The sequence below is a fragment of the Lagopus muta genome, chromosome 3 (assembly GCF_023343835.1).
Source record: "Lagopus muta isolate bLagMut1 chromosome 3, bLagMut1 primary, whole genome shotgun sequence".
In the NCBI taxonomy this organism is placed as follows: Eukaryota; Metazoa; Chordata; class Aves; order Galliformes; family Phasianidae; genus Lagopus; species Lagopus muta.
Window position 1 is genome coordinate 59,115,168 of NC_064435.1, and position 1,003,367 is coordinate 60,118,534.

Here is a 1,003,367-nt window from a genome sequence, read left to right on the forward strand (position 1 = left end):
GCGTGCGTAAGGCGGCTCCGGGTACGGCGTTAACAGCCTGCCCTGCCCGGGGCTGGGGCAGCCCGGAGCTTGGCTCCGCTCTGCACTTCACAGTAATGTTCGCAACGCCAGAGCCTGCTTTCACAGCTCACCTTTGGAGCTGGGACCAGCCGCTCAAGCCTGGAGCGAGGTATGCTGCGCTCTGCTCTCTCATAGGCAGGGCAGTGGCAAAAAAAAAGTGGAGCTGATTTATCAGCTCATCCAACTGGGCATCCAAGCTGATGCGGATACCAGAAGTTCTGCTTGCAACTGGAGAAAGCTGGTGTTTAACCTATGTTTAACCCACTTCTGGTCCTTAAGATGCTCGAAAGAAGTAGCCTAAGTGTTCTTGGGTCAGTTACTCATTTCTTCATATGAGAAAAGAAGAATCACTGCAATTGAGGCATCTGAGGCCTTGTGTATTAGTAAGGCATAAACAATAATGGCACTGAGTGTTCATCCATCTGTGTGGCTTTTACCTCCTAAATCCCCAGCTGCAGAGATGAATGGCATTGTGCAGAGGCGTGAGCCGGGTCAGAGATGAGGTGAGACCTACACCTTGACGGTCCATTGCCTTGGCAGCCAAGTCAGCCTCGTTCCCATCTGAAATCCTTGAAGCCAAGAAACTGTGGAGAGTCGTCTTGATGCTGGGCAGTTCAGATAATGCTGCCATGAGATAACTGTCATAAATGGGCAGGGAAACACTAGGGCAGGAGGAGAAGGTGGACTGAGAAGAGGGGAGAGGAGCAACCAGTGCAACACTGTGTGTAGATAAAAGGAAATCTAGAGGTCATTGCCATTACTGCAGTGTCTCCGAAGAAGACTAAGTAGTTATCTGGTATAAATGATGATTGTCTTTGCAGTCATGATGTTGTGTTTACGAAGTACTTCATGCACTAAGAGGTGACTCCTTGGGAACTGCAAATGGGCAGTTCTGTCAAGAATTAATTATGGAAATGAAAGGCTCAGAAGGAAACTGTGGAGAAAAAACTCACAAAATAATAATGATAATTCCTATTACTTTCCTAATTTTTAAGTAGAACTGACTTTTTTTCCCTCCTTTTTACCATCTCCCCCCCTTTTTTTTATTTGAGTGAACACAATCAAATAAGACTGCCCTGAAGAAATGAAGGCCAAAGCTAAGTGGAATTCTTGTGCATCCATAATAAATCCAGTTAAAAGCTCCTTCATTATTACATAATTAACGTACTCAAATTAAGATCCTTCTGAATGTTCCTCCATCTCCTTATTTAATAATCTGCCATGCTTGCATGTCTGAACCTCGTCTGGACCCAGCTTCTCCCATTCCTAATCAGCTCTTACGTGGGCAGGAGGAATTACATTCCCAACAAGCCCTCCATTTAATGTGATCACAGTTTGGTCTGTGGGTTCGTCTGAAAGGCAGTCGTGCCTTCCCTCAACGTGTGACCTTCTTTACTTTTCATTTTGGATCCCTGCAAGCGAGAAAGAATTGCCTATTGTCTTTGCAAGCCAGGCAAAGTGAGCAGACTGAGTCAGCGCGGGAATATTCAGGCCTCCCATCTGTGGTATTGCAGAATTCCAGGGCAATTCCACCAGTTGGTGGAGCTTCTGTCTGGGAAAACAGAGCCATTGTGAACAAAGCATACTGTGCATACTTCTAACATTCATAAAAGATTTGGTTGGAATCATTTGAATCTTTCTCAAAATTTCTTCCTTTGGGGCAGAAATTTCCAATGTGGGGCCTCGATCCAACGGCAGTTGGAAAACCTGAGTGTTTGCCATCTGGCCATTTCTCTAGCTGGGGAAAAAAAAAAACAACGAAAACCTTTTGACCGTGAATGTGTGATGGAAAGCTAGATTAGACCCGGACTTAATTCAGTCGAGATCAGGACTTAATTTAGGAAGGGACACTGCCAGACACAATAGCAGAGGCTGAGCTACGCCCTAGGCCTTGTTCTCTTCCCCACCATGACCTCTGTGTGTGACAGGCACCTCACCTTTCCACTGGGAGACACAAATGGCTTTATTCACCTTGATCAATGCCAGAGCCTTCCATGTTTATTCTCTGTATGGCAGGATACTTCTGTGGGGTAGGATTCTGGCTCAGACCTAACCCAACACAGGCCTTAGGTGACCAAGTTAACATTGGTACAGTTGTCTTTAATGCTGTATCCCCTGAAAGAATAGAATTGTAGAATTACAGAATCATTTAAGTTGGAAGAGACCCTTAAAGGTCACCTAGTCCAGCTCCCCTGCAATGAGCAGGGACATCTACAGCTACATCAGGTTGCTCAGAGCCCCGTCCAGCCTGATGGGGGATGTGTCCAGGGATGGGGCACCTTCAAGGCCATCTACTTCCACCCCCCTGCCACAGACAGAGACACCTTCCACCAGACCAAAACCCCATCCCAGCCTTGAACCCTCCAGGGATGGGGATCTGCAGCTGCTCTGAGCAGCCTGTGCCAGTGCCTCACCATCATCTGAGTACTACTTTCTTCTTTAGATCTAATCTAAATCTCTTTTAGCTTAAAGCTATTCCCCCCATCCTATCACTATCTGTCCATGTAAAAAGTTGCTCTGACTTAGAATGACATAAGCACCATGTTACTGGTTCTCTAGGAAAGCATGGAGTAGAAGAGGAGCCGTTATTAGAGAAATCATGCTCGACAGAAAGGACACATGAGGCAAGAATGCAAGTTCATGCAAGGCCATGGCAGTATTTTCACACTGTAGGCATTTAATGTTAAAATACATAAGACATCCTTGCAGCAGGAATGGATGCACAGAACTCCTCCACTCCATCAGACAGCCTGAAGCACCAGCCTGAAAGTGCTTTCACCACTTCAAAGGGACGACTGAGATGCCACCCAGCACAACACAAGGATCACAGCAGGTTCTAGGAGCTGGGGAATGTGGTTTGGCTCACATTCCCCAGGAGGTGTTCAAGACCAAGCTGGATGGGCCCTGGGCAACCTATCTAGTGCCTGATTTAGTAGTTGGTAACTCTGCCCACAGCTGGGAGGTTGGAACTAATGATCTTTGAGATCCCTTCCAACCCAAGCCATTCTATCATCTCCACCCTCACCTCTCCACCCCAGACAGAGGAAAGTCTTTGACCACGGTCATGTTGTGCAAGCTGTTGTGTGATATCCTCTGATGGGGTTTTCCTAGAAAGCAGCATCCTGGCTGAAGAATGTCTGGTTTCCTGGAGGGAGGGAGGTTTGTATGTGATGCAGAGGGATGCACTTTGATTTAGGAGGTTGGACTGGATGGCCTTGTGAACAGCACCGCTATGCCACTGCTGATGCCATGGACAGATGGCAGCTGGATGGGATTTATTTTTGACTAAAGTACCTAAATTCTGCAGCAAATAGCAGTGGCATTTTCACCACCTCGAACCCGGAAATTAGAGATCTGGTCTCACAGAAGAGAACTGCAAGCTCCAGCAAGGAGTTTCTCACCAAGTAGTTTGTGCTTATGACCAAACATATGAGAGAGAACCGCGAGGAAAGCCCTCGGCCTGTCCCGGCTGCTGGTTCCCAGCCCTTCTCTCCCTCTGCCCACGCCTTATCCCGCGGCCGGGAGCTCCTCGCACGAAGGATTTCCTTCCGACTCCCTCCAAAGCACGCAGCGCACGGTGCCTGACCTCTGCCGTAATCAATCCCCGTCGGGCGGCGGGCCCCGCTCCCGCAGGAAGCGCTCAGCCCCACGCGCGGACACGCAGCTCGGCGGCCGCTCGCCTCCGTTCCCCCACATCCAGCTCCCCGCGCAGCGCCGCCCGAAATAGCTCCCGGCGGATCATTTTAAAGCTCTCTCGTCGTCGCTTTGGGGTGGATCGTGTGTTTTTTTAGCCTCCCCGGATGACGCTATTTGCACGCCGTGGGAGACGGCTCGAGGAGGCGGCCGAGCCGCGCGGTGGACGCACACGCGGGTGGGAGCGGGGCGCTGCCGGGACCCGCCGGTTCGGCGTCGGTGGGGCGCAGCCCATTCCCGGCAGCCAGAACGGAGACGACAGCGACGGAGCGCGGAAAGTGCCGCCGGCCCGAGTCGGAGCGCCATCAAAGGGGATCCCCCCGCCCGGCCTCCTCGCTCCTCCCGGCGCTTACTCAGCCGCCGGGGGGAGGCCCCGAGCCGCCGCCGTGAGGTCACCGCCGCCGCCCCGCCGCGCTCCGCTGCGTCACGCAGGGGTATCCCCGCCGCCGCCCAGCGGGGCATCCCCGCGGCGGAAACACGCCGCTTCCACGCGCGTCCCGGACGAAGGGGGGTGGAGGAGAGGGAACGGTTCGTCCCGCAGTCCCTCCGCTCCTCGTAGCCGGGCGGGGAAACCCCCTCCCGCGCACCCACCCACGCGCTGCCGGGTGTCGCCGACCCGGAGGGCGGCCCCGCGGCCCCCCCCCCCCGTGAGCGCGGAGCAAGCCGGGCGCGGGCGGGAGCGCAGCCCCGTGACAATGGCCCCGGCGGGCGCGCTATTTTTACCCTCCCGCGCCTATATTTGGTTTGGCCGGACCGCAACCGGGGGGCCAAAAATAGCGCCGCGCTCCCGCCCGCCCCGCGCTACCGCGGCCGCCGCTCAATGGGCTCCGGCCCCGCCCCCTCCCGCGCGCGGGGCCAGCGGCTAAATTTAGCAACGCCGCTTGCGTCAATGACGCGGCCGCCGTGCGTCAGCGCGCCGCGCCCCGCCCCTTGGAGCGGGGCCCGCCGCGTCCTGTGCGTGGATTGGCCGCGGCGGCGCGAGGACGGCGTTCCGCCGTGACGTACGGCCGCTGATTGGCCCCGCCGGGGGCCGGCGACGGCCGCAGGGGAAGCGCCGCTGCGCGGGGAGCCCGGCGGCATCCCCGGGGGGGGGGGGGTGAGAGGGGGGAGGCCCCGCGGGCTCGGGGCCGCGGAACGGTACAGAGGGCACGGGGCGGGCAGAGGCGAAAGGCCCTCCTCCGCGGAGCGCCCCGCAGTTCCCGGGCCGGGCCGTGTAAAGGCCGCCTGTAACCGTGGTGCGCCGTGGTGCACCGTGGTGCACCGTGGTACACAGACAGACGGGCACGCGCGGACGGACGGGCACGCAGGCGGACACAGAGAGGCACACTGAAAGACACGGGAGGACACAGAGAGGCGGACACACACAGACAGACATACAGCCGGAGCGGCCCCTGCTGCAACTTACGGGCGGCTGGCTGCTGCGGGAGGGCGGCCCCGGGGTGAAGAAACGGAGGGAAATAACAAGGAGTGTATATTACAAAAGAAAAAAAAGGGGGGAAAAAAAAAAAGTCGAAAAGAAAGGAAAAAGAAAGGAAGGAAAAATATGAAAAAGAGAAATAGAGAAAAAAAACCTGGAGATAATAGAAAATTAAAAATAAGGGGGGAAAAAAGACAGGAAAAATAAAAGAGAAAAGTGAAAAAAAAAAAAAAGAAAGAAAGAAAAAAGGGGGAAAAAAGGAACGGAGGGAAAATGAGTTAAAAAAAAAAAAAAAAAAGAAAGAAAGAAAAAAGAAAAAGCGGAGAAAAGATTCCCGGGTCACTGCCGGCAGCGCCGGCCGTGGGGCAGCGCAGCTTCCCGGCCCCTTCAGCGCCCAGCGCTCAGCCTTTGCGAACACCACCGCGGCGCGGCCGCCGCTGTCGTTGAATACTAAGCATCACAACAACAATAATAATAACAACAATAATAATCACATTCATCATCATCATAGAGGTATTTAATCAGCCTCAGAGCGGCTCCCGATGCAGCCGGCTCCGAGCCCTTCCCACTGCGGTGCGGCCGCCTGCAGCGCGCCGCGGGGCTCGGTTCGGTTCGGCACGGTTCGAGACGGTTCGGCACGGTTCGGCACTCAGCACTCAGCGCGGCTCGGCACCGCTCGGCACTCAGCGACGGGCGCGCGGCGCGCACCGTGCGGCGAAGGGGGGGGGGGTCAGTAGCGTCAGGCTCCCATGGCGTCACTATTGACGTTTCGCATTCCAGCCGCTCTATGGAGAGGCCGCTAGGGCCGCTCTCACATAAATGACGTTCCGAGCGAGGCAGCGGAGAGCAGCGCGGAGCAGCCGCCGCCGTCCTCTCTCCCGGCACCGCCGCACGCGCACCGCGGGGCGCTCGCAGCCGCCGCGGGGACGAAGCGTGGCGCCCGCCCGGCAGCGGCTCGCGGGGCTCCGGAGGGCCCTTCCCATGCCCGCGGGGAGCGCGCGGTGTGGAACCGCAGCCGCCCGGCAACCCCGCCGTGCCCCACGGCCGCTGGACAGCGCCTGAGAGGGAGCGGGCGCCTGGATGTAAAGACGGAACCCCCACAGCAGCCGAGTACGTACGGGGCGGGCGGGGAAAGTTGCGGCGCCGCGCTCGGAGCTCGGCGAGCGGAGGACAACTTTCGCCTCCCGGTGTGTGCGCCCGGGATGCCGCTTCTGTCCGACCGAGCCGTGCCCCGGGCGGGGGGCGGCCGCCGGAGCCGGGCTCTCTCCGCCGGGTGTTGTCATGGAAATGATGCCGCTGCCGGCGAGGGGATGGATGGATGGATGGATGGATGGATGGATGGATGGATGGATGGATGGATGGATGGATGGATGGATGGATGGATGGCAGCGGTGTTACTTCGCCTCCTGGCGCGGAGCTGCGCCCTATGGGGACCGCGTACGGAGCATCGCCGCGGCCGTGCGGTGCCCCCCGGGCCGGGGCCGCGGGAGCGGGGAGAGCCGCGAGAGCTCGCGGTCGCGTGCGGCGTTCGGGACGGCGGTGTCGGTGAGGCGCAGCCCCGCACCGGTGGGCTTCGAGGCGCTGCGTTGCGCGGCGAGGAAATTTCCCAGGGAAAGAGCGGAGAAACGCAGCGTTCAGCATAGGGGCTCGGTGCTGGATTTACTCATTCCTTTCTCGAGGAAAAAAAAAAAAAAAAAAAAAAAACAAGCAAGCAAGCAAGCAAGCAAGCAAGCAAAAACTTTGGGAGCGAGCCGCCAACTTTTTTCCAAGCCGCTCCGCTCGGTGACATTCTTCGCCCGCTTTCTTCCTGCTCCGTGGAGACCGCCGTGCGCCGGGGCCGGGAGCGCTCCGGCCGTGGGCTGCGGCACAGCGGAGCCTCCGCCGAGGGTGGCCCCGAACCCCCGGGGATACGGGGAGCTGGAAACGGAGCTCGGAACTTTTAATTGAACGGAGCTTCCCCTGCGCGGTCCCTCCCGGGTAAACGAAGGTTTCGAAACTCGGCTGAAGAAGTCGCAGTCACAATGGAGTGTTTCACGCTTTGCTCCTCGTGTTACAGGGCGGGGAGGGCCGTCACTCGGGGGCCCGATGTAAAGTGCACGGAGGAAGAAAAGGGCTTTGACACGGCCGCTCATTGCCTCCTGATTTACAGCCCCGTGCCGCTGCGCTCCCGGCTCCGGCGGCCGCAGCCCGGGGGGAGCCGCGTGCCGGGCAGCGCGGCCGCGTCTCCGGGTAACCGGGGAACGGAGGGGTCCTCTGGGACCGGGATCGGGGAGGGGGGGAGGTGCGCTGCCGGCCGGGGAATCTTGCAGCTCCCCCCGACCCCTCCCGACGGAGAAACTCCGGGGATGCCCGGAAAGGAGGGAGGGAGGGAAGGATGGAGGGGCTGCCGCGGGATCCTCCCGGCAGGTGAGCGCGGAGGGGCCCGGCCCTCCCCGCCGCCCCTCACCCGGGAGAGCCCCGTTGGCCGCTGACCGAGCCTTCTTCCCCCGCCGCAGCGCCCCCCGGGTCGGAAGCGCGCCCCCCGCCGCGGCCATCCCCCGCTGCCGCCTCCGCGGAGAGCTCCCAGCCGGCGCCGACCCCGCCGCCGCCCGCCGCCGCCCGCCCCGCCAGCCCCACCATTCAGCGCGCAAGGTACCCGCCAGGTGAGCCAGGGGGGAAAGGGGACGGAGGTACGAGGCCGCCCCGAGCCACAGGGGGCGGGCGGGGAACGGGTGGGACCTGCGGAGCTTCGCGGGGTGGCGGGATGGGAAAGCGGCGGTCGTGGCGGCGAGAGCTCCAGCCCCGATCTCCCGCTCGGCTGCTTGGTGGCACGGCACGTACCGCGCGTTGCGGCGTGGGGGCTTTTAGTGATAGCGTCGGGGAAGGAGGGACAGCCGCGAGGTCGTTTGTGTTGGTGCCCCGAGAGGAAGGGTTGGGTTGGGGTCAGCGAGGCGGAGGCGCTGGCGGCAGCGGGGTAGGAGGAGCCGCGTGGCCGCAGCGGACCTTTGTGTAGGGTCTGTTTTGCTGTCCCCAGGTCAGACTTATTTCAGACTTGGGCTTTCTTAGTCTGCTCTGAGCAGAACGCAGGCCGTAACTCTGGCGTGCCCAGAAACACCCCCCACCCACACCAGTGCCTTCCATCAGCCTCTGTGCCTGCCGGGAGCTGCTAAAAGCCCTTTTACCCCCACCGGGTTCACGCCGGGTTCGGCGCGGCCCCAGTGCGGTGCGGAGGTGCGGGCAAGGCATTGCTCGCCCTTTGTATTTACTCTTCGAGCCGAACCGGTGATAGAAGCGGGACTTGGCACGGGCGCAGATATCCATAGGAAGAAAAGGAATGGTGGGAGATAGGCAGGGCTGGGAGGCGAGGCTTGGGAGAGCGCTGTCCTGCTGCCTGTTTTCTAAGCAGTAATTTTAGAAAACGGCACTGTTTTATGCTTTTGGTGTTTTGTTTTTGGTTTTTTTTCTGTCACTTCTTAATGTTTACTCAAAGAGAAGAAAGATGGGAGCGCTATGTGATGGTACAGTGAGATCTGGTGTTCAGTTTCCATTTACCTGCACAGCAGAGCTACGAGTTTGTTTGGCACCTTTTGGTTGGGTTCTCGCATGGCACGCGCAAGTGGGTGTCTAAACATCATTAGCAAAGGGCGTTCTTAAAATCCTAATGCAAACCCCATTATTTTCAGCGCGGCTTTGTGTTTTAACAGGAGTTATTTATCAGCTGCTTACAAAACACAAATTGCCACAATTAAGAGGAAATGAACTTAATTTTGATGGACATTTTCCCACGTTCCTCTTCCCCTTCACTGGGGAAACGGCACAGATGGGTGCACTGTACCCCCCGGCTGCACACCCTGGGCATGCCGTGTGCTTTGGGTTTGGTTTGCAGACGTGGGGCAGCAGCCTGCGGTCAGGTGAACCTCATGTGGGCTGTGGCCACGATTTCCTGCCAGCAACAAAGGAGACAGTGCATCAGTGGGAAATGGAAAAGGATGAAGTCTTTGCAGCCGTGCACTGCCTTGCTGAAAGCATCCCAGCTCCCAGTGAGCCATGTTAACTTTTACGGCTGATGGATAAAACCAATTCTGTTATCTTCTGAAAACAGAAATACCCCATCCTTTTTTCTCTTCCATTTTTGCAAATTCAGGGATACGTTTGAGCTCTGACACCCGCTGCCAATGGTGTTCCTTTCGTAATAAATATCGGTTTTAATATTATGCATTTGGTAATCTAGTTTACCCTTCATGAAGATTTTATGGCACGTTCTGACGCATACGGGGATAGATTTAGCACCATAAACCGTTCCCGTTCTGCTTATCTAATTCTCATTGACACCTATGGATATGGAGCAGCGGATCTGGGGCAGCCCGAGATGGATCCTTCTCCCACTGACACCGCTATAGATTGGAGTTGCTCCCCAATACCCGACCCCCAATGCACGTTTCTTGCTGAAGGGCAGCGGCTCGGGGCTGATTTATACTTCTCACCTCCAGGTGAGAGCGGGAGGCTCCGACAGAGCTCTGGGAAATGCGGGCAGCTCGTTGTCGGGAAGGAGGTAGTGAATGGGGCTGTGGGCCGCGGGGCTGGCTGTAACATCCTCCTTTGCCCCTGCAGATATGCCCTGTGTGCAAGCGCAGTATAGCCCTTCGCCGCCTGGTTCGAGTTATGCAGCTCAGACCTACGCGTATGGCTCGGAGTACAGCTCGGAGATCATGAACCCGGACTATGGCAAGCTGAGCATGGAGCTGAGCGGCACCGAGATCACCGCCACTGCCACCACCTCCCTCCCCAGCTTCAGCACCTTCATGGAGGGTTACTCCGGCAGCTACGAGCTCAAGCCTTCCTGCCTCTACCAAATGCAATCCACCTCCTCCGGCCAGAGGCCCCTCATCAAGATGGAAGATGCCCGGCTCTCCACCTACCAGCCCTCGCTGCCACCCTCGGTGGACGAGAGCATGCCCAGCACCTCTATGTACTTCAAGCAGTCGCCTCCCTCCACGCCCACCACGCCCGGCTTCCCCCCGCACCAGAGCCTGTGGGACGAGCCCCCGCTGCCTCCCACACAGACCTGCCTGCCCCCCGGCCACCTGATGGAGGCCGCCCCCATGAAGACTGCGCCTCCGCGCTTCCCCCTCTTCCACTTCAAGCACTCTCCTCCCCACACGCCGCCGGCGGGCCCCCACATGTGCTACGACCCGGCCTCCCTGAGCTTGCCGCTGGGCTCCGACAGATCGCCAGCCAGCCAGGCGCCCATGGAGAGCCACTCCTACGGGCTGCCCTTGGCCAAGCGGCCGGCCACCTTAGCCTTCTCACCGCTCGGCCTCAACGCGGCTGCCTCTGGCCTCATGGGCGAGGCCAGCGGTGGTGGTGGCGGCGGGCTGCCCTCTCCGCCCAGCAGGAGTTCCTCGTCTGGGGAGGGCACGTGCGCCGTCTGCGGGGACAACGCTGCCTGCCAGCACTACGGCGTGCGGACCTGCGAGGGCTGCAAGGGCTTCTTCAAGGTGAGACACCCTGCTCCCCTCCCTGTCTGCCGCCCCTGGGCTCCAAGCTCCGCACCCACCATTGGTAGTTGTAGAAGTGGCTCAGAAGGCCAGAGCAGCACCGGCATGAGGAGGAAACCTCAGGCAATGTTGTGTTTGGTCACTGCCTCAGTGCTGCTCTTGGTTCAGGTGTCCTAGCACTGTAGCTCTGAAGCACTGCTGACAGCAGTAATCCACTTTGAGGCAGACGAAATCATGTGCTGACATTTTTAAGACTGAAATTCCTTCTGCTTTTAGATTCTGGCACTTCATAATTTCAGCAAATTTAGTTCAGGTTTTGTTTTGTTTTGTTTTTAGAAATGGCACCAGCGAAGCAGTTGGGGTAGACTTTTTGGGGAGTGGTTTTGAGCAGCAGACTTTAAAAAGTTGATAAATTCAAGGCCAGGTTGGATGGGGCTCTGGGCAGCCTGAGCTGGTGTGGAGATGCCCTGCCCATAGCAGGGGTGGGGCTGGGGGGCCTTTGAGGTCCCTTCCAACCCAAACCATTCTGTAATTCTATGAGTCTATGAAATTTGGGGCCGATTCAGTCTATTCCTTTCAGCACAGATAGGAGTTGTGCCCCTGTTCTGCCAAAGATATCCTAACTACGATGGGAACAAAAATAGTCCCAAAGTAGTTGGAGGGGAGGGCTCACCTCGTTATGCTGTTGTTATTGTGCATATAACTGCTACTATTACTTGGTAATAATCTTTTGGCAATGAGTTAAAATACACATCTCCCCTGCAACTCGTTTGTTATTTAAAAATAATTATAAAATGGAGCACAGATAACCTGGAAATGGCAGCTCCTGAGGGCCTGACCCTGCCCCCGTGGAAATCTATAGCATGTCCCTCGTTGGGGGCAGGATCCACAGTTTGTCCTGCACTCTTCTTTTCTCAGTTCTCAAGTGTAATGAGCAGCATTTGCTGTGTCCCTTGTATTTAGTCCATTGCAGCTGCTCCTCGAGAAAGAACAATGTTAAAATAGCATTTCCCCGATAATTTAATTGCAGTGAAAGATTTAATACCAAACTGAACTGATGAATTTGATCCTCTTCTGATGCCTTTCCTATTAATATCTTTCGGTGCTAAGCTGTCTTTGACTTTAAGTACGAAAACAATATATAAATATCCTAACATATTATAATAATATATATATATTTTTTGTGACAACTTCTATTACATTTTTTCAAGGCTCACCAGGTTTTTACAAATTTTTAACGCACGGTATAGTTTATATATAGTTATATGTAAGCCATTTTAAGCGTTAATTACATATATGGCTACAGTATAACTCGGTCCATTTCTTCCCAAAAGTCAGGTCGGCTTTCCCAGAATATTTAACTGAACATATTTGGAGGAGTTCTGCTATTTTTACTTTTCTCCCTGCTGATCTTAATGGCAACCAAACCAGTTGTTGTGGCATTCGCCTAACAATAGCGATAGCAGGAGAAATACATCGCAGATCGTTTTGGTTTTATTTTAATAAGGTCAGCAATAATCAAGGGAATGAACCAAGTAGAAAATTGTTCCCAAAGGGATATTAAAAGCGGAGATAATCTAATCCCCAAAGGTAGATGCGATGACCTGGTAATTTCAGATATGATTTTATCATTCAAAGTTGCCTGTCTCCGGAGACTTGCTTCAGAACAATCCTCGATGATTTTCATTGTCAGTAGCTAACACTAATAAAATTGTTTTTCCTGCAGGCTAGTGTGTTAGGAAATTAATTTTATCTAATTATATGAATTGCACTGTCGCTTTTCACGTTGTAATTAAAATACATGTTGTCAGGTTCCAAGTTGTTCACAAAACTCTCGGTTCGCTGTTTTTCTGTTGCCTTTTCTCAGAGGACGGTTCAGAAAAATGCAAAATATGTTTGTCTGGCAAACAAGAACTGTCCGGTGGACAAGAGACGCCGTAACAGATGTCAGTACTGCCGCTTTCAGAAGTGTCTCAGCGTCGGCATGGTGAAAGAAGGTGAGGGCTACTGCTATTATTATCCCAAATGCTGGAGCGTTACGTTGAACGAGCACGTGTGTGTGTGTGCGTGTTTGTGGACACAGACGTCTTTACTACGGACTTGGCAATTAGCTTCCTAGCTGCCCCTCCAATTCGTGCATCTGTACAACAACACATCATTGATTATTTTTTTTCCTGTTGCCCAGTTGAGTGGGTTTAACATGTTTAGACTTTCTGGGAGCCCAGAGTTCAAGGATTGCAAGGTCACAAGGGGATAATTTGACTCTGGCCAAAATGTGTCCTTTATGAACTCTGAATGCCATTCATTAATGCAGTTGGCTTCCGCACGTTATCTTGTAGCATCAGTGTTTCGTTGTCTTGGGTGCCTTTTTGCATAGGATCTTGTCACGTGGCCATGAGCTGATTGTAAATTTGCAATTAATTTAAATGGAAACTGGATCAACTCATTAGTCCCTGTTCTGCAAATATTTAAGTATGTGAGTAATACTGTGTGAGCAGTCCTATTGCAAATACTGACATGGGAAATACAGCCTATATAGTGTGACCATATTTTTTGACTGCTTTGAGAAAGCTAAAGTTACTGTGAAAGAACAGCCCTGCCATATAGCAGGTGACGTTTGTGTTTCAAACTCTGTTTTCATTCAGCAGTAGGGCTGTATGTGTGCATATAGGGGTACACAGGTGTGCTGCAAACAAAGCATGAGCACTAGAAACACAGCTGGGCTCCAAGGAAGCAGTTATTCTGCTGCTTACAGTCATAGTTGTAAGCAGTTTTGGTACCGTTTGTGTTTCTTTGCCATCAAAGGCATCAACAGTGTGCTGAAATTGGAGAATGCTCTTATTTTTGCTGGGCTGGCCATCACAGGGGAAGCAGGTGCTCATGCTGCTCTGTCGCTTTACCGTGTCCTTACCACCGACACGCTTCTTTTCTATGCAGTTGTCCGCACGGACAGCCTGAAAGGGAGAAGAGGTCGGCTGCCTTCCAAACCAAAGAGCCCCCTGCAGCAGGAACCTTCGCAGCCCTCCCCGCCTTCTCCTCCCATCAGCATGATGAACGCCCTCGTACGAGCTTTAACCGACTCCACGCCCAGGGAGCTCGACTATTCACGAGTATGTCTCGCTTTTCTTTGTTTGTTTTCTGCATGGAAATGACTCATGAGCTGCATTCCTAGCTGGTTGGCTGAAATGAAAAGAAATGTGAAATTGGGGTGAGAGTAGAAGTTGGCCAGCCGGCCGTGCCTTTTGGGTGGGTGGGTAATGGTGGGGAAGGAGGTGTGCCGGCACTCGGTTGGCAGCTGTTCACTGTGTCTTATATTCAAGTTATCTACCGTGTATATTTGAGAGAGTGAAAGCAAATTATGTGGATAAGTAGACTGGTTGTCTTGCAAAAGGCTGTGATTACAATGCAACTGATTAATCTCCCAAAGTCAGGACTATCCGTGTGTCTGCTATCTTAATTTTCAAGTTATGCATGCTAAAATCTAACGGAACTTTGATAGTGTGCAGCTATGAGTGTTGTGTGAAATAACACGCAATGGATAGCTCCGTTTACGTTGAAATCATAGGAAATTTGCCATTATTTCAAAGATTACAGAGCCCAGCTTTGGATGTCCCAGCAGGAATTTTTCTTAAGGGAAATTCACATTCAGGAAACAAACCTCTAAATCAAAATTCTAAAAGATTGTATCAGCAAAGCTTCACCAGATATTATTTATTTTCTTACCCTAGTTCTTTAATGTGTAGTGGGCACCATTTAAATATTGATAAGGTATATTTTGAAAGCTTATAAAACTGCTCTGTAGTTATTAAAATATAGTGTAGAAGCAGCTTGTAAAATGCATTCTTAGGAAGGCTGAATACATGAAAAGAAAAAAAATATAGCTACAGAAAAACAAAATTCAAATTCCTTCCACTTAATGAAATATGATTAAATCTCAGACTGAAAAATACAGCTGTACTCAGACAATATTCACATTGTCCATTTATCACTTGTTGCTAAGTAATATTTAATGCTAAAATGTGTTCTGTTGTAATTATATAAAAATGTATTCTTCTAGCTTAGAATATGCTTATATATGTAATTACTTTTTAATATATTTTAATATATACTTTTAAAATATACTACATATATAATTTAGCAATTATAGGTATGCTGTAACTTCTTTTCTTCAAGCTAGTCAGTATGTATACAGTCCAGCAGTTTTACAAATTGTTTTTATGAACGAGTTGTTTAGTGCCTGACAGCCTTTGGGGAAGAATGCATTGCCCATGTTTACATGTATTTTAACTTACCCAGGGAGTCTCGGGGTCGTTCTGCAAACACCGAGGTCCACGTCCAGCTGTGCTTTCAGACAGGACTCTGCTGGGTTCCATAGCATTAAATGAGCATGACAGCTCAGTCCGCGAGAGCATTATCCAATCTCACGTATTTACCTATAGAAGCAACATTATTTTGCATTATAAATAATAATAATTAAATGAAAACTCTGACTTTTTTAATGTGACTTTCTTCTTTATCCTGTGACAGCTATTGCTGTTCAAGTGGAAAGGTCTCACTGCTGAACAATCCTGGTGGTCGTTACAGAACACATAGGATTGACAGCAGATTAATTTAGTTTCGGCAGCTAAAAGATTATGTATGGTTGTTAGGACACGCTAATACCTACGTTTTTCCTAACATTAAAATATATACTAATCTGTTCTGCTCGGCAGTACTGAAAATACAAAAAATAAGCTAAATGAAAGCAATAGATTCACATGCTTTCCGTGAACCTTATATTTCTTTAAAAAGTTAAGGGAAATCAGGAAAGACTGCTGAGTAGACACTGACATTAACTAACAGAAACATGCTGGAATCCCACTGTAACACTCAAAACTAATGTGAAGGACGCTGTACCTGTAAGGACGGGCTTGCGGCACACTCTGCTCGGCCGTGACCCTGCCGTGCACCACAAATGGGTGGATCTGAAAGCCTGGCTTGGAGTCAGTCCTAACACTTCCATAGTCACGACCTTAATGTTTAGCATGGTCTTCATGTTTGCAAGATGTTTGCAACATCTTGACTGTTGCAAAAATACAGATAAGAGTTTCGGAGAGGAACGTGCGCTTCTTCCCTCCAAACAAATGCAACCATCTACACCAAAAAAAAACCAAAATTAAATTGCATAATCCATATGTTTTAAAGCAAAACACAGTGGAACCAGTTCTGTTGAGAACATGGCTACTTCTCATTTCAGCACTGGTTTTAACTTACCAGCCCACAGCAATGGTATATTTAGGTACTTGGTTTCAAAAAGCAATTGCTAGGAACAGAATTTGGTTTGTGAACTTTTTAAAGGCCAAGGGCCGTGGTCAGGTCTCACACCTGTTTCACTGGTACAATTCCATGGGTTTAGACTTCTCAGTAAGTGAGATGAGAAGCAGACCCTGTACCTTGCCGTCCTTCTTCAGGCAAAGCAGCCACCGACTTAAATGGAGATGTTTATTTTTTGGTGGGGCATTCAGCCAATGATCCCACCCCAATCCCTAACTAAAATATGTAGCAAATGTTGGTGCTTCTGACACAGGAAGGGTACGTGGATGCATGGAGAAACAAGCCTAGCTTCTAGCTATCATATGGTAAATATGCAACACCATCATTGTTAGACTTTTGTAGCTCCAGCAGTCCATGGAGGTCCGATAAAAGTAGGCAAGGGGTCGGGCTGGATCATGCTACCAAGCTATCAGCCTTTTAGATATACCTTATAAATCAATGTTGCTTGCTGCGCACGCATCTCTCCCTTGAGCCAGTCGGTGTCGTTTAATTCCTAGCAGGGCAGCAAGCGCTGTGTAGGGCAGAGCTATCCCTTTTTGGGATATCCCTGTGGCAGGGAGGTTGGAAGTGGATAATCATTAAGGTCCCTTCCAACCCAACCCATTCTATGATTCTCCTCAGTGAAATAATCATGAGGGAAAAGAAGAAAGAAGTTTTTTGTGTATAAAACTGAAGCATACATTTTTTTATGCCTTCTTATACACTCATGAAGACTGCTGGAAGTAAATAATATTTTATTTCAGCTATTCTCTGTAAGTGCTAACTCTGTGTAGCAAGCAGTGACATATTATAGCAGTTCAAAACTGCGTAATTCCTTATAGTTTTTACCTTTCTTCTAAAAATGCTCTCAAGGGCTGAACTATAATAACATATGCAGGTTAATTTTTATTTATTTATTTGTTTATTTATTTGGTGCATTCAATTTAATTAAGTGGCCCACGTGGGGTATACAGTACTGCAGCATTCAGTTATGTGACATAATGCAGCATTCAGCTTAGTTGGACAATATTAAAACTTTGTCTTACTTTTGCTGAAGGAATGCTTTATAATTATTGAGAAGAAGTTAATACCTGACATCATTACACCAAATTGCAATGTGTTATATTTTGGGTGAATTTAGGGTAGTATCTTTTTTCTTTTCCCCCCTTTTTCATTGATCAGAGGATCAAGAATGTGTCTTACCTTAACACTACCTGTAGGCAAGGCAGGAATTTCCATCAGCCCACATTTGCTGTTTTCTCATATAAAAGGAGTCACCTCAGCTCCTGCACAGCAGGGCAGATCTTCTAGAGTTTGAGGAGCTGAAGACCACACAGTGGACAAGACCACCACCTCACATTCACTATCTTAGCTTCATTACTAGGGGCTGCAAGATCTCTACATACCATCTTTTTCCAGCCACAAACTGTTCCCCAGTGCATTGTGCTGCAGTTCAGTGCCAGGAGTAGTGTTTTGCACTGCTTGAGCTTCCTCATCAGGTTCTTTCATTGAAAGAAGAGATGAGCCTCTTGCAGTGTACAAATTTTCTACTGCTGTTTCCCATCTTCTGGATATTTCATCCTCCCTCTTGCAACTCTGTCCTCCTTCAGAGTGGCTGTGGCAGAATTTGTCTCCATGTGAGCACTGACAGCCCAGATGTAGCCAGAGATTTCTAGGACTTCTCATGTCTTTGCTGTGGTTCAACAATCAATTTGACTGTGAAACTCTGTCCTACCAACAGCAAACAGCTCCAACTAGGGCAGGCAGGGAACTGGACGCCTACCCAAGAGGATCTGCTTGCTGTTCCCCCTTTCTGCCCTGCACAGAGAGTTAATTGGGTGATACATGCAGCCAAAGGGGTATGCCTGTAGTAAGATCCTTCCAGGCTCCCACAATGCTCAGTGGAGAGGAGATGTGGGTCCTTCTTCTTCCCCTCTGACTTGGGCTGCTAGGAGTACCTTCAGGCTGATGGGCTCAGGTATAACTGTGTGTGGAAAGTAGCTTCCAACAGGCGTGCACTAATGAAGATCACCCCATCCTTTCCCTGGCTGAGTCTCAGGCTTATAAGAAGTCCCTCCCAGAAATACCCCACATGATGCCTGATGGGCGGGTTGCTGTTACCTTCCAAGCACAGAATCAGACTAAGCCACCAAAGCTCCTATTACTTTTTCTCTTGAAAAGAACAGTGCCCCGGGAGCGACAGGGATCCAGTGCTGAGGAAGTGAGAGAGAGCAGGGAGGGAGCTGCCGGAGGGTCGCAGGGAAGTGCTGCAAGCTGGGGCTGTCAGGCGGTTGTTTGGAAAAGTTATGGCCGAATCAGTGGGATAATAGGTTCTCCTGAGCCTGAAATGCTTCTCTGTGTAGGATAAGAGGTGATACGGGGCAGCTGGTTTACTTTCAACCAGTTCTATATTCAAATGAAGCCATGCTGCACGTGTCAGATAAAAGATGATTTATCTTGCGTGTCTCTATCACTGTCTGATAAAATGCAATTTGAGAAGCTGGGGAAGAAATCTGCATTTTGGACGTACTGAGACAAATTCATCAATGGGAAAAATGTTTAATTGCAGTAAGCTAAATGGTGTTCCTCCTTTATTGTGGTTGAAATTATCCTCCCCGCCAGACTGCTGTTTCTGTTTGCTAATAGCATGGAGCTACTTGCAAAACGTGATAAATATTGCATATTACTTACAAATTTCAAACAATTTCTCTAATTGTGGAAATGTCTTTGCAATATACATCTGAATAGCAAAATGCCTCCAGGTAGCTGAGCAGGTAGATAGATGGAGACCTGCTCAGTGTGCCTTGGATGCTTGTGTCAGCGTTGCTGCAGAAGGAAGCATTGTTAGGCAGGTAGCACCATATGCTCCTCAGGATGCCCTGAAATGCATGTCGTGTCGTAATGCTGCTTTCTGTGGTTTTTCTTTCAGTACTGTTCCACCGACCAGGCTGCTGCAGGCACAGATGCAGAACATGTACAACAGTTCTATAATCTTCTGACTGCCTCCATTGACATATCCAGAGGCTGGGCAGAAAAAATTCCAGGATTTACTGACCTCCCAAAAGAAGATCAGACATTACTCATAGAATCAGCTTTTTTGGAGCTGTTTGTACTAAGACTCTCCATCAGGTAACTATTTCTTTCATTTCCTCTTCAGCTGATGTGAAAAATCACCCATGTGCACATTCTTAGGATCAAATATAGCGATACACTGGAATGCTGTCAATTGCAAAAAACAAACAAACAAACAAAATGATGACAGAAAACATCAACAATGTCTGCATCCACAAGAGATGATGCATAATTTGTTTTATGCTGCACAAAAGATAAGGCAGTGATTTTAAAAGGGAGCATATTTCTCACTAATGCGCTTCTTTTTATTTGATACACCACATCCTCTTCTTCCGTAGAAATCAAAATTGATCCTTGGGTACAGTTTGAACAACTTTGCTTCATACTCATCAGCATAAACTATATAAAAGCATTTTTAGTATAGAAGCTTCTCCTTTTTTTTTTCCTTTCTTTTTTTCACACACGCGCAGCTCTGTAGTCTGTTGTTGAAAGGGATAAAGGAGCTTTAAAATCTTGCTCAAATTATTTTTTTCCTTAATACCAAGTCACTCAGCAGAACGAGGTGCTGTCTGTCAGCCTGGCACCAGTTAAGATATTTCACCAAAGACACTTTCAGGGACTGGAGAAATTCCACACCGGTGATTTGAATTATGCCTTGCTTCTGTAGGTCGAAAATGACCTTTGCATGTAGCTCTTAACAGGGATACTGGCAATGGGGGGTGGGAGGAGAGAGATCCTGGCAATAACATCACTCTTGCGATAGGTTCTCACATAAAAGAGTCTGTTATGTTGTGCATTATTGCATGTGTTTTCCATTGTTTTCTTCTGTATTAATTTTGACAATATGAAAAATGCAGGTCAAACCAAGTAAGTGCTGAGAGTTGCAGAACCCCATCTCTCCTCAGCTTTCATTAGTTTTGCATTTCAAAATGCACACACGTAGTATTACTGCGATTCAAACATACAGTATTTAATGTAAAATGTCTTCTCTGTTTATGCCTTTGGGCAGGACCAAAATCTTAACTAATTAGACAGTCTACGCCACATGCTACAGCTAACCTCAGGCTTATATCTCTACAAAGTAAGCAATCATAGAAGCTTGTTTGTTGTACTTTTGCCCCAAGGGAGAAGCATATTGTCAAACGTGAATGCCCACATATGTCTCAGGATAATGTGCCTTGGATTTTAAATGACAGACACTTCAATCCTGGTTATGCATTTTGCTGTAAAGTTGAAGATGCGTCTCTAATTTTTTCAATTATTTTTATTTGAGGTCTGATACTGCTGAGGATAAGTTTGTATTCTGCAATGGACTTGTGCTTCATAGACTTCAGTGCCTTCGTGGATTTGGGGAGTGGCTCGACTCTATTAAAGACTTTTCCTTAAACTTAAAGAGCCTTAACCTTGATATCCCAGCCTTAGCAAGTTTATCAGCTCTAACTATGATAACAGGTAAGTGCTCCTTTGTTATATAATGCTTCAGACTCGTGCTTTACTTAGTGTAGATTCAAGCAATTTCAGTTAACTTAGCAATATTCTGGATAAAGTAATTGCAATTTTTAAGTGTCGTAATGACCTCCATGAAATTGTAGACCGTAACATTAGACCATCAGATACATCTATTAAGCTGTAATCTGACTGTCTATTTCTTCTTGTTTTCATTGTTTTCTTGGAATTGTCTCTAAAAATCAAATTGCTTCCAGGCAAACTGAGTAGCTCCTACAAAAATCTTTTGAAATCCTTGCTGGATTCCTAGAAAGCAACAAATCACCAGAGGAAAGTCTTCTGCATGGAAATACTAACATGAGGGTGGCTTGAGGGCTAGAAGCTAGATGGCTAGTATAGCACGGTGCCTGAAAGAGTGCTGCTTTTGGGTGGTATTCTATGTAGGCATTCTGTGTTCTGTGTATGGTATGGTAGGTATTCTATATTCTATGATTTGTTGAGAGAGAAAAATTGGAGAAAAGTTAGAGAAGAGATCCCTTCTGCAGCTTTACAAAAGCTTTTGGGTGTGCCAAGGTACGTGACCTTATCTCCCCTTCTGCCTGGTGGGGTGAACAGCCGGAAACTAAAGAACCTGCCAAATCTGGGTAGGAAGTACAAAACAGAGGAGCATGATGTTATGAAGTATCACTTTCTCATCCCTGACCAACAAAGCTACTTGAAGCACGCACTGCATACTGTGGGCTTTTGATAATTTAGGGGGTACAGCTGGAGAGGCAGGAGGGGTAAGGAGTGCTAGGGGTGAGGGTGTGTGATGAGCCACAGGAGCTCATCAGAGCAGCTGGAAGCCTGACTCTCGTTTCAGAAAAGGTGCTAGCGGAAAGGTGCTGGAGGTGTGATGACAGCATGGGCCAGCACCTCAGCGTGCCTCAAACTGAGTCTGCCTGGGGATGCTAGGAGCTCTGATGGGGTGGATATTGATTTCCTCTTGCATTTTAGGCAACTACCAGTTTGCAGGTGGTAGCCTCAACTAAATCAGCTGCAGTCTTCCTTTGGATGAGTGGATGCATGGGAAACACTGACATAAAATGCTCAGTGGCCAATGCAAAACTCTGTACATTGGCCAATTCCCACTGACATTTGTAGGGCTAAATTTTTGGCTTCAGAATTTAGGTGGTACGCTTCCCTCTTGTTTGAGAGAGGGGTTTGCTTATATTTGTTGTAGCCCAAACGCTTTGCTTATTGCTAGAAATATTCTAAGGTTTTAATTAACTTACATTAGATTTTTTTCTGCTGTTTGGAAAGGATATGTTAAGGTCCAGATTCTGCTTTCTTTGATAAAATTCCAGAATAAGAATAAGTCCAGAATAATTTGGGATTGCTTTGTTCCACGTGAAAAAAAAATAATCGAAATGAATGATATGTTAAACTCATGAAGAATGTTCCCAACTTATTTTTGACTTCCTTATTCAGAGATCACACAAAAGCATAAGTACTTACATATATGTATTATAAATACATGTGTGTGTATGTACATATCATATATAAATAGTATATGTGTGCGTATTTACGTGTCTGTAAATCAAAGACAGTTACTATCCCTCTCCACATATATGTACACACAGACACATATGCTCACATATGTACAGTGCTTGTCACTGATTTAGATAATATCTGATATATTTGATATATCTTTTTAGGTAGACACAGATTATGGAGCTTGTTCTTGATTAGCTTTCTGGAGACTGAGAGGATATAGGTAGATAAAGAGGAGTTCCTGCAAACAATCAGTCTGACTATAGATAAGGCTGTTCTATAGGATGAAAAGTTTTTTCTCCTTACAAAGCCACAACCTGCTTTTTGTTGAGTCAGACACCATTTGGTTGTCTTTAAAGAGTGGCTGGCTCAGATCACCATACACTGTTTAATAGAAATATTTTTTCATTGATAAAGCCCCACAATCCTTCCTTTCATTGCTAACAGCCCTTTCAGGAGTTTGCTGTCTTATACTGTTCTTCTCAAAGTTTCTAAACAAATAGAAAGCCTTTAGAAGGAGAGCATTTCTGTCCCTAACAGCTTTAAGGTTTTCTGTATTTGAAACTTTTTTACTTGATTTCCTGTGCACCCTACTGTAGGGATCCTGCTTTAGCGGGGGGTTGGACCAGATGATCCAGATGTCCCTTCCAACCCCTATGATTCTGTGATTCTGTGATTTTCTACTCTGTATGAGGTAGTGCTTAAAATTCATGTAGTTTTCTGTTTATTCTTTTATGTCACAATGCCAGAATATCTCTGCTGATTTGCTCTCAGAAGAGAGTAACACTCCATGCAATCTAAATTAGATCGAGGCTCCTGTGTCTAGTGATTTATATTCACAGGTTTAAGATCTCTAAGGGCATTTAGGGACTCAGTCAGAAATTTGGCCACCTGAAAATGGATGGTACTCTATAAAGATGAATATTAAGAAATGGAAAATGAAAGTGGAAATCAGGTAGCTATGGCTAATCACTAAATGCTGAGCTGGTGGTTCTTTTGAGAATTTTGCAGCAGTTATATATTTGTAATGTTCTTAATCAGGAAAGCCTTGAGATTTGCCCATGAGAAATGGCATCCTTGTCTTCTCTTGACATTTTGAGTTTGACAAGTCAGATGCTGCTTTTCAGATAGTCCTACCAAAAAGGAAGAGCAAGGAAGATAAATTTTGGAAATCAGGTATCTGTTGAACATTTTAAGTGACTTTTTTGAGTCTTGGCTTAGATTCAGGTGGATGTTTTAGTGCCATTGTTTATCCTACAGAGAAGACACTTCTTTCCTGTACTGAACTTCTGGAGGCAGAAGGTAGTAAACCGTGGTTCAAATCCTACCTGTGAGTTAGAGCAAGAGAGAATGACCTTTTTACAGGAAGACAGGATATCCAACTACTGAGTGTCACTGTCTTTTGTGTTGAGGCCATTTGCAGTTTTGTGAATTTAGTTGTTTGCTTTTAATAGAAGTGCTGCACAACAGAACGTTGGCTTGAACAACATTTTCTTCATTATCACACAAGTTGCTCCCGTTCTTGTTTTACGTTTGTCAATTTTTCGTGTCTTGAATGCTCAGCCAAAAAAAAAAGAGAAAATGATGTGTAACAGTTACATCTGGTTTAAATACTGTACAGCACCTTAGGTAGCAGCAAATCTAAGAATTGTCACTCCTAGTACAGAATATGCTCCTAAGAATGATGACCTGTACAGCTTGATTTCATGAGTGCTCTCCATAGACCAAACAAGGACATGCTCTTAGGAAACAAAACCTCTTGTAGTCATTGAAAGTATCAGTGAAGGAGGAAAGTAAGAGAAGCCACTGCTTGCTTTCATAGTTTGCTGTTCTGTGAGGGTGGCAGGAACAACAAACATCTCTCTCCCAGTGAAGGAAAAGGGGATAAATGTAACTCATTGTGTTGGGGAGTAAAAAACATCCATTGTTCCCAGTGTTCCAAGGTGCTGAGGGCTGATCTCTCATTTGGGGATATCAAATCAGCTCTTCAGTAAAATCATGGTAGTTCCAAAGCCTTATAACTATCTCAACTGCAGCTGCAGGTCACAGTATATGATGCATGGTTATCGGCATATACAAACATTTATGCTATTCAGTAATCTTGATTAGAGCAGCAGGGGACCTATTGAATATCACAGTATTCACTAATTCTCTGCTTAGTTTGAGTAAAGCTGGTGGTATGCATAGCATAAGATAAACAGGAAAAGATTTTGTAAATTTGCATCCATTCGCAGATCCATATATTTGTGCATTTCCTGTTTATTTGATGTTTCCTGGGAATTTCCAGTGAGTCCCATAGAAATAAAAGAACCATGTCAGAGTCCTGCTGAATTTTCAGATAGGAGATTAGCTTGAGAGAGCCCTGGAATGAAACCAATGACATTTGGTTTATTGTGAGTGGCTTGCAAACAGTTAAAATTCCCTAATGTCACAGCATATTTTTTTTTCTTTAAGGTACTCCTTTAGGATCTTCCTCTCTCTGTCTCTCTTCTCCTTTTTTACTTCCTTCAGTTGGTTAAGAAGGCTCGGACACAACTTCCTCCAGAGCACATCAGCAGTGCTCTGAGCATCAGCCAGAAAAAAAGTAATTAGAAGACACTCACCCCACATCCCCCTGAAAGCAAAAAATGCATTCTGTCCTGTTCTTTTGGGTCACTTGTTCTGTTGGGATGTAGGATAGAATGAGCTAAAGAACAGTCCCAACATGGAAGGAAAGGCTTTGTCCTTAGTTTCATGATGATGACATCTGTTAGTTTAGTAGGTTGTATAGATCACAAGTGTTTCCGTACAACCACTTCATGCTGGACTTTCTCTAAGTCTTACACTGTGTTGATGGTGAAGATCAGCAGAATAGACCAGATATGAGCTTGGACTATTGTTTAACATACCCCCTTAGCTTCCTGAATGGTCACTAATAATGCTCTTCTGCCAATGTCAAAATAGAAGGATTGAGATTACAGTGAAGATCATCTGAACGGCTCACTCTTAGTCTCATATTTGTGCTCTCTCTAAAACTGCTTGTGTTTTCTTTCTCTTTCTTCTTGTTTCCTTTCTGTCTCTTCCTTTCTCTATCCACATCCAAATATTATTGTTTTGCCCACTTGACACTCTCAGTGGGATGCTCTGAGCACAGAGCATTCTCACCCTAATTTAGCCAAGCTCTTTTGGCATATGTTTTAATTTAAGTATTTTACAGACCAGTTCAGAGCCACTGTATATACTAGGCTTATTCACGCTCTTCCTGCTTTGTTAGACTGGCACTAGAACACTGAAGAATATTGTGAGGTTTCAATTAATGGTGAGTTTATATTTGTCTTCCTGCTGCTGAGCTCTCCCTTGCAGTTTACAAACAGAGTTTTTACCAAGAAATAGTATTGACGCTGGGCTGGCCAAAAAGGGTCTGGCTGCTGCAGTTCCCTTCTGTATATGGATCTGTCTGACTTTCCACGAGGGGAGAGGCTCACCTCCTCTTCAGCAGCAGATACCCTCAGTCCCATTGCCAGGATTCTCCGGAGTGGCTGCTTCGTGTGCTGAGTCTATATAGGAGCAGGTGGCAGACTGGAGGAGTGTAGGAGAGCCGCTGATAAAAAAAAACCCTCCAGATTGCATTGTCTGCCTTCCCCTCTCCACTTTGACGAGGGAAATACTGTCAGCATCTGATGTGAAGCACTCACTCCTCCTTCTCCTCTCCCACTCCTTTGATGAGGCAAGAACTCTTTCCTCCTGGAAGCTCCTGGTGGCCTGTGTTAAGTTGTGGTTTTCCTAAAGAAGGGAGCATACTGTGGTGTCCTCTCTGGTCATTCAGCTCACCTAACTTTAGGTTCTTTGCCCGGAAGAATACAGATCACCTCTTAAAGGTGGTTCACCCACCTCAATTCCAAACTGTCTTTCAATACATTTGTCTTTGCACTGATAGTAGAAGGAATTTGGAAGTCTGTGTCCGCAGCCTGGGACCTTTGTGAAGTGCCTGAAAGTTAGGCAGGGTGCATGTGGCCAGGCTGCAACGGGAAAGGATGCTCCTGGGTCCATCAAGTTGCTGCTTTGCCATGCAGCCAAGCATGTGTAAGGCAATCAGAAAGCTGTAGGCAACAGAGCCTGGTGTTTCTTTGAGTTAGAGAAGGGGAAGAGGATTGTGAAGGGGGAAGAGAAAATCAGATAATTGTATTGAAACCGAGACAATCAAGAGGCCTATTTTAAGTCTGTACCATTAATCTGCTGCATTTCTGACAGGACTGTTTCTGACACTTCAGAATTAATTAAAGCTAAAACTGACCTGCCCTGACACAGAGCGCAGAGCCTAAGGGTCTCTCAGCTACTCAAGATCTTCAAAACACTTGTACTTTTTGAGGGTGTTTTTCATAAAGGTGGAACCAAATCTGCCTAGCCCTGATGTCATCTGCCCTAAGACACAGACCAGGGAAAGGACTGGCACAGCTGGTGACAGCTTTTCCTACTCTTTGACTCTCTTCTTAAGAAGTTTTTGCTGATCAGCATAATTATAGGACGGAATCACATCAAGATTCCCGGAAATTGTGTGTGGGAAAAGGAGAAAGGTGTAAGAAACTTCCCGTGTTCACTTTGCCAGAATGAGCTGCTAAGTTTGCAGAGCTTTAAAGGCAAGACTTCCAATGAATCATTTTGACAGGCTTATGGAGAGCATCCTTGCCATAAATCACCGTTTTTCTTGCAAAAATCAATGGTATCCTAAACCACGAGGCTGAGAAATCCTATATTCACTTTATCCATGCCTTTTTAATTGTCCCTATAAGAAAGTCTGAATACAATAATATTTACACACCTTCTCGATCGGTTAGAGAAAATCTATTGGTTTTGACTAGCTGTCTTTCTTGGGATAAATCTTGACCTTCTCAGTCATGTGTGGATAAGAACATTCTGTGGAATACCACAAATGATTAGGAGACCACTGATTGCAGAGACAGGGTACCTACTTACCACAGGTGCCTCATTTTGCTACCTGCAGGTTAAATAAGAAAGACTGCGGGTCTTTCTTTCCCCTAAAGTCACTGGCTGTGTGGAAAAGGCAAGAAAACTTGTTTCCTGTTATTTGAACCCTAACTATTAAACTTAAATCTTTGATGTGACTTAGACCCAAGGCTCCTCAAGTCTACCTGAGAGAGGTAATGACCAGCTTGCAATGGCAATGCTAGGGCAAAGTGCCCATTTTTAGCAGAGATGCTTCCAAGCAGATGGCTTTGACTTTATGGGCCCTGAAGGGATGCCTTAAGGATTGGAGTCTGCAAACCCCTTCTATCACTGAAGCAGTTCCACTTGTCAGAAACGACATCTGTAGAGATAGAGCAAACATCAAACACTCACGTGGGCAATTTGTGCAGGGGAAGACAATCTTGTTTGTTGGAGACTGCTTTCATGTTGTAGGACCAAAGAGCAGATTGAGGTTGTAGCATGCCTTACTCCTGCATTTCCTTGATTTTGTTATTTAAAGTAAGTCTGCTAATATTACAGTCTATGCACATAGTGTATTTTGCATTGGCATGCTTCATGGCTAGACGTCAAAGACATGATTTGTTCGTGAAACCTTTTGAACTTGTCCGTGTAAGACAAAGACTGTCTAGTTCTTACTTGAAATGTTAACAACATTGCTGTATGCTCAAAAGCCAGAGATCATTTTCCATACTCTGTGGCAACATACACATCTACTGAGGCACTGGTTTGAAAATGTGCTTTGCTATTCTGAAGTCAGAGTTGTAGTATTTCAGCTCTGCAGATCTATAAAGATATCTTCACTTACATAGCCAGGAAACAACATCAGAACCGATTAAAAGATGGAAACTTTTCAAAGACCACAGGATTGACTTCATGTCCTGCAGATTCTCAGTGGGCTAGAAGTATAAAAAAAACATCAAACCAACAACAACCTACAGCTTTTTAAATTTGTATAAAATATTTATCCCCCAAGATTTTTAATGGCAGAATCTGGCTAAGTATTTACTCCTAGTGACCTGTGTAGTTAAGGTTTACATAATTACACTACTCAACATTTACTGGAAAGGCTTTAAATATTCATTGACTCCTCATGTTTTAATGTAAACAAAGCACTTAGGATACCCAAGTTTTTTAATTCCTTCAAGGTGAAAAAGATGTCTGAAGCAGATGCTGCTTCTTGGATGAGCATTGCTCTGAAGCAGCAGAGCACGTTGATGGTACTTCATTGCTTCACCTTCTGGCCAGAGATGTATGCATGTGCCTCCTGGTTCTGATCCCAAACTAGTATTTTTCAGGAGATAGCTCTGCGTAACTCAGTAATGTTGAAACAGTGTAGAAGGGGTGAAAATCACTGGAAAATCAGACCTTTCCATTTCTGACTGCCTTCATTGAATTCCATCTGTTTTATTGGTTTGTCAAGAGCATTGGGCCAAAAACGTCAGCGAGGGGAGGCATAAGTAGTTTATACACACCTGTCAGGGCAAGGCACTGCTGTGCCTGCTTCTGGAAGTAAAGAAGACTGTGCTCTTTCCAGCGTTCATCAGGGGGTGGACAGAGAAAGTATCTACTGCCACCTCCTCCTGGAGTAAAGAGAAAGGAGCAGGACTTGGGGCAATTGGCACAACCAGCCCGTGGCTGCCGGGGTGGGGGAGAGAAATGGGGCAGGCAGACAGCTTCAGATGCATCAGAAGAAATGCCACGATCCCTCACTGCTCATCCTATACCATCACTGCTTTTTCCATCCGTTGACTAAAATTAATTTAATCTGTGTTATCTTAGACTACTCTATTCAGTCTAATGCTGTTTTGCATGTAAGTGGAGAGCACTTTGTTGTGAAGCCGCTTTTTACTTATCTGTGAATTTCCAAGTCAAAGGAAAAATCAAAAGGCCACAAAATTATTTGAGATCCTTCTTCTGAAATGTTAAATTAATTCATCCACTAAAATTTGATAGCAAACAACATGAAATTATCTCTCTCGTACTAATAAAGAGCCAGCTTTGAATGAATGACAAATCTGATTCATTACACCTAAGCTTAAAGAACTGGGGATGTATTTAGCAGCATTGCAGCATTTTAAAAAGCTATTCAAATGGGGACAAGCCGTGGCTTCCCTTGCTTTTAGGAATGTTGAGATTTTTTCTGTGATGGATAACATAGCAGCCTTTTCACTTTAGGCACTGCTTACTCAAAGCAAAATAGTTAACTTCCAGGCTGTTTTTATTTTGAGCCTTTTAAAAAAGAATAAGTTAAAAAGCAGTAGCTGATCAAAATAACAAAGGATGGCGAGTTGCTTTTAGTTTCTTATAAGAGTGTTTGCAAATTCCTGGTGGAATTCTGGGCCTGGCGCTGATGAAGCTGGCTAAGGATATCGATCGCCACTTGAATTCACTGAATAAATAATGGTTGCCATAGTTATTGAGCATTCACAACTGGTGGGGAAGCACAGAAATCTCCAAAACACCTCCTGTGATAGTTTTGCTGGAAAATCACCCAGTTAATTCTGTCTCCTATCGCAGAAATTATATGAGATACACAGGATACTCGGACGCATTATACTAGAATTTCAGTCATGATTGAGCATCTCTGTTACCCATTTTAGTAGCTAAAAAGAAACGGGGGCTTATCATCTCTTATTTTGTGTGACAAAAAGGTTAACTGACATCGTATAACCTGAACTGTTGAAAGAAATCATACACTTTTTGAAGCATCTTTTGCTTCGATTACCAGAGCACATAGTTATGCTGAAGCAAATGAGTCCTCTCCACTTGAAGTAGGGATGCTGACATGTTTGTGTTTCTTTTCTTGTGCCCTCACTTTGCAGAACGACATGGCTTAAAAGAACCAAAGAAAGTGGAAGAGCTATGCAACAAGATCACAAGCAGTTTGAAAGATCACTTAACTTTCAGTTGCCAAAACAAAGGACAGCCGCTCGAGTCCGCAGAGCCTAAGGTACTGGGTGTTCTTGCTGACTTGCGTTCTCTCTGCACACTGGGACTGCAGCGCATCTTTTACCTGAAACTGGAAGACTTGGTGCCAGCCCCTTCCATTATCGACAGGCTGTTTCTGGACACCTTGCCCTTCTGAGTCCAGCCACCCTCCTGAAAGGCAAATGCCCACCAGAGCAGGCAAACGGATCGTGACTTACCGCTAACATTTCTGCCCTCACTTAACAGAAAAGCAGCTCCAGCTCTAAAATGAGGTCTTTTCTGGCGCTTTGTCCTTACAACATGAGGCCTAAAACTTACTGGCTTACTGTTTTGGGGTTGTGTTCTTTGTTTTTCCTTTTTTTTTTTTTTTTTTTTTTTTTAGTATTTTTTTGTGTGTGTGTGTGTGTGCGTGACTTGGGTTTTTTAAACGGCTAATATGGCACTTTTGGACAATGCTATCCCAGCAGCAGTAAAAGGTTAACACGACTGTTTCAAACCTGTTGTTTAACACCTCATGGGACATGAGGAATACAGTGGTAGAAGATGTGTGTTTGAAATCAAGAACAGCAAATAGTTGTTTGCCAGGGTAGTATGTGTTTCGTGAGGATACCGTTAGCATACTTCCTGCATCAAGGGCACATACATCAGCACAATCGAAACAAAAATCTCACTTTTTTAACAAAGTACATTCAATTGAACATTTCATATAAATCCAATATAGCAAAATGACGATGGCTGTTAGCTCCCATGTTCAAGTGCAATTTTTTAAAGTGCTGTCTTACTAAGTCTTGTTTATTAACTAATTTATTTTAATATGAAAATAAAAGGAAGAAACCAAGTGAGAAACTGACGTGCACTAACTTACATGACAGAGTTTTCCAAACTTGACTCCGTGTAGCGTGACTTACTGACAAATGTCTGTGGGAGACACGGGAACGACCACGGCTCAGTTGTTCCCTAGACAAGGAAATGCAAGTAAGTAGTGGCTGGAGCGCACAGGGTCAGCATCAGGGATAGTTTGCCTTTAGACTTTAACAGAAGTACCTGGTTAGTAAACAGACGCACGATGGGTTTCAAGAACAAGCAAGTCTTGTAAAATAGTATGAATGTAAGTGCTAGGAAGGATATAGTGAGCTGCGTTTAAACATTCCGTGTTCGTACTCCTTTTTGTATGTTTATACTGTTGATGCCATATTAATATGAAATAATTTGTTGCATAGTGTCTTTATTTGTATAAACGTTTGTATGCATGGTATATTGTATTGGCTTTGCCTGTATTTATTGCAATGACTGCCAGCTCGTAGGAGCCCTGTTACACACGATAAGGAAATGGGGTGTTCACACTGACTCAGATACACCAGTTGGAAAACTATATACATATATATAATGTGTATATATATATATGTATATACCTATATTTGTGTGTGTGTGCGTGAGCGTGCGCGTGTCTTTTTATTAACCATTTGTATATAAAATATCTGTCAGATCACAAGCAGAGCTATTTTACAGTTCATTTGCAGTGACTTCTAAGGCAGTACTGTTTAGCACTTTGATATTAAAATCTTGCTCATGTTTTGCTAAATTCAAATAATATTTAAAGATTTTAGTTCTAAAAAAAAACTTTATATGCACTGTATTAAGTCAAAATTTTGTTGGTCATTTTGCTAAGGAAATTTTTGAATGTCAACCTGATGTCACTGTATCTTTTGTTAGCTTTAAACATTCTAGCTTTTGTCTTTTTTTAAACTATGCTGTTTATATGGAAATTAAATTATACAATCAAACAGATGCCAAATGAATTGCCTAATTGCTGCAAAGGATAACCCAGATATCGAGTCACTGTATGGTTTTCAAATAGTAATCTGGTATTTTATCACTTACTATGTTTGGATGTGCTTTTATGAAAAAATTATTCTTATATCAAGATTTATAGTAGTGTCAATAGGGAAACAGACTTCTAATCACTATAGTTAATATTTCCGGTTTACCTGCAGATAATATTTGGAAAAGTATTGCTTTTTGTATTGACTTTTAAGCTTATGTGCAAACATAATAGCATAATTAAATATCAGAGAAGCTAATGTTTCTTGTAGGTTGCTGTAACAAGCCTGACCAGCAAGACAAATATATTTTGACTGAACTTGCTTTTGTATATACTAGATATATATATATACATATATATATATATATACACACAATCACACACATGTGCGCATACAAAAACATACAGAAGCCGAATCAGAAAGTATGTTTACCTTTGTCTCCTTGTGTCAGACACAAGGTCCCTTGGGAAATCACTTCTGCCTAGGGACAGAGCCTGCCAGGCGCTGAGCATCAGCGAAGGGGTCCCAGGCGCTCCTTGTGAGCGGGCCCCTCCACTGAGTTTTCAGCACAGTACAGTGACGTTGCTTTTTGTCGGGCGAGGTTTATTTATTCAGTGGGATGTGAATGGAGGGAGCAGGTCCAGAGCCCCACGTGAGATTTCATGTAGCTGGTGTGCTTTAGTCTTCCATGGATAGTCTTAACTGTGATACTCTCCCATTCCCGTCACCTACCGAACCGTCCTTCATTTCAACTCCAGTGCACAGACCCATCGTAGAGTGCAGCCAGTGACAGGTCACGATGGTGAAAGAAGAATTAATGCAGAATAAATCTCCTACCTTCCTCACAGCTCTCTCAGTGTGAACATGCCTTTTTCTAGGCAGAATTCAGGAATATATCAGGTGTTAAGGGAGAGTGCCTTGCTTTTGTTTCAGACAACAGTGTTTCAAGAGTTTCTTCACTCCGCTAACTGCAGTACTTTCTTCTTTTTCCTTTTTTTTTTTTCTCCTTTTTGTGGTGTTAACCTGTGGGTTGAAAGAAACGCTCTTGTACATATACAATGTAAATTAAAATTATTAAATTGAATAATGTTTTTTTCAGAGGCCCCATGTGTGTTGAATAAGTATGCTTAATTCTGTTAAAATCTGATGTGAATTTTTTATCATTTATAAAACATTAAAAAATTGTGTACTTGAGTCTTAAGAGTGGAAAGATTGGTGAAGGATGCTTAAGAACACTGGCAGTTTAATGGCTAGTCCTTAGGTTAAAAGAGCTTTCATATAAATACAGTGAGACCTGCAGTGCCTGGTTACCCAGCCTCGATAAGCTCCTGTCCATGACTGTCATGGAGGCCCTGCTGTAGAGACCTCCCTCTCCTCACTGCACTTCTCCATGTCAGCAAAAAGTTGTAATTAACTTGCCCCAATTAAACAGCCCCAAGGGAGGGAGGCCACAGCATGTGTGTCTGGCTAGAAAGTGGACTGAGCTCTGATCCCATCTCCTGCCCTGGTAGAACCAGGCCCCAATGGGGACGCACAGCAATTTCTGTGGGCAGACAGCTCTCCTCCTTCGCCTGCCCTTGCCTTGCAGGAGGGATGACTTATCCCCCAGTGGACAAAACTGTTTAAATCCATTTTCTAAGCAGTTCTGAGAGGCACCTGCCCCTCGGCCAGTCTCCTGCAGGACTTGCTCAGCTGGAGGTGGCACCAAGTGATGAGCTGTGGTAGGCTGCAGGATTGGCACATCGTTCTTTGGAAATGCGGCAAAGCAAAGGGATGTGCAAACTCTTCCAAATCTTTTTCTTTTTTTCTTTTTTTTTAATGGCTTATTTTAAAAATTAGACCACTGTTCTTAAAATACCTACTTGGTATGTCGAGGAGTTTTGCATAATAGTCCTGCTAGGTAAAACACACGGATCTACTGACAAACCCTCAGTATTATCCTCAGTATACCCTCAGTAGCTTGCCTGTATTTCAATTTATAGTTACTGGGGGAACCATAAATTGTGTCCCTGGATATCAGCTCCAATCTAGATCACCTGCACTCATATCCTTATGTGTGCCTCATGTGCTTGTATTCCTAAATCACCATGTCAGTGGCTGCGTCCCCACAAAGAGACACAATGCCTTGGGAGCCTGGGCTGAGTCAGGAGCCTCACCTAGCAGAGACCATCCTCAGACAGGAGGCCCCAAGGCACCCCAAAATGAGTGACTGTAATTAGAGGCGAGCCAAATCTCTTTCTACAGTTTTCCTACCGTTTCTTCTCACATTCAGGTTCATTTGTCCAATATTTAGAGCTCAAATTTCAGTTACAATGCAGAGAAAGGAGAGAAAGAGATTTGATTGTACATAATTAAGCATGTCTGACAAAAATTGGCAACTCCCTCTATGGATACATGAAACATTGTTTGATTAATTATTTGTATTATAGCAACACCTAGAGGCCGCAGCAGAGATCAGGACCCTGCTTGGTAGCTACCCCAATTTGCACCACCCAGGGAAGTTCCATCCAAACAGAAAAAGTAGAAAGAAGAAAACTCGAGAGAAAAGGAGTGTTATACAGACCGTCAAGCCCAAGGGCAGGCAGCATTTCACTCGGAGCTGTGAGTAAAAACCTCAGCTGGCTGAGCTAGTGGCCAGCGAATGCTCTGATTCTGATTGCCTTTTCTTTCCTGAGGCAATTTTATACAAACACAACAAAAGCATGACAAAATTCAAAACCGTCCATGTATTCCAACTTGATCTTGTCTGCGCTGTGTGCGTGAGTGGTGCCCTGTCATCCATCAGACTTCAAAATCCTGCTCGATCCCAAGTTCGGAAGATGTGATGCAAGCTTGGTAGTATTTGGAAAAGAGCTACTTAGCTGTTCTTTATTAAATGAATGGAGCTGATCATCGGGAATATTACAAGATATGGATTAAACAATAATTACTAATGAATAAAAAAGATTAACTTTTGAAAATGCCAAACTACTGATGCAGTAATTGAATCAATGTAGACTCAATTAATCAAACTCTTAACAGTTGATGATATATTTGAGAACTGTACCCCTGACCTACATTTGTGAGAATTCCAAATACAGCAATTTGTCAAATGTGAGCTAAGGAAACTCATTTACTCTATGGAAACACTTTTAGCATTATTTCTTTTGTTTTCTTTTTTAAGACACCCTTTCATTATATTCACAACATGGGATGTTTTGGCTGCATTGGGTTACAGAAGAAATTTGAACATGGGACGTTGTGATGTGGCTGTGAAAACTGGATGAGATTCTTGACTTGAACTCAGAAAAGCAAGGGTTTCCTTAAGAAATGTGGGAATCCAGCTGTAATTTGATACTATGTGTATCTCAACAAACCCACATGTGTACAATGGATCTACTCTAATGTCAAGTATAAGATTCTGAAGTTATGAAGAGACAAGACTGTTGGAAATGCTTTTTTTTTTTTTTTTTTTTTTTTTTGCCTTGCTTAATATTTTTGATTGTTTATCAATTTTTCTTAAAAAAAACACAGAACTCTGGGATTATTTATGTGGAATTTTATCTCAAAATAAAAATAAAAATAAAAATAAAAATAAAAATAAAAATAAAAATAAAAATAAAAATAAAAATAAATAAGCTAAATGAAATTTCAAGCAAGATATGTGTGTAAGTAGTTGAAATACATTTTTAAAGAATGCATTTTTACAGAATCTCCCTCCACAACAACTTGCATTATGCATTACACTAGAATAAAAGTGAATTGCAGAAATAGTTTGAAACTGGGGAAACTTTTGAACCTATCAGAAAGAAAACAGAAATTAATTTACCTTTCTTGGGGCTTCATTATTTATCTTGCTGTGTTTCCTAATTAATTGACGATATTGATGTTTACACAGGGATTTGCTTCTTTCCAACTTCGCTTGATCCTGTGAAGAAGCCAGAATGCTGCATTTGTAGTAGCACATTTATTCCCATGGCAACAGCCAGGGATTTCACAAACACTAATTGGGGCTGGCAACTTCAACTGTTCTCAGTACAGTCCCATATAATTTTCCCTCTTTTATCCATTTTTCATTATACCTTACCTTTTGATTGACTTTCTCAATACATTTACAGTGCTTCCTCATGTCCTCAAGACTGACTTAATGCCTTACCTGATTTACCAGTGTCTACTCTTTACATCTGCTCATTTGCACTTATCCAGATAAGAGACAACTGCAGTGCATTTGTGCTAAGCTCTAACTCCTATACTGCAAATGCATCCAGGTTTCACTACAACCAGTTAGTTTCTGTACCAGTGTGTGCAAAAGCAGCAAATAGATGTACCAATGCACAGCAGCACATTCACATGTAAGCATGCTGCCAGCTACCTCTAAAGGTAGGTGCCAAACCTTACTTCAGGTGGAGAACAAGCTTACTGTCCACTTACACTTAAGTTCTGTGCTCATTCAAGATCATTCAGTTCAAGCGGATTGTGAACATTCACAGACGTTCAATTTACTATGTGGAGAACACTATAGTTGTATACTGTGGTCATCCACTTGAGTTAAGGCCTTGACTTGCTCACAAGCCTAGAACAAACCTTGCATTAGCAACGAATCTTAGAATCACAGAGCAGCTTGGGTTGGAAGGGACCCCAAAGCCCACCCAGCCCCACCCCATGCTGTAGGCAGGGCTGCCCCCCACCAACTCAGCTGCCCAGGGCCCCATCCAACCTGCCCTTGAGCGCCTCCAGGATGGGGCACCACAGCTTCTCTGGGCAGCTGTGCCAGCGCCTCACTGCCCTCTGAGTAATTAATTTATTCCTGACACGTAACCTCAATTTCTCTTATTTTAGTTTAAAACTATTTCATCTTCTCCTATCACTATCTGTCCATGTAAAAAGTCAGTCCCCTTCCTGCTTATAAGCTCCCTTCCAAGTACTGGAAGGCCATAGAGAAGGCTTCCTGGAGCCTTCCAGGCTTCCCCTGAACAGTCCCAGCTCCCTAAGCCTTTCTTCATAGGTGAGGTGCTCCAGCATTTTCATCATCTTAATGGCCCTGCTCTGGACTTGCTCCAGCAGCTGCTTATCCTTCATGTGCTGAGGGCTCCAAGCCTGAATGCAGTACTCCAGCTGGGGACTTACAGTAGAACAGTACTACATACAGAACAGAGGGAGACATCACCTCCCTCACCATGCTGGCCATTTTTTTTTTATGCAGCCCAGGATACATTTGGCCTTCTGGGCTGCAAGAGCACACAGCTGGATCATGTCCACCTGGATCATGTCCAGCAATCCCAAGTCCTTCTCCACAGGGCTGCTCTCAGTGTGTTCCTCTCCCAGTCTGTATACATATCTGGGATTGTCTTGACCCAAGCACAACACCTTGCACTTGGCCTTAATGAACCTCATTTGGTTCATGTGGGCTCACTTTTCAAACTTGTCCGTGTCCCTCTGGATGCCATACCTTCCTGCCAACTACACCACTTAGCTTGGTGTCACCTGCAAAGCTGCTGAAGTTATTCTCAATCCCACTACGTTATTGATAAAGATGTCGGAGAGCACCAGTCCCAAGACTAACTCCCAGGGGACACCACTTATCATCACTTTCCTCTTCTACATAGAGACACTGACAACAACCTTCTGGCTGTGACCATCCAATGGATGGTCCACAGGCTTTCTGGGTAACCTATACCCAGTCCTATGCTCAGTCAATGGAACATCACTGAGCAAAGTCAAGATTCCCATTCAGAGGCTGACTTGAGAATAAGTCCCAGACAGTTTTCGAACCATTCTCTCAGTAAAAATAAATTAAATAATAATTAATAAATTAAATTAATATTTAATAAATTAATAATTAATAAATAATAATTAATAAATTAAAACCAAGTAGAGAAAGTATGCCACTATTGCCCTAATTTGAATAGAAAGACAATAAATAAGACCAGTTAGAGTGAATTTACACTCCAGGCCACTGAAAATGACTAAAAATTGAGGAGTAAAATGATGGAACCATGTGGAACCTTGTCATTAGGTTACAGGTGAAGTCAAATTTGTTTCTTACTTAGAAATAATTTAATATATTATTAGTAGAAAACTAGTATTAAAATACTAAATTCTCAGTGTGACCACCACCTTCTTGCCCTATATGATATGAAGTAAAAAGCTTCTTAACTATCAAAAATCTGTCTTGGCAGTAAACCGAATGCTTTTAGGAGTCTTTAATTGAAAGCAGGGCAAAAATACTATATTTGATGAAGATAACTTATTGTAATAAAGAGTATAATTTTTTTTTAAAGATTAAAAAGAAAAAGGGGGGGCAAAGGGAGGGGACATTTTACATTCAAGTGAAAAGGAAACTGCTGCAAGAAATCTCATATTCCAATAAATGGCAGGATGAACTTACAGGAACACATAAAGAAGGCCTTTACTGAAAAAGGCTTTTGACTCTCAAGGCTACATTTTGCCTCTTTCTCTTTGAGGCACTGAACTGTGCCAGCTTGCACAATTTTTGAAAACACGTGCTGCTGCCATTGACTGAAAGGCTCTGTTTTAAAAACATAACAAACATTTGGGAGAAATTTGAACCCAGAGCCCTTCAGCTTTTGCGATTGTTTTCATGGTTTCATTTTGTTCCCTATCCCCTCTAATTTCAAAAAGCATCATCAAACTCATAACAGGGTTTTCATAACTTTTGTGAACTGGACAACAGTCAAGAATTTCCACCTTGAGTAATATTACTGCATGAAGTTTCCCACCTGTCATACAGTGCAATGCTCAGCACATACATCTGCTTTTCATCTCATTTCTAAAAGTTCTGTGGATAGCTGTGCCTTTAAAATTAAGGAGCTGGGGAACAAATCAGGGTTGAAGGTTTTTCAGAGCTATGGATGTTGTGTTTTAAACTGATCTGTTGAGAGGAGCGCAAGGGAAAGCATTTCCAGCAGCAAGGCAAGCTGGTGCAGTATAACCTTTTGGAAAGAGAGCCAGGATTCACTACACACAGAATCACATCCCCTGTAGATGGAGGTGAAAGCTTCCCAGACAGGTTTAAGCAAAAGACTTTTTAAAGCAAGTTATTGAGAATGGCTGAGACTGAGATGTTAAAAAAGCAGGTGTCAAGAACTAAGATGAAACCTTAAAATTCTTGCAAAACCTGAGATTTTGAAAAGAAAGCTCCTTCTACGCCATGCCTCCAAAGCAGCACTTATTCCCATGAGAACGTAACACAACAAGAATCACACTGCTGGCATCTAATGGACAAAAACAATTGTGGAAATCCAATAAAAATAGTGGGAAATGCTATTTGGTGAAAACATTGTCCAGCTTTCTGTAGTGCATGATTACAGCTCAAGCAAAACATGATGCCTGCAGTGTATTCTCTTCCTATGAAGAAAGGCTGAGGGAATTTGGCTTGGAGAAGAGAAGGCTCCAGAGAGACCTCACTGCGGCCTTCCAGTACTTGAAGGGAAATTGAAACAAGAAGGAGACTGACTTTTTACATGGACAGATAGTGACAGGACAAGATGAAATGGTATTAAACTAAAATAGGGGAAATTAAGGTTAGATGTCAGGAAGAAATTAATTACTCAGAGGGCAGTGAGGCGCTGGCATAGGTGCCCAGAGAAGCTGTGGTGCCCCATCCCTGGAGGGGCTCAAGGCCAGGTTGGATGGGGCCCTGGGCAGCTGAGCTGGTGGGGGGCAGCCCTGCCCACGGCACGGGGTGGGGTGGGTGGGCTTTGAGGGCCCTTCCAACCCAAACCATTCTGTGGATTTATGACTCCATGGCTTGATTCTATGATTCTGTGATTCCATGCCATTCAGGCTGCAGCTTCACAAGCGTTCCTAGCTGGCATAGGGCAAATCTTCTGCCAGGAGTCACCCTGGGTATCTACTGCTTCCCACTGCAATGTGTCCCTGCCTCAGGCCAGTGGTGACTTTGGGGATGGGAGGTGAAACAAAGCAAGAACCTGGTTTGGTTTAAAACTCACCTGTTCTTTCCACCCTCTCTTTACTGGTCAGCAGCAGTTTCCATGCACATTAGTTTTCCCATTTGTTGTCAGGATAATTTTTAGAATTGCTATGTACGCCTAAATGTCAAATGGGAGGAAAAGATCAGCAGGTATCCCTATGACCCTTACTGCCATGCAACATTTGCATGGGAGTAGCCTGAAGATTTCCCTGTGTAAACAAGGGGTCTGTTGCGCCAAGTCCTCTTTACACACATAACTAGAGACACTCCCTGTTCCAAAGGCATTTAGAACTGATAAAGCAACACAAAGGAAAACAGTGTTATAATTGCTGTATGAAGAGAATATCTATGCACAGAGGTATTCAGTGATTTTCTGTCACATGGGAACTTTGGAAGAGTCGTGAAGTGAGTCTGGATCCCACCATTCTAGCCTACTCCTTAAAAATAAATATCCTTCCTCTCTTATGTCATGAGTCAGCACACTTTTCCAAAATGGTGCACTCAGCCAAACTGTTATCAAATTGCTTGGGGAGACTCTAACCTGACATATTTAGCACATCCTTCCCACAGCTCTCACAGAAGCACAAGGATGTCAGCTCTGATCAGACTCAACCGGGGGCTGCAAAACCTATCATGTTTGTAGATCTAAGGTGGTCTAGAAAGTAATTCTTCCAAAAGCTACTGCCATTCTGTGCATGAAGACAGACACAAGAAGCTGCAGTGGGCAACATTTCCATCAGGCTGCCCTAAAATAACAGCCTAGAAATTAGTATTACATTAACCTAGACAATGTTTTTAGACTTAGAAATGTCTAAACCACAAGAACTCTTTTGGAGGTGGGCTACTGCTTCAGATCTCAGATTGCAGCCCCATCTGCTGTGAAGAGCTGTCAATCTAATCTATCCAAGTCTGCAGCTTTTTGTCCAGTATGGCATAATGTATAAAGCAAAGGATGCCACAGTAACTGTATTGTGTTTGCAGTCTGAACAGGTGCTTAAAAAAAAAAAAAGATCATAGAAGAGTTTTGTTATCTATACTTCTATTACTTACTTACTATTTGAAGAATGATTCATATGACCTGAGCATTTAGAAAACTGCAATGCCATAAGGATAGAATGGGGAGGAGGAACACATTCTTTAATCAACATCTACGCATGGTTGGAAAGCTGCAGACAGTTCTCTGCAAGCAGTCACTGAACCAGGTTAAATTTTGTCACAACCACGTAAGGACTCCTGTGGTAGCTCCTAGTGAGGGTCAGTCTGCCCCAGCGTCCTGCCTGCCAGTGGCCAAGAGAAACTGGGAATTAAGTGTGTAGAGCCTAAAAATACACTTACCAGGCATCTCTAAACCCTTTGGATCATGCAACACATCCATAAAAAACCTTTGAACATGCACCCCCAGTATATGCATTTTCACTTATTTATAAACCATACCCATGCTCTACTGAAGTTCTAACATTTTCTTCCTGCACCCCCATGGATCGTCTTGTGCATTCCCTGGGGTGAGAGCACCCTGCTTTGGAGACCACTGCTAGAGAGGATCATCCCATTTTTATAGCATTTCTAGAAACAATAAATAATACTTTTTATTGCAGACATGTTAGTCACCGGACCTCACTCAAGCAGTGCAGACCTGCCTTATTTGGCTACCAGCAATCACGACACACTTGCATTTACCTCATGCACACTGAATGTGATACCAGTTAGAAACAGAAAGGGACAATTTGTCCAAGCATAAAAAAACCCTGTTGCCGTAACAAGCCAGGAACATCAATTTAATGTGGGAAATATTAATAGGAACTGGAAATTGTTCAAGAACATTCTACTGGGTATTAAAAAAAAAAGAAGAAAAAAAAAAAGTGCCACAAATCTACTAGTAGGAAAGAATTCATGCTGGGGAAGAAGGAACGTGTGAAACATAGAAGATGCAGAAATGTTAGTCGGATGCCATCAATCAAAATACAAAGAATGCAAAAAAGGATAATGGCAGTAAACTGCAAATGTAAAAAACATTTTGCTGAACACAGCAATATGAAAAGCTCACTGGGCATTACAGTTAGAAGGAACAAGAAACAAATTACGGTAAAAAAAAATTCGATACCAAATATCTCCATTACTACAAACAGGTATCATCACAATTTTGAACAAAGGCTCAGAAAAGACAGATGGGTCCATTACTGCTTCTCTTCCGATTTCAGAATGCAGCAGGAGGATAAGCTTGCCCAACAAAATGTGGTAGATGGAACAGAAAGCCTGGCATCAAGAACAAAGAGTGTGATGAAGCATCAGTCGCAATTACACATTTACAAATCAAGCAGCCTAGTGGGAAACAAGCATCATGGAAAGGACCTTTGAATTGCCAACTTACTCCAAGTATTAAAAAAGAATAAAAAGATGATCCTGGAAAATACAGACCTCTTAGTCACAAGCTGAATCCGGACACGTAATGGTAATTTTCACTTAGGAGGCAATGAGCATAGAATTGTATGCTTCAGATGTGATTAATAATGATCAATAAAATTTTAGGAAGCATGGATTTTGAAAATAAAACCTTTTTCTAATCTTCTTCTTTTCCTTTTGTTCACATCTGTCCTACAATACTAAAAACTGCCTTCAGAGCAAGAACTCAGTAGATCATCACAAACTCTAGTGCAGCCAATTTTGTCTCAGCCACTGAAAGGGATACAAATGTTGGCGGGATAGAAGAACCTAACCCGGTCCTGACATGCCAGGACTCCAGGCCAGCTCCAGTGAGTATGAAGTTGTGGGGCTTAGCTTAAGGATCAGTTTTCATGATCTTTATGCATAAGATTAGCCTAAGTTGCCTGAGAATTTTTTTTTTCTGGCTCTGAATGAGAGAGAACTGTATTTTCCTGAAGATTTTTAGATCAACCTACAAGTATAAGCCAGATTTGGGAAGGACACTTCTCAGTTTCTAAATTTGACAGCTATAAGCCAGAATTCAGAACATGATACGTAGTGCAAAAACAAGTTTATGAAATTGTATTTGAATTCTCTACACACCTTGAGAATTGCCATCTTTGTAGAATGATAGAATCATAGAATCCATTGAGTTGGAAGGGACATCTGAAGATCATCAAACCAGCTTCCCCGCAATGAACAGGGACATGTACAGCTACATCAGGTTGCCCAGAGCCTTATCCAGCTTTGCCTTGAAAGACTCCAGGGATGGGGCATTAATTACACCACTGGGCAACCTGTTCCGGTGCCTCACCACCCTCACTGTAAAAGATTTTTTCCCTATTTCCAACCTAAATCTACTCATTGAGTTTGAGACCATTCCCCATTGTTCTATCACCACAGACCCTCCTAAAGAGTTTGCCCCCTTCTTTCCCGTAGCTCCCCTTTAGATACTGAAAGGCCATTTTCAGCTCACCTTGGAACCTTCTCCAGCCCCAACTCTGTCTCATTTAAAAATCTCTGATTTTTTTTGGCAGAAATGTGCTGAGAATGTCTGTTTTCATTTGAATTCTCAGATACAAACATGTCTATTGATGCATAATTGAGAGTGTGTTCTGTTAGTCAATCATTAGTAACAATGTTCTAATTCTGTTTCCAAACTCCAGTAAAAAACTGTGGAGCAGAAAACTGAAGTGATCAATCATACATCACAAGCAGCAAGCAGTCAAACAACTCATAAGCACAGGTATCATGTTTCTTCTCAATCTTCAGGTGAGGACTCTGAAAACCATGCTATCATGAGAAATCAAGACCGGCTAACAAATGATGTGAACAAGCAAGCAAACAGACAAGAAGTTAAAATTGTCTTATACTTTATGTAACACACATTTTGATATTGCATCATAGCCCCAATTAGTTACTGTACTTTCATGCACCAACAGTTATCTGATAAACCATCTTGATAAAGGTTGTTTGCAAACAGGAAAATCCGATCCTCTGTCTGGTATCAACTGTTGTTTCCATTACCTTTGACAGAGTTACTCTGGCTTTATCAGCTCAAAAGTAAGAGCTGAACAAAAATGCCACTAGCCACAGTAATATTAATAAGGATTGTTAGAGTTCTGAAGGACATAGGTCTATTAGCTTTCAATAGGTTTAGTAAGCTTTGTGTATAAGTTTTATATGCAGATATGCATACATTTACATTCTAATTCCTGCAGTGTTTCCTGTCTGTTGGTCTATATTTTATTTCCACAGAGGCCTCTCACCTTTTCCTTGTGCTCTTTCACATGGTGGTTCCCCAACCAGATGAGCATGCAGATTTTGTCTTTATCTCACTGGCAGTGTCTGTGTAAGTCAGCACTGACGGTTTTGTTTCCTAGGCGTCCCCTCAAGCTACTCTGCACCAAGTGTCATTCAACATGTGTTACTCTTCCTGCCTCACACCTTCCATTCATACATCTATAACCATTAACTTGTTGATATCTCTGTTTTATCCTGTGCCTGCACGTAGCCTTCTTCCATATTCTTGGATTAGTGGAGATCCATGGATCAGATATGGCTTTTGTGAGGACAGTACCACTGCCTCAGAGGCACGTAGTACAAGCTGCATTAGCTATACTCCACTGTGAGCCCAGGAAGCCCCAGCTGCCCAGTCTCCATGTTAGCAGCACTATTTTTAGTTTGGTGCCACCTTTTGCAGATTTTCTAACAATTTATTTTACTTTCTTAGTAAAAACATATGGCAAACAGATGCCTAAGCCGGGCCCCAGCCACCCATTTCTTGTTCCTGCCTTTCCAGAATATCTGGGAAAATTCTGAGGTTTATGCTAATATACACGGAACTTGCAATTTATTTCAAGTGCAACCTCACGCTGACTGGCATGTCATTTTAAAATCAAGTTTCTGTCTCTTTTTTTTTTTCATGGGCAACCTTGAAAACATAAATCAGGATTCAAAGATGGTAGCAGCTGGGTATCAATCATAGGAAGCAAGGATGATGTAGAGATCTTCCTTCTCCTTCCCACACACATCTTTAAAAATTCAAAATAAATCAGATTCATCTACAAGTATCAGTTTACCAGTCCCTCTCTTAGGTAACACTTCTGCACAATGGTATGATCATGGCTATGTCTGAGATGAAAGAAGAATGAGCTGTAGTCTTGAAAATGTTAAATCTAGCTCTGCTTAAAAATCACCATTCTCCCCTGGGATTAGAATTTAGCTATTTTGCACATTTCTGCAGTGACCAAGGCAACTATGACACAAGAGAGAGCATGCTCTAAGCCAACATGAAAACATGAAGGCCTTCAGTAGGGCTGTCAGTCCCTGTCATACACATTTTTCCCAGGCATTAACCTTGCTTTATATTGTAATTCTTCTCTCCCCTTTCCCTCACCCTGTGTTCTACTATCCTACAGAAACACATTTAAGATTTATATTGCAATATGTTTAAACTTATTCTGATTTTCAGAAGTATATGTATATTTATTTTGGAGAAAGTTTATCTTGGTAAGAGGGACCACACACTAATACCAGCATTATTTATTAAGGCTACGATGTCATTAATTTCTCACATGGGAGCTGAAAGCCAAGGAATACTATCTCTGGTTTCCCTCTGCTCTGTCTCTTTCCCAGGATTCACTCCCTGCAGAAATGCAAACTTATAACTGGATCTATCTCCCAAGCATGCCCAAGATGTGTCAAGATATGCTTCAGATATTAAACGTCAGAATGTAGATTCATTCACACAATTCAAATGTTTAATTTAGAGGCTATTTAAACGAACAGCCTCTCAAATTAATTGTCATACTCTCTTTTTCCTCACTAAAAATGTTGCCTTTTTGTACAAATGATAAGAATGTTGCAATTCCCTGGATTTTGTTGTTGTTTTTTTTTAATTAATATGAAACAATTAATTATTGCTGAATTAGATGATCTTACCATTTCAGGGACATGCAGTGGAAGTGCAGACATACACTGAACGAAATTGTTCTGAAACAGTGTGTAGTCAGGAGCTCCTATGAGCTCTGGGACCATAGTCCACTTCAGAAATGATTTACAGGTATCCTATATTTTACATCAAAATTATCTAGGGGAAGAAGAGAGAGAGAAAAATATAAAACAACTAAGTCAATGCCAAATAGATTTGTGAATTGTACACATGAATTCCAAGAGATGTTTCTTTTCCTCCTGCACAACTTTTAGCAATGCAAAATGTTGCTTACAAATAAAGGATTCAATTTTCTTGTCCATGGGGAGAAACGGCTAAAGAAAGAAGTCTCTGCAGATCTCTCTGCAATGAATGAGAGACTGAAGTTTCTCCTTATGGCTCGTGTCCCAGACTCTGTTGTCAGCTGCTAATCCATTTCCACTGCACTCTCTTGGTATCATGCTCCTTCATTTGCCTCAATGCTCCTAGTTGATGTTTTATTATTGATTATTTGTTGCTAGTTTTGCATGTGAGCAAAGCATTTGGTAGCTTGTCTTTAGTGCCCTTGTGGGGCAGCTGCAGACCAAAGATGTTAGAAGCCACTTGGAGCAGAAGAAATTCTATGTTCCCCTGTCAGTAAGTGGCTGCACTGCGAGTCCCTTCATCCTGCACCAATTTCTGTTTCACCCCGAAATGATTGTACATCTCTGCCTACAGACCCACAAGGAACACAGAAGAAGTGTGACTGGAAAATAATTTGATTTCTGGCTTAATTCAATGAAACAGTTGTAGTGATTTCTAAAATGTAGGGATTTTTTTTTTCTTCCTGGAATCAGTGTTTGAAGAAAACAGATTGCCGTCACGTGCATTGAAAATGGCATTTAACAGTGACTTTATCATATGGACTGGAATATTAGCAGATACATTATGTGCAGAAATGTAACACGTTTCACCTTCTCCATCTAATCCGAGAGGTTCTTATTTTCCAGCCACCCACTTGGGCATGCAGTTATTCATTCGGTACAAAAATGAACTGCACCTGAAATATATTCAGATTATTGTAGAATTGCCTCCACCTTGCTGCCACAATTGTCAAGGTAAAAATATCTGTCTCTTTCTCAAGAGATAGATGATGATAATACAGAAATGCTTCTACTCTCAAGGTGCCTGTACTAATACAAGGAGTCAGTTCTATTTAAAAATAAATTCACACTTCAGCAATTGCTATACTTGATGCATGCATTTCACACACACACATATACAATGTTGGAAAAGTTATTTACTTGTAATCACACATTCAGAAGTTAGGAAATAAAAGAGCCAAAAACGTTCCATGCTTGAGAAAACTTATTTTCTGCCTTTATGTGGTAATATTATGATACATTGTTAATTATATGAATACGTGCTGCTTCACCTCAGCAATTTGCCTTGTTTAATCCAAAGAACATCTTTTCCTCTTCAAATTTTCTACTTGAGCCACCAGTGCCATCAGCCCCCATAGCATTGCTGGGAGTTGGAACTAGATGATCTTGGAGGTCCCTTCCAATGCAAGCCATTCTATGTTTCTATGATTTAATATTGCCTTTGGCCCAGTTTTCTCAGCAAACAAAGCTTCCAGTGTTGTGCTATCTTTCTGTCCCTCAGTCCGCTACTGAGCATTTTTGAACCCATGGGCTGATTTCAACCAAATCTGACAGGAAAGCTGAGGTTTAAGGAAGGAAATCTCACTGATGTCCCATAATAGCTGGGGAAATTAGCAATCCCCTACTGAAGTAAAGCCTGAAGCATGACCCTTGGCACAAAGCCTCCAGGCAGCCCAGCCGTGAGGCAGCTATACTTTGGAAGCCGGCCTTCCCTCACATTGCAGCATGCACAGCTGCCCACCAAAGCCCTCATACGGCTTCTCCCTTCTGAGCACTTCTGTTTAAAAATTGTTTAGACACCAGAAGTGCTCTGGGTGCAGTACCCAGGAGGGTGATGGTGGGGATTATACTTCTTACTGCTGGCATCAACTTGTATGAGGGCTGGTCTGAAAACAATGCATCCTATTTTCTTACAATGGCCCACGACATCAGAGGTGGATGTTGGTGGCATGGCAGTAAAAGTTGAACCTTCCTGCCAATGCCCCGTTACACGTTATTGCTGTGAGACAGATGGCAGCAGAGGGGCAGTCTGCCTCAACAGCATCTGACAATGGAAGTGCAGATGAAGCAAAAGTGTGGAGCTGAATTCCTCCATTGACATTCATTGACACTTGCTGAACATCTATGGAGACCAAACAGTGGATGTGGTCAAGAAAAGTGAAGCACTGGGTCATCTCTGTTGGTGCAAATGTTTACCACCGCAGCATACAGGCTATTGTTCACCACAGGTGAAAATGCATAGCTAATGGTGGTGACTGTGTAGAAAATGAGTGTTTTGCAGCTGAGAATTTGCACTATTAAATGCTGTTATTGTACTCTTTGTATCTGTGGTAGTTTGGTAGCATGGAAATAAACAGGAGGCATTACTTTCAGAACAACTTAGGAACATAGGAGAAATTAGCCTCTTTTTTCTTCTTTTTCTTGCTGCTTTCATTGCCCTCATCATCTTGCTTTGGTCTGCCTGACTATAGTTTTCCCCTGCCTTGCACACTCCATTTGTCATTAAAACTCCCCTTCTAAGGTAAACGTTTGGGCTGTGCCATTTACATTTGCAGCCCGGAAACCTGTGGTAAAAATTCTCCATTCAAGGCACGTCAGGGCAATTTCAGTATTAGGTGATAAAAAATTCCCCTTCTTCCTATGCACACAAGTCACCCTTCAGTCAATGTTTCCAAAATCATCCAGTCTCTAAGATAATACAGCTGGGTCACAAATCACAGCTACTATGCCTGTGTCAAAAAATATAATATGCAATAATAATAAAATAATATAATATATAATAAATATAATATAAAAATGTAATATATAAAAATCAGCACACTATCACAGAGTTCCCCAGACATTGCTGCTAAACATGGATCTTGGACAACATATTGTAATTTTGTTAAATACTGCCAATACAGATGTTTGTGCAGTGGAAGGAAATGGATTAAATCCTACCGTTCTTTTTATTCAAACACTGCTTCCATTTTCTCTCAAAAGATAGAGGTGTAAAAGCACATGGTTGGTAACCTCTGGTGTATTCATAATTGCCATATGTGTCACATGTGCGCACATTTTCACATCAGTTTTGCTGAATGAGCTTTTACTGCCACTCTTCATCACTAAAAATGGGCTTGTTTAGCTTGAAGAAGAAAAGGCTGTGGAGAGACGTCATTACAGCCTTCCAGTTCTTGAAGGGAGCTTACAAGCAGGAGGGGGACTGACTTTTTACAGTCTGATAGTGATAGGACAACAGGTAATGGCTTTAAACTCCAATGGGGAAATTTAGATTAAATATTAAGAAGAAATTTTTTACTCAGAGGGCGGTGCTGTGGTGCCCCATCCCTGGAGGTACTTGGGGCCAGGCTGGATGGGGCCCTGGGCAGCTGAGCTGGTGGGGGTCAGCCCACAGCAGGGAAGTGGACTAGATCATCTTTAAGGTCCCCTCCAACCTAAGGCATTCTATCATTCTATGAAAATCACTAAATGCAGGCAGTGAAAAACTACAATGTCTTTAAAACACGTTCATTCAGCACTACCTGTAATACATCTCAACAAATCTGCTTGTGCATCCAACTCACCTCCTAAGAACAAACATGTCCTCATTTTGTAAAATTCCCAGTCTTAATTGCCTCGCAGAATGACCACCTCTTTTTATTTTTTCTCTCTACTGTTTTAGAGTTCTGATTTGCTGGTTCAGTTCACATGCACTTAGTGACACATAACACTGTGCTTTAGCAGAAAATTGCTAACGAAGGGCTGAAGCAAAACTGGACATCACACTAGAGAAGAAACACTACTAAAACTACAGTACCAATCTCCGATGTATAGCAAAAAAAAACCAAAAAAAACCCAAAAACAAAAAAAAAAGGAATTTAAACTTTGAAGTACAACTCAATGCCTTGTAACTAAGATGAGATATTTTGTTTGACTTTCATTAAGTCAACACTGAAATATGACATTTTAAAAATCTTTTTAAAGTCAAATCCTGGTGACACTGAAATCAATAACTTACTTTGATAAAATGTGACTATTATCTGAGAAATTCATATTACAAATTATTTGTTTTAAAACCTAACAGCTGCACTCCTCTGGCCTTTAAAAATTAAACACTAAATTGATAAAAATACTACTTAATGTAGCTTGGCATGCTATTGCTTCCAATGTCTCCTTATAACTTCCAAATCCATAAAAGAATTAAAAAATAACTTGATATAATCATGTACATCTAAGGAAAATCTATCACTTTGCACTAAAATTTTTACTTTTCATACAAGTCTTCTTGAGAAATGCTGCTAGTTTTGTCACATAGAGCTACTATGTGCTCTTTGCAAGTTACTTCAAGAGCAACTGGGTAGATAGAGCAAGATTCCATAACTGCCACCTGTGAAGGAAAAATAGACCAAACAGCAAGTTTCAAAACTTACTGCCAGTCTTATCTCCCAGAAAGAGTCTGATGAGGTAACAGTCATGATGCTGAGAGTACAAATCAAAGGTATATTGGATAGACGTGTTTGTTGAATGGGTCCAGAAAGTCTAGGGCAGTGCTGCAAAGAGAGTTAGAACATTACTTCCCACCTGGAACTGTTAATACAAACAGAGGGAGTGGAAAGCATCATTCCCTTGCAATTCATGGACAGACCTATGGCACTGACTGGAATTAAGCTCCGTCAGAAAAATAGCCTTAGACATATAACACATTTCTGCATTTCATGCAACACACACCAGCATGTTTGGATCAGGTGATCTTAGTGGTTTCTTCCAACTTCAATGATTCTATGCTATCTCAGCATTTTCAAATGAAGAGTTTTGGCGACTTACATACAACATTGGCACGGTGGTCACCAGCTTCATCTGAGTGTCCTTTGCTTCAGCTCTTGGTAGCTGTGAATGTCCATCTTTAACATCTCTTCCTCTCCTTACAGTACTGATATCATTGCTACATGTTAGTATGAGTGCTTTTAGCACTGCTGCAGGGCTCCTAGGTCTGTCAGAGAGCAACATAGACAGGGCATTTGGACAGTGGAAAAGGTAAAGAGCTTTGAGGATGAGTCTCATATACTGCAATCGAGGTTGGGAAAGGACAAGGAGGTGATCTGCTGAGGTACTGGATCCCCCCTTCTCTAGTACTTCACTGTATCACTTGGGAAAATGATGACAAGGATCGCTATTGAAGAGACACAGCAAGAGACTGGACAAGTCAGAAATCAGTATAGTCATGAAGAAATAAAATTAATAATAAAAATCTAAGAAAAAGAGCTACATTAAAAATTCCTACTTTGAAGAATACCTAAGAGATCTAAGAAACTACTTGTAAAAGAAAGTTGCATAGCAGACTTTGCACTTAGAACCACAGAAATGATGTCTTAGTTTCTTTTGAGGCCTGAGGCATTTAAGAACTGTTTTGTATTCATCACCTCCATCCTATTCACTTTGGAATTGCTGTCCAACTCAAGAGGTGACCCTCAAGATAAAGCAGTTAGACACACTGAAAATGGGATCTGATAGGATTAGTCAAATGATGCTATTGCTATGCAAAGTTGCCAAATACAGCCACACACCAATTGAAGGGCTTTTGCCCAGTGATTCACCCATCTGTGACTGTTGTAGAAGATCCACTCATAAATGATTGAAATCCATCCTGTGGACAGATTTGCCACCTGGATTTAAAATTGCTAAAATAACTCATACTACACCAGCCAAGCATTAAGTTAATGCCCTCTTAAGCTTTTGCACACAAAGCAAATATCTCTGTTCACAGTACCACACAGAACATTAATCCAATTACTATTTCTGAGGTGAGAAATGAAGCAATTTTAGTCATACTTCAGGGTTTAATTCAAATTATAATAATGGTATTTTAAAAATAAACATCTTTAACTAAAAATTGTTTTCCCCACAAGATTATGGTTTTTTTGTTGTTTGATGGATGACTATAACAGTAAGAAATCAGCATTTTAATGGCTCACCTAAATACTACACAAAGATGTAAATATTCAGTGCAATGTGCAGGAAATTAGTAGTAGCATTAGCAGTAATGGGACTTGCATGGCTAATTCTCCACATAGCTGGCTGAACATGTCTCCCAAAGTACCCATCAAGAAATACAAACTTTCAATTACATTTTAAACTAAAATAGGCTTTAGAGGCTTTCTTTCTTTCTCTGAGCTCAGTCTCAGTAAGACTGAAGTTCAGCGCTTCACAATGTTACTGCTTTATTAAAAGTAAATAGAGTAAGATTCAAACATTAAAGAAGAATAATTAAAAAAAAAAACCACTGACAAAATACCCTCACTGGAGATCTAAGTCTCTTTGGATCATGTATATTCGTTTATGCAGCATCTTCACTCCATGGTTGCAGTACTTGAGAACTTCACAGTTTCAGTGTATAAAAGACACTCCCTGTGAGGTAGGAAGTGAAAAGATAACTTTGCAATGGACTTGATATCCTTCACCTCTGCACCTTTGCACCTTTGGCACTAAACCATACTTCATTTTGAGAAATGCTGATGAGCACCTCTGCAGCAAAACAACCTAGCAAGGCAGAAAGAAACACGTTTGACATCTGAACCTAAGCCATTTATATTATGTCAGCATTTCAACTTGTGGTTTAGACCTACCAAGAAGGAGACATTGATGGAGATAATTGTAAATGACTATCTTCCTTTTCTGTGTCTTTCAGAGAAAAGGGTCTGACTTCTGCCATGAGCAGCTTACACTTTTCAAGATAATACCAGCAAGCATCACTGTAAAGATCTAGGTCATATGGGGTTCCCTAGATAGAAAGAAACTGACGGTTAGTAGATGTGTAAGACAGAAATAAAGCAGTGCAGGACCAAACAGGGCTCTGATTTGATAAATTATATATTATGACTTATTAAGATGATGTTTCAGTTACATTTAAGATTGGACACCACTTGCCACATATTAGAAATGACAGTTACATTCTAGTAAGAGATGTTGTATTAACTTGACATTCCTGCTCTTCACTTCTGACTCACCCTGCCTCCTTCTAGTGTGAATTTCTTGTCTGTGAGTGAAAAGACTTATCTGTAGAATTTCACTATTTATTATGCAGCTTTCAATCATTTTCAGTGCACCTCTGGACAGTTCTTAAGCTACGTAGACAGCCATTGAGTAGCCAAGTAACACCTTGGGGTTACAGCAGAGACTTCCAGGAGAACTTTTCAGACACAGTTAAAAAACAAACAAAAAAGGTGAAATGTATCAAATGATAGGAAGTATTAGGAAAACAACAGACAACAAGACAAAAATACAACTGCAAGATTGAATAAATCCGTCTTATGCAAACAAAATAAATACAGCGTGCAGTTCTGTTTCCCTCATCTAAAATAAATAAGAAAATAAAATAAAACAGTAATATCAAAACTGGAAAAGGCCCAAAGAAATAAACCAAAAAGGATGATAAAATATGTATACTAATGTGTCCAGAAGGAGTGGTTGAAAAAGCCAGGATATTTCAGGCTCCCAAAATGACAACTAAGGGCAGAAATGAGATCTACCTCATATTGAATAGCATGGAGAGGGTAGACTGGAATCATTTGCCAGAAAGAGTTAGGCTAGTAATGCAGAGGGTAGCAAATGTGTGAAAATCCTTGTCAAAGAACTCTGTGACTGAAAGAACTCTATTTCATCTGCAGGGAAGACTGGGTGAACACATGAAACAGGCACACACAGGAGTTAACGGGGAAACAAAGCACACCTGGTTCAGGATACCTGAAATGTGAAAAAAAAGTCAAAGGCTGGAGAATGTTAAGGTGGAATGATTGCCTTATTCTTCCTTTCCCCTCATGATGAACTTGTGAGCACTCCTGAAGACAATACAAAGCTAGATGGCATACAAGGCCCTTGTACAAAGATTAATTAAGGTGGGAAATTAACTGGGAAATTCCTGATTAACTTAAGATTCTACTTGAAGACTGACACAGATTTTAAATCAAAAACAATCTAATGAACTTTTTATCTCCAGAAAAAAGAATTTCCAGGAAATGTTTTCCAGGGAATGGTTTTAAACTGAGACAGGGGAGATTTAGGTTAGATATTAGGAGGAAGTTTTTCACACAGAGGGTGGTGATGCACTGGAACAGGTTGCCCAAGGAGGCTGTGGATGCCCCATCCCTGGAGGCATTCAAGGCCAGGCTGGATGTGGCTCTGGGCAGCCTGGTCTGGTGGTTGGTGACCCTGCACATAGCAGGGGGTTGAAACTAGATGATCACTGTGGTCCTTTTTAACCCAGGCCATTCTGTGATTCTATGATTCTATGAAATGTCCCATAATCCAAACTAGCCAGGCTAAACCCCTATTTACCACTTCTCTGATCAGGAACAACCTTCTTGGCAGAGCTAAACGATGTACTGTCCTTCTGATTATCTGGTAAGAGGGAGGAGATGAAGCAAAGAAGGCAGAGACTACTCCAGAAGTCTTAAAAGATTCAAATCAGTCAGTGAAAAATGTGGATTTTCTACTTTTTAATTTATTCCTAAAATTCCCTGGAATTTTTATTAACCAGACTATTGTTCATATCTGCATGCGTTAGAGAAGCAGCAGGATCAGAATTACTTTTCTAATGAAGAGAGAAAAATTAAAAATGCTTCAAAAGCATTTTAATCAAATCTGTTTATGAATGCAAGCCCATGATGTGACACCTCTGGTCTGAAGTTAAAAGGCATTCTGAATGCCTCTCCAAAGCCTGAATAGTTTTACAGAATAAATGTTTACTAGTAAGTATGGTGGATGAATTGTAAAAATGAATATTTGCTCAGCTGATTCACCATCTTCTTTTTTTTTTTTTTTTTTTTTTCTTTCCCTGACTATGGTTTGTATCTTCTTGCATTCAGAAATGTTATGATCTGGATGATGAATGAAATCTTTACCATGATAAATTTTACCACTGACTTGAAAGGCACTGAGATATGATACAGAATTTCTAAGGTCTTACATGAATGAACATTTACTTCACTTGCTAAAAGTGTCTTGCGTGGAAACTCCTTTTTCAATTAGGGTGATTTGTAGGGATTTGTCTTGAGCTGATACTGACTTAGGTCAACCCTATAACAACAGACAAACGGGCGCAAAACACAATCCTGCTAAACAATTTTTAATCAAATTGGTTCAACCTTCTCCTGCAGTAAAGTAAAACTGCTTATGTGACCTTCCAAGTGAAACCAAGAATATTTGACATATCACTGCTGTAATGAAAGCTGATTGTTAGTTTTAAGGGTGAGAATGCTCCTACAGATCCAGTGGCAATGCGAAAGTGTTGGGAAAAAAGAATGGGTCTTCATTAAATTGCAGTCATGTGGCAGTTTTCAGCTACAAATCTAGCAGTACCTTTTTTTTTTTGAAATTGTATCTCTTTTGGTTATGCCTGTTGGTGGACTGCTGGGAAGCACGGGAGGAGCTCTGCCATTTCAGGCTCCCCAGGCAAAGCACTGTACGTGTGTTCCAGGAATGCCCTAGGTGTGAGCTCTCACCAGCAGCCGATGCTCTTGTCAGCAGGGAAATTCTGCTGTGGTCCAGGTGTTGTGGGTAGTTTCTGTAGCCACTAACTTTCCTGAGTGATTGTTTCTGGGGCAGCTGCTGTAAACTGTACATGGAAATCACAGTGTGAGACTTGCCAATATGCTGGAAAAGACAAAAATAACCTATGTGAGCCGGAGGAAATGTTTATCTCCAAATAAAAGCTGCTTTACAGTGCTAATAGATTTCTCTCTTCCTTTCACACTCAACTCAGTGTAATTGTTTTGACAAATATATTAATGTACAGTAAACCTCTTCTGCTTCATTATCATTTGGGGGACCTTTCTGCAATATCATACAGGTGATTCTCAACCAAATGTGAGCTGGTTTTGAAGCAAATTACACTAAAATGTATTGTATCAGATTTCCACCAATTGCAAAGCTATAACACAGCTTTTGTTAACAGTAGCTAACATCTTCCCCTCAAATCAACACACAGGATTTTATTTAGATCATGAAGACAGTTTCAGAAAATGCTGCCACATATTCCTCAAGAAATCAAGAAATGAAGAATCACTGAAAAAGTTTGGTTTTGTCAGGGAAGTATGTTAGAAGGAGATCTCAATTTGAACCATGTTGCGCTCCTTAAAGACTGTGGGAGAGAGCAATGTTGGCTCAGTTGTAAAGACTGTTTTCCATGACACAATGGAAGCTTTATTACCAGCTCTTGCCAGCACAAGTCTTTTGATAGAGAAAACAGTGTATCTGTAATAACAATGCATTAAAAAGGCAACAGAATGTTGAAATGCTTTACTGGAAAAATATCTATCTTTGGGAACATAATGTAAGTATCTGGGAAGTTCTGTGTTTATTGAGTAATGCTGAAATGCCATCCCTAGAATGAGTTATCTCAGAGACTGCACATAAAGGAAAGATTGCTGAGCACAGAGCAGTAAGACTAAGTGAAGAAACCATATTAAATGCATCGCTTATCTGGATCCTGCCTCTCAATTCATATATTAGAGGACTAAGAATGAACTTGTGGAAGCTCTTCCTCAGTTGGATGTGCAGCTGTTCTCTACTCTCCTAGGAGTCTTCATGATCATTTTTCTTCATTGATGATACAGAACAGCTTCTCTGATAACTCAATGAGAATACATAGTCATCAGATCTACAAGAGGCCCTTCAAAACTGACCACAGACATGCAATACAAGTTTGAGTCCGCCTGTAATTCAGCAAGTCCACCTCCATCTACACTTGACAATTTTTCTGAGGTATCTTTTGCCATCAGAGGTAGTATTTTCCCAGACCTGAAGGTGGAACTCTTGTTCCTTTGAAGATCTTTATATGATTGTCATAGCATTTTGCATTGTCATTTCTTTTCCTTGAAGAAGTACAGAATTCTAGGAAGTCACTGCTTGGTTGTCTGGGAGATCACATTAACAACAGTAGCAAAACTGGACAGTCAGGTTTGAACTTTGTGAGCACAATGAGATGTGCAAGGAGCTCTTCAGAGAATGCCTGTCTGAACTCATTCAAAAATCTTTCTTTTTGGAAACATCCTTGATATCCTATTCCTTCTTTTGCTGCCACATACGTAGACTTCTCGGTCTTATTCTGGAGCCAAGGCATACAAGGACAGAAAAAGCAGAGTATAACTTTGTAGTCATAACATCACCACATCAGACTGCACAGAATATCTGCCTATATATTTTGCATCAAAACTTCCACTTTGTGTCCTTAAGCTACAGTATATCTTTGGGGGAAAAAAAAAACCAAAACACAAAAAACCAATCCAATTGCATTTGATGTTCCTCTAGGTTTGCTTCAGAGTATTAGCAAAAGTTTTATTCTGGGAGTTCATGTCCCCTTATATACCATAATGCCCAGACTCCTGTCAGTGCTGCCTCATGCCAGTCACTCTCCTTCAGATTCCAAGGGTGGCTCTGAGGCCTTATTTTGAATGTCAGCCTTCAAGTGGACTGTCTTAAGAATATTTTTACAAATGACATTACCATTACTCACTGTTACTACTATTTACAACAGCAGAGTCGTAACTTTGTAATTTGTAATTCTGTATTTTTGTCTAAGTCATTGCTAATAGCACCAAGCCAAGAAGAAGCTTCCCCAAAAGACATCCATATGATAAAACTTCATTTACAGTCACTTCTCTTGAGAGCTCCCAGTTGAATCAGTTTTTAATGCACTTGCAATGAACTACAGACTTTGTAGGCTATGCTGTATTTGTGAAAACGACATACAGTTCTAACTTAGATGAAACCTATTAAATCAACACTATTACCTTTATGAACTAAAATTATACTCAAGTGTATTTAATCAAATCTTTTCCATAAAAGTGTATTCAGCAGCATTTAATTATGTGTATTTAATGACTGCACCCCAGATCAGCACTTCCATGTTTCTTCCAGAGTACCCATATCAAACCGGTTATGCTATGCCAGATCAAATTATCTTTACCATTTTTTAAATATATGAGCAGTGTAAACATTTTTAGTACTTTTTTTTGTACTTTAGCACTCTCCAGCCATGTTGTGAGCAACAGAAGTAATTAAGGCTATGGATTCTGTGGATTTGGATTCTTTAGCCCCTAAACAATTTTAATTGCAGTAACTACGATTTCCTCTTCACGTGCCCTACAACAATCACATCTATCACTCTGGAATGATGTGTATGCAAAGTGGATGGCTGATATACAAGTACTGAATGACTGATCGCTGCTAGGAAGAATATGTAGGAACTGACGTTCTCGCCTGCTTTTCTCTGGCTGAGGAAACAAATTTAGGTTTAAATGCCAATTTCCACAAAACTTAAATGAGCAGAATAACTTTCTCCAAACTACATCACAACTAGTCCAAGGGATATGGAATGACAGACAGATGGACAGATAACATAAAGCTTGTTCAGAACATAAAAATCAACTTAAACTCGTCAGTTCTCTCAGTACAATTGAGGACAGTTAAAAAATGTTCTATGCCAATAATGGCACTGCATTCTCTTTAATTGTTGCTATAGAGATATTGTCAGATAGCCAGATAGTTCCACTAACAGATAGTTATCTCTATTGAGAGGTGGCAAAATGACCAGAAGTGACAGCGGGCTGCCCTTGGATATTTGCTCTATGTAAGTGAAACCTGTGCTGTCAGTACACCTATATAGAGGAGGAACTCTGCTAGCCAGAGGTTAGAATACTGGGATAGCAACCGATTACCTGTGCAGGATACAAACAGAATTCACTTATTTTCAAATTAGAATTTTCATTACTTACTTTCTAAATAATGTAAGCAAAGAAGGACTCAGTGGGAGGGGAGCGGTATCTCACCTGTACGACCTGGGCTGCTTTTGTCCCATCCTAAGGAGAGCTTCAAAAATGGGGAAGGGTCTGGAGAGCAAGATGTGTGAAGAACAGTTGAGTCCCTGTGTTGGCGCAGAGCAGAGGAGCTGAGGCCTGATGGCGGCTGCAGCTCCTCACAGGGAGCGGAGAGGCAGCGCTGAGCTCTGCTCTGTGTGACAGCGACAGGGATGGCATGGAGCTGCGTCAGGGGAGGGCAGCTGGGGGTCAGGGAAAGGGTCTGCACCAGAGGGCGGTGGGCATGGAACGGGCTGCACAGGGCTGTGGGCACGGCCCCAAGGGCTGGAGTTCATGGAGCGTCTGGACACTGATCTCAGACACAAGGTTTGTACGTGTGTATATGTGTATGCGTATGCGTATATGTGTCTATGTATGTGTGTATGCGTATGCGTGCGTCATGCAGAGCCCGCCACGCACCGCCAAGGAGGAGCGCAGCTCGGCGGCATCCCAGGCACAGTCGCCACATGGTGAGGGGCCGCAGCGGTGGGACGGCGGGAGCACCTACGGGGGAGGAGGGAAGAAGGGGACGAGGGGGAGGGGCCGGAGCGACCGCCAGGTTCCGGCGATGGCGGTCCGGCTGCTTTCGGTTTCGCTTCGCTCGCCTCAGAAGCGAGGAGAAGGCCGGGCCGGGGCCTAAGCGCGGATCCTCCGTACGGTAGGAGCCCGCTTCGGGGCTGGGAGCACGCGGGGCGGAGGTCTGAGCCGCTCCGCTCCCGCAGCCGCGGTGTAGGCCTCGGGTGGGCCACCGTCCCTCTAAGAGGCCCCGGGGCTCGTCCCGTTCAGGCGGGGTGTCCGACCTCCCCTCTCTCCTCCCGGGAGTGTGGCGTCCCGGGAGCGGGCGGGGGCCGGCCCTCCCTCGGAGGGGTGAGCGTGACGGGACGGGACAGGCAGCGTGCGACTAAAACAGTGCGGTGTGTGGTTGAGCGCTGTGTTCCCCCAGGTTTTGTAAACGGCGGTCTCGCTTGGCAGAAAGAAAGCGGAGTCGTCCACCTGCAGCTTTGATGTAGGACGTAATCGTTCTCTTGGAACCCGTTTTCCCTCCCCCACCTTGCTGCCTGTGTAAGCAGGGTGCAGGAAGCTCTGCCCTTGGTCACCTGTTGCAGCTGTAGTCCGGGAATACGGAGAAGTCAGAAGTAGGGCTCTAATTGAGGGTTGAAGTATGTTCTGGCCGCATATGGTGGCTGTTAGTCCACGAGGAACTCGCTCTTCCTGTTTAGCTTTGCTCCAGAAATGCTGACGTGTTGGTCTTGTGCCTTTGGTATCCGTCTGGATGAATAGGTGGTTGTGCTGTCTGGCCTTTTGCAGCTGGCAGAGAGCTGGGAGGGCAGCCCAGGGTTTGCTGGGGTCTCCTCACATGCAGCCGTGTGCCCACTGCTCTATCTGGGTGGTGTTTGCCTTGCTAGGTGATCCACGGGGTTGTGACCCGCTGGGATCTGCAGGCTGTTGGGTACAGTCACCAATTCTGGTGGTTCCAAAGGAGACCCCCTGTATATAGCTCTCAGCCCCATTAGCATAGATGTGTTTTTGTGTCACTTTGTCAGTGCTTTGGGACAGGTCACAATACTGTATTTTAGCCTCAGGTCCCTTTCACAGCCAGCAGGTAAAGATGAAGTTCAGAGCCAAAGTGCATGGTGGCGGTACCTCACCACAGGAGTGTGTTCCTCACTAACTGCAAAGCTCAGCCTAGCGAACAGCAGTGAATGCTCACTGCCACTCGGTTCTGGGGCCTTCATATTTTACTGAGGAAGCTACTGTGTATCTCTGCTTTCCAGCACCTGTATTCTAACTGTTTGAATATAAACTTCTGATAAAAGGAGAAAGCTTTTTGACCTTACAACCCTTAAAACAAGACATCTATGCTTGAGGTACTGTTTTTAGTGGCATTGATTGTTTGAAGTGTCAGAAGTGACTTTGCTTCAAATAGGACCATTATATTGCATTTCTTTGGGTAAATAGAACTCTTCAGGCTTATTCTGCATTTTTTCCTACCATATTTCCTACCAAAGGACACTTTGCAGCTTAACATTTGATCCGTGCAACCGCATTTACTGAAATTTGTGATATGTTACTGTACAGTGTAAGAATCTTCTCACTGACTGCAACTGTGTGAATGTGATCTCTGTGCTCTGCCACAGAGTGTGTGGCACAGAGTGTTCTGGGTGACTGTCAGAATTAAACTGATACTTTCATTGTTGGGAATTAGGTATGTGAAAATATATATTCCCCCTTCTACTCAGCTCTTGTGAGGTCCCATCTGGAATATTGTTTGGATAGTGATAGTACAAGAGGGAATGGTTTTAAACTGAGACAGGGGAGGTTTAGGTTAGATATTTGGAGGAAGTTTTTCACACAAAGCTTGGTCTGGTGGTTGGTGACCCTGCACATAGCAGGGGCGTTGAAACTAGATGATCATTGTGGTCCTTTTCAATGCAGGCAATTCTATGATTCTGTGAAAATCTTTTTACCCCTTACATTGTCTAATTTAAATGATGAAACAAGATAGTGTATGCTGCTTGGACTTTTCCTTTTTTGAAAGAGGAAGTGAGTTGCTATATAAAGATTTTGTGTGCTTTATATAGGCATTTATTTAATAAAGATCAGGCCAGTGGAACATCTCAGGCTCTATTACTCTGTGAGAAGTACATTCAAACAAGAGGCCATAGACTAATCCTTTATGTAAGATACACTTAAATGATATTGAAGATACTGGGCTGTTTTGAGCAGTAAGAGTCATAGGTGGTTTTCATATTAGGTACAAACACTAAGTTAATGGTATGTATAATTTACTTTTAGTTCCAGTTTGGGGCCAGTATGTAAAAAATGAAAATATTAATAAGGATATAATTTTAATTTTTGAATTTTTTAATTTTAAATTACTGATGTAATGACACAGTCTTGTCTTGGGCTTTTTTTGCTCAAACTGAGCTGTATTTTAGACACTCACAGGAGTGTGTTCCAGGCTGTCAGGAGTCTGTGATGTGATGAGGAGCAGCTGTGTAGAAAAGACTTCATGATATTGAATGTGAGGCTCAGCGCACTGTTGCAGAAGAAAATGGGCAGGCACACTGAAGGGTGCATTAAGAATGTGGGTGGAGGACAGCAGGTTGAAGCAGTGGATCTTCCCCTCTGTTCAACACTTGTGAGACTGTCCAACACGGATAGGGCCTGGAACACATGGTATTAAAGGAGAAACTGGGTGAGGTGAGTTTGATCAGCCTTAGGAAGAGAAGGTAAAGGAAGGGGAGATGTCACTGCTGGCTGTGGGAAGGCATGAGGCATACTCTGCTTGGAGGTATGCAGTAGTAATACGAGAGACACAGGAAGTTCCATATAAATATGAGAAAAAACTTCTTTGCTGTAAGGAAGACAGAACACTCGCACAGGCTGCCCAGAGAGTTGTGGAGTGTCCTCTGCAGAGATTCAGAACTCACCTGGACACTTTCCTGTGTGACCTGCTGTAAGAAGACTGCTGTTGCATGGGGTTGGACTAGATGATCTCCAAAGATCCCTTCCAACCTCCATGATTCCCTGAAAGGTGGTGGACACAAGCTGGTCTACTCACAATGAAGGGTTTTCGTCTTACTGATGTGTTGTTAATCTGAAAATGATCAAAGACAGGAGCAGAGGACTGGCAAGGGTACAGAGTGTCCATCAGACAGGGCAGGGCCTCTGCAATGACATCTAGCTTTTGCTAAAGGGCTTCTGAAATTCCATTCCAGCCTATGCTATGCTGTTACTCTGAGATTACTGGAGAAACGGTGTTCTTGCTTTGGAAATTAATTATGTGTGTTATCCTTAGGAAAAAGCAAACACAATAAAGTATGCAAGAAAGCTGAGATTTCTTTGCCATTACATCTGGAACTGACATACCAGAAAACCATGTAATTTTTAACTGCATTTGAATTATATTAACTTCAAATAAAGAGGTACTACTTTCTTGCATTTTTTTTTCTTATCAAGAATTTATAGCTTAGAATTTTTGTTACAAAAGCAGCAATATTGTGTGAGGAAAAAAGCAGAAGACCTGAAGGGGATGTAAGGAGTTTGTCTATTTCTTTCTTATTTTCTCATCCCTTGTTTGCAGCGTGTGGTAGGCAGCAGTGCCTTAAAGCATCTTACAGACCCTGTTGTTACTGAGTTTACAGCCTGGGAATTAGGAAGGTGGAGAAAGTGATTACTCGGAGCCCTCGTGCAGCTAAATACTTGGATTTAAAACCAAGGGCTTTATCAGCCTACCTGCTCAAGACCTATGGCTGTTAGCTGCATTAACTCTCCTTTACAGTAGTCCAGTTGGTAAGTTATCTGAACTGTTGGTTTTGACACTCGTCAATCTCTAAATACCAGTAAGGGGTAGGTACCAAATTAGGATGAATTCAACTTGTGTCAGAACAGCTGAGACCAGAGTGAGTTCTGTTTTTCCACTAATACACGCCGTGCAATAAGCTCAAAGAATTTGTGTCATTGCTTCTTCAACATGATTCTATTAGAAGAAAAGCATGACTTGGATACTGAATTTCTTTAAGGAACCAAATTTTAATTAATTCTAGCTCATAAACTGGTGGATTAGCTTATAAGCTGTCAGGAAATTAAATGTGTATTCAAAGCGGAAGTAGTGCGGTTTGGTGTATAATGCTTTTTATCTTTTGTTCATGGCAAGAAGAATCCAGGCTAAGCTCAAGCTGGAGTTCAGCCATGAGATACGAGTGGCTCTTTCAAAGGGGTCGGGGACCAGGCCTGCTGGTTTTAGAGTGATGGGAACAGTGAATCAACACGCAAGGATTTAAAGTTCTTTTCTCTTCCTGAAAGAAGTGAGGCTGCACGCTGCATGTTTATTCGAAGATTTGGACAAAGAACTATTAATACTGAATGCGTGGAGTTAGAAAGGGATTTGTAAGGCTTTTTGGTGGCATATCTCTGGGCAGTTTGAAGTGGGGATGATTTAGTAATGCTTGCAAAATCAACCGATGAAATAATTTTCTTCTGCGGTTCTGAAGAAGGGCAAGATGTTTCAGTGGTAATTCTACAGTGAAGTCTTACAGGTTGGCTTCCTCTAACTTGTTCAACTTCTCATCTTCCTTATTGGGTGGAATACATGAATGGGGAGAGTCATCTTTTAGCATTCTTTTTTTTTTTTTTCCTCCAGAAAATCTCAAAATTGTTTTATTTGGAGTTGTTGTGGAAAATGTGATGAATCTGGAACTTTATGTAGAAATCCAGCTTTTCTTTGCCTGAAGGTCTTTTACCTTTTCCCCTGGCCTGGTGGAAGACACTTACACTTGGCTCCTTCAAAGGTTAAGGGAAGGTGTAGGTGTCATCCCTGCAGTGTAGGTACGAGTGCAGGGACTGCCCACTGTCTGGTTAGACATGAGAAAAATAATGTATATTTTTAATAACACTAATCTGCTTGGCTGCCTGAAAAATGATATATTTTTTTTAACCTGTTATATTCTGTAAACAGGAAGATTATGCTAAGTCAATTATTTGAAGTTAGTTTGATTACTGGAAGAGTAAAATCAGAGAAAGCCTTCTGCTGAAGATGCTGTTGCAGTACAAGCAATTTAAGACAACTAAGTCAGCACGTCTTTTTCAACACAGTCATGGCAAAACCTTCTACCATTAATTCAATCTCTTGTTTTTGTTAAAAAAAAAGAATGTGAAGAAAGAAAATCTCATCTGAATAGCCTCTCTTTATACAGTACTAAAATTACAGAATTATCTCGCAGTAGTTTTTCTTGCCCTTTATGTGCATTCAGCATAATGGCATTCCTTTACACTACACACGCGCACACATATAAATGCTATTATTTACAGTTATATGCATGTTGTTGCCTACATATTGTATTTTAGAGAAGGGAGACTTGAAAAATAAGTTTTGTGCTTATGCAGAGAACAGAATTCAAGCTTCTTGTGTGCTGATTCTCCAAATATTTCAGTAACCTGTTCATACTCTCTGCTGGGTGATGCTGTGGCAACTTCAGGAAGGGACTTGAAGTAGAAGTCTTCAGTCAGAAGCTCTTACTTTTTCTGGAAAGTGAGCTTCCAGAATTACTGTCTTTTCACGGTATGTGTTACAACTTTATGGGTGTTTCAAGATGTAAATTGACAGAGCTTGAGCTCGAGGAATGCATCTAATCGTGGATGTTATTTTCAACAAGGGCTTCCACCTATCTTTATGCATCTTTATTTGCAGCTACCTTAATTATTTAGCTATTTCTTGTTACAGTTAAATTTTTATTTATGAAAGTAGATTCCCAATGCCTGTAATTAAATGGGAGTAATGATTTCAAATGCAAATAAAAATGGTAATAGGGTATCATTTTTTAGGTAGGTAATACTGTACTCAAGCACAGTTTTGTTGGAAAAGCTGAATTACCTTATTTTGCTTTCTTTTAAAAATCTGAATGACTATATTTTTGTGAGCCTGCAATTTTTTTTCCTCTCTCTTTCTTTTAGGGAGTTTTACCTTGGTAAAGGCATACTGGACGAGTAGCAAGTATTGCCTTCCTTGCAAGGTGCTTTTAGGATGTCTGAAGACGATGAAAAAGTTAGGCTCCGTCGAATTGAACCTGCCATTCAGAAGTTCATTAAAGTGGCAATTCCAACAGATTTGGAAAGATTAAGAAAACACCAAATAAATATTGAGAAGGTTAGTGTTCGCTTTTTGCTAATGTAGGTCTTTTTACAGCAGTCGCGCTGAAAGGTGATGCGTGGATTTTACAATGTTTACATGCTTCTGGTTGATATTGGTTTGTATGTGATAATGAGACTGAATATACTTCCAAGAAAAATCACTGTTGAGTTAAATTTTTGTGTATGCTTCAAATACTAACAAAATGAACACGCCCAGGGCAGTTGTGGCACAAAATGCCTAATGTCCATATTATTAAACCCCCATATTCTGTAAAACACAGTGGCTGCATCCACACTGCTGTGTTAACTCTTTAACCGTCATCAGAAGTTCTTTAAATAAGAGCAATCTGATGCAGCCAGAACAGTGCCAGGGACAGCTGTAGCAATTAGCTGTGTAAGTGATCAGATTCAAACGTCCCCTCTCTCTGCTTAGTGATTAAAAAAAATATGTAGCCTGTGGAAACTGACAGATTGGTTTGTCAAGAAAGGTGGTAAGAGATTCACTAAAACAAGTATTAATGTTAATAAACATCTAAAGGGGGGCAAATGAATGAGGCCAGGCTCTTCTCAGTGGTGTATAATGATAGGACAAGGAGTAATGGCCTTAAACTCAAATGTAGGAAGTTCTGTACTAATAGGCAGAAGAACTTCTTTACAGTAAGGGTGATGGAGCACTGGTACAGGCTGCCCAGAGAGGTTGTGGAGTCTCCTGTGGAGATATTCAAGACTTACCTGGACTCCTAGTTGTGCGACCTGTTGTAGGGTACCTGCTTTAGCTGGGAGTTGGACTCAGTAATCTCTTGAGGTTCCTTCCAACCCCTGCAATTCTGTGACACCAAATAACTAACAAAATAAACAAGGAAGAGAGTGAGTGACTCGAAAGAAGTGCTTGTTACTTTACTGTAACTTTACCAAATAGGCAATCATCTGAATGAGATTTTATGTGCAAGATTTATGCCTTGAGTAGCTCGAGGATGGGGAAGAGGGAAAACAAATCTTAGTATAGTTTCTGAGAATATAGTCAGGAAATAATGTGTTTAGGTGATAGCCATCTATTCTTATAAGAAATGCTTAGTTTAAGTGATTGTAAGTGAACAGGAGGTTATTAGTAGTCATTTCTTCGAAATACAGTGACGTGGTTGGAACAGTCACTTGTGGTTTGTTTGTGGGGTGGACTTTGGAAGGACTGCACATTTTGCTGTGCCTCTGGAAGTGTGCCGTGCTTTGGTCAAGAGGGATGATTCTGGAAAATAAAAAAAGGTTGTTTGCAGACGCTCAGTAGGTGCTGGTTAAACTCTACCAACCAAAGGTTACTGAAGGATTTAGCCACTGCTGGGGCATGCTCGAAAGGAAACTTCTTAGCTCATTCCTAGATGAAAAGTTGTGAAGAAGTACATTGGGATGGAAGTTGACAGTGCAGAAGTGACTGACCATGAGAAGATAGAAAAAACTGAGACAGAGTTTTTTCTGCATGGAGGCAGAGTTCTGTAGGTTCAAACAAACAAACAAAAAACAACAACAAAACAACAAAAAAAACCCCACCCTCACTTATTTAGCATCCATAAGCTCCCTACCAAAGGGCTTCCTATGGCTTTGAATGCTGTAATGAGAAACAGAGATGTGATTAGTGTGAGGGATGGTGCTGAGAGCTGCCGCATTTAGCAGCAGCACCTAGCTGGTGAGGAGGGGTGGGCAGCTACTTGTTGATGCTACTGGAAATCTCTTAGGTATTTAAACAAGGAATAATTACGCTGTATCTAGCCAGATAGAGTTACCATGGTGTCAGGAAAGGGGTGAAATACATTCCACTTAATTCAGCCTTGTGTTGATCAACTGGCATTTTTACTGGCCCAGCAACTGAAATGAGTTAAGCATTCCTGTTCTGCAGACAGAAGGGGAATCTTTATAAGGATGATTTTCTGTGTCTAGAAGAAAATTCAGAAAATAGTAGCACTGAGGATGAAATGAGGTTTTAGATTAGTTGTGATTTAACACTTTGTTTGAAGCGCTGCCAGAGAAGCTCATTCTTAGCCACAATTTAATTATAGGAAATACAAACCAGTGTTCTTGTGATGGCATTGGTTGGCCTCATTAAAATACCATGCTTATTGAGTAGTTTATATTTTAATGTACAAATCTGATGCAATCTAAAAGTATTTGGGACATTTCTTGATCTTATTTAGATTACTGACAGAACAGATCATTCACACTGATGTAATCAACTTAAGAAATTTGTGTATTGAACAATTCTTAAATATTTGTAAACTAATCTTAAAATTAAGTTAAGTGCATTTCCTCCAGAACATTTCTTTTACGGAAGCCAAAAGCTAGAGCAACATTTAGTACAGGTTTGTCTTTCTTCAGACTAACATTAATAAAAAAATTGTGCATCTTTAGACTATGCAAGTCTTGGCAGATTTGGTATTTGAATTATTACTAAGTAGAATTACTAGATACAAGTAACTACTGATAAAACTTCTAAGTAAACACTTGGCAACTGTGTCAGGAGCTATTGAGCAGTGTTGACAATGTCAGAACTCTGTACTGATAAGAAATACAACGTAAAGCTTTATGAGAAGTAATACATCCAAGTATGAAACTAGTCTCTGAATGCCTTATCCTTTGAAAAGTCCACACGTAGGGTAATGTTCTTAAAATTTGGAAGTTTCTTTATTTTTTAAACACTTACCAAGCTGTAAGAACTATTACTATTCCAAACTTCACATTTTTGACAGCTTTACGAGAGCACAAGAATAAAAATACATCAAAGCTGCATTTGAAATCTTTTCCTCAAGTAAGTTTTAGATTATTAGAACTCTAGCAATAGTTTGGTTGAAATACTTCCATAGTGATTTACACTTGTATATCTTTTATATGCATTTCAGCCCATAATGAATGTGTTACAGTATTTCTGCATGCTGTCGGCATCAGCAGCTTAAGTGGTTTTCTCAAAAATATTTTTTTGTAAATTTAACTTTCAGTGATGCAAACCAAATATCCCTGGGGGTTAAAGGATAATTTTGTAGAATCTAGTCTTGTTTATTTTACAGGCTACTTTTAAGCAAAAATCACTAATTATGTCAAATTGCTTAGAGCAGCAAAATTATTTACTTATGATGAAGCCAATATCTCTAACCTCATTTCATGAATATTGATTTAAACCTGAGGTTCCAGAGATAGTCCAAACAATTAATCTACTAAATCACTGTTTGAAGAAACTATAAAATCAATATATAATGAAATGTGACCTTGAGTACACCTTTCCAAGGGAAGTGCATACCATAAATCCGCCATCATAGTATTGCTTTTCAAAGATGACCGTGAAACACTGTTTTGAGTCCAGTGTTTCATATGTGAGTTCCTAAAGACTTAAAAATTAAGTTGGTAATCTATGCTTGTGGGTTTTAAAAATCATTTTCCTTATCTTTTTTTTCTTTTTTTCTTTTTTTACCTTAAGATTTCTTGTTTTCTTTCACTCTGAAATAGGGAATAAAATGCATGCTTATCCAAAGGAGCTTCAAATTTGTTCATTCCTGTCTGGTGAGAGAAAGATGGGGGTTTTGGCATGCTATCCTGAACTTTGCTGGGGAGGATTAACAGTCCCTAAGGAAAAAAAAACACACAAAAAAAGAATTAGTGTAAACCATAGCAATCTTTTCTCAGTTGCGCTCAATTAAAGTAGTTTGTGAAACACTTGTTCTCTTTGACATGAGCCTGCTGACATGGTGAGATGATGGATGAAGGAGAAGTGACACAAAATGAGGAGCACAGTCTTAACTGAGTCTTAACTGCTGGCTTCATCCCAGTGTATACATTTGCCTAAGACTTCTATTATTCAAATCGACATTAATTAAGATTTAGCCTGCTACTAAAATGAATGCAGAAGGCATTCTGAAGAGTTTTGAGTTTTTTCCATGTCTAGTAAATACTTTCTGGAAGAAATGGAATGGATTCAAAACATAAACCTGAAAGTCTTTTTAAGACAGTCTTTGAAGGAGAAAAAGTCAAGCAGGCAAAGAGACTGAGTGTATGTAACTTTATGTTTTGTATTTCTGATGTGGAGTGTAACTATTTGGCTGTTTTTCTGGCACAAAAATTTTATTTGGCACAAATTAAATATGTGAGTATTCTGTCAGCATTTTTATTTGTGGACCTCAGTTTTATGTGTATTTCTTAATGCTATATGGAAGTAATACCTGTGTTCAAAGTTTGCTGTGTCTTGTCCCTGAGCCCAACAAGGTGAACATTGGCAGTAGTACGGCCTACTTTCTGATGGGCAACAAAGGTGGGCCAATGAGGAAGAGTTCTCTGGCAACACAAATGTCATTGCTCTGCATGTATTCAGTCATGATGTTGTTTGAGGCCATACGTTTGCTGGGCGTTTCTGGAAATGGTGAAAAGCAAGAAGGGTTTCCTAAGGAATTATTTTTCTTCTTAATTGGAAAACATTTTTAATATTGAGAATGTGAACATTGTAATGCAGTCAATTGAAACTGAAAATAAATATAATTTTTTTTTTTCCCAAACCCTTCTTGTTTCATTCTCAGAAGTACTTGTTACTTCTTCAGGGACGACTGAACTGGAAGGCCCAATGCTGATCCAGGCTTTTAGTGAATTTTATTTTAAAGAGTAATGGCTATAATTTTAATAGTGTAATAATTTATGCAGAAGTTGCTTGTTTTCAAAAAAAAACAATTTTAATATGACTTAACTGAGTGTTAAGTGTTTTCTCTTTGAAAGCACTTCAAAATTGTAACATGAAGGAACAGTTTTCTCTGAATATGAGTAACTTCTTGTTTCTTGGCATGTTTTAGCAAACAGTAATGTGCAATCCTCATTACCCTGGCCTCTGTAACCAGAGAGATAATCAATAAAATATGCACATAGTAGATAAGATGGTATTTTAATTAGCACCAAAGCATATTAGGAAACTGGGGAGTTAAAATTTACGTAAAAGTACATCAAAAATAGTGATAAATATTTTGTTATTTAAACAATTGAAAAGAGCATCCTAATATTGTCTAGCATTTTAAATCTCTCCTTTGATGATTTCATCACCTGTTCCAGGATTCGTAACTTCTGCTTTTCTGTTGTTTTACTTGGGGCATTCTCTGCTTTGGTCATGTGTGTTACTCAGGTCAACAGGCAGTAGCAGGGATTGATACATTTTAATAATGAAAGGTTTGTATGTCTTGATATGCAGTGATTTTTGCAAAACTTGCATTTAGCTAATGGAGTAATGACCTCTGGTCTGTCCAGTGTAAAGTGCTATGTGGATTGTTTCCCATCACAACACCATGGAGCTTCAGACAGGTGCCAGGTTTGCCTTGGTGATCACTGCAACTGTGTAACTACATAGAAAAAATGGAAAGCGTAAATGTAAACAGTAGTGTTGTGTAATGAGTGTGGTTCTCAGTGTAAATAATATCACATACCTTGGTGTCCTATGTGACCAGTCCCCACCCCTTGCTTCCTTTTTCCTTGCTCTTCCCTTCCTTTTACTGACCACCAAGTGATTTATGCCACAGCAGCATTGGGACACTGCTGTATTTCTTTGCCGTTAAGAACCGATGCCAAAACCTGGATTATCTGCAATTCAATGAAAAATATGTTGTGCAAAATTATCCACAAAATACATTGCCATTTAATTCTCTGATTTTGCAGCAGAAATGCCTATGACTCAGCTTTTTTTTTTATTATTATTATTACTGTTAATTTGGGAAAATTAAAGAGGTTTCCTTTTTCTGCTTAGCCACGTGGGGAAGGGAAAAAGCAATTATATGGAGTATTTTTTCTTTCTTTTAGTATCAAAGATGCAGACTCTGGGACAGACTGCATGAAGAGCACATTAATGCAGGACGAACAGTTCAGGTAAGGACAATAAAATCATAGTGATGTTAATGGAAATGAATCACATATATAACTCCTGATGCCTTAGGGGCAGATCTTTACAGAGAAGTATATTTTACAGAGGGATTTGCCTGAAATACTGTTTTGCTTTGTTTTCTTTAAAAGGTTAGGGATTTCCTAATTTTGTCCTATGAGGCAAATACAGTCAGAAATGTTTTGAAGCAGGTGGGATGGCATGTCAGTGGGAATATTCAGAGTTCTTGAACAAATAACTTCTAGTCATTTTTTCAAGATCTTGTATTAAATTATTTTGTGTACATTTACGGTGAGCTTTTTTTTGATACTGTGTATGATTTCAAGTGCATAGGTGACTGCTGATATCCCAACTAGTATTTGCATGCAGCTTTATGTAAAGTGGGGGTGGGAGACTGGCATTTTGTGAACTATCCTATTACATGAGTGAGTTAGAAAATAGTGAGATAATGAGACAGTGTTAATTCTGAAGCATGGTTTCAGACCAAACATGGAACATCTACACTACTAGTTTGATGTGCATATTTTTTATTACATGCATCATATTTTCAAAGGATGAAGCACCAGACCCATTTGTCTGCATGGTATCATCTCATTGCCTTTGTGCATAATCAACCATAACTCAGCACAGAAGGAATCTCATATCTGCTTTTCAAAAAAATAGAAAACATGTCCTGATGAAAATGGGTGCCAAAGGTAATGCCAAGCATTGGTAGTACACAGCCACAGTAGACTGCAGAAAAACACAAAGGCCAGATCTTCACAAGTTTTGCTGATGCAGGTACAGCAGCTAGTACTGGCAGAACTGGTAACAGACCGATCTTAGCCAGCAGGAAAGGCATCCTGTGTTGATTTTACAGTTGTTTTTCAGAGCAGGGACAAGACTTTGTTGCTGGACCAAACCTTTTGTAACCTATCCTGCATCGAGCAGGCTTTGCCAGTGGGGATGGCACAATCCTAAAACATCATATTTTAAAATTTTAAAATACTATGCTTATTGCAATGCTTTCCTGACACCTGTGGATAGTTGGGCCAGACTAAAAATGGAAAAGGAAAAAAAAACTCGGAAAGAACTTTATTGTAATCAAACAACAGCACTAGGCAGAAGGCAGAGCTAGAGTTACCTTTTTTTGAGGAATAGAAGGTATTTATGAGCTTTTTTAATCATTCTGTAAATGATTAGAAGTTATATGTGAAATCCACTGGATTTTTCTTTTAGATTTGAGTGCTCATGGTTTTCCCTAAGCATTTTTGACATTTGAGCATAAAATAAGTTTATTCCTCGTAGCATTAAAAAAGGATGCCAAAGGGATTTGCAAAATCAGTCCTGTTCAGGTGTTTGCTTGTGTCTGTGCTGTAATCTATGTTCACATCTGTGAAGGGTAAGAGAGGCTTCTCTTGGGGCACCTGATGTTCAGTGTCATTTGTCTACCATGATAAAAGTATCAAAAATTACAGAAACAGCAGTCATGTTGAGGATGTTGTTTTTAACCACGTTGACATCTCTTAGTAATAAAATATCATACTTATCTCTAGAAATATTTATGTTTGGCTTGGGCCTAAAGCCCATGGTTTTCACTTTCAGTCAGAATAAATTTTCTTCCTTTTTATTTAGTCTTTACTTCTTATAGGTCAGGATGCAAGTTGTGCATCAAGCTGGTCACATTCAGATACCCAGAGGGCCAAATAAGGATCTGGATCTGGATCTGCAAGAAGTGTAGAGTAGCTCTCTATTTTAATTAAATAGTTAGTAGTCTGGATTAGTTGATAATAAATTATATGACATGTAGAATGTGTTTGCTGTAAGCTGTTTAAATGTTTACCAATGGACTTGTGATCTGTTTGTTTGCGAAGAAATCAGATTAATTATTGTGATACCAAATGTTCTCCGCAGCACACACTTTGCTCTCAGAATTAGATGTTGTAAAAATACATTAGGAATCCCTAAGTCAATATTGACCCAAGGCATCCGCCACAGGTTTTAGACAAATATATGCACAGCCACTCTACATTTAATCCATGTGCACATAATTAGCCATTTTTCTGAATTTTCAGTTTACCCAGAATAATTACTTCTGTTTTAAGTTTGATGATGGTCAAAATTCTAATAGAAGTGTAGATGAGCATAAGTGTATACCTCTTCTTTCTGGTGACTGAATGCCACAGGAAAAACTTTTAAAAAGGAAAGTGAGGAAATGGAAAACCTGTGTGGGGCATGAAGACGCCCTGAGAAAACAACTCTTGTATGCGCAATTGTTTATGGTGTCAATGAAGGGTCATGTAAAACCAGTTCATTGTTGCAGCCTGTTGCTGTCTGTAGGGTACATATAGCCATAATTTAGAGTTTATTTGACCTATACCAGGAAATTTTTACCATATATTCTTTGTAACAATACTTGGAATGAAGTGCAGAGAAAGTAAATGATGACAAGAGTACATTTACACAGCTAAGCTATTGTAATACTTCCTTAAAAATTTCATTTATGTTTGAGAGAAGTTTGGATGTTGGCTTTATTTAGAGGTGCTATTTGGTTCTTAAACTGAAACAATGTGCAGAATGGAAGGAGTGTTGAATGACACAAAGAAGATAGGAGATAAAAAAGGGAGTGATTCATTGGAGGTGGCAGATCATATGGCTTCCATGTACTATTTCAGCATAAATCATTTAAAGTCCAAATTGTTGGAAGTAGTGTATGACATTACACTTAATAAAGAAGAAAAAGAGAATAATGATGGCAGAGATTGAATGTAATACTGGCTTGATGACAACGATTCATTTAGTTGGTGGCACTGGGAGCTGCGTAGGAAGCATAAGTGAAATGCTGGAGTTTCTATGTGCTCTAGGATATAATATCGCTGAGGGTGAGAGTCTGAGGCAGGTACTTCCATGGAGAATGTTAAAGTAGCTGCTGTTGCCTTAGATAGTACTGGAGCTTCAGGATCATTTTATATTTGTGACTTTGGTCTTTTCCACACAACATGAGGTATCTCCACCAGTTCTGGAAGAGTTTGAAGTTCTATCTCCTTTTCAAGGGCTTTGGCCTCCTCACACTCCACTGACATTTATGTAAGGTGGGGCCATGCAGACACAGTGTTTATCCTGGTGTCAGAACCTCTTCTTGGGTCAACACTGAAGCACTGCGATGTACCTCAGGCTCTTTGTAACTACGTCTTTCCATTGTGCTGTTATTTGCCCTTGGCCCAGGCTCAGTGCCATAACGTGGCAGTGCAGGTCACCATGCGTGTTTGCCTGCAGTTGCATGGAAATTTCACTGTTTCTTTTTTTTTTTTTCCCCACCAGTTATTTGTTCTCAAATGTCATGAAGTCCTGCACACAAGAGACTGGTGTAGCTGGTACAGTGTTTCTGGTAATGTTCACACAACGTAGCATCCTGGTGGATCTCTTACCTCCAAATCTGTGTACAGTTTGGAAAAACCAGGCTCCTTTGTGTCCCTACCTCAGTTCTGTGCCCATTTATGAAGAGTGAACCTTATCCCAATAAAGTCCCCTGAGACCTAGGGATGAAAGCATTACATAATAGCCATGTAATATTATTTCTGTTGTATAACAAGTGGCGTAAAGCTGCGAGGGGCTCAGGGATTCTGTTGGAGAGGACAGGATTAGAATGTATAATGATGTTGAGATCAATCTGATTTTGGATAGTGACAAAGACAGTCATTAGACAGGAATCACTGACAGCGTAAATGCAGCATGTGAAGCTCTTCAGATAGGTGCTCTATAGGTAAGAGCTTGTGGGACACGAAATAAAAGTAGGCCTGCAGTGTGATTGTGACAGTGATTAAAAAAAGCACCAAATAACAACATGAGATATATAAGCCAGAGAGCAGTCAGTGTGCAATATCGTGTAGTCTGTGGTCAGCATTAGTAGGATCCCAGGACTTCTGCAGTTTGGACACCACTCTTTTATAGAGGCTGTGGACATGTTAGGGAGCATTCAGGGAGAGCAATGAAAATGAAAATGGAAATGGAACTTATTTGGAAAGGCACAAAAATTACTATTTTTTGTTTGAGAAGTGTCTGACAATGGCATGTTATCCACTTGCAGGCTTGAAAGATTGCTGCACAGAAAACAGGCTGTGCTTTCCTGTGCATTTCTGTTAGATATGAGAAAAAACTGTGGCAATTAGGATAATGAAATCCTACAGTATTGTATCAAGAAGGCTGTAGCTCTTCATAAAGAAGTCTTTTGGAAACCAAATTAGATAAGTAGGTATCAAAAATGAAATAATGACAACAGATCACTCTTTGAAGGGATGATTTCACAAAGAGTTTGCCAGCTTTATCCTACGTTTTTTTTGTGAGAAAGCCATTTGAAACAAAGAGTTGTTTTGTTCTGCTTTGTTTTTTCAACGCTAACAGACCAGAATTCCATACGTTATGAAGAAAAATTCTGAGACTTTTAGGCTGAATTTGGTGAATTCAGAACTGAGGAGTTTGCATGAATGAGAACAGCGTTGTGTGTTGCCTTCCTTGCTGTCCTGTGAAAATTATTATGAAAAGAAGTCACAGCCATTTGCATTTCTGTAGCATTTATTAGGGGTTACACCCTGGTGAGCTCCTGAGATGCATCTCCTCACAGCAGGGCTTAGGGCCCTTGCTAGGCTGATTCCATTTAGCTTGTTTAATTGACAATAAATTGAATGAGAGTCATTTCCAAATCCACAGACCAAGAGGTACTACAACTACATTTCACCAAATATGCAAATGCCATTATTTGATTCCTCTGTCTTCTTTCTCGCAAATATTTATCTTTGATCAGCAATATAATAATGTGCAGTGAAACTAAGGATTAGACTTAGCCATGCCTTGGAGTTTCTGTCTCTTGAAGCTTCTGTTCAAGATTTTGAAAACTCGAGCACCTTTGGTCATTGTACAGTAACTGGGTCTCTACTACAAGGCAGACATGGGCCTGACACAGTGGTCCAAAGGAAGGCTGGAGCACCTCTCCTAGGAAGACAGGCTGAAGGTGCTGGGCTTGTTGATCCTGTAGAGGCTCCGGGGAGATCTCATTGAGGTCTTTGAATATACAAAGGGAGCTTATAAGAAAGATGGAGAAAGACTCTTTACCAGGATGAGGGGCAACAATTTTAAATTGAACAAGCGTAGATTTAAATTGGATATATGACAAAATTCTTGATAATGATTGACGAGACACAGGCACAAGCTACTCAGAGAAGCTGTGGATACCTCATTCCAGAAAGTGTTCAAGGCCAGACTGGATGGGGCTTTGAGCAATCTGATCTAGCGGGAGGTTTCCCTGCCCACGGCTGGGGATTGGAACAAGATGGTCTGTAAGGTTCCTTCCAATCCAAGCCATTCTGTTCATCATACTCATGCTTTTGCTATACTAGTAATTTGCTCTAGCTGTACTTACAGTGCTGTAAATCCCTTACAGAGATATGTCTTAATTCCAACTGGGAAACTTTCCTTTTTAAGAAGCTGCTTGGAAGCATTATTAACTCGCACCAAACTCATTGTTGACACTGTTTCTTACAGGCTGCTTGGCTGCTAAACAACAGGTTTTTGTTTGGCTTACCATTTTCTGTTTCCATTAAAGCCAAAGTCAGGATAGTATCTTTATTCCTGAAACAGAACAGCATGATCACCTTCTCTCAGTCCTCGGTGTCTGGTTCCTGCAAACTAAATAATGAAATGTTGCATCTAGATAGTCCTATTTGGTCTTTTAAGTTGCATTCATTACATCCAAGGTTTTATAAAATGAGAATTTTGGCATGGGGTGGACTGTGACAATAATAGCATTCTCCCTTTTTCAGTCTCTTGGGGAGATCACAGGAGATAGATTAAGATGAGTGTATATAGAAAATTATTGCACTATGTTTCTAATTTTACTTGATATCTTGCAAAATTATTTATTGTATTCATCTCCCTATTTATTTTTTTTGTTGATTACTGTTTTTACCTAGGGTTAATCTTAAATAATGTAGCCTAAATTGACTGGTAATAGTATTAATTTAAACATACAATAGAATATTCTCGTATTAATTTGACAAATGATTTTTATGAATCAGTAGTTCTTTGGTTGCCTAACGTGTCTCATACAGCATTACTTGAATTTGTTGTTGAATTATTTTCCTTCTCTAATTATAATTCTATTATTCTTTTCAAGCACATTAAAAATGTTAGTTCTGCTGGTGTGTATAAATAAAATAAGTTCCAATTACTTCCTGCTTTTTCAGGTATGCAAGATTGCTTTCCTAAGGCATTATTGCCTGAACCTGGTTTCTGTTATTGAAAAAAAAAAACCACCTTTATTTCCCTAACCACTCCCTGGTGTTAATCCATTCTTTTGTTCTGCTATGAGAAGAATATTTAAAACAGTTGGTAAATAGTGGAATGAATAATATAAATCACTGTATCTCCTTATAATGTAATGCAACAAATATAGTTTTTATTGAAGTCTTATTTAAAAAAAAAACAAAAACATAAAAACTGTGCCCTAAAACAATGAGTAGTATAATTTGGGCTATCAATTTCTTTTGTTCATTTTTTAGAGAAAGAGAAGTTGCATGCATTTCCAGATTTTAAATGCCTAAGCAATGAAATTTTTGCCCTAGACAAAAATTTATGTCACAGGAGATGCCTGCGTTCGGGTTATTCTTGCTAGCTGAGAGTAGTTCCTGTCCACTTTAAACCCTTGCAATTAGATATATTTCTGTATCTTACTAATTCTTCTCATTTGTGCATAAAGATATCTTTACAAAATAAAAATGATAATTTGGAAAAACTGAGGATCACAAATGATTGCAGCCTGAAGTGCATTAATCACCACAGTTGCTTATTATTTAAAAAACAAAAACAACAGCAACAATAAAAACACAGGTTCTAAGAAGCAGTCACTTTATTTAGTAGCATCTTGACTTTATGCGACCTATGTAAATATTTTGGCAAACCAGTCACAGATACCAAAATAATGTCAATAATTGCAAAGTGAATTAGGTGAACTGTGAACCCCCAACACCAGAAGGAAGTGGAGTTGTGGGAGCAGGTCCAGAGGAGGGCCATGAAGATGATGAGAGGGCTGGAGCACCTCCCATACGAGGACAGGCTGAGAGAGCTGGGGCTCTTCTGTCTGGAGGAGAGAAGACACCAGAAGTATCTTAAAGCAGCCTTCCAGTGCCTAAAGGGGGCTACAGGAAAGCTGGGGAGGGACATTTTATAAGGGCATGTAGTGACAGGACAAGGGGAAATGGTTTAGAATGGAAGAGGGCAGATTTAGACTAGTCATCAGGAAGAAATTCTTTACTGTGCGGGTGGTGAGACACTGGAACAGGTTGCACAGTGAGGCTGTGGATGCCCCCTCCCTGGAAGCATTGAAGGCCAGGCTGGATGGGGCTCTGAGCAACCTGGTCTAGAGGGAGGTGTCCCTGCCTACAGCAGGGGGTTGGAACTAGGTGATCTTAAAGGTCCCTTCCAACCCAAACCATTCTATCATCATTTAAATATCTTAGTTGAAACTCTAAACAAAAGCGGCCTGACTCTTAACTTGGAGAAGTGGATGAAGTTGACAACAAGGAAACAAAAATATTGATGGGGATGACGTAAATAAATATTTCTCCCTTGTTTTGTGGTTGGCTGATACTACAGAAGGAGGTAATAGGTGCCACCTCTTCCTTGATACTCGGTTCTTACTCTTCTGGAGCCGATGGCTTAATTGCTGTTACAGAAGATAGGACACTTACTGAAAGATTCTGACCAGTACATCTACTCCATGCACTGTGTGCACAAACTGTTGTTTTTTCTCCAAATTCCATTGAAGAGGGAATTACTGCCACCATTTCTGTTTTATTTTAGAAAATGGAGTGATGTTGCGTAAGAAAATATGAAAAATACAACAGGCGTAACAAACTGGTTATGATCTAGTAGTGCTTCCAAGTGAATTGCACTCAGAAGTAGTTTCAGTGAAGTAGAATACTTACAGTGGTGACTTACAAAGAGTAGGAGATTGGCCATTCGTTCAAAATGGCAGGCTTTAAGTTGTGGCATGTGAAGCAAGGACTTCTTTGCAGAGTTTTATAGGGTGACTTTTTCCATTAGGAGCAGTCTTTGTTAAGTGAATCAAAAGCATTCAAAGAATGCAGGCTGGAGAGAAGAATGGATCTAAAGGAGAGGTGGCCAAGAACAAAAAAGTTCTTTTGAAGTAGGGACTTTTAGAGGTTTTATTTCTCTTAGTCTATGAAAACTTAGAAATGGCACTTTTTGTGATCGCTTAGAAAATGTAATTGATCAAATGACTGTTACTTCCTAACCACAGAAGGTGTTAAATATATTAAAACTGTTACAGCAACTTCGAGCCAATATGAGAGAGATGGAAAAACTTTGTTTGCGAGTCCGACAGGAAGACATCCCAGTTCTGCAACGGATGATAAATCCAGTGAAAGATGAAGCTTCATCTGCCATAAAACACTTCCTGCAGCTCCATTCTGAATCTGCAGAAGAACTTAAAAGGCAACTAGAAGGACAGGAAGATGCCTCCTTAACCAGATCTGCAACTGTGGGAGGAGGTAGTAGAATTTCATGTCTGTATCTATTGTATCTATATCGTTGTGTCCATTCAGCACTTTTGACTAGATATAAATGAAAGAAACTAAAGAGATTTCAGTTGAATAACAATTGTTAATTCAGAAGTGGATTTTCTTCCCCTGTGCCACGCTTTTATTACCCACTACTGAGTTTTGATAAGTAGTTGAGTATCTTAGAAAGAGAGCAGGTGTGGCCTTCCATGAGAAAGAGAATACCTCTTTCTTTAGCGTTCGATCTTGGTAACAGACAAAAAGCAGAAAATATTATAAATCCATTTAAGTTAAAGATTTTGCAAATGCGCTGTAGCATGCAAGGAGTCAGATGTTGGCTGTTTTTCCTTCCTTTCTACACAAAATAGATTCTCATTCTCTTGTACTATTCTGCCTCCAGGGGAAATACTTACTCTGCTGTGGCATTAGCCAGCATTCTCTACTATTAATCTGTGAGAAAGTTGATTTTATCAGTTATATCCTTCTACATAATAGTAATTAGATTTATTACTTCAGTAGCAGCGTTGTTTAAAATTGTTTGGCAATTTCATGCATCTTTAAAATGGTGTGCTTTCAGTCCATGGCATTGTAGAAGAACCTGCCCTCACATTTTATTTCATGACCCTTCTTGCTGCTGTATAAAGAACTACAGGAACGGTTTCAAGTGCAATTAGCAAGGAACTAAGTCTAACAGAAAGAAAAGTTGATTTAGAAAAATGGGCTTTCAAGAACATAATGTGTAGTAGCATTGCTAAGTGTTACAAAAAACAAGTTGTATCAAATCTGCAATTCATGTCTTCTTGCCAGACCAGTAAAAAGTGATTTGATTGGCTTCTGACATATATGATTCTTGATTATATTCAACACTCTCAGCATCTTTTAGCTTTCAGATGTTCCTGAGCTGATTGTTCAGGAGTTTATCCTAATATCATTGTGGATGTCAAAGTCTGGCTATTTGCTGCATCCTCCTTCCTCTCCAAATAGAAGAAGATAACTGAGTTTGTTCTCTTGCAGTCCTCTGGGATACTGTTCATGCTCTCTACACAGAGAAAAATGTTTCTGTTTTCCAAGGTTGCTTCTTAAATAATCTGGAGTGATTTTCATCAGACACTTCAGGTTTCAAATACATCTCAATATTTTCAACCTGTTTTCTTTATCATTTGCCTTCTTGTTAAAATTAATTGCATCAAGTGTCAGATTACAGCTGCTTTTTTGTGGAAAGACTGACGTATGTAGCTCTGTGTCATCCTGTTTTCTTTCTTCACCCCGCGATGCACGTACTTATACTTCCCTTGTCTTTCTCTGATGGCAGTCACGGGAACTTTCTTGCTACCATTTATTTAGCTCTTCTGCATTCCTTTAACCTTTTGGAGTTTCTTTCCTATAGGTTCTATTAACCAGTTTGCTGGATTTGTTGATACTTCTTTTTTGGGGTGCTCGCTGTCTTTGGCCTTATTCTGAGATTTAGGACAGACAACTCTGGCATTCATCTGTATTAGCCATTACTTTCAAGCTCCTTATGACCTCTTCTGTGTTACAATCAGAATAACATTTAAAACACCTTTTTTCTTGGTAACTTTCTACAGTTGTCCTCCGTACATTTGGTTATTTTCTTGCAAGGGCCTTTTGTCTAACAGTTACATGGATAGCAAGTGAGAGCTGCAGTGTAATTCCAGAGATCAGGACTGCTTTTTAATCTGAAATACCTTTGAATTACGATGGAGACCGAGCATAACCACACCTTAAAAAGACAAGAAATTGATCTCAGAGATTGAGATGGAAGATAGAAAATCATTACTGGAATGACATACTCCTATATGTCAGCTCAGGAATACAGAAATAGCTCATCCCATTTAAAGTGAAACATACAGTAAGGCAGACAACTAAATTTAATTATATAGGGTTTTTTTTTTTTTAATGGTTTGCCTGACTGCTGTGAAAGCAGCTCTGTTGAATTGCTAGCACGGATGCAGTGTATTGCCTGTTCCTTTGTGCTTAGAGGCTGCAGTCCTGAAAGGAAATCTTGGCTGCTGATCTTAATCAAAGGAGCTTCAGTATGCCCATTCTCTGTGGCATGTTGCTTCCCATCTGGTAGAGAAGTAAGGAGTTTACAAATTCAAATTGCCCATTTGGAAGGTGTGTCAGTGAAATGATGTGATTCCTTCACCTGAGCTCAGATCCAATAGAACTGAAATTTAATTGCATTTTAAACAAATATTAACAAAAGGTGAGACTCTACTCCAAAAATTACTAAGATCTTTTAACCAGCATATTGAATATTGCAGAGCATTAGATTTTTATCTTGAATGTAATGAAGTACGAAGCTGGTCTGTGAGGTCTGCAGAGGTATTTTGTATTACTGCATTTCTGTGTAAATGCTGGAAGCAGTGGAGTCATTTCCATTCTCAGTTCTATTAAAATTGGTTAGCCTTGATAAAACATAAACTAGGAAGTATAAGTTTCCTACTTGTATTTTCAGCCCCAATGTGACTTACCCTTTTTTTTTTCCTAATCGTTGTTATTCTTTACCTTATGTTTTGGAATCGAGGGAAGAATTTTATTGAGAATTTTTAATGTCACTAATTTTTAGCTGTTAGAGAATAATAGCAATGTAAACTGACTGAAAATGTAAGTTCTCTTGATTTTGTGCCACTCAAATCTTCAGCATCGTTTCTGTGTTGTGAGGGACACGCTTTTCTGCAGTAGGTCAGCATGGGTTACAAAGGACAGATTGGAGCAGGGAATGTAATTTGTAAGGAGGCAAATGTGCTTAAAGAGTTTTTTTTTCCACTTTTGAATTAAGAATATTGTAATTTCAAGCAAATGAGCATGCACGTGGCTGATTCGAATACGATTAGTTGGCAGAAGAAACTGGGTTTTGAAATAGGGTCTTGAGGGATTGGAATGGGATCAAATGCTCAAAACCAATATCAGGTGTCAGAATATTCAGGAAAATTGGTTTGTCCAAAAAATGCATACATTTTGATACAGGATAAACTGTACTAAGAAAAGGACTGTTTCAGAATGGAGTGTTTAACGTTAAGACCAGCAAGCTATGCTGCACTTAAAGCACCCCATGAAAGGAGCCAGCAGAGCCCCAGGATATCCCAGGCCCAGCACTGCCACCAGGCCAGGAGAAGGGGTGTCCTACTCTGCTCTGTGCTGTGCTGCCTCACTTCCAGCTGCCTGTGCAGCTCCCAGTGCTGCAATATGAAAGGGAACAGAACTGTTAGCATGTCCAAAGGAGCAGTATGGAGATGTGTGAAGAGCGGCTGAGGTCCCTGTGTTGGCTCAGCGCAGAGCAGAGGAGCTGAGGGGAGGCTGATGGCGGCTGCAGCTCCTCACAGGGAGCGGAGGGGCAGCGCTGAGCTCTGCTCTGTGTGACAGCGACAGGGATGGCATGGAGCTGCGTCAGGGGAGGGCAGCTGGGGGTCAGGGAAAGGGGCTGCAGCACAGGGCGGTGGGCATGGAACGGGCTGCACAGGGCTGTGGGCACGGCCCCAAGGGCTGCAGTTCATGGAGCGTCTGGACACTTTCAGACACAAGGTTTGATTTGGGGTGGTGCTGTGTGGAGCCAGAATCTGGACTTGATCCTTGTGGGTCCCAGCCGACATGAGATGTTCTGTGGTTCTAATAAATCTGATCTTACAGATCAAAAATATATTTTGGAAGAGTAGGTGATGATAATAAAGTGCCTTCCTCATCTGGAGTTTGAAAGGAAAAGGGATAGAAGTAATTAAAAAACAGGCCTGAAATACAACTTAGTCCACCATTGTTGCACTGCTTCTCTGCATGCTTAGGAATTATGGCTGACTGTCGGCTCCACTGATGTTAGAATTGTATTGATCTGAGAGTAGTAAGATTTGGTGCTTGCTGTCTTCTGAGATGCTGAGATAAAAATGTTGAAAAATGGACACGTTATAAAAATGTATTGTTTTTATTTTATCTTAAATTAATTCCATGTATTAGCATGCTTTATTACTCAATTTTTATTGAGAAAGGTTATTTTTATTCATTTTTCATTGTTCGTATCAGTTGCAGTAACAGTTATATAATATTGTTTCAGTACCTTGGCACATTCATTGCTTCCTTCGAAGACTTTAATGTAATATTTACACTACAGCATTGTTAGAAATAGCTCTCCAGTCTTCCCCATATTAAGCTTTCCACCCTCCTAAGGAATACACACCAGTGTGCTGCTAAAGTAGCCATCTTTCAGAAATCTTACTAAATTAGCATGGTCTTTGCACTGTGTTGAGATACATAAGTTCTCCAGCCTGCTTTTCATACTCCCAAGCTGTTACTTAATCCTTACAACAGATTCCAACTTGCTGCTGCTGTTCTTAACTAGCACTGAATTAGCCATCCATAGTTAGGCACTTGTCCATTACAGCCATAATGGCTCAAGGTTTTGGGCTGGAGAAGGTATGCGTGTATGTGTTAAATGTGTCTGCTTTCCACCATGCCACCTGGCTGTCACTCCTTCCACATTTTTTCCTCAGTAATTTGTCTTACTGTCTTTCATACTCAGCACAGATGGTTTAGAAAGGAAGATCCTCAAGAACATCTCCTTTACCCTGCTGAGCTTTAAATATTTGCCATCATCAGAGTACCATTACCAGTGGGACAGAGCACTACGTGTTTGGCAGCACGGTACTTGGTTTTCATTGCTTTTACTTCAGAATTTTTCTCTAGCTACTCCAAGGCTGTAACAGCTGAAAGCCAGATGTGGTAGAACAATAATAAAATAAATGACCAGCTTTGGAAGTGCAGTGTGTAGATATCACGTGTAAATGAAGGCTTTGTCCCCAGCTCGATTTTCTGCTGCAAATTTTTAAAGCTCAGCTAATAGGAAATTGATGGACTGGCCCTAACTTCAGGAGTGTAAGTTTCTCATCGTGCTCAGAACTGACAGTGAAAGTGCACTGTTACAAATGAGCCTGTTTCTTTGGCAATAACTTCCTTTTAGGAAGTTGTGTAGTGCTGTGAGTAGGACTTTTGCCTGTGTGGTAGTTACTGGGGCTGTTCCTCGCCTTGAATTATTTTAAATATCAATTTATCCATGAGAAACATCAAGAGTGAGAAATTTTGCATGTCACCTGCAATCTGATCCATTGTGTTTATTTATAAACATCATGTTTTTTTCATTCAGAAACTTCATACAACGCAGAAACAAATGATGGGTCTCAAAGTTTAATCCAGATGTGTTCTCCCCTTCCTGAGATACCTCAGAATGAAAATGCAGCTGAGTCCTGGGAGACGTTAGAAGAGGTATGCTGGGACTCCCTTACTATCCTGTTGGTATTCTTGCTTTTAACAAGTTACAGAATAACCTTTTTTTTTTTGCAGGACTTGATTCAGCTCAGCCAGTTGGTGACTGACTTTTCTGTGTTAGTCAGTGTAAGTATGAATTCTGCATTCCATATTAGAAGCTTTCAAAAATGAGGGTGAGTGGGGATAACACCCGGCTGGGGAAAAAAGGAGAGCAGTTCTCCTGTCTGTAATCTGAGTGCAGACTGAGCTAGTTGCCACTTAATAACAGCAACACAGCAACAACATAGTAACAACAACAAGAATAGCAGAATCACATTAACAGAATGTATTCAGTCAGGTGTTAAATAAATTAAGGTTATGAAATGAATAGATATGTTGGGAACTTCAGGAAGATGTTCCCCATTGAATGGAGGCAGTGTATTTCCCCACAGTTAGCCAAGATGCCCAGGTAGAAGTCCTGACTGTGCTACATGGCACCTATAGTAAATACTCCTCTGGTTTCAGATGACTGGTACATTTAATACTTTCCAAAGTCATGGGTGATGGATATCATTATTACATTTATGTTGAATTATCTAGCACTAAATTAGAAAGCTTTCTTCTGGTTTTCATGTAGTAACAGAAGAGGACTGTTGTTTGTTCCTCTTCTGTTCCTATTGGTTCAGGTCCTGGCAAGGTAGATTTCTGAGGAGGCAGTATTTTTTCATATCAACAACTAGTGCTGCTAGTTGCTCCTAAGCAATTCCTGATGTTGCAGCCAATGCCCTTTGCCACCTGAGGAGCCTTAGAAGCAGCTCTGCAGTGCTGACATCAGACTTGTAGCCAGGTCCCATTCATTCTTATAGTTTCCAAGGGTAACAGTGGCTATAGACTTCACTGCACAGGTTGGGCATCTTTCAGGTACTTTAATCTCTTAACCAGGGGTACTAGGAAGAGTCTGAAGCTTCCCTCATCTCCATCATGCTCTTTCTTTACTTATAAATGTGGCATCTTTTATCAGCCACGCTTAGTTCCCAGTGTTTAATTCTTCCTTTGCCACTGGGAGTTTCAACCCACCATTCTCAACTGCCACAAGGATTGTTTAATCTGATCCCCTTGCTGTTGAGCTGCTTGGGATAGATGAAAGAGCTTTTGTTCTTTCTCTAGACTCTGTGCTGCTTCACTGAGATTTGTTGAACTGGAAAGGGACTTTAGAAAGGAGGGGTTCCTGTTCCCAGGACTGGATTTTACACATAACCATCATTAGACATTAGACAAGAGTCAGAAGCGTTCAGTGGCCTTCGGTAGATTGTAGATGAAGGTACCACAGCTGGACTCAGCATTTTCTGAGTCTGAAAGAGGACAAAGTTGTGATGCCTTGTACTTAAGGAGGCCGTCAGCCATCTGAGGCATGAAATAGCCTAAGAACCATAGAGATCAATAAGAACAAAACCCTCTCTCTGTCCTCTCTGTCTGCTGCTCCAGTGTTCTCAGAGAGACTGCAGGGGAATCTTACTGCATTCTGACGAAGGATGGAATGCTTCTTTTAAATCTTTTAAATCAGAGAACAATGAAAGGTAAAGCAGTAGCAAGTATATTTCAGTTGTCACTGTTGTATTTGTGAAGTGAAAATCACAGCCAGAATCACAGAGTGGCCCAGGTTGGAAGAGACCTCAAGGATCATGAATCTCCAAGCCCCTCGCCACAGGCAGGGCCACCAACCTCCACATTTAATACCAGACCAGGCTAGTCAGTGTTTCATAATATCCTAATTAAGTATTTCTATTTAGATTTCTTGGCACAACTTTGTATGTTGCAGTTGGTACTGATAAATGCTTTTTATAGACCTTTTTTTGAACATGAAGCTCAGCAGGAAACAGAAATGCTAGTTTGGATTGTTTTCCCCTTTGAAGTGCAAGCTCATCTATTCACAGAGAAGATTTAGAAATCATATGTTATGGGTTGTTTTCTCTAACAGTAGCAACACATTGTGTAATATTCCCACCATATTATTAGTTGACAGTTAAGCTTTTTTTTAAGTAAGTTTGTAATTTCAGCGCAGTTTATCAGATCCCATTAATGAACCACCATTAAGGCTGCATGGCTGCAGTGTGTGGCAGATGAAAGCAGCTGTGGGGCCCTGATTACAGGCATTAAAATGGTGTGTATTGGCTCACCGCTGCTTCCCAGCAGGTTCCCTCACTCATAATTCCTTTGCATCTAGTCTCAGCAGGAGAAGATTGACAGGATTGAAGACCACGTCAACAGTGCTGCTGCGAATACAGAGGAGGGAACCAAAAACCTGGCCAAGGTAGGGATCTGCTCCTGCTGCTGGATCAATGGTACTCTGCTTCCCAGCAACCTCTGTATTAACCCCATTGATCCGCCGTCTTTAATGCTGAGGGAGCCAGCAATTAAGGAAATAAGGAAGAAATGACCCACAGGTAGCAGGGGGAAAAAAAATCAATCTCTCTTGTAATTTTCTATCGCACCCAGGCTACTAGAAAATACTTTTTTTGTTTCTTCACATCACATTATGTGATACTTTAATGCTACTTCGGTGTACCCGCAAAGATGTGAGCATTCAGCCATTGGCTCACAGGAATCAGATGAGCGTGAAACAACAGAGCAACGGGGGCATGCAGCTCCAATGGACGTGATGTCAGCGAGAGCTGCTAATAAGCCACACGCCTGGATTCAGGCACGCTATTGAAGTCTGAGCATTTTCTGTTCCTCACTTGATTCAGTGATGGAGACAAGGTCATAAATAGTGTGTATAGTCAGCCAGTAGCGTGTAGAAGATCTGTCTCCGAGCTGCATACGTGAGAGAGCTCAGTTTTCAATTGTTTGGGATTCATACACGTGGGTAGCAGAGCATCTTTTTTCCTAATGCTGATTTCTCAAGTGTATTTATTGCTGAGCGTTCAAATCATTGCCAGGAGCAATGAGAAGAGAAACACACCTCACAACAGGAACGGGTTCTAACCCTTTTTCTTTTTTTCTCTTTCTAGGCTGCAAAATACAAGCTGGCAGCTCTGCCTGTGGCAGGTGCAGTCATTGGAGGAGTGGTGGGGGGTCCTATTGGTCTCCTTGCAGGCTTCAAAGTGGCAGGAATTGCAGCTGCACTTGGTGGTGGGATTTTGGGTTTCACAGGTGGAAAACTGATACAAAGAAGAAAACAGAAACAGATCGAGCTGGTCTCTTGCAGCTGTCCAGAGCTTTCTTGCCAAAGTGCCAAAAAATCCAGCTGAAGTATAGACTCATTACAAGGAACAGAAGTACAGTAGCTGTGCTAATGACAGACTTGCAGCCTCCTGCTTTAGATTTGAGGCTGAGGTGTGAATTCTGCAGCAGTACAGTTACGTGGGAAGGGTGAAACAGTAATGTCAGAATTTTGGAGCTTTCTGTTTTCAGATGTGATAAGTGACTTTCAATCTTTTAACTCTTAAGAACTATAGGGTAACTTTTAATGATAAAATTCTTAAAGGAGATATGTGAACAGCTGACGGGTGACAGGTGCTTCGAGCCAAATTTGCACAAAATACCTTTCAGATAAGGAGATTTAGAAAACTAGTGCTTTCTCATGAACACCCTCCCCAGAAGCCAGAGCTTGTATTATATTATTAAAGTAATTGTTGTATATTATTCTAAACTCCTGTCCTCCTGAGGCAGGAAGATAAGCTCCCATCTATCCTTTATGTTCAGGGCACTTTAAAATCTCCTCTCCGTTATCTGGATTCCCAAACTCCTCCTGTGTATACCACCAGGACACAGGGAAGCACTGTTTTCCATAGAGTAAGGTTAAAACACTGGGTGAGTAATGTGGAAAAACATATGTATATCCAGCATCTGTCTGCATCAGCCAGCTCAGATCAGCATCTTTTATTTATTTTATTTTGTGTACTCCTCAGTTATTCAAACCATAGTTAAGACTTAAATAGCCTAAGAAGCAGCACTGGGGGAAAGAGTCATTTTCCATGGCTCTTCAGCTCCTTGTCTCAAGAACGTTGCTCAGAATGAAGTGCCAAACTCCAGCACTCTGAGCCAGGAGCCTCAGCTGCCTTTAGGAGTGCTCAGGGCCAGCTGCTGCCCTCGCTTCTCCTGTCCTGGCACCAGCAGTGCCATAGAGGGAGAGCTTTGCTGGAGGTGTGCTTCTTCCATGGCCTTTATTCAGGGGTGGGTATCTTTTATACCAAGGGTGGATGGAGAAGCAGCAAGTCCTGGTGAGAAATGTGTTCAGTGGGGCAGCACTGAGACTTGTGCTCTGTTCCCCCTGTAAGGCTGCCTCTGGGCCTTTTCAGTGGAGATTTTGGGGCGTGTTGTTAGAACTTCCTCTAGCTTTTTACAGAAATATTCTGCCTTCCTGATTTCAGTGCTTCAGAAGCCATTTGCTTCTGTAACCTCTGCTGTTGCACACCAGAGTGCTAATGCTTTTATTTTTGCATTGTCTTACTGTTATGCATGTAGTCCTACCTCCATCTTTTGAGAATGGTTCCCACACTATTGCTGCTGCTGGTTGGGGGAACAGAAGTTGGAGCTGGGGGGCTGCTGCTTTAAGTTTCACACTGTTCAGCTCCTCCTGAGCTCTGTGGGATTAGTCCAGTCCGGTTCTAATAGTCACACACCTTTGCTCTCAGGCTCCCTGGCAGGGAATGCTGGATACAGAAGCAACCTGCATACAGAGAGCTCCCTTTTGTTAACCATGAAAAGAACCATCTGCTAATGACAGATGATAGGTTTTTGTGCCTAGAGACACAGTAAGCAACTGTTAATTACAGCACAAGCATCTTTTTCTGAACAGTTCTTCCATACTACTTTTACAGTGCGATTGGAATTGCTATCAGCCAGAGCAACGCATCTGTTTTAAGTAGGGCTGAGGCTTAGGGAAGCAACGTGTACGAGAACAGTTCTCACAAGTAATCATGAACATTGTCAACACTGTGTGTGCTGAAGCCACAGTGCCTACGTCTGTAAAATCAGCAGGAGTGGGAAATGCGAGCCGGGTAATTCAGCACGTTTCCTCCTGTCATGCAAAAAACTTCTTCTTTAAATGCACCTACTTTGGATGTAAATATATCCAATGAGTTTGTAACAGCTTCATGTGAAGGCTGTTAATTCCAGTGACTGGTGATTTCTACATTTAAAGAAAGCAACCAAGGAAGAAGTGCTTAAATGGAAACTGGCCGGATCTGCTTTCCTACTATCTGATTCTGAGCCCCATGCATTAAATGGCAGCAGACACCGCAGGACCTCCTCGCTCCCCCTAAGGCTGGGACAATCCACACCACCAAATGGAACTTCTGCCACTGCTCAGCCAGGGTCAGCTTCCCCCATGCTCTCTTCATAAAGCATCTCACACAAGGACTGTTCTTCCTTGAGGCTTTAAGGAAGCAATTTCAAACCACTGTGCACACACTAAATGTGGGGGGCTATTACTTAAGCTATGATTTTATTTTATTTTTTAAATGGATGAGTTACGTACATGAGCAAAAAAATACAGGCACCTGAGTAAGTACACTGCATTCAGATTGGTAAGCAGATTGGTTAGAAGATATGTAAGCTATACATAATGCTTCCTGACCAAACCAAAGTTTTTGCTCATCTGCATAGAACTGATTTAGAATGTCAGATTTTATTCCCTTTTTGACATCAAAAAGTTCAGTCCTTCAATAAATCTGTTATTAAAATTATTATTAACACTAAAGAATCCTGTATTGAGTTACTAAACTACGTACTTCCACTGTAAAATATGAACATTGACTGAAATCAACACAAGTTCCCAAAGCATTCCAGGCATTTTAAGAACTGGTGCAGATCTGGTACTTCAAACCAATTGCTTTGAGATCAATGTGAGTTTGGAACATTTTTGTTCTGTGTGGGGATAATGCTCCTGTTGTTTGATAGCTTCCCAGGAGAGCCTTGGGGAGCGGTTTGCCAAGCACTAAGGGGCTGAAACCAATGTTGTAGATCAGAGTTTATCAGAGTTTAAACACCTTATTGCTCTACTGAGGTAAATTCTTTGTATCTTATGATACTTCAAGAGCTCAGCTGCTGCTGACCGTTGTGTTAGGCGTAACTAGACTTCTGCTGTTCAACACTGCTTGCAAATAGAAAAAAAATCACTTAAAAGTTCACACATCTGTGATCACCAAGAACCCAGGAGAATCAGGTCCTACTCCAACAAACACACGATGATGTGACTTCAGCACGCACCTGTCAACTAACTGGCACACTGTGCAGGAATTGTCCAGAGCTCCTGGAACAAGTCCTTGCTCAGAAGAGCAAACACAGCATAAGAAAGGGGGCTGGATGTGGGCTGGCGTATCTGATTTTCACAGGAAAAGCCATTGGATCACTGGACATAGAATGAGGCTCTATCTCTCTCCAGCAAGAGAAACTCAAATGTCACCCACCAAATGTCATAAGATGAGCCCCTATAGGCACCATGCAAGAATTCCAGCCTTAAAAACTACCCTGATGACAGCTTTGGATTCAAGCTGAAGGTGGCACGATAGCTGCTAAAAATGCTTGACTTGCTATTAAACAGAAGACCTGGCTTTCTGAAACTTAATGTAAACTCCAGAATCACAAAACAGATAAAAAAAAAACAAAAAAATCCACAAGAGAAGAAACCCACCAACTTCACAACAGTCTTGCAGTGAGCTACCAGTTCTGCATCTGCTCAGTTAGCTGCAGCTTAGCGCTGAGAGCACTAAACTGTGTCCTCTGCAGCTGGCTGTGGATGCAGGTGCTCGACTGAGCAGACTGCTGGGAGCAGTGCTTGCACAGCTGCACAGCCCCACATCACTCTTCTGTCACAGACCTGAGGAGCTGACCTGAGAGGAAAAGGAATCCTGAGTAGTGAACTGCAGAAGTTGGGGCACTCACTGAAGTAAATAGGAACCCACTGAGAACCACACGCCCAGAGAAGCAGCTTGCCTCTTTGGTGCCCCAAGTCACAGACTCGGATGCTCACAGCATGTGCTGTGCAAATTAGAACTAATTAGTCTCCAGCCATGCCCCCTGAACTAACAGGTGTTTTTTGCATCTTACTGTTTCTTTATGTTCACCTCACCAAGCAGCTTTTACAGTTGTTGAGATAAGTATTATGTATTAGACACAACAGAAAAGCCCACAAGGATAACAGTTCCTTCTTCAGAGCAAAATTCAGAGTAACCAATGAGGGAAAAGCCATACAAGAGTATCACAATTTAGAATGCTAACGCTTGCATAGTCATGGTGCTGTGTCTGCCCTACTCTTCTGCTCTGAATTGTCTCTAACACTGTTGTTGTTTTAACACAACTGTGTAACATATCATCATTCCAGCAAACGAGCTGGCCTGTACAGCCCTACCATGCAAAATACAGCCATTACCATTACAACTTCACCTTTCCTCACTTAGTATTTTAATAATCAGAACTGCTTAAACATTTAGACCCAGTAAAGCACCACACAAGATTCTGTAAAACTTTAATTTATTCCCCTCCCAAGTATCCAGAATAGAAGACCCTCTCAAGTTGGAGAAAAATGTGACAAAGAAATAGATTACCAGGAGAGCTGTTCACACGAAGAAGAACAGAAAGCACATACTACCAAGATTACACAGAAAACAACCCCAAAATCCTATTGAATGGGATAGTGCAAGTTAACAGCATGTCTCTGGCAGGGATACCTTCATTTGGATTATAAAAGTTTTACAGAATTGTTACATCAAGTGTCTGGATGGGTCTCTGGCATTTTACTAGAGCGTTAAGAACGTACTGTTGGAAAGATGCTGTACAGAAGGACCCACCAAATCAATTTATTTACAAGCCTGGGGAAGAAAAAAATTATTTTTCAGTTTATTCAAAATAAAAATACACGTAGAATTATGAAAATATAGGTTTACTATTTCCACCACACGGAAGTCAATGCTGCTGTCTGAAAGGCTTGCAAGATTATTTCAAGTTTTTAAAGTTCATCTTTTTCCCTCAATAAGGTGTACCTATGTTCACTGGGTGCCAGTTTCTGGAAGGAGCTCTCTGGCGGGCTGCTGGCTACATCCTGAATTGGCTGAAAAACAGAACAGTAGCAGTGCACGTTAGATTCATTGTGATCATCAGTCCCCTCCACTACACAATGATGGGTGTGCACAACCAGCCAGCTCTCATTGGACATGCAAAGGCCCAAGCAGGTGAATAAACACCCGGACACAAATTAAGTACATTCAGTTAAGGACATTCCTTCTGTAAGCAGAGCCGAAAAGGTCAGCCTGCAAGTTTCTACGCGAGTGATTTAATAGTACTTTGAATGCACCCTACTGTAGACTTGAGTGTCCACCACTTGCCAAATTTGAAGGTGCTGTGCTTTGTGTGTTCTTTTTTGAGACACCAGGGCAAAAGTGCAATTGCTGCCAAAATACTTTAAAATTAATTTCCTATAAAAACTAAAAGAAACACATGCAACTCAAGGGACACCAATGACACGGGACAGCAGCCTCCAGTTTAATTTATGTCCAGTATTTCCACTGCACAGGCTTGCACATCTTCCATGTGCTGGCAGGATACTATACACAGATGAGAAAGGAAACAAATGAAGAACACTGGATTTTGGGTGCATTTTTCAAGGGAGAAAGGAGACAAGCTAGTCCGCAGCTCCACACAGTGAGCCTGGCCTAGATATGCAGCAGAACTCAGCAAATTAGCAGGTTTCCTTTCACCCTGGCCAAGCTTCCAATACACTGCAGTTGCTTCCAAGTATGCCCAGCCCTAAGTTGATTGCCTCAGTCTCCAGTTCCACTCAACCACATCTGCCTTTCCTCCCACTGACCTGAATTCAAGTTGCTCATTGAATTCTTGAGAAATACAGGGAGTTACTAGCTAAAGGAACTAACAGGGGAAAAATTCAGCCTTCGTGTTTAAACAGTCAGTCAGTCATAACATTCAGAAGCAGTCACTCATCCCCACCCTGCCCAAGGCAACCCCTCCTGCCTCCTGTTGCACAGCACAGCCAACTTGTTCCTTCCCAATGGCTGCAGCTATGAGTATCCTCTGCTCACAGAGCCTCACGCTGCCCTACCTGGCACTGATACCAGCACTGCTCACAAGCCTCAGTGCTGTTTCTCTGAAGAAAACCTGATGCCAGTTTGAGTTTACTTGAGCAACCTGTGCATGGAGTGGAGTGTTGGCACAGGAAGGAGTTCAGCATATTGCAGCATCAGAGACAACCCTGACCTTAACATCCAGTTCTGCTGCGAGCCCAGCCATTCACAACCTGGCTGGAGAGTACTGGGAGCAGTTCCCAGCTCAAACATCTGCAGGCTTTTGCAGCTGCTGGTCCAGCCTCCGCTCCTGCATTATATGTTACTGCCCTGCCCCTCCTCCGGGGCTTTTCTGCTTTTCATTCTATTAACTTTGAGCAGAGCAACAGGAGGCTGTGCTCAACATCTTTAGCATGGAGCCATCCTTACTCCACCCTACAGATATCCAGGATAAGGGGCCTTAACAATCTGTGACCTATGGGTGCTGGGATAGCCCAAGGCTCTCTAATACGAGGCAAGGGTCCTCTGAGACCAATACAGCACCTAAAGCCCTAGAAAATAAACCATTTAAGTCAAGAGCAGTATCCAAAAACAAATGTGTCTTTAGACAGGGCCTGAAGTATTGAGAAGGTTGCCTGACAGACCTGTACTTACACTCTTCCCCAAGCATATGAGCAGAAGGGTGTATCATGAAGATACAAGGCTGAGACACAGACGGATGGGGCTGAGCAGAGGGAATCAGGGCTGGTAACCACATCCTTTCTTTGCTGCCTCCTGCTAGGCTAAACAATGAAGTATCTGGAGAAAGATCTGCTAGATCCTTTTCCTTTTTCTTCCTGAAAAGATCCCAAGAATGACTGCCATGCACATAAATACAGAGTATAATAGTCTTTGAGCAGAACCAACAGGAATCTGAACTGACAAATGCAGTGTGAGCACCATTAATGCTGCTTTTTAACTGCATTAATAAAAGTGATAAGCCCTACTGCCGCTTATCAGTCTTTCACTGACGCTCTAATAATCTGCCTCCTGCTTGAACTGGTGACCACAAGTAAATAATTAATACAGTCAACTGATGTTTCCCTTTAGAAGCTTTCCCTCAGTGTGTTGTAAGAGCAACAGTGATCTATTTTACTTCTACAGCTATATATAAAATCAGTTTTCCCCACTGAAATAAGAGCAGCTTATGAGCTCAGAGCAACCATCTAACTCAAAACTTTTCAGTGGAGATAACAGCTACTCTTACATTCTTTCATTATACAAGGCAAATAGGAGCCTGTTTCCCCCTAATGTTCTCCCTCCCTTTAACCAAAAGCAGTTTTGGTTAAGCAGCAAAATAGAAACCACTTCTGCTCTTTTAGGCAACCGGAGTGTATAAGCATTAAGAAGTACACCTATAACAAGGAGGGGAAAAAAGTCTTTATTAAATGGCCAAATTAAGTGTATTTTCTGTAACCTTACCTGTCCAGGTGCTACATCAGTTGGATCAGGGCCATGATGAAACTCTCTATGCAGTTTTCCAGAATGCAAGTCTAGTACAAATTGCTTCAGTTTACCTGGAACTCTGAAACAAATGAACCATAAGAAGTGAAGTCCAAACACATAAGACAAAGTGCACTGCTTAGAGTAGCCAACTTCTGTCCATCTGGCACACTATGCCTACTTTTAAGTGATTAGCACAGGACAGAAAGCAAGTGGTTGGTTAAGGCATCCTACCAGCTTCTTTTTCTTTCCCGTCTCTTGAGAACACAGCAAGTATTTCATCTTTTCAATAACTCCCACAGAGCTGTGCCAGCCAATAACTTCATTGTATACTCACTTCAGCTCTCCACTAACCATCATGTAAGAGGGAACAGCAGGCTCCAAATGCACAGTTTACAGATACAAATGACAGTTGGGTAGCAATATTGACAAAACATCTTTGAAAGGCTCTCCACTGCCTGAATAACTGCACGTACACTAGAGATAAGCACTAAGAGGATATCAATTTAAATCTAATCTGAGATCATCTACTGTCACCCACAGCAAGTATGCTAAACTGCAGCATCCAGAATTATTCGGGAGATGTCAAACAGACTAAGAAGCTTAAAGCAAGTTGATCTAATAAGCATTAAAGATGAGATTAAAAAAAAAAAGCTAATGTGAGCATCATCATATAAACAATCAAAAGATACTTTATGAATAGAGCCAGAATTGTAAGGAATCCTTCAATACACCAACGATTATATTTACGAAAGCAGAACAAAGCGTGGTGAGAGGTTGCTACCAGCAACACTCCAGATGACCCTTAAATTCTATGGATAAGAATTAGTGTAATGTTGTGTCAGAGGGTATCTGAGCAGCAGTGCTGGTAACTGTAACCAACTAGTAGTGCAGTGATACTTGGAGGGACCTCCTCCCCTCCCAGACAGGATTGGGAGTTAGTGCTGATTTAGAGAAGGATGCTCATTCCAGCCCAGCTGCTCAAACAGCAGAACTGCTGCTCCTTGGGCCCCTGGAATGTTTTAGGCTCTCAAAGGTCAACCGCATCGCTGGAGGCGCTCCCCGTCAGCAACTCCTCTCTTAATGCAGCAAGGGCATTCAGCACCTCGTAGCTCAGCCAGCTCTCTGAAAAGCTACAACTGACCCACTGAACAGTCGCCGTCACCACCTCCAACTGCCAGCTGAACAGGGCCAAGTGGCCAAAGCAGGAGGAGAAAATACTGGGAGATGGTCTGAATTGCCTCTGGAAAAGCTGTTCTTCAACATGCAGCTCCTGAGAGAGGACAGCAATGCTACAAGTCAAAGAGAAATCTTCTGGTGGGCCAGTGCTGAAAGTGTGGGTATCCAAACACTATTGGTTGGTGGCAGGAAGGGGAAGTCTGGGGCCAGTTTGGAAAGGAAAAGAAAGGAAAGTACACGTTAATATTTGGACACCAGAAACAGGATGCTTAAAACAGGCAACATGAGAGTCTAAACTAAGCATGGTTTATTTTAGGACTGTTTTAAAAGCAAGTGTTTAGGAGTGTTTTAAAAGTGTATTTTAAAAATACAGAGTGCCTTCAAAATGCAAATATTCCACAACTTCTCTCTCTTTTTTTTTTTTTAAAAAAAGAACTGATGTTCAGGAACCAAAGGGGAAAAATGGTCACAATCAGGATTTCAACATGCATAGCTTTAGATGTCTGAAAAGCACTGTTACACATCCATAAGACTGATGGACCACACTTCCAGAAGAAGCCTGTGGAGAATTACAGGGAGAAGCTGCAACCAAACCTTCCTTCCAAGCATAAACATTTCAGGTAGAAAAATGCCTGCTGGAACGTTCACCTTGTGTGCTAAGTATCAGCTTTGAATCTTTGGCTTCAACCAAAGTGATCTATAATAAAAATACACTGAGCTTTTAAAAGCAAGAGTGGGCAAAAGCTGAAGTCTCAAAGCTTAGATTCCTACCCAAAGCTTACCTGCACATACACTGCTTGCTATCTCGTTTGAGACAGAAAATGGAGTTTATCACACAACCTGAAGACAAAGACAGAACACCCAAAGATCTCCTATAGGTCCCTGAAGGTAGAATGTACCCACCTTCACTCCTCAGCTGAGCCAAGGAAACTAAGTATGTGCTTCCTATGGCTGCTTTCAAGGCAGTGCATTACGAAGGGATGGGCTGATGTAAAGAGGAATTATCAAAGTGGTGTTTAGATGCTATGTGTGTTAAAACTTTTCAAGTTAACAGCTACATAAAGAGCACCACTGCAGATACCACGTCAGGCTCTAAATACTTAACTACTAAGGAAAATAGCAAAACTTTGAAAGAATAGCAGCATCCAGCATGAGATCCTCTTCTACAACAATGCAATGAACTCCATTTACATTAATACTTCACCATTCGTAGAATCATAGAATGACTTGGGTTGAAAAGGACCACAATGATCATCGAGTTTCAACCCCCCTGCTATGTTCAGGGTCACCAACCAGCAGACCAGGCTGCCCAGAGCCACATCCAGCCTGGCCTTGAATGCCTCCAGGGATGGGGCATCCACAGCCTCCTTGGGCAACCTGTTCCAGCTCTGTGTGAAAAACTTCCTCCTAATATCTAACCTAAACCTCCCCTGTCTCAGTTTAAAACCATTCCCCCTTGTCCTATCACTATCCACCCTTGTCAACAGTCATATCCTTCAAGTACTGGAAGGCCACAATGAGGTTTCCCTGGAGCCTTCTCTTTTCCAAGCTAAACAAGCCCAGTTCCCTCAATGTTTCCTCATAGGAGAGCTCTCCAGCCAGATCATCTCTGTGGCCCTCCTGTGGACCCACTCCATGAGCTCCATGTCCTTCTTGCACTAGGGATTCATACCACTTTAGGACTCTCACACTGAATTATGCGCAGGCGCTGTTACCTATTCCATATTTACTCATCTTCCTATTGTGATCCTGTCTAAAATACAGCATGATTTCCTTTGTTCTCAACACGAACTCAAAACAAAAAAAAATACTTACGACAGGTCGCTGAAGTCTGGAAAGACATACATGTGCCTGAAGCTGTCAATGGCAATAACCGGACAGTCTGTGGGAGTCTTCTGAATGTGGAGGAGCGGGTGCCTGAATTTGTCACAGTCAGCATGGAGGAAGTTTATTGTACCTTAAAATTGTGAGCAGATAAAAATCCACATTAAGATTTTTTTTTGTTATCCTAAAACTCTATATAATTCCATGAATAGTTCAAAGGTAGAGACATTAGATAAATACATCATGCAAAACTTGAAAACAGATTCAAATAACAAGGCACGCTGAAATAACAAATTACCTGAAAGTAGCTTTGGCCACAATACAAACTGAAGTTTGTTTGAAGTCCCCTCAAACTGTTGGAAATCATCTAGATAAGAAGGCTTTCTTAAATAGTTACCTATTAACACTTTATGTTTCCATTTTAATCCTTTCTAGAGGGGTCAATCTTCACTGTCAAGAAGTAAAAAAAACCAAACACAAATCTAGGACTCAGACATTTGCTTTCACTCCATATTGAGCTCACCTGGAAAAAAAAAAAAACTGTTCCAGCAGTAACAAGTTGGTACAAACCTTTTTCACTTATTAACTGTCGTGCAACCTCCTGTTGGAATTTCTCTAGGCTCTCCAAATCATCCTTCATGTGGAAAAGTATGAGGAAAGGAAGGCCTTCTTCTGTCAGTTCCTGCACAGAAAACAAAAGATATATTACATTTCTTTCATTTCCTAAAGACACTTGAGTGATTCCAGCAATTTTCAAAGCCGCTGAGATTCCTGCCTCAGAAACAGCTGAAACAACATAACTAAGGATATCAACTGCTGACCTTTCATCGAAGACACCCAACTGACACAGTTAACCATGTTTCCTTCCCCTTATCACATGCAACAGTTTAAGGAGAAGGGTATTTCATTACCAACGTTTCAGGAAAGGATACATGTGCAATGGAATAATTGCTCAAAAGAAACAGTCCGATTCTCAAAACACATCTTCATAGAAACAGCAATAAGGCCTGAATGTAAAATATGGAATGAGTGCTAAATGAAAGCTGAGCATCTATATTGGACCATGTCCTTTGATGGTTCACATCATGTTGGTGATTTTGCTAAGACCATGAATTAGCATCTTTAAGCATTCCCAAGGGGGGAAAAAAAAAAGCAGCAGAAACTGATGAGGTGGCTGTAGGTGTGTCCTGACTGGTAACTGCAAGTACCATGAGTAAATTCACAGCTAAGGCATTACTAAAGGTGACAAACAAATGAATGTCTCTGTTAATCAGGCAGGCTTTAGTTCCCTGAAGGAATGCATTCTTGCCTCCTAAGTACCTTCTAAAGATCTCTCTCCAAGGACAGACAAGTGTATGAAATACTTAATTTTATTCAAGATTTTTATTTTCAAACCAACACAAAGCATGAACTACATACATTTGCTTGCTTAAAAAGTGACTTTCTTAGTGGACCACCCATTCAATTTAGTAGAGAACCAACTGAAGAAATAATTGTTTATCAAAGAAAATGCTAAAGGCCTTGCCTATCTTTGATTAGTGCAGCTGATACGCAGCCAAGTGCTGCTATTTCTTTTATTCTGCTCTGTATCCAAAGGAAGTCCATGCTTTTTGAGAAAGCTAACTTGTTCATTCAGCCACCAAAGCTAGTAGTTTCTTCAGCTACTTTCTATCTGCAGCAATTTGAAATAAATGGTTTCCCCAACACTATGCAGCCAGTTGCATCTAGAGAACACAGAATAGACAGCACTGTCTTTCCAAGCAAGCCTGTGCATCAAGCCAAGGTTTGGTCTTATAAGAGCAGATTCCAGAGATCCTCACTAGTTCAGTGCTCTTGGCAAAGCCAAAACTTCCCAACCAACCTCTAAAACAACTGCTAATCACATCTGCTTATTCTCATTTTTATAATGAAGTCCCTGGTAGGAATGTTTGCATGTATCTTAAAGTGTTCTACTATCAAAAACACAGCTGAATAGTCACATCATTAAGAGCCATGGTTAGTGGGCATAGTGGTGATAGGCTGACAGTTGGCCAAGATAATCTTAGTGGTCTTTTCCAACTTTACTGGTTCTCTGATTCTATATTTTTACTATACTACATTTTTATAATGTATGTTGTGCAATATACATTAAGAGCCCACATAAATGATAAGCAATTTGTACTTGTATAGCATTTATATTTGTTTGGTTAACAGCAGCCCTGAATTTTTTAAACAAATGTTGCTAGGCAAAAATGTCAAATTGGAATTGAAAATATTTACCTAAAGAAAACAGGAATTGAAGGGTGGGGGAACAAGCAGAAAAGCCAGAGCACAATGTGATACAGACAGCAATGAACTTTGGCTTCTAAGCCTCAAAAATCCAATCTTACCATGGGAAAAGTACACTAAAAATCTTATCAAGCAATTCTAAACATGTTGGCATGTGGCATCTTTCACATGCTGCTCAAGTTACAAAGGAAGAATGAATATTTCTTTAGCAAAACTTCCCAACAGAAGTTAGCAGTACTGACTAGACAGTTGGACTTCAAATATTTTGTGCATCCCACCCTATTCAGCCACCATGCAAATCAAGTGTTCTGCATGCCCAGGGCATCAGTGCTACACGCACTGACCATTCACAATAAAGCAATTAAGAAATGATGTGAACTGAGAACAAAGTATTCTTCCATCACACCACTGATTCTTTGGTCTCTAATCCAATGAGGGCCACACACTGCAATTTGTTACAGACCTCACCAGAGTTTACAGCAGATGCTGTGGCTATGAACAAATGCTCCCTCTGAGGTGCTGTAAGCTTGCTACTTGTTTGTTTTCCCTCTCTTTATTTTACAAAAGAATAATCATAGCAAATTAGGGACAAGTGAAAAAGAAGAGTAAATCAAGAAAGAAAAAAAGAAAAGCATTGAAAGGATAATGAGAAGAAGTTTGAAAGCATCCATGCAAATCCCATCTTACAGCTAGAAACAGAAAACCAAGGAAAAGGACACATGAACCTAAAAAGGTAAAGAAGGTATCAGTGCTTAAACACACCGCCAAAAGCCATCACACAGTTTCTATTAAAATTCACTGAAGTATCCAGCTCCAGAGATGCCTGAATGGCTGTTCAGATATTTATTACACAATACTTTGGACATGGTTGATACATAAAAAATTTCCGACTACCCACTTTGACATGAAGTTTTAAATGCTGACTGGCTGTATCTAAAAGTTCACAGCTATTTTACTCTTTCTAACTGCCATGAATGCAGAAAGCTTGAATGAAATGATTCCAAGTGGCCCCTTCCAACCTCAGCCATGCTGTGATTCTGTGTGAGTACACCGATGTGGATATTTTCTACCTCGACCAGAAACATTTTTCCAGATCAAAATCAATGCTTCTTGCTTATCTCTGAATTGTAAAACAAGTCAATATCTTCCTGTAACATCTGCATTTTGGATGAATAATGCAGTCTACTCAAGGTGTTACAAACTCATCCATAAAGACACATTCTTACACATGTACACTCTTAAAGTCTGCGTCCACCCTCTGCAAATCTCCAGGCACTTTGTATACAGTCTATATGTGCGAATACAGCTTTTTAATTTGGTGGTGTAAAAAAAAATAGCACAGATTTTCCTCCTGTGAACCTCAAGTCTAACTGAAAAGCTCCAGAACAATGAAAAGACAATATATAACAACTATTTTTGGTAAAAAACAAAGCATGCAGATGTTGCAATGCATGAATTAAAAACCTCAGGAGCCATTTTGGTTCTGAGAAAGAAATCTCAAAAATAGAAAGGTAGCAAAAATTCTTACCTCCCCATTTTCAAATGTAATTTCTCGAACGAGGGGTACACATTTATCTTGTGTCCATGCGTAAATCAAATCAAAATTGGTCAGGGAGCCCAAATACACCATATCTGGAGCATTCTCCTGTTGAAAAGGAAAGTACTAGTTGAAAAATAGTAAAAGTGACATTGCTACTGATACAAAGGTGACAATGCCTACGTAAATACTGAAATCCAATCTTACATAAATATTCAACTGATGCGCATGCAACACCTCCATAAACTATGTAACAAAAACCATAAGTAAATAAATATGATCACTTTTGCAATCCACTTTCTAATATAAGAGGAACTGACTTCAGGTGGAGAAATACTCTCAGTATCTAAAAGAATCTCAGCCATTAAGATGGATACCCAATGCAGATATTAAGCTCTTCCATGCTGACAGTTATAAAGTCTCACCATAAAGAAAAGCCAAAAACCTGCAGGTCTTGCAACTGATCTTTTATATTTGCATTTGCAAAGATTGGAATAAATAATAGCTGCTCTTTGTTTACTAGAGTTGTAACCCAGAATTCAGTGCTTCCATTTTAAAATGCGACTACAGTTTGAGTTTTCCAAGCTGCGGGCATGAATAAGCATATATTGATTCAGACATGCCATATAAAGTAGACAACAGCAAAACATCTTTGCAGGAAACTGTTTCAACCTCTCTTTCCCCTCAGGTTGTGTTTTCCTTTCCTAAAGTGCTTCCCAGCATCAAATTTGAGAAAGGAGCATATGCTCAGATATTATGTTTCTAAAAAGCAAGTCTTGCTTTTCTTCCACAATGATTTTATTCTCAACTATGACAGTTTGTTAACATGCTTTACTGCTTTTCCTTTAGATTAAGTGAACAGCTTTTACCTCCCTAGTGTGCTAAGCTACGTAAGACAGGCAAGTGATAGTCAGAAAATAGCCAGAGATTGTCATTTGTGTTGAGAAATAAGGTGCACCAGATGTTGAGCTTCCTAGATATTTTTTTTTAATTAAGATTTCTACTGGACACAAAGTATCTACAGACATGGTAAGCTGCTTGCTTTTCTAAGGAAAAAAACACTGGACGCTGAAATTAAAAACATAGGTTTTGTTTTTAGTTAGCAACAAACTGTTAGCGACAAATGAGACTGAGATCTTTTTCATCTTCTCTGAAGCGCCAGTTCCTACAACCCTCACTAATGCTCACTCTCTTCAGTGATGAAATAAAACTGAATGGTGTGTGTGTGCAGTCTCTATTATCTCCTACTCACATATAAAGATAACAAGCAGAATAAAATACATAGTTACACTTACCCCTGGTGGCTTGTAGATTATATTGTCTCCGCTAAATCGCTCTGCTTTTGAAATAGCCCTACAACAAACCAACCAGTAAGCATGTCTTGGTACAGACAAACAAAATAACTAGGTTAGCAAAACTCATATTTCCATTTGCTATCTTCTCGAATTTGGAAGGAAAAAAAAATTAAAATGCGTCCTCTTCAAAGAAACCATAAAGTGATTAAAGAAACCATAAAGTGATAAAGAAGCTTGGTCTGTCTGGATGAAAGGGCAGTAAGGGAAGCTGCAAGGCATGTCCGTGAGATAAGAAGTTTGGAGTAGAGGCATCAAAGTCAAAGAGATGAATACTGGCAGCGTGCAGCTTCTGATCTCTGACGATTTGGTAACGTGCACACCTGGAGAATATATGAAGTTTCTCCTTGATATTTAGCTTAGTATTTCATCTCAGTGAATTCCACACCCTGTCTCTGCCATATTTTGTTACTCCTCAATCCCAGTCACAACAGATTCCCACAGAATGATCACTTCTTATTAAAAGAAATGGGGACTGGTATGCATCCAATGTAAGAGAGGAAAAAAAATAAGAAAAGTAAGCCCCAACTAAGCTCTTTTCAGCACCTTCATCCATTGCAATAGGTCTCTTCTCCTCCACCATGCCTTGCTGTCCCACCATAAATCACACTGGCAAAATAGAACCAACTGGCTGCATATGCCTCCAAGTGAAATGAACTATTTCTCTCTTTTCCTTCTTTCATAGGCTAAAAAGAAAGCATGTCAGCCTCTGGGAACTTTAAATAAGTGTTCCAGCTTCTCCAGTTACAGTATCTCTTAGATGGACTCAACAGAAGCATTGTAGAAGACTAATTAAGAGGGAAGGGGACAGAGGGGGAAGAAGGTGGTAAAATATCGCAATTTATCTCACTGTAAGAATATCCCAGGGTTCTGAATTAACTAAAGAGCAAAGAAAAAAGACATACAAGGCTTATGTTAAAGTACCTAAGTTTCATTCATTTTCTTTGATCCAGTTATCCTCCTCACATCATGTGTGAAAGATGCCTTGCTTAGTATATTACACCTATCCATATTTTCACCAGCTTAGAGGCATGCATTTTAGAACACATTTCAGAATTCCAGACATAACTACTCCAACAACACAGAATTAGGCTTTTTTGTAATCACCATCACTACTGAGGTAAACCATTCACTTCCCAATCAATCCTTCCCTCAGTAATAAGAAAACAAAGACACCCAAGTCACCTGCCCAATCACTGCTTGATAAACTCACAATACTCCAGTAGGAAACAGAAGCTGTTGGGTAAGTTTGTTGTGGACCCAAAAGACCCTCTGTTCTTCCATCTCAATAACTGCACTTGTGACTGATTTGTTTCAGATAAGGGAAAGGGAAGACACGATATGAAAAGACCAAATGCCCACAGATATTCCTTTTAAAAACAATACAAATGGAAACATTACAGTTTGTGTTTCATGCCTCCTTGAAGCAATTACCTAGAAAGTGAATCTTCTGGAAACAAACTGGCCTCACATACTTGCTTGCTAATGTTAGAACAGTTCTCAAGACAAATGTGTTTTTTGAAAGCTTGTTTTGTGTTTCTGCATTTGACTTTCTGTGCTGCAACACAACAGCACAAAGCCACTCTCCTCACTTCTACAAAAATCTCAGATTTGCCCCACTGTCATTCTCCTTCTACAAACTCACTGCCGTATCTCTTTGTCAGTATACTCCCTACCTCCTGCTGCCTCCAACTCTTCTCTCACTCACCCTGCTATGGTCACCGCAGATTGCAATAGAATTGTTAGGATCATTTGATTTAAGAGTATCTTTAAGTATCAAGGTGGAAGTAGCATTAATACAATTTAAAAACAAGCTACTGTAACTACCTGAAGCCAGAGCAACTTTAACGTAGCAAGAAACAAGTTTGACCTGACACAAGTTGGTTAACGTTTACTGCTGAACTCAGTGTTTCCAGTTTATTTTGGCTTACTAGACATTTGGACATGACAACTCACATTACCATTATATATTCCATACCGTAATACCTGACAAACTCTGCCCACACCAAATCCAAAACACCTGCCATGGCCCACTGGGATGCTGAGGAAAAACAGCCCAGCTGATCCAGGAGTGCTCCCAAGGAAACACTTCTATTTATAAGCCCAGCAGCAAACACTGTTAGAGAGCCAGGATCTCTCCTTTGGAAGTCCTTTGGCACATAATTCTTATGAAGCCTGAGAGCCGAAGCTTCTCAGAGATGGAAATGTTTCCAGGACTGTTGCCTGGAAGGCTTCATTCACTTGCAAATGCTAACAGCTCCAGGCTAGCAAGGGAACAGAAGTCTGGTGAAGGGAAAAATAATAAGCCTGGTGCAGGATCCTAAGTTACACGGGTGGGTTACAGTAACCAAAGTCCAACTGTCGCACTGTGTATGTTCACTGCTTGTGTCTGAAGAAAAACTAACAACTCCATAGTATGTACATTAGGAACAGCATCCAACTACTTTGAGATACTACTCCTTAGACCCCATTGAAACACAGCAAACTAAAGACTAGCAGACTTGAACAGCAGGGAGAGATTCTTATAGGCATTGCTACCTAATGATTTCTTAGATATATTTCTGAGAAGAATGAAAAGCCATCTGAGGAGGAAAAAATAATTCCAAATTCTTCTAGTAAGTCAGTCTGAGAACAAGAATAATTGCGCTCATCAGAAACCACATTTGAGATAACAGACAATTCTTCGAAACACGATGGACAGACCAACCTCAGTTGCACAAGATTTGATGATTCTTCCATGGCCAAGGTTGTTTGCACAGTCATAGGATAAATAATTAGGAACTGGAAAGAAAGAAAAGACCAAGACCCCTCTTTCCCCCTCACTCCTCTATGTTACAAATACTTGCATACTCTGCCCCCAAACTATTTTTCTTTTCTTTTCTTTTCTTTTCTTTTCTTTTCTTTTCTTTTCTTTTCTTTTCTTTTCTTTTCTTTTCTTTTCTTTTCTTTTCTTTTCTTCAGAAAACACAGGAAGTGCTTGAGAAGTTTTGTTTAGATAGATGAAACAAACCCTAACCCTTCTACTTTAATCCAGTGTCTTCACTGCTCTTCATTCATTACATCCAGTTCAAAAAAGTTCTAGGGCAACTGTATGTATGGATGATACCAGCTGTTATACCACAAATTCCTGCTCTTGAATTGTATAGGTAGACTGTAAACCACTGCTTTCACATTAATGCCCAATCACTTTAAATTGATTGTTCCTGGTACCTTAAACACTGAGAAGGGAGTCTATACAAATTGTGTTTTATTATGCTACTTAAAAGGAAAATGACTTATTTCCAATTTATTCTGATCTCCCCAGTGAACATCTTTTAATATTTTTATGTGGAAAAAAACCAAAAAACCCTAAACCAAAACTTTCCCAACTCTTCCCTACTTGTTCCCCTCCAAGGAAGCAGAGTTTTCAGACACAGCTGTCAAGCAAGCCCTCTAATGTTGAAATGATTGACAAATAATGACAAAAAAAAAAAAAAAAAAAAAAAAGAAGGAGGTAAACCAGTTAGATTTCACAAGAGACTGGAAGAACAGTTTTCTTCCTTCTCTTCCTTCACTTTTCTCGGTGAATTTAACTAAGAACGCCTAATCTCTTTAGTTATGATACACTGAAAGTATTTAAGAAGTCCTATTAATTAAATTGTATACAACTCATCCACATAATTTCAGTAATGAAGTCATGCAATTGAAGTATTAAAAAAAAACAAACTTACCCAAAGGCAGAGAGGAATACACAGTCATCGTGTAAAATATTTGCTACTCTTTCAAATGTTCTGTAATTGTCAGAGTCCTTTTGCTCAAAGTACCCGATGATATTTCTTCTGCTGCGCTGTAAAGACAAAGATTACACTGTAAGTTATCTCAAATTATTAAGAACTGTCAATACTCCACAAGGATATTAAATATGGAGATGCTGTTTATTTATTCAACAGTTAACCAACAAGTATGCAAAACATTTCTTTCCAAATGATGCACATTAATACAAAGACTAAAAGATTTTAATCTTCAGAAACATCATTATGAGTATTTTCATAATGAAATATTATCATTTTGTCACATACAAGATTATTTCCAGATGATTAAAATTAAAATAAGTAATTTGGTAGTGGTGTTACCATAATAAGATTAATGCAGTTGAAGGAGGGATGATATTGGAATAATTTGTAAAACTGGAGTTAATGTTATTAGTTCTAGTTCAAAATTATCACTCAATATTTTTGAATGGAAAAAACCCCCAAGAAGTAGAAGTGTTCTTCAAGTATGTTATCTTTCACACGCTTATACTTAGAAGGAAGGAACCTGAAAAACTTACATCAACAGTATTAATTTCTTCCAAATCCTGGACCTCCCGAATAGGATTGCTCTTCTGCTGTCTGATATAATCTGCTATTGCTGTCACAGACCTCTGGCCCCTGTATTCTCTCTTCATCATCATTCCATTCCGGAAGAGCTTCAGCGTTGGGTATTTGCTTATCCTGTATCTCTGAGCTATATCCGCTACAAAATCAATTCAGACAAAAGTGTACCAATACAGAAGAACACTAAGCACGGTATGTTACACATCCATACATGCACACAGAAGTGGAGCCAGCAGTCACACGTCATTAAAGAACAAACTAAAAATAATAAAATCACTACAAGAGAGAATGCTTAGCAGCTAAGCCCAGTTCTTAATGCTTTGCCTCACTGCAAAATACTGCAAAATATTCCAAAGTTCAATCTATCGATTCTGACTGAGAAAAGATTTCAGCAGTTTCTCAGATATCCTATCAGAGCTATTAAGGCACTAACTGTAGTCAAAATTGAGGCAATGAGATTTTTATCTCCAAAATTCATACTAATTTCTTGAGAAAAGACTAATTGCCTACCAACATATTCACTATGAAGTGTCAGATCAATATTTTTTCCTGCTTTCCAAACCTAGTACTTTTTAGTTACAGTATGCAAGAGTAGCCTCCAAGAAGGCAGGAGAGAGAGCAGTGAGGTGCTGGAACAAGCAGCACAGAGAGGTTGTGGATGCCTCATCCCTGGAGGTGTTTAAGGCCAGGTTGGATGGGGCTCTGGGCAATCTGATCCAGTACCTGATCTAGCAGTGGCTACCCTACCTGCAGCAAGGGGATTGGAACCTGATGATCAAGCCATTCTATGATACCCTGATAAGCACAGCCATGGAGGCGTCACTTTGTATTTGTTCATCAGAAGAAAAACAACATAGGCAAGTCAGCATTGCATCTGCTGCCTCTCTCTTGTTCATAGAAGGACCTTTGGTCTGACGGTGTGGCAGTTTATTATAATTTGACCAGGGTTTGATAAAAGACAAGGAGCCCTACGTATCAAGGTTACCCATCCAAGCCTCTCATAAAGCCACTGAGATTCAAGACTTCTTACGCTACAAAACTCCACATCCAGAGAACACCAGACTACCCATTTCTTCCCTCCACAACATGAACTTTTTCTTTCAGATACTTCCATTGGCAGATGATGATGCATGCCTTGCAGAAGCCCCACCTTAGGAGGTCTTGAAAGTTACCCAAAACAGACCTTTCAGTCCCTACGGCTGTGAATCTTCATCAGGGAAAGAAGTTGCATAAAGAAATTGACAGTACAGGAATGCCCACTGCCAACACTGAATTTGAACATTGCTTCGTAATGCGCGATCTTTATAAATTACAGTGAGATCCCGTGAATACTGGTATTTGAACTAACACAGAGAGATGATAGCTCTACACAAGGAAGTATTTGAAAGCCACCCTTTCACAGAATATAAAATGCAAGTACATGAAAAACTATTTGAATTCATTCACAAGTCAAACAGAGTAAATCTTAAATGTTTCATTAAACTCTGGCATTTGATACAGGCAGAGTTAGCACAAGACGACCAACTACAACATTACACTCCCTTAAAATTGGAAATACACAATGCAAATACGTGGAGTATTGTTTGAATTCATTCATAGATCACATTAGTTATAGTAAACCCCTAAATTAAATTTTAAAATATTTCCAGACATTCTTACTGACTGTTTTCTGATGGAAGAAAAAAAAGAAGTGCTTGAAAGAGCTAGATGGGGCTAATCTCCTTAAAGAAAACCAAACCAAACTTGTTTTGCATTGCCAGCCATTTCTAGCTCAGTGTCACATATTCCTCCACTCAAAGAAATGACGAAATCTGCGTTGGTGGGGGCAAGTCAGACTTTTCACCAAGCACTTCACTATTACCTAAGCTGCAGCTTCACACACAAATGCAGCCTATGGCTTCCTTCTCAGATGGCTTCAGAGTTCATTACTCCAGGTTAAGATCACAATACACCATTCAAAGAATTGAGCTAGAACATGAGATCACGTCACTAAGAATCCAAAGTCCACTATTCCTAAATTAAAATTAAAAGTGGAATGAACATACTAAAACCCAGCATGAAGACATACAATTAAATTAGACTCCTACTGACAGCATAGATTAGAAGCTCCTTCTTACAAAAGGATCACTTACAACAATCTGAGTATGATCCCAAGGTTTTTCTCCTCTCTATTAAACTTCACTTACAGTTTCTTTGCTTGCCACTCTTTCCCGAATGTGGCACTACATTCACCTTAATGATGTATTATGAAATACTTCACAACAGTTCTTCCCTCTTAAACCACTCCTCTCATGACTTGCACACAATCATAAGACCTGGCAATATTCATATGAAACAGAGCCAGAAAAGACCCCAAGGGGCCACCTAAATTTGGCATCCTACTCTGATACTACAATACTGGTAACCTAAACAGGTACAGGAAAAGCAGTCGATGTTCTACATCAAACTCAGTTACTAAGAAGCTGAGAAACAGCAAATTCACACACCTTCTGCTGCAAAGGAGCATTCACAACAGCCTTGCCTACTCCTAGCGGAGCCTCATCAGTAGGTATCCCATCACCTTCTCTTACAGTCTAACAAAATGGCTTTCCTGAGGAGAGCCATCAAGAGCCTCCCAAACTACTACCACTTTTGTTTATTTTACCCCAAAACAGCTTTCAGACAGATTACTTCTTTCCTAGCTGAAATAGCAGCACAACAAAATCTGTATATTTGTTTACAGTTTCATTTAACTTCATTCCTTCTTCATTTATGAACCTCAAAGCTTATCACACTGAGTTACTTTGCTTAACAAAAGCACAGTAGCAATACAAGTAATTCTTACTTGATTTCTTTAAGACTGACATTAGCACACCTTACAGATCCAGCAGTTCACTAACATGTTTCAAAAGAAGAGGAGTTCCCTATGGAGTCTGCCTAGTAAAACACTTCTCAACATTCCACTCATAAGAAGTTTTCTGTTTTGAACTACAAAGAATTGATTCAAACTAGTTTTGTTCTTTGGGGTCTTTTGGGTTTTTTTTTGTTTGTTTGTTTCTTTGTTTTTAATCTTTCAAGCCAGAAACCACTTTGCGTAAAAGGAAATAACAGTATGGTATATATTTTAATTCATAAGAATTCTGGACCAGAAATCCTAATTCTCAATTCACAGAAACTATTCACAGTTCTCCAGAAACATGAGTCCCTCTGTACTGCAATATTCACTTATTTACAGGAGAAGAGAAACACAGTCATTCTGTGGTATGAAGTGGGTTTCTAACATTGCTGCTTAACACAAAGAAAAAAAACAAAAAAGCACAACCACCTAAAGGTCAACAAAAAACCCCAACAAAGTAAAACCTTCCCAATAACACACATACAGAAAGATTTCTTATGATATTCTAAGGAAAGTCACTTCCTAGGTATTACATGCTTAGAATAAAGGCATAATTTCTCTAGCATAAGTCTTACTAATTTCAACACACCAAAACCACTGAAGATCTTAACAGCAAAAAATGAAGTGGAACTTAGATACTTATGAGCTGTAGAAAGATAAGGTCTTGAAAATAAAGAACTTGCCTTAACAGATTTACCTTTAATGTATGTTCCACACTGGTTTAATGAGCAAAAATAGCCTAAAGACTTAATGTACACATTTGAATTATGATAATCTCCCAGAATACTGATAAATTAAACCTCTCTATGCGTTAATATTTAGAATTTGTATTTTTCATCACATTGTCGCCAACTATTGCTTCTCAGAAAAACATCTCTGTATTGCTTATAAGAGCAGACAGAATGCTGGCTTTGTCATTAAGCATCAAACGTTTGGCAGTGCATCAATAATTCTCTTTAATTTGCTTTGCCCTCAGAAGCTGGTGTGAGCTGCTGGGACCTGCCGAGTGCTTCAATAATAGTGCATTAAATGGAAAGTATCTATGCCTAGCTGACCATTTGAAAGCTATTTCTGAGCGTCCTGAAATCAGCTATTTGGGTTCCCTGCAGAGCATTGGTTTCAAAAAGAAACAGATTATTTGTAATGCAAATAATCCACCATCTCTAGATCATCATCTTAATGGCCAGCTACTAATGAAATCTGCAGGCATAAACACCCTGAAAATATTAGCACGTACCTTTTAGTGTTGCTAAAATACAGAAATAAAGCTAAAACAGGAGGAAACAAAACAAAACAAGATAATAATCTAAACTCCAACATTTAGTAAAGTAGTATAGGTGGTTCAGTGTGGATAAGTATAGTAAAAACTATTGCATACATTAAAATCATAGAGTTAAAATACTTCACTGTTAGGATATAACCAATAACTGTGTGCCATGAGATGTCCCATTGCTTACAACTGGCAAATAAACACTGAAAACCAGGAACAACTTATAGGGCCTTATTATTTTAACTCAGAAAGGCAGTGCTACTTGGAGAAAAAGACTCATCTTCATGATAGAATTTTGTTTTTAATTTGCACAACTTACAGTTCGTGCAGCAGAAGACATTTTCATCCACTCATTAAATTAGGAACAAAAAGACTACAGAGAATCACAATCTGCCAGTACTAAAAAGAGAGATCGTAACTCTTGGTTGCCTTATAACTATCTTTAACTATCTAGCCCACTACACTTATCGTAGGGGAGGATTTAATCCCAGATGCATTTATGGTTCCCACGGTCATGAACTGGTCCTACAGATCTTTGAGATGGGACAAAATCTCACTGGCTGTTCCCAACAGTTTGAAAAGTCAGCTTCAACTACAAGTTGATACTGTTTACTTATTTAAATGTTTTTTTATGCCTGAGATCTCCTTGAATTGCACAAATTAGAGTTCTGTTTTGTTGGGCGTCTACACCAACATACACAAAATGGAACACAAATTGCTGCTAATGGAAGATGCTCAACTAAAGTTACTGGCTTTTACATTTGCAAGATAGCAAAGATACTTCAAGAGAAAAATCCCCTCTAGTACCAAAACAGCTAGATCACCGAAATGAGAGAAGAAAAAAGTAAATGCAATCAGTTACTTCTCACAGAGATGCAATTTTTTTTCCATGTTCTTTCTCTCTTCAGTACTTGAAACAGAGCACTGAAACACAACAGTCAGGCCAGCGGTAAATCCCAAAGACGTGTTACAAACTAACAGAAATTCATCAGCTTTCCAAGTATGATTGTTCCTGCAAACTAACAACTTTGTAAAGACTAAATATTATAGTTAGGGTCAAGTACAACCAAATCTTTGTTGGGATTCGAGGCCAACTGGCAACTTTCACTACACTCTTGGATTCCTAAACTTCCATAAATAAACTACTGGGCAAACGTTGCTCTTCCAGAAGTACAGAATAGCAAAGCAAATCTTACACTAGGAAAATCACCACAATAATCTCAGTGCTACCCATCTGTTTTTCAGTAGGTAACAGATGTTCCTTACATTTTACTTATCATGAGATTAACAAGAAACATTTGGGATTAATATGATAATAAAATAAGTATCTTCTTCATGTATTTAGGGGAACATACCAAAATAAACAAATATTTCTTCATGTATACAAACAGCAAAGGAGAACAGCTCTGAAACTACCAAGTATGCAAAAAGCAGCTTGCAGTTCACTACAACTCTTAGAGAAAACAGCTGAGCAAAACACGTGCTGACCATCACTCCTTTTTCTTGGCTGTTTTGCACCAGTGCTTCTTGATCCCTGGCCAGTTTGCTTTGTAATTACATTCCCTTTTTCTCCCAATAAACAAGAAAGGCTGAACTGATAAAAACTGCACATCTATGGAGAAAAAGAAAATGCAACACTGGAAATTGCCCTGACAAATTTTGAAGAGGTTCTGTGACCCATACAAGCAACAGCCTCTGGACTAAATGATGGAGCAGGTCCAACCACACCTTAGACTGCTTTCTATTGGCAGGATACCACAGAAAAACTAAATTGAGATTTACTTACAATGCTGATCACAGTCCACTCTAGCAAACACTACTTGATTCTTATCTGGGTATTCTTCCTTAATTACATTAGAAGCCTCCTCAAAAATAGGATGCAACATTTGGCTGAAGCGGCACCTGTGGAAAAAAACGCAAGGTTACAATTTCAAAATATTAACTTTAAAATATTTAATTGTAGATTAAGGAAATATTTGAATAATTCAGGTGGAAAAAAAAATATTCTAGAAGAATACATAATTCAAGACGTGTTCCCATGCTTTATCAATTTAAGAAACAACAGTAATCAACTAAGTCTTTAAGAAATATACTCTGATATTCAGAAAGTTTGCCCATCATTCTTTTCCTACCCAAATTATCCCTGGACAAGTAGATTTAAAGATCTAATAAAAGATTGGCACTGCTGACATTTGAGTATTCACCTACGATCACTTTCAAGAAATATCAGAGAAAGAACTATACAACTTCTGCTGTTAACCATGTAAGTAATGCTTATTATATTATTGCTCAAATTTGGTGGAATTTATGTCTAATTTAAACAGACTGCTATTAGATTACTATGAACAAAAGAATTCCATGGGATCCTTGTAGCCATGCCAGATTTTGATGAAAATCTTCTACTTCTGTGCATGAAAAAGGCTGTAGATGTTCATAAATGAGACCCCAGACATTTTGGTGGTTTTGAGGAGGTTAAGGTCAAACCAGTGCACCAGTCCATCATTAACATATCAGTAAAAGAACTTCATCTGTTCTTCCAAACACACAGCAGATCTTTAACTTGAAGTCAAAACAGCACTACGGAAGTCATCAGGACAAGACCTCAAGGAACACCTCAAAGCAGACCTGCAATAAAGCAGCTTGCTCTGAAGGCTGGCGCATGGCAGCAAACATTCCAACTACAGAGGAAGGTTTTCCTCTCAAAATACAAGCAGGGCTGAAGCTCATCTCCCAAGACAGACCTGACTCTGGCCACAGCAACTGTACACCACAGTTACTTAGCATGTATACGTTACATATGGCTTCTTTGTCCCTCATTTTCCTCCACCATTACAACAGTACATCCGCACTTGTCCTCATTCAATTCACGTTATATCATAGGCTGACAGTACACAACATTAGGAGTCTAATCCTGAATGTCTCTATATAACAATCCTAATTAAGGCTTTCATATTTTAAATTTACAGCCCACTATAATGGCAATCAACTTGCAAGCTTAGACAACTACAACAGCAGGGACTGCAGCAGGGGCTGTGTTAACAGAGACCTAAACCAGGACTTTCGTTGTATTTCTATACCAAGTTTTAAAATACTATCTTCCCTAGATCACAGGAAGCATCAGAACACTAATTTTTAACTTTCTGTACATTGCCTTCAGCAAATAGAAAAAACACCCTTTCAATGGCAACAAATGCTACACTTCAGTGTATTAGAACTACTCTCAAAAATTCTATTGGTTTCACTGTTCCTCATGTCAATAGAATTTGAAGAGGTGCAAACAAACTGAAAACAAAAATTGTCTATAAAATTACAGAGACATATGCAAAGGTTACTAAACAAATTAAATTTGGTATAATATCTATCATTAAGCAAAGATTACATGAAAACTTCTTCACCGAAATGTCCATTTTATAAGAAAAAGCAAGTATTATTTTCCTCAAAATCACTTTCAAAATCAATTTAAATGAGCTGTTAGTAGAATGAATGATCAGTAAAGGCAAACTGTAACTTTATCTTTCATTTGTGCAACTTGCTATTTCCAGACCATACAGACCTACACATACATGGAAGGTGAAAGAGGTGAAAAGAATCAGAACTTTAATCTGCTCGATGACCTTTGATTCTGACAGTCAACATTTTGTGCTCACAAAGCAGAACAGCAAGTGGAATATTTAAAGTACAACATTACCTTGGTTTATATATTTAAGTTATAAAGCTATATACACCCAAATTCAATTTAAACAAGGAACAGAGAAAGTGATTTATTTCTCTGACCTCATTTTCAATATTAATTTGCATATTAAATTTTATTTCCCTTGAATACTTTACTCATTTCCTTATTGTTAAAAGGTTCTTTTAGAAATACTAATGCTTGAACAAAACATTTAACGTTACTTTTAACACTATCAAAAAATGAAGTATGGGCACTTAAATTCATTCTAACAATGATTTTATAGGCAAGTTAAAAATCAATCAAACAGTTCCCACTAAGTTTGTCTTTCACACTGACTGACCTCACATTCTTCCCTTTTCTACTTGCTCAAGTTTCACAGAATGGCAGGGGTCAGAAGAGACCTTAAGAGATCATCAATTCCAGCCCCCCGCTGAAGCAAGTTCCCTACAAAAGGCCACACAGGTATGGGTCCAGATAGGTCTTGAATATCTCTGTGGAATGAGATTACAGGCCCTTTATCATCTCTGTGGTTCTCTCCTGGATTCCTTCTAGGAAATCCCTACCATTTTTGAACTGAGGAGCCCGCAGCTGGACACAGTAGTCTAAATGTAGCCTTACCATGGCAGAGCAGAGGAGGAGGATCACCTCCCTCAACCTGCTGGCCACATTCCTTTTAATGCACCTCAGGATACCATTGGCCTTCTTGGCCACAAGTGCACACTGTTAGTGTGGCCAACCTGCAGTTCACCAGGACCCCCAGGTCCTCTCTGCAGAACTGCTCTCCAGCAGGTAATCCCCTAACCTGTACTGATGCACGCAGTTATTCCTCCCCAGGTGCAGGACTCCACTCTTGCTCTTGTTAAACTTAACCAGGTTTATCTCTGCCCAATAATCCAGTCTGTCCAGGTGCCAATGAATGGCAGCACAGCCTTCCGATGTGTCAGCCACTCCCCCCAGCTCTGTATCATCAGCAAACTTGCTGAGGGTGGGCTCTATCTGTTCATCCAAGTCACTGATGGAGATATTGAACAAGAACAGACCACCCTCAATTCCCTAGTTTTCCACCTGGAAGGCTTTCCATTAGAGATCAATTTGACTTCTTCGAATGTAATGTCATGCTTTTTGTTTACCAGTACACATGTAGGGGATCAACAGGGAGGAAAGTTAAAAATAAAAAAGGAATATTTTGAACAAACTTATGCTAAAAATCAAAAACTTTAATGAAACCTGTCTTGCTAAGAGTTAAAAAAAAAAACCATAAAAACAAACAAAAAAAAAAACCAACAGCAATAAACCAAGTTATTCCTTACTACCACAGAGCCTTTTATTCTCTGACGAAGGTCCTGAATGAAATGAGAACAGTAGAAGGGGAAGTAATCAAGACAAACACGTGCGCACACACACACACACACACTACAAGACAAATAAAAACTAGTAGGAAAGATCTAGTTTGAAAGTAACGTAGCAGTGTATCTTTAATTAGAATATAATTGCTAAAAATAACAGTTTTCTAAAGGAACAAGTTTAAACGTAGCAGAAAGAAAAAAAACCAAAACTTTTATAACTTACCAATCAGCATAAAAATTAACTAAAGCAACATCTGCATTGTCTGGGAAGGCAAGAAGAAAAGAACCCAATGTCACATTGTGAGGAAAAGATCTTGGCATTTTAATCTAAGATTACAAAAAATATGCATAAAAAATATAAAAGCTAGAATTTCTAGATTGCTGAGCTCACAGTCTGCTGGAAAAATACCAGGATAAATCTTAGCTGAAATATAATCTATAGCAAGTGGGAATGTGATGAAGGAGGCCTATAGTCAAGCATTTTCTGGATATATTACACATTAAATATGACAATTCTTAAAGCATAAGATACAAAATAAGTAACATATCAGACAAAATTCTGAATTTACATTGAAGATACTGAAATCCAGAAGCTGTACTCCAGTATCCCTCTTAAACGTTACATATTTGCAAGTGCTCAAATAGTTAAAAAGCTGAAGTGTTAGCTGTTCAGGTTAGAAGAATGACAACATGTGGGCTGACTGTGCAACTTGCTCCACATCTGTCTTATTTGTTAAGATACTGGATACAAGGGCAAAATGCGGCAGAGAAACCTTCAAATTCCTCCTCCAACGAGCTAAGGAAAACACTTGAAAAAAATGCAATACTACAGTGATAAGGCAGCAAAATAATGCTCCATTCAATACTTTAAAGTAAAAAAGATTTCAAAATCTGAAAGACACGTGCACTTAAAACCTCCTGCTTAGCAATAAACTGCGATCTCTGCACAACAGAATAACCATGCTGTAAACTGATTTTTATTAGTAGTAATGGACTAGATATTGAAGAAAAATTGTAACAAATATTTGAATCATATGGCAGCAGTCACATAGCTCATAGAATGGTTCTACATTTTTCAGCATATAAAAAGGTATTTACAGTTTTTGTCTAGTCATACATTTACTACACAAAGCAATCCTGCAGTCAAAGGCAAATTAAAACCAAATAGCTCCTTTGAACGCTTCTCATTAAAAAGCATATTTTTATGAATGTATTTGCAACAACACAGGGTTTTTCTTGTTCCCCCTCTCTCCATTATCCCTCTCCACAAACACAATTAGATACCAACAAATGGCCAAATGGCATCCTTTTCAGACAAGATACATCTGTTTACTTTAAGGCACTTTAAGTATTTTAAATACTAATTTGTGTCTCTTTTCTATGAGCCATTAGAAATCAAGACAACATTTAACCTGAGAAAAAGAACAGCTGAACAAGCAAGGCATTTAATATGACCCACTACCATGCGTTTCAGCTGCTGCTATTTTTTGGGAGCTCTTAAAACACTCTTCTGACAGGCTTTGGCTATTTATAATTGAAAGTTCTCATCTGCAAACAAGACACTTGGTATTTTTCTTAGACACTTCAAATTGTCATTTAAATTATACTGAAGTAATCTGTTAAGCAATACGTTAAGTTAGCTGTCTGCACTAAAACCTCTATGCAGATTACAATTCATATTCTCAGAGTGAGGGTGTACATATTCATGTAATAACATTGCAAGATTCTCACAGATAAGTGACTGTACACAAAGTAGTCTGTACACTGTGCAAGGCAAAAAAAAAGAAGATTCAAAGTACTCACTTAAAATGTCATCTATATTTCCGCTATCTAGACTTGTTATTTCACTTCTTGTTGGATTAAAAAGCCAAGACACCTACAAGAGAAACCAAACCAGTCAGGTATGTAGATATTTCAACAGCAAAGCAGTAACATTTCAAAAGCTAGAGAGGAACAAACAGTGAAGTAACTACAAATCAATCCAAGCACACCAGATGATATCGTTTGTCACAAATGCAAAAATGAACATTGTTTACAGATATAACATTCTTGCATTCTTGCACAGTTAAAACAAAACTGGTCATCTCTTCATATAAGGCTCTATGTCGGTAGAAATTTATGTTGGCAGAAATATTACTGATCACAGAATCAGAATCACAGAATCACAAGGTTGGAAACGACCTTCAAGATCATCTAGTCCAACCACCCTCCCATTCCTATCAGTGCCACAAGCTACTAAACCATCTCTCGTAGCTCCTCATCCAGGCGCCTCTTGAACACTGCCAGGGACGGCGACTCCACCACCTCCCTGGGCAGCCATTCCAGTGCCTGACCACCCTCTGAGAGAAAAAGTTTCTCCTAATATCCAACCTAAATCTCCTCTGGTACAACTTCTTGCCATTTCCTCAGGTCCTACTATTTGCCTGGGAGAAGAGGCCAGACCCTTTTGCACCACAACCTCCCTTCAGGAAGTTGTAGAGTGCAATGAGGTCTCCCCTGAGCCTCCTCTTCTCCAGACTGAACAATCCCAGCTCCCTCAGCCGCTCCTCATAAGACTTGTAAGTGTACATAAGACTTGTAAACTGATGATACCTTTTAGAAAAACTTCCATTCTTAAATGTGTTCTGAAGAGAGAAACAAAACCAGCATTTTAGACACTCACCAACCCTGCACATTCCTAAAGAGTGTAGGCCCATCCATTTCACCCAGTGACAAATAATTTCTGATGCTACTTACAGGACTTGTCTGGCTAAAAGGTGTCACAATAGGTAATACTTGCAAACGCATCCATTTTTATTGCTTTTTAAGAAAATACAAGGTTGCAGTTAATTAGATAGCTCTAATATCTACATGTAAACATACCTCCTGCATCTCATCACTGCCTCTGTATCAGCACATAATTGGCACAAACTTAGCAGACCTGGTAAGAACTGAAGAAACCACATCAGCCGTATCATTCAATCTCAAAGCAACACAATGCTCTTAATGCACCTACCCTAACAGCACAGTTTTATGAAAGGGCATGCTCCCACATTCGCTGCAATAAGCATAGTTCTTTTACCTCAAAATGCAATGGAGGAAAGTACTAATGTGTGAATTGTAATATGCTTATACTTTGGAAGATGTAACTGTACAAGTCTCCGATCACAATACAAACTCTTGATCTGGGATGCTGACATTTCCTATCCAAGCAAGCCAGTCAGAAAGTCACCCCTCTTAACTAGGGCCAGAGCGTGGACTAAATGCTCTACTGAGACATCTTTCAACCTATTTTCTCCAAAGAGCCTACAATCTTTCAGTTGAAAGGGATGATAGGAAAGGGAAAGGAAGGTTTTCAGTAAAGAACTGACAGAAATGCACACAGGTCAAGAGGTCGTGCAGAAAACAGAAAATCAAACCAACACAGAATATCCTGAAGGGGCCCACAAGCATCACCATGTCCAACTCCTGGCTCCACACAGCACTACCCAACCCATTCAAACTCTACATCTCAGAGCAGAGTCCAAATGCTCCTAGAACTTTGGCACTTGAGGCCATGCTCGCTGCCCTCTGGTGAAGTCTTTTCCTAATCAGCAATCCAACCAGAGCAGGTTACCAGAGAGCAGAGCTCAGCACTGCCCCTCTGCTCCCCTCATGAGGAGCCGTGGGCCGCCATGAGGCCTCCCTCAGTGTCCTCGAGGCCTTAGGTTTAGTTCTTGTAGCTGCAAAGAAACTCTGCTTCTGACCACAGAGGCCCGAGGGCTGCTTTTACTAAAGACACTGGGACAGGGGGAATAAAATAAAGCTAAGAACAGTATTCAAATGCCAGTGTGTGGAGAAGCTGGAGCACCATAATACTAGGATCTCAGCATTTCCAGATGAGCCTGAGACCTCTCCTAAAGCAATGCCATGGCAGTGGCTGACCACCTAAGAGTGTGATGGATTGAGGAAACGACTACAAGCAGTGAGCCCCCAGGGCATGCTTGTCTTTGACACCCTTTGCACTTCATCAAGAGACTAATTCAATGCCAAACATCAAGTCTTTCAGCATTTGTCACAAATGCATATCATATATCGACTTCCCTAAAACATTAAACATAGTGGATGTCTGCTTCCATTACAATCAGTTTTGAAAATGATGGGAATCTTTTGCAGTGAGATGCTGTCAATAAGTCTGAAGCTATCAACGGAAGCAGCACATAAGTGAGGTTTCCAGCAATGATTTTCAATTCCTTTGGATTTGTGCATCACTAAACATTTCTTGGTGAAGTCACTGGTCTCCTTGTATTTCCCATATAGAGATTGCTGGGTTGTACAGAGTCTGTCATACGCTAAAGGTTGACAGCTCAACAGCTGCTGTAAAGCAGAATGTCCATCACTGCTTTCCACTTGCTATCTAGACATTATTGTACAAATCTAAGATTCTGGAGGACCTTGCACAGCCCTCCTGTGGCACCTGAAGTCTACCAGAAGCAAAAGTCCAACCACTGGCTTCTAGATGATGGTATAGAATAAAAAATTATGGTTGAATTCACAGAGGAAACTACCAGCAGAAGAACACTGTCTGCCATAAAGAATCTGAGTAAGCAAACTGTGGGATGCACAGGATGTGGCAGCTCAGTATGGGGGAAGCACCTTTGAAAAGCTTTGTAGCTGACTGCAGTCTAATCAGCTAGAAGAGAAGACTCTGCCTTCAGTCCTTGCAGAGGAGATAGCCACCACCAGTACAGGCACCCCGCTATCACCCCTGGCTGGTGAGAAGGATAACAAAAAACCTGTGCTTTGCTTTGTGGAGGTGCAGATAGGAGTACTTACATTTTTGGCAATTGGTCAGTTAAGCCTGAGTGAATTAGCATACTTTGTTTTTTTTTGGTACATGTTACATTGCATTAGATGTGTAACTGAAGCAGCAGTAATGACAAAACAATAGTCCAGCTGTTATTGTTAATGTAACAAATAGTATTACTCAAAATCCCTTTTACCGGCTGTCATCTGATCCAACCACAAGTGACTGCAAAATCATTAATGTACATTCCAGGGCTTCAGCTGCCCTGCAAGTTCTCAGAATCCTCTGGCTGTACGTTCGAAGATCACAGGGCTACCCTACCTGTACTGCTTACAATCTCCAACAATGCTTGTTTACTAAGAAAGACCACACAACCCTCTAGAAACTTCAAATGTCGTATTTTCTTAACATAACCAAACCAGTTAGATATCAATTTCTTAAACTACGTGGCTTTTTCTAACACAAATTTACAGCAGCAGCAGCATTAAACCCATCTAATTGGTTGAACTAAGCATAAATTAAACATAACATAGATAAGCACACCATTTGCAATCAGGAAACTGGTTGTGTTATTCAGCAGATGTACTTTAATGGATTAGGAACTGTAGTTTAATTTGTAGACTGCTACAATATGCCTCAACTTGCAATGTAAATATTTAACAGCAATATCAAACTGTAGGACTTCCTAGCAAATAAAATCCCCTACTAAACTTTATGCTACATACAGAAAAAGTACATTAAAACTAACACTTCTTTACAGAACAAATAAGGTTTCTGAATACTTTATTAACACTTATTTGCAGAAAAATCTGGCGCAAGCTACAGGTACTGAAAAACAAATACTCCAGACGTCTTCATACTGAAGCTAAGAATGAAGTTAAGCTGTAGATCCCACTGCCCCTCCAAATTAAACAGAAGTGGAAAACTATTGAGACTGAAAACTTATTTCCCCAAAAGCTACATAAATCTCCAGGTAACCAAAGTATTTTTCCTACTAGAAAGGTTCCATTTTGTCAAAATATATTCATAATCAAATTCTTAAACATTTCATACTGACTAAAAAATTGTGGCGTCAGAACTTTCACACTAAGTATACGGAGTTAATGGAAAAAAGCTTTTCTTTCAAGAAGTGTCTATAAATATGCAAGCCTCACTCCAGCTCAAGCTTTCATCAACGTATAATGCCTGTAAGGAATAAAGCACACCCTTTTGACCCAGTAATCTTGCTGTCCCCAGAGATTCAAGAGAGTTTGTGGTATTGCTAGTATTAATATTTAACATGAAGGAATACGGATTCTAATTCAAACTGTCAAGAAGCTACACTGTTTTGAGAATATCTTCTGACCTCTGATGAGCCCCGTGAATGATAACCCAGGGGCACAAAAGAAAATATTTTTTGAGGAAATGTTTTCTGAACATCAGTTGCACACATTATAAGACAAGCCTTGAACTTACGTTCTGAAAAATATAGTGGCTAACAAAAAAGCCTTTTTTTTTTAATTATGATTTTAAGTGCAAATTTAGTATTCCATTGGCCTACATCAGACAGACAGACAAGTAACCAATTGCGTTTGTAACTGAGAAAAATAATCCGACTAACTGCACAAGACCACTACAAACTCACTGGAGAAATATAACACTGCAAAATGGTAACTGGTGATATAAGTAGCCAGTAGAAAACAATTCAGGCAGCTGCCCCTGTATCAGACAATTAACTACATTTTGATATGATGGTGCACGTTGCTGGAGTGAGATTGTACATGTTTTCAAATGCTAGAGCCACTAAAATCCAAAAAGAGAACTAAACAGCTGTGAAAGTCTGCCAAAAAATAAAGATATAGTAGAATATTAAAATTCTAAATAAGAGTGAAATTGCACAAGTCAGATGAACGTTGGCTTATAATTTAACAAAATACAGACTAAAAGAAAGAAAGCACAGAAACCATTTATGAATGCATTGCTAAAAAAAGTCAGGAGCCAAACAACACATTCAGAAAGATAAAATGTAGTTGATACAGGGGGAAAGGAAGAAGAGGAGATGACACACGTGTACAGATACTCCTCTTGACATCAAAAACTGTTGAATGTTGTCTGAATAGATGATCAGCTCAGTTTCCTGGAGGTTTCTGAAGATAAAGCTGTGGATATTTTTCATTGGGGAAGCTCAGTAAGTACAGAAGTACTACTACTGCTGCTGCCCTAGTTTCTTCTAAGGAAATCTTAAATACTATGCAGTAACACGGCAGAGATTTCTTTTGCATTTGTCCTTCAAACCAGGTACTGCACTGTAAGAACCAGTGAGGGACACAGGTGGAGATTCAGAAATCACAACAAAACTTCCCACTTTAGGTTGGAGCAACGAGTGCTAGGAGCCAGTATGTACCTGTTTCTGAGAATCAACTGCACATTGGCTGACATTTATTTGTATTTTTCCAACAGACCACCTCAAAGCACTGCCAAACAGTGATAGTACTCTCTACTGAGGCATGAGACTACCCACGTTGCCTTATACAGAACAAAATGTCTGGAAAAAACCCATCCCATTCTCTTTGACACACTTCCCAAAGGCAAACCTCTGACTTCAAATACCAAATCTCACATCCTTTTTACAAAAAGGAAACAAAAAAGAACCCAATCTAAATGGCTCTCCTGTTGACAGGTCAGCTGTTCGGTATCCACCACATACACCCAATTAACAAAGCCCACTGGTTATTCAGGGGGTTTAGGTCAAGCTTTTAACATTTTACTCTTAGCAATTAGCACTGTTGGTTCTTCAGTCACTGACTGGATTGAAGAGTCTGACCTATGGATTTAGTGGCATTTCCTTCCTGAGATCATTTCATTTAAAGAAGAGTCTTAACAGTTTAACTGTGCACAACCTTAATACTACTTTAAAAAAAGAAAGAAAGAAAGAAAGAAAGAAAACAAAGTAATAATTCTGTTGTGGTTTTGATTAATGGATTTTTTTTTTCCCAAATATTTTATTTCACAGTATGAAACAGAGGTCCCCACTTCCAGAGCAAACCCTGTTCTTGGAGCATTATAATTTCTAATTAGCAGTATACCTGCAAGGCAGTCAGGAAGCCCAGCCTTCATTTCCACTTGCTAAACTCCCTACTTATCCTTTTCTCCTGCTGTGAAACCCTAAAGGCACACAATGGAACAGTCTCTCTCCTCTACCCAAAGCCCTTTTATGCTTGGCAGCCATCTCTGTGCCACTTGTGATCCACGCTGACATACTGAAGTTACTACCTGAAGTCCCAGCCCCATAGGACTTTGTGGCTGACTTTCAGTCCCCAAGTACATCTTCCTTATGCATGCTGCTGATCGGTTGCTGCTCCAAGATCTGCATTAAACTCAGAGCCAAAAGGAAGCAGACGAGTTTACAGCCTGCTGCAGGATGCTGCAAATTGAAAGGAATCCCAGGAGAAAGCAGTGTTGAAGCTGACAGGCATCGTGAGAGCCCCTGAAGTTGGGCTTCAGAGCCATCAATCACGAACATCTCACCGGTAGCATTCCCACAGGCCCCATAATGAACCACAGAGCCCAGAGCTGAGAGAGGCAACAGTAAATATAGAATGCTGAGGAAAATCAGGAGAAAGAGACCATAACCCCCACCTTCTGTCACAGCATTTCAGTTCTTGTCATCACCATATTCCAGGGCATGTGTGAACATGGCTGCAATTTAGACTGATTGAATGCTGCCATCCCTTACTCTGTTACCAAACTAGATTTTTATTTGTAACATAGTATCACAGAATTATAAATTGGCCCCGGTTGAAAAGGACCATAATGATCACGGAGTTTCAACCCCCCTGCTATGTGCAGGGTCACCAACCAGCAGACCAGGCTGCCCAGAGCCACATCCAGCCTGGCCTTGAATGCCTCCAGGGATGGGGCATCCACAACCTCCTTGGGCAACCTGTTCCAGTGCATCACCACCCTCTGTGTGAAAAAACATAACACAGGCTACTGTTATTATAAAACAACATGACATACCACATCAGTGCAAAAAGCTAAGTAATGATGGCTTTAGCCTACATGTAAGTTAGAACAATTTTTAAATTGGTATCAAACAGTTCTTTTCCTACTATTGATTTTCAACAGCCATATTAAAACTCAATCAGGGAAATTTAAAGGACTTAAAAGAACCTACTGAAAACAGATTTAGGGATTGCAACTGTTAGATTTTCCCTCTTCCCATGGGAAGCTAACTAACTTGAAATAAAGATTACACATACAAACACACAGACACAACAAGTAAACCTCCTTGTCTAAATCATTATAAAATGGAATGGCCTGCCAAGGCTAAACAGTACCATAAAAACTGCACAAAGCTAGGTGGAAAGAGTGCTATACTGAGAGGCAATGCAATTTCACATTTTTCTCCACGTGTCACCTACTTTTACAAGTGTCTCAGAGGAATTCTTGCTGCAGGTGCATTTATCATCAGTATAACCTCTCGCAGAAGCAAAAGTTGGAAGCAAAAAGCATTCATGGTTTGTAACTGTACTTTGCAATTCTAAATGATATTGATCCTACGCTCTAGGAGAGGAAAAACCCCTCACAATTAACAGTTCCTACAACTGACCTTAACTGACATGCAGAAATAGCGTAGGATTGTCTTGTGAATTTTATGCCTCGGTACGATTTGCAATGGCTTGTTACCATAGCACTGAAGGCCCCCTGAAAAAATGGGCAAATTTACTTCTCAACAGCTCGTACATTATTAAAATCACAAAATGTTCATTCAAGAAGCTCACTGCAGAGAAGAAAATTAAACCTCAGTAACAAAATATGCGATTCAAGGTATCACATTCCTCTTCATAAAGCTCTGAACAGCAGACCCATATACATCTCAACACCATTTTAAAGCTCAAGACTCCAGGCTCATATCTTAAGGATCACTGGCTTTCAGAGAAATGCTCAAATCAAAGCTCAAAAATGACATGAGGCATGTTTAAAGAAATGTCACAGAGATAAAATGTGTCGGTAGTTTTCAGTTCAACTCTCTTATTATTTTCAGTTATTTCCCTTCTTGGCTCAGAGTGGAAAAAAAAAAAAGTGCAGTCTCCAGTCAGGACCACTACACACTGGTTTTCCTTGTAGATCTATGGACTACATACATTTCAGACAAAAGATGTAAATGTGTGTCTAAATAACTGCACCAACTCACAAAAAATAAACGTTTAAAGCAGTCCAGTTCTGCAGAAGGATGAACTTTCCTTCAAGCTTCTTCCATAGCTTTGAAGCCATGAATTCAGCACCTGAGAAAACTAACTGAAAACTCTGACTCTTTCAGATATTTTATTTACCACACTTTTCATTCTTACAAAAGAAACTATGAAAAATCGTATAACTTGCAGACTTGTAATAAATAAATAAAGAAAAGAGGGACAAAACCTCATATTCGGCTAAAGCTTCCATGGTTTGACACAGTTATTGCTAGGTGGTCTGATTATCTGGTACCAATACACTGATTCATTTCCAGGAAGGAATAAAGAACACGAAGTAGAAATGATTAGCATCAACTAAACTGCAACAGCTGTTTATGAAAGTCAGTACCCTCAAGTTTTTGAACTTGTTAAAGGTATGATCCAGCAAGATAAAAGAAATGGCTGCTTGGTCTTATCTTGTCCAGGAGGCAGTTCTGAGAGCACAACACAATACTTTGCTGCTCCTTTCCACAGTGCCAAGGAAAAAGACCTGTTCTGCATTTAGGGAATTGCACATAAGGCACCACCAGAACTGTTCATAGGAGACAGTCCAAAGCTTGGAATTTAAGGCCAGGTTGGTTGGGGCCCTGTGCAGCTGAGCTGGCGGGGGGCAGCCCTGCCCACAGCAGGGGGTTGGGTGGGTGGGCTTTGAGGTCCCTTCCAACCCAAACCATTCCATGATCGCACGTGCATTCTCCCTCTATCTTATCATTCTTGAACAAGCAACAGAGATGGATATTAGAATGAAAACAAGAGTCTTACTCTTCCCAAGAGAAGGGGAACAGCTCTGGCAGGGGGGGATGGACTAGATGATCACTGCAGAGAGATCCCTTCCAAACCTTGCAGTCCTGCAATTCAGTGAACTGTGTGGAAGGAGAAGCAACCAAACTCTACTCAAAGTGCAGTCCAGGAGGTGGAAACTAGAAGTAGCTGTAGTGTTCCTACCAGAAATGGAATTTCCTATATAGCACATGAATGTTTGCTGTCTTGGAAAATTAATTTACCAGCTTATACACTCATCCCTTCAGACTATTTCACATCTGCTGCCTACACACATTCCAACACATTAAAAATAACACCATTCCTGTTAAGTATTAATTTCAATAGATGCTAATACATATCAGTATTACTGTTGAACAAGACAAAAGCCAACTTACCTCAAGTGAAACACTCTATTTCAACACCTACTCACTTTCAGTTGCTTACCTTTTCATTAACCATGTATTCACTACTGCAAATTACAATTTATTTTCACTTCTGCTTCAAAACATGGAGCTCTCTCTCTCTTTGTGGTGAAAAAAAAAAAGAAAAAAAAAAAGATACGAACTGTCAGCAAAGACAAGCCTGTGGAGTTTTACCTTTCAGGCTGGAACTTGTTTTCAGAGTGGGTAGGAATGGCATAAACCAGCTGTTCAAATGCAAATAAAAGAGGCTATCATAAGCACATATGAACTAGCCCTCACAATAAAAATGCCTCATAGGCAGTTTAGATAAAATATCAGGCAAAACGACAGTGCAGCCTTAGAGCAACCTGCATTTTCACATATCTGTAACATTCTGCAGATGATTCTGAGTGGCAGCGTGTGAGATATAAGTCACTCTGCTTGGTCTGGTGGTTTTTGTTTTGTTGTGCTTTTTTTGTTGTTTATTGATTGTTTTTTTTCAGTTTGCTTTCTTTTTGTTGTGTGTGTGGTTTTCTGCTGTTGCTGCTTTTTCATCCGAAGATGAAAGCATCCAGGAGGTTCACAGAGGAGCACCCATAATAACAGTAAGCAAGAAGCTTGCACACATTTGCCAGCACAAAGTCAGTTCTAGAAGAGCATTCATATCCTCATTGAAAGAAGATCAAAACCCTGCGGCTCCAGAGGCACTAACTGCTTTAAACTACACAACTGATGCACTGCTATAAACAAAAACCTCAGCAAAAATGACAATTATATAACCAAAAATACTGAATACATACAAATAGAATGCAAATACAATACAAATATACTGAAAAGTGAAGTAATTCTCTCCACCAAGTTTACCCAAGGGGAAGAAAAACATGTTAGTTTAAACGCCACTCAATATTAGGGAACACAAGCAGACAAACCAAGTCTCCACTAACACTGTTTAAGTTGTGCTGCTCATATTTGTGCCAAAGCCAAGCTGTACTTAGGAATGAAAAAAATTGGCTTCCAAATGCAGAAACACAGCCAACTCAATTTGGCCCAAATTTTATTGCTCAAGGCTAGAACAAGTGCTAGAAGTAAAGCAGCAAAGAAGCAAGTGTGTGGATGACAACTAGTTAAATTCCTACTCTCTTCCAATTTTAGAATAACACTCATGCTGCACGAGAGCCAAACAAACCCATTCATGAATATGCACACAACTACCCCTGTTCATTAACCTCATATCTACAACTTCTAGCACCAGTACTTCCTGCACTGCTAAGATCTTCCTGGTGATGCAGTTCTCCTCCCTCAGCACGACTGAGCTGCCACCTTCCCTCACACAACCTCCTCATGTTCCAGCAGGAGGTCGAGGATTCCTGCAGCTATCAAAAGACAAATAAAGCACAACACAGCCACCCAGAGCACATAAAACTTTTGTTTATACATTAAAAACATTTGAGATTCAGTCCTGTGTTGTTGCTGCTGCTGCTGCTGCTGCTCCTTCCCCTTCTTTTGAAGAAATGAAGCAAGGAAGAATACCTTAGCTTTCCTAAATTACGAACTTTCCATTCCCACACCATGTGAAAAGAATCACAGAATCACAGAATGGCCTGGGTTGAAAAGCACCACAATGATCATTGAGTTTCAACCCTCTGCTGTGTGCAGGGTCACCAACCACCAGAGCAGGCTGCCCAGAGCCACATCCAGCCTGGCCTTGAATGCGTCCAGGGATGGGGCATCCACAGCCTCCTTGGGCAACCTGTTCCAGTGTGTCACCAACTTCTGTGTGAAAAACTTCCTCCTAAAAAAGCCCAAATCCATTTATTGATAATACCATTCATATGTTAAATAAACAGTAATTGGAATATGCTTCACAGCTGCATTTTAATCCACATAATTGCATTGGAAAAATCTCTCTATTTAACAGAGGAATAATAATAGAAAAAAAAGATACATTTTACAATTGATTAGTTTGCTATCTTTGACATTAGAATGTAACTTAAAGCAACACAGCCTGGACCTGAAGGGGAAAAAGTTCATCTTTGGAGCCACATCTTCACTTAATATTCATATCATAGTTTGAATGAGTGGCTAACTTCAGGCTGCGTAGGAGTTATTTCTATTCTAAGCAGCTGCTGAAGGCCTGCACATATGCAGTCAATTTCTCTTGGATTACTCTGGGTAACAGAAGAGTAAATAATGCAGCGGACAGACACATGCTACAGATACACTGGAATGCACAAAAGAATGTGATAGAAAGATACTTGATTGCTGCACAACCCCCAGGAAATATGAACTGCAACAAGTTCCAGGCTGACTCCCAAGAAAAATTTCAAGCAAGTATTCCAGACAGGCCTTAAAAATACTATTTAGAACACTTACACGACGCAGTACATGAACTGGGAGCAATTATCAGAGAGACACCGGCTCTGCGGTTCACAGAATCATAGAGTAGCATGTGTTGAAAAGGTCCACAATGATCATCTAGTTTCAACCCCACTGCCATAGGCAGGGTTGCCAACCACCAGATCAGGCTGCCCAGAGCCACATCCAGCCTGGACGGAGTTAACCAGCTCAGTGCAGTGAGCTTGCCATTTACGAGGCATGGGGACTGACTGGTTTCTCTTCATCACGGCTCTCAAAATAGCTACAAAAAATCTTCAGCAAGGTATTGATACAGATTTTGGATAGCAGCATCGCAGCTGTATGTTATTCCAAAATAAGATAATACATAGCAGCTAGGTAGTACTATTATATACGTATTTATATGTGTATTTATGTATGTATTTGCATCATTTCAGCAAATTTTGTTGGCCTAAGTTGGCAGGAAAAAAAAAATTACACAGAAATAAAAAGCCCCTTCCCCCTGCAATTATATGTTCTTAACCAAAGCAGTTTGAAATGTCAAAGGCAATTCCTGAGAGGCCTACACACTCACTGAGCTCCCATCACTAATTAATGGATCATTAGTAGGAAAGAACCCCTAACTGTTTCACTCTGCACCACATACTGTCTTAATTACCTTTGTGAAGCTACAATTTGTCTTTCAGTCATCCTAGCCAAAAATCCCAAGTGAATTGACTCAACAGGGAGAAGGAAAAAAAAGTACTTTCATACACACATTTATAAAAATCCACCACTTTTATGACTGGCAAAGGATTTAGGGGCTAAACATTTCCAACATTTAAGAAAGGGATATCAATAAACTATGGCAGAGACAGAAGTGATAGACAGAGAAAACAAAAAGCTCTTGGGATACAAATGTGGGTACATCTGAAACACTTTCCCTTTGTGAAGCTTTTGAAAAAGTTAATTATATCATCACTTCATAATCACGACAGCTATGGGAAACAGCAAAACACTATCACAGCTGTTGTTTTCTTTTTCAAGACCATTGGAACAGGCACCTATTCCTTGCCTTTCAAAATACTTCCTTGCAGAGCTCCTAATGAACAAGTTATCTCCATGTTTGTGCCCAATTCCCACATGAATCCTTTTGGAGATGAGATCTAAGCTGCACTGCCAGTTATCTTACAGTAGGGATTAGAATGCTTTTCCTGTTCACAAATGTTAAGGAAAAAAAAAAAGACCACAAAGAAACCCATACAGCACAAACTGACATCCTCACAGTCTTCTTTTTGGATGCACCTTGATAAAACAAACACTGAAACCAGGCAACAACCACTGATGCCAGGCAAGACTGGAGGCATGCTGGCAGCAGGAAGTATTGCCAAAGAACCTGTTCACTCACTACATTACTGCTCTAGGGCTCCACTATCTACAGGAAGTTTGTGCTTCATTAACACCATTTCAGATACAAAGTTTCAGTGATAAAAACCAAGAAAACAAAAAGAAACCTCACACTTCTCTACCACTGGGATCACTTTCCTTTCTGAAGTGAATGCCATGTGGGTTAAGGTTCCCTTAGTTGTCCTTACATAGAATATCTCGAATTGAAAGGGATTCATCTAAAGATCGTTGAGTCCAACTCCTGGCTCCACTCAGGACCATCCAAAATTCAAACCCTATGTATAAGAGCACTGTCCAAATATTTTTTGTGATGTGGTAACCCACTTCCTCCATGAAATAAGCCTTTGTGAGCTCCAGCAATTCATTTCATCACAACAGCTGACGAAGCTTCCAGCTATAGCTCACTAATGAACGGAATTCAGAATCATTTCCAATTAACATCTACTATGATATATATATATATACTTTTATTAGAGGCAGAACTCAAAAAAGTGACAAAAACTGAAAACAGTCGGTTCTTAATTGTTCTTAATAACAATTCCGTCCACTTACAGACCACAGTTCTGAAAGGCAAAATGGCCCACGAGAGTCAGTCAATCAAGGACAACCTCTTCAAAGCACAAAGCCCACCTACCTTGCTATGCAGCAAGCTACCATGGCAGAAAACCTACACGGATTAACACAACTTGTGGATGAGTTCAGAAACAGAAATCAAAGTCCACAGAAGGCAGAAGTAGGTAAGAAAAGGAATACTTGGCAGAAGTATAAAAACACTGCTTGAGCAGGCAAGATGAAATCAGAAAAGCCCAAGTTGAAACCAGAGAGGGATGTTAAAGATCAACAGAAGGTTTCTACAGTTATGCAGGCAACAAAAGGAAGAATAAAAAAGACTGTAAAGCCACATGAAGGTAAAAACAAGTTAGAAACCTATTAAACAAGTTGAACATACACAGATGCTCAGAACCAGATGGTATATAGTTTCCTGGGTCCCCAGGAAAATCATGGAGGCAGATTTTCTTCCCAAAAGTCACATCCATCCAGTAGAAATTTAGAAACATTAAATCCATCTCATCAATTTGATTGTACTCTGTAATAAGATGACTGTTCTCTCTAAATGAGGAAAGAATATTACATGTTGTTTGCATTAGCTTTAACAGGGCTCTGACACAGTCTGTCAAAGTATCCTTAGAGCTAAATTGGTAGTATGTTAAATGAATAAGTGAAATATAAAGTAAACCACACAGCAGTTGGGCTCAAAGGGCTCTAATCAAAGGGAGTAGGTACAACTGGTCTCTAATGGAGTTTCTCCAGGATCAATATTGAATACAAGAAATGTTTGCCTTTACTAATGACCAGAATAGTAGAACAAAGTGCCTAGTCTGCAATTTCCTGAGGATACTGAACTGGGCAACTGTGCAAGGGCAGAAATCTGCACTCAGCAAGACCTCAGTCAGAGAAATGCTCTGACAGGGATCTCATGAAGTTCAACGTGGGCAAAGTCCTGCATCTGGGGTGGAATAACCCCACGTGGGCTAGGGGCCAACTAGATAGAAAACATCTGTCTTCTGCAACAGTCAATTTCTCAGTAGTAGAATACATAAATTATGAAATTATCTTGCAATCCATCATTTTTTATGACACCCTTTTTGTAATCACCAGAGCATAATTTAATATGAACAGAGTACTACAGCTGGTTTGGAGAAATTCAGTATCCTGACATTAGAATCTTCATCTGGAAGTGAAAAAAACATTCAGAGTTAATGCTGGGTACAGCAACAGCTTCACAGAATAACCCTTAACAATGTAAAATGAAATACCTGGAAGTCAACAAATTCAAAAGTCAAATGTATTCCATTCCTAAAATCCTTCATGAACATTAAAAAAAAAATAGGCTATGTGAACAGCTGACAACACCAATGGTTATGAAAAAGAAAAATCACGTGCCTACCAATGGTTAACGTGCTCCTAACAAAGATACATCAGAAAAGAGAAGTCCAAAGGCAAAACTCACAGAAAGAAATTTTGATCTCTCTTTCTTTCCTAATTCTCTAGGACACCTAACCTCTCCTACTTCTCTGGGGAGCTCACTCCACCACAGTTTTGGAAGAAAACATTGCCTACCCTTTGGCACAGCACCCGATATTGCTTCTGCTTGTATTTTCAAATGTTCCTCCTCTGTATCACTGAGAACTCTCAAAAAATACATCTGAAAATATTGCTAAATCACCCAAAATCATTTCATTATTGAAGCATCCACTACTTGAAAACATAGGACTCACCTGAAGAGATACTGAAGTTCAGACGTATAATTACATGATATATACTGCATTTTTATATTTTCTTTTCATGAGATGAATTTCTCCCTTCAAACAAACTACATTCAGTAAGCTCACATAATAATGTTCAAGTAAAAAACAACAACAAAAAAGCAAAGAAGCCACTACATGGAATAACTGGAAACTGTTCAAGTGAAGTTTACAAAGAGCCTGCAAAGTGAACATATAGTCTTTAAGTCTTTCCAAAGAATTAAGTTTGATTAAAACAAAGGAGACAACTGCTGTGCATCTCAAAGTGGTACACTGTTTTCCCAAAGAAGTGGTACGAGGCCCAGTGTCTCACTTAAGAAAGTTGCCCTGCCAAAAAAGAGGCTAAAGCAAAACACAAGGGTATCAAAAGAAAATGAAGATAAGGAACATCAGAGAGAGTATGTCTGCCAGAAAGAGCATCTGTAATACTACGCAGTCACAAACTCCTTTACACATTTTCAAACACTGTCTTAGTCGTCTGTTTGAAGAATTGTTTCAGTTTCTCCGCTTTCCAGCTGAGTGCTCCAATGAGGAAGCTTGCCAATTACACGGCATAGCATGAAAGATGTAATAGATCAGTAATATGCTTCTCCTACTCACCTAGGAAGAGAACAGGAATAGGGTGAGGAAGTTCCTCAGTTAACACCTCATCTACTTGGAACTCTTGCGCTACTCTCGCAGGGAACCCCCTTTCGTTTTTTAAGGCTCAGTGATGTCAAATTTGCCTATAGTTACGTTTGGCTAATGCTCAAATTCAGAATATTGCATTTTGAGCAGGATCTGTGCAAAGATAAACAAGTGCATAGAAACACACCTTACACAGTGTAAGATTACATAGTTCAATTTCTCTCTGGGTGATTTACTACTTGTACAATTTAACAGTGAGATAAGGCATTATTTAATTTTCACTTTCACTCTTCGGATACTTGATGTCATATCAACAAGACAAAAGGCAGTGGCAATCAAACAAGAAACAGAAATATTACCCTATAGCATTTTTTCTAATTAAAATTTTAATAGAAAACTCAAAGAAGAGGCAGTAGATAATGAACTAAGTTACTGCTTCTAGCAGTTGCAACTGCATTACTATGCAGGAAGTCTTTTGAAAGCTTCACTAAAAATACAAAAATTATAGTGTAACACAAACTGTAACACTAAGTATTACCTGATAATAACAAAGCCACATCAGCTTATAGAAAACAAATACAAACAGACAGCAGAACATTCACCAGGCTTCCACAGAAACCCTAGGATGCTACTTCGAAAATGAGGTATAGGAAAACTGGGGAGAAACTTTTTGTAAGAGCATGAACATGGAGAAATGGCTTTAAACTGGAAGAGGGTAAATTTAGACTAGATATCAGGAAGGGATTCTTTACTGTGAGTGTGGTGAGACACTGGAACAGGTTGCCCCTTCCTAAAAGCACTAAAGGCCAGGCTGGATGGGGCTTTGAGCATCCTGGTAAGAGGGAGGTGTCCCTGCCTATAGCAGGGGGTTGGAACCTTAAAGGTCCCTTCCAACCCAAACCATTCAATGATTCTATGCATACTTTAAAATTGTGAAAACTTTTCACATTCCTAGAATATCACAGGACACATATGTTCTTCCAATGGCATTGTCAAATACGTTACAAAATAGGTGCTCTTGCTTTGTCTGGGATGCCTTTCCAAACAAGCTACAAAGTAAAGCTGTAACAGTAGTTTTGAAACGCAATAAAATACCAGAGATCAAAATGCAAGAATAGGGAAATTCTTTTACAGTCGCTTGAGGGAAAAAATAATTTAAAGAGAGTAAAACAACTTCCCCATTCACTTTTCTCCCTATCAGTTGGTAGTTTCCTCTGTTCACATCTGTTCCTCAGAGACACTGCATGCATGAGTTCCCCAGTAGACTACTGAGCAATATGACAAGTATCTGTTAAACATGTTCTGCAGTAAGAGCACATGCAACGGAGTATCTTGTGTACTTGTTCTGTAATGAAAATTGCAGAACATCTGCAAGTGAAGGCAAACCATAAGGATTGGTTAGAGCAAAACTAAAGAACCACACCTTGCCTTAGAGAAAATGCGGTGAGGCAGCATCACGTCAGCATTTATTCCACTCTCTCAGATTCATTAGATCTGTCCTACCCAGTGTTAAGCAACATACCAGCATGGCAGAAACATCATTCATATACAAGCAAGAAGTGCACACATGCCACTTATTCAGTCCAATCTTGCAATCAGCTGTGCATTCTCCTCTGCAGCCTGGGCTGGGCTCTGCCCTGCCTGCCCTCCCTCTCAGCTCCAGCATTAGAAAACCAGGGTTCACACCACTCTGTACTTACTCCCCACCCCTCTCTCCAGACACTGTTTCCCAGCAGCCCCGCTCTGATCCAGTACTAAACCTTCACTTGAGAATTCAAATTGAGGAGGGAACAGGTCTGTTTTGGGCCTGGTGGGTATCTCTGTACTGCGACCTCCGAGCTAGCAAATCAACCTTTAGTGAGATTGAGAGGTATACTAGGAAACACAAAGACAGTGGTCCAAAACTCTCTGAAACTTTAGTGATCTCTTATTGATAATAATTTTTAGACAGAAGAACTACACTTGATATAGATATTGTATTTTATTTCATAGTATTTCAATTCTCAGCATCTTTTACCTAGTTTTCTGTACTTTCAATACAAATAAGTACTTTCTACACTCAGTCTACTTCAATTTCCTCCTATTCCTGTATTATACATCCTGCTTTACTAATATGCTATGTTCATTCTTTTTCTTGCCTTTTCTTCCCCTATTCAGAAATTGGTTTTTAGCACTTTTTAGTGTACACCTGCTTTGAAAAACATTCCAACAAACGAGTATTATGACAAGATGGGGAGCATCATTACACAGCAGTGCAAAAGTTCATCCATCATACTTTTGGTATGCAGAGCTCTGGAAACAAAAGCAATAAATATGAAAAATAAAGAACAACTTCTTTCCCCCAGAGAATAGACTGCTCAAATAGACTGTGTAGAAAAAGAAATATGCTTATCCAAAAGTTTGGAAATTTAATTTCTTTAAGACTTTATTGCTACTACTAAGCAAGTCCAGCTTAGTAAGCTGTTTTCACAGCTGCGTATCAATGCATTCTCTTCTAGAAACTACTGATGGAACACTAAAAGGCTCACATACACAAAATACACTGACTGTCACACCCAAAGATGTTCTGCTGGACAACACATCCTTGGGACACAGAGCAGACGGCTCCCTCAAACTCTACTATACAAAGCCAAGCTTTTGTGGTTGTTAAGATGAGAAAGAAAGCTACAAGAACTCTGAAGATGGTCACATACACACTACCAGATTCTCCACATGCCATAAGAAGAAAAGCACGATATTTTTCACAACTACTTTAAAGAAAAAGTCTCCTTCTACTCCCAGTCTGCTCACGACAACTTTTCCAAAGCTCACATCAAATCTACTGCAAGAAGTGGTTCACTGTCTTGATCCAAGTGCGTAACCAGGCACCTTACAACACAGGGGCATGTCTGAGATGACGCTGAAGAATTACACAGATAACATTACATATAATTATATTTTACCTCCCCAACACCTCTCAAAAAAAAAAAAAAATCCACATCATCTCTGATCTGTACTCTTTGTGAGGTTTTACGCACATTGTTCTTTTTAATCTCATTAGAAATTGGTTTAAATGACAGCAACTAAAGCTTGGGGAAGTTTCAGGTCTTCACCACAATCTAGTCTGTAAGTTGACGTGCATATGATGCATATTAAATTTGCATGGATCCAGTGTACCATGAAGAAAGAAAAATGCTCTCATTACCTCCTGAGCACTCTCAAACTTATACTTGCCTGTTTAAACTGTGTTTTAAAACAATACAGACTCCTAGTTTTCACTCATTGGAGCCTGTACTGAAAACAACAGTTAAAATGTCCATTTTAGCATACAGACAATATTACTTCTGTTTCAATGCACAGATATGACATGAAAATCCTAGGTTCCTCAGTGTATTAGCAGAGAACAAATACACTACAAATTGCCACCTATATACAAACAGTTCAAAAATGTCTTTTTCAAACCTCACAAATTCTGTATGCTTATTGAATTTGAAACTGCAGGCAAGCTTATGGTAATTTAATTGATGTTCACTCAGGTAGAAGTGCACATTTCAAAGAGGTAATCAGCGATCCTGTTCATTAAGCACCTGTCTTCAAGTTCCTATTCATTCATTAGCTGCTGCATTGCTGTGTATTTCCCCTGAGATCCCCAAAACTCTATTTGGAATCACAGAATATGTTGAGTTGGAAGGGATTCTTAAAGATCACTGAATCTAACTCCTGGCTCCACACGGGCTCACCCAAAACTCAAACTCTATGTCTGAGAGCAGTGTCCAAACACTCCTTGCACTCCAGCACTCAGGGCTGTGCCCACTGCCTGTTCCATGCCCACTGCCCTCTGGTGCAGAACCTTTTCCTGATGATCCAACCTCCATCTTCCCCAATTTTAATACATTATCTTATACATATCATTCACTACACAAACAGCTAGGTGTTTGTTCCTTTTTTTTCCGACTTAGCTAACTTTACCTCTCATGATTCCTTGTTTTACTCTTCCACATTTAAAATAAATTAACTAAGCAAAACCTCATTAAATTTACACAAGCCTCCTTTGGCTCTGCAAGTCTCCTAAGCTCTAAACGCTCAGGATGTGGCTCAGTACAAGCCAGGAAAACAAAGAATCAGTACACTGGCCTGTTTAAAAGATAAGAGGGCCTCCTTATCTCCACAAAGGACACGCATCAGTGATTCACGTCTGCAAAGGCAGAAAGTAGCTCAGATTGAGCAAGCTTAAAAAAAATACCAAAAAAGCCACATTTTGACAACCGCAGCTGAATTCCACGAGCCTCTCGGGCTCTCAGGAACTTGTCTCCAACTCTGCCCGCTAAGCTCCGAGTGGACTGCCGTCCACCTCCCTAGCGCGCCGATGGGACGGGGCCAGAAGGCCGCCGCGGGACAGTCAGCCCTGCCCCGAGCGTAGCGGAGAACAGGCCCGAGGCGGGAGTCCCACACAGCACCGTGCGCAGGCCGTGCCCCGCCCCGCAGCCTATCAGCCCCAGCCACAGCGTCGTCCTCCCCCAGCCGGGAAGCTCGCTCTCAGCCCGGGCCCGGCAGGTGTCGGCGGCGCCGCTCCCGCCCGAGGCCGGCCCGAGGAAGGGCCCCGAACCGGTGCCGGCTGCCGGGAGAGCAGAGGGCCGCGGGGCGGGCGGGTAGAAGCCGGCGGCTTACCAAGAGGAGGAAGAGGCGGCCGGGCTGAGGCGGGAGCAGGAAGATGGCGGGTCTCATGGTAGATCAGGCGCCCGGCGGCGGGGTGGGGGGGAGAAACGCGGCTCCCACGCTCGGCGGCCGCGGCGGTTCCGCACTTCCCCCGTCGCCAGGAAACACCCGCGGCCGTCCCACCGCCGGGCCCCGCGCCGCCCGCCTTCGCCACTCACTTCCGGGTGCCTGCAGGAGCACGCCGGGAAGCGTAGTTCTTAGCCGGGGAAAAGAAGCGCGCCCTCCCGGCGCGCCCCGCGCGGAGGACCCGGCTATCCCAGCATGCAGCGGGGGCGCCCCCTCCGTCAGGGCGGGGCGGGCGGTGCTGAGGTGAGCGTTTGGGCGCGGTGGCCGCGGCGGGGCGGTTGTAGGGCTGGGAGGGGTTTGCCTGTTTGTTCTGACCCGGCGCTCGTTATCCGGCTTTGGGGTTTCCTCCTTCTCCCCTTCTCGTTGCTTTGGGTCCGGAAAAGTTCTCCGAGTTTACGTAACTGGGGTAACTCAGCTCGTGAGTAGCAGCGGGCGACTGCGCTGTCTTAATGTCTCTTCTTGTGCCTGTACGTTGAATGCCCAGTCTTCTGGGTCCGCACCTGTTGTTGACTGATGCTGCTTTCCTGGCAGCTTTATCAATAAAATTTGATAGAGTAGACTCATTGCAGCCCGTGTTTCTCTCCGTGTTAGTTTCAGAAAGAGAGAGTGAATTATATGCTTGATTCCCCTAATACAGTGTACACAGCAGATAATGCCAACCGTATCACTTATTTATAAATAGATCTTGTGGTTATTTCTTGATTATTGTTGGTTTTTGTCTCGCAGAAGTAAGAAAAAACTTTTGTAGTTGAGGATCTTTATCAAACCACTTTTCCAGTTTGTCATATACAGGAGAGCAACCTCTGAGGAAAGCGATGTGTTTTCCTTTTATAGTTCCTCTTAATATCTCATTATTTTTGTGATCCTGAATTAGGTCTTTCAATATAGTGATGATACTCTACTGAAAGTTGTTGTAGAGGTAATTGGCTGCTTCTCTTACCGATGTGATTACTGAAACTTTGTACAGTAGTGATTCTTCTTGTTTTTTTTTTTTTTCTTGGAAGTTAGGAACGTCATTACTAATTCTCTGCAACGTGCAGTCAGTTTAATATTACAGCTGATTTGTAACTGGGATGCTTCTGGTGCTTTATTAAGGTCTCCAATATTTGCTGAATTTTATGCTGTAATCCGTGGATATCATGTAGAGTATTCACATCCATTTGCAATCTATTTGGGGTGACTTTGTAAGGACTGTCAGCAGTGTGGAAATGAAATTAATGCTAAACAAACTATTTTGTTAGCACTGGGAGAGATGAGGCAAATGTATCTTTGGTCATAACTGCTTTCATTACTTTTTGTCATAACCTTTCCAAAATAAAGGTAGAGCAAATACAGTATTAAAAATACTAACAGAGGCTTGCTGGCGTTTGTATTCCAACTACCATTACTGCCAGTTCTCATTCACATCAATGTAAACCTTACCTTGTAAGCTAGGCTGTGCTTTGCTTCAGGAATTAATCCATGTTTTGTACTTCTCAGAATGCTGATTCCCCACCTCTTCCTCCAGCTGTTGTAGACATCCCCCTAAAATAGTAAAACTGAAAAGTAGATGTTGTTTTTAAGTTCTTCTGGTTTGTATTTAAACAGTGAGTCTTTAACTCGAATGCCTTTTTGGAGTCTTTTTATTAAATTGGTTCAATCTAGAGCCATAACAATGATGAAGGGACTGAAGCATCTCCTGTGAGGAAAAGCTGAGAGAGAGGGGACTTCAGCCTAGAGAAGGGGTGGTCCAGGGGTGGATCACAGCACTGTCTGTTAAGTATCTAAAGTGAGGTGCAAATAACACAGATCCAGGCTCTTTTCAGTGCTGCCCCATGCCAGGGATAGAGGTAATGGGCACAGACTGAAGCACAGGAGGTTTCGTCTGAACACCAGGTAGTATTTCTATGCCCAGAGTCTGTGGAGTCTCTTTGGAGGTATCCAGAAGCTGCTGGGACATGGGCAGCTTGATTTGGGTAGCCCTGCTGCAACTGGGACTGGATGGAACCAGGTGAGCCCAGAGGGCCCTGACAACTTCAGCCACGCTGTGATTCCTATTTACGATTTCTTTTGTTTGGTTCCATGTGGCAATGTTGAAGATGGAATTGTGTTAGAATCGCACAATGCACAGTATTCCTGTAGCATGTGAGGAAAACATTTGGTTCTTCATCCTGTTGAGTACTCCAGATAATAAAGCATTTTGAGGGTGCTCAAATTGGCAGTATAAGAGCTGGAGGGAGCATTCTTCACTTGTTTAGAAGAGTTGTCCAGAATATTCAGACATGGTTAGTGGACAAGTCATGGGGAAGTATCTTCCAACCACGCATGTCTGGACCAGCTGGAATGATAGCAAAAGAAAGAATCTGCAAGGAAAATGGAAGAAAATACATCAGTGATAGTTTTGGGGATAAAACTACTATCTCAAAATCACAACAGGTGTAAAATTCCAGTGGTGTATATTGGTCCACTTAAAAGAGAGATTGCTCATTTATCTTTCTGTCCACAGGAAGTGTACTGAGGAAAAGACAAGACAATTTAAATTCAAGCTGCAGCCTTATGCATCAAGTGCCCATTAAATTATGTAGCATCCATCTCTGCAGCCTTCTTCCTTCTCTCTTTCTTCCTGTTTATATTGCAGCTAAGTATGGTAATGTTTTCATTTGTGGTGTTTTAGGACATTTTTTCTGTCTTCCATAGTTGTACAAGTGGAAATGTTCTTAACCTTCTCTCACCTTAGCCTCTTTGAACTCTTTTCTTTTCTTCTAAAAGTAGCTAGGGCTGTGAATCCATTAATCACTCATTCTTTTTATGAGAAAGATCATCTACTTATGTGCTAAAACAAGTATACCAAAAAACATCTGGCAACTTTTCTGGAACATAGAGGAATTAGATAAGGATGGAGATGTTCATGATTCAAGAGATACTGAACGTTGTCACATCATTCAGAGGTTTATTCAGTGGTGGAAGAGGAGAGTGTCAGGACAGGATCCTGTTGTTCTATAGGTTTCAGTTGACCAGATGTGGCTCCAGAACTATTTCCAATTGTTCTGAAAAACGCTTTCATAAGATCATGAGGAGTTCATCCTTGCACCTCTGCACTGACATTCTTAACTGAGCAAACTTGTGGTGCTATGAGCATGCAGGCCCTTCTTTATTTCTGATACACAGTGCAGACCTGAATTGGTCATTATCAAGGTCTGGTACACTGATAGTTCAGTGAAGGTGACGCTGGTAGTTCAGTGAAGGTGATAGTTCCATTTCAAAAGAGGCTAGGAAGGCAAAAGTACTAGCAGGTATAATTTAGGTAATAAATGGAGAAGAAAAAAAGAGAGACCTTTTACCAGCCTAACTCCAATTTTTGCCTACATCTTGAATACCTAGTGGTGTTTAGTGGAGTTTAGTTTCCACCTCAATGGGGTATGACTGAACTGTGGAAGGGTCCAAAAAAGCTAAGTAAAATGTTCGGACGTACATAAAAGCCCTTGCCTACGGAACAGCTTGATAATGTCCAACACTTTCAGCTAAAGGAATATACGATTGTGGAAGCTATGTCAGAGATGTGTAACATAATTACTGATAGATGAGAACTTCTGTTTCCTTTCCAGTTCTAGATTTAAGGGGCCTCAAATGCCAAGAACCACTTCAAAACAGATGGAGGAAAGCAGTTCATCCATACAGTGTTTGGTTGTGCTGTGGCACTCCTTGATCAGTGGGTATAGTGAATAAGCTTGAGAGGAGACTAGACAGGTTTATAGAACAGAAATTAACTGAAGAAAATTAACAGAATTTTACAAGCTCTAAATACACAGAAATAAAAGTCCACTTCAGGAAGTGTTGGAATAGTTATAAGTTAAGAAAATATTTAGAAAAGAGGAACAAAGGCATAAGTATATTTACCTTGTTCTTTGCTGCTGGCCAGTTTGAGACAGAGCTTGATCTGATTCACTGTGGCTTTTCTTGCACACATTTCCCTACTTCTGTTTGGGTCTGAAGAAGGCTCAAGATCTAAAAAGTTGGTCTGATAATTTCTGCTATGCCAGTTGGTCAAATAAAAGATACTGCTTCTGCGTATAAACCTTGCTCTATGTATATTCATAAACCATCATGGTAAAATGCCACCAGATACCAAGTCAATACTTGATAAACACCACAGGTTGCTTGAAATATCCATGCCAGCACTCTGAAGAAGGATCTGTTGAATGTATAGATAAATACTGTTCTGTTTGCAGACTTTTGCAAAGCTTACTGACTAAAATTTATTTTGAAGGCAACAAAACTATAGGATATTTATATATGTACTTAATGTAAAGTTTTGTTAATTGACTCTTGACTAGAAGTAGATTTAACTCACAAAAAAAAACCAACCCACATTTGTTTTTTCCTATTGTTTAATGGGGCTGTTTATTTTCATTAGCATTGTTTAAGTCACTGTAACGTTATATCAGTTCAGTTGTTTTTTTTTGTCCCCTAGAACTGAATTCTTACAGAATATGTTGGTGGTGCAGATCTGACCTATGATAATACCTTGCAAGAGTATGAATATTTCAACAAACTGCCTCTTCAGTGGTTCCTCATTAGCATCTGAAGTGCATGCTGCTGCTGTTAATGGGGATAAGAGTACCCTCCTAAAGTTAATCGCAGGTAAATGTTTTTATTGTACATGCTTTTTGGTTTTGGCTTATTGCTCTGATTTGTAGAATACGTTTTTGTTTCTTGATTGTATGTATTTCTAGAAAAATAGTCTTGAAAACAGAACTGATTTGTCATTTTATTATTTGTTGCACGTGATCGAAACTTTCGTATGAAATACAGCAAAAATTGATGTGCTATATAATCAGAAGACTTAAGACTCGTGTTTCAAGGAATTAACAATTCTGGAGAAGTGCTCTGGGCTGAAATAGTTTGACCCCGTTTCCCTATTTTTTGTAATCACTGATTTTTTGAGAAATGGGAAAAACTTGTTTTTCCAGTGATTTGTATAGTTAATAAATTCTTGACACGCCTTAGAAATAAGTCCTATTTGTTAATTTGATGCTCACAAATTAAAGATAAAGAAAGTGACTGACCCTATGGAAGCTGAAGCTAAAATGTTCCCGATCATTTCCATCCATTTAAGCCCAAAATTTCACCTTCCCTCTCTGTCTAAGAACTGGTACAGTATTAGAAGTTAGTTTTCAAAAGCAGCCTATGTTATATGTTCCAAAAGCAATCTTATATACATTTGGAAAGCTATCTAGCTGAAAAAAAACTTCTATTTTCAGCAATTTTGATTAAGTGCAATTTCAGCTGATAATGTAGAAGTTCTGTTTGTTCAGCCTTTTTTGAAAATTTCATTCTTGTAACTTGGTGAGGTTGAATGACTCTGCAATAATAATTAAAAAACAAAAAACAAAAAACAGACATCTTAGTTGTGTTTATACCACTAACTGTCAGTTTTAATGGGAATAATGTCTTTAATGCCAACAGACCAGTGTAGAACAATTCATAAATGGTGAACGGGTGGTTGATATGCAGATACTTCTAGAAATCTGTGGGATGCAACTCCTTCAAAAATCTGTTTTTAAAAGTATTCAGCCTGCGCAGAAAGGGGAAAAACGTCTGATGTTAAAAATCTTGACTAACAACCAGAAATGACAAGAATAGTTTTTGTTGAGTTCAGTTTGGTTTTATTTATCTCACAGCCAAAATATACTTTGAAAATGCAAAGGAGCAAGGAGCAAGTACTTTGACACACTTTGTCAAACATAGTGCAAAACACACATTTGAACCAGATATGGAAATAACTTTTTATTCTTCCAAAAGGTAATAATGCAGCAACAAAATAAAAATGCTGCGTTCTTTGTAAATGAGGGAAAGAAAGCTGCACGATCCTTTCAGTCTTTGCTGTAATGGCAGAATTTGGCTCTTGTGCTTTGTTGTGTCTTTACAGGATATGACACAGACCTTACTTTTGCCCAGACAGGACAAAAAAAGTATTGCCTAGCAGAAGAAGAATGCATCAGAGTAATATTTTTAGCTGTTTACCAGGCACAGTTGAAAGTATAACTCAATGCCAAAAGCAAATTGAGCAATTGGCATTACTCACCAAACTTCTTGACTTCATTTAGCCACACCATATAATTGAGGACAGTACATCAGTGCTGTGTGTGCGTATGCTGGATTGCTTAGCGTCATGCTGCTAACACAACTAGCTGCTGCATCTGATTGTGTTGACAGCAGTATATCCTCTAAGATGAAGTCTCACTTTCTGTTTTAGGGGAGGAGAATAGCTATTAGTTTCCTCTTTGACTCTTCGCTATTTGGTTTTACTCCTTTTCCTACCTGCTGAAGTTTAACAGAGCATGTGTGACTGTATACAAACATATACAAACAACAATTATTTTCCTATAATTCATGAATATGGACACATGTAATCCTCCCTGCCACCACTTGTAATTTTAGAGAAGCAGCTGTTTGAAATAATACAGTGTGTATTATATAATGTTTGTGGTGTTTTTTTGTTTACATCCTGTACAAAGTAAGCAGCATAAATATACAAAATCAAAGGTAAGAAGAAAATTTACATAGGGAAAGGGAATTTTGTAACAAACTGGCCCTTTATGTTAACAAGTCATGATGCTTAATTACAGGACTTTCTTTGAAGCCTGTAGGTTAAATAACATAAAGCATAATATATGACAAGTTTATTGTATAACCCACATGCAAAGTCTTGCATTTTGTGAGCTGACTAATGCTGTATCATACTGTTTTAGAACTGTACTATCTCTGGCACTGAATAATGTTCACCTTATTTTCTTGGTTGCTTTTTTGAAACACTGCACATGTCTTTAATAGTACCTCTGTGTTAAGAATCGTCTGCATGGTTTTAATCCCAGACACAAAGGAATCAAAAGTTAATTTTGTGTTTGGATGATTATCTTACATTTGACATTTTGATGCAGGGTCTAGATAAGATGTATATAATTGTTTTGTTTCTGAGAATAAAGAAATGTGTATAGCAGCTGTTGTACCTAAGCGTACACAGCAGGGGGGTTGAAACTAGATGATCTTTGTGGTCCTTTTTAACCCAGACCATTCTATGATTCTGTGATTCCATTCCTCCAGAAACAAGGGTTGTACGTGAGCTTTAGGCCATTTTTGCTGTTCTTAACACCAGCCATTTATTTTAGTCTCTACATTCCGCATATCCTCTAACATTATATAACAGACAACTTGGAATTTGAGATTTAACTCAGCTGCTGATTTAAGAGAAAGTACCATGCGAGCAGCCACATACATGTGTTTGATTGGGAAAAAAATTGTTTTTGTATTTATTTTCAAAAATACATGTAGTTGTGTGAGTCCCATCAGCTTCAATTCATATGAGGCATTGTTGAGACTGTTCACACCAGAAAGTGGAATAGATTGTAATTTGGAGAAACTGGCACATTTGTTTGGATCAGAGCCATGTTAGGTTATGCTTTGGAGCTCAGTTTCTGTATCTTGCTGCACAGGTCTGCATGGTTGTTCATAACTGGCTTTGATGTTTCTCTTTTCTCTACTGTGCTTTATAGAATGGCAGAAGTCTAACTTTGAAAAAGCTTTTTTTTTTTTTTTTTTTTTTTAGCTAAAATATTGAGATGTAAGGCATCAACAGCTTCACAATATATAAATTTCGAAATACATTTTTTTTAGTAGTAGGGGAAAGAATTACTTTAAAGCTGCAGCCAGTTTGCAATGAAATCAGTGCTTTGGAATGAAAAGCCTAGCAAAAGATTTTGCAAGTTAAGGAAAATAATCAAAAAGTAATTGCACTGTTAAACTTGTATGTTACATGTTGAATTATTTCCTAATGAACGTATACTTTATAAATAATACAACTTGTCATTTTGAGTAGAAGTAAAGAATTTCAGGTTTCAAAACAAAATTGAGATTAAAACACTTAAATGAATATTTAAATACCAGAGCTTTTTTCCTCAACAGTTTTGGTTACAAATTGGAATTTTAAAACAGCATCAACCACGTGCATAGTATTAGTAAAATTGTATTTCCTGTTTTTTAAATGTGTGATAGGGCGTAAATAGTTAGTCTAATACCTTTAAACTTAGCTTTTAACTCACATCTAGAAATGTATTGCAAACTCTAATTGTAAAAATCTTAAAGCTACTTTAAAAAGTGCTATCATAAAATTAGGGGTTTTTTTTATGTCTTCTGTTTTGATTGGGGTATGTGCAATATTTCTCCCATTCTACGCAAAGTTCAGACCAAATTCTTACATAGCTTTTATACAAGACCATGGTGGAAAAAAAAATGCATGGTGAAAAAAATGTAAAATTCCATTGTTTGGTTTATTATTTGATTTTTCTTGCAGAGAAAAGCATACTTTGCTCATTCGTTTATTGTAAATTTGAGACTCACCTGGTATGTTCATTCTGAGAAAGTTTCTAGAGGAAAAGCTGATAAGAGTATGTGCAGTTTTGAGTGGTTATCTACAGAAAGTGGAATCATAGCTATTCTGTGTCTTCACTTAGATAATAATACAGTAGGAAGAGATAGTATCGTATTTAAATAGTTTGAAGTTGCATAGAAATCCAAAACAAATGTATATGTTTTTCTACGTACATGGTAGACATCTAAAAAATTAGATGGGAGAGCTAGATGTCATATTTTAAATGAGACTACTGATAATATAGTCCCAATGTAAAATTTACGCAAAGGAAGGCATCGATGTGGATAATGTTTCTTCTGCATATTTTGTGTTCTGATATATCAGTGGAAGCCATGTAGGCAGAAAAGTTGTGATGCACATTTAAAAAACAAAGCAGAAAATAAATGTTGCATTGAGGATTCCTAACTTCAAGTCCAAGTAAGGATCTATCATATTTAATATTCTGTTGTTGTCCATCTAATCAATCACAGTAGTACTAAAGGTTGCTCTTGTGTCTTGGGTAAATGGCATATTGAGGATCAGATCCTGAAATGTAATTGTTAGAAATAAGTAAGGGATTGACAGGTGAGATTTTGTTAAATCCACGAGAGGATCAGCTCTTGAGTGGGTACATTGGTACAGTCTGCAAATCAGAATGCTGCAAAGAGAGATTTTGTAACTCTCTTATGCATCACCAGCCTTACACAGTTGTGAACTCTACAACTGAAGGCTATTAGAATAAAAGCACTTATGGAAGAGAATCTGAAGATGAGTCTTAAAAGTAAGCTCCTTGTTTGCGGTGTGAAAGCAGGTGCAAAAGCATTCATCAAAAGAATAAGTGTAGAAAGATCAATGGGAAGCAAACATGGCTCATCAGCAGTGTGAAAGTTGCTGCTGAAAGCAAGCAGGTGTACTTCAAAAAACATGGCTTTATCTGAGGAAGATAGATGCAGATAAAAGAATTCAGGTGGATACAGGTAAGGTTCATGGAATCAGTAAGTCCCCCATAACATCCTTCTCTTCAAATTGGAAACATATGGATTTTACAGGTGAACTGTTTGATGAATGGGGAATTGGTTACAAGATTGTACTCAGAGAGCGGTGGTCAGTGGCTCAATGTGTGGATGAAGGTCAGTGACAAGTACTGTCCCTTGGGGTCAGTTCTGGGACCAGTGCTGTTTAATATCTTAATTGATGGCATCCACCCACAGTGGGATTGTGTGCCTTCAGCAAGTTTACAAATGACACCAAGCTATGTGGTGCAATCAATATGCACGAGATGCCAACGATGGTACAAGATGCCATCCAGAGAGATCTAGACAGACTTTAGCAGTGAGCCCAGGTGAACCTCATGAGATTCAACAAGGCCAAGTGCAAGGTCTTTCACCTGGCTCGTGACACCCTTCACTAGCAACACAAGCTGGGGGATGTAAGGATTTAGCACAGCCCTGCCAAAAAGAGCTTGGGGATACTGGTGAATGGTAAGCTGAACGTGAGTCAGCAGTGTGCGTGTTCTTGCATCCCAGAAATCCAACCATATCCTGGACTGCATCAAAAGAAACATGGCCAGCAGGAGGAGGGAGATAATCCTGCTCCTCTGCTCTGCGCTGGTGAGACCTCTCTGGGAGTGCTGTATCCAGATGTGGAGTCCTCAGTACAGGAGAGACATGGACTTGTTGAAGTGCATCCAGAGGAGGGCCGCAAAAATGATCTGATCATTGGAATGGAAAAAAAATGTCCTCTAAGTGTCAGTAAAAACAGAGTAAAAAGTAGTAATGTTGATTTTTATGTGATGTTCCATTATTTTGATCACTCTGTTTATATTAAAAGTACCCATTAATAAAATCATAATGCTTTTAATCACAGAATTAATTATTCTATATAATTTGTTGTTGTTGTTGTTATTTTAGGAAACTCTGAGCTGAAAGACAAAGAGGACCAATTTGGAAGAACTCCACTTATGTACTGTGTGTTGGCTGACAGGGTAGACTGTGCAGAGGCATTGCTGAAAGCTGGAGCAGATGTTAACAGGGCTGATCGTAGCCGAAGAACTGCTCTCCATCTTGCTGCACAGAAGGTAATTAAATAAGTGCTCTGCCATAATAGAAACTTCTGGCATTCACAGCAAGTATAAAATAGATTTTCTTGTATTGAATATGTTTTTATATCTTTAGAAACCTTTGTTGTTATAGAGGTCAATTTTATATATATATGTAAAAATTGTCTTTGTGGCTGTCCGAAGAGAAAGTTCACCATGAGGACTGTGAGCCTCTAGGTGAGAGTGTAGGGAGTGGCTTTTGTCTCACTGTAACAGCGGAACAAGTCCAAGACCTCCTCATGAAATTGAATGTGTATGAGTCCATGGGGCCGGATGGGTTCTGAAAGAGATGGCTGATGTGGTTGCCGAGCCGCCCTCCATCATATTTGAAAAAGCATGGGCTGTCTGGTGAAGTCCCCGGTGACTGGAGAATCTTGCAGTACTTCATTCAGTCTCATTTAAAACTGCACCAATATAAGCTACTTTCCTTTATTTTCTTTCCTGTATCAAAGAGTTTTGCAAAGGTTCTGGTAAAAATACCTAACTTAAGATGAAGCTATTTGTGTTTCTCTAGAGAATGATAAATAAAATGATTGCCATTTCTTGTCTTTCAGTCTTTATAAAATAGTCTGCGTTGTTTTAGTCCTGTTATAGCATAAAGCATCAGAAATACTGAGTTCAGTCATAAACGCTCAGTATTAAGTAAAATGAGTTAGGACAGTAATTGCCTTTGTTCTCTGAGATAGGATTCTCATTGGGTAAGACTTTGGACATCAGTAGACAGTACCAAAGATTTTGTGACTTACTTTCTATTAAAAATATCCCTGATAGCACAGCTAGGCTGACCTACTTGTGCTATTCCATGTTCTTTTAGATCTAGAGGTTTTGACAGAAGTAAAAAGCGAAATTGATGTGATAACTTCAGCAACTCTGTCTAGGGTGGATTTGTTATGAAGGTCGTCTTTACCAATTAATGAGGAAACTGAGATTTCAGAACTGACATTCTTGTCTTGACATGCTTTGTCCAAGTAACTTCTGTAGCTGGAACATATCTTCAAAGCTGTAGTTACCTTGGAAGATATACTGGATTCTCAACAAAGGGTTTGTGGAATCTCTCTGTCTCAAACTTCACTGATATTATTCTGGACTATTCACAAGAAGTGAAAGGGTTAGAATACTCCCTTACTGGTCTTTTTCTGTTGCGCATTTAACTTGCACTTTATTTTGCCTGAAGTTCTTGAAGTTAATAAGATAGGGTTGGAAAATTCAACTGTTTATACTACTTGGAATGTCAGTACTTTGGAACAACCATGGTTATGCATTGACATGGTAACCTTTGCTGATTTGTTGTTTAATGGTAGTAATTATGTTCTTAATTGTAAGTCTTCTGTACTTTACATTACATATCTGTTATGAATTTCCTCTTTGTTAAAGAGCTTTAAGAGAGGAAATTAATGCAGCTGCAAGATGATGAGGTGGGAATAAGCTCATATAAGTGTAGAGATTTATATTGCAGACCAGAGGTAGTTCTCTAGATCACTTCTAACTTGCTGAAGAGAATCAGGCACTTCCTTGGCGTAATTCATTCACCCTAGAGTATAAGACGTACACCTTAGGACACATGTATTAGCTTAGTCATCCCTTTAGGCAACTAACTAATGTAACTCTTGGTGTTGTAGTTGTCTAAATTCTGACAAATGTATTTCATGGCAAGGCAGATATTTTTAGTAAGTAATTTTCAAATCTTCATTTATATGATGTTTCATACTGTCTTTATTTTGTCCATCAACCTTCAGATAGAGCTGGATGAATGTTTTGATGTTTATAGGCAGAAGGCTTTGTAAATGAAGTTACCTGGCTGGTCTTCTGTGAGTTTTCTTCTATTCTGCTCTACAAAGAAAAAAATTTTGTCTCTCATACTAAAATGGACAGGTGTCCCAAACAATTTTAAGGGTTTACTTTCTTTAAAAAGTAAAAATAAAAAAAGAGAAAGGTGGGAAGGTCCAGTCACTAACTTCAGAAGATTAAAACGCAACAAAAAAAAGGAAATATACAAAGTATGGCAGCAGTGCACTATGGAGATTGCTGAAGTAGTTTCAGATGACATCTGTGACTTCGTAAATATGTATGTAATTTAATGAGAATTGAAACAGCAACTAATTGCAACAGAAGTAAAATCATTAACGTGATTTGCCAGTAATTTAATAGTGAGCAATTGTATTAATGTGTAGGTGTAGTATTTTTCTTTTATGAAATAAACTTGCTGTGGAGAAAGATATGAGTACTGAGATTTGCAGTTTAATGAGATATTCGTTTTCACTTGTGTTTTCTTCTAGTCTTAAATGACATCTTACATGAATACCCACATGTGATATTTCTGAACAGAAATGTTTCTACGTATCCAAATTGCCTGTATGTGATTTTTAAAAATTTATCATTTATTCATGGAAAAAAAAAAAAGGAAAAACTAGCAAACAACAGGCCTGCCTCCTTCTGATTTTCTCAGAGAGGAAGCTCACTTATTACCAGTCTATTTACTCTGGGGAAGTAACTATCTCTATGAATTCCCTAAGCACAGCATTTTGTGTTAACAAGGATAAAAGAAAAGAAGTCAATAGTTTTGTTGTTGGATGCTAATGGTATGTGCTTAAAGTAATCTATCAGGTTGCTTAACTATCAGGAGGTTGGTTTTGGGAGGATTCATATTGTCCTGGTGAGAAAATATGCCTTTTATTGTCTAAAAGTACTAAATATTCTATCAGTTAATTAAGTTCTTTGCTGACACAGTTAATGTGAGAAATAATTTTGTCCAGGATGCAGTTAGGACTCATGTGTAAAGTGTATGTTGTATATATATGCTGTGTATATTTTAAGAATTTTTAATTTTTCTTAAACTGGAGAAAGTGAGTTGATCAGTAACCATACAGGTAAAGAAATAATGTTATTTCGCCTTTCTTCACCAAGGGGAAGATGTTTTTTTAAAAGCTTCCGAATAAAGCTTGGCTGGGAGCATGCTTACACCTTTTTTCCTCACTACCTTCTTCAGATTGTGTTCCTTGGAGCTGTAATGTGCTCCTCTGTAACATGTAGTATAGATCCTTTTAAATCATTTATAAGGGGTTATTTGCACTGAATAAAGGAACGTGTGCACTTCTAATATTTTTTCCCAATCTGTATCATGTATATAAATATATAATCATGGTGTCTTTCAGAGATTATTGTGGTCAGTTCATGTTCTTTTTATCCTAGACAGGTAACTTTTTCTAAAATTCCCTCTTAAGAGAAGCCTCATAGTGAGTACATACTAATTCTCTGCATATAGTTTCATATTGTGTGCATGAGATTTGCAATCATTCTTCCATTTTTTCATACAAATGTGCAATTTGACTAAGTGTTATAACATGCATGTGTGAAACATGCATGTGGCCAACCAGCCAGAATAGGTGATTTTATTTTTTTTCACCTGCATGACTATAGTTTCCGTTGTGTTTAAGTAAGCCACAGAAAATAACTGTGTTTACTTTCCCAAACAAAGGATTCGTTTTTGTGAATGCATGGTGAAGATGCTTAGTGACAGAAAGCAATATTTCTTGCATGTGTCACATTACAGATAAGCTAATCTAGATACTGTTTATCAGCAAAAGGGTTAGTCCTGCCCATCCCCTTCCTCCTACCTACTTTTTACAACTGCAGAACTGCTGTCTGTTCAGTGAGTCAGAAAATGAGCTCTACAAAATAGTGATTCGTTTTCTGCCTGTTGGGGGGAAGATCCCATGCTTCTGTATGCTTTCACTATTAGCTGTGCTGATACTACTATTAATTTGTGCTGTAAGTCAGGTAATTGAAATGATTAAAAATAACTACAGGAAAAGTTTGGGAAAAACAAACTAACCACTCTTTGTTACAGAGGTCTGATTTACAATATGATCCCCTAAGAAGTTGCTCTGTCTGCAAGGTTGGAATTTACTAAATGACCCTTTGCACCATAAATTAAAAAAAATAATAAAATCTTAAATCCTTATGGTAAGAATTTAGCAGCTTTCCATTTGAGTTGAGGGAGGACTAGGGAAGGCTTTTGGAGTTTTTTGAATCTGATTAATTTAAAAAAAAAAGATGAGAATCTGTGGCTTTCTTTCAGTATCTTGTCTGTCTCCATAAGTCTTCTTTTTGACTTATTTTACCTCTGCATAAATCTATACTGTTTTAAGAATCAGTGAGCAAAATATTGAAGTCTGAGATTATGGTCTTGAAATCAAAGTATTGGCCTTTTCTAAGGAAGATCAGCTTTCCAACTTAGCATCCCTAATTTCACTGTTTCCCCATTGAAACATGCAAGGTAACATGTTGCATATATGTTAGTCGGAAAAGTTATTTTGTATGTAGCCAAAGAGAAAGTCGTTTGTCTGAGAAGATTCTAGGAAGTCAGGCAACACTAGATATTAAGAGAATGGTTGGAAAACTGTCCTGTGCATTTTTCAACTTCAGAAACTTATCTTGATTCATTGTTGCACCGAAGGTGTGAAGAAGAGGGAGGGCCTTCTGAGTCACTTGAGGTAAAAACTAGAGAGCAGTTTAATTGAAACCAAATGATGCCCAGTGTCTTGTGGATTCTTCAGCTTTCTGTAAAAGCTGAATAACAGTTTTGATGATGTGGAGACCTTTATTTGGCCATTACTTTGAGAGACTAATATACAGTTTTTATACATTCAGACAGTATGTTTTCAGCTTATACACTTTGTCATGCTTTCATAACAGTACAGGGGCATACATGTTGATTGCTCAATAAGTGCTAAGCCTGTAGTCATTTGGTATCTAGTAGTTAACTGTCTCTACTGTCAAACTGTGGGTTAAAATCCAGCCAGTGCTCTTGTCAGCACAGCATAAAACTTCACAAATACTGTTTTCACAAGTCTGATTTCACTCACACAGCAAATACTAAGACATCTGAGTCTGCTTTCTTACTGGCTTTATGTTAGTGTAAAATCACAGTTTAGGAGAAGGTTATGTGAAATTTGCATCCTAGATTAGGCTTTTTAACTTCAAGATCTAGATTAGAATTTCAGGATAGCTAAAGATCAGACACTGTTTTTGTGTAGGCTGCACTGATAAATATGTCATGATTGTCTATAGGCTGTGGCAGTAAAGCTGACTTACAAATTATTTTAGTAACTGTTGGTTGCTAAACTTACTGGTTCTAATAAATTATTTTTGAAAATACTGCTTACAATTTGTGACTACTTCCCTGAATGTATCTGCTTCCCAACAGTCATTTTATGCATCAGAGGAATCACCACATGCCTGAATAACAGTAGCAAAAAAGTGGTGTCTGTCGTTGACTTTAGATAGGTTTGTATGGTGATGGAGAAGAAATAAAGCTGTCTGAGGCACTAAAATGTATTACACTTCAACTATCTGGTAGATCTGCTCAATAGTCTGCTATAGACAAGAATGTGTCTATCTGCTGCCATTTGTAGTAGCAGTATAGTAGTTTTCTTCACGTAGAATAGTAGAAACAAGACCTGAAGGTGGATGGGAAAGGTTTAAATAGAGGATGTGCAGTACGGGCACTTGTGGAGTGTTTAGTTAAATACTACATGGTAGAGTATATTTGAAAATTGTAATGCTTTTCATTTAAACGTAGACGTGCACATTAAGTGTTGATCTCCATTGCCTGGGGCACTTAGAATTTTCGAAAGCTGAGGTTTCAGACTGCTAGCCTTTACTGTAGCATTCCTATTTTGAAGGATTTTGTTCTAGTTGTAAGTGTTACAAACCTGATTTAAAAATAGAACAAAAAATAAGTGCATCTATGATTTTTGTTAAGATGAAAAGATTAACTCTTGTGAGATGTATAGGATGTTCAGATATGATTCTATTCTCAGGGAAGCAAATGGTGTGGAACACAGTTTGAAGGACATCGTGGTATAAGATTTCTGTTTCTTACCTATAATGATGGAAAAGATTCGTGCTTACAAAAACAAACAAACAAAAAAAAACACAATGATTAACAAAATACCATAAGTAAGTCATACAGGAGAGAACTCCAAAATACTCAAAGAAGAGACAACACACTGGGCAAATATATCCAATATGCATTTACAGATTTTGCTGGTATGATCAGAAAACAAGAATATTATTTTTCCTTCATTGCTTGGCGCCAGGGTTGTTAGCCATCACAGCTAAAGATTTAAAAATAAAAATAAAAATGTGAGACTTAAAATAAAAAGACCAAGTCAGCAAAATTTCTAGTGAAGTAGACAGAATCAAATTGGAAGAATGGTATTTATTCCTTTGCTCTGTAAACAAGTTGTGTATTGAAAAGAATTGGAGTTTGTGAAGTAGTTCAGCGCATGTCACTGTGATAAGTAGGAGGTTGCTAACATAGACAGTAAGGGAATTTTTTGTTTTGGAAATCCAAAATAGCTCCCGAGAATACAGGGGACTCCCTCCCTATTGCTAGTGTGTGAGTTTTATTCTGTTGTCCTTAGTGTGGAGAGTTCAGCTGCATTTGCCACTAGAGGTCTCTTTCAGCCCAGATAGTTTTGTGGCAATTGAATTTTATAAATTCTGAACTAACCTAGCTTTAGAAGAGAAAAAATAAACTTGAAGGGTTTTAAAAACTGAAAATAAAAATATGTCTAAGAAATGTTTTACTAAGATGTTAGAAAATCCAAATAGTTATCTTTTCAGGGATTTATTTGAGAAGTATAATAATAACTTAGCTTTATTCCTAGAAATGGTATGTACAGTTTCAAATTTTCAGTATTTTTACCAGTTTATGTGCATTTGAGACCCAATTTACCTAAATGTCCTTTACGTTCATTTTTTAGGGCAATGTTAATGTTAAGGGTTCTGTTTGCCAATTGTTCATTTTAATATCTATATTTTATAATATTACTTATGTGATATTACTTATATGGTATTACTTATTACACTAATAATGATACATGTGAAATGCACATCTTCAAAGAGTTTAATCATCCGTATATAATTGCATCAATTAATAAATACATGTTCACCACCAAGTATATTTTATAAACCTGAGAAGTTACAGTGGTCTGAGGATAAATAATACATTAATTTATTTATTAGTATTGAATACATCTTTATAGTATTTAGATCTTAAAAAATAGTGTTATGCTGCCCTTGTACTTAGTTTTCTAGGCATCGAGGCAGCATAGATGTTGCACAGCAACATTTTTTTCAGTTAAACTGTAGATTTTTCATAATTAGAATAGCAGATACTCATGTCTTCTATCTGCTTAAACCAAAGAAGCTTTTATTTCATTTAAATCTTAATGTCATTTTATTGAATGTTATTTTATTGTTAGTAAGTAACTTCAGAAGTGTAAAAGTACATTACTGGAAAACACATTCTTTTTGCCAGAGTTGATAAATAATCTGATTAATTATAGTAGGACAGTGCTAATTGGTTTTTAACCGTTTCAAGAACTTGTGCATTTTTACTCTCATTAATCCTGTATTTGCATGATCTTAACAACATTCCCAGGGTTATGGGGGCTTGGAATTTTCCGTATATATTTTTTTCATGTTCTTTTTCTGTCATTTGTTGCGTTAAACAGCGTCAGTTCAGGGACTGTGCCTCTGATCACTGTTACTGCTTATGGAGTTTGCCATGGAGCAGTGTGGCTTGTGAAAGCAGGTGTATGTTGTCCTAGAAATATGAATGATTTTTCTTAAGAATCAATTCGAGAAGATTTGTAATGATGAATTAAAACATGTATTTCTGGCTTGTATTACCCTGCTGGAGAGGAAAAGAAAAAGTAAAGGAAAATTGTGTGCATATCAGTTGAAATGGTAACTGTAACATCTCTGTCCTGTAGTTTGGGATTCCTTTTTTAATGATGTGAGTCCCTGTCTGCTAAGTATGTTTCCCACCTCAAGTTGGAGTTTCCAGGGTTAATTTTTGCAGAGTTTCTCTGTGAGTTTGTGAAGAGTTCTATACAAAGGGAATCAGTACAACCTAGTGGAGAGCAGAGTCATGAGCATTTGCATCTCTGGAATGTTTTTATTGACAAACGGTAGTCTGCTATTGACATTTGTGTCCCTTGATGATACTTCTATCCTAGCTTATCTTTGCTGGTCAAATGCCTTAATTGTTCTGGCCTTTAATTCAGTCAAAGTTGGAGCATCAGTGGAAGAGAAAAGGGAAGGAACAGGTCTAACAGAGCATCAAGCTTGAGCTGTGAAGCTGCTGGCAACGATCAACCTGTCATAATGTTATGATTTGTTCATTTTTATACCATTTATTAGCCTTTACTTGTTGTGCCATTTGGCCTCCAGGGCAGATAAAGTGCTGTCTAATTTGGTAGGTTTGCTTCTGTCAGAGTGGCCTCGACAGAGAAGGTGTTAGCTGTAGTGACAAATAATCAATAGCTGTCGTTGTCATGAGGAACGTGAGTAGCTGGGCCTTTCATCTGGAGGATTAGAGGTCTAATTGGATTGAGAATAGGGAGGGTGGGCTGTTGGGTAACCCTGTCAGCTATGTTAAGCTGTCAAATGTCAGCCTCGCTGAAAGGAAGAAGGGATGGTTAGCTTTCAGAAACAAGGAAGAAGACATATGAAAGCTTTTTAAAAAGTAATAGATAGAAAAGTAGAATAGGCTAATGTATGCTTTAACCCCCTCATGCTTAATTATATGTCTCTCCAGTTAATGAGGATGCATAGCATATGCATTTTCTCTTTTTCATGAAGATGTGTAGAATTCGTGTGAGACAGATTTGGCAGCCTAGTACCAAGACAGACTGGTTTTGTATCTTGCAAAAAAGCAAGCTCAGGTGGGAAATAGAAACGCAAAAGATTATGACATAGAGAAGGAAAATAACCACCAATGGGAGAAATCACTTAGCAGAAGCTAAGAACAAACTATTAATTTTTTGTTGTAAAGATTTGGCAGTCCAATAGGGCCTCTTTTTTTTTTTTTTCTTTTTTCTTTTTTGAGATAAAATCAGTTGTTTCAGTGCTGCTGTATGTGGAATTAGGACTATTATCAAGTACTGATGTGTGCTGTCAATTGAATTTCATCTGTTGTTGCTTTTATCCCTTGCTCTCTGCTTGCTTTTTTGGAGAAAGATTTGTGTTCTTCTGAAGATAAATCCAATAAAAGCACGACTACGCTAGTAAAAATGATTTTTTTCTATTAATGTCTCAGAAGGTTTACAGAACTAGTATTTACCAGAAAAAAATAATTGGGCTAGATTTTAGACGAGGATTTTGTTTATAAAATTACTAAAATAATGCTTGCTTTCTTCCTAATATTCTTGTGTTGCTTTATTCAAATCAAGTCTTAATTGGAACAGCATTGCTATCTTTTGTTCTCTGTGTAACTTCTTCACTGGCTTTTCTGCAGTACTTGGCTAAAGCCACCCTTTATATAGCAGCCATCTCTTTCGAGGAGCTAGCATCTTGAACTACTGATGACCTTAAAATAGTGAAGTTTTATTCATTATGTGAAAACTGTGTTGTAATTCAGTATTTTACTTATCTTACTTTTTAGAGCTTTATCCGATATTTGTTACTAAAATCCTTGCCCTTCTGAGTATTTATTTTTTTTATGGACAAGTGTATTACCATGACAATGATTTGCTGCTTCCCCATTTTATCCCCTTCTTTATCAAACTAGAACATCACCTTCAATGTTGCTTTCTTTCTCTTCTCCTTCAGTGATGTCACTGCTATTTTCATTAACCTGATTAACTTACTTTCATTGTACAAATTCATCTCCCTCATTTTCTAGCACAATATAATTTCACCACTCTGCATCTCTGTTGTGTTTCTTGCACTGCTAATCTGTCTTGATTTGCTTTTATATCTACTTTTACCATCTTTCCCGTGCTTGAAGTAAGCTTTCACAATCCAGTCTGCCTGAGAGGTTTTTTTGTCAGGTCCCAAACATGTATTATCATACTAGTGCTTCAGTTGAGCAGTCTTGGTCTCAAGCATTTCAGATTTCATTTAAAAAATAATAAGGAAAGAAAAAACTTTCCAACTAGGATGATTTTCTAAATTTTGAAGTCATGGATTAAGTATGAATCATGATGGTGGAACATAGAGAAGTTCTCCTTGTGTTAAAGCCCCAGCAAAAAGAAACTAATTCTGTATAGCATATGGAATGATATCTTAAATATCTATACAGCCAGCTGGTAGTATTACTTTATTTTCATTTATTAAATTCACTTTCGTACTTCTGTGAGTAAAATTTAGAAGAGCATCTGTGCTGACAGCTTCCATGTTATTGTCTGATCTTTTCTAGCTCCACTTCCATAGCAATAATTTTTCAGGCTGAAATAGCAGTGAATAAATAGGACAATAACGGGATTCTATTGGAAAAAAAAGAAAAAAAAGAAAAAAAAAGATTTTGTGATTTTGTTTGGAAGGCAGAGTAGAGTTGAACAGCTTATAGGCATGTTTTAGGACAGTTGGACCCATCCAAGCAAGTACTTTGTTCAGGCAGGAGCAGAGGTTGTTTTTGACAGAATGTTGTTCCATGTTGCTGGTTGTTTGGCTGCTTTAAGTTGACTTAGTCATCTTGTTTTTCAAGTGCTAGATTAGTTTTACATGCTTTTATCAATAATAACTCTCTCGTTTTATTTTCTTCAAGTAATAGGTGAAAATTTCTTTAGCATTTGAACTTGTAAATAATGATTGCATCTTAAAAATGTGCTTCTTACTAAGCATAGCACTGTACTTGGTGTATTGTGAGTTTATCTGAATAGATTTCATTCTGTTTCACTTACTGTTGTTCCTTTAGCAAGTGTAGCATTGGCATCCCTCAGTGCACAAGAGATCTGCCCAGCTCTTCTCCCAGGACATTGATGTCTGCTGCCAAGTCTCTATCTTACAAAATAGATTTACAGGCAAAGGCATCTCCCTGTTTGAGTGTCCTTTCTAAAACATCATTCTCGCATTAATTATCCCTCCACAGCTGACCTCACGACTGATCTTTAATGGTTACAAGAAGAAATATTGTTGTTAGGACTGAGAAACCACTTACTTGTTTGTGTCCAGATTTGTCACTGACAAATCAAAGCTGGACTATCTCTAATATTAGCTCATCAGTTTGGCTTAGTTTCGTTTTGTGAGCTGGTTGGTGATTTCTTTCTGAATGAGGTGACTTTTTTTCAGGCTTTCTGAGTAAAAAGTAAAGGTATTTGTTTCCACTGATTATTAATTTCATTTTAAATTTAAATGTATTTGTTTTACGTGAAATACTTGCACATACGCTTCAATATATACAGTACCAGGAACAGATCATTTTGAAGCATGACACCTTTCTGCTGAATTCTCCAGGAATCTTTTATCAGGTGACTGACACATCCTTAATCTGATGCTCAGACTTGTCAATTGAATCAATAGTATGCTAGATAGGCTGGCTTCAGAACGAAAGGCTGTTGCAATAGAAGGTATTTGAAATATAAATTCAGATCTTATGACCAGCCACAAACTCCAGGAGCACTTGTTTTTCACTTGTTTCTCTTTTTTATTTTTATTTTTATTTTTATTTGTCTGTAAACAGTAGGTTAAATTTTTGATGAAAGAGAGTTAGATGAATCACTCTCAGGACAAAATGGCATGTGTAAACCACATAAGAAAATTCAGTAGTTTCTCAAAAATCAATAGCATTTCTTAAAATATAAATTCAATTTATCTATTAAAATTGTCTTTTTGGTTTCTTTGTAGATCTACTTCAAACACTTAGATTTTTATTAATGAAGAATGTAACCCATTTTGATTAGAGGAATTATTGCTATTTGAAATATACAGTGTTTTATGTTTTTATTAACAAATACGTAGTATATATGTGTATATGTATATATAGTATGTATATATAGTCTTCTGATAGAAATACTTAAATATAGATCTAGATATGCATAGAACATAGTATTTTTCATGTTCCACAACCATGGTGCAGATTTAAGAACATTTGAAATAAAACTCAGTTTGACCTATTGTTTTATCTGCCTGCACTTTGAGCAGGGAGAAATAAATGCAGTACTTTTGTGAGCGTTAAGATGAGGTCTGAATAGCTTACTGAGGCTTTAGTTTATTTCCCAGTACTGTGAGGAGATTTGGACTTTTTTTAATTCTCACACTTCCCTGTAGTATATCTAGGCGCTGTGAAATATCATAATGTGTTTATTTATAATCTCAATAATTATTTCAATAAGGGATAAGCTTATGCTGTTGAAGGTTATTTACTGTATGAATCTTCAACTTCTGTAATAATCAGGGAAACTTCATTGCATATGGAGACCATTTCTTATAGAAGAGAATTTGGTATGGAGTTTTTTAATTATTTCACATAACAGCTTGTTAAAGAACTTAAAGATATTTGATAGAGTTTTGTCCTCTTAAAGTATGTGCTTATACAGTTTTTTTTGTATAGGCATCCATCGTCTAGCGAAAATGCTTTCAAAGAACCGTCCTAACTTGTCTTGCATCTCTAGGAGAAGAACTGGCAGTTTAGGGGACATTCGGTAATATACAACTAAATAATCAGTAACAGACATTTGCAAAACATCAGTAGTTATACAGAATATACAGGTAATTACTGGAAATGGCAAGAATGTTACAAATAAGGATATCAGTCAAAACTTTACTGGGATTGGAAGAGAATGTGAATGTAGGAAAAAGAAGTTTTGAAAGGGAAGACTACTTTATCGCAGGGATGTATTAGCCTTTTAAAACTACTCCTACTTCCATACAGTTTAACTGAAAGCCATTAAGATGAAGAAAGTGAATGTAACAAATATTTTCCAGTACTCCTTTTTTGGAGAAGGAGATCAGTGCTAACAAATCTTTCAGTCACTGTACAATTTTTTTTCTTTTTTGTAAACTTGGTTGTAGAATATTCTCAAAGAAGTGGGTAGTGATGCTGTAAATACGGATGATGTGTGTTGGGTTTTCTCATGAATCCCCAGAGACTATCTTTTGGGTATTTGTGCTGAGTGTCTTCAAAAGATTGCTGTGGGAAAACAAGTCAGTAACAGTAGAACTGTGACCAACTGGAAATTAAAATGCTTCTTGTATTTTCATACTTGACGTATTTTTTAAATGAAAATGACTGATTTCTATAGGCAGACTATAAAATTCAAGAGCTGAAGAGCTGAAAACATTACACAGATAAAGCAAGTACAGGCCATGGAGAAATGAGTTCAAGGACTATAAGATGTAAGCATCTATTTTCTTTTAACTTATTCTGAGAAACAGTTTTATCTTAGTTTTTACAACACTGCTCAGTTTTTGTCTCTATTGTATTCTTTGACTGTATGCCAGTTGATAGTTCTGTGCATTCCTATGGAAACCAAGATACTGAAGCCAATCTTGCAAGAGGCTTTAGGAAGAAGTACTCAAAGTTCAGACACTGCCTTGCTTTCAGTCAAAACATCTGATACAACTGGTCTCAAGTCCTACTGGTGCTGTTGGCAGATGTGTTGCCTGAGATGCTTTGCCAGATGGATGGACGTGATCAACTTGGAAAGTGGTAAATAAGGTTTTCAGCTATTTGGAATGTTTTTACTTGTGAAACTAGGATGTTGCTAACAAAGTTACTAAAAGATACTTTGTGAGATTAAGCCTAGTGTCAAAATTGGTAGTGTTTTTGCCATAGTTTACTTGAAAGAATTATTTCACATTATTTCACAACCACATTGCTGATGGTTTGCTGCACGGAAGACATCACAGCATCCTTGCCTTTTCAGATATCCATACTTTAAATTTAAAAAATCCTTTAAATTATTCAACCTCTCGGTGCATTTTCAATAGGGATATAATTTTGTACCTTCCATGTTTTAATGAAGAATGATTAGTCCAGATATTAAGAACTATTGCTAAAATAGATAAAATAGCATACGGCCACAATGGTGCACAGAGCTGGAACACTTCTGTGAAGAAATGCTGAGAGAGCTGGCCTTGCTCAGCCTGGGGAAGGCTCTTTGGAGACCTCGTTGTGGTCTTCCGGTACCTAAAGGAACCTACAAGTTGAGGAGAGACTCTTCATCACACGTGTAGTGATAGGACAATGGGTAATGGTTTTAAACTGAAAGAGAAGTGGATTCTCCATCCTTGAAGACGTTCACGGCTGGGTTGGATGGGGCTTTGGGCAACCTGGACTAAAAGGAGGTGTTCCAGCTTATGGTAGGGGAGGGGCTTTAATTAGATGTCATTTAAAAGTCCCTTCCAACTCAAACCAGTCTATGATTCTATGTTCCCAATTCTTTCCTTATTCATAGCTTATATATTGAAGTCATATTTATTGTTGAAGACATGAAGAAAAAAAAATCATTAGGAGCTTGTCTGTGATTCTAATTTTGTGGGTTCTTGATACATAGCAATTAAAATTTATACCAAAATGTATTCACATTTTAACGTACTAAGAATGTATAAAGTGTCATAAGCTTTTTGCTCAATTAACAGTATTATATGTGTTAAACTTACATGGCAGCATAGTATGTCATCACTGGAGAGACAGCCTGCCACTTCGATGGTGACTTTACTCACTTAACTAGAAATTGAGATTCTAAGTAGCTATATTGATTGCACTCTTCCCGTGACCTGTTCAAAAATTAAACTGAGCGGTAGTATTCGAGAGTGTCAGAATGGTGCAGTCATTTATACAGTGCTAATAGTTATTGTAACCAGACATTCTTAATTCAGCTTCAGAGTACTAGAAATGAAAAAGTTTCACTATTTCATACACTTTTTTTATTTTTTATTTTTTAATTCAAAACACACATTTTCTTAATTTTTAACTCTAAATAATTATTTGAAATTTAATTAACATTTTTACTTGCCAGCCTATATTTTAATAACTTTTCTGAAGAATTCTTGTCAGATTTCTGGCAGTTAGCTGATAATATAAGCATATCAAAAGACATCTTTTGATATTTTAATTTCATGTTCTTGTGGAACAATATGCTGTTTATATATATATGTGTATATATAATTAGAAATATAGTCACAGCTAAGTGCTTGGTTTGTTCCCTGAAAAGATACTAAAACTGACAGGTGTTGATGACAAAAAGTCCATCATATGCTCTGTGTCATTCTAAGTCATTCTGGGAACATACTTCTCAAAAGGATGCTGATAGATGAAACAATCTCAAAAGAAAGTGTTAGCTAGAATCTGTATAGCCTCTTTTCTTTCCGAAGACATTAGGACTCTTGGGTTTTGAAAATCTGTGATGAAGTTGTTATGTGGAGTGAAGCATCTTCTCTTCTGCACTTACTTGCTGGGAAGAAAAAGCAAGTTTAAGTATGCATGTTTGTTTACGTAGTAAGATTATCTTCTGTAAGACCAAGTAGGTCGAAGACAGCAGTTTCTACCCTGTCTGTGAACATGAGTAAAAGAACTCCAATTGCAGTTTTTGTTTTAAAAGAGGGAGCTCATGTATATCTTCATCCTTTTATGACTTAGCCAGCAATTAAGGAGTTCAAGTTCTTTGACACTCACTGCTTCTTGAAAGCATCTGATAGTGAAGAGCATTTCTCAAATTCAGCTATAGGATCTGTACTGGTCTGTTGGCAAAGCATGCAAAAGTAGTGCAAATTGGCTGCTATATTCTGTTTAGATTCTTAAGCTAAAATCTGGAAGGTTTTTGTGTTTTGCCCCATTAAGTATCTGAATGCGTAACACAATTCACTATTTGTCACCATGTAGATATATACTGATTTTAGAGATTTGCATGTCACTACTGAAATTATAGCTTTGTGTTTGACATAACAAAGATTATATCTGAACTCCATTATAAATCCCGATTACTTTTAAGGAGTCCTGGGCTTAAAAAGCTCAATATCTAATCTGACTTTTTATCATCTTTAAATATCAAATAATGTATTTGGGCAGAAATAATGGGTTTGAGGCTTTTCTTTGAAAAAGCAGGTAAGTGGCCAGGCATGCTGAATTTCCATGTGTGGTTCCAACTATGGTTCTGTCCCAGGCTGGATCTAAATCAAACAAATTGTGTATGTAAGTGAACATGTAGGCAATAAGCTGTGATGCAATTGTTTTCCTACTCTCAGGCTGTTGTTTTATACTTAGTTATATTGTCTTAATTATGATGTACTAGTTTAAAAAGGAAAATTAAAATGCTAATAATATGCTGTAAAAGTATAATCACTAGCCAAGCTGTGACTGGTTCAGTATTAGAAAAGCAGATTTGTTATAAGTTTGCAATTAACAATAATAACTTAGCAGCTTTGTGGTTGTTTGTTTCCAGAAAGAGTAAAAATAAGTGAATTATATTCCTCAGAAGAGGAGTTATTGATTATTAAATAGTTTTTCTTTTTATGAAAGAATATAGAGAAAATAGTAATAAAACATTTTTCATAAGTGCTACTTAATAATGTATTTCTAAAATCAAATTTAGTAAGCTAATACATTATTAAACTACGTATAATTATCAGATATCTTAGATCCCTTCTGTCACAGATGGTCAGTTTGCTGTATCATTATTCCCTCTCTGTTCTCTTGGAATGCACTCCTTTTAAACAACCAGACCTTTGCTTTCCCTGCTTTGTGGTGACTTGTTTTTCCACTTGTCTGCAATGTTCTGTGCGCTCACTGTGTGGGCTTAGTTATGGCCATTTGTTGTGTCAGGAGCTCTTATCAGTAGTTAATGTCTGATGTTAGTAAGTCTCATTTTAACAGCACAGAAACAGCAAGGGACAAAATGAAAAATACTGTTAATCATCTAAACATTCTTCAGGAATCATGGAAGTTTGGGTTTTGGAGTCCTTTGTTTGGAATACTGGCAAGTAATGTCTTATATAGAGAGAAAAGTAACAGAGAAAAGTAGTTTATTTCACCTTCCACATGCAAGGATTTGAAGTAAGTTTCGAAGGGATAGTCTAAGATATTGTTCTGTTAACATCAGTGTCTCAAAGCTTGCTGGGGACACAGATGGACTTGTTCAAGTCCAGGCAAGTCCTGGGCAAGGGTTGTGAAATCCTTTGTGTGGGGGACACAGATGGACAAGGCCAGGGACAACGAGAGAGACATGAGCTGCAGCTAAATTGCTGTGAAGTGTTCTTTTGTGGGGGCTTACCTCAGGATGATGGCCATCTCGGGGTACTCAATGACTCTTGGTCAAGGCCCAATCCTTGTCGCATCGGCAGGAGAACAAGAAGGATAAAAGAGGAACTGAAAACCATGAGAACGGGTTTTCTGGCAACAGATTCCTCATGAGGAAGAACAGAGGGTTTCTGACAACAGATTCCTCACAAAGTGATGCCTGCATGCTGAAGTAGAAGAAGAGGTGTCTGACATCAGATTCCACTACGGAATTCCTGCATGCTGACGGACTCTCCTGGGCCTGTTGCCTGAGCACTGCTGCTGCCTCCCGGGCTGGCTCTGCAACTGCCTCCTGCTACCTGCTTGCTGCCCAAGGCTGCCATGCTGCTGCTTCCCTCCTGCTGCTTGTGCCTTGGACCTTCAAATATCGTGAAACAGGACTGCTGCTGGATCCTGGTGCTGACTATCCCCGCTTTACGCAATTCTTGCTTCTTTCCTATCTTTTCTATCTCCCTCCTTCTCTTCCCCGTCTCCCTGATTAGGATTTATAATAAACTGGTTGGACCAACGTATGAACCGTTGTTTCTTAATCTCACGCTGGGTATACAGATACTAAAAGAACTTCATCTCCCTCCTATAAATTGGAGCGAGATAGATAGATATGTAAATGTAAATAGAAACAGTGTAAGATGTACACTACTTTATTGAACATTCTTCGAGACTAACCTGACATTTTGCTAACTGATTTTCTAGAGGTAAATTCAACAGATAGCCTTTGTTAGGCCTGTAGAAAAGCATTAAGTGTTGTATGAGGTGGAAAATTGCAGTTAAATGGAAAATTAGGACACTAAAAGTATGGTAAATAATTGGATAATAAGCTGAAAGCAAGTACTGTTGAAATATGCTCTATGAGATAGGAAGGAATATATTAGAATTCCTCAACAGATGCACTTGAATCTAGTATTAGTCAATATTTTTAATTAAGAAACTTGGCATCACAAGTAGTACTTTTTTGAAGGACAAGATAAGGCATTATTATCAGTTGAAGACAGGATTTGCGTGTTCAGAATACTAGAAGTAGGGGAGAATACTAAAATAGAAGAAATAGGAGAATACCAAAATAGGCTGATGATGTGATGGTCCACAATGCAGTTTCACGTGCACGGAAACAGAACAATTTATTCTGTACGTTGGGAACATTTAATTTTGAAATGACTGCAAAAGGATGTCAGTGTGCTAATGGATTGATTGGCGAGGTGAATGTACTTTTAGGTTTGTCTGACAAGATACTTGCACTAGCAATAGAGAAGTATTTTTGCCATTCAGTAGGCTACGCAGTGAGACCTATGTAATCTTTTCTTACTTGTGCTCAAAAAAAAAGAGTTCAAACTAGAATGAATGCAGAGAACTAGCAATGGTTTGAGGGAAACATAGGGCTTAGCCTTTATTACTGAGATGAAAAGGCTAATGCTTGTGTTTAGGTTTTAAAACCTATGCTATACTTTCATAGGTAGAAACATTGAAGCGGAAGGGGAGAAGAACTCTTAATGAAGATGAGACTGAGAAAAATGTGGATAAAGCAACATGTTAATTCCAATTAAATATTTAGGAATGTATTGAAATGTATCCATTCACAACTCTATATCTTTCCACTACTGTTTGATATCATAATGTAGGAAACAAAAATATCTGCTACATTCTTTTTAATTTTGAGTATTGAAATATTTTCACAGCTATATTTTTATGGTAGTGTTCTGTATGTTAGATTGGTTGGCCTATTGTGCCATTGGAATGCCAGGTACTAGAGATGGATAATGCTATTTAAATCTTCTCAATAATAATACCAAAATAATGATTGTTCTAAGTGTTGCCATGCTACTGAGCTGCTTTGAACTAAGGGCCAGAAGGAACCTGTGTTTGCTTGTGTGTTTTGGGGGCTGAAACCTGGACCAGAAGGGCCTCAGATATTAGTGTGGCTTCATGTTACTGGGATTCTTTTCTTTACCTAAACCTGTGTGCCCGTGTTGGGTTCAGCTGTGTATCAGGTATTCCATCAATCCAGTACTTCTCCAGGGAAGAGGAGTATTCCAAAAAAGTATTGTAAAAACTGTACTGTTGTTACATTGTTGTCATCTCTGGTGATGTTTTTTGTGGTTTTCTTTTGGTTTTGTTTTTTTGTTTTTGTTTTTAATCATAAATTGTTTGAGAAACAGAATGTTTCGTGTTTCAGAATGAGGGGATTTACTGCAGATTCATTTCCTAAGGAGGGGTATTTGTTGCTGGCTAAGCATGCAACAGAATAACGTAGTAGTAACTGGTAGAAAAATGGTAACAGCAAAGATAAAATAGAGTACAGGGAGAGAAACTAGTAATGAAAATGCATGTTTCCTTAGTTATAACTCTAATAATAAAAATACGTTCCCTTAGTTTTATGTGTCTTTTTAACTTTCAATCTTCTTAGCCACTCAATTCATTCTGAAGGCACAGTATATTTGTAAATCTTTCAATAAGTATCCATCAACAAAAGAAAATCATGTTTTTTTTTTTCTTTCACGTGTGTGCATGGACGTTGATTAGGAAATAATGAAAACAAAACAAATGTATTATCCTCTGTGATAGAGAATAGCAGCTATACTTCTTCCAAGTCTAATATTCTCTCAAGTTATTTAATGTTGTCTTTCCCCAGTATAATTGCCAACCACAGCATGATACACTGCATTTTTTTTGCTAGTTTTTTTTTTCTTTTTTAATGAGTTTTACAAATTCTTCTTATATTTACCTGTAAAATATGATGGTAATAATGGAAAGTTTTCTTGTCCCTAACTCATCCTCAAATTTATTACTAATTCATATTGTATGTGTTCTGCATGGATTAGTAAGCTGTGCAAACGTTTTCCTGTTCTGCAGTTGTATGTCAGTGCATGCCTTGGCGCATGGCTGTGTGTTAAAATGATAGAATGCTAACGTTATGCTTCCTGTGATATCGAGCAGGAAAAAGAGAATTAGTCACTCACTACTTGCTGAACTTGCTGTGAATGCTGTTGACTGTCTCTGGCAACAGAAGTTTGCATTTGCACACAGGTTTGTAGTAGAATTCTTGGCAGATGTAGGGCTTTTAGGGCTTTCACTGAAAAGCAGGGGTCAATGACGACAAACTGTAGAAGCAGAAAAAGGTTATTTTGGCTGAGCATATTCATGATGTCTTCCCTGTTTTTTATTTTGAAATAAAATAGCATAACAGGAATAAAATAGTCACATATACTTGTTTTAGGCATACTTGATCAAATCCACTCTGCTCAAATAGAGCTCAACTCTACTGGACAAAGACCAGAACGGTAACGTGTGAAATCTGCCCTTCCACTCTTTAGGGCTGCTGTACCACATTTTGAAAAAAGAAACAGAAATATTTGTATACCCTGGCACTGGATACTGTGGGGATCTCTGGGATTCTTTGGCCCATCTCTACCCTACCATTATGGTGACAAATCAATTCACAGTTCTGAGCCTTAGGATATACAGAAGTACTTCCATTGCTTACAATTGCTTCCACTTGTCCACATGGCTACATTTTGTTTCTGTTATTTCCATTGTTGGTTTTTTTTTTTTTTTTTTTTTTTTTTTTTCCCCAAGGGAAACGTAAAGGGACTAAGTTAGCATACAGGATTTGTGAAAGTATTATAACAGACTGGAACATGTTAATTTGCAGGTTGTTCCATAAGCAGAAGAATCCAAAGATAGGACTTCTCTTGCTCTGTATGTCACCTTTCCTGTGTACGTTGTCTATTAAAGCTTGATCAAATACTGCAGCTTATTCCTGAGTGGATGGAATTAGTACTATTAATACTATTAGTACTATTTCTCTCCCTTCCTGAACATTCTCTTTTTGTTGTATTTTTGGTTAATTAATATTTTAATTGTTAGTATATGAAACTGACATAGCCTAGTGTTTTGGGGAACACGGAGAAACAGTTCACTCCTTTCTCTTTAGGTAAGCTGTGGAAAGAATGGAGATGTTTAAAACACACAAGTTTTTCTAACTTCAAATATTTTGCTTTAATGAGTTATTGCTCCAGCTCTCTACTGCTGATTCTCCATTGAAACTTAACTGCTGAGAATAATTTCAGAAAAAATCCAATGTGCTTGGTACTGAAGTGAAAGCATCAAAATATCTTATGTAGCATTTCAGCTTTGTGGGAGGTAATCTTCAAGTAAGGGACAGAAGCAAATCAAGGCTCAGTTTGCAACAACTTCTTAATGATTGCATGATTATATTTTTAATTTTTGAAAGGTTTCCTTGATAACTTGAGAAACAGATACAAATTGTTTTTTTGGAGGAGGAATGCACCCTGTTATTAGGTGCAGGAGCATTTCTATATTATTTCTTCTGAAAACATAGTAAGTCCAGAGTGTTAAGTATTTGAAACGAATGTTACAAGGCTTCTTGTACCATCCATTCATCATGCACACAGTAGATCAAAACTCGCATACAGATCTCTGTTTAAAATTATAAGAAATAGTCTTTTTTTTTTTTTTTTTTACTCATTCAGATGAGCTCATTTTCTCTTTCTAAATCATGTCATGTTATTTTTCTTATTCTCATTTTGAAAATTGTAGTCTTTCTTGTATTTAGTTTTATTCCTTATCTGATATCTGTCTGCTGAAGCCATATCTAATGGTTTTATTTCAGTTGTTACATGGTGAGCCAAGTCTTACACTCTACTACAAGAAAATATGAACTTAATGTTTTGGTTTCCTAAAAGTCTTAGAGGTGTTGTTTATTGTGATAGAAGCGTACTGTTGTTGTGAGTCAACAGTAAAATATCAAAACAGTACTGTCATTTTGCTTTATAAACTGAAATTTCTCCTAATTTTCCTTTCCCAGGGAAACTATCGCTTCATGAAACTTTTACTGGCTCGTAGGGGGAACTGGATGCAGAAGGATTTAGAGGGTATGACACCGTTACATTTAACTACACGTCACAAAAGCCCCAAATGTTTAGCTTTGCTGCTAAAGCACATGGCACCTGGAGAAGTGGATACCCAGGACAGAAACAAGGTAAAAAATATTACTTATTTTAGGACAGTGTTTGTAGCGGGTTTAGAAATTGAAGTTGCAAAGAACAGTTGTGTGGAAAAAAGTATTTCAGTACTTTAAGAAAATTTTTCTGATTCTTTGAATTAGCAACAATCAGGGATATTATAGTGATCACCATTAACAATATTAAGATTTTCCCAATGATAATAATGTAATATTTAATTGTAGCTAGTTCACTGACACTTGTGTTCAGAGTACTTAGACTAATAGAGGAATGGAGACTTTGTAAGCATTCAGAAAAAAAGCTGTCTTTCTACAATTTGTAAGTGATCTTGGAACTCATGCAAAAAATGTTCCCATCAGGCACTGATCTACCATTTGATTCAAATGTCAGTGCTCCAATCAAGTACTTGTATCACTTCATGATTAACATACCAATTTGGCAAGACTGGCTTTAGAAAGCATCGTCATACCATCATTTGTATCTCATGTGGTTTGTTTTTATTATATCAAAAGACTGGGCTTTCTAGCAGTTTCATTATGTAAACTCTGAAATCCTTATCTAATTCTATCATCAGGGAAGCAGAATAAGGCATCTGCAGGTTCCCTTTCCAACAAATGAATCTCCTGTCTTCTCCAGACAATAGAGTTGAAGCAGCCTGTGCCCTAGCAATCAGCTGTTTGCCTTCCAGGGTGTTCTAACATGTATCATGGAAACCCTGGCTGTAATTACAGCATTCAGTCTGGAGAGGTCATGCTGATTCCTGACCATGTTAATTAATTAACAAAAGCATCTGGAAACCAGCCAAAACCTCTTAGGGACCTTGCCTTTTGTTCTACAGATTTCCAAAGCAGTATTAAAGCATTGCCAGATTTTCCACAAAACGTAGAGCACTTTTATTCCAGTTCCTGTCATGAGTAGTCAAAGTAGCAAGGATGGAATTCAGGCTCTCTTGGGAACAGAGACCAACAGGTTCAACCCTGGTTGGCACGTAGCTTATTCGTTTCCCTTACTGCAACTGTATGCATCAAGATTCTCAAATTTAATTCATGAAAATGTCAGAGAATAACTGTATTTTACATTTATTTCTGGGTAGGCAACTGGTTGAGAAGTAGATTGTGAGAGAAGCCAGTAAGGGAAAGCTGCTTTGGTTAGTTAGTAGTGAAACCTTTTTAGGCCCATATGCATTTGTCAGCTTTAGCTTTGCTTAAGAAATAGCGTGTGTTAACTTCTTTCAAACTTCTACTGCTAGAAGTTTTTAATTTCAAAATCTGACAGACTGCAATGGATTGAACATGCTATGGTGCTAGGCTATATGTCACTGTATGTGGTGTAAGTTTTCAAACTACTTCTTTCAGCCCCTCTAGTTATGTCTTAGGATGAGCTCTTTTTGAGTGAGTAACTGAGTAAACAAAAATTTTCAATATCATACTATGTTACCATGGTACGAAAATAACAGCCTAAAGCAACAAACACAAAGAATAGGCTCCTTTTGCCTTCTTCCTTTACAGAGGTGTAAAGGCTAGGGTAATAAATTCACGCATTATATCTTACTATTCAAGGATGCTAATTTAGACACAAATGTCTTGCAGCAGTTAATCTCTCCAATTTCAAATCAAAGTGCTATGTAATATTTTGCTGACGTGTGAGGGTAAGGAAAAGAGGGGGAAATTAAATCTTTCTGCTTCTTATAACCCTTATGTATTTGGCAATTGGGAGGTCTGTGTCTGCTCAGTAGATTACGTATTAATATACTAACATTTGCTTTTGTAATGATGAATGTTGATAGCACATGTGAAAAACACTGAGTGTCAGGTATTAGCAATATGAGCATGAATTTACTTGGTGTTTTATTGGACTGCTGATGGTCCATATAGATTAGATTCAGTTGTCCTCAACCTGTGGAATTCTGAGTGATAAAGGACAATGTCAAAACCTCTGTTCAAAACAAATCAGTGTCCAGTGTCAGTATTCTGCGCCATCTTGTTCTAGCAGAAAATAATCTTTTCATATGCTTTTCCATTAATTTCTGTCATTCTGAGAAATATCTGAATCGAAGAAAACCTAACTAATCACTGCGGTTCTGTGTAGTGCAGCTCTGTTATTGAGACCTGCTTCAAGATTATTCTAACCTGGACATGATTGCTTAATACCAAGGTCCAGTATTTTCTCTAGGCCAGAAATTGCTGCACCTGATGACATTACCCTATTGGCTGGCTAAGTGCCATGTATAGTATCCTCTTGCCATAGCCAAAGCATCCTCATACAAAGCAATTAATTTTCCACCAGAAATACTTACATCTCAAGCACAAAAACTTCTCAAAGTGGTTATCATGTAAGATGGTGTGGCTTAGACTCAGGTCAAGCTTTAGCAAAGATCTTTGAGTAGCTAGCTACTCTTAATAGATAGGACTCTTGATCTTTTTAAAAGCCTGTGATTTTGAGTTGTCATTCACCCTAGGTACTGATGTTCCATTTACTGTCAATCCTTTTTACTGAAGTATAACAAAAGATGGCTTGTTTACTGTTGTTTCAAGCTGATTTTATCTGGGATTAATGCCTATTATCTGCATAGAATATTCTCTACCAGACACCAATATTGAGAGGCTGTTGCATACTTGAAAAACACAGGACTCTTATCTTTATCCTACATTAAGTACTTTTTCAATTTAGCGATACTTGTGCAAATCATTTAATGACCTTCCCTCTGTAGTTTCCAGACATCTTGGAATTCAGCTCAGCTCAGAATTCCAAGGTAACTGGGATGGGCTTGTGGCTTATTCACATCATGCGCAGGAACACAAAAAACTGCAACCTTTTCCTGGGGAAAAGAAGACTGGGGGAGGGTGTGGTTAATGTTTACAAATGTCTGAAGGGAGATGGGAAGCAAGTGGATGAGGCCAGGCTCTTCTCAGTGGTGTGTAGCAAAAGGACAAGGAATAATGGCCTAAAACTCGATTGTAGGAAGTTCTGTACAAACATGGAAGAACTTCTTTGTGGTAAGAGTGGCAGAGCACTGAAGCAGGGTGGCCAGAGAGGTTGTGGAATCTCCTATGGAGAAGACCTCTCCAGCGGGGAGCTGCAGAAGTGACTAACAGTTTAGAGCATCTGACAGAAAGGAGAGGCTGAATGAGGTGGGACTGTTTAGACTGAACAATGCAAGGTTCAGGAGAGCTCTTACAGATGTACATAAATAGCTGGTGGGAGGAAGTAAAGAAAATGGAATGAGACCATGCTAAGTGTCAACTGTCAAATTGAAAGAGGCAATGAACACATTTTGATATTCAAGAAATACCAAAGTTGATATTTAAAAGTGGGAAAAGACATGTTTTGTTTTGTTTTTTCCATCATGAGGGAGGTTAAAGGTGGAGCAGGTTGTCCAGAGAGGTTGTGAAGACATTCAGAATCTGATAGGATTGTGTTCTGATGAACCTGTTCTAGCTGGCCATACTTTGCGCAGGAGAGCTGGGCTAGGTTATCTCTAGAGATCCCTTCCAACCTCAGATATTTTTCAACTCTGTGAAAATATAACTAAATCATATTTCAAGTTCTAACAGACTTTGATTTTCATCTTCTATGTATTCTTTACCATATTTGTAAAACGTGATTATTGTGTTCCAGCAAACTGCATTGCATTGGAGTGCCTACTACAATAACCCTGAGCACGTGAAACTTCTCATAAAACATGATTCAAATATTGGAATCCCAGATATTGAAGGAAAAATTCCACTTCACTGGGCAGCAAACAATAAGGATCCTAGTGCAATTCACACAGTGAAATGTATTCTGGTAAGAAAATCTATTGAATACCCTTTTGGTATTTATTACTTTTCTGTGATATAAATATTTATTGTTTCCTTGAAATGTTTCTTATGAGTCCACTGAAAAGTTAAATCATTTTCTGATACCTAGAAGTTAGTAAGAAACTATCTCAGATATTTTTGCCACATTGAAGGATGTTTCTTCCATGTTGTATAAATGAATATCTTTGCTCTAAATCGTGTGTTACGTATATTCTTCTGATCAGTTTCATATGTGTAACTATTCATTTTGAGAGTTTTTAACTTCTCCTACTTAAAATGAACATAACACATTACTCATCTCAATTGCATGGTGAATTCTGTTATGTGTCTTATCATCATTTGGAAGTTTATTTTTTGTTGACTACTGTAATACCAAATTTTGTCTTTTGAGTTAGAATTCTGGGAAATAGTTGATCAGTGATCAGTCAGCTGTTGGTCAGTTCCTTTGAGAGACTTTCCAAATATTTTTTCTGTTCATATCTAATAATTCTTCTTTGATACCATATTTTCTTTCTAATTTTATTTCCTTAGTTGACAGCTGTAATGAGTACATTGAAATCATGCCCTTAGCTTGATTTCAACCTTGATTTTTTGTTCCATGTAAATCTCTAAACTTCACTAACCTGAAAAGATGCAGAAGTCTCAGTTTAATTTTCACTCAATATAACAATCTCTCTACACCTCTGCCTTTCAGAGGTTTTTCAGAACAAGGCACATTGGTTGTAGGCTAACTATGACTTCTGTTTGATTACATTGCAAGCTGAGAAGTTACCCCTGGCATGTGAAAATATGTGGATTCTTACCTAAATCACACTGATAATCTTTGCTGATATGCTTTACAATAAAAATAGTTTTTGAAAAATTCCCAGTGTTTTATTAATGTGATTTCTGTATTACTTGTGCTTATTCAAAATATTTGTAATTTCACTCTAAATTGTTACAAACAAGATTAAACCAATTTTAATTTATATATCCCATCTTATTATTCTGCTACACTAGGAAAATGAGTTTGTTGAAAAGTTGGTATGGATTGCTGGATTAAAATTTAGACTTTCAAACTTTACATGATCAAGAATATGGCGTAGTGGACAACATTGGTGGTAGGTGGGCAGTTGGACTAGTTAATCATTGAGGTCTTTTCCAGCCTTAATGATTCTATGATTCACGTAACACATTGACCCCAGCCAATTATTGTGAGGACCCAGACCCACACATAAACACTCACTTGCTTCTCTCCGATATGGCAGGGAGGAAATAAGAGGAAGGTGTACTAGGAAAATTCAAAAATATGTCATTTCCTAAAGGTGCTTTCAAAGTCTCTGTTTAAGTAATCCAGTGTCCTAACAGTGTCATGATTGTTTTTTTTTTTGTTTGTTTTCTCCTCTGACAGCCAAGATGGCGCATTCTTGTGTCCCTCTAGTGTTTTCCTATGCATTTCTGTATGAACCAAATTGTTCATATTGCGCTGTTATAACTATGTGTGCTTATTGGTGAGCATAAGATATTACAAGTTAAATGAAAAAGCAGTTTAGCTCCCAGAATATGCTGTGAAAGTTGATGCTAAGGAAACGTTATTACTGGATAATCTGATGATCAGATTTGTTTTTAAGTATAAATACCTTTTCTTTTTGTGTGTGTCTGCTTCTGAATTTAACCCAATAGTAAAACTTTGTCATGTCTTAGAACTTGTTTTTCTTACCTATCTTTTTAGATACCTGCTTGGCAGTGTTAGGGCAACAAAACTAAAGCAGAGATTATCTTGCCCTCCTTTCTTAGTTGCTTTTTATCCTATTACCCAGTTCCAAATCTATTGCCCAAGCATTACCTTTGTTTCTCTTACTTCCCCATCCCAAACATCCAGGTTAACTCTGTAGACATTCTAATTCTTTCTGCATGTTGTTTCTAACACATGCATCCATGCAGATAAAGTTTTTATTATTTTGTGTTTTAACTTACATAATGGCATTTCTAAATTCACCAGAAGAGTTTTGTAGTGACGATAGTGCAAAAGATCTGTGAGTCTGATGAAGTCACTGTTGCCCTTCAGTTGTGTTGGCCTTTTTATTTTTGGTCATATCCAGCACAGACTTTGTGCTTTCTTGATAGAGTGCTATAAGCTACGTGCTCTTGCTCAGATAGCGGTCAAATATTGATATGTACTACCACTTAATGTGCATTGGAAGCACTTGTTGCTGTTGAACAAGTTATGAAAAATAACACTGCTGTTGTTTCTGTCATGTTATCTTAAACACTGTGGAAGAATTCCACAAAAATGATTTTTCTTTATCATCCTACTTAGAATTGTTCTATGCTGCTGCACAAAACCTTGTCAAAAGTTAAGCTGCTGGTTTTATTCAGACCACAGTGTGTGATACTGAAAAATACTGTCTTGGTTTTCTGTGCTCTGCCATCTGAATGTGTCCATTTGTTGTCTCCTGTTTTTAAATCCATAAAAGAATGGTCATTCTACCTCATGTTCACACAGTACTTACCCATTGGGATTGTAAGAATAATAATGAAAAGAGCTCAAGTCAATGCTAAATAAGAAAGTTTGGTTTACAGTGGTGGCAAAGAAGCACAATTGATTGCATCTAGTATCAGAATCCATGAAATACAGTGAAAATGGAACCACTTACATTTTACAGAAATTAAACGTGTGAAGTAGAGAGAAATTCTCATCTGGAGGTCCTCTCATGGTCAACTTCCTTTTCCACCTTTCCAGATTCAGCAGTGCTTGGTTACATGAAAAACCTTGGGAAGATTTAAGGAGAAAAGAACAGGATATAGTTCCATTAATATGATGGAAGCAACTGCTTAGTTCTCTGTCTCTGTTTTGTATCTCTTCTCTTTGTTTATTCTTCATGGTAAGAGACATGACATTTATTTATACAACACTTTCCATTGTTGCCTGCAATTCCATTGTTCTAATTGCTACGGAAAAAAATGTGTAGCTTCTGTTTCTTCTGTGTACTGTGCTTAAAATATTAATGATGTATGACAGTTCAGTTATAGCTGGTTCTACAGCAGAAGCACTTACAGTACAAAGAAATTATGCTCTTCAGCGTGGGCAAGAGGTTCCCTACAAAGTTTTAGCCAAGTAGCCAAAAATTTGAAAACATGAGTACTTCTAAACTAGAATGTAAACAGTGACTTTATCATTAAGAGATTCTATTTTCATTTGAAAAAGTGATGCTATGGACCATTGGATATGTTTGTAAAATATCAGTCACTTTCAGCCAAGAGGATTCATTTATTTGTCCTTTTGCTTTGGAAGGTTCAAAATTAAGCTTTCTAGTTTATGTCAATAAATAACAGGTAAAGAGAAGAATAATTCTTACCTCTTGCCTGTTTTGTTCAGACAGATTTTCTTCTGGTGCAGGTTAGGTCTTGGGCATATCATTTGATTCTAGTGATTCTTAAAAGTGATTCTCAAATATCATTTCTGATTTTCCAGCAGTGGGTTCTACACTCCCTCTGCTGAGCAGTTTAAGTAGACGGAAATGAAGCCTAGTGACAGCTTGCTTCTGAGCACTACTAAAGCTAGGGAAGAGCATTCCACTGTAATGACTCAGAAAAATGCAGTTGAATGCTTATTAGAATAAGTGATATTCATGCTTTGATTACTGTGTTTTTTCCATGTAACAACTTCGAGTTTATTTTTAATTAGAGATTCATATTTATCAACTTCTGTGTTTTTAATAGATCATCTGTTATTGTGCTAGCAGCTAGATATAGTAATGAATGACAATATGTTTCAAGTAGCATAATTTTTTTGGTCTAGTAAACCATGGCTAATACTACTGATATAAAAATGGCATCCAGTATTCTAGGTGTGTAAGATGGAGAGCACAAATATCAGTTAAATATAATATAGAAAATATATGATGTTTCACTTCAGAAAATTAAGTATTAGGAAGTCTAAATTGACGTTTTCAAAAAACTAAGATGCAAAGAACCAGGGCACTGCAGATGAAATTCCTTCTGCAGTATTAATGTAGCCAGATGGCACTTAAGAAATATGATTGAATTTATTTTTATCTATTAAATAGAAAATATAGAATGTACAGCCTTGTAGATTAATATTGTGGTAGAAATCATATCCTGACTTTCTGCTGCTTGATTTAATGTTCTCAGAGTTTGGTGTTAGTTTTGTGTAATGCTTACTGCGTTTCAAATAATGCAAATACAAGTAATTTTACGATGTAGCTGTGTACCTCATAAAGTCTATAGGAAAAATTTCAATTATTTTAAAGAGAAAGGGATCAGGAACTTACTTTGTTTTGTTAACAAGCTGCTGATCACAATCTCTCCCTCCTTTTCCATATATTGTGGAATATAGTGTGGCACATTATTTTCAGGATGATCATTTTTCTTGGTTGTCATGGTTCAAAACCCATTCTACTGTTAGAAGTCATTATAGTGTAAAAATCTCACGACTCTCTTTCTTTTTTGCACAAGATTTGCACATGCCTTCAGTGCATTGTTTTGAATCATTGGAAATAGAACAGCAGATATAGACCCTGTAGTTTATTTAAGCTCTTATTTTGACATCTTTCTTCTAGATGTTTGGTGCCCTGCATCTTGAATTTCTGTTGATTGGCTTACTGCTTTCTCTTGAGCTACTGCTTTCTTTTCTGGAAGATGAAGTTTGGAGTTATTTTTTTGTGGGGCTTTATTTATCATTTGGAGATCTCTTTCACCATTTGGAGATCTCTGCAGCACTGAAATAATGATAATTTGAATCTGCTCTTTTGTCTGAGAAAGAAATTCATGAAGAGCGATCTGTGTAGAAAAAAAGCTGATGGAAAGGAATCATCGTACTATAAATCTATATACCATGGGGGCTTATGTGAAAGAAATGTAGCATATTTTTTAATAAAATGTGATGAAAGTTGTCAGTATATCTATTAATTGCTATGTTACATACTCCAATAAATAATCATAGTACTTTTAAAGATTTTATGTTTGAAATTAAACTCGTTACAAGTAGATATGTTTGTTTGAAGTTCTCTCTTATCCTGTCAGCTTGACATTTCTGGAGGAAATACTCTGATAGTCACATGGTTTTAAAATGCTAGGAAAAGTAATATAATGAAAGCTATAAGACTAATTTGTGCTAAAAGGAGAGTATCATAGGAGAAGAGTATGTTGACAGGTATGTTGTGTTCGATTTAGAAAATTAAGTTAAGAACATGTAGTTATTTTCACAGGAGTCTGAGATAATCTTTTGAGGATCTATGTAAAAAGTCACTTGCGTTACAGATTGACAAAACCATAGTTTGTAAAGTTATATTCCACTGAACAAGGACAGTTTATTTCTGTGAGACTCCAGAAATGTCTGTGAAGAGCGTACAGTTATTCTCTTTGCCTCGAGTACTTTTTGAATTTTGTATTTTTATGTTTTCTTAAAGGAAGCTGCACCTACAGAATCTCTGCTTAACTGGCAAGACTATGAAGGGCGAACTCCACTTCATTTTGCTGTTGCTGATGGGAATGTGGCAGTTGTTGATGTCCTGACCTCCTACGCAGGCTGCAATGTGACATCATATGACAACTTGTTTCGAACTCCTCTTCACTGGGCTGCCTTACTTGGTAAACTGGACAATGCCAAAGTCATTTAATAATTCATTGACTGCAGTATTTAATCTCTGTATCTGTTTTTTATTTAATTCCGGCATTTTATTATAATCTCTCAGAACAATAATACTCAGCTTCTGCTAGACCAGTACTAGAATTTTGTGTATAGAGCGTTATTTCAGCCTTAGATTCTCCAAAGCACTGTAAAATACATTATTTCAGCAAGCTGTGTATACTCATGATATAAGAGAAGCTAGAGTATGTGAGATGTTCTTGCATGTAGCTTTGTTCATAGGTTTAGAAAAGAAATTTCTCTGGAAAATAGTACTGAACAAAACCTGCTGCTCTAGAGCAGTAGTCTCTGAAGAGGAATGTGTGCCCAAGACAATGTGTTGAAACGCATGAAGAAAACAGCCAAACTTACATTTCTTTTTTATCTTAAAAAAGGTAGGAATTACACTTTACACTGTCTTCATGTCAGGACAGTCACGTACAGTTCAAAAGATGCCCTGAGGGTAGTGTTGCTGTTCCACAATGCTGAGAGGCTGATTGTCATACAATTACTCATTCATTTGCTTTCAGCACTTTGCAATGTATTGTGGTTTCTGTGTACCCAGTGAAGTTGGTTAACAGGTTGTATTATCTAGTTTTTACCAAATAACCCCTCACAATCAGACAAGTGATTTAAAAAGATTCCTGAAAAGTAACTGCAGATCAAAGATAATGGTGATAGTGTCAATACAAGCAAACAACAAGAACATGGCAGAGCTTGTGCATCTCCTACTGCTAGTACTCTTTATTAGCCACGTTATGAGGAAAAACAAAAATAATCATATGTGACTAAAAGTTGGCTCCAAAACTTAGAAATAATAATTAAGACTATTTGAAGTATGGATTGACATTATTGTTAACAATGATCTTGCCCTGAATGCAAAAAAGAAATTAGCTAATAGTCATAGGAAGCTATGGTGATTAACAAGACATTCAAAAGCTAAGCAACAAGAACATGAAAATAAACCTGTACAATTTTTTCAACGGTGTTTCAAGTCATATGATAATCCACATACATAGTGCTTTACAAAATTTCACTAAACTTTACAAGAAAAATGCAAAGAATTAGGGAAGCACTCATTCTTCCTGCCTATGGTAAAAATGGCTGAAATAATGCTTGGAAAACAGTATGGCATCAAACTGGAGTGCATTTCTTTGTCAACAAATGCTGTAAGAATACGTTGCTGAGGTTTTGAAGAAACTGATATTAGAGTAAGGTACACAGTGTGGGAGGCTTGCAGTACAGTTGAATGAAATTACAGATGTTTCTGTCTCAGCTTATGGTATTTGCTAGATTCTGTTTCAGTAATGAAATTGACAGAGAGCTAATGTTTTTGTGAGCCACTAGAGGGAAGATGTACTGGAAAAGATGTATTTTCAACAGTAAATGATTTGATAAAAGCAGTGCTTATGGAAGAACTCTGTAATTACTTATAGTGGGGCTTTTTTGACTGGAATAAAAATTGATTTCAGGGTATAGTTGCACAGCTAGTATCACACATGAAATTCATTCACTGTATCATTTGTATACGTGCTGTAGTGGCAAAGAATTAGAAATCTGAAATGCACGAAGTACTGCAGAGTAACTCATCCATGCATTTAGTTTTATAAAAACAAGACCTCCAAATGGTAAGAATGCTCTAAAATGCTTTCTGATGAGGTGGGAAGTGGCCTTGAAGTTATTTTGGTTTTCTTCTCACAGAGTGCATAAGAGGCTTGTTGAACTATGATTTGCCAGTACGAATAACCCATTTATTGTGCCTAATGACTTAGAATTCTGATTTATCATATCAGCCTTTTCTCCTTCAATGAGATATTAAAAATCTTGAGTGGTAAAATAAATAAATAAATAAATCAGTGGATAATCTCATCAGCCTTTGCAAAAATTCTGGGGTTAAAATTACAAGATCCGCTGATTCTTGCTGAGACTGCATGCTCATTCCCGTTACTAACTCCTCGATTCTAGAGATTGTGTTTTCTTTCTTTGCATTACAATTCAGTTGTTCAAAGACAATTTTTTGTTACACAATATACAATGAAATTGGAAGAGCGCAGCTGAAGACCTCAGGAGAAAAAGTTAAATAGCTTGTCTTTAAACAGGCTTAGTAAAGGGAGAAATATTGGTGTTTCATGTTATCGTAGAAAAAAATCAAGTTGGAAGAGGTCTCAGAGCATCAAATCCAACCATCTGCTGTAGGAACTGTCAACTATGAAGTCAGACCAGATTGCCGAGGATATACGTAGGGCAAGTACTGAAAGCCTTTGATGATAGAGATTGCAAGAGTCTCCTTGGACAAGCTGTTCCATTGCTTGACTGTCATCAGGTGTAAAAAATCTCTCAGCCTTTCTGCACATGGTGCTGTTCCAGCCCTTTTCCCATCTTGATGGCCCTCTGATGAACGCACTCCAGTTTAAAAGCTCATTTCTTGTACTGGGAAGCTCAAAAATAGGCATAGTATTATGAATATCTTTGTGATTCTCTTGCTGGATTCAGGCTAATTTGTCAATGTCTTTCCTGGGTCAGCAGGCCAAAACTTCCAGATACAAGTACTCAGTAGAGGGCAGCAATCAACTCTCAACATGCTGGCTGTGTTCTCATTAACAGCCCAGTTGTGATTGTCCTAACCATTCACTGGGGCTGACTGCTGTTCAGCTTGTCCACCAGGACCCCCAAATCCATTTCTGCCAAGGTCCTTTTTATCTAGTTGCTTCCCAGACTTGTATCACTGGCTGCATTATTATATTTCTTCAACATGAGAACAACATTCAACAACATTCAACGTGCTGTTGTAATGAAAAACAGATGAAAAGATCAGGTTTGACTTTGCAGGAAATCTTGCTCAATTCTTTAACTGGATGCAAAATCACTTTCTTGAGACAGTAAAGGAAGCATTACTGCAGAGGCAAAAAGTAATTGCAAATATTACCTCTAGCTCTTCCCCAAAAAATCCAGTTTGTTTTTTTTCCCTGTTTTGTGCTATTGCTGGCTCTCACATAAAGTTTTATTTTTCCTGTTTAGATTACCAGCCTGACACTCAGATACTCTGTAAATTACGACATTGCATATGTGAATTCTGTGCTGTTTGGTTTTACAGTTTACAAAACCATACGTTTGCAAAACAGCTAAAAATAGATATAAATAAAAGAAATGATATAGATATGAATAGATGAACTAATGAAAGTAAAATGCATAAAAAGATAGGCACAAAAATAATATCAGTTGAAAAACTGACTTCCTAGTTTCCATTCTTCTCAGTAGAAGAAGAAAAAATAGATTGTCTGCTAGATAAAAAGAAATAATCCAAGCACTCTCACTCATTTTAACAAACTTCTCCCTATGACCCTTTGGGATGCAACAGACAAAGAATGTCAATAAAAGAATCAAATTGCTCACTGGAGCAAGTTACTTTGCAGCTTCCGTGACAATATATACATAGTTTGATTATGGGTTTTGCTTTTTGGTTTATTGTTTTTATTGCTTTTTTATTTTTTCTTTTTTTTTTTCTAAGGATGTTCTCAAATTTGCATTTGGATTCAAGTTGATATATTGAATTTTCTCAGGGAAATTGTGAAACACTGTAAGTGTCCTTGGGTTGGTCTCCCAAAGAAACAATCATTATTACTTGTTTCTGTCCAAGAAGCGAAATTTATTGTGTTTTGAAATTGATTGCATTTGAGAGGTTTTGTCTGTTGGAAAAACAGATTGTTTAATCAATGTGGGATAAAGGGGTAGGATGTGCCAAGACCACCAGGGTACTTTGTGAACTTCATGAGGTCTCTAGGTGGCATATGTCCGTGGGGAATTTCTCACTGATAAATCTTGATTAATTTTTAGCATTCTTTTTAAGGTGGATACAGAATTACTAATACAGATCTCAAAGAGTCTAGGATGTTATTAACTGATCTTAATAATAGGATTTTTTAGATAGTGCAGGGTCACAGCTGCAACAACTACTCTGTAAAAGGTGGTGGGTTGCTCATGACTGGTTCGCATGGCACTGCTGCTCCGGTTACTTTTGTCAGGGTACATGCAAGTGTCAGCTAAGTTACAGCTCTTCTAAATAAAAAATATTACAGAAATGATAGTTCTCGACTTCAAGAATTGAGTTATGATGTTTATCCATATTGTATGAGTTTGTTTACTATTGCACCAAGCACAATTTTTTTTTCAATTCCCTCAAGTCTTTCTTCTTACAGGTAGTTTAGGTAGACCTCCTGTGCAGATACTGATTTCAGTTGCCCTTTTTCTATTTGTGTCCTAAAAGTTCAGACAACTTTTTTTCTTCATTCAGTAGTACTGTTGTGGTTTTACTGCTGAGAATGCATTCAGAACCAACTTCTTTCAGTGCTCCCGTTTCAGTTCAATTCTTAGAGTATTGAGATGGGGAGAACATCACAGTATATTTCTTTTTAGTGTTTTTCTGGTAGGAAGGGACAGTGTTTTCACTCGTCTTAATTACTCAGGGGAAGAACTTTTCTGTATGCCCTAACGCTATTGGTTCCACATCTTTTGGAAAAATACAAGTTCCTGAATAGCTTTTCATCCTTTTTCACTGAGTTGACCATTTTCTCTCATTTCTTCTACTTCTGTACGTATGTAATCTGAAAATGGCATTCCACAAAAGATTTTACATATTAGATTTTTAAATGCTACATACTACATTTGTTACATAGCTACATTCTCTTACTGTCAGTGTTCTCATTACATAGCCTACTGCTAATAGAAAGCTTTACCTTTTTCCTTTATTCTAATTTATGTCAACTGTGGAAAAGTAACAACCTGCAAAATAGACTATTTTGCTCTCACACAAGACTGAGAGTTGGAATATTTTTATGTGATTTATGCCTTATAGTATTGTATTTAAAATATTAAATTATTGATTTATTCTCTGAATGGATTATATGACTGAAAGAACATGTAAGAAAGGATCACTTGATGTTAATGTTTTTGTACTCCATTGTCTTGCATTTTTTTCTGTCTGTGAAGTGGGTATAAAATTCAACCATGCTCCCCAAATTTTTTCAGTTTTAAACTGTGGGCATTCAAATTTGTCTTAATGGAAGGAATTATGTGTATGAGTCTGTTGTTTATTGCAGATATGGCAGCTAGCAGCAGTCTATGCTCTAGATTCTGCTATAGACCTTCACTTGAAATTTTGTTGGAATAAAACCTGAATTAGGAATACACACTTGGATTATGGTCAAATAGTATCAGTCTTTACTGACTGTTCTACTTCTGATTGCCTGTCATTCAGACACAGCATCTTAGCTTAGTTATCTGAGCTTTCTCTGCATTTATTCACCTAATTCAGTATAAACTTAATATTGCAGATTTCTGACCAGCTGCTGCTGGTTCCTTTTTTTAAGGAAGTGCTCTAATGCTTTGCTTTAAAAGAACAAAATATTTGTCACATGTTCCTATCTGTTTGTCATTCTGATTTACAGGTGCTTCTCAGAAATGAGGATGCAAAATGTGGAACTGGAACATTGTCAGGAAGAAGGTGCACGCCATGCTTAACAGTTCAAATATCTAGACATATGATTCTCTCTTAATTTTAGACCATTGTGGCTACAATACGAACACTGTTTATTAAAGTCTGTTCATTTTCTATTTTTTAATAGAGAAGTGTTTAGGGCTTAATAAATTCATGTTATTTTTGCATTTTCTCAGGTCATGCTCAGATTGTCCATCTCTTGTTAGAAAGAAATAAGGTTGGAACTATCCCTTCTGATAGCCAAGGTGCAACACCTCTGCATTATGCTGCACAGAGCAACTTTGCTGTAAGTATCACACACCCAAAATGGAAAGAAAATGTATTTTGATGAAATATCTACAATATAATAACGTGAGTTGGTTTTTGACAAGTCGTATAAACAGTGTCAGCACAGGTTTAACTTGGACTTTTCCTAGTAATGTGATATAAATGTTGTTAATTTCAAATTATTATATATAAATTTAAAAAGTAAATTGCTTTACAAAGACTTTTTGCATATTTTTGCATCAGAGCACCCAATAATCACTTATATACTTTAATGGAATGGGAATGACATCCACTATTTTGCAGTACTTTTGCTTTTTAAGATTGTTCTTAGCAAAATCCAAACAGCCAAATTCTCATATTTTTGGTAGAAAATGTGGTTTTTGTCCAGAGCCTAAGCCTTTCTATGATGTGGTAGAGTTAAGTCAAAGAAGCTAGGAGTTTTAATATTTTCTGGCTGTAGGTACTGTAGAGTAGTTCTCAGCCACTGGAACTTAAGAAGACTTCTTTTGTGCTGCTCTGTTTCTCGTAGTGGAATTATGCCGTGCACAGTTAGAGCTCCAATATAAGTTTTCTTCAGTTGTATTATTCACATTCTCTTGTTACAAAAAGGATTATCTGGTGTCCAATTAATGTACTTATGTAGTAATGCAGCTTATATTGTACCATTTCCTTAACAGGGGTACTGATTTGGATCTTTCTTGCCTTCTGGCCTGTTAATTTTCAGAAAATTTTAGCATCTTGGAGAATCATTCCCCTTATGGGTACTACTGGGTACTACTTCAAAAGACAACTGATCGGTGTGTACTGATAGCACAGCTCTCTGTGCAAAAGGGCCTTCCCTGTGAAACTAGGGGAGGTTTTTTTTTGTTGTTTATTTTTGTTTGAAGATGGTCTTAGTAGAAACCTGCAGAGCTTTTTGTTTGTTTAAAATTCAGACCTTATTGGAGCACATCTGTTGTGTGCGTTTTTACAGAATGTTTTATTGATGCTGATTACTGTCCATTATTAAAATGTGGTATGTAGAATTTGTGTCGGACTCACATGCCTGAAATATTTATCTTGTGAAAGCCTTTCTTTCAAGTCTGAGTCAGACTCTCAAACTGGGAATGATGTGTGGGAAACATAACGATAATCCAGTGATTATCCTCTTCTGCTTTTATCTTTTTTTTTTTTTTCTGTATTGGTACATTCTTTATGAAATAATGTTTCCTACTGGCTTTCTTTTTCTGCGTTTGATTTAGTTGTATGAAACATTTTCATTATGTTGGTCCCTTTTGATCCCATCAACCAGCCAAACTATGACATCTTTAGGTTTTAGGGGGAAGCAAAGGAGGTGCTGGAATCAGATATTCTTTTGTAATCTTGTGTGCTTACAATGAATTTACTGTTTTGCATCTTAGATGAAGAACAAAACAGGGGAGTCTCACTCCAAGTCTACAGGCCTCTTTGAGCTGATGATGTGATCCCAGAACTGTTGCTTATGCATGCCTAAATTATGCCTGGAGCTTCTCTTTTTTTTTCTTTTTTCTTTTTTTTTTTTTTTTAAACCACTATGTTTTTTTCTGAGCATCAATATTTGCTGTATTTTTTCTACTAGATAAAAATTCTAGACTAGCTCCCACCACTGCTTTCCATATACAAAGTCAAACAATTGAAAAGAGTGTTGTTTTGGTGATAGCATCCATATGTTTATGGTTTCAGAGCCACATTAGTGTTCTGTTCAGACTGCCCAAGTTTATAGAGGCACGGTTTGTTTCTCAGTTAAAATGAAATGTTTCTTTGTCCAAAAGAAGATTTGATCTTTTTTGCTTATTGTACATTTTTTGGTAACTCTGTCTTTTACTGACTTCAATATCTTGATCTGTGTCCTCTTTTTCCTCAGGTTATGTACACACTCTAATATGACCTCTTTGTTTTTTTGGAGACCAGAGAAACTTAGCTGTCAGTTCGTCTAGGTGAAGCATTTTCAAGACTGACTTATTCTCACTTATTGTATAAGGAATAGCTCTAGAAGAAGGGTTTCTTAGTGTAAGACCCAAACAGGTTGCCCAAAGGTTAGGTGGTCTGTGTAAATCCCACAGAAGGTCCAAACATTGTTTTTTAAATTTCTGAAATCCATGTATGAAGGCAGGTGCTTTAATTGTATTGATCTTGTGTGCAGAATGCAGAACTAAATTTTCTTCTTTGTTTTGAATTTTTATGGAGATGTCCACAGTAATATGTATTTTGTTTTCACATACTTGTGTAGATTGACCTGGTAAGTGAATATGGATACCTATGTCTTATTTTTTGAACATATTGTTGATAGCAGAGGATGGAAGGATCCAGGTTTACTTATCTTCTTTGCTCTTGTTTTACAGCTTTGCTGATTTTTATTTTGCTTTCTTCACATTTTTAAAATACATGTGATTTTTTTTCATGTCAAAATGCATGTAAAATCAAAGTGATTGGATACTTCTATTTTCTAATTTCTTAATGACCTGTTTCTTATTTCATTCCATTTTAGTTTTCAAGCTGTGTTAAATTCAGTTTGGAAAAGAACACTTACAGCAGCATGGGATTTCTTCCACTTTTTTTTCCCCTTTAGAAATTACAGGAAAAGAAAAAAAGAAAAAAAGAAAGTGTAGCTAAAAGAAAGGTAGATTTGCTGAAATATAAAAATAAAATTACTTATTTCTATTTGTAAGATGTGCGCCTTGGTATTGAAAAGGTCCAGCCTTTTCATTTTGCAGGGTTTCAAGCTGTGCAGGGTTCTGGTAGTGTGCTGAGCTGTTGGTCTCATGAGTAACCATTTGTGTTTCAGGTGTGATGGTGGTCAGTTAAAAAAGCTATAAACCTGTGCTGTTTTTTTTGTGTGAAAGGTTTAATGCTTACTTTCCTCATTATTTCTGCCTGAGCCCTTTGATTGTAAACTGAGAGTTCAGGTATGAACCCAAATTCGCAAAGCTGTTAGGATCTTAGATCACTTTAACATAAAATGAAGGAGAAATTACTTATTTATTTATTTATAGGGATGAAATCATAAATAGTAATTGAAAAAGAAAGGAAAAGAAAAGAAAGGGAAGGGAAGCAAAGGGAAGGGAAATGAAGGGAAGGGAAGGACTGGCCAGTTGGGCATAAATGATTCTTGAGTAAATGTTTCAGCCAAGACTTTATTGTAGACAAAGACTCTTATCCTACCAGAGCTCTTTTGAGATCACATGAGGGAAGGGTTGAAGTAGCACTAATGCTAAAATACAAAAAATGAAATAAAATAGTAAAACTCACTTTTCAGTTTTTATTAGTTAGCTTATCTGTGACTATTAATAGATGTGTGCCAGCTGTTACATATACAACACTTGTGAGCCATTAGATAAGAAAAACCTTTCCCTGGTTTTTCTTACAGCAGTGATTTCCTCCTTCCCTTTCTTGTACAGTGTGGCTTCTTCAGAATTTATCAGAAGGTGAAGTGAGTGAACTTGTTTGCTGAGAGCTTAACACAAACATGACATTTGAAGAAATAATTCTTCAAATCAAGCTCTTTTAAGACTTCAGTTGTGATAATTATAGTAGAAAGCATAGACTCAAGTGTAAAGAATTTATTTATTTTACTTACAGTGTTTCAGTAATTGTTAACCTGATGATATCTTTAAATATTAGGAAATGTATTTGTTTTTTTTAAAGTTCTGTTTTGATTTGTTGGGCTTTTTTGAATGGTTAAGAGTGGCAAACTAAAATATTTACTTCTGCAGTCATGTTCAGATTTAAATAAAAAAATTGTAGCAGGAAAAGTATTTTGAAGAAAAAGTATTTTAGAATCATGGTATTATTACAGTAATATCTTGATAAGCCAATAATATTTTTCCCATTTCCCATTACTTTCTTCACAGCAACTGCAGTGTCTTTCACTTCCTTATGATGAACACATGATATTTGACACTAAAAAGAAAATAGATATATGATAGCAGTTAGGGATGTGGCTATGAATGCTGAAGAGGAAAAGGGCATAGCAGCAGAAAATACAGTCCTCCTGTTGAGCAGATACTTTTATGTAAACATAAAAAGGAAAAATGAAAGCTTTTATTTGTTTCATAGACAGCCGGATGAGACAACATTGTTTCTTGTTGTCACAGATTTCTTACAGTATTAATTCCAACAGTATGTCTTTTCAGGAAACAGTTGAAGTATTTTTGAAACATCCTTCTGTAAAAGATGACTCAGATCTTGAGGGAAGAACGTCCTTCATGTGGGCAGCTGGGAAAGGCAGTGATAACGTCATTAGGACTATGCTGGATTTGAAACTGGATATCGATATCAATATGACAGACAAATATGCTGGGACAGGTAAGATACTTTTCAATGAAAAGCCATTGAATGATTCCAGTTAGTGTGATTTTCACCAAATAAAACATGCTGGTAGCTTCTGTATTGATCTTTTCCTAGGGATGTTGCAGTGATGGTATATTCCAAACAAGAAGATAAAATGTTTAAGAGTTTTTCACTTTTCTCACATATGGCTTCTATTATAATTTCAATTATATGAAATGGGAAATAAGTGCAATGTCAGAGTTTTCTGGTTCAGCATTTGAAAAATAGTTTTCACTTGCTTTAATTATAAGGGTCTTTTACATCATCAATTTCAGTTCCTGTAAAATTCTGTTTATAAATCTGAGTTCTTTCCTTACAAATGAACACACCTCAAATTAGTCTTTTCACATTATGACAGTTTTCTAAGTTGTGAGTTAAAAGAAAAAAAATACTGTGACAATAAAAAAAAGTCTAAGATCTCTGTCTTTCTGTCTGATGGTTCTGTGGACTACACACTCAACCATTTTAGCGTTGTTTCATCTTTTATTAGTGCCACTTGTATTTGCTGCTTTGTGATAGGTCCCTTATAAATGCCTTTCAGTATTTCAGATCTTAAGTGCAGTAATGTTGCAGACGGTGTGCAGACCTCCTTATAAGGGAGTTGTTCTTTGCTAACAGTACTTGGAGACTTTCTGAAATTATTCAGGTGTGGTTTTCATGGTTGAATAACTCAGGTGGCTTTTATCTACCAGGGTTACACCTAGCAGTAATGCCTGATCACTTTCCAATCCTGATCTTGTTGTAGGACTTGAAGGCAGTTAATGGATGTTCCATTTGTACTTGAAGCTGCCACTGTATAGAGCACACTGTCTTAAAGTTCAGAGCTATGCTGTTCTTCACTTGCTATCAAACAGTCTGAATTTTACCACTATGCAAATGTGTGCAGCAGGGAGAGCTTTATCACAGCGAGCTGTGAACTTCAAAGGAAGCCCACCAGTAAATCACTTTCTAATTGCAGACCTGATTTTTTTTCTGAAGATTTGTAATCCTTCCTAGGTTTTGGTGGGGGAAGAGTAGCATTGTAATCTAACAGGAAACCATGGAGTAATAGAAAATAGTGTACATGGCTGTGCCCAGGCTGCAGTTGCTGAGGAGAGTTCAAGTTTGTGTTTTGCTGACTTTTGTGCTGAACTCAGTTAAGCTCAGTCATATTGTTGCATTAACGTAGCTTTTTGCATTTACTTAAAAAGAGCAAGTTCTTCATTCAGCTCAAGACTCTGCTTATTGTGTAGGAGAATGACACCAAGGGAAAGGAATTTCCCTGTTCGCAGAGATCAGCGCTGCAGGAGCATTACAGGGGCAGCTTTATAGCTCTGCCGTCACTGCATACAATGGTGAGGGCCCTGTCTGTCCGACCAACAAAGGTCCCATTGTGAGCAGCTGGCCGGGGAATCTCTTCAGTCACTGTGACTCCATCACAGAAAATTTGGCTTACAAGAAAATACTGAGCACAAAGTGCGAAACGAGATGCCTGCGTCAGAATGAGTGATAGAGGGGAAGAAGCGGCCAAGCTGACACAGCAGCTCTTTTTCTCTTGCATTGTTATACACACCCCATGTGTCATCAGATTGAGTGGTTTACTGCCTTTGCTTTCATAAGAAATGCAGTACAAAAACCAGAACCTAAAGTTTACGGTGAGGTCAGAACATGAAGACTAGGCCCGTCCAAATACATAAAGCTGCAGGGACCTCGTTCTTGTCGAATTTCTACTTATAGCCTCCCACTTGCATAGCTAGTGCAGATCTTGCTGCTTACACATATTTTTCACAAATGTGGTAAATGTTCATATGAGAGGTTTTTTTCCCCATGATATCTGCAACAGATGAACATTAGGATCATTGTAAAAGCAGGATTTCAGTTCTTAAGGCAGCACTAGTCATATTTTCTCAAGCCACAACTCCGTTGCTTGTAGGAAGTTCCTCATTTGTATTACAACTCCAGTCACTATTGTTGGGAATCAAAACTATAAGCCAGTATGAACAACCTGCACTTTTTAGTAGCATCTGTGTGGCAGATTATGCTAGACCACTGTTTTATAAGCTGTATGAAGTGGTGTCAGCGGTAAGCGGTGTCAGGCAATTACAGAAAGCGTGGTAGTTTGACATTCTGGACATGGTTCAAGAAGTAATTCCTTCTAGTGTCTTCTAGTAAATCCTTTCTAGTGGTCTTTCTGTCCTATGCTGTGCTGTGCTGTGCCTCTGCTGGATCCTGACTGTGCCTGTCATAACTTGAAGCAAGAAGAGGGATGCAGGTACTGTGTACAGCCCCACATCTTGCTTGTCTGACCAGACTGAATAATGACCAAATTGGAGTGTTTGTGAAATTTCATGGGAAAATGAGAATGCACTGCACAAACTCGTGGAATCATGGAATGGTTTGGGTTGGAAGAGACCTTTAAGATCATCTAGTTCCAACCCCTCTGCTATGAAGTGCTTCTATGAATTGCACATTTTTGTGTTTTTTTCTGCATACTTTGTACATTGTCATCTCTGAAGTAGTTTAAATGTTAAGAGGAGCACCTCTGAGAACATAGATCATTTTATTCAATTGCTAACTATTGGAAATAATCCAAAGCATTTTGAAATCAATTTGTAACCAAAGTAAGTGTCCTCAATTTGTCTGAAATCTCATTGTTGTGTGTAGTTTGTCTTTCCTTCAGGAAGTACCTGAGTTGGTTATAGAGGCATTTCTGTATTCTCCTCAACCACAGGCTGCAGTGCCAGCAGTTACTATCAGTTAGTAACTTCAGTCCTAAGACACTATTTCTTTACCTCTGTGGTCTCTGTGTTATTTGTTGATTTAATTTTAGTGAAGTCTGCATGCATTTAGAGGTGAGAAGACAATAAGAAGAGTGGGATTCTGCAAAGACAACTTGCACAGTTTATATTCAATGGAACCTCATATGCTATAGGGGTGGAAGGAAATGTGGTATGTTTAAGTTCCTTCTGGTACTTAAAGGGACATAAGCAGGATGGTAATCAAGTTTTCACATGAGTAGATAGTGATAGAACAAAGGGAAATGGTTTTAAACAGAAAGACAGGAAATGTAGGTTAGATGTTCAGAGGAGATTTTTTTAAGTGAGGGAGTGGTGAGGCACTGGCGGCTGCCCAGAGAGGCTGTCATTCCCCATTCCTGGTGGTGGTCAAGGCCAGATTGGATGGAGCCCTGGGCAGCCTCATCCAGTGCCTTATATAGTGGTTGGCAATTCTGCCTGTGACGGGGAGGTGGATCTAGATGGCCTTTGAGGTCCCAAACCCAAGCCATTCTGTGATTCTGTGGTTTGTCCATCATTTTTTTTCCTGAATGAGCAAGGAGTTGCAGGTATGCGGAGATATAATGGCCTTCCTACATAGGTTTATGTAAAATTTTCACCCAGCAATTTTGGAAAATGAAAAAGAGGAGTGGAGAAAAACAGCCGGGTGGTTATCTGGAGTTAGTTTTAATTGAGACAGCTTTGCTTGTTTGAAAGAAAAAATGGCATTTTCAAAAAAAATGTTCAAGAAATAATGGAAGCTTTCTTTCTCTGAAGTGGGCAGCTTCATGTCCATTGGAGTAATACAGTAAGTGCCATGGAACAGAGACAGAAGTAGTTCTTACTGTGATCTCTCAATTTTTTAAGCAAAAGCTGGTAACCTTACACAAATCATAAACATAAGCCAGTCCTGCTACTGATAAGGTTGAAATTCACATTTCTGCAAGTAAAAAACATGTCTCAGAGCTAACATTATTTTCTGCTTCCTGTGCTGTAATGCTTGTGCTTAAGGAAATGTGGTTCAAGATTGCCTATCACTTGCTATGGTTCTTCAGCTGCTTGTTTTTCAAAAGCAGCTTTTTCTAACAAAATAATCAGAATTATCTTTTAATTTGATTGTTCTATGAACCTGCAGAGCTCACAGTATTGTGCACTCATTTTCCTATTGCATTTTTCTTTCAGCATTACATGCTGCTGCACTTTCTGGCCATGTCAGCACAGTGAAATTGCTGTTGGAACGCAATGCACAGGTGGATGCTTTGGATGTCATGAAACACACTCCACTTTTCCGAGCCTGTGAGATGGGACACAAAGAAGTGATACAAACACTCATTAAAGGTCAGCTGTTAAAAAGTTTACAAAACTCTTTGGATTTCTCATGTTCCTTTATGTAGGGCTGTGAAATTAATAGCATTGCTGAGCAAGAATGGGAGTAGAAAATTACTCCTCTAAAAAAAATATTGTCTGTAAGTACCCTGTGAGTAACAGTATTAGAAAATAACTAGAGGTTTTTCAGAGCACTGAGCAAAAAGACTGGTAGAGTTAAATCTGAACTTTCAAAGCAGGGATAGTTCCTTGCACAGCTCATTTCTGTCCAAGCTTGTTCAAGTATGTTCTAATCTCTCCAACTGCCACTTCCCCCAGCAAGCCATTGTTTTGGGGGGTTTTTCTTTTTCTTTTCTTTTCTTTTTTTTTTTTCCTGCTTTCAATGAATAAGTTCAAATTAAGCTTTCTCCTGAGACAAAGAATTTGTAGTCATCTTTGGAAATTTTTTGACTATTTAAATTCATGTTCATCTTTAAGGTACTTATCAAAACCCAAAATCATTAATATTTTGCCATAGTTGGTTTTTAGAAACAGTATTTTATTTGTAAATAGAAATAAGACAATGTGCATAGTTCTAAATAATGATAGAAGCTCTAAACTGCAAGATACACAGTGAAATAGCGGTGGTAACTTAGGTGCAAAATTCTTTCGTTTTAATCACACAGAGAAGTTCTGCACGGACTGGAAGCAGTCTCTCTACTTGAGATATTTACCCAGTTGTTGTCTGAAGTATGTAGACTCACAAATTACACATTTTCTGTCAAACAACCTTTGTTAGTGAAGGTTACTTCCCTCTGTTCTTCGCTGGACAAATTTTAATGCCTTGCTAAGCTCTTACCCTAACCCCCTGTGGGGTTTAGTTTTTATGAATACAGTAAGTTTGTGTGACCAGAATCTGACTTACAATTGATTAAACTTTTTATGATATAAACAGCTATTCTTGATGGTTAATTAGAATGTAAGCAATTGTGGAGGTTTCTTTTTGTGATGAGTTTTTGCATCATATCACAAAGAAATTATCTGCATAGAAGATGTTCAGCATGCTTGGAGTAAAGAAAATAGAAAAAACTTTTTTCAAAAATACTTCTTACCTTGTGAGTATTTGATCTCCTCTGTTTTAGAGGTTTAAAAAGAGGTTATGTCTAAGTCTGATTTTCAGAAGTGATTTTGTCATTAAGAAATTTTCACTTAAAATTAATAGGCCTGAAACAAGTAACATCTAGATTTTTCAAGGCTGTGTGACAGATGTGAAGTTTCCAAAGTATCTGAGAGGATGTTTAAGATTTTCTAAAGTTGCTGACCGTGACTGAAATCATCTCATTGCCATTTCAACTTGATTTAAGTAATAACATGGATGTTGCATTCTGAAGTACTTCTCTGAATTGTCAATTTGCCAAAGAAGTTATATTTGAACATAAACTTATTCTTTGCTTTCTCTTAATTCAAAAATGTGTTTGTTGTTATAGGAGGAGCAAGAGTAGATTTGGTTGATCAAGATGGCCATTCACCCCTTCACTGGGCAGCCCTGGGAGGAAATGCTGATGTGTGCCAAATCCTGATAGAAAATAAAATCAACCCTAATGTGCAGGATTACGCAGGTAGAACACCTCTGCAGTGTGCTGCATATGGAGGTTACATCAACTGCATGGTAGTGTTACTGGAAAATAATGCAGATCCAAATATTCAGGATAAAGAGGTATGTTGTCCTTCACTGGGCAATTCATTAAGTAAGTTTAAAATAACTATAAACATAAAGGTCATCCTGTTTTCTGGGTCGCTGAAACATTTTCTCTGCCAATTATCATGAAAAAAGAGATGTATCCTGGCATAATTTTCCCTGTCTTCACTTCTAAACTCTTGAATGAAAAAATAATGGTGTAATATTGAGCATGAAATGGAGACGCATCTTTTTCCTTTATCATTTTTGTCTTTGCCTTATCAAAGTGTGATCTTACGAGGAGTCATTTTAAGCATCTTATTTTTTAATTTGTATGGTTCCTTATTAACAATTGATATGGGAATGTGATTTTATAGTTTACAGTGTGTTTCTTCAGCATGTGTTAGCAAGATAGAACAAGAAAGATATTGCAAGTGAGATTGCAGAAGAACTTCTTCAATTATTTATCTGTATACAGCTCTTCTTGATGGGAAAAAAAAAAAGAACACCGGTTTGTTTAAATGTCCTTTTGTGTCATTTTTCAAACAGTAAGTGAAATTAGGAGCCAGGATAATTGTGCAACATATAACAGATTTCTTTGTTACTTTACATGATTTCTCTGAAGTCAGTAGAACTCAAAGAGTCAAAATAGTTTCACACAAATTGTTAAATTTTTCTCAAGGTATTCATTGTAGGGCATGAATAATTCTAGGTAATTGAGAAGTGTTATGGGTTCTCCTGAGTACACTGCAAACATTTTCTAAATCTGCTACCAGCTTCACGTGGCATCAACTTGAACATAGGTGATGTCAGCTTCAGACCTCCTTATTTCACACAGATATTGCATCATAATCTTCAGCACTTGGAGTTCAAGATGATGCAGCTTGTTAGCACTGAACTCAGAACTTCTTTGTGTTATTATGCGGTATCCAGTTTTCTAACTGGTTGTTAAATAGGGAGTTGAAAAAAGCAAGATGCAGATATAGGAAGTTCACTTTGTTGAAGTGAAGTGGAGTACCTGTGTGTTGTTGATATTAACAGACCTTTAAGTATTCACAGTGCAGCTACCAGCCAGGAGCTGGCTGTATAGGGTTCAGCTGCTGTAGTGAGTATTGTGGGCTGGAGTCATTCTGCGTTTGTGTGAGCTGATAAGCTTTCCTCAGACTTCATCAGAGTTTGATCTCCTTAATAATTCTCTGTCTTATTGCAGTATTTTGGACCAGCCTAGAAAACAGTCTGAATGACAAAAGTTGTTGAGAGCTTCTTCAGAGCAAGGGCAGCATAACTCCACAGAAATACACTCTAGAGCTAGTTTCCTAATGCTATTTTTCAGCCGCTTTAGATGGAAGAGCTCTAATGTTGTAATGTAGTTTAAAAAGAAAAAGATATCTGATTTCATTTTTAAGTGATGTACTCTTTTATTTTAACAAGGGAGTTGTTTTAGAAGAATCAATTTGTCCTTTGTGTCCAGAAAAGCATCAAGTTACACTATGATTTCCAACTGTTATTGTGGCATGATAGAGATTGGGAATAGTGTGATCATTTCTTTTTTTCCGTCTATTGTCTACAGGGAAGAACTGCTTTGCACTGGCTCTGTAATAATGGCTACCTTGATGCTATAAAGTTGCTGCTTGGTTTTGATGCTTTCCCTAATCATATGGAGAACAGTGAGGAAAGGTATTATGGTCTGAATGAGTCATTTTCTAATTTAGCAAAAATGCTACCTGTTGATTCAAATGTTTGTTGTTCAGATATTTTCACAGTGTCATGATTGTCCTCGTATGTAAAAGGAATGCTATAGCTTCAGGCTTCAGTGTGAGGAGCTTTTATAATGTGAAAAGTCTCTTGTTTACGTATGACATTGCAAGTTTAAACTTCAGCTTTTTGTACTTTTGAACACTGAGCATCTGGACATTTCTGCAAGTATTCACTCATTCTACTCTGATTTGAAATATTAAGCATTTTTTTTTTGTTTTGATGAAGTTGGCAGTGGATATATATGATGAAAAGATGAGAATGTTAGAGTAGTCTGGAGTTTCTCTTATTGGTAGGAATACAGTGAGAAGAAAGCAAATGGAAGAAATGTATTGTTACGTTTTAAAATAGTGATTACAAATTACTGGTGATTAACTGTATTCTAAAAGCCTGGGTGGGTGGGGTTTTGGGGTTGTTTTTTTTTTTTTTTTTGCACCTCTTTTCTTTGTGTTTCATTGACACATAAATAATTATTTTTTTTTTTTAAAGTGATTTGAGTTACAGAGTTCAAATTAATCACCTGACCATGAAGATAATGAGTGTTAGCAGAAATTCATGATGTCTTTTCAGAGTAGATGACCTCGTTGTAATCATAAATAAAATTATGATCAGTATGTCATGCAGATTTGAGTATTTCTCAATTTTAAATAATTTAAATATATTTGAGGCCCACATTTTAGAGCTAAACTGGAAAGTCCTTCCCTTACCCCAGTTAATTGTTTTCTTTCCCCATCATTTCTCTTTCATTCTCTACACCAGCTACTCAGATCACTCATGCTTTTGTGTTTATTCTCATTTTTAGTGAGAAACAAATGAAGGTGTTAAGTTGTTCCTAAGTAATGTCAATACTCTCTAGAAATTTTTTATAGAAAATTAAGCGAACAGCTGTAGTTAAATTACTCCTAAGAAGTGAAATGAAAAGACAATATTTTGCTAGAAAAATGCCATTCTTACGTTGTAGAAATGGACTAATGATACTCAACTGTTAGGAAAATACCTTAGCTGTGATGTTACTGTAGTCATTCAGTTACTATCTATTTTGTTTGCCTTTTGACATTAATGTGTGTTCGTATATATAAGCCTTGATTACTCTGGATATAACAAGCAGCATTCTGAATGGACACTGTTAAGCACCAGTCCATGTGCAGAAAAGAACAGATCTTCAATATTTCTGGATGAATCAGTCTGTAAATATAATTTTCCTAAAATATACGTGTTATATGGAAAACTTGTGCAATTGCCTCTTAGTAGACATCTACAGAACTGTATTTTGTTGATAAAACCTTGTGTTATTATTAGGACAGTAGAAGTTTGGAAAATAGAAAAAAGTGTCAAGTGAATATTCTCAGAAGAGAGTAAAATGACCTTGTGGATATGGTTCATCTGTAATTGGATGTAAATGCTTTTTTACTGAATTATAGTTTCACAAAGTGGTATTTTTTTTCCTGATATATCTATACAAGGGTGCTGTTCTTGCTCATGTAGAGTGCAATATGAGATACTAGTTCAAAATTCAAACCCAGCACTTAAAACTTGTCAAAAGACGGAGCTAGAATTGCATCTAAGATTTTAAGTTGCCCAGTTGCTTGCAGATGAGTGACTAATTGTTGGTGTGAGGGGTAGTAGGTTTGCTGTTTTTTGCAGGATTTGATAATCCAGCTGTATGTCATGAGTGCATCAAGTAATGTTAAGTTAGCTGCTGCTTGACCACCTTCGTGCTAGATTACATGTTACAGCTGTTGGGGGGGGGGAGGTGTCTTCCGTGTGTGTTTTGCTATGAAGCCTGCTTGATTCAAAAGCTAACTGGTTTAAATAACCAATGGAAAAGAAAATCGTTAATAGGCTTTGGATTGACACAAGCAGTGGGTGGTTGTGGTAATAATATAGATAAGCAGCATGGGTAGTGTCTGATTATACACACCCCTATTTGGATTTAAGTGTTTTGGTTTTTTTTGTATTTCTGAAGGTAGCTTGAGTGCGGTCAGAATATGAGTCTGCATGACTGCAATCCATAATACAATGCATCGTTTTGGTACATGCATATTCACAGCATTAAGTTTACTTCAGTATCTCTTGTACATGTTAACTAAAATATTCAAAGGTAGCTCTACTTTAAAAATGTCACTTTCTGAAATGAGGTTCTTTCTGAAGTATCCATTCTTGGGTTATCAAAAATCCGTAGCTATTTAAATGCTATCAACACACCTTGACATACAAATTTTCATGTTATGTCATTGTCTTTATTCCAGCAGACACTTCAGTTCAGATACTGTTAATCCTTCCATCAAATCATTGCTGTGTGGCAAGTCCAATTGTGCTCTTTCTGTCTGTTTTTCTTTGCTTACCAGCATTGTGTCCTTGCAAGTTACCATCAAGAAGAGCCCTAATTTTCTCAATCACATGCATTGACACTTACTGTTTGAAAGCCTTGCATTATATGGTCTTGATTATGGTTTGTGACTGATAATTCTCCACCACAGAATGTCTTTGCCTAATGCTTCAGTGTTGGAGAGGGGGGCAGGCACCTTTTGCACTTATCCAGTCAATGGAAATTTGGGGAATTTTTATCCAGAAATACTTAGGCAGGTTTGACACTATTTAAAAGCAAAGACATTTAATATTTTTATCACACATGTTGATTTGAAGGCAGGCTTGTCTAACGAGTACCTTTAAAAAAATGTTATCCATTAAAGTAGGTTGAATAGTGTTCCTTGGTCAGCTACACTGTCCTCAGCCTCAGTCGTTGTAGAAGCTAAGCTAGACGTGACAGTAAATTCTCAGAACTTAAATGGATACGTAAATAACACAAAGTATGTTTTGTTTTGCTTTTTACTTAGATAGTATCTCAACATATGAACTTTACTAACTTCTTTGTTTGCTTAAAACAGTTAATAATAATAATAACGTGGGTGAGACTTCGGACTACTGCACTTAGTGTTGTTTGACTCCCTCTATGTTAGGCAATTAAAATAAGCTTTGAACATGATCAGGGTGGGCACCATGAGCAAGACAGGAGAATAATATTTAAAATAAGAGCAGTGGTCTTCTGAAAACAGTACTTCAGCAATTTTCAGTCTAGAAGTTGCCTTATTACGAAATCAACACGAATCTCATAACGCCAATGCACATTATGATTGGGAATCCAATTCATTGTTAATTATTGTCTTCTTTTTTTTTGTTTGTTTGTTTTCTTTTTTTTAAGATACACTCCACTTGATTATGCCTTGCTTGGTGAACACCATGAAGTGATTCAGTTCATGTTAGAACATGGAGCTCTCTCTATAGCTGCCATACAGGACATTGCTGCTTTCAAAATTCAGGCTGTTTATAAAGGATATAAAGTTAGAAAGGCTTTTCAAGAGAGGAAGAATCTTTTAATGAAACATGAACAACTGAGAAAAGATGCTGCTGCCAAGTAAGTCTGAAATTCAAAATCTATTCTAGCAAATAGACATTTGCCATAAGTTTCTATATGCATGTGTGTGATTTTATCTATTACTGATCATCACTTATTGTTCTTATTGTAAGATTCATGAAACTTGCAAGCATCTAATGGAATTTTTTTTTTCATAATGCTACATATGAAAACCATTTTCCAGATAATCCCACATTAAATAGCAATCCTTATATAATGTGCATGAACAAGGCAAAAATACTAAAGACTGGAAAACCAGCATATTAGCATCATTAATCTTTAACTGATAATAAGTTTTGGAAAACATTTATCACTCTGGAGTAATGAAAATAATCATTGGCTTCACGAGTCTTTGATAAAAGTTTAGAAAATAAATTAATAAGTAGATGAAGAAGATAAATTAGATACTTGGAAAGCCTGATTAAATAAGGCTTAACTGTTTCGTGTGGGAGGCTGAGCTTTTCTAGAAAACTGAACTCCTTCCAGATTTTATTTGCAACTTCTGTCTTGGCAGTATAATACACTCCAGTGAGATTTTCTGCACTTGAATTAGACTGTTATCGTGAAATCATTATATTAGATTATAAATAACTACCATATGCAATTCAGATAGTTGCTTTTAAGATGTGTCAGTTCTGATTGAACTGGAGTAGCAGAAGTACAAAATTCTAAAATGCAGAAAAACGTAAATGACCATCAAAATATTCTGATAGGTTAATCTTTATCCTTAAAATTCACCATATAAAAAGAACAAATTAGCACACAGGTTCTCTTAAAGAGATTTGATTCTGGAATAAAAGTATGAATCAGAAAATATTTGTAGTAATTTTGGTGTAATATTTCTACAAAATATTCATAGTATTTAATAAAGAGAGTTCATATTAATGGATAGACACTAATCATTGAACACAGAGGATTTTTTCTTACTTCTGTGTATCTTAGGCAAAATCAGCTGCAGAGTGCTATATTTCAAATTAATTAGCTTGGTGCTCTGTATATATGGCCAATCTGACCTTCTTTGGGTTTGAGTGCTGCTACAATATTGGTTACAGCTGATTAATGCCCATTAAGAATCCAAGCTAGAACTACTAGTTAACTAATCTCTTGCTCACATCTTTAGATCCTGAAGTTGTAACTTGCAGCCCTCCTACTATTGCATTTTCTGAAGTCAGTATAAGTCAGAAGTTTGGAGAATCTGTCTTTGAAAATATCCTTAATATCTTATGTATTTCTTCAATTTTGAGAACTCTGCTTCTTGCTGTGTGATCACAACTGACTTTACCAAGTTGGAGTAGTTTTACTCTCTGCGATGACAGTCATTTTTAGAAGTATCTGTGATACCCCATCCGACACATTAAACAAGAAGGGTTTGCCTGATGGAAATTTGGGAATTTTTTGTCATTGTTTCCCTTTGTGAGTTTCTAATGTACTTTCTGAAGCTTACTAAGCTGTTGTTGATTTGTTTGAAAAGAATAGAAATAAAGTTTGTGTACCAAATACCATAAAAACAGAATTAAAATATAATTGGAGTGTACAAGCAAATCAAGTTGTCACATAACAAATCTTATTTAATTGCAATTTTATGATCTGTAATAAACTGGAGGGGATATTATGTTGTCATCATTCTGCATACCCATCTGTGCATTCCACAGTTAAACTTGGCCAGGGCGTTGTTACATGCAAACAAATAATATCCCTATTCATGTTTAAAAATCTGCTCTCCAGATAAAAGTAGACATTATGTGCAAATCCAGAATGATGGTGAATGCCTAGATTGAAAAAAAAAACACAACAACCCACAAAACAAAACCAACAAAAAATAGCCTGCTTCAGAGACATACTGCATGGCTAAGCAGAGACAGACCTGCATGGCTAAGCAGAGAAGCTATGACAGAATTTAGATGTAAAAAGGCAGTATGGCAGAGGTGCAGCCAAGGACAATCTACAAAGGAGGAGCTTAGCATCACTTGAGTACATAGGTATGGCATCGGGAAAGATAAAACTCAAAGTTGAGATTAAAAGGAATAGCCCAGACAAAGAGCTGAGCTTCTGCCTTTACAGTAATAGTAAGAGGCTTAGCAAGGGGAATGTGGGCCCATTGCTGAATGGCATGTGTGATTTGGTGAGAGCAGGCACAGAGGAGGTGGAGATGCTCAGTGCCTTCTTGTCTGCAGTCTTCCCCAAGGTCTCCCAAGACCCCTGTGCTTAGAGAATGGTTCAAGAAGGAGGAGAGCTGCCAGAAATGAATAGGGACTAAGTCAGGGATTGCTTAAGAGAACTCAACCTAGACAAGTCCATGGGACCAGATGAGCTACATTTAAGTGTGCTGAGAGAGCTGACTGGTGTTCTTAAAAGACCACTATCAAGCATCTTGGAAAGGTCACAGAAATCAGGAAAATTTCCGCAGTGATGGGAAGAAAGTAAACGTATGGAATTTCTACAAGAGCCAGAAGAACAATCTGGGGAACTACTTGGCCTCACTTTAATCCCTAGTAAATACGTAATAGACAGAAGCTGAGATGATGAGATTTTGACAAAATATGGACTAAGTTTTTCATAAGTCAAGCATTTCATCAACAGTCAAGCACCGGAACAGGTTGCTCGAAGAGAGGATGCAGTTTCCATTCTTAAAGATTTTCAAGATCTGACTGCATACATCTCTGAAGATCCTCGTCTTACCTCACAGCTGGCCTTTATTTGAGCAGAATGTTGGTCTTCATGTTTCTTGAGATCCCTTCCAACATGTATTCCATACTGTATGGAGAACTTGCCAGGAGTGAAACATTGCTTCGGCAGAGTAGCACAGAAGTGATCTAGGAAGGACATATTTCAAAACCAAGAATTTCAGTCTACACAGGGGTAAGATGTTGGACTTTTTAACCTTTTTCAGAAAGAGGCTTTTGTTTTAGAAAACAGTCTTAGAGTTCGTCTTTAATTAGAGAAGAGTTTAGTCGTATAAAGTCATACAGTTTAGTCATAAAGAGTTTAAATCATATTCAGAAGAAACCATTTCCAGCATATTGAGGTCTGAAAGAACTTCAGAATTCATTCATCACTTGTTCATCTTCCTTCTGAATTTCTCAGAATAAGTTCCTGAACCTTTACTTCTCTGTTTTAACAAAGACTTCTGGATTTGATTCCAGCCACTTGGTAGCAACTGCTTGAGACTAAGAATATGAATAGGAACTTGGATGAAAGTGAAAAAGAGTAAATAAGTCATATATAAGAAGAGAAGAACATCAAGAAAATAAAACAGTCAATTCAATAGCTTTCAGTAAAATGAGAAGAATTTTCCAAGGGGCAAGAGAGTGCAAGCAGATTGAGATTCATCAGAAAACTGGTGGCAAGGCTGCATGCTGGGCAAAGAGAGAAAATAATGAGCTTTTCAGCAACCTGAGAAGGGAAAGCACATACTGGAAAGTTGATGCCATTGCTAAAGAAGAGGGATGGAGATAACATACAGTGATACAATTAAAGTGAAACACAAAAGAAGAGCAACTAATAAGATATGTGGTATATCACAAGAAATGATTGTAAGCACAGTAAAAGGAGGAAAAAAGAAAGTATTGATCCATAGGTGATACTCAAAAGACTGAAGTGTTTGTTTTGCTTGTTTCGGTCTTCATTAGATGTCAAATGATGTTCAATAGCAGATGAAATTCACACTAGAAACAGAAGGCAGAGAAGCAGGCTAAAATACTAAAAGAACAGTTTAGAGAGTAAGTGGATGAATTAGATGATTTCAGATCATTTTAGCCTGATAAAGTTCATCCTGTGCTATTTAGGAAACTAGCTGAAATAATCTTAAAATTGTTGCCTTTAAAATCTGTGTGGGACTTGCTGGGCTACAGTATCTGTGAGATTAGCAGAATGCCTGCTTTGTCAAAGAGCGAAAGAATCGCAGGATTATCAAGATTGGAATGGAACTCTTCAGATCATATATTCTATCCCCTCCCCTGTTCAAACAGAGTCAGCTAGCCCAGGTTGCCCCAGGACCTGTCCTGTCCGGTTTTTAATACCTCTGCAAACAAAGGCTCCACAGTCTCTCTGGGCAATCTGTTCCCTGAATCTTGTCTTCTCCAGGCTGAGCACTCCCTTCTCTCTCAGCTTCTTCTCATGAAAGATGTTTCAGTCCCTTGAGCGTCTCTGTGTTCCTTTCCAGGACTCATTTCAGTAACTCCATACCTTTCTTGTACGGGAATTAAGTAATTGTGTTATTTCTGTGTGTCAGAAACATAACAAAACAAAAATTAATAGCAGTCTTGACTTTGCTAAAACAAATTGTATCGATTCAATGAGATTTCCTTTTGTACCAATAATAACAAATTTTGTGGCCATGGAGAAATAGTAGCTGCCGTTAAAATTTGCCTGAAGTTTTCATACATTTTGTTAGTAAATCAGGGCAATGTAACTTGAATTAAACCTTGACTATGTGGTGAAAAGCTGCTTAGAAGAACATACGCAGTGTAGTTCATAATGGTTCAACCTTAAACTGGAAGTATATATTGATTAGAATCTCATACAGTGCAGTATTTTAACTTAGGAATTAAAATGTTAGATTTGTAAGTAGTACCAAGATGCAGAAGACTGCAAATATGCTGAATTCTAATTTAGAATGTGTTAATGTAGATGAGAAATAACTGAGTGAACAATAGGAGGTCAGGTAAGGACAAATGCACAGCTCTACACATTGTTTTTAAAACACACGAGACCATGTTAACAAGAGACAGCTATTTATACAACAGGAAATATAACTCCTTGGTCAAGATAAAGCCTCAACTGTGGTAGAATCACAGCTGATGATGTATATCTGCAGTTGTGTTTTTTAAAGTAACAACTTGTGCAAGGATAACTCTATCCGTATGTTCTCTGGGCATATTGACATGCTCTAAACTTAAAATGTCCTCCACAGAGTAGATAGATCAAAGCATTGTTAACAGAATAGAAATGATTGAATTCATTTTAGCAGAATTAAAAAATCAAAGCATCTCTGTGTCTTCACAAATGCTTAAGGCTGAAACTGTTCCTTTGCAGATGCCAAAACCTTAATTTCTGCTCTATCACTTTTTGCAATGCAATACAAATTTATGACTCCTAAGGACAGAATTCTGTTGCAATTAATGTGGACAATTTTAGTATATTATCACTGCAGCTGTAGTTGTCTAACTTTAGAGTCCAAGTTTGGATCCTGATGAGTTACTGGACCTTCCTGAGAATAAATGAGATCTGTGAAGTTAGAAACTTGTGTGCTTCCCTTACCTGCTAATGAAACCTATTCTCTTAACTTAGGCAATAATAAAACTTGATTTTTTTTTTTTTAATAATATATTTTACTGTAAAACAAACTGAATTTTTCATTAACTAAAGCACACCCTGTGGGGAGGTTTGTAAGTATTCAGATAACTATTAATCAGCTAAGCTCAATGTTGATGAGCACGGTGGTCTATGAGTTGGGAGGTTTGAAATCCCTTCCTTTTATTGTTTCATCAGTTTCATCTGAAAAATTAGCACCCCTTAAAAAAAAAAACAACAACAAACAACCTTTTACTTCTCGATTTCTGTTCTGTGGCATTCCAATAACTTTACAACTGGTTTGTTGCTGATGCTGTTTTGAGTTAATCTGCTATTCCCAGAGTGCGGGCCACTCTGGCTTCCTTCTGTATCACAGCCTTGGCTCACATTTTCTGTCACCCTAAATGGAGGGTACTGGTAATAGATGGCTTGGTTGTTGTGAGGAAAACAAAAATGGCTGTTTTGTGAATACTAAGATCTGATTTATCAGATCTAATGGCAGTGAGATCCATACTGTACACAAGGCAGACATCCCCACATGGCCTATTTGCGGAATGCCGATATTATTTGAAGCTAACCACTTTTTTCTGTGCCGTGGGGAATACTGAACCTCAGACTGCCAGGAGTGTATTTTTTAGATCAATTAACAGCTTTTCAGGTACAAAGTTCAATCAGTTTCTTCTGCAGCGAGAACTTGATAAGATAGTACTGACAGATAAAGTTAAGGCTTCTCCCTGGCATCTCACACTGAAATGACATACACTGGCATTGATACGACTCACAGGAACTGAGGATGGCATGCTGCATAACTAACCTGTCATATGCTGTGCTGTGAGCTAATGTGTCAATAGTCTGCAAACTGTGTTGTAGCATTGGAAGCAAGTTAAAATATCAGGCAGCTACATGATACGACATTTACCAGCTGTCTGTTCCAACAGGAAAAGTGTCACTTCATCTTATAACCAGTGCTTAATTTATAAAAACAAGTTCAGTGGTAGGTAGATATGTAGTGCTTGCTGCCTGTTATTGGGTTTATTCTGCTTTGCAGGAAAAAGATTGAAAAAGCTAAAGTGTAATGACGTTCCGTTGCATTTCAAAATAGGCTGCAAAACATTATTGAACAGATGTGCCTTTCCCATCCTTGTCCAAAATCCTTTTTCATATCTACACTATTTAAGAGATACACGACTACTTTCATTTTTGGAAACCAAACACCACAGTTGTGAGGGTAAAATATCTGCACAAAATTTTTTAATTCACTTCTCATATTTCCAGTATTTATCATTTGTGTAGTGTACAATCCATTTGTGTAAAATAAGTTCTCTAATTATGTATCAATGATAAACATACAACAGCAAGTTAATAACATACCTAGTTTGAATTGGTTTGTAATTGTATTGAGTACAACATAGAATCAATACGGATGACAAGTCCTCTATGAAATGTTCTGACTTTCAGATAAATACAGTTCATTGCATTTCTACCTGTGTTAGAGCGTGGTTCATTACTAATTCAAACCATCCTTATTAGCATCATGTTTCTTGTCTTTGGATGGCTTTTTCAAGTATTTTTGTTGGTATTCTTTTCTGTGGTTTAAAATAAAAGAGGATCTGCTTTTCTCTTTAAAAAAATCAAAAGGATCTTTTTTTTTCTAACAAAAACCAAATTTACATCATTTTAAACTAGGGAGTGTTTTAAATTTCAACTGCTGCAAAACGAACAAGAAACTGCCTACTAAGGACTAAACCTTCATTAAACTCAAGCTAAAAGTCAGTTGCTATTTTGGATCAAGCTAAGACACTTCCATGTAACCAATAACCATTTCTCACGAAAAAGACACACAGCATTTCATTGTGGCTGTGTCAGGTTTCTAGAGGTGATTGTCTACAAGTTAGGTATGTGCTCCCAAGATTTTGTCTTTGAAATTCTTATGGTATTTACTATAATTACAGGAAACGTGAAGAAGAAAGTAAAAGAAAAGAAGCCAGCCTACAGAAAGGAATGCAGAATGTGGAGCAAAATAAGTTTCGAGTACAACCGAGCGCAGCAGATCGAGAGAAGACTTCCAGCACATTGCAGTTATCTAATAAACAAATTGATCTACAGAATAAGAGACCTCCCTCTGTCAAGGCTTCTCAAATTCAACTAGGGAGAAACAGTAGAGGTTCCCCTAAGGCTTGTCGCAGCAAAGGGTCACCAAAGGAGAGCTGCCTGTCTTCAGAGGCACAGAGCGAAGGTCATAACATCAGGCAAGGTTTGTAATCATTGATAGTTGGTGTGATAGTTGTGTGTCTTTTTTGAACGTGTCTGGGGAGGTTTTGTATGTAGAACATGTTTTACTCTTTTGTATTAATTGTTCTTTCATTATTTAAACAATTTATATAGGATGAAGCTAGGCATAGATTCTTTTTTTTGCATGTGTTCAGTCATGTTGGGATGTCAGGAGATGTTCTGGCTATTAGCCACATTGTTTAGGAAAAAAGAGAGCAAAGATATTTGATGTATCTGTAGGATTCTTGAAGGATTCTTAATAGAGAATTGTAACTCATTTAAAAACAGATGAGGGTAGAATTTCTTCAAAGCCAGATCTCTAGCATACAGAAGGCAGCTTCGTTCTCCATGGCAGATTTCTCCTATGATTTGCCTCCAGAGTTGTCTTTTTGAGAGCGTACTAGGATATTTTTTGAGAAATGAAGCTGTTCATTGAAATGTGTCTGACTTCCTTATGTTACTTTATTTGCCCTGGTACAGTACACTCTTTTACTATTTCTATAAATACATCCTCACTTTATGATAATTTCTTGACCATTCCTGTACTAGTTTCACAAGATACACACTTTAGCAATGTTTCAATCAGTTCTGACTGCAACCAGTTATAGCAAAATTGGCCATGTTAAAGCATCTCTGCTGTCATTAGAAGTAAAAGTTGGGTAAGTTGTTTGTTTAAGCTAAGCTGCAGGAACTCCTTTTCAGGCATAAAATTACTGCTACTTGGAATTTCACTGTAATCCAAAGGAAAAGAAAGTCAAAGAGCTTTTCCTGGATTTATTTTCCTTTTACATGGAGATGCCTTAATGAACAGAACACTTGTCTGTGTTGTAATAAAGGCAGACATCTATCTTATCCTAATATATTCTTTAAGAACTTTAAATATCATTATTATGATAAACATGATAGAGATGTTAAAAATGCTAGCAAGCTTTATCCATGTACATATGAAACAACAACGTAGTAAAACCAGATTTGCAAAGGAAAACACTTGAAATTAGGAGTAATTGGAAATGGTGGTTACCAAAGAAAAATGAATGGTTATAATGGACATAATGAGGAGAAATTGATAACTGAGGAGATGAAACAGGAGAAAGAAAGGGTTCTGGAGGGTTAGAGTGAGGGGAAAAGAGAAAAGGAAAGATGGAGAAATTATAAAGGAAGAACGAACAGCTTTTTCTTTTATTGACTCCAATATCCATTCTTTGCTGAAATTTTCCATTGCGTTTACCAATGGAAACTACGTTTCATCAGTCAGACTCCCAGCATTTATTGGAACAAATACAGTGCTGGAGTGAAGTGATGGCCTGAAGGTAGAAGTATGTAGGATACATGGAGTATAAGGTCAAAGAGACTTCAGAGATCAGGATAGAACTTGCCAAATCTCCTGCATAGGATTCTTACAGTGTTACTTATGTTCGAAAAAAGCACATTTGTGTTCAGCTGTATACATGACTTTTCCCATATACCTGGGGAGTTCAAACCAGCAGTAAATGCCAGTAGCTCATAGCTTGAACTTTTGCTTTAAAGGCTTCCCTGAGGTTGGAGATTTCCTGAAGTAGCTATGCCAGAATCATTTTTCCATGTTGATGATTTATAAGTAAGTTTTTAACTAACATGGGCCATTGCCTGGAGATTTCCTGGTTTTATTTATTTATTTATTCTTATATATTCTTATATATTCTTTTATATATATATATATATATATATATATATATATATATATATAAAAGAAGAATATAATTTCTCCAGAGGTAGAGTTATGATTTTCTTCACCATTGTACATTGTCTTCCCTGTGACAATGTGGAGCACAATGAGAACAGAAATCTTGACACAAGGTTCTTCTGAAGATGCATGGTAACGTGTCTACTTATGCAGTGAGAACAGGTTCAGGTTATAAAGAAAGCTCCTTCAGAGTCCAGTCAGAAATGTCTGTGTTTGAAATGGAGTGCTGTGCTGTGTTTACTCGAATATGTTTACTCATTGATGCCAGTGAAGTTGATGCAGTAAGAATCGACTCATTAAGTTTTTTGCCCGCTTTTCATGAGGTGTCACAGTCAATCCTCATGTGGTAAAAAAACTTCAATGGACTTCACTGGAAATTGTAGTGGAATTAAATATAAACTTAGATCCCGTGGGCTGGCACTTTGGAAAGCTCTTCAACAGCTGAAGCTAAATGTTTTACACTTACTCACAGAATGTGAAAGCTGTAGTTTAGCTGGTGGCTCTGTTCTGATCCATTCTCCTCTCCATTCTGAAATCTTTCCTATGTGCGTTATCTCATTTGCAGCTGCAGTTTCCTTAATTGTAAGTAATTTTTCTAGCTCTGTGCTCAACACTGTTTGCATCTATGAAAGAGAGTTTACTTCAACCTCAGAAGGTGATCTAGAATTCTTAAATGATCTTTTCATCTCACTTCTACAGTGAGCCAGTTGTTCAGACTGGGAAGTTTTGCACACACTTCTTTAATGACTTACATGTTCTAGGGATGAAATAAAAGTGAGAATTCTACATCCCACATTTACAAATCAGGTAGCAATTTTGGGTGAGTTAAGAATGACAAAGGCTGTGTTCTTTTTTCCTCACAGCTGTAAAGACTGACTTTTTGAAAGATCAAAACAGTGCTGTGACAGTGCTGGAAATTTCATACACGTGAACTGAATGTCAGCCCTTTACTGTTCTTATTGATGGTACTGGTGATTTTGTACTTGGCTTCATTGGGAGTGGAATTATGCCCTAAGAAATTTTGTTGTTAAAAGGCACTTTTTTCAAATTGTAGCAGCACATTTTTTAAATCATCTCTTCCACTGTTGTAGTGAGAGAGGGGGAATTTACTTCTACACTCTGGAAGTTGAGGAAAAAACAGGATTAAATGAGGTAATAATTGCTTGAACAAATAGTAGATTAAAACAGATCATACAGTAGTGTTTTTCTCCCTGTCTTACAACATATACAGGGCTATATGACAATCTTTATATAAGTTAGAATAGCCTCTCTGGCCATACAGTCCTGTCACTGTGATAAATCTTCCCTGTCAGAGGCATCAATTATAGTAATCCTGAATTCCTTCTGTATAAACTGTTATTCTGCCACATTCAGCTACCCAGACAAGAGAGTGTACTGAAAAGGTGTTAAAGTGAGGATAAGTATAGCATGGTTTTACCAGGTTGTGTTTAATCCAGGCATTTACACTCTAGTCTGGCTGCCACATCATTCTCACAAGAGTGTTTGGAAGCAATAATCATACCTGATTAACTTTCCTATTGTGGCCTTGGAAACTGAGAAAAGAAGTCTTGCAATAAGGGAAAAATGGGAAGGACTTGAAAGTTTCATTTAGGAAATCAAGGGAAGTAATGACAGCCAAGCCCTCAGGATTTCCTGAGTCAGTTACATTGTCATGGTGTGCTGGGATACAAGGTGGATAGAGCAGAAGATCAGCAAATAAGCTGGAAACAATGACAGTCTGTTAGGGTGTTGTCACTGGAACTAGCAGGTGTGTTATTGCAGCTGCATTCTTTTGCCATGTGGTGAGCTTGTATCTGTGGAAAAGACCACTTTATTCAGGAAGGTAAATTCCTCTTTGAACTTTGTTAGGTATCTCATTCAAATTTGGTGCAAGAGAGAGAGATGTGTAGAACGGTACGCAAGAAGTTTGAGATGTTAATCAGGTAATGATTACTTGCAGCCTGGAATGCCAACTGTGTTCTGGGCTGCCTTAAAAAAGGGATGGCTAGCAGGGAGAGGGAGGTGATTGTCCCCCTCTGCTCAGCTCTTGTGAGGCCCCATCTGCAGTGCTGTGTCCAGCCCTGGGGCCCCCAGTACAGAAGGGACACGGAGCTCTTGGAGCGGGTCCAGAGGAGGGCCACTAAGATCATCAGAGGGCTGGAGCATCTCTCCTATGAGGAAAGCGTGAGGGAACTGGGCTTGTTTAGCTTGGAGAAGAGAAGGCTCCTGTTTGAAGGCTCCGGTACTTAAAGGGAGCCTACAAACAAGAGGAGGAATGGCTGTTTATGAGGGTAGATCATGATAGGACAAGGGGAAATGGCTTTAAACTGAGACAGGGGAGGTTTGGGTTAGATATTAGGAGGAAGTTTTTCACACAGAAGGTGGTGACACACAGGAACAGGCTGCCCAAGGAGGCTGTGGATGCCCCATCCCTGGAGGCATTCAAGGCCAGGCTGGATGTGGCTCTGGGCAGCCTGGTCTGCTGGTTGGCAACCCTGCACACAGCAGGGGGTTGAAACTCGATGATCATTGTGGCCCTTTTCAACCCAGGCCATCCTATGATTCTATTACCTTTCCTGATTCTTCCTGCTACTACTTTTTTTTTCAAGTGTGCCTCAAAGGTGCATGAGCAAAAGAATATTAGAATAATAAACTGTTTTGCTGGATCAGAGACTGAATGTTTGTTTCCATTTCTCTGTTTAAAGAATTATTGAGAAAGCACATCAAAAGCAAGCCAGGTTGTGTCCATTTCCATTGCGGCAAAGCAAAAGAGGTAATGAAAATTGAAGCAAAACATCAGGTTGCAGCTGCTACAGAACTGAATGGAGAAAAGCACAAAGAGCACGCTTTGGAGGCAAATGGTGCTCGTGGTAACAGAAGGCATGCTTCTGCTTGTGGGACTGCTGGTGCTGGGGAAAAAACAAGAGATCAAAGTCAGTCTTCATCTGGTAACAGGGGCCACTGTGAAGGAACTTCAGTGGTCATGTGCAATGTCAGTTGTGCTGGTGGAATTGCAAGAAATTCAAAGCGGTGCGAAGCCGTTCCAAAAGGCAAAAGGCATCAGCAGAAATCCAGACATAAAGAGGTGAATGATGAGAGATGTTCACCGGCTGGCTCAAGTAGACCGGGGAGTGCCAAAGCAGTATTTGTAAACACCAGAAATGCCGCTGTTAGTGCCATAGGAGATGCTAACAATGTGGGAAATAACGAATTAGTAAAAAAGACCTCCCCATTATTGTCTACTGAGACTGAATCTACAGGAACTGGGCCGAGAAATCCAGCAGTGTGTTCTGCTCCTGATGACAGTTTGGACTTGGAAAAAACAGGTGAAGTCGGATCCAGGAACGCAGATGACCAACTATGTTCTGTTGCGTGGCAAAGTACAAATATTGAACTGATCCCTTTAGAGATTCGGATGCAAATCATAGAAAAAGAAAGAACAAGAAAAGAGCTATTTCGGAAAAAAAACTACGCTGCTACAGTTATACAGAGGACATGGAGAAGGTAAGGCTACTATTTCAGTAGCTAGAGATGAGATACACTTAGATGTGGACTGCGGTGTACATCAGCAGCGTGCTTTATTTGGTCCCATTGCTTATAGCAGTAACTGTGATAAATGAGGAATGTAATAATCTTTCACCCACCAGATGGAAGTATGCTCCAGTTGCCTAGACTGACATCAGTGAGTTCATAAAAAGAACACAGTGATGACTTTCAATAATTGGTGAAGTTATTAAACTTCTGTTCCAAGCATTCTTTATAGAGTGCTGATCAACACTCACCTGAGGCCAGAGTTACTGCACTCATGCTCAGTAGCAAACATGTAGGAATGTAATTTTCTTCCAGCAGTTTTTTGTTACTGGATCCTCCACCATCATTTACTGGAACACCTGAAATTGTGTTGTATTGTATTCTAACCTAATGGCTCAAGCAAATCGTTTGTTTGCTCCAGCTTTCTGACTCATCAATCTAAATATTGCTCATTACAGTACAGTCATATTCCAGCTTATCTCTTCATTGTTGTTGATATGTAAAAGTGCAGTTGACTTTTCTAAGTACATTCTTATTCCAGTGGAAAGCTGACATTTTGGAGAATGCTATTTTTAATTCATTTTTGAGCCTTGTGTGTGAAAAATATTATGACTTTTTTGTACAATAGCACTGTACATAGCACTTCTGTTCTCCTGCAATCTTTGGTCTCCAGTTGCTATTTATGACACACTCCTTATACCTACACTCAACTGCAAATCAATCCTTTTTTCTTCCCCAGTAATCCAGTACTCCTGCCATCACCCTGAAATTTTCCATCCATTGTTTTTTGACTTCTTTTCTAATTGGGAACCGGAATTCTTGTCTTGTTTTCAGATCCATTGAGATCCCAGAAGCTGAATTAAGTCAGGAGTAGATGAGGGGAGCACATCCATTCATGATACTGTTGCTTCTGGTGATCATGCTGTTCTCAGTTGACAGCAAATTGCAATCCTTCCAAAGCATGGTGCATGGTACAGCTTTCAGTTGGAGAGTTCCCCACACATTGTATAGCTCATCACAGTTACTATGTAGGTACCCAGTGTATGGCTGTGGGTCCCACTAAGTCCTGCGTGTCATTTGAGTCGAGGCTTGCACTGGTAAAAAGCATGCACATGTAGACAGCAAGAGAACTGCACATCAGTATAGAAATATGTTGATGTTGTAGTATGTGCTTGAGGTCTAGCATTTCTCTACTTCAGATTAAATTGCTTTGTCTCTGCAAGTTTTACAGTGATAATTTTCTTACTGAGAATGTTATTGAAAGCTGTTGTGAGCTACAACACAATGGCCCTGGTCTACTAAAGCATACTTAACTTTCCTTTCTTGGGAAGACGTTTCAATTCCCACAGTCCACAATCTTTGTAAGTGTAGCCCTCAGAAGTGTGTTCCAAGGTGTATGCCTTGCCAAAGGTTAATTGCTCATCCTGCTCACTGAGGCTTGCAGATCCTGTGTCTGCCTCGCTCTCATCTGGGGCACTGGGGCCACTGCTGTCCTTTGTGGTCCACAGTGAATTGACAGAAACTGGCAATAAGCTGGTACTGTTGGTCTCCTGCTGGAGATGAGTGTTTCCAATCCATTATTGCTGCATGTGTACCTTACCAGCAGCATTTCAAAGCTTGAGCCCCTGTAACAGTGTACCTGAGTAGCACTTACCTTTCTGCATGTGCATTCCACATTTATGTGCAGTAGTTTTGCTGAAGAAGTGTTGGCTATTTTGTTAGGGCACCAGAAGGATTAATTGATAGAGCATTAAACTTGGTGCTGTTCTGTCTTTTCTTAGTAGAATCAGAACAGTTTATTATAGGAGGATCTTTATTAAAAAATAATAATAATAATAAAAATGCACACACACTGAAGATATCTGCCTACATCTGTATTTCAGAGCCTCAGATTTGTTTTCTTGTTGCTCAGAACTACCAGAAAACTACAAACAACAAATCCCAGCTGGGTGCAAAGGTGGAGGCCTGTGAGTGCTTCATTTCATGCATCAGCAAATGTTTCTGGCAGTAATTACTGAATTCCACCAGAACAGCTTACTGTTCTTTTCTGCTCACGTCTAAAACAGTTCCCCACTTGTTTTTCCTGTAGGGGGGTTCACCAGGCCCATCCTTAGCAGAAGTTATGCTGGCAAGGCGCAGACATTGTCATGCTGCCCTCACTTGCTTTTACTCCACTGAAGAGTTCAAAGAGACGTGTTATCTACCCAAACAGAATCCTTTTTCTTCTGTCTTTTAATGGTGTTCCTGTTCTGAAGCCATGCAGTGCTTTACTTCTTGTGGGCGCTGCAGATGTTACTGCTTGATGCGGTTGCTCCCCATGTTTGTTACGTACTTCAGTGAGCTGTGGAACAGCGTGTCTGAATCCTAAGCTCCACTACATTAAGATTAAATACGTTTTTCTCACACAGCAAACTTCAGAGAGGTAATTTACCAAGCTGACTGAAAGTCTGAAACGGGTGGAGCTGTAACTGAGCATCTCATCACATCCCTCTGGCTCTGTTGTACTTCTGTGCAGTGATTTCCCATACACGGCTGCTGTGTTGTTGGAATTCTGTACCTCACTGGCTTATAACATGTTTAAACAGTTGTGTCTGGCTGTGTTGCCTGTTATTTTAGTTCAGAACTTGCTGCAGTTGGAGCAGCAGAAGAGATTCACTTCTTTTCTCCTTCCCTTTACCAGTGGGGGATGGCACTCAATATGTTTTTGTCCATTACCAAACACTTGTAATGAATATTTTACAGGTGTTACTCAGTATTCATTTATGACAGGTTTGTATTGGAGAGATTCAGCATTAGTTGTTAGGCCAGTTGTGAGTATGAAGACCAAAGACCAAAAAAGGAACTCCATTTGCTGATGCCATTGCTGGCACTCAAGGAGGAAAGACAGGTAACCTGCAGCTGTCTCACAGCAGAACTGTGACCAAGCGTGCCCCTGCTTTCATGTTGCACCTAAGCAGCAATGGCAAAGTTGGGTTAGGAAATGGGGAGATACTTAAGGGAAGGGGAGAAAAGGAAAAGGGAGATTGCTGCAAACAAGGTGAGAGGGGAACACCTTTAGAGAATGCATGGAAACCAGCAGATTTCTGTAGAGGAAATGTGCAGCTGAACCTGTAAAAGCTATGTTTGGCTTCTCTCCTGTAGCAGTTCACAAATAGAAAATGGTAAAGTGCAGCAGAAATATTGCTGTTATTTTCTGAGTCTAAGGAAAAATGAAAACACAGTTGTGACTGTATTCTTATTAATATTTATTGATTGCATCCTCCAGATATTCTGTGTATAGTTAAGCAGGTGATAGGCTGATGTTACAGAGCTGTAATTTTGATACCTGTAATACCAGATCTTTATTAGCTGTGTGAAATAACGGATGCACGTAGAATTGAATCCAGTTCCTGCTTTTTTACTTCTGAGCAAACATCTCATCCAAGTGACTTAGCACATCAGTGGGAGTTCTGTTTTCCCAGCTACTCATGTAATCCTCCATGTGAACTGACGCATGGAAAGCACTGAAGTTAAAACAGGTCACCTAAAACAAGTGCTCTTCTCTTTTGTGCTCTCCAGTTACCATCTCAGACAGGAGTTGTCTCAGCTTCTTAGTACTAAGCGGCAGCGCAAAGAAGATGAAGACAAATGGAGACAAGAGACAGCTGCCTTCCTCATTCAAGTTGCTTGGAAGAAACAGCTGAACCATAGCCCTCAGAAATCAGTTCCTCCATGTAAAAGCCTGAAATCTGTAAACAAAACCAGCTCAGCCATAAAAACCAGCAAGCAGTCCATCCTCAAGCAGATCTATGGTAATTTTGTTCTCACTATACTTTGGTTCTAAAAAGCACTGGATTAATTTGATAACAAAGTGTTCCTTATATTTTGAATTCTTGGGTACATTTTCTACTCAATTGTTATGGATTAAAACCATTTATAACATTTAGTCTGAAATCTCAAGCGTTCTGGATAATTCTATAACCATTTCAGATGGAAAGAAATACTTTGGCGATTTAAAACAGTTTCTTCTAAAGCTGTTTGAATCACCATATCGTTATTCCAGCACAGTTCTTCAGCCACCAAATCATTCCTTTGCCAGAGTTGCTCAAATGTATAAATGTGGAAAGAGAACAGAGCTGTCAAACTGGGGACAGGCGGCTGCCTCGATGCACAGTGGCTGTCTGGAACGCAGCTGAACTTTATAAGCATTGCTTTCAACTTTTATTATACATACATATGTATATTTATATGTGTGTATTTTAAATATCCCCATCTGAAGAATATGATCGTGTTTGATATCGTTAACTTCCGTGCTTGAAGACAGCTGATCTTCATTGGGACATCAAGGTGATCTTCTGTAGCACTGCAGCACACTGCACTAAGTCTGAATACGCACTCAGCCTCCAGTGCATCCTGAGGAAACAACAGAGGAAAGGCATTGTTTTTACAGCACAAGTTCCTTACGCTGTGATCACCAATGCTCTGTGTACCTTAACAGGTGGCAACTCATGCTTATCATGGCTCTCTAGTTTAGATAGCTTTATTTCATTACAGCTATCTTTTTTGGCAAGCACTTAAAGTTTCTTCTTTGACACAGCAACTGCAAGACATCATCAAAGTTTACTTAAAGTTCTGTTAAAGTTGTAACAGTTTTCTGTCATGCAAAATGTCTTACGAGTTTCCTCATCATAAAGGAGAATATTTGAGGATAAAATAATGCTGTAGCCTCTTTAAATAATTTATAGTTGTCCATAGCCATATTTCTACATGAATAAACACTGAGCTGTTGGTGTTGTTTATTAAAGGGCGTTCTCAGGAAGGCAGAGTGTACCAGCCAGCCAGACCTCCCTCTAAGCTGAAACTTTCTGATGTGCAGCTGGTTTCAGGTAAGACACACTCTAACAATACTGGGAATAGAGCAAATGCCTTTAGTGTTTTATATATATGTGCATGTCATTGGGTTTCTCTTAGAAAAAGAGGAAAAAAAACCCCAACTCATCAAGAGCTGGGATCAAAGATCAAGAGATGTAACTATTACCAACCTGTTGTACGTTCTTTTGCTACTTTTGGACCGACTGAGCAATGTGCTTTTATCCTAACCCTGAATCATCTATATGAAAGCTTATTTTGATTGGACTATTACTTGGAAAGATCTCAAAATCATGGATTTCTACAGAGATAAGCTACTCACCTGTGGTTAAAATCCCTTACAGATGCTCGTACTGTGATTCATTAGTGTAAATATTTACCTATAGAAGTAGTGGATTTCTACACGTACCAAGTATTTAGACCTGTTTGTAATATGGTCACAGACTCATAGGATGGCCTGGGTTGAAAAGGACCATAATGATCATCTTGTTTCAACCCCCCTGCTGTGTGCCAGTGTTGCCAATTACTAGACCAGGCTGCCCTGGTGCACGGATAAAATGGGAAAATCCAAAGTAATCTGATCTCTGCCCTTTCTTCTAAGACAGTGCAATGGTGCTCCTGTCCTGTGTGCAGAGCTCCAATCAGTTCATAGAACATTATGTGCACTAAGTTTTAGGGCTCTGAAGCAAGCCTGCATTACTCCACTGCTTAGCAGTGAGGCTGTATATTATTGCCAGGTTTTTCCTGGGAAATCCTCTGTTCTCTTTGTAAATAAGTGAAATTTTGTGCGTGGAAATGGTACCAGGGCAGCAGTTTTCAGACAAGGCACTGAGAGTTGCTGTGATGGGGACTGTCACGACATGCAGCCAGAGACGGTGCTACAGTGCATTGTACAGAACAGCAGCCAGAAACAGAGATGTAGGAGTGTCATCAAGGTCAGTAAAGTCCAGAAGTTTAATGCATGGGGCAGTAGTTTGACAGATAACTTAAAAATGAGGTTAGAATACACAATTCTCCTAGTACTCCTTCAGTAAATAACTTTTTTTGAGACTATTTCAAGTGTACGCACTTAGGGCTGGGAGCTGTGTAACATCAGTCCTTCAACACGTGAACAGCCTCTTTCTTTAGTCTTGGCTGCATCCCACGTAGTTCAGAGCTCACAGGCTGAGAGGAAAAAAAGAAATCCTTCAAAGAGACAATAGTTCAGATAAGGTGCATTGGAAAGTAAAATCAGTTTTCCCACTGGTTTACTAAATTCTGAAGTCAAAAGGAAATCCAGCAGCAGCCCTAGCCTTGAATTTGTTAGAATTGTAGGTGAATTTCTGCCTTGGTGAAAGACAGAGACTTCTTTCTTCCAGTATTTGAAATAACTGTTTTAATTAAGAGGCATGACCAGACGTGTTTGATTGCCACCTCTTCATACAGACACCAATCTAAATTTTAAAAGAGTTTTAGCAAATAAAGCAGCTCTTCATTGAACTTTCTAGCACAACGGGTCTCCCTGTCTTCTGAAATGAAAAGGCTGTCTTGTGAGGTTTGCCCATCCTTTACTTTCATAACGTGGTGACGAATAGGACAGTGATAGGAACTTTGCCCAGTTCCTTCAGAACACTACCTACTTTGATTCACCTAATAGGAGCTGGGGGAACTTTAGCCCTTCCTTAAAGACAATAACACGTTTTTCATCTGCCTGCCTTCATGCATGACAACGTTACGTTCATTGGAAAAGTTCAGAGCTGTCAGTGGCTAATGCCAGATACTCTGCTGCTGACGTAGGTGCCTGGAGCAGGTCAGCATGGACTGCTCAGTTTGATTCTTCTCCTCAGTGGAAGGTGCAGCTGGGAAGGTGAAAACTGACTATCAGCACTAGTTTTCACTTCTGTCTAGCTGCTGGAAAAAGCAGGCTGTGACAAATGTCCAATGGGAGACTGACACCAAACTCACTGAACTTCTCAGCAAAAGCAACCTCAGCGCTGCAGAGTGGGGACACGTACATAGGAGGTAGCAAAAGGAAATACAGGGAGTTAAGGGGCAGGGGAGCCACGAAAGGATGACAGGGAGAAAAGAAGGAAACACAAGCCCTTGCTGCTCTTCAGCCACCTCAGCCAAGAGCTTTAGTAAGTGACTGAGCCATCAGCCTGAAAGCGCTCCTTCGTTTATGAGAGTGAAACTTCAGCTCCATTATTATGGGTTGTGCTGAACACATAGCCATGTTTAAGTTGTACTGAGTGCCACGGAAACAGAACTACTTACAGGTAAGAATGAGATGTCAGGAACAAGGTGCTGTATTGCTGGTAGGTTCTTTGTTTATGAAATGCAGAATCAGCGTGGATTAAACTTTTCTCACTTGGAATAATTCCTCAAAACTGTTGTGTTCTTTTACAGTGAACAACCTGCAGTATGTTCATCTGCTGGAGAACGTGGGAAAGTCAAAGCAGTTTTCATATAACATGAGGCCAAGCACTGCTGCAAAATCCAAAACTCCAAGACTCGAAAACTAAGCGGACATTTGGGATTTAAGGAGCATTCTGGTACAAATGTAACTTTTCATCACCTGCAAGCCATCTACAACATTTTACACTTGAACACATTTCCAGTTTTTTATTACATGCCAAGCAGGCTGCCAGGGAGCCGGACTTGTTTGTTTTGTGTACAAATTTGTCTTTAAATTCTAATTTATTTACTGATACATGAAATCTGAACTGCATTTGGAAGCAGACAATTAAGTGCTAAGCCCAGCGCTGTGCTGCAGTGGTTCACAAACATTTACATTGTGGAATCAGGAATTTTGAGTATGTGCTCATTAAATGCAATTGCAAAGGAGAGTACTGGGGCTGTAACAGTAACTGCTGTTTGGTTTCACCTCAAAATTTACTAAATGTATCTCAAAATCTAAACAAGAAAGGAGGCATAACCTTTATGTTCCATTTCTGTACTAAAGAACAGGTAATTTCTCAACCTGTTTGGGGGATTTGGAAGGGAAAGGAAAAATGTTGACAAAGAAATCACTCCGTAAGTAAATTTCTTTCCACAGCACATGGAAAGTTAGCGGTGTTTTCTACCCTTTGAAATAATCCTGTTATTTATTCATTAAGAATTGTATTTTTATACACACACACAGAATGAATTTCTACAGGAAGCAATATAGGGCAGGGCCTGTGCTAGTAGGAAGCTTGTCTTTAGAGCAGTTGGAGCTGCTGCTGTACGGTATTTACTTTGCACCATGTCTTTAAAAACACAAATTTCTGAAACTAAAATCACGGTTTATTTTTAAAGTGGTGGACAGATAATTTTATTCTAGTTGCTGTTACATAATTCCAGTTCTTTAGTGGGATGGAGTCCACACGAGTCTCTGCTTCCCTGCGAGCACTTAAGCCTCACAGAGGTCCCTTATCTGACCCTTCCCCGTGGTCCTTCTGGGAAACCCAACTTCCAGTGAAGCTGCAGTTTCGTGCTTGAAAAGAAAGCTACAGGAGGGATGCAGCTCTTTGTAAAATTTTTATTCTGTTTCACTTACAAAAAAATGGACAAGCTTTGTTCCAACATCTCCCGTTCAAAACTAAATAGAAGTAAATGCTTTACAATAAATGCAGTTCCACCTCTTTAATACACTGCGTTCATAGGGCTGGGTCCCTGGGGGTGAGAGGCCAGGTAGATGTTGAAGCAGTAATGGAGGTCCGTCAGCCACTGCTCTTGGACTTCGCCGCTCTTCAGGGTCTAAAAAATAAGGGGGGGAGGGGGGAATTCAGCAACAGCATTTGTGAAGCTTTGCTTTGTTCTTAGTGAAGCAGGTGCTCTGCTAAAGACACCCAATGGCCTCATTCACTGGCATGCAGTGACAATTCTCTCTTAGTCTGTATGTTTAAACACGGTACGTCTGTTAGTGCTGAAATAATAAAGTGTCATTATTTGGTATGTTAAGATTGTGTTACATTATGGAGTGTGTGAATTCTATCAGATGCAACTTCTTACTCTTAATTACAGCAGGTTGCTCACTTCACAATTCTGCCACCGACAGTCAATTACAACGCAAGTGTGTGCAGTTCCACTGTAATACTCACCCAAGGAGTGCCACTGTCCACAGCCCATGGGCACTAACTCATCCTCCTCAGCATTTCTCAGTGGTTAAAAACAGAAACAAAACCACAACCCAGCCACAGCCACACATCCCCAAAGCAGGCTGAAGCCTTTCCAGCACTGTAGGAAGCCAATGACATATTTTCCACTGGAGAACTTGCTTGATAGACTTACATCTTGTTCTCCACCCCCCGAGGTTAAGTTTGGGATGACATTATAAAATGATTACGGCATTGTACTGATTCAAGTCTAGGGACCATACAAACTCCCTGCACCCAGAACTAGTCGTAGATGTGTGCAAGACGACAGCTTCTGATCTGTTTACTGAGAAGCAGATGTAATAATCTCAAAAGCTCTGACAAGTGCATGTTGACTACAATGCTGGATTCTGCAATAGCTGCACAATTTAAGACTTCTACCATTTGTCTCTCCAGAGACCTGCACACTTGAGAGAGAGAAGATATTTCCCACCAGCACATATACTGGGACAGCTCCCCACCCAGCTGTGGCGTGCTGCACCTCATCCCCTTCCTGGGCACTTTGTTTCAAAACTTAGCTTTGAAATTCAGCCCAGGGGTCCTGGACAGCATTTGGCTCTGTGACAGTCTCATTTGTGCAAAACACAACTCGCATTTCACCGAGCGTAGGGTTTGCAGTCACTGTTCAACATAAACACAAAGTATATTCTTGTGGTCTCTGGCAGACAAGAACAGGTTTCCTACCATGATGTCCTTGATAATCTGCTGCACCAGGAATTCATTGGTCATCATATGGCTCCTGAGCTGACCGTGTTGCATCAGTAAGCGAAGCAGCTGAGCAACAACGGGCAGCTCCTCGCGGCAGATCCTGCTCACTTGCAGACTTTGCAGCATCAGTCTCAGCAGCCGTGGCAGGAGTGCTAATGCAGAAATGCACGATCCCCACAGCATATCCCTGGGAAGAGAAGAGAACGAAAATTGAAGTGATCAGGGCAGCTCATTTCAGACACGCTTCTGTGGCCGATGTCTTGTATTTGTACCAGGAAACGCACCCCTGTGTTGATGCCAGTTGGCACGACTGCATTTGCAATTAGTGCTGAAGCAGAAAATTTGTAGTGGCAAATGTTACACTCAACAACATTCTAAGCTGATGGAAAAAATTTAAGGTCCTGCCCTGGAGCTTCAAATGTTGCTGAAGCCCTCACACGGTGTGACTTCTGCTCGAAGCAGTGGGGAAGAAGGGTTCTTCTTTCAGCTGTAATTCAAATACATCTGAACCTCTTGAATCTTTAAGGCTCAAAACAAACGCAGAAGAACACAATCAGTGCTTTGTAACATGTAACATGTACAGAGTAAGAGAAGGAGGAGTCTTCCTAAGCAAACTCTGATCAACCTTCCTGTATGTGGAACAGTTGTAAGAAAAAAAAAAAAATCCAAGTTTCAACTGCTTAAAGACATTTCTGCTTTACTGGTAAATAAACAGATCCCAGGTGGCTGTGGCTGTTTGATTCCCAGAAAGTGTTGTTAAAAAGCTGAAACACCAAGTTAGGTACACGCTTACAGAGCCAAATCCTTTGTGTGCTGCTTTTCAGCTTATCTAATGAAACCAGAGGGTAAGGCTACACATTAAGGTGCAAGTATCTGCATTTCTGGGGTCAGGGGGGTTCCGAAATCCCACAGCTGCAGTAAGTAAAAGCTTTAAGATGAAACCTTCTGTAGCTGTTGTTTTAAATTATTACAGCTAACACTGCAGATGTTCTTAAACAAAAGGACAAAATAAACTGCAGTCGGAGGGGTTTGCCCTCTGTCTTACATCTCTAGATATCTGTGCTTACAGAGAATTCATATAGTATGAAAGGCAGCATTACCTTTTCTGTACGTGTTCTGCATCCTCTTTGTCCAGAGTTAGCAGGAAGTACAGGAGGCTGTAACAACAGGAGGCTAAGAACTTGTGCAGATTTTCACTCAAGATGCAAGCTTGATCCAAGAGCTTATTTATGGCACACAGAACAGATCCAGCTGTGCTATCAGGTATTACAACCAATCCAACCTGGATTAAAACAAAAACCCTCAACTTCATTGCTCCATACACAAGTTTTTGCTGTTACACAAACAATTCCAATGCCAAATGTGTCCTTTCATATGACAACAAACGTTACTTTCTTTCTGTTCAAGAATAGATACTACTGCATTTAAAAACAACAAATCCTATCTTCCTTAGAAATTGACTGGCACAGCAACAGAAGGTTAACAAGTATTTCAGCCTAAGCATTCCCTGCCTGCTAGAGAAGGCATTACCACTTCCAGTATATTTTTCAGAGAAGTGCAAAGTGAAAAGGCCTCACATTGATAGTCCTCTAGCCTACAAAACATGGGGTTTGGAAGCATCCATCATTTCTCAAAGTCCCTGTGCTGCATGGGGCTTTCAGAACAGAACCTGCTTTTTGTGTATTTGATGTTGCAAGTTGGGAAAAGAGGACAAAATCTAGAAGCAAATTTGCAAGACTAGATGTATGTTATCCTCTGAGCATCAGTACTGAAACAGACCACCATTAGTGCAAAAGTTCTAAGGAATTTCTCCGGCTCTTAAACCACTGCCTTTCAGATAAAAATACAAGCAGGCAGCTAACAGCAGCTATAAACAGTAAAGGAGACAAGAGTCTTAATCCCACTCCCTCTAAATAAAGACAACATTCATCCCCAATCTATTTGAAAGAAAACTAAGCTTTAAGCCTTCCTCTGAAGGACCATATAGACACAAAAAGCAGCTTTCAGACAAAACAGGTCTTTCCTTTTGAACACATATCATGGGACAGAGCATCCCTTCTGAGTCTTGAAACACCAGTAAGCCACCACTGAGGTAGAAGGAAACTCAAGACTTAACTCTCCAGAAAGAAAAAGCACCGAGTACTCATCAGGACTGGTCTCTGAAATGCAATGTGCTCGACAGGGATGAGAGCATTACAGAATCACAGGATGGCCTGGGCTGGAAGAGACCTCAAAGTCCACCCATCCCCAAGCCCCTGCTGTGGGCAGGGCTGCCCCCCACCAGCTCAGCTGAATTTGAGGGTTACAGAGACAATTACAAGATTTATCACAAGCCAGCTAAGATGGAAAACAAAATATGACTTACCAGGTATTTACAGATGCCGGTCTGGAGAATGTCAAAGCACTGACTTTGGGAAGGTATAGTGGACAAGCTGTGACAGATCACCTGTTTTAATAAAGCAGTTATATTTAAGCACTTAAAAATACATACAAATAGCACCACTAGCAACCATTCACTGCACAATTCCAGATTTTGCTGACAGACCTAAATACAAAGTACCTATGAGGACATGGCAGCTTTGTCTTTAAAGGTACTGGTTCTTGGCAGTGTATCAGAGTAACACTGTCAGCATAAATTACTCTGTGTTTAATGAGAGGATGACCTGCGCCACTGGTTCTGTGGTAGTGGCTTTCTTCCATTTACCTCTGTGAATGAAGTAGAAAGGCAAAAACACTCGACCCAGCTACAATGCCACAGCAAGGCTACACCCTGCCTGCCTCTGAGAGGAAGACATTCAGAAAAGAGAGAGACCACAGATACCACTAACAAGCACGGAATAGAAAAATGGCCACAAAAAGGACAGGAAAGAAAAGAAAAAAAACAGGAGGTAGCAAAGATCCATTTGCTACTACTTTTCTTCTACATTGCCACTAATGTGATGGTCAAAGTTGATACAAAATGAAATAGTATAAAGAGAAATCTTGTTTTATGACCTGCCAACTTTCTGGTGCCTGTGCAGCCAGGCGTGAGCAAACTGCATGAGATGTGCAGGAGTGTGACAGCAAAAGCTTAAGAAAGAGGTGAACTGAAGGCTCGGGCCTTTAAAGTCTAGAACAACAGCAATGGTTTCAGTTCACAAGAGCTCCTGGCAAACCCAGGGACTACTGCCTTATTTATTTTCTTCTTCCTACTGTAATTAAAAAAACAATATCATCGTTATGTAGGCGAGAGTGGCCATGTTGGGGATGGAAATTAAAAAATAAAATCAACAAGCGGAACAAGACCGCATGAAATACAGTGCAACCCTGTGAAAGATAAAGAGAGATATTCCAGAAGCTCAAGTAACTTGTCCTGCTGCAGTCCTCGGCAGATCACATTCTCTGTTCCTCTCTTCCTTCCCAACTACTCCATTTGTGATCCATTCAAAGCATTACAAAGTAACGCCTTTTGCAAATCTACTGTATCTACTCTTTCAAAGGGTAAGGCTCTCCTTAGCTACTGCAAGGACTTAAAAACATTTGCATTTGTGCAGTGTCAAGGAACGAAGACAGGAGGTTACGAAACAGAGGATTGTCAAGGGCAAACTGATGCCAGCATGACCTCATATTTGAACAAGCAGCACTTGCACAAAAGGTAAAATGGCACTGATGAAATGTGTTGGCTGACAGCTCAAGGTTGAGAACACCGAGATAGGAAGATGGGACTAACCTATAAGACTGCATGAGTCTCCTGATTAACAGAGAAAAAATGTCAGTGAAACATAAGGGAAAAGTCACGCTCCTGGAGACTTCAAAACTGTATGCAATGCGGACCTGTAACAACTGGAAACAAGGAGAAAGATCCATGCACAGCCAATCACAGAGTGATTGAGATACAACCACAGAACAAGCAAATACGGCATCAGGATGCAAAAATGAGAATGACCAGAGCAGAGAGGGTCAGTGCTGCTGAACAGAAGTACAGTACTACTCTGTAAGACCCCACACGCACCATTCCTGAAATACCACGCAACACAGGAGGCAAGAAAGGTAAACTTAAACTGAACGGGCACAGAAAAACTGCAGAGAATGGAGATTCTATCTTACAAATCTAGATGGAAAGGACTTCACCTGCTCAGGCTGGCAAAGCTACAGCTAAGCAGGTATGCCAGTGCTCCTTAAAACGCAACAGAGGTGAGAACTGATGTGGGAGCACAAACGTATCCAAACAGCAGCGCCAATGACAATGATCCTGTCTGACAGGCAGTAAGGTGGGTTGAAAATTAGGAAGGATTGTGAAAGACTTACAGGAGGGAGCACAGGAGACTTTTGCTGCTCGTAAGAGAGCTCAGCGAGTTTACACAAGTGATACACTCCTGGCCACATAACACTAGATGTAACTGTGGAGATCCCTTGTAATTCAATACTTGACCACATAAAGTCAACAAATTAATGACAAAGAGGGCAGATCCACCAAACCTATCCACCGAAGTGTGACTCATTATTAATAAATTTTAGTATTCTAATTAAATGATTACATTATTAATAATAAATTACTGAAAATTCATCTTATGCCCTTGGAAAAGCTCCAGCAACACACGAAGACTCTCCCTTAGATGACAAGTTACAGAAGAACTTCAAAAGAAGTACAATTTACTGAGACTCGAGATTTCTTCAGAACCGAAGAAGGAAATTGGCCATTGCAGCACTGAGCAGCAGCATGTCTACTTGTAAGGGTTGTGGTGAAGTGCAAAATATCTGGCAAGTTTACTTTACAACTTTTTGAATCCTCCTGACCCTCAAAATAGCAGTAACACTCCCTAGAGCCAGCTCTATTTTCATATGATTAAGCAGGAGTGGTAATCCTTTTCAATTCTATAAATTAAATCCTGCTTGAAATGGCTCTCATGACAAACGTCTGTTACAAAAAGTGAAAGTGAAACGCTGTTAGACATGGAAATGAAAAGCAAAGAAAACTTAATTATCACATGAAAATTAGTATTTTTCCTGACAATTTATTTTCCTTAGGCAAGGGTTTGCATGACGTTTAATTTCCATAATAAAATGTCACAGCTGATTCGTTATTTTACATTTGATTAGCATTTATCACATTTTTGGCGCATTCACAGATGAGTTTTGGACTAAAGCCAGAGCAATTTTGTTCCAGAGTATCACCAAAGCGAATGGACAGAGGAGCATTTTTTGGCCATAGAAGTCTTTACGCCTTTTTAAGATGGGTATCTAATGACAGGTTCGGTTTTATTCTTTGGGTTTGGTTCTTCATTTTGTTTGAATGTCCCATTTTGTGTAAATTAAGCCAAAAAAAGCCCAAACCATCCAGTTTAATATCGCTCATCTGTAAGACACTCTTAACTCCAAACGGTGGAGTTAGGAGGAACCCCCAAACTCAAAGTGAGCCCTCGTGGCAGAAGGACAAGTGACGAGCCGAGAGCCACGTCCCGTTCATATGTTTCACTGCTCCCGCTCCCTACATCGCTCCATTTCCATAATGTGAGAGATTCTGTGCCGAAAAAGCCTCAAGGGAAACATTTTATCAGTAACTGTCCAGTGAAAAAAGAAATGTGTTATTACTTCCAGCTTAATCATGCTGCCAAGTATTCTCTTTTTCACAGAAAAATCCAAGCTTTCTGCTGAAGACATGCACGAGGAGAGGAACCCAGCAGGCAGAAGGAATAACCCCTGTGTGCAGTCAGACCCACAGACAGCCCAGGCCCCAGAGGATTGTATTCTAAAGGAAAGTTGGCAAACACCAGGCCTTATATATCCCAATGTGAACTTTAAACTAGACTTTCCCATTCCTGCTGACATCTACCTTGAACACCGGTCACCGAAACGTAACAAGCTGTTCTGCAGCCAATTCCCCAGCCCTGGAGAAATGGTTGTTTCAGGCAGGACCCTGCTCAGTGTAACACGTTACTGCAGAGCGTAGAAAATTAGAAGTTTTCAGGTGATGGGGCAGGCAATGAAGCTTGGCCTCTGAGGCCAGGCCCGCTCCCCCGAAGCGCCCTGCCGTATCAGACATGTACTCCCCTGACAGGGCCTGCTTCTCTTTCTGAGATAAATTGATTTGACAGGGCAATATTAACAGTGCCCTGAGTTGTTGAGAAAGCCGCGTACAACCAGAGATCTTTGTTCACCTGCCTGGGCTAAGCTCATGGGGGCGGATGTGAAAGGTATTCCCGATTCAGTGACTCCAGAAAAAAGGAAAGAAGCAGCTCAGAAAACCCACACCATCACAATGAAAACATAACACAGCCTGGGTTAAAAAAAAAAAAAAAAAAGAAGGAAAAAAAAAGAAACAAAAAATGCAGTCTGCAGGAAAGCATTACAAAGCTGGGCAATGAGGAAAAACACCGTGTTTCTAACTCTGCACTAACAGAGCAGGAAGACAAAGAAACACATTAGAAAAGAATTCAAAATTATATATTATTCTACACACTGATACTGTACATATTTCCAATGATATAGAAGAAATATGGAACACAGTCAGCATCCAGTTACTGGCTCAGAAACACAAACTGCAGCACACAATCTTAGAGACTGCATCTGTTGAATGGCACCAGTTGCCCACGTATGGGCTCTGCCTTATGTAAACCTGTTCCTCAAAGTCAACTGAAGTCAAGCTGCCTTTATTTACCATGGAACACAAACATGCAGCTGCCAATCACTGCTACTCACTTGCTGTGCAGCAGCCTGATCACAGGCCCCAACCTAATCTGTACCAGGAGGCAGAGAACTACTGGCTACTGACAGTCCTGTCTTGCTAAAAAAACTGACATTTCAGAAACTAATTATTTAGTGACAGAACAGGGCTCCATAGCTAACGTGATCTAGAATCTGATTTAGCGGAGGGCTGTTAGAGTTAGAGTAGTATGGTTGGGTAGTGGCTGGAATTGATGATCTTTAAGGTCTTTTCCAACCTGAGTAAATCTATCATTCTAAGTCATAACTGAAAAGCAAGAAAAGCCCAATTCGCCTCACTGCCCACTACTCCACATGAGAGGCTGGAAACCATGCACTTCGGAAGTGAGCCCTTGTTCCTCACAAAGCCTGTGACTTGGCTCAGCATGCCACAGCACGTCAGTGCAGATACGGCCTTCACACCTACCTCACTTATAAAACTTTCCCAACTTTTTTCTATGTTCCATTACATCCATCCCAAGAGCTCTGAGCTGCAGCCTTCTTTTAATAGCTGATGTCTGCTCTTAACCCTTTTAAACGTCTTGCTGATTATTTCATCCCTTCCAGTCAGCTCTGTGCCCAGTATGATTCCGGAACGCAGACTTCAAGCAGAACTTCAGAATGGCGCTTTGCTTTTTCCTCCCCCCGCATTCAAATGACACAAACACCAAATATTATAACAACAGAAATTATCACATATACATTGTTACCTTGTTAATCTGCTCATTTCTGTCGGCTCTTTCTCATTTGATCCTGACAGAGCAATTCAATTACAGGAGAGTGAACAACATTACCGACAAACACTATAGGCGCCGTTAAAATGAACCGAGTCTGAAGCCTCTCCCTTTAGGCTGCAGCAATCTATTCCGGAGCTCCATCTATTATAGCTGCAGGGGTATGATTTTAAATAATTGGCTTTTATAAGGCGCAAGTCATTTTAAGTAGAAGTTGCTCCAGAAAATGAAGCAAGGCTTCCACATTTACATTTCATCTCTTTCAGACAAAACCTGAAGATTAACCTTTACAGTTACACAAAACGGCGTTTAGAGGGACACTTTTCTGAAGCATTGCTCCTCAAGTGAAAAATCACAATTACCCAAAAGCATCCACAAAAAAAGTGCTTTGGGTTGCCAGTATTACCAATTGCTGTACTCTAGACAAAACAGTTACAAACAGCAACCGCCTCCAAAGGATTTTGCTAGAAACCACTTAAAAGCATTAACCCCTATCAGAAGTGTCTGTGTTTGGACTTTTCACCCAAGACCTTCACACAGGACACCCACTGAGGCTGCACATGTGGACTGCCCAGCTGGCTGCTGCCAAGCAGATGCATGAACCTGCCTATAAACTACCTTGTGCTTAGCGAGACCCTCTCCACTTCCAGGTACTTATTTTCATAACACTTCCAGGAAACTTCTATTAGCAGCTTACTCTTTTCAAGAGAAAACTCTCAACCTATAAAAGAGGCCTGAATGCTTCCTGCTCTGCAGCTAATGGACTGCTTCTTTCACTTAGTAGGTATTTAAAAAAAAAAACAACCCTACAAATATTTTGCTTCATAATTCAGCATCATACATCTGCACATCCAGCAAATAAAAGCACGCACACACTATTCAGTATTCAGAAAGCCCTGCCTCCCTACTAAATTCCACCAAAAGCCACATCAGAAGTGTGACTGTAAACGTGGAGTTTATTATTAGTTACTACAGCTTCAACAAAAAACATTTCTGTAAGAACTGAACATTTTTAATTCTCAAATTGAGTCACTGTAAGGAGGACTGGAGTTCAGGTATCTCACTCAGTGGATCACAATGTAAATCAGCCTTCCCTCCTACTGAAAATTTACTGCATACCATGGTACGCACATGGCCACAATGCAGGGGAAGATACCTCGTGCCTCAGCAAGTCTCCAGCTGTGCAAGGAAACCACTACAAAGAGGCATTACAAGGAGGAACTATATTACGAAGAGGTACTGAAAGACACAGAGGCCCTGGAGCACGTAAAGAGAAGAGCGACATGTAAAGAGGGAGCCAGTATTGTTCAATCTGGAGAAGAGGAGGCAGTTGGAGACCCTTATCAATCTTTACAACAACTTGAAAAGAGGTGGTAAAGAGGTGGGGGTCAGCCTATTCTTTTCAGTAACAGAAGGATATGGGAATGGCCTCCAGTCACACCAGGGGAGGTTCAGGTTGGATTTTAGGGAGAATTTCTTCTCCAAAAGAGCAGTGAGGCTGCCCAGGGAGGTGGGGGAATCACCACCCCTGGAGGTGTTCAGGAGCTGTGTGGATGTGGCACTGAGGGACGTGGTCAGTGGACACGGTGGGGAGTGGGCTGACTACTTGCTATTAGTGGTCTTTTCCAACCTTAATGATTCTATGATTTCTTTTGTTTTCTGACCAAAAAAAAATTTGAAGGTTTTTGATCGCTGAATGTTTTTTTCCCAGCAAGAGAAAATGTTTCCCACTGAATGCAAAAATGTGGATGGAAAGTTGGCCAAGTTTATAGTTAGTTTAAAGAGATTTAGTGCCTTCATCATCCCGACTGCAAACACATTTCTAAGCGGACAAGAAATCATCTGATTATAAAGTAATTGAGATCTGAAAGTACTCAGCTTTCACAAAATCCCGTCCTTGGACGCGTTCAAGGCCAGGTTGGACGGGGTCCTGGGCAACCTGATCTAAATGTGTATGTTTGGTGGCCCTGCTAGGCAGGGGGGGTTGGAACTACATGATCCTTGAGGTCCCTTCCAACCCGGGTGATTCTGTGATTCTGTGAATGGCCCGGGTTGAAAAGGACCTCAGGGATCATGAATCTTCAAACCCCTCTGCCACATGCAGGGCCACCAACCTCCACATTTAATGCTAGACCAGGCTGCTCAGGGCCCATCCAATCTTGCCTTGAACATTCTAGGGATGGAGCACCCACAACCTCTCTGGGCAGCCTGTTCCAGCACCTCACCACTCTCTCTGTAAAGAACTTTCCCCTGATATCCAACCTAAATCTTCCCTCCTTCAACTTAAAACCATTTTCCCTTGTCCTGCAGTTATCTACCCTTTCAAAAGTTGATTCCCCTCCTCTTTGTAGGCTCCCTTTAGGTACTGAAAGGCTGCAATGAGGTCACCCCTCAGCCTTCTTTTCTCCAGGCTGAACAAGCCCAGCTCCCTCAGCCAATCTTCATAGGGGAGGTGCTCCAGTCCTCTGATCATCTTTGTGGCTCTCCTCTAGACCCTCTCCAACAGCTCCCTGTCTTTTTTGTACTGGGGGCTCCAGACCTGGACACAGTACTGCAGATGGGGCCTCACAAGAACGCAGTAGAGAAGGACAATCACCTCCCTGTCCCTGTGGCCACCCCTCTTCTGATGGAGCCCAGGATACCATTTGCTTTCCAAGCTGCAAGAGCGCACTGCTGGCTCATGTTAAGCTTTTCATCCACCAGGACGTCCAGGTCCTTCTCTGCAGGGCTGCTCTCAAGAACCGCTCCTTCCAGTCTGTATGGATGCCTGGGATTCCTCCAGCCCAAGTGCAAAACCTTGCACTTTGCTGTGTTGAACCTCATTAAGTTCACCTGGGCCCACCTTTGAAGTCCGCTGAGTTCCCTCTGAATGGCATCCCTTCCTTCTACTGTGTCAATTGCACCACTCAGCTTGGTGTCCTCAGCAAACTCACTGTGGACGCACTTGATTCCATCGTTGATGTCATTGATACAGATGTTAAAGAGCACTGGTCCCAAGACAGACCACCAGGGGACGCCGCTCGTTACCGGCCTCCAACTTTATAACAACAGCACTATCATCTTTAACTATATCCACTTTGAACAAAGTGCTCTCCAAACCTACCTCCCTCAACCCCAGGAAGAAAGAACCCACCCATGCCTCAGACCCAGATCCAATGCACTTAAAGACTTCATACCACACTGTCTCTCAAGGGATCTTAAAAGAAGTCCTCAAAATGGCAGTTTTCATTTCCCCAGAGACTTCATCTCTGCTTTCTGGATGGTTCTGCCACTGTTAGTTTTATTTCCTTTTCAGAAAAGAGCAATTTGTTCAACACCTGGTGGAAATTATTTTCTCTATAAAGCATTCCAGGGCAACATCTGCCAAATCCTGAGGAACTGAGAGTTTGTTCTTTTTTTTTTTTTTCCCTGAGACGGCTTTTTTTTTTTTTTTTTTTTTTTTTTTTAAATAATCCAGCCTCCAAATTATAAAGTTCTTCTGGAATACAGACCTCAGAGTATTTTCTTAACAAACTGAACACAAAATAGAACACAGATCAACATGTCTGAAGCAGGAGAACAGTACTGAACAGGTCACTAATAAAGAGATTAGAAAGTATTGGCTTCCTTGGCTCCTGGGGTACATCACAGTGATTTGGTTCCACCCAGACTTTGTGCCTCTAATCACAACTCTAGACCTGGCCAGTCAGGCACTTTTCTCACTGTCAACTTAACTAAGCCATTCTTTGTCAGTTGACAGACAAGGATATTCTGAGAGACAGCATGAAAAACCTCACATAATCCAGGACAAAAAATATGTACTAGTTTCCCCTCCTGCAACAAGATGATTGGCTTGGTGGACAAGGCTGTCAGGCTGGTTGAGCACAATCTGTTTTCCATAAATCTGTGTCGACTGTTCCCTATCATAACTTTCTCCCCACAATGATAAATACACTATGGAGGAAAATCCTCCAACCTTATCAAGCTCAGGGTGTGGTAATTGGCAATCTAGAATATCCTCTTGGTTAAGAATCTACAAAAACACCATGGATCTGGAAGGTCATATTGCTCTTCATACAGGGACTTTTGTTCCTATTTTCTCTCATTACTTAGTCCCAGAAAAGACTTTATGCTAACACATGAATGCATCAGTACTGCAGTGTTCTGCACAGCGTCCAAATCCTTTTCCACAACTAATCAGGGATATCCAGCTGTTTGTTTAGCAGCTGCTATTCGCTTTGGAGAACCTGACGAAAGCAAGTTTCTATACGTAACAACTCTTTTTGTTGGCATCAAAGCAACAAATAGATTGTGCTAAGAGAAGTAGATCAAACTTGAAAGCAGGAAACAGGGATGCAAACAAGTTCTCTATAATCCACCCATTTCACTGTCTCCAGGTTAACATATTCCTATAATTTGGTTCTCTCAGCCAATTTTGATACGTTTGTGAAGAATCAAAAAAGAGGATGGAAAGAGGACACAAAGGGTAGCATTCTCAAAAGCTGATAAAATATATGTAATATGCTAAGAAAGATTGGAAAGTGACTCCTCTGGTGAGTTCACAGAGGGACAATCCTGTGTTCTGTACAGGGCAGGAAGATAAAATGTTCTAGTGTTTCAATACTGGAGAAGGGTTTTTTTTCTGCTGAGAGGACGTGTCATTCGCAGCTAAAAAAGAGACAGCATAGAAAGTAACAAGGAAAGTCCAGCTGTTCTGGCAAGCCAAATAACTGCAGGTAGGACCTGTGAGGTTTTGTATCAGTCATGGTACGAAATAAGATTGCCCAAAATACTTTTCTATGGAAAGCAGCACACGTGCAATATACACCTAGGACTGTCATTACGTTCAGTAGATCGTCGCTTAAACACCACAAAGTAGAAGTCAAAAAAACCACTGCATTACTTTCTTGAACCAAAAATGACTGCAATGAAAAACCAAAATACATCGTACAGCTAAAACTTTGTTACTTCTGTATTCGTCACAGGTTTCATAAATACTGTAAAAATGACATGATTTAAAATATGATTTCACACCTTAAGGTGGCTTCTGTGGCCTAAACAGTAAAAAAAGAGTTGAGCCACAATGAAGGTTAATAGTTACTAGTTCTGAATAAAGTCTGGTGGCACAGATCACTTTAGAACCAATAACAAAATTAAGCTTTTAGTTCTCAATACTCAGGATCTTACAAACAGGTACCAAACTCACAGTGAATTTTATAGTCCAGTGAACTCTGATTAAATAAAGAAGTTACTCAAAGCCACCGACACCAACTTAATTTTACTTCCAAGTAAAAATGTAATGCAAGTATTTTTTTAATTAAGAATGAAATTTCACAAAGGAAACTCTCCATAATTAATATTTTTACCAGTTTTTTTCCTGAAAGCCAAACTGTATTGCTGATCTTAAACATCTCAGTGTCTGAGAATTTTCCACCAAGGCTTCCATCCATTTTTCTATGACCAGTGTTTTGAACACCACACCTGAGTGTTCACCTTTTAAAACAGCTTCCTCCAAATTATTATCTGCTGGCTGTAATGAAAAATTAGCAGATAGACTGCTGTAACATTCTGCATTCTTTTTCAACTTGTGACAAGATTTTAGACACCTGCAGAAAAGAGATAGAGAGCATTTGGAGACTGAATGCTGTCATTTAGAATTAGTGTTGATGTATTACCTCTGTCACAGCCCAGTGGTGTAAAAACTGGTCCAGATCTGTTAGGTAAAGACGGACAGGTGAAAGCTGTGTCTGGCTAATGTGTGGTTTTCCTCTAATGCCCTGGAGACTAGTCAACTCCTCTCTTGAAAACCCTAGAGAAAAATAAGCAGTACAACAGTGTCACGAGACAAGCCAAGCACTTTTCTACTTTAACAGCATCATTCACAAGATCTTGCTCGGTATTTTAAATTAAGTGTATCAAAATCTGCTCTCTGATTTCCAAAAGAGAACAGCAAATCGAAAGAATCCCAATTTAAACCATAACGTGGCATGCAAGACCATACAAAGGCCACATTATATTTTCAACACACGTATCTTTAAAAAATGAAAAAGCAGACACAATGCATGACAATTCATGGGGTGTTCACAAAATAATGCAGGGACTTTCAAACAACCCCTGGGGCTTAAAAAAAATTAATTTGCCTAATCATTTCTAGCCAGGTATTAAATGCTTTAATAAAGCAGAACTGCTGATTCAAAACAGTCAGTTTGTTCTTATTTTCATTTTCTGCACCATCAATACCACTGCCATCAGTTTTTCATGAAAAAGCTAATTTAGAATGCAAAGTAATTGAGAGCTAGAAATTATTGTCTTTACCACAGGGAAAGTTACTGGAAAATATTTCTCAGTAACATCATGCCATTTTAACCACTGCACCTTCCCAAAGTAAGTTGTAACAATAATTCTGTTCTGTGGGGACATCTGAGTGCAAATCTAGCAGGGAGGTGATTCTGTGCACATGACAGCTCTGGGCAGTTCCCTTCAACATTTATTCAACACTTCATTCTGATGGTATTTTTTTAATGGTGCAGTCATGTCCATAGGTAATCCAAAAGGCACTTTATGTTCGAATTGTTATAAGCCAATTGGAGACATTCTTTTCATCAGATGAGTCTAAAAAAAAAAAATTCTTTCAAGCTATGCACTGAATTTAGATTTTCCTCATACTTCTTAAAAATATTTGCAAGACATTAAGAAAAACTAAGTAAATATTCACCAAAATGGAAAATCAAAGCATATAAACAGGGTGTCAGAAATCGGATCAAGAGGAAAAAAGGATGTATCACAACAAAAATAAGCAACTAGATCAGAATCTCTTTCAGGAAGTAACTACTTCACCATTTATTCCAAGTTATACCCAGCAACCGACTACCAAAACAAATTTCATTTTGTTAATTCTAAATTATGACATTCACATGAATTACCTATAAGGGTTGAAAACAAGAAGCTGAAATAGTCCACATCATTCACTGCATTATCCTGCACTTGGCACTTCCAGCCCGCAAAGGACGATCTACACAAAACCAACAGTAGATAGTTTATTAAAAAAACATGTCATTAAGAATTCACAACCTAATGGCATAATGCAATCAATTAGCATGGCTAAATTATTAATGTCAGCACTCCTGTTTCTAACCGCTGTTGTCAGAGTTTTGAACAGCTTCAAAAACAGAATTTGGTGTGTTCCAGACAAATAACACTGAATTTTGTGCCCCTACGTGGGCTCTAGCTGTCATGCAGACTGAATTACTGAGGTAGCAAACTTTCCTAAACCTGCTATAACCTTTCCTACAGCGACAACAGCCAACACACACTAAATTAATTTGATTTCCCTTACTCGTATTTTTCATTACGTTCACTGATTTTGATAAAGCCCTTTGTACCAACAACAGATACCATTTCAAAGCAGCTTCACTGTCCACTCTAGAGTAGCTGAAGCTATTAAATAAAGAATTGAAGACCTGCTTCACAATTTAAAGCACATAAAGGAGCAATGGGCTAAGACACAGCAAACCTATCGTCGCAGCTGCTTGACCTCTCCCTTTTCAGGGGCAATCTGTAAGACCATCACTTTTGTTTCTCAAATTAAAAACCATACATACTTGTGGAAACGTAATGTCGAGTGCTAGGGCTCTGTTTGCCCTGCTTTCATTCTTCTCTACACATCTCACTCACAGTCAGTGCTACGGGCAATGTGCTGGGCTATGCAGATCTTTCGTCCAAAGCAGCATCACTGCCCTTCTTTGCTCCTCACATTAGCTTACCCACAAGCAAGATTCTGAAGCTTATGGCTAAGTCTCTGGAACTCCCTCACATGTTTGACCAGTGTTGGTTTGCTACTCATACCTAACTGTTTTCAGGCACATGGAAACAGAACAAGCGTTTCAAGCATCCCAGCAGGATACCATGCTAAGTGTCACTGGCGTCTACATACAAGGAAGCAGAGAGAAGCACTGTTATTCTGCTCGAGGATCACAAAAAGCCCGCAGAAAGAGACTACTGAGTGCTTTTAAGACTCATCTGAAAGCAGAGCTGCATTGACGCATGCACGTACAAAACCAGAATCCTGGAACTCAGTTACAATCTACTTTTTTAAAATGCCAAAGCTATCACATACATAAAAAACATAAACTAGCATTCAATTAAGAAAGTGACAGAGGAAGCTGCCTATAATCTTCAGCTTCGCCTTTGTGCACACGCCTTGGAGTACAATGTTGGTACATGTCATTGTCTCTAAAAAAAAAACAAACCCATCTCATTAACTCACAGATGAATGGATTAACCAAGAATATGTAACAAAAGATCCTACAATCACAAACTTCGTAAAACTGGAGGCCAGTAACTCAGCAGTAATATTTCCAATCAGGTCTCATCTTCAGGTTCAATACTAATTTTTTTTTTTCAGAACAGAAAAACCTTATTCATAGTGGAGGTTTCTCTTATGCTATTTTTCCTACTGTCAGCACTGCAACAGTTCAAAAATGAGTATAAGACTGAAAGAACAGCAACAGCTGTGGAGTAATGCAGCCTCAAGCATCTTCAAGAGCAGCACACAGGCCTGACCTACCTCTAGAGCTCCACTTGCACATATAGTATAATTGAAGACAGACCCCTGCTTTGAAGACAGAAAACACTAAGTACTCTGAAAAAAAACAGCTCTTAAGTGTTTCATTTAATTCCTCCATCTAGCAGGTACTTCTGTGTTTCGCATTTTCCTTGCCTCAGTTCCTCATTTGTGTGGGCAGGCAGCGTCTTTCCCCAGCATCTCCTACAGCTGTGAAAAACACAGCACAGAATCCCACAAAAGGAGAAATCACTTGGTTTTCCAAGTGGGATACAGACACAATACAGTAAATAAAACAAGGGGTCTTCTCCCAAAGGAAGAAGTATAACTTTATATAAACACTCTTCCAGTGACTGTGGTGCATTTAACACATAATGCAGCATGGAAAAAAATAACACAAGGTCATTAAATCAAGGACTGGATCAGCATCTCACAAATACACTGTACCAGATTAAAACTAAGACCCATGTCTTACTCGTAGTGCAAGCACAAAAAGAACACTACAGCATAAAGTTAATTTAAACACAAACCCTAACTAGTTATCAATGCCTCAACTACCTCAGAATCCCAATGTCTATAGCATAGCTGAAGATACTCCATTTTGGGATTTGTGTTAAGGTAAGCCAGAAATAGAGAACACAGAACTAAAACTTATTTCTAGAACAGACATTGACATACTACAGTCACATTACAAACCATTTCGGAGATCTCATGTCAAATCTAGTAACACTACTACCATGGATGATTAAGAACTACGTGCATTTTAAAATGGTTAAATGCTCATAAACGGGATGTTAAACATTTTACAAAAAATGATCTGTAGATGGAATAGAGGCAACAAGCTCATTATAATCTCTCCTCTTTGAATAAATTTTCACTGCAATGGGAACCTGTTATCAAATTGTATCGGTGAGGCCCTTCCAGACAGCTACTCCAAACTCACATTTAACTACCATTTCCAAGGTTATCCACTCTCCCTAAGAACATCTCTACCAAGATTTAGTACTGCACCTTTAGGTAGCCCTTTTCATACACCAAATGGTATTAAAAGGAAATCTGAATCCAATTAACGTAGAAATCACTGCTTCTCTTGCCATTAGCATAGAACACAATCTATGACAGCATGTGTGCATATCATTACTTCTACCACTTGCTGCTAACTTTTAACAGCAGATTCATCTCTGTTCATGCCGTTATTTTCAGCTTAGGTTACATAAAAGGATTGCAAATAAAATTTGTAAACTGTAGTTTGTGCACGAGTAATTATTTCTCAACCAAATCCTATTATCATCATTGTGATTCCTCATCCAAATTAGCTACCAACAGATTCCTGGTTCAGGCTTCAGGTGTTGGTTTTAACACAGACATAAGAAGTTTTAAAGTAACCTAAAGGGTTCCCATAGAAGAGCCCCAATGAAACTTGCTGGAATAAATTGTAGAAATTATTACTATTATTTGTTGTTGTTGTTCAGTAATAAAATTGAAAATAAGTATAATGAACCTCAAAAATACTGAGTTCAGTCCTCAAGTATTTTTTAGAGCAAGAAGGAAAATCAAATACAAGATTCACAGTTCCTTTGAGACACTGATACTTATTACCCTTTTATTCATAAATGTGAGGATTACACAATGCAAGAAGTCTAAGATGAAAGATCTGAGTTTTCTGTTCAAGGAAATCAGAATCCAATTCTTTCAAATTCCAGGAACCAGGATATTCTAGCACGCAGTGTTCCTTAAGTTTTACAGAAGCATTTAAGTATTTGGAAGAGAACCAGCTGAAAAACCTAACTCACTCTGAGCTGAATGACCCCATTAAAAGTTTATTTTAACCACTGATCAGAGAGCTAATCAAAGCCTCCTACAATTGTCCCTTCACTTCTACGTCACAAAATTGTACTGAAAGGAGTTTCCTAAAAGGAGTTTTTTCTGTCTTCCATTGATACACTTCAGTTCCACCCAGAACAGGCAAATACTGTCAGGCACGGCCATCAGCTGATTCACCCATTTCCTGGACAAACAAAAATAAAAATCCACCCGTACTCCAACTCAGTGAAAAACGAATTAAGAAAGCTTAGCTGAAAGTTTTTATATATTTGAGGAGAACCCCTCAAAATAGTCCAATGACCAAGTCTCTCTGTTAGGAAATAGGAAACTGGCCTCCCTTTCAGAGGAAGGTGGTGAACACAAATTTTCTGCATCCTCAGCAAGTGCGTCAAGCGCTGAGATACCAATAACAATTTCTCTTTTAAGTTTATCAGGAGATGAAAACCTACCGAAGATCCTCTACAGCCAGCAGCCTGCCCCACGGCATGAGGAAGGCACTCAATCATCTTAGGCAGAACTCATATCCCTGTTCACTACAGAAGAAACTGTGCAGGTTCCCATCTCAGCAGAACTCTTCTGGGGACTCATGAGATGTACTGCTGTAACTTCAAGCAGCTACACATCACATTACGGAACCAAACAAAGCAGAAGGGAATTATCAAGGCAGGACGGCATTCACTTCCCAGCCCTAAGAGAACACAAGAATGAGCTGAACAGCTAGCAGTCCTAAGCTTCCACCTGAGAAGCTAACTGGCACTTACAGAATGTGGAGTGAGGAACATGATGCCAAATGTTACTTAATATTAAAATAAAGATCTGTAAAATTCACACCTGCACTACACAAATTAATACACTCTGTAATGATGAACAGAAGTAGCTGATACATGAATACTTACTCTGGAGTTGGGAATAGACAGTATGTTTTCTCAGAAACATTTTTTGGCCTTACATGGCTCTTAGAAGCCTTCATAAGGGGTAAACGTGCATGAATAAGGAAGAATTATATTCCAGCACCTCTGAGGATATATTCTGAATACCTTTTGGTTCTATAATACTTACAAAAAGAAATCCAGAAAACTAAGATACAGTGTAGGAAAGGTCTTCCCGTGAAGAGGATTGGTTTTAAGGGTAAGAAAAGGTGGACAGAACTGATCAGGTTCATACAGCAGAAGACAGACATCCTTGGAGGCTCATGAGATCTTTGCAGGCACTTTGCAGTTACTGTAGCCTATCCAGAAACAACTCAGAAAGAGAAATGACAAAGCCTACCAACAATGTTCACATTACTCTCTCTACCAAAGTACCATTCAGTCAGCTTATCCATCTACCACAGCTGACACACCACCACCTCCCAGATGCACATTCTATCTTTCTGCAACTCATCAGAACAGAAGTCAGCATCTCTTTTTGCCTACCCAGGAGTCTGGATAAAGCTTCATTGTAAGAGAAGCAAAGTGAACTCATTCTTTCACGATAGTTAGAATAAACACACTGCAATCAAACATGATAAAGAAGTCGTTATCACTGCATGAAGCAGGTCTGAGTTTTTCTACAGAACCACAGACCTGCAATGCAACACCTTTTATCACTCACAGATCTTCCACTGATCAATCAGGTGCTGCACACACAAGTCTTCCAGAGAAAGAGATGAAGAAATGGTTTCCTTTCTCTTTTGACTTCCTATTTTAATGACGTAGGCCATCTACAATCTCTCAACGCAGTGAGCCTGATATCAGCCTAGAGAGTTCAATTATCAAGACTAACCCGCTTAGCTGCCTCTCACTGGGAGCAGGAGACTTCCACCAGGATGCTGGAGCAGGTTCTCTAGAGTTGAGGACTCCAATCTCTTCAGCACACTGCTCAGCGGTCACTGTCCAAGCTGCTGACTAAAACCCTTCCAGGACAATAGCATACAATCTCTCATTTAGTGAATCTCCACACAGCAGCACTACAAACGCCTCGTGTTTTACATACACACCTAGCTGCAAAACCAGTAGCGCTATCAACAAACTTTTAACGTGGTGCTTATATGTAAAAATATCTGTGAAGTATAAGGTAAAGAAAGAACCACAGAATTAGCTGGCACGAAAATTTTGGCAAGTACATCACAACACGTCCCAAATGTTCCCACGTTCCCATTCTAAATAATTACATGCACATAGACAAAATACACTGGAAGGAACAAATCCACAGGTACACAAATCAGTTTTGTGTTACACTGTCACAGTAAGGATTGGGACACCATGTCTGCAAACCAGATTTTGAAAGGGCAGGAACCCAAGACAAGCAGATGTTGAAATTACAGAAAACAGCATCTCTGAATACAGCATCTCTGAATACTTTTCCAACCCTGCCTCCATGTTTCTTTCATTCACACCAACTTAGCTGCAGGCAGCACAGGTCTTGAGCATAAACTATGGAAGCAAGTGAAGAGTTTTTCCTCTACCTTTAACAGGCTGCTGTACATAGGCAATCATTTGCTAGTGGTGTGAGGTTATCTCTTTTTAAGGATCAAGTGCTTCCATTTGGAGATGTGGCAAAACACAACAAACATCCGCAAGGAATTAAGAGGGATTTGCAGAAAAATATGAATCCTATTTTTAAAAAAATAACAATTTGAGCTATGCTTTGTTAAAAGTAAGCCTGTCTGCTACTCATTTGCTCTAAGGTTGCGAAAGCTGTCTGAAGAAAAAAAAATTGCTTACACATTATCAACGACAGCACAAATCAGAAAAAACATTCACTAATGAGCAAAAGGCATTTACTGCCTGGTGCAACTGTAAATGCAGTAATATAATTCTTCTCCTCTTGGTTAGGGATATCAAACTGCAAACAAGAACACGGGGACAAATTGAGAGGGCTATGTCCGTAAAGAAAAGCTTAGCATTCTCCCTTTCAAGTCTTAAGCTTCACATAACAGTGAGCAAGGTTTGGATGAAAGAATGTGCTATAACACACACAGACCTGAAGCTCAGGGTGAGCACAGACTTCACCTTTCTTATATTTTTCTTAGCAATCTACTCGTAACAACTACACCTTCCTATACCTGTATGTTCTTCAGCCTATGCTCCAAGATGTATCTACCTGACCTTCCTTTGTACCACTTGTAGACTTGAAAGCAGAGACAGAGGGAGGGTGTTGTTTTATTTTAAATGAGAGAAAAGCTCTCATTTGCAGCAATGAGTTACGATATTCTCTCCAAGATTCTCCCTGCTTGTAAATACTTATTTAGCAATGTTTTTTTTTCACTACATCAATGCACTCCATGAGTCTTTAATAAAGCAGAGTGCAGGCTCCTAGTGAACTATGCTTTATATTCTCACTGTACCTCCTCAAGCCACATTGGCAAAGGCTACAGATCACATAACTAAGAAAAGTATATAAAGTAATATTTACTAAAAACTATAACCTAAAACAACTGGATAGCATATTTGGTGTTTGTTATAACAGGAGGTAGAAGTCCACTCAATCTTCCTAAGCACCAGACTCCTGAGGCCAGCAGGAACCAACACGTCCACTTGCTTGATGAGATGCTACCAACTGCCTTTCTTTTCAGAATACTGTAAAGCACAACCTTTTAAGGAAATAGTCCATCTACAGGGATGACAAGCAGAATGCAAGTTATCCTCAGTTATAATAGCTTATGAAGTCTAGGAATTCCCACGTCATTTATGTCCGGAGACATAAATGACAAAAGACCTCCAGACATCCCTGGAGGTGCTCAAGACCAGGTTGGATGGGGACCAGGGCAGCCTGGTCTAGTACTAGATATGGAGGTTGGCAGCCTTGCCTGTGGCAAGGTGGTGGAGATTGATGATCCTTGAGGCCCCTTCCAAACCAAGCCATTCCATGATTCTATGTCTTGCTTGGAGAGAGTGTTCAGCCTTTGTGTATGGCTTTCATCCTTCTTTTCTACAGCAGCAGAAGCAAGTGGGAGAGAGCCCAACAAGAAATGGCTCTGTGAAGCCACTGGAAATCTCACTTATGCACACTTCAAATGAGAAATGCCATAAACTAATTCCCTACGAACACCTTTTTATTTTAAATCTAGGTAGTACAGTGTTATCTGTGCAATTCCCTGTTGCAGTGATTTCCAGACACTCCATTCCAGTAGATAAAATTGTTTTAAAAGCTTGTAACTATTATGCATAAATAAAGCATATGAACAAATTGCATTCATGTGATTACGCCAAAAAGATTTTCCTCACTTGTACCACAAAGCACATTAAGAGGAAACAGAACTTCTCCCATAGCAGCAGCAATCTAATATCTTAGTTAAGATATTTGATTACAAGGTCATATTCTACATTTCTTAATCCAAATTTCATAGAATAGAATACATCACACTAAGTACTCAGATTATATATTAACTATAAGGGCTGCTCTAAAAGTAAGTATTAATTTATTACGAGTATTCTGTACCCAATACATTTTAACCATTCTTTAATTAGCAGACATCAATTAACTACAAGTTATCCCAATAAATCATGAACGAAAAATAATTTTTGATGTTAATTCTCTTATGAACATGGCATGTTGCATCACAACAAAAGGTTTGTCTTAATACATTAAAGCTCTGCCACATAATGACAACTCCATCTTGCAGATTCAGGGCAAACACTTTATAAAATATTTCCCATATCCTTCCATTTGCTTCATAAATCAGAGTGTGACTAAGAGAACTTATTTCCTTCCAAGAAGCTGTTACCTCTAATTTCTCTCACCCTGAAGTCACAGACTGTTCTCATGTTCCTCCAGACCTTTCCCCTTCTGTAGGGAAAAGGGTTTTCATCCCCTAACTCTCCATCTCTCAAATCCCAACCTGATTGGATTTAAAGTTAATTACATCTCAGGTCCTGCACAGTAGTGATTGGGGAAGAAGAGAGGGGAAGGTAAGCCAAGCCACCACATTCAATCTCTTATTTTCATGTGAAATTCATCAACTCTATCTAACCTAGAGAACTGACGGCAGGAAGGCACATTCTCTGGCAAAAGACATCAATTAGTGTTGTCTGGCTATGTTTGCACTTTTAAATTGCCACCAATCTAAACAGGGTGGCTCTACTTAAGCCACTATAAATGTCCAAATGGTTCTTGGACTGCACTCTCTAGGACAGCTTTAGTGAATAGAAGCCAAAAGCACGTCAGGAACTGTTCTAGTAATTTAGCAGCATGGATGATCACTCTTGTAAGCCTTCCCGTTACATACAGCAATAGTGGCAGCATCATCTCTCAGCACATGCAGTCCAGCACGGCTCATTCGGTGGCTTCCTGCAAACCACCTGGCTACTGATCTCACCATCACAAAAATAAAAAGTGGAAAACACAGGATGTCTTAAAGATCCATTTCCAATCAACAAAAGCTTTCAAACTGTACAATAATTGCAATTTCATGTTCACGGGCTGATACCATGACAGGACAGTGGTTTAAGCCATCTACATACATTTACTATTCACTTCTACAGTTTGCACACATGTGCACACACACAAGATATGTAAGTTTTTTCAGTTTATAACGACTGTTCCTGGGATAACTTTAACAGTCTTTTTATCATCCATACATACATTCATCAGATTCACTATCACACAGCTTCTCCCCGCAAGCATACATGGGCATGTATGCACATCTGAGGATGCTCCTAAGAACGTACGTGGTCCAAGAGTCAAAATAATGTGGAAATAAAGGCTTTCAAAGACACTGAAAACAATTACCACATACAGCAGTGAGCTACTGAATGCAATCTATTAAAAGCATGACAGATAAGCAGGTGGCTTAGCAAAAAGAGATTTAGAAAAACTACCCCCTCACAGAGAAAACCAAAACGCGATGGAAGAAAAACAGTGCCATCTAGTGACAACACCATTTTTACTGATAAATGAGGCCCCCTCAGGTGCTTTGAACAAAATTTAAAGCTAAAGCATCAGAAAATGTCCAAGGAATCACATCGGGGCACAGCAATAAGTTATTTATATTTTAAAATAGTACTGTTATTTTCAAGAACTTTATGATTAACTTAATCACAATGACACAATTCTGGTAAATGACTGCCAGATAATTACTTGGTCCCTCTTTCTTTCATCAAGGCTGTACCCTCTGCCATCCATGGTATACTTTCATTCACTCAATTTTAAATACCTCCTGTGAGGTATATGCTATACCCTCTTCCTACACAGTCTATTCTAGTACTTCCCTCTAGCACACTAAGCAAATATTTTTCTTACATTCCACAGTTACTTTTAATCCTGATAAAAATGCTTTCTCTCATTCCTCTTCAAAAACCTTTTACACACACAAGAATTTCCTCCTCCTTCACAGTCTTATTTGCCTAACAATGCCAATTTGTTAGTCATTCTCCATTATCACAGCTAACAGACTTTCTGTTCTTTGTCTGCTCTCCTTTAGACTCAGTCCAGTTTGTCCACATCGTTACTCAAAAGCAAGCCACTAAAACGAACACAGTAATCCAGCTAGGCATTGCTGATAAGAGCTAGAAAATTACTTAATGTACCCAACGTGCAGTAATAGGTAATGAAGTTTGTAAAAGCCCAGATACACTTCAGATCTAGAAAACGGATCACTGTTTCCTCAACTGCACAAATCTCTTTCCAAAAGAGATTCCAAAAAGATACATGAGACTGTTCCATTCTCCAGAAATTAATATCAGTTGTTTGTTACTTATCTCTGTGCTTTTGCAAGCATGGTTACTAATTTCAGTCACCAAAGAATGGTCCCAAAGAATTTTTTTTCTGGGCATCCACCTCACAGCAGCCAATTTCTGCCATCATTTTGTTTCTCCAATTCTTATAGGCATCCTACAATGAAATTCTTAAGATAAAAATCTACGACTGGCCAGAAAATAAAACACCTTTCACAAAACAAGTTTTTGAGCCACAGCTGAAAAAAGGTCAAGCCTCCTTTCAAGTTCCTTAAGACTCCTACTACTAAAGTTGGCAATGTAGGTGAGAGTATTTTCAATGCCATCGCATTCATTTTGTCTATAAAAGCCTTATTTAAACCTTTACAAAGACTTGCATTATTTTCAGGTGCATTTCTAAAGACAACTGATCAAGTTCCTATTTAACACTGACTCCTCTTAACACAGTGGGAACTGACTTACCAAAGAGAAACAATGCTCAGTTAAGATTAGTATCTCTTCCACAAGTTTCATTTTTCATAGTTATTTCAGATCAACTTCTTAGGTCGATAATCCACAGCCTCTGAATCCAATTTCATTTAAAACATGTTCCAAACACCATAAATTAAGATAAAAAGACTTTCTTTACACCTCTGAGAAATGAAAGTTGCTCCTCCTCTTCTGTTGCACAATGTAACCCTACTTCTAGTAAGCACACCACCCTCCAGCAGACTCTCACATCTTCTGCCAAAATGATCAAATGCCCACAGCCCACCTGGTTAGTACCTTCAGAGTACAGCTATACTGTTACTGAAAAAATCTCCCCTACTGAAAATCAGATAAGATCTAATTTAAAAAAAATTAAGCACCTCAGTGTTTTACTATTTTCAGTTCACACAATGCTTTCCTTTGATTTGTTCAGTTTGCCACTGAATTCTCACCATACGGCAAGGAATTTTCTTTTTTTTTTTTTTAAGTGGAGACCCATGTTCCCAAAGCCAAAAAGAGATTTTCATTTTTACAGCAGCAATGTGTTATGCGGAGAATATTATAAATTTTATCACCATCACATCATGCTCAAGTTATATGGCTATTTGGCAAAGCACTGTGTTGTGTTATTGTTTAAGAAAAACACTTAAGTTCCAAAAAGCACAAAGAAAAAACAAATGTTGCTAAGTATAATTCAGACAAGGTTAGATACTGTTCATTTATGCAGTCTCCAACAATACTTAATAACGTCATGAAATCCTAGCCTCCACTCACTTCCATGGAACAGCAACCTCTCCCTGACTTCATCATTAAACTCAAGCCAGAAGCAAAACAACAGGTGTGTGAATAATTTCTAACAAGGCACTCGCCCAGTAGTAACCATGACTTGAATATTTAAGCATGATAATTATAGGAAAAGCAAGTTTTAATGCTTTAAAAACAAAGCAGAACAGGAGAATACACACTGGTTGGTTATTTTGCACTACAAACACTGTCAAGTCAAAGTATTTATGAGGTCAAGCCAAAGAATCATGGAGCAGTTTGGGTTGGAAGGGACCTTTAAGATCACCTAGTTCCAACCCCCTGCTGTAGGCAGGGACACCTCCCTCTAGACCAGGTTGCTCAGAGCCCCATCCAGCCTGGCCTTCAATGCTTCCAGGGAGGGGGCATCCACAGCCTCACTGGGCAACCTGTTTCAGTGTCTCACCACCCACACAGCAAAGAACTTCTTCCTATTATCTAGTCTAAATCTACCCTCTTCCAGTTTAAAGCCATTTCTCCATGTCCTGTTGTAACAAGCTCTTACAAAAAGACCCTTCCCAGCTTTCCTGTAAGCCACCTTCATGTAATGGAATGAACAATATTTACAAGGAAAAGCCACTACCAGTGGCAGACCAAAGACCACAAGTCTTAAAACTCTGGGTAGAGGGTGCTCAGTACCACATAAGAAATATGATTTTGTTGTCAAGCACTGCAGAAAATTGGTTAGCATAAGGACACAGTCAAAGGGAAAGTGAAGGAGTATTATTTGACAGAAGCATTAAGTTATGTCATGGTGCCAATTGTTACATTCTGTATTGATCTTTTGAGATTTAAACGTGTGCAAACCAATAATGAAGTTCACGTTTAACAAAATCATTGGTGTTTTCACCCCTAATAAAAGAGCAGATTGAGCACGTTACCTCATGCGCAGTATCCCAATAAGGGTAGCAGCAAGCTCAGAGGACATTCTTCCCATGATACAGCAGCGACTCAAGCAGGCCAGCAGGCTGGCAGGCAGGCACGGGAGGAAGTACACCAGCTGCACCAGCCGCCGCTGGGCCTCGGCTGGGAGAAGAACCAGAGTGCCATCTAGTGGATCTGAAACAACACAAAGAACGAATTACAAGCTAGGGACAAAATACACTTCAGATTCTTCTAAAGTAGCTAATAAACTTAAATGCAACAAAATTTGGAAGATTCTATCTTTTGATATTTAAATGTGCCCTCTCACATTTCTGATTTCACATCTTCAAGAGCAAGCAGTGCAAGCTTATCTTCAAACTGGAACCAAACTAGACCACTTCATGTGCCTTGGTCAAGACAATTAACTGAATGCATCACAATATTCTCAACAAAATTGCCAGATCACACCACAACATAACTCCAGAGAAATGTATTTTTTTTTTTTTAAAGTACACTTTACAGGTGGAATACATTAATGGAAGAAAAAATCTTTGGGAAATTTTGGCGAGTGTATTTAAAAATGTCAAATTTCAAACTTCTTGAAATACACAAAAAATGCCATCAGATTAAAGCCCTGCTAACTTTGACCAATCACTCTGCCACTCTGACAAGTGACATACATGGTGCCATGGTTCCATTCAATCCACGTTGCAAGACTCTGAACAGATCTCCCCCCACACGCAGTACACACTTGATATTCACCTAGAAAACCTGTATATTTTCAACATACTGCAACTTTCCTGCCAAGTGACTGAAAAAATGCGGTATGCTGTAGTGCAAAGTCTTACCATATATTTGAACAGCAGTGGCTTGTAAACTTTGCAGCAGTTCCTTGTTCGAACGAGAAGCAGCAGAATGAATGATATCGATCAGCTGATTTGAAAGCTCGGGGTTTCTCAGGCCAAGCAGAGCAAGCTGCTGAGGCAAGCCAGCCAACCAGCGAGATAAAACCTTACTTCGACTTCTAAAGAAAGGGAGCAAAAAAATAACACAACCCTTCACCCTTCCTAGTCTTGACTAAACTGCTTTAACATTAGGTGTAATTAAATTACAACCAACTGCAATAAGACAATTTGCTTGTCATAAATATATTAATATTTCATGTGAAGAGCAGAGCACGCTGACATGATATGAGGGTTACAATAAAGGTATTTATTTGATCCATAGTTCTTGCAACACATACTTTTAACTCTTCTTGAAAGTATTTCTTTGAACTGTAGGCCAGCAAAGCAACATCCCCAATTCTGAGGACTTTTATCATTTTGTATTTAATGAATTATCAGTCAAGCTAAAATTCACTGTGACTACTACGTCCTGAATGCTACTGAACTCCCCAGTCAAACTCTTACTCTTTTTACCAAATTTTCAAATTCAATTCTATCTTACTGACATCTTGCTGTTCAATTCAGATGCATCTTAAAAAAGAACAAACAAGAACTCGCTGCTTTGAGTAGGAGTTCATAACATTATTTTAGTTCATTTTCTTTTCCTATCTAACTACCACAGTAAATCAAGCATTTATGTCAGCCATAACGAAGTTCATCTTTTCCCCATGCTGAAGATCCAAAACTTCTTTTTCATCTGCTTTCAATTCTTAATCAAATGGCGATTAAAAAGCAACAATATTAAAAAATGAGACTACAATAGTTTTCTAAAGCAAATCCAGAACTTATTACCTCCCCCCCCCCCAAAAAAAAATTAACCTGAGTGACCTGAAAATACTGCTTTGCCTCTTTATTATAGACTTTATAATACTTCTACTTATATTATACATAAACCTGTAAATACTGAGATTAATGAAGATTTTTAGATAGGTCTTTTACTTGCACTGTCTAAATTTCAAATTAATTTTTTCAAGTGAAATTTAATTATTAATGAAATAATTAAATTACAGATTCCTGTATCCTATTTGTCTTCTCACTGAATTCCTAAGGCATGCAGGCAAACTACCTCAACCATGACTCTCCTAAAGGTGCAGTCATTCAAAGACATTCACTCTCTTAACAGATTTGTTACCTCCAGATATACAAAATCATACCAAAAACTTTGACCAAACCACTTATGTAATTCCTCTTCCTAACCACAAGCCATTCACAGCCAAGTCATTTATTTTTCCCTGTGAACATTAACACAAAGCTGAACATTGCAAATATAGAAAACACAGTAAAATGGAATTGTAAGGGATAACTGGAAGAATAATTTAGTTTAATTTGCAGGATTAGCAGTTAGAAAAAGGAAATGAGACATAAAAATCAGGATGGAGAATCAGAATGTTTACAGAGAAACTGAGTATGAAAAAAAAAAAATTCATCTCCTTTTCAGTCTAGATAAAAAAGAAAAGAAAAATGGGATGTTCCCAAGTTTTTTTTCCCCATCTTTCAAACTCCTTCATTTATTTCCTACTGTTAAAATAGTAATGATACATTTCTGTCTCTACATCTAATTATCTGCATTCAGACCTGCCCATTTTACAAGTAGAAGAGCTGCAGAAAAGAATTCCCAAAAACTGACTTCACTAATTAACAACAGCATTTCTGGGAGCCCTGAGGTTTGATTTTTGCCTAGCAACAGAAGCAGATATTGTGGATCTGATCATACATCCTTTTACATATGTCAAGACTGATACAGACTGATCTGTATTTGAGGATTTTACACAGCTGGAATGAGGTGAGTTGACAAATCTCGAACTTTCTAGAATAATTTAGACAAATCTTACACTGAAAAACTCTAACAGCAACATAGAGAATAATCTCCTCTTACCTGAAGCAATTCTGGTACCTAATAGATCCAAGAAACTGGGAACCAAAAGGACAAGAATATTTTCTTAACCCTAGTCTCTTCAGGGCCACTCATCCAAAGGGATCAAAGAAAAGTATTTTTATTAAAGAGGAATAACACACTGGGCTAGACATGCACTAACAGAACCACTTCAGTCACAAGTCCATGACCTCAGGATGGAGTAATGGACCATTAATCCATATGGACCATATAGTCCATTTCTATAGGTGCAGAGCACTGACAACCTAGGGAAGACTAGCACACTATCAGAAACAACGAGCTTGTTGTTAAGAGATTAATTGCAAGTTAAGCATTAAATCCAGTACTTAGATTAAAGAGGAAAAAAAAATAAGACACATAGGCTTATACACACCAACCTGAACTCACAGAGCACCTAACTGTTGAAAGTTCAGTGACAGTGCCAAATCACACCCACACAAACATTTCACTACACACACACACAGGGAGAAAATTCATATTTTAACTTCTGACATAAATATGCTGTGTTGAAATTAAAATAATACTGAAGTGTTTTTTACCTGATTCTTTGAGTCTTCGAATCTTCTTTTTGGTAAACTCTACTGAAAAATTTTAAAAGCAACGTACGAACAGGAAAGAGCAGATTCCTTTGCTGGTACAGTGTATATACTGCTTTAATCAACGGCTCTGTAGCCACTAGAAAGAAAAAAAAAAATAATTTGAAACAGTGCTTTTTACTGTTTTGATTTCATGCATATATACTGATTATATGTCCTGTGCGTGCATCTCAAAATATCTACGGTCATCTTTGAAGGCCCAAAATGTTTCACAACTACTGCTAAACAGAATTCTAAGTCATTCCATCACCTTGTTGTGTATTTTATGAAAGAAGCATGTTAATATAGAGACAACATACAAATGAAAACTTCTGAGCTTCCTGAAGGCAACTTAGTGCACCAGGTTGCGAGGTAGCTCAGAATTAATGAAGTCCTGTTTTCCACAGCTGCACTCCACAGCCCTCTTCCCTACAGAAATAAAAACACTCTCCTTTACTCTTCATCAACGGATCCAAAATCTCACTGTCAGTGTCTTCAGTTATCTCCGTACTAGCTATCTTTCTCCCTGTACACATCAGTCTGATCACCTCTCCACATCTTTGAAGCAGCCAGCTCCAAGTCACATTTTCTGATTAACACGAAAACATACCTCCAGAGGCACTGTAGAGCCACTAGAAAGAGAACTGCCAAACTTGCACTGCAACCTGTTCTTCTCTGAAGCTTCAGCCAGCTGTACTTTATCAACAGGCTTAAAACAATGTCTGAGTTCTAACTGTATGTTAAAGTCAGCTAAAACCAGCCAGCAAGTGCAGAAGGTACAGTACACTAACAAGGCAAAACACTTTCTTTAAAAGCCAGACTAAAATATTGGAGGTAAAAATTAAGCGTGAAAAGATTATACAATCCTTTGTTTTACATTCAAACGAACAGAGCAGTTTAAGTTCCATACTCAAAAACAGTTAAAGTAACAGAACAGAGCTACTTCTGCCCATGGAAACCACATTTTAACCAGAATACTCCATACTAGAAATGAGTACAGATCCAGATCAGGGGATGGACACCTTTGGAAAGTTCCAGCAAAAACAAGGAATGTATTTAAGTTACTGTACAAAGACACGCTACAAGAAACTCCTGAAATTGCATGGTCATACTCAATCACACTGCAGGCAGCCATTCAGAAGTTGAAATCTAACAAATCTGTCAACCAAAAAATATATCAAATATTGGAAGGAATTTTGATTGGGATAAACCGTTACATTATTTTGACTTCACTAGGAGCATTAACTCACCCATTTCACAATCCTGGATTTATCTTGGACAGCATTTCCTAACAGCACACTAGCCTACTCTTAATTAGCTAGGAGTTCATAAATTAGCTAGAAATCATATAAAGGTATGAATGTTAACTGAACAACTGTGGTAAATAAATAAATATTCTAAGCACACAGAAGATTCAGCCACCTTCCAATAACTGGAAGCCATGCAGTAGGTAAGTCTTCGCTGATACTCAGAGAGATCTCCTTGTGCTTCCAGTTTGTGCTGTTTGCCTCTTGTCCTGTCACTGAGCACCACTGAAAAGAGCCTGGCTGCACTTTCTTTGCAGGTGTTCACAAACATTTATCAGTTTCCCATGAGCCTGCCCTTCTCCATGCTCTCTCAGCACTTCCTCATATGAGAGATGCTCCAACCCTTCTACCACTTTGTGGTCCTTCATTGGACTATTCCCAATAGCTCCATGTCCCTCAAACTGGGAAGTCCAACAGACACAGGACTCCACGTTGTTTCACCAGTGCTGACAGGAGAAGCTGGATCACTTCCTTCAGCCTGCTGGCAACACTCCTCATGCAGACCAGGATACTGTTTGGCCTTCTTTACCACTAGGGCAAACTGCTAGGGCACAGTCGACCTCCTGTCCATTGAACGTCCTTTTCTGACAAGCCATTTTCCATCTTGGTAGCCCCAGCATGTACTGATGGATGAGGCATGTGTGCTCCCTCTTGTTGAAATGCATGAGGTTCTTGCCAGCCCATTTATCCAGCCTGTAGAAGCTGTATTTCCTCAACACCTAGTAAATGAGGTTTAATCTTACATCTCGGCAGGCTTTTTGTACTGCACAAGGATTATCTAGAAAAAAACAAGGGAAACCTTCCACACAACAGATAAGAGATTTATGAGGTAAACAATTTTCTACTTGCAGCAAAATTCCTGAGCCTTTAAGGAATCAGCAGACAAGATCCATATATACCAATCTTTTGGAAGTTCACTTAAATTTGCAGAGGATTTTGTTGTGGTGGTTTTTTGTTTGTTTTTTTTTTAATCTCATTTCACTTATTTTCTGCAATGTCTAGGAAAAACTGAAGTGCTACTTCAGTTAAACATTTTTTTTCCTATGCTATTCGCAAAGGTCTGGCAGACAAAGCAAAAACCAGTGTTTTAATACAAGAAAAAGCACAAAGCACCTGACTTAACAGTTTTAATAATAGCTGGAAATATATTTCTTAAACAACACCTCTTTTGCTTTAGCTCAGATGGTGAGACAGATGCAACTCTGACTGAGGACTACGATCTGTTTTTAACAGGAGGCTAAATTTTGGAGTGTAGATAGGAATGTTTAGTTACTACCTTTGTTGTCTAGGAGATAGTACTAGACAGATTCCTAACCAAAGAGGATTTGGAAGGAAAAACTTCTAACTGTTGAAATGTATTTCAGGGACACTTGACATCATCTTGTCTTACAACACTAACAGTGAAAACTGTTGCCAAGGGCAAAGCACTTTCCATAAACTCCAGTTAGTCTGGTAGAACTGAATTCCACAGCTGATACACAACAGACCACTGTCACCTTAACATTTGCTGAAAAACTCTTTTTTCTTTAATAAGACTTGTATCAGCCACTGAACAAACATGTCATGCAACATCTTATCTGGATCACAGTCAAGGATTACTTTGGCAAGGCACAGGAGAGAACACACAATGCTCTAATGGTCCTCTAAGTCATAATCAGAATGTATTTTCCCTTAGAAAAAGATCAAAATAAAACACTAAAACAGCTTTCATCAGATCCATCCTGGCATTTCACAGAATGGTTTGAGTTGGAAGGGACCTTAAAGATCACCTAGTTCCATTTTGCCTGCCAAGTGCAGGGACATCTACAGCAGGTTGTCAAAGCCCCATCCAACCTGGCCTTGAGCACCTTTCATGTTACCGGAGAACTAGAACTGTCATATAGCATTACTCAAGAATTCTTACAAGTTACATGAAGGATTATAAATAAGGACTGAATATGAAAGCATCACACAGCTCTCCTCCCTGGTAATTATCTTCTTCCAGTAAACAAAACTCTTTCATTTTCTAATTTCTAAGAATGTCTTAAGAATGTTGCACCAGGCTAAGTTTAGGTTGAATATCAGGAAAAACTTCTTTACAGAATGGGCTGTTCAGCACTGGAATAGGCTCCCCAGGGAGCTGGTTGAGTACCACCCCTGAATGTGTCTAAAATTTGTTTGATGTGGCACTCAGGGACATGATTTAGTAGAGGGTTGTTAAGAGTTAGGGTAGTATTGATGATTTTTAAGGTCTTTCCCAACCTGAGCGATTCTATAATTCTATGATTAAGATGTAAAAGAAGTAAAAACAGAAGACAAGTAAAAAAATTCATTAAATTTTGAGCATCAGCAATATAAAGTTAGCAACATTCCTAAAAATGAAACAATGTTCAGTATTGCGTATGAAAATTCTGTCTATGCAGGTGAATTGAATATACTATGGATGTAATAACCAAGGATATAAGACAGAGTGACCCAGAAACAACAAAACAACTCAACCTTTCCCACTGCACAGATGCCACTTTCGAGAAACTTTTCTTATCTTACCTTTGTTCTGCTGTATTTGCATTAGTCTCCACGTCACACCCAGCAATCTATTCACCTGCTTGCTATTCAGCTTGCTGCCATCCTGGAGAGTATCAGTCACAAATTTCCTTATCATGTCCAGCCAACCAGAATCCGCCTGAAGCGTTGAAGCACTCGCTAGTGAAACCATTATGTCACACAAGGTTAAGTTCAGCAAAAGATGGTCTACATTGTTTGATGATGTCGTACAATACTTGTTGCTAATGAGGAGCAGAAAGAAAAAGAAACATCTGAAAAAATATTCCACATCTTCCAATATGTTGCTACTTTGGCAGGGAAAAATAAATAAATGCCAAAGTTCTAACGCGAACACAAGTCTTCGTATCTGACTTTCACACCATGTTCAGGTAAATTAGTCTCTGTTCTGCCACCATGATGTCTCTTTCTTGTATTTATTGTGGCAGGAAGAATCAAAGCTCTTTTTATCTTGGCCTAGCAGCACTTCTGACTGCCTTAAATAGGAAAAGGAACACTGCAAAATTACTCCTCACTTTCAAATTCTCTTGCATTTCTTTTTCTGAGAAGAATCACACTGTCACTACCACATAACAACAAAAAGCACCGTGAACAGAGAAAAATTCATTCTTGTACCTTTTTACAAACTCCTGTGGAATAAGTAATCTATTTGTCACCATCACCACATCCTACCAAGGTTTGAAGGTCAAAATTGAGTTACCAAGAAATTTATCTGCAGAAAGCTGCAAACAGGAATGCCTACAATCAGAACATTTGAAACTGCATGAAAGTGCAGTTAGTCTTCAATTCAATACAGCAGTTGTTACTATAAAATGAAGTGAATCTCAACCTATGAGCATCATTTACAGCCTGCATAAATGCTAGTAATTTTTTTTCACATTCAGAAAATGTTGACTTAAATGCTACCAGTAGTACTAAGAGAAATTTCTACACCATTTTATGAACTTTATGTACTGAACGGGCAAATTTTAGCTGAAATAAAAGTACTTAACTGGGAGCAATCCTATACCTCTGATATATATGCCCTTCCATGAAGGGAAAACACAGTACATTCATATAAATATATAAACACCAAAGAGGATTTTAATATGCATGCAGATATACATGTACTGTGGAAGACTCATAGCATAAAACAAGATTCCACTTCTACACCACAATTTTCAATAGCACAATTTGCTTTTACTTGGAATCAAAACCGGCTGCTACCCATTTACATGGATTGCAATGGCAGAGAACAACTCCAGAACAGACCCTGTGTGAACACAGTCTGACTTCTGGGAGCTGAAAAGGCAGACAGTCTGCTACTGGCCTAACAAAAACCGTGTACCCACTCTTATGCTAAGAACAGCACAAGTTCGTTCAGTCTCTCCATGCCTACTCCACACTGCCTTCCCACAAAGGTCAAGCACAACGTGACCCATGCACCCCTCTGGCTGTACTCATCCAGCAGATGTGGCTGAAGAAGCATGCTTTAACCATATTTTGAAGCAATTAAGCAGAGAAAATAGAACTATAAAACTAGTCAAATTAGCATGGATCACCATTAAACAATATGCAAACTTAAGATTAAAGCTTCCAATAAAATGCTTTCATTTCTTTAGAACAGCATTTTTGTTTCTACTGGAGGACACTGAGATGACTTCTCATCCAATGCTTTTAACAAGCGGAACCAAAACCCTCTGGTTGCACAGACCTTCCAAAGAGCACACAATAAAAACAGCTTTACCACATCAGAAACTTAATATCAGATAAGACTCACACATATTGTCTCATTTTATGAAACTAAAAGCTGTGACACAACACTGAGTTTATTCTTACCCTTTGCACAAATCTTTCTTCTTGTGTTTTACTGTTTCTTGTAAAGAATAAGGAAAATTACGCATGAAGTGGTGCTTGAAATCAACAAGGTAATTCATTCGAAGCCATACTTCCTATTAAGGAAAGCAGATGACAGAAAATAATAAATAAGTAAAAAACATCATGCACAAACTTGAAGGTTCACAAAACATGGGATACAATTCAAGACTATAACATTTAATCCAAAATGGACTGGTATGTGTTCCTAGCACACACTAATGTGGATATATGCAATATTAAACCAATGTAGTTAAAAATATCAATTTAAAATGCTTTTACATTAGTTTATCAGAGTGATACTCTGAGTTACTCGCTGTGACTGTCTTAAATTTTCCACTAAGACATATTCTGACAATGCCTTCATCTTCCCCATTATTAACACATTTCTAGTTCAAACCCTGATGACTTAAGACAACTTCCATTAAGGAGTCTATTCTTACAGAAAAAGGTTATTATATTCAAAAATAATTGTACCTTGTGGGTTAACAGACACTCCAGTCACTGTTCCACACACACACAAAAGCCTGCATTGCTAGCATATTGGTCAGGCACAATAATCTTTATTTTCAAGTACTAAGAAAATGACCATCATACTATTTCAAAGATTAACAGGCACACTCAGAGCACTTTTACAAAATGTCTCTAATAACCCCTTTGGCTCTTACAGGCTAAGGACTTTTTAAATAAGCAAAACTTTCATTTCCAAACTGAGCTCTATTTGAATACACCTTATATACAAATGTGACTAAAAGGGAATAGAGAGGATGCAATTATAAAACACAGTATCCTCAAAAAATAAGTTATACAGTCATTGTTTTTTTTAAATACCCCAAGGTCACAATGCAATTGCATGTACATAAAATGTCTCACTCCATGACACGAGTACTCCTTTCATGTGACCAAGAGGCAGGTACTTGACAGCGGAGGGCAGCAGCCCTGAAGTAACCTAAAGAAAAAGGTCACAGCAGCAGGCTGCCAAAGCCTCCTTTCTGCCTGCTTCCAAGAAGTCCTGACGAAAGGATGAAAAGGTAAACGGGAACAGCGTGCTTTGTTTGGACACTCCAAATTCATCCCTCAGACAGTGTATGTTGGCTAATACTGGTCTAGTGAGTTGATCCCACAATTTTTTTTCCAGTAATTACTCTGTATGTTCTGTATACAGAACAGTTCTACAATCCTATATGCACACAAAACCAAAGAGCTGTAAAGATGTTCCTTCCAACTGGTCTCAAGAAGCAACATGGGAAGTGTGCACTTTACAAGGTCTTCTGAAGAGCAGCAGAAGTTACAAAAAGGCAATCCATTTACCAAGTAAAGAGACAAATCAGAGCAAAAGTTTCAAGGGTGTTTTCCAAAAATACTTGAGGCTTCAATTTGGTGCCATGGGTGATGCCACCAGTCATGGCACAGCAGTGTAAGTTCTACCAGTCAGTTAGAGGACTTCAGTCCACCAATGTCCCTTACCTTTCCAAAGACTTAGGGTTTGTTTTCACCTCTGCTTCTCCAATGTGTAAAACTTTTCCAAGTGTAAAAAGAATGAACACCTCCATATTTCCTCAGATTTATATTCTAGAAGTTACCTGGGAGATAACGCTTCTCTCCTACAGTATGAATTTCAGTCTTAAAACCTTCCATGCTGCAGTCACTAAGGATTCCTGGAGACTACTGCTGAACTGAGCAATGAATTCACTGGTTTCTTTCCTAAAGACTTTAACACAAAAAAAATCCAAGGCTTTTTGTCTCTTACTAAACAAAATACTTCCACTACATACAGTCACCAACTCAACAACCAACTCATCGGTTTCTGATCAAAACAAGTATGAACTGTCATCATTAATGCCACATTTCAGTTCTCCCTTACCATTTTGTATGTTTCATCGTGCCGCTTTGTGAGCTTCCACAACAAATGTATTATACTAAGCACTTGCTGCATAAGTTGTTGACAATCTGATTCCAAAAGATTTCCGAGAATGGGAGCTGATTGTGCAGGAGATGCTTCAATCCAGCACTCAATCAGTAATGGAATTATTATCTCAATAAAACCTTTTAAATTTTCAGCCGAGGACAGGCCTTTTTCTGCACTGTCCATTACACTTGCCAGAGACCTATATGACAAAAAGCAGAAAAAAAGAAAAAAAGAAAAAAAAAAAAAAAGAAAGATCACACCTTTGAAAACAGTTTAGAGCAAAACCACTTTCCTGCTTTCTTTATACAAAAAAAAAAATATATATAATTTTAACACATAAAACTTGCCTTTTTTCTTGCTAGATATTCAATTTGAAAGGGAGTTCAAACCAACTACAACAAACCTGGTCCTGAGTCTCCCCACAAATATGTGTTTCTAGAACAGTTTCTTACATGTCATTATTTCACTTCCCATTCTTACATGTAGTCTACAGAAAAGGGAGAAATACGACTTGCATTATCATATCACCTTCAAGCAGTAGATGAGATTCCACTGTGCTCAGCAGAACAGAATAAAAAAAGCTTTAAGTCCCTTGAAACAAAATAATTAAACTGACTACAAAGTATTGTCAAACACATGAGGTTTATTACAGTTATTGCTGACGATCATTATTAATAAACACAATGGTTGTTCATAACCATAGAAAAATAGTCAAGAAAAAACATAATCAATTACCACTGTGATGGTTTAAATTAAAATAAAACTCTGAAGAGTGACTAGCTCCTAAAGTTATTAAAATGTCTTGGTAATGAAGACAAAAATTATCCAAAAATGAAGAAATAGATTAAACTAAATATATATACTGAATATCCTAGAAAGTAAGAAAAACAAGCTTCTCAGAACACTTCTTAGTCCAGAAGAGATTATCCACACTGATGGCAAAATTCTGCTCCCAGATAAATTCAGACAATTTATATCCATTCTGTAAAGAAAATTCTTTAAAGAAAGTAACTACTGAAGAACTTCTGCTGTTTTGATGCAATACAAAAGCTTCTGAATGGGTTCCTAAACAACAGAAGGACACCTGAAGTGAGGAAAAAAAGCAACACAGAAGAGCAATAACAACTTCAACTTATAATCGCTGACGCTGCATTCCATGATAATTTTTTCACAAAATGCTCACAGTAAGGAATTCCCCTAATTCTGAACTCCTAATACAGATAAAAATTGTATGCTGGATTTCCCACTAAATCCCTTTCTATTTCAATGATATTCCCAAAGATACTTCTACTTATGAATTCAAAATGAGATCTGAATCACTACCTGCTTTCTTGCCACAGATTGTTTATAAATATTTCAATTTCAGATTGGATTAAAGAGATAAAGCTGCTTTCTGTGGTCATTCTGCAACTTCCAAACTACCCAATTAGTTACACCTTTCCAGGACATTCCCCTCTCCTTCCAAACTTGGCAGTAGCAGTAGCAACCAATGTGTCCAGCCAACTTAATTAAGCTTTGCTCCTATTAAATTAAAGCATTTGATGTTAATTGTCTACCAGCTATAGACATCACAGTGAAGCCATCAGTTTCTTTCAGACTACAAAGTTTAGGTAAGTCCAGGGTAGACATGCAAAGACATGGCAGACAAATCCAATGTGGCCAGTTATGGCTGTCATGAGTCTCCAAGCATCACTGGACAAGAAAGTCAGTATCTGCTGACACCTGTAATTTTACTGAACAGTGTTGTTTTTAATGACCTAATAAGGCTTGAATGAAATAGTATAGTGTCAGTAGTTGGCTAACATAGTTCAGAAGTCTTTTTCTTCATCATTTCCCTGAAAATTATATCTGGTATCACAGCAGATAATATTCTATATGCTAATATTCTATAATGCTAATATTCTTATGAAAAATATCAAACAAAAGCATTTATCTTCATGGTAGCTTATCTGCAACTTAAAAGTAGGAGAGTAAAAGAAATTTTGGAAAGTCAAGGAAGCACAAAAGAAACAGAAAAAAGGAAAACAACTGCCAGCTGCTAAAAATAGGAAGCCACTGGAAATTAGCAATTTTTTTTTCAATTTTGAAGTCAGATTACGGGAGCTCCTCTTCCTTACAGGCACCTCCATCATCAACTCTAGAAGAAAAACACTCAGCTGTATTCCCCACATCTGCCTATTCTGATACACAGGTCACAGCACATATTTACTACGTCGTGTCTTCCACTTAGGCCACTCAAGTCTTCTCCAGTTTACTACGCAGCTTCAGTTTGTCCTTTCTCAGCAGGAACAGATGCTCTACTGTTTTGCTTCAGTACCATTTCCAGTCCGAAACAAGACCTTGGTATCCCAAAATCAAGTTGTGCAGGCTTTCCATTTTCCCAAACCTGAAATGAATTTGATGCAGAAGGCAGCAGTCAGCACATAATGCAGAGAACATCCTATTAGTTTCCTAACTTAAGATTTTTTATTCACATATAGTAGGAAGACGTAACACACAACGAAAAACAATAGTCTTATGATGTTCACTACTGAACTATTCAGCATTCCAAGCTCAGAAGAGATCTACACAGTTTACCAAGCACTGACACTGCTGTTTTGAAACTCTTGTTCTGCAAGCACTAGATTATCTACGATTTGGCACCCCTACCTGTAGAACTTCCAAGAGAAACATAACTTGGCAGCTAAAAATATATATATTATTGGAGATATTTGTACTTTTTAAAGAATAAAGTTAAAACTTATTCCTGCATGTTTTTAAAAACCTCTTGGATGTGGTTCTCAGGGACATGATTTAGTGGAGGGTTGTTAGTTAGGGTACTATGGCTGGGTTGTGATCTTTTCCAACCTGAGCAATTCTATGATTCTACGAGACCTTTTATCATCAGTGCACACACACAATGCAATTATAGCTACTTCTGGTTTGTTTGACTTTTCCCTACCTATAGTTAAGGCTTTACAATTTCTGCATTGACTTCTTCAAAGAAAAATAGAAAAATACACTGTTTAAGATCTTAGAAGTCTTCAAAGAGCATTAAAGCATTAAAAACCTTTCACACCTCTTACTTGAGATCATTTTTGCCCCTGCAGTAATGGTCACAGCAAAGGCAAAAGGAATGGGAATGACTGTCAAAAGCCATTGCTGGGATTGAATGAGAAAGAACTAAGCTTCTTCAGAGTACTAGAAAAGATTTCAGAGAAGGGCCTCATGCTGTAGGTATCTACACTGTTTCTCACAGCAAATCCAAAAGCTAGCAGAATACCTTTTGCTCTTAACATACCGTGCATATCCAGTAAAATAAACTTTATGGGCCCTTTAAATAATAACAACAACAACAACAACAACAAAAGATTACACCAAAACAGTGAGCATATGCAATAAAAAGAGAAATATTCAAGTACCTTGTACAAGTATTCTTTCTCTTTCCATTCTTCTGTTCTGCTGCCATCAGTTTTCTCTGCCAACTTTGCCTTGGATGTTAGCAATGTTTCCTTCTACTCTTCTGGCTCCTCCTCATGCTTGCAAATGGCTTTTTGAAAGTATTTAAAACCAGAAGCGGATCACGATGTTTCACCGAAATCTAGCTCCTCAGAAAAGGGGAATCCAATTCAGGTGACACCAGATGTAAAGTTTACTTTCCTAGACCTTGGATACAATGCACCTTTAACTACTAGAGGGCACAGAACATCACACACTGCGCATCATTCAATGCACAATACAAGAATCCCCTGATATTCTGTGGTCTGTAACTGTATGATGCTGACTGTACAGATGAAATCCTTAGGGCTGTTTTTCACTCAGCTGCCTCAAGACTGGCTTTCACTGCAGCAGATACTCTTGGTTGTGACTTATGCTACTTACAACCACTTTCGTAAGAACAAGCAGCATATTTTATTTAGTTTCATGTAAGTGTCCTATACCTACTGTAAGTAATCCACTCTCTACCAAGAGGAAGCCTAAGAGAATAGGAATGGAACAGTCATTCGCGTGTCACCGGCATGGAGATGGAGAAGATCTGCTAACTCACACTAATACCTATGGCATTAAAAGAGAACACCACTTCTTCTGTGCCTCCTTCAAAGATAGGAGGTAGGCATAATGATGGATTGAACAGTGGGTTTTATATATTTTTTTCTGTCACTGACATCCTTGGGTGAATTTGGTAAAACCCACTTTAGTGTAGTTGGTCTTCCCTAGCAGTAAAACAAGGGTTGTGATTTCTCTTCAAACCGCTTTGAAATCTATTAACTAGAAGTGCTGCGTAACAGCTAAACACCATTTCTTTTTATTTTCAGGTAGATCATTCCAGGTGTTCTGTCACCACGTACGTAACATCTACAGAAGCACATATACATGATGATGGCAACACACAAAGGTACCATAAGAAAAAAGCTGGGGAGGGAATGTTCCCCTCTGGTTTGAGGAGCAGTCGAATAAGGAAGGAGGGAGATAAACAAATATTGTTAGTTATTTCTCCCTAAACTTCACCTCAGACCTACCTAGAGTTACTATAAACCACACAGACCTTTCTGTGACAAAACAAATTATGCCTTTTTCCACTTTCAATATCGTGTCTTGGAAGCAACACCTTTTATTCATAGTGAAGATATAAACTGATGAATTAAGAACACCTCCAACTGGAAACTCAGCAGACATACTATTTTGCAAAGAAGTTACTTTAAAATGAAGAAATTAAGATTCATTTTAACGCTGTTATACTCTCCATGGTAAAAGCATAAAATTTCAGTCAAATTCATTATCACTGTGTAACAAACATATTTACATTTAGTACAGAGAAATCCATTTGCTTGCCCCTCCACTTATCTGACAGCCTGAAATAACTTGTAGTCTTCGGTTTGCAATCCAAGAAAAACACTCAAGAGTTGCTCTTCCAGTAATATTATAATACCATAAAGCTTTAATTTGCTAGCAAGAAAGTTCATTATCTACACACAGCCCACTCATCTGCCAACTATTTCCAGTTTTCAAGCTACTACAGTAAAACTGCACATTACCCTGAATGCCCCAAAAGACTCTTCAGAGGCAATGTCTCAACAAGAATAGTTGCTTTCAACAGCTATAAGCCAGCTTATCATAAATCATTACTGTAGAGCTGACATTAACTTATTTTTGAATTAATGTTTTCTCACCTCAATCTAAACGATGAGTTCATCTTTGGTCGTAAGCCACCATTTTCATACAGATGTATGTGTTGTTGATTATTTGCATGGACCTTCCAGCTAATAAATATCGGGCTCCTCACAGAATGAGGGCTATCCCTTTGCTCTTGAAGTCCCTCATCTTCTATTTCACTGGATCCATCAACCACTGCCTGGAGGAACTTCTTGAGCCTGATAAGTACATTTAACCTCCACTGCTGAGATGTTACTCTGCGGTTTGGGTTAACAGACAGCATCCAGGAAAGTTTCTCTTTGCTTTTCAGTCTTTTTGACAGCTGCTGGTGAGAAATAAGCTCTACAAAATTCTTCAGTAATATACTACTGCGGTCTGTAAGAAGAGCTGGGTATGCTTCCAATAAAACGTCCAGGACTTTCAGTGAATCTTCCTGAATTCCTTCGCTGATGTGAGTCATGGCACTGGAGAGATGGGCACTTACCAAAGGAAAAAACGGAGCAATCTGCTCAGCTCTTATTTTTGAAGCCAAGAACTGAAGCAGGTGAACAGCCGCTCCCCTGACACCAGAATCTTTGTCTGTAAACACTGCTGCCACTTCACTAATTATATTTGAAAGGTGTGCATCAATTAGAAACGGATACTGAGACAGGAGATCTTTGAGCCCAAGGAGTGCATTGTGTTTAACCCCAGGACTATAATGGTGCATCTGAGAAAGTAAATCCTGGAAGAAAAGAAACATATTAGTTATCATTACTACTCTGAGCTTTTTACTTCCTTACCCACGTTCTAGTTCTTTTTTTTTTTTTTTTTTTTTTTTTGCCAAACACTAAAAAATACAGAATCTGTTCTAATGCACTGCTGTGTGCAGAAGCATAGTACTTTCAAAACAAATACGCTATTGGTTTGTGGTGTAGCAATGAACAAATCAGCAATATTCAAAAACAGGAAAAACAAGATACCACAACCTGTTCTTCAGGTAACAAGATAACTTTCATACATAAGTAAACATACAACCCTACTAACTCAGCAGAGGTTTTGAAACCCTGCTCTTATTTTATAATCTCAGACTCAAAAACAGCATTAATCCCTGATACTCAGAGGATGATGCAACTTCAGCTTTCCATTGCTGAAAAGCCTAGCCTTGAGTTATATGCAGGTCCAGCAATTTAAGTCATTTAGTTCAAGGGTCAGCTTAGTTTTGTGTCTCATTGTTTTTTTTAAATACACCTTTTTTTTCTTAGACACTAGTAACTATAAGGACTCAGGCAAATGTCATTATCTGTCATTCAGGATGTATCACCCACCACGTACCTTTATGTTAAGTTTTCTGTTCTGTGTAGTAAGCATTCCATCTTCTTTAAGCTGTTCAGGAATTTGTATGGCCTTTGTTTTGAAAGTGGTATCTGTTGCATTTTCTAGTTTAGGCTTTTTTTTCCCAACTTTTAATTTCACTTTCTGGAAGTCTTCTTGATGTTTCCTTTTTTTAGTCATCCTGATTCTCTGCAAAAAGACATTCAGAATTTCAATGTGATTAAACACATTTTCCACCAAAGAACAGCGAACTGCTGGTGAAAGCTACAGTTTTTACATATTTCCTCTGCATAAACTACTGCAGACCAGACGCTAGGCTAAACAGACCTAAAACCCTTTATCTTCAATTTGGCTGTCTTCACTTTGAGAACAGCTTTACTGAAAAAGATCACTTGAAGATCTTCATCTTCTATTGCTTTATCAGAATATGTAGGAGTTGTGGGTTTTTGCTTTTTTGTTTCTTTTAGAAGAGGTCCTGCCAGTGAAGCAGTTTTTTACACACTGGACACCTGTCAAGGCTAAAGAGCTCAGTGGAATGTCTTATTTCATCTGTACATTGCTTAGCAACTTGATCACAACCAGCATACTCATCTGCACAGGTAAAATCATGGATCTCATCAGGCCTTTGTTGATAACACAGCACACAGGCCCAGGCAAACTTCCATTACTCTCAAAAGTGCAGGCATTAAAGATTAACAATTAAAAGAAAAGGAGAAAAAAAAAAAACAAACAACAGAAAGCTAAAAAAGCACAGGGAGTGAAAAGATGCTGAAAAGCTAAGTCACATTTAATAAGGCATAAAAAATAAGGTGGTAGGGACAGCTCTACTTAGATCACAGTCATACTGGACCAAACATGCAACAAGCAGAACAAATTAAAACCAACACTTTGGTTTCTGCCTGGCCTTCAATACATCTGTACAGATAAGAGCATGCTTAGTTCAGCCAGATCAAAGAAAACATGTTACACCACTGGCTCCTTATCGTGCTTCTCCGGCCACTTAAATACGTCCAAATTCAGTGCCACAGTACTCAACACCACACACAAATCACGCTCTGATTTCCATTATTTAAGACCATGAATCCACAGTCCGATGAGCCCTAGAAGTGGTCGTGGAGACTACAACTATTTAAAAAGGAGAAGGATGGGATAAGTAGAAAGTGGTTACGATGTTTAACATTTCACAGCTTTGTAATAACAAAAGATCATCTAGGCAGCTGGAAATCTGATTGCTTCCCGATCTCACTGCATGCAGCACTTATATCCAGCTTTAAAGGTTTGTGCTGTCAGGCCTATAAACCTGATTACTTTTCAATATAACAGAATCTCTCAAGCTACTCTGCGGGTAACTGGCTTTTGGACATTACTAATATTTGAACACCGTGAACATAAGGTTCAACATTTCAAGATTAATTTTATTGGAAAAAAAAGTATACACTCGTGACTAAACCTAGAATAAAGCGGACATGATCACCACTCACTCTAGGAAATAAAATTTCATAGCTGATTTTTCAATGGACTTCAGATTTGGTAGGTCTGTGCTGCATTACATTGCTTCATATCCACATCACAGCTCTATGTAAGGCCATCTGAAGTTTTTGCACTAGTATTTGTCGACTGAAAAGATTTTTAAAAATCTCAAGTGGTATGTTCAGTTTTGAGCAAGACAGTGAGGCCCTGGAGCGTGTCCAGAGAAGAGCAACAAAGCTGTGAGGGCTCTGGAACACATTCTGGAGAACAGCAGGCCCAGGAGAGACCTTATCTCACTCTACTGTGGGTGAGGCTGCTAGGGAGGCGGTGGGGTCAACATCCATGGAGGTGGTCAGGAACCGTGTGGATGTGGCGCCGAGGGTCATGGTCAGTGGGTGCGGTGTGAGTGGGCTAATGGTTGAACTACATTATCTTAGTGTTTTCTTCCAACCTTAATGATTCTATGAATGCTTACTGCAATGCTTGCTTTAACAGAGACATTAAGGTCTCACCCCACATGACGAAGCATCTGCCTTCCACTTAACATTACCTTTATAAATACAGGCATGCACACACTTGAACAAAATTAAGTTACTTTAAAGGAAAAAGCCTATAAAATATACTCTCTCCTTCTAGAAGGAAGCAGTAGTTTACCTTGCAACGCGAATATTAGAACAGCTAACTTATTAGAAACCTCAACACACCTATTTCCAGCTCTTCAGAGGGAGGCCAGATCAGGAAGAAAACGGTTACAAAACCAGAGCTGTGAGAGCACCGTAGCGGCGTAACAAGGCGCTCGGCACACCCGTGCACGCTGCAAGCACAGGCTGCAAGCACCTCAGCGAGGCTCCAGGCCGGCAGGTCCCGGCGCCGCAGCCCCAGCCGTACCCTGCCGGTCCCCCTGCAGCAGCACCGAGCCGAGCGCACCCACCGCTTTCTACACGAACGCGAAGTACCGAGAGCCACGCGGCTCTCCCCGCCTCGGCTCCGCCCGCTCGGGACGCCTCCAGGCGCTTCCCGGCCTCCCTCACGCCGCGATCCGGCCCCGCGCGGACCCCAGGATGCTGAGAGGGCCGGGCTCCCGCCCCGCCGCCCTCCTTCCCTCCCCGCCGCCGGTACCGTACCCGCCGCCCGACGCAGGCGGTGCCCGCCTAGGCAGCCGCTCGCTCCTCCCGGCGCATCTTCGGCCGCGCTGCGGCAGCGCACCGTGCCGTGAGGCGGGGCCGCCCTCCAGCCGGCCGTCGGTTCCGCGGGTAGCGCGGCCACGCACTCCTCGCGGCGACCGCTTTCCCGCGTAGGGAAGGGGGGCGGTTCACACAAAAGGCGGCCGCGAGAGCGGGGCGGGCAGGGCCACGCCGCCTCCTTCCCCTCTTCCGTCCTCCTTCGCGGGCACGACGACGACGACACCACCGGGCCCCGCGCGCGCCGCCCCAGCCCCTCACTAACCACGCGGCAGCGGAGCCCCCTTCCGCCCCCGAGAGCCTGCCCGGAAACGGCCGCCCACGTGAGCGGCGGCGGACAGCGCGCGCGGCAACAGATAGCGCGCACTTCCTCTCAGGGGCGCCCCCTGCCGCCACGGAGGTCCACTCAACTCGCTTCTTCAAGCGAAAACGATTCATTTTTGGGTTATTGCTTTGTTGTGTGTGGTTCTTTGTAGTGTTAGCTTTCTTGCTAACACTAAGATCGGAAGCACTTGGGTTTTTTTTTGCGAAATAAGCATTTTATAGCACTTTTTTTTTTTTTTTTTTTTTTTTAAACAAGGGTTCATCTTCAGGAGTACACTTGTAAGTTTTTGCTTACACCAGCCCCATAAAGTTCTCAAAGACATTTTCAACTTTGCAGCGACACATAATTTCACGCAGGAAATAGACTTATTTTGCAGTCAGCTGCAGAAATGGTCTTCAAGCAGTCTGCAGGTCCCTCTCTGCCTTCTTCTCTGACCACAGTAGTCAATCCCACCTCAATGCAACTCAATCAGGTCACTGAAGTAATTACATTACACTGTCCCAATTTGATCCTACATCAGCTACAAGTAAAACAGCACTGAAAGCATTCAGCACGCAAAGTCTCACTTAATTTAATTACCAGAATCTGAGCTCTCTTGGCTCAGACTTCAAATTTGTACTACATACTAGGATTGCTTTCACACTCTTTCTAAGCTCAGCAACTTTAGGTTTTGAGTTGTATCTCATTCTGGCTTCCATCCTTCACTGTTTACCATTTTGGGAAGCAAAGTCTTCACACAATAACGGGGAGATGCTGGGTTATGAGTGTCTCTCTTAGCTCCTGCCACTATGTACTCTGAATCTTTATAGGAAGTGCTAGAGGTCATTTCAAACTTGTTCTATTATGTTTCATTCTACCTGCAGTGACAGAAGGTAGGTGTTAACAAGTATACTAAAAAGAATATTTTCAATGAAACATTAACAATATTGTGCTCCATGAGAATATTTTTAATTATGTTTCTAAAATGAACTTAGGTAGTAACATTTCCTCTCACAAAAAAAACCAAGCAAAAAATAACCCCAGTATTTGCATTTACAAAGTAGAAAAACACTTAGAAGAGTAATTTCAGTGAAGGCAAGGCAGTCACTATTAGCATTTCAGGTTTCACATATAGTACCATGCCTTCAGACATACTGTATGCATTATGTACATTGATACCTAGATCAAATTCACAAGACGGCCTGCTGCTTCAAAAGGGATAACCAATTCATTACTGAGAAAGACAGTCCTAGAAAAAACAGGAAGAAAAACAAGAGGAAACTAGCAATAGAATGAGACATTGGCTTTAAATTGTGCCAGGGTAGGTTCAGGTTGGATATTAGGCAACATTTATTCTCAGAAAGAGTGGTAATGCATCAGAACAGGTTGCCCAGGGAGGTGGCGAAGTCCACCATTCCTGGAGGTGTTCAAGAGAGGTGTACATGTGGCACTGAGTGTCATGGTTTAGTGGGCAGGGTGGGGATGGGTTGGTGGTTGGACTTCTTTTCCAACCTTAAAAGATTCTATTCTATAAGAGCAGAATGTTTCCAGAACTATAACAGAGCTCATTATAACCTATACCTACTAAGCCTTCTGTTGCACAGTCAAAATTTTCCATTTCCTGTCAGTTCACCTGTGAATATCATTCTCTTTTCCAGTTTATACCTTCTAAGAGATGTTCTTCAATTTTGTTAAAGATAATTTCCCCAAAGCTCTCTGATGCCTCAGTAAAATATGGTGAACTAACATAAAGCTGAAAGAAAAATCGATTCCCACTTGGTGTAATTTTTCTTGTGTCTCAGTGGTATTGTAACAATCAATGTATAACATCATATACAGTCAGTAACATTCCTTAAGTATCATTGATACAGTGCCTTTTTTTTTCCTTCTCTTTTAAACCACACAATTCTGGCACAAGTTAGATGTTATCCTTAAAAATAGGTTCTGGAATAGGTATACAGTTCTATTTTTGGAATAGGTATACAGTTTTCTGTTAGTGTGAGAACATACCAAGCCATCACAAAACATAGGCAGACAGAACAAACAAAATAATCTAGCTCTTTTAGAGCCTGTATTTGCACCAGAAAAGAAAGCTTTAAAGGGAGATTAATTGTACAACTGAACGTGCTAGGTTAGACATTCTTTTCAAAAGCATTTCCAGAAGAATACACTCAGTCATTTTTGCATTTGCTATTTTGTCTTTGAGAAGTACTGGCACTCTGCAGCACATCATTCAAACCATTCTATATCAGTGTGCTATGGATTCAGAAGTCTTTCCATTTTCAGCATGTGCTTAATGGACCTGAGGAAAAAGAAATGCTTAAATCCAAGGAATTTCCCCTTAATTTTATTTCCAGTAGGAAGGATTTCACAGCAAGTGAAAAAAGAAGCTATTCCAAAGATGGCCATTTACAATAGCTGAATAGTCTATTATTTTAATTAATAGAATGTTCCACACTATGAAAACAAAAACATGAAGCTGCTATTATTGCAGATACTTCAGGAAATTATTTGTATTCCATGTAAATTCTAAGATGCTTTTACTGATCAAGCACATCTTCATCAAGTAGACATGAACACTGTCCCCATTATAGTGAAAACAAGAGCTACATTTCCACCTCTGTTTCTGATGAGAACATATTTAAAGGCATTCCAGAGATTTTTCATTATTACTTTAAAGCAGTAATTGTTTTGTGTTTTCTTTAACTGTCGATGAACTGTTTTCATTCCTAACTATCCACACACCTTAACTACTGCTTTCTTTGTTACCTTATTTTTCATAGCATCTTGCATTCCAGGATGCGAAGATGTGAAAACACAAAGATGAGGACTCTCAATTTCATCCAGATGTCCAAAAACAGTAAGTTAACATTAAAAAAAGTTAACAATACAAAACATTGCGATCTGGCTCCACCATGTCTGTATCACGCCAGCTTTTGACTGCAATGCTGAAGAATTTTAATTAGAAGCAATGAATGCTACTCAGGAAGCAAAATTGACCCACACAATTTAATTTTTTTAAATTCTTTTCCCCAAACATAAATCTGTAACCATCCAACCATTCTTCTATCACCCTACAAAATTAGTAGCAGCTAACATACAGAATCTCTGTCTATATACAGTAAAAAAAAAACAAAACTATAACTATAGGTTAAAAAAAAAAAGCAAAAAAAACCCTCACTTTAAAAGAGCATGAATTGAAAGACAGTATAAGCCAGCTTTCACTTCATGCTTATAGTGGTAAAATAAGAGAAGACAAAAGATTCTTTCACTACCAAGTCAGCATTTCTTAAGTATAGTCTGGTTACATCTCTTGAAATATATCCGTGAATTTGCAAGCAAGTCAACCTCTGCTGAGTTTGCTAACACTTCCAGTTAACTCCTCTCCAAAAGTTACCTATAACTTTATAGGTTATACCTATAACCTATAACTGCACCTAACTCGGAATTGAACTGACAGCACTGTTTTGTTGTAGTTTTTAATCTTTATCGAAAAACAGGAGACCAATTCATAATCTTTATATGGGAGGATACCTCTAATTTCAATAGCCTTTCAGTATGGCCTTGCAGCCACAGGGGATAATTTGACTGTTTGCTGTAGGATGCATTTGTACTGCTGACTGCTGTAGTGGAAGAGAAGGTTATTAGTAGTCAATACAGATTCATGCTTGACCAATCTGGTACCTTTCTATGATGTAGATGGGCAGATGGGGGAGAGCAGTGGAGAGGAGCACTACAGAGGAGCTGGGTGTCCTGGTGGACAGCAAGCTGGCCATGAGCCAAGCAGTATGTCCTTGTGGTCAAGGAGGCCAATGGGATCCTGAGGTACATGAAAAAGAGCACGGTCAGCAAATCAAGGAAGGCTCTCCTTTCCATCTGCTCTGCCCTGGTGAGGCCACATCTGGAGTATTATACCCAGTTCTGGGTTCTCCAAGAAAGACAGGGAACTTCTGGAGAGAGTCCAGTGGAGAGACACAAAGGTGATGAGGACCTGGAGCATTTCCCTTATGGGAAAGGCTGAGAGACCTGGGACTGTTTAGCCTAGAGAAGAAAAAACTAAGGGGGACCTTATCAACACTTACAAATATCCAAAGGACAGGAGTCAAGTGGGTGGGGCCAGGCTCCTTTCAGTGGTGGCCAGGAACAGAACAAGGGGCAGTGGGCACAAACTGGAACACAGGGAATTCCAAACAAACATGAAGGTGACAGAACACTGGAGAGGTTGTGGAGTCTTTTTCTCTGGAGATATTCAAGACCCATCTGCATGACTTCCTGTGAAACCTATTGTAGGGAACTGCTTTAGTAGACTAGATGACCTCCAGAGGTCTCTTCCAACCTCTACAATTCTGTGATTAACTCTTACAAAGAGCCTTAAGAATCAATAAGAAAAGATCAGACTGCTAATATGCAGTATGTAAGGATATTTAGGAAAATAACGGCTACTCATTTAAAAATAGAGGCCAATGTGAATGGAAACAACATTAAATTTAACTTTTCCATATAGAATAATAAGAATTTCAAAACCAAATTATTAATTAGAAGAACATCATACAGTATTTGAATATAGCAAAATCAGCTACATTGAGTTCATATGAAGCAAAAGAATGACTTAAAACTTACAGAAAGTAAACAGTGCAATATTAACTCTGCTAACTACCATGTCAGTGTGTGCTGCCATTGCTTGGTCTTCTCAGAGTCCCACTTTCAGTCAGGATCTTCACAACGTTTGGAATATCCATTCCTTTGTTAAAGGTAAAGCAAAAAAAAAAAAAAAAAAGGAAAAAGAAACTAAATGTTTTGATAATACAATATTTAAAAGCACAAGTAATAGTAAAACATTTAGACTGATGACATGAGTTTGGAGCCCTTATTAAGTGAGAAATACACTGTTACTAACCAAAATGCACTACATAATTGCCTAGAAACTGTAAACCATATACCTATGAACAGCTGCACTGTTTCAGTTAAGGGTATGTCTATCCTCCTCAAGTCTGTTACTGATTTTCAAAGATAACAATCACAGAATGGTTTGGGTTGGAAGGGACCTTTAAGATCACATAGTTCCAACCCCCTGCTATAGGCAGGGACACCCTCCCTCCACACCAGCTTGCTCAAAGCCCCATCCAGCCTGGCCTTCACTGCTTGCAGGGAGGGGGCATTTACAGCCTTACTGGGCAACCTGTTCCAGTGTCTCACCACTCTCACAGTGATGAATTTCTTCCTAACATCTAATCTAAATCTACCCTCTTACAATTTAAAACTATTTCCCCTTGTCCTGTCACTGCCTCTACGGTTGTTAATTAGGAAGGCATTACCATAAGTACTCTGTTTTATCACTGTACCAGTAAGACAATGGCCTCTCCAGAGCACAAGCAAGAAGTTTATATTGCTCTGATGAAATTGATGGCCATTACTTTGGGGGAGGGAGGAAAGTAGCATAAGAAACACAGGGACAGCTCAAGTGGTAAGAACCACACAGTGATCAGTGGTACAAAACACTAAGGGAAGAATAAGAACAGGGCAAGTATGTCTGAAATCTGGTGGATTGTAAGAAAATTACATTCTCCCAGCCTCAGTTCTTCTTTAGAGCAGGCAATTTCCAAGTCTGCTATGACAGACTTTTCAGTATTGCTTGGTGGCTCTCACACTGTCTGACTCAGGTGACATTTTAATAACCACAGCATCCATAGACCATCCACCTACTGCATGAAGACTACGTTGAAATTGGGTTCTCTATATACTCTAAGTTTAGGAATCTGTTATTTCCTATGTCTTTTGATCCATAATTGCTATTTCCACCCATGCATGATTTTAAAGATCACTTATAACTTCAGTAATCTCTTTTCCAGGTGAAAAGCAGTTCCAGTTTTCTATTGTTTCTTATTTAGAAAATGTTCCCATATCTTGCTGCTTTCTCTAAACCTTTGCAGCTCTACAGTCCTTGATATGATGTAAGGGAAATGGAAGTGCATGTTCTATTCCAGATATATACAGAGCATGTGTATACACAACAACAAAATAATGACTCTCATCTTACTTTTCACTCTTTCCTTAATTCTTTATACTAAGTTTATTCTTCTGATTAGTAAATTGTTATTCCCACTCTCTAATGAGGAGTATTCTAACTTCTTCAGTCAATCAACACTTTAAATGTTTTGAATAATCACAAAATTTTGTCATCCAGATACTCATCCCTTTTTCCAGGTCACTTGAACAGCAAGGAGATTAAGTACAGGACCACAGTTCTACTGGGACCTCCTCATTTGCTATCTGTTTATTTTTTAAAGAATGCAAACACTTCCTTCTTTTCCCATAGCCACTTAGTTCTGTTTGAAGCCTCTGATCTATCAAAAATAGCTATGAAAAGCTCCCTGGAATTCCAAACTGACTATATGAACTGGATAACCTTATCTGACTCCTTTGCGGTCCCATTTCAAACATCTGCAGGAAGTCTATATGGAAGAATTTTCTTCTCCATCTCTAACACTATCACCCTGAGTGGATCATTTATCCAGGTGCTCACTAAATTCCACCCTGCTTTTCTAAATAGTTTCTATTCACCTCTCCAACAGAAGGTGGTATTTTCAAAGACCTCCTAGATCCCTGTACTGCCTCTGCACAAAACAGAGTTAACTTTCTCAGCAGCCCATGTGGTGCTGTGTTTTGGATTTGTAGCTAAAACAATGTTGATAATACGGCAGTGTAATTGCTCTTGCTAAAGACAGCTTTCACAAATGCCAAGGCTTTCCCATTTTCTCTCCACTCACTACACTCCCACTGAGTAGGCTGAGGGCTGGCAAGAGACTGAGAATGGATACAACCAGGACAGCTTCCCCGACCTGGCCATAGTGATATCCCACACCATCCAACATCATGCTCAGCAATAAAAATGGGTGGAGATGAGCTGGGGGATGCTGCTCCTTTCCCCCACCCCCTTCTGTCACTTAAGAAACTGTCCCAAAACACCTACACTGATTTACCAGTTATCACATAGATGAGATTCATTTTTTACCTAATAACAGTATACTTGATTTTAGTTTACTATTTTTTACCCTGAGGATGTTACTGTGCATGAATGAAAAAACAAGTAGAAAAAAAAGTCTATGTTTAATATCTATGTGTAGGGGCAGCCTAAACTGGCTCCTGTAAAAATTAAAAGGGAAAAAGCCTCCCTAGTATCTCAAAGTTCTTTGCCCCATATAATTATTAACGTTTCACAGAGCTAAAATTGTTATGTACATTCTCATACACGTTTGTGTCTTCAAGTATACATGAAATACCTCTGAAAGCTGGATTTGTAGCTGCTATTTTGTGTAGAGTAGCAGTAACTTCCTCAACATTCATATTTCTCACGCTGTTCAAAAATTCAGTGGTGACGTTGTTCTCATATGCTGTGTCCAAAGAGCCAGTTGAAAAGTTTTGCAGTTCATCTTCCTCATTTATTGAGAAGGACTTTTTAGCCGATCGGCTGCTTGAATTGTCTTAAAGAAAAAAAAAAAATACTGTTTTTCAGCTAGAGAAGATTCTGAATGCTCTTCATTACTGTTATCCAAATAAAGCTTTTCAAAACAAACATTTCCAGTCTAGCACAGCAGCATCATCATTAATAAGGCCCGCATTCAACTTCATTAATAACATTTTCACACAACCGAAGAGTCCGAAATGATTTCCATTTACAGCAAATCCTGAAGGAACATAGGTGGCAGGTGGGTGAAAGCTCCTTGTATCATCACTTAGAAAAAGCAACTAAGAGTTCAAATTCTTTCATATTGCAAGTAATTGCAATTTTTGTTATTAGCACTGTATTAACTGAGGTCTCAAAAGTTCAGCTTTACAGAAAACTGCCACTGTATAGAAAAAAAAATGATACAAAATAGATACACTAGTACTCTGGGCATTTTTACCTCCAAATTTAGGACAGTAATTCCAATCATACTATGTGAAAAGTAATAATTTGTTTATATTGAGAAGGAAATCCTCTCACAGAAATCCAAGATTTTTTTTTTAAGGCTTATCAGAAGCACTGAAGTCAGGCAGTGGAAACATGCAAATATTAAACGAAACTTTCCATAACTTTGTTTATGCTACCATCTTGCTTGGACTAGACCTGCATTAAGCCTCTTCTCCACCAAAAACAGAAAAAGATGTACCAAAAAAACCAAACAAAACAAAAGAGCTATACTTTGATAGCCTCTTTAGAAAGAGCTGCTTTTAGGAAAATAAGAACTGATCACACAATTAGAGTAAGATGAATGCTTATTAATAGGCTGCCTTTTCTATATGTCTGTAGAGTGTGAAAAAAAAAAAAAACAACCAAAACTATTAATCTAAATTACTTGGCTTTATCCTGCTTTTAAGCTCTACTTTTAGAGAAGCAGAAAATAAAAGCAGTTTTCTGGAATTTAATCTTAACTAGTGTTCTAATATTTACATTAAAGCAATTTAAGAGTGTTATGCTAACATTACCAGTATCAGAATCACTAATATCTGCTGAAGTCAGCTCAGATTGTTCTGTAGAACGTTCCAATGCTTCTTCTCCATTACATTCATTATCTAAGAGGTCCTACAAGTTTGAAAAAAGTTGTGTTCAGCACTTCATCAAAATAAAACCCTAAAATGACAAAATGCTACACTTTAGTGACCACAAAAACAGATAAGACATCACAAATTTGAAAAACAAAGAAGTTATCTGAAAATAACGTAGCTGGCATTGAACTTCTATGCACACATTTCTCATGGCATTTGTCTATATCTAAAAAACACTATGTATTGCCAATTGTTGCTTATGGAACCAATTCTCAGCCTGCCAGATTAAAAAAGCAAGTATTTTAAACTCCAAAGATTTTAAATAAATAAATAAATAAATAAATAAATAAATAAATAAAATAAATAAATAAATAAATAAATGTCTGTTGAAAGAAGTTCAGGACATGGAAGTGTTTTCTAGGGTCAATTTATTTTATTTTTCTATAGCTATTGGGCTAGAAGTTACTTCAGTTAGAACTTGATTGTTTTGAAGCGTATCAGATTTTGCCCTCTTTACATATGAACATAAAAATCTTCTATGAAAGAACAGCAGGCATAAGATGAATGTAAATTTATTAAGGAAGTTAAAATGAGTAAATAATGAGAATTACATGCATGAAATTCATCTTGGAGAAGTACTGCCTTTTTGAGGCAGCAAGAAAGTAGTAAAGATAGAATATCACAAGGAAAGAAACACTGCAATAGCATTCTGAACTAATTAAGGCTTTTGATGACAAAGCAAAACAACTGCCATACACTTTTTTTTTTTTTTCCTGAATCATATCCTCTCGGATTCTCTACAACTTGTTTGGCTGATACTTATGTGGCATTTTCCTCTTAGCCTCTCCTTTTTAAATAAAGAAGTAGTTATGTAGCTGGAGTACCAGGAGTAGCTGCTGTGGCAAAGGAAAATTTTATTTGACTCTGAAGTTCTATTAGAAAAGTCAAGAGGCAAAAAGGGCATGGTTTCCAATCACAGATATGTTCAATGGATTACCAACAAGAGGACAGTTCCTACCATCCCTCAGTTCCTACCATGTCAGTGTGGAGTCTGAATGTTACAATTTCATGTAATATGAATGGGAGAAACATGGGATACAAATGATTACCACAACAAACTCAGAGAAAAATTCAAGACACCTTCATATTGCGCTTATTTAAAGACAAGTCAGTCAAAAGCAAGAACAGAACAGCAGGAGGGACTGGGTTTCTGATAATAGAGCAAGAAAGAGAACTCAAAAGGAACAGCCTAAGAGTAGGAGCAAACCAAAAATTGTATAAGAAAGAAAACTGATATCAGTAATGTTAGATTATACATTAGTGAATGAAATGCAGGGCAAGGCTGGAAAAGGAAATATAGAACAAGATTGTCAAGGAGGTCAGAAGAGATGAGAAAACCAATGGTTGGGATTAAAAAGGAGTGAATTAGAAGAAAAACTTAGATGCAAGGGAAAGCATGGGAAACATGGGCTAAAATGCATTTTGGCTTCTTCACAAAATATTAATTTTAAAAGCACCTTTGAAGACAAGCACTGAGACTAATCAACTGAAAACCTACAAGTTTATCCTGTCATGACTTCAAAAATTCTTCAAGCATGAAACAGTCAAAATTTTCAATACATCTGCCATGACAATTTTAACTATAAGTAAATTATCTGTAATAACAAAAATGCCTCACATGAATCACATGAATCACATGAATCTATAGATTTGAAGAACCAAAACCTCATTACTTTTTTTGATGCAGCTTGCTGACGATATTCCACCAATGCATCTGTGAGAGTCTGTGTGACTTTTAGGATAAAAGCAGCATCATCTTCATTCAGTATCTCAAAACTTTGCTGGAAAAAAAAAATAAATCACAACTCAAAAATGTTTTCCTTCGAAAGATACAAGTATCAGAACATACAAACAAATCCTGAAAGAACCATTTCATTTTTATATTCCTATTCTCCTGTCAGGTATGGCTGTAGTTACAAGGTAAATAAACTTTCTATTTCCCAGAAACCACAGTGGGAGGGAAGAAATGGGAGACGGTCCTAACAGAAGACTGCAGCAGCTATCAAAGACAATCATTTGAAAAGAAATAACCCTAGAATGTTCCTCGAAAAACATGCAGGAAAATGCTTTCCCTTATGCAGGAAAACCCTTTCCAGGTTTTGATCTCTTCCTGAGCTATTTGCATTTAAATGAATGTATACAATTTCCTCCCTGAGGCCAGATAGATTTTTCCTCACTTAAAAACTATGCAGTAAGAATAATCACTGAAAAAACTGGGAATTATTGCATGATATTGTGGGAATCAAATGTTGTTTCTGCATTAGAATTGGGTATTATTTTTATTTCATAATCTCCGCTATCACAGGTTTTTTTTTTGGGAGTCCTTCTACTTAACTTGGGGAAGATCTGATAGTTTACATCACTTATCCTCTAGACGAACCTTCCCAGGAATGCACACTCTGTATATAGGTGTATATCCGTATATTTTGTCATACACACTGCAAGAATATCCTGCATGAGATCAAACCAGAGAACTAGTCATGGCCTGCCCAAGGAAGCGCCTGAAGATACATCGGAAGGCCTGGCATCATCCCCCAGTGCTCTTTGTTTAATGAAGACTTTAAAGAAAATCACCATATCAGTGCGACAAGGAGAGCACCGAGACAGCTTGGAAACAACAGGATGGCTGCTGACTGACACCAGATAACAAATAAATTAACAAGTAAATAACAAATGTAAACCTTCTGATAAGGTTGTGAACCTGGAGTACCCAGCCAGAAACAGGGAAGGGGGGGAGGCAAAGGGGAGAAAACAGGGTATCAAGGCTGTCATGTTGTGTCCATAGGTGCGCTCCTGTTTGCGGGACTGCCGCCATTGCAATCGTGAATAAATTCTGCTTTTATCAGAGATACCGTCCTGACAAAAATTATTTGGATATTTCCAACAATATGAAGAACAAGTCCAGAAGAATCATTACAGAAGAAGATTAAAGCAAAAATCGATAGAAACAGATAATGCAGTCTGTGAAGACAGGACTGTAAATGCTAACACTGAACAGTTTGCAGTCGCAATCCCAACAATTCTCCCCCTGTTGTCAGAGGACAATCGTGCTAAGAAAGAAGATGCACTACTAGAAAGGTACAATCTTTACAGTTTTGCTTTTAAAAGGGAAACGTGTATAGATATACAGACACACATAGGTACACACACGATAAATACTGCTTGAATTGTCACACAGTAGTTGACTCACACTAACTACTGTTAAAGATACACATTAAGTTCTTCGTGATGCTTTTAACAAAATCACCATTTCCACCACTTACCACTCCTGATACGAATGTGTAAACAACACACATTTTTGACAACTCAGAACTCAGCTGTTCTGCCAACTATTTTACAACCTGAAGAAATGGAATTTATTTATTTTTATTTTCTAAGTGAAACCACATTTCATCCCTTGAAAACAGCTTCTTCCCTTTGTTCGTATCTCAAATATTTTAGTAGCACTAATTACCAACCAACTACTAGATAAGATCTTGATATTGACTAATTGCTAATCAAAATGAGTAATTTTTGAGCACTCAGCAATTCTGTGAGTTTTTCAAAAATGACATTGCAAGGCTTAAGATGTAATGCTTACCAGGTAACTCAGCAGTTCTTCCTGACTAGTGAATTCTTCAGCAGCTGCCGCAGATGCTTGCTGTTTAACATAAACAACATCTATTAGGTGCACTATTTAGAACTGAAATAATAATTATTATGGTTATTCTAGATGCTTGCTCTAATTTGTGTGTGCTTGTACAGAAAAATGTGTTTTCACAACAAAACCTGAAAAAATATTTTTAAAGTTTACATAGTAACTCATGGGTAATTTGTTGTTGATAATATTATTAATTTGAATAAGCAAAAGCAAACAACATTGCCATATATTAATTATTATCCCAACTATGTGTAAACTGGAACAATCCATTAATGAAAAAATATTCACCTCAACTTCCTCGTTTTCTTCTTGCAGTTGTATATTGGTCTCACATCTTTGGATAGAAAACATATGCTGTTTCTTTTATTATATTAAATAATACACACAAACACTCACATGCACACACACACAGACTCTCCACATGGTTGATCTATCAAGCAATTGATAATCAGTTTAAATTATTGACACACTACACTTTGAAAGATGTCTCTGAAAGGTTATCATTCCCTTGCAGACATTTCAGGAGGCCCAGATATCACTATAAAGACTTAAAAAAAATATATAGATAGAGATATAGAGATATAGAGATATAGAGATAGATCATTTTATAGAAATACTGGGCATACAAAGACTGATCTGGCTTAAATTTATTAACCCATATTTGCATGATTCTGCAATTACAGCCTTCCAAGATCATGATCTCCCAGGATACCCATTGGTGCCTGGTGAAACCCAGGTGTGAATGTCTGAGATATTATTAGCTCTCTGTATGGTAACTGTTGAGTCACAGCCTGAACCACTGATTGAGCACCTGGGGAAAGGACCCAGTCAGCCCTGGGAGCACAGGTGAAGGCAATTCAGCTGTGTGACTGGAAAGGATGGAGCCTGGCTGCACCTCTCTTAGGCCTCATTTAAGGGCTGACTGCTGTGGGAGCTCTTTCTGGAGATCTCCCCTTAGTGAAGCTTTCTTCTGTGAACCTGAACTCTTCTAATATGGGGGAGCAATCTTTTTCCCTTCTTTTATAGCACCTCTCTGTTGTGCTGGTCCTTCCATCATCACACCTTTGTTGTAATGCTTTTCCTGTGATATTGATCTGTCCGTTCCTTGCTACACTCCTTATTTCTGCTGTTTTTACAAACTAATTTACTCTCCAGATTAAGAGCTACTACGGTCCTTTCAAAACCTGACAAACATGAAGATTCAAAAACATGGACTTGAATTTGTTAATTAATTCTTTTCCTTAATGTCTGCCCCAGAGCAAAGCAAGAGTCCTATAGAAGGACATTTTTCCTTTTACTGTGTAACAATAAATAAGCAGAAGGTGCCAGCTCTTCATGGCTGATAGATATGCAACCAGTTTAAAGTTAGGAAACAGAGGGGATTTTTAAATCACAAGGGGAATGTTCTTTAATTTGTAAAACAAGTTTGTGTATTAAGAATAACACCTTGAAAAGTAATCACATCTAGAGGAAATATGAGGTAAATTTACATATTTTCTATTGATAAGTGAAGCTTACAGCCATGTGCACACTTTCAGAAGACGTGCATTCTACTACATTAGCACCCACTCATTCTTCACAGAACACTCCATGCAAATCCACTGTAGACAGTCATCATCTAGAGCATTTCCCTTCAAGTAATTTAAGGAGTTCAGGATTTATCTGATTTTGTTTTACTTTTCAGAACTGCTGCCTTCTTCGGTGAGGTTGCCTTTAGTGCTTTCAACAGCCGTGTTAGTTCCAACCTTCTCATCTGGTATTGTCTGTTCTTTCTGACATTGTTCCTGCTCCTCTTGAACATTCTTTTCTTCTAACAGCAATAAAAAACTGTATATTTAGTAACAGTTTTCCAAAATTCTAACTTAAATATTCCTTGCTTGGATTTTTTTTTTAAAAGCAATATTAATGAAATCTGAAGGTATAAATAATCTAAAGAAATAAAATCAAAACCAGAACCTAAATATCAAATACTTGTGCTTTGTGGCTGAACCAAGTCTATAATTCTGACCAGAAATATTAGGAATGAAAATAAATAAAATGCATTTAGATGGTAGCCCACTTCCCCCTCTGACATTAAGTTTACAACAAGCAGTAACTTCTGACATGGCAGGACTTCTTCCATTATATGGCATTCGCTAATTTTAACACTTAATTCTGTTGTTTTAAAAAAAATATGTATTAGTCAGACATTTTACATGATCAAATATATACATATCTATTTTACTTTCTTATGCCCTAAACAGTCTGGCCTGCAGCTTGTCCCAGTTTTTTTTGTTTTTTTTTTAATCCCGACACTGAAGAATGTTCAGTATGTTCAAAAAAGAACCTGGGCCCCTTGCTCCAAAAATAAAGTAAAAACAGTTAAAAGTTCTGCTTATGAATTCTGTTTCTGTTCTAACATAACCAGCTACAGCAATTTTAAGTAAACCTGGACAGTTTTCTTCACTAGGATTATTCTTTCTGCCTGCCAGACCTCAAACCCCACACGCTGTGTAAATACAACATCTACAGCAGAGCATTGCTATTAAAACCATAAACAAGTACATACCAAGTAAATTCATGCAGTGGTACAAGTTTAAAAAACAAAACCACTGTTCTCTGACCTTGAATCGGATCTGGCAATTTTCCATCCTTATTTTTACAGTCCATTCCTTCTTCATTACTAATTGATGTATCCACATGCTGAACTTTAGCCTTTGACGGGCTATCATCTGCATTAGGATCTAAATAAACATGCTTGAAATGTAGCAAGATGGACTTGATATAAGTTAAAAGAAAATTATTTATAGTAGTTCTGAAAGTTCACCTGAACTGTAACCAGCACTATTTCTGTGTATTACTAGCTATAAATACAAATAAGTTTGTATGCATTATTATGTGACAACATATAAGATACTAACTAAAAGCTTTAACTATTTTATACCCAGGCTATAACTACACACAGATCTCTTTCTTAAAAGAACTAAATACTATAAAACATAGTAGAATTCTATACCAGGTGCAAAATTAGACTCATTAACTGAAAGGATTCTGAGTAGGATTTAACTTATTTCAAAGCTCTTATCTAGATTTGAAATGGATAACTTTCCTCTTTAGAGTACGACACTGCTGAGATCATGATAGAAATAATCTCCACATTACTTCCATATTTTACGATACAGTTTACATATTAATATGCATTAAGATTAGTACATTCGTTTTAATCCAAGTCTCCAAGCAAGTCCAAAAAACCAGAGTTGTGTAACAATTCTTATCCATTTCCTTGAACAGCACACAACTGCACTGTCTGTCCACCCTTGTTGTGGACAGTTGTAAAATACTAAACTGAGTGGAGAAGTCTCACAGACACCACGTTCCTACAGCTTCCTGAGCACCAATGGCTGGTAGAACTGAAGGCTTTCTTCCACAGGTAAGAGACTTACACTTGGCTTTTTGGACTGCTTGGTAAACGTACACATTGAGCTCCAGCCTACTCCTTCTGCCTAGTTCCCCAAAAAGCCTGTAAGTAGCTACTACAATTGTTACCAGGTAAAAATGTATATATGTTTCTGCAAAATGAGGAAGACTTTTTAGTTTTGTGGATGAGGGGGAGAATGGAAAGGAGAGAGAATGCTGACATAAATAACAGGTCTCTCTAGTGGCTCATGGAGGAAAAAAAAAGCTGTTCATCTAACAAATTTTCAGTACAATAGACCTTACAAAACACAGCTAACAACATTTCACATAAGCTCATTCTGACCAAACCTTTCGACCCACCCTGAAATAAAGCTGTTTCAGAACAAGTTTACCCAAGTCAGAAATGTACGGGTTACATCCCAGTGAACACACTTACATTCTTGCCATCTTTTCCTGATTACTGGAGCTTCTATAACAACCTAAAAATACAAATAATATTGCAAATTATAAATTAAAATAATATCTAATAAAGTAGATATTATAATTATTACAAATAAGACCCAGTTACGTTGGATATTTTGCAGATTAAATCTTATGTATTGCATTAAATAGTTACTTTGTATTGGTTTGACCAGTAACATTAAACACAACAGTGTAAAACACTGAGTAGACATTCAAATAAAATATAAAATAGCTGGATTATGAAAGATCAAATCAAATAAAAATATCAAATACCAAATTAATAACAGGTTATGCACTCATACTTCAAACTTCCTTAAACCAACGATGAACTTGTTATGGATGCAATTCAACTGTTCTGTTTTTAATGTGGGTTTTTTTTTTTCAGAGACAATCTACAGCATATCTGTATTATATATAACTCTATATCCATCAGGAAAAATCTGAAAATAAACATATACATGTATATTATTTCCACAATCATGCCGGAGAAGTATTAATCACATTATGTCGGTTTGCTTGCAAACAATAATATCCTGTGTGCAAACTAATTCCATATGTAAGAATCTACAACTTTGCCAGAAGCCAGACCTTGCATAATTTAACAAGATTTTGGTCCTGTACAAAGACAATACTTCTTAGCATTGTTAGCTCTTGCCAAGAAGCACTGCTTAACAAGGATGCTGTTGACAGACACTGAAACCAGTACGAATTTAAGGCATAGCATAAAGACTGATAAGCATCTGAATCAAGTTTTTTTAAAACTTTATTGTGGTATAAACAACAACTGAAAGCAATATGAGGACATCTTCATAAGAACATGATTCTAACAGGACTGCCTCACAACAGTTTACACTCATGGTTCTCCTACGAGCACCATGCCATTGCTGAGAACCTCAAACACACCTGCAAACTTCCACTCCTTACTCACTTTTTAAAACCTGATTCTTTTGTCAACTGCCACAGGATGCTAACAAAGCAGAAACTCATTTGTGAAAATATAAAAAGCAGTTTCCTAGCAACAATGAAACAAGTTATTTTGCACATGCAATTGGGAATTGATTACATATCAATATAGATTTAGATATTCTGGATGTTGTGCTCCACACAGCTGTGTTTCTGTAGGCTCAGGTAGTTCAAATATTCTTTCAAACAAGAGAAATACTTATGATGAGAATGACCAGTAGAAAATTGCATCCAGGATACTCTCAAAAGTAATATTAAGAAGATAAAAGTACTTCTAATAAATGTTAAAAGGAATTTTAAAAAGTTTTCCTACCGTGCCAAGCATATCCACCCACTATAAAAGAAATAATTTTCAGTTTATTTATTACTGTATACATTCTGAAATTCTTAAAGAAATGTACCTTTAATTGTTTTCTTCCTTCCTTCTTCTCAATTGTTAATGCAACTTGCCTAACTTTTCTGTTCAGTTCAGAGCCTTTACCCTTAACTTCATCAGATTCTGCTATCTCAGGATAATGCTGTTTCTAGATAAATAAGGAAATGGAAATCATGACGTCACACTTTATCCCATGCAACTTTTTCAAGCTTTGCAACAGCTAATGCTCATGGGAGAAAAATCAATTTGTGTGCATACAAAACAGAAAGTATTAAAATGTTTAAGTACATAATTGCAGAAAAATTGGGAGGACCAAGGCCAAATCTGCTCAAAGCAGGCTCAACACTCAAATCTGAACTGGTTGCACAGAGCTTTGTCCATTTGCTCTTGAAAAGCACTGGAGACAGAGATTCCATGATTTTTCTGGTCTGTTTGCTCCGATATGTTTGACTGTCCTTGTAGTGAAAATCTTATGTCAGGCAGGAAATTTCCCTGCTTGAATTCACATTCCTGCCACGCATCTCCACAAAGGGCTTGATTCTGTCTTATTAACAACCTCCTATGAGGTACTGAAGGACCAGATTCTCCTGTAGCTTTTTTTTCTCCAATCAGAACAAATCCAACTACCTCATCTTCTCCTCAAAGGAGGACTGCTTCTCATCTTGGCAGCCCTCCACTTGCTCAACCTCATCAGTAACTTTCTTGTTTGTAGGAGCACAAACTGTATTCTAGATACACCCTAAGAGATTACAAGAAAAGGGAAATAATCACTTCCCTTCATCTACTGGCTGTGCCCTTGTTAGCAACACTGAGTTCACTGTTAACATCCATTGATGCCAAGGTACACTACTTAGTCATCTACAGATGGCCAAGGCCACAAGGACCTCTAGTTCTTATTCAGAACTAGCCTGTCCCACTAAGGCTAATCCAGCCCAGGTATGAATTAAATATTATCCTTGCTGAAGCATTACTACTATGTTTTATAGTGTTTAAGAATATAACATAGATGCAGTAAGCTTCAGAACTGAAGGAAAACAGTTCAAAGCTAACAAGAAATACAAGAGCTAATTGCATGAAAACCATCAACACAAGTCTCACTGAGCATATCCAGCTGAGTTAATGAACAAGACCAGCATGATGTATAAGAAGATCATCATTGCAGAACCAGTGCAATATGTCTCATAACATTAGCTTCTGAAAGATGGAACAATTTCTTCATTGGTCCAGTTCTTTAAAATACATTTTAATATTTATAATATTAAATTAAATATTATTATATTATTATATTATATAAATTTATAATATTAAATCACACTAAATTAAATATTATTAATTAAAAATCTAGTTGTAGTCAATTACAGTGATGGATCTTGTTATTGGTGTTGCTGGCCAAACAAAATAAAATGAGCTGACAATTCAGTGTCAGCAACTCCCAGGCATACATATTGTTGATGAGCTGAATTCTAAATCAATTTTTTAGAACATAAACTAATTTGCATGCTTACAGCATAAATACATAAAAGCTTTTATAAGAAAATAACAGCCTAAAAACACGTTTTTTTAATTAAAAGATACAATTTCCAATTTCTCTAGTTAAACAAAACAAAATCTACAACGACAAAACAAAAGTATTTTAAAGTAAAATCTTACCAGGTATGCCAGTCTGTGCTTGGAGCCACAAACATGCATGAACATGTTGCTCAGTCCTGTTTTACAGTGGCACAGTTGACACTCATAGAGAAAAGGAAAATTATCTTTTGATCGATATTCAATTATATAATTAAGTCCTGCGTTGATTTATTAGGAAAAAAAAAAGAAAGAAAGTTTGGAATGGTGATGTTTTTTGAAACAATGTGTTCTATATTTTGGAGCTTAAGAAGCAAATAATCAGTGCTAGCTACAAAAGAGATACTAAAGGAAACTGTCAATACTGCATGTCAAACACATGAATTTAGATTTTCAAAACTACAAGTTATTCTATCTTCTGGCTGTCTTATCTTCCAGACTTTTTCAACATCAAAGACATAAAATGTCTTTAAGATGCCTTATGTTTACCACACAGAACTTGACACAATGAAAAAAAAATAAATTAATAGAAACATAACAAAAAAAAAAAAAAAAAAAAAAAAAAGGACTCAGAAAGGAATCTATTTCTCTGTACATTTTAATATATGCCCCTGTAGTTATTTTTCCTGTCCATTCCATTCTCCCCTACCTCCTCAGGACGAGCCACTACATCAGAAAAAAAACAGAAAGAAACTGACTTAAATGAGTTTTACTATCATACACCCTTAGGTTGTTTCTAGACCACGGAAACATTCCACGTTAAATCCAGTAATGCAATAATGCTGTCACTAAGATGAGTCCCTGTCATACCATACCACTTTGCATCAATGTACACTCAGAAAAACTAGATAATGTATAATAAAGGCTTACATTTAAAAAAAGAGCCCAATATTCTTCAAAGATAAACATCATACAACCAAGCAATTACACTATTGAAAACTCTCACCAAGTGCAGGTTCTGAATCTTTACATGTATTAAGCTGTTCTTCCAAGGTCTGTCCATGATACCTTTCTGGCTTAGCTTGCACTGTAAGATAAAATTGCTTTCATGTAATCTCACATTACAAACTCACCAGTCAGTCTTCATAGTCTCAAGTCAGGTCACAAAACTCCAAAATGAAATGAAGTCCTCACTCCAACCTCTGGCCTAGAGAACACCTGCTAAGTAATTCACACGTAAATGAATCCCTGCTTATAATGGGCTCTACATCACAAATCAAGTCAGCTATCAAGTAACATAACCCTGAAGTCCTATTTGCACTTCCTATAATATCGAGCTTGCAAGTATTGTTCTAAGTGTTATCATAAAATGCACTGCAGATCAGAAATAGAATTGATAGAAATGAACTCCAAATGACCTTCTGTGGTTCAGACAGCTGTACCTCAAAACATTTTCTTTTGCCTATTTCTTTTTTTTGTTTTTTTGGCGGGGGATGGTGGTAGGTATAGAAGGGCATTAAGCATTCTTACCGTAACCAGGAAGTTTCAGAGGTGCTTTCACTCGGTCCCCTGTACCACTCGCAGTTTTAACTAAAACACAAACCAAAACTAAACTAAAAAACCCACAAGTGAAAATTACAATGCGATGTTTTTAGCAAAAAAAAAAAAAAGAAAAAAGAAAAAAAAGACAATACAGATTTATACCAAACAACAGCACGTGTCTTTATTAACACAATGAAGCAGGCAGAGGAAGACCATCTCAATCATTAGATATTTCACAGCACAGGGATAAGCACATACCAGAAAATTAAATTCTTAGAGAGTGGCTTGAATTGTAAGTAATTTTGGCCGTAATTTAATTTACATAGAAGGCAATCTGCAACAAGGGAAAAGTCTGACTGATTCTCTGCAATGCAAATATCTCTTATTTTATAATTAACAAGCTTCAAGTCATAAATTTCAGGTCTTCTTAATCTAATACATCACAGCTGTTCGGTTTAAGTCCACTGAACTTGAGACAATTAAACCTCTTGCCTCTCAGAGTACTTGATTCAGCCCATAGCCATCCTACCTTTTTAAAAGCTCTGCAGCTATCTCCTCCCCAGCCAGATATTTTTTCTGTCTGCATATGGCACCTGATAGGAGCTGCAGAACCTTAGGAAAACTACAATAAAGCAACAAACTCGTAATACGAGTTGTGCACTGTACAAAGCTGTAAATATATTTTGGTGCATCACAGAGTAGCAGAACATCTATAGCTAGGCCCTCGTTCCTAGTGGAACTAGACCAGCACATAAAAAACTGGAAAAGCTTTAATGATAAATTAAACCTATTAAAGTCCTTTGCTTCAGCTAATTATTAAGATCATAAAATCATAGAATGGTTTGGTTTGGAAGAGGCCATTAAGATCACCCAGTTCAAACCCCCTGCTATAGGCAGGGACACCTCCCTTTAGACCAGGCTGCTCAGAGCCGCATCCAATGCTTCCAGGGAGGAGGCATCCACAACCTCTCCAGGCAACCTGTTTCAGTGTCTCACCACCCTCACAGTAAAGAACTTCATCCTGATATCTAGTTTAAATCTGCCCTCTTCCAGCTTAAAATAATTTCCCCTTGTCCAGTCACTACCTGCCCTTATAAGAAGTCCGTCCCCAGCTTTCCTGTATGCCTTTTCAGGTACTAGCAGGCTACTATAAGCTCCCCCTGGAGCCTTCTCTTCTTTAGGCTGAAGAGCCCCATCTCTCCCAGCCTGTCCTTGTAGGATAGGTGCCCCATGCCTTTTCATCATCTTCATGGCCCTCCTCTGGACCTGCTCCATGTCCTTTTAGCGTTGAGGGCCCAGAACTGGACACAGCACTGAGGAGTTAATAAGCTGTTTTATAAACCAAATAAAAAGTGTGCGTTGAGCAGGTACATGGTTTGGGAAGCATGATTTTTTCAAATATATTCTAAATCTTGAAGATCTCAAATTCTCTGATGTTTCTCAAAAATTAATGTAGGGGACCGTCAGTACTGCAGCCAATTAATCTTAATAAACTTATTTCGTATTTTTTTTTTTCCTGTAGGATTATACAGTTAAATCACTAAAGAACACAAGATAGGTCTCAAAGCACAAATCTCGAGAAAGTCTTTTTTTCCTTTTTGTTCCTCTAAATTGAGACAGGCTGAAAGGAACATCTGTAAATAAAATAGGAAGTAAAAAAATCTTGCACTTACCAATGCCATGAGCCTTCAGGGCTTCTTCAACCTAAGTCATCAACCACCAATGAAGGAAAAAGTCACTCGTGATTCAAAAAATAGCAATGTTGAAGTTTCATTGTTAATAAAAGAAGTTAGATTAACACTAATACTGTAGATTACCTCAAGAAAATTGTATTATATTCAAAAAAAGATAACTAGGCAAAAATAAGTACATTATTTAAATATTTCCATTCTGGACTTATTAACAGTCCTATATTCTCCAACATTCCATTGGAGATTGGAGATTTCAAAGCCGTATTCTACTGTCAAGTAAATCTAGAAAATCTGACAGAAGGTGCAGTGAAGAACTGGCCTTACCTTCTTGTGCTTGAATCCAAGGAAGTGAGTCTGCAAGTTTAATGCGGAAGCACACCAGATTTTGCAAATCTAGGTTAAAGAGCAGAAGTATTTCTAGCACTGCACATAAGCCAGCAGAAAAAAAAAAATAATGCTTTAGAACAAAAACACAAGTTCAAGGCTCTTAAATTGCCAGAAACTTTCAATCCATCTGTTGCATCTACAACTTCCTAACACTTAGCTCCTGACATGCCTATGACTCTTCATATTCCTGCTCCCTGAATCCTTTTAAAAGGATAGTTCTGTGTTCCTGATCTTCACTGAGCTGGCAAAAAAGTGACACAAGAGTAAACCAAAGTTGACTGCTTTATTGTAGAAAATCACCAGGTTTTCTGGGTCACACTACAGGGCGACTGTAAATGAGCAAAGAATTGAGTTGGGCTTGAGGAAAGGCAGGAGCCAAAGCACCTGAGAGATGTGGGTATGTGGCTTAACACTCAAAGTCTGGTGATTACAGTGACAGGGTGAGGCCTGGGGTGAAACCAGAAGAGCAACCACACCTCTATATCAATCACTCCTACATTTCTTTAATTAACAACACAATAAGATTAATTAATGTCCTTCAGCATAGGATATGTGACCCAATCCCAACTCCTAGCATAAATCTAGTCCCTTTGGCAACAGTTTGTTGAGATGAGATGCTCTGTTTTCTCGAGCGGAATGATGGGTCCGACTGTGGAATATGGCCCAGACAGAGCCTGCTGAAGAAGGGGAGAGGTTGTGCAGGACTGGAGAATAGGTCAGGGTGTAGGTCCTGTAGCTGCCCTCTGATTGATAACAAGAACTGTCCCTTGCCATGCAGGTTGGATAAGGCTGTAAGCTATGCCTCTGTTACACCATTCCCTCCAACTGCCTCCATTTACCTTATCTATGCCTAACGACGTACAGCCCGGTACTCAAGTCAAGGGCCTGAGTTATGACCAGAAGTTATCAAGGAAAAGTGAAGTGCCACCTCTGGCAAAAACATGGCAACCATAAAACCCTGTGATAATTAACCTAGGAACAATCCTTCACATTTTAGGGAACTGAAAATGGGGTATTAAGGAACCAATGGAAGTTGAACCAAAGGAAGAATGGAAGTTCTCCACTTTTCAGCAAAGTCAACCCCTGCTTATATCTCATGTATGCAACGGCTTCCTCAGAATTTGATAAATTGCTTTGGTGCACTTGATCTGTGTCAGTGAAGTGCACCATAGTCAGTGTCTTTTTGCTGGGTACAACAAACCAGAGAATGGGGTGGGAAACTCACTCATTCTTCTTTCCCCATTCGCAGGCACATCTCTTTCAGCAAGGACTTGCACTTCTGTTACTTTGCAGATGATACCCAGGTGAATTGTTAATACAGCTTAATTAATTAATGTCTAGCCTTAAGATATTTAGCATTAATGCAGCTAGTGTATTTATCAATAGCACTCCTGAATCTGCTTAATACATTGCCTGTATAAGCTATCAACCACTCAACTTTGCAAATCTGTTCCAGTAAAAACCCCTGAGAGGTTTTAACAGGCATTTGCTGTTTACTGACTCTGGTCAGGGCAGTACATGATCCTTTGGACAAAAATGATTGACCAAGTCTGGGATTAAGATTGGGCCTAGCTGCATCCAGACTCCTCTCAGAGAAGGAACTTAAAAAGCAAAGGGGGACCTTTCTGAGACTTATGACGCAACAGAAGAGCTTCCCCAACTAGCCAAGCATCATATATTTGTTTATATACCTGTCCTCTTAAGCACAGAAATCTATTTTGGAAAGGCAACTCCTATTACACCTCCTTGAACATCATTAATAGCAATAACTGATTTTAAACTAAGAAATGATGCTTGCGTTAATGTGTTCTGTATTTGTAGAACACGTAGCAGCAAGACCTCACAGTTATTGTTACTTGAGATTCTGAAGTTCATATCAGTCTCTGAAAATATCAACTGTTCAAGTTTGGAAAAATAGTGCAACCTTTAAACTTGTAAGCTTGTAAGGATCACATAAATTGAACAATATGGAAAACACACAGAAAATGCAGGAACATTAAAAAGTGCTACTCAGGAAATCTGATGTGGGTTACAAATGGAAATACTTCATAACTGAGTAGAAGAGAGGCAAACCAGCAACCTAGCACTGCCAGAAGCCAGAGTGAACACAGCTATTGTTTTCACTGGTATTTGCAAAGAGTAGAGCTGGCACGGGAATTGAAAATCCCTTGTCTGATTTGAATTCAAACCAACAAACCTCAGCAAGTTTTTTCAAGATACTAAGAAACGGCAAATACATTTGTAACAAGGAAAGATAACAGCAAGATAACCTGCATCACCAAGCTTTAGCTAGAAGCTAAAGACACTTTAGTCTCTCATTTACTGCCAGACCCCATGTACTACGTGCACTCCTAGCAGGACATCATTACAGAATCACAGAATATCCTCAGATGGAAGGGACGTGTAAGGATCATTGCGTCCATCTCCTGGCTCCACACAGGAACAGATTAGGTTGTGGATGCCCCATCCCTGGAGGTGTTCAAGCCAGATTGGATGGGGCACTGGGCAGCCTGGTCTAGTATTAAATGGGGAGGTTGGTGGCCCTGTCTGTGGCAGGGAGGTTGGAGATTCATGATTCCTGAGGTCCCTTCCAACCCTGGCCATTCTGTGATTCTGTGATTCTGTGAACACTCAAAACTCAAGCCTTATGTCTGAGAGTGATGTCCAAACGCTCCTTGAACTCCAGCAGCCTGGGACTGTGCCCACTGCCCTGGGCAGCCTGTTCCATGCCCACCACCCTCTGGTGAAGAACCTTTTACTAAGGCCTAAACTGACCCCCTGATGCAGCTTCATGCCATTCCCTTGGGTTCTGTCATTGGTCAGCTATAGATCTCCTCCTCAAAAACGAGTTCACCACATAAACAGGAAATACTACGGGGGGTCAGTTTCAGGAAGCCCATTGCTAGCAGCAAGTAAACACAAGAAACGTGGGCACTGCAATGCAGCACTGTTCTGAAGACCCCACCAGTTGTACTAAATCACTGATCTACGCTGATTTTCACCAGGCAATGCGTGCCAGCCTTCAGCCAATGACTGTGTACTAGCATCAAGACGTTTCCTTCCAAGAGAGGAAGTAAGTGAGGAAAGAAGTATCCGTTTCAAAACATGGTCAAAGATTTCGAAGAAGAAAAATAAACAAACACAACCTACTGGTTCTGCACCAATTTTGTTCAAGATTACAAAAAAAAAAATAAAAAAAATAGGAAACAGAACTCAGCACACTGCATACCCTGTTCGGTTCAATTTTGCCTAGCACAGTTACATGGCATTCATTACAGTTCTCAGCGAGCAATACTTACATTGCAGTAGAAAGGGTTCACCTGCTTCTTTACCTCCGCCTCGAGATCCATAGCTGCCCTTTAGGTGACACAGGAGCTCTGGGAAGACCACAGAAAGACGGCAAGCTGTTATTTCAGCGCCAGGAAACCATCCGCTCCGCGCATCCGAGCCTTACGCATATTCCAATTTTAACTCGTTCTCAGCGGCATTAAGCCCCTAAACCTCCGGCCTAACGGCGGTATTTTTAGCTCGAATGCCACGGAAAGAAGCAGTTCTTCCCCTGAAGCTTCCTTTGAGCGGCACAAAGCCCCCAGAAGGTCACGCGCGCCCCCGAAGCAGAACAAAGCCGAACTACTTCCCACGTCCCCACGTTCCTCGAGGCCGAGAGGCGGCTCCAGAGCTCGAGAGGTCTCGGCCACGCTTCCTGGTGGGGACGGTGCCCGGGACCCCGGTCTTACCGCCCGCCCGACGGCGCCTGCAACCGGTGCGGCGCGGCCGCCTCCTCCCGCGGGGCCGCTCGCGCTCAGGCGGCGGCGGGGCCCCGGCTCACCGCCTCCCCCGGCGACCGCTGGGAGCGCTGCTGAACGGCCGCCGGGCGCTGTCGGAGGTAAAGCCCGGCCAGGGGCCGAGCCCCAGCGTGGCGTGAGGCGTGAGGGGCTGGGGTGTAGCCGGGTTGCGAGCCCCTCGGCGCCTTGCGGCAGCGCCGCGCTCTCCCCGCGCCGCGACTCCTCGCCGCCCCGTAGGGCCGCCGGCTTGCCCCGCGGGGCCGCGCCCGCTGCCCGCTTCCTCCGGGGAGAAGGCGATCCAGCGCGGGCTTTGCGGGGAGCCGCGGAGCGGCGGCGAGCTGCCGACGGGGGGGAGCAGAGCGGGGCGGGGGCGGCGGCGCTTTGTTACCGGCCCGGGGGAAGCAGCGCGCGTCTCGCCGCACGGCGCGGCCTCGGCGGGAAGAGGGGTAGCGGCGCACGGCCTCCATCCATCCATCCATTCCTCCGTCCCTCCGCGGTAGATGTTGCTGAAACCGTGTGTCAGCTGCAGCCTGCATGTCCGCCCTGGGTGGAGCGTTCTCCTTTGTCGAGCTGGGAGCCGTTCTCCTGCCTCAGCCGAGCAGAAGAGGAGCTAGCGAGGAGAAGGAAGCGAGCTGGAGTTGATGTGGGAGAAGTTCGTGTGCAGGAGAGTCTGGTAGGATTGCTGTTTGTGGCTCTGTGGGGTGGATTTCGGGCGCTGGTTGGGGATGCCGACTTGCATCCATCACCGTGCTTCGCACCAACGGCTCTGCATGGCCGCGGGCGGCAGGATGACCCGTTTAGAATATATCTATCTGCGTTCGTCAAATACAGCGTTGGATGTTGCATAGTTTAACGACGCATCGCAGGTCCGTAGGCGAAACATGGTGAATTTAAACCAATAGGTGATCTTGCTTGTTTGTACCACGACATCGATTAATTAGTATTAAAATGGGTAAAAGCGCTCAACAGGTTCTGTTTGCTGATGATGTGTGACAACATTGCCGTCCGTGTCGCGTTGGTGTTCGCAGTGTGCGCCTCAGTCCCCCGCCGGTGCCGCTTCTCACAGGGTCGGGCCTGGAGCACTGATGGGCGCTGCGAGGAAAGCAAACACCGGAGGAGGAAGGACGCTGTTTGCTGCTGGTTCTGTCATTCACATGAAACATAAACCTGTTGTTGTGGCTTCCTTTGGTCGCGGTGTTTCCCGTGCCTTTCACCCTCAGACACTGAAAAGTACAACATCGACTGGTTTCCAATGCTGCTAATTGCCAATTATGCTTAAAGCTTCATCTGTAATTTAAGTTGGATAGATTTTCTTTTTATTCCCATTAGCTATTTCTGATAGTAAGCCTGTTGGCATTGGCAAATGACTTCCATGTTCACACTGTGAGCAACTGCAGTTTGCTAGCAAACTGTTATCTGCGTTTTGCTTACAGTAACCTTCACATTTGGCTTAAGACTTCCACCATAACCTTCTCTTTGCATTTTCTCGTGGCTAAATAAATACCTCGGGGACTGAAGATGCTCACACATGTCAGCATGAAGGGATTTTCCTTCAAACAGGCTTCTTTGTAACTGGCTCGAGTTTGTCTGAATGTGTGCAAGCAAAATAATATGCATAGACCTACTTACAAGCATACATGCACTTCTTCACTTATGCAGTTTTTTTCCCCAAGGTATTCTTCCAGCAGATCACAGTCTATACCTTGTAGTCCTCAAGAGAAGAATTCCACACAGTGCTTCAATTTATCAGGAGTTGGGAGATGTTTTTGTTATTTTCAGATAAAGGTTTGTGTGAGAGAAGTACTTAGGACACTGATTTGTTTTAATGCAAGTTATGAATAGAACTATGCCAGGAGAAGATAATTACCACAAAGTAATTCTTAACAGCACAGAGCAGTCTTACAACCTGGGCACTCGAATCTGAGAAACCTTCCATTCTTTCTTAGAATTTACACTGTGACTGTCTTCATATGCCTACACAGTCCTGTTTACTGCTATAATCGGTAAACAAGTTCAATTTCAACACATGTTCCAACAGGCTAAATTATATCCTGGGTATATGTCTTGGGAGCATCTTTCAGCCTCAAATGGAAATGATCTGAGTTTGAGAGAGCCCTTTCCCATATTCCACTTAGGAGCTGGTGGACTGTCAGAAGGCGATCAATATCCACAAAGGAAAAGGTGAATATGAATGCATGCTGCACATTCTCAGTGCTTTAAATTGTCTTGCATCTCAGACTGCTTTCAACTCAGCTTGTTGAAAATGGGTTTTAATTTATTGAAAGAAGCAAGCTAAATATGCTACAGCATGAAAAGAATCTTTAGGAAATTCCTTTTTTTTTTCTTGAGCACATTAAACTGCTTTTAGCTGTTCCTGAGTTCTTTTATGTATCCTAAGTCATAATCCTAGATTTTTCTCTGAAGGAGCACAGGCACAGTGTGTATGTGTAGGAAGAATAGCTAGGAATGTGCATGGGGGAGGGAAAGACTAATATACTGTATTCTTCTCAGACCAGGGCCTACATTTCCTTTTGAACTGTGCAGTGTTTGAGCTTCTAACTGGGGATTTCAGGTGCTATTGCAATAAAGATAATAGCAGTAAGTGATATTTTGGGTATAAAAGTGATGCTTCAGTGTTTGCAATATCTCCAACTATGAAAGAAGAGCTTTTATGCTTATATATAGGGTGTGGACATGTATGAAGTTGCATTTGGTAGTGTTTTAAATATTCACTGACATCAGGTGATCTGTCAGTCTCTGTAGCCAAATATTGAGCGCCTTTATCACCTGGAATCCAGAAATCCGGGTATTATTAAGTTTAACCTTTTGAACTCAATTTCCAAATCTGAAAAATTGATTGTTATGCTAATTAAAGGGATTTTTTACACATAAATGTGATCATTTTCAGTCTGAGTTTTTCACACTCTTTCAAAGCTAGAAGCAGGATTTATGTGCCTCAGTGGGAAACAGCATCATCCCTTTTTGACCCTGTTTGTGGGATTTGCAAGTAAGATGTTAGAAACGCTGGTGTCTGTATCTCTTGTATAAACCTTGGGGATGTAGGTCTGAGAGCAGCTGAAGAAGGGAGTCTTGGATAGCATGAGAGGCCTGTTTTGGCTACAGATACGTGGTTTCAGCAGAGTCTTAAAGACCACAGTGCCAGCAGGGCACTACTTTTGGTAGTAGTTTGTCTGTTAGCTTTTTGTGTATATGTTATTGCCTTCATGGAAAGGTGAGAATAGCTCTAAGTATCAGGACGTTTTGAGGAAAGGAATTATGAGGATGGTACAAAGAGAATGCTAGTGCAGTGCAGCTAAGAAAAAATATTTGGACTGAAAAAGAGAAAGTATGATGGTGACATCTATTGAATCATCAGGTAATGTTGTGAGAAAAGTAGTGGAAACAGTGGGCAAAATTCTAGAAAATTAATTCATTCTGGTCTTATGTTTACAACTTATGGAAGCACTGCTTTGTTCTTTTTTTTTTCATAGCTGAGAGTTCCCTGGTATCAATTTTGCTTTTCCTGTTTTGTACTTAAGTCCTAGGCTTGAGAAGACAAGTGGTAGTTAAACATGGTGTAAGTCTACAGCAGTGGTCTGAATGAGACCAAAGCTCTTTTTAGCTATGAAGTCATAAGGAATAGTGACACACATGCTTGCTCAGCAGTAAAGGGTGAAGGACCTCTTCTTTGCTGTGTGGATGGCTGAGCAGTGCCCAGAGGGTTTGTGGAGCTTCCCTCCTTGGAGCAAAAGAATGACATGACATGGACCTGTTAGAGTGGGTCCAGAGGAGGGCCACAAAAATGATCACAGGGCTGCAGCACCTCTTGTATGAGAACAGGCTGAGAGAGCTGGGGCTGTTCAGCCTGGAGAAGGCTCCTGGGAGATGTTACTGCAGCTTTCCAGTATTTAAAGGGGTCCCTCAGGAAATCTGGAGGGTGACTCTTTTTCGGGGAATATAGTGATAAGAGATTTAAAACTAGAAGAGGGTAGGTTTAGGTTAGATGTTAGGAAGAAATTCTTTACAATGAGAGTGGTGAGGCTCTGGAACAGGTTGCCAGAGAGACTGTGAGCATCCCGTCCCTAGAAGTGTTCAAGGCTGGGTGGAGCTTTGGACAACCTGGTCTAGTGGTGGATGTCAGAGGGTCTGGAACTAGATGAAATTTACAAGTCCTTTCCAACTGAAACTATACAGTGACTCTGTATGCAGATATCTGGATGTGGACCTGGGCTCCCTACTCAGGGTGCCCCTGCTGGAGCAAGGATTGGACAAGATGAACCAAGAAGAGGGCCCTGCCAACCTCAGCCAGGCTGTGATTCTGTGACCTGTACCTTCAGCGTACAGAGTTACTTTTCGTAATTAGCTCATCATGTCTTCTTACAACCCCCGTCTTCTCTCAGTATCATAATGCTGATGAGGAACCTGCTCCCTCCTGGATATCAGTCAAGAAGGGCTGAACATGAGAGAGAACCAAACAGAAGTCTTTCAAAAGGGAACTTCATACTATCATTTCTCATAGAACTTCCAAATATTATAGAAAAGAGAGAAGGGAGAAATCAGTTGTATGCATTCAATATGGACAGAAGAGGGTCTTTGGTGTATCCAAGGAAAGACAAACCTGCTGAAGGTGGCTTTAGACTTCAATCAGGAGTTATCAAGGGCTGGATTTCAGAACATATTCCATAGCTCAGGGTTTTGAAAACTCTCTGCATAGAGAAACAAGTTATTAAAAATAAGTTACAAAGTAAAATAAACACTATATGTTTTGCATCATGGCACAGATTATAACAGGCAGTATCTTCCTATGATCGTATACTTCATGTGGAACTGTGTAGCCACTAAATTAGCAGTAGAAGCCAACTTACAATTATACTGTATCTAACTTGAATGCTTTATTATTTACCCTAGAAGTATGCCCAAGCTATTCCAGTAAAGAAATTGTTTTGGAATCAGAGGTTATATTTAGCAGTTGTTTTGCTGAAACACAGTTTCTTGATACTGTAACCAGTTATAATGGGTGTTCTAATTCTTTGTTTTTAACTTTTTTTTTTTTTTTTTGGTAGGATTTCTGGCTTCTTGGAGAAACAGTAGAAAATGCAAAACGAAATAATAAAGCCTGCTAAATACTTCTCGGAAGTGGAGAAGAGTGTGCTGCTTGCTCTAGTGGAGAAGTACAGATACGTACTTGAATGTAAAAAAAGTGATGCGAGGACTATTGCTCTGAAACAACGCACCTGGCAAGCATTAGCACATGAATATAATTCACAGCCCAGTGTATCTCTTCGAGACTTCAAACAGTTAAAGAAATGCTGGGAAAATATCAAGGCACGGACAAAAAAGATAATGGCACATGAAAGGCGGGAGAAGGTAAAAAGCATTAGTCCACTTATAAATACTCACATCATAGGGAAGGAGAAGATTGCCAGCATAATGCCTGAGCAAATATACTTTTTGCAGAGCCCACCAGAAGAAGATTCTGAATATCAGCCTGATGCTTCTAGTCAAGGTATACATGTTATTGTGATGGTGCATGTCATTTTCTTTTGTCTGTGGTTTTGCTGCTGAGTCTCATTCTGAAGTCTAAATCTATCCATTTAACTGTGACTGCTGCTTCCAGAAAAGTAATTTCAGAGCTGTGATATTACAAGACTCTGTGTATTTCCTTAGCCTCCCCCTTAAGAGTTAAACGGAGGTTTTATTTTTCTTGTCTTTTAAGCCAGTTATTGACAGACCTTAAGCTTTGTAACAAGCATCTGATATTTTGGTCCTTTAATAAAGTATCATTCTGTTGGGAAAAGATCCAAATAGTAAAAAATAAATACATAAATAAAAGTCTAACAGCAGCAAATTGATAGACAACTATCTGCTGCAAGAGTTCTATGCAGGCCTTCCCTCATTTGTTTTCAAGAAAGACTAATTAGTGTTTATAGAGTTATATGTGATGCTGCAGTGCGCATTGAAGAATGGCACTTCTGTAAAGGTTGGATACTATATTCTTTGTTTGGCAAGCATATAGAGAAGGAATAATAGAAGACTAAAAGGGAGAGCACCTACAATGCTTTGTTGTAGGCTTTACTTTGTCAGGAACATAGGAACATATACAGAAGACTGTTCTTGCTAAAAAGACATCAGTAATTTCATTGTATTTACCATAAGTGGTAATTTGGATTTGTGAAGGAATGCATTTTGAGAGCCATATTTGCAGTGGTTACTGTTTTATTCCATAAATAGTTTATTTTCTTTTAATGGAATAGATAGAACCTTCTCAAAGTGAGAACTACGTAATTTTTTTTCCTAAAAATTATACAACACTGTTTATTGGCATGCACAGTGATAAAGAAGGAGCAAGTAGCAGACTTCCTAATATTTCCTCAGTCTGTTGGTGTTGATACAGATGCAGCTCTTTACCTGCCATTCTTTCATAAAATTATTGCTGGTCACATAGATATTTGGTTTAAAAATCTGCATTAAGGTTCTGCTCCAGGCTGAGGCACCTAAATTTAGATGCCCACTTACAGATGCCTATATTTGCTTTAGTGTTCTGAGCTCCTGTTACAGCTACAGAGGACTACTGACAGTGCCAAAAGTGGTTCAGTTCAAATCATTATTCCCTCGGTGTTCTGTAACAGAACAGCATTATATAGTGGCTCCTGTATTCTGTGTACACAAGTGTAAGTTTAGATATATACATCTCTGTAACTTTATTGTCACAAGTCCATGTCTCTCAAGGGAAAAGAGGTGGATACTATAATACTTCTTTTTTCTTATGTTTTGCAGAGTCGTTTGTTGTCTCAAATAGAGAACTTTGTGATGAAGAGAAAGAGCTGATACATTTCCCAGTGTGTGAAGGTACCTCCCAGCCTGAGCCTTCGTGTTCTGATGTCAGAATAGCAGCAGATAAGAACTACAGAAGCAAAGCATCTCAGGAAAGTGCTCTGAAAAAGATGCATGAGGAAGAACATCATCAGCAAATGTCAATTTTGCAACTGCAGTTAATCCAAATGAATGAAGTTCACGTGGCAAAAATACAACAAATAGAAAGAGAGTGTGAGATGGCTGAAGAGGAACACAGGATAAAAATGGAAGTGCTAAATAAAAAGAAAATGTATTGGGAGAGAAAATTGCAGACCATCACAAAAGAGTGGCCTGTATCATCCTTTAACAGACCCTTTCCTAATTCACCGTAGAACAGAAAGTGGCAGAATTAATCTGACTGAGCACATTTATAAGTAATGCACACTGGAAAGATGGTTTTTTAATGTGAATGTACAGTGACAGAATAGGTGCCCAGCTGATAGTGAACACACTTTGATTCTTAACATTTATGGCAACAGTGGTAGAGCCTACCAAGGGAAAACAGTTTGACTGTGGGTAATTCTGACCTGTGTAACTTCCCCTCGCAGAATACCCTGGCATCCTTTTGAAATTCAAGGTATTCTGGGCAGTCATACATTGAGTATTCTTTAAAAAAAAAAAAAAAAAAAAGGTTTTGAACATCTGGTTACAGTATTTATTTTGATTTCTGTCTCTTCATTTTTGTCGTTTCCTGAATGAAGGCAGGGGTTAGAATTGCTGTCTCCTATTGAGAGAAAAGGTGATTAACAGTGATGCTCAGATTGTTACACTGGGGCACAGAAAAACAAAACAGAACTTGTCCTTGGTTAATATACAGTCCCTAAACCATTCTTTGTAGAGGATGTGAAAATGAAGGAAGTAGCAAAAAGAGCACTGTGGTAATTGAGTGCTTTGCTTGTGAAGAACAACAGTGATGTTTTCTAGCTGGCTGGCTGGCTGAGAGAGTGGTTTGTGGAGTGGCCCTCGTGTTCCCTTATGAAGTTGTGAAGAAGGTGACTTCTTCCCCAAAAGCCACTTGTCCTCTCCTTTCCAGGACTATCTCGTATTCAAGTAGAATGCTGAAATAGGAGGGATGCTTGCTGCTGCCAATGCTGTGTGCTGCTCCCTTGGAGTCATTGTGAGGGGAAGGGCTACTTAATTATTCATACAGCTCTCAAAGTGTGGCAAGTCACCTAACCCACTGGCAAAATCTGCCTTTGTTTCCCCATGAGATACTTGATGGTTTAGCAGCTAACTAGCTACAAAAGAGGCTAAGTAAGACTTGTTATCTTTTCCAAAGTTTTGGGTGAGAAGCAGTGCAAGGGGGGTCATTCCTGTCTTGGAGCGCTGTTTTATTCTGTTGTGTGTGTTAAGGTGATGTATTTCTTGCCTTCACTGTCACTGAGGGGTGATGGACCTAATTTGTATAAAAACATTCCCATGAAAGCCCCCACAGACTATTAACCCCCCAGAATAGTAGATGGTAGGAAAGCACAAATAAAGATAATCCTTCCTCCAGCAATTGATTGTTCTGGTGGTGCAAGGATTAAGAGATGTGAAACACAGAACTCCACAAAGATTCATTTGTAAGAATTTCTGATGTGTGAAAAACTGTTTTGTAGGAAGGTGTACAAAAATCATTTGAAGTGGTGAGAAAAAATGAACAAAGGCATAAATTTTCAGTGAAAATCCCAAGTATTCCATTGTTCTAAAGTATTTTCAGGTCACAGTGAATAAAGGCACATCCAGACAAATTAACTTATTCAAGTTGAGGTTTGGTACAAAACATCCTTTCATTCCCAGCTGCACTCCTGTTTCTTTCCTGGATGTTCTTTTGGTGCAATTTGTTTTGGTATTGGTTTTGGATTTTTTAGTGGGTGGTTTTCTTTTCCTCTTTTGAACTGCTTTCCCTGCTGGTGATTCATCTTTGCAAGCACTGCCATTATCAACCACAATGCTCACAGTGGTTAACACTGTGGTACATGCATTGCTCCCTTCAACATGCAAAGCAAGCACAATGGGAATGATTTATTGCAACTTATTTTATTTGACAGAGGGGAATAAAAAAATAAAGGCAGTTTTTGTGGAGCTGCTGCAGTATTTTAAAGGGGAAAAAAAAAAAAAAAAAAAAGGATGATGGATGAAATCTGAAGGCATATTTTTTTTTTTTGTCAGGAAAATCAGTTTTCTTATGAATTGGCTGTGTGGAAGAAGCACAGGACTTCCAAAAGAGGAGATAATTATGGACACTTTTTATTCTGCTGAATGGAAACATTACTGTGAGGTAGGACAATGATGTAGAACGATAGTGGAGGCAAAGAAAAGAAGTGAATGGTAGTGAGAACCTTCGTATCCTGAGGTTGTAATATGTAACCTGGAAGGTGAATCAGTTACTTGAGTGGTTATGGCAATTGATTAGGCACTACCCAGAAAAGGCATATGACATTTCTGATTCCTTCCACACTCCTCCTAAGTGAAAGTTGTTTGAAACTCTGGCATTGAAACCATGTGCACTAAGGTGTCAAAAGAGGACAAATGGAGACAATTCCTGTACTGTGAAAAGAGCAGAAATGGAGAGACAATTCAGACCTAGACAGCATGAGGTAATCCAGAAAGTATCTCGTGGTACTTGAGATAAAGGTAGTCCTGACTCCTAACAGTTATAACATTCCTCACAAAAGATTGTTTTATTTTTGTATTAAAGTCATTCGAAGTATGCATGTTTTCAGACTGTACTAAGTGGGAAATGCTGGTGTGTATACTTGTTCTGAACCCCAGAGTTACAGAGTTACAGTCCTTACACTGAAAGGTATAACTTTCATTTCCAAACTGTATTACTGGAGCAAGGGATCTTGCTGCTGAACACAAACCCTCTCTGTGATGCTCCTTCCTACACAGCAGAGATGCCTTTAGCCGGGGCGACGCACCCAGCTCTCTGGTACATTTGCAGGGGTTCACACAAGGGCAGGCATCACTCAGCACTCAGTCTGCAGGACTCAGCTGTCTCATTGCAGCTCTGCAAAATGCTAGGTTTGGGGCTACGTTTTCCTGAGTTATACCACATCTAGTGCAGCTGAGGAGATAGTCCTGAATTTTGTTGAAAGATGAGTTATCTTTGAACTAAACTAGAACTAAATGTTCACAGTCTCTCAAGATATTTTTAACCGATTGTAGCTACAGTGGCTTTAATAATGTGTCCTCTTCCTTCTTCCACTCTCACGCTTTAACATTTCCCGTGTATTCTGTCTGAATTTGTGCTCAGAGCATCATACCTACATGATAACGCTGAAATCATTAACTCCCACACATTAAATATTGTTACTTTGGAGGTGGGTGAATTACATGGGAATCTTAATATTTTTCTTTAGGCAAGTGAGGTCCACGACAAGTAGTCCTGTGATTTTGTGTTTTGAGCCTGTTTGTTCAAAGTTGTTTTTATGATGCACTGATTCACCTAAGGCTTTGTTTTCATAATTGGCTTTCACTTTTCACTTTTCACTTGAATTTTCATCTTCTTAATGTTAAATGTAAAACTCGCACATCGTTGCTCTTCCTGAACTTTGTCTCTAGTTAGATATTCAGAAATGTTTCTGTGCGAATCAGTACTATGTGTACTAAAATTAATACACTAATAAAATAAGCCAAGTAACAAGATGATAGGACAATGTGCAGCAACTCTTAATATTTAAAAATCATTACGAAGGGCAACTCTACATTTAATGGAAAGAAAGAATGCCATTTGTTGCCATCTGTAAGCATAGCAAAATAATGTCTTTAAACAATGAAAGTAAGCTTTGATCTCTGTATCTGGTATCAGAGAATAACTTTTGAGCTGCTGATTTAAAGGGGACTTTGCTTCATAGGGTTTGTTTTTTTGTTTTGTCACAGAATTACACACACAGAAAAATGCTGATTGCCTTAAATGCATATAGAAACGTGGACAGATTTCTGGGTAATGAAAGAAAAAACTCCTAGCTGTGGCCCTGAGAATTTTGCTGCTCTGGTGGTGAGGGGATTAGGCATCCCACAACATCATTAGTCATGTTAATAAGACTGAGCAAATTAAAAACTCACAAAGCCAAAAATAAAATGCTGGTACAGTTACAGAGCGAGCCACAAGTGAGGACAGCTCCTGGCTGTCCTTAGAGAGAGCTCTGTCACGTCAAAGAATTCTGCCACACAGTCTTCACTTTTCCTGTTAAAACAGCCACAGGAAAATGAAAAAAAAAGTCAGTAAAATAGAATTTAGCAAATATCTGTTGCTTCTCCAGAAGAGCTGGCAAGACAAAAAAATGCTACACTATATAAATACTTATATTTAGGGAAAGAACTCTAATGTAATAGAAATAGAGCACGATAGATTTTTAGACAGTCCTTAATTAAATAATGTGTTTTTTAAAAAAATGTTGATTGACAGTGTGTGGGTTTTTTTGTTTTTTGGTTCTTTTTGTTATTCAGTCCAACTGCAGAATAGTTGTGTGCTTCAGTTTCTGACTGAGTGTTGGGGCACCTAATTAATCAAACTTGTTTGGCAACAGAGAAGTAGGTTTGCATTCAACACAACTTGAGATGGATTATATTCCAGCAGCGTTCAGATATTTTTTCTCGGATGTAAGGAGCTGTTCTTGGACAGTCCTCAATCAGGAATTGGCATTGGATCCAATTTAGTTGTAACTCACTATTCATACAGTGCTAATGAGGTGACATATAAGCTCTTCATGCTCTGCATATAATTTGGTCACGCACAAAACCCATATCTTTCCTTACAGTACACCATGAGATGTTGTACTGAGCAACAAACAGACCTGATGTTTCTTCTATATAAAGGCCTGCTACGCATTCTGTGCCACAGTGTAACATGCAGGCAAAATTTGACTTCTGTTTGGTTTTGGACTTTGAAAATTTTGACCTGTTATCCTCACTGAATTTTGTTTGAAATTCCTTTCTCCTATTAGGCACCAGAACTGAAACTCTTGGCTTTATAGCTTCTAAATACCAAACCTATGGACTGAATTGACACACACGTGATAAATTCCATTTATTTGAAAAAAGACCTTGTACATACTGTCACATACTGAAACTCCAAATGCAAACTAGGGAGGTGATGTGATGGATTTGGTATTTAAGCCAGTACTGAAATTTTGGCAGGCTGGGAGTTATCACTGCTGACCTAATACAGAGGTTTGGCCTCTTGACTGCAAGAACAATGATGTCCAATCCAAATGTTGCCTTACCTCAAACTTTCTATCTAAAATGAGGTGTAATAAGAAATTCTTGCCAAATAAAGCAACAGTAGTTTCCAAAATGCATTTGTTTTGATTTGGTTTGATTTCAAGTACTGCCTTGCCCAAGGGCTCTAAGGCTGGGCCTTATGGTGCACACTCTTGTTGGCTGATAGCATTTTGAGAATGCTTCCCACGCTGATTTTGTTCCGATTCTCTTGACTGTAATGCTCTCATCTGGCTGTACGCAGTACGATGTGGTGATGCTGATGGGACCAGGGGTTCTCAAGTTGCCGGGCACCGAGTGCCTGCCTCTTTTACAATTACCAAATGGACGATGGGGGATGAATTTGTATGCAAACAAGGGGTCAGCAGGAACAGCCATTTTTGCTAACCGTATTGCAGAGGTGCCTCATTGCACCAAGAAGGCAGCAAGTTGAAGTATGATTGGTAAATTACCGTAGCGGTACTTGTATTTCTGTCTCAGCCAATTGCAACAAATCCTTCTGGGTTAAATCTTGCTTTTACTCCTCTCATAGACTGATCAATTAGTTGTTTGTTTCCATTGTACATTTACACAGTCTCTCTGAAGCCAACAGATTTCTGTAGGTTGCTATGGGTTTGATAGAGAAGTCTACATCTCAACTTTCATTCTGGTCCAAAAGTCACAGCTCTTGTGTAAATCTGGCACAAACGCATTGCCAGCAGGGCTGGAGAAGTCAGATGTGGGAAAAAAGTGGCCGAGGTCTGCACCCTTCTCCTACACAACTTGGGGTTAACTGTCCAAAGCTCAATGGTACAGCAAACTTGATCTGCAAACTCTCACAATGTAAAAAGTATGGGTGTAGTAACTGCAGGGGGTTATTTTGGTGATCTGTAAAAATGGTAAGCAATTTAAAAAATATAGATTGTACATTGACATCTTCCAAATCATGGGACAGACTGAAATTATACCTTGTCAAATGTTCAACTACCAAGAGCAATAAATTACCACAGCTTCAGTCTGATGGGTTCAGTTTTCTGTTAGGAATTGGTTAACCAGTACAGGAAACGCATCATATAGACACGCTCACCCATTCTGTGTAAAATCTTTGCTACTTCCATCATTACTTCAAGTTCCTTAAAAAAACTAAACATAGCTGTTGTTAATGAATCCCCACATGGATGTATATAAGTTAAACAAAATGAAAAATAGGTATACTATTTTTCTACATATTTGATGTTTTCCTCTATTCATGGTCTTTTGTGTTTATTTTTACTTCCCTCTTTTTTTTTTTTTCTTTTTCTTTTTTTTTTCTTAAGTGTCTAGTGTTAAATAAGGAGAGTTCTGATCTTTAGGTTCTAGACATGAGATGTCCTGGTATTTCAGACCAGTACTTGAAAAGGTTCCACAGAACCAGAAGGCACAGCCCTCAGAGCATCCTCTTTGTGGTTGTATTTCTGGACTTCAGTCGTAATGCATACAGCTGGCACCCAGCAGTACCAGTGTTGGATGCTAGATATATTGCTTAACAGGAGCAATCACATTATGGTTTTCTTTAACTTTATTTCTCCTGGAATGGCTCTTGTTGCTACATAAGAACCTCTTTTACAAAAATGTATGCAGTTTACAAAAGTATTTTTTACAGTACTTGAGACGGAAAACGGCTTTAAGAGAGAATTCATTTCTAGATGCATTATTGTCAACTGTACAATGTACATAATTGTACATCGTGTTGGCCAGGTTTGAAGAACTCTTCTTTTTCCAAGGGGAAAAAGCAACTGTTGTTTTAATCTGGCAATGACTCAGGGTGTTGTTATTCAAGGTTGTTACAAGCAGTTCTCCCTCCACTGCCATTTTTTAATCTTGCAGAGATTTTCCCTGTTTTGCATGTATATTCCACAAGCACCTGAATTCCTTTGGTCATGGGGACTGTGAGGATGTTCTCAAAATCAAAGCAGAATCTTTCCATGTGTATGCAGAATGCTCAGTATTGCTACTATCCAAATGCAAAGGAATGGGAAATCTGATCCCTAAACCACTGCCAGCCCCTAGAGCTTGGTAATCTCAAGAAGAAACTTGAACCCAGGTGCTCCTCTTCGTCATTCTTGTGTAAGTGGTTGAAATTAGGAAACCACGCTTTATTTACACTGTGTTGGACTTATGCACCATTAGTTTCTGCTGTATTTTAGCAATATATAAAACGGCATTGTACAGTGTTTGTGCTTATTGTCAGTGAGCATCTACAGAGGCAATTCTAAAAGTAAAGTAATGCCTCCTGTTTATTTCCATGGAAGCTACAACAAAGAGCACAATAACACTATTTATAGAGCAAATTCGCAGCTACAAAATACTATTTTTCATCACAGTCACCACCATTAGCTATGCATTTTCACTAGCGATGAACAGGAGCCTGCATCCTGTGCTTGTAAAAATCTGCACCAGCAGAGGTGACCCGCTGCCGCTGTCACCACTGCTCAGATGCACCACCCACTGCCTCACTGTGCTCACATCCACTGTTTGGTCTCCATAAACGTTCAGCAAATTTCAGTGAGTATCAACGGGTACAAATTTTTCTGAATTCGGTTCCACACTTTTGCTTCATACGTACTTCCACATGAGGCACCATTTTGTCAGTCTGCTTCTCTGCTGCCATCTGTCACACAGCAACAAAATGTAACACAGTATTGGTGGGAGGGTTCAACCACTACTGCCATCCCATCAACATCTGCCTCTGATGCCAATATAATAAAACAGGAGGCATCACTTTTGGAGCAGCAATTGCAGAAGAGAACTAGCACTTAAGTCCTGAGCAATTTGTCCTAAGATACTTGAAAATGTGCACACTCCTTCTGGTGTTAAATATTTAATAGAATATTAGATGGTATCTCTTGTGGTCTTCGCCTTTTATTAGCAAGTTTCTGGGTTTGCTTTTTAATTGCACCGAAAACTATACATTATTTCAGCCCCAACTCTGGTTAAGCCATGAGGTGAATCTGATTTGTCTAGCATGGTGTCAGCCTCAGCCATCTCACCCACCATGAAGTGTTAGTTTAGTATTTTAGTGCCTGAGATTATCATCAGTGTTGTTCCTGTCCTGCACAGAAGTAGCTTCTGCCACTGCTCCTTCAAACAACGATTTTTGTTGATCGGTTTCATAATTGATAAATAAATTGGATAAATAACACCCATGTTAAGGTCTGAATCCCAAGAAGCTTGCAGTTGGTATGTCTACGTCCTTAGAAATGGGAAGAATCTTTATTTGGTAGACATTTACTATTTCGTAGTAAATTCTTTGCTATTCCTACAGAAACAGCAACTGAAAGGACACAAAAGTAGGGTTCTAAAATGTATAATTTCTAATGGTGGAGATGTAAGAAACGCAATAAAATGTGACACTGGAAGAAAAGAGTCACTATTTGTCCAAGTGAGAGGAATCTGCTGTATGTCTGAAACTCATACAGTATGTAATAAGGATGACTAACTAACTGTACATTTTAGTGCCTTGTTTCTTGTAAAATGTTGAATCATAAATTACTAAACATAAACTGTGAAGAGTTTCTGAGAAAGCGTATCTAAATATTGCCAGTGGAAACTGTAAATTCACAGAAAGGTCAATAAATCCTCAACTATTGTTAAGTATTAATTAGAAGAGATTTTCAGTCTCCTTTCTCTCCTTTCTCTCTTGTTTTCAAATAGCATCACTGAATTTACCCGTGGCTGTGCTATTTCTGTCCTAAACTAAACTCTGCTCAGTTGCATGGAAGAGAGAAACTCTGAGTTACATTCTCAGACTCAGTGAGAGAAAGTGCGGTTTGTGAAGCCCTCTGTATATTTTTCCACAGAATTTGGTATTTTTGTTGGGCAAACACTGATATGGTCACAAGCTTCTCTAAAATGTTTACCCTATATGTTTACTGAGTAGCTCACATTTGAACCTGAGCATAAGCATGAGCACTTTTTATGGGCAGTCTTTGGTAGTGATAGATTGGCAACAAAAATAATTGGATTCCTATTAAGAGCACCTCAAGGATATCAGGAGGAAGTCTACAAAAGCACAGGCGACTAACCAGTACTGTGGCATCACCTGTACCTGCTGTGGTATGGGCAGATGTCTTGCCAGGACAGGACCTCAGAGGCAGGTGGGTCCAGGTGCACGTGACCATGCAGTTGTTCTGGATCACAATACAGCTCCACCAAATCTGGTATCTAACCTAGGAGAATGGCCAGCAGCACAAGCCGAGCAAAAAGCATTAAACAAAGTAAGCATACAGTACTTCCAGAGTACACACTGATCTGTAAGATGGATGCTTCATGAGAGTTTTTTATATTTAATAGCTTTCTATGGAAAAAATTTGTAAAACATTTTTTTGAACTTCTGTAAGTTATCAGTAACCATGTGTTCCACAGTTGGACTATATGTAAAGTGAAAAAATACCTTCTTTATTTGCTCTAAATACAGCTTCCCTCATCTTAGCATGTTGCCCTACCTTCTCATGTAGAACCTTGAGTTAGAAACTCAAAGTCCTTAAGGCTGGTTCAAATCAGGTAAGAGTGCACATGGCTCAATCAGTTGGTGTCTCTTACACCAACATAAGGTGGTTTTTCACTTGCTTGTCACCTTGTTCTCTGGTTTGTTTTGCTGAGCAGGAAGACCATGACTATGGTGCACCAAAACTATGATATGTATTCTGAGCAAGCTGTTGCATTTATGTGATCTATTGTATTCTAAGCAAACAATGTATTGGCCTGTGACTAATCAGTATTCCAGGGAGGGGGAGAGAGGGAGGTAGATTAGGTTGGGTAACGTTATACGAATTCCAGAAAAATTAAATTAAGGCAGGAAAAATTACATGACCTGTCTCACTGGCACATCTGTCACATGATGGGGTACTTCACACAACTGGAGTTGCGGGGAGGAGGGGGCTTGCAATCTGAGGGGAACTCCAATGTCCTCCAGCATCCAGATTTTATACCCCTTTTTGTCATTTTGTCATAATAGCAAGGAGGCTATGCAAGCTGAGATAAAGACAGAAAAACAGTGCAAATTCTGTTGGCTCTTTAAGACCTCACTTTCAGTTCCCCAAAACATGAAGGAGTATTCCTCGGTTAATTGTCGCACGGGTTTTATGGTTGCCATGTTTCTGGCAGAGGTGGCACTTCTCTTTTCCTTGTTAACTTTTGGTCACGACTCAGGCATTTGACATGAGTACCAGACTACACGCAATTAGGCATAGATAAGTTTAGCAGATGCAGCTGGAGGCAGGTGGAGTTACAGAGGCACAGCTACAGCCTTAACCAACCTACACTGTGAGGAGCAGTTCTCAAACAGACGGTGGCTACTGGATCTAAACCTTGTCCTGTATGCCAACTTCGTGCAACCAACTCTTGTTCAGCAGGCTCTGTTTGGGTTATATTCCACAAATTGATACAGAAAAATAAGAGCAAATCTCTCCCACTGCATTTGATCAGAAAGCAAAAAGCACTGTCATGAAATTCAAAAGAAAAAAGAAAAGGTCGTGTATATATGTTTTATACACAATCATGTATAAAAGTAGGAGTCAAACATCGTTTTTACACATTTCAGTCACTCCTCACATCAAAATAAGGCTTCTCCTTCTCCTCCTTAACTCATTTTCAGCCAGAAGTGAGTTAAATAGCTTTTGTAGGTGATTACTTTTGTCCAGCAGGGTGCTCTTCAAGGTTCTCAAAACTTTCAGAATGTGAACACAGGACACCTGAAGATGGGTTTGTGCAGCTGAAGGCTAGTTTGTTTATTTATTTATTTCATCTAAACCTTCAGATGTAGCAAAAGACCTAACTTCCATCTACAGCCTTTTTCTTGCCACTGCTGGTTTCTGAACAAAAGTTGCCTCTTGGTAGAGAAATGAAGAGAACAACATAAGTGGAGTCTACCCAAAGGAGAAATAAATGTAGCTGTTGGCAGAAAGGGTATTGTTTAATAAGGAAAAGGAAGCAAAAATGAATGGTAATAAATATGAACTAGAAGCTAAAGAAGTTCAGCAGTGATGAATGTTAATCACAGTAGGGAAAGAAGGTTTAACCAGCAGAGCTAAGGACATGAAGCTGAAGTCTTTGAGGTGTACAAGAGAGTGTGAAAAAAAAACCCATAAAATAATGAAGTAAACATTCTTGTTTATATATGCCAATGGTAAACAGTTGGTGATACAGAAAAGGCAAATGATAAAACAAATAGTTTCTTCTGCATTCAGAAATCAGTAAATTACTGGTTTCTGGTTGACAGTAGACTGGTTGTGTGAGAAATATAAATAAACACAGATTTTTTCAAAGAAAATGAATTTCTGCTAGAAGGAGAAAGTGTTTTGTTTTGTTATGTGCCATTAAAATGTGCAGGAAGCTTGTACTGCGAGCCCCAGAACTGATGGCTGACCATTTCTGCTTAACTGACACTCATCTCAGAACACTGGGAAGATTCAGCACCCTGGAGGAGCACTGATGGATACTAGCTGAGGAAAGGGTCACTATGGGAAATCTGAATGTAATTAGCATCCTTTCTGTAGAGAGAGAGAAAAAAAAGGTGCATTGTATCAAATAAATCTGGTTTTGTTTTTAGACAAAGTCCTAAGTGTGATGAAAGAGGTAATAAAATGAAAAGAGGTAATGATGAAAAACACACGGACATTGATAGACTGCGTGCTTTAATGTAACATGATTTACAAAAAAAGAGAGAGAGAGAAATGTTCCAAATAAAATGGCCTAATAATTGATTAACTGACAGAAATGACAGACATAAAAATACTTGAAAAGCAGCTGTTGGTCAAAGCTTTTTTGCAGAGACATTCCACAGGTATTGGCAGTGGGAACAATCTTGCAGAAAATTTACAAGTCATCCCTCTTGTTTATTGTCAGGTCCAAATTTGCCAAAATGGTAATAATACAGGAAGACAGCCCTGGTATCACTTATTCTGTGAGATGAGCTAATTCACAGAAGTGTCTCAAAGCAGAGAAGCACACAACAATGAATTTGGAATAGATGCCTACAGGTAGAAAAGCACCCGACAAGCAGGGACCCTGACCATCAGAGCATGATTCTGTAATGACAGTGAAAGGGGAATATAACTGGATTTTGGGCGGTCCTGCGTGGAGCCATGAGTTGGACTCGATGACCCTGGTTGGTATCTTCCCACTTGGGATATTCTGTGACAACAAGGGTTGGCATCAAAAGATGAACTGACATCTCTGTTCATAGCTCTGGGGAATCCAACAGCAAAATCTTGCAGTTGGATCTCATGGCTTGTGAGTAAAACTGAAAAGATGAGAGTGAGGACATGAGGCGTTCTGAGTGATGGATAGGAGACATTTCCATACACTGACTGTTTTAATTAGATTCTTTTTTCTGGCTTATGAGCAAGTATTTGGCAAAGTAGCACGATCTGAGTGCTGAGAATTTCCCCCAGGAACAACAAAAATGAAATTGCTGAAGGGCTCTTTAACGTAGCCCTCTGGATACCCTCTCACCAACTAGTTTTGTAGGAAACACTGCGGGTAGAATCCCCCTCAGTAATCCCGAGGCTTAGAGGAGAGCGCTAACAGGAATGGCACTCATCCGCAGGGCAGAGCCCGACCGAAGGTGCCCACGGCTCTCTCTTGCTTTGCTGCCATCCCATCAACAACGAACAGCAAACGACAGACAGAGAGGTAGCGGCTGCCACGACGAGCAGACCCGGCACGGCGCAGCCCGCCCGGACAGCTCCCGAGGCCTCACGGAGGAGGAGCCGGCCGCGAGGCCCACCTTCGGCCCCGGCCACCGCCTCCCTGCCAAGCCCGCTCCATCCGGCGGGCGGCAGCCGCGAGCCGCGGGCCGGGCGCGGCCACGGGCACAGTCCCGCCGCCGGCACAGCGCTGCGCGGCGCTCGGGCCCTGCCCCAGTGCTCGGCCGCGGCGCGTGTGTGGGGGTTACCTGCTGCCTGGCGTTCCAAGGCGAGCAGACATCTTTAGGTCGCTTCAGGCTGAGCCGGTCAGAGCCTCCTTCCGTGAAGATATTCAAGACCCTGTAGGGAACCTGCTTTAGCGCGGGCCTGGATTCGATGATCTCCAGAGGTCCCGTTCTAGCTCCTGTGATTCTGTGATTTATACTGAAAGAGAATCAGTCACTCTCCCAGCACAATCATAATTATATAGAGCCTCTCGTATGCAGTTTAAAAGAGTGTGCAAGGCTTTCCAAACCCTCTGGATACTTTTTTTTTTCCCTCTCCCTGACTAGAGTTTTGTCTAGGGAAATGCCGCAGGTGGAATCCCCACCTCTGTGGAAGCCTTCCCTGTGATTCCAGGCTCCGGGAAATCCTTCACGAAGCTCAGGACAGGCTCGGAACCTGCCGGGCATTTTGGCAGTCCTGTGTTCATTTCCTCTGTCAAAAAAGAAATCCCCAAATTCCCATCTCTGTTCTTTGCACTGATCAGTTGGGGAAATTCTTGAAAATCTTCGAGGCATTTCTTTACCTAAGTTACATCCAGGAAAGAGGGTTGTTTCTACATGATGATACCTGGTAACTGCTTTGCACGTACCACACCTCAGTGGGGTTTCTTTTAAAACCAACTCTCCAACCCAGGTTTTTCCTCATCAAATCACCCTTCATGAGAAACGCCAGGTACTAATTCTCACGTTTTAAAATCACACCATTTTGCCAATCCAGGCAAAGCCTCAGGCAAATTCTCCCAGATTTTGTTTATCCACGCAGCGCATAAATCTTTTAACCACTCCATTTGCCTGAGGCCACATGGGGGTTATACGCTGCGCATAAGCACAGTGAACATGCTGTAGCCTTAGGCAATCAGAATTGTTGAAAAAATTGTATGTAAACAGTTATAAACAAGTTTTCAAGATCCCTATTAAATAAGCAATAAACTAATCCTTGTCATACACAGATAGGCACCCATGTCTCAGCTGCTTAAGAGCAAGTTGCGTAAGACGTAGTGCCTGAAATACCTCAGTCTGGAAGCCCCATCATTGTGTTCATGCGAAAATGAAAACAAAGACAACCAAAGCGCAGGGAGGCCGATGAGCACAGATAACACTGAAGTACACACAAAGTAACGGAAGCTCCTGCTCTGTGTTCGACATTCTTGGTAACGTTTACGTTTGTTTCCTTTTTTCAAAGAAAACTTACCTGTACCTTGTCACATCATTTCTGTCAACTCAGCTCCTAGATGCTCTTGCTAAAACTCTTAAGCGACACCAGTATAAATCACCAGCCTAGAGACCCAGGAAATTAAATTATCCTGAGAGCTCAGCAATGAGTAACTTTTTCCCACTCCCAAGCTGAGAGCTAAACAAAAGGACTCCAGACTACACATTTTCTTGACCCAAGGAGAGAGGCCAGGGAAAAGAAAATACTACAACAACATATAAACTTGGAAAACCTGCTTAACTAATAGAAGGAACAGCCATCAGCTGCTGGCAGTTGTCCTGACATAGTCCTTCCTCCCAGCACTGTGGGGTTGACCAAATAGCCACACTACGCTATTAGCAGTTGTGCCCCGCTCACCACCCTGGCCTGGCTAAGTCCTATGCTTCTCAGGGTTGGTATTTTGGTCTCAGCAGTGCTCCTGCTCCAAGCAGCCTGGAGCCATGGCTGGCAGACCAGCCAGCTCTGCTCCTACCATGTTTCCTCACAGTCCAAAGCCACCCTTACGATGCTTTTGGCACACTATGTATCTGAGAACACCACACATCTTTTTTCTTAGCAGAGAAATGAATGCTGAATGGTATCAACATCAATAACCAAGGGATTTTCTCTCCTCGCCAGGGGCTCCTCCATCATCAAGTATCAAAAATCCTTCTCTCAGTCCTCTGGCACTACATACAAACATAACCCATCACCACAAGAGATTTGTTTTAATGGCATAACTTTAAAAAGTTGCAAGAAATCATTAAAAAGCAATGCATGCCACTCTGGTCAGCTTCTCACACAATCCATCCTGCCAAGAGGGACTTGTCCCCTCACCCACCACCACCAGTCCCATGGTCTGGGATCTCATTGCAAATTAAATAAGCAAACACCTGGAGGACATAAGCTAAGCATAGAAGTAGCTTTTGTATTTGCCAATACATTTGTAGCATACAAAAATATCTAGGAATTTTCCAAACATCAGTGAGATTATTCAAAGAGAAAATAGTAAAATATGCACTGTACAGTAAAATAAGCCAAATGTTCTCTTTTCTCTGATTCTGTTCACTTTGGGGAAAATCTGAAGACTAAGTGGGCAGAAAAGAGGAATCTGTGGACTGCTACTATCTGGGCTCTTGCACGAATTACAGTGAAGCCAAATGTACAGATATTATCAGTTATCTTCACTTCAACAGAAGGATCATCTATGGTAAGTTGTCTGCTCTCATCTCCCACTCCCTCATGCAGATTTTTGTTTTTAATAATGACAACTTGTGCCAAGATTGAAAAATGCTACAGATCCCTATCTCAAGTTCCAGAAGAGTTACTTGGTATTTATTGTATTACTAAAGAAGCAGAATATAAACAAAGAACTAAGGACTACTGCCTGTCTGGGTGAATCTGGAGTACTGCTGCTAGGTCCTAATGTCACTGTTTTCCACAGATTTTGCATTGTGCTGGTCAGCAGAATATCCAAATTATTTTTGGGCTGTATTAAGTACTCCTCTGGGTAACATCAATAAGCTCAGGTTCAGCAGGGCTCCTCACCTTAGGCAAAGTCCCAATGCTCTGTGAATATCTTATGCTAATAACTCATGCTCTGAAATCCAGAAGGGTTTATTGGCTGCACTGCCCAGCCAGGCAGTCAGCGTGCAGCACATCCAGCAGCTGAGCTGCTTTGGGAATATTGTAATAGCAAGATAAGGGAAGTATTGGCAAAATCGTGATTGGTAGTGGTGATAAGGAAGGTAAAAGATGCTCTACCACACATACGCATCTACCACTGCCAGTCTGAAACGTGGCTGTGAATGTCCAGAGCACAGATGCAAAAAGACAGAGGTCCTGCAGGATCTCTGAGTCTGAGCTCTGTGCTTTACAAAAGCATGGATACTAACAGTAGGTCAGCTCTGTTCTAGAAATGTTATGTGGTCATGACCACTCATGGCAGGTCCTGAACATCTTTGTCCTGGCTTTTTCTTCCCCACACAACAGTGCATTCACACAAAGAATATACAGATTAATTGAGCAGAAAGCATGAAGGCACTTCCTATTTTACCAAGAAAATTGGTGTCACAGGATATTCAAAGTCTACAAAAGCAATGTATCTCCTGGACTTGCCCTCGTTCTCATCTCTCCCATCAGATATCACTTTATCTTCTCTACTTCATTGGCATTCCTGATATACAGTTCTGAAATGACCAACTCCACACTTTATTCCTTGACACAGTTTCAGCAGAAGATATCTGTTCCAGAAGCCTGAGAATAATTTCCACACCTGAGAGATCTGTCAGATGGTATCTATAGACAGCTAAAGGGCTACATTGCACTGGCAGCTTAGGGTGATTCCTGGAGAAAATGTTGTGAGGGACTCATTGCTGGAGTACTGCCCAGCTCAACTCTCACCTTTTTTGATACACACGAAAAACTGTAAGTAAGAAAGTCACCAGGGTTTTTTGACTCACCGAGCATTGCTGTTGCTGATACTTTTGGTTTCAGAAGGACAAATTTCTTGCTTTTAGTTTCATGGAGCTTGTCAACAGTGGAATAATAAACAAGAGACAGACGTCAGTCATCATATGAAACGAATGCACTTAGTAATGCACATGGTGTATATCATACTGTATACCACAAAAACCACATGAGAAATCTACTAAAGGAAAGACTGACACACTCATCAAAGGAATACCTTATGTATCTGTCTCTTCCTTTCTATCCCTTCTGACTGCTAAGAAAGCCAGGCTTCACTGACTTTGAACTTGGAGAGAGGAATAAACGAGCTGATTTCTTAAAGAATTTGTTTGCTCCTTCTCATGCAGCGTAGTTCCGGGCAACTGAGGAAGATTTAGACAGCCTGAGTAGAAAATGGGTTTTAAATCTGCATTTTGACTGGAAGTTAATGATTTGTACCTAATTGTTCATTAGCAAAACAAAGGAATATAAAGTGATTCTTAACTGAAATAAAAACATGCTTTCAAACCACGATTCTGCAAATACTGTGTTGTTCTGTCAAAAACATTTAACTTTCGCAGGCAGAAACAGTATTCAACTTTAAATAACTTTTATCTTGTCTTTTTCATATATCTTAATTCCCTTGCTATATAACATACCCAATATTATCTAAAAATAGTCAACACTAAATTGGAAAGCTAAAAGAATCTAACTTCACTAAGTCCACAGGGCGTGTATGAATGGATGTTAAGAAATTACAGAATCTCTTAATGGCATGATGTCTGTGATGCATCACAGTTTGTATTTCAAAATATTTGTCTATAACTCACATATTGGAAAGGAATAACGAAGAACTGAATCAGAAGGTGAGAAGAATAGTGAAACTTGTAATCAGTGACCACAAGCCACTTGAAGTCAGCATATTAAGAAATTAGAACATAATATCACAAAGTGCAATCAATCAGTCATGTGCCAGGTACAGTTTTCCACTTGCCAAATCACATTTCTAAACACAGATATCCAATCTGTTTGGAACGTATTTGCTGCAGTCTTTAACTTTCTTAAAGCAAAGCCAAGCTTTGCCATTCCAGGGATATAATAACTTTTAAAAGCTCCCTCCAATTGCTAATGAAAGGAAAGAGCAGAATGAATAAACTGAGCAAAGAGAAACGTTTACAAACACCTTCATTTTTTTCTAAAGAAACATGCTTGGGAATTTCAGCAGTGCAGATTACTCCTAAATATTTTAGCAGTGTGGAAAAAAAAAAAAAAGAAGGTTATACTGCCCCAAAAAATCTGTAAGCAAAGGAATCTTTGGTGCATTAAAGTTCTGCTGAGAAGAAGCTTAGGGCAGATGCTTCGCACTTCCTGCATCACAGGAAATCCCTGCGCCCCTGTGAGATGAGTCCAAAGTCTGCAACTAAGATGACCCAGCAGAAATGAACAGCAGTGCTGTCTTGCTGTCAGTCTCTCTCCTCCGGCTTTGAGGACAGCAGGGAACGACTCCCGGAATGGTAACGCTTATATTCTTCCCACAGTGTCTGTCAGAGTAGGACTAGTGCATAAGAGGCATATGAAGAGAGTACTCAGAGCCCCAGCAGTGACTCAGAAACAACAGTTTTTCATTTGGCATGCAAGAGGGAGTGTTTAAGATGATTCCTCTTTTTTTTTTTTTTGGTCTTACTGCAGTGGGAGGAGACCTGTGCTGGGATTGGCACAGATGCTCAGAAGAAAGGAGTCAGCTGTTGGAAGGGGAGAGAGCTCTTTGCTGTGCAAGACTTCTGTTTCTGTGTGGCATAAGTATTTGTGAAGAGGTTAGGAAGGACTGCAGGTGCTGTGGAGGAAAAACACCTGAAGAAGTTAGAGCTCAGCAGAGGAACAGCACTTGGAGATGCTGGTAGAAGTCTGCTGGTGTCAGTAACTGATTAACATGTGTCTCTGGAATGCCCACAGACAGATCTCAGGGTGTAGCTACATTTTTAAAACAGGGGATGAGAAAATAGAAGTTCTACAGGTCCATCTTTTGCAGTACACTGCAAATGCATCACTTCCTCCTTCCCATTTCCCAGAACTGTTTAATAAAGGCAAGATTACCAGTGGTACCAGTGCAAGTTCCAGCCATGGTCTTTCTCCACACAAGGAAATGAAGGTTTGAAGGTGGAAAGTTTCCAAATCACTGCAGAACATCACTAGAAATCACCGTTGCTTCATTTTTTCTTCCTGCTGAGACTTGTCATCCTTAAAGCTAGGGGGAGGGCTATTGCATAAGGCTGCATTGTACAGGCAGGAAAATTTCCTGACCATGATGGCTGCCACTGACTCAATGTGCAGAAGTCTTTGCTTGAAATATGGCGCAGGATATTCTCATGCAGCTCTCCTAGGCAGCCAGGTTGCTTTAAGTAATCTTACTACTTTTTGGTGTACAATGAACCAACAGGAATTGTACAGTGCAGTGAGTGCATCAGGGCTCTGCATAAAAATAAGGGTGCCTTATCTTAGTCTGCAGTCTTTTTATGGAAAAAAAAACTAGTGTTGAGACTATTTTGGAAAACTTCTATAACCTTCGAAGGGAGAGTAATGGCATACAAAGTTAGGCTGTCTTGGCATAAACACATACTCTGCCCTCTTTCCAAAGATTTTAGTGTGTTTGAACTGGATACTTAAGAAAGCTGCAAAGTACAGACTGGATAACTTCATATCGCTTTATTAAATGTACAACTGAATAATTAATTTATGTATTGACTGAATTTTTTGAACATTCATGTTCCACAGCTCACATTTCCTCCAGGGAATGATAATTAGCTGCTGTGTTATTCCCGCTTTATCTACATTTCCACTGAAGAACTGAGCTGTGATGGACAAACATTATCCTGCCCATTTTGCCACATGAGAATATTGTTCTTTAACAAGAAGCTACAATAACTACAGAAATCAAGCAGTGCCTAGTTCTAAAACACAATACTTCAAGTAAAAAGACCCCCAAAAGCAAATCAGCGTAGGCTAACAAGAGTGACCAGAAGTTTAAAAACAATGATGTCTGTCAAATTAAGGAAGGAAATGATTATTTTTTCAGTTTTCCTCTCTTTTTTAGAAGGAGCATATTAAATCCTACAAATTGGAATGATATGGTGTAACCATTGCTCACCTCTGCTGGGAAAAGGATGAGAAAAAAATTAAGTTGTTTTGTACAAAATAATAATGGAAAAGTTTTTAATAGGTTATTGAAACATTTGAACAGTATAGCCACGGAATTTCTGGAATCTGACAGAGTAGTACCCTTTATTCTTCAGTTCAGTGTTCTTCTGGTGTTTATCTATCACAGTTTGTTGGGGTTGGAAGGGACCACTTGGGATCATCTGCTCATAGAATCACAGAACAATGATCCAACTTCCTTGCTTCAAGCAGTCACCTAGAGCACTGGGATCATGCCCAAGTGGGTTTTGAATATCTCCACAGAGGAAGCCTCCACAACCTCCTGGGCAGCCTGTTCCAGTATTCTGTCACTCTCAAAATAAAGAAGTTTTTTCTCATATGCAAATAAAACTTCCTGTGTTTCAGTTTGGGCCTGTTACCTCATCCTTTGCCAGGCATCACAGAAAACAGCCTGACCCCATTCTATTGATGCCCTCCCTTAAGACATCTGTACACAATAAGATACCCTCAGACTTTGCTCATAGGAGAGATGTTCCAGCATCCCTTAAGCATCTTTGTAGCCCTTTGCTGGACTCACTCTAGGAGCAGCCTTTCCTGTCTTTCTTGCATTACTGAGCCCAAAACTGCATACAGTATTCCAGATGTTGCTTAACCAGGGCTGAGTAGGGGGGAAGATCCTCCCTAGACACACTGGCAACACTCTTCCTAATGCAGCCCAGGATACCATTGGTCTTCTTGGCCACAAAGGGCACACTGCTGGCTCATGCTCAGTCTACAAGGACTCCCAAGTCTTTCTCTGTAGGGCTGCTTTCCGGTAGGTCAGCCCCTATCCTTTACTGCTGCATGGGGTTATTCCTTGCCAGATGCAGGACCCAGCCTCATTCAGTAGCAGGCCCACATTTCTGCTACTCTTCCTTTTGTCCCTGATATATTTGAAGAAGTCTTTCTTGTTGTCCTTTACATCCCTTGCCAGATGAATTCCAAATGGTTGTTCTTATCACATCCATGCATACTCTGACAAAATTCCTACATTGATCCCTAGCGTCTTGTTCCCCTTTCCATATTCTGTATAATTCTTTATGCTGTCTGAGTTTTCTCATCATCTCCTTGCTCATCCCCACAAGTGACAGGATCAGACCTTAACAGAATAATCTCATTAGACCCAGCACCTCACCTGTATAGAGTTGATAAGCCCAGCCACAGCAAATAATGTGATAAAGGATGGCTCTAAAACAAAACAGCTCTGATCACTTGTCTTCTAAAGAGCTGTGATTACTTTCTTTCCACCACATTCTTCCTTACTCTGCTCCAAGCTTTCACTTCTTTAACCCTTCCCCTCCCTTGTCACCCAGGGAAGAAGAAAGATTGTGAATTGTAAGAACAGTAGGGAAAAACTACAGGCAAAAGTGATGCGTGTTATGGACCAGGAGTTTAGAAAATGGATGCGCACTTCCATCAGCCACCGGGGAGGTTCAAATGTGAAAAGAACCTGTCCCTTTGCTGACATTCATAGCTGAAAAAGAACAGCATGACACATGATATAACACAATCATGAACTGCTCTTTTTGGATCTGTAAGTATTCCTACTTCTCTCCATCTCTTTGGTGCAGTACCTGTTGGGAAGCTACTGGTAGCTGGGTACAAGACGTGCCACTTTCTCCCTTCAATAGTTGAAGTTTCTTAATGAGTTTCCTCTAGTCATATTAAAACATATCTGCACTTCTGAGCTTTCAGGGAGGAAAGGTTACTCTGGAACCATATTTTACTGGTGGACTGAGGAAACTCATTTGCCATTCCAAGCGTTGGTCAAAAAATCAAAATCTTAAGTGTGACTGCTCAACTTCAGGCATTTGAGCCAAACTCAGGTTCAGATTTAACTCAAATTTTTAGGAGCATATTTCCCCCAGCCAGCAGTTGCAAAAAGTGACTTCAGAAGACAAAAAGAAAAAAAAAAATCAAAAAACCCAAAACACTAGAAGACACTAGAAAGAAAGATGAAAAACAGCATTGTTTGCTATCCCTCACCAACTATATCTGTGCCCAAAAGTTATAAGAATGTGAATAACATCAGCAGACCATGTTGAAATGGGTTGGAAAGAGTAAAATTTATGCACTATATCATTTTGCCCATTAGCGAGAAATCTGTTTCTTTTGGTTCTGTTGCCTAGAATATGTGAGAAGCATAAGTCACTGTGACAGTACTGTAACCACTTAGCGTGATCTTCTCCTAATACTAGCTTAAGAGCCTAAAACAAAACCAGAGCCTGCATGTGTCTTTTTCTGTCCTTAAACCTACAGGATGAGTCTTTTTAGAGTGCAGGCAGTAGAACAACATAAGAAAAGTTTGAAAAGTTGCAAATGAATGATCTAGTTTGTGAAAAATTGCATTACTGCATGCTTCTCACCATTGGTATAAATCCATGACTCAATATTAAAATTTGCATCACCAACCAGCTTTTTATATAAACCTTTTTGCCAGGCACTGATTAAGCGTAAAAGGAACTGGATTCAATTTCCAGACATGGATGCCAAAATGCTTCAGAGAGATGCCTTGATCTCCCCATCCTAAAACCAGGAAAATTTATCTGCACATCTGGGCACTCAGAAAGACTCTCTATTTGCGAAAAGTAATACAAAGAGAACTCCTGAAGAAAAATGGTGCAAGAAAATTTTAACTAGCATAGTCTTGGTGAAGTGTAGGTGAGATTCTTACACTCTGATGCTGATAGCAAGTTCTACTGTAATTCTCCAATGGCTATGAAAGACAGAGGTAGCAAGCTACAATCTCTGTCTGATTGTGCTCCTGTCTGTGCATCCAGGACTGGAGCCCACTTGCTCCAGTCAGGGTGATTTTCTGCCTCAGAAGGAAATGCAAACCTACCCTGTCCCTAGGGGCAGTTCCAGCAGAGTACTCAAGTTCTGGGTAGCCAGTTTGGAAAGGGCTGTTTCTGCAAACGCCTGCTACTTCTGGACGGTGCCTGTTGTTGCTGCCCTTCGCAGGAGGAACGGGAGGTGATGTGAGAAGTGTGAAGGACAATATTACTTCCAAGGTAAAAGTGAACAGATGTTTGCGTTAATGTTCTGATGGAGCTAAGCTTTGCTTGTGGCACCTGCATGCTCTAGCACTCAGCAGACACACTCTTGCAAAGACAGCTGACATTTTTTCAGCATTGGACATCATGCTTCAACTGATGCCTGCCTGTGTGGTAAAGTGAAGACGCAGAGAGTCCTGTCTTGAGGTGGAAGCTGATACACTTGCAGTACAGCCACTGTAGGAGTCAGGCAGAGCCGAAGATGTGACACCATCTAAAATGGAATAAAGATCAAGGATTTGAAAGTGGCCAACAAGAGCACTGGAGGCAAACAGCACTCTTGGCAAGGCTCCTGTTGTGTCTCCCAGCTCTGAAATTGAACAGGGTTCTTGGCATGGTACACTTATTCAGACCCACACATTTAGTTAGGCATGGCCAGCAGAGGAGAGGTTGATGACAGAGAACAAGTTCCAAAGAAACAAGATTGATGACTCCTCCTGAGAAAGTGCACCAGAGAGCTTGAAGCCTGAAAAGACTGCAGAAATTGCACCCCTTCCTCTTGCTCACCACTATCCAGCCTCATTCCCTTGAGGACACTTGCTCTGTCAGCAATGCTTCAGAGAAAATGGCAAAATTGCTCTTTGCCTGAGGTTGATATGCTGAATTTAAGTTCCAGAAAAGTTGCAAGGACTCCCAAAGGGGAAGGCTTTCTTCTTGCACTCAAGAGACTCAATGTTTTTTTTTGGTGTTTTTTTGGATTTTTTTTTTTTTTTTTGGTGGTGGTTGTTGAAATATCACATTAACACACTGGTGAAAATAACTGTAAGCAAGCTCTTGCCCAGCCTGCTCCATATATCATCTCAGTTTGGTTTCTTTCTTGTTTGCGTATCGATTTTTTTTTCTCCTGTAGCTAATTTTCTGCCTCTTATGAGCTTAGAGAAAGGATAGCAATCCACCCCAGCTCAAACTGAGCACCTGGGAAAGCAAGGGACGAGGTGATTAGAGTTAGAGAAACAAATGCACCATCCAGCTCAGCTGACTCATTGTATCAACCCTAAAGATTCATTGTTTTTAATATAAAAATCTCAAGATATTGAACAGGAGATCTGCAAAAGGTGCTAAAATTTGGCCAAAATATCTAATGTGCCTATCAAGGAATTAAAAGAATTCCTTAATTCACTATATTAAATGTGTTTTGCAGTTAGCCATCAAATCTAGAAGTATTCAGTATCTAAAGCAAAAATCCATCCTACTCCCCCTCACTCCTTGAACTCGGTCAAGTTGATTCCTGCAGTTCTGTATCTTTCCTGTTTTGGCTTCCTAATCTGTCTGTTTCTTCTCTCCCAGTTCTGTGTACCTGACTTTCCTAGACCACCCTGATTGCATCCCAAGTCTCCTCACAGAAACATTTCAGAATAGAGAGGCACATTGCTAAGCATTTGCCTACAAAGTACATATTAGATTTTGATGACAAAGGAAATTAATTCAGAAAAACATTGTGAATTTTCAGTATGTATCTTGGCAGAACATTTTCTTTAATAGTAAAGCTATCAAGCACTATGTCAAATCTTTGTAAATCACAGGGAAGACATGATGAAGCAATACTTTGGCTGTTGTCTTCTCCATTGAGCTTTGTCCTGAGAACTACAGCTCTGTGACTGACTGAAATTTACCATTCTGCTGAGTTTAAAAAAAGACCAAACTTCTCACTTATTTGTGAGAAAATGAGGCCTGTTTGACAAATAGCAACATTTCTCAGAGGTGTCTCTAAGGCATGGAAAATACAAAGGAAGACATGAAGAATGAAAAGCTAAGAATGACAGGAGAGCAAACTGAAAGTGTTAAACTTTATTAAACTTGCCTGAGGACTTAGCAGAAGGGGCACCTGAGGTGGCTGAATGGGATACAGATGGTAAAAATGCCAGATGATAGAGAAATATGATGGAAGGTTGTGAAAGTGAACAGCCAAACTCTATGAGGGCAGGCTCTGCCAAAATTCTTCCTTTATTGACAGAGAAATCAGAGGACTGACAAACCTTGTTTCTATTAGCACATCAGTGATTAACCACTACCACTTCCCAAGCTGTTCTTCCCTGATTAGGGGAGCAAAGTGCCTGTAGGTCTCAAAGTTGGGTTGCATGCATCTTGCAGCAACTCCGAGGAAGGCTGTCTACTCACAGTAGCTTTAGCTTCCTTGTATTCAAGTTATTATCTCATATTTTCCCATTTCCTTAATTTGAACTTTTACTGTTAGTGCAGTGCATAATATCTGGTTAACATCTACCGTTTATATTTTAAATATGAGTTTATGTCCATGAAATACCTACTGCCAAACTATTTCTTGTGAGAAAGCGAAGACAGTACTGCCTCATCTCAATACTTCATCCTCTGTTGTGGGAAAGGAAAGAAAGTGTTGAGTTGTGCAGAGCCCTCATTCTCTGTACAATTAGCCATATGTAGCTTGTTTCTTCCTACAGATCCCCACTAGGAACCTGGCAGGTTCAGGCACTCAACCCAGACAGCAGATTAAAGTTTACAGTATTCAACATTATAAATTTAAAAAAAAAATTACAAAAAAGTGACCGGAGCCTTTCTTCTATTCCTTGCCATGTGCACCCATACAATAATCCACAACTGGCAAGTGCTTTTCTGCAAAGCTTAAAATTCATCAGGACATCCAAAAGACATGACAAGTTGGGCACTATGCACCATGCAGAGGAAAGCAGCAGGCAACCTTCTGAAACAGAATATAGTTCTTGTGCTACCATAACTCTGTGCCCAAGGTAAATGACAGAAATGTTTGGTGCTCCTCTGTTGCTGTGGATGAAACATTCCTAATACTTCAACTAGAAAGTGCTGTGCTCAAATAAACAATTAGAAAAGCTCACAGGCTGTGTTGCGCTTCAGATTCTTCATGTATGCGTCAACAAAGTCTCTCTCTTTTCTATGCCGTCTACAGCTGTAAATAGAAATCCACATATTCATACGGTGATTTTTCCTCTCACATAAATCATAAGCAATGTAACAAGTTTTCTGTTTGCACAGCTTTTAATCCAGTCACAGATCTGTGTAACGAGCATGTTTCCTATTCACCAAAGTCAACTGTTAAAACAAATAGATATTTATTATAACATACGTGTTTTTTAATGTATATGTATACACTTTCCTTTGGGCTTAAAAACTGAAGTTTCAAGTTCCATCCACCTCAAATTTCCATAACTACAGAGTAAGAAAGTATGCTAGTGTCTTTCAAGTTAGACATCTGTTTAGAATGTTTTGTGGCTGCACTACGTCTTAAATCAATTTGGTTATAAAAACAAATATTTTTTACAGTATTAAAAGAATGGGGATGACTTACTGCTTGTTTTTAGCAGCTGACTTGTCTGAAAGAAGATGGACCATATGGAGTGAACTGACTTGAACATTCACTCACATTATGTAGTTAATTATTGATTTTTAAAGGCTTTAATGACCTGTGAGGGCTTTGTTTTGCCATTTCCCCGTTGCGTTAGCCCCCCTCTGTTAATACTTATGGAAACCAATCCTGTTCAGCTGAGTGACTTCTACCAAGAAATGAGTAAGTCAACAAATCATATGTGGTATCATATAATGTGCTGTTTAAAATATATTTTTGTAATACTTTCTTTCTGATTACTTAGGTTGGGAAAATACAGCTAGGATTTTGAATTCTAAGCATCCTTTCTTCCCTTTTTTTCCCCAGTCCCTCTCTAAGTATGATAAACTCTCCTCCTTGCTTTTTGCCATAATTCACAAGTTCATATTTAATTCTAGATAAGAAAGGCCAGGGGAATTGCTAAAAACAGAACGAGAACACACAGCAGTGTGCAAAAAGCATCACAGAAGAATGGAAAAAGCATCTTAGTATAATTCTTCTTGTGAGCTTATAGACAAAAGTGATGGAGATTCAGCACTGAGGCTGCTGCCACTGCTGAGGTGCCATTGCCCAGTTGATGCATCTTGCTTTGCCTTTGTCCATCTGCAGAGGCAGTTTCTGTACTGGCCTCCCATCCAGCAAGCCAGCAAGCAGCAGTCCTCATATGTGGGCAGCAGCAGAGCAGCAGCCTCAGTTCCTCTTTCCTTTTCTGCAGCATTCAGAAGCGTTTATAAAAAACCACCAGTGCATCATCCCTACCCACCTATGACCCTGAGGAGTAGGAAAATGGAAGCAAAAGCAGCTCTCAGATGATCAAATTTCAGTTGTCATTGTCAGACAGTTGGATGAGGTTAACAGAAACTGCCCTTAGAAGTATACAAAGAGGTATCTCTTATCAATTAAGCACACTGTTAAAAATTAGAAAAACTGCCAATTCATCATCAAGATGCTCCTCTGAGCTGTGATTTGACTTCTGCTTTTCTTATGGACAGCTGATTAAATTGAGACTAAATATGGAGTAAGGACTGCTCTCAGTTTAACAATTTTATTTTTTTTCAAGTAGAATATGATAGGTCTGAATGCTCTGTTCAAAGAAAATAAGTTCATTTGAAATTTGCTCGATCTGTCAACCTGGAGACCTACTGTATTTCAATTACTCTGTACTTAAGGAGTTTATAAAAGTAGTATGGAAAGAATAAGAAACAACCAGTGTGGCTTCGTGAGGAAGTGCTTGCGTTTATGAGAATATCAAGAATGTCTGTCTCTTTTTTTCCAGTAGTGTTTGTCATTTAAAGCATCAAGAAGAAAATTATATTGGCTTCCAGCTCCCTGCTAGTCTCCTGCACAAGATCACCTCTCTTCCCAGTAGTCTAAAAATAATGGAAAATACTAAAAAATGAGCATAAGGATACTGTTCAGAAGCAAATTACATTTGAGAAGCAATAATGCTAGAGATAAAATGAATGTTCTGAGGATGTAGGGACTTGAAATAATGATGTCCATAAGAAAGCAGATTAAGGCTAGGATCTGTAATTATTTTCCAGAAGTGAAGTTTGGTTGTGTGAGAAATTGATACCATATGGTGCTGAAAATGAAGGTGTGGAGGAGAATCTAGGCTCAGTACTCAGACCAGCACTTTGAATGAACATAGAATCATAGAACCATAGAATGGTTTGGGTTGGAAGAGACCTTTAAGATCACCTAGTTCCAACCCCCTGCTGTAGGCAGGGACTCCTTGCTCTAGACCAAGTTGCTCAGAGCCCCATCCAGTCTGGCCTTGAACACTTCCAAGGTGCATGATTGCATCTTCCACCAAGTCGAGGGAGTCTAGATAATTTGAAACCAAATTTCAAATTATCTGCTTTTAATGTATCTGTGTGTGCACATGGGCAAAGATTTGCCAAGAGGATGTGGGATTTGAAAGCCACCCATCAGCACTCTGCAGCCTTTGGGTTTCTGTTCTCAGGATTCGGTTCAGCCCCCCCAGCCTCTGCAGCAACTGCAATTTCTTTGTCTGTACATATACATTCACATTTGTGCACATGAGTTAACAAACACACTGATAATCACAGAATCACACAGAATCACAGAATGGCCAGGGTTGGAAGGGACCTCAAGGATCATGAATCTCCAACCCCCCCTGCCACAGGCAGGGCCACCAACCTCCCCATTTAATACCAGACCAGGCTGCCCAGGGCCCCATCTAACCTGGCCTTGAACACCTCCAGGGATGGGGCATCCACAACCTCTCTGGGCAGCCTGTTCCAGCACCTCACCAGTCTCTCTGTAAAGAACTTCCCCCTAACATCCAATCTAAATCTTCCCTCTCTCAACTTAATGGAATATCAGTATATTGTGATAACCTTGGTGTCAGTCCAACAAAATGCTAAGATCCACTTCCAGTCCTGCAAAGTGTCTTGATGCATGCTGAAATTTAAATAGTGATGCTGTGGCAGCCCAGGCTCAGAACCATACTTGTTCCCTGCAGGAGGGAGTAGGGGGTGGGGAGAGGCGGGGAGCAAGAATAATGCTGACCCCCTACCTCCACAGTGAGTGATGGAACTTGCTGCTCCATTTACAGCTCCATTTTAAAAATAGATACTGGTCAAGTAAGCAATTAAAATTCAAGAAGAAAAGCAGAACTATCTGGCAGTTGTTCAGTACACTTAACTTGTATAAAAAAGATCTGCACATAACTGGTATAAGTATAAACAGTCAAATTATGAAAAACAATTCTTGCCTGGCAAATATAATTACTTTTAACATAATTTAAAAATCAGGGAGCAAAGGGAACACAGTAGGAGTATTCTTTAGTGGGCTGGGTCATCCATCTGTGTGTGGAAAAGCTCCCATAAAATATCCAAAATGTCAACTTCAGACATATCGATGCAGACAGGTGCAAAAGAATCTGATTTCCAGCTGGATGCATGTGAGCTCAGTGCCATTCCCAGTCCAACAAACTTTTTAAGAGATTTGGCAGAGTGGCCTGAACACCACAGAATCATTAAATTGTAGAATATCCTCAGCTGGAAGTGACCCACAAGGATCACTGAGTCCAACTCCTGGCCTCACAACAGCACCACCCAAATTCAAACCTTGTGTCTGAAAGTGTTATCCAGATGCGCCATGAACTCCGGCCCTTGCCCACCGCCCTGTGCTGCAGACCCTTTCCCTGACCCCCAGCTGCCCTCCCCTGACGCAGCTCCATGCCATCCCTGTCGCTGTCACACAGAGCAGAGCTCAGCGCTGCCCCTCCGCTCCCTGTGAGGAGCTGCAACCGCCATCAGGCCTCCCCTCAGCTCCTCTGCTCTGCGCTGAGCCAACACAGGGACTTCAGCCTCTCCTCGCACTCTTACCCTCCAGACCCTTCCTCATTTCTGTAGCCCTCCTTTAGATGCTTTTTAATAGTTTTATGTCTTACACTGTGGCACTCAAAACTGTGCTTGGTGACATCACTCCTGAGGCAGAGCCGGTTTACGTCTGGTTAAAGAGCTCAGGATGTGTCTTCGTGTGCCTTCGCATGTCCACCAGGATGCTGCTTCCTATCTCCAAGGCTCTCCTCCACGTCCCCGTGCTGACGAGGAGAAGCTGTGAACAATAGTTGTCACATGACAGCGTCCTCATTGCCCAGTGCCTTCTGGGCACCACCTCCACCCCAGTTCTCCGCTGGGTAAATCATTCAGCGTCCATGGCCTGGCAGCAGAAGCACCATTGTTCCATCTAGTGGAGTGCTATTCAGTGATGATGGCCTTTGATTTCTCTTTCCAAACATAGGCCTTGTCTCTGCCAGATAGGATTTTGCTGGTAGAGTTATGCTGGCAAACCCTCCTCACACAAGTACGGGCTGCAGTCCCCGAAGATTTATGGCGGCCTGAATTGGTACAACTTCCATCAATTCTGTGAGTATATAAGTGCAGACAACACAAACACCTCTCAGAAAATGCCTGATATAAAATAGATACACTAATTTACTGTGAAGGTTACAATCATAAATAGCGTCCAGATGAAAAGTAAATAATGGAATTCATAGTTTGGCACAGACGTGTTGCCAATGTGTCACATCCTGACGGATTGGGGATATGTCTGTGTCAAACTATGAATTCCGTTTTTGCTTTCTGAATGCCGTTTACAATTGCGACTGTCCATGTGGATTATTGCATCTATTTTTATAGCCAAGGCTCTGTCTGGGAAGAAGTAACGGAGCAATCAACAGCGCTGACTGGTTCTATTTTGCTGGAACAATAGTTTCCCTGCAAGCTGGGCTGCTCAATCTCCACACACAGGACAGGAGTGTTGGGGTCTGGGCCTCCCCTCATCTTGAAGGACATGGATAAAGAGGACTGGAAATGCTGTATGGGCAGACAGTTAGTAAAGTGAGGTTTTCCTGCTAACCACAAAACAGTGGCCAAGCCAAATCTCAGCAGCGATGGTGAGACACAGGGTGTTTATGGCCTGCACTGCTGAGGAAGCTGGGAGCCATGCATTGCTGCCACGGTCTCAGGTTCTTGGTTCTCTCCCTTCCTTCCTTCCTTCTGTCTGGGCACTGCATTTGCATGAGAGGCCAAGAAGTAAAAAGAAGCAAAGCTTCTTATGAGTGAAACACTGATTTGCAAAAGTGGAGTTTGCTGCTTTCCTATTCATGCCACTTTCATTTTTGCAATGGGACTTCTCCAGCAGGACTGCCCGAGGATGTAGATCTCAGCCAAGTGGGGGCCTGCGCGACCATCACGCTACGTGTGGTGACCAGTGCAGGGCAGCGCTGATGAAGATGGTGGTGCCTCGCAGCGCCTTCCTCCCCAGCGCTGAAGGGATGGGAGCCGCTGCCGGCCCCAGAGGCCTGCCGGGGACGCAGCTGGGGAGGCGACGGCCGGCCGAGCGCGGCGGCAGCCGGCCCGTCGCGGCCCCGTCCCGACGCGCGGCCCCGACCCGCCGCCCTCCTCCGGTGCCGCCGCAGCGCCCTCTGCCGTAGGGCCGCGAGGCGGCGGGCTGGGGATCGCGTGCGAGCGCGGAGCCGTCGGCTCGCCGTGTCACTCCGCCGCCAGCCCGCCACCTGGATCACGAGGCGTGCGGCGGCCGAGCATCCTCCCCACCCCCGGCGCCCTCCGGCCCCGCCGCGGCGCCGCACCTCCGCCCCGGCACCGCCGCCTCTCCTCGACCGCTCCGCTCCGCTCCGCGGAACCGCTCCTGCGAAACTTTGCACCCCGACCGGCGCTGGGAAAGCGGGGTAAGTGACGGCGGCCGGGCGTCTCGCGTGGGGCGGGCGAGACTTCGCGGGGCGCCGGGGCGACGCGCGTTCCTCGGCCCCGTCCCGGGGTGCCGGTGCTCCCCGCGGGACGCTCGCGGCTCTTCCTCCCCAGCGAGCGCCGTGCGGCCGCGCACCTCCCACGCCGACGCCCCGGGAGGTGCCCGCTGCTCGCGGCCCCGCGGCGGGGATGCCCCGGGCGCCGCTTCGGCGTCCCGAACGCTGAAACTCGGGGTCGGTCCCGGCTCTTTCGTTCCTTGAGCCGGTGCTTCGAGAGCGGTTCGGGGGAGGGCAAGAGAAGGAAAGTTTCCCGGAGCCGCCCCGAGCCCCCGCTCTCTCACCTGGTGCAGAGCTCGAGGGTCGGGCGGTGCGTCCGTTGCGGCGGCGTGCAGCTGAAGAGCTTAAGGTTGTCTCGGTGTTTCGGTTTGATGTACGAAAGCGGTGTGAGAAGGGTGAAGCGTGTGCTTGTTCTGACTTTGCGTTAGTTTGTTTGGTGAGCGAGAATTTTCTGTGTCTTCGGGTGAATTTGTAGCTTTGTGTATTTGTTGGAGAAAAAGCAGAGGTATCGTAAAACCAAGTAATATCGCATCAAACACTTGTTCTTTCTGAAGACGGGCGCAAAAAGTGTTTGTGCGTCATTCGGTGAGTTTTTAGGAGATGGACTAAAGACCAAAAAAGCAACCCAACAGAAAAACCCATGGAAATGCTTGACGCTGTTTGGTAGTTGGCGGCTTCCAAAAGACAAGCAGGACGGGATTTAAATAAAACTGATCTGTTTGGGCTCAGGAGTCGTCTGTCGAGAGGAGTGTTGATGCACATATGTTTGCACTAGCTAAAATAAAACAGTTCTCCTTTAGGAACTGTGGAGCGTTGCTATTCGGGGCTAGGACTTACAGAGTTGCGCTTAGGCAAGGCATGTAGCGACGGACGAGATCAGACCCACTTGCAGGACACTCTGTTAATTTGCAACCAGGAGCAAGAATGTATTTCCTTGAAAACAAAATAAAGTACCTAAATAACGTGGATATTGAGAAAGAGAAGGAATTGCTGGTGATGTTCGTGGCTTTCTCAGTGTTGGTGAGGCTGACAGCCCTCGCTGCTCTGTCTGTGTCTCCGTGATTTTGGGCTGGTGACTGTGCAGTGCGTTTGGTAGCTGGCTGTAGGAGTGTGTTTGGGTGATCTCTGGGCTGGAGGAGAGGACTGGCTCCTGGAGGCTGTCTTGGGACAGCATGTAAACCCCTCACCCTCAGCCTGAGCACGCTTTGGAGACGCATGCCAAAGGGGTATCGAGGGAAGGAACGAATGCCCGTATGTAGAAAACCTGGGTTTGGTATTTTTAGTCCAAATGAGCCATGGAAGGGGGAGGTTCGTCATTACCTCGGCTTTCCATCGATTCAGATTTCTGCCCAGGAGCCGTGATGAGGAAATGCATTGCTAGGCCCTGTGTGCAGTGGGGATGCTTGCAGAAAGCAGCCAGCCGTTCTGATATTGATTCATCGGGTTCAGCGTATAAACAGATTTGAACTCTACCGGGGAGGATTTAGTAGTCAGAAATGATTTTTCCATTAGGTTTGCCTTTCTGTAGGTGTATCTCAAATGCAGTAAGAGCTGTTCCAGTATCAGGCACTGCACATATGGAGTTGAACCAGACCAAGGACTTGGTATGGCTTTTTCTGTAGTGTATTTATGGGGTTCTGTTTAACCTGAGACCCCAGAAAATATGGGGGCTCTGCTGTTAAATAACCGAAGTTCGGTGCCAAATCTTTCCTTAATATTCCTGGTAATTACTGCTGACTCACGCTGACATGTGAGTTCAATTAGACCCAATTGGAATGTAAAGGATGTGGGAGTGTCCCTTTGTACCCAGAGACAGCTAGGACAAAGCAGATTTTGGAGGAAAATTTAAGGAAACGCCAAGTTTGGGTAGGAAGTGTCAGCCAAGATTTTTTTTTTTTATAGTATGTTTGAATAACCAATAAAGTTGAGTCCCTGGGAGGGGATGAATTTGGATAACATGAGGTTGTCTTCACTATGGAATAACTAGAGTCCCAACTCAAACATTGCTTCTAGTTTGACTCATGTCCACACAAACAAACTCGCTGCTGAAGAGTGGTGATGTTTTCAATTTGAGTTGCCTTACCCATGAGGAATAAGCTATATAGCTGAGATAACCACAATTCATCAGCTGCTAATGTGATCTGCCCGAGCAGCACAGCGTGCTCTGGCTCTTGATACATGGGGCTACCTGCGTGGCATGAGCTCTGGGATTCTGCCTTGTGCCGGCAGAGCGATGACACCGTGGGCTTGGTGTGCTGCCTGTGAGATGAGTGACTGGATGCTCCCACACAACTGCTGTGTTTGTGGTCTTCACCATCCCCACCACACAGCCACAGCGTGCAGCAAAGGAAGAACTCGCAGGCACTCAGGATGGGGCAGCATTGCATGCAGATGAGAAAAGTAAGGATTTTCTTCACTCCACAAACTCATGCTCCAGCATGAGCATATTTGTGTCGCTCTGTTGCACCAGAAGTCCCACCAAGCTGTTGGCAGTCACTTTGGATTTTGTTCAGCTCGCCTTCAGAGCTGTGATCCTTGAGGTGTTTATAGTAGCTGGTGAATCACATGAAGATGGGGAACATAGCGTGGGTAACTGCAGAACTTCAGTGGATGGATTTACAGGATTGTGCAGGTGGGATGGACAAAATGAATGTGCTGCAAACGTAATGTCAACTAAATGCACCACAAATGCTTATGAACCCATGAGGAGCTTGGTGCCAATGTATGATAAACTCAATTCAGTGTAGGCATTGTAGTGTTTCTTGACTCAGTTATAATCGTTAGGTGCACAGGTGTGCAGCTACAATAGCAAGAAACCCAGTGTACCTCTTTTACTATTCTTTTTCAAACCATATTCTGGGTCTTTCTCTCTGGTAGATGCAGCAGCAGGGCAAGTGCGAGATGGTAGTGCAAAATTTTGCCAGACAGCAGTCCTTAGCCATGTGTGTCAGTAGAGAACCTTTAACGTGTATGTAGGAGCAAACCATTTAGCAGGCAAAGAGGTTCTTGTTGCACTATGAGGCTGCTTTGGACGGGACCAGACTGTCTACAGTTTTGAATCAAGGCTGCATTTGCAGACAACAAATAAATAATTTGTATGATGCAGCCTATTACAGCTGAGGCTGCAAACACAATATTTGCTGTCGTGTTTGAGTCATCCTGTGACTGCAGTGGTGCCTAGTGCATCGGAGGTATTGCTCTGTATTCCACAGAAATATCTGCATGCATTAAAGACATAAAATGTTTATTCCTTACTCTTAAACTTCACTTGTATTGATGCCAAACAGTGGTTATTTCGATAGGTTTGACTTGCTGAAAATGTGTGCTAACATAAAATCAAATTTTGTCACTCATTAGGACTGTAAAAATCCGTCGTTAGCAGATTTCTTTTTTTGTGACACTGGAGCTGAGGTAGCACGAAGCTGAATATGTGGCAGTTTTGGGGTCATTGTCTTGCCTTCCTGGGAGTAGTTTGCTGCATTTTGTAGTATGCTGATCCCTAGGAGCCGTGGTTAGTCTCTCAAACTGTTCCATTTGCCGAAACTCCAAATATTATGCTCTCACCTCATAGCTGTGGCAGCCTTGTTTGTAAAGTGGGCTGTTCTTGGCTTCATTGTCTTTCACAAGGATTTGCTCCTCCAACATGTATTTTTCTAGTATCTGAGTATTTCTAGTCAGTTTGACTCTTCATCCCTGCAGCTGCAAACGAGGAATCTTTCACAAACAAAATGTTTTCTTCTTGTTTCAGACCTTTTCCAGATAAGCTTGTTCTGTGGTTGAAGAGAGATGGTCATTTAGGGTTAGACCAAAGTGTCTGAGCAGCAAGTCATAGTGGTTGAGATTCCACAGAGATCTCTCTGAAGTTCAGAGCTGTTCCTTCTCCCCTCAGTGGCTCAAGTGAAGGGCCAGGCCATGCGGTCGCTCAGCCTGCAGGTGTCATCAGGCTGAAATGGGGTTGGAGTACCTTGCTTTTCACAGTACTCACATTTGGAGTGATTTTGACCAAGTAACAACCTCCAGAAAGTCAGGAACAATCATTTACTCAAGTGCAGTATGGAGAACGGCTGACTAGGCAACATGTGCTAAGGAGAAAAGAATGTGGAAGTTTGATGGATCACAAAATCGACATGAATCAGTGGCATTGCACTGTTGTGAAAATACTAAATGGAACAGTGGAGTTTGAAAACAAAAGTATTATTGGCAAGATATAGAGGCCTATGAAAAATCCTTACTCCTATTCAGCCCAGGTGGGACCTTAGCTGCAGTATTATATTCACTTGGGTTTGTGATACTTGAAGACAGATGCAGACCAAATTAAGAGTCCAGAGGAGAGCAACAGGAATGATCAGATAAGACACTAAAGGAATTGCACAGTCCAGAGATGAGAAGAAAAAAGGTGAGAAGTTGCAATCTTTAGAAATATAGAGTCTGTTGCAAAGTTATTTGAACTTAAACTGTTAGATTTGTGTCAACTAGGACTAGAAATGATAGTCTCACCATACAGTGAGGGAAGTTTAGGTGCATATTCTTAGGGAAAAAAATAAAATAAAATGTGATTTTAGCAATAGCTGATCTCTAGGCTTCTTAGTAATGTTTCTTAAGCATAGGCTGCTCTTGAGAGGGGTTTAGCAATTGTGTTGCAAGAATAGAAAAGACGGAGTATGTAACACTTTTTTACTTAATTGATTTAACTGGAGTAAAAACAGACAAAGCTTTCATGCTCACAAGGTCTTTCTCAGATCTGAAACTTTGGAGTTGCTTTGGAACAGCTGATTCTGAGTAAAACAAGGAAGTCTGCTCTGCAGGATCTCTTGAGGTCCTTTCAGGCCCATTTGCAAAGATGTAATGATTAACAAAATATTTCTATCTTGGGGTAGATCGATGTTCAGGGGCTGGGGAGGGGAGCTGTGCTATAATAGTAGATACAAGAGCTCTCCTCTGCTGTACAGTCTGGGGGATTCCCTAGAATTTTGAGTTAATGACAAATTCCCACTTACTGCTTTTCGAGAGTGGATGAGAGCTGTTAAAGTAGCCATCTTATCAGTTGTTAGGTGGTTCTCGATTGTAGCAAGTGCTTATGACAAATTATGTTACAGTAGTACATATCCACAAAATGCTTTCCTTTTCATTCTGAAAAAAGTTCTGGGCATTTGGAAAGCAAGAGGGCAAATTATATAAAGTGAAACACTTGCAATCATTAATTGGTTGACAAAATTAAATTTACATCTTTAAAAATATCTACAAATATATTGCAATAAATTAATGAGCAGGTAGAAAATACTACTGCAGGAGATATTAATGAGAGCAAATCTGTCTATATTGATTACTTGAAAGTAGTACCAAATAAAAATAGTATTAGAGGATGAAATTGTACTGCAGAGAATTTCAAAATGTATTTAAGCATACTTTTTTTTCCCTGTGAATATGTATCTCTAAAAAGGGGAAAGTATTTGCAACAGAAAATGCCGCAAAGTGCCAGCAATCTAACAGAGAAAGGCAGGTATATTCAGAGATGTGTGAAAGAGAATACGAGTAGATACACTATACTGCTAACAAAAGAGAAACACATGTTCCTGGAGAGGAAATCTTGCACTTATATATCTATAGTTAAGGATCTGCAGTGAATTTGGGTATGTATCCGGACCGTGGTGCCTACTACTCTCTTGCTGTAGCAGACCAAACTAGCAAGCCTTTCAACCAGTATAACTTGTTCAGCTACTTTTATAATCTTAAAAAAAAAAAAAAAAAAAAAAAAAAAAAGCTACATCCGTTTTTATTCTGACTTTTGTCTTCAGAATTTATATCTGAAAGAACTGGAACTTCTGAGTTTTCATTCTGATTTTCGTGTACTTCATTAAACAGAAGGCAGAACTGAGCAAAATCTTGATGACTCAAATGCCAGCCTGGCTATCGGCCTGTATGTCTAAACCCCGACCTGCTTCTTTCAAATGCTTCACTGTTTTTAGCACTTAGCAAAAATGTTTTAAAAGACTGAATTGCAGCCTAACAATAATAGTGATGCCAGTTTGCCAGTTTAAGAATCAAGCTAATACAATTCACTCCGTTCTAGGAGAAAATACTTCGTGTTTCATTTCAACTTTTCTCTGCACTCCCTTTTTCTGTATTCAGGTTTGATAAAAACACTTTCTTTTTCCTTCCTGAAAGTTCAAGGCTTTTTTTCTTTCCTACAAATCTTCATGTTTCTAAGCTCTTTTGAGCCTCTATTGCATGCTGCTCGGCACTTCATCCTCTGCTTCTCCTTTTGTTAGACTGAATGACTGAGAAGGAGGAACAAAGAAGAGCAAATCCAGGAAAAGAATGGGATTGCATCTCCCCAACATGATGATGTTACATCTAGGTTTATAAGTCATCTTTCTCCCTGCTCTCACGCTCATACACACGCACGTTTCATAATAACTTTATAATGATAAAGATGTCACATTTTGTCAGCATTAGATCCAGTCCACTTCTGCTTCTTCTCCTGGGAACCTTCCACTATGCTTTTTCTTCCTGTGTCTCGGGAGCTCCCTTGAGTTTGGGCAGTGTTCTTTTCTGACTCTGGGATGCTCCTTTCTGTTTACATGCTGCATCTCTGTCTACAGTCAAATCTGCCGGTTTCCAGGTTTTGAGCTGTCCTGTATTCTGACTTCTGTGCTGTGCTGGAGTGCAACTAGTGCCTCTAAGGAGTCCTTTGTGGAAAAGAAGGGAGGAGTCAGAGAAATTAGAGTATCGTTATGGTGTATGGAAGTTTTCTTTTAAGGACTTGGGAATAGATCTTGGCCCACTGGCAGGAAGAATCACCAGCTTTTTGGCTACTTTTAGACTCTCTGATATTGATAAACAGTCCTTTCCTGATTAAAATGCCGTTTAAAACAGTGTGATTTTGGCTTTACAGTAGGAAACTCCTAAAAACAGTTCCCAGCATTGCTCCTTGTTTCACCTGGTCAGTCCTGTAGTCAGTCTGTACGTAGCCTTCCTTTCTACAGCTCAGTATTTCCTGTTGTACTGTTAGTATTTGCTCCCAAATTGCACCATGCTTCTAGTATGGCCAGGCTGCACAACATAAATAACCTTATAAAAGGTAATCTTTCATATATTTCAAAGAGAACCCTAAAACCCAGGCTTACAGAGTCTGGCAAAATGACAAGCAAGGGGTTCAAATAGGTGTCTGGGAAAGGAACATCAGCAAAACTTACAGAAGAGTTTGGAGGACTGGCATAGCTTCAGAGTTCATGGCTTGCAACTTGTGTCTAGTTCAGCATGGAATCATAGAATGATTTGGGTTGGAAGGGACCTTTAAGATCATCTAGTTTCAACCCTCCTGCTATAGCCAGTGACACATCCCAGTAGACCAGGTTGCTCAATGTGATGTGTCTCATTGATTCTGGCACAGTGGCATGTGGATGCTGGAACATGTACCACTTTATGGGCAAATAGGAGAGTTGGGCATGAGGAAAAACAATGCAAAAAACAGCCAACTTAGGGCCACATATGCCTGTTGTGATGGGTCCTATTCAAAGTGATGCTGTTGTTAACTTGTATGGAGCTCTGTGTCATCAGTCTAAGGCTACCCTGAGAACTTGAGCTAGCCCTAGTTTAAAGATGGCTAAGCTGAGGTTCTACTGCACTACACATTCATGGCAGAAATATTTCACTGACATACCTTACTGGTCTTGGTCAAATTTTCTCTGGAAATGATAGACATGCTTTCACTGTATCTGCTTTTCTGTCTCCACCAAACATAACACAGGGATGGAGATTTCAAAGATACTGTATTCCTGAGAGTTTAGAGGTTAAAAAACAGTACATTAATATTCCTACCAGGGGCAAGACTGCAATGTGAGATTGAGTGTGTTGTTAATCATGAAATAATCCGTATGGATCAGACAATATCCTAAATGCCCCAGCTGTAACAAAATTGTTCATTGCTGCTCGTACCTTATTATGCCAAGGGTATTTCAGCTCCTGTGGCAACCCAGTATACTCCTCTGATGCCCTGTGGCAAGGACAAATGGAGAACCTGATAGAAAGAGGTGACACTCCACTAGCTGTGTAGGATTACTGTACCAGATATATACTCAATATGACTTTTTGTGTGCTTTTAAGTGCATTACACTCTGTATTCTTCCTGAAGTAGCAGAAGGCATGTTTGAAGGTCTAAAAACAGCATAATTTTAAAAACCACTTAAAAAAATGCATCAAAGCTTTTTTTTTAAAAAAAAAAAAGGGTAATATTTTACATCCTCAAATCTCAAAAAAGGCAAGTTAGGAAACATGAGAGTTAAAGGAGGTGTGAATTTTCACCTATGTGGGCACATACCACACTTAACCTCAGACTGTCTTATGATCTCAAGTCATTTCTTTTGCAGAACACCTGCCTCTATGATGAATGTTGCTTGGTGAGGTAGAAGTGCAATATTTTGCTCTTGCTATCCTCATTCACCTCATGGTCCCAGCTCCATACTACATATCAGTCAAATCCTGTTCCAAACACAGTGCTGTTAATTCTGTCACAGCCTTTCCTGTGATAGTTGTAACTAAAATAGCTAAGTATATCAAAACCACTGAATTACAATCCGTAATAATGACGTATGGTCTTATTAGGAGATAAATCTGAAAGATGTATATCCATTTACTCAATTCTAGGCCTTGAGGACCTGATTTTTCAGAAAACACAGTCCTTTATTTTCTTTTGCTCAGAGCACAGTCCTCAATGCCTTCAGCTGCAGCGCTGAGTGCTCATTGCTTTTAGAAATGAGACCAGGCTTCCAGAAAATGAGGATTGACGCTTCTGCAATAATTGGGTTTAGTCACGTGCCCAGCATGGGGCAGACAGCACACCCTGCCCATTCGTGCTGTGTGGGGCAGGGGTCTGCTCTGTGTGCTGGTGACGCCCTCCTCGTTCAGGTGCACTTGATATGTTTTCAGTGCTTTTCTCTGGGCTGCATGAACACACCTGGAAGGGAGGAACAGTGAGAGGGAAAGCCTGACTCTGCCTGTGCTGTGCCAAGGGGACACACATAAAGAGCATGAGGATGGGAATGACTGTAGGAGGAATGACGGGAGTGACGTGTGCTGGGCTCAGATAGAAGCTATAGATAACTGTCAGACTGCGAGATGTCTCCCAAGTGCACACAAACTATTTGTCTTCAAAAGCTTGTAGTCAAGTAATAACATATTTTCTTTGAAGGAAATTGAAAAGAGATTTTATGTATACTATGACAGACGACATTTGCTGTACTGTAAGCCCAACATATGATCCGTAGTACTTGTACAGCACACTCAGGTGTTAACATAGCTGTTTATTAGTCAACTTGCATTTGTAACAGCTCCTCAGATTTGTGAATTGACTTTCTTCCTCTTTCACTAGAGTGGAGACTGAGGCAGAAGAATAGATTTTAGGGCCAGAAAGAGCCACCGTGATCAGCTGTTTCGGTCTCCTGTCTAACACAGACCATCAGACATCCTTAAACAAACACTTCACCACACAGGGCTAATAGTTTTCTTAAGAAAAAAAAACCAAAACAACTTGATTAGAAAAATTGCTTGGGGATGGAGAGTTCTCTACAGCCCTGGGTAAATTATTTTAATAGTTATCCACATTTATTTATAATTTGAATTTAATTAGGCTAAAATTCTGAAAATTGGATCTTGCTAGAATTAGCTTGATCTCTGTCACGAAATGTTTGTTTCTTACGTAATCTATTTGCTTATTGTGAGGAAGTCCTCTATTGCTGTTCTTCGTGACAAATCAAGCAGTGTTTGCTCCCAGACTCTGACTGCAGGGTTATTTTCTCAGCGTTCAGTCATTTTTGTGACTCTCCATTTCTCTTAAAGTATGGCTGCTTCAACTGGACACATTATTGCATGGTATTTGTACAGATAATATATCCAAAGGCATTATACCATTGTCTTGTAACATGTGACAGTTAGTCAGAAGCAGTGCATTTGGCAGAAATGTGCTGATCACAATTAATTTAGCCACAGTTCTATTCTGCCTGTCATATGGGTTTCAAAACCTGCCCCTTAGGCAATTTCCATCACCAGCCTGCCTAATTTTTTGCCTGCTGATCTACTGGGATCCATACCAGCACACCTGAAAGACTGTTCCAGGTTATTTCAGGATTTCTGCATGTGCAGAGATTCCTTCTGACTACCAGACATCATTTCTTTGCTGTGCAAGTGGTGGAACACTGGCAGAGGCTGCCCAGAGGCTGTGGACTCTCCATGGAGATCTCCAGAAGTTGTGGGGCCTGGGCACTCTGCTCTGGATGGCCCTGCTGGAGTGGGGCTGGGACCTGATGGGCCCAGAGGGCTCTGCCTGCCTCAGCCGTGCTGTGAGTCTGCTCTTGTGGAGCTTTTTGGAGTGGGTCTGGAGGAAGCCACGAAGATGCTCAGAAGGCTGAAGCACCTCTCCTATGAAGACTGGTTGAGAGAACTGGGTTCAGTCTGGAGAAGAGAAGGCTCCAGGGAGACTTCATTGCAGCCTTTCAGTGCTTAAAGGACACTTATGATCAGGAGGGAAATCAACTTTTTACACGTGTGGACAGTGATAGGACAAAGCTTTCCAGACCTTTATTGGGTGGTCATTCCTGCTGCTTGAATGCAACCCAGCACCAACTACTTTGGGTTCTTAGGAAGATAGTAATGAAATAAAGAAAGCTAGTTTCTTAGCTAATTTAAAATATAGGTCCCATATTCAGTATCCTCTTGATCATGTATCAGCAGGTCTGTAGTTGCCACAGCAGCTCCTGTACTCTTGACGAGCTGTTGCGAGTGAAAGTCTCTAGGCAGAGCTGCTGCTCCCAGGTAGCAGGAAGCCCTGTGGATGAGCACGAGGTGCTGTGGATGAGCACGAGGCCCTGCAGCAGCTGCTGCTCCCTCTTGGCTCTTGAAGCCACTCTGCGGTTGTGTGGTGAAACAGGGATAAGCACAGCTTCTCTGTTCCCAGGCTGTCTCTTTCAAACCTGCGCTTCTGCCCTATGGTCTGTGTAGCCCTTTCATGTACTTTGTACATTGAGTACAAAGTATGGCATCACATTCAGACCAGGAAATGATTCATAACATCTAATGAAAGGAGAGGCCATTAGATAATGTAACCTCTTATAGCTACCATTTTTTTTCTCCTGGATATGCCTGCCTACAGCTCGCATACTTGTATTTCACTTAAAAAGATAACCTCTGTTAGGGTGAACTGTTTGTTGTAGGAAGGCATCTAGTGGTGATTTCAAGGCAGCAGGGGATGGAGAATCCGTTAAATGATTTGTACCTTGCTCCAGTATTTAAATATGAGGTTACAGACTATTGCCTTATTTCTTGTTTGGATATATCTGGCTTCAACTTCTATTTGTAAGTGCTTGCTATATTCTAAATTAAAATAATTCAGCTTTGATGTCTTCCCCAGGAAAGAAAGTACTTCACTTTATTCAAGTCACCAAATTCTTTTTGGTATGTAAGCAGGCTGAACTTGTTCTATGCAAGGGAGTTTCTTCGGCCTGCAAGTATATTTTGTAGCTTCTTTCCTTGCACTTTCCCATTTTTGACAGTATTTGAAAAACACTTCCATGGGGACTGTACGCACTGTTCCAGGAGCAGTCTCATCATATCTGTAAGCAGAGGTAAAATCACTTCACTTGGGTCAGCCACTGTGCTAGCTGCCTTTGCAGCAGCTTTTTTCTGAGAGTTCAGAATATATAGACTGTATTCATTTTTTTCGTACCTTGATCTGTAATTCCTTTCAAGAGTCACTGCCATTTCAGGATGCAGTCCCCACTCAGCAGCAATGGCTTGCATTCCCAGTTCTGAGATGTGTTTGGCTGTATTGAAAAACGTTGGAGATACACAGACTACTTAGGTGCTGTCTTAAGTGTTATTTAATGCTGAAGTCCACTCTTCTGAATTTTTATAACTGCAAATTTTAGCACTGATGGCTTTCCATTGTGCTACAGTGCTTCATGCCTGTAAAGTCTTTATAAAAACCTTTTTGTTTATCAGTGGGTTGTCAGTGATTACTCTTTTCTGTATCATTTAGTGTATTCTTTATCTACTTATATTATGCTCCACAACTAAATTGTAAATTCCTGCATCAGACAGATTCAGCTACTTCTCAGTAAGTTTCCCTCCGAAGAGCCTGTTATTCTATAGAACTCTACTAAATGATGTTATTTGGCTTTCTTATCAACTTTTCAGATCTTTTTTTTTCTTGGGATAGATGTCAGTCTTATCACCTATTGTTAAGCTGGATGTTTCACTTCTCTAATACCATTATATAGCAGCTGTCTTTCAGTCCTTTGGATTCCTCAGTGTTCAGAGATTGATTACAACTTAATGCCATCACAATTAAAAGCATCTGATGTAAGCAAGTGAGTGATCGTGGCTCACATGTACTCTTTCCCAGCCTAGCTATTTGGTTTCTGTCACTCCTAGCTCTCCTGCTCCTGGAGCTCCTCAGTTGCGCAAGTTCCTCTCCTGTTGCTGGGGAGCAGAAGGTTGGGGCTGTGGCTTCTCCTTCTTCCTCTCTCAGACATGGGTGGAGCACGTGAGGGCTCTTAAGCGTTGTAAAGACAGAAAGAGAAAAGGAAGAGAAGGGAAAGTGCATGACTGTGCTGAGCAGCTGAGTGTTGCCTCCCCTAGACTTCTCCTGTTTCTCACTATGAGGCTGCTGTGCTCTAGGGAAGATGTGGTGGAGATGCGCTGTGCTGCTCCAGTGGTGAAGGGAAGAGTTCCCAAGCCATCAGAAGAGGACACAGTCTAAGCAGGACTATGAATACATGTTCTTTCTCTGTTTTTGGAAGAAACTAGTCTATGACTGCAGCTCAGCAGCTTCCAAGTGCTGTTTTCTGCCATGTTCAGCCATACAATCATATGATCCTAGGATTTTTAGGACTCTTAGCCATGAATCTTCTGAGCTGGTCTTTATTCCAGTGCATTCATTCTCAAACTCATCTGCATACCACTATTGTCATTACTGGTATGTCCGTATCTGGGACGATGGTGCTCAGTTGCTGAGGCAGTGCTTCATGCTATGTTGCTGTGGTAACCCCTTGTCCTAATTCTGGGGAAGGATCCTATAGGAAGCTCGAAGAACTCATAGTTTGTTCTTATTTGATTCTCCATGTTTTCAGAAAGTAGAGACTAGAGATATACCTGTCAAATATATTTAACTTTTCTCCATCTAGTAAGTACCGTGCACAATTCTGTTCATAACATTCATCAAAAAATTTGTGTTATCTTTGCTTTTTAGCCTTGCAACATATGGATTTTCCTTTGGACTTTTATCTTTCTCAACCAATGCGTTACTCTTCATGAATCCTAGTTTACATTGTTTGTTATTTATTTCCTGTTTTTCAGTTGTTTACATACTTGAGGTCATTTTAATTTATTTCTAGTTGCTGTTAGATATTACCAACTGACCAGAGTGGGTTTTAAAACAAAATTGTCCTTTGGGAAAATTGAATAAAATAGTAACTTTCAGTTTTCAGTTGAATTATGGTGTCCAAGTCTTCCTCCTCCTTTTAATTTTACTCATAAAAGCAAGGGAAGGGAAGTCTAGCATGTGACACTGTTTTGAAACATGGACTATGACTCACAGATTCATGAACAGTTATGAACAGGAAGGACTCGAAACACTGTAATATCGCAATATAAAGAAAATATCTTTTAATGTAAGGTCTCACAAGAAACTACAGCAGTTCTCTCAGCATCTTCGCACCATTTCAGCTTCCCACTGGAGCAGAAAACCCACCAGTGTAGACAAGCTTATTATAAGTGGCAGATTGTTGCAGAAGATAGGAGTTTGAAAAGCCTAAGCTAACTACATCTTCAGAGGTGGTTAGAATGCTTTATGTAAGCAAAACCTGCTGGATAAACTTACTTTCCTAACTTGCAGCAATAGTTATTGCACTTCATCCAGTCCTTAACAGACTTGGTGAGGCAGTTCACATATCTGATTTTAGATGAACTTACTGTAGCAGTTTTCTGTGTTTTAGAAGAATCCTATACTTGTTACTGCATCAAGTGGAGAATGACTGGTGTTACCAGCGTCAGCTGTAATTAGGAGAGGGAAGCTACTGACCTATTTGTTTGCTATCTCTACTTGGCAGTATTTTAGACCAAATTCTCGAGGCAAGTACGATTAATGGCCAGAGTTGGTCATGTAGTGAAGTAAAAATGAAATGTAGATTTAGATAATGTTGACAAAGTATCTTGATAGTCTTCTGCTAATAAAACAACTGATTTTTCAGATGAAGGAAGTACAGTAGGCAGGCCTAATTTATCTGACTTTAGTGAAGGATGCTGTGCTGCTGAGGACTAGTACAAGAATTGAAAGGGTTGGTGGAAGGAACTGAATCAACAACACACACTGGAAGGAAGATGACTGAGCAGGAGGGAAGCTACCAGCATTGTTCCTCAACTATCAGTTTGTAGGCAATCTCATTTTTACTACAGGATTTCATACAGGATTTTACTACAGGAGTGTAAGAGAAACCTCAGTTGCTCACACCATCAAGACAGGAGTGTACACCATTCTCATGTAATAAAAACCAATTGCAGATTAATTGTATGAACGAGATGGCCAGGCACTTGCAGACTGAAACTTAGTTTTCCTTCACAAACTGTACATGAGTTTGGTGGAAGTTATGCATGAAGACAGAGAACTGTGCATGAGGTGACCAAATGTGACAGCGAGCTGTGAGTTTAATAATGGCTATGAAAAAGGAGAATGCTGTCAAACTAATATCAAGTGAGATAGCTCCCATAAAGAACTAGTGGTTTATTAATATGTATATGTATATATGTATTATGGATATGTACAAAATACAGGTAGGCTTAATTAATATGCTGTATGTGATTCTGTTTATTCATGTTTTGGACAGATTAATTGAAATGGTAAAGAAAAAAGATTCTCAGATGATGGCAAGAATAAGGAGTTTGTAACATGAGAGGGGAATGAAATAGACCGAGTTGTCCTAGAATAGAAAAAATGAAGGCTAGCTGAAGACATGACTGATACTTAAAAATACGCCAATGAGTAAACACAATAGAGGAGGAAGAGCTATTTAAACTAAAAGACAATGTTGGCAGAAGAACAAATGGGCATAAAATGACCATGAACAAATTTAATCTGGAAAGCAAAAGATTTTTAGTTATCAGAAAACTGTCTTTCAATGAAAAAGAAAACTCCTCCAAGTAGTTTTTTAAATGAGGTTCAGTATGCTCATGATTTGCTTTATATGACATAGCTTTTTTCAATAGCGTGGGATTTGATTCAGTGAATAGAAGATCCCCTTGATTTCTCGTCTTGCACAAAGCAGCAAATACTCTTGAGATATATTAATCTCTCAGGCAATGCACAGCCATTGTTGAACAGCATACAGTGAGACTGAAATACTCCTTCAGACAGAAAACCAAGAGACTTTGCTGTTCGGCTAAGCTCCGAAAGATCTGAACAGACTGAACACAAAGACTTGTTTTAGGCCTTGCAATGTCTGACATACCCAAGCAGAGCAACAGTTTTGTCTAAAAGTTGTCACCTCCTGGTCCTAGCGCTAACCACAGCTCTGTGTGCTGCTTCTTGAGCTGCCAACACATATGCTCTCAGTCTCTAAAAATGAGGGTGTGAGGACCTGGACAAATGCTAATTTGAATAATTGCTTCCTACTTACCACAGTTTCAGTTATAGAAGACAATATTCCTGTGTACTTAAAAAGCTGTGAAATCCTCCCTGCAAAAGATGATGAGTAGTATTATTCATTCTTATTTGCTAAGCTGAATCTAAAAATGAGCCTAGAGGGAAAAAAACATATTTTTGCATATCGAGTAAACAGGATGTATTTTCATACCATGTATAGTAAGCTTAATTTGAAAAAATGAAAATTGAATATAAACATCAATATTCTAATAACATTAAGGTAGGAAATTGGAATAAGCCCTAAGCTTCTATCTTAACTAATGCCAGTGTTCTTTTTAGTGTTGTTGAATGCCACACTCAGGCAACGAACATTTTTTCAGCTGAACTTCTTGGTGCTGTCCTTTTGTGCAGTTGTACGAAACGCAGAAACCTCTGAACTAAGACACCTATTCCTTTTCTTTTTCAGCATCAAAACAATGATTCCTCCGGGGGAATGCCTCTATGCTGGGAGGAAAAGGAGGAAACCCATTCAGAAACAGTTAAGTATCACATTGATCAGGAGGCAGTTGCACCTCCCTCCAAATGTGCGTGCTAGAAATATGGTAGGAGGAATCCAATCCTCCCATACTCTGCTGACCCAGGAGAGACTTAAGATCTTTTGTCATGGTGAGAAACCCAGGCTGGAGGCTGGCTCCAGTCAGCATCTTGTACCATTGCTCTTATTCCAAAGACTTTGCAGAATTGTTATTATGCCATCATGCTTTCAGTCATATGGTCTGATTTTTGGGTGGTCTTGTGTGGAGCCAGAAGTTGGATTCAGTGATCCTTATGGGTCCCTTCCAACTCAGTGTATTCCATGACTCTTCTACTCCAGAGAGGATGCTGTGCATGGGTCAGACTGCCCTTACCCACTGCTAGTTGATGACCCAGAAGGAGTCCAGTGGCTATGGTGCACACCACAGCATACTACATAGCATAGTGCTGTGAGGAGTGATAGGAGCAGCGGTTGTTTGTAGGCAGAAGATGTTGGTGGATTAATTGTCGGCTGGGCAGTTGGCTGGAGGGAGTGGCTGCTACCTCTGTGTGTGTCTGCGTTCCCTGTCTCTTGCTCAAGGAGAGCTTCCCTCTGGGGAAGCTGTGTGCTGAGTGGCACCAGTGTGCTGGTAGGTCCCCTCCTTCCCCCTTTCTTGGCTTTGCCTGGCTTGGGGCATCACTACATCTAGTAGATGTAAGTCTGGAAAGTGGGTCAGTTCAGCCAACTGAAAAAGCGGACTGGTGACTCACGTTTTGCATAAAAAGGGCATCATTTTTGAGCCACTATTTACCACAGAATCACTTTTATTCGAAGAAAAAATGAGAACAATTGTATGTGTGAAGGCAGAGCAGAAACAAAAACCACAACAGGAAGAAAAAGATACTTGAAATGCAGGGAAAAAAGGTTATCATTCAAATGCAGAATGATTTTTTCATAAACTACTTGAAAACAAAGTCTTTCGATATAATTATCTGACATCTTCTGTGTTATATTTGATTACATAGTTATGAAACATTCACAGTGTGTTAAAATTATGAACTGCTGCTGATGGTCTTTGCAATTTAAGGATGAAAAGTTAATTAAAACAGATTTCTCTATTTGCATTTTCTCAGAGCTCCAAAAATAACTCACTTGGCTTAAAATTGTATATTTTGGTCTAAAGTCAAAAGGGAGTTTCTCTGAAAGTTTGGGTGAAATCTGTTCATTTTGTTTGGATTTTGGAGAGTATTTGCACATGAACCACTTGTTGCCACTTGAAAAGATACATATCTATATTTAATGTAAAATGTATCACAGGTGGCGATTTCAACAGACAAAGATAATGAATGAAGAAGGGTGTTCTTCCCGCAGTGCCTGAGTATTAGATCCAAATGTACGTGACATTGTTGCACTAGTGTTCAAGAATGCATTCAGCTTCTTTATTCCTATATGAGCTATGGAAGTGCTCCAGTATATGAAATTACCTCTGTGCAGAGCTGTTTATGTATCCTAACTTTTGTGAGAAAGGAGTAAGAGTCACAGTTGCTTGGAAAAATGTTAAGCTTCGTGTTTGGAGTGTGTATGGTGGCTAGAAGAGCTTCTCTCTGAGATGTCTTCTAGATAAAGCAATATCTAAGAAAGCCACTTGCTATCTAAGGATGGAAATGTCCTCAGGAGCCCACTTGGGAATTTTGCATTCAACACATCGATGTAGCAAGTACCTTGAAAATAGCTCCGCTGTGAGATTGTGATGCAGGTACCTGAACATACCTATCCACTCAGACATAGATAATCTTGATGGAGAAACTTGGTTTTTGTTAAAATAAAGGGAATCAAATGCTTTGAGTTTCCAGAATACTTAGCTCCCGCACTGGAGACTACCCTCTATTTCCTATGGATAATAATTTCTTACTTGCTGAGGATGATTTCTCACTTCCTAGCAACACTGGTCTCTTCCTCAAACCATATCTGTTTGTGGGCTTGGTCTCTGGTAAGCCTTTCCTCATTCACAGACTTCCTAACATTGCTCTAAAGAGGCTCTGAATGCCTATGATTGACTTTACAGACTCCAGGGCTCCTTTCAGGGTCTGTGTCCTTCAGCCCTAACGGATCTTACTGATGTTTCAGAGCTATGAGATATCCTTTCTGTTATGTAGCCTTAAATTGTTCATCTTGAATTTGGAGGGGTATACATTATTGAACAGTATATTTAACGATTTTAATCCATGTTGTGCTGTTTTTTGTTATAACATTTTTTGTCTTGTTTGATAGCATAGCTCTATGGCCTTGTTCTATTTTTCTTCCTTTTGTTCTGATAATGAATCACAGTAGATACAGCCACCTGTTCACCTGCGTTGTTCAGCCTGAATACCTAATTTTTCAGAGAAATTAAGTTGATGGGAATTCTTTGTCCAGTCCAAACTATTATTTGTCTCTATCATCCTAATGTCCTCTAGAAATTTAAGACTTTCTCTTGACAGTTCTGGGCTCCCCAGTTAAAAAAAGAAAGGGATATCCTGGACAGAGTCCAGTGGGACAGCAAAGATGATTAAGAGCCTGGAGCTCTTAATTTGTACAAGGAAAGGCTAGGAGACCCAGGGCACTTTAGTCTGAGAGAGGATCTCATCACTTTTTACAAATATCTAAAATGTGGGAGTCAAATGGATGGGGCCAGGTTCTTTTCAGTGAGGTGTAGCAATAGAACAAGGGGCACCAAGCAGAAACTGTAGCTCAGGAAGTTCCATGCTGATCCAAGGAAGAACCTCTTTACTGTGAGGGTGACAGAGCACTGGTATAGGCTGCCCAAATAGGTTAGTAGTCTCCTTCCCCAAAGGCCTGGATGCCTACCTTGGCAACCTGCTGTAGGGAAAGTGCTTTAGCAAGGCCTCAGACTTCATGACCCCCAGAGGTCCCTTCCAACCCTGACAATTCTGTGATTCTGTGAAGTGAGATAAGTTCTCATCTGAGTAGGATACATGGATTTCTCTAGGGATTTGTGGCCTTTTAAATGCCAGAATTCAAAAAACAGAGGTTCAGTGTTCTCCTCTGCAGAACAGCTGGTACTTTAACATCTTCCCAATGTATGTGCATCCCAGGAAACCCACTCTCTGCTCTGTTAACATTTTGTGATCAGGCTGTCAAACCAGCTGATGATCCTGCAGCTGGCTTTCAATTGGAGATATTGCAGAATGACAGTGCCTGTTTTTGCAGGCATAGGACATTGGAAATTGCATTCTGAAGTAACTTTACCGAACAATGAAGAAAATATATGAAGAAACTCCGTGGGAGAATGAAGAGAGCCATTTGACTATGAAAAAATGAGTAGAAAATTTGTATTACTGGGAAGAGCTACTATATTTTGTCTTCTTCTCCACCCACAAGTAGGAGAGACCATCTTCAATGGATTGCCTTCAGACAATGTATCAGGTTTAAGTTCTACCTTCACCCATATAAATATATAACAAATCCTAGCCATTCTCCTTTGACCATGGAAAGTTTGCAAACAAGCCCTATTATATGTGGTCTGCGCTAAAGGATTTTGGCATTTATGGAACCAGATCAAGCACCTGGAGGTCAGGGTGAATGAAAATTTTCCATCAGATATGTTTTTCATCCAGAAAACTGGTGTTTTGAGTAAAGAAAATATTTTCTACTAAGTGTTTGCTTCCTGTGGAAATCTAATATTTTGCTAGTAATTCAAGCATCTGAAAAATAAGGAGATCTTGTTTTTAACCTCAGACTAAAAGCATTACACTGAAATTAATACTCGTACTAGCAATGCTTGGGCAGTGCTTCAGGACAGTTACTGTTTGAAAGCTTCATCCACTTCATCTCAAACCCTGGCAACTTGTAAAAACTCTCTCCCTCCACAAAACATTTCTTGTAATGTTTTACAGCTCTTTAAAGGCAAACTCAGCTGCCTTCGCTCTGAGTGTATCTTTAACTGCTCCAAACTGCCCAGTTCAGTCAGAACTGTATCAGTGCCAGGGTAAACAGAGATCTTAGGAGCAGCTCTCTCCTTAGTTCTCATTTTAAGGCCCTCTGTGGCATAGCCTTTCTTCTTACTTGGTATCACACTATCCAACCTCTCATCTTCTCTGTTGGTGTGATGTTTTCATGACCAAGAGTTCTGCTTTCTCCTCTCCTTGCTGTGAAGGCTTAGCAGAGGCGTATCATTGAAAAGGTACCTTTTCCTCCGAACAGCTTCCTCTCAGTTCTTTTCATTCATAGAGATGGTCAGAATCTGCACATGTGTGGTTGGCACTGGGGCTCAGCTCTGCCAGGACACACTTGTGCAGTGCTCAGTCACTGTGGGTACTGGTCAGTGTGTTGCTGATAACTATTTGCTTTTTGCTCTATTTCATTGTCTTTCTTCCCTTTCTCTTCTTACTGAAAGCTTCCTGTCCTATCAGATGGTTAGATTTTCTCAGCTGAGATCATCAGTGTGTTTCATACTCCAGCATACTTGGACAACTTCTTCAGAGTGCACTTTTTGTTAAAAGATGTGGACTGCCTCAGTGGGCAGCAGGTATGGCTTGGAGAGGAGGAGAAGACACAGCACTCAGTGTACAAATCTGTGGTGCAGGAAATTCCCCTGCAAGCTTGCCCATCTGGTTTACAACAGTTGCAACCTGTGGGTCTTGGGCAAACTGAGGTACTGAAGCACAAACAGCTTAATGTCTTATGTACCAACAACAGAGAAAATGTCTGTGTCCCAGCTCCTGCACTCACTTCCAGGGACTACTTGTATGGTCCCGTGCAAGAATGCATTCTTGTTACTGAGCAAAGCAGAATTTGGATGGTTGTGTTCAAGAAGCAAAGAAAGAAATGCTGGCTTTACTATTTTAGGTACAAGTGCCGCTTTATTGTAATAGGATTGTATGAAAAAAGAAGTGAAAAAGGCATGGAGTGAATGCTGTGTCTCTATTAAGACCTGATTTATGTAGTTTGAAAATCAGCTTTTACATAAGCACGACAAGCATGGCTGCTTTCAGCTCAAAGTAAGGGCAAGAATTTCCATTTGCCTCAAAACAACTCCTTGAAGAATCTTCCTGCCTGCTGTTTTCCTTGAAGGATAGCTAAGCAAGCTTTTCCATGGAGCTTGCATTGTTTTAAATCCTATCCACTTGGCACCTAATTACCATTTGCATCAAACTCACATTTGTTTGGATTTACTCACTTACTGAATCATTTCCTTGAGTTTTCAGGAAGACTTCTTTCTCTTGCAGTCTTTTTACCTCATTCCCTGTAACTTCTAGAAAATGGGTACTTTGCTCGGTACAGATGCAGCCCGTGCATTTGCCATACATCTCTGATATAGAGCAGTTGTGAGTTTACGTGACAAATAGGCTTTAACAATTCCTATACCATATCAGTCTTGAACATTTTTACATTTTGAGCTCCTCAGTCTAATTTTCCTTACTGGAATTTTTTATTCTGCACTAAATTGTTTCCTTACTTTGACTGGTTTGTTAGTTGTAAAGGGCAAATAATAATATCCTATGTTCCTAAACTTCTACTTAACTTGAGTCGTTGCTTTCCAGAGGTCAGACGTCATTTTGATGTTGTGAGAATGGCTGAGTGTCAGGGTTTACTCCAAAAAATTAGTACCCACTATGTACAAAGAGTATGCCTTTTTTTGGATTGTATTATTTGTTGGATGTTTGCTCTTTCTCACAGAGAAAAGTCATTTATAGGTCCCCAATTACTAAAATCTCCCCCACATCTCTGAAAGTACTTGAGTTGCTGAAAAGCCACATACAAATTTGGATAATTCTGAATGAAAAGGTGAGAATAACATTTTCACTGACACCTGTCTTGAACAGTTTTTCACTCATTCTATCTATTGATGTTGTTGTGTTAAATTGAAGTGAAGGCTTACAAAGGTAGCAATTTTTTTTTGAATCTGATTTGATTTAAGAGGTTTTCACTTAGCAGCAAAGTCAGCAATCACATATAAGAGACATCAATCTTTTTAAACTAATTTCTAAACATAGTATTTCTTTCCGAACAATGCTAAATTACATTTATAAAAAAGGAACACTCAAATTATGTTGTGATTTAGCTCTTTGAGCACCTTGTGAAATACTAATGTTCAAAATTAAAATTATAGTTGAAAAATGTAGTCAATGTATGGAGTGTGAAAATGCAGCAGGAAAGAGTTACAAGTGGCCTGATGTACTCTGATTCTCCACTGGAGCACTGTTGAAGCTAGATAAGATTATGATCCTTGCGTTTAGTTTGGTGGAAGTTGAAACTGCTAAAACACACATATTTTCCTTGTCTATCATTTTCCAAACTTGATATAATTTTTCCCCTCATTTCTCTGTTGATCTTTCTCTGTATGTCTCTTCTTCTAGAGAAAGGGCTTTGGGATGAATGTAGCAATGTACTGCAACATCAGCTTGGACTGGTGTTATGAGAGTGAGATGGAGAACAGCAAACACAGTACTGAGTGCCCTGGTCAAATCCAGTTCAGTTGCAGTCCTAGGCTGCTGTACACCTTCAGATCATGGATTTGTTCAATTTACATCTCCAGTGGCTTATTTTTGGACAAAGAACTTGAGCAGTGCTGGGCCCAGCAATGGCTGTCTGCAGTGGATAACATCTTTCTCAACCTTGCCACAAATGCCTTGGTACTTTGGTGTGAAATGCTCCTTATTTTTGTGCTAGTCACCCCAAAAGGTTGTGAGATAGGTGCAAAAGAGGCTGCTCAGAGAAGAAGCTATGGGTGCCCCATCCCTGGAGATGCTCAAGGTCGGGCTGGATGGGGTTGTGGGCAGACTGAACTGGTGGGGGTCAGACCTGCCCATGGCAGGGAGTGGGGCTGGGTCAACTTTAAGGTCCCTTCCAATCCCAAACATTCTGTAATGCTGTGATTCCATGGTTCCATGATTCTGTGATTCTATGATAAGATTCACTATTTTGCCTGTATAACTTAAATCTGTCTCCTTTCACTGTTGATAGTTTTCACCTTGAACATCTGCAATAGGTTTTCTGTGGAATCTGTTCCACACTGGGGTGCCTAATGGAGTTGGAGTGTTCGGTTTTGAAATCTGAATAATACTATTCTATATGTTTTGAGAGGAGTATCAATGTTCTCAAGAGAGAAACCAAAATTTTACCTTTGTTATTAGTGATACAGAAAGGTAGATTTGAGGATGTTCACAAGATGTTTGAGTTTGGCAAAATAATGTCTCTTCATGTTGCTTCCCATATTCTTTTAATCATGTCTCAAGAAAGGCTCATTTCTTAATTATCTTCTGACCTACGAGTTAATTCTGAGTCATTAAATGGAGGGTACTGAGATGCTTTGAATGAATACATTGGGTATTGAATGGGTTCATGCATTAGTCATGGTAATTTTCCTTTACTGTTCTGACATTAATTTGTACTGCACAGATGAAGAATCATTTTTCCTGGTGTTCTCTAAGATACAAAGGTAGCATCCATTCCTCTAAGGTCAGAGGGCCCTAACTAAGAGATATCATCTCTTCATCCGTTTTCCACCGGGCAGTTATGAGAAAAGAGGCCAATGTCCATGTCTTTGTGCAATGCAAAATGGTAAATTTCAGCATATCTTTTAAGCAGAGGATAAAAACTTAACAAATTTGCATAGGAGCTTGATTAACTACACCTGTTATCAACTGATGGCAAAAAGCATCTCAGTCTGTGGTTGCACTACTTGGAGGTATAAAACAGGTAATCGAAAATGTGACTCTCTTCTCCCCCACAGAAGGCCTGCAGCTGGAAATGAAAAATCAAATCCTTCAAAGAGGCACAGGGACCGCCTAAATGCAGAACTAGACCATCTGGCCAGCCTCCTGCCTTTCCCACCCGACATAATATCCAAGCTGGACAAGCTGTCTGTGCTGCGCCTTAGTGTCAGCTACCTGCGAGTCAAAAGTTTCTTTCAAGGTAGGTCTCTTCAAGATAGCAGGTTCCCTTTAAAACTCTCCTTCTTATTCATGACTGCTTTCTACTAATGGTGAGTAAAATTAAAATGAGGTGTTATATTGGTAAAGTAAGAAAAGAAAGATCTAACCTCTGCTATTGAACGTACTTCTTTTGCATATGAGATATCGCTTTGGAAATGTTGTGCATTTCCTCCTATGCTTTTTGTGTGGTTTTTACCAAATAATGGGATAACCTTCACCCTTCCTCAATGCACTGTAGGAAATGGGAAAACATGGCTGTAAAATACTTAAACCTGCAAAGAGACTTGGGGTAAATGTAAAGTTGTAATATCTGTAGCTATGTTGTGCTTCTTTTTTGAAGCTATTATTGCTCATGTTTGCAATGTCTGTTTAAACACAACTAACGTACCACCTGTATTTACTGTAAGCCCAACAGGAAATAGGCTTGCTTGAAAGGTAGAGGAATCACTTTCGTTTGGGATACGTGTGATATAAAGTTCTAAGTGTTGACTAAAGCTGTAAAAGGCTACGCTTTGTTTTTGTAGCTGTCTGGCACACCATACAATGAAAGCCAAATGTGCATGTTCAGATGTACATAATAAGAAATCTTCCAAATCTGCAGACAGTTTTCATTTCTTCTGTTACTGTAGCATTCACAAGAGCAAAACCTGGATTAGGGATACAGCAATGAAAATCCTCTCAGAAATTGTTAAATAAAAGGAAAGCAAGAGCCTTTTTGGTGGAGTACAATCAACCAAAATTTAAAGGTGGACTGCAGAGACAAACAACAGTACTTTTTTTTTAATGTTATTTTCATTTGCTACTCTTTCCTCATCTATTCCTTATTATATAGAATGTATACAAGGGATCCCTATTCTTTTTATTCATTTTAAAATTTTTTACTGAAGAATGTTATTTATTTGTTGGCCTCTCGCTCTTTTTACATTTTAATATAAAAATAATGCCAGATTGCACGATATCTTGTAAGCTGACATCATGTTACAGACAGTGATGTTAGTGATAGCAGGAGCCTCCCATGTCAACGGTGGCAGCTGGCTGCCCAGCCTCTGTCATCTGGGAGTTCACAGAGTGCCTCTGTTTCCCTTTGAGCTCATACCTGGGTGTCACTGCTTCTTCCTCTCAGCCGTGTTTTCATTTCTCATGGATTCACAAGGAAGAAGCTGTCTTCAGCTGCCTTTACTTCTCTTCTGCCTGAGTTTCTAAGACAGATTGTCCTCCTTTTTTAAAGTGATGGGATAAAAGTAAGACAAGTAAAGCCAGACTTCATTGCTTTGAAATGTTCCATGTTTCAAGAGATTTCATTTAATTTAATCCTCAAATTGCCTAATTGGACACATAGTTTGTGTACCCTTCATTCTTATTTTTAAATGTTTGCATTGTGAAACTAGGGTTACAGAAAGCATTGTTTATAGTAAAGGAAGGAAACTACATGCCATTTTAAGATAGAGAGCAGGCCAGGCTGGAGGTTCAGGAGTGAAGGAGAGGTGAGCTCCTGAAACAGAGCTGGAAAAGAAATGGATGCTAATGTCTGCTAGGAGCAGGAGCTGCAGCCTTGGCTCAGTGTCACGCTGTGATCTACTTTTTCATGGTTGTGTTGTGGAGAGCAGAGCAGGATTTTTTAACCAAACCTTTGGTAAGAGGTCATTTGAAAAAGAAACAAAGATTATCCCCAGTGCTTGGCTCTTTGTTGTGATGAAAAAGCACAGAGGAGCAGGAATGGTTTATTTACGGCTTCTAAAATCTAAGGATGGTACTAAGTTGAGAGTTGTTATAAGTGCTGTGAGGATAGAGAACAAACCAATGGTATGCAGAGATGTTGTAACATTGGATAAATGCATATATGTATATCTCTGGAAAAACGGACCTAGAAAATCTGTACTAATTCACTCAGGGACAATTAATCCAAAGGAACTGGTGTTTGGCAGAAGAGAGTAACCTGGAAAATAGAACATAAAAACAATAATCGAGGAAGGATAGTGGTCAGCAAATTGTTCCATGCTTGTAATATGATATGTTGACATAAACAAGAAAACCAAGTGTGGATTTTGGTCTGTTTGCCCAGAGGCAGCATGTCGCTAAACTGGAAGGTTGTAATCCCTCTCTGCATGAGAGCAGCATGACTCCATCTGGAATACAGCTTTTTATTGTGGGCATCTCCTGGTCACAAGGGCATTAGTACACATAAAGGGGTTTGGAATAAACACAGGCAAGAAGTGACTGAAAAGCTGGATGGACAGACAAAAAGAGTAAAGTTAGCTTGAATACCTAGCATTTATATCCTGTGGCTGTTTATCTTTGAGGAGGAGAAGGGTGATCTGTAAGAAGAGAAGGAATTGGTTAGGGCATTTTAGAGTGGCTCAATGAAAGACCTGAGAATCGATGATGAGCATGTTGAAATTTGGCTCGAGTATCCAGTAAAACATATCTGTGACAAGTTCTGTTCAGCTATCCAGTATTCCTAAAATCGGTGTAGTGGAGATTCAGGAGATTCAAGATTGTAGTCACAGTTTGATATGTAGGCATGTTCATCCTTCATTTAGAATGCTGCTCTTTGAATTTGAAGGAAGTGAATCTTAAATTCCATGTTTTTACAAAGTATTTGTAAGAATGCCGCTTGCAGTTAAAAAAAAGCAACAACAACAAAACCTAACACTTAAGCTATATTCTTCACATAGGACATTGCATGTTCAACATATAACTGTTTAGCAACTCCTGTGACAATTATTATTGCAGACCTTCAACAGTCCCAGCAGTTTCCAGACGTACTCATTGACTTGCCACTAGGTGTCCTTTCAGTAGCTAAGCTGGAATCCTCCCTGTGCAGCATAAATGTTGCAATTTATAGAGATCAATAATAGCCAATCACGGGTCATGGAGTGACCTCACCATATTGATTTTTCTTTTCAGAGAATTAGGAATCAGGAGATAGCTAATACTCACGAGTCATCTGTTCTCTTCTTGGTGACCATTACAGGTTAATAATTTGAAGCCAGTTCATTTTAGTTAAGTTACGCAAGGGAAAATTCTGGCTCCTTTCCGAAATTTGAATCTGGTTCTTAACACAGATTTTCCTGGTAGTCAATTTAACAGTCACTGTGGTGGATTCCCTCTCTCATTCTTAGAAACATTTTCATTTGGCTTGAGAACAATTCCTCTGTTTCTTGGCTTACAGTACTCAGATCTCTGTAATCAGTTGGCATTGGCACTATTAATAGTCCCACTCCCCCAAGCTATACACATTTAGTCATTTTGCATTTTCCTGATAAGCACTTCAAAATGGCTTGAAGCCATAACCTTAAAATCTCACCAGATCTCTCGTATAAGGCAGCACGGATCTGAACCGGTGCTTAGACTGAAAGGCATCAGCAGCTACAGGAAGCTGTGCTGGTCATTGGCCTGACAAAAATTTGTCTTGGCTGGGGCTGCTGTGGGAATGGAGTGGCACTTAATGTCTGTGATCACTTGAGCTCACTGGACCTCTGACTTGGACATATTCCATTCTGGTTAAATGTATTTTGCCTTCCTTCATCTCTCTTGATGATAAATCCTTTAGTAGCTCTTATTTCTCAAATTTTCCTGTGGTGGAAAAATGGTGGTCTTGTTCCACTTTAAGATTGGCTCTTTTTGTTTAAATTGTTTCCTTCTAACACAACTTTTAATTTTGCAAATCAATATAGAAAGAATAGCACCTTATTCTTCTAGCATCTCAAGTCCGTTCTCAGAGCAGTTGCCTTAGGCTTACGGGTCAGGAAAATACAGTGTAAGATCAATAGGCAAAATAAGAATACAATTAGAATCATTCTATGGTTCTATGTATTAGAACTGGAATTTAAAATTTCTGGGTTTTTTTTCAGTTCTTAGTGTAACCAATCTTATATTGGTATTCCACTCAAACTTTCCTTCAGCGTGTCATTCAATGGAATCATGAAATTGTTTGAGTTGGAAGGGACCTTTAATGGCCACCTAGTTCCACTCCCCTGCAGTGAACAGGGACACCTACAGCTTGTTCACGTTGCTCAGAGCCCTGTTCTGCCTGACCTTGATTATCTTCAGGGTTGAGGTATCCACCACCCCTCTGGATAACCTGTGCCAGTACCTCCCTGCTCATATTGTGAAAATCTTTTCTTGATGTTAATACTTCTAACCATAAGCATTTCTAACAAATGATAGCTAATGTTGCCGAGTACAGCCTGAGATGGCAAAAATATGGACCTAAATAGGGGTGATTCTTTGGGTATTCAAGAGGTGGGGACATTTTAAATAGTTTGCTGCATAATTTAGATAAAGAGTAATTTAATCCAGTAGTTTACCTTATTTTGTCCATCTGAACATTTTATGCATGCTGATACGCACATACACTTATGCTAACAGATAAACATGCATACATAGACAAAAACAGTGGCATCTCAACAAGCATCTCCCTCGTGGCATTATTTTTACTTTCTGTGTTTATTTACTTCCAGAATTCACCGCCTTCTTTGTTTACGTACTTCCGGACTTCATTTCATTGTGAAATATAAAAATTGACAAATTTATTGATGACTAAATAAGAAACAAAGAGTCCTGAATTAATTTTGAGAGAAACAGTATTTAAAGTTTCAGTAAATTTTACATTCAAATTGTAAACCAAATCTATCCAAAATACTGACAATCAAGCATAGGGACATTTTGTTTGATCTCCCTTATTTTGAAGTGATATATCATTTTAAAGTGAACTGTAATAGGCTGTGAGAAATTTGTCAGTAATGTTAGCTCATTTGCTTCTGTGTAAAATTTCAGATTTTAGGAAATAAGCCTGGAAGAGACTATCCTCAGTGACCAACTGTGTCTGAGAGATATTTGTGTAATGTTTTATGAGTCTGCAGTCTCAGTGATCTCCAGCAGTCTGGATTCCTTCCTTCCTTCCTTCCTTCCTTCCTTCCTTCCTTCCTTCCTTCCTTCCTTCCTTCCTTCCTTCCTTCCTTCCTTCCTTCCTTCCTTCCTTCCTTCCTTCCTTCCTTCCTTCCTTCCTTCCTTCCTTCCTTCCTTCCTTCCTTCCTTCCTTCCTTCCTTCCTTCCTTCCTTCCTTCCTTCCTTCCTTCCTTTCTTCCTTCCTTCCTCCCTCCCTCCCTCCCTCCCTCCCTCTTCCCATGCTTCCTAAAGATAAGCTCCCTGTTTATCCTCTTCTAGTCTTTCTGTATTTTCCTTTTTTATCATGATTTCTCATAAATTTACAGCTAATATTTCTGAGAATGCTCTGCTCATTTACAGAATGTGCTGCAATTTTGCTAGACACAATCAACTTGCAAGCACTCAATTCATCCATCAAGGTGCCAACCTTGTTGCTAATACTAGCAGTATCTGCTTGACCTTTAATGATGGAAGCAGAACAGGCAGTAAACATATAAAACTTTTTGTGCATTATCTACTACTGAGTAGTTGTTTGAGTTTCTAGTTCTGAGTAGCAGAACCATCTTCCCAGTCTTTTTGTATCATTTAAGAACTTCCAGCATGCTTTTTCTAACCTCACCTTTCTTGGCTTTCAGGCACTGGCTTTTCTGTTTGCCTTCTTATATGATCGTGCTCTATTTTATTCATTTTTAAATATATTATATGAGCTTCCAGTCCTTGAAGAACTCAGGATTTTAATATGGTCTTTTACTGTATTTCCTACTCTTCACTAACACTGAGATACTTCATACATTCCAATTTGTTGAAAGACCTTCTAACTTACTTTTCTTAGGTATCTGACCTATGAGATTCTACGTTCCATTTCTCCAGGTATACCTAAGTGTTTCTTCTCCAGAGCTGGTAGCTTCGTTTTGCATTTTTTTGGATTTTTGCTGCTGTAAGAGTCTAGGATTTCCTAGTCCCTTTCACCAAGATGCCCTCTCGCCTTCTTACCTGTTTCTCTCTTTCAATTCAATCCTTTTTTTAAGATCCTTTTTTTTCCCAGTTCTGTGTGGTTTCTGTCTTTCTTCTGACTTAACATTATATTACCAGGTCATTTCCTTTTACTCATTTATGTGTTTGGTGTGATCCAATTCCCAATGATGTTTATCTCTAATGGAAATTGGATTTATTCCTTTTAAGAAGAAAGCAACAAAGGATTCCTCCCAGCTGGCCTGATTTTCAGTATCCTCAATTACTTGCAATCTGTTCCAGCTTTCATCTCTTCCTCCTGTAGCTGTCTACTTCTTACTATGTTTATTTGGATTCCTTAGGTTTATTAATTAGATTCTTTACATCAGGCTGTCCTAAGAGCAGACTATAAGGCTCTACGTTACTGTAGCATGTAAACACTTAGTGCAACAGTCCTCAATCCTTTGCTGGCAGATATACTTCTGATGAGATGTGTGTGAATCCACTAACACTCAGAAAGTTATAAAAATAAAACTTGAGATGGGTAGGGAAGCAAAGAATGATCTGGCTTTCAGTGCATTATCCACATAGTAACACTATTCTACTATATAATGCTATACTACTTTATGAGTGCTGTTCGGCTGAATGAAAGCTCCTCTTTTGAAGATCCACTGCTAAGCAAGGAGAGGGATTATCAGAGTTCCAAGTTCTTCCCATTGTCCTTCGTTAGTGTTTCTGTTTCTCCTAGAAGTGTTTTGTTTTGTTTTGTTTTCCAAAATCTCTCAGCTAAAGATTTTTCTTTTTTGTGCCTGGATTGCCAAGCTTTGTTCTTTTGGTATGCTTTATAGATTTTACTTCGTATCACCAAAGAAGATTGTTCTGTAACAAGATTTAAATGGTTTTGAAGTTAAGCTCATAAATTGGAGTGTATTGCTAAAATTATTGCCCATACTGAATATATTTCTCGTGGAAAAAAAAATTCTTTATTAGCTAGCTGGAGTAGCCCAAAGCATTCTTTTAAACGTAGAATCACAGTCTCAGTGAATCTCAGAATCACAGCACGGCTGAGGATGGCAGGGTCCTCTCAAACTATCTGGTCCTCTGCTCCAGAAGGGCCAGTCAGAGCAGGGTGTCCAAGCTCGTGTTTAGGTGGCTTTTGGAAATCTCTAAAGAGGAAACTCCGCAGTTTCTGGGCAGACTGTGACAGTGTTTGGTCATCCACATGGCACACAAATGTTTCCTGGTGTTCACATGGAACCTCCCATGTTCCATTTTGTGTCCATTGCCTCTGTTCCTGACACTGGGCACTGCTGAAGAGTGCAGTCCACTGTCTTTTCACCCTCCCTTCATGTATTTATATATATACATATATATATATATACACACATGTTGATAAGATCCCTCATGAGCCTCCTCTTCTCTAGACCAAAGAATTCCATCTCTCCCAGCCTTTTATCATAGAAGAGATGCTCTAGCCTCTGGACTGTGGCCATTCACTGGACTTTTCTGGTCTTTTGTACTGGATATACTTAGAACAGATGCAGTAGAAGAATAAAAGACCTGAAATTTAACTAAATGTATTAGGAGATGCCATGTTGAGAACAGGATAAAATGCCCTACATCAGCATTTGTGGATCATGCCTTCTTGACTCCACCTCTTCACTCTCACCAGTCTCTTCCTGTTATGATCCATGTTTAACTTAAATTACAGAAATGATGAGAGGCTTTCAGATTATCCTTAAGAGTGTAGTTTTTGACAAAACCTGTACTTTGAGTTGCAAGTCTAGGATTTCATTTATGGTTCTCTGCTTAGCTAGGGCTGAATGTGATAGCTTGGGTCAAGAGGTCTCCAATATTTGTATAGTTTAACATTTACAAGTCTGTTTTTTTTTTTAAAGATACACTCTACTGATTTAAAGCACTTACAGTGTTGTCATCTGAAACTGAATTCCTGAATGATTTCTTTACCGTGAGGGAAATAAAGGCTTAACTTTTTGGTCACATTCAAAATATCCTTAGGATATCTGTTGCTGTAGTCCACAGACATAGATTATTAGATTGTCTATAATATTTAAGTTGTATAAGTTATTTCTGGCAGCGTATTTAATTTCTTTCACTGAAAAAGAACCTCTCTGGCCAAGGAGGGTTAGTAACTGATAAGGTTATTCCAGTGACTGTAGTACTCAATCATCATGTTCAAATGACCAATACATTCAGCATATTTCAGCAAAAAGGGACATCTTATGAAGGAAAGTCATTTTTTACTCTCTTCTGCTCTAGAATTTTACCATCTTCATAATGATATAGGAATTGAAATACGAAGAGTGTTCTGCTGCACAAGTGGTGCATAAGTACATCTTTGAAGGAAGACCTACTTCTGCAAGTCATTGTCTAATCAAAAGCTAAAGTGCTACATTGGTGAAATCTTAGTAGAAGTGCCAAGACACTAAGAAGGCTGGGTGCATATACATTCCTGAGACCTAGCAGGACTCATTTCTGAAGAATCAGCTGCACAACTTCTCTCTCCCACATAACCTTTTTTTTTCAAACACTGGATTATTTTGAGTAGACCTTTTGACATTTTTTATTGCCAGAGAAACCATTCTATTGCATCACATTAACATGTTGCTTACATCAGTGCTTCGCTTCTGCTTTTTCCCATATTTCTTGGGAAAAACCCTTCATTGTATGTAAAAATGAGGCTGCTTTGGACTGCATGTTTTCTCAGATACCTGAAGAAGACCTCTCTGACCCTTGGAAGACCTTTTGCTTACTTTTGGAAGAGGACCTTATCTCATCTTTTTACTGTTTTTTAAGGCTTTAATAACTCTTCTTGCTAGTTGGTTTTGTCTTTAATTTCCTGCGAACAAGATACGTTCTGGAGGAGAAGCAGAGTGGATTGTTGAAGCAGGATTTAATTTGGAATAAGTCTATATTCAGGAAGAACAAGAGGACTCTTCAAGCTGCTTGAATTCCTATCACCTTTGAAGATCAAGGGACCAGTTAGTATGTTAAATGTCAAGTTCTCAGGCTAAGTCTGAATTACGTACCTATTTTTTAGTATAATGGCAAGTGAAAGATGTTAATAATAAATAACTGTAAGATCTTTTTGGTACTCCTTTGATGCCTGTGTGTCATGTGTTGTGGGTTTTTTATATTGTCAGGCGTCTGAAGCTCAGAGCAGTTAGGCTGTGTTAGTCATCTCGCAAACAGGGCTGGACTTTATAGACGTGCTAACTTTAGGAAATACAACAAGGTTGCGATTGTTTGTGTAGAACTTCCTTTTGCAGTTCTGGATCTATATCTTACACCACCTTTCTACTGCTGAATGCCATTCAAGTGAATATTCCTGTGAGCTTCAGTTTTTCTGCTGGTACTGGTAAGTCTAATGATAAAACCAGGAAACTGGAAATGACAAGGGACAGGAGAAGCATCTTTGACTGTGAGATTTCGCATAAGGGTATTTGACACTGGAACAACTCTACTGTTTCTAGCACTAGAAGAAGTACACTCAGAACCAGATGATGTGGTCACTGAAACACAGAATAGCTGGTTTTATAGGTGTTCCCACAAACCACAGCTGCTGTATTGGTCCAGTGTGAGGGGAAATCCTCCAAGTAGTTTGAGCTGTTAAGCACGGATCTTTATCTTTCTCCAGCTTGATTAGTCATTTTTAACCACTCTGATTTGATAGGCTTTTATGCTGGTTCCATTTGGTTAGCTCACACTATGAATCTCATATAGCAGTAGTATAAATAAATAGATGCATATGACAAGGATAAAAATGGACCCATCTAAACCAGTAGACCTATTTATGTGCTTTTTTGTGTTCAGAAAGTTGATTTTGCTTGAGCACTGTTCTTGCTCCATCTGTCCTCTGCAGCTGAGATCTTCCTTGGCCCAGCCTCAACCAACCACTGAAATACACTGGTCCTGTGGATCGAATTCTTTTATCCTACACTATAATGAATGGACTTCTTGTGACATCATTTTCTTGAGATAAATTGTGTTTTGATGTTGAAGACTAAGAACCTAGTGTAAGTTCAGTTCTAATGCGGCCCAGGTTTTCTTTGGATTTGGAAACAAGATTGGGCTTTACTATAGTAAGGACTGTACCTTCAGAACAGAAGGTGCTAGCAATTGCAGTGGTAGAAGGTAGTAACAATAATTTTGCCCTCATTGCTGCTGCAGTGGATGGGAGGTAGGAAAGCGTTCCCTCGGGCATGAACTTTGGCTTGATTTACCCTTGTTCTCAGTTTCATGAGTGATTACTGTTTCTGAGAGGAAATGTGTTTCTTTACTGTCAAGAAAATGATTTACTTTGTTTCTAATTTTAAATGCAGATATGTTTTAAAGGAAAGACAATACCTCTTGTCCAACTGAATAAGGAATTTATCTTGGCGTAATATAATTGCAAAGAGCTTTGAAGATGAATAGGACAAATAGTTTTAGGCTAGAGAACAGTGTGGGAGACTGCCTTCTTGGTTTTTCTCCTCACTCTGCTACTGCCTCAATTTTGGCTTACAGTACAAGGTGAAGCTCTCTGCAGAGAACTCTGAAATAATGCAGATGTCAGAGCTGGTCCTTCAGCAAGAAGCAGAGTGGTTTTGGAAGTACGTGCACGTGGATGAACTTTCCTGAGAGGCACAGCTTACTCTCAGTACGTGCCTTACCATCCCATAGCTACTTTTTTAAAGCTTTTTGTAGCAGCATAAAATGCTGTGTGCCCACACCCCTAAATCTAGCTCAGAGATCTTTGTGCTACACTCTATGCATGTCTGGTGCCAATGTACTCTCTCTGGTTCTTGCCTGATCAGACAACTTTACTCTTTTGTGTCTGCATAGATATATTGGCTATGCCAAGGCAGAGTTCAAGATGACACTTGTGATCCATACAGATGAAAAGCTGGAAGCATATGTTCAGACCAAGCAAGAATTCATGTTCCATTGCATATAGGTCCCTCTCTGCTTTAGTGTTCCTTGTCATTTATCACATTATTGAGCAAAATACAGCAAGCTATCCTAAGATCTAGATATTTGTGGATAAAGGTGGGTGAGAACTGAACCTCGGTTATTGTCATAACTGCTTTGGAGACTGTTCTTCTAAAGTAGCATAAAGTATGTTCAGAAATTATTTCTAATGAGACTTCTGAGAAGACAAATCCACTAATATCTTGAATTAAGAGCCTGCCACACAGATGTAAATCTGAAACAGCACTTCCTTTCTAAGACTTTTAAAAAAATCTTGCATTTCAAAACTGTCATTCAACTTCTTGACTTTGTAGTGACCTTATACAGTCAGTTCTAAATGTTGTCTTACAAGCCTTTTTTTTGCAGCACTGAGTGAATTCTGGAATAGGAATAGCACTGTAATAGGCTTCCCAGGGAGGTGTTTAAAAAGCATTTGGATGTGGTTCTTGGGGACATGATTTAGTGAAGTGTTGTTAGAGTTAGGGTAGTATCGTCAGGTTGCGGTTGGACTTGATGTTCTTTAAGGTCTTTTCCAACCAGAGTGATTCTTTGATTCTATGTCCACTAGCATTTCATGCTGGCTGACTGCTGAGACCCTGAGAAGTTCATGAGATGCAATCTCAATATGAGAGGTAGGCACAGTAGCAGGGAAAACGTGAAGGAAGCATAATATGTCAAGAGTAGACAAAAGGATAGCTTTAAGCTGTACTTATCAACACTTTCCCCTATCCTTTCAGCTGGACTTCATACCTAATAAAGACCAAGTTATACGTAAAGAGAGGTTTATTGATGGTCTTAAACCTGGGTGGTTAGGGAGATAAGGCAGAGCTTCAGCAAGAGGGAATAGGACAAAGATTAATAGCTAATTCCTTAACTGGCTTCCATCTTCTACTTATTAGGTTTTCAAAGAAATGCTACGTTGCATCTCCCCCTTAACCATACACAGATATGTCTTATGATCTACTTCCAAGAGCTTTATTTAAAGAAACTTCTTTCTTTTTCTGCTCCCCTAAATTCTGATAATTCTTAGGCTGTTGAAGCTTTGAGACATTGTTTTCTCCCCCCCCTGCACTTCCCCCCAATTCTCTGTGTTGTCTGTATCTGCTGTTTTCTAACTTACACTAGGTATGTGCATGCTTTGGCAGTGGGTGACTGGCTTTTTATTCTGTGGTGCTAAATGTATTTCCATCTGTAATAGCCCTGCAAATCTACTGGATGACTCAAGCCAAAGACAAGAGGGTACCAAGACATGGAAGAGAGCAAGGCTAAGTGCTCTTAGTTGTTTTTTTTTTTGTTTTGTTTTTAAATAAATTCTGTCTTTTCAAGATTTTATTTAGTCTCTGATAAATTCAATTGAAGTTTTGTTAACTGATAGTATTTTATTGACTTTTTTGAATTTAATAAGGGTATATGTTTTTATTTGTATTCTGTGCTTGGAGTTTAAAATGAGCAAATGAAATTAAATTTAACATGAGCAATAAGCAAAACACCTCACCAGAATTCAGGTAGATAGCGCTGGTTTACTTAGTTACTACTTTAGAACATTTTTGTCAATGACTGAGAACTCTAATGTCATGTAATGACAATGTCTCTGAATAGCAATTTGACACATTTGCTCAGCGTTGTTGTGGAAGGAAGACTCTTTTTCTCAGGATTGCTTTAATAATTGATTTTGCTCTTACTAGTCTCCACAGCCTTGGAGATGACTCAAGTCTCAGCAGTTCATGCCTTTCAGTCCTCTTGTTCGTATGATTTCCAAAGTATTCTACCGAACCTTTGAGGGCTTCCCATGGGCAAGATTGGTTCTTCCTTTCTTTTGTTCTAAATCCCTGTCCATGTAGTGGCTGACACCACTACTGCTCAAACAACCTGCTGTCGGAAACCCCTGCAAAGGTGTTGGGAAGGCTGGCTGGTCCCAAAGGGATGAGAGTGTCCATGAGATCAATCAGCACAGGGACTGTCAGCCAAGCAGTGTCCTACTAGACCAGGCAGGAGCAGGGCAGCCAGCCAAGCCACAGGCACCAGCCACCTACTTGAGGATGAGCTGAGGCTAGGACATTGTGCACAGGTCAGAACCCAGGGCTCAGTGGTACCCATGACTGGGTCCAAGCACAGCTGTGAGGTGGTGAGGACTTCATACCTTATAGACATCTTGCCCCCCTCCACCATCTCTGACTGTAGCTTCATTTTTGAATACAACATGGAGACTTGTCTAAATCTTGAGTTCTATTTGGTTTGATATTGTTTGATATTGCTGGTGCTCCACAGAATTCATAGCTAGTAACTTCTCTTTCTTGCCTATTTCTCTGATGAACAACATGCTCTTATGCCTCTGTGGGCATCTGTGTCCAGCTTTATCCCATGAAGGCCATGTAGTTGTAATAATCCTTGGCTATTACTTGTAATTGTAAGTAACCATGCCTACTAAACAACCTTCTCTCCTCTTTTTGTGTCTTTGATTCTGTCTCCTACAGCCATCCTTCACCTTCTTCGTGTTGCCCTTTAAGGATGAAATACCCTTCCTGAAATAATGCCTGGATTACTCACTAGTTCCTATAGCACAGCAGTCTTGTAATGAGCAAAGCTGCAGATGGCTGGTAGATTTATAGAAGTATGAAAGTAAATAAATAAATAAATGGTTTAGTCAAACTCCAAAGTTAATAATTTACAACATGGTTTATAGGACTGTTTCTGTGTAAGACAGCTGTCTTTCCAGGCTGTGACTATGTCTTATCTAGATGCTTGGAAATCTTAAAACATCAGTTGGGCCTGGTTTGGACAAAAGCAACCTTAATTTCTGCAAATCTTACCTCATTTTGCTGTGTAACTGGATCTATGGTTTGACTCACTGGATTACTAGAAAGTATTTGTTTTTCTTTAATTATATTTGGTCTAGTCTCTTTTTCATATTTTTGAAAGAAATTCCCAGCTGACTGACACAGATGCTTTTCCTCTCTCTATAATATACCAGTAACATATTTGTGCTCTGAACATTCACCACCTTTAAATTAAATTCTTTTTAGATAAGGCATAGCAGATTTTCCTTTATAAATCCAGTATTAATTTGGTTAGAATTTTGGTACAGTCCTGTAGGGAAGACAAGTGATGATTTTTTAAAAAAATCTTTACATCTGTAGAAGTGGAGGCATAATGCATATCAGTAAACTGAATTAAATGTTTCCTAAGAGAACATGCAAATAGACTTTAAAACTTCCTTCAAAGAAGCTCATAATTTCTTTCATGAAGGTTTGATGCTATATAACAGTCTTGCTGAAAACAGATCACATGGATTTACTGTGTTTCTAAGATTCCATTGAAATATCCTCAATGCATTCCCTTTTTAAATCTGTATGGAATATATAAATCTGTATGGAATATTTAAAGTATGTATTGGAAGTAAATTTTGGCTGTAGCTTTTATTTTAATAAATAAAGTTTCAGCTATTCCCATTTACCTCTGAACCTGCAGTGAATTGGCTACTTACATATTGGAAACAGCTGAAATAAGCGGAGAGAAGAGGACTGAAAGCAAGGAAAGATCAGATCTAAATCAAACCCCAATATAATTTATGTTTTCTTCTTCTGATCCATTCATGCCTTCATAATCACTTTACTAATTGTATACCTGCAGAACATATATGGCCCTTATATGAATCTTACATAAGGTTTCAATATCTGTACCAGAAATGTTATCTTCCACATATTAGCATTATGTTGCATATCAGTGTTACTGAAAGCTTGTCACAAAGACTCAGTATTTTGTTCCAAATAATTTTTTAAAATGATACTTTGCCATCACATGGCCCCTATAAACCTTGTGAGGGGAAGCAGCCCAATAAATAATATTTTATGAAAACATTTCTTCAGGGGACAAGCAATGTAACTTACATAGATCTTGAACTGATGAATGTAAGGATTTATGAGGAAAATATGCCAGTATGTTCTGATGATGGCTAAGACAGTAGTGGAAAAAAATGGACCTATATTTCTTCTTTTTATGTCTTAACAAACATTGCTCGATGTAGAAAAAGGTTGTATGTCTGGAAAAAAAATTATAATTGTATGAGGAAATCAAAGGTGTTTAAAATTAGAGGAATTACTTCAATAGTTATTGAAGGCTCAGTCATGCAAAGTGCCGAGTGCTTTAAAATAACTGTTCTGTTCAGCAGGAATTGGCTGTTTTTAACACTTTCTTGGAACCATCAGAATAATATTATGATAATTAATGCTAGCAATATGGCTCTACATATCATTTTAAGGGAAGAGATCTTTCTTCTGAGCCAAATACACACTTAGTGACGTGGCAGAGAGTTTGAAGGTATTACACAATGTGATATTCAATCTTCATTCTTATAGATGCTAACAAGCACTTAAGAAATATTTAATAAATTTGGTAATAACTACCATGTTGTTTGGAGACAGTGATCCTACGTTTGCTCCTGAAAACTTACGGCTTGGAAAACAGAGGTAATGTCAATTCAAAGTTTTGCTTTGCAATCTCACCTTTTAATTGAGATCTCACCGGTAATTGAGAATGTCCTTAACAGCAGTAGTGTGACTCAGATAGCCATCTCTGGCAGAACAAGGCCAGAGGGGAGATTAGAACTGCAGTGCCACAGATTTTCAGGAATACACTGGGTAAAGAGGTTGCTTTATTGTTTCTCTATTTTCTCTCTAGGTAGGTCAAGTCACACTGTCCAAACTGGGGTTGATGTGCTTCCTTGAAATATTCTAGTTTCAGCAAATATTTCAGCTTCTGAATCTCTGAACAAAATATTCAACAAGCTTAATTTCACTTCAGAAAGTAAAGTGGAATGGGAAGTCTCCATTGCTCCCTTGCTAAATGGTGTAGGTACAGCAGCAAGTGAGAAACATATTGGGGAAGACTTTTAAGCTATATGCTCATCTGTCCTGAAATGCCTGTAGTGGAGATTGGGAAATAGAACGGAAATTTTCCAAGGATGAAGAAGACAGTGAGAAACCTATAACCTCTTTATCACTGAGGCAATCTGCTGGGAAAGTCCAGCTGTAAACTAAATTTGGGCAAAAAGCCAATTCACAGAAAACAACAGGTTTGACTGGGAAGGAAACATAAAGACGTTGATCAAGTCTTTAATTCCTTGTTATTTTACCAGATTGCCATTAGTGGATGACACAGTTCAGGCCTTTAGAATCTGGCTTAGTGTTTTGAAAATGCATTGCTGGAATTTAAATATATTTTTGCAAATCAAAGAAAGGCATCACTGAGAACAGTGAAGCATTAAACAAGTGAGTAAGCTCGCACCTTCACAACTTCAGTAATTCGGCTGCAGAGGTTTTTTGCTGGTCAAATTGGGCATCAGCGAGCTGCACTGCTGCCAGATTAGCAAGGTGTTGGAGGGGAAGAGCTCTGAAAAGTGATCTCAGATTATCGCAGAAGTAATGGAATACATGTCAATTTGGAGGATTTTATCAGTGTATTTTCATATCAAGCTTTTAATTAAATCCGCCAATTTTATTTTTCCTGTGTTAGCTCTTACTGTTTACTTTGGTGACTTTCCTTCCCTGTTTCATTGTCTGCATTTTGTTAATCTGTTTTCTTCTGAAATCTCAAGAAATATTTTCCACCTATTTAACAGTAGCAGCCTTTCCCAGACATAAATCATCACGCCTCTTTTTGAATGTTTCTTTTTTGTATCTTCCTCACCTGTAGATTTTCTTGTTTTCTCCATAGTTTTCTTTCCCCCTTTTCCTATAAATGCTACAGCATTTTCTTTCTCTGTGTTCCTCGCTTCTCCAAGCTCTTTTTCTTACATCTGCCCTCTGCCATTCCAACACTAGATCTCCATCTATTCCCTCAACCGACAGACTTGACTTTGGTGGAAAAGCAGTGCCCTCTTTTTTTGCTAGTAATGCATCGTTCTCATCTCCTGTTGGGTGAGAGAAGGAGCAGCAAACCTCTTTCCCATTCTCCTCCATGAGGGCCTTTTACCGTATGTGGTCCGGGTGTGGTGAGCTCAGATAGCCAGCTGATGCTTTCATCACGTGGGCTACGGGGGATGTACCTTTCATTCCCTCCCCTGCATAGAGCCCTACCACAGCGTCAGGATGGTGAGAATCACTGCAGCAGAGGGATGAAGCCTTAAGGCGGGAGGGGGGAATAAATAATGAGTGTTGTCAACCCTCCCTACTACATTAGGCTGCCAGATGATTGCTTATTCCTTGCTCCCACCCACACGCTTCATGCCACCACCAGCATTCTTGGTCCTTTGTGGCTCATGCTGTGGGCTAGTCAGCTGATGAGTCAGCTCTGCTAACCAGTGCTTTTCCAGCTCTTCATGCAGTGATAGATTTGGTGCAAGAGTTTCCATCAGAAGGATTAGCTTTATGAAAGGGGGGTTGCACGGGCACGTCAGTCGGTTCCTTTAGAAGCTTACCATCCTGTGAATAAAGAGCAGGTTTCCAGGCCTACGCAGTTTAGTTCATCTCATTCTCTTTGCATATGCTCCAATACAGGGAGTTTTGAAACTATGTCCTGTATACCATCTGTTAGGATGGGAATGTGGGAATAATGGGAAATTCAAACTTTGAATAGGTCAGGAAATTCGAAGTTTTGTTCTCACAGCAATTAACTACATGTTGGTCTCAGATGGTATTTTGGCTCATTGGGTTAAAGCACAAAATGAATCTTGCACCACAGCTGAATTCCTGCACCACAGCTACACTTGGCAGAGCAACCACACGGGGGAAGAGATGATCAGCCCCTCAAAATACCTTTGTGTCTCCTCGATGCTGGACAGGCCTGGGCCTCCTTAGTGCTTCCCAGGGATCAGAACACCCACAGGGACTGGTCTGTCCAGTGTCTCACAACTAGTGGCAATTGTGGAACATCTGGGCAGTGGAAAATGCCTTAGACATAAGAATGCTCCCAGCCTGCCCCCTGATCCAGCCTTGACTTCACTACTCCCAGCTGCATTGCCTTGACTGTTGCGAAGTGCTACAGTCAAGCACTCCAGATTCTTCTCCTGTTTTATGCACCAAGCAAAGGCAGCGCTAAGACACGGTGTATGCCCAGCCACGTGCAAAAGGCTCAATCACAGCAAAGTCTTAACTCACCTTAAACTTCTTTCAGCACTATTTGTTGCCCTCTTGAATATGCCTACTACTTGGATACTGAGGATATTTTTCAGCAGTCCTAAGGTAGATCTTTTACGCTGTTGCAGAAGAACACCTTTATTTCCACTGTTAAAAAAAAAAGATGTCTGAAAAGCACTGGGCTATGGGAGAAAGGTAGCTGTGCGCCATATATGTGTAGGATATCAAGGCTGCAGGAAGGGGACAAGGGTAACAGCTCTCTCCTGAGCATGCTTGATGTAATTTTGGTAACTGAGTTACTCAGAAATCCCTGAAGCTTGATTGTAATTACTGTAATTTCTCACAGTGCTTAAACTTATTTCTAATGAAAGAATATCTCTTAGTATCTATTTAAAGTCAATTTATGTATTAAATAATGATTTGTATTACACTAATCTGAAATCGTTCGATTTTAGTTTATTAGCTGAAGTTTAAGGGAGTTGGATTACATTTCTTTGGATAATTTTCAAACAAAATAAATTTCACAAAAGGACTAAAAAAGGGGAATTTAAAGACAGATTTGCACCCATTTCAAAACAGTCTTCATTTTCTCTTATGTATAGAGGTGATGAACAGATCTTTGGTTATTGGACGCAACTTCTCAGAGATACAAAGGGAACAAGGGAAGGTTGCAGTAATTATTTGGAAACTGACATAACAGAGGTTATTGTTTTTCCTGATTTTACTACACTTAAATTATTGACCAATTCCTTCTCTAGAATCGTAGATCCAATTGAATTTGGGGACGTGCGTTAGACTCCTTCTTACATCTCCTTGGAAATTAGAGCAATTTCCACACTGAAGCTGAAAATAAGAGGCCGTGTTCTTGAAAAAAGATTGAAAATATTTTGTTTTCATATACTAAGGAATCAAAAAAGGACTGTCAATAGCACCAAACTGTTTGGTACCAGTTCTGCGGCAGATTGCCAAAGTGGTGCTAAGCAGCAAGAATTCTAGCAGCTGTTTTCCCTGAAATACTCATACAGCAGCTCGCTGCTGCTGTTACAAAGGATTTCTTTGCCATCTGCCTCCAGAAGAACAGTATAATTTGTTTGTAAAGGTAAAGTAAAACAACAGTATTCTCATGTATCTCTTTCCATGACTACGAAGGAAAAATCGCTGTTAATTAAATACTTAGCATTATTATCCAGGGCTATTTCATCTTGCATTAATTTGTGGTTTAGCCAAATTTTATAAAGAGGGGCAAAGTCACGTCTCTTTGTTTAGACGCAAGTTGACCTTATATATGATTTTCCTTTACACGGGAAGTTGTAACACTGAATTAGAACAAGTCAGTAGTGCAAGACTTAGGGCAACTTCTGCAAAAGTTTCAGAAAGTTTTGAAGCCATGGTCTGTTTTCGGAAGTGCCTTTAGCGTTGTCTGCACCAATCCTGTTACCCTTCAGGTCACTCTTGGGGCTGTCAACGCCCTCTGTTTATAGATCACATTCTGTTTATAGATCTCACCACCTCCAGCAGCACTTTGTCCAAGCCTAGAAGCTGTGATGACACGTCTGAGCCTGCCTCATGCCCTGACTTTCCTCTTGTGGAGTGCACCAGCCTCTTGACTGCAGGGTCCATAAGCAGCAGCCCGGTTGTTCCTGCCCAGTTTTCAGCCTAATTCCCATCTGTAAGCATAGGCAAGGCTTGGAGCAGAGGTGAGGATGATTTTGAGGAGGCATATCAAAGCTACACCAGAAGGTCATCATTTCTGTAAACTGTACTGGTGATGGGAGGGGACTTCTCCCAGTGCTGAATGAAGATAGGTATCAGGGTCAAATCTGAATCTCTATGGAAGAAGCAAAGGGCCCTACACCAGCCTTGAGCACATCTCTACAGTCCCTGAAGCTGGCTGTAGAACGTATACGTATATCTGAGCAGACTTTAATCTGTCTGACATGGCTAATTATAGCGAAGAGCTTGTGATGCAGTGTGCACACAGCTCATCCCAGCCCATACACGAGTCTTCTGTGGGCTCAGCGCCGTGCCCTCATTGCTATTGTTACTTATTTAAGCTGGATTACAAAGCTGGTTTGGGCAAGCCCATGCTATCTGTAGATGAAATGTGTGCCTATGCTAATCCTCACAAAAGTCAATAAGAGATATGTCCAACTTCATTTCTCATATCACAGGCTTTGAAGCTTTTGAAAACTTTATTTCAGTTAAATGGAGTACATTAATGGAAATATTTCATGATGGAACAACTGTTGTTTCCATAGTGCAAACTGGTTGTGAAAATAGGCCAACCCCCATTCACTGGGTAGAAATGACTTACCATAGCAGGAAAAAGAATTTTAATTTTTTAGATTTATGTCCCCCCCCCCCCACCACTGCCAAAGACCAGTCCGACTAACAGCAACGTGGCTTTTCCATAAAACAGATTAGTATGTTGGCCATTTGTGGGACACTCCCAGTTAAAATATAAAATAGGCTTTTTGTCCTAGAAACAAGCTCTAACTAGTATTCATTGTATTCTCGTAGTATTTCTTCTGAACAAATTTTTGATAGTAAGCCCATTTCCTGATGATACGCTTCTGTGTCATTGCTGCTTCTAACTCTGCAGCAGCAAATGTTTAATTCAGACCAATCGTATCTGTTGTTTATTTAATGTAATGTTTGTTTCACTGTTTACCATGGCTTTTAAATATCTTAATTAGCATAATTCTCGGTAGCACATGGTTGGCAGACACGGACCTTTAAGATAATAAAAAAGGAGCAGGCTGAATAAATATTTGAAAAAGGCGCCCATGTACTTGAAAAGAATTCCAGAACTATTTATCTTAATTTATTATTATTTTTAAATTTTACCTAGGGGACGTTATTCCAGCCAGACAGAACTCCAAACCACACATTTTTCCCCCTGGTTGAACAGAAATACAACAGCCCCACAACGTTTTGGTACAGCCCATATAATACCATGTGTGAGCCGTACACTTGCGTTGGTAAAAAGGATGCGCTGCCTCTTTAAAAGGTCTTCATGAACCTGTATTGTTATAGTAAACTCTGGTAGGCAAGGGATTGCGTGACTGCAGCAGACTCATTTGTGACCTCAGAAAAGTGGTTATGAAAGTGATCTCTTGATCAGAGGAATAGAGCTCTGCTGCCTGTGAGACCGGCAATGCACAAATGAGCCTCCTCCCTGCAGCTCTGCCCTGGCAGGAGGAAAAAGGCTCTCTCACTGCTGAGTCTCTTTGAGATGCAGTGCTCAGACACCTAGGCTTTCACAATTCCTTGTAAAACTATGCAGCTCGAAAACAAATTTGGGTGTACAGATTTTCTTCAGTTAATTTTCATAGCATTAAAGAATATGTGCAAAGGCATCTTTGATTTCGCTCTTTGCAATTTGCAGCGTTTGTTTTCCGCCTTAAAGCATTTCATATTTTCCTCAGCATAGTGCTGATAACTTGTGTCTCAGAGTTATTGGACTGATTCTGGCAGAGAGTCTGTGTACATCTGTGGAAATCATATTGTAACTGATGAAAACCAGTATAAGGTGATATTTGTGTTAGATAATGTGTGTAAAACAGATCTGATGAGTCAGTATGTAGGATATTACCAATTTCATTCAGAAGACTTTGAGAGAATAAGAAGGAACATGAGAAGTAACACATGTATCATAATTCTCTTTATGTGTACTATTCATCTATCATTAATTGCTTGGTGAAAGTTGTATTTAAATATCATTTTCTTGAAAGCTGAGGCCACAGTCTTTTACATTTCATGAGAGGAACACAAGTTTCCTTTTTCCCACAAGGAATAGTGATTATTTCTTCTGTTTCTTGCTGTGAGTTGAGGCAGCAGACACCTTCACAGGACTCTGACTTGCCTGTTCAAGTCAGTGACAAACATGCAGAAGAGTTGAAAGTGGAGAAAGGGTTATATTTTATTAGCTAGCACTTTGTTTCTGAAAAACAGAACATTGTTTGGCTGTTCCTTGTCTTCTCTGGGACAGGTCTGATAAGAACTGTGTGGCTGGATTTTAATTTTATCTCTAAGAATTATGTTTTTAAAAATAAAATATCAAATCAAAGCAGGGCTACTTTACACTTCTAGAGCTTTCAAATCTTGCCCCCTCTGTCTTTGTTGAAGGTAGTATTTTTCATTATGCTTTAGAAATGTTGAAGCTTCTAATTTTGGCCACTGATTTAGGGACTGTGGCTTTTTATTTATTTGATTTGTCCAGTGTTAACACAGAGAATATGTCAGCCCGTTCCTTGCCTGCTTCAGATCTTTAGGGTCTGTTGAGGATCTTCTTTCTGAGCGTGGAACCTGCCTGTGGAAAGAGACAAAGAAAAACAGTGTTGAGGAAGTGAAAAATGAAGGTTCTTGTAGTAATCGAACACATGATGCACATGTATTTTCTACTTCTGCAGAAGGTTCCTGTTCTGCAAAGCAATTTCTTTCTGGACAAACTGAAATGCCTTCCTTACAGTCCCTCTGACTTGCAAGTGATTCCAGTTGGGAGCAAGGTCCATCTGTTCGGATAGCTTTACAGGACTAGACTTTAAATGCCTGTCTTAAAATATTAATGTGTATAAAAACACATTAAACTTATCTAGGGATTGTAGCATTACCAATTTAGTATTCTGACACTTCGATTTTTTACTTCAGTTGTTGGCTTCTACTTCATTCGTAACTTTTTAGGAGAGATTCTCATGCTACTAGTTTTTTTTCAATATTCTAAAAACTCCTGGGATATTGTTGAGTGTTTGAAAGCTATCCTGAAAATTGATTCTAAAATAATTTCTAGAACTTTCGGATACCATTCCTGATATTTCTTTTGCCTTTATCTTGTCTCAGCACCTTCTATTATGTATTTGAGGAGAAAAACCAGAGATTGAGGAGCCCCAACCAGGCATATTTTTCCCACCTGTTAGGTCCATTTGACCTCTCAAGTCAGCTCTTTATTACAATCAGTCTCATCAGGGCTGTCTCAAAAGACAGCAAAAAAAACCCCTCCAAAGCAGAGCAGGTCTGCCTTAGACAGGGAGTGCCATATTCTCTGATATATATTTATCAGTGTTTGTGCAGCAGAATGCTGCAATCTCCATCTGATTTAAAGGTGGAGATTCTCAAGTGTGTTTGCTTATTTTAAGTCCACTGGAAAGCAAATGTGCCTGTGCCTTTGCCTTTAATACTGGATACAGCATGGCTGCTGTATAAGGCAGATTGGAATTGTTCTTATGATACTTCTAGCTCTGAATCTGATGAAGCCAGATTTGGTTTTCTGGGTAACATATGCACATCCTGTGCACTAAGTTCTCAGCGTGAATATTTTAGATGCAATGTTTATTTCATCTTAAAGGTTTCCTTTATCCTCTCCAGATCTTGTGCTTTGGCTATTTTTAAACAGTCTCTTGGGTGATATACTGGCCTACTGACATATGCTCTTTCAACTCTTTTCTAAGAGATACTGACTTAAATTCCCTCTTGGAGCTAGCAGGTATGAATTTAGACTGTGCCTTTCCATGCAGAGTGGTGCAAATGAAATTATAAAGGGACAAGAATGTTATAAAAGCAGCACAAATTGAGAAGTGAAAGCTCAGGAGATAGACTGTTTCAAACACAGGGCTGAAAGAGGTTATCAAATCCAAAAAGGAAAGCAAAGATAATGTAAATTTCAGATAAGTCAGTCATTGTCAGATTGATTTAATCAGGAAGGGTGAGAGAGACTTTCTCATACACTTTCCTAGTTGCGTTTATTTTCATGCTTGGCCTTTGATTTGATTTCGTTCTTCAGGGACTGATTTACTAAATGTTCTGAACTGTAGGCCTAAATTGAAGAGGGTAAACTGGTGCACATCTTCTGCAGCTGATAAAGACTAAAAATGTTCTGATATTCTCAAGATAAATATTTTACGAGGACTTTATTGCATTTCTTCCATAAGATGCAACACTTAAGAGTCTCCATTTTTTAAAGTGGAGAAGATTCCAGTAGATTGTAGATTCTTACTTCTTACCACCTATAATTTTTCTTTTAGCTGTCTTTCCAGGAAAAAAAAAAAAAAAAAAAGAGAAAAAAGAATTCTAGCCTCATATTTCTGAAATATACTTCAGACTCGAGCTTATTTCAACAAATTGTTTCCTGTAAAAGAAGACTTATGTTTTGTTTGTTTGTTTGTTTAATGCAATAATTAGTCTTGCACAGTGAACAGTTGTAGGCATTACAGTTTCACTTCAAAGAGAGCTGTCTCTGCTGTGTACCCCAATGTCCATCACTTCATTATTTTAATTGGAAGAATCAAACTGGTGAAAAAAAATGGCCTCAGGCTTATGAAATAATATGATCCATATAAAAAGATTTATTTCACTGTAAAGACAGAAAACGATTCAAAGAATACAGAAAAGTTTTTATTTTTCCCTGTACTTTTTTTTTTTTAAATACATAGAGAAGGAAAAAGATGAACAACTATTCAACAAAATTCTAATTAAAGACACTAAGAACAATTGGGAAACTATGCAAGTCGTTTTGGTAGACTATCTGCTCCGTAGATAATAGAGTAAATGTGTCCTGAAGTACTGTACCTCTGAGTGTGCATGGATGCCATGATCAGTGAGATTTGCTGGGATCCTTCTCAGATGGTCAGGATGTGGCAGGTCAGAATACATTGTAGCCCACTTGAATTTGCTGAACTGTGGCTTAACATGCAGTGTTTCATAGTGCAGTATAGAGGAAAATGGAGACTAACGCTAAACAAATATAAAATTACATTTTTTGTACATTCTAAGGCCATTCCCACTGGAACTAATTATTGCTAAGCATCTAAATACATCAGGATTCTCTTAAATTTTTTTTCTTTATTAAACTTACACTTCACAACTTGATTCAGATTAACAAATAAGTAACTTACAAGCTTGAGCCTTAATGGCAAATAATTTGTATAAAGATCGTGTCTGTTGATATGAAAGTTATCCAAGTGGATTGCAGATTTCTTACCTAAGATTGCCTAGGACTCAGGCTTGTGACCATCTTGTAATTTAACAGAATACTCCAATTGTATTTACTTTGTATGCATGTAAAGCGGGTGCAAGCAAATACACTTTAGGACAAGCTAGTGTATTACAGCTTAATCATGCTTAGAATGAAATAATACAGGGATAAATTTAAGGCCCCAGGACCAAATCTATAAATCAGCAGGTTCCTCCCACTGTCAATTTATCAGATTTAAAGCAGTAGGTGATCAAATAGAATTACAAAGATGAAATGGAAAAAAAATTACTTGGAATAAGTCTTATATTTGGGGATAATCTAGGAGGAGTGAATCTCTTTGGCAGTCTTATATCCAGTATAGTTTACCAGACCAAGTGATTAATATTTAGTTAGGGCAGTACAAGCAGATATCTAAAATATCTTTACCAATGCATAGTGTGGGGTTTTCTCTTGGCAAGATATCTCTTGAGTCATAAGAAGAGAGAAAGGCTGCAACAGTGAGCCGCAGGGAGGAGATGTGCTTTCTAGACAAGGTATTTTGAGTTTGTTGCTTGCATCATGCAAGTAGGTTTCACATAGAGGCACAGTTTTTCTGTGGACCTCTGGTTGCTCAGAAGCTGTGGGATAAGAAAGATGTTACAGTCCCAGACTACAGAAAAACATGAAGTAAAAGTGCGGTTTATTGTGAATGAGTTTTGTGAGATAGAGTTAGCATAAATCACTAAAAAAAGGTATCGTAAGACACGCTCTTCATATGCACGTACTTTTCACAACAGCCACCGAACAGCTCTCAGCATTTCTTAAACTGCTGTGGTCAGAGATGCCCCCTGTCACCTCAGGCTGCCCAGAGCCCCATCCAGCCCAGCTTTGAGTGCTTTCCAGGGCAACATCTCAGAGCCTGATGGCCACAAATCAGACTTCTCTGGACTGATGCTGGAGGAGAGGCTGTGGGATTGCGCTTTCTCCTTCTTTTCTTTTTCTGTAGAAATAATTACCATGTGTACTTTCACATATAGACTACAGTGACAGTCAGATTGCCGCCTTATGAAGTTTATTTCATCTGCAGCTATTTATAGAAACGCAAAACGACCCAGGGGAATACAGCTAAATCCACTGCTCCAGTCGTTGCTCCTGTAGCGCTGTGTGCTGTTTGTGAAAGGATCTTACTTCACAGAAACTCTCCTTGCCTTTCACGTCGCTGTTTTTTGCCCCGCTCCCTGGCGCTGGCGAGTTATGTTCTGATTCTGTACTTTAAGCCCTCTCGCTTTTTTTAGGCAACTTCCAGATATCCGATACAGTGCATAATGAGGAATTAGGTTCCATTACACGAAGGCTTAACCTTCATGAAAAGCATTCAGAGCCTGCCAGGAGTCATCAATATTTAACAGCTGTTGTTATTATGAAATACTTCACAGGGTAAGGCGGCCCGCCTGCTTGCACGCAAGGGTTTGAACGGGCGCCAGACCTCTGTCAGAGGCGAGGGGAGATTGACAGGCAGTGGGGTTGCGTGAGAGCGCGGCCGGGTTAGTCAGCAGCTGGCCTCCGCGCCAGGGCCTTCTCCTCCCCTTCCCCCCCCCCCGCGCCTCTCCTTCAAACGGGATCCTCCGGCCGGGCTGGGGTGTCAGCCTGCCGCCGTGGCGGTCTGCCCGGCGGACGCCCACGTGCCGCAGGCTCCGTCACGCAAGGCTGTGGCCGAGCGGCCCAGAGGGGGGCCCATTTCGGTGCTTCTCGCACGTGGGAGGAGTGCGGGGCTTGTAGGAGAAACGAGAGAAGAGAGAGAGGGGATGGGATCTGGAAAGAAAACAGTTTAGGTTGTACCTTAAATAAATGTCATGCTGTACTTGAGAAACTTCAAAGGGCAGTTGGATTTCAAAGCATCTCTTAAGAAGAAGCAGACTGAGAAAACCACCGAGTTGGGAAGAGAAACTTTGCATTGTTGCTAGCGCAATTGCATCTGGTGCTCTGGTAGCCTCTGTACCAGGACTGAGCGCCACATTCAGAGGGGGCAGTTTGCTGCCAGATCCCCTCCCAGTGCATCTGTGCAACATGCAGCACTGCAGAATGCAATGTCCCTCTCATATATGTCTCAGCAATGCATCAGCAACCTTCTCTATAATAGGCATTTTTTAATTTCAGTGTGTATTGAAAGAGCTCTGTCCTTTCTGTCACTCGCTGTCCTCTGCAGCACGGCAAGAGGAAACAGACAGTTTTGGTTCATGTCTGTAGGTTTGCTTAGCAAAGTTTCTCAGACGGAGTGTTTCCTAGTTGTGGTGTTTTGTTTTGTTTTCTTAGCATTCGGGGTAGCATGCATAGCTAATTCTTCCTGCGTCTCTGCGATCCAGGAAGAAAGACCCGGTTTTCACTTCCTTTCGAGAAACAGTAACCACAAGTAAGATGTGTGTTAGTAAAGCAGGGTCTCTGAAATTGCAGGCTCAATTCAAGTATTTAAATCTGCCCTTTAAAAGAAATAATGTGTCCCTGGAACATCACCGGTCTCACAAGTACTCCTCATAGATAGAAGTGAAGCTGATGCACCTGCACCCTTCTGAGCCTAAATAGCACTGTCCTCTTCTCCCACCCCAGATGAACCCAGGCATGGTACCCAGATCAAACACAGCATCCCTCCACTGTCCTTCCTGTGCTGCTGTGGGATTCAGGAAGCCTCAGCACTGGGAGCTGCGGGATGACTGTGGTGCAGCTGGAGTACACCTAAGGTTGTTACAGGCCTTAGCTTGGCAGGTAGTTCCTCTGATGATTTTTTGAAGAAAGAAGGCTGTGCTTGCATAGGAGGGGATACAGAAACACTTCAGAGAATGTATTCCTGTTGGTTTAAAAAGTGAGGTTTTATGAGAATCCTGGAATTTCCATCCCTCCTAATGAAAGCATATTCCACAACGAGTATATGTTCTGTTATTTCTGGGGGAAAGGGGACAGCTGCTTTCATACTTCCTTACACTTGAAAGTGTCAGGCAGCTTTTCTGTTTTTTACAATATTACAGTATTGAAGCCAACTGCTTGATAAATGCAAATAGCATTGCCCCTGTCAGAATTGGAGGCTCAGAAAGAACTCAGGTTTTACAGTGGGACAGTGCGGCTGTGAAAGGCTCAGCAGCACCGTGTAAGACATTCCAATACTCCATTTACTCAAGCTTATCACCCTTTCTGTGATTTTGTAACTCTCTGTCCAGCTCCCCCAATTAATTAGCTATCAGTTCTAACTCAACTTTATTTTTTCAGTTTCCACTCCTTAATCACATTCACATCAGAAATTGGAACAAAATTCTTAGGTCTTTGATCTGATCTTCAGGAAAACTGCTCTGGCCATTTTCCTTTTTTTTCCTTCCTCCTCCTAGCCTCCCCCTGCTCCTCTGTCTGGCATATTTCCATAGTGTTGTAGGGCCCAGAATTTCCAAACTTTTGGCTTTTTAATGTTGCCTGTGATAGCACCATGCTCACAATTGCATGACCTTGCAAAACTGTCAGCCCCAGATCTTGAGTATCACGTGTTTATCATCTTTATGGTATCAATACACTCATTCATCTTCTTTGGCAGAACAGCTCCATCTTCTGTTTTATTTTGTATTCTGGAAATGCAGGCTAGATAATTTGTGCTCAGAACAAGGTCTCTCATACTCCTCCTTCCTATCCATTCTGTTTGCTGGTTTTGAACCTGGTAGGTGAGCTCTCTATGTTAACTGCTGGCAGTCTGGCCCAAAATGTTGCCTCTGCCACAGAAAGCAGTCCAAAGCTCTATAAAGCTAAAACTTTCCATTTTTTTTTTTTACAGCCAGCAGCGTTCATCAGACTGCCTGCAATATCAGTATTTTCTTGCCCCATTCTTGATATATGGGACTCCAAAAGCCAGAAGATTTCCCCTCAGGTCACTGAGTCATTATTAGCTGTTTCTGGTTTTTTTTTATTTTTAATTTTCCACAACTTGCTCCTCCCTGCCTATGGAGACAGTACTCCTTCGTTCTCTGTTTTTTTTGTTTGTTGGTTGGTTGGTTTTCATCATAGTGGGCTTAATTTTTGCTCAGGAAGCCTGCAACTTTACGTAATATTTCATCCTGGTCACATCTGCCTTGTTGAGCCACCAGTCGTAACCATTACATTCCTTCAGTTCTCCCATTTGAGACTCAGTGCTGGCAGGGACACCATGAGGCTGCTCTGCTTTCTTTCCCCTGATTTTCTGCTTAGTGAGATAGAATCTTGCAGTTTTGTTTCTCACCATGCCATACTTTGCCCTTCCTCTTTCTCTTTCATACTGGAGATCTGCACGATGCTCTGCCTTTCTCTCTTTGCCCTCCCCAGATGATGTTCTACCACTCTGAGCAGTCGCTGCTGAACTAGCCAAGCCTTGCTGCCCCAATGGGTGGTTTAGCAGTGTATTTCCAGTGCAGGGAGGCAGACGGAGAACGACTATTGAGCAAGGCCTCAGGTGCACGAGGGAGACATGCCTGTGTCAGAGGGGCTCCTGCTTCTTGGCCTGGAGGGCGCCATTTGCTTTTGATGGTGCAATAGTTCTCTTTGCAGTTGAGGCCAGCGAGTAGAGTATGTTATGAAACGGATGTGTGTGGCCTGACATAAGGGTAACTCTAGCCGACAAAATAGCATTAAAATACTTTCCATTTGGAGATGGAATTTATACTAGCCAGACAAGCTGCGGAACAAACATCTCTTGTGCTTTTGCTGCTATGTTTGTGTGAGCCTGAAGGCTAACAAACAGGCAGGGAGCTCTGGCCTGCTCAGTTAGGTACAATAATAGTTTCCACTAACGATGAAGCTAGAACTGGTGGAATTTTCACAAAGCCAAAAGCACAGATCAAAAAAATAAACCTTGGTTTCCTCTCACTCCTCCCTTACTGTCATTTAACCTTTGCAAAGATGGCAAAACACTGTGGAAGTAGCTACAAAAACATCTTTTCTGAGGGAGAAAATTCTGGAAGATACCATTGGAATAGGGGCTGTGCTTTTGAAAATGACTGCCACGTGCGCTTAACATTCTGCTGTGACAGCTGTAGGTGTGTTCTTATGGGTAGATGTAGCAGAAGGCTTGGCTGAGCAGGACGAAGAAAATGATCTTTTGCAATTATGAGGGTTGCTCTGAAAGCGATGCCTCCTATTTTGTTATGTTGGTCCACGGCATCAGAGGCAGATGTTGGTGGTATGGCAGCAGAAGTTGAACCTTCCCACCAGTATCCCACCAGTTACATTTTGTTGCCATGTGACAGATGGCAGCACAGGGGCAGTCTGACAGAATGGCTGTTGTGCAGCCTTTTGGAAAGGAAGTGACTCCATTTAGGTCATATCCACGTTCACTTGCAGCAAATATAATTCAAGCCATTAAAAAATGTAGATGTTTGATTTTTTTCTGTTTGAAATCCCACTAAAAATTCAAGACCTATTGCCATGACTTTTATCTAGATGCTCATGAACGTGAGAGCCTTGCTGTCTTCCCTTTTTACTTTGATTATATAAAAATAGTTTCTGTTTGTCGCAACCATTTTTGGGATTATTAACTACCTTTACTGTGGCTGCACCAGCTCACTTCTAGCAGGAACATACTATATGTACTGTATGTTCCACTGCTATGTTTTCTCCTCTCACGCTCTATGGGAAGATAAAAAGCCTTAAAACTGAATCACTACTTACTGCCTGGGACAGTTGTGTCATTGTAATGGGGCAGTAAGCATGAAGTTGACTCCTTATTTTTTACTGAACAAATGATACCCATGCTCCCTAGAGGATGCAGAAACCCAATATGTTAAGTGGCATCAGAGTTCTCAGAAATGCTTTCATTATCCCCAAAAATGAGATTGTATTTCTGGGATTTTTCTGAATTGAATTGAAGACTACAGTCTGAGTATTCAAAGGTATTTCAGATAAAGTAGTGGTAACCCACATGCAGGAAAATCAGCCACCAGGCATTTTGATTCCCATGAAGGTTTTCATTATTGTTAGGACAAATATATGTGATTTCAACTTACAGATGGATTTCATGTAGTAAAAGACCTACAAAAATCAAACTTTAAACTTTTCACAGAATTACAGAATCACAGAATCACAGAACTGTAGGGGTTGGAAGGGACCTCCAGAGATCATCAAGTCCAACCCCCCTGCCAAAGCAGGTTCCCTACAGTAGGTCGCACAAGTGGGTGTCCAGGCAGGTCCTGAATACCTCCAGAGGAGACTCCACCACCTCCCTGGGCAGCCTGTGCCAGTGCTCCGTCACCCTCACTGTAAAGTTCTTGCGCACATTTGTGTGCAACTTCCTATGCTGCAGTTTCTGGCTATTTTCCCTTATCCTGCTGAAAAGTCCGGCCTCGCCACTCTGCCCCCCACACCTTAGATATTTATAGACCTGGATCAGGTCCCCTCTCAGTCTTAAGGCTAAACAAACCCAGTTCACTCAGCCTTTCTTCATAGGAGAGATGCTCCAGGCCCTTCACCATCTTCGTGGCCCTCCGCTGGGCTCTTTCCAAGAGGTCCCTGTCTTTTTTGTACTGGGGAGCCCAGAACTGGACGCAGTACTCCAGATGAGGCCTCACCAGGGCAGAGTAGAGGGGGAGGATCACCTCCCTCGACCTGCTGGCCACGCTCTTTTTAATGCACCCCAGGATGCCATTGGCCTTTTTGGCCACAAGGGCACACTGCTGGCTCATGGCCAACCTGTCGTCCACCAGGACACCCAGGTCCCTCTCTGCAGAGCTCCTCTCCAACAGCTCATCCCCCACTTGTACCGGTGCATGCAATTATTCCTCCCCAGATGCAAGACTCTACATTTGCTTTTGTTAAACCTCATCCGGTTTCTTACTGCCCAGCTCTCCAGCCTGTCCAGGTCTTGCTGAATGGCAGCACAGCCTTCAGGTGTGTCAGCCAATCCTCCGATCCTTCTTTGGAAATAAAATAATTTAAGAAGGTGAATCTAGCAATCAGTCTCAGACTCATAGAATAGAGTAGGGTATGGTGAGACTGAAAATAATATGGTGCCAAGGAGGTCAGCACTGAAAACAAGAAATGTATTTCAGTCCCTTGTCTTCTGAGCTACATAAGCATTTCTTTACATTTTCATAGTACATATTCTTATTAACAAAACAACTTACTAACTATCCTTTGTTTCTTTTCAGTGGGTTTTTGCTATTGCTTTATGTAGAGTACAGTAATGGAAAAAATATGTTCAATAAAAAGTGTGATAGATATTTCATATAAAAAACATCTGGACTGCTGAATATGTATCTATCTCCCTCACAACAAAAGCAACTTGTCAGTAACTGAGATCCAGACTGTGAAGACAGTACCTCCCAATTAGTCCATTGCATGTTAAGTGCCTAAATAAGATTTTTAGACTAGTGGCCCTAGTGTGTATGATCTCTAAACTCATACCAACTCTTTCCAACAGCCATTCAAGAAAAGCACTTTAAGAAACAAGTTGGTCAGACAATAAAAGAAGACAATGTATCTAACAAGACTGCTGTTCAGGAAGGTGGACTTCTACTAGAGGTGAGTGACAAATGCCGTCATTTTGGGCTCTAAGTAATTTTTACTGTTCGGTAGACTCGCGGGTTAATCTCTTGTGGCATTTTGGAACAGACCGTCTGTCTTGGAGTGAATCACTGAGGAATCAATCATGCTTGTGAGAGCTTCTTGCAGGAGTGATGCTGGCAGTCGTGGTCGTCTTGCTCAATCTGTTGGGCTTTTGCAGCCCTCCATCAGAAGAAGGGTTGTCCCTCAAGTCCTATGGGCCAGTTCACAGTTCTTAATCACTTGGGGTGAGAGCCAAGATATGTTGTACTTGGCACACATTTTGAGGGTACCAACAACAGCTTGCCAGGTTTCTGATCCGACCTAAGATTACTCTGGGATGTTTTAATTTATTCTACTTCCTGAACTCTGTGCTCTGAAGGAAGCAGTGTGTGCGGAAGTTATTCTTTCTATGTTTTTGTATCCCCTTTAAGATGACTTTGTATTGGCAGGGTGGTATGATACTGCTACTGAGAATTGGATCCATCAATCTGGATGAAGAATTAATACAGCCGTTAACTACTGAATCACAGATACACCTGCGTTTTAAACATATGATGTAATTGTGCCTTTTATACACTTAAGATCCTTGGAAATTCCTATTTAATGAAGACTACATATGTATAGTTGGATTGGATAGAATAATATTCGTGGAATAAAAATCATGTTACAGTGACAGCCTTGAGATATACTTAAATGTAAATTAAATAATAACCTTCAGCAAATGGATGCTATAGACTATTAGAGAGAAAAAAAAAAGAAAACTTTTTTAGCATGGGAGCCAGTATGATAACTTCTACAAGTCTATGGAGTCAAAACTGGCACACTGCTTTTGTTCCTCCTCATACTTCAGAAGATTTTAATTTTGCATTTCAAAGCAAGTGGCACAGAGGCATTTGATTAATTAGCATGAGTGCCAAAATGAGATATTTGGCTGTCAGGTATTTTGCAACAATTCCCACTCTCTGGAGTAGTAAACACAAGGCAAACAGTGAATGATAAATATGGTGAATATATAATTTTTAATGATGTTCTCCTATCTTTAGACTATGCTTTGTTTGGTATATATTACATACCCACAATTTATAATCATTAAGGATCTTCAAACACATGGAGAGAACGCTGCCAGTAATTTCATATAGTGCCAAATATTACTGACTATGCTTATGGTCTGATATGAATCACACTCTTATTTGAATACATGGGAGACTTTTGTCCTGGATCATACTTAATATGGATCACTATCTTGATGATTAAGTGCATGTTGATATGAATGTGTTAGCCAGGAATGTTTGACCTAGAATAAAAGGGTGAGTTTTCCTTAGGACTTGTTGAGAATGTTCTCTGGGGCCTGAGTTTCACTCATCCAGATGCCATGGAATGTGATGAAGAGTGGGTTTGTGTTGTTTCATCAAATTTGCTATGTTAGTTGTTGGGGGCTGTGCACTTTTCACTAAGTGGTTGCATTTGTGATTCCTTCTGAAAAGAAGCAAACAGCCTTGCTGGCGGTGGCAATGTTTTATGCACTGACTTGTGTATCTGGCCACTTCACTTGCTCTCAGAAGATGCTTTGCCACTGTCAAATGCTGCTTTCCTTTCATGACACCACTTCACACTTTGCAGCCTCTCCTCGATGCTTTACTTAAATAAATCAGGATAATCTGAATCAACCAAAATACATGTGAATAATAATGCTTCTAGCTGAAGCAATAATGGAGAAACAGAGATAATAGCATTTTTTTCCTGGTGTGGAGGATCACGCTTGCTCTATGTATAGGTAGAAATATGGAAGAACAAGACAGCTAATTACTGGTACATAATTTATCTGTGCCTCTCCAGCCTTGGAACAACGCAGTACTTCCCCTTTCAGCTTAAAAGAAAACAATGAAATTAGGCTGTCTTCAAAGTATGTTTAAAATGCTTTTTATTTCTAAAGGCCTGTGCCACAACATGTGTTTTTATTTAAGATTTTATAGAGATATTTTTACAGCTAAAATCAAATAGCTTTCATCAGCAATAATGAAATAAACAATGATACCAGTTTATCAAAGACTTTTTAGTGGAGCACAGCAGGTATCTAAATATGTAATTTCTTCCAGACTTTTAAGTTTAAGGATCAGTTCTTCTGAGTAAAAGAGTCTTTTTTGCCATAATTTAATTTTCATTTGAAAGAAGACAAAGAAAGCCCTAATGACCAAATCCGATTTTATTAATGGTCTTTTTCAGTATATTCCATTCTTTCAATCTTTGCTCTTCTTGGAGACTTCGGACACCAACAGTTTGACTACGGTAATGATTTTGCACTCTTGTAATGTTTTCCAAGACAGGTGGTATTGCAGCCCTTGTTCCACATGCCTTCCTGCAAAAAAAGGCTGCATGCCATTTCTGAAGCCTGTTACTGAATGTTTAAAGAGCGCTGGGCCAAATCTGTAACCAGAAAAGTGGGAGAATAAGTTGTATTGGCAGTCAGTAAATCCAGATAGAATTTACAGGGTGCGGTGATGGGGTGGAGAAACGCAGTAAAATGGTTACTTGGAAAAATGAAAATGAATCACCAGTAGTTATTTAGGCACTAGCCTTGACGGCAGTACTCATCCTGTGGCTGTTAGCCATCTCATACTCTTCCCCCCAGCTATGCTGCTCTCAAATCCAGGCTGAGTTTAGGCTGTAGTGTAGGTAATATCTCATCCCAAGAACATCTCTAATTTCCACGTACTATGCACTATCCCATCTGAGGAATTAAACACCCACTGTTGAGAGGATGGCCCTCTCTGGACATTCTTTATCATGCAGTCAGGCAGTGGCCCCTTGTCACTGCTGGTGCTGCTTCTTGCTTAAACATCACCCATCTACTGAGCTGCACCTGATGAAAATTGTTACTTTGCTTTTATGGACCACCTCAACGCTGCTTCTGCAGCATTCATGCTCTTTATGAAAGTATTTGCTACTGAGGGAGCAATCTTTGTGGTGCTTCCTTCTGCAGCACAGGATTTATGGTGTCTCTGTCTCCAGACATACGGACATAATTCCTTACAGGTGTGAAAATAGTACTTTATGCCCAAAACATCACGAGTATTAAAATGAAATCTGGATGATCTGTCCAGCTCCTTAGTAGATGTTAATGGAATAAGACTGCCTGGGTCTGTCATGCATTATCTCACTGATGAATACTGATAAAGGCCAGAGCTGTCCTGTTTAGCCATTTCCATGTTCACTGGCAACTCATGCTCTTTTAGGGAAGGCCCATTTTGATTTCTGTTAATCCTCAACTTTCAAGCCTTCTGAGTACAGAAACCAAATTTCAGTGATTTTGTCTCATGTTCTGGTTTATAGCTGTGCCAAAGAGGCATCATACTATAATAATATTTCTTATTCAGTGACACCATACATTTACCCGTGTTGAGCAGAGATTTAGCTATGTATACTTCAGTTACTATTTCCCTGCTAAAAACAAATGATGACATAGGTGAATAAGAAAGTAGTGAATTTGATTGCTGTTTTGCCACAAAACCCTAGTGTGGGAGAAGAAATGCAAAGGTCTTTCAGGCATAATCTGAATTTCAACCTGAATGGGTGACTGCAGGTTTAGCATATCTGTGTGCTGAAGAGAAAGAGCCCCATAGCCTGTATTTCTCTACATAGAGTGATAACAGGCTTACAAAAGCCTGCCTGGCATCCACTGATGCCAAAAATCACCTGCTCTTTCAGTTGAACCATGTTCACCTTCCTGCACCCCTCTCCACTGTTCTGGAGCAGCTGGTGGTGAGTAACTACTTCGATCTTTATTCATGTTAGCTTGCTGGGACACTAAGCTCAGGAGGCCCATGTTGCTGCTGGGTACTCTTAGATGTCATTATGCCTATGAAAGAGACTTCTATTGTTCTGCACAAACACAAAAAATACCTCTCAGTTTTCACCAGTGGCAGAAAAAAAGAAATTATTGACATTTTGTGCATTAACTAACAAAGTCTCTATGGCAAATGGAGTTTTCATGTTCTATTTGTATGCCTTTGTTTCAGCACTTGGCAGATGAATTTTGCTGACTTGAGTTGCAGTTAACACAACTAGTGGGGCAAATGAGGTGTCTTGCTTTGTAACCAGCACCATTTGTGCTTGCAATGGGCTGTTGATGCAAAACAGAAAGCAGTCAGGTGTAGAGCTGCAGTCTTCACCAAAACCAATGGAAAGCCAGTTGGAGTTTTTGCCTAAGTAGAGGATTCAGGATTTAATGCAATGGAATCCTATTATTTAACAATCTGTAGTTACATCAGAAGTGGCTGCAAATAGTAAGATTTCTGGGAGTTACTTTCAAAAGGGAGGTGTATGTACACATTTGGCACAGAAAGGTACTTCCAGGTGGCCTCTACTGACAGTTTGAACTGGAGTTCAAGTTTCATTCCAAGGGAGTTGGAAAATGATACATTAGAAAACATCCTATTGGTGCTGTTCTTCACCCTGCTTAAGGAAATAACATAGGAAACCTTTTCCCACTTGGTTTCCTGTAATTTTTTTAAACTTGTTAGTGTAATTCCACTTCCTCCTTCCAAACTGATTTATGTAATCAGTACTTGATAAAACTATGCTCTTGAAAAAGGTACACTAGGTTGAATTTCAGTCTGAGAGCAAAAGATTTGACTCTTCCTGTTATTTTTTAATTTAAACTTGAAAAGGAAGATTGGGAGTCAGACAAAAGTGCACGGCTGTTACACAGGGCTGTGACCAAGGCACAGACTTCAGAACTCGGAAGCTGGTAGAGAGGAACTTTTTGATTTATTCTGCTCTTGAATTCCTTTTCAGCTTTCGACGGCGCTTTCTTTCTCACCGCAGTCCTTCTAAAATAAAGCTGTTAGGTTATGATACGCAGCTTCACCTTTTAATTTGCAGGCTTAAAATGCAGCCACCAAAATAGGAAGTTCTCACAAAGCGTTCTTGGTCTTGGTGCATTTTCTTTCTCAGTTAATAAGTTTTACAAGTTACCCAAATAACCCTTTTGCATTTCTTTGTTTTCAAACATGAACCTTATCCCAGTGATTCAGATGACATGATGTAAGCTGACATTAGTCTCTTGGGATGATTAGCAGAGAATATATCCATGAAAAAAGAGCCATAAATGGGGTCAGGAGTAACTTGCCATCTTTATCACATGAGTACATTCACTTTCTGCTTGGCAGGCACAGATGGAACACAAAGGAACATTTCAGAGTTCTTGGTCCCTCTTTTTTTTTTTTTTTTTCTCTCCTTTTCTTTACAAATGGGCATATTTCTAAAATCCAGACTTGAAATTTGGCATGGGAACAACATTCTGCAAAAAATATCCTTTCTATTGCCCTTTAAACAAACAACTAATGTTCTCACTTATTTCTTTGGTTTTTTTTTCTTTTTGCCCTCTCAAACAAGTCTGGACCGAAAAGCCTGTGACTTCTGAATACTGGTAGATCTCTACTCCAGTTCTCAGTGTTACTGTTACTACTGCAGCAATCACAATACTACCATAGTGCTTTGGGTTCTGAAATTTAGGCTGCAGCATCATTCAGCTTGATAGATTGCTGGAACTGAAGAAAAAGATGCAAAACCTTTCCTTCAGATTTACAATCTAAATGTGAGATTACGGATGTTTTCCAATGGACAACATGACAACAATGCAGCAAAACTGTAACCGTAATAGCCAGGCATCATTGTGTGCAAGCTGCCTGGACTGCACAAGTCCAGACTTCTAAAAGAATACTGAGGAATAATTTGAAGGAGAAAGCATCTTTTCAGATGCTTGTGTGAAACCTTTTAGCAACAGAGACACCACTAAATGCTGGTTTTCAATTCTTGCCCATGCATGAGAGAGAGCAACATTTGGGAATGGCGACACCTATCATTTCACTTCTCCAACATGGAATGGAAGATTACAGACCTAGAGGTAGTCAGCTGGAGCTGATCTCAAAATCAGGTCAAGCAGCTGATATTTAATGTGATAGAAGAGGAGGAGTCAGCAGCCAGCACAGGTATGCAGAGGGGAAGGCAGCATCGTGTCAGTTTACATTGTCATCAGAAGAGTCAATTTCCATGTGTCGGGGCAGAGCAAACACGCTGCAATGTTTCAGATGTGGTAAGAGGAGGCCTGGCTGAGAAACTGTATCTGTACTGGGGAGCAGGGAAGCTGTCTGTCAGCTTTGGACATAGACCAGATGTGAATCCGGATTTAAGATCCCTTACTGCTGTCTCCAAGCTGCTCATCACAGCAAACTCCACCCAAGCTCACTTTTCACAACCATTTCCTCTGTTTCTGCTCAGGCTATTTCAGTGCCTCTGGAGGCAGTCCCATGGCCACGTGACCTCCACAACAAAACATATTCTCTTGTTTCCACTCAATTAGGTTTTTTTTCTCTCCCTGACTCCAAACTAATCATTGGCAACTGTTCTTACCAATCAGTAGGTTCAGTGTCTGTGTGCAAGCGCTGCGTCGTATCCATGTGCTGGGATTTACTGTTGCTAGAACTGGACTACTCACGTCCAGGTAGCTAAGGAAGTCATAACACACTGTTGTGTCCTTACACGTTTCTTTATGAGTGTTTGCTTTTGGGGAAGTGTCCATTTGCTGAAGATGGCATAGTCATGTATTGTTTAAGAAAAGAAAACAAGAAATAGAAACCACCTTAGATAGCTCTTGCATTCATAGATAACTTACATTTTCACAATTTTACATTGTTTAGCCAGTCTTGAGCAAGAAAAATTATAAACCAGAAGCCTAATCTGTATTTGCAGCTTGCTCCCAGTCTATTCCTCATTCTCAAGTCAGAGAATGTAATGAGCTTCAGCCTAGATAGCTTCCTAGGAAGGTGAAATTACAATCAAGAAAGCAGATCTAGGCAAGAATGTGTGCTGTCTTAAGAATTTTTGCAAATTTGATGTATTTTTTTGTATGTGTGGTTGTGTGGTTTTCAAAAGAAACAAATAGATGCTTTACCAGAAATAGAATGCCTTTCTTTCTTGTTTGCTTAACTCATAATAAAAGTTGACTACTTTTTGATAGGTTTGAACGGAAAAGAAAACTGATATTGCAAAGCATGCTGTTGACCATTAAGTATAGTGTTTTCTATTATTGAGGATATAGTGCTGATTAGGAGAAAAGAGGACAAAGAATGACCTTTCAGATAGTTCTGCTGCCTTTTTAGGAACTTCATGCGAAATGGCCATCATTCTGATTTTAGCCGTCCTTGGCATTTTATGAGTAGAAAAAAAAGAAAAAGAAAAAAAAGATACTTTTAATATGTTGTTATAATTCAAGTTCTTCCAGAAATTCCTAGATGCAAAAGCTGATGATGCCCAGCAAAGAGACATTTTCTCCAATGCATTTCACACCCTCCTTCCTCCTCCCAGTACTACAAAGTCCTCAGGATTCTCCAGTAACTGAGACTGTTGTTGTTTGTTTGTTTGTTTGTTTGTTTTAACAATGAGAAAACCAATGTCTACTCAGATTAAACCAGAGACTCGCAGAAAGGCCTGGGTGGCGTCTTCACCTAGTCTAAAATTCAACTTAGGATTTGTGTGTGTTACCAGTGCTTAGAGGGGCTGTGTCTTGTGTTTTCCATCTCCACCATATCCCGGATGATCATAGCAGAATCAATGTCTGCTGCCAGTGGGGGACCACTTACATTTATACAGGGTTTTTTACAGGTTACAAAACATGCATGAGGTGATAACTAAAGCAACAAGACTCTTCCCAAAGACAAATTTTGAAACATCACACTCCCTTAAAAACTTTGCTGACCTGAAACAGTGCTTTAAAAAGCTGTTTTAGCATCTATTTCTGGAGAGAATGTGGAGTGCAGGTTGTTTTTCTTCTTTTTTTTTCTTTTTTTTTTTTTCTTTCCCTTTCAAAGATATGTCTGAATTAGAAAAGGCAATATATAGTGTTAAATGCACAGAAAAATTATACTCTGAAATTAGGACATTGCATTCAGCGTTCAGTCCATTGGCGTCAGCATTGTCTCTTTTAGGCTTTGATTTCTTGCAGTAAGAGCTGTCTGCTCTTCATGCTAGTTAACAAATTGCAAGTGTGAATAAAAGTCAGCTGTGGATGGAATATTATGATGGCTTCTTCTCTTCAAGACTTGATACAGTTACATATAAATAACGCTAAAAAAATTCCAGACATTTAGTACTTACATATGTCTAATTGTCCAATATGTTGGATAAATATTACTCAAATCTCTTTTCAGAAAGTTATTTCTGAGGCAGATAATGGGTAATCTTACTACATTTGTTATTGCAAAGGCTACCTAACTAAATTTGTTATTAGAAGTGCAGAGTAGTGAGCAATCAATGCTTCATTTTGAGTCTTCTCAAATAGAATTAATCAGACTGGCATTTTCTATACTGAAATTGTTGAGGAGAAGCCTGAAAAGCCCAGAGCAGCTGCAGGACTTAGAAAGAATGATGGGCTGAACTTGCACTAAAGATATGATATTGCCCCATCTTTACTTCCATCTGTGAATAGAACATCTGGTTTTGAGAAAATGGAATGAGAAACTGCATAAATCATTATAAAGACTGTTTCTATTTCCAAGTGTAGTCCAGGGCACATTGTTCATGAAAGAGCATTGACAGTAGGGTTCCATTACTGGTAAAGCACAGTTTTAAATTCAACATCCATGATTCATGAGGAAGCTAAAGAAAGATAGCAAGATTATGTCAAACTTCAGTATCCTTTCATGATAATTGCTTGGGTAAATGACATATTACTCACCCAGGTACTTGTTAGCATACTACTAATCGGAGTAAGAATTTGTATGTATTCATAAAATATTTTTTCTGACAATTCTAGAATTCATACTTGGGAATATTCTTCTTCTTTAGATCCCTATGTGTAGTCCCCATTACTTGTGCAATCTCAGGTGGTATTCACATACTTCATATACTTGCCTCTCATTTGAAATCCTCATTGTTAATGCAAAGAAAAGAATTGGTGTTGTTTACAATCAGGCATGAAAAATCGATCAAACTTTGCCATCAATAGTAAGCATTGTTGGTGCTTCCAAACACATATGCTGTGTAACAAATCTGTACTGAACTACTTGGTGTCACCCTTCAATTCACTTTTTCAAAGAAAACTTTCCCTAATCTTTATTTAAGCTATTGCTTAGGATTGCTCAACCCTAGAAGCCTGTAGCACAACTTACATTCTAACGTCCAGCGATTAGTTCTTGTGAAAACAATTGGATTCAGTTGGCATGCATCTCTTTCTAGAGAGCACCGTACCAACTTTTTGCAAATTCAAAATCAAATGATGCTTCAGTTCAGCCTGCATATAGCTCTTGTTTCTCAATACTGTCTTTGGCAGAGTGGCTTGTTTTGAGGCCCTGTGCTCAGCAGAGGCCAGTAGTTTATGCCTATAGGAACAAAGGGAGTCTCTACCCCAAGGACTTGACGCAGGCTTAACAAGCTTTGTTGCAAAAGCTTAGCTTGGAAATAAAGTATAAAGGAAGAAAAGCTACATTTGCATTTCTACATCATGTGATCAGAACAACTTTAAAGGCAAAGTTGTTTTTGGTTGTGTGCAATACTTATTACGCATCGAGCATATCAAAAACATTATCACCATGGTTTAAAGTGCGTTTACATGTGTGCACACATTACAGTCTCACTCTCCAGAGAACTACTATGTTTTTTTGAAAGTTTATAGCTCACAATTACCAGCACCCAATGACTTACATTTTCCTAACTGATTTCCAGCAGGCCAGTTTTGTCTGCTGCCTCCTGACAAGCCACAGCATTCCAGCTCCCTCTTTAGACTGAAGGCACATATGTAAATAAGTATCTCCCAGTTGATCTAATTCTTTGGTGGAAGTGATATGATAGTGAAAAATGGTGTTACACTGAGTGAATCATTTGCCTGTGCATTTTGGATGGCAAAGCTGTTCCGCCCAACAGTAAACATGAGATCCAGGGCTCTAAGGCTTATGTGGACGATCTTTGAAACTTTGGCTGAGATCTGCTTTGAGCAGTGCAGCACTAGATGTTGAATTTCCATTCTGTCTTTAAGGAGCCTGAAATGATATCCGGGCTCAAGGAGGTAGGAAGGAATGTGAATGTGGTTTTATGTGGGAAGACAAGAAGAATGAAAGGAGTATAATTGATTGTATGTGTGTATTTATTCTACATTTATGCTGCAGATTCACTCTTGAATATTTTCACTTGGTTCCACTGTCATGCACACATCTGCCTATGAAAAGCAGTCAGACCCAGCAGCCCCTCTGAAAGATTTCCCGTGTAAACCCAGAGCTGTAGGCTTCAGCCTGTAGGATCTGTTTCCTCCCTTGGCTCCAATGATGGAAATTTATATTCTGTTCTGTTTCGTTAGCCTGAAAACTAACCAGTACATGCAAGTCTTTGATCAAAACTGAATGCTAAAAACAATTCCGCCACTCCCCCTTTGCATTGACTAGCACTTAGTCACCCAAATGCTCCTTTTGAAGTTGGTTTAGATACAAAGAAATACAAAGAAATACATAAGCATCCTAAGGGCTAGGAGATACTGTACATACCGAGCAAAGGCCATCTTCTGATGTCATTAGATACAGTATTTCTGAATAGTCTTTTATGCTGGGTTTTGCTGCAGGAATCTGTAAGTGGTCCTTTCTCTTTGGTTTATAAGGAGAAACTTAGGGATTCTTTTGTGATTTTTAGAAGAGTAATAGTGCATCCCAGAGACACCAGTGGAAAGAAATACTGATTCGTTAAACAATATGGCTAAAGACACATTAACTGCCTGCGTTTTCTTCCTAATACTCGTAAGACTTCAGCATGAAAGACGAGGGTGAGTATATCATTTCCAGAGTTTTTAAATAGCTTCTTATTTAGATCATCAGAAAATGGCCCCATCCTGCATAGGACACAAAACCCAGCAACACACTATTAAATGAAACCGTTCCAGATAAACTGCAAGCCAACTGACCCTGGAAATTTAGTACCCAAGTTGCGTGACTTGAAAATCTGTTCAAAGCAAGGCATGGCTGCAGGCCTTGACTGTTGTACTTTAGTAACCATAGCAACATGGTCTCTGGAGACCGAATGCTAGTGAGTTTTCCTTTATTTCAAGGAAGAGTAATAAGAGAAATGTGGCTTGGAACTTCTTCGTTTTTTTTTTTTTCTTTTCTTATTTTTACTATGCCATGACCTTGACCAAAATATCTTTGAAGTATTTACTGGCTGATTTTCTGCAATGGGACCAGAAAAAAATATCAGGATATATAAAGGCTGTTGCCAAAGGAAGTCCTATCTTCCTCAAAATATTTGCCTTCATTCCCAAAGAGAACCTCTTTACTAATAATGTTCCTAAAACTTCTTAATGGAAGGAACTGATAACTTTCATCTCGCAGCTACCGAGGGCAGCAGAATAATGCTGTACTTTCTTTGAACTGACAGATTCATTGTTTTTTGTTTCAGTAGCAGGTGCGGCTTTTCGTGAGTACATAATTGGATGTACATGTTTTCAAAAGAACACAGGCCTCTGTCTGGTGCCAAGCTCTTTTTTTTTTCTTTTCTTTTTTTTTTTTCCCCACTTGGAAAAAAAGAGTGATTTCATTTCTAAGCACAATGTAGAAAACTCATGTAAGTGTTTTTAAAAAGCCAAATACAAACAAACAAATGTTCACAATGCATATTTAAGTCTGTCTCACATGTTTCAGCTATTATTCTGGATTAGAAATTCCATCTGTCATTGGATCCATATGGTTTACCAAATGGCAGTTTACAGCTATGCCTTTTTGCAGATTAGAAGTTAGTTGGTTTCTGTTGCAGGAGTTCCACTGTCTGCACTAATGTCTTTGCGTGTGCGTGCATGCTTGTGTTCGTGCGCACAAATATATGCAAATGGCTACCAATTATTGAAGGATGCAAGTGAACCTTATTAATTAAAACACACCAGTTGCACGCAATGAAAATAACATTGAAGTAGGGGGTTAGGTTATTTTCTCCCCTAAAATCCATGAGCCCTGCTTTAAGTTTTCCATTATTTATGCTCAAATGAATAAACCAAGGTGGGGAGAGCTGCTCTTGACTTCTCTGTGCTGTCCTGTCTGTGTTTTGGGCAAGCAGATGCTCTTTACAGAGCATTAAGAAGCACTTCAGTAGGCAGATTTCTGGCTGCCTGGCCAGGTCTTTGCATGTTAGGCAGAGTGAGCTGCAGTATGAGGCTGATCCAAGTCCTCTTTCCATCCCTTTTCCTCCTCCCAGGTTACTGATAATACAGGTAGGTATCTGCTGTTTTTGACACAGCACCTCAGTGCAGTCCCCCACGCAGCAGGAATGAGGAAAAGCTATTGCCAAGGCCCAGAACTTCAGTTCAGAAACTGAGAATGTCTAAAACCATGAACAGAGCTGTACATTTCATTGTCCCGTTAATTATGAGACCTGATAACTTACACCCAAAAAGCTTTGAATAGTTTCTGTTCATTATCACGCACTGAAGCTATGTCTTGCAGTCAGTTCAACAAACCATCAGCGTTCTGTTCAGAATAATGCAAAATCTCCATGTGGCGTTCCTGTAAAGGGCTTGAGTATGGACTTCTATATCATACCTAAGAGATTTCTTTGAGAGATCAGAACAGGTATTTTCCTACTAATTTGCAACCATTACAACCCACATCTGGGTAGACCTGCGCTAGCAAATGCCCTTCTCCTTTTCCACAGCCACAGCCAGTAGGTCACAAAAGTATGAATCTCAGCCCAATTCTCATTCTATTCCAGTCTGTCTGTGCTACAGATGCCAGATTTCACACTGAACGGCACTTAAAGGTAATATTAAGAAAACATTTGGAGTCACGGGTAACTCATTGGATAGGAAGTTCTACTCCATGTCCAGCTTTTTTTTTAACTTATTTTTTTTACTGTGGTTGAAGCAGCAGGTTTCCCAGCTAAAATGAGGTTTAGGCACATGGAAGTTGTGTTAATCCTCAATAGCTTCATGTGGCTTCATAAAAATTGTTTTTGCACCAGAGTGGGTTATGCTTTTCCTGCCTGCAAGGCAGAGCATCTGATGTCTGTGTTTGGGCCATGAAAATCAGAAACCAGGAGATGCGTAATTGAGAGATCTTAGCTCAGAAAAGGAAATCAGCATTTTGAGAAGCAAATCAAAAACAACAACGGGAAAATCTATAACTTTCTTAATTTACATCCCTCCTCAAATCCATACTCATTTCTGACTTAACCTTGATACATGGCTCCTTGGACCTTTCTTCCACTTCTTTCCTTTTACTCCTTCCCACCCTTCCTTAATACCTCTCCAGATGCAGTTCCCACTTCATTGTTCTGAACCCTTAGAAATACACATGATCCCATTTCCCGTTCCCATATTTACAAACCTGGTCCAGCCTAATTCTGGCTTAATGAAAGAAAGACTTGTGAAAAGAATAACCTGCCCACATTCCACTGGAGGGAAACAAGTTTTACATTTTAAAGCAAGTCTCTTAGGGTCCATGTGCATATGTTCTACGTGTTCTTAATTTCTAGCTGTGCAGGCTAAACTGGAGGTCTTTTGGAAAGTGCATGGTAACAGCTACAGGCATCTGCACAAAGGAGGTCTGTTAATTGTCCTATGGTTATCTTTATGGAAATTTTTAGTCTGCCCAAATTAAAAGGCCTGCCAGATGTTCAAAATGTAATGAAATTCCTAAAATCACTGATGGTTTCATTGCTGTGAAGATGAGTCCAAAGGGACAAGATGCCAAAAATGCTTTCTTGTCTCCACTTGATATTGGAAATGGGTATGACAGATACTGTCTTTGGAGGCTTCACTCAGAACACTGAAAGGCACAGATGTGAATATGTAGAAATCTTGGCATGCTGATTTCTGTGTGGTGATGTCCTGGGATGAATTTGGACAATTTTTTTGAAGTAGAAAATAGCACCAAGCCAGCAAGAGCTTGTGGTTGAAGAGTAGACATGGATAACTTGTGAATCCACTAGCCAAAGATATCGCTTATTCTGAAAGGGATCTAGATTGATGGAGCACTCCTGGAGATGAGCACTATTTGCCCTTGGCTGTTCTTACAGCTGACTCATACTTGACATCCATTTGATCAAAAGGGATGCTGTTACTGCTTTTTCCAGATGTAGGTAAGCCATTGCTGTCTGATTGCTAGCTTTTTCCAGTCACCATTTCACAGCTTTGTCAAGGCCCAGAGCTCCTGGCCACATGTGGCCCCACTGGGCCAAGTTTCCAAAGGTGCTCCACATTTATGGTTGGGGTCAGATCTTCTGAGGAGGTCAGCCTATTGTATGCTGAACTCTTGAAATTCTGCCCACCATTGTCACAGTGGGAACAGGCTTTAAGCAGTCTTGGAAATCTGGTCCTTATTTAGGAACTCAAAAGAGAACCAAACTCAGAAAAAATATGGTAGTGTATCTACTAACTGAGCAATTGAAAATTTGCTCCCATTGTGCTTCAGGCTTCAGGATTAGCTCAGGATTAAGACACTCATCACAGCAACTGTAAATTGAGAGAAAGGTGAAGTAAGGATAATAAAAACAGAGCAGTACTTCATCAGCAGCTGCTTCAACTGCAATCTCAAAAGACCTGAAAACCATCTCAGGATAGGATCATCTCATCTGCCTTGGAATGTGAACCTGTTGGAATGAAAATATGTCAGTGAATCTTTATCAAGGGAGGAGAGGCAAAATTAGTCGGACTGCAGGCAGCGTGATGATTGTTAATGTTCATGTCATGTATTTCATTTAATTCTTACTTTTAATTTCAATTATTTTCTTGTTGCTTTCCTTACGTCACTGAATTCATTAACTTAGCATTTTTCTAGACTAAATATTGTTCTCTATCAATGCAATATTTGTTGCCTGATTTTAATGATTCCATTTTTTGCAGTTTTTCCGTGTTTGTCTTTTTACGAAAGCTTAAGAAAATAACCATACCTCAAAATGCACATCAAACCTTAAAGCCATACCTATAAGAACACATGTGTTTAATTTTCTTGTTGGAAATTATTACATTATCTGTATATTTCAATGCATATAAATGCAAAGCATCATGGAATGGAATGTTTTAAACCATAACCAAAAAGAAGTATTTGATAGATGTTATTAATTTTAATCATGTGAATTAATGTTAATTTCAAATTCAAAATAGATAATAATATTGTCATGTAATATGTAGTTATATTGCAATTAGCCTCCCTAACTTTTGCAAAAAGCATGTTCCAGGTTGTTATTCATTATTTCATTTCAGAGAGAGCTTTCTGAAAAGGTATGGAAACTACAGCAATGTTTGTAAGGAACCAAATTTTTTTCTAGTTCCTTGTATTCATTATATTAAGAATCTCAGTAAGATCAGTTAGTATCTTACTGGACAATCAGTAATGATTTTAGTACAAGACACTGGATTAGAACTTTGTTGTATCATCAGACTTCTAAAAAGATAAGGCATATTTCAAGCAAAAAATATATGAAATTCAAGACATTTCTACTTGAAAATGTGAGTCAACATAAAGCATGTAACTGTTAAACTTATGATTAAAGTAACTTACTTTACTAAATTTGCACAAAATCCCTACCTGCCTACAGAAAAATGTGGTGTCCAACTTCTTTACAGTGTTTTTTTTCATATCCATTCCATACTGCAAAGGTAAAGGGGAAAGAATTTTGCACTGCCCCTTGTTGTGACACAGCGAGAGGTTGTAAAGCAACAGCAGAAAGTAGCAGGCTCAATGAAACAAAATGAGATAGAGAATTCTTTCAAGTTTTTCTACCTTAAACTAAGCTGTTAAACTACTCTGTTGCAACAGCTTAGGGGTATAAAAAAGTTCATGTGGTTTCAAAATGCAGTTGGACAAAATCATCAAGATTTATTAAAATAGTTTGGGCTTTGACAGGAATATTCAAAGGTTATTTCAAAAGTTATTGAAGACAAGGGAAGTACTTGAATTGTGGGTGGCAGGAAGACTGCTCTAGGAAGCAGTTGCACTCTTTTGCTACTGCAGTCCGGATGCTAGGATTGGGTAGATTTTTGACAGCTTAGTCTGGCTGGCAAAACATATGTGAATCTATGTGAATCTATGAAATTGAAAACATTTCCACCATCTAAATCCCAGAAATTTTACTCTGAATTGCAAAAACAAAAGCAAACCCCAAAACCAAACCAAACCAAACCAACCAACCAACCAAAAAGAAAAAAAACACAAAAAACCCAGCAAAAACATGCTACATTTATGTTATTATTTTTCTTCTGCACTTAGAAAATGATATTCTATAGTTTTACAGTCACAAAGACTGTACGTTCATGTTTGTTCATATTTGAAATCAAAAGGAGACTAAACTAGAATGTTATTTAAATTATTAGACCCATTTTTCCCTTTGTTTTCTGATGATCATTATTTTCCTTTCTTTAGTCACTGAACGGTTTTGCATTGGTGGTGAGTGCAGATGGAATGATATTTTATGCATCATCAACGATTGTGGACTACCTAGGGTTTCATCAGGTAACTATATTAGCAAATATATAGAATGCTTAATATTGCAGCCTTTCTAATGAGTTTCCTGCAGTCATTCCTGCCAACTGGCTTTCTAAAACATAGAACACTTTGTTGTTTTGCCCTATTCTTCTACTGCTGGTTGGATATACAGCATTACTATTTTACTATGCCATTTTAGACTTTTTTTTTAATCAGAGAGTTGAAGAGGAATTCTTTGTAATGTCATAGCATGCAATTTCCTTTTGTAAAGTTTTTGTTGGCAGAAATAGGATTTGCTAGTAAAATCAAATTCATCCTTTTGTATAATGTTCTGCTATTCTAGACTGGTTGCTTGCACAGAGTAAATACGCTCATGAGTTGGAAAGGCCCTCTGGAGTTTGTCTGCTCCAACCTCCTCCTCAGATCTGGTCCAGTTGAATCAGGTTGCTCCAGGACTCATCTAGTCAAGTTTTGAGATCCTACAGCCCCTCTGTTCTACCCTTACTGCAATTTTTTTTTCCACTTTACCCTTTACCACCCTTATTGCAATTTCTTTTACTTTTATCAAGCCTCGGTTTCTTTTCCCGAAGAACCCAAAATTAGAGAGGATTTTGCCTTTGTTGAACTTCCTGAGGTTCCTGCCAACTAATTTTTACAGCCTGTCAAGGTCTGTCCAGCTCTCCCTGACTGGTACCCTTAGCAGGCCTTTTGAGGCTGTGCTCTATCCCATCACCCATTTGTCAAGAAATTAAACATTGCTGGACCCAGCATTAGTCCCTGTGGGACACTAATAGCTGGCTGCCAGTTGGACTTTTATGATTCACATTTGCAATATGCTATTAAAAATAATCTTCTGAGGATATTAAGTCAAAAAGCAGATGTGAAAAACAGGGGCCTCTGAAGTAACTTTCCTCAGTGAGTCTTTGCTTTCAAAATTCCCTACATCAGTCATTATTTTTTTGGAAAATAGCAACCTAAATTCTTTACTGTGAAAATGAGGAGGCTGCCCAGAGAAGCTGTGGATGCCCCATACCTGGCGGTGTTTGAGTCTAGGTTGGGTGGGGTTTTAGGCAACCTGGTCTAGAAGAAGGTGTCACTGCCCATAGCAGGGGTCATTCCAACCCCAAGTATTCTATGATTCTAATAAATACAAGAGTCTATCCCATTAAACCTGGGGATTAAATGTTGCTTGTTGTAATTCTTTCAGACTGATGTAATGCACCAAAACATATATGATTACATTCATGTTGACGATCGCCAGGATTTCTGTAGACAACTGCACTGGGCCATGAATCCACCTCAGATGTCTGGACAGCAGCTACAGACAGAAACAGGTAGGACTAAATAGCGTTAATTGGAAATGTACACATCACTGTGCAATTAGAATAGCCCTCCACCTATTCCCCGTTCCTTGTCAAGTTAGACTCTTCACTGCAACACTGCGTAGTGTTACTTATAGTGTTAATATCCCGAAAATGATGTTTCTCCCTGATTTTGGATTTTTCATGCTGCCATGTACTGTTGAGCCTAGAATGTTGATGTTTCCTTTTTTTCCTTTGACTAATGTGCTTATGAATATTCTTATCAAGACAGAATAAGCAACATCAGTGCTCATCCTACCTGTCTTTTCTTCACACTAATCAGGACATGAGTATTTCTCTCAATAACAGGAAAAGATAAAAAAACATGCAAAATTGTTCTGCACAGTACCACAGTGGCTACGTGTCTTTCTGCCATTTGTTTTCCCACATGAAGTTGTATAAATCAGAGTGTTTAGAAGAACAAGTAGGATCCCAGTTAAATGTATGCATTCCACCAGAAGATAAGGAAATAGTTTTTCAGATGAGCGGGGGGGAAATTGGAAGAAATCCTGCAGCAATTTTTATGAAGTCTCTCTTTAGGAACAGAGTCATGTACTTTCATAGAATTCCAAAGTTAATAGATAGAATGTATTTTGAAGGAAAAAGATCACAAGAATTTTGCAAAATTTTATACGCTGTATGCAGAAAAGAAATGGAACAAAGTGCATGAGTATTTCAAACTATGAAAGTTGTAAACATTTGAATTTTTTGTCCTGAGTATACACAGTGGAGGATCTTAATTCCTGAGTTCATTCTTCTGTATGTATACTTGTGTGTGTCTTTTGGGAAATAAATGTTTCAAAAGCTATGCACCTGTAGTCCAAAAATGGCAAATGCTTCATTAAAAACCGAGAAGGCAACAGCTGAACGTTAGCTAATCAGCCACTGTTCATTTGTTTTATTTTTGTTTTTGCTTTTCTTGCATTAGCATTTTTTTCCTGATTTTGTTGCTTTTTCTAATGTACAATCTCTAGTCTCTGATATTACAATCTGTAACATCTGTTACCCTGCTCTGTATCATTAAAACCGACAAGAATTCAGGAAGTAAAGCAAAGTTTTTGAAGAGAGTCACCTGAATCCCATCGTAAAGCCTGTCTTTTTTCGTTTGGTAGAGCATCTCCAGATATGCCTGTACATAATGCAGTTAAATATTCACCCCTCCATAAAACAGCGTTTAGCAATTTCCTTTTCAAGTGGGTACAGAACAGCTTTATTCTTTTCTAGTGTGATCTGATACATATTGTTGTTGACAGGAGAAGAATATATTCTCAGTAAATTGTTTAAAGCACAAGAGAATGACAGCACAACAACAGATTATTCTTCCTTCTTAACTCGTTGTTTCATCTGTCGAGTTCGCTGCTTGTTGGACAGTACTTCTGGCTTCCTTGTAAGTCTAATTTTACTTAGACAACAGTAGTCATGATGCTCTAGATTTAAATTACTTCAGATGAAAAATAGGGGAGCATGCATAGATTGCTTGCAGCCATAGATAGAATATGCTTTTCACTTGTACTCTAACAAGAAACAACTAAAGACATTTATTAATATGTGTGAAAAATGATGGAAGAAAAGGCTGTAATATTTCAAGTTGAAAGAACTGATAAATGTTTATGTTTTAAGCTCTCTTGGACAATATCTGACAATATCTGCCCACTGTTTGCACAAGCGTGGCAAAACTAAGTTTCAGTCATTAGCATTTATTCATAAAGTGTTACTTAGAGGAACAGGAATAAAACTGATTCCTTTTTCACTTTAATAATAATAATAAAAAAAATTAAAAAGTCTTTTGCATTCTTAATACTCTTGCTAAGAATATTCTTGCTAAGAGTGGCTTATTTCTAGAAATCACTTCTTTGCTTACTAAAGACCAATCTTGGTTTTTCTTCTAACAATGACAAGTTTGCAAAGAAAATGAGGAATAGTGAGAGATAGAAAATTGTTTTTTTTCCTCCCTGTTTCAAAACTGGTTTTGTTGTTACTTAATCAATAGGTGGCATATTTACTGGCATTTTTAAAATGTTTATACATGAAACGCGTAAGATAATTCTGTTGTGTTCTTATATAACAGACAATGCAGTTTCAAGGCAAACTGAAGTTTCTTTTTGGACAAAGGAAGAAGTCCTCATCAGGAGCAGTATTACCACCTCAGCTGTCCTTATTCTGCATAGTGGTACCACTACTTCTCCCTTCTGTGACAGAGATGAAGATGAAAAGCCTACTTGTGAAAACAAAACACAAAGCTGATGATGCAGCAGTGAATGCAAAGTATTTTCAAATTAATCATATAGCATTTAGTAAAATGTACTGTGAGCTTCCAGTTTATTAAATGTACAAGTGATGCTAAATGACTCTCTATGTTAACTTTTTCTTAGAAAGTAAATATGCATCATTTATCTGGATTCTCCTTCCTAGTCTTTGGAAGTTATCAAAGAAATATTTCATTCTACCAGCTGTAACAGTGGAAAACTGGGCAGTGATTAAGGATTTGACAAAAAAAAAGAAAAAAAGTGCTTCATATATTTCCTATCTCATTTGTATTATTATTATTTTGTTTATATTTAAAAAGAACCAACACTTCAGTGTTTCGTTTGCTTCAGGTTTAAATCATGCTGTCCAAGGATGGTCAGAAAATGTATATAGCAATTTCTAGTCTGATGGTCTTAACGAAGGAAAAAGTTTGGAAAGGATTATTACAGAATTTACAAACTTTGATACATATTTCCAACTAAAGATTGGAAGAAATCCATTTAAATCACATGATTGTTGCAGACTGAAGTCATGGTAATCTTTAAGTGCACTGCTGGTGAGTAAGTACCTTGAACGACAAGCAGAGCAGAATGAACACAATGCTTGTCTCCATTCAAGCTGGAACTTACTATTCCACATATAGTAAGCCATGAGCAGAATGCTCCTAAATATAACTATTCCTTTGAATTGAATGCAGAATTCCAGTCATACTCCAGTTTGAGCAACTGTATGATGAAACATAGATGATTATTTAATGTTGGTTATTATATATTTAAAGCATCAATCTTTGAAAATGGTCAACAGCTTGAAAATCACACATCTTTCAGAGTCTGTAATTTTGCTTTGTTGTTATTTGCTGACAAGGAATTTTCCCCATTTTCTGACCCTTACAGCTCCAGTTCCAAAGGTAATTCAGGTCTGTGTGAAGCAGCAGAATTATATGGAAGAAATAGTCATCATGAAGGTGCAACTTTTGCTAATGTATTACAGATTACTGAAAACCAATTCAAAGGTATATATGCTAAGTACTTTTAGTTTATATACAGCCTGTGGAGAAAGAATCTTGCCTTTTCTTTTCACCTGGTAGGCTTTCCAGGTGTCAGTCCCATTTCTCCCTTTTTTATTCTTTTCTTTATAACAATCATATCTATTCCTATGTGAAGAAAACTAGAAAATGTATTATTGATGCTAGTTTTCCCCAAAGATCAGAAAGTAGAAGGAAAATAAAAAAAAATATATTCTCTTGTGAGCTCAGATTTGCTTGTGACTTTGACTCACGCTTTCCCAGTGTTTGGGTGTTGCAACACTGTGAGAATCTGCGCTGTATTTCAGATTTTTGCAATGGATAGAATTCTCATGGTGAGTCTTCTCCAAAGGGCAACTTCTTCTGTAGAATTGTAGTCAGCCTTTGGTTGTACCTGCAAAAGCCTGTAACTTCTTTAACACCATTGTTACAGCCTCATTTTTCATTAATATTTTATCACTGATACAGGAATACTATTGAGAGGGAGAAACTGCTAATGAAATAATAATACTGAAATACCTTTCATTACAGCTGAAGTGTTTCTAATCACCACCTTAGATTTTTCAAATTTTATTCTTCATGTAGTTTTCCCAGTTCTGTGACATATTTTAGTACATACTTTGCTGATGATGATGATTCCAAGGCAGCAAACCTGTTGGCATTCACCAGTAAAAAATAAAAATAATTTTTAAAAGCTAAGAAAAAAATATTAAAAACTGCTTGGATTAAAATATACTTTCTTTTAAATTGCATAGCGAAGAATAATGGAGAAAATGGCATTTCTCTAGTCAAAGTACAAACAAATGAAGATCACTGGGTCTGGGTTCAAGCTAACACTCAACTTCTGTATCGAAGTGGTTGTTCAGAATATGTTGTTGCCCAACAGCAAATGCTAAAGTAAGTATATTTTCCAATACTAAAAAAAACCATATTTTAGAATTCCTAATGTCTGAGATCTTTAAATGGGTGTCGCATCCTAAGAAAATATGTGTATAAGGAGGACTTAGTTTATTTAACAAATAAAAATCCATTTATGTCCCAGATCATGTGAGAAGGCTGTTATAATCCTAAAGAACATGTTTGCATTCTTCAGTCTTCTTTCTGCTGAAGTTGAGTGTACATACATATTAAAAAAGTATTCCAGGCTCTTTCGTTCTTAATATGTTTTGGCTTTCTTGCACAAAAATGTATCTTGGGGTTTGGTTTTACATTACAGCTGAAACTGTTGATTTAGTGCCCTGGCTTTTCCCAATATTTGATAATGTTAAGCTATTTTTTTTGTCTTTGTGGATGACAGTTGAGCTTATGTTTTCAGTTGTGGCTGTTCAGCACAATCCAAACAGGAATGTTCGTATTTATTGTATGTTTGTAGATCTTATACCTAGCTGGCTGTAGGCTCAGCCTTGGAGTGAAAACTATACCCAGCAGATGTGTGTTCAGAGAGGAATTCTCCACTGGATTTTCCCCTTTCCTCCTGCATAGGCTTTTCCTCCTTCCACCATGGGACTGTCCCAGTTCACACCCGTCTGAGGGAAGAGCAGGGGCCAGGAGATTTACGTAGCCACCACCTGGTCCTGAGGAAAACATGTGACCAGTATTTCTGCTCTTCTCTTTTCGGATGCCTTGCAGCTGGAAAAATAAATGAAAAATAATCTTTGAATTTCTAGAGTAGATACGCCTTGCAGGCAGCATATCTTTGGGATCTTTTGAATAGGAGAGGACCTCTCACCTCTTTACTTTTACTGGGATGGCACAAACATCATCTTGCCATGCAAAGTAATGAACTTCAACAAAACAGATTAAGAGTGGCTGTTCCTTGTACTCAACTCTCCACTTTACGTTGTTTTCTGTGCAATTGAACATGCTCTTTGATGCTTTCTTAGTTACATTTTTACACTCTGAGTCATTTAAATCTACCTTTTTGTTTAGTAGTTCCTACAAGCTGAAGCGTCGCTAGAGTTGGCCTCACAGATGATACTCAGTTCTGTTCTCCTGCTAGTGTGCAGTAGATTCCACCTGTTCTTTTTACCCTCACTACTTTTTTGTTTTGTTCTGTGGGCTTGTTTTGTTTTATTGAAATGCATGCTATCTTCCTGGAAACATACCTTCTTTCGAGAAATTTCACTGTTTCACTGTGAAATCCTTGATTTGGTGATCTAAACTTTTACTACTATTTGCATATTTTCCACTCTATTTTCCCAATTACACCGTTTCCCAAGAGGTAATTCTGCAACGAACTTGCATCCCAGAACACTTAAAAAGAAGTAGAAAGAAAATGCTCTCTGTTCTTGGCTGTATGTTCGTAACGGTGGGAAGTTCTCTCTTTATAATAGCACGAACTCCCCCTACTGGAAATTCCTATACTTGCGCATTAAGTCCATACCCAGGGATAACGTTTCTGACAGCGAGTCAAGAAAAAAGTCTTCTGAAAACCTCTCCAGTTTTTCATGCCTGGCTCCTTACTGCAGTGTCCACTTCTCATGCTGACAAGGAGGGTGCAGGTTCATAGCACAGACTGTGCATGATTGCAAAACAGCACATTTGCAAATTCCAGCAAAATTGGAGTTCGGAGTTAAAAAAAACCTGCTGCACTGAGTACGAAAATACTCAGGCAATTTTCTTTGTCTGGACTCTTAAAAAATGTTGAGTTCTTCAGTGTTAGGGCATGGAAAATTAATTCACTGATCATCTTGGAAAATTAAAGACAAAACAAATTAAGCTGGCCATGTAAAATAACTCTGCGTCCAATATGAACATCTGTGACTATTCTGGACACTTAATTTGGGTATTTTGTTTCCTCTCTCTAATTATGCATTCTCAAAATATAAGACCCCCATGTTTCATACTCAAATTGCTTTGATGAGAAAGTTCTTAGGCATCTTAATAACTCCTTGCAAACAAAATACATCTCATTTAACATGCTGTTTGCACCCCATCCATTAGATACGTTTTAACAGACGAATGACAGTGTAAGGTAGTTACCATACAGTACACAGAATACTACAATATTTAAGGGCTTATGAACTCTGTGCCTCAACTAAATGTATGTTGTAACTTAAATGTCAGAGTGCCACAGAAAGGTATTCTTGCACAAAGTGGTGCTCACATGCATGGAAACTCTTTTTTTTCTATCTTGGACAAATACGAAGTTTATACGGAAAAGAGAATGAGGTACTAAACTAAGGAAAGAAATAGTGCTTGTAATATGTATCCAATTACTCCATTTGTACCATAGAAAAGGTCAATTTAGAAACCTTTTACTGAATGTTTTCTTTTTTCCTACTGTTACTGAAAGGGATGAAGATGAACAACTGAAGATACCGAACAGTTTTGCCAGTTTGAAGGGAAACCTGGAAGGACTTTCCTACAACAGTGCCATTGAAACTCTGGGCCAACTGAAGCATCTCAACTGGACAGCAGTAAAAAATGAGCAAGATAATGTAAAAGTGAAGTTTGAGCCTCATACAAATGGTGAGTGTTTCGTGCAGGAGGAATCTCTCAGTTCTAATGCACCAATTTTAGGCGTTCAAAACAACTGCACCACAAACAGTAGCTGGACTTTCAGAAATTCAAGCTCTTGTTCTATAAATCAGCGAATGAATGCGTGTTCAAACCGAAGAGCTGGATCGTTCTACAACAGGGACCAAAGTTTCTTAAATTTAGCATCAACTTGTCCTTCCCACTGGGGTAGTGCAGAAAATTGTCAGTCTTACTCAGGCTTACAACAGCGTGCTGTGGAGAACTATACTACAGACCACCTGAAACTGCAGAGATCATTAATATCCTCGGAGTCTCTCTATGATGCATCATTTCCCTTGGATATGCCTATCAAAACAGAATACGATTCTGATTCTGAAAACATTGCTGATAACTACCCGATGCCACAAAACCGAGCTTGGCTGGATGAGAACGGCACCATGAGGAAGCAGTTGTTCAGCTATCCCAATAGGGTGCACCTTAAAGCAGAACCGGACCTCTGTCAGCAAGCTTCACTTTGCCAGAAGCCAAGGCACTGCCTCTACACACCACATAACTGGCAGTGCATTGTAGCAAATCATCCCAGCAACCTCAGTCTGAACAGATCTTGCAAGGGTTTGCGTAACAGAGAGGTGGCCCCGTTTTGCCCCCAGAACTCCTCCGCCTGCTTGGAAAGCCTGCCTGACCTGCCGCACGCCGAGGGCTATGGCCAATTCTACAGCCCTGCTCCAGGGGAGAAGGAGCAGAGTAATGAGGTGTTTAAAATGCCATGTGAATTTAAAAACCCTTGCTTGGTTCAAGCGATCAAGCGTGAGCCCCTGGATTCCCCACCATTGTCCAACATTGGACAGAACAGAGCGCACATGAGCTTCCCTGAAAATACAATAGCAGGTCCTGTGCCTCATAAAGTCACTGAATGTACATTCTTACAATAGATTTTATAGCATTGGGAATATTTATAATGTTGAAAGCAAGAAGAAATTGTAGCTTCACTTCCAGTTGGGTTAAATGAGTTACTGAAATTAAAAAACAGTGGAAAGATGTTAAGTGTGTGTGTGTGCGTGTACCTCTGTGTGTGGAACAAAACAGACACAGATGCACACTCACTCCCACACATGCCTTTAAACACAGCCATTCTCTTAGTGATCTTTGGAAAGTAAGAAAGACAAAACCTCAGATACAGAAAAATAATCAGTAATTATTGCACAGGTGTACCTGCTAATGTGTCTTCATCCTTTTTCCTCTCATGTCTGCAGTTCTGTAACAAGGTGTAGCTATTTCTGATTTTTGCCTTTGCTCTTTTTTTTCAAGGTGATGTGATGCCTCTGTGAAAAGACAAAATGTTTATGGTGTTCATTGTGGCCAGGAGTTTACCTTTGGAGTTATTCAGTTTTATTTTTAGCCACTCTAATAAGTATCAGCTATTCCTTTTGCTCAACACTGAGCTAATGACAACAGGAAAGGGCTCCCCAAACACACAGAGTATTCTTGATTTAAATGGACAGCATTAATTTAAAACAAATAACATTCACGAAATGCATTACAAGTTATTGCACTTCACATAGCTTTTTTTCCATGTTTTCTAGACAATAATAATGCTTTAATACACATTTTCCATTTTAAAGCCATTTGCCTTTCATGTTGCTGTTTGAAAGACTGAACAATAGGATGTTATCCACTTCTTTAAGTGAGTTACAAAAGGTTTCTAAATGTACATGAGAAGAAAATATTTCACCAGTTATCTTCCCTGCTCTTGTAACATTAACATAAGAAATGCACTTTTAAAAGTGATGGTATCTCTTTGACTGATAGCAGCCTGTTAGTCATTATTATCTGACAGCAAAACTCAAATCCCGCGCTAAGATTAGAAACATTTTTTTAAAAAGCATCCTCATTTCATTTTCTAAACAAAATGTAAATCTTACTGAGAGACGACTGGATTTATGACTTTCAAAAGCACTTTGGTGCACTTCTGTGCTTTTGAAAACAGATCCATATGCTTTCTTTCGAAGCCAGATAGTCACATATTTCCACTTTAAAAAACAATCTACAACTTCAGTTTTGTTTGTTGTAGTTTGACTCCTGCACTAATTTTGTTTTAAAATTGCACTATTTCAACTTTATATCACCTTCAACTATAGAAAACCCATATCATTAAAAAAAAACCCACAACTAGATGTATATGTGCTTTTTTTAAAGAAGTCCTATAGTGAATGTTTTCTTTTTCAAAATGTTATGAATAATTCTGATGTCTTCATTTCTTCTAGCCACTGTGGGCATGACTGTACACATGCCAGTGAAGTGGCATAAATTTCTCCCTAATGCTGTAAGTGGCATAAGTGCAGTTTTCAGGTAGGGGAATAGTTTTGCACAGGGAGTGGCACATGGGAGGCTGCTCTTCTCCAAGTCTGGTAGAAGTTACTGCCTGCACATTAGAGTTGGCAGAAGTAAACACTTCTGACATGCATTCTCTGCATGTCAGTTCAGCTTATGAACAATGGTTTGATCTGAAATGCTGCACTTTACACAGAAATAAAACTTTTGATGATTGTCCTGCGTAAAGACGTGTTCCCCACAGAAAGGCAAGAGTGGATAAGAAGGGCAATAATGTCTTTCTGCAGCTCAAGTTAATTCTGCCATAGTCCAGCTGATCTAACTCAAGCAAGAGAACATCTCAGTTTTTTGGCATCTGAGATGTATCAGTTCCCTGCTAACCATATACTGTCCCTTACTTGAGACAGTCTTGATATCTTTGCCTTCACACTTTCACCAGTGGGTACAATGCAACGTCAGACCCAATTCAGAGATGAAACTGTAATGGTGGAATTTACTCCACAGTCTAGTACATCATTGTTCATCTCACATAAAGCTAAGCCCAATCAGGCAAATTGATCTTGGTATTCAAGTGAGACTATGAGAAATCAGCAGAGCTGCACAAAGTCTGCCCCACTGATTCACTGTCTACAAGAACAAGAGCAGAAAAGGGGTATTGTAGAGATAGGGCAATGTGGAGCAAGTGAAGGACATGTTGGCATGACTGCCAGAAAGCTGTTTGTTAACTCCACTCTTGGACTCACCATGATACTCCCCCAGATGAGACTGCCCAGGCCTGCCTGGTTCAGCACTACCTTACATCTTCTCTTATCATTTGGATTAGTGCAATGTGACCATAAAACACTACTGTCCACATCTAGAAATGCTGATGCCATTTTGCACAGATGTAAATGGTCACAACAGGGGCAATGTTGTAGAGCACTGTGCCTCCGAGTGCCTTGGCTGTGCTTACAAATATTTCATGGCATAACTACAGAGGCAGAATTGTACCATCCCAACAGAAGTTCTCTAAAGTTCTTCCGATACAGAATGAAGTCTATTTTGTTGACTTATCTTAATCTAAAGCTCTTCTGGTCTATTTCAGCAGAGAAGACTTTTCTCAGGCTCCCAACAAATCCAGTCATATTTTAGTCAACAGATATTGTGGGAGTTGGTTAAACTCCTGCATGTAGGAAAATCTAATTTGATACAAGAATGGCCTTCTGAGAGGATGAATTAAGCTGTCACTTCAAATGAGATGTCACCTCCTAACTCCTCCCTGTTCAAGTATGATCAGATTTCCTTCCTTATTCTTCCATAAAGTCTAAATCCATTAAAAATCAGGTTTGATTTTATCCACTTAGCTTGTGGCCACATTGTTACTGCAGGGCTCACATCAAAAAAAAGTGTTATCAGTGGAGTCTGTTCTGGGAAAAGCTATCACATATGCAGCAGTCTCCTATGAAATGCGCTTATTAAGAGATGGGCACCTTATTGTACTTTTGGACAACTGCTGGCCACTGTTGATAGTAAGGAAAAAAAAAGGTCACTTTTGTTTAAGAACTTTGCATATTGCACTAGTTGGGAAAATAAATGCTGAAAACCAGTCTCTTCTTATCTGTTTTTCAAGAGCAGGAATCTGTCCTTCATCCCCTCTGGATTAAAATCTGACATTGCATTGTACCCTGTTAAATTACCAGTGATTTACTGTTATAAAACCTTTTTATACCCAGGCATTAATGATTCCATGGCAGGAGAAAAAGACAGGGCAGTTGCTTTAAATTGTTACTTTCTCTTTGTAGTGGTCACTGTTTTGGTACTATTGGTACTCCTTTAAAAACTACCGTTGAGAAAAGAAGAGTTTAAGATGCTTCCAGTCAGTGATGTTTGGCTTTCATCCTTAGTAAGTTGGTATTTATATCCTCCAAGCACAGCCCTGAGATCTGTTTTAGGACCTCCCAGTGTATTTATTGTACGAAGAAAAAAATTCCTCTCATAGAAGAAATGCCCAGTGAAATGCTTGTGTGCTGCAAACACAGTATTCAGGCTGAAAGAAATGCATTTCTTTTTCCAGTGTGGACTTTCTAAGACCTGGCTGACAATATCATTCAGACTTCCTCAGCTGTAAATTCTTCAGTCAGAGGCAGAACAAACTTCTTAATTCTGGTATTCAGAGGTTTGGTGGTTTGTTTTCTTGGATTTATGTGATTTTTTGGTGTGTTTTTTGTAGTTGTCTGAGAGTGCATCTGCCTCTGAGATGTTACTTAGACCACAGACAGCAGAGATTATTATCAGTGCTAAAGCTATTGCCTTCACTGTAAATTTGGCCCCATTTAGCTATTAGCAGACAGCTGCACAGAACCTTACAAATACTGGTCCAATTAAAGCATACCACTTAAACCTCCTGTTTTTACTTAAAAACTAGCCTGATTTGAGCTAAGGGTAAGTGTGTACCATAGAGTGGACTTTTTTGGCTATTCTAAGGTTTGCCAGGATGCAGTTAAGACCAGTGGCTGAAACTGGGGCAGACCTTCACTGTAGGTAACACTATCAATAATTTATATTTAATCCAGACTCTTAGGATACCAAAATAGAACTTTGTTTTGGGAATCTAAAGAGAGAGCAGTGTGTGTGCAAGGAATGACCTGGTTTCAGTTGGTCCACAGTCTGGAGATCTAACTAGTGAAATAGAAGAGCAAACAGCTATACCTAAATTCTTTGTAGGACAGACTGACTTCCTAGTACTTGATTATAATGTGTTCATGTTTTCATTGCCCTTAATTAGATGACACTGATATATTGAAATCCTTAGAATTGAGTCTCAGTGTCCTCTGGATGGCTTAGGGAGGTCTGACATTTGTGTGTCAGGCAGTTCAGAATGACTTCTTCTTATGATCCTTGAGATAGTATTAACATTGACAGGGCATGTGCAATTCTCCTGGAAATTCCCAATGCTTAAAATACTTACGTGGAAAGCATCCAGCCTGAGGCAAGGAATTGTTTGTGGGATAGAATCAGCTTCTGCTGCTTGGAAGCCCTGCTTAACTCTTTCTGTTGAAGCCATATTGGAACTTAAGTAGAACAACCCACCCAGGGTATTTATTTCATAAAAGCCATTAATTTATCAAAAAAAAAAAAAAAAAAAAAAAAAAAAAAGGATATTTTAATTGAAAGAAGAAAAAGATATAATTTCTTCTATCTATAAATACATATATTGCCTCAGGTAGTCACAAAATAAACCCTTACTCATTTTCTTTCATTGGAGTGTCATGTAACTAAGATCCCAGCTCAGTGGTAGATGTATAGAGCTTTCCTACTTTATTTTTTGTCTTTTCCTTCTGTTCACTCACTAGAAAATAAGTTTCTTCCCCTGGATTTTCCTCCTCTCTTAAGTCTTGTAAAATCCTCTATGAAATCTCGTGTTGTAACTGAAGCAGACTTCTGTAATATGTGCATTAGAGGTTCTGCAGGTGGCCATGCTCAGGGTTTAGCCACATGGCTCTCATTTAGCCGAACATGACTGATAGGTGAAGGCTACCAGTAGCTCATGTTCATAGATGCCATCATCCTGACAAGTACACCTTTGAATCCAAGTGGCACATATTCACACATTTCCCCATGATACTATCATAACTACTTTCCTCCCCCTGCAAACATACCATGTCCTTTTCTTCTCTTCTTTCTCTCACCTATCACAGTGCTTTTTTACCTGTAGAGAACTGTGTTCTATATGCTGGCCTGAGTGACATTTTCTCAAAATTGATATTCTTAGTTTTTAGATTTGTCTTTGCTTGTAACAAACTGCTCTCAGATACTCTGAAATCTGAGTCAAGTCAAATATGACGAACAGTGTTTCTGGAGCTGTGGAGTATGCATTGATAAAATTTAACTGAATTACAAGTTTTATCACATTAGAAGTTGTGTTGGGATGTACATTGAGATAGATTCCAATTTCTTTAAATTTAGTTTGAATTTAGATAGAAATTCAAATGTAGTTTGAAGTGCATACTTCAATTAACAGCACTGAACAAGATCATCAATGACAGTGTTTGGGGAGAAAGAGTAAAACATTATTACTAAGACAAATCTGATGATGAAGAATTATCACCTTAAGTGACACGTTGCTGTCAAGGTGTTTTGTGACTACAGCATTAATTCATTGCCAGCAATTCTGTGCTCTTTGAAAACAAGGATTGAGGTCATTCAGTGCTAGGCTGTGTTTCTCCATCACACTGAAAGCATCATTCTAGGAGGCATGCAGTGCTCCTCTTCCTTGCACGGAGTTACTCTTTGGAACTATGATAAATTTAGTGTCTGCATTAACACCCTTGCAGCTGGTCATTGCCACTGAACTGTCACTTGGTGCTCTGGTTGTGCAGCCTGAATTGGAATCCCAGAATTTCCTGGTTGTGACACAGTTGCAGTGACAGCTGTACAACATTCAAAACTTCCTTTTCACACTTGTATTGGTAGAATTATGGTTTTCCATTGCCTAAGTATGAGGAAAACACAAACACGTGGCAGAAGGCAATATAAAGAGCATCAGTTTCATAGCTAATCTCAGTAATTTCAGTCAATTAATTAAAAGACTATGTTAAAAAATCAGATGAGGTTCTGGTTTAGAACTCTCCATTTTGCACAGGAGAGTGTCACAGGTGTGTCACCACTGTTCTGCTTCTTCTTAGGTCACACCTTGGTCTCTCCCTTCCTTATCCCATTACTGTCACTTCTGAACTTTTTTTCTTTCTTCTTCTTCTTCATCATTTTTTTTAATTATTTTTGCATCATTTTCTTCCTGTGTTTACTTAAAATCTGAGGCAATGGGAGGCAAGCAGCAACACTGTGTGTGGTTTTTTTGCTCTACTTTCATCATAGTCATAGAATCATAGAAAGGCTTGGGTTGGAAGGGATCTTAATGATCATCTAGTTCCAACCTCCCTGATGTGGGCAGGGTTGGATAGTCTGGAAGATTCTTCCTCTACATGACTAGCAGCGTTCCCTCTTCTGAAAGGGCTTTTCTTCACACTCCTTTACCTCTTCACAGGTTCCTAACGAAACCAAAGAACCCTTTCTTCCTTAAAGGTGTCTGTACCTATTGAAAAACTTCTCCTTTTTCTCCCTCAAGGTTTTCTACCTTTGTGATTTGTGATAGGATGGTACTTTGCAGCCTCCACTCTTTCTGTTTTGTGCCTCCATAACTTTATTATCTACTTCAGGCACACTTTCAAAGCTTTGCCAAAAGAACAACGTTATGCAGAAGTGCAATGCCCCATTACCTTCCCTGTCCCCTTTGAAGAAGACAGAGGTACTGACAGAAGTCTTGGAGTAATTACAGCTCATAAAACAGAAAAAAGTTCTTTTGCTGGGGAAGCTTACCCTACTTAGGCAGCTGTATTGCCAAGAAGCGCTTGAGCTGCCACCAGGAGTTTAATTCTTCAAGTATACACTGCCAAACGCTTTTGCGTTCAGACCTGCCCGCTCTTTACAGAAATGAAGGAGCCCACTTTCTTCTTTTTGGATCCTTCGTTTCTTTCCTACACGCCTTCATCCTTTCACTGTGCAGTTGCACTTTTAATATGTAATTTTCTAAAAGATGAGTATGGAAGTATTGTTTAGAGTGTACAGAGCAGTGTTTCCTATCAGTCCATTTTAGGTTTTGGAATCAGAGCTGCAAAGAATTATTGAGGGCTTCAATGTGACCCCATCTTAAGGCCTGTAACTGTTACAGAAACGTAGAAATAATAAAATACGGTATCAAAATCTGCTGTTAGCCATAAAAAAAATAAAAATAAAAAATTAAAAGTGCCATTCTTGTTCCTCCTAAGTCCAAACAGTAGAGGACAAGACTAAATAGAAAGAGCACAGAGACCAAGCAACACTTGGCCTGACTGCTTCTCCCCATCAGATGGGTATTACGTGAGCCCAATGTTATGGGCACAGCTCTGGAAGGACCAAGCCCCGTGCTGAGCACTGTGTGAGCACGCACCAGTGGGTGTACGGAGCAGGCATAAGGCTGATGCACTCGTGGAACTGCGGGGACGGGCATCAGCAAAGCCTGGAGCTGGGATCCTCTGCTAACGCGTAATCCAACCAGCAGCAACTATGCTGCTTCCTATACAGTTGTAATAGACCCCCCAGGTGTATCAGCAGCAGGCTAAGTAAATGTGTGGATTTTGTATTTTGGAATTTTGTTGTAACAGGTGCACTTTTCTGTTTTGTGGGTTTTTTTTTGGTTTGTTTGTTTTTTTGTTTGGTTTTTTTTTTTTATTATTGTACTGTTTTCTCAGTCTGCTTTTAGAGGGAACTTTCATGTGTATTTCTTAAATTATATTTTACATTTATTACCAGTCCGAAATGTAAAGTTCAGACATTTTAAAAGAAATAATAAATATTTGCATTTAAAGCCAAGCCCTGCCGTCCGTCCCTCCCGCCTCTCCCGCGTCTGAGGGAGCCGCGCTCCGATTGGCTGAGCCGATTGGCGCGGCCTCGCGCCTCGCGGACCGCGTCCGTCTAACGGAAAGGGCGCGCGCCGGCCGCGCGGGGTTGGGGCGCTCTCTCCGCCGGCAGGAAGCGGAAGTGACGGTGCCGCTGGGCGCGCCGCGAGAAGGCTGGCGGCGGTTGCTGTCGTTACCGAGCCGCCTGGGGACGTGCCGGCGGCGTGCGAGCCCTGCGCCGGGGGTGGGAGCGGCTCGGAGGTACCGCCGCTTCTTCAGTGCCATGAGGGGACGGGCGCGGGCCGGGGGGTGTGTGCGGCGGGTGGGCGGGGGTGGGAGGGGGAGGAATGGGGAGAAATGGGCAGCCCGGGGTCGGTGTGTTTTCTTTTTTTTCTGTCTTCTGTGTGAAGCGTTTGGTGTGAAGCTAAGCGGGAAGGTGCCCTAACGGAAGGCTTGAGGCTGCGGCGATGTCCTGGCAGTGAAATACGTGGTTGGCTCTAGAAAGGAATTAATCTTTATTCACCCCATGGATGCTTTGCTCCTTCCCCACAATTGTCTGTTAAAGGGTTGTGTGTGAACAGGAATATTATTTTTTATTATGGATTTCTTTAATTGTGTGTCTTGAAACAGTTCTGCAGGATGAGCGCCATCGCTGAAGATGCTAAGCCAGAAGATGCTAAACCAGAATCTGAAAAAAAAATATACTACTGTGAAGTGAGTGCCTTTCTTAATGGCTTTTTGGAATACATGCCAGAATGCAGGCTTAAGGTATTAAAAACCACGGAAGTTAGACAGAACTGACCGAGCTGCAGTGTGGCAGGCTGGTGGGAGAGGCTGTTAATGTTAGAGGATAATTTGGCCGGTTCCTGGAAGAACTGCTTGTCTGGTTTTGTGAATTTGGTTTGTTCTTGAGCAGTTACAGGTATACTATAGTGGCCCTTAAAGGCTGTCTTTCAGATTTCTGTTTGTTATTCTTACAGGACCTCTTAAAGTCTCTTCTGTCTTAAAGGATGCTGCTCTGGATCAGAGCATGTTAAGTTTCTATGTATCACATATTGTTCCAGTAACTTTTTCTGGCATATTGAAGGTATATGACAGCATGTCAAGGTGATAGGTAATGCTATCGTATATTGTTTTTTTTTTTTAATCATTGCTTTCTGTTGTTAATGATTGAAGGAAATAATTGTCAAGCTATATCCTATAATTGTTACGATGTTCTGTAGATCCTAGCGCAGATGGCTTCCTTTGCTGTTTTTCTGATCCCTTTGATAAAATGATGAATGGAGTTCCAGTTATTCTGGGATATATTTTTTGGTCTCCAATCCTTTCTAATCAATGTATGATCATTTCTTATTGGCTGGAGAATTTTGGAGAACAAAGAATCCAGTAATTGAGGGTAGGAGAGAAAGTGTAGGCTTCTCAAAGATTCATGCCAGCCAGTATACTTAAATATATATTGAAGTATTATTTGAACAGGTTTGCACACTGTTTCTGGTCATTTTGGTGGCACACTCCTGATGTGATTTAAACTGCTCCGTTTAAGTCATAAAAGACTTCCAGCGTCTTAATGTAAAATTATATTTCCAAGTCTTACACCTTGCCAACTGCAAAATATCCACAGCATAACTGAAGATGTACTTTCAATTTATCTTTTTAGGTTTGTAAAGTTCCATGTATGAGTTCTATAAGTCTTCAGTCACACTATCGTGGTATGAAGCATAGAAAGGTAACTTCTTTCCATATTACATGTTTATGTTAATTTAATCTTAAACCTGGGATTCTTGTAATAGTATTTGATTTCACAAGTATTCAAGTGCTTGTCTAACCCATCTGTAGATCTGTAGCAGCTGTTCCCATGAAAAAATCCCAAGAACAAGACTTTGAGGTTGGAGACTCAACTCTGTTTAGTTTGTAACTTGCAACATCAGTAGTTACTCTGAAGGCAAATGTGTATTAAATGTGAAATTGTGTTTTAAATTGTACAGAAGTCACACATGGTAAGAGTGCAAACTTTGAATTTGGGTGTAGTTAATGAATGTACTGCTGTGTTTTCCAAGACTGCATAACTCGCTTGTACTTTGAAGAAAACCAGCTTGCTTGGAGCATGAACTTTGTTTATACATGGTAACGCCAGTTCAGATTTCCTACGGGAGTTCACTCCATTTGCTTGAGGCATCTCAAATGGCAGCTTCATAGTTTACTACTTTTCCTTGTATTTCGCTTACATTGCTAGACAGTATTCTGTGGGGACGTGTTGAGAAAAGACCTTTCCAAATGCTGTTTGACTGAACTTTTAACTGCATGACTGACAGTTATCTGAGACTGAGAAGAAAATTTTAAAATGAGTAAAGCTGGGTGTGTTCGTTTGTCCATTCTTTTCCCTGTTACAGAAGATGGCTGTCATCATATTGGGTTGTTGTGGCGGCACTTAAAAGTGTCTGCTGTGATGTTTTCCTGATGATCTTTTATTCTTGCCAGAACACAAGGCTTACTGCAGTGCCTTTTTTCTCAAGTATTCAGGCTCCCCTTTCATTTGCAGAGGAAGGGCATTTTTATAGTTTGGCTTTCAGAGCTGTTCAGTAGTATTTCATAACCTGCTAGCTAATCATTTCAGTAGTGTGATGCATAAGCAATATTTGGGTCCATGGCTCTCCAAATGCTTTTTCCCAGGATTCGGTCATAGTGTTCTTTGTTGAACCAACAGAAATCTGTAGTATGGTAGTATTTTTCATGTCCTATCCAGTATTCTTGCTGATTCAAGAAGTTCTTTTGGTTTTGTGGTTGTTTCTTTTTATTTCTTAGCTAACCCTCATAGTGATCGAATTACTGCTGTTTCTCCCTTTTAAAGCAGAAAAACCAGTGCCAGTTCTCCCAGCAAATCCACGTATTGCTTTCCTTCTCTTCCATTTGAGTAAATCACTCTATCCTTGGCTACGTTCTTTTAAATTTATTGAGCTAATGATGGCTATGAACTGATAGTGAGCAAGCGTCAGACATATTGGAAACTGGATGATTATTAGGTGTTGAATGTCAGTGCTGATATGGAGTCCTGGTACGTCGCATGGCTACATTTCTATAGGAATAAGTCTGCGAGGACACACTATCGTTGTTTTCAAGTACTTTTAATGCCTTACTTTTAATTGTGAGATTGCAGAAGATCAAAATTCATTGAGATACCAAAAGAAGTCTTAATATCACCAAGCATGAGGCCACCATAGAAGTGCTAAGCTTAAGTTCTTTTTAAAACTACATATTGATAATGAACTTTGTTTATATTCCTTAACCAGTTTGGTTTTTTTTGCACTAACTTCTGTATTGATGAAGATGATGCTTCCTGTCCTTGTGCAGGAGAATAAGCAGAGTACACACCTAATGCTGGTAATTCACAAGGCCTAAATCCTGTAAAAACTACCAGTGTAAAAAGATTGAAATTGGGATGGTTGCAATGCAAGGCTGTGTATGTCTTACATTTTGAGTGTCTTACTACTTTTGTATAGTTGCATACTGACAGGCTTTGTGGTTTCATTGATAAACGAATATTGGTGGGGGGACGATTAGAGTGGTATTCATGTATTCATAAAGTTCTTAGCTCTTAGGAAGTTGCAATTAGCTTGTATTATGTATCTACTTTGAAAACAGTTGAACGTTTATTGTAAACTGGTTAGACAATACAGTTTTATGTAAGTTCAGTCGTACTTCTTATTGTACCAAGAGTAACAGGAATATTGTGCTAGAGAGGAAATTCTGGAGTGGAGTGTCTTTTTTTTTTTTCTTTTTTTTTTTTTCCCCTGTGTTTTGAGCAGTTCTTTGTACGGATGGTCCCAATAGAGTAAGCATTGCCTCTTCTATTAGCTGCCTTTGGAGCACAGATGAAGATTCTCCTGATTATATCAAGGATTCCCACTTTCTGTCTTCCCATCCTATGTTGGGAGAGTAGGAACGCTCAAATTCAAGAGAAGAATCTGGATTCAGGACTTCGCGACCTCATTAGAAATGAGAAATTGTTAGGCTTTTTTCTTCACCATTTATGTATTCTTGATTCTGCTCTACCTTTTGCCACTGGTTGTCATGCATCAGAACTGTTGATTGAAAATACCCAACGTGTGGCAATTTACATATCCTTTGGCATGGTACTAAAATCAACTGTGCTTGGAAAAAGCATTTATTTTAATATTTGGGTTAGTAACACAGGTTTCAGATACTGGAAACTTGCCTTGACATTATGGTGTTTGTGAAGTGTATCAAGTGCTTAGTACACTGTGAACCTCTGTAGCTTATCTTCATGATTAAACTGTAGAACTTTTCCTACACAAAAAATACGTTTGTGTCAACCTAACACTGCAAGCAATCCAGGAGACTCCCAGAGTCTGTTGAAGATAACTTCCTGGTCCAGGTATTGGATAGACCAGCCAGAGGAGAAGTGTTCCTCAATCTGGTGCTTGCCAGGAGGAGATAGTGGAGGAGATTGTTAAAGAAGTTAAGATTGGAGGCAGTTAATGCTGTAGCAATCATGCCTTGGTCGAGTTAGTGAGCTCTAGGAATATGGGCCTGGTCAAAAGCAAAGTGAAGACCCTGAACTTTGGGAACTTCAGGCTGATTAAGGAATTATTGGATGTGATCTCCTGGGAAGCTTGGGGGCAAAGGAGAGGAGCTGACAACTCTTTAAGGATGCCTTTCTGAGAGCCCAAGAGCTCTTCAACCCCCACCACAGGAAATCGTGTGGAGGAGGAAGGAAACTGGTGTGCCTGAGTAAGGACTTACTGAAGGGAAAAGAAGGAACAGTACAGGCAGCAGAAGCAGGAATGGGTGGCCTGTTTAGAATACAGGGATGAATCTGGGCACAGATGGAGCTATGCTCGGTGAGGGATATGAAAAAAAGGAATTCTGTGGGTATATTGATCAAAAGAGACGGGCCGAGCGTACCGCCTTTGATAAATGAGAAGGAAAAAGTGGCTACAATGGATATAGAGAAGGCTGAAGTACTCAGTGACTTCTTTGCCTTGGTCTTAGCTGGCTGTCAGTCTTCCTGAGCCTATTGTGTTATTGTGTCCTCTGAACGAGTTTTGGGGGATGCAAAATCTGTCCCGCTGTAAGAGTGGAGTGAGTCTGAGACCATCGCATGAGCCTGGGTATGTACACATCAGTGGGTCCAGATGTTATGCATCCCAGGATCCCGAAGGAACTGGCTGATATGATTGCCAGGTTATTCTCCATCGTGCTTGAAAAGTTGTGGCTCTCAGGCAAAGATCTCCATGACTGAGTAAAACAAAACATCACTCCTGTTTTTAAGAAAGGGAGGAAGGAGGAACTGGGGAACTACAGGCTGATGAGCCTCACATCTGTGCCTGGGAAGATCATGGAGCAGATCCTCTTGGAAGCTATGTGAAGGCATGTATGAGATGAAGAGGAGATATGAGACAGCCAACATAATTTCAGCAAAGGCAGATCATGCCCAACCAATCTCTGTGATGGAGCAAAGGCATTGGTGGACAAAAGAAGAGCAACTGATGTTGTTTATCTGGACTTCTGCAAGGCCTGTAATGTGAGCCTGTAATACCTCCTTATCTATCAGCTGGGGAGATAAGGATTTGAAGGCTGGATGAAGGTGGTGGATAAAGAATTGATTGGCTGGTTGCAGCCAGTGGGTTATGGTCAATGGGTCCACAGGAGGATGGTGAAGATGATCAGAGGGCTGGAGAATCTGTTCTGTGATGACAGGCTGAAGGAGCTGGGCTTGTTCAGCCTGGAGAAGAGAAAGCTTTGGGACCTCATTGTGTCCTTCCAGTACCTGAGAGGAGCTTATAAACAGGAGAGAGACCAGCTTTTTACACAGTGTTGTAGTGAAAGGAAAGGGGGAAATGGCTTTAGACCAAAACAGGAGATGTAGGTTAGATGTTTGGGGGAACTTTGTTCAGAGGGCGGTGAGGCGCTGGCACAGGTGCCCAGAGAAGCTATGGTGCCCTGTTCCTGAAGGCTCAAGGCCTGGTTGGATGGGGCCTGGGCAGCTGAGCTGGTGGGGGGCAGCCTGCCCATGGCACGGGGTGGGGAGGGTGGGCTTTGTGGGCCCTTCCAACCTAAGGCGTTCTGTTGAATAAATGGAGTTTCTGTTAATTCGCTGCTAACGTAGCTTATGTGATTTCAAGGGTGTATGCATTTAGGAGGAGTTAAATGATGTTTACATAATTAACAGCATGTGAAACAGTGTTTTGTTTGATAACCCTTGACCTTGGAATGTGTGGAGTCTAATCTCAAAATGTGTCTAGGAGGTTGGAACTCTGAAAGACAGCAGTTTTTGAGTTTTGACTTCTCATAGTTAGACACTTTGTTAAAAGTTACTCTAACTTTTTACAGTCTTAGCTCAAAAACAGTTGTTGCAATTTGCTTGTTACACAAGTACAGAGAAAAAGTTTCTCAATATGTGAGAATATTCATTCTCAACACAGTTTTGTTGTTCTTTTTTTCTTTTGTTTTCCTCTTCCTTTATTTTTAAAGCACTAGAGAAGTTCTATTTTACTTGTTCCACAGTTGAGACTGATGGGTCACAACATCTTTAGTGTTAAAGCAGTAATCTAAGCACAGGTGAAACTGGTTGTTCAGAAGTGGTCAGGAAGGAACTTTCTTTCAACAGTAGCTCGCAGTTGCTAATATTTTTCAATGCTTCTCTGAAATGTCAGGTATTAACAGCTGTTTATTGTAAAACTGGTGTAGAATGACAAGTGGTTTATGCATAACAAAAGTATTTGTGGCAGTGTAACTGGAAGGAAGACCCTGTGTTCCAAGCTTACAAAATCCCGCTGAGTTCATGCAGCACCACCCACTCACTATGTGATGCTACTGGGGTGAAGTGACTTCCTTTTTTTCTCTATTTTGTTTTTAGCTACTGTGAAAGATCAACTGTTTAGCTTCTTGAAAAGAGACAAAACTGTTGTGTCAGTCTTGATTGTTATTGAGCTGTCACACTCACATGCAACATACCTTCCATGGCACTGAGTACTGAAAATAGAGCACTGAACTCCATGAAGTGCTCGTGAGTAAACAACTGTCTTGCTGTGAATGATGACGCTTCTTTTCATATTTTTTGGTGGCAAGTTTGTACATATTTGCTAAAAAGGTCTAAAAATAAGTCAGTATTGGTTTTAGCCACATTTTAAAATGGAAATTTAAGTTACTCTTTTTCTCAGATGCTTCCAAAAAGTGATGTGTTCTGGATTCAGCTGATGAAAGCCACTTTTCCAGTTCTTCATGACAGAATAAACTTTCAGGAGACTTGGCTATCCTGGAATTTTATACAAACCCACCCAATATGTTGGGAAAGCTGTTTTTTTTGTTAGCTTGTTATTCTTTTCTGTGTGAGGTTTTTTCTTGATGGAACTACAGTTTTTGGAACCTTAGGGGCTGCAGTCATGTGGAAATCAAAGTTTTGTCTGGTATCTTACAATTCCATTAATACCAGGGCTTTCTTGAAATTTACCTTATGTTAACTGTAAGTATGCTTTTGCCAGTACTTCGAGCTTTTGCAGATAATCATAAAGGCTCATTTTTTCCTATTTGATAATGGAAACTTTGGCCTGTATTGTAATTTGTCTGCAAAGGCTTTGCTCAAGAAGTACGGGATTTTTCCTTCAAACGGCGCAGCACATTAATTTCTTTTTCTTATTTTATTTTGGGATGACTTGCATCTTCATTACTAAAGAAAGAAGAAGCACTGAGATTCAAGACTGTCTATTGTAAGTATAATGCTTTTATCTTTCCAGCTTCTTAGTGTAGATACTACTTGGGGGGTTTAATATTTGTTGCTCTTCCAGTAGTTTGTATATCTGCATTTGTCATATCTGTACACCTGTAACTATGGTTCTCTTTATATGCTGAACATTTTTTGAGGTATTTGTCTAATGAACTGTTGAGTTAATAAATACTTACCAGTATGACGCCTTCCTTAATTTTGCCTTTCCACTTCTAAGTACCTATATATCTGTTTAATGGAGGAATAGGTAGGCCATATCTTAGTTTCTTACCTTCCCAAGCTAAACTGTCTTCTGCTTGTTGTCAGCTTTGTGCTCTCATTGCTAAGCTTCAGGCAGTATGCTAAGAATCTATACAAGTAGGCTAACACAGCACTGCTGCAGATGCTGCTTTGCCTGTGCTGAACTTGCCTAGCTGCATCACAGGAATGTTATGCCTTTCTTCATTGTAGTGTGGACTTGGAGTAGCAAAGACCCATTCAGTGTAAACTGAGTTGTTGGGGAATGTTGTTCCATAAAATGAGAATATGGATCCAGACTGACATGTGCCAAGAAAATGAGAGTAAATGGTAAAAGGACTCAAAATCTGGGATATGACTTGCTTCAATGTGGTGTGCTATAAAAGCATGGATGCACAAGATTTTTAAAGTACCACAAGCAGAGAACACTGGCATATATGGAAGTAGTGAATAAAAACTATTGTGAAGATTATGAATTGGAATGGATGTACAGCCATCACAAGAAATAAGCCTTTCATTTCTAGTTCATCTTTTTAGCATGTTCTCCTAAGAAACTAGGCTTACAGAAACATGTTTTGGCTTTGATGTCTGTTCTCCAGTATCTTTTGAACCAGATTAGTCAAAATGGATTCTGAGTACGTATCTGCACAGAAAAATGTGATGTCAGCCCTTCACTGACAGAAGCGCTGCTGGCTGAGCTCACCTTTTACTGCACTCTGAAGAACCAGCACAGGAGGAAGATCCAGTAAAAGCACTGGTCAGTGTCTATTTTCTAAGACCCTGGCCTCTGTTACCTGCACTGGTGGTTTCGGGCTGCAAACAGAATGTTAGTGCAAGGCACATCATTCAAGTGTGTGAACAGCTTTGAGATGTTCTGCATCAGTAGACATGAGATCAGCATGCAGTGCTCCTCTTAGAAATGCTACTTGACAAATTCTGCAAGAGTTCTGAAGATACACGTGTCTATGCAGTGTCCCAAGGGGTTTTCAGCGGCGTAAAATTTTATTGGTATCTCAGTAACAACAGATTTTTTTGGCCATGGGTGGAATATTTTTGGAGGAAGATGAGTTTCTGTACCATGCTTTGGATTTCATACTGGAAAAGATCATTAAGAATGGTACTGATGATGAATGTAATCTTGTAAGCTTGATTGCTGAATAGTTTCCGCTTCAAGAATGTAAAGTCTTGTTTTGGAGGAGTAATGCAAAAGATGCATAGTATGAAAACTGAAAGTTGTTTAAGAGGACAGAAGAAAGTGTGATAGCAAGACAGCAGGAAGAGAGGTGGGATGCAGGTGTCTGTCGGAAAGACCTACGCTTCTGGAAAATGATACTGCTTAATGTACTGTAGGCTCAGCATTTCATGAAGGTTCAAGGTAAGAACGTATGGTCGTTTCAGCCACAGCATCTCCTGACGTATCATATGTTAAAGTTTTTCGGCTGAGATATATCTTATGGAAATGGGTAAGTCTCTGATTGTTAAGGAGAGTGATCTTCATATGCAACTTGAGGAAACCAACTGGAGCTAACTTTCGGAGTAGTCACAGCATCACAGGATGCCACAAGGCAGAAACTTTACAAGGTGCGCTTTGTTTAATCCAGAAAATCCCGAACCACAGTAATCCATGTTGAAGCAATAAGCATCTTTTTACTTCTAATGTGGAATGAATATACATAGTATTGATGTCTCCTTTATTCTTTGTCTGTCTTGACCTGTGCTTCACTGAAGATCTGCACGTGGGAAGCCAGCTTTGTGAGCTCTTGTTACAGTTGTCTTGTCCAGAGAAGGCTGAAAGTTAGCCTGCTGAAGTTACTGAAGTTGCTGAAGTTACTTGTCTTAGGGGTACACGTGGTTTTCTATTTGCTTCTGCTGCTTCTACATTTTACCTTGAGAGTCTGTAGCTCCTGGAAATCCATGGATGTGTTCTGAGATATAAGAATAAAGTCTGAATGTGGTTGACTTTTTTTTATTTTAAATAGCTGATGAATTCTACAGTTTGCAGACACACAGTGAGAATGAATAAATTGCAGACAGAGCATTTGTGGATTACTTAGTGATGGGCATGGATATTCTTAACACCTATTATGTAAAGTATAAGTCCGTTGTCATTTTAGGATATAATTTCCTGGGATGCTCTTATCACTGTTGTGTGCTGTTCTAGTGAGTATTGTCAAATACTCCAGTGAGAATGAGACATGACAGCATGCTCACAGTGGAGTTTCAGGAGCCAGGAGCAAAAATGTATGGATGTTATCAGAGTGAAGGATGAGTTTTCTTGGAAATCGCTTGGGACAGAACCTGATGGGTATCTGAAACGTGCACTATCTGAAGAACGAGTACTTGAGAACATGAAGTTTGACATTGAAAATGTTTTACATTATCATCAGCAATGTCTTCTTTGCAGCAGAATTAATAATAAATTCCTTTCTCAGTGGGGAGAACAACGCCAATACAGCTATCATTCATAAACCAAAATGCCAATTTCCCACAATTGTTTGGATGCTGAGTTTTTCAAGCAGCAGTGAGTGTGACAAACCCGGCTGTTTAACTGCACAATCTAGTTGCCTTTAAAGTCAGGCCAGGAAATAAGTCTGTTTACAGATGGCTGTGTTTGGAGGAGTGCTGCTTTCTGTAAGAACGACTTGTGGATATGGTTCAAGTTTCCACATGGCAAAACCATCAACAAGTTAGTTTTATGGTAGGCAAAACTGGGGATCTGGTTGTTTTTGTTTCTCAAGCAATTTGGAAGAGAGGATCTAAATAGATGATGTGGGAAAAGATGATACTGAAGTTCTAGGACTTTCTTGAGCTTTGATTTAACTTAGAAAGTATACGAATTTTGGTCATGTGGTTTCTTTGCACAGTGGTCGTTCTTTCAGCTGTAGTTGAGGCAGTTTCATCCGTGTGTTCAGGGATCAGGAAGGGAGGAGATTGAGCATTTCTTTCCTATGATCTTTTGGCCAAAGAAGGAATAAATTTGGAAAACTGTTGTAGCTTTGACTGAACAGATTGTGCGCTTCACCTCTTGTGTTGAAATATCTATCTACTCTGCTGAGTTCAGTACATTGCTGTTCTGGAGTAACTGAATTGGTGATATCTGACAGTGCAGATGTGCGTGCATTACAAATACAGGTATAGGTATAGGAGGAGGAGAACAAATATGTTAAGAACAGTGTCACTGAATATTAGAAGGAGAGGGATTTTGGTTGTTTTGTTAGTATAGATTGCAAATATCTGGAAAATATTCCATACTAAATAAAATTGCTATTCAGAAGGGATTTCCTGAGGCTATCTCATCTAATTTCCTGCTTGAATTAGGTCTGCTGCCAAAGTTAATCATGCCTTCCTTATCGAAGGGGTGAAGGTCTCCAAGGACAGTCTGCCACCTCCATTTAATCAATCTGGAGCTGTTGCCCTGTCTTAAATAACTTTCATCCTAACAAAGTAAACCTGTGCCTCCTAAGTAGCAATCTGTTTTCTCTTTGTTATACTTTTGCCACCTCTTGAAAAGGTTTGACTAGTCTTTGTAACTGCTGCTTGAGTACTGATGCAATTCAGTGTCCTCTTAACCTCTACTTTACCAGAGTAAACAATTCCAGTTGCCTGTACAGACCCTCAGAAGGGGGTTTACCTTGTTTGCAGAGAATTGCTTTTGGCTGGTGTTCAACTTGGCGTCTGTCAATACCATCAGGTTCTTAGTAACTGTGCAGCTGCTCAGCTTGTGCTCATAAGTGGCATTAGTTCAGCTGTAGAACTCTTCAGTTCTTATGTTACTTAAAGTTTCTTTAATAATCAGTGTTCCCAAAGTCCTGCTCAACTAAAGCCTTGACATCGGTTGTATTCCTGCGTTGTCTCTGAGTTTGCTGATGGTGTTCTGTGCATCAGTCAGGTTACTGATGAAGAGGTTAATTGCAATGGACACTGTTTGCTGAACACCAGTAAGAGTCTGGGTTGCTACTCATACCTCATTAAGTGCGGAAGTGCAGCTGATTTTTCCAGCTCATTTATCAGTCTGATAGGCTTTAAGTGAAAATACTACCGCTCTGGTTTTGAGATACTTAAGAAATACAATTTAACATTATTAGTAGACTAATTACAAGGCCATGGGGCTCATAAATGTCAAACTTAAGTTCTAGCATGCAAAACTAGCATCAGTGCGTGGGAGAGTGTCTTATTGGGTAATAACTTCTGTTGAGCTGTTAGCAGAGACTGTGGTAGCTATCTGCAAATGTTTGAGAACAAGGAAAGACAAAAAACACTCTGGGTATGGTGCTAGTAGGAGTTGTAAGCGGGTTGTTGTTGTGTTTCTTAAGCTTGAACTGTATGTGTAAACTTAACCTTGTTGCAGCAAACTAAAATAGAAGAATAGTTTTCTGCAGGTGTGTGTTGGTGTTATTTAGCTTTTGACCATGTTGTCATGGCGTGCTGGACCCGAAATCCAACTCAGGCTGTACACAGCCTAACAAAACGGCTCTGTAATTAAGTAGTTTTCATACTTGCAATGAATCTGGAGAGCCTCTGGTTTATACTAGTATGATCTTAGAAGCTTTTTACTGAAAAAGCTGGGTAACTTACGTCCGTCTCGATTTCTCACAATTACTTATACCCCTCCCTTATGTTAATAGTGTAGTTGTTTGCAGAATATTTGCAGCTTTGATCTGATTTACAGTTCTGATATGTATCTCTTCACTGCTGATCTTGTGCAGAAGGAGGAAGTCTGTGCTATATGCAGCATACAGTATTTGCTATGAGCGTGGAAAATCTCTTCAAAAATAAGAATGGCATGAGCAAATGAGTAGTCTAATTTTTCAAGTTTTTAAGCTAAATATAACACAGATTTGTATGATCTGAATTGTATGATCTGCATGTCAGTTTTCATTTATTCTTGGTTGTAACAATTTCCAAAATGCTGAGAGCATCATTGAAGCTCACTTGGGTATGTCTGTGTGTATGGATTTAAGTATGAATGGAGCAAGGAAGAGAAGTTCCTAATGAAGGGGTCATGTTTAGAAAAAGCTTGTTCAAGCATTCACTCTGAAATTGGTTAAAAATATGTACAGATGCCTGTGTAAAAGTCTGTTCTTGTCATGCAATTTAATGACTTGGGACTATCTAGGCTCTAAATATTTAGATGAGAGTTTGTCTGTCAGGCACCTATGCTGCTGGATCTGCTTTCATGCAGAAAACCGAATAGCTAAAATAAATAATTAGATGGTATGCAAAGCAATAAAAGAAAAAAAATGAAGTAATGGGATACACTGTGTTTTTCTGGTATTTATCCATGTGTTTGGTATACTGTATAAGTAAGGAAGGTGAGCAGAAAAGAAGACTTTTTCATATTTGGGAAACTTAAGTTACAGAAGGAAAGTGCACCAAGATGAAATACCATTGTAAACTTAGCCTGTATTAAACAGGCATAGTGAAGATAACTGTTCAGGTTGTTAATATGGTTGGATGATCTATTATGTACTTAAGAGCATTTGAGAAGAATTGGTCTGACTGTCAAACTGTCATCTTAGGTCCTCCAGCTCCCTTCCGAACTACGATGAGCTATGAAACGCAGAGACCAGGTATCTGAATGTAAATGAGCTAGCCTCCTTTTTAAATACAACTTTGGGCATCATTAAAATAAAACCATCAAAGCGTTTGTTAATTGATTTCTTAAGAAGTAATGCAAGTTACCAAATGTTTCTTTTGTGCACTGGTTATTTTATTTAAGAAAAGTTCTTAGGTGTGTATTTTCAGTGAAATGATTCAATACCTGAGGCATCATAGTTTTTTTTCTTCCTGATTATCTAATATCTTTTTAGATCATGAAGTTTTCAACTGAGCATTCTGTAGCATGCTTGTATATACAAATACAGTACAGTGAAAGTTTAACAGAAGCATGTAAAACAAGATGCATGTCCAAATAAATAAATAAAACTAAGAAGGCCTGTAAAGTTTTGGAAGATTTGGCCTCACTATCCTGTGGCAGGAGTTGTCCTGTCAGGTATCTTCTACCATGTTTAAGTTACAACAGATAATATGTATATATTAAGTGCTGGCATTTTGTGAAGTATTTTTTTTAATATATGCAGCCCTGACATTTGGCTTGATGGTGGCAAAAACGTACTCCTGGTGGAATGAACAAACATGGAATTCACTGTCCTGATAATGTTCTTCTTTAAATGTAACTTGGTGTCCTAGAAGGACAAGAACACATTGTTTAGTGCTTGGAGTTCAACTTCTGTTTGCTTGGATTTGAAGAAACTGTCAGTTGTTATGACTCTTCTTAGGAAATGTAGTAGGTTGAAATACACTTACAATCATTAGAATCATAGAATTGCTCAGGGTGGAAGAGACCTTCAAGATCAAGTCCAACTGCAACCTAACGATACTACCCTGAGCAACCCTCTGCTAAATGATGTCCCTGAGCACCACATTCAAATGGATTTTAAGCACATTCGGGGATGGTGACTCCATCTCACTGGGGTGTATGTATTACTTGTAAGTAATTAGGAAGATAACTTCTGCACATTTTTATCAGATATAGAAACAGATATTTTAACACTTGAGCATACTCTTTTATAATAGCCAATACTTGAACGCATTTATTGTCTCATTGAATTTGTTTTACAGATAGGTGTAGCTGGTGCTCTGAGTTGACCAGGGATACTTTAAAAGTGTTCTAGGACAGTTAAGGATAAAACCAAGTAAATAAAACCCAGTGAGGAGTGAGAGACACCCCTGACTGAAAGAATTCTAGTTAATGCTCAGGAGCATAACATGATTGTGCAGCTTCTGGTCTGCCCAGAGAATGCAGGGAGTTTCAATTAGTGCCATGTTAGTGAAGTTATGTCTCTTTATTAGATTTAAGGCAATATGAGTATTGAACTCCAGATTCCAAACAAGTAATATAGAGGGTGCAATGTGATCATTAGAGTTTTAGCAGAAATGAGAGGCAGGCGAATTGGTTTGCTTGTTTTTTTAGTTTTTTCTTTTAATATTGACTGACATGGTCTGGGACAGGCTATGAATGTGAACTTGAGAGTGTTTTGTCAGTAAACTGGATTCTGCTAGATGATCTTTTTTTGTTTCTTTGGATCTCTTGAAGTCATTAATTTCTTATGTGTAAAAATGTTATTGAAAGTGCGGTGCTGGAGTCTTCTTGTGAGTGATAGAGATCCTATCCATTTCTTTTTCACATTTCAGAGTGAAAATTAGCTTTGTTTCTCTTAAGTTTCAATTAGAAACTCCTGTAAAATCATAGAAATTGGATGTAAGCTGTCTAATGCACTTGTTCATTTTACTGTAATATTTATTTGTGATTTTTTTTTTTTTTTTTTTTTTTACCTTAGTGAAGAGAGGACTCACAAAGGACATTACGTGTCTGAAGGATTTTATTAATGATCCCAAAAGAGAAGAACCCCTAGTTGGTATGTTGTTGTTTTGTTTTGTGAATGCTATGTCTTTGTATTGCATGTGTTTTGAAATCTGAGGTGGTATGTTGATACTGTTTCATTATGTAATTGTTGTTGGGTAATTAATGGGATATATCTCATACATTATGCCTTCTAAAGTTTAACTTGTTACACAACCATTGTAATAGTCACCTCTTCTATGCACCTTACTAGTTAGATAATTACTTCCTGAAGGAACCATCTCAGTAAGGATGCTTTTTGCAGAAACCAAAAAGATTGAGATTGGAAGGACCATCTGGAGGTCATCTTGCCCAACTCCCTTGTTCAAGCACCAAGCAGGATGATTAAGACTGTATCTAGGTAGCTTCAGAATATCTGCTAGGTGGTGGAGACTCTGCAACTTCTGTTGATAACCAGTCGTTCTCACAGTGAATTCATCTCCTGTGCTTCAGTTTTAACCCATTGCGTCTTGTTCTGTCACTGGGCACCACTGATAAGAGCCTGTATCTATCTTCTTTGCACCTTCCCTTCATGTATACTTGTATGCATCGAGGTTCCTTCCTTCTGTATTCCGAGCTGAACACTTCCAGCTCCCTTAGCCTTTCCTCCTGAAAGGTGTTTATGTTCCTTCATCATTTTTGTGGCCCTTTGCAGAAATCTTTCAACTTTGTCCCTCTCACTTGTTCTGGGAAGCCAAGAATTTTCCACATGCAGCATTATCAGTGCTTAGTGGACACACCTCTCCTGCTGCCATCACTCCTTATGCAGCACAAGTTGATAAGTAAACTTTTTAATGCTAGTTATAAGCATCACATCTAGAGAGTTTTGAGCGCTTCTAAGATGTAGTCTGTCTTTCAGTGGAACTAGGAACAAAATTAAGCAAATCCATTTTCTCTCCTGTTAATTCTTTTAAAAAAAAAAAAAATTAACAAAGGACTTGATTTTATGAAGGGATTATTGTTATTTCTGGATATGTTTTGTACTACTCAAACGTTATAATTTGCTACTCAAATTCTATTTGATTGAGTAATTTAAATTGATTTGTTTTTAATACAGAACTTGATATGGTATTTCCTGTCTTTGTTTTTTGTTTGACTGACTGATATGTCTCCATTAATTATCTCATACGGCTGTATTGAAGGAAATGTGGTTTTTTTGTTGCTTAAAAATATCCTGGGCAGGAGAGTAGCTATATTTTTGTTTTACTGAGTTTGCAAATCTTCCAAAGAAGTTTTTTTTTTTTTCCTCCTGAATAAAATATTGTAAAGAAAAGAATTTAATTTATGTGGGTAGCAAACCTGACCTTTGTGATCCTGAACTAGCGTTGAAATTCTGAAAATGGAATACTCTTCTTTATTAATTTTGGCTTCTAGTGAGCATCTTTGAAAAAAATACTTCTGTTTATAATAGTCTATTTTAAATATAGATGTTTGTAATTCTTGCTTTTACAGGCTTAGAACATGTGGTTGAAATCAGATTTGAAGGAAGAAGAGAGCCGCATTATGAATGCAAGCTGTGTGGGTTTAATACAGAGATGGCACCCATGATAGAACATCTTAGTGGATATAAACACAGAAGAGCATACATAGTAAGTAATTTTGATCACAAGATACGAAAAAAAAGATAATTTTTTTACTCTGAATACCTACATTTGAAGTTTAACCTCCCCCATTTGATGTCACTAATAATTGCTTGACTGAGTATTGATGGGTCACATCAACATGAATAGCTATAAAGCTGTGAACTGCTGAAAATGTGATCCAGAGGTGCATGTCTGCATCTACTTGAACTCTGTTCTTAAGAGTTTTAATCTCATTTGAGATCAGGTTCTCAGTCCTTGGTTCTCTCTCATTTTTCAGTATGCCCATGGTATTGTTGGATATTGTACAGAGCACACTACCTTTCAATTGCAAACTTCATGTAGTATCCAAATTCTGTTGTGAAGACAGCCTGTGCATTTTCAACATTAACGTTTAAATGATTGTGTTATGGAGGAGAAACTACCTCCTCATATTCAAAACTATGTTTACTAGTCCTTAGAAGCCTGTCCAAGAAATGAAATGTGCCTGTTTTTTAATATATGAATTTTGACGTTGCTCATTTAAAACTTTTTTTGCCAACAGTCTAAAGAATTTCCAGACAAAATGAAGAGAAAGGCAACAGATGTAAAAGAATGCAAAGTCTCATTTCTGAAAAGAATAGCAGGAGAGCTAGAGAAGACTGAAGGATTAAAAATGTATAAGGTAACTGGAAGTAAATGTTAAATATCCAATAATGTATTTTTAACCAGTGCATTTATGTTTGACCTAGGAAGCTTTAAAAGTACTGCTGACAAATCATGTTAAATTCTTGTGTGTGACTAGAAAGTGCAGTGCTAAGTAGAATCAAGATGTAAGCTAAAGTCACCCTAAAACACGTGGGGAAAGGAACAATAGTCTTGAAATTCCTGTGAAAAAAATGAAGCTGTTGAAGAAGTTAATTTCCTTTTAGTTAGAAAATGTCCAGCTGGAGATTTTAATGCTTTACTTCAGTGATTCTTAACTAACACAATTTAACTTTCTCAAATGTCTGGGAATTTTCTCTCAAATTTAATTTGTACTGGTTGTATATAATTTGTAAAACTGTGCTAGGACGAATAAAACTACTTGTTCTATCTCTACAGACAGTTGCAATAGGGACTATTGTAATGAACTCTTATAAGAAAAATCTAATATAAAACTATGTCTGCTTTCTAGATTGAAGGTTACATAAGACCAAGTACCTCACGTAAGTTTATGTATTATTTGAATATAACACATTTGACAGCCAAAACCAGCTTACTTTGAATTACTGCTTGAACTTGAAGGGTTTGACTGTTTTAAAACATTAAAATTGCAAGTAATAGCACAAAATGTTTTCTTTTCAAAGATTTTTCCAGTTTTTGTAAATTTGAAATGAAGAGACTTTTTTAGCTGCTTGGTTCTGGAGGTATTTAAGATAACTACAGTAGTTTTATAATCAAGAAAAGTCAAGAAGTATAGAAATATGGTTTTAGATGGATTTCTTTGAAAAAGCTGATAAAACCTTTTCCACCAAGTTTCAATCATCAAAAGGCATACAAATCAGTGCTGAATTGCTGCTAAAGGCAGAAGTTATCTTTTTTTAGCAAATTTATTTGAATGAGCAACGGAAATAAAACCTTCCAGCATATAAGCAGCATCCTCCCTCTCTGCAGTATATTTGAGTTGTATTGTTTTCCAACGTGAAGAGGTATGTGTACTTGCTACCTTTTGACCCTAGAACTACTGGCAGTAGGTTTATTCAAATGGGTGCAGATTGCTTGGTCAGCAATGTATGTCAGTATGAATCCTGCCTGTAGTGCCTACCACAGTGGTGATTTATTTGAATTGGTCACTGATGGCTTTTGTGTCTTGTACCTACTTATGTTGGTCTACCGAACAAAGTAGCAGAGACCTTTTTGAAGCTTTGTCTCTTTTGTGAAGCAGATGGAATGTGATCCGTTAGCCTGGTCCTGTAATTCTCAGTTCAGAGTAAACTTTATGAATGAGTTCTAAAGCCTCCAGAACTATTTGTGTATTCTGATCACCACAGTCTGAACTGTTGGTCAGAATCTTGCTATAGAGGTTTTTAGCAAGTTCGGCGCTGTACCTTGCTCTTCATAAATCTGAATGGATGTTGTTAACATTTTTTCTTTGTATGGGAATCTTCTGGAAACCGCTGCCGATATTTTTTTTTTTTCTCTATAATATAGAAGGTGTAATACTGAAAGTTCATCTTCTAGAAGAATGTAAAATATTTTAAGTATTTCAGAGAAATGATGATCCAGATTGCTAGTAAGTGAAGGACAAAACAACTGATAATCAACTTTCAGGTAGGCAGCGTTGTATAGTGTTAACATGAGGAAAGTTGTATGGACATGATAGTATTTGATTTCAGAGCTTACTGACTTCTATAGGACGTCTATAGGAAAGACGTATTCAAGTATTCACTCAGGGCAAAAAAAAATAATAATCCATGCAGTTCCACAGGCTATGAAGAGCTGGAAGGAACAGACAAGAGTGTTGTGATGTTCAGCTTTAACTAGGTAGTAAGCACAGCAGCACAACATCAAGTTTATTCCAAAATAAAAACACTACTTATTTAGAAGGAATTCATGCTTACTGGCTTAACAACTGTGTGGGCTTAAGGTAGATCATATTTTTAGAGAATGACTTTCATCTTCAGAGCTCCCTTCTGTCAGCAAGAATGAGTTTGAGGATGTAATTAAGAAATGCTATCTGGGTAAGAGACAAAACAGACATTAACATGTAAGTTTTGGCTACTGCCAAAATCACTTGCAAACCAACATGATTATGTATCTTTATATACATTTGAGAAGCTTTGGAGGGATTGATTTGTTGCTTTCCTCAAAGGAAAAATTAAAACATTTCTTTATTCTCTGAAGAAAGGCCATCCGTACCTTATGAAGATAATTCTAGTAATCACTTACTCACAGAAGAGAACTAATGAACTTGAAAGCCCTATGGCGTTCTTATGAAGCGTGGGAATCTGTATAAATACAATGTGATAGTACAGCATATGAATTTCTAGTCTAATTTAGTTTCTGAATTCTGTTTGCATCAATATTTTCTGTTCTAAAAGCTACTTTAATGCTACTACAGAATGCAGCTGGAAACTAAAAGCAGTTCCAAAGATTTAGTTTGCTGTTTTGGACAACAGTCTTCAGATTCAGTTATTTCTTATTTGAAATTATAGCGGATAACTGGGGAAGTTTGTCTGTATCTTCATTGGGTAAGTGGTAACTCCATGTGTGAGTACAGGATAGGAAATAACAGGCTTATCAGCCTTGCTAAAAAAGGCTTGTGATGGCTGTGGTGGTTGCCAAGCTGAATATAAACCAATAGAATGCTCTCATTTCATATAAAGCAATCTTGTAACACTTCAGGTAGGGAACAGGCAGCAAGCAGACTGCTGAGTGTTCTTATTGCCCACTGTTTGATACTGGTAAGATCAAACTTTGAATATTTTATCTAGTTATATTCCTTCTAACTCTAAAAGAAGGTGGAGAAATTGGAGAATATGTAGCAAAGGGGTGTGGTGGTACTCAAGGATAGAGAGCATTGGGCTTCTTTAGATGGGAAAGAGTACTGATGGCTATTCTTCTAGAAGATTGCTACAAAGGTGACAAAGCTGAAGTTGTTGGTAACTGCAGAAAGTGAAATAAGAGATTATAGCCATGGATGGCAGATTGAGAGACTGAACTCAAGAAAAACTTATTTCGTAGAGGATGGAACAGCACTAGAACAGATTATCCACATATCCTTCATCCTCAGAGGTTTTCAAGACCTGGCTATATAAAGCTGGCAGTAACCTTTCTTGAAGTGGGAGCTTGGGCGGGATGGTGAAACTGGAACTCTGTATGATCAGAAAGCTATAACATCATCAGAACTGCAAAAATACAATACAGTAGCTTGTATGACAGGAGTGCTGATATGGATGGATAGAGGCTTCTCGTCAAAGTCGCAAACAATCCAAAATTGAAATCAAGCAGTTTTTCATGCAGATGCTGGGTGGGTCAATGGGGAGAGGGTTTTGCACATTTTACCTGCAAGGAAAGGAGAGAAGACTGAGGAAAATGATGATCAGTGGCAGCCTTAGTTGATATGATCATGAGCTTATTATCATGACATTCCTAGTCACCAAACTGGAGAAAAAATGGATTTGATGGACGGAACACTCACTGGATAAGGAGTTGGCTGGATGGCCACACTCAGGAGAGTTGCAGTCAGTGGCTCAGTGTCCATGTGGAGACTGGTGATGAGTGGCATTCCTGAGAGACCAATGTTACTTAACATCTCTATCGGCAACATGGGCAGTGGGATTGAGTGCATCCTCAGCACATTTGCAGATGACACCAAGCTGAGTGGCTGCAGTTATTATGCTAGGGGGAAGGGATTCCATCCAGAAGGACCTGGACAAGCTTGAGAGGTGAGCCCAAGCCAACCTTATGAAGTTTAACAAGGCCAAGTGCGAGTCCTACATCTGAGTTGGGTCATTCTCAAACACAGATACAAGTTAGGCAGAGAATGGCATGAGGGCGGGTCTGATGAGAAGGATTTGGGAATGTTGATTGATGAAAGATTCAACATGAGTTGACAGTGTACACTTGCAGCCCAGAAGGCCAACCTTCTGGGTTGCATCAAGAGAAGAGTGACCAGTAGGTTGGGGGAGGTGACTCTGCTCTCGTAGGGCCCTACCTGGAGTACTGTGTCCAGTTCAGGAGCTCCCAACACAAGAAGGGCATGGAATTGTTGGAGCAGGTCCAGAGGAGGGTCATGAAGATGATCAGAGGACTGGAGCACCTCCCTTATGAGGACAGGCTCAGAGAACTAGGGCTCTTCAGCTTTGAGAAGAGAAGGCTCCAAGGAGACCTTATAGTGGCCTTTCAGTACCTGAAGGGAGTCTACAGGAAAGCTGGGAAGGGACTTTTAATGAGAGCAGGTAGTGACAGAACAAAGGGAAATATTTTTAAGCTGGAGAGGATAGATTAAGACTGGATATCAGGATGAAGTTCTTTACTGTGAGTGAGAGTGGTGAGAGACTGGAGCAAGTTGCTTGGTGAGGTTGTGAATTCCTCCTTGGAAGCATTGAAGGCCAGGCTGGATGGGGCTCTGAGCAACCTGGCCCAGTGGGAGGTGTCCCTGCCTATAGCAGGGGGGTTGGAACTAGATAAACTTAAAGGTCCCCTCAAACCCAAACCCTTCTATGATTATATATTTAAAATCCTTAGGGGAATGGGGACCAAGATCCTGGTCTCTGGGAGAACTGCCTTCATCATCTTCAGAAAACTAGTAGCCAGTATCCCTTGAGAGGCTGCCATGAAAAAGAAACCCAACAGAAATAATGAGTCTTCAGAGAGAACTCTCAAAGAGCAGAAATGATCCATTCTGCTGTGCAAGAATATGGACAGGTATAGCAGGTGGCTAGTGAGTTTGAAGAGAGAAAGGCCAACTAATCTTCAGTGCTTAAAAGGAAACATACAGACTTGAGGGCAGGCTGCCAACAAGAAATACACAGGCATTTCAGATGTATTTGAGGTGGAATTAAGAAGACTTGTTGGTGAAGGTCAAAAGAAAGGCTTCTGCATGACAGCAACAAAAGATCTGACCCATTGAAGACCAGAGCAAATAACTCAGTGATAAAGGACACAGAAAGTGTTGAAATACTTGTTGCTTTCTTCACTTTCAGCTTTACTGAATAAAGGTCTGCTTTCAGGATGTTGTATGTAGTTGTGGAGTCACAGTAGAGGAGAATTAGTTTAGGGACTGGCAAATCAAGCATGTTGCAAATACATAGGAAAAAATGGAATAAGTCTGGTGTTGGGGGAACCCTCTCTTGGAGTCTTTGAAAGGTCATGATCAGAAGAGTTCCTTGGTGACCTGGAAAAAGCCAGGTGTACTTTTCTTGAAAAGTGAGGCATGTGGCTACAGGATTGACCAGACCTTATAAAAATTATAGGACAAGTCCTTATATATGTCATTAATTGGTGTGTAAAAGTCAAGATGATGACTGAGAACAAACTGTGGATTTACTAAGGAGAAACTGGGCTTGACCAACCCGATTGCCTTTTGCAATGACATGGGCTGGCTCTGTAAACATGGAAGGCTGGATGTTGTTTTAACTTCAGGAAAGCTTTCAATGCAGTCTCACTTAGTATGGTCGTAGCCAGGCTGAGGAGATACCATCATTATACAGGTTGGGTAAAAGGTAGCTGACGAAAACGTTTAGATTCAAAAAACAGTTGTCAGTGGTTTTAGGTTTGCTGGCTGGTTTGCTAGTGGCATTCCTGAGTGGCTGATCTTGGTGCCAGCACTGCTTAACGTCTTCATTAACAATCTGGATAATGGAATATAATACAACACTGTCAAGTTTGCAGATTACATCAAACTTTGGAAGAATGCTTAGTATGTGATAAAACAAAGTTGCCATTGAGAGGGATCTTGGGAAGCTAGACAAATGGGGTGTCAGAAACCTCCTGAATTCTGGCAAAAGTAAATATGAATTCTTACATCTGTAAGATGTAAGAAAATATGTAAGTAAATTTGAATTCTTACATCAAATTCTTACATTACACCCTGCTGGATACAAACTGGACACTATTTGTATAGGGAACAAATTTTAAGAACCTACAGATTTTTATGTACAACAATGCAAGCATGTATCATCAATGTTCTCTGGATGTAATGAAGGCTGACTGCCTGGACTGCATTAGGAAGAGTGTAGCCAGCAGGTTGAGGGAAGTGGATCCTTTCCAACCTGAGCTTTTGTATGATTCTGTGGTTCTACCTGCAGAGATCCCTCCCATCCTGTTTCTGTGATTGTTTCTTCATTGGATGTCTTCTCTAAAATGTTGGCAATCTTTTTTTCTCCTGACATGCAGAAAACTCTGGGACATACAGTGCAAATTCTTGTTGCAACTTTTCAGTATTTGTTCAACATCAGGTGATAGAAAAAAACAGAAATGAGTCTTTCAGCATCATACTGTAGGGACAAATATGTCATTTGTCCTGAGAATCAGTACTTGCCCAGTTGCTTTCCTGGAACACATTAAGAAGTGCTAAGTTTTGTATGATGCAGTAACTGATTCTCTGAAGCACATCTACTGTCTTAAAGATAATCTTGTTTTACTGAGCTTTCCCTCCTTTCTAATTAATATAGACTGTACTGGCCAGAGAGATTATTGGGCCTTTAAAAGACTGCCATTACTTCAGAGCCAGTTACAGATTGGTTTGAGTAATGTTTCTATTGCGGTAATATGGTGGAAACTCTACAATGGTGCTAATTATTCTTCTTAATTTTCTAGCCCCATCAAAGAAGAAAGCAAGGTGAGATTATAACTTCTGTAGGGGAATCAAAAGAGATTTCTTTATGAGATCACTTTACTTGTTAATTACATCTTTTCTGTAACAAATATCACGTACAGGGAATATGTATTGTCTTTCCATTGTGCTTCATTTTGTGTAAATTGTTGCTTTCTCCTGAGAGGAAAACACCTGAAATAAAATGTGATATTCAGTTTCTGTGTAGCAGTGATTTTTTAGATGTTACATGGCTTATGCAGTTCAATAGCAGTCTGATGTACCTCTGCACGAAGATTGCAATTCAAATGTCAGGCTGTTACCGCTTTATTTGGGATGCCTGTAGAAAAGGAACCCTATGTTCATGTATGAAGGAAAAGTTTCCATTACTTTAGTCACCTTCTTTAGCTGATCTGTAGGGTTCATCAGTGCAACTGTTGTTTTTTGAGAGTCAGAGTAAAGACCTCTAAGAAATACAGTATTTTAGATACAGAAAAATGTATCCTGTGTTGTTAAGTTATATACATTTGGAAATCGAAATATTTGATCCTAGACACAAAAGTAAACCTGACATTTTAGTAACCTTTTAAATGTGTCTTAGTATTTCTCTTTCTTTCTTTTTAAGGTGGGATGATGATCATAAGCATGAGGTATGTAGAAGTAATAATTCTGCAAATGTCTTAACGGTTTCTTATGTTTGCTTTGCTTTTTTTTTCTTCCTGAAAACAACTGCTTTTGGGCTTCATTTCCCATTTTATTGATACTATTCCAGAAACAAAATAACTGACGTAGTGACTAGAGTTTTATGTTCACCATACCACCAGGGAAATTAATACTGTACATCAGGGTATTGACCCATGTAGTTCATCTGATTTCTGTTCGGAATCACTGAGTCTGAGACACAGCATCTGCAGGCCAAGTACCCCAAGTTATGATGCATTCTCCACTGTTTTGCCCCTCTACAGATCAGAGATGTTCTATTCTGGAGGTTTGGTTTAAATCTGAAAATAAATATAAAGATTTATTGTCCTTTTTTTCTAATTCAATTCTAATTCAAAAGTGAAATTCTAAATGATCTCTGTATCTGACTTGAGGAGCTCTGTGCTATTTAGAGTTTAATGTTTACGGCTGCAACATAAAAATGCTGTCTTTCATTTGTGTTGACTTTTGTTGTTGGATGAAAGATTAAACAGTCTTGTTTTGTACAGGAAGGTGTTACAAGCACTGTGTATTCATTCTTTTTGATTTTTCTTCCCCAATCCCACAGAATGATCCTTTTTGGAAACAAAAAGCTTTAGAGTTCTTGGTACGTATGCCAAATAATTGTGATAAGAATTTGGTAAGTCTTAGTAGTTGTGGAGTTTCTCCTGTGTGAAACATTGAATATTGTAACGGAGCCATTGATTACTGCTCAAATTTATTTGACTCCAACGTTAATTTCTAAGGTACTTTTTCATGGACTTTGCTTTTTGAAAAGCTCAGAACATGCTGGCTTCAGCGTGAATGGTCTCACTAGTCACTGGACCATTCTTCTCTTTGTTGAGGAGCCACCCTAACAAGCAGCTTTAGCATCACTGATGTTGCTCAAGTGCTGTGGTTTGCCCATGCCTGCAAGGTTATTGATAAACTGAGTGATAGGAGCCAGTCTGGTCCTGCTGTCTGTGATGCTGTGACTGCTGCTGCTGTAGAACTAGATAACCAAGTGAAACTGGAAGATCTAGAGCAGTGTTGTAGCTGTTGGAGTGGAGCAGTTCTGCCTGTTCAGTTGCTGTTAGCAGTGGCATAGTAAGCCTTGCTTTGTCATTAGAATCACAGAATCATAGGATCACTAAGATGGACAGGATCTCCAAGATCCTCTAGCCCAACCAGCCACCTACCACCATTTCCTCACTAAACCACATCCTTTTTCCATCTGAATGTTTCTTGAACACCTTCAGGGATGGTGGCTCCTCCACCTCCCTGGGTAACCCGTTCCAGCACCTGACCGCTCTTTCTGAGAAGATATACCTAACCTGAAACTCTCCTGGTGCAACTTGAGGCCATTCCCTCTCATCATATCACTAGCTATGCAGAAGATGCTGATCACTGCCTTGCTACCATGTCTTTTCAGGCAGATGTAGAGAGCAATAGGATTTCACCTGAGCTTCCTCCAGACTGAATAATCCCACTTCTTTCAGCCACTTCCCTTAGGATTTGTGCTATAGACCCCTCACAGCTTTGTTGCCCTTCTCTGAGTATGCTGCAAGGCCTCAATGTCTTTCCTGTAGTGAGGGGTCCGAAACTGAACACAGTACTTGAGGTGTGGCCTCACCAGTGCTGAGTACAGAGGGACGATCACCTCCCTGCTCCTGCTGGCTGCACTGCTCCTGATACAAGCCAGGGCATCTGCCTGTTTGTCTTTGCCATTTTTCTCACTGAAAGTCTTAAAGTCTTTTTTTTGTTAAATACCTTACATTAGGCATTGTATCATTTCATTTGAGTCTGAATTGCTTGTTTCTGCTCTGAAATAACAAGTCAGCTGTTTTGAGAGGTGTGCTTCTTTACCATCTGAAGTGTTTTTCAGTCTTTTTTTTTTCTTTTAGTCTATTGTTATTTATGACTTTAAGAAGAGTTATAGAAAAAAGCAAGTCTGGATAATCAGTAAACTACCAAAAATGCTTGGTAGCTGTTGACGTAGCTAATGAAAAGGTATCACATATATTTCATGTGGCTTCAAATTATTTCTATTCTTGTAATTTTCTGCAATCATTTATAAATTCATACACTTACTTATTGTGATTTAATATTAAAAAGACAGATACACATAACTTTTCTTTACTTTATATAGTTATATCAGTGTCTTCTATAACTCTGTATCCCAAAAGTATACATAGGAAAATTATGGTAGAAACTTTCATCTTTTTGTTACCAAAATGGCAGAATCAGAGGCATTGATGGAGTATCCGAACTTTTTATTCAAGTTTTGACAAGGAGCATAAATTTAACGCTTAGGTCTGCAACAGAATGTTCATCATTGTCAGTGTGGGATTGCTACAGACATCAAGGGTTATGTTTTGCCTCTTATCAGGACATAATTATATTTACAGTTATGTATTTTCAAATACATGTTGTGTATGTATTTATATGTGTATTATATATTTCTTATGTGTAAGTTAGTGGTCTAACCTTGGTTATATCAAAATGAAAGTATAATTGATCTGTTCGTGTACATGACACTGAAGTGTCCCAGTGAGGTAGCAATTCTTGCTGTGTTTCTCAACAGGAGACTTTTCACATCACCTCAGACTCAGAAGCAACACGTGTTGTTCGTGTTACACAGGAACTCACAGAAGCTTTGAAGTCCTTTTGTGAAAAGAAAGCAGTGGTAAGTGACTTCGTCTTGACCAGAGTTGTAGTGATGTTACCAGTGGGAGGCAAGAAGTGGGAACTAATTATGTTAACGCCCTGCCAAACTGCCACAGTTCAGAGTAGGCCAACCCTCCTCATTTAAATATTTTTAAATTATTTTACAATTTTGAAGAATCAAATTCATTAATTGCTTGGCACTGCTTCTCTTAGTTCTTCATTGTGTTCCATCTGTTTTCCTTCCATTTTGCATGTGTTTCCTGCTCAGATTTATGCTCCATTTTACATCATGATGTCTGGTTGTCATCCTTACTTTACATTCAGTCCCTTGCTTGATAGCTTTTCTTCTGTGATTAATCAGGCATTTATCTGTTGCCCAAATGTGTCACTTTTTCTTTCATGAGAGTTTGGGTAAATCTTTTACTGGTAACTCTGCTCCCACTTGAGATCTTTAATCTCCTAAGATGAAGGCAAGTGAGATGTTCTGCCATTTTTTGGATGTGCTTACAAACCTTGACAGCTTCTTTGCTTGAAAACTGAATACCCATACAGAAAAAAGAGTGTGAAGATTGACCAGAATCTGTACAAAAATGACTATCCACCTCTGACAGCTACTGATCCATAAAATTTAGTATGTGTTTTTCTGAAAGAAATTTCAGAATGGATTCTTAAGCATTAACAATATGCTCCATATCAGCTGAGTGATGGTAACTCTTTACACTTTTGTCTCCAACATATGTCAATACCTTTTGGAGATCTGTACTTTCAAATTGTCATGCATTTGCTGCTCACTAAAAAAACAACAGGTCAGAAGTCTGCTTACTTGCTAGGCTACATCAGCTTGAAGGTTACCATTTCCAATTTCCTGCTAGGGGATGAGCAGTTGATTCGTATAGGAAAAATATTTCTTGCTGTTCCTATTATGGGATTTACTGTAAAGTACAAAATGGACAAGTTTAAAGACCTTTCTCATTTAAAATACAGCCTGGACTATTTTGAAAACAACAAACAAAGCAAGAAAGTGCCCTGTCTGGATTATCTGGAAATTGTATAAAGCCTGAGAATTGTGTTGGCATTGAAAATACGTGAGGGCCTTGAAAAACATTCGCAAAGAGGAAGGGGCTGGAGGCTGGGGCTGAAACCAGCTTAAGTTAACAGTATCTGGCATGTGTCTTTGCAGTATTCTGTTTTTCTGTTTCCTATATATGCCACATCGGCATGTGAGTAAAATGCATTTCTCATGAGCTGGTTAAAAATTGTCATTTAATCTCAGGCAGTAGTTGAGCCTTCCATTCTGCATTCCCTAGCTAGAGACAGGATTTGCATATGCACCAGTTTTATATTTTAGCCAGGCGATGTCAAGGGACAGTAAAGAAATCTGGAACAAGTGGTATTGGCATCCTCATTCCTCACTCTGTTCTCCAGGTTCATACCTCTTAAAAAGTGCTTTCTAATTGTAGTGCAGTGTGGTAATTGAAACCAACAGAGCAAAACATTCTTCAAATGGAGTTTGCTGCCACCTAAAATTGTACTCTGCTAACTTTCTATGATGAAATTTTTTGAATGCTGTACATTTCAGCTTAAAAACAGACATTCTACACTTTTGCTTAATCTAGGTGAATTATACTAACAGACTGAGGCCATTGATGCCAGTGTCTCGAGGTGGATTTCCTGCAAGAAGAAACTTCACCAAACCTTATAAGCCATATGGAAAATACAAAGGTAATGTAGACTCTTTGTTCTTCTAGTATTCTGCTCCTAATTTATTTTCCTGGCCAGCCATAGTGCTTTTTTACTAGAATGCTGTGTCACTTTGTCCTCTGAGTCAGTTCAAGCTATCATTTTCTGAAGCTTTCATGACTTCAACCCTGTCAGTCTGGGAACACTCTGTCTCACTGCATAATATTACAAAGAATAGAGGTCACTGGAAATCCAAGCAGTAGCATCTGCCTAGCTCACTGTGAAGGCTGGCACGTCAAGGTGTCTTCAAAGAGGAATTTCCCATTTTTACATTGAATGCTTCTGCTGATACTGCTAGGGGATGCAATGAAAGAGGTTCTAGCTTGCTTCTTTTGGCTACTGGCCTTCTAATTATTTGATAATGAGTTGCCCCTCTGTCCCACAAATCTTGGGGTGTGCAGAAACTTGGTAAGAAAGGATGTAAGGGTAAGCTGGAAAAGTAGAGCTTTGGCAAATTTTTGGTTAACTATATTTTTAGAGGCTAGGAAGACTTGAATTTTTGTAAATCTTTGTTTCAGTGTTTGCTGCAGAACTGATATATTTAAGAAGAAAACAAACACTGGGAGGAAATGATGTGATTTAAGCTAACCCATTTTATTTCATATCCACAGCAGCTAAAGAGCACGTGTGCTAAAATCAGAAGTGTTGAGGCACACTGGCTCATTATTTATAATTATTCTTACATAAAGTTAATGTTTCCTGACCTCTTTGATCTCTCTTAGATACATCTTACCTGAGCGGCCTTCGGTGATAATTCCACTGGTTGATTTTTATCATGCTTTGACAGTAAAGCAAAATACGGTTGAATTCAGATTATTTATTATGTAATTAGTTGGGTTGAGTCAGTTATTTCCCTTCTGTTATTCTTTGTTCAGCTTTGTAGCACAAAAGCTGATGTTTTCTAACCCAGTAAATAGTCAGATAAAAAGGGGCTTGTAATGAATTAAACCTATTTTGCAAACAGTTGTCCCAGATGTATGTAATGAATTAGAAGAAAAATAAAGCAGAAAAGTCACCCAAACTACACTGGGTATGTTCAGTCATTTGGTTCTGTGTGAAAATACTTCAGAAGGTGCCACTGAAAACTCTGTGTGCCCTATTTAGCATGAAGGTTTTCGGGTGGAAAGATGGAAGGACTCAGGTGAGGTACAAAGGTGGGAAATGTGGAAACAGGAAAAAAGCACTTTATGAAACCTTAGAACAGTTGTTTTTTTTGGTTGGTATTTTTTTTACTTAACCTCTGATGCCCTTCCTTATGTTGTGTATTTATTTTTTTATTTAGGAAATTTTAACTGGAATCAACGCTTTTTCTCTCAGTATGAACAGTGTGCTGCAGATAATTCTTTTGCTTCTGCCAACTCACACAGTTACCAAAATGATGATGGATCATCTTCCTGTGGACTAAGATCTGCTGACTCTGCAGTGATGTCAGCACTCAGGGACTCTCTTGCTCTCCAGACTGGAAGTTCTGCTGGTGGTATCAGTGAGTGGCTGAGGCAGTTCAACCAGTCTGCTTCTAACAACAATCCAGCCCTTGGGGCCTCTTCTTATGCGACAGGTTCTGTGAATGAGTACTCAGCAGAATATACGCCCAAAGATGTGCAAGGAGATAAGCTCCCTGGTAGCAGAATGCCATATGACAGGGAAGGTGCAAGTTGGAGGAATCGACCAACGTGTAGCAATGCAAGGGGTGTAAGTGATAAGAGATTACCCTATCCCAATTCTTCACATTCGTCGTCTGGAAGATACTCAACAAACTATTCTTCGCAAAGCTATTTCTCTTACAAGAGTGATGGGGCTGTGAATTCTTGTACGTTTTCTACAAATTCTGCTTTTTCAAGAAGAGGTGGCTCTAGGTGGAACCAGAACTCTAGGTGGAACCAACATCCTAACTGGAACCGGGACTCAAACTGGAACCAGGGCTGTAGCTGGAACCGGGACTCAAACTGGAACCAGGGCTCTAGCTGGAATCGGGACTCTAGCTGGAACAAGGAATCTAACTGGAACTGGGAATCTAGGTGTCGAGAATATAGGCATGAGAAATCAGGTGATAAAAATGATTGGGGTTCACATCACTGTTCCTTCCCTGGCAGTGGCTCGTACAGAGATAATGAGCAGTTCAGAAGCTCAGATAAGATGTTTGGTGAAGATGCCGTTGGTCCTGCTCCCAGTGTTTTGAACAGGCTGGAAGGAAAAGATATACCTATGATGACTGGGGTGCTCAGACAGCTGGCTTCATGTTATCCAGCAATTGTAAGATTGTGATTAGGGAAGTGAAGTTTCCCGAATTGAAAGTTTTGTTTGGATCATCTTGCTAGCTATCTGTTCTATTGGGGAAGGGGATACATTGGCATAGATTAAAAAAGAAAAAGAAAAAAATGTGCAGAACCAAACTTGGGTGGAATTGATGAAAGTATGCAAAATGGATCAAATGCATTGGGATAGCAAAGCAAATGTTACCAAAGAGCTGATTTGTTATCTGATTATTTTTTTTTTTCCATTTGGAAAAATACTCCTTGATGTTAGAAAAGTTTCTGCTTTGGAAATAGATTATAAAATATTTCAAGGCCATTGGACATGTCCTGTCATACAGCTGCCTTTGGGTGTGACTTTGGACAAATCTAAGTTGTGCTTATGTACGAGAACCAGGAAAGTCAGTTAGCAGTAAAGCTTTCATTTAAATAATCTCTGATGTATTGTGTGAGATATCGTGAAAAAGAAATAACTTTGTTTTTTAATTTCCCCTTTCTAGAACTAAATATTCAGATGCTAGCCAGTGTGCTAATAGAAGCTAGAGGAAAAGATTAAGGAACAACAACAGCTGAACTGGAAGCAGATGAACAGACTCAAGAATCTCCGTATCTTGGATTTCAGGAAAGAGACTGCATTTAAGTGTGTTTTTGGAAGGGGAAAGGGAGGTAGAGTGTTATCTTTTTTATGATATTAAATGTAGGTGGAATACAAACTTGCACATAATGGAGGTGAATACTATTTTTTTTTTAGGCTTTTTAAAATGTATTTGTTACATCTTAGTGTATTGCAGAAAAATCTTCTGTTATTTTTTTAATAACATTAACGTATGTTAATGTTATTTTGTCAGCAAAAAGCTGATCACCCTTTTAACGACCTTCCCCACTCAGAAAAAAGAGGTTTGCTTTTATGTTCATTTTTGGGGGAAGAACACTCACTGAAAATACAGATCTGTTGTTTGAAAATCCAAATGTGCTGCTCTTCACACAAATTTCAGGTCAGTTCAGTTACCTTAAGCCTTTATAGTTTGGGTGTTTGTAGAAATAGATACACTACATTTCTGTTTAATGAGAGTGTGACGTTATTTTGTTTTATTTTTGCAGAGCAGAGATGTACAATATCTGAGCTTTTATATCCTGTTGAGAATGAAACTTGTGAATCAACTTAAAAATTCATTTGATAAATGGATCCATGCTGAAATGGGAAATTCTTCATTCTTTGTGCTGACAAAAGCATACTGAGACATAGTAGAACCCATATGGCAATTGCATAATAATAGGGGAAACTAAATAATCAAAATGACACACTAACAGAAATGAGCACCAGTTCATTGTGTTTACCAGTGGTCTGTACTACATTTCTTCTCTCTGCACTTCTGAGCTGTAAGCTCACCGGTGCTTACCTTTAGATGTCTGCTGTATATAATATATAGCTAATGTGGGGCTAAGGAAAAGGACTAGCTTGAGACAGTTTACTCCCGGTACTCTGCTCTCCTTTTCACTGCTCTGTTATGGGCTGTCATCTTTCTTTCTAACCATAGCTGGAGTATTTTTCTCTGCACATTAAATACTTGTGCTGAACTCAGGTGTGTCTTCATAAGCTATACTAATATATTTTTGCATTCACAAAACATAACTTTTTGGACGTCGTCACGTAAATTTGTAACACAAGAGCAACAAAGCAATTGATGATAGGGCACACGCACTTGATTCTCTAAAATTCTATTCTTGTTTGGACTGTGCATCAGAATCCATCTGCTTTCCTTTTTCTTCACTGCCTCTTTTTCTCCAGGAAGTGTAGTGCAAGTAAGTTCCTGGAAACAGAAAAACTGAATGAGAGTTAAGGTTTTTTCAGCTGAGGTCTTCATATAGAAGGTTTTTCTTTCTACTTTTGATTCCTTGTGGGATTTTACTGTCAGTACTGTATATTCCAGTGGCAAGTGGCTGAATGATCTCTTCCTCAAGAAAGATGCTCTTTCTTCCTCCATATTCCCTTCTTATTTTTTGTTCTGGGGAACAGTTCCTGTTCTTGCCTGTTGCACAGGATGAGTGGTCTCCCAGCAGGGGAGGGAAGTTGTGTCATCCTTTCAGTCACTTCTCCAATAGTCTTATATAAGAGAAGACCTCATCCTGTTTCTGTTTTCCTGTGTTGGCCAATTTCCCCGAGTCAGCTTCTGGCTACTTGCTCCCAAGGAACCTCTGTGCCCTGTCTTGCCCCCGTGTAGTAGAGCACTGGAACAGAACGAGTGCTGTGTTTCTGTTTCTCTGGGCACTGGGCCTTCTTTGGGAAAGGAGCTTTACAAGGTAGGTATTGATGGGCTGCAGACCGCACTGCAAATGTTTGCCATCCTTCAGCAGCAGTACAGCTACACCACGCCCTTGGGCACCAGAACAACGTTTCTGAAGGTGTACCAGAGCCTTTTGAACCAATTTTAATTTTCCTTCAAACACCAGTGATAAAAATCTGGGATTGAACATGCTTTAGGGGTAGCTTGTGTATTTCCCAGCCGAGTTCTTGTTATTGTTACTTGCTTTTTCTTCAGAAGCAGCTCTCCCCCTGAGCTGAGGCATTCCAGTTGGTCACTGGTGATTTTTCTACACCAGTACAGCTTCTTTAGGAAGTGCTGGCTCCAGTTCTACAGCAGTGAAATATGATGATGCTGGCTGAAAAAGAATGACTTGACTTCCTTCACAGGCCACAACCTGGGTAATTCCTCTGATGTCAGCTTTTCTGGTTTTAGCTTTGCAACCTTGGACCTATGAATGATCCTAGATGTATTGGGTTTCATTTGGTCAGGAGAATTATCAAGGGGGACAAATTCCTTTGCAGGAAGGGAGCAGGAAGCTCTTTCCAGTGGAGCATCTCAACGGGAAGCTCTTCAAGTGGTCTCTGATATTGGTTTGTCACTGTCTGTTCCCCCAGCATCTACAGGAGCAGCCCATTGGAGGCTAAGGACACCTTTTAGGTGTTCAGAGTCCTTTACGAGAACCTCTTATTTCCCAATGTCTGTGCTGTAACCATTTGTCAGTGTTATTTCATAGAAAGATGCTTAGAAAATGTTACCAGTGTCACTAAGGATCTGTTGCATCATTACTGGACAACTGGTGGTAGTTTTTCTGCCCCAAAGCTGCCAGATACTATGTAAATATATCTTGAAGAATAACAGCTTTGGGTAGAGGAGGTTTAAGATTTTCTTTCAGAGTAATCCTAGGGAGCTTGTTAACTTTTACTTCTTCCAGATTGCTTCTTGAAAGCAACTGCGTAAAAGGAACCTTAAGTAAGTGCTTTTAATATATTTCTGCTTGTTTTCTGTTTGTAAATGTTGAGATTGAAAGGTTTTGAGAATGCTTGACCATCAGGGCCGCTGCAGAATGGATGCTTCATGCAAAAAGAAAAGGAAGATTATTTGCATTAAGAGGGAACTGTATATCTAGAGGATTTAAGAGTTTGAAGGGAATTAACTGAAGAAGATGCAGCATTGGAAATTAATGTGAAGAAGTTATCTTTACAGATGGCCTAAGGATACCCTGAAAGAAGCAGCTAGAAAGTAAAGACAGAAAGCAGAGAAGAAAAGGCCATCCCTCTTAAGTGAGAGGGACCGTGAACTATAAAAACAAACAAAAAAAACAACCTCCAACACAGGAACACAGCCACCACCCTCCAAAAAACTGTACAAATGTAGACTGTACATGTTGGTCTAACATTTTTACTTCATTTTAAGTTCTGTATTAAAAATTAATACATTATACTCTTATAAAAGTAAGGCACATGCAAAACATGTTGTGCAACTTTGGAGTTTTGACTCTTACCAACTAACAAGCATTATTTTAATTCGGCATTTCTAAAGTGTCCTTTGTCCCCATGCAGGATATGTGGAAGAAAGTTAAGTCAGACAGGGCACCAGTTGCGTCTAGATTCTGTGCTTTGTGTGCTACAGTAAGCATGATATGGCTGATCTTAGAGTTGTAAAACACAAAACCAAACATTGATTCTAAAAGCAATGATGACGTACATACAAAATTTACGGATGTGAAATTATATCCATTACAATACAGCAATTATCTTATTCAGTACACGATGATTTGGCAACTCCAGTTTGTGTAATGCCAGCAGGGGCTTCTTAGATGTCAATGTCATACAATGCTGAAGACCATACAGAGGTACTGCTCGTAGGACACCTGAATCCAGCCATCCTGATCAGTATCATAACGTCGGAATACATCAGTCAGCCTCTAAAGATGTGGAGAAAGAAAAAACATCTTTGTGTACAGGGAAAGATCAGACTGCCACACTTTCATGTATGAATGCTGCTGCTTTGTGCCTTTTGTAGACGTGGCATGGTGTCAGGCACACAGAGGGAGCTCTTTGCTGTGTTTCATGCTTGAGCTGTTCAGGGGATCTGATTCTGTGATCTCAGGACACACCTAAGCCTATCTAAGCTTTTATTTATAAGCCAGAACAATTTTTATAGCTGGCTCTTCAGGAGCTGGGAACAAAGCAAAATTCTTGCTACCTTTGAGAGTCAGCTGCAGACAGGAGCTGAAGAGTACTATTACTAGTTATCTATCCCAGTCCACTCAATGCATCACTAATATCTCAGCTGTCTCTGAACAATCCCCCAGAGGACAGGCAGTGCTGGCAGCAGACCAGAACAGCTACCTCTGGTTTCACTAACAGCACATGAATGATGAGCAATGGCAAAGCCCTCTTTGCTAGAATTTAAGTTGATAGCAAATCAAAATTGGCTCATATTTGCAAGTGAATATAAAAGCAATACATGCTTCAGCAGCAGCATTTGACTTAAGGCTACAAACATATAGCTAAAGAAGAACAAAGCACTTAGGCAGATAATGAGGATCCCAATTACACAGAATCAGAGTTGCAGGGGTTGGAAGGAACCTCTGGAGACAACATCTAAGTCCGACCTTGGAGACTTGTTTCTCTTCTTATTGCGTGCTGGAAGCTAGCTTAAGGTACAGTGGAAACACTAGATGTGTTAAGAAAAAAAAGGAAAACTTCTTCTTCCATTCTCTTACTAAAATTCAGCTTGACCTTTGCTGCAGTTTCCCAGCTTCTCCTCAGAGTCTCGCCTACATTTCAGAAAGGCTAGAGACACTTACATAAACCATTCAGTGACTTCTTTCTAAACAGAAGAATATATCTGCAGAGGGACAGCCTCTTTCCTTTTTCTCTTGCTCCCCATAAACGTTCCTGTAACTGAAAGGGGGGGTTGGTTTTCTGTTGCTGTTTGGTTTTTGTTTCATTTTGTTTAAAATGTCTTTTACTACCATTGCCCCTTCAGGAACAGCAGAGATGAAAGATCAAATAATTTAGCTGTTAGGTCAAAAATCTTGTAAATCAGAGCCTTAGACTGAAATAGAAAATCCTCACAACTTAGATCGCAGGAACATCTTTTTGGAGTACACTCAAGAGGGCAACATGGGACATAACACACTCCAGCTTGAATGCATCCAAGACCCAAAGAAACTGTGTATATCATAGCTAATGAAAAGAACACTAAATGAAGCTGTATTTCATTTTTTCACCCCATTAAAAATACTTACAAGGTCAAAAACAGCTTCAGATTTACTTATATGGGATGCAAATAGATAATGAGTGAAGATCTACAGCTGGGGATGTTTCTAGCTCTCATGCACTTTATTGAAGTGGATCATTAGTCATAAGCAAGTTCTAGTTCTGGTATTATAAAGCGAGAACCATAAAAGTTGAAGACAATTTTTTTTTTTTCAATTGCCATTAAAAGTACATCTCCTTTCTTACCTGTAAAACAACACAGCACTGAATAAAGTCATCGAAAGCAACTTGGCCTCTTCCCTGTCTGTCAAACTTCCGAATAAGGGTATCGTAGAACTGATCAGACAGCCGGTAACCTTGGACAAGAGAAATCCTTTAGGATGATTCAATTACTACAGTGTTTCTGGACAGAGTGCTGGGTTGTTCAGCAGGCATGGGCAACAGAAGCAGAAAACAGAAGTTACGTGAGACTTGTTTTTTCCTGCTGTCTACTGAACAACACAGGTGCACAAACAGAAGGCATGCAATATAAACCATGCTCAATAACAATAGTTACACACGGTATAGTAAACATCATTATGGATTAAAGTGACCATTGATTTACTCACAGAATGGAAAAAGCAGTTCACACACATGTACTAGCACGTGCACTTTCATTTCCTGCATAAAGGGAAATACTTCTAAAAAGCAAGCCAACAGTGCAGGGTTGCAACTGTGGCAGTGTCAGTAAGAGGCCCCTCGTCCTGCTGCCTTTTGCATGTCTCATTTCTATTTCTAGTCATGGGTCCCAGCAGTAGAGCCCCAACAGTACCAAGGTCACTGGATGACATAATCCAATCATAAAAACTGTAATTACAAATGAATTACCAAAACCTGTTAGTGCTTGCTTTAGTTCATTTTTGTCAATCATTCCAGAATTGTCTCTGTCATACGTTCGAAAGACATTCTGCCAATCTGTGATGTACTTCCAGACTCCACTGAATTCATTGAAATTCACACCACCTTTGTTCTCTCTGTCAAACATGCCTGAAATAAAAAAAGCCATGTAAGAACCTCAGCTCTGCCAAGTCTTGAGGAAGGTCTGCTGGTATTTCAAGAAAGAAACCAGTGCTTTAGGGAGTACTGAAAACAGGCGAGGAATTACTAAAGTGATATTTAAGTCATTCACCAGAGGAGGAAAGGATAAAGCAAGAAAATCAGAGTGAGTTATAGAATATTTATTTTTCCTGTGTTTTCATTTCCAGTTTCAAAGCATTCAGGGTTTGACTGATAATCCAGTGACAAAATGAGAAAGGACTCATTTTCTTAAGACCCATGAGAAAGCCTACAACATCTACAGACTGCCAGAAGCACTGGAACATTGATTACAGATACCATCCCCTTCACGGAGATTGCATTGCACATTGGATGGAATTCTGACTGCTGCTGAGCAAGTTTTAAACACAGGGCATTCATTTATAGTTCAAAAGGGTCAATACTTCAGTTCATATCTTACAACTACTGAGGAAAAAAGAACAAGACTTAGAAAACCATGGATTCTTTACAGTCGCAGATCAGCTCACCGACACCACGACCAGAGTGGTTCATCAGACCTTTAAATGTGCATTCAACTTTACAATAGAAAAACATAATGTACTGTGATAATTGTATGTATTTGTTTCTCTGAAAATAGTCTGCAACAACTGCTTTCTCAAACTGGAGCTGAAAAACCAACAGAGTCTTTGCCTACTTCACAGCACGCAGCCATACTCACCAAGAATTGACCTGACTGTCGCTGGATTGAATGGAGTCCACGTGCCTGAAACAGAAAGAATTACTTTGTTCCTCCAGGCAACATTCAAAAAAGGCAACTGAACAACAAGCAAACAAAAACCCACAGGAACCATAAGTAGTGAATTCTGAGCTAAGCAAGTCAGTTCCTCGATGTTTAACAAAGCTGCTTTGAAGTAACTGTGGTCTTGATGACTTCTGACAATGCTTTACTGACATTGCATAGAAACCCAACATTTCTCAGGCTGCACAAAAAACAAAAAAAACAAAAACAAAAAAAAAAAAAAAACAAAACAAACAAACAAACCTAAAATGCAAACTAAAATCCAGCTGAGAACCAAAGCCTTAGAAGAACCAAGAATAAGTTTTTTCTTCCCAGGTTGTCGGGAGTCTCACTCATTTCTCATCAGTAAAACTGAAAATCTGACTATTTCCTATTCTACAGATGGGTCACTCCAGGACATTGAGTGAAAAGCACAGGTTCTTAACATCACAGAGCCACACAGTGCAACAGTTGAGTTTTGTATAAATCCCCTCTCCATGCTGAATTAAAAGCATTGTTTAAACCAGCGTTTTCAGGCCAAGAAATGTTACTGCTTAGACAGGCCTGAGCACAGCCATGTGAAGAGGAGCTTTGGACTTCTGTGAACAGCTGCTACTGAATGTGGAAAGGCTACTTGCTTTGGACCAGTTTTCACTGGGTTGGAAACACTGCGGAGTTCTAAGGAGCAGAGTATGTTAACTTATTTCATGTAGAAAATTTCAATAGACAGATTCCATACAGAGAAACCATAGCAACTTCAGTGCTGAAGAACTGCACTGATTTCAGCTTGTTCAGCCAGCCAGCAACAGACTGCCTCCTCCTCCCCTGACACAACAAATACCTGGACATGTCAGCGCAGGAGAGAAAACAAAACAACAAGAGGCAACGAGGCAGCACAGGATTTTACTATGCAAATAACTCTACTATGCAATAACCCACCCTTCCCAGATACACATACTGCTATTTGCATAAATTTGACATGTTGAAAAGCTGATTGTCAAGAACACATTGAACTTCAATATACAGTGAGAACAGTGAATACTTTCTTAGTATTACGTCCTTTTGGCCCATGTTGGACTGTGATGCACAACCCTCCACAGAGGATATATTCTGGAAAGAAACCAACACCACCACTCCAAATCACCAGAAGGAAGGAAAATGTGACTACAGGAAAAAAAAGTCTTCTGTTTTTATTTGGCTTCCTCGAGTTATTTGACGATGCCCTAGTTAACGATTCAAGCTAGGTCTGAAGTACACCTTTCTACTTGGTTAGGAAAAAAAGTGGGAAGAAAAATGCCTCATTTAAAAATAAAAAATTACCACCTTCACTTCCTGCACCGTACTGAATGAAAAGCTCTCACGTGCAGGAAAAAGGCTGGCTGTAAATGTCTGACCTTTGCTCTGGTTCAGAAGGAGAGGTGCAGTGGAGATGAGCGCGGAGCAAAAAGTCAGGAACAAATGAGTCAAGTAGTCAGACTGGCATGAAATGTAGCATGAAGTCCACAATAGGCCTCCTTCCCCCTTTACAGACTTACTTACCATTGGATAGTGCCTGCTGAAGCTCTGTATCTGAGATTACTCCACTCCTGTCTTTATCAACCCTGGAGGAGGGGAGAAAAAGTGGCATGCCTTAAGTTGCTGAAATTAACAGGATTTAGCTACAAGCCTCAGCATTCCTGTTCTTACCAAATAAAATGCAAATAGGATTCATCTTAAAAAAAATAAAAAATAATCACTGTTTAGTCAGTCACAGCCACTGCAAATTAAATGCTTCGCTCACACTGATAAGACATTCTGGATATGAGTTAAGAAAGCTCTGAGTTTTCTCCATAAGAACACGTGACACACAAACACACTGACAACGGAACAGTTTGGATGCAACTCAAGGAGGCAGCTTCCCTCTGTTTCACACAAGGGCTTTCCCCCTGCACCTGACAGTTTACCCCCTCTCTGTTCCAACCATTCCAAAGTCCTGCCTCACTGATCCCTGTGCAGAAGCAGAGGCTCCTTTTGGAGCAGCTGGGGCTACTCTGAGCTGACATGAGCAGCACGGGGCTCTGCTCACAGATCCACCCCAGGCCCCACTACCAAACCTTGCCATGTAAGCCTAGCAGAGTTACAATCTGCTTATCTTGCTCTTGACCATCAGTCAGCTTAGAGCAGATCCTGCCCCTGTACTCAGCACTGGTGAGGCCTCACCTCAAGTACTGTGTTCAGTTTTGGCACCTCAGTACAGAAAGGACATTGAGGTGCTGGAGCAGGTCCAAAGAAGGGCAACAAGGCTTGTGAAGGGCTTGGACAATGTGCCCTATGAGGAGAGACTGAAGGAACTGGGGCTGTTCAGTCTGGGGAAAAGGAGGCTGAGGGAAGCCTTATCGCTGTCTTCCAATAACTGAAAGGTGCTTACAGCAAGAGCAGGGTTGGTTTCTTCTCACTGGTGACAGGACAAGGGGGAATGGCCACAAGTTGCACCAGGATAAGTTTAGGTTGGATATCAGGAAAAACTTCTTTACAGAAAGGGTTGTTAAGCACTGGAATAGACTCCCCAAGGAGGTAGTTGAGTCCCCATCCCTGGATGTGTTTAAAAACCATTTGGAGGTGGTGCTCAGGAACATGATTTAGCAGGGGGCTGTTAGAGTTAGGATAGTATCACAGAATTGTAGGGGTTGGAAGGGACCTCCCGAGATCATCGAGTCCAACCCCCCTGCCAAAGCAGGTTCCCTACAGCAGGTCGCGCAGGTAGGCATCCAGGCAGGTCTTGAACATCTCCAGAGAAGGAGACTCCACCACCTCCCTGGGCAGCCTGTTCCAGTGCTCCATCACCTCACTGTAAAGAAGTTCTTAAGCACATTTGAGCAGTTGTGATTGGACTCGATGATCTTTAAGGTCTTTTCCAACCTGAGCAATTCTACAATTCCACGAATCTTCCTCACAGCCACCAGGTATCTATTCTGGAATTCAGCTACCCACAATACAGCAATTAGGATCCAACCGTGAAGGTGACACGGCTTGGGCACTGAGTACTGCAAGGTGCTCCTGCCAAGCCTTCACAGGCTTAGCTCTTGCTGCAAGAATCCGCCACGACATCTGGAATGCGCATTTGTGCTTTGTTAGTAGAAAAAGAAACAGATGCCTTAAAAATACCCAAACATTAGTATGTGTAACTAGAAACTGAAGCCTGTGCTTCAGCTGATCATTTACCCTCTGTTCCCCTAAGATGCTCTTGAATGTATTGAACAAAGATCCCAGAACTGCTGCATTTATCAGTGCAACAGAAAACCACACGCTTTCCCCTTCAGCCAGTTATTTATACACCAAAGGATTTTCCCTTTCATTCTACGCCTGCCAGATTTCTCTAAAGCTGTTTGATGCTTATTTATGTCAAAAGCCTCTTTGGAAACTATTTGGACTACATAAACTGTAGCAGTTTTATCCATATCTATAACCAGTCCCTTGTCCAACACACTCATACAGTGGTAGCCTTGCTAGCTGCATTATTTAAAATGGTTCTACTGGTGGAGAAGGCAGAACGTCCACCTGCTTCCTTCTGGACCAGCTGAAACTGGGAAATAGCATCATACATATTTCCTTCAAGTTCTCAGATAAAGTGCTTTTACACAAGGGTGGTGGACAACTGTCACCTCTCTGAGTCACTCCTGTATTAGGCCAGGCAGTAACTCTTACTCACTGCTGATCCAAACCTAGCACTCTTTGAATCACAGAATGGCTTGGGTTGGAAGGATCCTCAAATCCCACCCAGCCCCACCCTGTGCTGAAGGCAGGGCTGCCCCCCAGCTGCTCAGCTGCCCAGGGCCCCATCCAATCTGGCCTTAAGTGTCTGCAGGGATGGGGCACCACAGCTTCTCTGGGCAGCTGTGCCAGCGCCCTCTCACTGCCCTTTGAACGAAGAATTTCCTCCTAACATCCGATCTAAATCACTCTTCCTTCAGTTTAAAGCCATTCTCCCTTGCCCTATCACTACCTACCGGTGTAAAAAGTCAGCCTCCCCCCTGCTTATAAGCTCCTCTCAGGTAGCAGAAAGTCCCCCCGAAGCCTTCTCTTCCCCAGTCTGAACACACCCAGAGCCCGCTTACTCCATACTCGGCCTCCCTGTTACCGGAGCCCAGACGAACCCGTTGACACATCTCCCACAAAACGGGCCCGAGGGACGAGCTTCCCCAGGCTCTTCACCCTCCACAGGCTGCGGCACTCCCGGATTCCCAGCAGGTAACCTCCCTCGCTCTACCCCGCCTCCCCCAGCCCTCCTTACAGCTCTCCCTTGGATTCCCGCCGCGGGAACGCAGCCGCAAAACTCGGCCGACGCCCAGCGCCCGTCAGAGGCGTCCAGCCCCCTCCCAAAGCCCGCTCGCTCCCCGTACCAGCTCGGCGAGCGACACCGAGCCCTCCGCGGCCTCACCTCTGGAAGACGTTCCACAAGAACGAGGGATCGGGAAGCCCCATTCCGTGAGGCGCAGCCATAACGGCCGCCCCAACCCGGACAGCGCGAGCTTTATTCCGCTTCCGGGGGCGGGCCGAGCGGGCGCGGAGTGACGTCACCAGACCGCGCCCACGCGGGGAAGCACGAGAAAAGGCGCGTGACGCCCGTCGCCATGGCGACAAGAAGCCGGTGCGGCCTACTGTGTAAAAATTAACTTTTAAATGTAAAGCTCGTTCCCTCCTCAGCCAAAACACAGGACACACAGCAGAACGCGGCCGTGGTTTAGCGTTTTATTGAACAAGTGGCGCTTCGTGTGCTCTTTTTAGGGAATCCACAAAGAAGACATTTTGTACCTCACACCCTTCTTAGCTATTTATTGATTCCCTCTACAGCCCCCCGGTCAGGAAGCTGGCTCCATAATTAAGGTTTTTGCCATAAACTATTTTACACCAAAGTAATTACATACACCAAGCATAAGGTGGGAGTGGAATGGGGAGGTTAATGTACACCCAATGCTGTGCCATGGGATGAGGGCTCTGGAAGAGCAATACACACCCAGCACTGCCACAGCTGTGTTATTTTCAGTGTATCTTTATACGGTTGCAATGCCATATTTCGTGACTAGAAATGTATTTGCTGAGAGCAGTATCACCACCTGCAGAAGTCTGATTATATCCCATATCCCGACCTTGAGAAAGAAACATACCTAGTGTGCACTGGACGTTACTTGAAACAGCACTGCCAAACTCGCCCTCAAACATTTCACTATTTCACACCTGTCAACCCATGCCAGTAATATCACATGAACAGAGCTGTCCATTACTTAAGAAGCTTTGCCACGTTTAGAGTAGGAACTGTAATTTCTTTAAAAATTGGCACGTAATTTGGATTGGGTTGGCTCGGCCCTTGATCCAAAGTCTCAATGATAGTCTGCTTCATATCTCTGCTGGCATCTCCTCTCACCGTCAGCAAAGCTGCAATGTGGTCATCCCTGCCAAAGAAAAAAGGTAAGGCTGGCATTGGTTCTTGCAGAAGTAACATTGTGCTAGAAATAGCGCAGATCATCCTTTCATGCACTTTCAGCGTGGACCTCTAATTCTTAATCAGACCTCTGGTCACAAAGAACTGGCTTTTTCAGCTATCTATAAGGCACTATTTTCTGGTGATGCTCAGGAATCTAGGATGCATTTCACCCTCCCAAAACACAATGGGAATAGTCTCATTGTTTCTTTGCCATACCAATACTTAAATGCATATACCTGCTAGTCCAAAACATGTACATTTGCTATTAGCATTATTAAAAAAAAGCAGCCACATTTCAAAATATGATTAATATGAACACATTATGCATTGTTTTAAAATTATCCCATTGTTACAAACAAACTAGGATATTATCTATTTTGAGTTTGAAGGCAAAGAGAATTACCTGATATCTGGGTATTTACTGACTAAAGTTGAAACTTCCAGATAGAGCAGGGAAGGGTCAGTTAGTTTGATAACCTCTGCAATGGCTTCAATGATATCACAGAGTCCTTCAGTATCCTCTCCAGATCCCTGGAAAATAATAATTAAAAACAAAACAAAACAAAACAAAAAACAACAATAATTTAAAAATGACTAAAGAAAGCAACCCCCCCCTCAATATCACAATTATACACAATTATTTAATTAGTATTATTCTTATTTTGTCTGAGAATGCTGTCAAATTCCCTGAAGAGTGGAAACTTTAGCCATTACGACAAAAATGTTTGCGAATTGTCACATTAAGCCTCTTGTCTGCATTTCCCTATTCCTCCTCATCTGCAGTCATTATCTCCAGAGTATCATAAAGAAAGCCACACCTGACAAACATGTCGTATTTATCCACACAACTCTGTATTCTGGTCTATAACTGTTGCTAATCCGCAACACAAACATTACGAACAACTGAAGTGAAAGCCAGGTCTGCCCTTAAAGTTTATGTAAAAACGTGCCACTGCGAGGCCCTTCAGATACTGCTTTAGCAGTGGGCTTGTGTTTGTTCATGAACTCTGTCCATGCCCCCACATGGCATTCTTGTTACTACGTGTTTTAATTCAAACAATTAGCACATAGCAATGTGTTTTAATTCAAAATTGTTACAAATTACCAAGTTAACATCGTTATTGAAACAGATACTCACAGATGCAAGCTTCCTAAACAGAAATCTGAACTGTTCGGCTTCTTTGATCATTTTTTCTGCGCCCTCTTTTCTCTCTTCTGCATTCTTGAAAGAGATACGTTTTAACATGATCGCCCTGATGTACTCCACAACCACCCTTCGATGGGCCTCCATAGTCATCGTCTGAAAGAAAGAAGTGGTGGCTTATGCCAGCGATAACTGCCAAAGTCCCCATTCAGAGCAACAATCAGGCTCTGAAACACATTTTTGTGCTTTATCACCAGGATACGGCTTTCACTAATATAACATACTTGGAATGGCTTCAGATTTCCATGATGCTAACAGAAGTGAAAACCTGCTCTGTTCACATGGCTTTTAAAACCTGACCTTTCAGAACTGAGTTAATCAAAAACGTTTTAACTCCAGGGAAAGACAAGCGTGTCCTATCGATGCTGGAACATCAGATGTGCAGTCTAGGAAACTTGTGCTGGGCCGCAATCAAATAGCAGGTATAATGAATGCCAAAAGTCGTGTTTGACTTTTTTTTTCCCGTAAGGTGGCAATAAACACTACATGATGAAACACACGTGATCTCTGAGATTGGTATCGATGACTGAAGAAGCTCGTGTCAAGCACAATTACCTCACAGTAACAAATCAGTCCTGGAGAACTGTTCCATGGATACAGACTAGTTCTGTGACCACCTCACTTCTTTTGTATACGTTTTCTGGACTGAAAATTCTTATAATTCACATACTTCAAGGCCTCCAGTATCTCTAGATCCTGAAGATGATCACGTAAAAAGGTCAGAGAAATTTTAAGCAGTCCCTTCTATCTCCATAGGAGCTCAGGTAAGAAAGAATAACCGTATGATTCTGTATCTTACAAACTCTCCCAAGAATTTCTTCAAAGGCCTCATGCAAATCCTGATCTTGCTAGCTTCAAGTATTTCTTAAAGTGCTGGGAGTAATTTTAAAGACACGCTATCTTAAATACACTCAAATTTACTTTAATTCAGTAAAGGACAAAACTAAGAAGAATAAAACTAAAAATTCAAGGCTAAAGGAAAAAAAAAAAAACCTCTGACAGACCATGGGAAAAATATATTAAGATCACCTACATACTGCTATGTCATTTTTAACATATATTATGCATTTGGTCAATCTCATGTTGCCAACTTAACAATGCCTTCCCATCTTAATGTACATATTAAAACAATACATTAAGTGTGCAAGGAAAAAATAACTGCAGGCAAACAAATCTAATCACATATCTATCTATAAACTTCGAATGTGAGGTAGAAAAATTCAAGCTGGTAAGAATACAATTTAGTAATATTACAATATATTTTCTGTATTCAGTCCTGCAAGTCTAATCTCTGAAAACATCAGATGGCTGTGAACAAAATAGATGAGAAATGCTCAATTCAGACTAATGCAATATGATTACAGTTTAATTTCCAGTCATGAATCAATTCAGAATTTCAACGTCTGTGTCCCAATTTTACATTCCATACAGCATCCATAAAAACCCAACCAAAAGGACATTCAGAGTATATTAGCAAGGTACCATAGAACATTTTGTACCTACCTTTTTATAAGGCTTTTTTATTTTTGCAAAGTCATTAAAATAATCCTCTACAGTGACACAAATAGTTCCCACAGCATTAGACCCCAACAACCACTTCTTTGTCATCAGCTCATTCAGATGGGGCTGAGAAGATAACAATTATAATTGATGAGATGAGGTTCCTGACACTTTTCATCAGATCAGTGCAATTAAGAAAAATAAGGAAACAATTTTAAGTGTCACATATTTCTGAATTACATTCCTTCAACCAGAACAAACAGTTAACACAGAAAAATGATGTGAGGGGTTGTCAGAACTGCGGCTGCCATGGAGCGCTACCTCGATGTACACACCAGTTGTGAATGCAAACCAACTGCACTAACCTAAGCATTTATTTCACAAGACTCCAAAATCCTTTAGGATTTTCTCTAAATAGAGAAATGTCTATGCTGAATAAAAAAAATTAAGGTCCAAGAATAAAGGTGCCTTAGGAGGACAATTCCAGTTTAACACAATGCATCTTTAAGCTGTTGCAAGAATGAAATTTGGTGCTTGTACCCTTGAGCTGCTACTGGCTATTCCTGGTGCCACCACATCCTTGTGTCCATACCAAACTGGGGGCCTAGGTGCTTTATGCCTTTCCCAGAACTCTGTAACATGCAATTCCAGTATTCTCAACACCCACACAGGCCTGCTATCTTGTTTCCTCTTCCCAGTGAAAATAATCTACATATCAAAGCATTGTACAAATGCTAATGGAGCTTCAAGGTAAATAATTTCAAAGAATGCTCATTTGAGTGGGCTGAGTGCCTCTTCATAATAAACTAACACAGTTAACAAAAAAATAAAGGTCTTGCTGAAGAGCTCCAGGTTTAGAATAACAGTGCTCCCACATCTTACTGCGAATCACTTCAAAATGTCATTCACAACCAAAATACTCAGAACACCTTTCTTCCTTCCACATCTCTCTCATTTCTCCACCTTCCTGCCCACATTTCCAATTTCTCTTAAACTATACATAGCCCCTTTTTTTTTTTTCCCCTTTCCCTTTTTTAGGCGGATTCTATCAGAAGCCAGAATTCCTGAACTGAATTTATCAGTCAGAAACTGACCATCTTTACTGGCAATCAACAATCTTAATGGTTTTCCTTATGGCACCTGTACAAAGATAGCAGCTTATTATCAGTAGCAAGTAACTGTTACAATGCAGCTGTGCAATTATTTGTCTGTGTATACTCTACTAAAATATACGTACATTCACTATTACAAAGCAGCTGCCTGAAACAATCCCGTGAAATACAATCAAAAATCCTTTCAGTCTCTGACACTCAAACTGTACCAATGAAGTTCCCTTGCATTTTGCCAGCACACGTTCAGCAATCAGGACATTTCATACCTAGATCATTCCTGAATTACTTTTCCTAGGAAATAATGCTTTTTGTGGTTTTGTTTTGTTTTGTTTTGTTTTTGAGGAAAAAAGTTCCAACCTCTAAATCCATGAAGACTTCATCTAGCAGGCTAGAGCATCCTTCTTTGGCAATGATGTCTAAAATCACATCCATGCTTGCATGACTGCTTGATAATGTCTCTTCCATTTCAACTTTCAAGTATTTTCTTTTCAGACTGATAATAGATTCTCTGTGACAAATAACAAGGCCTTTCATCATCCACTGAAGAAGATGCATTGCTACTAAATTTTCCAAATGCATGAACAGAAACAGACATACCAGTCTTACTTTTGCAATGTGAAACAATGTTTTCTGCTTGCTTTGGAAGCCTTAAGTGACTCCTCAGCATGACTTTCCAGTGAGCACACTAACTTACTTGTATGTTCCTTAAAAAAAATAAGAACTACTGCTCATTTGTAGATGGGAGAATGGCAGCAGAAAGAGATGAACGAGAGACTGGATTGCTGAACTCTGACACATATGAAGGACTTCTCTTGTTCTGAAACACGAGCAATGAGGATTTCTTTCTCCTGCTTTAATATTCTGAATAAATTCAACTATACCATTAATGTCCTCCGTTTCATCCACCTTGCTCACAGTGCTTGAAGGTGGACTTTGAGAGAACAAATGTAAGAAAAGATAACTGGTCCCAGACCAATTAAAACAGACAATTGCAATTCTGAAAGGAAAGTGGCTTTTCACGTGAATCTGATTTGGTTTGCCAACAGGAGTAACAAGGCTTGCTTCCTAAAATGTTAAATACATTTAAACCTGTTGGCTTTCTTTAGTCAGCTAAACTATCTCACCTAAAACCCTCTTTGTATATAAAAATGCGAGAAAGTCCTGGGAACGTGCAGTATTACAAATTAAATCCAGCAAGAAAATACAGACTTACTTAAAAGTTTGACAGTTGTTGATGACTGCAATCATGTACTGAACATAGCATTGAGGATATTGGCGATTTTTAAGATGTTCTTCTTTGTAAAACTGTGCTTCATCTTTGTATCTGTAACACACACAAACAACAACAGTAACCAGACTCAAAATCTGGAATAACTACACACCGTAGAATGAAATGCTCCATAAGGACTTGACATTTATCTACAACAGTATTTTCAAGGGCTTGTTGCTCATATGATGTTTCGTCTCTCTGTTTCTCTCTTTGTCATGAGAAAGGATTACCAGTTTGAAATACCAAAGAAAGAGGAACTGATTCCAAATACCAGAGCCAAAGAGGAACTCGTACAGCCACTCACCAACACAGAACTTCTCTGGTGAAGGAAGGAAGAAAAGAAAACGAAAGAAAAGCTTGGTTGGCACAAGGAGACAAAGAAAAAAAGAAATATCCCCAGGAAAACCAAGCACTGAAGACAACTGGAGGCAAGATAAAGTATCTATACTTTAAAGTTTGTTTTACCTGGTTAGAAACGAATTCATTTGTTGAAGGCATAGAAGGAGTACCTTTGTTTTCAAATCTTCACTTATCTGAGCAGCTACCTGAAGATTCTGCTCAAACATCTACATTAAGGGAAAAAGTTTAGTTGTAAAGGCAGGCCTACCTCAATGGGAAGTAAAAGAACAGTCACTGGCACCAATTTTATTTAAAAATAAATAAATAACCAACCAACTGAAAACTCCTCTGCATTTTTTTTTTCTAGAATAAACAGCTTTTCTTATACCTGAAAAACAATAGCTGGGAGTGTAGTCTGGTAGTACCCATCTTGATCTGCTTCTGGCTCAGTTTCTTTTACCCAGTCTTTTTTATCTGTCTCCAGTGCTTTCCTTAGCCAGCCAATGATGTTAGACTACATCAAATAAAGCAACCAAGAGAAAGCAGAGATTGTTTAATCCAGCACCACAATAAAACAAAATAAAATATTGCAATATTTGGAATAGCAGTCATAGAGAAGTGCAGTAACAGATAACAAGATGAGATGGGCATCAAGTCCAACTGGTTGTGGTTGCTAGGCATGTTTTAGTATCCAACAAATGAAAACAGCTAAAGATCTCTCTCCTCTGCTTGGCAGAGCTCCCAGACTTAGGAATTCAACTGAACAATACAAGAACACCCAGTCCAAAGTTTCACATACCCCAACAGCCAGTCTGAGAGGCAAACAACATTGAATCTTTAAAGAAAAAAACCATTTAAAAGCCTGACAACCACATACTGATTCCTCTGCCATGTAGCCGACTGATTTTTGATGACTTGTAGTTTAAAAAAAGATGAAGTGTCACCTGTTGCAAGCAAGATGCGGCGTTTTTGTATTTTAAATGCACTTGAACAGGCACGCATAAAAGGGAATGCTCTGCTTAGGCAGCTGACAAGCATTACATGAAAAAGACTGGCAAATACGTCCCTTGAGCATCCTGATTACCTTGAAAAGATCACATCGGTATCAAATATATGTGAAGATTTAAACAAGTAAAGGCACTGAGTTCACGTTTGTCACTGCATTTTCCTCCGATGGAAGTACAGCACTTTGAGTACTAAGGCACGTGTGGCCATGCACTCATATGAAGGAATCTTTGAATTATTACTACTTACAGTGAGTGTTGACATGTACTTGCTGAGAAGCTCATCTACCACATTTTGTGAAAGCAGAAGATTCAGAGAATTTGCATCCACTTCAGGAGACAGCTCTGAATTCCCCATCATCTCTGCACTGAGTTTAAAAACAAAACAAAATATGCCACAATATTTCAGATAAGCAAAGGAAAATGAGATGAAAGTTAAAAACTACACAGCTTTTGTGGTCTGATCACCACGGAATTTTTACATTCTCTGTAAACGTACTTATTGCCACTAATAAGAACTCTTTGGAATGGACATAAAACTGAATGAAAGAATAGGATCTAAGGAGAGTTAGCCCAGCATACGTTCATAAAAAGTGTTAAAGGCATTTTAAATATTTATTTTTAAAATATCAAAGTGTTAACCCTTTTAAGTTTTGAGCAGAGCTACTCAAAGACCTTCTGTTGTGCTACTTTACTTCCCCATCAGAATTAAAGTACACTCAAGTAAAACCTAGCACTGCTTCTTGCATTGGTAGAGAATATACTTGCTATGAGAGAAGACATCTTACAATCTAAATCAAAAAGGCACATCACGGGTCCAGTACCATAACAGCCCTGCTGGCTGTACTTGCTTCATTGCATAGGATTAGAAAAACTAGAGCAACCCTCAAGAACATTTTTAAAAGGTTTATGGAAAACTGATACTTCACAATGAGATTTTTCCTCTAAACAGAAGTTGCTTGCTATGTCAAAGCATAAAAATAGCAAGAATCTTTAAGATTTTGAGCTTAAAAATAAATAAACAAACAAAGCAAAACTGCACTCCTCAGAGCACTTTGTTAACAACTGATGCAAATATACTCAGAGGGAAAGAAAAAAAAAAAGTTCAGTTCTCCAAGAGTTTAGTTTCTAAATTTCCACAAATTCGAGGTGTCCTTTGGGGATATGCAGTGAGTCAGCTCAGCAGTGCTTCCACATCACAAAAACCACTGCAGCCCTAGAAACATCCAACAGCTAATTGCTAATTACTAAACAAACGTGTTGTCTGTGAAGGCATAGAACCCAGTGCAACCGAGCCCTCTGCATTTGTAATGTCATTCTGAGGTGCAGGAAAGGAGACAAGATATTAAGGGGCTCAAGGTTCTCTCAAGGCTGAATCCCATGGGCTCCATGGCTGTTCACATAAAGAATACAACAATAGTAATAGCAGGACCTGTTCTAGAGTCAAACAGGGGTAAAATGAGAAGCTGGCTATGGCGCTATGCTGTATTAGAGAGTATTTCTAATCTCATTAACCACCATCATCCCTACTTCACAGAAACATCAAACTTTTCTTAAGGCACACCAACTGAAGCCATAGAACAAAGACTGCAGATCCTTACTTCCAGTCTCAAAGACTTTCTATGAAATACTCCTTTCCCAATTGTTACAGAGGAAACAATAACACAACCCTTGCCAGGAGGCTTCTAACCATCGGAAAGGGTTGTTTCCCATCACAGAACATTCATAATTAAGTTGAACTTTAAGCCAGAATTGTATTCCCTGGAAACTAACACAAGAAAACTTCTATGCTGCCTTTCATGGCAGGCTTGATGCCAACTCTGCTGCATCTTGTAAGAAAGGTGTTCAGCTCTGGGACGTCGTCCAGACACACGGCACCATGCTTTCCATTCACTGACACTAACTGCAGCAATGCTGCTTGACTCTCTTCTCAGCAGTTTTAGCAACACTTGATTGTAGCATCTAATAAAACAATGTTGTGAACAAGGGCATCAGCAGAATCTTACACAACCCAGATTTTTCTAAAGAACAGATTAGAGCCGTGATCCCAACCTAGGGCAGGTTTAGTAACTGCAGTATGTTTTCAAAACTCTCATTGACGAAATGATGAGAGACAAATACACGAACACAGTAAAAACTGCATCCCACTCAAACAGTAGTGGCTGTTATCCACATGAAGATCACTATTCCTGAGCTATGAATGGAATCTAGTTCTAAAAAGAGCTTACAAAATGATCACTTTCTACTTCAGCAGAGTGTATTTTAAATTCTTATCCTTCAAAATTATAAACAGAAGCTACGCACCACCTTCTTATCAATTCATTACATGGAAAAGAATGCTCAAGGCATCCCTTTATTGGCTTCTACCTTATCAGCTGGTTTAGAAATGCAGCTGCAACGAGCATAAACAAAATACACGTTCCTATGTCCTCTATGATGTTCAGCTACATTTACTAAAAGTAAAGAAAGATTACAAAGGACAAAACTATTTTCCATACAAGTGAATAGGAATGTAGAGCTTATTTTTCATTCAGGAAAAAGAAGGTTAAACTGATTTCACAGAAGTTTTCATGAATTTGTGGAAGTTTTTGTGATGTCATACAGGCCAGCACAGTTTATTATATTCAGATCTCTATAGAGATGTCCAGCAACTGAGATTTGGTTAAGTTTTGCAAGAATCCCACTGGAATACTTCAACTTTCCCAGGTAATACTTCAACTTTCCCAGATTCCACCACCCTCTGCACAAGCTAATTACCATCTATATAATGTATTGTAACCTCTATTGTAACCTAAAAGAACACAATTACTGTGCTGCCCTCTCAGGCTTCTCGGCTAGGAAAGAGAGACACTCACAGCCTTCAACTTTTCCTGAGGTGTTTCCTCACTGACAGTTTTTAGACCAAGAGCTGTCTCAACAGAACATCAGCCCAAGGCTGTAAATGAAAAACCTGGGAGCAGGATTTCTGCCCAGACAGTGCACCCATAGGAAGAGAGAGTCCCACATTTCAGATTTACTTTCATTGTTTCATTCCTCTGGCCTTCTAGTAATAATGAAGAGAAGGCCAATGAACTCAGCTCCTTTATCTTATCAGCTGCATCTCAAGTATACCCTTCCAGCCCATTTACTAAACATGCATTAGGGGCTCCTCCTGGATGTTCCCTATAGGGAAATAAAACAGAAGAATGTCACACAGTAAAGTAAAGCAAAGAGTAATCCAAAACGTATCTTAAAACAGGTCATAAAAACTCCCTGGAACAGTCATATCTCCATCCTATTTGCTGAACGGTGCTATACTCTAAACCTACCAGGAGCTCTATCTGTTGAAACAGGGAGATCAAATAATCAGACAGCAAAAATCATACACAGTTCAGATTCTGAGTCACTGCCAGCTATTGAGAGCAAGGTTAGTCATAAAGCACAAAAAGCTAGCAGTACTTTTTCCCAAATAAATCAGTTGCTTAGTAACTATGTGTCAGCAAAGAATAAAACACTGCCATTTGAGCTGTTTCTATCAGGAGAATGAGAGGACAGACCCAACCCTTCCATTATTTCAACATAGCACTCAAAAGACACTAAGAGTTTGACAGTATCACGGGAGAGAACCTATGGGCAGAAATTCTTCTAAAGAAACAAAGTGTCACGCAGTAACATCCAGATAAAATCTGGAGGAAGTTACTACATTCTTTCCTTTTAACAGTCATGAAGCAACACTTAAACAGTCCCACGCTCTGCAGAGGAGAACAATAGACAGTAAATAATCACACTAATTCACTGGGGCTATGCCCAACGAAAAACATTTTGCTTTGCATACACAAGCTCTCCATCTCCTCTGCTCTCCCCGTTTCATCACCAAGCAGTGCACAAACACACTGCTTTAGGCTGACAGCAGCTCCACGCTGCTCTGGAACTGCGTTAAAGCCTCAAACTTACAAAGCCACTCAAAACCACGTACTAGAAAACCTGGAGAAGTTTTAAGGGGTAGCTTCCAGAAAGTAAAAGGCATTAACAAAAATCAACAGTCCTTTACTATTATTCTCTTCTTTTTTTTTTTTTTTAATAAACAGCCTTATCTTCTTTATCTTCTATTCTGTTAACAGACATGCAATTATTAGTACACAGACTGTGTTGTGTATGCTTATCCTCAATTTTTCTCACAGAAAGATAAATGGGACTTTACCTTTTGTAAGTATTTAAAACCCAAGTTAGAAGGCTAACAATCTCATTTGCTTCCAGATCCTCTGCAGCAAGCTCTTGCATGCGGGTGGACAAAGCCTGATGGTACATGCTTAGCAATCTTTTGAAAATGTCATAGTGTGGGGGAAAGCATTGATCCAGCAGGGTTTTAGCTACCAGAAGGTCATCAAGGACATATTTACGTATGATTTCTAGGTGACGCACGAGCCACATTTTGTCAGATCCTCTACTATCTGCTTGAGTGCCTTCAATTCGTATGCTCACAGTTCTTTCCAAAATGTTGAACATATTTTCCTTCCATTTCTTTGGCCTGCCAGGAGGTATGAACCCAGTTTGTTTTTTCCGGTCTAACATGCGCCTGTCAATTTTTTCCTCCCTTTCGATTATCCTAACAACAGAAACAAGCAAGGTCGGATCTCGACGGACTGTAACAAGAAATCTCTGAACCACCATCCACAACTGCTTGGCCAACTCCTCAGAAAGTTTCTGCATTTCCCCAAAGTATGTATGGATGAGGTTCATGTCATGTGTGTTTTTGCTGTCCATGCGATACTGCTCATACATCAGGTTATCACGAGAGCACTCCAAATCCATCAGTTTTCGATGAGCTTGCAGAAGTTCCCCTCGCTCAATCAGATCTTGGGTCTCCCTCACTATCTCTGGAACTGCAACAGAGGCAAAAAAGAAGAAAAAGAGGTAAAAAAAAAAATAAATAAAAATTCCAAAGATAACTCAAGACAACATGAGCACTAGGAAACAAATGGGAAAACTACATTGAGTATTAAAGGAACAATACAGAATAGGATTAGGATTCAGTGGCAAGAAGAAGAAAAATGGAGAAAATGTCACAAGAACAGCAGATAGTGATAAAATCTGGCAATCAAATAAAAAAAAGCACATTAAGACAGTTACAATCATTAAGTGTGGTGAAAAACATTTGATTTGCAATGAAAACATTTGGTTCACTGAGAGAAAAGTTATCATCAATTCTACTTTGTAACAATCTCAGGGGAAACACTTCAGACCCCAAACCTCTCAGGATACTAAAAAACAAAAGGCTGCATTCAGGTCTCAACTGCATTCATGGGGGTAAACTAAAACAACATCCCTGAAACAAATTAGCACTGGAACATACAAAAATTCATTGTTCTTTGCTAGATGTTACTTCAAGTGGAAATACAAATCATCCCTGAGGTTCTTAACTGCTGTGTGAGAAAGACTGCTAGGAACCCTCTGACTGGAGTTCTTGCTCCTTGACATTCTGCATTTGCTTGCAAACTTATTTGCCTCCGAAGATCACCTGGGACCCAAGCCCTGCTGAAGGTACCCAGCATATTTCACATACATCTGAACTTTCTGTAAATGCTGCTTGCATAGTTCAGATTTCTACACTAAAAATATGATTCCAGCTACTAATCACATACAAGAAGCTTCTTACTGACTGCTACTGATAATGAAGATAAGCCAGATTGGAAGCTCTTACAGAGAAATTTAGGTGAAATATTACTTCGCTGAACACGACATCTAGGTGATTTCTCTTTAATTCTTCATTCCCAGCAAGGTTTAAAGTTTCCCACATCATTCCATAACCATGGTTTGTACCACTTTGAAGTGCTTTAAGACTGTGACAGATTATATACAGAATAGCAGATTACCTGAAAATATGTTCTTGAGATTTTCTACAGCAGCTGCCAGCTGGCTATGTTGCACTACAGCATCCTTAACGTCCTTGAGGTTTTCAATGGCATTGATGCTCTGTCTCCAGTCTTTATTGACATCTATCAAAGACTGCTGAATGTCCTTTACATCATTCAATGCATTGTGCAGTTGACTTAAACCCGTCCGTACCCCATCTAGCTGTGACTGGATTGCTGCCTTGAATGCAAACAAAAAGACAACGAACTCTCACATTAAGCATAATGCATTGTAAGTACTGTATTTTCAGTATTTCTCCAAAAATTTTTACTTAGCAGTACCTACTATTGCCATATTAAAAAACAAAACAAAAAACAAAACACTAGATGTTTGGTCCACGTAAAACAAGTAGATTGACAAGGCAACTACTAGATTGTTATGGCATACAGCAAGATTATTGATACAGCTCTCTCTTGTGACAGGCAGTGCTCGAAATAATGACTCTTCAAATGGGCCATTACTCCTGAATATCATTTTAAAGTCTTGACACATTACTAACATGCATTATAAAGCATATCTTCCTGAAACAAATCAGATCACATCCACGTTTTAGGTAGCTAGCTTCTTAAAAATATGCAACTACGATGAAATCGGGCAAGAGAAAATGAAACTGGAAATAACAGAGTTCAAAAGACGAGCCAAAAGCCAGGCACAAGTGAAAATTCCACTGCTTCAAGTCCTTGAGTTCAGCAAACTGTAAAGCAATGAGGCACACACAGTTTAGCTCGGCTGTGGCCATAACTTTCGCTGTACATGCAAGGTCAAAAGGCCTGAGCTGTCACGGGTTTGTTTTTGTCTGTTACTAGAAGCCAAAGAGGAAATCCTGGTAGCTATGAACAACATTTACTGTGTTTTAAACGTAAAGGGAACATCCCAGGAAAATGCAGTCAATCTTAAGCCACAACTGTTTATATACCTCCAAACTACGATACACTGACTTTACTGACAAAAATGCTTTTTTTTTTTGTCAAACTCAGCACAGCCAAGCAGTGGCACAGCATTTTTATGCACTATCTGTCTATGGAACTGCTGCATCAGCTAATTTTCCCCTACAGTAACTGAGGTACCTAGGTTACTGAAATGCAACGTGGTACTTCAACAACCGAGAGAAGACAAGTTTCTAAAGCTGGCTGTAGTTTACAAATGATACAATGATTTAACATTCAGTCCATCTGATTCAGTTTTTCAATTTATTCTGAGGCAGATCTTCCAAGTTTCACAAATTCAAATTTGTACATATTTAAATTCTGCAGCAACTGATGTTAAAACAGCAACCATCAACTAATTTTTGTCACTGACTCAAACAGCCAAAGAAATTCCAAACAACAGACACCCACCCAAATGTGCAGTTTGCCTTTCAACAATCAATGGGAGATGCTGGGAAAGCAGGGGTACAGCATGCAGACTTTTCCTCCTACAGTACGTATTCACCTTAGACTGGACTGACCATCACTTACATAAAACCCAAACAAAACCATTGGGAACAGTGCTCAGTACTTCAGTTTTGGTTTTTTTTACCCCTCAAATGACAGCCCTCAGCATTAAGCTGCACAGTTGGCATCCTTGCAGCCTGGTCTCCTTAGAGCTCCATGAAGCTATAATCCATTATAAAGAGTGGAACCCTGAATGTAACTGCTTACACTAAACTTCATGGCTGTTTTTTTTTTTTTTTTTTCTTTTTTGTTATTGTAAGCATAGTTATTACTATTATGCTAAGAAGGAATGCAGGCTATCTTCAAAGCTACACTGTGGACAGAAACATTCAAAAATCCTCAGATTTTTTGAGTCCTTTAGCAAGGACTCAAGAAACCTTTTCTTCTTCAATGACATCACCAAACACTATTTGGAAGATTAAGCTATCATCGACCATAAGCTCAAAGTCAGAGACTAAACACATGTTCAGCATCGTTTTTTCAGTCAATCACCAAGTTTTGTTACATGTTCAATATTCTATTGTCACAACATTTGCTGGCTGACAGGCTACACTGCAGGAGGGAACCTGTCTGTGGATAAACTGTACAAGCTACAGGTCATAAGAACATTTGAAACGCTTGAACAAAACTTCAACAGGATACAAAACATTTGCTCGCATTAGTTTCAGGATGCAAAACTTCTCTTTTGCACTCAGACCAAAAAAATTCAAGCCCATGGTATAAAACTATTTGAATTAAAATGTAGAAGGAAAAAAAAAAGACTACTCATCCCATACTGCGTACCTTGAGTCGAGCTTCCACTGAAGCCTTCTTACGAGCTTCCCTCCTGCGATACTGCTCCACTTTATCCAGCTGATCGGGACGCTGAAGCATTCCAGCCACCCTCTGAACAGCTGTTGCAACCGCTTCCCGATCCGTTTCCTCCATGGCTGATTGGGACCTCAATATGCCTTCATAATTCAACAGCACTGAAAATAACATAACGTTTTTAGAACACACACTTTTACTTGATGGCTCTCCATAATTTCAAACTTAACTAGGGAGGAAACTTCAGCAATAAAAATGCTGCAACTTGACGGAAGCATCATTAGAAAGCATTACAAAAAATAGGAACTGGAATTACACAAGAATCACATTTGAATTCACTTAGCTCTGTTTCATTACCCAATATGTTCTCTGCTTAGCATTTTGTATTTATCTTGCTCTACGGAAGCATGTTTCAAAAAATGATAAAAATAGCAAAAGAAGAACTGCAAATATTAATTTATAAAACAAACACTACGTAACCTAGGGTAGGTCTGCCTATTAAAAGGGTGCATACAGGAATCTGGTGGCTGCTCAAAGCACAAACTATCGAAGAACTTAAACCCACTGGAAGTGAGACCTATAGTCCCCTCGCAGTAGCTTAAATTTGGTATCAGCAGTGGAAAGAAACATAACCATGGAAGCTCTAAACCCGAAGACTTAACTATAAAGTACTTTTGTTTAGATTTTTGATGGAAGATTTCCTCCCCGCACTCTATTTCCTCTTATTACAGTATTTGTCCATCAGAAGTGCAGGTATGCAGGGAAAAATTAATGAAACATTTTACCTGAGTCTGCAGTAAAGCGTAGTTAAGTCAAGACATGCATGTAAATGAGTATTAGACATTAAAAGCAGAAAAGATAAAATTAACTGGCTCTCAGACAGGCCTGCTTTCTCAAGCTATTTAAGAGAAGGTAGAAAAGGATCCTAATGACCAAAGATGGAAGAACATGGCATCCACTGAAATCTAAGAAATGCATTTGGAATTCCTGATTCCTTCCAAATGGGAAAGAATGGCCATAGAATGAAGATCTGGAAAGCATGACCCAATGCCTCCTACTAGGAAGGGCTGTCAGAATCATTGGGTTGGAAGGGCTCTCAAAGCTCACCCAGCTTCACCCCGTGCTGTGGGCAGGGCTGCCCCCCAGCAGCTCAGCTGCCCAGGGCCCCATCCAGCCTGGCCTTGAACGCCTCCAAGGATGGGGCGCCACAGCTTCTCTGGGCAGCTGTGCCAGCACCTCACCGCCCTCTGACTCAACAGCATGAGCAGAGTTAGGTCAGCTTTAACACACACAGAACCCAGCACACCTCACGGAAGAAAGCACAGCGTGCTACAACCTTCCAGTTACACAGTGACGTGCTGAGATAAGTGGGCCGTTTCACAACCTCCAGCCGCTCATACAGGAAGAGCAAACTTCAGGGAACCGTACCAACTTCGCAGAGGCTGTCAGCCACCACGAGCCAACAAAAGTGAGCCCGGCATTTTAAGAAAACCCCCCACAGACAGGCAAGCAGAGGCGCGCCCTCCGCCCCAGCGCCGAACCACAGCGGGCAGGGCCAGGCCGCGGGCTCAGCGGGACGCAGCCCCAGCCCCTCAAAACAAAGCCGGCAGGAAACGCCGCGAGCCCCGGCTCCCCTCGGCTGCCGCAGCCCGGCAGGTGCCCGGAGGCCGGAGCCCCGCCCCAACGAGCCCGCGGCCACCTCCCGCCGAGCTCCCTCAGCCCCGGCCCCCTGCGCCACATCGGCCCGGAGGGGCCCTCGGCACCCCCTTTGGCCCGCCGTCCCCAGCGACTCCCCGGATCGGCCCCCTCCGCTTTCCGTCACCGGGCTCCGACCGCCGCTCGCACCGAGCCGCTCACCAGCGCCGGGACCGCGGTGCCGCTCCCCGCCCGCGGCAGCCCGCCCCTCGGGACGGCGGTGACAGTCGGGCAGCGCGCATGAGCCGAGCCAGACCCCGGCGTCACGGCCGAGCACGCAGGCGCAGGGCGAGCGCACAGCTTCCCCTCGCTCTGCGGGAGGCACGCGTGCGCCTTGCGCTGCCTCACCCGCGTCTGCGCCGTGTAGTCGGTCGGAGGTGGGAGCGTGCTTGGTGTTGCGAGCTGATCCTTCGGGAACGGCTGTCGGGGCGTTTTGCAGCCCCTGTGGTTTTCAGATCACTTCAATAAATTAAATGCAGAAGCCAACAGCATGAGATGGTTTTATTCTTCTTGGCTGTTTTCGCGGTGGCTCTGGGGTCTACCGAGGCGCGTGGCTGCTGCTTGCCTGTAGCTGTGTGTCGTACAACACCGCGGGACGCTACAAAACGCGTAGGAGAGGAGTTAAATTAGAAGCTCGTGGGAAACGGGGAGAAACGCGTTGCAACTCGCAGCCTGGCAGCTGCGTTTGTGTAGGGGTTGCCATAGCAGCTGCGGGCAGTGCCGGAGAGGCTGCGAGCGCTGAGACCGAGCAGGGAGCTCGGCAGGACGCAGCCCGGCGCAGGGGGATCGTCGGAGGTGGGATTGGCGGAGCGAAACGTTGCTTCACAGAATAGAGCAGCGAGGCAGCGGCACGGGATGATGCACAGGGAGGTGGGGGGGTCACCGTCCCTGGAGGCGTTCGGGAGCCGTGCGGATGCGGCTCTGAGGGACGTGGTCAGTGAGCATGGCGCGGGTGGGTTGGGGGTTGGCCTGCGTGACCTTAGAGGTCTTTTCGAGCCTTAACGACTGTGTGATTCTGCGATGCTACAACAGGGATGCACGTGCTGACTGTGATTGGTTGTTAACAGTATTGCGTTATAGGGTCATTTTCTGTTTTGTTGATTTAGGTCAATGGTTGAGTGGCGGTGGAGATGGAGGAGGCTGTGGGAGATGAGACGGAGTTCAGGGGGAGAGATGAGCTGCACTCCTTTCCTGATCTCCCTGCGCAGCAGGAGTCAGCGCAACTGGGGAGAATGCAGCCCTCATCCAAAACTGACACTGAACTCTGTCCACCTCTCATTGCTCTAAAAAAGGGTAAGAGAGAGAGCAGTGGTAAGTACTGTGGAAGGCTTGGGGGAGACCTCATTGTGACCTTCCAGTATTTGAAAGGAGTGTATAAAGAGGAATGAAAAACGACTGTTGACAAGGGTAGATAGTGATAGGACAAGGGGGAATGGTCTTAAACTGAAACAGGAGAGGTTTAGGTTAGCTATTAGGAGGAAGTTTTTCACTCAGAGGGTGGTGACACACTGAAGCAGGCTGCCCAAGGAGGTTGTAGATGCCCCATCCCTGGAGGCATTCAAGGCCAGGCTGGATGTGGCTCTGGGCAGCCTGGTCTGGTGGTTGGCGACCCTGCACATAGCAGGGGGGTTGAAACTAGATGATCATTGTATCCTTTTTAACGCAGGCCATTCTATGATACTTCCTGTTTACCGTGTAGGGGAAAAAAATCCAGGAACAATGTGAGCAACTGATTAGTGAAGTATTTAAATGTATATCAGTTGTTCACATACACTGAGTGGATACATGCTTTTAGGAATGTCCCAGTGTAGGAACCACGACATACACTTTTCAGCTTTATGAATAAGTACATGCAAGTACATGCACGTGCATATACTTATATTTATATTTATAGGTCCAAGTATAGTGCTAACTCCAATCCCTTACCACAGTTCCTAGTGTTGAATCATAGTAATGCGATTAGAACAAATTTTCTGGAATTAAAATTAGTAGTATGCTATAGTATAGTATATAGTATGGCATATAGCATGATATCTCTTTTTCTAAAAAATATTAGCAGTAATAACAGATTGAATAGCTTAAAGATTATTGAGCATGGCTCCTCAAGGACATCACCATCTCCTTCAGCATTCCTGGCTGTAACCCGTGATCTTAGATATGTCCATTTTGCTTAAGAACTCTCTAACCTCATCCTCTTCTACCAGACCAGGGAATACTTAAGCAAACTGAACAAAAGTGAGTCCATGGGCTCTGGTAGGATGGACTCACAAACACTGAGGGAGCTGACTGATGTTCTAGTGTGGATTCAGCAAGGGAAAGATATACCTGCCCAACTTGATAATCTACGGTGAAATGACTGGCTTGTTCGCTGAGGAGAGCGCAGAATTCTGCCTACCTATTCTTCTGTATGAAGAAACCATTTAAAACATAGAACTTGAGAAAAAATAAAGAATGTGACTCGCTGTAAGCCATTGTACGGGAACTGCTGAGTCACAGCCTGAACCTCTGATTGATCACCTGAGGTGAGCCATGAGTCAGCCAGAGGAGCACAGCTGAAGGCAATTCACCTGTGCTGCCGGAAGGGGTGGAGCCTGGCTCCTAGACCTATTTAAGAGCTGGCTACCAGTGGGGAAGGATCTCTTCTGGAGATCGCCTCTTCTGGTGTTTTGTAGGTGAGCCTAGCATAAGGGTAAGCTTTCCATTTATTCTCTTTTGTTATCATTGTCCACTTTGCCTAACTCTCTTGATTATATTGTGATTGTAACAACTTGATATCCATTGATTATACAGCCATTAAAAGATATTCCCCTAACAGTTTCTAAAGATTTCTACTAATGCTCATGTATTCTACACTGCTTCTTTTTCCCTAGGCACCGAAAGTAAGTATCGTAGACTTAGAGGGGTCATGAAGACAAGGAGCACTGAACTAGAATCTGCTGTCACAGGATCATCTTGGGCTTCTGCTCTTCTGGCAAGTGTATTCATTCTAACAGAGGTGGTGACTCAGCTGCCTTTTGCCTGTTAAATTTTCTTCTGCACAAGTTGCTCTTGAAATTGTCACTGACAAAATTAGACAAAGTTTTGTCTAATACTGGTTGGTATAGAGTTCACTTCATCTATTGACTGTAAGGAAATAGAAACACTCAAAATCATATAGAGTTAGGCCACTTATTTTCTGTGCCCTCCATGTGTGTTATTGGGCTTTTGTTTCATAGAATTTTTCATCATCTCTTTTCTTTGCCAAGATGAAGATTTATATTAGTTAAGAATACTTGAATAATGTCATATCTGTAGCATCTCAATATCTTATGTTACTTTAAATGAACCGTCTTAATTTGTGGAGGGAGTTGAGTCTTTCTGTGAGCTGCTTTCTGTTTGCTATGGATGCATAGCTCTGAGCAGGCTTATTTAACTAAAATAATTCAGGTGATATTAATTCCTTCTGGATCCAGTCAAGGGCTGGCACAAATGTTAGTTTATTTTATGCTGCATCAAAATGAGTTTCTCCCATAAGCTGTGAATCAGAGGTAAAATATGTTTTAGAAAGTGGTAGGTTTTTTCTTTTTTTCTTTTTTTTTTTTTTTTTTTTTCCTCCTGCAACACTGTCAGAACACTGTGTTTTCTTTCCCTTGTGCTCCTCCGCCTCAGACACCAAGGCAGCATTTGTTAAATTAAGTTTGGTCATCTTGTACTCTTGATGAAACAGCACAGAAGAAATTACATTTAGTATTTGGCTTCTAGTATCCTTGCTAAGATGCAAATAGGAAAGAAATTGCCACCAGAGAATGCTTATAGAGATTTAACAACAATAAGAATGTAAATCCTTGTTATCTCTAATAATTTTACATTCTATAATGTGGGAGTTTTTTGGCTTTTGCTGAATTACATTTGACCTGGGGGAAAGAGAAACTGAATACTGCCTCAAGAAAGGCATATGCAAGAGATCCAGCTGTTAGCATGGGGCCCAGAGATTATAAGAGACTGACATATGTAACAGGGATCTGTATAGAAGAAGGAACTCTGAGTCAGAAACGGTGGGTCTTATATAAACATGAGAATGGTACTGACCAACAGCTACTGATACTTGGGTGGGTTTTTTTTGTTGGGTTTGTTTGTTTAATTACAAACAATTCTGTTCTAAAAGAGGATTGTTCAACTGCTGTTCCTAATTGAGAGTACTGGAAAGGTGAAGTAATTTATCATTGTTTTTCTCCATTAAAAATCGTGAGTTATAGGAACCCTCTAGGTGTTCCAGGCACTTGCATTACTGAGAGTTATGTGTAAAGAGGAATCCTTAGCCTGGTGACTTTTTGACCCAAATCTTTTCTTCTCTGTACAGCTTCTGAAGATTGCCTAAAAGTATTAGATTACTTAAAAATATTAGTTAACATAATTAGTCTGCTTACATCGTTATGAAGACTTTAAAAAACATTTTGTCTATATAAATTTTCTTCTTTACCACTTTTCCACTTCCTATATATGACTTGCATATTAAATATCAATTATTTGTTCCAGTGGTGACTGATTCTATGGTGGATCTGTTTTATTTTCTTTTTCCACTGAGATAATAACTTGATACTGTATGTTAAAATGCTGAGAGGGTAGTAATGGATCTGGTCCCAGATTTGGAGTATGGACATCTAGAAGTTTGAAAGCTAGATTCATAAAGCTGCGATTTGAAATAAGAGCCATTACAGTGCCAGGATCCGTATCTGATTCTGAGGTCCTGTTCTGAAGTTTCTATGGTAACTGCTTTATGCTGGGAAGCAATTTTGAACTAACAAGTTAATTGTTAGTGTTTTGTAATAAGTAATAGTGATTTTTATTTTTGCTTTCTTTTCCTTTGATACAATCTTTCCATGGTCCTGCTTGAAGTAGTTATGAAAACACCTTAAAGATTAACAGTAAAAAAATACAATCCTTAAATGCAGTATAAAATAACTGTGGGGAAAAATGATCTGTCTGTAACAAACTTTTATTTTCTAGACAACTGGTAAGAAAAGTATAGTGCTTTCCAGTGAAACTAGGAAAGAGCTAGCTAAGCAAGCTAAAGTCGCCAAAGATGAGAGAAGATCTCAGATAGATGAAAGATACAAGTATTTGATATCAAAGTTATCAGATGGAATAGACTTAAATGAGCAGCAAGTGGAGGAGGCCATTATTTCTGATGACAAGGTAAATATTTATTATTATTAAATACCTTTCCAAATTTTCCAGTTCTTTGAAACTGCCTCACAATTAATGCTGTTGTAATTTTGTTTTTAGTTTCAACTTATAGAACAATTCTTTGCTCCTAATGGACTTAAAAAGTTACTGTTCTTTTACCAAGATGTTTTGCAGGTATGTTTCTATTATCGCTTCTGCAAAAATAGCTTTTTTTGAAATCACATAACTGTGGCAAAATAAAGGAAATCCTAGCAAACTTTCAGCAACTTTTTTTTTTCTTTATGCCAAAGAAAATGGAAAAGAACTTGAATCTCATTCTTCAGACACTGTCATCTTGACTTGTATGGAAACAGGAGAATGCCCTGTGGCATTGTTTGATACTGTCTTTATTAACATAAAAATGGACAATAAAATATTAATCCAGTCTTCAAGAAAAAAAAAAATACAACAAAAAGCAACGCATAGGTGAGGTCAAGTATGCACAGTGTTCAGAGTTTAAAAGGACTAGATGGGCTGATGTAAGTATTAGAGGAATGGGGAACTGTTGGAGGAAGAATATCTTTGTCCTTTGGTTTGAACTGTACCAACTCCATTGTGGTAAAGCACGGATTCAAGAAGGAGAAAAATTTCTTTCTAGATTAAGGTTTCTTCATATTCTGGTCTGTCTCATGCTTTGGAGAAGAATGTTAAGCTTGGAAAATGATAAATAAAAATATGGTAGTTGTGGTCCCAAAGCTGTATTTCTTTCCCTTTCAATTTTGAGGAGCCTGTTCATAAAACCCAAAATCATATGTTCAGCTTCCACTGAGCATGTGATATGAGAAGGTGCTAAATGATCTTGAAATTGCCTAATGTGACTGTGGTGAGCTCCCTGAACTGCTGAGGTCCTACCACAATTCTTTCTGGTTATGCCACTGAGGAACTATGTTATGATGGACTAATGGGTGAAGATGGTATCTTAGGATTGTTAGGGAGAAAAACTGATGTTTAGTGCCTGATTCTCTTAAGTGCAAGAAGGAATTACACATTCATTGTAAGCTATATTTCTGAAAATTACTGGAATTGTCTAGAGACTTTGCCAAGTACAGAATCAGCTCAGTTGTCAAAAACAGTTTTTCATTTCACTGGGACTGCATATGCACGTCTCTGGGATGAACGCATTCTTCCGACTTGAGTCATGATGCAACTAAGATCTTGAAAGCATTTTCCGTAGCTGACAAGGCAGAAATAAGTGTCCAACATGGCTTAAATGAAATTTTTCATTTCTGCATTTAATAGGTTTTTTTTTATTTTTGAGACTGTGCATAGTAAATAAGAAAATATGATTTGGTGTTGAGGGTGATATATGTCATACCTCACATAATTTGGTCCAGCAGGAACTGAAAGTTTGACTTTTTAGGAAGAGTTCTTTCCTCAAACTTGGAAAAGAGGTGTTCACAAGCCATTTTCACGTGATTTTCTCTTCTATTCTTGAATGGTTCTGCAAATTATTTTCTATTTATGTTTGTGTCAGAAACTGAGAGGGAAGTAGGTCTTGATCAGGCTTACATGTTTTTGTTGCTTCAGAGAGAGGAGGTTGTAATGAAGAGGGATGTCTCAGTGGAGGAGAATGAGAGGCAAGGCTTCTCTGAAAGAAAGTTTTTCAGTGTGATACATGATTAGAGATATGGGCATAAAACAAAATTTATCCATGTTGTTGGCAGGATCCAACTGATGGAGTTGGACTTCGCTGACTAGTCACATGACGCTTTCTGTGAGACATCTCATTTGTTTCCAAAGAAGAAATGGCTCCATTAAGCACTTAATATTCATTTGCATTACATATTTTCTGATTTTTTTTCATTATTCTTCAATTTTTTTCTGAAATAACAAGATGAGGAAATTGTTTACTGGGTACAGTCTAATTAATTGGCTTATTCCCCAAATAAATCCAACTTTGCAAATTCTACTTGGATATTACTGATTCACAACGTGCTTAGTTGTTATTCACATATTCAAGTATGATTATGTCTATAAAGGTAGTTTTTATTTTATTAACCTTGTATTTATAATTCAATTGCCAGCAAACATCAAATGCTTCATTGAGGTCAGATGGATCAACCAACAGTTTCCTTCAGAAGAAGTTATTTCTTACCACGGGCTCTACAGAGGTATGGTTGAAAAATTTCTTAGTTGACATTTGCAAAGGAAAATGAAGGGGAAGAAAAGAGCACTGTAACAGTTGTGCAGTGTTAAAGCAACGTTTTATAACTCACATTTAGTATTCAAGAACTTAGACCACGTTCTTCACACGTTTCTTGAACCGAGATTGGAATTTAACGGTAATGAATCTGATCTGGAAAGAAGTGGAGATTGGTGGATTTTGCTGTCTGATACGAGAGAAAGTCTTACAATTTTTAACAAGGTTTTATTTTATTAAAAGTCTCAACATTTTTGTTGGCCTGTCTAACATGGCATCCCACGTCTTTAGTGTTTTTGTGTTTCCTCGTATTTGTGCTATAGCAGTGGTTTCTTCTGGCAATGGTGTTATTCCTTTATCTTAATAGAACATAATAATACTGCCCATTGCTCCAAAAATATATTTATTAATTCCTTTATTTAATTCTAGTTCTTATAACTACATCCTTATGTGATGTTGAAGTATTATTCAGGAGTGTCATTAAGATTTTGAATTTATTTTCTTTCTGTTGATTTCTTCTGGGGGCAATTAGGTGTACCATCTTCAATTTTCTTTGAATAAGGCATTGAAATGATTTTTTGGTTTTGTTTTCTCATTGTGCTCGCACTGACATTGTTAACATGTTTGTTATAAAGGACAGCTGCAGAATTCTTTCCTGCTTTCAGAGGATTAGGGAGGGAACTGTCTGGAGAATGGGAAAGTATGAAAGCATTACTCTCTGTGGTATTGCTGTGTGAGAGCTTCTTTGCCATTTTTCACAGGAAGTGAAGAATAAAAAAATAATCATGAGACGTAGATGAATTTTTCTATTTTTGAAGTAAACTATCATCAAGAGAACTATGTCAGTATTGCACTCTGGAAGCCTGCAGAGTTTTCATTGCTTAACCATAAGAAGGATAATAAAAACAATTAAAAATGAAAATGAGAAATGGCTTTTTTTTTTTCTAATTCATGAATAGATTGAAAATGGCTAGATTTTAAGCTTCAGTGGCACTAAGTTTCTGTTTGAGATTTCTTACTGAAAAATAGAATTTTTGGCCAAAGTTGATATTTTCCTGTGCAAAATTATATTTTTATGAATTCTCTTTTTCCAGTAGAAAGCATTTGATGTTCTGTTTGCACGTGCCCATACTGTCCAGCATGATGGTATTGTGTAAAAGCAGTGTACAACGAAGAATAATACACATTACATTGTACAATTGAATTGTATTTGTTGTAAATAGGACTATTTGTTCTTTTGAACAACTTGTGAGCTGAGTCAATTGGAAAGGCTTTTCAACTTTTTAAAGTGATTTTAATTAATAGATTAAAAATAAGCGTGATTTGCAGAGCTGATTTGAAACTTACATTACTGCAGTTCATTTAAAAAAAAAAAAGGATGAAAATTTGTTTAAAATATTTCAATCAGAAGTTTTGAATAATCTTTCAGTTAATAAAAAAAAAAAACATCCTTTTAAGATGGTTCATTCTGGTCTAAGTATGTATGAAATGCATTCTAAATATTTGAAAGCTGAGTATATATTTCGTTTTCTTCTCTGAACTTATGTCAACAGAATCAAAAAAGGATTAGACAGTATCGTGGATAGGTCCATAAATGGATGCTAAAACGACTAGACAGGAGCAAGTTATCCAGCAGCTCTCAGACATGTATTGCAGGTGGTGAGGGAATGTGAATGTGAGGGAACAGAGCACAGGAAGTAGCATCACTCACATGCTTTCCCTAACCTGCGTTTTCCCGTCAGAGATGTGATATTGGACTGCTCAGTCCAGAGGTGTGTTTCTGATGTGCTTAAATATCTTACAAACAGTTCACTACTTTTTTCAGTAATATATATATATTCTGAATTTTGTTTTCAACATGTTATTAAGTAGATTACTCTTGCTGTAAATGTGCATTCTTTTTATCTTTATGTATTTTGTGCTTTTTACAGAACTTTACAGGAATCTGTGCGTTTTTCCTAAGGATGTCAGATAAAGTTATAACCGCATCAAATGTTTGCCAGGTCAGTCAAAAATCTTGCAGTGTTTGCAGTGCACTTAAAATTCTTAAACCTTTACTCAACTCCACTAGTTCTACTGGAATCAGAAAAGGAAATGGGGAGCGTTTTCATGAAAATGCTTAGTTGTGTTTTTAACAAGTTTCTTTTCATCAAAAATGTATTTGTGATTCAGTAATGTTCTAATAATTACAAAAGTAGCTATCTGCAATATTATAAAAAACAAAAATTTAAATAATAAAAATTCATTATTAATGTACCATGAAAAATAAATTTATTAGAGGCAAGGAATGTAGTCCTCGATACAGAAATTTTCTGATAATGAACGAACCTGAATTTTGAATATGCCATATTTAAATAGCTCTGTCTTCTAAAATATGTAAAATAACATTCATCCTTGAAATTAAAGCAAGGTTTTTCTGTCTCTAATAGCTTTATTAGAGTATAAGAAAAGTACCAGAACAACCTTTTATTGCTTTCAGAGATACATGTTTGCATGGGAAATAGTTGCTGTATTTTTTCGTGAAGGGGATCCATCCATGTTGCCCAAGGAGGTTGTGGGTACTCCATTTCTGGAGGCACTCAAGGCTGGATGTGGCTCTGGGCAGCCTGGTGTGGTGGTTGGTGACCCTGCACATAGCAGGGGGTTGAAACTCGATGATCATTTGTGGCCCTTTTCAACCCAGGCCATTCTATAATTCTAAAAAGTAGACATGAAAGAGGAAAATGTGATAACCCTGAAATTATCTTTTCAAAAATATTCATGCACTGTTTTTAGTAACACAGATATTTTCTTTTTATTCTTCACTAATAGGTTAATGTGTTCTATTTGAGCAGTCAAAAGTAGTAACAAATGTTTTTTCACTTACAGTCATGGAAATTAGTACTTCAGTTCCTGACTGTGTGCTTTGTAGCAGTGGTTTTAAATTTTACAAATACCTGATCCAGAAGTGCTGGAGTAGTTCGTAAGGTTCCTATTCTCTGGCTCTGTAAGTCCTAGTTCAGTTGGGTACTAGTGCTAATGGTTGTTTGAACTCAGTTAATTGCCTTGGTGCATTCTCTCTGGTTTTCTTGTGGTCACTTTTTTTTTGGCAGGGGCTGTCAAACTTGATTCTGCAGGTAAGACAAAATTTTCAGAAGGCACAGAAGATAAAACAACCGTACTTTTAAGCCAGCCAGTTTTCACACTGATGAAGCTTGGGGCTCAGACCGGTTTGGCTAATTTTGGTTTGTCCTGCAGAGCTGCGTAGAAATACTTGAAAAGGGAATCTCAGAATCACAGAAATAGAAGGATTTCCCCCTCCTATTTCTCAAGAGAAATAGCTGAATCTTTTGTTTCAAATCATATCCAGAAATTCATTTGCACTTGCCATTCCAAAAGCACTTCAGAATTGCTGTCTTTGCACAGGAAAAGGTTGGGAGTAGAAGCTTCCAAGACACTACTGAATATTCTCTCCAGATCAGTGAAGCTTTCATTATGATGAAGCCAAAAAAATTCAGTGTATGTGCAGTTTGGAAGTTATGAATGCCACTCTCTGCTAATAAGAAATACACACAGAGCCACAATAGGTAGACAGTATGGGTGGTAAAGAGCTCATGGTCCGGGTTCAGAATGTATATGCATTATATAGGCAAAATGGCAGTAACAGAATAGCCAACTAGTCCATTCAACACTAGGAAGGCGTGCAATTTTTAGACGCTTATGATAGATGGAAGCCATTCTTCTGCTGGAGAAATATAGACATAAAATTTTCTTAAGATTAATGTATTGATATTAAGTGGTTAATCTTAACTGGTTACTGAAGTATTTGCTACAATATGAGACAGATTTTTCTGGTGAGTATGGCAAGTCCTAGAATTTCCAGCTGAATTTTAATTAATAGCAAAAGCAAATTCTGTATCAGGGTCAGTGTCCTCATGAAATGTTGGAAGTTATGAGCTATATCTGTATTGAATTTTACTGAAATAGTATAATGTAAAAGTTTACGTCCATTTTATTACCTTTTGTTTCTTCCCAAAGGAGGTGAATTTTGGCACCTTCGATTGTTCTAATGGAAATATCCTTCAGGGTCTGGAATTGTTCTTGTCCCAGATCATGATACCAGCACTTAAATCCCAACAGGTAATCAAATAGATAGATTTTGTTTTTCTCAAGAACTTTTGGAATTAAGGTAAGTGACTGCTGTATGTTGTGCATCTGATGAACAAAAAGCTGGCCATAAAAATATGCAAGTCAAATATAGGCCTTTATGAGAGTCATGCAATTTGTATTTAAGTGTTTGAAATTCATGTAGTTACTGCTTATTTTCAAAACAGTTGCAATGCTCATGACAAAGAAAATGGTATAGCAGCCATTCCATTTGAAGGCAAAACTGTGATCATTTAATTCTAATTGTATTAAGCTTGGATTGAAAGAAGTGCCAAGTCCTTCTGGTAGAGCTAAAGATCTGTCCATAGTTTTATCCCAGAGCATAGACAGGATGTGCTTTCGCAGCCAGGTTATTCAGCATCGTTTAGTTGTCCTTTTTTTAATGGAGCTTGCAAAGCATCACAGTTGGTTCTGTTTCTTCTAGAAGTACATGTCCAGAAGTAAAAAATAGAATAAACCTCAGTGTCTTTTGAGAATGGTAGTGTCAAATCCTATTAATTTATGCTCACATTTTCTCAAAACCTGGAGTAATAAGGGAGATTAAAATTTATTTTCTCTGTTTGGAAGTTGCCAAATCAGAGTGGGGAAAAACAATAAAGAAGATTGAGTGTGAGGACATGGAGTTGTCTTTTACTTTTTGAGAGCCTTATGCTGATTTGTATCGTCTTGTCTGGTTTAACTCATCAGGTGGCTCAGCAGCACAGCTTACTCCTCTCCTTTCCAGTGGGATGGAGGAGAGAATTGAAAAGAAAACAAAGTAGAACGCATGTGTTGAGATAAAACTATTTACTAAGATAGAGAAAAAGAAAAGGATAATAATTATGACAAATATGTGTATATGTATGTATGTTATGCACATGTAAATGGCTCAGCTAGTCCCCGAGCAGTGGAAGAGATTGAAATGAACTCCTACCCTGTTCAAAACTCCTTTCACGTGGTGTCATATGGTATGGACTATCCCTTTGGCCAATTTAAGTCAGTTGTTCCAGTTCTCTCTCCCTCTGAGCTCCTTGGGCCCTTCACTGTGAGTGGCCTTGGCTCTATGCAACACTGCTTAACAGAAACACCAGTGTGTTATCAACAGTTTTTCTCCTAAAACCAAAATATATCATCTTACTAGACACTCTGATGAAAATGATTCCATTCTACTTAAGATGTTATGTAACAGAATAATTAAATCAATGCACACTTTGAAATGCTTATGCCATAGTACTGATGAGCACATTCAGAGAGGTTTACTGATAAACCTTAATATACTGCCATAAATAAGAAATAGCTTTCTAATAAATAAATAATTTAAGGAACATAAGAATGCATGATCCTTATTTTACTTTATCTTTTTTTTATTTCTTTTTCTTTCATTAATTGTTAAACAACTAGCACTGGGGAGCTGTGAAAGAAGGTCTGAAGAACAGCCAGATACAAGATTTTCTATATTCCGTCGATAGATTTGTGGATACCTTGTCATCATCAAGGCAGAATCTGGAAGATAGAATTCAGCTTGCAGAACTGGATATTGATACTTATGTCAGTAATTTACAGAACCCGTCTGACTACATAACTGCAGGTAAGTAATTCCTACAGCAAAGTGAACACTTGGATAGTGATGCTATTCCTAAGAAAATAAATGTTATGTCATTATTAAACATTTATTTTGAAGAATTAATTCAGCTTCCTTGATCTATATACATTTTTCTGTTGACTCTTGTCAGATTTAAAGCTGTCTAATCAGAAAATCATCAATTCTGTTCTTTAGTTCATTTATCTTAATCACGTAGACACTGGCCTTCGTTCTTCCTGGTTTGCTGGCTAAGAAATTGCCAAGTGAAGACTTGTGTATATTCTTTGCTTTCTTTGACACTGGGGAAATCTTATCCAATATTAAATCTATAGACTGTGAGTCAAAAAAAACACACACACACACATATATAAATATGTAAGAAAATGGGTGGTTATATCTCTTTGAACCTTCCACCATTTCTTATCACTGCAAGGAATTTCAGAGTGAAGTCATACCAAAGCACTCAATACTTCTGCCCTGTATTAGCCTAGGTAGACCAATTTCCACTGATGGCTCTTAAGAAGAGGTAAGACACATACATGTGCATTTTGTTATAATCTTAATCTTTTCCTTTTGTTGGCAGTGATTTGAATATACTCAGTTTACATGGCATCTTAGTATAAATTTGCCAAAAACATTTCATCTCTGTAGTTAAAAACATAGTTTAAGACTTTTTGGTACTCATGAGACTGTGCTCTTTTTTGATTTTGAAGGCAGTAATGCAGAGATCACTGAGAAACTTGAAGAGGTGTTAATGATTTGGATGAAACAGATCAGACAAGTGTTAGTGGAGAGTGAACAAATGAGAAGGGAAGCTGATGACATTGGTCCGTCTGCAGAGCTGGAACATTGGAAGTCAAGAATGTCATTATTTAATAGGTTAAAAAAGAAGCTTTCTTTTTTATTTTTTTTTATTATAAATAAATGTAAACTCTGATTCCAAGAGAGATTTAAGTGTGTTTCCTTCTTCAAAGCCTTTTAGATGACATAAAGAGTTCAAGAGTAAAGAAAACTATAAGTATTCTTCAGGCTGCAAGATCGAAGACATTAAAGCAGTGGAAAGAGTTGGTAATTACTATGTTTTAATAAAAGTTTTTTAAAATTAATTTAGTACTGCATTTCTTACACACACAGAAGTGAGCACACAATGCTAAGAATAGTTGTGGTGTTTATGCTCTTTTTACACTGTGATTTATTCTCCCTTGGTTGAAATACCTAACACCAGTGATCCTGAAGTTAAATAGATAACTTGAAAGGAAGTCAGTCTTAAAGATACTGAGTGGAATGGTGCAAAAGTAAAGCAACACAGAAATACAACAATGATGTGTCTCTCCAGCTGTACAGTTCAACAGTTGTGATGCCTGAAAGTTTATCATATTGTTTCTAGAATTATTGAAAATAGGCTGCTTCTTGTAGCATAGCTGCTGCTTTAGAAGAGTGGATATCTTTTATCTAAAATTAGCAGTCAAAACTGTAGACAGGCCAGAAAACAAACTGTAAGCAGTGTACATGCAATTCGACACCTGAAAATGCCAGAATGTGGATCTTCTACCACTTACAAAGGTATTTTGGAATTTTCCTGTTTTGGAAATAGTTTAGGAAAATAGTCATATTTCATTTGCCCTAACAAGTGCTTATTAAAAAGAGATGCTTGAGATGGAAGCGCCCTGATATATTCTAGGGAACTTGTCAGTTCTTAGTTCTGTAGTACCAGTAATTTAAAAAACAGTAGTACCACATTAAAATCATTCTAAACAATTCTGAAAATTAAATTGGATTATCAAAGCTATGCTGTTGTGCCTCCATCAAGTTTTGGAATTGCAGCATGAACTGTAAAAATACAGGAACCTCTTCTCTAAATTTTAACAGTATTCTTTTCTTTTTTTTTTTTTTTTTTTCCCCTTCAGGACGGCAGTATAACGATTGCTGCCAATGAAGCTAAAGACAATGTGAGATATCTGTATACACTGGATAAATTTTTTGCTCTAATGGCCAAAGCTTCTCCTGTAAGTAGTACTCTAAATAAAAACAGTTAACATGAAATTTAGACAAGAAAAGGCAGATATCTTTTCATTCAGCATTTAACTCTTATGCTTAATGGGTAGTAGAGAACTTCAGATCTATGTCATTTGTGAATTAACAAATTTTGAATGAGCCAGAGATAATATTAGGTTTTTTTTTTTGTGCAGAAAGTTGTTGTCATTTCAGAAGATAACTGAAAGGTGTGAGAAAATAACCAATAGTTCATGTTTTCTACTGCTGTTATTCTGCAGATAGTCACTCTTCCACCATACTGGGTTTGACTTTTAGATGCAGTAATCTTTTATTCTGTTTTAGGGCAGTCATTGTCTCTTGTGATGGGTTCTTAATATATTTGACTTGCTGATTTTCTGTGGAATCTTTCTGTGGGACAGAGAACTCTACGGTCCAGTATGCTCAGTAAAATACAGATTACTATTGCCTTTCCTTCTCCTTCCAGATTTCTTTATGTACAAACGTAGGCAAAATGAGCAAAGACCAGCTTTATTCTTGAACTTACTTCAGCAGGCTAACTCTTTTGTACCAGCATACACCTTTTTTCCTCAGGTAGCTTACTTTTTGCAAATCAGACTACAATGCCTTCACATACTGGAGATCATGTTCAAAAAGAGCACATCCTCTGTTTTTCCTCTGGAAAATTCAGCTCTGGAAGGAAGCCTGTTCATTTACGCTTAGCCAATTCCCCATTCTTTTCTCTTGGACAGAATACATTAGGTTTCTATGTTTGACTTAGATGTTTCAATTCATACTGATGTCTATAAAAACAATCAAAGAGACATTTATTACTGATGAAAGTATTCCCAGAGTGGTGACATTATAGATTATGTTTTTAGGAAACGTGAATTATTGACTTTCTCGTTTTTTCCTGGTACAGGTTACAGTGGTGGAAGACATACCCAGTTTAATGAATGCAGTCTGTATGATCTACTGTACATCACCGCACTACAACACATCAGAGTGTATGACATCTCTTCTTCTTAAAATCACTAATCAAATGATTAACACGTGCAAGACGTATCTACGTGAAGGTGTTTCTAAAATCTGGGATCTGGACAGGTGACAATTTTAATAATTTCATCTTCTTGTGTTAAAACTAGAAGAAAAATCACAGATGAGACATCAAAATTATTAAAAAGTAAATTTAATAGCCACTGGTTCTCCTACCAGGCCCTTATTCCCATGTTGTGACTATTCATTTTATGCAGAATTAAGTATTCTGCCAAATCATACTTACTATGTGTTGTGAAAAACTTGTTGCTGAAATGCATGTAATGTATATCAGTGTACAATATTCAATATATTGTCCCAGTGGCTTTTGTGGACCAAAACATACTTTAGCTGTTAGAACTTGGAGTTGAGATTCTTCAGAAATAAACTCCAAGGACAGACTGGCAAAGTTGCATCTGAGATTTATGTTTTGCCTTCAGTGAACAGTAAAGTCAGTTTGAGAAAAGAGACAGTACATACCAGGATCATAATTACAATTCAGCTGTACTCTGGAATGAGGTATGTGGGTGACAGAATGTCATTCAGACTTGTATTTACTATGTATCTATGGATAGTGCTACCTGGGCAAGAACATGAGGAGTACTGATGTTGCCAAAGAGGCATCTTAAATTTAAAAGGAAAGATATACAATAAGCTTGCTATTTAGATATGTTCTCAGTCTAATTTTGTACTTACTTTCTGTTTTGGTTGGTAGAACTATTAGTATAGCAAAAGCCCCTGTATTAGAGCAAATATTAAGCATGTACTAAACCACAGAGAAGGGTAAAAATGAACATGACATTTCAAGTTAGCAGCTAGAACAGTAATGATTAAAACTATCTCTGAGAACTCAGTCAAGATTATGGTTACTGAATTGAGAAGAAAAAGATGTTACAAACTTCATCAATGCATAGGTAGTCAAGATGTATGTACTTGTATAGTTAATTCAATGAAGACACTAAGTCAGCAGGCTGGGAGACAAAAAATAAATCTGACAGAAAACATTTGGATTCCTTCTGTATTTTATTGCGGGGAAAGGGCAGTTTTCAGAAATTGCCTACAATCAATTAAGTACTTAAAATTTTGTATTCTTATTTTGCCACCTGACTGAAATATTCTGTTTTAATTTATGCTCCTGTACAGCTCCCTCATGATGACTTTACCTTTTGTGCTTTTTTTTTTTTTTTTTTTTTTTTTTTTTTTTCTCCCCCCCAGGGAAGAACTGCTGAAGAGGATTCAGCAATGCATTTTCCTGAAAGAACAGTACCAAACATCATTTCAGAGAATTAGGGAGAAGCTAAAGAAAAATCAAAGTGACAGGCAGTTTGATTTCAGGTAAGCAATTTACTCTAATATTGAATGACATGCACTTATAAGATTTATAAATGAGGTGTCATAATCTCTCTTGGCTTCCTGAGAAGTTGAATGCTCAATTAAAATATTTATTATACTCAGAACAAAACTTGCAGAATTTTTTTTTTTTTTTTTTTTTTTCCCCCCCTGAGATATCCTGAGATATAAGTAATGACAAGTTTTTGCCAGTTGCTTGTTGATTTAGCAGATGTTTCAGGGAATTCAGGGAATTTATGCATGTGCTGGATTAATGCACTGGGCCATGAATCAAATGAAAAGAAAAAGTTGTATTTAGTCAGCACTGGTCTGGGTTGTCAATCACAATGCCAAGGGGGAGTTCTACCTGTATTGGTACTTTAACCATGGAGCGTGTCTTAGTGTATTGTACATTCACGTTCTTATCTTTTTTTTTTTTTGCATGTTTTTGTTTCAAGAATAACTTCTGTGAAATATGGAAAAGGTTTTAATTGGTAGATACGAGAATTAAGCATTTTCTGTGTTGTATCCATTATTTCAAAATTGTTTTTAGTTGATTTGCAATTATTGCAGCATCAGTGCTTTAATGGTGAACTTGATATTAGTTCTGGAAGAATATAGGAAATAGGAATAGGAAAAAGTGATACAAATAGATATACATAATAATCCTGTTGCTTCTTATCATCAGTGAGAACTATATTTTTGGAAAATTCGACACATTCTGTAAACGTTTGGAGAAGATTTCAGATATGAGCAATATTATGGAAAGCCTACTAGAGCTCCAGTGCATACAAATAGAAGGAATTGAAGAGATCAATGCTCGCTTTCAGACCATTGCTACAAATACCAAATCAAAAGAGTATGATGTTCTGGATCACAGAAAAAAAGAGGTACATGAACTCAATGCTTGTCTGATGATCAATCCCTTAATCCTGTGCTATTCATTGAAGTTATGCAAGGAAGATCACATTTTATAACTACGATTATAGCATTTTGTTGCAGTGGTAATAATTTTCCACAGTTTAATGCAGTTTGAAATAATTTGGGTGTATTTTGCTTTTTATTTCATATACTTTTGTTATTTTTTGATAAACTAGATTTTGTGTGATAAGTAATGGTGCAAACTACATTTCCTAAACTTGTTTGTTTTTAAGATAAATATATTTTGAACTGCAGACGGAAAATTAATTTAGACAAGTCGGTGCATTAAATTCAGTTTAGCAAGTGCAAGAGTTACTCATTGTTACTTAATGGAATAATAAAGGCAGTATCAATACTATCATACTATATAATGACTATTTCAGAAAGGAGAAATGTATGACATCACCTCCAGTACTGAATCACGTGGATGAAAACTAAAGTGATTTTTGAAGAGCTTCAGACTCAAATTCAGATTTAAATACATGCTACATATCCTAGAATTGAGCTACTTTTTTGGAAGTGTAGCTCACTCGCTTTAGTGGATTGACAGCCTCTCAATGGAAGTGATAGAAATGTTGGATTGGCTTTCTTATAATAATAACCCACCGTAGTCTGTAAAGTGCTCTAGAGAGGCCACTCAGTTTGCTAATCTTGATGAGTTTCATACACGTACGTGAGCTGATTAAGTGTACCATGTTCTCTCTGATGAGGTTATTAGCTTTCCTCTGCCTGTCCTTTTTCCTCTGCAGTCCACTGTGTTTGTAAATATGGGTCTGTAATCATATAGCCTAATAATTCTTACTTTTTTGTTTGTTTTGCTTAGACTTTTTATGCCTTCATTATTGGTCTCGTCTCTGTTCTCTTTAACTTACATGCTAGGCAGATAACGCAAATTTCCCAGAAACTTATTGTAAAAAAAAAAAAAAAAAAAAGCATAAAGTGAAAGCAACAGTATAGATTAATATTTTTTTCCTTTTACAATTTTCTAGTTTGATAAAGATTACCTTGATTTTAAGAACCAAATTGCAACACTGTATGAGTCCATACAAGAATTTGTGGATTCCTGTTTTGAGAAGACTGTAACTGTAAGTAATTGTACAAATGCAAGCTCCTGTTTTGGTGTTCAGAAAGGCAGAGTATCCACAATTCCTGTTGTATTCCATTGTTACTGGTATTGTTTTGTGCTATACTGGGGCTGCCTGAGATAAGGTAGGGGGACATCAAGCCTACTACAAGCTACTGTCAGAATATGTGTAAAAGTGCTGAAAGTTAACATTTGTTAATAGTTACTGCTAGTTGTATGTACCATCTTTCCCTACTAACTCTGTATAGCCCTATTTTTTCTTTCTGGTTTATTTTCTTTATTTTCTTTCCTCAGCCTAGTATTCTCCATCCCTCTTCCACCCTGCTATTGATATTGACACACTAGGGTAGGTCCTTCTTTCTCTTACTGTGTTTTGGACTGTCATATTTATGTGGCTCTATCTTCTTCCATTATCTTTGGACTGACTTTCTTTCTTACTCTGCTCTCTTTCAGTGTTCCCTGTCCTGTGTTCTGTATACTTACTTGCAGAAGTCCATAAGTAATGTTCACTTCTGTGGTGATTTTCCTCTCTCCTCCTAATGAATAGGTATCTGCTTTCCTCCTTTTCTTAATTAAGGCTGTCGTAGGGGCATACAACATAATTTTCTTGAGCCCACTGAAAGGAAACAACTCATGTTTGTCAGAATTTCTAAGCTCTGTGGAAGAATAGTTGCAGATAATTAAACAGTGCATGCAGTCTGATAGTAGAGTTCAGCAACTCTTCTGCCGCCCGTTCTCCTACTGCTGGAAAAATCAGAGGTAAAGCCAAGCTACTGATCCCCATTTGTTGTATGTCAATATAGAAATGAAAGAGAGGTTGAAAGTGCAGAGGGAAGACCTCAGTTCATTGCCTCATCAGATGTAAGACTTCAGGCTGGAAGGTCTTTCATAGGTTGCCCATATTTATATATGTAAATATATAACACTTGTCAGAACAGGCGAGTTTGATGCAAAATTCGATTTCTTAAACTCTTAGGTATTCACTTACTGGAGAATAATGTAGGCTGGTTAGCTTTTTTCTTTTACGTGGAAAAGAAAAGCAATTATGTGATTCCTGATAGAAACGACACAAAAAAACTATCCACCCAATCAACCAAACAAAAAAAAAAAAAAAAAAAAGCACAGAAGAAAAATAATGGGAAGATATCTGTAATTATCACAAAAACTGAATTCAAATTTGGTTATTCAAATTAAAGGGTGATCTAAAGGGAAAATGGAAAATGTTAATTTTAAACAAATGCAATTAAATTTAATTATTGTGAAAGTAAAAGATGCTATACTCAGATGTTAAACTCTATTGTACAAGAGCATATTTGAGATGCTTCCTGTTGCACTTCAAAGTTATTCCTGTTAGACTGGCAGGAGTAATGAATTAGTTTCTGCCATCTGTTACCTTAATGTCAGTACTGTTCATCGCTTTAGGCCCTGACAATGGAATGAAATGTAAATGAAGCAGAAGGAAAATTATGGGTGTTTCACTACAACTATTTACAGAAAAAAAAAAAAAAAAAAAAAGAGTAAGGTTTGGAGGGTCAGAACAAAATGAGTGTTCCAACATTCTATGGTGGTGGAAGTTTCTTTGTTAAGGCTATGGTAAATATATTTTAGACAGCATGAAATACTGAAGTTCATTAATTTGTCTGGAAGCATTTTCTATTCTTAGAAAATTACTTACAAATTTATATAACTTATGTTATAAATAGAAATAACCAGGCTTTTTGAACAATGACTATCTAAACTATGAACATTTTTTGCAATACATGTTTCCTCTTCCTTTTTAGACTGAACAGATGCTGAGACTTCTGATGAAGCTTGAACAAATAGGAGAAAATCAAATTGATCTTAATGAGAAGTATACCATTGTCCTTCAGCAATATAGTCAAGACTTAGACTTTGTGCAAAAGCTCTACCAGGAGCAAAAAGAAAATCCACCTATACCACATAATATACCACCAGTAAGAATGAAATAAATGAGAAAGGTCTTTTTGTCTTGGATTTTTAAGTTAATGGAAATATAACTTCATATCTTTTGTATTTTAGGTAACAGGGAAGATTATGTGGGCCCAGCAGTTGTACAGAAAAATTGACCATCCAATGAGATTCTTTAAAAAGAAAACTATGCTTCTGAAGGTTAGAAGTGAGCAAAGGATGGTTTATGGCTAAATTCTAATCCAAATTATTAACAGACATAAATTATTTTTTTTCCTAAATTCACTTTTCTAACAATTCTATTGAAACTCACCTAACAAGATAGTATTTTTATTTGCTCCAGGATCTCAATTTCTTTTTGCAATATTGTTATTGTTATTCTGTGGTTCAGGACAATTACTTCCCTTGAGATGTTAAGCTGATGACTTCATCAAGTTCTTTTGTCCCTTCTGGGTCTTGTGTTATTCCTAATCGCAGCATTGTTCACCGTGGACCTATGCTTAGAGCCTTCTCACTACAATGCTTTATAATGTAGAGGACTGAGATATTAAACTTCAAATGCTTCACATAACCGTACAATTTCTGTACAAAGTTGAATGAGACCCACAAGGATTATTAAGCCCAACTCCTTTCTCCCCACAGTACCACCTCAAATTCAAATCCTATGTCTGAGAGCACTGTCTAAATGCTGCTTGAACTCTGAGACCTTTAAAAGTCATCTAGTCCTGCTGTAGATGCAGGGGCACCTACAGCTCAATCAGACTGCTTAGAGACTGGTCCAGCCTGACCTTGAGTTTCTGCAGGGATGTGACTTGCACCACCTCACTGGTCAATCTGTTCCAGTACCTTATCATCCTTACTGTAAAAAACATTTTCCTTGTACCCAGTCTAAATCTCCCCTCATTTAATTTGAAACCTTTTCCTTTGTCCTGTCACAACAGACTCTGCTAAAGAGTCTGTCCCCTTCTTTCTTACAGCCCCCTTTAGATACTGAAAGGCTGCTCTCAGGTCTCCCGGCAGCCTTCTCTTCTTTAGGCTAAACAGCCCCAGCTCTCTCAGCCCTTCCTACTAGGAAGGTATTCTATCCCTTGGATCATTTCTGTGGCCCTCCTCTGTTTGTGCTACAACAGGTCTATGTTTCGCCTGTGCTGAGGCCTCCACATCAGATGCAGCACTCTCAATGAGGTTGTTCTTTTGTTCTTTGTTTTACCCTCTTTTAAACTGTGTAACATGAAACTATGTTTTGTTTTCCTAACAGTAGTGAGGAAGACCTTACTGGAGGACGTTTCTATTACATTAGGCTCATCAAATCGATTAAGTGGTGCTGGCTTTTCTAATTTCTTTATTTTTTATTTATTTTATTTGCAGACATTGGAAATGAAAAAGGTTGCTAAGAGCTACAATAAAATGGCTGCGGTTCTTTTGGAATTTGAACTTATTTATTATAGAGCATGGTGCAGGTTTGCTGAGCAGGCTAGAAATGCTCTACATGCTTTCTTACTTGTCAGGCATGCAGAAACCAAGGTAAGTAGGATTTATTTTGTATTACTGCTGCTCTGTTTAGTATTACCTATGATACTTCACTCACGTCATGCAAAGACAAGCACAGCATTAAAGTAATCTTAATAAGGATAGAAAATAAACTACTTTAATTGACGAATTTTTTTTTTTTTCCTTTTTATGCTACGATACAGACATAATCATCTTCTTCATAAGCCCCTTGCCTCATTCAGGACATGTAAGAGGCAGTGCCCAGCAAATGCATGTTCGATATAGATTTGTCTACATCTTTTAATGTATGGTTTCATATATTTTTTTCTTTGTTAACCAAAATATTAGTCAAACAAAGAGTTTTCAATTAGATTGTAGGCTTCTCTATAGTGTTCAACATCATTGTGTTGCCTATATTGGAGTCACTAATTTGCTTTCAATATAGCTAACTGAGATGGAAAATCCTACCATTCTTTAAAGTTGACTTACTCTGCTGTGCTGCAGAGAAATCAGAGTTAAAATGGACATTTTTTGAATTACGGACTCCATAATGGAAAGCTAGAACCTGATTTTCAGCTTAACTCATCACCTTATTAGCATTTTATGCCCTAAGAAACGTACGGAGGCTAAACAGAGCAATACAGTATTTCTCTGCAGTCTACAGATGGAGAAACTGAGATGAGAAGGCAAATCAGCTTTCACAGAGACAGGTGCAGAACTACAATCAGACTTGGGAAGTCACAGCAGCCAAGTGTTTAGGGCCCAGTGAGGAAATCATGGGAAAATGAAATCAGTGGAAGCTATTGCATGATTAATATTCTGGAAAATCTGGAAAAATACTTGTGCAGGAGCCTGGAGATCTTTGTAGAAATTGCGACATGCGGATCAATTTAAAAAATTTTGGCTAGTCCTCTATATCTTGTCATATCTTCCAGATGTAACGAACTGCATGTGATCACTAAACTACTAAAATACTGCTTTATTATTTTCTCTCCTTGCCCCTTTCCTCCCCGCTACCACAATATGAAGGAATTGGTTGTAAACTTGGATCCAGTGGTCCTGGAAGTACTTTATGAAACAAAGTACCTGAAAAAAATGCATTTTAACGTTCCAGATGTTGTCCTCAGCTTGTGTGCAAATGAAGAACAGATTAAAAAACATCAAATGGAGTGAGTGAACACTTTCTGGATGTGATTCTCATCTGCAGATAGGAATCTTTAGCTTTGAGTCTGTTGTGTGTACTTCTGATTTGTTGTAACTTTTCACTGTGGTGGATTTTAACTGAAATTTTATTCTTTTCCCCTGCAATTCCATAATAGTTCTGTTAATATGCAATTATTACTCTCTCCACAAAATTCTTGTAACTAGATAATGTCTACATGCTTTTATTTTGTTACAACAGCTAATCTGTAAATGGAATTTCTAGGTACTGCTAAGGCATCTCCACTCTATAACATACGGATTGCATTCCAAAGTATCACACTTACTTTTGTAACATCAAAAGCATTCTTGTGTTAAGTTAGAACTTACCACTTCATTGAGATACAACCCAGGTGTTGGTATAGGTAATACATCAACTAAGTTATTATATGCAAATATTCAAGTTTTTTTTCTCTCATGCTAAATATCTGAAATAACCTATGTTGATTTATTAAATAGTTTCTTTCTGTCATTGTAACAGCTAAATTCTGTGCTTTGGGATCTGATTATTAGTTCTTCAAGTAAGGATGGTAGGTCTAAAAAGAGTCCTTTTTTGTAAGGAGTGTACTTAAAGTAGTTTTTATATAGAAGTGGTCAAAAAAGGACAGAGTTCAAAGAGTTTCATAACTGAATTGAAATCCTCTCAGCTCTCCTTTCTGTTAAAATTTTCAGTCTTTCATTCTTGAAATGACGCATTTTTCACGAATTATCCATGGAGTGTTTCAGAACAAACCTAAAATTTCTAACATACAAATCAAACTCTGTGTGCTTCAGTCTTCTGAAAAGCAACATTTCTAATATTTGCCATCAAAGGGAAACAAATATGCAGAAAGTGTTTGCAATAAAAGAAAATCCAAATTAATTTTCTGTTGTAAAAGAGATTTCAGACCAACTCCCTAAGCAAAGAAGGAATATTCAGACACTAATTATGGCGTAAGTAACATTGGAAAAATACTCTGCATTCTGTGGATAGACTCTCTCAGTATACTGTTTGTAACAATATTTAGTGCTATGGTTTTAATCTGGCATAGAGCACAGTTATCATTTTTCTGCAGCAGCTCTTGTAAATAACCTGTTTTGTATCTTTAACTTCTGAGCTGCATTGACTTCCAGTTCTTTTTTATGGAGATCTGTTGTAAAACTCCATTTTCATAAAAATACTGATTCAGAATTTGGCTCCTTTGGCATTTTATGCCCTGAGTACTATGAATCTAGATTTTCTTATAAGTAGTGTCTTCTCATACAGGCTTTGTTTTTTTTTTCTTTTTTTTTTTTTTTTGTTCTGTGAAATAGGAAGAAGGGAAGAAAAACAGTGTTTTCCATTTCCTTATTTTTGACTGTCATGCATTTTCTTTGGAAGAAAGTAGCCCTAAATAAATATCTTCCTGTAAATAATTATTTCTCCAGTCTGGTTCCAGTGTTTGAGAGGAGAAAGAGACCTAGTTAGAACTGGGAGAGACTTTAATTTTTAACCTGGGATCAGGACTTGCAAGTCTTATTAACAGAAAACGTGACCAAATTTCCGTGTTTTTCTTATATCTGAAATAAATACATTCTAAACATGGCCATGTCTTACAGTCTTGAGAATCTATTGATCAATTACAAAGAGCATCTGAATAGAATTCCTGTTGTGCTGAAACCACTAATGAAGCCATTCATAGAACAAGTTGAGGATGCCCTTGCTCCAGGCATGACACAGCTGTCCTGGACTTCTTCAAACATCAATAAATGTATGTAGGAAGAGAAGTAGTGATAAGCTGTTGATAATGTTGTTTGGTGGTAATGTTTTGGTGGGAGGGTCTGTAAAGCCTCGACTCTCTAGCTGTCTTGCAAACTTGAGTGAATAACATTACATCATATTATTAGGGCTTGTGTTGCATTGTGTTTCTGAATTCCATACCTTTTCATTTACTGAATTTAAATTGTCACATCACGCTTCTTAAATTATTGTACATTGTTATATTTTCCCCTATCAGTGTCTCTCTGATCTGTTTCCAAGTAAGTGTCCACGTAAGGAAAAAATGTAGAGCTCTTCTTACGCCTACATTCTGTTTTTATTTCTCTGTGGAAAAAAAATGGTTTGTGAACTGACCTCCTTGCTTTAGGTAGGTAACTGTAGCCTGACTGATACAAGAGTGAGAGGTAAGGGAACAAACACTTGGTACTGTGATAATGTCTCTTTTCTATAGAAAGGTCTTTCTATAGAAACATCCTGAAATAGACATGACTAAATTCACAGTTGAAAATAGTAAGGGACAGATTTCTGTCCAAGTTGTATTTTTTCTAAGAAAGCTTTAAAAATTCTGAACTGTGCATGGAGATTTTCCAACACAGCCATTAAGACAATGTTATCCTCATCAAGTACAGCATAAACTTAACTCTATAATAGTGTCAGTAGCTTATGCTTCTAAATCTGTTCTCACCTGAGGCAAACTGATGTTTGGCTTCCACCTTTTTCTTCAAAATGAAAAGCAGCAAGATAAACAGGAACAGATGCAGGCATGGGTTTTGCAACATTTGTGACTGTGCCATGTGATACTACTGCAAAGGGCTCTGGCCATTTCTTAAGGCAGAGCCGGCCACCTTTTAGCCTTTTACTTGATCTTTACCTGACTGGAAAACAAAAAAAGATGACAAGGTTTCCCTCTGTTTGAAAGCACGGGGGCTTGTGGCAGCCTTCTATACTAAAACTTGGAAAATGAGAAATAAATGGATTTAGAAATACCTAAGTTTTATGTATTAAAAAAGGAAAAGCGTCTAGGGAATTGGTTGGATTATTTGTTCATTCTAGTCAATAAAAAAGACAAGATTCAATCATTAACTTCCTAATAGCAATAAATGGTATCTTCTATTTTAAACATTCAACAGTAAGACACTACTGTCACACTGCAGCATTTTAGTATTGTAATGATTTAATTTTACATACAGTAAGACAAAGTACTGATAATTCAAATTATACTGTCTGCTAATAACCAAAATGTTATGATTAATGACCAAAATGCCAGATGAGTTATTTCTTTATTTTTACATGAAGTATAAAAGACAGCAAAAGAATTTATCCACTCTATTCAGAAACAATCATTTTTACTCAGCTTAGTAAACACATTTGCTAAGGGACTTGCTTTGTCTCTCTCCAAATTAAATTAGGTCGTATACAGGAAAGAAAAAATCTAGTGGTTTAACCTATGTGCAGTCTTGAGGAATTTTAGCTGCTCAATATACAATGCTGACTTTCACACTGTAGGTCCTTGGGAGGACCAGAATATTTTTTGTACGTTTGTTCCTCTTTTATTTTCCAATGATTTTTGTTAATCCTTCATTCCAGTATTAATAGAGAAGAAATATTTTGAAGGTTCTTCTGTTACTTATTGTAAAATGGTTTCATTTAAAGACTCCAAAGTACAGGAAGTCCATTATGTTTTGGTTTCACACCTTAATTCCGGATTCCATTGTTGTTAAACCATCATTTAATTGTAATAATTTGGGGCAGGTTGGGGAAATTTAGGAGGTTCATATTTCACTTGATTTGTTTTCATTTTGTTTTCTTTGCTTAGTTATTGAGAATACTTATAGTACCATGAGGGAATTGGACTTTATAGTCAAAGAAGCTGCTGATACCCTGGAGTGCAGAATTGAAAGAGTTCTGGAGGATATGTCAAACACTGCTCTGATAATTTTACCAGAAGAACCTATAGATGTATCTACATTCTTGGAACAGACAGAAAATCTTGCTGTCTCTACTGCTCGCAAACTTTCTCAGTAGGTGTATTTACTGCATGGATTTGAAGGCTCGGTTTGGGAGCAAATATTTATGTATTACTTTTTATGCACAGAGAATGTACTACTAAAAAAATCATTCTTACTATTACTGACCACTAGTGTAAAGCAAAATGATACTCAGATTACGGAGCAGGAACTCCCAAGTAACTTCAATATAGCATATTAAAATTGCATTTATAGCATTTAGCATTTTGTGTTTTTCTACTTATGGCATTCGATTGAAGAGCGAGGAAAATGGAACTGGGTAAAACTTGAAAAGTCATCTCAGTGCTAACTGCTTGATTCTTAATGCTAGCTCAGTCATGTAAGACCTCTCATTTACCCAGAGCTGAAAATCTTTCAGTTTATGCTTATTTTCCATGATATAGAAGAGTAATTGTTCTGTTCTTCACCAAAAAAAGTCTATGTACATTTTGCTAAACATGATACTCACTTTGTACTTATTTCTTTACTATTTTTGATTTCAGAGCTAGAAAATACATCAAGAAGATAACTAACATTTTCTTACTGAATTGTCTTGATAAGCCTGCTTTTTCTTTAACTACAGCCAGAAAAAAAAACTTATTTTTCTTTGATCATTATTAAGACCAGTTGAACAAGATATAACAGAGTTTGATGAATGGGTTTCCTGACAGACTGCATATCTTAATGCCTTACATTCTGTGCATGTCTAAGCAGTAGGAGCAAAGGGAAAAATAGAAGGGTGTCTCCCTGCACATATGGCACTTCAGAGTGCAGTGGATCTGAGGATGCATCTATAAACAAGTTAAAGATTATTCCTTATGTTTGACTTGATGTGGATGACTCTAAGGTTGTTTTTGCAGACAGAGTCAGCAAGTGGAATGCTCTGTGTATGAACTGGTAGACACTCTTATGCACAGGCTGAAAGCAGATACTGGAAGAACTCTGGAGGTAAGGACTCTACAGTATTAAAAGTAACCTGCTATAACGTAGTCAGATATTTGATATTTCACTTATACAGTGGATAATATCATTACTTGTCTAAGAGTTTCCCTTTAACTCTTCAGGATTCATACTCCTGTATGCATCTTGACATAAAGCAGAAAACACGCTGCCAAGAATGCATGTCTTGTTGTTGCTATTATCTCGTGGGACAGCTTTGTCAGAGGAATACTGATTCCTTAGTCAGATGTAAGTCTTTTGTTTTCAGATTTGTTTAGTTTTTTAATATCACTTGAAAATTTTTTTTTGCCAGCTTTATTGTGGTAAAAAATATAACTTAAATATTGCATTTATTTAGGCACGAAGATTTCCTTGGAGTCCTTGAGACATCAGTTGCGTGTTGTTGGCTCTAGGTATCAGATGATCAGGTCTGTAGAGACAAAGAGAATTCCTTTGTTCAAAACTGAATTTCAGCTGGCTATTCCTAATGTTGTCTTGCGACCAAGTCTCGAAGATATTCAGGTAACTGAATAACTGCACATCTCAGCCATTTTTGTTAAAAATGTGTATTAATGTGTTATTTTAAAACCAGATTTGCGAGTTTAATCTGGTATTAGCAATAAAGGGAGTGGAAGAAAAGATTAGAGGTCACTTGATTTCACATGACATCAGTGGATGCTAAGAAAAAAAATAACCGAATTAGGTTTGTTATGCAGTAGAATCAACTATTTTCCTACAAGCTTATCAACTCCTGTTCACAGTCCACTACAAACGTTTTCAAAGCAAGTGCAAGAAAAAAAATTAAATGCCTTTGATACATTGATTTGACTTCCTTGTCTCCTTAAACGCTTTCAGAGTTTAAAAAGACATGATTGAAATATTCAGTAATCAGATTTGTGCAGTAGTGAAATATAAAGAGAAATATTACAAGCCTGGACCCCTGAACTGTGGAACAGTTTAAAGAAATATTTAAGCTTACTTACACTAATTCAGCTAAATTCTTATGTCTGTATTTACAATCTGCTATGACCTTTGAAGTTCTTTGGAAAGTACTAGTTGTTTATGTGGTTAACTTGAAGATTTTTCAGCTGGAATTGTCACCATCAAAATCAGTTGCTGAATTCTTTCTCAGATTCCATTTACAGCCTTTTGATATTGTCAGTAAGAAATCAGACCACAAAGTGTAATTTTTAAATATCATAGGTAGAAAAGTTATATGATAATTTATATAGCTGCCTGTATAAATTCAGACAAATTTATTCAGGCATTCTGATGTGAATATGAAATACAGTATTAATGTTATTTTATGTTTATAACCAACGTAAAGTGAAATAATACTTAATTTATGATTCCTCAGTGGCTCATAGATCTCTCTTTCTCTCCTATATTCTTGTTTGAAGAACGCATAAAAATAGAATGTCTGACTGACAAAGCTTTATGGGGTACTCTTTCCCCTAACAAAATCTATTTTGCATGATTCTACTCCATGCTTATTAGAACAGTTCTGATAAAGATGGAGGTACAACTTTTCCATTTTGGTATTGTTCAGAGCATCTGTTTTTTTCCTTCATTCCTTCCCCTCCCCTTAGCTGTTCTGATCTCTCTGTGTGCTCAAAGTAGATGTTTTACTATTTTCAGAGTGCTGTAAAAAAAGCAGTAAATATAATGTTATCAATAGCCAAAGATATCCCACTCTGGAAATTTGCTTACTTACATCATAAGCAGCAGCAGGTGAGTGTTTTATTTTGTTATTTAAAAATTTCAATATTTTGGTTAACATGTCTAATTTCATATGAATATGTTCTATAATAATACAGTGACTTGTAATTTGGAAGGCTTCCTTACTAGCTTAAGTCTAGTTTTTAATCTCCAGATCAGGTAATTGAACAGAAGAGCAAAGAGTAACAATTAATAAAGCTAATGTTTTGAAGTTTTTTATTATTAAAATAAAAAATAGCTTTAATAAAAATATTTTTAAAATCCTGTTAAAGTATGATGATAGTGTGGATGATGTATGAAAACCAGCATTATCCACTGTGCTACTAACACGACTTATTAGTTTTCCCAGCCAAAAACTGTAAGTTAAATTTTCAGGCTGCATACAATAGCTACAGTTTTAAACTAATTGCTATCTGTATGTATTATCAGTGTTAAAATGAGCACTAAAACCTTGGGAAGGTCTGAGATACAGATAGAAAATCAAATTTATTCAAGTTTAGAAATGGGCAATAATGGTAATCAGATGGCCTTAATTCTGTCTTATGGTAATGAAATACGTGTTTATGTGGGTCTGTACTGAAAAGTGTCTTTTTTTTTAAAAAAAAAAATTCCTCTTTTGTCAATCTGACATTAAAAACAAATACAAATTAGCTCATTTGCATAAAAATAACCTTTTGAGTCCTGCAAATGATAAAAAGCAACTAGAAGAGAGCGAGTTGACACAAGTTCGTTCAAGAATTGCTTGCTTATTTCTAAGTAGCCAATCCAAGATTACCTTCCACACTTTTTTTTGGCCAAGAATAGAGATCACAGAATCATAGAGTGGTTTGGGTTGGAAGGGACCTATAAGATCACCTACTTCCAACCGCGTGCTGTAGGCAAGAACACCTTCCTCTAGGCCAGGTTGTTCAGAGCCCCATCCTGTCTAGCCTTCAATGCTTTCAGGGAGGGGGCATCCACAACTTCTCTGGGCAACCTGTTCCAATGTCTCACCAATGTCTCACAGTAAAGAATTTCTTCCTGATGTTAAGTCTAGATCTCCCCTCTTCCAGTTTAAAACCATTTTCCCTCATCCTGTCCCTGTGTGCCCTTATATAATAAGTCCCACCTGTCGGCAACCTTCAGGTTCTGGAAGGCTATTTTAAGTTTCCCCCAGAGCCTCTCTTTAGACTGAAGAGCATCAGCCCTCTCAGCCTGAATGTAGTCCTCTACCAAATAAAGGAAGACCTGAACATTTGTATAGGAGGTGGAATCAGCACAACTGTACCTCCATGTGTTACATATTTGACTGAAATCATTTGAGGATGATTTAAAAATTATCATTAGCACTAGAAGTGTAGCTCTGTAAAAATGAAAGCTAAGAGCGGGGAGTCTCCTTGTGGGAGTCTTCCTTTGCACTTTTCTATCTACTCATAGAAGTACCCAGTGTATGTGTCTTATTGTGCATTCAATAATGTAAAATAAAACTAATGTATATATGTTTATTCTTGTTTACTTTATGCCAGGCTGAACAATCTGTTGCCATTGAGCTAGGTGATGAGAACAAATTCACCAGGATGTTGGCACTGAAGCCTTTAGACAAGCAGATCATTGAGCATAAGGATGTAAACAAAGTGGTGATTCAACTAAATACAGTTATTTTGTCTCTCAAAGCTAGAGCATCGGATCTTCTGAACAGCTTTTCTGAATTTTCAGGCATCTGGAATAAGGTTAAAAACATATTTAATGAAATATGTAGCTGTATTGTGAAATCTTCTAAATACTGTTGTGGATTTCATAAGGAGACTGTGCTCTTTGGGAAGCATTACTTGTAGTTACTGTAGGTGAATGTTGCTGAGCTGGATGAAGATTAATTTTTCTGTAATTGAACCCTTTATTTAGCCCATTTATTGAGACCCACATGGCACTGAAACTTTTACCTCTGCAGAGACTAAGGGATATCCTCATCGGTGTCTGCATTTGAATTATAGATTTCAAATGCTTTAATAACGAGTGCTGTAAAAAGAATAAGAATCAGGAAAAGCAGATCAAGTGAAACATTAGAGCTTAATGCTTATACTTTGAACTCTGTTAAGAGGGATTGTTTGTGTTTGCTTAGTACCTCAGACAGCTGAGTCTTGAATAGATTATTGCAATACCAATGCTAAGTAATAATTAAAATAAACTTTTATTTAGGATCCAGAGGAAAAAGTGAAGGAATTCATAGAGACTAAACCAACAATGGCTGAATTCCAAACTCAAATTGGATACTTTTCTGTAAGTATCATGTATTTAATAAGAAGGAACTGTTCAAAAAATTGTAGTGAAATTAAAAATTGATCACTTGTGCTTTTCTTAGCAATTAGAACTGCAAATCAGAGAGCTGCCGAATCACTTTGTTCTGGAATCAGTGGATATTGCCACAGAGTCATTGAAAATTGCCCTTATTCAGGAGTGCCACTCAAGACAAAGAACGTTTGGATTAGCTTTGAATGAAAGGTCTGCTGCAGACATGGATGAAATTTATTCATTCATTGACAATCTTAGCAAGAAATTAAGCAGGCCTGTCCATGACCTTGATGATGTACGGGGAGCAATGGAAGCCCTAAAGGAAATTCGAGAGAATGAAGTTAAAATTGACATGACAGTTGGACCTATTGAAGAATCTTATTCTGTGCTTCAGAGATACAATCTGCTTTTTCAGGATGGAAACATGGAAAGAGTTGATGGATTGGCTTATGCCTGGAAGAACCTAAACACACAGGTATCATTGGTGTATTGTTTGTTTCTCAAATAACAGCTATAAGAGTTATTGCCGGACAATTTATGTTGAAATACTGGAAAAGTCTGTGTTTTTTTTCCTTTTCTTTTATGCCTGTTATTTCTCTTTGTCTGCATTTAGGCACTGCAGGTTGAGGATTTGCTACTGAAGGTACAGCCAAACATGAAAACAGATTTGCTGAGAGGTGTTCAGAGATTCCAAGCTGATACTGCAGAATTTTGCAAAGACTATAATGAAAAGTAGGTGAACTGTGGTACAGTATAATTGTGCTTGATTAGTGATTGTTCAAAATGGTGAGTTTAAAGAGTTAAACATAACACAGTGTCAATGCTGATATGCCAGATTTCAGAATAATACAAGATATTCTTGCAGCCACAGTTTACACAATTTCAGTGCTAGAGTTGATTTTCAATACAGATCCAAATTTGAAGTCTTTGAGGTGTTCCAGACACAACAAAGCACTAAAGCATATATTTAAATATGTAGGTAGTGCCTTGGAAGTTAGCAGAGATTCCAGTTCCAAATGTTTCTAAATTCACTGATTGCACTTTACAGGAATGTTTACTTGGACTTTTTAAATTTAAACTGTGCTTCATTGGACACTTCTGTGTTAGCAGCTCATGTGGCAAGAAGAAGGAAAGGACCAAAATTTGGTGATCTGTTGTGATTATGTAAGATAACACACACACTCTTTATGTGTTTTGACAAGGAAATTAATGTCAGCTACTGAGTCTGGGGCATGCACTGCTTGAAGTCATGCCAGTTGTGTGTTCTGTACCTGCTGTCTTTCCCTTTTTAAGAATATAACTTTTTGTTTTACAGATGAGAAAGAAATGGAAAATAACTGAACAAACTATTTGTAGCTCTTTTTGCTGTTTTTCATATTTATTGGTAATCTGGAGAATGTATATTATGACAAAACATATTGTGTTCAGGTAATACTCAGTATGTTGTGTGGGCATGCATTTTCTCTTCTGGTAACTATTGTAAAAATTTCTAGAAAAAAACAACCCAAAACATTTAAAAATGTTAAATAGTATCCAGTAAATTAGGCCTGTGCTCTGTTGTGCATCTTCATGAAACCTGCATGGCTGATACTTGTACTTAATTGCTATTTTTTATTTTTTTTATTTTTGTAGGGGCCCCAGTGAAGAAAATGTTCCTCCCCATGAAGCAAGTGAGAGATTACAGCTCTTTCAAGCTAAATTTGATGAACTGTGGACAAAGTATATCTCTCTTTCTAGTGGGGAAGAATTATTTGGTCTTCCTGTTACAGGTACTTTCTCAGAGATTGTAGACACCTGGTCCAATAGGCTATTTTATATATATATATGTGTGTGTGTGTGTGAATATTTTTTTGTTTGGAACCTGTGTAATGGATTCAGTGCCAAATTCATCAAAGCAAACAAAAAAACAAACAAAATCTTTGCAGTAAATTGTAGTTGTATTCCTTATGAGTTAAGTGAAACAGTGTCTGTCAGCCTGCACACACATAAACAAGTGGAAAATGACATGCACTGTTCCATGTATCCCAGGAAGGGTGTATCTGCTTAGCTCTCTGGCTTTTTCTCCCTAGAGTCAAACACATTTCCTCTCTGCTTTCCTTCATATGCAGTTTTTGGGAATATGTTGAAGTACTCACATTGTCCTATCACTGGATATATAATTAATTCACCAGGGTTGTGCAACTTGTCTGTAATATTCTTATGATTCCTAATCAGACACACTTCTAGTTTTGGGTGCTACCATGTGATTTAAAGTGTGATAAGTACTTCAAATTGTACGTACTGAATTCAGTGTTTTCTTGTCTGAAGACAGAAGTATGATATATTTAACTAGAAAGCCCCACAGATATGACAGAAAGTAAGCAAAATGTTTCAGTTGAGGGGATCTTTTAAAATACTTCTATTGCCTAACATATGTCAACTATCTTTTTTGAAAGTAATTCCTCTCCCCCACCCCCCTTCAATCTCTGCCTCTTAATTAAATAGTGCAAACAGTGATGGGGGATATTTTAGTTGTTGGATAAAATCACAATATGTTCTTTTACCTTTTCATCTACTTTTTCAACATTGTCTCCTTCATATAGGTACGTGCAAGCTCCTTTCTTGTAAGATTACATTATACAGTTGTAAGGAATATTAATTAAAAAAAAAAACAAAAAAAAAACAATTTAAATAATTACTGTGCTTTAAAATCTGGTATCCTTACATAATGCAACTACAAAAGTTTACCTTTATAGACACTAAAAAACTGCAAATCTGTTTTCGTACAACTATTAAGTATCCATTTTAGAAATATGTGGATTTTTATGTTCATGTATACACTTTACTTAACATTAATGATTTTCACCTTCTAAAATCTGAAACAGAGTATCCCGAACTGCACAAAATTAAACGTGAGCTTTCATTGCTTCAGAAACTTTACAGTCTTTATAATTCAGTTATTGCTAGTATCAATGGATACAATGAAATGCTTTGGAGTGATTTGAATATTGAAAAAATTAACAACGAACTTCTGGATTTTCAAAACAAGTAAGTTGCTGTTGGGTGATGTACATACAAGTTATATTTTCTCACTTTTTTTTTTTTTTTGTGTGTTAATTATCTTGTGAGAATTATCCTGGGTGGAAGAACTCAGCACTAGGGTTTTTCTTTTCTACTCTATTGGTGAAGACACATTCAATTTTGAACAGCCCTGGCTGTTCTCATTACTCATTACTCCTCTGTTCATTCAGAGGCAAAGACTCCTGAACCAACAGGATTTGGCTTGTTTTTCCTTGGACAACTTCCTTTGTGTTCTCATTTCTGTCCCTAGAATGTGTACAGAGTTGCTAGAAGAGATTTTTGTTACATGCAAAAGTAGAGAATAGCTGTGAAGGCCTTAAGCATCCATTCCCTGAGAACAGTCTCTCTTTTGCTCTTAATGGGAATTACAAGCTGTACATCAGAAACAGATATGTTGAAAACAATTATGCAATATTTTTATCATATTGTCTAGTGGGAAAAAAAGATGTTATGGTTTTCTTCTAGTGGAGGATTCTAGTGGATTAACTGTTTTCAGCCTTTTGTTAGGTTTGTATAAGCCTTTTCTTTATCTTTTTACACAGTGGCTCTGATCACTTTCTCTGTGAATTCTGTTAAGATGAGTTCATACTCAAGATAAAGACCCTTCTCTTCTGCAGATCCTCTCTTCTGGAACATGCATAGTTCAGATCAGCTTTTGATTTCGTGTTCAAAATCTGACCTGAGAGACACTTGAGTAACTTCAGGTGTATTATTCAAGAAATCAAATCTGTGCTATTTATCTCATCACAAGTCCTTGAAAAGCATGGAAACGTTTTTTTTTGTGTGTGTGTGTGTGTGTGTGTGTGTTCAGACTTTTTAGTTGTATGGTATTTTGAGCACGTGACTCTGTTATCAAGGGACATTTGTGTAGACATGGAAGAGGTGGGGTGGAGATTTTTTTCCTTTTGTGGAAAAGAGTGAACTGCTTTTCTGTTTTGGGGCAAAAACTACTCAGTTTTTGTGTTTTTTGTGTGTGTGTGTTTTTTTTTTTTTTTTTTTTTTTTTTTTTTAAATAATAGTAAAAATGTATGTATGTAAAATATATATACTTCTGCATTTCAGTAATACCTAGAAGTCTTGGTTTTGTTTCAGTAGAATTCTGCAATCTACATCATCTTCTTTTCTACAGTTACTTATTTTTCATGGAATGGCATGACTTTTTTGTTTTCTTTTACTGGAACTACTGTATGAAGCCACTGCATGACAACATTTTTGAAAGTTATGTGTTTCTCTTTGCAACACATGTGCCTTTTTAAAAATTTTTTAACCCTCTCAGTGCTGAGCTATCTTTGGAGCAGGGAGACTACCAAGAAGCAATAAACATCTTTTATAACAGAGGTTTAACCCAGTGCTATCCTTCCTTTGGCAGACTTGTTAGCGTATTGAATCAAGCTATTGTCTTTAATTCTGGAGAGCTTTAAACAACCCACAGAACTAACTGAGAGGGTAGTGAGATGGTATGTTGTGTTTTGAAATGAGCAGAAATACTGGAAATGCAGTTAGTGTTGTCACATAATTCTAAATATCTGCATAGTCCTTCAGTTTAATGTTTGCTAATTCTTTTAAAAATAGTGTAACAGAAAAGATTACCATGGGAAAAAGAATCTTAAAGATGACTGTAGGTGCAAATAATTCCACTTTAAATAATTTAAATAGTAATAAGTAGTAAATACTTTAATATAAAAAGGAAAAAAATTATAAAAGGGCCGTGGTAAGAAACACCATTGAAATTTACAATTCATAACTATATGGAAATTTCCCTTTATCTTTTACTGTAGTATAACTTCAAGAGATTGTCAAGTAATTCTAGGAATGTAATTTAAACCTGATTAATGGAATAGTTTGTTAATGTAGTACATATTTTGTGGAACTCGTTGTTAGGAAGTTATTACTGAGATCAAAACAAAGGAAAATGTTATTTGTATTTAAATGATCATCAATTTTCATTACCAAGTGAAGAGATTCCTTTTCCAATTGCTAACCTAAGAAAACCATTGTAAGGAAGTTTGTTGTTGTGTCTTGGCATAGAATTAGCCTCTCAAAGCTTTATCCACACATATGAATATAATTTTCCATCTGCAGTAATCTTCTCTAGCACATTTGATATTGTCTATTGTTGGATTCAAGATGAAAGAGTATAGAGATCATTGCAGTGCTATGACAGTATGCGTATTTTATCTACCTCATAGCTGCAAGCAGTGAAGAATTCACACGTGTTCCAGTGTTGTGTAACAGATCTGTCTGATTTTGAGCTGTGAAAAATGAACAATGTCATGGGAGGATATTTTGCTATGGATTGGATTTATACTGTATCTCTTTTCTGGCACTGAAGTGTAAAAGAACTGCTGTCAGTCTTTGGTCCATATCTTTTTTTTCAGATGAAAATTGCCATAACTTGCTAGAAGTAAGCGGAGCAGTGACAATTCACCATGCTAGACATTCTTCATTTTCATTTATTTTTCATATTGAAATCATTCATAGAGGAAGACTGTTCTTTAAGCATCTTTCATACAAACTAGGTGTAAAATAGGTCTTATCTGATTGAAACTGAAGGATTTTTTTCTGCCTACAGGCTGATCAGTTTTGTTTTAAGGTGTACTTTATTGAAACAAAAAAAAAACATGCTTCTTAATCATTTTAACCTTTATAAAATAGAGGGTATTTTCAATTTTTAAATAAATTAACAATACCATAAAAGGTTGAGTTCAAGCATGAGTCTGCAAGTAAAATTATCATTCTCTAATTTAACTGAAATGGAAACCAACCCAATCTAGTGTGAGTTTTTCCTGTCTTTAGCAGTGTTTCATGCCTGCAGTCAGAAATAATCAGCTATATTTTATGTTGCCACCTTGTAACTCGATTTTTAACTGGTCAGAACATGGGAGTATACTGTACTATTAAATGTTGAATTTTGGTTATGGGGAATCAAATATTTTTTTTTTTTTTTTTTTTTTAAAGAATTCGTAAGTTACCAAAAGCTCTGAAGGAATGGCAAGCATTTCGAGACCTAAAGAAGAAAATTGATGATTTCACAGAGAGCTGTCCTCTGCTTGAAATGATGGCAAACAAGGCATGTTCAGCGTAATGATTTGCAGATAACATTAATTTGAAAAACTCTATTTATGACTGTTCTATCTAACTGTATGATGCTTTCTGTAATCTTTTTTATAGATTAAAGCAGCTTATTTATGACAAAAATCTAGCTAGGATTGGTTGCAGAAAAGTAAAACAAAAAGTTTCATAATGAGATGAGGAAAAACTGTTAATGCTTTCAGTGGAATGGAAATCAAGATTCCTTTATTTAACAGATAAAATAAAAAATAAGTGATCATTCTAGTCCTAAAATAATAGTTTTTAAAAACCTTTCCTAATTCCTATGGGCTTTTCTAGGCAATGATGTCTCGACACTGGGAAAGAATTGCACAAATAACTGGACATCACTTTGAGGTTGACTCTGAAAATTTCTCTTTGAAAAACATAACAGATGCCTCCTTGTTAAAACATAAAGAAGATATTGAGGTAGATTTACTTTTCTGTCCTTTTATCTAGTCAGCTTTGTACCCTAAACTAATTTGGTTTCAGTTAGATAATTCTTTTGTAGCATGGAGTTTGGTAGCTTATGTCACCAGTGATGGCTCAGTTGCTTCCTTTTATCCTGGAGAAAGATGAAATTAATAGATGGTATTAAACTACTCCCATCAGAAGGAATTCTGTTGTTTTAAGAGTAATACGATTCTGTCACGCTTCTGTTTTAAGATCTGCTTACTTATATTTTTTTAAAATTCCTTTTAAATGTCCCAGCAGAGAGAAAAAGTGGCTGTAAGTCTAATCCTGCTAAATGCTTGAAATCCTTGGAACACAGTAGAAGTAGGATATATGGAATTAAAGGGACACAAAATTCATTTGTATTTCAAACATACTTCTCAAGAGAACAGGGGAATGAGAGAGGTTGTGTAATGTGCACAAAGATATTGCTACATTCATTTTATGCCATTGTCATTTTTTGCAAGGGTAAATTACAGCTAAAAATAAAGAAGGAAAACCCTAACTGTTTCAAGCTTCATTTTTATTGTGAATCTGTTTTCCAAACCTTCTGTAGTAGTGACCTGATTTATCTTGTTCCACTTCTAAGACAAAAACATGAAATCAAACCCAATATCCAAGCAAGAATTTAAGCCTTTTAAAAGGATCAGAGTGGCAGCCTTACATCCAAAGGAAGATTTTAAACCTGTAATGGCAGTCAGTACATTACTGAACCTGAATCTGGGGTACTTCAATCTAAGTAGCTTCTCTTTTTTTTTTTTTTTTTTTTTTTTTTTTTTTTTTTTTATTTCAATTTTATGGCATTCTTGTCCTCGCTGTCTTCAAGAAGTAGTACACATTCAAGTTGCCCACACACTCTGCTCTTGGACTGTTTCCTGGTTTTGATTGATAATGTTTATCTTCCCTAACACCCTCAGTAGATATATTGGACTCCAAATTTTATTTTGTTCAGAGAGGCAAATTCTGCATCCAGGTTTACTGATTGAATCTTCAGAAGTATAAGGTGACTGAATGTCAACGATGATGGAGCACAGCCATACGATATTTCAATTGCCAATAATTCTATAATATAAACCAGTGTTGTAACTTAATTATTTTGGGGTTTTCATACATATATTTTCATTAGCTAAAGCTCACACTGAAGTCAGGATCTATCTAATAAATTTTAATTGCTTTACAGGTGTATATTGTAGTATTCTTTATTTACTATTTTAATCTTACATAGGATATCTGCATCAGCGCTGTTAAAGAAAAGGATATTGAAGCAAAATTGAAGCATGTCATCAGTGAATGGAGTACCCATGCTTTCAGTTTTGGCCAATTCAAAACACGAGGAGAACTCCTTCTGAAAGGATCAGATACATTAGAGAAAATAGCTTTGGTGGAAGACAGCCTCATGATATTGGGGTCGCTCATGAGCAACAGGTACAAAAGTTAATGTATGCACGTATGGTTTAAATCTAATGAAAACCAAAAGTAAACAACTATATTTGACTTTTTTTTTAAACTCTTGTTTGTACAGGTATAACACACCATTTAAGTCCACTATACAACGCTGGGTCCAGAAGTTAGGCAATACAGCAGAAATAATTGAAAACTGGATTGCTGTACAAAACCTCTGGATTTACCTTGAAGCTGTGTTTGTTGGTGGAGACATTGCAAAACAACTACCTCAGGTATGCTGATTTATGATAACTATACATGAAAGGCAGTATGTTGTAAGAAGAGGTTAACCACATCACAGTTCACTTACAAATGTGTTTGATAATAAAGTGAGTTTTTCACAGACAAGCTAGTAAAAATTGTGCCAGACTGAGGTCTGTCTGGTTGAACTGCATAGAACTTAGCGATACCTATAGGAACATAACTGTTTATTATTTAGATTCAGCTGTCCTTGTCAACCTGCAATATTAGTGAATCATATGCTAGATAGTGCAGGATTCAGTACTACTTAACGCAAAACTAATTTATCGTGTCTTTCATATATGTAAGTGACTTTCTCTGTGTTTGCAGATGCTTGTAGGCTCTAAGTTACACGATAAAGCAATGGCAGCTCTTCTGTATGAATTCTGTGTATCTAGGACTCACTAAGTCCCACAAAGAGATCCTGTGAGACTTGGGCAGCTGTATGTATCTCTCTGAACTATTGCAGTCTCTTCAAAAGACTGCTATGAATTTCCATGATGGTAATGAGAAAGATTTAGGAAGTGCTCTGACTTTCTTCCAGAAGAGAAATTCTTTAAATGTTAAAAATTGACAGATATGAAGGAGAGATAAAACATGGGGGGTTTTTTTGTTTCTTTTTTTTTTTCTTCAGGAAGCCAGAAGATTTCAGAACATTGATAAATCATGGCAGAAAATTATGCAGAAAGCTCATGAAACATCAAACATAATACAGTGCTGTGTTGGAGATGAGACTTTGGCACAGCTATTGCCACATTTGCTGGAGCAATTGGAAATCTGTCAGAAATCACTGACCGGTTACTTGGAGAAAAAGCGGTTACAATTTCCAAGATTTTTTTTTGTGTCTGATCCTGCTCTTCTGGAAATCCTTGGTCAAGCATCTGATTCCCACACTATTCAGGTACAAGTAATAAAGCAGTAACACTCTTATGGTCAATATTAGTAAGTGGTGACTTTTGTTATTTAGTCAAGTGATTTTTTATTTTTTTATTTTTTTTACCTGTGGAAAATCTGCAAAACCTTCTAATATATAACTTAAAGGCAGAATAAGAATGCCATATCAGATCAGTTTGTGAAGCTCTTTATTTTCTGGTTCTATTGCAGGCACATTTATTAAGTTTGTTTGACAATGTTAACCGGGTTGAATTTCATGAAAAAAACTATGACCAGATTTTATTGTTTGAATCTCAAGAAGGAGAACGGGTCAATATTATTGAACCAGTTGTAGCTCAGGTAATGGCAGTATATATTGCATTTTTTCATGACTTGATTTAGAATAGATTTATGTTGTAATGACAAACAGTGTTGCATCATGTTACTATTTGTCTAGCTGAATGAAAACCTTCCAAAGTGAACAGCATGATCAAGGCCGAAAAGGACAGGACAGTTGTGTCATTCTGTAACAATTACTTTAGCTGTCTTTTCAGCAACACTGATATGAAGTACCAAATCCATCACGCATAAGAGCATGCAGAAAGGCAGTGGAGCAGGGAAAGAGGAATCTTTTAGATTAGAGAATAACAAAAAATAACAAAGAGAATGGCAAAGAGGGAAATGGGAGTTTGAAGGACTGGGGGTGGGGAAAAGAAGTCACACAGGTCTTTTCTTCCTTGTAAATTATTCATAAAGAAATTCTTTAAAAATACTTCCTTGTTTATTATTTCAGGGCAACGTGGAAATCTGGTTGGGTCAGCTGCTGAATGGGATTCGGAAAACAATCCACACTATCATTAGAGAGGCATCAGTGGCCATTAGCGACTCAGGATTTAAGCTGTATGACTTTCAGGCAATGTTTCCTGCACAAATAGGACTTCTGGGAATTCAAATGATCTGGACCAGAGATGCAGAGAATGCATTGAACTGTACCAAAACAGACAAAAAGGTAGTATTTAATGAATCTCTGGGGATTAATTAAAGATTGTTATTTGGATCAGTACATATTGTGAAAAGTTACAAGTAATTTACAGCAAAAAGCACAAAATACTAATTAAGTAACCAGAATAACAAATAAGCTAATGAGAAAGCAAATGATAAAATGTGTTACAAGGCCACACCTCCTCACAGATTGCCCAGTATAAGCCTTAAAATTGTTTCTAATTTTGTGATTTTTCTACTGTTCTGTCAGCCCAGTCAGACTGAGAAGTCATTATTTGGGAATACAGTGAATCTCATGTTGTTGCTTTCCCCAGAACAGATTTGGAAATCAGAGCTCCCCATATTTGGGGAAATAATTGTACTTCATCAGCTTCTGTCCAGTGTAAAGTGACTTAGAATTTTCAGTTTGTGAGCCTTTTTTTTTTTTTACAGGGAAAGGAAGGAATGGAAGCTGTTTTAAGAGCTGCTGATTTAATCTCAATTGCTCAGAGAAGCTACTATTAACACCAAGGGTTATTAATTTAGTAACACTGAATCTATAAAGTGGGAAAGAAGGAATATGAACAAAAAAGTTGGAAATTACTCTTAATCAGGAATATACAATGAAGTGGATTTGAGAATTAGAAGCACCATCCTGAAGTAAAGGAAAAGTGAGGAGAAAGGTGCTATGCTGTACTTTTATAGTTAATTAGGACAAAGTCTCTAGACTGTGGAAATGACCATTTAGTGCTGCCTTTTCTTGTATGAAATTTAAAAAGGGCACAGACCTGCTTTTAGTCCACTCCAGTTCATATACTAACTAGACTCAGATTCTTTTTCATTTCCTGGAAAACAGTATTTGTGGTCAGGGACAATCTCTCCATATGCGTTTGGAGGTCAGGGAGATTGTTTAGCTCCATTAGTTTTGAGGTGGTTTTAGCAGCTTACTCTCAGAAAACAGGGAGAGTTTTAGGGTTTGAATATATTCACAAGAAAGTAGTGTGATCCTTCTCTCACATATTTATAACAGGAATATATATGAGCTGCTCTTTCTGACACCTTAGCACTTTGTGATTTTTTTTGTGTACCAGGAAAGTCACTGACAGAAACTGATGCTGTTTACCTAAGCCACTGTTATGTAGTTATTTTTTATTTTTTATATTTTGTAACAGAATCTGATGCCACATAAGAAATTATTATTTCAGCATTAGCATTGAAGATTACAGTACATTTTTTATCTTATCTGGTTAGAAGATGGGATAGATCTCTAGGTTCCTGTTCACCTCTGAAGATATTGTTTGGGTGGATGTGCAATACCCAAAACAAAAGGTTGATGGTTCTGAAAATATACAGGGATGCAATCAGCTGAAGATATGTCCAATCTAGGAATCAAATTGTATGTTACATGTTCACCCAGAGGCACCTTATTGCACTTCGTTGGGCTATGACTGTATGTTTGGAGAGCAGCTCACATATCCAGAATTAGGATTCCAACCTAATAAATACAAAGCAAAACAGACATTTCATGGGGCCAAGGTGTTTGCAGATGTTTTTTTTCTAAACATTGGGAAAGCAAATTGTGTTTATGTTAACGTGAGTGTTCTTGCTGTGTAAGGTAATGCACGCAACAAGTCAGAAGTTTTTGGAACTTCTAAATGATTTGATTGACATGACTACACACAATCTAACAAGAATGGAGCGCACAAAGTATGAAACTTTAATTACTATTCACGTACACCAGAAGGATATCTTTGATGATTTGGTGAGTTTCTGAAACCCTTAAGAGACTTTCTGTGTACAAGCTTTTGCACGTACAAACAAATCTTACAATGTGTTCTTTCTGAGTAGCTCTGACATTAGTGATGTATTCTATTCTATTTTCATTTCATAGAGAAGTCACGCGAAGATAAGGATGAAGTGTAAATAGATAAATTCATGGATTAAGACTGTGCTTTTCAGATTTTTAAGTGGTTATTGATTCTCATGCACAGATTCATTGAGGGGATTAGTATTTCTAAATTAAGATATTCTCTTAAATTGAAAATTTAATAAATTATTTAAATGAAATGTAAGAAGAAAAAGCATGCCCTTAGCAATGCAATCAATCATGTGAATTCCAACCTGAGCTCTGTGTTGATCTAAGGTAACAGTTATTAAAGATTAAAGCAGTGAGGTTCTGCATGCTTGAAAAAGACAGCAATAATACCCAGAACAGATATTTCAATGGTTTTTTGTTTTGTTTTATAATTGAATTGCATGAGGATTCCTTTAGATAAATTTTCTGAAAATAAGAAACTAAAGTCATAAAAATGGGAGTAAAATAACTTTTGAAAAGTCTGCATGTTGCAAAGGTCTGTAATTCCACACAGCATTGTTAGATTTATTCATATATATTACAGAAAAATAAGAAATGCACGTGTAAAGAGAGAAAATCATAAAAAAAAAAAAAGTAAAAATTAGAAAGAAAACTGCCAACTTCGAAGTCAAGTGTGGAGTTTTTTCCTCTCATCATAATTTTGATGCATTTTCATCATTATTTTCTTAATTCGGCATTTCATTATGAATTAATTTAATGCCATATTGTGATGAAATTACAAATTTAAATAACAGAAAATGGGATAGTTTTCAAGGGCCTGTGTGTATAAAAATAGAAAAAATCAGGGACAAGTCCAAAACTGGGGAATGGATTGATTCACCCCCCATATAAAAAAAATTCTATTTCCTGCTAAGCAATTTTTTTTTTGTCTGTGTGTGTGTGTGATTGAGACAAAGCAGGCAAAGTGGTTGAGAATTCAGAAACTTTTCTTTATCTTAAAGTCTATCTGCTGTTCCCAACAACCAGGACCACGTATTTCTCTGGGGGCTAGTAATTTTTGATACATGATCTCAATTATAGCATCATAGAATGTCCTGGGTTGAAAAGGACCATGAAAATGATCATCTAGTTTCAACTACTCTGCTGTGTGCAGGGTGTGCCAACCACCAGACCAGGCTGCCCAGAGCCACATCCAGCCTGGCCTTGAATGCCTCCAGGGATGGGGCATCCACAACCTCCTTGGGCAACCTGCTCCAGTGTGTCAACACCTTCTAGGTGAAAAACTTCCTCCTAATAGCTAACCTAAACCTCCCCTGTCTCAGTTTAAGACCATTCCCCCTTGTCCTGTCACTACCCACCCATGTAAACTGACGTTCCTCCTCCTGTTGATATGCTCCCTTCATGTACTGGAAGGCCAGAATGAGGTCTCCCCAGAGCCTTTTCTTCTTCAAGTTAAACAAGCCCAGCCTGTCTTTGTAGGGGAGGTGCGTCAGCCCTCTGATCATCTTCATGGCCCTTTTTGTGACCCTCCCCAAGAGCTGCATATCTTTCTTGTATTGGGGTCCCCAGGCCTGGATGCAGTACTCCAGATGGGGCCTCACATAATGAAACAACATCTATTAATTTGCTACAGCTCTGAACACTTTGTACTGAAAAAATACTAAACTAGTGCACAAACGTATACAGTGCATTCCTTCTTTGTCCAACATCTAAAATCTTATGAGTAATGGCACCGTGCAGTATAACCACTATTACTAAATAGTTTTTTTAATTAAGCTACCTGTTATTTTTCTTTGATGTCTTTTTAAGACACAATTAATAATTTCTAAACACAATTCAAAGGAAAGTCAAAGTGCTTGAAAGGATCAGAAACGATCAAACTAAGTTATAAAGGGGTTTGAAAAGAACAACGTGTGTCTTGAATCCTGCCTAATGCTCATTTTTTCACCTCTTGAATTTATGGTTAGCAGATATTTCTTCTGTATGGAGAACAGAATTTAAGATGGATTTATTGTATTGTTTGACTTCTACATTAATGTTATTTCTCTTGCATCGTAGGTCCGTATGAACATCAAATCTCCATCTGATTTTGAATGGCAAAAGCAATCTCGGTTTTATTTTCTTGAAGACTTGGATAAATGTGTTATCCAAATCACGGATGTAGAGTTCACCTACTGCAATGAATACTTAGGATGTACAGACAGACTCGTTATAACTCCTTTAACTGACAGGTTATTATAAAAAGATTAGATGCCTAGTACTTGGAGCCTTACTTGTTTCCTTTAACTTTTTGTGAGTTGGATCTCTTAGTCTGATTTGCAATGCAGTGCTGCAGTATTGATGGTGAACAGCAGAGGCCAGTGCTCATATATGATTTAGTTAGGGAAAGCAGGCACCCCATAGAGAGATCCTGACTTTTCTTTTGAGTGTTTGCTTAGGCTATCTATGCTAAGGTAGGTATTGAAAACTTACCTGTGTTCAAGGTGAATATAGCAGAACGTAATAGCGATCACTTAAGGAGAATGGATCTGCAGTATGTTGCTGCTTTCAGTCAATTAATAGTTGAATGTGAATTTGGGATTATGGCAAATAATTTGAAGTTTCTCTAGGGAAAAATCAGTAACTCAGGAAATTGCATCAAACAGCCGGTACAGATATAAATTTAAAGCAAGAAACTGAGAATGGCAAAACTGCAAACACAGGGGAAAAAACAAAACAAAACAAGAAAAAAAAAACCAAACACTTTTATTTAAAAGTTAAGGAGAAATTCTTATTACTGGAGAATTATACAGTATGGTACAAACTCCATTATGTACATGTTTTTCTGAAGTAGTGCTTCACCAAGGCAAGAAGCAGTTGTATTTGTGATGACAAAGCTTGTTCTTTTAAGTGTAGATAGGAGTGTCAAAATACAATGTGTGCTTAGTTGTTGTTATGTGAAGAATATCTGCATACTGCTAAATTGATGCAGAATTGCCTTTGTGCTCTGTACTACAAGACTTTATTTACAAGTGATATTTTGGATTTTTGCCAATTTCTGAAACAAAATTTTGTCCAGTGGGCTGCTTAGAGAGCTAAAATTGTTTACTTGGATACCAGGCTTTTAAAATATAACACACATCTGCCAAATTCTGTATACATACACTAAAAATTCACTTGATTTCTGGAGAGAATGAATCTTTTAAGTGAGCTTAAGCTATAATAACTAAATCCCAGAGTTGTCTGGGGTTACCTGCAAGATCCAAGCAAAGCTGCAGAGATTGGTAGCTATCTACTGCCATACACTGAAAGAGTATTTGAAGGAGGAATATTTTCTAGTGTTGGCATGGGAAACTTTACGTGTTGTGTGAAAACAGGATTTATTCCCCTTAGAAAATTTTTCCACTTTAATACCACCATATGGGCTTACATGGGTTTATGATAATTTTCAGGTAGTAACGCTTAAGCTTTGCAGTAGCCACCTTGGAATCAAGTGCTGTTTGGCTAATGATCTTGTGTTCAGAAACATTCCTGAATCACATGATAAATATACATTTGCTATCTTGCAGTATGTTAATAGGGCTGAAATTGAGTGCTCCTAAACATCATATCAGACACAGGCCATACCATGGCAATTACAAAAAAGAAACGCAAGTGCTCTTTCTCAAGATTTGTGCTATTCATGGACTTACCAGTTTCAGTAGCAGAACAGTTAGGAATGATATTTTTTTCAGTTAACTGAAAGTCTGTTAACTGTTTACTGGCTTATGAGGCGATAAAGCTTTATTACTGCTATTATGTTAGAATGAGTACTGTATTATTTTATAGGAAATGATACTGGTACCATTTGTTTGTTTTATGGTACCCATTTTCTCTTCCCAGATTTATCATAAAGCTATTGTGTGTCACAGTGCTAACATTGTTGGACATAGGCTTACTGGGATTTTAGGGCTATAGGTTTTAGAACAGCAGTCATACTTCCCCATTTAGTAGTCTCCATACTATTTGGGGAGGCTGTGATCTAAGCCTGGAGATGTCAACCCAGGATTTACCGCAGAGAAGCACACTCATTTATGCCCTCTTTCCCCCTTTCCTCAGCCCTACATAATACAAGTGTTGTGGTTACATTAATGGACTTCAAGTAATTAAGAGTAGAAAAAGATTTATAGAAGTCTTTATTCTTTTTCTAGATGTTATATCTCTCTGGCACAGGCCCTAGGCATGAGTATGGGTGGTGCACCTGCAGGACCGGCAGGAACAGGGAAAACAGAGACAACTAAAGATATGGGCAAATGCCTGGGAAAGTATGTTGTTGTTTTCAATTGTTCAGATCAAATGGACTACAGAGGATTGGGTCGTATCTATAAAGGTAAGAAATAATCTGACTTGTTCTCTTTAAAATCATACGTTTCTGTCTCCTCACTAGTGACTTAGAAGTGATTAGTCAAATATTTCCTTCTCTGTTTCCTGTTATTTCTAGATGCATATACACTTCTTTTGATGTTTGATTGATTCTTCTTCTACTTTTTTTTTTTTTTTTTTTTTTTTTCTCTCCTGGTCCCGTGTTTCCCTTTTCTGGAGGTGCAGATTCATGAAATCTCTCCTCCCCACTAATCACAGAACTGGGCCGAACCAGCCCATAAACTGTTGACAATTCCAACCACCCTAAGGGGAGAGTATTCAGCCCTTTCTTTCCCAATTCACGTCAAACAAAAGAACAAATCTGCAGCTCAGTGGCGTTGTACAAAGTAGGCAGACCAGCACAAAGTACTGTACTTTTTTATTTCAAACTCAAGAAATTTTTTGAAACTGGGAAAATGAGACAGCAGCCAATGTGATGTTTTCATATTACACAGATCTTGGAAGTCAGTTTTGCAAATCAAATTTGCAAAAAATTGTATCAAATGATCCAATGTTTGTGAATTTCATTATGTCTGTTTTATTGTACGTGGTTGCAGTGGACTATATGGGCCCCAGAACCATCATTTTCTGTAAGTGGTGGACAGTTAAATAAAAAACAGAAGGTATCATAAAATAATTTTCACTATTGTGACATCTCCTGAAGGTTACAATATAACCTGGAAATCATTTCGATTTTTAGTTAAGCCAGAAATGCTGGCCAAAATGTTAATTGAAGTAACTTTTTTCTTTAATTTTTTTTGTTAAAAGCTTAAGAGTATCCAGTTAAGCTTTTCTAATGGGGATAAAAAACACGTCAACTATTGGATTAAGATGATTTTACATTTAATTGTGAAAATATTTTCCATTTTTCTGTCTTCCCTGTGGTCTTACTCGGTTTGCATAAGGCTAAGTTAAATCAAGCTGACCAGTAGTGCATATTTAAGAACTGAGGTAAAAGTAGTACTTGTTTTCGCTTCACCAGACTTCATTGTTTTTCCTCCTAACCCTTTTGATGCTTTACAGACATTTTTTAAGCCTCATTAACTTGCTGATTTTCTTTAATGACAGTATCAGAAAGGAAAATGGAAGTAGGTAGAACAGAGAAAGAAGGAAAAATATTGATCTATTTGCCAAGTTCCTCTGATCATGGCTCTGAATTTGGTGTCTGTGTTCTGCAGAGTGTCTTTCTCAATAAGTGAACATTCAAAAACATTAGCAATGTTTACAAGAATGTGAATGTAGATAAGAAAGAATTATTCTTGCTTTGTCTGCCTCAGCCAGCCTCCATCCTCTATTCCTGTGAACCATGAGCTGGGACAAAAGAGATCAAAGATGCTGGTATATCTTAGCCTCTTTCAAGGTGAAGAAAGGCATTCATTGCCTTGAAGAAGGTTGAAACTGATCCTATGGAGAGCAGAAGACAGTATCTCATTGTCACACAGAGATGTGGTTAAAAGATCCCTAGTAGCTGATGACTTTTGTGTTGAGTACATTATTATAGTGCTTATCCAAAGTATATACTACGTATTTAACCAAGGTCAGATCATCACATATGAAGATAGAAAACAGTCACCTACTGATCAGGAGCTGTGGAAAACTGCTCATTTATGTAGTGCCAAACAAATGCACGAAGATTTCTAAGCTAGAGATTGAACTATCTGCACATATAAATACTTTCAGTCAAGGTCACAATTTTTTCTTGTAACTTCCAGATCCTTGAGCCAACTTTTAGCTGGATAACTTTTACTGTATATGTGAGAACTTGCAAATAGGATTACACGCAGCTTTTAGTTTACCCAAATTATCTTGCTTATTGAAAATAAACAGAAGTAGACTGGGACCAGCTTGCTTTCTGGTTGAGGATAAATGTGTAGCCCCAAGCACAGACATTTACTGAGTCCATGCTAACTGCAACCATCAGTCAGGAGAAGGAATGTTAGTTTGGTTCTTCTTGAAGTGAGTTTAGCTTTGATATCACTGAGCTGTTGTCTTTTTCCTCTCTGCTCCTTTTGTGAGAGTTTATCTTCTTATACTTCCATATTTTTTCCCAATTCCTTTTGATTGAGCTGTTACTGATCTCTCTACGCTCAGCAGTCTAACCTCTGTGTCATTGTGTTGTTTCTGCCTTCTTAACCTAAGCAGTTTGGCCGCTTATCCTCTCCCAGTTCCTTTGAGGCAATAGTGACAACCGTATCTTTTCATTGTCATCTTTAAGTAAAATTGGGCACAATTTCTATGTGTAAGAAAACAAGCAGTTTTAGGGCTCAAATTCCCTCATCTGCTGTTTTTCTGTGGCCTGATAATTTTCCATGTAATACTGTTAAGCTAAGTAATGTTGTATAAGGTGTCCTTGTTAATCTGGATGGCTCATTTAATGGCATGCTAATGTTAAATACGAGTTACAAGAGATCAACAAATTGGTGGTCAGATGACCATGATGCCTGTGAGTATCATAGAATCATATCATATCATCAAATGGCCTGGGTTGAAAAGGACTTCATAGATCATCTAGTTTCAACCCCCCTGCTATGTGCAGGGTTGCCAACCACCAAACCAGGCTGCTCAGAGCCACATCCAGGGACTAGGCTTATGAGGAGTAACTGAGGGGATTGTTTAGTCTTGGAAAGAGAAGGCTGAGTGAAGACCTTATAGCTCTCTGCAGCTACTGGAAGGGAGGTGCAGCAAGCAAGGAATCAATCACTTTTCTCAGGTGATCAGCGATCAATTGTAAGGAAGTGATCTCAGGTTGTGCCAGAAGATGTTCAGATTGGATATCAGGAAGAATTTCTACATAGAGTGTGTGCTCAAGTATTGGAATAGGCTGCCCAGGGAAGTGGTGGAGTCATCATCCCTGTAGTTATTTAAGAGATGTGAGGACAAGGCAATAAGAGACATTTGGTCTGTTTGCTACAGTGGTAGGTCTTGGTAGGTCAGGGGGGATGGTTGGACTTGGTGATCCCAAAGATCTTTTCCAACCTAGGCGTTTCTATGATTTTTGAAATCATTTCTGAAGGCCACCAGCTAATTTAGGCTTATGGTTGCAGCTTGGAAGGGCCTGGCTTGGAATCACAATTTTTGGGTTGAAATGTCTTTAACATATCTATCCTTCAAGAAATACCAGATATGTTATCTCTGGGAAGGAAATGAGCTATTTTTTGGTTAATAGGAGGAGAAAGGTCAGTTTTGTAAAAGATTCTTTAATGCATGTTTGTAAAAGTTCTTTCACGCAGGCTAACAAAACTGTTCTCATGAAATATATTGCACTTTAAAGAGTACACACTGAGAAATTCTTCAGAATTCTCAAAAATGTCTATGATAACCTTTATATTCCATCACCGAGTTGACTCAGAAATGAGGTTTTGTTTCCCTGTTTCTCTGTCTTCCTGTCTCTCTTTATCTATTCACAGCCAGATAGTCTAGCTGAGATACCTGGGTCCTGGACTTCTATCTTTGATACCTTTGTTTTTTAAACGTGAAACATAACATAGGTTCTGATAAACTGGTCATTTCAGCTTGAACAGAGTAGTGTATCGTTCTATGGAAGAGCAAAGAACAGTTTTCAAGTTTTATATTGTATCAAGTTCAATATTAAAATTGCCCAGGAACTGCAAATCAGACATACTTTATCACTACTGCAGAAAAGTGTCTGTGAATATACTTTAGGAAACCTTTCTGTAGTTGACTGAATGAATATAAAAATCATGTTTGTTTAGATTCTGTTTTTAGAGAGTCAAATAACTCCTATCTTACCTGAGTTGCCTTTCTGTGATTTGATGGTTAATGCAATATTTAATGTAGGATTTGATCTTTATCTTAATTCAGAAGGTGAGTACATTCATATGGAGCTCCGCATGGCCTGTGCTTTGGCTAGACAGGATTCTGTTTTAGTGAAATTTGCTTTAAATTTTATCACTCCTGTGTGCTCTGCACTCTTAAAAGAATGCCATTTCAGTGCAAAATAGAATTTATAGTTGCTTTGTCATGATTAATTACTGCACTATTGCCCTATGTTTAGGCAGATGGAGTGATGTATGAGGCAGCACGTAGGATATGGTCACCTGTCAGAACAGGGGTGGTTGTGGTAGGCTGCAGTTTTTGAGTGTGGGTTCTTAGTTCATGTGGTAAGCAACATAGCTATGTTGTAGCATCCAGAGGTTTTGCCACCCATCTGTGACTGGCCAGAGCGCCACTGAGATGGAGAGGAAAGCAACACTGCATGGCAGATATACATTTTTAAGTCTCCCTCAGAGTTCAGAAGATACCCTGTGCTAATTCTTAGACCCACTTCGAGGACCAGGATATCTGTACTGATTTTATTCTTAAACTTAAGCAGTAATGTCTCTGGTCTTGGTTTTTGTATTCTACTTTTACCTCTTTTCCGTATTTGATTAGCATATTATATTCTCTGAGTGGACTGAAATTATGACAGAGCAAAACAAAATTGAATTCTGTAAGATGTTTTACAGCAGACAGTTTGCTTGCTGTGCTTTTTGCTTGGGTGTTTGTGGGGTGTGTATGTATGTTTTTGTTCTTTCTTTCTATTTTTATTTTTAAAATTATTATTTTTTTAAACACCGCCAGAATAAAATAGTTTTACCAGAACTGAATTAACTCAAAGCTATTGAATACTGGTATTGTCTGATAGTCAGATTTCCCAACACCATACAGTAGATGGCATTACAGTGGTTTTTTCCTTCCCCGAGGAAAATTGCTTGTCTAAAACTGAACTTGTTATCCTTTAGAGAAAGCAATTTCAGAAAGCATTTGATATACAGATAGTAAGTATAGGAGATGTTATGATATGGAACAGAGTCTCTGCTAGAGAATGTCCAGATTTAGGTCTTTTCCTTGTTGCATCCCAAAGAGTAGGTATTACTGTTTAATAAACACAGTAGCAAAACCAGTCTGTTTTTTTTTTTTTTTCGTATCCGTTCATAATAGTTATGCAACACATTTCTAGCACTAGTTAAGGTGTTCATCTAAGACCTTGCTGGAACCATGTGGTAAGAAAGAAACACTGATCAGTTGTGGGTTTTGAGAAAGACAATTGCAATGAAAACTCCTGCATAGGCTTACTAACTTTTGTGTTGTGGAGTGGCTGTGGAATTAATTTCAGAGGATTACATAACTTTATCATTACCTTTCTGGAAAGCTGTTACTGTGGACTTTCCTGTTTCAATCCTGCTAACATGATAAATAAGGAATATCTGACCCTCTAGAAGACATGCATTTCATGTTAATAGATACTAATACCAGTCTAGAACTCCACAGCCTTTTACAAGTAATAGTGTGAAGCGTGATTCCACATTCCTTTGTCTTAAACAGTGGAAAGTTATTCTTAAACAATTTTTAATTATGAATTAAATGTTATGACAGTATACAATAATGCTGTCAAAAAGTAATGCTTTCTGAATTTGATCCTGTGCTTTTCATTTAGAAAGGTGTCTCCTGAGCTCATCTTTGACAATTGTACCCTCTTCTTACTTGAAGTTCCATGCTATGTGCATGTTTTTGATGCCAAGTACTATGCAGATTACCCTTAAAGTAATGCCTCCTACTTATTTCCAAGGAAACTACAACAGATACAGAGAGCACAATAACACTATTTGATAGAGCAGATTCTCTGCTACAAAACAGTATTTTTCAACACAGTCACTAGCTAGGCATTTTCACTAGCAATGAACAAGAGCCTGCATGCTGTGCTTGTAAAAATCTGCACCAGCGGAGGTAACCCACTGTTCACAGCTGCCGTGATGGCATCGTTATTAGGAAAATGTTGCCTATGCAGACCATCTTTCATTGGCTCAAATAGATGGAAGTCAGAAGATGCCAAATCTGGACTGCATGGTGGGTGTGGTAGGACAGTCCAGCCAAGATTGGCAATATGCTCCATGGTCTTCAAACTGGTATGTGATTCAGTGTTATTGTGTTGCAAGAGAAAAGTTAACTGCTTCTCTGGCCTGACTGCAAGTTCAAGCCTACAGCATAGTCCAAGTTCCAGAAAATCCATAAGGATCACCCCTTTCCTACCCCAAAAGACTGCATATCACATACCCACTGCGATCTGCTTTCTGAACTTTTTCTTTGCTGAAAAATTCACATCATCACTCCACAGACTGCCATTTTGATTCTGGCTTGTAATGGTGCCACTGTGTCTTTTCACTGGTAACAGTGTGAGGCAGGAAACTGTCATACTTGTATTGGTCAGTAGAGGTCCCAAAAAACTTGCATATAGTTTTATTTCTGTTCCTGTGTGACCATCTGTGGGAGACAGAGACACCTAGGCACAACCTTCGTGATATGCCAACATTGCCACCATCATTTCCAATGCTGTGAAGCCATTATTCAGCTTCATCAACAGTTTTCTGGTCGTAATGCACCAACTTGAATAGCTGAACTGATTGAGACACTCTTAGTTTTGTTGCGTGACAGCTGTTCATGGCTATCCGGAATGTGGCTTGTCTTTCACATCACTATTGTCACTGCTGAAACGCACAATCCCACTGCTTCACTGTGCTCACATCCAATGTTTGTTCTCCATAAACATTCAGCAAGTGTTGATGAATGTCTGTGGGTGCCACTTTTTTCTGCATGGAGGAATTCAGTGACACACCTTTGCTTCATCCACACTTCCATGTCAGAGGCCATTCTGTCAGAGTGCCCCTCTGCTGCCTTCTGTCATATGGGAACAACATGTAATGGGATATTGGTGGGAAGGTTCATCCCTACTTTCCTACCACCACCATGTGTCTGTAACATCATGGGGCAACATAATAAAATAGGAGGGATTGCTTTTGGAGCACCCCTTGTATATACAATATTACTGGATGATTACCACCTCATGGTTACCGTAGAAGTGTAAGATTCTTTGAGAGTAGTTTTATTTATCTTTCTTAGAAAGACTAATTTTTTTTCTGGGTATCATTACAGCCTAATTTATTTTGAGTTTTTATTCCTCTTTTTCTTCTGCGTTAATATTATTTGTTTTTCTTGTGTTGCATTATGTTATATGGAATATATTTTAGGTGTAAATTCTTCTGACTTGATCTGATACACTGTGTTTAATCAAATATTTTCCTTGTTTTCTCTTACTTAGGTTTAGCCCAGTCTGGTGCATGGGGTTGCTTTGATGAATTTAACCGCATTGAACTTCCAGTTTTATCAGTAGCTGCTCAGCAGATATATATTGTACTTCAATGTAAGAAAAATAAGAAACCTCAGTTCATTTTCACTGATGGTGATGTTGTTGACATGGACAGAGAATTTGGCATATTTCTGACTATGGTACGTATATATGTATATAAACAATGTTAGTGTGGAAAATCTTTCCCATATCATTTATCCCTGATAAAATCACTGGAACTCTCTTAGAAAACAGTGAGTTTAAATAATAATTTTCTCAAATAATGATATTTTTGCTTGCCCATATTTTTAACTGGTTCTTAGGACCTGATTTATGCAGTCATAACTACATATCTTAAGGGCTTTTTTAGTTCAGTATTTGACAGTTTGAGATTAAATCCAGCTGTCTAGTGTTTTTAGTCTAAGTCTATCAAAATAGTAATTGGCTATTGGAAGGACTACTCTAGATGTTTCAGGCAGTATTTCACCACCTCTGAAGAGCTTTTAACTCCAATCCTTCTCCATGACAGCGTGAAGGAAGTCACCTTCACTCTGATTCACTGACCTCCCAGAGATTTATCTTTGGTGCCTGTGGACTGGATTGTTTCTGTCAGTGCAGGAGGCAAAGAAACAGGAAAGTGTAAGAATGCCATAAAAGCTTCTTTATACTCCTTAGCTTAGGCTACATACGCACAATTCGAAATTAAAACATTTTCCATTATTCTCAGGTTTTCTATCTTTGAAACGGTGTTAATGTTGTCCTTCTAATTTAAAAAAAAAAAAAAAAAAAAGAGAGAGAGAAAAGACAAATGAACTTGTGACATACCTAGTCCAGAGAAAATGTTGTTTGAAAACTGCTGGAAGAATTTAAGAAGTTATTACTGCATAGCCAGAGACTACTGTTCTCAGAGCTGACCCATGTGGTAGTCATAGAAACTTCATTAGTGAAAGATCAGGTGGGTCAGTTTAAGTTAAGACAGTAACCTTCAGCACTGCAATGCTATCAAGACCCTGAGGAGCTAATTGTTTAAAACAGTTCCAATATAACGTGTAAGTGGTTGTCTGTTTTGATCTGTGTGTCTTATGCATCTCAAAATGCCATATGTGATACCATGTACTTCATGAACTGCAATATTTGGACAGTTTAGTAGTAACGTGTAATTGTAACATGCTTCATTTATCTGGTGTGATCTGGCATGTGCACCTGTGTTTGCAAAATAATTATGAAAAAAGCTAAACCTTCCTATCCTGCTGTCATCAAGTAAGATTTTATTTTATATTTTTCATTTCTCAGAACCCTGGCTATGCAGGACGACAGGAGCTTCCAGAAAATCTGAAGATTCAGTTTCGTACAGTTGCTATGATGGTGCCTGACCGTAGCATTATTATGCGAGTCAAGCTGGCAAGTGCTGGTTTCCGAGACAACCAAATCCTTAGTCGAAAATTTTATACACTCTACAAGCTCTGTGAAGAGCAGTTATCTAAACAGGTAAAATAAATATTTGTCCAACTCTAAGCTGTCACTGGAAGGGAATGTGGAGAATATACTTTCATGGAATATATAATTATTTTGACTCTCAGAAATGTAGTCATTTCTTAAGGTTTTCAGTTTCAAGTTCCAGCATCAGAATTTGAAATTATTGTGTTATTTTTAGTTTTTAAACTAGGTTGTATAGTAAAGGAAGTTTAGTTTGTGATTTTAAACAGATTGCAGATAATGATAAAGATAGGATGAATAGTGTGCAGAGCTGTAAAGAGCTTTGTAAAGGACAGTTTTTTCACTCTTCTCACTTACAAAGACTAGATGTATTGGAGAGACAGTGTGTGAATTTTAAATAACTGAAAACTGCCTGGTAGAAACAAAGAACAAGGCTGCATTTAACAGCAGGACTAGTTTTTATCTTTTGAATGCTGAGTGCTGACTGTCCACTAGAGGGTCTCAAAGAGAAATGATACGAATGGTAGGTAAATTGCAGCTCAAATGAGAAGTCTGCTCCTCTTGAATCCTAATGTACCTGGACATACCGACTGTGTTCTCCATTATATTAGTCCACATCTACACCACATATTTATTAAAGATTTTGTTGGCTTCTATGTAGAAATCTTCAACTACACCAGAATGAGATGGTAAAGCATCATGTTGTCCACATTATTTGAGAGGTAAAATAACAAAGTATAGTTTTGGATTTTCTTATTCTTTTTCCATCCCTTGGTGATTTCACTGTGTCAATATATATATTGCCAACCAAACTAGATTCTCATTTTCATTTCTCTCTGTTTTCTTTTTTTCTGAGAGAGTTTGGCTCACCAGCTGTATGTTGTAGACTGTCTTCTGAAGGATCATATATTCACTACTGTCTTTGTAAATTGCCCAAGGTGATTCCATTTAACCTTCAAGTTAGTTTTTAGGCAATCCGAATCACCCTATTTCTGTAGGGTGTTGTAGCATCTATTTGTGTTAGTTGATTTGTTGCTGTCCATCTTACTCCCTCAATCCTGTCCATGTTCATATACTTAGTAGTTATCAGGGAGGGAACTGCCTGAAGGAGTCTGAAACTGATTGAAATGCTTACGTGGAAAACTTCCTTAACAATTAGTCAAATGGTTTGTTGTCTTATATTAGTTCAATTGCATTGTATTTGGTCAGTCCTTTGTCTCATCTATATTGATGCTAGCAAGGGAGTTCCTTACTATTAATTAATGGATATAATTACCAAGTGTACTGGTTGTGCACACAGGCACAGCTCTGAGATGCAGCCACGTCACGATGATATATTTGAATGTTACCCTTTCATCACGCTTAATAACTTAAATTACATAGTTCTTATTTGAGCAGCTAGTATATCTGTGGAAAACAATCTCCTGTGAATTTATAATTTCATCAGGACCCTCTAACGTTTCTTCAGTAATGACCAGAGAAGCCTGCTACATTGATCTTTGATCCTGGCAGTTTACTTCATGCATCATGATTCTGTAATCTGCAGTAGAAGCCAAGAAGCATAGCTTTATACAAAACCATAGCAGTGTGCTACTTTGTCGTGCCTGTGCCTGACAGAAGCCCTTCGAACAGTCCTGCTCATGTATAAATCCGTTATATACAATTATAAAGTCAGAGAAGATCTGAGTTTGAAGGAGTCCTGTATCCATGCTGAAATAGGCTTAAATAAATCCAAATTGCTCAGCACCTCATCCAGGTGGGCTTTGAGTATCTCCAAGGACAGAGAAAGCACAGTCTCTCTGGTCAAACTGTTGAAATGTCTGACTGCTACTACAGTGGAAAAAAAACTCTTCTGATATTGAAGAGGAATTTCTTAGATTTCCATTTGTGCCTATTGCCTGTTGTCCTGTCACTTGGCACCACTGAGGCTGTTTTCTTAGCTAAGTAATTTGCTGTAAATATTTGTGACTCTCCGTAACATTTTCAATTGACAGACAGACTGCACTTTCCCAGGCAGTCTGTTCCAAAGTTTGATTTTCCTTATGGTCACAAAGTTTTCCATAAAGCTATAAAGCTGACTTGAATCTCCCATGATGTAATTAAATACATTGCTTCTTTTCCTGTCTTTTCCTTCTGCCTTCCTCTTTGCAGAATTTTTTTGCACATCGAAGACTTCAATTGTAATTCATCCTATGTGCTACGTATTTACTCTTCCTACTCATAAAGCAAACATTTTTTACTTCTTCGTGATATGGCATGTTTTATATTTGGCTGATATCTTTATTTTCTAGATTATCTTCAGTATGGGTTTGACTTCAACTGTTGAACCCAACTTTTGGTCACAGTTTGAATTACAGTTATGGTACTGTTTACCATCTTGATATCCTGTAAAAACTTAACAAGTAATAACCAGTTAGCTACTCATTGCTGAAGTTTTGAGTAGTGCTCAGTGTGTTGTTCCAGTTTGTCAGTGATAGCAATTGTGAATCCATCATTACAAATAATTGTACATAGGTCAGATGTGGAGATACCTCAGTTGCTCTGAAAATATCAGAGCATGAATTGAGATTATGTATAAGATAAGATAGGCTTATGTATAAATAAATCGTACCTGTATAATTTCAGTACATTCTTTTTATATCAGCAAGAGATGGGCTCTTTTAGTTACCAATCCCCATACCCCACATATCAAGATAGTAGCAGTTCTTACGTGTGCAGGTAATGAAAAGTAGTCTAAAGACGTGGTTTATTGTTTGTGCATCTGACATATTATGAATTTAGGAAAATGATAGAAGCAGCAGCTTTGTTACAGATGATGCATGAATGTGGCAGTGTACCACCAAAAGGGAGACTTGGCAGGCGTTGACATGCAACACTGGAAAATATTTTCAGGATGAGATAGCAACAGAGCTGGAATTTCAGTTTAAAAGATGAAAAGCTGTGAATTTCATTGTATTTAAAAGTTCAGTAGCTGAGATTTCTTTAGTTAATATACTTTTCAACCCCTTCTTGATATTGAATTCTTCAGTGTTTGTGGTACCAATTGTACTTATGTATCATTTCAAGGTTCACTATGACTTTGGACTAAGAAATATCCTGTCTGTTTTAAGAACACTTGGAGCAGTGAAAAGATCTAATCCCGAAGAGCCAGAGAAAACTGTAGTGATGAGAGTTCTGCGGGACATGAACCTCTCCAAACTGGTATTGTAACACTGACGTCTTTTCCAAAAGAGTACTTTATTAGCTTTGTGAAGTGTATTTATTATGCACTTGGAAAAGCTCTTTTTCTTCAGCAGTTGGATACATTTTATTTTTTTCTACTAGATTATTTATTTTTATCCAAATACAGTTATAGTGAGAGCACTATTTCTTAAAGAGAGGAAAACACATCAGAAGCATTAGGTGGAAAAGTAATCAGAAGTATCAGTGTTCTAGGGGACCTGACCTCTTACTCTAACTGCCTTATGTTTTTTCTTCTTTCTACCCCATCAATGGAGAGAAAGGAAAAATACATTGTGCTACTTTTTTAATAATGTCATGGAAGATTCTTAATCCCAAGTTTCAATTTAAACAATTTTTGGTTGTCTTTTTAGAATATTATAAAAATTGCAATGAGTGAAGTAACTGGAAGCAGCTAACACTTTCTTGTATAGTGTAGTCTGTCTTGTTATCACTATTTAAAGTATTAATCCTTTCTTTATATTGCTGTAATTGTAAGGCTATAGTATATCTAGAGTTCATGTATTTACATTGGCAGCCAGTCCTGTGATGGGAACCAATTACACTGTTTCTGATGTTAATCTGTTTAGCTCATTGGTACATGCAGTCAAACCTATAGGCATGCTTCAGTGATTTACAGAATGAAAAAGATCATAAGAAATGTGAGGGAAAATACAATTTCAATAAATCTTTCTGGCTTGTATAACAAATTGACAAACATGTGTGATTATATTGATACAAATTGTATTATAATGTTAACATTTTTATGAGCCTTAAGTATTTAATTTAGAAATTGCTACTTGTGATTGCATTGTATGAAATTCACTTAATAAATCAGATGTGTAATATTTACTTTGGAAAATATACACTTTTGTACTACTGTCTTTTAAATGGCATGTTCTTGAATAGTGTTTACAGCTGTAATAACAATTTCAGTTAATAAATAATATATTTCCTCCCTACTTTATCCTTGACAGGTGGATGAAGATGAACCTTTATTTATGAGTCTCATTAATGACCTATTCCCTGGAATTACTCTGGATAAAGCTGTGTATCCTGAACTACAGTCAGCCATTCAGAAACAGGCAGAGAAAGCAGGGCTTATCCATCATCCACCTTGGATTCTTAAACTCATTCAGCTGTATGAAACTCAACAAGTCCGACATGGTTAGCATGAGAGAAGAGGTTTTGAGGCTACATAAAAGCAATAAAGTTTTTTATATTATCTGTACAGAGCGTAGATTATTTTCACAAAAAATGTATTTTGAAATTGGACAGATGTCATTTCTAAAGCTTATGTGGATAGGAAAGTATTAGGAGTCTTTATCACTGTGCAATGCACACATAGTGAATTTTTAGCTATGTAGCATTACATTTTTATGGGAAATAAGAAGGTAGCCTTCAGAATGATTGAAATTTCTGTAGTACAAGTTAAAATGTAGAGTATTTGTTCCAATTCAGAGATGTCTGAATTTTTTTGGTATTCTGAAAGCCACAGTTGTCCTCAGTGATCAGTCCTGAAGCTTACATTAAATGTTACTGTGAAATAGTGATACTGAGAAGATTACAAAAATAATCACTCGTGTCTTTAATTTTATAGATACTAGTAGGCATGCACTATAATTCCAAGTGCTCTTTTTTTCAAATCTGGTCAGTGAGTCTGAGGAGAAATAAGCCACCTGCTTGAGCAGAGAGTTTGGACAAGATGGCCTCCACAGGTTCCTCCCAATGTCAGGCTTTCTATACTTGTCATGTTTATAGTCCACAAGAGGCTGTTGAATAAAACTTACCCAGTCCTAACAAGAATACCAAAGATGCTAGTACAAACAGGTTTGCCATTCATAGTTGAAAAAATTATTCTCCGTTTGAAATGCTTGCCAAGACTCTTAAAAATCTAGGCATTTTAGTCTGTGAGGGAGAAAATACGAAGTAGCAAAGTAGCAAATCTATATTGAAGAAGCCATCCTTTTTATTCTTTAAGAGTGACAGTAAGTGAACGGTAACCTCAAGCAAATGGAACAAATAGAAGGAAATACTTGCTCACGTATAGTCTAAGAGCTAATGCCTCAAAAGATTATTTCAAATTATGGATTAGATGAAGGAACTAGTAGTTAATACTTGGTTGAATATATAATTTGCATCCAAACTGCTGGGTTCAGTGTTCCATATCAAATTATAACACTGACACAGGAACCGTAAAAGTTTTCATGATTTAAAGATCCATGGGATCTCTGTGCTTTCTCCACTGTGGCATTCTGTCTAAATGTCTCTTTCCACATATGCCTGCTATTCCATTGGTCATGCAGCTCCAATTGACCTAACAGTTAGATGCCAGGGCTTTTTTACTGCACAGTCTTGCTCATGTTGGGAAAAAGACCCTTGGATTTATGGATCCCCGTAGTATTTCATGCAGTGAAGAAAAATCTGTAAAACATGATTCCCCTTGGTTGGAATAGAGGCAATATGTGCAAATAAAGAATCCATGTGCACATACCAGGCATTCTGTATTGTACCAGATTAGGACTGTAACTTGGATTTGATGTTCCTTCATTCTATTGAAGATGTTTATAAAGCCAGCTAAGGTCTGTGTTGTCCAGTTGCCACTAGGATTAATAGAAGTTACCAAGCTTCCATAGAAGGCTTTCAAAATTTCATTCTGAATGTTCATTTGCTTTTGAATAGACTCTGGAACTCTTAAATACTTCATGTAGAAAATAAACTAAAGAAGATCAGCTGTAGGCTTAATTTATTGTTGAAGACATGCTTCCTTAGACAGTATGCATATATACTGATGAAATTGAAAGAGTGGTTACTGTCATTATTTTTATAAGAAAAAATGTGTCATTATAATGAAGAGTCATTGTGGATAGATGCAGGTGCATATTTTAGTTTTTGTGGTTCTGAAAGTTTTGCTTAGTTTAGTATATGTTGGGAACTACTCACTAAATGCATTTAGAAATTACTGGTTTTGTTTACCACCAGTCATGTCAATGTCACTGCATGTGAACATCAAAAGGCAGTTGTGTTTCCCAATTACAGAAAGGAACAGAACTGCCTGAGGGAGGATGCAGACCCACATAGACTTCCCTGTCATAATAGGCCAGGCATTTATAGAGAAACATCTTTTTTGTATTGGTTTTTGGATAAAACAAGGATTGCTAGTGGAAAGGATCATTAAATGGTAGCATGATATTTCATTTTAAACCATGTTTGTATTGTTTTTAAGGTATGATGACTCTAGGTCCAACTGGTGCAGGAAAGACCAAATGCATTAATATTTTGATGAAAGCAATGACAGATTGTGGTGCTCCTCATAAAGAGATGAGAATGAACCCAAAGGCAATCACAGCTTCCCAGATGTTTGGTACCCTTGATGTTGCCACAAATGATTGGACAGATGGCATTTTCTCTACATTATGGAGAAAAACTTTAAAAGCAAAGAAGGTAATGGGTATTCTATTGTGATAGTTAATAAGGGCACTTACTGTTGTTTCCATAAGATCTCATTATCTGTCATTTATGTGAAAAATCTTCTGTTACAAATTCAAATGGGAAAATGCAGTGTTAGTTTTGTTTTGCATCTGAATAGCTGAATTGCCCAAAGTCAGAATTATGTGTGTATGCCAAAGAGAAATGTGCTTCCCAAGCTCCAGAGGTTCCAGAATTAAATTGAAATATATTTTAAGAGTTTTGCTTCCTTCTGTAATTAGGTAGTCCTACTGTTCAAATTCAAAAGCAAGAGCTACTCATGTTTTGACATGACAAGAAAGGTAATATTCTCCTGTCTGATTTTATGTCATTACTGCTCTATTTCCAAATTCTTTTATCGCACCTGCACATGAAGTTTCACTGTGTAATATAACACTCAAATCTTAAGAAGTTTCAGTCTTATTCAGTTCTCATTTATAGAATAGGAAGCCTTATATAAGAAAACTAAGTAGCATCCCATGAGGAGCATGTGCCTTGTCTGTGACTTAATTTAACTGGAAATGTTTTAATCCACCTTGATGAATGATGGGATGATGGGTTTGCTAATGCTTTTTTGTAGGAGAGAGGGAGAGATTTATGTTTAGAGCAGTCCAAACTCTTGCTTTTCACAATTCTTTGATTTTTTTTTTTTATGTGGCACAATTTAAAAAAGAAAGGTTCAATCACTGAGCAGTTATGAAAACTGCAGTACATACATACTGAGCCAGTCAGCAGAAAATTATGATTTTATATCCAAGAATAGATCCTCTGTGACTAAATGTCTATTTTTGATATTTTTGGTCAGTTTACATGAAGTTGCATGTGTGTCTCCTTTTTTAGGGTGAGCATATTTGGATAGTTTTGGATGGCCCTGTTGATGCGATATGGATTGAAAACCTGAACTCTGTTCTGGATGATAATAAGACTCTGACTTTGGCCAATGGAGATCGTATTCCTATGTCCCCCAGTTGCAAAATTATTTTTGAACCTCACAACATTGACAATGCTTCCCCGGCAACAGTTTCTCGTAATGGCATGGTCTTCATGAGTTCTTCAGTGTTAGATTGGAAGCCTATCTTAATGGCTTGGCTGCAAACACTGCCTACTACATACTCTGATGTTCTTTGGAATTGCTTTAGTGCTGTATTTCAGGTACTTAATCATTTTAGAAAAAAAAAAAAAAAGGCATTCCTTACTCTTTATTAATGATGCATTGTTTAATCCTAAATGTTGTTTCAATTATTTACTTGTGTTTGTTTATGTAATAAAATAAGAATGAAGGATTTATTAAAAAAAAAAAAAAAGAAAGATCTCTAACATTACTGAACAAGTGAGACTATATCAGATGAATAATCTGGATATTTCGTTTTGTCTGCGTAGGATATTTGGCAGTGAATTGTTAAATCCATGGTTATTTTATGGTGATGTCAAAACAGAAATGTTCTTTTTGTAATTGTTACTGCAATTTTAGTTCTTGTTAGGAGAACCTAACACCAGGGAAGTGGATAAATGTGTGTTTTTTTTTTATGTGAAAAAGTAAGATCTGAAGGAAATGAAGCTCCATTCAAGCTATTGTAATCTTTCTCAATTTCAGTTGTAACAAGAACGCATTTGGTCCCTTATTTTTTTTTATGTAATTTTAAATGTGGTAGCTCAAATTAATTGAAGGCGATTTGATGCTGTATGGTGTTCTGAACTTCAATAGAAGTGACTGCAGTATCCCCTCTGATTTCATAATCTGTGCATCTGTTCCAGAAGAGATTTTTGAGATGGCATCTCTTTGATACATTCTCTTACTAAGTTCGGTTCAATCAATAGATACACAGAGAGGATTCAGAACATTCTTTCTCTTTATTTTACCCTAGTGTACTGAATATTGTAAAAGTTTTCATTAGTATGATGGACAACTGTCCTAATGAATAATCTTAGCAGTATAATTTTTTTCAGTTGGAAAAAATTACTAATTTTTCTTTGAAAAGGTTTATAGAAATAATTACTTTTCAATCTTTCAGCTCTGTAATCTTTTGATTTCCTCACTTAAAATCTGTGGAACAAATGCAGCTTGTTGATATCGCTTCTCTTCCCATTTGCTCTCTTCTTCAATTTTCCTGTGTGAGTTGAGTCAGACTTCACCAAGGTTTCTCCTGTAATCTTTTTTTTCTTTGTTGGATTTAAAAAATGCTGTTTATAATGAACTTTGAGTGACATTTTCTGAAAGATTATTTTTGCATTATGTTTTGGAATGTCTAGAATGCTAACAAATGTCTTCTCACAGATATGTTTCATTTTAGTGCCTGTTCACTTCATAACTGATGTTTAACAAGCTATTCATTTTGTTCTACCTCAAAAACATAATGATATGACATAGTATTTACTGCAGCAGCAAGAGAATCAATTCTGATAATGAATTTTAAAATATGCTTCCAAAGTAATGTATATGTGGGTCAATTTACTGCTTCTTTGCTACAATAATGTTTATATTTTTTGCTAAAACTTGCTCTGAAAATATAATAACAACATTTAAAATACCCAAGCCTGAAGCAATAGCAATAAAGTCCTGAAAAATATGTATTTTATTAGATTGAGAGATGAAAATACAGTGAAATATGAAGTTAGTTCTGTGCTGAAGGCTGCGTTTGGAACTATCGAAATGTAAATGAAAGCTGTCATGCTGTCAGCTTTTTTTCACTCCTAATGAGCTGTCTTTGCTGCTCACATAATAGAAGTGATGACAGTGATTTTACAGATGAGGGTAACACTACTTTTGTATTCAGATATCTCTTTTTACAGTTAATATTTCCCTCAGTGTACAAAAAAATGGATAACTAAATACTAAAAGAAAATTTGTGAAATAAGGTGCTTTAACAATGGTATCAAAGCCCAAATACAGAGCCAAGTCAATTTAATGCTAATATTAAGAAAAGCACATACATAAGCAGCTTCCAGATATCTTTTTTTTTTTTTTTTCTTTTTTTGAAGAAAATGAAGATTAGGCTGTAGATGGAAATACAGTAACTAAGGAGAGTCAGATTTTAAGTATACCTATAGAGGTGTTGTGAAGACAATCTAAATTGGAAAAATTAACTAAAATTGAGTATGATACTTGCTTCAGTAATTCCAGTTTGCTTAAAAAACCCCCAGTGATCATATTTGGTAATGAAAATAGAATTTGTTGTTGAAAGCCTATATACTGGACAAAATAATCATTAATAAAGGTACAGCAAATAGCAGTTACGTAGGAGGAAGTCCCAGAGAATAATAGTTATGAATTAATGTAAAGAGTTTAATTCTTTTCATGTATAGTGAAATATTCCTGCCAGATATTAGCTTTTATGTAAAAGACAGCGATAAAGTGAAGAACAAAACAAAAAAAAGAAGCAAGGCTCCAGCCTTATTGTGAATTAAGATTATATTTGAGTCCTTACTACTTCCATGGCGTGTTTTATACAGGGTGATTGTGGGGTTGAACATACATTGTCCCGGTCTCTGTTCTTTCTTCTCAGTAACATTCCCTGCTTGAGAGTAATTTCAATCATGGAATAGAGTGATTTCAAGTTAACTTCCATCCCCTTCCAATGTCTCTGCTCTCTTAAAGTTATAGTACCATTGTTTTTTTTTAAATCTGCAAATGTTGCTGCTATCTGTAATCAACAGATCTGAATATATTGATTGAAATATGAAATAACTAACATAATTAAATTTACCTTTTTTTTTTAAATTTGATCACGCTCACTTATTTTTTTAATTTTAAAATCTGTTATCCTGCATGCCTTATTGTCCAGTTTTGTCCTTATTGTTCAGTTTTGGGCCCCTCACTACAAGAAAGACATTGAGGCCCTGGAGCGTGTCCAGAGAAGGGCAACGAAACTGGTGAGGGGTCTGGAGCACAAGTCTTATGAGGAGCGGCTGAAGGAGCTGGGATTGTTCAGTCTGGAGAAGAGGAGGCTCAGGGGAGACCTCATTGCACTCTACAACTTCCTGAAGGGAGGTTGTGGTGCAAAAGGGTCTGGCCTCTTCTCCCAGGCAAATAGTAGGACCTGAGGAAATGGCAAGAAGTTGTACCAGAGGAGGTTTAGGTTGGATATTAGGAGAAACTTTTTCTCTCAGAGGTGGTCAGGCACTGGAATGGCTGCCCAGGGAGGTGGTGGAGTCGCCATCCCTGGCAGTGTTCAAGAGGCGCCTGGATGAGGAGCTACGAGAGATGGTTTAGTAGCTTGTGGCACTGATAGGAATGGGAGGGTGGTTGGATTAGATGATCTTGCAGGTCGTTTCCAACCTTGTGATTCTGTGATTCTGTGATTCTGTCCTATTCTAGGGAACTATATAGCAGAGTAGACAGATATGACATCTCCATCCATGTTAGATCTCACCCTAATCACATCTGGGTAAAGGTTGCCATTGCCTCTGGAGCACAGAGCTGAATGCACAATACAGACTTTTCTGTCTTTAATATTTAAATGCTGATGCTTAAAATACTATTAGAAATATTAATAACTTGGCATAATTTAGTTGTGTTTGTCAAAACCCTGTGAGCATGTTACCAACTTCTTGTCCTAAAGAGTATTCCAGAGTCCTGTGAATTCCACTGTAATTGGAAATGGCAGTGGGATGTTTTCTCATACAAGTTTTTACCATGTGATTTCGTTTTTTAATCTTTTGAAAGATAGCAAGTTCCTGATCCAAATTGTTTGCAATTTTTGTTTATTGGCCCAACTCCTTTTTCCAATTCTCCATCCAAACAAAATATTCTAATAAATAGCTAACTCATGCTAATTGCTGTCTAGAACTTGCATCCTACTATCTGTCATATATTGTTTTAAAAATAGTAATAGTAAAGTACTGGTGTATATAGACCTAATGCTTTTCTTTTTTTTCCCATAAACTCGAAGAACAAAGATAACACAAACCCCACTGACATTTTAAGTAACATAAAACTTCTGTTTAAAACAGAGCTCCTTTAAGCACAGACAACTTTGACTTATGAAATATCTTTATTCTGAGTATCTCAAACCAATTGTTAAGCAATTTGAGGTTCTCAGTGTGACAGTTATCCTATTATACAGATGAAGAAGCTGAATCTCAGAGAGACTTACGTCCAAGTTTTTAAGGTCTTTAGAACAGAATCTCTCACACTGCTGGCATGTAGATGGCAAGTGATGTTTTAGAACAACTCTGCTCTTCCCAGAGTGGACTTTACATTAATTTGTGACTTTGCTGAAGATCTTACAGAAAACTTGAGGCAGGCACAGTAGCCATCACCATAGAGCAATCTGGAAAGTCTGGATTAAATTTAAATTATTTGCAAAATTCCCTTTGGATATTGTCATAGTTCTACAGAAAAGAGTGTATTAGTTTAAAGAGGGTACATTGTGGTGCAATGAGAACTGATCAAATGTAGATTTATAGTGGTGAGGTCACGTGTTACATGCATATCATTGCAGCAGTTTGAGTGCTTCTATCTTCCCATTAGACAAATGGCAATGGTAGATTAAAATCTCCAGCGGAGAGCACAAATGGCAGATTTTTGATGTAACTGAAAAGCAGTCTTCAAATTGCTCTTTAGAAAATTGCTGTGCAGCTTATGTGAATAATTCTGCTGGCTGTGGTAAATCAAATTTAAAGTATATTTTTGCTAGCCAATTTACTTGTTCTGTTCATACACTCGTAATTCCAGAAATGGGGAAAACATTTGTTAAGAACATAACAGAGAATATTGTTGAAATTAAGAAATTGGCCATGTCTAAGAACGAAGCATACCCTTGAAACAGGGAAGCAGATTCCTAATATGATATTTTTCATTTCCAGGATATGATCAATTTTGTTTTCTCTGCTGTGACACCAAAAATGGCAGTCTTAGAATGTATGTACATCAAACAAGCTATTGACGTTCTACAGGTAGATAAGACATCAGTTCTTCTATCTGTCATTCTGTTATTTGTTCTGGGATGTTGTCCTAGGATGGTGGTTGTCACATATTGTATCTGCTTTGCAGGGTTTATTGTCAGATCGAGATGAAAAGCAGCTCAGTGAGGAACATATTGCTCGGTTGTTCATTTTTGCTGTAATGTGGTCAGTTGGAGCTCTTCTGGAACCTGATGACAGGTTGAAAATGGAGCTGTTCTTACGAAAGCATTCTGCAGTGAAAGAACTTCCAGCTGTGAATGGAGAAGAAACCATGTTTGAATTTGGCGTTAGTGCCAGTGGCCAGTGGGAGCATTGGTCAAAGAAGGTTCGTATGCTGTGACATGATAAGCTTTCTTAATGAGTATAAAGGAAAGATGTATTTGGTAAGAGACAGATTATTTTATCATTTAAGGTGCCCTTCATAATTCTGTTAAGGAGATTAACCCTATGAACTGCTCAAGAGTTTCCTTTTTGAAATACTTTTTTCTTTCCTTCATAAATATTTTTTGTGGAGAATGGAAACATGCATTTAAAATAGCTTTAGAAAAGAAACAGAAAAGTTATCTTAGGTTTGTCTGCTGCCTGTCACCGTAGTAATCTGTCTATCACCCAGCAAGAAAAAAAAACTATCTTAATGTAATAGAGAATAATGAAATGAAAATATCCCATTAGTATACTAACATCCTTTTACAAAAGCTTGGCAAGGTACTGCTTGCTTATAAATCAATGCTTAGTTTTCAGTAAGAAAGATTTTGCAAATGCAGTGCATTTGTTTTTGTGTTCTAATGTAAAGTGTCTGTGTGGCAATGTACAAAATCTTAAACATTTTTCATAACTTTCTCATTCAGGTCCCTGAATATATTTACCCTAGAGATTCAGTACCAGAATATACTTCCATTCTAGTTCCAAACGTCGACAGTGTTCGAACAGACTTTCTAATGTACACTATCATGAAGCAAGGAAAAGCTGTTTTGCTAATTGGGGAACAGGGAACAGGAAAAACAGTTATGATTAAGGTAGGTGGAATGGAAAAACGAGTTATATTTTCATATGATAACATTGCAGTAAAAATAATTGACATTGACAGAAGTGTTAAATTGAAGTGAAAGATCAATGCCTCCCACTGAGGCATTTTTCCAATACTCACATACTCTACAATCAAAAAACCAAAAGTATCTGTACTTTAGTACAAAGGGTTTATTTAAACTTTGCTAACCATGATCACAAGGTTGTGTGACATGTAAATGCTCTCTTATCTTTCTTTTCTTTGGATAAGCCAAACTGCTGATTTTGCTAAGGAAATATTAATTTTTGAAGGATTTAATTATTATTATTTCCATTTGCTTTCTCAGTGGTGAAATATATGAATTGATTTTTCTTTTACACCCTTGTTGCATGGACTTTCTTTACAAGCCACACTGAAAAGAAATAAGGAACATCCTTCTTTACTTGGGATAATATTTCAGAGGGGAAATTTAGTGCTCAAAATCTGCTCTCTTATTTTCCTCAGTGGAAAAGGCGGACTGCTCTTTCTGTGCAAAAAAATAGAACATAACTGCTATTAAATTAATGTATGTACTAATGACATGTAAAAATTAGTAACTGACTACAGAAGACAATAAAAAAAAGAATGAGCAAACACAAATTTCACATCAAACTTGAAATCCCTTTTAAAAAATCAAAATGTTATGGTTTTTAGCATGGTTTCTACAATTTTTAGGGAAATATGTATACTCTTTCATCAGTGAAGGATAGTTACATAAGCCTAACCTCCTGTTAGGACAACTGAATGTACTGTACAAGCATCTGTCTTCTACTGGAGAATTTGTAGAGGCTTGGAAATTAAAAATATTTGAAAAAAACTGGCCTAAACTGACCTTTGGCTTTCGTAAAATCTGGAACCGTTTTATGTCCTCCAGGGATGTGCTTTCTGTGCCCTGACATAAAGTGAATTGTACCAATGCCAGCTGCCATTAATACTACTTTTTCAGCTCAGCTGTTGATGCCAACATGCATGCCAGTGTAATGTCAACTTCTGTTCTTGGCACCAGCAGGAGAACTATTTTAGCAGAGTGCACAGGCGGGGTCTGGATGGTGGTCTCGATATTCTGCATGCTGGATTTTGGCCAGATACTGGCAACCTTGATCCTTCAGCTGCCATTCCTGTCCCTAAAAATAATTGGAACTGATTCTTGGGTATTGCTTACCTAAAGTCTATTCTATGGAGCAGAGTATGTTCCTTACACATGGGAGTTTAGCGTCAAAAAGTGCCAGTAGATATTTGATGTTATTTCAAGTTAAGACTGAAAATTAATTACCCCTACAAATGTTCCCCTTCTGCTTTCTCCTTCTGTAGAATTTAGCTTTTCAGTACCTAGTGAAGAAGAAATTTCCAGACATAAGCTTCTACTTTCATAAAGAAGTTGAAAAGATTTAATATAGAACTCTATGGGTACTAATCTGAAGGTTAGGGTAAGGCATCAGTGTATTAAATGAAGAACTTACAATGGAATGCTTCTTTAAGATCTTTACTTTGCACTCTGTATTCTTAATTGGTGAATTGCAGACTTGAAACTTGTGTGACGGCGTTGAAAATTGCATACAGAACCTGATAGTTAACTAAATAAAATAACCTAATTGAATAAACTTATTTTTCAAAGATATTTCTTTGCACAGGTGTATATTTAGAGTGGTTGGGAGTGGTTATACATTCATGGTTGTAGTGAGTTGGCCTTGGCTGCTTAATCAGGAATGATAGAAGTTTACTTTTATGACATACCAAACATCTCTCATCATCACTTTTATAAAGATAAGAATATGAAGGATATTCAACTTTGTCATCATGGTGGGAGAACTAAGTCTTTAACAGAAATAATGTTAGAAATCTGGAATTTTTAGTACTAATTTATGACCCAGGATTCTTATTAAACAAAACATTTCCGTTGTTTTATATGTATGTCTTGGTATGACTCCAGGGTTACTTTTTTTTTATTATTTAAATTTTGTTATAAAACCACTCTAAATAAAAAGAATGAATCTCTTGCTGTTTCAGGGCATTAGCAGCTGCTGTGGAAATTGTATGCATTCATAACAACCAAGGATTCCTTCATTAAGAGAAGATAAATATCAGTAAATCTAATCTATCTGTGTTTGATCTTACACTACTCTTCCTTTACTCTGCTTTAGTTGTTCGGTATGGTGTTATGATGTAAATGTAAAAATTTTTTTTTTCACTCGTTCCTTGAAGATTGCTGTAACACATGATCATTAGTAACATGAGTTTAGAAACCCCTCAACAATTACTAATGCAAAATTTATTTGCATCCTGAGTTGTCATATGTCTATTTGTTGAGATGCTTAGTAAATGTCTAAGTATAAAAACTTTTATACTTAGAAACTTTATAGAAAGCATGATTGGAGAGTTTTAATTTTAGACGGGGGACAGTATATTTATTTTAAATAAACTGCTGCTTGACATTTAAAAGTTACTAGCAGGACTGAGGTTTTGTAGATGTATGATTTTTGCAGGGCAGTTGGGCATCTCCGTATCCTGGCAACTGAAATAACCTGGAGTTACCAATTTAATTTGCTTAGAATTGGCTTATTTTACAGGGTTACATGAACAAGTACAATCCTGATGTTCACTTGTCCAAGTGTCTGAACTTTTCTTCTGCAACTCTACCAAATATGTTCCAAAGGAGCATAGAAAGCTACATAGATAAAAGAATGGGTACCACTTATGGTCCTCCAGCAGGGAAGAAAATGACTGTCTTTATTGATGACATCAACATGCCCGTGATTAATGAATGGGGTGATCAGGTAAAAGGAAACTGCTAACATTTGAGAACTGATGGTCTTATCATTATTACTAACGGAAACAGTGACCTGCAGGTTTCAGAGGAAAGAAAGTGTAGGAAAAAAGTATAATATGGACTAGATCAAATATGTCTCCTAAAAGCAATTTCCCCAAGGCAGTTTTTCTGTGGGTGATAAACTTTGGTGTCAACCCCAAAGGATTGCCAGTGTCAAGCCATTTGGTACAGACATTATAGATTCTAAATCTTTTGTTTTGTCTACATACAGAGCCTGCAGAATTTACAAGCTATCTGTACTAAAACAAGTTTGAGAAAGAATGTATACAAATACAGGTAGAAATTCTTTCCTTCCATCCACTCTGGACTTTAAAATACAGTTATTTTTAGGTGAAATCTCATGCTACAGTAGACACACAAGTCTAGTGAGCTGCTTGGAGGTACTAATGAATGCTTTATTGACCTGTACCCCAAAACTTTGACTTCAAAAGACTTGCTTATATAGTCATATTCCTCCACCTTATGTAGCTCTGTAATCCTGTTTTCTCGCTACCTCTATACAGGTGAAAGTGTGACTGTATTTTGTGCTGAACTAACCATTCTATGTCACTCATCTATATACCCATGTCAATCTGAAAAAATAGTCTGACTGGATGTAACTTCAAAGATGCGCATTTTCATAGCTTAATATTATGGAAACTGAATTGAATGCTAAACCTCACTACTACTTAGCTCACAAAGTTTAGATGCAGCTAATTCATTGCACTGGGGCTCTTCTTACAATTTTGTATAATTGTAAATTGCTAAATGCCCAACAAAATACCTGAAATTCAGAAATATGGGAGATGTTTCCTTTTGTTTACTGATTTGTTATACTACAGATTTTCTCTTCTTTCCTTCTCCTTCTTCTTCTTCTTTTTTTTTTTTTTTTTTTTAAAGTGGAAAACCCTGAGATACTTAACTGCTCCATTTCTCTTTTTTTGGGGGGGGATAACTAGGTCACCAATGAGATTGTAAGACAATTGATGGAACAGAAAGGTTTCTACAACTTGGAGAAGCCAGGTGACTTTACGAACGTGGTTGATATTCAGTTTGTAGCTGCAATGATTCACCCTGGGGGAGGTCGGAATGACATCCCACAACGCCTGAAACGCCAGTTCACCATCTACAACTGCACGCTACCTTCCAGTTCATCTATTGACAAAATATTTCGAACAGTAGCTGAAGGCTATTTCTGTGAGCAACGAGGTTTTTCTGAGGAAATATGTAAACTGGCTTCTGCATTAGTATCTACAACACGAAAAGTATGGCAAGCAACAAAAGCAAAGGTAAATTTATGTCCATTATGAAGTCTATGAAGCATCTGACCATGACAAAATAATAAGACTAAGACTTTCTTTTACTGCCATGTGTGTTTATACTTCACAAGATACCTGTAGGTATATCTGTTGTCTGAAGTTCCCATTATGAATTTTTTAATATAAGTACCTCACTATTTGTCTAACAAAATTTAAGCATAATACAGAGAGCGTACTTGATGAGAACATTTAGATGTCTTCTTTTTGAGAAAATGTCAATGGCAAAAGGAGCCATAAATTAAAAATCAAACAGGAATCTTCTAAAAGGATGTTTAGAATTATGAGAAAATTTAAAGATCTGACAAAGTCAATTTCAATAATTCACCAGCAGTCCTGGCTATCTAGGGAGGTCCTTGTCGACTGGAGGTTGGCAGATGCGGCCCAGTCTACAAGAAGAGCATAAAGGAGAATCCAGGGAATTAGAAGCCTATCAGTCTGACCTTGGTACCAGGAAATGTCATGGAGCAGATTGTCTTGAATGTCACCACATGGCACATATGGGACAAACAAATGATCAGAAGCAGCCTGCATGTGTTTACAAAAGGGCAGGTCCTTCCTGATTAACCTGCCTGACTAACCTTCTATATCAAAATGACCCACTTAGTAGATGAGAGAGAGGCTGTGGATGTGGTTTACCTGAATTGTAGTAAAGCATTTGACATGTGTTTGCTTAGTATTCTCATGTCCAAGCTCATGGCTTGGATAGGTGTGTTGTTCTGTAGGTAAAGAACTGGTTGGATAGCTGGGCTCAAAGAGTCATGGTGAATGGAGTTCCATCCATTTGGTGGCTAATCACCCATAGTGTTTTGCAGGAGTTAATATTGAGCCCATTTGTCTTTTAGATTTCCAATTAGCTGACAGTGTTGATCTGCTTGGGGTAAGAAGGTTTTGTAGAGGGATATGGATGGGCTAGGCCCATAGGATGAGTCCAGTTGCATGACTAGAAAAGGACTTGAGGGTCCTGGTCAACAACTAGCTGAACAGAAGCCAGCGGTGTACCCAGATGTCCTAGAAGGCCAGTGTCGTTCTGGCCAGAAATAGCGTGAATAAGGGCGTTGTTGTTCCTTGTACATGTCCACCGGGAGACTATGCTTCAAGTGGGCCCCTCACTTTAACAAGAATATTTAATTGCTTGAGTCTGTCCAGAAAAGAGCAACAAAGCTGGTGAAGGGACTAGAAATCAAAAGTCATGACGACCGACTGAGGAAATTAGGGCTGTTTAGTTTGGAGAAGAGGAGGCTGAGAGGAGACCTCATCTCTCTCTTTGAACAACTACTTGAGATTGCAGAAAGGAAAATGTTTGTCTTTTTTTTTTTCTCAGGTGAAATGAAAAGCTGGATACAGGCATGGAATGAAATTTGGAAAGTTAAAATTACAGCATAGAGATGCCCTTTTTTTTTTTTTAGTGAAAAAAGTGGAGGAGGGTAGTGGAAAGGATAGATATGGTTTTGATACATGAGCTGTCGATGTAAACTTGGCTTATATAGAGAAATAGTGACTTCCTCGTGTAGTTTTGGAAAGGATGAAAAAAGAGTGACAGAAATGATTTGGAAAAAAGGGTACGAAAAATGCCACAATTTAAGCAATATCGATGTTCTTACTGTTGCCTTTAATGCCATTGTTAACTAACTTTTCTTGGCTACTTTCCAGTCTGCATTACTGAAACCTGTAAGATTCAAAGAAACTTGTGTGAAATTTATGTGAAATTAAAGAGCTGGTTATTATTACTGTCATTTCTTCATTTTTACCTTTGCTTTTTAAATGCTAAGTGTGCATTTCTGCTATAACGTAATATTTATGTTGAAGTTTGTGAAAATACACAGTATTAATTTAACTCTAACTAGGAAATATTTAGTAGTTATTTGAACATAGATTATGATGTTCATTTGCAGATCTTACCAACTCCAGCTAAATTTCATTACATCTTTAATTTACGAGACCTTAGTCGTATTTGGCAAGGAATGCTAACTGTTACTTCTGAAGTCTGCCAGAGCATCAGTGTTTTGGTAGCCTTGTTCCAGCATGAATGCAGACGTGTTATTGCAGACAGGTTCGTCAGCCAAAGTGATAAAGACTGGTTTGAAGATATGATGAAAAAGGTAGGCAAATAGCATTAAAGTATTTGAAAGGGACCAATAAAATGTTTCATAATTAAAATGATCCTTAATGTATTGTTGTAGACTGCTGCTGCAGAACACAATCAAAATCTATTTGAAGATGGATCTACAGAATTATACTTTGCAGATTTTTTGCATGATGCCCCAGAAGCCACTGGAGACGAGCCTGATGATGTAGAATTGAAGGCTCCTAAAATTTATGAACCTATCCCATCTTTGGATTATTTGGCTGAAAGATTACAAATGTTCATGCAACAGTACAATGAAAGCATCAGAGGATCAAAGATGGATTTAGTATTTTTCAAGGTATTAGTGCTTCTAGTTATGTTATTACAAAACCACCTGATCTTTTGCACTTTACCGATGCGTGTGTTTTAAACTCTTCCTTCAGATTATTCTTGGAGATAGCTGAAATGGAAAGACATGTATCCAGTGATCCTTATAGGTATATAAAGGCACATTTGTGTCTCCCAGATGCTTTAATTCTCAAAAATTATCCCATCTTTTTATAGTTCCCCATTTTTTATTTCTCGTGTCTTGCATAATCCAATGCACAAGTCATTTGTTTCTACAGTTCACATCATACTGGTCATCTGGCTCAAAGGTCTATTGATGCTTGGTGCTCTTTTATCTTTAGATTGGGTTCTTTAGTTGATTTTTAGAACATTTCAGATTATTTGTTACTCTAAGATAAAAACCACAGTTGAATAAGAAATTTCTATAGTGTACTTATACTTTTGGCAGCCTATGTAGAGAGACTGTAAGTAGCTCACCTAAGAAGTTGGAGGAGGCTGTCAATCTGCTTCCTTTCTAGTTTTCCTCCAAGTCCTTAAGGAGACATATGTTTGATTCTGCTATGTACAAATATCACATATAACAGCGTGTCATATGAGCTTCATACAGGGACATTTCTCCTGGACTAGGTCTGCTGGTCGCTGAAGAAAAGGGAAATCTCTTGTTGATTCTGTTGAATACAGGACTGAGTATTCGGCAACTGGCTTCAAAGAAGGTCTCTAGCTGTTCTGAGGCAGTTGCTTAGTTATGTGCTTCTAGATAAATATACACTGTATTATTTTTTATATCTTAACACCCCCTCCCCTGCCCCATCCCCCCTTTTTTTTTTTTCAATACATAGGATGCAATCATTCATTTGATTAAAATATCACGGATTATTCGTACTCCACAAGGAAATGCGTTGCTGGTTGGTGTGGGTGGATCTGGAAAACAGAGTCTGACCAGACTAGCATCGTATATTGCTGGATATGAGAGCTTTCAGATTACTTTAACAAGGTAACACAATACAGTGTACGTAGATATTTCCTATAGAAATGAACTCCAAACATGCGTTAAAGCAATGCAAACCTGTCAAACATTTTATCCCTCACTGTAAACTACATTTTCAACCAAAAGCACCTGTGTAAATACACAATCCGTAGATGACTGACCCTGGGTCTTTGTTTTGGGGCCTTTATGCCACTAAGTCTTCCTTTCCTTCAGCATTTGAGTTTGCAGTGCATGCTTGTAAATTCCCTCTAAATCATTTTACACTGAAGGTATGGCTGGGGGAAATAGTAACTTTTGTTACAGATGCCTACAGAACCGAGACTGTATTATTACAACTGTTACTATTACTTAATAGTGGGTAGTAGTGAAATTTAGTAATTTGTGGAAACTGAGGGGAAGAGAAGGGAACTCTTGATTTATCTATCTAATCTATTTGTTAGAGCCCTGTATTTTAAGTTGCATTTATTTGGTTTCTTTTCAGAGGGAGAAGGAGTCAGGAGGAGGATGAGTAGAGACAGAATAGGAAATAAGGTTTCCTCTGCCTTTATTCTGTAGATGTTGTTTTGAAACAACAGTCCCTGTCATTCCTCACTAGAGAATTGGAAGAGATCTTTCCAATTAATTATTTGTCAGCGTTACCACTTAGTTGTCTGGAAGGTGTTCATTTAAATCTTCCTGAAGCAACTGAGAATGTAATGACTGCCCTTCACCTGTTTATCATTTTAAATAGCATTTACAGGGTTAAGAATCCATGATTGGCAGTGTGTATTTCTCTGTTTTCGAGGGTGGATAGTGATAGGACAAGGGGGAATGATTTTAAACTGAGACAGGGGAGGTTTAGGTTAGATATTAGGAGGAAGTTTTTCGCACAGAAGGTGGTGACACACTGGAACAGGTTGCCCAAGGAGGTTGTGGATGCCCCATCCCTGGAGGCATTCAAGGCCAGGCTGGATGTGGCTCTGGGCAGCCTGGTCTGGTGGTTGGCGACCCTGCGTATAGCAGGGGGGTTGAAACTAGATGATCATTGTGGTCCTTTTCAACCCAGGCCATTATATGATTCTATTTCTCTTTGAAAACTACAGAACATGTTGAGAATTTTTCACTTGTATGTTCTTACCAGAATACCACAAATCATCTGTAGTAATTACAGTTCGCACTAGCAAATTGAACTGTTAGATTGTTGCACAATTTCTACAGTGCTTTCATTCAAGGTATTTGTGGAGTTCTGTTAAGATGGAGGTGCAAGGGCACTAGAAGATTTTCTGTATGGTATAATTTCAAAACAGAGTTTTGTTTTCAAATATTGAACAGTGCATTTTCTGTATTACATTACATAGGACTCTTGGAAATTAACTGATTTCAAAGAACACAAGTGCCTAATTCCAGCAATTTAATAATGCAAGGACAAAATGGACAAAAATCTGGCATTTTATTAACTTCAGTTTACTTTTCTTGACATTTCTCAATCTGAATCATTAATTTGCATGGAATTCATCAGAATCATTCTTGTATGCGCCAACTGTAAGAGGTGTAAGCAGTGAATCAGCCCAAGTGATAATATGTTCAATATTACAAATATTGACAATATAATAACACAAATAACACAATAGAAAACTCAGCTGTGGTTATTCTTGTCTCTTAATGATTTTATTTAATGTTCTCTTAATATCTTTGAAAGATAATACATCGGTATTTAAGTTTAACAGCAGTGGGTAACAGAACCTACTTGACAACTTTGTCCAGCTATACTAACCTTCAATTTGAACAAAGAGCTTAAGTCTACAATCTTCAGGGATGCAAAGCATCTGTATCATGCATATGTTAAAGATAGCTCTTACATTTTATTTTCTAGCACCTTATTCTATTGGTTTCACCTCCTCTCCTATGATTTATGGAACCAATCATTCACTTTAGGAAAATATTTAATTAAAAAAATCCCTGAAAAATGAAAGTGGAAGATACAGTGTCATGGTTTCATGAATTTTTGTTATCAGTAGTCAACATCATAACATCATGTTTTTCCCCTGCCCTATTAGTCACAGAACCAGGCTGAACCAGCCCATAAATCATGGACATACAGTATTTATTTCATATGTAGAATTTTATCCTGCCTAAATAAACTGAGCTGTATGAAAGGTATTTCCCAGAATGATCTATCATTTTTGTTCTCTCTTTCTTTAATTCTTTTCTGTCCCAGAACATATGCCACCAATAACTTCTTGGATGATCTGAAAATCTTGTACCGCACTGCTGGGCAAAAAGGAAAGGGCATTGTCTTTATATTCACAGACAACGAAATCAGAGATGAATCTTTTCTTGAGTACCTGAATAATGTTTTGGCTTCAGGTGAAGTCTCAAATCTTTTTGCACGAGATGAAATAGGTGAAATCACACAAGATCTGATACCAGCAATGAGGAAAGAGTATCCAAAGCGTACTCCCACTGGTGCAAATCTTTATAATTACTTTCTTACTCGAGTTCGCAATAACTTGCACGTGGTACTTTGTTTTTCTCCTGTTGGGGAAAAGTTCAGAACTCGTGCACTCAAATTTCCAGCTCTGATTTCAGGCTGTACCATGGACTGGTTCCAGCGCTGGCCTAAAGATGCTCTTGTAGCAGTTGCACAACATTTTTTAGTTTCCTACCCTATAGAGTGCACAGATGAAGTGAAACAAAGTGTTATTAACACCATGGGAATATTTCAAGATATTGTAGCTGAAAAATGTGTTGAGTACTTTGAACGATACAGACGCCGAACGTTTGTGACTCCAAAATCTTACCTGTCCTTCATTGGAGGCTACAAAGCTATTTATAAAGAGAAGTTTGCCAGTGTTGGAAGTTTGTCTGAACGTATGAGAACAGGTACTGTAAATTTTGGCTGTGTAATTTTTTATATATATTTATTTTTTAAGTTGAGAAGAATCAGAATGTTAAAGAGTTAATTCTTACATGTCTAGAGAGTTAGCTTATGGACTTGAACTGTGAGCTCACTTTCATTTGGAAGCAGGCTGTCTTATTTTCAGCTGTGTTGTGTATGATTACAAAACATATGGAGTTTTTGTTTTGAGGAACTTTGTGAATATTGCATATTGCAGATGAGTGTTTAAAATAGCACCAGTTAGCAGCTAAAATACCTAAAGCTCCTGCTTCTATATGCCTGTATGCCATAGCACTACTGACTTCCTAGTTTTCACATTTAAACATACTAAAATTAAATCCGAGGGAAAATATGTAATAATCAGATTCAGTCGGAATATTTTAAATAAACATTATATAGCATGCATAAAATTACTAAAATAGTGCACTGCATACACAGTTAACAAATGGTTTCTAAAATTGAATGGTGTTTAGAACTGGACATGAACTGAAATCATTTCTTCTCCTACTGCCACCAACTTCAGAATAGTGCTATTTACACACATCTGCTTGGATAGATGGTGACTGGATGACTGGAATGAACATTTGTGCTTTTTTTTTTTTGAAGGTTAGAGAGATTTACATGATCTGTATGCATGCATTTACTAATAAGGATTTTTATACATATAGATACAAGTAATTTTTTCATCCTCTGATAAAATTTTTGAAATATTACTCAAGAATCTAGCCTTCCTGCTCATGTGGATCTTTATATTTTTAATGTAGAAGCTCAGCCTAATCTCAACTTCCCTTGCATTATTTGGGGTGTCAGGTTCCTCTTCTCTGTTCTCTGGATCTTAGGAACAGTTTAGTACTTCATATAGTCTTGTGAATTTTGCACTGCTTGCATTTTTTAGCATCCCTCTCACATACAAAAATATAAGTAAGTGATCAATGACAGATTCTGAGAACTTATTATCCATAAAATAATAATAATAAAATACATGAAATATTAAACAAATATTAACCCTGCTTTATCTAGGTGGGGATCACTCACTGGCATTTCTAAATGTGAATATGAGTGACTTATTTTCAGTATCCAGACTACTTCACTGAGGTTTTTTTCTCATGTACTCATATTGCTGCATGGAATTTATTTTACACAGGTCTTGCAAAACTGATGGAAGCTGAGGTTTCAGTAAATCAGCTTTCCAAAGAGCTGGTGATGAAGGAGAAAGATTTGGCTGTAGCTTCAAAAAAAGCTGATGAAGTTTTATTGGAAGTAACAATGAAAGCCCAAGCTGCCGAAAAGGTGAAAATGCAGGTGCAAAAGGTAAAAGACAAAGCTCAGGTCATTGTGGATGACATTGCCATTGACAAAGCAGCAGCAGAAGAGAAGCTTGAAGCTGCAAGACCTGCTTTGGAAGAAGCAGAGGCAGCCCTGCAGGTCAGAATCAAAGATACTCTGAACATACATGTATTTTGCAATTGCTGTTTGTGGAATATTGGGGTTGAAAACATAAAATAATATGAAAGGTCTAGCAGTGACCTGGTAGAAAAAAAACTGAAAAGCAAGGTAGTGGAGTGGTAAGATAAGAAGTACCTCTGCTGTCAGGTAATAAAATGAGTCACTTAGTGGTACAGGCAGTCTGGCCTTTCTGTAGTGCTACTTCTGGGTCACCTGCAAAACTGAAACAGTGGCATTAAATATGCAGTCCCTTGCAAAGCATCTTTCACTACCATCAAGTGATGGCTTAAATAAATTGATTATTTTCTTCTCTTTACAGACAATAAAGCCCTCTGACATTGCAACTGTTCGCAAACTGGGTAAACCTCCTCACTTGATAATGCGAATAATGGACTGTGTGCTACTTTTATTCCAAAGGAAAATAGACTCAGTAACAATTGATCAAGAACGCCCATGTGTGAAGCCATCATGGACTGAGGCTCTGAAACTAATGAATAACTCTGGATTTCTTGGCATGTTGCTTAGTTTTCAGAAGGTAAGGAGTTGTTAATGGCATTATTACTCCCATAGCTATCTTAGAGATCAGGTGAAATCGTTCTCACATTTGTGTGTTATATCATCCACAGGAACAGAAGGACATAGTCTGAAACACATTAGGTTTTGTGCATCTATTGTTATTGGCTGATAACTGTTTTTCTCTCCATTTTCATGGTTCTTTACTTCAGTAAACTTTCTCCTGGACCAGACAGTTATGATGGCAATTACACAATTATTCCAAGTACTGAATCAAATCTTGAGAAGCTTGATTGTATCTTTATTCAAGCAGCTCTTGCTTCTCAGTAGGAATTTGCTAAAAAGGGTCCACTGTTGATTTTTTGGTTGTTTTCCCGTCTCTAGTGAGATGGTCTCCATCTACCAGACCTGTTTGCATATAAAGTGCTCCAGAACACCATCTCCCAAATTGTTTGATGGGGAGGAAATATAAAAGAGAATGAAAAATCTGCAAAAATACAGAGCTACTGCAAACTTTTGGGACTATATTATTAGAAAAGTATTAAAGTGCAGAATGATCAACCAAATGAAAAAAAACAAACAGATTTTTACTTCTTTCAGGGGCAAAAGCCTGCCTCATTTACATCAAGATTCTCTAGACTGTGGTGCAAGGGGAATTTCTTGCCAGGGAAGAGAAGATGTACCTAGACGTAGCTAGACCAGAAGAAGACCTGGGATGGATTATAGAATGGCAAAATCAGGGCTCAACTCCCATCCAGAAAACCAAGCAGGTTTTGGCAAAACCTGTGTTTTCTGCAATGTTGCAGAAAACTCTGTTCATTTGTGCATGGATTCTTAAATCAGCTTCAGCTGTGCATTTTGCTGATGTCTTTTTAAGCTACTGGAGTTCTTCCGTTGTGCAGATGTGGCTTGAAACTGCTACTCTTGCTATCCCTAGGAGTTGCTTCTCCCTGTGAGCCATATTGACATAGCAGCATGTGGAATACTTATGCAATCTCTGCAGACAGTCTCCTTCTGGGGCTGTCAATCTGGCCACTTTTCCCAGTGCTGCCTTCTCTAAACAGATAGAGGAAGTGAGTTCAAAGATAATGGGGATCAATTATACACTCCTTACTCAAGCATATGAGGTTTCCAGTTTTAGCACTTATTGGTGCTACATGTTCTTGCTGGTAGTTTGGAACACATTTAACTTTATTCAGAGCAATCTGAACAGCCTCTGTGAGGCTATGTTCCTGCAGGAACTCATACTGATGAGTGTGACAAGGAATTCCAGATTCTGTCTATCCCTGATGAAGTACTTTCTATGTCATCCCATTGCCTTATTTCTTCTTTCCAGTATAGACCATATGTGAGAAGTAAGGCTGTCATGTCTGGAGTTCTGAGTATACTATACTGTTTTTTTTGGTTTTTTTTTCGTGAGATTTTTGATATTTTCTTATTTTTGTTGTGCAAGGAAGATCAGTGGAAGAAAAAAACTCCTAGGGCTTAAAATTTGTTCCTCGAAAAGAAAAGAATGACATGTGAATAGGATCTTAGGCCACTATTGTTTGGTCTTTGCTGCACCCTTGCTGGCTTGCTAACTTATAATTTCAAGTAGGAGAATAAAAAAATGAAAATGTTTATCCATCACTACTCTTCATATTAGCAAATGTCATAATTAGAACATCATAATACATGATATTAAGAATAATGTAATTAATGTCTTTGTTATTATTATAGTAGATCAGACAGGTATAAGACTGTCCTTTCTGATATATACCTCCAAAAAAAGGGTATCTTGCTTGATGCTATTAATGGAGGATCATTTTTAGATTCATTGCAAGAAACATGTTAATACATTGCCAATAAAAGGAAGATTCTTAATGCTTCTGTTGTTAAGCAACTATTATTACCCTGTGTAATCTATTCTACTCTCTACATTGCTTAAGGAGATGAATTCCATTTTCTTCTGACACTTGTGTAATTATAGATTAACCACTGTCATCAAAGATCTGGCTTTTCATACTCTCTACAGAAGGGAGAAAAAATGTATGATTAGAATAATGAAGTGAAAAGCTGTAAGAAATCACATTTACAGTTAAGGAAAAGGGATGGTTTCAATGAAGTCAGTGTTGGTTTCTCTACAGAAATGAAAAGTTTCACCTTTTCCCTTTCCCAGGCTACGCACTGAACTCCCTCTGTTTACACTATGATTTGTATGATGTCATAGTGAGCTGGTTCAGGGAACTTGCCTAGAAGAAAACAGAACACAGTTGTGTGCTGGCTTGGATTTCTATCATACTGGCTTCCATACTAGCTCACTGAGAGCATTGATGATGTCATTAAAGATGTGGCAAGAACAGATCTTGAGGCTGAAAGGGAAAGAAGATGCAGAGAGCTGTAATAGGAGTTAGATCAGCTTAGGTTGTCAGGAACTACAAATGTGAGTAATATCTCTAAATATTATGGGCTAAATAAATATATGAAATCTCAACTTTAGTCAACTTTTTTTTTCAGTGGAATTAGGAGCTATTTTTACTTGAGTTCACAAAAAAACCCCAACAACTAATCTGTTCTTTCCAAGAGTAGAAAGTACTGTCTGTGTTCATGAACAATATTTAGTTCATTTCTTTTGTAAGAAGTGGTAGAGTCATGTTTTTAAGAATAATAGTGTTTTGGTGAAGCAGACTTTATTTTAACACCCATTCTCACGAATAATTTTTCCTTTCTGCTGTGTAGGACTCAATTACAGGAGAAACTGTGGAGCTTTTAGAGCCTTATTTGGACATGGAGGATTATAATCTGGAGATGGCTAAAAAAGTGTGTGGAAATGTAGCAGGTCTATGCTCATGGACACAAGCAATGGCTTACTTCTATGGTATTAATAAAGAAGTCCTTCCTCTTAAGGTATTTCATATTATTAATTTCATTTTTCTGAGAGGTAACTATGGTTGAAGGCAAAAAATGTAACAGTATTTTGGCTAAAAAAGATAATGATCTACAAGAGATTCTAATTTCTTCATTTCTTCAATTTTGAAATCCAACACTCAAAAGTCAAAGAAGCCCTGCCATTTTTTCCCCCTTACATAGCTGCATTTTGCACAGTTGTTACTCGTCTGCATGCAATCAGTTTTCAGCGGGAGCGTTCAGTGCACAGATTCTTTATACAGCTTGGCTATTGGCAAGTGAGAGTTGCTGTGTCTGTCCTTGACCTTGGTCCTAGGCTACACAGTTTCAAGAAAATTGCCCCTCTGTCTTACTGGCCTGGGAAGGAGCATGCTTGTCATGGTCTTGGGAGAGACCTCTCTTGACAAAGAAGTATTCTTTAGTGAGTTTAGCTGGAATTGAATTATCTAAGGAAATTTCTGAGTGTCAAGTCATTACAAGTGATCGTATATGTAATATGTAGTCACCTGGCACAGAATTCTTTAGGAACAGTGAAATTATTGTAAAATTACAGTAGAAAGGAATCAGCTGCCATTATCTGCACTGCTAAAGATAGTTTTATTATCTTGGAAATGTTTAATATATGAGCATATTAAAAAAAAAACTTTGAATATTTATATAGTGATTTATAGTAGCTGCTTAAATGGACTGTTTTATTGTTTTTTTGTTTGTTTGTTTGTTTGTTTTTTGAAAGAAATACATGCCAATCAATTATGCTTCCATTGTACTTATGCTCGGTCTCCTTTTGTGTAATTCAGTGTACTCACTGCATATTCAAAAGTCTTCACATGTACTTTTAATTTATCCGGATTGATCTAATTCAAATTCATTCAAACATAATAGTTTTGATCCAAGTAACCATTGACTGTATTTTTGTGATTTATATTTTTAAAAACAATAGAATGTTCACTAATGAAAATTAGAATCTGATATGCACCTATTGAGATCTATAAAAGAAAAAAAAAAGGAGGGGAAATACTGGACTAATGCTCAGATGCAACTCTATGAAAGCTGTGGAAGTGCTCTTGCAGTTTTTAATTATACATGATTTAAAGTTACATATAAATTTATATATTTATAACTTGCCACATTGGAACTGATACAAAGCTAAGCATGTATTTCTTGGCAAAGTGATACCTATTCTCAGGTATGGCAATAGTTTCCATTATTTTAAAATTGGAGATAATAGAGGAAGGAAAAGTTTAAAGATGTTATTGTGAGAAGCAGTGGAGTGATGCTAAGAAAATAATTGAAAATAAATGTACAATTAGATTTCATAAAGAACTAGCACAGGGTAAATCATCCAGTGCTAAAAGCAGGTTTACTGAATGAATTAATCACTTTATCCTAACTGCAATTCTAGGAGACAGACCCTCTTCAACACTTGCATAATCCAGCCAATGTATTTTTCAGTTGCATCTTAAATGGGACTCAGTGCCTCCTTAATCTTAAATGTGACACTTCATGAAAACTGACTAATAATGACTTACATTTTAGTAATTATTGTGCATAAGCATGCAAAAATGAATTCTTCCCTGAAATAATTACCTACCTCTTTAGATATGTGGCCTGCAGCCTAAGCATCACTACTCAGAGTTGAACACAGTACAAAAAACATTGCCTGCAAAAGTAGTGCAGTGTGGTTGTTTATCATAAAGCAGCCACCGTTACTGCTTTCCTGTAGACCCTCAATATGACTGTGAGCAGTTTCCCTCTAGTTTGTTAACCAGTCAGCAAGCCTGCTGGATTAACCTGATAATTCTGAAACACCATCTTCTGTTTATCCACTATTTGAAGAAAATAGCAGTAGAATGAGGAAGCCATTTAGTTGTGATTGTGCTAGCATCCAAGTAAAATAAGGAAATAATTTCTCTTGGAGATGTCTCCAGTGATCTTAATTAAGATCTCCTTAAGCTGGTTATGATGATCAAGAAAAGTTTGTCTGTAGTTTATAAATTCTATTTGATATGGGGAATTGTCCCTATCACATGCTGCTTTAAATATGGAACTTCATGGCCTTTTCTGCTTTTGCTTGTCTCTATGTTGAACTAAAACCCATAGGAGGCAATAACTGGAATTTCACACAGGAACAGTGTGAAAATTTGTTGCCAACTATTTAAATAAGAGTGTGCTTGTCAAGTTGATACCCACAGGTGTTTGAGTATGAATTCAAGGAAGTCATTTATGTGAAGAGGGTGGAAGGGAGGATTAGATCACCTGTAACAAAACAGGTTAGAGTCAGGACATGTAACTTGGAAAGGAAGAAGTGAAGAATCTTTGATAGCTGTTGAGGTTGCATAAAGTGGATAAGAGGCAGGATCTTGATGCCTTTCAAAGGTTGTTTTAATTCCCCCAAATGGTCACTGATAGTAAAGAAATAGAGGACAAGATTTTATTAAAATCATTCTGCATGGATCTGTTTGCATGTATATGTATGCGTGTATGTATGTATTTTTATGTGTGTGTGTGAGCAGTAAATTTTAGAGGTGAAGAAAAGCCATTTTTTTTAATGTCTGCTAAACCCATGTGCTTGTTTCTCTTATAATGTTTTTCTAAATTATCTCCGAGTCCAACTTTCTCATGATATTGAGGCTCTGATCAGGATGATACAAAAGCAGTGGACCATCTGTGTGAAAAACCAGCAGTAAGCTGAGGCAGAGGCATCTAGAGATTGCATTACCATGAAGCAATGTCAGCCAGATACCATGTACCCAGGGAATGACTGCAAAAAGATAAAAAAAGAAAAGAAAGACCAATGTGGTCATCCAACGCATCCACAAAGCACTTCTAGTAATGTTTCCTGTATTTACTGAGCAACAGCTGCTCTTCATGGAGATCAAGGGTTGTTCTAGGCATTCCATTCATGAGGAGAGATAGCATTTAATAATATGAAGATTTTTATCAAATAAAGCATTTTTATTTATTTTTATTTAAACGCCTTCCTGGATCAGGACCAGTTATATTCAGTGGTTAGCAAAATTGAATTTGCATTGAATAAGTGAGGAACTTGAGGCTATGGCAATGCTGATAAATTAAACAGTGTGACTGAACTTTAGACACTAGAAAATGAGCATCTGCGCTGTTAAATTGTTAGAATGGTCCTTAGTGTGTACTTGATCTTAGCCAGGCAGCATTTTCTGAGTGGTTTCTGGGCACTCAGGAGCTGGCCTGGCCAAAGAGCCTTTCTGCAGGTCTGCTTGCATGCAGTGTGATGTTTTAGAGAATGGAAGAGTTTTACATGAGCTGCTCTCCTCTTACAGATTTCAGTGCCAGAGGAAGGTTCTGGACATGTTAAATTTAACAGCATAGCTGTGGATTGCAATTACTTGTTTATTTTTCTTGTGTTTATGTGGAATGCACAAAGGTTAAGAGGAGTAAAATCATCTCACCACCTGCTATGAAGGCCTCTTAAATGGCCTCTTGGAATAAGGCAAAGTAGCTGCTCAACAGTTCAATCTGTGCCAACTATTGACACTTGGCCTATGGGGACAGATGCAGGATGGAGAATGCAGAAAGAGCAAATGAGGCACTGGTTGGAGCAGACATGAAGGTGTTGTGTGGTTCCTCACAGTGCCAGTGGCAAGGAAAGGCCAAAGACATAGCTCTTGCACAAGCCTCCACGTGTTCTCATGGAACCCCTTTATCCAGGAGCTTGCAGTGTGGTTCTCATGTCCTCAATCCTCGTGATTCATTCACATAAAATCCATTTATCAGGCTTTCACACTGCATCCAACTGGAACAAATTTTGAATCATTGCTTTGCTGCGTGACTCAGAGAGATGAAACGAAGGGTATGAATCTTGTTCACATAGCAATGTCACTAAAATTAGAAAGGCCGCAATGGTTCTTTGTGGTTGGGAGACACATTTTCTTCCCTCTGTTAATTGGCTGGAAATCTTCATAAGAAGCTTCTTGCAACTCTAATAGCCTTCTTGGCAGGAAGACTTTCCTTCTGCTCTCAAGGCAAAACTGTGCAGGAAGCTGCCAGCCAACCTGCTAGTGATGTCTATATGAAAGCAGTGTTTGTACCCATGTAATTTTGAAACATGGAATTGGTGAGAGAGGCAGAGAGTGATGATTTCCAGGGAGAACCGAAACAAGTAGTCTCTGCCTTGGGGAGTCACATATATTGGTCACCCACGTACACCAACATTCGTTCTTGTCTAACCAAGCATGATTCATCACATATGATTAAGCATCCTGCACATCAAACCAATACCAAAATGTACTAATACTTTATTATTACCCTAAACTTAACTGAAAACCTTGGTTAAACTGTCTGTAAAATTACTTCTTGTAATAAGTCTTCTGCTAGCAATCCCTGTAATGCCTAACTAATTTGGAGATTTTCCATGTTAGAGTGCAATAGATTTTTTCTTTGCACTCATCTGAAGTGTTTCTTAGTGAGATTTATTTATTTATTTTGATTGTGCCTACATCTTCAAAGCTGGTAGCCTTTTAAGAGCTTTAAAAAAGCAGGAAGTCTGTTTTATTCATATTTTGTACCTTTCTGTGCGGTTTATTGCTGTGTGGAGACATGGCCTTTCACATTTGCAAGGTACCACCGCTTATATGTATTGGGCATTCTTTTTCACTATGGCTCACTGTATATTGCTATGGTAAATGCCAAGGTGAAATATGATTCCTCACAGCCAGGTTTAATTTTCCTGTTCTTTCATCTGTTCTTCCCAGCTTTTCAATGATATTTTTCCCTGTGTCACCTAACCATTTGTGAGCTGTGATGAAGCAATGCATCATAACTTTGTTTTACTTTCATTCTTAGCTCTCATGGATTCAGTGATAAGAGATGATCTGCCCCGGAGGAGGAGGAGGCTAGGTGGCAGAGAGAGGGATGCTGCAGCATCCTCTTTGGATCTCAGTAAAAGATCCAACAACAAATGGCTTAATAAGACAATTGCTTTAGTAAGACAGAACAAAAAGAGGGGTATATGATAGCTTTAATGACCAAAAGAGAGCGGTCTTTCTCCATGAAGAGGATCTGCTCTGCATGGCAAACCATGGGAAAATTCATCTAGGCTCTGTCCAATGTTTGCATGAACATGGGGTGCTCAGTATCTGAAGGGATTTAAGATTTACTCACTACCTACACTTATGCTTGTTTTATTGGGGCATTTTTTTCTTAAGACATCTGTTGTAAGTCCTTTCTTACTGGGATCTGGAAAGGGCCCTGCTCCATCTCTTTGCCTTCCCTGGTGTTGAGCAGAGGAACGCCGTGTCACCTATTCAAAACTCCTGTAGTGTTTAAGCTTTTCCAGAGAGTCCAAGATTCACTGAAAGTAGTATCTGTGATTCTGAAATCTGCTTAGCTGGATCTTATCAAGACTCACTGGTCTGCTGATTCAACGGTGTCTGTCTCTAGAAGATGTTCTTTAATACGCATTTTGAAAAATAAAAGTAGAATAAAAACATTTCAGCATCTTTACACGATGGATATTTTATGAATGGTCATTTTGTTGTCTTATCTCCATTATAAAATATTTGTTTATCTCCAGGATCTGTCAGCAAATGCAGTGGCTACTGTAAATGATGTTTTTGCTGATAGTGCTGTTCTCGGCAAGTGTAACACTGAAGTGTTAAATTTGTGCTTCAATGATTATTGCAAATATGCTTCTCTAATTGCTGGCAGACCTATCTTGAAACACACTGGACTCCATGCTGAACTTTTTTATCATGCCTAATCTCAAAATGGGATTTAGTTCCTCTCTTTTAATCTTTTTCCTATCCAGTGCAAGAATTTGCTGATTTCAGTATAGTTTGATAGGAATTAAATTTATCTCTTTAATCAAGATTTAATGACAAGAACCGGCCCAAGTTTATACTGTTTACTAGAAGTCATCCCAGAGATTCTTTGCTTTGCTCTGATGTGACGTGAGATTCAAGTTCCATATTTGTAATAAAACATTTTTACAGATTCTTAGTTTCCATCTTTGTAACTCTTAGAGCATGAAAAATAAAAATGCATGGTATTTAAATATTTAGATGCTGTAAATATTCAGAGCAAATGAAAACAAAGTTTATTTGTGAGTGTTTCATAAGCCTTTTGTCAATTTCTAATCTTTCACAAACAAGTATTTGGAAACACATTCTGGATTCACAGAATACATATATATTTCTTAGTAGTAATACAGAAATGAAGAAGACAAGTTTTAAAGACGTCAGCTTATCATTCAAATTTTTATAGACACACATGAAATGTCTTTAGAGCTTCAGTATCCAGAGGAGCAAAAAATGTTTGTTACATTTTTATTGTAGAAGTAATTGATGAGGAAAGAAAGAAGAAAATTAGTTTCCATTATCATTGTTATTATTTTATAGTTGGTGAGGCACAGCCTTAATTTTCTTTTGCACTGAGAAGATATCACAGGAAATATTCTATGCAGTGCCTCATATATCTAGTATACAGCTATTTCAAGAGTGTTGTGCTTATAAGCCATTAATCGTTGTGTGATTAATGGATCATTCTGAAAATATTATTAAAACATTTTAAGATTGCATTGAATAACAATAAAAAGGGAAAAAAAGTTTTTATCTTGTGTATGTATTATTTTTAGAAGTTCTCAATACAGTACAGTATATGCCACTAAATGAATGTCATTGACTTGCCAAACAACAAGTATTAATGACTGTTTACTTTGAAACGCTTCTAGGCAAATCTAGCCTTGCAAGAGGGAAGACTTGCAGCTGCCCAAACTGAACTGAATAATGCACAAAATCAACTGGATGAAAAGCAGATGGAACTTGATCAAGTACAAGCCATGTATGATGCTGCTATGAAAGAGAAGCAGGCCTTACTTGATGATGCCGAGGCTTGCAGAAGGAAGATGAACAATGCCACAGCTCTGATAGAAGGCTTGGGTGGAGAAAAGGTGCTGGTACATTATGAGTATAGTTCTAGCACAGTTGGTCCTCAGGTTTGATAACAAACATTAACATTGCTGAAGAAATTCAAGGCAAGGTGATGTCCTGATATCATATGACACTACACTGTATTTTAGTTACACGTGGGCTTTTTTCTTTTTTTGTGAAACCAATGTATCTAACAAAGTAAAACCATTTATTATGTTAGCCAAATTCTTATGTATAATGATCATATGGATTGTATTGGGATAGCGTTCGAAATGAAAGCCAAGGAGTCGAATTCCTTTTAACTTTAGTAAGAAGAGAAATTAGGCTTAACCTAAATAATTGCCCTAAAATATTCATAAGAAGGATTACTCTCTTTCTTTTCACCAACTATACAAGAATAGAAATTTGAAGCTTGACTAATATTCTGAATTATATTTTAAGTTCAGATTGCTACTGAAACCTTTTACAGAATTATGGGCTAATCTTTATCCTCTGTGCTAAGCTTTAAGTTTTACTCTCCTATGCACATTTTTATAGCTTCAGCTTATAATAGAACCTGAGGGTTTCCAGAAAAAGCGGGATGGTCTTTTTTGTAATTGGCTGATTATTTGCTTTGAGAAGTCCTTGTTTGTAATCACACAGAATCAAAACTGATGAGAGCTTCGACTTTCAACCACTGAATCCTGTAAGGCCAGATCTCAAGTGCTTGTACAGATGTGCTTCAAAATGTTTAGCCCAAAATATTAGATGCTTTGGCATGTTTTTGATTTCTCAGGACATTATCCAATAGAAGTTGGAGTATCTCCAAAGATAGAGATTCTGCAGGCTCTCTTGGCAACTATTCCAGTCCTCGATCACTCTCACTGTCTTTTTGTATATTTGAATGGAATTACCTGTATTTGAATTCCTGCCCACTGCCTCTTGTCCTGTCACTGGGTACCATTTTGAAGAGTATGGCACCATCTACTTTGCAATCACTCATGACATATTAATACAATGCCAGAATTCTCCCCAAGAGTCTGCTCTCAAGCTTAAAAAGTCTCTCAGACTATTTTCATGTGACAGAAGCCCCATTTGGGCCCTTTGCCTCTCTCTAACATGTCCATATCTGGTCAGCTCAGACCTGAGCACAGTAGTCCAGAAGTGGTCTCACCAGTGATAGCAGGAATAATCACCTCCCTGAATGTGTTTCCAGCAGTCATCTGAATGTAACCTAGGATGCTCTTGGCCATCTTTGCTGTCAGCATTTGTTACTGTCTCATGTTCCACGTGGTGTCTGTTAGAGCTTCCAGGCCTTTTTTCTTCCCAATTGCACTCTAGCTGTCAGTTCCAGCTGGGACCATACTGTTGCATTGAGGTTTTCCTTCTCAGAGACAGTACCAACACTTTCCTTTGCGGAACTTGAGGAGTTTCCTGTTGGTCCATTTCTCCAGCCTGTTGAGTGCTCTCTGGATGGCAGCCCATTTATCAAGTGTGTCAACTTGCTGAGAGTGCATACTCTTCTATTTTCTAAGGGTCATTCATTTTACCCCTACAGGAGTGATATTTGTATTCGCTTTGTTCTCAGGAGTCTCTCTCAATCATAGTGACCTTCCAAAGACTACTGACCATCCAGAGATTCAGATGCAGAACTCCATGCATTCCAGCTGCTTTCTCACACAGAGGGAAACTACTCCTCACTGTTCCAGCCTGTCCTTCATAGCAAGCCTATATATGTGTTGTAGCACTGTGATTGTGGGAACTTTCCTGCTGTGTCACAGTGATCCCCATGAGATCATGGTTCTGTAGCTACTTGCAGAACTCTGATTCCTTGTTTGTTCCCTGTGCTGTGCACATTAGCATTTCCAAGAGGAGTCCAGCTCTGCTGATTTCCCAGAACCAGTATGAAAACCATCCTGGGGTTCTGTCTGGTAGGCAGTACCTTGTTTATGTTGATATGCTTCAGGTGGTCCTCTGTTTTATTGATTATGTTTCTATTGTATACATCATTCTACACATTTTTGCCAGCCTGGTCCTTCAGTTCCTCACTGATTGTTGCTTGTCCTCTTCCTCCCTTTCCATTCCTTCTTTAAAGCCCCCTCTAATGGTTTGGCTAGCCTGTTGGCAGACATTCCCCACTTAGGTGGCTGCCATCTCTTCCAATAAAACTTCTACTTCTGAAAAGAATGATTTAAAGAAAAAAAAAAAAAAAAGAAAGAAAGAAAGAAAAGAAAAAAAAGATATTTGTTGTTCAAGAACAGTTACCTACCTGAAAGAGAGAGAGGTTCTGAAATTGGATCTTCATGGTTAGGTTTGTGTCTGTTTAGTCTAACTTGCTTATAATATTTTTACATACAGCTTCGTTGGACTGAAAGCAGCAAAAACTTTCAAAATGAAATTACTCATTTAGTGGGGAATGTCCTTTTGGCCACTGGATTTCTCTCCTACTCTGGACCTTTCAATCAGGAGTACAGGAATTTGCTGCTCCATTTATGGAAGAAAGAGATGAACAGCAGCAAGATTCCATACAGCAATGTAAGTTTACATACTTTAACTTTATTGCTTTGCAGAGAAATAATGTTAAGAGCAATCAATTCCAGAAAAATACTTAATTGAAAAATTATTTATGGGCTGTCATATTCCATCATATTTTTAATAAATAACAATTCTGAACAGTTGACAACTGAGCTTCTAAAAAATTCTCTTAATACTTTCATGCATTGCAATATTAGTGCATAGGAAAAGGCTCTGGCAAATCTAAGTCAGACAGGCTACCTGAGATCTGCTGGAAGGAAATGGCATAAAATGGAAATTAAGTCAAAATTAGCAGTTTAGAACAGATCTACTGCAACATAAGTTGCAATGTTTTAATGTTTTAATAATCTAACTTGCTAGAAAATATCTGTAAAATGGAAACACAGTTTTTCCCTTTTCAGACTTCACATTCCATATTTAGTCTACATGTAGCTAGATTTAACATAAAAATACTTTTACACCCAATAATACGATGGACTATTACACATTTTTAATCAGAAATATCCCCTCTGCATCCTTACATATTAGCAATTAATACCCTCCTGTTGCACCCTCTGCTGTTTCCTCACACCATTTAATATTGTTTAACTTCAAGTGTCTTGTTGAAACGATTAGGTTAAAAACAACTCTGTGTTTTTTAAAAACTTGGATTTACACCAGTTCAGCTTGCTTCACTTTAAACTGTTAAACTGATGTAGGCTTGTCACCAGTAAGGCTGTTCTTTTTGAGTTTATATAGCTTCCCCTTGAGCGGCCCAAGACTGCACAGATATAGGTGGCCTAAAATGCAGCTGAAGTAATGACCGTCATGCAGCTTCAGTTTCCTGAACATGTCATATACTCTAATAAAGCGAGCAACCTCTGTGCTGGGACTACTGAACAGGGCAGGCTCCTTTCCTTGAAACAATGAGCAACCTGTGTACACTTGTGGCTGCACCTCTACAAATGTGTCGAAGGTAGATTACTATCCCTGCTGCATCTTATTGTCAGCTTCTTGGGGGATTTGACATTTAAAACCTATTTTAGGGGGACTGCATAGCCACAGGAGGTTTGTCATGCTCTTTATCTCATAGAAGTTATTTATGAATCTTTTTTTCTTTTTTTTTTTTCTTTTTCATTTATCCATATGGTGGATAGTGCTTCTTATAACAGTGATTGACTTTGAGCTGGCAGAGTAAGCCTCACAGCCCAGCCCAATATATGGTATGACTTATGAAGATTAATGATTCTGACTTGCCCAGCAAAGCTTTTTGAGAGCTCCAGATGAAAAGTAATACGTAAGGTCTGGATGGATTTATTAATAAAGTACCAGTCACAGTGCAGTCTCAGGCAAGATTCTTCACCAGTGTGCTATGGGACTTATCCTACATACGCTTATCCCAAGGATGCTCTTTCTCAAACCCAGTGTACAAAATGTTCTTAAAAGCTGCTTACCTTGGAGAATATCTGTCAAGATTCCTGCTGTTTCACGATAAGAATTTGGATATATAATGTCTATAAAGTACAAGAAAGAAGGAACCAAAATTTTGCCTCTGTGAAGACATTTTGACCACATTGCTACTAAGCTTCAGCCTTCAAAATTTGAGGAATACTTTTTGATTACTTTTGTGCTGCTCATGTTTATGCTTTTTTCCTATGGACAGGCTAGACATAGAGTGTCATAATTAACATGAGTTTCAAACCACAATTACCATTCTGTTTAGATAGCTGCTGTTAAAGATAGAATTATGATTTCAATGACAGTATATGGAAGTGTTATAATTTTTTTTTCAGCAAATTAAGTACTCACAAAAGGCAGCAGATGGGCCTCTCTTGATACTTCACACCACAGGAAAAAAAGCTGCTTTGTAGTTCAAGGAAGAGGCTTGACATCTGCCTTACTTTGTCACAGACTAACTGGCTGTGGGTGTATGAGTCATTTAGGCATAACAATTTAAAGAGAGCTATTTCAAATTAGCTGTCTGTTGGTGTAGCTAGGCACTTAAATAAGGTAAGTTTCAGAGTTGCAGAGTGGCTGAAACTCCCTACTGCAGTAAAAAAAACAAAGAACAAAACAAAAACCTAAAACCTGTTGGGATGCTACTCAGTTGCTTAGGATATTAAATATGGCTTTATGTTCCAGTTGCTGAAAATTTTGGCTGTTACATTCTTTTATGTTCTTTTCACAACTGGAAAACAAACTCTTAAAGTTTCTCTGTTTTCTGAGAATGATTTCCGTTGTTTCATTCAGATTTTTCAATAATGAGAGTAGAAAAAAGAGAGTTAAAAAAACCACCTGAGTCTTTCAACTACTGGTATTACTTATTTATGATTATCACAGGTCTGACAGTACCTGAAATCGTTTTAGACTTCAGCTGCTAAATTTAGTGGGCTTTCTTTCTTTTCTTTTTTTAAGGTTTACTTTCTCTTTCTCTTTCTTTTTAGACAAGTTTGCAGTGAAAGGTTAAAAATGAAAGTTCCTAAGTGAAAAATGAAAGGAACAAATACAAAATATTCAATTTTATTCTTTTTAAGCTCACATCATTATCATGATACTTGAAAAGTATTTTGGAGAGCTAGATTTGCAATTTTAAGAACTGTTTCCTTCACGTATGCATTTTTGAGAGGTCAGTGTTCCTAGTGAATAAAATGAAGTAAGTTGGTTGTTAGGTACAATCAAAGTTTAGGAGAGTATTTGAGCTGGGAAGAGTTTTGACCACAGCAGCAATATTTTTTCACAATAGCCTGTGGTTATTGGTCTGTAACATGTTTTTTCTTTCTCCACAAGCCACCCTGTACTCATATAAGTGATTGGAGGGCACTTCATAACATTATGTCAGGAGGAAGCTCTTCTGACCAGTATGACCCTCATGAGGTAGCAAGAAAAGAATTTGACAAGATCTAAATCAGCTTGCCATAAGATACTGAAGTGTCTTCAGAGTTTCTCCAACACTACACCTCTCTTTCTTTGGTGCCATTCAGTGCCATGTTAAGAATTAATGGACTTCAAAGTTCATACGGAATTCACTTTTATTATTGCCCCACTTTAAAATATTTAGGCTTTGAAGAGAGAAAAGATAAACAATAACTACCAAATACATTCCATCATTCATTGTGATCAGAATAAGAAAGCAACCCTTCCATTGGATATTTTAATGTAATTCCTTCAACTGGTAGTAATTTTGTCATTGCATATTTTCTATTAGGACTTGAATCTCACCAGTATGCTTGTTGACAATGCTACAGTCAGTGAATGGAACCTCCAGGGTCTTCCAAATGATGACCTTTCAATTCAGAATGGCATAATCGTCACCAAAGCATCTAGATATCCTTTGCTGATTGATCCACAAGGTCAAGGAAAGATCTGGATTAAGAATAAAGAAAAGAATAATGGACTACAGGTAAATGCTTCGTTTAATATGGTCTTGCTGGGATTACATTTTTGGTCAATCAGAGTCGAACTTCATCCCTCAGTTTCAGTTGGACTAAAAAGATACTATTTTTGTTGAAACAGATACACCTATTTTACAGCAGAGCTAAAAATGCAGTGTGATGTGACATAATACACTGTTTAAAAACTGTGTTCTATGCCTCTAGATATTTTAATTTTTTGAAAAATTGTAATTTAATTATTTTAATCTGAATTATTTTTCAAAGATTAGTAGTGCCTGCAAGATGAAGTTTTTGTTTTAAAAAACACATCTATCCCAGTTTGCTTTCTGATAAGCGACCCCCAAACCATGTCAAAACAGGTGCTTGGAAAGGCTGTTCAATTCTGATCTCAAAGACTTACATTAAATTTGTTAAATTTATTAAATAAATGAAAATCAATCAATGTGATTCTTAGTAAGTTTAAGACTTGATATTGTGAAATGGAAACTGAATTGTAAATTCGATATCTGATATGGAATATGCAAGATTGATACTTGACCAAACACTATTAATACCTGCTTTACATTAGTGTTTCAAACATAAATCCACTAATGTTTAAAAGGTATTAAGAAAATGCAGTAATAATATATATACAGAGATAGTAGATAACTAAATATGCATATAACAGTAAAGAAAACAAGCAAGAGTGATCCCCTGTTCTTTTAAGCTTTATGGTTCTTTCCATCTTCCGACTCGAGACACTCTATGATCCTATGATATCCTGGGATAGGTATGATTTTTGAAAGCTGCAATACATTTTGTACTGTTTTTCCATGTGCTTACAAATGCATGCTATGTTGTGAACGAATCTTCCTAGGTTACAGCTATGAACCACAAGTTCTTCAGAAGCCATATAGAAGACAGCCTGTCCCTTGGCCGACCCCTGCTAATAGAAAACATCGGAGAGGAACTTGATCCTGCTCTAGATAACATCCTGGAAAAAAATTTCATAAAATCTGGTTCAGCACACAAAGTAAGATGAATTGTGAACATAAAGCAAAAAAACCCACCAAACACATAGGGCAGGTGCTGGGTATCTGAAAGTCTGGATGATATGAAGATTCATACCTTCACTATGCTGAAAAAGATAAGCAGTAAACTCACGGGTTTTCTTATTTGCTTAAAAAGTGTTCTGAAATAACAATGAAAAAGATTTAATCTGTTTTTCGTGGATAAAATGACTGTTTTTCTGATTTTAACTTTTAAAAACTAGGTTGTTTTTGTTTATTATTATTTTCAGGTGAAAGTAGGTGACAAGGAGGTAGATCTCATGAAAGGGTTTACGCTTTATATGACAACAAAATTGGCTAATCCTGCCTATACTCCAGAAATCAGTGCAAGAACAACAGTGATTGACTTTACTGTTACTGTGCGAGGGTTGGAAGATCAGCTCCTTGGCCGTGTCATCCTCACAGAAAAACAGGTATGAAGTCATTTGCAAGATTTGTGTAGAGGAAAGACTTGTTTGTACAATGAGTGTATTGGCTGAAATCAAATGCAAGAACAAAAATGCCCATTTAAGTTTATTTTAGTGTTTGTTTTCTTCTTTTTTTTTTGTTTTGTTTTTTTTTGAAGGATGGTGTGGAGCTGGTTCTTAATTGAATTGAAGGACCTAAACATTTGTTATAAGATCTGGCATTGGAAAGAGAAAAAAGAAAATTATTCATTAAAAATACATCATGTGCATATACGTGACTTACACAAAGCATTTTTATTCCTTCATATATAGCAAATGCTCCTCTTTCAGTCAGAAACGTCTTTTATTTCTGAATTCTTTTTTAAACTTAATTTGAATTAAATGAATAAATGCTTATGAATTCAAACTACTTTTACCAGCCAGCTCGAGGCTGTAAGAAGATATGAAATTTTTAAGGAGCCCTCAAAACAGACTTGACCCTGCTTGTAATCAGATTTCCATTGATTATATGGAAACAAATATAAGAAAGAGTATTTTCTCATAGGTGTTTCTCAGAAATTTAATTTCATAATACAATATCTGAGACATCCTCCAAAACAATTCCTGTTCTTAAGTCATTCCTATTTCTTTTTGTATGTTCTAATTTAACTGACTACCCAAAAACTTGGAGGTCAATTCATCATAGACACTGGGGACAAATGTGGATGTGGTTTGTTTTTTTCATTTTTATTATTTTATATTTTACTGTGGCAGCCAGCCAATAAATACATAATATTGTTCAGTTATTCTAACATGAAATATTTGCTTGTTTTCCCATTAAAATGAAAGCATGGAAGTTGTATTTTATAACAATGGAATGTCTTATATATTTCAAAATGAGTATTTCGTAATTGTGTTTTTGGAAAGAAACAGTAACCAATTTTGGGTTAGCAGAGCTGCTGCTTTCAAATTAAAAAAAAAAAAAAAAAAAAGATTTGTTTGCACAGAATAGTTTAGAATAGGTTACACATGAAAATGTCAAGGTAGGTTTCGAATATCTGGGACTCCACAGTGTCTCTGGGCAGCTTGCTCCAGCACTCTGTAGCACTCAAAGTAAAAAAAATTTCCTCAAGTTCACGTGGAACTTCCTATATTCCAGTTTCTTCCCATCGCCCCTTGTTCTGTCACTGGGCAAAGCTGAAAAGAACCTGGCCCCATCTGCTTTACTCCTGCCCTGTTGGGAGTAAAAGCCTTGTCATAAGAGAGATGCTTCAGGCCTCTAATGATCTTTGTATCTCTTCACTGTTCTCTTTCTAGAAGTCTTCTGTGTTTCTTGAACTGAATACTCCCATTATAGCCTTACCAGGGCAGAGTAGAGAGGGAAGAGAACCTCCCTCATCCTGCTGGCCATGCTCTTTTTAATGCACCTCTGGATACCATTGGCCTTCTTGACCACAAGGGCATACTGCTGGCTCACGGTCAGCTTGTTGTCTACCAGGACACCCAGGTTCCTTCTCTGCAGAGCTCCTGTCCAGCAGGTCAGCCCCTAACCTGTACTGATGCATACGATTATTCCTTCTCTGATGCAGGGCTCTGCACTTGCGCTTGTTGAATTTCATCAGGTTCCGCTCCACTCAACTCTACAGTCTGTCCAGATCTTGCTGCATGGCAGCACAGCTTTCTGGTATGTCAGCCACTCCTCCCAGCTTTGCATCATCAGCAAACTTACTGAGGGTGGACTCTGTGCTTTCATCCAGGCCACTGATGAACAAGACTGGACCCAGCACTAACCCCTGGGGAACACTGCTAGTTACAGGCCTCCAATTAATCTCTGCGTTGCTGATCACAAGCCTCTGAGTTTTGCCAGCCAGCCAGTTCTCAATTTACCTTGTCCACTTATCGATCTCACACTTTCTAAGCTTATCTATGAGGATGTTATGGGAGACAGCATCAAAAGCCTTGCTGAAGTCAAGGTACACAACATCTGCTGCTCTCTCTTGATCTACCCAGCTCGTCATGACATAGAAGGCTACCATAGAATGTCTTTTGAGTTGGAATGGATGCTTCAAGATCATCTAGTCCAACTCCTCTGCAAAGAACAGGGACATCTTCAGCTACATCTGGGCTGAAGGGCTCTGTGCTCAGAGTCCCATCCAGCCCAACTTTGAATGTCTCCAAAAATGGGGCTTCCACTACCTCTCTGCATGACCTGTTCCAGTGCCTCACCACCCTTACTGTAAAAAGCTTCTTCCTTATGTCCAATCTAAATCTCCCCTCTTTTAGTTTGAAGCTATTTTACCTTATCCTATCACCACTGAGCTTGCTAAAGAATCTCTCCCCTTCTTTCTATGGCCCCCCTTTAGATACTCAAAGGCTGCTTTCAGATCTCCCCAGAGCCTTCTCTTCTCCAGGCTGAACAGCCCCAGCTCTCTCAGCCTGTCCTCATGGGGGGTGTTCCAACCCTTGGATCATGTTTGTGGCCCTCCTCTGGACACATTCCAACAGGTCCATGCCTCCCCGTACTGCAGACTCCACATCTGGTTGCAGTATGCCAGGTGAGGTCTCATAAGCGCAGAGTAAAAGGGCAGGATTACCTGCTGGCTATGCTTCTTTTGATGCGGCCCAGGACACAATTGGTTTTCTCATAGGCTGTGAAGGCATACTTGCTGGCTCATGTCCAATTTAATATCCACCAGTATCCCCAAATCCTTCTTGCATGTCTGTGCTCCCTCCTTACGTCCTTCAGCTTGTAATGATAATGCGGGTTGCCACGACTCAGGTGCAAGACCTTGTACTGAGATTTATTGAACCTCATGAAGTTCACCTGGACCCACTACTTGAGCCTCGGTCTCTGTATAGCATTGTGACCCTCAGACATTTTGACTGCACAACACAGCTTGTCAAGATGGTCGGATAGGTCAAGTATGATTTCCCTTTGGTGAATCCATGTTGACTACTCCTGATAATCTCCTTTTCTGCCACTTGGATGGAGACAACATCCAGAATAAGCTGCTCCATCACCTTCTCAGGGATGGAGGTGAAGATGACTGGCCTTAGTTCCCTGGGTACTCTTTAGTACCCTTTCTGAAGACTGGTGCAACACTGGCAGTCCTCCAGTCCTCAGGCACCTCTCTCATTCTCCATAACCTTTCAAAGATGGTAGGGAGTGGTTTGGCAATCAATTCTGAAAGTTTCCTTAGCACTCATGGGTATGTCCCATTGGGGACTTTGGATTTCAGTGCATTGAGTTTATTCTCAACCAAGAAAAAGTTTTCCTTTCCCCAGACCCTCTCTCTTATCTCCAGGGTCTGGGATTTCTGAGGGGCAGTCTTGGCAGTAAAAATGGAAGCAGAAAAAACAGTGTTCAGTAACTCCTCCCTCTCAGTATACTTCATTATCTGAGAATGCACCTACTTTATTCAGCAGTTGGCTCCAATTCTTAACCCAAGGGATACCTTCAGGTATGTCCTTGAAGAAGTCATTGTTGGCTTTCCTAAAATGCAGGGTTGCAACCCTACTTATTGCCTTTTTTCTTCATGTCAGATCCTGAACTCTGCTATCTTATGGTCACTGCAACCAGGGCTGCCCCTGGCCTTCACATTCACAGCCAGTCCTTTGTAAGAATAAGGTCCAGCAGCACACATTTCATTATTGGCTGCTCCACCACCTGCATCAGAAAGTTATCTTCAGCGCATTGCAGGAACTTCCTGGGCTATGTGTGACTGGCCATGTTGTTTTTCTAGCACATATTCAGGGTGATTGAAGTCCCCTATGAGAACCAGTGCCTGTGGTCATGAAGCTACTTTCAACTGTTGATAGAAAGTCTCATCAACTTCCTCCTCCTCATTAGGCAATTGGTGATTATAGATCTCTGATGAGAGAAGGAGGTTTCAATGTCTTTTCAAGACAGAAGCGATTTCTCATGGCCTGCAGAGAAGCTTCTACTTTTAAATGCTCAGATAAAAAGTGATGCGAGTACCCTTTAGTTGTATTGTTTTTCTTTTCCTGGACAAAACCATTACAGAATTCACACTGAATATATATAAGAAATACAAGCTAGAAATTATTTACTGAAAAATATTCATCCAGTGCAGTGTATCAGCTGAAGGGAGCTGCAAGGGTAACTATTTAGTATTAGCATTAATTACTGCACAGGGACATCTTTGCAAGTGATCCACATTTATTAAACCATTCCATTTAGCAGATATGAAGAAATCATGGTTTTTCTGTCTCAGTAAGAAATGAATGTTCTGCCATGGATAGCCAAGGGAGCTCTGATAAATTTTGTTCGAAGAAAAGACAGAGCATTAACAGAGAATCTGAAAAGCAGGTTTTCTATGAGAAACAAGAAGACAAATTTATGATCACTGAGCTAAAGTAATAGATTTAAGGGACCGAGACATTCTTAATGATTGTTACAGTGATCAATGAAATACATGATCAAAGAAGGGTTTTTTTGTTTGTTTTTTGTTTGTTTGTTTGTTTGTTTTCTTTAAAGATTGCTCCTCCAACTGTTTGGAAAAAAATTCTCATCAGCATCTTTTTCTACTTTGATAAATAAATTGCTGCCAATGTTTGGGTTCAGAGCAGCTAGTCTTTATGTTACAAATGTGGTCATGAAATCCGCTTGCAAGCAAAAGCCTGGCATCTGATATATTTGCTCATTTTTTGAAAGATATGCTTTAAAATCTTACAAATAGAATGGGTAGGGTGCCTGTTCTTAAATAAGCATGAATTTAAGCACATACGTAAATGCATATGTAATTATTCTTCAGAACTGGTTCTATTGTGTAATTCTAACCTTTTTTTGTGTGTTAATGAAAAAGGAAAAAATGCGGAAACTGAATGATTGAGGCTTTAGTCATTCTCATCTTTTAGGGCTCATTTATTTGTAGCTTCCACAGAGCTACATTCTATAGCCTCAGAATATATTATAAACAGATTTCCAAATAAGAGGTTTGTGAGAGTGAAGAAATTTTTCACTCCCTCTCTGAAATACAAGAGAGCATTTCCTGTACTCTATAACTTCATACATCTCCTTGTTCTCTAACTTGTCACTTTGACAAGAATGAAAATAAACCAAAGCTGTAGGTTTAGGCAGACTGGTATTATTAACTGCCTTTTTCTTACAGGAATGTTGACTTGATTGATTAAATAAAGCACCTAGCAAGGGTGTCTCTAAGCTGTGTAGGACTGTGCAATGCAGATGCCTCATTTCACTTGGCATTGTGTTGATTTGTCTGTTATTGTCACTTGCCATCACCTGTCTTGTAGAAATTGCATACAAATTCCACATCACATAGATAATAATTGTTGTAGTATTTTCTGCTTTCTAAGCAAGGGAGGAGTGTATCTTGCAACGTCACAGGATGATAAAAATTAGAAATGGAATAGGCCACCCAGTCAATTTCCTTAAAATGTAAAATCAGTCCATACAGTGCATTTTTCAGTCCTTTGTCTGATTTAATTTTAAGTACTTAATGTAATGTGGCTTTTATCATTTCCCATTGGAAGCCAGTTTCAGTGCTTTGTGCATCTTACTCTGAGGAAGCTTGTTCATGTAATTCTGATGCATATTCACTCCTCAGTATGCAGCATTAATCAAACAGTTGTGGTATACATATAAATCACTCTAGCATATAATGATTCTGTATTTTATAGAAAAAGCAGGAAACCCTCTAATTTCTCATGCATTAAATCAAATTTTCTGTGTCATTTTACAGTTTTTTTTTTTTAATTAATTAATGAAAATGTTTGATTTTCTGAGTACAGGAACTTGAGGCAGAAAGAGTTAAACTGATGGAGGAAGTGACATCTAACAGGAGGAGAATGCAGGAGCTTGAAGATAACCTACTCTTTCGCCTAACGAGTACAGAGGGTTCTTTGGTTGAAGATGAGTCTTTAATAGAAGTCCTAAGAATCACTAAAACAACAGCAGAAGAGGTAAATTTTGAATACCTTGCAGATGCATTTTGTAATTGTAATTTGAAGATTATCTCTGGAAAGATATTTTTGCTGTTTTTGCTTTCCAATTTAGAGTTTCTATGCAGCATTGTACTTCGTCATAAATAGTAGAAACTGTATCGTTGTCCATTATAAAAATGTTGCAAAATTAAACTATTACCTGGATAATTCCCTATATTCCAGACGTACCTTGCAAGTGTTCATTTGAATCAAATCATGTTGTGCTTGGTGTTTGAGCACATGAAGACACAATTGCTTCTGTTGAAACACCAACAAAGCTTGACTGAAAATACCAATGTGATCTTAATCAAGACCTTTTCCTATTGCTTGTGCAGTGTAAATCACAAATGACATGACTAAATCTGCATTGTCTTTTCAATTAATTTTAAGGTCAGTGAAAAATTAAGCATAGCAGCGGAGACAGAGGTGAAAATCAATGCTGCACGTGAAGAGTATCGGCCAGTTGCTGGTCGTGGTAGCATTCTTTATTTCCTAATTGTGGAAATGAGCTTGGTGAATGTCATGTACCAAACATCCTTACGGCAGTTTCTTGGCATTTTTGACCTGTCAGTGGAAAGATCTCAGAAATCTCAGATCACAGGAAAAAGGGTGTTGTATATAATTGAGCACCTCACCTATGAAGTCTTCAAGTATACAGTTCGAGGGCTGTATGAAAATCACAGATTCCTGTTTACATTGCTGCTGGCGTTGAAGATTGATTTGCAGGCCAAGAAAATTTCACACAGTGAGTTTGAGACACTGATCAAAGGTAATTTCTCCATAAATATTCCCTATTTGCATATGTCTGTGGACTGCCAAATTCAGATTTTGTGCTTACACTAGCACTATGTTCTATCCATTAGGAGTGGTGATTTTTAACTGGTGACTGAATACATGTATACTGCAAAAGAGAAGTTTACAATATAAAATTTGCAAAACAAGCAACGTAGACTGTTGTCAAAATAATGCTAAAATGAGTTTATTTAACAGTTTTGTGTTGGATAACAGGGAAAAAAAGGCTGTTATTTTGTAAAAGACCATGTAATTTTCCCTTGCATGCCTCTTTTTTTTTTTTTTTTTTTTTTTTTGAGTTACCACAAGCTTTCACCTGTTAACTTGGGAACAGTCAGTAAAATCTGTTTTGATTGCTGGTGAGCAAGCAGATGAAGGCATGGGTACTCGGTACCATGTTTAAGTGTGATTGTGAAAGGAAAGTAGAAATTTTTTGGACATTGTAAAACATTGCTATGTATCACCTTCTCTACATTATGCTACCAGATCATGTCACTGCTAAGACACAATGACAAAATAAAAATTTTGTTAAGCTTATGAAGTTCTTGTGGGGGCAGACACTGTCTCTGAGATAAGCTAAGAACAGTCACAAATGAAGATAAGTTCTATCAGGCTCTTGTATCCAAATATCTCAGCTTGCTCATTGAACACCAGCTTAACATTCAACTGTGACTCAGCTGCATTCGAAGTACAAATGGGCATGATGGTGGAGTGGTGGGTGAGCAGTTGAAGTTGCAGTCCTGGAAATGAATATACCATGTGCTTTGTCATTCTGTAGTGTAGGTGAAAGGGGGCTGGACTAACCATGGATCCTTTCTACATCTGAACAGAACACTTGGGTTTAAGTATCATAGAACAAGTATTGCTCTAGCTTCCCAGATAGAGGAAAAGAAACTCAATACTGAGATATCAACTTTGGGAGGCATTGAGACCATTCATTGTTCATTAAATAAGTCTTCTATGCATAATTCTAGGTCTCTATCCTGTTTTACAAAAATTTTTATCCCCCAAATAAAAAAAAAACAGCATTTTGGATTACTAGTTATTTTTTCTGCTTTAACAATGTTTTTTTTGTTTGTTTGTATTCCCCATATCATTATTTTGCTTTGCAGGAGGTGCCAGTTTGGATCTAAATTCTGTGGAACCGAAACCAAAAAAGTGGATCCTTGACATGACATGGCTCAATCTTGTGCAGTTGTCTAGCTTGTGCCCTTTTAACGAACTTCTGGTACAAGTTGTTAGGAATGAGAAGGCCTGGAAAGCTTGGTTCGATGCAGAAGCACCTGAAAAAGCTGTTGTTCCTGATGGGTATGACAGCTTACTGGATCAATTCCATAAGCTTCTCCTTGTCCGTAGCTGGTGCCCTGATCATACCGTTGCCCAAGTAAGATATGCTTTCATTTGGTGTTTATGCTGTGTGGCATCTCCTCTATAACTACTAATTCTAAATTATGTTGAAAAAAAAGAAGATATAATCTTTTTTTTTTTTTTTAAATCTTCAGCTGCACTGAAAAGTAGTACTTCTGATTTTGCAACCACTTCTGATGTAGTGGTTGGTGACCCTGCACATAGCAGGGGGGTTGAAACTAGGTGATCAACCTTTTCAACCCAGATCATTCTATGATTCTCTGATTTTAAGATTCTATGATTTTCTTCCATATCTCAGCTTCATACATTGTATGTTGTAATAGCACACCGTATTTAGGGGCATTATCTTTTTTTCAGAAACCTTTTCAACAGAATCCACATGGTTCCATCCTTCTTCCTTTCCTACACTTCAGCAGGCAAAGGAGAGAAGTGTGAGAACTTCACTTTCCACAATCTAAACAGACCAAAATAATAAAGCTGCTACTGCTCATTCAGCAATACTTGCATCATCCAGCACAACCACCTTTGAGAAAGAACGTCTCTGAATGGTGGTTTCAAATACTGTAATTATTTTAATTGTTGAGGAAAGAGGAGGTACTTTTCTGTTATTATACTCTTTATCTCTTCTTTCCCTACTGTCTTTCCAAACACTGTAACATTTCACCTCTTTTCAGTAGGACAAAAGTCACAGTAGTGGAAAGTTTATTGATGGATGTATTTTTTTTGAATCTGGCATCTGGCTCAATCTCCTTTGATCTTGGGTGTTTCTTTCCATAATGCACACCTCAGTTAGTTGTTTGCACAGTTGGAAAATCATGGCTTTCGAAAAAGTCTTTCTTACACCTTAGAAATCCTTTATAACTTTGAAATCCTTGTAGAAAATGTCCATGAAAAGAGGAAAATGGAGGCACAGAAAAGGCTGAGACCTTTAAGACTACGGTCTGAGCTGTGTTTATTTTTTGTAGAAATAGATCCTAAGCATAGGGAAACTTCTGTTTGCATTTTCAACATATATATGGAAGACTGTAGGATAGTTGAAAAATTTGTCCACTCTGCTATGCTGTAGATCCAGTGTCAACAATACTTGACACTAGAGGAGCCAATGGGGCAGGTAACAAGCAGCTCTTTCACTTGGCTATCTACCAACCCAGTAAATTAAAAATAAAATATTTATGGTTTTGGTAGCTTTGTTTTGTTCTGATTTGTTTTTCAGGCTCGACACTACATTGCAGAATCCCTTGGTGTGAAATACGCAGAAGGATTTATACTTGAAATGGAAGCAATGTGGTCGGAAAGTGACTGTCGAACACCTCTGACATGCTTTTTATCAGTGGGGTCTGACCCCACTGAAAATATAGAACGTCTTGCAAAATCAAAGGTATTCTAAACTGTGTTTGCTAGAGCTGATAAAGACATATAGAATGTCTCTTGAACTAGAAATGTTATTTCCATGTTTTATATCTGTTCTTTTGGTGAAATTTTTATTCATACAATTGTTTTCTGCAAGTTAATTTTGGACCAGTAGCCGACATGAATATTCTGAGGAAATGAAAGCATTACTTTCCTGCTTTTTCTGGGTGTTTTATTCCAATCAGCCCTCTGTCTTCATGCAGCAGACCAGGACAGTCCATTACTTAGTGAAAAAACTTGGCTATAAGAACAAAGCATTACTTGCGGTGTGCGCTGCATCCCATTCACTGCAGGAAATCACAGTAAAGACAGTTATAGGAAGAACAGAAATATAAATAAGCAATATAAAAATTTAGAGATAGACAGAATGATTTTGGAGACCCTATCCATCAATTCACTTGAAGGATAAATTCAACATTTCTTACAGGACTCCATGCTTTGTGTTTTATAATTCACAGTGTAGACTGTAGATGCAAATATAATTGTCCTGAGAATAAGTTATTCACAGTTGTTCTCCATAACTTTTCCTCCTTGATAGAATGTATCTTCATTTATAGGTGCAGAATTTTTTACACGCTTAGTAAAATTCACTGGCAAAAGTGAGAACTGCAACAAATCTCTGGGTTATTAATTAGCAAGTTCAGGTGCTCATCCTTGAAAACCAGGCTTCTCTTATTTTATTTATCTGATTGTTATATGGAATGTTTAAAGTTAGGATCTAACTCTGCCATCAGTGCTTAATGTTTGGAATCTTAGGTCAGGTTGTTGACATGACCCTTGTCCCAAAACCAGAGAACCAGCCAATGTATCAATGTAGGGAAAAAGGTAGTTGGATCAGCAGGATTTTTAGACTTAGTGGAAGCAGTGTGTTGGAAGAACAATATTTTTCCTATTCATAAAATACTGACTGCAAGAATATTTATAGCTTGGAAATGAACAGTTTTTGAGTCCCTTATATGTTAGTTGTTTCTGATTGGAGTCTGCTTTGTTGTTTTTGTTTGTGGGTTTTTTTTTTCATGGCCTATGGCATGAATACCAATTTGAGTATCAGTTTTGTAATGGTGTTTTCTGTCACCTATTTTGCCCTTCAACGTGCATATCCTGCAAATCAGTTTCCTAGATAGGTACTTATGCTCTCTCTGATAGGAGCTATTTTTTGTAATCAATAAAGAGTGGTGCCTCTGAAAGCATTTCAGAGCACATGATTGAAATGTAACTCTGTCTTCCATCCAGGAGCTGAGCTTTTCTATCCCACTGGTCAGGAGTGAAGTGTGCTAAACTCCCTACAGAGTCTCTTGAAGTCAGCTGGTCACTTAAGTTGGAGTCACTGAAGTCAGCAGTGGGGTGAACAAAACACTCTCCAGTTCTGTCAAATCCTAAGAAAGACCTTAGTCAGTCTGGGGCAAATGCTTATAGAAAGTGTTCTCTAATTCTGGCTGTGAAGAAAACAGGTTTTCTTGTCATTCTGAGAATGTATTGCCGTGGGCAGTCTTAAAATGTTTTCATGTTTTAAGGAAGCATAGATAGAATAATAATAAGCCAGGCTGAAAATGATATTAACAACATAAAACAATTATCTACAGTTGGAGATGTTCAAATTAATAACCAGAATTTATCTTTCGCTCTAAAATTTTATCTTCAGATGACCACTTCTCAAAGAAATGGAAACATTAGCTGTGACTCCTGAGCTATATAATCACCCTTATAAAGCTAGCTAGATCTATTTTAAAACTAGTTGGATTTATGTCCCCAGTGCTTTCACTTGAACTTGGAGTGAAAATTCAACCTTCTGAATTAAAAAATGAAATTCACAACGCCTAGCATTTTTACTAGATATTTTAATTGTTATTCTATTTATTTTTTACGTAGGGACTGATGCATAGAACCTTCAGAAAAACTGTTAGAGACACTGGGATGACTAAAATTATAGTAATTTCATCAGCATTAAGATGACACTGATATACTGTTTTGACTCACTATTTACAGAAGCATTCTGTAGGCGAACATTTTGATAAAAGTCTTTTAGAAGGAATAAAAGAAGAACAGTCTGTAGTGAAAAAATATTTTTTCCTTCTCTTGATGTTTCTATAACCTTTAATGAGTGTACATTTGAGAGGTAACATTGCTTAGAGGAGCAAATTATGAGCAGATGCATTAAGGAATATTGAACTAGCTGAATATCTGTGCAGTCTGCAGGGGTGGTGGTAGCGTCTGACTTACAGGCTTGCTGGCTGTACTCAGATATTCCTTAGAAAAAAGGTTTTTGTTCTTCTACACGTGGCTTCACAGTTTATTCAGCTTTACTTGTTTCACACTGTTTAGTTTTCCTTCTTTTGGCTGGAGTTTCATTTTCATACGGATCTGAGAGCAGGATATAACTACTTTCTAATCTTTGGTGTTTTCTTCTTAAATCTTTTTCCAGGATGTGGAGGATCATACACAGTAGCTGTGTTTATGCAATTCAGTAAAATCAGGTCAGGATCTGTTCTCTGACCCTAAGGTGAAATGACCCATCACACCCTGCGTCCATACGGTTAAACTTTCTTTCCTACAGCCCCATCCACACTGTTTAGGACTGGATGACTTTCTTCCTTCAGTTTTGTTTCACAATGGCAGTCCGTATCAGGAAAAGCTAACATTAACCTTTGCAGCTTTTAGCCAGATGAAGATATGTTCAGGCTGGTAAGTCTTTATGAAGCTCAAAGCTCACGGCATGAGGGATAGTCAGCTGTATGTCTTGGGCTGGAAACTCTTCATGAAGCTAAGTCTTTTCATCAATTCTCTTGCCTCCAACTCCACCTGTGTTTAGAATGTATGTGGAATAATATATTCAAGTGAATTTGAGAACTCTAATTTTCCTGGTTAGGAGCCAGGCAGCCAACCTAAGTCAGGGGATCGGATCGCTTATTAACAAGTAAGGACAGTAAGAAATATAAGCAAGAGGGAGTTTTTTCTGCATTTTATTTACAGAATTGTATAGTCCTAGTAACAACCTGGCCAGTTTTTCTTTTTCAAATACCTTCCTGAGGTCTTCTTTCATCTTATACTTTTCTTTTTTCTCTGTTTTGATATGATCAATTCCCACTGATGTTAGTGGTTTTCCTTGTGGCACAGTGTCACTATCTATTGGCTTATAGAAGCAATAAATCATGCGGCCAATCATTGCAAAGAATTATATTTTAAAAAATTCAAAATAAAAATTTTTTACTTTCCAGAACATTCCCTGTCGTGCCATTTCAATGGGTCAGGGCCAGGAAGTCCATGCAAGGCGCCTGTTAAATCAATGCATACAAGATGGAGGATGGCTCCTTCTACAGAACTGCCACCTTGGCTTACTGTTTCTTAATGAATTAATGGACACCATCACAACAACAGAATCAATGAGTGAAGGTTTCAGGACCTGGATAACTACAGAGGCTCACCCGGAGTTTCCTATTAATCTTTTACAGTCATCCATCAAATTTACTAACGAACCACCTCAAGGTAGGAAACCATGCTTTTCTTGGGGGGTGTGGAAAAGGGGGCTTAATTTTATTTCCTCTCTGTATCACTGAAATCCACACTATGTTTTAGTCTTTATTCTCTCAAAGTGCTAAATACAGCACTTTGTAAGTCAGTCTTGCATTGTGTAAAGCATAATTCTTTTGGGGAGAAAATTGACTTTGGTTTGTAACAGAAATTGACTGTATTTTGTTGTTTGGGTAGACCCTATGAATGTTGACAGTGGAACTTTCTTAAACTTGGTGCATGCTGCCACTATTTTCTTGCCATCCTGTTGACCCTACCCAAGGATGCAGAGGAGAACTGATCCTGTACTCTTCTGAGCAATGAAATTGAAGGACACTTCTGAACACTTGACCTCAGTGTCCCACACTGCAGTATGTAGCTGTGGCTTGTTGCTTTTTCTTATGTCATCTGGCACTGCTGCAAAGAGTCTGATCCCAGCATCCCTGTTATTGCCCTTCAAGTATTTGTTGATCACCCTTTAGCTTCTGCAACCAACAAGAGAGTAAATATGAACTTCTGGTGGATCTGAATAAAGGGGTTTACTGTTTAAAGATCATTTCTGGAAGGCTGAGGGAGGTGATACTTCTGTACTGAAAACATGCTGAAAGAATATCTGGAGTGGTCTGTCCAGGTCTGAGCTTCTCAGTGCAGAAAACATGGACATACTGGAACATGTAGTTCCAGTATGAGGAAGTCAACTGAGGGGTCATATTCAGATACTGAATGAACTACAGCATTTGACATATGAAGAAAGGCTGAGGGAGCTATGATTGTTTAATTCTGAGAAGGGAAGGTTCAGAGACACCTCATCAATGCATATATACATGTGATGGGAGGGAGTAAAGAAAACAGCAAGACTTTGCATTGGTGCCAAGTGAAAGAGGGAAAGTGATGGACATAAGTAGAAATCCAGGCAATTTCTGTATAGCAGTAGAAAAAAGAACAAGTGTGAGGATGGTCTCTGTAGACTGGAACAGTTTGTTCAGATTTTTTAAACTCTCCCTCCTCATAACCCACCTGGACAAAGTTCTGAGTGACAAGCTTTGGCTGATCAAGCTTTGAGAAGGAGTGTTGGCCAAGGTAACCTCCAGAGGCCCCTTCCAGCCTCACCTGTATGGCGTGATTCTGTCTGATATGAGATAATCCATCTTTTCTTAGTCTCTAATTGATAGCTGTCCTACTGCTGACTGCCCCTCTCTTACTCAAACTACGCTGCTAGCTGCAGATGTCATTTTTATATTTATAGGAGCAATTTACCATGCTGCTAATTGTATATGATGGGGAAGGGCTGTATTTGTGCATGTCACTCTGAAAGTAACAACTCCTATTTTTTTCCATGGATACTACAACAGACAAAAAAACAAAATAACACTATTTGATAGAGCAAAATCTCAGCTATAAAACACTATTTTTCAACATATTCAACACCATCAGAAGGTGGCTTGTATTTCATGTCTCTGTCACCACCACTGAAATGCACTACCCACTACCTCACCATGTTCACATCATGACCGCTGTTGGATCTCCATAAATGTTCAGCAAGTGCTGATGAATGTCAGTGGGTGCAATTTTTTCTCCATGGAGGATTCAATGACACAGCTTTGCTTCACATGCACTTCTGTGTCAGATGCCATTCTGTCAGACTGCCCCTCTGTTGCCATCTGTCACATGGCAATATTGGAGTATTGGTGAGAAGATTAAACCTCTACTGCCATACACCAACATCCATCCCTGTTATAGCAGGCCAACATAATAAAGTAGCAGCCCTCATGTTTTGAACTCTAGCAGAATGAATCCTCAATCCTAACACTTACTCTGTCTTGTAACTCCCTCATCTTTGACTGTGTAATGCATTGACTTGCCCTGCATTTATATGCATGTTAGCACTGATTTCAGTTAATGAAGTCAGTGGGGGCTGAAAATTTGTATCCAAGGTCAAATTTAATCCCTCAGTCACTTAAAACTCTTATTTCAGTATTCATCCTTTGCATACTAGTAAGGTTTCTAACCAAAGCGTTTGATTGGAGTGAAAGGCATCCTCTTTCAGTGTACATACTTCATTCTCAAGAGCAGTTAGTCTCTTGATAAAAATTTCTCATCTCTTTCTCTTCTCCTCCACCCTTTTTTATTCAGCACTCAGCATATTTTTGATTGTGCTGTGACCCCTCCTTATCATTCAAATCATAAATCCTATCAAATGATAACGGCTTATAACTCCAAGAGGCAGTTTTATAATCCAGGCCATAGCCAATTTACAGCTTGCATTTAATAACAGAAATATGCCTGGGGTAACAATTTAAGTCAGGATGAAATATAAACAGTTGTAGTTTTCTGATACTGTCCCGCTATGCTCATAGCATGCTGTGATAAGACGCTTAGTTTGATGAATTCCTATTAATTTTGGAGCTTTATTCTGATACATGTTGAAAATGTGTTTCCTTGAATAGTGTTCTACAGGATCTTTGTGAAGTAGGAAAGAAGCATAAGGGTTTTTATTTTATCATTGGAAGTACTGTGACCTCAGTATTCTATTTACTGCACTAGAAATCCATCTTTTTAGATTTGTGTTAAGCTGGTTAGGTGGAAGCTATCATAATAGGGAGTGAATAACTCATGCTTGGTGTTGTATGGCCAATGATAGACTCATTTTATGTGTTTATTGAAACACTCTTGGATGTTCAGTGCTGTATTTCATTTTATATGTTAGGTGTCTTTTGTTCGCCACTGAATAGTTATGTTTGTATTTCAGTTGTGACTTGTAACATTTAGAATAAGTGTAAATTGAGTGTAATTCCTTCTGTGTGCCAGAATTTAATACAATTTGGTATATCGTCTTCTACCTGAAACAAAATGTAGTTGAACATTGCCTGGCATGACCAAGCTGAAAAGATTGTTGCTACAGAAGGGTTATTTGAAGCTACATAGAAGATGAAACTGTAAATTGGAGGAGTGAATCCTGTTTAACAGAAGTTGGAGTTATTGGTTCCACAGTTGTTTTTTTTTTTAATCTTTTGCATTTTTATGCTTATGTTCTAGGTGTGAAAGCTAGCTTAAAAAGAACTTACTCTACTATCACTCAGGATCACCTAGAAGTGAGCAACATGCCGCAGTGGAAACCATTACTATATGCTGTAGCGTTTCTTCACACAACTGTTCAGGTTTCAAATCTTATTTCATATTCTTCTGTCATGAAGCCGTGTTCATTTGTGAATGCATCTGTTAGTGAATGAACAATATATTTAGATGTAAAGTTTGTGTTAGCAAATCAATACAAACATTGTGGTCCAAATGGCAGCCTGAAGCGTGCTTGACTTTGAGTCATCTTGGTGGAAATTTAGACTGTGTGAATATCAGACACTGCCTTAAGAGCCACACACTGCTAGCTGCATCTGTACATGATTAGGTAAGAAGCAGTTTTTGCTTCCTGCCCATGCAGGACCATGCAGAAACTTCAGTGTTATGAATGTGACCAGACAGAAAAAGAACCATAAAAAATTACCGTGGCCAATGTGGGTTTGGACCTTTCCTAAAACAGTACCTTCATTTCTGAAATTAAAAAATGACAGTTCTAGACTCACAGATGGACCACTTTAAAAAGGGGAATTCTTTTCTTTGTGAAAATGTTTATATTTCTCTTCTTTGTTTGTCTCTACTTGTGATGATAAATGAAGAAAAATATTTAACTACTAGGTAATTAATCAAACATTTAGACTCATGTGTGTTATGTGAAGAATCATTTTTTAAAGTTAGTGGAATGCAGCCCCAGCATATTTTATGTGTTCTTTTACACTCAACATATTCTCCAAAACTATAATCAGCCTTTTATCGCTAACTCTACCCATCTTGCAGGAAAGAAGGAAGTTTGGTCCACTGGGCTGGAACATTCCTTATGAATTTAATCAGGCAGACTTCACAGCCAGTGTGCAATTTGTTCAGAATCATTTGGATGACATGGACATTAAGCGCGGAGTGAACTGGAGCTGTGTTCACTATATGCTTGGAGAAGTACAGTACGGAGGCCGTGTAACTGATGACCTCGACAAAGCTCTGCTGAATACGTTTGCAAGAGTGTGGTTTGGAGAGCATATGTTTAGCGACAAATTTTGTTTCTACAAAGATTACGTGATTCCAAGAGGGAAAACAGTTGAAGACTATCTCCAGTACATAGAGCAATTGCCAGTGATTGATACACCTGAGGTAAAATGTTTTGAAGTATTAAAGAGAGTTTTTGTCAGAGAAATTACTTTGTGGAGCCGGGAATGTATAGGCAGTATTAACAGGCAGACCAGCGTGAGTGCAATTGTAGTCGGTGTCTGCTATAGGTCTGCTAATTAGGAAGACAAAATAGGTAAAGCCTTCTTCAAGCACTCAGAAAAAAACCTCGCATTCATGTGCTCTGATCCGCCTGAGCAAGATAGTGAGTTCAACGCAGGACTGTGAGTATGATGGACTGAAGCGTCTTTCATACGATGGAAAGGCTGAGAGAGCTGGGCCCTTTAGCCTGGAGAAGAGAAGGCTCATGGGGGATCTTATCAATACGTTTAAATACCTATTGAAAGGTGTAAAGAAGATGGAGTCAGACTCTTTTCAATAGTGTTGCTTTCAAATAGTGTTACTGTGCTCTTTGTATCTGTTGTAGTTTCAATGGAAAATAAATAGATTTTACTTTCAGAGTGACCTACATACAAGATCCAGTGTGTGTATACTGCAGTGGTCACATTAGTTGCAGAATTGGGACATCCTGCTCTCTCTAACATAGCTACATGTGTTGCAGTTAGCTAAAATTGAAATGGAAATGAATGTTATGAGTTTCTGTCTCATTGCTATTAAGTTGATAAATGCCTTTATGGGTAAGTTCTATTAAAATTAAATAGGCAGGATTGAATAGAAAAAACTGATTTTCTATTACTGATAATGTGCTAGAAAGGAGGCTGAGAACAATCCATGCTCATAAAACAAACTTGAAAAGGTTTGAGTCTTTGAAGGTAGTGATAGCAGATGCAAGGGCATCTGTGCTGACAGAGAGGCACCTTTTACCATTGACTTTTATGTAAATTGGAGCAAGTCCAAGAATGCAAACATCTTTTTCTCCTATAGCTGTCACAGCTTAGGAGGAACATGACTACAATCTTCAGTCATTCCAAAATCTGTCAAAATTGCTCATGGAAGCTTTTAACCTCTTAAGCTACTGGTCTTCTGTTCCACAAAGGATATTGTGCTAGTCAAAGCACAATAAAAAAGCACTGTATCTTTTATTTCCTCTCTTTTCTATTTTTGGTTGAAAAAGAAAGATTGAATAAGTCTGATTACAGCATCTTTGCTCTTTTGATGAAATTTCAACCTCTGATCAGCATAAACACTGACTTCTGAAGAAGGCTATTGAACTCAGAAATCCCTTTGAAAATGATTTTGATTTCAGAGGGGTGTAGAGTATTAGCAATTGGGTTTGAGGTTTTATCAGGCTAAATAAAAATCAACCAATTGAAATGCAGAATCTAGCATCCCTTTTAAAATCAAAATTCCAAGTTTTGAATCACAGAAAATGAGAAATTCCTTTTCTTGATTAATTTACAGGACACTGGTCCACCCGTTGGTTTGCTACTCTGATTTCTCAACACCTAGGACCAGAAGGTTTTTTGCTTTTAACACCCCTGTCTTTGCCAATATTATGCCAATTATGAAATTAGCCCTTGGATTAGCACTGCAGCAATTTACATTCACTATAGCAGTGTTGTGTTTCTAACTTGGGCTATAGCATTGCCATATAATCTGCTGGAACAAAACCAACCAAACAAAGCCTTATTCTGCAAGAGCAGAAGCAGAAAAGCGCATATCTTCAACTGTGTATCATTGCATGCTGATAAAAAATGAGTGAAATAAAGTGTATTGATATTTATGATTTTTGTGTCTCTAAATATACAGATTGAGGTACCGCTGTCTGTAAAATGTGTTAAATCCTGCCAGGAAAATAATTATATGTTATTTATGATCCCACTTTCTCTCTTGGGCAGTTATAGGTCTGCACTGTGTTCTTTGTGCTGCTGTAAGGGTCAGTTCCACAGCTGGTGTAAATCAGTGCAGCTTTGCTAGGTTTGACACTGTTGCAGCCACTTCTATCCCTGTCCTCCGAGTTTCTAGATTTCTAAATATAAAAATACTGCACAGGGCCCTTTTTCCTCCGTACTCAGAGTGTGTAAATATTTATCAGTAGGAATGTCTTTTTAGAAGATGCTAGTTCTAATGTTATGTACAAAAACACAAAACATGAGAACCACGTTGCTTGGCTTCGGTGCTTGGTTTAGGGGCAAGCTTCCTCATTGCTGGATCAGTGGCTCAGTTTGTTAGAGGTAATTAATAGCTATAATTCAGTGAGGGCTTGTGAAATAAGTCACAATCCAATTCCTCCTGGAGAAAAGCTGCAATCAACCTGACAATTACAGACTTACTGATATTTCAGCAGAGGTTTCTGAGAAAGCCATTATCATTCAAACAAAGGGCAGCTTTGCAGTAATTCTGTGCTAGCTCTATCTTAAATAAAATTATTCAATTTCAAAAGGAGTAGAAGTAAAGAATAGGAGAGTTGAACCAAAAATAGCTCAAAACATAAAATGTCCTAAATATTATCACCAGTCATAAAATCTCTAAGTCCTTAAACTGCGAGCTGTTTTCTATTCTCTGAGCTCCATGCTTTGTAAGCCTAAGAGAATGAGTAAAACAAAATGCATCAGAAATGGCACTTGGTCTGATTGATAGGGGCATCTACTTGACGTGGTACAAAAGTAATAGATCTACTGAGGGGAAAAGGTAGTGGTGAAGGGTCAGCGTTTGCACATGGCACATTCCCAGCAAGCTCTAGTCTGATCCAGTGAAAAGGAATCAGTTCGTGCACAGCATGATCTAAACCCTGGTATATGGTGATAACCAGATAATTCAAAACCACTCTCATCATCTGAATGAAAATGCTGTTGTAGATTTACCCTATGTTAATGTTTCTGTATAATTTGTGCTTGCTTCTTGGCCAGTTAAATGGATGTACTTCCATTGGTTCTCTATTATTTTATAGGGCTGTGGATTTTCTTCCTTGTTCGTCAGTATCAGTGGGATCTTTCACTGATAAAATTTAGAAGAAAAAATGCATTTTTCCCCTATTTTTTTTTCCTTTTACTTTAAGGTATTTGGTCTGCACCCCAATGCAGATATAACTTACCAAACCAACCTTGCAAATGAGACACTGAATACAATAGTGAGCATCCAGCCCAAAGACAGCGGCAGTGGAGGAGGGGAGACCCGAGAAGCAGTGGTGCAGCGCCTTGCTGATGAGATGCTGGAGAAGTTACCTCCAGATTACAACCCCCATGAGGTATATGCTCTTTTGATGCAGCTGTTTGATGTTTTGTGTGTGTGTTTTATTGTGCTTCTTTCTTACATTTAAATGTCAAGCATTTTAAAAAGCTCTTAAATTTATTCATAGCGTTCTAGAAGACTGTTTGGGTTGATCATCTAAATTATTCTTACATCAGATACTTATATTGCAAATAGCACAGTCTGCTGAATGAGCCACCTTGACACAGAACAGCTATCAGAAAGTCCTCTCCCCCCTCGGTAGATTAGAGGAAGATACCAGTGCTTTTACTTAGGGCATGTCCAATGGTTTTGGGACCTTGGCAGTATTTACACTATTCTATTCTACAATTCATGTTACATTTAATATGTCTTCTATAAATAGCTGTAATCATTCAGCTTAGAACTTCTCTTTTCCTCCCCCTCCTGGCAAACTATTTGAATTCCCAACTTTTCTTTTTTATTTAGCATCTTTCCCCATAGAGTTATTTTTCTAGCCGTTCATGCTTGTATATCCCTTTTCTCTCACATGCCTATTGAGCAATTCCCAGTGGGAGTATATTCATCATTTATTTATGGAACTTGTTTCAGGACGAAGTCAGCTTTCTAGTTTTCCCATTGTTGTTTAGTAGCACATAAGAAAATAAATAACCATGATAAATAGCAAATAAAATCAAACAAGTGTATAATTATTATTAGCAACTATTGATTTAATAATTTTAATAATTAGCACCTTGGATCTATGCCTGTAGTCTACACCGTGGATTGTTCTCCATCCTTTTCCCTTTTCCTTCACATCAGATTTAAGCGGATTCACTGAACTAATGTCAAGTTGTATTTAGTTCCTTAGAATTTTGTTCTCAGTTTGGAATAGCAATTGAATGTTGGATACGTGCGTAGCTTACATAGTTTTGCCATATTTGTAATATGGATATTAAGCTATTTTTTACAAGGTATTTCCTGAATCCTCCAAATAGTGATTTCTTTTTTCCTTTGCTCCTCTTGAAGAATTTGTAATTCTTTAGAAGTTGTCTAGAATGTATAATTTGTTTTATATTGTGATCAGAGGATATTCTTGCCTTCATATTCTATGCTTAGGAAATTTGTGCAGTGTTTTAATATTGTAAAATGCACCATGCTTGTTTCATCCAAAATTAACTTATAAGTTGTTTGAACAAATGACTATTTTTGTCTCGCATTTATTCTGTTTAATTGTGGTCTCGTTCACTCTCATTAAACCCTTGGTATCATTCACTCAGGTTGTCCATACAAAATGTGCATAGAATTGGCCTTCCCTTTTCTGTCGCTTCCTCACAGATCTTAGCTTTGCAATCAAGCAGCGATGGGGTCATGGACGGTAGTGAAAGACACAAAGCCTGGAGGGTTTTTTTTTTTTTTTAAGTTCCGTTCTTCACTCTTAACTTGTCTCTCTTTTGGTACCCTGTCTGGGTACAATACATACTTTCCTGTGTGTATGTATTAAAAAATAACCTCTAATTATTTTCAGTGCCATTTCATCATCCAATAATAAGAAAAGCTATTATCTTTTTTTTCATGACCTGCCAGGTGTACAAGATTTTATTTTCTCATAAGCAATCGTCTCTATAATGATTATCACATTTAGATAGTTCTTTGCTTCTGTATTCCTTCTCTGACATCTCTAATCTTCAATTTGCTTGAGAGATTTTCTCTTGATCCAAGTAATGAGATTCACATTGTATCAGATGAGCCAATATTATTTATTAATACTCTTAAATTATATCCCCCAAACCTTTCTCACATTTCTTCTAACAAGCATAGTCAGAAGATGTCCAATTGGATCTGCTTTTTCCCTCTGTCTTTCTTGTAAAGGTATTCTGAGCTCAGGGGGCAATTTTGTTTCATTATCTTATTAATAAATGTAGATACTACCTCTTCCTGATGATTTCTAGTTTTCTCAGACTGGGCACATCTTGATATGTGAATTGCACTTCTCTTTGATTAATCACATCACTGTATTTTCACACTGTTTCTTCACATTGCTGATGGATGACACAGAACTTTTCCACCATCCAAAAATAATACTTAGTTTCTCTATCATGGTGCTGATGTCTTTGCTCTAAGTATCTACAGAACATTTCTGGTCATTAGCTTCAAGTTTATTTTGACAGTAACATGTTCTTCTATACGTCTCTTTGGTTGTGTCAGCAGCACTGCAGCTTTAGATTCTGCCTCTTCAGTGTTATGAATTTTGTAATACTTCTTTTGCAGTTGCTGGTTCTTCAAAATTTCCTTTTTTTTTCTTAACTAAAATATTTACCTTTTTTGTCATTCTTTGTATCTTAAAACTAGTTTCGGTCTTCAATAATGCTTTCTTTGTCAGAAGGGAATTTGCCTTTTCTCCCACTCGTCCCCAGTATGCACTGTATATGGTGCTGGAGTGTGGCCATTTTTAAAGATCAAATGTTCTCATCTGAATTTAAGTTCTGTTATTCTGGAACTTCATAGAAAGGGTGGAGAGGACAGGAGTAAGCTGTAAATAAAGCTGCATTTGTAAGTGTCAGCTTGCATGAACTGATAAAAAGAGAAAACATAGAATCAAAGAATCAATCCTAGAATCATAGAATGGCCTGGGTTGAAAAGGAGCACAATGATCATCTAATTTAAATCCCCTGCTATGTGCAGGGTCACCAACCACCAGACCAGGCTGCCCAGAGCCACATCCAGCCTGGCCTTGAATGCCTCCAGGGGTTGGGCATCCACAACCTCCTTGGGCAACCTACTAAATCAGTTTAACAATCCTGAAACAAATAAAAATTATCTACTAAATGCTAAGAGACTGAGGGAATGTGTCAAAAAGAGTTCTTATGCACGCCTCATTGGATAAAAGCAGCAAAGGAAAAACATTCAGCAGTCCTAACAGTGCCATTTGGTTTCTTTTAGCAGAATATTGAGTTCCAGAAAGGCCATTATGTGGTAATCTTCAAAAATCTTGTTATAGATATACAGTCAATGCAGAAAAGAAGTGAGGAAATGAAAGAATTAGGAAACAAATGAAAGCAAGTAAAAGCAATTTCTCTTCAGAGAAAGTGGTAGGTGCCTCTGCAATCTTTGTCCAGTTCTTGTGACTCCAGTAAGAAAGAGTAGAGTTCATCTGTTTGGAGTGAAAGCCCCAATGCTGTAGGTTAGTGATGGATGGTAGTGAAACCAATTGTCTGCTGACACTGAGAGCTCTGGATGTACCTTCTCTTGATACAGTGTGAAATACAGGCTGCCACACAAAGGCTTTCATTTCCCAAGTATTAGCCTTTGATGTGCATGGCATTTGCAGTTTCTTTTGTTATGTTCTTGTAGTGATTCCTCTCCACAGTCATACTACTGACCAAATGTCAGCTGAAAAGCCTATAAACAAGTCACTTTTGTGTGCTTTATCAGACTCCAATACGACCCACGTGAAGCTAAAGCAAAATAAACCTTCCACCTGACCTAAAACTGTCTTCAGTTTTGTCATTCCAAAGGCAGAGGCAGGATAAAGCTTCTGCTTTCATAACCATTTCTGCATCTGGATTTTGCTTCTTAGAGAGATCAGTGGTAAAATTATTAGGTCTGATCAATCCATGCAAGTGAAGATGGATGCAAGAGTAAATGTCAGCCTGTCACACGCAGAAATTTATAAGGAAAGCATTTTCTTGTAGCTTTGAAAAGCAGCTTACTAGGGAATAGACATGGAGACATTCCAGAGATACTGCCCTTCATTGGCTTTTAACCCCGTAATAATGTTTTCTTCCTTAAATGTTTTCATAGTCATCATTTCACCTTATCCTCCCCTAAAGCTAAGACTACATTAGGAACTACTGTATGGCAGTTGGAGTTCATCTGAGGACCCCAGCCTGCATTAAGTGTTTTACTGGGGAGTTTGCTTTGGTCTAACTCATCTGGGTTTGTAGGCTGAGCACTTACCAGTGGCTGAACTACATCAGACTCACTGAAGCATACCTTTTGGGTTAGTTTAATTTGAAGGCAATCCAGTTTGTATGCCTGGGATCTACTTATCAGTGCAGTATTTTGGCAAAAATGACAACAACAAACAAATACAGAACATTCCTCATCTGAACTAAGGTGCCTTTGATTTAGTTACCAGCCCTATCAAATACAGTGGTCATCTGACACAGTATGCAGTGGCAAAGGAGTTGGTAACCTGAGGTCAGATACAGAATGTGCACAGAGGAGGCTCATACAGTAGAAATACGCATTGCAAAATCTTACAGGGAGAGCTATTAAGATTATGATTTTATTTCCTTCTTTCTTTATATCACCTCATTTTATGTTAGCTGACAGCTGATTTCATGTTGAAGAGATGTAAGTGGGCTTTATGGAATTAGTATATTAATCTCAGAAAGGCTATTTTAGTTAGTGAGTTTTGTCTTGAAGTTTTTTTTCTGTCAGTCAGGATCCATCTCTTTATGTCATAATAAATACAGCACTGGCAGTAACTCATCTGATTGCTTGATAAGAATCCTAATACAAAATAGTCAATCATACCTCCAAGCTGGTGTTTAAAACTAATCTTACCAGCAAGGTTTCCAAGAAAAACACTATCTTACACCTAGTAAATCTCAGTGCAGATCAGGACTGATTTGTACGCAGCAGGGTCATCAGTATGTCATTATTTCAGTTTTTATATCTAGTTATGCTTAGTGCTCCAGGCCAAGTGCTGTGAATTTATCTAGGATGGATTAAAAAAATGTTGCATTATTGGGTCATTCCATTTTTCAAAACATTGCAGGTATTTTTAGGTACATAAAAAAAATCAGATGTTTTTGTGTTTTTTTTCCCCTGAGCATTCATTAGTTAAACTGTGCTGTTATCAATGCAGTAATATATTAGAATGTTTATTTTATCTTCTCTTTGTAATTTCTTGAATTACAGCATTTTGGGAAATAACACCTTTAACAAGGTGTTTCATACAGTTTTCCTTCAGACAGGAAAAGTTTCTATTCTAAATTATGCCCCAAAGGAACACGCACTTTGCAGGCTAGAAAAAAAAAGTTTATTTCTTATTTAAGCACAGAATACATAAGATATACTCTGTATAATCCCGCTCTTTTTAGTGTTATGCAGTAGAGATCTTCTAAATATTTCAGAAAAAAAAAAATCGAATTTTTTTTTTGTGTGTGTGATAAATTTGGCTGTGAAACTGTCAGGAAGCAGCTTTCCTGAATTTTGTCTGAAAAAAATTGGTAAAGCTAGTTATATAAACTCTCCTCCCAAAAGTTTATTGTCTCTAGTCTAGTCTCATGATAGCTGATTTTAGGAAATTTTACAGGAAGAAATACATTAACTCAGTCACTAAAATGAACTGTCAGAATGCAAAGCATTAGTATAATTGGCTGGCACCTACTTCTTGGACATTTTGTCTGACAAACTCATGGGACTTTGTGATTAAAATATAATGAATAGCCTTCCTGATAACCGCCTCTCAAGGAGAATAGCAGACAAAGTTAAAAATGTATTTTCTGCGGCTTAAGGTTGAAACTTGGAGAATGGAAACTGTCAAAGCATTTACTCATTTATACTAGCAGTTATAACTACTCAACAACTGCATTATATTTATCCTGCAGAGATTTGCTACTTGGTATAATAATAAGGTACGCTCCAATAGTGTTTCCTATGAGTATTTCACTTAGATATATGACTGTATCTGGGAAAATACAAAGCAAAATCCAGAGGACTTATGACCAAATTTTGTGATTTCTATTTGGCTGCAGTAGAATTCCAATTATATTCTGTTCTTTCAAAGTAATAAACTTTCTTTCTTCGTCATCTTTTGTTAGTAAGCTCAAAATGAGCTCAGGAAGTCCAGACAGCAGGCCAATGCCTTTCTGAAAGATGAGTTACAACAGGAGGGAAAACACTTGAGAGTCTTACAGTCAAGAATTCTCTAAAATACATTATAGTATATGAGCTGTAGAAGACATGATTTAGAATCACTGAATCATAGAATCATTTGAGTTGGAAAGGACCTTTACAGCGGCCCTGCAATGAGGAGAGACACCTACAGCTAGGTCAGACTGCTCAGAGCCTGGACCTGACTTTGAATGTCTCCAAAGATGAGGCTTGCACCATCTCTCTAGCAGGCTGTGCCAGTACTTCACCACCTTTCTTGTAAAAAAATTCTTCCTTATGTCCAATCTAAATCTCCCCTCTTTTAGTTTGAGACCATTTCCCTTTATCCTATCACAAGACCCCGCTAAAGAGTCTGTCCCCTCTTTCCTGTTGCTCCCCTTTAGATGCTGAAAGTCTGCAATCTGGTCTTTCTGAAGCCTTCCCAGGCTGAACAGCCCAAGCTCTCTCAGCCTGTCCTCATTGTGGAGATTTTCTGGCTTTTGCTACTTTTTCTGCAATATGTCTTTAGGTAACATCGACAATTCAATTTTGAGAATGTTCTCTGAACACTGTGTGATACCATTATCCTTGAAAATTAAGAAGGCCAGAAGCTTCTACCTACAAAATGGTGTACATGCTGCACTCGTTTTTATATTGTTCTGTTTTTATATATCACTCTGTAGCATTATTTCAACCCAGCAGGGCAAATAGAGTTGAGAAAGTTCACCTATAGCAAATCTGGAAATACCAAATTATCAGTAAACACCCCTTTGTGATTTTCTTTTTTAAAGATCTAAGATCTAAGAGTCTGTGGCCTAGCAAGGACTAAAGGAACTGCTGTGTTCCTTCCAAAAGAGGGAACTTTCTCTCATTAGACTGGTGGAGCGTCTCCTTTTGGTAAGCTGATGAGTCAGGTTGTGCTAAATCTCACTGCTGGTACGTGCCTTGCCTGGCCATCTGTTACATAAAGAATTAATTTTTCTTGAATTATGGGATACAGTTGAAAAAAAAACCCAATCTTTTGCTTTCAAAAGTTACTGCATGGGAAACGGGAGATTAAATCTTACAGAGTTTCACTATTCCTGTTTAGGTGAAAGCCCAGCTTCAAAAGATGGGAGCAATTCAACCCATGAATATATTTCTCCGTCAAGAAATTGACCGCATGCAGCATGTTTTATCCAGTGTACGAGCCACACTGACTGATCTCAAGTTGGCTATAGATGGTGAGTTGCAATGTTAAGAATGATACTAATTAAGCTGTAATTTTTTTTAATTACTAAAGGCTGTTCATGCTATTTTACTAAATAAATATTTTTCCTTTTTTTCTCTCCCTTTCTCCCTGTTTTCCCCCACTTCTCACTTTTTCTTTCTCTCTCCACCAACCTCTTTCTCTTTTTCTATCTCTTTGTTATAGTATAGCCTGTATAGATTCCTGTTTGCATCTCTAAGGATATTCCATCTTAATTTATTCTGTCTGCACATGCTCCAGTATTGCAGTTCGATGTGTTCTGCAGTATTACTGTGCTTCCATGATTCTCTCTGGAATCTCTACAGAGCTCAGAGGAGTTGAATTGTGTGATCAGGGTGTATGCCAGAATCATGTATGAAATTAAGCTGAGACTGATGATGATACTGAAGAAGGTACAGGCATTGCTGCTAAGTAATTGAGAGACAGAGTGGTCAGGCCAAATGACAAAGATTCTAATCTAAGATGGGATTTGTAATTTTCATGAAACTGGCCAAACCAAATAGAATGTCTCTAAATGGAATCTGAAGTGAGTAGGAGTGCCAGTCAAAAGAGAATGACAGGGTTCTGCTTTTGGCCATCAAAGGAGGAGGCAACAGTGCTCTGTCTCTCAGAGACAGGAGGATTTGGCTGAAAGTCAGCAATGCTGAATGCATTTAATATAACTCTAGTGTGCTGATGACTAGAAGCAGATGGAGAATTTGATCAGGAGTGAGGGAAAAGAAGGAAGGATGATATCACTGTCTGCTTTTTGATTTCACTTCCTATTTTGCTGCTTTGTAAGAGTTGAAATATCCAGGAAATATCCTATAATGTTGCTTGAATGTTGCAAGTATTAACAGTAAATCAAAATGACGCTGGATGGGTTCAGTTCCAGTGGTTAAGATCTCACCCAATTCTCCTGTTCTCCAGCAAAGAGGTAGGAAATACCTGAGAGAGAGCAAGCTGTGCCTGCAGGGAGAAGGTCAGAGTGCCTCAAATGAATCCCTTCTGGTACAGATGGCAGTGCACTGATCTGTCTTGTTTTACCTTCCAGTACAGCTAATTAGTTTCCATATCCTGTAACAACCTATGCAGAGACCAAGCTAGAAGTACCAGTTGTCTTCTATTTCAAAATTGAGCTCAAGATTCCCATGTATATGTGCATAGAGTCCCTTTTCAAGTAAATTAAAATAATGGTTTCTATCCAAGAAATAATTAATCTTTCTTTGATCAAGATCAGTTTCAAAATGTACAGTATTATGCAGACAAGTGGATGAGTAACATAATATAACATAGTATTCAGTTGCACAGTGGGCACAGTCCTCTACCAGGTGGTTAATCAAGTTAATGCTGTAACTTTTGTGCAATCCTCTAAAACGTTATAATTTCTCAGGGAAAGGCAAGTAAAATATAGTGAGAAATTGCTCTGAAAACAAAATGGGATGTATAGTTAACAATACCGATTAATGGCTTCTGGCAGATTCATGATGCATCAGGTGCACACCGTGGTGTGTTAATTAGAGGATGGAAAGAAAATGTAGGCTCTCTGTCTTGCTTCAGCAAAGGGGAAAAACGCTCTCTCATGTAATAGATCTCCCAAAACTAGTCAACCGGAGCATCAAATCATCTCCTGTGCTCCTCTTTCTCTACACTGATTAGCTTGCTCAAATAAAATGTGTGCGTTTTGACATCTGCCTTTGTCATGCATCTGGCCCTGGCATCATGAACCTGCTAAGACCCCAGCAGCTGCTTATAGTAGGTCTAAATTTTCAAATAAATATTGTGTTTCAGATTATAGTTTCACTCTTCATTTGTAAAAAGAGGTCTGACTATTTATTCCTGCAGGTTGGATGTGAATAGACAGACTTTGTCATTTTCTTGTTGCTCACTGTGTTTTATTTGGGGAAATACAAACCCCCCTCAGTGAGAGCCTGCGTGCAGCTGAACATGAGAGATGCTGAAGGAATTAGTAGAGCTAGCTTTGTTCCTCTGACTGGAGGGCAGATTAACAGTGTTCAGCTTTTGGGAGCAGTGAGGATGCTCAGCATGTGTCCAACATGTTTGTTGGCAACCATGCACAAGCCTGCATCATCACCAGTGAACTTTGTTGCCTGGAGGGCTACTTTTTTTGGATCAGATTGTAATAATTAGATTGGAGCTGCACTTTGTACTCTCAGTTATGTCCCAACCAATAGTTCTGTTTTAATTACTTATTGATTGCCCAGAATTTATTTCACAGTTGGTGTAATACAGAGTTTCACATAAATCAGAAAACAGCAGTGATGATTGTCCTCTCAAGTGACCTAAATTGAGACTCTGCTGCAAATAGGGACAACTGTTTAGAGACAAGGAAAGAGAGCTGTTTTCTCATCTTTTCATCTGGGGAGTAGTGTGACATGGGGATTGAACCGAAACTCCAGATCCTAATGGGATATGAAGAGCAGATCTTAAGCCCTTGGCAGAGTGACAGTATTCTCTGCAGAGCAGTATAGAAGCTATAGAGTTGCTGTGTACGTGCCTTGCCTTCTTTTTGTGGAAGGGTATGTACCCCTGGCATGGCACACTAACTCTGTAGCTGTTTACTAGCGACTGGGCACTTTCAGCCACCTCTGCCACTGAAGACAGTGTCCTTAAATAATAAAAGTGAACAGTAGTAGCCTAGGCAGTTATTCTTAGTCCCTGTTGCAGTTGGAGTACAAGCAAATTTCGAGTTAACCAATCTGTGAGATTGGAGTGGAGGGAGGTCTGCATGTACCTCCACGCACTGAAAGTAGCGCTGGTAAGTGCCCTGATGGCACATATATGTGTCTTCTATTATTGAACAAAGTGAGCAGAGAGATTCTCTGAGAGTTAGCCTTAGTCGTTCTTGAGTGGGTGAAGATGCCCACCATGTGTCCAACATGTTTGTTGGCAACCATGCCCAAGCCTGCGTACTACCAACAAACTTTGCTGCCTTTTGATCACATTTGATGATATTCTCCAAAATGATCATACTGTAATAATTACACTGGAGCTGCATTTTGTACTCTCAATTATGTCCCAAGCAATTGTTCTGGTTTTGACTATTGATGGCCAGGAAGTGGGAAGAGAGATTCTGTGACAGTCATCTCTAATTCCTCTTGAGTGACTTCCAGTGGAGCATGCTAGTAGTAGTAGTGGAAATTGATACTGAATCCTTTGCAGTGGAAATAAAAGCAGCTTTTTAGTATGTTTTATTCACTGCATTTTTACCTGCTCAGTAGTCTGTTTAAAAGCCTGTAGTGTGAAAGAAACAAATGCTTACCTCATTTATTTACAAGTATATCCAGATCTTGCTTTGATCAAAAATCTGCATCCTCTTGGCATTTGTTTTCAGTAGTGTATTCAAACTAAACCTTTACAACTGCCTACCTCATGAAAAGTTGGAGCCAGGTACAAAACTGTAGATTTGTTGTACTTCCATGTCATATGTATGTGTATGTATATATGTCATTTGGTCACAGAACTCCCACTATTATTTTTGCAAAGCTTGCAGAGTTAGATAGATAAGTCCTTTTCATGTTAACCACTTATCTGAGAACACAGAAAACCCTCTAAAAGCTTTTACTATTAATATGTAAAGATTTGTTTTCATGACTTGCTGGCCTGGGGTTTTTATTCCATTCATTTTACTTGGTACAAAAGACAAGCATTGTACAAATAGCTATGGGAGTCATAAGCCATAGGGTCAACATAGAAAGGAAAGCAAGTGGAACCAATAGAAGTAGTAACTTCAGAAGTCACCGTAGCATCTGCCATGTAGATGTTCTATCAGCATTAAGCAAACTATCCACTGCGACTACACTATGGCACTCACCATGTTACAAAGCTAGCTTAAATTCATGAATGTAATGCACACAATGCATTGCCTGCACACCAGGCTTGATTTGCTTGATTTGAGTCGTTAATTTACTACCTTATTAAAAACTAATTACCTGCTTGTAGCTCCTCACTGTCCTTGTACTTCGTTGATAGCCAGTGTGTTTGCCTTAGGTATTTCCTTACTGTCATTCATATGAGAATGTGAATGTTGAATGTTGAAACACCAAAGGCTTCATGTGGACATAAGGTAACACATAGTCCTGCATATATAGTAGGAATCTCTTAGAGTTCCTAAATTCCATACACAAACTCTTGTTAAGCCTCTGAAAGAATGAGGTAGATTCACTATTTTTAAAGCTCAGAATACTGTGATTTTGGTAGTACTGTTTTTATCATGATGCTGTAAGTAATTTCTGTTCCTTGTACCTTACAATGGGAATGTAACTGAACTCCAAAAGAACTACGCAATAATCTATTCTGCTCTATATGGTGAAAAACAGAAGCTTGGGAAACAAGTCTTGCTGGAGTGCACAGGAAAGACAGCCTCCAATGAAAATAAAGAGTTTCTTCTTCCCACTGGCTGCAAAGACGAGATGAAAATGGATCGATTCCATTTAGATTAACAATGGTTTAAAAGTGCTAAGACATAGAATTTTAGTTCGGCTTGTTGGCCTTAGCCATAGACTTTTGGACTGAAAGATCTCAGGCTCTTACTTTACTGATCCTTACAGTGTGTGTGTAAGGCTTGTTGGGATCTGTGTGTTCCACTTTGGGATGAGGATTTTATCTGAAGATAATTAAGAGCACTCAGTGAAGATATTCATGGAATACAATACTGGGAAATTCATTTGAGGAATGGGAGAGATGAGTCTAATGTGTCCTAAGTTGTTACTTTTGGCTCAGCATCTCTCATCCATTATTTAGTTCTCATCCACAGTGCCTCTTGTCTTCTGCAAAGTGTGGCATATTATTTCTAGACCTCTCAATAACTGTAATGCAATGTTTAGTTTATTGATTTAAAATATTTATTTTCAGTCTTTTAGTGGATGTAGGCAAGTAGTACTGGAGTAAGTTTTCAGAACAGTTTGCAAGGCTAGGCTGTATGAGGCTACTTCAAAATTTTCTTCCTACTGACTGAAGGAATTTGCTGTTGCAGAAAACTGTATTTCTCTCTCTCAAAAAAAAAAAAAGAAGAAAAAAAAGCATGCAACTTAAGTTTCTTATTTCATCTTTCCTGAGTTGAAGAATTAAATCAGAGGATTCTCTACCAGAAAAGGCAGGTATGAAACAAACAAAAAGCAGAACAAGAAAAAGGTTGGGTGTGGCTGGAGACAGTAATAGTCTAAAAGTAAAAAATGGAGAGTGTGTTATACATTGCAGGTCTTGCCTGCCTGATTTACTCTTCCTATTCTGGGAACCAGAAGCAAAAGGAAGTACTGAACTGTTGAGTGGCTCAGGAGAAAAGCAGCACAGTGTAGTTAAATGAGCTTTGAGAGCTTCCTGAGAAGCATCTCCAAATGCTGAAGTTCCCTAGCGCTACAAGGGAAGAAACAGGGAAATAGGAAAGATTGTCTGAAGCAGAGAAATTGATTCCTTTCAGCATAGCAGTAGTGATCAGTCTGCTCACAGGAATGTACTACAACTTGCAAAGAAAAGATCAGATTTTAAGTATAGGAAAAAATATATACAGATTTTTTCATTTATTTATTTATTTATTTTTAAAATCTGTTACTCTGTATGTAGTATCTCTGGGTAGAATGATAAATAATGCATTCTTTGGGGAAAGCACCAGCAAGTTAGCTGGTGCCATAAGGCAGAAACAGAAGAAGGCTTATAAGGTTATGAGCAAATTGGGATTTTCTCCTCAACACATTCAACAGAGGGAGTTGCAGCTTGGTGACAGAGACAAGGAGTGAGTGTCTGGTCCATCCAGAATGATCTGACATTAACAAAACCAGCGGCTTGGGACATAGGCTTCAGTGGGGATTAAAGGCTGAAAAGACCAACTTGCTGTAGTTGTTACATTGATAGCCAAGAACAGATTGATGCTCTCGCTGAGCTCTCTCCTCTGTGTACTGTTAAGACTGGCTGTACAGGACAGAGCTCTGCCCAGATTCATTGTCTAGGAACTATTGTTCTCGAGGGATGGTCTCCAACCCTATTATAATTGTGACAGCCACTGGCAAATTGTACTTGATGGAAAAGCTAACTCCTTCTCATCTCATTTATATCATATATAATTATTCTAGTTTTCTTGATTCACATACTGTGCCTGTGAAAAGAATCAGTCTGTGAACTGAGGGTTATTTTGGTTCATGCTGGAGTTTAAGATCTTTCATTTCTAACTTTATCCAGTCATTTGTATGGGAAATTCATAGTTTCTAATCCAGATAGAGATTTTCCTAAATGTAAAATTGAAAACGTAGACCCAAACTTTACAAATCCCACCATTTTCAGATAGGCGTGGTAGGGAAAGGACCAACTACGTGAAATAATACAATTCCCAATATAGTCCATAAACAGCATTATGTCTATTGAATGAGTCACTCTAAATACAGGTCAGTTTAAAAGAACAGACTACTTAATTAGCAATAAAACTAGTACTACTCAGAACCGAGTAGACTGATTGAACTCATTTGCTATATACCGATTGGTTAAATTTAGCTGTGATTTGAAAGCAAGACAATAAATTTAAGGCAATGAAAAAAGGACATTCTAATTCCCAAGCTGTATGTACTCTGTGGACAACGTAGTTACAGTAAGTATTGTTTTGTGAGTATCAAAATGCCCTAACATCTTTGACTGACCTGACCTTCCATCAGCCATTTCAGATGAGATTTATTCCATTCAAGAGAGGGAATACCATGAAGTAAAACCAAAAATAATTTGGTTACTAACAGCTGGCTTGATTCATAATACCTTCTAGGCTGTCACATTAAGTTCATAGGACATTCAGTCTCTTCATATGGTAACCAGGGCTTTGATCTTCTGAGAAGTTAAATGTGAGAAGCGCGTGGTGTTGAACTACTTACTCGGTTTATCAAATACAGTTTTCCAAATGCATTTATCACCCTTCTCCAAAAAGGTACTGTTGTTTTTCTCACCTGCTATCAATTTCATTTCTGACAATTACTTTATTTCTTACATTTTTATTTTTATCAGAGTATTGTAGCTGCAGGAATGCATCCCGACACCCACAGATGTCATTCAGTGTGCTGCAGTGCTGAAATTCAAGCTCTGTATGCCTACTGCCAGGGCTGACACCCACTCACTAGGAATATTTATGCAACTATATGACTGAGGCCAGGGCTGTGAACATACCTCTTCCTTAAGAACTCTTTGGCCTAACACTCTCAGCAGCTGCTCTGAGTCATAACGGGCAGCCATCCTGAGAGGTTGCACCACACTTTGAGGCAGACTGGTTTTATGTACATACTTGAAAAGCTGCAGCCTGCCTGCAAGAATCACAGAATGTCAGGTTTTAAAAGGGACCTCAAAAGATCATTTAGTCCATCTAGTCCAATCCCACTGCCAGAGCAGGAACACCTAGATTAGGTGTCTATATTTATTGGTTTTTGGTTGGGTTTTTTTTTTTTTTTTTTTTTTTGTTTTGTTTTTTTTTGAGATCAGTTCAACAAAATATATATTTAACATTATATCTAAACAGTTTCCTTTTCAGAAGCTCTCAGTAATATTTAGAATGGATTCAAAACTGTAGAACTCTCCTTGAAGAAATTCTATATGCCTGTAATTTTCAAGGAAATTAAAGAACCAAGCAACAATTAGCAGAGGTAATACCACTGGAACAAGACTGCAGATGATAGGAAAAATGATCATTCTTAGAAATCTCCTCTTTCCAGGTTAGAAACTATTGTGCTCATCTGTAGATGTGATTCAACAGAGAAGCATATGGCCTCCTGAACCATGTGTCATCTATACCTGTGTTGAATAAACATTCCTCAAGTCTCTTCACAGAATCAAAGACTACTTTGAATTAGAAGGGACTTTAATGATCAAGTTATTCCAAACCTCCCTGTCATGTGCAGAGTTGCCACCCAGTTCTTTTAGTTAGAAACCATTCCCTCTTGTCCAATCTGCCCTATCTGCCCATGAAAAATGTCAGTCTCCTTGCTGATTACAAACTTCCTTCAAGAACTGGAAGGCCACACTGAAGTCTCCCCAGAGCCTTCTCTTCTACAGACTAAACAATTCTGGCTCCCTCAACCTTTCTTTGTAGTAGACATGCACCAGCCTTCTGACCGTCTTAGTGGCTCTCCTCTTGACCTACTCTAACAACTATGCATCTTTCTTATACTGGAGGCCACAGGCTTGGATGCAGTACTCCAGATGGAACCTTGCAGGAGCAGAGTAGAGGGAAATGATCATTTCCCTCTCCCTGCTGGCCACACCTCTTTTGATGCAGCCCAGGACATAGTTGGCCTTCCAGGATGCAAGTGCATGCTGATGGCTCATGTCCAGCTTTTCATCCACCAGGAACTTGAAATCTTTCTTCACAGGGCTGCTTTCAGTCAGTTTTTCTTGCAGTCTCTACTCATGTTTGGGATTGCCCTGATCCAAGTGCAACACCAGGTGGCTGGCCGTCTTCAACCATGTTCTATTTGAATCATAGAATGGCTTCCTCAGAACTGGGAAGAAAATGTGGCTCTCTCATAACCCCTGTTTCAGGAGAAAGCTGGCTCTATCTGCCTGAAAAGAAGAAAGAACCAAAGGTGAAAGTGTTATTTCTCAGTTCAGATGGCAATGACTCCGAGGAAAAGGGGACTCTGTTCGCTTATTTTCTGTTCTCACTGAGGTTATTCTGACATTGTAGCCATCATGTTTTGCATGATTTGTTTTTCACTTTTTCTGCCTCCAGAGGGCTAATCAAGTGTACAATCTTATACTACATTTTTGTAGGCAAAGAAGAGATGACACAGAGTGACTTCTTCCTTAAATGCTTGTGCTTAGTGTTCTATTAGAGATGTTTTATACCAAATGAGGATGTTTACAAATTGTGTTATAAAAGACTTTTTACGTATCCCAGAACACAAATGTGAACCTGACTATGAAGCCATTACAGAGAATGCAGAATAGCTCGATGTGTTTGCTACAGTCTGTACTGCTGCAGCACTTTTTTATATTTGGGGTTTTGTGAAAGGTGATTTTTCTCATAACATTTGCTGTATAGAAAAAGATGCATGTAAATAAGAGCAAGTCACTTGTGCAGTAAGAGACATAGTTTAGTGATGGGATTCAATATGTCGGGTAGATGGTTGGACTCAGTGATCTTGAAGGCCTTTTCCAACCTAAATGATTCTGTAATTATCTGCTAGAAAAAAATGAAGCCTATTTGACATATAGTTACAAAGTAACAGATTTGCACACTATTACACAGGTGTTCAGAGTAGCCACTGCATTCATCTAAATTAAAAACTGATGTTTGGTTTCTGGATATTCTCCTTTTTCTCCTCAACTGCGAACCTGCCATGGAAGCAAAGTATTTGAATGCCTGCTTAATACAGGGCTCATTTCCATACAAATACGATGGTATGGGCAAGTGCAGCTCATCTTTACCATCACCAAATAACCCTTCTGGCAGTAACAGCAGTTGTGTATATGATGATGTAGTGAAGACTGATATTACAGGAACATATAATCAGAATGGGGGCTATCAGATCAGTTTCTTAGAAGATATTCTATCCTGTCCTATCCTGCCCTGTCCTGTCCTGTCCTATCTCACATATGAGGCATGTACTTGCTGTCAGTACTGCTCAGAGTACAGACTGGTAAGATGTAAGAGCTTTTGGCACATGGAATGGCAAGTGTCATATAATAATCGCATATTTGCCAATATTTTAATGGAGACAACAGTACTATGCATGGATAATACGAGCATACACTGCCAAAATAAATATAAAAACAAATAAATCTTGCCTCTAGCTTTATTCTACATACTCTTTTTCTACTGGCAATCTTGATAATGGAAGTGTACAAAGTTATCATTAATAGCAGTGCATTTAATGAATATAATAACTGTCAGTACATGCCAAGGATATAGATGAGTTATACTGTATATCTCTATCATTGATCATGCACTTGGGAGCTATTAAAATATATTAAAAAGTTTTAAATAATTAATCACATTCCAAAGGTAGTGTCAATATAATGAATATAAATATTGTATGTGAAGGAGAAGTTGTTTAAAAAAATCCTTATTTCTGATCAAAATAACAGAAGAAATATCTTTTATCTTGTCACATTTCCTTTGAATCGAGTCTTATAAATTTGTGCAAATTAACTACACACTGATAAGACTGTGGTGCAACAGGTGTGCAATTAAAGGGCAACAAAAGAGGGTTTATTAGACTCAGGATGTCATTTGAAAATTTTAATTGCCTTTGTTAGCTGGGGGAAAGTTCATGCTGAATGTTTTACTTATCTTCCAGGAACCATAATTATGTCAGAAGAACTGCGAGATGCATTGGATAGTATGTATGATGCCAGAATTCCCAAACTGTGGTTTCGGATTTCCTGGGAGTCTACAACTTTAGGATTTTGGTTTACTGAGCTTCTTGAAAGAAACCAGCAGTTCAGCACTTGGCTCCTGGATGGCCGACCAAATCAGTTCTGGATGACAGGGTTCTTTAATCCACAGGTAGGTCTGCCGGATTTGATACAGCTGCTATGTAATAGATTACACAGTGAAAGAACTTCAAGCTAACTCCATTGTGACTATCCTAAGTATAATCTAAATAAATACATTTTTAGCTTAACTCTAACACAGATTAAGTTCAAAATCTAATGAATTTTTTGCTTGACAAAAAATGACACCATGAAATAATGGAATGCCCCAGCCCTGCTCAAGGCCAGCTCAAGGTTGGATGGGGCCCTGGGCAGCTGAGCTGGTGGGAGGCAGCTCTGCCCATGGCATGGGGTGGGGCTGGGTGGGCTTTGAGTTCCCTTTGAACCCAAACCATTCTGTGGTTCGATGATCTTCTGATTGTTTTGATTGTAGGATAGAAATGACATTTTTTCTCCCATTTCCACATTTCCTGTTTTTATCTTCTCCTCTGCTACAGTAATCTGTTTTTCATTATTATGTGAAAACCCCTTAAAGGACAAGACAAAATATGGTTGAAAACTTTGACATAGGGTAAAGGGATCTGGATTTCACTCTCAATCCTTGTAAATCAGTTCCTTGAAATGGAACGCTTGTTATTTATACCACCCCAGGCTTATGCCAGTCTTGATCTGGAAAGACATATAAAACATACAGCCCTTACCCTGCACCCCAAAATAAAACACTGATAAAGAGTGAAAAACAAAAAAACAAAAAACAAAAAACAAAAAAAAAGGGAACAGCTGAGAGCAGAGTTAGAAGAGGTGAAGCACACATACTTTGGTGATGTGCAGATCCTCTGCACAGATAACCACATTCATTAAAGCTTTCTGTGATTCACAGATGTTTATGGGAACTGTGAATTGTGGAAGTGAGTCATTGAGAGAGCATCCAGCCAACAGGTTGCTGTGGAGCCTTAGCAAAGAGCTATTTTAAAGATGTATTTTAATCTCAGTACTTGTTGGCAATGCAAAAGCTAGCTGAAACAGCTGCCTTGAAGAGGGAAAGCAACAGTGGCAAATATTCTTTAGTGCTACTGCTGGGAAATGCTCATCTATCATCTAGCCTGTCTGTCAGCTGTCTGCCCATACAACTTTAAAGCACAGAAGCGTGCTTATAAAATCCCTGAGTAAAGGGTTCCCAAGCAGAAGTACGAAAGAGAGTAGAAGTGGTCTTAATGAAACTATTATGCTTCTGTACTTGACTTGTTAAGAATACTAAAATATTCCTAAGTAACCGTTGCAGTGATCAGGTTGGATGCAACACTGATGGGCTTTGGCTTTTGTTACTTCTTTCTTTTGCTCTACAGATGAGGAAGAGCTGACACAGATTTGGTACTGACTGTTTGAACTGGCTTTGTTTTTGCTGTCTGGGGTTGTGTCAGTCCTGAAATTTGGCCAGCCCAGTTGAGGCATTCTGTATTTCCTTTGGATCCATGTGTCTGGATTCCTCAAAAAAGCTGCCAAGTAAGCAGAGTAAAATGTCCCCAGACAAGACACAATTTAATACAGCACTGTAAGTGAGAAAGCCTCTAGAAATTCTAAAATTAAACACTTCATGACACATAGTTCCAGAAGTCCCTAAATACATACTGTGCAGAGAAAGTCCAGAAGAAGATGTGTTTACCTGACTTGAACAACCATTGGTGCTGACAATCACAGATTTCATAATCAAATGGTTATTTCTATAGTCTCTATTTTCTGTAACCCAGGCTGTGGGAACATTCTACAAGAAATTTGTCTGAACAAAGACACATTTTCTATTTAGCTAAATATTATTTTTTGTTAATAATGTTGCTGTGCTTAAAACCATTATTTCACATGTTAAGAAAATTGATTTCCATCTTTTCAAGCAAGCTGAGGTGATGAAGTGCTGGTTCTAATGGTTTAATGGCTTGTTTGTAACAGCTGAGAAACTCAGAAAAAAAAATCCTTTCATTTGGGAGAGGAAATACAGCTCCTAAATAATTTGTAATTTGCCTACTTGCATAGATCTCACTGCTCGCCTTATAGTCAATGGGTAAATGCCATGGGTAACAGAAGACAATAAAGTAGATTTATAGCACTGGGAGAATGAAACACACTGGCAATAAGAAAAAAAAAGAAAATAGGACCTGACTTCTCTTTCCTTGGACTGGTTATATACTGGGATCAATTCAGTGGTTGCACAGAAGTTAATTTTTATTTATGGTGATACAAATGAGGCTGAGGCTTCTGTGTGAAAGAAAAACTGATTCCCTTTGTGATTCTGCATTGGGCTAAGACAACCGCCAAACAAAGAGTGGTGCCTCCTGGATGTAATCCTCAAATCCACAGCACTACACATCTTCCATTTCTGCCTTCCCATTGCCTTACTGTGCTGGATCCTTCTTTATTGCCTTCTTGTTTGCATTGCTGTATCCAGCTGCTGCCACTTGTCCTATATGTGGATTTTAAACCCTATGAGGCAGAACTGTCTTTCTGGTTGTAGAGTGCTCAGCGTAATGAACCCCCAGCCTATTTCCGAGAGCCTGAGATGCCAAAGTAATGTGAATACTAATAGGAAGATGAAGCGCAATGGCTCCGTTTTCCAGAGCCTGCTGGATTCCATAGTAACCCTGCAATATTTTGCTCTCTGTAGGAAATACAAAATAAGTGACAAACAAGGAACCCCACAAGCAAGGTGAAAGAGATTATGTGATCTTGGAAACAATAGACATTGGTTTCTTTACTTCTTGTCACAGCTTCCGTGGGTGCGTGATTCTGGAAGGTTCAGAGTTAGTATGCATGGGTTGTTAGAAGGCAAAGGAGCCAATGTTTAGCAGACTTCAGTGAGCAGGCCAGGGAGATGTTTGGGAAAAGGCAGGTTAGGGAAAGAAGAAATCATCTTCTGCAGTTCAAAATTCTAGCAACCTCCTGACTCAGAAACAAAACAACAACAAACAAAAAGCCCTCCCAACCAAAAACAAAACAAAAAGCAACCCTTCAAAAACCAAAAACAAAACAAGAACAACAAGAAAAAGCAACTAGCCAAACAGGACAAAGATACTAGAAATTAAAACTGGTTTCAATACTAGAAATCAAAACTGGGGCTCCTTGTCTCAGCTGCAGGCTTAACACCACCATCTGGGATTCGCTCTAATGGGAATATAAATGTTTCAAGTCCCACTGCAGAGGACATATAGGTTCAGCCATCTCTGCAAGAAGAGTCTGCTGACTAAATCTTATCTCTGAAGACAGCGTACAAATCTGAGCTTACTTTTATATCTGTATTTCCACAGAGCCTTTGAACTGATTCCCTTAGAGCAGTCACTGTTCTGTCCTGTCTTCTTCCTGCTCTTCTCCCTTTCATATTTTTGTAGATTTGGGTCTGGTGGCCCAGTGGGGCCTTCTGGCAGTGAATGCTGTGTGTTTTAAACTAACAGTACTATCATGCTTCCCTAAATTAAAATTCCACAAATTAACTACAAGGATTCTGCTTTCATTTAATGGCCATTCTGAGGGAAGAACTTAGCCTTTAATCCTGTCTCCCTTAGCGGTGTGCAAGAGTTCTCAACTACTTCAAATGCAATTACAATTATCTTTGCTATCACAAAAGCTCTTTGCAATACTTGTCCTGGGGTTCCTGGAATGGCATTAATGAGAAGCCACCAATGTCATTTAACTGAAATATCCGAGTTCATGAATGTCATCTCATAATGGAAAGAGTGCTTTGTTGCTGGGAGGTGCTAAGGCCTGCAGCAGAAGCACCAGGCTTGGCTGTTGGATGCTAGCCCTACACCAAGACCATGATGCTGCTGTTGCTGCATGAAGCTTCTTTTCCTTTCCTTCAGCCTCCACTATGATTGGATAAATAAAAGTAAACTAAAAATTTTAATCAATTCCCTCATTGCTACTGATTTCTTAGAATCACAGAATTGCTCAGGTTGGAAAAGACCTTAAAGATCATCGAGTCCAACCGCAGCCTAACCATGCTACCTTAACTCTAACAGCCCTCCACTAAATCATGTCCCTGAGCACCACATCCAAACGGTTTTTAAACACATCCAGGGATGGTGACTCAACCACCTCCCTGGGGAGCCTATTCCAGTGCTTAACAACCCTTTCTGTACAGAAGTTTTTTTCTGATATCCTACCTGAACTTCCCTTGGTGCAACTTAATGCCATTTCTCCTTGTCCTGTCATCTGTCCTCAGTGAAAAGAGATCAGCCCCACTCTCACTGTAAGCACCTTACCAGTTGTCCTCCCAATAAATCCCTCTTGTTCCTTTATAACAGAGAATGAGTTTCTTAAAATCATAGAATGGTTTGAGTTGGAAAGGACCTTTAAGATCACATAGTTCCAATCCCCCTGCTATAGGCAGGACACCTCCCACTAGACCAGGTTCTCAAAGTGTCATCCAGCCTGGCCTTCAATGCTTTCAAGGAGGGGGCATTCATTGGGCTGGGCAACCCATTCCAGTGTCTATTGCTAAATGCTGAGCGTTCATCTTGCTGGTGTCAGCAGCAGTATGCTGTGTAAGTGCACTGAAGCTTTGCACTGAGTAGCAGCTATGTTTTGCCCTGCTGACAGGGGCATTTCAGCAGTTAATTATGTGATCCCAGTTTGTACTTCCTTTGTGGTCTGTAAAAGGCATTGGGAATTGCTGACTGAAAAAGCATTTTTATGGTGTTCCTACAGGGAAAGGTAATATAGTGCATGAAAACATGGTATTATTGGTGCCTGAGCAATTACCTGCGTTTAAAATCTTACAAATCACATTTATTTGCTAGCTGTGTAAACTTTTCTCCATTTGTCTTGTTGTAAAGGTAAGGTAAGATGAGTTAGACCTATACATTAAATAGGCCACTTTAGTGACTTCTTTGCCAACATAAGCATAGCAAATGTATACAAATGCCTGGCACAGGGACAGTGTAGGAAAGCACTGGAGTTACACTACTGAAATTAGTTTTATACGTAGATGAGATTCTGTGGGTTGAAGTTTATACTGCTTGTGTCACTATTGTATAGGAAAACAGTTGGCAATGGGTGCGTTCAAGCTTCTTCAAAAGCCTGTGTCATATTTGATCTCTTCAGGGATTCCTCACTGCCATGAGGCAGGAGACAACACGCTCAAATTTGGCAAAAGGATGGGCACTCGACAATGTTATTTTGCACAACGAGGTGACCAAGATGATGAAAGAAGACGTGGCTGGCCCACCTTCCGCTGACATTGGTGGGGTCTATATATATGGCCTTATCCTCGAAGGGGCTGGTTGGGACCGCAGGAACAGCAAGCTGGTCGAGTCAGCACCGAAGGTAAAGACTGATGGAGCATCACTAACTGGAGTGTAACATTGTGTGTTCAGAGAAAACCAGAAAGTATTCCAAGTGCTTGCAGCATATGTTTCACAGCAGGTTGTAAGAGGGTAAAATAATAGCAGGACTGGGAAAAGGACAGGGTGTTTACCCACCACAACAGACCAAAAAGCCTCTGTCAGAAGATGAGTTTGGGAGGTGCTACACTTGAGTAGACCAGTAGCTGGGCTCCTTGGCTCCAGGTGCTGAACTACATCTGAATGAGTGCAACCCATGAATCCTTTGGACTGAAAGAGTGGGCCCTGTCACTGTTCTCAGAATCCAGGCCTGCTCTGATCGCAGTGTTTAGGTGAATAGAAGCCCCTGGCACTGCTTTTGAGTTATTGGTGTTAGTTCTGGACTTCTGCTGAGTTATCCATGTATGAACTTACATTTTGCCAAGGCAACTGAGCACATTTAAAGCCTAGTTAAGGAGCAGTGATTGCATGCTCTGGTCAGTGCACAGGGAAAGCTGCCACTGTGTGTGCTGGTAAAGTTTTGTTCTCTCCTGGAACTGGAGTTGAGGCCATTGCTGTCTGTAGGTAAAACACTTCTGTAGCTGGCTGAGGGCAGTGTTTTCCAAACCAGATCTTGCCAGTGGCAGCTTCTAGTACTCATTTCCTGCTTTGTGAAAAGACATCCTTCATGTATGGAGTTTGCCCAGGTGCTCTGGCATCATAAACAAGAGCTGTCGATTTGAGACCTTTCTCTGCCTCTGCTAATGAGTACTGTGTATTGCCAGAGGGATCTCCTTTGAATATAACCCAGGAGGCACCCTGGGTCTTTGGAGCTCCACTGCCAACAGCACAGGTGTAACAGGAAGGCTTAATGAATGCAGCTGGGCCTCTGCAGCTCCAGTCTTGCCATTCAAGGAACAGGAGGTGGGGAAAGAATGGGGAGCACTTACTAGAGGTGAAAAGGATGGGGAAAAAAGGCAATGTTCTCACTCCCTCCTAGAACCGTGCTGCCATTTTTTCATCCTTTGCCATGTTGCAGCTTTGCTGGTTTCTCTTAGTTTCTGTTCCTTCCAAGGTTCTTGAAGTCTGCTCTCTCTGAGCTGCCAGTGGCTTATAGACAGGTTGGGGTCAGTGTAGTAATGAGCACAGGGATTGGATTCTTCTGTGTGCTTCTGCTGAAGGGCTGCTGTTTTTGCTGCAGTCCACCAATGAGTCCAGTGCCAGGATGCTGGAGTTTGGACACCCTATCCTGCTAATACTGAGCCCAGTGTCTCTTTTAACATTTTCAGGTGCTGTTCACAAGTCTTCCTGTAGTCCATGTGTATGCTGTCAACGTGACAGCACTACAGGATCCAAAGAAGCAACAAGGCAATGTGTACTACTCCTGTCCTGTCTACAAAACGCCTCGGAGGACAGATCTGACGTACATTTTCTCTTTGTACCTGAAAACAGCACAGAATCCTGATCACTGGACTTTACGGGGGGTGGCACTGCTCTGCAGTTCAAAATGAGGGCCAAACAATAGCTCTAAAAAAAAATAACCACCTAGGAAATAAGTTTGCAGCTAGTAGGAATTCCATTGTTATTTTCAGAGTGGTGTGGGAATTAGCAAGTGATTAACACGACAGAGGTCGTGTTAATCATACATAGATCAGTTTACTCTCTTCACTGTGAATACACCTAAATGTATTTAACCTGGGATTGTGAGAGGGAAACAGGTACGGCAGCTGTTGTGGAGCAGGAATACATTCAGCTAGTTTGCTCATACAGGAAATACTAGGGAAAATGTGCTTATGATTTTGATAACTGCTCTAGCATTTATGGAGGTTCTTTTGTAGATGCTGTCTTTTCTTCCTAGTATAAGTCTTATTCACAGTACGTTATGATTCTTTTTAAAATCAACTTTGTAGTTAAAAACTTATCATGCATAGCATTATTAAAGCAGTAATGACGAGTGAGTTAAACTCATAATAAAACTTCATCCTTTTCTGCACATATGTGAATGCACTTGATTTTTGCATTTGTAAACTTGCTGAGTGGTTTTACAGATGGATGCTGCTGTTTCCTTGAATAGTCTCTTGTATATGGAAATAGTAATAGAAGTTTATCTTTGCACAAGTTACTGCTTTTGCATGTTAGCTCATTGCCAAACCTATGCCCCATTAGAAGGAAGATGTGCACACACCAAATTCTTAGTGAGAAGTTCTGAAACTCTTCTGAGAGTAAACACGCATAAACACCACTTTGGCCCAACTATTTGCTACATTGGTGATACTGCCTTGAATCTTGCGGCCTCAAAACTCTCAACTGCATTTTATGCTGTATTTTGTATTAGTCTGGGTTAAAAAAAGAAAGAAGAAAAAGAAATAATATATATGTTTTTAAAAGATAGAGGATACATAAGCCATTTCTGGGAGTAGATTCACCTGAAAAGATTGGTGTTATTTTGTGTATTGTCATCTCTGCAGTTTACCCTATGATTGAAGGGTGATTGCTGCTTCTCTTAATAGACAGCTATTGGCCAAAAACTGTGTTTTGCTTTTCTTTCACTAGCACAAATTCAAAGCAAAATAAATTGCTGTTGGATGTTCTGAAAGAAACAGTGAGTGCTTCATTACTTTTTTTTCTCCTTGTAAGCACTTGCAATCTTGTTCTTTTCAGCTGCCATGTAAGAAGGTAGTTCACCTTTCCCCACACCCAGTTTCAGTCTACTATTAGCAGGCACAGAGTTCTTTCCACGAGGAAGTTCAATATTCTCAGTCCTACCCACTACTAAGCAGAAAGGGCCAAGTTTCTTCTTGGAAAACCGAGCAGCTGGGGCAGGATTCCTTTAGAACTTGCTTCACATGGGGTGGAGGCGGGATGGTCTTACCCAGTGACACCACCTGTTCCAAATATCTGCTCCAGGCCTCCTGCAGCATGGCTGGATGTCAGCGCATCAGCTGACTCCACTGAGAATTCTGCTGATTAGAAAGGTGAACAACTGGGCCTCAAGATCTTTGCCTTGCAAATCACGAAGAGAGACTTCCAATGGGGAATGCCTGTGCTGTGGTATAGAAAATAAGGATTTAATCTGTAGGGTTCTCCCCGCTTCCTCTTTGAGGGGTTATGGTGTTAATTTTAACCTCTTGGTGAATGCAAAGTTCATGCCAGTGACACTGATAAGGCTTAAAATGAAGAGCATATATTGAGTTACTTTGCACACCTGAAGTACTTGCTACTTGTTATGAAAACAGTAAATCCTTTAAACAACTGAAATTAGAACTGCTCATTAAAAATATGTATGCAGTTGAGCTTATATGTTGTGCTCCATGGAAACTGCATCACTTCCTTTCTTTGTCAAGTAGATTAAAAAATTAAACTCTCTGTAAAGAAAATCCATAGGTGCATGGTTCTAGCACATGGTGTCCTGAAGCAGAATAATTAAAAAAAAAAAAAAAAAAAAGTGACAGCTTCTTTGATCCTTTCACATCAGCAACTAATGATATTTTGTCAATTCAGGAAGACCTCAAATCTCACAGAGCAGAAGGCAGGTGATACCCCTGGGGAACCAGACTAATGGTACAGGGTTCCACTACAGGCAGGGACAGTTTTGTACCCAACAGAAAGAAGACCGCAGCCACCTGCTTCCAGAAAATCTGTAAAGTAGTTGAAAAACAAAACCTTCAATGTATCCCATCATTAAAACATCTCTTTCCCTTTCCGCTTGTGCTTACCATGCAGTGAAGATGCATCACTGACTGTTGAAAGAGGTATCTTCCTCTGCCTGTTTCCCTCCCTCATCCCATTCTGTCTCTCCATGCAGTGGCATTACTCCTTTCAATCTGACAGCTCAATTTGCTTTGAGATGCCATTAACATGGCATAACATTCACCCTTCCCAATCAACATTTCTTAGTTATTATTGCTAAAGCTCTTTCACTTCAAAAGTGATGTCCACCAGACTAAATGAAAGAAGTGGAAGGCAGAAGAGTTGAAATCAAACTAATTATATTTAAATTCTAGATTAACAACAGGGAGTCCTCAAACAATGCGTATAGATAATCAAGTTACGATCTGCTGTGAAAACGAATCTGAGAAATTAAACACACTGATACAGCTTTTGGCACTATCATACAGGTTTCGCACAGACAATAACGCCTGACGTTGCTGTAGGTAAGCGCTTTGAAGGCAATGCCATTTCAGAATGAAGAGAGCAATACAGTCCAGCAACTCATGTCCGTGGCCATGTTTACAAACATATCTGGTTTCAGGGCACTGAGGGTTGCAAATAAACAGCATTCCATACTCCAAAGGGTGTCCATCTCGTAATCCCTGAGGCTGTGGCTGTCCATAGTGATGGTGGTGGGACACAAAAAGCTGGGTTATGGCCCTTTACTTCAGCAGCTTTGTAGAATAGATTTTAATTGCAGTGAAGCTCAGAAAAACCACACAGTCATGGAAATCAAAACAATTCTCTTGTCTGGTCAGCTACATTCATAAACCCTATTATCCTCTGGATAGAGTAACAATTCTTAAAAAGATCTTGAGTGAACAAACACAAACTCTAGCTTTTATCTCTATCTATCCAGAACCCACACATTGATTTTATTCCTCTTTTACTTTTTCATGCCCTTGCATTTCTTGCTAGCATGCCTTTCCATAGCATGAATATAACTCATTCTCTTTTCCTCCTGGTATGTCATATTTAACATCCTCTGCTTTATTACTCTTACTCCATAAGTGCAGGAAATACCTTGCTTAAGCTCATCAATCCTTCCTCTTCCAGAACTCTAGAAATAACCTTTAAACACTTCAGAATCTTCTCTTTTCCACTAAGAAGAAATGCAAAAAACCTATTAATCCTCCTACATTTTGTCCCACCCCGAATAAGGCAGGAATTACCTCCTGCTGCTGCAGTGAGGGCCCTAAAATGAAAAGGTTTGTACTGCTGAAAGGACATTTTTCATAGCTCTTCCTTCTGCTAATATGATGTAATAGCTTCATTATCATTTTCTGAGTCAAAGAATTGGTATGAGATTATGGAAGACGTTCTTATAATGTTGTACACAAAACTGAAGAGAGTAATTAGGCTGTTTAAATGAATGCTAATTCAGTCTTGGAAACAGAGCAGATTTCCATCTCCCTTTGCCACGTTGCGTGGGTTCTGTATAGGCTAATGCTGGCTGCTGGCACTCTTTGGGGGCAGTCCGTATGTTCAGGTGGCGTGGCTTCACTCCTGTCAGGACAACAACACTACAGATACCCACATAGGTGGTAGAACAACATCAATACACGTTTTGTGATAGAACAAAAAATTCACACATTTTTCTAAAACTGAGGGCATACAGCCTGTGTTCTCTCTTGTGCCTGAGGACAGTATGGGTGTTTGTTCATCAATTCCTTACAATGATTGCTTCAAGTCTAGCAAGGGGACATCATCACCTCCACCCCCTCCTTCTTTTCCTTCCTGCTTAAGCACCACTTCTGGGATCGTCATCACTCCTCTTTCAGCTGTCTGGGCAGCGCCTCTTGGTGTGCTGTTCTTGTCTTTCTTTACCTTCGTGATCACTTCTGTGTAGGAGATCTCCTCGGTGAAGGGCTCAGCAGCCGTGAGCTCAGTGGCTATGTGCACACCAGCCTCCTGACTCCCCTCCTGGCCCTCAGCTACCGTTCGCTCTTTGTTTTTTTTGTGGATCTTGAACGTCTCCTTTGTTGGGGCTGCCTGTGAGATGGTTTTCTTGATCCTTATCCCAGATTGTTTCAGTCTCTCTCCTGACTGCCTGATCCTCTCCCTCCTTTCAGGGGTCACAATTCTAGTTCGAAGCCTATTTACCTTCTTGCCAAAATTTTGCCTCGTCTTTTGGATATTTTCTCTTGAAAATGCCTTTTTGATATCATCTATGCGCCTCATGCCTGATTTCTTGAACTGAGCTGCTTTGCTCTCTTCAATATAGTATTCTTCATCAGAAGACAGATCATCAGGTGGGAGGAAATCATCCTCAAAAGTTTCGCCAGCTGTATGCTCTTTGATAACAGAAAGAGATGAAGGGCACTCGGTTTCCTCCTGTGAACAAAAGCACAGAGTCATCTTCCAGCAAGTCTGTTTTAAAAGGGTTGTGAGTGAAGCATTCTGTTTGTTGGCTTGCAGTGAATTACTGCTAACCAAAATACAACCTTGTAACAAAATAAGGTAGGGTCATACTATCTCATGTAATCCTACAAGATACAAATGGCAGAAGAAGCCTTTGACAAATTCTGTAAAAACATCATACCTAATCAAAGTTTTCTTTTCAGAGTGGCTCAATATAAAAATAATGAATGCATGGCTTCACATTTACTACTCCCTAATGGCTTTCAGAGCAGATGTGTCCAGCTCAGAGAATCACAGAATTGTTCAGGTTGGAAAGGACCAGTAAGATCATGTAGTCCAACCATCAGTGCATCCTCACCGTGCCCACTGACTTCGTCCCTCAGTGCCACATCCGTACAGTTCTTGAATACCTCCAGGGACAGTGATACCACCACTTTCCACAGGCCTTTCTGGGCAGCCTGTGCCACTGCCTCACCACTCTTTATGAGAAAAAAATTATCCCTAATATCTAACCTGAACCTCCTCTGGCACAACTTGAGGCTGCTCCCTTTTGTCCAATTGCTGTTACCTGGGAGAAGAAACTGACCTCACATTGCTACCACCTCCTTTCAGGTCATTGTACAGAGTGATAAGGTCATCCATGAGCCTTCTCTTCTCCAGACTGAACAATTCCAACTCCCTCAGCTGCTCCTCATAAGACCTGTGCTCCAGAAAGTTCACAGTTTCATCGTCCTTCTTCATGGTTTTTGAAGCTGATATGCCTCTCTTATTTCTCACCAATAAAAGCAAATATCCCATAGACAAAATAGGTACTTGTGCCAGCTTTACTCTCTTTAAGAGAGGGCTGCAGTCCTTTATATCACCATGAAGATAATTGCACATTCTTGACAAATTAGAACTCAGTGAACATTTCTGATGCTGCCCAGAAAGGAAAGGACCCCAGCATATTAATTTATGTGTGCTAGCTACACAAGAGGTCAAAGTCAGTAAGGAAACTAAATATTATTCAGTAAACCCAGTTCCACCCAATTCTTTCAGGACATGTACCATGAACTTGTCTTGTTCCATCTGGGAACACACACAGGAGTAACTTACAGCAAGCACCTCTGGTTTCCATGGTTGGTTTGGTAAGTAATATGATATGCTGCCTGCTTGGAAGTAATGACTGCTCATGATACCTTAGCCCTAGGAACTGATGTAGCCCCTCCAGAGGAAGACTGACAGAAGCTTGAAGCTCAGATATGCATACAAATTTCCAAAAGCTGTAACCAATTTACCAAAAATTGCTGAAGAGTTAAAGATGTGGAAAAAAAAATAACTTGTGAAAATAAAAGGATCCAATAATCCAGTTTATCCAACAGGAGAATCTCTCAAGAGAACAGACCCACTTGGCCCCTGATACAAAGCCTGCTGTCTGTACAGACTTCAGAGATGTCAGTGACCATTCCTCGTGAGCTCAGTGTCACTTCTGCCTACAGCTGCTGACGCATACAAAGTGGAAAGCCCGCAACTTGCTGGAGGTTCGTGAGGCAGACATGGCCTGTCTTCCCTACCAGCTCTGTCCATGTTTTTGCATGTCCTCTGCTCCCAGGAGGTGCAGCCCTTCAGGTGCAGATGTACAACACCTACCTAAAGCTTCTTTAAGCTGTTTCCCATTTGCAGTAACCATTTCAGCTGCTTTCTGAGGCCTGCCAGTGTCAGCTCTATCCTTGCTACTGCTACCTTAATTCAGAAAGCAGGAATGAGATCAGGACTTGTGAGCTCACGAGGAATGGTCACTCTTGCTGTGTACTTCACTGAAAACTTTTCACCCCACAACGGTAGTTGTCATTTTTCACAGTGACTTGTTACTAGAAAGTCATGTTTAATGTTACTGTACAGGCTAATAGCACTATGTAAAATAAAATACATTAGGCTCTTTTGCAGATAGCTTTGGCTTCATTAAAAACCCTCCAGTAAAATAGTTGTTAAGGCTTAATTTTTTACAAAAATTAGGAACAAATTGTGTTGCATTGATTACAGTGGAATGTTATTCAACTCATCTGTCAAAATCAGCAGGAACAAAACTACAATACTTTGCTAATAATCATCTGCATTAGCATGTGCAAATTAACATTAATTACATAAAGACTTCTATATATAAACATAATCCCTTCTTTTCTGAAAATGAACTAAAACACAGCTGGAGAAAATTCCTCAAAGTTTCTAAATTACAGCTCACTCTTTCAGCTGAAATAGTAACAAAAATATTTCCATAATGACTGTTTGGAAATTTCAATATGTACAGAAATAAATACAATATGGTAGATGGGGAACGCTGTACTTATGAAGGACGCTTGTTAAAAGAAGAGGACAGAGAGATGGTATTTTGTCTGCAGTAGTTGGACTGTGTCTTCCTCCAGAAGAGGAGTGAATGTGTCTGTACTTTTGGACAGCTGTTTCCCAGAACTCTGCAGCACTCAGGCTAACAATCTGCAAGCTGAGGAAGAGTGCTTTAACTTTTATAGGTGTGTAGGTATAGACTTCTGAACAGCAACATCTGAGCTAAGGCCCTATAGACTGGACACAGCAGCTGGAGTGACTGAGTAGCATTTCTCATGTGCTGTGGATGCCGACAGCGAGCTTTGCCAAGGCTCTGATGTTCCCTTTTCCTTTGGTTTCTACACACATCCTGCAGAATCAAATGTAGGAAGACTATAAATTAGGTTGAGGTTGCATCTTTTCTCCAGATTTCTGGATAGAAGATGTTAGCAAAATAGAAAGTATTATTGAAACGGCATTGTATCTCAGTGAGATTTTGTAATAAAACTAAGTGACTTAGTAGCTATGGGAGAGCTTTCTCCTTGACTCTCTCCTAGCCTATCCCTCAAGCACTAGGCATATTCTATACCCCTTATCAGTGGGATAGGGAGAAGCCATGAGCTTTAATTCACAACAGAAGGTTTTTGAAAGGCTTTACTACAAGTCCTTCTGACAGGGCTTTTGCTGTGCATGCTTTTCATTATCCACCAAAAAAATAAAGGGATGTAAGGGCATTAAAATGGATGTGACCAGTTCAGGAGCTTTACTCCTCTTCTCCTTTCTTGTTTGTTACACTTATCCTGGGTTTCAAACAGATATTTCAAAGCCCAAACTGAGTTCCTAGAGTGGGTAAAAAGGAAAAAATGAACATTGTCTTATATGCTACAAACTTCATAAAATAGTTTTACGTACTCTTTTTAAAGAGCCTCAAAGTAGAATTCTAACAATTATAAAGAGAACCATTATCAACACTCAACTGTTGCTCAGTTTCAATTACAACTTTACCAGATTTTTTTTAAAATACAAGAAATAATAGCAGAGAAGAATAGAATGACCAAGTAAAGAATTATGATAGTACCTTAAATTAAACAAATGAAACAATCACACACACAAAAACCATAAAATGTGCAAACATGTATGTATGTGTATATACAGAAATCAACGTTGAAAATCCTAGAGAACCCATAGAACTCCCAAAGAGCTCCTAACAAACTCGTTTACACCAAAAGTAGAGAGGAGAGACAGAGGAAACCTCATAAATCACCATCATTGTTGCACAATGGAAAGGCGATGGAAGGAGAACTCAGCCTTGGGATGTGTGGCAGGCATTGTGCCAGTAATGGTATGGCTCCTGCACAGCTGGGACTGATGGTCACCTGGCAATAAGGAGTTGGTGCATGGAACAGCAAAATGGTGCGAGGCCAGCCCCTGCCTGGCCTGGAGATGCTGTGGTACCTATGACAACCTGAGATGCAAATGACTGGCAGCTGATAAGCAGGAAATTGTATCAAGAAAATATATTAAAAAAATCCTGGAAATTTGCATGTTAAATGAATGAGTTGTTATTCAAACCAGTAACCAAGGTAAATTGCTAAAACATCTCCTTGTAACTGCTCTCTAAATCAATAAGAAGCTGCTGATGAATAACCAATTACAAATCAATCTGTACTTCTACTCGTATTCTAACAGTTAAGAGTGAAGCTTTGTATATCTCGAGTGATCCCTTCATTTTTCCTGCAAATATGTCATTTCAAAATCTCTGCCATCAAGGCATAAAGCTGCTCAAAGGAGGGAGAAACAGGATTATCTTAAAAGGGCATCAAAGGGATTTTATCAAGTAAAGTAGGAAGGGAATAAACACTTCAGCACGTAGGACTTTATGGCCAAGTGCTGTTGCTTGTATTTAGAATTACTTTTACATAATGAAAAAGCAGCCTAATTAGAACAGACAATCCCTCTCATTTCCTCTTCTGCGAAGCCTGATATGCATCCCTTTTCTTTAAATTCTGGCAGAAATTCATTAATTTTGCCAGGACAGTAAAGAAACCCAGCTCATTCTCTCATTATCTGAGAGCAGCAAGCTCCAGGCTACGTGTGTGTTGCTGCCCAGCTGTACCCCAGCACGTGGAGAAGCTCTTGGCTCCATGCCACCACACACTGCATAAATGGACTACTTGCAGCTCCTGAGGAAAATCAAAGCTTCACGCTCACTTTGCTCTTATTTTATGGCTTTGGCCTAGAAAATACTTCTACAGGACAGTCAGCAGGTTTGCAATTTATCCATACATACCAAATCTTTGTGAGTGGAGGAGAAGGAGTGTTCACAAGAGGTGATGAGACAAACAAAATATGTTTTGTAGTGTTTTCATTCATTATTCCCTCACGTGACTGCTCTTGCAAGCTACTGCAGAGGGACTGTGCTGTCAAGTACACAGAAACCCAACCGTTCATCACAAGTTGCTGGACTCGTCTGCCCAAGCAACCATGTCTCCCCACAAATTAGCCTCTAGACTCCCTTTCAACTCAATGGAGGAAAGAGGTACTTATCAAGCAGAAACTGCATGGAGAAGCTGATATCTGCAGTAGGTCAGACAAGTCAGCCTCCATGAATTTCTCTCTATTCTCTCAAAGGGAGTCTACAAGCAAACATCTGCCTTCCTGATATCCAACACCTGGCAGAAAGAATGCCATTCCAGATTTTGAAATTCCTGTTCATGGTTTCAGATATTCCTCACTTCTAGGTCTGCGCTGCCTTGGTCAGTGTTATTCCTCTACTAAAGGAATAATTGCAAGACCCAGCTCTTTCCAGCAGTGCTGAGAATTTCAGTCCTAACTGCTGTTATCAGGGTTGTATAATCAGTGGATATTAAGATATATAATCACAAAAAGAACAAGAGAGTTAGACAAAGTAGACTAAGAGAGACTAATAGGAGAGAATAAATGGAAGGCTTACCCGTATGCTAGGCTCACCTACAAAAAAAAACCAGAAGAGGAGATCTCCAGACAAGATCCTTCCCCACTGGTAGCCAGCTCTTAAATAGCTCTAGGAGCCAGTCTCCACCCCTTCCAGCAGCACAGGTGAATTGCCTTCACCTGTTCCCTTGTAGCTGACTCATTGCTCGCCTCAGGTGATCAATCAGAGGTTCAGGCTGTGATTCAGCAGTTCCCATACACAGGGTCAAGTCCATTTATTCTTAAAATTCTTCAGGTACAAGGCAGATTGCTGAAACAGATGTGTTCTCAGTGGTCAGATACAGCCTTATGTCCATACATCTTTTTGGGCAGCCTCTAGAGCCATGGGGAAGAGGCAAGCAGGCTCATGACGCAGCTGCACTCTCCCACTGGCTTGCTGGCCAAACTCACACAAAGCCCTGAACCACAGCATCCAGTGTGAATGTAAATTGGGATCTGCTGTTTCCACCGCTCAACTTTAATAGGTGGAGAAAAATCAGTGGCAGCCCTTAGGAGAATGACTGCCCATCTCTTGTTAGGCACCTCGCAAAGGAATGGGTCTGAAGGCCCTACCTACATCATGTCGAGGGGTATGGAGACAAGTATGCTGTGAGCACATGGTCCTGTGAAACAAGCAACTTTTTCCATTTTAAGAACATAGAAATGGTCCAGCAGCTGCTTTGTCTTTTTTTTTTTTTTTTTTTTTTTTTTTTTTTTTTTTTTTTTCTTTTTCCCTGTTTTCTTTCTTTGAGAACACATCCCTAGAACTACAGTTTTCCTTTAGCTGGTTGAGCATGGGTGATTTTTCCCCCTCAAAATCACAGGTAATTTATGATCTTCGCCCAGTGTTTCAGCACTGGCTCTGCTCTGCCAGCCTGCCTGTTGGCTGCACAGCACAGGGTGGCCCAGAGCTCTGACCTGAAAGGCTGAATCCCACACTGGAAACAAAGGATCCTTGCTACACTCTTTGAGACAACTGCTGGGTTTTTCTTATTCTCTGTAATTTCAGCCAAGGCAATTACCTGTTTCAGCTGTAAAAATATTTATATATACACCACAAGACTTGAATAAAGGACCTGTGTGTTGAGGTCTCGATGTTTAAGGTCTGTGCTTGGCAAGAACAATTAGTCAACCCACTCTATCTCTTGTTCATTAGGTTTTCATGCTCCATTTTGATAGCAAGAGGTTATAGACAGAGTTCATCCCCTCTCCCTGTGGAGTCAAGCAGAAGATCAGGCTCTTATGTCTCCAACACTAAGAGTCCATCCCTGGTTTCTACTCATTCAATTTACAGCCATTTCACATCTTTTTGCCAGCGTTCTTTACTGTTCTCCTCATCCCTGTCGCAGCACGTGCATAGAATCATAGGCTGATTCTGATCGGAAAGGACCACTAAGATCCTCAAGTCTAACCACCAGTCCACCCTCACCATGTCCCTCAATGCCACATCCTCACAGTTCACAAACATCCCCACCTCCCTGGGCAGCCCATTTCAGTGCCTCACTGCTCTTTTTGAAAATGTTTCCCTAATATCCAACCTGAACCTCCCCTGATGCAACTTGAGGCCATTGCCTCTCATCCTAGCACTGTTACCCTGTAGAAAAGGCTGACTGCCACCTCACCACAACCTCCTTTCAGGTCATTGTAGAGAGTGCTAAGGTCTCCTCTGACCCTCCTCTTCTCCATATGAAACATTCCCAGTTCCCTCAGCTGTATGAATGGCAAGCAACCCTCAGTCATCTTTTGAGAAATGAATATATCCTTTTATGTCCTTCCCAAACCATGGGGCATACGAAGACAAACTATCAGCAAGGGGTTCTGCTAAGTAGCGGAGCTGACTGTGCACACTTCAATTACCACTGCTCTAGCTCTAAAGACAATTCGCTTTCTTTTCTGTACTTTTTTCTCTGGACTGACAGGTCATCATTTTGAGTGTATTTTATTAGCAACTGCATCGCATTCTGTGTCAAGATAATTTACGAAAATAGCACACAGTTGACAACGATGTCTGAAAAGCAAACTCTCGTAGAAACCTTTTGCAAACCACGCGTCCCACAAAACAGTCCACTGCTATTTGTGCTTTTTCCAGATTGTCTGCTAAGAGCTAAGACATTAGATACAAAAACAAGAAAAAGAATAAGCTCTGCCATGTTTCTGTAACACGTAAAAATAATCACAAATGGGTTACCTAGAACAGTCTGTTCTTGGTGAGCTATTTAGCTTCATGGCGCTAATGGTTTTGCTCTGCAGACAGCTGCCTAGAGCCTCTCCTAAGCCTGCCCTTCTCCTGCCCAAATGATATCAGATGAATGGCAGTTGTTTCTTTTGTCTTTTTTAAATAGAAGCATTATATTTTCTACCTTTTAAGTCCCGCTGACCCTCAGGTTTTTCTCAGCATAGGCATAACTGAAACTGTGTGCTGACAGAGGGTGCTTTTATGCACCAGGTCCATCAAAGCCCATGTTTGCAGCCTCACCCCTTGAACCTATCACACCCCTACTGCATATGGAAGTGCTTCCACTTCAGATTTTCAGATTATTGTCCCCATTTCAAGTTCACCTTTTTTAATGTCCAGATAATCATGCAGCAAAAGGACAGAGGCCAAGAAAACCTCTATTTTAATCTGTTTATGTACAATATGAGTGTTCCACACAAGGCTTCATCTGCTGCCCCCCCCCACCAAACCTGCAGTGGGGCAGTCCCCTCAGGGGATGTTGTTCTGAAGACCAGCTGCTGTAACATGGGCTTCCTGGAGGCTGCATATTCACATTCAGAGAGGAACTTGCAGAACATGAGAGAAAGCAAATGAAGCAAGTTCTTTCAGGATTAAAATTATTCAGAAATTAGCTATTTCTGAATAATTTAGTCATAATGAATCAAATTGTGAGGTGCTCTTTGACTGAAGAGAAATGACAGCTCTCACAGCTGGTTATTCAGAATAACACGAACAGAGGTGAACAGAGACCTGTACAACCTATAATGTACTCTGCGTATCTCGTTATACTCTGAGGACAGCTGGCACGGTGGAGTCAAAGACATCTCTAGAAAGTCTGACGTAACCTGGCAGTTTTAATGGTACCATCAACCTGGACAGGAACGTTCCCTGCCAGCAAATCTTTCCCTCAACTGCATGGCCTTTTAACAACGAGCGCTCACTTTCCCCTAATCATTATCCTCACAGATGATCATTTCGTCTCTTTTTAATGTGAGGATATTTGCCAAATCTTTTCATCATGGCCGAGGTCTCTTGGGAATCTCCTCCAGCCAACGATCCTTTTCAACCTGCCTGCTCCTTCCATCAATGATGTGATCAAAGCCATCCACTTGAAAGAAAATCTTTAGGATTTAATTGGTGTTTCCTTTTTCCTCATAGGCCTCATGTTCTGGCAGAAGTTAAAACTAAAACCCACAGGAGCATTCCACTGTGGCTACACATGGGTCACTGGCTCCACCACAGTGTCCCAAATGGCTCATAAAAAAAAAAAAGTCACTACAGAAGAGCTGTCACTCACAACCTCCAAGTAAACAACTTGGTTGCATCTATTTGTAAAATACAGTGAAGGGAGTGAGTGCCCCACACTGACTCACCAGCTATTAGCAGACTTCCCTTCGTGGTAGCCAAGCTTCAGTCATTCAGGTCTTGGCAATGCAACAGTGTGCTTACACTGGTGTAAATCAACAGTGTGAAAATGACTACGCTTGTGTGAAAGAGGCTTTCAGGAGTGAGTTGAGCATTAAAACTCCATCTTAAGTACCTTGCTTTTGTGGAGCAAAACAGTTCTCCTCCTCCAGGAAAGAGTTAAATGTCAGACTGCAAAGGCAGCAGCATATAGTGCTCCTCTGCTGTGCATGAAGGGAAAGGTTTCTTCAATTCACCTTATGAAAGTTATGGAAAATACAGAGGAATTAATTCATGTGCTCAACCAGTCCTTAACCACAACAGAAATAGAAAACAAGAAAGAGAGAAATCCTAAATTCTGTTTGCATTCCTGAAAAGTTCCAATTGAGGGTTAACTGTATGGAACAGGGTGCAGGTTGTTGTTGTCCAGCAAAATGAGCAAAGAGTCCAGACGCTCCACTGAAGGTGATTATCACAGAAAGTACACATGGTGAGAGCTGCCTTTGATGTGAAAGGCCTAAAAATAGCAACATTTCTTTACAGCTATGTGTAAATCTATTTCCATAACATTTTACTATACTTAAAGAATAAGTGACAACTCAGGTCTTTCAGGGGTAAAAATTGCATTATGTCATGAATACTGTTTTAAGAACAAACATTTTCAAAGCATCAACTTTACTGCAATAATTATGGTAAAGGGCTATTGATGAAATGGCACTATGCCATTAATCAGGAAAGTCAAAGATATTTATTATCTTTAGATGAGAAAAGATATGCAAGGAAAAAGCAGAATTGCCTGTTTGCTATTCCATCATGATAGTGCAACTTGCAGTAATTGTAATAATTGGCTGAATTCTGTCCACACTTTCTCCTGTGCAGCCACAGTAACTCAGTCAGAAAAGGCTGGGAGGCACAATTTGGCTGCATATGTTACTAACATTACATTAAAGAAGTAACATTTCCTACCTTCAGCTTTTGCTTTTTTTAAAAAAAGCGATTTCTTCCCAGAACTGGAAAATAAAATAGTTAAGAAAGCTGGATTATGCATAAGAACTTGTCAGCTAAATATGCTGGTGAATATACTCACTGAAACAAGTGGACCCATTCGTGAAAATATTGTTATTTATGAAAAAATAGTTAGAAAATCAGGGTTCAAGACAATGGGAACACATCATGTTACTCACAAGGGCTGACATTCTCAAGACTGCCTAATGATGAATACGACTTGTTTTGAAAGAAGCTTTGGGGATTCACTGGTATGAAGGAGAAACTATGCTTCTGGCAAAAGATAAAACACTCACACTTTCTGTTGAGGAACTGGGAAGTTTCAGCAAATGAAGGATCAGGCCATTAAACGAATGAGTTTCACACCACTTGCTTGTCAGTGACAGATCCCATGAACTGCCTGTACTAAGGGCTCTGTGTATGGGTCAGCAAAAGCCCGCCATTTCATGAAACTCCTCCTCAAATACTATCATTTGTAAGAACAAAGAACATCCTGGAATGAGGAATAAATGAGTGTATAATTCACTCTCCAAACATTGTGAGTGGAGATTGGAAGAACTGTGCTGTGGGAAAGCATTGCCAAGGATAGCAATGCAAGGAACTATTTGCTGCAAGGAAGACATTGTGGTTCTGAGTTTATGCACGCAGTGCTGCAGACTGAGACAATGAAGAAAGTCCCCAGGCAAAAGCTTGGGTAACACTGCAAGTTAAATACAAGATTGTTTTAAAGTTAATATTAAAAGAAAAACACTGTACCAGAGAGCTTACAAACAATTTGTTATTTGGACTTCTACCTAATACGGTGAAAAAAATATGAGAGATGAATGTCAGGCATGGTTTGTATGACAAGATTTACAGGGCCTGCCTCATATTACCTTTCAGAGAGGCAACAAATAGTCCTTGCTGATCCGCAGTTAATCTTACACTACTGGCTCTGAAACCCACCAACACTAATAATAGACTGCATGCACTGCCTCCCGTGGGCTCTGCTGAAAGGCATGGAGAAGTGGAGCTCAGTGCTGAAGAAACCATAAAACCATACTCCTGCTGGACAGGCTGCACCTTTTGGTTCACCATATGATGTCTACACACAGCTACCAGGGATGTGGCACAAAGACAGCACAGCAATGGTTATGACAGACAGGTTATGGTTACCTGATAGATCACAACCCGGAATTTGTTTTTCCTCAGCATCTCCTCTTGCTTTGTCTGCACCTTCCGTACATTGGCGCTCTGCCTTTCCACCCGTGCTCGTACTTCCTTCATGGTGGAGCTGACCTTGTGGGTTTTCTCCAGCAGCTTGTTTACCGTGTAGCCAGTATTGCCGTGAGCCTGGGCAAGCTTTAAGATATCAATCTGTATGGTCTTGATGGCATTTTCCATCTCCCTGTGCCTCTCTTCTATTCTCTTCTGGCTCGCTTGCACGCTGTCCACGATGTTGGCCACTTTGTCCAGGACTGTCACGATGGTGTATGCCGCGTCCTGCTCTTCCTCATCCTCAGTGACGCTCGACAGGCGGTTTTGGTGGAGTCTGTCAGCCTCCAGAGTGATCTCCCGGCGCTCCATTTTGCCTCTCTTTGGCAGGAGCCTTTCGTCTGAATGCCCTGCAACCACTACTGCAGGCAACCGGTGTGACAGGCAGCCTCGGCCATGCTGAAGGGTGGGAGTGGAACGCCGCTCCCGGAGGTGGGTCAGATGCTTCTGCACACCAAATGTCCACACACGATGGCTCAGATGCTTTCAGCAACATGAAACCTCTAAAATTAGGAAGCAATGTCTGGAAAGGAGCACACATTTAAAGGGTCACGCTTCTGTGCTGATGAAGTTATTAGCGTTAATCCAGGGAAGTTAAGTAACTTACCAACTAAGCAGGCGAGCAAACTCGCATATTTTAAATGATCTACTGTTGTTTTTGTGTTCCTGAAGTGCTTGCACTGATGGAATTCAAACAGCACTCAGAAAACGAGCACTGGCTGTTTTTGGAGCAAAACAAACTTCAGCTCTTCAGCTGGCTGCAATTGCCACGTGAGGTAACAAATAAACACACTAAACCAGAGGCAATATAGTGAAAACGCTGTATTGTGACATGCTTTTCCAGTTCAAAATGTTGAAAGCTTTTTTTTTTTTTTTAATTGAACAAATTATTAAATCCTACATGCAAAATTCTGAAAGCCTACACTACATGTTAAAACAGCTGAACACGTCCTATTCACACTTTATCTCTGGATCTCTCGAACAACAACTAACAGTCTATTAATATAACTATGACCAGCAGACTAATTTGGATGGACTTTCTTAGCTCTTGAAAATACTCTATACAAGAGCACTAGTAATTCATTCACTTTTATTTGTTCTTTTTGTTTGTTTTTTTTTTTAAATTATTATTTATTTGAATCACAAACACTATACAATCTGCATCGTAGGTGTTAAAACAATGTATTTTCTTTAAAAAAGTTTAAGAAGTATTAAAACAGCTTCAGTAGTGATAAAGTAGGCTTTATTCCAATTATTTGTGTTCAATTATTCAACACCAATCTTTACAACCCCTAAATCTACCAAGACCTACTTCTTTTGGACCTGTGCCATCTGCTCTACCAGGCAACTTCCCAAATTAAGAAATTCATAATTTTGCCCTTTAAAAAAAAATTGTCAGAATCATTAATGAAGATGGCAGTGCTTTGACCCAGCCCACACGTTTCATAAATATATTACAACTACACACAGCACACAGCTTCACAGTTCATGCGATAGGCAGTGTCTAAAAAATCAGTTACTAACTTCCAAAAACATTTAAATATCTACGGTATTTAAACACAGTGTTTTCTAGTTTCTCATAAGAAAAGTAAGCTGTAAACATTTTTACCTTTAGTTCATGCCTTGTTTGCTAGGTAATGTGGACTTTTTATTGTTGGTTGTTTTGTGTTTGTTTGTTTTTTTTTTTTTGTTCCCTTTTAAATCTACAACCATTGGTGGAATAAATCTGTGTTCCCAAAAATATTACATTCCATGAATAAAGCACAAGTCTATTATATAACCATGTGATACAGATACAGAAAATGAACTACTGTATTCAAAAACAGAAAAGTAAAGGTACTAAAACAGTCCATAGCTGTTAGAGCTGATGCTTTCAGAATACAGACCAACATTGTTACACTAAAAATGTTCAAAAATAAGGCCTCTGAAATAAATATTTCCATTCTTTAAAAAAAGATATAATAAAAATGTACATCACATGGTCAATGTAGGTATAAAAATCACTAAGTTAAACCATTCTGGATGATGTATCTGAAGTAAAATGGCCTAGGTTTTGCTTCTGCCGACGTCCTCTATTGTTTTTGGGGCATTTTCTGTTTAAAAAAAAAAAAAAGAAAGAAAGAAAAAAGGACAAATGCTTTAGTATATACCATATAGATTTAAACCTAGCAATAGTGAATTGACTTAACAACACCAAAGAGTGTAGGAACTGTGCTGGCTGAGTAGACACTCCTGCTGTTTGGTACCTGGTTGATGGTTGTGGATTTACGTGGGACACTTGGTCACTGAGAAAGGAGCTCTGCTTAACTTGAGAACCAAACCAGCAAGGTGCTACGCCCTTCAACCTTGATTGACAAATGCATGTATTATGGTGAATAGCTGTGTTGGCTTTAGTTTTTACAATTTCATATTTAAAATCCAGGGGGTGTTAAGACTGGATCAATTGGACCTGGCAGTGCTGGACCTCCGGTACTCTGCTACTTGTTGGAACTCCCCAGGCAGAGGACCTCTCATCCCTTTTCTGAGGAGGGTTGCACATCTAAGAAAGCATTATGAAAAAGACAGCGATTCTGACCAGGAAAGGACTTAGTCAGCCCACCGGAGAGTGGGCAATGCAAGATATAACACTATTTATAGCTGAACTGCAGGAAAACAGCAACGTGTCAACCTCTCTGGTTTCAGCAGGGAGGAGGGGGATGGGGAACCATATCTTCTATAAGATAACATCAAAACTTGAATAACTCCATGAAGGTCTAACACAATAGCTGACCTTCTGAATGTGTCAAGGCTGATCTCCTCTCATGCGTAGCTGTTCTGGGGATTCAGAGAGGATGCAGGTGGTTTGCAAATTGAAATTAATTTGTATTTTGTGACAAAAAGAGTAATAGGTATCTTTTACGTGAGTGTTTGAGAGTACTTGTTAATGCACATACAAATCCAGAGGGGAAAAGATTTAAATATAGAAGAAGTATATAAGTGCACTGTGTAATTTTTCACTCCTTTGGCTTTTACCCACCTTGTTATGCACATGACAATTGCAACTATAATGGCAATCTGTACGGCTCCAATTATTGCTGCAATAAGGACATGCGTAAGCTTTTGTCTACTTGGGACAACATAAAGAATACTAAAGTCTGTCTTTTCACAGTGCTGTCCAGTATATCCTGATTCACACCTGAAAAAGAAAAGGAACATTTAATGGAATATGTATTTTGACATCAGTCCAGTCATTTTATGATGAAAGAAAGAGTCCAAGACTTGGGATGAAAAAGCCCAGTAGTCACATCAGTGACAGCAGGAGAGAAACAGCCTCATCAGTGCTATCACTGCTGCTGCAGCAGCTCAGGACACATCACTTTTTGAAGCCTAAAATGAAATTTAGAGAGCAGAAGCACACAAAAGAGTTGAGATTCTGCCCGTTCTGTGAATGAGTGAAGAGGTTTGGATAGTCACTGAGAAAGAGCTGAAGAGAAGGTGGAGGCATGGTAGTGCCTGAATTGGAGAAAGGTTTGGATTTCTGGGACAAGAGGAGAGGCAGAAAAGGTAGTCTCTTCTGGATAGTGAGAGACCTGGTTTGTCAAAAGACGTATGTGGGGTGCTTGTTAAGTTGGGGCAATTTTTAGGAAAAACAAAGCAACTCGATGAAACAAGTAAACAGACTAGATGAGACACAAAGCAGTATGCTCAAGGAACCCGGCAGCAATGTCCATATGAGCATGGAGTATAGAGAAGGAAGAAAAACCTTGAAAAAAACAGGGAAAAAGTGAAATGCCTTTTCAAGCTGCAGCTTACTGATATGGAATCCTGCAAAAACTATTGGACAAGAGCAGCTTCAAGACCCTACCTGCCCTGTCTCCAAACTACTTTTCCAATTTTTCTCTTCACTATCAACCTACTGAAAACCCTCAGCCTACAGGTTGAAGTATGAATCTGTGAGTGCTTGTTTCAAAGGATCACTAACAAGCGCAGGAGCAACAAGTTCCTTGTATCTAAAGCTATCCTTTAAAATCAACTGATGTGAGAACATCATTAAGGATACAGTAGAAAGCTGGAGAATTACTGCCGCAGGCACAAAACCACTCCTTCTGTAAACTGGATACAACACAGACTTGGTCTCATCCATACAAAAGCTTTGTGCTAGGGTTAGGTGTTAATTCTGTTTAGAGGGACAAAATGATTATTTCCTAGACCTTCCTGCAACTGCTTAGGTGGCTCCTAAACTCCCTTTGTGTGCAGAGATAACTGCTGGGGTTTCATGTTCATATCTCCAGCCATGAGCAGCTGTGTAAGATACTTATGTTCAGACATGAAATAAGTTCCAGTAACAGCAGAGCTATTAAAGAAAAGCCTCGGCATATTGTAAGTAAGCCTGGTAATGGCTAAGGATCGGAAAGGAATAGGGAGAAATGTGATAGCATACAAGAAGGAAGAGAAGGAACGCTATTGATCATGCAAGAAGAAACAAGAAGTGGTCTTCTTGCAAGTGAAGAGGATTGAATTCTTCTTTGTGACTTTGCTTTTATTTTTGTTAAAGAACATAACAACAGTCAAAGTGTGATCAATGTGAGAATTGCTTTACAGCATGAGGCAAAACAAAGCAAAGGAAGCACAAGTAATTTAAAAACATTTCCTGTGAAACACTGAAGTGGCAGGAAATTATTTCTAAGAAATACTGAATGGAGATTTAGGACTATTGAATTCCTGCAAAGCAGAACTGTTTGTGTTAAGAATTGTGTTGGTAGTGTGGGTGAAGTAGTAGGCAATAGTTTAAGCTGCCTGGTAAATGGGCAGAACAGATTTTAAGGCATTCTTCTGCATTAATATAAAGCATGATAAACATAGGTCAGCGAGGATTCATCAGACTATACTGAAGGTCAATTACTGGAGTTAGCAAAATGAAGATTAGATTTCTCTGCAGGGGATGAACTCTGCCTTCCTGATGCAGCCTGCCATGAGGGCACAACTGCACTGCACCAGGGAGGCAGCAGGAGACAGATCAGATCCCAGTTGTGCAAAGACTACCAAACTGAGTATTGTGCAATTTACTCCTACAAAGCCTTCCTCCAGTCTACCTGGTGGCAGTTCTAGAGGGCTGCTGTACGGTGAGCATAGAGATTCATTGTTCTCAGTGAATGCATAAGTCAGGTTTGCTCTGAATAGGTGTTTTCAGCAGTTTTGTAGGTCATCTGGTACATCTCACACACCACTCTTTGGAAATAAGGACTGTGAGTATTTAAATAGCCAAGCAAGTCCAAAGGACATTTGGTGCTTCAGGCCGAAAACTGACAGTCAGAAATTCTTGACTGGACCCCTGTGAGGTTTGCTGTGCTGTGCCAAGTGCTGAGACTATTTTGGCTTAAATAATCAACCATTTAAATAAATAACCGAAAGTAGTAATACCAAATGTAATTATAAAATAGAATTTAAAGAGGCAGTATATTAATTAAAAGCATTAAGACATTAATTATCTGTACTTCAGATTAACAATAAATATTTAAACGATTGAATAGTAATTGAACTATAAATAAATAAATGACTATTTATAACAGCGCTAACCAGAACAAAATTCTGAGAAATTAAAAAAGTCAGTTCATTCAGAATGTTGTTTTTTTTTTGAAACACCTCTAACTTGAATATTTTGCAGATAAATCCATAATAAGTTGTAATAAACACAACTCTGCATCAAAGGAGCACTGTACTCAAACACCGCTGCCCACCAAGGCAATGCTGGGGATGCAACCAGATTGCCAAGAGAAACTAAAGCATGTTATCCTCTCTTGGTTTTGGCCAAAGAAAAGAGAAAAACAAATACAATCCTAGCACAGAGTTGAAAACAAGAAAGTGTCTCAGGTGGGTAAAGCAATACAAGCTTTCAATTGGCTAAACCAACGACTGTATTGGCTCTTCTTTTTGGGCTTCCTGCTCTCTGGTCAGTCTGGAAACCCTTACATGTTGGTAGTGCAGAAATGCCTCACTTGATAAAGATCAAGGGAGAAATTATAAGACCTAATGGATTTATAGCTGAAGTTTCCAAAGCTAAGGATAAATAGCAAAGAGTAATAGCATCTTCAGCTACATTATTCTGGAAGTACAAATCTGCAAGATAAAATTCAGGAGTGAAAACTCCAAATAAGTAAGGCACTAAATGTTAAAACAAAGGCACTAAATGTTATCAAGATGTAGCCGTTTTCTGAAACACATTTTTAAATGATTTCTTAATTTTTTAATTTATAATATTAATAATTTATTTATAATTTTTTTAAAGAAAACGAGACATAGGGTTTAGTGACACTTAGAGAAAAAAATACTTGGTAGCTAAGGAAATAAAAAGTTCACATTTCTTGTGTAACAGCAGCTGAATACCGAGCTGTTAAATAATGCTGTAGACAAAAAATGGGGATAAAGAATATTTTGCAATTTATGCTCTCTAAATAAAAAACTTTATTGTGAAGTAGTCAATAAATATTGAAAATAACATTGATACTCCAGAGAATTTATGCCAAGGGCAATAATATGTATAGATAATGCAAGAACAGATTTAGAAGTCAAAAGGGCAATTGCAGTGAGACAGGAGAACAATGCAAGGTACAGGCAGTGGTTTCTAGGTTTTGCTTTTCTCTCAACAAAAGTGGCTGAAAACAAGGAGCCAACACTAAGGCCAGATTCTTCAGAGGGATTCAGCTTCTGAACCACCTTGCATTTGAGCAGCTGAGTCCTTCCTCCAAACACTGGCTTTTGCATGACCAATGCAGCTGTGTGCTGCCCACAGCCCAGGCATGTGGCTTCTGTGCCACTGCTTAAGTAACTGCAAACGGATACATGCTGTAATTATGGCTAAGGAACATTCTGATTAAGCCTTATGGCAATTTCAAGTATATTTTGGAGGAATTCAGGACTTACCGGCAGGAAGCCTTCTGAGTGGAATAAATGAATTCACATTTTCCATGTATACAGTAGCCATTAAAGCTTTCTGAACAAGGTATGTGGTTACCAATGTAAATGTCTTCTCTTTGATCACTGGCGTCTTTAAAAAAAAAAAAAAAAGAAGATACATAAAAAATATAAATGCTGTACAGTATTTCTTAAAAGATCTCAAGCAAGAATAGTTGAGAAATGCCCTGAAACACTGATAGTAAAGAAATGCAAAACAGAGAAGAAAAGGCTCAAAGGTGAAGTTTCAGAAACACCTGCTGTTATTTGGTAGGATGTATCACACTGAAAAATGATCCTCAGAGATATCCTAACGTTCTTCTTATGTGAGCTTTCTTGAAAGGAGAAAAGTATTTTTGAGAGAAACAACCAAGCGAGGGAAGATCAGAAGTTTTGTCAGTGTCACTGTAGCACAGAGCAAACACATAGGTACATAAAGCCCACTCCCATGTCTAAACAGAAGATCTGAAGGGTTGGAAAGAAACTAAAGCACATTTTATACTTACTGGGTAGAAAATTCTGTTCTGACTGGTATCACCAGTCATTACAGCTGAAATCAAACACATTACAACAGCGGTCTTCCTACAGAAATTCATTTTCAGAAAGTAGGAACCTCAAAATACTGCAGTGAGCTTAAAACACCAATTCTTTTGGAAAGTGTAATGATTCTGACTGGAATGGAGTTAACTCTTTCATCCCTATAGCCCCTATAGTTCTGGGTTTTGAATTCATAGTTGAAGTATTGTTGATAACAAACCAGTATTGGCTGTTGCTGAAGGAAGCTTGCAGACTTTCGCTTTGTCCTATTCATCACTCTGCTCCCCCTGAGAAACCTGGGGGTGTTCAAGAGCTTTGGAAGGGAGAGGACAACTGTCCCAAAGTGTACAAAAGGATATTCTGTATCATAGGATTTCATACTCAGCAATAGAACTAGGGGTTTTGGTCTTCCTTCCCAAAGTGGCAGTTGTTCAGAGATTGGTGGTGCAGGTCAGCCTGTGGGAGACTGTGAGTGATGGCCTTTGTATCACTTGCTTTATTCTTTTTTTCTCCTTCATTTATTAAACTATTTTTACTTTGAGCAATTATTTTTTTCCTCACTTTTGCTCTTCCAATTTTCTACCCTGTCCTCCTGAGGGAAAAGAGTAGGTGAGTGAGCAACTGGTGGGTGCTTAGCTTTGGCCAAAGCAGCCCAGCAGAGGAAGGCAATCCCTTCCGCCCAAGACTTGCTGCATCTGTCACTATCAAAAGCTGCATACATTTTATACCATTTCCACAAAACTTTTTCTGTAAAGAAATCTTAAATACAGAAGTTGGTCTTCTGTAATGAACTTCTCTAAAGTGCAGAGATCAAAAGATGTGGTTGTAATTGTGGAATTATGTTCATTTCTAGGCAATAGACTATATCTTCACAAATACAAGATTATAGTGAACTGCAGGTGCAAAGCAAAAAGGGACTGTGAAGAAGAATTCTCCTACACAATCACTGATTATTTCAAATAACACCAAAAAGAAAGAGAATGCATTCATACACAGAGAAAAAAAAAGGAAACACATGCTGCTGTTTTAGGTTCTCCTTGAACATTTTCTGGAATATTAAGAAAAAAATTATCTAAACTTTAGAGGTTTCAGAAGACTCTCGGTTTCTTAGTAAGGAAGCCTATTAGTTCTTTGTTCTTCAAAGTTACAGAAGACTTGACACAAGTGAAAGACATAGCCTTATATTGACAATATACCTGATACTGCTCTGTTGGAATAGACTACAAGGTGGTATATCCAAGACCACATGGTGGTATGTCCAAGAGGAGGAAAATTGGGTCATCTCAAAATTGTTGCATCCCTCCTCCTCCAAGCAGTTAATTACTGTTGTATCTATCTCAATCAGGGGCTAGTAATAAGCTATATACATTAGTCTGTCCAGATGGCTGTGCTGTGCCTGTTCTTATTGTACATATGAATGCAGAAAGTGAGGCCCAGTGACAGATGCGTCCCCTGGAAGGCAGCCAGGTAGCCACAACTGCCCAACCAGAAACAGAACATGGGCTGAGCAAAGTAAAATGGACATTCGTCCATCCGCTGGGGGATGGGAATCAATTTTTAACGTGAGAGGCCAGCAAGACTTCTAAGTGAGAGATTTAACTGGTGTAGAAAAAGTGTTCAATTAAAAAAAATTAGATGCATTACCAGAAAGAAGAAGCCTGCACAGCAACTGAAACTGATGTTCATCTTAGCAGGACAAAAGCAGAAGTTCAGTTGCACCAGTGAAGTGAGACCATTCTGATTTAACTTTAGGTAGATACAATAGGTACTGCAGGAAGAGGAGACCATCCTGACCATGATTCTAAGGACTGAGAGATACTATGCATTCACAGGAGAGGGTTTAACAAGAATAATGCACAGGACTCAAAAGTAAAAGCACACAGATAGAAGTGCAGCCTGTTCTCTTCTCCTGTAGGAAAAAGTCAATCATAGTACTTCACTTCAGGCTTTCGCTGTGTAAAAAACTTGACTACCACATAAAAAAATTTAGAACTATTTTTTAGCACAACATACTCCCTTCTTGCTGAACTTGAGACTGCACAAACTATATATTTAATCATAATTATTATATGCAGTTCTCTTCTCATTTACTTGATTTCAAGGACAATTTATGGGCAAGCAATAAAAGACTATAACTTCTTCCAAATAGGAACCAAAAGTGCTGTTTTATCAATCACATAATAAGATGTATATTGCATTTCATCCCTTTTATGCCCCCACAATGTAAGTGAATATTGACATTACATTATTCCAATTGGTACTTAAAAAGAATGAAAATAAAAGAATTTGTGAAAAAGGAAAAAAGCACAGGGCTTTTTGGCAATTAAGGGGTTTTCAAGATGAACACAGGGAATGTCTAAAGGCATGGTTGAATGCTTTTATTGCGGGTGGCCATGGGAGTGCAAAACAAGTATAATGACAGAAAAAAATTAAAGGTCAGTGCTAACACAGAAGGTAAAACTGCTATTATTTGTGAGAGAAGAGGAAGCAAGGTTATCACCTATGCAGATCTGCTCTGAGAAAGCCAGGTGTTTTTCCTGGACAGCAACACTTTGAGCAAGAGCCATGAGCATTTGTTCTGAGAAAAAATGAGGTGCTGACACATAAAATAATTGAGCAGAAAGTGAAACTCTATCTTCTTTTGTTTATACTAAGGAATTAATTCATATGGGTAAAATGTTTCCAACCAATGTGATTTAGCAGTTTGGTTTACATAGAAGATATTAAAATGACCAAATACAGAATCTGCATTTTTTTTTCATAGATGTGTTCAGAAAAGAGGGGGTTGCAGGGGGCTTGTGTAATTTCATCTGTTATCTCACAGCTTGATATCTTGCAGTAAAGGCATTTTCACAGCACTTGGCAGGGGTCTAATCCTGTGACTGTTGAGTAGGGGTGGTGAGCAGCTGAGTATCTTGAAAGAATACGGCAAGGCAAAATTCACAAATCCTGCACATCTACTTCATGCCAGCCTTACAATGACAGTGCTGCAAGAAAGAAGCTGTTCTTAGGTCTGTTTTGGCTACAGAAATCAAAGCTGCAAGAGACCAGAAAGGACCTGCTCACTGTCTTTTCTCATCTTGGGAAACCATAACCAAACAGCACAAAGCCAGCACGATACCTTTCACCTCTGGCCGATACTGCATGCCGTCGTCCTTCTTTCCAACTGCGTTTGTGTCATCTGCTTCTAGATGATAAATACATGCATGGATAGCTATTAGGAAAAGCTTAATTCCAAGCCACTGCATACACATCATTGAGAATAACAGTCAAAGAAAAAAGTGCAGTACAAGCACACACACTCCCATATTGTTCCTCCCATCCAACCACAGCAGGAACATGTAGAGTCAATAACCCCAAACTCTAGCCTAACACAGGGCACATCTCAGGCTGTAGGTTTTGAACCTAAATCTCTTCCATTATATGGGCCTAGGTTATTTTGGTTGAGATATATATTCTTTTTCAAACTATTCAAATTACAGATTTTGTAACAAGCAAGGGGATGGTGGACAGCTGTTACTACAATGGGAAGGTCCTACAGCCAATTCACCTTGATCTGACTGAAATCAAGACTCCAAAACTGTGGATGTCCCCTCCCTGGAAGCATTCAACGACAGGCTGAAGGTCCCTTAAAGGTCCCTTCCAACCCAAACCATTCTATGATTCTATGATCAACAGCACATATGGCAGCAGTCTGAAGGTTTTGGTGCACCTTTCCAGCACTGGAAACAGGAATGAATAAATAGCAGCGCAACTGAGGCCCAACTTTACTCACCTTGCAACTGTATTTTACAGTCTCCAGTAGTAACAGTGAGCATTTTCCACGTTCCAGTATTCCCTTTCTTTCCTACTTCTAACAGTACCCTCATGTAGGGATGTTGCTTGCATTCTCCTATAACCTTTTGTTGTCTTTTCAGATAATAGCAGCCAAAGGAAGAATAATGGAAGCATACCACATCATATATATGCAGTGTAAACATACATCTACGTGGGGAAAACTAAAATACAGATGGTGAGTTCACTGATAGTGAGGAGAACTAAAATACAGTTCACTGATACCTGGATCAGCCAGTTCTAATTAAAAATGAAAAGGCTTTACCAAGCCTATTCATATCAGAATTTACATTTGTTGGAGAAATAAAATTAAACCTACCTGAGCAGTGTCCAAGATGCCTAATGTCTATCTGCTCTTGCCTCAGACAGGATGCTTCTCTAACAAAGCAGGGGTTGTTATAAGAACTTCCATCAGAAGCACAGACAGGATTAAAACTGTATCCACTGCAGTCTATATTGCATACACACCTGGAAATTGAAACAACAAAATTGACATCCAGCAAGCAAAGAGTAAGTACTGTTGAGTCTTGAGCAAACAAAGCTAATATGTTAATACCAGCCTTCTTCATCCAGGAGAAGAGCGTGTCGCATGAGGATGTTGAAGAACTTGCTGATACCTCAGGTTTCCAAGAAGAGTTTACAGAATCATGAACAAGTACCTCAGCATTCTTTTTAAAAATGTATTGATATTTAGAGTTTTGCAATAAGAACAGTCTCACTGATTAACAACCAAAAAATGATGACACGTTGCTGGGAAGATTCACAACATGAATAAAAGTATGTTTGTTGTTTTTCAAGAATTCTGCTTTCTCAAAAGCAAATGAATATTCCACTTTTTTGGGGGTGTCAGGATCCCTGAGGATGAGCAAGAACAGGACTTCCATTTCTGTTAAGAATTTAAAAGAATTTTTTTTTATTTCAGAGGACTGAATGCAATCAGTGTACTTGGACAACTGTGTCATTTCAACAATACATTCATTCATACCTTTGAAAGTTAGCAGTGCATTTATTATATTTTATTTAAAACAGGATTATGTGATCTATTTCATGTTACATTCACGTAATACTTCAGTTGTTTTAGACAAAGCATTTTCTGTATCATTTGCAAGAAGAGATCATAAACAAAGTCAGGAAAAAGACCTATCATGTAGCAGGCTGCTATTGACCAAACATAGTGCAGACTAAGACTTGTCTATGGCTGAGACTTACTCCTTTTTAGTTAGACCGTTCTGCTGCTCCTCCAAAAAGTTCTGAAATTTGGTGTGCATAAATGGCACTAGAAAGCTTACAACTTTCCATCCTCCAACCTGTTACTTATTTCAGTCAATATACTACTTTTTATGTGAATCTCTCTTTTTTATCTTTTCAAACATCTTTCATGTCACTTCTGTCCACAGAAGCAAGTGGTGGGGCTGCAGGATGGAGGAGGCAGGGGTGCTGTGAGAGAAGGATAGAGGTGAGAGCTCTACATCCTCTAAGGAAGACACACTTGTCCTCTCACCAGAAACCTCCACACAGGGGACACATGGTCTGTCTGACTGCTGTTAGCTTAATCTGGGTTCATTCTTGTAAGACATGGAGTGGAAAAAAAAACAAACACAAGCTATCTACATGTCAGGATTTTTAAGTTCTTTCCAGCTGTTCCAGATACAATTAAATGATTAAATAAATGTGTGTGTGTGCCTCAAGTCAGTAACAAATCTTGCAACAGAACCTATTTCTACCCTTTTTCTCTTCTCTCTTTCCATGAGCATATTTTGTTACTTTTGTTATTTTTGGCTTTAAAGCTACCACATTTCTCAGTAATATTTCAAACCTGTGAACTTCAGATTATTGCTAGACAAACAAGCAACTGTAGCACAAACATTTTATGTGCACCTACAGACAATTAAAAACTGCCCCAGTAATGAGGCTGCACACATCTTAGGGTGCTACCTCAAAGTTGTCTTGAAGCCCCTAAATATCAATGGCACGTTACATTATATTTTTTCTTACTAGAAATGGGAACTCAGCATGGTTGTAAACCTTAGACCTGGGAAAGGAAGTACTCTTTTGTTTACATCCTCCCACATGACTTTAAGCTCAATAAGCCTAATGAGAGGTTTATTAGGATTTAGTACATGCAAATAAAAGGCTCACAGCTCAGCAGTTGTGTACATTTATTGAACCAAACTAACAGTGAGCTAGTCCTCATCTGTGTGGCACTGGCTGTGTGCTTACTGATATCTTCCCTCAGCCATCAGGAATCTCTTCTACACCTGGATGCCCATCCTTGCCATGTTTATTTATATCTCCAAGCAAATTCCATCTCTGTTTCTGTGTCCAAACAGTTCCACTTCTGCCTATAGTCATCATCCAAAGTCTGCAGCACCACAATTACTGTTAGCTCTTATCATTGCTGGTGACACACAAGGTGACTTTTGAAAATCATTTTTCCTTTCTCATGTTACAAGTTCGTGTTGAAACTGTTTGGTAACTGCTTAAATTTTCAAGCTGTGTTTAGTTCAGACTTAATACCTAGTGTTAAATGCATACTTACTTCAGACTGCAAAATGCTTGTTCTGGGGGGTAGTTGTGAATTCCTGTCTTCTTATTCTCAGATTACTAATAAACACTCCCAGCCTTAACTGTAACCCCATAGCCCATGTACAAAAATTTATTTTCAACATTTAAAATTCTTATCTAGATGTTGGAAAAAAGGGGAAAAAAAAAAGCACAAAAAATGAAGAGCTCAGTGCTGCCCCTCCACTCCCTGTGAGGAGCTGCAGCCACCATGAGGCGTCCCCTCAGCTCTGGGCTGAGCCAACCCAGGGACCTCAGCTGCTCCTCATATCTCCTGCCCTCAAGAGACCCTTCCTCATCTTTGTGGCCCTCCTTTGTATGCTCTCTAAGTGTTTTATGTCCTTCTTATATTGTGCCACCCAGATTGCACACAGTGGAGAGATTGCACAGTGCAGAGCAGAGTGGCACAATCCCTTCCCTTGGCTAGAAAGCAGTGCCAGAGTATCATTGAGTAGGTCTTGACTGCCTTCCTCTGCGAGGAGGCTGGGCAGAAGGTGGTGCTAGTTCTTTCTCTGATGCTTTTTGCTATCACCAACCACTACTAGCCAAGGTGCTTGCAAATCCAGCTGCGGTCCCAGGGCATCTCCCAGCACAAGCACACCTGGTTTGGGATCTGCCCCTGCTTCCAGGATCATCCCATCCTCCTTCCAGCCCTCTTTCTCCTTTCTAAGACCACTTCCTTTCAGGACACCTTTCTCTCCACAACCCAAGGTTTTGCTTTCCCATTCTAGACTGTCTGCAGGAATGAAATGCACCATCAGGTTCCTAATTGATGACCTCGCCTCATGTCTCTTTATTAATTGGAGAACTCAGGACATGACAGTTCCACTTAGCCTGTATTACCCCGAATTTACAAGCAGTCCATGGTGGTTGCAACTAGCAAGTAGCAAGCTTCTGTTCAAGAGTTCAGAAGTTTCATACATTCACTCACATGCACATAGTTATCTGCCTGAGGCTGTTAGCTGCTTTTTTGCCTATGTCTGTGAGGCAAAATGATAGCTCAGACTTCTACCTGGCAGTTCAGTTATTTGTATAGATGCTTCAACCGAGCTGTCTGGCATGTAAAAGTAGGCAATTTACATATTCTGCTGGATAATGAAGGGGGCTGACATGCTTCAAAAATTAAGATTATTGTGCTCCGTTATTCAAAAGCAAAAATCTGAAACCTTTCAGAGGACTGGAAGGGAATTAGTTAGGGCTTTAGCTGGGGCATGGTGGCATGAAGAGAAGAGGGCCTCTGTGGATGCAGCAGAGTATCAGAGAGGGAGCCAGGAGCACATAGTGGGAATGTGCATGTGGAGGACTCTGGGCTGGGCATCAGGCAGAGATGAGTGGTTTGACAGCATGCCTTCCAGCCCCAGCCCAGGAGAGGTGAGTGTGAACAGGAAAGAAAAAAAAAAAAGGAGGTAGGAGCATAATGAAAAATTGTTTGGCATGTTTGATACCAACTTGCACAGCCTGTAGTCTCCATGGTACTGCCTCATCTTCTATCTTTCTTCCTTTTGCTAATATGCCATGTGTGAGCAGACTAGCAGAGGCCCACATCTCCACATACTCCCATCCTATGAACTCAGCTTAAGGGACTGAACTTCCCAGTGAAGCTGAAAACATGAAACAAAAAATGTTTTTAAATGCTCCGTGTTTGCTAAGGAAGGTAAAACCACGGGAGAATGAATTGCTGCTCTGATGCTGTATATCAAAAAAAACAAAGTTGGCAGCTGAATTCCTGAGAGAGGACAGGCTCACTACCATTGTCTGAAACCTAAAAACAGCTCAGGAAAGTATTGTAAGAATCCCAAATGAGCCTTCTGTGAAATACAGAAAATATGCTACATCCAGAAGTCAGAGAGCTAGAGAGCAGGACAATAGCTTGATGCTGTAGCAAGGACAGAAAATCCAACCGCCTAAGGGTAACTGACCACCACCGTGGGCTGGACTCCTAAAGTCAGGCAGACGTCAAAGCCTGGGACAACTAAACACAGCCCATGAGGAGGTGTAAATTATACACCTTGTTGATTTCAGCCCTTATTTTGTTACTTTAGGCAGTGGCTTCCTGCTTTTGATTTTAACACCTTGTGCTTCAGAGGCTTTCTTGTCAGTCTCCCAAATGGCAATACACCATGTGACTCTTCCTCCCCTTCCTTTTCCAGTAAAATAGCAGTGCAGTACTTTTCAGTGAGAGAAAATACATGCCTTAGCCTCTTGCCTCCTTACCCAGGACATCAGAAATTAAAAAAAAATAATAATAATATAATTCTATGTGAACTCATCCCTGCCATGAAATGTTAAATAGTACAGTTAAATTACAGGGGAATGATTTGCAATGGAACATAATTTTATAAAGCAGGAAGCCTATATCGATAAGGTCTAGGTTAAGACATTAACCCACAGTAAAAAAAAAATTAACTTTCTTCTTCTGAAAGCTGCACTGAGCAGCCACACATCAGGCAGATGTGAATTTTCCACCTTATTTCTACTCATTTAAAATATATATTAAAGTACTATTCTGCATCTATTGAGACAGCATCACAACTTTGATTATAGCTTTTCATATTTTTAACTGATTTTTAGATAAAATTTTCATTCTATTCCCTATGGAAAAGAAGAGGAGCAAAATGCATTCAATTATGTGTGCTTTGTGCATGGGCCTTCTGGTAAGCAAGTAGCTGCACACTGAAATTACAACGTACCAGAATGGATGTTTTAAGAAAAAAACAAAAAACAGTGCCTATCACACAATACTTTTTGTAATAATAGAAAATTATTCACATATGGAAACTCAATCCTTGCATGTGAAATTAACCAGAATTGCTTAGACACTGCTGTTTCCACCCCTCGGTATATTTTCGTAAATGTTAAAGGTTGGTTCTATTCTGGATGACTGCCACAGTCCTAGCTGCCCTGTGAGGATGAGAGTCATAAATAAATGCAGAACAGTATCTTGCTTATAGTGTGGGCTGTATAGGCTCTAGTGTGGAAAACCTGATATTAAAACAGCTTTCATGCTGAAAGTAGCCAGAAAATGCAATGACAGGACAACTGTGGCTGAAGGGAACTCCCAGTCTCCAGAGCAGAGCCAGTGACACTTGGGTCACATGTGACAAGGCTCAAATATGGGCAGCAGAGAGGTTTGAGTCCTGTCTCTCATGCAAGTGCCATACTGACAGGTATACTTATGCCTCGCAAGTGATCGCACAAGGGAATCAGGAAGGCTTTTAGGAAAGAAAACCCCAAATTTTATCTAAGAATAATTATTCAAAAATTATTATATCAAAAGCTTGGAAAAACATTAAAACACTTTTAAATTCCATGATATCATTCGCAGTCAGTTCTTCTGAGTAACTCCCAGGAACCATTCTCTAAAGTCCAGCAGTGGTCCAAACATAAACTACTGATGCTGATAAAAGCAAGTGCACAGAAAAGTACGCATCAAAAATAATTAAAAAAAAAAAACGCTCTCCCTGTTCCTCCAGTTGATTTTTACAAAACATCAGTCTTACTTTAGACTTGTCAAAGCCGTGCCTTGTTGAGTAAATTGATCATCATATCCCAGCACAGGTTGAGAGAATGGCAAAACTTTTGATCTACTGTAAATTTTGGATGTTTTTGCACTACCACCTAGGAATTCCACAGTTCAAGCCCCACTGCTGCTCTGCTTTTGTATGTGCTTGCCAAACACGATCCTGCTTTTTGCTCGTAAGAAAAATGAAAAGCTACCAAGTGGTGCCTTCTGCCTGATGTGTGGCTGCTCAGTGCAGCTTTCAGAAGAAGAAAGTTAATCACTTAAAGAGCAGCCACTTAACATACATTCGTACTAAGGATAACTCAAAAGTACTTGATGCCTCATATCAGAAAGAAGTGAATGAGTGCTTCCAGTTTTTGCTGTAACAGCTTGCTATAGAAGTCATACTGGGATAAAAAGAGTCAGAGCAAAACAAGACTTTTTTCAAGACCCTTCTTATTGGTTTTCAAGCCAAGAAGCTTGAAATAGGTACTTAATTCTCCAAGCTGATGTCTTGCTGGAGATGTGTCTCCAGCTTTGTGTCTCTCAATTTACGCCTGAAAACTCAATAGGACATATCCAGATGTTTTCATGATGCAGTAGGGTATACACAAAGAAACTAAATTTTGTCACTTGTCATGAGAAAGCTGATGTCCTAAGAAAGAAGGCAATGATTTGCTTTCATGGAAGTTCAGTTTTCTTGTGAAAATGTGCTTTTGGAAGTTGCATGCATATCATTCACTAACATTGCTAGTTAAACAGAAAAGCATTTGAATATCAAGTGGTGATAAAATTGAACCAAGCAATAATAAAAAATGTGCTTTCAATAAATAAGAAATGAGAACGTACCATTCATTTATAGACGTTACTAGGTGTAACAAGGAAAACTTGTTTTGTAAAATGACGTGACACATTTGAAACAAGCTCAGGCTGTAAGAGCACTTGCTGTTATCAGTAAATTAATTAGATCCCCAGAGACCACAACACATTTCAAGGCTCCTTTTCCTTTTCAGGCTTCAAGGAGCATGCAATTTCTTGGAAGTTCTGGCTGCTTAATAACTGCGAGAGATTCAAAGGGAAGAGGAAAAGCAGATTTGTGGAGTGGGTTTGACTGCTGTGAGAGGCCAGCCATTCCAAGTAGAGGGCAGGCCTTTGTGCCCATGTGGATTTTCCAAGAATGTTTTTCTGGATGGGCATCATGGGGAGTACTGTTTGCCCCTCCTTTCCAGCAACAGAATGTAACAGTAAGCTTTCCCAGCTACTCACCTATTTATTGACACATCTGTTTACAAGTATAGAATGAAAATAGCAGAATAAAACAGCACGTGAGATGCACACAGATGGATAAATGTAAGCTTGATGGAATAAATTTAGGTGAACAGAAATAGCTGGGGTGTTGCAATTGCAGTTAAGAAGATAACCAAGTGTGATAAAGGCAAATGAAGGATTACCTTTCGTTTGATGTTCATTCCCTTGTGTGCAATTCTCTCCAGATGAAACTTGAACTAAGAAAATCTGGGTTTCAAAGTGATTTCTCTACCTATTCAACTAACGTTGAATATTCATTAGGCTTTTTTGGCGTCCTTTTTAAAATCCCTTTTTAGCACCGAGGAGGTAAGTGCAAGTGAAATAGATTTCAATTCTGCAGGCTTCTTTATGTCCTGCTTGGACACCCTCTTGGCCTTTACTTCTGCCAGCAAAGTAGCACACCCTTTAAACACCATAAGCCTCAGCTACTTTCCAGTCACCCCTTCACCTCCTACTTTAATTTTATGGCTTCCTCTGATCACTTTAGCAATTAAGTCCCTAATCAGAGTGAGCCTCTAGCATCACATAGTGAATGATGCCTGTTCTCACAAGAGTGGCCTAACTCTTCATCCTCAAATAATATAAACCTTCAAAGACCTGGCATCCATTGCTGCAAAGATCTTTAAAACTTACATTAAAGAAAAACAAGCCTGGATTATTATCCACTAGAACCTATTCAATTTCTTATTAGTTAGTACAATGAAGAGATCATTATACAATTCCTTTCATATCAGGATTTACCAGAGGACAATTGCACATAATTCACAACACAACTGTGAATTGTATGTAATCCCATATAAAAATCATAAATCCCTCACTTAGGTTGATTTCCTTTATTTGTGTTTGTTTTTTAGGGTGATCTGTAACATGACCAGTAGAGCTGAAAAGCCCAGTGTGCGCCAAGATGAAATTGCCAATAGAAAACTATATGTTTCTATTGCTTCCCTACAGGGTTAGCTCACTTGCTTCCACCACATCAGCACTACTCTTGGTGACCCCAAGCTGTGTGTTGCCATCTCCAGCCCCACTTCTCAATGGGAAGTCATTTCCAGTTCCAAATTCAGGCAGAAAACACACACCACCCCCATGCTGCTTACACCTTTAGGCTTCTGGCCAGTTTCTTCCACAAAAGTTTAAATTTACCAACTCACGTGTCCTTTTTCATTCCCTTACTACAAGTTTTGTACCATTATGCTGCTTCTTATAAGTAACAGAGCAAAATTCTGGCCAGAGAGACATTTTGAGGGACAGGACAGAAAATGACGTACAGAAAGACCAGTCTCAGACAATGGCTTCTCCACGAAGAATGCAATGAATGATTCAGTTTTGTTGGTAAAGGGGGAAAAATCATATCTAATCTATGTGAAGTCTGTTGTCTGCAGGCTGTAGCTACCTACAGAAAGGTACAGAACAAATAAAGCATTGTAAGTCTTTATGTATCTTAAGACTAGTGCATTCACTAGTGATTGTTAATGGTCTTTAAAAGTCTGTCCATAAAGTCAAAATTATTTGAAATACTTATAAGATGTATGAGAAAGAAAAAAAAAAGTATATTCCTGTGATGTTTCCTCAAATTGATTCCTTTTCACATTTATATAAGGAAATCTTATATAATATACTAATCTGCATACACTTGAACATTAATTTTCTAAGTATGGCATGCTGTTTATGACAACCATCTGCTCAGACTTCACTTCTTTCTGTTAGTCAGTCCACTTAAAATTAACATCCACAGTTTTTGAAAAGGCAATGCAAATAATAAAGTTGTTCATATTTTTGCATTCAATTTACCATGCATTGTAACCACTTCTGGTATAGATAATATTTATGAGAAATCAAACAAAATGAAGATACAAATCACAAATGCTGTGCAAAGCTTTCATTTTTCAGGCTATATATGATCTTGTATAATAGAGGCATATATTGCAATTTCGATCAGACAGCTATCTTACTTCAATGCTTAGCCTGAAAACTAAAAACTTGTAACTGTAAGAGGAAGGATAGTTTTAGGAGCACCTAAAAATAAAATCACTAACTCCATGGTAACATAGAGTGCACCTCAGCTGCATACAACTGCATTTGTTTAAATTTGTTTTTAGAAAGCACTGGGATTTGATAACTATCCAGAATCAGAGGGCTAGAGCACCTCCCCTACAAGGACAGGATGTGGGAGCTGAGGATCTTCAGACTGGAGAACAGAAGGCTCTAAGGAGACCTTGTAGTGGCCTTCCAGTAGCTGAAGGGGCCTTAAAGAAAGCTGGGGAGGGACTTTTTATAAGGGCATGTAGTGACAGGACAAGGAGAAATGGCTTTAAACTGGAAGATAATAGATTTAGGCTAGATAATAGGAAGAAGATCTTTGCTGTGTGGGTGGTGAGACACTGAAACAGGTTGCCCAGTGAGGCTGTGGATGCCCCCTCCCTGGAAGCATTCAAGGCCAGGCTGGATGGGGCTCTGAGCAACCTGGTCTAGAGGGAGGTGTCCCTGCCTACAGCTGGGAGTTGGAACTAAATGGTTTTGAAGGTCCCTCTCAACCCAAACCATTCTGTGATTCTATGAATAACACAATAATTTTGGCTTGAAAGTATGTGCAGAGCTCATCTGTTCCAAAATTCTGCTCAAAGCTAGTAAAGCTGGACCAGGGTGTCCATGTCTGTGTCTTATCTGGTTCTGATCACATTCACTGGTCTCAACTCCACAGCCTCATCAGACTCATCAGCCTCTTCTGGAGGCTGAGTACCCTAAGGGAGAAATGTTTTCCATTATATATCAAATTGGAATTTCCCATGCTCTGACACATCTTTCACCTTTATGCTGTCACTGTGCAACTCCAAGAAGAAACAACTTGCTTTTGGACATCAGCAAGTCCAACTATAACTATCAGAAAATGCCAAGTAGTTGCTATCACAGTATTGCTCCTGTTTCACTGCAGAAATTACCCTATAGTTTCCACTTAATGATGTAAACATTTTTTGCATAGGACTACCACATCTTTTGAGGTCCAAAAGACAAACCACAGCCCATATGAAATAAGACTGTCTCTAGCTGAACCATTCTGTCACCAGGAGAAAATCTGCCTGTGCTGCACTCCAGGCTGCTGTGGCTGCCTTGTTGGCAGGACTGGGGATTTCTCATTAGTGCTAGCTCATTTATCTCAAACCTCTCAACACTTTGTGGCATAGATGTCTCCCCTTCCACTAATTTACTGTCTGTCCGCAGGCTAATCATTTTATCCATAACTTAGTTTATTCATGAAATCGTAGTGCAGATGTCATTTCACATCTCAGGAGCACTCAGAACAGAAAGGAACTGGTGTTTGCAATGTCTCTGACTGAGGCATTTGGAAAAAGGATGCAAAAATGCAAAATTATATTTTTACCATAAGTATTAGATTGCATCTCATGAATATGGCTTGAGATTATCTACTGAACAGTAGGAGACAGTTCAGTTAACTCATTCAGCTATTATCTTGAAAAAGAATCTTCCTAAAATGCCTTTTCTAATCACACCAATCGTTTTAAGTGTTTTAATGCCATGAAGTCCAAGCAAGGGTTACCCAGGCCTAGGTAGTCTATCTGAACAGAACTGAAGGAAATTTTTGTTTATGATTCAATAGATATCACCCTGTTATGCCCAAAAAGTTGCAGTGGTAATTCTCACGGTTTAAAAAGCAAAAAATCAAGATAGTGAATTTTTATTAAATTGGAGTTCTTGCATGGTTTGCTAGAATTGGGAGTGATAATGGTAGTAATGGAGCATAAAATTATTCTATGATTCTATGGATGTCCCCTCCCTGGAAGTGCTCAAAGCCAGGCTGGATGGGGCTTTAGGCAAGTAGGAGGTATCTCTGCCCTTGGTAAAGGGTTGGAACTGTATTATGTAGTAAGGCCCCTTCCAACCAAACTGTTCTAGGATACTAAGAAAGTTAAATAAAAATATGAACTGAGTGATGCTTATACAAACCTGATTAAAGGTGTTTGTATCACCAATAATTTTATATCTGATGATAAAGTTTCAAGGGGTTAAAAAACATGGATGCTTAAAGCATTCTGAAAGGAGGTTGTATTAAGAGTTTCCCAAACAAATTTCAATCCCATCTTCTGTCAGTAAATAACTGCTTTGATTTTAGGAATAAAGGGCACCAAACTCCTAACTTCTACTGAAGTAAGCCTGTGACATTCTGTGTGACATGTCAAAATGAACCTTGCGTAGGTAATCTAAGGTCCCTAAGCAGGGCCCTACTTAGTCTGAATCCAAACTGACAGTGAATATCACTAAAAGATATACTGGTCAAAGCTAACGGGCAAAAAATGAAGTCATTTTGGTTTGAAAGCTGACAAAATTGAAAAAAATACAGATGTGATGGGTTGTAAGCAAGCCTCATCAGAATATTTCCTAACTTTTTATTATTTTCTATTTGAATATCTTCACATATTTTTTCAAATAGCACTAATGAAATCTTAAAGGAAAAAAAAAAACCACACAAAAAAACACTACTTTTATCAAGAAGGGGAAGCTTGGCTTCATATATATAAGCGGAACACTGGAGAAAAATCTTCCAATTTCTTCAACTTTATCTTCTCTTATGGATACTATGAAGTCACAGAAATGCAAACTCTACCTGTATAGACTGAATAGGCAATCTTTTACTGAAATTGAATGCTCGTGAATTGATTTTCCAAAGCCAGAAGCACATCCCAATGCATATAACAAACAAATCTATACCCATCTTGACAGTCATAAATGAAGCAGCCCAAGGCAATATTGCAGAAAATTATAATTATTATGAAATATGGCTACAGTCCATTCGTCTCCCCATAAAAGAGCAAGCCTACTTCAGTGGTATGACATTTTAGGAAACCTGAAGTATTGGGCCACTACTCATGTGTACTATTGCCATTTTGTTTTCACTTGTATATTCAAGATCAAGTTGTAGCATACATCTTGAATATTAGTGCTAAACTGCCTTACATCCTGAGATTTCCTTAATGCTGATAGCTCAGAATAAAATCTTGTGAACTTATGAGACATTATATGTGAAATAGATCCCAACTAGAAGATAAAAGAAAAGTATGCTTCCCACAGTAATTCTGTACAGAAAAGCAGAACATACAGAAAATAGTCTGAGATGAATGATAGTATCTATTTTGTATTTTTGACAAAGATTCTCCAATACGCCTTTGCATTGTTTTCTCTCTATATCTTGCAGCTGAAAAAAATTTTTTCTTCACTGCCACATATCAAACACATTATTATTAGACAGCATTAAAACTTCAATTAAAGGAACAAGCGCAGTCAAGATAATCACATACTTTTTCTTTTGTTCATTCACATTGTTAAGGAAAACTTGTAACTTACCCAACATTTTCTGCATCTTCATCACACTCAGCCCTATATTTGCAAACTCCACATTTTGAGTGTTTTCTCTGAACTTCTGTCCCAGATCCTTCATACTCTAAACAAAACAAGGTACTGTTAGCAGAAAGCATGACTTCTATATTAAGCTCTGTCTTTACCTGCCTAAATTCATTTACCTTCAACTATTTTGTCAACAGTTATCATACACTTACACTGGAGAGCTCCCTCTTTCAAAATCCAGCAATTGGAGGTTGGTAGAACAGTAACAATACAAGCATCCCAAAAAACACAACTGCTTCATTGATTGTCTCTTCCCTCATTGTTTATTTCACTGTATTTATTCTCACTTCACCAGACATGCATGTAATGTAAGTACATTACTACTCACTTTTTTTCCCCTTTTTATTTCTGATGACAGTCTTAGACTGTACTCATCTCTGATACATGCTGTGGTATATTTTCTAGATTGGTACAAGACTAAAAGAAGAAAGCAATCTTAACAAGAAAATGGGATGAATGCTATGTCCCTGAAAAGTAAAATTAATACCCCAAATATTCTAAAATACAAATGCACGGATCTTACTGTTGAAAAAGACATCAAAACTCTTAGTTGAGTAAAAGAAATACAACTACATGGGAATTGTTTCAATACAATATTTTCTCAATATTCTTTATTTTAACAGTGCAGTAATGGAGAGCTTGAAAAGAAGAAAAGGAAACAGAAATCTGCAGAGGGAGTCAAGAACTTTAATATACGCTTGTGTAAGGCTGACTGCACAAGGCTGTTGAAAAGAGATCTAAACAAAGTTTAGTGATTCCTTTCTCATAGTTTCATATGCTGTAGCAAGAGGAAATCAACCGACCACCAGCAATTAAAAACTTGCTATATTCTTTATATTTCAATAGAAAAAAGAAATCCACAACAGTCATTCCTAATCTTCCTCGATCTCATCTGAAAGGAATCTTTCCCTCTACTGTGGGCTGTGGCTGTATGCAAAGCACATGGTTAGTCTCTCTCGACTTCACTTCTGTCTAAAGCATGGCATTTGTTTTTTAAAGATGACTACATACCCAAAATTTATTACAAAACTACACCACTGTAGGAATTCTATCACCGCACCTACTAAATTGCAATAGAAGTAGTTTTCTTTTATTTTTACAGTTACTTATTTGTGTTTAGTTTTTAAATTTTATCATATGCCTAGCATGCTACTTTTTGACTGTTCTTCTGTATTGACCATTACTATTAACATTCATTTTATTACTCATTTTATTCCTCAATGAGTTCTCTTCAGAGACAACAGTCTGTTGCAAAGAGAGAGGCTGGCATCCAAGAAAGATGATCAAGATCCTGGACTCACTCTAGGGCAATAAAACCTTGCCTGCTTGGGCATATCATTAGCCTGATCAGTTCTGATTTGCACACAGTCCATTTCAAGGCCAAGAGACCACAGAAAAACAATAATTTTATAAGGATTCTTTAACATTTAATAATTTCCTAACCTAGATGTGCACTGCCTGGATTTTGTGCCCTCTATTTACTTAGACTTTTGTGAGATGTTGCCTTTGATTGTAGTAGTACACCTACACCTACACAACCACTACTTTATATGAACTTCTTTTTTGAAAAAATAAGCGGATAGATTTTATGTACCAAAAACCGATGATGACTGTCATCAAAAAAAATGTGCCCCCACGTCCCCCCCTTAATTCTATTTTCAGTTGATTCTTCCACTTTCTATTCTATTGATTTGCTTCTGACAGGTGCCAATATGAGAGACTACAGCTCTCCAGATCATCACATTTATCCTTTCTCAAAATATTTGTACGTTACTTCTCATTGTTCTAATGACAAAAAATAAATATAAAGATATGAGTAGCCCACAAAATTCTTTATCAGTCATTTTTGAAGCTTTTAGGTGCAAACCAGACAGATCTGCAGATCACAAAATATCTGCCTTTGACATTTTGTGCTTAGTAACCTTCCGCTGTTCTGCTAGGATTGAAAATATTTCATCATTTCCAATATAAACTATCTGACTTCACTTGAAATACAACCAGAATGCCTTACAGAGCACTTTTGCTGCTCTATTAGCATTTCAGTGTTCATAAACAATCCACAACTACTAGGTAATTGTTTCTACAAGCTATTCAGTGTGAACTTCTCTCCCTCCCTGCTAAAATTGCTTTCTCTATCTTCAATATTTTTTCCTTGTTTTAGAAAAAGTGTGGTACTCTTTTCTTGATTAAAACATGAAAATCCTAGTACACATAGAGTTACTTATCTGTACTTTATGCTGTTTGCATATGCATGCAAATAAATAATATAAAAAAAAATAAATACATGCAAATCACAATTACCTGCACCTCAGGTGCTGTTAATTTACACCTGTCAGGATGAAGTGTAGTGCAGATGAATGCATCTTGATACAACATTTCCAATTATGCAATGGTCATCTGTAATTTTTAGAAGCTTCTTTCATTATTAGCTGCATGATGAACCAGCAGCATGAAACACTGTGTATAATTTAGATTGAAGTCCTTCAAGAAAATGCAACTTTTCCCATCAACACAGAATATATAATAACTGTCTTTTCAGCCTGAATAGGTAGCAGACACATTCTGTACCCAACTTGTGTGCTGTTAAAATAAGTTCATCCATTAATATTTGAGGGCAATAGTTCCTCTGTTGTGAGTGAGTGTCTCCAGATTGGCAATGCACCTCTTGACAGATTGCTTCTCCCTTCTCCTTTCTTCTACATATTTGATTGTTCCTAAATAGGTTATAGCCATTAATTTTAATATTCCAATCAATCAAATCTTCCCAGCAGGTTTCAGTGTTTCAGTAATACCAATTAGGTCAAAATATGTTTCTAAACGAGCAATTCAAGTTCTTCTTGTTTATTATGCAGGCTTCTAATGTTGATGTATAAATGATTACAAAATTTCTTCTCCTCACTTTCTTTCGTATCTTGATTAATTCTGCTCTTGACATCTTAATTTCATGTTGAGCGAAAGCTCATTTTACCTCTCTTTTCAGCTTCCTTTAGTGTTTTGGGTCAGCACCTCATTAATACTCTGTCCTTCAAAGAAATGAGGCACAAGGATGGGATCTGTGACTCCCAGTAGTCTGACCTGCACTGTCCGCTAACACTTCTCCTTGAGTCATTATTTCCCTGCAGAAGTTGGCCAGCTCCACCTCAGGAGCCTGCAAATGGACAATTGCTCTGGAGGAACTGGCCAGCAGTAAATTGCTTCCCTTGGCAACTAATTTGTGTGTTCTTACAATTGTAATACCTCTGGCTGGAAGAAAAAGTATTGATTTGTGTCAAGGTGAAGTTTGGACTGCCCCCAGGCATGGGCAGGAAAGAGAGCTTTGCTGTCATATATTTATCACTGATCACAGTGAAATGGAAGGAGCCCATGGAGAGCTGTGGCTGCTCTATAGCCATGTACCTACGCAACAACAAATCCCAGGTCTGGGGAAGATGCCCTGAAAATCAATTCCTACCTGTATTTGGAGTATAGAGATTTTTTACTGATGTGCAACCTCATGGAAGACAATTAAAATTAAAATGATTCGGGAAAAATAAGAAGGGCCACAGCAAATCCTATTCTGTATCCTTAAAATACCTCCTGAAGTTATATTAATCCCGCTGGCATGCCTAGCACTGAAAATTCCTCTCCTAACTACAATCCACAGTATCACATGCTATAGGCGGCAGTTCACTCAACTGTTAGTAACTTAACCTCTCCTCCATTAATTCTTAGGGCAGCGATAATGATGGACTAGTTAAAATGAAGATTATACTCATAATTTAAAACGAGGCTGCAAACTTGCTCTTTTGTCAGTAAGTTTATATTTGAAGCAAGTGAAAAAACTAATTTTAGCCATCCCAAATTTCTGGCAAGCAGTTTCTTGATCAATCTAGACCAAGCTGCTGGCTTATGCAAAAGTATTAGTTGCCAGCTGGATTAGAAGCAAAGCCTAGCTTGGTAGTCCAAGCTACACCTTGCTGTGCAGTACAGACAACATGGTGCAGCTGTAAGTGTTCTCCAGGAAAGACTCCAGCCTTTGAAATTCCATTTTTGGCATTGAAGATTTAATAAAATGATGTCTGGACTATTTATCTGTGAGGTGCTTGAAGAGGTTGAGTTTGAAGTTGGTATCTTAATTGCAGGCCAGCCATGGCAATGTTTGTCGAGTGATTATCATAATGACAGTGTGTGCAGAACTTGAGGATGTGCAGAAGCAATGACTCAAGGCCACACATTGCAAGACTCCGTGCCACCACTGCCCTTGTTGTGTCTCAGGTATTTTACACATTTGGCAATGGTAACTTCTGTGCATAATGATGCTATGGATAACAGTGGGGAAAACTAGCAAGAGCTGGATCATCTCTCACTGCAAGACCCTCTGGGTAGAGAATATAAACACCAATTCACTCCACTGTCTTTCTTCAAATATGGCCAAACTCCATTTTTTCCAAAGACACAACAGCTTTGGCGTAAGCACTAGAGAAATTATGCATGAGTGGAAGATGATAGAAAATGGAAAGGACAGGAAAATCACTAGATGTCAAAGAAGATGTCCTGCAATTTCATAAAGATGCCAAATGTAGTTCTGTGAGCCCTAGAAGGTCGCATAAGAAGAACATGCTCTCATTTCTTATCTGTTACCCTGTAAAAGAGCCAAGAAGAATCTGTCTTTCTGAGCCCCAGATCCCTGCATCACTGTGAACAAAGAGTAGGCCCTTTAAAATCCCTACTAAGGGCAAATTCTCACCGACACAACACCAGAACATGCAAGCTCTTTGTCTCTGTGTTGTTGAACCTTTGGTGAAATTATAGTAATTCTTGCAAGTTTTAGTTCAGTGTTAATTTTACCTACTGAGTATAGTAGGGCCTCAGAAATAAATAGAGCTGTTGGAAGTAACACTGATACTCAGTGACAAACCACGTGATGGAATCAGCACTTACATCTCTCTAAATCACTCCCCATTATAGAAATATGCCTAAAAGACATGATGTTACCTCCTATCCAGGGTGTTAATCACCATCAAGCTCCTGCAGTCATATTAAAATACATTAAAATACATCAGTACTATTATCAGAAATTTAAGAAAAAATTATTTGAGGTTCTAAATGGTGTCTGTTTATACCACCCTGACTGTGTGACAATTATTGGATAAGTGTTGTCCCCAGTGAGGAGAAGGAACAGATGGCAGCCTGCTAAAAAGCACATACTGTATATCAATTTATTAATTACTAAATGCAATCTGCTAGACGTTCATCACAAGATACTTTCCCTATTAGGTTTCAGAGGGATTAGAAATTCAAAACAAATTATTTTAATAATAATTAACTTAGCTATATGTATTGCAAGCATGTTATTTCCTTAGCATAAAAGCCTGAAATGATTGGGTGCCATCTGTCTAGCCACTACTACATCTTTTTTTATATATCAAAAGTGCATTCTGCTTAGTTACAGATATTCTCTGAACAACAAGAATAAAAAATTAATGTCATGGGCATAGCAGTTTCTTACTAATCAACAGGATCCGTCTCTTCAAAGGACACTGATGTGTCTCTAAGAAGCTGACTTGAAAAGCCACTGACATTTGTTAAATGTGTGGTGCCATTCATGACACATGCTAACAGTTTTCAGCGCATCCTTGTAAAGGCCTAACTAGACCACAAAGTGAATATCACAACCACCATTTGCTGGCTTCATCAAATCAAGAAACTAAGGGAGAAATGGAGCAAGGAGGAAAGGAGCTTTTACTTGCAGGAGACAGAAGGAACAGCTCAGAAGTTCATCTTCAGCAAAAGACAGGATCTGGGGACTCAGAAGAAATAAGGTTCTCTTTCAAAAGTTATTGCAATATGTCCGCGCGCCAGATGGAAAGTACTACCAAAGAAAAGCCTTTCAAATAAGGACTATTGCCAGATGAAAGCAGATTATCTTTGTCCAAAAAAAAAAAAAAAAAAAAAAGGGAAAAAAAAAAGGAACCAGCTTTGACTTCAGAAAGCGTTCCTTTCAGAATCAGTGGGACATGTCTAAGAAGATAATGTGTAAAGGTAAGTCAGAGTTGCTGGTAAAATTTACAATTGTCTCACTATTACTTGGGCAGTGCCACAGTGAGATCTTTTAAGAATATTGGCAGAAAAAGGAATTAAAACAAGTCTGATGACTTCTGATCACTGAAGTCCCTTCAGCTAAATGACAGGGATTCTGCCTGGCTAAGAGTCCTGGCTGCCAGCTCTATGCATAATGAGCAGGCATGAGGATCACTAAGATGACTGCTCCTCTATGGATCTTCTTGGCTGTATGAAGCTATACAACTAAGGAAAATATATATATATACTGACATGCAAAATACTTTGAAGGAAACACTGGAAAAGCCCACCCTTAATCACATTCACGTATTCTGGGCTGCATCAGAAAAGTGGTGGCCAAAAGGGCAAGGGAGGTGACTGTCCCCTTCTACTCTGCCTTCATGAGGCCCCATCTGGAGTACTGCATCCAGGTCTGGTATCCCCAGCACAGGAAGGATTCAGAGCTGCTGAAGTGGGTCCAGAGGAGGATGATCAGAGGGCTGGAACACCTCTCCTATGAAGAAAGGTTGAAGGAATTGGGCTTGTTCAGTCTGGAGAAGGCTGCATGGGGTTCATTGTCCTCTTTTGCATTTAAAGGGAGATCATAAACAAGAGGGAAATGAACTTTTTGATGGGTAGATAGAGACACGACAAGGGGAAATGGTTTCAAACTAAAGGAATGCTTAGATTAGATGCCAGGGGAGTTTTTCCCTGAAGTTCTGGAACAGGCTGATAAAAGAGGTTGTGGATGCCCCATCCCTGAAGATGTTCAACGCCAGGTTAGATGGGGCCCTGGGCAGACTAAGCTGGTGGGGGGCAGCCCTGCCCACAGCAGGAGGTTGGAGTCAAATGGTCTCAAGTCTCTTCCAACCAAAGCCATTGTGTGATTCTATAAAACCTATCCAAGTTAATCTTCTGTAGGCTGCCTTACTGGGTCAAGACAGTTCTTTTTATTGGGAGAACATGGCAGGTTCCAACAATAATAAAATTTTTAAAAGGAAAATTCATGTTGCAAAAAAGAAAATGTGGCATGTGAGGAAGTAATCTATCTCCTTTATGCATTCATGACAGTTTGTGTACGTCAGTTTTTGTGTCCTGATCTATCAGTTTTGAAACTACATTCAACAGATCAAAACGTGTAACAATTTACTACTGGCAGAGATGAACACGAATCTGAGACTGTGACTTCTCTTTCACCAGCTCTGCCTCAAACAGCAACAAATTACACATTAAAGGAAGTGGATCAGGAGTCATTTTTATGACTGTGTATTCTTCAGGGCATGGAATTGCAGAATACAAGATTATAACTCATGTCTTGGGATTCCACAGTCATCATTAATTAAGCAACATTTTTAGGGCTGAATCCCAGTCTCTGATACTGATTTCTACAGGGGTGAAACAGAATGGCAGTACAATGAGATTTTTGAAATTTCTCTAATTTCTGAATTAACAATCCATACTCTTCTTAGAAGTGGCATCAGGATACTCACTGCTACAAGTAATCAACAGCTTGGTTTCATAACCATAATTTTTATTATTCTAATTGAAGGTTCAGACTGAGCAAAACGAGTGATTTTTAATTGCAGATCTTTATGAATACTGTGCCATCAGAACATAGGAAATGGAAATCACAATTACTGAAAAAGTCAGAGGGCAACTAGACAATTGTGTCACCCTTAGAAGTGACAGTCTTTCACCTTCCTTCAATTGTACTTAAGAAATTCTCCCGCTCCTAATTCTTTTGCTGAAATCTCCTGTCTTTGTAACAGTAAATATGATTTGGGAGAGAATGTGAATCAGTAGTTTCACAATTCTAAGCATTTTTGTGACACATGACGACTTCTAAGGCAAGACTTTGTCTGAAGTAATCTTTGAGAAAGAGGGATTTTTTCCTTTTTCCTTTTTTTTTTAAAAATCAGTTTCAAATGCACTTTTTCGACATTAAAATGAATGCATTCAATATCACTCAGCTTTGGAGCAAGAGAGAAATTCTGCAAGAAGTCAAGTTTCAGAATCATTAATGAGCTTGTAACGCATCTGGAAAATGAAACAGAACAATGTGAACCACTAGCACAAATCTCAGCTGCATGGGAGGCACACAGCTAATTTAAGCAGTGCAGACTGTCACCAGCAGATCTATAGCAATAGATCCTTTACCAGTACTTTCTTTCAGATTTAAAAATCTACCAGCAAATGGTACATCTCCTGCACATTAGTGGCAGTGCTTCCTGAACACGTACAAGCAGCTGCACTCATCCATTTGGTGCGTGCCAGCATCGATGGTGCACGCACAATCCCACTAATTGTGTGTTTAAGAAACACAGCAAATACTGATTCTGTGATCAGCATCTGGAAATGTAAATCCTAAGAAGAAAACAGAAATTTCTAAACAATTATGTTCACTCACAGAATCCCGCTCTCTTATCCTTGCATTTTACAGTGCTTACAGTGCTTCTCACAAGCAACATCTGCCCCCAACGGGGCACATAAATCCCTGAACTTGTGCACCCTTAGCCAAGAGTCTGCTATGAAACTGTAAGAACGAGGTGATTATTGTATCTCAGCAAGCCCTGGTTTCCTTTGGAAGAAAATGGAGAGGACTATGCCAGGAAGGAATTGTGCTGTGCTTCTGTCAGTCCTGTAGCTGGACTCTTGTTGGTTCCCAAACAGTGCTCTTTCAACATCATCTGGTTCAGCAGCCTTTCCAAGGTTTGTTTTAATTCTAAATTTCCTTAGCTTGTAATACTTCTTTGATGTTTTTAATACCTCCTTGTAACATTTTTACAGTTACTTGGATAATGGAATAAAAACACTTCCAGATACGAAAACAATCTGAGTACAACATTCTTGACTTTTTTTGGCCAGAGTTTGGTCATCAAAACAACAGTGGGCTCCATTCTTTGAAGGATTTCTCCCAGACACAGAAAATATCTCAATGCACCAAAGACAAGGTAGAGAAGTATGCCCAACTCAGTGACAAAGGGGAGACTACAGCAGCAACGTTTCATTGCATCATAAAGAGAATGATAGAATTCTTAGACTTGGAACGGATCTCTGAAGGCCATCTAGTCCAACTCCCCTGCAGTGAACAGGGACACCACATCTACATCAGGTTGCCCAGGGCCTTATCCAGCCTTGCTTTGAAAGTCTCCAGGGACATGGCACCAATCACATCACTAGGCAAAAAGTTCCAATGCCTTTTCACTCTCACTGTAAAAGATTTTTTCCTTATATCCAACCTAAATCTACACTCTTTGAGCTTGAAACCATCTCTCCTTGTTTTGTCACAACAGACCCTGCTAAAGTCTGTCTCATTCTTTCTTGTAGCTCCCCTTTAGATACTGAAAGGCTGCTCTCAAGTCAACTCACAGCCTTCTCTTCCCCACGCTGAACAGCCCCAGCTCTCAGCCTGTCCTCATAGGAGAGGCGTTCCATTCCATGGATGACTTTTATGGCCCTTCTCTGGATGCGCTCCAACAGGTCCATGCCTCTCCTGCACTGAGGATTCCACTTCTGTATGCAGTACTCCAAGTGATGTCTCACCAGAGCAGAGTAGAGGGGCAGGTTCACCTCCCTTGCCCTGCTTGCCATGCATTTTTTGACATAGATCAGAATACAGTTGGCTTTCAGGGCTGCAAGGGCACATTACTGGCTCATGTTTAGCTTCACATCCACCAGTACCCCCAGCTCTTTTTGGCAGGGCTGTGCTCAATTATTTCATTCTCTAGCTTCTAATGGTAGTGAGGGTTGCCTTGACCCAGATGCAAGACCTTGCACCTGGATTTGTTGAAAGTCATGAGGATCACCCGGGACCATTGCTTAAGCCTGTCTAGGTACCTCTGCACGACATCCTTTCTGGTGTGTTGACTGCACTCCACAGCTTGGTGGGGTGTTTTCATAAGCAAACTTGCTGAGAGTGCACTCGACCCCACTGTTGATGCCATTGATAAAGATATTAGAAAGTATCAGCCCCAGAACCAATCCCTGAGGGACATCACTTGTCACTGATCTCCATCCAGACACTGAGCCACTGATCACCACTCTCTGGACTTGATCCTGCAGCCAGTTCTTCGTCCATCAAACAGTCCACCCATCAAATCCATATCTTTCCAATTTGGAGAGAAGGATGTTATGGGATACTGTGTCAAAGGCCTTACTGAAGTCGAGATAGATGATGTCAGTGGCTCTTCCCTTGTCCATTGATGCAGTGACCACTGCACAGTGATGCATAGAAGACCACTAGGTTGGTTAAACAGGATTTGCCCTTGATGAAGCCATGCTGGTTCTCCCATATCACCTCTCTGCCTTCCATGTGCCTTAACGCAGCTTCCAGGAGGATCTGCTCTATGATCTTCCCTGGCACAGAGGTGAGACAGACAGGTTGGTAGTTCCTGGGATCATCCTTTTTACCCTTTTAAAAAACTGGTATCATGTTACCTTTTTTTCTAGTCACCAGAGACTTCACCTGATTGCCACAACTTTTCAAATATCTTGGAGAGTGGCTTGACAACCACATCTTAGGACTCCGGCATGCATCTCATCAGGATCCATAGACCTGAGGATGTTCAAGTTCCTCAGGTGGTCATGAACCTGATCTTTGCTTACAGTGAGAAGGATGTTGCTTCCCAGAACCCCTTCTACCAAGCCAAACATTTGAGGGCTGTGTGGTGACCATTTATCAGGAAAGACCAAGGTAAAAAAGTTGTGAAGTACTTCAAGCCTTCTCCTTGACTGTTGCTACCATCCTGCCTAGGGTACACCCTCCAGGATTTTTCTTTTCTGGTTGAGGTACCTGTAGAAGCCCTTCTTGTTCTTCTTGGCATCCCTAGCCAAGTTCAGATCAAGCTGGGCTTTGGCTTTCCTGACCCTATCTCTATACAGCTTAGCAGCTCCCTGAAACTCTTCCCACTATCATGGGCACACTACACTTAAGACACTACATGTGTCTAAAGCAAAGGAAAGGGAAAAAAAAAAAAAAAAAAAAAAAAAACCCAAACCAAACCAAACCAAAACAAACAAAACAACAACAACAACAACAACAAATCCAGAAACCACGACAGGTGGGAATTACAATTTTTTGTGATTTAAAATATTTTTTTGCCTAAAATTAAGAACAATATCCGATGTTTTTCATAGCAGACAAAAGTGAGGACGCTTCAGCTGACGCATATAAAAGAGCCAGGTAAGTGAAAGGCTAATGTCACAAAACTGCTGGAGGAGGCAGTGATAGAGAGTATACTGCCCCTTTTTCATAGATCAACCAGGCAGTGTAGTTACTCACATGGGGTGAAGGGATTCAGACTGAATTTGTTCCATTCTGCCTGATGTGAGCAGGCACACATATTCCACTCCCAAGACAAGACATTTCCCACTGCTGCAAAGCAGCCTGAAGAGTCCACCATTCTCTTCAGCTGATGCCATTCTATTTTGCATAAATAATTAAAATTCAAGTCTCGACTAACAAAGCCTCTCTGAAGAATGTATCCTTCCAACCTCCAGGCTGTCTCCTTCTTCCCAGTCCCTTTGTCCCAGGCTCAATGAATATTTTAACTGAGAGCAGCTACAACAGCAGAGGCCAATGGAGGCGCAGTTTGGGACTCTCTTACCAAGAGACTGTGGGTTCAGTCTCCTGCCCCAAACCAAGCAACAAATGTATTTGAACTTGTATCTTTCATCTCATCACTGAGCAGTTTAGCCAACAGAAGACAACATGTTCTGGCCTACTTCTCTTCAAACTGTTCATAAAATTACCAGAGAATCCCTGCATCTGTCAGTCATCTATTCCAGACCAACACAGTAAAATTTACAAAAGACTTTAACAGAGATCTTTGTATCCGACTGGGGAAATACTACAAGAAATTCCAACAGCATTCAAGCATTTCTAAAAACTGTAGCAAAAACAAAAGTCAGACGTGGGCTAAATTACTGTCATCTGTCTCCTCTAAGAAGTGCACTGTAGCACTGACACAAGCCAACTCTCAGCTTGCAGGAGCAGCTGCAGGGAGTAAAAAGCTGGGTAGAAAAGTGGGAAGCAAACAGAGCTAGGGATGGAGTGGGTAGCAAGCTCTTAAAAGCATGAGAAGAGTCACTAGTGCAGATAACAAGAGGCAGTGCTTGAGCAGGAAATTGGTCCTAATACTTTAAACTGTGTTAGAAAGGTGAAGGCAACTCAACGTCCCATCCTTGGAGACAGGACCTCATATGAGCTGGTGAAATAACTCTTCAGACAGCTGTAGTGAACACCAGTTGCTACATCTCTCATAGAAGCAACTGGGCTTGGGTTTGGTCCCACATGCTGCCCATCTGCCTGTGCTGGGCTGTGTTGAACTGATGTGGTGAAAGTAGGCATCATAAAACCCCTTGCTGGTCATACAGGCCATTAGGAAATAGGTACAAAAACCTAAGGCTCCTGAGAGGTTTGGAATATTTTATTTGAGTAATGTGTACTTAAATCAAGGTGTCAAACACAGTGACTTGTATACACTCAATCAGTATGCACTGCAGTGCTTCACACAAACAAAACTCAAAAGCAAAATGGCTTTCCTGTGTCTGTACCTATATCTTACATTTTTCGTTCTACATGTATTCTTGCTACTAGCATCAGAGATAGAATTAAGTAAAATCATGGGTTTTTTTAATCATTGGAAGAAGGTTAAGATGTACTCAAAGACAGGGATGCTTCCATTAGTACCTGCTGTGCTACTTGCCTTCTTTGAATACACAGCTTTGAACAGGAACATTTAAAATATTCGTTAAAAACATATCATACTGTAATCTTTATATATCTCAGGCAATGTGTTTGCCAAGGATAAAGTGAGAAATTGACATTGCAGGCACCAAGGAAATGAATGCAAGAAAACAAATTTATTGTGAATAGACATTTTCAAGAGTGAAATAAAGGTGAAATACAGTGGTTTAGTAGAGATCTAAATAGCACACTACATTGCTGGCAATACTGTTTCAGCATGCATGAAACAAATGAAAAATGATGTAGGTCATATCTGAAAGACCAACATTAGTCAAATGCACACTACAAAATATTTCTGCAGAAATACTGTTCTGAGAGGCTCAGAACACAGCATACAAACTTGTTTTTTAGTTGTTATACCTTTTCCTTAATTCCTGAGGCACAGCAGCACCTCATATAATGCAGACACAGATTCACATACACTAAAAAAGAGCACATGTAACTGGGGTTTGGTACTCACCTCCTTCTCCTGACCCAGAGCCGTTATCTGAAAAGGAAACAGAAGGGGAGAGGAAAAATAAAAAAAAAACAGAAAGCAAATGAAAATATTGCTCCAGGAGCAGCTGTTTGTTAGCAACTTGTCACTGTAAAACATTGTGCAGGTGTTACATTTCATGAGCCAGCTGTAAAAACAAACGTCTTGCATAAAGGCTGGCATCCTCTCGTAGGGTTTGTCATGGCCTATTGTGTCAGGACAGTTTTTATTCAAAGAGCAGCAATGCTTGATATTGAACAATTTTCTTAGCCTTTTTTCAACTGTGATAGCTTCAGAGTTGTTAAACCTAAAACAGATGAAGAGCATGGAGCCTGATTTTTTTTTAAATCTGTTTGCAAAGGAAAGTAGGTTTACCTTCAGTCCTCTAGCCCTGGAAATGGCACATGAAAGAGTAATGCATAAACCACTTGGCTGCAGAAGCAACTGATCCTGGAGGTAAAGTTGGTTTAGGTCATCTATCTATAAAATAGCTCTTTTCAAGTGAGCTAATCACTTTGTGTAAGGATGCTCTAACAGCATAATTATTTAATTGGCATTAGGCTGATTGGATTAGCATCAGATGAGTGACTTTGCTTAGCTGCATCCCCTCTGCATTAACAGTTTGAGTACCTCATCACCACCCCTGGCCAACTCGCTCCTTCAGAGCACTGTGGTGAGGGCACAGGGATGTGCATCCTACTGTCCTCAGCTGGTGCTGCTGTGAAGACAAGCCCTTTGGAGTCACAGATCTCCCTTGGTCTTTCTTTGCTTAAGGGAAGTGAGAGGAGAGGCTGGGATGGCAATCGCTGCCAGCAAATTGCTCCTCTCCCTGGTTAACTTAGCCTTCTGGAAGATGAGGAGAGCTGCAGAGCACACGCAGCGCTCATCCCACACCCCTCCTTTCATGCCCTGTATGATGGCAGAGGAGGTAGCTGAATCTACTCCCACAAATCCAAAAGAACAAGGAGAACAGGGAGAGGAGGGGGGTTTGTACTCCCACCTACGAGCTCATTGCTCACATCAGAGGAAGAGCCAAACCTCCATTTGTTCAGTTCCTCCCCCCCACCTCTTCTTTAAGCAGCTATCTTTCTAAGAATAATTCCCTCTAATGCGTGGAGGAAAGTGAGAAATTCCACGTTACTGGGTCACTTTGCACATTAAAAATAATCTCCTGTCACACAGAATGTCAGCAAGAGAGACTTTTCTTTTCCCTAGACTAAATTCTCCTTTCTTTCCTCCTCTACCACTATTCTGTGCCTAACAAACTGTGCTTAGTAACTTACAGAAATAAATGCAAAAACAGAAGAACTCCTGTTCCACCCGTAGTGACCCAATTTACTGACAAAGCAGACAATCCTGTATAAAATGTAAGTGTTGAATTGCTGGAAAGAATGCTTTATGATGTGTTATTGCTTCATTAAGAAACTTGAAGGAGTGTAATTTACTTATATAATGTGTGTGTGTATGCTTCTTTGAAGTGGTGAAATTGTGTCCTGAGCTGTTTTAGGGGAGGGGATGCTGACCTACAAATATGAGAAAGCTCAGTGTGCAATTCTTATAAAATCCAAAGGCTAAAATGCCTCAGAGGAACCTGGGTTGCTCCACGCTTAAGTTGTTGGCCCTCACCCCCCAGCACACATCCAGCCCAAGGCAAGGAGCTACGAGAGCCATGTAAATGACAGAGGTGATGCTCAGCAGCTTTGGGCTGACCTGTGGGAAGTCTGCAAGTAACTCTCTGAAGAGCATCCTAGGAAAGGAATGGATATATTCTTTACTTGCTGGCCTTACAGATCTCAAGGTATCATTAAAATAAAAAAGTGGTATTCTGTATAATGTTTGGCATCATTTTTTAATGCTTCTCCCTGTTCTGTGTGCTATGTTAGCATGCCCATGTCCAGCGTGCTATATCAAACTGGTGTTCCTGTGTATTCCAGAGCCTTGGCTAGGTTCTCCCAAACAGCTGCTGGCTTTAAAAGCAGCATTTTCTACAAGCTTACTCAGGCAGCCTTGCTCTTTTCAGGCCCTCAACCAATGCAGAATTTCCAAAGACAGTCTCCATGCTGCAGGAACTGGCAGGAAGAACACTCAAGCAAGAAAGCTGGACAGAAGCACCATCCCACCATCTTCAGCTCAGTAATTAGAGAGAGACTCCCAGTGGGACCAGCTTTTAACTCCAACTACCATGAAAATTGAACCAGCTTCTTCCTTGTTTTTGGCACACGCTCCAAACAGAAGCACCAATGATCTGCTGACAGCTTTAGAACAAGCAGACCCTTCTACTGAACCACACGGCCCAGCAGTGCCTTCGGAGCAAACTCACCAAATCCTGCTTTCATAGGAGTATGCAAAGAATTGCCAAACAGTGGCACTTTTTTAACATCTGTATAAGAAACGTCAGTGGCTATTGTGTCATGGGCAGAACTAAATACCTCTTGACACATCAGAAGTAAAATCATATGCCATTCTCCAGGGGAAAAAAAAAACAAAAATCTGATGTATTTGTGGAATTTGGGTACTGCAAGGATTAGCTGACTGTTGAGAAGAGATTTCCAGCATCTGAACTTTGGCACTCAGGAGTTATTATACCCTTTATACCCAAGTCCTGGATTTTCTCCTAAAGCTTTTGGGATATAGCTGGGTGTTGGGTGGCATGTGTTGGTTTTTTTTTTTAGTACAAAAGCAGCATGTGCCACTTCCTTGCAATAAACAGATCTTGGTCTTTTGACACCAGCATTCCCAGAATTTCATTCCACAGATCCCAGATGACGTCAACTATTTTATTCAGTTGTTGTCAATTACTCATCCTATTAAGCCAAACTGGAAGAGAGAAAGGGCCACTGCTCTTTCTACCACAGTCCCCTGTTAGCTGGCAGCATGCAGTCTGGCTTTCCAGGCCAATACAGACTTGAGTGATAAGCAGCTCAGGAGGGACAGGGCAAACATTGTGCAGTTAACTCTGGTTACACAGGAGTACGTCTGGGCGAAGGAGCAGGTGAAATCAAGAACTTACTATAACTGATCAGTTAAGTCCCCAGGCTGTGATCCAAAGGCCAGCATTTCAGAAGACTTCTGAAACCATCATAGCCTGCTTAAAGCTGCCAACTAGAGTGAAACCCAATGCAGTGCCACCCCCAGGTTCCTGCTGCTGGCCAAACACATGGGGCCATTTGCTGTGCTGGGTATCAATTCACCGCACACACCTACCAGCTCAGACCTGCTCCCACAGGGCTCCTATCCCCAGAAGCAGGGGTTCTGCTAGCAATTACCCCTGGTTTTGAAATCAGCAGCAGCTTTTGGGAAGGAATGCTGACAAGTCTAATTGTCAGCAGCTGCAAGGCCCTCTCCTCCTCCCTCCCCCCACAGCTGGAGAGAAGCTGTTAATCTGTGCCTTGCCAGGCTGCACATAGGCAATGCTGGTTTATCTTGATGTCTTCTGGGAAAAAGCATTTGCTATCATTTGATTCTGGTAGCCATTCCTGATAAATTATGGCATGCAAAAGAAGTTCAGAATATTAAATTCTGGAATGTGTTGACATGGTTTGTGTAAGCTTTTTTCTTTGCTTCCAAACCATTTCCTTTCCAATGACAGACAGTGATGCTGTGCTGTCACCAGCTCTCCTTGAAGGCTGGACAGGAAAGCTCCTACATGGCACTGAAGCTAGGACTGTCTCAGTCAGGTGGGAAAATGCACGCATGTTTTTATAGCAGGTTTTCAGGTTTGTTACAGCTTTGTTGTAAAAGCATCAGCAGTTATTTTCCCATTTTCTGATTCTAGAAGTGAGCAGCCTTGAACTTCTTCCACATCTCCCTCAAAAGGATTAAACTAAACTCATTATATTTCTTTCCAGAACAATGTGTACATCTAATTATGCTTCATATTAAGTCTCTCACCAATAAATAAATGAATAAAATTCAGGGTAAGAGTTTGATTACTTCAGACTGAAGAATGAGAAGTTTAAGCCACTTCTAAGAGTATCACTCCTTAAATCTAAGAGAGCCCTAATATCTGCATATAACTTAGTTTTTAACTTTAGAAATCTCAACACAGAAAGCAACTGACTGTGCCTTCCAAACCATACAGTATGCTGTATGTATACCCTGTAAATGTCAAGGACTGCGTTGTGTGGTTTCATTTTCATGTGCATATGATGTAAAATTGACAGCAGTCAAAATGCTGGCTTTGTGTATGGACTAATAGGAACACACATTGTTGGGAATAAATCATACAGGAGTATTTTGTATTCACTACATTAATTTATTTTAAACCAATAAATAAATTCACTGACAGGAGACAGGCACCCTGACTGCCTCTTTCCCTGGCTTCTTAACCCCATTCTAGCAGGCCAGTTTGGGATAACATCTTGTAGAGGATCCTCAGGTAGCATAATCAACATCAGTGTAACACCATCCCCTATCAACTGCTGAAGGCTGTGACAGCAGCTAGGTGGCTGATGCTCTGAGACAGCAGCAGTCCTGGCATAGGCCTTGTCACCTCCCCATGCTCGGTGCTCCCATCCCTGCATGTGTCTGTAGCCTGAACTGCAGATGGGAAACTGATCAGAGAGAAATAAATAATCATAAAATCACCAGCTCAGCTGCCCATGGCCCCATCCAACCTGGCCTTGAGCACCTTCAGGGATGGGGAACCACAGCTTCTCTGGAAAACAATAAGGAAAAAGCTGGGCTTGTGCTGTGGTCTAGTTCACAACACAATCCCACAATCAGCCATCTAGCTTTTTCTAGGAGAAGGCCACCAAAGCACGAAAAAAAGTGGAGGAAAATGGGAAATGACCCCAAGAAGTACCCTTGTCAGGTCCCTCACATTACAGCCCTATTACTTTCCACCTAGTCTCCAACTGGACAATGCCTTCGTTATGAATGCAGGTTAATTTGCTTGACTTTTAGCTAGCTTAAGGCTGCTTTAGGATATATTTAGGTATTAAGCAAAGAGAGCACTAAAGCTGCATTTCACTCATTTTTCCAGTATCTCTATTCTGCAATGTGAGTCTACATGTACTGGCTAAAAGCTGTGGACCCTCATTATCCATAGCTTCTGCCAGGAGTGTTTAGGCATATAAACCTCTTTGTAAAACCAGATATTTGGCAAAAAAAAAAACACCCAAAAAACAAAAACCAACCAACCAAAAAAACAACCATCCCTACATAGAAAAATGGGCTTTTCAAATGTTGAGACCTCCATATGCAGTCCCCAAAGCTTCAGTCATACATTCTCTTATAATTCTCTAAAATGTCATTTTAACATCAAAACCTGCATTCTATTCACTCCTTATGCACCTATGATTTTCTTTCTTTTTTTCAGTGGTGCTTTTTTTAGGATCTTGCCACTCTGATGGCTCCTAGACAAAGGAAATAAATATATAAATAAGCTGTTAAATCACCCATGACTGTGAAAAATTATTCACAGTGTTACCTGTCAAGAAATACATCTGATTAAATCATTCTGTGTACTGTGTTCCAGTGCTGTATTCTCAGAAGGTAGCAGACCCCAGCAAGCGGGAAGATTTTCATTCTTATATGAGCTTCAGAGCTCTCACGTACTTAAAATGAAATAGCTCTTACATAGCCACTGGGGGAATTCCTTGCTGTTGTCTTGTGTGCATCCCTCCAGGATAAAGCAGGCCTTTGCTTTGAAAAGCAGATTCTGATAGAAAAACAGTGAGTCTCTGCTTGGCTCCCAAAGACATCCCCAAACAGAAGGATTTTCATAACAAAATCCAAGGCACTATGTGAAAAATAATGTGAACCTATAAAGGATTTTTCCATTCAGGCATTTTATCCTAGTATATATATACATATATATATATATAGAGAGAGAGAGAGAGAGGGAGAGAAATGTGCTACAGATCAAGAGTACACATACACTGACTCCACAATGACCTATTATCACCGGCAGGGAATAGGCTGGTTCCAGAGGATGGCTTTTATGATCCCATTTTCTCAGATCAATCAGAGTGTACCAGACACTCTGGGAGCTGGTAGAGCTGCACTGACTGGGCCACTGTAAGAGCAGTACAAAACCCAAATGGCATCCCTCGTTTCAGAAATGTTTTCAGTACTTTCGGCTCAATTGTGTCTCAGCACATCTTGATGTATTACACTAAGTGCTAAAAATTACACTGCATTTCCTGGGCTTGAGGTGGGACATTAGAAAAAAGGAGAGAAAGGCTAAAAAAAAATCTCAGACTAGCAGAGCAATGTTGTAATTAGCTGCCAGCAACCTGAAGCTGAGAAGAACAAATTTTTCATTTCAAAATATCTTTCTTAGTAAGTGGAGCAGAGTGCATATAAAATAAATAAATAAATAAAGAAATCCACATAGTTCTCAGATGTTGTTAGTGGAATACTTGAATGCTCCAAAATGTTAATGGATCTTTTTTTTTGCTATTTCTATGTCTTTTGGAGATAATTTACAGGTGGCAGATTGAGAAAGAAGGTAACATTCCATTAGTTTCCAGTGGTCTGCTGGAAGATTCATCTGCAGCTCAGCCAGGCACAAGATGCTATAGATCATTTTGGACCTTAGTAAATAAAACCGCATCTCAGTATAGGGCTGTGCTGCAGATGAAGGCATTAGAGCAGCCTATGAAAACACAGCCACCCTGCATTTAAACAAGCCAGCTCTGAGACCAGCAGTAGAACAGTAGCAATGAACTTGGCCTATGTAAACTGCCCAAATATCTCCCCTAGTTTCCAGACAGATGTTGCAGATATCAGCAAGATCAAGGCTGCTGCCTCTAAATTGTCACTGGTATCTATAATTGCCAATGCAAAGCTGGGCAGGAGTATGCACCTGATCCAAAGCCACACTTTGTGCTACCGTGTAGATGTAATCTAGTTACTACTAGTAAGATGAGAGATGTCCCACAAGCTTTTGTTTGTTTCTGTGTTATATATGTATGAAAGTACGCAGCTGTTGATGTTGCTAAGCCATATGGTTTAATTCTGGACAGCCAGCCATCTGTTTGACCTCACCTCAATGTGAGGTACAATGATTTTGTAAGAGTTATGCATATCTTCAAGGTCATGACCAATGTGGAACTAGTAAAGATGATGGTTTGTTTGCAAGTACAGTGGTAGCTGGGATGATCAGAATCCGGCTTTGGATGTCACACTAATCCTGTACATCCAAAAATTGTACATCCTAAAGACATGAATAATCTAGAATCTGTTCAATTTCACTGTGAGCCTCTTGAATATCAAGGTTCTCCGATACATACATCGGAAGCACTCACACAGTATTTTCTAGATAAAGTACTTCTAGTTTCAATGTTCATTTATTAACCTGTTAGGATACTAGAAAGTAAATCAGCTTTCTTCTCTATATTTCATTGTTAAAGAGGACTTGTGGTTTGCATGCAATTTCACTCAACAAAAAAGCATGAAAATGAAAATCTCTAGATTTATGGGAAAAACAAGAGCTGACCATAAACCATCGTTCATTGGTGACAAAGAATGTTTTACATACCAGAGTAACAAGGTCCCCTTGATACCATTGTTATCTCTCTCTGATGTTTGCAAGCAGCTCTCCTGAGGAAGCATTCATTTTGGTAAGTGTCTCCATTTGATCCACAAACAGGAATATAGTTTGTGTGACACTGAAAAAGAAATTACAAAGTAACTTAGTCATACAAAAGCACATGGATCATCTCAATTGCATGTTAATGTACAGGAAGAGAGATGTGTAAATATAAAGTTGCCAGCAGCAAATTATAATTCTTATCACTGAAGAAAAATTATTTCACTGTATATATTCCTTTCAGATCGCTGAAATAATAGCCCATCTCCATATGGACTGAGCATAGAAATTCAGCAGGAAAGATTAAAATAACTAAATAACTCTGGATCTCAGAAATGTCTAAAGGGAATATGACAAACATCTACAATCATTTGAAAGATAAAGGCATGGGACTCAAAGGGAACTCTGATCTTTTTGAGCAAAGAACAATCTTTCAAGGGAAATGGAAGACAATCACCATTAAATTCATGAGTATCATGGGTGTTATATATGGTCAACAACTATAATAATGCTTTTGTATAGCTGTACTGCCAAATTTTGAGTGCAAAGTCTAAAGCATCGGTACAATTTATAAGAAGAAAAGAAGAAAGGAAAATTGATCATTTGGAAAGGCTTTGGCAGGAGCAGCCTGTTTTTTGCTATTTTCTTACATTCTAAGAAAAATGGATTATATATCTCTTGTATGTATAACTTGTACAGAAATGCAGTGAAACAGACTAAAACAGCTAGTCTGCCAGTGCCTATGAGTGCTACATACTACATGCTGAACTGAGTATCCAAACCCCACCTCGCTGTTTGGAAGAAAATGCATTGCCCTGTTGGGGCTTCAGTGGTAACTACAGTTCTAGACATCTTCTGCATCTTTAGAACTTCCAGGTGAAAAACCCAACCAAACAAAAACACCAAGAAACAATGAACAAAGAAAGAGACTAGCTGCCAAATTTCTTAAACATGAAGTGTATTATCAAACTGAGAAAGTTCAGCCAGTGACAGAGAGTACACACAGAAATAACAATGTTAGTTAAGCTAAACTGCTCCAAAAAGACAGCAGCTTAGAGATACTATTAATTGTAAAGTTACTGTGTCGTATTTTAAGCATTCAGGTTTCTATCCTGAGGACAGAAAATTAGAGATAAAGTGATATCTTTTTTAATAGGTTGGTAATTCTTTAGTGAATTCTAAGATGCTAAGGTGCAAGATTTACTTGCTATCAATATTCCTTATTCTGTCTTACTAAAGCAGTTACCCTATTAAGTCATTTGTGGTTGAACCATTCTTATTGAGATCCAAAAAGAACCCTGCACCATCTCTGATGCAGAACACAACTGTCATGTGTTGATGATTTTTTAATCCAGGCTTTGCAAAATGTCATCCAAACTGCAGCCAGAGACCTTTTCAGAAGTTTGGTAGATGTGTTCTCTCCCACCTCAGTTATAGTAAAAAAAGAGTTAACCTTTTTTATGACTAGGCCTGCTGAAAGTCAGGATATAACTAAGGTCAGTGCAAACAGAGCACAACGGCATCCTCCAGCACCTCTCCTGCAATCTAATCTGTACATTTGTTGCTGGAGAGTCAAGCTCCAGTATCTCACTTTACATTAGGTGACTTGGTGAGATAGAGAAAGCCCACAAGGTGTTCAGAGAGGTTACAGCCTGCAGTGCTCATGCTGCCATGCCATGATATTGCAATGACAACACTGAAATTTGGCAGCAAGTTGTTTCCGAAGGGGATCCTAGAGGGAAAAGCTATGACTCATTAATATTTACAGTTTTGGAAGACCAAATAGTTAATAAATGCTGCCAGGCCAGGAATGGCCATACATGAGGAGGAAGAAGGAGTAAGGAAAAGGGAAAAGGAACTGAAGTCTCTATGCATTTTACTGAATACAAGGGACAGCCTTTACCAGCCTTTGCCTTAAAAATAGTCTAAGTGTAATAGCAATGCCTCTTTCTTCTCCAAAACTGCCTGCACTCAGGCAGCCAGGGGTACCAAGGCCTGCAGCCCGCAGGCAGTGACAGTCCTGCCCTCCAACAGGAGAAGCCTCACCTGACCAGCAATGGACATGAGACTTTTAATTAGGCATCTCTCTTGCTAAAGTCAGTTTTCCTGAAAACTGCAGTTTGAGGAAGGAAAGAAATGTCTTACTGAATCAGACCAGTGGCCAATTTATCCAAATGCTCTCTCTTCAGTTGTGGGGAACAGGAAATTCGGTTCAGGGTTGCCTCTACATTTATGCCCTGTAGGCAACTTACAACTGGCAGACCTGATTTCATCATGTGGCAAAGGGGAAAAAAAAACACGTTCTACAGCAATCACCACATTACTCTGAAAGTATAGTCTGAAGTCTTCAGAAGTACACAGCTGCCAAGGTCCTGCTGATCTCCATAGGATTTTGGGGTCAGCCTCTTCTCAAGTGTAACTAGCCATAGGACTAGAGGGAATGGCCCCAAGTTGCACCACTGGAGATTGGATATTAGGAAAGATTTCTTCTCCAAAAGAGTGATCAAGCTCTGGAATGGGCTGCCCAGAGAGGTGGAGGAGTCATCGTCCCTCGAGATGTTCAGGAAACATTTAGATGTGGCAATGAGGGACAAGGTTTAGCAGGGAAATACTGGTGGTAGGTGGATGGTTGGACTGGCTAATCTTGGAGGTCTTTTCCAACCTTGGTGATTCTGTGATTCTGAAAGCAGGATTAGATCCTTGCTACTTCCTTCCAGTGTTGGTTTAGTTGAAGCATTGTACACAAATTTCTTCAATTCCTTTGCGCAGTCTTGTGCTATCAGCAATAAAATTAGCTGGTCCTCATACAGATTTGAACACAGAGAATCCAACAGTTTGGGCTGAGTATTCATTGCCTGGGGTATTTTGGTGGACCTAGCTTCTGCTGAATAACCAGAGTTGAAATTTACACAAAGAATTAAACCTGGTATGCCCGAAAAATATGACTCCTTCTCCTCATGATTAGACTTCTTTCCTTAAATATAGGATAAATTTTTCAAAAAGTACAAGTAAACTTATAATTAGCTTTAAAATAGCATTGGCTTTAAAAATGAGCTCCTAAGAAAAACTATCAGCTTATCACATGAGACAGCTACTTATTTTAGCCCTCCTGACCTGGATATTGGGAGGTTATAAAATTTACCACCTACAGAAAATAAATGAAACCTTTGCTTAGCGCCTAGGGTTGAATTTCTTTCCATTTTTAAAACCATTATTGGGTTTTGATTTTATTGTTTTTCATAAATAACAGTTACAGCAAGAATGAAGGCTGATGAATAAAATTCTTCTCCTAAGATTTTTTTCTCACTTTAAAAGGCAATCAGATCTCATTTTTTTTCTAGGGGATGTAAGCTGCAGGATGCCCTCAGTGTAGGTACCCAACTGAATGACATTACATCAAAAGCTAGCTCTGAAAGACCAGGATCCAAAACCAGTGTAAGATCACACACACACTGTTGCTATTCTGGTTCCCCTTGATTTATTATTTATTGGAAACAGAACACAAAATTATTTTCAAAGCACTGAATGATAGCCCACTCTAGAGCTGGTTGGTAACACTGCTAACTCTTGTAGTTTTACCAGGAGTCTCAATATTTGATACTTTTGTCCTGGATATAAATCATGAATTTAAAGTATCTCATGAACATGATCAGAGGGCTAGAGCACTTCTCCTAGGAAGAGCTGGGCTTGTTCAGCCTGGAGAAGATTCCAGACAGACCTCACTGTGGCCTTCCAGTACTTAAAAGGAGCGTATGAACAGGAGTGAGATCCAACTCTTTACATGGTCTGATAGTGACAGGACAAGTGAGAATGGTTTTAAACAAATTAGAGACAATCTAGAATAGATGTCAGGGGGAAATTTTTCACTCAAAAGGTTGTGAGGCCCTGGCACAGCTGCCCAGAGAAGCTGTGGTGCTCCATACTGGAGGGGCTCAAGGCCACGTTGGATGGGGCCCTTGGCAGCTGAGCTGGTGGGGAGCAGCCCTACCCACGGCACGGGGTGGGGATGGGTGGGCTCTGGGGTCCCTTCCAACCCAAACCATTCTGTTATTCTATGATTCATTCTAAGATTATTCTCTTTTCTCTAAAATATTCGGGGTAGGATTGCCATGATAGTCACAGAAAGTGTAAACAACAGGCACAAAAGTCAGTGGAGCAAATTGAGCTTCTTATTCACGGTTTTTAAAGTTCATATGTTTTTTTTTTAAATAAATTCTCACCACCTTTTTGTTTTCCTGAGTGGGAATAATTCACTCAATAAGCTCATTTTCATTCAATAAACTTTATGACCACTGCTGGTGATCCTGTTACTATCTCATTTTCACTGCCCACTCAGTGTCAGAGCACATTTACATACCTTTGTCGTTTTTCCTGTTTGGACATAATTTAATTTAATTCTTATTATTGCTGTTGCTGTTATTATTTTCAGCCTGCAAGTATTAAAGGCCTGTGACTACCAAGAGAAGTAAATGAAATTTGGGGAGCGTGACTGGAGGCATCCCCTACCTATAATCCAGCTTTCAGTTGATTAGCAGACTGAGCTACAGTTGTGGTGCCAAGCTCACCATCTCCCCAGGCAAGAAGTATGGGAAGAAAAATAATCAAGTTGTCTCTGGATTTTCCAGAGTCTGACACAAAAGGCAAATGGAAAAGTGAGTGCTCCTTACCTGGAACTGACAGGCACATTTCAGGCCATCGCCCTCTTCCTTACACACTCCCCCGTATTTACACGACGATTCATCACACACTCTTACATCAGATTCTTTTACATTTAACTCTGTGAAAAAAAAAACAGAAACAGAAATTGAAACAGGAGGACTTTAATTGAAGGAGGACTGTAGCCTCCTCCTCAGTGGCAGCTTCATCATATCAGTCAACAGCCACAGCTCAGCTCCGCTTCACCACACGAGGAGCAGTGCCAAAATCACACCGCACACCCTCTCTGCCAGGGATGCCTGAAAACAAAACACGGTGTGTTTAAACTATTCTAATTTGCTTGCACTATAGGAGGCAGAGTAATGAACCAGAGCCCTTCTGTCTTAGTTGCTGCACAAAGCTATGGAACAAAATACAACTCCTGCCCCAGTAAGCTTGTAACAGTGGTACAACCAGCAAACTGGCTTGTGCTGCACAGGGGACCAAGAGGTAGACACATCAGCTGTGTAAGTTATATTTCCTAACACAACAGTTGCTTATACAGTGTCACATTTTTAAAGTGTACATTCTTTTGAAATATATATTTAATTTGAACCATATATAGGAGAAAGAAAAGTAGAAGGCAAGGGAGAGATAATGGAAGGAGTCAGTGTTAGCCCAAACATGACCTCGTGGCCTCAGTGCAGTGGTGCTGCTATTGCTATTGATGGCAATGAAAAGGGGAAAACAGTACCACATGCACTGAGAAAACCCACTGCAAATGTTTAAGAGTACAGTCCTTAAAAGGATGTTCTGTGCTTGGGCTTGAGTCAGAAACCTGAACACTCTACAGCAACACAGCCCTCTAAGAGATTCAATGACAGCAGTAGTTTTTAAAACTATGCCTGTAACTTGTAATAATTGTTCTCCATAGAGATTTGGCTTAAACAAAACACTAATACCAGCCATTCAGAACTGGTGAGATGTAGGTCAAAACCAGAAGAGAGTAATTTTCTCTGCCACTTGCAGTCTGAAATAGGAAGTCACCCTCCTGCTCACAGTGCTGACAAACACTTTGGTTTAGTAATAGCAGATACCATCCAAAACTGCTCCTGAGGGAATATATAGCATTATACATACCCCAAATAATTCATATTAATAAATATCTATTGCATAAAAATGTATCTCAAATGATACAATGTATAATGTACCTCCATATTTAACACAGTGCAACGGCATATTTTTCCACAGATCTAAAGCTGCAGGGGTATTATAGCCCAACACACGTCCCAGTTGCAATCCCTATGTTTTTTAACTGCAACAAAAGATTGAAAAACCATTGATTTTTTTTTTTTCATATACGTCCATCACTCCCAAAGACATAAACGAAGAGGGCAAGGCACGTAACACTGAGTAGCCAGATATCGTGGTTGCCATCACAACCCTGTGCACGTGTTCTCTTTAATGTCACCATTTATCAACTGTGATTGCTATGTTGTAGGACCCGAGTTAATGTGACAGAACATTGCAGCTTTTCAATTTAGTGTGTTCATAATTTGCTCCTGAAGGAAACGTGCATTTCTTTCTCCCTGTGAAGATCTGCTCTGTGAAGATGAACAAACTATCAAGATTAATTAAGAGGAAATGATTGTCATATCTGAAAGAAGAATCCACTTTTTGGCGATACCAAGATACCTTTCAAAGAATGTACTTTATAAAAGGGAGTAACCAGGCTGACAAATTACAGTGCTAACAGCTTTTAAAATCCTCTTCTCAGGAGCTCAGAGCCCTGAACAGATGGGGGCTCCCCACTCTTAACTCCACCCCTCTTTAATTGAGCTCACAGTACTCTGGTGCTATGCACTCTCCAACATTCCATATCAGTGGAAGCAGCCACTCGGCAGCTGCAAACTGTGCTTGAAATCCTGAGGTCTACACACTGACCAAGTGCCCTTGACCTTACTGAAGACTTTCCCCACTCTCTGTATTCTCCCACCATAAGTTACAAATCACAGCATGGCTGAGGCAGGCAGGTCCCAGCCCATCTCCAGCAGGGCCAACCAGAGCAGGGTTCCCAGGCCCATGGCCAGGTGGAGAGTCCAAGGAGGAAAGCCCACAGCCTCTGGGCAGCCTGGGCCAGCACTCCAGCACCCACAAAGCACAAAAGTACTCCAGGTGTTTAGACAAAACCTCCTATATTCCAGTTCATGCCCATTACCTCCGGCATTGGGCACCGCTGAAAAAAGCCTGGCTCTCTGCACCTTCCCTTCAGGTATTCATGGACATGGATGAGATGGCTGCTCAAGGCTGAACATGCAATGAATTCAGGATAAAACCAGAAGATAGAAAGATGGTGGTGGAGAATGATTCCTTGTAAGCTCCCCTCCTCCCCAAGAAACAGACTTCATTTTTTAAAAAGTACTCAGGAGGAGGAATGAAGATGACAGAAACAAAACAGTTATAACTCTGTCACTTAATTTTCTGAGTGGACTGCTTTTCTTTCTATATAAATCATAAATACTGATTACAAGCTTTTTGCATAAGCAATAAAGCCCTAGCAGGAAAAGTCACTCAGAGACTTGGAGGCAAAGTGATTTTCCAAAACCGCATAAAAGACAAGATACCCTGGTGACTGGCTCTTGAATGTGACAGATGAACTTTATTCTCATAGAATGGCATCTAATCCCTGCTTCCATTCAGCAGCAAATTCAAGCGGCAGTAAAATCAGAGCTCTGACATGTGTATGATTATACTCGACAAAATCACAAGCACTGAGAAGTGTGGTAGCCATAATGACTTCCACATCTACAGCGTTTTGCTCAAAAGTGAATAAATGAGAATGGATGTTAAGAGATGTGAAGAGGAGCAGTGGATGTCTCGCATGTCTGAAATAAGCTCTCTCTTGAATGGACTCCCCATGGAGAAAGAATTAAAATGGAGTTTCTGCGATTATTTCCAGAAGAATGGAATGATTATCTTCATATGTGAGAATAGACCTGGAAATGGATGAAGATCACGCAGCAAATGGTCTAAGATAATTTCTGACATGTTTCCTTAATGCCTATTGCAACTCATTTCCTAGACTTTTAGCAGGTATAAATAAAAGGAAGCCTCACTGTGATTCATTACATACAGGGGAAATATTCTAAGTAGAAATCTATCAGCTCCCAGGAGAAAATTAGCGCAATTAAATCAAGCTTCCAAATTTATGATAAAATTAATCTCCACAGACCTGAAATGAGGTATTACAAGTGACTTGCTGGTATCTGTTCAACCAGTACACTTCCAGGTGAGGTGAGAAGGGACCTGCGCAGAGCAGGCTGCAGGCATCTGGCTGCGCCACATCCATGTCTTTTTGGTGTTTTTTTTGTTTGGTTGTTTTTTTTCCTCCTCTTTTGAGAGAAATTTACTTTGTGACAATGTAACACATCAGTAAGAATAAGTAAAGCCTTTTCCATTTTGTCTCCTTTCAGAGAATTCAGAATACAGCTCAATACAAGTGGTTGGAGAATGGCTTTTTTTCTGTGACCTCAAAGTGCACTGCTCTGAGGCACAAACCTCTAGCACCAAGCTAAATTACATGTGTCAAAATTCTGAACCTGAAGATGAAATCCAATTTGTAGTTTAAGTACACCACATGTGTTTCTTCCATCTGGATGCCCAGAAAATAAAATAAAATCTAGGATGGGCAAATCCAGTAACTTCATAAGCAATTTGTTTTTTCAAATGGTTCTCCTGGGGTTGGCAGCTGCACGTGGTGATGGTGAACGGATACAGGGAAACAGAGAACACCTTTCTCACTTGGAAGTGAGTGTAGGTGGGGGGTACAGGCAGTGCTTCCAGCTTTAGCCTTTTGAGTACTTCATCTGAGGCAGGAAAAAGCTCTTGTTACCCCATTGATTAAACAAATGAAGTTTTAAGAACAGCTGGGGCATGTCAACATTTACCTGGAAAAGAGTGGCCAAAGGAGGAATCATGTTATGTGAGGGTACACTAAAGTCCACAAAGTATACTGGAAATAGTAGTTTCAGCATCACAGAAGAAAGTACAAATCTACAGTTCTACTACCTCCTTGGCCAGCCTTATGACTCTGGAATGGCTTCTCTGGGTGGTGATTTTGGCAAACTACTTAGGAATGATTAGTGTGTAATGGGAGGAAAAAACAGCAAAGAAACAAAAAAGGACACTTTCCCCTTAGGGATTATGAAGGTGAGCTGTTCGTGTGACAAGTACAGTAACAACCTGGGTTTTAAATCTAACTCTCAAACAAAGCTTTACCTGCCAGTCACATCCTTTATCCCACACCAAAGTTGACACTCAAGAGTCAAGCTTATACCTCAGATGTTGTTGTGCACAGCTTGTCCACTTAAATCACAAAGGAGACTTTGAGAGACATCACACAAATAAAATTACTGCAAAAAAACATTCCCCCAGTTTTTTGGATGCCCTTCAGATATCTTTGCTTGCCTACAGCTACCAGCTCAGAACAAAACAGCACTGCTCTCCCGCAGATCCCACCAGTCCCATGCAGGTAGCATTATGTTATTCCCCATTTTACCAATAAATGCAAGTTACAGACATGTATGATGTAACTTGTTTCTATTTATCTCATTGTTGCTCTTCAGCTCCTTGCTGATTCCTGCTTTGGAATGAGAGGTAATGGCCTTAAGTTGTGCCGTAAAAGATTCAGGTTGGGTATTAGGAAAAAAGTCTTCTCATAAAGGGCAGTGAGGCAATGGCACAGGCTGCCAAGGGAGGTGGTGGGGTCACCATCCTTGGAGATGTTGAAGAACCCTGTGGATGTGGCACTGAGGGATGTGGTCAGCACGGTGGGGATGGACTGGTGGTTGGACTTAAGGTGATCTTAGAGGTCCTTTCCAACTTTAATGGTTCTTTGATTCTACGAAACTACACCTCCTACACCAATTCCACCCATTAGCTTGTTTTTACAGCTCATCCACTGCACTTTCTATGTGCCTTTCAAAACATCGCAGCAACATTCAAGAGGAAGCATGTTTCTGCTGCACAGGTTGAAATAGGAATTCTAAGGAGAAAAACAACTCTAAAGCAGATATGACTGCAGAGACACTAAAAAAGCAAGGAGCAAGCCCTATGAGTGTCTGAAAACTAGAGATGCCTTTACTTGCATTTTGTTACTGGAACAATGCAATTTGCTAAGAATAGCTTTTTCCTGAAGGCTTTGTGCTTCTTTTAAGGTAGTGAAACTGTACACTGAAGATTTAATTCGTACAGGAAACATGAAACAGGGACACACAGTCTCTCCTCTTGGCTCTTTGCAAGATGAAGCAAAGGCTATTTTTGGTAGCATTGGTATACAACATCCACCAGTACTTGGCTGACATCACTTTTCTCAACTCCTGTACTCTGTTTCTGTAGCAAAAAGCAACAGTAGAAGCAAAACTCACCAAATAATGTAAACTTCTGAAGGTGAAGTGCCATTCCACTTACTTCGTGACTGTGTGGTGAAGGTGGCTTATTTTGAAACAAGCCAGCATGCAGTGCTCAGATGCATGTGTATACAAGCAGTTCTACAGGAAAGAAGGCCCCAAGGTTTTGCATCATTTCTTTGGCACCTGCCACTGATGCAATTTTAGGAAAACACCTAGTATTCACTCCTGTTCTGCCTCCATCTTGTGTTCATAAAGTGCTTCACTGAGAGGCAGTTCATCCTACAAGACTGTGAGTGAGCTGCCACCACTGCAAGTCCCTGACTTAGTAATTGATGAACAGCTCTGCATTCGATTATACATTCCATTTGAGACTGGAACTAGACTAGACCAGAGTAGATTAGAATTTGGAAGAGACCAACAAAGATCATTTGATCTGACTACTTGGCAACTTCAGGGCACTGACATGCTTTAATAAAAGTTAAAGCACATACATGAGGGCACTGTCAAACACCTATTGAACACAGGCATGGGCATCAAACACTTCTGGGAAGATTGTCTTTTGTTGTCTCCCATCAGTTTCAACAACTGTGGAATACAAAAATCAGCAATTTGCATACTAGAGTTTATAACTGTTGAATCTCTTCTGTGATTCTGTTCTGAGGTTATGGTGGAAGACTAAGGGAGCAATCAGACCTCTCAGACAAACTTAGTATTACTTGTCCAGACAGATAATACTTGTTTGTGGCAGATAAGGCAAAGCAAGGCACAATGGACTGTGCAATATTGTTCATTTGAACAAGTTATTCAAATTCAGGAGGAAAAAATAGAAACAAACAGAAAATTCTACATTTTCATTCCCACTTACATTAGAAGAAAAAATTCATTGGAATAGATTAGAAGTTATATGAGAAAAAAAATAAATGAAATGCTTAGAATGAATTTACCTTAAAAACATAGACAGTTGTAGTCTAATGGAATTAAGATCCTTCCAGACTTTTTTTTTAATTGGTCAATGAATGGATGATTTGGGTGGCTGATAGCAAATCTGCTGCTCTCGAAGCAGTCTTAAGCAGTATTATAGAACTAGTGAAACCTGTTTTGTTGTCCTGATGCAATATTTAAGAGTCAATTGTGCAGAAAAAAAATACTGTACTTTGGCTCTTGAGAATGCTAACTGAGCGAATAAAGCTTGAAATACTTCCCTAAAACTACTTTTACAAAACTGCATTAACATTTGATTGCTTAAGTGCCGTCCAATTTACCTAGGATGATTATACTTTTACATTTCCAGTCACGATAATCTCCTTCTAAAACACAGAGAAAACAAATGCATACGTGTTGCTAAAGTAATTAGTATTCTTGCACACAATAGGAAACCACAGCAACTTTTAACAACTAGCACTCACACAGCAAGGTAACAAGATTGGCTTTGAACCTGAGAGTCTCCCACACTGCAATTATTCGCATTACAAGTATGCCTCAGACTAACTCTATTCAGTGTGAAAAAAAGTGAGGAAAGTGTCAGAGTGATGAGTGTTTGGATGACAGTTCTGTCAAAATATTGGATTCAGCCCATAGTGCATTTCTGTTTCCATCATACAAAGAAAAAAAATGTATTTGTAGAGAAAGTTGAGGCACCTTTTGTTACATTAAAAGCTTTGACAATATTTCAGAAATTTTGTATAATCTGTAGGTGAGCATTTCAGCAAATGGTACAAATTGACTGGCTGTGCAACTGCTTGGAGACAGCCAAAGATGCAGTAAGAACGTGAAATGGTTTTTTCTCTAGGAAACATATTTGTTGGTATCAGGGTCGGGTGGTGCAGCAATCTGGCACAGGGCACAGATTTTGTGTGTGTTTCTTTTAGCAGCCACCCGGGACACTGCTTTCAAATCTTGTCTGCAAAGCAGAATCTCTGTCTTACTACAAAAAGTACTGAACGTGATTATGCAAGGCTTTTACAAAGAAATTAGCATGTCACTGAATATTTTTACATAAAATTAAAATATTAGGGGGAAAAAAAAGCACAACACGTTCTTATAGCATATTAACAGGAAGATTACAACAGGTATTACCAATAGTAGTCTCTAGGGAAACTACTACTGTGCAGAGCAGTGACTTCCCAGAGTGCCTCAGCTAGTTTCCTCCAACAGCTGTTGCACTCACTGGGCAATTTTGGCCAAATCTGACAGTGGTTGAGGCCTGAGACACTGACCTCCTTACAGGTTTATGAAAAATCAGTGGCTGCTTGGAAAAGGTTCCACATTTACATTAATTGGAGGAGCTAAGAGTATGTATACCAGAACAAGGCTCATGTGATCAAACCATGCGCACGCATGGAACAAGCAGTCACTGTTCTCTAGTAACGATGCCATTATGGTCCCTATGGTCCTTTGTGACTTGGAATTTGAAATCTGAATGATACAAACACACTGAAACACATGTATTTTTAGGTGATGGTAAAATCAGGAGTGTTTCAACCAAAGGTAGCTGTAAAATTAGTTTTCATGGGGGCTGAATGCTTGTAATAAGACTACTTCAGTATTTGTTTTCTAAAATTGCTATATATCCTGACAAAATAAATGTCCCTAAATTTAGTAGAGTGGCCAATCTCTAGGGACTGTGTTCCCTGCCCTAGCTCTGTCCTATGCCAAATATGACCTCTCAGCTTACTTTTAAGATCTGAAAAGCAATATTCTACAGCTGGTGAGAGTTTTACTTGCATTGCCAAGGAAATGCATGGGATTACTGATGTGTTGCTGAACACCACTGCCTGTACTAATGGAGGCAGTTCAAAAATAGTGCTTTTACACTTCATCAGCCCTCTTCAACTAGCAGGACTCCTATGAATTTTTTCAGCTGTTGACTTCTGACTGTTGTGTGGCACATGTATTACATGGTCAGGGGGAAAATATCATTTGTCCTTATTCTCTTAATGCCTACTTGCTCTCTTTCAGTCTGCTCTACAGATGGTCATACATCTAAAATATTTCCAAATTCCTTGCTATGGGTTTGCTGTATCTCTTCTCCCCTGATCCCTGATCCCCAAACTAGGCTCTTTGCCTGCTTTCTAGCATCATTCCCACTGCAGGAACCAAGCAGGCAAGCACATTGTTCCTAGGAAAGTTATAGCTTTGTTTTCCTGAAGAAAGCTTTCTATGCCTAATTACAAATGAAAGTGAATATTCAAGTTCATTAAGGAAACTGGAGAGTTATTTCCCAAGCATATAGACCAGTGACAACCTATTCAAACACTCCCAAACAACACAGCGCAGACACCTAGAGCAGTGTAAATCCCGAAATCTTGAAGACCTAAACAAAGTAAAATGGTGTCAAAATCAACACCAAACCAGATAATTACCCCCCATGCATTACAGAGAATTTGTTCTTTGATCTGTAGGTAACACGTAACTCTGAAAAACTGGTTTTGTGGCTGAAACATGAGCTGAAATCAGTGAAAGCTCAAGCACATCTGAAAGCGTGTCCCTTTACCATAAGGCCTGTATGTTTTTCTCACTCTTGAGGTCTTATAAACACAGGCTTGATTCAGCATCATGGAAGTCCCAACACAAAGATGGAATGGGTTCCACTTTCCTGCCAGGGCACAAAAAATCAAAAATTCTTTAAGAAATCAGTTATTTCACCCCATATTTAGGATGTGACCTTCTAAATAAAGGGTATCTATCATTTTACCTCTGTGACATTTGAATACCAAAGTATGCATAAAATGAAAGCATAAACCTTTCTGGAACAACAAAGGGTGCTTAAAAATTCAGGCTCTGCACATGGATTTACACTTTCCTCTAATGAAAATTACAGAAGTTGCTTGGGTCCTGTCTGTCTGTTTGTTTTATTTTATTTTAAAGACATCTGGGAGCCTGGGAAATCAGAAGTGGTTTTTTTTTTTTTTTAATTCAATTTTTTTTTAAATAAGTAATTTCCAAGGATAATGAAAACACTAGTGAAAACCAACACTTCTTCATGGACCTTTGAAGATAAACCAAGCCTCAACACTGAGAAAGATTGTACAGCTTCAATCAGATTATTAAGCAGGCTCTGCATATTGCACAGTTTATCAATGACTGCAAAAAATGCTTCATGGGGAAAAATGGAAATATTTTAAAAATGCAAAATGAATGTATACATGTATTCCAAGCTCAATCTTTTCAGTAATTATATTTTCAGCGTTCGTTATTGGCTCCAATGCTGCTCTTCTCCCGTTCTTCTTTCCCATTATTCTAAACATTTTTCCTTCAGGAATAAAGAGACAAAAGAAAAACATGTGGAATGCCAAGCCCTTTCATTTATCAAATGTAAAGCCAAGAAGAAACAAGTGGTTTTAGCTGATTTTCTACAGTGTATATAATGGCTTTCAGTGAGGAACTATACAGTTTGCAGTGATGTTTGCCATATATCACATAATCTATGGCTTCTGTCCTATGAGCCCTTGGACCGAGACTTAACCTTCAGCGTCTCTATGATCTAAATAAATGAAATGGAACTGATCATGTGTAAGATTAAGAATGTCTTTAAGTGCTTGTAGGATAAAGGAACTTTTGAGGACCTAATTTTTATGCAAATAATAATTAACTTGATTAGGGCTTTGGTCTATTAGACACAAATTAGTAGAATTAATTATAGTCTGGAGGAGTATTTTAAGTCGCCATTTATTTCTTATATTTGAAATCATCCTTTAAAAGTTGCAGAAAATATCTGACAGAGTTTTCAGATAGTGTATTAATCTGCCCTTAATTATTCACTCTCTAAGGGGAAAATGCTGCTGTCTGCAAGATGACTTGATAGCAGAAATCTAAAACATGGCCTCTAAATAGCTTAAATTTTAAACATTACTCATTACTTCCAGTCATTATCATTAAAAACTACGTGAAATATTGCAATACCTAGAGGCTGCAATGCAGATCTGATCCTCCTGCTGAAAGGCACGGATAACAGCCAGTCCATGACTTGCAGCACAAGCAGAGAAGTTATAGAAACTATGATAGAAATTAGACATTATCATGCCCATTTCAATGCATGAGGAAGAAAAGTAGAGGGAGATAAAATGATTTATCAAAAGTTACAACAGAAGGCAATGCAAGACACCACATCAAGTTCATCCAATTGCTTAGCTACCAGCCTTAACCACCTTCTCTTTAACAGAAACACTTTCAGTATTACTACTAGAAAATGATGATGATAACCAAAAATAAAGCAAACACAAGTGATTTAAGGAATAAAATGAATATTAGCTTGTGAAGGCAACTAATGCAAGCTAAAGAGCTATGCTGCTATATTAATGCTGCTCATGTGACTCATCAGCTCTATCCAAGTAGCTTATAATCACTGCTCAAAAGTCATGGGATTGCTCGAGTTGGAAGGGATCTGAAAAATCATCTAGTTCCAACCCCCAGCTGTGTTCCAGCTGTATGGCTGTGACAGAGCTTAATGCAGATAGCACACCAGCAGTGTATTTCTCACTCCTCCAAGGAAAACTCTTGTTTATTCGGAAACACGCAGCACATGGGGCTGCTTCTTGAGCAGAAGAGCATGGGAAGGTGGGGGAGTCCAAACACACTTCTGAGGTGTGCTTTGCCCCAACCAGAGAGAGACAGAGGAGAAAAGAAGACTAGAAAAGGGTGCAGAGATTGGACCATAGATTAAACCATAGCATAGTAACCATTGCATAGATTAAACCGAGAACAATACCTTTCTTCAAAAAGGAAACAGCTCTCACCCATTCAGTTTTCTGTGAAAGAAGAATTCCCAAGTACCAGTACTCTGATGGCAACGTTTCATTTCCTCTCTCTCTCTCTCTTTCCAGCCACATGAGGTTCTCCAGGAAGGGATCCATGCCTCAGGTAGCTGTAAGAGAGATCATTTCTGCCAGCCTCTGCTCCTCGTGTTGCTCAAGGCTGACCGAACGTGTGGAGAAAACTGCTGGACTGGGACAGTCCAACTGATACTTTCCAAAAACACGAATTACCTGCCTTCTGGCAGCAGTGAATGTGACTAAGATTTCTGAGAACACCATGAGACTTTAAACTGATAAAAAATCTTATTTCTGAGTTCAGAAAAATGGAGGAACAGAACAAACTTACACGTGAAATTCTTAAACACATGCATAACCCCCCAAGCTGCTGAAAACACAGAGAATAAAGATCCAACTTGATGACTGAGGCTGTGGTCACAGGACAGGAAGATCTTCACCCCAGGACAAAATTTCAAATCTAATTCAAGTTAACAGCGACTGAAACCCATCTGGAGGAAGTTGAGTTGCCTTCACCAACATTTCCTATGTCTCAAGCACCCATGCAGTGCTACTCCTGCAAACAATTTAGGCAGCTCTGAAGAGATCGACCATCATCCCCAGTCTAATATCTAAGCAGATAAATTCATGGATAGAAGTAACACCATCTGTGGCGATGCATTTAACACTAAAAATGCCTGACTGCAAAGATATTTTCACATTGATAAAAACTGACAGAGCTGAGACAAAGAAAAATCTTACAGAAAACAGTCTTCTTGCAATGATAATGATTAGGGACTTTTTGAATAATCTTAGTTAAGCTCCTTTAGCAAGATCTTCATTAATGCTGCTGACTGATTCCTTGTATGCCGTATTGCTGAAGGGCCTGTAAAAACAAATAACTGGAAACATCTTCCCTGCAACTCCCAAATGCTGCTCACAACAGTTTCATATAAACACAACCTTACTTGTAACCAGGTGAGGGAAATCAGCAGGGCCTCCTGGCCATCTCTTACATGCTATATTCTGCTCCCAGCAGCTGTAAATTCAACACTTCACTGAGCATTAAATTTACTCTCAAGAAACATTTTCTAAGAGAGGTGACAGAGTTATTGCGCTGTTGTAGCTGTGGAGGCAGATGGCAGCGTGCCAGAACTCCAAGAAAATTTTAAATTAGAAATCTGACCATCTGCTACAGGTGGAAAAACAAAGGTCTTCACACCCAGGCTCCTCCCTTAATTTTGTAATTTTCCTGGTACTGAAATGCACGATGTGGTGCGCAACAGATGCCATATGCTTCCTGACTACTCCTTATTTGCAGCTGATAAACACTGGAATGCATTAAACAAGAATGAATTCCCGAATCTCTTTCATATATTGCATTATGCTACAATATTATTATTCTGTATCATGTAGGTTGCCTAGAGAGGTAGTGGATGCCCCATCCTTGGAGACTTTCAAAGCCAGGCTGGACCAGGCTGTGGGCAACCTGATCTAACTGTAAGATGTTCCTGCTCATTTCAGGGGAGTTGGACTGGATGACTGTGAACTGTCCCTTCCAACTCAAACAATTCTATGATTCTAGATCATCGAGTTTTGGTGTAGGACTCTACACTTGCTTTTGTTGAACCTCATCCGGTTCCTCCCTGCCTAAGTCTCCATCCTATCTAGGACCCGCTGAATGACAGCATAACCTTCTGATGTGTCCACCACTCCTCCCAGGTTTGTATTATCAGCACACTTGCTGAGGGTGGACTCTGTCACATCCTCCAGATCACTGATGAAGACGCTGAACAAAGGCATGTATATAATAAGGCATATGTATTATATGTAATTATTCTTATTATAAAATTAAAAATATAATTATAGAACATATATAATGAAGTACAAATATTGACATTAAATTTCAATTGTATATGTGGTTATAATCCCTTATGAGCTATTCAACTCATCACTTTGATTCTGTCTTGTCTATCCCAAATGGGAAGAAGAACAGAGCCTCTCAGCACATCTAGAGCCATCTACTGACAAAGTAGCTACTTCAAAGGTCAAGCTTATTTGACAATATGGAAAGTAACTAAACTAAACTAAACTAAACTAAACTAAAATAGAACAGATTTTCACCGCAGATGAAAGACTTGCAGATGGTTCTGAGGCACAGCATTCCAGCAGGCAGTAAGATCAGCCTGTGGCCACCTTGTTCTTCATAAGTCTCTGCTTCTCTCTGCACAATACTCTGTGAGGAAATGCTTTGTGCCTCTGGGTCCACCAAATGCACACATTTAAAGCAGACCACTTCCAGGGGCCCGGCCCCAGGAACAGGCTGAAATATCTCCCTTCTCCAGTACTGGAGGATTCCAAAGACACCACAAGGTTGTCTAAATCCCAAGCACTCTATACCTCAGCCCCTTTCACACACAGCAAAAACGTTTGTAATGTCCCCCAGGCAGCACTGTGTTTTCCAGAATGAGCTTTGCAGTATGAAGATGCAGGTGATGCACTTTGAGCATACTAAAGAATTGCTAAAATGGTTATGAACAGACCAGATTGATTGTTTAGGGACAGAGAAGTCACATTTCCACAGCTGTGACCTTTTAGGATTACTACAGAGAAATAGAAAGGAAACTTCGCCAAGTTTTATTTTTAGTGCATGGCTTTCATAAACAGATCAAACCTGATATGGCATCCTGATGGGTAATTATGCAGTCACTTTATCAACCCTGCACTCTTCATAAATGTCTCTCACCTCATGCAGGTTTCCCACAAAAGCTCTTTGGGGGCTAATCTCTTGGTTGTTTGGTGATGGCGGAAAAACCTTTCGTTTAACTAAGGCCATCTGAGGTCTTGATACAATAAGATATTAAACACATAAATCTGCTATTTTGCCATCGCAGGACTTCAGAAATATTATTAATAGGTACTCGGTAATTTGGAAGATATCTGAGGTACTTTAAAACTGATGAAAATATATTTCAAAATCAAGGTAAATAGTAATGCAGTTAGATCAAAGTAGAGAAAAGAACAGACAATGAAGAGAAATGGAAAGAATCAGCAAAAGGATGGCAGAGATTACAAAAAATAAGAAAAAAAGTCTCGTAAGGCTTCAGTTATTACACTGAGATGCCCACATTATAGGATTTTTCGGTATCACTGAGTGACCATGTAATGTTTTCAAAATTGATTTCAAAACATAAATGTAACATCTTTATTTTAAATTTAGACATTAGACCTTCATTAAAATGACTCAGAAATAGGTGCATTAGATAATTCTAAACACTCACTGTTCAGAACAGTGTGAGATGTATAAAATCTTTTACCCATGTCACATAATTTTAGTTTTTCTTGCACGACCTTTGTCCAAGTTGATGCACAAACTTTACAAATAGACATTATCCAACACACTAAGATGAAAGCCAAATTCTTTATGTAGAATGCCATCATACAACACTCACTGGGATGCTCACATAAAAACTTACTGCAGGTCTCTGAGGTAGTCTTGCTTTCCATGTCCAAGCTAGACATTCTAAGGACAGCAAGTAGCTCATCTGCTGAGTGCATGAAGTAAAGCAGCCCCGGGTTCACCCTTGCAGCATGGAGGGGCAAAGGAACACTGGACCATACTTAGAATCATGGAATGGCGTGGGTGGAAGGGACCTCAATGATCATTAATTTCCAAAGCCCCTGCCAATTGCTAGATCAAGTACTAGATCAGGTTGCCCAGCATCCCGTCCAACCTGGCCTTGAGCACGTCCAGGGACAGAGTATCTACAACCTCTCCAGTCAGACTGTTCCAGCACCTCACCACCCTCTCACTGAAAAACTTCCCTCTGATACCTAATCTAAATCTCCCCTCCTTCAGTTTAAAACCATTCTCTCTTGTCCTATCACTATCTACTCATGTAAAAAGTTGATTTTCCTCCTGTTTGTAATCTCCCTTTAAATACTGTACAGCGACAATAAAATTTCTCTACAGCCTTCTGCAGACTGAACAAACCCAGCTCCTTTAGCCCATCTTCATAGGAGAAGTGCAACAGCCCTCTGCATCTTCGTGGCCCTACTCTGGTCCCTCTCCGAAAACTCAACATCCTTCCTGTGCTGGGAGCCCCAGACCTGGATACAGTACTCCAGATGGGACCTCACAAGGGCAGAGTAGAGAGGGACAATTATCTCCCTTGCCCTGCTAGCTACCACTTTTCTGACGCAGCCCACGATATCATTGCAGGTTGTAAGTGCACAGTATGGGCTCACATTAAGTTTTTAATCTACCAGGACCCCTAAGTCTCTCTCAGAAGGGCTACTCTCGAGGATTTGTTCTCCCAGTCTGTGTACATATCTGAGATTACCCCAACCCAAGTGCAAAACCTTGCATTTTGTTTTGTTGAACCTCCTTAGGTTTATGTGGGCCCACCTTTCTAATTTATCAAGGTCCCTCTGAATGCATTCCTTCCTCCTGATGTATTAACTGCACTACTCAGCTTGGTGTCATCAACAAACTTCCTAAAGATGAACTCGATCATCTATATCATTGATAAAGATGTTAAAGAGCCCCAAGACAGGCCCCTGGTGGACATCACTCATCATTAGCCTCCACCTGAACATACAGCCATTGACCATAAACCTCTGGCTGCGACCTCGCAACCAATTCCTTATCCACGGGCTTTCTAATTTTCATGCTAACTGATGGTCAGCTTTCAACATAGAACTTACAGTTAGCTTTGAGCTACACTGCCCTCTGTAAAGGAAATTGGATCAGGGTGGGTATTACAAGAAGTATCATCCATATTCAGAATTTGTAAGTAAATATAACAATTTTAAATGAAATAAATAAGCTGCATAAAAGTAATTATAGGTTATTGAGGATTATTCAAATGCCTTACAGTTTTAAACCAACTAGGGGACCCATTATAAGCAAAGGCAGAGAATAAATATGGTGGTAAATCTGATGCAAAAAAAAAGCAATCATGTAAGAACAACTATGCAACATAAGTCTACTTCATGTAGCAAACTCACAAGTGATAGGTCAGTAGATCTGTCTTTAGAAACAATATTGACAGTAAATACAGTGTATTACATTTTCTACATGAGTGGATTTAAATGGGGCTCCAAAACATCTTTTAAAAAGTTATTAAAAACAAATCTAACATTTCCCTTCATCTTTTGAAATCTAATTCTCTAACATTCTCTTAAAGCAGAGATACATACAATACAGCACAAAATTCAGATATGAAAACACTACTTCAGTCATCGTGGGAACATTTCCTACCTTTCAGAATGCCTGGATTTTGTATTTCTTACACCACTTTTTCATCATTATGGCATTTATGCTTCCCATATCTGATATTTGAGATTTCTACTAAAGGATCAGATCTTGTGCTACTGTTTTTTAAAGGCAATTGAAGAGGACTTTTTCAATGATGCTTAATCAGTGCATCTTTATTATTTATGCTATATCTTCTCTGTTAATGTGCTAATATCATTTTAACTAACTATAACTAACTATCGTAACTATCTAACTATAACTAACTAACGTAACTATCAATATCTTCTATGAGAATCACAGATCTATGAGTAGGACTTATATTTAGTATAAACTCCATCCTCTGTATTTGAGTAAGTGCCCCAGTCACATTTGAACTCCTTAAGAAGGAAATGTGAGGATAGGAAACTAGCATGTCTCAGTACCTCCAACCAGTCGTGTAGACCGGACAACCAACATTTCATGGTGGCACAAGTTGTCATGAGCGCTTCTGCCCTGCTCTCTGGGTGCAGAAGCAAATATTTTACTTCTCCAAGAATTCCCCGTGACTTCCACAAATCATGGAAAGAGATGATGACAGGCTTTGGAACACTTGGTTGTTGTATTTTAGACTACTTCAAATCCAAAATCCATTATGCAAGGGTCCCTCCTGTAGACTGTACATCACCCAGGACAGTGGGTATGACAGAAGCACTGATGAATACTTCAGACTAAAGTGTAAAGATTTTTAAATAATATTTAATATTGCTGCAACAAAAGTAGCATTACAGGATTGCAGACAGGTTACTTTTTGCTGTGGATGCCTAAATGCTCATACGATAAAGGGCTTCACCAGAAATTCTCAATAACCTAATGCACCAAAGGACTGATCACATAGAGAAATAATTGACTGACACAAAGGAAACAACAGGGCGCAGGCAGTTGATTTTGACATTAAGGAGATGTCACCAGTGCAGCCACCTGTTTCTCTGTCTATTAATAAGTGAGTAGAAAGACATATGAATGATAAGGTGAAAAGACTTTATGGTAGTATCAGGTTATTAACAGCGTTAGAAGAAATGCTGCAAAGAAACATGAGGTTGAGTGACTGGGATATGAAAGGGCTGATGTTATTCAATGCAGATAAATGTTAAATAACATATATAGAAAAATCAAACTTTTAATATGTATACATATTAACAAAAGATCCTGAGACTGTTATTACCACTTAAGAATATAATGCTTTCATTTTAATAGACAGCTTTTTTAAAATGTCAGCTCCAAACTTAACAATGATTTAAAAAAAAAGTAAATTGTATGTTACGGATTATTAGGAAGAGAACAAAGAATAAACCAAAGAACACTACTATGCCACTATATAATCTAGAATGTACCCTGCCTTTTTAATAATGTGTGCTGTCTGGTCCGTTATCACAAAAAGGACATAGTAGAATGGAAGCAAGTTCTGAGAGGACAAATGGGAGATGAAAAGTAAGGAACACAGTTCTTCTGCAGCAGACTTTTTTCTTTTCTGAGATATTCTTGAATATATAACAAATGTCAACATTTTTTTTCTGCAGCTGCTGTACAATGAGACCCCTGATGTTTACAGCTGTAAAGCAGCAACAGACATTCAGGTGAAAATCACTATGTAGATAATGACATTATTCAGTGTCTTTGAATTGGAGACTGGAAAACTCTTCAGAAAAATTCTGTAAAGACTTTGAGTTTTGTGTCACAAACTGAATTGGAAGGCATGATCTTCCAGATTATCACTTGCAATTTGTGCTTTTGTCCACTGAGAATCTCACATTTTCTAAAAAGTCTGTCCATCTTTCTTCTGAGATAAAGACCAAACCCCAAACCACTATTTCTATTCTTGCTCTACCAAACACACTCCTACAACCCTGCTATGACCATCGTCATCACTCAGCACAACTTTGAGAAAGGCATTTTCTTGGCACAGATTTTAAAACAGAAAAACAATCCTTTCTAAGGAAATAATCCACGTCACTTTCTGGTTTCCTCCTGATACAGTTTTGGAAGAATTTTGGCTGCCTACCAAGAAGAAATAAAATAATAAACTCAGGCCTAGGGGTAGCGCACCATCACGCTGCTTCTTTAATAGTGCAAAGCCTCCAGATAAGCTGCTCAGATGTAGAATCCTTTTACTTAGGCTATTGGCTACTTTGGTCAGCCATGTCTTATACATACTTGTGTCAGTCAGTCTGCTGATAAGCAGACATCACAACTCTTATCTTTCCACACCTTCCCCACCAGGAGCCTGACACAACCCTTGTTGGTTTTCCACCTCCTCTGGTTCCTGCTAACTGAGAATCAGATCCTCACAACAAGAAGACAGACATATAGCCTTTTTCCAATGTGCTGCTACTTGATAGGGCATTGGAAAGAGCAAACACACATTTTCCCTTGCACTATTGATTGCGACTTGTCAGTGACCTCCCAAAGCCAATACAGAGATATCTGACCAGAATGAATAGTGACAGGACAAAGAAGAATGGTCTTAAACTAGAAGAGTGGAGATTAAGATTTGGAAACTCTTCAATGTGAGGGTGGTGAGGCACTGGAACAGGCCATCCAAAGAAGCTGTGGATGACTCAGCCCTGGAAGTACTCAAGGCAGGGGTAGGCTGGATGGGGCCCTGAGCCGCCTGGTCTAATGGGAGTGGAAATCCCTTCCAATCCAAACCACTCAATGATCTATGTATCTAAGACAAAATAACCAGTCTTGTGTTGCACTTATCTAATAGCTTTAAGAATACAAGCCTGTTTCAAGAAGAAACCCTCTTTAGAAGTAAACAGAGGTACATTTGAGGAAACATCTGTATATCTCAAGTTTTCTCTGTATTTCATCTCTAAAATGGAGACCAAGTAGCAAGGATGATAGAGCGATGTATTCTATTTACTCTTAGATAAATACAAGTATGATCAAAATATTCTTCCAGCATCGTAACAATGTGAGCAAGGGTAAAAATAAGGCTTGTTTCCCCTTCTGAACTGGGGGAGAAAGAACTCAGCTGGGTTTTCTACAAGCTTTTCAGGTTCCCTCTGTGTTTTCCATCTTCAGTGTCAGCGAAGATGGAAATACGTCTGTGTCATATAACACAGATGGGACAGATGTTACATTCACAAACACGAGGTCTGAAGCTCAGGATCCTTAACGTTGTAAGTGGTTGTACTGAATTTCAGTATTTGAGGTGCTACATAGAGAAGCTTCCACATAGAAAGATTCATCCAAAAAGTCATCAATATTACATTACAAATAATTGAAACTAAACTGCATCACGTAAAAGATGAAGAAATTACCTTAGCATCACTTTTCAATGTAGGTTACTGTTGTGATTGGAGTATGACTTAAAATTGTAGGATGGAAAGTTGTAGAACAAAGAATACTAGACATAAGGACAGGTGGACCTATGAGATTTCTTTGTATAAAAAGCTACCCTAAATGAAGCCATTTGAAATAAACAACTTTTAGCCCAGAGGAAAATTTTCTGAATGCTTGTAAGCACCTGATGACACGGAGAATAAAACAAATAATGCTTCCTCAACCGTAATGGTAAAAGAGCTGGAGAGATGTTAAATAAAATTCTGTGACATTTTGTTGGGGGACAAAAAATGCAATGCTATTAACCCTTTATTTTTTAACCTTCTGTTTTGAGAGGGGCCTTCCCTCTGTGAGCCTGGCAGTGGAAAATCTCTTTGCTAGCATTAGAAGGGGGCACAGTGAACAGAATAAGCAACAAGAGCATAATGGCAGCGGATCACTGGGCCACACAGGAGCAAATGCTGAAGGCTAACTGCTATCCAGAACCCCTGGGACCCAGCGTGCGCCCCTACTGTCCTCAGCCAAGAGGCAGAGCTCCCTCCAAGGGAGCAGACTCCTGGAGTGCTGGAGAAGCACTGCTTGGATATCCTGCAAAGATAACGTCAGGAGCTTCCCAGGAACTGTAAAGTCAGCACAGAAACAACTGGACATAACAAAGAACACTGAAATAAATAATGCATTGCCTTTATTTTTTGGGCAAACTGTTGGAGAAACATTCCGTGGGGAATGATGAAGCATTTTTTCCTTCAGTTCGAAGCTGCAATCAGAATGCAGTTGTATCTGCACACGTATTTTGCAACCCTAATATCAAAAAGATCCCTTTGTAACTACTTGCGTTTCTTGAATATTAAATCATTTATCATGCTTTTTATCAGGAAGAACTGGGGAATATTTTAATACCCAATAATAATTTTTTTTCATTTTTTCCTATCAGCACAGAAGTTCAGCATTAGTCTGCCTTTGGGCTGCAGGGGGATTTTTGAGAGCTCTGTCTTCCCCCACTTACTCCCACTGACTTCATTAAAAGAATTAAGAAAACAATTGGCATGTTTGAAGAGCTTAACATAAAAGTATACATGGAGTATACTGAAGGGGTAGGCTATTGAGCCAAATTTGGAAGGTGCATTCACTTACAGTAGAAATGTACTTGGCATCTGGTAACATTTATTTCCATATTTAACAGCTTGGAATGCGTGCTAGACTGAATTTTCTTTGTAAAATATAGGGATGAATAACACAAAGGGTATCTTGGATGCTCTGCTCTGAGAAAAAGTGTCAGAAAGTGCAGCAGTGTGTTTCAAGATGCATGAGTGTCCCACCTTCTCCACATGTATGGCTATATAAATCAAGAAAACACAAATCATACAAATAAGTAGCATCATTTTAAAGGCTCCAAAATGCCTGGTTTAGTGGTTGGCAACTCTGCACATAGCAGGGGGGTTGAAACTAGATGATCATTGTGGTCCTTTTCAACCCAGGCCATTCTATGAATCCACAAAAATATATGGCTTTGAATTCTATTTATACTGTCTCCTATCTTAAACATGGAAACAAGAGCAAACTTTCACAGATGCGGTGAAAGGAAACACTTTTGTCTCCTTCCTCCCTTTTAGTTCATTCTTCCTCATCCTCAGTAGGAAAATTGGGATTCTTCTTTGGGGAAACATTCTGCACTCATTTCCATGCCTCGCACTGCACAACTGAGAACAGAGGCAGACGGAAACTGAGGAACAATTAGAAAGAACTAGTATTTCATCTCTTACCACATGGGTAACATTCAAGGGAAAGAAATAATCAAAATTATCAAAGGCACAAGAGTCTGAAGAAGCAAAGGTCAGAATTATTAAAAGGCTGAAGTGTATTGCACATTTCTCCAAGAGCTTAAGAAGTCTTCTCACTTAAAAAAAAAATATTACAAATCATCACAATGCGTTATAACTTGACCCCATCTAAATAATTCAGTATTCACTGTGTCTGATGTAGGGCAGTCTTCCATTGCAAATGTATTAAATCCAAATTAATTAATGTTGAAACTTGTTCTTCAGTATATTAATACGTTTGCATTTAGCATTTTTCCCCACTGAAAATACAGCTATATTCTGAGTACATACTAGTCTCTCCCAGGGAAATCTAGCCCTTCATTACAAGGTGTTATGTCAGCAGAGTATGCACTTGAAATCAGAAATCTCATAGATAATTGTATAAACGGTAGTACTTGCTCAGGACTAGAAATAGTGATATCTGTCTGAAGAATGAGATGCTTGTCTAAAGCTCTGGAAACTTCAAAGGCAGTGTTGATGTTCTTCAGAGGAAAGAATGACATTCTTAAGAAAATTTCCTAGTAAGACCTTCTGCTTACTCCTAATTTTGGACTCAGATACCATGATAGCAGTGGATGCTTTGTAAGGAAACTACCAAGTGGATGTTCGAGTAAGGAGTATTTAAGTAACTAGGAAGTGCCCAGATGTCAAACATGGATTTAAGGTTCCAGAGCCATTAGTATCTAACTACTGAGTTCTGGTACTGCTCAATCTTATTAAAGCAGAACAAAGTTAGGAACAATTTCTTCTCTGTAAGAGTGGTGAGGCAGTGGCAGAGGGTGTCCAGGAAGGTGGTGGAGGTGTTAGAAGCTGTGTGGATGTGGCACTGAAGGACGTGGTCAGTGGGTACCATGGGGGTATGCTGACAGTTGGACTAGATGATCTCAGTGGTCTTTTCCAACCCTAATGGTTCTATGAAATTTATCCCAGTTAACTAGAAGCTTCTACGGCATTATCAGTATTTAGCTTCACTTGATCACTGTCACTTAGGAATAAACCTGAGAGGTACCTTGGCACACCGTATTTAATTCAGCTTTTTTTCCAATTTTAAATGTGACAAACTATTAGTCCTCCACATACCCTAATTATAGAAAAAACAGTTACTGCTACCAACATTATTAACAAGAATTATCCAGCATTGCTGTTAGAGGCTTGCACAGAAGTCAGGTTACTCAGGAAACTCCTCTAAGACTCTGTTTCAACATACAGAGTTGTTTTACAAACCCATACACAAGTTACAGACTAAAAGACAATTCATTTTGGAGGACAAGACAAAGAAGTGGTGAGGATGACGGTATCCCTAAACTGCCATGAATGAGGGAGGGTGAGGACAGGAGCCTGAGGTAAAACAGTGGTACAAGAGGAAGGATTGAAGAAGACTCCCTGAAGAGAGCACCAACAGCAAGGTGGTGGTGCAGGACTCAAATACGAAATCCAAGCAGCTGGCACGAATTTCCATTTGCATGAAAGACAGGGAACTAAAGGGGATTAAATGAGTAGATGGCTCGCAGTTTGCTATCCTGCTTCTTCTAAAAGCAGAGCAGCTCAAGCAGCATTGATACTGCCTAGCTCTGTTGAGGCAAAAGCTTTCCAAAATGTTATTCTAATCGTTCTTTGCAAGAGAAACTTAAATTCCAATTGAGAATATTGCATTGGTTCCATTTAATAGAGAGGAAGCTTGCCAGTTCTTCCATCAGCAGAGTTATAAAGCATGTCCTAGGGAATTTCCAGTGGGAACAGAAGTAGGGCAGCCAAAAATCTGTAAATAAAATATGAAGAAAGATAAAAACCCCACCACTTGAAGGGCAAGACTTCACTGCGATTGCAATATCAGGCTTTTTTAAAAGAATATGGTTTTGTTTCTGTTTTTTGGTTTTGTTTGTTGTTTTTTGTTTTGGTTTGGTTTTTGTTTTGTTTTTTGTTTTGTTTTTTGTTTTGTTTTTTGTTTTGTTTTTGCTTATTTATGCAAAATAAGCTATGTTGGATGTGAGAAAAAGAAAATAGGAGATTTGTTGTTATCAAATCTTGTCAAAGGGACCTGTTCTTCACCTGGTGCAACCAGAGCAGGCCCAGAAAGAGCTACAGGACTACAGTACTGCAGCTCTACTCTTAGGTTTCCCAGAAGATGATATATGAAGAGCTATTGTGAAAACATTGCAAAATTCCACATTTTCTTGTGTATAAGGCAAGAAACTTAGAACAAAGTTAAAGGTTTCTTGGAAACACACAAGTCTGGGTAGAGCAATCCTTAATAAATGAGATAAAATATAGTTTTTTGCAAATAATGAATCACTTCTTGTACATATATTGATTGTGTGCAATGTCAGTGATTTTGAAAAGGAGCAGGTCCTTTCAGCTGAACCTCAGTCTGTATTTCTCAGCTTATGAAATATTAGTGAGTAGCACTGACAGTGTTTTGCCACACACTGAGATACTGGAAGCTGCTGAACTGACAAAGGGGACACCGACCGCCTCTTTGTTGCTTCTGAAGCACAATACCTGAAGCCACAAAATATCTGTCTCCATACAAATTGCCTTGTCAAAAGCAAGGGCTTTTTCCTTTTTCAAAAAGTATAATTCACAAAATGCTTTTAAATTGTAGCTTTTCATTTCCAATCACATTTAACTGACTCATGTGAAAGAACTGTCAGTGAACAGCAACTTATTTTCTTTCACAAATATACAAGGATCTAATATTTTAGCTTGGTCTTAGTTTACTGTTCTGTAAATACAAAAGGAAGGGTTAAACTGAAACAACCACATGCCTATACAATCCCAAGTGAAATCCATCAGGATTGTTTATGTTTATCTGCAAATAAAAAGATTTGTAGACATTAATACATTTTTAAACAAAAACCTATAATTCCAGTATTATACTGTTATACATTGTGTCTCTTAATTAGAAGGGAAAAGCTTACCATTTTATTTCAAAAATAAGGAAGCATTTTTGCTATAATCATGAGTGCAAAACAAATCTTTGTGTTTTATGATATAGAATTTACCCCATTATAATTACAGTAAAGTGAAAGAGATGCTTCTTTCTTATCTTGGGTAGATTACTATAATCTGATTGAAAATGCAATAGGTTTTCTATTCTCCATTTTATCCAGCTCCCCCAGCCCATTTCCTCAGTGTTAATTTGGAGTGCCATTCACAAACCTCTGTTGCTTTATAAAGCTATCTTAACATAAAAATGTAAAAGATAGTATTTTTTGAATCGTCTATGCAGCATGAAAATGACTCAAAATAGGGTTAAAGTACAAACAATACCTGTATCTGTGCTATCATGCCAATTATCAGGCTTTCGCAAATGCAACTAGAATTTTATTCAGCTCATGTCCCTATTTCTCAGGGCTATGCATCAGACATTGCATTTTGTCCATCTGTGTATAAGCCACTGCAATATTTATTGATATAAAATGGTAACATTTTTTTTTCTCATGATGGAAAACAAGAACAGAAATTATCTGACATTTTTCTACAGTAGCTATCAGATGTTTCCTAGTAAACAGATTATATTAAACAATCACAGACTCTGAAAAACTCATCATGTCGATGGATAAGGATGGCTCAGCAGGCATCCTAAATTTAAAATACCAGAGGCACAAACCTATGTTCTGCCAGTTGGCCATTGCTGTCACCAGAGTCTATTTGCGTTGCAGCCGTGTGTTCACGTTAAATTCAGGAAACACCCAAGCTATTCTGTCCCTTCCTAGCACAAGAGATATAATCAGAATAACAGAATAGTTTGGGTTGGAAGGGTCCTCCAAGCCCACCCATCCCTACCCTCCTGCCATGGGCAGGGCAGCCCCCCACCAGCTCAGCTGCCCAGGGTCCCATCCAACCTGGCCTCGAACACTTCCAGGGATGGGGCACCACAGCTTCTGTGGGCAGCTGTGCCAGCTCCTCACTGCACACTGAGTAAATATATTTTCTCTAACATCTAAACTAAATTTTGCCTCTTTTAGTTTAGGATCTACCTTTCCAGCCAGCATTTGCCACGAGCCTAGGGGAAGAAGGATGAGGAGGGAAGCAAACAACAGACAATGCTTTATCAGATAAGGGTGATACCATCCATGCTTTTCAAATCTTGCATTTTATAGTGTATTTGACCCTACTGGAGCCAGTTATGCCTGAACACAGGAGACAGCCAAATCAGCTGGTTGCCTTTATGTCTGCAGGTTTGGTGGACTGTGCAGTGCACTGTGTGGCCTTGTGATGACCAACAGCACATCCCAGCTTCGCTTTCAAGCTCCCCAGGGTTTCCACGCATGCTCAGTATATGGTCTTCCTGATCTACCCATGATTGAGAAGACCACATAGTCTGACATGCCACAGTCCCAGTGCAGCAAGCTGGGCTCCACAAAAGAGTGTGGGGTCTGAGGCAGGTCCCTCCTCCCTCCTGGACAACTTCAGCAGCTGAGAAGAAATCCTGGCTGAAAATCTGGGAGACTCCAAAACCTGAGCCATTAAGGTCTTCCTCAGCTGCTGTTCAAAGAGGGGAACAGCAGCTCAAGGGCTGCAGTCTACTTGAGCCACCTTCAAAGAATATCTGCTTACAGCTGGGACTAGCAATAAATTTCATATATTTACTTTTACTATATTTTTTTACTTTTACATATATTTATTTTACTATATTTACTTTTCCAGAAGACATTAACACCTTTTTCTTTTTTTTCTTTTTTTTTTAAGAATATATTTTTTCAGAGCTTTCAAAGTCTTCAAGTCCTCTGTCTGGATCTGCTGATTGTTATACCTCACAGTCCCACCACCCTGTAGCAAAACTTAAGATTCAACTCTCAAGTGTGTTCCAGGCTCAGCACATACAGATAAATGTGTTTGTGTACTTCAGTGTAAAATACTGATGTGTTCAAAAGGCAAATACCAGCTGTAGAGATTTGTTGAGCTGGGATAAGCCTGATAAATTCATGTCCTCCCTCCTCACCATTTATTCAAAGAAGAGTACCCGTAACGTTAATGTACTTTATAACATTTCCCCTCTCTTTCTGTCAAAACAAACTTTGTTAGAAGTTGCGTTTAACTTTGAAACATCTCAATTGGTTTTGCTTTGTTTTCTTCCTTTTCACTGTTCTATAGCACATTTTACATGCCTGATGAAATTACCAGTGCTCTTTTGCAATCTTGATGTGCTGTCAAATGATACCAGTATCACCGTAGCAGTAAAATGTTTTCTTTCAGGAATGTTAGCCAATACCACGAGAAATAGCATTTGTAAGGAGCACTCTCAGGAAAATTTAAGTAAATGCTCATCACTTCATCCTTATTTTAAGTTCTCTTAGGAATTTTTTAACTGACTGCAGCTGATCTTTGAGATAAGACACACAAAAAAAAAACATTTAAATTGAGAAAATAAAAAATGCTAAGCTCCATTGAGAGTATAAAGTGGAAAAGAATGGCTGGAAAAGAATGATCATGCTGCTAATAAGAGAACTGTAAATCCTGCATATTTTACAAGATCCACTTTAATTAAAAAATTAATAATGTGAAAATCCAAATCAACATATATATCTCCACAATTCCTTTCTTAAAGGTCTATTTTGGTTTATTTCCTCTTCCTTTCTTTCTCTATCACATCCACATGACATTTTTTCCACAGTCTAGGATTTTTTTATTTCTCTTATTACATTTTTATTTGCTTCCTCATGCTCTGATACTGTGCTCTTATTAGTTAGCTTGCTCTGTCTCCCCCTTGTAAGGCAAAACGAATATTAGCTAACCTGTGTATTCCCAGTGGCTGATTAACTGGAAGCCATGATAAAATGACTTTGTAAAGGGTAGAACTGGCTCTCACAGGTATGCATGGAAAGAAGCACAGAGAAAGGAAGAAGCATCTGGAGGCAGAAGGCTGATACTACTTGAAACATGACTTCTAATGTTAAGTGTGAATTGTACACATTCTGGGAGGAATTCTTTTCCCTGAAAAGTGACTTATTTTACGACTAAGGGACTACAGAAATATAGGGATCTCAAATACGAATTCCTGAGATCTGTGAAAGACAAATTTGAAAAAACACTATTGAAATACGTGAGATAGAGAAATCTGTATTTCTCTCTTTTTATATAGTGCCTGGGAACTTACCTGCAAAAATTCAGTTATATGTGCATTCCATTGCAAGAAAAACTGTAATTTTCTAGTGCAAGTCTAGACCTCTACAAAATGAAACAGATGATCCAAATTAGTACTTTCCGCAAAATTTTCTGTTTAAGACCTTTCACTGTGATTGAAACAACAAGTTTCTTATGTTCCCTTACTGAAAAAGACAACTTGAATTTTATATCTCCACTACACCAGTGGGGGGACATACTCAGGAATGTGTGAACAGGCACACTCTGCAGCCACCAACACGTGTCCCATAAAGATACCACATAAATTTGTTGGCTATTAGGAAATGGTTCTTCACCAGAGGGCAGTCGACATAGAAGAGGGTGCCTAGGGCTGTAGGCATGGCTGCAAGCTGCTGGAGTTCAAAGAGAACTTGGACACCACCCTCAGACATAGGGTTTAAATTTCAGGTGTGTGGTCCTGTGTGGAGCCAGGATCTGCACTCGATGGTCCTTGTGGGTCCCTTCCAACTTTGGATATGCTATGATTCTATGATATCTTGAAACAGCTTTCTAAATTTGGGTGTGCCAAGAGCTTGCTTAGATATATGACTATCTGTGGATGTCTAACATTTCTTCCCTCTATGACAGTCCTAGAACACCTTCTAATTCCCAGACTAAGTGCTGACCTCTCCCTCCACAGAGGTATGAGATGGAGAAGCAAAGGCAGCAGGTCTCCACGAGCTGGTGAAATTACTGCTCTGTTTCCTTTCAGGAAGCACCATCTGCTACTTCAGCCAAGAAATGCTTTTAGCTTGTTTGACGGAGTCAGATGGGATGAACTTCACCTAAAATCCTGATGCTAGCAGTACATACCAGGGATATCCTGCTGCTACCAAGATATGCATGACCCACTTGCAATGAGTGACCAGAGCTAGAAAAAAAACACACTATGTAATGCCTTGAGTTTGGGAAATTCAAAGAGAATCCAAGGAAAAAAATCACTTTCTCTTGTAACAGAGTCACCTCGATGCCCACTTTGGGAATCCAGGAGATTGCACGGAGCTTAAAGATACAGCTTAAGTGCAGGTAGCATCCTGAAATGGCACGGTGTATGATTAAATAGCAGGCTTAAATATTTAAATTATTGGCTGTCATACCAAGATACCTATACTTGCTGCTAAGTAGCAAGAAAGGATGTTACTGTGACCACTACTGAAATAGACCTTTGGTGTGAGGTACTTCTCATCATTTTCCACATGTAACAAACATGAGGCAAGTTCCAGCCACCAGTCACAGAGAACCACTCAAGAGGTCCTGAAATTTTATAGCCCTTGTGCTGACAGGGTGAGCCAGCAAGTTACAATTGTTCCCAGTAATGCTGGAAATGCTTTGTGCTGAGGGATGAACTTATTATCTCACACAGTAGATGTGACAGTCACGCTGTGTCTCGGAGTGCCTGCTACAGAAAATGCCCTGCCTGTCCTGCCAGAAGCAAAAACACCCATCCCAGGGCAGAAATCACAGAGAAAGTACTTGCTGTTCTCAACTGAAATGTGACATTACAACAAACCTGCAGCTTACAGATTGTCTTGGTAGCATAAAAGCTGTTGTCATATCTGTAGCACTATTTCCAAGCCTGAGCTGTCAGACCTTTCCGCAGCTTTCCTCGTATTAATTTCCTTGTTTCAAAAACACAAAGATGAGATGCAACAGAAACAGATGAAGAAGTACACCGGAAGCAAAAGGCACAGGTTCAACAATGTAGGACCAATGACTAGGACCCCATTTGCTTTTATTGGGTCAGATTGTCTCAAATTTCAGTCTTTGAGAGTGACAGAACAGGAGGGTCTGCAATATAAAACATTTGGTCTTAAGGACTTGCTGCCTACCACACATTCCCATGGGGAGACATCAATTCAGACTAGCTCGGCTGGCCCCGCATACTGGCTTCCACTTCTGCAGCACTGTTGGTACAATCATAAAATGGCATGGGTTGGAAGGGACCTCAAAGATCATCTAGTTTCAACCCTCTTGCCATACACAGGGCTGCCAACCACTAAACTAGGCACTAGCCCAGGCTGCTCACGGCGCCATCCAACCTGGCCTCCAACACCTCCAAGGATGGGGCATCCACAATCCTGACTTCATTTCAATCCAGTTGTCTCTGAAATCAATCTCACTCCTGTTTGCCAAAACCACTCCACACAGTAAGCAGGTACAACCAGGAGGTTCCCTTTGGACCAGGAGCACATTTCTGAACTCAAAGGCCAACTTCCAAAGGCATACTCTCAGCCAATAGCCTCTCTCTCCAAGGTTCAGTTAATTTAACTGCCTTCATTGGGCCACCCCAGCTGCCCTCTCTCTTCCAGAAGATAGCTATTTTCCTCTGAATGGTGGCCTGCCTGGGAAAAAGCTTTCATTCAGTTAATAATGATTTTCTATCTGCAATCTATGCTGTCAGGAAATATCAGTTCTACAGTGAGGAAGAAAAAACAAGAAACCCAAATATCTCTAGGCTGCAGTGAAAACAAAGGATTTTACCTGTGCTTTTCCAAGTGTCAGAATTTTTATTATATTTTAAGACCTTTCCTTCAGAAGATCCAAAACAAAACTGGCACAGAATAAGATGCAGAAGGTCCTTCTGCTGCTCAGTCTCTCCAAAAAGCAGAAAGGATTGCAACATTAACAACTCTGTGCTGCTGACTTGCTCCTGGGAAGTTCGTCATTTTATTGGCACTCTTGGATGCTCGTGACTATAGAAACTGATTAGAGGAACTGCACGAGTTCGAGAAGCAATCCATCCTGCCTGAATGGCAGGTATTCAGACCAGAGAGGATCTATTTGTGCCCATTCATATCCCCATTCAGAAGCACTTTTTTCCATCTCTAAACAGTATTAGTGACAAGATCATTAAAAAGCCAAATAATCAACGCGTAAGACATTTACTTCAAATCTCAATCAAGAAGTACAGAAAGAGGTAAATTATATGACTGTTTCTTTCCAGGGAAACCCTCTCCTACTAGCAACTGACTTTCTCTAAATTTTTGTATGAGTGTTCACCCAGAACTCAATCGTAGTTCTTCTCTGAGGATTAAGGACACATATGCTTTCACAAGCTACTTCACCTGCTTGTAGCAGAATGCACAGCATTTGATTTCAAAAAAGAGAACGCTTTTAGAGAATGCTTTACTATTAATTAATTTGTTTATTTAACAAAGAACTTAGAAGATGAAAACTAGTTTTTAAATATTAAGTACTATTACCCTTGTGAGGCATGGAGCGTTTATACCCAGGTATAGGGAAGAAGGCCAGAAAATTCTGAAGGCAAACCTGAGCAGAAAAGAAGTTTCAGAAAAGATGGCATGGAAGTAGTTGATGTAGATTATGTAGGAACCCCTCACAAATCTGAGCGTGAAAAAAGCAGAGAGGGATGTAAAAATGAAAGAAAAGATAGTCAGTTAAGACTTGCTAAGAAAAGATATGGACAGCAGAAAAGAGGAATGATTTAATGCTAGCTAACGTGATTACTGAGAACAAAAGGTCTCTTATAAATATACCGTGGCTGTGAAGGGGAAGACGCACCAGTAAGAAATTATGACTATTAAATAAATAAGGGGGAAGACAATACAAAAGATTGCAATAAAGTGGCTGACCACAACGCCTATTTTTAAAGTCCCAAGTCACTGACAGAGCCATGTTTTTCTAAAAAGTACAGGCAATTAGGAAATCAGTAGATTGCAAACATTATTTCCAATAGATAAAAAAATATGTAAAAAGTCACTTATGCCAGTGACTTAGCATAATTTCATCAAGGAACTCCTTATCAATGAGTGGTGTTTTTTAGCTCTACAAAACTGGACACCATCCATGAAGTAATAATGTTGTTTTTGTTTAGATCAGTTTCTGTTTAGATGCCATTATCAGTTGCATGAAGCCACTGATGAAATACATATATACAAATAAAGAAAAACAGAAGCACATCAATTGGTAATGCTCAACGTCATTTTGTCTCAACAAATCCCATTACCGTTGTAAAACACAATTAGTTTTCAAGAGTCCTGTGGAACATATCATTCAAGTCTTTTAAATCAGTCTCCTAATACAGATCAAAACTAAACCAGAGGAGTAAATTTGCATTTGATAAAGTACAGACAAGATAATGTAATATTAGACATGCAGAATAAGTGTTGAAGATTCTGCTGCCCCAGTGAGCTCAGACAATGCTCCCCGCAACTACCAGCATGATGCCACAGCTGAAACCCAAGATTTAAGCACTTTTTGTGTTTGCCACTTGGCAGCCAGATGCTGTGGCAGACTAAAACACATATTGGATTTCTCCATCCAGTGACCAGACATACTGCCTACGCTGCCTGCTGCTGAACGGGACAACCAGCAGCAACCCTGCCAGGCATGCCAAGGAATGGGCATCCACCTTGCAGCCGCTTCACCAAGCTGCTAGTCACCCCTGGTCAGATCTGCAGATACAAAGCAGATAATATAACACCATACGATCTTACGTGATACCTCAGACCAGAAAAAAATCCAAGGAGCTAAGAGCAAAACATTTTAACCGCAGGTGACTGCAGACTCTTACTAAAGAGGAATAATAGCAAAACTTCAAGGAATTCAGAAGCTTGCTCTCTGATTTTTTCATTCATTCATTGAAGGAAGACCAAAAATACTGGGAATTACTTGAAGCTGCTAAGATACTGAATTTTGTCCACGCAGGGGAACATACTTGACCAAAAAGCATTATAAAACAGAATATGAGAACATTACAGAATCACAGAATCACAGAATTGTAGGGGTTGGAAGGGACCTCCAGAGATCATCGAGTCCAACCCCCCATTAATTTCAGTTCATAATGAGTTTTAATAACTGAACTGTGATTTCTTAATGTAGACAGAATTACAAAACATACAATGTGATAAGGATGTTTTAGAGCATACAGAAAGCCATCTACCACTGAACTAAAAGGCTCCAAGTCAGTAAACACCATACAGACACAACAGTTGAGTCCTGGGCCAGAACACAGTGCAAGCAGCAGGGGAATCAGCTTCATCCTACAGACGACCAAATATGTGAAGACAGAATAAATCCTTGGCATCTGTGTGTCTGAATTGCCATGATTAATTATTAAAGCTCCTTTCACACTGCCTGAGTGCCTATTAGTGGCCTCAAAGTACAGATGAAAAGAGACTCCTATCCCTGAGCCCACGTGTGCTGTGACCATGAAGTGCTGTGGAGCAGGTGAGCAACACACAGGGTGACCAGGGCAGGGCTGTGAGCTGCCTCCAGTTATGACATGGGGGAAGTGCAGAAAGAAAACAAGTCTTTCTTCCTTTGTCTGTCTGAAAAGAAGTGAGGCTTCTTACGAATGGATATAATCAGTGACAACAAACATCGTGGCCCTTGCAGCCTAGATGAAGGGGAGATGAGTGGATGAGGAGGGGAAAGGAGAGAGTGAGCAGCAGCAGTGTCAGAGCAGAGATGGGAGTAGGACGAAACTGAAAGGAGCTCATTTGGCTAGGGGAAGAGTAAGGGAGGTCTGAAGACATAAGAACAAAAAATTTAAACCAGAGGCAGTCAAAGGTGTCAGCACAAGGATTGAGAGGGAAAGATAACAAGGTCCCATTGATGGGCAAGGACAGGGATTCTGACAGTTGCCTTTCGCAGGGCTTGACGTGGGAGGTGCAGGTGTCAGCAGAGACTGCCATATAGAAAAACAAGAGCCGGCACATAAATCTTATTTCCTCTGTTCGGGTAGGAAGAAAAGGCCAGCTGGGGTAAATCTTTTTTAGGAAATAATTATCAGGATTTAAACAGACCCTAAATGTGCAGGCCATGGAGGTGGCTGTAACAATGTGGAATTGCAGATACAAAACACCAACAGAAGAGAGAAAGAGTGCTCCATTGTGCTTCCTGAAATTAGGTTTAGCGAGTTTTATTTGCACCTAAACAGTAATAGCAAACTAAGACCCACACCCACATCAAGCTTGAAGAGACCCAGATATCTGAGACACAACAGACTGCTCACAGGGCTTCCAGTGTGGAAGAAAAAACCTAGTCACAAACTTCTACAGATGACTGACATCCTCTATATCCATGCATTGTTGTCTGCTGTAATTCTCAGAAAGATCATTAGCAGGAAGTGTTGAGATCAGCGGAGAAAAAACACTGTATGAGAAAGAAAATTCAGGTAAGAGCAAGGACACTTTGTGGGAAAGAAAATAAACACACTGAGCATAAAGCACATTGTGTGACTGAGGGTTTGACTTGAGTAAATTGAAGCATGATGATCACGTACAGGCAGCTGCGGGCAGATGGACAGATGGACAATTAACTAAAAGACAAAGAGAACCATGAGAAAACAAAAGTTTGGTTGGGGGAAGAAGGCTGTTCTCCAGAAAAAACACAGCTTGTTTTTGTTTGTTTGTTTTTCGTTTTGTTGTTTTTTTTTTTTAAAGCAAAGGGGCGTGTTAAAGCAACTACAATGAAGTAATTAGTAACAGGTCTGAAGCTTGGTTGAGGCTATTTGTCTGCATCATTCAAAACCTTACTGAGAAATCCACAGAGAAGAATGCAGAAAAGTAGTGTATTTGAACAAAATAACAGGAAAATTGAAGTAATCTTTAAGGTATCAAAGACTATCAAAAGGATTTGTTATAGGAAATACTTGAGTGGAGGGGAAGGATTTTTGGAGGACAGAAGAAAACAGTGCCTGCTCTATACAGGGATAACACTAAAAGATAAAAAGAAAAAGCAAATGAAGGAATAAAAAAGGAGAGAGGAGAATTAATAAATAAAATGTCAGCAAAGGTGAGAGAGAGAAATAATAGCTAGCGCTCCTAAATAGTTATAGCATCAGTCTAGGCTAGGAAAAGGAAAGAGTTTTATGAGAAGAGAAATGAGACAGAAGGAGACCAAGCATGGGGAGAAAAACAGCTGTGGTTAATATCCGCCTACTCTTTGAAAAGCAGCACAGCCTGGTAACTGGATCCTGAAAGAAGCTGAAGTGATGGACAGGAGAAAGAGGCCGCAGAAGGCAAGCTGTGACGGAAGAAAGGAGAAAAAGCAGGTCAGTATTTTCAACAGTGAGTCTCAGGGTGGTCTTGAGATATCTTCTGGCACAAGCCAGGTTTGGATGCTTTGAGCAAATTGTGCTGTGACAGGAAAATGGTAGCCCAGAGTTAAAGATAGAACAGAAATGAGGCAAGATGTGAATTGATGGAGCCAGGAACAGCGACTGGATGGAGCGGCTTTTGATGGATGGGAGGTCACAGAAAGGCCAGGTGGGGACAGGAGGGTGGGAAGAGGATGAGTGGTCTGGGGAGAAAGAAGGCAGTGGTCAGGAAGAGGGAAATTCGCTGCTGGAGGGTTGGGGGAGACAGCCACCCAGCCTGAGGAGGGTGTCAATGTGTCGTTTGTTCAGCGCTTCATGACCCCATGTCAAAGGGCAGGACCCTTAACAGCACAAACATTAAAATGTGTGGCAGATTGATGTTTCAGGTGATATATTTTTTTAAATTCTCCTTGGCTAAAATAGGCATTTTACATTCCTCATTTTTCAACTACCTAATATTAAGCTGCATTAAAACACACACACACACACATCTCCCTCCAAAAACAAAACAAAACAAAACAAACCCTAAAAAGCCCAAACCAAGTTTACATCTGAAAAAAATTGACACAGCCCACTTTAAAAGCCTCACAGCACTTTGAATGTCCTCAAGTTTTGGTGTGAATGAGTGAATTTTTTTTTAGGACTTTCACCATGTTCAGTGTTTTCAGCATTTACTGTTGCGTCCTTTATACTTTTGCTAGATTACCATTGCTGTTCTCTTCATGCTCTTGCTAGATTTCCATTGCATTCTATAAAAAGCTTGTCTTGAAATTTGGTATCTATGCACCTAGCACCTTTTTTCTACAGAGAAGATGTGTTGATAAAATCTCTTGTCATCACGGTAAAATCTGGATACTGCACACAAGCTCCTCGTTGCCTTATTTGTAAGGAAAGTGAGCAAGTGGTCCCCCTAAGAGCATCCATGAGGCTCACTGCCACATTTCAATCAGAGGACAAGCTCAGCATGGCATCTGTCTCCATCTCTCAGCAGAGATGCGCTCAGGGCAGACGGGTGAGAAGGAGGACGCTAGGAAGCTCAGCTGGCATGCATAAGACATTTCAAACACGTGTAACTTGATTAAGCCATGGTTAAATTGTCTATTAGGATAGAAAGACATCTGTTAGAAGAAGCTTGAGGAAGACACAGGAAACACATTCAAATCTGCCGTTTTCTTCACACAGTTTTTGAATTTTAGAACTGCTCTAAGTTTGAGATTTAGCCTTCAAAGCCTCATTTTTAAATACTGGCTGATAAAAAGCAAGAACTTTGGACTGCAAATTCATAGCATGGTTTTACAAATGCTCTTTTCTGTTCTTGTTTACCAAATGCTAATTGCTTAACAGAATGCTGAATTTGTTTGGCAACCCTTTCTGGCCTTTTTCTCATAGTGCTCAATTTTTTGAGCCACTTCCATTATGTTTACAAGCACTAGCATGGGATATTCAATCCTGCAAGTAATAACACAGCAAAAATAAAAATAACCCTCCCGATGCACATTCCTCTGAACAAAGGGGAAGATGTTGATTGGTGACTTCCCAATTCTGTTTTTTTGCCCTTTCATACATTTCCATGGGCTGGACTCACCCTTCCTAGCTTCAGGGTGGTGTTTTTTTTTGAAAAGCTCTCCCCAGTCTAAGCCATTTGTCTGGGTGTGAAAGGAGCCAAGATGTGAAATACAGAGACGTTAAAGTATTCATGGTTAAAATTTAAGGGAGGCCAACACCATACACGTCATTAATGTGAGGTGATGGTGGCAGGTGGGAAGGAGGGGGAAAAGAAATTAAAATCATGAACAACTCAATTTCCTTCTAATAGATCCATAAAATCCTCAAAAAAAAAAAAAAAAAAAAAAAATCAAAATATATGGCAAATTCCCCAAAACAAAATTAAACTTATGTTTCCCACTTATACAACCTAGAAAGGGCCAGCAACTCCTTTGTTTTCTCTAGGAGCCTAGCTGATGGTTGGCTTGCCTACATTGGAAAAGCAGCAGCCTCTGCAGAAGCTAACCACTGCAATCACCAATCACCAGCCACGTCTTATTAAACCCGTACATGGGAAGAGCTGTGTCTCCTAGATGAAAATTTAATTCCCTTAAAAGTATACATTTCAGTCGCAGGATGTCAGTCACATCATTAAACCTATTAATAGATAAGCAAAATGCATAGCAGATGGCCTGGGCAGACAAGGATTTTCAGGCACGTTGCAAGACGTTATGTCTTGTCTTAGAATCAGCCAACAATGACCTGGAACACACACTTGTGAATTTCCTATGTTAGTAATTGCAGCAGTAGTGCTGGCTATGAAGAATCAATTAGAAATCTTGTTGAAATATTCTAGTTTTGGTCAAATCAGAGAAGGTCTCATGGTGAGTCTGTGCCCAGGCAGCTCTTCTGCACTTTCCTCATGCCATCAAAATACCCCAGTTTAGTCTCCTTATTAAACTGATAGTTTAAAACATCTTTACTAGAAGTCCCATAAATGTAAATGTTGGCTTTAAAGAAAAGAACGTTCTGTCTTCAAACTTTTTTAGAAAAGTCAGGGTGAATATTTATGAGGAAGAAGAAAACAAAACATTTTGAGCAATAACGTTCAATTTTTTAAGTGGAAATTAAAGTGCGAATTTGAACACACGATCTTTCTTTTTATTGTTATTCCTATTATGCAAAAGAAAATTAAATTATAACTTGTATACAGGGGAGACATTTATAATTAACTTATTTTCCTGACAGGTTTATTTTTGTATAATATCTAAATATTCATTTAAGACTAATTTCTCTCTACTGTATGTTAAGCTAAAGTAAATTGATACAGAACACTGGGAAGGGTGGGAATGAGACTAATAATCACTTTTTGTCATTTGCAAAGAGGGAAGGGCTTGTCTGGTTCATCATTCTAGCTGGCTTTTGTATTATTGTTTTTTTTAGGAGAGTCATAATTACTACTTAGAGGAAGACAGTTGTATAATGGAGAGTATTCATTTCACAGCCTTGTTCCTTTCTGAAACACTTTCTGGCATCACAAGTTTCAAATTGCTCTAAAAAGGCCCCGAGGAGTTTATTTATTTACCATCAAAGCTTAAGGAAAAAGAACTACAAAAGCAAAAGCCATCCTTAGCTTAAAGGGACAAAGCTCTGTACATTTCTAAACTGTGAGTACAAGGACCCTTGTTAGACTTTACTCATCTCAAATAAATGAATTCAGGGGAGAAATTGCTTTGTGAAAAGAAAAAAGTAACAAATTCATAATTAAATTGTCTTGTTTTCTTTGTAATTATTTCCAGTAAAACAATTCTACCTACTCTTCTCCTCATCTCAAGTCTGATGACCCACTTGATATTCCAGCCCTGGAGATATTTAATACCTTCCAGGTCACAGAGTGATCAGAGAAGCCCACTTTTCTAGCTCCTTGATTCCTGACAATCTCCAGTTTCCAGAAATAAGGGTACATGTTTCCAGCTACTGTTAGACTGGAGAGCAAAGTATGCTTCCTTAAGAAAGAAGGCAAAGAAAAACAGCATTATCCATTACTGCCAACATCAAGCTTATAAAAATGTTTAGGCAAGCTTTCCATATTGGACTTAAAAATAATGAGATGTTGTTTAGAGATAAAAGTTAAAGTTCTGTGCATTTGTGTTTGGATTCCTACAATCCCTAAGCTTTCTTGGCAATTATTGACCGTCTCTTCTGATCACGTACTTCTAGACCTGAGCCTTTCAAAACCTCATTATCTCAAACCTTGTCAGCATCTCTGGGCCAACATTTCCTTTTTAATCGACAGAAAAGCAACTGAGAGCATGAAGGGCTAATAGTGCATCTGAGGAGAAATTACTGCTGCTGTGCTTACAACAAATGGGCTTGGTAAAAGTATCTTTGCTTAATTTATTCTGTGTTTGTAGGTCTGTATACTTCATTTTCCAGGCTTTCCTGAGGGCATTTTTTTTTTTTTTTTTTTTAAAGTCTTGACAAAGTGGCTGGCTAGCCAGAGATATAAGCTTATTCAAATGTTAAAATTAAGATGCAATGTCTATATCACTCCTAGCTACTATGCCTCCAGGTTTTACTTGTTGGCATTTGTTGGAAGTACTGGAAAACTTTCTCATAAAATGTAGGGGATGGATTAGTATGCTTGGAGATCAATTCACATCAATTGCAGAGAAAGGCTGGATGGTTTTGAGTCTCTCTTTGCTACCCGAGAAGCCTAAGTAATATCCTAAGACATGGGTTTACATGCAGCATGGCTTTCTCTAGGCCTATCTGGCTGGTTATGTTACTTTGAACTGTCTTAATACGTTCATTTCTTCCACGTTCTACTTTCTTCTCATTTAAACTGATGATATCTGTATTGTCACTTTCCTGATAGTACTCGAAGAATTCTGCAAGAAATATTGATTTCTGCCTGCTGGAACTGACTTGACAGCAAGGTTTTGTTCCCCCTCAGCCCCCTTGAGAACTGCACACGTGCCAGCTTCTTCAACAAAGATGTAGACAGGTATCCAAATGATGTGCCTGTTTGCTTTCCATCTTTCTGACCGAGTGTTGTTGCCATTGTTTCACAAAAACTATCCTGATTCTGGGAAAGTTCAAGCAGTGGCCTCTGATTAGGTCCTTCCTGTGAGTAGGGGGGATCAGCTCAGTTTGCTGAAGCCAAGAAAGCTTAGGAGAGCAATCTTGTTTTTCTCCGTCAGAATGGAAATTAAGGCCAGGGCAAGCTAATCAGGAGAGACTGCAGAATAGATGCAACTTCTCACACAGACAGTTCTGCATCATCACTCCAAATAGTTCAGGTTAGGTAGGCCGATGATGTTGACTCTGAATAAAATCACACAACAGCGTATGAGGAATGAAATGAAGTGAGCATGCTCTCACTTTTTTTTTTTTTTTTTAATTTAATAATGCTTTTTAATGCCCATCAACAGCTTTATGATGGCCAGCAAACTCACTGCTGTTCTCTGGTGAGATTACTGTGACTTTGTGAAGGGTAACTATGATTGTAAAATAGACTTGCAAAGCACTTCAATTAGAATTATTAACAAAAAATCATGAGCAGAAATCCATGACAATTATTGACTTCTAATTAAACAATAATTGTAAATTGGGAATTCTGTAAGGGCATTTTTAATGAGCTGCTCTGATGTCTATCCCTGGCCTGACACCATTCAATCCTTTTATCAGTGATCTGAGAGAAAATATAGTCTTTATCTGAATTAAGTTCACAGGTCATATAGCACATGAAAGAATGAATGATGAAGGAGACAGCCTGACCTACACTATGATCTATTTTGCCTGGTAGCGTAGGCTTGTTCAACTCCTGAATTGTGTTTAAAACCACAATGCCAAGTTGTAGCAGTGGTAAGAAAAAGACAAAGGAAAAAAGAAGTTGTTCACTTCTACAGGACAAGAAGCTTTGTCATGGTAAAGCTGGCTCCGAAAAGGATTTAGAGGTCACAAAAATGAGTCTGAAATCTGTAGCTAACAGGAACTGACACTCCTCTACTCACTTCCCCCAAAAGAGAAACCTTGTTAGAACAAGGACAAGAAGTAGGATGGAAATCTGAGAAAAAAAAACCCTACTGAAGTGAGCTCAGTGTAGCTGGTTAGCTATGCACTGATTCCTAGATCAAAAGGCACAAAGATCTAGACACGATTTTCCAAGGTGATGTTAACTATTGCCTCATCTTGGGCACTGCTACAACAGTAATCCCATCTTCATTAAGAAGAATTTGTTAGGAGAGAACCCCAATTTTAAATATTGATGAAAGAAGTCTTAAAGAGATTTCCAATTTTCACAATTATTAAAGTTCAGCAATGATGGACACATCTCTTAATTGCCTATTTTAAAATTACCATTTTACAGCTTAAAATTCTCCCCATTTACTACCAAAAAGAATTTGCCTTCATTGTTTCTTTACATCACTTATCATTTGGCTTTTCTTGAATTTAGAAGGAAATATTTACTGAATGCTTATCTAAGTATTTTTCTGGCCATTGCCATTACCATCTCCATGTGATAATGAAACATTATCTTTGTTAGGGCTTTTATTCATGTTCTTGCACCTTGGGAACAGTCTGTGCTGTTCCTACCTCTGCTGGGCATTGATTTCTTCTCATTTGTCCTTTTGTTTCCCCTGTGTACATGCTGTTCTTCCTAGCATTGAATTTATATCATGCTCATCTTTAGTTCCATGACATTTATATACATACAACTATGTATACATATATACACACTGTAAATAGATAAGGTGGATTCTTGAAGTGGATTGCAACATAAATATTCCTTGATTCTATGACTCCACAAATGTAGACATGTAAATAAAAATTTTAAATTGACTTCTTAACATACATGTTAGAAACTTTAATTTACATGTTAACTTTTTCTTCTCTTGCCCCAGTGCTACATTGTAGGTGGATAAATATACTTAAGCATTTGGTAAAATATATGTGGAATTTAAATTTTAAAAATATATGAATGCTTGCTAAAAACACTTTTTCCTCAGAGCCTAACCAGAATTATCAACTTTCTGAAATTGGCCTTTTTTAAAAGCTTGAGTACGTATACGCTAGAGAAAACATATTCAGTCAAATCACATCTATGCTTTCCTTACGTTAATAACATGGGAACAAAAATGATTACTTGTACCTCACCAGCAACTACTTTTGTGAGGAGCTGTTTTTCTTCCATGAAGGGCAAATCTTTTCTATGGTAGACAGCTCAGGCTGGGAAACTGCCCTTAGTTCTCAATGAGAGACAATCTCAAACCTATTTTGCATGGACTCTTTGACAGCATCAATAACATTTTCCACACACGTGCACGACCACGCAGTTCCCCAGACCATGTGCGTCATCACTGCCTGACAGAGATTCACTCAGGCAGAAGACAAACTCACCACCCTTCTCCCAGCTTTGCCCCCAACATCAGGCAATGCAGCCCATGTTCCTCAGAACCCCTCGGCCGCCTCAGCAACAAGCCATGCTCACCAGAGATTCTGCTGAAGGCCCGAACAAGTGGCGACCTCCTAGTTTGAGAACGCTTTCCTCAGACAGCCCCGGTGCTAGGAGCACAAAAACACTATTCCAGCTTATTTAGGATTTTTGAGGACCTCAGATTCTTGCATTAGAACAAAGCTTTTGCAGACACATGCAAAAACAACTACTCTCAGTCTTCCTCCGCATCTTCCGGGGTGTTCTGTAACAAACAGCTCAGGACAACACTTAGAACACATCTGCAGACATTTAGGATCAATTAGACCTGTCTAACTTCCTCCCCAAGATTCCAGCTGAGAAGCTGAGCTGATTACAGCATGTAAAACACCTGGGCAGAAAGATGGCTACTGATGGTAGAGAGCACTTTGATGTAAGATGCAAAAGGAAAACAAGGCTTGGCTGCTGGGAGCAGGAACTGTGAGCAGTTTTAAACCACTACTGAGGAGCAGATTTGACAGTGAGGAGAGTTAACCAGGGTGGAAATGAACCCGAGGACCTGATGGATTTCTGTGTCTTTGAAAATCAAGATAGAAATGTCTCTGTAAAAAATACTCTGTAGCTCAGCCAGAAATTATGGGCTTTTATGGGGCTTACTGACTGAACTAGACCGTGTGCATGCAGTTATCAGGCAGCTTGCTCATCATGTGTAAATACTGAGGTACTACATGTTTTTATTTTAAAGTATCACTGTAGTAGTTCCCTCTGGCCTTAAAATTAATTTTCAGGTTCTTTTTCCTCCATTTTACATTTTTTTGATGATTTAAAATTGTAACTCCTCCAGGCTTAAGAAAAAAAGTAATATATGCACACGTTTCGAATGACTCTTAATACAGCTTGTGTTTGTTATCCAACCTTAGTCTGAGTTACACTACATAAGAGCTTCTCAATATTCAAATGCTGTTATTTTCTGGACAATTTTGCTGCTCTGCAACAATGCTCTGTTTCTGTTTCCCTGTACTTTTGAATGCCAACCTGCAAAAACCCAGCTTTTAAGTATTACCTTCTGTGAAGGACTAAGGTAGAAAAAACATGCAAAATTCTTTCCAATTCCCTTTGAATTTGTCTTTAAAGACATAAAGTAGCAATAAAATACTGTACAAGTTTTAAAAGACAGAAAAGTACTCTTTCCCCACGAACAATTAGTTTTACAAGGTCATTTGAAAACCAAGTACGCTATAAAAAAGCTTCAGATGCTTTTGCAATACTTTCATTTTTTAATCATCCATTTAACACAAACTGCACTATATCATTCAATAAGTATCTTTCCATGTATTCTGTTGACAATTGAATTAATCTAGTACTTATATACCAGATACAACGATTTATAGAAACTGGAACTGTATGTTAATTATCTAATAAATAAAAGCTCACTGGACAGCTGTGCCATGTAGTTTCAGCAAAAATATGTTCCCCCGAAGTAGTTAGTAGGCTGGCTATTTATTACATCATGAAATGATAACATTAGAAGGAAGAGTCAGAGAAAACAGATGCTTTACTACCTATATTTAAAAACTGATTTAGTAAACATTATGGTATTCTTTTTTTTTTTTTTTTAATTACCATTTTTTTCCTAAAGAAATCATTTGCATTTCTTCTAAAGCAAACAACATTATTTTTTCACAAGCTCTCCGTGAATACTATCCACTCCCAATTATTCACAATTCTCAATTCACAATTCTCTAGGCCTTACTTTTTTCCTTACTTACATATACAAATATGTAAAAAAAAAAAGAAAGTAGTTTTAGTACTTTATAAAACAACAACAACAAAAAAGTGGACAATAACAAATGCATTGCAGCACAAACACAAAATATTAAAGTATTAAATGTGTTTATTTTCAAGTATGCTGTCATACTTTAATCCAAACCTGGTTTGAAAATCTGGCCCCCAGTGCTCCCATCCCCTCCCATAAATGGTATTTCAAAATTGAAGATCTGTGATTTTTGTTTCTGGGCTGTGAAGAAGCAGTCAACGGACAGCCTGACAGTTTTGCATAGAGCATGAGAGCATTAAAGCCCTCTTAGAAAGCAACCTTCAAGGGTACACACGTCTGCTCATTCACACCTTTGAGGAGGTAGCGGCACTATTCTATGCCTGGGAAAGTTAAGGTTTAGACTGATGTAAAATTTGACTTTGTACGTTTAAAGAATTGACAGAATGCTCAGAGTATAGGAACAGGCACTCTTTAGTTTCAGCTAGAAATAGCAGGAAAACTTGCCAAACTTATTGCTAAAATCTTTGCTGAAACTGGTTTTGAAATGTAAAGAAATCTGTTCACCTAACACTCCATGCAGAGTCTATTATTTATGGTATACCAAAGGGCAACTGACAGGCAGGGATCTCAAGCACATTCAGAATGAAAAGTTCCACATCTCCAAGCCAAGGTGATTCCAGTGACATTTTCCAAGTGGGATAACCATAGTGAGTCAAGCCAGTCTGAACCTCACTGAGTTCTGGAGCAGAAGGAAGGACAGACAAGCCTAAGGAGGGAGCAGTTCAGTATGGCAGTGCTGGACAAACAGCTCCAAAAAATCTTATCTGACCAAACACCATCCCTGTAGAATCACAATCAATTTCGGCTGACTGCTCAAAGCATTTGTATGTGCTTCATGCAGGGGACATCAGTAGAAACAGGTCATGTAACCTCATACCACAGCTTTAGCCGGACTAAAAATGGCACTCAGGGTGGCTGAAGCTAACAGTGATGGATCCAGGAAAACCCTTTGCTTTTTTATTCATCCTGGACTGAGGACTCTATTCAGAGAAGGACACGAGTGTCCTTTCTCCTTACTGTTCCTAGCAGTAGGAACTAAAAGGTCGCTTGAAATTCCTGTGCCCTCACAATTGCTGGGACTTGCAGTTAAATATTTAGCACCCAAAAAAAAAAAAAAAAAAAAAAGTTTTTTTTATAGTTTATGAACAATTGTTTGTCTTTTGTCTGTCACGAGAAACAAAATGTAGAAATACAGGAGTATAAAATGCAGAGTTCTTGGAAGATGTGAGTTTCTGTGTAGGAAGAAGACAACAGGACTTTTAGCCAATGCAGGGCATGACTGAGCATACAGACTTTGGGAAACTGTCCCTGGTGTGGTGCTTGTGATGTCCTTGGACCTGGAACCAGCACAAGGAACTGGGAGAGCTCCACCACCTGCTGGAATGAGCTGGGTGCAGCCAGACAGCTGCACGCCACCTGAAAGACAGAGAAACCTGCTGCTCCCTTATTTCTACCAATGTCTGCATTTTCCTACTCCTCAACTTCTGCTCTACTAATAAACTCATTAAGTATAGCAATATAATCAGCATCCAATTTTCCCCAGGGGATGGAGAGAGGGAAGGAAAGGATCCCACATGACAAATGCTCGTGCTCTGCTTAATGCACTATAGGTAGGTACTCACATACCACGGCTGTGGGCTTGTTATAACAACATATTGGCAGAACAGAATTAGGTGAAAGGTTCCTCTTTATCTTTTCAGTCTGTAAGCCTGCTATGAAATAATGCAATATCACTAGGCTAAGGAAAGTGTTGTGCATAGGAGGAATCTGGGCAAGGGAAAGGGTATCAAAAGCAAGAGAGCTGAAAAAATAAGAGCACAGATCCACAAGGAGAAGAAACCAACAGACTGCTTAGGAAGTTTCTGATGTCTGAATTGTGTTCACTGTGAAAAATTGGAAATCCTGGCTTGTTTCTCATGCACAGGAGAGCTGCAGAGGACAGTATACCCGCCGGATTTAGCTCCGAGCTGCTTCCCAAGGGTTGCAAGACCATTTCTGCCAGAAATATTCTTGCTGAAGAAAATACACTGTTCCTTAAGTAGTAAAGCTGTTAACATGCTGTTTCTACAGGAATAACTCTGTTAGCATTAGCAAACTAGTAATACTGGCACTGTTCTAGTACTGCTGCTACAGGAGAGCATTTTGTATGGAATGCCTTTACAGGCATGAGGGCATCTAATTTTATAAAACCTATACATGTAACACATACACACTGTGTCCAGAACTAACCCACTGTATCCAGTCACTTTTGATCAGTCAGATCCTTGCAGCAGTCATAGCAGCTCAATGTAAGAAGCTGAAAGCATAAAACCCCATATTGACACTCAGCAGAGCATAGAAGGGGGGCAAGTGAAGACTTGCTTCCACTCATAACAGTCTGAATCACCCACCCTTTCCCAGCCTGGCAGATGATTTTCACACAAACCCTTCTTTAACACTGGTTTCGCGCATTTTCATACATATATATATGAATATATATTTCTTTTTACAAGTGCAATTTTATTAGGGGAAGGATTTTGAGACACTGCTCATACAGAGATCATTCCTTGCTTACTGCCTGAACTGTGTGAGACCTGGCTGCCTTCCTGTAGGAAAGATGTTCTGCACAGAAAGTATGCTCCTACACCTTTCCTGTCATATTTAGCTAACTAACCTCATTTCGCATTGGTAAATATAGCACATAATAATGTGAAGTAATAGCAGAACATATCCCAGTGGAAAGCCATCACTGGGGATTTTTTTAAGGTGTCACACAGGAGACAGTGCAGCTCTTTTATTATCTTGAAATCGCCGAGCAGGTTTTTGCCAAACAAATCAAGCCCTAGCCCTCAGTGACTCCTACATCCATCCATCCATTCAAACCCAAACACTGCCCAAATGTCAGAGCACTGAAATCATGTCATGGAACGCCTTTGCATAAAAATCACTGCACGTACAAGATAAGGACAGCAACACAGCATTTGCTTTGTCTTCCTCCTAGTACTGAGCAAGAATTATGGAAGCAAAGTACGACCCAGATGACCTAGTGCTATAACAAGAAAAACAGACACTCATCACAGCATTGTCTTCCTATCCGCTTCCCAAACAGGTCAGCAAAGGTCCCCCAGAACTAGCAGGCCCTGCACTGAGGCAGGAAGGTGCACACAAGGCAGGAATATTCAACTAGAAGATTTTCCGATTAATCCATTCCTGGCCTGTGCTGTGCCTCAGGCAGCACACCAGTGTGTTGTATTTCCCTGGAGGGCCAAGGGAGAAGCCATGCCTCTCCCTGTATTTAATGCATGGTTTTCAAATACAACTGTAAATATTAGCTTTCACAAAAGGGTCTTGGAAACATTTACTGTAATCTGTTTTTCTCCAAAAACTTTTTCCCCCAAAACCTGTGCTCTATTACACCTGTACTACACAACAAGATCTATCGTTTTTAAGTCACCAAATCAAAGTGATACCAATAACATTTAATTAAGGGAAACACTAAATCTCTGTGAACATCCTGTGAAAATTATAATCCTTTCTGAATTGTGTCTTTCAAAAACAATTTGCATATTTAAACTCTATATTATACTTAATACGCAAAAAAAACCCTCAAGTGTTGGTAAAAGTAGTGATTTGAAAACTTACATTGGGATGTGACATTTCATCACAGTATCTCTTGCAATTGACAAGATAAAAGTTAATGAAGATCAGCAAGTTTACACTAGGTTTAGACAGTGTAAGAATGTAATAATTTAATAGTTATCCTGGATAGTAACTTTGTAAAAAAAAAAAAAAAATAATAATATAAGGATATGTTTTATTTGCTGAAGTTACAGACAAAATTAAAACATCATCTGTGCATTTTTCCATAAAAACTGCAGGATAAAAAACATAAGACTAGGCAACTGCAGAATGGTCTCTAAATGAGCTTATAAACCTCTGCAGTATCACCCTCACTCACTTCTATCACAAAGTCTAGGAATAAAGTCAGAGCATGCTGAGAAAACCCTTACGATACAGCTTCATTCTTTTCAACCAGACAACACAGCACAATGTTCCAGTGAAAAATCTCAACTAACAATTATTAATCAAATGTCATGAATGAATTAGCTGTGAATGATGAATCTTAGAATCACAGGAGTTGGAAGGAATCTCTGGAGATCATCAATTCCAACCCCTAGCTAAAGCAGGTTCCCTACAATAGGTCACACAGGTAGGCATCCAGGTGGATCTCCATAGAAGGAGACTCCACAACCTCCCTGGGCAAGCTGTTCTTCTTTTACGAAGATTAAACCCAGTTCATTCATGCTCCACATTTTGAATTCAAAAACAGGACACCACCTGTTTTTACCTTTCAAACCTGATCCAGTCATTGTCTACAATGATTAGGTCCAGCATTGCACTGATTTCATCTTGCATTTGAAGACATTTCTTTTTCTGAAATAAATTAGAAGGGGATTTCAAAGGTACCAATAAATATTAAGCAAATAAGTTAGGCTTGCACCTTTGAAAATCTCATGAATGATAAATCTATGGAATCTACTGTTATATAAAAATATGATCAAGATAAGAAAGTACACATCTTTGAGGTTTTGTTGGCTTAGGGTTTTTTTGCTTGTTTGTTTTTTATTTTTAAGTATTATTGATCTAATATCCAAATCTGCTAAATCTGAAACAGTATTAAATCCTTTTGAAAGCATCTTTATTTTAACATACCAAAGCAGCTGAGCACTACAGCTCTGGTCTAACAACACAGTTAATAACATAAGTATATGAATTCAGAATTAAGCACGTGCATATATTCAGGATTAGGGGTTTAATCTGTCAATTTTCCTCATGGTCTGTTAAACAGAGGAGTACAGAAAAAACATATACATTTCTAATTGGAAACCACAATGACTGATAAAACTAGTTAAATAAATATATGCTAGTGGTGGAAGGATTGTTCTCGTTTTTTGTTCTGAAGACAGAAAATGGAAGAAAGAAGTTAGCTTTTGATTAATTTCCCCCTCCTGCCTTTTAGTTTTTTTGGTGGAGCTTTTTCTTTAAAACTCTCAGTTCATTGCTCTTTCTCTGGTGATAATTTCCCCTCACTAACTAGTCTGTCATCTAGATACAAGACTTGTCCATCTCTCAATCTCCTGTTCTTTCTCTAGCATCCCCTGTGCTGCCCATGCCCCTCTTGCCATCCCACACCACCATGATCCTGTCCCCAGACAACCCAGTTCTGCTCTACAACAGCAATGAAGAACTGCTACTCCCACCCTATGACCTCATGTTTTTCCCTAAACTTTAGCAAGACCTCTTTCCTTCCAAGTCCATGTCTCAAAATCCCTGTTAGGTATTCCTTCTGTTCTTGCATTTGCCTCTCCCTTTCCTTTAACTTTTACTTTGAACTCAAGCAATTTCAATCTTCATTGACTTCTGACTGAAGACCTCTCCCTTATTGCTCCTTTTAGCCTACCTCATCCATTTGCCCTAGACTTAGTAATGAACTCTTCCTTCTGATCTTTTAATCTTTGAGTTCCTCTTCTCCGATGAATAAGGCTTCTCATTCCACAGAGCTGGCTTTGCCATCCTGCCCCACCTTTTCTGACATCCAGCCAATTACCCTCTATAACTCTTCTTAGATACTAATCTTCACTGGATTCTTCCTACACAGAGACAGAACATTTCATTGCCTCAGAAAGCTTTTGCTTCTGTTACTTTCCTGCTACCTTCTCTGTTCCTGACACCACACACTCAACTGTGTACACCTATCTCAGTAGCAAGGTATGTGCAGCACTATGAACTTCAGCATGAGATGAAAACTTCACCAAAAACAGGATGAACAATCTGGCAGTTGACCCACTCTGATCTTACCATCAACATCCTCTTCCTGGGCAAATGAGGATACCATTACATCTTATTTTACAGTCCTTGTCCTCATCCTCCTCGCTATCTCCTTCAGAAAAGTCATTGTATTTTTCACACACACACCTTTATATTGCTCTGACTGCTTCCTGTATTGCATTCACCTTTTTGGCAGCATGCCTTGTTGGCTGAGAGGAAGATTCTTAATGAACTGAAGGTACAGAGAGGGAGCACACAAGTGTAAACACAGTCAGGCTACAAAGGGGGAGAACAAAAGCATTGCCTGGGCACTCTGGTACAGAAACAGGAAAGAAAAAGCCCAGCTGGAGCTAGCAAGGGACATTAAGGTTAGAAAGAAACAATTCTTTGGGAATGCCATATGCAAGAAGTTGTTCAGGAAAAATGTATCTCTTGATGGATGGGGAAGAGAAAGGCACCAGGCATCAAAGAAGAGGCTGAAGCACACTGTGTCTCTTTTGTCTTACAGGTCTTCATAGCCTGCTCCCAAATCACAGCAGGTATCAAAACCATTCAGAAAAAAAGAAGGACAGCCAACAGCAGAGCAATAGGTTTGAGACTCAGAAAAATCAGGTATGTTCATCTCCAACAGGCCAGATGGGTCTCACTGGAGGATCTGGGAGGACTGACTGATGTGACGTTGAAGCTGATGTCAATTACCCATGAAAGGCCAACATTGTTCCATCTTTAGGGAGGTCAGGGAAGAGGACCTGGAGTACAGTCAGTCAGCTATTCTCACCACAGCCCCTGGAAAACGTCCTCTCAGATTCCCTCTTCAAAGACAGAAAGGACGAGGCTAGTAGAAACAGTCAGCAGTTGAAGGGCAGATCGTGCTCGACCTAGCTGACTTTCTTCCATGAACGAAGGGCCTGAAGGGAGAGTGGTGGCAGAGAAATGCTTCATTCAGACTTCTGACATCATCTCCCACAGCAGTCTCTTTTTTTAAGCTAAGGAAACACAGGTGGGACAGACAGACTGCTGGAGCTGGGCTGGAAAGGGCAGTAGCAGAGGACACTATGGCCACTGTGTCCTCAGCTTCCCTGTAGCCTGGGAAGGCTATTTCCATAAACACAAGGGAAAAAGCTATATGCTTCCAGCCGTGCTGCCAATCACTGCCTTGCTGAAGTAGAGAGAGCTCACACCGTTCTTAGAAATAGCCTGCTTTGTGCCCTGGGTTTCGTGCTCATGAGCCAATCTGGCAGATGTAGATCTCGTAAGTTAGGTGATGAAGCAGACCCCGAGAGATGCTGGGTTTGAACAGGTTAGGAATCATTAATCATTTCTATTACTTGTTTGATTAGGTGATTAAAGTCTCCCATTGAGCCTGTTTCCAGAGAGGCTAACCCTGAAAAAGAAGATTCCTCTGAGATAAAAGATTTATATTATGTTTTGTTTGGAATTGTTTTGTTTTTGCCATCCAAGGTGAACCTGATTGCTCTTTTTCATTAGCTTGCATGCTTTTCTGATTTAATCCAGCATTTTTTTTCCCCCTACAGCTGTGTTGTGCTTTCTTCACTTGCTTTGTATCACTCAAAGAAGATACAGTAAATTTAATAGCTCTGTGAGGCTTATGTACTTTGCTATTGTTTTGACTACATTATCACCACCGTTTAATGATAATGTATTCTCAGTATTTTGTTTGCCAAACATGCAACTGTTTTTAACTTGCAATAACTGCATAAGCTCATTAAGTGCTGCTTCCCATTATGTTACCGTATTACTTTACAGGTTTCAAGTTTGTCAGTGAAATAAGAAGTTTAATTGCTCCTTGATTTCAGGAAAGACGGTGCTTAACATCTTGCATTTGATTCCTGCCTAATGTTTTGCTGCTTCAATCTCTGTCTATAAAAGCTTTCTTGCACTTAAATTCCTTTCTTGAAGATAAATTCTGCCATGTGGAATAGCAGAAATAAAAGTAAGTATCTTCAGTGGAGTGTAACATGAAGAACAAGGCAAATTAAAGAAGAAAATGAATCATACACGGTGCTTTCATGCTGGCTATGGAAGACTGAAAATGGGAATAAACCTTTTGTGCCTGATGGTCTTCAGTTACACCAAAAGTCTGAAGGAAATTTCTCTAGTAACTTGATCTCATGCACACTCCACAGCATCTTCATCTTCAGACAGATCAGATCTTGAGTCCACAAAATTTCTGCCCATTATGCAGAATCATAGAATGGCTTGGGTTGGAAAGGACTTCAGGGATCATGAAGTCCAAAGTAGGGACAGGGCTGTTGCCCCCAGCAGCTCAGCTGTCCAGGGCCCCATCCAACCTGACCTTGAGCACCTCCAGGGATGGGGTACCACAGCTTCTCTGGGCAGCTGTGCCAGTTCCTCACGTCTCAGTGAAAAATTTCCCCAACACCAAATCTAAAGCTCCTAAAATCCACTGCTTCAAGGCAGTGGTAGAAATCTATAGCCTAACATACACTGCAATCACTGTGGCTGCAAATATATGCTTGGTGATTATATGGTTTGGAAGACAGCTCACTAGTAGTGATGGGGAATAGTTTGCAGCTCTCCTCCTTATCTCTTCCTGCTCTCCATCTCACGGCACTGTCACTTCTGGTACCCATCACAACAGTCAGGAAGTCACTCATAACACCAGGAGAAGGGCAATGCAGCTGATGAAGAGTCTAAAGCACAAGACTTACATGGAGCAGCTGAGGGAACTGTGATTATGTCATATGGAGAAGAGGAGGTTCAGGAGAGACCTCATTGGTCTCTACAACTGCCTGAAAGGAAGTTGTGGTGAGGTGCGGGTTGGCCTCTTCTCCAAGGTAACAACAATAGGATGAGAGGGAATGGCCTCAAGTTGCACCAGGGAAGGTTCAGGCTGGATATTAGGAAAAACTTATTCCCAGAAAGAGTAGTGAGGCACTAGAATGGGCTTCCCAGGGAGGGGGTGTAGTCGCCCTCCCTGGAAGTGTTCAGGAACTGTCTGGATGCAGCACTGTGGGACATGGTTTGTGGGCATGGTGCGGGTAGGTTGGGGGTTGGACTTTATGATCTTAGAGGTCTTTTCCAAATTTAATGTTTCTATTATTGCTGGCCCATTACGTCCTAGTGAGGGGACTTGGCTGACAGTAGGGTTTACTGAAGGCTGAAGTGGGCCAAGGTCTGTGGTGGGATGCACAGCCAGCAGCAGGAGAGTGAAATCATGGGCAAAGGCAATTCTTGGTAAGACCACATCCTAATCTGGGCTATCTTTCACATTTAAAATGTAAGAACAATAAAAAAACCATAACTTTCCCTTCCTGCTCTGTAAATGTGCTTTCTAGTGTTACTATTCAGCTGATTTTTTCTACAAAACAAATAGCATTAATATCTGTTACATCTGTATTATTTTCTTTTCCGTCACTAAATACATACTCTTACCTAGCAAGGGAGAAAAGGCTGCACACAATGTTTCTGCAGGCTCCTTTGAGAGGAAATTTCAGGAACGTTCTCACAAAGATGAGAAAGTGATGAGAAAGCAGTTCTTACTATTTGAGCAAATGAGTCTGACCACCCAAGGACAGTCCAAAGCATTGACATTTCCCAACTTCTGAACACCTTCTTGGGCAAAGGCAGAGTTCTTTAACTTGAATGCAACTTGCAAATTCCTATACTGAAATAATACATAGAGCTGGGACTGTGTGTTTAGTTAACATTGCTAACATTTTCCATCCTAATATCCTGTTTTGTTTATAGCACTCAGGCTTGTTGTTTAAATAGAAGATTTCCAGACATGCTGTTCTTAACAATCAAATCAGAGCACATATTTGGTTTTTTGGATTTTTTTTTTAAGCAATTATATCATTTGTACCATTAAAGGCACTTGAGCTTTTCCATGTCCTTACATAGGAGCTGAGGCATAAGCTGGAGTGATGGAGGTATATATTCTAAAGCTCAGACCATTGAATCCTCCTATGAAAAGTCCTATGAAAATGTAGGCTGCCAAAAGTGGCTGGACTATGCTTGACCCCAAGACTTGACAGAGAGATGGGGATTGCTGGGTCTTTGCTTTCATGTTGGTACATAGCAAAATGATCTGTTTTCATGTGTCTGGTTCACGTAGGAGAACTATTTTCAATGGTATCCATTAAGCCATTAATTCAAGTGAGAAGTGTCTGCCAGTACATAATGATTTTAACCTTTCTCATTTAAAAAAAATCAGCCAGCCATGTGAGATTTCTGAATTTTCCCTAGCTGTTGGTAGGGAGAGTCTTTTTTCTTTTTTAAATGAAGGGAAGTTATGATAAGCCATAACAAAAGAGTGAACTAAGTACTCTGAAAGAAGATTCCAAAATAAATTTTATTTGTTGCAATTCTAATGCCCATGTGCAATGCTAGACAAGTTACTCAAAACAGACTTCCCAGACATACTCAGCAACCTGGGATTTCTCATTCTCTGACTGGATTTCCTCCCCCAAATAGGATGTAATAACTCACACCAGTGGAAGCTGTTCAGTAGTGCTTTGTTTTTCCTAACATTTAAGTTTACACAAAAAGGTAAGGTAGCTTTCAGCCTAGTCTAGTCCACAGGTGATAATTAGACATTTTTGAAAGTACATCAAAATTTACTGATTCTTTTCTTGAAGTAGGAAATTTCTGAACACAGGTTCTAAGAGCAAGATATTCTTATAATGTCCCTAAAAATCTATCCTTTCCAGTCCATTTTTTAAAATTAAGCTGCTTACTAAGTTTTTTGAACAAAATTTGGATTTTCACTGATAAGAGATTATTAAGCAAATAGTACATCAGATCAGAAAGAGGATCATGCTGAGAAATAGGCTTCAGTGCAGAAGCAGCAACCAGAATGACATGGGAGATGTTCTGCAGCCATGTGGACAACGGACCGTCAGCAAAGGCAGTCAGCCTGCATGGCAAGCTCCTTTCTGCAAATATCGCTATCTAAAAGCATGGGAAGAAATGCCTGTTTCTAAATGAGTTGCAGAAATTAACTAGGAAATGAAACATGGACTTGAAAAAAAGAAAAAAAAAAAGAGTTATCTAAAAGAGAAGAGTAAAGGATGTTGCCTTCTGAAAGATTTAATCCCAACACTGATTGTTCTACAGCTTTGGACCTTTCCAAGAAGGAAAGAACAGTACTACAATTGAAAACTTACTTAGAGGGCATCATACACCTGGATCTCTATGGTTTCTTTCAGCCTACATCAAAATCAAGAATTTATACAAATACCTTAAGCAATTGCTGATTACAAATGAAACACGAGGCACTTTCTTATTTCCCAAATATTATAATGAAGCCAATTCCAACAAGAGTATTTTCCACGCAGGAGATTGAAATGTAACGGTTTCCAAAATAATACAAAAAAAATTCAGTTTCCTCTTGTGTTCCATTTCATTAGAATCCCTTAATGGATCTATAAATTAAAATATTACTGCTGTGTATTCTTGTGATACACATGCCTGTGTAAAAATAGCAATGGAATCCTATTCTGTACACAGAGATTGGAAATAAATTAACGCTTGTGTAATATCCATGAAACATAGCACTCTGAATAGTACTGGAGAATAATTAGATTTGCATATTCTCTCTCCTCCAAACACCCATACACTATACTATTTAGGGATGATTTTGAAAACCATAATTAAACAGTCAGGAAGACCCTGGAAAAGTAGCACAACCACCAGTACTATAAAAGTCAGGGGGAGGAAACAAACAAACAAGCCCCTGGCCGCTCGTTTGGGCTACTTAATGAATACTGGTAATGCCAGTAAGTTATGGACCGACAAAGAGCCGAGTCATAAGCTCTGCTGCTCTGAAACTTCAACAACTGCATCACACTTTTAACAAACAAATCACTGTTGACGACTTGTTCAGCTTACCGAAACGCATTTACCTCCCAGAGAGAGACTTGTCAGCTCAATCTATAGTTAATAATTCCTTTCTGCCTGCTCGTTTATCCTTCCCGAAACGCAAGGAGAAATATGATTCCCGAAGCTTCTGCTAACCCCCTCTGACAGTCTCAAAGGGATTTTCAGGGGCTGGGAATTTATCACTGTGCTACAGTGTGGGATCCTTACACCGTGCCTCATTGCCATCAGGGTTGCAGGTACAAAGAGGGCCCAGGTGAATGAGTGAATGTGACCAACGCTGTGATGGCCAGAATCTGGGACAAAGAAATGCATTCTCTAAAATACAGCCAAGATGCTGCCTCTCCTCTGAATACGTTCATCGATCGCATCAGCTCCTGTCGTGCCACTCATGCAGCACAAAGCAGGTGGAAATTATTCGCTCTTCCCACTGGGGATTCCCTCTGCAAATGTAACACCGGATTAGCCAGCTCATAAGTTGTCTTCCCAAGGTTCCCAGGGCTGAGGAGCCCTGTGAGCACAACCCGTGCCAAAATGCACCCGGTGTCAACTCACGGCTCTTGAGGGAGGCTTCCTAATTGCCATAAATTAGCTGCTATTACTTGCTTTACAGCAGAGAAGCAGGGAAGTGGTTGGTTCTCATTTTGCCCTCAACTGGAGGGAGCAAAGGACACGCAGGCTTTGTCAGCATCCTCCAGTGCTTGGAGAGGAGCCCCTTATTCCTGCAAATCCAGCAATCAGCCCGCAGAGAGAAGGAACACGTGACCAGGATCACAGATGCACAACTGTATCTGTTCTGAATCATCTCACTTCTAAGGCACCGACGGGCCCCCTGCTGCTGCCATTCTGAATCTAACCCACCTCTTCTGCTCAAATGTGGGGCCATGGGCAACATCAGCCCTCTTCAACAATGTTGTGACCCTCTAAAGCAAGATACTTAATAAATACAGCCAGGGGAAACCCATGTATGTAAATAGCCACATGGCTAAATTCTGCCCTTCATCTCACATCCATACAACTGAGAGGAAATAAAAGGCCAATTTCAGCCTCAAGGTAAACAACTGGTGATGGAAGTAGAGCTGCTATTTACACCAAGGTTCAGCCTGGTGCACTGGAGCTACGTAAACACAACTCAGCACAGTATCAGAAGATATTCTGACATGCTCTGCAAAATTTTAAGGTAAAACTGCCTTTCTGTCTAGGAGAAATACAGGTATTCAAGTCTATTCCTTTGCTATAGATTTTGCTACAGCTCCTGTAAAAGTCTATGGAATATCATCAAGTGTCTCTATAGTCTTAACCAGTATAGCCATAAGGAACTAGTATTTGCAGGCTCCTCCTGCTTACTCTATCAAATAAATCTGTTTGTTCTTTTATACATAGATAAATCATTATTATAACCTAGTAGCCCTTCTTTGACATTAAGCAGTGATTAACACTCAAAAAGTGCCTTAAGTAGTGGGTTTTACTCCTCTGGTTACGTGGTCAGACAATCAGATCCTTTCCCCTTGTCTTTATAGTAATATTTCTCCAGGCAGCATTTAAAAGCAAATAAACCATACAAAGGAAAAAGTATAAATAGTAAGTGAAAGAATTTAGGCAGTATGCTGACATGATAAACAGGAGCACTAAACAGTTCACTAGCTGTTCACCAAACTATCAAGAAAAACAGAAACCATATAAGAAACAAAATCGGAGGACAGTATGGCATCACAGTTTCCCATCTCTTTGACTGCGTTCAGAAATAAAAGACATTACTAGCAGAGGACTCAGAAGAGCAGTTTAAGGCAGCTTTCTGTAGCAGAATAACCATGTTGCAATCTACTTCTTTCATGTGGTTTGCTGAAGTAGAAGAGAGAAACTTTCGAGACCACTTATTTCAGGTATTAGCTCAGAAGCCCCTTTGCTGTGTCATGCTTCAGGTGGGATCCGTTGCCAGGCCTCCACCTGTGTCAACCCCACAGCTGCTAGGCTTGGTCCTAAGCCCACACACATCGTCACCTCCCAAGAAGCCTAACCTGTGTCTGATCCTTAGAATTCAAAAATAGAAACAGAAGAGGAAACTGAGCACAGAAGCCACATTTTCTTAGTCTTCTCTGTCCGGACTTCCCATGAAAAGTCTAAGAAAATTCATGGAGTGATTTTGGTTGTAAGGATGGCGTTATGCTAAACTCTTCCACCCTGAGTAACTGAAAGGGGCTAAGGAAGTGTTTTCAGGATTTTAATAGAAATAAATATTTATTCTGTAAAGTAGTACTGGTACCTTTTACTTAATCTTGTTTAGATTATTGCAAGTCCACTGTATTACGACTGTAAATAGCATATAAATATATGCTACCAATAAGTAATTGGTAATCTGTGACTCAACACACTGTATATTTGGGGGTAAAAAAAAATTGTGAAGGAGGTAAAATAACTTCACATTTGTACATTAACTTGTATTTCCAGGTTTTGATACCAAATAATTTCATCATTATGTTTGAATAATTTGGGGTGGTTTTTTTTTGTTTTGTTTTGGCTTTTTTTTGTTTGTTTGTTTAATATACTGTTTTTGATTAGGCTTATGCAGTGTTTAACAAAGCATTATATTCATCTCTTTTGTCTTCTGTATGTCGACCCTTTTATTACAGTATAGTATCTTTTTGTTTTAATGCCGCTCTGCTGCGGATTGCCAGCTCATTAATTTTTCTGCTATAACACCCAAATCCCTTTCCTGATCAGTGTGCTGGATGATTGATTCCTTGCTCCCAGACTAATTTTTTACGTTGGACTGCATTTACCATCTGGTAGATAAATCACCCAAAACGCTCAAATTCTGAGCCTGGTTCCACAGTTCCTCTTTGTTTGCTCAGTCAGCAGCGTGAATATCACTTGCAAATGTGGAGGTTGTGTTCTCTCACCTGGGTAACCCTTCTACATTACAGACAAGGGTTTAACAAAGAGCACTGAGATAATGATATACCTCTTCTTGCTTAACAAAAACAAACAAAAATAAGGCAGCTGTTCTCCATATTTTCTAACCAACATTTCTGTTTCATACCTATGACAACTGCAAGATTCTGATGTGAGAAAGACTATTTGTTACAGCTCAGAACTGACTTTGCGCATTTCAATCACATATACATATTTCCACAAAAGCATTCCATGTAGACGTACAAACAAAGGGACATCCTTTGCAGATAGCTATGGGAGAAATACAATTAAACAAATTGCCTTCTCGATCCACCTTTTGTACAAGAAAAAAAAAAATCTATAATCTTAACTCTATAATCTATAAATCTTATATAAATCTATAAATTTAACTTAGCCTGTCTATTTTACTTTCACTTTTATAACCCTGAAATTCCAGTCAAGACAGGAAAAAGGGACTCTGCCTTACGGAATTATCTAGGTAAAGCTATGTGAGAAATGGAGGATGAAGGAAAATCTATCCTAAAACACCATGTTTTAGGAAGGTGACAGCTCATCTGCCCACCGCTGCACCTGGTATTATTGCTCAGGGGGACCCCGTTGGCTTTTCTAAGCATGTTTTGCTGCTCTTCTCTGCCCTGGAGAACCCACCTGGCACAATGAACTGACCTCTGCCTTTCCCAGAGGGATGAGAGATAGGCAGCGCACAACCAGAGTCAATGCTAATTAGCAAAATGTAAAGATTTATTTAGATCAGTTCTTCCCTGAGTTTTAAAGCAACAAACTGGTAACTACATACCAATTTTTATCAATCTATCTATAGAAATGCCTGTTGAAAACGCTGTTTGAGATGTCTTCATCAACCAGCTACTGACTTTACACCTTGGCCCTGAGGCTTATGTACACTTTAATGATTAAAACTTCTATTTCCAAAAACTTTCCCACATTTTGTATGGCTAATCTATTTTATTTTTTTTCTGCATATGCACTGACACATTTGGCTAGCCCAGACCTCAAGCTTTTATGTTGCAATTGGGAAGGTACTTGTTTGTACTAACATTTTAGAGGAAATTCAGCAACTACTGCAAATGATGCTTATCTAATCACTCATTCTTGGTAGTTATGTGTGAAACTGTACGTGCAACCACGGAGAGCAAGTACACAAACACCTCCCTGTGCTTCAAGTTTTAGCAGTGGGGCACTTTCTCACCTGCTGCTGAAAGGGGTTTTTGGGTTTTCTACAGTCATATGTGAGTAGATGTAACAGCAAAACCTCGCTGTGGTCCAGGTGCTCCTTCTCACATCATTAGATGCCACGTCATAGGAATTCAAGCAGTCTGAGGCAGGTTTTTTTCATCTGCAATAGGCTGCTGAAACAGGGCCGAAACGTGCCAGTCTGGGAAATAAGCAGGGCTGGGCCCAGGGTGAGGCAGTCAGAGTTCTGAAGGTTAAGCGTTTCATCCCAAACACACCACAGCACTCAAGGGCAGATTAACTGGAGCCAGCCGCCTCCATCTGCTCTGACACCGGTCCCATGTGGCTGGGTGAGGCGTAAGAGGCCCCGAGGCCTTGCCTGGAGGAGCTCAGCTGCCACCCGCCAGCAGGTCGAGTGCTGAGAAGGGGCAGCCCACCGCAGCCTCATGCTGTGCCTCCGGAGCAGACTGCAGAAGCCATCTCACAGCCCGAATGTCCTTGCGCTGTCTTGCCAAGCACTCCTTTTTAAGATGTTGATGCACGCAGCAAGGTCCCAGCCTGGCAGAAGTTGGCTGTTGTAGCTACGGAAAGGATAATTTCCCTTCAGAAAACTTACTGACAGTTCTGTCTTGTTCTTGATTTTCTCCTCTTTCATTTCACATGTTTTCCTGCTGGTCTTAATTAACGCTATTTCTGAGGCGTGGATGAGGATCCTGCCAGCTTGAACACTGTTATATAAAGTGACTGTTTCAAGACTGTAATTGCAACTAAATTTATTTTTATAATACTAAGTCAAAAGAGAGGCATTACAGGGATTTAATTTTATTTTGAACCTGATCCTTTAAACACTGTTGCTGTAACACATAATCTATTACCAGAAAAGACTCGTCTTTTCAGTCCTTAGAAATTGTTGCCTATAATTAGAATTGAAATTATCCTAAAATAAATCCTGATTTGCTAGTTAAACACCACCTCCTCATAAAACCACACTGTGACTAGTAAGGCAGTTGCAGAGCAACTTAAAAAAAGATGAAGCCTTGAAATTAGTTTAATAATAACTTTGTATCTGGAACAGAGGCATGCACCTCTGCAAAACCCATGCAAACTCCTGCTCAGCATCCCAGCCCTACCCAGTTGGGCCTGGGGACATAACGGGCTCAGAAAGAATTCCTCTGATCACCTTGCTAGGTACTCAAAGAGCTTTGCTGGCATCATGCCCCCAGCTTCACATAAGACAAATGTTCCATGGTAAGAATCTTAGTGGAGACACAGATCTGACTCTTTTTTCTTTTTTCATAAATAAATACATGCACTGAAGAACATATGACCTGTGATAAACACTTAAATAACTAATGGTGCCACCTAATAATGAAAGATGAAAGAATTCTGCCCTCAGACCCTCTTGAAGCCAACTGTGAAGTAAATTGGAACTAAAGGTATGTTGTAGTTGTTCATCAAGACAAGGAAGCAGATAATGAGGTTCTTCAGGTAATTTTAATTTCATCAGATCACATTTTGATTGCTGAACTTACCCCTAAACAATTTTTTCTGTATCTTTTTATCCTTTCTGGAGGAAAAATATTACAAAAAGAAGAACCATTTTGTCAAGAAATGGCTTCAAATAATAAAATTTACTGTGGTTTTCTTTTGTACAGTATGCTTTTCTCTACACACTCAGGATCTACAGAACACAACTCCACACTCTTGCTTTTCCTTTTTTTCTTCCCATGTTTTTCCGTATTTCTAAATTGTTAAAAATTCAAGATGATCTAAGAATAAATAACAGCCATTAGAAGAGAGGATTATTTAGTCTATAACTGATTATTTATTTATATTTAATTGTTATTATCTAAAGCTATTCTTGTGATAGAATGATTTACATAGACATAGAATTTCCTTGGTCTTTAGCTCTATTAGATATTGCAGATAGCTTACAAAGAGACAGGCTTATTCCTCAAAAACACAACATGTCCTCTATCACCACACTTATTCCACAGCATCTGCAGGGACTTACCAGAAAGGATAAACTGTCATCTACAGTCAGAAAAATAGATCCTTTTTCAACAGCCTGGTGCTCATCATCTTTTCTTCCCCAAAAGTTACATCTATAGTTAATTTGGAAGGTACTTCTCCTATCTCCTATATGGACACATGCCAAAATCTGGCTATGGGATGGAAAAGTCACAAGCACTTTCAGCTTGCTGATCAGTGATGGAATACGATCATCTCTTTACAGGAAAAAGGAAAATCCAGCCTCTTGTCACAATCTGTGCTATTCTCTGCCTTCCTTCTTCTTCACTCAAAGACTCTGAGCGCAGATTTTCCTTTTTCCAAATCCGAGTAAATATTAACTTTTCCCTTTGTCCAGTGCACTGTCAATTCTAGAAGAAAAACATCAGACTCTAAGTACAAGTGCTTATCCTTGCATCAACAGCAATAAAAGTGCCTGACAGCTCTTAATAAAGATGGTTCTTGTTTTCCCTGTAACAGGAGTTATCAGGAAGGTCTCAGTACAGAAGGAAGGTTCTCTTGGCAACATTTTTCATGACAAACATTGCTGCTCTTTTCTCCATTTCAAGAAACAGTAAAGAAATTGGATCCCATCCAGTCTCTTCAGTCAAGCTTCACTTATTCCTTAGCAGCATCAGTTCCCACTAGTGACAATGATGGAGTGACACCTGTTATGAGATGATTTTCTGTTATTCTGACACTTTCAATTCCACTTTAATTACCTTTTCACTCTTAATTCAGCTTTAGAATCTGCATCGCAAGGACATTCCATGGCTAAATAATTACACTATAGGGAAAGAAATACGTGCATGGTGTTCTCTGAGTATTAATTTCTCTTTTTAATCGTTCTCACTTTCTCCTTATAGCTGCTTTGTATTCATGCCTTATGATAGTTTCTCAAAGTGATATGTAACCTGACTGAGTCTGGATCATTTACTTCAGAAGTTCAATTGGCACAAACACATATCACAGTTTGCTTGGCTTGACTGTTGTAATTCATCTGCAGGAGCATAAGTCATAGTCTCAGATAAAATAACCAATTATTCAAGTCCATATACCATTTCAGATCAGGTTTGTCTATGCAAAAAAACAAACAAACAAGACATATATTTCTTAGAACAGCTAGGCTAATTTACCTGAACCTGTATCCCCAAACCATCCCCTGCTTTTCCATTCTTGCCAATCTGGCTTCACACTATTAACACAAATTGATTTGGTCTTATATAACTTAGGATGACACACTAGAACCAAAAACCCCACTTAGTTCATCTTTACAACAACAATCGGAGAAAAAAAAAAGAAAAAAGCATAAAGAGTATGCCTGTTGCAGCAGTTAAGCACAGATAAAAGCCAGGCTTGAGGCTACATCAGATTCTGGCTGACAGAGTCACGCAGAGCTCAGGCACAAACAAGGGCGAGCTCTGGCAACAGCCAGCGTCTGAGGTTTATGTCATCCCACATTGTTTTCTTGTGGACCAGGTGGACTGGGCACAGCTTTATGTTCTTCCCTTGCACAGACAGGGAAGGGACAGAATGGATCCAAGCTTTGGATAGTGCAGAAGCCTAGACCGATAAAGATGTACACACAACTCCCTTTGGTCAACCCACTCTTCAGCTCAGCTTTTCACTTCACAGAGTAGATGTTATCAATGTGAGTAGCTTTAGACTCCTGCTTATCCTAAGGAAAAAGGTGAAGTACTCAACTGCAATAGCTCATATATAATAGATAACACATCAGAAAATAGAGATATTTTATCCTGGTTTGAACTCTAAAACTGCAATTAGCCAATAAATGTAGACAGTATTTTTGAAAGAGAGCCTATCCTGGACATATCCTAGATGCTACTGAGATTGAAAACCTTGCAAAAGCAACTGAGAAGTCACAAGCACAGAGTTTGTGCCTCAAACATTTTGCTCCTAACTCTAACAGATTCTTGTTTACTAAGTTTTTGGCACTTACTTTTTAAGCTTCTCAGTGTCTCATCCTGTTAACTATCAAACAGTTTTGGAAGGAAGGAGACATAGCAAAGGCAAGGGCCACACTCAAGGAGAGAGAAAAGCAACATATTTCAAGCATCGCTACTTTGGTTCGGCTTCAGTGACCTTTGTTTTTACCACTTCCTACAATCCCCACAAGCTATTAAGCACTGAACAAGTCAGCAGCACTAGCAGTCCACACACAAACTACAGATGATGTGTTATTCTTCACTGCTGGTCCTTGATTACTGAAGGTAATTTAAAAAATATGTTGTTAATATTATCATGTAACATATTTTAAAAATACATTACATGCACCACATCAAAGTAGTAAAGAGATGACTTGTGCAGATAATTTTTTTCTTAATACGTTTATGCTGTGCCACTTCTGCTGACACAGCAATGATAATCTTGGGGATCCTTGCTATTGTGCCTGGAGAACAGACTTGATATCATCTAACAAAATAATGGAAATAAATAGTGGCTAATTGAACAACCTCTGCTGCATGACAAGGAGATGGGGAAACAACAATATCAGCAGGAGAGAACAAGGACAAAGACTTTCAAATTCTGAATGATTGCAGAATCATCAGTGCTAGAAAGCAAACAAGAAGAGAGGACCAAACAAAAAGAGATCTTTTTTATCTATGTTACTACATGCATCTCTAGCAACAGTGACAGAAGACATATTTTAAATGCACTGCTCCCTCCTTGAGTGTGTGCAAAAATGAACAATTAGTGTAATTTCTCTCCTTTGCTGTTACACTACTTGGAGTTATTATCATGTTCTGGGGATGCTCCTGCCTTATCTGCATGAGACTGCCATCTCCCGTTGCTCTTCCTGCTCACCTTCTGTGCCCTTCCCAAATCTTCTATCTCTAAAGCTCTGCTCACACAAGGAGCAAGCACGCAAGCACAAACATGCTTTGAAAATGTACATACAACGTGACTAATTCTTGTTATCCTTTGTGAGTTGTTCCCATTCTCAGCTTTCTATCTTTTCTCATGCAGCTTCCTTACTCCCTTCTTCTCATGTACTGGTCAACCAATACTTTCCTCTCCCATCCCTTCTCAGGATCCTCTTGTTGCCCAGCATCACGATGCTTTCAATCCACCTCTGATGTCTACTCTTCCTTTCTCATCCTACCATATCATAATGCATGAATTTTGCTTGTGCTTGCTGTACTCCTGATGGTTCACCACTTGATGTTCCCTGCTTCACCGCTCTCTTTTGCCCATTTTCACATTCTCTGTCTAATTTACTCTGTGAATTATTTCAGGGTAGAAACCATTTTTCTAAAGCATACTGAAACTTAAGGTAATGTGTATGTGATGAAGGATTGCTCCCCTATAGCTTTCTCTGCTGTTCTGTCTAAAAATTTATAAGCTTTTTGACAGGTTATAGTTCCATGCTCAATAAACAGCACATCATACTCTCCACTATCACCCTACACACAGGATGGATACTTTCTTTTGTCCAGCTCTCCCCTTTCCTTTCTCTAATCAACATTTTCCATCTACTTCCATCTTCAAGCTATTTCAGAGACCTTATGATTGTTGCAAAGAAAGACTTTAATGCTCCTCAGAAGGGTAATCCTGTGGAAGACCACATGTCCTTTACTTTTCCTTGACCTCATCCAGTCCTCAATAAGCTATTTTGAAACAATTTTATCTTTACAGACATTGCTCAAAGAGACTTTAAGAAACCAAGGGCAGCATATGGCCTATAAGACTCATAGAAAGTGTGTGAAATCATCTCAACAAGCATATATGATCACATAAAGGAAGGAGCAGCTGAAATGCATACCCACAGAGATATATTGCTGCTAACTGGAATCCCGAGTGCTCAAATTTAAAGCAAATCTTACTGCAATGCACTGAATTTGGGCAGTTGCAATAAAATGAACCCCCGTGGCTGCAACACACCTCACACAGGGGATCCATCCAGATTGAAACTGAAGAGTGCAGTATGGAGATTCCCAAATCCAACTCACAAACTAAATCTATTTTATACTTCCTTTCCCAGTCCTTACTGAGGATAAGACTACCAGAGCAGATAAGCAGCTATCACACCATCCTGCTTACAGCCATTGGGTACCAGAAGCGCTGCACAAGATGACTACAAGTAAATCTGACAATAAGATAACACCTCTAAAACATCAACCCTAACATTTGGTGCCTGTTCTCTTTTACAGAAACAAAACAAAACAAAACCTACATCCCACCAACTGTTTTATCCAGCATTCTAATTAAAATCAAGTTATTTCAGTTTTCTCACTTAGCGATGCAGGACTGACAGATAAACAAATGCACAGAAGTCCACATCACATCACCAATTAATGGCAGCCATGTCCAAATTCTCTGTTTCTTGCTCTAATTGCTTGATTATATGATCCTCCTTTGGCCATTGGCAAGGCATGATGCCATTATATCAGAATTTAACAAAAGATGGAACTGCAATGCCTGGGCAGAAGGGAGAGAATCAAGGCTAGAAAAGCCATCTGAATTTTTATGTTATCTGCCCATGTTGTCCACCTTGCAGTGCTCTTTTGCTACAGCAAACTCTTTCTTTAGCAGCATGCTCCAGAGGAACTAAGGAGAGGACTTCAGCATTTCCTAACAATTTAACAGAAAATAAAGGTAGCTACGTAACCGAGTGGTGAGGAAATGCTACAGCCTCAGGGACCAACACAAAAAGTTTAAGAAACTGCTCCAGGGCATTCGGTCAACCTGATACAAACATCAAAATGACAAAGTAATAGCCAAGGTCTGGATTCCGCTTCTCTGAGCACAGAAAGTAATTATGTGAGTCCCAACTTTTGAAGAAAAAGCTGTCACAGAATTCTAAGTTTGTTGCTCTGTGCAAACAGTGAGGTGAGCAAGGCAGTCCACCGAGAACTGCTGATGCTCCACGTGTACAGGGAAATAATCTCTGGCAGGGAGGAACCTACCTGGTAAAACTTAATGAAGCCGTATTGGGATGAGCAAAGGGAAAACCTGTCCCAGACGCCGCGTATTGATATCAGGCTCTTTAAAATCAACGACGAAAACCGAAACATCACAATCATGTGTGAAGCGATTACCACACAACAGAACCTGACTACTACTGCCTTTTTAAGCATAACTTTTCTTCCACATTTTTACAGTGACACCACAACCAGTGCCTGCCATACGTGTTGTAGATGGCATGTATATCTGCTTCTGTCTTTTTGTACTTGATGGTGTCAGCCTGGATGCCCTCTTCCAGCAGTGTCCACACATCCCACATTGTCTTAGAAACTTCCTCCGATATTTCTGATATTTCACACTCCCCCTCGCTAATTTATGCCCCTGCTCTTCTCCAGCGACCCACACGACTCTGACCGCTGAGCCGCTAATGCCGGCGACACATTGACCTATTAACCCCTCCTAAAGAACGACCACAGTATTCCTGCAAACACAATACAGAAGTCGGGCAGCCGCACCGCAACGGTGTTGCGGTACAACGCGTGGACGACCAAACCGGATGAATTCAGACCAAATAAGCACACCGAGTGCGGGCGGCGGTGAGGTTTGTTCCTCACTTTGTCACGGCTGCGGTCCGGAGCCTCGAGGACGGAGCTCCCCGTGCCTGGGCTCAGTTCCGCGTCCGCTGCACACAATGGGGCGGGAGGCACGGAGCCGTTCATCGCCTCGGAGAAGGCACGGAGCGGCGCGTCGGTCCTTTGTGGGGAGCGGCGCTTCGGAGTGGGGGAAAGAGGACGACCTGCCCTCACCAGGAGGGGCTGGAGGGGAGAAACGTGCCCTGCTAGCGAAACGGAAACTTCATACGGTATTTACTTTGCCCCGCTTTACAAACGGCCATATCCCTCACGATGCACGATGATGCGCTGCTGTCACGCCGAACCAACGCGCTGAAATCGCACCGCGCCAGCATCTCTCCATCTGTCTATCTGTCTGTCTATCTATCTAACCATGCACGGAGCCAGCCCCATCCCAGCGGCGCTCGGCCGCCCGTCCCTCGCCCCGCGCAGAGCCCAGCGGAACCCCCGGGGCAGCGTCTCCCCTTTGTTTTCCTCCGCGCCGCTCCGCTCCCCCACGTGCACGCGTGGGCAGGGCGGCGCGGGGCTTTACCTGAGCAGTTGCCGCCTTTCCCTTTGCCGCCGCCCTGGCACTCGCCGGCGGCCAGCGGGTGAGAGGCGCGGGCGGCGGGCAGCGCCGAGAGGGCGAGCAGCAGCAGGGCCGAGGCGCAGCACAGCCCCCGCGGGGGTCCCGCTCGCGGCGGCGGCCGAGCGGCGGCCGGGCTCTCCGCCACCATGGCGAGGGGCGGCGGGGGAGCGCCGGGATGGCGGCGGAAGGGCCCGCAGCCTCAAGCGGAGCCCGCGGCGCCGCCCGGGCGGGACCGTCCTTTCTCCGCCGCGCCGGAGCGCACCTTCAGCATCCCCGCGGGGAGCCGCCGCCGCCGGGCAGGGCCGGGCAGGGCCGGGCGGGGCGTTGCGGGACTCGGGAGCGGTACCCCGGCCGCGCTCCTTTGTGCGCGGCGCCCGCCGCTCCGCCTGCAACAAAGGGAGCGGAGCCCGGCGGTGCGCTGCCGCCGCCGCGCAGGGGGAGGAGGAGGAGGAGGAGGAGGAGGAGGAGGAGGAGGAGGAGGAGGGAAAGAAGAAGGGGGGGAGGGGGAGGAAGGAGCGAGCGGCACACGTGACGGCAGCCCCCTCCCCCGGCCGAGGGGAGCGAGGGGCTACGCGGGAGGCGGGGGGAGGACGGCTGCGGTCCCACCGCGGGGAGCGGCCGGAGCGCTTCGCTGCGAGCCGTGGGGCAACGGCGGAGTGCGGAGCCCCGCTCGCTTGGCGGGGGCGTTCCAAGCCGATGGCTTGGGGTCGGGGCAGGGACTCGTAACCCAGAGCTTTTAACCGCCTGTGTTGTTTTTTTTTTCCCCCGGTCACCTGCGAGGAGATGCTCGGCGGCCGGCAGCGCAGGACGGGTATCCCAAGAGCCGGCTCAGCGCCTTGCTGAAAGTTGGGGGTGAACTGACAGCGCCGTCACCATTTTTACATAGGGAAAGCACAGACAGTATCTGTGCCTTCAACATGGTGTGTTTTTTTTCCGCTGTCACTTATACTGTATGCAAGTTTTTTAGCCCTCTGTGCAAAGCATCCCTCTGTGGGAGCAGAGCTGCCCATTTCTCTCTGTTGCTGCTGCTGCTGCACGCCGCCTTCTTGCCCCAAGACCTGTGTGGTGGGACCTGAGCGTAGCCTGCCATCAGAGCAGCCCCAAGTAAGATCACAAACATAGCCGTGGGTGCAAGGAAGTCAGGCTGTTGTCTTCTTAAATGTGATGACGAGCTGCGTCCTGGACCATTAAAACTGAAAGAGCTGTTTCCTTCCGGCATACACGGATCTCAGTGCCGACTGCCCCTGCCATGTAAACGTTTTTCTGTAATTATTCGCTCCCTTTGTTCGCTGTGATGCCAGATGTCAGCAGACCCCCGCTCCTCAGTGAGGTGCAACACGTTAACCTGCTCTGCTGGCACCAGGCGCCGAGCGAGGTTAGTTAAAGCTTGCTCAGATGTCTGTGTGCTGCAATCTGCTCTGCTAAGTGGATAAACCCCTTGGATCATTAGGCTGTGGGGCTGGCACAGAACTCGTGTTTTGAGACTAGCACTTTTTTTTTTTACTGCTATCATAGAATCATGGAATCATAGAATGGCCTGTGTTGAAAAGGACCACAATGATCATCTAGTTTCAACCCCCTGCTATGTGCAGGGTCATCAACCACCAGACCAGGCTGCCCAGAGCCACATCCAGCCTGGCCTTGAATGCCTCCAGGGATGGGGCATTCACAACCTCCTTGGGCAACCTGTTCCAGTGCATCACCACCCTCTGTGTGAAAAACTTCCTCCTCATATCCAACCTCAACCTCCTCTGTCTCAGTTTAAAACCACTCCCTTGTCCTACCACTATTCTTGGTCTCCTCCTATAATTCTGGGACCAAGAGTCCCAGACACAGTTTCAATTCAGCTTTCTTCCACAAACAGCTGACATGAAATATAACATTTTTTTCACAGATTATTGCAATGGATGAAGTCTCTTCAGTGTCTCCCAAGACAACTTTTTCTTCATACAGGTAGTATGCTTTGTATATGCCCAAATCACAGCAATGTTCTGGGATCATGCTGTGAGCAACTAATACGGGCGACTACTTCTCCTTGTCTGTCATTCACAGTCTGTAATAAAAATGCTTTTTATAAATGTCTAAGTGCATGACCTTATTTTTTCTGTTATTGAATTTCATCTCATTTTTTGTCCTTCCAGTTCCCAACAGGATGTAGTTACTGGAAGGCCAAGCCCAGAGAGTGGTGATGAATGGAGTTTGTTAGATCCAGCTGGTGACCGATCACAAGTAGTGTTCCCCAGGGATTGGGAACACAATATTAAATGGAACATATTAAATGGAACACAAGTAGTGTTCCATTTAATACCTTTATTAATAACCAGGGACAAAGGGATTGGGTGCACCCTCAGTAAGTTCAGAGATGACACCAAGCTGGGAAGAAGTGTTGACCTGCCTGAGGGTAGGAAGGCTCTACAGAGGGATGTGGACAGGCTGGACTGCTGCGCCAATGGCATCCTGGCTTGTGTCAGAAACAGTGCAGCCAGCAGGAGCAGGAAGATGATATCCCTCTGTACTCATCTCTAGTGAGCCCACACCTCAATACTGTGCTCAGTTTTGGGCCTCTCAATACAAGAAAGACATGGAGGCCATGGGAATGTGTTCTGAGATGGGCAATGAAGCTGTGAGGAGTCTGGAGCAAAATCTTATGGGGAGCTGGAAGAACTGGTATTGATCAGTCTGGAGAAGAGGAGGCTCAGGGGAGACCTTATCCTCTCTACAGTCACCTGAAAGGAGGTGGTAGCAAGACAGGGTTGGCCTCTTCTTCCAGGTGGCAGTGATAGGACAAGAGGGAATGGCCTCAAATTGCACCAGGGGAGGTTCAGGTTGGATATTAGGAAAAATTTCTTCTCAGAAAGGATGTCCAGGGAGGTGGTGGAGATGTCCCTGGAGATGCTGAAGAACCATGTGGCTGTGGTACAGAGGGACATGGGTAGTGGGCATGGTGGGGATGGGTTGGGCTTAATGACCTTAGAGGTTTTTTCCAGCCTTATTGATTCTGTGGTTCTATGCTATCTTGGAGATGTTCTGAATCTCATTTGCCCTGACAGTCCTGCCCAGAGCACTCCGGCTTTCATGTTTATGCAAATACATGCAAATTAAAACTCTTGGTCCCAGGACAAACTTTAAGAAACAGTAATAGCGACTTTTCCCAGTTTACACGTTCCCCTTCCAGGGCTGCATGTTGTCATTTGCAGTGAAATCCCAGCTGAATTTGCAGCTTTGTTTCAGTTTCCCATCTCTTTCAGCTTAACTAGGCAATCCCTGTGTGGCATCACATGAAAGCTTTTAGCAAGTCCACACAGACTGTAAGTAAATCTCATGAGATTTGTGGTTTTTTGGTAGCTTGGGTGTTTTGTTTTGTTTTTGTTGTTGTTGTTGCTGTTGCTTTTTTTCTGGACTCCTGGGATAAAGGCTAGAAAAGCCATGCCTGAGTTGTGCTATCTGTCTGGAGACCTCTTTAGCTCAGCTTTAAGTGAGTGATACAGTCACACTTGATTGGCAAATTCACACTGTGCCAGCTGGGTATTCATTCTTATTCTGTTCTCTGATATATATGTTTAAAAAAAATCCCAAACCCAAAAAGCACTAAAAAAAATCTAAACACTTTCCTGCCAACCAAAGTAAAAGAGTTCTAGAAGAGTTTGAACAAGCTGCTTTCGCAATACAAATTTCAGGCTGAGGGAATGCCACACCATAGAAATGACAGCTCTGGTATTTCTTTGAGATCATGCTAAACTCTGACGCATTTGGTACCTTTCATCTTTGGCAAGTAAAGATGACTTTATTGCAATTATACAATAATTCAACTTCTGCTCAACTCCAACTGCTCTCCTGCAAAAGGAGAAAGCTCCACAGATTGTCTAAAATTGTCATCCTCCGCAAGCTCTTGAACACCAACAGCAGTTTTTCAGTTTGCTGCTGGTACATGCAGCACTTCTGCTCTCCCTTCTTTTTCTCTAGTAATATTAAGAAGGAAGATGCACAACCAAATGGAAGCAGGGAATATGCAAGAGCAGAGAGAAGCTGCCAGACCGGTGAGGGAGGTTGCATTTGCTAGAGATCTGGAAAAAAGTACTGACATGTGGAATCAAACTCAATAACCCACGTAAGGTTATAAAGCAGGTATGTTTATTCTGGTGCCAGGTGTGAGGGAGATAATTCTTCCTAACTCACACACCAACATCTACATTTGCATTGGATTACATAAATGGTGGGCTGAGCTTGCTTAAACCATTCTGAGAACTCATCATAATATTCCAATTAGTTTGAGGAAGTCATTATAATTCGTTCCACCTCCACACGCATGCATGCTGCTCCCTGGTGGTTGTGGGCAGGGGTCTTCAAGTCTTCCTCATGAAGGCTTCCCAGTGTACTTTTCACCTTTGGCTCGTCCTATGGTCTACATAACCGCAAGATTGCTATAAACTAGCTTACATCCTGGTCCTTACCACAAAGTTCTTGCTGTGTCAAGTTATAGCTACCACAGAGTTCCTGTTGCTGTTGCATCACTCCTTTATGTCTATGTGTCAGGTCTAGTCAGTATAGATACATTTAGTTGTGACGGCACAGGTTTATTTCATCTTAGGCTTCCTTGAGAGCAGCTCGGCAGAGAAGGACCTGGGGGTCCTGATGGATGAGAGACTGAATATGAGCCAGCAGTGCGCTCTGGCAGCTCGAAAGGCAAATGGGATCCTGGGCTCCATCAGGAGAGGGGTGGCCAGCAGGGACAGGGAGGTGATTGTCCCTCTCTACTCGGCTCTTGTGAGGCCCCACCTGGAGTACTGTGTCCAGGTGTGGAGCCCTCAGTACAAGAAAGACATTGAGATTTTGGAAAGAGTCCAGAAGAGGGCGACTAAGATGATCAAGGGGCTGGAGCACCTCCCCTATGAGGACAGGCTGAGGGAGTTGGGCTTGTTCAGCCTGGAGAAGAGAAGGCTGCGGGGTGACCTCATTGCAGCCTATCAATACCTGAAGGGAACCTACACCCAGGAGGGGAGTAAACTCTTCAAAAGGGCTGACAACAGCAGGACTAGGGGAAATGGATCCAAGTTGAAGGAGGGAAGATTTAGGTTGGATGTTAGGGGGAAGTTCTTTACAAGGAGAGTGGTTAGGCCCTGGAACGGGCTGCCCAGGGAGGTTGTGGATGCCCCGTCCTTGGACGTGTTTAAGGCCAGGTTGGACGGGGTCCTGGGCAACCTGATCTGAATGTGTATGTTTGGTGGCCCTGCTAGGCAGGGGGGTTGGAACTACATGATCCTTGGGGTCCCTTCCAACCCGGGTGATTCTGTGATTCTGTGATAGGCTACAATATGTGGAACAGAGATCTGTAATTTACTGAAATTGTTATACTGTTGTCTGAAGCCCCATCCACCCCAGTGCATGAGACATTGAAATCCTGTCCTTACCAATCTTTTTGCCAGAAAATTGTACTTACAAATCCCAACTTTCACTCTTAGCAAAAATAAAAAATCCAGCTCCTGTATTTGTGAAGAAGACATAAAAAACGTTAACATAGTGTAAACTAATTGTGTTTACAGAGTCCCAGCATGGCTGAGGAGGGCAGAGCCCTCTGGGCCCATCAGGTCCCAGCCCTGCTCCAGCAGGGCTGCCCAGAGCAGGGTGCCCAGGCCCATGGCCAGGAGGTCTGGAGATCCCTGAGGAGGAGACCCCCCAGCCTCTGGGCAGCCTGTGCCAATGCTTGCTCATCCAGACAGCAAAACACCATTTCCCGATGTTCGGATCTCAACTCCTGTGTTTCACTTTGTGCCCACTGCCTCTTATCCTGAACCAAAGACCTTGCTGTCTAACCAAATCTGGAGTCAGCCTCAAGACACAGCAGTACCGTCATGCAAACTGTTTCATTATTGAATTTCATTAAAAATGCTCAGTTTGTCCAATAGTTGAAACCATTCATTTGTCCACATTTTTTTTCTGCTCTTCCTCGATGCCCAAACTTGTAACTGACACCTACACTCACAACTTGAAAACCGAAAGAATGCTCAGTATTTTGATCTCACTGCATTCTGAGAATGTAAAATGAGTGCAAAATCAAAACAAGGATGAAGAGGTTATGCCATTTAGTGCCATATGTAGTTAATTAGCTATTGAACTTCATACTTCGATGGATTCAGGTAAAAATCATTTTCCAGTACTGTTTTCTCTGCATTATTCCTGTGTGCTTCAGTAATCCAGCATGTGGTCCACATTTCAGGGCAGGGTCCCTATATAACACATGGGAATCCATCCACACAGGTTTGTCTTACCACATGCTGCCATGCCAACACCAGTTTGGTGAAGTTTCCATGATTGGAAGATCCTTACTGAACTGAAAGCACATTCAGCAGAGTGCTTTCTCACTCCTCTATGTCTATACTGGCCTCAGAGCAGTACTTGTCCTATGTTAAATTTCTGTTTGGTCCAACTCTTGACCCAGAACCTTGATCAAGAAATTCAGATATCAAACACCTCACAAAGCCAGTCCCATCCCATTTAAGCTAATTGTGGCTCTGGGACAAGAGACACTGACTGTGGGATATTGGACATTCTGCAGATCTCCCATCTAATTCCCATATTCCTTTTCCAATGCACAAAGCTGTGCCAGTGCCTCACCAAATTCTGAGGCAGCAGCGTCTCCAGGTTAGTTGTTCTTGGGAAGCTCTTGGTTTGCTGTGTTACTCTGTACTGCTTCTTATACTTCTCTCATGTATTTCTTCTATTTCCCTTTTCTTCCCCTAATATTTCAGATGTTTATCTACATATTTTTTCTTCTCTAATTTTCTGCTTTTCATATTTCCATTCTCCGTGGTGCCAGATCTTTTTGTCTTGCAGTTGCGTTGCATCTCATCCCCCAAAATTTCTTTTCTTTTCTTTTTTTTTTCAGCTTGAGGAGTTCACCAAAACCCATCTGGGTCAACAAGATGATTTTTAAGAACCATGCTAGAGATACATTTCTTCTCATATCTTGTCACTCTCATTTCACCTCACCCCTAATGTAACAAGTCCTTGTTCCCACACTGGCCTGCTGGCCCACAAGTGTCATTGAATTTGCTGTCACAACATCCTCATGTGAACCAAGAAATACTACTGAGCCCATTCTGCAGCTGGGAAAGCTGAGACACAAAGAGGTTATTGGGGTTTCTTTCTACATGTGGGTTGCTTTATGTTATTTTTTCAGCAATAGTCATGGGATGCAAAGGATTCTTCAAAACAAAGTGTTTATCCTTCAAAACCCAGTTTCAAACACATGATTTTCCTTCACATTTTAGTTCCTCCTGACACCAATGCCTTTATTCTGAGAAGTGTCATGAGCAGCAATGGAAGCTGCAAAGATTGCCAGGGAAAAAATACGTTTGCCCCTTAGGTGTGCCCACCTTGCACTGTCACTGCACATGCATTATTGATTCTCACTTGTCCATTCCAAGCAATTTTTCTCCTTCTTTGGCTTCTACAATAAAATATGAGCTGTCATTTAGTGACTTCACATATTCAGGTCTTTTATTCTTTCCTCCTTGATCAATTCTTCAACACATTAATTAATTAATTAATGTACCATTTTCTCTGTTCATTCTAATTTGTTGACACCTTTTTCTTTCGAAAAGATATTGCCAGACTGTAACTGCTGATCAGTGAAAGTGATTTCCAGACGTTGATAAATGCTTTTGTCTCTAACTGATTGGATCGTTTCAGTTCTTCATGAACGTGGGCCCCAGTGAATCCTATCTAGACTGCAGATAATTCACAACACAGCAACAGTATATGCTCCTAAGGGTACCAGGAAGGTCACACATTGTTCAGTTCTGCAGTTGCTACTGTATCCATAAAACAGTGCAGATTTCTAGTTCTTCTTCCAGCTTTTGGCATCTTCAAATGTGAAAATACAAATATTCCACTGAACCTGGGCTCTACTGTCCCAACAGCTTTCTGTATTCTTAATCAAATGGGTATTTAGGGTTTTTTGAGTATTATGAGTTGCCAATTATGCCCCTTGCTTTGAGAAAACCCTTCATGCTGTTATTTGCAATTCTTAATCAAACTGTAAAAGCAGATTAAAGAGTGACATGAGTTATGCTGCATTTAGCTGTCTCCAATGACAGTATGTTATATAGTAAAATATTCTCAAACATTTTTGTCGAGGGGCTCTGTAATTTCAGTTTTATTTTGTTTTAGTTTCTGTTGCAGAAGCACACAGGCGAATGCAGCATACTACTTGTCAGCCCACTAAAGACGTACAGAAAGGGAATATTACCTCCCTCTGCTGTGACAGCGTGTAATTCAGAATTGCATAAGCTTTTCTTTATTGCTATATTGCATTGCATTTCCCAGTCTAATTTTCTCCAGCCTTCTGCTGTTCTCACTCTCTAATTTTGCATAACTTTTCAAAACATTAACTATTTTTGTGATGCTGCAAGTTGATTTCTATTGTTACAAAACTGCATTCTTATCTATGGCTATATTTCTCCGGCTTGTTCTATTACCAAACTGCCCAACCTTCATTTTCTTAGTTGTTTTAATAATGTTTTACACAAAAGAAATTGATTATGTTGTTCTTGCACCACATTATACATAATGCTTATAAGCACAGAAGCAATTACATTATCTTTATGTTAATATGAAACTACACAAATAGAAAAAAAAAATAATCGCCAAGGATAATGCAGGACAGTAAAGTTGTGTATTTTTTTTTTAACGTGCACCACAATTGCAGCTTATAAAATAAGAATTAGGCAAGGTGCCAGCTCTAACTTAATGCATGCTCAGGTTAATGAGAGATTAGGCCTGGAATAATGACATTCTTAAATGATAACATACTCTTATCTTGTTTCCCCACAAAAATTCGGAAAGAATTTCCAAATCTCATGGAAGCCCAGTGTGTGCCCATTAACATAGTAATATGCTTTTTGCAGTGGAGCACATCACTAAGTATTTGCAAGCCATGACTTATAAATGGAGGTTTATTGGATTTCCAGAACCTTGTGAAATCTCCTTTGGTGGATAATAAAGGCAAATGAATAAATTTCCATAGGAACTTGTCTAATATGATTACATTTGTATCAAGAAATATGAGGCTATGAGGGATTTAAACTGGCCACAGCATCAGCTCTCCTGCTCTGCATTCCTGTCTATTTCCTGGAAGTTTTCAATGTAAGAACAAGACCTGTTTGTGATGAGCTATGATGCCATCTAATGAGTGAGCATTAGTGCCCCTTGGTGAGGGCACACCTGGAAATATGGCACTTTTGCCAGACAGCTAATAGTGGTTTTACAGTGAATTAGGATGAATCATAGAATCATCATAGAATGGCTTGGGTTGGAGGGACCTCAAGGGATCGTCAAGCTCCAACCTCCCTGCCATGGGCAGGGCCGCCAACCTCCCCATTTAACACTAGACTGGGCTGCCCAGGGCCCCATCCGGCCTGGCCTCAAGCACCTCCAGGGATGGGGCATCCACAACCTCTCTGGGCAGCCTGTTCCAGCACCTCACCACTCTCTCTTCCCCCTGACATCCAACCTAAATCTTCCCTCTCTCGACTTAAAACCATTTCTCCTTGTCTTGTTATTATCTACCCTTTTAAAGAGTTGAAAGTTGACTTCACATTGGTTTGCTTGCCTTAGTAAATTTCTATCTGAACCACGCATTTCACAGAATCAGAATCATAGGGGTTGGAAGGGACATTTGGAGATTGTCAAGTCCAACCATGTGCTAAAGCAGGTTCCCTACAGCAGGTTACACAGGTAGGTGTCTAGGTGGATTTTGAGCATCTCCAGAGGAGGAGACCCCACAACTCTCTGGGCAGCCTGTGACATTGCTCTGTTACTCTCACAGTAAAAAAGTTGTTCCTTCCACTGTAAGTGTCTGAATTCAGCTTCAAGCTTCTTGACAAAGTGATTTAATAAGTAGTCTCTTAATATCAGCAGTGAAATTTCTACCTGGCAGAACAGTAAATGAATGTAACTTTCTGCCTGTAGCACAGATCATTTGATTTAGTGCAATCACATGATTCGATTGCATGTGTCCATTCCACCTACCCCAATTCCCTCTCAAGAAATTGTATTTTTTTTCCCCTAGAAAGATGTATTGCTCAAATTTTCTCAAAGACCACCTGCTCCTGGCAGATAAGAAGTACTTCCTGATTAAAGATTAAGCTGCCTTCACAGAATACCCCACAAGCAGTGGTGTTCTGGTGATGAGGCTCTACAACAAAGCTTTTCTTGCCACAGGCAGGCCACAGGCCTTTATTTCTCTTACCTGCTCTGCCACCTCATGTGAGCACAGACCTTGTGTCTTCTAACATGTCCCAGCATCTTGAACATGCGCCTGAGTGTAAGAACCCACCTTGTCCTTTTCAGAAGGACATAGCTGGTGCAAACATATTCAGCATTCAGGGTTTGTTCATGCTTCTGAAGAAGCATTGCTTTATATTTTATCACAGAAAAGCTTGTTGGGTTGGAAGGGACCTCAATGCCTACCCAGCTCTACCCCATGCCATGGGCAGGGGTGGCCTCCAGCAGCTCAGCTGCCCAGGGCCCCATCCAACCTGGCCTTGAGCACCTCCAGGAATGGGGCACCACAGCTTCTCTGGGCAGTCTCTGCCCAGAGTCTGACCACAGCCTCAGTGAAAAATTTCCCCAACATCCAATCTTAATCTACTTTATTTTAGTTGAAAATCCTCCCCCCTTGTCCTATTAGTAGCTGTGGTTAGAAAAGGTGGTAGGAAATGTGGTAGAAAATGCAGGAAGCAGGACAATGCAGATTCAGTAGGTTTTGGAGGATAGTATCAATTACACACAATTTTCCTATATGGAACTTATGTCTGTATCACAAATGCTTCTGAAACTGCAAGGTTCAAAGAAGTACTTCTTCCTGCCCTGGGATATGGGTCTTGTGTTGGGAAGTGGCACTAATTGCTTTTAAGTGGGGAGCAGGCTTAATTGGCTGGTGTATATCAATCAGTATGAAAGCACTGACTAAAACCGTTAAGTGAGATGTACTACGTCTCACATAGAGGGAAATGCAGATATTATATGATTATTGTTCAGTCCTAAGAGATGCAATTAAATGTTATTTTTATTTTATTACATCTCCTGTCTGTGAAAGACATGATTTTGTGGATGCCGACGTGAGTCATAGTTAATTTTCAGAGTATCGTTAATGCCTTTGTTCTTCATCAGGTCATGTATGCTACTGAGGTTTGAGAGGATGAAAGGAGAATTACTTCACAAGATCCTGAACTTGCTATACTCTTTGCTATTACAAAAGGAAAAATTGAATTGCATCAAGGGCTGCAAAAACTGCAGGCATTGTGCTAAAAAGGCGTTTTTTTACCAAAGCACTTTCTATGCCCGGTAGCATAATATGTAGTGGTCTTATTGTTGACACAGCTCTGGATATTTATATTCCTTCTGGAATAGCACAACATGATTCTGAATGTCGTGTGGAGATTGACAATAGGATTGCTGCTGAGGGAAAGAGAACTGGTTCTGGACTGTGTTCTGAATTTCAATCTGCATGCAATGAACTTTCATGTGAAGGCTGACGCGAAACGAGAAAAACCTTGCTTTTATCAGCTGAGATGAATGTTATGGAGCATTTTTTAATCTCTCATTGATTAGTGACCAGTAGAACTGAAATAACTCCTTTTTAAAATAACATTTAAATGAATCTGCAGTAATGAAGATAAGATGTAATACACTTTCAAGGCTGCATTCTTGGGATAAGAAATGTTTTTGTTTATTCAGCATAATGTTTTAAATTGAGCGAAAGGAGATATTGCATTTTAAAAAATCTATTTTTATGTCTTCAAAGGCTTGAGGTGTTTGAAATGTGCAACATCTGTATCACTTACAGACATTACTTGGAAATACATTTTAGTATGCAGGAAAGTATGTTTTCCAGATAAATGTATTTGTTCCAGTATCCCAGCTATGCATCTGGCTTGCACCAGCTGTGGATAAGGAAGATATTGCTCAAAGATTTCCACAGAAGTGTCTTTGTCTTCCTGTACATACAGTGCCAAAATACAGTCAGTGTAATCAAGGAGGAAACACATACAGTGTTCTTATACTAAGAATTGGGGTGCTTTAATTTGATTTCCAGAGTGTGTATGCCCTTGTTCATAGCCTCTTCACATATGAAGCTCCCACCCCACCAGGATGCTTTCCATTCTTCATTCCAGTCTATACATCCTCTTTCAGGGTAAGACCCATATGTTGAGGTCGTGCCTCTCCAGATATGAAAGAAGACAGGCTTGCCACCCAGAGAACCAAAAAGGACAGATCAAGGCATACGTCTGAGGGGTGGGTTTGGTGTTGCTTTCCTCCCACTGTGCACCGCCAGGCAGGCTCAGAACCCAACTTCTCTTTGCCTGCTGGAAACCTGCATTATCCAGAGCAGCTGAAGCCAGATCCTCCGCTGCCTTTCTAAAAACTCTCTCTGCAAGACAGATGGTGGTCTAGGAAGGAAGAGGAAGCCTCATCTGCCATGCAGGCCTTTTTATTTTTTTGGAGCAGAGCAGAGTTTGAAAGCTCCTTGAAGGGCAGCTTGACAGACTGACTGAGATGCCAGCCATAGCAAGGCTGGCACAGCAAGAGGCACTGCAACTGGTGCTTGACAGAGCCTCCAGTTCTGACAAATCAGGATTTGTTACATCCTTGATGTATTTCAGTTTAAGATTAAAATGAAAGACATTGAACTGCGAGAAACGTTGTAGTCATTGTGATGATAACCAGCACAGTGCATGTGAGCATGTGTTGCTGTGCATGTTTGTAATTTGCAGACTGAGTCCTGTAGGTGATAAGCACTAGAAAAATATCACTGTCTTGGTGGCAGATATTTTCTGCATTATTTTATTTTTCCACATTATTTCATTTTTCAGAATCTGCACCCAAGAATCTGCTATGTGGACTTGGCTTTTTGCTTTTCAAAAGGATGCTGCAATTACCTACTTGAAAAAAAATCTCAATTTCCCTTAGGTATTTAGAAGTTTAGTTGAAAAGAGTTTACAGATACCCGTGATACATTACTAACAGCCCTATCTAATTCTGTCATATGCACTTGAACAGCCAGGAAGAAAACAGTACAGTTGATTTGCTTCTATTTTTCTGAAGATTACTGTGAGAGAAATTTTTAAAAGTCTCTTTTTAATTTGTGCTTTCTTGGAGGAATGATGTGTAAGATGTCTAAACAAGAGAGGATTAGAATTGAGATAAATAATTAATAAATTAATCTTTATTTTTGGTTCCAAAAGCTCTTGTTTTTATGACTAGAGAAATGCACATGAATTACTAATGTTGAAAAGGCATTTTTTCACTAGAGAAGAGAAATAAAACCATACAGCAGTACAATAGCATAATGTTGGTATTTCAAATTACAAAGAGTGCTTGGTTAGGTAATAGATCATCTTTTCTACACTACTAAATTTTGTCTAATTACTCTAGATGTAGTTAGACAAAGGAAATGTAATATGAAACTAAGAGAAATGTAATAAGACACAAAAATAGGCGCTTGTTATACGTAGGCTCTAAGACATAACTAAAAATTTGTTTACTTGTGAGATACAAAAGGCCAGCCTCATCTAGAAAAAAAGCATTGGTGCCTTTGGAGATATCATGCTACGCCCATCAACATCATCCCTTGTCCGAGCCAGGATCTGCTAACTAATGTCTATGCAAGCAGTCACTGTGTACAGTCTACATACTAATACATAAACTGCTCCAGAAAACCTCATCGTAGAAGAGTAGGTAGAAGAAAATATAGGAATGACTCTAGGAGTTAAGCCCTTGGACTGGAACTATGTTTGGCAATATTTTAAGAACAACTCCAAATGCTTTGAAACCCAGGGGACCCTCATGCTCTGAAGTGCAAAGGAACCAGAAGTTTTCAGATCAGGGCTCTGTGGGAAACTTGTCCAGCTTTCTGATGTCTAAGTGTTGATGGCTCACTGAACTCTTCCAGAAAATGTAGTGCTTAGAGATTGCTTCATTTACTTAAAATAAAGTTGTGACAAAGACTGTTCTAACTAGCATAGAAGTGCAACTTCTATTATAGCGTCTTCCCACCACCTTTCAATTGTTCCTAACTATGGTATATTAATTTATTCTGGGTGGTAATGTTCCAATTAGGCTTTCAGCACAGTAGCTTTTTCTTTTGAAGTGAATCAGCAAGCCCTGTTGCATTATTTTTAAACTCTGCATGATAGGTAAAAGTGGTGAGACCTGTATTTAAGATAACCAGAATTTTCCATTATAAAATGTCTTGCAGCAGTATTTAAAGAACCATTGTTTCTCCATGATTTACACTCTGGTGCCAGGGTTGGCTTTGAAAGACATTCCCTTTTTTTTTTTTTTTTTTTCTTAATTAAAGCCAGAAAAGGGCAAATTATTTTTTTCAGGCCCTGGCATTTTCCACACAGTTTTTTCATCCAACCTGAAACACTAGCAAAACCCCTTAAAATGCCAGAAAACTGCCTTTATGCAGCTCCAGAAGGAATCATCTTCTTAAGCTTGAGACTCCTCTGAAGCATGAATAGTCATTAAAGATGATAGAGAAATGCACTCTAGGATTGCATATCTAATCCAGTCTAAAGCAGTAATGTAGATGCACTCAATAGAGAATAAATGGCTTGATTTTCTGTATCTGAAAGGTGTTCTTTCTCTACAGGGAACTTTGCTGTTCTTTGCTCTGCAGGGAGCTGTGTTTCCAGGAAGAAGAAAATGAAAATGCAATACTGAGCAAAGAACTATGGCAGCAGAGCACTGCTGCTATTCCCCAGGTGAACTGGAGTGCCTGGGAGCTGTAGAGTAGAAGTAGGGAACAGAAGAGAAGAGCTGCTGGTGCTTACAAGTCAACACTATATCATAGAAGATATCAGTCTGAAATTTGCTTTATTTATTGAGCATTTATTAATAGTGCAGTGTGGGAACCCGAGGAAAGCAAATGGCAAACTCCTGAGCTTTACTCCCTGCTTTTGAGAGAATAGTAGGAACAGGATGGAGCACTGCTATGAGCTTACAGAGCACTGTTAACTCAAGCACCCTTATCGATCACCTTGTAATTTAGAATTACGTAGCACAGTATTATTGATTTACCTTCTAAAAAGATGTTCTATTAGGCCTGATCATCATGTTTCTGTTAAAATCAAAGCCCAGCGTCTAGAAATTGAAGCATGGTACAGCAGTAGCCAAATATTTCTTCAAATTTGAGATAACTATTGCAGTACCTTTTAGCCTGAGCTCTGGCCTAAAGGAAGTCATACAGACTCAACCCAGACAGAAATGATCAATCTCTGCAGCTAATTAGAAAAATACCTATGTGATCTACTTATAATTAGTTGCATTATAAAAACATTAGCAGATACATTCTCTAAAGGGCCTTGATAACAGAGAAACAGCCACACATAATCTATATAGACACATATTTTTCCAGTTGCCTGGATGGTATCTTCCTGGATTATTGGCTCCTGTTTTTAGCATTTGCTCTCTCTGCACGCTAACTTTTCCAGTTGTTCCTGTTGCACTCACATGCTGATGTCTACCCATTATTTACCCTATGGTGATGCTTTGTGAAAAGAGGGAGAAAAGACACCACAGCCTTTTATTTCAGCAGCTGAAAAATGATGGAAAAGCATTTCAGGCAGAAACTGATTTATTTTTTTTTTAACAACTTTTGGGGTGTTTTGCCCTTTCAGGGTTTTTGAAGAGCGTTGCTTGCAACTGCCATAGTGCAGCAGACCTCCCTTCAAGGTAGCAGAATCTTGTTTGAGTCAGACTTTGATCTGCTTACTTTTTTGGGTAGTACATTATCACATGGACATGAAAAATCCATTCTCCGTTTTGACAAGATACCTATAGGATGACAAAACCCTGATGATGTCCAGAGCGATCCTTCATCTTTTTCCCCACATATTGACTGTCTTTTCAAACTTGTGTCAGACTATGACATAAATGTAAACATTTCCACTGTCTTCTGTCAAAGCATTCAAGATTTGACCTTCCTGTGCAGTTCTGAATTCTAACAGGATCATATCTAGGGGGCTGTATATGTTACTTAATACCCATGTAAAGGTAACTTATCTTGAGTTTTGTATATCAACTGTAGGATTCTTGAGCTATAATTCATGACTTACAGCAAGACCGAAGAATTTGAAATACTGATGTGTGAATGTGGGTGCCCAGGGCTGCTGGGCTCCTCTGAGGGGTGAAGCCAGGGCTGCCCTATGCTGGGCCCAACAGCCCCACTACAGGGAATGGGTGAGTCCCACTGCCCAGATGAGAATGCCTTGGGGAAAGACCAGAGAAGAAAGGGCAAAATGCTACTTGACAGCCAGGAAGAAGAGGGAAAAACAGCCCTGCAAGTCTCCAAGGTGAAAGGTGAAGGAGGAAAGGAATTGCTTCAGGCAGAGGAGTAGAGATCCCTTTGCAGCCCATGGTTGAGTTGAGATCACTCTGTAGCCCTTGAAGGACACCATGACAGAGCAGGTGGTTTTTTTCCCAAGGAACTAGATAGAGCCCTTGAAGAGCCAACACTAAAGCAGGTTTAATCTGAAGGATTGCAGCCTTAGAGAGGACCCATGCTGGAGTAGGGAGAAAGCGTGAGAAGGCAGGAGGGGCATAGAAGAGATGCTATGGACTGACCACAGCCTTCATTCCCCACTACTCCTCTGCAGCTCATAGAGAGGGAGGCAGAGGAGCTGGGAATTAAGGGCTGAAGCTGAGCCTGGAAAGAAGGTGGTAGTAATGGAAAGGTGTTTCATCTCTTGTCTTTGTTTCTTACCATCCAAATCCATTTTAACTGACAATAAGTCAAAAGAATCTTTTGCAAGTTGATCCTGTTTTGCCCATGACTGTAACTGGTGAGTGATCTCCCTTGCCTTGTCTCTAACTACTCAACATATTTTTAACATTTTCATATGTTTCAACAAGCTATTCAACAATATTTCAACAAGCTACTCAACATATTTTCTCCCGCTGTCCTGTTAGGTGGGGGATCAGGACAGAGCAGCTGGGTGAGTGCCTGGCAGATCAATCCAGAAGATATCCCTGTCTGAGTACAGAGTGGTAAGCAGAAAAATTATGAAGCTGAGAACTGAGTCATTTGCTGTCTAGCAACCTGAGTTGAGGTTGGGTGCTCTCTTGAGCCTATGACTAGAAATATAGGCACTCTGAACAATCCAAGCTCCAGTAGTGCAGAGCACCTGAAGTGTTTTGTTATGAAATAAAGAATATTTTGAATTTTCTATTTTTCAGTCAAAAGGTTTAGTGTTTGTTACTGATGATATTAACAAAGCCTGAATAAACACATTAAAACTCTTAGAAAACTTAAGGGAAGAAAAGCTTGCAAAAGCTCTTGGTGAAATCAGACAGTTTCCAGAAAAAAAAAAAAAAAAATGAACTTTAGACAGGCTCTTTCCATTCTTTTATGACAGGAGAGATCAGTTGTGGTTGACACACTATTTGTGGCTTGGTGAAAAATTCAAGAGCAATTCCTACGCTGGAACTGCATGGACGTGACTGAAAGCTGGCCAAGGTAGAGCATGGAGTGCTCACCCACCAAATGCTCAGCAGCTGGCAAACATCAAGCCCTTCCAGCACCCATTTGTATGCTCAGCCCACCCTGATTTCTCAGTATATCAGGAGGACCCCAGGGAAGCCACCGGTTGTCCTCTCTTTATGAAATACATCTGGATTTTCTGCATCTCGCAGTTCCACAAGTAAACAGCATGCAGGTGGCAATTGCTGCCCTTGTTCCAAGGCCTCAGAGGATTCAGTCAGATTTTGTTTACCACATGCACAAAATTGTTTGCATCTGTTTGCTTACTTTATACTTGACAGTGTTGCAGCTATGCTGGAAATCCAGCTTTTATATTGGTTGGAGACTCTGAATCCTCAGCGCTGAGTGTGAAAAATTATAGTGCTTTTGTATGAGTCATCATCAGTTTTAACATTTTAGATCAAAGAAAGTAAACCATCTGGATTTTGTGTCTTATGTGACATACAATATTATAATAAATCTACTGTCAGTTCATGCATATACTTTAAGAAAGTTATATAGGCTTCTGTGGGATTTAGGTCATATGAAGTACCGTTTTCTTTAGCTATTTCCATCTTCCTGCCTCAGAAATTGATATTTGTGTATAATTCTGCATAGATTAGTGTGCCTTTTTTCACTGGATATGGAATGTCAATCATCTCTGTGTTCAGTGCAGGTGAACAGTTCTGAAATTTTCTGTGGACTGACATATGAGACATTGTACGAACAATCTCTTCCGTGTCCTGTCTAAAACGATCCATTTCTTCCAACAGTATGGATATATTTAGGGCTTTCTGTGAACTAAGAAAAAACTCCACAGAAGTATTCCATATTCAGGGAAGTAATCAAGCACTTAGTGCTTAGGAAGTAGCTACGCGCAGAGAGTACATTACTGTAGCTACTGCTAACAGTGTATGAGACTTCATCTTAACAAATGAGAAGTTAGTCCAAACTGAGCAAAAAGTGAAAAAAGATTATTGATATCTAAGGCTAAATTTTGATGGTAGCCAATTGGTCAGCAATAAGAGCTAGCATTTCACATACTTCCTAAATGAAATCCAACTAAGCGGGCAAGAACTAAGTATGAAGAATATGAAAAATCTCATTTCTCTTTTATTGAAATATAAGTGATCAGAATCAATTGTTAGTGCCTGCATACAGCAAGAGAAATAAGTGCCCTCTAATGGATTTCATTGGTTTGCTTTTTTCTGCAGTTGTGAAACTCAGGACTTAAATACAGGATATGATATCACTTAGGTGCACAGATTGTTACCGGCTGCCATTTCAGCCACGTGTATCAAAAGTCTAGTTTCTCAGAGCTCAGCTGGTAATTAGTACCAGAGTTATGTATAGCGTGCAGCTACACTGGTAATTTGGATTGATCCTGCAAACTGTTTCACACACAGTTAGGCCATTTCTTTTCCGTGTCACTCCTTAGAGGTAATCCACATCATTCTTCTGGCTGTTGGACCAGAAAATTGTTTTCGTTTCTGTGAATTGTTCTAGTTTCTACTTTCAGACCCATCTCTGGTAATTGGTAAAAGAGAGGAAGTGAGTTTTTAAGATTAAATATGGTGCCTGATTTTACCAGGCATGAGGTGCATGATAATTTGGTTTGACAATGAAGAGAGCTGTGTAGACACGTAACGAAAATGTATCCTGGTAACTGCCCAGGGGTACACTCCTAGCCCATAGAAAATGTGAGATGCTTTCACTTGGAGGTGAGCCACTTTCTGTTTACCAGCAGGTAATGTGAACAAGCATTGCTGTCACAGAGCAGTTGTTGCCTGATAACTTCTTATCCTTCAGTAAATTGTTTCTGGACCTGTAATCTCCTCGCCCAAGGGTGTAGCTGCTGGTTCCCACAACTGTCAGCAAAACCCTATGTAGCAACAGCATCCATCCTGCCCATAGCTCTCAGTCAAAGCAGGGAGCTGGACTTTGCTCTTCCAGCTGTCTTCTGCATCTCTAAAATTTGTGATGTTCCCTGAGGATTTGAGTAAGAGGCTGCACAACATGCTCTTTCTACGGCACTTTGATACAAAAAGGTGTTCTGCACCAAAGCTTTTGAATATTTTCAAAGAAGGAAAGTACAGTATATGGAAGTGAGGGTCTTATAGATACCTCTACTTGGAAGTGAGGTGTCTGAAATACCATGAACACCAGTAAATTGTGTGCAGCTTGTGCACTGCATCATTATATTTGATGGTGGGTTCTGGCCTTGACTGAGTCTGAGTCTTTCAGAAAGGACTGGCACTTCTGCAGGCCATGTCCCTTTCAGTCTCCACAGCTGCAGTTGTATGAGAAATGGCACCGAATATTTCTGATTTGTGGAGAATAATAGTCATACTTTAAAGAAGGAGTGCCTTCATAATAAAAATGTTGCTACTAACATTTGAAAAGAAAAACAATATTCACTTGAGAGCTGAGAAGCCAGCAATAATGGCTTTATTAAAACTCACAGCATGCTGAACTCATTGCTTTCAAAATGAGAGTCCTGATAGTGTAGGTGGACATTACAAATTTTTCTGTGAGTGTGAAAATAAAGAATATTTTGTCCCTGTACTAAATGATTAAAAAAAAAAACAACAACCCAGACAGCCAGCTTAATGAAACTACAAAACAACTGTTTAAACATTTCAATAAACAAATACAGCTCCTCTCATTGCTTCATTCTTCCACTGATGGCAAATGGAAAATTTTGAACATTTTTTTCACTCATGAAAAAGATACTGTTTTCCTTGCTTTTATTTGCTTTTGATCTGTTTTGTCTTTTTTGTTGTTGTTGTTGTTGTTGTTTTTTAACCTTATATGCAAATCCATGGTCTTCTGTAGTAATGTAGACTTCAGTCTGGGATCTAATACTGAGAGTTTCATTTAGGACATGAGAGGACAGAAACTAATTTCTCAGAATGTAGCAGTCAAATAGCACACATTTCTGTGACTTTCTTACCCTTCTTTGAGCGTTTGTTTTTCTTAGAAATTATGGGCAGGCCTTGTGTGTTTCCTGCCCAAGAATATTCTGCACAAAGATTTAAAAGTGCTTTGTCTTGCACTTCATTTCATATATATGACAATAAATGCCATAATCTTTTCTGGAGGCAATGGGAGGCTGCAGTGGAAGGTCTGTACAATGGTGAGAAAATTCTGGCAGCATTGCCCAGCCCTCATTTGCTACTACTTTCACACCATTCTAATTTTTCTAAGACTTAAGCATAGCAGTAGAATAAATCTAACGAAGGCAAGCAAGAAAACACAATGTTTGTTCGCTAATGATGCCATTAATCATTACAGAGCGTGTGTTACATTGACAACTGCAGCACAAAGCTCATTTCTTGAAGAAAAACTTTAGTATACCAGATATATCTTAGCACCAGCAAACCTACTCTCACAGAGATTTTCCCTTGATAAGCCTGGTGCACTGCATTTCAAAACAGGGCTAGGATCATTATTTGGCTGTGTGAGCTCCAATGGCACAGCAAGCTTCATTTCCAGATGATTCTTTCTCCCTTCCCAAAAGTGTCCCCTCCTACTTCTGTCCCTCAGTGTGTGGCATCAGCTGGCAGAGAGCTCGCTGGCAGAGGCCAAAAATGTGCAAGGAGCACATAACAAACAATGCTGATAACCTTAGGCTTCTGCTCTGGCATTCACTAATGAGTGTGGATGTGGCTATAGGGGATACTGAAGGACTCCTAGATCTTGGATATTTCACATATATTTATGTTATGGCTTTCCCCCTAATTTTCGAGTTTCTATTGCTAGGGAAGAACTTGGATCAGACTAGGATGAAATGGTAGATTTTCATGTTTCTTTTGGTAGTTTAGTCATCTTGAGTCAGACTTTCCTGGTTCTGCAGGGTATTATTAGTTATAATGCAAGGAACTCGACCTAAACACACACATCTCTCTTCATCTGCACTCCATTCACACTCTGACAATGTCAGCAGCAAGAAATTGTGTAGGAGATTGAATTTTTCTATGACACCATGCATATTGTCCAGTGCCTGCTCCTGGGATCAAGGGTGTTTTCTAAGATACTAGCAGAGCAGGGACTTAAATGCTGGCTGCATCCAAGGTTTAAATGTGCTCTTACAAAGATATGTGAGGATGCTAAAGAAGAATCCATTTGAATGTGCTCATGGATTTTGGGCCTTGGTTATTTCTTGGGTCCCTCAGTCAGAGGTCAGAACTAACTGCTTTTTACTCTCTCAGCAGTAACACTGGGCTGTGTCCTGGTCTGGGTAAAATCACACTGGTGGTTTGTACAGCAAGAGGCATTTTGGTTATAATTGAGCTGCTGCAGCTGTTTCTGAGAGGTCTTTGCAACCAACTGTTAATCAGACAAGCTTTCAGAGGCAAGGGTAGTGTGAGACATTCCCCTATGTCTGCAATAACTGATCCCAAGCATACTGAAGTCACTGAAAGTCTTTTTATTGATTTTTGGTGCACTTTGGGTTGGACCTCAGGTATAGCTCAGTTACAGCAGACAGCAAGGATGTCCTACCACGTTGCAGTATTAGTCGTCAAGTACTGTAGATACTAAGTGATGGATACTGTTCTATACCTCCTTCCCAGTGAAATTACATAAATGATAAACCATGGTTTTTTTCATTTCCATAATACTCCTATTTCATGGTAATAAAAATGTAATTCCCTTTCAAAGCCTACTGGACTTTCTGACTCAATGACATTTATCAGTAACAGTGCTTATGTTGGCCACAATATATCATTTGTCACTTTTAAATATTCTGCTTTCACATTTTATGTTCTGCTTTGTTAGTTTCTTAATGCTTACCAAGTCTGCTTGCTTTACATTATTCAATATAGAGAACATGCACAATATTTCTTTTTTAAAACTCTTCTTATTATATACAGATTCTCTCCTCTCACACGTATACTTGTTTGATTTTCATCACTGCTGTCAAGCTTGTCAAGAAAAATAATCAAATCTGAAGCAGAGATTCAAGCTGCAGATATGCTGTAGCAATATAGCAAATCACACTCCACATACATTTTAGTAAGTAAAGTCATGCCTACTGTTTATCCTGTAATGCCAAAGGGATTTTGATCTGCCTAATCACGATCAGGCACGGCAATATGTGTGTACAACATGGTTATAGCACTGCACTGCCACGTGCTTCTGTCACAGAAAGGGAGAACACAGACCACTGTTGAAAAAGTAGGTACGTTATGTCCCCTAATCAACCCAGATTGCTCCCCAGCCCCACTAAAAATTGTGCAGGAGATGCTTTCTTTCCATAATCTTGCCTGGGAAGACCTCACATTCTGTCTCCTCTGTGTTGCTGCTCTCAGCAGCAGAGAAGAGAAAAAAGAGCAACACCAGAATAAGTCAAAAGCAATTGCCTTTTCCTGTTTCCACTGCAGTTGTTCTTAGAGAGAAATAGCTGTGAAAAGCAATGCGGGAGAAAGAGCTTAGGAAAGACGACAGAGCACCGTGCTGTGTAAAATTTAGGATGAGTTCATCTTTGGCTTAATGTTTAACATCTCCTCCACTTGTATTCTTTGAAAGCACATGGCAGCTGACTCCAGGAGAGACCACTCCTGCACTGGCTCCTCCATCAATCTCTGCTCAGCTTCAAAGTATGTGAGATCCTTGAAGAAAAGAGGGTTAGAACAGGCAGATATAAAAGGCAGAGCGCTGGGTAGGTGAGAGTTGGGAAGGAAGCAGATGGACAAAGGATGGAGAAGTCTAAAATACAATCACTGTTTCCTGTAATCAGTGCCAAAAGCTCCAGAAGCAGTGGAGAAAGACTGCAGGGTTGTGAAACATGGAAGTGGCAAGAAATTAATTTGCAAAAGGAAATCATCTGTTTCAAAACTCCATGAATATACAATTGATAGTTACTCAATGATACACTAAGTTCTTCCAGAATCTCAAATGCACCTATGTTCCAACTTCTGATAACAGAAAATATGAGGTATCACTACCCACAAACACAACCATCTCCTGACTGCAGGCAACACCAGAGCAAGTCAAAAGCAGAGACCATTTTGCTTTTCTGTGAAACAGCATGTGAAGAGTGGAATATGCTGTGTCTCAGCTTTCAAGCAACACAGGCACAGCTGAGGTGCTGCTCACAACCTGCAGCTCACTGTTCTTTCCCTGTACTCTGCTACCAGGGCTGCCCCCGCTAAGTTAAATGATATTTCTCTATGTTACCACTGTTCATCGCTTCTTACAAAAGTTCATTAAAGCATCACTTTCATTAATCTTTTAGTGACCTCCTCTGGACTTTTCCAAATAGAACATTTATCTTCTTCTTCAGGATCTTATCTCTGATGCAGCATTTGGTTAGGGTCGGTTATTGTACCTCAGTTCTCATCTGCTTTGAAATTCGTATGCTCCACTTTACTTAAACTTTACTTTTCTTACTCTCTTCATTCTGAAGCATTTTGATTTATTTTTATGTCTAGTTTTAAAGAACAGAAATAACAGCCATATAATTCAGATACTTTCAGACTATGTTTGCTTATTCATCTTCCAGTGTCCACCTGTTTTTTTTAGCAAGACTGAGTAAAAACTATATTCTTCAAATTTCATTCTAAGTATTATATCACAGAAAATATTACAGAATAGCAGACTCATTTCTGTAAAATGACTTAATTCGGGTTATTTTTCAGTTCGCAGTGTTTTTTACAGAGCTGTGTTTGGAGGGTACAATTAGATAAATAAATTTCCCTTTCTATGCTACAAGAAGCTGAGATTATTCAATTTTTGCTCAACTATTTGAAATGCAAAACTCTCTTCAGCAACTACTTAGGAATTCGATGGCACTTTCTTTGTACCCTGCCTGCATCTGCCGTTCCTCATCTCATATATTCTGTCAGAACAGACGGGATGAGATGAGCTGCTCTTCAGCAACACCATTTTTTCTTGCTTCGGAACAGGGAATATAGATATCTTGGGAGAACATAACGAATATGCAACTTACTACTTTTTTTTTCTTCTCAGTAACCATGTAGCCACGTCTTTCAGCCAAATGCATATCCACTATAACAGCAGTCCATTGACAGATGCTAACAGACAGTATATTATCCTATGCAGGGATAATCGTGGTTAACAATATTAATGGTAAGCAATAATTAATATGAAGGTCAACACAGTGTGCAAGTTTTTAGCAATGCCAATCTTTAGCCTGTCAGGAGATCAAAAAAAGTCCAATAATCACTGGACTGCTGCCCCGAGGAAGCCATAAAACATTACTCCAGAAGGGAAATCGGGGAGACTTGGCCTTAGATTTGGCTCATGGAAAGAAATCAAACCACTTCACCCAGGGGTGGAAATGCCATGCTCTGCAGTGCATTTCTTCCGTGGAGACAGTGATGACAGAGATCTGCTGCCAATGATCCCTGGCCAAGAGTCCAGGTGTGCCGGGAAAACTTTCTGCTTATCCACAGCCTTCACTCAATCTGTCTTAATCTGACAGGATTATTAGGCTCATAGCTATAGAAAATAAAAGTGCTTATGTACAAAGACAATGAATATTACTGCTCAAGATTTATGAGACTCATTCAGGAAAAGGAGAACAAAGTACCATGTTCTTATCCGAAAAGAAATTTGTCAATTCTCAGAAGTATAAGGGGCTTTTTCACCTGCATACTGTGGATTATTTAACTGCTGATCTCTTTATATGGACATATATATATTTTATACATGTATGTGTGGGTTACTCATATGGGCAGAATTCCAGACACAGTTTAAAAAGTTTTCTACAGAACAAAAAAAAAAAGGGAACAAAAATCCATTGGATGTATTTTGAGATTTCTTTGAAATAAAAGAGGGAAGGAGATTCTACAAATGACTGGGTAAAGGTGCTACTTATTAAGCAGCTTCCAAATATCTTACAAATGATGTATACCTAGAGGTTTCTCATTATTACTACAACTTAGTTTTTCAAATGTCACGGCATGATATGACCTGCTAGAAATAGCAGCTGTGTGATTGCTTTTCTAAGCGACATTTGTGAAGTCTGGTTGCATTTCCATCATTTTAGCTTCCAAATTTTTGTCTCACTAGTTAAACTTCCAGGAAGTTTATATGTTTTCTATGGACGTTTATGTACTATATGCCCAGTCTTACTCTAGAACACCAGTGGTTTGGCCAATAAAAATAATCAACATAGTAAAATTTTCAAAGTGAAAACTGATCTGACTGTGGTTTGTGAATCTGTGCTTCAGTTTCTTCTACTTGGTTCACTGAAATAAGACAAGTCCAAATTTATTGTGTTGTAGTGACACAATGGATTATGTTAAATAGAGCTTAGAAAGATAAATAGGAGAAATTAAAGAAAACCTGTCAGTGTTAAGGTATGCTATAGCAAATAATGAAAAATAAATGAGAACGTAAAAAATGTTCAGTTATATACTCTCATAGAAAAGGAAAAAAGAAAAAAGAAAAAGAAGAAAAAGAGGCAAAGGGAGAGAGTATAAAGTGATTTAGATCTGATTTTAGATATGTATTTCCAATTCGTGGCCAAATTGACAGTATAGCTAAGATGCCAGATGCTAAAAACAAAACAAACATAAAAACCCAAAGTACAAAGGGGTAACCCTTCAGAGAGACTAACTACATTCATTTCACCCCTTTAAATATTTGAAGCTCTCAAACACATCGTTTTAGATTGTATCGGGACAGTAATATGAAATACATCTTTTAGTTTATATTTCAGTTGTTCATATACTTCATTTGTAGAATAATCATTTTGGTCATTACTGAACAGGAATTCTCTAATAATGCTTTGCTTCATTCTTAAGGATTTCACGAAAATCTTTACTGTTCTTGATGTGGAATTACAAATGTTTGGGGCTAAATCCAGTCTATTTGATGAATTGATACGACCCATTATTACTTTTCCATATCCTAAAAAATGTGATGCTTTAGAACAAAGTGATCCACATTGCAATGAGGAAAAAAAAGGTGTACCTCAAAAACGTATTATCACAGAACAACATCAGGATGCTACAATTCATTTATAAATAATGCATGAAATTGCCTCATTTGAACAATTTCCAAATCTGTCACGATGTCACAGTCTCTGACCAAGTTATTTCAGACATTCTATGCAAGGATAGTTTAATGCTTTTGATTTAGAAGTGAGACAGAAACATGATGAAATTGCCACATAAGCAATTACAGTTTAGCAATGGCAATATGCAGTTAAATTGCAATTGAAGCAGTGTGCACACTGCCAGTCTCTGTGTGTCCCACTGGCATGATGCTGGCTGTTCCCAGTCTCTGGAAAGGAAGACATGGCCAGCAGCTACCACAAGCCTCTTGCTCTCTTCGCTGCTCACTTGGTTTGTTGCTCACTTTTGATGTCCTACTGTGATTCTGTGACCACCTGTGTCCATCTCCTCTGAGACTTCTTCCGCTACGGGGTGTAAGGGAGGAAGGGAGGAAGGGAGGGAGGGAGGGAGGGAGGAAGGAAGGAAGGCAGTCTGTTCTTCATGATCATTGCACCTTTCACAAGTAACTATCATGTTTGAAAAGTCATGGCAGTCAGACATAACATCAGTGGTGTGCAACACCAGGACAAGAGGCAACAAGCGAAAACTGTGACACAGGAAGTTCTATACAAATATACAGAAGAAATTCTTTATAGTGAAGGTTACAGAGCACTGGGAGAGGCTTCCCAAGGAGGTTGTGGAGTCTCCTTCTCTGGATACAGCCAAGATCTGCCTAGATGCTTTCCCGTGGCCTCCAAGACAGCTTATATTCCTAAATCTGTGGTCGTCTCTAATCCAGACTAATTTTCATTTAGGCCAAACAGAAACTACTTCTAACAGAAACTACTTCTAACAACTGTTGCATTTGTCTGAGGGACTAGAAACTAAACGTAGGAACTCAACTTCCTCTGTTCTACATAGTCCTCTCTAGTGAAATTTTCTGTTTGCCCAGCTCACTGATGACTGTTTTCAATATCCTGTTATCTTCTGGCTTGTGGTACACCATTCTCATACACAGATAATGGGACTCCCAGCTTCTGTTTCAGTTTATTCCATTCACTTCAATTATATTTCTACAAAACCTTCTGTTTTTCCCTCTAACAGCAGTTTGTCATTTCCCCTATCCAGTTCAACTTGGACAAAAGCTGAACTCAGCATCCTTCCCCTAAAACTCCCCACCTCCTACTTTCTGTATCTAATAACAGGGTTTCATTTTTTTTACTTTAAATACCACACTGGGTCATAGTCAGGGCTGAATATGACAGTGATCATCTTCAAATGCAATATTTGAAGACCTCTAGCTCCCTGACATTAACCACCAAAATATAAATCTTCCCTTTATATCTGAACTCTATTAAAAATGAACCATTTTAACCAAAATGTGATATCTGAGGCAGGTGAAATTGTAAGGATATTTTTTTCAAAGAGTTTCTGTTTGTTTCGATCAACTGGACAATAATCATATGTGAAAATAAAATAGAACTTCACTGTATCTTAATAACAGAGATAGAAATGTATCACATCTTTGCTCTAATAGCGTTCTCCGTGAATGCAGCTTGGAGGTTCCTGCACTGGTCACAACAGGTGAAGGGGATTCTACCTACAGCCTCCCTCTCCAATGTGAGGGAACCTTGCCTGGAATGATTAGTTGAAGAAAACTGAAGAGCAGGTATTAACTTCAAATTAATATTGTTTAAAAATTAATTGGAGATGTTAGTGCTGTTTTTCTCCTTTAATTAACAATGTATAATGCAACTTTAACTGCAAGTTAATTACATTATAAAGGCAGAAGATATCTTCTGAAAGCTTTTGAAGTTTTTTTTCTCTTGCTCTGAGGAATTAATCGCTTTAGTATTTATAGATAATCTGCTTAAGTTCCTCATATATTATTATGAGAATGGAGCTCAAAGTTTAACTATTCTAAAAAATGTAATGCTTGTAAATTAAACATGTTCTACTAAATCTTAGAGACATTAAAGTGAAAAGACATGTATAGAATTTCAATGTGATTTTGGTTGACATGCTAGAAAAACTGGACTTTAACTGACCTCAAGAAATGCTGTGTTGAGTAAGATTATCAAATTTCTCAGACTGAAAATAGCTACTATGCTACTCCCATGAAAGATTTTGACATTGATAGGAGACACCTCCCTTCTGTCTAAAGAGGAAGGTGTGAAAAGTTTCCTATTCCTGATCCTATTCCTATTTCTATTCACCTTCCTAGACTTCTCAAGAGAACAAGCTGACTCTTCCCCTCTTAGTTAAAACAGGAAAGACATCTCCTTAGGTGGGCTGGATGTTCACCTGTACAGAAAATAAAAATGTTCACTCCCCAAATCTTCACTTTGTGATACAACTGTCTAACTTTCAGAAACAGCTCAAAAGATAAGGGACAATTGATCTTAAAATTAATTTTGATTTAACCAACAGAGTAAACCCAGACATCCATAGAAGGCCATAAGCAGGTCATAAGAAAATCCATTGCATTCTCTCAGAGGAGAAATTTTAGAATGACCATCAGAGAAAAAAGACAAGTAACAGGCTGATGACAGTTGCAAATCTGTTTCCTTTAAATGTGCAATATGCAACTGAATATTATGAATATTATGCGAATATTATGTGCATTTTGAGTGCAAAGTTCAAACATAAATGTTGAGTTGTAGAAGCTGAGAAGTGGAAAAATAAGTATTTAAATTCTCTTGGACAAACAGTGCAAAGCAGGCCTATGTCAGATTCTCCAGGTGACATCAGCAAATCTAAAGAGGAAGAAGGCTGACCTGAATGCACACTCACTTTAAATATTGGAAATGGGAGATTCTGACACATTTTGTTGAGGAAATTGATGAAAACGAGTGGTTCCCACAAGAGTTTCTGAAAAGTAATTCCTACATAAGAAGCTGGAAGAGATTATTTTTTGTTGTTTTGTTTTTTTGTTTTTGTATATGCAAAGAGATAAATACTATTACTGAGATGTTTATCCAGATAAACCTTTTCCTTAATTTCTCTAGACAGACTAGAAGAGCAATTGCAACAAATGCAAGACGGTATTTGATGGAACACTAGGCTCTGAGAGAGGTTCAGAAATGAAGACAGATCTTTTCGCATGGATTCTTTCTAAATTTCTGATTCCACTTCTGAGAAGCTTGATGATAAATGATGCTGGAAGATGAAGTAAGAGATCTAAGTAAGCTGATGATAACCTGCTTGCAGGGCACTTCTATAAAACTGAAATATTATGGATTAGGTGTGAAGCATCCTCCACTGGAAAGGGATGATGCCTGCAAGGAGGCATGTAGGCAACTATGACTTCATTGTCTTCGTTCAGCCCCCTTTTAAGGTGGGAAGTTTTCACTACTTTGTATCCAAACCTATACTGAATGAAAAAGGCTAAGGATGAATTTTGTAGCTCCACAGAGTTAATCTTTACCATTTCCAATTTCTGTGTAATTTGATTGATACGTTTCCTATCTTTATCTTAGACACTGTGCAAGATTTTTTTATACATATAATTCTGCCTGTGTTTATTGGTAATCAAGGTCATATCTATCCACTAGAGGTCTCTAAACGGGGTGGATAGCAAAAGCTTCAGTGCATCAAGTACAACTGAAACCTAGAGGAACCAATCTGAGATTTGATTGCATAAAAAACTATGCTGTGAGTATACAAATGAGGTAGTTCACCAGATGAATCAAATTCTTATAAATTTTGGTCGCATAAAATTAAAATCTGGACTCAGTAAACTTAGCTCTGATTATTTCTGGATAGATGTAAGGGAAAGACAAAATATAGAGCTAACAAAAGTAAAGGCTGGGTGCCTTAATACTTACAGATGACTGTACGGTCACAGTAAATACATGTATAAACATTTTATTTGCTGAGGGCAAAAGCCAGAACAGAAGAAATTCTAGGATTCTGAATGCAATTTAATATTATTTACCTCATTTTAAATATTAGGTGTACATCATCGGAGATTCAAAGGGTAAAACGAACGAAAAAAGTATGATAGGTTTAAATTCAGAAGTAGAAACAGCAATGAAAACAATCAAAGGTACTTTATTTTTAATTAAACACCAGCAAAAAAAAAAAAAAGTTTCTATTAATTTGTAAATGACACACACGAGCAGGTGCCATTTCTGGATTTTGTAACATTCTCATTGAGAAGAATTCAGCCATAAAGGATGAAATTAATATGCACTTGCACAAACTGTCAGTGGCAGCATTGGATTCAAGTGAGAAATGTGGAAATTTACTCACATATTTTACTGTGCTGCAAGAAAGAATTACTACATTAACACCAATTTTTACTTGACTTTTTTGAATACAACTTCTTGATATTTCTATTACAATAGCCCATTTATCACACGCTTTCCCTACACTACTTATAAACCCTCATTTCCACATTTATCTGTGTCCCCAAGCTACATTCCAATTTACTAGAAAGGTTATTTGGAGATATCACTTCTACTCTTTAATCTCTGCAAAACTCCTTCACTGGCTCATCTCTGTACTACAATAGGGGTTCATAAAGCTTTTGCCTTATTGAAATGAGATAAAACAAAGCAGCTGATACTGATTTTCTAGATATGTGAATATTGAAGAAAACAGAGAACCAGATTCAAAGGAGTACTTCAATTTTTTGTTTAGGAGCATTATTTCCTACAAGACTAGGAAAGGATGATGTTAAATGAGAGTCAGATATGTAAATACCCATGAGCATGAGGACTAGAAAGAATGCAGGTTATAATGCTTGAGACCCCTCCTCAGACTTTCTTCCACTTGTACTGATTTTGTCTATGTAACACTCAGATGGATTACTTAAACTTTTGCCCTAAAATTAGTTAGGGTTTGGTTATGTCCTGCCTCTGCTGCCACTTCACAAAAGCAATATGAATACTTAATCTGTTTCAATACCTATCTTTTCAATTTCCTGATTCAGGTTTAATGAAAGCAGTATGTTTCATAGTACTTGTACTGACTAAAAGCAATACTCCTATTTCAGATATTGTCTTCCCCCTCTATTTACTGGAATGACAGATACAGTGCATTTTCTTTTCCAGCTTAACCTTTTGAAAATGTCGAAAGAGAGAATAATTTGTATTTCTCCTTGAGTTACATTTCAGAAATTAGCTTTTGAAAACAGTTCACTGAAGCAATTCGCTCTTATGTTTCAGGGAGAAATAACACATCTTTTTCTGTCATCTGGGAAGTTCAGAATTCAGTGCTCTCAGGGTTCCCTTGGTCTCTTATATTTTTAGCTTCAGTCAAAGCTGAACAGACAGAGACAGTCAATCAAATCCCTGCTTAACTTTTACAATAAAAGGAAAAATAAAGATTGAAAGGTCCTGAAGATTTCAAGCTCTGGAACCCGAAGCACTGAAAATACTGGGAAAATGTCAACTGGATTTTGAATTTAGTGAATGAGCTAAAGTTAAGCACATTATAGTGAAAGCTGAATATCAACAGACATTTCCAATTAACAAGATCTATTAATGTGCATTTTCTTATGGGCAGAAAGGAAAAGTTCACCACTGTAATTAAATCTTGACTAAAATAGACAGGATGATTCCAGTAAATGAAAAGGGATAACATCACCTTCTCATTCTCCTACAATAATTAATTTTTATGTTTTAAGAAAATTTTTAAAATACATATACATACAGACTGTAAAATCCATAATTGAAAAATGTAAGGGAAAATACCACGAGGTCAATTAAAGGGTAAAAATTCTTTTCTATACAATAAACAGTAAGAGCTGAACTTCTGGAGAATCACTGAATTGTAGGGGTTGGAAGGGACCTCTAGAAGTCATCTAGTCCAACCTCAGTGAAGTCTGACTGAGTCACAGAATGGGCTACTTGGATACCTACAACTGTCTCCCAGATAGCTATGTCAAATAGATGCCAGCAGTCGTTTCATTTAAGCACAAAAGTACCTTTGAGATTCTAACCCTAAAGAGGCAGAGAAGGGCCTGTCCGGAACTTCTGATACACCTCAGTGGGTTACTGTCATTGAAATCTATAAATTATGTCCATACTGTCTGAACACTTTTGAAAAATAACATCGCATCCATCCAAATATTTCCATGTCTCAGTGTGACTGGCTATTTGTCCCTCATCAATTCTCTAGGCCAGCTGAATAGGAATTATCATGTGTAATTAAATAGAACAGAGTCTGATCTGGTGACCTTAAACAGGATGCTCCAGGGAAGAAAAATGTGTTCAGTGTATCACACAACAAAGCAACAGTGCAGAAGACAAAGCAACAAAGTCGCATTCCAGGTGAAACAACGTTCTAAGCTCTATCATTTCCAAATTCTGTGCCTATAAACAACAAATGAACCCAAGAAAGGGTTTCTCAATGAGTGAATTTGAGGCTAAGAGTTAATAATGTTTATAACAGCCAACAGAAAACCTTTTTTTTTTTTTTTTTTTTTTTTTTTTTTTTTTTTTTCTCATACGTATTAGTCTCCAAAACTAAAAAAAAGCCTCTGGTGTGGCTTTTTTAACACAATCAATCTACTTAAGTAACGGTTTAGTGTAATTTAAAACTGCTTTGGTAGTAAAAAATGGACTCATTCAGGTATGAACGGTGCTCCCACTACTCAATACCTATCATTAACAATATAATCTGAGACAAAATATTTTTTATCTGCTCATATTTCATACAACTTCTTGTCATAATTTGCTGTTATTTTACTTGCTACTTCTGGGACTAAAAATGCTACACATTTAGCTTACATTTTAATTTATCTCAGGCATATTTTTAACACCCTTGTCTCCTAGAACTACAGTTCTGACATCTACTGTGTTTGATTCTGTATTATATTACTTTACAACTGTCAGACTGATATCTAGCAGCTAGACACTTGATTGCCTTCCTACTACAGTCTAGGTACTAGCACATCCTTCCCAAGTGTTCCAGGAATCACAGATTTCGTATAAAATATATATTAAGCAAAAGTGCATTTCTGGGTAACACAGCACAGTGAACGCCCAGAGGATTTGCAAGGTACTAAGGTGTTTTCCTAAAGATCATTGTGGCCTCCTCATGACAGTAACATGCCTAAGTTCAAGGAGGCTGTGGATGCCCCATCCCTGGAGGCATTCAAGGCCAGTCTGGATGTGGCTCTGGGCAGCCTGGTCTGGTAGTTGGCGACCCTGCACATAGCAGGGGAGTTGAAACTGGGTGATGATTGTGATCCTTTTTAACCCAGGCCATTCTATGATTCTGTGATTCTAAGTTATGCCAGTGAGCTTCAGTTATTTTACAGTGATTCTACTCGTTATATGGATAAGATATGTGGCAGCTGTTCAGTTTCTTGACACCAACATGACAATTACAAAAATCAAGGTCTTGTCATTTGGGAAATCCACTCTGTATTCAAGTTATTGTTATTGCAGTTTTATTGACCAACATCTTGTCATGACATTAGGCAGAAACTGTTCATTGTGATGCATGGACTGACGAGCGTAGCTCAGATTTGTCTAAATGTCAGATTGCTTTATAACAGACTGCTATTTCTTTAATCTTTTTTTCTAAAATGTATCAGTAAACCTAGGATCTTGGTATTAGAAGAAGAAATTGGGAGCTTTGCCAAGGATGTTGATGATATTAGTTTCAGAGAGAAGAATAAATTATTATTTGTTCTGATGGGGCTGTACAACAATTAATTATTATATTCACAGATACAAAGAGGCTTTCAAGCCACATTTTTCTTTCCTTTTAGAATTATTGTTTATGCACGGCAAGTATGTTTTAGGGGACTAAGCAATGAAGAATGTCTAAGAACGCTTTCTTTGTCCAACCTTGAAGCTTTCCCTTTTCAGTTTGTGCATAATCATTATGAAGAGTCATCGTTTATTAATAGTGAGAGCAAAGGGTGCTGATCACAGTGAAGATGAGAAGTAAACTTGACCTGTTCCTAATCCCCACAGACTTTGTAAATAGAAGAGGAAGTTCATTTTCCCCACTATCCATTCAAACATTGACTTCTGTATGAAATGAAGATCTAGGATGCCTTCTAGATATACATGCAGCGCTATCAAGTATCAAGGGTTTTGATAAACCCCAATCAACACACAATACAGAGGAAATTACCATTCCTGACTGTTTATAATTCAGCCAATAACGTAGCCTTTTTTCATAAAGGCAATAACAGCACCTATCTAACCCAAAGACTGCCGAGCTTCCAAAATATGCAGTTGATCATGAAGGAACTGGAGCTGCACAAATTATATTTTCATATTATAGAAAGCACTTCAACTGAGTTAGAGGCTTCCATTCCTTCTATCACAATGCCTATAAAGTAATGATGCAATTTTGTTAACCACTTTTCAAGACAAAATAAGCTTGCAAATTTTGAAAATATAATTCTAAAAGCTATTGATATTGAAGACAGGCAGTATGGTGCTCACTTTTAATTTGACAAGGCACCAATGACTTAGAAGCTTCTGAATCCCAAACAAATTCTTTTTCTGGAAAACAAAACAAAACAAAAAACCTTCCATTCACAACAGTTTACCAGAGCATTCAATTTTAGCAAAATTTTTCTTCAGGAAATGTTTCTTAAGCCCAAAATAACTCTAAAAATACTTTCTTGAAAAGAGAGCTTAAGGAAGACACAATAGGTTTAAAATGAAACAGTGAAGTGTGCCAAAAGGCACTAAAACTGTGATTTACATAAAAATATACAGAGAGAAAATGACAGCAGTAATGAGAACTGCAGATACGGATTGACAAACTGTAAGACAGCAAAAGTATCTTGGTAGAAAACTGAGTTGGAAGAAAGAGAAGATTGCTTTGTTCCTTTTAGGGAATGAGATCCGAAGTGTTAGTATGACTTTTAAAAAACAAAGAAAATCAAATTTTAGATATTAACAAAGGAAAGGGTCAACATTTCTGCAGGAATGCCATATCTAATATATCAAGGATTGGCAACAGCTTTTTTCTTCTTTTTTGGTGGGGAATATTTATCTCTTTTTCTTATTCAGAAACATAACTTCAGATCTGACAAATTCAGTCTCCTTTCTCCATTTTTGAAGTTTTTAAACATACCATCTTTTTAGGGATGCTCTTCCATTTTTGCTTTCCATTACTATTTCTTTACAAGGAAGTCAGTAGGCTTGTTTAAGCTCTCTGCTTGTCAGTTCCTAATTATGAGCTTTTGTCTTGTTAAGATGCTTGTATACATGTTCTTTTCAGCATTTACTTGATTCAAAATTACTATTATATTTTTCCACAAAAAGACCATAAAGATAAAAAATATTGTGTCCAGAATGTCTAAAATTTAGTTGCTTTGGTTTGGTTTGGTTTTTTGTTTGTTTGTTTTTAAATAATCTTCAAAACACCTATGAATAGACACACAGAATACAGAGAACTTAAAATACTGTATTCTAAAAACTAAAGACTTCCAATAATGAACAGTATAATGAACGACAGTGTGATTTTGTGGCTGCATACTCAGCTTCCCATCGTTAATGTGAATAGTACATATATAGAGAACAATAATTATTGAGAATCTGCCCCTTTTCTACTGCCTCAAATGCAGAGAGCTTCTTCTTACCTGCCAGCAGCACAACACTATAACAGTGCTTTACAAAGCTACCTAGAAATTAATTAGGCATTACTAACATGCCTTTTATGCAGTGTAGCATCTTACAGTGTGGGACTCTCTTTTGTCCTTATCTTGTGCCCAAAGGAAAGAAGGCAGTTGCACGCAAAAGGGAACATTTGGGGTATTTTCAAGCCTGTGAAGTCTAATCTCTCAGGTATTTTTCCTTCCAAAGAAAAAAAATGTGTCTACAAGGAACATTTATGTTGTATTCAAGCATGTAAAATGCATAAAAAAGGCTCAGATGAAAAAATGCCTTTCTTAAGTACCAGAAAATAGTAAGAAAATAAGATCAGCACATTCAGATCATAGGACAAAGTTATCAGGGAAGCATCTGCAGGAAATAGTACAACAACCACTATTCTACATGCAGAGCTAGAAAAGTAGAATTGCAGAACGGTTTGGATTGGAATGACCCTCAAAGCCCACCCACCTCACCCCGTGCTGTGTGCAGGGCTGCCCCCCACCAGCTCAGCTGCCCAGGGCCCCATCCAACCTGACCTTGAGCCCCTCCAGGATGGGGCACCACAGCTTCTCTGGGCAGCTGTGCCAGCGCCTCACCACATTTCGAGGAAAGGATTTCCTTCCAACATCTAATCCAAATATCCCTTCTTTTAGTTTACAGCCATTACCCCTTGTCCTATAACTATCAGACTGCGTAAAAAATGTGTTTTCCTCTCCCCTCAGGTACCGAAAGGTCACACAGTGAGATCTCCCCAGGGCCTTCTTGGCTCTTCGTTTCTTTCTATAGGACCCTCCACTGATCTATGACTGCAGCATCAGCAATTGTGCAGGTTTTATTGTGAGTCCGGAAATATATGACAAAACACGAAATATGATCCAGCAATATCTGGTGTTCAGGTTTTCAAGTTATTTGAAAATGTCCATTTTGAGTTTCTGGGGCCCATGACTGAAAGAAAAAAAAAAAAGAAAGAAAAAAAAGAAACAAACCTGAAAACAAATTGTCTCTAACATCAGAAAATAACTTCCATTATTATTTCATGCTTTAAACAGCGTAGACTATCAGCCACTCAGACCTGCTTTTAGCATTCGGCTCGCTGTTTTTTAATACTTATGATCAGTGCATTAGTGATCCTTGGCCTGCTCCATTCATTGCTTACTTCTGAAATACTAAGGTGCATGTGGATGAAATTGTCTTTTTTTTTTTTCTTTTTTCCCCCCTGCAACTGAAAGAGCTAGAAATATATTTTAAAGAGATGAGCATGAAAATTCTCTTCTGAAGAGATGATTAAATAAACAGCATGTTAGGGCTTTAAAGAAACTTTACAAAATAAAATTAAATATGGAGATATAGACAACAGCTATTTATTAAGCCCTCTCTACCAAATACATCTCATACAAATTCTTACATCTCTCCAATCCCCTCTGAATGACCTAAGCTGTAACTTCTTAGGAGACAGAGCACAGAGAATACCTGAAGGCTTTTCTGAACCCACGAAATTTGAGTTAGTGGTGTGAGACACAAAAATGATGAAATATCTTTATCCTTTCCCACAGCTGTATTTTTAGTTAAAACTTTCTCCCTGGAGGAAAGGACTTCTCTCGCTTCAGGTTTCACTTTTGTTCCATCCTTTCACCAACTTGCAATAGTTAGTAAAGTTAATCCTTGGGTGTTGGAGCAATAGCTTCAAGTAAAGCCTTAAGGATCTGAGCCAGCGAAAATTCAGAGTTACTAGAGCTCTGCTACACTGTATTAGCCAAAATTTCCACCATCCTGAGGTCAATTAGAGCAGATGGTATAGGAAATTGATTTCAGACATTTATAGATCTCTAACCCAGGGATACTGGAAGCACTGTCTTTTCTCAGGGCATCACTTACCAAAGCAACTGCTTATTAGCAGGAGGCTCAGAGACTACAACTGACTTGTGTAACCACTACATCTTTTTTTTTTTTTTCTTCCCTGTGAAAAATATTCTGGTGATTCCTTGAAGAAAATCATCTCTCCTAAGTTTTAGATGATGGGAAGAGATGTGACCATATGGTCATTGACTATGTGATGCTCACAACCTGATTTACAAGGCACGCTGAGAACTGTCACGGGACTATATGTCATCAGTGCAAGTTTTGCTTTCTAACAAGAAATTAGGAAGCACACTCTGAAAAACAAACAAAAAAACCCACAAAAAATAGCAAAAAAAGTCATTTGCTGGGTGCCTAAGCTTGACTACTGTAAATTTATTTTATTCTGATTGCTTCCCATGCAGCATTTCTGTAGCAGATCTCAGTGCTGACTGCATTTTGCATTGCGGAGAAAAATGAGTGGAACAACTCATCACAGCCAAAAAAAAAAAAAAAGGAAAAGGTTTGAACAAAAATTCTTACATATAGGAGAGTTCTTCTGCTGTCACTCATGCTCTACTTCCAATTTTGTTTCTCTATTTTACCTTAAAATAGACATCTTGAAAACATAAATGGTTTTGGAAACAGTATTTGCTATCAGTATTGAGAGTTTTGTTATTTTTTGGACGTGAAAAGAAGTAATGCATTCTTAGTAATTGAACTGACTCCAAACTGTGAATAGCATCTTCCAGTTGTACCACAGCAATAAGGTTACTCTGGAATTGCGCAAAGCAATTTGCTCTCCAGATGAAGAAAAGAATCCAGGTGACATACAACAAGAAAATTTAGAACTGAGTAGTAGTAGAGAACAATCATTCTGTTTACCAAAGAGCAGATAGCTGTGCCTTCTGGAAGGGAGTGTTAACTAAAATTGCAAGCAACAGTTGAAAGAGAAGAAAGAACTGCAGAATTTAACAGTTATGGCACTAAAAGTAGCCATGTACTGACAAGCCTGAGGCAAATAATATTGCTACTTAAAAGGTTGAGTTAGGAGAGCAAGTGTTAGCTATAGCTTCTGGGCTATCAGATCACCTGAAGCAAGTCAGAATGAAAAAATCAGTGCAGCACAGCATTTAGTGTGCTATCAGTGCCCAGTAGCAGATATACTGCCTACTGAGCTGGGGTTTTGTTGTCATTGTCTAGCAGCAAGATCATTTGTTTTAATGACCTTCTGCCATCATGTAAAAGCAAAAGCTCTTCTGATTGGATGTGTGGTAAAATTAAAGGCTAATTGGTATTCCACTGACAATATACAGTAGGTACCTCATTGTGCTGCTGACAAGATCTGATTGATGCTGCTTCAAGAACATACAGGTTTAAAGGAAATTAGTTTGATAGGAAAAGAATTGCAGCACCAAATTTTCGAGTTATCTACTAGTGTTCTATTTCACAAGAGATATTATACCATCCAAATTTAATACATACCAGGCAGAAGAAACCATGACAAAAATCCTAAGCATTATTGTGGCATCTGTCATATGCTGCATGATGTTATCATGTCATTGAAACAAGTGCACCTGGACACAGCAATAGTTTAATAAAAGTGAAGATTTCTGAGTATCAGTTCATCAAAACAGGCAAGTCTTACGGCCAACAGTAGGCATTCTACACAGAGATCCTTTTTTCTACTAGAAGTGTTACAGGAATTCCTGAATATTAATGCTGGGCTGCTAGACATCCAGAAACACTGCACATGCCACATAGTTCTGTGTTGTATTTGCAGTAGTGTAGAACACTGTTGTGTTAGAAGAGATACAGAGTTTGTCTTGTCATGCACAATTAATACAACATATTCTGGACACACTGTCTATCCTGCAGAATGTAAACATGAATTTGGAATGTTCCCCAAGACCAACTCAGTGCATACACTCCTCTTTCTTTCCAGAAAGATCCAGAGAGGAATGTGGCAACAGTTTTAATGCATAGAATACACTGCAAATGCTTGCTTGTGTGACGTAGGCCTCGTGTCATTACAAGGTTGCTTTATGTATTACCTTAACTGTAGCCATAAAAGCTTAATTCATCAGTAGTTAAACTGGTATTAAACATTAAAAATATTTTTAAATGACAGAATGTGTCAAAGAGAAGGCTGGCCAGGCACAAATCCAATACTGCCTTCAGTACAAATGGAAGAACCACAGCAGAGGTCACTCTGATGCAATCTTTCTTTTCAGAACACTGCACTTAAAAGTAGAGACAGTATGCTTCTACCACAAACTTCATTCTTCAACATGAATTTTCCCAGCTCAATCAGAGCTTCTCAATATTACACTGTGATCTAAAGTAAAGAAGTGAAGGCAATGGGGGCCATAAAGCCCAGTGTTATCCTGGTGAGAGTTGCAGCCCTGCTGTGTTGATTAGACCAGCTCTTATGGGATTTAGGTTTCTGTTCACACAAATAAGCAAAACAGGAACAGACAGAAGAGGAAGATATTGCTTCTGTCTGGTAACTACAGCTATACATATTTGGTTATATAAATATTTGTGGTTTTTTTGACAGAATAGCTAACCTTCTGTGTTTTAGAGACATATAAAATGTACATGTTTGATGATGTTGGATCTCTTAGGCAACTTTCAGAAGTAAATAAAACTCTAGACTCCAGATAACAAACTGTACTCAGACACTTAAACCGTTTTATTCCTAAGGCACAAAAGAATAGAATCTCCATCCTGGGATACCTTGTATTTGTTTTGTAGTTTCCACTGTAAAGATGTGTAATAACTTATGCTACTTAAAAGCACGCCATGCATCAATAAATACTCTGATTCTCTTGCTTAATCGTCTTTCAATCAGTAGCATATAAATAGCATATAACATTATTTACACTGCACGCACTCAGTCTGTCCAATAAGTGGCCTCTGATCTCCCATTCCTCCAGCTGCTGGCACCTGGACATGTAAGCTCCTCAGGGCCATTGCTCCACACCAGCTGCTGGAGCCCAGACCCCCTCTTCCATGTGTGCATACACTGTGAATCTCTCTGGTACCTGCCTCCTGAATCCCTGGGTCTTCAGTTGTCTCATGTAACACACATGCAGACAGGCTCTCTGATAGCTGGTCCCTCGATCCCTTGGGACTTTCTGGTACCTGTTCTGGACCTCCTGATTCCTCCCATAGCCTACACTCACAGTGTTTAGGTCTCTCCAATATCCAGACCAGACTTAGGTCTGACTCAGTACTTGGCTCTCAAGCCTCTTATCCTACTGTGCTGCTAGTCCAGCTTAATATTCACTTACAATTACACACATGGGTGAACATATCAACACAATATACATGTACTCAGATCCCTGTCACTGCTGTGTCCCTGTCACATTGTCTGTCACTGCTTCTCTGTGCTCATGGAGATGAGTCTCTAATCACACAGCTTGTCACACAGAGCTTATACAACGGGTGGGATATTTTTTGTGTCTTTGTTATGTGTCATAGTAAAGTTTAACAATTTAGAAATTTCTTTTTACTTTTTTTTCCTGTTGGTGTTATTTTAGTACAGCAAATCATTTGCGTTTTCTCCATCACTGACTCACACAAAAATTTGGGCTTTTCTACTGTGAATTCCAGTCATTTTCACCTGCATTCTTTACTGGTATTCTGGATACATCAATAGCATACATCAACACACACACCAGTAAACAGAATCAAAAGTACTGAAAAGAAGGATTGCAGCAGACCCAATGTAAAGTTCTTCTTTATAAATACCTGGTGATCTCATGCTCAGTCACTAGGAGCTCTTCCACTGATCTCAGCAGCTGTTGGATCAGGCTAAAGGTAAAAGGTGTTCTGTGGAGAGAAAAAAAAAATGGTGTAACTTTAATATTTTATTTCCATTCTTTAATATTTTAATCATTTCAAGGCTTATTCTTTCAAAGTGATTTGTAAACAGCTCTAAAACAACATGCAGCAAAGATTTGCAAGAAAATTACTTGGGCCAAAGACCTACCCTAGCAGTTAGCTCTTCCATAGGCCCTTGTGCATCTAAGCACAGCACAAGAGGATCTAATGCTGTGCAACTTTTAAATGACTACTTCTTTTGTTTTCCCTCTATTCTTATGAGAAGGAAGAGGAAAAGTATTCTTTGAAATGAGAACAAGCCACTACAGGGAGACAGGAACAGAGCAGAAGGTCCTTGCAGTCCTTACATAAGGAAACCATTTGTGTACAGTGCTTGTTACCATCCCTGCTGAAGGACGTATGCTTATTTATGTTTTGTTATTGCTCTGCACATATGCTAATAAAAACCACCACAACTCAACTTGCAGGTTGCTGAACATTCGCAGCCATATGGCAGCCATAACCAGTGATACTGTTTTTTTCTAGATATAATGCTACGTATTTTGAAAATCAGTAAGGAACACATAAATAACATTAATGATATGACTACATTAAAATGCAAGACTTAAAATATGGTGCCATCAAATATGCAGTTGTTAAGTAGTTATTTGGTGTGCTACCAGACAGAGGAACATTTTGCAACAGGAACAGAAGAAATTATGGCTTTGGGGATTTTCCTTTACAATTCTGAAATTCTATCAGTAGTACACAAGGATTAATGGAGATTTTAAAGAAATTACAGAGAATCACAACAGAAATAATGTGATAATGGCTGCGTAGCTTGAAACAAGTATGCTTTGGAACATTCAGAACAAATGTAATATTTCTTTTTGTGTAGCTGTTCTGACTGAAAAGTTAAAATGCAAGGAAATATCAGTCTTTTCAAATTCTAAGAAACTTTCAGAGATAAAAGCTGATATGTTGAATATTTCTTAAGAGGAACCTCAGCATCACACTCAAAATCCTTTCCCTACCCACCTATCATCACCTCCATTAAGTGTATAACATCGGACTCATGCAACACATTTTTGATGAGGTCCTGCAACAGCTAGAAATTGCAGGCATACAAGAGACTAGAACTGAATTAAAACAGTCAGCACCTCACTGTTCCCAAAATACTACGATTTTTGGGGGGATCAGGAACAGGCTGCCCAGAGCAGTGGGCATGGCCCCAAGCTGCCAGTGTGCAAGAAGTGTTTGGACACCACTCTCAGACACAGCGTTTGAATTTTGGGTAGTCATATATGAATCCAGGAGCTGGACCCAATGATCATTGTAGATCCCTTCCAACTTGGGATATTCTATGATTTTGTGATATATGTTCGGCAAAACAATCAAAAGTTTTGGGGCAACATTATTGCCAATAGTTAAGCAGGTTATATTATCCCTAAACATTTCTAATATAAATGCAGACTAGCTGGGAAAACAATCACGACATTCACATGTCTGGGTGGGAACAAATCATCTGTAGGGACTGTGCAGTTGGCTAAGGAGTGAAGTTCACTGATTCTCACAATCCAATGAGAGCTCACTAACACTTCCTCTGACACAGCACACACACTCCTTTCCTCACCTACCACTCACTGTTCTTGTCTTTCTTGTCTCACGCTACAGCTATTTAATTGGTTGATGCGATTGGATTAAAGATTTTGCTCATATTGACTACTGAAACATCCAACTGTTTGAGGCTATGCTTAAGGTTAGAGATTCAAGACCAGATGAGGCCTGACAGGTCCTAAAGTTTTTGGTTTTGTTTTTTCTTTTTTTAAATAACTCAAGGCCTGTTATATAAAACAACCACAATCTAGCTCAGCTAATGGCTGTTAATGGGCTTTCTGACTTTAGCCAGAATAACATCTTAGCTACATGAGTGCTATAGTTCAATTATAAAAGACATAATTGCTTGTGGAAGGCAAGCTTGCTTTCAGCCTGCTACACTGACACTTAGAAGCCCTGCTCCTTGTGAGACTGAATCACCTTCCCTGGGCTCCACAGCAGTTATCGCATACATCCATTGTACTCCTCCTCATTCACCTTCTTTCCAAGGTGAAAAGATTGTTGTCTCCTGGAAGCCTCTTCAAACAGAACAAACAAAAGTGGCATTGAGGGTGGGCCTTCCCATCTATGGTGCACCCTCTTGGAAGCCTGAGCCACAGGCGGCGTTAGAGCTGCAGGCACACAGCGGATCAGAAGCAGTTGAGATGCTGCCTGATTTGCTCTCCACTGTATCTCTAAATAACGTCTTATAATGTCTTATACATTCATTGAACAGTCCACAAGGGACACCAAGAGACTTGTTTTATGTAGCCATCACTATGATTTATACAGCTAGGTGTGGTCCAGAGCTCCTGTTTTCAGAGTAAGCCTTGAGACAGCAACAAGAACAAAGACAACTCAGGTGTTTTGATTTTGGCATGAGGTAAACTTACTGAGATAATTTCAGGTATGATAAAAGAGGTTTGGTTTCAAGTTTTACTGCAAATAAGTTTGGGTTTTTTTTTTTTAAAGGATTGTTTTTACTACCCCCTTTTTATTATTTTTTTCCTCAGTTAACTACTCAAATTAAAATAGGAAGGAAAAGGATAGCGCTTTTAGCACTGAAGACCATTTCCCTGTGACCTAAGCTCTGATGCTTAAATCTGTAAATGACCTTGACAGGATGTGAGAGGAGATAGCAGATTTGACACAATGAAACAGCAGGAGACAGCAGATACATTCAAGAGGCTGGAAAAACAGGCTCACCATTCAGTATCTGTATTTGGAAGTAATAATAGTAATAATAAACTATAACAAATGTCTAACATTATCAGCTTAGGTATAAATGCTATGTCACTGCAGCATCATAAAGGCTTCTGGTCAATAGTATTCATGCAAAGGGAATTTGCACTAATGAAAAAAAATACACCCTTCTTCCATTTTGCCTCCTCTTGCTCACCCACTGGGGAAAAAATGAGTAAGGCTGAGGGACACAGTATTCTTTCCATACTTCAAAGCTAGTACAAGGAATAAAATGCCTGATCTGCTGCTGTTTCTGGAAATGTTCACAACCCATAGCTCCATTCTGCCCTCCAGTCAGCCAAACCTTTGAACAAACATGTTTAATTCATCCAGGCTTGGAGGTATTAGGTATGGAGATCTGTAATGTGAATCATCTGACAAGCCAGGGGCACTGACAGTGGCAGCAGAAAACAGGAGAAAGATGGCTGAGAAGGGACTGGATGTTAAGTTCAAGCTGCTGGCAATCAACCAAGAGACACAAAAAAACCCTCATATTCTAGGGCTGGATTTGGTACTAACTTCACACTCCAGGAAGCTGAGAGGCCTTGGCATTTGGTGACATGAGGGAGGCCAGATTCAAATCCAGCTGCGATGTGTTAGCAGAACAGCACCCAGTGCTGCAGCAGTATTAATGATGCTACAGCAGAAAGTAAAGTTCTGGGAGTGGTGCAGGAAGAAAGGGGAAATACCAAGAGCCTACTGCCAGGGCATATAAATGTTTTGGGGCTATGTTCACTTAAAAGGGGTACTGCAAAGCAGAATTTGAGAAACACAGGGCATCTATCAGCTTGCAGCAAGTTTCAAAGCCTTCCTGAGTGACCTCCATCCTTTCTTACTTTCTCTGTTCACCTGTGCATGAAGAGCAGTTTTCTTCTGCCAGATCGTTAATTATAATGACAGATTCAACCAATGTTCACTGCAGTACCCTTGTGTATGTCACCAAAGAGTGACACTGCTTTCCATTTACCCAGGCCTTTTGCTTACAGCTCATCAGTCACTTTCTACTCCAGGAACCAATTTCTCATCCATACCCTGTGCCAGTCCTCTTTGAGGACTGGGAGTCCTTGTGTGGGACCACTTCTAGGAATCTCAGGAATGCTGTTCTACCTGGTCCATTTTCTTACACTGGAAGTACAGCTGGATATTAGGAAGAATTTCTTCTCTGGAAGAACGTGAGGCAGTGGCACAGGCTGCCCAGGGAGGTGGTGGAGTCACCATTCATGGCAGCATTCAGGAACATCTGGATGTGGCACTGAGGGACATGGGCAGTGGGCATGGTGGGGATGGATTGGGGTTGGATCAGATGGTCTTAGTGGTCTTTTCCAACCTGAATGATTCTGTGATTCTGTGGAATGGCTATTAATTCGAGTTAGTACTGCTAGTCTCTTCTCACCTCAAGGCCTTGGGCAGCCTGAGCTGGTGGTAGCGGTTGGTGCGTAGCCCTGCCCACAGCAGGGAGTTGCAACTGTGGGGGCTCTAAGCTCCTTTCCAACCCTAGCTATTCCGTGATGCACCACGCTTGGCTCACTTTAACTCCCTTTAGAGCATTTCGCACCTCGCAAGGAGCAGCCCGACCACTTGCACAACCAGTCACGCTCTCAGAACCAAGGCTCCCCCCAGCACACAGGCCGGCCCGCAGTCACACCCAGCCCTACCTGCCCCCCAGGCCTTCCCGCCCTCGGCGCCCGCCGCCGCGTGACACCGCCCCGCTACCCCATTGGACGCTGCGTGACATCGCCTTGCTTTTCCATTGGCTGCCGCACCCGGAAGGGGCGGTGCGACCGCTGACCCGCGTGTGCGTCGGCTGAGGGGCGGCCGCGGGTGCGGGTCTCGGCGGCGGCCTGCCGGCTAGCAGTAAGCCGGCGCCGCGGCTTCCTGCTTCTCCCCGGTTCCCTTCTCCCGCAGCGGCTGAGCTGCGGGGCGGCGATCGGGTAGGCGTGCGCTCGCTTCTCTTCGCGGAGGGGCGGGGCGGGGCCGGCAGCCGCGTGGCGGCGGCTCGGGGCGGGGTCCCGCCGGCTGATTTGTGGCGAGGCGGCGGTCCGCCTGCCTGACTAGAGGAAATGTGCGATAGCAGCGTGTGAAGCGTCTAAAGTAACTGCCGGGGAATGCGGAGTGCTTGTCTCCTTGGTCGGCCAAAAGCAGTGAGAAGTTAACAATGCAGGGTTTGGCCGCATCAGGAACTCAGTTGGCACGGATGTGAGGATGCTGTCAGTTTGTTTCTTGTTAGAAAGCTGCCTCAGGCCGAGCTAAGCCGAGGTGAGCTTACACTCCGAGCAGTGATTGTGGCCGGGCACGTCGCTGTGATGCACAGTTCCATCTGTGCTGCGTGAGGCTGCACGGCTGGGAGAGCACTGTGTACTGGGGAGGCTGTATGGCTTTTCTCTGGGTACTTTAGTAACTTGAGCAAGGCCTTTTTGCTAGTTCTGGGAGTATATTACAGATTAAGAGGACAGTTTTATGCGAACTTGGAAGCTTTTTTATTGTTGTTGGTTTTTTTTCCATCTAATGCCTAATAGGGCACTGCAATGGAGAGTACAGTGTCTGTTACGTTCCTCGTATCGTTTTTCATACTGTTGTGTGAAAGTTATCATCATGGAGTGGAGACAACTACTGTTGTGCAGACACTGGAGAGAACTTTTCCAGAAAAGGCAGCTGGCATTAATGATGACTTGGCAGGATTGAGACAGAAGCATCACCTACAAGAACTTTTTAATCGTTATGGAGAAAACAACTCTCTGACAATTGAAGGATTTAGAAAACTGATACAGAACATAGGGATAGATAGAATGAAAAGAATTAAAATAGATCACAACCATGATCGTGACCACGATCATCACCTTCATCATAACCACATTTCCTTGAGTAAAAACTCTGAGAAGACTGTTTGTCCGAACCACGAATCTGATGCTAACAGAGACCCCAGGAACAATCATTCAAAGGAACCTCATAAAGCAGAGACTGCAGACCATCAGCACAACTTTGTTTACAGTAAGAATGCCGTTAATGAAATCACTGGGTCGATCAACACTACTCCCACAGACAGCAGTTCTGAACTGCAGAATTTGGAACCTGCAGAAGGCAAGTCTGTAGCTCAGGTAGGCCTGGCTGGATCTAACTCCATTAATATCACAAATGGAAGCAGTACGAGTTGGCTTGCAAACATCAAGTCAAACGAATCTCATGTTTCTCCGAAGGAATTGGAAAAAGGAAGTTACCTGTATTCCAAACTTAAAAACACAAATACCCAAGAGGTGAGATGCTCTGTTGTGTTCTGGGTCCATTAGGAGCATTGTTATGGCTTGCTTACTGGGAGCTTAATGTTTAACTGGGTCCAGGCTTTATAGTATAACTGTGTTCATAGAAGAAACGTGGAACAATAGCTTTTCTTGAACCATAACTCTTTGGCTTGAAAAAATGTTATGCTCGCAAGCTCAGAAAATACACTATCTCATTTATGTAATACTCTTTTCTTAGGAGGAAATGCACGTTTACATTAAATATAAACACACATTTGTTTTTATATACTTATTTACTTACTCTAAAATATGCAGTGACATCGAAGAGCTCTATTTAGGCAAGCACATACAAGTTAGCAACACTCTGTAGGAGAACTCCCTTTTACTTTATGCAAAAACAGCAAGGGAACTTCAAGTACCCAAGGCACCATGAAGTGAATACTCAAATACTGTTTTCTTGAAATGAATTTCTTGCTGTGTAAGGGCAGCCAAAAACCATGCGTGCATGTGACTGTGACTATAGAGCTTGTACTTTGGTGCACAAGACCAGGAAATAAATAGCATGGGGCCCTGATCTGGAAATAACTGAAGAAGAAAAGTTTTCTGCAAAATGATGTCTGTTACTTTAAGGTAGTGAAAAAGAGTGCTGATGAAGTCAATCATTTTGTTGTAAACAGTTGTTACACGATCTTTCTGCACCAAGAGCTTTAAAAAGCAAGTGTTCCTCTGGAGTGTTAATTGTGTAGTTATTCTAGTTAGTTCAGAGCAGGCATGTGCAGCGTTTGATTAGTGGGTGCTGTATTTGTGAGTAATTGCTGCATTCTGCACAATCAGAGCAGAAGTGCTGCTGTGGGAATCAAGGGGAGTACTGAAGCCTGTAGGTCATGGAGTGGAAAGTTCTTTACTGAGGGAAGTGTGTGGTGGTAGTGCTCTGCAGAAGTCTTTCACAGTAGTGACATAAAACAAAGCTTAAGAGCTTTTTGTATTATTCCTTATCCAGCCTCTAAAACAGAGTCAAAACTGTTAGGCTTTTTCTAATCTCAAAACAAACCATCTGTTCTCCTTGTGCTGAGAATGTGTGATAATCACGCATCACCTGTCAGTGCTGCCCAGCTCGCCTTCTGGGCCAGAAGAGAGGATAAAGGTGTAGTTCTTACTGAAGTGATTTGTTACTGCTTTTTAATTACTGTCCGTGTAGCTGCGGTCATGTGGAGTTGCTACTGATTTCAATTAAGATAGGAGATGCAGTCATTTTAAGGTACAGTATTTTGATTCTGGCTAACTTTAAGAAATGTCTTCCCACAGTGCTCCAGTGCATCAAAGCTGATGCAGTCCCATGGAATAAGCACTGAAGTACTGTTGTCTGCCACAGAATTTAGCTATCTCTGCCCAGCTCTTATTAATCAGATTGATGGGAAATACTGCATAGTCCATGCGAGTAGCGAAAAAGCTGAAGCTCCTCCAAAAGGTTATTCTCTGCAAATAGGTAGGTTATTTTTTTTAATGAAAAATAAAAGCCTGCTCAAAACCCATACATGTTATAAATCTCCAAAATGTTTTTCGAAGCTGATGATTTTCTTTTAGGGCTTTTTATCACATGTGGGCATAAATCTTTATGGCCCAACGCTTGCTAATATCTAATCAGATGATAACAGTATTTGATAAAAAAAAAAAGTTAAGCAAACAACATCTCGTGTAGCAGTTGTTTACATTTTCTTTTTCTTCTTTTAACAGCTTGGATTGGTGGCTTTATATCCATCTCAGTCATCAGTTTCCTTTCTTTATTGGGGGTTATACTGGTACCTTTGATGAATCGTGTGTTTTTCAAATTTCTTCTGAGTTTTCTTGTGGCATTGGCTGTGGGGACTTTAAGCGGAGATGCCTTCTTACATCTCCTTCCACATGTAAGTATTAATTGCTGATTCATTAGTTATTTCAAGAGGGCCATATTGACAGCTGGCTGTATCTGTTAGTGGTAGTTTCATTAATTAACATATGCTAGTAAGATAGATTATTTAATATAAATATATATTTTTTTTCTCCTAATAACTTCCTGTTTGGAGCTGTTTGTATTATTTCTGTCAGTCTTATAGCGTAAAACTTCACACCCCTTTCTCTCAAGCTGTATCCTGTTTTCTCAGTCATGCATGCTGCCAAATTGCTCACAGTTTGTCACGCACAAGAATTTTGCATAAATGCTTTTCTAGTCACTTATTGCAGTGCCATCTCTTTTTCCTCCATCAGTTTCATGAACCTTATAGGCAACAGAAATAGTTCACTGTGCTCTTTAGATGGGGAATAGAAAATCCACTGTTTCATGTTGTCAGACATGTATGTTGATTGCTTATCCATTGTAATGGTTTTTTTTTTAATCAGAATTGAACATTTCTAAAGTCCTAAAAATACATTACTTGATAGGCTCTGAAATGTTCCATTACTGATAGGTCATACAGACAATAAAATTGGAATATGGTCGTAATATTTCTAAATTTCTTGAAGCTCTTGATCACATTTCTAGACGCAGCTTCCAGGTAAGATGTACTAAACAGCAGGTTTCAGAGCTGTGAGTTCTTTCTGTTCATTTCTTAGTCTTGAACTTTCCATGTGATGTCCCTGAAAATCTAAATGTATGTGTATGAATGTAATGCATGTGTGCATTGTATCTGCAAGTAACTTCACTGGGAGGATGAAAGCCAGGACTGTTCTCAGTAGTTTCTGTCAAGACATTTTCCTTGTAATTGCTTGAGGTTGTATCCTGAGCATTTATCCCTTTCTAAGTGCTAAATCTGTACTCAAGATTTGAGGAAGAGAATGTAGAGAGAGCTTTGTATGTTTCTTTTGTTGTCAATTCTTCTGAATATAATGACTTCCCCTCTTGCTTCTCCCTTTAGTCTCATGGAAACCACCACCATCACCACGAAAAGGCTCCACTTGAACAGAACAGAGGTCCTCTGTTCAAGCATCTTGTTTTTCAAAGTACAGAAGAGAGTGCTTACCTGGATTCTACATGGAAGGGACTTACAGCGCTGGGAGGCTTGTATTTTATGTTTCTAGCGGAGCATTTGATCACTTTAATAAAGCAGTTTAAAGACAAGAAGAAAAAGGTAGAGAAACAATTAATTTGAATTTGTTGCATTGCACGATGACTTCTGAGTATGCTTTTATAGAAACAGAAGGATTGTGTATATTGTTATTGGATAAAGTAGCAATTGCTGACTAGATTAGCACTCTGTTTTATTTCTTTTGGTGGCTTTCAAACTAGACAGTGGTTTGGTTTCTTTTTTTTCTTTTTTGTGGTCATGTCAGGGAAGAGTTCAGAACTATCTCCTTAACCAGACAGGTAGTGTGTGTGAATTGTTTAATAAGCACACAGCTTTGTTTTAAGTTACAAATTTGGGAAGTTATTGTTCATTATTGACTTCCTTCTGACTTCTTAAGGAGATCATAGGATTGTCTAATTCTTAAATTTGTTCATTTAAATCTAAAGTTCAAATGTAATAAGATGGCCTTGTGCAGTTACTGCATTACTGCTGAAGGAGCACTTCCACAAAATGGGTAAGGGCAGCAGTCACTCTTTAGGCAGCTCAGCGTCTGTCTGCACTGTAGAGGGTGACAGAAGGTGATACCTTTAGATGGCATTTTGCTTGGAAATACCACCTTGGAAGTTTTACTCTCTCCCAAAATGACAGTGCAACACAGCCTTCACATTACTATGCTCTGTTTTATGTGGAAGGTGTAAACAGTAATTGATTTCAATGAGTTGTAAATGCTAGAACAGCAGATTCGGTGCAGAAGTTGTAAGCTCTTTTACTTGGATCCCAGCTGATTCTGTCAGTGTGGTTGATGCTGGAGTAAGTGACACTAACTGAGTGACAGGATCACTTCCACCGTCTTTAGTTAAATGTATTCACAAGGAGATGATGTGAAGAGTTACAAGCAAAGCTAGTATTTTCTGTATCCCTATGTCAGCCACTGAGAATGGATTTCCTGTTGAACTATGGCAGAAGGCTTTCTACATAGCTATTGATTATAAACTTTTGTGATACTGACTTTAACAAGCCATGAATGAAGGTTTTTGTTTGGCTTTTCTTCAGTATGCCAGCATTAAGCATTACGCTGATGTTACGGATCTAGCAGAGTTGTTCTTGTTCGGCATATTTTTGTGTTTTTTACTTATCAAATGAACCCTTCTATTTAGTCCTTTCACAGAAGTACATGGTATTTACTTATTCGTGTTCATTTTTTCACTCCTTTGGAGCCTGGGGAACTTTTGTCTTTTTACTGTACTTAAAAGAGTTTCTAATGTTCCTCTTTTGCCTCCTTTATATGGCTTCCATGTTGTCCTCTTTCTGTGCAGGCTGCATAAATGTTGTGAATATAATATTGCTCATGTATATCCTGAAAAATAAGTAAAATATTCATAACTACAGTATTTTCTTTTGGAATAAGAAAAAAAATGAAGATGATGGAGAAAGTAAGAAGTTTTCAGCGAATGAAGAAAAGTTAGATACAGATGATCGTAAGTCTCAGTAATATCACTGCACAGTTGTTCTTGTGCAACAGCACAGCTTAAAAAAGCACTGTATCTGATTGATGGCAGTTTATTCATTTGATTCTTACTGTAGGTTGATCTCTACCTCCTTCCAACTTATCCAACCAAAGAAGGTAGTGGATCCAGTTCAGAAACAAGTGTTTTGAAGTCATTCTGGGAAGCTCTACTGGCTATGCCTGTTGCATGTGTAGACGTACCTAATGACTTCTACACTTCTATTAGACTGCTAGATGTTGGATACAGAAGTCTAAATAACAGACCATGCATACTTAAGTCCAGTTTTCTGGGGGTTTGAATGTTTATTCTTAAAGTTGATAATCCATAATCCAAGATGTTCAAGTACTTCATCTGCAAATGGTCGGATGTCTTGAAGATCATGTTGCAAACAAAGCCACACCTCACTAGGTATTTGTAAGCTCTTGTAGTTAAGAGCAGCTTCCAGTTCTTTCAGGAGGTGATTTTCTGTCTAAGGAAAGAGATCTCAGCAGTGCAGGAAAAGAACTGCAGGCAAGGAACGTAACGAGACTGGAGAGTTTGTCAGATAAAATAGTCAATGTTAGTGTGCTGTTAATGTTCACATGAGGGCGCTTCACATTGTGTTTATATTCTTGTGTGTATATTTTCAGGTGCTGAAGCTTAACAAGTTGTGTATATTATTTATTTCTGTACAGAATGCAGGGAGGTTGCCAGAATTTTGCATGACATAATCTTGTTCTCTTGCGTTCTTACTCCTTAGCCCAAAGATGAGTTAATGTCATATGCATTTCAGTCTTCTTTGTTCTGAGGCAATTGAACCAACAGCTTTCACGCTATGAAATTTGAACATGGTGCCTTATGCTGTTGTACTTAAATTGCACTGTGTCTTAGATGAAAAGTTGTTTTTTTTTTTTATTCTTCTTCTTTGACTTTTTAGGAGACATTTGTGGCCACAATGTATGGGACTGCTTTAGTGTTAGGAGACAAAGTAAAAGCTTTTTATTGTCATGACATAAGAATTTTCCCCCAAATCTGATTAAAACAAAAATTGGTTGTGGAAGCATTTGGTACAGCACACTGGGTTATCAACTTCAACTTTCAGACTTGCTATTTTTTTTCTTTATCAATTATTCGACTTGCTCATTTTATCTTTGCTTCCTGGATGACTTTAAAAATATATAATATTATGCTCTGGGTTTTTGTAACAGGGTCTGAGGGCTATCTAGGGACAGACTCACAAGATCCATCGCCCTTCATTTCTCAGCAGCCAGCGGTGCAAGAAGAAGAAGAAGTCATGATAGCTCATTCTCATCCAGAGGAGGCTGATAATGAATATGTATCCAGAGGCTGTAGGAACAAATGTCATTCTCACTTACACGATACTCTTGGACAGACAGATCATCTGAGTCATCACCACCACGACTACCATCACATTCTTCATCACCATCATCATCAGAACCATCATCCACACAGTCACAGCCAGCGCTACTCACGTGAAGAACTGAAGGATGCTGGCATAGCAACTCTAGCGTGGATGGTGATAATGGGAGATGGACTGCACAATTTCAGTGATGGCCTAGCAATTGGTAAGTGTTGGTTTGAACACAGCAGTCAGGTGTGATTGTAGCCAAACATTGCTGCCATGTGTCTTTTTTGCAATATTGTGGTAGTTTTTCCTCATACTTGTACAGGTCTGTGGAAGGTGAGTAGTGCTTGTTATGTTCTGGCAGTGTCTAAGTAGGACACTGGTTACCAACTGTCAGAAGAACAACTCATGGAGAGGATATCAGTAACATCAATGTATGCTGCCTTTATGCAGATCTTTGCTTCAAGAATGTCTCCATTAACTGTAGAAGTATAGAATAAGTGCATTCCTTCAGGCACTCAATGTCCTGAACAGATTCAAAACAAGCTTGGTCTCTCCTTTTGAGAAAATGTTTAAAAAGCATTTTGTTTTTCTCAAATACTGATCTTGCTCAACTCAAAATCTTGCTCTTAGTTTTTTTTTTTAATTTCAACAAAGTTTAATTATATTAAAGATGGTACAGTATTCTTATAAATGAAATGAAAACACTTTCCTTTTTGTTTAGATTCCTTTCTTTCCCTTCATGCATTATAGTCTTCAGTCTTTTTTGACAGAACTTTAACTGAAAGGCCTTTTTGGTATGACAGATTAACAGATTAATGTTTGTGTTTTGGTCTCCTGGATTTTATCTTGGATCTTGGTGTCTCCTTCTTTCTAGAAGGAAAAATTTGATGGTAGAACTGAATTATAGAAAGGGAAGTTAAATCAGTAATCATCCTTAGTTCTTACGCTGTTCTTTCATGATCTTGAATTCAATAATTAATGCTATTCCACATGGTGGTTTTGTTTTGTTTTAGCTATTGGATTGGATTCATTACCAGCCTGTACAGAGTAATGAAGAGTCAGTTCAGCAGGAACGGTCTTTCTGTAAATTTTACTGCATAGACAAGTCCATTCTTGTTTAAGCAGAAAGCTCAATAGTAACTGTTTTCTTACAGCAGTATTTGCAGTTGTTCAAGTTCAGTCAGTTCAAAGAATAATGTGAGAAGAGACCTTCTGTGATTTAATCTTTTATTTTTATTTCTTTATGGAAGTTGAAGTGTGGAATGTAAATTTTCTAGCAGATGAGTTCTGAATGTGTGGTAGAAGAAGGATTTGCATTCAAATTACATGCAGAATCAATTATCTCTTAGCATTTGGGAGGTTTAGAAAGGAACTATGATTTAATAGCTATGAAAAGAAAACTATGAGAGGCTTATAAAAGCTTATTGAGCAAGCGAGAGCAGTAGCCTTTAAAAGTTCTGCCATGTTCAGACTAGTGAAAGTGGAGACTATTATTATTTTTAAGTTCTGGATGAGTTTGAAAACCACCTACTTGATGTTTTGTCCATATTACTTATATAACATTTCTGCTTATTTATATGAAGATGTAAACATCTTCTGTGAAGATAAGTGAAGGGCTTTCTGGCTAAACTGAAGTTTGTTCATTTCATGTCATTTGTGAATTGGTAACTTCCGTCAGTTACTTTTTCCCTTAAATCTCTTGTGATTATTACATAGCAATGAGATTTAAGTGCATCATGGAACACTTGCACTGACTAACCTTTATGAAATTATGCTCTGTGATTTGAACTTTTCTATATAGCTTCAACTAAATAACTAACATGCAGAATGCTGTTTGTTTCCATACTAATCTTACCTATATTTTTTCTTCTATTTTTTGAGAGAAGTGATGAGTCAAATATATTTGTAAATACCATAACACTATTAAATCAACTTCTTGGGGAGGAATACCATCAATCAGATTCATTAGTGTAGTATTCAGTTTGCTGAAAATGTGTTAAAATACTAGTAGTCAGTGAAAAATAAAAACAAATATTCCTGTTCTTAAGCTTCTCTTTTGGTTGTTATGTATGAGTGCAGTATGTGCATTATCCAGCTTTCTCAACTACTTAGATGGTCGGTAACACAGTCAGCTTTTGTATGGTTTGCCTTGATGGCCACAAAATTAGGTTTACCTTTTGTGACTTAGCTGGACTCTTTTATTTTCACTTCCTTCTAATAAGTGATAAGACTGAAAACATTGTATAAAGGCAGTAATGTAGAGGAACTCCTAGATTATTGAGGATGCAGGCATGGGAGAAGGTAATTACTTTTTGCTTTCCTTATCTACTCTCTTCAAGAACTGAAGCCCAATTTAATTCTGAGGAGGTCTCTTGTCTTAGGAGATAACTGTAGCTATTCTGTCTCTTTCAAAATCTGACTCAGAAACTATAAAGCAGTATTTAGAAGAAAACAGATTGATGCGTAGAGAAGATTGATAGTTTTTACTAATAGCCTCTTTAGCTAGTCAAGTAGCAGTAACTTGTCACTTATGTGTTAATTACTGTGTAGACTGCCATGACTAAGTGTTTTGGAGTGCTGTGTGAAATACTCTTGTTGAGGTCTTAAATCAAAATAGCTTTAGTCTTGCACACTGCAGCTCACTGAATTGAACTTGGAAAATAGAACCATAAAATGGGATGCTCCTCGGAGGTCACTTGAAACACAGTGCTTGGAAACACTTGGTGGAGCCAGTCATGGATCCGCACAGCCACCCCTTGGAAACTTCCATGGATGGATGTTTCCCCCCTTCTGTGGCCAGCCTCATTTGCTGTTGCACCTCTCTCTTAATAATGAAGGTTTTATTTATGTGTAGCCTGAAGCTCCTGGTTGTAATTTGCAGCCTCTCTGACTCGTTATCTCTCACTGCTTTGAAGAGCTAGTCTCCTGCTTTTGTATTTGCTCTGAAGGTGGCTGTGGGCTGCTGTTTATTCTAGTGAAAGAAGTGGAATTTAAATATGCACAGCTTCCTCAAGCTTTTAGACCATGTGCTGTAGGCTTCTGATCATCTTGTAAGCCTTTGGGCAGTATGCACATCCACCTTGAGCTATCTGTTTTAGGCAGTATTTCTATGCTAGATCAACTGAGCTTTGGTGGTCTCCATACCACCATGCTTGCAGTTGAGGAGGACTGCAAGCAGTGGGCTTCCTTATGCAATAGCGCTGGTTGGCAGGTCTGCCTCAGGCATCTACCCTGTGTGAGAGGGAATTGCCTGCCATTGAAGAGTTTCCTTCCCGTTGTGCTGGCCCTAATCTGACCATCTGAAGTGTTGGGTAAATATTTTGGGCTGAGCAGAACTCATTTTCCTGGCAACTGTTGCCAGAAGTGTGACAGTTTTTTGCCTAGGTGGAAGCTGCTGGAGTACTGGTGGAGAGACGGGCTTCTTTCCTGTGCTCTCACAGCTGTTGTAGCCATCCGTCTGCCAGCCCTACTCCTGGATCCCCTGCGTGCAAGCAGCTACAAATGACTCCTCTTTGCAGCATGGTATTGCGCTTATTTCAGAAATCAGTGAAATTTGGTTTGCTTTAGAGGATTAGAGGGCATTATGTTGCTTTGGGGTGACATGTATCAATCTTAAAAACTTCAGTGACACTTCTGAATGCTTGCTGAAACATAAGAAGGTTTGAGTGAGAATAATTTTGTCCTAACTTAATAAGAAGCTGCAACAGTATGTCAGCACTTGATGACTGAATATGACCTAATGTCTTTTTTCTGTCTTTCTGTAGGAGCAGCCTTTACTGAAGGCTTATCAAGTGGTTTAAGCACATCTGTGGCTGTGTTTTGCCATGAATTACCTCATGAGCTAGGTAAGACCCCAATATTTCAGTATGCTGCAGCCACCCAGGTACTCGCAGGTGCGCTCTGGGGAATTGTAGGTTATTTTATTCTGTTTTACAGTACAGTTTTTTTGATAAGTCAATTCAGCCGTATCAGACTGTTTACTCAATGATACTTTTATTTAAAATAATGTTTATGAACTGCATTAATATTCCTTTAAAAAATCTAAATGTCTCTGCTACCATGTTTAATTCTCTTGTAGAATTTTACAAATTGTTCTGCATAGTTTGTATTTTATTCTTCATAGCACAGATAGTGAATGGCAGAAGAGTGCATGTTAGCATTTGCTTTTGTCACATCTGTTTAATTTTATTCTCATGTGCTATTGAAATTAAGATGACAACTAGTCAGAATCCTTTCTGTGTAGTATGTGCTGCTTTTTCCACTAAGGTAGTTCCTCACTTAAATTAGAGCTACATAAATATTCTAAAATGCTTTCTTTTTTAAGTCCAAGTGATCCAAATTCATGACCACAATTGCTTATAGGAATGCCCATAAGCTTGCTGTTATGCCCTGCTCCTGAGAGCAGAACTTGACTTTTTGGTTGAGCTCTGGAGAAGAAGCAGCTCAGGGGAGACCTTAGCACTATCTACAGTTCTCTGAAAGGAGGTTGTGGCGAGGTGGGGGTTGGCCTCTTCTGTTACTATTGATTGGACAAGGGGGAATGGCCCCAAGATGCACCAAGGGAGATTCAGGTTGGATGTTAGGAAAAATTTCTTCTCAGGAAGAGTGGTCAGATGCTGGCAAGGGCTGCCCAGGGAGGTGGTGGAGTCACCAACCCCAGAGGTGTTCAAGAAATATTTAGATGTTGTACTGAGGGATGTGGTTTAGTGAGGAAATGGTGATTTGGTGATAGGTGGATGGTTGGACTTGGGTGATCTTGGAAGTCTTTTCCAACCTCGGTGATTCTATGATCTCCTTTCCAGTTGTTGAAGCATTTTGAACATGTAACTGATAGTTCTTTCTTGGTCACCGTGGTCTTACCTGGTGTACAGAATGAGGAGAGAACAGTTTGCTCACACTTCTTAAACTGGTTTAATCCTCTAGAAAGTGGACTGCTCAATTAATTTAATGGAGCTTGTAAACCAGCATGTATATATCAAACTATTTATTAAATGATACATCTGGCTGTCTGTACAATCATGTTGTAGAAATAAATTACTTTCTCTGGAGAACATTTGTGGTTTTATGGCAGGGAAGAAATTATCTTGTTCATCTCAATATAAATTTGTAGGAATTACACAACTTGTATTAACTACACATACAAGGTGTCATTAGTACAAGCATACAAAATAAGTTCATGTTATACATCCAGTGCTTTGGAGTCAAATGTTGTTTGCTTTCAGGCAAGAAATCTTTCTAAAATTTAAATCCTGCTATTTCGGCCAACGCAGAAAACTTACTGTGAATACCTTGTTTACCAGAGAACATGGAATGAAACAAATTGGGCTAGCTGATGTTAACCGGGGAAGAAATTACATCTTCTTGTTCATAATGCTAAGCAATGTTCATAATGTTACACCAGTTAATCTTAATTGTATCATCTTGTGGGAAAAGCTGTTGTAACAAACTTCTCAACTCCACTTTGGAAACTGCTTTTAATTATTTTAACTGGAGAGAGGTTACATTTTTTTTCTTTTTTTTTTTTAATTAGAACCAATTTATTTTATTTTTTTTCCAAGTAGTAAGCTTGCATTATTTTAGTCCCTTTTGTGTAGATACATTATACTGATCTTAGGACAGATTTCTACTCTGAATGATGGGAGATCTTTCTGGCTGGTAACTGATCAGTCTTTTAAACAAAATTAAGGCTTTAAGGGTCACTTAAAAATAGAAAGCTACAGTTAAAATACTAAGAAAAGTTACAAAATAAAAGGAATTATCTTGGTAACATTGACTTAATCAAATAAGTGGGAATGCTTTTTTTAGGAACTGACTTGGGGTGCACGTACATATCAGGTAGAGCAGTACGTTGGTTGAAAGGCAAACTACACTAAAAGCTTTTCCTTTCAAAAATCATGAAAACGTAAGGCTGTGAACTTGCTGCGCTTGTTCTTGTGTATTTTAATTGTTTTCCCACTGTTTTCTAACTTTCTGAAGGAAAACGTAAGGCAAATGACAACCTAATCACTTCATCTTATAAGAAAGAGAAAATATGACACGCTGCAATAGCTTCCTGGGGGTGTAAACTTCTGTTTTCTGCTGCTGTAGGAGATTTTGCTGTGCTTCTAAAAGCTGGCATGACCGTCAAGCAAGCTGTGCTTTACAATGCCCTGTCAGCAATGTTGGCCTACCTTGGAATGGCAACTGGGATACTCATTGGTCATTATGCAGACAATGTCTCCATGTGGATATTTGCACTTACTGCTGGCTTATTCATGTATGTGGCACTTGTGGATATGGTAAGTGGTTGTGTTTACGTATCCTGTGTTACACATAACATAGTGTAAGAATTGATATCAATTAAACTTTGGCCATAAATTATTCTACTCTCTCTTCTTCAGCATTTTTTTGGTGCTTGAAGGGACTCAGAAGTGCTCAGTTAAATGTCCAGGTGCAAGATTGCTTTTAGTTAGATGACTGTTGGTGTAAAGTGTAGCAGATGGTGTGCAACTTGTAGTCTTGCTGGCTTTTTCCACCACCAAACGTGGTTTGGATTTTGCAGCAAATCCTTAGCACTTCTTTTGGTGAAGCCAGGATTGTATTAAAATCTCTCCTGTATCTCAGAATTATGCTTGTACAGAAGTACAAGGTGCTTAATGGATGTTCATGGAAGATTAAGTGTCGTTTTAAGAATAAAATGCTTGGTGTGGCTTGATAAAATCAGTTGGTAAATAAGCCAGCCATTTACTCCAAGCATAATTAAAGCATCAGCATAATTATCATGAAAACAGTAATTAGACCACTACCGACTCTGTGTGTGTAAATAGCTTACATGAAAGTAGACAGATAATGTTACTCATGTTGAGTGACACCTGATTCATGAAGTAGTATTAATGCAGCCAACAGAAAAGTCTTGAGGAGTAAGACTCAGCCATCGTGCGCCACATCATTGAAGAACTGTTCTAAATGACTGCTTATTTTGGAGGCATTTAACACTCTCTTGTTTATTTAGGTGCCTGAAATGCTCCACAATGATGCTAGTGATCACGGATGTAGCCGCTGGGGATACTTCCTGTTACAGAATGCTGGGATTCTCTTGGGTTTTGGGATAATGCTGCTCATCTCGGTGTTTGAACATAAAATTGTATTCAGCATAAACCTGTAATTTTGCCAGGCTAAAGATTGGTGTTAAGTTATAATTGGTAGTTGTTGTTTTTATTCCATAATGGAGGGGTACGCTTGGTATAGTCTAGGTATTTCTATTGGTGTGTTTTGTTGTCGTCCTTGGGTCTTTCAATCTCCAACCCTTTTCTCTCCCATAGCAATGAGAACTGTAAGGATTTTCACTCGGAATGTAGTGTTGCATACGGTACCATGACAAGACAAACTCAGTAAGTCATAGTGAGTGCCAAATCTATTAATGCAGAGTCTCCTGTGGTGGGGGCCAAGGTGTTTTTGTGAATTTATTTACTGTATGTAAATATATGCAACAGTGGCTTTTTTTTTTACTTCATGTTTTTGTTGGTATAAAGAAATAAAATGTCAGTGGTTCTTATTCTACCACAATCAAAACCAGTGAACAGAGAGCACAGTGAGCAGTGTAAAGCAACAAAGACATGCAGCACGTAGTATGGATTTATAGTGGTAGAAACTGATCTCTGTCCACTTTGTTTACAGGGGGTGGCAGATGAGCTCACCCCATCCTCTTGGTGGTGCTTCTCCTTGTGGGTTCTGTTTCCTACTCCAGTTGGTTTCTACTGCAAATGATTTCATGTGAAATTGTTTGATTGAAGTGTTTGTGACAAGTATGTTTCACCTGTTTCTTCCCCACTGATAGGAGTTGCTCTTCACTGAATCCTCAAACTGGCAAGAGCAGTATGGCCATTACATTGTAAAATGTTTCTGTAGCTGTAGTATACTTGAATGCTGTTAAAGAGACTTTTAAAGCAGTGTTCTATCTCATTTATGCTGCCTGAAAGGGTGAAGTTATATCACAGTTTTTGATATCATGGGGAGTAGTGTTAGTAGTCCTTTGCTCAGCCTTCTTGATTTGGTTTGGGAAACGGGATGACTGGGAGAGCTGAATTCATCTGGTTCTGCATAATAACATAAGGTAAACCTGTGCTTGCAGAACAGTTGCATCCTTTCAGCTAAAGCTGGAAGATCCAAAGAGCAAGCTTTCTGACAGCGCGTCTACAGAAGCAGAATATGAAGAGTAACCCGTACTGTACATGAGTGTGTGGTTTGAGCTTATGGCTATGGTCTTAGTATCTCAACCACCCTGAAAGTATCCGTAGGAAGGAAAGATGGAAAGGCCAATTGTCAAAACAAAAACAAAACAAAAAAATAATCACACTCTGACAAGCAGAATCCTGCATTTACAACGTTGCAGAATTGGCAGGAAATGAGGCACACAGTAATGTAATGCTCGCAACTTTTACATAGTAAGGTATGTTATCTTAACTCGCTTACTTAAAACCAGAAAGAATCAATTACAGTTTTTCTCTGATTCAACTTTACCAGTGCTTCAAATCTTCAGCTGAGTAAAAAGCTTGAACGAAGAGGAAGTATTTGATGATCCCGTGTCTGACAAGTTAAAGCAGTCTGGCATATGGTGGTCTGTCATTAAAATGAAAGCCAAAACTGTCGCATCAAAAATGGGTGTTTGGAATGAATTGTAAGATTTGGTTTTTGTTGTTTGTTTCTTTCTTTAACTGGATGAGAAACAGTGTATGCAGGCAGTGAGCTCTTACCTTTTTTTTTTTCTTTTTTTTTTTTTTTTTTACCTCCCTTCAATTCTTTACTCAGGTTAAGCGGGCAGATTTATTTAAACTGCTTTCCACAGTGATGAAATACTGTTCTATCAATGTTTCTCAAGCAAGCCAAAATAATCAGCATAGATCTGTTAAGGTTTTGATGCCAGTGCCAGAGCTCATACTGAAGGATTAAATGAGAACAGATTTTTTTCAGACTTGTGTGGTGAATACTTACCCTTTATTTTTTTTAACTCTGAAATAAGCTATGGCTTGAACTTCATTTCTGTGCTTTTTTTTAAGAAGGTCAGGTATCAATCATGCCATAACAGTGGAAAATCACAGAAGGAAAATTAGTGTGCTCAGTAAAATATTTACAACATCTGAATTGGGAACAGAAGAAAAAGGAGCAAATCAAGCTCACTTTTCCTATCCTGCAAGAGGTTACATATCTAGAAGTTGGGAGAACTGTGCTGATGATTCCCTTGCAACTTTTTCCTTTTGAAAGCAGCGTGAGCAGAGCTTGTTATCATTCTCCAGATTGCCTGATCTGAAGGGACCTCAGCCTCAAAGGAGATGCTTGTTTCTTAAATCTTCCTGTAGTCAGCATTTGGCCAGAGTCTTTGGAACAGGATTTGTCTTGTTTCCTTTGAAGTCAGGAGGCAAAGGAAGAATAATGCATCCTAAGGGGAGCACTAAGGTGTGCTGGAGTCTTGTCCAACTCCAACAAATCTGCACGTTATGAACATGAGCAGTTGTTAGGAGAGAAGGACAGGCTTCTCTTTTAGAGCGCTTGTTTCATCTCTAACAAGAATACTGACAAAACACAGGTGTATCCTTTCCCTTCATCGAGTGCTTTACCTTTTTTCTTTTTTTCTTTCCTTTGTTCTGCCTTTTGGTGAACCCTCTGTACTTCCTTCAGAAGCTCACCTCTGAGCAAACACCGGAAGGAGGCTGCCAGAAGGAGTCCTGCAGTTTGTGGTGCAGAGGAACCATACTGTGGTACAACAGCCATCTGCTGTGTTTTTTGTAGCATCTCCTTGATCTGCCATTCTTTGCTTCCTCTTTTTGCTGGTTCTCACAGCAGTCTTATTCTCCCGTTCCGGAGACTGAATTAGGAAAGTTACACATATCCCACCTGTTGCTTCCCTTTCTTCCCTGCTTATAAACTGTTAGCTCACTTGAACTTGCTCTAAAGAGAAAGTAACTCCAATTTCTTTCAAACAATCTAATTCTTGTGGCAGTTTTGCCCTAACACAGTTAGGACCATTTCCAAACTTGCAGCTAAAGCTGTGCCTACAGCCCCACAGCTCATCTTTCTCTTTTCTCTGCTACCCCAAGTGTTTGAATGTCATCGTCTTTGACTCCTAGTAAGCTGTTCAGTTGCTGGCATGTGCACATCACTGCCACCTTCTTCAGAAAAACAAACAAGTCTGAAAGAACACTCCCTCACACCCCCCCTATCAATTCTGAAGCTTCCATACCTTGACCAGTTGGTGCCTTCTTCACTGACCTTTAACTTGAGTGGTCCCAGTCAATCCAGATCTTAGAACATAGCCACTCTTCTCCCTCTGGAAGTTTCTTCTGAGTATTGCAGAATTACAGTATCTGACTTTGGTTGTGCACTGTCTAAGCAGGTCTTGCTTTTCCTGGGGCAGAGCTGATGTGCTCCAGTTCTGGCTTCTGCATTGCATCTCATGAGCAAGATGTGTTTCCAGTCAGAACACTCGGCAAGTCTTCTCTCCCCCTTCCCTCTGAGCCCCTCACAGCTCTGTTACATGCATAAATACTGGAGCCTCCTGGTGGGTGCTGTAGGATTTGGACACTATGGTTGTCTTTTGCCTTCTGCTGCGCACCCTCAGCCATCAGAGAAATTGGACATACACACTTCCTTGGTTGTGAGCTATTTCAGATGTGGGTGGCTCCTGACTCAGTTTGCTTTGAATTCTTGCGGTTTCTGTTGGCCTACAGCCTTAATTGCTGAAGTCAGAAGGACTTCTCTTGTCTGTGTGGTAGATGGGAGATAGGAAGCAGATGTTTTGCTGAGTGTCCCCTATGAGATGGTTAGATTGATGACTATACAGCTATAAATCCACAGCTTCTGGGCTGTGCTTCCTGTGAATTGTTGGCTGGCTTGCAATGAGAGAAACTGATGTGAAAATATCTGTGGATCAAAATACATTACTAATAAACCAATGTGGAAAATAAAGCTGCCTGCAGTAGGTGTGGGAAAGAGGGTGAGATGATGAGCTGGCAGTGAGCCCTCGGGTTGGCTTGGTGCTCCAGCACATTCATCTCTGGTGGGTGCGGCCAGTGACTGCAAAGCACTATGTGAGCAAACCAACGATGGTCTGAAATGTGCTGTTTGTAGCAGTGAGGTGACAAAGCTGGCCCACGTTTTCATTGTCAACCTTTAGCAGAAGCAAAGCTTCTACTTCTTAAAGGTACTTGCAGTGAAAGTTCTTATGCTTTGATAGAGGGATAGAGCAGAGTCTCTAAGCTGCCTTTTCTTTTTATGCATTGATGTTTCTGAGCAGCTTGTGGTAATGTGCCTGCCTGCTGTGGCTGATAAATGGGAGCACCTTTTTTTATGTGTCCTTGTTAACCACGGTACAGAGCTGAGTGTTGAACGCAGCTGTATCCACCTTATGTAGTGCCTGCGCTGGCCTTAGGCAAACAAGGCAAGGAAGGGTGGATTCTAAGTAATTTGCATTGTGCCACATTCTTCTTAATCTTTTGGCTCGTCTGTATATGTGACATCAGTCATGTGCTGTCCTTAATTGCAGCAGGAATTCCACTGCGCATATGGCAGTCCTTGCCTGAGTTCTTGGCCTGCCTGGGTCAAGCAGTGTGGCTGTTCTGTATTGATGGGGAATATTGTGCCGGCACATAATGAATTTTGTTTAAAAAGCATTCAAGGCTACAAGGTGTAAATCCAAGTGGCTCTTCTGCTGCATGAATTCAGGGTCAAGTGTAATTACAACTTCTCTAGAAAACTAGTTTGTTCTATTTGCCATAAATAGAAGCAGAAACCGTGTTTTCATGCAGTTGTTCTTACTTGAAATGGGGTCTTGGTACATTTAAACAATTGTTATTGCTGCCATTGTATTGCTGCGTGCTTGATGGAATAAACCACTGAACAAAGTGCTGGTTTTTGTGTTTATTTGGGACCTCAGAGGGGTTGGGGTTGGAAGGGCCCTTAAAGCCCACCCATCCCCATAGGCAGGGCTGCTCAGGGTCCCATCCAGCCTGGCCTTGAGTGCCTCCAGGGATGGGGCACCACAGCTTCTCTGGGCAGCTGTGCCAGTGCCTCCCTGTGCTCTGAGTAATTTCTTTCTGACATTTAATCCAAATCTCCCTTTTATTTTACTGCCCTTATCCCTCCTCCTGTCCCTGTCAGACTTTCTTCATGGTCTATTTCCCTCCTGTTTATAAGCTCCCTTTAAGTAGCAGAAGGCTGTAATGATGTCTTTCCCCAGCCTTCTCTGCCCTGAATAAGCCCTCCATAGCTGCAGCTCCCTGTGCAGAATCGTGCCCTCCTCTGAACCCGCTCCAGCAGCTCCTCCTCGTGCTGAGGTCCTGGACGCAGTACCGCAGCTGTGCCCTCGCACCGTTAATTCTTTCTTCCGCTTCTCCCCGCTTTGGGAGCGCACTTTTAATTACGCGCGATGGCGCCGCGCACCCACCACGGGGCGCCGCTCCGCAGGGCGGGAACCGCTACCGGCGCGGGGCGGGGCTGCGCGTGCGCCGTGCGAGCGGCAGCATGGCGGCGGCCGAGACGTGGGGCGCGGCGCGGTACTTCACGCGCTGGTACAAGGCAGGTGCGGCGCGGCCGGGCGGGCGGGATGGAGCTTGCCGGGGCGTCACCCTCACCCGTGTTTGTGGCCTCTCGCAGACGTGAAGGGGCGGCCGTGCGAGGACTTCTGCGTGCTGCAGCACTCCAACAGGCGAGTTGCCGGGCGGGGCGCGGGGTATTGCTCCCCCGGGCCCGGCGCCCTCTGGCGGCGTTGCGCGGCCGGGGCGGCCACGGGGCCGACGGTTCGCGTCGCGCCCGCGCTGCCCCGCCGCTCTGCGAGGGGGTGGGGGTAACGCCGGGCCCGATGCCCGCAGCTGAAGCTCGATTGTAGGTATTTATCTACTTACAATGCTACGGGTACGGGCAGAGACAGCGCTGGAGCTGCTCCGAGCGCTCAGGGTACGGCTTTGCACCGCTACGGTACGGTAACTGTCGTTCCTGTTGCAGAATCTGCGTCATAACGTTGGCAGAAGCCCACCCTCTTCTTCAGCACGGAAGAACAATTACAAGCATTAATTACCAAATCAGCCCTAATTGTAGCAGGCTTCAGAATAAAGTTTCTGGGAAGTCCAAAAGGGTACGTTTGTGGGGCTTTCTGATTTGCTTAGTTCTTGTCTGTCTCTCTCTCACTGCCTGGGACTCTCCCTCCTTCCCAGATTGACCCCTGGCAGTGACCCATCCTTTTTATTTTCAGCCCTCTGCAGGTAATTGTATTCAGACTTGAGAGAGAGACCCCCAGCCGGGAGGGTACAGGCTCTGAAGCACTGAGGGGTGCCATTGTTGCTCCAACTGCTGCTAACAGTCTCTGCTAAATCAATTTTGTAGAGTATACAGAGACACTTCAATATTCCTTAATAGATACAAACTTGTTTTCATAAAATGCCAAGGATTTGGAGATTGTTTTGGTGGCTTTTTTTAATTGCAGACCTCTGGTCTGTGACAGATGACAGAATGAGGGGAAATGGCCTCAAGTTGCACCAGGGTAATTTTAGGTTGGATATCGGGAAAAACTGCTTTACAAGAAAGGGTTGTTAAGCACTGAATAAAATAGGCTCCCCAGGGAGGTGGTTGAGTCCCCATCCCTGGATGTGTTTAAAAACTGGATGTGGTGCTCAGGGACATGATTTAGCAGGGGGCTGTTAGAGTTAGGGTAGCGTGGTTGGACTTGATTGATGATCTTTAAGGTCTTTACCAACCTGAGCAACTCTAGGATTCTCATCTACTCCTGTAAGGAAGTATAAATATGGAGCCCCTAATGACCTGTAGCTATTCTTCTTACTTTGTTCTGTAATTCACCAACTTGTGTTATTGCTGATGTTTATGAAACTGTAAGAAGAGCTGGATAATTAGAAACACACATGTATTTTTTTCCACATGCAGGGAGCTCAGTTTTTAACAGAACTTGCCCCGCTCTGCAGGATATCCTCATCAGATGGAGAAGAATATACCATTTACAGGTAAGGATTTTTACACTCCCACCCCTATCCTGACATACTGTGCACTTTTACTGAGTCTGAATACTTTTGCAGTTGTATACGAGGGCGACTGATAGAAGTGAATGAAAACATTCTTAGCAATCCAGCGCTTCTGCAAGAAAAGGTGAGAAGCTTTTTAATTCTTAGCCTTTATTTTACTACTTCAGTGCTAACATCATTCCTCCATTTTAGCCATCAACTGAGGGATACATTGCAGTGGTTCTACCCAAATTTGAAGAGAGCAAGAGCATAACTCAAGGACTTCTGACACCAGAAGAATACAAGGAAGTTTTACTGAAACGTCAGAATTCTTCTTCAGGAAGTTAATTATACAGGCTAAATAAGCTGCTTTTACATTGTAACTTTCATGGCATTGAAAGGTGTGTCTACTTATAAAAGTGGAACTTGACATATTTGTTTTATTCTTGTATGAAACAGGCAAAATAGTTTGTAGTTTGTATATTAAAATTGTTTTCTCTCACAGCCGTAGTACGACAAATTTTTTACATAAGCACAATTTTGGAGAGTAGTTATGTTCCAGGGATCTCTTTGCTCCTGGCTCAATGCAAACATAACACATAGAGAAAAAGCACAATTGAACTGTTAGGTTTTAGCCCTATGTTGTTTGGCTTGCCAAAGGTGAATTGAAAATAAAATGCAATAGGAGCCTGCCTACAACAAACAGTTAACCTTGAAAACAAGCATTTCACATCAGGTTACGATTCCTAGCATCCTGAAGTCAAATAATGCCCTTTTTATAGAGGTTTCTCATAATCAGTATCTATTTACTTCAGTTTTAAATGCTGTAATGTAAAGTCTACATGTAATGCTTCAGTGGTTCTACATGCAATTCAAATTCTGCTCAGTAAAGTTTAATCGTAAAGGAAGCAACAACTGCCATCTACAGATAGAGACAGTGAAAGAAAAAGGGTTTTAGTCAAGAGTCTTAATCACTTAGGAGTACACTTTGGAAATATGAATAATGTCAGCAAAACTAAGATTCAGTGTCAAGCTCTCCCAAGAGTGTTTTTTCCTTAGGACTGAACTTCATTGTAGTATAACTAAATATTTCAGTGCTTTAGGCCACAACCTTTCAGACTACATTCCTGAATGGGCTTCATAAATCCATAGACTGCATTGGGCCAGAGAGGAGTTTACAAACATCAGCAGTAGTGTTACATAGAGCACAGGGTTCTTTACGTGAAAGGTCTGTTAGCAGCATCTTTGGGTTGAAACATCCATTAAGACATTCGTAAGCATTAATTACAAAACCAGTATCAATAGTGAGCGTAGGAAAATTCATTCACATTATGAAAATACATAATGATTACACTAGTTGGTGCTGTCATTGCTAAGTAACGGGACATCTATTAGATGTGACAAAGGTCAATAGGTTTAATTCAAATTAACCTGGTTTGACTTTCCACAAATGAAAGCAAAATTGAAACTTCAGCAAGAGTTATTTTCCCTAATGGAGCTTCTGCAGTTTCTAAGTGCTGTAATTACTTGCTCTCTAAAAATGTCATTTTAGTTACGTGATTTTCCAAAGATTTGATACCAAACATCTCCACTCTCCTTTCTGGAGCGTGTACGTTTGTACTTGTTCGTGTTCTGCCTTCTTTCCACGGGGGAGCAGGCTTGAGATAGCCATTCCCTGCTTTATTCTGCATACAAAGACAACGTATTATAAAAAGCAAGCAAACATACACAAAAACAAACAAAAAATCCCAAGTTTAAAATACTGCAGACAGACCAAGGACTCACCTTTCTCATTAATTTGCTGCAAACTGGAAGAAGTTGACATAACAGAGTCATCACATTCCTTGTTTTCTGAATGCATGCATCAACCTATACAAGACAGTTACAGTTGAGTAAGACCACTGATCACTTCCATTAGGCAACATGAGATGAAAAATCTATTTCGAGCTTGAAATGAATACGAAGGATAAACACAAATCCAATCTTTTCTAGTCTAATGGTTTTGTCAGCCTGCTCAACTTCCTGTAGCCTGATGCAGCAGCATCCCTTCTGTTAAACCAAGGCAGGAGCTGTGAAGGAGAAGAGAATGATGCACATCCCAGGAGAGGGAGCTAAAAATAATATTAAAAGAGTAATATACATGTCTTGGAAATAAAACTCTCACTATTTAAGTGTGCTTATCACAGTTCTTCATCTGTTTTTTTTGTTTTGTTTTTTAAATTCTTTTCAGCATGATTTTAGAAAGCAGTGCATCACAGAAGCCTTACTTTGATATGAGTTACATTAAAACTACGCAATTATCGGAACTTAAGCCAAAAGCACAGCACAGATCATTAGGTTTAGGCTGTCCAGAAGCATTAATTTGATAGCCTTTAGCAGTGTACCTATAAAGTCTGGAGCTCCTGTTTAGTCTAGCTAGAGCATGTGGAAGAAACCAAGCAACAGCCCTCAGGTGCTCAGTTTGGGTTTGATTCCTTTGGATGGCGTAGCTGGTATCAGAACTGAGCTGTTTCTCCTACAAAATGGAAACATCTCTTACAGAGCTAGTGGGAAACCAACACCCAGGTGTACAGGACTGCTCTTCTTAAGAAGTTCTGCTTCTGTTTGCTGCTGTCATTTGTAGACCATTGTAATCATGGTAACAGTGCAGAAACTTAAGACAACTATGTAAAAGTTGATGTATAACAACTATTAGGATGGACTCTGCCTTTGGAGAAGCAGCATGCATTTTAATAACGGAGAGTATTCAGGGATTGGAATTTATGTTTATCTAAAGCATCAATTACAAGATCATAACTAATTATGACAACGGTAGTACAAATTACCTTCATTAGTACACTTTGAGCACTGAAGTCTTTTCTTAGGAGTTACACTTGACTACAGCTCATGTTTCTTCAAATAAAGTTCTGTGTGTTACAGTAAAATAAATTCATCTCTTACTGAGCTGAGAATTCTCAGTTTCACCAATACAGATAGTGGGTAAGTTGAGGAAAACTTAGACATAAGTTCCTTGGCAAAAGTCACCAGCAGTAAAAAGTAATACACGGTAATGGCACCCTACAGACATCTAAGAGCATCAGTGTCTTGGGAAACATTTCTAACTCAACCAAAATGTTAATTTTGGTAATTTTAGAAACAGAAAGGAAAAGATCTTTCCTAAATCCTGTTACATACTGATTCTGCAGCTCACATGGTAACCTACTGGCAGGGAAAAACGTTAATATTACAGAATCACAGAATGGCCAGGGTTGGAAGGGACATCAAGGATCATGAATCTCCAACCCCCTGCCACATGCAGGGCCACCAACCTCCCCATTTAATACCAGCCCAGGCTGCCCGGGGCCCCATCCAACCTGGCCTTGAACACCTCCAGGGATGGGGCATCCACAACCTCTCTGGGCAGCCTGTTCCAGCACCTCACCTCTCTCATAGTGAAGAACTTCCCCTCTGACATCCAACCTAAATCTTCTCTCCATCAACTGAAAACCATTTCCCCTTGACCTGATATTAATGATATGCCTGTGGCCAGTGGGCTAATTATATAAAATGCGGATATCCATGCTCCCTAAAGAAAATAGTCATGAAGGCCTGAAGAATAATGCTACCCAAACTATCCACCTGCATACTTTCATGTATACTGGGTGCCAGCTTGTTGTATTTTGCCTCTCTTCAAACTCTCAGCATGAATAATGGGGTCAGGATAAACTTCCTTGAAGCCCTTCTGCTAATGGGAAAAAGAGTCCAGAAAACAATTGGACCGAGGCTGAAGATCCTTTCTGACACAAAGTTCTGCAGTGAATGGCTGGGGTTACAGCTACCAGTAGAGATGGGAAAAAATATTCTCATTAGGAGGAACAGTTCTTATTGTTCTTCCTCTATACTTAGCCCATAAGCTTCTCAAAAGATGTGAAGAGCAAAGCAGTACTTCAACTTGAGGTAAATTCCTTCTCGTAAAGAACAATAACCACAAAGTATCGCATAGCAGAAAAGATTAAATGCTTCCACAACATTATGCAATTCTGTACCTCTTAAGTTCTACCTCCTTCTGCCAATCCTGGAAGTTCATCTGTTTTGTATGTTATCAGGGCCATAAACTAGTAAGTCTCTGTATTTCAAAACCAGTTAGGTTTTATTTTCAGACATAGGTAATTTTTACTTTACCTTTGTAAATGTAGCACTTTTACCCTGAACAGAAGTTTTTGCTGTTATCTGGAGCTGCTTGCATATGGGGATCAGTTTTTCAGCCTCCAACAGCAGCAAAGGTTTGTCATCATCATGTACCTGAAATGCATTTTAGGAAAACAAAACCACTCATTGTTACAGACTCACTATTAGGTTAATGAAGAAAGCAACCAGCTTTTAAGCAGTATCACTGAAGCTGTGAGCTGAATGCCTATCCTAGTTGCCATACATCACCTGATCAGAAAAGACTTGAAGAGCTGAAGCAAGCTTAATTCCTTCTGTTGCAAAAATCTGAAAGAGAAAAAAAAAAAAAAAACCATGTAAAAAAGTAAAAAACAAAACAAAACAAAATAGAGCACCACAAAAAAAATGAAGCTTTTTCCACTTTGTTTCAATAAATAGTTTATGAAAAAATAAAGAGTAACAGGAAATATTTATGACAGTTGCACACATTTGTAGTTTAATAATTTGCAGTGACTTTTGAAGTAAAAACACTACAAATTGTTATTTCCCCATGGCAAAGTTGAAAGGTTTTCCCTTTACCTATGAAATACCTCCAGCACCTAATTGGTTTTGCACTGGAGCAACTCACAAAAGTTTGGTGGGTAGATGACTCTCAGCCATATGTGTTGTGACCAGTCTCCTGTTAGACGTTCACACATCTTGGTAACGTCATTCTACATTCCCTTATTTGGTCCCTTGTTTTTAGAACCATAGAATCATTAAGGTTGGAAAAGATAAGATTAAGTCCAACCCCCAACCCACTCCCCCCACATCCCTCAGTGCCACATCCTCATTGTTGTTGAACACCTCCAGAAACAGTGACCCCACCAACTCCCTGGGCAGCCAGGCCACTGCCTCACCCTTTTTTCTGAGAGATTCTTCTTAATATCCAGCCTGAACACCCAATGGCACAACTCAAGGCCATCCCCTGTCATCTTAACACTGTTACCTGGGAGAAGATGCCGACCCCTACATTGCCACAACCTCCATTCAAGGTCATTGTAGAGGGTGATAATGTCTCCCCGAGCCTCTTCCAAACTGAACAGTCCCAGTTCCCTCAGCTGCTGCTAGTAAGACTTGTACTTCACCAGCTTCATGCCCTATCTGTATATTCCATTTTTTTTTAATTTTTATTTTTAAAAATCTTTTTCCTCTCCTAGGAGAATACCATTGCTCAGACTAGGATGGAGTACTTGTTAACACCATCAGGAACTGAATTAAGTGACATAGTGAAGAAAACTATCTCATTAAAGGCAACTGTATTTCCCACTTGTAACAGGAATCTCAGTTTAAGCAGCTGTCTTAATTAAGCACTTACAAGAACATTGCAACGTGAGCTTTCAGGAAGTACAGAGTTGCGCTGCTTAAAACCTACAGTTGACAATTTTTGATACACTGTATTGATGTATAAAGAATCAAAGTGTTACATTTGCATTTTGTTCTTCATTCATAATCCCTAGCTCCTACTTCGTTAAAAATGTATTACCTCTGCTTGATGAAATAAATCTTGAGTAGTTTTCAGAAGTCCTTCTCCTCTGTGGGAAGCAACGAAAACAGATTATGTGCCACGTAGAGACTGAAGAATAATTTGCCTGCACAATTTATACTCCCTCAAACACACAAGGGGAGTGGAAAGGGGGTGACTATACAGACACATCTGTAGCACCAGCAGACAGAACACTATCCCTAAATCCTTGTGGGATATTTTGTACTGTATCTATCCTCTTGATAGAGGCTGTCTACATCTTTTATATGCCTCGTGTAACTGTTAAACAAGTATGTGGCATTATAAATGTAAAAAAGCACTTCTGAGTGTTTAAAAGGCAACAGTCAAAGCTTTCTTAATATAAACCTGCATGTTGTAGTAGCCATACATTCTCAGCAGCTAGTGTTCCAGCACTTTCCTTCCATTCTCTTTGAAAAGAAGTGTACACTGATACACTCTTTGATGTTTAGGTTCTGAAAGGTAATTTGATTTCATTTATTGATTAGAAAAGAGGCTGCACACTCCCCCTCCCCTGTGCCAGAAACTAAGCCTGTGTTTTCTTCTTCCTTGAAGCATTTCTGCAACACATAAGAGGATCTGAAAATCACAAGAATAAGAGAGGGCATGCTAAAATTTTAGCAGCTACAGAATATGACTAACTATCAAAAGCAGAAAACCTACCAGCAAAGACAGCCAAGTACTGAATATTCAATTTTCACAGTTAGTTAAGAACAGTGACTAAGTTGCATTTGAACAGGGACAACACGATGCTTAAGAACGAACACAGAGGATATAGAGCCAACAGCAGACCACAGGCAGTTAAGTCATAAAGGTAGGTAAAAACCAAAGTGCTTTTGCACAGAACCAAATTACTCAGTTACTGCTTAAAATGTTATAACTGAGCACTCCGTGCCAGAAAGCATAACCTTCGGTCTTCTACTTCCTAAATTCTTTGCAGAGACTGACACTGTATAGGCAAATTTCAGAACAACACCTTTCAGTACAGCAAAGATCAGCAATCCTCAGTACTATAGTAATGTACCTATTCGCTAATTCCCTTACTTTTGAGAATATTTATCAACAACCTTATTACATATATTTCCTGCCTGAAATCTACAATTAGTTGTTCCGCCACAAAACAGATGTTTGGCACTTAAACAGAACCCCCACTAATTTATTGTATTATTGAACAGCTTAGAAATGTCAAGTCATCACAGAACTGTAGAATCACCAAGGTTGGAAAAGCCCTCCAAGATCATCCAGTCCAACTGTCCATCGCATTAAAGTTAAAGCATAAGGTTGTAAATTAAAGCTCCTTTCTGTGTCCTAATACTCATGCTCTGAAAATAAAATGGTCTTACTTCTTATAAACAGTTTTATTTCTCTTCTCCCCACTGAAGCACACCACACACGCTGTCATTACCTGGTGAATAAATACATGGAGTAGGCCATACTTGACATGCCTTGTCCATGTTGCACAATCTCATTCTCTTGGTCCTCCCATTTCTCTGTCTCAGAATCCACATCAGATGTGAGCAGATGCAGTTCTAATCCAAGTTTTGCAATTTTTGCCTGTTCCTGTAAACATTAAGAATATTTTATACATATGAAAACGTTCTCCAGACAGGAGAAAAAAAATAAATTGGAAGAACTTTTACTAAAATGATAGCATCTTACCTCAGTATCTAGTTTGACTGGCTTTAACGTTTTCAGATTTGCATTATGCTTCTGTTTCAAACAAAAAATAATAATTTTTAATAAAAAGAATTGATGATTATTTTTGCTAACAAATGAAAAGAGATGGCTGTATACTTAAGACTTTGCAGGAGAGTTCCAACAGTTCACACAAACTTCTTTACAGAAGTTGAGAACCTGTTCTGATTTGCATGTCCTTTTGAAATGGGAAGTGCAGCCAGGGCCTGTCCCTCCAGACAGTCAGGTTTCAAGAAGACCTCTTCCACAACTCTCAGGCTTGAGTCTCTCGTCTATTTCCTCATGCAGTACCATCTTTTCCCCTTACCCTCAAAACCCCAAGTACTAGTTACTGTTGAACAGTCATGATCAAGTACAGCTGTGCTGATTTTCCCAACAAATATCACACTGCTGTATCAGTGACTTGGGACTAGCTGAACCTTCCAAGCTGAGCTGGGGTACGTGTAAATGTTGGCATGACAACGTAACTGATCCTTCCGTGTCAGTCTGCTGAAATAGCTGGAAATGAACACTGAGTCTTTGAATTATTTTTTTTCTTTCATTCTCTTATTTAAGTCTTCAGCTATCCAAAATATGTCTGACTGCAAGCCAAACACTGGCTCAGATTAAATGATAATTAGTGGTATTGACGTGAGCAGAATATCCAATAAGGCAGAGCTTGCAAACTGCATAACAGATACACAGCAATATATCTGATCTGTTGCAAATTAATTTGCATGTTCACAGAAAGCAGCAGTTCCAGGCTTTTGCTTCACGTGCTGATGCTGTCAATGTGCAAAGACAACAGAAACTAATGTGGGAGCACATATAGTCCACACTCAGAAAACACAGAGCAGTACAGGGAAATGAAGAGCATAAAATTGGTGTCATAGATTGGAGAGGTTTGTGTGAACCACTAGAGGAGGTTGGAGGACAAGGATGCAGCATTGGAATCCTTGCCTGAGGATCTAAAGAGAGCTGCTATTAATTAGTGGGAATACTCAGACAAATTAAGCCAAGGAATCCCTGCCACAGGAAAGTGGGAAACACTACCCATTGTGAGTAGCATAAGAAACACAGCTCCAGGTGTGGTCTCCATCTCTGACTTGAGGAATCTAAGCAAAAATGAAATACTGCTTTTATGTTTCTACCGCAGTTTGCTGCTCAGACTTCAGCTGCTATGCCATTTCTTTTCCCTATCCCCACATTTTTAATAGCTCTGGATCTTCTCAGTGTCTACCCAGATGTAATTCTGCCAATGTATTAGAACAAACGGGACAAGCTGCTCTCATATCAAAGGATTTTGAAGAAAAAAGTGCATAGATTGATGCTCCTAATTGTGATTCGATTATATTTTTACAGATGCATTTCAAGAAATGTCAGTTTCAAGGCAGACTCTCGAAGAAAAATACAAAGCCAAGCTACATTTCTATCTACATACAAACTTTGGACTATAAGATATGGCAAAAATTTAAGCTGCTGAGTGAAGGGCATTCAACAAAAGCAGCACATAACTTCCTCTATCTACAAGTAACTAAAGAAGCCTCAGAATGTTTGTCATATTTGTAGTTTTCTCCACTCTGGTGTTCACTTGCTGGATTTGAATAGAAAAATTGGTTTAAAAAAAACAAACAAACAAACAAATTATCTGAACATTTACCACTCAGCTTGCAAACTGTGATTTGAAAGCTAATACTACAGAGAAAAATACATAAGTGCATTAAGTGCTACTACTGCTCTGCCCTCAGCTAGGACAGTCTGGGATGTCATTTGAAACCAGCATGCAGCACAGCCGCAATTAAAAATGTAAAAAGGTATATTAATTGGATCTACAGGAGCAGCACAGCTTCTGTGCAGGGACAGTTTGGGCATCAGCCATAGAGGGCAGACCGACTCCCCCAGCTCCACGCATCTTGGATAAGATCCATGCAACCTTTTAGAGACTGAACTGTTTAAATCTTGGGGACAACATTTTTCTGAAAGCATCTTTAAATGGCATATGAACTGATATGTGGGAAAGTCACTTAAAGCATCTCTAAGTTTTGGCTGAAGTTCAGAAGCTATGTAGCTCAGCCAAACAAGCCCACAGGGATGAAAACCCCAACAAAAGCCACTGAACCAGTCTATTTTTCAGTCTCAGTATTTAGTTCTGTAAATGTGAAATTCATTCATGCTCACTCAGTCTAAGACTATACTCTATTTAAAACCAGCAGACTGGATTTATGATGGGTCACTCTCTTTTCAAGGGTCGGAAGTAACATATTGTATTTGAAGCCACAGAATTGCACAGCAGCAGGAGATGGAGACAGGCGTTCACTTCACACCCAAATTCCTCTACACCAGAGGTTGAAGGAGAGAAAGCAAAGAGTGAAACAAGCTGGAAGGTACAGTAAAATCTGAGATCACTCTTCCCCTTCTTCCTCCCAGCAAAAAGATTCAATATGTAACAAGTGAATCAATGACTGATTACAGGGTTTAAGTTTTAACATAGAGATGCTCTCGGGAGCAATGTAATATCAATTACTGTCAGCTAAGGATATAAATTATCTCACAACTAAACCTCTGCACTATAAGCATTCAGGATCAAATATGGAAACAAGAATCCATTATTTGAAGAGTTAAAAATATGCTCATACATATCTCTGTGTTCAAAATAGGTCAGTTCAGACAACAATACAAAAAATTCAAAGTGCCAAGACTTATCTTACAGTGCATTGCAGCGTATTCTCACTGTTTTAATAGCGACAATGCATTTATTATTACACATCATTACAGTTAAGCATGTGGTGAAAATGTCATTTTAATAAACAAGGATCAAAGCTCACCTATAAAGTAAGTGATTGAAGTCTGTGTGATTAAATATCCAGCTTTCTATGATTTTTATTTAGCCACCAAGTCAAGGTGCATGTTACCAAGGTATTGCTTTGTCCTCATTAAATGCAATATGGAAAAGTCAACTGGTTAGCAGCATATGATGTAAATAGAACAGTCTCAAGAGCAACTTACCCCTGGTCTAGGCAGTGAAAGGTAGACACGCTTCTCTCCTAGAAGAACACACATATTTACACCAAAATTCATATGCAAAATGTAATCAGTAGGACTGCATGACTTACTTCAGCCTTCCTCAAATTTCAGTGCTGTACATAAAAGTGAATGACTTACCTGTAACTCTTTGGATATTGCAGAGAATTGCCATTCTATCTTATGCTTTCAGAGAGAGAAACGTCAAGAACCTCTTACTGTTTAGATTTTAGCTCTCAGTAACTGGCACTTAAATATCTGAACAGCTTCACTCTTTCAGATTTCTAGTCCCCACCATGCAATCCTGACTAAAGAAGCTCTCTCCAGTGACTGAGCAGCTATCACTACCTGTGCCAAATACTGTGGTAGTTCCACGTAAAGCTTTCCTTGGCCTCAGATAGCATAAAAATTGCAGTAGGCAAAGCCACTAAGGAGAGATATCTAAGGTCTGTCTAAAGTAGCAGCAATAAAACCCTCACATTATAATATACAACGTGTATCCCATCTGTACTGTATTTTATAAAGTAAAGAATCTATTGCATTTTACACACTTGCTGAATTATTTCCTATATCCCCCAGGTTCTCAGTCATTCTAAGTTCAAGCAAAGGAAACAGAGGAAAATACCCTCTAGGCATTAACTGAAAACGGATGAGAGTTTATTGGCAGGAGACAGTGCCACAGCTAACAGCCTACAATTAAAGCTCCAGTTATCAGATGTTTTAAATAACTATAGTTACATTTATTCAAATGTAAAGAGGAAAGCCTGCTAAACAAAAATTAAATAAAATTGTTACAGCTAGTGAAAAATAGAAGTTGCTTGAAGAAACAAAGGGCTAAGATAACGATATCACTAACGTGTTTGCATGGAGATAACGCAGATGGGCAAGGAATGGACAAGTAACAAACCCCCTATCATTACTATTTCCTCCTCTTGCATCAGCTCCTATAGAAATTCCATTCTGAGTCTTCTGAAGACAGTTCTGTTATGTATTCATGATTTTTCAAAGTTTGTTCTTTACCTTCTGACACCTGAGCTCCGTGTCTAGACAACTGGCTTATTTCAAACAAAACTCAGTGAATTAACAAGTATCCCTCAACCCACTTGACAAAGTTGGATTCTTCCCTTCTGAGATCAACTCTTTCTTCTTCACTCAGTTTTTAAGAAGTGAAAAAAGAGTTATCAGGGCACAAACTGCCTAACTGTTTTTCTTAGAATGTAGTTACTCAGTTTAATTTCCCTCCACACACAAACATGTCAGATTCCTCAATAAAGACTGACAAAAATGATTTATCGCATTCTCTGTATCAACACATCAACTAAAGGGGATATAACAATGTATGTAAGAAGTACCAAGAAAAAAATAATCTTAAGTTTGAACTGCTAGAGCATAAAATAAAATCTCTCTAGTAAAAACCTATTGAAAAGAAAGTTCCAAAACCCAGAAAGCTTTGACATGAGATGAATACTGAGAAGAGAGACACACAAGAGAGGTGAACACACAGAATTACGGCAACCAAATCAAAGGAAGAAGAAAACGAATGAGAAACAATGCCTTCCTTCTTCTACCAACTCCCCTCATTTGGTTTTGGGAGATTGAACTGTTGACTATATACAGCAAGAAGATGATTTGACTATTTCTTGCGATGTTTCTTTTTCTTTCTTTTTTTTTTTTTATAAAAAAAAACAGATTTCCCACCCCGCCCCCCAAAAAATAAAATAAAAAAAAAAGACTCAGGTATTGTTCTTTACAGAGCAGACCAACACAAGCCAGAGATAATCCTCCTTCAACAGAAAATAAATCTACATAGGTATAAAAACCAAATTCAATATTTGGTTTCCATAACAGAACACACAATTTTCATGTATTTAATTTCCATATTTTAGAAGTTAGATGTAGACTAAAATTTTGAAAGATTCTGTCACGTTTTGTTCTTTCTGTCATTCATTCCTGCTTGCATTTATTTTCTGTAATGTGTTTTTTCTGGAATGTGTAAGAAAATCATTTTTTACTATTCCTATATACTCCTTACATATATACTCCTTTCCGTATATATATATATACATACATACATATATATATATATATACACACACACTCCTTACATTCCACTTTCTTATAGTTCTAGTCACATTTTTCTACCCACAATTTCTAAACTTCAACTTCTGAATGTTGCTTTTGACCTCATTTCTCATCTGTAAGGATGGCTATGCCTTTCTAGAATTCTAATGTCTAAACCTTTGAAGTTAGGAACTGCATCCCTTATTCATCAACTATGGCCCTTTCAAATCGTAATGCTCATTTAACTCCTTTTAAATCGAGTGGACAAATCTTCCTTTCTGCCCCCCTTTTGTTATCTCCAGAAATCACTCTCACATTTGTGATCAAATTGCAAGGAAGGATACAATCAGAGGAGTATTCACACTGTTTTTCAACATATTGAAACCACACCTAGAGGGGGAGGAAGACAGGCCAATACTGGATCAATAAAAGATACTTTCGTTAGGCGATTCACCTCAAAGTGCAAGAGCCTTGAATTTAAATGCCTTGTCTAAAACAGTTATCTTGGGCTTTCTGTGTAGTCAATGGGAGAAGGCAGCCACCCTCCACCAGCAGAACCAAATCTCCTCTTTTACATGAACTATCTCTACAGGTGCCCAACACTCCCCTTAGTTCATACCAGATACATGCTATTTCAAAGACACGCAGGTTTCAGGAAGGGCCTCCTCACCACTGTATTAAATGGTGGTTTTGGATTAAGCAAAAGAAATTCATATCTACCTCACTCTATAGCTCTGCATAGTGCACAGGGATACTAGGCAAGGAACTGATTAGCAGAAGACAAGTTGATACAGTGAGAATCTACAGCGATCATAGAAATGCTTGTTTTATTAGATGTGTCCAGCACATTTAGTTACCATTCAAATTTTGCCTCTTAAACTGTATTCTGTACTCTCTAACAAAGCCAAACATTTTGGTGGTACAAAAATACAAGATTTTAAGCAAAGGAGAATAAAATATATATATATACACACATACACACACACAACCTTCTGACTGTAATTCTATCTTTCATTACACACCATCACAGTTCTACTATAAATAAAGCACTTTACACTGTCGTCTAAAATAAAGATACTTTTTACCAACATCAAGACAAGTAGTATGAATTACAAGAAAATAAAATCTTATAAAACACTGTGAAACTCCACTTCATTGGAGAGGAGAATGACATTCACAAAACCTTTACAATCTCTTACCAAATAGATATTTTAGTCTATTTTATTAATTGGGTTATCTGACAAGAGTTACCTCTTGTCCAAGAGTTAATGTCAAGAGAAAATAGTGCTCAATAGGGGAGAAAACTTTGTAGAAGAGTAGTGGATATAGCAGATTGAAGTCACTTCTAAGGAGATAACTGACAGTTAATACGCAACAATCCAGATTCATCGGGAGAGAAATCCCTTTAGCAGGCTGAGCCATGAGACAAGAAATAGGGAGACAAAGTCTCTTAAGCATCTTTCTGGCAACAACACAAAATGCAATGTAGCTAAAGCAATATAAAGTATACAGTGCATGCTTAATACTTTACCTAGGGGAATGTAAGGACACTACATGCTGAAGGAACGACTGAAGAAACAAGAGACACTGAGACAGACCCATCTGCCTATACCCAACAGGAAAAGCCTCAGTCTTCACAGTACTCAGGCCTAGGCACACACTAACAGGCTCAGCAACAACTCCTCATTCTCTTCTGTCTCCTTCAAGCAACAGTATTAGAGAAGCCTTATGAAATAATGTTCTAAAGAGGCTGGAAAATATCAGTTTGTGGAAAACGTCTGTTATCTGCTGTCAGTATTCACAAGAGAACGGAAAGTTACAAACTGCAAGGAGATGCTGGGAATACACTGTGCCACTTCAACAACTGTTTGTTTTGAAAGCCAAGTGCATGTTTCACTGTGGCTGCAAGGTTCTTGGTATTTACAACAATACTCATATGGATATAAACATACAGAAAGGTTATCAGTCATTATTGCATAAATGTGAAAAAATAAATAACAGAATAATCAGCCCTGCAAATTCCAAATGGATGACAATATATTAATATTAGAGTAATACCATATTTTTATCACATTATATAAAATGTAATATATATTTAGAGAAAATTAATCCTTGGCTCCCAAAACAAAAAAGACACTAGAAGTTAAAAGGTGTATCAATAGCATCTCTGATCTAGTAGATTATTACATATTTTATATAACATTCCAGAGCAAGGTGGAAGAAAAAGATAACAATCACATACTTCTTGAATTCCCAGTAACATGTGCTACCCATAGTTATTGTAAACCCAGTCTGAATTTCATCACCTTTTTCTTTTACAAGCCTTCAGACTCAGACACACACTCATCTAGCAGCAACGATGCGAGCTATTACTGCCCCGCAGTTGCTTGTTCACTGACCTCACAACAAATTGCCAAAGAAGAACTTGTGTGATCAAAATAGAAAGTTAAGCAGCCAAAATAAACTCTAAAAGTGATAAAGTTTTATGTTAATAACAAGTTGAAGTATTATATCATTGATAAAGTGTCATCTAACCTGAATAAGGATTTACTTTCTCCCCTGTATCTTAGGCACAGAAGCCTGAAGTCCCTGTATTCAACTAAATTTGAACTTCTTCACCTGAGTGATTTTCTTAAAAATACAAGACATTCAGAATTGTTATATTTTACATTCTATCTGTACACAATTGTACTTTAAAGACTGAAACAAACACACAGCCGCAAGATGCATGTCAGGCTACATTTAGGACATCATCTGGGAAAAAAATATTTTTGATAAAAATAATTAAAAAAAAATAGCTTCCATTTATCAAGGGAACCTACAAGTAAACACACATCTGTTTTGCAGAATTCCATTGTTCCCTTCTACATGTTGTACAAATACCAATAAACTTACCAACCAGAGAAAATATCCCAAGATTGTGCAGAGTCATCAGAGATTCCATCCAGGAGAAAGGACAGCAGTTTAAAAATCAAATAACTACATTCACTACATTGTGAAGTAAATACAACACAATCTGACAGAATACACAAATGTATATTATTGGCCAGAAAAATGGAATAAAATTAATTGTGTGGCATGGTTAATTTATGTGCATCTTGACTGTCATTAACTAACATGCCATAGTCAAACCAAAAGGTGGGATGAAAGTCTGCATCTCTACCTCGTGGGCACCACTGGCAAAGAATTGTGTCAAATATTTTCAGTATTTGGAAAAGTTCAATTTTACAGGAACTGACAGTGCAGAAAGTTAAACATATTTGATTTCACACAAACCAGGCCTTCACATTTCTGGCTATCTTTTCTTCAAAAAAATCCAATAACTGCTTCAATTTGGCATCTGCACACAACCAATGTATTTGAGTATTACCACTTAGAATTCACATTGCTGTAGGGATACGGGACCACTTATTATGCTGCTCTCTTAAGAAAGCAGTATTTCTTAAATTATAGCTACAATTCTTCTTTGGTTAGGAAACTACTTTTTTTTTTTTATTATTTCTGAGTAGCATTCTTACCTCTTCTTCCTTCGAACACATCATTGATTTCTCTTAACAACATTGACATATCACTCAGTTGAGACTCCCAGGCCTCACAGAACACCTCAAGATTCTCTTTTGCAATCTTGCTAGATGGATGTAATGCTAGTGTTTCTGCTGCAGAAATTATCTACATAGAGAATAAAATATTTGTTAGTGGAAGACATCTTGACAAATAGCATTGCACACGAATTAACAAATGCATTCATAGGAAAAACACAAACTTAAATTGTCACTATGAAGTTTCTGTAGCATATTCATTTGACACATGCAAGTTCAATGACCTTCCTTGTGAATGCTTTTAGCTGACATCCAACACTGAATTGCAACTCTTCTATAGAGTTACATCAAAGAGTTCAACACGATGTCTCCAAAAAGCTCATGCAAGTAATTTTTATTTATACCCAGTTGAAGTGACCAGATAAAAGCTGAGCATACCTGTGGGCCAGTGACTTGGAAGGTATCTTCTGCATGTATGCACGTGATCTCAAGGGGCTCTGTTCCAGAAACATGCCTCAACAAGCGACACATCTAAATATGTTTTATTTTTAAATTTAAAGAGAAAAAGGAATGATAAAAGTATTTTTTCATTAGTAATGTCTTCATGATTAATGAAAAAAGGCACACATGCATGCCTGCACACATACAATGAAGTTACTAATAGTCCTTTTCAAAACTTACTGGGTTCCTCACAGCTTGGTGTTTCTCAGGAAGCATTTAAAATCAAGGAAAACAAAAATCCTGGCTTAAAAGGTATAGAAAAAAAAATCACCCAAAGAAATAAAAATCTTAAATAAAATCATTCCAAAAACAACAATCGCATACATAAATAAGTAAATTAATAAAGCTGAAAGTAATCAGATATCTATAGGACTTGGGGCAAACACAGCAGAGATGATGCCACCATAATCAGCTTACTCAGCAAACATCAACCAGGCACAAAATGTAGGCTTTCATCATCCAGAGAACTTAGTTATCTTTGTATGACCTTATTTTTCTCAAACACAGGGAAGAAAGGAGAAGACTGTATGGGTAGTAAAAGGTAATCACTTTCTTTTTTTGGTACTAAGTTTAAGAGTGAACTTGGGGCTAAGAATGAACAAAGAATTTCAGATCACAAACAGAATTTAAGACAGAAATAGTATATATTAAACTACTTTGACTGTTATTGGAAATGCTCTAAGAAGCACATATAATCACAGTTACACCTGGAAACAAAACAGGGTCTCACTAAAAGAACACCAATGAATCACTAATACCAACTAGAAACAGGAGGACTGTATGGGAACTGCTGAGTCACGGCCTGAACCTCTGATTGATCACCTGAGGTGAGCACTGAGTCAGCCAGAGGAGCACAGGTGAAGGCAATTCTCCTGTGCTGCCGGAAGGGGTGGCGCCTGGCTCCTAGACCTATTCACGAGCTGGCTACCAGTGGGGAAGGATCTTGTCTGGAGATCCCTCCTTCTGGTGTTTTGTGGTGACCTCAGCATAAGGGTAAGCCTTCCATTTTTTCTCTCTTGTTATCATAGTCCACTTTGCCTAACTCTCTTGTTTATTTTGTGATTGTAACATCTTGATATCCATCGATTATACAGGGACACAAACTGAATTAAAAATGAGTTGATTTCTTAGTCTCTGAAGTTCATAAAACTGTCCAGAACTCAAGGATATTATTTCTGTATATTCATATTTCTGGAATAAGTCCTTAGGCACCACTAAACCCCAGAAATGGTACTAAATATTTCTGGTGCAGAAAACTCAACTCTTCTTTGCTTCATCACTATCTTATCGAGACTTGCTCTCACATCGTGTGTTTCTTCATGCAACTCAATCATGCAACTCAATACACCTGCTTAACCCATACATCAAAAACATGGCAGGCTGAAAAGCAATCCTCATCACCTTGGAGCGGAACAAAAAATACATTAAAAAAAAAAAACCAAAAACACCTAGGCCTTAGTCTCTTATTCACATGTATGAACACTGCCATTCAAAGCTGTGCATGTATCAACGCCAAGCATCCATGAAAAAAGAAAAGATTTCCAGTAAGCTTCTGACTGACGAAAACTTAACAAGACCATCAAAACAGTTAAGTTCATTAGATTAAGAAACCTAACCTTAAATTCTCTTCATTCTTAAAACGTGTCCTGGGTTCATCTATTGCTGGATGCTTAATGCTTCAGTAAAAGGCTGTAATCTCTAGTTAGATCTAAATACTACTTTTTTTTTTTCATGAGTATTTCAGCCCTAAATTACGTATGCATACAACACTGAGTCAAACAATGAGTTTAAGTTAGACTCAAGAAGAGAACTGACCGTACTGTGGGAACCATTTGCCACAGTAACACACCTGGTTCAGACCATAGCAAGAACAACACGAAATCCAGCAGTATACTAGGAAAAACTAAAAAAAAAAAAATTAAAACCAAAACAGGCAAAAGCCTTCCTAAAGAACAGATGAAAATAACCCTGCTATTTATTTTCACCTATTAAAATCAAAATAATTGTGAACTCACCTCAACAAGTTGCTCTTTCTGCTCTGATAGCTTGCAAGTATATTCTGCTACAGCTTCCAGATTTCCTTCTACTCCTGTGATTTTTAATGCTTTGAGAATCATATGATCTGTATGGTATTTCAGCAGATCTGCTGCCAAAGATGTTGCTGCACTGTGGACCTTGAATAGCATTAAAAGAAGGAGAGAAAAACTTAAGAGAGAAAGAAATATAGCCAGTACCAAACCAAACCCCTTTGAAGATACAGCAAAAACGTATACTGCTATACCAGCATACAGACAGCCTGGGGCCTTAATTCTTCAACTATTATTTAAAATACAAAGATAAAATCCACTGCACTCAAAAATAGCCCACCCAAAGGTAAAGAGAAACAAAAGAGCAGCTGGGTAGAATGAGGATGTGTGATAATAACACAGCTGCTTTCTGATGATATTGCAGATGGAAAAAACAGGTGCATGAATTTGTGGAGCACCAAGTTCAGCATAAGTACAACACAATAACCACTCTACTTCTCATAAAGAATGTACATGAATAGAACCAGATGCACAGTATCTGAATTTATAATGCATTAGAAATTGTTTCCATCAATAAATTGCCAGCGATCCAAAGAGAAGCTTGAAAATAATCTATTGGCTCATTACACAGCTTCAGGAAAGTCAAAAGCACCTGTTCTACAGGAAGCTCAAAGCCAGAACTAGGTATGAAGTTGTTTCAAAAACATGCTATTAACAAGCAAGGAGAAATTCCTCATGAAACATATCTCTAAATCCATTTGCATGCAACTACTGAAATTGTGTTCTGAAGGACTCTGCTTGATGAGAGCAACCAGCAACAGCTGCTGCTACTTCTAGTGACCAGTCAGCAGATTTACCTGTGTCCTGTAATCAGCTCAATTTTAAAAACACAGGTAAATCAAACAGAAGCCTGTTTTAGAAATAGGAGAGCTTTCTTGTGACTGCTGAGTCTTGTAGTATTACATTTGTTTTAGTAGACTGAATGGAATGTATAAGAAACACGGCTGTTCAAGATGATTTTTCAAGCCCTTATAAACATAAAGAGTTTGATAATGTGGGCCTCGACTGCGGATGAAAGGGAATGTTTTCTAGAAATGTTAGCAGTTTTTTTCCCTCTGGACTGTCTTTTCTTCTAGAAGTATTTCCTATGCAATTCAGAATTAAGAGGTTTTGTTTGTTTGATGCATATTTCATATATTTAACTTCTGAAAGAAAAGTAGCTCCAATGAAGAGATAACTGCGAATTGTAATGTTAAAGTAGGAGCAGGCAATTCTCATTTACATATAGAATACAATAGTGATTACATTTTCATTACAGATTCTTTTCATCTCTATCTAAAACAGAAATGTACTCAATTCTGTCTCAGAATATCAAGCAGGAAAACATAATCTTGGGGAAGGAAGGTACCTCTTGTTTCTTCCATAAAGTGACAAGAGATGGAAAAATACTACTTTTAACGTGGTTGTCTGCTCTCAGCTACTTAGCCTATTAAAACGTTTTAATTAGTGTCACTAAACATTTGATTTCACAGAGAGCTTGTTTGTTGATACAGTGCAGCAGCAGAAGTCAAGGACTAACAGGACAGTCTTCAAGCACACTCAAAAACATGGCTATGTGGAGATCAGCTACAATTTCTATAAGGAACAAAGAAAATGACAATAATCTAGATTTGCTTCTATTGATAGCATAAATCCTGTATGTCTTAAAAACCTTTCACTAAGGAAGCTTTTATTCTCCATGTGTCACAAAAGCAAGGTATACAACACGGCTTGGGGTTGTTTAGAAATGCAAACCCACTCAGTTTGTTCCACAAATTCTAGAACAGCTTACTGCACTTTCACCTCACTTTCAATATGGGACTAAATTGTAGTGATAGATAACCCACTGTTTTGTACTCCACCTCTGTTAGCTGCTTTACAGGAGATAATTTTCTTTTATTGATACCTGACAAAACTATTTAACTGTAATAAGTATGTAGTCTTTGCATGACATTCATAAATAGAAATCTGTGGGCAGGACATTATGGCAAGATTTACATTTAAAGAGATAAAAAAAAAAAAAAAAAAAAAAAAGCAAGGATATTAACAGTTTCTCTTACATCTTATTTGCCAGACCTTTTAGCTTTATGGTCTCTGTAATTATGTAGCCACATACTATTTTCACTGAGAACCCTTCCTTCTCATTTGCTACATAGGAATGCCATTACCCCAAATGGATTAAAGCGGCTGAATGTCACTCTGGAAAAGTTGGTTTGTTAGCCAAACATTTCCTTTCAGAACAGCTCAGATCTCAGTCTTAGCAAGTACACCATACCTCTCTTTTGTACTGCCTTATAGCTTACTATAGAAACCTTCACTGCCTTAGTGTTCATTTTGCTATCTGTTTAAGGGAATAATAATGGGAAGGACTTTAAGAGATATATGAATGCTTTACAAATGTTTTGGAAGCTGCCAGAAATCAGTAATTCTGTATTTGGCTCAAATCTGTGGAACAGACAAGGCACCAATGCTCTCTATTAAGTGAGAGAAGAGGGAGAAGGTAGGATCCAGATTAATAAACACAGTCAATCTTATGTGTCAAACAAGGCAGCTATCCCACATTGCATGTCATGATTTGTGACATCTAGCATGTTTGCATTCAGGAAAAGAGTGATTACAACAAACTGCCAACTGTCCAGAAAAATACCTGAGTATAATGCATAGCCATAACACATTTTTGCTACGCAAATACACACATAGAAATGAACAGCTAAGGTAAGTTTTAGCACATTCTAACAAGAAAAGGTATTTAAAACAGGGATGTGTGCTTCCTCAAGTAAAATTTGGTTACTACATTTAAAATAATGATGGTACTTTCAAATGTATTTTTATTTGATTGCTGTCAGCATTGGCAAAGAGCCTGGGTATCCAATAGATTTCTAATTAGTTACAAGAAAGAAGAAAGGATATGATTGCTTACCAGCTCTCTGATGAAACTGTGATTCAGCTGCTCTAACCTCTTTAGGTCTAGGATCCTATTTTACAATTTCATATATGAAAAGTACAAAATGCAAGTATTCCTTCAGTTTATGCTTGTTTGAACCGCACTTACCTCTCTTTTAAGCTCATTCATACACTGGCATGTTTTTAAAATGGAGACCTCCAAGTCTTCCATGAGATCCTTTGTCTTCTGGTTTTGCTAGAAGTCAAAGAAAACAACCAGACAAAACATTACACAAAAAAAACAGCAGATCCCACCATGACACATTACTTAATTGCTTTAGAAGACAGCATTGTATTTCTAAGAGTAATATTTCCATTTGTATATCCTGTGTAGATTTTGCTTGAAGAATTCCTTGATGGAATCTAAAACTGATACCAATGACAGCTAATTGACTGTTTGGGATCAACAGGGATTTATTTCTGAATCATAATGGCACCTTCAGAAAGGTTTCTTTATGATTAAGAACTTACACTTTCTGTCTAAACATCTGAAAGTAGAGTAACAGTTTAAAGGTGTTTTTTTCCTATTTAGTGTCAACAACACCCTTTTCAAATAAAGTGGTACCTAAAAAGTTATATTGGATGTTTTACATTGAATTACAAAGAGATATCTTCCCTGTAAGACTTCAGATCTTTGCCTAATTTAAACAAATACATTATCTTCACTTTGTTGAATTAGCTTCTAGATGGAGCTCCAAATTTGGGAAAGAAAAAAACAACCAACAAAACAAACTGAACACTATCTATGGAATAACCCAAATGTCAAAGGCATAGAATAGGAAAAACTGTTCCACAGAAGTAGGTATGCACCCATCTCCAAAACCTAGTGAAAATAATTATCCTAGGTGGGACCATTAAGAAGCCCACAGCTGCAAAGATATGAGCAACTCAAGTATAAACTACATAGTAGCATAAACACAAAGTGTCTGCAGATAAAGACAAGCATGCTCTCATTTTTTTAAAGCAAAAAACCCACCAAAACAATATTAGCATTTCCTCAGGTATTCTTTAAGTACAGACTGCCATAACATCACTTCTAACATTTTAACATTCAATACTCATAGCCCTGTCCTTTCTTATTCTTTTACCAAATTATTTAATATGCACACTATAACTCCTTTTGTGTGTAATTATTTTCCTTTCCAGTAAACACAACTGAAAAACAATTTTCTAGTCCAAATAAGCCCACAGGAAAACGTAGAACAGGACACTACTCTATACTGCCTTTGAATTTTATGAGCTTGAATATTTGCAGCATGGATTTCAGAAATATTTATAACTCAATCAATAGCATTAGATTTTCTGGTGTGTTCCAGCTACTTTGCACTGACACAGAGGAATACAAACTAGCAGGTCAATGATGCTAGCTAGCCTATGATTTAAAGTTGATTTATGTTTCAGGACACTTCTGTTTTAAAATACACTCTTCAATGAAGATTCAGTTACTCTGCCTGCTGAAAGGAAGTATAATGGGTGAAAAGGGAGATAATCATGCAACCTAAGAGCTCTACATATCTCTCAATTCATGCATTCCAAGGTATTTTGATTATCAACAATCCCACTTGAATTACATTAAGCTCCTCAGAAAATATTCACCCTCTGATGAAGCTCTAAACAGCAGAGCCACTTCAGTGAGCAAGTAATGTTTCAACTGCTCCCTTCAGTCATAGCTAAGCTGCATTATTTATTAGTGTAAATATATAATACACAAGCCCATGTGTGCACACTCAAGCATTTTCACAGCTCACATACATGCATATTTTTGTACTAGGCTCTCATTTCCATCATCTGAAATGCAGCATGTAAAATCTCTAGAGGTGATGAGTTTCTCCAGTAACACAGCTTAGAACTACTCAACCTAAGCAGAGTTTTAGCTTCTTATAGTTACTGTATCTATGCAATAAACATTCTAGATGCCTCTGTATATCAGTCAGATTTATATTCTCTTCAAACTGTTCCACTAGATTAAGAACAACTGATGGATGCATCTAATTCAAAGAGGAGAAAAGGAAGAAAAATGCTTTCTCAGAAAACAGATTCAGTTTTAATGTAGGTTATACACATCTGTCATTATTTTAGACTGTTGAGATTTCGTGCTATGTTTTTCCTCAGGAACAAGACTGAAAGCAAGTCAGTAGCAGGAACAGAAACTGCATTTTCCTTTGCTGCCCCTTTCCTCCCCCTTTAGCATGTGTTTTATATTATCTTCAAGGAACAAGGTAAGACAAATGACAGAGACAGATTTAATGTGCTTCTTCACAAAAAAGGAAAATTGCCATCACTGAAACTTTTAGAAAAAGCTGGACAAAAATTCCCAGTAAGTCTCTTCTCACTTGTCTTCCCTCCTCTCTAGAAGGCAAAAAAATAGTCAAGTTTTATAATATTTCACTTTTCAATAGTTTAAATGTTTTTAGTATTCTGTAGAAAACAAGAAATACAAGCTGTGATTACTGCCATGGGATCAAGACAACTGAAGTCTCTGAAAGAACACATCAAAAGGCCTTGCCATTCAAGACTGCTTTGGCACTTCTATTAATCTCATTTCTACTTACAGCTTCATGAAAACCAGTCCACCTTCAATAACATAACTGAGGTGTCAATGAATGACTGAAGCGATATCGCTGGGGCAAGGTGAAAACAGTACTGAAGCTAAAAAAGCACAGTTACAAACTCTGGCTTCCTTCATCAGCTAACTTACTCTGAGGAATACACACAATTCTCTCTTCCTAGACCAAAGGATATTTGGCCTTAAAAACTTCTTTCCAAAGTAGAGGTGAAAAGATTTACTTTGCTAAAAAGCTCTTACAGCTTGCATCCACACTGAAACCAGCTGCTCTAGTTCCATTTTAGCCTGCTTAGACAGCTCCAAAATGTGTTCTCTGTGCTCATGACTGGTATAGGCAGAATCTGTGAAGTCCTCCGTATGTTCCAGGATAACCTCCAGCATTGTTGAAAGATTCTCTTTTGAGAGAAAATAAAGATTCTCACGAAGACCCTCCACCTTATTCTGAAAAAGAAACACATCGATTCCTTGAGAATTTTTTTAGTTTTACTGTTGTAAAGCAGAAGGTAGGTGCATCATTTTACATTTTTCTCTTCTGTGTTTTTTAGTATTCATGTATTTTCAAAGTAATCCAATATTTTTCTTGTATCAGACCTCTGGTGTAGGATGTGGGTTTCTTTAAACAAAATTACTGTCCATTTATCAGAACGATCAGCATTGTTTTCCTGCAGTCAATAAGAAGCTTTTCAGTTAAGTAAGTTTCAGAAAATAGCTGTGTATTCAGATTTTGATTGATCTTTACAAGCTTTTCCACAGCCATATGATCAGTTTTGAGGGTGTTTTTTAAATATTTACATTTGATATATTGAGAATGGAGGGAGAGAAATCAAGTGTTACTCAGATTCCAAGAAATAAGACATGGTTGTTAATGCATTGAGCAACAAGATACAATTTTAATTCATAATATTTTCTTTGAATGCCAGTTTGCTCTTTTAAATTTCTGCATGAGTGTTTGTATGTGTTTTAAAAATGCTAGTCTTATGAAGTAAGAATTCTTCATCATCCATTTTAAAGAAGTTTGATATCCTAGTGCTTAAGTTTATTCAACATTAAAGGCATTACTCCCTCACAAAAAAAAGCAGGAGGAATTGTGAAATATCAGAAGGCACATCTTGGCAATAGCAATGAAATTAACACCACCTTCTGCTGGATTCTCTTACATTCTGAGACATTTATTCAAGTTACATTGCTGAAAAGATGCTACTCTACCATTTAGAATTAAAAATAATAATAATTTTTTTTTTAAAGATTGGATTCTAGTTGGGGGTAATTTGTTAAGCTGTAGAAAACAATACTCTTTCCATTCTCACCTTGAATTCTCTGATTCCAGTATATATACTGATAGGAGCCACTTCATTTTCTCCATTTGGTCTAGAGTCAGTTACAATTTCTATTACCTGTTCCAAAGCCAGTCTCATTCGATGAAAAACACCATCTTTGTTTATACGAGCAGATTCACAGTCTGGATGCCTAAGACAAGTCTTCAAAAGAAAGCAAATTAAGTAGTAAGAAGGAGACAAATGCAGGAGTGAAATGAATGCTTCCTGGTGAAGCAAGTCTGAAGAATGTGTTAGAATACAAAACATTCTTTCTGTTAAAATGCTGTTAAGTAGAACTCATAGAATTAGTCAGAATGTAAAGATGTTCCTCTACTCATTTTATAACCTTCTACCTTTGAGTATGAAGTTTAAAGTGATGTTGAGAAAGAACAGACAGCTATCCTGCCAGTTGCCATACCCTGATTTATCTAAGTTGTGTAGAAGTGTGAATTATCACTGACCTTTGAAGCAGTTAATAGCATCATTGTGCACTTCTCAAGAACAGCCCTAGATGCTGCCATTCTTGCCTTTTTCTTCTCATCCTTCAAATCCTAAACAGCAAAAGAAAAATGATTTGAATACTGCATAGTAACTAAAATGTTTACTGCTTATGAGACTGGAAAAAAAAAGACTGTCTTGCAGATGGATGGGTTGTAAGAAAGCTTCTTTATGATGTCTGACAGATGCTATTTTAAGCCTGGCTCATGATCTAGAACTTGCTTTTCAGAAATACTTTAATTTATGTATTTATTCTAGGCACTACTCAATTCAGATTTCAAAGAAGGAAGATGTCAGAGATACAGCATGTGCTAATTGGGTCACTAATTTCTGTATCCTTATCATATAGCATTATTTATAGAGCAGGAAAGGAAGCAAAAAGCACAACCAAAAAACAAAACCTATGATTAAAAATAGCTGAAATGGTGGGGAGCGGAAGGCAGAGAAAGAGAACACCGACCTTTCATTGCACTGCAGGGAAGGAAATAGAAAATTAATATTTTATATATTGTTATATTTACCATATACCAACAATAAAGAAGATGTTTCAAAAAGTCTGCTAATGACAGAAAATCTTGAAGCCTGAGGTGGCCAAGTTTTAAACAGCAGCTCATTTCAGAAATTTATGCACTGCATTTGGATAAATCCAATCACACTCAAGAGTTTCCAACGTGCTTATATTAAAGAAAAATACCTTGAGGGAGGTTTCCTCCCAATAAAATCACACAGCAGCCTACACACAGTGTAGAACACTAACCATAACCCTGACAGAATTTTTAAGAATATTAAAGAAGTGCTCTTTCCAAAAGAACCAAGTAGACAAGGAAAAGGGAGAGTGAAAGCCCAAATAATACTGAAAACCAAAAATAGTTGAATAGAGCATCGCTTACTAGCAATACAGTTTTCTCTTTTGGAGAAACAACTGCTATGCATATTTGAGAAGAAAAAAAAAAAAAAAGTGGTTCATTTCCAAGTAGGATACCCTTCAGTAGCACATAGCTTTTCCAGTCCTGATTATTTGACACTGAGCAAGTTCTTCACAGACTCAGGACACACAGACAGTGAAAAGAAGTGTTATATATTTTTAGTAAAATACCCCAATGTCCTACTTATCTCAGGGATGCTGTGTCAAGTCACAGAAAGACAATTCTATACGCATGATGCTGGGCAATCTTTTTACAGAAACTGAATTCTGAATTTTGCTGAATATTAAGGATGCAATCAGACTCTGGTCCAATTCTGAATGGGGGATTTGATTGTCCAGGGGAAGCAACCAGAGCTCAGAGCAAAGGTCTTAAGCCTCAGCAGATCTTTTATTTACAGGGAAGGTATCATTCAACAGAGAGGTCCCTTTCCCTATGAAGTGAACAACAAAGATGAGAACAGTCTCTTTGTAATGAGGAAAAAAGTTTTGAACAAAATCTAATGAAAATGTTTCAGAATAATGAAAAAATTTAAGCAGATGTTTATTGGGATGTAGAGATTCCAAGTTTTGAGTTTTCTGAAGCCACTACTCTGTTTTCAAAGTGTTTCACTATGTGCAAACATCAAATGTTTCTGTCAAGAAGTAACAGACAAATTCCCTACCAGAGCAAAAAGCCAGAAAAGCTGAAGCCAAACAAATGAAGTTAAAGCATGACTCAGATAATACACGCAAAGGACTCTGCAAGATGTACAAGGGAAAATAATCCAACTGAGTTTTAAAACAGAAGGATGCACTTTGTGTGGAACAAAAAAAAGAAATGTGTGTTTCAGAGACAGAACACCACTATTTTTTGCTTTATAATAGTTAATGATCACAGAAGAATAAAAATCTTCAATAAATCAGGTGAAAAGTGATACTTAAAGCATGTCTCGTAGCCTTTTATTAACACTTACATTTTGCCTGTCTCCAGTTAAATGGGCAAATTCGACCATTTCATTTCCAAACTGGCTGAATATTTGCACAAACTCCTGGAAACTACTGACTTTTTCTAGCTGTTCCATAGTTGCAAGAACCTGAAAGATAAGGGAAAAAACTGCAGACCATCAAGATACCAAACAGAAACCATTATTACTAATTTAGGAATATTATTATTTGTGAACACTTCTAAACAATGTCATATGAAATGAATGGATTTCATTACAATTTAAGTACTAATAAACCAAAAGCTGGAAATCAAACTTTAAATTATTAATCATGCTTCAATCAAAATGTGTTACACACATTTGAACACTCAAACACACTTTCTTCACTCTTCCCAATATCAAGAGCAACAGGATTCAGTTTCCATATTTAGAAAAATATTCCTGCCTATTACTTTTATAAACATAAGTACTTTAAAATTATATGCTGATAATACTCTATATTATAATTCTCAACTTTAAAGTTCAATTTCAGATGCATTGTTTTCAAAGTCTAAAGCCATGCTTGCACAGTCCAACAAGTGTTTTAATGACTGGCAACGTGCACAAAAAATGCATTCACAAAAGAAAATTTAAAAAATATAGAAATGAATTAATATAGCTTTATGCTTCCCATAACAGCTGAATTTAAAATAGTGGCAATTTTTTATTATTTCTAGATAAAGCAAAGTACTAAAGTTGTAATAAGCTCTTACTGAAGGTATGTATGAACATGTGAAATCAGTATTTTTGTAAAAGTTCAGCTAAAGCTATCACATAGGCTATAAATTACTGAAGCTATCTTGCTGAAGGCACTACAGTATGGTTTACAACAGACATTAACATTGGAGTAATGCAGGTTAGATGTATACTATAGAATCCCACAGTGATCTTTCAAATCCAACTGACTTCAGAAGGAAAGACAGTTAAAGTAGTTCTTTGTTGTGTCTCAGTCTGAAGATGAGAGCCCATGGAAGTTTAATGAACTGTACTTAAAAGGGAGAAACTTCAACTCAGTTTTTCATTTCTATGGCAAAAGAATTTTCCACTCAAGTAAAAAGCAGCCTTCTTTCTGACAAATTTCCCTTTCCCTACAACCCACAATCTACAGCAAGTGTTCCATGCAATACTAGACTGCATTATCTGAGAAAGCTACATTATGCAGCCAGTTCCACAAACACTGCAGAAACAAGAACTTCCATTATTCAGACGTTGAATCTCTGTGAGCAAGGATGCAAAGAATTCAGAAGGAAGCCACACAACAATGAAGATATGAAAATGGCTGTATAAGAGTAAAAGCAGAAAAGTGAATGGGGGAAGGGAAAAAATAAACAAGTTAGGTTCCAACATTCTTCTCCAAAAATGAATAAAAATATGTAGGTCAATCCAAAAGTAATGCTTCCTATTTATTTCCATGAAAATGACAACAGATACAAAGAACACAATAACACTATTTGATAGAACAAACTCTCAGCTACAAAACAATTTTTCAACCTAGTCACCACTACTAGATATGCATTTGCAACAGCAATGAACAAGAACCTGTGTGCTCTCTATGCACGTAAAACACTGCACCAGCAAAGGTGACCCACTGAAATGCTGTTGCTGAAATGCACCACTCCCTGCCTCACTGTGCTCCCATCCACTGTTTGGTCTGCATAAATGTTCAGCAAGTGCCAATGAATGTCAATGGGAGCCATTTTTTCTGCGTGGAGAAATTCAGTGACACACCTTTGCTTCATACACGCCTCCATGTCAGACACCATTCTGTCAGAGTGCCTCTTTGCAAAATGTAGCAATGTTGGTGGGAATGTTCAACCTCTACTGCCATACCACCAACATGCACCTCTGACATCGTAGGCCAATGTAATAAAATAGGAGGCATTGCTTTCCGAGCAACTCTCATATAGGAGTAAATATATCTAATCCTTCTTGGTTTAAGCAATTACAGTATTCCATGAGTATGGCCTTGGATGCAAGAAACTTCTGTTTCAGTTACCCTAGAGCAAATGTTTCTGTCATGACAAATCTTGTCAAATAAAAATTTCAGTGAAAGCACACATTCCCATTACTGCTAACAATTGTAGACATTCCAGGCAGAAGTCACATTCTAAGGAACTACACACAGAAATAGTGTAGATAGCCCTAAATTATCTAAAGCTTATTCAAGAAGATCTTAAAACTCAAAATATCCATTATGTCTCCAATTGTTTTTCATTATTATTTTAAGATTTCTTCACCATGAAACACACAGATACTAAATGAAATGTGAGGAGTGGTGCTCCTTGGGAGTTGGCATTGGAACACCATTATTTAATGTCTTTGTCAACAACATGGACAACGACACTGAGCAAATTCATGGACAACACAGAAGCTCTGTGGTATAGTCAATACACTGGAGGACCTTGGCAAGGCTTGAGAAGTGGCCCATCTGAATATCATCAAGCTGAACGAGGCCAAGCGCAAGGTGCTGCAGCTGGGTCAGGGCAATCTCAAACACAAATACAAGCTGTGCAGAGATTGAGAACAGCTCTGGAAAAGACCTGGGGGTCTTTGTTGATGACAAGCAAATCATGAGCTGGCAGTGTGCACTTACGGCCCAGACAGCAGAGTGCATCCTGGGCGGCTTCTAAAGAAATGTGGCCAGCAGGTCAAAGGGGGTGATTGTCCCTCTCTGCTCCACTCCGATGAGGCCTAACATGGAGTACTGTTTTCAGCTCTGGACCCACAGCATGAGAACAGGGAGCTGTTGGAGTGAATCCAGTGGAGGACCACCAAGATGATCAGAAAGTTGGAGCACTTCCTGTGAAGAAAAGTAGAGGGAGCTGGGCTTGTTTAGCCTGGAGAAGAGAAGGCTCCACAGAGATCTCATTGCGACCTTCTACTGCTTAAAAAGGGGCTACAGGAAAGCTGGAGGGGAACTTTTTCCAAGGGCATATATTGATAGGTAACGACTTAAAGATTTGATTAGATATAAGGAAGAAATTCTTCACTATGAGAGTGGAGAGGCACTGAGACAGGTTGCCCAGAGAAATTGTGGATGCCCCACCCCTGGAAGTGTTCAAAGCCAGGTTGAATGGAACTTTGGGCAACCTGGTCTAGTGGAAGATATGACAAGTGTGTGGAACTAGATGGTCTTTAAAGTCCCTTCCAACCCTATCCATTCTGTCATATGAAAATGTTAATAATTAAATTAGAATTTAGTATTTCACATCTACTGCTGCTCTATGAATGTCACTCTTCAGACTGCAGTCTTACGCTGACATCACCTCAGGGCACTTCCATATTTTTATCTGTTCTGCATAGGATAGCAACACCCCCGCTGTCACTTCATTACTCATTGTTCTGGTGCTTCTGATTTGATTGGTGACAGCAAGTGGAGCAAGATGTAAACTTACTGATGAGGTGACTAACTCTGATAGAGAATGAAATAAATTGTGAAAGGCTGGAAAGATGTGAGCACAGATTTAAGAAATACACACCATCTAAAAACAGAGATGGTGCAGAGGATGCACAGGCAGGAACAGAATCATCAGGATTATCAAGCAGAGATTGCAATTTTGCAGTAGATCACCATCCTAGAAAATCTCAATCAGCAGTCTATGAATCACTTTTCTGTCTTTCAGCATTTTTTCACTCAACTCCTATTGATTCACATGAGGAAGATGATTATGACAACTAAAAAGAAACTGTTCATAAACCTTAAGGTGCACAAGTCCATGGGACCTGATGAGATCCATCTGCAAGTTCTGAGGGAAGTGGCAGATGAAGTTGCCATCACATTTGAAAGGTTATGGCAGTCTGATGAAGTTCCCACTGACTGGAAAAGGGGAAATATAATCTTCATTTTCAAGAAGAGAAAAAAAGAATATTCAGGGAACTACAGGCCAGCCAGTCTCATCAATGTGCCTGGCAAGATCATGGGAGCAAATCCTCCTGAAAGCCCTGGGAGGCACACGGAAAATAAAGATGAGGTAATTGGTGGTAGCCAATATGGCCAAATAGACTCCAAGATGAAAATGCAGCTGAGATGTTTTTGAGCAAAAAGCCAGCATCTGCTCCAGTTGACACAAATGATAACCTTCTTATGCCTCTCTATTCTCTACGTCAAATTATACTACACCATCTCTGATTATTCGTACGCACTGCTTAAGACCCTGTAAGTTTGCAGATGACACCAAGTTGGCAGGAAGTGTCAATCTGCCTGGGGATAGGAAGGCTCTACAGAGGGAACCACATAGACTGAATTGCTGGGCTGATGCCAATGGGATGAAGTTCAACAAGACCAAATGCTGGGTCCTGCACTTTGGCCACAAGAACTCCAGGCAATGCTGCAGTCTTAGGGCAGAGCATCTGGAAGAAGTGTGGAAGAAGCAGACCTGGGGGTGCTGTTAGTGATCAGATAAACATGAGCCAGCAATGTGCCCAGGTAGCCAAGAAGGCCAACAGCATCCTCACATGTATTAAAAATAGTGCAGCCAGCAGGAGCAGGGAAGTGATCACCCCCCCTGTACTCAGCTCTGAAGAGGCTGCACCTGTTCTGGACTGTGTTCAGTTTTGGACCCCTCACTACAAGACAGACATTGAGGTCCTGGAGTATGCTCAGAGAAGAGCAAAGAAGCTGGTGAGGAATCTGAGGGATCTGGAGTACAACTCTGATGAGGAGCAGCTGAGGGAACTGGGATTGTTTAGTCAGAAGAAGAGGCACAGAGGAGATGTTATAGCTCTCTACAACTACCTGAAAGGAGGCTGTGGTGATGTGGGAGTTGGCCTCTTCTCCCATGTAACTAACAATAAGACTAGAGGGAATGGCTTCAAGATGTGCCAGGGAACATTCAGACTAGGTATTAGGAAAAGAGTGGCCAGGCGATGGAATGGGCTGCACAGGGGGGTGGAGGACACACCAGCCCTGGGGGTGTTCAAGAAACATTTACTACTACTACATGTTTTAGTGGAGTTATTGGTGGTAGGTGGATGGTTGGACTGGATGATATTGGACGTCTTTCCAACCTTGGTGATTCTATTACTCTATGATCTCTCTATCATAATCTCTTAAAGGAAGACCTGCCTTGCTATCCATCATACCATGACCTGACACAATTTTCAGAGCACCCTCTCAAACAGTGTGCCTATATAATGAAGCAACATTTGTTTGACTTCCTAGAGAATTACCTTACTGGTTCCATAAACAGACACATTCTCAAACTCTTTTAGTATGTATAGAAAGTAGAATGCAGTAAAACTCAAAGTAAACCACAAAGACTAGGTGACTACAGCAATCACAGTAAGACACACTTGCTTTGGAATATGACTTGATTTTCTGTTTTGTAATACTTTCAAAATCAAAACCTGTTTCTGCACTTATGCTTATTGTATTCATATCACTATCACATTTGGACATTAGTTGGCTGAATGGCTGCAGACAAAGGGCTCAGGGAAGGCAGCAAAAAGAATCAAATGCACCACTCTGCTGCAAGAGAAGACCAGGCTGCAAGTAACAACAGGAAATTAATATTGATAAAACTAACACCACTTTGACAGACCACTGGAAGAAGAAAAGGCACTAAGATAGCAAATCAGTACTCGTAAGTCTCAAGCCAGACTGAAGCAATTATTATAGGCAATGCAGTTTCCAAATCTTGGGCTTGGCTGTCTTGCACCTATAAGACACAAAACAAAGCCTGTCTGAAAGTATACTGGGAAGAAAGATAGAAAGCATGAGAAGTCAAAAGAAGAAAGAAAGGCACTACTCTGGATAAGGAGTTGAAAATTAATGAGCAAAAAAAATATAATAAAATAAAATCAAAAAAACAACTCATCATTCTGAGGGTTACACTTTACAAATGCATTTTTTGATCTTTTTTTTTATTTCAGTACATTGGGCAGTGCGGCAGAAATATCCTATGGTCAAGACAGTACAGTACATGAAGTAGATTTTATTCAAAGTTTAATGGCCTTCACGCACTATTTAGATCAGCTACATAGTTTTAAGCTAAGTTTCAAGACACAAGCTAAACTGCACAAAAAACTTTTAATCTGTAAGACTCTGAACTAGCACGTGCTTTTAACAGCTCTCCTCACAGCTTTTTGTCATAGATAAATTCTGAATGGTATCCTTGTCTTGTTTCGGACAGTAGAAACATCTTCTTTGCCAAGGAGAAGCTTTTATTGGCTTTTTAACTGACAGATAAATAAGCAGTAACACAGCTTTCTCTTCAGCATATTAAATCAACAGAGTAATATAGGTCACGTAAAATGTAAAAAGTCATAGAAAATGTTATTCCTCTTTACTCATAACCAACCTACTTTGGATATTTGGTATTAGGCATACGTAAAATATACATTTTTACCTCTTTATTTTCCACTTTCCCCTAGAGATGCAATGAAAATACCACTTCATCTAGCAACATTCTTTTGCATTAACTGCACATATCAGTTAAACCAAAAAAAGAAGCTACAAATACCTTGTTTCTAGAAGTTATTATTTGCTTAATAACTACTCTGTCTGCTAACACCAGCACTTTTGTGACCGAAGAAAGTAACAGCCTTGCAGCTTTTACCACGCCTGTTTTGTCCGTAAAGATCGTTATGTGGCTATCAGATTCGGGATGATCCAAGCTTGCTACATCTGTAAGCTGTGCAATAGTTTCACCTACAGGGAAAAAAACAAATAATTATCATTTCATACTATTTCATACTACTCTGTGTCATTATTAGTACTTATGAGGCATTCCAGAGCAATCCACGATTCCTTTTTACTTTGTTTTGCTTCCTGTTGTTGACTGTTGGTGGCACCCTCTCCAAATTGAAATCTGTATGATTCAGTACTGCCCCATACATCCATCTGTATGTAGCACTGATTTTCTTGGAGTGGTGTACAAATATTTAGGTGGAAGGGGTGGAGTTACAAAGTTTCAAATGAGAAAACACTCGTGGAAAATACTTCTCCAATTTTCATAGAAAAAGTCAAATCAGTATCAACACTTGCAGAGCCATTATTCTAAGGGAATGGTATATAGCAAATAAAGAACTGCAAATTCCTCTCTGCTTTCCAAATTTCAGTTAGCATTTCCATAATTTGTTAATTTCATATTTCTGTAAAGATTTCTATCACAAATCATGATTCTGTGAAGTTTAGAGAGATTAAAAAAAAAAACAAACCAACAAAAAACACCTGTATAATTTACAGGACTGAAACATTACAGTGAGACTACTGTGCTTTATGTTTAAAGAAATGCCAAACAGTACTTTGTCAGAGACAGAAGAGAAAAAAGACAATGAAGCACTGATTTTCATTTCATGAGCATCTTTTAGTCAACTGTCTTTTAATATAATAAAAGTTAAGGAGGGCCATTTGACAACGTTTATCTTTATTGTAATTAAAAAGTTCATAGATCAATGCAGTCAATGAATCTCCTTGTCTGAGAAAATCACAGGACTCCATCCTGCTAAATCTTCTGGTGTACCCTAAGTAATAGTGCAATAGAGGAAAGGCACAGAGCCTTTCATTACTCCATAGCTGCAGGACTGCCAGGAAACAGTACTCAAGCAAGCTCTAAAATAAGACATACTTTTTATTAGCATCCAAGACAAGATGATCAAACCACAGCTAACTTGCAAATCATCCTTGAAGACAGAACCCAGGACGTTTGATTGAGTCCCCTGGGATTCATCTCCAAAACCACAACTAAGGTAGTACTCCTAAGCATTTCAGATATTCACTTCAAAAATCTGACAGTCAGGGATCCCACACGAAGAACTTGAGAGTACATAATGAACCTGAAAATAATTTATAAAAACTCTACACAATGAGAAAAAAAATGACAATCCTTCAAAACATGACTCCATGTTTTGTAGTATTTATGGATAAACTTCTCTCATCTGATAGTTACAATCCCTTGAGCTCTCAAGTTGTCTGAATATGTATTGGCCTATGGCAAGGAGCTTCCAGGTCAGGATGTAAAAGCAGAAACTAAAAAACACAGATGTAAAGTGCTTTTCACAACTGAGGAAAAAGATGCACAACATAATTATCTCATTTCTTACTCTAAGTGATTCACCTTCTTGAAAATGAATTACTGAATCATAGGTGAAGCAGAAAGTCATACAAAGAGTAATCAGAGAATGTAGAGAGAGCTGCAAAAACTGCTTGTCAAATGCTCTGGGCAGCTCTAAAAACTAGTGACTTCTGACAACAGAATAAAGGATTTCTTCTCTGCCGATGGTTCTGCAGCTACTGGAGTAGTAATGGTGACCCAAGAGTAAGCTATGAGGAAAAAATGTTGTTAGTGTAATATGCTAGGCAACATAGCTAGGCATACATTTGTCATGTAGGGGTGCCGTGACTGGAAGACTGGCAAATTAGGGAAAATTTTTCCCTGATGACAGAAAGAAGCAATTGTCACAGCCTCTTCCATGAAGGGTTAACAAGAAAAATTTGGGTAGCTATAAGACCAGTTGACCTTATTTCAAGAATAATATCAAAAATCATAAAGGAAGGCCTTACCATATGAAGGATAAGAAAGCAATTGGAAAGAGCAAGCAGAGACTGCAAGGGTGAATAGTCACTTACCAACCCAAATACTATAATGATGACACCCTCTCTAGATGTGAAAGTAACGGATGTTGTGTATATTGGCTCTATCAAGGTCCTTACTGTGACCTCTCATAGTGTTCTTATCACTAAGTCATGAGATATGGACTAGATAAGTGAACAGTTAGGTGGATAGAAAACAGACCTGACCATGAAGCTCAGTGGTAGTAATCAGTGACATAGGATTTCCCTGGCAGCTGGATACCAGTGGCATCCCTCAGGGACTGACATAAAGGATCAGAAAGGTTCCCTGGACAATTATGTTCAGTGTGTGAGCAATACCAAATCATGTGAGTGTCTGATATGCTGGAGGACAGGGATGAGAGAGAAAGAAGGACTGGCTGGACAAGCAATCTGACAGGAAACTCATGAAATGTATTTGCATGCCTGCAAGGGCATATAACTTTGCCCTGTATTTGGGCCAGTGCAACACTATACAACAGTACAGACTGTGGTCAGCAGCCTAGAAAGAACCTTATAAGGAAGAACCTGGGGGTCCTGGTAGATGATGGGTTGGGGATGGCAAAGAAGCCTAACTGCTTGCCAGGCTGTCAACAAGAGAGTAACCAGCAGGCTGTAGAATTGACTCAGCCCTTCTGCTTGGTACCTGTGGGACGGTATATGGGTATCATGCCCTGTTTAGGCCTCTTAGCCAAGAAAAACATTAACATAGTGAAGCATGTGACAGGAGAAGCTGAATGAAGTGAATTTGTTCACTCTCAAAGAGCTCAAGGATGTATACTACTATCCAATGGGCAGGAATAGAGAAGATGGGGACAGACTGTTCCTAGAGGTGCATGGTGATAGGACAAGAAACGATGGATGAGATATAAGAAAACGTTCTTTCAAATACATGGGTGGCCAAACACTTAACAGTATACAAGAGAAAATGCAGTGTCTCCATTCTTGAAAACAAATGCAGTTTCCAAAATGTTATTTTGTGATTCTTTGTATCCATCTCAAAACATTGCTTTTCAACATGTTTAATTTATTCCTTGTCTGTACTAAAAGACAAGACAAAAACAGGAGAGAGCTATCACTTCCATTTTACTCCACGTCTTCCTTGAGGGTTATGTAGTCAACTGGCAGTGAGCTCTGAAAATGTTATGACACTAACTCATTCTTGACATGTGTTTTTTCTTCTAATTTAACAAGTCTCTCCTTAGCTGTGGGGAAAAAATACCACAGATGGACATCTAAAAACATGATTCTTTGAGTTATATTCCACTACTATACTGTTACTGTAAACACTGACACAGCGCAAGAATAATGTTAGGCAAAATCTGCTACACGACCCTCTGCAGCATTTTATGATTCTTTTTAAGTAAATCAAATTACAAGATTTATTACAAGGAAATAGTCATAACAAGTCTGAAACACTTGAGATCACTGATTATACTCTTCACAAGAGTCAGACACAACACATCATCCTTCAAAGCCTTTGCAGGATATACAATTGATTTAAAGACTCTCTACTTTTCTTAGCAATAGAAATAGTTCTAAATCCTCTAGAGTTGAGATATCTTCTATGCCATCCTGGTCTCAGATAGGATAGAACTGACTATCCCTTTATAGTGTCTGATCTGATGCTATGTTTTTGTTTTATGAGAAAAACAAAACTGACAACACACAGATGTTTTAGTTGTTGTTGAACAGTACTAAGGACATTTCAGCTTCTCAGCTTCTTGTAGTCCAGCCAGTGATGGGGGCTGAGGGGGTACAAAGAGGTGGGAGTGGACAGGCAAAGGGATATTCCATACCATATGACACTGTGCAAAAATCACCTTGAAAAACAGCAGAGTTGGCTGGGGGAGGAGCCACTGCTTGGGGACTGGCTGGGCATTGGTAGGTGGGCGGTGAACAATTGCTTGTTCCAACAACTGTGTGGTGCTTAGCTACCTGTCGGGTTAAACCGCAACATACATCTAACAACACTTCCCTTTAATTTTTGAGGCATCGTCTAATTTACTGGCTAAAAGGATGTATAAACAACTCCGCAATATCCTGTCCTAACCAGCTAAGGGCTTTCTGCTACCCAGGCCATCAGAATATGGCACCTCAACACCTCAAAACCAAACAGACATGAGAAATGCATGCTTTAGCTGCACACAAATTTTCATTACAAAAACTTTGTTTTCATTATAGTAAAATGTTCACAAGTGCAGAGGTAAGCCATAACTTCACATGTGAAATCCCAGACTTAACTCTATTATAGTCACTCCTTAACACTTCATCAATATATATGTAATTTTACAACACAGAACATTTTCTTTAGGGACAGGAAGATCATGGCAGGTCAATTTCTAATTCTTCTGCTTCCTTATTGTGCATGTACAATTAGAAACAAAGAAAAACAAAGGCTATTTTAAAGAAGGCTTCTCCTACTTTTCCCTTTATTTTACCCTTGCAGAGATAAAGAAAAGGGAGAAGGGAAGAAGAGTTCACTCTCTCCTCACAGAACTTAATACCTTAGGCAAACTACAACTTCTCATAAAATCCTTCTCATCCCACGAGAAGAGTTGGTGCAAACAGCAGTGTTCCATGGCTGGCTGAAGTTTTTGTGGGAACCCCACATAAAGCTTTATGCTTGCTTGCTACATGTATTGTAATGTATAAATCCAGTATGCAACGTTGACATCTCCAGTACTGATGGCTGATATAGAAAAAGAACAAAGAGCTGACAGTTTGGGCTTTTCAAACTAGTCATATTCACTGATGAATAGTTTCCACGATGATTCTTTTATACGAGTTATTAATTGAATATAACTCTCCAGGAAATTTTACTGGCTTGCTTTGGAATAGAAAAGTTCTTCAAAATGGCACTCAGGCAACTGCACCTTGAGACTGTATTTAGAGGACAACTATCCATAAAAATGTGTCTGCACAAAGGACTCTCTAGCCTTGTTCAACACTTAACACTCCACAGAGTTACACTAGCAAAAAAAAAAAAAAAAAAACAAATAAAAAAATCTAAATTGAACAATAGCAGCAAACATATATAATATATTGAATATTCCATGTGAATCTTCAGTTAGATCTAATACACATAGGCTTGAGAGTAACTGACCCATGCCAAGGGCAATTTGAAACTTGACAGAAAAGTAAATAACCTATATCCCCACTCGTCTGTACTGAGGGGGAGAAAAAACAACACAAGAAGTATAACCAATGCGTGAGATAAAACAGTGCAGCCGGAGTATTTTTAGATTCTGAGCTCCTTCTGAATAAACTGATAGGAAGGGGTTGGAAAAAGAACTTAGCCACAAAATAGCTGGCAAGTCAAGAAACAGAGATTCACATTGCACTGGTCTTTTAACAGCTGAGATTATCAATGGAAACTTTCGGCTTGTTAGCATTTTACTTGGATCTTTGAAGAGAAAAGACATGCTTTACATAACAAGTGGAATGTTTTCAAATTAGGACATTTCTGTTTGCAGCCAAGTTTACTGGAGCGGCCATGAAACTTCAGCCTGAAGTTTATCTAGAATAGTCTTTCAAATCACAAAAACAGTCCAGTGTTTTTCTTTGCTACTCATTGCTGAAGAATTTCCAGAGGATTTCTTATATTACTACGCTCAATCTGTAAGCTTTTATTTTAAGAACAAAATCAATATTAACTGCATATGCCAAATACATTAATGGTACGCATCCCCAAAGTTTCAGGCCAGCACAAGGATTAAGCCAGAAGAATGCTAGCCAAAAGGCAAGATCCTCAGGCTTTTGGGCTTATTGAAAAGATATAGAACAAAGTAATAAGCAAATAAAAATAAATCTCACAAGCACCCACAAGTCCTCTGTTTATCTTAACAGAACCAATTACAATAAGCTGGTCTTGGAGTACAGCTCCTGCTGGCTGACAAACCATTAGTGTTGAAGGAAGGCTCATTTATTTGTCAGCACATCTGGAAGCTCAAGACAGACTTTATGCTTCCTGTGGCTTCAGGGAGACAACCCGTCATGCTAGTAGGCACTTCTGCCTGCTTCAAGCAGAACTTCCCATTATCTAAAAGTATATGAAAGAAAAAAAAAAAAAAAAAGAAAGAAAAAAACCACACCCAACTACAACAATAATCATTTAGGAAGTCTAGTAAAACATCATGCAATGGGCATATCTGGGAATGTGGTCTCTAGCACGACACTGAATTGCCTTACAGTATCAGAAAATATAACCCACTGTTTCCATACAGGGTGGCTTCTAGGAGGAGGACCATGACAATAGTCAACTTGATCCCTCGTCCATACTTCAAATTAAATCCATATACCCAGCAAGTCTGCAACACAAACAGTATCCAGCAAAAAGAGGAATACGGTTTGATATTTTCGTTCTACTGAGGGGAGTCATCAGATGAATGATGTGAGTCATCTTACTGAGTGCTGATGAAATTCGGGTTGACACTGACCTTCATTCAGACATTCAGATTTAGAAAGCAGTGACCTCAAATTACTTTAAATGCCCCACTGTTTTAGCTTGAGAGCAATAAACTCTAAACATGTTCTCTCAACATTCTGCTCTTTGTTTCTAAAAACATCATTAAAAAAAAAAAAAAAACAACAGCAGTCAGGTAATTCCTTCTGGCAAAAGATCAAAGCCACCACACAATTCCATCTGCTGATAAAACAACAATTTAAGCAAGTGACCAAGATAACAGACGAGGCCTCGAATGAAACATCAGAAGAGGATTAAACAATTAAATAACACACTAAAGTTCTTACGTTACTTCAGACAATACAAATACTGATCCAAACTGGGCACAAGCACAACAGGTTACAAATTTCATGAGTAACTACGTACCTGCTCTCCTTGCTTCAATGCAAGCAATACTCATTTCTTCTTTCAATTCATGATTTTCGTTGGCGATAGCTTCACCTACTGTAACAAATCTTCCAACTGCCAGGTTAACTGCTTGGCCCACTCGCTGAATTGCCTGCAGAGTCTTGTCAGAACGCTTTGGTTTATCCTTGTGGTTAATAAGAGTAGTTATCTGTGAACAAGTAAGAGTCAACTATTAGAACTCTATACAAGATGTCTTTTTAATATCGTTGGCAAGTCTTGAGCAGAATTCAGAGACAGTTTTTTAGTATACTAATAAAATACAGAATGGAACCACAATGTATCATTTAACTTGTTAGAGAAAGGGGGGGGGAAAGAACATAATTAAATTTGCTCATCTGCTACGATTTCAGCTTGTCCCAGATCCAAAAGAATTGAGGGAGTATTTTCCTCCTGAACTGCCTAGGTTCTCCTACCAGTCAAGTCTATTGTAGAGCAAGAGCATAAAAGCTGTGCCTGTAATGCTCATATCACACCCAAGGAAAACGCAGGAAACAGTGTAAGATCTGTTCTGCTTCACAATTTGGTCAATGTCCAAGGCCTTCAGCTAAGATATCACTAAGTATTGTTTCTAGAAAAAAATTTCAGGTGCGAAGATCTTACTGGGGCTAGATTTAAATGCCAGGAGCTGACTTACTCATACTAGCAATATCAAATACCTTATAATGGAAAAAACATCAGTATTTCAGAAAACATTGCACCACCACCACCTTGTCCCTCCCCCTAGAAAAGAAGAAAAAAAATCCTAGAAAATACTAAAAACATTCCCAATAAATAGTGCTACTTTATTCAAGAACTGCTACGGGAATTAAGAATATTTTGTCCTAGAATAAAGCATCATTATAGAAATGCATCATCTACTCAGTACCTTCTTATGTATGTTTTCCTCTGTCCTACTTGTACCCAAACCACAAGCTCCAAAGGAACGTCACTTTCTACAGTTCACATAACAAATCTGTCCCTCTAAGAGTCCTTCAGTTCACCAACCTCTCTCCTCAAAACCTAAAAATCCTTAAATACAGGTTAAGATGAAAACAAAATCCTGTTAGAGAGTAAACCAAACATATCTCAACACTTTCAGGTTCATTCTAGAATTGGAGTGATATTACCAAAATGGATTAATTCCTCCCTTCCAATTACCATTACTTCATCGGAAATTCAGATTGATGTCAAATGGATCTTAAAAGCACACAAAAAACTGCAATATGCATTTTCCCGAATTCTAGCATTGTGAATGCTCATCATACAGCAAACTGTCCAATACCCATGGGTAATCTACCAATCCCATCAGGCCAGTACCTGACCACAGACAGTAAGAGTACAAAGAGCATTAGCCCAAATGCTGAGAAAAAAACAATTCGCTAAAGAGTCACAACTCTGTTTCCTCAACTGATATTTAAGCAAACAGCAACCTAACATTATGTAAACAAAGGACTCAAACACTCACTGAGTTAATGACTTTTCAAAAGTCTGTAGAATAACAAATAGAATACAAGTTGGATGCACATCCTGTCTGCAAGTCTGCCTCCCACAGCATTTCATAATAGCAGAAGTTTAAACACGTTCTGTGTAACCCTGAAAAAATGCATTCAAAACTAACACTGCAGAATGAAAGGAATCCCACGGTCTGTTACAAATCTTCAAGGGCATTTAATCCCATATGTTACCATAGAGGTATGTAAATGACAAAAATCACTAAGATGTCACTTTCAGTTGCTTTAATCATTTTTAAACGTTTTTAGAACATTTTCATTTGAGAACATGGGTGAAGTTCACCTCTTCAGCACTCTTATGAAGATAAGAAATCACCAGTACTGCATGATTTCAGACAGAGAGAGCCCCCTCCATTCCCACTATGTAAGCTGAAGCAAGAAGCAGTAGCATGTTTCACCACCAGCATCATCTAGTCTGTAACACACACTGAAGTAGTTTGTAAGTGCAGGTAAAGCTTTGCAGATCTTTCCTGGAATAGATAACACCCAGATGGGTAATATAATTTCTTTGGGACTAGCTATATTACAGCTACTTGAGTAATCACTGTAATGTTAGAATGGAAGGAAACTCATTGACCAATAGACATCAGTCAAGTGATCTGATGCACACAACAACTCCAGGCAAAGCTACAGGTTTGGGGCAGAGTGGCTGAAGGACTATGTGGACAAAACAGATCTGGAGGTATTAGTCGACATTCAGCTGAACAAGAGCCAGCAGTGTGCCCAGCTAGCCAAGAAGGCCAATGGCATTCTCTTTATCAGAAATAGTGCAACCAGCAGGAGCAGGGAAGTGATCACCTCTCTGGAATCAGTTCTGAAGAGGCTGCACTTTGAGTACTGTGTTCAGTTTTGGGCCCCTCACTACAAATGTGAGGTCCTGGAGTGTGCCTCAAGAAGGGCAATGAAACTGTGAAGGGTCTGGAGCACAACTCTGATGAGGAGCAGCTGAGGGAAGGGATTGTTCAGTCTGGAGTAGAGGAAGCTCAAGTGAGACTTTATCACTCTCTACAATAACCTGAAAGGAGGTTGTGGCAAGGTGGGTGTTGGCCTCTTCTCTCAAATAACTATCAATAGCACCACAGGGAATGGCCTCAAATTGCACCAGGCGAGATTCAAGTTGGACATCAGGAAAAAATTCTTCACTGATAGAGTGGTCAGATGCTGGAATGGGCTGCCCAGGGAGGTGGTGGAATCACGGACCGCAGAGGTGTTCAAGAAACATTTTGATGTTGTACTGAGGGACGTGGCTTAATGGAAAATATTGGAGATAGGTGGACAGTTGGAATAAATGATCTTGGAAGTCTTTTCCAACCTTGGTGATTCTATGATTCTATATCAAGATATAAATACCTTCATGCCTATTAAAGTGTTATCAACACCACAACGTTAGATATGGCAAATGTAGCCTGTACTGATACAGTAAATTTTGCATAGAAAAATAAGTATATATATATGTGTATATGCTTATATATAAGCATATATACCCTGCACCTCCAAGAGCGTTATCTAAGCTCTGCTTTAAACTTAAGGCCTCCCATATATTTAATTCTCTACATACTGTATCACCCAGTTACTAACACTTGTAGTGTCTGGGCAGGAGTTAACAACTGCAGAGATTACCTGTAAGCTGAACAAGAGAAATACGTTACATACTGTTTACTTAAGAATTTACCTGCCAGGTGCCAGAAAGGAAACAGACCTTTCAACGATGTTTACATTCTGTTGAATAAGAACTCGTACTTTTACATGAAATACTTGTGTGAGATTGAGATGATCAGCTTAAAGATTGTGTGATCTCAAGAAACTGTCAGTTACAACCCTTAGCATCTTGTGGAAAACAGCCTTCTCCCCCACAGCATTACTGGAACAAACATATAGCCATAACAGACCAAGCTGTACTTGATATTTAAGGAAATGAGTTCAATTGTGGCAGTTTCCAAGCAGCTGTTTTCTTAGCTTTTGGAGGGCTTTCAGATATGGCATTTAAGTTGTTATATGCCTCATGCACAGGAAGCATCATGGCAACACGCCTCACTAAAAATATCATAGTGTCTATTTATTATCAGTGTAATTAAGTCTTGCATGACAGAATGAAGTGATACTTAAGAGACTCGGTTTCAGGAAGTGTTTATAGACTACTATATATAAAACCAACGGAAAAGTAGCTATTTCACAGCCATTTCCACAAACACAGAAGTTAAACTGGGAAATTATGATGGAAGGTACCTTACACGCCTCCTCACACTGCATGCTGTATGTAGGATGATTTAGGCCTACATGAGTAATGTTTGTTATTGTCTCACCTTATCAGATTTCCTGTTAGAGCAAATACTTAAGGTATTTATTCTGTAAATTGAGGATTAGCTATAGTCTTGTAGCAGACTTAGATTAACAGCTCATCTTATGTATCGCATGTTTTCACTTTCGCATCTTCCATTAATATCATATACGTAGAAAACATATTTTTGAAATAAATACAATGACAGCAATGGAAAGCCTTTGCTAAGAAAATGCAATAGCACTGCATACTAGGCAAGAAGATATAAACACAACAGGAGCATGCCACAAAGTACGTTTAGTTGCAGTTGACAGGATAAGTAAAAACTTTGGCCACAGCAGTCTCCTCACAGCTCAAACTTTTATTAACTCATATTAAGCTGGGAGCTAAGGGAGTGGGAAATGACTTCTAATATTACTTTTGGGCACTGTATCTCATTAGGTTTTATGTAACTCCCCAAGGACAGACAGGTCTGGTTCATTCAGCCAGAAGGCAGCAGACATTGCTCTAACATCTACATCTGCTACAGAATACAACCATACTTGCACACAGGACATCCAGTCCTAAAGGCCTACAAGCAGAACTGTCAGGAATGCTTCTCATCACAGAAGACAAACCTCAGGGAACTCAAGAGGTGGATGAGGAAGGACTACCTGCTTACCTGTCCTAGGAATCAAGTCTGTCAAAATCAGATGCATGTTTAGGCATGAGGAAAAGTCTTACTATTTTCTAAGATTTTGAGCACTCATCTACAAAATATCCACATACGCACACACCCCTGTATTTTTTGTTTGTTTGTTTGTTTTGTTTTTGTTTTTAAGAATTAGAAGGCCTTATCTTCCTACTCAGGTTTTAATTGTATGAATTCAACTCTGAAAGTTTTTAAAAGCTAGAAAAGATTCACAAAAATGAAATTTTGGATACTACTAGCGAACACCCAAAGGAGGGTGAAGGGATTGAGGGTAGGAGGTACAAAGAGCGGCTGAGGTCCCTGTGTTGGCTCAGCCCAGAGGAGCTGAGGAGCTGAGGGGAGGCCTGATGGCGGCTGCAGCTCCTCACAGGGAGCGGAGGGGCAGCGCTGAGCTCCAGGCAGCTGGGAGTTAGGGAAAGGGTCTGCACCAGAGGGTGGTGGGCATAGAATAGGCTGCTGGAGTTCAAGGAGTGTCTGTTCAATGCTCTCAGACATATGATCTGAGTTTTGGGTGGTCTTGTGTGAAGCCAAGAGCTGGACTCAATGATAGGTCCTTTCCAAATCTAGATATTCTATGAAATGCAACTGCATTAGCTACTGATGCACTAATTAAATGTAGAAACCCGTGTTCTACTTAACATGAAAATAGTATTTGAAACATCTGTCTCTGCTTTATGAACAACTGAAAGAGAACATTTTCTTCTACATTTTGTTCCTGTGTATGAAAGGACAACCAACCCCCTCTTGCACAAGTCCCACAGACCTCAACACATTGTACAGGGCCTCAAGACACTATTTCTGTAAAAGAACAGCTTGCAAGAAGCAATACGATACTGCTACCATATATTTACATATTTTCCTCACACTGCCTATAAACAGGATGCAAAAGACAGTACAAAAACTCTGCATGACCAAGAATACTGAGTTCCTTTATGCTTAGAATCATAGAAACATTCAAGTTGGAAGGGATTTCTAATGGCTGTCTGGTCCAACTCCCCTGCGATGGACAGGGATGCCTACAGCTACATGTTGCTCAAAGCCCCACCTTACCTGACCTTGAATGTCTGCAAGGATGGGGCATCCACCACCTCTCTGAGCAATCTGTTCCAGTGCCTCAACCACTCTCACTGTTCAAAAAAAGTTTCTTATATCCAATCTAAATCTCCCCTGTTCTAGATTGAAACCATTTCCTCTTGTCCTACCACAACAGACTCTGATAAGGAAATTGCCTTTTTTTTCTTATAGCCTCCCATTAGGTACGGACAGACCACTCTCAGGTCTCCCCAGAGGGTCTCTTCTCCAGGCAGCCCCATCTCTTTCAGTCTGTCCTCACAGGAGAGGTGTGCCATCCCTCAAATCATTTGTGGCCCTCCTCTGGTCATGCTTCAACAGGTCCACATCTCTCCTGTACAGAGGACTCCACATCTGGATGCAGTACTTGCAGTATTGAGACTGTTGTAGTTGCATCTTTATAAGAGGACTTTCCAAAAGCATTTTATTGCTTTTCTTTCTCAAAAGCCTTGAGGAAAGCGAATGAAATAAACCACTTTGACAACCTGTAAGCTAATTCACTTATCTGCAGGCAAGTGCTTATAGGAACCTCTGGCAATCTTTCACATGTAGCACCTGACAAGCTGATGGCTGATAAGCCAAGTTTGGACAGGAAGAAAGAATAATCCAGGGTGGGCAGTGACAAGCAGAAGCTGGCAAACAGCACAAGAAGAGCCCTACCAAATCAGATTGCCAGCCTACTTAAACTAGTGTCTCCAACAGGGGCTAAACATGTCAGGTACCTAGGAAAAAATTCAACAAAAACAACCCAAGTAGAATATTAAACAAGCAAATGAGATACTACTCACTATGTTACACTTGTATCAAGAGTTTTGATTAACTGCAAATTGTACTTTGCATATTAAAACAGCATTTAAATTCGTACTTCTCATGCAAAACAGCTTCACATATAGACAGTATTATTTTGATGGAGGTCAGAAGAGCTCTCTACACTCCCATCTTTCTGATCTAGGCTTCAAACCTACCTCAGACCTCTGTAAACTTTGCAAGGAAAGACAAGAGTTCACTCAGAACTCCAAATTTGAATACACACCTCAGATAATTAGCTTCATTACTATACACTTGTTACACATTCTTGGAATTGTTTAGTGAACAAAAGGATTGAATTCAATGCAAGGCTGTACTAAAGCAGGGAATGGCCTTTCTTTGTGCTGAATGCATTTTTAGAAAAACAAGGGTCCTTTAAACTTCAAGATTCAAACCCAACACCACCAAAACGATTATCCAAAAAAGTAAAGATACAGATGAACTTGTTCAGTTGTGACGTAGACTTCTATGACACCAATTTATTTCCTCTAGACTGTTTTGGGGGCATTTGAGATTTCTCCACTCCAAACAAATGAAAAATCTGGATTTTTTTTTTTTTTCTGTGTGGTTAAGATTATTTCCAACTTTTAACTTCTTTTCTTTTTTAGAAGTTGCTAAAAGGAACTCTGAAGAAACAGAAGCAAACAACACAGCAAACAACAGACATTAGTTTTTGCAATCCATGTACTCTTACACGTTATGTAGAATTGATAAATATCCTAATAATGTTACTAAAATAACACTGCTGTAAAGGAGAAATTCACTTGCTTTGTAAAATTCAATTTTCACAAACTCCTTGAAAATCACTGATTCAAAGATACTTGGCAGAAAATTGACACTCCTGCCACGCTCCTTTCTCTCTCCCCACCCCACACAGAGCAGAGGAAGATAAGGAACCCTGAACAATGTTCAACGATGCTTGACCACTGATCTAACAACACTGAAGTTTTCAATCTTTTTGTTATATGCCTTATAAGTCAGACAAGTGACTTATCTTCTTGCCCAAAAGAAGGTTTCTATAAAAAACAGTGACAGTGGGGAAGATATGCATTTTTAAACAACTCAAGTTTCAATTCCATTCCCTTTTTGAAAAGACGTGGGGAAATTTAGAATGAGATTCCCACTTCTGAGCAATTTGACACTTAAGTTGGGAAAAATATTTTGTTTTAATTCAAATTTCACTAATTTCTAATGTCTAATTTAACATTTTCTGATTAAATATGTAAATCAAGTGCCCCGAACATCATGGTATATGTACTTATTCATCCTAAGATGCATCAAAAAATAAAATGGCCTTTAATGCCTTTGCATTCTAACAGTTACCACACAGAAATTTTACTGAAATGCACAACTTCCTCACTAGAAAATGAACTTGAGCTAATGAATGCAATAATTGGTCTTAATGGTATAGAAGCCAACAACAACTCCTCCTGTTGCTCTCCAGTTCAGTACCTTCTAACCTGAATGGATAGATTTCAAAAATACAGCTATTACCCTCTTTTAATTCTGCACCTTGAAATTCTGGGCAAAAGCAAGTCTAACAAAACAAGAACAACTCAGATGGAAGCCCATTGTTTAAGGTGTACTTTCAGATGTGGTCAAAACAGATGCACGCATTTTCAGCACCAGAGAGATGCAAGTCTCAGAAATAACTCAATTTACAAACATGATCAGATAAACCTAAAACCAAAGACTGAATGCCAAATAATTATTGTGGCTTTCTTGTCTAACTTGCCTCCGTTAGCTCACCTAAACCTCTGTGCAAGCAATGCCTGAGACACCTCTGATCTTCTCAATCAGAAACAGTCACTGTTGGGGAACTAAGAATTCAGATATTGTAACATAGGATGTAACACAAATACCACACTGATAATGTCTGCAGTCAAGACCTCTTCCAATTCAAGTCGGGACTGGATCCTGCAGATGTGGAAAAAGTTGCCTGTTAGCCCCATAGGCAGCTTCGCTGATATGAATGCCAGTCACACAATGCCTTGTACTGCATGTTACAGACAGGATAGTTTTTCAACCCTTTTTTAGAAGGAGCTACCTTTGCAGTTCTTTGGCATACCACTTCAGTTCAGAGCAACATCTGGTATTGCTTCTTGAAAAACTCGTGCTTGTCTAGGGATTAACAGAAAAGTACAATGTACTCTGGAAAAAGGCTTTGCGTGTAACTATTATCCACTTAGAGAAGTGTAAACAACAACAGCAACACAAAACTTGCATATAATTTGGGAACCATTATCTGAAGAGCTCACGAGTAAATTACATTTAAATATACTTCAATTTTACAACTGAAGGAATTTCAAAACATAATAAACTCTGATAATGAAAGGGCACATTCCTTACACTGTTTTAACTCCCACATTTTAAATCCTTGTAAGTTGGGACAGTACGTCCTTTCCAAATAGCTTTGATCCCTGTGAATAAGAAAAAGGCATTTACAACACTGAGTTACTAGAACTAATTTTCAGCTTCATTTTTACTTAAAAATACATAACGTGCGGTTATAAGTGGTTACATTCATCCTGCTTAATACAAAAAGTCCATACCAAAGTGTTGCTTGATGACAAAATCAACCACGTAATATTTTTCCATATAATTCTGAAAGAATCACAGTATTTGCTCATATGTTTTTTGCAACTTGTGTTTAGGAGTTATCCTAACATTTCATTATTCATGTAAGGTATAAAAACAAGAAATCATCCGGTTCACTACACAAATTATCAATTAAAACATAGAACCAGATTCTACATTACTGCTCAGTTACCCCTTGAGCTTTAAACAAGGCAGTACAACTCAACAAGTAGAAACGATGAGGCTTTAGCTAGTAAGGGTTACGCTTTGCAATGCAGAAAGCAATGGTCTCATATTACCATACAGCAATTTTATTAATCTATAATCAGAATTGTTTGCAATCATTCATTCTTAATTCATCCGCTGGGGATTTCAGTACCTAATCGAAAACCATCTGTTAACAATGCTGAGTAGCAAGAAAGCTGCTCTCATTCTTTACGCGCAGGGCCACTGTGAGGCAGTTTTGATGTAATACTCTGCTGGAGAACTACAAAAATGTGCTTAATCTATAGAAAAGACGTTAATCAGATCTCACAAGTGTAAAAGATAAGCTTCCTTTGAAAAAGAGCAGCTGATTTTAAGCAAAGTCACTATGAAGTATCTTGCTTCAATTACTTGAAATGTTACAGCAATTCATTTATGTTACCAAAGCTGAATATCACAATGGAGGTGCTAAGCTGAATTCAAAGCCAATTGCACCAGTTAAGGTTTCGTGTGGTAAATGTTCCAATGCAATTTTCTTTGTAAAGCAGAATATCATTAGTGATACTGATATTAAAAAACTAACATAACATTAAAAAAATATTCACCTATTTAAAATATCCTAAGGTATTCCTATGCTCTCAAATATACCTTAAAAACCACAACTGTAAGCAACTATCTCCCTTTCACCGATTCCTAACAACTCAGCTTCAACAATTAAACAGTCAATTAGGAACAAGCCTCAGTGATGAGAAATCTGCAACAGCATCAGCCCAGAGATGCATCTGAGGCTGTGGTACGACAGAATTAATCACAGGATCTACAGTCAGATGATGAACTCATGTGGTTAACTTTCCTGCATAAATCAAAGAGAAAGAAGCAGTCTCTTTAAAGGGCACAGAGTACATAGGGTAGACTGAACAGCTGAATTGCTGCAAGCTTCATTTTCCAGAAAAATGTATGTTTGTATAGAATAAAAGATTCATAATACAAAACACAAAGTCATAAATTAATCCAAAATACCTATGGAACCAAAGGGAGGAGACAATGAGTTAGTCACTAATTGAATCTAATGAGGTACAGCTCTGTAAACAAGCAGCATACCACATGCTTCCAGAGTCAACAGCAAAGTTAATGTGTACGATGGCAATCACTGCACACTTTCTCTGCAGTACCAAATTCTGTCTAGTTTAGCAGGAAGTTTCCTTCACTCAGTACAAGTTACAACATAAGCCTCTACACAGTAATTCGTAATTTTATTACTCTACAACAGTGCCAAGTCTACAGTGACTACCAAATTAATTCACACAAGAAGAAAATTGTAGAGCTGCTCAAAGCTTGGAGGTTGGCAGAATTCTTAAAGTATGGAAAGAGAAATATTTGTACCCAAGAAGCATTTTAAAAGGGAAGCACTCATTAGATTTTTTTCCCCTCAAGTGCACTGAAGAAAGTAGTAAGTTTAAGACAAACATGGACTGCTCTACTTTTTCCATCTCCAAGAAGAGCCGTAAGGGACAACTCCCAATGTTTGGCACCACATTGGAGCTACAACACGACAACACGACAACAACACGAGAAAATGTTAAAACCTTCTGGAGAAGAGAAAGGCCTAGAAGTATCCCAAACATGCAGCAAAACAAGGCAGGCAGGGGACTTCATGGAATAAGTCTCTCAGTACACCCGCTGCATGAGAAATGCAAGTAAGCCGAAATGGAGAAAAGCTCAGACTTTCTCACATTCAGGAAGCAAACAAAAATAAACATTCATTAATTTCAGGAAAGTTGTCCAAAGAACGTAAGAGACAATCCTCTACCTAGTCTCTAAAGCATGGATGTACAACATTTGGCTTGCCTGGGATGCAAGTGGAGAGAATTGTCTTGTGCTACATATAAAATAGTTAGTGGATATAGTTAACAAAACTTAGTTTTTTATTTGTTTTATTAAAAAACAATAACAAACATAAAATTGGGGGAGTAGACATATATGCTCTAAAGGAAGAAGAGACAATATATTCAATATGCAAAAAGCTCAGAAGTATGTCTGTGAATGAGTCCAATATATTATAGTCCAATATAATATTACAACTCCAGACTTTTGAACATTAGGTTGCATACATGACTAAAGCATGATGCTGAGGAAAAGCAGGATTTTTTTTTTCCAGTTTTTGCAAACTAGTGATAGAAAGATAGATTCTAAGTGTGCTCTTGGGATATAACTTTTTTACAGTCACTAGTAGAAACCCATTAAGACAAATCCATGACTGAATAATCCTCAAGAACACTAGATGTGCTTAGAAGAAACAAATATTTGTTAAAATGTGTCACATGTGTTAGTTATCACATGAGTGACAATAGAATCTTTCACGTAAGTTTTGACCGGTTTTGGCACCATACATGCATGCATCCCCACAAATAAGCCTTATGAAGCAACTTTGCCACATCCTGATAAAATATTCTTCAGTAAGGCCACAAAGAAAGATCCACATCCATGGTGCAGAACTGAACGCGAGCTGCCATCCCACATTTTGCTGCTACTGGGTACAACATAAGCAATCTAGCTGTTACCGGGCACCTGAGGTCTTCTAAGCCAACAGGACACAAAAAAGCTTTCCCAAACACAATATTAATCTACAGATAACACTCAATGTCATGCAAAAGTAGCATGCTGAACTCCATGGCTGCAGTTCTACAATACCTCTCTCTTTGATTGAATACGCTTGTTCAGTTCCATGCAGAATAACAGCAGTTTCACTAAACAAAGTAACTTACCAGCTCTTATAGTTGGTTTCTTCAGGAGCATAAGCCTGATAAAATCAGTTACTGATTCAAAGTGACAGTAGAAGAGGCTATGAAAATATTAGGTACAATGAACTAGAACAACTTTATATACCATTCACTAGTATTTCAAGGAACACAAAGATGTAACAGATGATATCAGCTTTTTCCATGCAACCTCCTTCTTAAAAGTAGATTGTTAGTTGAGGTATAGAAGTTGCCTGATGCTTATACATTAATACAAACGATGAGGCAAACAGAAGTAATGGACACCCAAATAAAAATTACATACTGGAAAAGACTCAGTATTTGGTGTTTCTGAAGGGAAATCTTGCCTCACAACATAACCAGAGCTCTCTGGAGAGGTCATAGATTATAGGGCTAAGGATGGACTCTGCTTCCTAATTCTCTTTTGGCAAAGTCCATTTAAAGGGTTTCAGTGAATGAGGAGAAAGATGGAGTAGAAAGGCAGAAAGTGAATGATCGCCCATTGTAACAATGGCAGTTTCACAGAAACCTTTGCTGGAACATGAATTATTCTACATGATCGTGAAGAGAGAGGGGTGATAAGTTTGTAATAAAACGATGGAAGTTTGCTGGTGATCCCAAGTTATTCATGGCAGTAAAGATAAGATCCAACTAAAGAACTGCAGATGCATCTTACAAAACCAACCAGATAAAAATGTCAGATGAAAATCACTAGAGATCAAAGTGATACAGATGGGAAAATACTCCTGTCTTCCTGTATGCAATGATAACTGACCATTACTCCTCAGCAGCACTTCTTTCAGTGCAATATCTGGCTACAATGAAAAAATATGCAATTTGCATAAAATGAAAGAGACTACCAGTGACATGTAGTCTGGCTCCATACTCCAGCCAGGTCCAATTACTGCATGATGCTAAAGGTCTGGCCCAGTGAGCTTCTCATGCCTCCAGGAACGCAGGTATAGATTTTCTGCACACGTCTTCCATTGTTTGAGTACTGGGACAGCAAAAGAGAGCCTTTTCCTATATCTCAGGTTTCCCACGTTCCAATTTCTGTCATTTTCTTCTTGCCTATCACCATGCATTTCTAGGAAGGACCTACCTTCACCATATCTGCCTGATACACATAGTTGCAGACAACAGTGAGCTCTGCCATTAGCCTTCTTTGCTCAATGGAAAGCAAACATGCTTCCTGTAACCCCTCCTATGTCACATGTTTTCCTAATATCCACATTTCTCTTTTACCAGAGAGTGCAAGAGCTGTTTTCTGGATGCTGGCAGAGCAGTATGTATATAAAAATGTAATGTTTACTGAAATTGGAATTATTTCAGCTAGCTTCAGAGAAACCAAGGAAACAATATCATAGTAAAGAACAGGCTTCTTTTTTTTCCTTCTCAAGGCACATACCACTGGCTGTTTATTCAGAATCTGAAACTGACAAGAACAAATTCAGAAACATTTGTGTCTTTGACTTATTTTTTTTTAATTAAGTTTTGACTACATTGGCCAAACAAATCCCCAAACCTCTGACAGTATCACCCACAAATCACAGAAATTGGAAAATCACATTCAGTAACATGTGAACACAACAGTTTTTCAAAGTGCCTAAGGCAAAATGCACTGCCTGAAGCTGAGGAGTTAGCTGCTATCCCACGAGTCTGTACACAGGCAGGTAGGTTCCCTACAACTATGAGAAGTGACTTTCTTTCAGAAACCAGACAGAGCTCAGGCTTGCACTTCTGAACTTTTTCAAGTGCCTTACTCTGAAGGTTCACAAAAAAAAACTGGTCTACAGTTTGTCAGAATGCTTTCTTGGAACAGACCCATCCAGACAGACAGCTGAGAAGATGCCTGCTTACTGCTAGACTAGCAAGCAGGTACATACATAATGGCAGCTGAGGAAGTCGCTGGTGGAGCCACATCCTGGAAAGTGCTTTTTCCCTGTCTTTGCCTTTCCCCGATTATTTTAAATGACTTGTTATTAAATGAGTCAGCACTGACCGCTTTAAACACCCTTCCTGACTTACGTTGCCAAAAACTTTCCATAGAAAAATAAAAACCAACTTAATTAGTCTGGAAATTGCAGCAGCAGTGAAGGAGATGTCTAGATTTTAGAACACTGTGCCACTTTCATGTGAAACACAGAACTAAAGGCACCCAACGGGGTTTGACCCATAAAGCCATATTTTCTGAACTGCGTGCCAAATGCTTTGTACAATACTGCAGAATAATTCCCTCCACAGCATAGATATGTGGATAGCTAAAAAGAAAGGTTAGCAAACTGTGGCTTAAGTCTACAGTCTTCTTTTGTCAGTTGCAGAGCTATTAGGAGAGGTAAGCATGAGGCTAAGAATAGATCTAAATAAAAAGAAGATCTAATTCAGCTCTGTAAATGCTAACTTTTTAGAAAAGTTTATTCATGAGCATATCCAGTAGAGAATCTAAGGGTAGTTTTGACAATTGGGAGAACAGGAATCTTGTACCACTGCTGGTGGCAAATTTACTCTGACACTATGTAGTCTAAGAAAAGCAAATGGAAAAGTACCATTAAAATAAATGCTGAGTAAGAGAAGGTAGTCAAACACATTCACAGTACGACATGAGTTAAAATAAGAATCAATACAGGGAGTTTGGTGGGGGTTTTTTTGTTTGTTTGTTTGTTTTTTTGGCTTAATGAAAGATTTAGCTAACCAAAAGAGGTTGAAAGTGAGGCTACCTAGGGTTTCCTGTTCTTTTAGAAGCGGTAGTGAAAAGCAGTAACAACATTCTCACTTTTTTTTTCAGTAGCACGCAAGTATCACATAGCACTTTCCAGCTTTTAACAAAACTGTCACCTATGAAGTTTACTTCACAGCATGAATAATAATTCCCTTTGCAAGAGTATTTTGCACAAGTGCAAAGCCGAAGTCCTGCACTTGCTGCAGATACATAGCATATGCAGAACATAGGAAACAAATTATAAGAGATAAAGCACTATTTCTGCATAAATCCTCAAACAAAGACAATGAGATGTCTACTAAAAAAATCTCCATGAAGCAAGTATGGAAATAACTGAAACCTGTACAATAAGTAGGGCACTGTATCAGGCCAGTTTAGGGAACTACTGCTGATACCATCAGTAACTTCAGCCTGAATCTGAATGGAGCTCAGCACTCATGTTCCAAGGGCGCAGGCTTGTTCCAAGTCAGGAGCACTGCACTGGGAGAACAGTAAGCTTTGAGTTTTTAGAAATGCTCAGACATCTTCCTAACATAGTATTAATGAAAGATGCTTAGCACGTCTGGAAGAGATGATCATAGGTTTTGTGGTCATTAACATAGGCACTGCCAACTATGAGGGATGCTCTGAAACTAATGCCTCCTGTTTTATTCTGATGGCTCACACATTAGAGGCAGATGTTGGTGGTATGGCAGTAGACATTGGATCTTCCCACCAACATTCCGTTACATTTTATTGCTTGTGTGATAGATGGCAGCGGTGGGGCAGTCTGGCACAATGGTGTCTGACACGGAAGTGCATATGAAGAAAAGGTGCCTGAATTCCTCCCTGTGGAAAAAATGGCACCCGTTGACATTCATCAGTGCTTGCTGAACATTTATGGAGACCAAACAGTGGATGTGAGCACAGTGAGGAGGTAGGTGGTCCAATTCAGCAGCAGCAACAGTGGGTCACCTCCGCTGGTACAGATATTTCTGAGTGTGACATGCAGGCTCCTGTTCACTGCTGGCAAAAATGCAGAGCTAATGGTTGTGACTATGTTAAAAAACTGTTTTGCAGCTCAGAATTTGCTTTACCAATCATAGTGTGCTCTCTGTATCTGTTGGAGTGTTCATGGAAATTAACAGGAGGCATTATTTTCGGAGCAACCTACATACATACACAAAGATACAAGACAGCCTCTCCTAAGGAGTATTCCAAAATAAGAATGTGCGCCTCATCACACAAACCTGTCAAAAGGAGGGATTTAGAAGCTGTTAAGCCCAGCCTTGGCAACTGGGAAGGTTTTTGTTTGCCCTTAAGCTTCCTAAAAGGAGTCTCCATGTTTTACCTCTCTGTTGTTTCAGGAGTAGAAAGTTCACTGAAGTGTATTGAGGCTCTGCCACAGAACAAGCAGCTGAACCCCTGAGGTGGGTTTCTCTGAGCTGATTGGGATAAGAAACTACCATAAGTACAGAACCACGGTCACAACCCTCTCCGATAGGCTGCCCATGCCCATGCAAAACGGGGCTGCCTACGGCATCTTTCCAAGAGGACTGCCACAGTACAAAGGCAATTTCGCATCACTCCGACTAATGGGGTTTTTGTACTGCTGCTACATGCTGCGAAAAGGTTCTGCACAGACGCACAGATCGGTTTAACTAACTTTTACAATCCACGTTCAAAGTACAAAAACGCTATCAAGCAAACACTGTACACGTTACTTTCATTCACAGTTTCTTCAAGCAAGAACAGCTTTATTGGGCATTCCAAACTTCAGTTTTGCAACTAAGGACCAAATGAACAAAACCGACCGAAGCTGTTAGCATACAAACATTCAAAACCCGATTTATTGCTTCGAGATCGGCCCGGACCGTGCGGGATACGTTCGGAGGTCACAGTTAACACATTATTTAACTTCTTAGCATTCAAGCGCTACCCCCAGTGCGATGAAAGCTCAGATCGATGCCGCCCCGCGCAGCCAGCTCCCAAAAGCCGCCCGGCCCACACACCCGGAGCGGAGCGCCAAAGCCGGGCAGGACAACCGAGCGCGACAGTCCGGACGGCGGGGGAGCCCCGCAGCCGCCCCTCAGCCCTCCGCGGGGCGGGGGAGCCGAGCCCAGGCGTTACGCAACGGCCCCGCGACCTTGCTGGGAGCCGGACTGCGGGAGGGGAGCATCCCTCGCCCCGGCCCCCGCGGCGGGACGGAGCCGCGCAGCCCGCGCGGGGCCGGGCAGCGGGAGGGCGGGAAAGCGCATTTCTACCTGCGACACCAGCGGCACCAGCGTCTGCTCCACCGAGCGCGTGCGGATCTCCAGCCCCGCGTCCGCCCCCAGCCCCGACGAGGACGACGAGGAGACGCCGCTGCTGCTGCACGGGGACGTGGCCATGGCGGGAGCCTCCGGCTCCCTGCTATCGCCCCTAACTCCCTCTCGGCCAAACTCCGCTCCCGCCGCCCTCTCGCCCGTTCTCGGCGGCCCCCGAACGCCGCCGCCCCGCCCCCTGCCGCGCCCCTCCCCCGCCCGCCGGGACGCGCGCTCGGCCCCCCACCCCCCCCCCGCCCGGCGGCCCCTTCCCCGCCCCCGGGGATAGGATTTAAAGCGGCAGCACTCGGCCCCCCCCTCCTTCTTGCGCCCCGCCGGTCAGTCTGCGCCCCCTGCCCTTCCCATCCGCGGCCCTCAGCCGCCCGTGGGCACAGAGCCGTGCCCTGAGGCCGTCGGGATGGGATGCAGGGGATCCCGGTGCGGCTGTGGGAATCCTGAGCGGTTTGGGGTTTACTGCCCCGCGGCAGCCGCGGGGACGAGGGATGTATGTCCTGAACGTGGGCTGTGCCCAGAGAGCGGCTGCGGTTTGGATCTTGCTAAACACAGCCTTCATGCGAAAGCAGCTCTTGTGGGTGGCCGATCAGCACAGAGAAGGCAAAAGTACTTTTAAAGGAATAAAAGTTCTTTTATTATTTTTTTCCCCCCTTTCTGGTTTTGGAATGGGCTAAACTCACTTCCCAACATCAGCTTATAACCTGTATTCAAAAATCATCAATTCACAAATGCCTGCTTTTCTAATTTGGGTCTATATTTGCTACAGCCATTTCTCATCCTGGCATGAGGCATGTAGAAGTGCAATAAATTTTTGATGCTATCCAAAAGAGAGCTACAAAGGCAGTGAAGGTTCCAGAGGGCAAGAGACATGAGGAGTGGCTGAGGTCCCTGTGTTGGCTCAGTCCAGAGGAGCTCAGAGGAGCTGAGGGGAGGCCTGATGGCGGCTGCAGCTCCTCACAGGGAGCGGAGGGGCAGCGCTGAGCTCTGCTCTGTGTGACAGCGACAGGGATGGCATGGAGCTGCGTCAGGGGAGGGCAGCTGGGGGTCAGGGAAAGGGGCTGCACCACAGGGCGGTGGGCACGGCCCTGAGTGCCGGAGTTCAGGGAGTGTCTGGACACCGCTATCAGACAGGGTTTGAATTTTGGATGATCCTATGTCAAGCCAGGGATTGGACTCCATGATCTTCATTGGACCCTTCCAACTGGGACTGTCTGTGATTCTGTGAACCTGAAGTTTTCCCATCATCCAGTGAAGAAAGGCAATGAAAGAAAAAACTTCAGTCAGAAAATATATACATTAGTACATGCAAACATCTGGGGAATGCTGAGCAGCCCATGGATCCATCTCCCACAGAGATGATTTGGCACCACCTCAGCTTCTCTGTGCTCTGTGCAGTGCGATCACAGCAATGGAGTTGCAGGAGAGTGAGACAAACTCTCTAATCAAACCACAGACCCTACACTCACCATTAACTCAGAAAGAGTAAACTATAGACATCCTGCAAGCTAGCCTAAAAGATCCCCCAGCAATATGGCAGAAGATAGAAGAACAAGACCCTTCTTCTTTAGTCTGCTGCGCTAGGCTCAGGTGGAATGCCATCATAGGCCCTTCACCTCCAGATGAAGACCTAATGGAAGTGGATCTGCCTCCAGGACAGATGGCCTAGAATGATGCCATTGTGCCAGGGCTCGCATCAGTGTGGTCACAGGAGCGACACTGAAGGTCCAGGCACCCAGCTCATTATCTGCTCCACAACCCCCATGGCTAGAATTAGCTGGGAGACCATCCATTAACATCCAGTAGGCTTGCCTGTGAGATGGCTTCCTTTCCCATCTCCCATCCCTGCTCCTTGTGAAGGAATTAGGAAAAGGTTCTTCAATGAGAGAGTGGTCAGTGGTCAGGCCCTGGAACAGGCTCCCGAGGGCAGTGGGCAGGGTCCCAAGCTGCTGGAGTTCAAGGAGTGTTTGGACACCATATTCAGACATAGGTTTTCAATTTTTGATAATCTTCTGTGGGGTCAGATGCTGGACTTGATGATCTCTGATGAACTCAGGATGTTCTGTGGTTCTATGTCTATGCAAACTTCTGGAAACAAATTCAGAAAGCTTAAGAGCTCTGTGGCACAAGCTACCAAGATGCAAAGCAGCTCTCATTCAGCACTAGGGTAACTTAATGCAGCGCTATGCACAAGTCAACAAGGTTTGCCTAAGGTCCAGCCTGGTAAATCACGATGACTCCTTAGTTCCCTCCTCAGCACTGGTGATTTATGTTTGACTGCTCACGGTTCAGATGACACAACCACGTAAATGTGTCTTTGGATTTTTTACATTGTTGGATCAAGAACTTTGTATCATCTTCTGTCTTTAAGAAGATATCCAACCTGTTCCACACAACCCAATTTTCAAACCTCGACATAAGATGAAGGACAGCATTTGCTGTCCTACAGAGTTATCCATATTTATTAAAAAAGAAAATTGCCAGAACTGCAAGTACAACCCTAGATAAAGATTTGACCCTATTCCTAGTACTTCAGGAAATTGCTTTCCAGCACGATCTCATATTTTCTAAAATGACATCTTATATAACACTAAATGTTATAGGAGAGAACCAAACACTTAAATCTACCATGGTAGAAAAACATCAAAATGATGGTGTTGACTTGAAATAAATGCTAGTCATGTTAGATCAAAGTGGGTTAGAGCACACTTGAGATTTCTTGTTGATGTTGTTGTTTCCTCCCAAATACTGTTCATTGTATTACATACTATCACATTATTTTCCAGGTCATTTGATTTCCTTTTATGTCTGATAGACTTTTTTTTTTTTTTAATTCAAAACAAGGTTATTAGCAGAGGTTAACTGTAAATATTTAACTTCACATTGAAAAGGAAAACAAGTTTAGTATTAAAAAAGTAGCAAAATAGCAGTTTAAAAATAATTTTCTACACTATTTGGACAAATGATAGAAACTTTGCAGTGATTTTCAGCAGGCAGAGGTCCTATTCCCAGTCTACAACTCTCTATCCATGCTTTCATTTTGTTTTCACTAAGGAAGCAACATTAGCAGGCCGTGCTAATGACTACATTATCTAGTTCTCCCACTTTCTTTCTCTGAGTACTTCCAGATTAAATATGGAAACTACATACTGTGCTTCTGAATCCTGCCTGCTGCAATAGTTCTAACTGAATGCAATTGAATAGCTATAGCATGCCTCAGACTAACATCTTTGAAGGCATCTTGAGGAGATCTTCAAACGTGATAGCCTGAAGCCTAATTGTGCTTTTTAATTATGTTAAGACAGTTTGAATGAGCCAGTGTGATAAATTACAACCACACCTTTGGCATGCCAACACATACTTCTGAAGGAGTACTCTGAATTTGCATTGCAGAGCACTAGCATGTTTTGCATATGATCGTTTTCATGTGATGGGTTCAGGAAAGCAACAGTCCATCAGCCCAGAAAGAATGTCCTTGACTCCCATATGCAAGGGGTGTACCACTTGGCCACAGCATTTTCCCCACATCTACTGCCTTTTAGCTCTACTTTTCGTCTGAAAGGCATTTGAAATATAAGAATAGAAGACAATGGTAGCACCTCCTAGACTATGCTTCTAACTTCATAACTCTGCTAGTGATCAAAGGGAAGGAAGTGATTCATACTTTCATAGCATGAACACAGTAATCTGTTCCTCCTTATATTGTTTCCAGACTTCACTCAAGGATGTGACACCTTCTGCTTCTCTGTCCATGACCTCACACAAGCATAGGTTTCCCCCACAATGGTTAAAATAGTTTTCCCTAGTCTAACCTTTCATATTTTTATTTTTTTTCCCTATTTATCAGAAGCAACTTTTGTAGGAGGAAAGATTAATATCCAGCACAGTAGCACAGTGCTGAGCCAAAACTCTGTCTTTCCTCTAAAGTGATATCCCCCACACCCCGACAGTGACAGTACTCCTGAGAAGCAAGGCTGCTTTGAGTCTTTATGCACAGTTAGGCATCTGACTACGGATGCTGGGAATTACATGAAATTACTAACACAAAAGCTTATCTTATTCCACCTGCATTACAGCTTGTACAGAGAGGTTCTAGTTAGCCCCAATGTGATGAATCTGCTGCTACCTTCCAGCTAAGATGTATGTTGCCCAAAGTAAGATCTGTTGCACTGGAACAGTTTAAACTGTTTTTACTGATCCGGTCATTCTGAGGTCTTGATGAGGTCAAAAACCTTTTCTATTGGAAGAAACCTTGTGTCTAACCCTTAGGAAACAAGTTGTCACCCTTGGTGTGAGAGTACTGCAAAAGCATGCAGCAGAGCAGATGCCATTTAACCAGTCCAGACGGGTTGGAACCTGCATTTTGTGAAGGGAAGCCTAAAAGTTTCTGGCCAGAGGGAGCAGTAGGCAAAAAACTGCAGGGAAAACAAGGAAATCCTGGCAAAGACCAGCTGATGGGATCAGAAAACTTTTCAGTAAGTTTTGATAATGAGCATTTTTCCACTCATACTTACAAGTAATGAGATAACACATAGAAATTATCTAAATTAATAACACTTTAAGGGTGAATTCCAAATGAGGGTAATTGCTCTTTATTCTCCCATGGAGAAGATCCCAAATATCCAGAGGTGAGGAAGCAGTGCCTCCACTGCTTTCTTATCTTGCAGTTGCTGTCTGGAAGGCAGAGCTGAGTGGGCTGAGTGTCAGATTGCTCACCTTAAGCTCCTTTTCTTTTTCCTCCAGGTGAGAATGAAGTTAGAGCAGTGTGGGAAGGAAAAGCACTTCAATCATCTTTCCAGATGAAATTTGGAAATCTTCTCTAAAATTAAACTTTTCCCCTGGTTGCCTCCAGTTGTCTTTATAACTTGACAAAGTCATATTTCTTTTCATTTCAGTGCAGATGCTTTAGAGCAAAGTTGTGAAATCAGTCATTTTAAAGATGACTGAAATTTTTTGGCTTTTGAGGAATGTCAAGAGACAAGAGACAAAAAAGACAAGAATCATTTGCAATGCCTAATCCTGATTAGTTTATATTAGTAATATAAACTCCAAAATGCATTACATTTCTTTATAAAACCAAAAAAACTCTTATGTTTACTTCCTACCCTGTAGTAAAATACCTCACTTTACAAAAATACCTCACTTTACAAAAAAATGAGATTTTTTTTTGTAAATGGAGAATTATTTTATGTGACTATATATTTACTATACATTTTTTGTCATTTTGTGAATTACTAGTTTAACAGTGTGACTGTAACAGTTATTATAGGGAATGTTAAGAAGAAGGAGATATAAAAATAATGTGTAGAAATATTCCAAGGACTACAGTTAGTGTCTATTTTTATTCAGAATTCTTGCATGCCTATACAGCCAGAGGGTGATTTCAAACTGAGGCTCTCTTTGCATTTATGATGCGGTAGCTGCCAAAATCTTCAGCAAGTAAAAGTTATTTGGCTGTTCTGCCAAATGTGATACCCTACTGAAACACTTCTGTTTGCTATGACTCTCACAAGAGAAATGCCTTTTGTTTGAACATGCAGCCATCAATAACCCACCACAGCTTGACTATTGCTTTTACACAGCACCTGAGAATACAGTTACTCCTGATTGATCTCAAAGAAGTGTAAGGACTCAGTGCTGATTATAAATCCTAGTGTAGAATAGAATCATAGAAATGTTAAGGTTGGGAAAGACCCCTAAGATCATAAGGTCCAACCACCAAGACATCACCACCATCCCCATTAAACTCAGTGCCTCATCCACACAGTTCCTGAACACCTCCAGGGATGGTGACTCCACCACCGCCGTGGGCAGCCTGTGCCACTGCCTCACCACAATTTCTGAGAAGAAATTTTTCCTGATATCCAACCTGAAGCTCTCCTGGTGTAACTTAAGGCCATTCCCTCTTGTCCTGTCACCAGTTACCTGCAATGAGCAGATCATTTTTGAGGCTATATATACAGCACAACTTACTTGTGGCATAGCTGACTGTGAAGCATGCAAGAATTTCAGTTGACTGATCAGAATTAAAGGGAGATAGCTAAAATCAGGATTCGAAGAATATGTATCACCTTCTCACTGAAGTTTCTTCCACTTGGAATTGAAGTCGATGTGTGTCTGAGTCAGGGAAGAATAAAGGAACAATTTCCAAACCTACAACATGTTTTTATTTAATGTTTCTATGAGGCTTTATTGACAGGGAAAGATCTACAGCTGTGGATACTGCTAGAGTTGTACAAATTGTCCACTGTAAGTGTAATTGTTCTATGCTTTTGGCTTTATATGAATGTACTACATTTGAAAACTTCGGTGTGGTTCTCTGACAGGTGTTTGTCTCATAAATTATTTAATTTTCAGAAGAAATTGCAAGGTTTGCAATTTGCCTTTGTCATAATGGAATGATTCTTACCCTTGTTTTGTGGTAAAGACCCAGACTGTCTCAAGAAGGTGGAATGCTTACATAGATGTAAACAGGATGGGACAGCCAAGAAAATGCCTTTTTGTAGTCTCTTACAGAACAGTTTTGCATAAATTTAATGGAAGGATAATTTACTGAAGACTTTGTTTGGAGATACTTTGTAGAATTTATTTGGAGACAACTAAATTTTCTGAACCCTCTGAAGAGAGTATTTCTTCAGAGCTTAGCATGCAGGGCAGATGTGAGGTACAGGAAAAAAAGAAAAAGGCAGGATGAAGGGGGGCACAACAAGTGATGTGAGAATAGGGGGGATGTGCAAGAAGAAGCAAATCTGTGCTAGATGTTAGCATTCTCCAACTGCACGAACTACCTTCACAAGTCTTGTCTGTCTGACAGTCAGGGGCTTTTGGCTTTCCCACACTTATGAGATACTGCAGAAGTTGAATCAGTTCTGTAATTAAGTGTGGTAATTTTTTCCTTTATTTATAGTTTTCCCGTGTTGCCCTTTATAAATGTTACTGGTACATGGACTTGAACCTAATGTTTACTGACACTCGTGTGACAGCTTTTGGAGACTAAGAGTCCCATCAGCTTAGTTTCAGCTGTGAATTTGGCCTTATTTCAAAAGGGACATCTGAAAAACACAGTTTCATCTTCAAATATGAGTAGAAATTACAATGTATTTTTATAAAATAGTGGCCCAGGAGTGGTGGAGTACAGGACCACTGTATAGACTTATCAGTTAATGCACATTTCAAGACTCTCCATGCTTACTGTTACTGGATCAGTTCCTGGATAATAAACCATAGTTTGTGCTTTTTTTTGTTTGTTTGCTTGTAGTCTCTGAGATTATTCTTTTATATATTTGCATTTTTCATAGGACAAGAGCTGAGGCTGATTACATCTAGGATCCTGTTCTAAATAATAGCTAAGACATTGATTGCAGAAGAAGGTACGAGCAGCCTCCCGATACAGTGCAATCACCCCATTTGAAATTCTTAAGCTGACCTATAGCTCAGGGTTGGATGAATCTGCCAGAGAATTTTTTTTTCTCTGTTTCAAGTCTTTTATCATGCTAGTATGGAGTGTTTTTTTAACCATTCCTGTGGGCTATAAAATAAATATAGCGGATTAAAGGCTTGAAGAAATCTCCAGCCTGCAAAATCTTTAAGAGAATTTGCCACCTAGCAACAGCAAGGAACATGTGTCTGCTTAGAACAATCAGTGATTGTGTGATTCAGAAGAAACCTCCACACTGCTTATAACCACAACTGTAACCTATGTAGGAAGGAAAAACGCAGCAAAAGACTCAGGTTTCGTCACGGACAAAGGGATTTCATTACCATAAGAAGTCCCTAACAGGGTGACAAATAATCAAGACTAAAAAGAATGTGTGAGACCAGCAGAAAGGGAAACAATGACGTTCCTATTATAACAGTGGGCTTTACAATAAGTGATATGTCAGCTTTTTCACTGGGAATTGTGCTGAATAACTTAGTGATTTTAATTCATCAGCAAATGAATACTTAGATTAGAAGCTCTTTTCTTTTCAAATTTGCATTTACCGCTTAGTCATGCAATAAACATTGCATTCCTTGAGAAGTTTGAATTATTTGCATATTATTTCAAATGTACTCTTTCTCAATGTTCAGGATTCAAAAATACAGACATCCTGTTAGTTTGTACATTAGAATGTAGGAAAAATATGTGAAAAATATGAGAGGAAGCATAAGTGCCACATACACGAGCAGGCTGGCTACCAGAATCCCATTGATCCCATTGATCTGCATTTTATGATGCTAAAGAGATAGTAGTAAAAATTACACAGATGTCAATGCACATGGATTCTGCTCAGACTGCTCTCATGTGTAAGAATGCATTTCACTGGATATCAGATATTCCAGTTTCTCTGTCTTCCTACCTTTTTTTTTCTTTCTTAGAAGAAAGAAACCAGGGATATCCAAGGACACTGTGCCTCTCATACCTCACAGACCTCTTGTTAAGGAATTTTTCCCATGTGATGCTGTTAAATTAGCCTGGATCTGGTAAGATAAGCTGAATATATTGTTTCAATATCAGTTATTTTTAAAACATGGCCTGTAATTTCTCAGTTACAAACCAGTTTTAGCCCAACAAAGCCATTGTTAAAAATCATTGCTAACCAACTACTTTTAATCCTAAAGATAGATGATGTATTATTCCTAAATTAGACTACTTTACTATTTGGAGAAATCACTAGCCTAGCCCCTTACAGGCAGCTGCTAGGACTCAATTCTGTTTCTGGCAGCAGGAGAGTACATGCTGGAGTATCAGAATTGGAGCAGAAAATTGTAAGTACAGCTGAAATGGAAAAGGAAGCAGCAAGCTATTGCCAAGGGAACACAGGGATTTTGGTAAGGGAACTCATTCTATGAGTTTATACAAAATACAAAAAGTTCCAGAACAGATAATGTAAGTAGCAAAAAAACACTGCTAAAAGTATTTCACATAACTTGGCATTTATACTGAATTGCTAGTGACATTTCAACTTGTCATAATATAGTCAGGCCCTAGTAGGCAAAAATTTTCAATGGGAAATGAGATATTTAAGCAGTAGGGTGGTAGATTGTGGACTACTAATGTCAGCTCTTACTTGGCAACACTTCCATTGATGTAGATGAGTGCACTGGCAAATGAGGACTGTACGTTCAGATTTGCTCAAGACACTGCTGTTTGATAACAAGAGCAAGTTTGCAAAACACAGAGGGAAATCACTGCCGAGTCCAAGCCCCCCTGCTTCACAGTTAATTTCTTCCAGCAATTGATTAGAAAGTGAAGTGGCATGTTTTGGTTGAGGAGAATGCAATTTTATAACCAAATATTCCTTTGGTCCCAATTATTTGCAATCGTAGTAAAAGTCCTGCTTCTCTGAAGACAAGAGAAAGCAGTCAATAAGAAACAGTTTCTGTTTTCAGAGCTCCAGACTTCTCATCAGCTGCTATTCAGTCCACAAGTGGCCTTTGGATTCCCAGGAACTCATTCAGAGTTTTTACCTACATATATATAGAGGTATTCATTTTGATTTGAACTGCTCTTTGTCTGCTCTAACACTAACATGCAGGACAAGGATCCCAGCCCTTTCAGCAGGACCTGTGCTACAGCTGTGCTTTATCTACTTCTCTGCCTCCTCAGAAGTGAGGACTGAGGGAATGCAGCAAATAGGATGATATTTCTTTTAGCTCTAGCAGAGCCTGTTCTTAACTTTGAAGGAAATCTGATTGGGATTCCAAGAAATGGGTGAGGCAGATACAAGGAGACAAGGGGAAAAAATCCACACCGGCCAGTGCAAGGCTGCATCCCAATCGCATATGCAGCCTTCAAAAGCAGACTGAATCCCTACCCAAGCCAAGTTCAAAAGATGGCTTTGAAACTAGATTCTCTCTTCCCATGTGTATGTCTGGCTGTGGAAATTTTCAGGGTAGTGTCCTGTTTTGAAGAAATCTGAGACAGGTTTTTTCTTCACCCTGATACAAAGACATCCTTGTATTCTTGCAATTCTTACCTAACTCTTGAAAAAAAGAGATTCAATATCAAATTTTCAGCACCAATATTTTACTTGTATACTTGTGATTTGCTTCTTCTTCTTTTTTTTTTTTTTTACATAGAGTAGAATTGGAACTATAACATGTGATGTGGAGCAGCACATAATTTGTTGATTAATATTCCTGCAGGTTTACATTTCTTCCAAAAAAAATGGCAGAATTGAGAATTGATATGTTCCACATCAGAATGTAAGTATTAATGTGCGGGTTTTCTTTACTCCTAATATTCTTTTCAGTATCTGGAGATAGTTTAATACATGGTCTTCCCCCTTAAAAACCTTCCTATTGGAAATTGAAAATGTACTGTTGTCTTCATACATCATTTAGTTCCTTCTCTAAAAACTTTCCCTTCAAAAGCCATATCCAAAATATGAGTTTCAAAGAGTAAAGCGTTCACAGAATCACAGAATCATAGAATGGCTTGGGTTGGAGGGACCTCAAGGATCATGAATCTCCAACCCCGTGCCAGAGGCAGGGCCACCAGCCTCCCCATTTAATACCAGACCAGGCTGCCCAGGGCCCCATCCAACCTGGCCTTGAACACCTCTAGGGATGGGGCATCCACAACCTCTCTGGGCAGCCTGTTCCAGCACCTCACCACTCTCATAGTAAAGAACTTCCCCCTTGACATCCAACCCAAATCTTCCTTCCCTCAACTTAAAACCATTTCCCCTTGTCCTGCTGTTATTTACTCTTTCAAAGAGTTGACTCCCGTACTGTTTATAGGCTCCCAAAGGCATGAGTACCACTCTTCTAACAGAGATTTGGTGTATCTGGGCAAATTACAATGGACTTAATATACATAATGAAATTTCATTATAGCTATGCAGCTTGTATCATACTGTTACTTATCTATTCATACTGATACTTATCTATTCATATTCCTTCTTTATTCCTGTTGAAATTTACATCTTGAGAGTGTTATCTCTAAGGAGTTTATTTTCCAGGTTATACAGAGCAATACGCTTATATGGTTAGAATCAGCAGTTTTCCTCATTTTTAACAGGGCAAACCTGCTTTTAGTTGGTGCTGTTGTACTTGGTTGCAGTTCTCTAGCAAAGAAGAATAAAACCCAATGAACTGTATTGAAACCTTACAGTTTCTTCATTAGGATCCCACTGAATGAAGCTCTTTGGTAAGAGAGCTTCAGTCATCATCCTAAAACTGTCCCCATGAAAGCCAGCTGATTGTCATCTCATGAGCCCTCTGGGAAGAGTCACAGGCCAATAAAAGGCTTTTTTGTTAATGTCTACATTCTATAGCCTCTTCTAGTCTCACAGTCTCTCTTTCAGAAACTTCTTTCAGCTTCCTATCATCTGATAACTTCTCATATTTTTTTGAGTTATTCTCTGGTCAGCTGTTAGAGGAATTGATGTATTAAATTCTCCAGCATTTACTTCCTATAGATTCCAGCCTCAGAGAGCATCCCAGGACAGAAGTCACATGAGTCACACATGACCTCACACTACTCCAAGAAAGGAATGAAATGCATGATTTAGCTAAGTGCATTAATGATTTCTGGTTGAGACATGCTTCTGTGTATAATTTTATCCTTTTCTGATGGATGATAGACAAGATTTTGAAACTGGTAATTGAAGGGAAACTTAGAGGAGTTTTTAGCTGAAAAGGTAAGACTATTAAATTCAGCCTTGGCAGAAGACAATAGAGGGAATTATGATAGAAAAGTTAAATTTAGCCCATTCCTTTCCTTTCAAATTTTTATCTGAGATCAAGGCTGTATTGTTGATACTTGCTTTTCTTTATGCTAAGCCATAAACTTTAAGTGATACACTTCTATATTTAAAAAAAAAAAACAAAAACTGTATGATTCAAAATGGACATTTAAACCTTTCATACTTTCCTAAGCCACGCAGCTCTTAAGCCTCAGCCATTTCATTGTAAATCATACAGTCTGAGAAGGAATTCTTCAGCAAGATTTAATTTATTCAGTGGAAGGATTCAGTTTTTTCACAGACACATTTAAAATATAAGCAAATAGAGATAACTGACCATCCCCTGTTCTTCATCACTAAAGAACAGAGGATATACATGCAAGACAAACAACCTAAGAAAGATTTTAATATCCAAACCTTTCTTTTTAGAAAAAAATATCTGTAAAACATTCAGCTAAACTATAATTTGAATATATATGGATAGACTGGAGTTTGTTGCTCATGAATAACACATAGAAAGGAAACCTCCACTATCACCATTTCCAGCCTAGGAGTTGAATACTTTGTGAAAGCAGTGAATTATTAAATTTGATTCAAACAGAATCCTGTGGCAGGCTACATTCCCCAATAGTCCATGGACAGGAATCTTAATGTTAACGTGTACGCAACACCTTCGTTCAACAAACCAAAGAGGTATTGGGTTAGGTTACTATTTCTAGTACTAAATTAAAAGCTGATGGTTCATGTAAATGCCACAGCATCTGGAATACTCAGAAACTATGTAACATTTGTGGAAAGGAAAATCCGAACTAGTCAGCCTTTTAAAATCTGAAGTGTCTTTGTGCAGCTGCACCTACTTATGTAGCAGCAGCGATATGGCACAGGTACCTGTGATATCTTAGGAAGACTATGAAGACCATTTGTGTTTTTTGCTGGCAGCCTATCAAGTAATTGATAGCAGCCTGACACAGTGAATGTCACACATTTCTTTCTTTTTTTTTTTCCACTGTAGCCTCAACTTGAAAATATTAAACAAGATTTCCTCAAATTTCTTGTACTCAGCTTCTTGAAAGCTCAAAATCAGCCTGACTTTGTTGCTTATAGACACCTTGGAGGTCTCTTTTACTTGGTTGATCTTTTATCACATTTCCACAGTGAACATTTTCCAAAGTAAATTCAAGGTTATTTTCAACAAACATTTCATAGTGAGACTGAAATTAATTTTATGCAAACATATCACAGATGGCACTATTTGAATCAATAGGTGTAGAAAATAATGCATAAAAATGGATGTATCAGATTAATTTAAAGTTAGATATCTACAGGGAAAAAATGTAGTACCATTCCAATACCCTATTCAAAAGATTTTTTTCTGATAAAAAATTATGAATCCTGCAAACACTTCTGAGTAGAGATTGGAGTGACTTTGTTAATGAAACATATCTTTACATCAAGAAGTATAAGCCCACAACTCCTAAGCTTCCCTTCCTTATTAATTATCCCTAAAAAGATTTTTAAATCTCTTATTTATCTAATCTGTGTTTTTTTCTCTGTACTTATTTTCTGTAATGGGCAACATTTATCTCAAAACCCGAATGATGCAAACATTTTGTCATAATTTAATTTCATTACTTTTTAGTGTCTTTGTTATTTTCAATATATTTTCATGGATCATGCCACCCAACAACACAATATGAAATACCTAAAAGCTTGCTGATAAAATCTCTGTTCTTAGATTATTTCTCTGTCAGTTTTTACATGAAATGAAATTCACTCAGCATAACTGAAATATTAACTGGTGTAAAAAGACTGCTTGAGGAGCTTTGCCTCAGGTGTTTCCCTTCCATACCCTGATCAGGATGACCAGATAGATAACTGGGTAATCTATCACTATCAGCCCATAAGCTGTGCTGCTACAATGTGAAGTGGGATGAAACTTGTCTGTAGAGTGCTGCTGTATTCTCATTGCAATGAACTGATTCTGGTGCTTACTCTCTTCCAGGCACAGCTTTCAACATCCAACTTGGTTTTTAATATAAACATTGCTCAAGTTCTACACATTTCTGGCTGATGTTAACTGTAACTACTTCAGAAGAGGTATACTACATTTATTTATGGCTGTTGTCAAGTTGAAAATGAAGCTTATTTATTTACTGTAAGAAAATTGAGATGGCTTCAGCATATTTTATGTAGGTAAAGCTCGGGAGTCCTTGTAAATGATAAGGTATCCTGTACTTTCCAGTTAAACTTCACTTCCAGTCTTTACACAATTCAACTTTGCAGTTACCATTCATGTCATTACTGCCAAAGTAATGCCTTTTTAAAATTCTGATGTGAGGGAAAAAAATAGCTTTCAGTTTTAGCTAGATTTTTTGTTAACCAAAATAACAGTTTTCCATTCCTTTTAAACGAATTTCTCAGGCTGGTGCAAGGTGACCTGTGGAGTTAAAAGTGTGGAAATAAAACAAAAAGTCTTATAAATTAATGTACAAGATGTTCCAAGAAGGCAGTCCGAGTTCCGAAGAGAAGGAGACAAAGAGGACTAGTGAAGGGTAAAACATTGTGCAGACTCATTTGCAGTTCTACAGTGAATGCCTTTATGTGACTGGTGCCTTTCCATTCCTCCTCAAAGGGAAAAAACCTCTAGAAGAGAGTGAAATTTAAATTATTTTTGGCAGTTCTTAGAAGGAGGATGCAACTAGTACCTACAGCAAAAAGAACTAGTAACTTAGGACTAACTTAGAGAAATTTGCTTTTCCTTTAACTTCTTAAAGGCAAAACTTTTGTTGTACAGAACAGCTAGATATTTTTTTCTGTCTCTGGTTTACAGATTGAGTTGCAGGAACATGAAGAGTTTGATTTACTTAGGTTTGGTTTACAACAAATCTGCAACCAAGGCAGAAGCAGAAGTCTTTGTTCTCCAGTTTTCTGTTCTAACAATTAGATTCACTCTGTGGTTTTATTGATATGTATATAATAGCTCATGTTTTTTTAACAGATAACATTCTGGATAGCTAGGAAGTGGCCCAAGTAGAAGCTGAGTCATTGGTATATGATATATTTAACTGGCATCATCAACTCATCATCTACTCTATCCAGAATCTATTTGGCTGTACCTTTCTTTTGCAGCCCATCCATTTTCTTCTATTGCTATCAGAGAGCATTTTTATTATTGTCTGTATTATGCTCCTGTACTAAACTAAAATCTCTTATGATATTCTAATAAATTGATTAAGGGAAGATGACCTGAGGGCGACATAAGAGGCAGCTAAGAATCACTTATAAATAAAATACAATTCTGTCTGCAGAGTCAAAATGTGCCAAACACATTACATGCACAAAAAGATAGTTTGTGTATAGTAGATGGTTCCTTAATATATGCATTTATAATAAGGTACAAAGATGTTACAGGCTTACTTTTATGCTGACTGGTATTACCATTTATGCAGTGGGAAACTATACCAGCCTAAAAAATGGTAGACATTATTAATAAAGTCTTGTTAAAAAATACAAGGATCACAGCAGAGACAAACGATGCTGATGACGGATGCATAGAGACTGAACAGAATGGCAGGGTTTTCTAGTTGCCAAGCAGATTTGAATGTTGACTAATATAACAGTTACACTTCATTGTAACTCAGCGTTAAATGGAAAAGCTCTCTTCAAACACTTGTGTTGTTGGATCTCACGGGGAGCCGCTCAGATCCTCACATAATACAATAACATGATTTTATTACACTAAACCAACAGAAACCCAGCGCAGATATTTTTCACAAAATGATTTCTCTCTAAAAACAAAACAAAACAAAAATCCTACCCAGAACACCGGTTTTCAATCTACATAAAGGAGAACTGTAGCTGAACCACCCTGGGAACTCTGACTCAGTGTCACGTGTTCTCCTTGTTTGAGAGGGGAAGCAGTTTGCACCACCCTTTTCCTTGGCACAGTCTGCTTCCATCCCTCCAACTCTGGCATGCAGCCCAACCCACTGACCCATGAGGCTCTTTACATTCTCTGGGCACATCAGGAAGGTTAGACCAGAGCATCACCACCTCCTTCCTGCCTCATGTAGTACAGCAGGTAGTCCTTACTTTTCCGTGTTGGAAACAAAAGGACTCCAAATATTTGTGCAAATGTTGACATTCTAGGTGATGTTTTTGCTTCTTGAAATAAGTTGAAATGTTACTAATTTGACTAATCCTTCTTGTGAGTATACTGTTACTGTTTGGCACATTTTCAGCAGTTTCAATACAGTAAAGACTACTGCTCAGTTTATCTCAAATGTTCTCTGTTATGTGTGCCAGAAAAGGTGTACATATCACTTAAGTGTATCAAATATAGTTGATGAGACTGAACGTGTAGAAAAGGTTTTATGTGTGCCCTTCCAAACTTGATCTTCAGTTCTGGTTTACTGGTTTTCACTTCTACTCATTTGTGGAACAAATTAAATTGAAGGACACACTCTCATTAGCCATACTTTAATTAATTTTTAAGGTCTAGTAAAGCATCAAGGGTTCAGCTACTGATGTGGTACTAGTCCTTTGTGTCACTAAACATCACTGTAGCTTGGTTACCTCTCATATTATTAAATATACTCCAATCATGTAAGTAGCCCCTTAATTACAATGACATCTCTTCCATGAAGAAATGGTACTTAAAAAACACTCCATATTCTGCTTCCCGAGGTTACTTTTCATTCACTCCTCTCTTTTGTGCAGTGTTTCTAAGAACCCTGCTTTTAGTGCACAGATAACTAAATATTCTGCTGTGGCTGGTTGTAGGAGGCATAATGGTAGCATGTAATTCTGCTGGAAGAGTTATATGAGATGCAAGAAAAAGATGTTATGTGTTGAATAAAAAAACCTTGACTTCAGGCTGATGGACTGCTAGGGGAACTAAAAAAGGTGTGATGTTCCTTTGATTAGGAAAACACACAGCAGAAGACGTAAGGCAGCAGTTGAAACCATTACCTGAAAAAGCACTTGGGATGAAAAAGGACTTCAATAAGAACAGTGGACAACGCACTATCATCACCAACACTAAAACAGAAGAACATGTTCAGCCTGGTCTAGTGGTTGGCGACCCTACCCATGGCAGGGGGGTGAAACTAGATGATCTTTGAGTTCCTTTTCAACCCATTCTATGATTCTCTGATTCTACGTATCATGGTAGTTTTACTAGTACTTTTACTGTTCCTATTACAATCTGAAGAAAACTCACACCTGGCTAAATGGCAGAGACTTAATGAGATCTTGAACAGATCTGTATCTGTGAATTGTGAACTAGATGCTATGGGGAAAAAAAGGCAGGGAGCAAACTTGGCAGGCAAACATGCTTTAAGAGTGGAAAGAAGCTGTGAGAAAGCATCAAAGAATAGGTTGCCTGTATCTGAAAAGAGAGAAATATGTTTCTCCATAGAGGCAAATGAATTTGTCAGGGAAAGCAGATGTATAGTAAAAAAAAAAAAAAAAAAAGTAAAAGAAATTTACATATGCAAGACCAAAAAAAACCCCATAACAACGTTATTTGGAAGCTTCCCTCTACACTGTGTTAGGACACCATAATGCCTCCTTTACTTCTCTGTAGTCGCATAAGAGAGTGTGATGTTTCTTTAGAACATTTCTTGTCTACTGAAGAAAGAAATCAATGACCTATTTTTATGTCCCAGTAGCAAATACAGTTAAGTATTAGTTTTAAATCATTATATTTCTTTATTGTGCAGAAAACTATGTAATTTTTGTTTATTTATTTGCATACCAGCCTGAAGGTCACGTCTCCTACTCATATGAACCATATCTAGGTCTGTAGCAGATCTCTTCATCTGGCCCAAAGTTCTGTAATTTGGAGCTCTACCTCTGCAAATTGTATCCTTCCTGTTTTCCTCATACTCAAAGCACTGGAAAAAAATGCTGCAATTAGAACTAGATCCTGTGGTTCCCAGGAATAGCACTCTGTTTCTGAAATTAGTTTGGATTACTATGTAGCTGTCCTCCACTTACTTGAATCCAAACCATTGCCTTTTCCTTTGTCCTGTTCCTCCATGAGTCCTCCTGAGGTCTCACTTTCCTCATTCCAGTCTTTCTTATCTCCAATTGCTCTTTACAGGGAGGTGATCATAATGGTACTCTCCAAAGCTCATATTTTTATTTATTTCCATTGTTTCTTGAAAAGTGGAAAGCTAAAATAAAATCCTTTTCCCTTTGCTTAACGGGATTGTTCTAAATCACTAATTTTGGACACAAGTTTTCTTCTCTGGAGATATCCATTGTGATAGTATAAATTATCAGTGCTCTGGATATGTTTTTGAAAAATAATGCAGAAATTAAAGGACAGTTATCAGATGCTACCAATTCACAGATCAAACTACTTTCCAGTTAAACTCCAACAATAAAACATATCTAAAAAACCATCTTGTACTAAAAACAGCTTGATTCCTTTTCTTTACTTACATTATCCAGGCCAAAAAAAAATAATTTATTTTTCATTAGGAAATTTCAGGTGTGGTTGACTTAAATTGAGACATTTTGGTTTGAAATACTTTATTTGTTAGTGAAAATTAGTTTGAGTCAGACAGTCTCCCTTCTCATTAAGGTGACACTTTGCACAGCAGAAGCCATGGGCAACAGCCAAGGCGATCTGCCTGGGAAGCTCAGATCTTTGGGAAGAATGTGAATACTGCTTGCACCTGAGGTATTGAGATAAGGCCAAGGGACAAGTTAATTTCAAGTCAAGACGGAATTACACGTTTTTACATTTCTAAGCTGAAATTTTTGAATTGAAAATTAATAAATCAGTATTTTGTATTTTGGGTATTCAAATGGGAAATTAGGCTGCTGTAATAGAGGTCAAAATGTAAAGCGGTGGACTAGTCCACAGAGGCTCTGCATTCCAATTTTGCCTTAGAAATACAGCAAACAGCCAAACCTGGGAAGGTAAACCTAGAATTCTGACCCCCTATGGCCTAGTGTACTGCTTTACACCATGCTTTACACTCTCTGTTTTATGTCTGCCTACATTCTCACATAGAAAGACAAACTTCATATCCAAGGCAGTGACAGTCCACACATCTCATTTGTTGGAAGAAGCTAGCAGTATTCCATATACAGCAGGTCCCAGAGGGCCTCAGAGAACTTAGGAATCATCAGCAAAGAAGTTCAGTTGTTGCTACAAGCAAAAAAAATCGTATGAAAATAATTTATCTTGTTTGAGGATACTACTTCAAAATTTAGCCCCTACAGCTTTCTTCATCTTCTTCCAAGGCTTTCTCATTTCTGTATTTTTTCTGTAGTAGAGTAATCAGTACTCTGTGAAACTTTAGAGCATTTACATTTTGGTTTGTGTATATTCTGCTCATACAGAATCAGAACAGTGCATGTAATACAAAATAGCAAAAGCTTTAATATATATGAATGAAATGCTACGTAGAAGAATTACGCTTCTCAGCTCAGTGATATTTCTGAGTATTTCACTTTCAAATATGTATTTATGCTATTAATGACAGCTGTCTAATCCCTCACTGAATCACATTTTGTTTTCCTTGTTTCCAATCAGCATAACCCTTCAGATTCCTCTTCTTAAACAAGACCAAAGTCACTATTAAGAATCACTGTCTTCCCATCACTGTCTTGCACAGTCTCCACATAGACGTGCTCTTGTCTGATATAATCTGTCATTTTTATTTCCAAGGGCAATGGTTTCTGTTTCTGTGAAGGACAGGATGTTAACAAACTCTTACTCTTGGATGTGAGACATTGACTTCCTTTCTCTTTGAATTATCTGTGTTTTTCATAAGACTTGGGTGGTGAAAGGTGATTGACACTTTCCCAGGTTCCAAAGAGAGACGAAAAGATAATGGAACTGTTGAGGGGCTGACTGGGATAAGCCTCGGGAAGGTCTCATGCATCATTGCCAAAGAGAGAGGATAGGTGAAGAGGAGACGCAACTTCTGGGCAAGTTGATAAGAAAAAGTATTAAGAGCCTGGAGTAGAAGGCATGTGTTGGCTTTGGGAATGCAGTGTGCTGGGAAAGAACAAGCAAGCCAGACATCAGAGAGAGGAGAGAAAAGGAAGGAAATTCTTGTGGTAGGCCGGGAGAAAGTAAAAAAGAAAGGAGGAAGGGCAAATTGGGATGACAGAAGAGAGTGCATAACCAACTGGGTATCAAGATACTTGTCATGGAAAGAAACAGAGCTAGTGAGGAGTTTTGGAAAGGAGGGATAAAAACATGAATAACATGAAAAAGCATGAATAAGTTAGATAGAATGAAGCTCAGCATAGAAATGGGTTGCAGGGAAAAAAGTATTCAAATATAGATAAAAACACCTTTTAGTGTTCTTCAGAAATATTAAAACCTCAAGGTCACTGGAAGAGCAGTGGGGATTTTGATGCATCTCTATGGGTAAGTTTGGCTGTTCACTCTTTTGCCCTGGTTTAACCTAACACAAATATTGTGCTACGGCCTGGTGTATGCTGGAGCAGTGCTGTCACTGTGGAACAACACTTTCCCCAGGTGACACCAGAGGAAGGAAGAGATAAGGGCCATCCTGCAGCCCTTATCCCCTGCAGCTGATATCTCCTGCAGCCATCATCTCCTGTGTGATTGCAACAGTCCCCATGAGCAATTTCTTCTAAGTATGCTGACTTTCAGCAGAAGACAGGCCCAAGGTCCATGCTACAAGGTATGGCAGCTCATCTGGAAAGGCTTTGGGGTGGATCCAGTGCTGCTGAGGCTCCTTCACATTCCCTAGTGCAATACAGGGGATGCCCACACCATGAGGGATGAGCACTTGGCTGGGGAAACACCTTACCCACAAGCACGGAAGAACGTCTCGGTGAATTTGTGAATTAGTGAGTTAATGAGGTAGTGAATTAGAGTCTTAACAAGTTAGATCAGTTCATTAAAAGCAGACTGAGTCCTTGTTTGAATTTTATCTAATGAGCTCACAAACTCAATTTTGGTTTACAGAGTACGTTGTTTTGTAAATGTGAGCGGTCCAAACCAACCATGACATTAGGAACTGGCAGAGTGTGCTGGAAGGAGACAAGCTGCCTTTGTTTTCATGTAAGGGTGTGTGTGCTGCTGGTTGACTGGTTTAATTTTACATTCACTATTCTTCCCATTTTGTTGTTATTTCTTCGCTAGTGTCCAAGAGTATTTTTCCCAGCCACTTTTCACTACATGAAATGTAGTGATATTTCACAGGAGCATAATTTGCTTCTGATAGGTAACTCTCTGCAAGCACATTGAAAAAATTTACTCACTTCCTTTTCTTCCACCATGTAAATGTTTCTGTGGATTTAAACAGAATTTCCCCCAAAACAAGGGATAACACGGCATGGGAAGACAGAATAGGAAATGATGTGACCATACAGTGACCAGGGTACTGTCCTGAATTCTTTTCAAACATATTTCTTGTAGCTATCTAATACTCTGGATGTGACACAAGATCCTTCAGATTTCTGGGGAATGATTACCAAAGAGCCCACCCTTATTTTTGACGTTTCTGAAATTAACTTCAACTAATCAGAGGACTAAGAGACACAAAGAGTACTGAAGTTTTGCTGTGCTGAATACCATAACTACTGCTCCATTCTCACTGATGTTAAAACACAGGTATCTTGAAAGATTCTTTTCATTTATGGAGAGAATGGGGAAGAGCAAAATGAACAGCTACTATGACAGATAGGCCAATAACATCATGCAGACAGAGCAGAGCAGCTAGAGGCAGCCACATCTTGATGTGACCACTCAGCATCTGTGACAGTTTGCTTACGTCTGTCCAGGTATCCCACTCTTCTACTCTTGACAGCTTCCAGCAATTCCTATCGTTTACATGAAAGAAAATGTTTGTGATGACATAGCTTATAATTCACACTGTGTGAACAGACTGAAGTACAAGAGAATAGGAAAGGGCTACAAAGATGGGGAAGGATCTTGAGGGCGAGATGTATGAGGAGGAGTCACAGGATGATAGACTTTGGAAGGAATGTGCTTTTGGTTAGGCTAAACTTTTCACTAGACCTCTCAAAACTTAAATATTACTAATTTTACTACCACTGACCCTTCTCCTCACTGTTTGGGTTATGCAGTGGCGGCTGTGCTGAACTTCTAGCGCAGCTCTCTGTGTGGCAAATTCCAGGTGAATTTTAGTGAGCCTTCTCAGGATTAGGACACTGTGGGTTAAATCTAGCAGAAGCTGATGATGTTTTCTTCTGAAAGCTGGAAAAATGAAATGTCAATTTTTTTCGCAGGGTAAAACAGCTTCTGTTGAAGATTCTGGAAATCTGCCACAAGGTTTATGCAGCAGCTGTTGTGAAGTAGGGGGAAATGGTGGAGCTGGAAATTGTGATGAACAGCTGCAGAATTATTTTTTACAGCTGTCTCATGTCTTTTTTCTTTTTCATACGCATCCTTTTATTTTTGTGGTACTTATGAACAGTTTCTCACAATAAAATGCCACGTCCGGGTCTGGGGCATGGAATGAACACTCTCAAGTGACAAGAAGATTGCATGTTTTTTGCAATGAGCTGACTGGAGAGCAGTTCCACTTGGCTAAGAAAAAAACAACAAGGACTTTACTGCGCAAAATATGTAAAAGAAGTAAAATTGCACTTTTGGAAGACCCTTGGTCATTGATACTATCAAAGAAGATTCAGGAGGATGCAGAATCATAGAATGGCCTGGGTTGAAAAAGACTACAATGATCATCTAGTTCCAACCCCCCTGCTGTGTGCAGGGTCACCAACCAGCAGACCAGGCTGCCCAGAGCCACATCCAGCCTGGCCTTGAATGCCTCCAGGGGTGGGGCATCCACAACCTCCTTGGGCAACCTGTTCCAGTGTGTCATTACCATCTGTGTGTATGGAGGCAAGTTCTTTTCACTGGTCCTTTTTGCAAGGACAAGAGGCAATGGGCTCAAATTGGAATGCAAGAAATTTCATCTGAACACCAGGAAGCACTTCTGTGCAGGTGCAGAAACCTCAGCATATAAAGTGAAATTGCTGAAGGATTACACAATAAAAAGTCTTTTAGTATACTGTAAAAAAAAACCCAAACTGTTCAGTTGTTCAGTCACCAAAGGCTATTTGCCATCATCCACACCTTCATCATCTTTAAACAATTCAAAGAGTACATCGGAAAAATCTTCACCTAAGACCTAGAGGTTATTCTAGAAAACAGACAAGTTTTTAGTCTCCTTTCAGTGTCATTGCACACTGTGAATAAACTCAGAATATCTGTGTACTCTCACAACAAGGGGAAACACATCCTGAAATTTCTAGACTTTCTGGTTTACAAGAATTTTTTATTATGTAACTTTCATATCAAGAGTAATCAGTTACATACTTTGTTGTAAGAGTTATCAGTTACATACTTTGTTGTACTGCACAGCATCTGATCTGAGCAGTTAGATGGAAGTATTGAATTTATTCAGACAGATACTAGAATATTCTGCTTGTAAGCATGTATTAAATATGAGTTCTTTTGCTAATGAGAAGCTTGAATCATTTTTAAAGTCTTTACCATCATGCATATATGTATATAATTCAACAAAACAAATACTTGAGGGAAAGCGCCATCCCTAACTCACCTCTTTAGTGCCTGTATACAATTCCATTAGATGGAAGGGCATCACGTATAGATATATTTGAAATTTTAAACAGAATAGCAAAATCTTTATAGAGATTAACTTTATCTGAAGGTCATGGAAATAGAGCAGAGCTTTTCTGGGAGACAGCTAATACATCTTCTTTTCAGCAGCAGCTGAAATTCTTTCCATATGAAGTTTGCTACGAAATGAATGAAATTTGGGGTTCAGGATTCAAACACTTGGAAATCTGTGTAGGAGTAAGCACTCATTATACATCTCTCAGTTATTTTTAGTCTTTAGAAAAGAGAAGGAGTTTCCATTTTGGAGTTTTTTTGCAAAAAGTGCTTTACCTCTGCTGTCTCTGAATCTCAGTCTTTGTCCTGGCTCAGAAGGATCCCAGATCTTTCGGTTCTCTCAAAAGGCCATAATTCTCTGTGTAGTTTGTGGGGGAGAATACATCACTGACAAAGTAGAGCCCCTCAGTGACTGAAGTTCTCCGTTATTTTTAGAATGCTGAGCCTGCTATGAAATTTCCATAAAGTTCTTGAAAAGTCAAAGCTTGAATTATAGAAACCAGAAGGGCTGGTTTGTTTCTACCCTTCCCACAGTACACTGCATGTTTGCAATAAAACATACTGACTTCAAATAGCGTAACTTTTCTGTTCATGTAGCTCTACATGAAGCCTTTGAAAGGTTTCTTTCTTGCATGTCATTTCCCTCACTGTATTACAAATGCAGAAATAAAAGTGTGGGAGAGCATCAGTCTTTAATAGGCAATGGCTCATATAGATACAACTCCACACCCGTGACCTTATATTTCAAACACGCAGTTCAGAGTAGGCACAGAAAAACAGAAAAAGGTATTCTTTCCTAGACTTTGCCTTCAGATATTTTTACAAGATTTCATTCTGTCAGGCAGATCTCCAGTCTAAAACAAGCTTTAGTCAGCAATTTGGTTGGTTGGTATTGCTTGGCCAAGCTCATCCCAGTAGTTTTTTATTAAAGTTTTTGGTTCAGATTTCTCCATGGCCTTCTGACAAGTGAATGAAATAAAAAAAAAAGTCCCTTAAAACTAAGAACAGAGTGTATTCACAGTGAGAAAAAAATTTCTGCCAGGAGGGAGTGCTGGCACTTTTAAGTTCTCATCGTCCATCAAAGACTAGACTGCATCAGAATTTTCCCTTTTTTAAATATCATTTAAACCTATTTCTGCTTCGCTAAGCCCAGACAGAAGCAGACTCACTCAAAATATGTTGTCACTAATGCTACAGCTCAGATCAGAATTATGTTTTTGAAATGATCTTCCTGGTTGTGCCCATTTACTACATTTTTATTTGCATCACAGAGATATTTTGGAGTGTTATGAACTGGGTCTTCCCAAGGTTCATAAGAGCAGCTTCCTTTTGGATGAAACTAAACTAAACCATGTGAAATGTGCTCCGACCACTGCTGGGTACTCATTCCAGGTGGCCAGACAAAGCAAATTTTATAACTGGGGAGGGAATATGATGGGACACTGTGATTTAGCAAAAAATAGTGCTGCATTCTTCTGTCTCCACTAGTGTTGAGGTCACCCCTGGTAAAACAAAAGGACAGCTGGATATGTGCGTCAGTTATTTTTGGTTTCTGGAACAATTATTTTGGATTATAAGGAGCTGGGTGCAAATTAAAGAGCCCTATAACAGTCTCAATTCTTTTTTAGAATTAATGACTAGACTGTTAGCCCTAAGAAGGGTAAACAGGAAGATGGAAGACATCTGTTCCAGCAGAATTCGTGAGCTGCATTGTTTTCAGCATTTGATCAGAAGAAACATTCAGACACTTTGTGTTTTACAGAAGCTCCTAGAGACTTACGAAGAGACTCTGAAGACTAGCACTTACAAGAGCTAGGAGATCAAAGCTAGATTCACATCTTTCAAAATACAGAGCCTGTGCTCTGGTTAAGGCAGATGTGATGCCTATATGGTTACAGAAGAAGAGGACAGGAGCTCAATTGGACCTAATTCAGTCCAGAGATACAGAGAAGTATAATGAAATTAAACATTCCGAAACAAAATTATGGCTGAGACTGTAAGCTGTTCCCAGTGGATAATGCTGCACCAAAATTTCAAATCCCACCTGATTATGTGCTCTCAAGAACGATTCTGCATAAGAGCAAATCTTGTTTCATGATGAGTCAGAAGGCAATGAAGTTTTCTCTGCAAGGATCTGTGCAGCTTCTTTCTGCTTCTCTAAAGAGAGTGGCATGGTTTTGCACAGATGGCATTTGGTGGAAACCAGGAGGGCTGCAGTACCAGGAGATGCAAGAAGTGGGATTTCTTGCCCAGATAAGCCCAACTGTGTTAAAACTACTGTGAGGATGTAGGAGAGCATTGTGCTAAAAAGATTATTCCTTATAGCTTTCACAGGGTACAGTCTTCAGTGTCACAGACAGATTTTGTGGTATGTGGAATGCATTTCAGAAAATCTCATTTATTTCTTTTGGATGCACGAGTAGTGAGGCTGGCACCTCCAAGCTGTTAAGGGCTGAGGACCATGCAAGGTCCTTTGCCCATGATTTGCAGCACAGTCTCACATTTAATATGACTTCAAAGAGGTTGAGAAATCTCAATCTTCACATTCCTTGAATAGGCATCTCCACTATTCCTTCTAGGTGTTTAATAACTAACAATCTCCTTATCTGACTTGCTTTCCTAAAACAAATTTTTAAAGGCAGACTTGTGGTTGGTTGTTCTGCGAATCCTCACAGGTCTGCAGGGTTACAAACCCTCTCTGATCATTTGTTAATGAGTCATTAGTAGTGACCGTCTGTTAATGTGAATAAATCACCCCTTCTTAGTCACTCTTTGTCCAAATAAAGTCTGTTCTGATAACAAAAATGTTACAACCAGCCAAGAATCAGTGAGATAAAATTAGAACTGTTCTTTCTCAGGCCTGCCACAAAAACAGGGCTTAGCTCCCTCTGACTGTGTCTGTCTGATGCTCACTACAGCCCTTTTGTTTTTCCTCCTTGTTTCAGTTCAGAATATCTATCCAATCCTACCCTTTTTGTCTAACATTGCATGATTGTATTTCAGTAAGATTTTAATGTATTCGAGTAGCTAGGAACAAAAGGTCAGCACTTGTTAGCTGTGTAGCTTTACTGAACTGTGACTTTCCACCATAAAATTGGCACAAGGTCATTTTAAGAATTTCTAAAGTTTTGTTAGCAAGGAGGAATTACCTATTCATTTCTGGACAAGGTTAAATAGCTGACAACAGCTACAGGTTAAATATTAAGCCATTGGTCCTTCACTTCAAGTAAGAAACTGTAGTTGTCTTCAAAACCAACTTGAAACCTGGCACTGGTGCAAAACCACTTTTAATTAGCAAAAGAGATTGTAAGCGTCTTGAGCCAGACTACACTTTACTGCACCTTCATACAACCTTGTAAGAGTGAGAAAGGCACAGTTCTGACTGTCATAGATTATGGTTTGAAAAACTCAGCATATTTTTTTTTACCAGTGTATATTCAGCAGGACTAAAGATGCAATCAGATGAGGTGGCTGAGCTGACTTCATATTTTGCTATTGTTAAAAAACAATCTCCTCTCCTCTCCTCTCCTCTCCTCTCCTCTCCTCTCCTCTCCTCTCCTCTCCTCTCCTCTCCTCTCCTCTCCTCTCCTCTCCTCTCCTCTCCTCTCCTCTCCTCTCCTCTCCTCTCCTCTCCTCTCCCCTCCTCTTTTTAGTTCTATCACTTTAATGGACTCAGCTGGCTACTCTAAAGATCGCGTAATTCCACACTAGCCCAGGGAAGAGCTTGGGACCATAGGATTAGAAAGATGGCACCAATGACAAAAGGAAGGACAAAAGGAAGGAGAAAGAGAGGGAGCAGGTCTGTGAAACACTGGAACAAGTCTGCCCAGAGAGGTGGTGGATGCCCCATCCCTGTAGGCACTCAAGGTCAGGTAGAATGGGGCTTTGAGAAACCTGATCTAGCTGGAGGTATCCCTGTTCACTGCAGGGGAGTTGGACTACATAACCTTTAAAGGTCCTTTCCAACTCAAACCATTCTGATTTTATGTCTGCTCCTCTCAGCTCCTTGAGCTGTGGTATCAGCACTGCCTATTTGATCAGCCAGACCTTTGGTGCTCTGCAGTTGATTGACAATGGACAAAAGTCTCCATAGTGTAAGCATTTAGACCTAAATTTAACAAAACATGGGCTCCTGGTATTTTGTTACATTTTTGTCTTGGTGCTGATTTAGTTCTTTTTCAGAGTGTGGCAATAGCTAGGATCTAGATATTACTGCGTTAGGGTCTACTGGATTATTATTATTATCATGAAAACCTTGAAAATACGAGCAAAGTTTGTCACTGCTTGCAATAGTAGGTACCATAAGGGGTAAAAGCTGTCTTTATTTCAGACAGGGACTTTGCACTTCTAGAGTGTGGGATTCTGTCATTTAAATATTTATTTTTTATTTTTCCCTGAGATGACACTGAACTCAGAATTGGTACCCTAAAACCTAGCAGTTTGCTGCATTTGGTCACCAGCCATTTCTTAACCCCTTCACACACCCACAACGTGCTTGCAGCTGACTTTCCTGTTTTTCTGCGCGTGGTTTATCGGTCTGCCTGAATTACAGCATGTGATGCCTGACCTGTTGAACATTCACCTGGGTGAAAGCATGTGCCCTAATGCATTGCCCAGCTGTACTACCAGCCTCAGACCATAGCTTACTCCAGCTTAGTTCTCAAAATGCTCTTGGCAGTGCGGTTCAGAGCAGAGGTAAGAGGCCAGGCTGTCATTTCTATTGGTGGCCACGAGCTACATTCTGCATGCTTCGTGGCTTGAATGAGTAAATCATGCATAGAGGCCCAAAGGTAAAGGTCAGGAGATGAGAAGAAGTGGACAATGACTTTTCTAATTCGCTGAACCTATGAAGGCTCAAAGACACATGTGATTGACATTGACTCAAAGTCACGTGTGTTACCTTACTACAGTTGTGTTCAAATCCACTTTCTGAAGAACTGGCCATACACTTTGTGCAGTGGGAAAAAACTAAAAACTTACTTTGGTAAAGTTTTGTAAACAGCAACTATCATAGCAAATACTTGACTATGAATGTTATTTTTCTACTGAGGGCTCTCTTTTACTGTATTTTGTAGACTCCAGCGCAAGTCTGAAAGGCTGCAATAGGTGCCTGTGGATGCACCTCTTTCCAAACACTGAGACATCCTGTGATGTACACTGAACACATCAGACTTGGTTCTGGGGTGGTGATCACAGCTCCGTGACTGCTTTTTCTGAAGTAATACTCTAATTCATTTAATAATGCAAATATGGTCCCAGCAGTGCAGCTTTACAGCATACCGACTAATCTCTGCCACGGCAGGGTGCTGAGAATGAGTTTCTGTGGGAAGCTGTGGGTATGCATAACAAACAGCTTATCCCCAGCAAAATCTTTTTAATCGGGAGTCTTTCTCAGATCAATTCAGTTAAATGAGTTCACACATCATAAACAAAAGAGTTCAAATCTCTGATCTGGAAAAAACACCATGTCTGCTCTGAAGTTAGTCAACATGAAACAAGTTGGCATCCTGGCCCTAGGAGTTAATTTGCGTTATGCTTGTGTGTATGACGAGAAAACCTACGTAACACTACAGTTGCCTGTTAATGTACTTAGAATATGTGGTATTACTTTTTGTATACATGCCTCATTTTCCCTCTAGCAACTTTTGAACACAAGTGCCAGACTAGGACTCTGTATCTGCCAGGATTTTTCAACTAAAATTGAAAAAAAAAAAAAAAAAAAAAAAAAATAAGGAGGTGTGTTTCAAAAAAGAGTGTTTCCTGTAGGCTTGTAGAATTATGTTCAGAAAAGAGGGAGATTGCATGTATGGGGGGCATTCTGAGTGCACTTTTGAAGTAAATTCCTCACTTTCCTACTCTTGCTGTGTATGACTTCATGTTGTGGAATCATCTTCACATGTATGAATGGGATTCCTCTCAGATGCAACTGAACAGGGAGCCATCCTCCAAGGATGTTTCTCATGCACTTCTGTCATATATTGTCATGCAGTCCATGCAATAAAATAAAGGCTGCTGAATGCTCCCTGATATGTGGATGGCAGAGACTATGATGTCATACTTCTCTCCATAGATCCAGCACTGATAGTCTGCAGATGTTTGCTAATACAGGCCATCAGTGCCCTTGCCTGAGGGTTCACACTTTATTAGATGCTGAGAAACCTAGTCTTCTACAAAATCATGACTTCGATGACTGCACCTTCTTGATGAGATCAAATGGCTTCCAGTCCAAATTCAGGCAAAATATCTGTCAGCCCAACAAATGTTCACAGAACTATGAGTTTAATAGGAACATCTCAGCTTCCAGTATTGAATTTACATGAAAACAACTGCTAGAAAAACTTGGACTTGGAGTGTGGACCACTGCAGTTGGTTCTTGGACATTAAAAATCATTTCAGCAATAAATTTTAATCTTTGGGATATTTTATTCCCTCAAGGATTTCAATCAGATATTATGGCACTATTGGACAAGAGAATCAGTAAGTAAAAATGACAGCTTTGCCTTGGATGGCCACCTTGAGTGTCAAGACCGATAACCTTTTTGAAACACAGGTATAATGCGAGTAAAATAGAATAATCTTTTATTCAGAAGATCACTACCAAGGAAATGAATCTGTGTTTCCTTACATGGCTACTGACCTGGCAGTATTTTGCAGATATACCCTGAATGTAGCTGTGCCTTTTCCTTATTTCTCTTGCCAGAGACAAAGTAAGTCCCAGTGAGAATAATGATCTAAATTCCCCATAAAGATAGACTTGGGAGAGTAAGATTTGTTTTTCCCTTGACTGTTTCTATGTAGCTTATAGAGGTCAGAGCAGTCAGTCATAAAAATTCAGATGCTATCCTGGTTAAAGTCACTTTGTAAAAGAGGCTGGAAGCATCTTCTTTCATTTTTTACTTCTCTACTTTTCTGAAGTAGGAAAGATAAGCTATATTTATGCCAAAGATGCAAAGTAGATAAGCAGAATCAGTTCATAATTTCTGCCAACTTCTAACATTTCAAATACTATCCCCCTAGAATTTGACATCAAACGAGTCTTGCAAAAATAAGTCTCTAGATGTCATCCCTTCAGTCTTTTATTGCATGCTATGTGTCTGGGAGAGGGAAACCCCATAGCAGAACATCACAAATGTTGTGCAGATGTACTGTACATGCACAGCAGCTCCCAGTTTGGGCTGGAGGCATTCCAATCTTGCCATGGAAATCAAGCACAGAAAATCTGTTTCTTCTGTTAAAAGCAGTTTTTGCCTGAGTTTTATGGGAATAAAAACATGATCCATGTTTTCTCACATAATCATCCAGTCAAAATTTTAATCATTTACAAAGCCATGACTGGATTCTCTGATGTGGGTGTTTCACGAAGAAGTCATCACAAAGGATGGCTGGCACAGAGGAAAGGTTTATCCCACTCTGCTCCTCAGCTTCACCTCAAGCATCCTTCAGGTGCCACAATATGACAAGGATGTAAAACTATGAGAGAGTGTCCAAAAGAGGGAACAAAAATAGTGATGGATGTACGAGGAGCAGCTCAGCCCAGAGGAGCTCAGAGGAGCTGAGGGGAGGCCTGATGGCGGCTGCAGCTCCTCACAGGGAGCGGAGGGGCAGCGCTGAGCTCTGCTCTGTGTGACAGCGACAGGGAACGGCATGGAGCTGCGTCAGGGGAGGGCAGCTGGGGGTCAGGGAAAGGGGCTGCACCACAGGGCGGTGGGCATGGAACGGGCTGCACAGGGCTGTGGGCACGGCCCCGAGGGCTGGAGTTCAAGGAGAGTTTGGATACTGCTCCCAGACATATGGACTGATTTTTGGGTGGTGCTTGTGGGGCGAGAAGTTGGACTCCTATGGGTCCCTTTCAATTTGCAGTATCCTGTGATTCTATGGTTCTGTTATTAGGATGGAAAACATAGAACAGTCTGTTGAAGAAGTAATAAAAATATATCTAAATGTGGTAACAGATGAAGTCATAAAGTTAAAACAAAGAGAATTCCCCTGGTTTACCTGCTGGAGGTCCTTCCAGTGTTTGATGGCAAACAGAAACCTGGGGCCTATTTCAGAAGGTCAGACCTTTTTGCCTGAAGTTTTGACCAAGCTATCTGGCACTAGACCTCCCTTCTGTTGTGCAGCGTGAGAGTGTATGCAAGAATTATATCAATGTATCACCTAATACAATGTGCTAGTGAGCAGCAAGGATATATTCAAGGGAGAGACTACAAGATAATGCTAAAAAAAAAGAAAAAAAATTAATCATAGAATTTAAACCTGTTTTCTTTGTCTTGCTGTAAAATCAGTCATGAGATTTTCATAATAGGGAAAATTAGTTCATAAGTACCATTTTAATTTTTCTATCTAAGCACAACTATTATCCATTTATTAAATGTGAAAAAAAATGGGAAAGAGACAAATGGAAATTATTTCTGGTTCCCTCATTCAATTTTTCCACCTACGTAATTGGAGAGACTTTCAAGGGAAAAGGAATTTAAAATTCTTATTTTGTGGATATGATAAATCATAAAGTGGTCTGAAAGTAATATCCACTTTTAGTAGCTATCTGGAAATGAAATAGGTTGCTAAGGATATTTCTCATAAAGAGATCACCTGATTTTTTTTTTCACTGATGTTTGGCAGAGCTAAATTAATTTGTTTGGAAAGATGTCATCCAATGTAGCACCATTTGTAAGCTGCTATTTTTCTCTTCACAAATCTACATAAACCTACTGTCCATGTAGCTCAAACTGTCATTGCAGAATAAATCAAAGACATTAATATATATCTCCTGAGGGCACTGTATACACCAAATATCTGTGCTCACGCAATAGATAAAATTTTATAATTGTTAAGATGCAATGAGATTTAAGAGTGTGCCTGGAAACTTTTTAAAAATGATGTTATTTATTAATATGTTTAAAGAGTGCCCAGAACAGAGAAGATGCCTGAAGTGTCAGACAAGCCTGGGAGGTTGCTGGTGCTCAAAGGCTAAAGAGGAAAACTGATCCCCAGATTTGATGGCAGGTGAGGAAGCAAGTACTGCAATTATGAATCTGGTAGCAGGGTTGATAAGAGAAGAAACAGGTGGAAAACAATTTGCTGTTGAGTGAGCACTGAGGGATGACCTTCCCAAGAAAATTCTCAAGTCTAGTTGATGCCTTCATAAAAGTGATATCTTTATAATGTCTCACAGTTCTTAGAGGTTTTGGGGAAAAAATCTATCTTCACAAACTGTGCTCCATTTTTAATTTATTTTCCTAGGGGCTTAAACTGAATCCCATTTGGAATCCAACAGAACCACAAATCCCAAACTCTATCATTTCTGTAGATTGCAAATGCTGCCTACTACTATGACCTGGGCAGCAATTCTGGAGGGAAGGCTCAGGTACCATGGAACAAGAGAAAGAAGAAACTGTCAAAGTCTGTTTGGACAGCACTAATGGCTGACAGCAGTAAGAGCCCTGCTCACTGCTGGCTGCAGGTCTTTCAGCTCTGCCTTTGTGCAGTGCCTATTTCTTCTGCAAGTTCTCTAAAAGAATCTCTTTTAGATAATTCTCTCTCAAATGATCTGAAAAACATTGGCCAAAGAAAATGTAAAGAAGGCAGCTCAAGCATAATAGCTCTCTACATTGTTTAGTAAAATGAAAAAAGAAAACAGTGTTGTTAGAGCATTCATATTAAGAAGTGTCCTTAAGGTACTCATCAATCTCAAGAAATACAACATGGCAGTATATTTTACGCCTGGGCTACCATGAGCTAGCACCATACCTGACCCACCTGTACCACATGTCCTATTACGGACATAGGAATGTGGATATTTTAAAATCAACACTCCTTAACAAAGTGTGCACAGTCTGCCCTAACTTTTACTGACTCCCAGAAATAGCATGTGCTTGGTGCGTGCAATAGAGTCCTAAGTTTTCAATTAAGTGTACCCACTGAGTGACAGAAGACATAACAATGGGCGTTAGCTCTACATGGGAAATTGTGTTTGTCTTTGAAATATCTCAGACTTAGTCCAACTTTTTCAAATTGTGAAAGCAAATAAACTTTAACTTTCTAAAATAGCCCCACTGCTTTACTGCCATAACTCATTCTCACTGCTTTCTTTTGTGTTGAATATGAATTGTATACTTTATATAGAAAGCTGTGCTGTTCAGAAGAGGAAGCAATTTCCAATTATGTATTTCTCGTAAGAAAGTTATTAGAGTGATAATGGTTCCTATGCATAAATTGGCAAGTAATTTTCATTGTGGGATTAAAAAACAAAACCAAACTGTCCAACTAAAACAACCAACCAAACAACAACAACAAGAACAACCAACAAAACACAACCACAAAAAAAAGGTTGAACATTTCTAAGGGGTCTTTCCATTAACCTGTCTGTGAAACTGTGGGATGTTAATACTTGGCACTGATCTCAGGCTGGGATGCATAAGGCTTTGGCTAACAGTAGGGAGTAATGACAAACTTGAATCCATATGCTCTTTGCTTTCAGTTCTCTCTTTGTTGTAGAGGATTAGTGTATGGAGTGGCATTCTCTCCCTTTCTCATACAGTTACGCCCAAAATGTTCCACACAGTCTGCAGTGCTTAACACTTTGAAAGCATAGCAGTGACTGTGCTACATGTTATGAGCTGAACCACAAATACACGCAGAGCCAACTTTCCTCTGCCCCTGAAGTCCCAGGAATTTCTCCCATGTCCCCAAAGAACTGATTTGGCCTCTCTGTTCTTCACCAGAGAAAGGTTTGGCAAAAGCATTGTCCCATTTCTTACAAAGATGCAACCAGACAAATCTAACAGCAAAACAACAACAACAAAGAAAACAAAGAAAAAAGAAAAAAAAAAAAAGACAAAAGAAAAAAGAAAGGGAGATCTATTTTAGGTAATAATAATATAAAAAATGAATAAAGACAAAATATTTGAAATTTTCCTGGTGTTAATCGTAACAGATGGTAGAAATCAATTTGCCATGAATTTACTTTCATGTCAAACACTCAACATAATTAAGAAAAGTGTCATCTAAATTTTCAAATTAAAATTATGTGTAACATAGATTCCTCATTATCATACTAATACCTGTGAAATGCTGTTTTCAGTTTCAAAGCTTCACAGCCTTTTTAGAATCAGACTTCAAAGCCTCCTGGCAGGAATTGTGGGTAGGAAGGTTAGGACTTAAAGCTAGATTTCTTTAATATTATCCTTGAAGCGGGAGCACTTGTTTCAGTTGTTAATTCCCTTTTCTAAATTTCACACATGCAGCAAAGCATGACTATCAGTGTTACACTCTGGTTACCATTTGCAGGGTACCTGCACAAATAAATAACAAGCGTTACTCTCCCTAAGCCTAACAGAAATTGTCCGAATGAATCACAGGCATGATTTAAAACCATAATCCAGTACACATCTGTGGGTTTATTCTAGAAGAAAGCTATTTGTGTTAGTATTAATTACTGCCAAATTAGAACAGAGAAACAAATCTGATAGAGGAAAATGCATTGCATGCCATTTGCTTTTTAATTGTGCCAGTACCTAATCATCCTTCCATAGATATGAGACATCAGAAAGAACTCTTGAGCTGTTTCATTTTATACAAAATTTTTCCTCTGTAAGCTGTTGCATTCAACCACGTTTTCAGCATTTCAAGCTATGACAAGCCTTTCTTTCTTTTTTTTTTCCCTACTTTTTCTGTTTAATCTTTTACAAACTGATCAAGAAAAGAGTTCCTGACAGTCACCAGCCTTTTTTTTTTCTTTTTTTATATGAGTCATCGAACCCCTCCTGTGTCTGCTGCTGGACTTCAAAGCAATGATCTCAGGTTGTTACATGTGGCTTACTGATGGCAAGTTGGACATAGGATTAGTTATTTCAGCTTGATGCCACCTGATGACCTGTGAAACAGGAGTGTGAGGAGGAACCTTTTTTTCAAGTAATATTTTTCCACATAAGTCACACCTCTTTAGAAATATTAGTGCCTCACATAACAGGAGAAAATGGCAACAACTTCTGTGAGTGGGAGGGAGGATGAGCCATGCAAAAATTCTTTCTCATTATTTTTTTTTTCCCAAAAGATTTGAAAATCCTTGCATCAGCTGAGTAGTAATAAGGAAGAAAAATCAAAGAGTAGGGCAAAGAACAGAAAGGCTATCATTCTTCATTAGCAGAGAATATGTGTGCCTTTGTAGCACAGCAAAAAGCAAACTGCTGGGCAGCAGCTCTTCTCGATGTGAAGAAATAAGGAGATCCTCTTGCCAAGTTTTAAGAAAATTACCCATGTAGAGTTTTGACCAGCCTATGAATGGGAGGCCAGAGGCAGTGTTGACTATTCAGAAGGAGCTCTGGAAAGTTTCTAGGATGTATCACACAGCATTGGATGAGTTGGTTTTACATAGCTGATAACACCGAGGACTGGTCCCAGGACTCCTGAAATCCCAACACTTAAACAAGTAGGATTTAACTTCTACTTTGGACTTTAAATGCAGTTAAATTTTGTCACTAGCAAACTTACACGTCAGTGTGCCTCAGTGTGCCACCTCAGTAAAAGCCATGAGGAAAGTTACCACATATGCCACTGTATACATGGGATATGGTTTAGTTTATATATTGGCCACACCAGCAGATTCATTGTTCAGAGTATAACACATAAGACATCTTTATTGCCTCCTTCCAGGCCTATATAAATGATACTTAGCTCAACAAACCAAGTTTATTTTAAACCAAACTACACTCGAACAAAAACAGAACAAAACCTGCACTTCTTAAGTGCCACCAAAATGACTCCTATGAAGACAGTGCTTTTTATTAGAGGTGTCAGTGTTAAATGTAAAAATATTTACTAGACCCACAATGCCTTTCTGTCAGAGCAGTAAGTGTCCAGGCAGAGCAGCTCAGAATTGCATCTTCACATGTCTTTGTGTAAGGGGGCACTTACTCAAACAGATCAAACATCTCACTGCTTAGAAACTGGAGAACACTGGTGTCACAGATACCACCTGCTTTGTGTGTGTATAATGACAGAAATCAGTGACTACTTGAAAAAAATTAAATTGAAAGCGTGGAGCTACTTCTGAGAGCTTGACATGATGGTGCAAATTTGTATTAGGCATGAGAAGATTCAGAGACACAATGACACAGGGGCCATTCAGCACCACTGTGTGATAAGCACTCAAATATCTGGACCACTGAATGCAAACCAGGCCTTAATACATTGTAAATGCTTCACATCCATCAACTGTCAATGAAATGGGAATGCAAACAAATATGTGATCTTGTGCTTTAAGGAAAAACACAACTGCAGCTAGCCTCAGAGGAACTTTTTAACTACCTCTCACGTACTAGATGTGGGAATAGCACAACATCTCGTGATAAAAGATGCCAGATATGAAATTCTGGATCTTATTACGTGAAGAAATCATTACAGACAATAACATGTCTGACAGATAAGGAGCTTCCTCATTTATGAATGTTGTGTCTTGGCTTGGTTATTATATTAGTTTTCTAGGCTTAGGGGATTGATCAGAAAACTCAGGCAAAACTTTCTACAGCAATTTAAACAATAAAAAAATGTACCAACCTACTTTACAGCTACAGGCATCAGCTCTCATGCTAAGCTGACAGGGCAGAAGGGTTTGATCAGAAATTTGGAGCAGAGACTGCAATCTTACGCTGCATTATGCCAATCTTAAGCTGCATTATGCTGTTGGACTTCAGGTCACTTAGTGTCTCATGGGATAGTGTGCATATCCCTGGCTCCACAGGAGGACAGCAATTTGTAGCAGGTGAAGCAGAAATCAGAAATGCAAAATCTTCCACTGTGATCCCATTTCTACAGAAAGGAAATTGGGAGATGTCCAGGAACTACAGCAGGGATGGGGCATCCATAACTTCCCTGGAGAACCTGTTCCAGCTTCACCAACCTCACAGGAAAGAATGTCTTCTTTACATCGAATCTAAATTTTTTAGTTTAAAAAGAATCACAAATAATTCTCAAGGGTTAGAAATGTTGGCATCTCGGAAAAGCAAAAAGGAGAATAATTTACAGGGGTAGGAACTGGAAAGTATCTGGAGAAGTTGGATCTCATTAAAGCTGCCACCATGGGATGCTGGGGTGTTAAGCAACACAGATAATTTGGAGGGTTCCTTGCTTTCATAGAATCATAGAATTGTTTGGGTTGGAATGGACCTTTAAGATCACCTAGTTCCAACCCCCTGCTATAGGCCAGGTCACTCAAAGCCTATCCAGCCTGGCCTTCAACACTTCCAGGGAGGGGCCTCCACAACCTCACTGGGCAACCTGTTCCATGTCCCACCACCCTCACAGTAAATAATTTCTTCCTAATATGTAGTTTTAATCCACCCTCTTCCAGGATAGCATTTTCAACACCAATCTCTGAGGAATGCAACTCATCAAAATATTTTAGAGTGAGCTTTTGTTCTCTCGGTAAATACAAAATGCTGTTTGGTAACAGAACCAAACTCAGCCAGATTTTCAAGATGGAAAGCATTTGTCATGGACTGATAGAAGCAAGAGATTAACCAAGTATTTGCTCAGGCATAAAAAAAAGTTGATAATCTGGAATAAATTATTGTCTGTAAAGAAGTCAAAATGGGAATATTTTTAAAAAACAAAGTAAGTAGGATAGGAGATGACGAAATAAATACTATATCATGGAAAAAATTGAGGCTACCACAGAGCAGAATATAAAGAATAGGTCACAGTTATACTTTACTTGGTGTCTCACCTTTCAAAATTCTGCATGGAATTTAAAGTGATATATAAGGATACAGAGAGTTTTGTCGAAGGATTTTAAGGAGAAGAGAGGTTTGGAATCAAAATTTGAGGAAAGAGAACCGTGTGAAAGAATAGATGATCAGAGAAGACATGCCATATGTAACAGAGAGCAGAGAGAACAAGTAATGAGGATTTCTGCAGGGAAGTGTGACAAAGGAATTGCCCTGAAAAACATCTAATGTGGAAACAACAGCCCATGTCCAACAACTCAGCACCTTTGCAAGGGAGGTCACCCCTGGTTTATGATGCTTGACTTGGACTTGGAACCTGGCTTCATGTTTCAAAGTTGTGAAAACTTCAAACCTCTTCAACACGCCTGTCCTGTAACTCAAAAGACAGTTTATCAGACACCTTCTTGTCAGAAGAAACATAAACTAACTGAGGCACAAAATGTAAATCTTGAAACAGATTAACTCAGACTCCAAGATTCAAGAGGACTTCTGAGCTGAAATGTGATTCTCCTTTTATGACTAAAGATTGCCATATTGCTCAGTTATGAAGGTTAATGTATTTTGAAGCCACGCGTAAGATTTGTTTTGCTGGTGGATGTTTTTTAGCTTTCAGTTGCACTCAAAATGAAGCAGGTTGTCAGTAATGCAAAATGCACACTACATATGTAATTAGACAGCAAAGTAATTTTGAAGTTTTGAAAGGCCCAAATATGAATCAAGCTAAAAGCAGAATATTTATGTGATAAGGTATTTGTAAGAATCAAGGTAGGACATAAAGTAACTAGAAGGAAAGAAATGAAACTACAACATAAGAAGTATGGACAAAACCACAAGTGCCAACCCTACCCTGTGTATTCAAACAAATAGGCTGTTCATGCAAATAACTTCAATAACGTTTTCACTTAGAAGAAAGCAGTGATGTGAAATAATGTAAAAGCTCTGTTAGTCATTCTTTATTTGCTAAAGTTTCTTCCATCATATTGTCAAATTGCATCTAATGATCCCTCTTCAAAAAAAGAATAGCATTCTGGACAACAGGAAACAGCAATATGTGAAATGATATTGTTGAAGAAAGCAGGAAAAAAACACGGGTGTTTTACCCAGAAGAAGATGATCTGTCTCTGGTGTTTGGAAAGATCTGGATGCAATTATTTGTCACAAAAGGAAGAGGAAGGGGAAGGGGAAGGGGAAGGGGAAGGGGAAGGGGAAGGGGAAGGGGAAGGGGAAGGGGAAGGGGAAGGGGAAGGGGAAGGGGAAGGGGAGGGGAGGGGAGGGGAGGGAAGGGAAGGGAAGGGAAGGGAAGGGAAGGGAAGGGAAGGGAAGGGAAGGGAAGGGAAGGGAAGGGAAGGGAAGGGAAGGGAAGGGAAGGGAAGGGAAGGGAAGGGAAGGGAAGGGAAGGGAAGGGAAGGGAAGGGAAGGGAAGGGAAGGGAAGGGAAGGGAAGGGAAGGGAAGGGAAGGGAAGGGAAGGGAAGGGAAGGGAAGGGAAGGGAAGGGCCCCCCCCAAAAAAATACAGAAAGGAAAAGCTCAGCTAATGAGGCATCCTATCCATTCTTCATATTTTGTGAACACCCACCTAAAATATGTGCCATTATGCCATTTGTTTTTAAAACTGCAGCATTGGAAAAGGCAGATCATACAGGAAAATTCCTGGCTACAGGAAAATATCAAAACTGAATGATGTCATAGTTTACCAGGAATACTGAACACTTGTTCAAGATAGAAATAAAACGCCATTTTCTTTCTCACAGCCTAGAAGCAAGCCTGCAGAAGATGTAAATGGTCAATCTGGCTCTGTGGTTTTATAATTTACCAACAAGTACTCTAGTTGTTTTTATACCATATTATAAAGTAAAATGTTAGTTGGTTGGTTTTCTTGTGTGTGTGTGGTTTTTTGTTTTTTTTTTTTAAGTTAGTCATTCTTTTGACTAAAAGCTCTGTAAAGATGACTAATCTGTGTTGCAGTTAGATGCAGGCTGTGATAAAAGTCCAAGTAAACAGCACAAAGTGGTATTAGCTCCAGAACAAATGTGCCAGTTTCTTTTTCACTTTTCCTTGAGGCTAAAGTCTCGTCCTTTCTTGCTCTTATTATTATGCCCTGGTATTCAAAAGGCAGAACTGTGCTACAGGTGACAACATAGTGTATTAAGCCTGCAATGTGTGCACACTATTACAGGCATCTTGGGGTCTGCACTTTTCCTTTTTGCCTACACGTTGCCAAACCTTGGTGACCTTGGGTTCCTTTCAGTCTTACAGAGCATTCCTCTGCTGGAGAGTTGTGGTTACAAAAAAAGGAAAGACATCCTCATTAAGAATAAGGTTGCACCGTCTGTCTTACATCTTGTGGAAACAGCTGAACTAAAATGTCTTGGCTTCCCAGGGTTCTGAATACTTCCAGTACAAGTCAGGTAATGAGTAACAACAGGCAAAACATTAGGCAAAATGCCTTTGGGAACAGAATAATGTAAAGCCATTCTAACAAAATACTAAACAAGAAACAGAAAAGTTATCTTAGCAACTCATCTTTGTTTCTTGATTTATATCTATTTTGGGGTGACTTGACAGAAATTATAAAGGGATGTCTGTAATGCACAGCTCCCCAGCTCAGCATAGCTGGGTTCTGTATGAAGTATATATGCAAGTCTTTGGCTCACATCTGTCAATTATTTTCTTCCCCCTCTTATAGAAACACAACTAGCTTATACCATTTAGGAAAGTTGGTATAGTCTGAGAAAAGTAAATGTGAGGTAGTATTGCTCTTCTGGACCAGGGAGTTGGCCTATGTGAAGATGAATCCAAATCTGGTGCAAATAAGGGACAGGAACAGAGGGTGTGATGCAGGATTCCTCATCTGCACAAGATGGTCTGAATCAAAACAAAAGTTTTGTTGTTGCACTTTATATGGGAATGGAAGAAACATGAAAACTGGGGCTGTAACTATGAAGAATATTAGGGTCTAATTTGCCAGTATTCCTATGTGAAATGACATCATTTCGTGTACTTAAAATAAGGTAAAGATTCACTGCAAGCTTGCCTAATTTTGGTTATGTTGACAGTTAATGCAGCACAACAGGCTCCTTACAAACTATTACTGCTGTCTGGGCAAAAGTTTGCCTCATATTGCTTCTCACGAGTGAATTTCAGTGCGAACTACAGGGTTTTGTTGGCATACACTTCTTTTGCTTGGTTCTTCAATAAAAAGCCACATGCAGAATACTGGCACAGACATTTCTCTCATTTTCTATACACTCCTGCTTCAGTATTCTATTTCTTTATACTCTTCACTGGAAATGTAAGGAAAAATGAAACAAAATAACTTGCATAAAAACATATTAGCTTATAATGCCAGCTTGATTTATTTTGCATGCAATTGGCCAAATGACTAACCAGATACTTCTTTCACGGTTCCTACAATACATTCCTTCATACTTTCCCCATTTCATGGTGTTTTCCTGATGCAAACTTTTTCATTTTTTTCTCTCTTTCATCCAGTGATTCAAATTAACTGTGTCACTTGCAGATTAAGCTGAACAAGGCAGGCACGAATCCTCAGAAGTACTTAGGCAAATGAATAGAAATTACGTTCCTAAGCCATTTTTGGTGATTTAGACCTTGGTCTTAACATTTCTCTTCACTTCCTCAGCAGCTGTTTAGACAAATCAGCCAGTTTTCCTCTCATGCGATGGTAACAGACTGAAATGCATGGTTTGTGGCTTTCTGCATTTAAAAGGTAGAAAACAGGAATAATAAAATAAGGAAATGTACCTGTTTAATGATTATTTCTGATATTTGAGGTCTATTATGTCTGTTTGATGTTCTTTTAGCTGTGTACATTTACATGTGAAAAACATCTGTGCAATCTCATATTTTGCACAAAGAAGAATGTCGACATGAAATGTATTGATTGATTCTTCATAGTAAAGCATTTGATTAGTGTTCAAAGTGCATGTTTTTCAGAACTTTCAAGCACAAGAGTACGACTGAATTCCAGCTTTGAATACAAAGCAGAATTTATCACCTTAAATCTGAACACATACCAAAAATTCATGTTCTGTACACTGGAGTTTTCTGTATCTGAAATACTTTGACTTACCACTGGGACTGTTTTTTCCTCATGTTTAGTCAGTATGATTCTTTTCTAAATATTTTTTTCATCAATTATTACTATTCAGACTTATATATTTTTTTAAGTAATACTTACCTCATTGTGTGGTTGTTGTTCTCTTCTTCCAAATGAGGAAGGAGAGACGTGTCAGGGAAATGCTACATAAATACAATAAGTATTTGCAAGATGTTTTTCAATAATGTGGAACTATTTCCTATACAAGTTAACACAGAATTTGAGTATAGAATAGGATTTTTACTAATCCAAATTGCACTTCTGAGTATTCTGGGTTATTCCTTTTCTCTTTTTTTTTTTTTTCTGGAATATATGCTTAATATAACATCTTCTTGTTGAGCTTCTGCTTCAAAAACATAATACATAATCAGTTTCATTATGTGACACGCTGTTTCATCTCTTTTTTTTTTTTTTTTGGCAGGCAATTTTCTAGGTTGTGTTTGCATTACATCTTCCTTTTAAAAAAAATCAGAAATATTTTCAGTGGAATTTCTTTCAGCAAGCAATTACATTCATTGTTTGAAGAGCTAATTTTGATGATATTTCTAAATAATTAGTTTCCTTTTTCTTCAGAAAATCAGAAATATATTTAAGCAGTGGGAATGTAAGGCATTTATAGAATATTTAAAACACATTCTTCAAGAAAACAGGAAATAGCTATCATTAACATTTGTTCAGTTCAGTATCTTTCACCAGAATCATTCAACTTTCAGTCTTCAACAAGATAAATTAAAGGAGAAATTATGTCTAAAAACTTATTCCAAACATTTAATATGAACTCTATTCAACTGATAACATCTACTTTTTTTTTATCTTGAGATTTGAATTTGAAAAGGATGCCACGGGCTTACATTATACTCAAGATACAGTGGCAAACTTAACTTTTGTTGAATGTAGGACCAACAATTCCAGAATCAGTCAACAGCAGTTAAACATGAATTTTAGGAAAATGAAGTCTAAACACAGAATTGTAATGGATCCATTCAGAAACGTCAGGAATTACACTTACGCTTTATCACATTTTTGGCACTGAGTCTGATACATGTAGGTTCAAGGGAAAGCAATCCCATTAAGAAGTTGGTTAGTAAGCCCAAGAATTAGCATTCCACATGCACTGAAGTTCCTTCAGAAGTAGATAACATAGATGGAAAAGAAGGAAAAGTCTGAATTTGTACTTAAGATCTATCTGGCAACCAAACTGTTACTAGGTGTTGCGTAGGTATCACCTGTGAAGATGCCAAATAATTTAAAAATATGTTCATATTTGGTTATTGTTTCTTATTTATTTTGGCAGTGCTCTGGCTCTGATCCCTCAATTGAATCCCTTGGAAGAGCCATTAGAAGTGCCCCAACCGTGGAATCCAATTTCCAAAAGTTCTAAACACTTGCAGTCACAGCCAAAGCTGACAGGTGCTGGGAGTGGTTAGCCCACCCTCCTGGAAACCACATACATCTTCCACATTGGTCACTTCCTCACTGAAAAAGTACTGCACTTCTGATAGGAAATCGTGCCGTGGGAAGAAATTGCAGTTTGGAAGAGGAATATAATAACACCCTTCTGCCAAACAGTGATATTGTAAAGAAAATTATAATACATGCAGTTTTCCTGACATTCAGACACTCTGGTAGTTGAAATCAAAACGAGGCCTATTGCCGCAGTATAACTAACGATGAGAAAATGAAATGTGAAGAGTGAAGAGCTTGGTGAAGAGCTGCCTCATTCACCAAGTACTGTTCACCCAGGTTGCTATTGGACAGAAGCAAACTATGGTAAAAATAGCAAGCAGTAATTTGAGTATGAAGTAACTCTGTTAATGATTACTTCGTAAGGCATGTATACAATGAAGACAAACAAAGACAGGTTAAGTTCAACAACCACAAGAACAACTAGGCTGCTAGCTGAAAAGTACTTGGCTTTGCTAGTCTAATAATGCTTAAATATGTAGAATTAGACTGCATATAATATAAACTTTAAACCTAACATGATTGCTGCTTTACACAGTATCTTGCAGAATTACCTGTCTTATTAGACGTGGCTTTGTACCAACTTCAGTTTAATCTACTGAAAACCAGATTTCTTCTCAATATGTATTCAGTTAAGAATCATGCCAGAAGATTTACACCAAAGAGGGGTGGGGAGGAGTGGGAAAGAAAAAAATATTTTTATATATATTTCTGAAATGTGAGGAAGTTATTTTCTGGGAAGGAAAACAGCAAGGGTAGATTTGGATTCAGTAGGGAAACTGATATGAATGAAGAGTGGCAGTTGATAACAAGCCTAGAATACATCCTTTTCCTCCCTTGTAACATTTCTGACTGCCAGCACTACTTCCCTACAAAGTATATGTTCCTAAATGCATATTGGCTCTGCTACAGTTATAAGTCACTCTAAATTTCTCATATGCTATTTTATAGATGTTTCAGTATTCAGGCGTAAGAGAAGACCCTTTAACTTAGGAATACACACACACACACACACAAAAGCTTCTTGGTTTAGACAAAAGGCTCAAAAACTAGCGAGAATGAGGACTTGGTCATATATATGAATTACTGAAAGTATGGAAGAGAATGGGCATGTTTAGGCTGATCTGAACTGAATGGCCTCAGCTTGCATTGCTATTTAGCCATTACTCTGCAGTCCTGTTACAGTACTCCCCACAGGACTTGCAAGACCAAATTCTGTGCTGACTTATTCCATTTAGGGGACATCATCAGCAGGAAACTTTTCATGTCACAGAGGAATCCCCAACCCAAAGGTGTCTTGGAAAACATTACGTCTATGTCCACAAGTGCAGCCAGACCCAGCTTCATTCCTACAACTGCAAACATAACTTCAGCTTTTTGGCAAAGTCTGACCTCCTCCTGCCAGAGCCCTTACTTCAACCTTGTCAGAGCACACTGAAAGGGGGCTGCTGTGCAACTTGGCTGCTGTGTAACCATTCTCCAGATGGCACTTGTCCATTAAAGTATGCTTTGATGACTGGATCCATGCATTTTGTACAGACATTTATTCTCTTAGCAGCCAACATTTCTTGTTGTATCTTGCTCCTGATCAGGCACAGCGTCCTTCCTCTTGCACCCACTGGGAAAAGCTGTGCCCAGCTGCAACATTTTTGTCAGGTTGCCATGCTGCTGCCAGCCAGTACCCATTAACATGCAGGCATACTGGGAGAGAAATGCTGTGCAGGAACGGTTTAAGGTCCAGAGGATTTGGTGTGCAGTGCAGAGGCTGCTTCCTCTGCACACCTGCTTCTTTGCCTTCTGCTGCTTCTTTTCCCACTCAACTTCTCACTGCACAGCCAGGAGAGCTGTCTGCTCCCTCCACCACAGGCTTCTCAGCTTTGCTTTTTCAGAGCAGCTTTAATTATTCCAGAATATTGCAGGCACTCCCTGGGGATAGGAGGCACAGGACATCTGTAAGCAGTCACAGAATTACAGAATGGTTTGGGTTGGAAGGGCCCTCAAAGCCCACCCATCCCCATCCTGTGCTGTGGGCAGGGCTGACTCCCCCCCCCGCAGCTCAGCTGCCCAGGGTCCCATCCAACCTGGCCTTGAGTGCCTCCAGGATGGGGCACCACAGCTTCTCTGGGCAGCTGTGCCAGCGCCTCACCACCCTCTGAGGAAATATTATTTTTTCCTAAAATCTAACCTAAATTTCCCCTTATAGTTTAAAGCTCCCCTCCCCCCCCCCCCCCCCCCCTTGTCCCACAGCTATTTTCTCATTTTCTGTTTCAAAGTAATACATTTATATCAAGCTCCAATCTTTCCATTTATTTAGGACAGATACCACGCAAATAACACTACAATTTTAGACAGGGTTGTTTTTTTTTTTTTGCTTGTTTGATTTTTTGTCTTTTGATCTGTCTTGATTTGGTTTCAATCTCCTGGGCAGAAAGGGCAATAAATACGTGAATAAATCACAAAAGAAAAATGTAATGGATGGAGTTCTCTAATCTGCTATGATCTGTCTTCTGTCTTGAAAAATAGGCATACTCAGACACATTCAAATCAGCCCATTGTACTTCCGCTGTTGCTTAGTTGCAGATTCCTCTGATTTCTATGGCAGTTATCCAGAACATCATAATAATCTGGAATATTAAACACAGTCCGCAGGCAGTGACTTAGCCTTGTAATTCTTTCTTGGACAGATGTATCTCTGGGGTGTGTTCAGAGATGAGCAACAAAGCTGGTGAAGGATCTGGAATACAAGTCTTATGAGGAGCAGCTGAGGGAATTGGGATTGTTCAGTCTGGAGAAGTTCAGGAGAGACCTGATGGCTCTCTGCAACTGCCTGAAAGGAGGTGGGGGGGGGGTTGGCCTCTTTTCCCAGATAACAGCAATAAGACAAGAGATAACAGCCTCAAGCTGTGCCAGGAGAGGTTCAGGTTGGATATTGGGGAAAATCTCTGCTCTGAAAGAGCAGTGATATATTTGGAACAGGCTGCCCAGGGAGGTGGTGGGGTTACCGTCCCTGGATGCGTTCAGAACCATGCGGATTTGGCACTGAGGTATGTGGTCAATGGGCATGGTGGAGGTGGGCTGATGTTGAACTAGATGGTCTTAGAGGTCTTTTCCAACCTCAGTGGTTCTATGATTTTGTGATTCTATTCTCACATATGACAGGTTCAATCATATTAACATCCATCCCCAAGGACAAAAAGATCTAGAATTCTTGAGTAACAGGAAGCGACTTCTAACATCCAAAATGTGAAATATTGGGTGGATACTTCACAAAAGCATCTGAAATCATTCTGAGAGGTGTAAACAGAAGACGGCAAGCTCATAAACAAATTGCCAAACAAGAAAAAAAAAAGAAACCTCAGCCCTCCTTGCACTCAATCCCATCTGTGATTAACGTAGCTATCTTCTGTCTGTAAGAAACGTTTGCATTTATTGAACGAAAGCCTTCAGCCCCAGCAAATCCTTTTCGCATATCTGTGCACTTGTTTCGGTGTACAGGCAGCCACAGCACCTGGATGCACACAGTCGAAAGCAAACAGAAACGAACCTAGAAAAGTTTTAAACTCTCACAATGCAGCAGGAACAAGCGAGTGTTTGAAGACATGCACAGAAAACAAAAAGAACTTCCTTTTCCCTTGTGTTTATGCCTCATTTCCGTGCCTGCCGCCAAACTGACCGGGAAGGACCCAGCAATCGGCCAGCCCTACGAGGAACGCCGGCTCGGCTCGGCTCGGCTCCACGGCCGCAACGCCAGCGCCGCCATCCGCGCAGGCTCGGAGAGGCCACAGCAGCATGGTGACTGGTCGTTGCTATAGGAACTGCGCCATGCTGCGCACGTGGCCGGCGAGGAAAGATGGCGGCGCCCGTCTCCGTATGCCATGTCGCCTGCTGCGCCAACCGGGTGGGCGGCGGGGCCGTATCCTGGGGCCGCGAGGGACTCCTCGCCTTCGGCAGCTGCCGGGACGTCATACTTTACCAGCCGGCGGTGAGCGGGGTGGGGAGGCGTGGTGGGGCCGGCCTGGCGGCGGCGCGGCCTAACACCGGGTGTTTCTCCTCGTCCCACAGGCCAGGCGGACGGTAGCAGCGCTCCGCGGGCACGGCGGCAGGGTGAACTGCGTGCGCTGGGCACGGCGACGGGACGGTGGTGAGTAGGTGGGGTGGGAGGCCTGCGGGGCCCTTGTGGTAATTCCAGGTTTTAAAGTTACTGAGTGCAGTTCTTGAAGGCACGTGTTCCTGTCCTTAAGCTTCTTGAGGAAAGGGAGTGGGGCTGCTTATCAGACTCTTATTATATTGTGCCCATGTTTGTTTTGGAGGGGAGTGTTGCTAAGCACTGAGGTGAAGCCATTCCTCTTTAATAATGATATAAACTGGCATCCTTTCAAATGGTTACACTTACGTGTTTTCTTCGCAAGTACTTTTTTTTTTCTTTCTATATTAATACTATTTTTTTGTGCCTGTGTGTGTGTCTTTTCTTGTTGTGTGGTTTTTAAGTAAAACAAATTGTTTTCTGAGAACTTGGCAACATATAGTTATAAAGGTTAGAAGAGAACTCTAAGATAATTTAGTCCAGCTTTCAGCCCATCCCCACCATGCCCACTGCCCTTGTCCTTCAGTGCTCCATCTTCATGTTCTTTGAACACCTCCATGGATGGTGACTCCACTGCCTCCCTGGGCAGCCTGTGCCACTGCCTTACCATTCTTTTTGAGAAGAAATTTTCCCTGATGTCCAATCTGAACCTTTCCAGGTGCAACTTGAGGCTATTCCCTCTTGTCCTATCACCAGTTATGCAGGAGAAGATGCTGACCCCCAGCTTGCTGCCACCTCCTTTCTTGTCATAAAAGGTGATAAGGTCTCCCCTGAGCATCCTTTTCTCTAGGCTGGACAATCCCAGTTCCCTTAGCTGCTCCCCATAAGACTTGTGCTCTGGACTCCACAACAGCTTTGTTGCCCTTCTTTGAACACGTTCCAGGGCCTTGGTGTCTTTCTTGTAGTGAGGGGCCCAAAACTAAATGCAGTACTCAAGGTGCAATCTCATCAGAGCTGAGTAGAGGGAGGGATGATCACCTCCCTGCTCCTGCTGGCTGCACTATTTCTGACACAAGTCAGGATGCCATTGGCCTTCTTGGCCACCTGAGCATGCTTCTGGCTCATGTTCAGCTGAGTATAGACCAGTACCCCCTGATCCTTTTCCTTTGTGCAGCTTTCTAGCCACCTGCCCCAAGCCTGCAGTATTGCGTGGAATTGTTGAGAGCAAAGTGCACGACTTGGCACTTGGTCTTGTTAAAGCTCATGCAGCCTGAAATTAAGTTTTCATGTGAAGGTTCATGTTCTGTGGAGTCATAATTTTCTTGCTTTCTTGTTGTTTTATTTATTTGTTTCTTTTTTCCTGTTCCTCAAAAAGACAAACATATTAAATTACTCTGTTGCATTTGAGAATCTTTTTAGAAAGATATCCATCATATTCATATGAAGTGTTGAGTATTTCTGTAATTCTTCTCTACCTGTTATTTTGAGTAATTACTTTGCTCTTGAGTTCTCATGTACTGTGCAACTTTCATGGCTCATACTTTATTTTAATGAGAACTTTGTGTATAATTGATAACTGTGGTAAGTAGTTACTTATGTAAGGAGTAAACAATTTAAGTGCTTTGTGTTGCTGACCGCTGTTACAAAGTAAGAGCTCACAATAGTTGTGGAATATGTTTTTTAGCAACTGAAACTGAGTTAGTTTCTGGTGCATCTGACAAAAAGCTCATTCTCTGGGAGTGGAATGGGACAGGAGTTTGGAATGATCAGGTAAGTAGAAATATCCTCCTTTTAAAGCTTCCCTCCTCCCTCTCCCCCCTTTTTCCTTGTTTGTTTTTTTTTTTTTTATTGTATACCTCAAATCAAGTTATTTGTTTTGCCTGTAGTTCTTGTGCCTCTTTATTGCACTATGACAGTTGAAGCTCCATGTGCATCTCCTCTAGACTGCTGATACTATATCATGCTATGATTTGACCTAGATGTTGTTTCTTCTCTTCTGTAGTTAATCTTTTTTGAGATCAGCCAACCAGTCATCATGTGGATTTGTCTAGCTTGTCTAAAATATCCTATTTGTCTGATTATGAGTTTTCAACTTTCTCCTCTCCAACTTTTCTTTAAACTGCCTTAATATCTTGATACTCTGAAGTTCATTTTTAGTATGTGTTTTATGTATCCTTCTTTCTAATTTCTTTACATTGATTTTTTTAGTGGTTTCAATCTGCATGACAGTGTTTTATACACAGGCAGTCTGACAAGGATGATACACGAGGTAGGATAGGTATTTAAAAAAGCACTTCTGCAACAGTTGATTTCAGTCAAAAATGTTGAGACAAGGAAAAAGACTTGCTTATTTATTGCTCATACTGTAAAAATGGAAGGAAGAAGATGAAGTATGACATAACAGACTTCAGAATGGACTGAAATGTAGGAAAAGGTGTGTTATGTAACTTGTTTTTAAAATATTAAGCACTGCTTGTGAATGCTGTGTAGATAACCTATTTCAGAGGCTATCTCATACTACTTTTGACTATGTTTTAAAATGCATGAACATAGTAACACACTGGGGGAAAGTATCCATATAGTGATCATTATCAGTCTTGTTTATTGGAGGAATGTTCTTGGAAACGAGTAATTTCTGTTTTTCATCTGTTGTAACTTTTAACATATTGATGTAAAATAATGTACAGATTTATTTAGTAACTTCTTCCATTAATTTGCACAGCCTCATTAAAACCTTTGAAAAAGAATGTGACTAAATTTGCACATTTAAATGACTGTTCTATACAAGTGTATGTTAAACAAGCAAAGTTCTGAATTGAACCAATTAGAAATGTTACTAGGGCTTTCTAAGCTATCTTTTGGAAAGTGATGACAATTTGGATAAAAGCTAGACTTCTTCTAGTTTGAGAATTAAAAGCTTCTCGTTTTGCTATTTGTATTTATGAGGAGTGGATTACAAAATATCAATTCCCTAAGAAACTGAAGTCTAAATTCAGAGATTTGGGTTTTGTCAGTATTTTAAAGAAATCTTTGATTTGTGAAAGCCCACAGAACAGAGCTGCTGTAGCTGCTACTTATTCCATTGTGTTCTCTATTTTGCCTAAATTGCTAAGGTTCTCTGTACTTTTGGGAGATGTCCTGTACAGGTAGGGGCACGTGAATGAGAAAAAGGAAGAAAAACTGCTCATCCTAACCTAACTGCTATCATATATCCAGGCAGCCTCAAGGAAAGGTGAAGTTTTTCTAGTGCACACAAGAGAACTTGTCAAGTTCATGCTCATTACTGCTGTATCCCTTTTCTGTTTTTTATAGAATGTGTTATAGCTTAAGCATAGCTTGGCAGAAGCTCCACCACCATAAACATACAATTTGTTTTCAGTACTAAGGGTTGTTGTTTCTTTTTTTCCCCTTTTTTCCTTAAAATGTTTTTAAAAGTTCTCATGGATAATTTGCTGGAGTTTAATTGTGCTTGACTTTTTTTTTTTTTTGACTCTATAAAACTTTCTTATGTTTTCAGCTTGTGAAAAGCGTTCCTCTCGAAGGCCATACTGAAGCTGTTTGTGCTGTGGATGCTGTCTACCAGTCAGATGAACCTGATTTAAATCTGTTAATAGCTTCTGCAGCATCTGACTCTACTGTGAGAATTTGGTCTCGACATGATTCAGAAGGTAGGGTGTTTTTTGTTTTTTTTCTTTTAAATTTAGGGACAATGTTTTGTTTTTTAATTGAAAGACAACATACTGGCTTAATAAAAATGATGATATTCATCCATTGAAGTACTTGGCTAAATACTAACATCTTCTAATGCAACCACGCTGATTTCCCTTCAAGCTTTGTCTTAACTACATTGTTTTTTTGAAAGCTGGGGGCTATAGAAGCTTAGCAGTTTTGGGTCAAATTTGTTCCTCAGAATGACTTATTTCTGTTTTTTATCAGATGAGTTGGCTGAACTTAAGAGCCTCTTTTTGATTTGCATTCAGAATCTGATCATCATTTTTCCTTGTAACGTGGGACAAGCTAGCTCTGTGTTTGCTTATGTGAAATAAAATTACTGTGTAAAATGAAGCTGGAATGAGAAAAGTGAAGTTAAACTAATCACTTGTTACTACTGACTTGAGTCCAATGAAATATAGGATAGCAGGTCTTCTTTTGAACTAGCCTATGTTGTGATCAAAGAGAATAATTAGGATGGATAATCTAGATATCAAGTGTGACTTGTCAAGTTGTGTTGACTACATCTCTCCCTACTTTCTTTGCTATCTGGTGTACTGAGGATTTCCCGTTGGCTTGTTGAGTGAGATAAGTAGTTGGGAGTTGCCAGTCTTCAGCCCCATGTTCTAGAAGGCATTTCTCATGCTCCCAGAGGACACCCTGACGTCCTATCCTTTCCTTTTGGTCTTGCTGTTGTGGGTTTCAGAAGCAGAAAAAACAATTCCTTTTTAATTCTACTTCTGTAGGAAAGTTGTTCTGCCATCCTGTTTGTTACTCTGATCTCGGTGGCTCACCAGTTTAATCGCTTCCTAGGATCTCAAGGATGAAGAGAGGAAGGCTGGATTTGCTCCTATCTTTATCTGCTTTTGTAGCAAAGAATTCAGTTTTTGCTTTCCTTGTAGTGAATGCTTTTGCCACTGGATGTAATTTGAAATATTTATTGCTTCTGATTTATTACTGGAGGGAGCTGTACAGTTTTAGTACTTGATGGAGAATAGTGACTTATGTTGTAATTTGGCTAACTCTGGATGGATTGCCATGAGCCCACAGAAAATGAAATTGAGGGTAATTTTCCCTCTGAAAATCAATGGCTTTTAAAAAATAGTCTTGCAGCTCTTTAAAATAAAATTGAACAGGAAATTTTAACTACGTAATATAAAAAGAGATGGCAATGTAACTGTGGTACGATGAATGAGTTCAACAGTGTCTGTTCTCATTTTTCAGTTAAATGCATTGAAGTTCTGCAATTTGGAAATGGATTTGTTATGGATGTTTCCTTATCCTTCTTGCCTGGCAGCAATGGTGAGTAAGTAGAGCAGCATATCTTGAATATCAGTGCAGGAAAAAATAAAATCTAAAATTTCCCATGTGTAGCAGGTTTTCATTTAACCAACTTCAGACTCCTACGCCATATATTTTGTTTCCTAGGGAATTAGCCTAAACTTCTGCCTGTACTCAAAGACTTCAGCTGAATTTTTCTAGGCAATTTGAATAATTCTGTCTGACTGTGGCATTTTCAAAGTGGTTCTCAAAATTCACGTTAATGACTTTTTTAAAATGAAGTAACTGACTTCAGTGAAACTCAGCGTTTTGTAATCTGCCCTTACTTGAGAAATAAATTGTCTAGCCTTGGTAACTATTTCTTCATAATTCTTTAATTTGTTCCATTTTTTTTTTTTTTTTTTTTTTTTTTTACTATTCCAGTCCCTTGCAATACTGCTTCATCTTTAGATCTAAAAGGACTGGAGCGAGTGTTAACTATTTTTCTTCAGCATCTTCTACCTACCTTCTCGTGTTTTTCCCTCAGTCTTAACTTTGTTTTGCTCAAGTCAACAGACCAGTGTTTTTTGCCTGATTCCTAGATAGTTTCTACGAGCTGTCTACTATATATTGTGCAACAATATTAACTGCTTTCATATTCTTGCATGTAGTAAGTCTGTCTTCATTCTTATTTGCTGTATAACTGTGTCCATCCATATACTCATTTCAGTTGATCAAGAACTCAAACTGTTTTAGTTGTGAGTCATTTTGTTTTGCTATTCGCTCCTTTTGTATTTAGAGGAAATGCAGTTTATTTGTATTAATTTTATTGCTATCAACACAAATCTCTGGTGCTTGAGCTTCCTTGGAGATGCGTTAGCATGAAGAAAACTACCTCAAATTAAACATCTGTAGATATTACTTAGGTGCCAAAAGAACTTCTGAGCTTTATGTTCCTGAAATACCAAATTTTCGTTCATACAATATTAATTATCTGATTTAGAATATGTTAAAGCAGTGGTATCTTGGCCCACTATACATTTGTATTGTTTTATTGCTTTTTCTTATTTGTTATTTCTCATATTATAGAACACTAAATTTTGTAAATTTAGTAATGAAGGCTTTTTTTCCCTCATTTTCAGTACCAGTACTGGCTTGTGGTGGTGATGACTGCAAAATAAACTTGTTTATACAGCAGAATGGTCAGGTAATTACAGCTTTTTGTCTCTTGCTTTGAACATTACACAGTGGTGCTTCTCATATGTATCTTTTTTTTTTTTTTAATTTCTTCAGTAATTATTATCTGTTTCCAGATAACAATCGCACACATCCACCTCTGTTCAAATAATTCATTCATTTTCTAGGTAATGATGAAATTCTTATACAGAATGTTCAACCCGGATCCAGTAGAAGTGTTATTCCTCCTAATATTTCCCTATGTGAAGAAGCCTGTAGTTTTTGTTCCCACTGACAAGGAATAGTTATGACTGTCCCTGATTACTCAGTATCCATGTGCTGAGTGTTTCATATGGAAATGACGAGGGTTTTTTTTTTTTTTTTTTTTTTTTTTTTTTTCAGTCTGTGAATTGTTGCAGTAAAACTGATATTTTCATCTGTAGAATTGTATTTTTGTTGTTAAGTATGCTGTTTGTGCTGGATGTTTCTGAATGACTAAACGAGTATTTGAAACGATATCTGATATTCTCTTGGCATACGCATTTTTCATGTATTACTTGGAAGCTGACAATACTTAGTCTTCCATATGGTTAAGTGTTCCTTCTGGTGCACTGCAAATAAATTATCCTCTTGCGTCTGTTCAGCAGCTTTGTTAGACCCTAAAGAATGTGTTCCATAACTGTCTTCCACACCAGAGGTCAGTGACACTTCTTTCTTTTCGGTCCCTTTAAAAGAAGTTGAACAACCAGGGACCCTCCTCCAAAGCACAAATGAATTTACCAATCAAAAACCTTAACTGAAACCAACATAAATGGGAACCACTCACTTTCTGCTCAAATACAGTCTCCCAGGATTTTTGAAGAATAGGCCTTTTAAGAAAGATTAAGCTTCCTATAGGTTATTCTGCATATTCAGGTAGTCATATACAAGAAGACTTTTTGTCAATAAAAGAAATGCTTCATCCTTTTATTTCTTGTGTTCAGTGATATCTTCACTGCTAACTAGGAAAATGGAGTCAGTTTCTAAGTTTTTTCTTTTCTTTTTTTCCCCAGCGTGTAGCTTGTGAGTTAAATCAGTTTAATGACATTCTCTAAGAACTAGCACTCATGATTCTCAGTGTGTAGTAGTGCTAAAGAAAGATACGTACATCAGGTGTTGTGCAGCTAATTTTTGTATTTACAATTTGCATCTTGTTTTTTTTTTTTTTTTTGTATGGCTCAGATTAGCAAACAATACGCAATTTAGCTGTCCAAAATATTTACACATACATAACTTATTTTGCCAGTTGCTGTATGCCTTTTGAGGATAACAGCATTCTTAACTGCAGTCTGTGGATGGATCGAGGAAGGTAACTGAAATAAGTTAAATCTCCAGCTTCATGTAGGCAAGTTTATACTGCTGTCATTTTTGGATGTAGGAAACATTATTCATGTAAAAAAGGTGTGGAATTTTGTATTGACTTTTTTGTTTTCTTTTTCCCCTCACACCTTCAATTCTATGAAGTATTTTCACATACCAGCTACCTTGGCAGAGATGGTATTTAGGGTCAGTCTCTGTCACACAGAATCACACAATCACAGAATCGTAAGGTTGGAAACAACCTTCAAGATCATCTAGTCCAACCACCCTCCCATTCCTATTAGTACCACAAGCCACTAAACCATATCTCATAGTTCCTCATCCAGGTGCGTCTTAAACACTGCCAGGGACGGCGACTCCACCACCTACCTGGGCAGCCATTCCAGTGCCTGACCACCTCTGAGAGAAAAAGTTCCTCCTAATATCCAACCTAAGCCTCCTCTGGTATAACTTCTGGCCGTTTCCTCGGGTCCTACTATTTGCCTGGGAGAAGAGGCCAGACCCTTTTACACCACAACCTCCCTTCAGGAAGTTATAGAGAGCAATGAGGTCTCCCCTGAGCCTCCTCTTCTCCAGACTGAACAATCCCAGCTCCCTCAGCCGCTCCTCATAAGATTTGTGCTCCAGACCCCTCTCCAGTTTTGTTGCCCTTCTCTGGACATGTTCCAGGGCCTCAATGTCTTTCTTGTAGTGAGGGGCCCAAAACTGAACACAGTACTCAAGGTGCAGCCTCACCAGTGCTGAGTACAGGGGGACGATCACCTCCCTGCTCCTGCTGGCCACACTATTTCTACTGCAGGCCAGGATGCCGTTGGCCCTCTTGGCCACCTGGGCACACTGCTGGCTCATGTTCAGCCAAGCATCAACCAACACCCTCAGGTCCCTTTCCTCCTCGCAGTCATCCAGCCACTCAGCCCCAAGCCTATAGTGCTGCATGGGGTTGTTGTGGCCAAAGTGCAGGACCCAACACTTGGCCTTGTTAATCCTCATCCCATTCACCCTGGCCCTCTCTCTCAGTGAGGTGAGGCTTCTGTTTGGTTCTGTCTTAACTTCCTGAAATGTGACTGTGAAGTGAAAAGTGAAAAGCACATATTTGATTCCATTTAGATTAAAAATGCATGTATGGTACACTACAGCTATTAACAGAATGAAAACATCCTTGGAGTTTCCTGCCATAAATTCCTTCCTGGCTGCTAAAAGGAGATTCTCCTCTTCAGTCAGATTCTCTCAGATTTGCTGACATCTTTTATGGCTGCTATAGCTCTTTTTTTTAAAGTTATTTGAAGGAAGTGTTGTTATTGTCCTGCCACTTTTCAGCAGAACTTGATGTTGGGGAGAAGTTAGAACCTGAACTTCTCCATTCTTCCTTTGCTGGTAAGGTCCCATAGCTCAGCTCTATTAATTTTTAGAGATCTAAGTAAGACTATGAGTACAGAGGTAGAATGTGAGTTGGCAATGGGACGTACTAATGAAACTCTGATGGCATTGTTGTAGTCAGAGGAAGGGCGAGATATCTTCAGGTTATTTTTTTTAGTTGAGTCAGGCTGCTTTTTGGGTAATCCCATGAATTTGACAGCTGAAATATCACTATTTGTAAAACTGCTTGATTTTTGAAATGGAGTGGATGATCCTCTATTTGGACATCCCTTAGAGTGTTTAGTAGAAAGTAAACAGTCTCTTTGCTTTTCTGTGTTCCTGAAAGAGGCTACTGATTTATAAAAGTACTTAGGGAAAAATCTCTAAGAAATAATTTTATGTCTTCCTGCTTGAGATGTTATGGTCCTGTGAAGGGGAAGCAAAGCAAACCATACTATCAAAATAGAGCTTTAAAACGATGCCCATATGTTGAGCTTGGCGGTTGTAAGAAAATTTGGTTGTGTATATTTAGTGATTTCCCTCAAGTAATTTGCTTTGGTTGAAAAGCAAAGTAAGAGAACCAAAGATAATTTGGCCTCTTTCTAATTCTGAGAAGATTGTCAGCTGGATAGAGGAGGTAAATCACATCTACTGTCTGGCAAAGAAAGACTTGGACCTCTGCAGCCTCTTATACTATCACTGGGCACCACTGAAAAGAGGCTGCCCTCATCTTCTTTGCACCCTCCCTTATGGTACTTGTATACAACTGAGGTTTCTTTGAGCCTCCTGTTCTGTCCCAGCTCTCTCGGCCCTTCCTTGCTGAAGAGGTGCACCAGTCCCTTAATCATCTTTGTCATCTGTTGTTGGGCTTTCTCTAGGAGTTCCATGTCTCTCTTGTACTTAGGAGCTCAGAACTGGACATATTTCTCCAGGTCTAGCTTCACTGGTACTGAGGGGAAGGATCACCCCTGTGAATCTGCTCACCATACTTTGCTTAATGCAGTCCAGAATACCATTAGCTTTCTTAGAGACAAGGGCATACTGGTAATTCATGTTCATTTGGTATCCACCAGGATCCCCAGGTCCTTTCTGGTTAAGCTCATTCTGGAACCTGGGGTTATTCCTCTCCAGACTTTGCACTTTTCCTTTTTGACATTCTTGAGGTATCTGTCAGCCCTTTCCTCCAGTCTGTAAAATGGAATATTCCACCTGTTACAAATAGAAGTATACTACTAATGAAATTTGTCAAAGGGCAATCTGGACTATGTTATTGTCACTGTGAATCTCAAGTGTTGAGGTTATGTTTATGAAGAGGTATCTATCCACAGATACAGTTCTTCATGTACAGCACCCTTTGAAACTTAGTTAATAAACTTGAGAGGTAGGGAATGTTTCTGGTCCCTTATGTCATTCTTATGGTATCATATTCAAAGTTAATTATGGAAATAAATTTGGCATCTGTACTTTTTATGCTCAATTTTTACCTATATTCATTTTTTTACATCATCTGAAGCTGCATCTGCTTTGCATCATTATTTACTGTGTCATCTGCATTGTTTTATTGTGTTTGTTTACCACTATAAGCATGATTTATTTAAAATAAATAACATGCAATCAATATCATAGAAAGTCTGTAGCATCTTGGAGGTGAACTCCTTCAATTCTCATGCTTTCCTGCTGGTGTATGGGAAGTGGCATAATGGAATGTGTTCATGCAATGATAACAAAATAGAAAAGCCCATTTAGAATATGTCAGTAAATAACAATATTTAATAGCAGCTTTTTTTTTTTCTTTCCAATTTCAAATAATAGAAACTGTAAATGTAAACAAATTTGAAAGCTAATTGACCTTGTGTGCATAGTAATTGAGTACACTTCTGTATGATGTAACAGGCATTTTCATTCAGTTTCAGAAAACAGTAATACTCCCTGGCCACGAAGATTGGATAAGAGGCGTTGAATGGGCGATCTGTGGTCAGTATGAAAGATGAATGAAGTAAAATACTGATTTAGTACTGCTGCTGTTTTACCACCCCAGCTGATGTTTTTGGCACACTGTGGCTTCTAAGCTCGTGTGGTTATGCGTTTTTTTTCCTGAGGTGATGACACAAATGTTAAAAATCAAGGTAGAATTTTGTATCTTATTAAAAACGTAAGAATTGTTGAACCAATACCACAATTACTTATCAAGTTATCAGAATTGCCATACAGTAAGATTGATACAGAACATACTTGAGTTTACATCTCTCATTTTTATTGTGATCACTTCAAGCCTGTTTACCTAACTGCTGCCTAATGCAAATAGGAGCTTCAGCAATTTGTCCTCAGAACGACAATATCTGTGTCTGAGTAAGAAATAGTTTGCCTCTTGTTGAGGACAAAAAAGTAGTACTTTTCTTCTTTCTCCTAGTGTAGCTTTTTTTTTTTTTCTGTAAGATAGGAGATTGAGGAGAACCTATGTAGGTGGACAAAATAAAATAGAAAGCATTAGAGGAATCTATAATCCTGAAAGAAGAAAGGGAGGAAAGAAGTTCTTATAAGTATTAGATTGCTCATTATCAGAAATTAGGATAACAAAGGCCACAAGTAATAGAGAAACATATCTGGTATTTAGCACAATGTTTCTAACAGGCAGGGAAATGTTCATTGTCAGTATGATCTAAACTAGTGGAGAGCTTGAAATGTTAAGATAAGTTGACATTGAAATTAACCAGCAGTGTTGATACTTGCGCAATGGAAAGAATGAGGGTAATATTGTAATGAATATTTGGAGAGATGATTGGGGGTTGGACTCGATGATATCTGGAGGTCCCTTCCAATCCCTACAATTCTGTGATTCTGTGATAAGTTAGTCATGGTATTTATTTAATGCAGAGAAAATATGGCTTTTTTTAGATTATTTTTTTTTTTAACCAAATAGGTGATGATCTGTTCTTAGCAAGCTGTGCTCAGGATTGTTTGATAAGAATTTGGAAAGTGTGTACAAAATCAAAGCAGTGTTCAGAAATTGAGGATGATTCTATCAGACTGAAAGAGAATGTTTTTACTGTTAAAGGTAGGTAAAAGCTGTAAAATTCTCTTTTACAATTGGTTGTGTATCAATTGGTTGTGTATCTGGTAGTGGTTTTGGGAGGGTTGTCAAGAGGATTACTGTGTCATTTCTTTTGTTTCTTGTATTTAAAATAATCAGAGACCAGTTTAACTGCATTATTTTGTTCAGTTATTAGAAAAAGTTGAGTTTCTGTTTTAAAACAGCAAATATGTAAAAAGTTAACAATATGTTCCCAAAATGATGGAGTGGTGAGAAAACTTAATATCAACCTGTATTGTTACATGTATTCTAAATGCAGTATATAGTCATGAGATACATTTGTTTGTGGGAGATATGCTGTTATGTAGCTCCCCTCCAGCTTAATAACACATGTTAAATTCAATGCTTTAAAAGCATTGAATACTTAAACCTTAGCAAAGGATTGGAGAGAACAGATAAATGTGTGCAGGTTTACTTTGTGTTTATTTAACATACATTTAGAGCGCTCTAAAGTCATAAGCTTGCAGTTTTGACATTAGGAAGTATAACACTGTTTGTAGGATGATGTGTGTAGAGATTGCTGATGAGACTTGATACAAATCCTAATTCATTGTTGCCTTTGCAATAATTTGGAGATACAAATATGTCTAAGTATATGGGCACAGCTGATATTGGACGATTTATTTCAGAGTTCCTTGAGAGCTCTCCAGGAGTTCTGCGATGCCACTGCGAGGCAATAGATGTCCTGTTACTGTCAACATGATATGCAGGCCTTGTGGCAAAGTACGTTTTCAAGGATCTTTTCAATGCCAACAGGCTATTGAGATGGTGATAAATGATGAAAGCAGTTGATTTGTCATTGAAGATATCAGAAATGGTCTGTTTTTTTTTCTTGGCTTTTAGAAAGAAATGTGCTTTTCTCTGATTTGTGGTAGATACTGATACAACATACGGAATTACTTTGGAGTCTGTGCTGGCTGGCCATGAAAACTGGGTGTATGCAGTCCACTGGCAGCCTTCCTTTGCCAAAGGTGAGCTGTTACCGAGCACCCTAGCAGTTATGCTAAGCATTATATATGTGAAGTACAGTCACATCTGTTTATTGTGTTTGCATGTTCACTTGTCACTGTGGACTACAAAAATGTTTAAATTTTTCAACTGATGTTTTACAAGTAAGTATATTTTACAAGTAAATATTCAGTCAAGTGTTTTGACTGAATGTGCTACAGTAGCAATCTTATGCACAGGATCTCTCTGTTGCCTAATGTTGTCTTTCACTTACGACTTCTTTTGTGAATGAAGTAACAGAGGTGTACTTGTTTTATTGTGGTTGATTTCCTATTTACGTAATAATAAATAATTTATCATCATGCATTAGCAGCTCTAATGTTTTCTTTTGTTACATACATTTGAAATGTATGTTCTTTGGATGGTTTGCACTATCAGAAGGCCCTTGTGGATTTGTTGTTCACAGACCTGCTTTTTCTTTTCTTTAGTTAGTTATATCCCTTATTTATTTTTTTTCTTTTGGAAAGCAGTATAAGAATTTGCCTCTTAAATCAAGATTTATGCAAAACGTAGGCCTGTAAATCTTGCCTTGCAATCAAAAAAATGTTTTATTGTTAGATGATGTTTTCCAGATACCTTGTGTCAAGCTTCTGCATACATACCACTGCTTGTGTGGCCCTTCCTAGTCATGGGTACTCTGAAATAGATCTTCATGTTCGCTAGAGGCAGGCTGATTGGAGAGACATATTTTGGGCACTGCTTATCGCTTCTCAATGTAGAACACAGAAGATGCGGTGCTGATATAAGATACTGCCTCAGAAGATGTCCAGAATGTCTTTAGGCTCCTCAAACAGTTCTCCTAGGCGCTTACCCAGCGCCTTTCCGCTCTGACTGTGTCCATGAATCTAAAGCTGAGTTCGAAGTGGAAAACAAACAAACAAACAAAAGAAAACCAACACAGCATGGTGAATAGAGATGATGACGATTATTATTATTGGCATATTATTATTATGATTATTATTATGATCAAGATTATTATTTTGTTTGAAGCTGGAAATTCAGTAAGAAGTTGAGGAACAGAACCATAAACTCTGTGGTCTCTCTAGAAGCTCTAGCTCTTCCTCCAAATAACATTTTCTCCAGTGTCAGTTTGGAGTGAATAAACAGTAGAATGTAGTTGTTCTCTTGTTTGTGTTTTGCATTTCCTTTTGGATATTGTGGTTGAAAAATACAGTGCCTATTAATGAACACTTAGTAAGAATGTAATACCTATTAACTGTGGCCTCTGAGTGTTGCGTTGTATGTCTCTTCTGCTGAATTTGAGTGTGTTTGGATTCCAGTATGAACAAATTCTTTTAGTAAAGCATTCTTAGATTGTAGAGTAATCTTTTTCCTTGTACAGTAGGTGGCAGCATGCAACAACCAATGAGGATATTGTCTGCATCAATGGACAAAACTGTGATCATCTGGGAACCTGATAAGGAGTCTGGAGTTTGGCTAGAACAGGCAAGTGTCAGTCTTTTCCACAATACAAACTGTATTAAAACTGCCTTTCCAGCACTGTGTGTGTAATAGAGGCAACTAAAACTATAAAATTATGCTAAAGAAAGATAGCAACTTTTTCTTACAGAATACGCATTCTAATGCTGTGCTGCAAATAAAACATACTTGTCAAAAATGATGTGATGCAGCATAGCTTTTATTACTTGCTTATTATGATATTAGGAAGTTTGTCAGAATAGTTTCTGCTTAACTATTATTATTTGTAGAAGAGCAAGTCAGGTGCAGCGTAGTAACACACTCATGGTAAGTAGAGGAAGAAACCACCCAGAAATATTTATAGTTAATCCCTGTGGGAACATGGACCCAAGCAGTTCCTGCAGAGCAGCTAACACATGATTCACAAGCCCTGTTTTAATCACAGTAACTTTTTCATGGGTATTGATGTTAGGTTTTTCCTCCATTTGAGCTGAATACTCGTGTTTTAGTGCATTATGTTGAATGCTTTTCTAATGTGGGTCATCTTAAATAAACAAGTAATAAAACCCAGATTTATCTAATGCTTTGGTAGATGTCTGTGGAAAAGCAGATCAGCTAGAAATGTATTGCAGTAGTTCCGCTGCATTTGTTTGTGTTGCGTTATGCCAACCATTGTTTATGACTTTTCCTGTCACAAAGGAAGTTCTTATGCTCTCCTGGGGAAAAGAAGTACAGTAGTAATTACAATTTTTCCTCTGTTCCATTGAGAAGCCTTTCTATCTGAAGTACGAAGTAGTACAAAAGTGGGTAATCATATAGAGATGCTGATTGTTGTTATAGTTATGCCTAAATTTACAAATTTCAAAAAAGTAATTGTGCCATAAAACTTGTACTAAGTTGTTACTTTTTTTTACTTTCCATTTGCATTGGTTGGACCTCAGATTGCACGATCCCCCTTCTGAGGTGCTTGTGAAGGAAGACTGTTAAAATGACCTGCAGCTTTAATTCCTATGATACATTAGTGCTTAATTTTGCAGTTATCCAAAATGTTGAAAGAGTGTTATATAATACAAACTCTTGCCTATAACTGATTTGCATCTTGTGAGATTAGGATGAGTTCATGTTAACTGAAGGCCATTTTCATGGGTATTTCATTTCTGCTCATTAATTCAGGTGCGGGTAGGTGAAGTGGGTGGCAATACCCTTGGATTTTTTGACTGCCAGTTTAGTCCAGATGGTTCAATGATCATTGCTCATGCTTTTCATGGAGCATTCCACCTTTGGAAACAGGCTTCAGTTAATAAGGTATGTTATTTGTTTTTTTATTATTATTAGTTCTTATCATTTACTAGCTCTTGTCATGCAGTTGTATGGTTAATAGAAAATACCAGGTGTAACACTACAGCTTAAAATTAACGATAGAATTGGCTATGAGTATAATATTCTGCAGAAGCCTCACTCTTGCATAGGGAAGAGGCTGGAATTAACCACAATGTAAAGCTCCTGCCTCTGTGTAGGATCCACAGTCATTGGAGCAATTTGAGCACATCTGTAGTTGTGCTTTCCTCAGAAATGGTACCTGGACCACTTACACTATTTTCTTTTAAGTTGTGACAATAAATCAGTATTGGTGTCCGTGTAGTTACGTTGAGATCTAATAATATGCTATTTTCAAATGTCTTTTTTTTTTCTTCCTAATCACTTACTTTTGTTACAGTATGCTGATCGGTCAGTTGAAAACATATTGGTTCTTACATATCTTTCTTTAATATTTTAAATAGAAAGAATGGACTCCAGAAGTTGTGATTTCAGGACATTTTAACAGTGTTGAGGATGTACAGTGGGACCCAGAAGGAGAATTTATCATTAGCGTTGGTTCTGATCAAACTACTAGACTATTTGCTCCATGGAAAAGAAAACATGAGACACAGGTATGATCTTCAAAAAGAATTTGTGGGGTTGGTAAAGGCTTGCCTTTCCTGAGTTTGGAATAAGTCCTTTGAGTTTAGTTCTTATCTTCAATATCCTCAAACCACGATATTCAAAACTGCTTGTGTAAATGTTTGGCTTAGTTATTCAGTATGTGTTGTTTTCAATTTAAAAATACTAGTTGCAAGTTTTAGTAATCACATGAATGATTGCTGTTTAACTCCTGAGTTCACCTCTGAGTTACCTTCAGTTAATGTTCTTCTGGGCTTTAAAAAAAGAAAACAACAAAGAAACTAGCTCTGAAATAAGTGGTGCAAGAGTACATGCCTGATTCTAGTAATCATCTATTGCTCTTGTTTCATGCTTAGCTAAGCACTGTGGAGGATGACCATAAAGATACTCAACCTTGTTCTTTTCCCCCATGCAAATTTCTCACTGTATTTCTATTTTATTTATTTATCTATTTTTATATTATTTTGTTTGTGAATGTGACTTTTACCAGAATGATTACCCACCACTGAACTGCATTTGGCACTTATTCCTGCAGCTCCTGAATAACTGTCTTCCAAAAGAAGTCTAAATTTTGTTGTAGGGAAACCCTGTCTGGGAATGCTGCAGTTGCAGTTTCTCATTGATCATTCATTTTGCTAGTTTGCAAACACAGGGTTGTGTTGTTTTGTTTTTGTTTTCTGACAGAACATTCCATTCAGGAAACTTCCAGAAACTAGAGCACTGAAGTCATGTGAGATCCTGTGCTAGCAATGGGGGGAGGTAAAGGGTAACTGTTACCACAGAAGCTTAGCTAAGTCACTAGCATAAACAGTTCCTTGTTTTCCTTCTTCCAGACTACACAGAAGTGGTAGCAATCCCAGATCAATCTGTAAGCTTTGCATTGTATTTTATGAAGAGCAGCTCCAGTTTGTTTCTCTGCTGCTTTTCCCTTGTCTCCAAGCTGGCAGGTGCAACAGCTCTGTGGAAAAGATAGAATGCTGGATTTGGCATATGGAAACTAAGTCCAGAACTAGCATGTTATGTAAGTTGACAGCATTCAAAATAGTTGTCAATAGCATATTCTCTGTGACCTACTGAAGCACCACTTTTCATTATGTATACTGTTTGCTAAATATTTGTCTGGAAGAACTGATCTTTACCTATGCAGCTGTTCCTGTTATCTCTGAAATTTTAGAATTAATGAACTGATTTAGCAGAATGATGGCAGTGTTCTTATCTAGGTGAACTGAATTATTGTACTTCTTCCTGATCTGACAAACAGCAGCCATCTGGCTGGATAGACCACGTGTAAAGTCAAGTGACACCAATACTTTTTGCTGTAGGAGAAAGCTGTAGTAACCTGTAGGTGGGGTGAGGTGTCGAGCTGTAGTAGAAATGGGTCATGTGAAGGGGTCTGGGGCACTAGGCAATGCAGGCTTTTAAAATGCCAGCCTTTCCTTGCTATACTGAGTTTAGCATCTGAAGAATTACAATAGGTAACATCTGATATTTGTCTGGATGATTCAGATATCTATTAAAAGTTAAATAAATATTGAGCTTTTTTACTGAAGAGTACATAGTGCTAAATGCAAATTATTATCCCTTAAAACTTCAGTTCTGATACAGTGATGTGTTCACACGTCAGAAATAAGGAATAATACATAACTTCAATTTGTCATGCAGACTTACTCTTGAAATTTACTGGGAGAAGATTATTGCACAAACTTGCACAACCCTCCTTCTGCTTTGGTGTTTTTTTGTTTGTTTTTGTTTGTTTTTAATTTTATGTACTGTATTTTAAAGTAAGCAAAGATGCACCCACTGTAGGGAAAGGAGGGTTTATTCCAATTTATTGCACCATTAGCTGTTTTTTTTTTGTAATTGAGTATTTTTTTTCTAATTGGAAAATACTGTGCTGTTTTGGTTCTCTGTAAGATTCCATTCATGTTGTATAGAAAGTTTAAAAATGAGATTTGAATGAATTTTTGGTGTAACACAGGAAATTTAGTCACCATAATGCCTGTTTGTGTAATACCTGGTATAATATAAATTGTTTGACTGCAGTTTTTCAGGGACTTTAATACTGAGGTAGTATAAATTCTGAGTGAATAAAGTTACAACTAGCAGAACAAAAATTAATTCAGAAATACACACCAGCTGAAATATAGTATATAAATAACAACAAATGATTCTCCCTAAAAGTTTTTTCATGACACTGCATTTGCTAGAAAACGAGTTTGTTTTTTTTAAGAATTTTTACTTTCATATGTAGAATAAATACTATTTTTTAGGAAACCAATGTGAACAATTTAATGTATTCTTGCTATTATTCTTTGCTTTGTGTTACAATTAAAAAAAAGATCTTACCCATTCAATTTTTGGTTAGCTGTTGATTTTCTTTTTTGGATTAAAGTATGAGGAAACTAAAAAAACTGTTTCCAATGAAAATGTTTCTTAAATCATCAGGGTTTTCCAATTGTTTTTGCAATAAGGAGCTATTTTGGTCTTTTCAGTTCTTGTACAGCTTCTACAAAGTGATTTTGCTTATTTTAGTTATAGAGAAAATACAGGAAGTAGGAGCCTCCTGACAGCAATGCTGTCATGATTCAGGAAAGGCAGATGAAGGAAGTAGGTACTTCTTGCTACCTTCTTAGGTCTTTCAGAGCTATGTTTTTGAAAGCAATAAATAGCATACAGTCCTCCTTTTTTTTGAAGCAACTCATGCCTTTTGTAAGGTATAGCATGAAGAAGTTTTGGTGACTAGTTTGGCACAAAGGTAAGCAAATGCCCTAGGAAACCTGAGAAGTGACTCCATTCACTAATTGCAAGAGTCTTTGGTGGAAGAATGGGAGTTAGCTGATGTATGTGAGCATACACCAGTTTTATAAACATTAATAGAAGGTTATTAGCTTTCCTTCATGTCAATAAAGTCATCAAGGAATTTATTAATGCTTTTTTACATCTCAAAATCTTACTGCTTCTCTGATTAAGAATTGTATTTTAACTGCATTTCTGTTTGTGTAGGTAACCTGGCATGAAATAGCCCGGCCTCAAGTACATGGGTATGACATGCGTTGTCTGGCAATGGTTGGCCGCTTTCAGTTTGTGTCAGGAGCAGATGAAAAAGTGCTTCGAGTTTTTTGTGCTCCCAAGAATTTTATAGAAAATTTCAGTAACATCACTGGTATTCCAATGGAGAAGCTGTGTTCCCACGTAAGTATTCTAAAGCAGTTATAAATGAAGCCGCCCTTTTCCATGTAAATGACATCAATGCTTTAGAAAGCATCAAATGCATTAACTTACACCAAATAATATAACAATTCTGAACCTTCATTTCTCCTTCCTCTTACGCTAGTTTCTCTGTGTGCTTTTTCAAATATATTTCATGATGTTGTCATAGAACCACTAAAGTTGGAAAAGACCACTAAGGTCATCCAGTCCAACTGTCAACCTATCCACCACCATGTCCACTGAGTACTTGAAATAAAACAAGACATGTTGTCTGAAGAATATGGGTAAATTAAAAAAGAAAAAGAAAAAATCAGCCCAAGTAGACTAGTGTATATATTTGATGATTTGAAAACAAACACTAATGCCTGACAATGTGCTTCTTCTTAATTTGAGGGTGTAGTAGTCTTCTTTGTATGTAATTATTATTGTGTGGTTTTGCATTGTTTTGCGTTTTATTTTTTTTTAATCATATATTTGGAAATAGCACCAAGCTTTCAGCACTGCTGTTGGTAGTTCTAGATAAATATTTATAAATAGGTATTTGCTCATGCTTTATTTCCTCTTGGCTGTGGAAATCTTCTTGTGAGGCTAGGACATTTCAGTTCTTGTAAGCCTATAGCTGTTGTATACAAGTGAGTGTTCCTGCTTGGTGGAAAGATAAGACTTGCAGCATTGCTATCCTTTTTTTGCTACTCATTCACTTCAGGAACTAATTCTGATTTTCTTTGCATCTTGTAGAGCAGCCCTCTTTCAGAATTGTTACCTCTTTGCATTCCTGGCTTAAAAGCAGTGTTTTCTGCGTAGATTCTCAAAGACAGATTAGCCCTTCCATTTTGTTTAACAGTTGAAATACGTAGGAAGGAAATCTATTAATTTTTAGTGGCAAGAAGTTACATAAGTAGATATCTGCTAATTGTGTTAAGTTGTTGTAAGCATTGGTACTGATGACGTTGTGCAAATAACACTGTGCTTTTATAATACTGGCAGATGTCATTATTTTACTTTTATGTAGACTTTCCTTATCAGCTCTTCCTCTGAGTGCTGTGTTTTGATCTATGATATCACAAAATGTCTTACAGACTGTCTAAAGAGGAAGGCTTCACAAGCTGTAATGATACAGATACTCTTAAACAGCTTAATTGAAATAGTTTTGTGTGAATACATTAATACACATACTAATACATTAGTGTGTAAGCTTTGTCTTAACTGTATTCAAATGCCTTCCCTAAGAAAGTGCCAAACCAAAAAGGCCAGCTTTATATTCAAACAAGAAGAGGAGCAGGATTACATGCAGTTCAAGCCTATTGGCTTGTGTTATACCTTACATTATAAACAAGAAGCATTTTTGTTTTAAAAGCTACTTATACGTCAGTGTCATTTTCTGATCTAGTTATGAATATTTAAATAAGTAACATCTTATTCTAGGCCATCACCTAAATTTTAAGTCCAGTCTTCGTTCAAACTTTTCAAACCCTTGAACAAAGGAATTTTACAGCTGTTAGATCTAAAACTTTTCTATCTCTGCACGAAGGTCCTGAAGCTCACTTACCTGTCTAATTTTTGGCCATGTATTCCAGCCACATCTCTGTGTTATGTGCTAGATTGTGTTGGAAGCCATGGACAGAGACACTCCCTTAATTCACCTCAGAACAGACTACTTCCCAGTCCTATTGCATTACTGACTGCAGTGCTCTCAGCTGAGCCTTATCGTGTGTGTCCTAAATAAAATTATAGCTGAAAACCGGAATGTAGGAATGAAGATACATGCTTTACAACAGAACTTTTGTGCTGAGGCCTTAAATAAAGCTTTTTTTTTTTTTCTTGTTCCTCATATTGTCTCATATTGTCTCATATTGTCTCAGGTGTGCTGTGGGGTGAGTTGGGAGTTTTCCAAAGCCCCCCCTTCACTTTTCTCTAGCAAAGTCCCTGTTCTTACAGGGATTCATTAATCTATGGCCTTTAAAACCTGATCCCCACATGACAATTTGTGAAACTTTTCTCTCTCTTTTCAAATTCAGCAATCTTCTGACCTTCCAGAAGGTGCAACTGTGCCAGCATTGGGTTTATCCAATAAGGCTGTTTTTGAAGGTATGGCTAATAAGAAATAATAATGAGAAGTGATGGTGCTTCACATGTAAAGTTTTTTGTTTTTTTTTTTAAATAATTTCATCAATGTTTGTCTTTTTGCTTGGTCTCATAGTGAACTTGACTAAGTTTCTAAGCTAGAAGTAAAGTTGTACAATGTGTTTATTTTGTCTGGCAGCACTTAAATATGGCACTTAACAAATACAGTGAGAACAAGTGAGAATGCTTTCTTGATTCAGCCCTTTATGTGCTTTTGGCTCCTCTCCTAAATATCCTGTAGTAAACCTTATGTGAACCCCAAATGCTCATTCCTTGCCTCCCACACTGTGACCCACATTCTGTAGGACCCAAGGCCTCTCCTTGTTGTCTCCACCTAGATGTGAGGCTGGCTGCATGCCTGAGGTGGACCTGGAAATATCTGGGGCACGGTGTTACTCAGATTCCCCAAACTGCAGTTGTTCTTATGTTTTCTCTATGCTCCTCGTTGTTCCTTCAATCAGATTGCTGACAACTTCTAGCAAAAAATAATTGAGTATTATTAAATAAAATTGAATTCCACATTATTAAATCAGGGCTGTCCACTGCTTTTCTTTGTTCTTCTGTAAAATACCAGTATCCTTGACCTTCTAAGCTGTATTCTGGAGTCTTGTTCACATGCTCCTTGGACTTTAACACCCCTGTAGAGGTTGTAGAAATACTGCAGTTTTAAGTGGAATTGCACACATTTTGTATTCTTTTCCTGTAAGAGTAGACATAGACCTTTTCTGGGTAAATGACACTTTGTGAAAACATTGGAGAACTATTTCTCTAACATGAAGAAATGTTCTTTCAGTAAAGGCAGACACCAGATCATATTCTTAGAGAGGTGGTGGGGATACCAGGGCGGGTAATTGTTTGGAGTGATAACTGTAACTGAGCCATATCTTGAGATTAGGTTTGGAAATGGGAAATCTGGTGTTTGATAAAGCATGTGGTAAAAATGTATTTTAATTGAAATCTACAGATTAGTTTTTTTCTGCCTAAACTTTTATCAGAAGGTATGAATTAATAAAGAAAGTATGTGAATTAGATTTTATCTTTCAGGATCTTTAATGTTAATATAGCTAAATTGTCCTAAAACCTAATTGAGAGGAAAAATATCCTTGTTGTACATGACATAATTTATTTTGGCAAAAATCTTTTTTTTCCTGCTCTTTCATAAGACCTTCCACTAACAGAGGGAAATAAGTTCCATCTTCTAGAGTATCGCCACACAGACAGCAATAAAGTTCAGTTGATTTCATGTGCCATACCCAGCAATAGCACTATAGTAGAAAAGCTGTCAAATTTTTGTGTTGTCCATTATTGTCCACCAAATGCTATCAGCACTGATAGCTTAAGTTAAGTCCCATAGAACGTTGTTTTTGCTTACTCTACAGAGGAATCTTACAGTGAACAGCCATGAGGAAGTATCTCAAGTTAGATACATGCGACTGATTTTTCTTTTCTTTATTTTTCAAGGAGAAAGAAGGCAGGATGGATAACAAAATAGTCTTGCTGTTCTGCTGAGTTCTCTACCTACTTTTTTAAACAGCTATATTCAAAATTTGCATTTCACAAAACGGCACTTTACCCCAACTTGATATCTTAAATATTTCTTTCAAAGTGAATGATAGAGTTGAATTTTAATGTAACTGAATAATTTCAGTTAGTATGTTTGCCTACAGCTACGAAGGCTGAGCACTTGGCAGGTTTGCTGAAGTTTGCAAACTATGTAGACTTCTTCAAGCATGACTTTTCATGTAGGTGTCTACATGATATGAAATTGAACTTTATTTCTTTGGATTTTTTTTATTTAAATTTTCAAGGAGGAAAATGATTTCACACTGGGGACGCAACAGTTTCAGCTCCTATTGACTGATTCTTTGATATATCAAAGTCTCTTTGGGAATCTCTGAAGGAGACTCTGATAGTGAAGAGGTTAATCCCAGAGTGGAACTAGTTCAAAGATTGGATTGTTCTTATGTCTTTGTTGTTGTTTTTTTTTCGAAAGTCTTCTCAGTGTTATGTGCATCAGAATCACTGGATTCTGATGTTTGTATTAATGTTGCTTGGATTTTCAAAATAATGGAGGGTTTTCCCTTGTGTAGTACATGCTTATATTTTCTTTTATATCAAATATGTTCTCTACAGCTAATAAAGTCCTTATTTTGAATAGGAGATATATCTGCTCAAGTAGCTGAGGATGAAGAAACGTTTAATACTATTTCTAATCAGTATCCTGAGACATATTTTCAACCCCTGATCCTTACAGGTATGAGATTATTTTCTGTTGTATGAAGTAGAGAATTAGGTTTATTGGGTATTATCTTAGAAGCGTAATTTAGCTGATTTTAGATTATCTACTGCCAAATTTAAATATGTTATACAAATGTCTTTTAGAACCTCCTCAAGAGGATCACTTGCTGCAGAATACATTGTGGCCTGAAATTCAGAAGTTGTAAGTTTTTTTTTTTTCTTTCCCTAAAGCTATTGCAATATTAATGTAGTCTGGTCTCATAACTCTACCTGACTTACTACCTGATATGATCCTGTGCAGCATATATCTTGTAAAATAAATATATGTATCACAAAGGTAAGAGCCTGAAGAAAAGGGCAGGAATTTTTGTTTTCTTTTGCTTTTTGGCAGACTGTGCAGATCACGTCTGTCTTTCTGCACTGGAAGTAGTGCTGCTACTCAAGGCTGATGGGGCAAATAAGTAACTTCCTCTCAAAGCCCAAGGAAGTTGTCAGATGCAATAGATGGAAGCAGCAGCTGAAACAAGCTGTGGTTGGTGGTAGAGCAAGGAGGTGACTGTGGGTTAAGATGGTTGCAGACCCAGTTTGGGTATTGAATGCTAACAAAATAAGTTATGGTTCACAAACGTAATAGGTCATGCAAATAATTGTTGAGGTTGCAGAGTTTTAGAATTCTTCTACTGTGTTTTGTTCCTTCTTTTTCTGTGATTCATTCAAAGTATTAATTTCATAATAATTTGCAAATGAAGTTTCTAATGTATTTGTTCCCTCAGGGTCTCAGTAACATTAGGCTGCAATTGCTCAAGCTTCAAAGTTTTCGTGAGCTTCACTCAAAAGAGCTGGTCTTAGTTACAAGCTGTTGCATGCTAACCTTAGCCAAAATTTGTTTTCTTGACTCACTGTCTATTAGATCGGCTCTTTGAACCTCTCAGAGTGTTTGCAAATGGCAGTACCAGGGAGTTGATAGGAAATGGAGGGGATAATGGAAAAAAGTCTTAACTGTAGATTTTGCATGGCTGTTTTAAGTCAGTTTAGGTAACAGTGCTGCTCTCGAAGCAGAGCTGTGAGTAGGAAACTGATTATCTACGTATGTTGGGCAGCATTCTCATTTCTGATCTTGAATATGCAAAGGAATTAGTCATTTCAAGTTCTTATATATTTTCTAACATGAATCTCCTGAAACAATAGTCTCGGGCAGAAGCAAGAATGTTGAGTCTTCGATGACTACATTTACAATTTTATGGCTCTGTTTGGGGAGAGGAGATGGAAGAGGAAATATTTAAAACACAACAACAACAAAAACCCCAACATTTTAGGAAAGCTGCTTCCAAATTGCTTTCATTTGGCTGAGTAGGAGGTTTTGTTGGGAACTCATCTTTATGGTTCAGCTGGGCAGTTAATCTTCTTTGAATACTTTAAAATGCTTTTACACCAGGGAAGCTGGCAGGAACTAGACTGTGTCTGTATGTTTTGTAATTACCAACGATTACATTAAATGCTTCTCCTGTGCACACAACGGCTGCTAATGCATCTGCTTTATTTAAGTAGTTTGGTGGTGATCATAAGTAGTGAAAAGGGGCCAAGGCCAAAATTTTCCTTTGTTTGTCTTAACATTTCTCAGTGTTTATTGTTGATATTCTGCTACGGGAGTACTGCTAATCAAGCCTCGTTTAGTAAAATATCCTTTATTTTATGATGGCTCTCAGGTGACTTATCAGCAGTTTTTTCTGTAGTTAGAGAAACTGTTAATGATAGAGATTCCTTTGTGTGAAAGAAACAAGATGCAAGCTGTCTTTCAGATTTTCTTTTTTTGTTCAGGATAATCTTGAAAGAAGTAACATGAAATTGCATAATGCAGATTTCAAGTTACCATGGCAGCAGAAAAACAGCATGAGGAACTGACTTGCCAAAAATAGCCTCTTTGTTATTGACATTTGTGTATTCCCAGCTCTAGCTCAGCACCAAATTTTGAAGGATTAGTGTTCAGTTTTGATAACTATTTGGTTGAGTGGGTTTTAGCATGAAGAACTTGCTGAATTTTTTACATAATCTAATAACTTTAAGATAAAAATATGATAAATCCTATGAGAATATGCTAATCCTTATCCTCTTGGAAAATTACCATAGAATGTATATATGCAATATGTATGCTTTATGTAATACACTTGGAAGTCCTGAGACATCGTTTTTGACACTAGAAAATTACAGTAATCATTTGCCTGGAAACTTTAAACGTCCATTCGGCTCACCTGCGCATAAGAAAATGTTATGAATTACACATTGCTAGGGCAAAATGGCTTGTGGCTGGAAATGTCATTTCATTATTCATTCATACAGTTGCTTTGCTCTCCATTGTGAAGCCTTTTTTGTGCTGCATTATGTAACGAGGGGATGGGATTGAATGTGTATGAGTGGAGGGAGGGCTTGTGACTGGGACTTGCTGTCTTCATCTTTAATGAAGTCACACCTCAGTGAGTCCCTGCTTGTACAGATGCATATTATAGTTCAGTTTGTTTTTTGGGTGGGGGGTAGAGGGAGAGTTTATATCTTCTTGGGCTTTCCAGGATTTGCATGAAGCTTATTGGCACAAATTGTCACTTGTTCTGGATGTTGCTCGAAGCTTTGGGGATTGTTCCTGCGGAGCGAAGTTGTAGCTGAGGATGGCCCATCATTGTGTGGGAGGGAGGCACCTTCTTCTTGATCAGAACTCTGTTCTGATGTAGCTCTGAAGAGATGAGCAGTTCTCCAGATAAACTCCTCTGGTCAACAGTATTGCAAAGACTTTGTTATATGGGACTGATGTTCATGGGATTTTACTTACAGCCCAAACAGCCATCTGTTTAAGTGGCAAATTACTGTCTGTGTCTGTAGAATAGAGTAACTGCTGGGCATTTCCCACAGACAGACTCCCACATTCATGTCTAAAGTTTGGGGACGTGCTGGCACTTCATGAAGAGTGTGTACAGGCCTTCTGGGAAGAGAGAGACTGGGTGGCTGCTTAATTGGAACATTAATTTGCAAATTTAATTGTGTCTTATAATGGTGAAGCTATTAATTTGTGTCTTCCCCTCACCCTTCCCAGAAGGGTTGTCATCATAATGTTTACTTTAAAAGTAGATTTCTGAAAGTTGCCTTATATTGGAAACTATTGAAAGTCAAGTTTTTAAAACTGAAAATATTCCATTCAAGGTGTGCTTTCAGTGAAATTCAGTAAAGGAGAAACAGCTTGTGGAATAACTTGTGAAACAAGTCTTCGGTTACTTTGTTTTTATCTCATATAATGTAATACTGCAGAGGGTTTAACAGCAACATTTTGATTTTCTCTATGCAACTTTTGCTCTTATTAAATAGAAGCATTAAAATACTCCTCCTCAAATGAAAACAAGACCTAAGACAGCATCTTTTACAAAGTCACACAAGCATTGGTCAGACCAAGAGCCTCTAGAGACCAGTGTTATGCCCAGGGACTATAATGGCAATAGGACATTTGTTTTCAAAGATATGAGATCCTTGCTTCAGTTAGTCCAAGCAACAACATCCAAGAAAAAACAACTGCAAATGAAGTGGCTGTCAGGGAAGGCAGTGTGATGTGTTGCCTAGGCTGAGGCTGACTCCCTGCTCTGTGGCTGTGGTGAGTCCAGCTGTTTCCTACAGCATGGCAGACTGGATTACATGATTTGGGGGTAGGAGCAATTGTGCTGTCTTATGAAGAAGAAAATTCTGTGTAAGCAGACACCCCAAGGAAGATGGTTCCCTGCAGCATTCACTGTTTTCAGCTCAGGAGCTTCTGAAGCTGAATATGTGTTTTTATTATGTTTCAGCAACACTCACTGTTTTTTTCTTCCATTTACTTGTGGAGTCCTGTTTGAGCCAATGTAAAATTGCAATTCTCTTGATACCTTTTCTCACAGAGGTCAGAAAATGCATTGTCTCTGATGTAAAGAGCCCTCCCAGCAAATTTTGTAGTAGAAGAGACAATGCCCTTTCTGTGCCTGTTGTTGTTTGCAGTTCAGTGTTGTTACCCCTGTCATACAGAACAAGGGGTAATCAAGTAAATGGTGTCTGAGCATAAGGTCACAAGGAGTAATAAACAAGCCCTGATACCTCTGTACTTCATGGCACTCAAAACAGTGTCCTTATGTTGTCATTGTTCAGGAGTGATGGGAAAGCTGGAAAACAGGGAGGTGATTCCAAGTAAGGTTGGCCTCATGCAGAGATTGTTTAACTTTGTCCATGAGGATTTCTGTGTTATTCCTTAAATATTCCTGTGTGTCTGATTAGATAAGTGAGTTATGTGGCCTAGGTTTCATCCAGAATTCTTACGGCTTTGCTTTGAACAGAAAGTGAAATGCTTGCTTTGGTACTATAAATCCCTCCAGCAGCTGGTATTTAGCTGATATTTTTCTACTGTTTCAAGATGTTGCCAACTTTATTCTGCTTCTGATCTCTGACTGATAGTAGTTTGTTAGCTTTTGTTTTTCTTTTGTGATTTTAAAATATGTGGCTTCTAATTTTTATTGATAGCGTTAAATTTGTTTTACAAGAAAACAAGAGTACATTAAATGCTGTCTGCTTTTTGTTAGTAATTGCAGTAGGTTTTGCATTGCTGATGATTTAGGACTATGAAATGTGCTGGAGTGGTTCGTCTGTAGTCAGTTCCTAAACATGAAAGAGTTTATGCAGATGTTTGAATTGAATGCAGAGTATTATCAGGATTTGTTTGGAATGCGAAACAGAAAGTGTTGTTTGTTGAAAGATGCTCCTAGTATGTATCTTTCATTTTTGCAAAGGGATTTAAGTTAATATAAAAACCCTAATGCATACTGCAGAAATGTCTGTGCTGTGATAAATAGCTTTTGAAATTTATTTCAGGTATGGACATGGATATGAAATTTTTTGTGTTGCTTGCAATAATTCAAACACTGTAATTGCCTCAGCGTGTAAGGTAAGAAAAGATTCTAGCACCATCTAGTGAAAAGTGCTGTCATATTTCCAGGGCTGACAGAAGAGATGTCAGAATTCAGTTTGTACTGTACTGTATCTGCTCTTTAAGTTAACATGAAAGATTTCTTATAAATGCCAGTTGCCTTGCAAAGGTGAGATTGAATACAGAGATGTTGTTATTCAGAAATAATTCTGTGATTTGTTGAAAGTTCTTAGTAAGAGGAATTCTGACAAACAGTTATTTGTAACATTTTTCTGACACATTGTCATTGCTGGTAGAATGCAGTGAAACAATCTTGAAACTTTGTAAAAGGAGCTGGACTGTAACTCATGAAAAAAAAAAGCCCCTTAACATTTCGGTATATTGAAATGTGTGATTTTTATATTTGCCTTATTTAATTCACACTAGGTTTTTTAATTTATTTTTTTTTATTTTTTTCTCCACAGGCTTCCAAAAAAGAACATGCAGCAATTATTTTGTGGAGCACTTCTTCTTGGAAGAAAATACAGAGTTTGCCATTTCACAATCTGACTGTTACTCAGCTGGCATTTTCACCTAATGACAAACTTCTATTAGCAGTGTCCAGAGACAGAAATTGGTCACTGTGGAGGGAAGAAGCTTCATCAGAGTCAGGTAAGGTACATGGGATGGATTTACACATTTGAAGACTTTAAGATTTGTTCGCTATTTTTGGCTTCAAAGTATTTGGAAGATAATTGGTAAAATATTTTAAATGGACACTTTCCTTACAACTATTAAGTATTTAATAGTGGTATGTGTTCCTGTAGCTTTAGGAAGTGCAATTCATGGTGCATAGAAAAACTATAATGGGAGTTAAAATGTAGAAAAGGATATGATCAGGCATTAAATACTGTTTGATTGAAGTCTTCCTGCCTTTTACTTGTGGCTGTACATTACAAATGTACTGAAATAAGTACATGAGCTGGAATACAGCATCTGAATTTCAAACTGGTTTTCTGTCATGCAAAACCATTGTCTTGGTGTTCTGCACAAGCTACATTAGAAGGTTCATTATTACATTGCTGTGTCCTGCATAGTACTGCCTTGTCTCTTTTTGCAGGGCATGATGCTCTGAGGCTCTTGACAGGATTAATTTCTGTCTTTGGTGTGGCTTTCTTATAATCCTACGCAATTGATTAATTTGGCTCGCTGTCTCTGCCTGTAAAATAGAACTGATGGTAAAGATTCAGTTGACTTTCTCATTAGGACTTTAAGCCTTGCAAAATCGTAAGGAAATTGCTGTTGAACATGAATGGATTCCTTGAACAGATGCTTATGCTGAAAACAATTATCATTGCACCATTGACTTAGTAAGAGCCCAGTAGTGTTTATGTGCTACAAGGTTACTGAGCTCTATAGAGTTTTCTCACAGACTTGGCAGTGAGTTTTCACCCTGTCACACAGTGTCTGCGTTCTGGCTTGAGATTCTGTTCTGCTCAGACTTTTATTTTAAAGCCTGGCATATTGTCCAGAGTAGTTAATATTTTGGTTTAAAGAGTATGAATTCATATAGAAAGCAGAGGAAGCCCTTTTCATCTATTCATCACAAACTTCTCCATCTACAAAACATTGTTATTAGTATAAAGCAAGACTACTTGTATTGGCATCCCAATAAATGCAGTTATTCAACTTCTATGTTCTGAAATGACAGTTCTTTCTAATTAGGAAAAGCATTCCCAAAGCTTTGCTGTCTGCTAATCAGATTTGCTGCCTGATTTTATGCGTGGTGAAACTGCAGCTTATCTTGTTGGGAGCAGATTAAGCTTTGGGATTGGATCATTGTGACTTCAGCTCTTGGGCCTTTACTGGTAACAACTAGAAACTGTAGTGGGTTGCTGGGCTGTATGTGTACACATGGTAAAAACTGCACTATACTAAAGCTTTTGAAGTCAGTGTTTTTATTAAAAACTTGTATGGAACCTTGATATGTAATGCTTGAAATTCATTTCTTGTGAAACAGGTAAGCGTATAAAGGAAACTGTTCCCAGTTTTCATGCTGTAAGGACTGAGTGGTGTGGTCTTGGATCAGTACTAATTATGTTCAATTGATTAATGTTGGGAAAAAATACTAAGTACTCCTGATACTATTACTAAGTACCTCCGAAGTGCTTTAAAGATGAGTGTAACGGCGTCCAATTATTCCTGCTGTTCATATTATTCTTAATTATTCTAAGTACTTCTAGCAAACAAAGTAGTTGAAGTAAAGGTTTTTTCTTTGTTTTATTCCAGGACCAGTTTTCAGTTGCTGTGCACACACAGACAAAAATACAGCTGTTCACAGTCGAATCATTTGGTCTTGTGATTGGATGCCAGATAGCAAATATTTTGTTACTGGCAGTCGGGACAAAAAGGTAATTAATGTAAAAGGAATTTTAAAAGCCCAGAATCATTTTAAGTATATTTAAGATTAGCAAGTGCTGTATTCTAATGGACTCATGGTCTATAAGCACTAAGAGACAATAGTGTATGTTACCACAGAAATCAGGGAGACTTTCATATGGCGGATAAAATGCTCAAATATGTGTGTACAAGACTGCGTCTCAACTTTGCGCAGTGAGATAAGCATATGTCACAAACTGTCATGGGTATCTACTTCAGGTTTTATTGGATTTTCATAATATAATCTGTATTTGTCATTAATATATTTAATGCAGTCAAGCAGACTTTCTAAGCAGTCGAATCTTTGTAGGTAGAAACTTTTAGGGGTCATCGCCTTTGTTCTGTGCTCTGGGAGTATTTTAACGGAGGGATTCCTAGACGATTCTCTTTTTCACAGGTCATCATCTGGGGTCAGTGTGATTTATCTGTTACTACTGAAGGCAGTGTGTTGGATTCAATCAAACCTTGTTCAACAGTACTGGATGCTGGAGATTCTGTTACTGCCGTTAGTATCAGCCGTGTGCTTACTCCTGATGGAAGGTATTGCTGACTTATGTAGTGCCATTCTGAATTCATCTTGAAATCAATATGTTTTTCCCCTTTAGTAATTTTGTGTGGCTTAACAGCTCTTAACATGTAGCTGTCAAGCATTTGACTACTTGAATTCTTTTTTCTTTCCTTAACCTATTTTCGGTGGGGGGGGGAGAGGGTCTGGGGAGAGGATGACAGAGTGGGTTAATGCATCTGAGACACATTTGTTCTTATGATAATGTTGTCTGGACTGATGCTGTAATAACCTGCTTATGAGTATTATATTTTTTATTCTAACCAAATGAGTTTACAGATTCCTGTTATGTTCATTTTTATGGAGGTGCTTTGATTTATACTGATTTTTTTTTTTTTCATGAAAAAGTGTATAATATTTTGAAGGCTGAGTTGCAATGCTTTGTTTGAGTGCTTAGAATTCTGCAGTTCTTTTAGAATTAATGCAGTTGTTCTCTTTATAGGTATATTGTCGCAATAGGCTTAGAGAATGGGAAGATTAACTTTTACACATGGAAGCAGAGTGGGCAAGAACCATCAGCAGCTGACTGGACCAAGTGTGTTGAGATGGATAACAGGTATATCTTTTGAAGCATTTTAGGAGCAATTAAGTGTTCTTACCAAGACTGATAGTACTGGAATTTTTTTCTTATGTTATAAAATGATATGAAACTGCTTTATTTTCATACAAATTTGATATCCTTTTAGGAAAAGACTGATCCCTGGAAACCTGCGGATGTCTTTTATCATAGTCTGAAAATAAAAAATAAAGCTTTTTTAGTGTTAACCAGAGAACAAGATGGTAGAAAATACTGAATGCTGGGGGAAAGAATCACTGAATAACTGTCTGTATACATTTGCAAAGAATTTTGAAGTAGATGACAAAGTTTTAAAGAGCAGCTTATAGCAAAAACTAAAGGAATTGTAAGTTGAATATGGTGCTGCTATGGTGACAATAAGAGAAACTCTACAGAGAGACTTTGAATATTTAATTTGGAACATTTTCTTAGATTCTTTCGCTATGTATTGACATGGATAGTATCAGAAATGAAAGTTGATGGTGACTTTGGCCTGTGTACTTGTAGTGAATTTGAAAGGGATGCCAAATGACAGGAAATGACATACTAAAACCCAAAAATCTGTCCTATCTTGGTAACTGAGATTCTAGATCTTCAGCCTAACATGACAAAACTTCAAATCAATAACTGTTTAAATAATTGATGACCATGAAGATAAAATGTCACTGGCATTAATGGCCCTACTTATTTTTAAGATCTTCATACCTGCTGATTATCACAAGTCAGCTTTTCCTCAGTTGGTAGAGTTAAGTGTACTAATTATATAAATGTTGATGTTAACATTCACATACCCAGCTGTGCTTGACATTTTGCAGTTATGTATGGATTTCTTTTTGTTGCAGCCAAAGCCATGCTCTTGCTGTGAAACGTTTGTGCTGGAGACATCGTGAGGGCAGAGCTGGACATAATGATCAGAAAAACAGCGAGTGGTTGCAGCTTGCAAGTTGTGGAGCTGATCACTGTGTTAAAATATTCAATGTCAACAGATTTGCTCTTTAACAGAGACAGCAGGCCTGTCTGTGCGAAATTAATTCGCAACACTTTTTCAGCATTTTTTAATCTTGTTTTTGAATTGTTTTCTGCTGTGGAAAGTGAAACGTCTGAAATATAACTTATTAAAACAACTTTGATAACTGGAAATATTTTTCTAATTCTGCACTTCTGGGAAATGTGAAGTATTTATATATTTTGATTGGTGAATGTCCTGGAGATCAGGGATAGGAGGTGTGGGATATGGCATAGAAGAAGGTTAAGGAGATCTCTTTGTTCACTGTGAGTCTGGAGTTGGTGGGAGGCAGCCAATAGTTGGGTTCTTGCATGCTTGGGTTGAAAGTGGAGTATGGAATTGTTTGAAACACCTTATTATTAAATGCAACTGTCAGTTAGCCTGTCAGTGCTGGCACTGTTTCAGCATCTGCAGTTAACCAGAGATCAGAATTGACTACACATCTCTCCCTGATAGCCTTCAGAGTGTTTATTATAGTACCTGTCCAAGTCTTAGACCAGCTGGCTATAGAACAGGCATGTCCAATCCACTGGCTGCATGCAGACTGGCATGACTAGCAGTGCAGCGCGCCCTGCCTTGCTCTGCTCTGTAAGGGTGGTGGCTCTTCCCTGTGGAGTGACCCTGAGCATGCACCCATCATTAGTAACACTGTGTGAACTGGAACACAGGGAGGGCTGTGCTGAGCAGCACGGACTCAAATGATGACAAATAATTGTATGTGTTTTGATACACTGGCTAAGCAAAGAATACACAGTCATGCTTTCTGTTTTTATAAAGGAGTTTGAGAATAGATTTCAAGATAGCAAAAAAAATCATGAATTTGTTTGTGGCACCGTTTTCAGTTGATATAAATACATTACCTGCAAATTTCCAAATGCAATGTATAGAGCTGCAATGAGATATTCAACTCAAAAATCTGGTAGTGTCTTACAAAAGTCTAGTAGAGAGACATCTCTTAGAAGAGAAAAATACCTTTCACTTCACAACCACACCTCATTCATGTTATTGTTTTTTTGGCTGCATGTTTGTGAACGGTTGTCGAGGATAAAGTACAAGAAGAATAAAATTTCATCAAAGATCTCTGAACACCTTGAGAGCTCACTGAGAATTGCAGCCACTACTGCTGAGGAAGACCGATGCATTAGTTTCACAAAACAGCGTCGAATATCCCACTAGTTATATGAGTTTGTTCCTCTCTTTTTTAATGTTTTTAGAAAAATGCTTAAAATGTTTTGTTACTTAAATATATTAATGATATTATGTCTTTTAAGATGGCTGCTTCAATAACAATGCATCCTATTTTATGATGTTAGACCATGACGTCTGAAATGGATGTTGATATGGCAGTAGAGGTTGAGCCTTCCCACCAATATCCCATTACATTTTGTTGTCATAAGACAGATGTCAGCAGAGGGGCAGTCTGACACAATGGCATCTGACATGGAAACGTGGATGGAGCAAAAGTGTGGAATTGAATTTCTCCATGCAGAAAAATAAGGCGCCCATTCACATTCATCGACTCTTGCTGAATGTGCGCAGAGCCCACGGAAATAAATAGGAGGCATTTCTTTCTGAACAACGTGTGTATGTGCAGCTCAATACTATTCCTCTTTACTCATTTTGGCCTAGACAAGCCAAAGGGTTGGACATCCACGCTTTCCAAAACTTGCATGTCTTGCCCTAGAGGGAAAAGCAAAACCTATTAATTGTTCCTCTTGTATTTTATGCTATCACTGAACAAACTTTCTTTACCAATAACAGTGTTGTTAAATGAGCATCAGCTATTACACGATTAAGTAATGCATTCCATTGTATCTGGGATTTTTGTGACTCAGTCATATTGAAGAGTTCCTCACTGTTCCAACTTCAGATGTGTCAGATCAGTCTGTTGCTCCCCTCAGTTAAAATGTTTGCAACAGACACTTTTTATTTAAGGTAGAGATCATCCAGAGACTAACACGTAACAGTCTTTTGCAATGTAGAATGTTATGTTTGTCCCCATATCACTTTACTGTGCATTTTTTTTTTTTTTAAATCATATACCTCTACCTATTCAATAGATCTAATACAGTTTCTCAAATCAGCAGCTAGGTAACAACTTGGGTGTTGACTTCATTTTCTCATCTGGTAGCAGAGAATTTATTTTGCTCCATGTAAGTGAGATATAAAGGAAAGTAATTTTAGAGGTAATTTTGTGAGTAACATTGGCTTCCTAATGAAGAATACAGTTCTCTCAACAGCAAAATAATACTTTAAGTATTAATAATAATTTAAGATTACTATGAAAGTATCTACAGGATTTCTATGTTGCTTGATTTTTTCTCTATTTACAAAAAAATAAAAAAATAAAAAAAGGGAAACATTGGCAATATTCATTCTATTCCATTATCCTTGTTTTATTGGTGCTATAAACCCTGGTGGAATAATGTGCCGCCTTGTTGTATTTCCTTCTTCCTGCAAAAACTTGATTAGAATTTTCTACAGTTTTTGCCCACTTGAATGGCTGTCACTTTTGTTTCTCCCATGCTTTTCCTTTGTGTGTACTTTACTGAGAGACCCTATTTCATACACTGAAATAATGCATCCATGCATGCATGCACGATTTATGACATTAAAGAAAGTTGTGACTTCTGTCCTGTTTACCTGACTGACCTGACCACGGTCTTGCTTGCCTACAAAGATCTCTTATTTCTTCATTTTCTGCTGTGCTGCCCTGGTGGTCTGTCAATGCTGTTCTCCGCTGTCAAGTGCCATGCCTCTTTCCATTCCAACACACCCTGTTTTCTAGGACAATTGTTTTTCACTGCTTTCCTTGAATGAAATCTCGAGTTGCTCTTGGGTACATTTGGAAGATAGTCAGCCTCTATATTTTGCAAGTTGCTTAAGTCTCTCTGTTGCAAATAATCCAATGCCATAAAAATTTAAAGTTAAATTTAGTGTTTCTGCCAATATATCTTCTCAAGACTGTCATGTAAGCTGTACAAGCTCCAGTCATAAGAGGCTCCAACTTTCCACAGCACAGCCTGTTATTGCATTTGTTTTCCCTTAACGAGGTGATCATGTACAGCAGTCAGAAGTGAAAACTTACTATCTGGAATCATAATACTCCCCATCTTTGCATTATTCTTTCCTGTCAGTGCTTAGGTAAGGCTTAATGATGCTGTTCTAGCAATAAAAAGCCACAGGCAAATGGTGCATGTCAAAACGCACACATCTAGAGCAGCCTAATCCTCCGCATCACATTTTCTAACTCTGATTAGAACTTCTGAGTTTGTTTGCATTTCTGTCATCAAAATGGACAAAGGAAGTGTACTTATCTTAAATCCCAGTGCTCCAGCAGGATGCAAAGCTAAAATGACATCCTTATAAACTGAGGCTCTCCATAGCACTACTTATAATTTACTGTCTTTTTTTTGACCAACCATTGCTTCTGAAGCATGCAGAACTGGGTCTGTGCAGGTTTAGGAAGCTAAGCTGCTTATTGCCTCTGCTGTGCTGAAGTGTTACTTCCTGAAGTTCCTGGTCTGATTGATGTACGCACTTCTGGAGCTTACCATTAAGTAATGGAGTGCGTTTAATGAAAGGTTACCATAAATGCTAAAGCAGATGAGATCTTGTCACACAGATCTAGGCCCTTAGCTAACTGCAAGTTTTCAATACTTTTCTTGTGGTTATGTGTGTTGGTGTTCCCCTCCATCCTGACTCCAAGTTTCAGATCTTTGCCTAGATGCTGGTTTTTTTTTTGCCTTCTGTCCTTACACTATAAAATGCGTGGACTCTTACCTTCAAACTTTCTGCATTTGTGACAGACTGGGGTTGAATTGAGCCAGTGGATTAGAACAACTTATAGGATATATGTGGACACTTGTAAACCAGAAAAAAGATTGGATCAGGGTAAAAACTTAGAACTCCTTTACAAAAATGTAACTGCAACTCTGACAAAATGCAGGCACTCACCTCATGTTTGCCCTTATGCGATTCATGCTTTGTTGTTTTTCTTTTGTGATGGTGTTTATCAGAAGATAAGTGGCTTGCATTAGACCAAGAAAACAAAACAGTTTACTGGATTGTTCATCTAATTGCTATTGAATAACACCACTGTAGCATTATCAACTTTTAGCCCAGAATCTCAATTCTAGGAAGCAAACTGCTTTATATATTGCAGTTGTTGGGAAAGTTTCCAAATATATGGGTTTCATTCGGCTTCTTTCCCTCTCCTCCAATCCCTTTTGAAATATGGGCTGTTGAATCTTTCTGCATCAACTCCAGGCAGAAATACATCTCAAAAGCCCATAATCATCACAGTCTGAATCTGCAGTATCTGTTTTCAAATGCAATGCACCATAGCACTTATTCCAAGTCACTTTTGAATTGCGAAGTTAGACTGGTGCTTTACCTCCTACCTGGTTCAAAGCCCCAAGGAAATGTAAACCAGCTGTGCCAGCAGTCTCCAAGGTGTCCCATTCAGGAACAGTTGGGAAACACATTATTAGAAAGGAGAGAGAAGTGTTCTGCAGCAGGAAATCTTGAGTCTGGCATCTTAAATGGCTGAAAAAAAATGTTTTTATCATGGAGCAATACCGTATTGAAGTCTTTATGGGCTCTCTGTACAGGAAAGATGAAAATAGAAAGCAGTTTGTAGTTGCTCCAAGGCTTTTTCTTTCTTTTGTTTTAGTGACCAGCCCTTTGTGTACGTTGTACATTATGTTCCACGAACAGTGCCACTGAGAGTTAGACTTAAAGGAGTAGGATTGTCTCATCTCGAAGAGGAGAGATGTGAAAAAGAAAGCAAGAAATTGTGTGAGTCTTGTTCATAATTAGAGATCTATAAACAAAAAAGCCATCTTGAATCTTTCAGGCCAGAATGTAGGCATCCTCAGGTCTGTTTTGAGCTAAAGAGACTGACTTTTGTGGGGAGAATGTTGTGGCTTGCACAAAGACCTGGAGAAACTGAGCTTGTGTAAAATGGAAAGGTGCAAGGAGCTGATGTTCAGACTGAGGATAACCTGCCTGGTGCTTGCTGCACAGTGCCACCAACAGCGAGTTCTGGTTGTGCCTATCTTTCCAGTTATGAGCTGGGAAAAAAAAGTTCCTGTATTATGCCAAGCTTTAAAAAGAATGTGTATGTATTCTGTTTTTGTCTGTCTTGTGGTCCGAAACTTCAGAAGCAACAAGAAGCTGGTGAAAATTTCGAGGAAGTCAATTATTGAGCTCTCAGCTATTAAAAACATAACTTTGGCAACCATGAGTAATCTCTGTTTTCCCAGATATTTAAGGGAAAGAAATGTGAATATTCTGAGACTGGCTACTGGTTGCAGCTATTGGGTGATTATGGGAGAGAAGGAAGTGGCTGTTCCCTCACGTAGGCTAGAATCTCACTTTAAGAAAGAATGGTCTGTTACAAATAAGGAAACTTTAAAGTAACTGTGATAAGCAGCAAAGATATTCCTTAAGACAAAGAAAGGAGTATCTGGAGGTGTACAAAGGATGAGACAAAATCTGGCAGTACAACAACAACAACAAAAAAATCAGACCTTGCCATTAGTGCATTAGGAAGCTGTTGGAGGAGGGAGTTGAGCGCAGTTCAACAGTGCTCTGCTACTACTCTTACCAGTTTAATGGTATCTATAGCTGCTTGGAATACTAGTTTTGTGGTGCTGAGGAGGGTGTTTACCCTGTAACTTCCCTAGCCCTTCAGCCTCCAACCTTTCCCAGTTTTACTCAATGATTCTGGGGCCTTCCCTCCACTGCTCCTCTTTGGACAACTTTGCCTGTGTCAACCCCTGGTTTTCCCTTATTCTGCTACCTTTTTAATTTATTCCACAACTCCAGCCCATTCAGAGATGTCGGCGCTTGGTCGAGTTGGAGAAGTCCCATAGTTTCTTGTAGCATCAGAATAGTTCTCAGAATAGTTCTGCTTTATTGCGTTCAACATAGATCTTATATACTGTTCACTTACAAGCAAGAAATTCCTCTCCCTCTAATCAGTTCACTGGCCTAGCTTCTCCCAAACAACAGTGATAAAGGATGAAAGATTTCTTAAGTATGATAAGATTAATGCATACAAACAGAACCTCCTGTTTACCCTTAGACACAAACAGATACCATTTGTTCTCTCTTACACTCCAGACTCCTGAGGTTTCACAGTGATTGGGTCTATCAAGGAGTGTGATAAACTGTTTGGTGACTGCTCACATTTACATCTTTCCCCACACAGAGATCACAACACCCCTGTACCCCAGTGACCTAAGTTGCCTCCCTATTGCTCATCACCAATCATGAATTTGAACCCAGGGAGAACAGCAGAACTGGGACTTTTAACTTACATCTTCATTATTTGCACCATCCCATGGCTACAGAATTCAGAATCCAGGCTGTGAGCATCTCAGTGAGATGGGAAATTTCATAGAATCATGGAATGGTTTGGGTTGGAAGGGGCCTTTAAAATCACCTAGTTCCAACCCCCTGCTATAGTCAGGGAAACCTCCCTCTAGACCAGGTTGCTCAAAGCCCCATCCAGCCTGGCCTTCAGTGCTTCCAGGGAGGGGGCATCCACAGCCTCACTGGGCAACCTGTTCCAGTGTCTCACCAATCTCACAGTAAAGAATTTCTTCCTAACATCTAGCATAAATCTTTTTCAGTTAAAAAAAAAAAAAACATTTCTCCTCATCCTATTGATGCATGCCCTTTAAAAAAAAGTCCATCCCCAGCTTTCCTGTAGGCACCCTTCAGGTACTGGAAGGCTGCTGTTAGGCCCACCCAGAGCCTTCTCTTCTCCAAACTGAAGAGCCCCAGCTATCTCAGCCTGTCCCTACAGGGGAGGTGTTGCAGCCCTCTGGTTATCTTCGTAGCTTTCCTCTGGATCTGCTCCAACAGTTCAATATCCTTATGTTGGCATGCCCAGAAACTGGATGCAGTACTTCAGGAGGGCTCTCATGAGAGCAGAGGGGCAAAATCACTTCCCTTGACCTGCTAGTCACACTCCTCTTGATGCAATACAGGATACAGTTGGCCTTCTGAACTGCAAGTGCGTATTGAATCATCAACTGAAACCCTCAAATCCTTCTTCTCAGGGGTGCTCTCAAGCCATTCTCTGCACAACCTGTATCTATTGGGAAAATCAGGCAGGAGACCTGTGTGGATGAGCAAGGAGCTCATGCACAAGCTTAAAGGAAAGAAGGTCCATGAAATGTGGAAAAAGGGTTTGACCACCTAGGAAGAATATAGGAATGTAGTCAGGGCCTGCAGGGATGAAACGAGGAAGGCTAAAGCCCGCCTGGAATTGAATCTGGCTAACGTGATAAAGGATAATAAAAAAGGCTTCTTCAAGTATGTTAACAGCAAGAGGAAAACTAGAGAGAATGTGGGCCCCTTACTAAGTGAGGAGGTGGGGGGGTTCTGGTAACAGGGGATGCTGAGAAGGTAGAGATACTGAATGCCTTCTTTACTTCCATCTTCAGTGAAAAGGCTCTCCCTCAGGTTTCCCACACCCTGGAGGTTAGTGAGAGGGTCTGGGGAATAGGAGACTTCCCTTTAGTCAGGAAAGAGGTGGTGTGTGAGCGCCTAGGCAGTAATTAGGTCCACAAGTCCATGGGATCTGATAGGGTGCATCCACCTGTGCTGAGGGAGCTGGCAGAAGTCATTGGCGAACCTCCCTCCATCATCTTTGAGATGTCTTGGATAATGGGGGAAGTCCCTGAAGACTGGAGGATAGCCAATGTTACTCCAGTCTTCAAAAGGGGCAAGGAAGATCCGGGTAATTATAGGCCTGTCAGCCTCACCTCTGTCCCTGGAAAGGTGATGGAACAGCTCGTGCTGGATGTCATCTCCAGACAACTGGAAGAAGAGGAGGTTATCAGGAGTAGTCAGCACGGGTTCACAAGGGGGAGGTCGTGCTTGACCAACCTGGTGGCCTTCTATGATGCTGTCACAAGCTGGGTGGATGGGGGAAGAGCAGTAGATGTAGTCTACCTTGATTTTAGGAAGGCATTTGATACTGTCTCCCACAACATCCTTATAACAAAGCTGAGGAAGCATGGGATAGACAAGTGGACAGTGAGGTGGGTTGAAAACTGGCTGACTGGCAGAGCACAGAGTGTCGCCATTGGTGGTGCAGAGTCTGGCTGGAGACCTGTAACTAGCGGTGTTCCTCAGGGGTCTGTGCTTGGTCCAGTCTTGTTCAACATCTTCATCAATGACCCTGATGAGGGGATAGTGGCCACCCCTCAGCAAGTTTGCTGATGATACGAAGTTGGGAGGATTGGCTGACACGCCTGAAGGCTGTGCTGCCATTCAGTGAGACCTGGATAGGCTGGAGAGCTGGGCAGTAAGAAACCAGATGAGGTTTAACAAAAGCAAGTGTAGAGTCTTGCATCTGGGGAGGGATAATTGCATGCACCAATACAGGCTGGGGGATGAGCTGCTGGAGCGGAGCTCTGCAGAGAGGGACCTGGATGTCCTGGTGGATGACAGGTTGGCCATGAGCCAGCAGTGTGCCCTCGTGGCCAAAAAGGCCAATGGCTTACTGGGGTGCATTAAAAAGAGCATGGCCAGCAGGTCAAAGGAGGTGATCCTCCCCCTCTACTCTGCCCTGGTAAGGCCTCATCTGGAGTTCTGTATCCAGTTCTGGGCTCCCCAATACAAAAAAAGACAGGGACCTCTTGGAAAGAGTCCAGCATAGGGCCACAAAGATGGTGAAGGGCCTGGAGCATCTCCCCTATGAAGAAAGGCTGAGTGAACTGGGTTTGTTTAGCCTTGAGAAAAGACGACTGAGAGGGGATCTAGTCCAGGTTTATAAATATCTGAGGTGTGGGGGCCATAGTGGTGAGGCCAGTCTCTTTTCAGTGGTACATGGAGACAGGACAAGGGGAGATGGACACAAGCTACAGCATAGGAAGTTTCACACAAATGTGCACAAGAACTTCTTTACAGTGAGGGTGACGGAGCACTGGAACAGGCTGCCCAGGGAGGTCGTGGAGTCTCCTTCTCTGGAGGTGTTCAAGACCTGCCTGGATGCCTACCTGTGCGACCTGGTGTAGGGAACCTGCTTTGGCAGGGGGGTTGGTCTTGATGATCTCTAGAGGTCCCTTCCAACCCCAACAATTCTGTGATTCTGTAAGTATGCTAGGCATTTCCCTGACACAGGTGGAGGACCTTGCACTTGGCCTTATTGAATTTCATGAGGTTGGCATAGGCACAACTCTCAAGCCTCTCTAGGACCCCCTGGATGGCATCCCTTCCCTCTAGGGTGTCAACTGCACTACTGAGCTTGGTGTCATCTACAAACTTGCTGAGGTGGATTTGGTCTCTCTGCCCATGACATATCAAAAGATACTAATAACACTGGTCCCAGCACTGATCCCTGAGGAACACCACTTGTCCCTGGTCTCCACCTGGACATCAAACTACTGGCCACAACCCTCCGACTGTGGCTATTGAGACAATTCCTTATCCTGCAAGTGGTCTACCTCATGGTGCTGCCTCCAGAAAAGAATGAGGCCAACTCCCACTGCAGAGGGCTCTTGGCTCCCTATGCAGATCCCTAGCACTCATATGAGCATAGTTCCCACTCTTACCTTGTGTGATACACTCTCTTTCAATTTGTGTTCAGTGGCATTTTCAAACTTTGCTACCATCATCATTTTATCTTCTGCAATAATTCATCTGTGCTGTAATGCAGTGATGAAACTGAAAATGATCTCTCACTCTCTTTGGAAGAAGTAGATCAGATAGCAAATCACTCAGCATAATGACAGGGCCCACCCAGTACCACCAAGGATACTAAACAGGCATGCCCTGGATTTGAAGTGCTCTGAAAGTCTGCTCCATGTAATAGATGCATGCACAATTTAGCCAACCTTCCTGCTGTACCCCTGCAAGAAAAGAGGGTGCTGTACCATATAATCAGTGAATATAAAGATGCTATAATTTCAAAATAAACAAGAGAGCTTAGCAAAACAGGTTATAATAACAAAAAGAGAACAGATAGAATGCTTACCCATATCCTAGGCTTGGTGCAAAACTCCAGAGGAGGGATTTCCAGAAGAGATCCTTTCCCTCTTGCAGTCAGCTCTTAAATAGGTCTAGGAGAGGTGGAGCCAGGCTCCATCCCTTCCAGCAGCACAGGAGAATTGCCTTCACCTGTGCTTCCATGGCTGACTCATTGTTTGCCTCAGGTGATCAATCAGAGGTTCAGGCCGTGATTCGGCAGTTCCCATACGTGTGCCTAAGGTAACTGCCATGTTATAATAGTGTCACCTGTATATGGATTATAGCTGATCCAGTTACAGCAAACAGAGTTTTCACTACAGAGGAACTATTTCCCTTTGAACATACAAACAAGGATTCTCAATTTCGTGCTTTTTTTTTCTAAGCTTTTCCTCACTCATTCTTTTAAGAGGGTGTTTTGCCTTCTCAGACAATTCTCCATTCGTGCAGACTCCTAAATTCCCATCCAGTCCATCTTTCTTTGTTCTACATCCTCTTTTCTCTTCCTCTTGGTCATGTAAGATAATCCTATTCTTTTTAGTTCATGATCCTAAGGGAGCATATACATAAAACGTATAACATCCTTTTAGTACTTTATCTTCTGCCTTCTGTATCTCTGCGTATGATTCCTCCTTCACTGGGTTTTGGGTTTTGGTGTTTACCCAGCCTGTCAGGTCTCATTACCTCCTTTTTCCCTGACAGCAAATTGCTAGCAGCGTATGTGTGAGCAGCATACCTTCCTCTCTTCCTAAAGCATATGCTTTCTACCTGCCACTGGGGAGAATTTTTTTCCTCTACAAAAGTGAATTGACTGCAATCTCCAAGGGAAGCTCTTCGAGTACTTTTCAAGATAAAACAATTGTTATGTTTGCCTTTCCATTTCATAATCTCAGACAGTCTCTATCCTAGGAGTCTTCATATAAAGATGTACATCTTCAGGAGAATATCAGTACTTCACAGAAACTCCTTTTAGAGCCTACCAGTCAAACCTTTTGTTTTGATGTGGCAGGCAGTCCTACATGTGGCCATCGCATATCAGTTATCCAGATGCTAAAAGTCATCACTGCTGTGTGCAGAAAACATGCAGGTCTGTTGCAGGTTTCTCTCTGCAGAGGGGACTGAGCAGGATCTTTGAAAGAGCTGCAGTGCAGGGAAGAGCCTGAGACTCCTCTGCATTGCTGCATTTGTCTTCAGGGTGACTCTCATGCAGACAGGGGCTGAAGATGTGATGTTACTGTTGATGGTGGGAATCTATCATAGGTATACTGGTCAAACTTTTGCTTTCTTGTGTTCACACCACAGTCTCTACGTCTCAGATGTGGCTGTGCATCCAGTAACAGTTCCAGTTCACTAAACCCACTGTTTGAGATGGGAGCTGCTCTTTGCCTGCTAGGTGTTGGTTCAAACAGATACACTGCCTCTGTGGTTATAGCTATACAGCAGAAGAGCACGTGAAATGTAATCTGGGAAGTGTGTTAGGCCAATAAAAAGGTGCAAGTGATGTATTTGGTTTGCTGCTGCTATGAAAAGACCAGTTTCAACTGTTTCTACACATCAAAAAGAATATGAGTCTGTTTGATTGTGTGAGAAGTATCTCATAACAGGAGTTATATCATACCTCAAAGCAGGAGCTACACCTGGGATGTGAAATTTTGCAGTTCTCATGAAGTATTCAAAAATGCATTTCTATAAATGAATAGCACTGAAAATTGCTAGCATTAAGCTTTTGTTAATAAAAGGAAAAGAAAAGAAAGGCACTCTCCGTGTTTATCCAAACATCTGCTCCAAGCAGGGGTCAGCTGTGAGGTCAGACCAGGCTGCTCAGGTCTTCATCCAGTCAGATCTGAAAATCTCGAAAGATGGACACTACACAACTTCCCTGGACAATCTGTTTCAATGTTGACTGTCCTCATGATGAAACTGTTTTTTCTTACATCTGCTCTGAATTTCTCTTGGTTTTGTTTACACTTGCTGCCTCTCCCTGCAGTGCACTGCTGTGAAGATCTGGGCTCCATCTTCCTTGTAGTTTCCTCTTAGAATTCTGCTATCAAGTGCTCCAATTTAGAAAACTTTTCCTATACCGAGGGTCCCAAAACTGGACACAAGATCTTACTTAAAGATTAGTTTATGCTATGCAATTTCCGCACCCAAAAGGCCGTTCCTATGCCTGGGAAGATCATGGAACAGATCCTCCTGGACAACATGCTCGGTCACATAAAGAATGAGCATGTGATCCGAGACAGCCAGCACGGCTTCACCAAAGGAAGGTCATGCCTAACTAATCTTGTGGCCTTCTATGATGGAGTGACGGCATTGGTGGACGAAGGGAAGGCGACCGATGTCATTTACCTGGACCTGAGCAAGGCCTTTGACATGGTCCCCCACCACATCCTCATCTCCAAATTGGAGGGAAGTGGATTTGATGGGTGGACGACCCGATGGATAAGCAATTGGTTGAAAGGCCACAGACCTTTCAACGCAGGTGGTGGTCAATGGCTCTATGTCCAGGTGGAGGCTGGTAACAAGTGGTGTCCCCCAAGGGTCTGTCTTGGGACCGGTGCTCTTTAACATCTTTATTAATGACATCGATGAGGGAATGGAGTGCACCCTCAGCAAGTTTGCTGACGACACCAAGCTGAGTGGTGCGGTTGATACGGTGGAAGGAAGGGATGCCATTCAGAGGGACCTCGACAGGCTGGAGGGCTGGGCTCGGGTGAACCTGATGAGGTTCAACACGGCAAAGTGCAGGGTTTTGCATTTGGGCCGGAAGAACCCCAGGCACCTGTACAGGCTGGGAGGAGTGGTCCTTGAGAGCAGCTCGGCAGAGAAGGACCTGGGGGTCCTGATGGACGAGAGACTGAATATGAGCCAGCAGTGCGCTCTGGCAGCTCGAAAGGCAAATGGGATCCTGGGCTCCATCAGGAGAGGGGTGGCCAGCAGGGACAGGGAGGTGATTGTCCCTCTCGGCTCTTGTGAGGCCCCATCTGGAGTACTGTGTCCAGGTGTGGAGCCCTCAGTACAAGAAAGACATTGAGATTTTGGAAAGGGTCCAGAGGAGGGCGACTAAGATGATCAGGGGGCTGGAGCACCTCCCCTATGAGGACAGGCTGAGGGAGTTGGGCTTGTTCAGCCTGGAGAAGAGAAGGCTGCGGGGTGACCTCATTGCAGCCTATCAGTACCTGAAGGGAACCTACACCCGGGAGGGGAGTAAACTCTTCAAAAGGGCTGACAACAGCAGGACTAGGGGAAATGGTTTTAAGTTGAAGGAGGGAAGATTTAGGTTAGATGTTAGGGGGAAGTTCTTTACAAGGAGAGTGGTTAGGCCCTGGAACGGGCTGCCCAGGGAGGTTGTGGATGCCCCGTCCTTGGACGTGTTTAAGGCCAGGTTGGACGGGGTCCTGGGCAACCTGATCTGAATGTGTATGTTTGGTGGCCCTGCTAGGCAGGGGGGTTGGAACTACATGATCCTTGGGGTCCCTTCCAACCCGGGTGATTCTGTGATTCTGTGATTCTGTGATTCTCTGAAGTGCAAGTATATCTTAGAATCGTTAAAGTTGGAAAAGACCTCTAAGATTATCAGTTCCAACCACCAACCCATCCCCACCACATCCACTAACCATGTCTCCCAGTGCTTCTGAGAAGAATTTGTTCCTAATATCCAACCTGAACAAAGATGTGCTCTCTCCACTGTGTCAATGCTGCATCTGGAGGGAAAAGACCTCTCTCCAGAGTATCTAAGTGTCCTTGAACTGTGTTTCCATTCTTCCAGGAGGATGGAAACAGAAGGAAGGCAGAAGGAAGAGCCAGTTGCAAGCCTTATTAACCATCTCACTATATATGTAACCAGGGGTTTCTAGCCTGGCCATTTATTTAGGCTCAGTCAGGGGCTGACTGCACTACACAGAGGAAATAGCACGTTGGTAGGAAATGAAGCAGTCCCTAACAAGTTCTGTATGAAAAATAAACTTATCTTCTGTCTCAGAGGAAAATAAATGGGTACTATCTAAAATGCTTAAATATGGTCATTGCACTGAAAAATTGGTGATATATTATTTTAATATCCCTCAGGCCACCAGGTGGCAATATAAGGAAAAGGATAAACGCTTCTCCTGAACCTGCCATGTATACGTGAAAAATCAAAATAAATTTCAGATATATTCAGAGACAGGTATTTGGTCTCCTCTGAGTTGTTTAAATGCAGTGTTTCAGTGATAAGCATTTCTCATCACAAAATGCTGATTCTGAAAGCAATTTTTTCTGATTTTGTTCTGAAGATGGGAAAACATCCATGCAACTTCAAAAAATTATGTGCACCTCCTAATCACAGTGTCTTATCATCTTTTATAGGCGTTCTTCCTCACCCCAATATCTATATTTGAAGAGCATGTAAAATATTGTAATTTTCTTACTTTGATTTCCTGAAGTGTAAAAAGGCACTCACTTTCCTGCATCTTTTTTGCTGCCTCATTGCAGCATGTCTTGTGTTTTTTGAATGGTTGCTTAACCACACTGATGCCACAGAAATGGCTTCATCAGCTGGTGAAGTCCCACGCACCTCCTGAAGGCAGTGGCAATTTGAATTGAATAGTGGTCATATGGATTGACATGATGAAGATCTCTCAAAGTCCAGTGATCTATGGTTCTGGCATATGGTTTGGGGTGGAGAAGAGAAGGCTCTGGGAAGACCTGATAGCAGCCTTTTGGTATCTAAAGCTGGGGGGGCTATAAGATAGAAGGGGACAGACTCTTTAGCAGGATCTGTTGTGTTAGGACAAGGGGAAATGTTTTAAAACGAAAGGAAGGGAGATTTAGGTTGGGCATAAGGCTCTGAGCAACTTGATCTTACTGTAGATGCTGCTGTTCATTGCAGAGGAGGTGAAATAGATGATCTTTAAAGGTCACTTGCAACTCTAAGAATTCATGATTCCATAAAATAGTTTTGAACTAAAAGAGGAGAGATTTAGATTGGATATAAAGAAGTTTTTTACATTGAGGGTGGTGAGGCACTGGCACAGGTTGCCCAAAGAAGTGGTGGATGCCCCATCCCTGCAGACACTCAAAATCAGGCTGGATGGGGCTGTGAGCAACCTGATGAAGCTGTAGGTGTCTCTGTTCATTGCAGGGGAGCTGGACTAGGTGACCTTCAAAGGCCATCTCAAGCGATTCAATGATATCTTAAACCAGAGGAAGCATTCATGTGCATATTAGCTGGATTTCTTTCTCCTCTCATGGATTTGTCCACCAGGGGAATTCCCCAGCTTAAGTCTGTGCCATGTGAAGAACCAATTCCTGTTTGTTTTGGACATTAAATGCCTGCTGCTTCTTCTATAAGGGAAAAAAAAAAAAAAAAAAAAAAAAAAAAAAGCCATTTTTCAATGCCTTCATGCTGTTTCTGATGTGATACTCCACCCATGGATTTCTTTTTTAGGCTGAAAAGACCTACTGTAGCTGAGTCTCTCTTGTGGTATCTGTGCAGTTCCTTTCATCAGTCTTATTGCCTCTTCTCCAGCACTACAATATTTATAGGCTATTTAAAAGTATTTATTACTCTCAGCCTTTTCATTTATTAATATTTGCCTGGAAGTGTCTACTAAACCAAACTGCTTATTTGGTGTAATGACAGATGTTTTTTTTGTTTGTTTGTTTTTGTTTTAAAACAGAACTTTATTTGAAGCAGTTAAGGCACACATTGTGAGTCTAACGCTGCCACAGTTGCACAATATAGAAGGGAATGACTGTACCTCCTGAGTTTGTGGGCAGTACAGTGACTTGTGATTTTTCCATGTTAATCAGGAAGATCTTTTATAAGGCAAATGAAGTGTGAAACACTGCCTTGCTCCTCCACAGCTCACTCACTATAAGGTGTCTAAAGAGGTCCTCTGAAAGCAAGTAAAGCCTTGCTGGTCTTGGAGAGCTGTTCTTCTCCTGCTGGAGTACTGAAGTGGCCTGGTCAGCTGTAAGACATCAAAATGCGGTCTACTCACTGTTAAGAAAGGTCATGTAAAAAGACACTGTGCTTTTGTTTCCATGTGTTACAACTGAAAGCGTGGCTTTCATTTTTGTCTAAGAGGGAGCAAGTGCTGGAAAAACGTGGTTGACTGATGGTAAGAGCTGGTGGGCAGGTGAAGAGCCAGCCTGAGAAAGAAGTGCCTGATTTCAGCCCACAGGTATGACAGAACCACAGCAAATGGAATTTGTTGGAATTTGGGGCTGGGCTCCAAAAAGTTCCATGGTAGCCCAAAATGTCCTGAGAAGCAGGATATTTGCTGTTGTGCTGTGTTTCTGTGTAGGTATGGGAAAAAGCTGAACATACACTTTTGAGGAAGCTCTCATGTCCCTTTTCTGTTCCTGCAGTGCCATATGCACTCTCTGAGTCACTGGGATGAGGGAAGAACTTTCCTTGTAATATCCTGTTGCATCCTGCACAAGACTGCCCATGTACAGGTAGAGATTTTTGTGCTTATACATAACCTTGTCTGAAGTGCTCTGGAGCCTACTATGTTTACTCTCCTTTTAGGTGCTGAAGAGAAAGTGTTGCTCCTCTGGGGAGGTGAGCCTGACAAAGTCTGACTGGTCTGGTCATCTAAATGTGGGCTTGGGGTCATTCTTCTGTGAGGTCTTTTCTTTGCAGACATCTCCCCATCCTGCAGTACTGCAGGTACACACTGGTCAGTTAGGAACTGGCTGGAGCTACTGACTGTGGCACCATCCCTGTGCCTGAATCTAGTTGTTTGATGTGTCTCATGGCAGCATGTCTGCAGAAAATCACTTCACTTTGGCTCCAGAAAGCATACCATGTCACAGCCAGACATACTCTGTTTTTTTTTGTCATCAGCGGTTGGCTAATGCAAACAATATTCACTTCCCAAGTGGCACAGATATACAAATCAACCTTTCATAGGCTAATGGCCATATGAAGATTTGCTAGCTGGCATTCATGACATGTGGACACACGCTGATGCCAGATGCTTGCAGGGTTTTGGCTATGCTGTTCTCATTTCCAGGAGGATAGTCAGTACCAGGCTATTCTGGGAGATCCACTGTGGGCCCACATCCACATCTTGTGCTTCTTTCAAAGCATCAGGCAGTGGCACTCCCCTGGGTGTGTCAGAATCAGCTGGCCCCTGTGTGGTGTCATGCTGTTGCCTAAAGCTCCCAGCCTGTCTAGCTGCTATAACACCACTCAGACACTGAACTAATGTCATGTTGTGACATCTCTGAGAGGTGGAAGTCTTTCAGGATGCAAACAGAATAATGTATCGTTCTTGGCGAAACCTTCTGGGGAATCGTGCTGTGAAGGGATGAGCAAAGCTGCAACAAAGTCATTGGATTCTTTGGTCTTTTCAAACTACAGCATCACCACAAGTAGAATTTTATAATGAGATAAAGGTCATACTGTCGTACTGTCAGTCATACTGGTAAACATGGAACTGGTAGACTTGGTATTTTTATGGGACTGCTATAGCAAAAGAGAGCCCTGACTTGGTCTCTGCTTTAATCCACCTGTGTGTCTTGCTGTTGGTGAGATCATGTTTGTTCCATGGACTTGTGTTTTAAATAGATGAGCTGACTTAAGGTACCCACTGGAAGGGCCTTCACAGAAAGGGCATTTCTGACAATACGTACAAGAATTCCAACACCAGCATAACTGTTTTGTTGCCAAATACTAATCTAATTTGTATCTATATACAAATATGTATATGTATGTATATGTATATGTAGCTAACAACAGTCAACTCTAACACCTCTTTGTGTTTGTCTATTATTGTCCTGAACCAGATTCATTTTCTATTTTCTTTTTTTGAAAAATGCAGGAGGAGAAGCAGAGGCCATTTCAGTGATCAATATTGGAAATATTGAAAATAGCTGGAATTTGATCTGCCATCAGAAAAACAGAACTGCATTGTTGGTTTTCAGCCGTGACTCGATACATATATTAACCAATGTGCCCCCCAAGACCTTTCATGCATTCTGCATCATGTTAGAAACATTAAAATATTAACAAACTTTGATCCCAGTGCAGCTGAATGCTCATTCAGCTCTGTTTTTAAGCTAGAATGCACTCAGTCTTCTGAGTTCATAGTAAACTCCAGAAACCAGGCTGAAAGCAGAGCACCACCATTCAGCAGCATCTAAACTCCTTGTTCAATTATTTAAAAGCTGCTCTGAGAGCATCTTTGGCAATGTGTTACAGATAGTTGTTGGTAGTACATTTCGTTGGGCTTTTTTTCCACAAAAAGAAGCATCCCTCTGGCCCTTACCATTTCTTGTGAATGAGCTCATTATAGTTTCTATGCAGCAATCCCTTTGCCTCATTCCTTTCAGTAGCTTAGGGCTCTTCCTCCGTATATGCATTGAGGATGTCATATTTTAAATGCATCACAAGATTGCATTTTCCCAGACAAAATTAACTGAGATTAACTTCTAGGAAATTAAGGAGAAGAGATGGATGTAGGAATACACCTTCTGCCTTTGAATATTTCAGCAGCAGCAGAATTAGGCAATGGCCAGCAAACAAAACCTTCCTATTCCTCCCTTATTGCCCTTCTTCCAGGGGCCTTGGAAGTGGCTGCAGCAAAGCACCTGTGTGAAGAAGACAAATGGGATGCTGCCAGCTCTGCCTTTTGCACCAGGTCTTGTTGTGTTCCTGTGTGGGCTCTGTGCTATGGCTGCACAGGGCTGGAGCAAACTCCCCATTGGCAATAGCAGCCAGCCTAGCTTCCCCAGCACCTGACATGCTAGAAAGCAAAGGAAGGTATACATGCCTTTGTTCCTTTTATGTTTCATCTCCCCTCTCTAGTCTCCCCACTTGAGGCTGGTTTGGCTGTGTCTAAGGAAGTTTGGAGTGTTTCTGAAATTTCCTTCATTTTGAAAAGGTCTCCTGAAAATTTTCCACTAGATACGGCCATGTGAAATCGCACATCAGAAAGAGCTCCAGTGCTGCAAAGTGACATGATCATCATCTTTACGTTTCGTTCTCTGAATATCTTCAGCATTCCTACTTTTCATTGTAGCAACACCCTTGCTCAGCCTTAATTGTTGCTGCTTATTGATCTCTGCACAGCTCATTTTTCAGGCAGCTTTACCACTGGAAGCTGAAATCTCTGTTAAGGATGGCAGAGGAGGGGCTGAGGAATATGGGCACATCTGTGACATGTACTTAGCTGGTGGTTAGAGGTCCTCAAATTAGACCAGGAGCTCTGGGTTTGTTTTCCTTACTTTGTGGCAGCAATTCTCATCCTCCAGCGTAAATTTTCAGACTGTCAAGCAAACAGTAAGAAGCCCTTCTCGCTATGGACTGGCTGTGAATTGCATGACAATGAAACCATAATTAAAACATGCAATTCTTTGCCTTTTGTTGTCGCTGGCAGTCAGCTTGCTAACAAGTGACTTTGGTGACCCCAAGTGCCATAGAGGCTGTGAGATAATTAGCAAAGGGAGGAGATGTGGTAGGGGAACAATATGCACACCTCCTGTCAGCTGAGCTGAATGCTGACCGTAGCTTCTGCACACTGGTTTTCTTTTCCATCAGTAAATTTCAGTATGTCACTAAGTATCTGTTCCTCAGTTTCCCTCCAACGATATCCCTACTCCTGCATCCAATTTGTACCTCAACAGGGAGACTAATTGATTGCAGTTTACACATTTATTTTCTAAAGGTAACTACAAAGTGCTTTATTTAAAAACGATGACTTCCTTACTGACGATCTTACAAGCAGACTTGCTTTTAATTACAAAGCATACCTCCTAGCACAGAGTGATGAACAAGCAAGCTAAAGCTGCCTGAACAAACCAAGCAACATTAATTAAAATGTAAAACAGGCCACATCAATTAGGCTGGAGAAAAAACACCTAAAATAATAAAATTCCTTCCTTGCAGGTTAAGCTATCGGTCTCCATTCAACTCCCAGCTGTGGGAAGAAGGGTTTTTCCAGTTTGGTTTGGCGTTATTAGCAGCAACAATCTAAGAGTGATCATAAAAACGTATGCAACAGCGTCATGTTCCTGTCATAGGCTGATTAATGCTAATGGCAGCAGATTAACAAAAACAAGGAGAGCGCAGTTCACCTGGCAGCATGTCTTGCTATAGGCAGGATGTCATTTGCTGATAGGTGGCTTGAAGCATGGATAACTCCAGAAGCAGCCAGGTGCACATGCCAAATGTACGTGCACTGTGTCACATACTGAAATTCAGAACCAAACTGGCTTGAAAAAGCAAATATCACAGAGTCCCAGCATAGCTGAGGCAGGCAGAGCCCTCTGAGCCCATCAGACCCCAGCCAGCTCCTGCAGGAGCACCCAGAGCAGGGTGCCCAGGCCCATGGCCAGACAGAGTCTGGAGATCTCTGAGGAAGAGACCCTACAGCCTCTAGGCAGCCTGTGCCAGTGCTTGCTCATTTACACGGCACACAAGTACTCCTGGTGTTCAGATGGAACTTCCTGTGTTCAAGTTTCTGCCCACTGCCTCTGTTCCTGGCACTGGGCAATACTGAAAAAAGCCTGGCTGCACCTTCGTTGCACCTTCCTTCGGAAATGTATAGACATCAACAAGATCCCCCTGGGCCTCCTCTACAAAAGCTGAGATGTAGGAGGTTCATAAGGTAAGTCGTGGCTGGGGTGCTTGGGATTCTCCCTGCTAGGGTGCCACATTTCATTACTAGTGTGTGGCAGAATGTCCACCATCTTACTTAAAAGAAGGGAAGCTGAGGCTGAGCCTGGCAGCAAGCTGAAGTCAGGCTGGCAGGTCAGAGATACACCTACCCGTGCAAAAGGCAGACCTTGCAGGGAGGAGAGCAGATGTCACGGCAGCAAAACCCAACGCGTGGCTGAAACATCTCCCCAGGCTCTGCTTCTCAGAGAATTTTCCCTGCAGGCCTCTCTCTCCAGCAGAGCTGAGCTGCCTCTGCTCTCTGGGAGATGGCAGGGGGCTGCAGGTTAATGAGCTGCACCTGCTGCTGAACTGAAGCTGTAATTATCCTGCATTTTTCCGCAGAGCTGGGTTATCAGGCTGCAGGGGGGCTGCAGGGGTGTTGTTTTCCTGGGGAGGATGCTATGGGGTGTGGAAGTCAAAAGGCTGTGTTTGTGCTTAGGGTAAGGCTGCCAGAGAGAAACTAGGAAGCTCCATGTTTACCAGGGCAAAGGACGTTGTGCAGGTACTTTTGCTTATGGCCTTTTGTGCCCAAGTGTTGTTGCCCGTAGACTCACTCAAGCCTCTGAGAAACCCAACAGATACTTTGAAATGGGATTTTGTGGAGAATTATGGCAAGGAATTTGAGCAATTCAGTGCCCAGAGGCCAGTTTACACACAGTGTCAGATGTTGAAGTGCAGAACAGAAGGGGTTAGGAAAAGCAAAAATCACAGAGTTGCAGCATGGTTGAGGTAGATAGAGCCCTCTGGGCCCTGAGCAGGGTGCCCAGACCCATGGCCAGGTGGAGTCTGCAGACCTGCAAAGAGACTCCACAGCCTCTCCAAGCAACCAGAGAGGCATTGAATTCTTATGCTTGATAAAGGTATAAGAGCTGACAGAATAAACACGTCAGTGTTTCTGCTGTATTTGTTCTGGAATTAGGAAAATTGTTTAAAGTCACTTCCTAATACAGGGAACGGACAGCAAAGATAACAGGCATACGCGTATACTAGCAAATAACTTGAAAACCAATATTGAGTACCTTTCTAAAGCATCTTTCATGCAAACAGTAACCTGAACTTTTTTAAATAAATGTAAGCTCAAAACTCAGTAACAAAAAAAGTTTACTGCTAGGAGAGCACCCTGCTTTTTCCTTAAGTGTTGATGCTGCTGTGCAAATAGTTAAGTCATACACACCAGATAAATGAGTATCATCAGATACACTGTTAGCTAACAGAAAATAGAAGCTGAAAATTATGGTTGGGAAAAAACTGATGCTCTTGTAGGAAAGTACAAAAATGTTTCAATTTGGAGGATTAAACAATGCTTTGTTTTACTGCTGGCTGATGGTGGGGATGATGGCAGCATCTCTCCGCTCTGCTGCACATCCTATTGCCCAAGCACACGGCCCAGCAGCATCCTGGATGCGACGTGGAGCTGCTGTGCTATTAGCAGTTTCTCCCTGCTCAGCAGTCCTTCTTGGCAGTGAAATTGTCTTGCTCTGCGACAACAAAATCGATCAGCAACCTCCTCTGGGGTCTCAACGCCACATTGCTGCTTACACTACATAAACTAATTTGATATTCTTCACCATTCTGTTTTACTGCACTGCTAGTAGCAGTTCTGGATAATATTAAGAATGAAAAGTTGAGGAAGTGAAGTGTTTTTACAGACCTACTAGACAGTTCCAGATTCACCTTTAAGCCCACTCTTCCTCGAAGTGTCTATGTCACAGTGAAAGCCCTTGATATCAGTGTGAAATTGCATCAGTTCATCATGCAGGCAGGAAACCTGCCTGTCCAATGTCCATTTAGGCCGAAACAAGTAGTTTCCTGAAATACTGTAGAAATGCAGATTAGCATCCTTTATTGGAACTGTTTGACACCAAATTATTATTTTTTTATGTGTAATCAGGGATTGGAGCTGGCGGTGGCTGTGCCTTTGCTGTGAGTGAGTGAGAGATGCACTGGGTGCATTTTATTTGGGTCACTGGTAACACATCATTTTCACAGCAGAATATTTGATTATATATTTTTTGCATAATGAAGCAGTGGAAACACACAGCAGTCCTCCCTTAGAAAAGACAGCTGGATGATACATATTTAAATAGCCTGAATGGGCTTTCCTGTAATCATTAGGTCCAAGCAGGGAACTGCCTTCTCCTGCCCAAGCCTGCGGCTGGAGAGAGGCCTGCTGAAAACCATAACAGTTCTGTAAGGACGAGGAGAAATTGAAGGCCTCTCTTGCACTGCAGAGGAAGTTGCAGGTAGGTAAGTTATGGCTAAGTGGCACTGTTTGGCAGAACCACCTTCCTTGCAGACTGGTCACAGCACTGGAGTAATGCAGGATCCAGCCTCTGGCCACCTCTGCAGTTTGCCTTGAGCTCTCGGGGTGCGAGAAGTCAAAAGCAAGCAGGTTGCATAAATTCATAACAAAAATGAGTATAGTGAGGTTGCCACACTTCTATTTCTTCCTCTGGAGGCTGAGAATGAAAGATGCATTTCCAGTAGGCAGGGAGTGGGTGTGTGAGAGCTGCGTGTGTGCTCCTGTTCCCACCATCTGGTAAAGGGTGAACATTTCAGGGGAAAGCATTCTGACAGCAGAGTTCATCTTGGATTAGCAAATCACAGGAAAACCATCCATTTGGTTGCCCTGACTTCAGTGACTGAAGAATAGACTAGGGAAGGAATAGATAAAATGAATATTGTCAGATCACCAGGAGCCAGAATCGCTGTCAGAAAGATGCTAAAATGCATGTGGGCTGTAAGAGAAAAGCCAAGAGAGTCTGCTGAGGGCCAAGTGCAGGTGATGCACTTCAGGACACAGTCCCCTATAGCCACTCAAGCAAGCGCCCTTGACATAGCAGAGGCTTTATTCAAAGTGAGCTCCATGAACACAGGGATGATTCCTAGGGGAAGGGCGAGAAGAGAAGGACACAAACTGAAACACATGAGATTTGATTTATACGTAAGAAAAATCTTTATGGGGAAGGTGGTCAAACACAGGAACAGGCTGCCTGGAAAGGTTCTGGAGTCTCAGTCTTTGGAGATCTTCAAAAGCTGGCTGGGTGTGGTGCTGGACAACCTGCTTGGAGCAGCCCTGCTTGATGCAGGACATTGAATCAGACAACCTTCAGAGTTCCCTTCTGACCTTAGCTGTTCTGTGAAGAGAAGGATTGGACTACTATCTGGTTGTGGAGAAGTAATGGGAAGAGGATAGGAATGGCAAGGGTATGACCCTACTTTTTTCACTTCTGTTGAAGCCCTTTTTTCAAGGGTAAGACAGAGAAATCAAGGACAGCAATGGGCTCTGCAGATGTGAACAAGTTTCACAAGTAAGGTGCATGGAGTCCTTTGTTTTACTATGCCTGTGATTTAACAATAACTAATGAAGAGCTTCAGGGTTGTTTTAATCAATGACAGCAACCTACTTACCTGGTAGAAGAAGCCACAGAAGAGGGTTGGCCTGCAGAGTCTGAGTGGCTCTCAGTGTGTGCAACACCATCCATCTAAGGAGCCAGCTGGGACCACCTGTCAGTGGTGGCATGGCAAAGCAGAGCAGCACTACTAGCTGGGGGTGGAAGATTTGTGGCACAAGCAGTTAACAACAAGAGTATTTATGGCCAGTGTAGGCCTAGCTAGTGATGGACAGATGAGTCAGGTTATCAAGATTAGCAGCCTGGAGCATCAATTCTGATAAGGCTTCCCTATCTAGGTGGAAAAGGCAGTATTTCCTCTGGGACAACAGATTGATTTGTGCCTTACATGGATTTCTTTCTGCTTAGGCATCAAAGTACTACAACTGGAGCAGGTCTGGAAAAAGACATGGGCAAGTTTCTTACTTGTCTTCTTTAAGATGTGGATGCTCTGTTTTTTAGGACTGATTAATTTTTTCCATGCTGACATACTGTCTGTTTTGTTTTCCCTTTCTGATTACGTAAAGCTCATTTATAGAACTTCTGCCTTCAGCTTGTACTTGAGCCCCAGAAAATACAATTCAACTTCCTAATTTCTAGGTGGAAGCTTTTAGTGCCCTCTCAGAATTGAACCAGCCTTATTTCTGCCAATCAGTACCCAATAGGAGAAGTCTAGTCTTTCTAAATTCATTAGTTACCTTGTTTCTTCAAGTATGCTGTTTTTCTTGTGTGAACCAGTCCATCAGTTAAACAGTGATTAACCCCGTGTTCTGCATTACAAATTGACCTTGAGTTCATTTCTTGTCACAAATTGAAGCATTACAGGAAGCGGCTAAAGTTCTCCAATATCTTAAAGGCCAACATCGTCTTGAGTCATTTTGTGACAACTGCAATTGCCTGAAGCATGAAAGCAGGCACCTCACAGCTTAGCTGAAGCAAGCTGAGACACACAGTGTTTTCAACAGAAAAGACCTTGATTTTGCTAATAGTTCTTATGCTTATTTTCTAGGGTCATCACCTATGCAGGTTTTGCTGCAAAAATTTCAAAGTATGAAGAGTCAATAGATCAGGAGAGGGTGATGGGTAACATTTAGCATGGTTTGAGAATTGCTCACAATGGCTGAGGTTAGTGTACGTGTTATTTTATTCTTTTATATTTTGCCCTGAGAAAAATGTATTTTACCTGTAGTCCAGAAGCTTGGATAACTTTTAAAATACTTATTTCAGGTGTACTTTAAACAGCAGACAAATTTGTCAGTAAGCTACTTAGCTGAAAACTTTCTTTAACTGCCTAATTTGCCATGTGGTGTCTTGTTAGAAAACCTAAACAGAGTGGATAAGAACTAGCTAGGACTGCCAACATCTTTGCATAAGCAGAGCTTATTTTCCTAGATTTGAATGCTGTCTAGGGAAAGTACATTCTTTCTTGAGAGGGAGACCTACTGTTCTTAGAGTCGAGGGCTAACAGCACAGACACAAGCAAATAACAATGTTAGGAACTGTAAGACTTGACTGCCTGTCCTGCTGGTGGAACTTCTTGATTTGAGGACGCTGAGCACTATTAAAGCCACCTAATGCATATGTTCTATAGCAGCGTTGTGGTTAAACAGAGAGAGTTCTGTCTGCAAATACATCACCCGAGCACCTCCTACTATCCCAAACTTCATGATTTAAAGGTGATTTAGGCTGGGGAGAAATATTCTGGAAAACAAGGTGTGTGAGGCACTAATTGCCCTTTAAGTCCCTCTCCATTTGGTGTTTCTTTTTCATTAGTTCCACTGGCTGTTCCTCACCATCCCTAATGAACTAGCTGAAATCAGTGTGCTATTCACCAGCTGTTGAAGGAATTAGATGTATATTCTGTTATATACATTATGGTACAACATCTTTAAAATGCAGTAGAAGAAAACATCTGGGCTCACATACCCCAGTAAACATGAACAGATGTTTAAGGAAAATCAGCTTTGATAATTCATTCAGCTTTCTTTGTGCAGTAAGCCTATTTGGTGGGGTCTGCCACCATGCAGAGTTCTCCCATCAGGTCATCCTGTGTTGCAGACTTCTGCTCTATTCTCTAGATTTGGCCGCTCTAAGTATCTGTGGTGACAGAACCTAAAACTGGTATTTTCATGTAATTTAGAAGTCTTCCAGCTGTCTGACAGACTGTTAGGGGGGTGAGGATATGTTATAGACCTATAAATACTCTTGTAAGAACAACAGAAAACCAATGTCAATTTTCTTCTCCCATTTGGCAACACTCCAAGCATCTGCTGTCTAAGAATATCAACTTTTTGCAGCAAATTGGTGCACTGAAACAGGCTATGTCAATTTCTCTCATTCCCTCAATGCTTGGAAAAGAAAAAACAGAAAGGTTGCTACTAGACTATGGAAGATAAAGAGAACTATGAGATGAGATTAATGTTTCCTATAACATGCCTCGGGCAATAATAAAGACTACACATTAGATTTTAATAAAACATCAGCAACAAAAAAATATCTGTTTCATTTTCCCTTAATGTAAGAGAAAATTGAGACAGGCAAGAAACAAACCCTCCATCTGACACAATGAAATCAGTTACCTTGCTGGTTCACCCATGCTTAACAGAGAAACACATATTTGGCAGGTGTTGGGACTAGAAAGGTCTTCAGTTTGAAGGAAAGACAGATTTAAAACTTTTTAGGCAAATCTAGCCATAGTTACCATATAATCACTTAGTCTTTTGTCTTGTGGTTATCTCTGCTTACTGCGGTCTTCCCAGAATTTTACTGATGCTAGGAACCAGGAGGAAATCTGTTCTTCACAGCTGAGCTGAGGAGGTCTGCTCCCCAGCTATCAACATGGCAAGCATGGAAGAAATAGAAGAAGAATATAAATTAACAATTCTCCATGCAATAGAAGCTAAGTCATTGAGGACCAAGAGTACTAAACCATGGGTGACTGCTTAAGTGGTATCTTTTGAGGACAGCAGTTGAGGCCAATGACCTACGTAAAACCCAGGTTTCAAAGAGCAGAGATTAACTGACATAAATCTTACTGTTTCTAACTGGGAATACAGGTAACAGAATAACCTGCCTGCTGGACTAGCAGTCGGTCTCTCGGGGGATTATGACCTTGCATTAGCAGCAATATGCCCTGTTAATCCCTCCTTCGGGAAATGCTTCCCTGTTCTGTATAAGGATGCAAGCGCATGAGTGGAAAATACACATATGTACACAATACGGATCCCTCCACAACTGGTTGTAGGCATGCAGCCTGTCCAGCAGCCATCCCTGATCACCCAGAGCTCCCTAGCTGCTAACACCTGCAGCATAAGAGCTCCTGAGGCCCACAGGCCTACATTTGGTGCTCATGCATGCACTGGTGCTTATGCATGCACATGTATGCTTTGGGCTCTCCAGCTACAGGCCTTGGACTCCCTCCCTGCCCAGCAGCTGGCCTGGGACCCTCTAGTCTCTAGGCTCCTCATCTGCTCATGCCAATGTGTGTCTCAGCTGACCTCCAGGCTCCACAGTCCCTTCCACAGCTGTTTTTGGCTTTCTGGTCCCTCTAGCAGCCAACCCTCACCCATGGCTCTCTGCCATCCAGCCCAGACTTCTAGCTGCTGCAGTACCTCTCACCAGTGAGTCCAGCCTGATGTTCCCTGGTGATCACGCAGAAATATATCAGTTGCTTTTATCCTTTCAATCTCTTTTTTTCCCCCCATGCTTATTCCTCCCAAATCACCTTGATCCCTGATCGTTCTTGACTGGTCTTCCACATAAACACTCCTTTCTGGGGCTTACACAATCCCCAGATACTCTTCCCTCGCATCCCATGTAGGGTCCCACACCTTATAAGGCAGTGACTCCTCCCCAGGCTGTAAGATTATCTGGAGAACCTTTCCCCCTGAACCTCTTCCTGGGACTGGGGGCTGAGCATCTCCCTATGAGGGGCCAGATCAGGGTGCTCTTCTCTGATTAAGCTTATGGGATTCAGCTGCTTTCAGCTTTGTGATGCTGGAGATGGATCCTCACAACTTAATTGCTTTCCTACAGTGCCAAGGCTGTGATGATGTCAGGGTGTTCTGTTTTTCTCACTGGGTTATTGGGGTTTCCCTGCTAGTCATCATGGAGATGTTTTTTTAGTTGCATAATCTAAAAGACATCACACAGAAATTTGGTAAATCAGTTGAACAGCTGAGTCTTGGTAGCAAAATTAATTAATTAAATAGATAAGTCTAAATAAAATGACTTGCAGAACTGTGCCTATATGGGAAGGCTGAACATCCCCAGCTGTCCTTGCAGTTAAGGGGAGGAGAAGCTAATTAAAATTGCTTAGGGTTATTGCCAGCAAAATGGCATGGAAGTACTGCATTCATTATTTAGTAAGTTTTGTACTCTACACTCCACCACATAACCTTACTGTTATAAATCGTAGTACACTCAAAGAACAGCTAAAAGGTCTTGTTTTTTGCCATATGTTCATTTCTCATTTGTTTAATTCTTTACTTGTGAAGCTATTTTTGTTTCAGACTCTTAAATTAAAAATAAAATTGGCCCATGGATGCCAATTAGAATTTAATGATTAAAAGAAAAGCCCAACAAAACAGAAAATAAGGGAAATTTATAAAAGAATAATGAAAGCTATTGATGAAGTTAGCTATAAATCTAAATTGTAAATACTGGTATTACTCACTGCACATTTCTGCTCTACAAAAATAGCAACAATTTATTAAAAGAAAATGTATGAGCCTAGATTATCCTGTCAAAAATTCCTTGATAAATGATAAATCAACATAGTATTTATATAATATTTCTCATCTGCTTGTGAATGTGCAATTGTTTTAACCCTGAACATAGGACTCCGATGTTCCAAATTCAGCAGAAGGGAGGTTTAATTCTACAGTATAAAATCAATGTGCTTAAACCTATGCAACTTGTCGATACACCTGGGCAGCAGTTTCTGATGTAAAGCTTTGCCTTTGGAAAAATGTGGAATCTTATTCTATACTTAATCATTTTCTGGAAGACTAACTGCTTTTCTAAAACTGCTTTTAGTACATACAACCATACATATGTTTTCTCCCTTCTCTAGACTCCGTTTTGTTTTACAATATGCCCATGTCCTGCTTCGTGGTTTTCCATCTGGGATCACTGAACCCAACACAGGACCACCCAGAACCCTACGTCTGTCTGAGAGCACAGTCCAGATGCATCCTGAATTCCGGCACTCGGGGCCGTGCCCACAGCCCTGTGCAGCCCGTTCCATGCCCACTGCCCTGTGGTGCAGACCCTTTCCCTGACCCCCAGCTGCCCTCCCCTGATGCAGCTCCATGCCGTTCCCTGGGCCCTGTCGCTGTCACACAGAGCAGAGCTCAGCGCTGCCCCTCCGCTCCCTGTGAGGAGCTGCAGCCACCGTCAGGCTTCCCCTCAGCTTTTCTACTTATAGAATCATAGAATCACTAAGGTTGGAAAAGACCTAAAAGATCATCCAGTCCAACCGTTCACCTATCACCAATAGCTCCCACTAAACCATGTCCCTCAACACAACATCCAGCCTTTCCTTGAACACCCCCAGGGTCGGTGACTCCACCACCTCCCTGGGCAGCCCATTCCAGTGCCTGACCACCCTTTCTGAAAAGTAATACTTCCTGAATACTTAGTTCGTGCTGAAAATAATGCCATCACAGTCACCACCATTAGTTATGCATTTTCACCAGCAATGAACAAGAGCTTGCATGCTGCCCTTGTAAAACTGTGCACTGATGGAGATGACCCTCTGTTGCTGTTGCCACTGCTGAAATGCACCACCCCCTGCATTACTGTGATTATATCCACTGTTTGATCTCCATAAAAGTTCAGCAAGTATTGATGTCAGTGGGTGTGAGTTTATCTGTATGCAGGAATTCAGTTACACACTTTGGCTTCATCTGCACTTCCATGTAGGATGCCACTGTGTCAGATTGTCCCTCTGCTGCCATCTGTTGCGCAGCAACAAAGTATGAAGGAGTATTGGCAGGAAAGCTCAGTCTCTACTGCCATACCACCACCATTTGCCTCTATGACGTTGTGGGCCAACACCATAAAATAATAGGCATTGCTTTTGGAGCATCCCTCATTGTTTTTGCCTCTTTTTGTGATGCTGTGCTTACTTTTCTTGAGTCCTCAGGGACAGCAATTTTAGAAGAAAGGGTTTACAGTGACCCAAATTCTTCACCAGGAAGACTTATGTGCTGGGAGCAGACACCCTTCCTCCAGTCCTAGGTTACCTGAACAGTCTCACCACTCATGTATTGGTGAGCTAGCAAGCTGTGCAACCATCCTTTCATGTTTAGACATTTGCCAGGAGTTGAAACTTGCTATCATAGAATCATGGAATCATAAAATAGCCTGGGTTGAAAAGGACCACAAAGATCATCTAGTGTCAACCCCCTGCTATGTGCAGGGTCTCCAACCACCAGACCAGGCTGCCCAGAGCCACATGCAGCCTGGCCTTGAATGCCTCCAGGGATGGGGCAACCTCCAACCTCCTTGGGCAATATGTTCCAGTGCATCACCACCCCCTGTGTGAAAAACTTCCTCCTAATATCCAAGCTAAACCTCCCCTGTCTCAATTTAAAACCATTCCCCCTTGTCCTATCAATATATACCCTTGTAAACAGCCGTTCCTCCTCCTGCTTATACACTCTCTTCAAGTACTGGAAGGCTGCAATGAGGTCTATCCAGAGCCTTCTCTTCTTCAGGCTAAACAATCCCAGTTCCCTCAACCTTTCCTCATAGGAGAGGTGCTATTGCAGAACCAGCTTTAAAAGAGCAAGACAAAGTACTTGTTCTGAACTTGTTAGTGACTTCAGTAGTCATAATCAAACTAAGTTCGCGTCTGCCTAAAACACAGCCCAATAAGTCATCAGTCATCATTTAATGCACATAATGTAGCCCACATCTAGCAATAACAACTCTGCATCTCCTGGTTTACATCCTCAACAGATCTTGTTCTTGGGGGTTCATGTCCTTTCACCTGGCAAGGAAGTACTCGGGCAGGTACCTGACAAACCATGAGGCGGACAGATGTGTTTGGTGTTTGCGACGAACAGTTCTGGCCTCTGAAGAAAAAAAAGTGCTGAAAGTGAATAGTCAAGAGAAATGCAGAGGATGATTCTTAGGACTTGAAGCAAGAAACTCTCAGAAACAGGACTGAACTGAAAAATAGGAGGGAACTAGGTAGGACAAGAAAGAATATTGTAATTTATGAGTAGCCAAATAACTGCCTGACAGGTGCAA

The 1,003,367-nt window shown here is 39.4% G+C and overlaps 18 protein-coding genes and 3 long non-coding RNA genes across 44 annotated transcripts; 10 read left to right on the forward strand and 11 right to left on the reverse strand.

The window, feature by feature from the left end:
* The first annotated feature begins 7,754 nt into the window (after positions 1–7,754).
* On the forward strand, positions 7,755–35,128 carry NR4A3 (nuclear receptor subfamily 4 group A member 3). Of its 2 annotated transcripts, XM_048939526.1 has the most exons (7): positions 7,755–7,812; positions 9,761–10,647; positions 12,515–12,644; positions 13,585–13,757; positions 18,869–19,068; positions 20,285–20,463; positions 29,778–35,128. In XM_048939526.1, exons 2-7 carry the CDS (start codon positions 9,763–9,765, stop codon positions 30,038–30,040), a joined length of 1,830 nt encoding a protein of 609 aa, XP_048795483.1. In that variant the 5' UTR covers positions 7,755–7,812; positions 9,761–9,762; the 3' UTR covers positions 30,041–35,128. The 2 variants fall into 2 exon arrangements, with proteins under 2 accessions (XP_048795483.1, XP_048795482.1); XM_048939525.1 differs by lacking the exon at positions 7,755–7,812 and having other exon boundaries at positions 7,903–10,647.
* On the reverse strand, positions 13,717–18,856 carry LOC125690806 (uncharacterized). Its single transcript, XR_007375804.1, has 3 exons — positions 15,544–18,856; positions 14,940–15,080; positions 13,717–13,827 (listed from the first exon to the last, which is right to left on the reverse strand). It is a non-coding gene; the product is annotated as an uncharacterized LOC125690806 (long non-coding RNA).
* On the reverse strand, positions 32,634–58,619 carry LOC125690807 (uncharacterized). The gene is made up of 3 exons (XR_007375805.1): positions 58,440–58,619; positions 35,515–35,613; positions 32,634–32,729 (listed from the first exon to the last, which is right to left on the reverse strand). It is a non-coding gene; the product is annotated as an uncharacterized LOC125690807 (long non-coding RNA).
* Positions 58,620–58,693: 74 nt separating this feature from the next.
* Positions 58,694–92,081, forward strand: STX17 (syntaxin 17). 4 transcript variants are annotated; one of them, XM_048940368.1, is made up of 9 exons: positions 59,014–59,124; positions 64,403–64,530; positions 64,923–65,115; positions 70,905–70,970; positions 79,307–79,526; positions 84,688–84,806; positions 84,885–84,935; positions 87,013–87,099; positions 87,800–92,081. In XM_048940368.1, the coding sequence occupies exons 3-9, from the start codon at positions 64,993–64,995 to the stop codon at positions 88,037–88,039; spliced, it is 906 nt and encodes a 301-aa protein (XP_048796325.1). In that variant the 5' UTR covers positions 59,014–59,124; positions 64,403–64,530; positions 64,923–64,992; the 3' UTR covers positions 88,040–92,081. The 4 variants fall into 4 exon arrangements, with proteins under 4 accessions (XP_048796327.1, XP_048796326.1, XP_048796325.1 ...); XM_048940370.1 differs by lacking the exons at positions 59,014–59,124; positions 64,403–64,530 and adding an exon at positions 58,694–58,793; XM_048940369.1 differs by lacking the exons at positions 59,014–59,124; positions 64,403–64,530 and adding an exon at positions 58,828–58,936.
* A 526-nt stretch (positions 92,082–92,607) lies between these two features.
* ERP44 (endoplasmic reticulum protein 44) lies at positions 92,608–139,602 on the reverse strand. Its single transcript, XM_048940366.1, has 12 exons — positions 139,435–139,602; positions 118,773–118,845; positions 117,193–117,232; positions 113,737–113,852; positions 107,760–107,944; positions 107,161–107,276; positions 103,394–103,451; positions 102,090–102,206; positions 98,864–98,975; positions 98,285–98,426; positions 95,270–95,372; positions 92,608–92,841 (listed from the first exon to the last, which is right to left on the reverse strand). Exons 1-12 carry the CDS (start codon positions 139,489–139,491, stop codon positions 92,740–92,742), a joined length of 1,221 nt encoding a protein of 406 aa, XP_048796323.1. The 5' UTR covers positions 139,492–139,602; the 3' UTR covers positions 92,608–92,739.
* A 103-nt stretch (positions 139,603–139,705) lies between these two features.
* Positions 139,706–223,508, forward strand: INVS (inversin). Of its 5 annotated transcripts, none has more exons than XM_048940359.1 (17): positions 139,706–139,791; positions 143,999–144,168; positions 149,845–150,011; positions 171,887–172,060; positions 175,662–175,829; positions 181,255–181,435; positions 187,143–187,252; positions 191,385–191,556; positions 195,516–195,671; positions 197,126–197,355; positions 198,887–198,993; positions 202,274–202,486; positions 209,731–210,032; positions 214,478–215,276; positions 218,862–219,094; positions 220,088–220,168; positions 222,537–223,508. In XM_048940359.1, exons 2-17 carry the CDS (start codon positions 144,042–144,044, stop codon positions 222,650–222,652), a joined length of 3,336 nt encoding a protein of 1,111 aa, XP_048796316.1. In that variant the 5' UTR covers positions 139,706–139,791; positions 143,999–144,041; the 3' UTR covers positions 222,653–223,508. The 5 variants fall into 5 exon arrangements, with proteins under 5 accessions (XP_048796316.1, XP_048796317.1, XP_048796319.1 ...); XM_048940360.1 differs by lacking the exon at positions 139,706–139,791 and adding an exon at positions 139,834–139,966; XM_048940361.1 differs by lacking the exons at positions 139,706–139,791; positions 143,999–144,168 and adding exons at positions 163,070–163,163; positions 163,269–163,476 and having other exon boundaries at positions 149,951–150,011.
* Positions 223,509–223,636: 128 nt separating this feature from the next.
* On the reverse strand, positions 223,637–271,984 carry TEX10 (testis expressed 10). Of its 2 annotated transcripts, none has more exons than XM_048940364.1 (15): positions 271,610–271,984; positions 269,016–269,204; positions 267,719–268,425; positions 262,524–262,767; positions 260,624–260,736; positions 258,791–259,029; positions 254,922–255,057; positions 252,393–252,568; positions 251,562–251,739; positions 239,292–239,380; positions 238,044–238,177; positions 227,340–227,420; positions 226,075–226,256; positions 224,951–225,161; positions 223,637–223,868 (listed from the first exon to the last, which is right to left on the reverse strand). In XM_048940364.1, the coding sequence occupies exons 2-15, from the start codon at positions 269,193–269,195 to the stop codon at positions 223,755–223,757; spliced, it is 2,784 nt and encodes a 927-aa protein (XP_048796321.1). In that variant the 5' UTR covers positions 269,196–269,204; positions 271,610–271,984; the 3' UTR covers positions 223,637–223,754. The 2 variants fall into 2 exon arrangements, with proteins under 2 accessions (XP_048796321.1, XP_048796322.1); XM_048940365.1 differs by having other exon boundaries at positions 271,932–271,953.
* Positions 271,985–272,917: 933 nt separating this feature from the next.
* Positions 272,918–298,362, reverse strand: LOC125690643 (uncharacterized). The gene is made up of 17 exons (XM_048939258.1): positions 298,257–298,362; positions 297,819–297,896; positions 294,457–294,525; positions 294,115–294,145; positions 292,430–292,489; positions 291,906–291,986; positions 291,044–291,180; positions 289,419–289,541; positions 288,029–288,071; positions 286,800–286,919; positions 285,874–286,006; positions 284,485–284,530; positions 284,137–284,196; positions 282,230–282,337; positions 280,437–280,533; positions 279,251–279,451; positions 272,918–276,711 (listed from the first exon to the last, which is right to left on the reverse strand). The coding sequence occupies exons 2-17, from the start codon at positions 297,867–297,869 to the stop codon at positions 276,632–276,634; spliced, it is 1,440 nt and encodes a 479-aa protein (XP_048795215.1). The 5' UTR covers positions 297,870–297,896; positions 298,257–298,362; the 3' UTR covers positions 272,918–276,631.
* Positions 294,709–891,219, reverse strand: CTNNAL1 (catenin alpha like 1). Of its 2 annotated transcripts, none has more exons than XM_048939247.1 (19): positions 890,995–891,219; positions 874,114–874,303; positions 867,193–867,380; positions 860,723–860,842; positions 858,808–858,897; positions 858,338–858,508; positions 857,271–857,471; positions 854,574–854,660; positions 851,471–851,629; positions 849,393–849,485; positions 848,934–849,084; positions 843,340–843,377; positions 840,319–840,369; positions 840,065–840,219; positions 838,642–838,690; positions 837,387–837,443; positions 837,132–837,251; positions 834,756–834,839; positions 294,709–294,807 (listed from the first exon to the last, which is right to left on the reverse strand). In XM_048939247.1, exons 1-19 carry the CDS (start codon positions 891,118–891,120, stop codon positions 294,724–294,726), a joined length of 2,214 nt encoding a protein of 737 aa, XP_048795204.1. In that variant the 5' UTR covers positions 891,121–891,219; the 3' UTR covers positions 294,709–294,723. The 2 variants fall into 2 exon arrangements, with proteins under 2 accessions (XP_048795204.1, XP_048795203.1); XM_048939246.1 differs by lacking the exon at positions 294,709–294,807 and adding an exon at positions 833,266–834,655.
* On the forward strand, positions 298,652–313,974 carry MSANTD3 (Myb/SANT DNA binding domain containing 3). 2 transcript variants are annotated; one of them, XM_048939262.1, is made up of 4 exons: positions 298,652–298,977; positions 300,343–300,485; positions 303,368–303,810; positions 305,082–313,974. In XM_048939262.1, exons 3-4 carry the CDS (start codon positions 303,399–303,401, stop codon positions 305,489–305,491), a joined length of 822 nt encoding a protein of 273 aa, XP_048795219.1. In that variant the 5' UTR covers positions 298,652–298,977; positions 300,343–300,485; positions 303,368–303,398; the 3' UTR covers positions 305,492–313,974. The 2 variants fall into 2 exon arrangements, with proteins under 2 accessions (XP_048795219.1, XP_048795220.1); XM_048939263.1 differs by lacking the exon at positions 300,343–300,485.
* Positions 336,596–426,394, forward strand: AHRR (aryl hydrocarbon receptor repressor). The gene is made up of 11 exons (XM_048939255.1): positions 336,596–336,740; positions 352,913–352,984; positions 360,696–360,877; positions 393,152–393,252; positions 409,662–409,751; positions 410,932–411,058; positions 412,339–412,472; positions 413,154–413,350; positions 414,226–414,344; positions 415,112–415,253; positions 417,652–426,394. The coding sequence occupies exons 2-11, from the start codon at positions 352,923–352,925 to the stop codon at positions 418,766–418,768; spliced, it is 2,271 nt and encodes a 756-aa protein (XP_048795212.1). The 5' UTR covers positions 336,596–336,740; positions 352,913–352,922; the 3' UTR covers positions 418,769–426,394.
* On the forward strand, positions 426,710–461,727 carry LOC125690642 (uncharacterized). Its single transcript, XM_048939256.1, has 16 exons — positions 426,710–426,841; positions 427,211–427,294; positions 428,238–428,306; positions 434,274–434,307; positions 440,081–440,131; positions 441,902–441,979; positions 443,416–443,552; positions 444,088–444,207; positions 444,700–444,730; positions 450,828–450,849; positions 451,448–451,472; positions 452,090–452,128; positions 454,085–454,186; positions 455,784–455,889; positions 457,190–457,954; positions 458,660–461,727. The coding sequence occupies exons 2-16, from the start codon at positions 427,220–427,222 to the stop codon at positions 458,713–458,715; spliced, it is 1,710 nt and encodes a 569-aa protein (XP_048795213.1). The 5' UTR covers positions 426,710–426,841; positions 427,211–427,219; the 3' UTR covers positions 458,716–461,727.
* On the reverse strand, positions 461,848–470,213 carry PDCD6 (programmed cell death 6). Of its 4 annotated transcripts, none has more exons than XM_048939268.1 (6): positions 469,923–470,213; positions 467,045–467,106; positions 465,446–465,490; positions 464,560–464,718; positions 463,939–464,048; positions 461,848–462,389 (listed from the first exon to the last, which is right to left on the reverse strand). In XM_048939268.1, exons 1-6 carry the CDS (start codon positions 469,982–469,984, stop codon positions 462,291–462,293), a joined length of 537 nt encoding a protein of 178 aa, XP_048795225.1. In that variant the 5' UTR covers positions 469,985–470,213; the 3' UTR covers positions 461,848–462,290. The 4 variants fall into 4 exon arrangements, with proteins under 4 accessions (XP_048795225.1, XP_048795224.1, XP_048795222.1 ...); XM_048939267.1 differs by having other exon boundaries at positions 464,566–464,718; positions 469,923–470,054; XM_048939265.1 differs by lacking the exon at positions 469,923–470,213 and adding an exon at positions 468,498–468,575 and having other exon boundaries at positions 464,566–464,718.
* Positions 470,220–487,590, reverse strand: EXOC3 (exocyst complex component 3). 4 transcript variants are annotated; one of them, XM_048939252.1, is made up of 13 exons: positions 487,571–487,590; positions 485,504–485,688; positions 483,248–483,467; positions 481,576–482,257; positions 477,646–477,763; positions 476,780–476,905; positions 476,518–476,618; positions 475,996–476,106; positions 475,140–475,290; positions 473,674–473,796; positions 472,105–472,266; positions 471,370–471,497; positions 470,220–470,934 (listed from the first exon to the last, which is right to left on the reverse strand). In XM_048939252.1, exons 2-13 carry the CDS (start codon positions 485,645–485,647, stop codon positions 470,763–470,765), a joined length of 2,238 nt encoding a protein of 745 aa, XP_048795209.1. In that variant the 5' UTR covers positions 485,648–485,688; positions 487,571–487,590; the 3' UTR covers positions 470,220–470,762. The 4 variants fall into 4 exon arrangements, with proteins under 4 accessions (XP_048795209.1, XP_048795206.1, XP_048795207.1 ...); XM_048939249.1 differs by lacking the exon at positions 487,571–487,590 and adding an exon at positions 487,385–487,515; XM_048939250.1 differs by lacking the exon at positions 487,571–487,590 and adding an exon at positions 487,373–487,494.
* Positions 489,804–634,996, forward strand: LOC125690635 (dynein axonemal heavy chain 5-like). Of its 3 annotated transcripts, XM_048939240.1 has the most exons (77): positions 489,804–489,894; positions 490,093–490,193; positions 492,209–492,397; positions 492,488–492,562; positions 494,452–494,538; positions 496,499–496,570; positions 497,660–497,683; positions 498,585–498,686; positions 500,094–500,280; positions 500,988–501,153; positions 501,249–501,342; positions 502,182–502,280; positions 503,189–503,370; positions 504,517–504,636; positions 505,319–505,520; positions 506,541–506,636; positions 508,417–508,590; positions 508,676–508,765; positions 509,933–510,088; positions 511,085–511,224; positions 512,834–512,985; positions 514,810–515,014; positions 515,860–515,947; positions 516,064–516,187; positions 516,297–516,460; positions 517,577–517,669; positions 519,163–519,366; positions 519,833–519,913; positions 519,996–520,400; positions 520,539–520,657; positions 521,558–521,694; positions 522,790–522,952; positions 525,944–526,055; positions 526,376–526,504; positions 527,754–527,953; positions 528,051–528,204; positions 528,846–529,112; positions 529,316–529,444; positions 529,878–530,093; positions 531,681–531,827; positions 533,940–534,112; positions 536,051–536,229; positions 543,358–543,545; positions 544,678–544,872; positions 547,888–548,022; positions 549,018–549,207; positions 551,267–551,484; positions 552,349–552,660; positions 557,314–557,403; positions 557,501–557,737; positions 558,261–558,428; positions 561,025–561,231; positions 562,223–562,552; positions 564,475–564,681; positions 564,763–565,005; positions 565,835–565,989; positions 568,181–568,845; positions 570,006–570,286; positions 570,627–570,842; positions 573,539–573,706; positions 580,413–580,631; positions 582,949–583,125; positions 586,310–586,504; positions 587,353–587,508; positions 587,776–587,958; positions 593,704–593,874; positions 594,286–594,664; positions 595,800–596,071; positions 597,269–597,433; positions 600,681–600,948; positions 604,009–604,130; positions 604,822–605,169; positions 608,144–608,332; positions 615,269–615,401; positions 625,693–625,901; positions 630,920–631,141; positions 632,427–633,967. In XM_048939240.1, the coding sequence occupies exons 2-77, from the start codon at positions 490,128–490,130 to the stop codon at positions 632,646–632,648; spliced, it is 13,797 nt and encodes a 4,598-aa protein (XP_048795197.1). In that variant the 5' UTR covers positions 489,804–489,894; positions 490,093–490,127; the 3' UTR covers positions 632,649–633,967. The 3 variants fall into 3 exon arrangements, with proteins under 3 accessions (XP_048795197.1, XP_048795198.1, XP_048795199.1); XM_048939241.1 differs by lacking the exons at positions 489,804–489,894; positions 490,093–490,193; positions 492,209–492,397; ... (11 more) ...; positions 505,319–505,520; positions 506,541–506,636 and adding an exon at positions 507,099–507,182 and having other exon boundaries at positions 632,427–634,996; XM_048939242.1 differs by lacking the exons at positions 489,804–489,894; positions 490,093–490,193; positions 492,209–492,397; ... (13 more) ...; positions 508,417–508,590; positions 508,676–508,765 and adding an exon at positions 508,591–508,614 and having other exon boundaries at positions 632,427–634,996.
* On the reverse strand, positions 635,110–649,297 carry CAVIN4 (caveolae associated protein 4). Its single transcript, XM_048939261.1, has 2 exons — positions 648,242–649,297; positions 635,110–637,182 (listed from the first exon to the last, which is right to left on the reverse strand). The coding sequence occupies exons 1-2, from the start codon at positions 648,650–648,652 to the stop codon at positions 636,520–636,522; spliced, it is 1,074 nt and encodes a 357-aa protein (XP_048795218.1). The 5' UTR covers positions 648,653–649,297; the 3' UTR covers positions 635,110–636,519.
* TMEFF1 (transmembrane protein with EGF like and two follistatin like domains 1) lies at positions 649,414–807,026 on the reverse strand. 2 transcript variants are annotated; one of them, XM_048939260.1, is made up of 10 exons: positions 806,946–807,026; positions 697,898–698,007; positions 693,180–693,309; positions 685,679–685,705; positions 672,372–672,468; positions 659,961–660,109; positions 658,929–658,994; positions 655,241–655,364; positions 651,357–651,515; positions 649,414–650,433 (listed from the first exon to the last, which is right to left on the reverse strand). In XM_048939260.1, the coding sequence occupies exons 1-10, from the start codon at positions 806,956–806,958 to the stop codon at positions 650,349–650,351; spliced, it is 960 nt and encodes a 319-aa protein (XP_048795217.1). In that variant the 5' UTR covers positions 806,959–807,026; the 3' UTR covers positions 649,414–650,348. The 2 variants fall into 2 exon arrangements, with proteins under 2 accessions (XP_048795217.1, XP_048795216.1); XM_048939259.1 differs by lacking the exon at positions 806,946–807,026 and adding an exon at positions 765,250–765,682.
* Positions 811,639–830,867, forward strand: SLC39A6 (solute carrier family 39 member 6). 2 transcript variants are annotated; one of them, XM_048939253.1, is made up of 10 exons: positions 811,639–811,786; positions 812,372–813,106; positions 814,397–814,577; positions 814,826–814,995; positions 815,983–816,195; positions 817,541–817,610; positions 818,828–819,205; positions 822,753–822,833; positions 825,076–825,266; positions 825,980–830,867. In XM_048939253.1, exons 2-10 carry the CDS (start codon positions 812,381–812,383, stop codon positions 826,130–826,132), a joined length of 2,163 nt encoding a protein of 720 aa, XP_048795210.1. In that variant the 5' UTR covers positions 811,639–811,786; positions 812,372–812,380; the 3' UTR covers positions 826,133–830,867. The 2 variants fall into 2 exon arrangements, with proteins under 2 accessions (XP_048795210.1, XP_048795211.1); XM_048939254.1 differs by lacking the exon at positions 811,639–811,786 and adding an exon at positions 811,903–812,111.
* ABITRAM (actin binding transcription modulator) lies at positions 831,463–833,472 on the forward strand. Its single transcript, XM_048939269.1, has 6 exons — positions 831,463–831,541; positions 831,616–831,667; positions 831,964–832,093; positions 832,897–832,973; positions 833,046–833,115; positions 833,184–833,472. Exons 1-6 carry the CDS (start codon positions 831,484–831,486, stop codon positions 833,316–833,318), a joined length of 522 nt encoding a protein of 173 aa, XP_048795226.1. The 5' UTR covers positions 831,463–831,483; the 3' UTR covers positions 833,319–833,472.
* A 47,279-nt stretch (positions 891,220–938,498) lies between the features above and the next one.
* On the forward strand, positions 938,499–974,715 carry ELP2 (elongator acetyltransferase complex subunit 2). 3 transcript variants are annotated; one of them, XM_048939243.1, is made up of 22 exons: positions 938,499–938,670; positions 938,751–938,829; positions 940,397–940,482; positions 942,230–942,380; positions 943,648–943,725; positions 944,826–944,890; positions 949,482–949,548; positions 950,495–950,629; positions 951,541–951,636; positions 953,016–953,119; positions 954,266–954,397; positions 954,874–955,023; positions 958,037–958,225; positions 960,262–960,331; positions 962,526–962,621; positions 962,750–962,807; positions 967,478–967,550; positions 967,997–968,183; positions 969,801–969,922; positions 970,348–970,490; positions 970,958–971,071; positions 971,914–974,713. In XM_048939243.1, the coding sequence occupies exons 1-22, from the start codon at positions 938,539–938,541 to the stop codon at positions 972,068–972,070; spliced, it is 2,484 nt and encodes an 827-aa protein (XP_048795200.1). In that variant the 5' UTR covers positions 938,499–938,538; the 3' UTR covers positions 972,071–974,713. The 3 variants fall into 3 exon arrangements, with proteins under 3 accessions (XP_048795200.1, XP_048795201.1, XP_048795202.1); XM_048939244.1 differs by having other exon boundaries at positions 953,019–953,119; XM_048939245.1 differs by lacking the exons at positions 938,499–938,670; positions 938,751–938,829; positions 940,397–940,482 and adding an exon at positions 940,547–941,146 and having other exon boundaries at positions 971,914–974,715.
* Positions 973,512–982,110, reverse strand: LOC125690649 (uncharacterized). The gene is made up of 3 exons (XR_007375726.1): positions 982,075–982,110; positions 976,481–976,625; positions 973,512–973,757 (listed from the first exon to the last, which is right to left on the reverse strand). It is a non-coding gene; the product is annotated as an uncharacterized LOC125690649 (long non-coding RNA).
* Between the last annotated feature and the right edge of the window lie 21,257 nt (positions 982,111–1,003,367).

Coding starts and splice junctions, on each gene's coding strand:
- AHRR (XM_048939255.1), top strand. CDS start 352,923: ATGATTCCTCCGGGGGAATGCCTCTATGCTGGGAGGAAAAGGAGGAAA. Junction 412,473..413,153: donor ACAGTACTTCTGGCTTCCTT/GTAAGTCTAATT, acceptor CTTATATAACAG/ACAATGCAGTTTCAAGGCAA. Junction 414,345..415,111: donor TACTGAAAACCAATTCAAAG/GTATATATGCTA, acceptor TAAATTGCATAG/CGAAGAATAATGGAGAAAAT.
- EXOC3 (XM_048939252.1), bottom strand. CDS start 485,647: ATGGAGGAAACGGATCGGGAAGCGGTTGCAACAGCTGTTCAGAGGGTG. Junction 482,258..483,247: donor TCTCAAGAACATATTTTCAG/GTAATCTGCTAT, acceptor CCTCTGTTGCAG/TTCCAGAGATAGTGAGGGAG. Junction 471,498..472,104: donor TGTTTAGGAAGCTTGCATCT/GTGAGTATCTGT, acceptor ATTATTTTCCAG/GGATCTGGAGAGGATACTGA.
- ELP2 (XM_048939243.1), top strand. CDS start 938,539: ATGGCGGCGCCCGTCTCCGTATGCCATGTCGCCTGCTGCGCCAACCGG. Junction 940,483..942,229: donor CAGGAGTTTGGAATGATCAG/GTAAGTAGAAAT, acceptor TTATGTTTTCAG/CTTGTGAAAAGCGTTCCTCT. Junction 967,551..967,996: donor TAATTGCCTCAGCGTGTAAG/GTAAGAAAAGAT, acceptor TTTTCTCCACAG/GCTTCCAAAAAAGAACATGC.
- TEX10 (XM_048940364.1), bottom strand. CDS start 269,195: ATGACTAAAAAAAGGAAACATCAAGAAGACTTCCAGAAAGTGAAATTA. Junction 259,030..260,623: donor AAGAAAGATTTGTGCAAAGG/GTAAGAATAAAC, acceptor GCTCCTCATTAG/CAACAAGTATTGTACGACAT. Junction 226,257..227,339: donor CCGGCATCTGTAAATACCTG/GTAAGTCATATT, acceptor GTTTTAATCCAG/GTTGGATTGGTTGTAATACC.
- MSANTD3 (XM_048939262.1), top strand. CDS start 303,399: ATGCAAAACGAAATAATAAAGCCTGCTAAATACTTCTCGGAAGTGGAG. Junction 303,811..305,081: donor GCCTGATGCTTCTAGTCAAG/GTATACATGTTA, acceptor TATGTTTTGCAG/AGTCGTTTGTTGTCTCAAAT.
- PDCD6 (XM_048939268.1), bottom strand. CDS start 469,984: ATGGCTGCGCCTCACGGAATGGGGCTTCCCGATCCCTCGTTCTTGTGG. Junction 467,107..469,922: donor TTGTGGAACGTCTTCCAGAG/GTGAGGCCGCGG, acceptor CCCCTCCTCCAG/GGTTGATAAAGACAGGAGTG. Junction 464,049..464,559: donor GCAAGCACTAACAGGTTTTG/GTAATTCATTTG, acceptor CTCTTGTCCAAG/GTTACCGGCTGTCTGATCAG.
- ABITRAM (XM_048939269.1), top strand. CDS start 831,484: ATGGCGGCGGCCGAGACGTGGGGCGCGGCGCGGTACTTCACGCGCTGG. Junction 831,542..831,615: donor CACGCGCTGGTACAAGGCAG/GTGCGGCGCGGC, acceptor GGCCTCTCGCAG/ACGTGAAGGGGCGGCCGTGC. Junction 831,668..831,963: donor GTGCTGCAGCACTCCAACAG/GCGAGTTGCCGG, acceptor TTCCTGTTGCAG/AATCTGCGTCATAACGTTGG.
- LOC125690635 (XM_048939240.1), top strand. CDS start 490,128: ATGAAGACAAGGAGCACTGAACTAGAATCTGCTGTCACAGGATCATCT. Junction 557,738..558,260: donor GGGAGCATTGGTCAAAGAAG/GTTCGTATGCTG, acceptor TTTCTCATTCAG/GTCCCTGAATATATTTACCC. Junction 562,553..564,474: donor GGCAAGCAACAAAAGCAAAG/GTAAATTTATGT, acceptor GTTCATTTGCAG/ATCTTACCAACTCCAGCTAA.
- STX17 (XM_048940370.1), top strand. CDS start 64,993: ATGTCTGAAGACGATGAAAAAGTTAGGCTCCGTCGAATTGAACCTGCC. Junction 84,936..87,012: donor ACTTTTCTGTGTTAGTCAGT/GTAAGTATGAAT, acceptor CTTTGCATCTAG/TCTCAGCAGGAGAAGATTGA. Junction 87,100..87,799: donor GAACCAAAAACCTGGCCAAG/GTAGGGATCTGC, acceptor TTCTCTTTCTAG/GCTGCAAAATACAAGCTGGC.
- CAVIN4 (XM_048939261.1), bottom strand. CDS start 648,652: ATGGAGCGCCGGGAGATCACTCTGGAGGCTGACAGACTCCACCAAAAC. Junction 637,183..648,241: donor TCCGGGTTGTGATCTATCAG/GTAACCATAACC, acceptor TTTTGTTCACAG/GAGGAAACCGAGTGCCCTTC.
- CTNNAL1 (XM_048939246.1), bottom strand. CDS start 891,120: ATGGCCACGTCCCCGTGCAGCAGCAGCGGCGTCTCCTCGTCGTCCTCG. Junction 857,472..858,337: donor CTGGAATCAGAGAATTCAAG/GTGAGAATGGAA, acceptor TTTCTTTTTCAG/AATAAGGTGGAGGGTCTTCG. Junction 837,252..837,386: donor TTCAAGTCTTTTCTGATCAG/GTGATGTATGGC, acceptor AATGCATTTCAG/GTACATGATGATGACAAACC.
- LOC125690643 (XM_048939258.1), bottom strand. CDS start 297,869: ATGGATCTCGAGGCGGAGGTAAAGAAGCAGGTGAACCCTTTCTACTGC. Junction 294,146..294,456: donor TTGGATTCAAGCACAAGAAG/GTAAGGCCAGTT, acceptor TTGATGACTTAG/GTTGAAGAAGCCCTGAAGGC. Junction 289,542..291,043: donor AGCACAGACTGGCATACCTG/GTAAGATTTTAC, acceptor TTATTTATCTAG/AAACAGCATTATCCTGAGAT.
- INVS (XM_048940359.1), top strand. CDS start 144,042: ATGATAATACCTTGCAAGAGTATGAATATTTCAACAAACTGCCTCTTC. Junction 195,672..197,125: donor GATACAAACACTCATTAAAG/GTCAGCTGTTAA, acceptor TTGTTGTTATAG/GAGGAGCAAGAGTAGATTTG. Junction 197,356..198,886: donor CAAATATTCAGGATAAAGAG/GTATGTTGTCCT, acceptor TATTGTCTACAG/GGAAGAACTGCTTTGCACTG.
- ERP44 (XM_048940366.1), bottom strand. CDS start 139,491: ATGAGACCCGCCATCTTCCTGCTCCCGCCTCAGCCCGGCCGCCTCTTC. Junction 95,373..98,284: donor CCAGACTTCAGCGACCTGTC/GTAAGTATTTTT, acceptor CATTTGTTTCAG/AGTTCCAGGTAAACTGAAGC. Junction 92,842..95,269: donor CTGATGTAGCACCTGGACAG/GTAAGGTTACAG, acceptor TCTGTTTTTCAG/CCAATTCAGGATGTAGCCAG.
- SLC39A6 (XM_048939253.1), top strand. CDS start 812,381: ATGGAGAGTACAGTGTCTGTTACGTTCCTCGTATCGTTTTTCATACTG. Junction 814,578..814,825: donor AGGTTATTCTCTGCAAATAG/GTAGGTTATTTT, acceptor TTCTTTTAACAG/CTTGGATTGGTGGCTTTATA. Junction 819,206..822,752: donor CAGTGATGGCCTAGCAATTG/GTAAGTGTTGGT, acceptor GTCTTTCTGTAG/GAGCAGCCTTTACTGAAGGC.
- NR4A3 (XM_048939525.1), top strand. CDS start 9,709: ATGGGGCTGTGGGCCGCGGGGCTGGCTGTAACATCCTCCTTTGCCCCT. Junction 10,648..12,514: donor GCTGCAAGGGCTTCTTCAAG/GTGAGACACCCT, acceptor GCCTTTTCTCAG/AGGACGGTTCAGAAAAATGC. Junction 19,069..20,284: donor GTACTAAGACTCTCCATCAG/GTAACTATTTCT, acceptor TTTTTATTTGAG/GTCTGATACTGCTGAGGATA.
- LOC125690642 (XM_048939256.1), top strand. CDS start 427,220: ATGAGCGCCATCGCTGAAGATGCTAAGCCAGAAGATGCTAAACCAGAA. Junction 443,553..444,087: donor AACACAGAAGAGCATACATA/GTAAGTAATTTT, acceptor TTTTGCCAACAG/TCTAAAGAATTTCCAGACAA. Junction 450,850..451,447: donor CCATCAAAGAAGAAAGCAAG/GTGAGATTATAA, acceptor TTTCTTTTTAAG/GTGGGATGATGATCATAAGC.
- TMEFF1 (XM_048939259.1), bottom strand. CDS start 765,433: ATGGTGGCGGAGAGCCCGGCCGCCGCTCGGCCGCCGCCGCGAGCGGGA. Junction 658,995..659,960: donor GCATCTTGGACACTGCTCAG/GTAGGTTTAATT, acceptor TTTATCATCTAG/AAGCAGATGACACAAACGCA. Junction 650,434..651,356: donor ATTGTCATGTGCATAACAAG/GTGGGTAAAAGC, acceptor TTTTTTAAACAG/AAAATGCCCCAAAAACAATA.